This window comes from Falco cherrug, chromosome 7, assembly GCF_023634085.1.
Source record: "Falco cherrug isolate bFalChe1 chromosome 7, bFalChe1.pri, whole genome shotgun sequence".
Classification (NCBI taxonomy): domain Eukaryota; kingdom Metazoa; phylum Chordata; class Aves; order Falconiformes; family Falconidae; genus Falco; species Falco cherrug.
Genome location: NC_073703.1, coordinates 23,245,547 through 24,374,799, shown reverse-complemented (window position 1 = coordinate 24,374,799; position 1,129,253 = coordinate 23,245,547). Strand labels below are relative to the sequence as shown.

General features: G+C 42.0%; 12 protein-coding genes, 3 long non-coding RNA genes, 1 other non-coding gene and 1 pseudogene across 44 annotated transcripts; 5 read left to right on the top strand and 12 right to left on the bottom strand.

The window, feature by feature from the left end:
* Window positions 1-270,675: 270,675 nt before the first annotated feature.
* On the bottom strand, window positions 270,676-291,215 carry LOC129736522 (uncharacterized). The gene is made up of 3 exons (XR_008733256.1): window positions 291,070-291,215; window positions 273,323-273,450; window positions 270,676-271,650 (listed from the first exon to the last, which is right to left on the bottom strand). It is a non-coding gene; the product is annotated as an uncharacterized LOC129736522 (long non-coding RNA).
* A 23,122-nt stretch (window positions 291,216-314,337) lies between these two features.
* LOC129736532 (uncharacterized) lies at window positions 314,338-319,454 on the bottom strand. The gene is made up of 2 exons (XR_008733271.1): window positions 315,985-319,454; window positions 314,338-315,567 (listed from the first exon to the last, which is right to left on the bottom strand). It is a non-coding gene; the product is annotated as an uncharacterized LOC129736532 (long non-coding RNA).
* Window positions 319,455-346,685: 27,231 nt separating this feature from the next.
* Window positions 346,686-367,393, bottom strand: LOC129736481 (heat shock factor protein 5-like; annotated as a pseudogene).
* A 36,193-nt stretch (window positions 367,394-403,586) lies between these two features.
* On the bottom strand, window positions 403,587-447,350 carry HMG20A (high mobility group 20A). Of its 7 annotated transcripts, none has more exons than XM_055716074.1 (11): window positions 447,197-447,215; window positions 423,505-423,673; window positions 421,975-422,067; window positions 420,100-420,247; window positions 418,531-418,746; window positions 415,349-415,481; window positions 414,946-414,977; window positions 410,619-410,694; window positions 409,523-409,738; window positions 408,721-408,864; window positions 403,587-406,419 (listed from the first exon to the last, which is right to left on the bottom strand). In XM_055716074.1, the coding sequence occupies exons 3-10, from the start codon at window positions 422,061-422,063 to the stop codon at window positions 408,728-408,730; spliced, it is 1,047 nt and encodes a 348-aa protein (XP_055572049.1). In that variant the 5' UTR covers window positions 422,064-422,067; window positions 423,505-423,673; window positions 447,197-447,215; the 3' UTR covers window positions 403,587-406,419; window positions 408,721-408,727. The 7 variants fall into 7 exon arrangements, with proteins under 7 accessions (XP_055572049.1, XP_055572048.1, XP_055572046.1 ...); XM_055716073.1 differs by lacking the exon at window positions 447,197-447,215 and adding an exon at window positions 447,149-447,165; XM_055716071.1 differs by lacking the exon at window positions 447,197-447,215 and adding an exon at window positions 447,037-447,163.
* Window positions 447,351-447,539: 189 nt separating this feature from the next.
* On the top strand, window positions 447,540-567,512 carry PEAK1 (pseudopodium enriched atypical kinase 1). Of its 5 annotated transcripts, XM_055715542.1 has the most exons (9): window positions 447,543-447,714; window positions 499,662-499,833; window positions 508,076-508,167; window positions 519,555-519,691; window positions 529,102-532,375; window positions 541,396-541,512; window positions 543,330-543,526; window positions 554,591-555,339; window positions 560,110-567,512. In XM_055715542.1, exons 5-9 carry the CDS (start codon window positions 529,215-529,217, stop codon window positions 561,265-561,267), a joined length of 5,382 nt encoding a protein of 1,793 aa, XP_055571517.1. In that variant the 5' UTR covers window positions 447,543-447,714; window positions 499,662-499,833; window positions 508,076-508,167; window positions 519,555-519,691; window positions 529,102-529,214; the 3' UTR covers window positions 561,268-567,512. The 5 variants fall into 5 exon arrangements, with proteins under 5 accessions (XP_055571520.1, XP_055571517.1, XP_055571516.1 ...); XM_055715541.1 differs by lacking the exon at window positions 519,555-519,691; XM_055715543.1 differs by lacking the exons at window positions 508,076-508,167; window positions 519,555-519,691.
* An 18,716-nt stretch (window positions 567,513-586,228) lies between these two features.
* Window positions 586,229-610,025, top strand: TSPAN3 (tetraspanin 3). The gene is made up of 7 exons (XM_055716346.1): window positions 586,229-586,410; window positions 598,183-598,374; window positions 599,438-599,512; window positions 603,198-603,299; window positions 603,655-603,807; window positions 604,082-604,165; window positions 609,081-610,025. The coding sequence occupies exons 1-7, from the start codon at window positions 586,348-586,350 to the stop codon at window positions 609,171-609,173; spliced, it is 762 nt and encodes a 253-aa protein (XP_055572321.1). The 5' UTR covers window positions 586,229-586,347; the 3' UTR covers window positions 609,174-610,025.
* Window positions 610,026-622,291: 12,266 nt separating this feature from the next.
* Window positions 622,292-677,089, bottom strand: PSTPIP1 (proline-serine-threonine phosphatase interacting protein 1). 3 transcript variants are annotated; one of them, XM_055715703.1, is made up of 17 exons: window positions 676,872-677,089; window positions 676,443-676,503; window positions 674,671-674,909; window positions 655,538-655,638; window positions 651,345-651,419; window positions 642,857-642,891; window positions 641,650-641,756; window positions 639,742-639,804; window positions 638,606-638,704; window positions 636,809-636,854; window positions 635,899-635,978; window positions 633,181-633,279; window positions 632,472-632,568; window positions 629,331-629,415; window positions 627,739-627,809; window positions 626,041-626,141; window positions 622,292-624,057 (listed from the first exon to the last, which is right to left on the bottom strand). In XM_055715703.1, exons 3-17 carry the CDS (start codon window positions 674,701-674,703, stop codon window positions 623,926-623,928), a joined length of 1,224 nt encoding a protein of 407 aa, XP_055571678.1. In that variant the 5' UTR covers window positions 674,704-674,909; window positions 676,443-676,503; window positions 676,872-677,089; the 3' UTR covers window positions 622,292-623,925. The 3 variants fall into 3 exon arrangements, with proteins under 3 accessions (XP_055571678.1, XP_055571679.1, XP_014138232.3); XM_055715704.1 differs by lacking the exons at window positions 676,443-676,503; window positions 676,872-677,089 and adding an exon at window positions 674,949-675,025 and having other exon boundaries at window positions 674,671-674,854; XM_014282757.3 differs by lacking the exons at window positions 674,671-674,909; window positions 676,443-676,503; window positions 676,872-677,089 and adding an exon at window positions 672,413-674,637.
* An 8,081-nt stretch (window positions 677,090-685,170) lies between these two features.
* On the bottom strand, window positions 685,171-697,992 carry RCN2 (reticulocalbin 2). Of its 2 annotated transcripts, none has more exons than XM_055715706.1 (7): window positions 697,624-697,992; window positions 697,349-697,454; window positions 695,510-695,706; window positions 692,921-693,034; window positions 691,614-691,710; window positions 689,039-689,181; window positions 685,171-685,971 (listed from the first exon to the last, which is right to left on the bottom strand). In XM_055715706.1, the coding sequence occupies exons 1-7, from the start codon at window positions 697,750-697,752 to the stop codon at window positions 685,819-685,821; spliced, it is 939 nt and encodes a 312-aa protein (XP_055571681.1). In that variant the 5' UTR covers window positions 697,753-697,992; the 3' UTR covers window positions 685,171-685,818. The 2 variants fall into 2 exon arrangements, with proteins under 2 accessions (XP_055571681.1, XP_055571682.1); XM_055715707.1 differs by having other exon boundaries at window positions 692,921-693,022.
* A 3,439-nt stretch (window positions 697,993-701,431) lies between these two features.
* Window positions 701,432-867,380, top strand: SCAPER (S-phase cyclin A associated protein in the ER). 5 transcript variants are annotated; one of them, XM_055715699.1, is made up of 32 exons: window positions 701,433-701,575; window positions 703,477-703,552; window positions 705,363-705,480; window positions 712,575-712,645; window positions 719,280-719,477; window positions 731,068-731,168; window positions 732,492-732,608; window positions 736,142-736,302; window positions 743,625-743,887; window positions 744,318-744,542; window positions 746,107-746,277; window positions 746,769-746,844; window positions 747,325-747,442; window positions 747,763-747,874; window positions 748,333-748,473; window positions 751,265-751,420; window positions 754,561-754,703; window positions 758,549-758,630; window positions 759,927-760,079; window positions 761,838-761,945; window positions 778,361-778,497; window positions 782,719-782,784; window positions 792,217-792,343; window positions 811,673-811,788; window positions 819,857-819,980; window positions 828,400-828,629; window positions 832,512-832,667; window positions 842,666-842,903; window positions 845,973-846,122; window positions 862,276-862,467; window positions 865,233-865,284; window positions 866,934-867,380. In XM_055715699.1, exons 1-32 carry the CDS (start codon window positions 701,433-701,435, stop codon window positions 867,026-867,028), a joined length of 4,416 nt encoding a protein of 1,471 aa, XP_055571674.1. In that variant the 3' UTR covers window positions 867,029-867,380. The 5 variants fall into 5 exon arrangements, with proteins under 5 accessions (XP_055571677.1, XP_055571674.1, XP_055571676.1 ...); XM_055715701.1 differs by lacking the exon at window positions 701,433-701,575 and adding an exon at window positions 701,606-701,834; XM_005442654.4 differs by lacking the exon at window positions 701,433-701,575 and adding an exon at window positions 701,928-702,208.
* A 1,433-nt stretch (window positions 867,381-868,813) lies between these two features.
* On the bottom strand, window positions 868,814-872,370 carry ISL2 (ISL LIM homeobox 2). Its single transcript, XM_055715613.1, has 6 exons — window positions 872,190-872,370; window positions 870,936-871,125; window positions 870,475-870,734; window positions 870,084-870,367; window positions 869,814-869,984; window positions 868,814-869,670 (listed from the first exon to the last, which is right to left on the bottom strand). Exons 1-6 carry the CDS (start codon window positions 872,245-872,247, stop codon window positions 869,554-869,556), a joined length of 1,080 nt encoding a protein of 359 aa, XP_055571588.1. The 5' UTR covers window positions 872,248-872,370; the 3' UTR covers window positions 868,814-869,553.
* An 8,611-nt stretch (window positions 872,371-880,981) lies between these two features.
* Window positions 880,982-911,981, top strand: ETFA (electron transfer flavoprotein subunit alpha). 2 transcript variants are annotated; one of them, XM_055715614.1, is made up of 12 exons: window positions 880,983-881,138; window positions 886,776-886,925; window positions 888,740-888,821; window positions 888,922-889,004; window positions 890,510-890,609; window positions 891,821-891,931; window positions 893,176-893,277; window positions 894,062-894,130; window positions 895,187-895,269; window positions 907,306-907,371; window positions 910,936-911,016; window positions 911,883-911,981. In XM_055715614.1, the coding sequence occupies exons 1-12, from the start codon at window positions 881,100-881,102 to the stop codon at window positions 911,919-911,921; spliced, it is 1,005 nt and encodes a 334-aa protein (XP_055571589.1). In that variant the 5' UTR covers window positions 880,983-881,099; the 3' UTR covers window positions 911,922-911,981. The 2 variants fall into 2 exon arrangements, with proteins under 2 accessions (XP_055571590.1, XP_055571589.1); XM_055715615.1 differs by lacking the exon at window positions 907,306-907,371 and having other exon boundaries at window positions 880,982-881,138.
* Window positions 911,982-912,113: 132 nt separating this feature from the next.
* TMEM266 (transmembrane protein 266) lies at window positions 912,114-998,643 on the bottom strand. Of its 5 annotated transcripts, XM_055715607.1 has the most exons (14): window positions 998,449-998,643; window positions 973,046-973,202; window positions 971,761-971,861; window positions 971,113-971,235; window positions 970,617-970,724; window positions 968,243-968,431; window positions 956,629-956,783; window positions 950,346-950,419; window positions 940,582-940,638; window positions 938,766-938,904; window positions 937,166-937,281; window positions 927,370-927,556; window positions 915,786-915,836; window positions 912,114-913,113 (listed from the first exon to the last, which is right to left on the bottom strand). In XM_055715607.1, exons 5-14 carry the CDS (start codon window positions 970,628-970,630, stop codon window positions 912,530-912,532), a joined length of 1,566 nt encoding a protein of 521 aa, XP_055571582.1. In that variant the 5' UTR covers window positions 970,631-970,724; window positions 971,113-971,235; window positions 971,761-971,861; window positions 973,046-973,202; window positions 998,449-998,643; the 3' UTR covers window positions 912,114-912,529. The 5 variants fall into 5 exon arrangements, with proteins under 5 accessions (XP_055571582.1, XP_055571583.1, XP_055571581.1 ...); XM_055715608.1 differs by lacking the exon at window positions 971,113-971,235 and having other exon boundaries at window positions 970,617-970,722; window positions 971,761-971,942; XM_055715606.1 differs by lacking the exon at window positions 971,113-971,235 and having other exon boundaries at window positions 970,617-970,722.
* Window positions 973,227-1,029,323, top strand: NRG4 (neuregulin 4). 7 transcript variants are annotated; one of them, XM_055715620.1, is made up of 8 exons: window positions 973,227-973,275; window positions 1,004,602-1,004,667; window positions 1,008,736-1,008,829; window positions 1,016,653-1,016,802; window positions 1,021,621-1,021,700; window positions 1,021,795-1,021,884; window positions 1,023,259-1,023,368; window positions 1,024,875-1,027,674. In XM_055715620.1, exons 2-6 carry the CDS (start codon window positions 1,004,658-1,004,660, stop codon window positions 1,021,812-1,021,814), a joined length of 354 nt encoding a protein of 117 aa, XP_055571595.1. In that variant the 5' UTR covers window positions 973,227-973,275; window positions 1,004,602-1,004,657; the 3' UTR covers window positions 1,021,815-1,021,884; window positions 1,023,259-1,023,368; window positions 1,024,875-1,027,674. The 7 variants fall into 7 exon arrangements, with proteins under 7 accessions (XP_055571595.1, XP_055571593.1, XP_055571591.1 ...); XM_055715618.1 differs by lacking the exon at window positions 973,227-973,275 and adding an exon at window positions 998,781-998,884; XM_055715616.1 differs by lacking the exon at window positions 973,227-973,275 and adding an exon at window positions 998,797-999,168.
* Window positions 1,029,324-1,030,192: 869 nt separating this feature from the next.
* FBXO22 (F-box protein 22) lies at window positions 1,030,193-1,035,802 on the bottom strand. The gene is made up of 7 exons (XM_055715611.1): window positions 1,035,654-1,035,802; window positions 1,035,437-1,035,569; window positions 1,034,912-1,034,999; window positions 1,034,672-1,034,767; window positions 1,033,498-1,033,662; window positions 1,032,376-1,032,541; window positions 1,030,193-1,031,173 (listed from the first exon to the last, which is right to left on the bottom strand). Exons 1-7 carry the CDS (start codon window positions 1,035,755-1,035,757, stop codon window positions 1,030,744-1,030,746), a joined length of 1,182 nt encoding a protein of 393 aa, XP_055571586.1. The 5' UTR covers window positions 1,035,758-1,035,802; the 3' UTR covers window positions 1,030,193-1,030,743.
* A 752-nt stretch (window positions 1,035,803-1,036,554) lies between these two features.
* UBE2Q2 (ubiquitin conjugating enzyme E2 Q2) lies at window positions 1,036,555-1,088,822 on the bottom strand. The gene is made up of 13 exons (XM_055715612.1): window positions 1,088,371-1,088,822; window positions 1,071,185-1,071,289; window positions 1,064,103-1,064,207; window positions 1,062,384-1,062,440; window positions 1,060,139-1,060,279; window positions 1,051,714-1,051,798; window positions 1,046,338-1,046,398; window positions 1,044,261-1,044,351; window positions 1,043,833-1,043,891; window positions 1,042,271-1,042,319; window positions 1,041,276-1,041,371; window positions 1,039,026-1,039,092; window positions 1,036,555-1,037,213 (listed from the first exon to the last, which is right to left on the bottom strand). The coding sequence occupies exons 1-13, from the start codon at window positions 1,088,554-1,088,556 to the stop codon at window positions 1,037,182-1,037,184; spliced, it is 1,134 nt and encodes a 377-aa protein (XP_055571587.1). The 5' UTR covers window positions 1,088,557-1,088,822; the 3' UTR covers window positions 1,036,555-1,037,181.
* Window positions 1,070,089-1,070,155, bottom strand: LOC114016791 (small nucleolar RNA SNORD78). Its single transcript, XR_003561464.1, has one exon. It is a non-coding gene; the product is annotated as a small nucleolar RNA SNORD78 (small nucleolar RNA).
* A 6,256-nt stretch (window positions 1,088,823-1,095,078) lies between the features above and the next one.
* On the bottom strand, window positions 1,095,079-1,102,690 carry LOC114014439 (uncharacterized). Its single transcript, XR_003557912.2, has 3 exons — window positions 1,102,466-1,102,690; window positions 1,101,748-1,101,857; window positions 1,095,079-1,095,679 (listed from the first exon to the last, which is right to left on the bottom strand). It is a non-coding gene; the product is annotated as an uncharacterized LOC114014439 (long non-coding RNA).
* Between the last annotated feature and the right edge of the window lie 26,563 nt (window positions 1,102,691-1,129,253).

The window sequence follows — 1,129,253 nt, the reverse complement described above, 5'->3', positions numbered from 1 at the left end:
GCCCCAGCCCCGGGCAGCCGCACCGCTCGCTGCAGCATGGAGGCAGCCGCCGCCTCCCCCGCAGCCGCGCCGCGCCGGGGCGGGCTGGAGGAGCCGGGCGCCTCCCCGCCCCGCCGCACGCACGGCTGAGCCGCAGCCGCCCGGCCGCCACGCAGACGTGCCGCCGGGCCGCCCCCTGCTGCGCCGGGCACGGGGCTCCGCTCCGCCGGGCGGGCAGCGGGCGGGGACCGGGCACGGGCACGGCAGCGCCGTGGGGCAGGCCCGCGCCCGGGGCTCGCTCGACCCGCGCGTGTATCGGCAGCTGCACCGGCGGAGCCGGCCCGTGGAGGCAGGAGCACGGACACGAGGGTAAGGGACGGCGCGGGGGCTCGGCTCTGACCTGCATGGTGACTCTGCTGCTGCGCACCCTGCCCGCGCCCTGCCCGCCCTAGCCGCCCGACCAGCGCCCGGTGCCAGGATGCGGGCAGTAACACCTGACGTGTAGGAGGGGATGATCCGGGCAGGAGAGGGAGAGGCTGGGTTGTCTTTGGGGGTCAATAAATTTGAGAGCTTTTAGGGATTCAGCGATCGTTTTCTGCCTCCGGGATTCCCTGGTAGGGAGGAGAGTACATTTCACTACAAAACACTGACGACTAATGCTCTTTTGCGAGAAGATGTCGGTGGTGGTGCAGGACCCGGAGCGGAGCAGCGAGAGGAGCACTGCCATGAAGAGGAGCTAAGGGACCCCGTTGGCCGCCGTTGATCCTGGATCTGGAGGCAGGCGCTGGCACATGCCCTGTGCCCGCTGGCAGCAGGCCCTGTCTCCTTGGACTCCCTCCTGGTGGAATGGCCAGCTCTGCTGGGGCTGCCTAGGTCTGCTTGGCCTCTCCAGCCAAAGTGCCCAGGATGCTGCCTGTAGCCAGACTGGCACGCAGGGCAGTCGCTGCTGCAGGATGCAGGGCAGAACGCATCGACTGCTCTGCGCGCTCGGAGGCAATGGAAGCCACCCTGCTGGGATACACTGGCATTTTGCTGGGGGAACGTGCTGTCAGGGAGCCCCATCCCAGAAAAGGAAAGATGCAGTAACAGTCCTCACAGCTCCTCTGCTGATGCTGTGCAAAAGATGTTTGTGCCTTGGGATGCAATGGCTGTTGTCACTGCGAGTGGGGAAAGGGAACACGGCAGTGCTCCTAGTGCTCAGGTCTGTCAGCGTGACCCAAGAAAATCGCTCTCCTTCCAAACTCTGAAGTGGAAAGGGAGTTTGTTTTTGTGGTCTCTGCAGCAACCTGTGACCCTGTTCTAGGGAGGAGTGCAGCACTTCCCAGAGCAGCAGCCATCCTCTGCCCTTCCAGCAGCCTCTGAAACAGCCCAGGGCCTGGCAGCCAGGCTGGGTCTCCTAAGTTACCTCCAAGTCCCAGCTGCTACTTCATGAAGCTGGTTTGAGTTGTTATGGAGGCAGAGAGGCTAAAGTGCGCATGGGAGGGAATGAGACTAAATCTTTTACTCCCTTCAGGGAAAACTCATGTCAGTAAGCTGATTTTGCAAGGATTGGCCCTGCAGTTACTTTCCCTAACACTCGTTTCTAGCACAGTTGTCCTTTGGAGCTGGAGAAAGTCTCATGCTCGGCCCTGACTCGTTTTCACAGCGTGCTCTCCTTTAGAGAGAGCAGAGAGACAAGAAGATGCTCCGTGGTAAAATGTCTGTTATCTTGGCTGTTGTCTACCATATTAGACAATCTTCTTTGACTTCACATTCAAGTGTTTGCTGCTCTGTCAGTTCTCTGCTGCCCCGAGAGCAGGATGGCTGGCATGACGGTGACACCAGCTGTGCAGCTGGCATCAGGAAAGGAAGGAAGTGTCTGGGTGCAGCTTCTCTGGTGGAAGGGAGATGAAAAAGCCTAGTGGGAACTTGGTGGAAGTTTGCACTCAGAGCATTGGGTATACTGGAGGGTGTATTGGTTTGCTGCTGCCAGCACAAACCCACCGTGAGGACTTGTTCAGGACCACTCTGAACTGGTACCGTTACAGCACAGTCCAGAAACTCCATATCCTTGCAGACAGCTACAATAATGTCCCACACTCTGGCCTCAGCGGTCTGAACAAGGGCTGATGCGGCTTCTTTGCCAGACTGAATTCATTGTTGGATGTGGGACTGCCTTGTTAACTTACCCAGTGGAAAAACTACTCCTCCCCGGAGTGTCTGGGAGCGTGGGGAGCTGTGGATGTTCTGGGGAGGTTCACTCCCTGATGGGTGAACAGCCAGTCTGTCATGTCACTGGATGTGTCTACTGTGATGGCTCTGACCTTGTGTACTTACAACACGTCTCTTCCAGCCACTTCCCACTCCCTTGGCCATGTCGTCAGGCTGCCTCGCAGGCACTGTCCCATGGCAGCAACAGTGCAGGTGCTCGTGTCTTCATCTTAAGACAGGGCAGCCCTGGTGGGATGCTCTTAGTTGCAGCCTGCTTGCAGAAGGAAAGTCTCTGCAGCTGCAGGAGATCACGTGTGTGCCTTCCTTGGAACACAGCATTGGTGGCACACATGGACTCTGGATGTGGAGGACCAGTGGCTATATGGTGACTTGCCTTCAGCTCAGCTGCTTAGTGCGTGATGCTTCTGGCTCTGCCCAGCTGCCCCTGTCCTGGAGGCTCTGTACTGGTGTAACTGGGCACTTACCAACTGCCAGGTGTAGCTCCGTGGCTGGTTAGAAGTGGAGTGAAACCCCAGCAGCTTTCAAACAGGAGCAGTCAAACGCCACGTTTGATTCCATGTCTGAGCGTGGAAGTCAAAGTGAATCTGGGACCCAGACCTGACTGACAACATGTAACTGTTGTGCTGTTGCAGGTCTTGTCCTGAAACCATTCCCCTCTCTCTTGTTCACCCCTCCACTGTGGTCTTTCTCTGGGGTTCTTCCGGGCTCTGCATGGGGTGACACTGGGGGGTGTCTGTGCCTGAGTGCTCCCTTCAAGGCCCAGGTGTGGGCTGTTTCAGGAGGGACCTCAGTGCCCTAGGAAGGGGCAGGTCTGTGTGCTGGGGGAGCCACATGTGCGAGGCAGTGTACCCTGAGTGCCTGGCAGTGCACCCCCATAGGTGGTGGTGTCCTACATGGCCCCTAGGGCTGGGGATGCTCAGGATTGCTCAGCTGAGCTCCCACATAGCTCTGGTCAGGACCCACGCAGCCTCAGGGACCCCTCACCGCCTCTGGGGTTCAACCACCTCACCCATTATCCTTCCTAACAATCACTTACTGTGGGTTTTGTCTTATTCTAGCCTCCAAGCACAGTGTTAATGCCTTTTACCTGCTAGAGCTCCTAGGTTACTCCATAACCTGATATCTTTTCCCCCCTCTTAGCCATCATTTAGAAATTATTTCATAATTTCTTTTTTTTGGCTGAAATAAGGTGAGCTTCTTGAGGAAAGTGCTTTGTACAAATAATACATAGAGCTGCTTTTATGCACTCTTTCTAACCTTTAATCACCTCATGAAGGAGGGACTTCAAGCCTGGGCACAGTGCCACTTCACTGCAGCTGGCTCATTATGGAGTGCTATGTTCACCAAGCTGGCTCCCCAGACCTTCCAAACTCATGCATCCGCCCAATGTGGTGATCATAGAGGCTGCTTGTCCCTCACCAGACCCCCTCCCAGCCCCACCTGATAAACCAGAGCTGTCCTTCCAGCTGCGCTGAGGTGGGTAGCATCCTTAGCATCACTGCCGAACTGCTGGGCAGGCAAGACTGTATGCTGTCATTGGGGCAACAAGGGAGAAATGCCTCTTTTCTGAAGTGGCGATGGCTGTGCAGAGGTCTGAAGGAGTGACTGTTTAGGCATACATCACTCCGCACCAAGCAAAGGGCTTTACATTTGCATAAGCGGTCCTTTGTCATTAGGCAGCACTGAGCGTTAGTACCGCGTGCTGCGTGTACACCCTAACGGAGAGCGGCAGCAGTGCAGCATCGCCGCGAGAGCGGCAGGCAGGAGCCTGCAAGTTGTAGCATCCACGCTAAATCTCTACGGCAAGAGGCAGTAAACATTACTCTAAGATAGACTGTTGTAGCTCATCAGAAAGTATTTGGAAACTGCAATGTTTACTCATCCTTACAAGATGAAAATTCAATGCCTTAATCACTGAAATGTCAAGTGCCGTGCTGTGTGGAGTGGATCCCCCTCCTCCAGAGCACCTGGGAAATGGGAAACACTGCAGGCACGAGTGTGGCACCAGCCTCTCCCTCCAGAAGCAGCAGTGAATCATGTCGAGGTACCCTGGTACTCGTTTCGTGGGGATTTTTTTTCAATCTTAAATTATTTCATCTGTAAGATGGGGGAGCTGTTGCATTGTACAAAAAACGGCAGAGGCTGTTCGTACTAGTTCCTAGGTGTTATGTCTCCTTGTAAGCAAGCTGCAGCAGGCAGGAGCAGAGAAGCCTCCCCAGCTGTACCATGAGGCTACAGCAAGTGCCGGCACTTTCCAGAGCTGTAGTGCACCCCGTTACTGCCCTTGCCAGCCGGGAGGCACAGAGCTAGCAGTGGGTAAACCTGGCCCAGGCAAACGGCCTGTGAAGAGGCCCCTTCCTCATCATTACTTGTAATTTGATTTAAGGTGAGCTGGTGTGGCGTTTCTATCCAGGGTGCGTTGGTGAGCAGTAAAGAGCCAGCACTGATCAACTCACCGTCCCAGCCGGCTGGTGCTGCCAACGAATCAGAGCTTGTACCTGAAATCACTGCGGGGAGCAGGGAGCTGGCACCAGGTTTGTCTTCACATGGACACAGTTCACCTATTGAAACCAAACCAAGTGAAGAGATACTTAATAGTTGAAGTGCATCCTTTTTTATTTTTTTTAAACTATTAAAAAAACCTCCAGTTCAATTTAGATTTAAATTCATGATTGCAGTAATTTCACCGTCTGTTTGCTTGATATTTTAACAGATTTGTTTTCTGAGGTATAAAATAAGGCACTGATATACTTTGGATTTTTTTGAAATCTCCTGCATGATTATATGAAGATTTCTTCCTGTTGGTACCTGGCTTTCAAAAAAGTGGCTTATACCTTTCAATACTTTTTAGTCGGTAGGTATAAGCTGGAAGACTAACACAATGCTGTATGTCTGGTAGTGATCTAGCAATAGCTTTGCATCACATGAGCACAAATTTGCCTGGGAAGGACCTTGAGGCACAACTGAGAAAACATGCCATGCCATCTGAGAGCCCAAACCTCCCGGGCAGGGCTTTGCCCACCCTCTGAGCTGGCACACGAGCTCCGGGCATGAGGGCAGTGTCTGGCCAAAGCACCGCATCTGCCTTCGGCAAACTTTGTGCTCCACGCGATTGCTCACCCCATGGCTGTCTGGCCACATCCAGCCCCCTGGCCAAGAGGCTGCTTTGTGGCAGGGAACTGAGCTCGACCAAAGCACAGCTTGTTTAATCTGCTGTGCACAGACACAGGAGTGGAAGGAAATACAGCAGATGGAGACCTTGCACAAGAAATGGGAAGAAAGAGATTTATTGCAGGGCTGTAAATCAAAAATAGAGAATAATCCCAGTCATAATTTTAAAAAAACAGCCTACCCCAGAAAAAAAAAAATGGTTACCTGCGAAAAGCTGTTTCCTTCTGCCAGGTTTCATTGTCATCTCCAGGGCTTGGGACAAGTGTTCCCAAGGCAAGCAGGGACCAAAGCAGTCAGGAACTGCCACAGGTCCATGGAGGTTAAATGGAGGGAGCTGCCAACACACTGGCAACCCCATTCTTCCAGCTGTAAACAGATATACAGGTACTTGGGGTTTTGAGGGGACCCACCCAGCCTTCAGTCCATGAAGCCCTTGACACAGGAGTGCTTTTTACTTTCCTGTCCCAGCTAACTACAGTAGGAGGGAGCCAAATGGCCCAGCGGCCCCAGGAAAGCACTCAGAGCTGCAGAGCAATGCTGCTCTCTGATGAGCATGTCTGGGGGAAAAACAGCTCTCCATTTCTTCCTCAGAAGTTAACCCTGCTGGATTCAAGGGCAGTGATTGCCCATCACTGAATGAGGACTTCTGATCGGTGTTCTGCCAATTCTCTCAAACCAACACAGGCACAGAAGGATAGGGAGGATGATGGAGAAATGGCAAAATACCACTGGAGATGCTTTCGATCCAAGTTGGCAATCATTCAAGCCCATGTACCGTCAATTGAGCAGGCTTCTGCTGCATCTAGGGACATGGTTTAGTGATGGATGTGGTAGTGTTAGGTTAGAGGTAGAACTCGATCTCATAGGTCTTTTCCAACCTAAATGATTCTATGATTTAAGCAGTGTTGGCTGCCGTGCAGGTGGGATAGGCTTTACACGGCAGATAGCACAGCTGCCTTGTCCTGCTTCGCCAGGGCTCAGCATCCCGCACCATGGCTATTTAACAGAATGGAGCAGCCGAGATAAAGGTGCACTCCATTGCTTGTCTCCTCCTCCCTTCTTCTGGTAGTATTTAGGTGTGCCCTTGATATTTTAATAGCACACTCCCTTAACACTTGCACTCTCTTCGTGTTGGGTTTTTGGGTTTTGGTCTTTTAAAGTTCTTTCTTATTCACATTTCTTTCTTATGCAATTTATTCCTACTTTGTTGAGGTGATTTCTCAGTAGAAAATAGCAAAATCACCATCACCGGCCTGCTCAAATTCCCTTAGCATGCTTGCTGCTCTGTAAGAGCCACGTGGAGAGCTTGTTTCCATAATAGACTGGAAAACTGTTTGCTCTTCAACCAGTTGCTGACTCAAGTGTTCTTAAGCCAAATCTTGCATGGAGAAGAGTATCCAATAATTCAAGCCATTTGCACTGTCTTCCTTCTTCTGCACGTCCCATCTCCTCTCTTATATCCAGGCAACAAGCTGAGGGCTCGTGTTCAACTGACTGGGATGGAGGATGAAGAACTACCAGAGATTTCATTTATGCACATAAGAAAAAGAAAATAGATTTTTTTTACAGTCTTTATGGTTTTGAATTTACACTCCTTACAGTCACAGTTTAAAGCCTACAGAAACTCACCACTGCCATAACCACATCAAAGCGAAAAAGCAATACCAAAAATGAGTCAATTGTCCTACAAAATTTTATTCCTGAATGCAGACTGCTGTTTTGCTCCCCAGACAAGGAACGCAATATTGCATTGGAACAGGAAGAGAAAGCAGATTTAATGATTATGAGGCATAAGCATCCCAAACTAGCAGAACTGGAAAAATAATAAGGTAACTAATATTTTTAGGAAGTTGCTAATTGGGAAAAAAATACATAGACACACAGGCAAAATAAGTCGTGTAATAACTCTTCAAAAGAAAGTGAGCTGGAGTCTGGCATGGATCCCCACAGCTTCTGAGCTTGTTCAATTAAAATCAACACTGAATGGGTTTTCTTTCACTTTCATTACTCAAGCTGCATTTTTCAAAGAGATAGCAAATGAGTGATATGCATATGAAAGAACCATGGAGTATGAAATTACAAAATGATACAGGGTTTGGATATTTGCACTTTGAGATATTAAATCTTCTGAAGGAAAATATTTGAGCAAAGTCTGAATAAAGAACCCTATGGAGGAGGAAGGAAAAGCTGCGAGATAAATCTAATAAGGAAGAGACTAAGCAGTTTCCAAGCGCTATTGAATTACTTGGTTTAACCATGACACGGTATTTCCACTCAAGGATTTACTCCTCCATCTGGTCAAGGCAGCGAGCCCATTGTAATGGCCTTTCAGACCCATCTTTCTGTGCACACCTGTCTTGTCCGTGGGCAGCACCTCTGTCCCTCCCATGCAGTTTCTCCTGCCACGACAGTGCCACTGAGGCAAGGGAGTTGCCAGCTGGAGCTCTGAGACATGGTTTGGGGAGGGCAGGGTCTCTGGTTCCGTCTGCTGGGACTCAGGATCGTTCACTGCCCACCACAACCCCCCTCCCTGACACCTCCTTCCTTGTCATTGCCTTCGGGCAGCCAGAGCAGGGTTCCATCCGGCAGCGGTGCTGAGGGGCCATGCACGGAGCAGGACTCTCCACGTGGGTCTCCCCACGGCTGCCCAGGCATGTGGGTTTTGTATGGGCTTGTCTGCAGGTGAGTTGCAATAGCTGACTTTGGCTATCTGGGTCTCATTTATGTTTGTAACACAAAGTGAGTTCAAGATCCTGAGTCAGGCATGGATTTAACCCTTTCCAGAGATCTAGAGGTGCTAAAAATCACTTCCTTTCTGGCTGGTGCCCACCCTCCTTTCCTTTTTGCAGATGCCGCATTGCTGCAGCACCTCTCTGGGCAGATCAGAGCTGTACCTTCTCACTGTCCTGCACAGCTCCACAGCATGACACAGAAGGCAACCAGTGGCAGTCCTTACCCTGCCGCAGCCACTGCCGCCCCGTGGAGTACATCTCTGCGTTGGCCTTCCTAACTTTTGCCCTGCGTGGCCAAAGACATGCTTCATTACAGCTGGCATCTCATAAGGAGACCGTGTGTCACAATTCATTTGGATTTCTCAAATTTACAGGACAAAGTCCCTGTAAATTAAGCTTAATTTTATGAGCTCATTAAGACATACAACAAACAAACATGACAAACAAGGGCTCAACCCCCTTTTGCCCAAACTAGTCTTTTCACATGAATTCACTTATTCACCACTCAAGTCATGACGTTCATAACTTGTAACATGTAAATCTTAACTCATGCACCTGTGAGCAAACTAGTTCCCTAGCCAAGGGTGAGAGTGCTTGTCCTTCCTCCTCCACCGCGGTGCGGGCATCCCCTGTGTCACACTGGGAAGCACAAAAGCATTTTAGGTAAGCTGATGGTTTATGTCTTCCAGCTTGGAGGTTTGGTATATACTGTTTCCAGGAGTTAGCAGATTTAGATGAAACTGCCTGACACTTGATACACAAAGGTGCTGGCTGCAGGGGACAGCAGCTGCATCACGGCTCTTTCTGGCCACTCTCCTGCCTACCTGGTGCTCTGGCCTTGACCCAAGTGGTGCTACTCCCAGCTCACATCAGGCCTTGGCATGAGCTGTGTTAGCCAAAATCTGAGCAGGAGCCCTGTGAGCAGTCACAAGGTGCCAGGTATTCCCATCATTTCTTTCTTTTTGAGGGAGCACAAGGGGAGGGTTCAGGCTACCTGCTGTGTGGCTGTGCACTTTCTTGGTCTCAGTCTGCCAGCCTGCTTTATTTGTAATATTCTGTATAGATTAAAAGGCATTAAAAGTCTCCTGATTCATCTTGTGTTTTCGTGAACATGCTGCATGGAAAACACTTAGACAGTTGCCTTAGAAAACTATCCCTGATGGTCTCTTTAATCACATAAGACTTCCATGCTGTGTTTAAAAATCTCAGAATGCCGTGGCTTGATGGTAATTAGTGATAATTGTTTCACACATAGGCTCTGTATTTGACTAATAACTCCCTTTACAAGAGTCAGGGAGATCAGGGATGCCTGGGTCAAGAACTGTCATTGTTAATTACCCTTTTACTCCTCCTGTTGCTAACACAAGCTTCTCTGCAGCTTCTGCTGGCGTTGACCTTTCAAGGACAGGATGCTCAGTCCTGTGAGGCCTTGGGCACCACAGTACCACACTCAGACAGCAGAAGCAGGTTCAAGTGCTGCATACCAGGACCCCTTCAAAGGTGGCAAGCATGGATTTTCATTTCTTAAGGAAAAAGAGGCAGGTGTATCACCCCTAGTCTGACCTGCTGCAGAGCGCAGGCCAAGCACCATGTGCTCACGCTTTTTGCTGCTGTTTGAAGTTCTTCTGGAGATGAACCCAAGCTGGGTTAAAGAAAAACAACTTCAATAGACAAAACTCAAATGGCCCCTTGGGTAAGTTGCTCCAATGACTTACTATCCTTATTGTTAAAAATGTGCATCTTACTTCTACTTTTAAGTTTCCTACTGTAGCTTACAGGCATGGATTTATTATTTTTTTCTTTCTCTTTTTAATGTCTATTCCCTAAAGAGAAATGTTTCTCAGGCACTGGGTAATGTTTGCTGGTGTGCTGTGAATGGCCATAGGGTAACAGGAAGGGGTCAGGGGATATTAAGAGCTGTGCTGTGACCTCCAGCCAAAAACCTCTCTCTTCCCACTCACGAGCCATCCTGCCCTGCAAGGTCACGCATCTGCTGGTGCTTGAAATTCACCTAAGGGAAGATGGAGAATGAAGGTGGTTGCTGATAATGCCACACAGACTTGAGAAAATGTGGCTGCAGAAAAGGGGTTGATCGCCTGAAAAGGTTGAGAAACTCTGCAAATCAGAAGAAATTAATTATCAGATGGTTTTCCCCTGTTGCAGCACAAACAAGCTATCAGGCTGCAACAAGGCTTTACCATCAGTCAGATTCTACTGTCCATGCTATTTCTCCTTCCTCCAGAGGCCAGACCACACCACTCTTCCTCTGTCCAGCCACCCCTCCCCCACAAGCCTCGGTGCTATTTAACTACGTAGTGGGAACGAGCTACAGCTGCACATCATTGATATCAATCAACCCACCGCCCCTGAAGCAAGCCTACAGCTGCATTTTATCAATGTTAATTAACCCACTGCATTCATTCCTTTACATTCCACCGGTGTCAGTACTGCCAGACCGTGCTGGGGTTGCACACTGTCTCCTCTGGGAAATGTGTTTCTTCTGTACGGCCAGATGCCACCCTGGGGTGCTTCAGCCCCTCTAAAGGGCATGGTGTCTGCGGCTGGGAGGGTGGCCCCAGCCCTCTGGAGGGCTGACAAGGGCTCAGTCACTGCATCCCCCTTGAAAAGGCTCCTTGGGGACTGCTGCCCAAGCTCAGGGTGAAACCAGGGTTTTCTAGGCTTGGCCTCACTGTGATGAACAGACCTCACAGGGCATGGTGAGCGCCCAGCCCTGCAGCTAGGTGCCTGCACTGGCGTCAGCCTGGCTCCCCGCAAGGTCCAGACCTGCCACCCACTCCTGAGCATCCTCTGCTCACATGCCTGTTTCCCTGTCTGCCCAGCAAAGCATGTCTCACTCAGCTCTGCTCTCCAGAAGGAGGTGTGTGAATATCCATTAATCAGATGCTCTGACCTTAAAAGAAACAAACCCCACCACTGTTATTTTACAGACCCAGAAAGCAAGATTGCATAGATACAGCGCCCTTATGAAGTCAGTAAGCAATATGAATATGCAATATGAGTATGCATTCAGTGTGTACGGCAACATGAAATTGTACAGGAAATAGGAACTGTATCTCCCTAATATGTCCTTTATGCAGCAGTGACCAAGCACTTCAGATAGCTGCATGGAACAGCAGGTTTTTCCTATGCACCGAGTAAAAAGCAGCTCTGGAAACACTCTGCTCTGCGTTGGAGATAGTACCCATCAGAAATGCCTTTCCCATTACTGAAAGAGTGCCCTGCTATAGGGGGGGGTCTCCCCATCTCAGCCTCCCCACTTGCAGAGATCTGTACATGTTTCTGCAGCTCAGTGTGAATTCTGCATTGCCAATGGCAGACATCTTAATGAAAAGCGTCTTCCCATCAGCAGCAGCTCCGGCCTGCTCTCAGCAGTCCTCCTGATTAGCCTGCGCAGGAGCTGTCGCTTGGTGCTGACCTGAAAATCTGCTTACCTGATTTCTGGGTAGGAGGGAGCTCAGGGCTGCTGGCAGCTGAAAAGCAAACACTCAGCACAAAAATCTCTGCTCAGCTTAACACCTTGCTAGCCTTACGCAGCTCGGGGCAGATCGGTGGTCAAGGTGTGGGAGCAGGCAGAGGTCTGCCAACGTTTCAGACCACTGACAGGGCGGCAGTAGAGCAGTGGGTGCTGAAGGGGAGCATTTTGGGTTCTTCTGCTTTGAGAAGATGCATCCTTGGATTTCCCCTAAATTTCTCTTTTTAGTAAAGATGCACAGGTGTCCACTGCGCCCAGGTTTCCAGATACTGCAGAGATGACACTGGAGCATCTGAGGCAGGCTGACTTTCGGCTGTGGTAGCACTCTTCCATATATCCCCACCAAGAGACTTATCTGGTGCTCACCTGTTTGATCACTCAGCGAAAAAATCTGCAAGTGCTTTTTTTGTGTCAGTATTACAAGTCCCTGCCTGCCCTGCAGTGGAATGCAGAGATGCCACCAAGCACCCCATGGCTCGGTGCTGGGCAAGCATGGCAGAGGAGAGAGAATCACCGAGTTTAGCTCCCAGTCCACCAGACAAAGTTGCCAGGGAGCAAAAAGGTACCAAGACTGGGAGGTGCTTTTACAGTAAGGCTAGTTTCCACTCATGCTACTATTCCATATTGTAAATGGAAACCATTTTTCTGTGTTAGGACCTTTGTCTCTATTGAGAGTTCCTCCCCACCGCTGTCCTCTCCAGGCATTGCTTGAGCACTTCATTTCTTTGTGACAGCTTCTCTTGCAGAGTGACTGTGGTGGCTGGCTGCCCCCACCCCGAGCACAGCCAGCTCCTCACCTGCCCAGCAGGTATCGCGTTTGTCTCCATCCCGCCAAGTTTAAATCAACATTTTCCATCCTGAAGCCCGTGCATGTTAGGTCCTTACGTTACGAGGTCCATGATAATCCTGCCCAGGGAGTCCGTCATTAACAAAATGTTACTGGCTGGCGAACTCGGCTGCAATTTGCCTCTCTGAAACCCAGTTTGTTTGAATCCTAAATTACCCACTTTCACTTGTTTTCAGCTGCTATTTCTTCTCAGTTTCTGTGGCAACTTTGCACACTGCTGAGGGCTAACCTAAAGATTTCCTGGGTGTTTTGTTTTGTTTTGTTTTTTTCTTTCTTAAAATACAGGAACAAGTGCAGCATTTTTCCCCACCCAATGATACCATTCCCAATTTGACAGTTATTAAAATTGTCGTTCCTGGTCTGTTGCAACCCTGGAATTAAGACCTGGTTTCTGTGCATAGAAAACTCAGTGATCTGAGCTGCTTGTCATCCTTATCCATTTCAACAGCCTCTGTCTCCATAAACTCATTTCCTTTCCCATCACCTGTCTGCACCAGTGTTCAACACCACGGCCTTACCAAAACTATAACCATAAAGTGAATTAGCCCCTCGGTTTCTTTGCCTTGCATAGATTTCCTTTAGTCTTCATCCCAGTCATAGCACAGAATGGCCACCTCACTCCCCTCTATGTTGCTGACCAACCTTTGGTGTGATATTCTGCATGTTTTGCAAAGGTTTCTTTTCACTTTTTTTCTGGAAGTCTTTGCTTTCTCCAAGATTTTTACTGTCTCCAGGATGTAGTTCCCTTTGCTGGATAATCTTTCTTTTTCCCCGACTCTGCAAGTTTTCTCACTCCTTATGTTCTCTTTAAAACTGTGCATCCATTTGGGGCAACTCCACATCAATTCTCCCTTTTGTGGAGGAGGCTACATAAAGCAGTGCACAGCTATGTTTCAGAAAGGTATTTTTGATACTCAGGTGGGGTTGTTTGTCTCCATTCCAATGGAAAGATCTCATATACAATAAAGAAATAAGTACTACAGTCTCCATTCAGTTTTCTCTCTGATCACTCCCCTCTCCAATTTAAAACTACATAGCAAAAGGAGCTGCTGCCAGAAAAGCTTTTTGTCTTCTGGGAAACTACAGATACTCACGGATAAGTTGCTCTTAATCAGTATAACCAAAAATCTGCTCCATGTATGACCACCAAATATCTCTTCATTTCTGAGACAAGCTTGTTGAACCATTGGCTCAGTCTGGGATGAGATTGTATTGCTGGTCACATCTGAGAGTGCTGTGTTTCAAGGAGAGCTCTGACTCTGAAACAACAATGAATTAATTTTCTTTCTCAAAAAAAAAAAAAGAATAAGAAAAGAAGAAATAATCTTTTACCTTGCTCATCTGACTGGAAAAGCATTTCTAGAGATTTTATTAACTCTATTTGATTTTAGATTAGTTTTTTAAAGCAAATTTATCATCGCAATTCAGTAAACCTAAGTACATTTCCAGTAGAAAGCCAGAAGAGAGTTTTATCAATTCTGTTTTTTATCTCCAAACATGAGTGCACCAAAATGTGCAAAAGAGTTCACACATGAAATACCAAGTCTCATTTGTGCAGTATTTCCTTATTTAACATAGGTTTAATGAAAAATGGGTAAAACTACCCTGCTGGCCAAATACAGCTTTGCTGCTTCATTTCTGTGCATCAAGGCAGGCATCTCTGGAGACCGTACGCTCATGGCAAGGCAGTGACAGCTCCCAGCCCAGACCTTGGCTGGGCTGAGGGCTCAGCATGCCCCGAGCCTGCTCCTGCCAGTAGGATGGGCTGCCACCAGCTCAGATGGAGGTGCCATCCAGGCTGGGAGCTGTGCTCAGGGCCAGGACTCTAGCACCTTCCATAGGGCCCCAGGGGCAGCAGGGGTGCAGGGATGCACCTGCAGGCTGTGTCCCTGCTGCTGTGAGCAAGCCCAGGAGTCTCAGGGAGTGGCAAGATCAGTGTGCTGTAAATAGCTGTAATCAGCTTGTGCTGTGGCATGGTGCACCTCCAGCCACCAGCCCCATAGCGGGGCATGCATGGGTGAGCAGCTGTGACATGTCTGGCTGTCCTAGTTTTACCCCACTGGGCAGTTCAGCCCACCCAGCTGCTCACTTGCTCCCACCCCGCACTGGGATGGGGAGATTTGGAAGGGTCAAAGTGAGAAAACTCCCGGGCTGAGACAAAGACACTTGAAGAGGCAAAGCAGAAGCCGCGCACAGCAGCAAAGCAAACCCAGGAGTTCCCCCACCGCTGCCCAGGGCAGGCAGGTGCTCAGCCATCCCCAGGGCAGCCGGGCTCCATCAGGGTGACGGGGGCTTGGGCAGACAAACGCCATCCCTGCCAGCGCCCCCCCTTCCTTCTGCTTCCCCAGCTTTACATGCTGAGCGTGACGCCGTATGGTCGGGGCCGTCCCTGGGGCCAGCTGGGGTCAGCTGTCCCGGCCGTGTCCCCTGCCAGCTCCTGGTGCCCCCCAGCCTGCTCGCCGGTGGGGTGGGCTGAGGCGCAGCAAAGCCCTTGGCTCTGGGCAAGCCCCGCTCAGCAGCGACTGGAACAGCCCTGTGTGCTCAGCGCTGTTCCCAGCACAGACCCCAGCCAGCCCCACGTGGGCTGCTGGGAAGAAAATCAAGTCTGTCCCAGCCAAAACAAGCACAGTAGTTAATTCACATACAGCTACCCCATATTCTTCAACATTGTTTCCATGCAATTAGTAAAACCCATTTATTCTTGGATTAATTTTGATTTTGAACTCTCACTAAGGCCAGAAAATGGTACCAACAAATGCCTCCTGTCATCTCCTTCAGCCCTTTGCTACAGAAGACATAGAGCACACCCAGAAGTGGCAGAAGGATGAGGAAGAGGTGGGTGAGCAAGATTTCCCCTTACAGTGGCAACCAGCTGGTGGAACCACTTAGCCTTGGCTTGTAACTTCATCTGCAAACACTCTGTGAGGATGCTGAGCCACTCACTTTACCAGCCCTGGACTTACTTCAAGCCTGCTTTCTGTCAAAAGCTAGTAATTAGATGCATTCTTTAAATCGTTAAAGTGTTTGTATAGTAAGCAATTACCAAATTCTACATTACAGTTCTACAATTAGCAGTTCTACATTGTTAATAATGAATTTAAGACTTGTGTGACAACTCTCCAGAGCTTCCATTCCTCTTGGAAGAATCCCATCTGCACCATAAAAATGAGTCTATACATGGGCTAGCCAGTTGCTAGCTTCATCTACGTCCTTGGTATTTCAATAGTAAAGTCAAACTCAATGAGCAGCGTGTTTCCATTAGTAGGGAAATAGCAGTTCAGACCTATAACTGTGGCGGTGAAGACTCTTAAAAAAGGTGTGATGAGGCAGTAGTACTCAGAGTGATGGCCAGCAAGACAGGTGGGAGCCCTTACGCCAGAGGAGAGGTGCTCATTTGGGAAGACTTCTGTTATAAACGATAACAATTAAAACAATTTTATTTTGGGTTCAATCAATTTAGGTTGAGAAACAATAAGCAAAACCAGCGCTGGGTGCGCGGAGAACTCAGTTAGTTCCACCACAGGCACCCCTGAGTCCTAACAGCAGCGTCTTTTATGCCCGGATCTCGACCAATCTCCTCTCGCCAGCTGTTCGTCCCGCTCTTTCCCCACTGGGCCGTTAGGGTACGCCTTCTCCTCCTACTGGCTCTCCTTTGGCGCGCTTTTTCAAATCTCAAGGTCTTTGTCTCCTTCGTGGGCCTTCTCTGGCGTGGTTCGCTTTCCTTATCTCCTTCGGCCGGCGGGCTTTGCCAAGCAGCGATTGCCTCAGGGGAAGGGGAAGCCATCACATCGTCTCAAAGGAGAACCACATGCGCCCACTCACAACTGCGATACAGGTCCCAGACTTACACAGGGCGCAACAATTACACTTATCACACTACATTCTATTTTTGACATGAATCATGACTGCGTTTATCACACTTCCATGGCAAGCAAACAGTACTTTGTTTTTTTTCCGTTCCTTCCTTCCAGTTAACCCCAAACAAAAAGGATGTGTCGGTTTCCACACCTTTTAGCATCCATTCTCAGCCAGAGTCCACTACTGCTCACCAAGTGCAGCGCCCAGTCTGGCATTGTACATCCATTTGGGAGGGCTGGGTGGGACACTGAGATGCTGAGGGTACCCAGAGTCATTTCATGCTTTTTTCCAGGCATATCCTGGAAAATCTGCAAGGATGGAAACATGCCTGAGAGAATCCTGTGGGAACAAATAAGGCAATGTTCCTGAAGCAAATGAAACTCAAAACAACCTGGCCTTACATTTTTCTTAAGCAACAGCTTGGAACTAGATTTCCTATTAACTCTGCAGAGTAGATTTTGTGGGCGTTTTGTGGTTTATTTAAATAATCCACTAACATTTCTACAGTTCTTTGATGGGGAAAAGGCTGCCACTAAATAAAACTTAAATGAAAGTTTTTTCCAGTTCCACTTTTCCAAATCCCAGTACTAACAAATAAAAGAAATCCAGCCATGAAGCTGTTCTCTCCTTTTTGCTTTCTCCCTTCATCGTAGTGCACATCAGATGTTAATTTTTTCCCTAAAAAATGCTTATTGCCACTGCTCAGAACTACATTTGGGAATACAGCAGATAGCATCAGATTCATTAGCATCAAAATGAGGGTAGCAAAAGGATGGAACTCAAAAGCTGGGTGGACCATGAGTTGCAAAAGCAAAGCAAACTGTTGTTTGTCAGTTCCAGACAGACTGCCAGGAAAAGGCGAAGATAGCTGCATCTGTGAGTATGTGTGCAGCCCTCTCACATGGCCCTGCCATCGCCAGTCACCACCCACAAGCTCTGCACTGAGTTTGCCAGGCCTCAGCACCAAGACTCGGCATCAGCATGCCTGCTCTGCCTGAACTCGCTGTCCCCTGCCTGCAGCTCCCCTTTGCCCGGTTGTGCTGTGACACCAAGTGTGTGTATAACAATTTTAACTACTACTTTTTCTGCAGCAATTGGATCTGGACTACCAATGATGAGATTTCAGCCTCACTCACAGTAATGTCTTGTTTTTACTTGTACAGAAGGTGTGCCCATGAGAAAGACATGGAGTGTGACACTCGGCTGACCTTCAGTGCCTTGCATGACCCCTGGAGCCCCTTCAGAAGAGGATTCTGGCAGCAGCACTGGTGTGAGCAGTGAGCGTATGCTGCAATTACTCGTGTGGCAATATCATACCTGCATCCCACAGAACTCCTGCGTGCAAGTCACTTAATCCTGGGGGTTCATTAATATTAACCAGCTTAACTAATAACTCTGTTCCCAGTGCAATGAGCTACCTGGAATAATCCTATTCCTATTCCAAGGGACAGTCTGTCTGCTCAGTAATTGTAGGTGATGTCTCAGTTCTGGTTATGGCTTAACTTTGACAGTATACAGAGCTATTAACTTTCTTGTAAGACTAACGGAGGACAGGTCACCAGTAATTTCTGGCTGATGATTTGTCTATCTTTGCTGTCTTCATGACAGCTCAAAGAAGGTGCTCCGACAATGAGAGCCAGCAGTTGGTCAGTCACACGTGACAGTTCCGGGCCACGCATCTGGTGCATTGCAGCAGTCCATGCAGGGAAAGGAAATACCCTGTTTTGATTTTATTTAGGGCAGTTATGCAGTAAAACTGACACTAGTCCTGTCTTTGGCTCAGTCCCTAACTTCCATCCCACAAGGGGCAGAAATTTTGAAAATGGCAGAGCAATGGTGCTCCATGAGGTAAAAATAAGATCAGCAAGAGAGAAAATGGGCGGTTGTTCCTATCAGGAGCCAGGGAGGACATCTCTTGGGAAGTAGGTGGTGATGGAAGTGGCAACCCAGAACCCCAGGGGGATTATTTGGGTGTGTGGGGGAACAGAACCAATCAGCTTGCAAAAACTCTGATCAGGCTATTACATTTGATGAAAAAAAATAATTCTGAGGCAGAGCAGGGAAACTTCTTGTGAAAAGCAGGGGAGTGTTTCCCCAATTACTTTCTAATTCTACTGAAACCACAAATGTTCAATATTTTTGTTTTATTTTCCATACCCACCATTATTTTTTTTAATATCCTTTTTCCAGCAGAGACAGCTGGAAATGAACTGGGAGGTATAGGGAAGGGAGGCCTGAAACTGCAGGTAGAAAGGACTTGGAACTAAAAACAGTTTCTGGAAAAGAGAAAAAGCTTCCCAGATGCTTGATTTTTATTTAATAAAAAGTGCAGGAAAAAAATATTGTAGTATATGTTTTGTGGTGGGTTGATCCTGACTGGATGCCAGGTGCACCCAGCTGCTCTGTCACTGCCCTCCTCAGCTGGGCAGGGGAGAGGAACCAGTTACTGTCACAGGCAAAATAGACTTGACTTGGGGGTATTACTTTATTACCAATCAAATCAGAGCAGGATAATGAGAAATAAACAAAAATCTTAAAACAACTTACCTCACCCCCCACTTCTTCCCAGGCTCAACTTCACTCCCAGTGTCTCTCCCTCCCCCGAGCAGCGCAGGGGATGGGGATGGGGATGGGGATGGGGATGGGGATGGGGCTGCGGTCAGTCCATCACACGCTGTCTCTGCCGCCCTGTCCTCACACTCTGCCCTGCCCCAGTGTGTCCCCCCCCAGGGGCGCAGCCCCCCAGGCACAACCTACCCCAGCGTGGGTCCCCCCCACAGGTGCTGCCCCCAGGCCCAGCCGGCCCCAGGGGGTCCCCGCGGGGTCCCCAGCCCAGCCCCAGCCCGGGCTCCTCTCCCCACGGGGCCACGGGCCCTGCCAGGAGCTGCCCCAGCGCGGGCTGCCCGTGGGTCACGGCTCCTTCGGGCACCCCCTGCCCCGGCGTGGGGTCCTGCAGGGCTGGGGGGGGATCTGCTCCCCCGTGGGCTCCCTGGGCTGGGGGCACAGCCTGCCTCGCCGTGGGCTTCATCGTGGGCTGCCGAGGAATCTCTGCTCCAGCACCGGGAGCTCCTCCTGCAGCGGCCCGGGTGTCCGCAGGGCTGCAGCTCTCACACATTCTCGCTCCTCTCTCCAGCTGCGGTTTTCTTGTTTGGGTTCTTCCCCCTTCTCAAATCCGTTACCCCCGAGGCGCTGCCACCCCTGCCGATGGGCTCAGCCTGGGCCAGCGCTGGGTCCGGCTGGGAGCCGGCTGGCATGGGCTGCATCGGGCATGGGGGAAGCTTCTGGCAGCTTCTCACAGAAGCCACCCCTGTAGACCCCTCCTCCACCACCACTACTAAACCATACCACGCAAAACCAATACAGTTTACACTTTGTGTATTTTTTGTGTGTGTGTGCAGAATTATGTATTTATCTTGCAGAAAAAAAGAGGCTGTATTTCTGAGCAGCCATGGTGGCTTATGACTTATAGTTCAAGGCAAACAAGACAAATTAGGTACCACCAGACAGCTGAATACTAGCCAAGCAGGGTTCACTGCCATGTGGTCCAGTGATAAATAATCACCACTTTTCAGTACAGACTGACTAAATGCATAAAAAACAGGAAAAAGAAATAATGAAGCAACACCTGAACAGGCAAAACCACATAACATTGCAGCTTATGAACTGGATTGTGAGGTTTCAAAAAATGTGGAGGACAAGTCTGCAATGAGTAATAGTTTTTCTGATATGTGTAATATATCAGATCTTGTTTGATGTATTGTATGATACAAGGTATTCTTTGTATTCCATTAATTATGTCAGCAACTGAAAGCTTAAAATAACATTTGTATCATGATAAATGCTCATTTCTGGAAGGTGAGGGTCCCTTGCAAGAGCTGCATCTGCTTCACCTCCTTCAGCGTCCAGCACCTGGGCAGCCCCCAGGAGGACAGCCTGCCATCCCCCATGGGGAGGAACATGATGTCGCTGGTACCACTGAGGTCACAGGAACTCATTCCTTCTCCATGTTCCCCGAATTTAATTCCTCGCCAAGTACTCCTGCAGAGCTGTGGCTGCCCTGCCCCACGACCCGGGAGGACCTGTACCAGGATAGGGGTGCCACGGGGACGTGCCACGGGTGCTGCTCTGGCTGCTGCCCACGGCCAGCTTGCTTTCCCGGTGATGCCTCATGGCCCCGGCAGAGCAACCTGGCTGTGGGACTGGCCAGAGAGCTGCCCACCCGGTGACTTCCACAGGCTTTCCCTTCCTGCCTGCAGACTTCAGCAGGTTCAAGCGGCTGCTTTCCCATTTTTCATACCCAGCTGGGGAAGTGCTGCTCTGCAGGTCAGAATTGACGAAGTCAGTATGTTGGAGCACCAGCCTGCACCCCCCCTGCAGATTTCCAGGCCCAGCTGCCCCCAGCCCTCCCCTTTCCCGTGACTTCTGCAGAGCTCGACACCTCTGAGCCAGGATGGAGGCTCCTCTCAGGAGGTGGCTGGAGAGCAGCGATGTGGCCAGGGGTCCGGCGCTGCTCTGCTGGCTGCAAGAGCTGCCTGTTTCCCCTGCGGCAGTTCTACAGAGCTACATGGGCAGTATAACAAACTATGTGTTCAGCGTGTCCTATGTTAGAGCAAAACAAAATGTTGCTTTAACAAATAATAGGAAAACCTCTGAAACATTTTATATTTATGGTATTTCAAGTTTTTATCCTTGTTTGCAATTAAAAAAGAGCTTGAAGAGTACAGTTAGCCAGACTAATCCTTAATGTCTAAGGCTTTCACATATTATCAACAGCTCAGTGCAGTACCAAATGTAAAAGGGTCTTCTTCCTGAATGCATTGTTATCTAAATTTAAAGGAAGGGAATACAAATATTTCTGTCTTATAGGGAACTTTTTATCAAATTAACATTTACGTAGCAGCTTCATGAGACTATTTTTAAAACCATTCATTGGGATTCCAAGCCTGCCACGTTTTTCCTCAGAGAACAGAAATTGTGTTGTTTGTCTCACATGGTACAGCAGTAGGGCTGCTGTAACCACAATGCTCTAAGGACACAAGCAAGGGAGATTTATAGCAGAAATAGGATCTTTTATCTTACCACCTGATATAACTGGAAGAAAACAGGCAGTCTTTCAGAAACAAAAGCTCTTCAGATCTGAAATTTCACCTACCATTTCAATGGTTCTATTAAAAAATGTAACCTCTATCTACAGATTTTTCCTTACTTATATATTTAGATTATCAGGGCTATAATTTTATTATTTCTGCAATATGGAAAGATAATAACATTTTCCGCAGTAAGAGATATAGCAGAAGACACAAACAGCCACTGGGTCCAGCCAGAAGTCTATATAACCATTTATCCAGCATGAGCTGTGTCAGAAAGGAATGCACTTCCAAATCCCAGATCCTAAAAATCTGTGGGGGAAAAAAAAAAAAAAAAAAAAAGAAAAAACTAAAACCTAATGCTGGAACTAACAGAACATAGGCCTGAAAGATGCATATAGACTTTGCAGATGAAAAGAAAACCTGGCAGTCTGTTTTAAAAATGCAGAAAATGTGCCAAAATGAATGCAAAATATGGAGAATGCAGGAGGAATAAGAAAGACTTAAAAGCAAAGACGACAGACTTGCATGCTGGCTGACACACTTAACCAGAAAAGAGATTAAACATGCAATCCCAGAATATTCTTCCAGTTTCCAGTGGTTTATGGCTGAAATGGTTTTGTTCTAAAAAAAATCCAAGACCATTTTTTTCTGTTATAATACTCAGTCACTTTTGAGTTCAAGTGAACCTTTAGCATTGACAACAGAGACTCCTAGTACTTGAGCTCATGCAAGAATCATGACACAGTCCCCAAAGGAGATATCATCCAAAACCTTCTGGCAGCCACACACAGCTCAGCACCTCCAGGTTGCACTGTCTCAAGGCCTTTTCTTCTCTCTTTTCAGATTTTCAGCAAGTCTTTAGGAAGGTCCCCTAAGGTGGCCCATTGAGCCATTTGTTTGCTCCAGGTGAAGCCCTGGCAGGAGGATGGGGACAGGCATTACCTGCGCCCCCCTACCCTGCCAGGACAAAGAGCTGTCCCCACTCCACCCAACCCCAGCAGATGCCCACACTGCTGGTCGTGCTGTGGGCAGGGAGGACATGTACCCTGGGCAGGGGGAGATCCCATACTGTGTTACTGGTGTGCCTGAAATCCTGAGGATCTCACCTGCCCTGGTGCAGATGAAGCTGCTACACACCCAGAGAGCTGCAGCCGAAGGTGTTATGCACCCACCAAGTTTTTACCCCTGTTGCAAGCCTTCTGCTCCCCAGCCCCTGCAGGTGCTGCAGTCAGGCACTGGGGCTGGCCCTGCGGGTGTCACAGCATGTGTTGGTGTCAGCGGTCTTTCAACAAAAGGATCATGATATCCATGCAGATGGTTTCTTCTTCCTCACCCCAGAACCTGCTTGGGGTCTTTTCTGTGTGTTTGCTAATCTGTTTTACACATTTTGTCCTTCTTTGGTGCTCTGCAGCTCCAGGTTACATGCAGCTTACATCCAGGTTACATCCAACGACACAGCATGGTATGTGGTGCCTCAAGATGTGGTAGATGCCATTTCATGTTCTCTTTATTACCCTGAAGATAGTTGTGTCCAGCTCCAGCTTTGCCTTTCTTTAAAGACCCATGGGTGGGTTGTGCACAGCCGTGGGGTCTCCTGTACCCACTTCTCATCAGGACTGTCATGGTTTAACTCCTGCCAGCAACTAAGTACCAGGCAGCTGCTTGCTGACTGCTCCTCGCTCCCTGGTGGGACGGGGATGAGAACTGGAAGAAGGTAAAACCTGTGGGTTGAGATAAGAACAGTTTAATAATTAAAATAAAATAAAAAATAATAACACTAATGATGATGATGGTAATAATAATAACTAACAATTGTAATGAAGAGGAGAGGGAGAGAGAGGAATAAACCCAAGGGAAAAAACCCAAGTGATGCACAATGGAAGACATGATGATATCCAACATGGGATGAAGGCTTGCGGGGCTCTGTGAGGGCAGACCCTTTGCCAGGGCCCCCCTTCAGAAAGCATCCCAACCCCTGGAACAAAGCCTGCACTGAGACCCCCAAGCAGCAAAGAGTGGTACTGGTCACCCTCCCCATGGCTGGGGTGGAGTCAGCTTGGGCCAAGGGGGTGGTGTGAGGATGATTGACCCTTAAATGTGGGGCATGGCCAATGGTATAGTCACTCCTACACGGATCACTTTTTCCCAGAGCGCTCACCTGGCCACAGCCTGCTGGCTGGGACACCACGGCTCCCTGGGAGGGACACTACGGTTCTCGGGCTGGGACATTGTGGCTCTCTGGGAGGGTCTCTGGGTGGCACAGCACATGCTGGGCGTGCTCAGGGTCCAGGGCTGGGCTGCTGTCAGCCATGACCCGCCGGGGCTCGGTGCAGGGACCTGCCTCATCTGCTCACCAGCAGTTTGCCATCAGCATGGCTGCACTGATGAACCCAGTATATTTATGTGACACCTTCAGAGCATCATTAAACACCCAACATTGAAGTGAGATGTCGTAACTCCCACTATCCCAGTCTGGAAATCTAGTCTACATCTGAGGCCAAGGACTTCCCAAAGCAACTTTCTTCAGCAGTAAAAGGCAAACAGGTCCAGGAAAAATTGCACACACGTTCTCAAGACAAGTCTTCCGTAGCGCTGTATCAGTCCCACAAAACAAGGACTTTGCTCTGGCTGAGAACAGTGCTCCTGAGATCCTCCCTGCCCAGACAAACCCCAGGCAGCTGGTTACTGGCTGTGGAGCCATGGTGGTGTGCCCTCAAAGTGGGCTTTTGGACACACTGCCGAAGGGGATTATTTTATCCCTAGGCAGAAACTCCCATCTTTCTACCGCTTGCACACTCCAGAGGGGTGTGCTGGATGCCGGCACACAGCCATGCTCAGAGCTTCTGATGTTTTTAAAGCTTTCTGATTAGCTGATGCCTTTAATATTTATACATACAAATCACATAGTTACAGCAATATAATCTCCTAACTGAATTTCTTTGCATGCAGGAGGAATCTATGGAATTATTTCAGCTGGCGTTAACAGTTAAAAATTAAACATATATTCTTTTAAACTGATAAACTTAATTTACCACAGCTTGCTATTCAGCAGGGGAGTGCATGCTCTCATAAGCAAACAGCAAATTGAGAGGTAAAAATGAAGATAGGATTTGATGTTATAAAATTAAGCAACAAATTTATAGTGACTTTTGGAAAAGCCTGATATTTTCCAAAATATTTGAGATTCTCATTTGTGAACTAACTAGGCTGTTCTGGGTAACCTCTAAGCACAAGGCTGTAATTTACTTCCAGCTCCATATTTTCAACACAGCTCAGAGAAACCTTGTAGTCGCCCAGTGGCTGAAGTTTTCGGCCAAAGTTTTATCATCTCAATGAAATGTTATAGATGTCAGGAAAGACATTTTATACATGACAGGGTTTGCAGTTCTCCGCATCAGTGTTACACATGTGGAAGTATCTAAAAAGGAAGATGAGGCAGGCTTATTATGAACATTTATTAAACTAGATCTGCTGGAAAAGAATGTGAAAGGTGATTTTTCCCTCCTGTTCCAAGCCAAAATGAGCCACTAGTTTGAAATCCTGAACTTTTTCTACCAGATAATTTTCTTTACCTTTACCCTCATTCATCCAAATTTTTTATCCTAGTTCTTCAAAAACATAATAATAATAATGAAACACCTGTGAGCATGTTGGGTTGCTCCATTGTTCGGGGAATTTGGGACATTTTCCTCGGGTGGAAATGCCAGAAAACTTCGTGTCACATTGCAAGTGCACGGGCCAACCAGCTGCATGTGTGATCTAGGTCATCCCTTGCCAGGGATGGTCTGCTGTTGGTGCAAAGGCTGGAGACAGCTCATCTGCAGGCCTGGCCTCCACACCTCCATCCTGCAAAAGGACTTCCATTTGTTACTGTGATGATATTTTGGGTTACTTCTCATATTTCTTAATGTTTTAGGTTCCTTGGCAGAAATCTACCAAGTCCGAGGAGTGACTCCTGACAATACCCAGGAACTGCAAAATTCCATCCTGCCCCCAGGAAAGCCTTTTTCAGACTGGTTCAGGACTGAGGCCATTTCTTGGAAGCTGTCCCTGTAAACCCCTGAAAATCATGAGACATATGGAATTAAGTCCCTCGATAAATGCTGCCAGAGAAGAGCTGCAGGTCCTAAAGTGGAGTGGGGACTGCCTGGCCAGGTGCTTTCCTGCAACTGTTGGTGCTAGCAGTTTGCAGGGAATCAATCACTCAAGTTTGGGTGTTGGATGTGGATGAGGGTCTCTGAGCCAGCCCCCTCCCCAGCCCTGGTGAAGCTCCAAGCAGGGGGACCAGAGCAGCTCAGGCCGGTGCCCCAGTGCAGCACCTCTGCAGGAAGCAGCGGAGGTAGAGCCTGGAGGGGGTCCCAGCCAAAGACGCCCCTCCTTTTCCTCTTTCAGGCACAGCTGATAAACAAAAGTGACGTGAATTCCTTTCCTCTCATCAAGACTGTTTCTCCTACTACATTATTTATGACTTGTCAGAGATAATAATTGCAGGATTGTTCAGTGAAATATGTGTCATGAGCAATGCGCATTTACTGTTTCCTCAGTACTTCTATCTTGCTTCACTGGAAGGAGCAATTTGTTGATTGCATTTAAAATGGAAAGGCTGTTAAGAAGAGGCACATTTAAGTCTTTTTGCTCAAGCACTTCCCATTGTTAGTGAGTGGTAGTAGCACACAGTCTCATAAAACCTATTAACATACCAGTAACCCTTGGGTGAGGGTCTGAAAGGGCAGTGAACTTCAGAGAGTTTTCCATGGTCCCTCTCCCAAGAGGAAGGTGCAGGCTGCTGGCCCCCACGGTGGATCCGAGATGCCTCAGAGGGCTGCCTTGTGAGTTTGCCCAAGATGCTCTGATGCCAGTGCACCATTGCCCAGAGCCGATGGTGTTTTCCTGAGCCAGGTGCACCACGCAGCCACTGAGCCAGAGGGACAGGAGGCACAGGGACACAAACTTAGTGTGGGAGCAGCTCCAGCCACATCACAGCCGAGCAGCAGTTCAGCACCGGCCCCTGGGCTAGGTTTGGAAACCCCTAATTTAAGTTCTGAGCTCTGCAGTTATCACAAGAAATAAAGTGGCAGTGCTCTCTGAGGGTCACAGGCGTGAGCGTAAGCTCTACTCCTGCAAAGAGATGGCTGATGGATACCGATTGCATGCATTAAAGAGATGTGCCCACGGCCGTTTGCTCCACGCTGATTTCAAGTGCACGAGTCCACGAAAAGCAAACATACCTCTGTGGAGGGCAGCAAGCAGCAGCAGGAGCTGGTCCTCCCTATGGTTCCCTGCACCAGATGAACAGTGCCCACTGCAGACGGGACCTGCTCAGGCTGTTTCATCCTGCTCGGTTAATACAGTGACCTGCCTTGCTGTCATCCTGCTGCAGTTGTCCGAATGCCTTCTGCATTGTCCGCTTAAAGATCTGCAAAATGCCACTAAAACCATATTGTAAAACTGAATAAAAGATATCCTTATAAGGCACCGCCAGCTCTGTCAAATGGGATGGAGCTGAGCACAAGGCAGGCAGTACAGGCACAAGCTGGAACAGGGGAGTCAGCAGTAACCGTGGCTGGAAGCAGCCTCTGAGGAGGAGCACAGGCTGGGGCTTTCCCTACTGCAGAAGCTCCAAGATGTTTCCCAGTCACAACCCAATATGTATGCCAATAATTTAGTGCAACATCGGATTTTCATGTGAATATTGGATTAGACTGAGTACTTCCAATCTTGTGGCTCTGCTTAAAAGTCTTGCTGTTCTGCCTAGAATTGAGACCTCTAGTTTGAAAACACTCCCCTCGAGGCAGCTTGTTTGAGAAGAGATGAAAATCTGGGAATTTAGCAACTCCGTCTGCCCTCTGAAAAAAAAAGTTTAGTTTTTATGGAAGGCTTTAATGGAAATTACTTTCATGGGTTTTTTCTACGAGAAATTTCCATGGGAGAAAGCACAGTTTCCAATTAGCTCTAGTTATTAATCTGTTTTACAGGGGATATAAAACTTAGAGATTGCCTGACTGGGTCTGACCTTGAGTGTGTTTTTCTCCAGCGGTTTCCTCTACCTGCTGCATTGCAGGAAGGTCCTGCAGGAGAGAGGCAGCAGCTGATCTTCCCAGTGGAGTGCAGGTGGCTCCTCCTAGATGGTGGATTGTGGTGCAGCCTTGCCTGGGTAGAAACCCAGCACCTCCTGGACCACCCTGCCTTGTTGTGCACAGCAGCGCCCAGCTCCCTTCTAACCTGAAGTTCTTGACCAGGTTCTCGAAGTTCTTGATCTTCATGGTGAGCCCTGCAGTGTGCAAGGAAAGCTTCCTTTTATTTATTGCTACATTCAATTATTTATAGCTACTAGCTTATATGTGATCACACTGAAACTCTCACGTTACAAAACAAAAAAAACCCCAGAACTAGCTGTCTTCTCTTGCAATATTTCACATATTTGTTTGGCACATGTTTTTATTCCTGTTTCTCGCAATGTTAATGCTCCCTGTATTTCCCCTCCATGTCTGCTATATCCATGCAGGTGCCATGTGGAGGGAGAGGTGGCAGCACTGCACAGGGCTCTCTGCAGGTAAGCCCAGACTACCGATTTATATAATACTTACATTAATTATTGCCCTATATTGTACACATGCCTAAAATCTAATCTTTTCCTGGAATGCAGTTGCATAGTGATCTTTCATGGGAGGGTAAGAAAAGCACCACAGTGGTTTTCTTGATTTGATACTTAGAGACACAAAAGGGACATCAAGAGTGGTTTCTCCCCGTCACAGAGTAAGCTGTGTCTTCACCCAGGCAGGCTGGCGGTTGCTGTGCTGCTGTCCGTTGCCCCGCTTCACCTGGTCCCTGAGGACTGTTTCACAGCCCTGCTCAGCCCCAGCCCACTGGAACTGCTCAGCTGTGTCTGCTCATCCCAGCACAACCTGCCTCTGACTCCTCACAGCTCTGCTAAGGTGGGCAACAGGGGCAGGCTGTGAGCCCTTCGCCCTGCTCCTGTCCCAGTAATACTTCTTATATTTTTTTGTCTCCTGTACCTTTCTCGCTGTGCTGCTGCAAACATCAGACCCTGGCCAGGAAGTCAGCGTTTTCCGCTGCAGTTGCCTCCTGACTGGTGGGATGTCACAGCCACAGATGCTGCTTTGCAGCCCCAGTTCCCCCAGTCTGTGTGTCCCACCAGGCCCTGGTGAGTCTTTTAAGTTTCTTATCAGTCCCCCACCCTCCAGCCTAGTGTCACTTCCCTCGAGAGCTTGTAATGGCTAAGTATCCCTTTCAGTATTTTTCCATTTCAGAAATTTCATAGAGATGACTGGAGACTTTTGTAACAAAGAAAGAAAAGGAAAGAAAATGTATGTAGCCTACAGCTGGAAATAGGGACATGTGAATAGAAAGGGCTTGTGGTTTAACAAACAGTGAGAGAAAATAAATTTCAACAGAGACTGTATGAATGAAGTGAGCCTTCTCAGGCCTGGATGAGTTATTTTGCAACCAAATTCAGTTTTCCTGAAAAAGAAAGGCAAAACTGGATGTCTTTTATTAGTGCAATATCACTAATACTTAAATGTTACAAAAACCTAAACCAAAGCATCATCTAGTAATAAAGCTTTTAAGTTTTGTAACAGTGCAAGCAATTTCCTGTAACATAAGAAACAGGTCATTTGACTTTGTTTCACCATTTTCAGCAGCACTGTGCTTTTTTCAACCTGGGAACACATGTAACGAGGCCCAAATGTGCAGGGGGCAGGAAACTGCTGTGCCTGCAGCATCCAGAGCAGCACCTGTGGGAGCGACCTCTGCCCCGGCACCGGCAGACCCCAGGGCTGTACAGGTCCCCCTGGCACTGTTCATGCCCCCCGGGGTCTGCAGCATCCCCCTGCGACCTCCGTCCCCGCACAGGGAGCAGGGATACTGACAGCCTGAAGGCAGCCGAGCAAGGGGAGGACAGATCAGCAGCCCAGCAATCCCTGGAGGGATGTTCTGGGCTCTCCTGCACTGGTCAGGGCTTTGCTGGGTTGTGCCAGGAGCTTCCCCAGCACGGGCAGGCGGTACCAGTGCTGGGGCTGTGACTGGAGATATTTGACCAGTATTGCCATTAATTTTATAGGGAGTCCAGCGGGTTTCTGTTTCCAGTGATTTGGGTTTCTGCATTCAGCCAATAAATTAGGCAAGGCAAGCTTTTGCTTGTAGCTCACTTATCCAATTAGCAGCACTTTAAACCTGCTACTGCCACAGCGGCCAGTCTGCATACCTGTGCTGTCGATGATCGACTCCCTCCTTATCCAGAGGAGTGGTGATGTATCACTATATTATCTTGTCGGTACTTCAAAGGTTATTAGCTTGTTTGAAGTCACAAGGTCACCTACACATAGTGCGATTGGTTTTCATAAATACTGTCATTATGCAAATTCATTATTTACAGATGCCATTAGGCTAAAGTGGATGTGAGGAACAGAGTGATAGGAACTGTGCTTTCAGCATGAGGAAAAAATATTTGACAGAAGATGAATTAGGGCTTGGCCAAGTGAATAAAAAGTAATTTGGAGAACGGCAATACAGAACCTTTCTGGCAAAGAAGTGACAGAGAGCTCTTGGCAGGAGCCAGATGGAAGTGGGGTGAAGGTGGGAGCTCAGGCTCGGCAAGGCTGCCTGCAGCTGCGCTGCTGCTGTACCAGGTGGGCACTGTTGGCTCCCTGCTGAGGCCCCTCCTCAGGAAGGCTCGCGCAGCCTCCAGGTCCCCCCCTACTCACAACAGTGGCTTGTCTGGGTCTGCTGGGGAGGGATGCTGCAGGCACCAGCAAGGCCAGAGCTGGAGGCTGGTGGTGCTGGGCACTGCCCAGGGCAGATGTCCCTCTCCCAGTGGTCCCTAATGCAGACATGTCATCTGTACCTTACTGAGGGGTGACAAGGGTATCTGCCAGAACTTCCTACGCTCATCTGAAGACGCACATTTCAGTACCCACATCTCTACAGAGGAAATGTATAAATCATTAAATTAATTTAATTTGAGGAAGCCTGTAGCTACATGGTCTAGAAATTTAACCGTGGCTCCTACTCCTTACAGCAAACATGTTTACTGTTCTGGCTGTGCTTCTTATTTGGCTTTTGGCTTATCTGCCTTCTGTGGGGGAACCAGAGTAAAACTTATTAATTCACTCAGCACAAAGTCATCAGCTGGAGTCTTTCAAATGGGCTGGCAAACAGGCCTTTCCTTTGACTGTGGTTGCCATTAGACACAACTGTGGGTCCCAGCCCCTGGGTAACCCCAGGGAAGCCTTCATCTGACACATAATTCACATTAAGCCAGGACACTGCACGGACATGGCTTGGAGTAATTTTTGCCAGCAGCAGTTAATGCAGGCTTTTACACTCTTCTAATACACTGCATCATTTCAATGGTTGCTTGTCTGTTAGCTCTTTGATGGGCCATGGGAATGAAATTGCTAATTTTGTGGTCTGTCACTGGTGTAAGGACCAAGGTTTCAGCTGATTGTTGACTGAATGAAGACAACACCATTACTCGACCAGATGCTTTAATGCCCTGGTCTTGTCACTGCCACCTTTCTTGAAATGGAGACAGGCCCTCAATCTCACAGTCCTTCAGTTTCCTCCTCCCTTCAGATGCTGGTTGTCATGCAAATGCTCTTTGCCTAATTCTGGGCCCAGGATGCAGGCAATTAGCTACTGACCCTGCTGGGTTGGTGTCAGATGATATATCCTTTGGGCAACGAACAAAACGTGTGTCAGTGAGGTGCACTGGCTGCCAGTGCCAGTGCGGGTGTGCTGCTGGGCACAACCAGCCTCCCTGCACCAATGCAACGAACAAATAAAGTTGCTGTTCACGTAGAGTGAAGACGATGGAATTATTGATAATTACTTGTTATTAAATCCATAATTAACTCCAGAATACTTTTGTCTTGCTGGGTGCTAATGATATGACTAGAAGCATATTAGCTAGCACTTTACCTGTGCTAGCAGTGCCAACATGATAACTCGCTACAGGAGACTGCAGGCTTTTAATCTCTAAGGGAAAATAAAAACCTCCTGTTTGGATAAATGTCAGTGTTATTTTTGAAAACTTAGGAAACAAAGAAAAAAAAATCTCTTCCCCAGAATATCCTCAGTACCCGTTACAGAACCCTTTTGCATCTTATCTCCTTTCTTTCTTCACATGTACCTTGGAAACGTTGATGTCAGCATGCATAACAAGAGTGTATGCTCAAAATCTTATCATAATCTCTTCTTTAGGATTCACTGGAGGAAAATATGAGCTTTCTCTATGCGTGAGCAGGTGCGTATGTGCACTCAGCTGAAGAGCTCCATAATGTTTCACTTGTTCACAAGTTTCATCTCCATCCACAGAGCTGAGCTGAGCTACTACAAGGGAGTACCTCAGGCAGCGATGTTCCTTAAGTGCCTTTGCAGGGATGCCTTTATTTCCAGCTAAAAAAGTAACCCCCTCTGTCCCTGCCTGTTTCTTAGCCAGTGACGCACTCACGCAGAGGAGCACTGTGAGCAGGTCTGGGATGGGCTGTGAGCAAGCCTTTGGCCAGGAGTCCTGCAGGGCCGTGTACTGGCATGGGGCTGGGTGTCTGAGGCTGCCGGGCTGAAGGTGCAGCTTGCTCAGAGCCCATGTCAGCAGCAAAGGGCCTCAGGAGTCCACTCAGCAAGAATGACTTTCCAGTGTAACTTGTGATTAAAGTAGCACACTGAGGAAGTGATATGGCTGGTCACAGTTTATGAGTCTCTGTTGTAGCACAATGGGAATGGGTAATTTCCAAGGAAGCTGTGAGTCTTGGAGGGAGGACAAAAGAAATTTATCCATGCTTTCATGTTGGGTTTTTTTGTTTTTTTTTTAAATATGCTTTTTGTTAAGAACAACGGTACAAAAACCAGGAGGAAGAGTTCACAGGCGACCTCATCTGACCTTGGGACATGATGCAGCCCCCTGAGCCCTTTCTGTAATGAGTGGATACAAAACTCTGGAGAGTATTTGTAAATTCACAGATAACCCTTGTGGAGGATCAATGTGAGTTGGGATCACATTGGGATCCCACATGTGGGAAGCCACAGGCTCATGATGTCCAGGGGAACCATCACTCCGCATTTTGTCAGCCACCACAATGACTGGTGTGGGGCTCTGCCACCATCCCTGGAACTGAAGCCTTCTCCTGCCCACCTGAATGGATCGCAGCACTGCAAGCAGGACCTCCTCCATCACACATGCAGCATGTGCAGCAACCCCTCAGTGCAGAAACAACAGCGTGGGCTTTCTGTCATTCATCTTCTGTGAAAGGTTCTACCTAGTCTTAGTGGGTTCATTGCAGGGGCTGGAGCAGGTACCCACCACCTTGGCTGTGTGACCTGAAGTTAATCTCTAGCACTTTCAAAACTCATGCCCTGTTGCCAATCCAATTAATTTTGCTTTGGCTTCCAGTCAGTCTCTTCTTTTGCTTTTTCAACTAGGTTGAAAAGTTTCTTAGTACCAGACAATATCTCCCTGAAAACACGTACTTAAGACAGCATTTTGTTGTATTTCTGGCAAGATAAGCACATGGAACTCTTTAATTCTTGCTAGATATGGATTTTTTCCCCCATCCTTCAAATTGTTTTGGTGATTCATTTGGAACATTTTTCTTTAAAACACAGACAGCAGAACACAGTGCAGTAGTCCAGTATTAGTCTTATAAGAGGAAAATTGCCTCCTGCTTCCTCCCACTGCTCCCCTAGCTCATCCGAAGCCCACCTCCACTGCGCTTGCTGCAGCACCGCACCAGCAGCCACTGCTCACACACTGCCGTCCCCGCTGTGCGCCAGCTCAGCAACAGCGTGCCTGGTGCCAGGAGGAGCCGCAGGCACTCGGCCTGGCTGGGCCACTCTTGCCTGGATGGGGTCAGGTCACCATGAGATCAGATCACTCTGTGGCTGTAGCATGGGAAGCACTACTCACCTGTCTGCAGTTGGTCATAGCTTTCTGCACAGGTGCTGATTTTATATCAACATGCAAGTAATTTACGAAAATACTGAGTAGCGAAATTATTTTTATTTTATTCCCTGTGTGGTTTCATGAATATTTGGCTGTTAGCACGGAGCTCCTGGCTCCCACCACCCCCAGCAGCAGAGGAGGTTTGTCATGTGCTCCTAGAAGCACTTCCCACCTGCTGCCTGGGACAGGTTGGCTCCTGGGTTGCAGATCTCCTGCAGGTCTCAGTGGTGATGCTCTCCATTGGCAGGGGATGGCGCTTGCTGGGGGCCATGCTCAGCCCATGCCAAGGGTCCTCAGCCCCACACCTTGGAGATTCAGGGCTATCCTGGCCACCCCGGCAGCTGGCTGGGCTCTCCCAGCAGGCTGGTTGGGCTGCGAGGCCATCCCATATTGCTCCCCTCCTGAAAAATCACCTGGAAAGAGAGCAGCTGCCCATAAATCTTACTGAGGTTTAAGAGGGTTGAAGCTGTGCTGTGTGATGGCCTTAAAGCCTCTGTGGCCTGAAAGGCCACCGCTGAGGTCGAGCGCGGCCAGGAGATCTGCTTCCCATGTTCACTCAGTTTTCACCTGCGGTTACAACTTGAGGCTGAACAGATAAATCACTCTTTATCACTGGGGCAGAAAACATCTCCTGTTCATTTTGGTATATCGTAAGTGCAGGCAAGTTATGTGTGATGTAAAAAATGCAGTTTTGACTATGAACTTTACAACTGTAGTGGCACCACTGGGTTTTATTTAGCAGCACTGCAGGCAGAACAGAATGGAGGTAGGAGTTATCTTTTCCTTTACCAGTAAGCATGCAGACCAGGAGTATACCGCCCTTCTAACCCTGCTCAGTTTTGTTTTAGGGACCCAAAAATACCAAACCAAAAATGCAATTGGATATAATGGTGATCTGAAAACAAGAGTGGGGCTACGTTACTGGTAGTATTTCTCAACAATTGGTGATGATACCTGGCAAGGCAGGACCAAGAGGAATTTCTCATAACCTTCCTTGCAGAAGTAGGAGGTGGCAGCACGTGAACTCCTATGTCCATCTTCAAACTTTGAAATTTTCTGGAAAGGTCTGGATATAACAGTACTGCTAGTGCAAGTCACACCAGAAATCAAGAAATTTTGCTTTTGCCTACTTCTTTGCATTACTGACCTGGCCTGAGCAATCCCTAGAATTCACAACACCCGCATGCATGGTGATCAGAAACTGCAGAGCTCTCCTTTCACACCAGGACTGCTGGAAAGCACAGCACCAGAGCCTCACCCTGCTCACGGCTTCTGTGCCAATACAAAGTGCTGATGGTTAACGGAGCCTAAGTAACAGCAGGCTCTGCTAATTGCACATCTGAAGTAACACATGATATTTTTGCCTTAACATTTGTAATGTTCAGTTCTTTTCAATGAAAGATCTGTCCAAAGTGTGGCACAGATGTGGTTTTGTATGTACAGTTGAAGCAATGGAATATCAACCTTCATGAAAATTGTTTTCAGACGTGTAGTATAAAATGGGTGAAAAAACATTGCAATCCAGCATACCACCCTTAGCCTGGATCAGAGCCTGATTTAAACAAAGTTTAATCTAAAGCATTTTTTTTTACTGAGCACCGATTCCAGCCTAGCAAAAGGTGCAGCCATGCCAGATACCACTCAAAAGCCAAGAGCACTGGCCCTGAGTTTGAATGCTGGCCACAGGTCCAGCTCATGTGTCTACCACATTGCCAGGAGCGCTACTAACATCAGCAGGGACATTATTTTTGGCATGGAATCACCGTTGATGTTTGGCAGACAGTACAAGGGTATGAAATGACTTATGACTCAGAAAATGCACCCACTAGTCATACAAACCTATCTAATAGCCACCTTTGTAGGGTACGTTTCCTTTTCCTTGGAGGTGTGTTTGTAAAGCCCTATTATAATTTATTGTAATGAAATAGTAAAAGAACAGAGTATGCTATCTGCGAAACTCTATAAAAATAGTTCAGTAATAATGGCTCTGCTTTCTGCAGTCTTAAAAAAAAAAAGGACTTTTCAAGTCTATAATTCACTAATACAATCAAACACAATCATAAGCAAAATTATTCACACTGACTTGATTAGTAAAGATAAGAGTATGCTAATAAGATATCCTTCAGCATCTTTCTCTGAATATGATGCTGTAGCTCTTTATACACTTCTGTGCACAGATTCATCAGTCATGGGAAAATAAACCCTTCCTTCCTATTGTTTCAAATTTTGCTGGTTTCTGGAAGATGGGTGTATTTTTGGGTTGACCCTCTCCAGGGCTGCAGCTGGTCTGCACCTGCATCTGCTGCTGCCATGTCCCAGCGGCACAGGGCTGCCCTCCCTGCTGCACAGGTTCCTTTGCCTTGATGGGGCTCATCACCGCCCCAGTCCTGGTTTAGGGGACTGATGATGGACAAGGATGCAAAGGCCACTGTGGTGTTGCTGTGGTGTGGCTGTGAGCAGACTGTGTTGCTGAGCCTTCTCAGAGGCAGAGGACTGCATTTGGCAGGAAAATGTCCTAGAAAGGTTTTCCCTCCTGGACCAAAAGGCAGGAGAAAGTGTCAGGTTGTGCTCAGGGTTCAGGTGAGCCATGGCGGGGATACCCAGGTCTGGGCAGGCGGTTGTAGCTGGACACCCAGGATGGCTCAGCAGAGCACTTCCACCCGTGTTCCTGGCTGGACACTGTGCCTGAGCTCCCTTGCTGGCATGAGCCCCACGAGCACATGGCAACCAAGCGAGCCACAGGCTGCAAGCCTGTAGGAACAGGGCTCAGACATGCCTGAGACCTAAACGATGTCCTGGGACAAACTGGTCTCCACAGCATCCTTCCACACCCCACCACGGCAGGGATGAGCACGGCTCCCCCTCAGCCCCTCCAACACAGGGCTTGGGCTGCACAGGGGTGCCCACCCTACAGCCCAGCAGTGAGCTGTGGCCAGACCCTGCAGCCCCAGTACCAAGCCGAGCAGAAGTCCCTGTACTTTCAACACACCCACTTCTCATAGAAGCCTGTGATTTATTGCCAGGCAGGATCCAACCGTGCCCCACCGGGGTGCACACATGGTCCCCCGAGAAGCACCAGGAGTTTCCCAGTCCTCCCAGCCTGCCCAGCAGCTGGGAAGGTGATTACCTTCATCTGCTTCTGGGCTCATTCAGCACAGCCGCAGGTATCCTGCTGTCTGCATAAACACCTAATCTGCATTTTGAGTTGTAATAAGTTACCAGCTTCATTGATAGCTCTGGGCAGCGAAGTAAAAGCACCTGTACAATTAAAGTCGCAGGACCTTGAAAAGGATGGCGATTATTCAGGTTTTCACCATGTTACGCTGCGGTAACATGCCCTGAAGTGTCAGTTATCCTTAGTGGCTCTGTAAGCAAGGAGCGGAGACCAGGCTGAATCGCCACAGTAAAATTCACCCCACCGGTAAAACTCACACTTGACTGTGAGCTATCTAGCAGTCGTTTGAAAGCAGAAACGATGACTACAAATCACAGAAATATTTCCCTGCCATTTTCACAGCAGCTAACACAGCAGTCAAAAGGGAAGCCTGATCAAGGTTTGAAAACAGCAGGGAAATTCATTTTTGTTGCAGGCCACAATGGCAAAGTAATGCCCAATTACCGTTACAAAAACCTTTCTATACAAAGATAAGTGGGTTGTCCTCAGCACTACTGAAACTAAAAGCTTGCTAAGTCTTTGTAATTAGTTTAATTTGCTTTATTTTACTCTGTCTAATAGACAAAAGGAATTGGACCTGCAGTCCAGCTTGCTTAGAAAGCTCTCATAGTCCCCATGTGATCCATGGAGATATATGTGGTGCTAGTTTTCCCGAACCAATTGCTGGTATTTTAAAATGAGCCTCTGGCCATTCGTCTTGCAGTGAAGGGGATAACTCAGCATGTGTCAGGGAAGGCAAGGCAGCTCACTGCTGCACTGGAAGCTGCGCACTGGTTTCACTGGTACCCAGCCAGCCTGCACATGGTGCAAAACAGCACCCCGCCAGCAGCACCCACTTCCCTCTTGTCAGCAGACACTATTTTAATGAGATAAAACATGGTACAAGAAAAGAGGTCTCGACTTTACCACAGTGTGCAGCAGTACAATAGCCAAGTCACCGTGAGCTTTCCAGAGCCGTCCGTGTTCCCTCTGCCACTGCTGGAAGGCGACGCTCGGCACTGCTGTACAGCAGACCCATGGCCAGGGCAGCAGCCTGCTGAAAAAGAACTTTTTAAAGGCAAAGACTGCATGGAAGAGCTCTGGCAGGGAATCACTAGGACCCATTGCTGCTGCCGTTCATGTTTGCAATTAATTTCTGATCTGAATATTTTTGGTTTTACTTTTCAGCCTCTGACTTTCTGCTGCTGCAGGGCTTGTTTCTCTAGTTACAATGTCAACACTGTCCTGTATCAGTAGCTGATGCTCACGCTGCAGGTGACACTGTGCCACTAATCTGCTGCCAGACATCTCTGTGGTGACCAGGAGGGGACCTGGTGGGCTGGGTTGGTCAATGCCAGTTTCTTACTGGACTGGAGCTGGGGGAGCCCTGCCCTCTGGGAAGCCGCTTCTCAGGGCCAGCTGTACTGGCTGCCACGCTCCTGTGCTGGCTGAACACTGGGCTGGCACTGGGTGCAAAACCTCCTCTACACACGCACGCACACGCACACGCATGCACACACACAGGCACACAGGCACAGTGGTGGTGAGGAGCACAAATAATAATCTACCTGGCCTAATCTCAGACCCATCGCAGGAGAGGGACCAGACCACCAGTAGCCCATCTCTACAAGCCCAGAGGAGCACAGAGGCACAGAAGCAGATGGGGATACAAAGTGGGAATTCAGAGGAAAGGAGACCCTGCCTGGACTCCTCTCAGGGCTGTCCCAGTGGAAACACATGCTCAAGAGTCTCTAATGAAGCCCATCAAGATGGGCTCAAGATAAGTCAACAGGAGCAACTCCCTGGACCCCCTTTCAGACTGAGTGCAGTCACTGCCTGGGGTGTGGGAGATGTCATGGGATGCAGAGGAAAAGCAGATTAGGATTGCACAGGACTTCTTGTAGGAGAGGCAGGGGAAAGGATGGGTCCAGGTGGTCTGGGGAGGAACAAGCATGGAAAAATAGGGGGATAAGGAGACCAGTGGAGACAGTGACCCATAAACATGCTTCTAGTCAGTGCATTTGTCTGGTCTTGCCCTGCACCTGACCAGCACTGCCTGTCCTGTTGTCTCATCGAACTCCACCTCTAGATCTTTTCCCCTGTGAGGAGGTCTCTGTGCTATGTGCACATGTGTCGGGGGGAGCTCCAAGCACCACACACTGGGGTGGGAGCAGGGGCCAGAAGCCCATATGTCCATGGTGCAGCACCCAGGATGAGTGTGCGTGTGCAAACACAGGTGCAGGTGCTGGTGAAGATGGAGCCAGACCAATTGTCGTCGAGTAGGTGAGGTGGTCTGGGAACCAGAGGGCATGTGTATGAGGAGGACACACCTGGATGAGTCAGTGACTGGAGCGACCAGGGGACTCCTGGCCAGCTGCAGTGGGGACCATAACATCTGGGGGTTCTCAAAGAGAGCTGCCTGCACGTGTGTGTGCAGGAGGCAGCCAGGGAGGAGGGGATTGATGGGTGACACTGGGGCAGGCTTCGTGTCTGAGCCCAGCCCTGGAGGGATTGGCACTGGAGATAGGACCTGGGGATGCAGAGCTGCCTCTCATGACATTACCTCTTCTTCCACACCACTGTGAAGGAATGTATAATTCACCCGTTTGATTTTAACTCCAAGCAGTCCTAGCTCCGTGTTAGAACCACCTCAGTTACAGCAACAGGAAAGAAGACCGGGAAGTCCAAATGCATTGTTGGACATAGACCCTCATTGCAACTGTAGCTGCAGTGATCATCAGTGAATGTTTTTTTCATTATATTCTCTTATTATCAGTAGATGTTTTGCTAGTGGTTTCCCACATTGCAGGTTTTTTCCATACCTCTCCTATGAAATTAACTCTGGAAATCCTGAGTTCATACTTCTGCAGTTCACTTTGAAAGTACTGTTACATGTTTCTGTCCATAGATGTATCTAAGCTGGCAGCCTCCTGCTTGCCCAAAGATGTGCTTGTGCTTACAGCCCATCCTCTTGACTCCTTCCTTCTCCTTTTTTCTTAGAAACTGGTGTGAATGTCAAATATCCTTGGACCAGCATGTGTGCCTATAGGGTCTCCTTAAGAACAGTCTCATTTGTTGGGGATTTGCAGATAATAACATTTTGGAATTGTTTTCTACATACCATAACAACATAGATAGCACACATACAATTGCAATTGGTAGCAATTGTTCAACAACACCATGTTCAAGCCCCCGATTTATTTGGCCCCATAAGCTGCTAAACCCCAGGATTTTTAAAAGTATTTCAGTGCCTGGAGATCCAAAGAAGTATTGAATGGGATTTTCAGCTCACCACAAATAGAATGAGGGAAACACAGCCCTGGAAGCAAAAATCCCACACAGGACTCGGGCTCCACCCTGGTGCACTGGAAAGACTGCTGCTATTAGGGCTGTTATCTGTACCATGTGGCACATGCACACCTACAGACAGATGTTACCACAACAGCAGCACAAGTCATGAGCAAATGAAGGGACAATTCCAGCCATGTGTTCAGTCCAAATTTATCTCCTTAAGTATCCCTACAAAATTCCTCAGGAATTAAAAACTTGTCATCAAGGAGATCAGAAAATCCTTTGCAGTCTGCATTGTAAATTGCAGTCATCAAAATGACTAGTTAAAAGAGAAATCTGATGCAGTGTCACTCTTGTCACTGCTTTGTCAGCTTGTCCATTTGAATTTATACAAGGAAGCACACAGCTGCCTCGTAAGTCAGTTGCCAGAATGTGAAAAAATACAGATGGCCAGGTTTGAAACATTCTTTTCCTCGTTTTACTTTTCCAGAGGTATGTTATAAGAAAGTTTTATTTTCTAATAGATAATGTTAATAGCAAGTATCATGTTTCAATACTTTGATTTTGCCCAAATTGGCTCTCAGTCCCTTAGAGCTGCAGTTGTCAGTGTATGTGCAACACTGTGCATGCATTTTATATGCACCAAGGAGAATTCAGGGTTGCACAAGTCCAAGAAAGAAAGCACTTTTATTTTTACTCCATTGCTAAATAAATGTTGGTTACAGTAGTGGATCTGTCACTCTCCTTCCTAAAAGCAAGAACAAAACAACCTATTGGAGAGGGGAAAATGATGAGAGGAAACAGAACTGTCTCACTGAGCAGAGACTTCAGTTTTCTCCAGTACATAATGTTTTATGTACTAGCTGGAGTGACACATCATGAGGAACGGGGTCTTTGTAGGAGGCTAATCTCGGTGAGCCAACAGTCAGTTGTTTGGTGTGGCATTTGACATAAGTTACCTTGATAAAATAAAAATGAGGCCATTCTTCCACTCTTGCATCCCTGCCACACAGAGGTGCCTGACATGGGCAGAGCCATCCCTGCTGCATGAAGTGGTGGTGGTGGGTGAGCAGGGTCCTCACGGCAGGGGACCTGGTAGTCCGGAGGAAGATGGGCTGCATGGGGTCCTGCAGCCTCTGACTGCACCCCCAGAAGCTCCTGCCAGGGTTTTGTCAGACTTTTCAGTCCCTTTAAAAGCTCAAATTCTGTCAGTAAAAGTTTAGCAACATGACTTCTCCCTCACCCCATAGCACAGCAGTCATTCAGAAATACAGCAATGGAGGAGCTGGGAGATGAGGCAGTGCCTGATCCTTGGGGAGCAGCCACTTGTCCCACAGTGACGCTGGCTCAGCTGCTCGCCCACCATTCAGTTTCTGCAATTGTGCCTGGGCAGACAGATCTGCAACCTGTAACTAACTCAAAGGCAGCAGGTTTGGTTGCTTGGCATGTTCGCAGCCTCTGCCTTGGAGGTCCTGTCTCTGGCAGCTCCATTCCTGGGGGGTTGCTTTGAATTTCTCACCCGAGCTCCAGCCAGGGAGACTTGCCTGTCCTCTGCTCCTGGCAGCACAAGCACGGGTGCCAGCCAGTGCTCAGCTTGCTCTGAAACCTGGCCCTAAATGACCAATTCCAAGGTCTGTTTGGAAACAACTCCTGGAGACCGTGAGCTGTGTGTGTACTGCTGCGGACAGCTGTGGGGCAGGGGATGCCCTTGAGCCCCCTTGCAGAACCAACTCACTCTACTGCATGTGACCAAATCCCCCAAAAGCAAGAAGAGCCAGCGTTAGTGGCAGTGACAGCAGCCACCCCTCCAGCCAGCCATGTTCTCTTCTCCAGTGTTTTGCAGAGATTCCCAGGGAGCTCCGTTAGCCTGGAGTTGTGTGTGGATATGTGTGCGGCTACTGGGCTGTGTGCCATATGGAGCTGGGAGCCAGGAGGGGATGGAGAGGGACTGGGGGAAGGAACAGAGAAGTGAGGACACCACTCTCAGAGCCACCTGCTATGAGGAGGCGGGTAGACAGTCTAGCTCAGCACATTCTGGAGACAAAAGTGTTTTCTGCCTCACAAACACAGCACAAACACTTCTGAAGAGTTCCCTGTGGCTTTAGTGCTGCATTATTCAGGGTGACAATAAGACAAAAATAACAGCATGTGCTGTATAATTTGCAGATAACTTGACCAAGGATTTGCCTCACCTCTGGTAGGTTCAGAGATGTACATTGCAGTTATTCCTCAGTTTTGTTTCCCTTTTGTCCCACACCCCAGGTTCCTTGTCACAGGTCACAAGGTCTGCTCCATTGCAATGCATACTTGCCTGCATTAATTGTGCCATGTGTTAACAGGCATTTTTGCTTTGTTACCAGCTCCCCGTTTCTGGTCCTATTTCTCCCTCAGATGCTGAGGACATCAGGGCAATTAAGAGATGACACCTTAATTTCCATGTCAGAACATTAATTTGTTCTTTTCTAGAGACAAGGAGAAATGTATATTCTGATAGGGACATATTTTGCTCTTTTGTACACAGGTATAAATAGGAAGGACCGTACAGGGCAGTGGAAGCGCTCTGCATTGCTGATGATGAAAGGGAAGATGTGATTCAGTGTGCTGCTCCCTCAGAAGGGAGACACAGGCGAGTACAATGTCAGCTCCTCCCTGCAGTGCCTGGGGTGCACTAGGCAGGAGACAAGTGCCCCAAGTGCCTCCACCTGCCCCAGCCCTTACCCACACCGCCAGACAGCATCCCCACAGAGGCCATGCCTGGCTCCCCATAGGAACTGCCCTGCTCCCTCAGCTCCCCTCCCTGCGTGCTTTCCGCCACACTCCCCCTTCATGCTCTGAGTAAAGGGTTCTTCAAAAATGCTATCGTTATAAATGCGGTGGGTTTATGCTTTGGGAGTGTATTAACCACACAGAACTGCAGCAAGTGCAAATTGTAACCTAAAATTCAAATCTTCTTCCAAAAGCAATAGTACTGGTATGAGTAAAAATGGCATTTCTGAACCCAATGTATGATATTTTTTAAGTGATTGCAACACAGTCCACCAGCTCCATGCCTAGTTTGCTGTGATAATGGTTTCCCCAGATCTCCTGTCTTAGCTTTTGCCGTTGTTCTATTGCCTCCTTTGCAAGGTCCCTGGTTTACCTCATCCCCTCATGAGTCATGAGCCATTACTAAGAGTCAACAATTACACTGTTACTTCAGATTGTTGAGCAATCTACAGCACAATTGTTTCACTTGCTCCTTTTTAGTTTTTGGCAACTGACAACAACCAATATGCTACGATGGCAATTTATCCCTCTATTCCATCATGTACACATGTACATATGCGCACACTCATGGACAAGCGCACATATGCCACAGCACCAGACACCACTAGAAGTCAGAGGTGACTGATGGCAATAGGCGTGAGGAGATGAGCAAGGGATTTTGAACTAAGATTATGCAGGGTACAAAAGCAAAAAGAACAAGTTTAAAAGTATTTTGACCACATGTACTATTGCCAGGAAGAGTAAAATACATCCCACAAAGTACTTGGAGGTGGCCCAGCCTTGAGTGGCACTGTGCCAGAGACCACAAATTCTACTTAGGATTAAAAAGGAGAAAAAGTTAGTATTCTTAAGTGGAACTGCAGACCAACAACCTACCAGATGGACAGCACATCTAGATGGTAATCTACCAGATGGTTAGTTTTGATTTAACAGTGTTAAAATCTAAGAAGCATTTTAAATGTAAGCAGTTAGAATAATTGTTCTTGAAGCTCGTCAAAGGAGAGGAAAACCGGGCAAGGTTTTTGTAGATGGTGCATCAAAATTAAGTGGGAGTACATTAACTCACCTCTAGGACAACATGCATTCAAGCATTTCAAACTGCCTTGTACAAACAAGTGTAGTTTGTAGAAACGGGACAGTAAGGATCTCTAAAGTAGTGGGAGATGGCAGCAACAAAGCTGAGACAGTGATGTGTTAACTTGTCGCATCCATGCGTGTCACCACTGTGAGGCAGTCACAGAAAAGGCTAACTCAGTACTGGGATGTATTCAGAGTGGTATTAGCATACAGTAATAGAGTAGAATACTACGGAACGGAACGGAACGGAACGGAACGGAACAGAACAGAACAGAACAGAACAGAACACAATAGAATAGAACAGGAGTATTTCAGCAGGAGGGGACCTACAACCATCATTAGTCCCACTCCCTGACCGCTTCAGGGCTGACCAAAAGTTAAAGCTTGTTACTAAGGGCATTTTCCAAATGCCTCTTCAACATTGACAGGATTGGGGCATCGACCACCTATCCGAGAAGCCTGTTCCAGGGTTTGACCACTCTCTTGGTAAAGAAATGCTTCCTGATGCCCAGTCTGCACCTCCTCTGGCACAGCTTTGAGCCATTCCCAGGCGTCCTGTCCCTGGATCCCAGGGAGAAGAGCTCAGCACTTCCCTCTCCATGTCCCCTCCCCAGGAAGCTGCAGAGAGCAATGAGAGCAATGGGGTCGCCCCTCAGCCTCCTTTTCTGCAAACCAGACAAACCCAGAGTGCCTAGCCACTGCTCAGAGGACATGCCTTCCAGCCCTGCCACCAGCTGTGTTCCCCTCCTCTGGATACATTCAAGTACCTGAACATCCTTCTTAAATGGTGGGGCCCAATTTATGGGATCGCATTCCCGCACCGTGTTCACCCACAGTATGGGAATGCAATTAGCACAGTTATAGCTAATTATTTCAGGATGTGCTATTTCAGCATTCATTTACCTTGTTCATTCCCCTTTGCAGAGAGGAAAGCATGGTCTTAAAATGCACTGGTTACGAGTTCATTTTCAAGCATAACTCAAAATGTGTTTTAGCTTAGAGGTTCCATGTAATTTGAAATCCTTGCTCCTTAAAGACCATCCTTTTTCCCCAAAGCCCTGTGGACAAGGGGCACTCCTGGCAAGGAAATTTGTCTCTAGCCTTGCTCTGCTTGCCGATCTATCAGATCCTCATTTGGACACATGGAATGGCCTCCCTCGTCACGCTCGGCTTACAACAAAATGTTGAAATTCTTTAACTGAATAAACATAATCTGGCAGCTTTCTGCACTCATTGCACCAGTTTTGCAAACTAATTACCATGTGTGTGCTAGAAGATTGTTTTCCATAGTTTGGTTTTTTTTGCTGTTTTTTTGTTTGTTTTCTTTTTAAGTTCCTTTGTACCTGAATAGCATCATCAGCAACACTGACATTCTCAGGAGGTTTCAGGTGGGCATATAAAAAGAAAAATCTTCAGTCCTTCTTTGCAACTGTCTTACAGGAATGGAGGGACTCTCAAAGACAGGCAGTTGCCTTCTAGTGTCGGATGGCCGCCTGGCCAGCCACCTCCTTACCCATACCAACATGATCAGCAATAACCTTCCTCTTCACTGAATGCCTGCAGAATTCTTTAAAAACTCAGAAACCTTTTTTTTCTGGGGAGTAAAGCACATCCCCACAGACAGCAGTGCCACAAACTGCATGACACAGACCCATCAGTGTTTTGTCTCTTGTAGCTTTCTCAGTGTCTGGGCTGATTTGGCACTTTCTCCAATGAAACTTCCAAACTGGAGGCTCAGTTAACGTCAGCTGTGCTTATTGTCTTTCCTTGGAGGCAGGCACCCATTCTGGAAGTGACTAGACTGACACCACCAGCTCCGTGTTCAGAGCCCACCCACACAGTGCATTCCTTGTGCAGCACTGGAGGGCTGGGTCTGCTGATTGTGACTGTGTGGAGCTGGACTCCAGCAGGCAATGGAAAGGAGAAAGCCTCCTTAACCCTTAACGCATCTCTCAGGCTCCACCTTTCATATTGTGATGTCATCAAATGTACGGAACTGTGAAGCTCATGGTCAGTTATTTTGAATTTACACTGCAGAAGACCTTTATTCAAGACATGTAGGCTTGCTGCCGTCTCCAAAAGATGCATTCATTGTCCACATATTATGGATGTTATGGTATCCATGAACCAGAAAAAGCTGTATCTCATGGTACATTTCTACAGCCCCCATACTCCACACTGGCAGAAGCTCTGACATAAGAGGGATCCCCTGCATCAATAAACCATGCACGAAGAACTGCACTGTAGGGGTAGGTAACACTATGCCATGTGAAGCAACATGAGTTTCTGCTACAGTTTGGAAACACTGAAGTAGGCAAGTGTTCCTGGAGGCATGAGCAGATCATAGGGGGACCATGAGCTATGAATCTGATACAGACAAATGCATTCTTGTGCGTTGGGCAAAATATTTCCACAGGACAGGCAAGTGTTGTAAAAAGCCCTGGTGAGAACTCACCTGTACCCTATGGACATTTCTCATTACTCAGGTCCAAGAAAGATAAATTCCATCTAGAATGAAAGTAAGTAAAGACTAAGCAGTTGATTAAGAGCATGGAGAGCCTATGGAAGAAGAAGACTAGAAGGGGAAAGACCAAGGGAATGCATTCTTGGCGCCTGAGAAGCACCACAAAACTCACTGTCCTCATCCCCTGCAGGGCCAGTGGCAGCAGCCATATGAAATGGGATGCACCAGCCCTAGCACCCTTCCTCAGTGCTTTGGAGCACCCACTGGTGTCCTGCCGGCCATGGAAAGGATTCTCTCCCCCAAGGTCAATCAGACCAGGGGCATTTGCCCAGTCTTGGAACGCCTTGAGATGGCTCCAGGTAGATGGAGGAAAGGGGACCATCAGTGCTAGCGTCTCCTGGTAGGCACGAGCAGCTTGTGGAACAAGGAGGCAGGTCTTGCTCACATGCTCAAGGAATGTGATCACCAGGTCTGGGGTCAGAACAGAGTTTTGCTCTGGGGCAGGTGGACACTGGTCCCCAGGGGTTTTTGCCTTCCTCTGCAGTGCTGAGTACAGCCACTTGTCAAGGTGGCTCTGGTCTGTTTCGGCTAGTTTATTGCTTGCTTCTCTTGCACCATGAGGATGCCACTCATGCCCTCCTTCTTGGGTGAGGAAGGAGGTTTTTTTTTCCCCTTAGGCTGGACTGTCACCAGTCCCAGTGGCTTTTTGCTTTCCTCTGCAGCACTGAGCATGGCTGCTTGTCACCGCTTCTCTGGGCCATTCTGGCTAGGTTCTCACCTGCTGTTCTTGCACCATGAAGGCACCACTCGTGCCCTGGCTCTCTGGCTCTCTTTTCCATTGCAAGTTTGTAATGGGAGCAAGCTTTTCTCTTCCTTTGGCTCCATTTCCCTAGGTGTTCTTGCTTGTGCAACACCGCCTGTGCTTGCAAAGGCTCCAGGCTTGCCACACCATCAGGAGCTGCCACTTGTCAGCTGTCCCTACATGCAATACAAGCGTAGTGGAGGCATGAGAGCCCTTTTCATGCATCGCTGACCAAGAAGCACAGCAAAGCAGCTTTTTGAAGGCAAAAAGTATGATTGTCGTTGGTATGTGTAATACTCTTGAAAATACCACATGGTGCCCCAGACTTCCTCTTCTTTTGTGTGTGATCTGTCCTGGTCCTCATTCTTCACATTCTCACTCTTCAGAAAACAGGGTCTGCTTGGCCTCTATTCCTGCTGCTGCTTTCTGTAGTGCTGTGATTTTCCTTTGCCAGACCTTAAGCAATGTGTTTTCAACCTAAGCTGAAGAATGCATCAGCCTGCTCCTGGCTACACATGCACATTACGTTAACGCCTGTGAGAATTGGCTCTGAAACAGATTCAGAAAAATCAAATAAGATCCAGGTTCCACTTGTAACCTTTCTGATATGTGCTCTTGAAAGTGTTTTTGGAGCTGAAAAAGCCCTGGCATTGCAGGCAAGTAACAGTCTCACTGTTAATCGATTCATCATTAGTACAAAAAATTATAGAATGGAATAGAATAGAATAGAATAGAATAGAATAGAATAGAATAGAATAGAATACCACTTATGTTATGCCTAGGGTTCTGCATTGCAAGCTATGACCTAGGCTGGAGGGGTCCATCTAGAAGAGCAGGTCTCTGCAGTGCAGGTCCCAGGCCCATCTGAGAGAGAGGGGCAGAGAATGTCACACCTATGACATGGCTCAGGCAGGGACTGGAAGCCCCAGGCTGAAATAAGACACCATGTCCCCTGGGTCCTTGGCAGGGACAGTAAGGAGGGGTCCCAGGGGATGCTAGTGCCAGCCATTGAGGTCTGTGATCACCCCCAGGACCCTGAGAAAAGTAGATTTGCGTTGTTCAGATGCTCTCCTTTAGATATTTATGGTTGGTCAATTTGGGTCAGGTGGACCTTCACTCTGATGGAGTACTGTTGTTTTCAGGATCTTGTTTTATTATGTTTTTCAAAGGGAAATGGCTCTGGCATTTACAAAAATGTTCACAAGGAAAAAAAAAATCCCAGGGGAAATGAACAGGTATTGCTCACATCAAAAAGATTTGCAACCATTTAGTTCAGGAACATTTCATGCTTCAGATTGAGGGCTTGATCTTCAAGCCTCACTAGTGTCTAAGGTGTAGATTTTTGCCATTCTGTGGAAACCCAACTAAACTGGATGAACACAGAAGACTTTCAAAACCTGCACTTCATATATGATTTTTGCAAATATGTTCAGATGATCAAATTACCTTGACAAAATCCACAGCTCTCACCCCCACCAGAGGATACATGCTTCTTTTCCACAACATGACAGAGCTAATGCCTAGACTGGGACATGATTACCCATGAAATCCTTTCCCTGAGTGCAGGACTGGGAAAACATGTCATCAAAGACTTCCTCAGCATGTACTGTTGGGGAAAGAGGGAGGTGGGAAGAAGGGCACGACAGGATAGGACAGGACAGAACAGGATAGTATAGTTCAGTTGGAAGGAACCTACAACAATCATCCAGTCCCACTCCCTGACCACTTCAGAGCTGATGAAAAGTTAAAGCATGTTATTAAGGGCATTGCCCAAATGCTTCTTCAACACTGAAACTGCCATTTGAAATTGAGATGTTTAAAAACTCTTGTGGGTCTCACTAGGAAAACTTAGGTTGGATGTGCTCAGCTGGAAGCAGTTCGGGGGGGTGGGGGTGGGGGGAAGTCTGTGATGACCTCAGGAACTCAGTACCTGTTTTGCAAGAGAAATTCAGAAGAACTTGACTTGTCTAAGCTGGAAAAATGAGGACAACAAGGCGACGACTGCTGTATCTGAACATAGTAGAAGGACTAGAGAGTACAAGTAACAATCGTATCCATAATATGAGCACAAGAACAAGCGGTTGTCAGCTGCTGAGGAAACCCTTCCTAGGCTGGTCACCCTGCACACAGGTCCCCAGGGCTGTGTTTGAAACAGACCTTTTGAAATCTTTTCAGACCTTGTTGAAACCTTTCTGTTTGGCATAGCAGTAATAACAACATGCAAATAAACAAACCTTGAGGAAGTGTGCAGATGCTTACATAATGAGCATGAAGGCAGGCTTACCAGCAAACAAGATTTAAAAAAAAATAAAAAAAAAGCTATTCAATGGAGGAGAAGAGGGGAAACTGAGACACAAAAAAAGCCCAAACCCAAACTATTCCCTATTTCTGCCTTTGGGCTTCTGTGGACTGGTAGGCTTTCCCTGGGGCCTCTGCTCTGGCACAGGACAGCACCCTGGAGCAAAGTGTCCACCTCCACCCACATCTGCGAACAGCAGTGGGGAAAGAAGACCCACAGCCATGGAGAGCAGAGCCTGCCAGGACCTCTCCAGGGCTACGGATCAGGTCACAGCCCAGCTTGCTAAAGAAAAGTTAGTATTTAAAAGATTATCAACATTCACTGATAGACTGAGCAGGCTCAAAGCTTGCATAAGCAGTAAGATGAAAAGCAGCAGGAAAAAGTAAATTAATAGAAACCCCATGGGTAGCAGAGTTGATTCTATGACCAAGCACAGGGTAAGAACAGATTGACAGTTCTCTAAGACTAATTATTAACAAAAAGAAAGAGCTGCCATGTGGTAAGGAGCTTTCCTGAAATCCTTCCAAATGGAAAAGCAAGATATTGGAGAACAGTGAAAGCTTTGATGCTAACAAATGTGGTTTTTTATAAAAAGAAATATTAAAAAATAGACTATGAGTCTCATTTATGGCCAGAGAACAGTGGAGAAATGTTACAAACAGTTCAGAAGACTTCTATTGTGTGAATTTGGTCAAAATATAGACTGGTTTAGTGGAAAAAAATGTTCTTCTGCTTTATGGTGCTTTACCAGGGTGGATTTGAGACAGCCTGGAGATGCATAAACAAAAGCACCAGCTGACTGTGCAGGGGATGGCATGGCTTCACATGCAGCAGGGTGTGATCACACAAGTATGCCTGAAGACCCTGGCACAGCAGCCCTGAGCATGGGCAGGGAGAGGGGAGTAGCACGCAGAGTCCATGTGGGCTGGAGTATCCTCACTGGTGGGCATCTCTCCAGCTGCTGCTGGGCACAGGGCATGGGCACAGGTGGGCACCGCCAACGAGCCCAGCAGTGCTTGCACTGTCATATGGCAGAAGTTGGGCACAGGCATGAATTAAATGTCATCAGCTATCTGAGCTCCCAGAGTGCCTTTGTGGAGGGACTGCCATCAGGCACGAACAAGCCGGTCCTGTGTTCTCCGGGTAATGACACAATGCACAGTGTTCTGGTTTCAGCTGGGGTAGAGTTAATTTTCTTCTTAGTAGCTAGTGCAGTGCTGTGATTTGGATATACTGTGAGAATAATGTTGGTAACACACTGATGTCTTAGTTCTTGTAAGTTACGCTTACTCGAAATCAAGGACTTTTCAGTTTCCTGTGCTCTGCCAGTGAGGAGACGCACAAGAAGTCAGGAGGGAGCAGAGCCAGGACAGCTGACCCAAACTAACCAAAGAGGTATCCCATACCATATGTTGTCATGCTGGATATGTAAGCTGGGGGAAGCAGAAGGAAGGGGGGATGTTGGGAATGATGGAGCTTGTCTTCCCAAGCCTCCGTCATGCGTGATGGAGCCCGGCTGCCCTGGGGATGGCTGAGCACCTGCCTGCCCTGGGCAGCGGTGGGGGAACTCCTGGGTTTGCTTTGCTGCTGTGTGCGGCTTCTGCTTTGCCTCTTCAAGTGTCTTTGTCTCAGCCTGGGAGTTTTCTCACTTTTCCGATCCTCTCCCCCATCCCACTGTGGGGGGAGTGTGCAAACAGCTGTGTGCGACTTGGTCGCCAGACAGTGTTAAACCACAATAGTCAGGAAGTGAGGGAGCGGCTGTGGGGTACTTAGTTGCCAGCTGGGGTTGCACCATAAGACCAGGAGATGCATAAGGCACAGGGCATCTCTGTAAGGGCCTCTCACTGTCAGAATACCTTCAAATGGGAGAGCAACTGGGGGCCCTCAGTGTGTAACACAGGGACCTTGTTGGACTGCCAGATTCTGATCTTTCTCTGCTGCAAAAGAAGTTAATCTCTTCCTTTGAGGCAAATAAGGGATCACCTTGATATTATGACTAGATAAATACTTTTGCAAGAATGGGGGGCAGGGGTACGATGGACAACAATAGATCAAAAGATTAAAAAATATGAATTAAATTATTTGATGAGATGTATTAGGGTGTGATGATGAGTAATAACCACTAGAAGTAATAGACCTACTTCACCTAGCCAAGCAAAAGAAAGATGTGCTTGAGCCTGATTGGTAGAAAGTTCAGAATGACAGACGCCTCTTTCAAAAGGTGCCCAATGAAGGGTTTCTGCTTGGTTCACTGAGTTTATAATAGCAGGAATCCAAAAAGCCTCTTCTTTTCTAATTCCTTAGTATGCTGTCTGTGAGGTTTGGGTTTGCTATTTACATCTCCAAACAAATTACAGAGTGATTTCCCCAGACAGCTAATATCCAGTTCATTAAAATTTAATGCTCTGTCACAGGGTCCAATGAAGCATGAAACAAGAATGGTGCATCTGTCTGTAGCGACACCTTACCCTTCCAAATCACTCCATGTGTCGGGACAAAAATCACTCTTACCAGTCGTGTCCATCCCTACCATTCCCAGTGTCACGTCGTCCACATTGCCACATTGTACACAGCTTCAGAAACCAGCACCTGGAAAGGCTGAAAACCCCTGTGAAACCCCTATGCCTCGAATTCGGGATGTGCATGTGTGGGCCTGAACCTGCAGCAGAAATGTAGACCCATCCACGCGCATTTACGCTAGGATGTGCAGCCCCAGCAGCCAGACACTGGCTTTTGACAAGCAGCAGCAGAATGAGCTGGGAAATGGTTTGGTTACTCAGATCCTGATTCAGGGACCAAAGTCAGCTTCCCACATTAAAATCAGAAAAACTGGGAAAATATTCAGCAGCTGGAGCCTGTATTCAGCTGCACTGTTTGCAGGGAGTGCTCAGTGAAGTGGCACTGTTTTTTCAGGGGACATGGGAGAGGGCAGCATGACCAGATTTCCCAGCACCAAAACCACCCTCTCAGTGCTGCCCTGGCCACACATCAGCTCACTGTCCCCTGGGCCCGGAGGACAGCTGCGGCGTGAATGGGCCTGCCACGGAGCTGACAGTAATAGCAGCAGACATGTCCACCATGTTATTAGACAAGCACAACTGAAAGGCCAGCAGCTGCAGGGCAGGAATGGAGCTGGACAGCATATTTCAGGAAGCATTTTTCTGGCTTATTCAGTTGCAAAAAAACTCCCCTTCTGTTAGTGGGTAAATACCAGATCAATTGAAAAATTGATTTTCCTGCTGTAAATTAAGATAGATATGAAATACATAAAAATTACATCATATATACACTTAAGATATATTTTTAATTAAATATCTAATTTTAAACTAGAAATCACTGTTTTTCTATATATTTGAACTTAAGTGCCTTTGTAGCACTTTATCTGCATTTACAATAAATGAAGTCATGACCTATATTACAAATGAAACTTGGATAGAAATTTTTTGTTCCAATGGATTCTAAACAACCAGTAGGGAAGTAAAGGGAGGAAGGTAGGCTAGGGTTTGGGTTTTTCTGACATATGACAATAGTCTGGATAATCCTCCTGTGGTTTGAAGTGGTACAATTCAAAACTTCCTCTACCTGGAATCTTTTCAAAGCTGCCATGAAGTAGATGTGTGGGGCTCCTGAAGGCCAAGCGACATGGAGCACTGGTGGCATGGGGCAGGAGACAGGATGTGCCATGCTGCTTGAGAAGGGCAAGCAGCATCCTTCAGCTCTGCCAAAGCCAAGGTGCCTCCAGCTGCAGTGGGAGCTTGTGCCACTGAGGACCAGGAGCCTGGCCCAGGGCAGAGGGACCCTGCCATCGCTGCCCCTGGAGCGTTCCCAGGGAAGGGGCACCAGGTGCCACAGACTTCTGCCTGGAGGGTTTGTGGTGCTCCCCTTAAGTAGCTCTTCTCAGCAGCCAGGATGGGTGCTGCACACACAGGCATGCACATGCATGCACACACACACACACGTGCACTTGCACACATGTGCACAGAGATGCTGCTCAAGCCAGAAAGGCACCCCCCAGTCCTGTGCTAACCCTACTCACCCTTGCGTCCCCTCCTGCCTTTCACCTCCTTAATTTCTGCAGACACCCCAGCCCCTCTTCAGCCCTGCCCTGTCCATCCCTGGCCCACAGCAAGTTTACACACCCCCACAGCCCCCTCCAGCACCCCATAATGAGTTTGTGCTCTCCCCCGAGTCCCAGGACCCCCTTGTTCCCCTTCCTATCCTTCCCACGTTTCCCCCACAGTCCACCTATTGGTCACCCCGAGCTCTGGCCACCACTGTCCCCTGCTCCAAGGGTTGCGTATCTGACTGTAATACCAGGCTCTGTAGGCTCCTCTGCTTTTAGCTGGATGGCTGTTAACCAGATGTCCTCATAAACCAGATGTCCCTCGTTCAGGTCCCTACAGACCCTTACAGGCCAGGCAGCCTTGCAAAGAGCTTCCATCCCTTGGCCCCAGCAAGCAGCCCTGGCTGCTGAGGGGAACCACCTTCCGCACCAGACCTGGGACCCCCCACGCCAGGGACCCCCTCCACCCGGGAGCATGTTGGAGAGTGGCCAGCAGGTGGAGGGAGGGGAACCACCCCCTCTGCTCTGCTCCAGTGAGGTGCATCTGCAGTGCTGTGTCCAGTGCTGGGCTCCTCGGTTCAAGACAGGGAACTGCTGGAGAGGGGCCAGCAGAGGCTATGAGGATGATGAGGGGACTGGAGCATCTCCCTGATGAGGACAGGCTGAGGGATCTGGGGCTGTTCAGCCTGGAGAAGGCTGAGAGGGATCTTATCAATGCCTACAAATACCTTAAGAGCGGGTGCCAAGAGGACGGGACCAGGCTCTTTTCAGCGGTGCCCAGTGACAGGACAAGGGGCAACGGGCACACGCTGAAACACGGGGAGTTTCACCTGAACGTGAGGAGAAACATCTTTACCGTGAGGGTGCCGGAGCGCTGGGACAGGCTGCCCAGAGAGGCGGTGTGGTCTCCTGCTCTGGAGACATCCAAACCCGCCTGGACACATCTCTGTGCAGCCCGCTCTGGGAGACCCTGCTTGAGCAGAGGGATGGGCTGGGTGGTCTCCAGAGGCCCCTTCTGTGGGAGAGGAGGATAGAGAATGTCTGAAGAGAGATATATGAGAGGAGGATGGAGAATGTCTGATCTGGCAGGAGATGGGAGAACAGCTGCGTATTGTGAAGGAAAGTAAGAAAGATAAACATGACTGTCTAGTAGTGAAAAGGTGTCTGTATGCCTCTAGTGATATATAGCTATGTAGCTGCATGACTGATTTCTGCCCTGAACCTGATGGTACATACAGCTGGAATTTGTATCCAGGCTCAGAGATATAAATATGAATTTCTCTGTACAATAATGTGTCTCTGGTTACTCCACAACCTGAGTCCATGCCTTCATATGCCACAAATGGCACCCAACTTGGGGCTGCAGAGCCCAAACCAGTGACATAGCCTGACTGAACCAGGATCCACAGAAATTTTGTGCACCGGTCACCTACAAAAAAAGGTGAGCAGTCGGGAGCGATGGGAGGGAAGTTATCCTGAGACCAATAGCGCAGCCTGGCTGTATTGCAACGGCTGCTTGCAGCTCAGCAACGAGCTGTGGTGGGTCCACAGCTGGTGACTCTGTTAGAATGGATCCCTCACAAAGTGCCAGACTTTCCACCTGATGGCACTTTGCAAATTTCTGCCTGGCAAGCAGTTGGCAGACGATTGTATGATGCTGCCGCAGAGGGGAACTCCACAGCGGGAATGCATTTAGCACCTTGGTGGCAAATCCTGACTACTCTTCACCAAGTGTCAACTAATTCTACTAACAGTGCTAAACCAGGGGAGGCTGTAAATTCCACTGACAGTGCAACTCTTCTCAACACATCGTCAATGATGGTGACTCTGTCCACACCTCCTCTGCCCCCAAAGTTCCTGTCGCTGGTTGCAGCGACCCTTCACAGCACAGGACCAAGTGTGGGAAAAGGACAACTCAGACAATGATTTTCATTGACACTGAGAAACCTTTTGATCCAGGTCCTATAGATCCAGAAAAGGAACCAGACCTTTTCCCTTCCCTGCCCACTGCCACCACACCACCCACCCCCTGCCCCCACCCCAATGACTTGATTGTGTTTTCAGGGAGGGTGAAAGGGTGTCTGGGGGATCAGTGGCAGGGATGCAAGCAGGAAGCGCTTAAGCGAGGGGATTTGGGAGTCATGATGGCATGTCCAGTGTTGTATCAGCCAGATCAGCCTCCAGAGTGGCAGCCTGTGCAATATGAGGCTGTTAAAGAGTTAAGCAAAGCAGTACGGGAAGGGAGGATTCATAATACATTTGCTATGTCCCTTCTTGAAGTGATAGCAGAGCCTTACACACTCGCACCGCATGATTGGCTTCGCATGGTACTAACTCTGACACAGTATATGATGCAGTTATCTGACTTCCGTGAGCTATGTGTGTATTGGCCTCGATTGAAAACCTTAATTGGGGAATTGCTGTTAGCTATGAGCAGTTATATTTTGTAGCATAATTATATGCTGCAAATAATTATGCAGACTGCTCCTGAGGTTTGTCACAGTGCCCTGTTGCCTTACAAGAGGTGGGAGTACTTTGCAGCACAGGAAACTGTACCAGCTACAGACTGGGAACAGAACTTGAGGGGTAAAGCACGTGCTGTCCCTCTCTCATTCAATGCCATGAAACAAGGTAATTTCTAGAATCGCTTCTGTCTTCTATTTTAGTGCATCACTATCGAGGTCACAGGCGCACAGTTACATCCCCACTGCTGTTGTTCAGCCAGCTCACTGACAAGATTGCAGAGAGCATCAGTGTCGCAACAGCAATGGGAACTTTGGCATTAATTTTACGTACAGGAGCACAGTTTGCCTCTCTCTGATGATGTCCTTGCATGCCTGCTTTCCTGTGCATCTGCTGCCATGAGTCAAGGATGGTGTCCTTTCCTCAGCTCCACAGGAGAAGGGAAATGTATTTGCCCATCTGGCTCCAAAACAGAAGGATCTCTCAAGAACTTACAGCTGGTTTTCTGCGTACAGGAGGGCACAGCATAAACTCAAAGCTGGGCATGTGCTTTACTGTTAACAATATACCTTCTGTAAAATGAGTCTTATATCAGTCCAGTTGCTTACTTGGTTCGGGAGATGAGGCATGAAGGGAGGCTTCTTTGACCAAGACAGCAATTTTCATTTGTTTTTCAGGAAAAATATGCCTGGGCGTGTAAGAGTCAGGAGCCCAGCTCTGGAGCTGGAAGCAAGCCCTTCAGCAGAGCACCCCGGGGCATGAGTCTTGTAATCACCTTTCTGCAGCCCTTGCTGTCTGCCAGGTGACCAGCTCCAGTGCTTAGCACTTTTCCTGTCAGAGCTCCATCCCTAAGCTAATCACAAATGTCTTGTCCCCATGTGGGACTGCAGTTTGAGTCCAGGCTGAACACAGTGAGCTACTATGACTGAAGCAAGTTCCCAGGCTCCACTGCGTTTTGTGTGATTATTTTTTTTTCCTTTTCAGCAGTATTCCTCCAACTCTGTCTGCCCAAAGTCTTGATATCAATTGCAGATCAGAGGCATAATTTTTCCTCTGTCAGTGGGGATTTTGTCTGGATATATAGGTCAGCATTGGTCCTTTTCATCCCATTGTCTGTCATGTCTTCCAGTCTTCACAGCACCTAATATTTCTCCTGATATTTTTAAAATACTCCTTTTGCATCTCTTTTTTCCTCAACCTGGCTGTACTCTGCTGGCATTGGAGCCTCTCTCCACTCTGTGTCTGATGTTAGAGGCAAGCATTGGACAATGTTTTATACATGTTCCGGAATTTCCTTAAGCCTTTGAGCCTTTTGCTCAGGTATCCTGGATTTGTCAGACAGATACTTCCATCGCACAACTCAAATGTTCAATAATAATAGTCTGGATCTTTTCAAATATCAAAACTTACTCCCACTGCAAGTCAATCATCAGAGAAACAAGAGACAAGTAGGATAGCTGAGAATTGCCTGCCAACTTTCTTTCTCTATAAAAGTTCATGAAGGCAGGCAAACTATAAATGACTTGTCAAAGACAGCTTAAAGAGACAAACTGAGAATATAATTATGGCTGCACAGAAACAAAGTATTTGCACAGATATGCTGGAGTGAGGGCACGTAGAGAGAAAGATGTCTCAGAAGTGGAGAGTGTGTGCCCAGAGACAACAGGCTGTAAGTCACACTCTGAGAAGATGTTCCAGGAGGTCAGAGAAAGCACAAATTATGGAATGACAAATGTGGCAGCACCGTGCTAAGAATATTGTGGGCTTCAGGTTGGAGAGTATTGCTTGCCTGACCCCCAACCTCATTGATCGTATACAGTTCTGGTCCTCACAATTCAAGAAAGAAGCAGACAGACTGGAGAGGGTCCAAGGGAGGGCCATGAAGATGATCAAAAGGCTGGAGAACCTGCCCTGTGAGGAGAAACTGAGGAGTTGTCTTCTCTCCCTGAAGAGGAGAAGGCTTGGGGGGAACCTCATCACAGCATTCCAGTACTTAAAGGGTGGCTCCAAAGAGGGTAGAGGCTCTCTCTTCACAAGAAGCCACATGGAGAAGACAAGGGACAATGGGTACAAGTTGCATTGGGAGAGGTTTCATCAAGAAATTTTTTACATTGGGAACAGTCATTCACTGGAACAGCCTCCCCAGGGATGTGGTGGAGCTCCCACCACTGGAGGTTTCCAATGTGTGGCTGGGCAGGATGCTAGGAAATCTCATCTAGGCTCCCTTTCCCATGAAAGACTGGACCAGACAATCTTTCAGGGTCCCTTCCAACCTGGTCTGCTCTATGATTCTATGATTTTATGATCTGTAGAAAATAAGGATATAAAAATATTACAGGATTTTTTAGTTGTTACTGTACAAGAACACTGTATTTGAAGACCAAATATGGTGGCTACAAAAACAAAGGAAGGTGCCTCATAGCATGCTTTTCTTAGCATTTATATACATATATATAATAATGCAAATAAACACTGGCAAATACAGTCATTTATGACAAGAAATTTAAAACATCTGAGATATAACAAATATGATTCTATGAAACTGAGGTTCTATGATTCTATGAAATACGAACATAAACTATTTTTGGTGTGCATTTACCATGGCAGCACCACAGCATTGCAGAGGCTGGAGTTTGGCTCCATTTACTGCCAGGAGCCCTTCAGGACACAACAGCAGAAGCAACTCTGAAATGCTGATGGAAGCAGTCTGTACACCTGTGCCCCTCACACATGCCAGCAGAACCGCATTCAGATGGCAAACCATTGCTCATCCTGCCTTCTGAGCCTGGGAGGTGCTGGACCCCCCCGGATGGCAGCCCTCACCTCACGGCCATCCCTTTCTGAGCACTTTCTACACCCCACAGCAATTTTCTGTGCTGAGAGACCAAGCTCTCCTTTGTTCCTTCTCTATCCCAATATCATGTTCACTGTAGTAATGTTCAGTGTGTGTCTATCATTAAATATCTTTTTTTTATTTATGCATGAATAAATGAAACTTTGCATTATTAATATTTTAATTAACTTTTACACAAGGTTTGGGGTTTTTTTAAATTCCTGGTTTCATCTCTCTATCTTGAGCCATCTTTACAAGGTGTTTAACTACAGACTTCCTCTCCTGTCACTTGTACAAAGTCTTTAACTGCAGCATGTGCAGAAAGCATCTTCAGAACAAGCTGCTGCTGAAAAACCACAGATTTGACTCTTCATAAAAATACTTCACCATTTGTGTTTCTGCCGTTGTTAAGTTCTCTCTTGGAAAGGTTAATGCATTTTGTCCTGTAGTGCTGCAGCTTCTCATATCTCTTCTGAGAGCTCTTTCACATGAGGAACCCAGATCACTTTCTCTGATTCATAACCAGCATATGAGAAATAGCCACATGCTTTCCCTTGGGAAAGGCAGACTGGGAGCTAGTGGATACCCATGACTGTAAGGGGCTGAATTATTTAGCATTTTGTTTAATGATTCCACCACGAAAGTAGAAATGGGCTAATGAATCTACTGTGAAGCTGTAAGTCCTTTTCCTGTTCATAAACATGGTGCTGGTCTTCTGGCACAGACCTCCTGAACAGTGATAACCTGTGGAAGATAAAGCTGAAGGACTTCATGTAGACAGGCTTGGACCTGAAGAAAAAAACAACAACAACAACAACACCCCACAAAAAACAACAAAAAACCCCCAAACATTGACATTAGAAAGGTATAAAGGATATGTGTTTCCTCTCCCCGAACTAGAGCAGCTATGCTGTACTCCCACTGTCATCACTGTAATCATGAAACCTCTGACTTCATGTTTAAAAAGTCACCTAATTACACCAGCTTTGCAGAAAATATTCCTGTGTTTCTAATGAGAGTCCTACCACCCTGGTAGTGAGACCTTGGCTCAGGTGAAACAAGGTAACTGCTGCAGGTGATGTGGGTGAGAGTCATGAACACTGGTAAAAAGGTATAAATACCTTTTCCAAAGCAAGCCTAACTTCTCTGTTTATTGGCTGGGTGGTATCATTTCTGTGCAGCGCAGGGGAAGGCTGTCAGGCAGCCACTAGCACTTCTGGGCTCAGCACCTCCATTGCCCGGTGGAACACTGAACCCTCCCTGGCATCTCCTACCTCTGAAGCTAAGAAGGCAAGCTCCCGTGCTTTCCCCTTCCTCAAGAAGTATGGCTACTTCTTTGTGTGCTGTAGTGCAACTAGCAGGAATTGGACTTACCTTCTTATGTACCAAAACTTTGTTTGAGAGCACAAGACTCAGTGATGTTGGAATGATCTGGTGAAGCTAACACAAAAGAAAACAAGTGCAGTCAGGGGAAGCTTCCCTCCTTGCTCAGCTCATCTCCTGCTGCAATTGTTCAGGCTGCTCTGAAGCCTTCAAATAGTGACAACAAATAGATGTGGGCCCATAAATTATTTTTTTTTCAGTCAGGAGTCTGAAAACTTCAGGGTTTTTTGCTCCATGTGCTCATTGCTGCCTGCAAGAGGATGGGTGTGTTCCCTGCCGCTGGCAGGGACTGCCAGCACGCAGCTGCTCCTTTGAGCTACAGGCGTTCTCTGTTCTCCTATTTTGTCTGTTGTGAGGGACCTTCCCTGAACTGTGTGTGGCTCTATTTATTTCAAATATTTTGAAAACTGTAGAAAGTATCAAATATTAGGTGGCTATGACTGGTTCCAAAATGATTTTCTTGTGTACGTATTGTTTTATTGCTAAATGACAATGGTATGCTTGCTCCTGCAGTCATAGCCTAAGTCAGAAGATTAGTGCTTAATTGGGGAACAATAACAGGACAAGAATTAAATAATTAGGATGAGGAAGGTACTCCATTAACTGATTGCTTATGCCAAGTAATTCAGCTTCAAAATTTGCCGTTGCTGGTTTTCCAACATAAATGTAGAGAGACTGGTGCTTCATTAAATCTGTAAGGTTCTTCCAGACTGAGCAGTGGTTGACCACTCACAATAAGTTAATTAAAGCTGTCTTACACTAGTAAAGGCAAATGTTGGTGGAGACTAATTGATTTCCTGTTACTATGTATGCGGGACTGAGTGATGTACTAGGCACACTTTGTCTACACCCACTTCATCTAAGTCAAGTGCAAGCCTTGGTGTGCTATTAATTTTACTTTTTCATTAGTAACTACTGTTAAAGTGAAACACCGTAACTGTCTGAGATATAGATCCAGTTTTTCCTCAGTTTACTATGCAGCTTCCAGATAATAGTTTATTTTATCCCAAGGTATACACGTTAAAAAAAGACTGGTGGTAAATCCTGATGATTTAGTCACATTTCTCTGACCCTTCGTCTTTGCCAAGTATATTTACTAATGCTCACTGTCTGAGCACTGCCTCTTGCTCTTTGCGTGTCATGGACGTTTTCTGGGGTCAGATGGGGAAGGATGGAGTGCGTTTTGGATGTCCCTTTCACTGTGATAAGGGGAGCAGAATTGTCCAGGAAACCCCTCTCCTTTTCTCTTGCCTTTAAGCCAGCTTGACAAATACGGAGTGTTTCAGCCAACTGATGCAAAAGAATTTGGGCGTCACAGGAACACTTCTAATAAATACCATTGACACTGCCTGAGCCTTCATTATCTTCCCTTCTGTTAGAAGGACTTACCCAGTGATATAGGACCAGCTCCCTGCTATGTGTAGCTCTCGCCCTGCAGTAACAACACTGAGCAGCGTCTGATATCTGCATTGCTAATAGATCAGTCATATTTCTTACCCTCAAACCGAGGTACGAAATAACTCTGTGCACAAACACCAGATAGTCTCTGTTCTGTGGAGAGAACTTCCCCACTCCACCTCCACAAAATCCTGTAACTCAGCAGTGGGTGCAAAGATTTAATCAACAACACTCTAAAAAAGTGATTATTTTTTTAAACAATTCCTATACCTCCTGGCAATACCTGGTCTAAAGTTTTTATGAAATCATTCATTAATTACAGAAATACAAGTTCAGGTACAGTGAAACTGCATGTAAATTCAGCTGAAATATAGCAGTGAGTTTGTTTCTAAAAATAGGGGGGAAGCAAAAAAGATTAAGTGTTTCCTTAGGGAGTTGAAATTCAAGTTCCAGTATTTGCTTAAAGAGAAGGTTTTGAGACTGAGTTTTATAGGCAGAAAATGTGCTTATTCTGAACGAATGAAAAGACTGAGCCTGGGAAAGTCTGGGGCTGTGTGCGGGGAGAGGAGAGGCACGGTCACTGTGCTCTAGCCCGGGGGTGGTGGTTACGCTCCGGGCTCTGCCTGGGGGCTGTGTGCTCCAGTGCCTGGCTGAGGGGATGGAGTGCTGCTCCCAGCGCTGCTGTGCAGTGGTACGGGTCAGTACCGACTCATTTCTGAGGAGGCAGGCTCCAGCACCTTCACCTGAAGTGCACATTTATCTCCTGTTAGCTCTGGGAGTGTGTTGAAAGGCTGAGAACTTAAGAGCCGTTCTCAGCGGTCTGTGGGCAGCTCTGAGCCTACCAAGGGCTTCTCCAAGGCCGGGCCTTGCAAGCAGCCGTGTGCTTGACTGGTAACTCTCTAGAATGTTAGCTCCACCAGGATGGACAACAGCACCCTTCCATCTCCTCTCTGCACAACTAAGCTCTTGCATCATCTGCCCTTTTCCCATTTATTTGCTCAGGATCATATTGGTCTTCCCCCTCACTGCCATTTTCAGGCAATAAAGTATTTTGCCAACTGTAAGCTGTATGGTAACAAAGACAGATCTTGTATGAATTAGAAGAGGGGACAGCTTAGCCTACTCTGAACTGATCATGCCTTCAACAAAATTTCAGCTGCATTTGGAGTCTGTGACACCTGAGGTGCTTCTCTATTCTCTTTGCAGCTGGACTTCAAATGCGCTGTTCACAGTTTGCATCATTCTTGTCTGCTTCTGTGCCTGTACTTGGCATTCTTGGTCTAACCTCCTGGTGGAAGATGGTTTTGGAGCCTGTTCTGCTCATATCACAGGAGGAGGTGAAATTCCTCTCTTTGAGCTCAGGCAAGAGGACAAGAGCTTGAGCAGCACAAATTCTGGGTGCCACACACCCCTGTGCCCCACTAGGGGAGGGTTTAGACAGGGCAGGCAGATGCATACTATTGTGTCTCTTCCTCAGGACTCTGTCCCACAGTCCTTTCCCCTCTTATTTCTTATCCCAAGAAATTTGCACTGCTCTGCTGAGATAAATTTGCCATTTGAAAGTCATTAAGGATCATGCGGTCACTGACACTGTTTTCAGGTCTGGGTTCAACCATTTGAATGGGGAAAATTCTGGCAAAGCCCTGAGTATTTTGCCCCTAGTAAAAGTTTTCTTTAAGCTCTGGTATCTAAAGGCCAATTTTGAAAGGAGACAGGACTGTTTGTACTGCTCCCTAAAAACTCTAATTATGTTTTGGGTTTTAGTGTGCAGAATTGTAAATATTGTAATTGCATTAAATTCCTCCTTTAATGGACAAAGAGCTGTGTAATTACAGCAGTGTGTTAACACCTCTGTAATGGTTGTTTAAGCATTTTAATTATACACTGTTCCCAAGTGTTGGACTCTTCTCTGGCAGTGCAGTCCTGGGTGCCAGTTTGTAAGCCCTTAGTATGGAAATTCATTTTTTCTCTGATTTATATGGGAACATTGTGAAAGTTTGGGGGTGTGCCAAAAGCTGTGATAGTCTTTCTGCTCTTTGATTACCTCATCTGTACCTCCTGAATAAAAGTCCTCCACCAAAGTCCAGCAATATCTGCAGGTCCCCAAAAGCAGCTGCCAGCCTTTGAGTTCTCCAAAGGAGGTCTTGGGCTGCAAGTTCCCTGCTCTGCCTTGGTGAGTCACATCATCTGGTTTTATTACCAGTGAAGGTAAGCGCACCTCAGGTGTTAGGCTCACCATCACTTGTGTCCGGTACGAGACAGCCTGTATGATTTTTCATTGAAAAGGGGTGTGTGTTCGACTCACCCAGCTACACCGGCTGCTCCCCATGGGTTGGACTCGAGCTTTGTTCTGGAGGCTAGTGGGACTGGAGATCCCCAGAGCAAATCTCTGAGCTCTCCTAGGGCTCTCTTCTTGCACTTTAAAACACCACCCACAAGTCAGCTTCCTTGCTCCTCACCAAGAAAGTAGATTAATTCCTTCTCTTACTTTGCTCCTGCTACCCTTTCAATGATGATCACTGTGCATAACTTGTCTGTGAGGTCTGCTGCATCCTCACTGCCATTATGGGAGCATTCTCTGGACATGCATCCTTCCATGGCAAAGGCCTAATGCAGTCTTATCTTTCTATTGTGATTTTTTTTTTTTTAACACTACACACTATCTTCAGACACGGTATTAGCCTAATCAATGTGTGTGACAAGAGAAAGGTTTACCTGTGCCTTCTTCCTATGATAACACACACCTTTCACCAGTATTAATTTTCCTGGCATGAAGCACATGGAGCTGAAGGGGCCTCCTGCATCATGGACACTAGTGCCCTGAATGCGCTGTTGCTCCAGAGGTGTACATACAGAGGAACAAAAACGTGGGAGCTAAAGCACTATAATAACTAAAAAATATAATTTCATTTTGAAATGTGATTTAAGAACTATGCCATATGGCTTAGCAAGGAAATCACTCACAACAGCTGGTTTAAGAGTGAAAGTTTTAGTGGCTCGGTCCACAAACAGTGGCAATACAGAGCTTCAGAAAAAATCTGCATCTCTGGCAAAAAAAAATTATCATCAGCTCTCTAGCCTACTGAACATGTCAGATGTACACTTGGGAAATTCCTTGTTCTCTGAGCCTGATGTGACCCACCAGACTTTAATGAGCTGCAGCTTTTAAAGATGTTGTTTGCTACCATTTCCAGCTATAGTCATGGCCACACAAAGGTCCTGCTGGGCTCTCTCTGGTGCTTCATCCAAAAAGTAGAAAGCCCTGATATCCTCAGGTCCTGCCTAATGCACCTGGAAGAGTTTAACAGTGACATATTTTTGGCCCGTGCCAAGGGCTTTTGTAGGTGTGAGGAGCAGACAGGGATGTTGTAAGTGGAGGGATAAGGGAACTGGTCCCTCACCTCCTCACAGACTGTTGGCATATTCATTTGTACCATTCAACACCTCTGAGACTCAGTGGTGCTTAAATAACCAAATGGCAGGAGGTCCCTGCTGATTCTTTTTCTTCTGCTAAAGCAGAACTATTTTTTTCTGTGACTTGGGAAACTGACACATAAGCCTGAGGGTTTTTTTTCCTTTTGTCCTGGTTTCAGCTGGGATGGAGTTAATTTTGCTCTGAGCAGCTGGAGCAGCGCTGTGGTGTGGATGTGGTGTGAGAGCAATGCTGACAGCACACGGAGGGTTTGGTTGTTGCTGGTGATGTTTGTACTAAGTCAAGTTTCTCAGGCCCTGCCAGTGAGAGGGCTGGGGGGGGCACGGGGTATTGGGAGGGGTTGCAGTTGGGACAGCTGACCCAAACTAATCGAAGGGACATCCCATACCATATGATGTCATGGTCAATATATATATAAGCTGGGGGAGGAAGAAGGAAGGGGGGGACATTCAGCATTATGGCGTTTGTCTGCCCAAGCCCCCGTCACCGTGATGGAGCCCGGCTGCCCTGGGGATGGCTGAGCACCTGCCTGCCCTGGGCAGCGGTGGGGGAACTCCTGGGTTTGCTTTGCTGCTGTGCGCGGCTTCTGCTGTGCCTCTTCAAGTGTCTTTGTCTCAGCCCGGGAGTTTTCCCACTTTTACCCTTCTGATCCTCCCCCCCATCCCACAAGGCTGTGTGGGACTTGGTTGCTGACTGGGGTTAAAACATGACACCCTTGTAACTCCTGGCTTGATCAGATTTGTTTTAGAATAACATGTCAAACTGAAATCAGAAATTTAAGCATCAGCAATATCAAAACCATGAATAATAGGTGTAAATTATTTTAAAAATATAAATAACAAAACAATCTAATAATTTGGGGTTTAGTTTCATGATCAGCACATCTTATTAGAGGTTTTACTGGGAGAAGTTTCAGCGTGGCTGGCTAATGTGAGTTACCACCACATATATTTAGGCTCTGTTCAGTGTGGGCGTGTGAGCTGTAAGAGACTGAAGTCTGGGTGTAAGCCAGAACAAAGACCTCGGGACAAATGGCAGCAGCTCCTTGCAGCAGCCAACAGCGGGATGAAGGCTTCCTGGAGCTGGGCCCAGACATGGGCAAGAGCTGCACAAACAGAGCCCCAGAATCGGGCGAGATGGCAGTCAGGAGGAGACGTAAATACTTGATGCCATGAGCAGTGCTGGGCTCGGTTATTACTAGTTGATGAACATACCGGAGGGATGGGCCAGTGAGGAGGGACCAGCCTGTCCATTCCTACATGCTGTTAGCCTGACTGCCCAAAGCACAGGTGTTTTTATGAGAGGGCTCTTCCTCGTGTTCTTTTTTTGGGGAATAGAACTAAATGGGAATAGATGGGTGTTAAGTCTGCAAGTGGTCAGTTACTGTCTGGTATAAAATGGATGAAGGGCAGTCTGTATGGCGTTTTAAATAATTTTCCAGATGAAAGCAGGATGAACTTTGGCTGAAAAGGCAAATAAGATCGGGGTGGGATTATTTTTAAAAAGAAGGGGATTCAAGCATGTTATTTTAATGCGAAAAACAGACAAGTGTGAGAGGCAAAGAACAGCAAAAGCAAAGTGAGGGATCAGAGAGGGTATATACAGGTGTGACCAGGCAAACGGAGGGCAGGAGGGGAGAAAATGAGAAATGTCTTTCTCACAGAGGGAAAGGAGAGAGCTGCAGAAGGGCAGCAGAGCAGATGGTGGGGAAAAGCCCTTTTCATCTTTCCAGTCCCTTCCCAGAGTAGGGCAAAACACGGGACTCGGTGGAGGGTAGAGTCTGGCAAGGAAAGGTGTACAGTTTCAGCTGGAAGGGAAGAAGTGCTGGTGCTGGAGCATGGGGCAGGGGAGCCCAGCCTGGCATGGGGGCCGCAGCTCGCCATCCAGCATCACCCCTCTGGGGGTGTCAGGGGGAGAGGAGGGAGGAGATGGAGGCCCCAGCGCTGGCAGCAGCTGCCCTGCACAGGCAGGGCTGAGCTCCTGTGGCGAGGTGGTGGCTTTGTGTGCATCGGCGGGGTGGGATGCAGGTCTTCGTGCCGAGGACAGCTTGCATAGAGGCAGTGGGGACGTTTGCCAAGGAAACATGTCCCTTCTCTTGAGAGAGATGTGGCACAGATTTTCTGTGTTCCTTCCAGTCCAAGACATAATAAGGCAACTTGCCAAGGGCAAGTTACCACTGTTCTTGGGCAGATGTTACCACTGACTAATGTACACTCAGTTCTGTGAATCGACATTTTGCTCCCTCAGACGTGTCAGAAGGTGATCAGGAAAGAGAAGATGAGCTCGTCTCCCAGACCCTTAAGCTGCCTGAGGCATCACCTCACTTCATTGTGAGGATCATCTCACTGCTCCCACTTTTCTTCTATTGTCCTCCCTTTTCTGGGGAGACCCCTTTTCTAATCATTAATAAAGAAATACTATTATGAAATAAATCTTTAATCTTGTATAACAATTCACTTGAATCTCCTGGCCAAAGTCAAGCACGTTGGAGTCTCATAGCCAGAAAATGAAGCCTGTTCAGACATGATTTGGGAATTCCCTGGCTACACTTTAGATGTGCCTAAAAGCTGTGCTGAGGAGCAGAGACCCATCGAGTCCTCCTCACCCACGGAGTCACCCAGCTCTGGGTTGTGCAGCTGCTCTGCAGGAGTTGCCTAAACCTGCTGTTGGCCAGCCCTTATTGCATCTTCCAGCTGCAGGCTCTGCTTTCCCTTCTTTTCTTAGTACACTACTAGGGTACTGCTGCTATTTCTGCAGTATCTTCTCCACAGGTCAGGTCCTCAGCCATATCTTCCCCAGGCACCCACTTAATTTCCCATTAGAACTCACTGGCTTGACATTAATTGGAAGTTTGGGGTCAAATATTGTTCAGCCAGCTTTAAAACTGCAATTTTTTGTTTTCTTGTGAATAACTTGTCATCTTTCATACACTTTTATTACTTTTTGCAAAAGAGGCATATTGATTCCTTCTACTGTGCTGCTGAATGCTGCCTTTTCTCAGGGCAATCCCTGCCATCTCCTTCGTATGATTAACGTGTGCATATGATTAACATGTGCATCATGTTCACTGGGCTATTGATTCCAGCAAATGAGAAATTATATACTGTCATTATGTTTAGATACATTTCCAGGAGGCAGGGAGAAGACGGCCACTGAAATTAATTGACTTTTGCTTTGATGCAGAATCCAGTTTGTTGCTTTTCCCTATGAGGAGGGCTGGTAGCGGGTCGCATGTTCTTACTGACAGTGGGAGCTTACGCGCATCCCCCCTTCAAATTCCTGGGCCATCAGCTTGGTCCTGCCCCATCCCTGCAGTGCTGCTGCAGGCAAAGCTAACTGGGGTTTCACTGGGACAGATGGGCTACAGCCAGTGGCCCTGGGAGCTCCACTCTGGCACCGGCACAGGGCAGGACCCGGCTCCGCACCTGGACATGGGGAGCTGAGCAGGGGGACAGCTGGCCTCAGCCTCTAGCAGGAACAAAAGGCAATTCGAGCCAAGTCAGAGCTTTCCATCAGTGTTGTCTAATGGATTCTTGCTTCCTTAATGGTGAGAACAAAACTACAGAGGAGCCTGTGACGTCCTGCAACCCCACTCTGACCCCCCACTGCTGCACCTTAAGGTGCAGGGCGTGGGGTGTCTGCAGGCAGAGCAGGGCTCCCAGCATGGCGTGGGGGCTGAGCTCATAGTAGAGGGGAAAGGTTTGGATCAAAATGTTCATCTGCCTGAATTCTTTTGATCTCATCTGTTGCCTGTAGCCTTGCCAAACAAGACAAAGATACAATTCGCCTGCAAAGGCAGCTTCATCCCAATGTCAAAAGCTTCTGATTAGTGAGATCAGAGATGGAGCCCAAGATTGATATTTCAGTAACTCTTCCCACAATGAGGTGGAAACATCAGTATGACCCCAAACACATGCTCTAACACTGTGAGGAGGCAAGAACTGCAATTCAGCTGAGATCTGAGTCCCATAATTTGCCAGATCAGACATATTGTAACTCCAGGCTCATTTGCAGAATCAATTATGCCACATTTGCAAATCACTGTAAAACCGTTTTAATCTGCAGAAAAACTATTTCCTTTTGCTCTCAGCTCTGATGAAAGCAAATTTTCATATCCTCCCTCTAAACACACTTTGCCAGAAAAACATCTTCCAAAGTGGTCTGTCCAGCACTCCCATACTGGTCTTAGCTCAAACCTGTGCTGTGAACACCACGAGCATCTTTGTTATTTTGTCTTTCAGTAGATGACAAACTCTGGTCAGAGGCAGCGTCTCCTCACACGTGTGAAATACCAGGAAACCTACGGGCTGTGTGCAGCATGATCGGTGAATATGGAGCTCACCCGATTGCCGACAATGCAGGCCAAGGGCAGCGCCAGGACGCGTTTGTCTGTGGCTCTGCTTTGCTCTGCAAAGCTGTGCACAAAGTGCTGCGTGAAAGCTAATAGCTCAGACAAAGCCCAGTGTTTCTATTCTTCATTTGCTTGAAGTTTAGGAAAGAATGACCCCGGAATTTAATCAGGCTTGTGTCTATCTGGGAGCTGCTAAAGAGCTAAGGAAATAAGCAGACATGTCTTCTCAGAATGATGCGGGGATAATGCACAAAAGGCTTACAGGAATAATGTGTCCAGAGGTTCATATAATACTGGAAGGCTTTTTAAACAATTTAGGCTGATGGAAACCTTTATATTACACCCATTTATATCCCTATTGTTCCTTGCTGTCAAATTCCTGGTTATAAGGTCAGGTTATATTTCTTTAAATATTCCTAGCATTCTTTTCTTGCTAGATAATTTCTCTGTTTTCACTAACTGCTGTACTTAGGGAGTCTGACTTGTTTGGAGTAGATTAATGCTATTTCTAATGCTATTTCTATTCTTTTTCTTTGTACCTCCATGAAAGCAATAGGTGCACGTCCTTCCATTTATTTTAGATCAGGCTCCAAAGCACTTTCAGGAGCAGTTCCCAGATATGATAGTCAAGATCATTAATTCAGATTATCCCATCTCAGAAATACCCAGCAATATTAAATGAAGATTCCTTGCTTCTGCGAGCACCCTCAATTATACATGCATTAACTGGGATACTCATAGAAATCTGACACATGCAAAGCTAATACTATTAATTAGAGGAATGTTACCTCAAAGTAATCGTTGTGTAGTGCCTACCCAGACCTGGGCCACCTCCTCAGTTCTCTGTACTGTCTTTTGTTTGTCTCAGACACTGTCCTGCCCCCAACTGTGGGCATCAGCTAATGCCAAGGGGATGAGCAAGCTGAATGTACAGTTGCAATTCTTCAAAGTGCTTTCCGAGCCTCAAGCAACTTGCAGTACTGACCTCTTCAGCCAAAGATGACATTTTCATCTTTAAAATGGTTTTGTTATTAAGAACAAAATCACCAAAACTGCACAAATATTGGGGATGGGGTGGTGGGGAGTGGGGTAGGTGGTGGAATTTGCTGTTATTAAGACAAGGTAGCCATTAATAAACCATTGTCACACATTTTTGGGAAAACAGACATAATTTGTTAGGCCGAAAGTAGTGTATGGCATTGGACAGCAGCCCATAATTAGCCTAATACCGTGAAAGAGCATGGGCTGTCCTGGCTCCCTGCAGCTGCTCTGCTCTTTGTACTGTGCCAGCCTGCAGCTGCATTATGGCAGAGTTCCTGCTGCCTGTGCAGGGTTAAAGAGAACACTGTCCTTGCTCTGGGTGCTTCAGCTCCCATTTGCCTGTGTCCTGTGTAGTCAGAAAACAGGGAGAAGTTAGTGTTTTAAAGATTATTTATGTCTGGCTGGTATTATTGGTCATTTGTTGTCATATTGGTAATCTGTCTTGATAAAAAAATCTCAATTTTTCTCTACTAGAAAGCAGACAGACTAAAGACCACTTAGTGTCTGTCTTAAGGTATATTGCTTCAAACTTGCTTAGTACTGTCCAGGTAAACTATAAGCATGTAAATGCAACTTTGTTTTTCAGACTTAGGCAAATGCTTATGAGTTCTGGGGCTGCTTCCAAGTTCAAGAGAAATATTTTTATTTATGTCAATGCACTTGGCAAATTAGGGCCATGCTGAGAAAAATGCTTGGTTCTCATGAGTTTTTAATTACATTTCAAACTAAACTATTTACTGTGCTTTGTGTGGTATTCATGCATGTGGCCCTTCACATCTTTCTAAAAAATCAAGCCATCTACAACTGACAGAGACATAAAGATGACTGTGAAGCATTAAGCATTTATTGCTTATGCCTATTTGGTCTTTGCTTACACTGATGGCCTTATTTCATCACCTGCCTTCAGAAAGACTAATTTAGGATTTGTACAGAACACAGGAACCATTCCCTCTCCAGCCATCCTCTGGCTCAGAACAACTGTCATTATCAGAATTTCTGCAAAGGAATTAGAGTGATGAAAAATGAGCCTACTGAGTCAGTATGTTCAAGCTCTGGCTGATAGAATTAATGCAAAAATAAAAACCAACCTTCTCCAGCCAAGATCCTTTGACAGAGATGAGCACTATGTACAGACAGAGGAACAGATCTTCATGCTGAGTGAATATATTGCTCTGGCTGTGATAAGAGAAGGTATCACTGTGAAAGATAAATCTTGCCAGTCCTGGAGGTCTGCACTGACTCCGAGGTGGGTGTCCCTGCCTCCCTGTCAGAGGCTCGTGAGTGCACCACTAGGAATCCTATGCAGACGAGCAAATTTCTGCAATTTATCTTTTTGTTTGTTTGTTTTGATAAGGAATGAAAGCAACTGAAAATCTGTCTCTCAAAAGTTCTCAGATAAATTATTTATATTGGGGATTGTTTTCAGCCCTTAGGGACTGTAAAATGTGAAAGTCTGAGTTCATAGCACTCTACAAGGACATGCTGGCAGTGCTGGCCATGGGTACCATCCAGCCTGTAGCTCCACATCCACCCCAGGAACAGGCGAATAACTACAGGGCCTGACACCCGTGTGGTCCCAGGCATGGGCCCACACAGCAGCCAGGGAGCCAGGGCTGCTACTGCCTCAGCGAGACCTCCCCGTGGGGGTCTTTGCTTCGTGGCTCTCCCACCTGCCACCCCCCCTTGTCCTGGGGGGCCCACTCCCCCCTTAACTCTCTCGGGGGGCTGGAAGCGGGGTGGAGCTGCAAACAGCTTTTTTTTTCTTGTGTCTCATGCTGCTGTACATCACCCCACCCCCACAACCAGCCCCTGGCCTTCAACCAGCCCAGTGTCAGGAGCAACACCAAGTCAGGCCAGGACCAGGAGCCAGCCTGGCGCAGGCTCATGGCAGAGAAGCCCGAGAGCTGCTGCGGCGTGTGTGGCTGGCACGCTGCACAGCGCGGCACGCTGCCACTGGGCTGGTCTGCCTGCATCCCACCCAGGCCTGCCTCCCAAACTGGTGGATTCCAGAAACCTGATCTCACTGGTACTGAGGGATGTGAGATAGTGTCAAGATCAGCTCAGTTTATGCCATGAGCATATTTGTATGTTCTTGCTTAACTCTTTAAGAAAACAAAATGAAATCATACCCTTGAGTACTCTGGCAAAAATTGTTGGTGAACACTGGAATTCAATGTACTGGGGAAGAAATTTCTATTACCTTTGGAGCATGTTAAAATGGCACTGGTAGGCAGCAGCTAGTACAAATTTTACACAAGGGAATGGGAAAAGGAGAGCTTGAAATTTCACACAGCCCTGAAAAGAAAATACATTTCTGGTATCTTAAAGCAAATACTGGGTCGCTTCATGCAGCACAGTAATTTAGAAATAAAATAGATCTCTAAAAGGAACAACAGTCTCCTTTTCTCTGGGGGAAATATTCAGTGAATCCTTTCCCACTCCCAAATGTGCAAGGGTCAAGCCAATACCTGCTCGTATTGTGCACTTTCTGTAGGGAGCTGAGATTGCTTGCATGAGCTCACAGGTGTGGGATGCTTTGAAGACTGCTCTGTGTAGTATATTCTGCCAGGAAAAGCAAACCTTTGGTATTCCTCCATACATAGTGTTGTACAAAAGGCTTCTCGGGGAGCCCAGCTGAACCTGTGCTATGAATGGCTTTGAACAACTATAATTATTTTAAAAACTTTATTACCAGAATTAAACCTGAACTGCTAATTCAGAGTTTCAAACAGAAGGAACCTCAGCCACAGCCAAGCACAAGTTTAAACTCAGCCAAAAGAATTACTGTTCATCTCCACAGTTCTGCTTGTCTTTTATTTTTTTTATAAACCAAAAAAACACTTCCCAAGCTTGGGAGTATTTTAGCATCAGTCTTACTGACAGGAGCACTTCCTTCAATTATATTTTAGTCATCAAAGAAACTGTGAGCCTAGTGTAACTAGATAAAAGCCCTTCAAAATGAGAACGTTCCTCGATGGTCTCATTCCTGATCAGAAATGCTTCTTTGTGGAAGCCGGCAGTCCTTGCAGCTTATAACAGCGTAATGACACTTAATGACATTTTTCATTGCACTTCTGCTTCTCAACGTAGGCGTGTCACTGGGGGGTTCAGTTACACCACATGGCAAACTGACGGGAAAGCAGGTGGGCATGCCTCATAGTTGGGTTGCTTAGAAAAGTGCTTCTGACAAGAAATTGCAGACTGTTTCACTAAACTGTCTTCACAGAAAACAAGGCTTGTTTAAGAAGTGTGAAATAAAAACTGCATCCTTGGACAAGATAAACATTATATTCAGGTCAGTGAAAATTAGACACATTAATAGGCAGTTCCTGATTACCGCCTGCAGAATTACTCTGCTTTGTCTTGCCTGAGGCAATCTGAAAAGTAAATCACAACAGCCAACAGAGAGCATCCTCCTTCTGCGGGACCCTGGACTGTGTGGTCCCCACCATCCAGATCCGGTCAGGCACCATCCCCATCAACATGCCTGGCGTTTTGGTGTACTGGGTGGCTCTGGGGACTTCTGGGCATGGAGGACACATGGACAGGCAGCACATTCCTTCTTGTTTTTTTCTGTTTAGGTGTCCCTGTTTACTAATCAAGATCTGCTCATTAAGAGATGCAAGGTTTGGTAGAGAAATCAGTGCAAGGCACCGACGCCTTCCTGGTGTGAGCCTGGGACAATTTTCAGCATCAGGGGATGGTAAGAAATAGGTAATGGAAGAGCTCTTACCCTGGGGAGCCCCACTCCTCCCACCCAGACAGCAGCCTGCTGGCAGACGAAGGGGAGGATAAGATCCCAGCAGAGAAATGGCCAGGGGAGCTCCTGCAGGGCAGCAGGTAATGACAGAGGGCTCATGGCCACTGGGTGCCATCCTAGCTCCCCTTCATGAATGGCTCTGTCCCTTCCACTATCCCATACTCTGCAGGAGTCCTTTGGGCACCAGAGCTGAGCACAGCCTAATTTCATTACAGTTGTAAACCTTAGTGAACCTTAGATTTGGGAGCGTGACACTGAGAGCACTAATTCCTGGTAAATCTAGTGTTTGCAGCTCCAGAAAGAGAGTTCCCAGGGAAAGACCATGGACTCTCTTCCAGCCCTGCTTCTACACACATGCGCTGTACCCAAGTCTCAGTTGTGCACACAAGCCTAAGTTGCTTTAAGCGTTCTGTTGTGAGTGCACCGTTCAAACACTTGTACGCTTTATTTCTCAGGTTATTAATGACATTGCATTCAGTTTAATTATTCACTTGCAATTGCAAATGTAGACCTGGTTGGAAGTTTATTGCTGAAACTCAGTTTTTGTTGGAAAATACAGATGCACTGAGACAGAAATGTGGAACTATTGAAAACAGAGCACAGGGAAATTGTGAGTACTCATTTGCTTGAGGGATGTCTGAGAACTGTTTGGTTTGTCCTTCAGGACCACTGTGGGGAAGCTCACAGTCTCTTTCAGCAGTTTTCCTTGTCCTCACAGAGCCCTTCCTAATGCTCAAGTGGGAATCTTCATTGCCTGATGGAGACTGTTGCTTGTTGTCATTTTCACCGTGGGCCTGATGAGCAAACTGTCTCTTCTCTGCAACAGGTTTTTAAATATCTGAAGGCTGCTGTGTTAGCCCTTCTCAGCCAGAGTGGACAAGCTCAGAGCTAACTGGCTTTGATAAACGACCTGCTGAGAAACTGTCCCAGGTTTTGCTCCAAGGGGCAGGGATGCTCAGCCAACATAAGGGAGAGCTGTTGTGTGATGCTGCATGTTGTAGAGCCTTCAGTCCTTCCTCTGTTCTCTCTGCACGTGCCTACAGGTATTGGCAGGTGTCACAGCAGACTCTGGCCCTTGAAAATACCCTTTCCTGTGCTTAACCAACAGCCAGAGCACCACCAAAATCTGCATGAAATGAAAGTCAGTAAGTCTTAACTTCAGGTGGATCAGATGCCCTATTCCAATGAGTACTGACTACTAGAGAGTAGGCTTTTTTTTTTTCCTTTTTTTTTAATAAAAGTTTTCAAAAGATGTTGCTTAACACAGAGCAGAACAAAACCATATGTAATTATCTGTAGAGAAAATGAGGCCATTGAATTCACAAGAGTTTTGATTTCCACTTTTCAGAAGTGCAGCACTTCAGCATAGGATATTCATCTCTCATAAGAAGGGTTCAAACTCGGTACAGCAGAAGCCTGCTGGGATTTGGCAACTTACTTCCATGAGCTGATTGTCAACAGTGGTGGAATTAATGATGGTGTTATGAACAATGTACATCTGCACATTACCTCTTGATGTGTTAGGCATGCATATATCACACTTGCAGTAAAATTAATTACAGAATAACATGGAATCCTCATTATAAATATAAGAACACATTAGGCAGTCCTGTCAACTATTTAATGTATGTCAGTCTCAGGAAACCCATTTCTTTCAAGAATCTGCACCTTGCTTCAAATTGCTAAACATATCATTCCATTTAAACAATTTGTACATTAAAGTGATGGACTTGTAAAATTATTTTCTTTGTTTTCACATCCTTTTGAACTGCTTACTGTAAAGCCTTCTCCCCATTGCAGTGCTTATGGCTTCATGTTTTCTTACACTGCTCCCTTGCTACTTACATTATTTTCCCTTTGTTTCCCTTGCTATCACAAGTACCCAGAACAAACTGGGTATGTAACAGAGTATGTGGCTAAACGTATGTTTCCTATGAGAGCTCTAAGATGGAAGGAAAAGGCAGCATGCACACACCCTCGTGCAACAGCTACTCATCAGTAAGTTAAATAGTTGTCTAGTTAGAAATATAGAGCCAACTTCAGTAAAGAATTTAGGCATGGAATAATGCATGGTTGTTTAATACTACTTAACAGGATTTATAGGATACCATCAGTCAGACCTCACTAATTGAATTCTGTACCACAGCAGAAATCTGCCATCCGCTTCGCACAGACCATAACCGTGGGATGGCCCCTCCAAAGCACTGCGGGCACGGGGGACCAGCCTGCTGGTGCTGCAGCCAGAGGCAGCCCCAACAGTCACAGCCATCAGGCTTGCCCAGATCCAGCCCTTCCTCCTCGCGCAGCAGCACCCTACAGCACCCTGCCCCTGGACACCCTTCATCCCAGACGCTGTGTCTGCTGGCACAGGCCAGCCTTCAAGTTAGATCCCAGTTTCATGTTTGATCTGGTTGGTTGGGGTCTGAGGCACAGACCTGTGTGGCTTCCCAAGGAGTATAGAAAAAAGCATGAATCTGAACAGAACTGCCCAAACCTGTGGCCAGGGAGCAGGACCGGGCACACTGCAGACCCGGGACAGCTGAGAGCTGCTCAGCACACTCAGCTGAGTGTGTGCATGCGGCCTTAGGGAGAGTAGCAGGTGGGGAGCTTGGGGCTGTTTTGAACAGCTAGGATAGAAGTCATTCACAGGGTGAAAAGAAAGCAAATGGAACAGGAGCTTTGACTGAGGAAAGGCACAAACAAACTTCCACATCGATTTCAGGTCTTCTGTGGTTTGGATCTAGTGGATTTTGTAGTTAGGAATGAGACTAAAATAATGAAAGCTTCAAAACCGTGGTGAGCTTGGAAGTATTTCTTCCCATTTGAACATTTTCTGGTCTAGGCCTAGGTTGCATCGCGGACAAAGCCGAGTGAACACACAGGCCAAAGGCAGGGTGGGGCTGGGGGGTGCGGGTGGCACTGCCGGCAGCGCTGTGCGCTGCAGTGGGCAAGCAGCCCTGCCTGGTCTCACCCCAGCTCGGAGGCACCATGTCAGCAGCAAAAGCTTCCAGCTGCAGCTCGTGTCCTACACATCATGCTCTTGTACAACAACCATGATTCTGGAGAGGACTATTTTATTTGGTAAGGAATATTTTTTTTAAATAGCTCACTTCCTGGTGCCTTTTCAGCCTTAAATTATGCTGAACAACAACGAGTAAAATTAACTTATATGTAGAATTTTCATGATCAATGTTGGGGGAAAATCACCTTGAGGGGGAATTAGAGAAAAATTGGGTCCTAACAGAAGTGTAGTATTACAGAAAGCTTTTTAGGGTCAAATACAGCTACCGCCTTCAGGCCGGCTGGCATGCAGAGGATCTCCATCAGCACGGCTCCCCAAGGCACACAGCCTGCTGTCCCGGAGGAGCTGTGGGGGCTGGAGCGGAGCGGAGACACCGCGGCCAGGCTCTGCTGTGCTCCTGCAGGGCTGGGCACGCGATGGTACCACATGGCCCATAAGCTGCACAGCGGCTGGAAAATACATGAGAAGGTGCCTGTTGCTGGGCCGACAGCTGTGGTGAAGACCAAGCAGGAGCCTCATTATCTGCGAGAGAAGGTCGGGAACTCGGCCCCTCAGCACTTCAGAGCCTTCTGATGAGGACATGCTGACTGCTAAAGGAAAACAAACTGCTGAAGAGATAAAATTCAAGGATGCTATGGTAAAATAATGGTGGTAGTGTGAGATCGCGACCTCCTATTCAAATGGCCCCTCCGAAGAGAGTGGATCCCTCCTCGGGAAGCGTGCACAGTAAATTTAAAATGAACTGTGCCTTTAAATGAAAGCGAGAGAACTTTACACCAATAATAATGAAGGAATTATGACTAGAGTCACCCAAGCCCCACCTGAGAGCAAAGAGAAGCATAAAAAGTGAAAGAATGAGGGGCCAAGTGGGGAAGACACCACCAAGGACAAGTGAAGGGAAGACACCACCGAGACGGACTCCTGGGACCGGCCAATGGGCTGAGCTTTGCTTCTCCCCGCTTGGGACTTGGGCCAGACTGAAACTAAGCACCTCTTCGGGAGACTTGGGAATCTCTCTAGAGAGCTACGCTTTAACATTTGTAGCCAGGCTGCATTGTTGTAACTTTGCTGCACGTTTTATACTTCATAACACTTTATTTGCATGTGCCTTTTGCAGACAGTCACTGTCACCGGCGATCAAAGGAACCTGTGTCTCTGTCGCACCAATAAAACTGCCCTGTTAAGCCGCCTTGTCGCAGTTTCTCATGGAACCGACGAAACCCTGGAGCGCGGCCGTGCTCGTTCATGGGCAGGGCTGGCCTGGCAGTGCAGGCGCCGTCAGTGTGTCCAGGCCGTGGCCATTTAAGGGGCATATTAAACGTGACTGGACTGATAGTGGGAAATTGGACATCACCTAGAATTTAACCCCAGCCTCACCTAACCTCCCACCTTGGTGAGGAGAGTGGGAAGGCAGGGGGCTGGGGGGTGGGTGTATTTCCTGCTAAATTACTCCATCCCCTTTAACGCAACAAATGTTACAGCTGTACCAGCTTGTAAGTGCACCCTTAAGACAGGATTGTTATTTCCTTTATGACAGCCCTGCTCCTGTTTTCAGGTATATGTATTTTATGCTTCCATAACTCAACACAACCTTCTGTTTGGGAGATAGACTGCACGCTCTATTAGTCGGTAATGTGTGTCAGTGCTGTCGGCTGAGTCAAAATCCTTACGTTCAAAAGCTGATAACAAAGAATGAAAATGAATATTGGGTGGCTTCTCCACACAGAATTTTAGTTATTGGCTGAGTTTTCAGATAAAAGAACAAATGTTTCGATGAAGCCTGTTCATGTGAGATGTGGGGATGGGGGAGGGGCAGAAGGAACTGGGGGAGCAGGCTGTGGAAAAGGTCTGCCCTGGAGGGATGCTGCCTCCATTGAGGACTGGCCAGGGCAGCCTTCCTTCGGCCACGGGGCATTTTTGTGAAAGGGTGGCTGGTGCGGGCCAGGACTTCTCCCGCTGCAGGGTTTGCTCTGGGTTTCTTGCTATTGTCGGTAATGTCCAAATGTCAAGGCAAAAGACTATACTTTTCTGAGTCACTGTTAATGCTGAATAGGCCTGCTGTTTGCCCTGCAGCTTATACTTTTCCTTTTAATCAATTTTTACATTTCAAATGGAAAGGTGACAGAGGAGTCACAAAAAGCACTTATTAATTTGTTTTACTGTTTTGCCTGAGGATCTCCACGTAACATCTGGGCTACAATAAGTAATACATGGGCTTATCAAATGGGTGAGACTGCTACTTCCCTTCTTACAAGTGCCCTGAAATAAAGCTTTCCTGCTAACCCTGAACAAGTCCCAGTGTGAGCTCCTCTGATCAGAAATCTACTTGAGGGTAATCAAGGTTGTTTAATTCTGGAGCAGCAGTAATTGATTTGTTCTCAAAACCACAGTTTCAGGGAAACGCTCCTTGCCGTTTCTCCGGTTGATGTGCCATGTTGTGCCCAATTGCAGCTGTCACGCTGCATTGTATCACATGATTTTCAATGGCTTTGTATCACCAGCTCCAAATGACTGATGAAGGAGAGCCTAAAGGAAAGGCACAGAGACTGAGAGGTGTGGAACGCTGTTTTCTGTGGAAAGGTACAGAAAAATTCATGGCAAAATTTGTTGACATTCCAATGAGTTCTTCTTGTTTTACCTGGAGACCCGGTATACTAATTGAAACTTCAAGTAATATTTCTGAAGAATACCAGGATGTAATGTTTGTTCAGTACAGCCCATCTTCTAAATAACGTTGTCAAAGGTATGTGAAGCAGCTAGAGAGATCTTAATGGTGCATGCTAGCCATAAGCTTGGGCTATTACAAAGCTATTAGAGCAATTTTGAATTAGCTGTCCTTTATCACTTTATATAATCTGTGTATGACAGAAAGGGATGAAGGCTTAAACGGAACGCTGATAGCCTAGTGATGGTACATATTTTCAACACCTGTACAAGTACATATTTTCAAAAAACTCCGGTTTTGAAGCACTTGGAAACAGAGGTGAGATGGACCCTGGATGGGGAGAAGCGATGCCATGCAAGCAGGGATGACAGAAGAGATGTCTGACTGCTCTCTCCAGCTGCTGCCTGGGATGCTGCAGGGCAGGCAGGGGTGCAGGGCTCCAGCTGAGACAAGCAAGGTATGATCAGACACGGGGAAACATTCTTGACTGTGGCAAGATGCCGGACCTGCTCCATTCTGGGGGATATGCAGAACTGGACCGGACCGGCCATGAGCAACCCAGCTGAATTTTTACATCAGATCTGACCTCCAGGCTGTCTGTATTTGGAAGACAGCCCATCCAACCCTCCACTCAGAGATACATACACATCTTGTCTATCTATTATATGCCCATTTTTTAGGCATACATAATTATTATGCATTTATATATTTAATATATAGGTACATACAATTACCATATTTCCAAAACCACAGTATTTTCATCAATAATCAAATATTCCAGCCTGTGGCATCATGCTGACAGCTTCAATACTCAAGGCCATCTTTTGAGAGTGTCCCAAGCGTTCTTTGTAGTGGTAAGATCTCAGAAGTTTTTGCTATTGAAAAATCGAATTAGCACAGTCAGAATATGTCACCTGTATCTTCCATGAAGATATTAAAAAATGTACCAGAGCCTGATATTCTTCCTTATAATGCTCCCCACTAAACCCTGTTTCTCTGCTTAATGCCTGTCTTTTGGAGTAACATAAATTAATTTTCTAGGAATATGCAAATCACTAAGGATTATCAGAGACACAATTTTAAGGGTGTCCTTTGCTTAGAAATTCAGCTCTCAGCTTTGTGTGGTATGATATACTTTTAGTAAGTGCGCGCTGCATGATAACTCCACGTCCTTAATTATACTTTTCTTCTAAATTACTTTAATGCATTGCATGTTGTTTCAGTCACATTCACAGGCTGGCAGTTGCCCACATCAATCAGAAAACACCAGCCTTGATGTGAAGTACTTGTTGAGGAAACTTGTTCCCAGACCTCCAGTTAGAACAGTTTAATGGAATGGGGACACTTCCACTTGCGCTTAGCTCATAACTATAATATTTTAATACTTTCAGGAGTAATCTCGTGGCTTGCTTTGTTTCAGTTCATTTTATTCCTCACTTCTAGACAGTGCCTATAACTCAGCATGTTTCTGATTTTCCTGAAAGGAGTCATCATTCATTCACAGTGTTTTCTGATGAATGGTTTGTTGTACAAGTTCCTTTTTATGATGACTATGTAGAGTGCACATATCAACATTATTTCCTTTAAAGCATTTCGAAGAGTGTTTGCTTGTAAATAGATACAAGTTGTAAACCCCCAGCTTTCTGAGTTTTGGTGGCATTTATGTCACTTTAATTTTGCATGTAAGGATTAGAGTGACTACTCCACATTTATCCAGCACAGAAGTAGCACAGAATTTGGAATCTCATTAACATCTCTAACACTGAGTGTGTATGCCCATCCTATGCATTACATAAAATGAAAGAAATGGGCAAAGATAAATCACAGATTTTAACAGGTGATGTGCCAGGTGTTTTTGATAGAAGACAACACCATCTTGGTTGCTTTTAACACCACTGTGTATAGCAAGGTCAGGCACTGGAGTGGGAGCTGACACAGTGAGCACTCTGTTACCGAAGGACAGCTGAATCTCAGAGTGTAAAAGAAGTGGAAACATGAAAGAGAGCAGGGAGACCAGACTGTAGGACAGCTCTGAGCCTCAGCCTGCTGAGCTTCTAATCCCTTCTCCAGGCATTTGAACTCATTTGTAGCAGTCCGTGCACCACAGCAAACTGTCAGCAGACACAAGCACCCTAATTTGGGAGTGTCTTTTCAAGGTATTTCTCGTAGGGAGACACAACTTCTGCTCATCCTCTGGTGCTGCCTGCCAGATGGCAGAATTATGGACAGTGCTTTTCTTTGGAGATTTTGTGTGTTTTCTCAAATTACTGCTTTTGGGTAGCAGAAAGCAAGATTGCCTGGTAAAAGCTCTGAGGCTGCCTTCAGCTGGCAGAACTGAGAAGAGGGCAGATTCCCTTTTTGCAAGGCAGTCTCGGGAGCCGCTTATCCCTGCAGAACTGAAGCCAACCCAGTGCAAAATCTGATCTCCTTTCTTCGGTTTCCCCTCCTGAGGACATCTCTGCTGTCAGCAGGAGTCTTGGAGGGGAAGATATTCTTTTTCTCTCTTTTTCTTAGTACGTGGAACATAGTCATCCTTTTTAAAGGAAGATCTATTGTTGTGTCTATGAAATGCCAGGCAGACATTCTTTTACCACTATATTTTCAGAAAGGTGCATAAAGATTCTTCAGCTAAATGCAACTGGAACATCAATATTTTAAATACGTAGTGATATTCCCAGTAATAAGTAGGGAAAAAATCAAGTAAAACAGTATTCCATTACTTTCACTTACTGGTTTGCCTGGGAAGTGGCACAGTACTAGAGTACAGTGAAATATTTTTAATGACTGGAGTGATTTGGCTTACATGCTGCAAACAGGACTTTTAGTCCAGCCTGGGCCTGGATCCCATTCATAGAGCATGGGCAGTCCTGTTCTGTCCTGGGCAAACATTTCACGTGTGGATATTGCTCAGCACTGCGAGACCATGCCTCTGCCAGGGTGTCATGGTTCAACCCCAGCCGGCAACCCAGCATCGCACAGCCACTCGATCACTGCCCCTCACCCAGAGGGATGGGGAGGAGGATCGGAGAGGGATGTAAAACTCAAGGGTTGAGATAAGAACAATTTAATAGGTAAAGCCAATAGGTAAAGCACATGCAAGCAAAACAAAGCAAAGCAAGAAATTCATCACCGCTCCCCAGGGTAGGCAGGTGCTCAGCCATCCCCAGGGCAGCCGGGCTCGGGTAATCGGGAAGACAAATGCCGTAATGCCAAATGTCCCCCCCTTCCTTCTGCTTCACCCAGTTTATATACTCAGCATGACATCATATGCTATGGAATATCCCTTTGGCTAGTTCAGGTCACCCGCCCTGGCCGTGTCCCCTCCCAGTGTCCCATGCCCTCCCAGCCCTCTCGCTGGCAGGGCCCAAGGAACTGAAAAGTCCTTGACTTAGTATAAACATCACCCAGCAACAACCAAACCCACCTGTGTGCTATCAACACTGTTCTCACATCAGAGCCAAAGCACAACAGCATACTAGCTACTAAGAAGAATATTAACTCTATCCCAGCTGAAACCAGGACACAGGGGAATATGTTTTCTTCTGTCACATGAAGGAGTTTCAGTAGTTTAAGAGCATCAACAACCTGGGTTACTGGGTTGTCATTCAAGGAACCTCCCCCTTACTTACTCCTCCTCCTAACACTAATAACTAAATCACCTTCTCCAAGAGAAGCTGAAATAGAGCCTTACCCTTTGCCCTGTGATATGATGGATAGAGGGGCAGATATTTTTTTTTTAATAAAAACAGCAGAGGAAAGAACATCCTGTGCATGAGCTGCAGCTTTGTTTTGCTCAGCAGCATCACAGATCTGTGCAACTGTTGGTCCCATGGGGTTGAATATAGAAAGCCCAGGAAAAGCTGTGAGATTTTACTCTATCCCATGTGCCCATTAACCTGTAAACAAAATGGAAATTAATATTAATTACAAATACCCAGTCTTCCAAGGTAAAGAACCCCCAAAAGCCAGGGAAAATGCAAATATGAGTTAGAAATGCCTGCTGGCTCTCTAACCAGGCTCCTGCAGGTGATGCTCCATGTGATCTCGACATCTTTTGCAGCACTGTCAGAGGCCTGGAAAGTGGCAACAGCACTGCCGTACAACAGTATATCAGCCCTGCTTTGCATGCTTTAAATGAGGTGTAAGAAAAATTGAGCATAATGCACGCAAAACTTCTATCAGCTTTTAGTAGAGAGAGCAACAAAACAACATGCTACTGGCATAAATGTAAAGTAAAAATTTATTCACTGGAGAGGGAGAAAAAGCTCTTTCCAAGTGTTTAAATCCACATTGTTCTTCTGGGTGATATTTGTATACTGAAAAAGGATTTGCACATGGCAATCCAAACACAGAGGGAGATGCCATTAACCCTAGGAAAGAGCAGTAGCCAAGAAAAGGTCTTCCCTTGGATTTACTTATGATGAATACGAAAGCTGCTACAGGACTTGTCAAAGGCAGTGCAGAATCTTCCAGGTCAGTGATTTGAACGTGGCTGGTCCATTCAGGCCAGGCCATCCTGCATAAGTTCCTCGGTTTCGTAGTCAGTCTAGCTGCACATCATCAGAAGTTTTAGCTACTGAAATACCAAACACCACGGGATCCCAAAAAGCAAATGAGCACACAGCCCCTTTCCGGCTACAGAGATTGAGTTTGAAGTCCACTATGAGCTAAAAGCTTCATTCTCTCGATTGGCTAAATCTTTAAATCCTAGAGTGTTAAATGCCCTGGGAAAGGAAAGCAAAGCTACTATTAGTAATTCTAAGGGCTAAAGAGCATATTACTTTCAAGTGGCTTGTTAATCGGCATGGGGTCTGCCTACAGCTACTCCAATACGTCATCTTTCACCAGTAGCAGCTAGTGCCTTAATAAGAAACAACAAGGCGTTCAAGGGAGGTAAAACTGTTCAGACTAAAAGGAAGTTAACAGAAATTATTAAATAACTTGGCTAAAAACCATTGAACAAGACAAGGCTGGGGGTGGGTGGGGGAGGTCCTACTGAAAGGGCAGATCATAAAGCCTCAATTCAAGCAGATAAAGCCAGAGAACAAGCTTGTGAGAATGGCTGTAGCAAAGCTGCTTACCTTTGATGAAATTCTTATCAGGCGTTCAAAATGAGGAGAAGGATTTTCTTTCACAGTGCCTCCAATAATTGCTTAATGAGAATGGGTGCATTTTCCTGCTTTCCTTGCCAAACCAAAATCTGTGTCCATTATTCACAAGCTAACAGGAAAAGTGCTGCTTGTGTCAATGACCAGTCCTTGTTCTTTTTTCACTAAAGCACTTTACAGCACTTTAAGGAGAGAGCACAGGGAGATGCACCCCAGCGCCTGCTGGCACATGGTTCATGAGCCAGCTGTCCCTTGGCCTGGGCTGTCCAGGGAAACACCGCTACGCTCTTCCCCCAGCTGAGCTCTGGGTCATTTTTTTGCTTGTTTTCCTCCCTGGTAAGTCTTCTGTTAAACAGAGTAGTGCTGTCTCCCAAAAATTAGTCATAAGGATAGCCCAGCGTAGGGTTACAAAGCTCAGAGACAAGAAATGCATAAAGCAAATCCCAGAAACGTAATGACACACCAAATATAACATTACAACCCAGAGGAACCTTGCTAAGAACCAAGCACAGACTCTGAGGAAGGAATGAGTTACAGTTAGTCCTGATTTATAAACAGTAATAACATCTTTATTATTTCATTATTTCTCTACCTTGAACCCTCCACCAACTCCTCCCCAAACCTGATCCCGAGTGAGCTGAGCCCCCTCAGCTGCTGAAGCCCCTGCACCGCACAGACCCCACTGCCTTTGCACACCTCTGTCACCCGCCGTGCCCAAGAGCCCCAACATGTGCCAAAGCTGGACTGTGGGACTTCAGTCGGGGGGCAAGGGGGGTCCTGGGAGCTGCAGTTTTGCCCAGCTGCTTGAGAACAGAGAAAGGCAAAAGCATAGAGCGCCTGTGATTGTTCTTTAGAAAAATCTACTCTCTCCCCAGCTATGTTGGCTGCAAGTTTCTTTTGTCACCAAGAACATTCAGTAAAAAAACCAAAAAAAATACACACACACACACCAGCCCCCAACCCAACATTTTAAGAAAAACGTTTATTTGCTGTTAAAAAACAAAACAAAACAAAACAAAACAAAACAAAACACACACACACACTCAAAAAAAAAGCCAAACAAAAAAATTCCCCCAAACTAAAAAAAACCCACAGTTTAATTACATTTGGTCTAGGTTTTACATAATTTTTTTGGACATTTTTGGAGCTATTTAAAATATATTTTTTTCCATTTTCTTTGGCTTTTCCTTTCATTTCTGCTTTCTGCCTGACCCCATACCTCTACAAGGCATAATCAGCTGAGAAATATGTGCAGGCAATGACTGAGAAAGCTACCGAAAGCAAAAGCTTACCAAAACTCTGTATCAAGTATTAAATCAGCTAAAATTAGTAAAACAAAATAGCATTCAGAAATTTCACTTTTATTTATTGCTTTCTTTCTGCTCTTCAAAGATGAAACCCTTTTCTGTGCTTGGCCTGAAATACCCAGCACCCACCATGGATCTGTGCAGCCAGCTGCGGTGAGCACTAGAGTATCCATGGGCAGGGGAAGTGAAGCCATTGGAAGAAATTGCCCAGAAGTTGTTTAATTAGATAATTTGCAAAAAACATCCCTGCAATCACCTTAGAAAGACTCTGGTTTGTGTAAGTAATTCAACCTCGCAGGAAGGCTGAATGAATGAAACTTATTGGTTTGAAGCTTCTGAGCTTATTAGAAATGTTCTATAAACACAGCAGTGATACAAAGGGTTGCCGAATTCCCCAGTGTTCAAATACGTCCATGTGCCACCCCTGCCATGAGACGCTGTGGGACCATTCAGGGGACCCCTGCCATGGGGTGGTCAGGGGGTTTACTGGTCCCCAGCCATGGAGGGGACTGGAGTGCACCTGTCTGCCTCCCCACCAGCACCTACAACCACAGGGCTGACATTGGGACCAAATGGGTAGAGTTCCCCAAAATCAGTAGGGCCTCATTACAGTGCACAGACAGGGTTTCTAGGATACATTTTTTTCCTCACTTTTGAATTGTTTCTTTAATTTTGAATCTTTTTATAGCCAGTCAGGAATAACTGTATTACCATTTCAGTTTTACTTATAATTTTTAATTAAGTAATTTTTTTTATATTTCCAGACTCCTTTCTATAGAATAACACACAAAAACCCCACAACCAAACCAAACCAACCAAACAAAAAAAAAACCAAATTAAAAGCTTTGATTTAAAAAGCAGCTCCTCATCATTTATTATCATCATCATCATTATATTATGGCCAGAATTATGATTATCAACAGCTTGATGAGGGTGGAAAGCATCTTGGATGCCATAGGATGGCAAAGGCAGTTGTTGCAGCTGTTGAAAGATGTACACTGACACAGCTGCAGGGAAAAGCACCAACTTGTGAAGTATTTTCCTCTCAGCACTACTGTAGAAAGAAAAGACAAAGCATTGTATGAACACTACAAAGAATGGAAATAGAGAATCAAGAACAAAGAAGAATGAGTAGCCAGTAAATTGCAAGTCAGTCCTGCAAATGCCCGGCAATGAGGATGTTTTTCTCTCCCAACATACAGAAGGAAGTTCAATAGTTGAATGCTTTCAGAATGTGGGGAGTGGAGCGGTGTGTCTGCATAGCTCCACAGGCCAGCCGTGCTCTAGCACCAAGGTGCTGGCTCTGCTCAGCTGAGGGACTCTCAGTACTCAGGGGAGCAAGTGAAAATGGATTCCAGGGCAAATCTGCAGAAAACTGTATTTGAATAAATGGTCAGGGATCTGGGAAGAAAACCATTCCTGTTATGGTACAGATAAGCCATCCTCCGTACGGATGTAACAGAAATATATACCCCTGAAATGCCTGAAACTGGCAAAAGGCCTCTCAAGCACTGTAAATAACTCTAGCTCTTTTTTCTCTCATCAGTTTCCACTTCCTTCATGTGTTGGTAAAGCCTCGACAGAGACAGAGCCTGGTGCTTGCACCTATACCGGCCTCTAGCAGGAGCACCGTGGGCTTTGCACGCAGAGCATGTCACAAAGCTGCCTGGAGTGAGTGAGCAGCTCCTGGTGCCTCGGAGCTTCCCTCGACATCTCAGCAACCTCTGAGCATGGCTTCATCGCTGCTCCTCCTCAGGCTGCAGTCCCGAGGGTACCACTGCTGATGCTACAGATGCAGCACCTGCCAGCTCGCAGCAGGGACCCAGCAGGCAGCCTCACGGGCTTCCTCTGTTAAGTCTATATTAATCCTGTTCTGTTTAATGACGTGCAATACTGGTAAAAAGGAAAAGAAGGAAGAGTGGAAGTCTTGAGCAGAAAATACATATGAGTTTTTCTTGTGCAGTGGTGTTTCAACCCACCCCATACCACGTGGTGCTCTCTGCTCTGATTGACAAAGCCTTTTAATGCAGTTCATGTCTACTTCAAGCTGAAAATCCAGCACTTCTTTCTGAAGTGAGGTAAATCTCCTAAAACATTGCTGTCTAAAAATGGGAGAGTTTCTCATTGACTGCCACAGTTAATTTGTTTCAGTGATTAGTGGGAAGCATGCCATGGCCAGGCAATGCACAGAGTTTCATCTGAGCAGCACACTGGTTTCTGCCATCCTTACCTGACATGTCCCAGTCAGGTTTGCTAGATAGCCAGGTCAGGCTGGGTGTCTCTGATACAAGTAGCAGCACCATTTTCAAGTACTCTACAGGACAGTGAGCACTTCTGGGTGCTTAAAACCATTATAATAAATAGCAGTGCTTATTCTGTCAGCATGAGCAAAGTGACTGCTGCAGCCACCAAAATCTGGCAAGAGCTCTCAAACTACATCACAGAAGCAGGCATTGGGAATGGAGCTGTCACCCCATGCCCAAGCTGCTGTGCACCCCAACATCCCCAGGGACAAAACCCTCAGCAGCAGCAGAGGCACCCACAGCACCTACCCAGTAGGCAGTCTGTCACTGCATGTCCCCTTGCTGCTGCCTGGCTCAGACACAACCAGGGCCTCGTCAGGGCTGGGTGACATATGGCTGGGTGGCCCAGAGTCACCTCCATATCGAGCCAGCCTGCCAGGGAAGTGATGGAAAACACAAATGGACCAAACACAATCATGCATCAAAGTACATCCCAGCACCTCTGTGAGCAGATGTGCCGGGTAAAATTCAGCACTGATAACTTTCAAAATTATGGACATGCAGGAAACAATCTTAATTGTACAGAGACCCTCATGAGCTGTGAAAACTGATGACTGCCATTCAGGAATGACAACTTGGGAGTTATAATAGAAGTAAGAAAATGTCAGCTCGGTGCTCGTAAGTTAGCCAAAAAGAAAGATCTCTGCCAGAAATGGTTAAAAGTAACACAATGCTATTATGCATCTGATAAGATGTATCTGAAGGTGCTGGCGTCATTGCAGTACCAGCACCTTTGCAGTGCCACTCTGCAGCTTCACTGCAAGGTCCCAGTGGCTGGGGCTGGGGCAATCCTCAGTGGCAGGCGACCCCAGGGAGATGATGGAGCAAACCCTGCTGGCAGACAGGCCCAGGTGTGTTGGAGACTTGGGGACAGCCAGCACAGGTTTACAAAAGGCAAATTATTCCTGGGCAACCTGATAGCTTTCTGTGGTGAGATGTGGCTCTGTGGATGAGGGGAAACCAGTGAGCAACAAATATCGTTTATCCTGACTTTAGCAATGCCTCCAGCACAGTCTGCCACAGCACCCTGGCAGCCAAAGCAGGGACGTATGAACTGGAATCGTGGAATACAGGACAGGTAAACCCAGGTTGTACAGCAACCTGATCTGACTTTGATGTTATCCCTGCTTTGAGCAGGCAATTGGACCAGAGGCCTCCAGATGTCCTTATCAGCCTAAATTAATCTGTGATTCAAAAAGGGGAGCAAGGAATAGAACTAAATAATGAGTAAACAGAACAGGACTCCTCAAACTGAAAGAGAGGAATGAGTGCAAGGAAGTGCTAGTGGTCTGGAAAAAATAACTGGCATGAAGAAAGCAAATAATCTCCTTGCTCTTTCTTTTGTGCTAGAACTGGGAAGATCAAATAAAAATGTCAGGCTACAGTTCTGAAGCAACAAAAGTAATGTGTAAATAAATGGTGCTTTTTGCTGAGGTGGACTGTTACAGAGACCAAAAAGTATAGATAACTAAGAAATCAATAAGACAAATTCTCAGAAGAGAACCCCACTGAAAGCCTTTAATCTTAACTGCAGAGAGTGTTTCCCCTAAGCATGGGGCAGTGGAAGCAGAGTTACATTGCGGAAAAGAAGAGCTGATCGCCCGCCCCGCCCGCAGAGGGCTGTGGGGCCAGCTGGACCTCCTGTGTGAGGCTGTGCAGACTCAATCGCTCTCCGTGTTGCTCTCCATTGTCTCCTCCTGTGTATTGCCAGCTCATAACCCTGTAGATACTCCAGCTCCTCTCACCTGCCCACACAGCCTCCCACCAAAAGGACTGGGCTTGTTTTATCCCAGGGACGTGTAGTTAACTCGCTCACTTGCACCTGGAAAGGATACTGTGATACCCAAGGGCATGATTTTTTAACTGCATTTGAAACTAGCTGCAACTCTGAATTTGTTTGTGATTGACCTGACATGTTGACTTTTCAAAAAAAATGCAGTGCTTCACCCTCCCTGGAATCTCAGGTTGCACAATTTGGGGAGCAATAGCCCACCTCATAGCTGCCCACAGGTGTTGAATCCTGGGCAGCAGCAGGCAGCCCCCTTTTCTTGAAATGGAGATGGGAAAACAGATAGAAAGACAAAAACGGGGTGGACGGTATGTGAAAATTCTCCTTTTTTTCCCTGCATCATCTCTCTACATGGATATTTTATAATTAATTTGCACTCAGTAAAAATTGGGAGGTTTTTAGATGACTGGCATCTGTGAAAATGAGATTTCTTCACTAAACTTCCTTTAATGAAACCACAATAAGCAAGGGATCATTTTAACGCACTGATGTGCACAGTTGGCTTTCAAGCAGTGGCCAGCCCTTGCACTTCTGCAATTTGATTGAAGAGCTCAGGTGCACAGGTACAGTGCTGATTATTTGCCTATTAATACTCCAGGCAACACATTTCTTTTAATTATACCATATATGACAGCTGTTGCCTGCACCCAAAGTATTTCATGATACCTAGCAGTCTTAGCACTTCCCTTGTTTAGTCACATTTTGAGCCCAAGAACCAAAGGAAATCTTTGTGAGTGGCCATAAGAAGTCATGCTGAGCAGCGATGATGAGTGTGGGTTTGCACTGTGCATGTGGTGTGCCATAGCTTAAAAAGAGATGATTCAGAAGAGGCGAGTGATTCGTGGATGAAATGTTGTGAATTGATGGGGATATATATCCTTCTGTTGGGTGCTGAGAGACAGAAACCGCCCCCGCTCCCAGGGCAGAGGCTGGTCAGTCCGAGGCAGGCACTAACAAAGTGGTTCTGGCAGGGGAGGCACTGCACTGCACATCCTAAAGGCTCATTTAAAATACCTGAAAACTGACCCTGTGCCTTATTTTTCTTCTGCAGTTTTAAATGCATACAAGCCTTAGAGTTTTACAAGCCCACACTTGCACACAAGGAAATTCTGGCACTAATCCTGAGGTAAAGGGCAGCTCCATTAAAAAAAAAATTCATAGCTGTTAGTGGCCTTGTCTTCCCTCTCCTTTTATTACAGCTTTTCTGTGATCTCATGTCAGGATATACTTTTTTTGGTTGGCTGGTTGTGCGTGTTTTGCCTGGTGGTGAGATTCTGGGATGGCATCCAGATGGTCTTATGCTGAGACCTCTGCGCCCAGGTTTCCAAGGGAACTGAAGCCCAGATCACGTTCTTCATAAAAGTCAGCAGGTTTGTGGAGGAAAGACCTACTGCCAGCAAAAGGAGCTGGACATCTCTGGCTTATGGCATTTTCACAGGTACAACAGGGTCTCTGTTAGTGTTTCCAAATTCTGGAAGGGGGAAAAGGGAGGTTATCCATCACCTCCCCTCCTGCCAGCCCCTTCTGGGTCTACATAAGCCTGGTAAAAGCCACATCTTTGGAGGCTCAAGCTCCCTCCTGCAGTGCTGGGGACCCCATGGCATCCACCCTGTACAGGTGCTTTGGGGCCTCTCTGCCCTCTCTGACATGGCTGTGGGCTCCCTACACAAAGGGCTGGACATCCACGGCAGCTCTGTAGAGAAACTGCATGGCCCTGGGAGGCTGAGGCACTTGCACATCACCAACAGAGGCTGACAAGGGAAGGAGGACTTTGGTCTTAATGTGCTTCCTCTGCTGGAGATGTCTTTTTGCCATAAACTCCCAGTGTGCTCTTTTTTTCAAAAAGCTGTGGCCAAAGTCCTCAAATACAGGGCTTCATGGAAAGTCAAGGCAGTCCAAACACTCCTGGACCCATCCTTCCCACTCCAGACATCAGCTGCTTGGGTAATTGCAGACATAGCTGGGACCTTTGGGGCTGTTTCTGCAGAAACCCTACATCCTAGGACACCGCAGCACTGTGCTGCAGAACCTTGCAAGCTGCTGGTTTAGGAAGAAAATCTGGGTGAAGTGCAGAGACATTTGCCTTTCCCGGAGGAGAAAGCAGCCAGCCCCTGGTGCCCTGTCAGCAAAGCTCCGGCAAGCAGGAGCTGGGAAGGCAGCAGCAGAGAAATACTGGCGGACAGTGGCTGCAGGCGTCTCCTTGAGGCACTGGGCTTCTGCAAACAGAATTTAAATGACACGCTGCATGAGACAGCCCTGGCGAAGCAACTGCTACAGCAGTCGCTGCTGCATGCTGAGTGCTGGGAGAAAACGGGGCTGCACTGGCGGCTGTAAATCTGCTGTGCCCTACAAACTGCAGCTGGGAGCCCCTGGGTGGTATGGCCGACTCAGAACTGCCCTCTGCCTTCTCACAAAGGCTGCCATCCATTTTCAGCCTGAATTATTATTTCAAATGAAACAGAAGAATAGAATATGTATTATTTGTTTCCAGCAGGCAAAATCCCTGGCCAAGATCACTGTGTATCTCTCTTCTGTGACCTGCCGGAAAAATTCAGCATTTTCCTCCCTGGAGAACAGGCTGACTGGAGGCAGGTCTGACAGCAGTGACTGAAAGCATGCTGCTCGCCAGCACTACGCCTTACAAAAGCACTGCCGCAGCAATCCCCTGCCCCTGACCCCACTCCAGCCTGAAGCCTTGCATGTCATGGACACCATGGCTAGTGCTCTCTGCGGGGCCAAAGGTCCTGACGTGCTCCACCTCACAACACCTCGGGGAGGCTTTCCCTGCTGAGGGCAAGCAGCTTCCCCCCAGAGGTCCCAGGACCCCCCCAGCTCTAGGTCAGGGTGCCTGAAGCCAGTCCAGAAGGACCGTACAGCAGCTGGGTGGCAGGCAGTGTCCCCACCATGCTAAGCCGCCAGAAGTCATGGCCCAGTGAGAGGTCAGGATCAAACCACACTGCTCCTCCTGGTAGCACCTGCCTCGTTTAAAAGAAATCCACCACAGCAGATGGAAGGCGAAGCCAACTCTTCTCTCTCTGAAAGCACAAAATGAGGTGCAGGGCTGATGTGAGCAGAGAGCTTCATGCTGGCTGCTCTGCACTGGGCTGGAGGCAATCTCCTGGCATGATGTAAAAAGCATCACCAAAGTGACAAGGCACATGAGCTGGTTTTGCATAGAAATAAATGTATAATGTTCTGAGGCAATAATGTGATAGCAGCATCTGTTGTACTCGGCACCTGCAGCTGCAATGAAGGACACCGCAGCAAGGCATCTCTCCAGAAGATGCTGACACAGGCTGGAGGAGCTCCATCTCTTGTCTTACTCTGGTCTGGACAGCCTGCTGAGACACTGACTGGAGCTGGCACCACAGCAGCTTATGCCAAAGTTTGCCTTCATACATCAAAGAGCATGCCAAGAACAATCATTACTTCATAATCAGGAGTCTCATTTGGTTTTGGAAATGCCTCTCCACACCTGCAAAATAAAAGTATCCCTAGAATTGCAGAGATGAATATGATGCAATAAGACATTTGGCACAACCTGCTGCAAAGCTTATGCCAGTCTTCAGAAAATGAGCTCACTGTGCCTGTGCTATTCTGAACAGCTCTGCATGGCATAACCATTCTTAAAACTACCTTTCCCTCCAGTTAGACAAACTGCTTGGCTAAGGGTCTCAGCAGTAGCTCGGAAAGGAAATAAATAGCTTTCTGAGCTGTCTTGTTAGTCCAGTGTGCCTCTGTATGGAGACATTAAAGAATTGCTCAGGATGAAAGTACAACTGTGATATAAGCAAGAGAGACCCGCTCCTGCCCTCTGCCCCAACACACTCCCATACGCTCTGCAAGACCCTGGCAGGATCCTGAAGCAGAGGCAGGCAATATAGCACAGATGAAAGCTCATCTCTGCTGCATGTATGACATTTGCTTCCGTGGGTTCGCTAGGTTTATTCCAGTTGCTCCTGTTTATAAGCAGAGTAGCAGTTCAGTCTTTGTTTGTTTACTTTAAACCAGTCTTCCTCCCCTCAGTGCTGTAAGACATCACAGGACTGTGAATGTTGCTTTAAGTCTCACAGAAAATGATTTAGCAATGCTACAAATCCATGTCTTCTGAATGTAAGAGCAAGAAGAGGCTTGCAATAGCAAATCCTGTCGGGGAGCAGCCGTACTGTCCATCCTGGTGCAGCATGGCCAGAGTAGTCACAGGTGCCAGCCAAGCCACTTACACCACCACAGCAACTAGCCATGGTTGTGCCTGGCCCTGCTGAAGGCTGGCACTGACCTGCACACAGCCGGCTATCGGGTTTGCACCACGGATATCTTTAGGGTCCAGGCTGCCAGAAAAGGGGAGGTGGGGAGGAGGTCGCACCATTGCTGAGAAGTAAATGCCACAAAGCCACTACAGGGAGCAGGGAGCTTTGCTTCTCTGGCAGGGCAGCTGAGGGCAGGACACAGCCTCCAGTCAAGGAGGTATGGCTGCTGTCCGTGGAAGGGCAGCTCATTCACTGCAGGTATGGAGGTGGCCGGCTTGTCTCCACATACAGACCAGATGCAGCTAGGGAGGAGAGACTGGATATACTGGAGAGACTGGGATGCCTGATGTGCATGTGCCCAGTTACAGCATGACTCACTTGCCTTTCGTTTAGGTTCCTCAGTTACAGTCTGCTCAGTTTCTTCCTTTATTGACCTGCCCTACTTCCAGATTAGATCGGTTTTGGCACTCACACTCCTCTTTTTGGCTGCACTCATGCTTCTGGGTCTTTGGAGTTGAATTACAACCATTTTTTCTGGTTGTTTTCCCCACTCTCATCATCTTGGAAAGTCCCATGACTATCTGTTACTGTCACTATCATGGTGGCAATTGAGCCCTTACTTATATCTCCATTTCTCCTAACAGCTTTTAAGGAAGACTAGGCAACATTCATAGTGCATGTGCATAACCTGAACTCCCAAAAAGTCCAGATGAACATGCATTCCTGGGGGTAGGGAGGATGTTTCTCAGGACATAAGGGACAAACTTAACCTTCCTCTTCATTCCCTTGAGAATGATCAAACCTCTAGCAGTGCCCCAGGCTGTTGCACAAACTCTGTGTCCATGTTTGGGGAATACAGGTGAAGAAGTTCACTTCCAAACATCATGAAGTTAATAACTTGGTGCTGCTGCAGACAAACACAGATGCCCCAAATGATGGTGCAGGTTGGTGGGATCAAACATCTTCCCATCAGAAAGTGTATGGGGGCCTGGGGGCCAGGGGTGACAGAGAAGCCGCTTTCCCCCGCCCCGGCAGTGGGCTGCAGTGGGTCACCTACATGTACAATGGTGAGCAGCCTGGGCTGCTGTGATGTACAGCAGCCAGTTCCCTGTGCTGGGAGTGGAGAAGCCTACCTAAACATGAACCTCACCTTTGAGCTGAGCCAGCTCCAAGGGATCCATGAGCCCCTGGGTGCTGCTACCTCTCAGTGCTGCTACCTGTGTGCAGCAGTGCCCAGGTGCAAGGTCTGGCTGCTGAGCGGCTGGGAGACTGTCTCAGAGGATGGTTCAGGGCACATCCCTACAAACAGCATGGAGGAAGGACAGTGGTCAGAGTGGGGACTGAAGGAGGGTCACCCCGGCTCTGGCACCTCGGTGCTGGCAGTGGTGTGGATGCCCAACTTCATCCTGGTTGTGGGGATTGCACAGGGCAGAGGGGACAGCACCTACGCTCTCTGGAGTGGAGGTCCTGCCAGCTGAGCTATGCCATGGGGGGAGCCCTGCCAGCCCGTGTGCAATGAGCCGGTACCAGCCCCCTGAGGCCAATGTGTTCAGAGTGAGGAGGACGGAGGTCCCTCCTGTTAACAAACGGCGTGATTATCTCCTGGCAGTACTCCACCACCAACAGCTAATTAAAAAGGATATGGATTATCCATAAATGAAGCAGAATGCCCTGTAGGCATAAAAACAGTGTGAATAACATCTTCATCACCTCCTATCTGGCAGCCAGGAGAGCTTACACAGGCCTCTCTGGGGCCAAACAGCAGCTCCTGGCTCTTTCCTGTGCGTCACACCCCAGCTGGAGATCACTGCCTCCGCAGTGGAGGCACCAGCCCTGTGATCACCTCTGGGCTGTGCCGTCCCTCTGGACAGTGAGACACCAGAGCCCAAGTCGATGCCCTGAGCAGGGGGAGAAACAGCCTACAGCTGCCAGGGAGCAGGCCTGTTAGAGCCTAGCAGCGATGTCCCCAAGCCAGGGACACGCATCCCCGCTCAGGCACTGTGGTGAAGGCAGCTGTGTACACTGATGATGTGTGTTTGCTTACAGAGCAACAAGCAGTGCCCCCATGGGGCAATGAGAATTGGGGGATGAAGGTTTGACATACAAGCAAACAAAGAGAACCCAAGAGTAAGAATCCATCAGTAGCCGTAGCAATGCAGTTTGCTGCACAGATACATTTTGCAATTTTAAAACAGCATTTGTTTTGTCATGTTTCTCATTACCATCGGTACATAATGGGGCACTGTACATCAGTTTAAATGAATTCATAATGAGCACTGTAGCAAGTCTATTGAACAGGAGATAAATAGGTGATTACTGTGACTCTGCCCTGGTGGATGGGGTTGCTCAGGGAGTTACGTGCCATTTCCATAACCCTTTCTGGAAATACCATAAATCACAGCAGACAGAGTGACCCATCAGAAGTTGTAACCGAAAGAGGACTGACTTTAAGGAATAAAACTCAAAGGGCTGGCAATGCCAGATGCCTGCTGGCACAGATCAGAGAAGATTGATGCAGTGTGAAGATGTGATGTGAAGACTTGAGCCATCAGGCCCCTCCTAAGGAAGCAATGTGAAAATGCCGCAAGATCAGGGAGAGAAGTAAAGGGCTCAGGACTGGTGCTACAGGGCACGTTTGGAGAGGATAATAGACACATTCCAGGAAAGGTGCATACATCAGGCCTTTTCTCCAGGACTTGAAGGTAGTAAATAAAAATTAAATTAATACTAAGGAAAGAAGGGGAAAGAGCAGGGAAGCAGTCTGCTTTTACACAAAGGAAGAGGAAATCAGGTGAGTGAGAATTTAGCAATGGGAAATAGAACATCAGAAGACAAAAAGATGGGAAGTGGCCAGAAATGAATGATTAAAAGAGCAGCAACTTGGGGTCAGTGAACAGGACAGTGGCCTGACGAGCTGCGGAGGGAGTGCAGGCAGGGAGGAACATGGAAATGATTGTGTACTTCTGCCAAGAGTCAGGGCATCAGGCTGCAGGGACCTGAAATTCTGGAGTGGCATATGAGGGCCAGTACTTTGGATAGAAGGAACACAATAGAAAAGTTATGATGGCCAGGACACAGCCTGACCTACTAGCATGGAAATAGGTGGTATGAGTGGGAGGTGCTGCCGACAAACTACTCCAAATCAATGTCATCCATCTGTAGCATTTAAAAAAAAAAATCATTTGTGGTATCTTCAGCAAAGACAGCAGCATATCACACACCAGGAGTCTACAGGAACTACTGTTATTAATACATACAATATGTATTGTATAGGACAACAGTTCCAAGAAAAGCACTCTTGAATACATATGTCACATTTCAAGGCATCAGAGGAGTCAGGTAAAGCTGTCATTCAACTATGTTCTAAACAGGACAAAGAAAAAATAAAGAAAAACATTCTAAAGTACCCTCTAAATACAAAACCCCTTCAATTTTAGACATGTTAACAGTGTTTCATTGCTATTTCAAATACACTAAAACATAATCAAAACTGCAATTCAACTGTGTTAAGCAGAAGAAAAAAGGAGAGTTCCTATAAAGAGCTTGGCTGACTCATTTGCACTTTGATACTAGCTGGAGAGCTGATATCAGATGCTGGTACCAATGAACACTGTAGGACCTCAGCCAGGGAATCAGAAACATCAGCTCAGATGAGGCAGCAGGGATGTGCCTCAGTGAGCTGTTCTGTGCCAGGGAGGGAGGGGACTTAGACCAGGCATAAGGTCACATCATAGACTCATAGAATCATAGAATAATTTGGGTTGGAAGGAACATTCAAAGGCATCTAGGTCAACCCCCTCCCTATGAGCAGGGGCACCTTCCACTAGACCAGACTGCTCAGAGCCCCGTCCAACCTGGCCTTGAATGTTTCCAGGGATGGGGCATCTTCCACCTCTCTGAGCAACCTGTGCCAGTGTTTCACCACCCTTATCATAAAAAATTTCTTCTTTACGTCCAGCATAAATATAGACTACCTCATCCCACTGGGTGAGATTTGTTTTCCATACAAAATTTTATCATAAAACCACTGAATAGTTTGCCACACTGTAGCACTCTTCCACTGTCCCTCTGAGGTGCTGAGGTGTTGTTCATGTAGCTCTGAGAGGCAGGGGTGCCATTTCTTGGGATATGAGGAATCCCAACAGGGTGGCATGGACACTTTCCTGCCTCTGGTAAACAGCAGGACTGGAAAACTCTCAGAAAGGTTTCAGGTAGATAATGGTGGGACTTTGTTATAGAGCAGGGACGGTATGTGTATGAAGAGACCTTTATAACACTGAACACTGTATCATTGTGGGAAACTTTGGAGATGGGGAACAAATGGCACAAACGACATTGCGGACTGGTTGCAGAATACGTGATGTAATAACTAGTCCAAAGAGTACAAATCACGATATTTTGGAAAATAGCATGGGCAGCATGGAAAATATAACATCATGAAAAGTAACTGGATTGCACGATCATGACTTGAATCAGTGTGCCTAAGGCATGGCTCATAAAGTTACGCTAAGAAATCATGAGTGTCATTCTACAAGCCTTATTAACACCTGGAATTTCATAGATAATGCTAAAATTTGATGTTTGAGAAAGCCAGACTCCCACAGTGATGAAAGTGGAGAAGAGCTGTGATTGTGGTCAGTGAATGACTGGACTTAATCAGCCAGACTAAACATAAAAAAAAGAGCTTATGCAACATCATCCTGCGAACAGTAGCAGGGTCCACCTTGCTGGCCAGACTCGGTGTGGATCCTGATCTGCACCTCAAAGGTACTGGGCAACACACCTTCCCTGAGTGCAGTGGGGGGTCAGACCAACAACTTCACTTCTTTCTTCCAGCTGAGTGTTGTTTTTCCTACATCAGGGTACACCCCATACTCCCAGGAGCCACCTTGCATTGATTCCTGCAGCACTTTCGAGCACAGTTCCTGTCCTGTGGTAAGTCCTGCACAAATGCAGCTCTAAATAAACATATGGTGCCTGACTGGAAGAGCAGGGTGATGGGTCGGTGCAGTCTGACTGCAAGCCACACGCCTAAGCACTTGGAGATTCCAGGGAACAAGAAGACACGGCGATGTAGTGCACCAGCCTGCTGACCATCATAACTCTCAGGCAGAAAAAAGCCTTCAAGGAGATACAGAGACAGATAAAGAAGTTGCCTCTCAGAGCCTTGCTGACTATGTGTCCCAAGCTAAGGGTTACTACAAGCGAGTGATATGGCAAGAGAGACTGCTTTGAAAGTTGGCAATGTGGTGCTGAAGACTGCTATCCTGAGCCATTTGAGATGGGAGCTCACATCTCACTAGTGAGGGAGTGACAGACAAAGAGGGGACTGGGTGCCAGGAGCCTTCCACGCAATGACAAGCAGCTTATGCTTTGTATGACAGAGACACGGGTTCCAGTGCAGCAGTTTAAGGGGAGAGATGACTTGTTTACTACACAGAGATCTTTGCAACAGCTTCCTCACCAGACTCTAGTGGGCCAGGGTTGCACATGACAAGGCAAGAGAAAGGGATGTTGCAAATGTGTGAGAGATAAGGAAAGCTTTAGCTAGAACCTGGGCTGCCTGAATGACCACTGTCTGCTAGAGATGTGATAGAAGAAACTTCTGTGTTTGGGTGTGGGAAGGTAAGAGGACAGAGCCGTTCAGCGAGAGGCAGGTCTGGAGCAGAGGGTGCATCTGTGAGCCATGAACCAGCATGGATGAATTTGCTGCAGGTGAGGTTTCACAGGGCTGAGGGTGGAGGGAAAGAAGCCAGACTGAGGACATTGCATCCCAAAAAGCTGATGAGGAAAGGAAAAGTATCCTCCAACAGACCTGTGTAGGAGACAGACTTGTAAGAGGAGAGCAAGGAGGAGGCAGAGCTATAGAAGAGGAGGTACCAAAACATTTGACATGAGAGACTGCCTGACAATCTTCAAGGTGGTTGAATAGTAAAGGGGGGAAACAAACAGGAAGGGGGCTGAAAGGTTATCTCAGCTTGTAGGGTCCTATCGGCAGGCTGTCCTGGCTTTCGTCATGAAATACAGATGCTCCCGGATAGATAGCTGGTGCCTTGCACATGCCAAGTGTTCAAACATGTCACCCCGCCACTGCTTCATGCTCTGGTCTTGTGGAGGCATTTAAGAATCTCCCTCTGTATTCTTCAGAGAATAATTCTGTATCCTTTACAGATGGCTAGGGATGCCATGTGTAATGTGTGCTTTAGGTATTTGTTTATTCTTGTTTGAGTGGAGCTTTTGATGTAGGTCTATCCATTACTTAAAAGCCAATAAGTTGGAAAAGGATGAAAGAAAGTGAAATGATCTGTGTCATATCACTCTGTACAATATTTGTGTACGTTGAATATTTCATTTATCCTGTAATCTGCAGTTGGTTTGAAATTGAAAAGCTGAGTTATTCCAGTGGCAGCCCTTTTGTTCTTGGAATGAGCTTGGCTTATTCAAGCAAAGCAAGCAAACACCTGATTAATGGCAACATCTATCTTTAAGGAAAAAGGTTGTCATTAGACTGAATTATTATGCAAGTCTAAACTGTTTTAACGTTGTGCTTTACACGGCAGGAGCTTGAGTGTGTTTCTTCAGGTGAAATCAAGGATCTTCACTGCCCTCTTGGCAGTGTGTGGGAGCCCAGGAGCAGCAGTGGTAGGGAGCAAGCGCAGACCCTCCTCACAGCTGAGTACACACAGGGCACCATCCACGGCCCACGAGGACCCCTCGGCAGAAGAATAGCTGGGACCGGGGTACCTGTCTAGGGAAAACCCAGGGTGCAGTTTGCCTAGGGAAACACCCACAAGGGCAGGCAGCTGTGATGCTTGGCTCGAAAGAGTAATCCTCTGGGCTGGAAACAAGAGATCCTGGTCAGTTAACGAGGGAAGAGGAGGACCAAGTGAAAGAAAATACACCAAGGAAAGGGATGATGGACTGAGCCAGTGTGTAAGAGCATGGGGCCATTGACAGTTGCAGCCCAAGTCCATGACTGGAGTGATGCAGCACTGCTATTTTCACGGGCAAATCCAGAGCAGCCTCTCCTGTTCAGAGCTGCAATGCAGAGCAGGGCTGTCCTGGCCCTGGGAGGTGCAGCTCATCAGATGCTCAGGGCAGAGGCAGCAGAGCCTGGCTCCCCCCACACACACAGCACAGCACAGTTGCAAACCCTTCCTGAGGGGCTCGGCTTCGCCAGCCTTCCTCTCTAGTCAACAGAAGAACTACAATCAGTCCAGGGCAGAGTTTCCAACTTTTTTCATACCACATCCCAATATTGTTTCTGCTAAAAAATTTCTAAAAAGGTCATTTCTCAGCAGCAGATTTTGTAAACCTGAGCCACTCCTAGCATGGCTGCAGCAGGGGAGTGTCGGTGGGGCAGCAGGTATGGATATCAGCAGGGTGTGTGCTGAAGCAGGGGTGTCCTCGGGTGGCAGGTCCCTGCAGGCAGCCCAGACCCTGCCCATGGCACCCTGAAGGGCGTTGGGGCTCCGAATGGCTGGGCTCCATCCAACACAGTGCTCCCTCTGAGCCAAGCGCTCAGCCTTCAGACCCTGCTCCAATGAGAAAGTCATAACTCACTGGAATATTCCTGTAAATCTGCTGTTGTCTCCAAAATACAGATTTTGCCTGCGATTTCCTGGAAAGACAGGAGGAGAGTGTAGGTTTAGAGAGCAAGCTGAACTTTCCTCTTTTTTGTGACCCTGAGAAAAGCAATTGAACAGTGGACGCTGAAGAAGGTATTTTTAAATCTTTTAATCCTAGTGGGAAAAGTTACATTCTAGAGGATGAACTAAAATTTTATTTCCACAAGTAGGGGGGGTGTCCTTTTTTTTTTTTTTTTTTTTTTTTTTTTTTTTTTTGTTTAAGCAAGAAAATTTTGCTTTCTTATTTTAAGACAACATGCAGAGCCTTTTTTTATTACGGTGATCAGAGATGGAGTTAAAATTCAGCATGAAAGGGCAGAAGATTGGTTTTCCGCTGAGACAAATTTGCACACCCCCACACAGCAGCAGATGCCTGCTAACCCTTACCCAGAGCAGCACAGCCGGTGCAGCACCGACTCCTTGTCCGCGGATGGGGCCCCGCTGCGGCGCTCACACACGCTCCTGGGTGCTGGGGCATGAGCTGTGGAGAGGAGCACAGCAAAGAGCACCGTTACCCCCACCTACTGCAGGGCTCTCTGGGGAGGGAGGGTTTGGTACCTCCACCTGCGTTGCTCTAGGTGGGCCCCCCCCACTCTGCAGCATCCGTGGGGCTGCCGAGGCAGGAGGCTCTGCCGGGGGCTGCTCCCAGGGCAGCTCCTCGCTCCCAGGTGCACGGGGGCAGGCAGAGCCCAGGGAGCCCAGCGGCATGGGCTGCCCCCGACTGCCACATCCCTTTAACCTGCACGTCTGGACCGCTGCAGTCTGCGTGCGGCTCTCCCAGCAGGGTGCACGCAGTGTCGCAGAGAGTCTCTCCTTGGGCGTGGGACAGAGTCAGGGATCCCCCCCGCCCCGACGCTGCTTCTCTGGACGCTGCGCCGAAGCAGACAGTACTGCCACTTCTACAGGTGCTTCCCCTGCTTTCGCAAACGGACCCAGTGATCAGCCCAACCTCATTTATCTCTGAGGAATCCAAGCTTCCAGGAGACACATCTGCCATTAGGCTTAAAATACAGGATTTTGCAGTTAGGCTGATGAAAGAGAACAGCACTGCTGCTTCAGTTGCCAAGTTCGTGACATCTTCATGCTGGAGATGATGTTTCAGGTTGTGAAATGGGCATTTCCTTTCTAAGCAAGAACCCCCATTCTTCCTGTCCTGTAAACCGATGTTACTCCCCAGGCACTCCATGTGAGGAGCTGTGGACAGGTATGACAAAGTGAGAGGTCAACACAAAGATTTGCTCTCCAAATAGACCATAATTAGGAGAAGAAGGAAAAGGAAGCTGTACTAAATCAAGAGAGGGATGAAGGGAACAAATGGTTTGGGAAAATGACTATTTGTCTGTCAAAACCTGTCCGTTTTGCTTTTCTCACAGCAGTGCGTTGGGTTTTCAGGCTTTTTGGAAGCAGTAAGTTTTAAGGAGCATACAGGATTAGTGCAATGCAGGACTCTGAGCAGAAGAAACTGGGTCAGGGTAGCTGAAGTCCACATGAGAAGAATGCGATCTGGCAAAGACAAACCTGGTACGTCCATTCTGATATGCTTCTGGTAGAGGGGAAAGAGGCTGCAGAAGTTGCATTTTCCACCTCACAGGTTTTATAAAATTTTAGGCAATGGCCATTGGATTTTACTGAGTGGAAAGGACCTGTACATCTTTAATTATGGCAGTTTCTGAGAGACAGCACTCAAATCTCTTCAGATTCCTGTGTTCAGAAGTCTGTTCATAATTTTTCACACAAACTGATGAACTTCAGCTAAGGTGAAAGTACACATAAGAGGGAATAAAAGTGTCAGCTGGTGGGAGATAGAGTCTGTTGTTTTAGCAGTAACCAGAGAAAAGTGCAGTGGGCAGCATAGGACATTGCATAATGCTCTCAATGCTATAGTTCAGTTTCTGGTGGACCAGGTAAAACTGAGAGTTAAGAAAAAAGCCAGAAAACAGCTGTTTCTTGATGGTTTTAACTCCACTGATTTCTGCAGAGCTAGAGTCACTCTAAGTGAAAATGTACCTTTAGGTAAAGATGAAACACAGTCCCATAAGGAAGTGTAACTCCAAAGGGAAAGGCAACCGTACACTGCCTTAGCAGTAGTGACCAGCTGCAAAGTGCCTGCCCTTCAGCCTCTGCATTGCGGGGTTGCGGGCTTCTCTCTGCTCATTCATGGACTGGTGCTGAGCTGAACTTGGCAGAAGCGGTACCAACAGACCTCGCTAATGAACAGCTAAGCTGCCCATTAAATCTTCTCTGTTCTACTACAGATATGGAAAAATAAACTTATAAAATAAAATCACTATAATCCCACTGGTGATTATTTTTTTTTCCTGTATGGAGAGGAAACTGTCTCTAGAGAAGGGAGGATGAATGTTTGTGTTGATTTTAACATGGAGAAAAAAGTGATGGTAGTTCATTTCCAGAAATGTTCTCAGTGAAAGACTCTGTCATAGACAATACTTAACAACAAGAAGCAGGGCAGGATGTCACACCACTCATCAGAGGCATGCTTTCCTCAGTCTCATGGGTACCGGCACACAGAGTAGTCAGAAGGACAAGGTAAGAACTTCTCTATAATCCCATGGCCAGACTGCTCAAAGGGCATATACTTCTCATCTCCCTACAGATCCAGAAGTGCTGGGGAACATCTCACAGCGATACCCATGCCAGTCCCCCAAAACCCCACACACCAGTGCAACCAGGAGCATCTGTGTGCTGGCCAGTGCTGGAAGCCTGTGGACTGGACCGAGCTGTTTGGTGGGCAGCATCTGGCCTGTGGGTTATGCATTTGCTCTTCCTCATTTGTAAAGTGTTTCATTTCATTTTACACTATGTTACTTTTCTCATATTTGTGCAGGATATTCTGCATTTTAAAATGTCATGTTTTGGAATAAGAACAAACTGGAACTGGGATATCTCCTGTAAATGTAAAAGCAAGGCTCATTTAACATCATGAAATATTTTACTTCTCAACATATGTTAAACGCCCACAGCAGTATACAGCCTTTTTCATCCAGGAGAGAATGCAATCGTTTTACAGGCTCCAGGTCTGTTTAAGCTCCCGTCTCCAGACGAATCAGGAGGTACTGCACAGATGCCAAGAGAGCAGCCAAGCATCCCGGGTGCAGGGATGTGCATCCTACACAGCCCCGCGCTCTGAGGCTGCACCATGGGAAGGGGTGGGTTATCCATACAGTGACAATTGTGCACACCACGGAAAGGCAGCATGTGACAGATGAAGCCATCAGCCATGCTGTGTGGGAACTAAGTGTGTTACGCTGCTAATTAGTGAAGTATCTGCTATTTCTCTAAGGACGCTGCCACTGACATCCCACTGCCCTTCCAGCTCTGTCAGCTAGTGCTCCCCTGCGGCTGGAGCCCCCACAGGGACACCCCTTCTGCCAGGTGCTTTTGTGTCCTGCACAGTGGTTGCAGCCCCCTGGGATCCTCCAGGGACCCTCCAGGGAGTGGCGGGGCCAGGAGCCCCTGGGGCAGGGTGAGGTGGAGGGTCGGGGGGGGGGCTTCAGGGTCTCCAGCACCACCTGCCAACTCGCTGCTGGCTCTGGGTGGGCGTGAGTGTGGCAAGGGGGCCAGACCCCCCAGTTCGGTGGGTCAGCATGTGCTGTCCAGGCTTCTGAGAGGCCCTCCAGGTCTGATCTTGCTCCTCGAGCTGCTTGGGGATGCTGTGCATCTCTGCCAGCAGAAGCAGCGACCCTAAGGCAGAGGCAGGGGCTGGCAGCTCTGTGAGGGGCTGTCGGGTTGCTGGGGTCACCACCATGGGAGAGGAGCCTGGGGCACACACCAACACTGGAGCAGCTCAGGCTGGACATGGGGAGAAACATTTTATCCCCAGCAATGGAGCAGGACCCGCAGAGGCTGTGGGATCTCTGTTCCTGGAGGTTTTTGAAAGCCAACTGGATAAAGCCTTGAGCAACCTGGTCTGAGTCCAGTCCTTGATCACATTATCCTACAATCCTTTTTTGAAAAAAAATCCTTTAAAAAAAAATGCTTTTCCAATTTTTAATGTTGATATGCCCCATATATAAAATTCTTCAGGAAGCTTTTGGTGATGAAGAGACCGCTGCACCCCTGGAAAATCTCTGCTTCTGCAAGGCCAAAACTAAGGGCCTCTGAGCCGCTGACCAGATTATAGAGAACAGCACTGCGCAAAAGGCTAAAGCGAAGGTGCAGTGCTGCTTAATCTTGCTGTAAGAGAGCAGAATGTGCACCTTCATGTAACCCAGAAATCACAGCTTTTTTACAAACCTCAGAAGGATTGTTGCTCTGTATTTAACTAGGGAATGCTTGAGGTTGGTGAGGTCTTGGCACGTTTTGTGGGCAGGCGGCTGCGCAGCCCTGCTGGCAGCCCCTGCCCAGAGGCAGAGGTGGGGTCAGTGCCATTGCAGCCAACTGCTGCAGCGAGGGGCCACATCTCCTGGGCCACCGGGTTGGTCCCCTGCCACGGTCCCCAGCCACCGTACACTTGCTGATCCCTATTGCCCTACTCATGCTGCATGACGTTCCACCAGCCATGACCCACAGCTCAGGAGCCATCTCTGACCCAGAAAAGGTGGGTCCCAGTTCCATCCTGCCTTGTCAGGGCCATGAAAAATCTTCCCTCCCCAGAGGAGTTTTCATGTGCTGTGGGGAGCGGAGGACTGGGGAGGGCTATGGAGTATTTCTGGAGGAATACAATATTCTTTTGCTGCATACTACTAGCAAGGACATGCTAACAGGCTGAAGCTACACAGACTCTCAGCTTCTCACTCTATAGACTGTTAATTTTAAAGATGCTGTCCAGACTGCCTGCTCCAGCTGAAGATTCTCTCTGATTATTTTTCCAGTTAAATTAATGCCTGACATATTTCTTTATTAGATTTTGAAGGGGCTAATAAATGAATTTACAAGGTGATTTCATTTAATACTACGGTTTAAACCAACAGAAAACAGCTTAAAGCTGGTTTATTGCCATATAGCTGGCTCCATGGTGCCACTACCTGTAAATCCTCACCAAACAAGGCTGAGTGATGCTTCTCATCTGGAGCCTGAAAAACCAACAAATACACCCCACAGAAGTCAAACATAGCTCTTGCATGCTGCTGCTTTTGTGCAGGTGCAGCTGCAGCCCCTGCCGCAGCTCGGCCAGGGCTCCGGGCTTGCCGCCCCTCTCTGCCCACCTGCAGCAGCCCAGCTCTCCGGGGCTCCAGCCAGGCACAGCCCAACCTCCCTGGGCGCTGCCGGGGACCTGCCCGTGGGCTGCACAGGAAGAGCCGGTGGTGTCTGGCATCACCCTTCCTAACTTTATGCTCTGGACAAAGGGACCAGCAAGTATTGCCAGTCAAACTGTGGTTTCCCATTAGATGTTAAAAACTATTTAATAGTTCTTAAAATACTTGTCCTTAGTTCAAAAGTAGACAAAGTAGATATTTTATATATCATGAAAGACATTTCCTGTTTCCCAGTGGAGACGTTATTCGTACCTTCTAAACACTAAAGCTAATAACAATAAACAATTCAATGCTAAGAGGTGCTCATGGGAATGAAGTTATGAACACAAAGAGTCTCTTATTTCTACTCTTAAAATAGTCTCCATTTTATGCACATGAAAAATTCTTACTAAAACTATTTCTGACATTGCTACCATCCCTGGTGCAAACTGAGCAGGACGGAACCTCCAGGTTCTACGATGCCACACGGTCTCCCACCCATGAGCCATGTCTGGCGACTGCCAGTGCAACCCAGTGTGCCACAGCAGCAGGAAGGCACCCGCCTCACGCAGCCAGCACCAAACCAGCTCCTGCAACAGCCCTGCAGCTGGCACGATCAGCTGTACCAGGCTGCTGGGGGCTCATCCTCTGGCTTCTCAAGGGCTGCATCTAAACCAGCTGTCTCTGGTATGCTTGCAATGCTTATCACAGGTCAGCACAGCTTGAGAAGCTGGTGAACACGTTTATTCTCTTCTAGCTTCATGGATATTTCACATGTCTCAAATTGTAATAACAGTAAATTATTCCATTATTTACTTTTCAGTGGCATCAGATACAGGACGGCACCTCTGTTGCTCTGTGTTACAGCTGTTCCTATACTCCATGAGTGCCAGAATCCACAAAATTCATTGTTATCGTCATGCATCTGTGAGAAGGATACCAAAAGAGCAACACACAGGACAATTTTTAACCTGTAAGATATGATTTTAAAATGCTCATTTCATACCAAGGAAATGAGTTTTAAGATGCCATTGAAACTTGCTGAAAAAATTGATTCTTTACAGATAAACCATTAAAATGCACCAGAAAGAAATGTTTCCAGGCAAGGATTTCATTTGATTTCTGGATGGTTTTTTTGGTTTTTTTTTGAGGGAAGAACAGGAAAAGAACAGAGAATGAATATGCTAATGAAATACCTTGATTACCCATCAGTGTTTGGAAGGAAAAGCAAGCATCTATTTGAAAGAATCACCTCTCAGTACAATTGCTAATAGTGGTGATATTTCCCAGGTGACCAGGCGACTAAATTTTCCCCATCTTGGCTCTGGGCAGCATTTGGGTTAGGCAGCCTTGCTGCCAGGCATCAGGGCAAGTAGGGAGCTTTGGAGCTGGACCCTGGCCATGGAACATCAGCACTGCTGGCCAGGCTCCCGACCAAGGGTGGCCTTCCAGCCCCTTGAGGTGATCTTCAGTCAGGCACCTGCACCTGCACTGCAAAACCTGTGCTCAGCCGTGATGGAGTCTAGTGGGAGAGAGTGACTTTTCCTGCAGCACAACCATAGCCTACAAACAAGCAAAAAGTGATAACCACATGATTCTTGTTCTCTAGAACTTTAGCTGTTCTATTTACAAATGAAAGCATGGATGACAATATCAGACTCCCAAATGGGAATAAACTCTGAACACAAATAGAAATCCAGGGACACAAACACAGCTCAGCACTGAAGGGCATTTTGTAAAAGCAGGACAGCTGCATTCCTGGGACGTGGCCATGAAATTGCCATTACAGACTCAGCTACTGTTTTGTATTCATGGACAGGGAGACACTGGACATTGCACTTCATCAAGTTAGAGTGGACAAGCTGTTCTCCTCCACTGTACACTCCAGACCCTCCTAGTAATAAAATGTCACTCACTCTGATCTTCACAGCTTGTCTTGCCACACCACCACCACGCCAGCCTTCTTTGGGAAACTGAAGATGTCTAAGAAACACCTCTTAAGGACATTTATTGAAGGTCAGACAGTGCTCTTCCGGCTTATCTTCAGCTCCCATTGGAATTTCAGGCTGGAAAGGACACAGCTTGGAGAGCACAACATGTCTCCTGGCTGCAGGGATCCTTCTGGGCACAAAGGGCCACCTCGAAACCCAGCAACCCAGCAAAAGGCTTGCAAGGGACTGGCATGCTGCATCCCTGTCTGGGTGTCCAGCAAGGTGGGGAAGGGATTAGTGACAATACTGTCAACTCATTATTAAAGAATTTACTGTCCTTTCATCTTTTATACTGCACTTTGATTCAGTGATTAAAGTGCTGTGGGATCAGAAGAGTGGCCATCCATCCCCATCCCCACCACTGACCTGACAAGTGATTTTTGCACAAGTCATACCATTCTTCTGGGCTTGAATTTCAATAAAACAGGGTTAAAGCAGCAGACCTCCACTGCCATGCACTCTGAGAGCCCTGGAGGAAGAGCACTGGTTACATGAAAGACACAAATGCTCTGAAGTATGCGAGAAAAACAATAGTAAATATTTTAATAAAGTATTAACAGTTGACTTAAGAGGCCTTGTACTAATCTGCAAAGAGCAAGATGATGTGTCTGCTTACACATAGGATTCTAGTCTCCTAATAGTCCTGTCATTTTTAGCTAAAGCCTATTTCCAGAGGATTATCAGTTGTCTCTCATGGGCATTATTTGTAGAAAGTTCTCAGGAGTATCATGCATATTTCAGCAAAGCCTGAATTATACAGAGAACACACCCTGTTGTCATCTGTAGAGGAGCATGTATCACTTGAGAAATTGTATATACATGTTTTAAATTCTGGGTCATTACATCAGTCTTTTCCATGAGCCTCAAATGTTTGTAAAGAACTTGTTTAGTAGTGGCTCTGCATTTAATACAAATGTTCTTCTTGATGTCTGTTCCTGGAGTAACAGAACAGAAATTCTCATAATAAAATATAAAATTTGGACATATCCTACATCCTTAATCTTGATGTATTATAATATTTTGTAACAAATTCTATAAATTTTTATTACACAAAGTGAACTTTAAAAAGAAAATATGGATCAAAGCACAGAATATATGAAATCAAGTACTTTCAGTCTTCAAGTATAAATTTGTAGTTCCAGTCCATGCACACTTACCAGTTCTTTCCCCATGTCCTTAGTATATCACACAGAACCATAAAAACACTGGTTGAAAGGGATGCTGGCCTAACCTGCTGCTTACACCAGGCCTGCCATCAGCTGTCAATCAGGTGAGACATGGCTTTGGTCAGCCTAAAACCTTCAGGGACAGGGACTGTACTGCCTGCCCAGCTCTCTGGGTGGAGAAGACCTCCTGGTACTGACAGCAGAGCCAGCCTGCACTTCAACCATCTCTTCATCTTCTTGCAGCCAGGCTCAACAAGCCTCCAGCTCTCCCCTTGGCCACAGACCCAGGGTGCCCTACCATCATGGCAGCTTCTGCTGGATCCACTCCAGTATCTCCACATTCTTCTTGAACTGAGGACTTGAAATTCAATGCAGTTCCCCAGGTGTTCTTGACTGCTCTGAGCAGAGCAGATGGTAACATCCCTTGCTTAGCTGGTCACGCTCCTCCTCATGCTGCTCAGCAGCTGCTTTTCCTATTTGTCAGGCAATGCCTCCTTGGCTCTTCTCTAACCTGGCATCCACCTGCAGCAGTCACCTCCCAGCCTGTGCCGATCCTTCCCCAGGGGCAAAACTTGGCCCTCCTTCTTCTTGAACTTAAACACTTCAGTTGGCCCAGAAATTTCTTCATGGTCCCTTTGTACTAAAGCTCTGCTGAGCTTTATGCCACCCATTCTCCTGATTTAGTGTTGCCTATGGATTTCCCAAGAGTGCACTTTGTCTCCTCCTCCACGATGCAGCAAAAATGTGAAACCCCACTGGCCCCAGCATCAGCTCCAGTCACTACTGGGCAGCCACCCCATGAGCCAGCATGTTCCCATTGTACCCAACAGCTGGTTCATCCAGCCCAGCCCATATCTCCCCAGCTCCTGCCCAAGAGTATGGTGGGAGATGGTGCTGAGGTCCCCACTCAGCCCAGGCATCTGGAACCCCCTGGTCTCCCCTGCCCCACAGACCCAATCATCCTGCCAGAGAAAGCCACCAGGCTGCCTGAGGAGCCTCTGCCTTGGGAAACATGTTGACTGGTCCTGACTGATTTTTTGTCCTTTATATTTGGAAACAGATGCTGGGGGTCGTACTCCGTGTTTTTTCCAAGTCTGAGATGAAGCTGACCAGCCCATCACTGCCAGTCCTCCTCCTTCCCTTTCTTAAAGATTAGGGCGTATCACTATTTTCCAGTCATTGTTCTCACCGAATCGCCATGATTTTTCACAGGGGATACACAGCAGCTCCCAGTCACATTGACCAACCCTTTTGGCATCCTCCTCGAGTACCTGCCAGCTCCCAGATTTGTACAAACCCAGCTCCCCCAAGCAGCTCCCAACCTGCTCCACTGCCACAGCACCCTGCCCTTTTCCCAATGGTTTGTACACTGACTTTGCCTGTGAAGACTGAGAAAACATGTCCCAGGCCCAGACAATTTGAACCAGGGTTTTCACACTTGATTTATTGAGGGTTTGGAAAGTCGTGTTGTGCTGCCATTAGGCCTGAAGCTGTGCTCTGCTGAAGCACGGGTCCATTGTACGTGGGATGGAATACAACTACAGAGGTAGGATCACAGAAGATGGACACAGACTGATGGGTCAGCCTCTACCTTGTTGAGAAGCTGAGCTGACCTCACGTTAAAACAGACTCACCTCTCCCGTGACATTCGGCATGGATGGATTTTCTTGCTGAGTAAATCACAAGTGGGAAGCGTGAGCAAGGTTGCTCCTCAGAAACTCGCCCAGGTTGCAATTAGCTGCCTGCCCACATGTGTGAGGCACCTGGCTCCCCCCTCCAGCCCCCCGGCCCCCACCAAGCATCCCCAAACCCTCCCAGCTAGGGGCAGGAGCACTGCTGGCGCTGGGAGCATCAGCGCTTCCCATCCCGCCGGACAGCATCCTCACCGCCCGCATCGCCCGCGGGGCCGTCCGTGCCAGCAGCTAACCTGAAGCTGTCAGCGGAGGCCAACCAAAATGCACAGAAGCGAATGTATTTTCCCTTCTTTTGCAAAAAAAGTCAGAACATCTGCCGCACGTCCCGAGTGCCATCTACTGGCGCGTCCCTCGTCCCTGCGGCGCGCGGCGCTGCTCTGCGCGCTCCAGGAGCCAGGCACGGGAGGGGGAGCGCAGGCCGGCCCCCCAACAGCCCGTGGCACTGGGGGGAGCGGGGAGCTCAGCCCCTCTGTACCAGGTGGCCAGGAAGACAAACCAGCCTCCGTTTTGCCGAAACCACTGCAATAGATAAAAATTACAGACAGCTTCACTGCTGCAGCCTGTGCTGACAGAGGGGGTTTCACCACACTTGCAGTGGATCCCTTGGTCCCAAAAGGTCACTTGGTCCTGCAGAGAGAGCAGCCGGTTGCGCGCAGTGCACCTGCCCAGCAGTGACTGCGTGGCCAGCCAGGCTGCAGGGACAGCGCCGGCCTTCAGCTGCACCCTGCGCCCACGGCAGGAGCTCTCAGGACCCGCACAGCTCTGAGCAGCGGTGGCATTGCTCCTGCAAAAGCCGACTGCTTTGTAGGTACTGCCTGCCCTGTCCCTGATGCCACCCTTAGACTGTGGGCTGTTGTGGTTTAACCCCGGCCGGCAACCCAGCCCAAGCAGCCGCTTGCTCACTGCCCCTCACCCAGAGGGATGGGGAGGAGGATCAGAGAGGGATGCAAAACTCAGGGTTGAGATAAAAACAGTTTAATAGGCAAAGCAGAAGCCGCGCACAGCAGCAAAGCAAACCCAGGAATTCATCACCACTTCCCACGGGCAGGCAGGTGCTCAGCCATCCCCAGGGCAGCCGGGCTCAGGTAATCGGGCAGACAAACACCATGATGCCAAATGTCCCCCCCTTCCTTCTGCTTCACCCAGTTTATATACTCAGCATGACATCATATGCTATGGAATACCTCTTTGGCTAGTTCAGGTCACCCACCCTGGCCGTGTCCCCTCCCAGTGTCCCATGCCCCCCCAGCCCTCTCGCTGGCAGGGCCCAAGGAACTGAAAAGTCCTTGACTGAGTATAAACATCACCCAGCAACAACCAAACCCACCTGTGTGCTATCAACACTGTTCTCACATCAGAGCCAAAGCACAGCAGCGTACTAGCTACTAAGAAGAAAACCCAGGAATTCATCACCACTTCCCACGGGCGGGCAGGTGCTCAGCCATCCCCAGGGCAGCCGGGCTCCACCACACGTGATGGGTACTCAGGAAGACAAACATCATAATGCTTAAAGTCCCCCCCTTCCTTCTTCTTGCCCCAGTTTATACACTCACCACGATGTCCCGTGGTATCGGGCTAGCTTGGATACCCTGTCCTGGCTGTGTCCCCTCCCAATGTCCCGTGCCACCCCAGCCCTCTCGCTGACAGGGCCCAAGGAACCAAAAAGTCCTTGATTTAGTATAAACATCACCCAGCAACAACTAAAAACATCAGTGTCCTATCAACATTGTTCTCACATTAGAGCCAAAACACAGCACTGTACTAACTACTAAGAAGAAAATTAACTCTATCCCAGCTGAAACCAGGGCATGGGGATACTGAAAGGACTCAGCTACTCACACTGAACTAGTTGCCCTCACACTGACGAAACTTGGTCATAGGTGCAGAAAGATCATCTTAACATCACTGTGCAGCATGAGCAATAACCAGGGGAGCAGAAGGTCATGGTGGAGCAGAACAACTTGCTGGAAGCCGGCTGTGCAGCAAATGACAAGTCCCTGGGACCTTGTGACAAGCCAAGTGGCAGAACTTTACCTCAGATCTTTGCTGGGTCAAAAATGAAATCCAAAACATTTACCTTTGTTTTCTGCTGCAGTCTGTACTCCTAACGGCTTCTCAACAAGTTCATTGATTTTAGCCAGGGCTTGAAAAGGTACCAGGGTCTCAGAGGCAAGGGGAATCCCAGGCAGGCAGGGAGAGGATGCCGGGCAGAGAACAAGACACAAAAGGGCAGTGGGGCACCAGGAGTTTTTCCCTTAGGCTCCAGCAGAGGCAACCCCAACAACCCATTCCAGGTTCCAGGAAGCCACTCTCCCAGCTCCATGAGGATGCCTTCCCCACCTCCAGGGACCAGATACACCACACTGGCACCAGAAGCACAGAAAGCAGCATGAGAACTATTTAATGAGGCTTTACCCCATTGGGCTTGAGCATACTCCTGCTCCTCCCTGTTTAGAGACATCTCCTTTTAGCAATGTGCTGTGATGAAGGCTGCTGCCCCACAGCCCCATCATGAAGGTGACTGACATGGGGATAAACCATGTTTAGCACTACTGTGTCATTTCTTCCCCTAAAAACATACAAATTGAACCATGGTTTGCACAGCTACGCATTGCTGGCAGCACTGCCCTCTCATGTGCAGCCAGCAGCTGCCTGTACACCTACTGCCAGACACTGCCAAAACAACTGTTGCTTACAGCTATATTAAGTCTAGAGGTTACAACCATAAAATTCTAACCTTTTTTCTCCAGAAACAAAACTAAAAGAGGATATTTAGATGCCTTGCCAAGGTCTTCATCATGGGCTGCCAGGGAATCTCTGCTCCAGCACCAGGAGCTCTTCCTGCACCAGCCCAGGTATCCGCAGGGCTGCACCTTTCACACATTCTCACTCCTCTCTCCAGCTGCAGTTTTTTTATTATTTTTTTTTTTCATGGGGTGGCTGCCTGGTAGTGACTGGAGGATATTTACAATGCAGGAAGGAGAAGGGAGAAAAAGCAATGAAATAAATAACAACTAAGTATTACTTTGTAAATCTTGGATACCAAAAGGTCAGTTCCTTTAAAAATAAAAAAAAAAATACTAAGGTATGAAAGAACCAATGTGTCATTTATTTTCAACATACTCAGTGTTTAACTGAGGAATTATACTGCCAGTTGCTAAAATATGGTAGGCAAATGAAAAATGCATTTACATGCCCATGATCATTAAGTCTGTACTTCTGTGGAGACAATGACAGAATAAGTATTAAAAAGGCAAAACCTTTTGTGAACCCCTCTGATAGACATATCCATATCAGTTAGATAATCCTAGCTGCAATGCCATTAGGAAGCATTTTGTGTTTCAATTTACGGAAGTATAACTGAAAGATGAAATGCTAACTCAGAGCACTGGAAAAACTCATCCAATTCTAATTTTAAAGAGAGCACTTTTTGCCTCTGGAGAAGAAATCCATTTAGAAGTTTGGAAACACTTTTTTCTCGATTTTCAATTCTCTTTTGTTATGTCAGGAAACTAAAATCCATTTTCATGGTATATATTCCCCATAGACTTCCAAAAGCTGAGTATTGTGCAAGATTAATACCCTGGAATGAAAACATTTACATGCAAAAAGCCCCTGTGGACTGCCCAAGGAATGCATCAGTTAGATGTTTCTTGCTGTATTTGGGTTCTCAAATGTGAAACATTCAAGGCAAAAATACCAGGAGGAAGTACAATTTCCATATAAACATAACAGGGATACCATAACACATTTACAGAAAAAAAATTGCTGTAGAAGACACAGTAGTGAAAGACAACGTCTGTTTTCAAGTCGATTTATAACCAATTTATAACAAGTTCATCAAGCGTAACATATTTACATATTTACATTGGTGTGGGGGGCATCTCAATAAAACATCTAAAAGATACATCCAAACACAGGTTTGTCTTCCCGGTGCCAGCTGATAATGGGCAAAACTTGCAGTTATCTCTTGATGAATATACAGGTGCAGCACCTAGTTAGCATTGCACTGTGCATGTTTGGGAGAGAGATAATTTGATTTTCACCTTTCCTGAATGGATCACCACAAAAGCATGAATTAATTAAATCAAGCTTTTTTCTTAGAGCAAATGCCATACTTCTGACATCAGCTACTTGGTCCCATTCTCCACTTCATCAATGCAATTTAAAGCAAGCCCTGGCTTGTGTCCTCCAGTTTCAGAAAGGAACATGCACTCGGCTGCTGTGTGTTTGTAGGCTGTAGCTCACAAGCCTTCCCCCTGCAACATATAATTGATGAAAGGTCTGCTGAAATTAATGTGACTGTGATTCACTCCAAAAAAGAGCTCCAACTTTACCCACTTACTTCAGAGCATCTCTATTTGAGACTTCAAATTTTGCAGCCAAGTTATTTCTGAGCAAGAGGCAGCACATAAAGGATGTGCTGTACCTACAAAATCCAGCTCCAGTGAACACAACAGATTAATGAACTCAAGTTATAGGTACCTCTACATTTTCAGGTATCACAGTAACAAAACAAAACTCAACTCTTTTATTGCTAGTGCCTCAAACCTTCCTGAAATCTATTCTAATTCCATACATGTTATTTCTAGCAAAATACATAATTTAAAATTCCTAATGGGATTATCCAATATGTGATACAGAGCTAGTGAAAACTTGTTGTTAAGGAGATTTGACAAGGTTTCCGTTCAATAGAGAAATTTAAATTGATTCCTTATGTTCCCTTGCTCCCCCCAAATTGAAATGAATTTCATAATCCTATTATCACCAATAAAATTGCCAAGTAATTTTAAATAAAATTAATTTAAGTGATATATTTGGTTTGCATGGCAAGGTTTTGGTAGCTGGGGGGCTACAGGGGTGGCTTCTGTGAGAAGCTGCCAGAAGCTTCCCCCATGCCCGATGCAGCCCATGCCAGCCGGCTCCCAGCCGGACCCAGCGCTGGCCCAGGCTGAGCCCATCGGCGGGGGTGGCAGCGCCTCGGGGGTAACGGATTTGAGAAGGGGGAAGAACCCAAACAAGAAAACCGCAGCTGGAGAGAGGAGCGAGAATGTGTGAGAGCTGCAGCCCTGCGGACACCCGGGCCGCTGCAGGAGGAGCTCCCGGTGCTGGAGCAGAGATTCCTCGGCAGCCCACGATGAAGCCCACGGCGAGGCAGGCTGTGCCCCCAGCCCAGGGAGCCCACGGGGGAGCAGATCCCCCCCCAGCCCTGCAGGACCCCACGCCGGGGCAGGGGGTGCCCGAAGGAGCCGTGACCCACGGGCAGCCCGCGCTGGGGCAGCTCCTGGCAGGGCCCGTGGCCCCGTGGGGAGAGGAGCCCGGGCTGGGGCTGGGCTGGGGACCCCGCGGGGACCCCCTGGGGCCGGCTGGGCCTGGGGGCAGCACGCTGGAGCAGTGCATGAAGAACTGTGGCCAGTGGGAAGGACTCAAGCTGGAGAAGTTTCTGGAGGACTGTCTCTCATGGGAGGGACCCACGCTGGAGCAGGGGCAGAGTGTAAGGAGTCCTCTCCCTGTGGAATAAGGAGCAGCAGACACGTGGGGTTCAGACAGAGACAACGAGCGGCTTTGGTGGGCACCTGGTGTCCAGCCAGGGTCAACCCACCAAAACTACAAAAAAAAATAAATTCTGAGATTTATCCTGTTTTCCAAAAATATTAATGTAGATTCCAGGCACTATATCCATGCAAACAAGATTTTTAAACTCAACTTTGAGCAGTGCATGAGGAGAAGAAGCTGAATGGAACACACATGAAGCATGTGGAAGGAACAAGACTGCCAGATTTAGGCTCCAAAAGAAACGTTCGAAGTCAGATGTCACCAAACACCATGAAGTGCAAGACACCTGGAGCAGCGCACTGAGCATCATCCTCAGGAGGTGGCAGGTTCAGCTTCCTGGCATCCTAGAGCACTGAGCACAGTGGGATCAGGCATGACCACCAGCTGCCGCTCCTGCCCACCCTGCACCGAGCGGTGCCCATGCAGCAGGCAGCCCAAGCCATACAGCACCGAGCAGCAAGGTGGCTGAGGACATGGGCAGAGGCTGTGCCTGCACGGCTTGGCTGCTTGCTGCTGCCACATTGGCCACAGGGCACGTGGCTCTGGGGAGGGCGAGAACCAGGGCAAGCGGGGGCAAACCGCAATGCCAACACTCAGCCCCGTGACGTGGAGAGTGCTGTCAGTCACAGCGTCGGAGCTGGCAGGTGCCATTGGTACATCGAGAACCACTTTATCTTTGAACCAGTTACCAACCTTTTCTCCAAATCCATCATTTTCATGTATCTTGGAAAAATTTGTATGTGGGAAATAAAAAAAAATTGCCTAATGAACTTAATGGACTGAAGTAATCCCTGCTGTAGCTTTCATGAAGTCTACATTTCCATCAGGCAATAATAAGCCCCATTTTGCCTAATATTAGCCTATTGTATAACTTTACAAAATAATTATGCCTTCCAAGCTGTCTGAACAGCAGTGTATTGACAGCCAGCCAAACAAATGGGCATGAAAACAGGAACACACGTAAACACATCCTTAATATAATTAAAGATAAGGAGAAAGAGGTCAGCTAAAGCCCACTTTTGCACAAAATAATAATAATAATAAAAACAAAAGTCTGGATTTGGCTCAGAAAAAGCTTTGACAAAGTCTTACCTTCACTTTTTTCATTAACCTTAATTTTCTGGTCCTTTTGAGAATCTGTGAATTGCCATAAAAGCCAAGGTTACAGCTTGCTTCTTCAATTTTCCTGACACTGAACAAAAGGAAAAGAACATACCAAGAAGCCTTGCTCAAAAAAAATAGTCCTATAGTATTTCAGTGAAACTTTGCAGTCCCAGATGTGCCATACATTCAGGTTTCTGGGCATTGCTGACATTCAACCTGCCAACTAAATGGGCACTGAAGGAGCAAGGGTGTCAGGACCGGGCTGGGAGCACACCCCGAATGCCCAGCACCAGCAGCTGCAAGAGCCTCATGGCACCAGGCTCAGACAGCACAAGTACAGAGGATGCTTCAAGAGGTCATCTAGCCTACATCCATGCTCCTGGCCCAGAACCAAAAGTACCGAGACCCTCAGACAAGGGCCTGCCAGACCCTCTCAGAGTGCTTGATTCAAACCAAAGTGCTCTAAATCTCTTAACTGAACTGTAGACAACAATGCATCAAGATTTCATTTTACATTATTTTCAGTAGAAGACATTTTCTATGTTTGTTGTAAATTCACCAGAAAACATATGATATTATTGCTTTCTCAGAGAGCAAATAATAGCTAATAAATTTGTACTATAAACAAAGCAAGTAAGCTGACTGCTTGGGAACTGAATTTTACAAAGAGTTATCTTCTAATATTGTTCACGTTGGAGTCTTTTCTTTGTGGTGGTAATGCAGACTCTTCAAAGAGAAGGGTTCCCCTTCTCACCTTTTCTGTCCCCGTGTTACCCATGAATGAAATGCAAACACTTGTTAATCAGTGAGTTTATTTAATGAAACTTCAGAGCATGTTGCACACAAAATGCTGTCAGCAGCTAGCATTTCAAAGGGTTACTATTGATTCTGTGAAAGCCATTTTCAATTACCTTTGAAAACAATTGCAGACGCAGTGCTCTTAAGCACGTATCTGTGGGAATGTATGATTTATACATGGGATGCAAATCCACAAAGTTAGAAGGATTCCAGAAAGCTAATAAAATATCTGATAAACATTACCCAAGGACAGATCCATTTCAATAGAAACACATTTACAGCATGCAACTCAAAGTGCATTTTTTGTAAGCAAAGACACTGGAAAAAAAAATCATCTTCTTTACAAAGATTTCCTCCCAAAAAATACAAGAAATCTTCTACCTGAGAAAATTCAGCAGTAGCTCAGAGTGCAGAGCGAGCTGGTGCAGCACAGAGCAGTCCCCTAACAGTCACTGCCGCTGTTTTACTACAGCACCCTCCGTTCACAAGAGATTTGGCCTTGCTAGAAATTGACTGAGTAAAAGGCACTACTAGAAATGTGTCTGTAAAAGAACCCCATATACAAAAAATATTAATTGATTGTAGAATATCTAGATTTTTGCATTTTAAAAGTTTAATTACTTTCCCAATTTCCTATCTGCTTAAACTTTCCAGGGTACCACATTCTTGTGCTCTACTGTTTGCAGTGATCCCTGAAGGAATGAAAAAAAACATTTTGTCTTGAAAACAATTACATATCAGGCATTCCATTGCTTCAGTTTCCCTTCTGCTGAGCACTGATCAGTAACACTGATCAGTATTAGCCTCCAGCACACCAGACTAGCAGTTTAAAGACTTCCCTGAAGTTGGCAAAATTCAAACACAGTTTCTGGATTAGCACAGTGAAACAGTTAAAGCTGAAACAGCAAATACTTAGACCTTGCAACTAGTGCTTCAGCACTACAACCAACTGGCTAACAGGGACACTGTCTGCACGTGTAGATACAGAACAAATGGCTAAGTTGTAAGCAAGAATTGTGTTGTCTACAAAACGTACTACCCAGGAAGAGAACTAGTACAATCTGGATCTGCGGTTGCTGATGTGGACTACTCAGCATTTTTGTGCCAAAGGGAAAAGTACATCCTGAAGAAGACTGTGAGCCTTCCTCCCAGAGACCCCAGCCCACGACCACCAGGTGTCAATGCACCTGCATCAAAGGGAGGAGATTTATGATAATGAGTTCCTGGAACTAAATGTAATAAGCCCACCTTTTCTTGGGAAGCTAATGAATGTGTATACTTCTGTGTAATAAGTATCTGCTTACTTATTACTTAACCCCTCAGTGTCCAAGTTAGGAGGAGCAATCCCCCTTGCACCAGCTGCCACAATAAACATACCTGCTTTATAACTCTCCATGAGTTACAGGGTTTGATTCCGCACATCAACAGTTGTACTTCAATTAGGGATCTCAAAGGCTCTTCTGCTCTCATCCCTGAAGGTCCTGCAAAGCTGAACTTGCTCTGGGAAGAGAAGGAAGGACGGAGCCAAATCCTTTCAGCTCCCACAGTATCATATCAAAACAACCCACAGCATAAAACCCTTTTTGGGTTCTGCCACCACACAGTCAGGATGGACAGTGGTCTAGTACCAGGACAAAGTACATTTAACTTGACCTGGAATCATTGCAGTTAACTTCTTCTTGGAAGGTGTGGGACTCGAAATCTGCTAGCGACAACAAACCATCTTTTAAATGCATGTTCTAGGGGTGTCTGTCCTCCTTTGTGCTTTAATAAGCCAACAAGTATTCATTATGTGAATAGCCATCAAGAGGAATACAAGACACCTTCCTCAGAGGCATGAGGAGAGCTGTGTTTAGAGAAAGGTTCAAGGGCAGTTACTCTGTTTCCAGAAGGACCAGTATTTTGTGTAAGGAGATTCACCACAGCCACTTACTGTAGATACGGCCAAGGAGAGCAGCTTCTCTTAGGACCAGACACTGATGCAGCAGAGAAAGCATCTCGCGTTTAGCGCTGTGCTTGGGCAGAGCCTGCCTAGCCCCAGGAACCACCTTCCAGCACCCCACATCCTGCACCCCGTGAACGACAAGAAGGGAAACACCAAGAGGAGGATGCAAGGTGACTCATCAGAGTGGCAGCAGTGACAGAGAACGGTCAACACGAGGCTCACTGGGTACATGTGCTATATGAGATTAAACAGAACATGAAATATGCAGAAGTTTGGCTTACAGAAATGTAAAAAGTGATTGAAGAAGTTTGTCTTCTCTTTCTGCAACTCACTCTGGTTCACAATGCTGATTGCCAAAGGGCAGGAGGCAGAAATTATTGTACATCTATATCTCTCCCAAAGGACGAGTCCTCCTTCTTTGTTTGTGCTACGGGTGACCCCTGATCTGAGCAAGCATTAATGGTACCAGGTCATTCAGGAGGGAAGTCACAGGCAGCCAGGCTTGTTCGCAGCATGTCGTCAAGGCTGCTCCCCAAGCAGCTGTAAGCTTCAGGCAGGAGGATCCTTTTCCCACACCTCACCTTAGCTTAGCTGGTTTAGTGCAGGTGGAACATCTCGAGCCCTTGCTCCCTTCCTCAGGTTTGCTTTTGGGAGCAGGAATCAGTAAAGCAGCACAGAAAGGAGGTGATCTTTTAGAAGGGCCAGTTGTTCAAATAAGAGCATTTTTGGCTCCTTACTGGCTGTCATGCTTTAAACATTTAAAGCTCAATGCTGTGTTTAAACGTCTCTTTGAAATGTCAACTTTTCAATGAGTACAGCAGTTTGTCCCCTATCTGTTGCTACATCAAGGAGACTGCCAGTGAAGACAGCTCAGCTAGAAACAAGGTTTCTGACAACTAAAACGCACCTAAGGTTAATGATGCATGTGTTTATACACACTTACATTAACCTGTAGAAGACAAATAGTAAAAAGTACAACTGAAAGTTTAGGAACCTACACTTTAATAGGTAGGGTGAGAACTCGGAGCAGACTCAAGTTCAGAAGTGAAACAAGCTCTGCCCTGGATCGTGGTCTGATGCGGGTCACCACATCCCTTTGGATTTGCATCATTTTCTCTCCCTGCCCCCACAGTCCTGTGCTCTCATATGCAGCTGTCAGCACACAACCTGTGCTGCGCACATCTCCAGGAGCCTTTCAGAAATCATTTTCAGGTCAGAGATACAGTGACAAGAGCTAGGTGCCGAGAAAAACAGCACATGGTGAATAGTTGAGATTTGAAAACTTGGGGAAGTTAGTGACTTTTGATGGTGAAACCCCTGAAAAACACACCTCATAGTCCCTCTAATATGGAGCTTTACAAAGTAACATCTTTTAACTTTGGAAAAACAAAACAGAGGTAATGCTGCTGTTCTGAAATCTTATTCAAACAACACCTTTTTCTTTTTTTTTTTAATTTTTCCATAAAGTCCATGACTTCCTCTTACTTCAAGCCACCTGTGTCACTAGACAGAAAACCTCTGGAGGTAGTGCTGATTTACAAACACAGCTCAGCCTGTCCTGCTAGAGGAAGGCACGTTTCATTTTTCTTTAGCTACCAGCAGCACCATCCAGACAGCCATTTACTCAAGGTACTCTAGAAAGCACCAGTAACCAGGACCCCTCGAGCCTCCTCATTAATAAGGGGAGTCAGCTAGGTAACAAAGAACACTAAGTGGTCTGTGGTCACTGAGAAAACACACAGGAAGAGAAAAAGTAAGGACCTCAGCCAAATTGACATTGCTCAACATAACATATCCACGACACAGGCAGCTCTTACTAAGCTTCTTACTGCTGTGGTGGAGAGACGGGACGCAGCTTGATGCAAGCAAATGTCAATTTATTGTACAGAAGCACAAGTTTATATATACTTTCAGAAGCTGCGCGTTTTAAACAGATTGGTTCTTGAAGCTAAGCACTGCATCCTAGGCCATCCCCGATTGGTGGTTAACTACCATCAATTAACAGCAAGGTGTTACCTTTCCTTGGCGCCATCCGTCCCCCACTCCCCTATGCTCTCTCAGCATGACTCATCATGTTAATTGTGTCTATTCACACTCCTTGTCCTCCCAGGGTTCCTGACCTACAAGCTCCAGCACATTCCCCTCAGCTAACTGATTGCCGCCACCCATGGTCCTAATTTCCAGCCCGCTCCTGCATCTTACTGAACTGTACATGGTGTACCTATTTACATGACTTGTGGGGTTTGGGATTTCTGTGATTGTTGTTGTTGGGGGTTGTTTTGCTTTGGTTGGTTGGTGTTTTAATATTGCACAGGCTTCTCTTCAGCTTTCCCAAAAGTCAGAACAAGTACTTTCTCCTGGGTGGTCAGTGTGATGAGGCAGAGGACCCCTGGTTCTGGGTTGTTGGCATTCACAGGCACTGGGCTGCAGGTGGTTTGGACAGATGTACCAAAGAGGGAACACAAACTGACATCTAGTGGCACAGTCATTCCTTCTGTTTGATCACAGGCTCTGACAGATCTGAAATCCATGTTTCACCCAGCTCATCTTGTGATCAGAGTAAAAGCAGACCTCCACTGCAGCAGCATTTAGGACAGCGCTCCAAGGCTGCAAGAGTTTGCCTAATAAAATTGTTGTAAAAGGAATTGCTGCAGGCTCAGCAGTTCTTTCTGGTCATTAGTCACCAGCTACATGGGGGAAATGACAGGCTGAAGGGAAATGAGAGGTTGAAGCTGATACAGAAAACATAAAGGAGGCAGAGAACCAGATAAAGTGTGATAGGCTGGGCTGGGCTGGAAATAAATCAATCAGTCCAAAGGATGGATATTAATCTCAAGGTCTGGCGAACAAATTTGCTTATTCTTAGCACCACGTTGCAAGAGGGAGCATTGCAGTGATACTTCCTGGAGAGTTATTTCACTGAAATGGCACCACCCCTACAACACTTAAGAGCTGTGCAGAAAATGTTCTTGAAATAACGAGTCATTCGTGTTCTGAAATGTCCTGTATGCCCTCTGGAAGGAGCTAATGAAATGAGACTCACCTGATCTGTTAAGATGCAGTTACTGTTGGTACTTCTCATGATTTATGAAGCACTAAGTCAGGGAAATGCTGTAACCTGCAGGAGAGAACTAATGAGACACTGGAGAGGCATTGTCTGGAGAAGCCTTGCAGTGCTGCCATCCACCCTCGTGATGACTGTCCCTCCGTGCAGCTGCTCCACAGGACTCCTGGCACAGGCTGTCATGCAGGGACACAGACCAACAAGCAAAGGCTGCAGCATTGTCACCATGGCCCACAGGCGGGAGATGTGCAGACAAATGGTAGAGCTCCAGGCATGGACTTGCAGTCATCTTGCATTGCTTCTCCAGCTTTTCTGACATTTTTCTGCTCCTGCCGATGTCAGAATCACGCTTGTTTTCTCCATGGCACTGCTTTCATGCTGTTGTTCACGCTCCTCCCCAGGACCCAGAGCACCCGTGGGTGCCAGTGACCAGCAATGTTCGAGGCAGGGAAGGGTGCAAGGCTGAGGCCAAGGCCAGGACAGCACATCTGGGATAAATTTAAATCAAAATAAGCTCAGTCTTACCTACCCTGAGTATAAAGGGAAGAACACTTCTTATTCAGATCAGGTGTGATTGATGGCCCTGATACCATACGCTCCACTCAGATGCTGCAGGGAACTTAATCTAACATTTGTTAGCAAAGAAAAAGGCTTTTCTCATGGACCTGTACCATTGTATGTTGTTTTCAAAGGGATAAGTAAAGAAAATTAATAACATTTGATTAATCAAAGAACTGAACTTTAAAACAGAACTAGATCCTTCTGAAATATTACATTGATCAATGGGATTTACAATTTAGGTTGAATTAAACAATTCATATGCCTTTATTGAGCTTTACTTTTGTTCACATTGGTCTTTGATCGATTGATATTTCTGTGCCACGGGAAAAAAAAAAAGAAAAAAAAAAAGGAAAATACCTAAATATTATGCCTTGTCACTTCAAACCTCAATTTTAAATTTACATAAAACCAGCAAGATCAGGAAAGGCCTTCCCATCTTCTACATCTGATTTTATTTTCTGCTATTTTTGTTGTTGTTATTGCTTCTATGTATTATGGAAGGTAGAAAATTAATGCATTAATGTCATAACCAGTGATGTGTTAATTATTAAGAACTCTAAAAGGCTGAATTAATTTGTACTAAATTAGTGTAAATTATATAATAAGTAGATTGCTCATGATTGGTTGCTTTTCCTTAGCTTTCCCTCTGTAAGTTTAGTCTTCTCATTTATAGCCCTGCCTAAGAACTCTTATCAGTGTATTCATCCTTGTTCTTTTGATACAGAATAAATTAGGTTCTCCAGAAAGCCCCACATTAACATGCTTTGCAAGAACCTACTAATCCACAAGTAAGGGGGATCTGGAAATAAGCCATGCTTTTCCACACACACACATGCAGAGCAAAGCTTCCAGAGGAGCTCTTTGGTTTACGAAGTTTAGTATTTTTAGAAGCCTTGCACTTTATTTTTACACGGGGAATTTAGGGATCAGAGTAAGATTTCCATATGCACTTTTATACAGTTATATGAAGTGGGTTTGTGGTTTGTTTTTGGGTTTTCTTTGAGCTGCAAAGTAGCCTTGTGGGGGCAGAGCCAGCCCCTCTGAGCAGTGGAAGAGGTATCTTCCACCCCAGGGGTCTCAGCGTCTCCACTATTGGTGCAGCTCAGCTACCTTTCAGCCACCATCACTGCCTGTGAAGCCATCACCCCTTCAGCCACCACCACATCTCTCTACCCATCCAGCATCACCTCTTGCCCTCACCGAGCCATCACACCCACAGGACAGAAGGCACCCACAAAGATTTAGCTACTGTTTTCAGGGGGTTTGCTTTACATCTTTACAAAACTTCCCCCAAAAAAGCCATCGCATGGCTAAACCTGTCCCTGCAGAGACAAGGCAGGAGTGCTCAGCATGCCCTTCCTCTGAGAGCACCCCATTCTTCCCTTGAACGCCAGCAGAGTTGCAGCAGGTGGGACTTGTTCTGCAGGGCAGCCTTAAAGACAGCTTCTCCCACTTCTCTGAAAAGTCCAAGTAAACAGGCTGGAGTGGGATCTCTGCAGGGTGGGAATTAATGTTACTGGGTTTAGTCAGGCTCTGTATAATGAACAGAGTGAAAACAATGGTGGAGAACAGGGCTGTGATTCAGAGAGAAAAGGACTCCTGTAAAAGTACAGGAAAGGCTGAAGGAAGGGGAACCAGGGCTTGTGCTTGCTTTCTGTGAATAGGCTTGCTGTGGCCAGCGCTACGCAGAAGCTGAAGCTGTGAGATTTTCCATGTCTGGCAGACAACACACGTGGACCAAAAGGGCAAGCATTAATGGTGGAGTTCAGGCAGAACTGTGGTAACCAGGTACAGAATGAAGGCATGAAAAGCACTGCTGGGGCGATGCAGAGGTACTGCGCTGTGAGGAGGAGCGAGTGCTCACACAGGCAGAGGCAAGCTGGGCAGGATCTAGGAAAAGATCTCTAAAAGTGGCGGGAAAACTTCACTTGCACTGAGGAATGGAGAAGACCCTACTGTTCCCATCATCCCGCAGAAGCTTAACATGCTAGACTGCTGCTTAGTCTCACCAAAGTAAGAAGGTGTCAGAAAAGTACGTTTGAAGTTACAAGGCTAGAAGCTGAAACTAAAGAGACCTGGACCAGAATTTTCAGGTATTGCTTTTTTCGTTTTGCATTTACAAGGGTAAGTAAGTATTGGAACAGTGTAGTTCGGAAATTAAGTAGGTTCAACATTAGCCAGATACTTAACATCAAGGCAGATGGCCTCCAAAATGTACATCCCAGTAATGTGACATATGTTTGGTATACAGCCTTGGCTGAGCTTCCCGTGGGGCTGTTGCAGGAGAGTGGGTACAATACAAGTCTTTCTGGCCTTACTGCCATTGAGCTGTGAAACTATAAACTTCAGGTAAAAGTAAAAACTATAGATAAAACTTTAAAGTGGGCTTCTAGACAGGCTTCTGGTGCACTAGTAGGAAGTGTACCCCAGGCTGTCAGGACAGAGGGTGATCTGTGATAGCTACTCAAGCTTGCTTTGCTGTAGACCCTACCTACGCTACCTTCATGGGGTGCACGGGTCTGGGAGAATACTGTCTTTTGCTTGGTGGATTTACTGAATAAATGCATCAGTCAGTCTGTATCTTGACACTTTGGAAGTTCCCTGGCTGAAGAGCATGGGGGTCTAGATCATCAGGCAACCCTTCTGCCAAGGACCCATTTCTTTGTAACATCACTATAGCTGATGCATAGAAAGAGAGTTATGAAATACTACTGGAGACAATATTGAGAAATTTTCAATACCATGAGATTTTCATGAACTCTTCCCTTAAGTTTCATCCAGCAAAGGGTCATTGAAAGTTAGCCCATACAGATGTTCTGTAGTCTGACCTCTTATCACTCATGACTGAGAAATCTGGTGGTTGTTCAGTAGAATGTTAGACAGCACTACCCTTTCCTACCCTTCATGGAGGGTTCACGTACACAGCATGTATTTCATCTGAATTTTCTGTTGTGACTTATTTTTATGAGTGGGTCTTCTGTGGTTACAGATGACTGTTGGTGTGTGATGCTTCTCCTGTCTGAAGGAAAGTCAGTTTCTGCTTCTTCATTAACAACTCTCTGGGCAGGAAAACTGGCACGTCAATCATAGAATCACAGAATGGTTTGAGTTGGAAGGGACCTTAAAGATCATCTAGTCCAACCCCCTGTTGGGGGCTGGGAGTCCAGTCCAACTCACAGTAGATAATTTCTTCCTAATATCTAATCTATAGCTGCCTTCTTTCCGTTTAGTGCCATTCCCCCTTGTCCTGTCACTGCATGCCCTGGTCAACATGAATATTAGCCATGTTCTTGCATAAACTTTATATCTACAGTTACAGAAGAAAACTGTATGTGAAATTACCCAAATCAGATAAAAAGGTAACCTCTTCACATGATGAATTTATTCTCCTTGCTCTACTTTATGAAGCTTTAGGTTTTGAGTGAACCGAGTTTTGATAGTGCGAGATCGTCCAGAACAGCATTGGAATTGCTTTCATTCTCTCACTATGATTTTGTCTTGCCTTAGGAAATGCCACAACCAAAATAACAAAGGGAAGTTAAGAAGTTACCAAACCAAATCTAAAGTAGCAGTGAAGGAAGAGAGCAGCAGTGAAGGAAGGGTTTCAGAGAAAGTCAGCTTTTGATTTCTTTCCACTGATGCTCTGGCTTTTTTTGGAGACTCCACCAGCACCATTTGCTTAGGCAGAACTTTGGCATTCCTAGTCCAGATATGAGATGGATACTTGGATGAAAGCTGTAAGGCAGTTACTGTCCTACTCCAACAGGTGACAGGGAACTCAGCCCTTTCCTGGTAGACCTGAGGAGCAGTTGGGGGGGGGGGGGGGGGGATGGGTGGGATGCTACAGTGAAGTAATTAGCAGTTTATATCTATGATTTAATGAGATATCAGAAATTGTCCCTGCTGAAAATCTTGGCAAAAGAAAAAACAATGTTGCCCATACCCTCATCTGTATGTTACTGCAAAGATTGCCTGATGCAAAAAAGATGTAATTAAGTCTCCTAAGAGCATCTAAATGAAAAAAAATGCCTGTACTAATTTTGCTAATCTTGCCCGCTGTGCCTGAAAAGTGTAATTTAAGTCCATCCTTCATCACTGGTGTTATAATTCATAAGGATTTCAAAACAGCCCATACAACACCCTTCACATCTTCACTTTCCACAAATTTAAGCCTGCACACTTTGAAAGCAGGAGAGGATTTCTGCATGGACAGAAAGGACAGGTCATGGTTCAGAGATTTCCAGATGTTTGCATTTTCCCGTTCAAAACATATCCTTTTAAAACAAACATATCCGTCCATTTAGGAACAGCATCTCACATCCCATCTCACACCGTCTTTCCTACAGATGATGCTGCAGCTCTGCAGTTTATAGAATGAGATTTTAAGGCCAGTAATAGGAAATGAGCCAGAGGGAAACACATTTCTGCTCCTGAATTTTAATTTCAGCAGGCACTCCCCTGTGAAATACACACAGTCCATAACTTGAGAGCAACTCCACTTTTGTGGAAGTCGTGGCAATGACTCATGTAACGAGTGATCTATTTTTACCAGCCCAGGAAAATGCACTTTTCTTTACTAGTTTAGAAACTGCGCATGAATAATTTACATACAAGCCTCACTTCACACTCATGTATAAAATATGCCTACTATGAGTAAGGATTTCAACTGTACATGATAAGCAGCTATTGACATGATTAGTGCTTGCATCCATAACACCAAGAGGCAAAATTCAGGGGAAGCGTTACCTTTAGAATTTACCGTCTGGCTGACAGAAACCCACATGTGCCCAGAGAGTGGAATAGCTGTGTCTTTATTCCACCTTCCAGCACATGCATGCATGCACAAACATACTTTTTCAAGTTTCCCTGCAGGGGATGTTGCCAGTCTCTGAGAGATGACCCTGTTCCCATGCCCCAAGTATGTTATTGTGAGAACTGCCTGATTCTCCACTTCTCCAGCTTGGCCTTGGTAGCCAACAATGCAGCACCATCGAGCCGCAAATGCAAGTTGTTGCCTGAAAGCAGTGCATAAGCAGTTTTGATAGTTTCTTTTGACATCCCCATGACAAAACCCTGCCTCTTGCTTGTCAAGACCTCCAGACAGCTGCGATCCTCTCTCACTCCCAGAAGTACCTAGAAGCCTCCTGCACTAGGCTGTGTTCAAACACCAACCTCCCATCAACATCATTTGCAAGGCCATTCTCATAGACTTATATAATGGTTTGGGTTGGAAAGGATATTCAAATATCATCTAGTCCAACCCCCCTGCCATGGGCAGGGGCATCTTTCACTAGACTAGGTTGCTCAAAGCCCCATCCAACCTGAATTTGAACACTGCCAGGGAAGCATCCGCAACATCTCCATAATTTTTGGTCTTAGCCTTTGTTTAGGTCAGCCAGAGGGACAGCTGCTCCCTGTCTGAGGCCATGGCCCTGAACAAGTCCTTCCTGGAAGATAAGCTTGATGTCCAGTCCAAAGCTCCAGGCTGGTCCCACAGCCCATGTGGTGCTTCCCCTTGCTGTGACGCTACTCCACGTGCTCATTCTCTGGATCTACTTTTTCCCTTTCCCCACAGGAGACCTGTAGGACAAGAATATGGTTCTGAGGATGGCAGAAGTGATAGTTTTATCCATAGGTTCAAAAAACTTAAAGCAGACTCCTTCACTACAGACTTTCTGATAGTCAAAGCTTCTTGCTGTCGTTTCAGGACCAGCCTGGCCTCAACCATCCTTTGTCTTAAATGTCATGCCTTTGAGCACATCCCCAGCTGGGGCAGGCTGCCCTTCTCAGGTGTGCACCATGAGCTCCAGGCTGCCCGGTGGAGAGAGGGCTCAGAAGCCCTCAAGCAGGACAGCCAGTGGCAGCAAGGCCATAGCACCTGGCAGGCTAGAAGCTCATTCAGGTCGAGTGGAGAAAATTCCTCTCAGAAATTCAGTTTCAAGCAAAATTTGAGGACTTTTTGACCCTTACCCAGAGCTTGTGACTCCGTGCTGGTCAAGCTCAAGGATCTCCGCAAGCTCAAGGCCATGAGGACAGCTGACATTTACACAGTGTAATCACACCCCAGGGAGAACCCTCAGGTGGGAAAAGACAAGTCCAGCTTGCTTGTTTCAAAATGTCTGAATGAATTAGTTTTTTACTTCTCATCACTGTAAAGCTGTTGAGTTTTGTTTGATCTGAAAGCATAAACCAGGGAAGGCAGCATTTCCAGTCATCAGGAAGAAATGTTCTAGGTTTGCCAAAGCAGACTACCTGATAGCCACAGATTAAAAACAAATTTTTGATTTTTTTTCTAGCATAGGCTGCCTGGTTTCAGGCATCACGCTCCAAGCCTACCAGAAGATAGTTAATTCAGTGTGCTTCTGAAGGTGATGGCATGTCATTGAGGTGACACCATGCAAGAAGACAATGATCCAGTCAGAGAGGACCACAAGATCCAGTACTTCTGTATCACTTCATGCACAGCAAAAAGCAGCTCTTTGAGGTGGTACTTCCTAAAGTGACTTGTCTGCCACACTCTGCAAAGCATGTTACATGCTGCAGTGATGGATAAATGGAGCGACTAATGTCACTCACTTCTCTACCCTGCATCTTAGGGAATTTGTTCTTCAACTCCTAAACAAGTTTGTTTATGTAATTGTAAAGGCTGGGCTATGGTTAAGATAAGCTGCTATTTTGTTCTAGATCTGAAATTTTATTTTCCACAGACACACTGAGTTAAAAAAACTATTGTATATTCCATTTGTGTGTGTAACAAATATTTATGTAATTCCTTTAGCTGGAAAATGGACACTGTTACCTTTATGGCTTCCTCCATTATTTTTCTTAAAGATAATGCCAACTAATCAATAGCCATGACACACTTTAGACAACCAGAGCAAATGACGTTGTATGCAACCATATAGTGTCTGCCTTCATAGTTCTGGAAACTAAGTCAAAATTCTCTCCTAAGTCCTATTTTTTATCCAATCAGATGTGCACTTATTAAAATTACATTGAATGAACTTGCTTACAAGTCCTAACCTGGTTCACCTCTGCTTTGTGCTAGATCTCTCCCAGCACAGCTCTAAGGAAGAGCCAGCACAACCGCAGCATGGTGTAAACAAGTGGTCTGGGACATGGAGATTGTATCCTTCCTTAACGTTTGTCATCCCATTACAGTGCTGTGATCTTCCTGTTGGCTTGAAGAAATTCTGAAACAAGGGAATAGCTTCATTGCATGAGCAATAATTATTGCATTCCATTTTTCTTACATATTTTCCTCCCAACCTTTAGAAATCTGCAGGCGTATTTTCAGAGCATCAAGCCTGAATTCATATTTGCACAATCCATCCACTGAAGCCATGTTTATCCTGTAATTAAGTGAATGGCACACAGAGCAACACTGACCACCTGAAGCTTTCTGAGTCTTCCATCCTATTGATCTGGGCACCCAGCAGGGGAAAGCTGTTATGAGCACTAGTGGATTCCTATCCATATACCCAGTCTTCTCTGTGCTCAAACTCATTTCTTTGTTTGGGAAGTTGAACTGGAATTGAAAAGCATGAGTTAAATATTTCATATTGTGCTGGAGTGTATAATTCATGATCAAATCCTTCAGAAAGGAAAAGAGAAGACAGAACTGCAAAAGCTTTAAATAAAGTATTTTCTTTAGCTTGTAGACAGATTGCTGAAAAAGTGCTTTCCCCTTCTCTGTTGGTGGTGTAAAGAAAATTAGAAAATAACATGTGATAGCAGTAAAACCAGAAACACTCAAAGTAGATTTCAGAAATTATTTGTTATTGTTTGTAGACAGACACATTTAATGTTTTATACATGCTCCTCCAAAGGCACTCTCTTGCACTTCGTTCCTCCACATTTCACACCCTCCCTTAGGAGCCAGATGTATTTGCCTCAACATGCAAACAGCTCCACATGTTATTAATTTGTTGTGCTGACCTGGGGAAGTCCCAGATGGGGGTATTTAACAGTGCAGATCTTACAGAACAGGCTTCACTCCATGAAGTCAGCTGTGACTGTCTTAGCAGTAGGAACTTCGAAGGTCTGCCATGCTGACACCTGGGGTGGCATGGATGATGTCTGTGCGTACCTGCATCCCCTGGGAAGGGTGCCGATCTCTGGTCACTGGCTCCTGCTTGGGACCAGTTGTGGGGGTGGAAGAACCTCTCAGCCATCCCAGCAGCTCCTGGTTTGCCAGCCCTACTCTGGAGGAAGACCACCATTCCTCCACAGCTTACGCTCCCGTAAGGACAGCACAACCGTCGGGAAGCCCTGAATCACTTATTTCTGCAAAAAGCAAGCTGTGCTGAGGTCTCTCCCCTGGCAGGGGCTATTACTGCTGTCATTTAATACTCGCACAGCTGTGGTGCTTTGCATGCCCTGATCTGTGGTGTCCCTGAGGAGCACATATCCTGGTCCCAATGCAGCAGCAAAACAGATGACACTTTGCTCCTGTGCTGGAGGGCTGGGGAAAGACAATGAATCATGTCTCCAGCACATCTGAAGACCTCCAATCTTTCCTGTCAATGGGCACCACTGGGAAAAGCCTGGCCCTGACCTCTTCGCACCTTCCCTTCAGGTATTGATCCACATGGACAAGATCCCCCTGAGCCTTCTCTTCTCCAGGCTGAGCAGTTCCAGCTTTCTTAGCCTTTCCTCATAGGAGAGATGCTCCAGACCCCTCATCATATTTGTGGCACTTCACTGGGCTCTCTCCAGTATGTCCATATCTCTCCTATACTGGGGAGCTCAGCTCTGGACACAGTCCTCCACATGTGGCCCCACCAGTGCTATGTAAAGGGGAAGGATTGCCTCTCTCCACCTGCTATATTTGAGCACTGACCTTAACAAAAACATCTGAAAAACATTTTAAAACAAAACAAAGAACATAAAAAATTCAAAGAAGTCATCATTTTGGGGAGTCTTTTTCACCCTCATGGTGGCAAACAAAGATCTTGGATGAGAGACTTTCATTTTTTTCAGCCCATGGTTCAAGCAATTTCCAGTATAATGAGAACCCTGTGGTGTACCTCTGAAGCAGGTCTCTGAGGAAACAACTTGCTTTTGGAAACTGGAAGTATGCCTGACAGAGTTTGTGCTCTGTCCTCTACCACTTCTCCAGAGCATACAAGGTTTCAAATACACTCTGAAAGCACTGGCTGCTGTTTAGCTTCCCGGAGAAACTGTACTGCTTTGCTCTGTTTCTGTAACAGAGATCCAAATTGTCCGTTGGTGGTTTACAAAAGCAGCAAGTTAATGCTGTGCTCCCTTCGGTTTCACATAGAAAATAACCACAGAGCTTTGACAACTGAACAATAGACAATTGATCGTGGTCTCCGTGCTTTCTTTGAAGAAATCTGTGAAAAAAACCCCTCTTTTTCACATACAGTTAATCATGCCTATGAGACACTATCAAAGTTTTGTAAAATTGGGGGAGTTTCAGATGGCATGATCGTGCTGCCATGGTAACAGCTGTGTACTTGTTGCCATGTGTATCAAACTACAGGGCAGATTTTCTAGAGACATAAAATAAGGGAAAGCATAAAAGAAGAATTAGAGCAATTTTATATAAACTGTGAAACTGCAAGCATGCAAGATACTTGGAAATTAAACATGTTAAAGGTTCTTTCCTTGCCGTATTGAAAGGTGTCTTGTAGGAATGACTGTGCACCGATAGATACCAGCAACAGCAAGCCTGACCCTGCGCGTGATGCTGTGGTGCCAGTGCAGCTGCCCATCACCACTGGGGTCAAGGCCTGTGATGAGATATTGCTGCCACTGCTGAGATTTGCCCTTTTAAAGGATTTCCCCATTACCTTTCCATATAGATATTTGTTACAAGGGATGCAGAATGAAGACAGATTTTTTTTTCTCTTGTTCCTACATGGAAGACAAAAATTTGAATTAATAGAAAAAAATCACAAACATATCTACATCTGTGCCAAAGAAAGTCTTCATGAAAGCCAGTGCCTTGAAGTAACACCTGTACTTCAGGACAAGCTAAGTTAAAAAGCAAACAAGAGTATTTACTTATAACAGCTAGCAGAGGCAACACAATTTGAAAAATTATTTACAAAAGACTGAAGTGGAGAAAGAAAAGGAAACAACACTTTGAGAAAAATACTGTATGTTAAAGGTATCTGTTTACCACCCTGTCTCCAGGTGGTTTATTACTGGGCATACTGACATGATCTGCCACGTCAGAGAGGTCCTTCCTCCACACCTCAGGCCAGACTCTTTGGAGACACGTTCTCTGGCAAGGCACACAAGTAGTGGCAGATGGACCCTTCCCAGTGTCCTCCAAGGAGTTCGGTCCCATTCTGGGTTAAGGACATCACTAGGAAACCTCCTAGCCTGGTATGGCTCTTGGACTATGGCCCATTACTGCTCTTTCTTGTGGGTGGTGATGAAGCTGCAAAACATAGTCCAAAGGTGACCAAAGGGCCTTGGGCTTCAGGGCCTTGGGGTGGTTGGTAAGGGAATCTGGAGCACAGGTAATTCCTTCCCCTCTCGTTCCTGTTGTGGGCAGCAATATCCAGCCCATTTGAGCATGGCTCTGTTGCTGGTGTCGCTGCCACAATTTCAAGTTTTCTGGTAGGGAATGATCTACACAGCATCAGACCTGCTGGCATCAGATGGGATTCACCTTTCTCAAAGGGGGAAGAGGGTCTTTGTTCACGAGGTTTCCAAAATTTTGAAAGGAAAATAAAATAAAAACAAACCTAGCTGTAATATCTAGCAGATATGAGATGCTGTGAATAGAGAACTTCCTAAACCACAGGGTCATGAAGTCCCTGTTTATCATCAAAACTTTCTTCCTATACTCTTTTCAAACCCAGTGTGTGATCTTGCACTTCCATTTTGCTGGCTGTCCCCAAATTTACACTCATTTGCTCTGCCAGATTTCCTCTGGTTCTGTCCTTCAGCATGCAGGCTTTTCAAGAGGATCAGAATTTAATCTTCATCCAGGAATCCTTCATCTGAATTTTTAATCATCAGTCTGAGTCACAGACCAGCTGTGCCATCAGTGTCATGACTATTTATGACGTTATTTGTTTTAAGAATGGTTTTGCCTTTTGATATTGAAGCAGGGTGATTTTCTCCACTGGCAGCTGCTTTCACCGTGTCTGGAGGCAGCACTGAAGCTGCAGAGCAGCCCTGGGAAGCGGTGTCCTTGGAGGAGCTGGGAACCGACAGAGTATCTGTACCTACCCTGATACCACATGCTCAGCAGCGTGGGCTGCTGCCCAGTGTGGGACTTGTTTATAAACATCAGCAATCTCACTGTCATTAAATAAGTGAATGGTTCCAGTTCTACGTGAGTCCAGCAAACCCAGCAAAACCGTCCCACCAGAAAATCCTTTCCACCAGCATGACAGACTTTTCTTTATACCAGCATGACAGACTTGTGGCTGCTCAGACAGTTGTCCTACACCGCTGCATCCTTCTGGCCTCCTCCAGCGAGCACCGGTGGTGCCGTTGGGGTTGTAACTTCTTATGATCCAAACTAGCAGACTGTGCTTCAAAAACTGATACACAGTCCTGCTGGTGTACCTGTGTTCATACCAGGCATCTTGCTTACATCTAAAGAATAAGTAACAAGTAATAAATAAAAACCACACAGTATTGGAGACTCAAGGGGAATGAAGATGTTGGAACATGAAAATCTCCTGCTGCATATTAGGAAAAATATTTCCCCATGACAGTGGTCCAATACTGGAGCCCAGGTAGCTGAGATCCAGCGTGGTGGGGATATCTCCATCCGCACAGACGTTCCAAAAATAATCATTTATGACCTTAAGCAAATCTTGACATGGGTGTGATCAGTCTGCCTTTGAGCAGGGGTTCGGATCCGATTACTTCCAGAGGTCTCTTTTAAACACCACTATCCTATAGTTGTGTCATTCCATAAATTTTAATTGAATTCCCTAAATGGGTAGGTTTAAAAATTTAAGCATAAAAACTTGTGCTAAAAAAAGACAAGTGCTAGTCCTTGCTTGTTTCTCTTTTTGTCTTAATGTATAAAATCTTTCTCTCTCTTTCTCCATATTTATGCCCACATAAACTTATCTATGGAAGGAGAGCAAGAGAGAAAATTCTAATTCTCAGTATAACTAAATGCACACATATGTTGTCATGCACATGTGATAGCATGTGAGAATGATTTACAGGATCCTTACTAGATTTATCACTCTCCTTTGGGGCTTTTCATCTTTCAAATTTTTAAAGATTGGCTGTGATTTTCAAAACTGATAATGAACAAAAACATTCTATTATTAAGTTAAACAAAGTTTAATCCATTATCTTGCTCTGCACTTGTGTTCAGCTTTGAATTGCCCATTCAAAATTTGACTAGGATTTTAGAGCAAATGAGATGAATCTGATGAACTCTCTTCTACACTGCAAAATTTCTTCAGTGCCTGACACCCATTGTGGAAAGCCTGAAACTAGCGTAACAGGGCTTACAGCACCTGTACAAACACAGATACAAACTTTATTGTAGAATGAAAATTCAAAAGGAAGTCAGATTTCGAAAGGACTCCCCAGCGTATATTGATGATGGGGTGCGCACACACTAGTTCACATTATCCCCCTTTCCCATGTTAACCTCTGTTTCCTCAGGATGTTTTTGAGGACAATGATGGATGTCTATAGGAATGCACCTTCCAGAAAAGTCATGGTCATGAACAACTCCAGGGGGACCTTAACAGGAAAATCTCATGTGAAATATATGCAGTCATAATTGTGAGTGGTGGTGTTGGCAGAGTTGCTAGCTGAAAAATCTCGCGTGGTGTTCGGCCCTCACACACCTTGTCTTTGCATGCATACTCCTAAATATTCTGTCTAGCTGTTCAAAGAGTTTTTATTCAAGAGGAGATAATTTTAGCTGGAAATTCTTGGTACTTCGGCAGATCGCAGTTATATTTCCTCCCAAAAAATAAGAACCTGCTTCGGTTCCAATTATCTACCTCTCCACCCCACTGGCTCAGTGTGTGTGTAGGTCCAGACAATGCTGGGATGCAGACACCTTCCTGGCCAGTATACAAATTATCATCAGTGGAGTTTTGCATGAATTCCCTCAGACACTGAAGATGCAGCTTCTTGGAAGTATAGTTATCGGAGACCACATCTTGGTTTTGCCCATGTACAGAAAGGTCTCCCCACAGCCTCAGAGGCTGTGTGCCACACACCAACAGGCTGTTGGTAAAGTGCCATGGGCTATCACTTTGCTTTAGCTAATTTGGTGAGCTTAGTGACTCCCACACATTGAGAACTGCACAGACATAAATATTTAATATCAAGGCATGGAGAGCTGCTAGCAGCTGAGGCTGGCTCTGCCTTTACAATCCAAAGTGAGGGAGGAGGTCCTGTAATCGGAAAGTAAAATCAGGGTGTCTGAAGATAATTTTAACTGAAAATTTTGGCCCTTCCAGTCCATGTTACATACCAGCCTGAGACATGCAGTGCTAAATTTTCCCTGCAGGAACAAATTTGTAGGCTGGTATCAACCCAGACTGCCTGGAGGTGCTTCTCGGTACGAAGCCCTTCAGCATCACCTCTGCCGTGCTAGGGCAGTCCCTGCAGCAGGTCAGTCACTCTCCCCCAGCAAGCCCGCACATCAGAACTAGGGTACAGTTTACAGAGGCATTCACACTGATACCAGCTGACTCTCAGTGGCCTCGAGCTGCCCTCTGCAGCATCCTGTTCTCCTGGGCATCTGGACCGGGGGGGGGTGGGCTCAGGCACACTCCTGTCAAGTCCACAAGCAGGGTCATCCTTCCCAGCAAACTGCAGTGGAAGGTTGAACCCATCTCTCTATTTTCACTTTATTTTAGGGGCAAGTATGCATATCTTAGGCAGTTAAATGTGCTTAGGACTGTTCTCTGGCACTGAGTTGTAAGGTGTGATGTGGGTGCTGCTGTTAACACTAAGCTGTCATGCAGGGGCTACATCCAGAGCAGGGATGCTCCATCCACTTGCCCAGTAGGACCAGCCTATGGCCTGTATTTGCTCCAAAATCATCTCTTTCACCCTCATTTTTGATCCTATTTTTTGAGTCCTGTTTGTTGTGGCAGGACAGGTCACGCCCAGCCCAGCAGTTGAACATCAGGGCAGCCAGGGCTCTGCTGGTCCTTGTCTGCCTATGCTAGAGACCAGAGGGCCAAAGTCAATGGCCCTTCACAGATCCACCTGCCAACAGTATGTGCAAATTGCTTGCCTCTCCTGGCCATGCAGCAGACCGAAAGGGTAGTAGTGTGGCATGCAGAGATTGCTGTCCTGTGACAGTCCCGTCAGGCTCAGATGATGAGGTGAAGATCAACATTTCTTCCGAGCCTCTGAGGCCATCAAGAGAGGGCTGCTAGGGAACAACCACCCCTGTGTTTCAGCCACAGGGGGCACCTCAGCTGACAACCCCACCTACAATGCCGAGCTCCGGCAGTGAGAGCCCAGCACTACCCTGTGGCCCTGCGGCTAGGTGCCCTCCATGATCTGCCTCTCCCTTTCGGACAACCAAACCCAGAAAAATAAAATCAGTGCATGAACAACATTGGAAGAGGAAGAGCAGTGCATTAAATATGCAGACACAAAGGGGCCAAGAACACCAGCAGACTGAAAATTGCCAGATGAGATCAGTTAGCATTAAGATACAGTTAAAAATTTATTGGTGGTGTTTCACACAAATAATAAAAAAAACCAACAGATAAATAGACCTAACAGGAACTGCTTGTGTGAATGCACAAAGCAAAATCTGTGATCAGGAATTCCAGTAAAGGGCACCAACTTCAGACTCCAGATAAACAGAAAAAGTAGAAAATTGCTGAAAACTGAAGACCATATCAGAGGTCTTTTATTATAATTAACTGCTTTTTCAAGCTTCCCTGTTGAGATTACTTTCAACCTGTAAACTCCCGCTATGTATGAAATACTAAGATTATTAGCTTTACTAGATGAACTTGGATGCCAAATACCCTTTTTCCTCTGCTGAAACAGCATCTTGAAAAGTGTTAGTGTGGAGCATCCACATCATTCTGCCAGTGTCCTTATTGACCTTTTCTTATATCTTTAAAATATCTGTGGATGAATTTGCACTTGAAATCGAAGAGCTTAGTTTTGCTGAAGGGCATTAGTACATTAGAAATGTCAGCCTTTGAAACAGATATCACAAGGCATTTAGTTATAAAAAGCAACACAATTTTAATACCTGACAAAGACAAGCTTAAAACATTTCAGTTAAGAGACACAGCTGATTTTCACCTAAATACAGCAGGAGAAATATACTGTCACTTGTTTCCCAAAGCCATCTTCTCACAAAGCTGATGCAGCAAAATTGTGCTCATGAGTTCCTGGGGGAATTTCCTTTTTTTAAATTTTTATTTTCTCCTTTCTAACAGAACATAAAAACTCATAGCAAGGGCAAAAAGCCAGACAGATAACAGACAAGTCTGTGAAGAATTTAAGGTGATTGGAAGAGGTAATGAAGAAATCAAACTTGATATACTTGCTGTTTCATTACTTTTCTAGTAAAGCTGCCGGGATCGCAAGCTCTCCGCACATACTAACATTCATTACTGCTTGAACAAAGGTCACAGAGGGTTTGCTGCAATTCTTTTGCTCTGCATGCATCACTCATCTATCCAGTTATCATTGCATCGTCACTTTACAGATGCCTTATCATAATCCATGACACAGACACGTCATTGAGTTTGGTGTAGGGACACAGCTCTCATCAGAGTTAGGTTTAAATTAATCAAAAGCAAGTTTTATAGCAAAGACAACTTCCCTTCTTGATCAGAGGAGAGGACCAAATGCCCAGATGAAAGCTGCTCATGTCCTGTGTCACAAAAACCTTTGTGAGAACCACATTGGTAGTGTCTGATAATAACCAACATCCACTCACTCTCCATATTGCAACAAATATTCTCTTGCACTTCATTCTCCTCTCTTTGCCTTCTGAGGCTTTGTTTCATCTCCTTCATTAGAAGCTATAGACAGGCTCTTGATAGCAAGGATTTAATAAGCTGTGAGACTGGGTACATTTCCCGAGACCCTGCCACCACCTCTGGGGATGCAGCACAGCCTGGGTGAAATCGGCGCTGCAGAGGGAAGCAGCAGCAATGAGGAGTGAGGTGTCAGTGCAGGCATTCACCCAGGAACAACCACCTCAGCTGTCTCTTCTTCCAGGGCACATACCTTCAGGCTGACTCTGGGATGGGTGGGATCCGGGCAGCCTTGACACTTGGTGCAAGAGGTGAGAATTACTCTATATGCCCAATGTCAGCCTGAAATTTCCACTTAACCTTCTTCTTCACTGCCTGTCCGTCCCATGCACACACAGCTGCACAAGGGCATGAGCTCTGGTCTCTGAGCAATCCATAGACTAGACAGCCACATGGAATAGCCATGACAGATGCAGCAGGGTCTGCTGATGATACCATTACTGAAGGTATTCCCAGCTCCCACACCAAACGTGGTATTCTGAAAGTAATGCTGCAAAGGCACAGAGTTTCACAAAGCACAAGGGGTGTTAAGGTAAATAATCCCAGCAATGCTCAGCGGGCAACCATGGGACAGGCTGGGAGAGGTCACAATGCGGTGCACGCACACAGGACCAGGAAACACCCTGTGTGCATGCACTGACCCAGCGCATGTTCTGCACACAGGTGCCTCCCATGCACATCCCACCATTTGCACACAAGCAGGACTCCCAGGTGAAAACTGGTAACACAGCTGAGAGAGAATCTTCTGCTTCTTTATTTCTCTTCTTCTTTATACATTTGATTACCTATTTTCCCAGGGCAAGAGGCACCAAAGAATACTACTCCAAGAAGCTCTGTGTTGTGATCCATTAAAAAAAAACCTAGATCGTAATGCTTGGACCTGAGGGTTACCTACAAGATCTTCATCCCTCTATATGTGCTCTGGGTTTTGTATATCAATGCAAAATTAGTGTACGGGTATTGACCAGGATAGAGGAACACACATGAAAATACGAAATTTATGTATAAGTTGCTCTTAGTTTCAATAAAATGTCTGTTGACACTTGCTTTCAAGCTTTTGCCATAGCCAGAATAAAACCTTTGGTCCTACCTGGAACCCAGAGCTGCGAGTGGTGCTTGTTTTAGCAAGATGCTGCAAACTGGCTCCAGGGCTCCCTGAGAAGCATCTGCCCTCTGAAAGCTGTGCCTCTCCTCCGCTCAGCTTCAGCTCCACAGCCAGGGAAGGCCTCTCTTTGGGCTTGTACTGAATTTTGTGTGTATTACCACCAACTTAAATGTGGTTGAGTACAGAATGGCAGCTTCCACGTAATTCCAGTCTCCCTGTCCCATGGTGTCCTGTGCAGCATCTGGGACCTCTGCAGGGAAAAGAAGAAAAGTTGTCTCTGTTGCTTGAACTTCTGTGTCTCCGATGAGGCTGAAGACGTAGATTAGTTGGTAGCATCATGTTACAAACATTCTTGAAGTTAGATTAGAATAAATAAGGAGCTAAGCCATACTGTAAAGTGATTAATTAGTTTTAATAATTACGCATCCCTTCTTTCTATTAGAACCCTAATATGTGCACAGGCATAATTTAAACTATACCTAGCAAGTAGTATTACAATGTCTGATTTACTTTGCAGGAGAGCAATAGGACATTCTGCCCCTCAACAACAGAATGCTAACATGGAAGAGAAATGTCCTTTTCTTCATGCCCATGGCAATGTATCTTGTTGAAATGACCAGCTTTCATTAGAGGTTTTAATTGTGAACGGCACCAAGGTTCTGCTTCATCTGCATTCCCAACACAGGAGAGGAACCCAAGAAGCTTAGCTGTCTCTGCACAGTCAATCCATACCGGCTCAGCTTACAGGACCCTTCTGTGCTGCGCTCCCTTTCAAACCTTGTCAATCATTTATTCGTGATGGAGGAACCAGTAGCTGAAGCCAGCAGTTCATCACAGGCTGTCAATCTGTTGTTTTCACTCTCCAGGAAACCCAGAACCCATTGCTCTCTTTCCAGGTCACACCTTGCAGAGGAGTGCTTTTTCACCGCTGGGCCCACAGCAGAGGTTTGCCAGACTCTCGCCAGCAGGGACGAGCCCCTCTGCCCGCGCCACAGCCTCCCTCCCTGTCCTGGGGAAGGGCAGCGGGCAGGCTCGGCTGCCAGGGAATGGGCTGGTGCCTGGTTGTGGCAGGGCTCTGGCAGATGGCTGCAGCTCTGCCACGGCCCTTGGAGCTGGGAGATCCTGGCGGTTGGGCCTGGTGTGCCGCGGCAGAGCCAAGCCATCGCCCAACACCGCGTGCTGCCCCTGGGACACTGGTCACAGATGCCTATCGCCCATGGCAGCTCTTCTGCTGCTCCCAGTGCCGACCCTTCCTTCCACTTTTCAGCCCTTCTCGCCTATGCGCCTAAGTCACCACTGGAAAATGGATGTTATATGCAAAATTCAGTGAGTGTTTCCCTGTTGTTCAATTAATACGTTTTTCTCCTACTTTTTTTCCACATTTATTTTTTCTTTGGGGGCACATTATGAGATACGCATATGGGCCTGCACAGACACGGATTTCTTAAAGATTTTCAGTAATGTTAACCTGACCATAATCTCAGTACATAGATCTGTGAGATATGCCTAATTTCTGTTTTTTTAGGAAGTTATAGCCTCACATTACCAGTCTATTTTTCTAAACACGTATCTTCTCACACCAAATTTGCATTAAAAGCAGGAGAACAGCCAAGAAAAGTCAGAAAACAAAGTTAATTGCTGTACCCATTAAGCATTGGTAAACAGAGAGGTGTGTAAATGAGGAGTCCTAGGTTTAAGATTATCAGCATTAAATCAAGCTGAGAATTTGTGAGTGGGAGGCAAACTACAAACAGCAACATTCATCAGGCCAGATTCTGACTCAAATGTGATGACAAGTAAGAACATCACTCATCAGCTGTGACGTAGGAACAACAAAACCACAAAGGCAAGCCTACACCTACTGTTAGAATACTTGAGAAAACTTTAACAAGCCTGAGACATCTCTGAAAATGATGTGCCCACGTGTGTCTTGAATAATGCAGAGGATTTTTAATGTAATAAACTGTGATAAACTGATAACATAATTACCAGCATTTATTCAGTAATCAGCACTGTTGTCAAACATCGATGGTCTGTTTTTTTCAGAAGCTTGACAAAGAAATTGCCAGTCTTCATGGGGAAGTGGAATAAGATTTATACAGTTAAGTCCAAGTATTCCTGTTTTCTCTAGTGTTTGATCAAAATAAATGTTGTGTACTGCACACACAGCTGACCGAACCTCACATTCTAAAGAAAATACTTCCCTAAAGCCCACAGCATAACCATTTGCCAAAATAAATACAGACCTATCTATTGAGGATCTGCCTACCTTCAGCGGATGTTCCAAATGCTATGTTTCTCCCTTTTCCTTCATTTACCACAAGACCTATCCATGGGTCTGTGGCCAACAGGCTCAGTAGATCTTAATTTGAGATCAAGAACAATTGGGAGAGGTGAAGGAGAGAACAAACCCCAGATTTTTACCCAAAAGTTTTACAAACACTGGGTGAAGCAGAATCTGGACCCTGGTGACCACGAAGCCCCTGTTCTCCTCTATCACGGCCTGCTCACTGGCAGGGCAGGGTGAGGAGCAGTGTGCAATCAACACTATTTGCAGCACAGAGCCCAAACATAGCACCATGCAAGCTACTGTGAAGAAAATTAACTCTGCCCCAGCCAGAATCAGTACACGTGTCTTTGCTGAGACTAAGGACATGTCATCTCTACTTGGAACACCCTCTATGTGCAAGGAGGCAGCAGGCGGGCATGAGCCCCTCAGCCTCCACAAGTGGCACTGCTGGTGATGTTAAAGCCATGTGAGACTCTCCACTGGGGCTGGGTAGCCACTCTCCTCACCCCGAAGGAGATTTGTGCCTCTGTAAAATCACCTGCACGCTTTGCCATCCCCAGCAGAGGCCCCGTCTCCTCCCAAGCTGCAGCTGGAAGGAGACTGGGAGCAGCTGGGCTGGGGGCGCACAGGGAAGGGGTACTAGGTTTCTGCAGCCTCGTCTTCCCTGTTTCTCTCTTTTCCCAGGTTATCTCACACCAAGTAGGGCCAAATATAAATTATACCCCTGAGCCCGTGCACCACAAGCCCAGGCTGCGTGCTCCCCTCACAGGCAGCCATGCGGGGGGCTGGGGCTGGGGGTGCTGGCATGCCCCCCAGAGCTGGGATGGTCACTGTGGGCAGGGGGGCACCATGCAGCCCAGCCAGCAGAGCTTTGCTTTTCCTGTTGCACTGCTGCTGCAAAGGGTAAGTGGTCTGGAATAATGGTCACAGTTTTCACTTTCTATTGTAATGAAGGAAAGTGAAAACCTGAGGTGGTGCAGAGCCAGCAAGCACTGGGAGGAACTGTTACTGGCAAGGCATGACTGAAGCTGCAAGAGAAATGTAAATCTGCTTAATAGGAAATGGTACAAGCAAATGATTTAAGAAGAAGAAAGGCTATTTCCATAGCAGCAAAAAGCAAGAGAAAAAAATAGTCAATAAAACTTCCAACACTTGTCTTCCATGTTAAACCAATTTTCCCCAGGTTTAGACCGGCTTAATAAACTGGTTAGTACCAGAGAACGGAGAATGCTGATACAGTGAGTATTCTCTCCCTAATAAACATTTCTGAGGATGCACATCTCATGAAGTGGAAATAAGGTATTTTCCAGCCTTAGTCAACCTAAAATGTGCCTTACTTATTAATAACACATTGATTTGCATAGTGATAAAGAGGTACATCATTATTTTTATTACTGTAATAGGAGATAAACTGAAAACCTGTGCATGGATTAACAAAGAAACATGATTTCTCCAAGAGCTCTATTTTTATCATTTGATGAAAACATCTTGCAGAAAAGAAGTAGCTTTTTTTGTCACTTGGAAATAAACCCCATAAAATATTTGACTAATACCTGTAATTAAAAACAATACCTGAGTAGTCCTCTGAAGGGCTTATTTTAATTTCTAAGCATGCATCTTCTCCAGCCTAACTACGTTGCACCCAACACATGGCAAAACCTCTTTGGTCTGTTTCTGTTTGGTTATTAATTTATTATTATGACAACCAGAGAAGCAGTTTATGAGCATAGCATGGAAATGCAAACTGAAAGAGTAATTTTCTTCCTTATCTATTACCTCTGCAATGAATATGCACCCACTGCCAAGTAAAAATAACCAATAGGATAAAAGACAGTAAAATAGAGGAGAGAAAGTGAAGGGATTGCCACCATGACAATGAGAGAATAGCAAAAACTCAGAGAAGCAACAAGGCAGTGTTGCTCTGGAATCGTGCCAGCACTGAATCTTTTTCTCATGTCACTACTTTTTCTCATTCGCTGAGGGGAGCAGCTCTAGTGCTGGCATGATCAGCAGCACAGCACTTTGGCACAGTGCACAGGGTGTTCCCCAAACTGGGAGAACCTTGGGGGAGCTGAGAAACCTGCTGGGAGCCTGCAGCTCATGCCAGAGCATCTGAGGATATCTGGATATGGCCAGGAGCAACAGTGGCCAAAGTTTGAGGGCGGTGTGCTAGCAAGGCACTTTGATCTGCCGCCTCAGTAGAGACAGGGGATGGAGATCCATGTGGAACAGATGCAAAGGTTATTGATGTGTTAGAAACCACAGAAGCACCTGAGAATGGTCATGTAGGAATTAGGGCTTCACCCTGCCAAAAGGTGGTGGGACCAACAGGCCCGCTGAAATGCATCTACACCAACGCCCATGGCATGGGCAACAAACAGGAGGAGCTGGAAGACCTCAAGCAGCAGGAAGACTAGGACGTAGTTGCCATCACAGCAACAAGGTGGGATGACTCACCCAGCTGGAGTGCTGCAATGGATGGCTATCAACTCTTCAGGAAGGGTAGGCAAGGAAGGGGAGGTGGTGGGGCAGCCCTGCACGTTGGGGAGTGTTTTGATTGTCTAGAGCTTAATGATGGTGACAATAGGGTTAAGTGTTTATGGGTAAGAGCGAGCAGGAAGGCCAACAAGGCTGATACCATGGTAGGAGTGTGCTGTAGACCACCCAACCAGGATGAAGAGGCAGACAAAATATTCTATAAACAGCAGTGAGTAGTCTCACAGTTGCTAGCCCTTGTTCTCATGGGGAACTTCAACTTACCAGGTGTCTGCTGGAAATACGATGTGGCGGAGAGGAAACAGTCTCAGAGGTTCCTGGAGTGTGTCAAAGAGACCTTCCTGACACAGCTGCTGAGTGAGCCAGCTAGGGAAAACTGGACCTCTTGTTTGTGAACAGAGAAAGACTTATGGGTGATGTGATGGTTTGAGCCCATCCTGGGCATAGCGAGCGATTGTGTAGGAATTTTTGATTCTTAGAAAGATTCCACCCACCTTGGACTTCCAGAGGGCAGACTTTGCCCTGTGGAGGAAACTGGTTAACAGAGTCCTTTGGGAGGCAGTCCTGAAGAGCAAAGGAGTCCAGGAAGGATAGATATTCTTCAAGAATCAAATCTTACAGGCTCAGGAGCAGGCCGTCCCCGTGTGACAAAAGATGAGCTGGCAGGGAAGATGACTGGCCTGGCTGAACAGTGAGCTTTGGCTGAAACTCTGGGAAAACGAAGAGTTTATGACTTCTGGAAGAATGGGCTCAGGAGGACTACAAGGAGGTTGTGAGGTTATGCAGGGAGAAAATTAGATGGGCCAAAGCCCAACTTGAACTTAACCTGGCTACTGCTGTAAATGACAAAAAAAAAAAATATAATTCTATAAATGCATTAGCAACAAAAGGAGGGCTTAAGAGAATGTCCATCCTTTATTGGATGTGGAGGGGAACATGGTGGCAAAGAAGTAGGAAAATGCTGAGGTACTTAATGCCTTCCCATATTCCACCCCATATTCCAGACAGTCCCTGGTCTGAGCTTAGCTGAGTTTCTCAGGTTCTGTTTTCCCCACTTTTCCTCCCACCAGGCTGCTGTCACTGCAGCTGCTCTGAGCTGGCCCAGCAGCAAGATGGAGCACAGGGACTGGAGGCTCTGGGTGCAGGGTGGGATGCTGCCTGGGAGCACTGTGGTGCTGTTTCTGCCTGTCTGCACCGCTGAGCTGGAGAATGAGGCACCTGGCTGGGGCTCTGGGCTCGGAAAACTTCTGAAGGTCAATGCTGTGCCAGGCAGCAGTGAGTCACTAAATGTGTGACACCCATTTATGAAGGACAGAGACTGCATCTTTCTTTGGCATCAAGACCACCTCCCAGTGATGTGCCTAATACAGAGCATTTTTTCTTCCAAAGCAATATAGTTCAGGGTAGTCCTAAAGGATTCAGACCGCTCTCCTTCATCTAAGTCTTACTGCTGTGCATGTTTGAGTAAAAACAATCTTTCACGTTAGCCCTGCACTAGATCGTAGCTTATGTCCTCATGCAGCCCTCACTGGCCACCTCCTGCCAGCTGTTCTAAGATGGTCATTATTTTTTTCTTTTTCTGGGGGAAACAATTGGCTAAAGCACACTAAGCTGCTAACCAGCATCTGTTTGGGTTTGCTTTTCAGGCTGGGCAGGAATGCCCTCGGGATTCTCTCATCTGACCAAATGACTAATTCCACCAGCTGAGCATATAGCACAGATGCCCTCTTTTATTAAAACAGTATTAAAACTCTCTAATTAAATCAATACTGAATCAAATTGTACTCATTATTCATATTTCTACGTTGCTAAAAATTTCAGTCAGTAGTGCACAGTCTCTAGACTGTTTGGAATGCAGGAAGCACAGCTGAACAGACTCTCTTAACAATCTGAATGAAAAGTTACGATTTGAGGTCCCTCACTTCCTTCTTACTCTCAGTCCTACACCCACATCATATGCAAATACTGTTCATGTATATATCACACCCTGTAGCAGGAATCATGTTGTCATCTCTTGACTGCAGTGCTAAGTAGCAGGGTGCAAGCCTGAGCAGTGCCCCCCTGCCAGCCACCCCTGCTCTGCTCGGACAAGCCCCCTGCCACCCCTGCACCACAGCTGATCCCAGTGCTGCCATTTCCTCGTGGGTCAGCAGTGCATCCCCTGTCCTTTTTTATTTTTCAGCATAGTTACAGCTGTGGCAGCCATGACTTCGTTCCAAGGTGTATTCTTTCCACGCAAGATGTTAAGGAAACAGGAAGGTTTCTGGGCAGTGAGAGAAATGTATGACTGTGCAGCACAAATAAGGAGGAGGAATCCTACCCGCCCTGCTTCCCAGGGCAGCCCACTCTTTCTGTAATTAGCAAGGATGTGCCCACCTCTGGCATTCAAGCGCTCTTCAAGCAATTTACTAAGGATTTTATTTCCAGCAGCAGCATGCTGGTGCCATTTTTACCATGCTGGTCACAGACTGCACTTGCTGCAGCTCCCTTGTTGCTCTGTCCAAGACCAGCAACCTACTGCAGCAGATGGCCCTGGAAATGTACCGGCCATTTGCCAGCTGTTGTCTCTGGAGAGCTGATCTCATGGTAAATACCCTGGCATCAAGTTCTCATCACATTTATCAGTGCCACGAGAACAGCTTTGCACAGCCAAGCTTTCTCTCTCACTTGACTCCCGACCCTCCCCAGCCCCTTCCCAGCAGGGTGGGGAGAGGTCTCCTGATGGGGAGTACCCACACAGTGAGAGGGCAGCTGCCTCGGCTGTTTCCTTGCAGGAGCAAAACCAGCAAAACTCTTTCCTACAATTCCTTGTTTCTAAATAGCAATATTTGAAAATGCTGTTGAACAGTGCATCTGGGTGAGCCCCTGGGAGATGACAAGGAGGGGTGAGGGTGCCTCGCTGACTGCTCTGTGCTCCATGCCTGTCCCTGTACGCGTGGTAAGAGTCAGCCTCCCAGCACACCACGGGCCATGGCAGCACCCCCCCATCCCATGCCAGGACAAATATCAGAACAGAGGATGGAGCTCAGCCTAGCTCTGAGGGAATCCCCTGCCCCATTTGCAGGCACCAGCCCTCCAGCAGCCCTGAGTCTCCCCACGCTGAATGAGGGGTGCCTCCCCATGACAAGTTTCCACAGTTCTCCCTACTCGGACCTGACCAGTTTGCACAAAGTGTCTTGTCTAGTACTTCGATGTCAGCCCTGTTTCAAATTTGGCTTTTACCATTCTTGATACAAAGAATCATCTATTTAATTATGTGGCACCTAAGATTTTACCCGGATACCATTGTCTGACATTTAATGTACTTTTGGTCTCTTATAACACATCCTGGTCTCTAACGGCTGGGTATTTAGTTTGCCACAATTACTATCTGAATACAGGGCCATTAGCAATGCTGGTCCATTGACTGAGGACCCAGTTCTCTAACAAGCACCTGGATGTTCTGCATGATCTTCAGTGCTGCCATTATTTGCCTCTCACTGTACTGCTTGGTCCTCAAGCCCCCAAAGGAGTTGAGGTAGGAAGGGAGATTTAAGTGAGAGAATATTTATGTCTGCACTCATTCTTGCCTGGCTAGGCAGAAACAGTGGTGGAACGGGGGAAGAGCATTTGCTTTAAAATTAGCACGTGTGTTAAAAATGCCCCTGCCCTGGGTGGACAGCAGCTCAGTGACCATCTTGGTGGGGTAAACCATCCACCCTCACCAGAGGGCCTGGCAGTCAGGAGCCTCTGAGCAGACCCTCAGCCATGCGTACCTCTGCTTGCTGTGGTTTTACTGGCACACACAGACAAGGCAGCCTGAGGAAGGGCAGGGGTGTGCGATGGCCATGCATCAGTCAGTTCCTTCTTGCTCGGAAAGGAAACTGGGCATCTCCCTAGGCACCTGCTCTAGCCCTTGGCTTGTTGTCCAAGCATGTCAGCAGTGCCAAATGACTCCGGTGGTGCAAAGTCCCCTCTGACTGACTTGACCCTGTTACACACAGCAGGGACAGTGGCACTGAGCTGCCTTGGTCACTGGAATGGAGTGTTGTGTATTTGGTGCTGCTGAAGTCTGCTTTTATGGTTTGGGTCATCATTATCTCCTGTGGTTTGTAACCTGCACCATGGGAAAAATGAAGAAGCCCATGCATGTGCCAGTTGTGTCTCTGATATGAACTGTATGCCATGGAAATAAATTAGAAGGTTCACTTGATTTTTTTTCATATTCATGACCATCAGAAGTGCAAAGACATGAATGGACATTTTTTGTTTTACACAAGTGGAAACTGAGATTAATCCCATGTGAATCAATCATGTTCCTTAAAGTTCAGCAGCCTGGGGGTTGGACTGGATGATCTCCAGAGGTTCCTTTCGACCCTGACTGTTCTGTGATTCTGTGACCTCTCCTTTCTGCTGGACAACCTTTTATGCCAATAAATGCTACTCTTTGACATTTCTGACTGCTAGGCAAGAGGATGAAGCAGGCAAAAGGAAGTAGTAACCAACAAGAAATGTACTATAGCACTGACACTAACTTTCATGGTTGCTTGAACTGCTGCAATAGTTCAGAAATGGCAGTGACCTTGCAACAGGTTTGCAAAACGCAGAGACAGAGGGTCATGCCTGTCTGCAAGGAATCTGCTCGACTCCATCCTTGATCTTGTTTCTCCGAGAGGTGGGTGTAGGCCTCATGAGGGCAGTCATGGTCACCAGGTAAAACTCTTCACCTGCTGCAGCCCTCGCTTCCCAGCCTGCAGGGTCCTGTGTGTTTCACAGGCTTTCCTCCCAGCTCTGCAGGGCTGGAGGTTGCTGGTGTGGTAACACAGGCCCGGAGCAGCTGCTTCTGCATCCTTAGTTCCCAGGAGCTCTGAATCATCTCAGTTACGACTGTAAATGATGCTTTTCAAATGGTCCCCAAGAGCCAGACACAGTGATTCCAAGAGGTAACTACTATTTGCTCCCAAAATTACATCAAGAGGAACCACTGAAGAATCTTCTGTGCACTGAGTCATGCCCTATTAACCAGAAAAGGTAGCAGAACAAAAATGACAGTTGCCCAAATATTAACCATTATCTGTCAGCATAGATCAATAACACCCAAACTTTGTTGCCTAAAAGGCTATGCTTGCCTAATAAAACAGCAATAGTTTTTATGTGAGACCTCACTTCAATCCTTCTGCTTTCCTGGGCTGTTTAGGCTGCCTTGCTTCAAATGTCAAATTTAATCAGTGTGCCACCTTCTGTTAAAAGCATGCTTTTTAAATAAAACTTTGATAGACATTTGTCTTACATAAAATTTATCCTTCCATGCAAAGATCAAAAGCAGACCACTGAAGGATTTGTCTAAAATCAAAGAAATACTTTCTCTAGCTGTTCGCTAAGTGCCTTATCCTCAGAGTTCATTTCACTTGCATTACACATCATCCTGTGCAGACACTGCCACCACCAAATAAGAGAATTAGGTATTTATCTCTGGAGCTACTCACTGAAGCACGGCGTCAAAGTAACAGACCATGCCTTTGCTGCCTGAGGCCACGTATTTGCCCTTGCACACTTCTCCGCAGACGTGTGTTCTTGCATTACCCAGTCACTGATGTATTCATTCACATGTCTACATACTTTCATTATTAATAATTATTGATTCCAGTCCTAACCCTGACTCTTTTTCAAGAGTCAATACTCTTAATTAAGGCAGAGAGATAGCGGGATAGTGCTGCTCACCGTGCCTGGCAGCGGCGATGGTTGACACTGCGGTGCAGCCGTCAGCTGTTCTGAGCACGGCCTGGCTCAGCTCCAGGTAGTGCACGCTGCCAGCAGCCCAGCAGTACCCACAAAGCCAGAGTTTGCAAAAGTTGTTACCCATCTTCCAAACCCTAGCGAAGCTGTGGGGTGCTGGTTTTCCCTGCAGGCTCACATCGTTGCATGCAGACCTCAGTGAGCAGCGGGCACCCAGGCCTGCATCAGGAGCTCCTTTTTGGAAGGAGGCTCCAGTGGTCCCTGCTGGCTGCACTGTGCACAGTGGGCAGAATGCTGCCTCCCACCTGGTCTCTGCACACAAAAAATAGTTTCCCTTCAGATTAAGCTGACAAAGAAGCATGCACCTGAAATGGTTCAGCTGCTAAGAGGCAGCTGCCCTGCAGGGGCTGGGTTTGTCCCAACGGTGGTCTCAGTTTTACATCACAAATTAGCTGGCACTCTGTGTGCCCATTATCTGGGAGCATTGTCAACTAGTCATCCACCTGTGCATTCAATCAAAGCTTTAGTAAGGATTCTCCAGAGGACAGGAGGTTGCTCTCCATTTATTCTCTTCTGGCTGTGCTCAGCTCCCTCTCTGGCACGCACACCCTCACCGACTACACAGGCATTGTGCTCCCCCTGATTGTCCAGCTTCGGTTTTCACAAATCAGGGAAAAGCACCTGAGAATTCACAAATGGCTGAAAAGTTTCTTCCACTTCAGTGCTTACTGCTGGTGACTGCAAGAAAGAAAATCACTGAGGCTTTGGTCCTTCTTTTGAAAGAAACTTCTTGTACAACTGCATCAGCTGGCTGCTGGGGCATTATTTCCATTTCCACCTTCTTCATTTATTTCTCAGCACAATTTGCCATGTTTTCAGACATGGAAAGTTACAGGCAAACCTTTTGTTCTGAGTTTTTACTGGCTTTATCTAACCCATTTGAGAAAACACCAGCTTCTGAGCCCAGCTTCACCCTAGGAAGCTGCTGTCTCAGGTCAGCAGCGCTTCCATCAGTGGCCAGAGAGGAGCGGGCAGGGGCTGACAGCTGCCTGCTGCCTCCCCCCTGCCCTGTGCGGGGAGCACAGGCTTGCCACTGGTCTCAGACACTGCAGCTGCCTTTTAAAGAACAAATTGCTATCATCCATCTTGCTCCAAAAAGTTTTCCCTGATAAATTATATGAGAAATTATTTTTGAGGGGGGGGGGGGGGGGAAGGAAGGGAAGGGAAGGGAAGGGAAGGGAAGGGAAGGGAAGGGAAGGGAAGGGAAGGGAAGGGAAGGGAAGGGAAGGGAAGGGAAGGGAAGGGAAGGGAAGGGAAGGGAAGGGAAGGGAAGGGAAGGGAAGGGAAGGGAAGGGAAGGGAAGGGAAGGGAAGGGAAGGGAAGGGAAGGGAAGGGAAGGGAAGGGAAGGGAAGGGAAGGGAAGAAGGGAAGGGAAGGGAAGGGAAAAAGAGGAGAAAAGTCATACTTATTGTGCCAGAGCCTCAACGGAAATTAGGGCCAATATGTTGAGACACTGAGGTCAGCAGAGAAGCAGTCAGAAAGAACCCAGTGCCTGATAATTTGCAGCCTCTGCTACCACCACCCTTCACACTTGAAAGCTCATTTGCTCACCATTTACCAAAATAAGAGTGGACTTGGCCCCACCGGCAGGGCTTACAAGGCAACAGTGCATGCCAGGACAGGGAGTGTTAAAGCCAAAGGAGGAGAGATTCAGAGGTGTCTAAGGCAGAGAGACGTCTTACACAAGAGCCCAAGGAGGAATCACCGAAGTTGCAAATGACAGTAAAACAGCTGCAGAAAAGCAAGTGCCTGCCAGATTACAGCTCAAAGAGGCTAAATCCCATGAGGTTCATTTATTTATTCCAAGTCGAAAAAATGTTTTATGCAGTTTTCTAAACTCATCCTCCCATACCTCATTTTGCAAGATAACAGATCAAGTAAATTTCCAAGTCTTACTTATTCACTCATTCCTTACACACACAGTTTATCTGTAGTGAACACTGGATAGTGCATTTCTCTGCTCATCTGTGACTTGGGTGGCTGAACTGCCCTTAGCAGCAGGAGGGAATTTCTATTTATGCCCTATTTTTACTAGAGCAAATCATAGCACAAAATAAACACCAGTTTACCTCTAATCTTCCCAGCACTCTGGAAGCTTTTTGAGACATTAGCTAGAAAACAGAGAAAGTGTAAATCACATCCAGGCCATTAATTCAGTCCATACCCTCTTCACCATTGTGTGATGCTAGTCTCGGCAGGGCTGGGGTGGTTGCCACTTTGAGCAGTGCCGCTGAACCTGTAATCCTCCCTTTCCTCCATGGTGTCCTGTTGGTTTTCATCACCCAGCCTTTTTTGGGAGAGGTTAGTAGGTCCTAGGGGTGCAAATTCCCATGTGCTGTGCATGTGGACCTCGCTATCAATGGTAATGAATAATAATAGTTTTTCCACATTTTCAGCTGTTTATAATTCTGTGATTGTGCAGCCTTTCCCCATCATGAGGAGACAATAGTTGAAGTACCGTCTTTCTGACCACATAAATAATGAGCAGTTCCCCATGCACACACCGTAACGTAACGCCTCACTGGTTTTCAAATCCAGACTGCATTTTCATGCAGCCCTGTAACCCAGCAGCACACTGTTGCCATTGGCACAGGCTTTGTACTCAGTTTCTAGGACCTCAGGGCTGGGGCTTGTCAGGCTTGCTCTGCCTGAAGTCTTCCTGAGATCACTTGAACAGGATATTGCCTAGTGCCCAGGTAGCTATGCATGACTTGTTTAACTTTATTTATGTAAGCAAGAAGCACAGTATTAAGACAAATACTAGTGACAAGCAGTTATTTGGTGCACAATGAGGCATCTATGACTCCAACAGGAAGATACAATTTAGAGGAGTACAGGTCACATACTACACCAGGTTGGAAGTAACAGCAAGCACCAGTACAGGCTCCAGTATGCTGTGGTGAAGCCGTATGTGCAGCTGCAGGAGAAGCTGTCTAAGGCTCCCCCAGGTCTGCCCGCTCAGGCAGACACAGGGCAGGTATGTTCACACAGCCCCTGCGCCAGTCAGAGCCCTGCAAGCCCCAGGTGAAGGCAGCACACAGCACTCGTGCAGCCATTCTGCTCTTGAGCACCAGAGCACAGAAATCCTTCAGACATGAGTAAGTCAGTGCTGTCTGCTCCCAAGCAAATAACCAGCTTCAGTACAGACTGTAATTCTACTCCTTCAGTTTATACATACATATATATATGCATGCACACATGTATACAGAGAGAGAGATGTCTGGGCACGCATGTACATTTTTCCACTGTATGCTAAGCTACAGGAATCCAAATAAATCACATATGGATAGATATCCTGTATCTGATACATTTGGCATAACAGCAAGTTTGATGATGCAAATAAAGGCAATGAAATAGTTTCAAATTTAAATAACCATGAAGCAAACATAAGGATGTAAATATGTATCTCCTATTTGTCACTGTGCAGAAGGTCTGAAGAAGTGATTATGGGCCTTTCATACTAAGTGAAGTTCTAATTCTGCCAGGCACAGGGAGTGCAGTGCACACACTGTGAGACTGTGCAAACACTGACACCGGTTTTAATCAACTTAAACTTCAGTCATTTCACTCAGTATATTTCATTAGAAGAATTGTGCTGTGAAAAAATAATATTCCTGAATTAACATTTTGCTCAATTAGTTATTTCTCTCAGAGGAGATTTGAACTTTATTAAATTATTTGAAAGAAAGAAAACACATCTCAATATGGATATTACGTTAATTCAATGCAAGCCATAAATTTCCATTTCAATAATGGTTGCCATCTGTATTGATTTTGCAAAACTTCCCAAATCAATAATCTTTCGCAGAGGTTAAATTTTGCCTTAAGACATAGACCATATGAAGAGAAATGTCATGTCTGAGACTCCTGGAAAGTCTTGCAAGCATAAAATGAGACATGAAAAAGAGGCAGAGAAGCAGCAATGTTATTTTTGCCTGGAGGAACAGAATTCTGTTGATTTTATTAGCTGTGCAGACACTGTAAAATTCAGCCTCTCTGTTCAAGTTAGCCTGGCCCATTTGACAGCTGGAACCCCCTCTGGATCATTCAGCCCCCTGTTCTGCTGGAATACCTATTTTGTCTCCATCAGACATCATTCAGAAGAGCATCCATCCATACACGACCTCTTCTTCGTGGGCGTTTTCATGCACACGGCATAGATGTCATCTATCTGGATAGATGCCACTACGGATGGATAGTGCTCTGCAGCACTGGGATGCCAACCCCATCAGCACTGCAGAAGTGACACCTGGAACCATTCCTCACCCAGGAGCAGCCCACCAGTGCTGCTTTCCACCCTGGTGGTCTCACAGCTGGAAGCCAAATCCCTGCAAGTGCCATGCTTCCTGAAGAGGAACTCCCCAACTTTGCCAGGTCCCAATTGGAACACAGGTGTAAGAAATCAGGAAAGAAAGGGAAGAGACCAGCATGAATGAGTCATGCTGGTCAAACTAAACGGCAAGAAGGAAGTGCAGAGGCAGTGGAAGCAGGGACAGGTATCCTGGGAAGAGTATAGGGACGCTGTCTGGTTGTGTAGGGATGAGGTCAGGAAGGCCAAGGCGTGGCTGGAGCTGAACTTGACAAGGGAAGCAAACAATAATAAGAAGATCTACAGGTATGTCAGCTGGAAAAGGAACATCAAAGAAAGTGTACCCTCTGTAATGAGCAAGACTGGCAAACTGATAAGAATGGACAAGGAAAAGACTGAGGTACTTAACAACATTTTTGCCTCAGCCTTCACAGGCAACCTCTCTTCCCACACCTCTCAAGTGGTCAGATGGCGAGACAGGGGCTAGGGGTGCAAAGTCCCTCCTACTTTAAGAGAAGATCAGGTTCAGGACCACCTGAGGAACCTGAACATACATAAGTCTATGGGACCTGACAAGATGCATCCCAGAGTCCTGAGGGGAATGGCTGATGCAGTTGCCAAGCCACTCTCCATGACATTTGAAGTTATGGCAGCCAAGTGAAGTCCCTGGTGACTGGATAAAGGGAAACATTGTACCCATTTTTTAAAAGGGCAGAAAGAGGGCCCTAGCAACTGGTGACCTGTCAGCCTCTCCTCTGTGCCTGGGAAGATCATGGAACAGATCCTCCTAGAAGCTGTGCTAAGGCACATGGAAGACTAGGAGGTGATTTGACACAACCAGCATGGCTTCACCAAGAGCAAGTCCCACCTGACCAATTTAGTGGCCTTCTGTGATGGAGTGACTACAGCAGTGGACAGCAGGGAAGAGCTATGGATGTCATCTATCTGGAGTTCTGTCAGGCCTTTGATATGGTCCCCAACAAAGTTGTTCTCCCTAAATTGGAGAGATGTGGATTAGATGGATGGACTGTTTGGTGAATAAGGAATTGGTTGGTTGATTGTGTCCAGAGAGTAGTGCTCAATGGCTCCAGTGTCTGGATGGAGATCAGTGATAAGTGGTGTCCCTCCAGGGTTCATATTGGAACCAGTACTGTTTAATATGTTCATCAATGACATAGACAGTGGGATCAGGTGCACCCTCAGCAAAGCTGGAAGATGACACAAAACTTAATGGTGCAGTTGACACACCTGAGGGAAGGGATGCCATGCAGAGGGACTTGATCAGCTGGAGAAGTGGATCCAGGTTCAACAAGGCCAAGTGTGATGTCCTGCCCTGCATCTGGATTGGGGCAATCCCAAACATGCTGGGTGATGAGTGGAGTGAAAGCAGCCCTGCCAAAGGAGGATGTGGAGGTAATGGTGGGTGAAAAGCTGGACGTGACACAGCAAGGTGTGCTCACAGCCCAGAAAGCCAACCCTATCCTGGGGTGCAGCACAAGAAGGTGTAGGTGATCCTTTAATCTGGGAGGTGATTCTCTCCCTCTGCTCTGCTATGGTGAGACCCCTGTCCCGATCCGATATCGGAAGTTGATATCAGGGACGGTTCTTAAACAATCCCAAGAATGAGATTAAGGCACAAATGAGGCCAGATGCCGTACAACCTTACAAGTTTTATTCTCTACAACAACTGATACTTGCAATAGGACAGAGAGGAAGAGAAAGTCAGAATCCCTAAGCAAGAGAAGGGGAGAGGCGCACCTATTCACCACCACCAATAGGACTCCAGCAATGTTTTGTCTCGGCGCGGTTGTCCAAGTCCCAGACTCTGTGGAGGTGAGCGAGTGAGTGAGCAGGTGGAGCAGGTGGAGTCGGTGAAGCCTGTGGAGTCCTCCGAGCCACCGAGCACCAGAGTGAGTGGAGTCCCAGCAGTTATAGGTTTCAGTCCACACCATTTCCCTGAAAACCCGCCCATTTCTCTGAAATAGTTTAGTTCACACCATTTTCGCCCACACGCCCAGGTGTTACCGTGCTGGCTCCCCAGCCCCAGGTTCCGCCAGGCCACGTGTCTCCAGCGGCAGCTGTCCCGTCTGAGGCTCTTTCTCACCAACAACAGGATGCTGTGGTCACAAAGTAGGTAAACAAAGTCCCTTCTGCTCAGCAACAGGAAAATGGCGGTGGCGAAACAGTGATGTGGAGACAATTTTATTTTCTGTCCTTACACAACCCCACCTGCAGTACCGCATTCAGCTCTGGAGTTCTCAGCACAGTAAAGACATGGACCTGTTGGAGCAGGTCCAGAGGATGCCACAAAAATGGTCAGAGGGATGGAACACCTCTCCTGTGAGGAAAGGCTGAAAGAGTTGGGGTTGTTCAGCCTGAAGAAGAGAAGGCTCCAGGGACACCCTATTGTGGCCTTTCAGTACTTCAGGCTTATAAGAAAGACGGGGACAGACTCTTTAGCAGGGCTTGCTGTGATAGGATAAGGGGTAATGTTTTTAAATGAAAAGAGGGTAGATTCAGACTAGATAGCAGGAAGAAAGTTTTTACAATGCGAGTGGTGAGGCACTGGCACAGATTGCCCAGAGAGGTGGTAGATGCCCTATCCCTGGAAAAATTCAAGGTCAGGTTGGTCAGGGCCCTGAGCAACGTAATCTAGTTGAAGATGTCCCTGTTCCTTGCAGGAGGGTTGGGCTAGATGGCCTTTAAAGGTCCCTTCCAAACCATTCTATCATTCTATGATTCTATGATCTCCCCAGCATGCTGAGTAGTGAGGTTCTCCATGCTCTGCTACCTCTTCCCCTGATTAAAACCCTTGTGTCCTGACACTGAACATGTCTCAGGAATGCTGGGTTTGGGGTCAGGCAGTTCCCAGGCCACCAGCATCCAGGGCCTCTGGGGTGTTGTGCCCCCCAGCACTTGGCAGCATACACCCTATCTCAACAGGGACAGGCTGGGTGGTCCCTGCCAGGCTGTCTGCCCCTCATCTAGAGCAGGACAAAGCTCATCACTGCTGGCTGTGCCATGCAGGCACAGATGTCAGGTCCTCACCTGTCACAGCCAGCTGTGAGAGAGGCCCCTGCTCTGGTTCCCCCAGTACCTCTGGTTCTGGCTGAATCCCACCTCTCCCAACAGGACTCAAGCCTGGGTCCAAGCATGGCAACCTGGCACCAGCCAGACAGCCCAGGGCAGGTCTCTGAGCCAGCACCTTTCTCCCAGCTGGCTTGAATGCATGCCACGGCCACCCACAGCAAAGTGAGATGCCACAGGCACGGCCCCTGCAATGCTCCCTGACACCCCTTCCCTCCACCCCTGCAGGGCTTGCTGAACTCACCGCTGTGCTACCTCCAAGAGCCCCCAGGAGGAAGTGGTATTTTCAGTTAACCAACAACATGGGCATCTGAAAAGAGTGATTAGTATTCACATAATGTACTTCTGAAATCACTCCACTCCATAATTATGCTAAAATTCATTAGCAAGAATATTAGAAAAATAAGTTCCAAGACCTGCATGAGCTCCAGACAAAACCACAACCTGTTATGAAAGATGGCTGCTGGAGTCACCAGCACCAAGGAGGTAAAATTACACCCACAGTAGTGTGAATATATTCCTTAACAGTCTTGAAATCACATTTTTGCTTTGGTTTCTTTTGCAGCATCCTAGTATAAACTATAATTTTAGTATCTGATCTCTACCTTTTGTTTTCTGTCATTGGATCAGGATGCCTAATTAAAAGGATTCACAGAAAAGCTAGCTTACTAAGTTACTTGAAATTACTCTATGTTTATACTCCAATGAGGTCTGGCAAGCACCCTACAGGATTCAAAACCATAATTCCAAAGTAGATAACTAGACATAAAATAACTTTTATACACTAATTAGCCCTAACCAGTTGTTCCAGTAGCTATGAAGGATTTTCCTTTGGTGGGAGTCTCTCAGTGTAGATTGGATGCTTCCAGGGGACCGTCTCTATATTATACCTGAGAGTCTGGGGCTTGGGATAGGAACAACCCAAAGGAAATGTACAAGGCATTGCATATGAGGTTGTTAGACAGTTCTAAAATTCAGACTACCCCTTTAGAAATCATAGTTTTTCTATTCATTTCAAGAAGATACAATTCCATCCCATTAAGCTACGACACTTTAAAATTTGTTTGAAGTTAAATAATTTAAAATATTTGAAGAAGCTAATAATGATGCATGTGGAGAGGAAGCAAGCATGAAGATTAGGAGCCGCTGCAGAACTGTGGAGCTGTGACCTCATGGGGACTGCAGCAACCGAGGGGGGTGGCTGATACAACAGGACTGAGGCAATGAACTGGTGAAAGTTTCAGGCTCAGCAGAAAGGGGCAGCTCAAGTGCCCAGAGCCTGGAGCTCAGCAAAGTGCCTGCAACTACACTGGCATCAAAGGGAAGAGTAAGGAAACAGAGGTCCATTGCTCACTGGGGTGGGGGGTGATGGAGAACATGGGTAAGGTTGGGGTGCACAGTGCTGTCCTTGCCCCTGACTGCCCTGGCCAGGTCTGCCTTCTGGTGACAACTCCCCATGCAGAGCTGGGAGGAGAGCAGCTTTGCTCACAGCAGTGGGTGTACATTACTCAACTCATCAATCCAGCAGCTGTAGTTAAACATGACATGGACAATGTAAACAGCCTGAGTAAGTTACACAGTGTGCACAAATTCACTTGGTGCAGCCTTTGGCTATGTCTACACCACCAGACCACACAGCTGCCAAAATTGCTGTCCCTGCTCCAATACACCAAATCTGCACCTTTGCTTTATGGATACTATGCATCACATCCCACCCATGTGCCAGGCAGCTGTACCATGCTGGCAGCATCTTCATTCCTGGCTGATGTGCCCAGCCTTGTACTAAATTCAACAAATCACAAGTGTCCCCACCAAAAAACAGGAAAAAAATCTGTGAAAACTGTAGTCCAAGCCACTTTGAACTGTTATTTCCGGGGTCAGTTTTACTGTCACTTACTAAGCTGAAATATTCTTCAGTCCAGCCCTATGTTGCATGAATCAGGTTACTTTTATGTGGTGCTCCTGGAGATTTCTGTGGAGGTACCACTGCAACTGTGTGCCTCCAAGACACTCTCTGAGAAGCACACAGGGACTGCAGTCTCCCACCTTCTCTTGTTCTTCTCAGCAGCTGACACAGCAGTATGACGAGCATGAAAGTACATCGTTACAAACCTTGTAAGTCAGATAGGCTGGAGAACCTTCGTTATACAGTTGTTGCATGTTCCAGTTCGGAAAGTCAGATGAAGGGGGAAAATTCTCCGCAGAGGTTGCAGTAATAAATACCAGCAGACTGAAATGATCCACAGCAGGTCTACCAGCACCTGGCAAGGTATGGGTCCTGGTAAGGCTGAGCAAGGTGCAGGCAGCCCAGGATGGCAGCACAGCCTGGGCAAGGCTGTTGTGCAGGACTGACCCTCGTGAGAGGGGCTGGTCCTGCTCAGGAAGTGAGTCCTGACATTGCTGGCATCCCCTTTGGGGACACCCAAACCTTCAGAAACAAGTTTCTGTTGCCTGCTTGTCTACTCCTAAACAACATCCAGGGACAGCTTTCCTTTGGAAGACAAAACCTACAGAGAGGTCAGGCTTTTGTGCTGATTCAGAGATGATCTTCAGCTGCTGCAGGTGAGCAGCGCTCCACTGGAGGGAGTGTCCAGTCATGTGCATTTTTAAGGAAGGTAAATAAATGCATGTGTGACAAGCACTGCCTTTCCATTTCAGACCCTTCTTAAAGTACCTGAAAAGGCTCTAAACAGGGGTGAGATGAGACTCTCCACTTAGAGTAACCATTTCCACCTTTGCAGCAACAAAAAACACATGACATCTGTTACACGGTAGTGAAGTCCTGCCTTTTATTTTAAAGAAGAAACATAGAGAAGTCTATGAGAGTAGGTTCAAGAACTATTACAAGTTAATTGTTTTCTGTTCTTGTCTGATAATGGCAAATGGGGGGAAAAGAGATATTCAACATAAAACCTCAGATAACAAAATCTTCCATTACTGTGCACATACCCATAATTTTCCTTGAGAAAAATTGGAATTTGTACAGGGTTTTTACTTTAATTGTTTCAAGTATAGATAATATATCTGTTTCCCTTTCTGTTCTTCTGACATACTTGGTTATATATGTGAGAATAAAAATAAGGTGCTCCATGGAGTCTGAGAGAGTAAAAATTGTAGAGCACCGTGCAGAGATAACCTGTTATCCTCATCAACTGTTACCTAAATAGAGAGCAGTAGATCTTAATCTGTTTTCAGGGAGCCACACACTGCACATTTTATAGAACAGTTGTGAGATTTATCTCATTCAGCAACACCATTATTAATGAGAGTAGGAAATAGCAGCAAATGTGTCTCTCTGTTGGTCCTCCAATGATGGTATCTCACAGCTGTTGTTAGATGGCACAACAGAGGCATCTTCCCCAGAGACTTTTTTCAGCAAGAAACAAAATCAAATGAGAAAGGAGACATCATCATTTACAAGCTCTGAGCTGAACAGTCACAGACAAGATGTAGCGTTGCTGAACACCCTGCGGGACGAGTTGTCAGAGGCAACCCCAGCACATCCTGCGCTCTACATGCAGGGATGAGGGTAGCTCTGCCGGGATGAGTGTCACTGCCCAGGCTCCCAATGGGTGCACACAGCTCCTGGAGAGCTTTGCATGGGTGAGCACCTGCCCTGGGGCTGCAGCAGGGCTGGAAATCTACCAGAGAGCTGCTTCCCAGCCAGAGGTGACTGAAGAGCTGAGCAAGCTGTGTCTTGGTCCCCAAGGTCAGCATTGCAAGCCATTATGTTGTGTGCTCCGTGGTATATAACTGCCTCGCAGACAGAAGGCTGGTGCTGGTGCCATGCCTCATGTTGCTAATGTAGTTCCTCTTCCAGCCTTTCAGACCCCACCAGCACATCATGCCTCCTCTCTCATGCTGCTGCTCACCCCGACCTTGTTCCTCGCCTTCTGCCCGCTGCCTGGCACTGGCACGGACATTCCCACCCTGCCCTGATCCTGACCCAGATGAGGGTTTGTGAGAGGGGTCAGTCACCCTGACCTTGCTCACCCCAATGAACATTGTGTTCAGGAACCAAAGCTATGCTATGTGCATGCTGGGTCAAACGGAGGGAAAGAGGAGAGGAGACTTCCTATTGATTTCAGCAGCATTTCCAGATATGCACTACATTTAAGGGCAGCAGCATCTTACTGATCCCAGAGACAAACTAAATCAAATAAGACTAAAAAAATTTTGGTGAGATGATAGAGAAGTGTGACAGAAAGCAGAGCAGAATTTAGACTTTTGCTCCTTCTGTAATCCTCTGGATTTTTCTGTTTGATCTTAACTACAAGCAAAAGTTAACTGTTGAGAAGGGAGGGCAGAAGCCTGAACGTGAAGCACTCCCTAGGCTATGGTGTAAGAAAAGCTCATATAAAAAAGCACATTTTTAACCTGAGGGAGCAGGTTCATGGCTAGCTCACTGGAGTTTGATGGGAGAGATTTTGCTAAACATGAATTAATGCAATGCTGCCATATGTCTGAACTTCACCTGGGTGCATCCCTTTCTCCACACCAAGGCTATGTCCTCGTGGGTAGTCAGTACCCTGCTCAGGTCTCCAGGTGGCTGGTGCGGGGCTGACTATCCAGACACCCCAGAAGTGTCTTGTGCTCCACACACTCAAGCTGTGCTTGGCTGCCTGCTCCAGCATCACTTCTCCGGGAGAGGCAGGTCTCCCGCACAGCACAGCACAGCCTGTGCGCAGAGCAAGCCAGATGCATGCACAGCAGTTCACACACACCTCCGGCTTGTCCACAGGGCTCAAGACAGAGACTAATGGAGTGATGCAGTGAGGGAGAACATACATTTGCAACTGCTGTGTGGCATCAGGTTGAATACAGACTTCTGCCATCTGTGTTTTCCTTTTAATGACCTCCGAAGCACTGCTAAGTCCTCCTTAGGGGGAACACACAAAATACCAGAATGCGAACAGCCCTGAAGCCCGTATTCAGAGCAAGCTTTCAGGTCCCTGTCAGATGATACTCTTCACAGAGTATTTCTCCAAGCCAAAGAGCTTCCTACTTTGTCAAGACCACTAACACATATCTTTTTAATCTTTGTTTAATCTGGGGCTTGGTTATAAAAAAATTATGCTTTCCCAGTAGAAGGTACTTTCAATCAAACCTACGAGAAAGTCTGTGAGATGCAGAGCCCTCAGCTAGAAGTACCAGTGTACTAACGGTTGCTTGTGACCAAGCCCCTGGGCACTGCCCTGTGTTATGTAGTGCCCACACAGCCAGGTTTCCCTCATACCTAAGCAGGCCATGTTGAGAATGAAGGATGAATAAAAACGTGACCATCAGAATGCTGTGCCATTTTTCTTAAATGTATAGATGGCTTCTAGAGAAGATGTTCCTCCATCAGTGGTTTCTACCTATGACTTCTCCAGAAGAGTGGTCTTAAATGTATAGATGGCTTCTAGAGAAGATGTTCCTCCATCAGTGGTTTCTACCTATGACTTCTCCAGAAGAGTGGAGGGCTGGCTGCAGTGAGCACAGTGCCATGAGGTTCTGCACCTTCTGGTTCTTCTAGTGCAGGAGCACCAGGCTTGATGCTGCTGCTGTTCCTAGGGCTCTGCTGGTCCCTGAAAATGTCCCTTCCCCACACACTGTCTCCATGACCTTCGTGGAGGGGGTCAGTAAATGCTCTGTGGCTGTACCAAATGAGATGCTTTCTTCCATTCCATTTGTTATGGCTCATATATCTAGTATTTGTTCTGAAAGTCTCTGCTTATACACACATAGTATATTTGATATATAAACCCATATAAATACCACTGGCGTATAATGAGGCACTGAAATTAATAGAGACTATGTGCTTAGTGCTGCTGGATCATATTTAATCAAAACTCCAATTTTACTGGTGATAAGGAAGAAATCTTTATTGATGGAGATATAAAATATGAAAAACTGCCTCTCATAAGGAGGCATTAAAAACTAATTCACAGAAAAAAAATCTAGCTTAGGAAATGTATTGCAATAAGAAAAGAAAGGAGGGGAGAGAGAAAGAGAGACACAGAGAGAAAATGAGAGGGAAAAGGAGAGAGCACCAGAGGTGAAAACATGCATAGATTTACAACGTACTGCAGAAAAATATTCTCTGCTACCTCTGTAGAGCAATGTTGTACAGTATTTGCTCCTAGAGCAGGTCTTTAGTGATGACAGGGCTGAATGAGCAAGCCCTAATGAATAATTAATTCACTGTATCACGCTTCTCTCCCTGTTCACCTGAACTCAGCCTGGCAGTGCCTTTGACCTGGGCTCTGCAGGAGCAGCATTGGGGAGGGGATTCTTTGACGTGCCAAGCAGAGCGTGGGCAGCATCTGAGAGATCCAGGATGGCATACAATCTTGTGAAGCTTATTCTCTTGCATGATTATTGCTTCAGTGAGAAGATACATGACAGTTCAGTTCCCAGCCCAGTCACTGTTGGTATTCCCTGCCAGGCTGTGCCAGGAGAGGCATATTTCACAGAGAAGCAAAGGAGCTGGGAATACTCTGGTGTAGCTAAATGACCTCCACAACCTTTGCGACACCAACCAGGTGACTGAGAGAAGATTTGGGGGCTGGGAAAACCTCAGACATCTGCCTTGGATGGAGAATTATCTGAAATGACTAGCTGTGCTGGAAATGCCGTTGTGCAGTAGCATAATAAACTCTAGTGTTTGACTAGGCAGACAGATGCCAATTTTCCACCTCAAGGCAGGTAAGAACATCACTCTGAAATGGCATTTGCACCCATTTTCATTATCTGTTCCCTACTCTGTACTAAAGGGGGTTGGCTTCATGGTCACAGGTCAGCAGTGGCACTCAGCTGGGAACTAAATGTAATGAAACCGGGGGCTGGCAAGGAAAGGTTGGTGTGGCGGTGTGCAAAACATACTGGGCTGAGATGATTATAAACAAGGCAATATTATCCTTGCAGTCTGACTCATGAGAGAAGGAAACAGCCAGCCCTGGCACAGCAGTTGTAAACTGACCAGTGTCTCCCTGCCCCTTGCAGGGATGTCCCAGCCTGTCCATTTGTGGGCTCAGCACTGCAATACTGGGCTTGCTCACCCTCTCAGAAGCGCCTCTTGGACTTAGCCATCCAACTGAAAAGCAGCTGTTTTCGTCCAAGAATAGGTAGGCAGCTCAGTGCCAGGGGAGGAAAATGCAGACCATGGGACCAAGCAGGGTCCCCCGAGGCCCCCAAGGCCGCTCGGGGAGCAGGGCAGATAGAAGTCCTGCAGGATGAATGTCCCGCTTTTGGCAAATGCTGTGGCAAGGCTGTCAGTGTCGGACACGTGGCAGTAGACAGCAGGCTGCTGGCAACCCTTGCCAGTACAGGCAGGTGCTATGGAGGCAAGGGCTTGTTCCTGCAGGTGTGCAGGGCCATCAGTGCTGTGAGTGTGCAGCCTGTGCTGGGGCCGTGTGTGCTGCTAGCAGGCCTGCAGACACAGGTTATGTCCAGGCTGCATTTAGTGACTTGTCCTTAACTTGCCATTAACACTGCTGTATATTCTCCAGATTATTCCATGGGGCTGTTTCTCTGTGTTTTAGCTCTGATGTTTCTTGTTCTGGAATCCTATTGCTATACAACTCTCTGCAATGGTCTTTAATGAAGCAGGCAAGACTAATTATCATGAGCTCCATCTCATCTAAAAATCACATTCTTACAGTACTGTTATCTTCCTTTTGTGTCTGCAAATCACCTGCGCTGTCCAGCAAGGGCCCAGTGTGTTAACGATGTGAGCAGCTGGATGAATGAGTCGGTCCTGTCCCCTGAGCACAGGATGGCAGACCAGTGCAGGCACACACCCTGCAGGCAAGGAGGGCTGCCAGCTGTTGGCCAGACACCACCAGTGTTGGCAGTTACCCCCACAGCCCTTAGTTTTAAGCTGAAGACTTTCTACAGGAATTTGTTCTCACCAAGTTGCAGGCTGCCCCCTTGGGAGGAGAGGAGAGGCAAGGGGAGGAGGTGCTCAGGCCGTTTGGGAGTGGAGCACGGGAGGGCCTGGCACCTGCTGCCCCTGGAGAGCAGGACCCTGGGGATGCTGGGGCACACAGGTGTAACAACCACCAGATTTCCCTTGACAGCCTTGGTGGCACTCTATCAAGTCCAGCTTTGAAGTGTTTGGCGTCAGTCTGCTGGTGGGGTCAGCCACAGCTGCTGCCGTGCAGTTTGACTGGGAAAGGGGCACCTGGAGCATAATCTCAGACAGTGAGCTCACCTCCTTCTGAAGTGAATAAGTAATCTTCTCTGAGCTTTTCCATGGCAGAACACATCATATGAAATATCCATTTCTGTAGAAATGTCTGTTCAAAATGCTGGAAGCATTAGTGACTCTATCTTCTGATAAACTGTAAGAGTGACTTCACACTGGTAGCAGGGAGGAAGACGTAGCGCGTAGCAACAGGCAAGTTTGATGGGATATGTTGATGGAAATTATGAATCCCTGGGTGGAGTCAGTAGAAACCAGTCTTCTTGTGTTAGAAATCACATCTGCTCAACTGACACTCCTTTTCTCCACACTGCAAAGATGAACTCAAGGCAGCATCATTCCTCCTCCATTCACTTTTGCTTTGGATGCACTGAGAGTAGGATCCACCTGTCCCAAGGTGGTTAATGAGCCTGTTAAGCAGTGCATCATGCCAGGACAGTCTTCTGCTTTGCAGTCTTGGAAGGACTCTGTTGTCCTGGAAGCTGATGCACAGTTTGTTCACTATGTATATCTTACTTGCCAACAACAGTCTCTCCTTACAAATTACTTTTTCACTTCAGACACCTTTCAGAGGACTGTCTTGCATGTTGCTTATGTGGTGTCACTGAATCCTGCACAGCTGGTAAAGGTTTCACAACAGGTCAGATCTTTATTTGGTAGATTAAGAATTTTGCTACTCCCCAGAGCAAATGGTGAGACTGGACTCTGGTCCTCTAGTCCTATGCCCATCTCCTACATCAGCCTTGCTGCATCTTCTTATGACTCAAGGCACTGATTTAATCAACAATGATTTTCATTAATTGTTACTTTCAATATCTCTCAGCATTTGCTTTGGCTTTATCAATGGCTTGGAATGTTTTTGCATGTGCCAGCACCTTTATTAATATTCACTCTCTTATGAACCATAGCATCTGTGACTTCTAGAGGTAGAAGCAGTGTCATCAGCTCAGACTACATCTCCTACTAAATAATTAATCAGTGATGAGCATTTAATCATTTACATCAAATAATGCCAAAGCCTTCTCTGTATCAAACAGCTGATCAAAGCAAGCTGGTCTGGCTTTTGACATACATGTGAACAGAGAGAAGCCTTTGTACCTGGCATCTTCCTGCCAGCTCTGAGCACAGAAGCACCTGCACACCCACACCCTCCAGCAGTCTGTGGTGACTGCCCGCTCATCCGACAGCATGTCCAGAGAGGTAAAGCATGCCTGGACCATCAACAACAGCTGGACCATCCACCACAACTGGACCACTCACCATGACCAGGGTGGCAGTGGCTGCCAGAGCAGAGACAGGCTCCCACAGGAGGGGAAGACACAGAGTACATCCCTGTACTGTGGGAAAGCACAAGGACGTGGATCCTTCAGGACAGTTCTGAAGGGCAAGGAGCTGAGGAAACTGGCAGGTCTTTAAGGACAACATCCTTCAAGTGCAAGATCGATTACACCTGTGCGTAGGAAGACACATAGATGGAGCTATGAGGGACCTGCATGCTGTGGAGGGGCTGCTGGGCCCTGGGTAACATGGGATGGAGCACAGCACATGTCCTGCCTGTGCATGAGGACCCACAGGGCTGGTGCTGAAGTGTTTGGGAAAGACTCCATTTCTGAGCTCAAGACCTGCTCCTGTACTGCTGTCCCTGTCAGCTGGTAGCTGCCCTCTCCACCGGTCTGGAAGTGAACGGAAAGTAGATTCCCCAGGTTTGTGTTATGGCAGCCATGTCCTCCCTCTGGATTTATCCCAGAAAAACAAAGCAGTTTACAATTGGCAACATGTTTTACCACTGTGTCCATAATTTTCCCAGGTGAGATAAACTCATAATATTTCACCTGAATTTTCTCCTACTTAAAGCCCAAGTTAGAAAATGTAAGCCTGAAAACCACTTCTTGCTAATGATGGAGAAGAGCTCCCACAGCATCCTCAGTTTGTGGAACCAGAGGTGTCCCTGCAAGGTCCAACAGCTTTCTGGAGTGCTTGTGGAAGTCTGAACTGCTTTCTGTCTGATGCTGAAGTTGAAAAGCATTATATGAAACCATCTAACTGGCTAACTGAGATGTTATAAAAGATTGGAAGTTTCTGGGGAGATGGAGAAAACACCTCTTCATTTTTTAAAAGTATTATTACATATGTTGACTGACTGTAGCCACTAACATGGCAAAGCCCAATTGAGATTATAAAATAATAATACTAATATGTTTTCCTCTGTCCATAGGAAAATATTTGAAAACTCTTAACTGAAAGTATAATAGTTGCTTACCTTTTGCTGGCTATTCCTTTACTTTTTAACTCAATTAACAAACAAGTAATGATCCTGTCTATTAGTATGCCCAGAAAGAAACAAATTTTTCCTCTTTTGGCTGTCTTTAAGATTAATTTTGAAGCATATGTCAACTACTGAACACAGAACATGTGTGTTTGGATGCATTTTGCCTCAGAATAGAGCATGATAGCAATCAAAGGTATTTATTCTTGTTTGCTAGTGTTTGGCAGCTGAGCTTTTCTCCACATTAAACATTTACAGGCCACAGAAGGCAGATGTCAGCAAATGACTTCAGGCCCTTTTATAACATGAAAAAATCTGGGTGTAAATGCATTTCTGAGTATCATTTAGGTTTTTCTCTTCTGCAGTGTAGGGGATAGGTGCCAGGCAGGCAGCCCACGGGGCTGATGCCAAGAAAGAGCCCACAGCAATGAGCCCATGCAAACTCTCCTACATACCCCCGACAATGTTCACTTTCATCTTTGCAAGAGGGCACAATGTTAATTTTGCACATTTGTGCAATCCCTTTCTTTTGAATACCAGACAGAGTGCCAGCAGCTGAGATGATAGAGGGTGATGTACGGAGCAGCAAGTGTTTTTAGATCACAGACAGGGCAAGGCCGGCATGGAGAGATGAGCCTTTGGCTTCTGAGTGTCTTCTTGCAGAAAAGCAATGAGAGGAGTATGCTTTTTGATTACTATGTATCATCTGGGGACAGAGCGTGAGATAAGCAAGATATGAGGTAAAACCATTTAATTAAAGCTAAAATGCAGTGCCGTTAATATGGGAACTCTGGAATTTTTGCAAAGCAGGTATAAAAGCTTCATCCTGGTTTTGACTGTACTGAAATGCACAGAAGGGTAATGCAATCACCAAAAAATTTTTTTGCTAAGAAGTGTATTGCACCATAGCCATTACATCATAGATATTAATATGATGTACAATGTCAGTCAGATATTTTAAGTCAATGCACTATATTTTCCAGACTTTACTAGAATTTTTTGCTGAATGCTGAACTTTCATTATAGTGTGATTTTTTTAAACCAATGTTCAACACACATTTCTAATTTCCCTTCTGTTTTCTAAACAAGTGAAGAGATAATCATCAAATTATCAACTCATTGTGAGACTCAAGCAAATAAGATTTGGAAACAAAAGCGATGAACAGTAATTAGGAGCTTGCATGTTTCCAAAGACATGTGCCAATGTGCCTCTGCATGTCTGATCCTGTTGTGCTGTGTCGTGGCCAGTGACCACCAATGTGATGACTGGGATGCACAAAGGAACCCTGCTGTGCTGCCAGGCCAGTGCTCCATCACAGTGTGACATGCTGAAAAGGTGTCTATTTGGCATGATGCAGCAGACATAACTGGCAGAAATGTTCTGGCATAGAATTTAGTTGATGACAGTTTTTCCAGGATATTTGCCTCATAGAAAAGCTTGTCTATATATTTTCCTCTCTGTAATTTACATACAGCATATAAAATGGGAATATAAATTGGATATGGAATTATTAATAATAATCTCATGCTTTCGGCTACAGTGAGTAAAATATGACAGATAAAGAAATTATGAAAATAATGAAGTTAGATTATGCACTAATTTCCATCTCCTAATTAATAGATGATCACATTTTCCAACTGAATGTGTCACACGGGAATGAGAAGACTAGTGAACATGGCTGACTGTAGAAGTGCATCATGAAGTTTTCCACTGCCTGCCATCCTTTCCTGCTGTTTCACGATATCCTTGGGACAGGTTGCTGCCCTGGTGGGAATGGAGCAGCTGGGGCTGGCTGCTGTTCTGAGAGCCACTGAATCCCCCGTGCTGCAGCCATCCCTCCACATCCACCCGGGCAGCTGCCTTTGTCCCTGTCCAGACTTCAGATCAGAGTGCATGAGGGAGAAGAAGGGGACCTTGCCTCTGAGCTCTGCACAAGCACCCATCATATTTGTTTCCCTTTCAAAGCAAATTTTCTGGAGCATCCTGTGCCCTGAGCACTCAAGACCAGGAAACCTATGCAGCAGTCCAGCTGTGCCACTCTGACCTCTGAGGTTTTGAGCCCAAACTACCAAGGGACTTCTGGCAGGACTGAAACCCAACTCCCTGTAGTGGGGCTTGAGGTCACCAGTGCACCTTATTTTCTGGTGGGTCTCAAAATCACACTTGTACCATGGGAGTCCACCACCAACCAAGGTGAGATGTGGACAGTCAAGGCATGGAATTACAAAAGACTTTTACCTTAAGCAATATGTACGTGGTGCCCCAGCCGAATGTTGTGGGACCCCCAATGTTATGGAGGGCAGGGTTCAGATATGTTACAGTACAGCTTGTTGGCCAAGCAAATCACCCACATTAAGTGGTGGTCTAACCAGTTACTACCTTTCTTTTGATTAGTGTCTGCTTGTCCCACGCAGGATCGGTGCCTGCTTGTCCTGTGAGCACCTTGAGTTCATCACTAGGTCAATGACTTTTGGGTCATGGTACTTTTCCCTTGCCTAAGAGTCTGTCTTTGTGATCCGCTGATGTTAGTTTTTAACATTACCAGAGAGATGGAGATACTGTTCGGCTGGTCCCCATGTTCCTCACCACAGAGCTGGTCAACAACACCACATCAGGTGTAATTAATTCATCTGTACCCTTCCCAGGGCTGGCTCTTCTGCCTGACCACTTAGAGCGAGGCACAGAGAAAGTTCATGTGTCTTGTATAATGCTGGGACACTGCAACTGGATTACTTATCCCTGTAAGTCCCACCTGATAGCTGACTCAATTACACTTCTTTCTGTTCTATTATTGATGCTATGAGTATGTCTGCCAGACAGCCTCAGGAAAAGATTAATAAAATCTTCTTTTTCTGCTTGAATTGTTGTTGTTATTCTCCTTTCTGTTATTATTAGGAAACTCAATCAGGTGAAAGAAACTTACTCCCAGACTTTCTCACAGCTCCTTTTGATCTTTCTTCATAGCTGTATATTCCAGAGGCTTGAGCTTTGTCTCTCTGGATGGGTAATTTTGAGACTTGCCTCTCTGTGTTACCAGGGGTTAAATTGGATGGGGGAATAATTTAGTCTTTGACAAATATGATTTTTGAGAATGTTCCCTTCCAGCTTTCTTCTACACTTCTGCTTGAGGTGACAGTGTCCTTCATGAGAGCTCTTAGAAGAAAATTGCTGTCTTTAATCCAGTGAAGCTAAGTAGAGCTTGGAGTTTGCAATCACTGGGATTTCCTCACCAAGAAATGTAGTATCCTTTCCCTTGCCCATGCTGATGTGCCCCTGCAACGGTGACTGCCTCCCTGCATAAAACAGAGCCCTGCGCATTGCTGGTGGCAGCCTGGGATGGTGTGAGCAAGAGCAGGGCACCCACCAACCCACCACAGCTTCTGTCCCTCCTTGCCTTGTGTCCCTGGCCACATGCATAGCTCCTCTGTCCCCTCTCTCAGACCATGCAACCCACCCCACAGCTAAGCCTAAGCCAGCAGCAGTGCTGGGAGACACCAGTCCCCTTGGAAGACACAGCCCAGGTTCTGCAGCCAGTGCTCACTGAGACCATGTACCCACACAGATCCTCACAGTCACCCCAGAAAGATGTCCCCTTCTCATGAGCAATCATCGTTTGGGAAGGAGGTGGGTGGAAAGATAGGTCCTGTGCGCTGACATCTCGGGGGCTGGGGGCTCTTCTGCATGCTCAAAGGATTCTCACCAGCCCCAAGATTTGGGGCTGGGTGCAGCTGAGGGGATCCTTGCCTGCATCACCTGTGCAGACACACTGCTTTGCACCAATATGATCTGGCCAATGCAGAAAGTATTAAAATAAACATTTTTGTTTTAAAGTAGAATAAAAATTTCAAAAGTAATTTACACATCTGTTCTTTCTGCTTCCAGCACTCAGCAAAACCATTTTTATTCATCTGCCCTTGGCATACAAGCATCTGCAATTAATACTTGTATTTATGATGACTCTAACTGACACTGACATTTGTCCTCAGGGAAAAAAAAAAAAAAAAAGCAACAGGGAAATATATTTCTTAGTCATTTTAAATGAATCCTGCAAACCTGGGAATCACTGATGATATTTCATACATTTGCCATGAAATTAATGTAATTTCAGAGGTTTTCTGCTCTCACAGGAGTATATGACAGAAATGCACAACAGGCGAAGCTGGCAGTTCTGGCTGCACTCACACGTTTGTCATGTTTCTGCTTGGAAGTTCTTATTCCTTTATCATCCACCATCAAGTTTATTGCCTTAATGCCTAGCCGCCTCAGGCGAAGGGAGGTATTTGTCCCTGGTCGGAGCTTGAGCAAAGCAGGCTGGCATGGGCTGGAGAGCAGGAGGTTGCTGCCACTGTCACATATGTCAGGCCATGTCCCCTCCAGTGCTGGGGCCAGGGGCACAAACTCAGCATCCCTCCTCCCTGGCTTCCCAGGTGTAAACCATCCAACTGCCTTAAACATCTGAAGCATCCAGCCTGGGTGATACATACCCTGCCATATTTATTCTGAGAGAAGGCAACTGGACAGCAAGTTGCCCATGGCCAGCAGCGTGCCCATGTGGTTGAGGGGCCAGTGGGACCCCGGGGGGCATTGGGAGCAGCATGGCCAGCAGGTCAAGGGAGGGGATCCTCCCCTTTGCTCTGCCCTGGTGAGGCCACTTCTGCGGTGCTGTGTCCAGTTCTGGGCTCCCCGGTTCCACAGAGACAGGGAACTGCTGGAGCAGGGCCAGCAGAGGCTACGAGGATGATGAGGGGATGGGAGCATCTCCCTGGTGAGGACAGGCTGAGGGATCTGGGGCTGTTCAGCCTGGAGAAGGCTGAGAGGGATCTTATCAATGCCTACAAATACCTTAAGGGCGGGTGCCAAGAGGACGGAGCCAGGCTCTTTTCAGCGGTGCCCAGCGACAGGACAAGGGGCAACAGGCACACGCTGCAACACGGGGAGTTCCACCTGAACCTGAGGAGAAACGTCTTTACCGTGAGGGTGCCGGAGCGCTGGGACGGGCTGCCCAGAGAGGCGGTGGGGTCTCCTGCTCTGGAGACATCCAAACCCGCCTGGACACATCTCTGTGCAGCCCGCTCTGGGAGACCCTGCTTGAGCAGGGGGATGGGCTGGGTGGTCTCCAGAGGCCCCTTCCCACCCTGACCATTCCATGATAGTGCAGTTCTGTAATAGCTTCTGTCAGCCCATGTCCGCTGCTCACAGGAATGAAGCAAAGCTGAGTGTGTCCTGCTGTCCTGCTGAGTGACAGCCTGCGTGGCTGGGCTGCCCAGGGCAGTGGCCCAGTGGTGTCAGACACGGAGCAGGGCTCTCCCAGGACAGCAGCCAGGTTGTGCCAGGCCAGGGCCGTGCCCAGCAGCGGGGGTCACAGCCAGGCTGTGCGGCAGGCAGCCGCCCCATAGCAGCCAGGCCCTGTGGGCTCCTCATGCCAGGCAGCCACCATCGCTCCCACTGCCCCTGCAAAAGGTGGAGACAGCACACGGCAAGGCCGGACCACAGGCAGCAGGAACCTCAACAGAGAGAACAAGGGAAATTCCTGATAGGTGAAACAGAGCTGGTTAAGAAAAAATTAAAGACTGGATACTGGAGTGCTTCTCCAGTTGCACTCCTCTTTACGTCTGGTTCAGAAAAGGGGCTATGCTCCTACCTCAGCATTAAGGGGAGGCAAGCCCAGAGAACATATTTTTTTTAGGAAGAACACCATGGGACAATTTATTGACATATTTTACATTCTGGGACCTGTCCAAGAACAGGGATATTTTTTAAAGAAGTCAGGGATTTCGCTGAGAAACTTTCAGGCTGCCAGCCTTCATAATATTTCTGTATTTCTCTGAGCAGCTGAAGACACAGAAGAGTGTCCAGCCAGGATACACTGCGAGCATGCAAGGCTTGTTCCTGCTTTGACATCAGCAGCGGACAGAAGTACTTTAAGTTGTAAATGGCAGTTGCCAGTAATAAAGGAAGAGGTCAGGAATAATGATGATTTGCCCAACAATGCAAAATATTTACCATTTACTTGCATGGTTATGACAGCATTGGCAGTAAAACAAATTAGAAAATGAGGCAATGTACCTGTGGCGACCGAACTCTTCAATGATATTATTAGTGCTCAGGAAGTAAATGGAAATGTTGTCCCTTTACTAATACACAAAAAATATTATTTGTGTAGTGACTTCAAATTCTAGCAAGTACTCCAGGATTTCCTTTTGAATAAGTCCCAAAGTTATGCCAATAAAACCTCACTGAAATCACGCAGGTCTCCACTCAGAAAGCTGTTCAAACATAAAAAGAAATCTCCTAGTAAAAGCCAAAATCAAGGCATCTCTTCCACTTTCAAAGGGCATTTATCACCACTTGACTCTAACTACTTCAAAATAAATGTACTTATAAGAAAAAAAAAAAAAAGACATAAATTTTATGCTGGCAGGAACATAAGAGATTTTTTTCCTGGAAATTTTGACTGATAGGTAACAAGGCCAAACCCATCCCAGCTGCATTTCCCTGTTTATAAATTCCTTTCTTCAGCAATGAATTTTGTAATCTTGGTTCTTTACCTGAAAGACTGGAACCATGACTGAGAGGCAGCAATGCTTTCATAAGTAATGTATTCAACAGCTGACAGGTAGATAGGATTATAGATGTATTTGTTATTCCTCTTTCTTTTAAAATATCGATTTTTGTCTCGTTACTGAAATAACCAAGGACAGTTATGCATCTTGGTACCTAACTCTCTGGACAAAGCCCCTGCTGATCTGGTGCCCTGCAACACATGGGAGACCAGCTGCAGGAGTGGAAATCTTCACCTCACCCTCACCTACAAGGTCCTCCTGGCTTTCCTTCTACATGGAAACATAGGGAGTTGGTATTTCTAAAATAAACTCCATGAAATGAGACCAGTTCTCCTAACTCATATTCCTAAAACACAAATGCTGGAAGCAGAAATAAGTATTTCACACAGCCCCTCATCACTTGGTGGACTATCCTTGAATTCAGAATTTATTCAGAGAAGCATGATGTCGAACAGTGATGGGTCCTGTAGGCTTTCTGCAAGGTGACAAGTAGAACCTGGCAAAAAAATACATATGAAGTCGTTGGATATAGGGAGTTCTGAAATAATAGTAAGTAAGCTGAATGAAAAAGATAAACTACAGCTAGGAAAATATCTAAAGACCATGTGAATGTCTTTATTTGAATTCTATTAGTGGAAGAAACATGCAACAGGATGTTTTCTACTTAAATAAACTTTTGATCCAAATTACTTCTGTGCCATGTATATGTCTGTCTACGTAGTTTGAAAGTAGATCTGTCCTCAGCCAGCTAGTCTTGCCTGCATTATCTTTTACTTTTGTTTGCTTTAATGTGACGATAGTACTATGCCTGAATTAGCAGTCAGGTGTCTACTCACAGGAATAAGTAACTGATTTTTTCAAAAAGAGTTACACAGGGATCTCAGTTCTCAAATCCACCCACTCTGTAGTCATTCCCTCCTTGTGACAAAATTTGTCTCTGAGAAATACATTGAAAGAACAATTTTTCACAGTTCCTCACACATGCCAGAAAAGTGAGCAGAGACTTATTTATGGATTTCTCTTCCATCAGCACTTTCAAGTTTATGAAAGTTCAGCATATTAGCATAAGGCTTATGCTTACAGGATTTTTTTTGATTACACAGTATGAAAGGAAAACAGTGTCCCGAAAACATATACCTCAGTTATAAGCGTACTGTTGAAAATGTACTTGATGTGTACTAGAGAGAATGGGAAAAACTGTGATGAAGAAAAATTATTATAAGATAAAACCAGTGGTAAATGCTGAAACCCATTGCATCCATTTCAGAAGAATGTTGTGACAGCTGTTACATATTGAAATTAATAACCCATTTGCTGTTAAGTATTCTGTCCAAAGCTATTGCTTGTGAGCTAGGAAGGGCATAAAGATTAATGACGAGCAAAACTGGCACCAGCTCTGGGGTGAAGGAGTTTGCACGCAGGTGTTAGACCTGTTCTCACCTGCAAGTCTGGGCTGGACACCTGAATGGATTTGCCTTTTTTGCGCCTTTATTCTGGTTGAGTATGCAGTAGCAGTTCTTTCTTCCACACAGATGCATGGGGAAGGAAGGAAAACCAGAAATAAGGGAGAAATATACCCAAGCAGTTCTGTATCTCAGGAAGGAAAATACGATTCTGAAATCTGGCAAAAGGTTTTGAAAGAGTGTGAAATGTGTAGTCTGTACCTTGCAAATTATTTTTCTTCTCATTATTACCTATAAAAGACAGTGTCACCCAATGAGATAATGCGTAATGCAAGAGCCCACAGAGACATCTCTGCTCACTTTTGCATTTTATTCTTAAGAACATGGATTTTAAGACCGAAGAGGACCATTATATCATTTTATCTGACAGACTGAGAAACTCCAGCCAGAGAATTTGATTTCTGATATGTGCATGATCCTAGTAGCTTGCTTGACTATGTGTTCCTTTCAGAAGGGTAGCTGGTCTTGCTGTGGAGCCTTCAAGAAGTGCAAATCCATTGTTTCCCTCAGAGTCACTGCCAGAGGTTAATATTCATCAGTGCTAAAAGTCAGTGCCTTTTTTCATTCTTGAATGTCATTAGCAATCTCATTACGCCTTTTGCTTTTATTTCAGATTCTCTATTTCCTGCTGTTATCCTGCTGCCACAGTAGTAATGTCTTTCTTTTTCCTGAGTAAATGTGCATGTTTGTGGCAGCTGTGGGTTTTGCTTTCCTTTATCTAGCCTTGGTCTTTCCTGTGCTCAAAAGTACCAAGTCCCACATGTGCATCCAAGAAGCTGCACGTGTAAACATTGCAATTTGCACACATGGCTGAATTAACTGGGCAGCATTGACCCCCAGGTCAGTCCAGTGCTACCACAGTTCCCCCTTTATCCTAGCCAACTGGGTCATTGCCAGTGTAGCCTATACTTTGGTCTGAACTGGCCACGCTGGCCTTGTTCCCCATAGTAGTTGGTAAGGACTGTATTTATTAACACCACCAAGATCTGCTTCCCTCTCGCCCATGAAGAGTCAAAATCACAGAATGGCAGAGGTTGAAAGAGACCTCTGGAGGTCATCTGGCCTGACCCCATTGCTACAAGAGGGTCACCCAGAGCAGGTTGCTCGGGACTGCATTCAGTCAGGTGCTGACTATCTCCAAAGATGATTCCACAACCTCTCTGGGCAACCTGTGCCAGTGTTTGACCAATGTGACAGTAAAAAAAATAAACACCAAACAGAAAACAGGACTTGTGGCATTCAACTACTTTTTATTCATGAGATGGCAGCCACAGCTGAGACTGGTTGGTGATGCCAAGAGGGGGACCACTCATCTGAGGCAGAGACAGTAAATTGCAATAGGCAGCAGGTGGCTGAGAACATGCTGAACACAGTAAGTTTTGTGCAACCAGGTTATTAAAGACCTGTGGGAGCCATCCTTTAACCTTTAATTCCCAACTTTGTGCAGGCAGCTAAGCTCTCTTGCTGCCTGTTGAAATGCACACAGTTCCAGTCATTTGAAAATGCTATTTATCTTCTATGCATGTCTCTATAAAATTTTTTAAAATCACTGTTATAAACATCAATGATGTTAAAGAAATTACTGTTTCAGACTTGGAAATTGCTTTCTTGCCTGCCAACAAGTGTTTGGAGAGATGAATTATTGGAACTCAGTCTGCTGGAAAAAAAGACACCTTTGCTGATAGAGACAATTCAGATTGCTTTACAAAAATCTCATCCACCTTGTTAGAATTCTGTGAAGAATGTTCCCTGTTCTTACAGCAGTGACAACTTTCACTACAAAGTTTTCTTTTTTTATCTGCTGTTTTTTCTCTATGCTTTGTAAACTATCACGTTGTTCTGTGTGCCTGCCCTGAAGTGTTACTATGCAACTTGTGGAAATTAAATGTTCCCATATTTAAAAAAATAAAAAATAAAACTTACTTGCAATTCTGTTATACAAAACCTGTAGCTTATACGGGGCCCTAAACAAGCTCCCAAGAAGATCATCACCCTCTGCTCACTTTGCTGTTTTTGTTTAACAAGCATATAGACAAGTGTGTGCACAGTCTCTCATACACCCTGGCACCTTCCTTTGGCCAGCAGTGCCCTTGCTACCTATTTGCAGAAGGCTCTGATTTTGTTCCTGCATCTCTGGAGGAGAGGTTAAATTCATCGCCAGCCAGTTTCCCTCTGTGCTCACAGATATTTCAGTTTTCCCTGAGAAACCCCTCTTAGCCTCTCCTTCTCATAGGCACTGTCTCAGGTTTTCATCCCAGTACTGGCAAATAACCACTGTGCTAGTCTGGAGTGTAAGTTCTTGTTACTACTAGAGTGGGTAGTTCAAGAGGAAGTGTCCTAAAGTTGCACCAGGGGAGGTTTAGATTTGATATTAGGAAAAAAATTCTTCTCCAAAAGGGTTGTCAAGCGCTGGAACAGGCTGCCCAGGGGAGTGATGGAGTTACTGTCCCTGGGGGTATTTAAAAGACATGTAGATGTGGTGCTCAGGGACATGGTTTAGTGATGGGATTGGCAGTGCGGGGTTTGCTACTGGGCTCAATCTTAAGGATCTTTTCCAACCTAAACCATTCTACGATTCTGTGCTTCACCTGTGTGCTGATTTACTTTGGGTTTGCAGCTTCATTAGGCACCTTCACCTGGCCTCTCCTCCTCCAGCACCATGCATTTAGATGGGCAATATCAATGAACTGCACAGAGCCAGAAGGAGCATGCAGACACCCTGGTTTTCTGACATGCCCCCTCCTGGATGAGCCCTGGTATAAGGAGAGCTGTTGGAACATCCCTTCTCAGTCTGCTCCCTCTCCTGCACTTTGCTTTGAAGGCCCACAAGTGACAGAGTGGGACTCCGGCTACCGTGGCCTTTGCTGCTGCAGCCTATAAAGGGATTCACATCACTCGACTTGCCTTCAGTCATCTCCTGTAAAGGATAATGGAGAGCTTCATTAGCTCAGTTTAAATCACTTTTCAAACTGCCAGTAAGGTTACAAATCTGCTCAACAGCAGGAGATGTGAAAAGGCAATTAAAGAAGCCTAGTGAAGTTATTTGATCTTATCTGCACAACCAGGAAGGAGAGGTGGCACACGCACCCAGTGTCAACAAGCGTGTCCCTGTCGCTGAGGCACAAGCACACGCTCAGCTCTGTGCACATTAATTCTGGCTGGCATTAAAGTGATGCTCAGGTTGAGCTGCTTCTGACAAAGACATTTGTTCAGTCATGAAACATTTCTATCAGGTTGCAGGGTTCACAGCAGATAGCTGAATTACAGTGATCTGTGGTGCTAATGCTGAGAAGTGATTTGTGATGGAGCGCACACTTCTGAGGATTTGTGACTCAACCTGCTCATGTATTTTACATGCTTCTCTCTTTCTCATTCCTTTTATCTTAGCAAAGAGGAGTGTTCAGCAGTGCAGAGGCTGGCACTGCCTGTGAGCAGAGGGTCCTGGCCAGTGTACCGTGCACCCTGGCTGCTCCCTGTCTCCAGCTGCCAGCAGCATCCCAGAGTCAGAAAATGTTGCCTCAGGACCAAGGGGCCCATGACGCAAAGCAGCGATTCCCAGGTGTCCTCCAGCACCGTTCCCATGCATCTTCAAATGCCCAAGACAGCAGGGTCTGCACTCTGGGCAGTGTCCCCCACTGAGTCAGGGTCTGTGACTGTCCCACTGCCTGCCCCATGGCCAGGACAAGGCTCAGGTAGAAGCTGGTCCTCAGCACACATTTCAGTGCCTGCTTTGATACAGGGTAGAACAGAACCAATGATACAATCAGGGTTTTACAGACCCAGGATGTGATTTGCATTGAGAACATTGCATGGATATGCAGGTTTTTATTTGTCTCCATCCAGTAATATGCATCTGTTTTTATGACTATTCTCACAGTTTGAACAAGAAATATAAAACATTTAAGAAGATCATGTCTACCAAGACAAGAAAGTGACTTGAAGACTTCTTTAACTTATATGGTGTGCCTTTTATTATGTTTACAAACCAAAACAGCCAAGATCCAGGCAGAGCCTAGGCTGTGGTGGCACATGTACATATGGCACACCTATGCACATGTCCTGCAGGCACGCATGCTCATGTAAGTTTGTAAAGACAGAGAAGCTGGAATACCTGAAAGCCAAGCTCTGCACATTGGTGACAGTTTGGCAGGTTTTCTAGCTAGGTGATCAAAGCAGGCTCCAGGGTGACTTTCCAAACTGGTGCAGCAAAAACACCTCTCCAAAATGTAAGGTATATATATGCTCATAGGTAAGGATAGGCTGATATGTGACAAGATGCCATGCTAGCCCTAGCATCAGACATCCCTTGCATGGTTTTCCTGAATGAACAGGAGGATGGATGGGTCTCATACTGACACTTCTGAATTTCCTTTTCAACTGGTTTTATGTACAGTATAAAACCTCAGCTTCACCTTAGCTGCTGCAAAGCATATTACAGCCTCTTCTGCTCTTTGGCATGCTAGAAGAGCATTTGACCAAAGACTCAGAGGCACAAGCATGAAAACACAACTTAAGCAATGTGTTTCAGTGAAGGAACATCAGGGTAAAACATCTGAAAAAAAATATCTTTAAGCCAACTCACCTGTCTTTATGCTCTGTCTGAGCCACAGGAGCCACAAACAGGCACCTTGCCACCGAAACTCAGACCTCTGAAACCCCAGCCTGTGTTATCAGCTCATTCAAAAGACTTTAGCACACCTTTAACTTGGCTTGTTAGGCTAGTCCTAGACAGCAACCTTAATAACCTGTCCTCACAGTGGTATCACAGCTGATTCCTCCACGGAGTCCAACAGCAGCAGCTGGCTCCTTCACATCACTGCAGTAGTGCCAGGCCTGTGCTGGGCTGGCAGGATGCTGCAGGACTGCTCCATCATGTGCTATGTGGCACATGGTGTCAAACAACAGAAGTACTCTTCTCCTGACAGTCATCTTCAGCATCTTTTTCAAACTGGAACTGGAAACAACAAGCTTTGTGAGAGCAAAATAAATAAACAAATAAATAGCCAAAAAAATCCACAACCACAGAAAATCAGGAAAACTTGTGTACACTTATAAAATGCCACAAATTTGTAAACTTTCAAAGTCATTCCAGACATTTGAACAAGACATCCCAATGAACAGAGCACTGCTGTGTATGTTTAAAGATTGTAAACTCATATACTGTTCTTGCACCATTGATTTAGAGTGTATTTGCTTTTCTGTGTTTGCTTTTTTGCCTTTTGCTTAAGCAGATTTTAAGTCAGAATTCTCGAACCCCATTTTACCCTTTTTCTCTTTTTAATGAAGCAAAGTAAGCTGTGCTGGTGTTGGCTGGGGTAGAGTGACTGTTCATCCCAGCAGCCCGCGTGGGGCTGGCTGGGGTCTGTGCTGGGAACAGCGCTGAGCACACAGGGCTGTTCCAGTCGCTGCTGAGCGGGGCTTGCCCAGAGCCAAGGGCTTTGCTGCGCCTCAGCCCACCCCACCAGCGAGCAGGCTGGGGGGCACCAGGAGCTGGGAGGGGACACGGCCGGGACAGCTGACCCCAGCTGGCCCCAGGGACGGCCCCGACCATACGGCGTCACGCTCAGCATGTAAAGCTGGGGAAGCAGAAGGAAGGGGGGGCGCTGGCAGGGATGGCGTTTGTCTGCCCAAGCCCCCGTCACCCTGATGGAGCCCGGCTGCCCTGGGGATGGCTGAGCACCTGCCTGCCCTGGGCAGCGGTGGGGGAACTCCTGGGTTTGCTTTGCTGCTGTGCGCGGCTTCTGCTTTGCCTCTTCAAGTGTCTTTGTCTCAGCCCGGGAGTTTTCCCACTTTGACCCTCTGGTTCTCTCCCCGTCCCGCTGTGGGGGGAGTGAGAGAGCAGCTGCGTGGGGCTGAGCTGCCCACCGGGCTTAAACCATGACAGCTGCAGCAACCTTGAAGTGAAACTCCTTTTTTCTGGATGAAAATGGGTTAGGGGCTCCTTGTTTACCAAGGAAAGAGGGAAAAGAACTGTCTGCATGAGTTAATTCTTTTTCTAAATGGCCAGTGTGATTTTCCCTGTAATTAGGCCCCTATTTAAAATAATTTCATACATTTTTTGCACTAAAATTTTTTTTCCATAAGGAAATAAAAAAAATTTGGGTCTCTTTGGATTTTTTATAATGTGTGCTTCTGTAAGAAAAGGAAAACAATATAATTTTCCACTGTGACACTGTCCCTGTTCCTTGCACAGCTGACTGATGATGCAGTTGAACAATGAAGCATGTTACACATTTTGAAATCAAATATTCTATTTGACATTTGTGTCTGACTGAGAATTGGGTATGTGAGTTACAATTTCTGTTCATAAATATTCACTCTAGTCCACTAAAGTAAAATCAAAAGTAGGCAAAATATCTGGAATTAATCTTTTATTCTAGTTCTAAATGTATGTTCATTGTTTTTTCCCTTGTATTAATTTGTTAGAGCTTCTAGATAGAACTGGGAGCAAAAATTACAAGTTTCTTTTCTAAGATCATGAAACATAGACTCAAAAGTGGTTTAAAAGCTTTATATACCTCATCCTTCCTGTTAAAGTTCAACTTGAAGTAGTTGATGGAGGACTGATAAGTGGTGGAAGGATGTCCCATTAAGTGATAAAAAATGCTGATTACATGATATGCATTAAAGTCAATTGTAATCTTGTTAAAAAAATGTCTTTTAAATGGTTATAAAAGATCAGTAACAATGAAAAAGCATTAACACTACTTATATTTTAAAATTATTTTATATTCAGTTGTAAAGAAGTTTGAATACTTTAATAGAAATTGTGACTCAGTTTCCACATAATTTTGAAAAGCCTACATTATTCAAAACAAACATTATTTATTATTTCCCTCATCCTTATAGCAGATAGCCTTTTAAATAGGTTTGTAAGGATGAAAAACTGAAAAAACATTTTTTTGAAAGAGAAGTAAATAGAAACTGTGACTCCCAAACCAGTCTAGAGCAAGTTTCATGTCAATTGAGATATGGGCTGTTCTGTGGGTAGAGCCACGCTCACTTACTTATGGCCACTCTTGAAAACTACTATATGAACCCAGGTGACACTGTTTCCAACACCTTCCTGTTGCTCTTGTGTTCTCCAGTCCTGCTACATATATGTTTCCATGTATTTAAGGCTTTTTTTTCCTAAATAGTATAGACGTTGCAAATGTACATACTATAGTCTAACGCGCTCCTGTGAACCTGAAAGTTCAAGAAGCTGGCATCTGACAAAAACCACTTTGTACAACATTTAGGGATATGTGTGGCTCTAAACTGTTCCTGTGGCAAAAACGAAAATATCCCAGTAGAAAGCTTACTATTTGCATTGACACAGGGCAAAGAGCCTTCTCCGTGAAGCCGTACAGTGCTGTTCTGGGCATTGTGTTCTGGGCACTGGCCAAGCAAATCTCCTCCTCTCAGAGCACTGGCTGTAATGAGCATCAGCTGAGGGGATGCATGGGAGAGGAATCCACAGGGCACCAGTGCAGCAATATTAGTGCTCGTGGCAGACTGCTCACTACCAGTTCTTCGTGGTCAGCAGAAGGCATCAGAGAGGTGTGAAAGGGGCCCTGAGGCAGTGTGACTCCCCTCTGCGGCAGTGTGATGGCAAGGAGCCCATCACCCCAGCCCCGGGGCAGGGGGAGGCAGCATCACCAGGGCAGCACCAAGTTGGCCACACCAGCACCAGTACTGCTGCTGTCCTGTCCTGGGAAGTGGGGGAGCAGGCTGTCATGATTTGGAATCAGATGGATAGGAATGGGTAGGAATGGAAAAGAACAAAGAACAGAACAGAACAGGAAAAGAAAAGAGGGAAGGGGAGGGAAGGGGAAGGGAAGGGGAAGGGAAGGGAAGGGAAGGGAAGGGAAGGGAAGGGAAGGGAAGGGAAGGGAAGGGAAGGGAAGGGAAGGGAAGGGAAGGGAAGGGAAGGGAAGGGAAAGCCATTTTCAGCAGGAGGGGACTTACAATGATCATTAGTCCCACTCCCTGACCACTTCAGGGCTGACCAAAAGTTAAAGCTTGTTACTAAGGGCATTTTCCAAATGCCTCTTCAACATTGACAGGATTGGGGCATCGACCACCTATCCGAGAAGCCTGTTCCAGGGTTTGACCACACTCTTGGTAAAGAAATGCTTCCTGATGCCCAGTCTGCACCTCCTCTGGCACAGCTTTGAGCCATTCCCAGGCGTCCTGTCCCAGGATCAGCAGTCATTTATGCAGTCATTCTCATTTTACTTGGTTTCTGAGTGGCTATGGTTTTCCATGGTGTGTGAGAACCAAAAGCTGTCTTACAGTGGGCATCGATTAAAGAGAATCTACTCTTTTGATTAAGATGCTAGTTGGAAGTGAGGAAATCCAGCCCATGCACAGGTTCATTGTCTATGAAAGATGGAAGACTGTTCTCTCATTCCCTTCAACTCTGTTTGTTTCAAGGATGAATTTTCTGGACAGAAGTGGCACAGTGCTCTGTGTGGTATGCCTCTAAGTTCACCCAGTGCTGATATGCTAGGAACAATTCATGAAACATGGGAAGGATCTCTAGGGGGTGGGAAACACCCTAAAATGATGTGCATATACTTAGAATAAAAGGTTGTTTAGAAATAATTTTTCCACCTTTCAGTTTTGCTTTGGTGGACTGGAGTGAATTCTTATGTGCAGAGATTCACTGTTTACTGTAGTTGCTCTGTGCAGGAATTATTTGCATGCCTTGGCTAGGGAACTCAAATGGCAGAAGCTCTGTTTCAATGTTTGCCTTATTGGCATGATCCTCGAGCCCTTTTGTAAAGTTTATGTAGCCACACTGTTACACTTTAGCATTCAGAAATTACTCTCAAGGTTGAAAGACTTAAACTAGAAATAGCACACTGCCTGAAACAGTCTGGCATACAAAGTGATTGTAACTACTGTAAGGATTCAAGCCACACCATCACTGTGTGAACAGTCTGTGTGTTCTGACCCTCACTGGGGCATCCTCCTCCTGGAGGGTATTTGCACTTGCAGACAGCCTCAGAAATTGTTTTGAATTCTGCAACTATTAGGAAAAAAAATGGAGACCTCAATGGAGGGATACTTGCATTGCTTTCCAGTTCCAGCCACGTGGAAGCTCCTTATGATGGAGAAAATAGTCTTAGCTAACTGTTAACAAGACAGCAGTAGTTGAAAGAGAACATCTTCAACATTTATCACTGCGGAAATGCAAAATTTAAAGCAGTCGTGTAGTTCTACTTAAACGAATAGGGTTTTCACTCACTTGCCTGATGTATGAGATCTTCCACAGAGCTGGGGCTTCCAACAGAAATGTATGGGAATAAATGGAGCTCCACTATTTTTGATGTTTAATTGGTGGCATTAGGAAAAATGCCTCTATTATGGCTTTTAAATCCCATTAGCTCTTGCAGTGGTCTATGCCAGTCCATGCTGATCTCAGAGCTCTGCAGCTTACCACCCCGGACAGCCTGCTGCCAAGCAGCGCTAGCAGCACCAGCAGTGCGCCTGGAGGGCTGATACAGAAACGGGGTACAAGGTGGGGTGGAGAAAGAGGGCCTAAGGTACCCTGCTCAGCATGAATGGAGGTGGGCTTGCAAGGCCAGGGAGGCTCACCAAGGCCCTGTTCTAAAATATTGCCTGTATGCAAGCCCCTGAAATCTGTAACAGCCTGAAAGAGAGGTGCTGGTACCATCCCACTGGCATAAGCAGAAAACGGCCAGCTTAGCAACCTCAGTGCATCTGAACCTGCAGAGGAAGACCCAGCCACTCTTGAATTACTCTTCTTTGTTCTTTTTTTACTGATTCTCTCGTGGCTCAGAAACCATTTTTCAGGATCGTCTGCTAAGAAGAAATCACAGAGATGTCCAGGGGATGTACAAAGGCACTTGCATTTGCATGCGCGCGCACACACACACACACACGTGTTCCTTGAATACTTCACTAGTTTTGAGGGCAGAGTCTTTATGAAAAGCATTTTGAAACACTGAAAGCAGCATGTGGCACAACATTTGCAAACTTCTCCATTTGCTGCAAAGTCAGTCCCTGTCCAGAAGAGAACTAGTGCATGTACACAGCCCAGTCCTGCGTGCAAGCACGTGCAGCTGCTTCTTGAAGGGCAAGTGCCAAAAAGGCACCAAGCCATGACAAGGGTCAAACCTTCTAAGTGAGGATATGTTCTCATGCCATTTCAGCTCAAAAAGCTCACTGACAAAACAGCTCTGAGCAGCAGTTAGTGGAGTTTTGAGCCACCAGCATGCATGCCCCAGGGCGGTTCGGTGTGCGTTGCATTAAGGGACTGTAACTTTTCTGTAGCCAGTCTAAAATCATAGAATCATAGAACAGTTTGGGTAGGAAAGGACCATTAAAGGCCATGCAGTACAATACTCCTGCAATGAGCAAGGACATCTTCAGCTAGATCAGGTTGCTCAGAACCCTGTCCAACTTGACCTTTAGTGTTTCCAGGGATGGGGCATCTCCCACCTCTCTGGGCAACCTGTGCCAGTGCTTCACCACCCTCAGCATAAAAGATTTCCTCCTTGACAGGTAGAAATTTATAGTAGTGATGTCATTTTATGTTAAACTCAAGAATATGCTTCCATGGCTCTGGTCAAAGTTCTCCAGTTTAGATTTCACAGGATTATGTAGGAGAATTAATCACTTGGGACTCTACAGAGCTTGTGATCATGTGGAGTATTTTACATGAGAAATACTTCTGTCTTTGCACATGTATGAAGTTTTACACCCAGAGTGCAGGCCAGGTCCAATTCTGTATATGAAAATAGTAAATTAATTAAAAGCACTGATTCTGCAGTGATTCTGTGTCCATTCATCCCAAGAAATGGATATCGGTAGATAAACTATGAGACTGCAAAGTCATACAGACTCCTGAGACAAGTTGTGTCATGCATCAGAACATTTACGGAACCAGAATGTCCACAGGAAACATTCAATTTCTTAAATACTTCTAATTAAAAAAAAATCTTGGGGTACGTAGAAACATATGATTGCTTTTTTTTAAGTGCCCTAACTTCGGCAACAAATGCAGGTGGGGGTTCTGTGTGGGTTTTTTTCCTTTGCAGTGTGCTTTCAAAAAGACAATTTCTACAACTTCATGACAGTTTCAAACATGTTCTAGTATAGATTTCACCTTTTTCTAAAAAAAACATTTTCATTACTTTCTATGGAAATATTTTAACTTGAAATTAGAAAATGTGTAGCCCAAGGACAACTGAAGGTAAGCTACTCAGTAGAAACAGTGTAGTAAAACTGCCCAACAAAAAATAAGGTCCCTTAAAATACTTTAGACTGGGACATGCATGATTTATAATACTTGTTATTTTCTTCCTTTAGATAAAGCACTGCCTAATCTCACTAATTCTGGGACCTCACAAAACTCCTGAGTCATGCAGAATCTTGCTTATATGGAGGTGTCTTGTTTTCAAATCTGCACGCCTGAGACCTGAAATACCCTTGAGCCAAACTAAAGAGGTGGAAAAGGTGGAAACTGCCAGAGAGGAAAAAGGCTAGCTATACCTAAAAAAATATGTGCTGTTATATTTTTTCTCTTAGCATGTAAGCTTTTTCTGTGTCTGGAGATTATCACTTCTGTCAAATATGTCATGCATTATTAAACACCTGGCACATTTGTCCTTAAATGGCAGAGCCATCTTAGTGGATGCTGTAATTTCTGATAGGGCCAATTCTTACTCTGTATTCATTTTTTACTTCCTTTGTTTGACTCTCACCTGGCAATTACCAAAAGCTTCTCTGAGACTCTATCCATAAATGCTGCTTCTTGTTGGGATGGGCACATGCCCAGAATGGTTTCCACTTCAGTGCCCTTGCAGTGAACCCCTGGCCACAGTCAGGGAATGGAGACTTGAACTCAAACAAAAATTATTCTTAAAAACTTGTGGTAAATTCAAATTTACATACAAGGTAAACTTGAAGCAAAAGTCCACACTAGTTCTTTCTGAATGTGAGTTTCCTTACTTATACCTGCTACATCTTAATGTTGACCATCACACCAGTTTGGAAAATAGACAGTAATATCTCCAATGGGACAGTGCTGTCCTGGGTTGGGGCTCCCCTCCGTTACCTTCAGCTGTGCGCAGCCAGCAGCTCTTCTTGGGCACCTGCATCAGCTGCAGGAAAGAGTAGAAGGATCCATTTGGGGGGGATCTGTCTCACTGCTCTCATCTCATAGACAGTGTATTCCTCCAGCTGCTGCAGTCACAGGCTGCACCTTCACCAGGGACCTCCCCACGGCTGGGCACATTGCATCTAACTGCAACAGCATCCCCTGCTCTGTGGTTGGCTTTGGCAGGCAGATATTCTTATAACCTTGTGCATGAGGCAGGCAAAGAATCATTTCAGTATCAGGAGAGGACTACGTTTCAGCAAGGCTGTCTGGAAGGCCACACTAGCATGTCTCTAGAATTATTCAGGATCTAAATTAGTTTGCAGCCAATTACTGACTGCAGGATGGAGACCTTGGCACTGCAGAATGGCTGAGCTTCTGGAGAAAAAAGCAAGAATTCAGAAGATGATATATCACCGCTTGTGTCCTGTATGGTCATTTATCTCCAGTTAAGGCATTAATAATCCAATGAGGTTTTTTGCTGATCAGTACAATTTCTTCACCTCCCCATCCTGAAGTCTGTTAATTGTACTCCAAGTACATGGGCAGGAAGGAGAGCATTTGAGGGCTTTCAAGATTCAGGAGTTAGTTCTGCTTGCCCAGGATGCAATGAGCCAAAAGCATCTTGCACATGAAGTGAGCTGAAGTCAAACTAAAAAAATACAAATGGAGATGATAATTCAAAGCCTTTTAACAACTGACTGCTATTTAATGAAAGTGGTTTTCACCCATTTGTCTCATTTAAACAGCAATGCAGCCAGTCAAATCTAGGTCACTGCCCTCATCACCCTTTAAACAAGTGCGTGGTTCTCAGCCAATACCTCCAAATGCCTTTCCTGTTCCTTTAGTTTGACAGAATTTTGAAAAAGCCTCTTTAGGAACTTGTGAAAAACTGTGTGGTTGGTTGACATTGGCTGGACACCAGGTGCCCACCAAGCCGCTCTATCACTCCCCTCCTCAGCAGAACAGAGGGGGAGAAAATAAGATGGAAAGAAAACCCAAACTTGTGGGTCAAGATAAAGGCAGTTTAATGAAGCAATAGCAAAATTTGCGTGTGCAGAAGTGAAGGAAAACAAAGGATGTTATTCTCTACTTCCCACCAGCAGGCTATGGCCAGCCACTTCCCAGGAAGCCGAGCTTCAGTGTACATAGCGGTTGCTCTGGAAGGCAAATGCCATAAATAATGAATGCCTCCTCTTCTTTTCTCTTAGTTTTTGTATCTGAGCAGATGTCATATGGTATAGACTACCCCATTGGTCAGTTCGGGTCAACTGTCCCGGCCGTGTCCCCTCCCAAGATGTTGCCCACCCCCACCCCACTGGTGAGAAGGGATGAGAATGCTGGAAAGACAACCTTGATTCCGTGTCAGCACTGCTCAGCAGTAGCCAAGGCCCTGTTGCTTTACCACCACCTTTCTAGCCACCGATACAAGCAAAGCACCATAAGGGCTGCTATGGGGCTCAGCATGACCCAATAAAATCTGCCAAAAAAGCAACACTCCAGGACTATTGGATTAAAACCCCAATTGCCAGATCATAGCCATTGCACATCACCACCACACAGCTGTTTACCGAGAAAACGCCTACAAGGCATACACATTCCACACCTGGAACAGTATTCACAATTTTATGTTAATCACTTAAAAAACCAAACCGTTCTAGTTGGTGAATGTTCTACAAACAGATTTTTCTGGGCCAGTGCCATTGTCAATCACACCAACGGTACAAGAGACTTTGGCTTCCATCATGTAACACAGCCCTTACACCCTGGACAAGATCACACTAACAGCAGGGCTGGGCTGGGGGGTGGACCCATGGCTGGGATGACGTGCCCCATGCAGCTGCTCTGGGGATGGATGCTGGTGCAAATGGATATAAGGAATCTGCTTGTCATGCACTTTTGCAGGCTTTGACTCTGCTTAATGCAGTGTTCATTGACTTTTTCTTTTATGTTTAAGCACAAATGTTTTTTTTTATTTGCCTTGTGGGTACCATAAGAATTCCCTAACAAGATCTAGCAAAAGAAAGGTGCTGCACTGTCTGGCACATTCTGCTCTCTCTTGCAGCTGAGAGGTGGATTGCTGCATACTCCTACAAAGTCCTCAGTTCTCTGGGTGGCAGATGTCTTCACTGTCTGCTGGTCTGCTCTTGAACCAAGGATTTATCATACTCCAGGGAGCTGAGAGTTGTACTGGAGAATTCAAATTCTTATTGTCAGACAGTTAAAAATGAAATAATATTCAAAAACATAGATTTGGATAAACAAAACAAAATTGCAAACAGATACAAACATTACACAGCACAACTGCTAGGTTAGATGGAAAAGATCCTCCTTAGCAGCTCCAGTGCATCAGCTCACACAGCCTGGCACAGCCCAAACGACTTCTGACCAGCATATCTCCTGGTCTTCACCCCTGCCTGGCCCCAAGTGAAGGGTGCATCTTCCCCTCTCCATGCCTGCAGCCAGGCTGCCAGCGAGCAGGTGTGAGATGCTGAACTCAGCGCTTTTTCCAGGGACCAAATATAAATCTGTCCCCCTAACTCATTCGCAGTAGGACTGACTAACCACTGCTCGGTGATGGCAAGCAGGCACTGTCCTACAGTTTAAATGGGAAAAGCATAAATCAGCATAGGTTTGGTGATTTGGACATTGCCCTGTCATCCTTTAACATCAGCTGAGGGTTTAACTCAGCCTGAAACACACTTATGCAGTAAAATTTTGACCACTACAGGGAAGAGGATGGTCCAGCATGAGTGAGGTGATCAGCATCAATAATGGCTCATCTGCTCAAGACTGTCTGCATGTGAATGTGCCTACCTGGAGAGATCTGAACTTGTGTTGCACTAATTAATGTATACAACACACTTTTCAGAACACTGATCACTAAATCAGATATAACGTATTTTAAAACTAATTCTCTGCTTTTCTGACCAGTCGTGATATTTTCCATCTTTATAAATGAATGTCTTGAACAGAAGAGAAAAATAGCATCTATGTAATAAAGGTTACTCAGAAACACGTCTCAGAGGCCCAGAACTCACTGAATCTGCCACAGACTTGTCTTGTATTTTATTTCTTTGTACCAAGATTTCCCTAAACTCTTCATCTTTAATATAAAAGGGATTTTTTACATTGCAAGGTTGCAGAAAGCAAATTATTTAATTGGAGATTGACATACTGAGTGGCAGCTGGGTTTGAGTTCGATAGCATCAATAAGGGGCTGAGAACTTACTTGGTGAAGTTAAGATAAAGGACAACTCATGGAATAAAATTGCATTGTTTGAGTGGTTATTGTAATACTTTTGCATGGAGTTACATAGAAAGGCACCAATAAGGACATTGTAGTAAAATGAGAAAAGAAATAGAGTACATCTAGATGAAGAGGTGGCAGAACTGGCTTTAGGGCAAGTGAATAAACAAAGAGAAACCTAGATGAATTTGCAGAAAGGTTATAGTCAAATGAACTGTTGATAACTTGTTGAAGGCACAGCTGATTTTCAGGGTTCTTGTGGCTTTCAGAGATAAGAACTGCTGCCAAGAACATCAAGACTGGCATAAAAGAGAAGGGGAAAAAATCTTTGTAGGGTTTCTACTTAATATTTTTAAAATTCTTTTTTGCCTTCTTTTCATTAGTCCAAATTTGGTAAGAATGTATGTATTTCAATCGTTTTGTAACACCATCACTTAACTTCCACTGCTGCCAGCTCTATAGGTTACTAAAGGAAAATAAGCTTCCTAATTCTAACCGAACGACCATAAAAAACTCAAAATAAGGAACACACTGGGAATGTTAAGTATTGAAGTTACTTTTATGTTTTTGTTAAAATTTTCACTAGATCTAACATAAATGGATATTTTTTTATTCTATGACTGCAGGTCTAAAAAAACCTGGCCACTGCCATGTCTGTGTGTATGTGTATTTGTGTGTACATGTATGAGGAATCAGAAGTGAGTGAATTAAAGCAATGGAGATTTCCTCTCTCTTAGTCCTGCAGATCCATAAATAAATCTTTCCAGAAGACAGATGTGCTGACAACTGGAATCCTACCAATAATTTCTCTGGAGCACTACCTGAGTTGAGTCATATAGGCTAGACCTTGTATTACTCATTAATAAAGAGGTCCGTTGTGTTAATGTATCAGAGAACAGAGGCTTCCCTTCATCCCTGGACATTTCTGCAAACACTGAAAGAAGTGGCTAAACATTGCTAAAGATTGCTAGAGCAGCCTGGAAAGATTGCTCGGTGAGATGAAGGTGTGCAGTGTGGGGCACCAGGGGCGAAAGCAGCCCCTCCCCAGTTCCTCCCCAGCTCTCTGTCTACAGGCAGATGGTGCCAGCCCGGGCAGGGCTCCCATGGCAGACAGTGCTTGCTCGCAGTTAGGGGCTGGCTTTCTCTCGTGGTTCCACCCAGGTGGGCAGCTCAGCTCCACACAGCCACTCGCTCGCTCCCCCCACCTCCCCGCTGGGACAGGGGAGAGAATTGAGACAGTAAAAGCGCAAAAACTTGTGGGTTGACATAAAGATAGTTGAACAGGTAAAGCAAAGCTCCCCAGGTGCCTCTCCCAGTGCTGCAGGGCAGCTTCAGCTCTGCTCCTGGCTGTGGGGGACAGGCACTGGCAGAAGTGATGGATCAGGGTTGCAGATCACCGTTCCTGGAGGCACGAGAGCTCATGCCCGGCTCCCACTGGATCAGCGGCACATTGGCTGCAGGACACTGAGCAGGTGAGTCACAACCAGTGTGGGAAACAAGGCAGAAATAAATAACCTGTTTCTTCCCTTTGTTAACACTCCATCCTAATCTGGATGTGTCTAAGTAGCGAAAGCCTGAATTTGCCACTAGGTCTCAGCTTTGAGTTCAGTTTTTTTTCAGAGCAATGACTTCCAAAGCAATAAAATAAACTTCATTGTCTTAAGAAAAGCAAGTCTGAGTCTTATCTTAACATTACACACTTTTATGTATAATCATTCTGACCTGTCTTCTGATAAAAAAGGATTTACCTGAAAATCCTGAAGGCACTAGAAACTGTTGTGAGTATGGATTCTGAGAACATCGGTCAGTGAGATAAATGAACCTAGTCAGGCTATGAATAACATCAGAAGGATGTTATTGAATGAATACTTGGGGAATGCACAGGAGAAAGCAGGCTTCTGCTTATTTGTCTGTTTTTTTCCCCCATTTCCCTGCCAACAGAGCCAAAACCGGATCTTTTGCAAATGTTTCCCTGATATTTTCTCTTAAAAATGAATGGTGTTTTACTCAGGAGATAATAAAATGTCATATTGTATGCGATATTGTAGTGTGTCCCTTCCCACTCAGCAGGTGTTGGGGGGGAGGGGATCTTTTATATTATTCTGTGCGGTTCACGGGAGAAACAATTACTGTTTTTGTAAACCTCCCTAATCTGTATCAGGAGGCGCAAAAGTCTTGGCAAGTTCTTATTCCTATGAAAGATACAAAGAAGAGAGAGAGAGAAATGAAAGAAATAAGGAAATAGAGCAAAAGATAGTATCGCCGCCCTTAGATCCAGCGACGTCTCCTTGGTTAGCAAGTTGAAGTCCTCTTGGTCAGCAAGCCCAGGGTCCAGGGTAGCAGAACCCCTGCCTGGTTGAAGAGCAGTCGCCTGTTGAGGTTGGATTCTCCAAGGTTCCTGCCACAGGTGGAGACTCGGTTGCATGTTTGCATGTGAGTTGTAGCAGTTCTGGATGTTCCAGACGGTGGTGGGGGTTTCTGGTCATTGACAGGCACATGTACAGCATTCCATAGTGCTGTCCCCAGGCAGTTTTGCCCAGGGAGGTGTCTCCAGGGCAGCTGATGCAGGAAACCGTCCTCCACCTTCATGGAGCATGACCTTCTGTCTCCCCAACATCTGCCCAAGCGCAGACAAACTGCTCACCACTGACAGCCATTTAAAATCACACCTCTCAAGTAGAAGTCTCCTTCAGTTCCTTCCATCTTTTGAGTTGCTTTGAGACAAAAAAAAAAAAAAGAAAAGGAAAGAAAGAAAGAAAAAAAATAAAGCCTCTTGACCATCACAATGTGGCAGATTGGTTGGAGGGGCATACACGCATTGTAATGAAGAAAACAAACACAAAACCCACAAAACCCCTGATCTATTTTTATGCGGTTCCTTCCCATGCCCTTGGACTCAAAGAAATACAGCCTGTCCTGTCCTTGATGCAGTAACTTTCTGGAGGAGACATTCAGCTGTTGTCTGTCTGTAATTGTCTCAGCATCTTCTCTTGTTTTTGCTTTTATTTTATATGATGCTTTCCAAAAGTCTTATTTTTGTGTCTCCTCAAAAATCTAGTTCTCCTGTAAAAGAAAATCTTTCACTAAACCAAATATTTGTTTCAGCCAGCTGTTTTATTATCTATTCTCATCCATTTGTTCTCTTTATACAAATGGAAACAAATGAAAATTGTAAAGCTGACAAATGCCAGCTATCACAATGCAGATTAAAAGCATCACAACAATTTGGTTGTCAGTAGTGCTGAGGGAATAGAGAGCAAACTCCCAAGTAGCAGGAAACCAAGTAGCAGGAAAAGCACTTCATGTCTTCTCTTTTCTAACCTTAACCCATCAGAGAAACAACCAAAGGCCGTGCCCACCCTCCTTTCACTGAAGAAAAACCACAAGTGTTTTTCTGGGGTAAGCACTCCGACCACAGCCAGAGCCTGTTGGGGATTCAAACACAAAGCTGCTTTGCTCAGACTCTGACCCACTGTGGTGTAACCTTCACTTACTCCCCCTCCATGAGTCCTCCCAGCTGTTGCCCTAGCTGTGCCACGGAGGTCTCAAGGAGGAGCATGCTACACCCTCTGGAAATTACCACCAGTGCCTTCAGCCTCCTTGGTTTTTGGAAAGCCAGCTCAACACTTCTTTCACTTCTTTTCCCCTGGGATATTCACCACTTCCTTTCTTCTAATGGGGTTTGTGTTGGATTGCCATGGTTTGTTAACCCACTAGAACAGTTTGTATTTTAACTGTCTTGGCTGTGAATGGGTTACAAGAATGGTCCCTTTGTAAACCTGGAAAGCCAAAGACTAAGGGGTAGGTGAGGAGTGGGTGGGCTGACAGCAGCAAACACAGAGAGGGGATGTGCCCTGGGGTTGTGTAAAGCTGTATTTCCTTTGAAATCAAGTTCTGTTCTTGATTCTTTCCATCAATATATTTGGTTGCATCAAAAATTGTTAAAAGGAAAGCAGAATTTGACTGGCTGGGAAAGAGATAAGCTGCTTTTCTGAGATCTGTTCAGACAAGAGAATGGTGATTAAATCCACTTTAAACTGATGTCTTAAAGCCAAGCAGAGTAAAAGCCCTTGTACCTCCAGCAAGATGTTGATTCAGAACAAAATGCCTCCAATTGTTTATAGTTGCTTCTGAGCATATCTTTCAAGTGAAAACAACTGTTCAAACAAACCTGAAGGAAAAGCAAAGTGAACAGCTGACAGGTCTTCTGGATGGAGCCGTTTGTTCTTGGTGGCTGAATTTGTGCTTCCAATGTGACTTAACTATATGTTCCTGCAGCTAGACCTGATGTTAAACACGTTCATGCATGTGTGCCTGTGTTAGTACCTTTTCCTCCCCGCTTCTTTTAATTACTGTGTTTGTATGACAGCTTTCATGCTAGGATACCAAACAGGAATGTTCCTTGGTCATGTTCATGTGACCATGCAGCACTGGATGTGACAGTGTAACGCACAAAGTAAAAAGATCATTTCCCTTCTTTTGAACAGAAAAATATTTCTGTCTCATTACTACATAATTTTTAGCTTTTCAGCAAGAAAGATGTAGTCATGCAAAGACTCCTCTTTTCTTCTTTGCTGTCAAAGTTTCCAAAGAGCCTGATCTAAGTGAATGATGCTCTTTCCTTTCTGAGTACTACAAAAGCACTGAATTGTGATTAATTATGCTATCTTCAGAGGCTCAGGAGACAGCAACACACATTCCTATGTTACAAGCGATCACACGCTAATTAATAGCATTATACATTTATGAACTAATTATCATATTTACACAGGAAAAGTGCATCCTATATTTAATTATAATTTAAGGTCTCACTTGAATAAGACTGTGATTGAAGCAAAGCCCAGTGCACCCTATTAGCATTTTGCAACTGAAATTCAAGACATTTGGCTAAGTGTGCTTTGTAACTTCCTTTTCCAGCGCTATCAATAATATAAAGATACACAGGTTAAGTCCTAGCCTGTGTAGCAGAGGGTCTGACTTGTCCTGTTTCAGTAAGCAGTTCTTGTTTCCTCTGGGATGTAACTCCCCTAGCCTGCTTCACACAGCCAGCACTGCCTCTCGCTGCTGAAAACTCGCGGTCAGGCATGGTTAGGAACCAGCACTAGAGCCAGCTGTGCCCTCCGCAGGCCTGGTACACAGAAAACAAATGCCAGGCACCCAGGTGCCATAAAATTGCCAATTTCAAAATATCAACAGTTTATTAAAAGTGCAGTCTCTGTCTCTCACCTAAGAGCTATACATTGCCATGGATGAAGTCATGCACTTCATTTGTAAGAGAGAAGCAACAACATATTTTGTTGATGAAAAACAGTGATTTAACAGAGTGTCCTGGTTTCAGCTGGGATGGAGTTAATTTTGCTCTGAGCAGCTGGAGCAGCGCTGTGGTGTGGATGTGGTGTGAGAGCAATGCTGACAGCACACGGTGGGTTTGGTTGTTGCTGGTGATGTTTGTACTAAATCAAAGGGTTTTCAGGTTTTTGGGCCCTGCTGGCAAGAGGGCTGGGAGTGCATGGGGTGTTAGGAGGGGACACAGCCAGTACAGGTGACCAAACTAGCCAAAGAGGTTTTCCATGCCATATGAGGTCATCCTGAGTATATAAACTCAGGGGGAAGAAGAAGGAAGCGGGGGGGGGGGGGGGGGTGTGGGCCTGTGGGCGTGTCATCTGCCATTGTGGTGTTTATTTTCTCAAGTACCCGTTATGTGTGATGGAGCCCGGCTGCCCTGGGGATGGCTGAGCACCTGCCTGCCATGGAAGTGGTGGATGAATTCCTGGGTTTGCTTTGCTTTCATGTGTGGCTTTTGCTTTGCCTGTTAAATTGCTCTTATCTCAGCCCCGAGTTTTACATTCCTTTCCAGTTCTCCTCCCCATCCCTTTGGGTGAGGGGGAGTGAGTGAGTGGCTGCGTGGGGCTGGGTTGCTGGACGGGGTTAGACCATGACACAAAGTTCAATGGTAAACACAACAGTGGTTTATCAAGATTCGATGGCAAGGTGCACTTGATTATTTACTGCACAGAGGACAGGGTCAGACAAAGCTGTCAGGGAGACCCTCCCATTGAGTCAAGAGTTCAGAAAGGGCCCCCTTGCATTCTAAACTCCTCAGAGGCGAGTCTAGGTGCAGCTGGATCCAATCCCAGACTCGGTCAATGGTTTAGGTCTAAAGGACTACATGTGTACAATCAAACCTTTATACCACTTAGCTAAGATTTCAAAGTTTAGCATGCTATTAATGGCTTACCGAAAATCTGTTGAAGCAAGGAATCCCTCAGCCCTGAGGACCCCCCCGAGAGGCATCCCTACTCAAGGGGAGGTCCTGGCATGCAGCCTGCTGCCCTGCAGGATAGCTCAGAGGGTCCTGGGCTGCCCACTATTTATGGAATAAGATTATTGACTTATAGCTATATTTGCATACTCAGTTTCTTTCAAACTTGGCTTGAGTCAGACCTTGACCAGCACTATGGTTAGGTGGGTGTATTTATCAAACTAGCCTTTGGTTATTGTGTTGCTGTCATTCTCCCCTGAATCCATTTTGAGTGGGATGCAGCCGTCACAAGCAGACGCATCCATTACAACCACCACTGGTGGTGATCACCTGAGCAGCTTTAGGGGAAATAAAGATCAGGATGGGAGTGGGGGCAGGAACACACCATCACGCCATAAGTAGGACAAAAAGGAAAGTAATTATTAACTTTAACTTTCTTTAAATGTGAAGCTGGTGCACATACAGGACACTGTTTGGATTGATAAATAAAATTGTTGAGCAGGCAGATGTTATTTGGATGATATTTCTACTCTGGGATCTCTTAAAGCAGAAGCATGTATGTCATGCATTACCGCAAAGGCCTGTTTGGTACAAATATTGCTATACACCAAGCGTCGAGATTGCTCTCCTTTGGCCAGTCATAATACATGTCCCTGTATTCCTTGGATATCATTCTTCATGGAAGTATCTTTTTTTTTTTCTTTTTTTGCTAAATCAAGTAATTCCATTCAGATCTAATTAGAAATTCACAGAAAGTAACTTTTTCTGAAGCTGGGCTGGTCAGAATAATAAGTAGAGAGATATATTCTCTGTGTAGCCTTTGATAAATTAATATTAGAATGGGCATCTGACCATCTGGAACAAGAAATTGCCAGCTATGTTTTAGTGTGCCTGTCATATCTGAAAGCACTCTCTTGGTCCATACTTTTGTCATAGTGTTAATATTAAGGATTTACAAAATCACATGAAGAATTGCATAAGCGTAGTGGGAAGGTCCTTTGGTGCCATTAATCAGCATGCACAATTCACACCGGAAGGTAAGTCTTTGCTTTTATAATGTCTTTTATGTGGAAAGAAAATAAGTTTCCCTTCAGTGCATGCAGCAACGCAGGTGTGCAACATCCCCCTTAGGGACCAAAGCTGTGATGCGGAGCACAAGCTGGCAAGTCTCCCACCTCAGTCAGCTCAGCACTCCACTCGCACAGGTGGCAAGTGAGCACATCTCAGCCATCATGCATTCTTTGCACGTGTTGTACCAAAAGACATTGCTTAATGGTTTCAGCCACTGTTTCCAGTCCTTTCCAACAACAAACCAAACCAAAATATTTTCTCTTCCCGCTTAAGTAGTGTTCTGCCTGGGTAACTTCCACGACCACCTTCACTACCCATCTAAGAGGAGTATAGATAAAACACTATTTTTAAAGTTCTTTTAAAACAGTCATAAATGAGTCATTCAAACTGATACTGTCATGGGGAAGCCTGGTGCACCCATCTGTCTGTAAAATTCATGGGTACCTGAGAACAAAAAAAATCATAATATTTGTTTCTGAAATTAATAATAGTTGTTTCTGCAGCTACTCCTTCTACTGAAATATATTCTATTACATTTCTGGCAATTACTGGATAAGAAATGGAGCATCACTTTCACTTTCTCTGACACAGACTGTATATATTAAAAGCTTTATAAGCACAGTCATTGTTCCTGTAGGCATTGATGTTGCAAACATAGTAAAAAGGCTTCAAGCACTAATCAAAAAATTCAGAATTGCAAGTTGGTAGCAAACAACCTGAAGCCCAAACAGCTCTTAGCACTAAAAATAAATTCAGGCTTGTCTGGGAACTCCATGGAGCTTTGTGGCTCCCAGACCATAAATATTCTTCCATTTCAGCTTTCAAATTAGCTGCTGTTTAGGCTACTTCAACATCTGTGGAAGAACCTTCCCTGGTAGAGGAAGCTCATAGGTTCGCAGAGCTTCTAGTAGGTGAGGTCTAGTGATACCTGCAAAGCAAGTTCTGCTTCCAAAAGCCAGCTCAGTAAGTTTTCCCAATTTATCACTCTAAAGTCTTTTTAAATGAATCCATGGAAAAAAAATATAAGACATGAAATATAAGGACAGGGAAAACTATAGCAAACCAGCCATTAGCTGGGCAGCAGGAAGATGGTACAAGAGCTACTAAGGTTTGACTGAGGGTTGCTAGAAAAGAGTAACCACTACGTGCAACAGCACCACGGCAGCCAGAGCTGGTTTGTGCACAGGGTGGGAGATGCCCTAATGTGCAGTGCTGCAGCCATGGATTGTCCTGCAGCAGCAGGTGCCAGTGGCACTAGGATGTGCCGCACTTAGGACATCCCCGACATCTGAGGAAATGCCTATCCTGCCTGCAGCTGCTCAGTGCAGAGAGACATCTGCCGGGACCTGTTGGCCACCAAGTAGAAGCAGAATGCCAGGGGACTATGCCGCCCCACACAGGGTGGGCTCTGCTGGTGGCATCAGCCCGCTCCAGGCAAGTGGTGGGCAGGGGCTGGTCAGCCTGTGCCGCAGCTGCTGCCCTGCCGGGCGCGGGGGCTGTACCAGCCGGCAGCCCACCACCGCAGCACAGCCTCGGCACTTCAGACATAGCGAGTCTGTCACTAACGGCAGGTGTGTGGCAGAGCAGGGCTCCAGGACTGCTCGCTTCAGTGTGGGCTGGCTAATGAAATGGCGTTCGCCGTGGCACCCAAGGTCAGGCTCCACCAGCCAGCACCCAGCCCTTGCTCCTTTCAGCGCTCTGAGAGGGCGCCGTATCTGATGGCCTGTAACATCTCTCATTAAGCTGTTTCCTTCGGCAAAAGGAACAAGTTGAAGTGAGGCTGACTTTTCTAATGGGGATCTTTGGTCTGGAGGCCCAGGAAAGGTTACCGAGCTGAGCCAGACATTTTCAAGAGAATGAAAATGAAGCAAAGTCTTCAAACTGCCCTATACTAAAGGAAAAATCCTGCATGACTGCACAGCTGAGTCCTGGCTAGAACATAACCCCGAGGGCACCGAGGTCCTGTCCCTTCTGCCAGCCAGCCTGCCCTCAGGCAGAGCTATGGCCTGAGCTGTAGCCCTGATTATCTGTACTTAAAAAGTACCTTTGCTGGGATTTCCCAAAGTATGAAACTTCTGCTTGTAGCAGTATTTTGCTACGGGATGTCAGATGTTCTCCTGCCAGAGTTTTTTGCTCTGTTGACTAAATCCCAGGAAATGTCAGTTGTGCTGATGGCTTTTTAGATAGGAATGGGATAGTGTGGCCCCTCCCTCTTCACACCTCTTTGCTGGATTCCACCCTGTTACCCTAATAATCATCCCACAACAAAATTATGAGTAAAAATGCTATATAGTTTTGTTAAAATAATCTCTAAAAAATTATTCTCTGCCTCCTGCTTTGCTAGTATATTTTGAACTGCATTTTAACAGTTTCTCAAAGTGTAGCAAATGATCTGCAAGAACATCACTTACCATAAGCTGTGTTTTAAGTTTGCAACTGGGGGCAAGAGCAGACTGATGCTTACTGACAAGCCAAAATGCATCCTGGAGAAAAACACCATTATTTCCTTAGCAGACAAAAGCAGGGTTCCCTAAAGCTATAGGCAGACTCTGAAATGCCTGTTTAAAGTAAAATGTAAGCAGGATTATTTTCCACTAGTTTTGAGTAGCACAGTGTTTAAAGGCATGTGGTCTAAATACCTGACTACTTTATCTGGGACTTGGGGACAGGGCACATTTGAAGAAGGTGTTAATGCCCAGCTCCTTACCACTGCCCCAGACTATCAGATGTGCCTGTGGTGCAGGGTGGAGTCAGAGCCCTCTGAGCACCCCGTCTGAGTGTGCTGCTACCAGACAGTCCCAAAAGTTGCCTGGAAAGTTGTGTCCTTCTTGGGTCTGCTCTCAAGAACCAGACCTCTCTGACCTGACCTGACCTGACCAGACCTGAAATGCCCCAAATACATCTTGTAGTATTGACACATTTCAATTGCTTTGTTGTCAGGATGCTCAGGGCTCCCTCTTCACTGCTCCTGCATGGTACCCAGTGCTGTATGCACAAGACATTAGGTCCTTTTTTCCTATAGTCTTTTTACTATTCACAGCACTTCATTCCACCATCTAGTTGGGTACAGCTTTCCCAGCAGTGACTCCAGATTTATTCTGAGTCTTGGATGTAGGTTTACTTTGGTGTCTGAGCAAAACTAATAGATTTTATTCTCTTCTGGAATGTTGCCTGTTAGAAAAAAATATTTTCTTCCATTTCTCACTGGTTTTACTCAGCTTTGTTCAACACTTCCCTTTGGTTAACTACAGAACTTTATCACAATATTTGATTTCTCATTTCACTTTGCCAGAGAATCATGTCATTAACTTTAAAAAGTTAAAAATGAGTCCATTTGTGATTGTTCTCCTCAGCTCTCTCTTCTCTTCTCTCTCTTAGCTATTTAAAAATTTTCAGTAGCCTTTCTGAAGAAACCTTTCTTTTACTAGCAATATTTGTGTTTGCCTACACATCTTTTGTTTTACTGACTGGGCTGATAACTTTAGCTCCTGCCGGCTTCTGCAATATCACCACACAACATTTGGACTTCGTTGTGCAACTCCATTATTATCATTAGTCTACTTTTCCAGTCCCACCTTTTTATTTGATCTGGCTGGCTTGCAGCAGCAATACCTATAGTTCTTTTACGTCCTAACATAAAACATAGCTGCTTACACCCACAGTCAGAAGTGTCTTTCCTGGCTACTGCTGTCTGCTACTCTCTCTTGAATCAGGAGGCCACTAGAGCTGGGGAAGAACTGATTGTGCAGTAAATAATAATAATAGCAACAACAACAAAAAAATAATCCGTTTGTGTCAGGGAAACGTAAACACAGAAAAGTTTCATTTTCTCAAAGAATAATAGTATGTGACTGAGGATCTTGGTGGGAGTCTGTCTCTCTCCACTATCCAAGCAGTGTCATCCAAAACAGTTTATTTCAAGAAATCTACCAGAGTTGTCTTGCTTTCTTTTGAGAAAATCCACATACACACACACACAACTGTGCATGAACGCACACACATTCGCTGCCTTCCCCGCAGATGCTTAAAGCAGGTCCATGAAGTGACTCCTGCTTTCATGAGCATGTCTCTGGCATACAGAGGGATGATCTGAGGTGCTCCTCCACGGATACACATGACATTTCCAGAGGGGAACCCCAGCGAGAGAGATCTGAGACAAATGAGGCAGAGAATTTCACAAGCGAAGCACATTACCTGCTGGGAAGGAAATCTTTCATCAGCAGATACTTCAAATACATAAACCAGAAAGATCCTCCTCACAAACTGCTAAAGAAAGAAATAGGAAATATGTTGCTTTTGAACATAAGTGCATTCACACAGATAATCAGATTGGATCTCTTCAGGCTAGACACTTTCTTTATGGTATCTCTATTTCTTTCCTGCCATAGACATAAAGATTTTCACAGATCTTTTCAACAGAGGAAATGTGAGCTGAATGCTCTCAGTAATCCAATTGCTTGCTCATATAATCATGTTGTAAAGAAAACAGTAATGCTGTAAAAGGAGGGGAAAAAAGAAAAAAAAAGCTAGACCAGCTTCCACCTCTCTCCCACTGCTCAAAGTGTAACTGTCATGCTTTTTATGTGCGCAAATAAGGGAAAGAATGAATCTTGCATATCTTTTAGAAGGTACATTCACATATGCATCATTAAGTACAAGTGTGTTACATGATCTGAAACAGGCACTGAAGTAATTTCCATATGGTATCAGAGCCTGGTACCCACTGAGTACTTGACATTACACAGCTTTGAGGAAAAACAGGGGATCCAGATGTCTGCGGCAGTCCCTCTCAGTTTTGGGCTAGTACAGCTGGAAGCAGTGCCAAGCTGTGGTGCGGAGTAGCCCTGCTTGGGCTTGCACCCTGGGCAGGATCCCTGCACGTACGAGCCATTGTGGACCAGAGGCTGGAATAAAGCTGAGAGAAAGGCAAACAACAGGGCTATCCTATGTATTGTATCCATAAATGGGGTACCACAAGCCAATAAGCAATTCAAAAAGTCTGGTTTACTAGAAACAGTTTTCATTTTTGTGAAGTAAGTTGCTGTGTACTGTCAAACCACTTTGGTACCACATATGTTCCTTCATAATTGCTGTACTCAGATGAGGAACTTCCCTTTCTTTCTCATACATCCTCAGAGTGTTCAGCGAATAGGTGGACTTTGCTACAATAAATACTAACAGCAGTAGCATCTACTGTAATCAGGAGGGCATCTCCATTTCTGTTCTCTGATAATCCCTGTGGAAAATGACAGTCATGCATTTACGTGTGATTTCCTAAATTGCAGCTAAACTTTAAAAGACTTTTTTAAGAGGCACAAAGAAGCCTGTGGATTTATCTCGCTCATTCTGTTCTCTGTTTTTCTAGTATATGAAGTAGAAAACCTGGAACTGGCACTCAGCCTTTACTGCTGTATTAGTGGTTAATACAACTAGCCAGTATAATTGTTTTTTCAGGATGCCATCTTTGAAGCTTGTTACCTTAGACAGGATGGTCAGGATATAGAAAGGCACAGAAGTAATATCAATGCCTTTGTTTGAAGGCAAAATGCACAAAGATAAAATATTTTTTCCACTTCAGTATCTGGTTTCCTTGCATCCACATAGCCGCAGTCTCAGTCAAGAGGCACCACTGGCATGTAAGTAATACCAGTAAACTGAATAATAGGAAGATACAATATTTAATTCTTCAAATAGAGGAAAAACAAGAATGATAGAAAATAATTATTTTTTTATAGTAACAACAGACTCAAAAAATAATATAGACATAATATATTCTACTTAACAATGTTTTGAAAGATGTTAAAAATCAAGCAATGTTGTATTACTGTCAGGATATTCAAATTTTAAAACCTTTATGCACCAGTTTTCCACACAGAATAGGCATCTTCTGATGCTAACATGCTTGAGTTGCACCCTTGGGGAAAGCTAGGCTCAGAGAAATGTGCTTACTGATCCTTCTTGGTGCCATCAGACTGAAGACATGAAAGGGGAAAAAAGGCAGCTGAGAAATGAATGCATTTCTTTTCATTCTGTGAAATAAAAACCAAACCACCTTTTGCTGATAAATGTGCAAAATATTTATTTACAACAGAAATGCCTGTTGTGATTGTTTATCAGCAGCAGAAAAGCTCTTACACCATAACATCTGGAGCTAGAACTAAGATGCATCAAGGCTTCATCTCTTCACCTGCCAGCTCCCAGGCTCTTGCCAATCATGTTTGTGTTCCCCCTGCACTGACCCAGGGGCCACCAGCTGTAAAAAAAAGCTGTGGGCAAAGTTACTAAGACAGTCTCTCCAGCAGCTTGTGTTGGAACTGTTCCCTGTGTATACGGCACATTTCCACAGGGAAGGAAACTTATCCTGTGGCCCCACTATTAGGCAGCTTGCCTGGGAATTCAAACCATGACTCCTGCCGGTTACAGTGCTCTGGGCCCTGGGTTTGCAGCTACCCTGATGTTAAGTTTTTCTCTGATGTTAAAACATAAAATACAGCAAAACTCACAGTCTCATTACAACTCCTAAACTTACGAAAGAACAAATAAGACATTTCAAAACAGGGACATTTTTCATTAAATGGAGATATTGGCTTTCAGGTAGTTCTGCAAATAAGGGTGTGATAACATTTACTTAGTAACCCCAGTGCTTCCTCCTTTCCCAGGCACGGGAAGGGGACTGGCGACACTGCTGGAACGGTCCCTGGAGCTGCTGAGGCTCACCGAACAACTCCTGGATGTGGGCATGGGCCAGGGGTGATGCCCCATGCCTGGTCTGCACACAGCCACCCAGATGCAAACAGTCAGGGATTTTAATAATCTGGATACAATTTTTCCCACCAGCTGGCCTCAGTGCCCAAAGAGCCTAGTGTGTTTAATTTACAGTCCTAGATGTAGCCCAGAAGTAGACTGGTGACTTTATGGCAGACATCCAGCTGGAAAGAGTCACCAGGCTTCTAAAAGCCATAACAATTATTCAAAATGGACAAATAATTTCAAATAAACCAGAAGATATTCAGTAAAGGCAAGTCAGATTCACAGACCAAAAGAAAAAAAAAAGTGAATAACTCCAAGATAGCTCCTTGTAAGTACAGCCATGCAGAGGAATGTCTCGGGCTCTCAAAGTGCCTGCAAAACTGCTTTGCGGTGCTGTTGCAAGAAGGAAGAACCTCACTGCTGTTCTCTCCCATGCTTTCCTGTCATGCAAGAGCCCAGCTGGAGAAGAAGGTGTCAGCAAACTGGAAAGCAAAGATCAGACAGCGATAAGATAAGAAATGGAGGAAATGTAACTAGCAGGAAAGATGGAATGACTTTGCTTTCAAAAAGAAAAGTTTGAAGAACTGAGGAGACGGTGCATATGTCTACACTGCTAACTAACAGACAGAGGAAGAGTTTTACCAAGAACCCCAAAACCCATCACTACTTAGTTATTACCTCTCTCCCTGGAGCACCTGTTCCAGTGATTGACCACTCTTACAGTAAAAATTTTTTTTCCTGTCTTTAAATAGAATTTCCTGCAACTCAGTTTGTGCCCACTGCCTCTTGTCCTGGCAATGGGTACCACCGAGAAGAGCCTGGCTGTGTCTTATTTATGTCCTCACATCAAGTATTTATAGATAGGGGTAAGAGCCTCAGAGCTTACTCCAGGCCGAACAGTCCCAGCTCTCTCAAGCTTTCCTCAGAGGAAAGATCCTCCAGTCCCTGGAGCAGGGACTGACAGGAGCAAAGTCCCTTTGCAGGACATGCTCTGGTAAGTCCCTGTCTCTCTCGCACCGGAGCCCAGCACTGGACCCAGCACTCCAGATGTATCTCACCAGTGCTAGGGGCAGGATCCCTTCCCTCAGCCTGCTCCCAGTACATTGCTTGATGCAGCCCATGATACTTGTTTGCCACAAGGGCACATTGCTGGCCACGTTGTCCACCAGGACCCACAGATCTTTTTCTGTAAGTTGGTGAAGCAGAGATGAGTACAGGTCAAGATAGACTTCACACTACAGGAATGAGAACATTATATTGGTAAGGCAAAGGATGCCAAAAATATGTTCTGGTTGAACTCAACATAGCATTTAAGAAAATAAGAGCAAAGGATGTAGCTAGCAGCTCTCCTCCCCCCATCCTGAATGCAATCACAGGCCATTGGGTAGGCACTGGAACAAGGATGTGTTCATGCAGGGTCTGTACGTACTAAGAGTTTGGTGGGTAGACACACAGCAGAGAGAAATGGTCTTGGATTTGGTGTTGAGAGAAAACTAAGAGAACTTTGTGCATCTGGTTTTTTATCAGCCTTTGTGATTACATCATCAGTTCAGATTTCATAAACAGAGAGCTTTCATTGAGAAAAGATTTCCTAGGGAAGATTTGCTGTATTTGTCACCGCTTCCCAGGCCAGCTCTCAAATCTTGTACTCCTCTCCATTTCCTAGAAGCTCCCCAGAATCTCTGCTAGAGATAGTTCCTCAGCCTTCCAACCACAGCCTCTCCGTAGGGCAGCCCAAGTCCCTGTACTGACTGTCAACCAGGTGACTGGACACAGGATCAGGATGTGTCCCTAAGTGGCTACAGAATGAGATTATCCTCTGCTGTTGGACCTCCTGCTCTCCCATCTTCCTCCCCTGGCAGCAAAAGGTGCTGTATCCCTGACTGGGCATGTGGAAAGTGAAACAGCCTGTTACAGTGGGAGTAACTCACCTGGGAGCATCTCATACCTGCTCCTCTTCACAAAGTCCACTGTAGCCTAAGATTATGAATGTATAGGTTTTGTGGCATAATTTGGTACTGTCAGCCTTGATTCTGCAGTTCAGTGCTCTCACATAAGAGCTCCTGACACAGGAGTGCTCAACCCATGCAGCACAGAGGTAGAGGTTGACTCACATTTCTTGCCTTGTGTACTGGGCAAATAATGAGTTCTTCCAAGTTCCTGCACTCCTACATGCAAGTCATTGAACTGCTTAGGAACTTTCATCTGAGGCATCTTTGTTTAATAACATGAGAGGTGATCTGGGTCAAACTCTAGAGAAATAGTCACAGTGAAAGACTGCGGAAGCCTGAGATGTGTTAATGCAAACTCCTCTTTTGAAAACCACATTTTGAGTTGAGAGATCAGAAGTCAGGCAGGGAACATCTATTTGGATGCATTTATTCCCTTATGTGGCAGGAAGAAGAGAGAGATGGAGACTGCTGAGAGTCTCCTGTGGCGTGGATGCTGACACTGCTCTGAGCTCCTGACTCTGCCAGCAGCCAACTGCTGCTCCAGGGAAAGCTGGGAGTGATGGCAACCCATGAGCAGGGCCAGCAATCTAATCAGGCACAGGCTGACTCAGCAGAGGAGGAGAGCAACCACACCTGCCCTTCTCCCGCAGGCAGGAGGGTGAGTGCCAGTGCTGGTGGCCAGCAGAGCCAGAGCAGCTCCAGGAGGAGACAGGAAGGCAGCTGGGCTGTGTGACACCTCTCAACCTTGCCTCAGCCATGTGCATCAGGCATCTCTTTGCTGGCCCGGTTTAATGTGGGCTGCACTGTGGATGCAGAGCACAGGGCTGCCCCACAGGGACACTCACCCAGGGGGAGAGATGGTGCACATGGGCAGTATCTCAGCCATGGACTCCATTCCTGCAGGAGTGGACTAGCAAGGGGCACGTGCCTGCAGCTTCCTTGGGTCTCCCTCGTCGCTCACCATGTGCCAAAACCACCAGGGTGGGTCTGTAAGGTGGGCTCCATCCCCTGGCATCACTCTTCCCACACCTTGGCTCCTGCTTCTCCTCTGTGCCAAGGTGGGCATAGGCTCTGACTCCATGGCCAGGCAAGGCTGTGCTTGGCTGGGAGGCGTCAGGGCCAGAACAGCTACACAGGGCTCCCAAAAGGCTCCCTAGAAAACTCTGAGGTTTCTGCATAGTCTGGCAGAGACAGGTTTTGGCTTAAAAGCTGTCATATTCTGCAGCAACGGGGCTGTGGGGGGTGGCCGGAATCAGGGAGGTTATTTTTCTTTCTTTGTCTGTGGGAATTTACATCAAGCATTCAACTTAAAAGACTGTAATGTTCCCATGTTGGAGAGTTATAAAGAGTAGGGTAAAAAGTTCAGAGCTGTACCATCTCCTGTCTTCCAAACAGACATGCAAATGAAATATTAAGGATTGCAATGCAGTGAAAAGGGAGCATGAAGTGTCTGAGTAAGCAAACTCATTTAGTTTCCTTAAAATGTCCATTTGGTAAGAAGCTAGGAAAACGCATGAGCTGCAGCCACAGGGCTAAACCCATTTCAATAACAGCAGTCCAACAAATCTGTCTGAAAAGGGTTGCTTTGATAGGAGAGAAATCTGAACCTAGGGAGGCACTTTTATCTTGATTTTCTAATACATACAGCACACAGACCAGTTTTCCTCCATACACACAATGTCAAGAACAAAAGAGAGGGCATTTTTGGGTTGGCCTTTTTGAAACCTCATGCCTATAAGCATTCTTTTATAAAACAGGAAGGAAGTTTAGATATTATGACAATCCAAAACATCTAATTTACATGTAACAGGCATGGCCTGTGTAATTTTGTAAAAGACATGGGAATCTTTTAAAATGTTTTGGTCTGTCCTTTCGCATTTCACTATCTCTACTACAAAAGTCTACAGGGAAGTTCAAGGCAATAATGTCACAAGCTGTATCTCCACAGGGGTCTATTATTTTGTTCTTCCAGATTCCTTAGGAGTTTTTCACGGCTGTCAGCTTCATCTTAGATCCTCCAGGCATTTCCCTTCTCCCCCTGCCTCTAAGACCACTGAATGTGTCGTATGAAACACCAGCTTAAACCCCTTCCCTGCAACAGCCCTGACCTACTGGCTTAATTCCTTTCAATTTGCTTGTCCTCTATTTTCTAGCAACCAATTGTAAACTAAAGCCGCACCTTTTCTGGTCCATTTTGCTCTTTCCCCTTTAGTCCCTTGTATACTTCTATCTCAGAGATTCAGTTTCCAATATCTCATCCTTGCTGTGTGACTACTCTGCTTGGCCTTCCTTTAGTCCCAAATGCAAAATGGGAGCAGCTCTCAGCCCACACAGTCCTGCCTTCTCCTTCCCACTGCTGTGACAGAGAGAGATTGGAGATTGCAAGGAGAGGCAGAGTGATCACTTCATAGTCCTCTGCTGGGACTAGGGGCAAAAAGGCTCTCCCCACAGGGAAAAATGAGCAGTCTCCCACAGGAACATGCTTGTGGCAGTACAACATGAGGATGAGTATTTCCTCAATATCATTCCACACGGTAGCCTCTTTGGTCAGCCATCTGCATGTCTGCATCACAACCTGATGGCTAAGGAAGCTGCAGTTTGGACTACAGGGCTCTTTAATCAGGACATTTAAGGATATCAAATGAAAAAAAAAAAACAAAAAACAAAACCAACCACCGAATAAAACTTCATTACTTTGAAGCACAGTATTAACCATAGAAGAAGACAAAAGAAATCTGACAATTTTCATTTTAATAGCTCCGAGTCTGTAACCTGTGTACAAAGGACAGAGCAAGTATTCCATGTGACACCATCCTTTTATGCTTCACCAGTCCCTGGACAAGGCAGCAGGTATATTTTTACATTGAAATGCCAGTGTGAATGGTGTGAATGAGGGGAACACTTTGGACAACAGAACTTCTTTCCGAGATTTCCTGTGTTTCCCTTCCCTACTACAGTTTGATGAAACTAATACTCCCACCAGCTGGCGGTCCTTTCTGCAGGGGTTGTAGTGATGACAGGTACCACTCATTGTGCCAATCTTTCTATGTGGTACTACAATTAATTACTTTTAGAGCAAATGAGCAATGAATTACATCAAAGAAAATGAAGAAATTATCTTCAGAATCATTTTTTGAGAATACTCTAGTTTACACAAAAGTCAAATTAAGATGTCGTTTAGAGTTTATAACTAAAGGGGAAGTCTCAGCATGCTTTCAAGTTTTCATCATTTGTTGTAATTTTAAGCTTGAAAAAGCTCAGAAATATCCTCCTTAATGGTCTCGGTCTTTTCCATTTGACAAATATTGATTTTTCCCTTCTTTCCTACAGTAAAAAAAGCATATTCCTGTTACTGGTGCTAGAGAAATTCAGGCTAGAAGACAAATTCCTGCATGGCTTCGATCACTCTGAAACTGTCCACCAAGTCCCCTAACAAGCAAAAGAAAACATTTCCCATGTAAGGAGCTTGCCCCCTGGAGACTCTCGAACTTTGGCCTCTGCTGTGGTTGTTCTTTCCACCTCAGGGTATCTCCATGGTGCATCAGCAGTGTGAGAACCGTTTCCATTGCCGGGGCTCAGCCCCCCCACCTCCCGCAGGGCACGAGGTTGGCAGCACCGCTGCGCATCCCCTGCATCTGCGCAGAGGCTCAGAGAAGACATCAATCAATTGTTGCTGCCCAGGGTGTCTGCCCTGGTACTTGTGAGCCTCCCATGACCCCCAGACAAGCCCCCCAGATGCCCAGCCTCCCTGCAGGCCGCTCCTGCTCCCCGCAGGACTGTGCCAGGGCAGGTTCCTTCAGAAACCATGAATTCTTGCCAGTATCTCAAAACACTAACTAGATCTCAGCTGAAGCCTTGGTGTGGAAGGACCTTTATCCACTGCAAATTGTTTTCCCTTTGGTTTTAACCTTCACCAGTCTACTACTGGAAGTTTGTATTACCCCTATAAACATCTGATCTCCTGTAGCTGATGCAAAGGCTTTGGCCTTATTGATAACTCTCAGCAATGAGCCTCACAAGCTAACAGTGTGAAAAAGTATTTTACTTGGTGTGTTTTCTTAAACCTCCTCCTGTCTTTTTCAGTGACTGACCTTCTGGTTTCTATTGCATGATAAATAGTGTACAGAAACCTACAATTTGATTTCACAACACTGCTCATTACTTCTTATATTTACCAGGTTTCCCACTTAAAATAAATCCAAGCCATCTCAGCCCTGCAGGCCCTATAGAATTCTCTCCAAGCATTTAGTAATTTCCAGAACTCATCTCCGAATCTAGCTGTTTCGTCTTCATCCTTTTTGAGATACAGTGACCTCCACTGAATACATTATTTCAGGTGAACATGTAACACTGATTTATATGACAGCTTTCCAATAGTGTTATTTTGTCCTGTTCCCTCTGCATTCTAGTGATGCTTGCTCATTAGAAAGCAGCTACATGTTGAGGTTTTGAGCTTTCCAAGTGATGCAAAGGTCTTTTTCTCTGGGTTATTATGGTTAATTTAGAACCTAGCCAGGAGTCTAAATTGTTCGGATTAATTCCTCTGTGCACATTAGTTTGCATTCGTCAAAATTGAATTTTGCCTGTCATCTTGTTATCCATTCACTCCACCATCTTTTTGTACCCTTTGAAGAGCATTACAGGCACCTCTGGTCTTGATTGACCTACATAATTTTTGTGCAGTTTGCGTTTATTCCCTCTTCTCTATTAATCTTCTTCTGCAAGACACTGTGTGTGGTTATGTGTATGTAAATTAAGGACCTTCATCCTTTGGGGGGATTTAGATACATAGCTCCCCAGACTTTCTGCAATGGCATTAGTTTTCCTGTCCATTTCTGGAAAAAGCTTTTCCTGACATAGTGTAACAATGTATCTGCCTCTGTGGTTCCATCAGACTAGTCTTTCTCAACTGACCTGTGTCTGATTTGTTACCGAAATCTCGGATTGATGAACATACCGACGCCAATGTGATGTAGACAAGCAGACACTTCCTTATTAACGGCTGGGTGCATAAGTGAGTCCTCTCACGATCAACGCACACCAAGTTTCAAAATCAGACACCATATATAGAACTTATTCATACATATTCATTAAGTATTCATGCATAATCATGATATTTCCCTTAAATCATTAACATACTCTCCTCCCATATCTGATTCTGCGCAGTAAAGGTTAGAAAGGTCCAGAAATGGGTCTGGGGTACGATTTGTGTAGGTGGTACATGAGTCGGTGGTCGCGATCTCCCCCTGCCAGAATTACCTTTTACTAAAGTTCACGGTTTCTTGGCAGGTAACTACAAGCTGTTCCAGTCGACTCTCCCCAGTTCCCATTAATTCTGTATTCTGACATTTCAATACACTTTCTACATACAGAAGACTAGTCAAATACAAAGAAATCTGTAAAATCCCAAATTTGTTACCTAAGTTTTAAACAATGATTCTAGCCCATTCTTCTGGCCTTGGTACAGGGCTGTACAAAAGATTTCATAGCAGCTTTTACTGTGCAACTTCAAGTTTCATTAAAATATATTTCTTATTCCAGATGATTTTATAAAGTCAATGAATTCTAACTTATTAGCAGATCTGTAACAGATTGACTATGACATCTTTCTCAGCTCTTTCTGGTTAATAAGCTTTTGGTATACAACTTAAATTCTTATTATTGGTCCATCAGAGTAAAAAATCTCTGTGTGTGATGTGCATATATCTTTGGGTCAGCAGCTTAACAAAAATTAACATTGTTACATGTCTGACCTCTAGCTGGGGTGAATTAAGTGATTCACTAGCTATAATGAAAAATATAGACTGTTAAAAAATCTTCATTGGAGTTCTTGTAATGTACCATACTCTTTGCACTTCAGGCCTTTGCTCTGTATGGCCATACAAACAAGTGTTTTTTGCTGTCTAGGGACAGCAGATATTTGACACTGAATTTTCAATACCATTTTTCCTGTCTAATCATAAGGCATCTTACATGCCCCAGCCTGAAAGCACTTCCTCCAATGCAGTCAGATGTCCTCTGACACCATCCTTTCCCCAGCAAAGCATCACTGAAAACAGTTCTGAAGACAATTGCTCTGTTATCAATTTCTTTGGAGTCCATTGACAAAGCTTTATGGTGGATTTTTGGTTGAGAAAGATTTCAGCTCACACACACACTTAGGAATGCTTAAAGTTCCAAAGATTTGCACAGAAATGTCCTAAATTTCCTGAACTCCCTCTGTGAACCTGACCTACGCCCAGAGAAGTGTAACCCGTGTGTCGAGGCCTTACAGATTTAGGTGCTCACCTGGATGAGGTGGTGGTCAGGTGGGAGTCAGGTGGGGGTCACCATCCCAAAGCCCTGCAAAAGGCTCTGGTATGGAAAAGATTCCTTCCTCCTCCTCCTCTTCCTCATGGAAGTTAAGGAAAACCACTTTTAGAGAGAGGCACACAGGGGCAATCCTGAAGCCTTTTTACTACAAATGCCAATGAAATTGATGTGGGAAAGATGCCAGTGGGATCATGGCAATGGGATCAAGAGAGATTTGGGGACCAGATCTGACTGACAGAGAGGATTTTAAATCTACTTTGTCTCATGTATCAAGAGAGATTCTGATTTTGCTTTTTATGGCCATATGTTTCAAATCTGGAACAACTTCAGATTTACCCAAGGAGCTCCTCAACTTACTTCTCTCCATACCCAGACCACTCTTTTCCAAGATGAACTGCAGCTGAACAAGCCTCAGGAGTGCCATGCCACCCCAGCCCTCCGAACACACACACACAAACACACACACACACACGCAAACACACACAGAGAGCATCCAGGGCTGCGGGTGCCCCGGGTGCTCAGTGCTGGCCAGCACCCACCAGGCTTGGGAGCAGGCGTGGGCGCAGCACAGGGATGATCGTTAGGTGGCTCAGAGCAGCACTGGCAGGGGGCTGCGCCCAGCACCCCACCCACACACTGCTGCGCTGGAGCACTTGAAATGCACCAGGACCTGCCGGCTGAGCTGGGGTAAGACAAAGTAATGACTTTGTTTGCTCTTACGGATCCACAGAGTATTATTAGCAGAACTAAAAGTAAGAGTTACTAATAGGCACAGGAGCATACTAATACTCTTCCATATGTACGAGGTAATTACTGATGACTCCCGGGGTTCCAGGGGAGAAGCTGAGCGAGATTATGTCACGCTGCATAAAGCAGCAGAGCACACACACCATTTCAGCCGCTAAAGATGAGAGCATCTAGAAACCAAGAGGTAGGACTGGGTCACACCCAACTACCACTTCATCTGTAAAACAGTCTTTTTCTTTATATGAACTGGTTTAGCAGATGACAAAACCTGCTTTTTTACTCAGACTTTTCCTTTCACTTTTTTCCTGTAGCTGATTCTTCTTTAAATGATATTCAAATTTTGAATTCTGCAACAGAATTCGTAATGTATCTCTGGAGTAGTCTCTTGTTACCAAAGTAATGGCTGCTTTTAGTTTGTGTAATTAACCCATACCACAGATGGATGGGTCATCTAATTTACTGAACTTCACACATGGCATATACTGATGTTCATGTTATTAGGACACAGCTTTTCCTCTGTCTACATCCTGACAGTTTTCACAAGTCAGGTAAATATGCTTGCTCTGTAGTTAAGTCGCACAGGCCATCCAAACAAGAAACTAAAGCTAACTAGAAGCTTAAAAAAATAATCCAGGCTGAATTATACTTTAAACAATCTTTTTCACTTAAGGAGCACTGTTTTTAAAGAAATAATTCTGGTCAAATATTTTGTTAACTAAATATTGTGTCAGTTAAAACATATTTTTCAATGATTATTTATATGGCTGAACAAGGGCAGAAAGATGATCACAGGAGCCATCTCCAAATCAATTGCTTTTGTTTCAAATTTGAAAGAGTGGGTGGTGAGGCCTGCTTAGCTCTTGTAATGAGCCCAGACAAGTGTCTCTGACAAAGTGGGTCCCAGCCACAATTTTGTAACCTGAGCAGCACCAATTGCATCAAATCTCTTTTGCCTGTCAGCGCTCTGGCGCTGCAGTCTGCCCACATCAGCAGTCATCACAAGGAGCCCCCAACTGTGACTGCCCATGCTACCTCCCAGGATACAGTACCCAGAAATCATACCAGAGGGGAGAGAGGGGAATCACCCTCTTCTACAATGCAGCAGGCCTCTGTGTTTAAGGCACACTGTTGAATGTTATTGACAAAGGTTGCAGGATAACTAATTCCGGTAGTGCAGCCGTTTGAGGAATACCTTGATAACGCTGGGGTGACGGGGTCTAAAATTTTTAAACAGTTCAAGAGTGCCTATTCAAATAAAACTGTGTTTATATATTGAAACCTCAGGTTTTAAGTCATTACTAAAATAAAATAGCTAGGGTTGGAAGCACTTTTACTGAATTATTCCAAGAACTATTGATAACTAAATCCTCAGCTTAAAAATAAGTGTTATATTAAAAAATCTTCTTTTGTAAAGCTTTTGTTATAATTTCTATACATCTTTTCTTAAAATCTAGGTTCTCTTTGGGGGCAGGGGCCTACTGAGAAAAGCAGGAGAACGGGGACCTCCTAAGCATTTTGGTTCTTACAATAGAAAAGCCTTAGTGCTGTAATACCTTCTTGTCAACTAGGACAGACAGAACAGAGGGCGTCACTGTTATCCAGTTAGAAGCATACATGCAACCTTCCAACGAGACAGTGACACAGTGTTCAAAACAGCTGTTTATCATGTTTTGTTTCATAGAATCATAGAATGGTTTGGGTTGGAAGGGACCTTTCAAGGCCATGTAGTCAAACCCCCTTCAAAAAGCAGGGACACCTTCAGCTCGATCAGGTTGCTCACAGCCCGGTCCTGCCTGACCTTGAACGTTTCCAGGGATGGGGCATCTCCCACCTCTCTGGGTAACCTGTGCTAGTGCTTCACCATGCTCATCATAATTTTTTCCTTATATCTGGTCTGAAACTATGCTCTTTTAGTTTAAAACTATTGCCCCTTGTTCTATCACCTCACACAGAGACCAGTTCTGTGCTGAGCTCCTGAGGACTGTAAGTGTGCCTTACCCCTCTCTGGCTATGTGGATTTGTATGGAGGAGATAAGCTATCTCTTCTGTTCTTTGCCAAAGAACTCAGTTATGGGGAAACTTAGATATGCATATTATTTGCTAATTAAAACACTACAGAAACAAGGTCACAGTGGGCCAGGATCTAAGCCAGTGCTGACTGTGATGAACATGCAACTCTGAATCCATTTTCCTTCCCATTTGCTATAGATGCCCAGTAGCCTTCTGTCCTTACAGAACTGGGAAGCAGTGCTGTGCAGCAGCAGAGGAGCTGAGCTGGCTAAACTACACTAGAAATACAACAGCTTAGACAAACTGGCCACATGGAACATCTTAAGAGAACAATAACGACTTTCTCCTTCCTTTTTTTTTTTGGCATCTGACACTACTTTCTTTCAAAAAACATTGTAGGAGGTTCTGAAGCATGAGCTAGTCTTCCTCTTTAAGAACACAGTATTTTTTTATATCTCATTTAGTACCCCTTTCCCTGTGGTCACACATACAGAGGAAAAAAAGCGGCTGGTTCTAATCACCCTTTGCCACGTCCTTAGTATCCCACATCAGGTGAACTGTCTAGCAAAGAGGATCATGGGGAAACACCAGACTCCTTTGCAGCCATGCAAGGAAGATCCAAAGTACTGTGAATGAAGGAACCACACCATCTTACTTTCATTTTCACTTTTACAACATATAAATCAAATAATTTTTTGCTTTTCCTTAGGAGCAGATAAAGCTGGAGAGATATCAGATGAGAGCAAATAGCAAGATACTAGAATTCAAGGTTCAGAAAATATATGTGAAAATTTGAGCCTCTGACAGCAACTCCAGCTCTTTGGTTTAACTTTACATTTTGCTCAAACTCTTTGACAAGCAGGACTATCCTTATTGATTGCCACAACTGATATTTTTTTTTATTTCCCACTTCTTGCAAGCAACAGATCAATGCTAGACTTGGAAACAAGAAAACAGTGTCACCGGAAAACAAGTATCTTCAACAAAATAGTGAGTAGTGCAAGTTAAAATTCAGAGCATGTCTTTGAGCTCTTGGTGTTGATTTTTTTGGTTGGTTGGTTGGTTGATGGTTTGGCTTTTTTTTTTTTTTTTGAGCTCTTTGAACTGTGTTCTACTGGAGTAGATTGCGTTATTGTATTAACTTTCAAAAATGAGCAATATGTTAGAAGGGAATATATTCACGTTAAGATCTTATTCAGAAAACTTATGGGTAGCGAATGATTTCCTGAAAAACATGAGTTGCAAATATGAATGGAGTATCCAAAAGTAAAAGTGTGTTCATTCTTAACTTACGTTTTTATTGTTTTGTATATGACATACATTCTTGTCCTCTAAACAGGCTTTTTGTGACAGAAGTATTTTACATCTGAAGCCTTCCTTGACGTGTACGAATGCCTAATAGAACAGCAAGATTAATATTTTGCATTGCATTTATGTAAGAAAAGAGGAGAATTCACATCTTTGTGATTCACAATGTCTTATTTTCTATCACTGTAAGTATCAAGAGCTGCCAATTAAAAGCAGTTTAGGAAACCCATTAGTTTTGTTAGTTTCAGTACATGGGCTTGTGGCTTTGAAAGTTTTAATCTGGTTAAACTTGTTTGTCTTTCACTATGCAACAGTATTCTTCTCATCAGACGTTTTCAGCCAGTCAATTGAAGAAAAGCAACCACAATATTTTTCATTCGGAGAGGAGTCCACAAAATGCCTTGGCCATCATGATCCTTGATGGTTGCCTGAATAAATTGTCTGTCCTCGTTCCAGCCCTATCTCCTCATGTGGTGCCTGCAGAGCAGTGCCCACTACCAACGACACTGTTCCTGCTATCCTTGGAGGCCTGTGACCTGCCACAGTTTGGTGAGACCACGAGCACCCCTGCTCTCTGGGACGTGACTGGCAAGGGGTCTTTCAACCCAGAAAGCACATCTTCGGCCAGCCCAATGGCTAGTGCATATGCCTAGGTCCAGAAGCTGGACCTATCAGAAAGCCTTTTCCTCCTGGGAAATGGCTGGAAAATTCAACAGAGTCTTACTTTTATATACATATATGTTTATAAATGAATACATAATTTCTGTATCCAGACATAATTTGCTAACTATACTTTCCACATAATGTAGCCAGGCTTCATTCTTGGTGATCATAAGATATGACACAATGATAACTAATTGCTTTATGACAACAGAGGACAGGACAGTCTGACTGCTTCCATCTCGAGGCGTGCCTCTGGTTCATGGTTTGGCACGTGGGTGCATCCTGCCTCCTTGTGAACAGCTACCTCTTTTGCAAGAGCTGAAGCAGGCCAAAGAAATGAGGAGGGAGACATCTCCCGTGAGAACAGAGGTGTAATGGCCATGGATGTACCCGGGAGGCCAACATCTATGTCATGCTCTGTACTGCGTGCAGTGATAGGGCTGAAACCCTGGATCCCTGCAGGTTTTACAGTGCCTCTTCCTGATCCTCTGCGCAAGTAGGGTGTGCTTGGAGAACACCTCCCAGCCAGTCCCACAATCTAGATGGGCAGATGGTGGCTCTGTGGGGACTGCCAGGATTTAGGGTTCCCTGGGGCTCATTTGTCTGGAAAGTGTAAGTGCAGAAATCAAGGCTCCAGGAGCTCTGTACTGGTAGAAATGTGCACATCTACAGACCAAATTAAGGTGACAACATAGATGACATTGTATAGAGCTCAGCCATGGCTGGATGGTGGTTTATCTCTGTACACAACACTTGTTTGATGTTGCTCTACAGTTAGAGCATATGCCAGAGTAGCAGCAGCCACCAATGCTCAGTGGTGTCACTGCTTTTCCGCATGCTTCATCTGCTGCTGAAGGCAAGGCTGCACTTCTGCAACATGGCAAGAGCTGCCAGGGCTTGCTCAGGCACAGGCATATAGCAAGGTTTGGCCACCCCTGCATCTCATGTGGCTTGCAGGCAAGCACAGTACAATGAGGTGACATGGGTTAACAGGGCACATGCCACTGGTCATGCTGGAAACCTCCACATCATATTCCTGCATGGGTCACAGCACTTGTGCCACACCAATCTGCTTTCTTAGCATCAGGATTAGTGGGTTATGAAGAGAGAAGCAATAAGCAGAAACTGAGTTTCATAGAATCACAGAATCGTACCATTTCAAATAACTCCTATAAGAAGATGTAAAAGTCACTGAAATTCATATTTTAAGGGAAAGATCAGGAGAACCAGTACTTGTGCTGTCCTTTTTTTTTTTTTTTTCATTTTTTCCTCTACGAACTTACCCTGTCTCTGCTTTGCTGTTAAGCCATTATGCCAACATTTCTCTGCACTCTTGAAGCTATTTTAATTGAACTAAGTCACGAATTTCCTTATTTGAAAATCTGTAGCCAAAATATGCTTTAATAATGCCTGTCCTTAATATGATCATTTTTTATTGGGGAAAAGAAGTACATTTTCACAATGTAAGACCCCACTTGATATCACATACCAGGGCTAAGACACAACCCCATGTCCCTTTCTCAGGACCAACATATCCTGGCACAGTAGCCATTGCCTGGTTGACTGCCTCCTCCTCCCCTCATCCAATATGTTTCTGGAGGACAGAAACATATTGACAAACAAGATATTGATAATAGTGAGGTTTACTCAGAGTGCTGGCTAGTTCTTCAGTACACCAACTCTCTGACCACCACATCCCACCATGACAGTAGGAAAGGTCCATCTGTGAGACATGTGATGGAAACCTGGAGTGATTTCTGAGCCTTTTGGACCCCAGTCCCCACCCAGAAGTGGTTAGTCAGTAATCAGATGTACCCTGAGGCTCAATAGCAGAGCACTTTTCTCCAAGGACCGGTAGCTTCAAAAGCATGATGACCAGCAGAAACTCCCCAACAGGTAGAATGGAACATGGTAGATGGCAGAGGAAACAGGAAGGATCCTGCTGCTGTTAATAACCCATCCACCTCAATATCATAGTGCATCAAATGAGGTTATCCCAAACTGCATTATCTCCTGGAATTCATATTCCTCTGATGGAAGTGATGATGCAATCGTCTGCCTGGTTTAGCAGAATGTTATTTATCCACACTTGGTCTTTCCAAAGGCCGTTGACAGAAAGATAGATAAAAAAACATTTATTCTCTCTGTGGTTTGTATCATCTTCATGTAATGTCATCTGATCCCCCAACTGTCTATCATGTTTCAATGAGATTTATATGTGGTGCCGAAAGAGTAGACTAAAGCTGACAAAAATAGCAAACTTTGCAGAACTAATTTGTTTGCTAGTTCCCAAACCTCACCCACACTATTATCTTTCACTCAGTAATATTGTTCCCTGACACCTGGATTACACTGCATGGCCCATTCCATGTTATTCAGAACAGGGTTTATTGATACATGCCCAACATACATACACACAAATAAACACGCTCACCTTATCAAAACATCTGGTTTCACTCAAATGGCAGCTGCTCCTTAACCAGTCCCGGGTTAGGTGGGATGGTGATGTGGTTGAAGTTCATTAATCAAGACTGCGGAAGCGGGCAGCTCAGCAGCACAGAAAGGGGTCCATCTTCTCCAGTGCCTGTCAAGGTGACAGAGGGTTTCCAGGAGAGCGCACTGGCCTGGGGTAGGTCGCGCAGGTGAGTGCTTCCTGGACATGGGAGCAGTCACCAGCTTGCTCCTTATGCTCCTTCCAAGCACACCAGCCCTCAGGCTGCTCTGCCCCTGTGCTGGAGGCTGGGCTCTGATTCCTCTGCAGCTTCGGACAAGCAGTGTGCTGTCTATGGTTTGGACTGCGGCTCCCCCAGGACAGCACCCTGGGGCCCTGGCATGCCCACAGTCAGGCTTCAGCTGCAGACACAGGGCAAGCTCACATCAAAAACAGCCCCTCTGTGGGCAAAACCAGTGCAGTAAGATGTGCTCAAGCTGGCTCTTTCTGGCCCAAGACCCTTTAAGCTCAACTGCTGTTGCCATTAGCCCTGATATGGGAGAGCTGGGGCAGGCTGTTCACAGACCAATTTGTGTCTATGCAGGCTCAGAAGAGTCAGAACTGCTCCCAGACTGGGAAAGCAGCCCTGCTGACAGCAAAAATTATTCCCCTTGAAGCAGGGAGTGCCATCAGCCTCTGACTAGGGTGCAGGATAGGAGCAGTGAGTGCAGGGGATCTCCAGGTCTAAGTTTCCAGCTTTAAGCCAGGTAGGGTTTTCTCATCCTATAACATATTCAGTACCGGTGGCTAGGGGGTCATCTCTGCGCATGCTGAACGCTTGAAGTATTCCTTTTCACATGTGAAGTATTTCACATGTGGTACCTGACAGTCTCATAGCACCAGGATGGTTGTGAAAGTCCAGAATTTCTACCTCATTACAATTTTCAAAACAACACACTGCAAACAAGCAAGCATCATATGTGTATCCTCTGCTGAAAATGCAGGAAGATAAATTATTTTTACTGTCATCTGTGACATGAAAGGAAGGATTATCAGCAGTTATTGAGTAGCAGTGTCTTAAAAAGACTGGTTCACCTTTCAAATTATTTTTTTTAAATATGCCATATTCAGTTAGTTTACAGTGTCTAAAAATAGCCACCTTAGCAGCCAAAAGGCCAGGAAGTGGCAGGTTTCATACCTGCAGTGGAAATGGGGTAGACACCCAAAGCCAGGCAGGTTGGTTTTCCTAGCATATCCCTAACAATCTCCAGGGGTGTGAGGACATCTTCCTGCACTAGCACAATAACCTGACAGCTTCACAGGCACCAAAGCTACCCAGCAGCAGCTTCTGGTTGCAGGCTGGGGAGGCTGATGTGTTGCTCTGACTCTTGCTTATCAATGTAAGCTTACTCTGTTTTAAGCAAAAGCCATGAGTCAAAACATTTGGCATGAGCAAGCCTCCTATATAATAAAGTTTTGACAGTCCAGTGGTGAGGTCAGGCCAATAGTCTGACATTGGCAACATACTTAAATTTCCTGCCTGGCAGTGTTTTTTCTTTGAGGCCTCAGACAAATCAGTTAGCAGTGTCTCACCTGCAGATGGAGGCAGCAGGTACTGCCTCCCAGCCTTGGTCAGGCACCTAGGCTACCACCATACATGGACTCAGCAGGGGCATCTCACAGTTTCTCCAGTCAGCATCCCTTGCCACAGACAAACGGTACCTGTACTGCTGTTTGATCACAGCACAAACTATAGAGCACAAGTATCAAGACTGTCTGAATCTTTTAAGGTGCTCAGATTTTGGTAAATCAAAGCTCAAAGGGTGACAGCAAGCAGCTCCTGACAACAAAGTCCCTTGCAGCTTTCTCAAGTGATTATTTGGAAGCAGGCACCCAAAAGAGAGGGTCACAATGTTTGTGGACTTTAAAGCAAATGGGAAGAGATCTTTCAGGTGGAAAGACACTTTTAAAGAGAGATTGAATAAAAATCTTTTGACACCTAGGATGCAGTAGGAATACCCCCACAACTGCTGAGGCAGATTCAGTGCATCAGATGGCCAGGTCTGACATTGTCGTGGTTTAACCGGCTGGCAACCCAGCCCCACACAGCTGCTTGCTCACTGCCCCTCACCCAGAGGAATGGGGAGGAGAATCAGAAAGGAATGTAAAAGTCAGGGGTTGAGATAGGAACAATTCAATAGGCAAAGCAAAAGCCACACACACCAGCAAAGCAAACCCAGCAATTCATCACCACTTCCCACGGGCAGGCAGGTGCTCAGCCATCCCCAGGGCAGCCGGGCTCCATCACGGTGACGGGGGCTTGGGAAGACAAACGCCATGATGCCAAATGTCTCCCCCTCCCTTCTTCTTCACCCAGCCTATATACTCAGCATGACATCCCATGGTATGGAATATCCCTTTGGCTAGCTTGGGTCCCCTGTCCTGGCGGTGTCCCCTCCCAATATCCTGTGTCCCTCCAACCCTCTCACTGGCAGGGCCCGAGAAACCAAAAAGTGCTTGACTTAGAATAAACATCAGCCAGGAACAACTAACAACATCAGTGCGGTTATCAACACTGTTCTCACATCAGAGCCAAAATACAACACTGTGCTAACTACTAAGAAGAATATTAACTCTATCCCTGCTGAAACCAGGACAGACATATACCTATGATATATTGCAAAGGGTTGCTTCCTCCATGCTCTTCAAATATTCTCTGTACAAGATCAAAGTATTATGATACCTGATTTTTTCTTCTGTGTTCTGCAGCTTGAGGGTGGATGCTTGGTTAGGCTATTGCCACAGAGGAAGAGTGTGTGTGCATATATACATGTGCACATATGCAGCGGTACTAAAATATTCCTCCTGTTGCTGTGAATCAGTGAAATTCTTACCTAATTTCTCATGCTTATGAGTAAATAAAGGTGTTTCCCGAATCCAAATGTGGTGATATTTATATGAAAGTTTAGGTTGACTTGGGAGGCCAGAGTCAATGATAGCATGGACCTATAGGTGGACAGACCTTGACGTACCAAGTGTAGTGTGATACTAGAGACAAACAAGGAAGATATGAACAGGTAGATGCTCAATTTGGGATGTTCCAACTGTCATTTATGGGAAAAGTTATCAGTAACTCCCAAACTGTAAATGTAAGCAATCAGTCTCATTATGCTGTTGTTTCTGTAAGTGGGTGTTACCATTTATATGTTAAAAAGATCTACTTCAATGTTACTTAACTCAGCTGTTTTCCTTATTTCAGTCCCATTCTGCATTTTCAATGGAATAATGTAATTATCTACCTTTCCTTGGTAAGGTGAAGAGCATGATGAGAAATACATCAAACTGGCTGTAGGAGCTATCCATACACATCCAGGTTCATAAAATGTTAGCCAAAACACCTATGTTGGTACAAAATCTTCATACCTCTGGTTAGTTAACTGGTTTTCTAACTAATTTTTCTTCAGAGCAAAAGTGGAAAATCATCCTAGAATTTACTGGTATCAAAGCAACTGATTAAAAAATATTTTCCATATTAAAGCTGACATTTGATTAGCTTAGCTCTGGTGAGCCTGCACTGCATGAAAAAGAAATCCCTCAAAAGGCTGGATACAGCTTCTTCATTAATGCTTTTCTGTGATTACATAATATGTCTGCAACCATCCTATATTACTTGAGGAGCAATTATGTTAAAATTATACTTAATTGAGATGGCAGTAAAACTTTCATGTAGAAGTGTCAATATAACTGTTACAATAAGGCAAATAGCGTATTTAGCTTTTTAAAAAAATACCCAGCCTTATCTATGTTTTATTAAAACAAGAAGACATGATGCCAACAGTGAAGGATGTAACTTTGCGTGTATCCTGTGGAGTAAATTAACAACCAGACACCCAAAGTACACAGCAGCAGAAGAGCAGAGGATGGAGGTGTTTGCCTGCAGGTTTGCTAGCAGGACTGCCAGGGCGGCAGAGGAGCTCTCTGGGAGCACTGCCTTACCCGCAGTGCCCGCTGCCTTACTCGCTGTGCCTGCTGCCTTACCAGCAGTGCCCATTCTCTACAGGGAGCTGTGTCGATGTGGCACCCGCAGTGTCCTCACGAAGATGCTGCAGCTCAGGAATTATCGAGGCAGAGCATCAGGGAAGGCACTGGCTGTTACATGAAAGATCATCAGTAACTGCTTCAGAAATTCTGTAGCAGGTTTCCATAAAAAACATAGGTGCTGAACAAAATCAGTGGGGCTAAAATTTTCTGTTTCAAACTCCTCTGAGGCTTTTGGACCTTTGGCATTTTGAGGTGCTTTATGAATTCCAGCTCATTTCCACACACACCTTCTGCCAGTCCTGATCAGCTGGAAATGACAGACACAGACATACTGCCATTTTTGTCTGAGGGAGCCAATATAACTTTTAATGAATCTAGTAATACATTTACTTTTCTCAAGTAACAAGTGATAGGACAAGAGGAAACAGCCTCAGTTTGTGCCAGGAGAGATTTAGGTTGCATTTTATGACAAATTTCTTCACCAAAAGGATGATCAGGCACTGGAAGAGGCTGTCCAGGGAGGTGATGGAGTCACCATCCCTGGGGTATTTAAAAGACACGTTAGGATGTGGCACTTCGGGACATACATGGGGTTTAGTGGTGGACTTGCCAGGTTAACTGTTGGACTTGATGGTCTTAAGGGTCTTTTCCAACCTGACTGATTCTATGATTTCATTCTTAAATATGCTGGTTTATAGCTGTGAGCTCATGGGCTGCAGAGCTGCATTAATACTGGCAGGTACCGGACTGGGCTACTTAGAAATTCCTGAATTTGCTTGGCAGGGATGAATAGAAGCTGAATGAGGCTTTATGGAGAACAGGGAAAAAGGTAAGAAATACAAATATGCGACACCCATTCCAAATGAAGCAAGGGAAAAAGGTAACAGATTTAACACCCAGAAAACTGGTGGTCAGGAAATTCTGGAACAATCAGTTCTAGAACCACACACTTGGCCAGACTGGGCTGGAAAGTGGGAAAATATCCTACACTCACATGCTCTGTGGTGTTTGTATCCCACAGCTGCCAGAAGATAAAGTGCATTTCATGTGGATGAACAGGGAGTTTGGGTAAGCAAGGACTTAGCAAGTCTATACTACATGCACCTTCAACCTGTAATTAAAAACCTGTATTGCAGACTGGGGACTTTGTCTCCTCAGGCAGTAATTTCTAGGTCTGTTCAGACTCAAATGTGGGAACCTTATTTTCAAGACAGGTGGGAGAAGCTTGAAATACACAAGTTTGGATCATTCCTCACTGCTCATTCAGCCTTCCCCTCCTCCAACAGTAACTTGTGTCTCTTTCTCAGTTTCTCAGTTTTGGACACAGGGAGGCACCTGGGCACCCAGGTCAGGAAGGACATTTTGCCATCGGTTTTCATGAACGCCTCCTTGCCCCCACTGACACAATTTCTTTGCCCTTAGCTTAGTTTTCTAAAGGGCATCTTTGTGCATTTACTCCAGTGGCTGACAATTTCACACACGCAGATACTACCAGGAAGCAACTGCTGTTGTTTTAGAATTAATTTCATTCTTCCATGTAAGTTTTTAAAAAATTGATTCACATTGCTTTTGTGAAAAAAGGCAACTACGGCATATCTAATAGTCCCCTGCAACCAAACAGCTAGGAAAAAAATAAAGGTAAAATCATACCAAAATACAGATTCACTTCCATACCAAGAGGGAAATTTTGTTCCATTATAGGAGAACAATACCTCTGAGATCAGAACAACACTCTAAGGCTAAAGTACAGAACAGTAAGGCAGTCTGGAGAAACATAAGCTAGCCAGAGAGAAAAAAGTCTATGAACATGCAGGAATTAACTTTCACACTTTTCCCTGACAGCTGGAAACAATTTTGGTAACATTTCTTTTGCTTTTGACAGTGCACTGGTGTGGATCTTACCACAAATAAATTTCTATGGACAAGAAGGAACCCTGAAAAAAACCAAACAACCTGTGGAATCTTTTAAGGTAGTTCTTGCATTTTCCCACTAATACCACTGCTTTTATTCTGCATAGTCGAGGACAGTCAGACTTCTTGTTACTGGATCACACAAGTTTACTTTTAACTTTTCATCTGCAGTTCATGTGCTTCTGACTGTACATCAGTCATCCTGAATGTTGGGGATGGATGTGGGAAACCATTAGCGCTTGTTAAAAACATCCTGTGGAGGTTCTTGGCCTGTATTTATAGAGCTTTGTACATGTCCTGTCTCTAGGAAGGTAGAAGGTTGTTTGTATTATGTCATACAGTAAATTACAGTAAATTTTAGTGATTTTCATCCAAAAAAGTTTAAAAGTTTCTGAGCCAATAAAGAAGGAACAGGTATACCCTTTTTACAATGTATATTTTCCTAATCTATTGCACAATTTGAAATCTTTAAAGCTGTTTGCCAGATCCATTTGAATTCCCTTTCCACCATTACATTTAACAGTCTTCTGAATGGTTTCCATACATCAATATTGCCAACATCTGTGGGGTAGACAATGTTAAGGAATTAATAGCATATGAAAATTTGTCACTTGTGATGCTGCAAATGTTAAGCTCTGCCACTGAGCCTGCATTTTAAGCAGTTTGAGATTAGCGCCATTTGTCGTAAATCCTGCTTTTGAATGTTAAGTAAAATGTGTTCTCCAGGCATGCAAAGAAAGAAGGCTGGGAATAAAGACTAGGATATTGCTAACTAGATTATGGAGTGGGATTGCCTTTTTCTGCCTTCATCTTTTCTTTACAGTTAAAATACCTCTGACTGTACAAGATTTCTATAGATGGCTCTTAATCCAAAAATATGTACACATATATTGTACACAGAGTATATATTTTTCATATATAAAATGAAAATATGTAACAGAATATTACATAAATATGTAATATATGCATGTAGTCTGTTCATTGTATATGCATGTAAATATACATAATGAACATTTTGGCTTTTCATATATTGTTAAGAAAAAATTAGGAAACCTCCTCATGTTCTGTTCTATTTATCTTTCTTTGTCTCAATAGCTATCTCAGTATCTATCTCTTCCTCTAACTTTCTCACTGAAAATTATATAGACTATATGAAAAGTTAGAAAGACAGAGAAAGAAGAGGGTGTGAGGAAGATTCGTGAAATTTTTTTCCTAATAGGATATAAATTTATTATAGACTAAAAAGTATATGAAAACCTCATACTTACCAGACTTTTTGCTTTGTCAATGCATATCTGAAAGCATCACAAGAGTCTAAAGACAAATCAGTGCTAAATCTCTGTGGCTTAACAATGAACAGAAAATCAGACCTTGCTTATTGGAGCAGAGTAAAAATGTAGCATGAGCATAGTAGTTATTAACATTTTAGAAATTGAAACTATAGAAATTTCATCACAGGGTTTTCTATAATTCAGTTTCTGCTATTATTTTTCCAAGGATCAAATACTCAGCTTGTATTTTTCAGTTACTTTTACGAAAGTTTTTTGGCTTCCTATTTTTTGAGGGCTAAACTTACCTTTTGATGAAATACTGAGTTAATGTATCTTATGTAAAGGCATGAGGACAATGGCTGAATGTAATTTCACTTGGCTGAAACAGCAACCTGGTCAGCCCAATTAATATATCGTCCATCTATTCCAGGAGTCAGTTTTTATGACACACTGTGCTAAGGCACTTGTTAGTGTTGACCACTGGAGTTGTTTGACAGGCCAGCACTTTGACACTGTCAGTAGGATACTTTCCCATGTTGGTGTGCTGCCCACAGGGCAGTAAGCAGTCAGGATAAGCCTGAATGTGGCATGGTGGTGGCATGGTGGCGGCATGGTGGCAGCTTAGCTGGCTTTGTCTTCATTATCCAGTCCCCAGTGTGAGAGAGACATAACCTATCCATGCGAGTTCAGAAATGAATCAACGTATCTCCTTAACTGGGTCAGTTGCATTTTATTTAATCACTCTGTGCAGCATTTGCTAGCATGACAGTTGATGGTGAAGTAAATTCCTTTCTATGCATGAGGCCAAACCATAACGCTGTTCCTGAGAAACCAGCATTGTGCAGGTGATGGTGGGAGTCAACCTGGGTGATCATTCCAGGGAGCCAGGGTAGCCGTGACAGGGCTACAGCCTTAGCCTCTCCCAGAAAGCACGTTGTCTGTGTGGGTCTAACTCCCAGGATCCCTGCAGCATGGCAGCAGCAGCAAAGTGTTTGTGTGGCCATGGCTGCACTCTCAGCTTAGAGCAGGCTGGACTACTGCTCAGACCAGGGCTGGCAGTGCCCCATGAGTGGCAGGAGCATCCCTCCATGACAGTGCCTGCCCAGCAGCAACAGCTGCCCAGCAGCATTTCCTTGCAACAGAGAGAAGCAAAGGTATCGCTGGTGCCCTCCAAGCTGCTGGAGACACTGCGACAGTGTTGGCATGCTCACATTTCCAAGGTGGTACTGAGGCATGGGAAGGTCCACGCCACCCCATTTCAGGCATGGTGTCTACTTTAGGATGTTTTGACTGCACAGAATCGTCAGTATTCATTAACCAAGTACCAAGATGTCCCCAAAAGGTGGGTCATATTCAGAGAATAAACATATTTAAAAAATTAATAACTACCAGCTAGGAAAAAACTAAAAGTTAATTAGAGAAGAGGATAAAAAAATACCCATTTTTAATAATAATTATCATCATGCAAAGCAGTGGAAGGGATGTTTATGCACTGACACAATCACAGACTGATCTTCAGAGCTTTTAAATATTCTAGCAGATAATTTGAGTAAAGACATACTGTGCAAGGACACAGGTTTTTAAAAAACCTGTTTCAGTCATGTTTGCTAAACAAGGCAGCTGTAACACTTGCCTTAAGCAAAGTTAGCAACCCAAATTAATTATCCAAAATGAACATCAGTGTTTAGGACAAATATTATCTCATTAGCACTCAGTGTCACAGCTCCAGACTGGAAGAGGAAATGAAAGAAGGAACTACTAGCAGATCAGCTAAAAACTGAGCAATGGAAAGAGATGTGCATTGTTCTTTTTTACATGTGCCTCTTTTCCCCCTTCGATGAAATTTGTTCCATTACAGATGATCAGTGCAAATCCCATAGAAATGACACTGAATTTCATATGCTGCTTTACTAGTATGGGTAGAGAAGAAGCAGCTAGCATGTGGATAGTTCAGCAGAGGCATTTCTGGTTTGGTACATGGAAGTCTAATAATTTTATACTGTCGATGATGGCTTTGAAGGTGGATCACGTGCCACTTCACATACCTCCATTTAACACCCTAACTGGCCTTAACAGGTCAGGAACCGTCCTCCTGTGACATCCTGTAATAAAAACTCTGAGCTCAGGGGAAGGCCAGCAGCATCCTTGTGTCCAGCAGATGAATACAGCCCGTGCTCCCGTAGACACTGGATCTTCTCTGATCTGCTTCTCCTTTTCATTCCTCCATGCATTGTGCCCTTTCACACAGCTTTTCAGGAGCAGCATGGTCACAGCACACGATGCTCCGAGTTCACAGCGCTCAAGGACAGGGCTCACAGGACCCAGACCTCACAAAAGAATGCCTCAGGGTACACAAGCTCAGTGGCTCTTCCCATGCTGTGTTACCTGGCCAAGAACCTGACCCCCTGCCTTCCGTATCCTCCAAGAGTCTTTACCAACATTGGTGTGCAGACACTCACAACTAATTTTTAATGAATTGCTATATAAGATCTTTCACAGGAAAAAAACTGACATTACCAGCAAACTATGTGGTGGGGTTTTTACCCCCAGGAGGCTAGAAAGTACAATCAAATATTTGTGTAATGACCTAAAACAGAACAACATGATGATTTGTTACACAATAAACTACAAATAAAGACAAGTGAATAATGCATCAAATAACGGATCTGTTCTTCTCAAATAAGCTGTTATTCTGCTATACAGTCCCACACTGCTACAGGGAATTAGGTTTTGGCCATTTTTATCTCATAAGCTATCTTTTCATGTGAAATTAAATTTTAAATTAATTGTACAGATGGCTAAAATGAGGAGACAAATTTTTAAAAAAGTCTCTGGTGACTCCATACCTATCTGCTCTGTGTGGTTGTCTGCTGACAGGCTGGATTTTCCAGACTTGTTTCCTATTTGCTATGGCTTGATAAAAATTTCTTGTGTGTAACCCTCAAAAATGTTTGCTGTGTCTAATCCTTGTGTTGCAAGATAATGACAATTTCAATGTATGGTTAGTCATTCTAAGACATATAACATTATTTTTCTTTTCCTCTTGGAAACTTTATGAAACACATCTTGTTCCATCTTGTGGTTCACATTCAAAAGAATTTGGTCTTTACATGTGAAAATCACTTTCCACAAATATCTCCTTGAAAAGGCTACTGCTTTCTCTAGAGCTATTGAAATCCATTGGGGCGAGTAGCTTAGGGTCATTTATGTGAGTTTCTGCAAGATAAACCCAAGCCCCACCATGATGCACGCTCCCTGCACACAGAGCAGAGAAGGGACTCCGTGCGGCCCTTGTCCTAGATGGCAAGGAAGAGACAAGCAGGAGGAAAGCTAGCCAGGAGAAAGGCAACAAAACAGTGGGGCAAACCAGACCAATGTGATATAGAGAAGTAAAAAGCAAACGGGTTCAGTAAGGGAGTAGCCATGAAGGAAAGCTTTATTAGTACTCATTAAAAGTGGTGTTCCAGCTTCAGTTCAGACAATACTTCCAGAGCACTGGAACCAAGGCAAAACCCAGGGAAACTTCCTTTGTGGCAGGGTTGAAGGATGGTCCTGGATGCTCAGGCCCAGAACACATCCCTGCTGGTCTCCCACAACGCTCTCACAGGCTCCTCACCACAGGTCATCCTGGTGTTCAGGAAAGCATCAGGTTCCTCCACATGGCGGTAGCGAGCATCCCACACCACGATCCCTGCTCGAAGCCATGGCAGCATGGCCACAGGGCAGGCAGGCTGCCAATGGTGTGCATGCGGATCACTCTGGGAGCACATATGCACACAGTGGTCTGCAGGACCACCGCTACCAGGCAACCAAACTTATATCCATCTGTCCTTCAACAACTGATAATCATTCAGTCACACACTTAGGCTTGGTGTTGAAGTGCAAGTAAAAAAAAAAAACAAAAACCAAACAAAAAAAACCTCTGCCTGTGCACACCAGTTCACACTCCTTTACATTTATTGTCTTATGCATATTTGGTTTGCATAGGAAAAAAAGCCCACCCCAGGACCTTTCATGCGGGCATACACCTTGTGCATACTGAGCACGGCTTCCCTCAGCTGGGATTTCATTCACAGACTTTTATACAATGTCTATGCAGAAAAATTCTCATTGCAAACAGGGTAAAAATGGTTTGCTGTGGCTTTTTATCCTAAAAGTCAAGATACAAGCCAACTCCACTTGCTTTCACAGAAAGCTTCTTCATACAGCACATTGATGAAAGAGAAAGTTTAACCACTTCCAGCTTCCACTTATTCCCTAAAAAGCAAACTGATTGGCTGAAATAACTAAATGAAAATATAAAGAAACAGTTACACACCCTCAAGAAGCCATTAAACATGGCATCTTAAGTCAGTAATTTGTATATGGCTGATTGTTTAGTAAACAAACTGTCTCCTGAGAGAATGGTAATTAATCTTTTACATCAGATCTGTTGATTAGTCTTTCTGGGAATAATGCTAGATGTTACAAGCAGGTGTGAGTCATGATACCACTTTCTTTGCAATTTAGGATTAAGCATGTCAATAAACAAAAATTGAAATGCATTTTTTAAGCTTTGAAAGCATCATATGGCTTAGTAAAAGATTAATGCCTTTATTTTAACTTCAAAATTAAAGTCTTTGGTACTCTTCCTATTAGGCTTTAAAAAAAAATATAAATTGATTTAAGCTCAGGACTGGGATCCACCTACAGGCTGTTGCATTTGTGAATGATTGCAACACTGATAATGTAAAAGGAGATGTACATCTCTATGTATGCCCCTGCCTACTACACAGGGATTAAACCTTTTTGTAAAAATTATTATTATTGCTTGTTATTACCAGCACAGCTCAAAGCTAGCTGAGACCAACCCTGTGCACCAGGGCTGGTGGAGACTGCATATGCACCGCAGGGACATCAGCATCCCTGCCCTACACTGTCCCACACGCATCAATGGCATCATGACGCCTGTGGTCCTGAACCTCAAATTTTCCGCAGGGATGTAATTCAGAAGAGCTGCTAACCACCCTCCAGCCCAGGCTGAGGCCAAGGTCCATCTGACAGGTAGGTCATTTGAACTGCTTTTATGGAAACAGGCAACTGCAGAGACAGCTCCTGCATCTTACACAGGGCGCATCTGGACTGCCTGTGTCCCACTCACCCCAGGCCACCCGCACACCAAGCCAGGAACCAGCAGCACCCCAGACACAGCAGTACAGGCTCTGCTTCGCTTGAGCTAAACATTGCTGCTCGGCGTCGAGCAGCCGGACCCAGGCAGCGCCCAGCACCATGGCAGCTCAGCTCTGCGCACCACACAGCTGGGGTGCAGCCGCCTCCCTCCCCTTGCTTGTCTGATGTAAGAATGGAAAAGCAAAGACTTCTGCAAACAGGACACTGTTGGACCTAGAATCACTTACAGTGTTTGGCAAACTTAAGACTTGGTCTTGTCAGAGCATCTGTTGATCTCTTTCTCTGGGTCAGTCATTTTCAGCGATAAACTGTCAAAAGGAGAAAGTAAGAAAAACTATTTTCTTATTCACTCATTCATGCAGAACCTACCCGTCTCACCTGCAACATACTGGTTTTATTGTAACGTTACATCTATGTGAGCTGTTCCTTGCATTAGGATAGTGCTCCTGAAGGTCTCTGAATTCCCTGGGATTGTGCCTGGTGCAGACAGGGAACACCTCCCGGGGCCCCCACACTGCCCGAGCCGACAGAGCCCAGCCGCTCCTGGAGCAGCAGTGCTTGATTCCATGCTCTGTCGCAGTGGGGCTGTGAGCTTGTTCACATCAGAACTGAAGACAGACAAACATTTCATTGTTTAATAAAGTACCAGTAGAAGGGCTCGATAGCCTTTTGTAACATTTTGTTAAGCAGCTATTGATTTCCACCACATGCTTGTTTGCCTCTGCTTCCCAGAGGCAGAGTGTATGTTAGCTCTGGGAGTCTGCAGAGGGAAAGATATCACAAAAGTATCAGCTATTGTAATCCAAAGTCTTCAGGCAGCTAGAAAAGTCCTGAAGGTACCATGCAAAGATTACTACTTATAAAGACTATTAGACTGGGATTGTTGCTGTGATTTTTCATTGCTTTCTCCAGGAAGATTTTAGATTATGGGTATTTAACACAAATTGTTGGGGTAGCTATTTGTGAAGATAAAGTCAAATCTACCTTAGTAATTTGTTAATTAATAAAGTTAATTTATATAAGGCATTTGAATATTAGGTTAGAAAAGGAAAAAGGAAACATAGTAAACAAATTTTACAGTAGTTCAAATACACAAAGGAGCTTCTTTTTTCCTAACAAGGTAGGACAGAAGGGTAAAAGGCTAAAGAGTAAGGTGTGTAAAACTACACTATACATCTCTGAGTCAGAATTTTACGTGATGTGAACAAAAAAAATCGTATTGGATCGAACTGGAAAATGTTGGTGCAAAGGATCTATTTTCCCACAATAAGTCTATCACATCTTTCCTAAGCAGGCACTCATAATGTCAGCCAAAGCATACACATTTTCTGTTTTCCTCAGAAAATCCCCAAGGCATCTCTTCTGTCACCCGTAATTCAGTTTAAAAAAGTAATCAAACAACAGTATCAGGCTCAGACTGCGTAGTCCCTGCCAGCGCTGCAGGCAGCCAAGGGAATGTTCCTAGTGCCCAGTGGCTCTGCGGGTGCAGAAGGACCAACCCATGGAGCAGCAGCACTGCATCACCCAGGAGAGAGGCAGAGGTGCTCCGTGGGGGAAGACAGAAACGAATTTATTGCTGATTTGTATTCTGAACTGGGGAATGAATAGGATTCCAGCTGTACTTGCATCCATTCCTTGGTAGCACAGCCTGCCTTTTCAAGGGCCTAAGGCTTCTATGCCAAATTAGTGCTAATTAGCATTAATAAGGATTATAATTTTAGACAGCCAGCTGGGGAGACCACCAGGAGTGAGAGCAGGCAAGGTGCCCGGGAGAGGAAGGGCCAGGCTCAGCTCATCTCAGCCAGAGGCAGCAGCACGGTCAGCTCCAGGCAAGCTGGCCCAGGTCCACCAGTGCCACAGAGGAGCAGGGGCTGTGCCCAGCCACACAGACCGCTCCTCAGGGCAGGACAGAGGCATGCCCACAGCCACAGGTGGACCCCAGCTGTGGGCTGCCACAGACCTCTGCAGGGCTTGGCAGCAGTGGCATCCAGTGGACAACACAGCTGAGAGCTGCTGTGTGTAGAGGCCTGAGGGCAAGCCAGACCACCTCAGGCTGACCTGCTGCAAATTGCCCTCTCCCAGGCTGTGACATGCCTTGTGTGATAGCCTGCCCCCGAGGCATTTCTCTGTCACTGCTGTAATGGTTTTGGCTGCCACAGTCTGCTGAGAGCCTCACCATGTGCTGCACAAGGGAGGTCCTGCACACTGAGGTTATCATCAGTGGGTGAGTACAGTCTGCTTCTCCTCTGCCTTGTCCACTTAAAGAAGATTATATCAGGAGGTTGTGTGCAATGAAATTCATCTGATTCAAGATACCTGTTCCAGTCCTTCAGGGGACCAGAGAACAGGAATGATGTGATAAATCCCATCTGAACCACGAATACAGCAGAAATGGAGAAAAATCTGCTGCACCTGTACAAAATACAAGACACAGTATAACCAGATAGTCTTTCTGTGTAGGAATTCAAGTATGTGAACAGTCCTCAGTCTCTGTGAGAACTCTTTCAACAGAAGCAGCCACTGTCTTCATCACGAAGTGGCAGTTAGATAGCTTGTTTTCTTGGCTCTTCCTATATTTCTATCAGCTAGCTCCTCCCTTGCCCATGGTAGAGGTAGTCCCAGTGATTCAGCCCTGAGGCTGCAAAGTTTAGCATTGGCTCTGCTGCTACAAGGCTGTGAGTCATCTCAGATAATAACTGAGAAATATCCTCCCCTTTTGGAAGGTGACAAGCTTCTTCCAGAGCACCTGACAAGTTGTGCTGCTCTGCATGTTTCAGTCCATGAACCAGCCCAGAGGCTTGACTCAGTACAGCTCAAGTGAGTCTTTAAAGATAGATCAACATAAAGACAAACATAAACGGTGAGCAGAGTTTACCGAGTGATTAAACATTTGACAATGATGATATTTAAATTGTTGTTTGCTGGTCTCAGATCACACACAATCTCTTTGCACTTTCAGTAAGCCCCCATGTGATGGACAGCTGGAGTTCTGGGTTTTCTCAGGGCAAGCACCCATATGCCTCTTCTGGGACCATGGTCTGTTGGCCCCTGTGAACCCACTTTGTACTGTGCTGGAGCTCAGGAGGACCAGAGATGTCTAGGCGTTAGCCACTCCTCATGCTGCTCCTATCTGGCTAAAACTACTATGCCAAGTTCTCTGATGGGTTGTGCCTTCTATTTTCATAAGGAAACATCAGCAGAACATCACTTGCCCTGTATATCACCTGCCTATGAAGCAGCTTATGATGGTATGTAGAAGTTGAAATCAAGAGAATTTTTTTATTACCTTTGTTAAAAGAAAGGAAAAGAGTCAGAAAACTCGTTAAACCACCTGGAATATCTTTTCCTGAAAGCTAAATTACATACAGTGGATAAAAAATAAAAATAATTTGTGTAAGTATTCCTTTCCTAAAAATGAATCTTCAGGGGTTATGGAAATCAAATATATAGAAAACAGTTTTCTTGTTCTTGCTAGTTTTTAGCTGAGAAGAAAATATTTCTGCATGTGGTTAGGAGAACAAGTTTGTCAAGGTTTCTCTGTTGTTGCTAAAATGAATAATGAAGGATCTGTGGAAGTCAGAGAAGTTCTGGTACTCATCTTTTTGATACTCTAGAGTTTCCACCTGAACAAGGCTGGGGAGGTTCAGAGGTCTTGTATGGAGCATCACTGGCTGCTGGAATACAACTATTAAAGGGTGTCTTGCCTTCCCAAATTCCAACTCTGTTGCATATTTAAACTTTGGCAATTAGTATAAGGAATCAAAGTAATCTTAATTTGAAGTAATTTAAGTAACCTCATTAGATTCAATATTCATTTCTTAATCTTCTCATCTCAATTACATTTCCTTTTCAAATTATTTCTCGCTTAATTGTAATCAATTTTATATTTTCCTAACAACAAGTATGTCTTGATAGGTGGCTAGAGCACCTGAAGGTCACCACAGCAGGCAAGTGACCCTGTGACGGACACATGCATGGCCCACACAAGCAAAGAAAGTTACCTGTGGAAATGCACAAACTTTTCCTGCAAACTGCCAGAAGAGGTGGGCTATTTCTGTTGTTGCACTTTCCCCACCTTCCAGGATTTGAAACTGTTGTCAGGAAAGGAAAGGCTCTTCTGCTGAATCAGTTACTGAAGACAGCAGTGCAGCAATAGTAATGAAGACAGCATCTTCTTTAGCTCAGCAAAGTTCAATGTGCAAAGTGATTCACCTGACTTGCACAGATGGAGGTTTAATTTTTAATTTCTTTGCTACTGCCCTTTTTATACAACAGAAAATGGATCCCTGAGTGCCAGCCAAAGCTGATACTGTGTATTTCGTGACCAAGGCTGGGCCTACATGAGAACCACCCTGCATGAGGACAACATTCGTCGCTAACTGCAGCGCAAGAGACTCTGGGGAAATTCACCTGCATATCGTATTCAAAATAATAATCTACCAGGTTTATTCTGCCTGGGGAAGAACTGTCTGTGAAGGGGAGGACATTGCAAGGGAGAGAAACGCTGATTTGTGGAACAACCACTACAGTGGAATCCATGTGAATTGCAGCCCATTTCTAGTGCCTCCTGCTGCCCCTCACTTTGAGGTTTTCCTCCTGTCACTGACAATCACCTGGCCAAGAGCCCTTAAAAGTTTCAACTGCACACTCAAAGCATCCTTTAAAGACTCCCTGGCATCAATCCAAGCAGAAAAAATGGTGTGCTCATGCACTGGCAGAATTACCTCTAGCCAAAGTCACGATGCTCAGTACATCCCCAGTGCCGCAGAGGGAGGGCCCGTTTCTGCTACAGCTGAGCCTGGCACCCACCCTGCTCCCGCTGCCCATGCCCACCCTGCTCCCACTGCCCGCGCCCCCAGCTCAGCCTCGGGCTGGCTCAGCACTGCGGCTGTCAGCAGGGATGTGCAGGAACCTGGCTAGGAAGGGGCCAGGCCACACAGGTTAGTTGAACCTTGAAAGAAGTATGGATTAAAAACTAAGATTATTTAATCTCTCCCTTGCCCAGCTCCCTTTTCCCTACATTTCTCAGAAGGTTTTGTTAGGATTCGTAAGGCTGATGAGTGTTTTCACAGGATGAGGGAAGTCAGAAGCAGACATGGAAAATAGCTTTCAACAGCAGATTCTGATCTCATTTATCTGGACACAGATCTCTGCTGTTCCTGCTGACTCCACTGGAGTTTCTATAAGGTAGAGAAGGCGTCTAAGAACAGGCTGTGATCATCAGAGCATGCACCAACACAAACTTTTCCTAACGAGGGGCGGGGGGGAGATTTGAACATCCAATCACATCCAAGTCTATAAACAGTGCTCCAAAGCAGGTACTGACTCTAATTAACAGATCCAAATAAGTATAAGCGTATAAAGTATAAGCACTTTGTCTGAATTCTTATTATAAGCAGTGGTAGGAAGTGCACTTCCTATGGTAGCAAACAATTACTAAACACCGTTGTTCATAGTAGCTACTACCAGGAAAACAATATTATGAAAGAACACCTTTGAAAAATTCTACTAAAACTAAAATTGGCTTATCTATGTAAAATGGATAATGTGTTACACTGCAACAAGGTGTCAGAATGAAGAATTGTTCTGAGCAATCGTTAAAAAGAAAAATCTAAAGTACAATCAACCTTTGATTGTTAAATTACAAATTAAAACCACACTTCATGAAGACATATGCATAATAAAATCAGAAGTGTTTTAAATAATTAGGTAGTTTAAAAGAACCTGAGGTATTCTTTGATGTCTTAAGTTTCAGCAAGTGAAATAAAAGTATCATTGATTATGAGAAGGCATCTCTAGAAGTCAGGTTTTAAGAAGAGTATAATGAGATTTCTCACCACAATTACAAAACCAGCGATACTAATAGTGTTTGCTTTCAAAATTGAAATGTTAGGTATTTTCTGATGTGAGAATGACACTGTCAGAGAACAATCTCTATATTCCATATTTCCAATGACTTGATGAACTCGTTCACTTTCAGCTGGAGCCACCCAAGTAAGGAAGATAAGTGAAGGCATTTCTTGTAAGTATATTACAAGCCTACACATATTTACATTGTTACAGTTATCTTGCCTGTTAAAAAGTAGTGGAATACCCCATGAGAATTCCAGATTGTATTAGGGAAAGTAAAGATGCAGAAATCCACAGAAATTAAAAACAAACTTAGGAAAACCCATAGATTTTAAAGCTGAAAAACATAACTGAAATTTAACTTGAAACTTTGAGTGAAATACATAAAATATAACATATGAAACTTGAAAAATAACGAATGCCAAAGGATTTGAGTATTTTGACTGTCCTGAAACAATCTTTTTCACTGATACCTACATACTGGGAGCTGTAGTGCAACACCAGAGAGATGGACTTCACCAGTGCTGGAAAGCTATTGTTTGCACTAAGTAGTGTTCAAAACAGTGATCCCATCAATTTGCATTGACAGAAATTTGTTTTCTGTCTCAGCTCCTGGTGACTGACTGATAAACCACAAATGTTTGGACTCACCTGGCATGTGAGAAATTTCTCAAAAGTAGCAGAAGCACCAAGCTACATCTTGCAGTGTCCCACTATAGCAGGGAAATCTGGAACAACAAAAGACAATATAAACTTTGTGGAAAAGGGTTATGCAAAGGAATCATTTAGTCTTTGAAGACAATCAGTGTAAGGGTTGGATCAAAGGACTGATGAACTACATTCAACATAAAGTGTATGAACAACAGCATATGAAAACAATTTCTTTCCAACTCCTTGATATAGCAACAAATTAAAGCCTCAAACCTTATCTCTTGAACTTTAATTTTCAAGGCAAAAAGATAATCCTTCTCTTATCCATGCAATGCTTATTAGCCTCTGTCTTCAGACAGTTAAGATTTCTTATCTCAGCTGCATCATGTGATGGATCATTCCAGAAATTCACTTCTCTTCTGAGCAACGGTCTACCAATTTTCAGTGTATTACTGTTTCCAAAGGTTTTTTATAAAGAGACATGATAATCACTTGTGACTCTAGTTAAAGAGAGTAAATATCCCACCCCTTCTATTTTCTTCTAGCAAGACAGACCCTTCATTTTCTTCTTAATGAGAGTGATAGTCACACTCTAAATAGATCATTGATGTATAATTTGGCAGTTTGAGTGACAGTGAGCACAAGCAGTGAACATTTGTCTAAGAGGCAAAGGTGACTGGCAAGACCCACTGTTTTAAGCACCCTTTTTGCAGGCTCACAACTGGGGTGTCAGAAAAACACCTCATGAGCTGTTTACATATTTATGCCAAGTTTCTGTTCTCTGGCTTTTACAGTCAAGTTTCCAACACACACACTCTCTCTTCCAAACTAGCATCTCATCTCAGCTATAGTCAGGGGGAGAGGAATATGTTTGGCACTAAGAAGCTTATCTCCGTCACCTTATTCTATGCCTCTCCAGATTCTTAGGCAGCACCTAAAAGCCCAAGGAAAGAAACCCCCTAAATATCCTCCCATTCATTCATTTTTTAAAGAAATTTGGAACAGCTTTGCTTTCTTGAAAGCTAGTAACAACAATGCAGTTAGCAGCTTTATATCATTAAACATAAAATAAAAATGGAATTAATGTCACATATAGTTTAATTCAGGCTTCCATGGATCGGGTATTCAAATTGATTAGGAGCAATATGAAGCAGAAAAATGTGAGCTCTCATTAACATCTAGTAGGCTGGTTAATTGAAGCTGAAAAGTGGAGTTGTCTAATACAGTTAGAAATACTGCAATTTCATCTGAAGATACCCAGAAAAGCCTGAAAGTCCCTAAACTTTGAATTTCAGGGTAATGGCTTTGGGTAGGGTTTTGACAAGAGGAACACCATTTCCCACGTCTTGGTTGTGCATGCACAGGTTCACAAGCCACCTGCATTAAGATGCTTGAAGAAGCAGGGAGTTTTACTAACATCCATGCCAAGATTAAGTGCTGACCAGTTTCCCCAACATGTGACTATACTTTCATTTTTCTAGTTAGAAAGAAATCGTGAAGAGACTAGCAGAAAGGGATGATGGCATTGCTTTCTCCGCCTGCTATACCTGAGATAGTGTTTACAGGGCTCCTCACTCTTCCCAGGGATTTCCCAGCACATTCTTTTACTTTCTTAACTGTTTTCACTGAAAACAAATAGACACTAACAAACACATCAACCAAAAAAAAAATTAAGAAACAAACAAACAAGAACACTCCCTCCTCCACAACCTTAGTCTTAAATTGTAAAAAAGTTAGAAAGATAAAAGCATTTTATAGTGCAGTTCTTTGTGTTATGGACAGGCAAAAGCAGGGATATAGAATAGCTGGAAACTCCTATCAGCTCAGCTCTTCTGTGCTGCAATGCAGAGCTTTTAGGAAGATGGAAAACACCATTTCAAAATGGTTCTTTTAATGATGGTTATTACCAAAGTCAAAACTAACAGTAAATAGGTTACCTGATTATTTCTGCAAGTAATGACTAAAGCTAGGCAAAAAGTATAGATCGCTTTGTAGTGGAGCCTGCACTTTAGCATAAGCTTTGTGCTTCTGCCATTAAAGACCCCTCCTCTGAAGCAGCTTTTAACCTCAGGAGCCAGGTGAGGCTAAAAGACAGTGCAATTCATTTAGATGGGATGCACTCTGCAGTGACTCCCTACAAGGAAAGGCTTGATGTGAAGCCTTTAAAGAATCTGCTTGTCAGGGGTCTAAGGTCACCAACAGACCTTGTTTGCCCTGACAAGCCTCAGCTGTGACTCCACGCACAGTCACTGCCTGTGATGAGAGCCCCATTTCAGCCAAGACATGGGAACCCAGGCCCTGCCTGAGGTCTGCTCTGTGTGTCTGAATTCAGTCCTGCCTCTGGCCCTGCATCCTGGGTGGACTCTGGAACCACAGTGCAGTTGTATCTGCAGTCTGGATTCCATTTGCTCCTTGGTTGAGCTCCTTGGATGGACCCTGGACCTGGTTTGCTTCTTGCTGTATCTGGGGCTATCACTCCTGCCACCAGCGCCCAGCTCTGCCTGCTGTGCTTGAAATGTGTGTGACTGCACCTGGGATGGTGGCGACTCCTGCACTAGGGTCACCTGTGGCTCATACCCTTGAATTGGCCAACCCTGCTCCTGCTTCTCCTGGCAGGGTGTTTCTGGCAGCAGCTGCAGTCGTATGTGGACACATCATGTAAAGGAGGAACCGTGCAGGCAGAGGCAAAGCCTCCCACTTGTGTTTTCTCACCACCTGAGGGGGCTCAGAGGAGTCTATGAGCCCCAATGGATATCTTCAATTATTTGTGCAGTCTAGCTTTTGCTCCCAGGTAAATATCCTTGCTTGGGCGGGGGCGGGGGAGTGCCCATCTGTACAACACACTGCAAAGAACTGTCTTTGCTTGCTTCGAACTGACACCAGCTAGCTTTCTGTGGTGGTTCTCAGTTTTGTACTGTAGAAGACAGTGAATAGTTCAGTCATATAAATTTCTCCATCCATGAAACAATATCCTTCCTAAGAAATCCCCTTACAGACTGATGATTCTCAGCCTGTTGCTTTGGGTTTTTTATGCAGAAGCCATTACAGATGTTTAATCCCATTTGTTGCCATTCTATGAAGCTTTCCAGCTTAGTATATGTGTTTTCAGATAAGAGATCTGCTACACATAAATTGAATATGCATGAGTTTAGGTATAGTGAAATGGTTAGTATAAAAATATGATTTTTAAAAAAGTATACTTTGCAACAAAACGTGCTCTCTATGTTGGTGCTTTACTAACTGGAATACTTCTAAAGTTTATGTTAGAAAATTATGTGAAGGACATCATAAAGGTAGTACTCTCCATTTTTCAAATAGCGTAATTTTTTAACTTGAAAATAATTATTTCAGATTCATTTGGTACCAGAACTACAAAAGCTTTTATTTTTGAAGTACTTGTGGAGTTATTTATGAATATGCCTCCAACGTTAAAAGGAGTCCTGTAATTGTGCAATACACACATCATTAGCATGCAATTGGCATGGCAATACCACATTGTTAACTTGTTTAGCAAAAAGAAGGGAGCTTTCACAGTGTGAAAAAACGTCTGTAGCTATAGGCAGTGGGAACTGACAAAGTTCCTTCTTGAGCTGCCCAGTACCACATGTGCAGAAATGTGCTTCTCAGCTACTCTAAAGCTGACAATTGAAGACTTCAGGGAGAAATACCACAGCTTAAACCCACAGAGGCATTTCAGTCACCTTTGCTGCAGATGTGCCCTGGGGCTGTCAATGATGCTGCTGTACCATCCATAAGGGTTTAGGTACCCAAGGACTGTCATATTGCAAAAAGACCAAAAAAACCCACCTGTGTGTTTTAGGATCCCAGGTTTTATTAGCAACTGAGTAAGGGCTTCCCAGACTCTGATTTTGGCTGGAGGAAGCTATGCGTAAGTCCCACGTCAGACATGTCTATCACCTTTTTGCATCAGATCCTCAGCACTTGCTGTACTGAGCACGGCTACACCAACAGCATCTTCAGCACATCCTGAGCTGTAGCCTTTCAGCTGCCACTCCTCAACAGTGGGACACTGCTGGATCTGGTGGCTTCAGACACAATTGGACAGGATCCAGGTGAAACAGTGGACACAATGGAGCCTGTTGAGGCCCAGGACATCAAAAACACAAAAGGAAAGAAAATCTTGTTCTGGCAGCATTGCCCCTAAAACAAGGAGCAGAGCCATCCCCAAAGCAAGGGGAAGAGTGTACTTTCTATACTGATGGCTCTCAGCTCCTTCCACACTTGCTTGCGACTTCTGCCAATGAGTTTCAAGGTGGAAGGAAGAGCTGGACATCTTCTCTTTCTAATATCCATATGGGCTAGACAGAGCCTGACCCAGCTCTCTATTGCGAAAAGAAAAGCATGGCTGTTTGATGATTAATTCAGCTGGAAGCAGTCTGCTTATAAATGAGATTTAGGAGCAAGGGCAAAATGAAAAGATGTAGAAATGAAAATAAAACAAAACAAATTCATCAGAAACCCCACCACAAAACAGCAATAAAAATTTATAAAGGTAAGTGGTTCTGTCTGTGAAATGCAGGCCACTTCTTCAGCTGACAAGTAGGTCATGCTGGCAATCAAAGGTGCTTAAGAAATATTCTGCATAAAGGGCCCTCCTACTGAAAAAAGGTGAAACTGCAAACCAAATTAACCCTTACTGCAAAAAATCTTGTAATAAAGGAGTATATGTTTTTCTTTCTTGTCACTTGTGATTGGGAAATTATATAGCACAATTAAAGACTCCACATGTGACAGTGATTCAGTGAAAGATATAACTGGACAACACTGATGATCAATATTAAATTCTTACAGTCATTTTAATTTCTGCCACATTAGAATAATCCACATGAAGTTGCTCTACCACAGCAATTATTTTGTCCTATGACAAAGAGTTATGTGGTATTACTGAATTCAGTGGGGTCTGGAAAAAAGGTATGTTCAAAGCACTTCCACTGTTACTCTCTGGCCATCATAGAGCTCCAGAGAAGTCTGCTCTCTAGGTGTTTGATCCTTTCTTACTTGCACTCACACTTGTTTATATTTTCCTCCCCAGTGTTTTCCCCAGTTAGACTTTTGGGCCCAAGGAACCGAAAAGTCCTTGACTTAGTATAAACATCACCCAGCAACAACTAAAAACATCAGTGTCCTATCACCATTGTTCTCACACCAAATCCAAAACACAGCACTGCTCCAGCTACTAAGAAGAAAATTAACTCTATCCCAGCTGAAACCAGGAGAGTTAGTATTCACTTTTTCAGCTTATAGTGTAGGACACACTTCCCAGCCGTAGAGATCTACCTTTGCCTGGAGATTCATGTATTTAACACTTTGAAACTCTCATGTGATAAAAGAATGTGCACACTTAAAAATTCTGTAATATGAACAACCTAGCAACAAAAAGGTGCCTTTGTCAGAAAAACAATCCCATGTAGCTATCAGTTCTAACCCTAGTTATTTCCAAGGAACAGGAACCTCCATTCCTGTCAAACAGGCAGTGAAATAGGAGTGCAGTGTTCAAAGTCAACAAAGCCAACATGCAGCAGGGACACAAAGTCCCCTGAGCTATTCGATACGTATTCCTGTGCCCCACAGGCTGTGTGACAGGCCTGGTAAGTAAGTGCCCAGAAAGCAGATGAAGATAAAGTGGATGAGAAATCCCCTAACTAGGAAAATTGTCAAGGTTTATTCCTCAGGACCCCCAGAGCTCCCAAGCAACAAGCCGGAAAGTGCTGCCTGCAGCTTCCCCAGGGTGGTCTGGTTGGCATCAGAGTGGCACAAACATCAAGGGGGGGTCATGTTATTTGATGATCTCAAAGGTATTTTCCAACCTAAATGACTGCATGATTCTATGTACACGGTGTCCCCCCACAGCAGACCACAGCCAGACCCAATTCTCTTGGCTCAGAGATCTAACAGGCTTCCCTCTGCCTCCTGAGAACCTCTGCCCTGAGAACCCAGGGGCTGCTCCCCTCTATGCACCTGCTGGGAGATGGCTGGGGGGGGCACAACAAACCCCCCTGGGGAGCTGTTGATGTTTCGGGACAGTGGGGTTGAGACCAGCCACCATGGGCCATGGGTTCAGCAGCTACAGACCACCATAATATGTGCTGCTGTCACAAATGTGTTTGGAGTGGGGGGATCACTGTGTGGGGGCAGGGAGGTAGTATTTGTTTCTTATCATTCTTCACATTTGTTTTGATGCATTTGTTTCTTGTGGCTATGAATTTTTATGCCCCAAAGTCACCAGGGAGCTTACCAAATAAATAAGCAGGTTTATTCAGTGGAAAGATGCTGGGTAAAGAAATATGGAAAGACACTGCATCCAAATTGCCTGGCCTGTCTATTATTTGTTTCTAAAATCATTCCTACAAAACACATCTGCTTGGTGAATTCACACATTCTCTTTTTATGGTGAAAACCCACAGCTTCATGGGACAATACAGTCCTCTGTGCAAAACAATGCAAGCCCTGAAGTCCCACGTCCAAAACCTAAGGCAGGACTCCTCTCCAAACTAGTGATACATCACAACTACTCCTGGAGTGACAGTCCTTTGCTGGGCTGGCACTCTTAACCAGCGACAAGGACCACTTGCAGCAAGGGGGTTATGCTGGGGTATGCCTGTGCTGGGTGGGGGTCCTGTGACTGGGTGTCAGACACCCACATCCTTTGAGCAACCACATAGAAGCAAACACTGCTTTGCCTTCCCTGTCTGGCTGCACTATCCAAGTAGCGAAGTAGGGCTCTGTCATCTTCTTCGGGATGCAGAAGAACAAGGCAGACAGTAAAAATAAAATCAAGCCATAAGGATGGGCTGTAAATAGTTCAGACTGAAAGTTTCAGGGTGTGTCCTTATTTAACACTGCTTCCTGCTCCCTTAAAGCTCTGGCTGCCTTTGTGCTTCAAAAAGCAGCTTCTTTGTGAGGCTTCAGAGTTGCATGGCAAGGTTTCTGTGCACTTTAGTCAAGAGCAGCAAGGTAAGAATAAGCTCTTTTACACCTGTTTGAAACTTCAAGTTTATTTGCCTCTCCTGTTTTTTGAACAACCGTTAAACACTTCTTTCACCAGTCCCTTAGGAGATCAGCTGGAGTGTACTTGCACACAGTCAATAAAGCTGTAAAGATTTTTGAGCCAGGCAATCCTTCCCAAGGATGTAATTTTGTAAATTGTTCCTTATATAATTGGTTGCTTAGATGCCCTGACTAAGGTTTACATCCAAGTGACTCTTACTACATGGACATGAAGTCTTGAAGGTACAGAAAAAAAACCATAATGCTTGAATATATCCCTTTTTGTCAATCCCTATATTGTCAATGTCAGAAGAAATTATTAAAAAAAAATCATGGTTCATAATTTTCCTAATTAATAAAACTGAGGTGAAGATCTGTTTTTATCAAATACAGATTATTTTTTTCTCTTGTTTGAGGAACCAAACAGGTTATTTTAAAACTTACCCCAAAATAAATATTTAAAATATGCAAAGAGGTTGAAAATCAGTCCGAGTCAGGTAATGCTTCGAAACTTAGCAGGTCAAGTGCTCTTTTCCGTATTGTCTTTCTATATTAAGCACTCATGACTGTAATGTTAATTTGTTTGTGTAATTAGTTATTCAAGTAGCCACCCTGATTCAATATGGTTTTCTTAACTGACCTCACTAGGACTATTTTTTGCATGAACCAACTTGTACAATCTGCTTCCGGTCTGATTAAATAGTAATACTAATAATACCAGTAAATAATAATAATATTAATAATATTATTACTAATAATAGTTGGTGGTGTTATTGTTATTGTTATGATATTAATACTATAAAACTAACAACCATGTTTGTCATAGTATATTCTGGTTTTTTTAATGAAGACATGAGTCAGAATACTGCCACAAGATCCCAACTTTAGATGTAAGGAAATTTGTATGTAATAATAGCTCAAAAGTGAGACCGTATTTCTAAAGTGAAGGACAAGACTGTGCCTTTCCAACATTCTGCAAAGAATAATGTGATAGCAAACCCTTTGTTAAAGGCATCAGATGGACTGGGTCTTTTGAAGCCTCAGTGCCAGAATTTTGCTGCTACAATTCAGCAGTAGCTATGTAAACAGAGATAAGATGCTTCCTTATCAGGCTGCGGTTCCTGTGAGAATGAAAGGTGATTTATGCAGTAAAGGACCTCTGGCTCAGTAAAACAGAAGTCATCTCTCTTGGGAACAAAGCAGGGGACTGTGACACACTGAAAGCTGGTTGCATTTAAAATTTTTCAGACACTTGAAGGTTTCTCAACAAGAGCCCAGAAGGATTCTTTTTTGTTAGATGTAAAGTGTATTTGTTGTCATTCTTTCTTTCCACTCAAAAGATAGAAGGAAAAATGCAAACAACTCATTACTATAGAAAACAGAGAGTGAAAGTTTCAGTAACAGTCAAAATTCATTTAGATGAGAAATTGAAATGTTTGTTCTCATTCATTTAAGAATCTCACTGCTGTATTTGCTGAAATAAAAGGATTGTCCAGGATGAAGTATATACACCAGACAGAATTTAGGTCAGATGTTCAGCATAAAGGCTGATTTATGTTTTCTTGTTGGCTTCTGGATTGTGGGAGTTTTGTTTTCAGTGGGGTTTTTTGGTTGGTTGGTTGGTTTGATTTTTTTATTTTTGAAAATTGTTGTGGTTTATTGTGAATACCTTGTTCCCTTTTGAGTTCTGAGCCTTTACTGTTTTCTCCAAATAATTTTGCTAAGGCGTAACTGCAGACTCCCCTAAACACAAGTGTGCTCAAGAAATTTGCTTTGAAGTCTGTGACTAGGAGGAGTCCTGTGACTCTGCATTCAGTTGCTGCTGCTTCTCCCTTGTGCGATTTCATGTCACTAAACTGTCTGAATTTGCACTGTGGCTGCAAGACATGATGGAATTTATCAGTGATTTTATTTGCAGTACTGATGAAAGCTCTTGCACTCTAGAAGGAGGCATGGTGAAGTCGGGTTTTGTTCCTGAGCTGCAGCAATGTGAGATTATTGTGCTGGCATGTTTATAGAGTTATAAATCTATCGCCACTCTGTTTTCAAGTCTTGTTCAAGATTACATTTTACTTTTAAGCAAATGGCCAACGGTTACTGTAATAATGAATACAATAAATAAATACAGAAACTAGAAATCTGATGCTAGGCAGAAGCATGGATAAAAAACTGAGGGAACATGTTTATGTGAGAACCTGAAATACTTCTCTGGCTAGAGAAATATTCAGACAAGCCACTGGGTTTTGAAATTCAAAATGAGCACTGTGGGATGTCAACAGCTACGTTTTGGTATGGACTGGAGAAAAAAAGTCTGTATTCAAGAGAGCTGGCCTCTGCACATGCCGTGTGTTGCGTGCTGCCTGAGGTCTCCCAGCTCTTAGCGCTGCAGGAGCCAAGCTCAGGGCACAGCAGGCAGGAGGTGACAGGACAGCTGCTCTCTCCTCATCTGCAGCCCACCAAGGACAGGGCCATGCACAAGGAGAGCAGAGCTGTCAGCTCTCTGCCCGGAGCTCCCATGAAGCTGAGAGGAGGCACTGTGGACCACTGCTCTCATCCTTCTGGCAGGGCAGCCATGGACAATGAAGGGTGCACACCTCTCACCTGCTGCCCCAGGCCCCGGCACGACCCTGGTGCCCCTTCCTCTTTCTCCCCTCTCCAGCAGCACCACTGCACTGACTGCTTCCGTATTTGCATCTAAGGTTTAATGCAGTGCGGAGCCTCTGGAGTTGGTGGGGACCTTGCTGACCCTTCTGCCCTCGCCAGCTGTGACACTGGCCAGAGCTGACTGAACTGGTCATGGCCAGACCTGCGTCTATGCTGCAACAGCCGTGCCTTGCTCACACTCCCCAGTCATTGCTTCTTGCTACACTGATGTGATACAAACTTACCTGGACTGCAACCTGCACAGGGCACATGGCAAGAAGTGCATGGCCCTGGCTGCTCTTGGAGTCCCTCAGTGTGTCCCAGGCAGCCTCACTGCTGCCTCGGACCTGAGCCAGGAGCTGCAGCATTGGGCAGCTGAGGTACCCGAGCAGAGGTCTGCTGCGATGGAGAGACGGGACGCAGCTTGATGCAAGCAAATGTCAATTTATTGTACAGAAGCACGAGTTTATATATGTTTTCAGAAGCTGCGTGTTTTAAACAGATTGGTTCTTGAAGCTAAACATTGCATCCCAGGCCATCCCCGATTGGTGGTTAACTACCATCCATTAACAGCAAGGTGTTACCTTTCCTTGGCGCCATCCGTCCCCCACTCCCCTGTGCTCTCTCAGCATGACTCATCATGTTAATTGTGTCTATTCACACTCCTTGTTCTCCCAGGGTTCCTGACCTACAAGCTCCAGCACATTCCCCTCAGCTAACTGATTGCCGCCACCCATGGTCCTAATTTCCAGCCCGCTCCTGCAGGGGTCCAGCCTCAGCCCCTCAGGGCCACGCATCCTTCCAGACAGGCAAGGCTGCCCTTAGCTGAGCGTGCCCCTGAGCCCCCTCTGTGGCAGCTGGGCTGTCAGCCACCATTGGCCTCGCCAGCGCCTGCTCTGCTTTGCATTGCCATGTGGCTATTGCATTTCAGCCTGGTTTTGAGACAAGGTTCAATCAGCATGCTCTGGAAGCTGAAAGAAACTAAAATACAGATATGAGAGATGCATTCTGCATTGGTCAGAGAGGCAACAACCTGCACAGCATAGAGACCAATGGGAAATTATTTGCTTCTCAGACAGACTAATTTAGAGGCTAATAAACCTGAAACCTAACCTTTGGCAGTTTACCATCTTGAACCAGGGTGCATTTATGCAGGAGGTGCATTTATGGTTTGATACATAGTACAAAAGAGCAACCTACTTAGTGAAAACCTACTGTATATGGTTTTACATAAAATATCAGTGTAGTGCATCATATGTAGTGAGTGACTGTCCCATCAAAAAAAATGTAGACCTGACTTTTCATTGTTGATAAGTGTGTTCTCTCGTGTTCCTTCCATCTTGAGCTAAAAAAAAAGTGCCTTCTATCTGCCTTTCATTTATTTTCAAAGCTACAAATCCTGTAGTTATTTTAATGTAGATATCCAATCTTAATAATAACCATTGCTTTCAGATGATAACCTAACTGTGCTTTTCACTGAGTCTGAAAAGTATTTGTGCTTTCTTCTTCATTTCCATTGTCGATGCAGCACAGCATGGTTGTCTTAAGAATGTTAATGAATCTTCATGCTCAAGCTTAGGAATCTAAGCCTGCTTTTTAATAAATTGCTCCTCTTTGGAGAACATGGGTCAAAGAATCATAGAATATTTGAAGCTGAAGGAGACCCATAAGGGTCACTGAGTCCAACTCCCTGCTCCTTACAGGACTACCTAAAGCTAAACCATATGACCAAAAGCATCGTCCAGATGCTCCTTGGGCCATTCCATAACTTACAACCTCTTCACGCAGATATAGCCTAGGAGCTTGGACAGAGTTGGGAAAAACTGCTGCAGGAAGACAGAAAAGGATTAATACTATAATCCTAAAATGTATTTCCATGCAGAATTCCTGTGGGAGCACCACCAGCCTGTGCAGAGATGTGCTGATGCTGGAAACCTGCAGAAGGAATGTGGAATGGCCACAGCCTGCCAGAGCAGTTGTCATCAGACTGTCAGGCCTGACCCAATGCAGCAGGGCTTTGCCACAATTTTCAAAGAATAAACGGAGTATTTTAATATGTGTAACTCGCTTCATGTTAATACATGTTAATCATACAAGTTGAAACATCTGAAAGGAAAAACATTCTTTCTACAGCAATGCTTCAATAATGCTATTATTATCCAGGAAACAAACCCCAACACTTCAAATACTGAGCAAATTTCCAAAGTTTCAAAAAGAGTTGTGAAAGGTAGGTGACAGATTAAGCAGCGGGACAGACTGTTGAGGGCGACCTTACAGTCTCTACCACAAGGTTCTTCAATGCTTTAGTACAGTTTGAATAATGTTTAACACAGTTTAAATTAAGTTTTAAAGGTTAAATATAAAATCTGTCTGGAATGGACCAAATTCTGCTTGTAAAATTTATTCCATCTTTGAGTCTTTTTATCTTCTTCAGTCTTAGTTTTGTATCACTGTATAGCACTGTGAATAAATGAGATTTTAAGTATATGCTAGTTTTCTGACTAAATTTTTATTTATTTTTCTGGGTTTTAGGATGTTGTACCTCTGTGCTTCTGATTGTAAACTGCCATTGCACTATGAGAGCAAAGAGCAAGTAGAATGTGTTTTTTCATCAAAGAGTAGATTTTCTAATTTCTCTCTGTTTTCTTGACACTTTGGAGGCTTTTTTTGATTATATTTTATGAAGTTTCCTGACTTCTTTAAATTGCATTTCTTTCGGAAATGCTATTTTTTTCTTTTAGTCTTCTTTTATTTTATTTTTTTTTCTCAAGTGAAGGAAATGTTATCATGTAGCATAGTTCTATTTTTACTTTTTCTGTCTCCAAGTCAACAGTTCCTCAGTTCATTTTCATCTTTTATGTTGCAGAGCTAATGTAATCATTCGTGGTCTAATGGCATGACACATGGCGTTGTTCTTAGAGGTGGGTAATGGATTGAAAATGGTGTCAAAATTGACTGATTTGTTCACTCTCTGTTACCAAATATTTAGTCTCCACCTGTTTCCTACCTTTAACAGCTTGCACTTAGCAGCCAAGGCTCACAGAGGATGAGCCCTGCAGGTGGAGGGGATGCTCACAGCAGGCAGCGTGCTGCCCACCACTCCTCTCAGGTGAGCTCTGCCTTTCTAACTCAGAGAGCAGGTGCTGACCCAAGTGACATTGTGGCAGAGGACACATTAAAATTCACTGAGGATCCAAGGATGTTCCTTTCTGCATCACATCTTCCTCAGGGCAAGTCTTGGTGAGCCCCATGTGGTGTAAATGTCCACCTGTGGCACAGGGGATGGTGGGTGCCAGCAAGGGGGGATTGGTGTCCCCTGCTGCAAGACATTTGTGTTTGCCTGGACTGAAGGTGGCAGGTAGCCCAGCATGACTGCTAGTGCCCTGAGCATGCCTGGGGAGTGCAGAGTTGACACCCAAAGATACTCTTCGTTTTTTTCACTCTTTATTACTACTAGGTTATGCAATAAAATGCTTGTCTGCACACATGTGAAGGATCACAGGGGCACAGTGGCAGGCAGGGGGACCCCAATAACCCAGCAGAGGCAGGGAGTCCTGCTTGGCCCTTCCCAGAGAAGCCTCAGCCCTGTGGCTGGGGATGGCCTCTTTCATGGTGGGACAACTGGAGAGTGTCTCCAATTCATCTCACAGGCTGAAAGGGCTCCCTGCCTGGGATACAGGACACATCTTGGGATGCAGAGGAAAAGCATTCCTAAGGACTGTTTGCAGGATATTTAGAGCAGGAACAAACAGCAGGGAAAGGGATGGACCCAAGCAGTCTGGAGAGGAACAAGCATGGCAAAACAGGGGTTAAGGAGACCAGTGGAGCCAGTGACCTATAAACATGTTGCTGGTCAGTGCACTTGTCTGGTCTTGCCCTGCATCTGACCAGCACTGCCTGTCCTGTTGTCTCATCAAACTCCACCTCTAGATCTTTTCCCCTGTGAGGAGGTCTCTGCTGTGTGCACGTGTGTCAGGGGGAGCTCCAAGTGTCACACACTGGAACACTACCTCTTAACAAACACTACACCTTAAAGTCTACGTATCTGTACTCGGACACAAAAAAGCAAAGCTGCTGCATCTAGCCTGTCTAGCTGATACGTGCCTTGTTTAAAATCACCACATACAAGTTTTTCATTAATGTCTTCATGTACTTCATGCCTGTTATATGGCCCTACTGCCTTTCCACAGTATTCAGTCTATGCTCTCTTCAGCGGCAGCACCACAATTTTGTTTTGTTTGGCTGATATCTAGATTATTGTGGACCTTTCTGGAAAAAGATGGTTAATAATATTTATGGTCTTAGCAGCATTTTGCAATATAGCGGAAGTTTTTTTCTGAGTGCTATTTCTCTTTATTTCTGTTGAGATACTGTACAAATTTCAGACTTTTTCCCGATTGTATGGAAGTACTACATGAGCATGGCGGAAGTACTGTAGCAGACAAAAGAAAAAGACTTGTTTGCTTATTGTTCAAACCCTTTTTTTCTTCTTCACCTCCCTGATTTCTCCCTGGTCCTGTGTTCATTTTTGTAGCATTCTAGTGGGTTTGTAGCAGTAACAGGCAGCTGTTTTATGTAAGAATATGAATCTGACAGTCAGTGATTGCAAGCCTGTCCTGTGCTGTTTGACTTTCAAAACCTAGATGTTGAACAAACAAAAAGAAGACTGTTTAGACACTGAACTGACTTAAAATGAAACAATGGATGAGTCACTCTCAAAAGGTGAAGATAAAGAAGTGAAGGAGATTTGCAGGAAGGATAAAATCCAAGGACATAAGACAAGCAGAGTTCACCAGGCATTACGGTAGCTGGAAATTCTTATACCGCTTCCCCAGTTAAATTAGAGCAATAAGGCTCAGTTCATTATGTCTGTCATGAGACAGGAGGCTCATACTGCCATGCAATGTGTATCTACCAAATGTGGATAAATATTTTCAGTTGTAGGAGGGGGAGGACTGTACGTCTTTGTACAAGGTCAAGAAGACAGCTTTCCACAGGCTCCCTTTGCAGGACAGTACAGTAGTCTTCCCATTATTTTGGCTACATATTCCAGCAACAAACTTGATTTGGAGCACTGTCCACACCAGGTAAACAGCAGAGAATTGATACCATGATAGGGTGGACAGCCTGGCATGGTGCAGAGGAGTACTGACTGTAGGGGTGGCTCCTGGGCATTTTTCTTCAGGAGGTTTGAAAAAAGGTGTTGGGACACAAGACGCTCCAGTCCAGAAGGGTTAAGCCAGCACCCCAGTCAGCTCATGGCCTGAGACCAGGCCCTCAGAAAGCAGAGGATACTCCTCTTGGGAGCCATGTCCTTACACTGCACAGATGGGACTGAAGAATTTAGGGCTTGACTTCATTAGCAACTCCCTCCTGAGCATGCCATCATGGTTAACCTGGCTCTGAACACTGGGATAAAGGCAAAAAAGACTGAGGTACTACAAACTGCAGTGCTGGGCAGGGAGGGTCCCCATGCCATGCCTTGATAAGTCATGCTGTGTGCAGTTTCTGTGGGTGATTCCATGCACTTGTATGAAGCTCTGGGATGTGGCATCAGCACCCTGATCCCCTGCGTGCTGTTTCACTCAGAGGCTTTGGAAGTCTGTGGGATAACTGGAGCATCAGATACGGCTTGAGGCAGGCGCTGGGATGGGAATGGAGCACTGTATTAGCATGACTGTCACAACATTAGCATACTAATGCTGTTGTGGGAATGAAAACAGATCTGTTTCTTTGGAGCTCTCTGAAAGTAGCACCAAGCAATGGCTGCCTCCAGCAGCATCCCAGGTTACTAGTGGGAACCCAAGCTTGTGTTCACTTAGCCTTTTGATTCTCTAGGCCACAAAGAGAGGACCAGATAGGAGGGGATGTCCTCATGCTGGGCCAGAGCTTACTCAGCCGAGTGGGAAGCTTGGCCCCTCTCCTCAGTCCAGGTGTCCCTGCTATCCCAGCTTCAGCATTAGCTGCTGGGAACTGAAGATTCTGACATTTAGTTCAGCACTTAACTTCTCCTTTCTTACTATGAACTGTTGGTCACAGAATCCCTAGCACTCAAGAAGCAGAGGAACAAAAAGACACAGTAATAATGAAATATAACAGGAAGTTTGAGTTGATAATTTTTTTTCTGGATTACCTTGTGCCTCACTAACACAATATTATTCAGATTATTGTAATTTCTGACAGTTTACAAAACAACTCCAGCTATTTCCTAAAAAAAGGTCTGCATTTCAAAGACAAAGCAGGTCCACAATTAGAGTTACAGTGAAGTTCTTTGGTACCGCAGAGGACAGAGAGTTCACAGCACCCCTACATGTGGGAAGTCCCTGGTTGTTACTGGAGCCACTTTCCAAAGTCACACAAGTACATACTCGAACACTTCTTGTAGTTTCAGAAACGTATAGGTGTCGTGCAAACTCTCCAGGCACTTTGGATGCTCTGGTTATTCCTGACACTATGCCAAGTCAGTGTCTGAGAACCTGGGCTTTGGCAAGGTCCCTATTTTCCTAACTCCTAAACTGCCAGAGCTAAGACAGGCTCCCACAACCATGTGAAAGCCCAGATGGGTGTCGAAGAGGCACAACTGTTTTCAGTCACACTGCGGCTGCTCTGACTTGATGTAGAGGTCTGCTCCATAGGCAACTTGGCTTCTCTGCCATATGTTGAGCTGCTATACAGTTAGTTTTCTCCTTATCTCTTCACATCATTCTCTTCACAATAAAAAAACCACAAACAAACAAAAAAAAAAAACCCACCACACAAAAAAAACCCCAACAAAACCCAGATTGTAGGATGACAAATCTCAGGACCTCAAAATACTGACATTAAATTACTTGGTTCAAATCTGACCTCTACACTTATTAAAATGATATTAGAAAAATGAAAAAGGTCACAAATAAATATTTAAGATCTACAGAAAATGCCTTGACCTAGGTAATTTGATAAGGTCGGTTAACTTAGTTTAATTTGAAACACAAATAAATAGAAGATGGGCATCAAAGTCAGTTAGTACAAAAATCTTGCTTGGCAGAGGACGCTGGTTTCTAATCTAGCACAGAAATCTGGGACAGGATTCTCTAGCCATAGATTAAAGCAAAACCCATTTAAACAAGCAATCAGGCACAACAGAAATACTCTGAATTAGTCTCCTGGAATCTGGGAAGATAACTTCTTATCTAATTAGATGGTGGTGTCAAAAGCTAATTGCTAATTAAGAGCTCCGAATCTGTGAAAAAAGCACAACGTCTTGGTCAGTGTGAATGTGCCTCCTGCTGATACACAGAGGCTCAAAGGTGAGCTCGTTCTCCTGAGACCAACACCAAAGAGGATTCCCAGCTGGGCAAGACCAGCACAGCATCCATCTCAAAGATGCATTTTCAGCTGCAGACTGCACCTCCACCACTGGCTGCCTAGCCCAGGCTGTGGTGGGCACAGACCCCTTCCTGTGGACTGCTTGGAGCATGCACCTGACCCCACATTCCAAAACACTTGTGGCTCCCTGTAGAATGATCTTTCCATACCTCTGATTTTCCTCCCTTTCTTAGCACTACTGTAACTGAATGAAATGTTGAACAGCTTTAGGGATGCTGAATAGTTTGTCCGCAACAGTAAATCAGCCTGTACTTGTTTCCCTGACTGATGCTTTCTGTGAATGGCCTCTAAGGACGTTTCAGAGGGTCTGAAAGACCTGCTGTCAGGACTCGCTTTCCTCACAGATAAAATGCAAGCCTTTACTGTGTTGTGAGCATAAAGAGTTTGCTCACTTTTCTCCAGTGTTGCTCAAGAAAGTGATACAAAACCAGCCAATTTAATTGCCTTTGAAAAACTGTAGGTGAACTCTTGGGGGAAAAAACAATAGTTGCCTCATCATTGCTATGCTGCATATTTCATAAAAAGAAAAATTGTCTGTGTAGAGAAGACGTTCCTTACCATCTTTGTCTCCACACCTATTGTAGCTTTCAAGTTTAAATCTTCACCAAAATTCTTTTGCCAAAAAGAAACCCAAACAAATCAAAAACTGGGCAGCATCTGCATGGAAGTGGGGTGCAGGGAAAAAAGGAAAGAAAAAAAAGATATGTTTCTTATGGAAAAGTCTTGTAGAATTTAATAAGAATGACAATATCGTGAGAGAGTTTTACTTTAAAGGAGTACATATTATACCTCTGTGGTGTAAACCTGAACAGAGTTGTAAAAGAAAAAAAATCTTTATTCACCTCTGCAGGGCATACGTTCTCAGTGGTCAAGTGGTCACAGTCACATAACTGTCATTATTTCTAAATGGATGCTGATCTTTGAAGGGGACTAGTAGGCAGCTGAGGGTCCTGAATTATAATGCTATAAGAAAACAGTTCCTGGCCCAGAAGTTTAAAACCATTCTTTTCTTCTATTAATCACAAAGTCTATCCTTATTACAGTACAAAACAAAATCCCCATTCTGAACAAACAGTAAATCTATGTACATAATATAGGGGGTTTTCCCCACAAGTTATATTTTTACTGCTCCACAGGTAGTGTGTCCATCCATTACACCGATCTTGTACTTCAGTGTACTGTCTCATACAAGAGTTTCTTGATTATTCATCTGTACAAACAAAAATTATTGGAGGAAAAGAACTCTATAGTCTTAGAAATTATGCAGTACCAATTGAATTTGATTAAAAATTATTTGATGATAGCTCAGGTGTACTAAATTGAATCTGCATAATCCAAATCTCTTCCTAAAATAAATTATTAAGCAGTAAAGTTTCTCTTCGTATTATATGTCCCTTTTTCCCTCACTCAGCTACAGTAATTATTTTCTCCTCTTCCATCTTACCAACTGACAGAAAGAATACTTAACATACTCTTAGAGATACAGCTCTCCAAACTGAATACGTCTTGTCTAGGCATCCAAGTCCTAGCTTTGACAGCAGCACAAAGCTTGATCCTGAGGTCCACCGGCCACAATTTATTACAGGCTGCTCTGAGCAGTCAGGGTTGGGAAAGCTGAACAACTTAATTAGGTTTCAGTGTCTTCTGTTTAAAAGGAGTTAATTCCTTTGTAATGCTGTTAAGATCTTCGAATGCCATGCTAAATAACAATGACAATAAGAGCCTTTCTAACGTGGTTTAACCCCAGCCGGCAACGAAGCCCCAAAGCAAACCCCACTCAGCCACTTGCTCACCCCATCCCCCATCCCCCCACCCCCCGCTGGGATGGGGGAGAGAATCGGAAGAGTAAAATTTAGAAAAATCGTAGAATGAGATAAAGACACTTGAAGAGGCAAAGCAGAAGCCGCGCACAGCAGCAAAGCAAACCCAGGAGTTCCCCCACCGCTGCCCAGGGCAGGCAGGTGCTCAGCCATCCCCAGGGCAGCCGAGTTCCATCACGCATGACAGGGCTTGGGCAGACAAACGCCATCCCTGCAAAGGCCCCTCTTCTTCCTTCTTCCCCAGCTTTTATTGCTATGAGGATCTTGACTGGGTATTTGGGGTTCTTTCCCCTCTCCTTGTTTAGTCCAACTTTGGTGTCCTTTCAGCATCACTGGACTATTTGTTTGCAAGCTTGTCTGGAAGGGCTGCCTAATTTTGGCTTTAAATAAGAATTGGTATTTCAACAAAGAAAAATGGTACAAAACAGTAAACAGTGGGTAACCACAGAGAGAATTAATTACTTTCCTCCTCACATTTTTTCCCTTTCCCCAGGTGTCCTTTCCTTTCTCCCCCAGCTGCTGAGTCTGAATCTCCTTTTTCCCTTCCCACTCCTGCCAGGTGACACCTTTCCCTGCCTGCTCAAGTCAGGCCTAGCCCAGCAGTCACCATACTGTGCCTGTCACCCAGACATTTAACATCTGGAATATCTGACTGGAGATAGAGGAGAAACCAGCCCCAAATTTCTTGACCTGGAGTGAGGGTGCTGTGGACATGCAATGAGAAGTCATCACATTGCAGCAGAAACGTTGCAGCAGTGCTGCAGGAATGTGGCAACCTTCTATAAAAGACTGCATTGGTGAGACCCACCATCACCACAGAAGATACTGGTCTCAACATTGCTATGGCAGGAAACTCACACCATTGCTGCAGCAGAGTTTTATCTCAATGTTGTTATGCCAGGAAGCCAACACCACTGCCACAGCAGAGGTTTATCTCAACATAGTCAAGGCAGGAAACCCACTGGCTGACACCGTGAAGCAATGGGGGGAGCTAATGCTGAGAAACTTAACCAAACCCCTGTGCATGTGCCCAGACCTGGGGTCAGGGGGACTGAGGAGCTTGGAGACCCCTGAGCATCACCTGATGGTATCGGGCGCGCACACCACTGCCAAGTGGAAGGTGTGGTTAAGCAGAACAGCTCATAACAACCCTATAAAAGAACAGAATCAACCAACATCAGATCGAATGTTCCCCCATCGGACTTGGAAATAAATTGGATTGTCTGGATGCCACAGCTCTGGGGTGGTAGCTATTGCCGTGAACTCTTTCATTCTTTCCTTCTTTCTTTCCTTCCTTTCTCTCTTTATCTCTTGCTTTGTCCTTTGCATTTGCAAAACTGTTGTCAGGCATATAAAGTTCCTTGACTCTGTTTTGAGTCTTAATTCTGTTCCTGAGAATACAAGCAGAACCTCACTCTGGTCTTGGACCAGCGTGTGACACCTTCTAAGAAAAATAATTCAGCATTCCTGCTGCCTCCACCCCTCAGTAGTGATTGCGAGGTTGGACTAACTAATGAGACCTGTGAAACCCACTGCTAATGAGACCTTTCCCCAGCTCAACATGAGCCCCTGGGCTGATCCAGGCTGGAAGCAGCACCGGCCTCACTGTGATCGCAGGAGTGCTGCAAATGGCATCTCAAATTCCTGCTGAACCCAGACTGTCTGCCCTTGTCTGGACAGCTCTGGTGGTCACACCCAGGGTCATCCCATTTTGTCTGGTCCACCTTGTGCATGTCGATGTGCAGGTATGTCCCCTTTCTCACAGGCCTTCAAAGGTGTCTGCCCTTCCCACAGAAGTGTGTGTGTCTAAGTGGTGTAGCTGGTCACTGGCCATTTCCCCTTGGATTATGGGGGGAATGTTCTCTACTGATTACTCTGCTTTGCTTAGTGGTTAATAATCATGGGCTGCTTTTTGGAGCAGACCCTGCACAGCACAGTAGCACAGACACTTGAAACACAGGCGCCAGCACCAGTGCTTGGCAGAGAACTCAGGTGAAGTCACCCCAGACAATATTGCTGTACTTGGAGTGCCGTAACGTTGATGAGACAGTGAAGGATCTTCTGATAAAACAGCCATGTAAGAAAGGATGGCTGAGCCTGTGGTGACAAGTGGCTTTGCTTTTAAGCCTCAAGGACTTACTAATGCTTCGATTTGTACTTGGTGAAACGGCGAAGAATGATTTACACAGTTTTAAGTTTTTCTGGGGTTCTGTTCTATTTCTTTGTGCTTCTTGACAGTATATCTCTGTGTTAATCTTTAGCTGAGAATTTATTATCATTGAAAACAGTGCTGTTATATGATAAACTCCGGGAAGTGATCCTGTTAAACTAGATAAAAAGCAGTTCTAAGACTCCAGATTCCAGCTACAACCAGGATTTTGTTTAGTAAGAGTTTTCATAACAGAGAGTTATTTACATAAGACTCACATATAATTACAAGGTGACCATGCTTGAGCAGAGGAATTGGACAAGATGGAGAATCTGTCCAACATTCATTATTTTTCCATCCACTGGCCACTCAAACTAAGATAAATTAACATCTAATAATTCTCAAATTCTCTATCTTCTGTGTGTGCATGTGTGTGTGTCCTATGCTTGTGAATATTGCTCTCTAAAACATGACATTAATAAGAGATTAAGCCACATTTAGCTATTGCTTTAGTTGCAATAATCAAAATGAGAATAGCAAACTCAAGTTGCATTATGCAGTGCCATGAGACTTTTCTGAACAAATTAGTCTCATCAAGTTGCAAAAGTAAATTTGCCATTGTATCTGGAGCAATATATTCCGTAATATAAAATAGAAATTGCAGTAAGCGTTTGGCTTCCACAGTGTCAGGGAGACTCCTACCTTACTCCTTCAGATGTGTTAATGGGTATCTGGCATAGTCCTGGGATGCTGCTACTTATGGGCTACACAGCAGAGTAGAGAGGTCCAGCAAGGTTTGGGAAACCTATCCTTAGAGGTTTTCAAGAGCCAGCAGAGTAAAACCCTGAATGAACTGATTAGAAGCCAATGCTGACTTCAGCAGGAGGTTGGAGCAGAGGCATGCCTACCCGCTAAGATCCCATCCCACAGAATTATTCTGTAAATCTGTGGTAATGATCTACTGTTCTCATGTTTTTGCTATGGTGGCACCTACCCTTCCCACAAAGAGTTGTTTTCTCTTCGGAGACTTTTTAGTGCCTTTCCATAAAATACTCCTTGCTTTACCTAAGCTGCCTTTTGTGAACGTTTATCAAAAGTTGACTCCTCTGGATTTGTTATGATAGCTCACTGTGAAGAATCAGCACACCCAGAGACTGACACCCAGGGCACTGTGTGCAGTGCAGAAAGTTGAGGGTTTAGCTACAACTGGGTGTCTGCTGAGTTTGCATTGCCATTGAGCTGTTTAATTAGTGCCTTCTCTAAATCTTCATACCCAGCCTGTCACAACACTGCATAATTCATATCATAAAAAGTATTATCTCTATATACACACTGAAACGTAATCTCTGACTTGCCTCCAGGTCTTCATAGCAACTCTATGCATCACATGTCGCTGAGGCAAGCAGCCCTGGTGCTGGCACAATTGGCAGCACAGCACTCCAGTGCGGTGCACAGGGGGTTTCTTGAACCAGGGGAGCCTCAAGGGAGCCAAAAAAACTGCTGGGATGTCACAGGTCATGCAGGGTCAGGAACAACAGTGACCAAGTGCCCCCTGCCCATAAAAGAAGCCCTTAGGAAGTGTAATGAACAAAACCACCATTACATTTTCATAATATAAATGTGTTAAATAATAATTAGCTTAAGTGCTTTCTTCAGTGCACTTCTTCCCTCATCTTACATGTCCATTGCTATGTTAGTGCTAATGCTATGGATGTGTCTTACATTCCCATAACGCAGAACAGTCTGGAACAGTATGAATTCCCCAACACTGCTGAACCAATTTAATTCTGATTTTTATCCCTGCTCTCGCATTGCCTTTTTGATTACAGATTGCATTAATGCATTTTTTATTATGGAGCTGTGACAAATGTTTTCTTGCACTTAAACTTTACATAGAACTTAAATTGCTTAAAGTAGCTTGCAGAGATTGCCCCGGGGATGCTTCTAGACTCACATTCACTTGTGCTTTTGTACCGAGGTAAGTCAATCTTTCTGAGTCCTTCAGCTGCATGTTTCTTTTTTTTCCCTCTTTGCCTGTGGAAATCTGCATAGTATTGTAATCTTCTCTCATTTTCTCTTTCTGCATTCATCATCAAACAAGCAAATACTGTTAATTTGCGACTTTTGGAATCTCTGGGAGATATATACAAGGAAAAAGTTCTGACCAGAGAAGTTCAGGAGTAGGTGATTCAAGAACGTGTTCTCAAACCCTTGAAAAGGCATACATAGATACTTACTTCTGAAGAAGACATAGATGACCTGGAAGTTCCTTGGCAAGTTTTGTAGTAGCTCAGTCTCAGGAGACACCTGCTTGTACATGTTCTCAAACTGTTGTATAAAAATGGGAACTTTGCCAGCTTGGGGTGATTCTCCATGTATTTTTAAAAGCTCAGATTTCAAAGCTGTTTGGGGTGGGAGTCTGTTGATTTACTTAGTACTTTACAGTGATTCATAATTATTCTGTGGCAAAACTGCTTTATTCTGGCAAAGTCCATAAATTATTTTTTTTTGGGGGGGGGGGGCGGAGGGGGGTTTATTCTGCATGAAAAATGTTAGCCATTTCATTCAAATGTCTAGCACAATATCAGCAACATAAAGACATAAGGATGAAGACTGAAGCACAAAAAGGACAGACTAGGGATTGACTTAGAAGAGCAATGAAGCTGGGGAAGAGTCTGGAGCACAAGTCCTACGAGGAGCTGCTGAGGGAGCTGGGGGGGTTTATCCTGGAGAGGAGGAGGCTCAGGGGGGACCTTATCACTCTCTACAGCTGCCTGAGAGGAGGTTGTAGCCAGGTGGGGGTCAGTCTCTTTTCCCAAGTAACAAGTGAAAGAATGAGAGGAAACAGCCTCAAGTTGTGCCAGGGAATGTTTACATTTGATATTAGCAAAAAATTCTTCACTGAAAGGGTTATCAGGCATTAGAACAGGCTTCTCAGGGAAGTGGTTAAGTCACCATCCCTGGAGGTACTTAAAATATGTGTAGATGTAACATTTACTCAGGGACATGGTTTAGTGGTGGACTTGACAGTGTTAGGTTTACGGTTGGACTCAATGATCTGAAGGTTCTTTTCCAGTCTACATGATTCTATGATTAAGCTGAGATACAGTGAGCAGGGCTCTGTCTTAGTCTGATCTTTAGGAATACCAAAAGCCAAAGCTGATTTCAGGAAATAATTCTTGCTCCTGTAGCAGAGCTAAAACAGAAAGGGGCTTACTGACATCCATGGATACAAGGGTGGATTTTTCTGTACCTATTGACTTTTTTTCAAATTAAATGTTTTGATATAACATACATTCTGGCAAATAAGAAACTAAATCATATATTAACTACAGCTCAGCAAGTTAAAATGCCTTTAAACATACGTACTAGTAATTAACCTTCTCCAAAGGAGCTGTTTATTTGTAGATTTTTATAACCTGAGGAAACCCTTGCCAAGTAGTTAGGCTTCTGTTAACCCAGGCTAAAGATCTTTGATTCCTGCATAAAACTATAACTTTGCATTAATCAATAGTGCAACTTTTAGATGAGACATCCCAAACTTCCTAAAACTGCAAGAGCTGGAGAAACCACTGAGTTCTGGACATATAATAATAATGGCTTATTACTCCCATTCTCTACTCTTCCCAAGTCATATCTGATTTCTGTAATTCTTAGCAATTTCTTCTTTGCAAATAACCTCTCTTTATAGCTGCATTATCTTTTATTTCTCTGTCACTGTTTGAAGGTGCAAAAAGATGACTTGAAACTTTCTTGTGACAGCTGAAAACTTTGTCCATAAATTTGGTAACTTAAAAAAATGGGAAGAGGTGGTAGTTAGGAGGGAACAGGTTCGAATTCTGAAGGAAAAAGACTCTCAGAGAATACAGAGCTAGAGGTATACTTGAGAGAATGGACCTGAGTCCGGAGTCCTTGTCCAGAGTCTAGGGAGTGAGAGTATTAACTGGTTTCAGAAACCAAACTGTGGTCTCAGCACATAAGACAAATCTTGGTTCATTTCTTCTTTAGAGAGGACTGTCATGGCTTGATCATTAGCTTGACCTCGGTAATGGAGACTACAATTCAAGAGGCTACCAGAGGGAAAGAACCTCCAGATTAACAGCTGTTGCGCTGGTGCTGCAGGCAGTGGTAACAAGCCTTCCTGCATTGGTTTGAATCCAGGGAAGACAAAGACTCCACATAACATAGCAAGAACTGGATTTTCCATGAGATGTCATAGCTCTGTGCTACAAACTGTGTAAATATCAAGATTTTATTTCTGTTTTTCTCAATATCGTATCATTTACTCCTATCTGGATTCATGCCAGAAGTTATGTTGGAAGGCAACATCAGTGACTTTTTACTTCTTCACCATGGTGGATTATACTACAAAGTAGATGAAATAGTGATATAGTGGAAAAAAAACCCCTAAAACTCTGCTGCAGACAGAAACTACATAAATAACAGAAACATTAACACCGGAGAAAGAGCAAAGGGCCGGAGCTTAGCACTCAGCACATTGAGAAGGGACAGTTAGTACCGATATAGATGAGCTCAATAAGAATGTAAATAAGGAGCCTTCTAACAAAGACATGCCAACTGCTAAAAGAAAACAAACTAGGGTGAAATAATTGTGGTAGTAGATCAGTGACCTCCTACTCCAATGGTCCCCACCCCGAAGAGGGTGGAAGAGGGTGGATCCCCCACCTGGGATCACCCTGATATAGATTAAAACCAGCCCAGTGGGCATGTATTACCTGGGCATGTTTAGAGGGGGCAGTAAGGAAGGGCTCATGTTAGCCAGCAGATGTTTTAAGATAACAGAAACTAAATAAAAAAGACGGCTAATGTATGCAAAGATAAACAAGAACTTCAGGTAACTGCTCAAGAAGGTGAAAAGTACATCTTGAAGAGGTGCCAGAGGGATATTCTGAGTGTTCGGAAACCTTATGTGTATGCATGACTTTGTATAATAAATATCCATGACTTTGTATAATAAATATCCGTCTGCTAGTGAAACGGTGTGCAAGTTAGGAGGAGCGACCCCCCTTGCACCCGGCTCCACAATAAACACACCTGCTTTGTAACTCCTTGAGTTGTAGAGTTCGGTTCTCTCAATAGCATTATCTGGTTTAGCTTTCTGGTTCTGTCTTCTTTGTGGTTTCCTGTTTAACTGTTTCACTGACTGTTTCAAAGTTAAATTTTTCTCCTAAAGCTTTTGACCTTTTGAAAATGTTTTATAATGCATTTTTAGTTTCTCTGTACAATGTGGCTAAATAGAATCACCAGTTTTTTATTCAGTACAAATAAAATTCTAAGTGAGACTAGTGACCTTCAGGGGAAAATATTTGCCCTTTCATAGACAAGTTTTTCCCAATTTAAACACAGAAATGAGGTAACAGTTTATTTTCTAACATTTAATGTACCATAAAAGTATCTCAGTATAAACTGTGAGATCATAGTATGAACTGAGAACTCAGTATGAGTTAGCAGATACTTAATCTGACACCTTCCAAAAATACAGTTTGCAATTTCACTCAGATTTACTTCAGGTGACAGAGCCTTGTGGCAGACATACACAATGCTCTGTATAGCAGCAGAGTGTGGAGCAGTGAAGGGTGAAGGGTGGAAGAAGTAGATTGCTTTCAGTAATGATGACTGTGAGCCTACAGCACTTGCAATGATTTGGGATCTATGAAATACATTTACTGCCAAAATGTAGACAGGAGAGTGTTATCGATTTGTTAATAAGTTAAGACTGATTGACTTTATTTGATTGATTTATTGATTTTATAAAATTATTTTATAAAATTGAAAAATAGAAGGATAAGTAATATATTTTAATGAAACTTATAGTTGCACAGTAAAAGCTGCTATGAGATCTTCTGTACATCCTGTATCAAGGCTAGAAGAATGGGCTAGAACCATTGTTAAGACTTAGGTAATAACTTTAGGGTTTGAAAGGTTTCTTTGTATTTGACCAGTCTTCTGTATGTAGAAGGTGTATTGAAATGTCAGAATATAGGATTAATGGGAACCGGGGAGAGTTGACTGGAACAGCTTGTAGTTACCTGCCAAGAAACCATGAACTTTAGTAAAAGGTAATTCTGGCAGGGGGAGATCGCGACCACCGACTCATGTACCACCTACCCAAATCGTACCCCAGACCCATTTCTAGACCTTTCTAAGCTCTACTGCGCAGAATCGGATATAGGAGGAGAATATGTTAATGATTTACAGGAAATATCATGGTTATGCATGAATACTTAATGAATATGCATGAATAAGTTCTATATATGGTGTCTAATTTTGAGACCTGGTGTGCGTTGATCATGAGAGGACTCGCTCACGCACCCGGCCGTTAATAAAGAAGTGTCTGCTTATCTACATCACATTGGTGTCAATAAGTTCTTCATTCCGAGATTTCGGTAACAAGAGCAGTATTTGTTTGGAGTAGCTGAAATGGCGTGCAGCATCCCAGGGATAGACTTTGTCATATACCTTTTGCTGTGAGCTCCTATAGACTATCAGAGAACAACCACCCAAGCTGCACAGTCCTGGTATAGTGCATGCAAATTATGCTTATTTGTTGCATGGCTGCTTAAAGCAGAGGCCAAAACTGGAAGGCAACATCAGTGACTCATCCTTTGGCCTGACTGCAACCATCCAGGGAATCCTGGAGTCACCTGCAGCTGTACCTTGGGTGGCCAAGCAAGCCCAGAGCACACTACTAGCATTCCCCAAAGGGCACAGAGCGTGCTGTGTTTCTGGAGACATGCTAGTCACCCCCAAGATAGCACCTGGCTGCATTGCCTCTTCTTTCTCAGGCAGCTACAGGCAGTTCAAGGCTCCTTCAGGCTTTTGCTCTCAGGCATGGACCTTCCTCTGCACTTGGCCACCCCACTCTCAACAAACTGTTCTTCAGAATGTAGAGCTGACATGGGCCTGTGCCACGGTAAAGCTTCGCATCTCAGACTGTACACATGCACTGGCTGAGGGCAAATATCCTCACAAAGACAGAGCAGACTTGCTGCCTGTTATTCCATGAACAGCAATACAGTTTCTGCATGAAGTATTTCTTCTGAATATTACTTCTGAGTAAAGAGATGCTTCTATGAGAACTTTCCAAGAAACTGCACAGCAAAGAATGTTACTATTTTAAAATATTGCTTCTACTACAGTCATGTCACACACTAGGGATATCTTTTGAGGTAGGCAAAAAAGCCTGTGCCTGGGGAATGTGAATGAATCTGGGGAATATTAATATATTACACTGATTATCACAATCTTCCACCTGGCAATAAAAACTGTGAATAAATACAAGGCAACACAAGTCTTCTCTTGCATAAAAGTCATTTGCCTCTGTAAAGATTTTTTTTTCCAACTTTTTTAATGATCGTTTGCCAATGTTGAAACATTAAAATGACAAGATCAGGATCTGTCTTGCATATTATTACTCTGCTCAAGACACTCTAAAGTTTCTTATGGCTTGCAGTGCAGTTTCTTACAGCTTGCAGTGCTCCAACACTTGCATTTTCCTTGCCGGTTGAGCAAGTTACATTATAGACAAGTGGCAACAGTTCCTGTTCCTCCCAATTCCATCTTACCTGAGCATTGATTTAAAGAACGAAGTCAAAATTTCTGAGTGACTAAGTATCCTTTATTGGCAGCACTGGGTGCATGGGGGATCGCTCCACCAAAGTCATGCACACCGAGGGAACCCCTCAGCCCCCTCCTTATACAAGTCACTCATGTCTATTCATCAACTTTCCGGGAACTCATTAACATATCTCACACCTGGACAATCAGCACATTCCATTCAAGGACCCAGCACATCTTCAAGTTAACAACATTAACATATCTTGTGCCTGGACAATGTCCTTGAGGAGTTGTCTCTATGCAGACTCTATTCCTTAGCGGTCATGTTTAAAGCCTCCATCTTCACCACGCTGCATGTACAACAGGAATGTAAGACAAAATGTCCCTTTTTAAAGATAACCAACCCAAGGACCTAGCAGTCTGTGCATCCGTCATGTTGCAAGAAGGGTCCCTGGACATTTCCCAACTTTAACTAAACATAGGTGCGTCATCCTTTAGATAAGTGGTACAGAATTCACTATTCAGCACCCCCCACCCTTTCTACTACTGATTCCCTTACACAAGTACTAATATAAAGAAGTTCCAGTGTTCAAGAGCTGTGTATTGCTTTGTTCCATGTACATTGCTTAGTGCATATTCATCGCATCCTTCAGTCTGCACAACTGGGCTGTCACTTGAGAAGTGCATTTCTCCCTTAATGAGGTCCAGACTCATTTATCTGGGGGAAAAATAAAAAGAAGTAAAACCAGCAAGGTCATTTGCAGTCTCTTAACAATGATAGTGCTATCAGAGCTTTAAAATGAGTGACAACATTAATTCTCTAAACTTTAAAGTCAGTATGGGGGACAATGCAGCCATCAGGAACAACACAGAAGCTGTTTTTCCAGGGGGGGAACCAAACAAAGAAGGAAAGTGCCTTTCTCCCCTTAAAACATCAATACTATCAAAACTGTAGGTCAGAAGGTGACCTGTTTCAAATTCTGAGCAAAATTCATCACTTGTCCAGTAGGAATATGACTTCATCAGACGTTTAAAAGACATTTCATTGTCCTCTCCTGTCACTGTTACAATGGCATCACACTGTGGAATTCCAATCACTTTTTTCCCCAACTTCCACTCCCCCCTGCTTTGAAACCAATGAGGATTCTTTATAATAATCCAAGGAAATCCTCTTCCTAGAGCAATGTTTCCATATTTAACATGTTAGGACATATTTAAACCTTGGTATTTTAATACATATTTTCAATAAAGGATCACAGAAAAACTAGTGGAAATAAAGATGTATGATACACAAACAACAAAATGTGTGTTTCATACACTGTTGTTGTCTAAAACTCCCAAATTCTTGAACTCAGATTTAGTGCTTAACTATATGTGCACAGAATTTAGGTCAAGTTGACCCTCTACAGTTGTCAAGAATGACAAATGAAGGGACTTCTAATCAAGAGAGTCAGATTTTGGAGAGACACAACAAAGAACATCTTATCTTCATGATGTAAGCCATGCGCACTTAAACTACCTTGTTTATGTTAGATTCTGATTAAGTTAGCTCTTATGGTCTTCAGCCTTGCCCTAGGAGTGAACCACCCTCATTATAATACTAAAAATGACACCCCCTAAGGGAAAGACCAGGCCCACTGAAAGACCCTTCCTCAGAGAACATGCATGGTAGCAAGATAAGTTAGGTAATGGATATGCCAATGTGTAGCCAATGATCTATACTGACCTGCCCTCCGGGTAAGATTTTGTGTATAATGTTTGTAACTTTGTACCTCGATAGGCTAGATTTGTTTGCTAGCATCCAGACTTGCGCAGCTCTGTAATAAAACAGTATCTTGTCTCAATGTGTAAGATCAGCTTGTTGCACACCGGGAACAGACTCGCATTTTAGAGACAACACTATGGTTCGGTTGCTGTCTCTCAAGTTGTTTCATTCGGCATGGACAAGACTGGTACTGCAGATCATTCCAAAGAGTGCATCAGGTACCGCGCAAACCACAAAAAGTTGTTGCTCTCTCCCTTAGGTGAAACAGTTTGAACTCCTACCCCCAGGGTTAGTTTGCACATTGTTTTGGGAGGCTTCTCTGTCCAGCAGTAACCTATCCACATATGGGTGAGTTCCAAAGCATAATAATCACATAGTTGTGGTGTGATGTGGTTGAACTAACAAGCACTGTTTGTCATAACCTAGTGTCTGCAAATGGCCATGCATATGAGTGCTGGCGTCTCAAAGCAGAGTCTGCTCAGAAGGGTAAATTGCTTATTTTAGCATCCATGGAGGAGGGAGGGCAGCTGTGAAGTCTGTGAGCTGCTTTGTCCCAGGAATGGTTCCTCTGTGTATATATAACAAAATGCAATCAAGTTTTGTTTGCAGGGTCTGTGGTACTCACTGTTCCCATCCATCTTTCTTCAGGCAGACTATTACATCTTCTCCTCCTCTTCCTCTGTTTAAGCCAGGCTTTCCAGTTGTTGTCCAGCTTAGCTTTCAGTACCACTCGCTGCCACAGGTGATTGACTGCTATGAAGAAGGAATTTTTAAATATTCAGTTGCTCTTTCCTATAGCACCTCCCTCCTCAGAAAGAAGCACACATTGCAAAGATCCTTCTCTCTATTTTTAAATAGTTCACATTAAATGTTATAATACACATGAATTATGCAACAGCTCTGCTAAGTTTATGGGTAGAACATATGGCATATTTCACATATCAGGATTCTACTGGGAAGTGCTCATTTTGTCAAAATCCATGAAAAAGAATAGTATTAGGTGAAATATACATTTCTGGGTTTGGTGGGAAGTCCCACACTCATGATCACAAAGATTACACCATCATGTGTTAGTCTCCAGACTTGATCTTCTGGCAGATTTTGCTGATATACTGATAAACAGCTTTTCTGTGAGGACTAAAGTGTTGCAAAAAGTAGCCCGCAAAAAATAAAATACATCAGCACCATTATGAGTCCATCAGTCAAGGTAATCGGTCATAATGAGGGCTCATAACTTAGTTATGGTGGCCATTGATAGCCATGCAGGCCTGCAACTGCTTACTGCCCATGCCACAAAAAACTAACTCCTCTTAGCTCATGATCTGGCTTGCTGCTGCTGCGGAGTCATTCTTCTACTCACATCTTTTTCCACTGAAGAGTCATTCAGTGCTTGCCTGTCCCCGTCACAGCAGTTCATGGCAACCTGTCTGTAGTTAAAAGACCCAGAGAGCTGGCCCATGCACTGGGTTTTTGGCAGAGAGGATCTGTGCTGCACTGTCTCTTGCTGTGATCCATCTCACTCTACATACAGACCTAGTCTGTTATTCCAGACCGCACTTCTGGCCCATTAAAACTGATCCAAAATAATGCAGCTCAGTGTTTAAACATATAGGAATGCCAAAATCCCAGCATTAGTCAAAGACACTTTAAAAACACTAAAAGTTTGCAAAGATAATGTAAGTGTAATAAAAAGAAGTCTTCACAGAATGGTAGTTGAAAGTCAAACTCCAGATATAGGTGAAATACATCTTCACATTCATCTGCAGGTTCTGGTGTGTATGAGGCTATGTACAAAACAGTGTGAAGAATCTAGCAATTATGATGAGTCTGATAGGCACACATCACAAATATTTAGAATTAAATTGTTCCTTCCACAGAGTCTTCATGTGCCCATCTGAATTTTTGAAGTTCCCTGGAATATCGTGCAACTTGTAATGTGGTGAAGAAGTTGAGAGAATTAGTCTGCTGGCTCAGAAACACAGTGTTTAGCATCATAAACACAGACAGTTGCTTGTCCTTGTGCCCATTTGCCTCCCAGCCCTTGCACCTCTGCTTAGCCTCTACAGCAACATACTGACCCTGCAAGTGGGGCTAGATTCACCTCTAAAATGTCTGCTTGAAATGCCCATTGCCATTGCTGCATCTCCTGTAAGAGCTCATCTTGTAAGAAGTTGCCTTTGGCCGTTCTAATAAATTTTCCTTTTGTTAAAAGCATTTACTTTCATGAAAGATGCAATAACATTTTTCATTATTTAAATCTTCTCAAAGTTCTATCAGACTGTTGAAATGTTCCCTCGAATGTGCCAATTTGCAAGTTCATGTAGTCCCTGTTAATTCTTCTCTGTAAATTAAGACTGTCAGTGTAGAAGTTTCATGACAGTATGTCCCTGTGCATCAGCATTTAGCTGCTCAAAGTTTGCTTCCATTAGACTATTTTACCCCACAGAGGCTGAGACAAGTTCATGGGTTATTTGGCATTTCACTGCACCTCTTTATCTGGAGAGTGTGAAGCTGCTTTCAGAAAGTTCATTCAAATGCAGGTGGATTGACTGGTAGGGTAGGCAGCAGAGGGGGTGGTGCTGATCTTCTCTGGTGACCAGCAACAGGACAAGAGGAAATGGAATGAAGTTGCATCAGGGAAAGTTCAGATTGGACATTAGGAAAAGGTTCTTCACTAAGAGAGTGGTTGGTCACTGGAACAGGTTTCACAGGGAAGTGGTCAGGGCACCAAACCTGTCAGAGTTCAAGGAGCATCTGGATGATGCTTTTAGTCATATGGGTTAGTTTTTGGTAATCCTTTGAGGAGCAGGGAGTTGGACTTCATGATTCTTATGGGTCCCTTCCAATATGAGACATTCCCTGATTCTATCATTCTGGGGTATGCTACTGGGAACTCTTGTCTAGCTTTAAAGTTTCAAACTTAATTTTGAAATGTTCTACAAGGAACAGATTAATTGCTTATGCTAAATAAGCAAATAATTTATTTGCCTTCACTTAGAGTGAAAAATAAGAATTTTGCAGCTATGCTAACAATTCTTAGATAGTACTGCTCTGCCTGTTTGTCTAATGCCATCTGGTTTAATTTATTACACATTTTTGCAATGTGTACTTTGCTATAAAAGAATATAATTGACTGCTTTTATAATCCTGTCTTAATCATGTCTTTTTCTTTTCTTTTTTTTTTTCCAAGTTATTAGTAAATGTTCATAATATTCGTAAGTTCCAAGGAGAAATCTCCTAGTTTCTTGGTCTTTGCTGTATTGGTTTAAAGAAAAAAATATCACTGCAGTAAGTAGTTATTCTTATGCACAGTACAAGAAAAACAAGCTTAATTTTTGATTCCTTCTCTGTCTTCCCAAAATTACTTGTGGTTTTTAAAGATTTTGAAGAATCATGGGTCACCTGCAGTGTAAAACTAATAACAAACACAGATAAAAATAATATGCATTCAACTATACCTCTGTGTGACTTGTTAAGAAAAGAACCCATACTGTCCTTGCCTCTATTGTACGGTGTACAGGTCAACTCTTCAGCAAAGTTATCTCAAAGTTGCTCCAAACTCTTGTTGCCCTAACACATACAAAGAACAGGACAAAGATTGCTCAACTGCTCTGCTGAAACAGCTGTATTTCCTATTGACTATGGCTTTGCTGGTTCTTTGATCTCCTACTGATTTGCCTGTGTCCATCCCTTGTTTTACATTTGGGTAGTGCACCTCACAAACCTAAACTTACCTTATTTTCTTCTGTTTGGACACCACTTGGGACAGTGAGGATCTAGTCCGCTACAGGAAAAACTAAAATTGCTCTACAGATTCTTATATAGGACCATTGTAAAGTGGGTTTTGTTCCAAAACATAGGCTTCATTAGCTCTAGAAAAGCTCAGTCTAGGAATTTCCTTTCCAAAGTGTTATCTGTACCATCAGTTCTGCCTTTCGCTTAGGAAGCAGGCACAACTACTTTTTAGAAGAATGTACTGCTACTTAGTGCTAAGACTACATTTTAAAAACTAACTTTAAAAAAAGGTTATGTCTTTACCACAATAGGAATAAATTTGTGAATGGGAATGAATTTTACTGAAGCCATTTTTAAGAGCCTTTGCTTTCTCTTACAAGTTGTATAAGTACCTGAACTTCATATACTTCAGGGCTTCATAAACACTGCCATGTCCCTAGGTGTTGAATCTTACGTGTAGACCTACAAGTTAACTGAAGGATGTATAAAACTCCACGTGGGCAGAGAGGTCCCTTCAGACTTAGCATCTGAAAGACGTTTTGTTTGTTTTAGCAAGTACTTAAAATGTTTTTATGTCTTTGAAAGCAGCCTCCACCCCCTATCTGTATTGACAAGTTTGGTTTTGTCTTTGCCAGTGGCCTATGAATAATTAACACAAGCACAGAGAGGGAACCCGTCCCCTTACAGTCACTCTTTGCAAAGTTCAGAATCCTTTCTTCAGCGTTTTCCAAGTGGCAGGTTCTGCAAAGTGTGTCTGGACACACTGCAGAGACCAGGTTTCTGCAACCATCCTTCGAAAAGAAACCATGGATCAGATCCTTCTTTTTACTCTAGCCTCAAATCCCAAACTGCCTATTACTCAGATCCTGAGATGCCTTTTATATTCCTGGAGAAACTAATTTCAAAAATGTAAAGAAAATACATACTGAAAGAGGCACAATAAATTCAGTTTTCATCCTTTGTTAATCAGACACCAGCCTGTTCCCCAAAACAGCATATGTACATTAATAGAAAACTTAAAAGTATATGTTTAAAAACAGATTTTATATATGCAATTTAAATATACATATATGGTTTAATTGTAATACACCTGTATAATTTATAGCATATATATTTATATTATTTATAACAACACTTCAGTAACAACATGTAAATTACTAAACAACCTTAGGAGTCTGGACAGGGCTCCTCTGCCTCAGGTAGCATCCTGAATGTGAAAAAAAGACACTGACAGTCTCTTGATGCTTCTTTTCTAGGACAAGAAGTCTTGAATTCCTTTCTGCTCTACAACAGAGCAGTGAATTTCTGAACTAACTATAATAATAAGGTTCTACATGTTGGTGGTTAGAATGTGGAGGTGCTTCAGATAAAGTTATATTTTCAGTCCCATTTTTCCAAGGCAAGCAATGTCAGCCCTAGCATTTCATATCCACATTAGCATGTTAGATGTATCAAAAACCTCACAGGCTGATGCCTTTGAGAAAACAAAACAATGTCTCCTTAATATACCAAGGTTTTTTTTCAGTCTTGCTACTTGTGTCTTAATCCCCAAACCCACTTTTTAAACAGTGCGCATAGGTCCCCCAAGCATGCAGAAAGCATGTGGCCAGCTGTAACCGACATAAAATATTCTACCTACCTAATTCTAACAAGATTAAGTCTATCTCTAGGAAGGGATTAATTCTCTGCAACTCATAACAAGTTTTTGTGGTAGAAACTGCACCAACTCAGCTTTGTGTAAAGCCAGCAGCAGTAGAAGACTACTACAAAAAACAGTCCCGTTTGCCCCACAGACTCTACTAGCAAGAAACAGCTCTGAGAAGTGAGCACTCATGGAGCGTACTTTCTGGAAATGATGCTTCTAATGCAAGTGAGGTGTGATGCCGCGATGGAGAGACGGGACGCTGCTTGATGCAAGCAAATGTCAATTTATTGTACACAATCACGAGTTTATATATATTTTCAGAAGCTGCCCGCTTTAAACAGCTTGGTTCTTTAGCTAAGCAATACATACCAGGCAATCCTTGATTGGTGGTTAACTAAAACAAAGGACACTTTAATAAGTGTTTACAGTCATCAATTAACAGCAAGGTGTTACCTCTCCTTGCTACCGTCCTTGGCACCATCCTTCCCCCACTCCCCTGTCCTCTCTCGGCAGGACTCATCCTGTTGATTGTTGTCTGTTCACATTCCTTGTCCTCCCAGGGTTCGTGACCTACAAGCTCGAGCACATTCCCCTCAGCTAACTGATTGCCGCCCGTGGTCCTGATTTCCAGCCTGCTCCTGCAGTGTGAGACTTTAGCTGATTGTATGACCCTCCCTGTAAAAGCAACCTTTATGGACACTGAAGGTCCTGACACAAGACCATGTCAATGTGGGGCAGCAGCACACGTAAGCGTATCTGCAGTGGTGACACTGCACTCTGCCTGGGTGACACAGCAGCAGTGCAGCCAGGAGATGACCTCCCTCCAGGTGTGCTCTCTGCAGGGACCTGGGCTATCCCTGTCCCCTTCCTGACTGATTGCACACCCCTGGGCATGGCCCTGCTGGTTTGTGAACATGTTGGTTACTGTCATGGTTTAACCCCGGCCAGCAACCCAGCCCCACGCAGCCACTCACTCACTCCCCCTCATCCAAAGGGAGGGGGAGGAGAATTGGAAAGGAATGTAAAACTCGGGGTTGAAATAAGAACAATTTAACAGGTAAAGCAAAAGCCACACATGAAAGCAAAGCAAAGCAAGGAATTCATCCACCACTTCCCATGGGCAGGCAGGTGCTCAGCCATCCTCAGGGGAGCTGGGCTCCATCACGTGTGACAGGGGCTTGGGAAGACAAACGCCATCCCTGCCCCTTCCTCCATTTATATACTCAGCATGACAACATATGGTACAGAACCTCTTTGGCTAGTTCAGGTCACCTGTCCCGGCTGTGCCCCATCCCAACACCGCGTGCCCCCCCAGCCCTTTCACCATCAGGGCCTGAGAAACCAAACCCCCTTGACTCAGTACAGACATCACCAGCAACAACCAAACCCACCGTGTGCTGTCAGCATTGCTCTCACACCACATCCACACCACAGCGCTGCTCCAGCTGCTCAGAGCAAAATTAACTCCATCCCAGCTGAAACCAGGACAGTTATGAAGCCGGCAAGGAGGCACAGAGAATAACTTTTGGGGCTGTCTCAAGTGTTGCAGAGTGAGCAGCTTTGCATCTTCATACAATCACTGTTGTGTTGAGCTGCCAGGCCACTATGGCTCATAAATCCATTTAAGAGCTGACACAGCCCAGGAAACACTCATCCTCTGTGTGATTTGGAATTCCAGTATTCTCACAGTGAGCTTTGCAGTGGGGTCCAGCAAGAGTTCTCACTTGGAATTCTTAAATGGACCTTCCCCTTCCACAATGCCTGGTATGGCAGGTAGACTTCTTCTGTGGCACAGTGGCACAGAGATCATATCTCATTTGACCCACTAGATCACTGTGACCTGCTGCATGTAATAACCCTTGTGTTAGATGCTGGAGCACATCACATGCTTCTGCCACATGTAGGTTCCAGGTTTGTATTTTATCTGGCAAGCGACAAAGATTTATATTGGCCTGAATAACTTGTCCTTGAAGATGTCTGTTCATTTCTGCCAATTGTAAATTTGTATTTGCAATACATTTAGAGTACAACTCCTTACTAGTTTTCTCCCATTTCCCCAGTGAACAGAATACAGAAATGAGTCTTCTAAGGTTGTTGGAATCTTTCGTTTCACAGGCGCAGTGCAGAAATTTACTGTGAACTACTCATCATTGTTACTGTGGCTTTAAAGACATAGACTGAGACAAACCACTTGCTACCTTATGCAGTTCCTCCACTCTCCTTAAACGGCTGAGTTGTGTAAATCATGTCTCCTGTTTCCCCCATAGACTAGCCCTTCCACAGTGTCTCTGCAGAACTGAGTGCAACCATGCACTTGCACTATAAAAAGGTGTCATGATCTTTATGCAGTATTTCAATCCAAAAGCATTGTAGGAAATCTCTGCATGTATCCGTAAAGAAGAAAACTGCTGTATTCACAGTGTCTATAAAATAAAAGCATATTCCCAAGAGCCATTAATAAACTTTTTACCATTCATAACTTCATTTTTTTCATACATAAGTAGAAGTAAAAAGTATTTTCTTTTTTAAATCAGTGCTGGTTTGACATTTATACCAGGCCTAAACTTGACCCTAAAAGTTTACAAAGCATTAGAACATATAACCTCAAAATGTTTTCACTTGGAAAATTCTCCATTTATCAATAACATTGAAAATATTTATATTCATAGTATTTTTGAATAAAGTTATCTCAGAATTAAATCAGCCCTGGATAACTTTGAGTCACTTTGACCAATACAAGCTATAGCCAGAATAGTGCAGAAACCGAGATCCATTACATGGGGAACCTTCCCCTAATCTAGGTTCTGAATTAATTAATTTAATTCTATCGTGCCTGTTAGAAAAGATATATTTATCATACAAAATACATTAGTGTTACTATCTTTGTTGTAGCTTTTGGTGTCTAGTGCATATAAATTTGATATGTTATGCATATTACATGCGGACTGAATCTCCCATTAACTTCCAGGTAGTATTTTGCTAGAATAATTGTTGACTAAACACTAAAGATCTTCCTGAGGTCATTTTTGCTTTGAATTAGTAGATTTTACAGGCATCAAGCACCTCTTGCTGTCATTTCTGTTTAAAAATGTGATTAGCGTTATCTGCCTTTTGCTTTAAGAGAATCAAAATCAAAAGTGTCAAAAATGATTTTTCAGAAAGTGACACAAATTGTTGCAGAATTGAAGATTAGTCTGAAGAACATACGTTTTAGGATCATCACCATTGGTACTAGACAATTGCTGTGCAAATATTCCCATGTCACACTGAGCATGCAACACTTGTAAGACTCATACTCCTGTACAGGGAGAAGAACAGTTCTTGTTGTAGTACCAGGAGCTCATTAATTGAAAGTATTGTACAAAAAAGCCAAAGGATTCTGGATGAGATATGACATCTGTCTAAATGTTATGAAAGCTTATGCCGACCTCCACTTGAAAGGTCTAAATGCCACCTTTCATAAAACCAATTTCCTGCATATAAGTTACCAATCAACAAATTTACAGCACGTCAGTGGGCAGCTCAAAAGTGATTTGCAGACATTCTGACTCTCCTTTTGCCAACGTAAGAGGCAATGAAGAATCACAAAAGGAGGAATAACCGTTGCTTTCTGTCTTACTCTGGTCGATGACTCCCATCCCATGCCAGTTTTCAGGCCCTATACTAAACCATATAGGGTATGATTAAGTGCTGAACTCTGAATTTGGGGTTTTGTTATCTTCATGAAGTGCCTAAAAAAGCATGCTGCTGCCAATAAATTTCCTTCAAGATCTGCTTCTCCAGCAAAAATTGCTTAATCTTCTTAGCCATACGCTTGACTCCACACCTGTACCATCATTCTGATTTCCTTTACTCAAGCAGTTTGTCAAGCAATAAAGGTGCACACCACTGATATGTTTCTGGACAAAATATAACCCATGCTAGAATCTCAGATTTACTTCTAACTAGAATCCAGAGTTATTAACTGATTTCCTCTGTGTTTATCACAAACCCTCCTAGAGGACATTAAATGTTTGCTAATTGGATACAAGGCATAAACATTCTTGAAACACATGGGAGTCAGTATCTGGATCACAGTTTTGGCATATGTCCCTTTTTAGAGTTTCTCTACCTGCTGTATCACCATTTGTGTGTGGCACAGCTGTTTGGAAGCCCACTTTAGGTTAAGTGAATTATAGGCCACCTTCTGTTGGCTTGTCAACCTTACTGGTATCCCACACTGTCAGCATTACTTGTCCCAGCAGGATGTCCCAAAAGGAGGAAGCAAATTCCTTGCTACTTGTCATCTACAGGGTGGGGGTTTTTTTGTGTGGAATTTTAGGCCTATATCACCAGCATTCATGTACATTGAAAGCCATGTATGTTGTGAATGTCCTTCAGACAAGGCATAATAACAGCATTTTCCTAACATTGCTGGTTTAGATTGCTTAAGTTTGGAAGTTTGAGTACACTCAACAAATTCATGATGAAGCAAAGATACTGAAGACATTTAGGAATAATAAAGAATTATTACACTGGCTAAGTTTATGTGCCCTAACAACTGTTTTATCATAAGGAAAAGTGAGAAAAGTCTATGGTGAATAAGCAATTTATTAGGGAACGATCATGCAAACCCTTTCCTCCTTTTATTTCCTCTACATTCCCACAAACCATAAAAAAGGAGCATGCCTGAGACTAGGGTGTTACCAATCAGTGCAAACCCTTTTCAAACATTCATATTCAACGTGTAGAAATCAAAACCACTTACCATGAGCTATTAGTGTATTCACTTATGTGGCTGGCATGGATATCTACTTTAATCACTGTCATAGTCCAAGCGGTGTAAGCATTGCCTGGCACTAGCAGGAAGCTGCATTCATGTGAGAAAGTTTATCCACTTTCCTGCTCCTTGAGCCTAGCAGAATAGCCAAGAAACACATTTAAAGCTCTAATTCTGTTATTTTGCAAGTGTTGGAGAAGCAGATCATATTAACTTTTAGACCATAATAGTTTTAATGCATTACTACCAGATCAAAATTTCAAATTGTAGTTCCCTGACTTTTACAGACTTTCTCAGCTACATTTGTTTAAGATCTTGAAATCATTTTAAATCAGAGTCCAGTCTCACCACTCTTTATTCTCCTGTTCAGAACTGACTAGTGATTAGAGGTCTTCTTAAAACGTATATTTGTAATGACCTGAGATAATTTTAAATATATTTGCAAAGAAAAGCATGCAGTATGAATACGTGACATGGGTAGCTATATATGTGTTGACCTTGTGTTTGGAAAGATAATTTGTTCTGTTCACAGAGAACCACACTCTTTGCTGTTATTTGAAGCAATTTTAGATTATTGAGCTGATGGACAAACTGATTGTTTTGCATGCTTCAAGCTCCAGCCTTTTCACGCAGCTGCAAGAAGCCACTTTGAATCCTAAACTGACATGCTTAATTGTAAATTATTGGTCTATTTTAGAAAGGCCTGTGATGTTTGAGCTGCTAGGTGGGCACTTAGTCAGAATCCTGTAGTAGAAACAGCACTTGTTGGAAATGTCAACGGAGCAAAGAACTGAGTACAATTTGTAGATACTTTGGACAGACCCTGAAAAAGCAAGCATGGATGTCACACGGAAGACTGAGGAAAAGGGAGGATAAGAGCCCCATTTGGGTTCTCTGTCATCATTTTAGATTTATGGATCAACACAATGCACTTTACAGTGAAGGGGTGAGCTTCTGTATAGCGCATTTAACTTGAGGACAAAAGACTCGCTTGTCATAGCTAACTTCCAAAGAACATGTTGAAGTAGCCAATGAAGCAACATGTCAAAATTGCTACTCTGGAAAATTATATAGTGATGCTGTAGAAATTCAGTGAGAAGTAATTTTCTGTGAGAGAAATAGGGCTGGTATAGCTGGTTTTAGTGTGACATACTTGCAGTGTATCAGTACAATGACAGTATTTTCAGCACTGGAAGGGATGCAATGAATAGATGACCAAGAAAGACATGCCACATGAATAATCTGCTTAATGACTTGAAGTTTCAAAGGACAAGCCTGTAAATTTGGTATGGGCTTAATTATAAGTGATCTCATAACGAAACAATGAAACAAAGTGTACATGCTCATCTTTCTGGTTACATATTTCCTAGGTTTTTTGTAACTCCTTGTTGTCACCTAAAACTTGTATTTTCTAACTAATTTTAAAATAAATTCAGAACAGTTTTATGACTAAATGGCTGTCACCAAGAACTTGTAATATCCCTGCTTAATGTGTTTGACTTTTCTTTAATGAAGCTATGCATTTGATAATTGAAAGATTTTGATTACCAGAAAATGATCAGTAACTTTCCACAACAATAGTAGTGGGATGCATTCATTTTTTAAAACAAAACTCAAGACCTTACATTTTTTAAGCTATTATAAAAATCCATTATCTGAAATGGAGCTCTCAATATCAGTTTTCATGAAGGTTTGATAATGATTATATTGCAAAATATATTAATCATTATGAAAGCAATTACCCTGTGTCTGTAAAGTCATAGACTATACTCAAGGAAATTTGAAGTGCCCACGCAGAGAGAGCTATACTGTAAATTTTATTTCTCCAAAAGAAGCTGCTTATTCTATTAGGGAATCCTTTCAACTAAAACATAAAGCATAAAACATAAATGACAGTGATTCTGTAATTCATTTGTATGAATAATCACTGGGCTGCTGCTTCTGCAGCTCAGATTGTAGAATTAGGTTGCAGTGCTTCTCTGTAAAGTATTTCTCAGCAAAAATGTTATCAGGAACAGGAGTTTAAAATACCTCTGTGTTGTTCATAGATATGTTTAAGAAGTACATTCTCAGAACAAGCAAGGGACAAAGCAGCACTAAACCGAAATTTTAACATTTCTGTCTGTCCTGGTATTAGCAAGTTATACTGTTGATGTAAAGGTGTACAGTTTTCTGGTCCTATTCCTCTGCAATAGCCAGGGTACTATGTTCTTATGCACCCACTTCAGTAGGTTAGAGTGAAACCACAAAGGCTTCATCTGTATAAGTCAAGTAAAGAGTGCTAGGGAGCATACCCAGGAGCTCGGTCATCTATACAGCCTTTATCACATTTATAGTGCCACAGCCCTTTTTTGCACAGCTGTGAGATTTAGCAGCATTCCAAATAATTCCTGGGCATGGTTCAGGAGTTAGCGCTGGAACAGGAGCCTCACTGGCAGCAGCCATCCTGGAGATGGGTGAATTCAGTACCATGGAAGAGGTAGTTCTGAGCCACCCCAGCTGCGAATAGTGACAGTCATGTTTAATTTAGTACTACAGGCAGCTGAGGTTTCTGTGGCTCTGCTGTGTTGACGCAGAGGTGTTTGCCTGGGCAGTGGGAGTGAGCCTGCAGGCACTGTGATGACTCCTGAGAACAAGTTAAATGTTCAGCACACGGCCTTGCTTTTCCTGTTGGTGTGCTTCATAACTATTAAGCAGTTCTTCATCTTGGTCTAAATCTCTTCCTTGGCCCATGCATTCTACTTCGGGCTGGATCTCTAGGGATACCTGAGAGCACTGCAGGTAACTGCGGCTCCTTTCCCTGTGCTAACAAGGAGTCACTGAAGGAGCCATAACCTTTTAGACAGGGACCAGGATTTTTGCCTTGGCACAGGAGGCTTGCAACTGTAGCAAACAAGACTAGGTGAACTGCACACTAGTAGAAAACTTACAGATCTGCTTATTTTCCTTTCTTTGGTTATTGCTTTTCTCAATACAACAAGAGGAAAAAAAATCATTTTCACAGTGGCTTTTGAAGCAAAACCAGTTCTTGAAAGTGATGTTGCCTTGAGATAAAGATTTAATGGGGACGTTCTTTTCTGAACTTTGCTGTACAATTGCGTAGTGTTTTTCCCATGGTTTGCCTTTTCTTCCAGCATTCCTTAATATGGTTGCAGTGTAGATGATCACAATACTTCTAAACCACCTCAGCCAAGCAAAGCTACTTTCCTATTTCCTCAATTAGTTTTCATAGGTAATTGTTTTGTGATCACAAGTTTGAATTTTTGCTGTTCATTTACACCAAAGTTGATAAAACATTTAAACATAAAATTCAGAAATAAGACATTGCAGTTTCCTGACATCTCAGCTCTACTATCTCAAAGATAAAATCTTCAGTATGTTTATTTTCAGGAAGTTTGACATGTTAATACCCAGAAAATACCTGTATATCTCTCTACAGTCTGTCTCTATACCTGTCTATCTCTCTTAGACAACTGCAAGTCTGGGATTACTCTAGTACTTGTCAGTGAACAAAAGGCACAGTTATATATGGTACCAATGGGAAATCTGACTTAGACACAAAAACAACTAGGCTCAGTGCAAAGGCTGTTTCATCTTTTGGCTGACTGAAGCAATCAATAATATATTTTCTTCTTCAGTTTATTTCTTTGTCTGGTATGCTGTTGTGTCCTTGTGCTGACTGATCTGGTCAGTAGGGTCCTTAATTCAAGACTAAGTAGCAATGTCCTACCTTAATTATAAAACAAGAGGACGAAGCAGAAAGAACTAATTCACACTCTTCAACTTAAATTTAGGTATGGTCCAACATTCAAGAACCACCACAGTGCACTGAACACTTACCGCCACGTGACTGGGAAATTACCCAACATGTTACGGTCTCACAAAGGAGAACAAAACAAAGGCAGGGATGAGAATGTGACACTGTAACATTAAAGCACCACGGCACAACCCCCTTATCAACCTCTTTTCTCCCACAGCCAGCTCAATGGCATCCACAGGGCTCACTCCAGTGCAACTGCGTCTGTCTTGTACTGGGAAACCCCAAACTGGACCTGGTGTCCGTACAGAGCCTCACCAGTGCCAGGAAGAGGGAAGCATCACCTCCTCACCTGGCTGCCTGTGCTCTCACTGGTACAGCCCAAGGCACATCTGGCTATTTATGCAAGGCATGGTGATGTCTCCTGTTTGCCTTGTCCACCACAACCCCCAGATCCTTTCCTGCAAAGCTGCCACCTCAGCAGCCAGCCCCAGCCCCAGCCTACCTTCATGCGTGGGGTTGTTGCATCTCAGACACAGGACTTTGCACTGCTGAGCTTAAGGTCCAAGCTTAGATTAGGATCAAGTTCAAAGACTGAATCAGTGGCTGTTTCTCCTCAGTATCATACAGGGGAGTGCTTGGATCCAAGGATCCAAGAACTGCAGCAGTGTCATGTGTTGGATGAACATTCAGCTGCTGTTGTGGGGAGGGGGAAGCAGCTGCATTCCAGTGCAGTTGCTTCAACTAATTGCCAAATACTGGAGACATAGGGTGAAAAATAACCCTGCAGTTTTGGCTGTGAGGAGCTGGTGTGAGTTAGCGAGCCTTCAAAAAACCAACGTCAAGAGAGTTTCTGTAACATATTCTAAACTTGTAGCTTTTGTTGTTTAAAGCTTAACACAACATGCTGTTGTATGTCTTGTACTGTGGTATCTTTCCCACAGTGATTTTTCTCTCACCAGTGGTTTCTTATCCCAGTCTTTCCCTTTCTCTTCCACCTTTTAATTCACTTAGAAAACAGAAACCATGTCCTTATCATCAAAATCCAGTTTTCTTTACAGTATGCCTTTTCCTATTCCCCTCATTTTAATATTATTATTAATTGTATTATCAGATACAATTAATCGTTTCATCAGAGAATAATATTAAAACCTTCTTAATTTTGAAGTGTGTTTGTCAGGTTCAGAAAACAACTGCATATCTTTTAATTCTGAGGTTCAAAGAAATCTGAACAAAACAACCAACCAACTCATCATAAAAAGCGTAACTTGTAATTCACCATGCCTTCTCCAGTCCTACTTATGAAAATAATGTAAAACTGGATTACTCCTGAATTGAGCCCAAAGAGTTTTGATGAGGCAAACAGGTCAGATGTCAGAGGTGAAAAGGATCCCAGAAGAGTAGCCACATACCCCTACATACTGTGTGACACATACGTGATGAAATTCTGTTTCAGTGAGAAAGTTTCATGAAGAATCTGTAAGAAGTTCCTTGTCTGGTTTCTTCCTTACAGGGGCAGAAGGAAGAATATTTAATCCTCTGTTATCGCCTGCTAGCTCACCTGCTCCTAGGCTGGCCCTATGACAGCATCCCTCTCCTTTTTGCTGCACTCATTCCTGCGCTACTCAGGTTCTCTTCAGTGCCTTGTTCCCTGTGTGGTATCAGTATCTCTTCAGTTCTGCATCAACAGCTATCTGACAGGTCACCTTTCCTTCCTTCTATTTCCATTACTGATTAGACGTATTTAAAGGTCCATTTGTTCTGTTTCAGCTACTAACAGCCTGATCAGGATAGCTGTGCAGTATGCTGTTAACAGCTTAAGCACTACCACTAAACTGTGCATTATTTTGTGTGTGTGTTTAAACATTATTGCTTGACTGCTACATCCACTTACTGTGACATTAGTTGTTAAAGATAAGCATATGAACAATTTGATGATGCATAGAGAAAGATAGTTGGGGTTCATCTGTGAACTTGCACTGAAAATGTGGAATGACGTCTGTCATCCAAGGTGAATATGCAAATTACTTCTGCTAAGTAGGAGAAGCGACCAAAATACTAGGCTGATTCTTGAGAGGACGGGGTGATCAACAAAGCAAAGAATCTCTTCTGTGCTTGATCTGGGTTTTTTTTTGTTGTGCTTTTTGTTTGTTTATTTTTGAATTCAGAATTAAGGCATGTTTTCATTATAACAGCTCGCAGAGGTCCATCAAAAAGAAGTCAAGGACTATGCTTATTCTCCATTTACCAACTGTGAGTTCCTGCCCAGAGGTGATCTACACAGCTGAAAACTATCTCACTCTAGGACCAAACTGGTGTACTTTGGTGTTTGTCCTTGTTTTGGGTCCAGACTTTTTGGTAAATTGTTTGAGAAATAGCTTTTTGCATTCTGTAAAAACTGATAGAAAAGAACATACACTAGAGGGCAAAGCTCTGTCAAATCTGTGTGGTATTAAGCCTAAGTAGTATTAGACTCAAGCAGCGTAACACACTGAAGAGACAAGATATTATGAAAATAAATGTTAATGAGATCGATGTTTAGTTCTCTAAACAACTGAATGAATCCTTTGCTAGCAATCATTAAGTATTGCTAAAACACGCATTCAAAGAGAGCTCAATGAGGTCAGGAATTATTGCTAGGGTTAATATCAGGTTAAAAATGGATGTAGTCCACAGCAACCTACAGCAGAGTTCATTCAGCGTGTGACACAGTGGTTGGATAGAGAATCAGGATGCTGGGGTTGTGTCCTTCATGTGAGTCACACTGCATCTTTTATGTGCAGCTTTCCATCCTACATGGGAAATTCCACTTCTAACAAAGTATTTCTGATCTAGTTATTTATCCAGAACCTTGTACTGGTGTTGGCTGGGGCAGAGTGACTGTTCATCCCAGCAGCCCGCGTGGGGCTGGCTGGGGTCTGTGCTGGGAACAGCGCTGAGCACACAGGGCTGTTCCAGTCGCTGCTGAGCGGGGCTTGCCCAGAGCCAAGGGCTTTGCTGCGCCTCAGCCCACCCCACCAGCGAGCAGGCTCGGGGGCACCAGGAGCTGGCAGGGGACACGGCCGGGACAGCTGACCCCAGCTGGCCCCAGGGACGGCCCCGACCATACGGCGTCACGCTCAGCATGTAAAGCTGGGGAAGCAGAAGGAAGGGGGGGCGCTGGCAGGGATGGCGTTTGTCTGCCCAAGCCCCCGTCACCCTGATGGAGCCCGGCTGCCCTGGGGATGGCTGAGCACCTGCCTGCCCTGGGCAGCGGTGGGGGAACTCCTGGGTTTGCTTTGCTGCTGTGCGCGGCTTCTGCTTTGCCTCTTCAAGTGTCTTTGTCTCAGCCCAGGTGTCGGGAATGAGCAAGTGGCTGGGTGGGCTGAGCTGCCTACTGGGGTGAAACCATGACAGTCCTGTAAAGCCTGATAGATCCAGTGTCTTTCAACGATCAGGGTCAACCCCCCCCCAATGTTAAAAAAAAAGAGAGAGAAAGGGAAACACAGCTAGAAATTCAACAGATTCAACAGTTACCCTTTATAACATGCTTTTGGTTTCATATATGTTGGTTTAATGCATTAAATAATCATAGAAGTTTTTATTTACTAAAGATTGATTGGTTTGCATTAGCCTTTAGAATCTATTAGTTACCTTTTTTCCAATCCCCCATCACTTAGGTGTGATACTAAGTGAAGAAAGGTGTACAAAAATTAAACACATCTGTGTTGCTGAAATCTCCCTCAAGGTTCTTGAAACCTTGCTTTGTTTACAGTGTGTTATTTCAGGGTCTTGTTTACTATGATTTAATGGTAGTCATTCTCATCATTTTATGCTAATACACGTTACATACAAAAACATGGGTAGGGCCTCTTCCTCAGGATTTTAGCCAAGTCTGCTATTGTAAGTGCTGAGAGAGAAAGACAAAACTGTTAAAATCTGGTAAAACCGTAAATGTCTTACTCCAAATTTTCAGGTGTCTTTGACAATGCTAGGAGATTTAAACCACTATATTCTGGTTTAAAATGCAATTTTCAAATTGACATTCTCCATTAACAACCACAATATGTTCAACTTCAAAACCCTTCATAGATCCACAACAGATACGTGTTCTTCAAAGCAGGGAACATAGGGATGAAGCTGTCTGTTAAGAAGGGCCGTTAAAAAGATAAAGTACTGGGAGGTAGAGTGTAGGTAGCTATAAAATACAATATAAGCAGACCAAAGTAAACAGATTAAAAAAAAAAACCCTTCTTACTGTAAAACTACAGCAGCAAAAAAGGTGAAGTCATTTAACAGTGGAATAAAGGAGACTATGAAGAGAATAAAATGTCTGAACAAGTGGAAGGTCTGTCTGGGCAGGGAGTACAGAAAAGATCACAAGCTCTGTTAACTGGAAAAAATTAATAAGGTCAAAAAGTTATTCCTCAGTAATCTTTGCTAAAGAATTACAAATAGTAAATACTCTTTCAAGCACTGTGTGAGTAAGAAACTTACCAGGAAGTCTTAATACTGACAGATGTTCAACACATTCCTCGAGCACTCACAGAAAGTAAGTCTGTAGAAGAAAAATTAAATTAATTCTCTACATTAGTGTTCCTTGTGTAGTAGCTCCCACACCAGAGCATTTCTCCCCAGAGAAAGAGGAGGAACTGCTTCAGAAAGAAGCATCAGTAGAATGTGTTGAAACAGCTAAGTTGAATAGTATCACAAGATATCACAAGATCACAAATCACAAGAACCAGCTGTACCCACCCAGAAACTAACAGAACTCCACTGTGAATTTGCTGAAGTGTTAAGTAATAGGTTACACAAATCAACCTCAGTATGGAAGGAATAGAAGGAGATGAAAATGGAGGAATGCAAGGCAGTACAGGTCCATAGGTTTCCTATTTATACCAGGCAAACCTGTAGAAACAGCAATCAATAACGGAACTTGAATGGCATATAGATAAATATGATATACTGGAGAAAATCAACCTAGCCCCGATAGATTAGAGACATTCCTCAGAAACTACTAATTAGATAAATGAAGGTATGAATAAGGATAGAAAAGTATGCTGATCACTTAAGATACTTACTCTTCCCTTCAAAATACAATCAAGTCTCTCATCAACAATCATCACATTGCGAACAAAGCATTTTTATTTATTCCTTACTGAAAATCAGAGTAAGCGCTCAGATTTAAATGAAAAGGAATAACTAGAGAAGCCCACAGGGATCTTAAATTTTGGTATTCAAATATGATTAAGTGGGATGGAAAAAGAGAGCAAAGTGACATGATTTTTTGGTTACCCAAAACTATTCAGGGTAGTAAAAAGAAAAAAAAAATTACTGCAGAAAGTTGTAGAAAAACCTCATGGTACTAAATGGCAATATAAGTAAAAGCTCATATAGAACAAAGCATATAAGAAAAAAAAAGAAATAGTCCGTCATCTGAGTAGACAACAAAAGCCTTTGAAATGATCTATAGCAATTAAGAAGAGATCATGGAGAATGCGAGCTAGATCTGTGCTGTAGTTAAGGTGCAGCAACAGTGGGATGGCTCCCTAAGGGATGGTGAGCCTGGAGCCACCAGGGATACCACAACCAGCAGGGCAGGACCCTAGTCAGCCAGGGACAATTCCACAATCCACAAGCAAAGGAGCGGGATAGATCTAACCAAGAGTCCAGGGCACAAAGCAAGCATGGTGACAAGGTCAAGCTAGAAAGCAAACGTGCAGGTCAGGGTTAGGATCAGGTCCAGTGATGAACGGGCAAGGCAGGGCTGAGGTCAAGCCAAGTCAGCTCACAAGTTGACATCCAGACCAAAGGGGCTCTAAAGCTAGGTACAGACATGGCAGTAGTTAAGCTGAAGAGTGCCTCCAGCATAGTTCAGACAGACTAAGGCCAAGAGCTGAGTGGGAATAGAGTTTTGGGGTCCATGGGTGTGTGTGGAGGCTCCAGGTGAGGCAGATTAGGGCTATTAGGGCACTGACACCACAGTGTCACACAGACCACAGTTAAACAGTAGACGTCACTAGAGGGACCTGTGCCTATCAATTGTATGTGTTCAAGAAAAGATTAGACAAAGTCAAAGAAGAGAAAGAAGCCCAACGAGACAGATTAAATATAGTGATGCAAATGTTTCTTTTAGTTCAGGAACTCCCATCCACTGCATGGCTGGCAGCTGTGGTCATCTGTATGTCCATGTGAATGTAGGTACCTATGTGGTCACATGCTCCTTCTGTGAGCATCTACTGCTTGCTCACATGAGATAGACCCTAGGCTAGCTGGGTATTGTGCCCAGTTCATGGGGACATTCTTGTATCAGGTTCAAACGGGAGATAAGAGCTGGATCATGCCACTATATGATTCACTACCGTTGTGAATAGTCATGAGCACTTGAACTATGCTGAAACCTAACCTGCCCTTTTGCTAAGCTCCCCTGCTTGCTGAGATTGTTTGCACAAGCAGAACCAGGAAGCGAGGCCTATGGGTTATGTACCCATTCTTCTGTATTTGAAAGATTCTTCCTTCTAACTTCATAAGAAGGGAACAATTAGCAGAAGAAAACCTCTTATTCATTAAAATATGATTTCTTTTGATACCAATAAATTATTAAATTCTCTTTTACTTATGTCACTTGTAGACAAAATAGTATCCATTAACAACAAAATAGTACAGATATTTGAGTGTCAGATTTAAGCACAAAGCAGCTAACAGTTTAGTGTGAAGCTGAATGGCTTTTTTTGCCCACATGTGGAAGGCTTTCCAGCCAGTTTTTGGGAGCATCTACTGACTCCAGAACATCATGTAATAGCATATTTCCTCTTCCCCAGATGCTGATCACTGCTCAGAGTAGAGCTAATGGCAAAGCAGTGAGGTTTTCTGTTTCTGTTTATTCACTAGTGACTTAGATCATTCCCAGTATGCCTGAACACACCCAGAGGGTCAGACTCAGAGCCCTGTGTTTCAGGAGAGCATCTCACAGAAATGGAAAAGGCCCCCTATTCTGCTCTTCGTGATAACAACAACAAAAAAACCCAAACTAGTAGAAACAGCCTGGTGGTCTACTTCCCCAGTGCCACATCTCTGATAATGGCTGGACCTGAATGCTTCTTCAGACAATGCAAGCATCAGCCTTCATCCACTACCTGGTTAGGTGTTTGCAGTGGTAGACACCGGTCTTGGACTCCATGCATCTGAGTCCCTTTTTTCACCAGCGTCTGGGTCTTGAAGAGCACAGAAGCACTTACCTTGATATAAGTGTAACAGTTTCAAAGCTCTACATTAAGTCAATGGCTGCAGCCTTATTTCACATTTTTCACTTCAGATGGACAACTATAATGCTCTGGTGGCCACTTTCTTTCAGTGTACAATTAACCAAACACATTAAGGTAGGAAGAGAAGGAATGTATTTCCTTCTGCAGTGTAGGGATTTTCAGCATCTGGCTGCAGTGAGTGATGAGGTGCTAATGACATGAGTAATTGTCCTGACTGGCATGAAGATCCCTCTTTCTTCTTTAGCTCTATGCTGTGCATTTGGAGCTGGAAAGGAAGGAAACCTCTACAAAACCCCACCCCCAATGCAAGTCAGTTTGACTGGCAGGTTTGGGATTGTCACTTGCTCATTAATCAGGTTCATCAGCTGGAAATACTCAAGCCTGCTTCACTCCCTGCCATTTTCAAAGGCTTCAGACACTGCTAGAACAGAAGCCTTTCCTGATTTCAGTGGCTTAAACTGTAGTAACCCAAAGTCTGAAATGCTTCAGACCAGAAAAAGGTTTCTGGAATTCTGTTACAAGGTACTTACTTGAGAATTTTGTGTGCTCTAATATATGAGGACAAAGAAAATAATCTAATATTCTCATCTGTCATTCATTTACGGGCTATGTTAACTGCTTTCACTCATCTTTGTCTCTGAAAAATGTTATGGCCTGACAGAAAAAAGAATACACTTTTCAACATTCTTATTGATGTTTGGTCGTACCTTTAAATATTCTTTATAATAACCAATCATATTTTGAATTCTGTTAGTATCTTGACCTCAAGAACTTCCTAAGGCAATAATTTCCTCAGTCTAATCTTATATTGCATAATGTAGTTCCTTGTATTAATTTCAAACTCTTGACTTTATTCATTAACTGTCCTTTATTTTTCTGTTAGGAGATGGGGAGAATATCTATTTCCTAATTATCTCCTCCATATGACTCTATATTTTACATATACCTGACATTTCTTCTTCTATTTCTCTCCTTGTAGCAATAGTGCCCATGATCAAAGTTGGCACAGGCCATGCGCCACCAACAGATTTCTGGAGGAGGAAGATGCCACCAGTATGAATTTCTAGTTCTAGCTCTACTTTTGCCCTATTTTCTTCCTCTGTACACCAACCAAATGTTCTTCCTCCCTTTCTCTTTCAAGAGAGACAGCTGAACCTGTTAGAATCAGAGGATGCATAAAAGAATGAAAACCATTATTTTTGTCTGTGCGCTACACTGGAAAGCACTGCTCATAGACCAGCAGTTTCAGTTAGCCTGAACTTTAATCATCTCAGCTTTCACTGTGAAAGTTCACAAGTGAACTGCCTAAAATGCTATGAGAATACCACTTCTGCAGGGAATCTAATTTTTATGGAAGAAGAGATACTGGGCAGAGAAAAGCCTCTCTTGCCATCAGTTCTCCTGTTAATAAAGCCCCTGAAGGCCCATGTGTATTTTTGGGTCCAAAGCATTTCAAAGGACTCCATGTCTGTGGGGGTTTTTGATGTGTATTTTGGATTATTTTTTAAATGCCTTTCAGTAGTACTCAGTATAATCTTCTCCATATTTTTTCTAGGAACTGAGGCTAGACTAACAATTCTGCAGCTTCTGTGGTCTTCCTTCACACCCTTCTTGTATATTGGAATAACAGTGGCTAACTCCCAGACAGCAGGGACCTCCCCAGACTCCCAAGACCTATCGTAGATGAATATTTTAATATTTTTTGTAACTTGCTAATTGTTTTTTTTCAAGTGCAGGAGAGTTTTCAGAAAAAAAGCAATGGGATTTATTAGAGGATTCCTCTACAGTTAAGGTAGTGCATTTACAGTTAAGTGCTTTTACTCTTCCTCATGGTTGTTTTTGGAACTGGCGTTTCAGATCGACTCACGTTAGTACATGCAAACTGGCTTGAAATGTTAAGACCATGTTTGAAGATTCTTTCTAGAACTTGGAATAACATATTTGTCAGAAAAGGGTGATAATTTTTTGCTTTAATTGATTAGAAGGAAAGAAAATAACACTTCCCTTCATTTTGTTATGCTCTAACAATATTTGCTGGTATTTGGAGTCAGTGCTCAAGCTTTTCATGGCTACCTGTTCAGTAGTGTCTAGATTGCAAAGAAACACATAACAGTACCATTTTCTCCTAATCAATGCGAGCAAAGGGGCCATTTTTTACATCATTTAAGCTCTTTTGTCAGAGAAACTCATTACAGGGTTGGGCCCCATTCTGACATTCTAGTAGCAACTCCTTCCCATAACCTGTTGGTGACTTGATCCTTGAAAATGTAAGAATCCTGTTTCCAGGCAGACTGCATTAATGGGCTGAGTAGTGCCCATGTTCCCAGGACCAGGTGTATTCAGAGAGTGAATGAAAGACTCAACTAGGATTCATTCATTTTTGTGTGCTTAATCTGAAAACCTCTTATCAAGGTTGAATAGAGCACTTGCACATCAGTTCAGGTGATTTTCTGTCTCTGTAAATTTGTGTGAAAGAAATTGTCCTGTTAATTGACATGGAAAAAGAAATCATTGCAGAAGTTCCTAGGCCCAGCATTGGTCAGAACGTAACTTATACATCATGGCTCATTCATGCACATTTTTGCCTCTCAGACAGCTGCAGTTAATGAGCTGAATACATGAGACAGCTGTTCATGTCTTATCTCCAGGTAACATGAAATTTCCCATCCTTCCCATTCTCTTTACATCTCTGTGGTTATTTATACACAGTTACCTATATGCAGAACAGTCTATTATTATTGGTGCCAACTCTAATAGTGTGATATCCAGGAAATTCAAGCATGAACTGTAGCCTTGTTCTGCTACTTGCTGCATAAGTACAGACCAGAAAGGACTCTGCTCAAAAACACCAGCATAGGCGTTGAATATGAGAATAAGATAAATGGAACAGACAGACAGACAAAGGAAAACAAGTAAACACGGGGGCAAGAAAAAGGAGAGTTTATATCTTTTCAATATTGTGTTGGCTGGCCATCTAGATCACAGAATCTTATCTCCCTTGCAAGTACCTTTAGGCAGCTATTAGTTTTTCCATTAGCAGTCTTGTCAACAATGAATCAAGCCCAGCTGCCCACCCCCCCCCCCCCGCCCCAATATGTCATATGCTTAGCCACACCTTAGAACCCCATTATTACAGTCTCTCCAGTTTCTTGATAGCTTGCTTATAATGGGGGCCCCAAAACTGTAGACAGCATACCAGATGCAGTACTGAACAGAAGGGAGTGCTTACTGCCCTGGACCTGCTGTCTGTACTCTTGCAAGAGCAGCCCAGGATGTGGCTGATGTCCACCAAGGGTTCCAGGTCTATATAAAACTATGTTTGTACCACAGAACGATTAGCAAAAGTAAAGCAAATTAGGTACAGATACCTGGTGAATTAGAAAAACTGCTGTCATAACTCAGCTGAGTGAAAGAGGGAGCTACTGGCAGGTCACCCCAATTTGGACAGAGCAGGTGTGATAAGCTTTGGTGCTGAGGACTGGCAAACTTGGTACAGAGCTCATGCCCTGTTATTAGTAACGGCAATGCCGTGTTACAGGGATACATGCTTGTAGTATGACAGACAGACTGGCGTGAAGTTTCCTTTCTTCCTCCACCCTTCTCAGTCCAGCTGCTTCTCCCCAGTATGGTATTTTTTGAGGGGAAGTTGTTGGAAAATGTTCTGATGAGTATGTTGGAGGGAAAGCTGTGATGTTTTTTATAACACTGATTTTCTTGCTCTTTACACCTGGACTAAAGTGAAAGCATGGGTGTAGTAGCCAGTAGACAAAGTCTTTTAGTCAGCAGGGGCTGAAATGTGCCCTGGGCAACTGTAGCAGTGCATAGTTCATGATGTGCTCAACACACCTTTGAAACTAAGGACCTTGCAGCGCAGTAAATCTGCGCATTTGTTTTACAAAAGTAAATAACAGCTATGAATCTCCTTCTCTGGAGCATGTTTTACTGAAGCCATAAAATGTTGCAACACAATCTGCTTCACAGCAAACCTAAGGTAAAAGCCAAATGTGCCTTACGCCGTGAAGGCAGAGCTCTGGAGCACTGGCTCGCCAGGCTGTCACAGTGCAGGATCGCCATCTGCAGGGCAGCCTGGCACCCGGCTCCTCGGAAGCTGGTTGGTACATGGTCCCCATATATGTCCTTCAGAACCGGAGGAAAGGAGAGCACGGCCGCTGCCAGGACAGAGGCTGTTCTGAAAAAAATGCATGTATCGAAAGTGCACCTGCACCAAAAAAAAAACCCTGTCGCTCCACAGAGGCACAGAATTTGCAGCCAGCTTGACACAGAAATTGCTGTTACAGGTTTCCTAAACATGGTCCTACCCACTGTACTACCTTGCATAGTTTATGAATATGTTGCCGAAGATGCAGAAAGGAGATGAACAAGCTCAGGAGGTCACCAGCAGGATAGCTAACCTCTCCTTTCCATTACAGGAGTCACATCACTCCATCCTGTATTTATGCCGAAGTCACTGCAGTGGCATATGCAGCCTGTTTTCTTTGCAGGTATGCTTGTCAGTGGGGAAGTACTTGCACATCAATCTATGCTCTGGTAACAAATGTCCACTTGTCACAGCAGAAAAGAGAAGGGGACAGTCTGGTCCCTAAGGACAGGACAGGGTTGCATCAGGCTTACGTTCTTCTTCTGTCTCCTCCACAGACCCAGTATTATTTTGGACAAGTCACCTCCATGTTCCCCATTTGCAGCACCAGAACCAGTCTTATTTTTCTCTTGCCCTTGCACTGCAAGGTCTAGGTGTTTAAATGCCTGGAGGGATTCCTAGTCTTTGCATCTGTACTGAACCTATAAAAATGCTTGTGGTCTCCCACTGCCCTGGACCTGTAAGTGAATAAAGCAGTGACATAGAATCATAGAATCATGGAATGATCAGGGTTAGAAGAGACCTTTAAAGATGATCTAGCTCCAACCCCTGTCCTCCTTCCACCAGACCAGGTTGCTTATAGCCCCATCCAACCTGACCTTGAACACTATCAATGATAGGACATCCACAACATCCACGACATCCACAACTTCTCTGAGCAATCCGTTCCAGTGTCTCACCACTCTCATCATAAAGAATTCCTTCCTTATATCCAATCTCTTTCAGTTTAAAACTGAACTCATCCATCCTCTCACTATACTCATTGAAAAAATAACCCTCTCCATCTTTCATGTGGGCTCTCATTACGTACTGGCAGGCCACTATAAGGTCTCCCTGGAGCCTTCTCTTCTCCAGGCTAAACAACCCCAACTCTTTCAGCCTGCCCTCACAGGGAAGGTGCACCAGCCCTCTGATCATCTCCACAGCCATCCTCTAGATCCTCCCAAGAAGGTCCATGTCCTTCTTACACTGGGAATTTGAGAGCTAGATGCAGTACTGCAGCTGTGGTCTCACCAGAGCCAAGTGGAGGGGGGACAACCTCCCCTGACCTGCTGGCCACACTTCTTTTGATGCAGCCTAGGATGCAATTGGCTTTCCGGGCTGCTAGCCCACATTGCTGACTCATATTCAGTTTTTCATCCACCAATATTCCCAAGTTCTTCTCTGCAGGGCTGCTTGCAATCCACTCATCACTCAGCCTGTATCCATGTTTGGGATTGCCCCAGCCCAGGTGCAGGGCAGGACATTATACTTTGCCTTGTTGAACTCCATGAGGTTTGCCCAAGCCCCCCATCTCTAGCCTGTCAGGTTCCCTCCGGACAGCATCCAGTCCCTCTAGAACAGGGGTCCTCAAACTTTTTGAACAGGGGGCCGGCGCGCGGATGAAGTGGCAGGCAGTCATCTGCGGCTGCTTGGTTTTCCTCCCCAACCCCCGGCGGGGGCAGGGCGGGGGGGTTCTGTAAATACTGGGGGCTGGATTGAGGACCCTGGGGGGCCATATCCTGCCTGCAGGCCGTAGTTTGAGGATCCCTCCTCTAGAGTATCAGCCTGTCTTGGTTTCAGCTTGGTTCAGCTTGGTTTCTTCTTGGTGGCTAGTGCAGTGTTGTGTTTGGATTTGGTGTGGGAACTGTGTGGTCAGGGACTTTTTGGTTTCTCAGGCATTGCTGGCAGGAGAGCTGGAGGGGCACAGGAAATTGGGAGAGGACACAGCCAGGTCTAACTAACCAAAGAGGTATGTCATACCATGGCATGTCATGCTCGGTTTATAAGCTGGGGGGTGGAGAAGGGGGTGGTGGTGGCTGGGACTGCCAATCGTTGCCTGGGGGCTGGCTGGGCATCCCTCAGTGTGTAGTGAGCAGTTGTACTGTGCATCACTAGTTTTCTTTTCTCCCTTCCCTTTGCATTTCATTCCTCTTTTCTCATTATAACTGTTATTGTTATCATTGCTATTGTTATTTTGTTTTTATTTTATTTTAATTATTAAATGTTCTTATCTCAACCTTCTAGTTTTACATTCCTTTCTGATTCTTCTCCCCACCCCTCTGGGTGAGGAGTGAGCTGCATAGTACTTTACCACTTCATTACCACTGAGGTTAAACCACAACACAGCTACACCACCCAGCTTGGTGTCATCAAGCCATGGTACTTGTGTCTAAGTTAACAATAGCTATCAGAACTACAACTTGTCAAAACCACTGAGAAACACAGAGCTGTCTTCACAACTTTACCCTGATTGTATACCAATAGCCACTGTGCTCCACAGCGCTTTGCTGTTAGTCTTGCACAAACTAATGAGTATCTGAACAATTGTATAGTGGCAGGATAGCTACACATGGCTGTTACACAGGAGGGCAGCTCCCCCATATATGTTTCTATGAAATAATCATCCTGATTTATTTACATGACTAGTCCTATCTCATTAGTTGGTCCTAACCTTACAGACACAAATATTTCAATAACCACCTCAAGACCAACCTCAAGCAAATATACTGGAAAAAGAGATCCTAGCATGAAAAAGAAAATATAAAACAAAATTTGTTACACTATGAGAGAGCGATCCTTCTTAACTCTATACCAGTTTGCACACCATCAGAATAATCCCGGCTGAAATCAGTGACTCTACAATAGCTGAAGTGTTAATGCCTCACTAACCCTTGACAGGAAGATTACAGCCTTTTGCTGCTCTTATTCTGCCCAGCTCTTTCTACGGATATTTGTGGTAACATGATGTAAAATAATCTCAGCTATCCCGAAGCTGTCAGTACATAAGAACTTTTGTAGAAATGGGCAAGACCACTTGCAAACTCCTATGTGTGAAATGATCCATATCGTGAGCCATACATTATCACAAGTTTCTCCTTTGCCTAGTAGTGTTGCACTGTAACCCTGCTGTAATGAAACGTGACACACACCACTGCTTCTTGCATTGCCAGACAGTGAGCAGTGCCTTTTCCTCAGTCTGGTTTTGGCAGAAGGAAATGAGTTATGTGCAGGGAAGTTGTTCAGATATCAATGTGGTATCACATTAACCATATTTGAGCTGTAATTGTGGTCCTTGCTTTCCTAGAGTTTCTGATACAGGTCTTCCTATGGTTCTATAGCTCTGCCACAGCTGACAATAAAGGGGTGAACTATGTATTTCTGTGTATTTTGCTGTCAAAATTGCTATTAATGCCCCATAAATCAGTAGAGCCACACCCCCATTGAAAGCATAAATCCTACCACAGGAAGGATTTGAAGGATCAGTTTACACCTCCAGTGCTAGATGTTATGGTGAACAGATAGAGTACTTGGTGGTAAAGCACCAGGTACAGCATAACATGCTAATGCACACCTCTGTGGTACAGAGACTTTGCAAGCTCCCATATAACACAAAACTACCCATGGTCAACAACAATTCATCATCTGTGGAATTGATCAAGTGCATTTTGGGAATGCACGTGCAGGAACACACATACAGCTTATAGCCATAGATTTACATTACACTACTAGCATATCTAGCACTGAAAATAGGGTTTTAATTTTTTAAAACTTCAGTAACAACTACTTAAGTGCACAGCCTTGTTTCATCTGAAAATGCATGTAAGTATGCAAAAAAACCTGGGGATGCATTAGGAAAAGATGGACTTAATGCAGAGGAATCTGTAAAATCATGAGTGACCTGAAGATCTGTGGTTCTCACTGAAGAAAAATTAGATCAAGATAATCAGGAAGCAGCTTCAAAACATGCCAAAGGATGTACATTTTCATATAGGTATAATTACACTGTAAAGTATGTTTCCAGAGGGTAAGGTAGAAGCCAGAACTGAAAATTTATTTAATATGAGTTAGATAAGGCAGACACATAGAGGATAAGCCTCTAGGGCTGTGAGTGGTGATCTGGGCATAATTTTCACTTCAGGAAACCCTTCAGCTGCCATATTTGAGAGGCTGGGATTCTAGGCGGCAGCTGAATCCTGTACATTACTTTTATGTACATTACTTTACATTATCTCCCCAAGCATCTGCTCCTGTTTCTTTTATTCTTGGGGTGTGTTGTCCTGAACTTGTACTGAGCAAAGGCCTCTCCAGCTCAAGAGATGAGTTAAGGAGACAAGCAGGCAGCCACAGAGCCATAGCTATGAAGTGAGGAGAGGGACCACAGGATTAAAAATAATTTTTGAAGGTGAACAGCTAAACAAATCCAAGTAGCACACATTGTTCCTGGAGGGTACTGGGGAATTGCTGCTTGCTCTCCAGAGGGACTCTGGTCAGACATGAGGACCCAAGGCTCAGAAAGAGACCACAAAAGTGCCACCTTAGCAGGTTTTAGCAGGTCCAGGTGCTTTAGATGGCCAACTGGTTTGTTGCATTGCGGGAGGAATGGCGCTACAGCATCTGAAGGCTGTGGATGTGGATGACAAGGGAGAACGCAAAGCCACAGTTCTCTGAAGGAACCAGGAGAGGACTGCATTGGGGAGCAGGTGTAGTGGATATGTACCAGTGTCCCTCCAAACACAGAACAGAGACACAGAGAAACATTACTGGCGGTTCCCAAGCTCAGACATGGTACTGCGTGTGAGGGCACCCAGCTGACCAGGCACACAGAGCTGTCAAATGATTTCCCATGGTGGGCCAGGAGACTGAAACGCCAAAGGCCTTCTGGAGTGCGTAATGCCAGGACCTGGTGAGAAACTGAGAGGGGCGTTTGGCTGCAACGAGAATCAAGGGTGACAGCATTAGGAAGACTAGGAAATTTACCAATCTTACAGTGACTTTGGTCTATCTTCTATCTATTTTTGCTGTGATACTAATCTGTAGGTTATTCTCTAATGGAGGCTTTAGTGCCCAGCAAGCCACAAGGATCATGATCGTGGGAGACCTTGATCTCTGTCAAGCCACTTCCAAAAACACGTCTGATGGCTGGTGCACATAAAGACACAAAGAAGTCTGTAGCCAGAAGATGCATGTTGAACAGTTTCCTAGGCACTGAAAGGCCTTTGTAGGGGAGGAAAGTACAATGTGCTGGTAATTACTTGAATGACAAACAACAAATGCCTGTGGCCCTATTTCCTCAGAGCAGATTAGTGTTTTCCATATAGTCACATGCTGAGGGACAATGACTGTTTCTATTTTTTGCCATTTTTAGGTAAGGTGACTCTCCTGAATACTTTGCATTTGTCCACCGGGCTTTAGTGGCTGGCACATCAAAGACTGAAGCTGGACATTAGGTAAAATGTTTGTTCCCTGCCTGGAATCAAAAAGCTCTTTCATGAAGCATAATGATATCAAAAGATAGGGTAAGAGAATGATGTTCAGTGAAGCTCTGAGAATTTGTGGTTTAACCCCAGCTGGCAGCTCAGCCCCACACAGCCACTTGCTTCCCCCTCACACACCCCATGACAGGATGGGGAGATTTGGAAGGGTCAAAGTGGGAAAACTCCCGGGCTGAGACAAAGACACTTGAAGAGGCAAAGCAGAAGCCGCGCACAGCAGCAAAGCAAACCCAGGAGTTCCCCCACCGCTGCCCAGGGCAGGCAGGTGCTCAGCCATCCCCAGGGCAGCCGGGCTCCATCAGGGTGACGGGGGCTTGGGCAGACAAACGCCATCCCTGCCAGCGCCCCCCCTTCCTTCTGCTTCCCCAGCTTTACATGCTGAGCGTGACGCCGTATGGTCGGGGCCGTCCCTGGGGCCAGCTGGGGTCAGCTGTCCCGGCCGTGTCCCCTGCCAGCTCCTGGTGCCCCCCAGCCTGCTCGCTGGTGGGGTGGGCTGAGGCGCAGCAAAGCCCTTGGCTCTGGGCAAGCCCCGCTCAGCAGCGACTGGAACAGCCCTGTGTGATCACTTTGTTTTCAGCACAAATCCAAACATAGCCTCCATACTGGCTACTATGAAGAGAATTAACTATCCTAGTCAAAACCAGTCCATGAAATTCTCAACAAAATTTTTCAAGCTGGATAACGTTATATCTGAGGAGTATTGTACCCCCAACTCAATTAATAACTGATACTTGTACCAAAACAAAAACTTTCAAAAATCTCAAAAATCCAATCTAAAAATCACAATACCATTTTTCCACTGGCCAGAACAAGTTCTTGTCAATTTGACCTTTTTTTCAAGTTCATAGCTTTTACTGGTGAAGAAAGTGAATTTCACTCAAAAGTTGCTTAGGCTTAGAAGAACTAAGGATTACAGTTCACTCAGAAATTTATAATGCAATTTACAGAATCATATTCAGTAGGTCTTCTATAGTCCTTCCTTCTTTCCTGTGATGGTTTAGAGAATCATAGATTATCTCGAGTTAGAAGGGATCCATAAGGATCATCAAGTCCAACGCGCTGCTCTTCACAGGACTACCTAAAATTAACCCATATGACTAAGAGCATTGTCCAGGTGCTCCTTGAACTCTGACAGGTTTGGTGCCCTGACCACTTCCCTGTGAAGCCTGTTCCAGTGACCAACCACTCTCTTAGTGAAGAACCTTTTCCTAATGTCCAATCTGAACTTTCCCTGATGCAACTTCATTCCATTTCCTCTTGTCCTGTTGCTGACCACCACAGGAGACCAGCACCACCCGCTCTGCTGCCCACCCTGAGGAAACCGTAGACTATGATGAGGGCACCCCTTCTCTCCAGATTGAACGAATGCTCCTTGTAAGTCTTGACCTCGAGACCTTTCACCTTCTTAGTCACCCTGCTGTGGACACACTTGAATACTTTGATCACCTTCTCATATTAAGGCACCCAAAACAGCACACCAGTGTAGTGTAGGGCGGGAAAATCACCTCCCTGGACCAGCTAGTTATGTTGTGCTTGATGCATTCCAAGACACGGCTGGCCCTTTGGGCTGCCAGGGCACCCTGTTGACTCATATTCAACTTGCCATCAACTCAGACCCCCAGATCTCTTTCTGCAGGGCTGCTCTACAGCCTCTCATCCCCCAGTTTGTAGATGTAGCCAGGATTACCCCATCCCAAGTCACTAATTCAGCACTGGCTTTTGTTAAATTTCATGCCGTTGATGATTGCCCAGCTCTCTAGTCTATCCAGATCTCTCTGTAAGGCCCCTCTACATTTGAGTTAGACTCAGTGAGTGAAGTTTTAATGCCCTGATACTGTTGAGAAACCTTTTCCATCCATGATCACCAAAGGAAGATGCTGTCTGTGGTGCCTGATTGTCAGAGTTCAGTGATGCATGTTTCCATGCCAGCCTGGCATGGAGTCCTGGGAGGAACAGCCTTTACCCAGCAGCTCATTACAAAGCTGGTCAAGCTCTATTGGGAGCTCTGCTTTTGATTCCTGGCACAGCCCTGGTGTCAGCAGCCCAAGGGAGTAGTTTTAAACTAGTTCTGGAAAGTGTCACAAAGTGGGACCACTCTTCACGGTTTTGGTACTGCATGGTATGATGAGTACTCTTGGTTTGGCAGATTCTCAGTCTGGGCAAATGAGATTCTTTGAGGAATTCATTTCTGCTGATAATACTGTGATTCATTGTGAAGGATGGTATGTTTTAAATCACTGGAAATACCAGTACTTTGTGATTTTTTGCTGGATCTTATTCAGCCAGTGTATCAGAGGCTTAGAGTGACAGGTAAAATAATCCTGCAGAGCAGAGTCCATACTGCATCTCCAGACTTCTAAGTCCCTCTGTCGCCATGTAAGGTCTGACTTACAATAATAGTTAATAGAAATTTCCCTTCAACAAGGAAGGGGAGAAGTTCTGTCTTCCAGGAGGGGTGACCGATACACTAGAGGGTTGTGCTGCTGTTCACAGGGACTTGAATAGGCCAGAGAAATGGGTAGTGGGGAACCTCATGAAGCTCAACAAGAAGGAATGCGAAGTCCTCCATCAGGGCAGGAATAACCCTGTGCACCACTACACCAGCTGAAAAGCAGCTGTGCAAAGGACCTTGGAGTCCCTGAGGACAGAAGCAGACTGTTCATCCTGAAGAAGACTTAGGGAGGAACTTAACAATTTGTAAAAATATCTTAAGGGGGGAGTGTTATATATCTATCACAGGGACTAAGCAAAATGAAGCCAGACTTTTATAGATGTTGCCCAGTGACAGGAAAAGGAGCAAGGAGCACAAATTGAAGTGTAGAAAATTCCGTTTAAAAATATTTAGTAATTGAACACTGGAACAGGTTGCCCAGACAGGTGGTAGAGTCTCCATCCTTGGAGATATCCAAAACCTGGCTGCACACAGTGCTGGGTAGTCTGCTCTAGCTGACACCTGCTTGAGCAGGGGTCTTGGACTAAACAGTCTCGAAAGGTCCCTTCCAACCCCAACCATTGTATGATTCTGTGACTCGTAGCAGCTAAGAGCAAACTCCTAGTTAAGTTCCTAGCACTGATTTTGAATTTTTGGTGCAACCTGGGGCCAGTCTTTCTTTCTGACATGGAGACAGAGGACATCTGTAGATTACGAGGGTGTTATGAGGATACCGTTATCAGCAGACATGAATCTTACAACCTGTCAAAATAAAGTGTGGAAAAATATGTAAGTGAGGTAATTCTGTTAGCTCATAGCTGAGCTAGGAGTGTTTGTAGAAAACAGCCGTGCCAGCCCTAAGCCTTGCAGATCCAAGAAAACTGTACTCTCCTGTGAGGACAGAATGGAACTCTTTTTCTATCTGGCAGGATGGCAGCAAAACCAACTCTTTACATAGGGAAATGACAGTGAGCAGAACAAGATCTCTCTAGTACCATGCCCTCTCCTTCTTCTCTTTTGTCAATCAGATATTGTGTATACAAACCTGTTAATCAAAGAGACAAACTGAGCAGGTTTGTAAAGAACAGCAAGGAAGACAAAATACCTCCTACAGTGTCCTGGTTTTGGCTGGGATGGCGTTAACTTTCTTCCCAGTAGCTGGTACAATGCTGTGGTTTTGAATTTAGTATAAGAATGTTGGTAACACAGTGATGTTTTAGTTGTTGCTAAGTGGTGCTTACCCTAAGGTAAGGACTTTTCAGTTTCTCATGCTTTGCCAGTGAGGAGATGCACAAGAACCTGGGAGGGAGCACAGCTGGGACAGCTGTGGGAACTAGCCAAAGGGATATTCCATACTACAGAACATCATGTCCAGTATATAAACTGGGAGGAGTTGTCTGGGGGCTGCTGATCTCTGCTTGGGGACAGGCTGGGCATCAGTCAGCAGGTGGTACACAATGGTATTGTGCATCACTTCTTTCTTGGGTTTTCTTTCTCTTTCCTTGTTGTCTCCCTTCCATTACCATAATAATAATAATAATTTATATTATTTTATATTATATTACATTACATTACATTATATTAATTTCACTTATTAAGCTGTTATTATCTAAACCCATGGGGTTTACCTTTTTTTCATATTCTCCTCCCCATCCTGCTGGAGAGAAAGTGTGGATGTGAGCAAGCAGCTGTGTGGTACTTAATTGCATGCTGGGGTTGAAACACAACAGTCCTTTTTGGCACCCAATTGGGGCACAAAGGGGTGAGATAATGATAAATCTGACAAGAACATGTTTAAACAAATTTGTTATACGCAGTTGTTACATTAATAGTTGCTGGCCACAGTATTGGTTTATTTGCTCTCAGAGTTGTTGCACTCCTCCTCACAGCTGCATCATGTCACACCTTACTCTCTGTATGTTCCCTGTTGTGGTGTTTATCATCTCTGGGGGCTGAGCTATGGTTATCATTTTTTTGTACTTTGCAACACTGGGTTATGATATGATGGAATTGCTGGTTGAAACGGATCCGGTCTGTGCATGAGGCACTGTCTTCACTGTACTTGGGGAGCCATCTACTGGAAACTGTTGGTAATTACACCTTTAACCTTTCCTTATCTGAGAGCCAACCTATGGAGTAGACATCTTACCATATCTTCCCTTTCTCCTCCAGACTAATTACAGCAGCATTTGAGAATTTAATCTTTTTTTAATATCCTTTGGATGTTGAAAACAGCATGATCCTGTTGTTAGGAACTGTGAATATGGTCTTGTTTAGGATTAAGCAACTATTTGTGGCTACTCTGACCCCTGTGACAAGGCATTGTGGCTACTCAAACCCTGGCAACAGGCACTGCAGCTAGTCAGACTCTGGGCGATGCAGCTGAACCAGAGGACCAGCCCATGCCAGTATCAATCACCTCTATACACAAGAAGAAATGCACACAAAAGAAAGTTCATTTTGTAAAGGAGGGTGAAATAGGGACGTCACAAGGAGGAAGAGATAGAACAAGAGGTAACCACTCAATTCCTATCCCTGAGTGAGCTGTGGGATATGCAAAAATATTTCAGCCATCATCCAAGTAAGCACATCATCACCTGGCTGCTCTGATGCTGGGAAAATGGGGATAATGGGGATAATAGCCTGGAATTAGAAGCCAGGGAAGCCAAGCAGCTGGGATCACTTTCTAGAGAAGGGGGCATTGACAATGTGATTGGAAAAGTGGCAAAAGCCTTCAGACTCTAAAGGCAACTTCTGTCAGGCATGAAGGAAAGGTATCCCTTCAAGGAAGATGTTGTATGTCACCCAGGCAAGTGGACCACCATAGACAGAGGTATCCAGTAGTTGAGGGAATTAGCCATGCTAAAGATGATTTATTATGGCCCAAAGAATGTGCAGTCACCCACAGATCCAGGTGAAGTCCAATGTACATGATCTATATGTCCGAAATGTGTATTGAGTGCACCATTGCTGTATGTCAACTCATTGGCAGTAATGAGCTGGAGAGATGAAGTCGCACCACTGGTGGATGAAGTGGCTCACCAATGCTGGCAATACAAAGAAAATTTCTCTTCCTCCCTACATACTTGCATCTTGGCTGTAGAAATACTGTCTGAAAAGTGGGGAAAACTGTTCCAGGAGTTCCAGCAACAAAAGAGGATAGGTCTTGCTACACACCTGCACAGACCCGTATCTCAGCTATTAACAGTAACTGTTCTTTTGCTCGAGAGAGGATACAGAGGGTACACACCATAGGGTACTCTGTGGTTATATGTGCAGGACCACAGATAGGACAAAAGGAAGTGGGATGGAAAATCTACCTCCACCCTGGAGGCACAGGTATGTGATTTGCAAGGAAAACCAATCACAGATGGGGAGTCTTCCAAGAATGTTGCTGCTCCAGTCTCCAAAGGGCAGTTCCCCAGACAGAGTGGAAGTGCAGATCTTACGTCTGATTGTATGGAAAGGAATTCTAATCCATTTTTATAAGAAGTAAGTGGAGAATCCTATGACCAGTACTAGAAGGGCCCTGCCTCCAGCTGGATGGAGGAGAGGGACAACCAGCTTTACTGGACTGTGTGGATCTGATGGCCTGCCATGTCAGACCCACAGGAGTAATAAGGCTCTAGTAGATACTGTTGCACAGTGTACCCTAATGCCATCAAGCTATAAGGAAACAGAACCCATCTGTATTTCTGGAGTGACAGGGGGATCCCAACAGCTAGCTGCATGGGAGGTTGAAATAAGCCTGACTGTGAATGAGTGGCAAAAGCACCCCATTGTGATTAGGTCAGAGGCTCCATGAATGCTTGGCACAGACTATCTCAGGAGAGGGTATTTCAAGGACCTGAAAGGGTACTGGTGGTCTTTCAGTACAGCTGCCTTGGAAACAGAGGAAATTAAACAGCTGTCTACATTGCCCAGTCTCTTGGATGACCCTTCTAGTGTGGGGCTATTGAGGGTTGAAGAATGACAGGTGCCAATTGCTACTACAAAGGTTCACCGGCAGCAGTACCGCATCAATAGAGCCTCCTCGATTCCCATCCGTAAGCTGATTGATTGATTGACTGGAGAGCCAAGGAGTGATCAGCAGGGCATGCTCACCCTTTAATAGGCCCATATGGCCGGTGCAAAAGTAGTAGCGAATGGAGACTAACAGTAGGTTATCATGGCCTGAACAAAGTCACGCTGCCATTGAGTGCAGCCTTACCAGGCATGCTAGAACTTCAACATGGAGTCAGACACCCGAGTGGTATGCCACAACTGAAATCATTAGCACATTTTTCTTGATCCCTTTGGCACCAGAGTGCAGCCCACAGTGCACTTTCATTTGGAGAGGCATCCAGTACACCTGGAATCGACTGTCCCAGGGGTGGAAACACAGCCCTACCATTTGCCATGGACTGATCTAGGCTGCACTGGAACAGGGTGAAGCTCTGGAACACCTGCAATGCATTGATGATGTAGATTCATGTGGGGCAATACAGCAGCAGAAGTTCTGAGAAAAGGTAGAAGACAGTCCTTCTGAAAGCCAGTTTTGGTAAGGTCAAGGGACATGAGCAGGATATCCAGTTTTTAGGAATAAAATGGCAAGACTGGCGTTGAACCACAACATACAGGAAAGTCTGTTGCATTAAGAATGCAAACAGTGAACAAGGTAGAGTAAAAAAGTGCAGCAGTACAGTGAGTGTTCAAAAGCATAAGGATGTTTGACATTTGCCACTGCAAAAGGCCTCTTCTTGCCATCTCCAGTCCACACACTTTGTTTTTGCTTTGTAAGGAACCTGGTGAAGGCCAGCAGAAGTGGTAGTCCTCAGGGAAGCACATCTGCTGTGATTCCATTGACTGTGACAGATGAGGAGGATATAAGTGTTGCTCAGTGCTCAGCAGCATTTTGAATGAATTGCATCTGTGGGTTTGAGGGAGCTGCTGGCATCTTTGCAGGATGCTGTGATCTTTGAAAGTCTGGGGAGAGCAGGGAGGTCTTCTGTGACAGGGGAGAAGAAAATATCATCCATCTTCAAAAAAGGCCAAAGGTCTGGGGAACTACAGGTGAGTTGGTTCTCCTTTGGTGCCTGGGAAAATCATGGAGGGAGTCCTCCTAGTGCACATTTCTGGGTACATAAATGAGAATGTGACTGGCAACAGCCAGCAGGGATTTACCAAGGGTAACTCACACTTGACGAATTTCTGGGATAAAATGACTGGATTCATGAACAAGAGGAGAGCTGTGGATATCAATTACATTTACTTTACAAGGCTTTGAACACCATCTCCCACAATACCCTTGCATCCAAGGTGCCAAATTAAGGCCTGAGGCATGTTCAGCTTTGGAAGTCCCACCTGAATTATTCTTTGACAGTCTGACCTTTCCCAACAATACAAGCAGAGTGGTGATGCACATCCCTCAGTGCAGGTGTCCTGAAAAACTCTTCTTCATTCAAAATGTGTTCTTTCAAACTGTGTGTAAACAGCTCTTATTCTGCCTCCAGGGATTATGTTTACTATCCCCAAGATAAACATGTGTTTAGAGCCTTAAACACTGAGCATTACCAATAGGGCAACATGTTGCTCAGAATGCTGGAGGATAGTGTCCCTACAGAGGCTGAGCTCCCGAAGGCTGCCACAGCCTTCCTCTCTGAGTGGAAATTTGCAGTGGAAGAGACATAAGCCCCTTGCTGTCTGACACCCTCCCCACCTTGCAGGATGCTGCTAGAGGAAGCCTGGCTGGCCCAGTTTTGCTATTCGGTCCTTTCCATTAAACACACTTGCGTTAGTAAGCCCAGCATCACAGACCCACACTGGTGAAAAACCTGTCACTAGGCAACATGAAACTCCACAGTGGCATTCCAGTTCCTCTCTGATGAAGTCAACAAGAAAAAGAACACGGCAACAGTGGGTTTCTAACTTTATTTTACATTTCCTGTTTATTGGCACCTGCAATGTGAAGAGAGATGAGAGAAATGTGGCCAGAATTTCTGAATGATGCAAAGAGAAGATGGACAGTAGAAACAACTCCATGAAAAAATAAAGAGAAAACCAAGAAGTGCTGGAATGGAGGACAGAAATTAAGGGAGCAATAACTACACTTGAAGAGTGGTGGAAAATGAACATGGATATGGTATGCTGTATTCACACAGAAGTCAGCATTCCACAAGAAGAAAAGACACACCAACCTAAGGCAAACAAACCAATACCAAATTCAGGAACATTATTACTTAGGAGGAAATTATGTATTCTTAGGGAGAAACATACCCATTAAAAACTGGGAGAAAGTAGCAGGCACTGGCAGTGATTTTACCTTGCACCTCTCAGCATATGAACTTCCTTTTTTTTGCTTTAGATTTGCCAATACTAAGGCGCTGGACTTATGATTGATCTATACCGCACGCATGTCTATTACATGTAGAAAGTCCAGATTTACACAGTGTTACTGTCAGAAGGTACCGTAGCTGTCTAGCATTTTGCCCATGTCCCACAGGCAGGTAATTTCTGCCATTATGGGTAAATTACTCCCCCCAACACGTGGCCCTAGTTCAACCATATAATTTATTTCTCCATCTTTACCCCCACATTTTTTCCATGTGAAATAGCCAGTTGTGGTCAGTTCCCTGTGGCCCACCCCTGTGTAATTACAGTCAAAGCTGGCAGGCTGACGCCTGAAGAGCCTGCAGAGAGGGACAGTGGGAACTGCCTACTGCCAGCATAGGCGAGCAGCAGCTGTTTGTCATGTCATTCATCTGCTGAGTACCTAGGGCATACCATAAAAGGGGAAATACTCCTCAAAAGAGGCAACTGAAGTAGAATAAAAGCAGAACAAGGAAGCTGAGCACAGGTCTTCAAGACAGTTATTAATCATGCCAAAGATTAGGTGAATGGGACAGGCAGAGTGCCATAAACTGGAAGGCCCAAAGCGTTCTACTTCAGTGAGTTGCCAGGCCCATTCATTTTCTGTCAGCTCCTGTCAGAGCAAAGGCAAACTCCCCAAAAACTATGCAAATGCTTCTCTTCTTTTTCCAGAGCCTATTTTTTGGAAGATCTGAGCATGAAATCTGCATAGACTGGAGCCTGCTTGATCTTGCAGCACACAGATGCACTGCATATCTGAGGTACCTGTCTCAGCAAAAACCTGCCGGTCTTCTGCTTACTGGGGAAGCTGGACCATGCTGGAGACAGGTTACAGATGGCACCAGGCCATGTTGTGCCACAACCTCGCACTATTTTCCCACCTTGGATTGTTTTCCCCATGTCTTGTTTCTCAGAGTTGCACAGCCTTATAAGTCATAGTGGACTGAAAATATTGATAAGCCGACCTACCTCACAGCAAAGCAAATACTGACATATCCGTGTTCCCCAGAGCTCCCACCGAAACGTGGAAGGCTACCAAGTTTGAGGACAGGGCTCAAAGAAACAGTAAATTTGCATGCAAGGGAAGAAGGACCAGATCTGCCTGTGCCCAGGCCTGAGTGGGCACTGGTGCTAAGCATTCCTGCACCTAACAAATCAAATGTTCACAAGTAAAATACTGATATGCATTGTGAAGAACCCTGGAAATTTATTCATAACACATTAGAGATGCCATTGGTCATAGTGCTTTGTACAAAGGAAGTAAATGGTAGGAATTAATTTAATTAGCATTAGGCTCGAATCACAGGTTTTTCCTGACTGTTTTTGTCAGCAAGGGGAGGCTGCTCCAGACAGGATGGAGAGTAGTGTCAGGATGGTACGCAACAGCCCCAAGGACCTGCATGTGGCCAGCAAAGGAGGTTGAGAGAGGTCAGCCCCAGCCCTAGTTGCCAGACAGGTCCACAGGAACAAGGTAGTCCACGGCCAAGCAAACTGAGGCCAATGTCCACAAAGTACACAGCTAGGCAGGGTCAAAGCTGTGATGCAGCCAAGACCAGGAGCCAGGGTGAAAGTCTGAGCCTGGTACTGCGTGAGGGGGAGCCTCAGCAAGACATTGCCTTTCACACAGCTCTTTCCCAACAATGTTGATATCAAATGATCAATAAAACTGAATGTATTATTAGCAGTTTGACTTTAAGACAATTAGAATGAGTTGTTAAGGGTTAATTCAGGCTACAAACACTTTGTAAGTCCTGCCAAACCTTTGTTAAGTACGGGCAAATATTTTTGTTTAGAAAAGGAACTTCACAGAGGAAGCACTTCCACAAGATAGATGAGCTGACAGGAAGCTCGTCACAGGCAGTGGGCTCAACAAAAATAGAGGAAAGGTGATTTTGTGCAGGGGAAGATCACAACTACCAACTCAAGAAACTCAGCAACCCAAAAAGAAATGGAGATTGAGCATGAGCACTAATTAACATAGGAAGCAAGAGGATTACTTAACAAATAGGAAACTGAATACTAAAAAATGAAAGAGTTGTGTATCTTGTAACCAATGAAGGCTGATGCTTTTGTTTGTTGAAATGTATAGAAATGTTTAAATACAGTTTTGACAATTGGGGAGCTAGGCATTTGTGGGTTACCACCTAGTTCCCTACTTTTCACAAACTAGAATAAAGAAATAAGGAATACCTCGACTCAACGTGTGAATTGGTGCTATGCACCAGGCAACAAATGTGCCTGTGGAACAACAGTGTGATCTCAGTTGCAGCTGCACCAGGCCAGGGATGGCCTCCAGCATGGGCAGCCAAAACTGGTGAAGCCAATGAAGTAAATGGTTTAATAGCTGCAGCCCAGATAAAGGAAGCTCTCTGGTCAGGTGTACACCCAAACCCCTGCTCATTCTTAACATGCAGGAAAGCTGCCTACAGCACCTCATGAAAAACTGAGGAAAACAAATAACAAGAAAGACCTCACACTTGAAGCAGAATCAGCACCAAAAGAGTGTGAGACAGGATGCTTTAAACTTGTACTCTGCAAAATACTAAACTATGCAAAACTTCACAACGAACTTTAAAAAGTTGCAAATGCTGGAAAAATTCCTGAATACACTCTCCTGCCTTAGGGCTGATGCTGAGTCACAGCATCTTTGTCTCAAGTGCAATGTCAGGTTCATGTGTTTCAACCGCCTTTGCTGGCTAGGAGTCATTATTATGACATCAGGAAAAAAAGCCCTGGTTTTGAGACCTCTTTGCTGCTTTGCTTTATGTTGCCACCTTCAATTAACATAGCTAGGTTTCTGAAGTCTTATTAATTTTTCATGATTTTATGGGTGAAATGAAAAACACAAATCCTAGAAGATCCCATAGTAACAAGTAATTTATCTCATAAACCTTTACAAGATATCAATGCGTATCAAAGGCAAACGTGCAGTAGCATGAACCAGAGAACATTTATCTTTTAATTTATAGTAGTGTTGCCTACTTCAGTGCTGGAGCAGCAGAGGGAAAGCAGTTGCAGCCCCTGAGACAAACCCAGGAAAGTATCGTTTCAGTTGTATTTGGCTTAATTGCATAGTCAATATATATCAGGATCCCATTTTATGCCTGGGCCTGAAAATATTTCCTCTTGTTCCAGCACTATTGAGTGGTTTGGCAATCCTTCCTTTTTATGTTGCTATGCATGCTTTTCTACCCATCCTTCACAAAATGCCAGTTTAAATCCCATCCTCCTTCATACACCTCCTGCTCCTTGTTACTCCATGATACCTCTGGCAGTTGGCAAGCATGCACCTCCTCCCAGGGAAGCCCCACCACACAGCTGCTGCGATGGAGAGACGGGACGCTGCCTGATGCAAGCAAATGTCAATTTATTGTACACAATCACGAGTTTATATATATTTTCAGAAGCTGCCCGCTTTAAACAGCTTGGTTCTTTAGCTAAGCAATACATACCAGGCAATCCTTGATTGGTGGTTAACTAAAACAAAGGACACTTTAATAAGTGTTTACAGTCATCAATTAACAGCAAGGTGTTATCTCTCCTTGGTACCATCCTTGGCACCATCCTTCCCTCACTCCCCTGTCCTCTCTCGGCAGGACTCATCCTGTTGATTGTTGTCTATTCACATTCCTTGTCCTCCCAGGGTTCGTGACCTACAAGCTCCAGCACATTCCCCTCAGCTAACTGATTGCCGCCACCCATGGTCCTGATTTCCAGGCCTGCTCCTGCACACACCTGCTGTTAAAGCCAGATCATACTTTGCCACAGAAGTTATTAAGTCTTTTTGTTGTTTTTAACACAGGAAAACTAGTTTAGGAAAGACAACATACTGAGGTCTTAAATGTTCAGGTTTAGTGCCCACCCCAGTGTATTCCCTATGATGTATTTAAAGGCAGCTAAGAGAAGTGTCAGGTTTTCTTCAGACCAACTGCCCTTTCTGTTGCTATTAGCCTGCGTAAACTTCTGTGGAAGCAATCTGCATCCCTTGAGAATCTGGCTTCCTCCACCACTTTACACACTAGCTGAGCACTGAGCAACAGCCAGCAAGCAAAGCAGTGCATAAGGACCACTTCTGCACACATGCTGTCACTGCAGCTGAGCCTCCTTCTGTTCCCCACCTGGAGGTTGCTGCAGAGTCTCTCCCTGTGCATGCATGAGGACTTGCAACAATGACAGTGGGGCTACTTAATGCATGCAAGACAGTGGGACACCCGACTCTGGTTATCTCCAGCTGACAATATTAGTTCTTGATTCTGAGTTGCAGTGAGGGGGTTGAGACATCCAGAGGGCTGGGTTTCCAGTGACCTGTTCCAGTTTTTTTATTTTTTTCCATCTTAAATAATGGTCTCTCTTTTTCCTGTTTCATATAGAGGGTAAAGAAGTTAACGTTAATGAAGACAAACAGCATGATACTTATGAATATATGAATTATGAAAAAGAATTAATTTTGCAGTCAATATTAATTGAATGAGTATCATAAATATAGATAATATACATACCTGAATAATTTAGAAATGCTTATCATTGTCATTGGTAACAATCAAGGTGTTTGTCTATGAATATTCATATAGTATCATTAGGACATAATGCTGAATAATTAACATGTTGAACTATGAATGTTAATGATGGAGTTTAATTCTTAATTTCTAAGGCCTTTGTAAATGTGTTATTAGCCTTGAAATGTCATCGTATCCATAGTGCTTAATCTGACAATACCCATTTTTATTTATGCAATTTAATGTTGGTTATAAGGTAGATATTTCCAGTGGTTTTTATTGTCATTTACTAAAAGCCTAAAGTACAGAGATGATTCAATGCTGACTTTTGAAATGTATAAATTACAAATAATATTTCTATAAGGTAAAGTTCCTGTAACATGTTCAAAAATATGTATATAATTGCATTTTCTTTGCAATTCTACCCACTTTAGGTAAGTCTAATGTGGTCTTTTCTCAGCTCTGTATCACAAAGAATAATGATGTATTAACTTTGTCCATTTTTTTACTGTTTGTAATGAGCCACTGAGTTTGTTTAGTTTGCAGAAAAGGAGGCTGAGGGGCGACCCCATTGCTCTCATTGCTCTCTGTACCTTCCTGAGGAGGGGACATGGAGAGGGAAGTGCTGAGCTCTTCTCCCTGGGATCCAGGGACAGGACGCCTGGGAATGGCTCAAAGCTGTGCCAGAGGAGGTGCAGACTGGGCATCAGGAAGCATTTCTTTACCAAGAGAGTGGTCAAACCCTGGAACAGGCTTCTCGGATAGGTGGTCGATGCCCCAATCCTGTCAATGTTGAAGAGGCATTTGGAAAATGCCCTTAGTAACAAGCTTTAACTTTTGGTCAGCCCTGAAGTGGTCAGGGAGTGGGACTAATGATGGTTGTAGGTCCCCTCCTGCTAACTTTCGTATCCTGTTCGGTTCAGTTCTGTTCTGTTCTGTTTTAACAATGTAACACTTTCTGTCAACATGGGGAGACAAGTGGGTGTTGTTTACATGGACTTCAGCAAAAGTCACCATTCTTTCATTCAAGCACCATTTCCCACAGCCTGGACAAACTGGCAAGACATGGGTTGGATGGTTAGTCTCCATGATGGGTAGGGAATTGGCTAACAGTCCACACCCAGACCATAGTAATCAATGTTTTTTACTCAGGTTGGCAGCCTATCACAAGTGGGGTCACCCAGGTTTTGATACTGGGCTCCACGCTGTTCAACATTTTCATAAATGACCCGGTTGATGGGATTGAAAGCAGTCTCACCAAGTCTGCTGACGCTAAACTGGGTGGTGAGGTGGACGCGTCAGAAAAGAGAGCCATTTCACAGAGAGACCTGGACAGGCTGGAAGAGTGAGCTAGCAAGAACAGTATGACGTTTAACAAAGGCAGGTGCAAAGTCCTGCACCTGGGATGGAATAACCCAAAAACCCAGCACAGGCTAGGATCTGTGTGCCTGGGGAACAGCGTTGCTGAAAGGGACCTGGTGGGCAGCAAGCTGAACATGAGTCAGCAGGGTGCTGCTGCAGCAAAGGCGGCAAGTCAGAGACTGCACTGTATCTGCAGGGGCATTACTGTAATCATCCTATCCTGCTCAGTGCTTGTCAGGCCGTACCTGCAGTATTGTGTCCAGTTCTGGTCTCCAAAATTTAAAAAAAAACACAAACAGACTGGAGAGAGTTCAAAGGACATGAAGATGACCAAAGGGCTGGAGAACCTGCCCTATGAGGAAAGACTGAATAAGCAGAGGAGAAGGCTTGGGGGGAACCTCATCAGAATACTCCAGTATATAAAAGGTGGCTCCAAAGAAGATAGAGGCTCTCTCTTCACAAGGAGCCCCCTGGAGAAGGCAAGGGGTGATGGATACAAGTTGCACCAGGAAAGTTTTCATCTCAATATAAGAGAAAAATCTTTTACCGTCAGAATAATCGTTCAATGGAACAACCTCTCCAGGGATGTGGTGGAGTCCCTGTCACTGGACGTTTTCAACATGCGGCTACACAGGGTGCTAGAAAATCCTATCTAAACTCCCTTTCTCATGAAAGGTTGAAGCAGATGGTCTTCTGAGGTCCCTTCTAACCTGGGCTGCTCTGTGATCCTATGAACTGAAAACTGTTCAAATCTTGAATGCCTTCCCTGTTTTGCCAGCAAAATGATAATGAAGCTTAAGGAGACCTAAAGCTGAAAGCAGGGCATAGAGATCCCAAGGGCCATGGTTTCTTCACACTGTGATTCTTTTCCATAATGTAGTATTTTCATAACCCTCTTAACTCCTCTTGCTAGTAGAAGTTAAACTATTAAAGACAACTGGACCTCCTTAGCACTGATAAATGTGCTAATGAATGTATTTCAACCATATAGTAATTCGGGGCTTGCCTCTTTAATGGACTGAATTATTATTTCCATTAACTGTCTAGAGAAAAGGAAACAGTAGTGATACCATTTCCTTTGAAGTAAGAGTTTTAGACAGCATAACTTTTGGAATATCTAGAGTGTTCTGGAAGTTTGACTTCTACCTATGATAAACATATATAAAAAAGCATGAGTCACAGCAATCTGCTCTTTGGTTTTATGTATTTGAGAGCAGGAAAAATGGATTCATATGAGTAGGTTAAGCCAAAACAGAAGTAAGTCAGGGCAGGCAGCCAGAAGTTGATGAATTTGTCATCTGGCACAACAGTCCAAAGCTGAAGTACTCCTGCATTTGGGGGGGGGGGGGGGGGGGGGGGGGGGGCCGAATCATATATCTTCCTGAAGTTCAACAATTTCAAGCTGAGAAGCTGTTTCTCCAGTGAGAAGTGAGAGCATCACATTATTTGCTTCAATGATGAAAGGTTACCCAGAAATCTAATTAGAGATATTTTCAGCAAAGATCTTGAAATAATTCAAGAGAAGAGATGTTGGCTTGTCCCCCTGCTGTGCCTTTCAACTTCCTTATTTGACTTTGAAGGACTTGTAGAAGTTCTTTCTGCAGTCATCCTTGAAACAACCAGTGTTCATTTTCAAACACAAATACAGTTTTCACATGTCGAGCAACAGCTTTAACACTATTTGCAGCTCCATATTAAATTCACCCAAACGAAAGAAGACATAACCCAGAAATATACTGTCTAAAATACATGATGGTTGTTTGTTACTTCAGAGTATTTTGTGTTTGTCTTTAATGAATAGTTTTATGCATTTAACAGTTGTTTTTTTTTTTTAATAAGTAATTTACTTCATGAGAGTTGTTATACAACAAGCAGTGAAACACCACAGGAGCTCTTTGATAAGGTTTTCAGATTGTCTGTACATGCATATAGATATACCTGACAATTTCCTGAGCAATTTTTATAATGCAGTCTATACTCAGCTGTTTCCATACAACTCACAATCTAACAGTGCAGTCAAATATCCAAAATTCATGAAACATGGCAGCTCTACAAAATTCCACATCTTCTTTCCTGCATTTTCACAAAAACTCAGACACAGTGCAACCCCCAGCCATGAGCATCCCTGAGGCATGCTCTGGTGGTCCTTCTGGAGTTCTGAGGATTTCCTCAGGTGCCCATGTGTTGGAAGAAGGGTTCGCCGGAGTCAAGAAGACACTCAATATGAGATATGCATCTTGAATAACACTACTTATATAGAACCGATACACATGCATATTCGTAAAGCAGAAATATAATTGGTTAGTAGTCCCTAAACGCGTGCAGTTCTCACACCCCTAATTATCATGACTGGTATTCTAATACCAGGCCTGGCTTGTGCAGATCTTCAGAGATTCTAAAGCCATGCTTCTGCAGCCATTCTTCTGCAATTCCCCCGTTTTTCTTTTGCACAAGCCAGGCCTGATTGGTTATGTTAAAAACTACTCTCTTTAAACAAGAAAAAACACAGCTAAAAACTAAAAGCATTACAATAATGATTATAACAAAGCGTATTCCTTCCATCAATAACGTCTTTAACCAACCTGTTATGCCCAATCCTCTCAACCATTCATCAAAGGGATTATCATCAACAATATGCTTCATGTTTCCCTGCAGTTGTGACAACTTCTTGTGGATAGATATGGAATGATCGGAAAGGTTTACACAACACATCCCTTCAAAATCCTCACAACTGTGTCCATGTGCTAATAACAAAAAATCTACTGCAGCTCTATTTTGTAATGTAGCATGCCTAACACTATCTACGTCAAGCGATAACGAACTTAAAATCTGCAATGTAAGATTAAATTGCTTCTCTCCCCAACACGCTAACCTTCGTATATTCTTAGCGTTTAATGCAGTCATTGCTCCCGGCATAAATATGGAGGCTAAGACATTTGTTGTTACAGACTGCAGATCAACTCGGTCATTACATGTCTCATCAAAGGTGCGCAGTGCCCTCCGTGATCTATGAAATTGTGGAGTAATTTTCAATAAGTCTTTCATACGTGGAGCAAACAAAGTTAAATGCCCTAAATAACACTGTCCACCAACAGGATACAAAGGAATCCCTGGCCACACTCTGTCCCCACATATCAAAAAGACTCCCGGTGGCAACTGATAGCCCCCTGATACATTTACATGTAAGCCTCCAGCTCTCAGTTCACCCCAACTAGGTGAACCGGTTTGTCGCGACGGAGGGAAGACACAGTCACTCAATATGAGTGATCAGCAGACTTCGTTTATTGTCCCTTACAGTCACCTTTTATGCCTTGTTATAATTAGCTCATACATATTACAAAAGTTAAGCTCATTATTGGTTAGTTGCCTAAATACCAAGCCCGCCCCTAGTTTCTCTTCTGTAGTTATCTGTTCCCACCTGCAACATTCTTTTCCCACCGCAATCTTCCTGTTATATTTTTGCTTTACTTCAGATAAGCTGAGAGCGATGTGCATTTTTGTCCAGCCAGCTGGACTATGTCTATGTGACCCTTTTCAGCTAGCCAGTTATCCACACCGGTTAAATTTTGAAACTTTGTATCAAACTCCCATTCACCTTGTCCTGCTAGCCACAATTGCCACAGTTCACCAAACCAAATTATTCCAGTGCCATTTACAGGTTGAAGTGGTGGTACCGTGTCCTTGCATTCTGGCATTCCCATTGCAGTCACACTAACGTACTTAACGGGCGTAATGCTACCTAATAGGTCTAACTCCTGCAATGGCAAATGATATGGTCGATTCAAATTTTCAATAACCGTTTTCTGCCACGCTGCATTACGCATAGAAGGCCAAACAAATTGCCCATTCGGACTCAGGCATGTTCCCTTTTCATTGGAAGTCAGATTCACTGTTTTGACATTCCAAAAACCATCAAAGTCCGCTTCATTCTCCTGCAGGGGAATACCAATTAAGCAAGTTCTAAAGGGGTTGTCTGCTTGCTGCAAACCTAAACAAAAGTCTGTTACCCCTGTGATATTCGCCCATGTCACCCATATGTTTGTTCTAGGCAAGATGTCAAAAATACTTTGGCCAACGGGTAACATATTCATCCAGACCATAAACCAAATCCACCATTTGAGCATGCTTAATCCTACAGAAACGTTACTTTCTGTGAGCTCTCCTTGCCCACTCATTCTGAGCCTTCCCCCACCTTTTGGCAGGGGCAGCATATTGTCAGGGTATATAAATACCTTCACCACACTCCCTACTTATAATTTTAGTCTAACGTAGCAGCCTGAGGCCGTCCAAATATCTGCAAACCCGCCGCTGCCACTGTGCTCGATTCGTGCTTTCAGTAGCTTCAAACAGGGCAAACAGATCTTGAGCAAACCGGTGGTCTCCTCTAATGCCTTCTTGCAATTCCCAAAAAAGATTCCTCTCTCTAATTTCCCATTTACACTGTAAACACCCTAAATCTGTTCGCAAGGTATATACAGAGACCCACCATACAAGTTTACAGAAGCCACAAGGTAACAGAACCCAGCCACATTCCCTTTGTCCACAGTCACAGGCATGTAAGGAATAGTACAGAGAGTTCTGTTCTCTAGTTCTGCCCGTAGCTGGTCACATGTATTCCTCGGGGAGGCCCAGATTGTCCTCTTCTGTAACAGCAGCGATGCCTCCAACACCGGAGGCTGTGTGGCTAGATGCCGCCGATGTAGCTCCCGCTGGCAAGCTTCCGGTACCAGTTTTATGATTACTGATATCAGCACGTGTCCATTTACTGGGTACCCATACTGGACCTGTAGGGGTGGAAACACACATATAACCTCGACCACTAAACAAAACAGGGACAGGACCTTCCCATTCCCCTGACCGCGGATTTCTATAATAAACAGATAATTCAGTTCTTGGGGCTGCAGTATTTACACAAGTAGCATGAATTATAGCTGGGGGTTCTGAATCATCCCCAAACACACACAAGTGATTGAGAACAAACAAGGTTCTGTGTAGACGCTCCTTTGGATCTGTAATGTCCTAAAATTTCTGCAGATAGTCCTTCAATGTCCTGTTTGTTCTTTCAACGATGGCTTGTCCCATGGGGAGAATGAGATATTCCAGTTTTATGCTGTACTCCCCATGTAATAAGAAAATTCTGCAGAACTTGACTGACATAGGCAGGACCATTGTCCGTCTTAATCTGTTCTGGAACTCCCATGACGGCAAAACAGGCTGTTAGATGTTTACACACATGCAAGGCTCTTTCCCCAGGTTGCACGGTTGCCCAAATAAATTTTGAATAGGTGTCTACTGTGACGTGTACATATTTCAACCTGCCAAATTCAGGAACATGAGTGACATCCATCTGCCAGACAGACCTCTAATGCCCTCAGGCCTCGGGGATTGACCCCCATCCCTAGGCCAGGGCCATGGTGGCTGCACTGCGGGCAACTCCTAACAATACCCTGTGCCTCAGCATATGTCAGCCGAAATTGTCTTATTAATCCCTTAGCATTTTGATGGAACTGAGTGTGGGAGATCTGTGAGGCTTCACATTGATTGACGGGTGCAGTTCGTGTCAGGCTAACCAATTGATCTGCTCTGTGATTACCTTCTCCTAAGCCTTCCTGCCATTTGTGGCTTCTGATATGAATGATACAGTATGGCGCAGATCTCTGCTTTGTAGCTCGTTGAAGTTGCTGGAATAATTCATTTAGTTGTGGGTTGGTTACTTCTCTCAAAAGTGAATCCTCTATCCTTTGAGCTACTCCTGCCACATATAGTGAATCGGTGACAATGTTCAACGCCACCATGCGCCAGTTTGCCATAGCCCAACAAACTGCAAGCAGCTCCAATGTCTGTAAACTATCTGTAGGGTGGGCAACAATAATATGTTGCTGCCAGAGTTCCTTTTCCTTCCAGACCACAGCAGCCCGTCGAGTAGCCTTGCCTGCATCAGTGAACGCTGTAAGACCATCCCAAAGCGGAACAGATGAATGCTTAGGTATTTCCATCCATGAATACGTTCTCAAAAAGTGGATATCTTTCCCCTTTAGCTGTTCTCGTGATATCTGTCCAGAATATCCTAAGAGTGCCAATTGTAAAGCAACAGAGTTTCGCCAGGCCCATTCTAGGTCTGCTCCCTTCATTGGCAGGTGAATACTAAATGGTTCTTCCCCTGAAATAGCTATCATCCTATCACAACCTTTGCGAATGACTTCGGCTATTGCTTCCATGTGAGTTTGAACCATTTTCTTAGGTTGAAGGGATAAGAATATCCATTCCAAGACATAGAAGAGGTCATCTCCCCCTTTTTTCTTTTGCCACTGCATGATAACAGCAAAAACAGAGACAGGGCAAGAAACCACCAGTAGTCGAAGGGGGAGGGTAGCGTCTCGTCGAGCTGCCCATCGCGCTGATACTAGGTGCCCAAGATGCTGTATACATTTCCATTGGTCATTAGTGAGGCGAATGGATTTAGCTGCATCTGTGCCTTGTAAAAGAGGCCGTAGGGGAGCTAGATCTTCATTAGTAATGCCCAGAAGGGGACGTACCCATTGTAAATCCCCCATCAGCGTCTGCGCATCAGTAAGGGTTTTAATCTCAGTGACAATGGTGGTTTTCTGTGGCATTATTATGCTGTCATTAATCTTCCATTCCAGGTATCGAAACGGAGATTGTTTTTGAATCTTTTCCGGTGCCACTTGTAATCCTGCCCGCCCAAACATTTGCATAAGGTGTTGTAGGTTTTGTTCTGTAAAGGGCTGCGGTTGAACTACTAAAATATCGTCCATATAATGATGAATGAGAGCATGTGGCCCCTGTTGACATAAGGGCTGTAATGCTGCAGTGACGAAAAGTTGACACATGGTAGGACTGTTGCGCATTCCCTGTGGAAGGACCACCCATTCATAACAGTGAGCTGGCCGATTCTTATTAATTGCTGGCAAGGTGAAGGCGAAGCGCAGTGTATCTGAGGGATGTAGAGGTATGGTAAAGAAACAGTCCTTTAGGTCTACAATTAATAAGGCCCAGTGTTTAGGTATCATAGTAGGAGTTGGTAATCCGGGCTGGAGCGCTCCCATGGCTTGCATTTGTTCATTCACCTTGCATAAGTCATGAAGTAAGCGAAACTTGCCAGACTTTTTCGGTATAACAAAGACGGGGGTATTCCAAGGGCTAGTCGATGTCTTAATATGGTGAGCATTCAGTCGTTCTTGTACCAGCTGATGCGCTATCTGCAGCTTCTCTTGTTGTAGCGGCCACTGCTCCACCCAGACAGGCTCATCTGTAAGCCAGGTGAGTTTTAGGATGGGAGGCTGCCCCGCAGGGGCCGCTGCCAGAAAACCGTACCAGGGGTAGTTAACACAACTCCCAACTGAGTCATTATTTCGCAGCTGATGAGGGCAGAGATGCCATCTGGTAAAGGCAAAATCAGTACATGTGCTGATGCTATTTTGTCATCCACTAGAATAATGATTGGCTCCATGCTAGAATGTGGCAGAGAGACACCTCTGACGCCGCTGACTCCTTCTGCAGCCAGTCTAGTAGGCCGATGTCTAGGCCATACATGACAGGTGATGATAGTAACATCAGCTCCTGTATCAAAAAGTGCAATAAAAGTACAAGTTTCGTTTCCCCTCCGTAACGTGACTCTGGTTTCTGGGCGGTTGTTCATTGACATAGTGAAGCATACAAGTTCGTTTGTAGAGCCAAAGCCATTATTGCCACGATTCCGTAAAGAGTCACAAAGTGGCGCACATACGCTATCAGTGAAATTTCTCATGGGAACTAACTGAGTAATTTTACTGCCGCGCGGTATGTGGAGAGGTGGATACAATGTGTAAGCCACAATAATAATCTGTCCTGTATATATCAATAAGCCCTGGAATTACAAAGATACCCTTTAGTCCAGCCGAAGATCGGCCTAAGAGGAGAGCTCCAAATCAGTGACACGAGGAGTGTACGGGGCCAAAGGTCATGGTCGGAATCTTTTGCGGCGTTGTGTCAAACAGAGTGACATCTACTGCTGTTGCCAAGTCGAGTCTCAAGCTTCCCCGGGTTGCTGGGAGACCGAGGTCTGCGGTGGCGGGGTCTGCGGTGGCAGAACCACTTTTGTCTGCACGTGGCCGCCATTCGTGCTGCGCTTGTAGTTTCCTAGACGCCAACAGAATTTAGTAGCATGAGAAGTAGTTCGGCAATGTTCACACCATACAGACGCTGAGCAGTTACGGCGCTGATGACCTCTCCCCCCACAGCGAAAACAAGGTCCCGTATAAAACTTTTGTGGAGTTCGCGGTTGCACAGTAGGTTTAAGTACAGCAGCCAGCGCCTGGGTATGGTTTTGCATGGCTGTGGGTACAGCAGAACTTACAGCGTTAGAGACGAAGGCAGCCTGCTGGGCAGATGCGCTGTGTACCATCTGCTCCAGCATGTCCTCCACCGTGGCCGCTCAGGGAAGGGAGGACAAAATAGTTTTGGCCCGTGGATTAGCATTTTCAAAAGCTAGCATCCGGAGCATTTGTACCTTAAGGTCCTCTGTCATATTGTAGGTTTGGTCTAAGGCTTGCACTAGCCGATTTACAAAACTATCAAAGGGCTCCGTCACTCCCTGTTTCACTGCCGTAAAGGAAGGGGCCTTACGGTCCAAGGGAACAAGCATCAGGGCGTGCCGCGCAGCCAGGGCAGAGGCACTATGCATTTCCATAGGAAACGTTAATTGTACCTTAGGGTCGGCATAAATGTGCCAACCTAGCAGCATGTTCTCCTTAACATCGCACAGGGGATGCCCCTGAGCCCTGGGCTGCAGCAAAGTCTTACGCACTTGTCGTTCCCATTCCTTTTCAAAAAGTAAATACTGCGCCGGAGTAAGAAGCAACCTAGCCAGCAAAGCACAGTCACCGGGTGTCATAATTTCCGAGTCAAACAAATAAGTCAACAAGTGTTTGACCGGTTCAGATTGTAATCCATATTGTGTAACGGCTTGTCGCAGCTGCTGCATAAATTTCCAATCAAAAGGTTGCCACACAGCGGCCGCTGAACCAGCAGGTAAAGCAGTAGGTCGCACCGGACAAGCAACAGCAGAAGCAGCTTCCCACTCTCCCTCCAATATAGCGTCCCTTACAACCCCAGACCAACGACCGTCGGGAGCGGCAGGGTGGAGGATAACACCTTCCTGGGTCAGGATCTGAACATCACGACCGGCAGTAGGCAGATGGCATTCAGTCAATTGCTGCTGTTGTTTAGGGTCCGGTTGGAGGGTTTGGTTCGGGGATGGGGGATCAGGGCAGGCGCAGGTGGGGTGGGTTCATTTTCTTTATCAGACTCCGCGTTCTCATTCAGAGGCACACTCGGACCCGCCGTAGTACCCTCGTCCTCATCTAACAGGGGGGCGGCTCTCGGTAGCTGTCAGGGCGGCGCAGAGTACCCAATGCGGCAGCACCCTCCTGAGATGGTGTCGGGTTTAACAGCTCGGTCGCAGATTTTTTAATGGGCACAATTGTGCCTTTTGTAGACGGAGCGCCGAGACTAAACAACCGGGAAGACTGCGACTCGGCTTCCTGACCGAGGAGGTCTGAGGCAGCCATAGCCATTTTTTTTCCGCAACCAGGGATCCTAAATGGTTTATGACCTCCCGGCAGGCAATCCCCAAGTCCTTGGCCGATTTACTGCCGCTAAGGATCGCATCGCAAAGGGAATCCCCGACCTCTCGCCACTCAGTCACACTAAACAGCAATTGCAGGTCTTCTAAGTGTCCGTTTTCAGCCGCCCACCTACAGAGCTCATGGAGCTTCTTAGTGCTCACGCTAGCCTCTCGCTTAGCAAGAATATCAGTTAATAGCGTGAGTGCTGCTTCTCTTTCCATCATGGAGGAAAAAACGGTCTTACTGGTGCAGGTCCGCGCACGACATCAATGCCGGATTCAGACACCTTTACTCCTTACGGATGTCTTCCTCCTTGAAGTCTTCACAGCAACTCCCAATTTTGCAAAGCCCACTGTCGCGATGCAAAGGCAGAGTTTTTCCAGCAATTACCAGCTTTCCCGTCGTTCAGGCGCCAATTGTTGGAAGAAGGGCTCGCCGGAGTCAAGAAGACGCTCAATATGAGTTATGCATCTTGCTCAACTTTATTAGTTTCTAACGCTACTTATATAGAACCAATACACATGCACATTCGTAAAGCAGAAATATAATTGGTTAGTAGTCTCTAAACGCGCACGGTTCTCACACGCCTAATTATCATGACTGAAATAAGCATTCTATCCATGTAGCTAATTGTGTTGCTGTGCTTCAGCCTTGTAGTTTGTTACTCCCTATTTTCCCATACCGGTCCCTATCTTCCTTGGCCCTGCACCTGCTTTCCCAGCAGCTGTAGCTTGTTACAGCCACGGCCTGTTGGCACAACATAATTACTTGGTCTCAGGATTCAGGAATAGCTCAAGGCCACCTTTCTTGTTAACTCCAGCACAGCAACTTCAGTACAATTCCGATTACAGGCCTATTCTAATACCAGGCCTGGATTGTGCAGATCTTCAGAGATTCTAAAGCCATGCTTCTGCAGCCATTCTTCTGCACGCATGATGCTGGCCATCCATGCAACATCTGTGGACTATTAAGAATATTGTATTATCTCGTGTCCAGAAATATACAGTGCCTTAACACTGTTGCACCACCATCCTCTGAGTTGTTCCCAGGGCTGATCCTGAGGATTTCTGCTTGGACTGCTGCATCAGGTCATAAGCCTCCTAACCCCATAGGAGTTGGCCCTTGTATTTCCTTAATAACATCATCTTCTGATATTTGATTGCAGCTCAATTTAACATTAAAAACACCAGGACAGCTGCATCACTGATTTAATCCGGATTCTGGTCATTTAACATGGATCTACAGCCTCTGCCACACACTCTTCTCACAAAGCCAGACAATCGCTGCCAAAGGTGAGGCAACACCTGTGCTGTCACTGGAGTCAAAGTGGGAAGAAAAATTCACTTGGAGGGAAGGTTCCAGGTTTGGAAAGTGTTGTGGCAGAATGGCCACTGCCTCTCTGTCTGGGTTTCCCTGACATTCAAGGGTATACAGGGAGAGGGCAGAAGTTCCTTTGGGTGGTGCTGGCAAATAATGAAATGTAAGTAATCATGTAATCACAAAAAGCTGCGTCCCTCCCCTTCCCTGCCCCCCCACCCCCCCCCCAGCAGTGGTTGATACACACTAGGTCAACATTTTCCCAAACTCAGACATGATATGCCCTTAATAATTGTTTCTGTGAGGAAGTACATAAAAAGAAGGAACTGTATGTCCTTTAAATATTTTTACTCGTATTTTATTCTATTATACAAAGCCACATTTGTTTAAGGGTTAGATATATTTGTGTGCTCTTCATTGAAGCGTACATTAAAGTTTTTTATCAGTCTTGCTATGCACACATAGTGTGTGTAAAATGTTACTGTTACCATGTAACACAGTCTGCTTTAGCTTTACAACTGTATTTCTGATACAGTCTGGTTTAGCTTTGCCACTATACTGTTTGTGTCAGTGTAATTGCTACGGAGAGATTGCTAACCCACCCTGGTTGTGTAAAAGCTGTTTGAAAGCTACAATCACTGATGAGACCATTGTACAGGTAAGTAATGAAACAAACTTGGACTCTCCTTGGGCTCCCCATGTGAGAGAACTAAATGAAGGTTCAGTGATGGGTCAGTTGTAACTATATGGTTTGAGACACCTTAGAAGACTCCACTGTACCTGTAAGAAGCAGGCATGATGCTTTATTAACATAGTACCACCTGCTGAATGAATATGTATGATCATTCCGAGAACTGTAATACATAAACATGTGTGGACTATATACTTTTGCTTGAACGAAACATACGGCATGCACGTTAGGTGGAGCAATTCCCCTGTGCATCCAGTGCTGTTACAAGGAATGCCTGCTTCCTCATGCTACATCGTTTGAGTTTTATTCTTCCTGATTTCAGTGACGATACCACTGAATGCAAACATGGAATTTCACTGTGTGTAAAGACAAACTGAAAACCCCTTGATCAGAAGTAAGAGTCTACTGACCAGTGCAGTGGGATTCAGTCCACCCAGTGGCTGCTCCCTAAAGACAGAAAAAGAAGGAAAATAATGAAAGTACTGTAAAAGGGCACACCTCCATTCATCACTGTCTCACATTCCCATCAGGTTGTAGCACACAAGACAGTCTCCAGGAGTTCCCATCACAATTTCTGTGTTCAGCAATTAGGACCAATGAGAAGTAGAATCATTTCCAGCAGCCTTTCAGATTGTTAAAACTGAATGAAGGATGGTGAACAAGTAAATACACAGGATACAATTTAAACAGTCACATTCCATCTGTCAAGTACACAGTGAAAAATAATTCTATGGCTATATAGAACAATCTAAATATGTTTGGAGGCAAATCAAAATACCTGGGACTCAGAAAAAGACAGCTGCTGCTTTATCAAAGAGAGTAAGAATATTAAGATTATATATTTTTTTGAAGAAAAGCCATTTAATTGAAACAGAAATCTTCTGCAACCTAAGGAGTGGGAATGCAGGTATAAAGGGAAAGCAGGCAGTGATCTTCACTTGCTAAGACAACAGTAGGCACTGCTAACACTCCAAAATCAGATCTGCAGCAGCCTATCTCTAGTAAAACTGAAAAATTAAAGGGTCAGGATGGAGAGAAACTGTCCGTTGGTCCAGTTCTGGCCTGCTGCATCTTAGATGGAATTTCCCATAAGAGATCTTGCAACTTCCAGAATGGAGATGACACAAAACATTGCAGGTATGTAGAGCCAAGTTGTGTACAAATTGCACAGCAAGAAACTGCCTGCCAACAACCCATTTCTCCCAGCCCAGGAAGCCAGAAGTTGAAAGGAGGCATTTGCACTAGGCAAGACATCATGATCATTATCTGTACAGGCATGTCAGCCCAACACTTGCAGAGACCACGTGTGGCTTGCAACAGGTGTACAGGCCATCCATACTGCAGGAGTGCAGCAAAACTGGTCAGGTGACCATGAGGGGCTGCAGCACACAGCTTTCTGATCATACAGGAAGGTACTGATCTGCCCAGATTAAAGGCTAGATTACAGAATATCCTGTACGCAGACTTAACTCAAGTACACCAGAACTGGGGTGAGCAGCTGTTGCCATTAGTCATTTGTTCCAATGCCTAGCTCCTCCCAGCTTCACCTGATGCTCTTGGGTTTCTATCAGGAAAGGTTCCAAGTATTTGATCCTTAACAAATCTCTTTATGCACTCATGGTGCTACAGCACTCGAATATCCACTAAAATTTTCTCCTTTCCACACAGGATTATCCTTGCATTCTGGCATCCAGAGCCCTTTGCAAAGTTTTTTTAAAGCTTTATGCTGTGGTGGAGGATTCCCAGATTAAGGCTTAAGAATCTCAATAATTAGAATAATCAGTTTTCTGATTGATTTACTTCTTCAGCAACACTGAAGCGTATGATAGATAAGCTGTGGAGGTTCAACACTTGTATTAGAGCATAATGAAAAACGCTTTGTAGGTTTTCCAGTCATTTTCAAAAGTAATTTGGTGAAATTTTTGGAAAAGCTATCAAACGATCAATTTGATCTCTTGTAAAGCACAGGAATGGAAAAACAGCGCCATTAGCGATTCAGTTTGTGTCAGTCCGGAAACACATGTGCTGTGGCACCAGGCGTCACAGCAAAGAGCAGCTTCCCTATTTCCCTCCCTCATGATTCACATAAGGAAAAAGTTTAGACTTTAAAGTAAAAAAAAAGCACCCAATCTTCTGAAGACAAACTATCTCCAGATGAAATCAGAGACTGCTTCTCATTCATTCACAGACTGTTGGAGCAAGAAATCAAAACCTGCTGGAGTTGCCAGTGTGAGGGCCCCACAAGCACTCCTCCTAGCCCAGATTGCTGAGTCCAAGGTTGGTTTCATCACTGACAAGAGTGCAGAAAAAAAAGCTGTCTGCCTTCCCTTGAGAGCTTCTCTTAAGCAGACACTGAGCAGAAGCAGTCCATACAATTAATCTGGCTAAAAGTAGGTGGGAAGTGCTCTCAGGTGTCACATTGATTGGCAGCAATTCATCCCACTACCTTCTGTGAGGTGAGCAAAACTGCAGATACCCAGTCAGAGGCTGCAGCCATATGCCTGCACCAAAAAAAAGCATCAACTCTAATGGATACACTGCAACAAAAACCAGGGTGTCTTACATCCACACCTTCCTCTGTTCTGCTTTCCCTTTTCCCTACTTGCATGCTTACCATTTTGAGCAACGCCAGCACTGTCTTTCACCAGCAACACACAGCACCTTTCAGTAGGACAGAAATACTAGTCTTGAGCAGCGGAAGGGGCTTCACTCACCATCATGTGCCAATTGCAATGCCTTACCACCAGCTCAGAGGACAGTGGTAATTTGATTCAGATTGTGAGACTGGGTTTGGCATGTTTCCATGACTGCTCACCTGTACAGTTTATGGAAGCATGCATGACAACATCCAAGAGAAAAAAGGTACAAAAAAAAAATCTCTTCTTTGGTGCCTTCCTCTTTTCCGGTTTGCAAGGCAGTTCACACGGGAAAAGCACAGCACTCTACCAGTTGTTACACTGTTGACTGCTCTGCTTACTGCAGGCTTAGTCTGCAGCCCCAGTGGTTACCCCAGCTAGCTGTTGGCTGTGCAAACCTGCCCAGGCACTTGAGGTCTACAGGGAATTAGAAGGGCTTATTAGGCAGTGTTTTGAGGTCATTGGTAGCATGGTGGTAGATACCAGCTGGGAAGTATCTACCTAACTAGGCAAACCTGGGACAAGTGCAGGCAACCACTCAGACAGAGTTTCTCATCGGGGAAGCTGCTGTCCATGTGGAGGGCTGTGAATCCTGTTCCCCACACCCCAGGTTGGAGGAGCGTGCAGGCTCCACCTGTGCAGAGTATGCTCTGGTGTGGTAACCCAGGAACTGCAGGAGGAAGCCAGCAGGTTACACTATATTAGGAAGGGGGAACAAAACATGGATAAAACATGTATTTGAGGCTGAATTTGGTTTACCCGGCCAGGTTTTGGTAGTGGGGGGGCTACAGGGGTGAATCCTGTGAGAAGATACCAGAATCTTCCCCCATATCAGGCAAAGCCACTTCCAAGATGGACCTGCCACAACCCAAAGCTGAGCCCACCAGTGACTGTAGTAGTGCCTCTGTGAAAATGTATTTAAGAAGGGGGAAAACTGCTGCACAACAGCAGCCAGAAGAAGTGAGAACATGTGACAGGAACAACTCTGCAGACACCCAGGCCAGTGCAGGAGGAGGGATGTCCAGGTGCTGGAACAGAGCAACCTGGCAACCCATGGGGAAGCCCATGGTGAAGCAGGCTGTGCCCCGAGCCCATGGGGGAGGAGATATCCTGTCTGCAGCCCTGCAGGACCCCACGCTGGAGCAGAGGGATGCCAGAAGGAGGCTGTGACCCATGGGCAGCCCACACTGGGGCAGCTCCTGGCAGGACCCACGGACTTGTGGAGAGGAGCCCAGGCTGGGGCAGGTTTGCTGGCAAGACTTGTGGCTCCATGAGTGACCCACACTGTAACAGCCCATTCCTGAAGGATGGCACCCCATGGAACGGACCCATCCTGGAGCAGTTTGTGAAGAATTGCAGCCCATGGGAAGAACTCACATTGGAGAATTTCATGGAGGACTGTTTCCTGTGGGAAGGATCCCATGCTGGAGCAGGGAAAAAAAGAGCGTGAGGAGTCCTCCCCCTGAGGAAGAAGGAGCAGCAGAGACAATGTGTGATGAACTGTGTGCAGCCCCCATTCCTTGTCCCCTGTGCCATTCAGGGAGGAGAAGGTGGAAAATTTGGGAGTAAAGTTGAGACTGGGAAGAAGGGAGGGGTGGGGGGAAGGTGTCCTTAGATTTATTCTTATTATTATCCTATTCTAATTTGATTTGCAATAGATTAACTTCCCTAAGTGGAGTCTTTTTTGCCCATGACAGTAATTATTGAGCGATCTCCCTGTCTTTATCTCAACCCATGAGCCTTTTGTCATATTTTCTTCCCCTTGTCCTGTAGAAGGAGAGGGGAGTGATAGAGCAACTTGGTGAGCACCTGGTGTTCAGTCAAGGTCAACCCACCACAGAGGGATTGGAAGAAGAAATACCAAGGACTATTGGTACAAGGGTACAAACAGACACCACCTTGGAGAAGGAGGCACCACGGTCTCTGGTCACTTGTGGCAACAGGACATCACTTCCTCACATTTCCTCATACATACCAAGCAGCAACAGATACACAGGCTTGGTAGCGGATGAAGACTCACAAGGAGAAACTGCACCAGTTCCACACACTAAAAGCCACAAAAGGAAGCAGCAAGTGGTGGCAGTGGGTGGCTCTGCCAAGAGGCACCAAGGCATGCATTTTACCAGACTGATATACAGTCCAGGGAAGTTTGCTGCTTGCCAAGGTCTGGGAGAAAGACAGTCACAACTGGCAAAAAGCACAGACTATCTCCTACTTCTTTTCCATGTGGAAAATGACACAGTAAAATATAACCTGGGCAAGATCAGGCAGGATTTCAGAGCCTTGGGGTGCACAGGGGACAGGAGCCCAAGCGATCTTCTCTGTTTTGCCAGTCAGAGATAGAGATGCAGGCAGAAGTCAATGCATCGTGCAGATAAACACCTGGTTTTGTGGCTGGTGTAAACACCAGGGCTTTGGCTTCTACAACCATGGGACATTCTGCAATGAATACAGACTACTGGGGAGAGATGGGGTCCACCTGTCTAGAAGAGGAAGGAGAATCTGCACTGACAGATTGGCTGGCTCACACTCTAAACTAAGGAATTTAGGGGTGTCCAAAGCCATGACACTTGTGTACACAACAGCAACAGGGTGGATGACTGCACCTACCAGACTAGTGAGGAATGCCCCTCAACACTCCAGTGTTCTGCTAAAAAGGTGAGAGACTCAACAGTCCAGCTGAAGTGCCTCTATACCAATGCACATAGTGTGGGTAACAAACAGGAGAAGCTGGAAGCCAGTGTGCAGTTGGGAAGTTGCGATCTGATTGCTAACACTGAAACCTGGTGGGATGAATCACGAGTGGAGTGCTGCAATAGGTGGCTATAACCTGTTTGGGAGGCACAGATAAAGAAGGAAAGGTGGGGAGGGTTCCCTCTGCACAAAAAAAATAGATCTGTTTTTGCAAAACAGTGATAAACAGGTTGAGAACTTATGGATAAAAATTAGAGACAAAGCCAACAAAGAAAACCTCATGGCTGGTGTTTACTACAAGCCACCTGACAAAGGGGAGGATGTCAATGAAGTGTTCATACTTCAACTACAGGAAATGTCACACTCACAGGCTCTGATCCTGCTGGGGGACATCAACCACCCTGATATCTGTTAGAAAAGTACCATAGCAAGCTGCAAGCAGCCTGGAAGACTCTTGGAGTGCATTGGGAATAACTTCCTAATCCAGATGATAAAAAGTCCAACCAGAGGAAATGCATTTCTGAACCTGTTGTTCACCAACACAGAGGAACTTCTTGGAGAAGGACAGGTGAAAAGTAAAGTAAAGATATAAAAACTTAGGAAAACAAACCTTCAATTAAGGGACTGGTTTATAGGATCCCCCGGAAAAGCACCCTCAGGGATGAAGGAGCAGAAGACAACTGACAGCTATTTAAAGACATATTTCTTAGAGTACAAGAACTTTGAATTCCAATGTGAAATAAATTAGTCAAGGAAACAGGAGACTAGCATGGCTGAGTAAGGTAAAAATGAAACAGAAGAGCAAAATGCATAGGCAGTGGAGGCAGGGGCATGCACCCTGGGAATAATATAGGGATACTGCCTGGGAGTGTAGGGATGGGATCAGGAAATCACAGAAAAGGCGCAGCTGGAGCTCAATTTTGGCAAGGGATATGATACTAACAAAGACTTCTATGGATACATTAGTTAGAAAAGGAAGATGAAAGAAACTGTACCCCCTGATAAATGAGACAAGGGCTCTGATAACTGACATGCAGAATGCTGATGTACTTCTTGGGGAATTTTCATTGTACCTCTTGAGGTGAATTAAGCACATGTTTGTGCTTACATATATTTATAGAAAAAGAAAAAAATAACCATGCATTGGATAAAGTCCTACTGCTGTAAGTGGTTCTCTAAGCAGTCTGCAAGTGCCACCAGTCGATTCCTTACATACACTTGCATCAGCACAAATCCTGTGAGCATCAGCATGGGGCAGCTCAGCCCAGCCTTGAGTCCACCTTCCAGCCCAGCTCTGCTGCCCAAAGGTGGCCCCTGGCCACTCACTTTCCAGGATGCCTACAAGACAGTTTCTTATCTCTTCAGAAAGAGAAACTTCACTTTCATGGCCTTCTACAATGGAGTGACTCCATTGATGTATAAGAGAAGAGCAACTGGTATCATGTCTCTCAGATTCTGTAATGCCTTTGACACAGCCCCACACAACATCCTTGTCTCTACATTAGAAAAATATGGGTGTAATGGATGAACCATTTGATGGATAAGGAATTGGCTGGATGGCTGCATCCAAATTGTTGCAGTCAGTGGCTCAATGTCTAAATGGACATCAGTAACAAATGGTGTCCTTCAAGTGTCCATATGGGGTCCAGTGGTATTCAATATCTTTATTAATGACATAGACAGTGGGATAGAGTGCACCCTTAGCAAGTTTGCCAATGACACCAAGCTGAGAGGTGCAGCTGGTATGCTTGAGAGAAGAGGATGCCATCCAAAGGGATCTTGACAGGTTTAAGTGGGCCAACGAGAACATCACAAAGTTCAACAAGGCGAAGTGTAAGTAAGGTCCTGTGCCTGGGTCAGTGCAATTCCTAATATCAATACAGACTGGGGGATGAATGGGTTGAAAGTAGCCCTGCTGAGAAGCATTTGGGTATTCCAACAGATGAAAGCTTGGACATGAGCTGGCAATGTACGCTTGCAGCCCAGAAAGCCAATCATCTCTTGGGCTGCATCAAAAGAAGCATCACTAGCAAGTTGAGGGAGGTGATCATCCCCCTCTACTCTGCTCTTATGAGATCCCATTTGGAGTACTGTGTCCAGCTCTGGGATCCCAGACACAAGGAAGATATGGTGCTGTTAGAATAGGTCCAGAGGAGGGGCCACAAAAACGATCAGAGGGCTGCCTATAGTGGCAATGACAGAGTGATGAAGCAGTGGCACAGGCTGCCCAGAGAAGTTGTGGATACCCCAACCCTGAAAGTTTTCAAGGCCAGGCTGGACTTGAGCAACCTGCTTTAGTGGAAGGTGTTCCAGCCCACAGCAGGGGGTTTGGACTAGATGATCTTCAAAGATCCCCTACAACCAAATCATTCCATGTTTCTACAAAACAGAACATTATCTTGGAAGCCAGTGACACCAACCATACAAATAAGCTGGGGTTACCATGAAGGTCTGACAAAGAGTAGAATGTAGTATCAAAATTATATTATATTAAGTCGTGCACACTAACATATCTGCATATGGTGAAATATATAACAGTGGAGAATTCATCATGAATTCAGGTGCTGTTTATGAAGCATGCTAGCTAAACAATGTGATTTTGTATTTAGTTAATACTTATTCTGTATGTGTTTCTTATATTATCAGACACAATTTCAGTTTAGTTTGCACAGATATTTAAAACTGTCTTGAACTAATTTTCATATTGTACCATTCAAGATTGTGGGATGAAAAGTGTCCTTTCTAAATGAACTATTGTACATTTTATAAATTAATAAATATATCTGTGTACTACAGATTGCATATGTTTAATTATTCCTTTGATATGGGTACAAGATCAAGAGGATGCTAGTTAAGAGAATTTTTCTGACTATCAGAGAAGTGTCAGATTAGCCTGCGAAATTAAGCAGTGAACCAGGAAGTTAATTGGCTTTATACCTTTTATAAAGGCATGATCCTCATGCTCAAAAATAAAATGGGTTACATAAAATATGTAGTGATTAAATTTCTGGTAGCTTTAAGTAAGGGATTGGAATGACTATTAGTTATGGTCTGTGTTGCACTGTGCAATATAGTTAATCAATTGGTGTTATAGGCTTCAGGGTTCCTCGTGTGGCATTGCCACTAATGATCGTCACATAATTTATAATTTGTCTTTGGACTTTCGTGCTTGCTTTGCCTTCTGTTGGCATCATCAGTAGCTGTTGCATATTAAAGTTACTCTTTAATTAACCATGTAGTAGAAATCCATGTGGGTAAGCCACATTTAGAAATATTTCCTTTTCAAAATGTTTTTCACCCTAGGGTTTGCAAGAGTAAATACTTAAATTAAAACAAGTTGTTAGCATCTCTGATGTATTTTCCTGGATATTTTACTGCTCTTCAATAATGCCATTTTCTGCTAAAAAGCTTTACTGTCAAATATGTCCTTTTACATTAGACGATATAATAATGTACTGCTCATTTATGTGTTGTAATGAAATAAGCATGATCTAAAAAGGCTTCAATGAATTTGTGGTGCTGTGCATTACACATACCCTGCTGCTGGCACATTCATAAAACAGTAACACAAAAATGCCCTCCTGCATCAGGCCAGTGAACCATCTGCTAGATCTGTCCAAGTAGAATTAGGGTGCCACCTCCAAAAGCTGCACGAGATGCTCTTTAGGGACATCATGGTCATGTTTATGTTGGGCAACCCACACCTTACACTCCCCCAGCAACCACACAGGGGGCATGTCATTGCCTTATACCTTTAGAATTTATTTTGGACTTACTGTCCATGAATTTGTGTATCCCATTTCTGACCCTACTGATATTGTCTACTTCCCCCACCCTTGAGGCAGAGCATCCCGGAAGCTCACCACCTGCTTTCCTTTCACTTGACATCAAAGTATTGAATCCAAAGGAGGTCAGCAAAGATGGTGAAAGGACTAGAGGGCATGGCATCTGAGGAGCAGCTGAGGATACTAGGTTTGTTCAGCTTAGAGAAGAGGAGACCAAGGGGGGCCACATTGCTGACTACAACTTCCTAATGAAGGATAGCGGAGAGGGAGGTGCTGATCTCTCCTTTTTGGTATATCATGACAGGACATGAGGGAATGACTTAAAGCTGCATCAGGAGAAGTGCAGATTGCATGTTAGGGAAAATTTCTTTATCAAGAGGCTGGTCAAGTGGGCATTGCCCCAAACCTTTTGGTTTTCCAGAAGTATTTGGACAATGCTCTTAGATATAGGGTTTAACATCTGGTGTGCCTCACATGGCTGCCAGGGCATGGTGAGAAACAGCAAGAGAATTCCTCCCTGGCACCTTCTCCAGGGGAGCAGTGTTGCACTTATCAAGGTGAGGGGTTATTTTGGCTCTATACAATTGCAAATGTCAGAGGTTGATTTTCAGACCACAGAAATTAGGGAGCAGAACTTTAGTGCTGTTCCTCACATGGCTGCAAGGACAGAGTGAGAAACTGCAAGCGAATTCCTTCCTGTCACCTTCTCCAGGGGAACAGTGCTGCACTTTCACAAAGTGAGCTCTGGTTCTGCATAAGTGCAGAAGGTTTTGGTCAATTTTCTCACCACAGGAAGAAGGGAGCAGAACTTTTGTGCTGTCACTCACATGGTTGCAAGGGCAGGGTGAGAACAGCAAGAGAATTTCTTCCTTGCACCTTCTCAAGGGGAGCAGTGCTGCACTTTCCCAAAGTGATTTTTTTGGGTTGTACATGATTGCAAATGTGAGAGGTCCATTTTGTTACTACAGAAAGCAGGAAGCAGAAGTTTTGTGCTGTGCCTCATATGGTTGCAAGGGCAGGGTGAGAAGTAGCAAGAGAATTCCTTCCTGGAACCTTCTCCAGGGAAGCAGCACTGCACTTTCCCAAGACGTGGTGGGTTTTTTTGGCTCTGCATGAGTGCAAAAGGTTTGGGTCAATTTTATCACCACAGAAAGCGGGGAGAAGAACTTTTGTGCTGTTCCTCACATGGTTGCAAGGGCAGGGTGAGAACAGCAAGAGAATTTTTTCCTGAGTTTTTTCCTGGTACCTCCTTTATGGGAGCAGTGCTGTAGTATCCCAAGGTGACTTTTTTGGGCTTTTAACGACTGCAACTCTGAAGGGTCAATTTTGCCCACCACAGAAAGCAGGGAGCAGAACTTTTGTGCTGTTCCTTACATGGCTGCCAGGGCATGGTGACAAGTAGCAAGATAATTCCTTCCTGTCACCCTCTCCAGGGGAGCAGTGCTGCACTTTGCCAAGGTGACTCTTCGGGGCTCTGCATGATTGCCAATGTAAAGGCGTCCAATTTCTCACCACAGAGTGCAGGGTGCAGAACTTTTCTGCTGTGCCTGACGTGGCTGCAAGGACATGGTGAGAAGCAGCAATAAAATTCTTTCCTGGAACCTTCTCCAGGGGAGCAGCGCTGCACTTTCCCAAGCCATGTTTTTTTGGTTCTGTATGAGTTCAAAAGTGCTGTGTCAATTCTCTCACCACAGAAAGCAGGGAGCAGAACTCTTGTGCTATGCCTAACGTGGCTACCGTGCACGGTGGGAAGCAGCAAGAGAATTCCTCTCTGGTACCTTCTCCAGGTGAATTTCCCAGTTCCCAAGAGACCCCTGGTGCCAGCTGCAAGGGGGCTCCCAGCCGAAGGGTGGGCCTGGGCGTCGTTGGGGTGGGAATTGGTGATGTCTCCTTTCCTTAGTCACGTTAACACTTTGGAATAACAATTAGATACTTTGCTTCTATTGTGCTTTTATCATATCGCTCACAATAACTGCTACTGTTTCCTTTTATTGTATTGCATGCTATTTTCCTTTATTTTATTGTAATATAAGAAAATGCATTTGATATATTCCATTATTTGATAGATTTGTTTATATTTGATCTGGAGTTCATCTTTGCTGTGTATCCAGTCAGTCAGCAAAACATAATTCCGCGTAGTCGGCAGCATATGAAGTAAAACTGTCTATTTAGGAAAAAAAATGTTCCTCGACTTGCTATTGGCAGGTGGGAACCATTGCCTTACGGTGTTTGGGCCAGAGTGGTCTGATGGTGCTGGGCAGTTGGGCCATGCCAGGGACAGAGGGACGGGGGCAGGGGAGGGGGTGGGGGGAAGGGGTTTAGGGACAGATGGGAATCGATGAAGGTTTTTAGGGATGGACCAGGGTGTGTGGGGGTGGGTGTAGTGGGGGGAGGTGGGGTGTGGGGGTTTAGGGTGGGGGTGAGGGGATATGGGGGTGTGTGTATCGATACACCAGGGTGGGATTGAGGCTGTGTGTGTTATTTAGAAGACAGAGTGGGGAGTCTGGGGGAAAGGTTTTAGGCATGGACCAAGGGTGTGGGAGGGACTTTAGGGCTGGACCAGGGTCTGGGGGAAAAGTTTTAGGGACAGCGTGGAGAGGTGGAGGTGGGGGATGATTTCATGAACAGCCTGGGGTGGACGAGGGGGTCAAGGGAAGCCTCTCAGGGTTGTTCGGGGGGAAGGATTTTAGGGATGAATGTGGTGTGCGTGTGGAGGTTTGATGCCACCGTATAGATTCCACTGTATATACGTTTATGTCCAGGGATTCTGTTAAGGGAAGGCTGCTGGCTTGGCAAAGGGACAAGATGTCTGAGCTCCCCAGTTACCACGCTCTGATTTGGTGTTTAGCTCTATGTTAAACACACCTGTGCACAAAGGTTAGGCCAAGCTGACTCTCTAAAGCTGTTAGAAGTGACATATTAAGGGACCTCTCATCCAGGGAGTCAGTCTTGGGAAGGATGGGGAACAAAGAATGGATGGGGAAAAGATCTCTGTTCTCTTCAGTGATGCAGAAAGAGCCTCCAGGTGAGGACGTTGTGGCCGCAGGAGGAGACAAGCCGATAGAGTGCTGCGATCTGCAGAAAGTTGGTTGGAAGTCAGACAAAGGTAATTGTTGTGGGGGGAGATCATGACCTCTGACTCAGGTAGCCCCCCGAGAGAGGGCAAGCCCCTGCTTGGGGAGTATGGGGAGCTAGTAAAAATCCTCAGCAGTGCTGTCTGAGGGTGTGTGCTAGTTTGCATTAGAAGCAAGAAGCTTGTAACCCATCCCGTGCCTGACTGAAAATGCATGTGTAATGCACTTATGAGAGTGCAAGTGCTCTGCTGTCCATAGTGTGTACCCTCGAGTACCTGGGTGAGCACGCTCAGAGGAAACATTCCCCCGTGCTCCCAGCACTGTCATAAAGAATGCCGGCCTTCTGAAACTTCCAAGCAAGTCTTAGAGAGTTTTTCTCCATGACCGACTTTATGGTATCATTCCCACCATACTAGAGAAAGCAAATCTTTTTTTGTTTGGTGGTGAAAGCAGCTTGGGGAGTGTCACTGAAGTGCAGCACCTTTTTTAACCTCAGGTCTAAAGTGCCACCGGTCCTACCGTGGAATACATCCTTCCTCAGGCTTTCACCAAATGGAAAGGATGCATCAAACCGACCCCACAAAGTCGTCCTGCGGTTTTTTTAATCTTTCCTGGAATGCGGGGACATGACCCTGCTGGGCCATCTGTGCCACCTGCCTGGGAGCCAAGATGGTGCCTTTACATTCCAGGCTAAGAACTTACCTTCTTTTTTTCCTTTTCAGTGACTTTAGAGCCATCCTTATGGAGGCTGTGTTAAGCTGGTTTACTGCACAGCTGGTCGCCAGTGAAGGGAAACGGTAAGCTCTGCTATTACGTTTGGTGTTTACTTGTTACTGTGTCGCTCATTTAAGTGATCTCATGCCCTGGCAAGCAGAAGCTATCACTCCACTTTAGGCCTTGGTCTAATAGTCATGCAAAGCAATATTGAAAGTTATTCTGAGATCTGGAACAGGTCCCAATATACATTTTATAAAAGTGTATCTTGGCTGCTATTTATCTTTGTATGGTTTTTTTTCCCATTTCTCCAGACTGTTGAAGCTCTGAAAGGCGCTGATGAGCTGCTCTCCCTCAGTTTGCTCCTTTGCCTTTGGGGAGCGCAGTTCATGTTTTCTTCATGGCTTTGCAGAGGAGAAAATCCATAAATACACCACCTTGCTTGAATTGATCTTGCTGGAAAGTGGTCGAAAGCTTATTGCTGCCCCATCTTGCAAATGGCATACATTCTGGTTCTCATTTGATGGGCAACGTGTCGGCTTGTCAGATAACTGTAGAACAATTCAATTGCTCAAAGCAGCCATGCTGATAGGGAGAGCTTACGTACCTCATTGCACGAAGCAGTTCTGTGCTTTTTTCCCTCTGCATGTTTCTGTGCAGACGTGGGCATGAAACTCAGGTGTCTTTCTGTGCTGTAAGTAGGACTGATGACAGCTTTTCATTTCATTCCAAGTAGAAGGTAAACAAAGATTGTGCCTGCAAAAGAATTTGAGCAGCTGGCATTGTTTCCCAGAGCGAGCATCCAAGCACTGGGGAGCAGTTTGCAAGATCAGAACCTGGGCCTGCTCTGGGTGGTAAACCCTCAGGAGAGGTAAGAGAAACCGCACTTTTTTCAATACAGATCTAGTTCCCTTAATATTTTGAGCAGCAGAGGAGGGTGAGACAGGGCGGTGTGGTGGCAGGAGAGGGATGGGAGAGGGACAGAGGGATGCAGAGAACAGAGATAGAGCTGGGCAGGGAGAGGAGGAAGGAAACCCCTGCTGAGGAGCCAGCACAGGGAGTATTCGTATGTGCTAGATTTCATCACACTGGCATGTTTCCACAACAAAGACTCCAAAGTTACCCAAAGAAGCAAGGAAAAGAGCAACTGGTAGCAGTGATGGCAAACACGATGGAGTTCTTGGTAGCATGAGGAAGCAGATAACTACTGTAGGAAGTTCTGCGACATACCCTGATGGAAACAAATCTCTGAACCATTTACGGCAGCTATTGCATAATTTTTATGTCTGTCTGGCTATCTATCAATCGATCAATCTTGCAGAAGACCAAGTTGCAAGATCTTGAGAAATATACCTCTGCTCCTGGTAATAATACTTAACCTTAAGACTTAACCTTAAAACTTAACCTTAAGACTTAACCCTAAGACTTAATCTTAAGACCTAACCCTAAGACTCAACCTTAAGACTTAACTCTAAGACTTAACTCTAAGACTTAACCCTAAGACTTATCCCTAAGACTTATCCCTAAGACTTATCCCTAAGACTTATCCCTAAGACTTATCCCTAAGACTTATACCCTAAACCTTAATCCTAAAACTAAACCCAAAACCTATCCCTAGGACCTAAGCCTAAGACTTAACCATAAGACTTAACCTTAAGACTTAACGCTAAGACTTAACCCTAAGGACTTAAACCTAAGACCTAACCCTAAGTCCTAACCATAAGACTTAACCTTAAGACATAACCCTAAGACTTAACCCTAAGAATTAATCTTTAGATTTAGCCCTAAGACTTAATCCTAAAACCTAACCCTAAGACTTAACCCTTAGACTCAACCTTAAGACTCTAACCTTAAGTCTTAACACTGACTTAACCCTAAACCTTAATCCTAAGACTTAACCCAAAACCTAACCCTAAGACCTAAGCCTAAGACTTAACCCTAAGACTTAACCATAAGACTAAGACCTAACCATAAGACTTAACCCTAACACTTATCCTTAACACTTAACCCTAAGACTTTATTCTAAGACCTAACCCTAAGACATAACCGTAAGACTTAACCCTAAGACTCATCCCTAGGACTTAACCCTAAACCTTAATCCTAAGACTTAACCCAAAACCTAACCCTAAGACCTAAGCCTAACACTTAACCACTAAGACTAAACTCTAAGACCTAACCATAAAACTTAACCTTAACACTTAACCCTAAGACTTAATCTTAAGACTTGCCTTAAGAATTTATTCTAAGACTTAACTCTAAGACTTAATACTAAGATTTAACCCAAAGACTTAACTCTAAGACTCAACCTTAAGCCTTAACCATAATACCTAAACCAAAGACCTAAAGACCAAACACTAAGACTGAACACTAAGACTTAACCCTAAGACTCAACCTTAACACTAACCTTAAGACTTAAAACTAAGACTTATTGCTAAGACATAACCCTAAGACTTAACCTGAAGACATAACCTTAATATTTAACCTTAAGACTTAACCCTAAGACTCAACCTTATGACTTAGACCTAAGACTTAACCTTAAGACTTAGCCCTAAGACCTAACCTCAAGACATAACCCTAAGACCTAACCTTAAGACTTAACCCTAAGACTTAAGCTTAAGCCTTGACCTTAAGAATTAAATATAAGACATAACCTTAAGACTTAACCGTAAGACCTAACCCTAAGACTTAACTCTAAGACTTAATACTAAGATTTAACCCAAAGACTTAACTCTAAGACTTAACCTTAAGACTGAACCCTAAGACTTAACCCTAAGACTCAACCTTAAGACTCATCCTTAAGACTTAATCCTGAGACTTAACCCTGCACCGCGGCAGTCCCGGGACAAACGCAGCCGCATTCCGTAATACGCATCCACAGTCACAGACCCCGCCACGAGGCGTCAAGCCGATTCTGCGCATGTGTTGCTCTTAGCTTGCCAGAAATGCTACTACGCATGCGTAAAAGCCGTTTCGCAATACGCATACGTAGGCACAAACCCCGCCCCTAGGCATCCAACAGATTCTACGCATGCACTGCCCTTAGTTTGCCAGTAACGCTACTACGCATGCGTAAAAGCCGATTGCGTAATGCGCATACGTAGCCACAAACCCCGCCCCTAGGCGTCAAGCCCATTCTGCGCATGCGCTGCCCTTGGTTTTGCCAGAATTACTTCTGCGCATGTGTAAAAGCCGATGTTGTAATACACACGCGCCGCCGGAAACCCCGCCCCTTTAGCATCAGGCCGATTCTACGCATGCGCTGCCCTTAGTGTAGCTGGAATGACCCTGCCGTCTAGCGAAAAAAATTGGGTACTGCAGCCGCCCGGTTGGTAGCTTGCTGCTGCTGCCACCTGGCGGCCAAATATAGGTACTGCAGCCTTGGCGCTATGCATTCGCGGTGGCGCCTCCCCATTCGCCGTTGCCGGCCATATATAACGGCATCGCGATCCCGCGCTGCCTCCGGGGTGGTGCTGCGGTACCCGCTGCTGCCCCTTGGTAAGGAGGCGCCACTGCCGTCCCTCGAGGACGTTGCCAGCGCACACTGGGCACGGGAGTACGGAATTACAGCACCGCTGCAGTCCCGGGACAAACGCAGCCGCATTCCGTAATACACATACGTAGCCACACACCCCGCCCCTAGGCGTCAAGCCGATTCTGCGCATGCGCTGCCCTTAGTTTGGCAGTAGCACTACTACGCATGCGCAAAAGCCGATGTTGTAATACACACGCGCCGCCGGAAACCCCGCCCCTTCAGCATCAGGCCGATTCTGCGCATGCGCTGCCCTTCGTTTGGCTGGAGCCCTGCTGCCGTCTAGCGAAAAAAAAAAACCGGGTACTGCAGCCAGTCTATCTAACATAGACTGCAAAGTTTATTATATGAACGGAATCAATAATGGAATTCTTCCCAAGGCCCATTAAGAAGTTGTCTGGCTTCACATCTCGGTGGATGAAGTTCTTAGAGTGAATGTATTCAATTCAACTAGTCTAGATAAAGAAAAAAAAGTCACTCAAGAGAGACTAGGCATACACTTTTTTCCTTATAAAAACACTAGTTGTCTTAACGATAAAAGAGGTAATGAAACTTTTTATTGTAAAATATAAGGGCATTGAAGAGAACATAATTCTATAGACAATACATAAACCTCTCCAGCTCTTTCCCTGTGTCTATTTTACATTTGTTTCCAAAAACTTTCTCGGGCAAATTTCTTTTGTCTTTGAGCAGTGCAACAGATGGTTTGCAAACAGCGCGAGTCTGGTTTTTAAAAATCAATTAAGACTTTGTAATCACTTTAGATGGGGTACTTTGTATTTAAGAGAAACAAAACCAATTTTGAGTCTTTTCTTTAATGATACAGGCTTATTCACCTCTAAATTACGGAAACAAGATATTTGATTCTGATCTCTCAAGGAATTTTAATATTCCAACATACTGCACTGTCAAGATCAACAAAGCAGTTTCCTACCATTTGGTCAGCGAGTAATAGGACTGTCTCGAGACTAAATTTCCTTGAACAAAAAATGAAGAGATCTTCAAGACTCAGTTCAAACGGCTCCATCACCATTAAATCGTAGTCCCCTTCAGCTCCACACCACTTAATTGTAGGAACGCTCACTAGAAGAAACGAAACAGTTTATTCAGTATAACAATTTGATTTATATACAAATCTTCAAGGTTCCTAAGATGAATTCTAAGAGGGTCAGGACTGTGAATGTTTGTACTCACAGTGAAGCTCAATATTTTATGCAACCTTCAGCCAAGAAAAAGGTGAAAAACTCACCATCGCTGAATATTTCGCCATCTGTAAGGTGCCCATCCTTAGCATAAAGGACTCCAAATTTAAAATTCACAGGTCCCTGAGAAATCAAACCAAATATTATAGGATAAACAGACAATCAAACAAAAGACCTAAAATGTTTCCTCTAAGGACTTTTATATACATCTTTTGTATACGACCTACACATGAGAATATACACTTCATACCAGCTCCATTACATGCTCAGGTAGCAGATACCTAATAATTTACTTTTGATCATAGATTACGAATTTTATGATATTACTAACTTGGTCATCTATTAATACAATATATTATGCTGGTGTTTAAAATGATTTTTGATCTCATATGTTGCACAGAAATACCACAGAATCCAGAAACTACCCTTTGAAGTGAGCAACAGCTCTTCAAACTCTACCATCAGCTCTTTGATGAACAGCTGTGAGGGAAACAGCTTCTTAGAGACTTGCAGGCTGAACCAAATTCTCCTCTAGAATGGATCCCAAGTACTTTTTGTGTCCTTTTATGTCTCTCTATCTGTGGATATTTAGGTCTTTCCTTCAGTTACTAGATTTGTGAAGTTTTTAGCCTCAGATACTCTGCTGCTTGTTTTTCTCATGTGTTTCAGGACACCTATCAGACTGGTACAATGTATTCAGTGATATGAGACAAAGAGTTCAGACTTCTACACTAGCTTCATCAGTTTGGTGGGTTTTGCCTCTGGAACTTCCATAGTTACCTCATTACTCAGTGTTTCCTTCACAGCACTGTCGCCCTCCAGCAAACACATCTATGAACTTAATCTCAATATTGTGACATCCAGGTTTCTGTCACAACTCCCAGAACTTCAAGTTTTATTTACTTACATAAAATTTATACCCTTTCCCACATCAGAGTAACTAGCATAAGTGTCTCTATTGGAGTGTGTTGGTAAGTACACTAAGAGGTTGTACAAGTTTAATATTTTAACTGAAGGAACAATGAGGTACTTACACGGCAGACAACAACTAAATTCTTCTACTCTCCCCTTTCTGTAATAGTTAGTTTCAAAGTAGCTGTCGCCGTAATCTCTGAGAAAATGTAGAATCTTTCTTACCGAGAGAGTTGCCTGTGTCTGAACCGTGTCTTTTCCTGGAGAAAGATTTTACAGATGAATCTGTCTGTTCTACAGATTTGTTCACAGGCTCAGCTCCTGAAGTGAATTGTCTCTCTTCCGTCTCCAATGTCCTGGATTCACTTTTAACACTAGTATTCTCCTTAAAAAAACACAACACAACAACAAAAGAAATAAAACCAAAGATCACTCAATGTTATCTTATAGTAAAACTAATATAAAACCAATAAAACAAAATAAAAGCTATTCTTCTCCAAAATATCCTCTCCAAAAGGGCGTCTAACAGGTGTTGAACACTGTCTAGACAGTTGACATAATAAGTGTTTTTAACTCAGAATTAAGGTTGCTAAATTGAAACAACCTCTTACAAAACATCATAGTAAGCAAAATATGAGATCAGAAAACTAGAATACACAAAGTTAGGGTACATGTCCCCACAGTCTGAACTTTGCCCTCAGTTATTAAACTAACTAGAAGAAATAAGCTAGAAGAAATACAGGTGGACTCATTCTTACCAGCACGTGTAATAATAATGACAGATCTAGCTCAAACAACTTGACAGAGCTGTGTGATGCAGAACCACACGTGAACCACACATTTCTGATTGGGAATCTCACCCCACCCCATCCAGTCGTTAAGACATTAAGTTATAACGTGTTGCTTGCTTTTTAGAGCCCTCTGCTGCTGCTCTGCATGTATTTTGCAGGCAACCATTTGGCAAACTGGTACATTTCCATGATCATGTGGCAAAAATCTGTAGCTAAAAAAAAAAAAAAAAAAAAAAAAAAAAAAAAAAAAAGCCAAACAACCACATTCTGTTTCTATTTCACTGAGGCAGTACAGGCCCAAAGTTAAGCACCTGGAATTTACCTTTAGACAGAAAAATTTTCTCAATATCACCTGTTCTATAATAGTCATCTCTTCTGCAAATATCTTAGCCATCAATAACCTAAAGATGAATGACTGCTCAGAGCCTGCAATGTTTCCTTCTATTAAGGGGAAAAAAAGCTTTTGAAAACCATTATGTGTGAGTTTACAGAAGACAAGAGGTCACACTTGGTAATAAGATAGTCTTTCCAAAAATCACGCTCGCCACCTTGAGTCATTACTCAATGTTGAGTATATAACAGGCTATGTGTATACATATCAATAGAAACACACATACATTCCTTAAAGTTGTATAATAACATTCAAAAAGGCCTGTGCAAATACAGTAATGGAGTACTCCAGGGAGAACTAGCTCCCTCCAACACACCTCCTGCACTTGCTGGATACCCACTTGACACTTTTTTTCCTCTTTGAAATGTGCTGTCTGGATGTATTGCTTCAGTACTATTAACAAGGCCATGTGAAAAACACGTGGCTGGCAGTGCCTTTTGTCTAATGTCTGAACCACAACTCCTTTCCAGGCATAAAAACAAAGAAGGAAGGCAGGCTGTAGGTCACTACCTTCACCAGCTAGAATCCAAGTCTCACGAGTGATGATGACCTCTCTATTCCTGGTGACATTTACACAATAGTAAATTTCCAGGAAAATTAGCGAGCAGCCTTAATCAAGTAGTGAGAGAAGGGAAGATTTCTCAAGTAAGCATTCTAAACTGGATATTCCACCGGACAACTGCTCTAGAAACAATTCTGCAAATTTCATTATTTAAAAAGAAGGGAATGATGAAAAGCAATACCAGGCAAGGGATGTAGAAACCAAATTGCAGTGTTTGATAAAGAAAAAACAAATAACATGCATATTGGGATAACCATTACTAAGAAACTGTTACTAGCCTATATGGTGAAAGAAGTCTAGACACTCTAACTAGCAGTTCTGCAAAGGACGTGGGGATGCTGCAGTGCCCAGGAAGGTTAACAACACCTTGGGCTACACCGAGATGAGCGTGGCCAGCAAACTGAGGAAATTTCATTCCCCCTCACTGGTGAACCTGTACTTCCAGTGCTGTGTCCAATTTTAACCCTTACAGTTGCGCGCGTGGAAACTGAAGAGCAGTCATACTGCACAGCACCCCTTTCAGATTCCTTTTTATCACTGTGTTTATAGAATCTTACACACCAACTCTTCAGTAATTTAATGTAATAGGTAATAACAACATTTTCATCCTAACAGCATCAGCCTAGCCCACACAAGTCTGGTTCCCAAGCTATCCCTTTTTTTTATTGTTTGGTCTTTTAAGCCAACATGTTTCTGACCGTGGATTCACCGCAGCTGTGGACAGACCCTCCACTCAGGTCTAATACTTCTGCAACTTTAGAGTCCGAAACATTGTTTGGCGGAGAATCAAACAAAGCTACCAAAGCTGACAGACATGAAAGTTTTGTCTTTTCACTTCAGTTACTGAAAAACGCCAAAACTGCTGCATCTCACTACTTACAGGACTTAAGAGACACTGACTGGACTATACCTATGCCCAGCTGGAACCATGGTGGGAAGCTGAGGTACTAAAATTAGCAACTCGCATGAATGGGGTTTGCTGGATTAACCTTCCCCAAAGAAAGCAAGCGTTTCAGCCTTCACATAGGTATGCTGCCAAGGAGGCTAAACAAAATCGGAGGCAAATTCCTCTTGATCAAGCATTACAGAAATGTTCTATTTCCACTTTAAGAAACAAATAAAACATTTCTTAGGAGTAGGAGTGGAATAAAATATGCCCATTAAAGTCCAACCTGTAAAAGTCTAGGACAGAAATTCACTGAGGCTAAGAGGACAACGCTGGATCTGAATTGTTGAATGTACTAACTCTTTTCATGTAAAGAACTGCTCTTTAATTTGCTGTCTTTTAGGACATCGGGAAAGCAGAATAAAGCAGGTTTCTACTAAACTGTTAGTTCTATGAGGAAGACAGTTCAAGGCTCAGTGCTGGTCACAAGAGTAATTAAATGCTGGGAAATACTGTGAACGAAACAGAAAACAAAACAGCAAACATCTTTGTGTCACTGTAAAAATGTTTTCTTAATTTCAGAAGAGGATGTACGAGAAAAAGTTGAGAACAAATCCAACGCTAACCAGAGGTGCAGAGCAGCTGCCACGCAGAGGAAACTACAGCAGGGCTGTACAGTCGGGAAAGGCGACTACTGAGGCGGCTGTGATAAGCAATGCGGAAAGTCACAAGTGACATGCAGTAAGCAGCCAGGGATGACAGCTGAATGTCCCTTCTGAGACGGAAATGGGGAAGCATCACATGAAACTACTAACAGCCACGCACAAAAGGAAACTCTTCGTGCAGCAATAGCTCGTGAGCAAAGTACCAGCTTGGTCAAAAGGTCCCGTAAGCTAAAACCAACAGTTTCAAGGGCTGACTTCAGTCCACAGAGCAGAAACCTAAGATGAAGTACACAGTATCATCGCAAGCCCTTGGGCTGAAAGTAGCTGGAAAGTATAAGCAGGAACGCCCTGTTCTGTTTGCGGGCCTTGTTCTTGCTCTTCCCTACACATCAGATTACAGCTGTTGTTTTGAGACTTGACACTGGGCAAGACAAACCTTTGATCTGACCCAGCAGAGCTGGTTTGATGCTCTTGTATGAACAGTGGAGGAATTTGCTCCCCCTCTGCTCGTATAGAGAGGAATAGAGCGGTCTTCTGTGCACACCCACTATTCTGTCATAAGCTTGCTCTAAAACACATGGTACCAACAGCCACTGAAAGCCTGAGTGCTTCCAGATTCAGGGATGAGGAAGAAAACTGTGTTGGAGCCCGATGGGAGGAGTACAGGCACAGAAGCCTCCTTGAGAGTTCTGCACCTGCCATGACGCCAGGCTCTGGACAAGCAGAGTGTTAAGTTAACCTTCCCTCTCCCGAGCTTGGGAGGAGGAGACTAGTTAAAGAGTAGTTCTAACAGAAAGAGGGAATCTGTCAAACAAAAACGCTGAACAGTCCCTGAATTGCTCTTCAATTGCTCAAAAAATGAGGCCAGTTATTTAACCAGTTACGGTCCAGGACCAACATCAGGATTCTCACAAATATACAAAACCTCCCTCTCAAACAACTACGTGGTTCATGCGCCTAATTCCCCCAGTTCCTGACAAGGAAGTTTGGGTCACGGACTCCAAAGGCCTTCAACAAGGGACAACCTATCATTCTAACAATGCAGTTCAAAAATTCTCAAAACTGACAACATTTAAAGTGCAGTCAACACTTAATATAATGAGTGGGCACCAATTAAGGAGTACTGTCAACTCTATGCACTAGCACAGGGATGTGCTCTTCCCTACACAGTACGGAGCGGAACAGTCAGTCTAGGCTTGAGCTATGCAGAGGCTTGATCAGAATACACATCCCTTTCTAGAAAGATACCCAAGAGGAAGATGACTAATCTTTATAACGCTGAAAGCAACAATGGGAGGTTTGCACCAGCTGATGATTTCCTATCTAGAAACTTCAGTGAAGGCGTCAAGCTACCGATAGAACAATAAAACAGTAGCTTCAATGCATACACAAAAATGAAATTTTTAGTGCCTACATGCAAGGTAGGTCTCATGCAGCAGAAACAGATGCAGTCAATCTCCTGAGCTTTGTTTTCAAAACAAAACAAAACAAAAAAGCAGAGCATGCATTTGCTGCCTTAACAGAGTAACATCAAGAATGCCCCTCCACTCCTCATGAGACTTACAATTTTACATACAGGGAAGACTAGGTACAGGTAGACTGAAGTACAATTACAACTTGTTGTACACCACAAAGTATAAACCAGTGAAGATGCTTTATACCATTCAAATGTCAATAAACTATACTTTCCACAGAAAAAAGAACTTAATAACTATTTATCAGAAACAATCTAACCGTTTATCTAAATTTAAGCAAAAATCTGCCTCCAGTGGCAATTCTCAAAATACTCTTTTTTGTTGGAGATTAAAGATGGTATGTTACAACCTAAAAAAGCATCCACTTCATCACCACAAATACACCTGCACTACACGTTTCCCATGCAAATGAGCACCCTAACTTGGCCAACAGGCTGACACGTCATGCTCATTAACATGGGATACTTTTTCATTCTGTCTTCTTTTTTATATCTTGCTTTACCAAGCAAACCCTTCACTGTCCATTCAAAGCTTAATTAAAGAAGCCTTCAGTTCTTAAGCAGGCAAGAATATTGAAAAGCTATCGGTCCAGACCCTAGCATTACTATCAAATATAGTTAGCTCAAGAAAGATGTTGGTTTACCTCCCTTTACCCCTTACCTGCTCTGGACTGAACAATTCTTCCTGAAAAAACATGAGGGAGAACTCAGCTGGGCGGTGATCTGGTTCTTTGCTCCGTTTTTCATCTGCTTCCTGTGTGGTCAGAAGTTCTTGTAGTATTTTAGCAACAGCAGCAGCTTCTATAGATATAGAGTGGTATCAGCAGCACAAAGAATGTCAGAAGGCTGTAATGGAGACAAATTCAGTGCTCAATCTGCTTCCACCAGAAATGATGTGTCTGAAGTTACAGGAGTGAGACATTCCAGCTGGCTTTCCTCAGTTGAAGAAGGTGCGTAACTATTAACAGGCAGTGCCTGATTTCCACTAAACTCCAGGATCGAATACTGGCTCTCTACAGGTGCCACTTCCACCTTTTCAGCTTTGCATGATGAATGCACCTCATCGGCAACCTGAAACATGGCTTCAAGACTGACTTCTGCCTTCTTGTTTTCTTCAGATATATTACATAACCAGTCAGACGGCATCAGTTCAGCTTCATAAGATGACTGCATTGGAGGATTCTGGAAAAAACAAAATACAGTGAACTTTTGTATAGGAAATTACCATGACAGGATGTGTATTGATTCTGTTTATCCATTTATCCAAAAGCTTGGAAGATTGTCTGTTATTCTCAGTTAAAACAGCAAGTTTAACCAGAAGGAAAAAAAAAAAGCTACTGCTTTGTCTTGGTTTTCATTAACCACCTTACTCTTGGCACGCTTCCTTTCTTCTATTCATGGTCTATCCTGGAGAGAAGGTTACTTACCAGGAGCTGGTGTATGCCTGCAGGTGCATTGTCTGCACACCCTTTGCACCGCAGGTGTTAAATACACCCAAGCATTCAGATCGGAGACTTCTGGTCTTAGTAGGACCTGTGGGGGTACATTAGAACCACCCTCTTCACGTGCCACATATGTAATAGAAAAAGAGAGAGAAAATCCACCCGCCTTCAGTTCCTTCTAAAACTCAAGCATTCCTGTTGTGTATAAACCCAGTATAAACCACAACATTTTTAAGCAAAAGAAAAAGGTCCATATGCTGTAAATGTGCATATGGACAACACAACTTGAGTAACTCACCGCTTCTTAACCAATAATACCATTTTCCTCCTCAAGTGATTGTCCATAGGCACATCTACACAAGGTGTGCCCCCCAGGGATGCCCCAGTCCCAGAATGAGTGGGAGTTCAAATACCGATGAAAGCAAATACTGTAAAACTGCCCTGCCTGTCACAGCCTCACATCTGGACTCTCCTGTCATGACAGTGTCCCGCAAAGGCACAACTCAAAGTCTGCATCAATCTGCATAAAAACCCGACAGAATTTCAGGTCAGAAACACTTCTTGTAGAACCTACAGAGACTGCCTTTGCCATCACAGATCAGGTCTGAACACTACTAAAATTTTTCACTGTAATGACATCACAGGACGACAGGACACAATCAGCAATCCAGTGATGATTTTTTTTAGTAGAATTCATATATATCGAATAACCTTTAAAACAGAACGAAGACAATGAAAGAGTTTTTCAAAAGCAGCAAGTCCTACCCAAGTGAAATGATAGATGACATTTTAAGAGCCAGTGTCTGTACTGCTACTTCTTCTGGAGGTGACTCAGTCAAAGGACACTAGAAGGGTCATTTCTTCTGACAAATACAAGTCATACATGTTGAACAGAAACTCAGGTCTATTTAAAATACTGCCTTCTTTTGGAAAAGATCCAGTATGAAGGATTAGTCCTTAGTACCTGACTACCCTTAGACCTTTTAGCCGAGGTCATGGTTAATGAAAAGCTACTTCCAGAGACGAGTAAATTAGAGAACAGGAAGCTACAGGATCACCTCCTAGGAAAGCCGTACCAGATCAAATGCCAGTGAAGGACTTGGTCTCTCCCTGATGGAGATACCACAAAGAGATGAGATCCTGTCTTCTGGGTGTGTGAAGTCAAGTCCTAGTGTGGGTTCGTGTAGATGTGCCAGTTTGTAGATAGCCACAAACTGTGGAGAGTGGGGGGAAACTGAGGGGAAAATAAAACCTGGAATTTGAGAAATTTAGGTTAAGTTAAGCAAAATCTTTTCATTAAAGGCTAAGCCACCTTTATGTTTTTATGAGATAGGTTCAAACATTATTCCTCTCATTTGATTTTTTTTCAGTTCTATTTTTTTAAAATGTTAACAAGGTGTTTCATTTCTGTTGCATTGCTTGTTTACTGTCGTAAGTAGTCAGGATTTTAAGTAAGATCTGGGTTACCAAACCTTCCAGGAATAAGATCATCCCTGCCAAAAAACAACCAACCAACCCACCCATACTGAATCTTTTTCTGCCTCTTCTTAAGGGACCACAGCTTGAAGCTGTTATAGCACATACTGCCCTCTTGGATGCACTACAGGATCTCGTATGTATTTCCAACAGGAGAAAGGGGCCACGCAAAGGTACAATTTAAATCCGTTTAGTTCACCTGGAGAAGATACGACAGACGAGGATGGGGGGGGAGGCAGCAACAAAACAAGGAAAACCGATAAAAGATTGAGAAGTCAGGGCTTGAAAGACTAATGGCTTGCTGGTCATTCAAGCTCAAGAAGAAAAATGGTCTAACTTAGCAAAAGTGGTGAAAGAGAAGATGGGCGTTTCACTTCTAAGATTAGCATAGCGTGTGCAGGAATTAAAGCACAACCACACCTTTTCAGGGACTGCTAGGACTACACAAATCTGGCTTGAGTGCTTGGGCAATCGGAATTAGTTCAGACTTGATTTCTTTTTGAAACAACATAGCTGATTATCATTCCTTATTACAAATAAAAGCAAACTACTTAGGACTGCTTTTAAGGTCAGAAAGTTTTTCTTCTTTTTTCTTGCACGTTTATTTCTTCCATTTCCTGTTACCTCTTGCTTCAGTTCCACAAGGAAATACTGACAGCTTAATAACCATGGTAATAGCAGTAATCAAACAGCAGGGCTGCTATTAAAAAAAAGAACAAAATGAGGTGAGGGCAGGAAAAAAAAATAATTGCTGAAATCCAACATGTAGCCTCAGCTCACATCTATGATAAAGCAGCGGGGAAGTACTGAGCTAATGGTTGTGAGCTGCCAGCACTGCTGTTGCAGAAGATAGCAGGAGGTCTCTCAAAAGACTCATTCCTACCCAAGGATACTGATTCATCACACTAATCCAAACCCCACTTAAGAGAACCCGAATGAAAAATGGGTAAGAAGTTGTACCTGAGCTCCCTGTTTTGTAACCAGCTGTGATGCGTGTAATACAAACCTCTGAAACCCCGATTTCAGAAACCTGGTGAGATACACCATCATCAGCCACCGTGTCTGGGTATAACCACCTATGTCCCCTTGCCATTCCACACAGTAATTCTCTGTAGCTTTTTCTGGAGAGCAAACTGCAGCCAACCAACCAGTTAGTTACCGGCCTGGTCTGCCCATGTTCCAGTCAGGGTCACCTAACACTTTCAGCAGCTCAGGTGTGTACTGTACAAGCCCAGCAGCTGGCCTCCAACACCCAGAAACTCCACCAGTCTTAATCTCTCCTAAACTTAAAAGCGATGCTCCCTGCAAGACCCAGTAAGGAACAGCACAAGGTTTAGGCTTCCTTGTCCAAGAGTGCCCGCTTTTCCTTCTGAGACCACAAAGCACCATCTGGATCCAACAGAAACGGGGCTGGTAACCAGCTTGCTGACTACTAGTGTGCTGATACGGTTCACTGTCTTCAGGACTGGTCCAGCAGTTTCGTATAGGCTTTGCCACTCCTATCTAGCAGCACACAGCGTGACCAAACAGCCTAAAACGCCCCGCAAACCACGCTTCAACAGCATCGCACTGAATTCCTGCAACTGGTAGAAGGTATTGAGTGGAACGATAGGAAATATACCGTGCAATAGTTCTGTTTTTTGTGAAGAACAATAAAAATGCTTAGTCAGCCAGGGCTGATGAATTTTACCGCTTTTGAGGATTTGTGCAAATGATTACTGATGGATGATCAATCCACCAGCAGGGCAGGATGATCAATACTGCAGCTTGCCACGTCCCCCAGCAGAAGTTTGGGGAAGTATATGCCCCAGAACACACAAAAGGCAAACTGATTATTCCCCACAGCCCAGCAAGAACCGCAGGCGAACTGCTGTCTTCTGTACCATCTGCACAGCCTGTCACCACGTTCCAGGAGAAATGACCTAATCTATGCTAAGACTCAGAAATCTCAAGAAGTCCCGTTGATCCACACGGTACGATAGTTGTTTTACCCTGCTCAGAGACAGCCGGTTGCTGACCTGGTGGAACTGATACAGGGCACGGCTCACCTTTGGCCTTCTCACGCAGAGGATCGCCTTCCCGCAGTCTGCCCAGATGCTCGGCAGCTTTTTGCTGGGGGTTTCCAGGAAACAAAGCAACCACTAGCAAGTGGCCTAAAGCTCTTCTGACTCCACACACTACCCATGGACTTGGTTCTCCAAACAACTGATTTTTACTAGACCCTTTGGACACTGTATATTATCCTTCAATCTAGCCACAACACCACCTTTGAGAACTCCTTTGGAATGATTTACTGTCCCATTGATCTCGGCCTTCTGAGATAAGCTATTTAATTGTGACTTCCCATCGCTCAGATGAATCCTCACGTCCTGGATGAAAAAAGCAGCTCACGATCAAAGTGAGAGGACAAAGATGCACTGTGTGAAAAATAAACACTACAATATCAACGGCATGACTTGCTGTTGGCTATTTATAGCCTTACACTAACATGTTATCCTGGCCATAACCTGCCCATCTTGGATAAGCTTATTTTTTAAAAAAAGCCATGAATAAAAGACAAAGGTTGGTATTTGCAAGACAGGAAATTGGATGATCAAGCTTGGGTAGGTCAACCCTTTTTCAACACACATAAGCATAACTTGCTTCGCTTGTCCTCTGTGAGGGGGAAAAAAGTATATGTGTTATGCTGTAATAGAAAAGAAAGCTCTTGCATTCTTACTTCAGATCTTCTGATATCTGATAAGCCAGGCCCTCCAAATAAGGTGCAGTTTCCACTAGAATTGCGTAACGCATTTACAGGAAGTACTGGAGTTATCTTTAATAAGAGATCTCTGAGGTGGGGCCCATTCCAAAAAGTCACCTTAGTTTTTCTCGTTCATCAAATGAAACTCAGGACTGCAGGAAGCTGTCCGGGACAAAGAAGTGGAGCTGCTTCTCAGTATTTTCATAATATTAAAGAATCTCTTTTTGTCCAGGCAAGAACATTCTTCAAATACAAATGCAGGCTCATTAACTAAAAGTGATTCTGGTGAAATCAAGCAAAAAAAACACTCCACTGATGAGGACACCCACTATGCTGCTACCCTGAAACCTAACCTGAATTACAAAACTACCCATTTAACATTCAGTGGTTCTTTGAAATAGGTATTTGTAAACCACATCACTTTCACTTTATCAAGCAGATCAATTTTCAAATTTATATCCTTAATTTCACAAGTGTACAAACCTGCAGTTCATTCATACAGTCTCCTTCACTTTCACCTCCTTTTAGTAGGCTACGCTCACCTGGACAAAGCTGCCGTGGGTGCACGCTGAAGCAGTAGGACCAGCACAGCCAGCCAGAGGATCTGTGTGGGCTTCTGCTGAACAACTCTGTGGTGTGCCTACTGCCAGAACTTGTGTCTGGTGTGCAGAGTTCTATTGCTTACTTTGATTAAACATTTCAATAATCACACAGTAAATGAAATTCCAGAAATTTATTGTTACCTCCCAAGTCATTTTAAGACCAATTTCTCAATCTTAAAAATATTTAAGATATGTATAGATATATTAAAAATATATATTGCAAAATTGATAAAACACACACATACATGCAGAAACTTCATAATCACAGTCTTTTGTGTCTTAATATCACCTCTTTGATTTGGCTGCTTGAGTTTCTTGTCACAATACACCACAGAAAGCATATTCACATAGCTGAGCCTAAGTGTTCATACACACTTACACACTTGTGACCATGTGAATTTTAAGACTTACAAAGAAAATGAATTATCTTAACTGAGGGCGTATCATTCCGAAGAATATCATGACTACTCCTAAACTACCACTCACCAGAAAGGTTTTCATATGTAAATGAACCCTGCAGGCACAGATGTATTCAAAAGGTGCGATTGGACTTGCACTGTCAGGTGGCACCAATAACTAATACTTCTCACATGGTCTTCATGACTGATTTTTCATTATTAGACACTCTCTGATAATAAAGCTTCGACACATTTCTTTGACATGATTCTACTACTGTCAAAGGTTTTGCAGACAGTTGAAAGTAAACAGAACCAAATTCTTAAAATAATTATGGTCTAAGGCTAGTGGGAAAAAAAGACTTAGATGAGCATATTTTATTTTAGTGACTTTTCAATAAGAATCATAATGAAAAACCCAGGAAATCTTTTTGTCACGGAAGTTAACAAGTTTGAATACACACAAAAAGAAATCTTTCGACAAAGTTCTACTTTGATTTCATTTAATGGGACTTCAAAAGTGAAATGAAAAGAGTCAAGAATAGGATTGAACATACATTCTTTAGTTCTCTCACTTATTAAGTATGTATCTTAAGGTTAACTATCACTTTCCAAACAAACTAATCTTGCTGCTGTGCTCTCATGATGAAGAAAACCAGACTTTTTCATGTGGACATCTGAAGAAACATGCTTTCAGCATTCTGTATGTTACAATATATAGAAGAAAGGATAGCGGAGAGATTAAGAGATACACAGGCACAGAAGTAAAACTACTGAGACAGTCCTAGAGTGACAGTGAAAATTAAAAGATTTATCATACTCCAGTGAAATGTCACTTACACTCTCAGAAATGTTAATTAATTCACTGGAGTTTTCAAACGCCTCAGATTCCCTAAGTTTCTGTATTTTAGTTCTGATTACACCTTGCAAAATTTGGTATGTTTTCACTGCGTTCTCACACCCACCTCCCACCCCAGAAGATTCTACCTGAGCAACATAGCCAAGTTATCCTTTAAACTTAAAGCAACGAGCCTCATCCAGTGAGAGAGATCTACATATTCATGTCTAAATCTACGCTGGTCTCCCTCAGCTCCCCTACAGGCAGTACTTCAAAACAGGCACTTCCAGGACACAAGTAATCTTACCCCAAGATAAACTCTAAACCGAGCTACGTGAATCACACCGGAGATGCCCCTTTCCTTCCTGTGACTACAGAAGAGGGCTGGGGCCTTAGCTGAGATAGAGACAACTACAATTCATCATGATGAGTTTCAACCTATGCTCTGTAACCAATAGAAACACAAAGCGGGGACCACCTCCCACCTTAATTAAGCAAGTATTCTGGATGAGGCTGGAGCAACCTGGTCTAATAGAAGGTGTCCCTGCCCATGGCAGGGAGGTGGGAACTTGCTGATCTTTAAGGTCCCTTCCAACCCAAACCATTCTATGATTCTCAGGACACCTGCTCCTGGGAGAAGACTTAATAGTTAGCAGCTGGTAAGGCAGGCTCCACACTTTGGCCACCACAGTAATCTTTGCATAAGGAGCACAAGGCAAGGAGCACGTGGCAGAAGTTGCCCGTCTCTTAAACATTTAAGTGCGTCTACAAGAAATGCCCAGCTCCTCAGAACCCTTCCTTGACAAAAATGACGTTATGGAAACTAGTGATTATTGTCTGAAATGTTCTCAGCAGAGGTCTCAGAAGAGATGCACAAAAGATGTAATGATTTCACTGTGTAGGATTTCTAAACAGGGACAGATAGCTGTCTTTGTGAAGGTGCAGCTGCCAAAGGAGGAGCAGGCAGAAGGAAAGAATAATAACTGAGCTTTAGTTTGTTCAAGGAAAGAGTCACTGTTCTGAATTTCAGAAGCTTTAGGGAAATTAAACAAAACCACCACAAAACAACAAATACACCACCACTCCCCAGAAAATAACCTATCATGTGATTTTTCCAATTCAAGGTAAGGGCAAGGAAAAGAACAGTAATTTGCTTCAACTCCTCTTCTGAAGAATAAAAACACTTAAGTGAGACTGATTTATTTTGTAATCGAGTGATTAAGTGAGACTGACAATTGTGGCAGAAATAATTTAGAAAAAAGCAAGGAGGCAAGACTTTTGTACTTTGTCTTCAGTGCATAAAAAAATACAACATAAAGAAGCTAAGCAAGAAAAAAATTTAGATACAAAAGTAGTATGAGCAGAATGAAATATTCTACACCAGGAGTCCTCAAACTACGACCCGCGGGCCAGATATGGCCCCCCAGGGTCCTCAATCCGCCCCCCCGTATTTACAGAACCCCCACACCACCCCCACCGAGGGTTGGGGGGGAAACCAAGCAGACACAGATGACTGCCTGCCACCTAATCCGTGCACCGGCCCCCTGTTTAAAAAGTTTGAGGACCCCTGTCCTACACAGTACTTTTGACTGATCTTTGAGTTTAAAACCTTAACCTGGAAAAACATGAGACCAAGGCCTAGGATACTACTTCTTAACAAGGTCTCAGTGCTTTAATATCATTGTCCAAGTTTTGCTTAATTAAAAAAACAAAAATGAAAGTTAGCCTCACACCGACTAGTTTTGGGCAAATGTTTTTCTCCTTGCCCTTTAACCTCAACAGAAAGGCTACCCAGAAAATCACCAGGGGACACACAAAATCTGGAGGAAGGACACGAATACCAAACAGAAACTCCTTCTGCTTTAAAGGTCCATCTTCCTTTTAGACTTGACACTTTCTAACTCTCACTTGAGATATACACATGGCAGAGTATTGTAGAAAAATATTTAAAAGTCTCACATTAAAATCTATTTTTGAAAAGCAAACGCAGAATTTTTTTTTCATACCTGTTGGATAGCAGGCTTGTGAGTACAGCACTGAAGATGCAGAGCTGCTACAATTTGCAATGGATGCAGCAACGCTTTGAGTCCCTTGCTGAAGTGGCGGAAGAGAAGCAACAGGCTGGAGTGTGTACGTGGCTCCTGTTGGAAGTGTCTGGAGTACTGGAAAGGCAGCCCCTTTATCTGGAAAAGCTGGGGAAGCCCCTTGCCCTGGCAGCAACCCAAGTGGTCCCTGCTGGATCCAAGTGGAAGGGACTGGAGTCAGATCTAATCTTTGTGCTGGTAAAGTGCTGGGGGCTTGGCGCGAGGTTGCCGTGTAGGAGTAAGGAGAGAAAACACCTTGACCGTAAAGTTGATGAAACTGTCCTCCAGTCAGCAGTCCTGCAGTGGGTACAAAATAAAGTGAAACAAGTGTTAAGGAAAGGAGTTTTCGCAGGCAAAGAAAGGCAATATGAGGAGCCAAGGCTCTACAACATTATTTGGGAAGACTACCTTTGCTCCAGCATACTTAATCCAGAAAGGAGACTGTACTCTTAGACCCGAGCATGCAGTAACTGCTGTGTGGCACACGAGTGAAGCGCCAACACAGAGGTGTCTGCGTAGCATTCAATCTCCTTAAACTGGCAGTAACAAGTTACCCATATTTAGAAATGGGCTATAAACCAAAATGTGTAGTAACTTACTAAACCAAACAAAAGCAATTTTGAAAGTACTGTGTGTTAAATCAGACAATACATTTTAAAAAAGGGACATCATGAAGCCAGACTTGACCAAACTCCACTACTGACAGCTCACAAACAGCTAAGGGAAGGGCAATGTCAAAATCCTCCAAAGGACTTTGCAAGTACTTTATGACAAGTCATTTATTTGGTCAAGAAAAAAAATTCAAAGCCAATTTTTTCTCAGTCAGCTCAACTAGTTCAGTGCAGACTAAAGTATCCCAGACTTCACCATTCTGTTATTTCCTAGATAGTCCTTTTATTCTTCTCTATTATTTTATAGTTTCCTCTCTCAGACAGCTACTGTTTCATGAAATGGTATTTGCCTTTAGACCATGACAGCTCAATTTCTGTTTTGGTGACTTTGTTGAAACACTGACAGTAACACCGCAAACACCTGTGATCATTGATTTCTGTAAGAACTACTGCATTTGTGACTCCCCTGCAGGATTGCATTTAGCCATGAGAATTACAAGTTTCAGGATGGTTCATGTCAATAGGGTTTATCTAGAAGCCAGGCTTTCTCAGACCTGTAATTTCCAATTCTCACTCAAAAGCACTTTTTTTAAAAATAGCCTCACATTTACCTCTTGCACTCCTCTGATGAAAACTAATTCAAGAAATCAGTAACATACAGTCATTATTCTGCAAGTTCACATTTAACCATTAAGAATCACTAAATAAATACCAGCTGACCTTGAAAATTTGCTAAGACTTAATGTATAGGACTGTTTATTTCCTGTTCAGTACTTTCACCATTTATAAACAGAGAAGGAACAGGGGTATGAAAATTCTTTTGTTTATATTTTACCTTTGGATAGGGACATGAAGATTATCTAGTTCTAACACATAAACAAGACACCACAGGATGCCAAGTTACCAACCTCCAGTTGCTGTACAGGAATTGTTCCTGAATGTTTAACACAGCGTTACATGCTGCAAGACACTGGGAACAGACTGACGCTTTGCAAACAAAAATATCTCTTATCTATCAAATTACCTCACATTTACAGCAAAGGCATGCCCCTAAATAGTCAATACAGAGCGCACAGTGCATTGTCAGCCTGTCAGAACTTGACTGCATAGAAACCCCAATGTTTTCCTTGTTCTGTCTTTCTAGAAAATGAGACTCCTAGAGCGAAAGCTCTGAAACTGCAGCCATAAAAACAGAGAACAAAAAAAGTCATCTCTTTCTAATAATTTCCTTTACCAATGGTCTGCATTACATCAGACAAACCACATTTCATTGAAGTCTGCAATGACTCAGTGTTAACAACGTTAATGTCACATCATTAATTTAAATGCTTCCTAGCCTCCCTACTGAAATAAGTTCCATCCCTTCTCAGATGCTTCATTTTGTTTTCTTGGTATTGCACGTGCAGCTCCACACACATCATGGAAAACACCACTTGAATTAGATGACAGTTCCTACCCTGAAACAGTAACCAAGAGTATGGTGATACCCTACTCTGCTCTAAATGCCAGCCGGTGCTGCAGAGAGCAGTACCGTCAACTGCTTCTCCCCTTCTCCTGGTCGCACAGTCCTGTCGCTTCTCCTACACCGCACCTTACAGCTCTGCACCCATGCGGTGCATCACCCGGGTCAAAGAGCCAGCCACAAAAAGGCTGTTAAAGTCTTCTCCGATCATTGCGCTGAACCAACATGTTGCTGTATCAGCTGCAAGGAAGATGACAGTTAACATGCCACCAAGGGAATGGGAAGCCGGAGTGCTCTTCTGGCAGCAGCCCACAGTTAGAGCAGCCCAAGAGCACTGCAAAGCAAGATATTCACATCTTCCTTACACAGCGCCAGCTACAAAGCTTTCGGGCCAATACAAAATTTGTGGAATAATCCTGAGGGCCAGACTTGTCTTGGGAAAACTCAGATCCTCTCAAAGAGAGCTAGAAAGAAAGAAAACATGCTCTAGGGCTTTTCAGCAGTATTATTTTCTAATTAGCTCTCACCTACTCATTCAATCCGTTTTAAAAACTGCGTAGCTTGTGAATTCTTTTTCAGGAGACAACTGACAAAAATCTTACTACCAGGTCTTGTCTCCTCTGCACAAAACTAACAGGATGCTCTAGTTATCACTTCACATGACTCACTGTTTCACACACATTTAATGACAGCTTACTAAGCATCCCTACTGATGGGCATCCTTACTGACGGGCAAGAAGCAGTAACGTTCACCTGGTAGAGCTGTGCCAGCTCCACAGAGATCTGGCAAGGGTGTCCTTAGTGTAGCATGCAATGGAGACTGTACTATAGTCTACAGGCAGCCTGAAATACATGTGAACCATGCTACTCATGCTTACTGGCAGCAGATCTACCTGCATAAACAACAACTGCTTCCCTACACCAGGTGAAATGAGATGCCACCGGCAAGGACAGGCAACCCTTCTCCCTCAGGGGAGTGTTGATTTTCAAATCCCATGCCACCCAGCGCTTCTCAAAAACCCACCAAGGCCCCACACGGCCCACTCCGACTCACCAGGCCTGTTGGCATTGCTGAGCGTCGAGGGCAGAAGCAGCGGTTGCCCGTCCAGTGGCATGCCGAGCAAGCGCTGGAAGCGGTTGGGTGGGCGGCTGGTCACTTCCAGGCCTGCTGCCATCTTCGCCTTGTTGCCTTTCATCAGGCACTTCAGGTGGATGAGGAGGTCGGGGCGGTCGCGGCAAAAGTGGGGGCTGCGGAAGTGATGCACGGGCCCGCTGCCGTTGCCACCGCTGCCTTGTCCACCCTCTGGGCCCGGCCCAGGCCCGGGCCCCACCACACTGCTCCCCGGCAACATCCCCACCTCGCGGAAGCCATAGAGGTTGAGCTGCCGGATGAAGCTGCTGAAGTTCTTGGTCTTGAAGAAACCGGCGGCTGCCGCTGCCCCACGGCCACCCGGCTGCGCGGCGACGGCCGGCCCGGCGCCCAGCAGCTCGCACTCACAGCGCGGCTGGTTGATGACCAGCCCCCGGCCGGAGGCGCCCCAGCGAACGGAGCGGCAGCGCGGGCTGCTGACCCGCCGCCACAGCCTGGCGGGGAAGGTGTCGGCACTGACGGGGACGGGCTGCTGCGACGCGTCCGTGTCGGTAGGTGGCACCAACCGCCGCCCGCGCGGCCGCCGCTACCCCCCGCCACGCGCCGAACGGCACGTGCCCCGCTTGCGAGGCGCTGCCCGCCGCGCGCGGCCCCCGGCCCTCAGCCCCGCCGCGGCGCTGGCCCGCGCAGCGCCCCGGTCCCTCGGCACGGCACGGCCGCAGCCCGGCCACCCCCTCAGCCCCGCCATCCCCCTCAGCTCCCCCTGCCCCCTCAGCCGGGCCATGTCCCTCCGCCCCGCCGGTCCCCTCAGCTCCGCTGCCATCAGCATCTCCCGTAGCTTCCGTGAGCAACCGGGCGGCTGAGGCCCGGGGCCGAAAGCTGCCGCTCGGGGCGGCCCCGCCGCCAGCCCGGAGCCGTCCCGGGAGCAGCCTGGAGGTCCTTGAACCACGGCGCGTGTGAGCACCGGGCCGTGGAAAGCGGCTGCAGGCGGGGCAGAGCGGGGAACACGCGTTCCGCGGCCCAGCGCCCCGCCACGCCTGCCCGGCACCGCGCGCGGGCCAAGGGGCGGGGCCGCAGGGCCACGTGACACAACAGTGAATCCCGATTCATGAACTCTAGATCAGACGATACATGCCAGCACTCACCACTGACCCAGGGTGGCAACCTCCTTCTGTCCTACCCAAAGGTTTCAAACCCAACACGCTTGTCTTCCTACGGCAGGAAGCTACCTTACTTACAGTTCGTAACACTATTAACGCATTCCTTGAGACGGGACTGCAGATACATTATGCGGGCAACCAGGCCACCATTTGGAAGCTGCACTGGAGCCTTATGGTGAGAAATTTATTCTACAACGGAGAGCACCATAGTGAATAAATAAGACTGAGACAGGGTCTTTTTCCTCGACGGAAAAGCACGCAGCAGATCAATGATTGTTGAACCAGCAGGCAGAATTCTCAGAAAAAAGCAACCCCTAACTATTAACAAGAAAGAGAAGACTATTCCTCTTAATAAAAGCACAGCTGTGCTGAAATAAGTCGACACTATGTGTACTCACCTGTCCTCCTCCCAAATGAAGGTGTACAGGCAACATGTTTCTCTGGAAATGATGTGCTCAGGGCATCAGGTTTTCTTATCCCATCCTTTCACGGTGTCACCTTTAAAAATCAAGAACAGGTCAGTTGTGGTGTTGGCTTGGGAGATTCCCGTGCCTGGGGAAAGTCAATAATTCCGCAGTAGTAAGTGCCTGTTTGGATACAGACCTGTCTGCGGTGCCCCCTGCCTCCAGACATCTCCCTGGACCCCTAGCAGCACCTACACGTGCATGGAGGAAAAGAATGACAGGGCACAGGCCAGAGAAATGGGGGGTGGGGGTCAGGGGGGAGAAAATAAAAAAAGAAGTAGTAAACCAAAAAAGAGAGACAGATACAGATCAGGACAGAGATGTAAAGGGAAAACCTGCCCCGGGCTGCAGGACAGAGATGGAGGATGAAGAAAAGGGGAGAAGGAGAGGGACTAGGACAAAAGCAGAGAGAGTAAAAGAGAAGGAAGCAGCAGAATGAGAGAGAAAGACAGAAGGGAAGAGGGAGCAGGACAGAAGAATAGAATGTAGAGCTACAGGGAATCAAAACACGATGGGTTAGTATGGCAAGGTTTGGGAACGGGGAGGAAAAGGAGGAGAAAGAAGAAGAAGCAAGAAGAAACAATGTGTGACCAACTGACCGCAGCTGCCGCTCCCCATCCCCCTGCGCGGAGGAGACAGGGAAATCGGGAGTAAAGTTAAGCCCAGTAGAAACGGGGGGTGGAGGGAAGGTGTTTTGAAGATTTGCTTTTCCTGCACATTCTCCTGCTCTGACTTGACTGCTAATCAATCGCACTGATTTCCCCAGGTTCAGTCCTCCCCATCCCTGTGCCGACCCGTGAGCTTTTTGTTATACTCTGTCCCCCCTGTCCAGCGGAGGAGGGGGAGCGGTAAGAGCAGCTTCGGTCCAGCCCGGGTCACCCCCCCACCACACACAAAATCACAGCAGCACAGGGAAGGGGAGGGCGGGCAGAGGAGGGGCAGGGGGGGTTTGGGACACACAAGAGGGGAGACAGAGTCCCACGGACCAGGACTCACCACAGCTCTCGCTTTTGGTACCGCTGTGAAAATGTGACAGTTCAGACGCGCCTTTCCCCCTCTCTTCTCCCTCCCTCCCTCCCGCAGAACGCCGGCCGCTCGGCTCCCCCACCCCCGGTAACCCCCGGGTGTCTCACGGCTCTTCCTCGCAAGACGCGGCCTCCCGGACACGGCGCGTCGCTCCCTCGCGCACCGGGGGCCGCCCCAGGCTGTGGGTGACACACGGACCCCGCTGTGCACGCTGGCACCCGGCTGCTGCGGGCTGCGGGGCTGGTCCCCCCTCCCCGCAGGGCCAGGCTCTCTGTGCCCGCAGCAGGAGGCGGCTGCTGCCCGCCCGCCCTCGGGTTCCTTCTCCTCCGCCTCCCCCCGGCCGGCCCAGCTCCTGCCCACACCGGGCCGTGCCCCCGCTCCCCTCCCGCACCCGCGCCGCGGGGGGCGAGGCCGGGCAGGGACAACCCCCGCCAGCCCGAGGCGGCGCGGCCCCGGCAGAGGGACAGAAGCACAAGTGACCGTGACCGGCGCCGCTCGGCCCTGCCCGGAGCCGCTCCTGCCGCAGGCCCTTCCCGAGCGGCAGCGGGGGACCGGGGGGCGGCCGCCACGGCAGCGCCGGGGGCACCTGGGGCTGGGGCCCGGCTGCGGGGTACATGCTGCAGCAGATGCGGGGGCAGCGGCACGGGGCGAGCGGGGCCGCGGCGGGCTCGGGGGGGTCTGGCGAGCCGGGGAGGCGCCGGCGCCCGGGGGGCGGCCTCCTGCTTCCCCGCCTCCCCCCCCTCAGCCCCCGGACCCTCCGGGGCCGCCCGCACCCGGCTCGCGGGCGGCTGGAGTCCCCCGTGCCGCCCCCCGAGGTGGCCGGCGGGCAGGAGCCATCCCACCCACCGCCGCAGGGTCCGCTCGCCTCTCCCGCGCCCCCGGCCCCCCTCGCCGCCGCCACGGCCCGAACCGGCGCGCCGCCGTGCTGCTCCTGCAGCGCGCACGCCGCGGGGGCCAGCGCTGGCCGCGAACGCCGGGCTGCAGGTCTGCGCGCCGAGCGCCCGTCGGCACCGCGCTCGGGGGGCGGCAGCGGCGGCTCCGTACCGGGAGGCAGCAGCGGACCCGGCCGCACCACCCCGCAGGCAGCGCGGGATCGCGATGCCGTTAACGGCGGCCGGCAGCGCCGACTGGGGAGGCGCCACCGCGCATGCGCGTCGCCAGGGCCGCAGCACCGATTTTTGGCCGCCGGGTAACAGCAGCGGATCTCCCCCCAACCGGGAGGCTGCAGTACCCACTTTCGGTCGCCAGGTGGCCGCAGCGCCCCACCAACCCTGTGCTGAGCACTGGCCGGGCGAGCACTGGGCGGGATCTCATCCCAGTTTACACCACCGGACCCCGGGAATGCTCGCTGCGGCTGCAGGGCTCCCTTCGCTCTGCCCTTTGCCCACTCGCAGCCCGGGCTTTAATACTTATTGTCTCCGTATGCAAAAGCACCCACGTGCCTCAAGCATTTCAATCCTTTGCATCTGACAGCTTTAACAGTCGGGTGGTTCTTTCTGTCCCTGCCCCCGCCCCATCACCGAGGGAGAAGCAGCAGCACAGGGAACCTGTGGCAGAACTGAGGGGGTGTGGTGTGTCTTACGGATAAGCCTTAGCGATTGCCGTTGTTCCAGGAGAAATTCACACAGCCGTGGGTACCACTGGGTTTGCTTTAATCACAACCCAGAGCTGGGCCACCATCCCAGAGAGTGGCAGAGAGCAAAGGGATACAGCACGGCTTATATACACTTCATCAAACCATTAGTCAATGTCTGAAGTTTTTAGGAGTTTCCTTTGGTCCTGTCGGTTCTGTGAATCCATCACCTGACTCTGTCCCAGATGATTGATCTATTCGGTTCCAGGCTCCTCCTCGGATTGTGATCTCTGCCAGCTTTAACTCACACACTCCTTCAAGCACACTTAATCTTTTAACAAGCAATTCCTATTCAGGTATACTAATTTTTCTAAAAACACCTGCATTTCTGAGAGCACCTTTCTTGAGTACACAAATTGATCATCTGTTGTTTCTCTGTTCTCCCACTGACTAACTTGACTGAGTTTTAAACCAGCCTTGGATTAGGGCTATACAAGGACAAGGCCTCATTCTGCCATTTAGCAGCTTCAACACTTTAAATTTCTTAATTCAAAACACATTTTCTTTAACAATTCCCTCCTTTTGTTTTATCATTGCATACCTGCAATAGCAGGTTCTTTCTTGTAATTTTGCTACTAAGACAGTCACACACATTACACAACATTGCATTAATACAATCACAGACACAACTATAAAAATCACAACAGTTATTATAATGATCAGTTTCTTTAACCATGTTGATAGGTTAGGGAACTAAGGTGTTAATTCCTTGATACCAATATGCATGGTTTCTCAAATCTGAAAAATAATTTTGCAAATACAATAAATACTGGGTTACCTGTTCATCTCCATCCAACAAACCTGTCTTTGCTGGGACATAAGTTCCCGGTACTGCCATAATCCTTCCAAAAAGAATTTCTGCTGGAGAAACTCCAGTTGGCTGCCTGGGAGTATTTCTTATATTGCATAAAACTAAACTTGAAGCTTCACATCATTTTAACCCAGTCTGTATACAAACCTTGACTAATTTCTCTTCAAGAGTTCTACTCATCCTCTCTACCTGTCCCGAGGATTCTGGATGATAGGGAGTATGTAATTGGGATCGAATTCCTAATGAATGATAAATCTGTATTAATACAGCTCCAGAAAAATGAGTGCCCCTGTCACAATTAGTTACCTCTGGAACACCATATCTGGGAATAATTTCCTTTAAGAGAGCTTTAACAATCGCTTTTGAGTCATTTTTCCCAGTAGGGAAAGCCTCCCCCCACCATGACAATTGATCAACAACAACTAGTAGGAGTGTGAACCCCATCACTTTGGGCAGCATAATCAGCCTGAAGCTTTTGAAAAGGATACGTTGGAGGTGGCTTTCCCAGCAGTGTCTTCATTCTTAAAGAGGCAGATTCTTTACATAGCCAACAGCTCTCACAAATTCTTTTGGCTGCTGCATAAATTCCAGGCGTTGCCCACAATCGTTGGATTTTGAGAGCAATACTTTCCGGCCCTCCATGAGATCCATTGTGCTGCCAGCGAGTGATAGGTAATAAATAGAGCATTTTTGCTCGGTACGAGTGCAAAACTGAGCAGTTAATTTTCTCACCACAGAAAGCATTTCAATCCTTTGCGTCTGAAGGCTTTAAAAGTCGGGTGGCTTTTTCTGGCCATGCCTCCATCCCATTACCTGAGGTGAAGCAGCAGCACAAGGAACCTGTGGAAGAGGGGTTTTTTCTACGGATAAGCCCCCCTGATTGCTGTATCAGTCTGCATGTGGCATCAGGGTTGTGGGAGTGACAGCAGTGCGTCAATGGCTGCTAGTGAGGGCGATTTTAAAAAAAAAAAAAAAAAAAAGACAAAACCCCAACCTAAGGCAACACAGACAACAGCCTGAAGGCAGGAGAGAAGAGGCTGACAGCTGCTGTGTGAGAGCACAGCCCTGTTCAGCAGAACAGTGCATGCAGGCGGACCAGGCGCGAGTGGCTGACCTGAAAACGAGCACGCGCTGGTGATCCTTGGGTTTTGCTGTTTGCACCTTTCCTCACCTCTGTACTATCAGTGATCTGCTCTCCTAACCCTGCATGCACACAAGGCTTCCTGTGCAGGGCTTGTCACTTGCGTAAGAGACACTGCACAATGTTACTTACCACCCTGTCCTCCACCATGCAAAGGAATTAGATGTAAAGCAGAGATAATCTCCATCCTTTATTGGATGCGGGGGAGGGGGGGGGCTCACGGAACACTGCCTTGAAGGCTGAGGTACTTAATGCCTTCTTTGCTTCAGTCTTTAACAGGAAGACCAGTTGTTGTTGGGGTACCCAGCCCCCCGACCTGGAAGACAGGGACAGGGAGCAGAATGAAGGCCCCACAACCCAAGAGGAAATGGTCGCTGACCTGCTACACCACTGAGACACACACAAGCAAGTGTATGGGGCCAGACGGGATCCACCCGAGGGTACTGAGGGAGCTGGCAGAAGTGCTCACGGAGCCGCTTTCAATCATTGATCAGCAGCCCTGGCTAACCAGGGAGGTCCCAGCAGACTGGGGTTAGCCAGCGTAAGGCCCATCTACAAGAAGGGCAGGAAGGAGGATCTGGGAACTACAGACCTGTCAGCCTGACCTCAGTGCCAGGGAAGGTCATAGAGCAGATCGCCTTGAGTGCCACCATGCAGCACATGCAGGACCACCAGGTGATCAGGCCCAGCCAACACGGGGTTATGAAGGGTCCTCCTTGACAAACCTGATCTCTTTCTGTGACAAGATGACCTGCTTAATGGATAAGGAAAAGGCTGTGGATGTTGTGTACCTGGACTTCAGTAAAGCTTTTGACACTCATTCCCACAGCATTCTCCTGGAGAAACTGGCTGCTTGTGGCTTGGACAGGTGTAATTTTCCTTGGGTAAAAAACTGGCTGGATGGCTGGCCCCAAAGAGTGGTGGTGACTGAAGTTACATCCTGCTGGCAGCCAGTCACAAGTGGTGTTCCCAGGGGCTTGGTACTGGGACTACTCCTGTTTAACATCTTTATTGATGATCTGGACAATCGGACTGAGTGCACCCTCAGTAAAGTTCATAGATGACCCCAAGCTGGGGGGCAGGAGACTCCACAGAGGGATCTGAGCAGGCTGGACTGATGGGCCAAGGCCAGTTGTACGAGGTCCCACAAGGCTCGGTGCCCTTGGGTCACAGCCACCCCATGCAGCACTATGGGCTTGGGGAACAGTGGCTGGGAAGCTGCCTGGGGGAAAAGGGCCTGGGGGTGCTGGTTGACAGCCAGCTGAACATGAGCCAGCCGTGTGCTCAGGCGGTCACAAAGGCCAACAGCATCCTGGCTTGTACCAGAAACGGTGGGGCCAGCAGGAGCAGGGCAGCAATCGTTCCCCTGTACTTGGTGGCACTGGTGAGGCAGCACCTCAAATCCTCAGTGCAGTTTCCAGCCCCTCACTACAGGACAGACATTGAGGTGCTGGACCGTGTCCAGAGACAGGCAATGGGGCTGGAGCACGTCTGATGGGGAGCAGCTAGGGAACTGGGAGAGTTCAGCCTGGAGAAAAGGAGGCTCAGGGACGACCTCCTTGCTCTCTACAACTACCTGAGAGGAGGCTGGAGTGGGGTGGCTGCTGGTCTCCTCTCCCAGGTAACAAGCCACAGGACAAGAAGAAATGGCCTCAAGCTGTGCCAGGGGAGGTTCAGGTTGGATATGAGGAGAAATTTCCTCCCTGAAAAGGTTGTCAAGCATTGGAACAGGCTGCCCAGGGACTCGGTAGAGTCACTGTCCCGGAGGTATTTAAGAGATGCGTAGGCATGGCACGTAGGGGCACAGATCAGTGGTGGACTTGCCAGTGCTAGATCAACAGTTGCACTTCATGATCTTAAAGGTCTTTTCCAATGTGCACATTTTTGTGAAAGGGAAAAAAAATGAGTCATGCACCAGCATGTTACACAAAGTCTCCCTGACATAGAGGGAACATCGTGGCTGTCTCAACCACAGCCTGATGCAGAGAAGTAAACACAAAATGGCAGCAGTTTGCAGCAGAGCTCTGGAAGAGTTGTTAATGTATCTCAGCAAGGCAGACACAGTTCCACCCTGATGGCCACACATGGGTCTATTAGAGCTGGACAAAGACCTGAACTTGGCAATGCCTGAAACAGCCTTTCCAGAAGCTGAGACACCCAACTTTTTTTCTGGAAATTAAATACAATGAAAGCACAGGGAGTTGACGTAGCCTCAAACAGCAGCTGGCCTTAAAGATTCTTATATCTACACAAATGTAAGACCAGAGGAGCTTTCTATACCTTCAGCAAGTGGTACTTTCTTGACAATGTTCCTAAAATTGCCATTCTTTTGCCAGTTTGACAAGGAACTCACCCTTTGCTAGGAACTCACAAGGCCTTGCTGTTTGGGAGGGGAAAAGTGGTGGGGTATGCAAGCCCCGGCTGAACCAACTACTTAGGGAAGCCTTCAGGTCTCTGTCCCATGATGGTAAATACAGCATGCATCTTTATTAGCAAATCTGTAGCCTTCTGACATTGTGCTGTCACAGTAGAGAAACTTGTTACAGCAATCAGGGGTATAATTTAAATGTAGTTTGCAAATGTGTGGGGAAGAATGTACTCACAGACCAAGAACGTGGAAAAATAAGATGTAACTTGAAGCTAATGGAAGGAAACAGCTCACTGAGGAAACCAAAGATTGTTTTAACAGTAACAAGCCACCGGGGTGGTAGAGTCTGCTACCAGGAGATGTGGTCAAGAAGGTGCTACTACAAGAGGCTTGCAGTGGTTTAGGTAGAGTAGTAATGGCACTAATGCAGGGAAGTCCTATACATCCTGGAGGTCATTTATCCCCCAATGGCCCCTCTCAGCCCCACTCTCACAGTTTATACAAAAGCAAAACAGAAAGAGTGTGTGCTTGGTCAAAAGGAACACACAAGGTTACACTGAACCCCCTAATTAAACTGATGCAAGATGGGTAACACCAAAATCACTATTTCTATTCATTTACAAGTATAACAAGATTAGAGGGGTGAGCAGAGTAAATAATTAACTCATTTACAGTTTGTTTTTTTTTAAAAACAGAGTCATTTTAATCTCCTGGGTAATTAGCTATGCAGTTGACATTAATCACAACTACAGCAATTGTTTGAAGTATTTGACTAACCAATCCAGAGGAAAAACAGAGCCAGGCTAAACTACCTTTGCTGCATAGTTGGTCAATCAGGCAATACATAGGTGCTGGCTTTCAGAAATGTGACGTTTCATGCTGGGTATAGCATAACAAGTCCTCTGGCTGGCTGGATGTAACAATAAGATGGATGTAACACTTCAAATGGGGAAGATGCAGACAATGATGCTTTCAAACTGAACTGAAGAGTATTTATTAATAATAGATTTGCTGAATTGTGATTCTCATTACTTGTGCCCTCCAGCTACTAAAGCACAAATACAATCACATGCTTGCACAGACCTGATACTTAGGCATGAAGAATACCATTACACAAGTCTGTGTCTGCCAATATTGGCAGAGGCTAACACTCCTAATGCTTTCCTTCTCATCTACAATATGAGCAGTTATTTCAATTAAGGAGGAATAATGAGCCTAAAAGATAGTCAGAACATTATTATTAAAAAATCAGGTTAGAAAAGCTCAGATATACATATTTTTTCTTGCTATTTTTCCTTCTAATAATCATGTCATAGAATCATAGAATGGTTTGGGTGGGAAGGGACCTTAAAGACCACCCAGTCCCACCCCCAGCCACGGGCAGGGACACCCCCCCCCAGCCCAGGCTGCTCCCAGCCCCGTCCAGCCTGGCCTTGAGCACTGCCAGGGATGGGGCACCCACAGCTGCTCTGGGCAGCCTGTCCCAAGTCTCCCCAGCCTCACTGTAAAGAGTTTCTTCCCAATACCTGACCTAAACCTGCCCTCTTTCAGCTTAAAGCCATTACCCCCCTTGTCCTGTCACTAGGCCCTTGTAAAAAGCCCCTCTCCAGCTTTCCTGTAGGTCCCTTTCAGGCACTGTAATGTCCCCCGGAGCCTTCTCCTCTCCAGGCTCTCAGCCCCAACTCTCTCAGCCGGTCCCCACAGAAGAGAGGCTCCAGCCCCCTGACCATCTTTGGGCCCCCCTCTGGACTCACTCCAGCAGGTCCATGGCCTTATGTCGGGGGCCCAGGAGCTGAACGCAGCATGCCAGGTGGGGTCTCGCCCGAGCGGAGAAGAGGGGGAGAATCACCACAGCCTGCTGGCCACGCTGCTTTTGATGCAGCCCAGGATTCAGTTGGCTGCTGGGCTGCAAGCGCACATTGCAGAGCCATGTTGAGCTTCTCACCGACCAGCACCCCTGAGTCCTGGCAGGGCTGCCCTCAATCCATTCTCTGCCCAGCCTGTGTTTGTGCTTGGACGTGCAGGACCTGGCACTTGGCCTTGTTGAACTTCATGAGGTGCGCATGGACCCACCTCTCAAGCCTGTCAAGGTCCCTCTGGGTGGCATAGTGGAATTCCAGTTTTCAACTCCTACTACTGGTAGCAGCGATCTTCCATTTTGTTCAATTAAGTTTGCAGAGTCTTGAAAAACTACCCAAACCAAATTTCATCACCTTTTTGAGAATGCTCACACCTACCAGCCGACACCTGGTAACCGGCCATATTAAAGTACATTCTCATCTGGTTTTGCTTTGAATTAGGCTGCTGCTTTCAAAAATGCAAATGTTAACTCCCAGAACAAACTTGGTTTGATGAGATTAAGCTTATGTGCAAACTGAAACGCAGCAGACTTTCATTACAAGAGCTCAACCATTTAAAAGCATGAAGATTACAAGATGGGGCACATTTTGTAAAACAAATATTGGAACACTGAACTTGTATTTTATTATGTTTCCCCCACTAACACTTCTACCACTGCATATAAATGAAACTCACATTTCTTTAACACAAAAACTGGAAATGATCAAAAATCTTTTGGACCATGACAAACTCTTGCAGGGAATCCACCTGCCTCATGGTCATGGCAATGTAAAGTTCTGATGCATGGCAACCGACTGCACTCTCCGAGCACAACCCAGATGAAAAGTAGGCTTTTCCTGTGCACACACAGGGCACTGAACTGCCAGAAGCACACTCCCAGACCTTTTGTACATAGATCCCTCACACACAATGCTAGGAGATTCCCACTCCAGTGTAGAGGACACCCTGAAGGAAGAGAGGCAGTGGCTAGAATAAGCATGCATGTGCTGGCTTTTAGTAATATCAACCACTCCAAGTCCTCAGTCTGCTCCTCAAACAGTGTATTTCTTACATCTGGCATGCAAAATACTGTAATAATGAAGAACGTCCCATTTTGATTTAAATGAATGCATTTATTTCCAAATGGGAGACCATAAGTTAAACAAACACATTTCTCTCTTTGCACATGAAAGCATTGTTTTGTCACAGATGTACAGCATAATATGTTTATTTTCTCAATTGTTTTATATTTGTAAGGCACTACCAGTTATTTGGATGGGTTTGTAAGGATAAGGCAAATTGCTCCGTGGAGCTCTATTCAGGAAGCAAAAAGCACCACAATTCTGCATGCAGCAACAGAAACTACCATAACGCTGCAGCAGCTGGCAGGGTGGATAGAGTTAGCATCATCAAAACCAGCATGACAACTCTACTCCAAAACCCCCTTATATGCACAAATTAATGACAAATGTACATTGATTAGCCCTGTCCAGACTCCAAGGAACCCTGCCTTCCCTGCAATACAAGTTGGAACCTCACCACAGTTACTTGTCAGTTCATAAGGCCTGGGGAACACTTCAGCTTTTTCTTGGCCTTGCCTCAGCCTCTTAAGCCCTGCTTGCATAAACGCACCGGGGGAAATTAGGGACCGTGCTACAGCCCTACACCATGGGGAACAGCCAAGAACACAGAATGGTATCAGTAATGTGCCAGGAGGTGCATTTCGGGAGGTCAGCCACACAGAAAGCTGGGAGGAAGAAAATCCTGCCAGGGATCATATCTATATTTCAAAAGTTAGATATAGATTAATCTGTACCTATCCTTCCTACCAAGTAAGTCTCTTCTTCAGGCAAGCAGCACAGCATAACAAGCTGTCACAGAACCACTTTACATGACTGTTTTTCACCACAACTACAGAAAGCTGAAAGTATGCACACATTCAGCGGACACTGCTGCCCCAAAATTCTAAGGCTTCTCCATCCATTTGGCAGCTTCCTACACAGCTCCCTCGACCAGTTCCCACCTGGCACACTCCAGCTTCCCAAAGCTTGACCACAAAGGCCTACCTACCCGTCTTTAAGTCCTTCTGGTAACACAGTAATGGTTAAAAAAAAAAAAAAAAAAAAGATAAAAAAGAAAATATGTGTTCTTAATGCAGGCTGACTAATCCAAGTTAGTTAACTCAGATTAAAGCAGGAGTGAAGACAAGGTAGCTTGCCCTGCAAGCTCAAGTAGAACACAACATAGTAATTCACATTTTAAGTCAGCTTGTCTTCTGTGATACTGAATCTGAGTGCAATGCCTTTAGCATGTGCAGGTAGACAGGTAGGTTCATACTGAGTATGTAAGGCAATAATAATGATACATAGGCAGACTAAATATCTAGATCTGATAGGAAAGCCTCCTGATCAACTGTACCTATCTAAAATACCCCTGCAGTTTCCTATGTCAGTTGATCTGACCATTAACTAAAGACGTAACTAGTTTCCATGGGTCACCTGTGGAGATGCTTCAGTTCAAGCTTCACTTTGCATACTAATGACTCTCAGCCTATGAATATGCTTTTGGGTGCTGCTTCCGTTATCATATACAAGCTCAGGTTGAACAAACCCTGCATAGCCTAGTTTATACAAGCAGGTGCACTGAAACTGAGCAAGAGAGAAAAATGTGTCAGCTGGAATATAGAGAGGAGCAGTGGAGAAAGGCATTAAAGAAACAACCACCACCTGCTTCACGCCCATAGTCTCCTACAGACACAAGAGCTGCAAGTTCTGTGAAAAGCTTCCGCAGTGATCAAGATGATAACTTCAAGGTCTGGTCTCCACTGGAATCCTTTATCCAGCTACAGAGAAGTTGTTTGGGATCCCATAGTTCTTCTAAGCCCACCTGTCCATCACCTGTTTGTATGCAGCCTCATTTACAGCTTTTCTTCATGCAGTAACAGCTCAGGATCTCAGAAAATTTACTACTTATAGCACTGATAGATAATAATAAAAACAATGTGGAAAAGCATTTGGGCTAGAAAGAAACCTCAGCTTTCTATATTCTTTTTCAGGATCATTTTAGTTTTGATCAGTCAGCTGTACTTGTGGAAGCCAGGAAAGAGGTGACTCAGTGAACACACTGAGTGGTAATTACACGCAATAATCTAATGATGGCAATGATAATTCTGCGGTAACTTGTGCACCACTGCTGAACATCATTGAAGAGACAGAAGAATAAGGAAGAGCCCTGTGACATGTTGCTGCGCTCCCTACTAGACCAGTAGAAATCCTGCTCTGTTGGAGTTGGAGGGCGGCAGAAAAGGGCAGGATAACTATAAGAGCACAGCTCTTTCAAAATGCTTTTCAGCTGAGTTCTCTAAGCTCTTTGCAAAGGTGAGTCAGACCATTATCCTTGTTTTGCACATCTCCATGTGATTTACCTGAAGCGACTTACCAAAAATGAGCCCATCATACCTCAAGATGTCCAGCCCATCTCTTTCCAATTCACAGCTTGTCCATTCATCAAGCTACAATAGATCCTCAAGAAGGCAGCAGGCCCTGACCACCGAAATGGCAGTGAGCAAACCCCAGGAAGAGCATGGGACCTGGAATGATTTTCCTGCTGCTGATTGTTACCTGAGTAAATTCTAGGAAGGCTATTCTCACAAACAGCTGTCCAGAAGCAAAAGCACAGAGCAGCCCACGTGTGTCAGCATCCCTGCTGGGACACAAAAGTAGTGGTGCTGCTGCAGGGCCAGAACATATCCACTGCACGGGTGGGCTGATCCCACTGCCAGCCACAGCAAAGAGACTAATTACACAGAAGTAACTCCTACAGGAGCAAGAAAATTATCTGTGCATTTGCTAGCAAGGCAGGTGAGGGTATTACAGAATCAGGTCAGCTAAAGGTATTGACCAAATTCAGTTACACTTAGATGCTGGGCTGGTGGGGAGCAAGGGAGAAGAGGTAGCCAGTGCGGCTGGATGGGAGCACAAGAGCAGGTGAAATAGATTTACAAGGAGATGTGAAGTAGTAACTCCTCAGAATAAGGCAGCAATTTCAATGAAATACACCAATATATGGCAATCAATATGGATTGAAAATGTGTCAGTTTTACAAAACACCACCCCATTTCAAAGTAGGTCACTAAGAAACAAGCAAAAAGTGAAACGACTCACTGCAGTTGACACACTTCAAACAGAAGCTTTTTTATTTCTAGAGTTACATGACTTCATGTCTGAAATGAACAAATGGAAAAGAAAACAAATCATTCACCCAGTGCTGAATTCAGCACCACTGTTTTTCTCAGGGTGGCTGCTAAGGGTCGCTCTTGCTTAATATGGGCCACAGCAGATTTTTCTCCCTCAGTCATGATGTTGTGTCATCCAAATCCATCCCTTCCCCCACCTATGCTACCTAACCACCCCGCAGTACCCCAGAACACCAAACCACTAGGTAACACCTCACGTTACCTCCTCTCATCAGTCTCAAACCAAGTGGTTAATGCTGCAGCTTTCTGGGCTTTTATGTGCATGCAATCCCACACGCAACCTTTCCTGGGTAAACAAGAACACAGATGGAGCCACAGCAATGAACACTGTCCATGATCTGTCTGCACGGACATGACATCTGTACCTCCCTAAGACATAAGCACATGGCCAAACATGCCTCATTCTAGAGACAAACACACCGTTCCTTCTTGGAGGCTGCAAGCATCGGTGCAATATCAGATTTCATTGTATGGATTCTAGCTTCACATGTCTGGATGCACGGACTGCAAATGAGAATGCCAGTAGTTATAAAACATGAACTACAAGATACCAGTAGGTAATTATGGAGGGATGTGTCTGTGTGGCTCAGCTCCAAGATCAACAGAGGAAAGAGCTCTGCCTATTGAGTCATCAGCAGCATTTCCTTCCAGCCCTTGGGTTTTCCCAGCAGGTCTCCCCTGTGAGTTACTGCCCAGATCCACAGTGGCTGAGCTCATAAAAGCTGCTGAGCTCACACCCCCAGGGAACAGGGCTCCGGTCCCCCACACCAAGAGAAGTTTCCGGGCCACGACCCTGCTCCATAGACATGGTGCCTCACCAGCTTCTTTATTACAGCAACTGAACTGATTACTAGCAACATCCCACTCCCAGCCATATCACAGAAGCTTCAGAGACACCATGCCATAACAAAACAAGGGCTGAAGTCACACAAAAGTTTTATGTTACCCCATCCCTTTGGGCATCCATGAGTCCCAAAGTGTCCATAGCCTGAGTGCCCCCATGCAGGAATTAAGTCATCAGCTACTCTGCAGGACAAGAATTTGGCTAACAAGAGATTGCTAAATGACAGGAAAATGTTTCTTAATCAGAGACAAGATACCATCTAAAACCAGCAGAAGTATGCTAGACTCTAGCATTATCACAAGGTGAATGAATGAATACACAGCTGGGCATCTTCTATTGTGCCTCTTCAGTAGGGCAAGGCTATCTGCATTCGTCCATACTTATTTCATTTCTGCCATCTGCTATACAAAGAGACTGACTTTTCGTTTACTTAGCTGTTTGTCCTACTCCTCCCTTATTTCTGTTTTCCTTCTTTTTCTATTCCTTTCCCAGTCCCTTGCTCTGTTTCTACTACAGTCCCTGTCCCTTCCAACAAAGCTAAACAGTGAACACATGCTGATCTGTTTATTCTGTATAATTCCCCACTATAATTTTCTCTCAACAGATTTGTTAGCCCCATAAAATAGTCACAAGGTGTCCAATGACAACCAGGGCTTGGGTCCCTGAAAACCACCTTACTGGATCAGGTGCCAGATCACATGAACAAGTTAAAGCATCTGGTTTGGTGGTGAACGGAGGGTATTTGCCAGTGCTCTGCAGTAAAGCATCTGCTCAGCTGGTCATAGGGATTTCTGTACTACTGCAGCAGCATCTTTAAATCCCTAAGAGAGCTAGAGCACCAGCACAGTAATTCCCCAGGTCTGCAGGAGATCTGAAGACATTTCTGAAGACCAGAAAAGAAGCTGAAAAGTTCAGCTTCAGAACTGCGTGTGTTTCTGGAACAATAAATGTTTTGAGTGATCAGCATTTCTAGGCAATGAAACAAATGAGTGTTTCCATTCCTGGGGGAAGTAGGAAGCAAGCAAGCTCCACTCCTCTATTCCGTAGCATACAGGAAATCTGAGTGATTGATAGCAGTAGAGCAGGGAAATGCATATGCAGTTTATATTTCCAATGTAAATTACTTTCCAGCTCACCCCTCTGCTTCCTCTTCCTTCACACACTCCTCACACTCAGGTTGATATTTGCAGTATGTGTGAATCAGGGAGGAAGAAAGGAAAAAGAACAATCTTAGTTAGACTGCCTCCCCCCATCCCAATTTCAATGAGCAAAGATAACGTGCAAAAATACAGGTCAAACACCTGTTCAGGACTGGGCTCTTTCTGCCCACAGACCCAGCATGGTGACAAAGAGATGGACTAAGGAATCCTGCAGCTCTGCTCCCAGACCCCGCTAAAAGCCTGTGTCAGGTGCGGAAGGCTAGCCCCTGCTCTTACAGAATTTAGCCTTCTATTACAGAGGTCAAAAAGTAAGCAAAGAGGCTTTTTAAAATGCTGCACACTGTTTGGGGGATCTGTCTGGTTCACAGGGACACCGAGACACAGCGATTGCCAAGGCAAGAGAACAAACCCAGAGGAACGCAAGGAACATCCGCTTGCAGCAGGCCGGCCCCTGCTCTTTCCCAGGCAGCTCAGTGAGAGGTGCTTATTTTTACAAAGCAGGCTCTGAGATCTTAAAGAACCAATGTTGTCGTGGTGCCCTAAACCAATAAGTATGTGACCTACTCGTTCCCAGTCTGTCCCCTGACCTTTTCCCATAGCATTCTCCAAAAGCATCACATGAAAAATAGCCCTTCTCAGCTCTCCTGAGGCTTTGGAGACAGCATCAAAGCTCTGTGCTTATAAACAGTTCCAGCTAGGCCAAAATGCCATTCCAGCATCAGGGGTCCCGGGATTTGTAAGCCTGTCACAAGGAGCTGGAGGGAGAGGGGGCAGGGGAGAGGCAGCATGTGTTGCCAAGGGAAGCGGGAAGCAAAGGCCAGGCAGCTGAGATGCGAGCTGAGCTCCGTGTAAACCCTGTAGGCTGAGACAGGGTGCACCCATACACCTCAGAGACTACACAGGATCTCTTTTTGCCTCTTTCCTTATTACAGAGCAAGTTGCTCCAAGTGTGAAAGTAATTTAATGCATTGATCCTTCAGCCTAATCCTCCTGTTCTCTTCCTCCTTCTCTCACCTTGCACATCCACTAACACACCAGCATCCATCCTGAAGGTGAATTTACAGTCCAGATGGAGGCAGGGAACTCAGACTGCAGAGGGACAGTCCTTGAGCCTTGGTTCTAGTTGTTGACCTTTCAGGATCTGAAGACAAAATAGCAGCTGACTAACAAATACCTACAGAAATCCCTGTCAGCTCCCTCTGGTGTCTCACACCATCCCTGCCACACTCCTGCCTTTTGCTAAAAGGCTGAGAAAGCTTCACCTGTTCCCATTTTTTATGTTTCCTCATCTCTCCAGATCTAGTTTCCCTTGGCAATGGCTGCACACACTCCTTGAACACCTACTAAAAAGCAAGCACTGCAGAAGGCACTCCACAACTGAGACTTTTCTGCAACCATCACTTTATTCCTCTGACTTCAACCCATTTTCATTGTTCCTGTTATTTGTTCCTTTGTCCTCCTGGCTCTGTTCTCCTATTCCTACCACAGGCTACAGGCAAGGCCTTCAGCTGGGCAACCCATAGCATAAGTTGTCTGAGGACTGATTACAATTCAGGGATTATATTCCCTCATTTCAGTGTAGTGTACTACTGTTACTATTAAAAGAGACACATGCAGAAAAAAGGAGGTAAGCCACATGCAACCATCTCCTAGCAATCTACTAGCACGCCACTGCATCCCCGCGACTGCATAGAGCTTCTCTGTAGCTCAGGTTGGTGCGCTGACCCTGCAGGCTGGAGACATCCCCAAGCCTGGTCTGACACTCCGCTCCAGCCAGCCCAGCGAGGCACTCACAAGTGCAATGGCCCATCCAAGTCCTTCACAGTCCCCTGTTCCCAAAGCTGTGCTGTGTCCCTCCTACCCTTATCTTTAGGGCATTGTCCTATCGTTCTTTCAGCACTGCATGCCTCCTGCCATCCCCACTCTCTGCCTGTTTCCTTTCACTGTGCTCCTTCTCTCTCCTTTTCCCAGCGTCGCCAAAGCATGCTGCCCCTCCAGCCACATCCAACCTTCCCTCCAGCTCCACCACTCTAGTCTGGGTCATGTACTTCATGGTAAAGCCCGGTAGCCAAGGAAAATAATTTTTATGTCTGAATATGTGGAATGGTGCTAGCTGCAGCCAGGCAGCTTTGTGTTTGGCTAGCTCTTAAGTGGTAATAGGGACATCGCACTCTTGCAGGGCAATAATTTCAGTCCCAACAAGGAAACTGGGTAATTACAGAGAAAAGTAGCAGGCGCTTCAATCATTCCTACTCTATGTCTGGTCTTTTAAAACATCATTGAAAAGAAGTGGTGGGATAATGAAGGCCTTGACTCACTTTCAAAGCACCTGACAGGACAGCCAAGAGGAAGCAACAAGGTTAGGAGGGCTACATTATCCTTCCTGGTTTCTGGGGACTGACCCTAGCAGCTGTGAGATCTGGGACAGGATGGCATGATTATAGGATGGCATAATATAGAAATATAGTCATGTGAATTCTTTTGCTGTAGATGTGTCCAATTTAAAAACAAACTTCCTGAATTTACCTTGGTTGATCTTGTTCACTTTGTATTTTACTTGGGGCTCTTCAACATTCTCTCTTTTATATAGCATCAGAAAAGCATTAAGTCATGACTTTGTTCCACTCCACTGACATAACTGCTTAAATATCCTTCCTGATGTCTTGACATGTATCACTTGGTCAAACACTTTAGAATTTGAAACCATGGAAGCTGGAGACATTTTTAAGAAGAAGAAAATACATGGATAATTTATGTTATTTTAACAATATGAAGACTCAATACTTCTGTAATTTAACCAGCAAATGCAGGAAAATATGTGCTTACACTGCACACATATAAAACTAAGCACACTGATTTTTAGACATAAAACACACTTTTACTACACACTGTGCACACAAGCCATAAACCCCACCCTCACAAGCACAGATATACAGCACTTGAGGCAGGCACAGGATCTTTTCAGTGCAAAGCACCTCTTGTTTCTATAGACAAGAGCATGTGTACTGAGGGAGTATACATACATCGAGCACGCAAAGAACACATCCATTCATTCTATGCAACAAAGATCTAGGTCTACCAAATCAAGAATTGCACCTGTATATCCATTTAGAACAAATGTGATGTTAGCAAATGTACGATTGCCGTGGAAGAAAATAATGTATCTGATGCACTCAAAACCCACCCTTAATTGTTCAGTCCAGAAAACAGGAAAACAGATCAAATAAAATGACACACATATCCACTGTACGTGTACAAAATGTACACTGGCGAAAGCATAACACCATAAACCCCCACAGTATTCCCAAAAGACTTATCCATACATTAATGCAGTGCTTAAATGCACACAGGCAGATCCTTAACCATATGTTCACCTGCACAAATATGTATCAGAAGAACAAAAGCCCACTGCACATAAGGAGCCCAAAATGCACCCTTTAGAAATGAGAAACATACTAGGCAAATAACCAAATATACAACTCATGCATAAAAGTTTTATACGCACTCCATAGACAATAATTAATACAGCTTAAATTAAGGCCGCATTTTATAAGCCTAATGCACTGGGGGTTGCACGTTACCCTGTAGTTCAGAGCACACCACAGCACATAGAACAGAGAGTCTGAAGTTGCAGCTGGCCCCATGTAGGTTCAATACCTACAGTTCATAAACTATGAATATAATTTAATATTCTCCCAGAGTAAGCATCTGCATTGCTGGATGTAATTCCTTAGAGCTAGCCTGTAACTATATAAGCTCCCATGTCAGGACTGCCATGCTGCTGCACCAGCCAAGAGACCTTGGAGGTTCATCTGCAATTCTCCCGCTCTTTCCTCTGACTCAGGGACTGAGGATTTCAGCTTATGAGAGGATAAACTACTGCAACCTTCACACAGGCATCTTAATCACCCCTGTGCCCTCTAACCTTACTACCTAACAACTACAGTGGAGGGCATCAGTCACAAGTTCCGCTGTAGCTTGAGTCACAATCTGAGCAATGAAGCAATTGCAGGAAGTAGAGGATAAAGGCATTTTACTCCCCTGTACTGTCCAGATAAGGCCTCTGATAATTATACAGTCAGATGATAAAGCATCTAAACAGAAACAAATGCACCTAATGAAACCCATCAGTGGGCAATGCCAGACAGGCATAACTCCAATATTAATCAAAAGCATGAGGCAGAATACACTGCTGCATGCCTGGGCCCCATAGGGCCTAGAGACAGTCTTCCACTTCAGAAAAATTTGCATACAATTTTGCAAGGAAGCACCTTATTCATGTCACCCCTGCTCCATGGTTTCTGTCCGCTATGGGCAAACCACGAAATCCCAGATTCCAGCCTGTAGCTCTAGCACCAGACTCAGCTTCAACTGCTTCACGTTCCAGACCCACTTCAGCTATGCACATACGCTGGAATCCTGTGGCCGGTGACTGTCTCCATCTACAGCAGACTGCTTCAAAGTGCCTGACCTGAACTCATCACAGAGGCTTACAAACAGGGAAGCACAAGCTCCTGCTTCCAGAAACACACATTTATCTCTGCTGTGATGAAATTTAGACTTGCTTAGATAAAACTGTCCAAGTGACATGAAATGCCATCCAGATCTCTCCCTTGGTCCTTCATCATGGAAATGTGAATCAGCCCTGCTCCCTTCGCTCCACTCTGCCAGAAGCTACAGTATCTTTATGACAGGCTCTATAAATCTATAAACTTGCATGGTACCACATATGGAGAAGAACCTCTTCCTACTACGACAGCCCAGCCTAGTGGTAGAGCACAGGGGGAGACAGCACCCTGGTTCTGCCTTGTCTCCTCCCATGTGCTTCTGACCAAACAAAGACTGTGGAGATCCAGAAAAATGGGGAGCATCTCTTTTCCCCAGGTGCCCTACATGGTGAGCAGAGCTAACCAAAAGAAAAACCAAAACAAATCATGAGAGACTAAGGAATAAAAACAACAGACTCTCCACTTTTTTCCTTATAATTTCCCCACCCCAGACAGCTGTAATATGGAAAGTATTGAAATTTAAATCACACCTCAGCCTAACCTCAGCTGACAGGCTGCTGATGCAATAACCTCAGCCTGGCTATCTTCAATCAGGCAGAACAACAAAGCATCTAAAGGAAGGTGATACATTTTCAATTTTATTTTAAAATATGCCAAATGTGAGATTTTATTGGAGTCATAAATATGTCAAAAGCCATGTTGACTTATGATTGAAGATTGCCCCCACCAAGAGGAGCAGCTTGTTTAGAAGTGCCATCAGATTCTTAGTAAGAGGCTTCACTCAGACTGCAGAAAAAGTCTGTATATTAAACCAACTGAATTTCTGTTTACCAGACATCTTTTTCTCTCCTCCATCCCTGCACCACTACCCCACTCCCACCATTCCAGAACACAGAAGAAATGAGGGTATTGAGGCCAGACCTAGGAATCACCAGTTTAGGTTCCTGTTGTGTTATTGGAACATGACTCAAATTATTTGGTTTCTCATCAGTATTTGAAAACAGTTTCATGTCAGTCAATGAAGCTTCCTTTGATTACCTAGTATCTCAACCAGCAGATGTCAATTAAGTTCAGTCTCAGATTTAAACTAAATTAAATTCAAGCCCTTCAATCCTAGCCACAGGTCAACCTCAAATTCCAGAAATAGTGCTGGGCCTCAGTCCCAAAATTTCATGTGAGCTAAAGCCAGTTCTAAATCCCACCAGCCATTTCCAGAAATATAAGTTGCCTTTTGTAGCCTCTGCGCCTCTCCTTCCACCACTGGTGCTGTGACAGATGACAGCAGTCTGACAGGAAGAAGCCTGATATTTATGCCTTTTCATCATTTCAAAGGTTTTACAGACTGACTCTACCAACTATGTCTTTGAGCATGTTTCCAGCTTTCCACTTTATACAAGAAATTCTCATATTCTCATAGTATTAAATTCAAATAGATCAACTCTACCACCATTGATTCCCATCACCACAGAACCTGGCTCATTGCATCTTTGACACTGAAAATTGAATGCAGGGCAGGTGAAAAATAACACTAATTGTTATTTTATAGTTTTTTGTATAAATGCTTTGCAGATTTAATCATATTGCCACAAACCTGTAAAAAGTGTAACAGAATTGATTACAGATCCGATACATAACATTTTACATAATGATATTCTACAGTTATAGCCAATCTAACACAGTAACAGCACAGCAGAGGGGAAGGCAAGAAAGAGGCATAAAAACACAGTGACTTTGCATATATTAGAGGTCTACAGCCTTTTTAGACTATTTGTTCCTCACAGTCAAAGCAGTGCTAGATGCTATTCCAGCAATCTTTCTAACAGATTGATCATTTACTGTAGAAGACTTTTGAAAAACCTTTTGAACATAAAACACCATCAGATGCATTTATCACAAAGTATCATCCTCCTACCCACGGCCTCCAGTCCTGGACATGCTACTTACTGGTCATGGAGCAGCAGATGCACCAGGATAAGCCAAAGCTTTTAGCAGCTTTTTATTCTAAAGGAGCAGACTGAAATAGAAGAATCATACTCAACAGTCTTAAGCTTAAAATATTTTGATTTAATGTACTACAAAGTAAGGATGGCATTCCTTTGGCTTCTGTGGTGTGTTCAATGGTGACTTGAACAATTCATCGATTGATGCAAGGTCAAGGGAATCTGTCGAAGTACAAATAAGCTGGGAAAGAATTCAGCTCGCAGTAAAATGCATTTGACAAAACAGAAACCCAAGCTGCTGATATGAAAGAGGATGGTCTGGTTCTAATCTTCAACCCTCAGGAGAAGTCACTGAGAAAGCAGAGGTGGCCAGTTTGAAGCACATTTGAAATTATAATTTTGTAAAATTCTGTCCAACAAGCTTCAGCACTGATAATGCTGGAAGAATATGGACAAAGGTGAATTCAGGAACATTGCTGCCTCCACAGGTTAAAAGGTCTGCTAGGCCGTTTCCACCACAGAACTGTTTTGGGCACTAATGTCTGTAAGGGTGCTACAATGGCCTGGTGCATTACAATACAGTAAATCCGTAAACCTCTCCAGGACAGGTTGCAGCTTACTGTATGTCTGTACAATAGCTAGCACAAGAGAGCTCCAGTTCTAACAGCAGCCTGCAAGTGTTATTGCACTACAACAATGGGCAGTGATAACTTCATGAAAGTAACATGCACCAGGAATATCTATGGCATAATTACACAGCTTTTTCAGCAGCTTAACATAAACACAGAGGCAGATTCTTCTAGAATAAGAAGCAAGTTATGATCAGTGCAGGTATAATCGCCTTGGAAACTCCCCACATTTTCAGTCAGGTCAAGGACTGACTAGTAACATGTTCACAACATGTTCCGGCAAGCACGTGCTTCTCCTTATGAAAGATAAGCCCCAAACACTTGATCAAGAACAATCTGAAAACACAGGAATTCGCGAGCACTGCATCTTTGATCCCAGGAGAAACTGACCTCAGGCAGCTTGGTAAGCTTCAGACTTATGCTAAGATGTCCTATGGCATTCTCCAGTTAATATGCTACACTAATAAAGTCTATTTAATTATCTGAATAAATCTTACTATTTAATAAATCACTTAAAGGAATGAACTCATTTAGGTATTGACAAGTTAACCTAGCTGGCAAACAAGTAATATCCAGGCAAGTAAGAGTGCTACTTCTCCATGTTCCTCAGTTCCCAACCCCTCCAGTACTGGGTAAACCTGCTGTCTCACGAGAAAGCTGTTTCATTACATCATTGCAGCACACATTAACTACAAAGGCCTCAGAAAGCTATACTATGTTCATATTTGGTAGCCATATGCCATCAGCCCACAGAGAAGACCCGACTATAACCTCAAGTGCCTATAATGCTGCCATCCAACATTACAGTATCCCATTCAGCACAGGATGACCTCCTTTCCAGCACACTACTGAACACTCCTCCAGTGCTGTCAGATGTCACGCACACTCACTTGTGCCTTTGGCATGTGTCTGCCAGGCTTCAGGAAAAATTCAAGCATCAATTCAGATGTAGAGCTGGAGACCCGAAACACACATCCACCTTTTCATGAATTAGCAGCACCAGGAACAATGCACGGGGGTGGGGAACCAGCAAAAAATGGTCTGCAACCAGGTGAGCTCCCGTAGTCCTGCTAGGACCCCTCCTTTTTGTTTCTCTGATCTTCTCTTCCCTCCCTGCACAAAGCCAGGACCCGGACACATGAGCAGAAACACACTTCCGTCTGATGCAGCAGCTACCTTATAAATCATACAGCAAATTAAAATTACTTTATCACAGTGATAACACCATCATCTGCAGTGTTTATGGGTTAAAAAATTGTGTCCATGAATGAATATGTACTGACTCATTAACTAAGCTGCAAGTGAGAGCTATTCATCTCTTCTGTAATTCCCTGGCAGAGGGGACACACTGGTTTTCAGGGTAATAATTTTCATTTTGCCTGCTTTGGAGAGGGGAGAAGGAGGAAATTATTTCCTCTTGCTCACTTCCTGCATTAGTAAAGCCCTAGAGGTAATTTAAATGGTAACTTCAAAGGAGGTATAAGATCACTCTTTTTAGTGCTGTAGGAGTCTCATTTTACAGTCAGATTTAAAAGCCTCTCTGACTCAGAGGCAAACAGCATCACTTACAGACTTAGGAGCTTCACAGATACAGCCAGCTCAGGTGCAAGGGAACAGGAGGAAAGGGAGCGACAGAAAAAGGATTTTTATTTTTTTTTTGTTAAACTACAGAATTTGGACAGGAAGGATTTTCAGGGATATAACTTATTGGGCTCTGTAGGGAGTGCAAGGGAATGGTGCCCCATGAACAGACAGTCTAAACGCTCCAAGCAGGGAGTAAGAGGCTAGTGTTTAGCAGTAAGGGAAAGTAACTACAAACCAGGCTGTTCTGAAGCACAGGGACAGTTATAAAGGGGAAAAAAGAAATAATCAGAGATTCTCATGTTTCAAGCCTCCTGCATGCTTATCCACCATGTCATTTCACCAAATCTTGAAGCTATTATGTATTAGCTGCAAATCATTCATTCAGTCCCCCTGTCTTCCTGGGGATGGCTGTGGGTCAGGCAATGAATTACCTTGGTAAGGCTTGTTAAGTAGATTGGCTAATACAGAATAAGTTTATTAAAAAAAAATGATCCTGGCACTTGGAGTGGAAGCTGCATTTGCGATGACTCTTTGTTCTCCTAAGCACTGATTTCTCAGTCTGACATTACAGGTGGATTTGGAAGGGAGATGACGTTTAGAGATAATTCCCATCACCACCACCACCAGATAGACCCAGCCAGTACAATGAGCAGTCCATGTCGCATCATGGCAGTACCGCTCTGTAACTACAGCCTAGATGCCTTCCCAACTGTTTTCATGGCTGCACCTAGCTTTGGTCACTGAGAACCTACCACATAAGTTAAATTTAATTGGTTAGTTTTGATAATAGTTTTTTATAGGTGTGGTATGGCTTTTTTCCTAGAAGCAGAGCTCTGCTAGGAAAAGCTCCCCTCCTCCATCTCTGCTTAGGCAACTAAGCACATGGAAGAAGCAGGCAAGATCAAAGAAACCATCTTCCTGGAGAACCTGAGGGCAGGAATTCTAAATGCAAGTGCCTCTGCAATTGGGCATGTGGACTTGCCCCTAAAACTCAAACAGGTCAAACCCAAGAATATGAATTTTCAACCAAATCTATGCATTTTTTTCCCATGGGCATAACTAAAATGGAATCTTCTGACAGAAAGCCATTTTGACAATTTGTCTGATACGTTATCCCTAATATATATACACTAATATGTACTCCCTAATACTGCCTACAGCAGGAAACAACAAGATTACATGGTAAAAATACCACCTTGTGGGAGAAATAAGCTCCAGGTAGTGCCAGCGCTTACATATGGTTGAATATAACTGCTCCAAGCATATTTCAACTTCTGTATCCATCAGGCTGGCAAATTATTGCATATATATTCATCTGATACAAATAAAGTGGGCTCTTTGAAGGTTTTTTTTTCCCCTCCTCTGAAGGAAAAAAAAAAAGGTTGCTTTAATTACAATCTACTAGCTGAAAGCCTTTTTTGGAGCAATTGCATCTATTCTGTTCCATTAGCCAACATATGAAGCTGGATTTGGAAAAAACTTGATACATGGCTGGAGAAGAAAGTAAATGAGAATGGTGTAACAAAACCCTCTGCCTAGAAACAATCAAGCAACCAAGAGTACTGTGAGGGAGGCTGTGGAGAATGCATACCCTTATTTATGTATTTCATTCTTTTCCAGATGACTGCAGTACATATGAAAGCAAAGGACTGACAGCAATAGCTACTGCTCTCAGAAGAGGTCAGGAACCATGGTGAGCACATTAGATAGAGAAGGCAGGTATCTCTGTAAGCTCTAGTGATAACCCTCCATCCTAAAGATATGGTCTTCCCTGTAGTTCCAAAGCATCCACTCCAGACGCCTAACACGCATGTGACAGATGTATTTGCTCTCTCCCAAGTTCATCAAGAACTCTCTGTATTGTAAACAGCTACCCAAATAACCTCAGCTTCTCAAGGCAAAACTGTATTATCAGTTCCACCTGCACCTCCACCACTGCAGTCAACACATTCAGGGGTGCACAGGAGATCAAAATTCTGATTAAGTCCTAGATTATTAGAGCTTGCATATGACAAAGGCTGGGTCTTCAAAGTGTTCTGAAAGAAACTAACTGCCGGGTACAGACATTATTAAACAACAACATACTGTTTTTGCAAAATCTTTCCATCAGAGAGTTCATTCAGACAGATGGAAAGGTGTGCTTTGTGTAAGGCTCTGTTCTAGAAGCTCAGAGATGAAAAACAAAATGGAAATCCAACCAGTGAATATTCATAAGATGGAAACTTCACAAGACTATTTTATATTTAGAAGCCTTTGCTTCAGAACATACCTCCCAAACCCAGACATTTAAACTAATGAACCATCCAGACTGACACTAGCTCTGAACCTGCTCATCACAGAAGCTCAAACATCTCTTGGGAGATGTGGAGCTGACACAAACCTTTCCCTCACACACAGCAACTGAACCAGCTCTAGATCTACCACTGAAGACCAAATCTGATCTGTTTTATCCTGTTGTCTCCTCTTCTCCCAACTTCAGACCCAGTTAATAAAACAAGATTTCTCACCTGTGACTTCCCCCTTGTGTGGAAAAGTGGGAAAAGGACATTTTGACCGACTAGTTTTATTCTGTACACAGCTTCATCCTCCCAGCATGAGGATGAGCTTCTAATCACAATGCAAGTTTCCTGGCAATGCCACTCTCTCCTTAGCTGAAACTACTCGGTATTCATCCCTCCTCAGTTAAAGCCCTTGTAGCAGCCTGTCATTTGCTCTGAATCTCCAAAAAAAGCTGTGGAAAACATACTTCAACCTGATCTCAGTGAGGAGCAAGACTGAATTTCAGAAGACTTGAGTAGTCCAGTGAAGAGAAGATCTAGATTGTGGACTGTGGTGAATTTAGGATCTTAAGAAACAATTTTTTTGTAATGATACCATATACTATGCAGTCTCAATGTTAATAAACTCAGACAGGGCTCATTAGCACGCTAAAAATCAGTTTCTAAGCTGATACAATTAAATTACATAAGACTGTATGGAAATTGATTTAATATCGGATCATTTTATTAATACATCCATACCAAAATTAAGTATTTTAACATAAATATATGTCCAGGTAGACTACACCTTTAGACTTAAAGATGGTTAGAAACCACACTTTCAATTATATTGATAATTTCTGGCTAGGTGAACAATCCCAGACAGAAGGTTATTTCTGGCTCCCACAGTCATGTCATGTCATTCATTCTTTTTTATGCACTATACCTTCCTGATGCATCTTCTGACTACAGTGCTATGCAAACAAAAAAACCTGATTGTTTTCAGAAGACTACACAAGACCTTTGCCACCACCTTGCATAGATATCACTTCTGCTTGTGTTCTTAAAGGCCAGAGCCTGAGAAAGAATAATGAAGATAAGAATTAACTGCAATATTTGTACTATTTTAGGCAGAACATCTCAGAAAAAGAGGATATCACAACTCTACCTTAATAGAAAAGCCAACAAGAAATTACTATTTCCAATCCCTAATCCTCTTAACCATATCCAAAACTGTCACTGGAGGCAAATTATTTAATAGAACAATGCCTACAGATTCCTATTGAGATCACAGTAATATTTCCTGGACACAGCTGACACATAGGCTAAGACACAGCCCCTTTTTCAGGCAACTCTCAGTCTGAATGGATGATGCTTACTCTTTTCATTTGCACAATGAAGAACTGAAGCAGAGAAAAACAAATGACCTGCTCAAGAGTTTGGTCTACATCTGTTCTTTTATCAACCTCATCACTGATGTGGTCCTTTCACTAGGATGTTGACCAGACCACAATACTGAAATAGTATCTGTCACACAGAGAAAGTCTATCTTGGAGCCTGGAAACTGAACCTAGATTATCCAGACCCAGGCTCAGTCCTCCCACTTCATCCTGAGGACACCTTCCTCCCAACAGATATCCTGATGTGAAAAAGCACTGGGCTCTGGATAGGGAAATACTGGATTCAGGAAACTTACTACTAGAGAGCTTCAGAATTGAATTGAAATTTTCCATCATTAAAAAAAATAGCAGCAGTGATAGAAAACAACAGAAGTGTTCCTTTAAGTGACAGGACTGACATTTTTGTGATCTGAAATGCTCTCATTGCTAGGATTTTAAAGTTCTGGTGTTTTATACTCGAATTGGAACCCAGCTAGTAAGTAAGTATCAGTAATATGCGACAATCAGCAGAGAAACAATAATATGTGAAAAAGCATTGATATTTTAGCTAGAGAAACATATGCTTCTTTTCAGTCCTGTAATGCATTGTAGGAGTTCCTCTTTGATTCTTCTTCAAAGAAGCACTATGCAGATTTGTCTGTGAAGCTGTATTGCAGAATTGGAGATACTGGATGAATCTAGGAAAAGCTGCAGAGACTGTTTCAGCTTCCCTACAGATTGATAATCCATAACCACATGTATAATTGCTGAAGACTGCAGATGAAATCCTGGCTCCAGCAAATTCAGTGACTAAATTTTCATTAATTTCAAGGGGGCCAAAACTTTCCTCTGAAGCTTTGGCTCTACCAAACATTTGATCTAGTTGTTAAGTATCTACTACTAGATCAAAAACGTCAAAGCCATATGACAACTGAACTGAGACAAACCAACCCGATACTTCTTGATAGTTCAGGGAATAGATGTGCTCCAGAAGAGTTCCTGATGAAGTCAGTGCTGTCTGTCCTCTATAACCAACATAAACACCACATAACGTATTCAGGCTAGTTCAACAGAAGTGACTTTGTGTGTCTCATTCATATTAAACACATACTTCCTAGTAATTTAGCAATATCCAAATGATTTTTAATGTTCACAAAACTGTTGTCTGTGCTCTTACCATGAAATTGTAAGACCACCTACGTAAGAGGACTAAACAATTCAGCTTTGTGTCCTACTGCATGGATGCTGATCTACGCCATTCTCCCTTGCAGAACAGCTACATCCAAGAAAAGTCTTTATAAAAGTTTGTCACACTGCAGTCAGTCAACTTTAACTTGATTTTTGTTGTCTTTAATTTTTCCCCGTCTTTGTTTCACTGGTGCTTCAGCATTAGAGGAACCCATTTCTTTAACATTACCATTGTCTTGGGCTTGCAATTCACTGTAGGTTCTGCTACACCACCACTGAACTCAACTACCAAATAAACTTATCAGTAAAAACAGACTTCAGAATCCGCCATTACTCTTATGCTTGCCTGAACTACCAAGAATATTTCGTGCATCTTTTCTTGTTGTGTGGGACTGAATCAGGACAAAACATGATAGGAAAAACTGAGTGTGGTAAGTGTTGGTAGACAATAGCCTACCGCACAGTTTATTTAAAAACTGAATGCCTAGACAACTGTCCATGAAATACCATGTAACACTGACTATTGCTGGTTGGTACCAAAGCAAAATTGCATCTGTGTAACACTCGCTTCCTAAAGAGGATCTTGGAAATCCTTCTGCAGTCACTGATGTGAAAAAAGGAAGTTTATATAACATCAAAAGATTCAGAGAGATGGAAAAAGCACCAAATGAATGACTCCATACAAGCCAAAGAGCAAACTCCAGCAGTGAAGAGTTACACAGGAGGCCAGGACTGAAGGTGAGAAGGAACAAAGATTAAGTCAGAGTTGGGATATATTAAGAAAGATGTAGAGGGGAGAGAACCCTCAAACTCAAAGCAGGACTACCAGAAAAAGAGATGCAAAAAGTGTGATGAGAAAAATACATAGAATAAGGCAAGCATGTCCAGGCGTTGTTGCCAAGCTCAGCAGCTATGTAACAGAGTATACCTACACTTCATCTGGCTTCAAAGTGCTTCTTTTGCAGGCAATAAAATTACTGCACAAATCCCAGAGAATAAACTGGGTTAACACCCCATTAAATACAACAGACTTTCAATTCAAGTCAGTGCCCAAATTAAGCTATCCCTGTACAAACTGGCCCATGGGTAACATACATCAGTTCTACTGACTTAGGGGAAAGGGAAGAGAAGAACCTGAGATGCTTGGCAGTGAATTCCACTAGGAGAAATTTCTACAAGGTAAGAAAGGATATGTTCTTTGAAGCATGCTTAAACAGCACAACATATTCTTCCATGAACATTCTTTCTACAGTTAAATGAACACATACCCCAAGGTAGAAAGCCAGGAATTTGCTATTTTGTGTATTTTCTTTTATCAGTAACATGATCTTGCCCCTTTTACCCCCCCACCCCTCAGTGAGGCACCCTTCATTTTATACCTTCAGTTTGTTTTGTCAGTATCTAGCTTGGAAACTGGTGCCAGAGGGAATGGCACTGTTGCTGTGTTGACTTGTTGCCCTCATTTCACAGAAGACAAGATAATTTAAAACACTTACTTCCATAGTTCTACCTTTCCTAAACACTTCAATTGCAGTAGTTGTGGGCCCCTTCCAAATTCACTACTCCCCCACAGTGAAATTTGTTGAGGAAAAAACTTTCTCTACAGGAAAAATCTGTGTTGGCAGAGGCACTCAGTCAACTGTAACTGCTTGTAAGCTGAAACAGCTTAGCACAAAGGAAGAGGGCAAGAGAAGGAAAGAAAACCAAGACAGGAAAACATACAGATAAGGGCAACAGCATGAAGTTTAGGAGTTGGATTTAGATTGTCATGTATTTACTGACAACTTTAAATGCAGAAAGGGGGATGACTCTCTATAGTCTGTTCCCACATCATTTCAGTGTATGGTTTCACGAAACAGTGAACCAGAATGCAACCAAGATACCTCCAGAAAGCAGTTCCTGCTCCTCCCTTCTCTCCTCTCTGATCCTCTGCTTACTTTGCATAAACCCTAGTCCTTGCCAGACCTCTACATGAGCTCAGCCAATTCACAAAATTCAGAAAACTTTGAGCAAGAAAAAAGCTGGGCGATTTCCTACTATTTTGATGAGTTAGTGAAGGCTCACAGTTTGGCTGGGATGTGCTAGGCTGGAGTAAGATCATCGTGAAGCAGCTACCACCAGGCTGTATACACTCTAGCTCCAGACAGCTGGCAGTGCTGTTCAAGTGTGATGCTGTTGCAGGCTCCCAAAATAAAAACCAGCACTGCAGACACAGTACTATGCGAACTATGTAACTGTACCAACAAAGCTTCCATTACATGGATTTATGTATTCACAGCTCCCACTAGTTAGGAAGCTAGAAAAGAAGTCAGCTGTGCTGATTTTACATATCACCAACACACAGAATCAGCTTTAGCCAACTAGAAACCTTTATCACAGCCATTCCTTACTGTCAGAAGGACAACTTCAAAGACACATAAACTAAATTCATGTTTTCTTTGCTGTACAAGCATTTCCTTGTAATAAAAGAATGCTTGCTATACCACTTCCACCCTGACCAGCCCTCAAAGCATGGTAGGAAAAGGATGATGTATCTGCATGAAGCAAAGAAATAAAATAATTTTTAAAAAACCCAGAAAAAGCACAGAAATCCAAGAAATTACCATCTGCTTTGAACAAAACCAGGGAAATTGCTTACATTTCCACATGCAGAAGCACTACAGATCTGGTTCCCACTAACAAGCTTTTTCTCATTTTGAGATACCAAGATTTATCATTAGAGGGCATGGGTTCCCCCAGTAGAACATGGGTTCTTCTTATGTGGATAGACACTTCAGACACCTGGAAATGCACATTTACCACAAAACTGTGAAGTCCCAAAACCAGGGTGCAGCTGGAATTCCGTTTTCACATTTCTTATTCTTTCTGCTCAAAAGCACTTCAAGAATGTATGGAATCCGCAGGTCTGAATCCAAGCTTACTAAGGCTAAAAACCATTTCTGCATTGGCAGCAGGTGATCATTTACCGCAAGAATAAACGCAAGTTGTATTCCTGTATCCTCCTATCCCTGCTGTCCTTATCCGACAAACCCCCCTAGTAGATTTTTAATAAGGTGAGGGTAAAAGGTAATTATTACTCACTTTTTTTCAGAAAATAACGGGTTGTAAACAGGATTTGCCTCTGTATATTTTATTTACATATGCCAGGGCCACTCATTACTAATGCTAGTAAGCAGAAGAAAAATTACACCCTTCTTTCCTGCAATCAGATTCGTAGCATGTGCTTGAAAGTCACAGGCTGGCATACAGCTATATTTCTTCTACATGAACAGATGCTCTCCTTCTGTAGAAGTGTTTAAGAGAACTGAAATCTTTTGAGGACAATATCAACACCCTCTATAATCTATACTTACAGACAAGGAAAACAGCATCTGTACTGCTGTTTCAGAGCATATACAACATTCATGCTATAAAAGCCACAGCCCTTTCTGGGAAAGCTGTTAGATTAACTTTCCCGAGCTTCTCACTCTCCTGACTTGGCCATGCTGCTGGCTTGCACTTCCGATAAATTTGCTGCATCTCCTCCTCCAGTCCAAGCAGTTTACCTCTCTTCCTCCAATATTAAAGAAACAAAAACAATTTGGGCAGGAATTTGAACTGTTATAGCGGAAAAGAAACTTCCTCTGAGATGAATTACAATACTAATACAGTTGTTAACATCCATTTTGAAGGGTGAGGGGTTGAAACAGTGTTTATAGGCCTAACCTTTCAGCTTGGGATTTCTCTGCAAGTGTCCTGGACTTAAGCAGTATTATTTTACATAAATTAGATAAGGGAATTCTCTCTTGACTAACACTGGAACAGGTTTAATAAAACTAAAACTGCCAATGTGAGACAAAGAGAAATCCCATGGTACTATTACTCCAGAATGAAAACTAGATCTCTTTTTGATTCCCAGACAGCCAGGTATTCAGTTGCTGTGGGTATCAATTCTTCTATTCAATTCAGGGAAGCCTGATATCTAGCAACCAAGAATTTGGATAGCCAGAACTCTTTATACCGTGTATTTAGAATTAAATTTATAAACAAAAAGATCAGATGGACTTCAATGCACAGACACACTTTTAGTGAAAAGTGAGAATGCCTTTCACTTTCCAGAGCATGAATGACCAAAGCTACAAACCTGTAAATAGTAGTATTTAACAACTGTAGGACACGAACCATTTCATCAACAAGAAAAGAGAAACCACAGGATCTTAAAGTCCTCTTATATCTCAAAATAACTTCCATCAATTCAGTAACATAGACCCATTATGATGTAATATCAACAAGACCAGATTTTTAAACCATACTGAATTAGCATAAGCACAGGGGACAGCTATGGGGCCAGGGTAAAGCAGCACCAGAACCCTGTTCCAAGGCCTGAGCAGATATGCACATAAGAAATGAATTCTAACAAATTGCTTAAATATTTATGCTTACCATATTCAAGTCAAACGTACATATGTTACTAAGTCTGGAAGAATATCCTGCTTATGTTATTCATAATACCCTTTAATTACTTTTTCTAAAGCTTATATTATATAGGCAGTAGCACTTGTGACTAGCTGAAATCTTTTCCACTTACCAGCAGAAGAATGAAAGTTTTCTTTTTATTAAAGCCAGAGAGCTTCTCAACTCTTTAATCAAAACTTTCCTTTCCACATGCCACAAGCAACTTGCCTAACATTAGCAAAATGTACTGATACCTACACTTTCTTGGAGAACCTTGTATTTCCACAGTCTCTAATGTAAAACAACTTTCCTTTTAGTATTGCAAAAATAATTTGTCCCATGTTACTATTATGAACTGCTGGAGCCCCCAACAGGCCCCTTCAGAATCCCACTGTACTATTTATCATGTTAAAAAGGCAGTATGTTCTCTTCCCCTAAAACATGCAAGCTAGGGCACAAGTTTTACTACATAGAACAGTTTCTGGTATCAGTGAATTACTTATATGTACTTACAGAGAAGGATGGAGGCTTGATTTCTTATGACCCAAACCTGGATATAAAGACACAGCATGAAGGCATTAAAGGAAAAAGAGCAATTCTAAATAGAACAACATACCTAGTCAGCAACATGCAATGGCCTCAAATCCCATAAACTGGTTATCCGGATACACTGTTTTCAGTACTTTTTAAAAATCCCCATTCAATAAGGATTTCTAGATATTTTTTTGGAATACATGCTTCCTCAGGGTTTTTGTTCTAAGATGTGCTTCATTATTTTTTCTTTCTGTTTCTGATCTACAGCACTGATGTGGCAAGTAATTTTGAGAGTTAATTTCTGTGAGTGTAAGTCTATTCAACTCAGTGGAACTATTCACCAGTAGAAAGTTGACCTCATGGTTAAGCACTTCAAGATCAGGACCTAAAACCTTGCTTAACTATTTTCACATGACTCAGTTCTCCACTCAACTCACCAAGCTTCTACATTGTTTCTCTACTTCTCCATCTCTGTGCAGGTCTTTTCAAGTATTACTTGAGCACTTCATGAATTATCAGAACTGATGAAATTTCAGTACTGATTTCCCTTATTAGAAGATGCATGCAGATAAAATCCGGATAGTTTAAAATAAACATTGATTTTTAAAGCTACAGAGCTGTCTGAACACTGTGTTGTAGCTACAAACGCACAAAACCACATTAAACATGTGTTGCCTTTGTCCTCATATGAGGGCAAAATGTAAGTCAAAGATGGAAAATGAAAGAATAGTAGTTCATCCATCCTATCACCCTCCTGACATAACTCTGAAATAGAGATCACACAGTAGCCATAGCTCAGTGCTATCTCCCACCAGCATCACATCTCTTTTCTTTACGGTTTTCTCTAAGTTATAACTAGATGTGTTTTCACATCTAATATCATTTGTATAGCCAGCTTTTCCTCTTGCTGCCCTCCAAAACTGTACTTGCAAATATTCTAGCTGCATTTGCTTGTCATTGCTTTGGTACAAATATTCAAAAACTTACATTGCACAGATGTCCACACACCAATAATACACTGAAGCGTCAAACCTTCATAAACTCCAATTTTTATATCTTCAGATAAACAAACCATCAGTGTCTACACATTAAATGATAAAACCCCAAACCCACAGCATGAAAATTACAGGTTTATTAATGTAACCCATACATCAATTCCTATAAATGCTATTCCTTCTGTTACATAATGGATGTGGATACTTGCGCACACACCAAAATGGTAAAATACATACAAAATCCATAGATTTCGCAATTAGAATGGCAAAACATGAAGTTTAAGTTTAAAAACCCTCAATACTTTCAGCAATGAAGAAGAAAGAAGCAATAAAACTATTCCCAGTTCACAAGCAGAAAAATTCTATGTAGGAGTAGAGGATAGACGAGTATATTCCTGACTCAAGGACAGAACTGAACTGAAGCAAAAAGATTAAAAAAGACCTGATTCCAGATTCCAAATACATTATCAACAGGAACGTGCCTGAGGAAAGAGGAAGTGATGTCTTCCTCTAAAAAGAGCCCAAAGCCCTCAAATCCCCCTAATTTCCCTTAAATGATTATTAATCATTGGTACAACTGACCATCAGCAGACTAAACAGGGGTAAAACAGGAAAAAACAGTGGAAATATTACACTATACTACATTGTCTTAAGCTGAGCATGATTGACTACCATCTGCTCCTGGTACAATGTACAGCACCACAGGCTGGAAAAGAACTAGATCTTTGTCTTGTAATGAACTCATTGCTGCTTTTGCTTATTTTTTTCCTCCAAGTGTACACCTGATATAATATTACCTTCTCCAGCTCTGCACTAGCCAGTGTCACATGGCAGCTATTGTCCTATAAATTTCCCTATGTTCCTTGTATTTTTTAATATCTTCACAATTTCATAATTTGTGTTTTAAAAAAAAATCTCCAAAGCATTGTAAAATCTAAACATGCAGTCTGTTCCAGATAGCAGAGAGTATCTGAACCAAGCCTGTTGGCATACAGAAAGAGCAGGCATTAATTTGGCAATCCAAGTAACGATGTGACCACAAAGGTAACAAAGACATGGCTGCTTACAGCACTGTGACCTCAGAAAGAGCACCAGTGCAGGCAGAAGTCATCCAAACTCCTCCATAGAGGATTTACACCCAAAGTACAAATTTCATGAGGCTACAATTTGGCTCCGTACTCAGCATGCATAAGAAAAGATACATAATAAAAATCTAGTGGGGGTAAAGGAAACTAGAGGCGGGGGGGATAGCTATGATACACAAGGTTCTTATAGGAAGAGAAAATAAATGTGGCGGTGGGAGATTAGGGAAGACAAAGAAAGGCAAGGACGTCAAAAAAGGGCTGAGGGAGAGACTCATGACATTTTCATAGTTGAGTTGTGAAACAAAGATGACGGGAAGTGCACTGATAACAATTAGCTATAACCAAAGATCTCTGAAGTTTGAAGTTTTCATCACTATAAATAATAACTACTTCCTTTAGCTTATTCAGAAGGAGATAAACTTAGGATGGACAGGGGGAAGGGGCACATTATTTCCTTTCAAAGGTTAGTGTGGAGTTGCCAAAATCTCTCAGTCAAGACAGCAGTGCTAGTAATAGTTCTTTCATGAAAATGCACTTAAAATTGAATCAAAATGAATTCAATGTGGAATCATTTTAATGAAGCAAGTGTCAAACAAGCACATCAAATTCTTAAAAACAAAGGAACTTCAAAGTTTAATTACAAAAACATTGTACAGAAAACTTGGCATCTCAACAATTCCAAACACATCAATCCAGCACATGGCTTCTGTTTTCATATATTTCTCAACACTTCTTTAAGCAACAAAAGTATTCTATCTCGCTCTTCTTCTTGACACCCACTTATTTTTTACTTTTTTTTTTTTATTCAACCAACACTGAAAAATGTAAACTGAAGTGACACTCTGAAAACAATGGAAAGACAAAAAACATTTTTACAGGGTTAATCAATGTAAATAAGAAACTTCTTACTGAGGCAAAACATTATCTGTCACATCATTAGCGGGCAAGAACTTAGTCTTCCCCCAGATGCTTTAAGACAGGTATACCATCTCCCTGCCTCCCTTGTTGGAAAAAGCAAAAGATTTGTCAGCTCTCAGCTAATAATATCACATTAAATTTCTTATCCCATAACACTGGCATGCTGCTCAACAGACTGATGTATTAGCAGTACGTCACAAACTGATAGCTCCACTGAATTTATGTAAGCAGGGGCAGCCTGCAGCCAGCCCCATACCTTATCTACATTATGTGTACGTCACAGCCTGGAACTGCATCCTTCCATTATATGACATAGCAATTTCTGGAGTTTTCATGGGATACAACTCCAGGGATTAGGTAAGATGCCAGAGACTAACTCTAGACTTCTATAAATCAACTTTTGGCTATGCAGTGCATTTTGGCCACTTCAATATAACTCAAATATCACTAGTTCTAAAAGACAAGATACACACAGGTGATGAAGTTATCGCTGCTTCTTCTGGAGACATTATTAACCTTTAGGAATCCTCCACCCCCCCAGCCCCAAGTAACTGTTATAGAATGTACTAAAAAAGTTCATGCCAACATCAGCTGGTCTCATCCATGATAAGGAAAACGAAGGTCAATGCAGCAAACTGAGATTCTTTTTTGTGAAGTCTTGAAAATGAGACCGAAGACAAGAGAAAGGAGTTTCCTCCCTGAAGGAAGACTTGCATTTACATGGAAATCCTTGCTGCTCAGCTACAGCAATAACCCCATGACTAAGTGGAGACCTGACATACAACATGTTGACCTCGAGATGGCTTCAGGCAAGAACAAAGTCCATGTGTATAGCGTGGGAAAAGAAGAAACTGCTTTTTAGTCTTCAAATACTTGTGTCACAGATACATTAAAGTGATGCTGACTGCAATGCACTCCAGTAATAAAAGCAATCTCCAATTCTTAACAGGGAAATTGTAAAGATTTCTTACGTAGGAGCAAGGAGATTGTCATGTGGAAGAGCATTTCAACCACTACCATAAAGCACAGAGATGTCCAACAAGTGCTCAACCAAAGTCTGAATTAACAGTTTGACAGGAACCAAAGGGCAGCAAATGATTTGCCTAAGTTAGTGCAGTCAGTAGATGCCTTCACCTTTGATAGGAGGTGCAGTGTAGCTCAGCAAGATCAAAGTCTAGCGTGCAAAGTCCTACCTGATTAAGTGAAAGGCCATTTAGGTCACACTGGAACATAATACGCTGAATGCTATAGGCTCCACAAGCTGTACTTTAACTGTATAAAAGGTAAAAGCACTTACAGGCTGTAACGTAGAATTCTGTGGACTGCTATGTGGACCTAACCGCTAATAGCTTTCTCTGCTCTAATAATAATTCATGCAAAAATACATGTGCTGCTTCCAGGCATATTGGTTCCCAGCACTGTGATTTCAGGAGGGCAGACAAAAAAATGCAATCCCCCTGCCCGCTTCTGTTTTTATAGAGTAATGTTCTCACCATGAGATCATTCTCTTAAAAACAAGGCAGTACCATTAAATGAGACTGAGCAACATATCAGATGAAGGGGAAGCTCTGTGGTTTAAAAATGGAGATTCCTATTTTCCCTGCTGAGAATGACTAACATTTCTCTTTCTTTCTTTCTTACCATTAACTGTGTTCTAGTAAAATGCTCCACCAAACATTTTCAAGAGATAACAGGAGCCCTTCACAGAAGAGCAGGACACTATGTGCAAGAGAGGTGCTTGAAGAGACAGAGGAGAGAAGAAGTCTGTCTCGTAGCAGAATCAAGTCACAAAGCATCAACCACAGCCAGTCTCTAGCAGGGAGCAAACTCACATTGCTGAAGTTGCGGGCTAACACAAAAAAAACCAGGATTCTGCTTAAGAAAAGCTTATATAAACATAGCAGGGAGGGTAGGACAAGACAGTGCACCAACGAAGACTGCCTATTATAGCAGAGAACACAAGCACTGCTGTCCAGTACTGCAAGTATCAGATAACAAGATCAAAAGAAGAAAACTAAAGCAGAGGAAGGTAATCCCGCAAGATAAACATGAAAGCAAAATAAAAACCACTAGAAGACGTTAGGCAATATAACAGATCAAAATTATTACTACAACACACAGGCTGACCATTCATTTCACAAACTGCGAGATTTCATCTCCATAGTCAGCCAGTCCACAGAACATATGCACCCTCACACTCCGCAAAATTAATAAGAAACTGAAGATTGCACAAAAGTTGCATGCTCTTAAATGTTTACACAGAGGACAGTTCCAAATGTTTAGTGGGTGGTATCTGTGGCTTCTTAAGACCTTTTAATGCATCGATCTGTTTGTCTCACTGACAAACCACAAAGGCAGGGACCAGGACAAACCTGTGATTCTGCCTCCCACCCCTAGTCTTTCCCTCATGGCTTCTTATTCCACACTGGCCAAAAAAATTTTGTAAAGCATCCCTGGGTCACAAGACCTGCAGATGAAACAGAAAAATAAGTGTTAGTCCTGGAAGACTGTAATCGTCTAAATCGGCACCGCAACATTATTTTTTGCATGATTTATCTGAAAACATAATATTAGTAACTATAGCAAAGAAGCCTACAGAGACAGAACTGTAACTGAATTCCTGTTTTCATCCAAAGAACAGAGCGCTAAATAACAAAACCCTTCCTCTTCTCCCCCACATACTGCTTGCACAAAGAAGTTCTTTACCATGCAGTAAAAAAACACCAAAACACAAAACCCAGTAGAGTCAAATAGTCACTAAATACAATGTACTAAGCCACTAAAAAACCCCCTCAGTTCTATGAAATAGTGGCTTTCAAGAGCATCATAATAAATAGATTTTTCAATGAAATTATTTGTAATGTGGCTCAACCTCAAACAGACCATTTGTTTGATAAGAGATAACATTTAGGAGAATTAATATACTTCATACACATGTTAAAAAAGGGATAATGATGACAACAGTTCGCTGGTACAGTTTATTAGATGTCAGCTGAACCTTTTTATGCAAAGCTTCCCTCTTTTCTAGGGAAGCTCTACGTTTTTCAAGGTTTGCATCCAATAAAGTCCCACTTTATCCCTTCTAAGATTTTTCCACAAAATATAATCACTGCCAAGAAATGAAGAATAAATACATGTCAGTGTAATTAACAGCCCTATGAAATACCTGATTATATCTAGTTACATACATGTCTTTATATAATGAAACTAGGTGATCATTAATCACATTTTTAATTGTTTCACACTGTTTTGCTCCTGGAACGAGGGAAGATATTGGTGGGAGGGGAAAGAAAGGAATGAAGTCCTATTTTTGCACTGTAAAATAGAAGGAAGAATTCTAAAGGAAGAATTATTTTTTCCAAACCAATGACAGCTGAATCTAGTTTACCCAAGAAAAAGTTACCTGCGTTTTTAGGAACATATAAATTGTTCATCACTTAGGAAATATGAATCCACCTGACATGAGAACTGAAGTCTAGATTTTAGCAGCCTTGATATAATGATTTTTCTGGCAAGGTCCTTAAAGGACAAATATCTGTTTCAGGGCCTTGCATATCCTTCTAATAAGTGATTGATGAGAAACTCTTTTCCTTCTTATGCATTCTGTGAAACCTCCATCCCCCAATTCTCTTTCTGAGCCTGAATGCCAACTGAAAACAGTACACAAAAACGAGGACGTTGATGAGCTACTGAAAAATCTGAGACCTGGATATACAAGCTGTTCCCTTCATAAATAGCAGCAGTAAAGGCACTTCTTCATTCTGCTCGGAGCTCACTAATCTCTTAGAACTATAGTCTGTTCCATCTGGCTACCCTCTAGAAGGACAATGATCTTTTAGCTTAAGCCACACTTTAATGGGGAACATGTAATTAACTGTTCTACACAGTATCATGAAAGGTCAGAATCAGAAAGGGTAAAAAGCCCTGTCTTCGTATTTGCAGACAGCAACAATCATAGCTTTACTTGCATTTCTAAACACCGTTCAAGACATATACATGATCTCTACATAATCAATGCCTAAAGAATGGAGGTATGCACACAGTACATCTTTGTTGATTTTTCTACTCAATTCCCCCATTACAGTTTTCTAAGCTGTTGAACAGAAGCAAAACCACAGAATCATTAGCTCAGTAATAATTTACGCATAAGCCATATGATCATTAGACTCTCAGCAAATGCTATATATAGTCTGAACCACACATCAGTATTTCATTTACATGTAAACCTTTGTAACCAGAACAGTTTTGCTACAGGTGCTACAGAGCAAGTAGCTGTAAGGTATTTTCAGTTTAACAGAGTTGAGTTCACCTGTAACCTCCTGAGACAAAAAAAATATCTCTGTGACCACTGGAATCTATAATTGATGCAGATTTTTCAGATTTACTTTACTCAGGAAAAAAGGAACCTTCTTCTAAATTAGTCACTCTGTAAGGGTTTTGGTTTGTTTTTTGTTTGGTTGGGTTTTTTACACTATTCCATCAGTATTTTCATTCAACTTGCACACACACAATGAATAATAATAGGACAAACAGCTAATTATGTCTTTATACAAGAGATCTTGGGGCTAAAGTGAATTTCAGAATCCTTTAATGTTGTTGGATATTTTTAAGCCCCTTTGACTTTCATTAAGTCAAACTGCTCCTGTGGCTTTGAAGAATAAAACTTTTTGATTGTACAACACAATGATCAGCACAAGAATCAGTCAGAACAAGTGCCAGAGGTACAAAGTAGACACCAAACAAAAGCAGCCTAAGAGCAAACACTTACCCAGTCACTAGCGTTCAAGTCTGTTTACTACATCTCGGACTGTGGCTATGAGGTTCTCATTCTCCTGTGGGTTAGCCATAATAATACTGTGCAGCCTATTCATGTAGGAATCAATAGTTTCCATCGTGGGTGTTTCCCCGCTACCTATAGTTAACGTAGTAAAATGAGCACAGAATATTTAGACGACAGCAGCAATTACAAAAAGTTAAGACGATGCTAAAGGCAATTTGTGCGTACATGCAAACTGCTATAGGAGGTGATTTTGCCATGCACCACCTCTTGTGACAGATTCTGTAAAGTGATGTCCTCCTAACTCCACAAAGTGAGTAGTTCCAAGGATATCAGGACTAATGAAGCATGGTTCTCTTTGATTTGGGTCTCAGTTGATTATAACAACTGGGACTGCATTCATAGTATCTCAGTGGATTCCCTGGCATCTGACAATACAGATGCAGACTTTCTTTAAATCAAGGAACTTGCAAGTTCTGTCTTTTCTATTTAGTAACATTTTCACAAAACAAGTGAAGGAGAGCAAGGACTGAACATGTGTCTCACTTTATTAGGAAAAGTAAGAGTAGGAAGAAAAAAAAAAGCCATGTTGAAATAAAGCACTGACACTAAACCTTTCTCTGCATGCATTTTAAGATTTCATTATCAAATACAAAAAAGCTCAGAAACAGCCAAGACCACAGAACTACAACAGTAGGACACGCCTTGTAAATACACAACATTTATATAAACATAAGAAGATAAACTTAACATATCAGACATCCATAAGGGGGGAAAAAAAAAAAAGTCTCACCTGGTAGCGGGACTCCAGCAAAGCTGGTTGTGAGTGCTTGGCGTAAAGTCTCTAGATGCTGTTGCAGCACTGTGTTACGGCTCCGCTCTTGTATTACATCAACCTCCAATTTCTCCACTGCAGTCCGCATACTCTCAACATGTTTCTGCAGAGCAGCATTCCTCTCCTCAAACTCCATGTTGGATTTACGCAGCTGCCGCAGCTCAGCTTCACGTGCTGTGAATATCAACCCATCCCCATGTAGTCAAAAAACTATAAAAAACCATATCTATGATTGGTAGGCAATAAATCAGAATTTTCTAGAGTGCTCAACTGATTATTACAAATGGTGCATTTTTGGTTTATAGATGAAAATGCATCATGTCGTGGAGTGCCAACAGTAGTACTTAAATAGACTTGGGGGGCAGGGGGAGAGTAAAGAGAGAGAGAAATTAGAAGATATTCAAAGCATCAGAATGGAAGTGAATAGCAGAATTGATTAGGAAGGAATACTGCAAGACTGACTTCAAATGCATTCAGTATGACCTAGCTTAGCAGCAGTGGTAAGAGGCCTACAGAGAAGACACCCATTACAAAAATACATTTCTTTTCATCATCAGGAAAAGTATCTGAGTCTGAAGTCTGTTCAGTCAAGAAAGTGTACGGGAAATCTGGCAAAAAAATCCTAAACTCTTGGGACATGCAGCTACAAAACCCAAACAGAGTAACAGAAAATCTATCAGTGTAATCTTCCAAATATCCAGAGGGAAAAAAATAAAATACTGTTATAAGTAGCCTCAATCATCATCATGGTACATCTTAGGTATTTCTTAATCCTACAGAACAGCAGATCCAACTTGGAATGGCTAGAATAACAGCAAGCGGAGTTTAACATTAGAAATATTCTCCAAAAAGAACAGTTTTGGAAGACAAAGCCAAGAAAAACTGCTGTTGCAGCCACTGTGTTCATACAGAGGTAAGGTAATAACAAACACTAATAACTCTATCCAAGATATTACCTGAGCTGCGATGGGACAGTACAAGGACTCTTCAGCTGGGCAGCATGTAGCAAAAACTTTGGAAAAGCAAAGAAGGGGCCCTCTAAAGTTTAATTTACCTTTACTATGATTCAGGAACTCTTCCGTGAAGATTGGAATATCAAAAACAGATCTCTCCTTTGTATCTGCTTCTTTCTACAAAAGAGAGTAATATATAGCTAAATACTGCTCGTTTTCAGGAATTCATGAAATTGTTTTGATCAAGAAAATGGAAAGAGAAGGGAGACCAAAAACTGAGACAGATGAAGAGCTGGGCAGACGGAAGACAATTCCAGCTACTACCAAGAAAGGCCAAAGGGTAGGTCTTAGCTTTTTAATATATAGGTTTAATAAAGGTCAAATACCATTATAAAGAAATACCATATAATGTACTAAAATACACACTTTCACCCTAATGACATTACACATCAGGATAATTTGGTTTTAAAACTATCAGAATTCATCTATATTTTCCACTGGAAAGCATTCCACCATCAGCCAACTGACACATCCTGAAATAGTCTATACAGGAATATCAACAGGAGATAAAGCGACCAAAATGCACCGGAAGTTTCCTGATTTTTTGTCTCGCGCTTCCAAAGCAAAAGAGAAAACAGCCAGGAAAATCAACAGCTAAAGGAAAAATAAGCAACTCTTCCACAGTGCACCAATTCCGCATGTCTGTTTCCCAACTGGAAGAGATGTGCATTTTGACTCTGAAAGAGATGGGAGCTGCACAGTGGTTCAAGCAAGCCACACCTTTTTTAAATGATGTTGATGGATGCTGCCACTATTGAGAAGGAAGTCTATAAACACGATTTGCAAGAGTCTATGGAGAAAATCTGCTTACAGAGTACGTAGTATCTTGGAAGGCTAAAGGTGAATATGTATAGGTATATTTTGCTCTTAGAAAGCAGTCGTTCACTGTGGCTATGGCAATAGCCAATGTATGGTTTGTGACTATAGTAGGCTTTTTTTCTTTCAAAAAAAACACTTTTAAATCAGGAAATGCTCTATAACTTAGTCCAAAAGCATAAAAACCTTTATTTCACTGAGGGAAAAAGCCTACCACAATATACCTTAGTGACCATTTCTGCATGTCAAAAATCAACAGGAATTAATGCTTGCTTTAAAATCTGCATCGGTATTGACAAAGCCAATGCAAATTTGGTTTGATAAACTGCAGCAACTACAATCAACCTGTTACTTAATACAGAAAACAAAGTAAAGCATAAGAGAATGCCTGTGGAGAACAAAAGCTTTTCAAACCTCTCAAATGCCATAGTTGATAACACAACACAAACTGATCCTCCAAAATTATGCAGTGTCAAACATCATTTGGTGCCCAGAAGAAAACGTAGATGCTTAACAGCTGCTAAGGAAATTCTGGCACCCAGAATACCACATTTGTGTCTTGCCACAAAGGGCACTTTGGGTGATCTGGCAGTCACTTGGCAGTCAACCAAGGCAAGACCAGATGGAACTTCAGTACCTTGGGTCTCTACCTCAGGAGACTGTCAATTGATTGGGTTTTTTTTAAGTAAAAGAGAAGGTGAATATTATTGTCTGGTATAATTACAGCTAGGAAACTCTGTATGTGCTGTGAGAATTTACAAGCTCACTTGGCTTTAATCAGCTGAAGATATGCTAGAAACAGGTGGGACTAGAGGGACGGGAAACAAACCTTCCCAGCTCTGTGAGATATAGTAGGGTGTTGCTAGAGGATCATGACCACACATTCTTCACTGAAGTTTTGATACTTGATAGGGAAAAAGTCTCAAGAGTATGTATTTAGAAATGAGAAGTCATGTACAGAAGTGTGCACAACACATTCATTTTGTCTGAACACTCCCTAGGTGGCTAGGGATTAATTTCACCCCGTAATCTAGGATCTCAACATTAATGTGCACTAAGAAATGTTGGCAGTTATGAAGTTCAGTTAAAACACTAATGGGACATCCATCTTAGATATTCCAATTCACGCTTACTATTGCTACTTGCATGCAAAGAGGCACTGGCTCTAGTCATCACTGGCTCCTAGACAACAGATGGTGGAGAAGAGGGTACTGTGAAGAGGAGAGGTTATTCTGTTTACAGCTCTAGGATACAGGTTTTTCAGGTAAAACAAAAAAATTATTAAAGCAGTTAGATGAAACTGATCAGCTTCTGAAAGGCAACCAAGAAATTCAACTAAACAGAAGAGTAATAATGAATACCATCCGTGCTCTACCATTGCAGAATACATTACCCAGCACATAAAAGATACTCTTGAGAGCTCTGAAGCTTAAGGCATTCTGAGGTTCACTCAGCGTTAAAATCATAAGGTTTTGATCATCTCCTACTAAATAGGCCCAGTCTGTTCAGGTTACATACCATTTTGTCATCCCTCAAATCAAAATAGAAACAAAATTATTGTTTCTCCCATTTGCCTTAAATAAGATTGAGATGCTACCAGAGTGTCAACTATATAATACCATTCTCATCTGGTTATTAAAACTGATGCTGATCTTTGGAGGTTCTGGAACAAATCAGACTTGAAGTTCTTAGAGACATGGTAAAGTATGGTACAGAGAAAGCTGAGATGTTGGGTGGGGGCGTTTAGGCTCATCCTTCCTTGTATGGTCAGGTGCAGGCAACGTAAGGAACAGATATAATAAATATACTACTCCATGAAAAAAATGTTCTCAGAGTAGATTGTTTTCTTCTTGTGCACTTACACCATGGCAGCCATTTCCCTGTCTTCAAAGGCTGTACATACTAGCAGGCAATGCCTAATCTCCCTGACACGGTGTATAAATCTTTGAAATCTTGCCAGCAAGATGTTGTGTAATTGACTGCATGAAGCTAGACCTACTCTGATTCTAACAGTTTGAGGAAAGAAGCAATAACAGAACAATGGAGAACAATCAACAATGGTTTGGCCACTGATGATGACAATTACTAGTTCTAGTGTATATTGCAATATGTCATATTTATGAAGCTAGGATTTGGAGGAAGAAAAATGTTCTATTTTATGCCCACAGATGAGCTCATTAAGACAGCATCTCCATGTTTTTAATGGCTATATCCGCCTACTAAAAGTTTCCTCTCTCCTTCCCAAGATTCATCCTTTTTTTTGTTGGTTTTTTTTTTTTAATTATACTTAGTATTTGAACTGTACATTGCAATACTTTTTGGAATTCATCTCTATATACAATATTTAAAATTAGTTCAACGCTGATTCACTGAAACTAAATCATGAACACCTAAGTGGAGTGAGGGGAAAAGGAAAGGTTTCTTTGACCATATGTTCTTATATTCTCTCAATAAATAATTTAATTGGCTCATATCTGGTAATCACAAACACAATAATAATAGTCAATGTGGATAAGCGAAAGCAGCAAGACAACAAAAAGCTTTAGTCCTGCTTCCAGTACTAACCTGAGTGTATTATTTGTAAAAGCAATCTAAAACTTTTCTGCTTGTTCTTTGCCTGTACAGGATTATAATACTTCTCCCTTGCAGAGAAGATGTGAAAGCCTATCGGGGATAAGCATGTGGAATTTTACAATATAAAGGTGAAAAATGCTGAGCAAACATGCAGCCTTTCAGAACAGGATGCCTGCCTAATGTGTTGCTAGTTCAACTATGTAGTAACTACCTGATGAGGCTTAAAAACCCCACAGGGTATGGAGGATTCCTTTATAATGGCATTTATGACATCAGATTTCAGCAACCTGTAGTTTGCCACCTCTATAATTTAAAGGTTATGTAAACATGGCAATTAACCTAGAACTTGAAGCCTTCAGTATTCTGGTTTTTGTACAAATAAAGACAAACTTAGACTGAGTGATTAAAGAATAAGAAATTCTGGGGACCACATACTTCTTCAAATTAATCTCACTGCAAGTACTTCCTTTGAGAGTTAATAAAAAGGTGTATCAAAAACATGAAACCAAAGCATCTTCCTGGAAGTGAAATTTATTTTCCTTAGACAAGACCAGTAGCTGTCTCTCAGCAGTGCACAGCCTTGTCAGTTCATTAAATTTTCTGCTTTGAAAAATTTCAAAGTAAAAATTTTGCAAGTTGAACGTCTAACATACTAGATACAGCTCAATTATACTGACTTACATCCATTTATTTAACATTACAAAACAGATCTGTTTTAAGTATAACCTACACTCTCACTCTATCCTAGATCATTTGTGCCTGCCCAAGACTTAGTAAATTTAGTTTTCACCTTACTAGTGTGAGCCTAAGAGTACTCGGTTGCTCCTTTTGATCAGAAACTGCATAAGCAGAATTCATACTCTAAACCTCTAATTAGGGTCTTCAACTGGCATAAACTGGTTTTTATTGACTGCACTAGAAACTTTTGTCATCTGAAAATCTACCCACTGATGTAAAGGGTAGAATGAAGAGGTTTACCTCATGATCATGGGCTGGCTGTCTTGCTCCATCTGAAAAAGAAAGAACAAACAAGAGATTCCCCCAAACCCGTAAGACTTGAGAAAACAAAAACCAAATTAAAGCAGCTACACAAACATAATCACAGAACAGTTATAGACCAAAAACTTGTGCAGCTTTCCTAGTAAGTCACATAGAAGCTGTGTCTAACTTTGGTGCTTTTAATGCAAATCCTCCAATAAATTTATATAGTTAAATTTACATAAATTAATCACTTTACACACAGCTGATACAAATGCCATAGAAAGAGCAAATCCACTTTTTAACAAGCCTTTAAATCAAAGGCTTTAAATGAGTGTCAGTTTACACAACTAGTTGTGAATCTTCTGTTGTTCCAGGCACATATTTTTGTCCCATTCAATACCTTGTCTGTGTGATTTGCCTTTTTGTCTGTCCTGTGCTTTCCTGCTAAAGACTTTGTAGGCTTCAGTCTTCTGATACTGCTCCAGCTCCCGCATATAACGCTCCTTATCTCTATCTGCTTCATCAAGGTATCGCTGAAACAAAAAAGTCCAAGAGTTTCAGGGAGTTTCCTCCCCTTCAGGAGGAAGGGAAGAAAAACAACTTGTCAGATGAAGTGCTGATCCATTTCACCTATGCAAACAGGAAAGGAGTGAAGAAACAATGAGAATGTACGTGAGATGCAAAGATATAAGACTTCTGGATAATATTACTGCATTCTGGTGTCCTTTTTTTTTTTTTTTTTTTTTTTGTAATTCAAGTCACTATTCTGTTCACTCTTTTTTGTTAGATCTAGAAGTAACCTGCTACTAAGCTACTCAATTGAACTGAATATCACCTACGTAGGGACTTCAGAATTGCCTTTCTGTGGCCAGGATTAAATGCTGCCAAGCAGGAATGCCTGAACAGATCAAGCTTTAACGTTCAGATCTGTCACAGCAGGGTTCCAATACGCCCTTGTTTTCATGCTCCACAGAAAAAAAGCACTACCACTCTACTACCACACACTTTGCCTGTCTAAGAAGCAAACAAAACATCATGGCTATTGGAAAGAATAGCATAAAGATAAAAGAGCCCAGGTGATATCAATTTAAGCTATCAACGATTAGGTTAAAAGAAAACTTCAGGCCAGAAAAAAAAAAAAAAAAAAAAAAAAATCACACGTGCATAATAGAATGAGCTTAACTGGAGAATTCTTCAGGGGAATCGATGAACTGAAAACAATTTAAGGAGTGGTCACAACACTTACTAAAGGGATTATTTCAAGAAAAAAGTAATTTCCCCAATTTTTCCCCGCAACAAGTTTAAAATTCAATGGAAATAAGTATTCAATCTGAGTGAACATCAGTCACTGGGTATGCCTTTTATTTTCATTAAGTCATCACACCAATACATGTAATAGTTATAAATTTCATGCATTTGCAAAACTCTTGTGACCCTGCTGCGGACACTGTTAACCTTCTGGACTGGGGTGCAAATTTAGTGATGCTGGGTTTGCGTTTCTTTTGGATATTGTATTCTTCCAGAAGACATTAATTCTTCTCTTCTATCTCCAGCAATATGCTGCTAAAAGAGTACAGTAACCGAGTCAAAAACAACACAAGTTTTTCCTGCTTAACTTGCGTTTTGGATGGATTTTCTTACAGAAAGATTTCTGATGCACTACCTGTAAGTAGATGTCCTAGGTTTTCTAGCACAAATCTATACAGTTCTTTAAATATTTCCCCATACAAGGGAACAAGAAGAAGAATGATTTTTAGGGTGTTTGCTCTATGACTATAGTAATGGTCTTTTTGGAGTGGAGACTCACTATTTGGTCCGTCCAGTCAGCTCAACGGTCCTTGTGCTCACCAAATAGCAAAGGAAATAGCAGGACTGCAGGGCTGGAACAGGGGAAACGCGAGACTTGCCCTTCAGCTGTTATATTGGACAACTAGTTTGCTGTTGCTGGAGCTCAGATGCAAGAGCAGGATTTCAGACACACTTTTCCCCTGGATTACAGGACACTATCCCACACACAGCAGTATATATACTATGACTCCACTGCTTGTTTCAGAACAACTTCATAGTTGTTAGCTAGCCAAAACCAACTTACTCAGCTTCAACAAGAAATTTTGGCTGTTGTATTAGAGATAGGGGTTCCCAAGCAGCAGTGGCCTTCACTGCCTTAGTAAAAAAGGGCAGGAGAAACGGAAGGGAAGGAAGTGCTCAGCAGCCTTTCCCTGACCTGCTATAGACTAGAAACTCACAGCTTTACTCAAAGTACAGATTCCCTGGGGCTTCAAAAAGCAGCACACAGAATAGAGATTTGAACTCAATCTCCTTCTTCCTAGTTTAAAAAAGGTAAAATAAAAATCTGTCTTGGATACGATAAGAATATGTTAAGGGCAAGGGGTAGAGGGGCAGAATGTCTTACTCTCTTCCCTCCCTCTCCCAGCAGACAGCAACATTATTCTCACTACAGATGGGTTACCAAATCAACTGCTTTACTGTTACACAAATTTTCCATTATGATTTACACAGTATGCCGATGCACCATTTTGTAATATCTCTGTATAACTTACATTCTACAAGCCTAGTAAAAAGTGACAAAAGGAACTCTTGTTTTTTGCTTCATCCAGCCAACATAAAAACTTAAGCGTTTTGTCCTTAAAGTATCTTCAAAAGCTTAAATGTCCTGATAAATTCATGTGATAACATCAAGTTGCACTGTGACTGAACTACTGCTTTCCTGTAATCTCCCATTGGCAATGAGGTGCAGATGGCCACACACCCATTAGCAATTACAAAGTGCTCTCTGGAAGGAGTTAAAAGAACCAGACCCGACACTGCCCTGGTCTTCATTCACCTATCAGACCCTGCAGAAGGCCACAGCAGTCCCAATTAGAAGACATCACGTTCTGACTGAAAGGTGGGAAAAACCCTTTTCCTGAGTTAATGTGTGTAGAAAATAGAATAAGTAACTCACTGTCCCATCCATCATACGGATCTCAACTTTGTTTCTAGGGCTAACAATACTTTAAAACATTGTCTAGAAGTTCATTCATGTTAACCATCTCCTTCAGTAACTTGTCCTTTCAGGTCTGCTTGTCTTAGATTAAGACACCAGATGTTTATATACATTGAGGAGTTTATAAAATAAACAGAACTGCAAAATCCTTCAAGGAGTTCTGAAATTCTGCTAAGTTCTCCTCAGCCACAGTGAATAAATGCCTGCCTCATCCTTCTAGTGACTTTGGCTTTGGAAACCAGTAGGTCTCAGCTGTAGAGGAGTTAGGTACAACAGAGTTACACCCAGATGAATCACACAAACCCTGCGATGTCTCAGCAGAGCAATCCCACCTGTTCTGCATATATCCTGGCACTGTCTAGAGGACACAGTTCTCCTCAAGTCACACCTGGATGAGATGCTACAGACCTACCGGCGTTCATTATTTGAACTCTGGAGGATCCGCACCCCTTATTTTGAAATATATTCCTAACCACAACTTTAATCAAAAGCCTATGTTAACTTCCTCACTAAACAGCAATATTCCCATTTAACAGTAATCATAATCCAACAAGGAAAAGGGAGTTTAATGGTACCCGTTTCTCCTCAGGAGGCAGTTTACTCCATTCATTGCCCAGCATCCTGGTGATCTCTGGGAAAGGGACTTCAGGCCTCTTCGCTCGAAGCTGCTCCCTACGCTCATTCATGAATCGCACATACCCTGTGAGGGGGGATTTGGGGGCATTGGTGTCCCTAAGGGGTTTCTTCCTCTTTCTCCCTTTGGCCCAGCCTCCTCGTTTAGTTCTTTGCTGCTGCAAAATGAAAATGGAAGAAAATTCAGATTGAAGGAAAAGAATTACCACCTCTGGAAGGAATAAATACTCATGTCTTAAGCATTTTAATCAGGAGTACACTGCTGCAATACATCTTTTTATGGACATAAGTTTCAAACCTTACTTTAGAGCAATCCCGACTTCAAGAAAAGCCAAAGAAGTCTCATTGTGAAAAGCTGTTTGCAGTATCTCCTGATCCACAGGGACAATAAAATAACATTTGCATCAACTACTGACTGTAAAACCACGAGGACTGATAACCCATGAAATTATCATCCTAGCTAATGCAACAGAATTTTTTTTTCTTAGTTGTTTAAACTTACTCTTACCCTCATATACCCTCCCCCCCAAGTCATTTGCCTCAGTATCATGTTTGGAGAGATTCTGTGTATTAGTTAACAATTGGTAACTAGCTACTTTGCCCCTTCCAAATCTTTCATCTTTGTGCATTATGTGCCCAAAATGTGGGTGAAAGGACAGGATACAGGCTTTTCTATTCTATTTTATAGGGGTTTTTTCCCACTAATCACCACCAATAGAGAGATGAACAAACTCCAAAGCAGGGAATATCTTGAGATTTGCCTGTGGCACACTGTGAGCTCACAGAAATAACATAATTACCACTCATCCTCTTGGCTTCATACTACTACTATAGCAATCTCTGGACAACACTGTTTTCTTATAGTACATACGCACAACTGTTCCACTACTTCTCATCTCTCCCCAGATCAACATGTCCCTGACATCAAGCTAGCTTCAGTTTCCCTTCTGGAATTTGACTACTAGTTCAATTAAAGAAGGACCTCACAGAAGAAGACAAACTACAAGGAGGAATGTTAAATGCATCTATCAAAAAAACCCTCAAGCCACTTTCTTGTCAAACTTCAGTACCTTCGTGTTTTAGTCACCAGGAATCAGTGCGGGATGGCACACAACATACAGTCTAAAGCAGCAAGCATAATGCTTTCAGAAACATCATTTACTCCTGAAAGAGTACAATGTCACCTTCCTGACTCACAAGAGAGAAAATAAATTGTGGCAGCTGAACATCCAGCCTTCAGAAAAAGACAGAATGCAGCACCAGCCTGTGGACAGGGCTGGCTCAGCTGGAGGGATGCATGCTGCTCTCTGTACACGAGGCCAGCCAGCTCTCCCCAGCCAGCTGCGTGCAGCTGTGCAACACAGGAGAAAACCAGAGAGAATCAAAAGATGAAAATGGCAAATGGATGAAAATTTGTGATCCTATCCAAAAAAATCTGAGTAGGTAAAGGCAAGCTATGACAAAACTCCATGCTTTTGCTTCATTGAGAATTCACTATTATTTCATCTCACCTCCTCCTCAGGCTTCTGCTCAGTGTTTTCAGCAGTATTAGAGGACTCATTCTGCAGCTGCTGAACCTGTGACAAATCCTCCACCAAATCTGGGTTATTCACTGACTGTGAAGCTCCACCACTGAATGAACTCTCAGAATGAGCTACTCTGAAAAAGCACATAATAGCAAAAGAAAACCCTTTAATCATCATATTGCTAAATAATTTCCTCCCTAAAACATGCAAAAATGTTGCAAATATATTCAGTTTTTATACTAGCCAGAAAAAAATATATATTTTAGAGTCATTTTTTATGAACTGGCTGTTCTATCCAAGGAACTGCTATAACTACCATAATTACTATGGACTTGCAAAGACAGTTTGATTTTCAAAGTGGTATTCTGTTTAATTTCTAGTGAAGCTTTTGATTATACAAACAACTGTCAAGCAAGTAAATGTCTGGATCAGAAATCAGAAAGCATGAACATACGCTTCTTCAAAAATACCGTAAGGATTTTGAAATTAATGGTTTCATCTTCAACCAATATACACCTTTCTGGATGCATTCACTGTATTTCTCCACAAATACGCTTAAAGGTTTGTGGTTGTGTACGATTTTGGATTGAACTCCATTCAACAATTTCCTGTTGATAAGCGTGGGTACTTAAAGCACCAACTTGACTGGGTCCTTACAGGCTCCTGAATGGCCACTAATTTTATTGCAAGAGCTGTATCAATCAACCTTACTTCAAGGGCAAGCTGTTTGGAGGTAAAACCAAAAAAAGCACGTACACAGAAATATTTCTGAAGGTAGGGAGACAAAGATAAGCACGTATTTTGGGGCAACAACCCCACAGTCATTGTCACGACTTTGTTCTGTTGTGACAAATTAATATAAAATTTTGGGACTCATATCAGATTCCAATCCCTTTTTGAACCAGGCTAAAGATTACTTGGCCTTGCCCAGTTACATTCATGAAAATTACTACAACAGCAGTGTATGCTTCAAATCTTTCTTAATTTACTCAGATCTACAGCTGCTTACATGCACACCAGATTTTAAATATTTAAAATAATTGTTCCTGTTAACGTAGAATACAGCTATATAAAAATCAGAATATATTAACAGAATTGTTAGCTGAATGCCTACGGAAAAAGTTGTCTTTAAATAGAGAGAACAGTTTATTTTTATTACTCACTAATCAGCTATTGTGACATAATTACTAGTAAAGATACAAGGGCTGGAGAGATCTGTTCCTGACTTTCAGATACCAGATTGAGTTCATATTACTAACAGTTAGAGAAGAACAAAAGGAACAAAGCATACACATTTCTGTAAGTTAATTATATTTGGTACGTGTCAAAAAGAAAAATGGAATAATACAGTTTCTTAGAATCACTGTTACAGTTCTGTCCTGAAAGACAACTTATTTCTCAATTGTGATTTTAAAAGAAGCCAGTTTCAGTCTGTAAAAGCAGAGTCAGTCTGACAAAAATGACAGACATCAGTTTCTCAGCGATTTTCAGAAATCAGTGATGAACAGTGTATTTTTAATAGAAATAATTTATGTAGCATGGACGACTGTAACACCCTTACTCTCTGCCCCCATCACGCTGTCTGTCTTTAAAATCCCAGTGAAGCAAACTTAAAAAGATAAGAAACATTCAACAAAAGTTTGTGATCATTTCCATCAGTTCAGAAGAGTCCTGGTTTCTTCTAAATACAGTCCTGTGACGTTCTATCAAGGCCAAGGGAGTGTTGTAGGATTTATTTTTGTTGGGTTTGTTTGTTTGTTTTAAATCTCTTTAAATGCCCTCTTCCCACTGAAACAGTTTCCCTGGCAAGTCCAGAGATTGTATCTATCAGCTACAGGTTAAAAAGAAGTAGTTGCTTACCCAGTTACAGTAATTTCACTACCTTCCTTAGATCCATCTTCATCAGTAAAAAGTGGAGGAAGGTTGGAGCCAACCACCAAGTTCTCCATACCTCTGGTTTAAAAAAAAAATATGTTAATAATCTTATTGTTTCCCTTCAGCAGCACTTCAGTTTAAACATCACAACATTTTAAACCTATAAACGAATCAGCCTGTCATACCAGACTGGCCTGAGGACCAACCCTATAGGCAGCTGTGCTCAAGGTCAGAGAACAAAGATCATAAATGATGCTTCAGTTCAGAGTTTCCCTCTTAACTGAGCCCTATGCCAGTGCCACAGTGATGCTAGAAATCATGCTGTAGCATTCTATTTTATCCCTTGAGAGAGAAATTTTCATTCTCATACTCAGCACACAGGTACATAAATGCCACTCTTCCAATCCATGTTCCTGTTCATCCTTCACCATGCACCCTTCACCACAGAGGTTTCTTTGTTGATCCCAAAAGAAAATGGAAACTAAGTCTCAAATTAAGTTTCAAATTAAGATTGTATTTTATATTCCTTGTCCGTATTTTCACAATTTATCTATGTACATAGTTGAGTATTACAGCCAAGTACAGAAAACAGCAGTGTTAGATATTATTTTAAGCTTCAACTCACATACAACAGTTACAGAAGCAAGCAGTTTGAGGCACAACATACTTCTCATTCAATACGAACTGTTCCCAAGTTAGAATTGCTTTCTTTTGTATCCTTGTAGGCTGCCATAGGAATTTGATGTGAGATAAGAAATCCAAAGAAGAATTAAATTAATTCATCCCATTTCTTACTAAGATACTGGACTGTTTTGTTGTAGGGGAAAAAAATTTCCCCAAACAAAAAGAAACTCACTCTATGATTATGAGTTGCAGTTTCAGCCCATTTTGAAGGGCCATACCAGTTAATTTTCTATTCCTTCAGTTTAAAAGTCACCTTTGATGAGGTACCAGATATTCAACCTCAGTATTGCTATCCCTTGCAGCTAGTGTTTGGAGGGACTGATGTGAGTTATAAACTTGTGCTGCTTTCTCCTGGATTGGTATGCCTTCTGCTCAGCAGTGAAATCAAAATGATTCGAGACACAAAATCCTGCTTCTTGTTTTTAACATCGTATGTGTTTTCCCACACCCCACCCCAGTTCCATAAGTAAAGGTTTTATACAAACAAAAGTAATAACACCATTTCTTGCATCTTATATCACCTGCAGATCCCTACTACAAGTACTACATCTGATACGATGTGAAACTTGTGCAAACAAACCAGTGAATACAGCAGACCACCCAAACAGGTGAGCACTCTGCTCCTACTCAAAGGACTTTGGGTGTGTGAGACATTTATCCCACAGCTGTATTTGGTTAGAACTGGTCAAAGGACTCAAAAGGCTATTCTCAGGAACCAAGAGTGTAATCTACCTGACATTCTGTTTTGAGATCATGAGCTCTGCTCTATTCATTTCGTGCCTCCCTTTGAAAACATAAGAATATCTACACCCTTTAGCAACAGCTCCATACCTTCATAAGGTGCTACAGATGTTAGCTGATAAATTAATCTCTGGCAAGTCTCCAATTTGTTCAGTTAATGCTCACAGCAGATCAGTTGAAGATCTCCATGAAACAGGCATTGTGTTGATCTAATTTCCACCACGATGTTACATTCAGTTTCCAAAGACGACTATCTTTCCTATACAGACAGGAAGTCCAAGAAAGTAGTTACCTTCTCTCACTTTTCAGATGACATTCACCCTTTTCTCTTATGCTTTTCCAGCTGTAGAGATACTTAGATCACCCTGAAGAATCATTCTGATTCCTTATCTAGAAAATAGAGCTAGGCAGACTGCTTCTAGGTGGTACAGACATTGACCTCTAGCAAACAGCCTTTATCATATATAGGAGAGTCTCAACCAGGAATGAAGAAATCTAATTCCTACTCTATCATTATAAACCACAAACTGAGTATAGTTTAGGGGGCTCAGCCTCAACAGAGATGTGGCAAAGCTGGAGACTGTCCAGCAAGGGCTGTCAAGGTGGTCAGGGACCTAAAGCACCTGACCTGATAAAGAGATGTTGAGGAAACTGGGCTTGCTCAGTCTGGCAAAGAAGGCTAAGGGCAAATCCAACAGGTGCCTCAAGCTACCTGATGGAAGTAGCAAAGATGACAGAACCAAACTCTCAGTAGTTATGTAGGCATTTGCACGTTCATATGGGACACCAAGAGGTTACCAGGGAAGTGGTGGTGGCGGCATCTATCCTTGCAGATCTTAAATGCTCAGTTACACAAAGCTGTAACTGACCTAACCTAGTGTTGGCAACAGTCCTCCTTTGAGTGGGAGTCTAGACTAAGATGACCTCCAAAGGTCACTTCCAAGCAACATCGGCAGTTCCCTGAACCGCAACTCTATGTTATGCTTTCTTTCAAATACTAGAATCTCTGACATAAAAAAGAAGAAAGCTCAAATAATACAATGCTTTTAGGAAAAGCGATGAGATAGTATGATGGAACATACAGGATTTTAACTCTTCAATAAGGAAGTGCGAACAATACACACAGAAAAGAATCTACATCAAGCTTGGGGCATCATGTATTACAAGGAAACATGAAAATTCAACTGATTTGAAGAATGTGCTCTTCAATGATGCCCAGAAAGCTGTTTAAGCACAGCTACTAAATATACAACAAATTGCTTCATGCAGTTGTCAGGTGAAAGAATAAGGAAGTTTGCTTTATGTTGCACAATCTTTTAGTTTTGTCAGTCAAAATCTTTAAATTAATATCTTCAAAAAAGGAAGCTTCAGCAATCAGACTAAACCCTTGCAAATTATTTATTTATTCATATATATGAAAAGCTTTATGCATGTCTGAAAAAATAAAATAGCTTGCTTTGTTATCCAGGCACCTCCAGCAGCCTTCCTGGGGTCAAGGACCTCTCCTCAGCCTCACCACACCAGTATACTTGCACTCAGCATTCCCACACATGCCTTAAAAGAATACATATCCTCTGCATCTGAACATACCATTACCAAGTCTGTCCCTCATGCCCACTGTGACCTTTTCACCAGGTCCCCATATGTCTGTTCACATCTGGACCTAGTCAGCAGCAACAGAGTCTAAGCTTACTTTCAAACTGTGGGGAGGCAGCCGGACATCAACCTTAACAACATACAAACAGAACACAAACACAGGAAGCTGGGAGAACACACACTTCATTCTTTAATTTTATTTTTTCTTATTTAACCCATATGCTTTAGATACTAACTCTTTCAGTTGATACTGAGCCACACCCTAAAGAAAATTTAACATCAATGAATTTATTATGCCTTCTAATCTATTCCAGAAAGCAAGAAAATAAGACAGTTCCCTCAAAAGCTCAATGAGTACAGATGGGAACCCACCCAAGTCTCAGTCACATTTCTCATGGATAACTGTCCCATGTCTTTGTTCTAAAGTTGCTATCTACTAGTTTCAACCCCACTGTGGAGCTACATGTTCATTTCAGGACCATAACAAAATGAACAAACCAAAAATCTGAGGAAGAGAACAGTAATGGGGAAGGAACAGAATTGCTGCTTTTCAAACTTGAGCCTTTACAGAATTCACAGGAATTGAAAAGGACAGTTGGCAAGTCCCATCCAGATTAATATTTGTGCAGTGTTGTCAATTTAAGCTCTGGCTAAAGCATTTAGTAAGACACATTTGATTAAATTCAAGGCACAAAAACCAATGTACACTTAGTTTTTCAATGGCTAACAGATATATCCTATTTTCATTTTTTAACTATTACTACCAAAATAAAAGTGAAAGTGCTGTTAAACTCTAAACCTTTACAAGCACTACAATGCAATGTAAGGAAGCATCATGTTCAAATAAAACCAATTCAAACTAAAGCAGCTCTGAGTTCACTGTACTACACAACTAGTTGTACTTGTTCAAGAAAGCAACCAGCTAAGCAGGTTTTTTTATTATCAGCAGCATTTGATAAAGTGCTTGAGGAACTGTGATTTACTTTGGGATAGATCAGTCCGGGAAGATCCTGCATGGACTCAATTATACTCCCTTTATAACTTCTGTAAGGTGAGGCAAAGATTACAGCCAAACCGAAGTGTAACGCTCAATCTTAACACCACTTCGAGTTTCCATAATGATTCTGCTTCAATTTTAAGCACAATACTGCTCCACCAGAAACACTGTTCTAAGAATGCCAGCAGCAGACATACACCTCTCACTACTAGAGACAAGCCAATACAGTCAGCAACACATTTTTCTGACTTAACCTTATTTGCAAATACTCCAGGCTTTCCTGTGCACTGCTTTTACTCCCAAGGGCAGACTCCACAGGAACTTGAGATTTAGGTTTGGGGTTTTTTTCCCTTGTATTTCCTACATCCAGCATAACAGTGGTCAGTTGTGGAACAGCAGTAACAACCTGATGTACAGAGGCTGGAACAGTTTTTGGATGTCTGGTTTGGGGTGCACTACCAACCAGTATTTAAAAAGGATAAACAAACAACAGCAAAAACCCCCAAGTATAAGGATCAAGGAGGACGAGTGCAAGCTGGAGCTTCAGAGAACAAAGCAGCATTATGTGTGCAAAAGTCCAAGGCCAAGAAAAACACCAGTGAAGAACATGTTTCCTACCGTTCCATGCTGTCAGTGTTTAAACATTGGTAAGATTTCCAAAGAGCCATTAGGCACATATACTAACATAACCTCTTCATGAGCCTAAAGAAGATTCTATATTACCCTAAGCCACCCAAAATTTGGCTTAATATATGCTTCTCTTTCTCTGCCTTCCCTCATCTCTCAGGGAAAACAAAAGCTTCATAGAGCAGGAAATCTACAACAGTATTCTGTAACTTTCAGTTTAAATCTTCTAGTTGGATGCTTCAGCTGCATTCATTGAGAAATCATACTTAATACTACAGAGTGTGCCAACACAGTTTTACAGTATGATTTGGGAAATGAAAAAAAAAAACTTATACAGCATAAAGATCTAAGTACTACTACTACACACAAAGGGAAGAATCAAACAGTAATCAAATACCTTTCAAAACCAGGAGTATAGTTTAAATAAACTTTCTTAATTTCTTTTCAAATTAACTTTTGTGGGCAGTGCCATGCAATTGTAACATTATTCTAGTGGGAAAGATGAAGTAGCTGACTTGTATTTTGGGTAGGCTGAAAGACACCATGACCCAACTTCTAGTCACATCTGTACAGTAGAACGAAAAGGTTAAAAGAAGGTAGTTGTAAAACGAGGGTGAGAACAAACCCGTGATAGGAGCTAAACAGAACGACTGACTTTTCTGTAATATCATTCCTATGTTTGCAATGTTACTGCTGCTATTATAGGGCAGCAAGACCTATACACATGGGTGATGTGTAATTGAAAGCCCAAGTTTTAAGAGCCTTTTATGCATGTAATAGGTGGAGGGTAAAATTTGTCACAGTCAACCTTTTCTTCAAATAATCAGATAATTTACAATGTGCAATGACACAATTTCATCTAGCAGACCACCTCAATGTAGCACATTTGCATTGTTATTTTTCAGAGACTAGTAGAGTCAAGAGTAGAACATGTTCATGGCCAAACTGTTACAACAACGCAAGCTACAAACAGCAATTCTTCTCTTAACACTGTACACTGTTGTCTCATGGCTCACAGATCAAGAAAGAGCCTCTTCCAGACCCAAAGCAATTACTGTACATTCTCCAAAAAGTTCATTGTTTCCACAAAATGTAACTTGGTTTGCTTGTGTGAAGTGATTCACAACATATTGAAATGAGGCTGGACTCTACAGTGTCTGCACAGGTCTGGTCATGCAGGAAGTCACTGCTAAATGCAGACTGACTTCTTACTCATCCATCCCAAGGCCACATGAAATCTTAAGATGGGCCTGAACACTGAAAAAAAAGGTGAAAAGAGTCCTTAGCAACACTGCCTTTTCTATAACTACATCATATCAGATGATCTTAAGAAAAAAAAAATAATCAAGAACTACTAAACTATTTATCCATCCAATTAAAAGGTAAGGTTATAAATACATATCTATTACAGTTAAGCATATTTAAATATGAAGTCAGCATCAGAAATCTGACTTACAGCCTGACTATAAAACACCACAGGAATTTCAGCTGCCTCATTGCTAACTCTAGTTTCAGAAATGTTAGTGCTGAGTGGAAGATTTTTCTCCCATACTTCCTACTCCTGAAGTCTCTCATCCTTCTTTGCCAGAATAGCTCCAAACTTTACCATTCAGAGGTTAACAGATTAAAAATAAATGATCTTCTGCTACGTCACAGAAGAACCACAGTACTCCTTATCTAAGCACCAGAATCCAAGATCTTCATAGTGTAAGTAATTTAAACTCAGAAGACTTACTGAGAAAAAAACCCCATAGGATCATCATTTCCTCCGTCTGTCCACATGTAGCCAGAATATCAGAAAGATAACTGAAGCAAGAACATCTCCAATTAAAACCACAATGCTTTTGGAGCTGTCAGAAGTTCAGATTCTCTCCACAGCAGCATTTTCTTCCGTCAAGCCAGAGGAGAAACATATGATTGAACAACATTGACTGCAAAAATCAGATTTTACTTTTTCCCTACAGGCAACTCATTAGACAAAGGTCTTTGTGACTATAAAAATTGAAAGCCAAACTTAATGGGATGAAGGTTTTTCTGTCAGACCAGTAAGTATATACCAGAGAACAGCCCAATGCTTTTGTTTTTACTTCTTGCCAGTAAAAACAAAGAAACACTAGTGACCAGATAAAAAGCTGCAAGAAAAAAATTCCAGAGTTCCACTGCATTTCCAAACAACTTAAGGAAAGAAGGGAAAGATGTAAAGCTTAGTTTTATGCTTAGTTTGTCTGGATCCTTGTGGCAAATGCCAACAAAGCTATTAATACTTAAACAACAGTAACAGCTGCCAAAAATCTGCAAAAAACCTATTTTTTAAAAACACAAGTGTTCAACCCTATATTCTACTCTTATTTATATAAATGCATTAGGATGGAGCACATACAAGATATCTCATGTATATAAAATCCTCCTGTTTTCTGAAATTTAAGCCCTTATTCACACAGGAAAGGTATACACTCAACTCTGCAGACAAGAGTAAGAATAGCTCCACAGTGAATTCCCTCTCCGTTCAAATATATGAAAGAAAATTTTGCATCAGCAATAAACAAGCTTTTTAGCTCACTCAAAGGAAAACAAAAGCCCACAATGAGGTGACTGTACAATGAGTTGTGCTACCCACCTCCAAGTACTAAAATCAGTACCTGTGGTACAGGTACCCATAGAGAAGGCTTTGTTATCCAGCCCTTCATGGCAGTTATTAAGCATCTATGGATTAGGTTGGTTCATTTTATTCTAACTTTCTAAATGACAGTACCAGTTGCCATTTAAAATAATACCACTAACATACATAACTCTGCAAAATTAATTTAATCCTTGTGTTAACAGGTCTCACATGAGAAGATACAAACCATCCAGATGACAAAAATAAGTATTGCAATAAATCTTGAGAACTTTTTATTTTAATTATCACTCCACCTAATGTAAGCCCAGTGTTTGATTACCAGGGATGGCACTTGCTTTTGTAATTTGCCCATAAACCACCCCTCTGAATTTCCACCTCTTCAAGTGCTCTGTCATTTGAACATTTCTCTAGCATATGAAGACCTCATATTTCACAGGACAAAGTTTTCCAATAGCTACTTCTACACTAACAAGGCAAAAAGGACACCTCATTAAAAAAACAAAAACCATCAACTATGTAACAGACACAAACCATGCCTGGAGCACAGACACTTCTCTGAAACCACAGTAACCATGTATCATCCAAGACTTCACCAGATCCTGTTAGCTTCCCCATCAGGAAGTAAATGGTTACTTTCCTTCAAAATTGAAGTTCGGTTCCTCTGATCATTTATGTCATAAGACTTCACCATTTCACTCTTTGTGGAATGCAAAAATGAAAATGCCATAAGCAAAGCAGTTCATTAAATAATATAAATGAACAGAAGTTTTTTATTGTGTTTGCCCAGCTCTAACATTTACCAGTATCATGCAAATGAAATAAGAAACAGTAGTAATTAACACTTGAGGACTACTTTGATTTAAAATACCAAACAAGTATTCTGAACTAGACATAACTCAGTGTCAGGGAATCCTGATAGTGACTGGCCAGTGAAATGAGAAGTTACATATTTGAAGCAAATAGTTGAAAAGTAGATATACCTGCTGAGACCTAAAAGTTGTTTTAAAGCCATTTTAGCACTTTTGCTCTCTAAGCCTTACTCATCACAAAAGTTGCCAGGAAAGCAGAGCATATACTCCTAGCTCACTTAACTCTGGGAGAGGAAACTAGCTGCTGCCACAGAAGAATAGAGACTGGAATTTCTCTTGCACACATCCAGTAAAACAAGTTATTACTATTTTACAGAATGAGGTTGAATGCTTTAGATGTGAGAATACACTGAAAAGGGCATCAAGTATATACTTGAAAGAATGACTCACCACAGGCTTCATGACCCAACACAAAAGCATCTACTTTGACCTCAAGAGCCACAAAGACAGCATGGAACTGGATATTTTACATGCACTGGTATGGGTACAGGGACAAAGGTTAAAGGAAATGAAGTGTGGGAAGCATCTCACACAAAACAGGCAACTAATTCTGCTTCTGCAAACTTCTGTTTGCAGAAAAGACCCATCTTTAGAAAAAATATGGCATGCCAGCTTCCATATATTTTTGGTCTCATTATCTTGCTGTTGCCTTGCACTATTCCAACACAAAACAAATGAGTTTGAGCAATCAAAAAATCTGGCATTTAAAAGAAATCACAATTTTTAGCTAGTCTTCATTGTGCAAAGTAACAGGTATATAAACAGTCACTCTGTTCTGCTATTTTTTTTCCCCTTTAAAGATCATCAGAACCGATACTAGCAAATACTTTCTAATAGCAAAAGTAGTGGTGATCTGAGTTGGGCTGTTCGCTTCTAACTTGTTCTTAAAGCTCTCCAGTAATGGATTAATACCTATCAGAAATGAAAGTTTGGATGTATATTGCATGAAGTGCACCAAAACCCCTTTTCAGCCAAGGCTCTTCTAACAGTCTTTGATTTGGGATCATTTCACATGCATATCATTGGCATCAAAGGACAAAAATTGTATAGACCTCAGACTGATGGAAAAACAAATAAGGAAAACAAGCACAAAAGAACAGACATGAGGTTCAAGCAAGTATCACGGTATCAGTGAACACGGCCTACAAAACCTTGTCTGAATTCATGAAAAAAACCAGAAATGACAGCACAATCCTGCCAAAGCTCCTGGAACAGCAGACAGCTCCTCTGACCAGTGCTACCAAGATTTTAAAGTTGTCTGAGGCCACAGATGAAATGTGCCAAGATAAATGCTACAGGGAAAGACTATACCCAAAATACAAATGAAAAAATTTCGGGAAATTTGAAAAGACTGAAACTATATGCTCTTACTAGACACATACCAAGACTCCCCTCTCACCACCAAAAGGGAAAGCACACAGAAATTTTAAAATCATACAATAACCCAAATACTTCTACAGCTCCGTAGAAGAACTTATATCAGCATGAATGTAGACAAGCTAGAGCAAAGCTTTACCTATCCTCATTTTCAGCCACCAAAGGCAACAGGAAATTATACTATTTATAGCATCATGAATGGAAAACAAGGTAAAAAAACCAGTGGCATAGCCTACTGCAGTGGCCTGACTGCTCCCCAATTTTAAGCACTAAGTCAGACATCCAGAGATGTGAGACATATGGGAAGGGGCAGGCAGAGAGCACATTTCTGGAACATCTGTGGCATATATTATGAAAATAATTTTTCAGCTGAAATAGGATTAAGAAGAAAGAACTCATGCCAGGAGCATGCCTAAACACCCTAGGCTGAGTGCTCAAAACAATACATAAACATTTGCAGTATCTCATCTGATCCCCACACCACTTGAACAAATTGCTGTTGAGGACAGTGGTTAACCTCTTCCCACCGTCTTCCTTACCGATGCTGCAATCTCTCCTTTGTGCCTATCCTGTCATATCATAGGGAAAAAGTCAAAAGAATCCAGGGGAAAATAGTGACTAGGAGTAAAGCATCATGCCTAGAGCTTGGAGCCAAACAGCAAACAAGAACCTGGGAAGAATGTGGCTAAGACCTATAATCCTGCTCCTCCAACTTCCCTCTTCCACAGCTGCTTCTCACATGCTGGAAACAAGGAACTGCAGATGGAAACGTGCACAAGCTCTGCAAAACAGAGGTGACCTACATACACAATAAATTTAGTCCTAAAGAGAATGTAAATCTTTTCAGATAGACTGAAAACTGACCAGACACAAGGATCGAGGTCTTGCACATAACTCAAGCACCTACATATGAAATGATTCCTAATTCATGTTTAGTTATAAATGTTCTCAAAGACATTTGGCATTCAGGTTTGAGTATTTACCGTATTTAGCAAACATTTATACTGCTTTTACATTTCCTTTTGATTATTTCATTTAATATATATATTCATTAAGTAAATATGGTTGCTCTGAGCTAAAGCATAAATATTATCCCAACACCCCTATATATGGGTAAAGATGCATAGCTGCTTTAAAGAAGGTCATATAGGAAGTCACTAAGATTACAACCAAACTTTAGAAACAGTCTTTAAAATTCTACCAATCTTAACCCTTTTATTTTGGACAGCTCAACTAACTTAGTCATTGCTTGGTTTCTGACATCTAGAAGTCATCGCAAGAATCTGACTTGAATACACATTGCACAATTCTTACTGCAAAGAGAAGTAAGAGCTAAAGTCTTCATGATCCTTGACAACAGGTCAGTAACACTCTGGTTTACACAGCATTAAATAGTGGGAAAACACAAAAATATTTGTATTTTCAGAAGGGCTACAACACAGGTTTCACTTCAGTATAAACTCATAATCCAAAAGTAATTGCCTTGATCAGAAACAGACAAAGCAAACTGGTAGAAAACAAGAGTTTAGGCAATACTCTGCCTTTTTTCATTTGTGGAGCCTAAACATATTATAACAGAAGTGCAATCACAGTGCTGCAAATTCAGCATACTTGCTTTCCTTGGTTACCTTTTGCAGCCTGTTAGAGGTATGTGCATGGATTACTTTTACGTTTAATCCTAAAAGTTAAATCAGGGGCTTTTCAATCAAGACCACTGCCTTTTCAGTCATCAGCACTCCTTTTTATTTTAAAAAAGGTTCCTCTGAAAAAGCACTCAATCGGTATTTTGCTCCTCCCCACATCTCCCAGAACAAAGGCAAAAAAGTATGGACATTGCTTTTTAAACACTGCATTTTTAAAAGCATAAAGTATTCAGCTTTTATGAAAACTTTAACAATCATATTTGAGCATACAGACTTCCTGAGATAGAACATTTATTAGATCAATGAAAGGTTGGCTTTCCTGGTCTTCAACAGTTTCCCAAAACAGCTAATTCCCACCATGGAACTGTTTCCTGACCTCTAGGAAAGGGTCACCTATGTGTAACTGTAGGCAAAATACGCCCTTGGCATTCCAAAGCTCCATGGTAAACTCACTAAAAAGAATCCAGCAGGTCCAGTTCACACCTCAATTGAGTTTTGTTTGTATCGTGACAGAATACCCACTCCAGAAGAAACCCTTAAGTAAACCCTTACCTCACTGCCCTAAGTAACACACACTGATTCTTCAGCAATGCCTACAGTTTTCAAAACCAGCTAGTCACCTCCTATTGCTTCCTTTTGCAATGAGCAAACCTCGAAGAACAGGTTGCAACATGAAAATAGCCCTGAAAGACCAGAGCACTACTGCACCAGACGCTACTTATTATCACTAGCATTATATGCATAGCTCTTCAAGTTTAGCATGTAAAAGACAACTGAAAGAAGCAGCCTATTATATGAAACTATATCAATTAATCAAGCTGATTAAGAAAAACTGTTTGTAATTTCAGCTTGTAAAATTTGTATTTTTTAGACAACTGAGGTATGTTTCATTTACCACTAGTCATTAAATTAAGAAGCAGAAACATTCACCCACTTCACACTGAAATTTTCCTCTACTCAAATACCCATGTATTAATCGCCATGAATTTGTTTGTATTCCTATTTAAAATTACTTTCTCATAACATTTCCTAATGTCACCTGATAATCACACATTTTATATGTAAATATCTTCCAACCATATAAAACCACTACAGATTCCAACCAGTTTTGTGGGCTAAGATACACCCAGCAAAGCATTAATGAGAAAGGCACGTGTCTAGTTACCACATTTTCTTCATTGGCTATTCCTGCCCAGTTGTGAAGAAAAAGAAGCCAACATGATGGAAGCCTGCATTTTCTTCTATACTGAATTAATCACACTTCCATAAATCAAGAAATACATCTCTTGTATCATTCACATTAATGACTCAAAGACCGATTTAGACTAGAAGGGACTGCTGGAGGTCATCTCATTCCAACACCTACTGAAAACCAAACTGAAGGTCACCTTTATGGCAGACACGACCACGGTAGACTATCTGGCTCAAAGCATCTGGTCAACGAAGAATTAAACCAGTAAACACCCTCACTGCTTTTTTTTGTTAGGAAGGCTACCAACAGCTGAAGAAATAAGCACTGTTTATTCTCAGGACAGAGACATGATGAATAGAAGGCAGGACATAAAAGCAGTTGAAAAAAATCCCTTAAAAAGGCCACAGGACGAGATGTGTATTTAGACGTCACCTCTCCCAGTCCTAACAAGGCTTGAGGAACAGAAGAATTAAAAGACAATTCTTTGCTTTACCACCAGAACAGGGATGGAGAGTTTTCACTTTTTTCATCTATTAACCAGAAAAAACTATTGAGAGCAACCTTAGCAAGGAATCCAGGATCTTCTCTCCAATTACTGAGGCTAGAAATGTACTTCCAGTATTACGCTGCCCCTACACAGATTCCCTCACCCTCAGATTTACTCTCAACTCTCAGTACAAGCAGTATTTACCCCAATTCAAACCACTTAAATAAACTCTGAAAAACAGCAGTTGTCATTTCAGAGAGGGCTTAATGTGTTACGCTCACTACACAGAACCCAACTTTCACTGATTTCAAGTAGGTTTAATTCAGTAGCAGTTTTAAGCAGGTTTTTTTCCTTTTTTTTTTCCAAATTAAAAGCTTAGCTTTGGGCTGCTGTGCTTGCCACTCCACTAACCAGTCCACTTGTTCAATATATTCTGTCCTTCAAGTAGAGGATACAGCAAAATGAACTGCATACACTTTCACAAGATTATAGGAACAGACAACTGAGGGACCAAGAAAATACTGTAACATTAAGCTCTTCATTGCATATAAGCAAAAGACAAGTTCTCATTTCTAGTCTCACAGAGGATATATTATTTGCACAACAACAGGGGTTTAAATTTGAAAAGAAATAGTTTCTCCACTATACCAAAAACTGAAGAGACATTCTGTGCCAAAGCTAGATTAAGGTTCATGAACTAACACTAACGCTGCTAGTATCATGCAACCATCTTCACAGTGACATGCAACTACCTGAATAACCAAGTATTTCCTCCTTACCACAGCAGTTCAGACTTAAGAGTGACTGTTGCCACAAGTGAGGTTGGGAGCCATTACGTTTGACGGTACCTCTATCTGCATGAGAGAATGGTCACAAATATCAGAGGCAGAGGCAAATGAAAAAGTTGCCAGCGAACTCACTGGAAGAAAGAACACAGGGAATATTCAGGTCTCTTTATTCCTTCAACAATCAGCTGCTTGACCATACTGTAACGTTAAAGTGGTCACGTAATGGTAAATTGAAGTCTAGAGGCATGTTAGCTTCAGCTAGTGATTATAGAGACATCACTTACAGAGACAAATTCAGTTTTACAATGCATACTGACACCTGATGCCTTAATTTCTCACTATGGCTTTAAAAATTAAATCTTAGCAAACTCTTCACATCCTCTCACTGATACAGTATCTTCCAACTCCATCATCTTCTTCCCACATGGCACCATGTCCTTACAAGTTTCAACAAGCTTCTCTTAAGTCTTTGAGTTTTTCAAAGGCAGTTACAAATCATGGTTTGTCACTGCAGGATTTAACACAATACACTTGCAACCCTTCCAATATGTTCAACATCCAAAAATCAATTGATTTGTCAACTATTTTACCTATATAATTTTTTCCCTATTCCTTCAAATAAACTGCCATTCTACTTCCTTGTCTGTTTTTGCTGATGTACTGCCTAGCTTCTTTGGGGTGATTACTTCGCATTTCATTTACCTTTTAAGCACTAAGTTATTTAGCAGTAGAAAGTCACAGCAAATGTCATGAAACTAGTTTCTCTGATCTGCAAAACCTCCAATTGCTCAAATGTCTGTATCTTTAATTACAGTGGTACACAAATACACTGCCGGCAGTGAGATGCTACCGAACAAGTTCAGAACCAGAGACACAAGTGTCAAAAGTAGAGGTATGATAGAAACATTGCCTATTGTAAACTCACAACTCATTTGAGTAAAATTTATCTGCATGTGACAGACTAGTGTACCTTTTTCATGGTAACTTTTGGTTAATGTATTACTGCAAGTCTGCATTATCATAATGCTGCCTCATCACTTGCCCAGTCTTCTGTTTGTTGGCCAGTCACTGATCCACATTCACACCAGCTTGAAGGAAAAACACCCAACCATGTAAGACAGCTACAGACCAGTAAGTTCCTACATTTATATAGCATTATTTAAATGTCTCCATAAAAAGTCAATTAAAGCAGACACTTACCTGACAAACATTACCGATCTCAGAACTAAGAATAAAGAATTGTGTATCAATAAAGAACAAAAGTTTTTCTAAACATAATTACCAGAAGTCTATAATACAGAGACACTGAGGTAAAAGCTAGATTTTATTTTTCTAAGCTTCTAGCCTTTACTATGCATTTGAAATCTGCTGTCTTCCCACTTTTCCTCACTATAAAAATTTAAACTCTTTGTGTGTGTGTGTGAATATTTACAACACTCTTCCACATAACAGCAATGCAGGATCATGCTGGAAATTTTCTTGATTTTTTTTTTTCATGTTTTGAAAACCTATCTGATAAACGTCTTTTCTGTAATTCCCTTGAGAAATACATTGTTTAAATGGCATTGGGACAGAATACATGTTTTTACAAGTTGAAATAAAATTATGCAAGTAATTTACCTAAAACAAACCCAAAACATTTAAAGCATTTTACTATAGAGAAAATGCAAGTAAGCCATCTATAATGGAATTCACATTTTTTCGTATTTGTAATGAATTTTAAGTTTTTATAAGGTCAAGACGATATTAACAGAAAAGTTTTTTTTCAAGTAAGGAAAATATCTTTGATATTAGGATGATTTCCGTATCAGTATTCATTCAAAACAACTCATATAAAGTCTCCCAGTCTAAATTTAAAATGCAGTTATTAATTCTATAGATTTTTATATCCAAATGTAAACAGATGAACAATCAAATCTTATGTCAAAACAAGGACTGCTTTGGCTAATCCAATAAAAATACTTGCAAGATTTCTGTACTTTCTAAAGAAAGTTTCCTGGGCTAGAACTAAAAAAACTTCTCTGTAAAACCACTGTATACCCACATGCACAGGCTAGAGGGGATGACCGTGATCACCCAGACTGCCCCATTTTAGCATCAGCCAACTATCTTCTGTTAAAAAAAGAAACACAAAATGGAATTCAAAGCTATATAATGGTTACCCAGTCTTGTTTTAAAGACAGTAAGAGAAGTGTAACTGCATCAGCTGTCCCACATGGTAGTTACACACACAGTACATTTGTACAACTCTCTGTTGTTCAGTAGATTTTGTTATGCTTTTACAGACTAGACCCTATAAGCCTACATCGATGAACTCCAATTAAGTTATTTGATAAACATATCCCTTCAAGAAGTTAAAAAAAATGCAGCACCCACATTCATTTTTAGGACTGAAAAAAATGTTCTTAACTCATTTTCAGAGTCTGGTCTTTCTCCAGTGTGCTAGCAACCCTTTCCGAATTCCAAAAGTAGCTGTAGCAGTGCCAGCTGCAGAAGACATGCATTAGTACTTTGCCTGTTAGATTCTGTTCTTATACCTAAGTTTTAGCTGGCTCCGAGCTTCACTAAATGCTAATGTTCACAGCTGGATTATCCAGTCACCTCCAACCCCTCTTCATGTCAGTGCTTGCAAGGAGGCCTTTCCCAGCCTACACCTGTCCTGAGGTATACTAGTTTAAATGGGAACTAATATAAAGATTGGTTTGTTTGAGTACAGTCTTTAAAAACAAAAACATAAGCCAGGTTAGTAAACTACAACTATTGAAAAAGCAGTTGTCACATTACCTCTCCCTCAGTAATCAAAAATTTTTAAACTGATGCGATTCTGTTCAAAGACATCAAAGTTCAGAAAGCAGGATGAATCAGGCACTATTTGTGACTTTAAGTTGACGTTTAAAAAGCCAAGGATCAAACTAGTATGATTCAGAAGCTTTTTCTGCCTTTCTTTTTCCTATACCCTGAGTTTAAAAAAAAAAATTACTTTCACTTCCACGTTCCAGTTAAGTGCCTGGTGCTAGTTAACAGTTTACAGAATCCTGATGTCACAAAATGATTTATGTGGTATTGTCAACTGATGAAGCAGAATGGGAAACTGGCAAAATACTGGTGGCTAAGTCAAGCATTAGATGAATGCAATTTTCAGGCCTCTCTCAAGCTCTGCATATTTTAATACTACCTAGATTTAAGGATAGGTTACAGAGTAGTAGCTTGCTGCCACAGAGAGGAGGTGGTCTTGGTCCCTTCACCTTTCTCCCGTTTACTGGATTTTTCACAGAGCTGCTCTAACACTCCCCTTAGGGAGAATGGCAGGGAAAAGGGGAAGCTGGGTAACTCACACCAGCTCAGATACATAATTGAAATGACTCGGAGGGCTCAAATAAATACCAGAGCTTATTAAAAAAGAATGCACATGGAAACTCCTGCTTCCACACATGGTAAATGGTTGTATTAAGCTATATGCGCCACTCGAAATCATAAAAGATAACTTTTTGGACTCATTCCACTATAATGTTAACATGACATCAAGAAAAGCATTCAGAAAGGTCATCGGCCCTCAAGAAGATAAACCAGGTGCTAGAAGGTGCAGACAATAGCTCTCCACTGCCTAAGGCTATAGTTTTATGGCAGTCTAAGCCTATTTAACTACTAACTACTCATACAGCATCATCTGCAGCCTGGCACTTCTGTTCACTGGACAAGTCATGTGTTTCAGCATGCTAAAGAAACAGAAGAGCTTTTGGTTCATTTATCAAATTAGTTTATGCCAGATTAAAGGGTGAAATGGCTCAGCAAACGATCCAGCAAACATTGCAGCTGGCAGAAGAAAAAGAGACACAAGCTGCACAGCCAACAGATAGCAACTTACATTCCTATAACCTGAGATTCAGCTCTCTCACTAAAATTCTAGTGGTGTCAGAAATTAAGAAGGTTTGAAACTCTTCCAGTAACTGAAGGCCCCAAAACAGTCATAAGTGGGATGAAATATGATTACCAGAAAAAAATTAGGATTCACTCATAAGCTGACTTGACATTTCGGGGCTTTTTTTCTTTCAAATCTAAAGCTAAACATTTTGCCTCCTGATAAAACCTGAGATTCTTTCCCATAAGTCTGGAAACAGAAATTGAATTCCACAAATTCCAATTCATTTGTTCTAACAAGGGATACTTATTACACTGGGTCATCCTATCTTATATGAATTGCAGCAAATACACATTCTTATCTTAACTCAGCAGAAGAGTAGTTGAAATCTATTCTGTCATGCTTCCCACATCCCGAAACAGTAAGGATTTAGTCAAATATTGGTTATCTCTATTTCATTTAAGTGTTAGCATGAGTCATGTGCAATACCAGCTAAAGCATACTGTGGTAAATGCATCCCAAGCCAGAAATCTGATCCTAAAGACTTGAGTATGGTTACCTGCAACAGTAATGGACTAGATGTCAGGTTTGAAAAAACCTGCTGTGTCATATTTTTTACATAACTACATCTTTTTTTCTGCGGTCATTATTTGATTTTGCATTGGCAAAGTTTAAACTCAAACAACAAATCTTCCAGTGTCACACTGCCTTCACTAAGTCTTCCAAATTTCTCCCAGTTCATCACTGTTTTGGTACTCTGTTTTGAATCGTGAACCTCCAGCTCCTGCTTTAGAGCCCTCCTTTGTTGAGACAATCACAAACATCCAAATCCAAGCAGCAAGAACTAATGTAAAACCTGCTCATTAAGAAATACATTCTGAAGGAGAAACAAAAGCATATATATATATATAATATATTTATATATGTATATATAAATATATATAAAATATTTTTATATACATATACATGTTTATATATATATAATGCCTATATAGTTCAGGACTTTTGGAGACTCATCTGCTCTAGAAATTGTATAGATTTTGTGATTCATGAGATATTCCAACAAGATGCTTGTGTATTTGAAGATAGAGTAGATTTACATGGAATACCTTTCTTCAGTGAGTCTTAAGTTTTTTATTCTTAGCTATCAGAAGATGTCTTTGTCTATGCACTGGGTAAGTGAAAACACAATCAAGGAAGATTATGCTTATTCTTTAAGTAAGCTGTGGAGTAGTGGGACATGAGAGGAGCACTATATGAAGGCAAAAGGTTTAGAATGTCAGTTTAAATAAAAAAATCCCAACAGAACAACTTAAAACTAAAACATACACCAAGCCTTCCCTTACCTTTGTCTGCTATTTATCCGGTACTGGAAACATCCCCCCTTGCCCCCCAGACTTCTTGGCTGAAACATGATGTTAGCAAACTCCAGTTAGAAGTGTGAAAGAAGATTCACAGTTTACTGTTTACAGTACTTGGCTTGGCATTGATCTGTTTTCCCTGTTGTACACTCTCACACTATTACCAGAACTTGTTTTGCCACAGCTCTGCACTGCTTTTCCAACTATGGAGACCGATGCTTTCTCTTTCTACATACCATCAGCGACAGCGTATTTTGAACACTAGCATGGGACACTAACCATATTACACCAGAAAAATCAACCTTTGATCAACATATAACTATGCCCCTGGAGTCATAAGGTTAAGATTATTACTTAGCCTATTCTTACACAAATGACAGACAGTCCTCTCCCCCCCTCCCCCCCAAGTTCATTTGTATTACTGATGCTTTGTCAATTACTAGTTTTCAGCAAACTACTCCAAAGTTAGACATAGGATGGTGTGGTGTTGTCTAAGACTTTGGAACAACAGCCTAGGGAATTTCAGGAGAAACAAATTGCTTCTTTCTTAAGTAACAACAACAAATATTCACAGAAAGACCTAATTCATGTCATACCACTTACCTGAAATAAAAGGAACTATGGAACAGACACAGCTAAGTCAGATCTGCTTAACCATCATTTGGTTAAGACCGTCTGAGAACTCATCCAACCACAGCAAACAACCGTACTGCAGGCTTAGGTTCACATTTAGATCCCACAAAATAATAAAAAAATATTCCTTAGTCATCCATTAAGCCTACTTTTAAAAAAAAATCAACCATGTCTTTTCTCTCATTCCCTGCACTTGCTGGGAGATCCACCCCATCAAGAGGCCAAACAAGGCAGCAGTTGTGCCATCTGGGTAACTAGCTACCCAGTGCAGGTCAGCTGCACATCACAGCTAGTGGCACCAGGGGATTGCCCTATTCCTCCCACAAACCGCATGTCTGTTTCTCCTGAGCCAGAAGTGGTGCACACAAAAGCAGCAAGCTGGTTTAGTGGGCTAAAGTGGAAGCAAAGCAATGCCCCTTCCTGACAGTAACATCCTCTCTCAACTGCTGCATAATCAGATAAGCATCAGGATGAAGAAAAGGAACAGAATTGGCCTTTCAGGAACTGTTTATCATTATCAGTGTGGATCCAGAGCACCTAAGGTTGGGTACCCCCTCGATATCTTACAGTTCTATGTTACAGTTAAACCATGGGCCTTACCACTTCCCCATCTTTGTCTTCTTGACAACCAGCCACACTCTCCTCCCCTACACATACACTAGCGTTCATGCAGACTGGTTTTCAACTTGTCAAAGTCCCTGAACTAATTTACCAGCTAGACAAAAGAGTTCTAATCTCATAAGCTCTTTGAAACAGTTTGCCAAAAACATGCATGAGTAGCTAGCATCAGCAGACAACAGCAGCAAAGATTCACTGGCTCAAGCTCCTTCAGAATTACGCCCCCAAGCAGAAAGCACAAATCATATACACTACCACTTCAGAGTCCTAGCAAGTTCTAGAAATGACATATTTTGAAAAGCAATTAAGAACACTGTTGAGAGTTTCTTTTGGCTGCAAACAATCCCTCAGACACCACTGTATAATTAAAGCTATGAATTTATCTTTTCATATTTGGACACAACAATAAAACAAAAGTAGACTTTCCCCTGGTATCCACTAAATTGCCAAGAAATCCTCTGTGTTCTGCACTATTTAGCAGAAGAAAAAAAATGAAGAAGCATTCAGAAATAAGATCTGTCGATCTTAAGTCTCTTGAACTCAATTAACAAATGACACTTTCACTATCCTCATTTTCTGATGTTCCTGATGATAAAACTGTGTGAAAGTTTATGCCACTCAAGTCTTTTGACTAAAACAACTCTTCCCATTTTCATGCTATCACAGCATTTTCTGAACTACAGGCTAAGGGTGTTGGCTGCTCAACTCATTACTTATCCCAGCCATAATGCCCAAAAGACATATTCCAAAGTCTTACAGATTCCTTTTTACCTGAAGAAATAGCACAAACAATACAAGTCCTAAGAATTTCAGAAACAGTGACGTGTAAGATAAATGTTATTCGTTGTATCCCATCTAGGAGGTATGGTCCAAAAGACTGAAATCAGTCAGCCCAAGTCAGATATTGCCCTAGTCTCCTGCAAAGGGGAATGGGATCATAATCATTAACAAGCCTTTTTGAAGACAACTTTGCACAGCTTCCATTTAACATATTTACGACTAAAAAAATAAATATATCTAGTCAGTAACGTTCTTAATGTAATTTCTGACAGGCAAGTTTTCTTTGAAGTGCATCAGCATTTGCAAGAGTATGGTCATGGAACAAGGAAGATATCCTAATAAATTTATACCTTAGAAGTATTCAGTTATTCCACTGTAATTGGTTTTGTTCTCCTGTAACACAGAATGGAGATTTCTCCCAGATAAACAGCGTCATTCAAAACCAGCTGTAGCTGCAATTCACCAAAAGCTGTCCTTATCAAACTGTTATTAAGCAGGCCTTCAGAAATAGAAGGTCAATCTCAGGTTTGTCCCTAATAGATAGGTATGAACAATGCAAGCTACTCCTTTAATAAGAACTAAACCTCTGTGGGTTTAACTTGCATACAAAAAACTTTAACAGACCTCCCAACAAGCCCATTATAGAAGAAATTATTACAAGACTCGTTTGTTTTCAATTGCTTATCACCTGACCTGTCCCACTGGGAGTAACACTGGCAGTGTATGTACAAACTCAAATCTAGAGTATTGAGGCAAAACAACTAGACTAGTATCAGACCACACCTAGCTCAGATGGCAGCCATTAGTTTTTACTAACACTGCACTACTGATGCCACTGGTGCAGGAACAAGCCAGTTGTGCAGTCAGACAACAATACAAGACAGTAAACATTGCAGATCTTGCAATGGAGGCTGACCTACATAAGTAATAAAGGTTTCAGTTACCACTTGCACCACGTATTTTAAATAGACAGCAACTAGCCTTAACTCCTCTCATGAACAAACCCACTGAGGAAAATAATAGTGGTTTCTGAAAACAGACTGTCCCTAGTAAATTCATACCTAGAACACTTACTGTCAAAGTGTTTTTATCTACCACTATTCACATCTTAGAAGAAACTGAAGTTTAACAGTTCCTGTGTACGGAAGAAATATTCCCTTCCTCTTTCTAAGGGAAATCATTTGAGTAAAAACATTTGAAAAGCTTAATGGAAAACAAGAAGCAACATAGTTTTGGCAAATTGCCAAAGGCAATCAAGTTATAGATAGAAAGGGCATTTTATTAGGGCACATGAACAACTAACAAATCAGAAGACAACTGTTCTTCATTCACCTGCTGTCCTCAAAACAGTACATGCATGTTCCCTTGAGTTACCCTTCTCCTCCACAGACCATCATCAGAACAGTATCCCCATTATAAGTGCAGGCTCTTGACCTGTGCTCTAATATCTAACAGTTTCTCACAGCACATGCCACAAGACTTAAAAAAAATCTCATCAAAGAACTGGCCCCCAAACAAATCCTATTTAATCAACGAGAAGCACTTCCCATGGAAAGCTGAGTTTGCTTTGGCATGTGAGAAGATACACCTAGCTAACTCGGCACACTTTGATACTGACCCTTTATTTAAATACAGTGAACAGATATGCATTCACAAAGAAAGCTTACAAAGTTAACTTGAACACACCAGTTTACAATTTTCCCAACTCCTGTGCTCTGATACCAAGTATAACTTCATGACGGGAGTACAAAGCAAAAATATAGTTCACAGTCACTGCTCTCATTAAGAAATCTAGCAGCGCCAGGGAGATCAGCACATCTTCTCAGTTCTCTGCACGGTCCCTGTCCAGCAGACACAGAAAGCCTGGGCTTGTCAAGGGAAGATGTACTACAAGAACAAACACTGGAAGACAGTAAGAATCTCTCTCCTCTTGATTTCTTTATGGCAAAGCAGAATTTGTTAGTCACCTCCTAACAGGTACATATAAAAGAGCTGAACCCTAACCTCAGGTGCTAAAGAAAACATTATTGTAAGAAACATGATTCTCTTCTCCCTTTTCCGAGCCATAAAGGTACCCTCCATGCCCCACCATGAGCAACCACAGGAAAAACACATTCAATTTACAATCAAGATGGTGGGGTCAGATCACATATCTTCAGGTTTTCTATTTTGAAAACTGCTAGTATCCTATACAAGAGCTAACTGAGAATTTCAAGACTAATCTGGATATTCTGCTTTAGCCATTTCTAAGTCTAGATCTCCTCAGAATTAGTAATCTCAACTTCTGTTTTGAGACATGCGCCAGATTTCTAAGGACAGAAAAAAATATTTTCTCAACTTCCTGGACTCTAAAGTTACAGTATTTACTAGCAACTGGTACAGTTTTAGAAATGCCAAGTACTTCATCACTTCTAACAAACATATAACATAGGTATGTAAGAAAACAAAAAAAGATAGAACATCATTTAACTAGTATCTTCAAATATCAGTTTGTGTCCCTACACATATGGCCTGGATTTTTTTAAAAAAACAACAAGCCACAAAAAACCCACAAACCCAACAGGTCACGAAAACAAATTCCCTGTTTTCAACAGCCGGTTATGTACATATTCTTATGAAATTAAGAATAATTCCTTCACCGTAATATACATAAACTTGTTAGAGTACGGTTCCCCCAAACTACTGTGCCCATCAGACACCAAGTGGCCTTACTCAAGCTTAGTCCACCTAGAGAACTTACTTTCCACAGAAAAGAACAACGCTTTCAAAAATCTAACAAGACTTTACCTGCTAAAAAAGGCAATAATTGTGAACCAATTAAAAAGTTTTCCTTTAAGCGGCACTGGCACCGACATAACTCCCAGCTTCTACTTGCTTAGAAGAGAGTAGTCCTGACAAATTATGAACCCTAAGTGCTCTGGAGCAGCAGCTGCTGAAGTGGGTCACACATGCAAGATAATCCACTGAGGTGTGGGAGGAAAATATTTTTCTTAACACTGATGCATAATATTTTTAAATAATGCTTATTTCATCTTTTTCTGATCCCTTCTTAATTTCTGGGTTTGAGTATGTTGTATATTCAAAGTATGTTTTTGATCATATAACGTACGATACACAGTAGTACCTGTATATAACTGATAAATCAATAAACATACTGGGGATGCATGCTGAAAAGGTGTTCTTTTTGCAGATAGCCATATGCAGCCAAAAAAATTGGGAGGCCACAATTCCATAGCAGAAGCTCCCTTTCCCTGTTAACAGGACTTCCCTGTTTTTCTACAGGGAAAAAGAGGATTTATATTTGTCCTGCCTTCCCTCGTTTTCCTAGATTGCAGTAAATTAACAGAAAGGTACACGGATCTTTCCCACTCACACAATGATTTGGGGGTTCTTTTATTAGAACGTCTCCAACAGCCAGCTCGACGTCTAGTCCTACATCTCTTCAAAGGTCCAGCACCATAACTATACTAATCGGTTCCACTTTGCTTCTGGAAGGGAGGATGAGCTCAGTTTCACTCCAGTGTTGGGATTTCAGAGGGTCTGAATGAATGGCGCCTCAAAAGGCACATGGCTTCAGTGTCTCAATTGTAGGGCTAAGGCTTTTTTTTTTGCCACCTCAACCATACGAAACTTAAGGTTTCCTCAGGAACAGGCAACTTAATGTGAAAGCCTATTACTGGAAAGGTGTATCAGAAAACCATACAGCGATAAACGACCTGCTTGGCAAGGGAACATTAAGCGGACACGATAAAACAACAAATACACAGAATTAAAGACCATCAAATATCATTAACTCTTATCGCTTTGCGAGAACAGAGAGAAAAGATAAGGGTTACAAAGAAGAACATGGGAAGTCAAGTGCCTAGACCCTTACCCAGCTCTTCCCTCTCACCCAACACGAGCTCTGGTGGGCCTCCCCAGTCCCCCTCACCGGCGGGCTGCCAGCAAACAGGCAGCCGGCCGGCAAGCCCGGGGCGCAGGGAAGGCGGGAGGCCGGCAGCGAAGCTTGCCAGGCCTGGCCACCGAGGAAGGCCGGCGTCAGGCCGCCAGCAATGCCGCGAGGGGGACCGCTCCCCGTTGCCCGCCGCGGCAGGAGCGGAACACCCACCAACCCCCTTTCCCCACCCCGGGCAAGAAGAGGGGGGAGAAAAGGGCCCGTCGCCCTCCCTACTGACCTGCCGAAGGCAGCTCTGCTGCAGGACCGAGGGTGGCCCGGCAGAGCCCGCTCCCCTCAGCCCGCGCAGCCACTGCCACCACCCTCACGCGTACGGCCGCCTTACCGCTCACCTAGCCCGCCCGGATCTCTCCGCTCACGCCTCAGCGCGGCCCTCTCACCTCTACCGGAGACACACGTCAGGAGAACGCCCAAGCCAGGCCAGAAACACTCTCCGCCGCGCCGCGCCACGCCACGCCCCCCCGCCTCCCCCTACCCAGCAGCCCAACACGGAACGGGAATTCAAACAACACACCGGGACTACTTTCTCTCTGCAGGCGGAAGCACACGGTCTGCGCGCGCTGCACCCCGAGACCATTTTAAAGCGCCGAGCGGCGCGCAGGTCAGGAGGCACGCTGGGAGTTGTAGTCTTCCCGTGTCAGCCTCGCTCGCCTGGCAGCGCCCCTGCGCTGCTCCCCAGCCAATAGGCGGCCTCGCCGCACAACCGGGCGGGAGGGGGGCGCGGCCGGCGGCGGCCGGAGTTAGTTGTTGCGCGCGGGCGTGGCGGTCGCAGCCCCGTCCCGGGAGTCGGCCCCTCTCCGGGGCCCGCCGGTCGTGGGAGCCGCTCCTGACAAAGCCTCTTCGGCGCAGCCGCCGCCTGCCCGCGGGAGGCACCGCGGGGCTGGGGAGCCCCTGCCAGGTGAGGGGCCGGGGCGAGTCCGGGGACGAGAGGGGGGTGATGGCCCCTCTCGCTGTGAGGGGCGGCCGGGCGGCGGCTCGGTTTTCCTCAGGGCGGCCCCGGGTCGGGGCACTGAGAAGAGGGCCCGGCGGGGTGTGAGGGGAGCGGCCAGGCGCAGCTGCCGCCTGGCTGCTCGTCCCTCCTAAGAGGGTCCTGCCGGTGTCCTTCCTGCCCCGCCGCCCCGGCCTGCTGCGGCCCCGGTGCCGCCGAGCCCGGCCAGCGCTGGCAGCCGCTGCGGGGCCGCGCGACGCCCTGGCCCCCGGCTGCGGGCTGGGCCCCCGGGTCTCCGCCCCGACACCGCGGGGCCCGCGGCGGCCGGGACGTTCCGTGGCGTGGTCCTGCGCCCTGCGGGGGAGCGCTGCGCGACTCGGAGCTGACACCTTCTAGGAATTTCACGATGATAAAGCTGCTGTAGGTGTTGGGTGGATGCTGTCCCTATCGGGGCTCTGTCCTCACTCTGTTATTACCGCGGATTCCTGACTTAGAAGGCTTTGCCTGTCAGCGTATACGTGCGTAGCTACATTCCATGCTCCTTTCAGGCTTTCGGTGCTTCCTGTTTTGGACTCTCAGATGAGTCGTTTTGTTTGCCTGTTCTTATTGCGGGTGAAGTTGAGACTAGGCTGGAAAGGCTGGGATTTGAATCGGGGCAGCAAGTGGAACGGTGTAAATGCATTGCAGTGATTATTTGCTTATCGGGCAGCTGGTATGTAACAGAATGGCCAGGCTGCTCTTAGGTGAGCACAAGGAGGAGGAGCATTGCCTGGTGGATCTCTGACCTCGAATTTAATAGGGGTCCCTTCTCAGGGAACATAACTTCTGTTGGCTTTAGGTCTCTGATGTTTTATTTCGCAGAGCTTGTTTTTCATTCTTCTTTAATCACTTCCTAAGAGGCTCCAAAGATTTTCCCCTTACTTGTGGCCCTAAGTCTGTCCGGTGTCTGCTAAAGCACTTTATTCTCGGATATTCAGGGGGAAAATAATACACAAGTTATGTGGGCAGGAAGGAAAGAACACACTGTTGTTCTAGGGTCCAAGACTTTATGGGATTCCAATAATTAGGTTCTATACTTAGAAAGTTAAACTGGTACAAAATTGCCAGCTGAACAGCTACCTTTGCTAAGCTTTAGGTGCATTTAATTCTTTGTGACTTTTGACTTGCAACCTCATCTAGACAGTTTGATTACAGTGGTGTAGCAGAGCAGGAAATACTTGTAGATATTTTATGTTGTCATTTTGGCTAGTTAGAGCTCTTAATCTGGTTTCACACTGGATGAAAAGGTTTTGTCTGTAAAGTAGCTAAGATGATTTATCCAGACAAAGTATATTCCTGGAAGAGCTACTGTTCCAGTGTGGTTTCAGGGAAACCTCATTTCGTCCTCTAAAATGTGGAAGTATGCAAGAAGTGAATTACCAATTTTGCCATGAGTAACTTTCCATGGTTAATCTTATCTATTCATTTCATGATGGATTTACCTTTTATTAGCATATCTCACATAGATAACTTAATTTACAGATGCCCTAAATTACTTCCTTGGAGTGTTCCATTTGGCCTGAATGCCTCTTGCTCACCTGAACAGCAGTAGCAGGCAGGGTATGGTTCCCTAGCGGGGCAGGAGGTACCAGCTGCTGAGCAAGGAGCCAGCAGCCTTTCCTGTCTGGCCTTTCTGCTAGTAGGCACTTTCACCCAGCTGCACGCGTGTGGAAACAAGCAACTGATAAGAGAGCAAGCTTTACTCATGGATGCAATCTTTGTATTTCCTTCTATTTTAGAGCATACATTAACCATGTGAATAAATATCTAGTCATTTTGAAAAAACAGCATACCTGATGTATTGCTAAGTCTTATAGCTCCTTCAGTGAAAGGGAGAACAAAGAGGCAAAACACCATTTCAGCTTCTTTGGTAATTTGTGTTTCTGACTTTTCAGCTCTTTAGAAAATCTACTTGCAAACATATTTACCAAAATATGTGTTCTTTGCTATTTACTTTCTAAATAAAGGAATTGGTTGGAATCAATCATTTAAAGAAAAACAAGGGTGTGCGTGTACTGTTTGGCTAAATGGCTTCTAAATGTTTTCTTGCCTAAACAGGGTAATAAAACATTTAGATAACTATTATAAGTCATTGATTAGGCTCACAGACATTGCTAATCGCTGTTAACCTTCTGTATCATGCTAGGAAAAATATGAGAAAAGCTGCTATAAGTTAACGAGTTGCAACGTGTTTTTTCCTCTGCCTTGTTGCTGAATTTATGCTCCAGTGTCTCTGCTTCCCTTTTCCTTCTGCATGTTTAGTCTTTGCTCTTAGGTTTCCCCTTTTCCTAGAGCTGCCCCTTATTCCAGTATAGAATCAAGACTCTCCCATCCCTGCTAGTTGCCCATGTTTTCTTTCCCCTTTTCTCTGAAGGGATCCAACTGTTTTACTCCTTGGCACTGCTTTCCTTGTTCTAGTTGCTTTCTGATGAGATCAGATTTCAGGTGGTGGTAAGTAAATAATCCTTTCTCTTTATTATTTTTTTTAATGTATGGCTGTTAGACCCTCTTCTCCCCAGCCATTGAAAAGAGAGCACCAAAGGTCTAAATGGGTTTGCTACGTAGGGATCAGAGATGAGGTCTTTCTCCTGCCAGCTTCCACAGTGTTCCCACTTCCTGTGCGGCTGCAGCTCCCGAGAAATCCTGCCCAGCTGCTCCCTCCCGTGTAGTCGGTGTGTCATAGCTGACATTCAGGTATAGGCAGAACATGGAAATGTGAATGACATGGGTGTAATGAGGAGATAGCACTGCACTTGTGAAAACTGTGAACACTGTGTGATGTGAGAAGAGATCTTAAAGAAAACACCTGACATGGGGAAACATAAAATAAGTCTTATTTTCATATCTTTCTGGTATTAATATGTGATAACTCCAGATATTTTTAACCTACTTGCAATACAAAAATCAGAATCTGTAAAGCATGTTTTGGTTTATTAGTTGAAGCAGTTTTTAAAGAAACAATGTCAAGTTATTTGCAAGCCATATGTAGTGTTTACTGGCTGTTACTGCCAGCCAAAAATCACCAGTGAGGCAAAATCCACTCTATGTAACATGGATCTTGGAGATGCATGGCCTCGGTCTACACCCAAGGGAAAGAGGCTTCAGGTTCTCCATGCTAATACCAGAAAGGGTTGATGGAGCATGGTGCTGCTTTCTATGATTGCAATACTTGTGAGAGTCTCATACAGAGACCTTGTGTGTAGAGTTTTTGTTGGTATTACCAGTTCTCCCACTCTTCTGTGCTCCTGCACATAACCACTGTTTAAGGACTAAGCATTGCACTGGGGATTTATGTTGACCTAAGCCTGAAATGCTTTTGTTTCATTTGTATCAGCACAATAATGTGGACTTTCCATTACTGTAGAGTTTTAAATTTAGGGTGGAAAAATACAGACTGCAAACTGGAATAAAGCTTGCTAGTTAACTTTCCACTATTGTAAAGCAGGGTGAAGTGGAACAAGTAAGTGAACAGTATATACTGAGCTGAATGAGAGCTTTAGTATTTCAGCAGTGCCAGTGACAAGGATAAATGAGTTGGGTTTTACTTGGTAATAATTCTAATTAGTTGTCCAATATTTGAGCTGCAATTTCAATAAATAATGTGGTTTAGTATCTGTAGGCTCTGTTTCCTTTTGGGTTTTCCCAGTCATAAGCAGAAATTATGTGAGAAGAAATGTGACAAATTTTCAGCCTTCCTTTTTCCGTGGATAGATAAGTGGCTGAGTCACTAAAGCAGTTTCTTTCCTCCTATCTCTTTTAAGTGGACCAAGTTGATTTGAGATTGCCTGATCGTTGAAAATGTGAATGGAGGATAACTATGCAGTGAATGTAGCTGAGAGGTCACTTTATTTTTCATGTGGGACCCCATCAGCTATTACAAAAGATACCATGTTAACTTGCTGAGTTACAAAACAGCTTTACCACAGATGTATTTGGGTTTGTCTGTTCAGGTGACACCAAGAAGCATAGAATTTCACAACTCCACTGGAGCCTAGTTTACCATTTCTCTCCTCCCTGTAATCACATATTACTGTGAAGGTTGATTATAAAATCAGTTTCAAACCATACCACTTGGAGAAGTATTTTGTAATCAATCTGTAATTGATTTTTTCCTAGGTCTTTCATTCTGGGGAAAACTGTCACCCTGACTAGATTCCTTTATGTGTGAGTGGAAGAATCCCCAAATAGTAGGTCTGTTAGCAAGTTTGCTACCCATACCTGCTGTATATGGGCCTAGCTTTAACTGAACTGGCTTTTTCATGAAGTATTAGTAGCAGTAACTAAGATTAGTGATGTTTATTGAACATTTTTACTTTGATCATCAAATACTTATGTGTAAATATGGTGTGTAAAAAGTATTTAACAGCATAACTTGTTGTCTGTACCTCAAAATGCCTTCTGAATGCATGGTTCTTCTTGCTTAGGAGTGTTATTCTTAGTTGTCAGCTTTTAGAGCAGGTGATGCTTAATTTCCAGATAAAATTAAATGCTCAGCTTGGGGGGCGGAGGGTTATTTTATCCTTTTAAAGTGCAAAAAATAAATATTACCTTGGAAAGATTTAAAAATGTCTTTCCCTTTGTAAGCTTTATCTCACTTTTTACTTGAGTGATATTTCTGTTAAAAAAACCTCACATGCACTTAAACATCAGTGTTGAAAAATGCTCACATATCTTATTAATGCAGTCACTGTTGACTGCTGGAGGCATTCTTAGCAAACTTTTTAAATAATGGTAAACAAATAAATTTATTTTTATCAACAAATTAAGTATAAAAATAAAAACACTATCAATAAAATAAAATCAGGCTAAATATTGTGGGTTTCTAGAAATACTTGCTTTAGTAACATCTTGTCTGAGACACCAGTTCAGTGTGCTGCTAAAAAGTAAGATCACTGACTTAATAAAGTTAGTGCTATGTCAGAAAATATTGGCTACTAGCCCGTAATTTGCCACATACAGACTTACTGGTGTTTAAGCAGATTTGGATTATTTGATGTAGATTCTATAGGAGACTCTTTACTTGTACATTCACAGTTTGACCTTACATGTTTTGTTTTAAAACCATTAAATAAGTGCAGATCTCAATCCTCAAATGTTTTTTCTTGGATGCATCCTGTATTTATACAGGCCCCTCTACAAAGCTCACCAGAGGAGGAAGACTGTATAATACAAAAGATACAAATTCTGAATGGATATATTTATATCCAGTCTCCCAGCTCTGAGGCTCTGGCTGTCAGAAAAACCTTCATACACATTTAAAAGATGCTTAAATGTACACTATAAACATGAAAAAATATAGGCATCCTTCTACATCGACTTAATGTGTACGGTCTCCTACTGTAAGTCTCTGTACATATCACAGATGCTCTTGTTGTTTTCTCAGCTGTCAAATAGTGTCTTAGTGAATGTCATTGTTTTGTGTTCATACATGTTGGTGTCCTTTCTGTGGGCTTTTTATTAATAATGCAGCAAGAGGAAGGAAGAACAGTTTAGAAAATACATAATTTTCCCCAAAATTGGCTGGTAAATTCAGAAACATGCATGTCTGAAGGTGAGAGTCACTTAAAAATTGTATAGCTCTTGAACCAAAATGGTTTTTTGGTAACTATTAGTCTTTTAGCTCCTTCTTTCTTCAGAGTTTTTCATTTCTACCTTGTATTAGCTCCTAATAGTCTTCTGCAGAGTAACCCCTGGGCTTGTTTGTAATCACATAAAAATCACTGATGCTCTCTGTAAAGGCTCAGAATTACATCAATATTGCTTTAATAAACTTTGAAGTTTAATGAAAACATATACAAGCTCAGAGGAATAAATAATAGTATAGGAGTTTTCCATGGGGGAGTAAGTCATACTGTATAATTGTTTTCCCATTTGCTTTAAGCCTTGCTAATTATTGTGCTCAGCCTCCCCCATTTAGATGCGATAGTTTTGCTTAAAAACAGGTTGCATCATATTCTGCAATCTCAGGCTTCAAGTCTGTAACTATATGGTTAAGGAGTGTGACTCCTACTCTTTGGAATGATCTTTGGAGAAGATAGTTTACAGTGCAAAAGTCATTAAATAAACTGTAGACATTGTGAGTTTTTAGAAGCACGGAGATAGCTCATAGTAAAGATGTGGAGAATGTGGGGCACGTGAAAACTCTCAATGTGATCAGTTACATATGCTTTGATTGTCCAACAGTTTGTAGTTTCTTGTAGTCAGGGGAACAACTCACTGAACCTGGTGTTAAATTTGCATCGAGGGCATAAATATTTACTATTTTAGAACTTTATATCTGCAAAATTGAATTTTCATACTATGGTATGTTTTTTAAATTTTGTTTAAAGGAATGGAATATCAGATTATTAGCAAAACAGCCTCAAACCTGCTCTGCTACTAATGAAACTATCAGTAATGTATCTTTCGAGTGTAACAGCAAAATATTGAAAGTATTGTGGCAGGCCTGTTTAAAATGAGGCAGACTTATATTTAAAGGTTGCTGTCTCTATCTAGAAAAGATTGCTTGGGAAGTGCAGAAAACGAAGGTGTGTTAGGACAGAGCTTGCTGAAGCTTGAAGGGCTCCTGCGCCTATGAATTTTGCCTAGTAGGTATTTCTTGTACAGCAAAGGCAGTATCCCTGTTAGAAAATGTCAGTACAAGCAGAGTATAATGTACATTTCATTTACCCTGTAATCTATGTTGGTTCTGGCAGCGGTATCATAATTGTCATCTTGCTCCATGAACCTGTTGGCAGGTAGGGTGCTGGTTCATGGTTCCTTACAAGTTAACCCACTTACCATCTTCAAGTGGGAGCAAATCTCTTCCAAAGGTAGCTCTTTCAGGAGAGTTGTTCAGAAGGAATGATGCACTCTGGTATATAAAGTACCCGGTTTTAGCAGTAGAGAGAGATACTGTTAGTAACAGTTGCCATGAAAAACCTCCTGCAACAGCTTGCAGGTTTAAGGTGAGATTGCAAAGCAGTTAGACTGAGATTCCTCAGCTGCACTGAAGCTTTAGGCAGGGTGAGTTCTCCTGTGTTCTGTGTAATTACATCTCTTTCTGGTGGTTGGAATGTGAGAAGTGTTTTGCTTGCTTGTGTGGTTGCTTTCAAAGAGAGAAGCTGAAGCAGGTTGCTTTCTGATTGATATTGCCACTCAGCATCAGTATGATATTCAATAAATACAATGTTGCAAATCATACTAGGTTGCATAATAATGTAAATGGCAAGAAGTGGCGCATTAAAAAAGTGCCTGGTTTTCACACCCACACCCTCTTTTTTTTTTTTACAAGGTTATATCTTTTTCTTTGTAGTGTGTAATGATGATAACATTGCAGGCTTTTTTCCTACTCTGCCTTTTGCAGATTGACTTCATTGCTTATGGTTGTGCATTATCGTTGTGTATCAGTGTAAATCAACAGTGCTATTCCTGAACAATGGAGATAACTGACAGACCTTTTGAAGCCATATCTGTAGACTGAGAGACAGTGCTGTGTATCAGCATGTTGAAAAAGATAACTGGCATGGGTTATCAGGGGGTTCTGCTCACCCCCCCTACAGAGGAGAGTATGGAAAAGGCTGTGTAATAATATTTTCTAAAACATTTATGTGCAGCTGCCAGGGCAGTTGATGGAAGGTTCATGCATACACTAATAATTCTTACAAGAAATAACAGTAAACAGGTGAAATCCCAAAGCAACAGCATTTAAATGTAACAGGGAATTAGATTTATTAAGATTTCAAATGTTACATAGTTGAGTCTGTCCGTCCCCCCTGACCGCCCCTCCAGAGTACCTGCAGTTCTTTGCATATTAAGTCATGGTATGTCTACATGGAAAGCTGTCTTTGGGTGCCTTCATATAAAAGTTAATAAACGTCCAAACAAAGTGAAATCTGTAGAAAGCAGAAGGGAATATTAATTCATATAATAAGTAATATTGTCTTCGGAGGCAAGACTGGTGAAAGGGGGTTGTAACTTCAGCTGGCAGTCCCTGAAATTCTTACATGGATAAGATGCTGAAATTGTTTTTATGTTGCGCTGGCTAAAAGTGTTGGTGCATTTTTTTTCATCAAATAAGCCACAAAAAAAGGTTGAAAATATATTGGAAAAATAAGAAACTAGTATTGATTCATATAGTTGCAGTGATTGTGCTGCATGCAGATAGTTGAGTTGTGGATTAAAAAAATCATTGAACTAGTGAAATAACCGAAAATCAATATCGGCTTCTAAACAAGTGTACGCTGAAAGACATAGTATTGCTATGTTTTTAGTGTATACATTATAGAGGAGCATTCATCATCATAGTCTTGTATCGAAGTGAGTCTACAGCAGATGGTTGTGGCTTCTTGGATTTCTCTTGCTTGTTATGAGATGCTTGTCCATTCAAAATTGTATTTTAAGTGATGTGGCAACTATTTTGATTGTAATTTAAAACCTTTATTTCTTTCACATTCATAAAAGGGAGACAATAGAAGGTTTCTTGTTACTTTTATTTGACTTTCTCCTGCCAGTTTATGAAATGTAACTTAGGTATTTTAAAGATGTAGATCCCAGCTACTTTTAACTCGGTTGATGTTGCCACATGGTTCAAGGTTTCTTTTCCATCAGTTTTTCCATGAGCTCTCCCAGAAGTTTCAGGGGTAACTGTTCTGCAGGGAAGGTAATTGTGTATTGGATAGATGTGTGTTCATTGGATGATGCACTGTAAAAATCTGCCCTGCTTGTATAATCTGCTTAAAGTTCTGAAAAATGATTTCCAGTGGACATTTAAAGGCCTGGGCAACTTCTGTATCCTAGCAGTAATCAGTGTGGGACTTGCTGTCTCATAGGTGCATTTGCAGTCATCAGTCTAACAGTTTTTCTTGAACATGCTTGAGTTTTTTTTTTTCTTGGCAGTGGGTTTACGATCTGGTTTAGAAGAGAGAGCTGTCACACCACAAAGAAGAAACTGTTACTTTGAGAGACGAACTAAAGCTGAATTTGTATTCTGACAGCTTAAAAAGTACAAGGAAGAATGGACGGACATTCATATCTTCACAAGATGCCTTTCTTGGGCTGATAAGGAACATGCTTTATACATTCCATTAACTGAACATTTTTGAATCTTTTGGTGTATGTGACAGTGTCATTTAAGAATAGAAAATATGCAGAGAACAAAAGGGATAGAATTCTAGAAATTGAGCAGTGCCTGAAAAATCAGAAATCTAGCCTTTAGTATAAGGAAAAAAATTGAAATCTAACACTGCCACTTCTTTCCTGAGAGAAAAATGATGGTTTCTTATTATTAAGATAACTATTTTTCTAAATACTGCTTTGCTAATTGGGGCAACCCATATGCATCTGCACTGTTTTACAGGGTAACCTGTGATAAGCGTTCCCTTTTTGAAAAACTGTACACAATATGTAAATAGAGGGAACATAATCTCTTCTGCCACTTTAAGATCTGTTGGAATATATTTCTTTTGAAAGTTTTTTGCATGTTTTTCAGATGAGTGACTCTCTCGAGCTTTTTATTACGTAATGTTTATGTTTTTAAAGTTTTGAGCATGACCTCAGGTTTTTATTTGGGTTTTAGTAAAGTATTTGCTGCTTGTAGCCCTGTAAAACCTGAGAGATTTTCCTGTCTTCTAGCTCTGAGACCTATAGTCTCCCACAGTTCATATGGGAGGCTTAAACATGCAGTCTTTTGAGTAGAAAATATTCTCTTTAGTACTTTTATAATTCAAAATCATTGGAATTTGCTCTGTATAAAATTATAACTTCCTGAGAAGATACTGGCACACAGTGTGGAAGCTGTTGAGTAATTTAAACAAAAGTTCCAAAAACTGTTTTCTATGCTTTATTTCTTCTGTCACCTCATAGTTAGAGGCTAGTGGACAAACCAGATTTGGGGCTGAAGGGCCTGCTTTGCATCTGGCAAAAAGGCAATGACTTAGAAAAAAGAATGTCTTTTGCGGGGAGAATCAAAAATCATTCTTGAACTGAAGAAACAATTTTTGGAGTCTTATTTTGTTGTTTGGCTCTGCAAGCTAGTCAATTCTGGCACTTTAATATACCAACTTCTAATTCATATCTTCTGATATATTTGTAATGTTATAGAAAACTGTTATTAACAGATTCATTCAGTATTTGTAAAAGTTAAGGTATATAATTTCTCTTTGTTGTTGAAGAGGACTCTGATTGTAAGTATCTTTGGACACATGTGATCATTCTACACTACATTGTTCTGAATCCACTGGTTAAGAAAATATTTCTATCCCAAAATCAACTTAGTGTTATTGTGAAGAAATATATTTTGCAAACTTTCATTTAAAGAGACTATTTTTAGTGTTTTCAGACTGAGAACTGTGTGTCAGAGTTCAAAGTTTTCTGGATATGTATATATACATCTTACAGGCATTTTTGATGAAGCGGCTATTAATGCTGTTTTAGGAAGTAATGTTAAATTTCTGTTTACATTCATATTTCAGGAAGAGTTCATTTCTATGGGCATAGTGCAGTAGAAGGTAATGGTGATTTAAAACCTCCTTATAGCAGTTTCACTGTCTTGGGGGTGTGACTAAAGTTCCTATTTCTTTCCAGAAGTTTAGTCTGGCTTTGGTTCACTAAAATTTTTTTTCTTTAAAGTGCTGGTGGAGGAAACATTTAATGAGCATCCTAGCTGTCTGTGCATGGGAAGCAGATAGGCAGTAGTGTGAAATGGCTTTTTTAATCATCTCCAATCAAAATCCAATACTCCATAATACACTGATTTAACAAATAAGAGAACTAAAAGCTTGCCTGAAGTTTGTTATTCAAGTGTTAACAAAAGAACCCAGAACACTGTCATAGTTCTACTCACTTTGCTAACTCAGCCTTTTGAAAACAGCTATGGTAAATATTTTAGTTGCCATAATACAGTATGGGTATGTCTTTTGACCTCAGCAGTTAGGCTGGGTTAGGCTTCTGTTTCTAAAAGCTTCTAAGTCTTTAGCTCAAATGGTAAAGATTTATGGCTGTATATCATAAAGTGTATTTCTAGAGGCTTATCCTGGCACTGCTATGTTTTGATTTTGTAACTGTTGTATTGTCATCTTTCTTGTGTAACTTGATGTCCAAGCACATGCTAGGTCATGTGTTATTGTCTGTTCAGAGCAGCCATATGTTTTGCTAGTTAAATATTCCTCTCTGTGAGTTGGAACAGCCACACTGCATATCAGAAGCTTGCAGTCAAACCTGCCGAGGAGTGTTTACTTTTCTCATGACTGAATACTTAAAGTTACCATGTTATTTGGGAGTAAGCTTTGGAATTAATTTGTGTTGTTCAGCAACAGAAGAAACTTGGAAACTGGGATGATGTTTGGTTTGTTGCTTAGTTTTCAGAGTGTTCTAGTTAGAAATTTCAATTTTAACGCAGAAGAGCTTTTGCTGCTTCTAGAGCATGGAAGAGCCTGCCTTTAAACTCCCAAGTCAGAGACTTTAAGGAAGCCTCTTTTTTTTTTTTTTTCTTACAGGTTTCATCATTGACCATAAGATCACTTTTTCCATTATTTGTGACAAGGGATCAGTTTGTCTGCAAAACAGTAAAATGCATTCAGGTCTTTCGGTATTTTCAGGTCATGACTAAAGCTTGATGGGAATGATTGGCAGAATGACATGTGCCCATAATTTTTTTAAATGCTCCTTAATATATACTGAAATCTAAAATAGGGCATAGTGTTCACAACAGAATGCTGATGTGACAGAAATTGACAATGCAAACATTCTCACTTGTGGAGCTGAATTAGCTGGAACCAGCAACCAAAAAGGCAAAGTGGAAATACTGTTGTCTGCAACATTTGGTAGCAATGATCTGCATTAAAGTAACTTGGTGAAATTAATTGAAGCTGTTTGTAATTTCTTTTGCATAGCAGTTTTCATGTTTGCATGGCAGTCTTATTTTGCAGCAAGAAAATTAGGCTTTTTCTGCACTGAGGTTTTGAAGCAGGCTGATCAGGCTAATACTTTATTGCAGAGATTTATTTCTTCATCTGCGTTGGAGATTTTAAGCATATTTTTATGCTTAAATAATAATGTTTTTAGCAGGCTGATTTGTTTTGTTTGATTTGAGAATATACAGAGTAGGACTGTTGTTAGAGCTTGATGGTAGCTTTTGGCAAGTCCTGAATTATTTGTGCAGGAGTATTATACTGAGAGAACACAATGCACTTTGAAGGAGGAGAAATCGGAACAGTGTGCTGATTTGCTTGTGTGGGCTAAAAGGACTCATTTAAAATGAACTCTTAAAATTATATATATATATATTTAGGAAAGGCTGACGGGCAAACCTTGGGTTTCAAATAAATTTAAATGGTCTAGCAAGCTGGAAGTCTCTCTTGAGTCCACAAGGCCCTAGCAATTCTCTGTGGTTTTGGGTCAGCAGTTTACAAACACTGCCTGAACCAGTGATCTGTGAAATCAGTCTTTGAGTCTTCCTGATGCTGCCTTTGAACAGTTTCATGGATGGCAAAGTAGAAATGACTGTCAGGCCTCAGGACTGGATTACAAAAATTGTAAAACTTAAAACATGTAGAAGACAATGTTTGTTAAAAATGCTTGGAAAGTTTCTCTACTCTTTGAGTGAGGAAACTTTGGTCCTAACATTTTCCTGTTCAGTATCTTCCAACATACCTCCAGAATGTTTTGGTAATGTGATGATATTGCATAAATGTATTTTAAGACACTTTGCCCATCTTAGAAATTGAAACTACTTACATGAACCAGTCTGCTGGCTGGCTAGTTACATGTTAAAACTAACATTTTGTAGATTCAGAAATACTTAACTGCTTTTATTCTGTGAATGCAAAAGATGGATCAATTGATATACAATGCTTGGTTGTATATAGTGAGGAGTGGGTGGTTTTAAAGTTTTAAGTCCCATGAAAGTGGTGGTAATACCTGCCACGTGCTCTGCTCCTCTTCTTTAAAACATGTTTTTTAGAGCTGAACTGTGCTGTTTTCCTCATCCAGTTTCTTACTTAGGTTAGTAAAATGTGCTTTCTGTTGTTGCTTCCAGCATCTGTGATGGCTGGGTTATTGTTCCCATCCTGTGACAGGTTGTTTTATATTATGTTTTTTTAAAAAAACAGTTTAGGGAGTAATTTCTTGCATACTGACACCAGCTAGCATGCTTTAGTCTGGCAGTGTATTTGGATATCTCTGTGAAGGGTTCATATCTTTCTGGTTAATCTACCATCTTTTGCCTGTATATTTTCTTTCAACACAGCATTGCATGCTCTAAAATATCTATTAAAATAGTGTGTGTTCTGGATTGTAGAATTCACCTTGTTGTAGTGAAACATTGCTGTGTTGTGGAAATATTGGTTCTGCCAATGTGTACTGAAAAAATGATTGAACTCTGTATAAAACTTGATAGTGTTGGCTTTTACTAATGACAAATCAACTAGGAGAAATACCTGATACTTTCAGGTCAAGGAAGGCATATGGGGTGCCTCGCTTAAATTTTAAGCTGTATGTAAGAATAAGAACAGCTGTTTGAAATGTCACAGCAGTCTGGGAACTGATCATACAAGGAGCCACTCTTCTTACAAAGATAGGTCTGATTCATGTGTTGCATATGTGTTAAAGTTCATGGAGCTCTTTGTCTATAAGTTAGCTGTGTGTGTTTAATCTTTGAGGTGTTTGAAAGCTTCTCTGGGTATTATTGGAATGGTAGAAAGGAAGTGGAATAGAGGGAAAACAGACTTGCTGAATATTTCAGCAGTTGTTTGCCAAATCACATTTTGGGATTCATTTCTATTTTAAATACTACAGTGGCTGCCAAAGCTGGCAAACTGTGATCCCCTTTGGAAAGGGGAGGGAGAGTTCATTACTTCTCTGCGGAGGAGGGACATCACTTCATTTTCCCGTTGCTTTGTTTTTCCTGTTGTCGTGAAGAAAGACATTCTGGGGGAGAAAAGTAAAAAAAAAAAAAGCCATTTTTCAGAGCTTTTACAGAAATTTTACCAAACGATGTGTTTGATTTACACTTTAAATAGTCTTCTCTCACATCACTTGCATACCTTTAAAAGTCGTTTGGTTTAACTTTTTTTATAGGAATGTCCTTTCCTTAGCTGGTCAGGGTATTGTTTCCTTAATTATTTCCAATTGCATATAAGCAAGAATCTATCAGATTTAATCACCAAACAATTAGCCAGATTTGCAAAAAGGAAGGCTAATTTGAATCACCAAAACCCCAGGCTGCACATAGAATAATATCTGTGCTTAAATAACTAAAGCCTACAACTTAGAAAGATATGATGGCTGAACAGGAAAAAAATCAAAACACACACACACACACACCCCCAAAAAAAAAAAAAGCCAAAAGACTGGAAGCCAAAAAATATCTGGGTTTTCTTCCTGCCTTTGTCATACCTCACTTGTAGCCTTGGAAACTGAGACAAAGAGGTTAAACTTGCTCGTTCATAAAATGGAGATAAGATACAATGTACAGCTTACTTTAGTCTTGCTTATTCCTCTAAAGCACTAACTGAAGTGTGTTGGGGTATTTTTTAATAGTATAGTCTGTATGATGAAAGTGTTTATTTAGGACTTGAGACAATGGACCCCAATTTCGTTGTGTTACTGTGCATAGCTGTTAGACTGATCTTCTGTTTTAATCTGTTAGTTTTTCCGGGTTATTTCATCATCTCTTCTGTCAGGATGGTGTTGCGGTGTTTTGGTCAAACTAGACAAATACTGAGCTTTCAGCCAGATGCAAAGTATCTCCAGTACATAATCACACTGACAAGTGAGGGTACAGAGGAGACTGTTGGCTGTATGCTTTTCAAACAAGTGTTCATTTTTCCTCAAGGATTATAAACCAGGAATCCGAGATTTTGGGATCAAAATGCTGGAAGGTGTTTTTGGCAAACTGATCAACTGTGAAATAGTTACAAGCTCTTGTTTTTTAAATCTGAAGGTGACACTTCTTAAAGTTCTGTATTGAGGGCTTTTGTTTTATAGGCGCTCTGGCTGTTAGTGTGCTGCTGATATTAATGCAGCTCATTTGTAGGCAATGCAGACACTTTCAGAAACTGTAAAACTGTGGAGATATTTAATGGCTAAAGATCAATTGCACAGCTGTGGACACTGTACTTTTTCTGTAAAGAAAAGAGCCTGTACCATGAAATAGGCATAGCTCAATGTTGAGTTATTTTTAACATTTTTTTCATCTTGGTGAGGACTAGTGAGCTCTTAGTTCTATGGGTTAAAAAGTGTTAGCATGCCCATATCCTAAGAAAAAGATCATGCATTACTCATAAAGAAAATAAGAAGAGAATGCTGTATATTTAAAAAAGGAGAGAGAAGGTAGATGAGCTGAAATGTTTAAAAAAAATGTTAGTAAGGAATTCTGGAAATCCTGCATAAGATTGCTGGGCTGAGAGGAGTAGTTCCTGAATATGCAAAGGGAAACTCTAAGAGTCAAATATGATCCAACATAGCCAGGACTTGATAGAAGATGAAGTGAACAGTAACTGATGCAATGAGTTAATTTACAGGTTAAGCATCTGAAACTTATGCAAAATGTGCATCCCTTCCAGAAAAAAAATAATTCCAAGCTCACAAATTTTTGTAGACGTGATTTAGAGTGACTTCCAACTTCATAATAATTTTTTCCTTATATATTTTAGAATTTCAATAATTAGATCTCAACCAAAGGACTTGGAAAGGGAGCAAGTTGTTTGTTCTTTGTAGATGTGTTAATGATGGGAATCTTTTAGAAGTCAACTTAAAAGGACAAAAGGACAAACACAATTATAGAATGTGTAAAGTGGAAATTGGGCACTGAGACAGAAATGAAATTGCTTCAAAGATGAGAGGCTAGGATAAATTAAGAGCTACCAGATACCATCTTTGAAATACTGGCATCTAGTATCTTTGACAATTACTTTTTTCGAAACCGTAGGAAATTGTAGACACTATATAGTTGTGTCCCTAGTTTCTGTACCTTGCATGTTGATTGTGGATAATGTCAAATTGACCCCCTACTTTATATCTGAAAAATTCCACAGCATTGCTTTGTTATTTAAAGTACCTCTGAATGCTTCTGCATTCTCTAGAGATTTAGTTACAACATGGTAGTTCTCTTTTCTCCCTTAAAGCTCTAAAATCCACAAGCTTGTTCCATCTCAGATTGCTGTCTTTTATGGGAACCAAGGGATAGGTTTAGTGGGTGAATTATGAAGTAATTTGATCAAGTGCTCAGAAGATACGATCTTTCCTTTTCTTCCCTTGTAATGTCAACACTGTGGTTTTTAAAAAATACTAATTTGCACATATGCTTTGAAAGTCCAACTTTTGGCTCTGATTTGTCTTAAGCTGTTACCACTTTGGGTTGATCTGATATGGAGCTCTTGTCCATCTAAAACTAATTTCCAAATTATGTATTACAAAAGTTTGATCAAAAGATAAAGCTTGAACTAATAAGTTGAATAACTTACATCAAAGAGAAAATGGTATGGGGAAAAGCTGAGAGCCTGGAGCACTGATGTGTTCCAGAAATCTTTCTTGTGGATGGCTGTTGCTGACTGTTGTGGGTGTCTCATTAGCACTAGTATTTCTAAAAATGAGGCTGTTCGCTACCAAAAAATGTGGTTAATAAAGAATTTTTTTCAGAATATTTAATACATTTATACTTTTCATTCAGAAATTTATGAAGTCATTGCACCTGCCAGCCACATTCCCTGAACTTAGGTTCTGCTCTGTGTTGGTACAGACTGATAAATTCTTTCTACATCAAGTTGGAGCCCATGGAGGGGATATTGTGCCTTACTTTTCAGTCATCCCTCAACTACAGGTTACTGCCCCTGCATCCCAAGTACAGAATGGAGCTGCAATACCACTTAGTTGTTCTCACTACAGAGTGAAGCAGATTAGTTTACATCACTGTTAGGGATTTAAAAGTCTTAAACATAACTTGTTTTACTTTGCACTGAAATGAGCTTGCAAAGTCATTCAGCATATTTTCACCGAGACAGTAAGTAGCTTGGTAAATCAATCACTCCATCTGATAAGAGCAAGTTTTTACTTCTTGACTGATACCTTCAGCCCACTCCTGAATGATGTAATTTTTTCCATTCTTCAGATCACTGGTAATGTGAGAAAACAATATGTGGATGCAGCAGGAAAATCTGTCAACCTGCTGCTTTAAGACAAAAGTTGTTAGGTGGCAGAGTGAACAAGCACTGGCTATGCCTCCTCTGTTTGACAGTATACCTCTGCTGCAAAAACCCACAAATGTACTTCTGTGGTAGGTTTCTACAGTTCTTTGGTTTGAGAAGAATTGCTTCAGTATCTCGCCATCATTTGGGTGTGACTTTTAAAGAAATACTTCTTTTGAACACTTGGATGGCTTTATATGTGTATGTCTCTCATTGCATATTTAGCTTTTTCAGTTCTGTGCATGTTAGTCTAAGAATGTGTGTTCAAGGGGATCATGGAAGATTGCTGGCTGCCTCAGCAGCCTGATGGGGCCCTGCTATGGAAAACTTGCATCCTCTAGATTCTTTTTAAATTGCACAGTGTTAAGTGATTTGTGATTCCAGGCTGAAAAAGTCTGCCACTACCTTAGACTTCTTGAAAGTGAGACAAACTAATATTTTTCTTACTGCTGCTGTGTTGGAGAGCCACTGTATGAAATGTGCTGCGAATTTAGCTCATGACTTCACAGCAACAGCTACTTAAGCTTCACTGTCCTTCAGAAACACAAAGGCAACTGCATCATGTCTCACTACAGTAGCAGTTTGCTTTTGCTTCCTGGGATGATAAGAGAGATAAGATTCATAAAACCACTTAAAGAACAATTAGCTTGTACTGTGCCATTTATTACACAAATTATTAGTATTACCCTGGTGACTATGTACAAATACATCAATACAATAATCGAGCTGTAGTTGGGAGGTTCTCTGTTAACACATTGCAGTCTTGGCAGCTTTGGTATGCTGTAACTTTTGAAGATAAACTCAAGTTTATCTTCAAACTGTTCTGAAGCAGTAAGTGTGAATATTTGTTTCAGAATTCTGTGTTTATACAGGTTATTTTTTTATCGAATGTTCCTCACTTTCTGAAAAGACTGCAATATGAAGTGTACAACTGCTAAAAGCCTGCACCTAAGTGACAGAATTTAATAAGACTTGGACCTTAGTAGCAAAGGAAAGAATACCACCTCATATTGTACTGGTTTCCCAACAATAATGAAATTTTGTGTGAGGTAGCACTAGTTAAATGCAGACTTCAATGTTTCAAATGCAACAATAGTGTGGGCAGTCAGGCTTTTACATTCCAAAAAAACTCTTTATCAGAGGAACGAAAGATTTAACAGATCACTTTGTATAGCCTTGGCTTGTAATGATAACTGAACAATCTCAGTGAAGACAAAATAATTTGAATAGATGCAGCAGGGGAAAGAAGCTCTTCATAAGAGTATTTCATAAGTCTTTGTATTAAATTAAGGAAAATGGAGATATAGTTCTAAAGAGGTTTTTCAATAGGAATTTTAAAGGAATTTGAATTAAAGAATATACTAGTAATAAAAAATGGTAATTACATATCTATGATACTGTAAAATCATACTTTCCATGTGCTTACATAAAGCCAAGCATGTTTTTTGTGTTCCTCTTGTGTATTTCTATTCTGATCTTTGGGGTCAGGGTAAATGAATGAATCTCATGTGCATCCAGGCTCTTAAGCCTTATTTTGCCTTCTTCCTGTTGTGCAATCCGTTTTCCCAGGAGTTTGTCAGTCACAGTGGAGTAATACGCATTTATTCCCTGAACCTGGGTTAACCAGAACTTTTGGGGTATTTAATGATTCCCTTCTGGAAAGTGCTTGTAGTGTGATCATGTGTAGTCAATCAGTATTCTCTGGTATCTTTTGTCCAAGTCAGAAGGCATTGCAAGAATCATTTTGAAGAACACATCTTGTGGAGAAAACATACTTTTATCTGGAAGGATAGTGTAGGAGTATAATACCATCTCAGTGTGATGACTCTTGTAAGGAAAAATAAAGCTGCACATCTGAAGGAACAAGATCTATACTTTTATTAAAATAATATTTGGCTTTAAGCAGCCAGACTGGCTAAGTCTAGATTGGGAGCCAAGCTCTTCACCCTTGTTAATCCTAATGTACTGGTGCTTGTTAATCCTAATGTACTGGTGTTCTGTGATATCAGTAGTGGTTTTTACCCGAGAATGAAAACTCTATCAGAAATCTAACTAGCTTTTTAACCTGTGTTTAAAAGGAGTAAATGTTAGGAGTTATTAACAGATTAAGAAGAGCTTGAGTGTGTTATAGCCTGAAGAATCCTGCAGCAATGAAAATCAGTGTTGCAAGATGGCAGTAAAACTTTTTGCCTTGATGCTGAGCTCCTACAAGCAGACATGAAAACAAAAAGAATGAGGAGGACTTTTTTTAGGACACACAACTGTTGCCAATGAGATTGTTTGCCATCAGAAAGGTAACTCAATGGCTATGATAAGCTACAAGTTCAGGCATACAAAAATACTGCATACTGTGAAGTCCTGCCCACCTCTCATGTTTTATCCCAAATAGCTGTTTAGCTACCCAAAGCATTAGAAGCAAGAAAATGGGTCCTTTCAAGGTTATAGCATGTCATGCTTGGGTAATACAATTCAGAAGAGCCTAAATGCAGCAAATGGTGCATGGCTTCATGCTTCTGTGATTTTTCAAAAAGTACATATAGATTTCCATGCTTCCATTCCAAAGAGCCCTTGAAGTATGTCAAGTATTTATGGCTTTGGATATCTCACTTGTACAAGCAGGAGTTAATGACTCACACCTTTTCCAAACAATTGAAGCTACTTCCTGAATAGTAGAGAAAACATTCTTTCCTCTGATCAAGTACAGATTCACATTCTGATTCAGGTTTGTTTGTTGTCATGTGGCAGACACCATTTGGCATGTTTACTCCTAAGTCTTAATTACCCTGCAGCAGTACTTTTCTCTTTATAGATCTTATTTCCTTTCCTTCTCTCAGCTGTAGCATGAAACAGCACCTAAATTAATCCAAAAATAAGAGCCTTGTTCTTCCTTCCATCTACCCTCCTCTCCACAGCTGCATACTTCTGTTTCTTTCTGGCACAAGCACCTGTGGGCCCTCCACTGAACTTGATTAAACTTGTTAATGCAACAGAAGATTAATTCAGTGAAGAAATGACAGTTTTAGCTATAGGTTTGCAATTCAGATTGGCTCCATGAGGAGGCTCATAACATCAGAACCAGCAGAAAGGAGGGAGTCAGACTGGCACCAAGAGCATGGTAATGGGGGAGAGACCTATGCAGTATCCCTGTATTGAATATAATGAAATAACAGTAAACTGTTAACTCTGCTCAATCATAACTTTTGTTAAAGATTTATGTTGTGTTTTGTCCCTGAAGGCGCTCATCTGAATCAGGTGAAAGTAGGACTGAAGTGTGTAAGAACATGCTCCAGGGCCAGAAGAGAAGGCAGTGGCACTATCAGTTCTGCCTGTCTACCCATGTAATCCTTTAATTGTTACCTGAATCTGCACCCTCGGTCTCTGCGTAGTGTTTTGCCAGACACATTGCATAAGCTGTCTTGAAGAGTTGTCTTACTCCTTCTGCCCCCTTGTCTCTTGGGTTTGTGCTACGTTAGTGCATAGCACATGTACAGCTGTGTCAAGAATGGATCCTAGAAAAACTGGGAATGAGATATGATGCTTATTTAGCTGAGTTACTGTTTACCCAAATCAATTCTACCTGTGGCCATGCAGAAGGTTGTTAGCATCACTGGACATGAGTTATATTATACATCTTTTTAAATTTTTTTTCTCTTTAGCCATATTGGCATTCCCATCTGCTTATCACAAATTTGTTGCCCCCTCATTTGTGTTGAAAACAGATTCATAGGTCTACACTGGAAAGCAGGCTGTAGAAATGTTGTGGGCTTAGTACCTGGGATGGGTCTTGCATTAGTGGACCCAAGGGAGCAGTAAATCTGCAGAAAGATGGCAGCAACATTTTGGAGAGCTGAGTGGGGAGATGACAATGTTCCAAGTTGAGTTTGTCACAAAAGAAAATGTTATTTGCCCATACTCTCAGATTATTTGTGTGCATTTCCGGTACTTTTATTTGAATTAAAAGAAAAAGGTTGAGACATAGCCAGTAATTTGTTGTTTAAAAACGCAATGAAACATAGGCTCAACATAGCATTTTTGATGAGACCTAGGATGTGGTTAAAATGGTTATTTTCAGGACTTGGGCTTAGTGCAACAGCATGCTTTGAATTTTAAGTCCTGTGTACTATTGTAAATGTTATCTGCCTTTTGCCAAAGAATTTGTAGCAGGCTAGATCAGATCTCTCCAAGATGGTCCACTTTGCATGAGTTTTGTTACCCAAGCAGTCTTCATTCTCTTCATTCCTCTGCCTTTTATTTATGCATTTTCCTGTTTTTCCTCCTCCTTCCCTATATACTAGAATGCAGTCTATTTCCCTAAATGTAGCTCTTCTATTTAAATGTACCAATGGTACATACTTACTATTCTTCCACACCCAAACAATGCAGATTCATTTCCCTGTTTGATAATTTTTGCTCTTGACAGATTACACGGATGTCTTCTGCTTCACGAATTCCACAAGTTAAATATTGTAACAGGCAATCAATACTATAGTCAGTTTTGCAAAACAATCTAGCAAATCACTAGTAGGAAACTAGCAATCATCCTCTGCCCAAAATAAACTAATATACAAACCCAAAATTTCCCCACCACATCCTGCACAAATGTCTGTCTTCACACACTAATAAAAATATTTGAAATACTATGAGATTCCTGTGGGTTCTTTGAATCAAGTGACCTTCTCTTGCCATCCCAGGTTTAAAAAAAAATAATAATTCAAAACCTGAAATGCTTGCCCTGAGTGAGCCGAACTAGACCACACAGGTTGCGCTATGCATATAAGGACAGTGAAGGGTTGTGCTTTAATAGAGTTTATTAGAGAAATCTGGAGCAAAGCCATCTATAGACTAGACAGATTAGGAGCATAACAAATGGAAGCTGTTTCTTTCTGTCATGCCTCTACAGCATTTGAAAAAGAAATTGAACTAATATCCCTCATACCTCAAAGTTGTGCCTTAAGGGAGCCATTATGTTCACTCCTCTCTGCACAGAGGCTAAATGTATTTTATAATGAAGTGGTGTTAATGCAAGAAAAAACATCTGCCTTTTAATGCTGGAAAACATAACTAGAATTTGTCTTCTGAGTATATTGCAAGTGGTGTTGCAGTTCTGGAAAAATCATTTTTGTTTAGCTTTTTGGGGTTAAAATAATGCTCCCCGCTACTCAAAATTAAGTTTTTTTCATGGAATTAGGAATAAAACAAAATATAGTTTATTTTTTATGAACTGGGAAAATTGCTTGTTGGAGTACCTTCTCACTTGTATTCGTCCTATAAACTACCTATAAACAAGTGGAACTTGTTGAACTGTAATACCTATCTTCAAAACTGGTCTTTCTGATAGGCTGCATTGTCCTTCAGATAATTTTGGTCATCTTGATAGTATTTTAAATGGGTTTTCGCAAGTAGGTGTGTAACTTGTTGCAGTTGATGATTAGTCTTGCTGGTTTTGCATTATTAATGAAAGTCGGAATAGAAAGCCTGCTTGCTTAGAGGATCTCACATGAGTTGTCTCAAAAAACATTTTGACAGGATTATTTAGCTATTTCATTCTGATGGGCCAAATATATTCACTACATATTAACAAATTTGTCTAAGAGTAAATATCTGTTGACATAACGCATTGCAGCAGTTGTATTTTGCTAACTTTCAATTCTTTTTCTTTCCTTCTTGGGTTGTTATGATGCATAAAATAAAAATCCGTTGTCCTATATCCATATATTGGTAACTAAAGTTACCACCTTCCTCCAGATGCTAAATTAGGTGTAATTTTTCATTCTCAAAAGTGCAACTTAGCTAATATGTGAATTTGTTATCCTATTGACTCAGTCCAAATTCAGAACCATATAAAAAATTGCCAACCTGAAATTTTCTCTTACAGTAACTGCATCCTTTTTGTGAAAGTCTAAGTAAAAGGGCACAGTGTTTTTCCTAAGCAGAAAATAATTTATTTAGGAACTAGCTGCTGATTTTTGGATTTTATTCAGAGAACTACTCAAATCTGGTCTTCAAAACTGAAAGCCAACTATTTATGTGTATTCAAGAGACAAACTGTTGCCAGGGTAAGAAAATTACTTCTGTTTTTCTATTTAAGATGAAAAGGCACAAAGCAAAACTCAAGTGACCAATTTAAGACAGGATGAGCAGTCTGTTTACTCTCCCTTACTTGAAGAGGAGGCAGGAGATAATGAGGTGATTCTGTGAAAGTGCATGGAATATGTGATCTGTAAACTAAACAATTAGACTTCTACAGAGTTACTATATTATAAATTAACTGAGATGATTCAAAACATACCCCAACTTCTTGTGAAAGCTTGGAATAAGTTTTGCAGGAAAAGTGTCCTTGGACCAAACTGCCTAATGAACTTGATGGTATTTGATACCCACATGCCAAATGTAAATACATATTTTACAGTTATGGATCAGTTATCCAATAGATTATACAGCAATGGAGCTGGTATCTGTTGAGATGTAGCTTATATGATATTGATTATCCTTTTGGGACTTTAAAGGAAATAAATTTAAGTGCTTGAGTTCACTGGAAAAATCTTAAGTGTTAGGGTGGAAAGATAAGACTTGGAGTGGAAATACAAGTCTATTTGTTCGTTTGGAAAAGGTATATAGATGCTTTTGCAGGGAAAAATGTCAGTTTTATTACCAAAACAATTCACAAAAGTGCAGTGATTTTTTCATGAGCTACTTAACACATTTTTGGTGTTTTGTGGGATTTTCGTTTGGTTTTTTTTCCCCCCAAAGAGTTGAAATACATTTTGTTGTTAACTTTGAATTGTTTAGCGTGGTGGTATTGCTTGGCATAAGCACAAAACTGAAAAATGCTGTGGAACATCTAATTTCTTTGAAAAGAAGTTTTTACTCTTGTCAGTTTGGGACAAAAAACCAAGTTCTTGGAAAACTGGATTGATTTATTTATTTTTTAACTGTCGCTGCAAGTAGAGAGCTTACTTTCCAATATACTTGTCTTTTTTTCCCCCCCATATTTCCCCATTCTTGTCTGTTCCCACTGCTACCATCCCCTTCTGTCAGATCCATTGCATCCTGCCATGGCCTTCTGTCAACTCTACCAAGGATGAGACAGCAGGGTTGTGGCTAGGCTGGAGCCATACATCTAAGACTGGTTTGGCTGGCCAGTTCAGTAATCAACTGTCAAGTCTTCCTCAGCAGTGCACTAGCTTGTACTTTTTGTAAAATTTGAAGATTTTAAGATGCATCTGTCGTCGTAACTCTCCTTTTGTTTGGTTGGCAGTTGTTAAGGAAGGACACACAGCAACAAACTTCATTTTCTTAGAATACCAATATGGATATGTGATTTACAGGAAATGAGTACAAATGGAGTAAGTCTTAGACTTTACCAGGAATATGCTGTTATACCATGCCCAATTCAAGTTTTTACCTAAGAATTATTGTAATTCTCTAGATGTGTTTCAACATTCAGAAATAACTTGCAAAAAAGATGAAATGACATGCTAGGAAATTAGAGTTGCCTCTCTGTATAATCTTGAAGTGGAGTAATAATAAAAGCATGAAGCTGTTTACAAGTGAAGATCCCAGAGGTACTTAACTGTGGTTCAGCAGATGCAGTTTCTTGATTGTGTTAAGCTGATTTTGGGCAGTACAGCCAAAGAAGGGGGGTCTTGGCTGTATTAGCACTTGTGCAGATGTGGTCAGCTGAATCAAGTTCCTAATCTGGCTGGAAGTTTTCTTGTGTGGGGGATTTGTTTCCAGCCAGAGTAGGAACTACATCTATCTAGCTGATTACACAACCCACAAGCACTTTCATCAGCTACAGCTGGGAACACATGGCCAAAGAAGCTGGATAGTTTCTTCGACCAAATTTAGCTTTTTTTATCATCTTACACAAATCTTAAATCTGCACCTTAAGAAATGTTTTGTTAACATGCTGATTGGCTCAGAAAGGCTCAGCTGCTTGTGTACTGTTTAAAGAGAAAAACAACAATCTACAAGCTTGATGGTTTAAACATATTTGAGTATGCAGTAATAGATAATTTTTAAAGTAAATTTATTACTGAATAAATTCAGGTGTTTTAGGGCAGAAAAACCTGTGAACTTTTGTACCTTCACAAATTAAAAAAGGCTTTGTCTTTCATAATGTTTTGTACACTGCTGTATTAATACTACATAAATTTCACCCAATCTTTAGCTTCAGATTATAAGTTTGATGCACATGTCAAGACTTCCAAGACACTATAGATTGGAAATGCCAGTATAACACAGTAAACTGAAGTATGGTGGATTAAACTAAGTTTGCTTTCAGGCTTTCTTTTCTTTGTTGTTAGGTAGTTCTACGTTAAGATCCAATCTGTCATTCTAGATTCTTCACTTCCGTTTCAGTTGACTTTTCAGGCTCATCTTAGAGGATTTATCTTACAGAGGGCATGGGAAGGGAGATGACAAGATGCTGATCATAGTGGCACCACTCCAAGAACTATAAGACTGTTTCCCAGTTCGTATATTTTCAAGATCACTTTTTTAAAATTGTATTGGTTTCTGTCCCTCATTCCTTAGGAAAGTGCTGCTTAGGCTGGATTGGCACAGTATGGTTTTGGCACAGCCGTTTCCACTACTTGTCATTTCATCTTGCCATGGTGTACTTGGGTCTCAGCATTCACTTGTTGTGCTAAATAATTGAGATTATAAAGGTATGAGTACTTGCTCAGTCAAGCATGTAATAAGTTTTGGGGCTGACCAGTATGCATATTGCTGAGTGGCTGATTAAAAAAAATGTTTACATTGCCACCAAGGTAGACTAGGGACATGGAAAGATGGTATCCTTTTGTTTAAGTCACTACTTATTGTTCCTTGTGCAATGAACTTTTATAGTTTTGGTGTGCAAAACTCTGGCTTGTCCTCTTGAATGTCATTCAGTGTTTTTCACTGGGGATTACTAAAGACATTTTTAAAATGTTAAACCTGCAACAGGTAATTTTTTCTTAGTAATACTGTTTATATTCTCCAGCTTCTTTGAGAAACGCTATCTCATGGGTCTTGAGTAGATGATAACGCTGCGATAGTGAATAGTTTGCTTTAATGAACTTAATTGTGAAATAGATTTTTGCTGTCTGAAGTCCATACTTTTTTCCCCAATAGTCGTTGCTCCTCAAGATGATTGATTTTTTCCTTGCTTATAATACGCTTTTAGTCAAAAGTCTTTTCTGGATCGTGTCCTTTTACAATCTTCATTGCCATCAACTGCTGTTGTCCTCATCCTGTAAGTCACACTTCAGGTAGCACATTTTAGGTTAATAGTTAACACACAGAAACTCCAGCATGTGTTCAGTTAGGAGCTTGAACACGGTAGTTAACAGATTTGCTTTTAGCCTCTAGTGAGGATTTTCACTAGGAATACCAGTAATGAAAGGAACTACCTAGCAGGCAGCTCAAAACTGAGCATCTTTGTAGATCAAATACTTTTTTACTTTTCACATTTTACTGGAATAACCACTTGTGTTATGGTTTGAACACTTGGGAAAGGTATGTGGTTTCGTGCTGTACAGAAAGATGGAGGATGCCAGCAGTGTGCTTTGTCTTCCTTTAAAAATACCAGTACAGGATTTCCCTGTGAGCTTGCCCAAATATGTTACTACAGAGAAATAAATGGCTGCTGTATGGAATGATGAGAATTTAAACAAAACATTGGTAATTTATTAAAAACCTCTGGAGAGGGTAGTAGTTTTGTGTTTCAGCAAGACCTTCAGCTTGTTGATTGCTGCAGTGCTTGTGATACTTACTCTGGAAGTGCTAAAAGGACACTGAATTGTGACGGTCTACCCCAGTTTTAAAAGGATGTCCTGCTTAAGGAAATATTCATAAAGCTTAATAAAGTATTCAGCTTTAAGGTTTATTTGTTGAGATTTTAATTCAGGAAATGGCATGGTTATGCAAGAGCTGGAGCAGCTAAAAGAAAAAGATTAATATACTAAGACTTGGAAGAGGAAGCTGGCGTTGGAGGATTTTGTTAGCTCAGGCACTGTTTTTCAAATTTAAGGAAACTTTGTAAAACTTTTTTCTATTTTTTTTTTTCTTCTTTGGAGTAGAGTAGGGATTCAGGATAAAAAAGATGTTATTGATCTATATAAAGAGGTTTCTAATCTTTCTGCAGAAATTTTCCCACTTATTCGGGAGATCTGGGTGTGCTTCATTCACTCTAGGCGTTTCTTTCTAGGGATTCATTAAAATGAATCTACAAGTAGCATCAGATCATTTTTACTCAGCTACATTATTAACAAAAGAGAAAGTTGGAGTTATCAAGCCATGAAACTATAACTGTCTCAGGAACATCTCAACAATTGTGCCTCTGTTTCCTATTTAATTTCAATGCTTTCTGCACAGAGGAGAGAGGTAGTGGTACAAAGCTGAGCTTGTATGTGTCTACACATAGAAGGGTTCTGGCATTTACAGAAGAGTTTACATAACGTGTTATGTTTAAAATAGAGAACTTAACATCAGAATTTTTTTCATAAAGCTGGTACACATTTAATTTTATTGCTGTATATAGTAACTGCAAATAAAAAATAGAAAGTGTCAAAGTTCAGTAAGATTGTGCCATATCACAAAATACCATACAAAATTGCGGTACAAATGATCCGGTATCTCAGATATCACTTCCTCTTACAACTGAGAACAGTGTAGCGTTACAACTTTGATGTTAGGTTCGTTTTTCACGAGGGGGGGGGGAAATCTTTTTGAACAGAGAAATGAGATGAAAAGGAGTGAAAGAGAAAATTAATCTATAGAGATGATGTAACTTAAGAACCTTGGGGAGTTTGGACCTTCTGTTAAAAAAAAGCCCCAAACAACAAACCCCTAAAACCAAACAAACAAAAATTGCAACACCTTCTCATAGTTTTGGAAAGAAAAATGAAGATTGTCAATAACCTAATGAAGGAAATAACTAAGGAAATGTTAGTGTTTAAAGATACTGGCCTAAAAGCCAGTGAAAAGGTGATTTGTACCTGTTAACTTCTCACCTGTCTACAAGAAAGCATGAAATTCTTCCAGGGCAGCTTACATTCTGTGTTCTGTATGCACCTTGTAAGTTAGTATCACTGTGCTGTAACTTTCAAGACAGCAAATGTGCATACTGAACCCGATTTTCCACCGCAGCTGAACTGAAAGAGGGGCTTTCTGGCATTCTTGGCTTCTCAGTTCCTAGAGGGCAGCTGAAAGCACCGTGACCTTTGTGATTTATACAGCAGTATCTTAGTAGCCTTTGGAATACCAGAGCTATAAAACTGCTTTTTGTGTGTGGTCTGTAGTCAAAATGTTCTGACCTGTTATGAATGAGAAAGTTGTTCCAAAACTGCTAGTGTCTGAGATGAGGAGTTGATGTGAAAAAATAAGGTTTGTGACTGCACAAATCCCAATAGCACAAATCAATAAGGTTTGTGACTGCACAAATCCCAATAGTACAAATCAGTAATACACAGGCTGGGAAGGTGAAATGTCAGATACTCTAGTGTATACTTACACTGCGTTCCATGTAAGTATATTTGGTATGTGTATTGCTTGACTGCATATAGACAAAACAGCTGGGGTACATGGCCCATTAGTGTGTTAGGAAGTGACTGACAGGACTGTGTTGTCTTCAATATTTTAAATCGAAAGTTTTATAACGGGATGTGCAAATAAAAATTACTGAAGACTGAGACTTCAAGGTAAAAAACACCAAAACTTCAGGAAATACTGATTTAGAAAATTCAGGATAGCATTCACATGCACAAAAAAGAATCTTTGAAGTGTTAACGCAGATCGTTTCTAACTTGCAGATAGCAGATCTTGAAATGTAACAATCTGTGGAAAAAACAAATGGATAAAGGCAGCTCATCTTAGTAGCCCAATGAAAAAGGAGCATTTCTAGGCTAAACCTTTGATAATTGTAATTCCAAGGAAAGAAACAATATTTTTTGCTTATTCAAACTTCGTTGACATTAAATAATACTTCTCAGTTTTCTACTGTTCCTCCTTTAGAAGCATGTGTTTCTTTTGGCAGGTAAGTATGCTAGAAAGCTGAGGATAGTTGGGTTATTTTGGAGGAGCTGGAGCTGTTTGAGAAGATAAGAATTCGTTTAGAACAGAAAACTGATCCTAATAGTCTCTTAGGAGACAAAATGGTCTTTCAAAAATACTTCTACTTCTCGATATTAGAAAAGCACTGTTCTACTTGTGGAAAAAGGTTTGTATGTTGAAACTGAAATATGGTGTGAGCTGAGTATGTGTCCAGATAAATTCCACTAATTACTGTTTTCAGTGTACTGCTTTAGATTAAAAGTAACCTTAAAGATTTCTTAGTCTTCACAAAACCAAGGTTTGTTAATCTGGCAATGCTTGCTTTTGTTACAGTATTTATACTTCATCCACTGTACACTCTAATTTTGTATGTTCCTCTGTCTATGAGGAGTAACAGGGTGACTACCCCAGGTAACCAGTAGGGAGTACTGTTAGGAGACTGGATTCCATTTACTGTGTCTCACGCATTTGAAATCATCCAGAGCTATGGGGGGGGGTGGGGGGGGGGTGGTGTCGCGCTTCAGCGACATTTTGGATGCAAATTGAAGTGTAGCTGCTAGTTTAAAGACAATGAGGAATGAAGGTCAGTGACTTTTTTTAAAATAGGAGTAATGCTTTATTAGAATTTTGTGGGTCAGGGAGTGGTATGTATAGGCTGAGACATTCAGTTGCGTTGGACTGACTAATGTATACAAATTTTTGCTTTGAAGCATTGACGTTTTTATACATAATAAACTTGGTATCACCTCATAAAAGCTAAGGGAACAATTGTATTTCTTAACAGGACATCTTTTTATTTTCCTTCTGTGAACATATGCTGCTAATAGTTGATCTTAAATGTGTCCCACATGAAATACTAATTTTGTCCCATCAGATCACCTGCCTGGAATTTGTTGGACTGAGTTTAGAGTGGATACACCGTAGTTGCAAAAGAGAATTTGTAAAGATACTAACTATTCATTAGCCTTTGTGTCTGGTTTCAAAAGAATACGCAATACAAAACTTCAGTAAAAACTGTCTGTTTACAGGAAGATAGCCATTATTCTTTTGAAAAAATGTTTCAGTACTCACTGTTTTAAAGAATTTCTAATATTCCATTTTTTCTTTTATTTCATGGTGGTTGTTTTATAACTGAGAGGATTTTTTTTCTCCTTGTAGTCCCAAAATGTTATCAAGTAGCCTGATCAGCTGAACGCTTCTTGTGTTAAGACATGCTGTTTAAAAGCCTTAAGTGGAAGCTAAATGTTAGTGAGGTAAAAGAGAAATGCAAGAAAGAACTAGTATCATACACATTTAGCTCTTAAAAGGCAGTGTAGTGCTGTGGTTTGCTGCTTTTAATATGATGTGAGTAAAGGAGTATTTTATAAAAAGGACATTGCAATTAAGGAAATAGCATGTTCCTTAATTACTGCCATTTTAGAATGATCTACAATAAAATGGTGTTCTATGTCCTGCTTTTTGTAGGAATGTAACAGGCATAGGCTCTGAGGCACATCTGGGTTTTAAGCATTTCTATCCTGTATCCTATAGTAATTCTGCCCATTGATTTTGTAGGTGGAAGGGATACTTTGCTAATTAAGTAGCTAAGGAAGGGAAGTTATAATAGTTCATATACAAGGCCTGGAAAAGCATCCCTATCTAAGACTTATGGAATTAGGAGCGTATGATTAATCTAAATGGAGTGAGAAATGAGACGGAGCACCTAAAGCTCCCTAGCTGCTGTCCCAACACCTGCTTGACAGAGCCAGTGGAAGAACACAGGACCTCCTTCCTTTTTCAGAGCATGACTGGATGTTCCAGCCAGCTCCTCCAGCATTTAGATTATTTCATTTAGGAGGCCTTCAAAACAAAAGAAAGAATATCGTAAACCAGTATGGGATCAGATACAAGTTGATGTCTTACCTAGGTAACTTTTCTCTGTAGGCAAACACTCTATTACTAGTGAGTGTTTGTGCAGAGCAAAAAGCAGTTTTATAGAAGTAAAGTGTGTATCTGTAGCAGGAGCCACCAAGAAAAAATAAGCAATTTGTATTAAGGTTGGTTCTGTTTGTAGATGTACACTGCAGTTCTGGCCGTAACAAGTAGACCTAGTTATCGCATAGTAATAATTCGTTTCCAGATACTCCTAGCAATCATTGTGTTGCCCTTCATAACTAATACCTGGTGCAAATACAGATCATCTGAATGGCAAAGTACAGAACTTGAGTGTTTTCTCCCAGGATGAGTCTATAGGCTATTTTTTCCCCTTTCCTGGTTGTCTATATTGTACTGCCAAAGTGAGTATTTGCTGTTGAATGTGAATTCTGTTTCTGGAGATCTCTAGTAATCTTCCATACTAAATAATTTTCAAAGCTTTTTGATCTGATTTTCAACAGTGCAAGTTTCTTAAGGTTCCTGACTTTCTGTCTCTAATAATATGGCCGTTTTAAGATGGATAATTCCTTAGCTGCTGAGTTATTCCACAGAAGAATATTAATTTATTCGCTGATAGGTCCTAATGGCTTCTGAAATGCTGTACCTTGACTCAGCTTGGAAAACAGAATTTGATATTACTCGGATTGTTTGTCTTTTGGGATGAAGTTGACTCTTGTAAATAATTAAGTTTGGAAGATGACGGCAAAGTCCTTGATTTCTCTGAACAGGCACTGTATGCTAAAAGCTACTCATTAGTAGGTGAATTGATGGCTGAATGTATTTATTATTGATGACTTGGTGGGAATTTCCCTGTCTGAGAAAGGGTGGTAGGCTGATAAAGAAACTTCACATGGAAAGGTGGTGATAAAAGATTTGTCATTTTGTGCATTTATTTCTGAAGATGTGTTTGTTTGCCCTCGCGCCCTGAGGTACCCAGCATGAAAAATTATCACTGGGAAGTAGGTTGAATTTCGTCTTGCACCACTCTTGCTGTTCTTACAGACCCATGGTATTTTTATTATAACTTTGATATAATCTGAAGTGTATTCCTGTAAATTACTTTACTCATCAATATATAGTAATTTGTATCACTGTTTTACCACACAAAAATGGCCTGCTAAGCATAGCTAAAGCAATGAAATAGAAGAGAGTCGTAGATTTCAGCATGGCTACTGTAGTATCCTAGATATTCTCAAAAGCAGTTTCAAAGCATTATTGCCAGCCATAAGGCAGAGAAAGCAGGCATTATTCTGACTGAACTCATAATCCTTGAAGTTTGAATCTGCTTTTAAAGATCTGTTGAGACAAAATTTCATTACTGTGTATCCCATTAAAAAATAGACTACTAGTATATGTAGGATAACTTTTCTGCTAATGTGGAAATTTGAAATACTTTATGAAAATAAATCCATACCTTAAAATGAAACCCAAACCTCAGAATGCCCATTTACTTTAAGACATAGCTCATTCAGGATGGTTAATGATTCTTGGTGGCATATCTCCAGTTAAAGCCTATTGAATTCTGGATTGCCACGACGTTGTGTGACACGCCCTGTATTACTCCCTCTCCACCACTATGTGCCCTCTCCCTCTGGATCCTCATGGTTGCACTTAGGAGGTTTCCAGCTTGATCAGCTAGCTCCCTGAACGGGCTCACTGTGGGATCACACAGGTATCTGTATACATAGGCAGGAAGGGGCAGAAACTTAGAAGCCAGTGGCAAGGGTAGGGATGTGCCAGCCCAAAGTTAGATTGGTTTAAGATCTTGTAGATACATCTTGTAGATATGCCCTTTTGAAATGTCATTCACTTGGAACATATTATCTTCAAGTTTCTGCTGAGCCTGGAAGTTTCTAGTTGAAATGGATTTTAGATTAAGCAGAGAATTTGCAAAACAATAGGAGAGGGAAAAATTGTAGGATGAGTCATAAGCATGAGACCTTCCACCACTGTATGCTTAGAACTGCTGAAATCCTGTGGATTAGTTAACAGAATAACTGTAGTTTCTGGCATGTGATCAGCTACTAGTTCCACTGTACTTTGTTGGAATAAAAGAACCAGTTTAGTCATCAAAACTTAGTGTAGTATAAAACTGTCACTTATGACCACTTTTTTTTGAATAACAACATAGTTTAGATGTGCTAAATTAAATGCTGATGTTTGTTAAATGTTTGGGTTTTTATATGTTGTTGTTTACTTCTCATAACTTCTGTGACATGCTAGGCAGATCACAAAACAGAAAAGTGTATATTACTTCGGAAGTTCACCGTATAATGACTGATACAGGAAAGGAAGGAGGATAAAATCTATCAAGGCATTTGTATTAAATACAAAATAAAAAGTGAAGTAATCATAGTAAAACATTTGCTGGTGTACAGGATTTGCAGTCGACCTGCATTGGCTAGAGGAATCTGCCAGGTTAAAAGAGTGGATTGTAAATGGTCTGTTCAGAGGTCGCTGAAATTGCAGATGGTTTAACTGAGTGCATAATAGTAATAAAAAAAACCCTGTATATGGAATCAGTCATAACTGACATAGTTACAATAAAATCAGAATCTGGAGAGGCAAATTGCTTTTTAGCTAACAGTTGAAATGTATTTCTACCTTTTTATTTGTTTGAAACATGAGCTTTCTAGTTACTGTAGCACAATAATACTGTAAAATGGAGTTAAATCTTCATTTTTGCAATTGCTTCTCTTGACTGCTTTGACATTTATTGACAGAATCATAGGAAAACGAGTACTGCTTAGAGGCAGCAAAGTGGCAGTAAGTTTCTAATAGATGTGGGGCATTTTGGTTGGTCTTTCTCTGGTTTTCCTTGTCAATCTTATTCATAATTGAGAAGCTCAGAAGTCTTCTGCAAATCTTCTACAAGATTTTGATGATGTCAGAATGTCTCATTGGAGTCATTTTGACATTTAACTTCAGAGAAGACTCTGTAAGATTTCTGCCTGGGTTTATTGCTAGATCATTTCCTAAGCCTCCAGTAATTTGTATCTGTTAGCTATCTGCATACAAAGCTCTGTGGCAGGTGCCCACATATTTTCTCAGAAGCAGGTATCTATGGAAATGCTAGCCTTCCAAGCCAACCTGACCCTCAGAACTGTCTTTTGAGGACTAGGAAGGTTTTCTTACAGCTTGGTTTCCAGGCCCCTCTCAGCTTGCCTGGTGGACTGCAGCAGTCATTGGAAACTTGAAAAACTTCCCATTTGTGAGTCTCGCTACCTGCTGGTGTGTAATGGCATCAGATGGCAAGCTCGTTGCTTGCTGTAACAACTGCCAGGGCGTTGCTTAGCTCTTCTGTAACTCACCAAGCAGGCAGTTTGGCATCCTTGAGAACATACCTGCAAACACCAAAGCATCTTGTAGTCGGAACACTCAAAACATGAGCAGGTTTAATTAAAAGTAATTGCCATTTTAGTGCATATTCTTGTATTTGTTTCAAATCCTTGTATAGATTTAGCCCAGATCAGTTTCTTACTAAGTTGAATTAAGTCAAAATATTCTTGAGTAAATAAAGTGTACCCCTGTGAGTGATGCTGATGAGGCTTATGGAAGCTGCTTGATTGCTGAGGTTAACTGCAGCAAGGTTTTTGGGTGCAATTTCTATAAGCCAGTAGGCTTGCAGGTCGCAGCCTCTTGCAGGAACACTGTAGAAGTTGATACTTGAAATGCAGGTGTGTCGGTCACTTGCCGAACTTTATGAATCCCATGTGTACTGGGATCAGCCAGCTGAACCATACTAGCAGGTTTTCGATGTTCACATTTATGAGCATGAGTCACTTCATTGACTCAGCTTTAGGTCTGTGAGGGCAAATGAGAAGGATTCCTTATGGATCAAGTATTCACTATCATCTTTTCCACTTTTCATTTTTCCCTAATGCAACTACATAGTTGTCTGTGTATATGTACTACTGTATGGCTGGCAGATAGTAATGCTAGAGTTAAAACAGCTACAGCAATTTGGGAAGTATTCTCAAAGTAAAGTTATCTGTAAGAATGTAATCGGGTTTAGAAGCCTGCTACTGCAAAGGAAGTTCCTGAGCCTCAGCCCTTCCTCTTCCTCCCCACCGACATTGGTGCTACTGCCTCAGATCTTTGCCAGCTAATTTAACTCACTAACCCGGCAGAATGTGAACCTGGCAAAAGTAGATGTTCTGCTGTGTTAGTGAGTTGCTGGGCACAGAAGTGGAAGCAGAACTGCATTCCTGACAGCAACATCAGGGAAAGGAGCAAGAGCAATGTCAGGGAAAGGAGCAAATCCTCAGTCTTCCATCTTTAATGACAGTGTTGTGTAACTTCACTCTTAATGATACAGGTATGCAGATAAGGAGCATTGCTTATATCATTAATACTGTGTGTGCGCAAGGTATCTTAACTATAGGTGTTTTGTGGCAAAGGCTGTCTTCTGTGCTGCTTCACCTCTGATACTGAAACAAAGCTAAGATTCTGTTAGCAATCCTAAAGTTACTGGAATTAAGTGATTTCATGTGATAATGGTAAGAATTAGGAAAAAGTTATTAGAGAGTATATTACACTAAGGAGGAACCCAATTAAGTTTGCGGTCAGCTTTCCTGAAGAAAGAAAGCAAGCCAAGATGCATACTGTTACGTTGCCAAACTCTTTGAAGTCCAGATAACCAGTGAAACCCAAACCACTGATGTTTAATTTGAGGTTTTGTTGAATAACAGGATAGAGGAAGAAGTGGTTATTACAGAGTATTTTTTACCTTCATTCTGCATGGCTGATAATTCACTGTTCAGTGGGCTGCTTTAGCATGAGAGAGGAAGAAGTCTTCTCATAGGTACTGTCATCTGTGAAGGGGAAGCGAGACAACTTCTGGGTTACAGGTCAGTTCGCTGGAAGGGGGGAGGTCAGAGCATGCCCACTCTGTTCTGGTGCCGGGGGCTGTTTGGTGTGCAGCTTTTTACAGATACTGTTGGTTTTAATAACCTGTGCTCAAACAGCTGTATGGCAGGTGGTACTCTGGCTGGGTGGAAAAGCAGATCAAGAAACTGGTTCAGGTTTAAAATCTTTTTAAAATAGCTGAGAGAATATTCATGACAGCTTTCTCCATGGTTTGGAATCTTTTACTATTCTGTGCTGCAGGTTTGAAATTATCAGAATATAATTCCAATTCGTGTAGTCTTCCCCCTGCTTTTCCGCTGTCTGTTTTTAGCTAAGCAGTACATAGCCAAGCTGAAACACAACTGTAAACTAGTAATTAATTCGTGATGAGCAATGAATTATAGACACCTGACACTTGGTTAGGTAGCTTTGTCATTGTGCTTCTAAAGTTGTATTATTCCAGGTAGCATGTTGTGATAGCCTTAGCTATCGTGGCTTCTGTCTTTTGCCTTTCTTCTGTAACACATAGATGTAAGCTGTATTATACTTTTATTACTTGCCCTGTTACAGCCAACAATTTTCCATTGTTTTTTGTTCTGTTGGTTTCCTGCAAGAGAGGTTCTCAAACTGTAGTCAGCAAAAATACATTGAACAACTTTTTTTAAATGCTAAGTTTGAGTATATGCTACAGTCTGTGTGAACTAGTCGGTCTGCATGAAACCAAGTGACCTGATAGATCATTTTAAAAACAAAGTTTAGGAAACAATCCCATCCAGGTCAAGTTTTCTTTCACCCCTCTGGCTTGGAGGAAACTGCTGACAAGTGTGATGTTTTTATTTAGAATTTTCCTGTACGAGATAGCAAAGTTCGGTTCAATATGCATACACAGGTTTTTAACTCTTAAGTAATTTCTTCCTCAAAGACGAGGGAATAATCAGTTTGCTTCCTTTACATAAAGAAAATCGCCTCCAAATTTGTTAAATGGAAAAGGAAAGAGGATTTATGCTTATCTTGGTATACATCTCTAAATATTCTATACTTGTTAAGTAGCTATTTTCGCAATGGTGCATGCTTTCCTGTCTATGTAACTTTTGTGTAATGCCCAAAATTCTTAATGAAAACAGATCAGAGCCTAAAAGGAAATAGTCTAAGTCACTCTTTCAGCCATACATCTCAGCACCCAGCAAGCTAATGCATGTATCTGAAAAAGATAATGTGATGGAAGGCTCCATTAAACCCATTGGAGCTGTAAAGCTGCAGAAATAACAAAACTGTTGGTATTTTAAATGAATGGTTACAATAAATTCCTGTTGGTTAGTGCTGGGCTATTTGAAGTTCCCCAATGTTTAAAAGGAAAAAGGAGCAGGGATTTTAACCAGCTCAATTCATTAAAAAATGACCTGTAGATGGGGTTTGAGAGGATAATAGGCAGCAGATTGCAGTGGGAAAATCGTGGCAGAGCAGCAGCTCAGAGTTAAATACATTTATGCAGAGTGGGCAGCAGAGAGATGTAAAGAATTCTCTAGTGCAAATGTTGCAGAGCACCAGCATAATACACTTGTTTTGTTTCCACTGACAATGTACTGTAGCTGTTTGTGGCAATATTTACATTTATGAAGTCATACGCTGAAAAGCTTTAAAATATTGGGAGTGTTACATAATATGCAAATGTCAGTGGGTTTTCTCCCATTTATGTCCATATTTTCAAGTACAGTCATATGTGGAAAACCTAGTGTTTCTTCCAGTCTGGTCCTGCTTTGTTCTAGAGCAAACATTCCTTCCCTAGCTCCCAGTGTTTTGAAATCTATTTAGAAAATACTGGCTTTTATCAACACTTCATGTAGTCTACTGAAAATGCAAGAATGGATTATATTTTTTCCCAAACCTTCATAACTCTTCCAAATTAGATGTTTTTTTATGAAGACAACAAAAATTTTACAGCCAGCAGAATTTAATTAGAAAGGGAACTCCTGAGCAGGAAAGCTTGGTTGTGATACAGTAGCACTGGAAAATCTTTTTCTTCTCCTCTGTCTTACTCCTGGGAAAATCTGAAATATCCTTGCTGCATGTTAACAACAAAAAAACTAAAGATTGCTTTGACAGACTACAAAACTTAAAATATTCTCATGGATGACATCTGCAGATTTTCTTTTTACTATTAAATAATGGAAACCAACATTTTAATGCAACTTAAAGCATTTCAGAGCACATTTCTGATCTGAGGAGATACACTCTAAAATTCCTGTGTGGGTTTCTGCAGTCCAGGGATGCAATAACATGGAATATGTTTTGTGTGTATCCCATGGGATTTTTCTTTTTTAATTTTTTTTTAATTTTAATTTAATAATATTCTTTGCTGTTTGAGATATTGGAGGTTAGAAGTTAGCAGTTTCTCAAAAATGTTAATAGAATGCATTTTGTAGCCACAAATGAGAACAGTATCAATCACAAGAACAACCAAGGCTCTTGCACTCACATTAGACCTTGTGTAGAAGCTTACGAAAGAGAGGAAAACTTGCTGTTGGTGTGTCGGTGCAGAGCCTGCCATGGGTATATTTTGAAGCATTTTCTTAATACAAGATGTTTACCCCAGGGGGACTGTACTTGTAGTGACCTTACCTTACCTTTTAGCAAAGAACATTTGCAACAAGCTGTTTCCTACTGTACCACTGGTGTACAATCAGGTAGTAGTAGTAAGCTGAGAAAGCAACTTTGCTTGTCACAGGTTACTCCATAGAGTTTTGGTGTGGGCAATAATGACCTGAGGGCATCCCAGGTCAGAGGGGGGTGTTTTTTTTCCAAGACTGGCCAGTGTACTAGATGAAAATGCATTCTCCAATGTTTGGGAATAGTTTGTGCTTTTGGAAGTGAATAATAAAGGTTCCCAGTTGTCTTTTAATACTGGGAAATAAAAGTTCCAGGTATTAGACTTACAACTTTGAAAGTATTAGATGACTAGTAATCATTCTTCAACCTCCTTTACCACAACAGACTGTCCATTTATTTGAAATCTGTTTCACTGCCCTTATGTCTTTTCTTTCCTTGCTAAATATAAAAACAATTAGAATACAAAGTCTCATTAGTGTACTGCCTCTAGCATGGCTGTCTCTTTATTGATGGGTTACAGAGTTACAAAATGTGGTGAAGTGTTCACTTGAGGGGAAAACAGTGCACATGGAAATTATTTCAGCTTTGTAAAGCATGAAGGCACAGAAAAATAATCAGATTTCTACTACAAATCTTAAAGGTATTTCCCCCTATTTAAAGTCTTGTAACAATGCTTGAACAGTTCAGTTGCTTGCAGATAGGTAGCATCACAGTGAACCTTTATTGATTTTTCTGTTTTTTCCTTTAGAATTTTTCTCTACTTTTAAACACATCTCTCTGTTCTCAGTACTCTAGAATTCTTTCACACTTTTCTCAAAAGCGTCTGAATATGACATGCAGTCTAGCTTGAAAAGAATCCAAAAGAGGAATGCAGAGCGGAGAGCGTGAGGTATGGAGCAGCACCTACTCAGAACAAATACATCAGGGCACTTCACACGGGCAGTATGGGTTGAGGGAGGCCTGTAAAAGAAGTCAAAAATCATAATGACATAGGAAGAAGAATATAGAGGTAATACAAAGGAACAAGTTTCTTATCTGGTATCCCTGTCTGTGGTCTGCCAGCTGTCCGTGTGTGTTGTGTTGGTGTCTGTCCTGTCCTGTTCCTCTGCACCACCCCACGCCCCCCGCACCCCCCAAGAACCTGGCAATTCAGAACAAACACCCAAAGGTACTTCAGACAAAGCTGTTAAGTGTGGAATATCGTTCCACAGGATGCTATGCATACAAAGTTGTAAATGCTTTCAAAAGGTAATTGGATAAATTTATGAAGGAAAATTCCATGCAAGACAATCAAAGATGCCATTTCTTTTACAGGAAGTCTCTAAGCTGTAAATTGCTGGAGATTGGGAGAGTATTTGGAGAAAGTGTTGCTGTTGATGCCTTTATGCTCTGGGCCTCTGCCAGAAGCAGACTAATGGGCGAGCTGGACTTTTGGTCTGATCTGCTAGGCTACTGTCATCTTGTAAACCATTTTTGTCCTCTGGGGCTTTCCTTGGGGTATGTATGATCCTTCTGATCTTTTCAACATCTTTGGTACTTGGCAACTTTGCTTAATCTGCAGTTTATCTCTGTTACCTTAAATGTCATCTGCTGAATCTCATAATCCTTTCTTAGATCAGTTAATACTATAAGTTAATAATTTATTCTGCACAGATGGAGCACTCTTACTTTTCTGTGACAGTTGATTTCTCTGTCCCTAAATTTGTGTTTAGGAGTAAAATGCTTGAAAAAGTAACTTTTACTTCAATTTTTCAAATTTGAAAAGTTTTATTCTGAACTAACATATAATAAAACCATTTTCTAGAGGAATATTTAATGGATGTCTCTGTAGCTCTTCTAATTGTTTTATTGAAGTATAAAATTCATTGACATCATTTCACCCTGGATAGTTTCTTTAGCTAATTGAGCCATGTTACTTTGGTCCTGTGGTCTGCACCAACCTGATAGATTGCTCCTGTCCAGAAGCAGTTTTTAGTTTTGATCCAGGATTCCCCCTTTGCTGCTGTTAGGTATTTCCCTCTTTCTGTGTATGCATAGTGAACTGTTTCTCAGGCATGGGTTTTCAGCCATGCATATTATCAAGTGACTCAGTTTGCATTACTGTTTTGATAGTTCTTTGCTACCCTGTTTTAACTTTGTCTCATTTTTCTTTGAGTGAAGGTTTCAAATAAACATTCTTTAATGGTGAGAGAGTTTAGAATTAAAGCTTTTCAGGTTCACCCTTTTCATATGAGTTCCTATACCAATACAGGTGTGGAACTCTTAACATTAGGCTTGATACTAAACTTCAGTATCCTCCTTTTAATACCTTTTTTGAGAAAATGTTTTGCTCTGTTCAGAAGCATGAAGTGATGCTGCAGCTGAGCTGTATTGTTAGTCTGATGACAAGCCAGAGCTAGAGTGATACTTGCTGTGCATTGTCTGCTGTCCTTGCCTATTTCTGTATTGCATAGTACCAATTGTTTTCAGTTTGCAGCTGTTTTATACAGCTCAATCTGTGTAGCTGCCAGAACCACTTAATGCCCAACCTGTCTCTAGTAAGAGAGAGTTTAGAGAAATTATCTTCCTTTTCTTCAGTGGTTTGAAAGATGGAGATGCTTCAGATTATGATGCAGAATTCCCTGGTGTGTTCAGTTCATGTGCTATAATGAAGTGGTTTTAAACAGTGTAATGCTATGCTGCGCATGCTGAAGGAACAACATGACAGGACAATGCAGGTTACAGACAAGAGAATTTCAGATAACTTTAGGGAGGGGGAAAAACCTGAGCCATTGAACACTTGCTGAATTTTGTCATTTAAATGCCTGCTATGTATCTTAATATTTCAGAAACATTAAGAGCTACTTGCAGTTCCTATTACAACTCTGGTTTATTTCAATCAGTATTTTTAAACTGCAGTCAGCACAAGACAAAGTGCCTTAAAATACCTGAGGGGAGAGAAATAGCATAATGAGAAATAGCAAATTTCTCTTTTTAATGCCCTCGGGTCTTTGCTGCAGGGTATTATTCTCGCTCAGAGTGCTCTTTGCCTTAAGGTGGCTTTTCAGCAAATACTACCAATTTCCTTAGATTTGTCAGTGTTCAATTAGATTTTATATTCAGAGCACTGTAAATTTTGACTTGTCTTCAAGCTGTCTTACACTGTCCACTGACCCTACTAGTTATGGTCATTTTAACTGAGCTGGTGTTTGTTTTCTGATATTATCTCACTAATTCAATGCCAGGAGCATTTGTTGCCTTTCTTTGTCTTCTGGCTATTCCAACTGGTTCAGTTTGCTTTCTGCTGTAGTTTCTTGCTTTAGATTTACATCCTGTATTCGTGCCTTACTCATTGCAAGGTCAATTGGTACGTCATTGAGGAGTCAAAAAGTGTGGATTGGCTCTTGTCAGAAATGGAATGTAGCCATCGTTTATGTTCTTGGAAGTACTCAATTTTTGATCCATACAACTTCTGTTAACACATGCTTTCAAGTAAAACTTTGACAAATGATAGCATTACATGGAAGATACTTTAGCATAGCCTTCTGGAAATACTTTTCCTAGAGATCACTGTGAATTTTTGTCCAGACCAGACTTAAAATAATAGTGTTATGAAATGTCAAAGCTGATAAAACTACTTAAAAGAAAAGGAATTTTGTCTAATGGCCTGTGTATATGGCTTAACATTTAAGTAAAGATTGCATTTCTGACTTCAGTAATTAGAAAAATTCAGCTAAAGCATTTCTCTATAGCTTTCTGCTGAATTGAATTTTCTTTGTCTGGCCATAGCTGTGGGAAAAGCTCAGTGCAACACATCTCTGGAATTTTCCAGCTTTGTCTGGGATGCTGTTCATAGTCTGCTTGCAACCACGAGCCCTCTCTCCTGGGGCATGTTGCTTTCTGGGCTCAAGTGATGTTTTGTGTTAAAGCTGAATCAGTTTTCTGGGCTAAATACTTCTGTGGCAACCCACATTGAGAAGGGTAGTTTCAGTGTAACTGAATTTGGAAATTGTGTTTGACAAGCTGAGGAAATGGCAGGATTGAAAACTCAAGATTCCATTCTGACAGAGCCATCAAGGTCATCCCAAAAAGTACATAATTCAGAATTGTTCAATAAATCATTTACTATTTTCAATCCCATATCAATCTCTATTTTTTTTCACTTTCAGTTTTTCCCACCGTGTGAATTGTTACTGATTTATTATTTTTTATTACTATCCATCAAATATACAGGAATTTTGTAATTAACTAGCGAAGGCTCTGATAAAGTCTATGCAAAAGGTCAGTCAAAATGTATACTAGTTTCGTGCCGCATTACTTCACGTCCTAAATGCTAGTGGTGTATTTGCCTGTCTGTAATTTAGTTCAAGGGAGACACGGGATCAACAGAAATGAGTTCTCTGTCTTAATGAAAGAAAAGGACAAACTGCGTAATGAATTGATGGTACATATACTTACAGCATAACTGACAGTCAGTCCCTACAAGTTAAGTGGGTTGCAGATTGCTGCGTTAACCTGCTGTCCTTCTGAAAGTGATCTTCCCAAGAAGGGGGTGTTAGGATTCATCTTGTGTTCATTTTGGTACTCAAATTGCAGCTGTACAAAAGTTCTTTCAAGTGCACTGATGTTGGGAACTGTTTTTTTGCTGTTGTATGTGTTATTAACCTATTCAGCAGGCTTAAACCAGGCTCTTTTCATCTTCTCTCAGGGAACTAACTCATTTTATACGAACAGATTTCATAAGGAGAATGCCATGCATGCATTCAATCTGCCAATTTCTCTTCATATCACAATGCAGTAAGATTTTCTGATAACCTATGTCATATATCCGTGAGCGTTTGTTCCTTTGGGGAGGGTATTTGAAGCGGGCAGCCGCAGTCTAAGGCAGTGTGTTGATGGCAGGCTTGTTGGAAATGCAGCCCAGGAGTTGTAAAATGGCAGCGTATTTCCTGATACAACTTTCTGTTGAACTGAAACCGGGAATCAACATTATGTATTCAAGAGCAAGAAAAATGGCACTTTCAGCAGGGCATAACTTTATTTTTATGCTCCTAAGCATTCTTTGGTTTGCAGTTTTGGCTTAATATGCTCATGATATCTTCAAAGAGGGGTATGGGGGCGTGGTTATGTGGTTAAACTGCTTTTTGTTGTTGTTGTTTCTAGCTTATATAAACGTGTATATTTTGTAGACACCAAAGAGAGTTTGTAATAGATTATTTAACCAAATTATGTTTTTTCAACTGCAAACATGGGGGGGGGGGGGGGGCGATGACGGCGGGAGAGAAGAGGAATTTAGTTTTTTTTCTGCAGACTTTGGTTTTGTTAGAAGTTCTTGTTTTCACAAGAGATATCAATTTTACCAGAATTGCTAATAAGCCAATGGAGTGCTAACAAAAGTAATGTTACGTATTTTAATAAAAATCTCTCCTCCTAGTTGATCGCACACACACTTTGCCGTTATTTTGGTAATTCTCCTGAGAGATTCCAGGATGCTTTTCAAGAGGAGATCTACTTTTTTGTACCATTCTTCAAAAAAATATATGGATTTTCTTTTAATGGGATTTTTTTCAGGTGTACTTTATTTTTAATTTTTTATTTGCATATAAAATTTATAAAGTTATATTATGACAGTACTGTTTCTAGTGCTTCTGAAACCACCTTTAAAGTCTCCCTTGCATGATCTGTCAACTCAAATTATTACATTTGTATCTTTTTTGTAGAGTCTGTGCAATTAAAATATCTGTAATTTGTTTAGTTTTTATGGTAAATTTCAAGGGAGAAAGCAAGCCAGTTTGTCATGACAGTTTTGAAATACCGCTTAATACGTTTATTTAAAACCAAAGAAACTCTATAATGATTGAAAGGAAAGCCTAAGAAGAAAACGGTGTTATAAACGATAACAATTAAAACAATTTTATTTTGGGATCAATCAATTTAGTTTGAGAAACAATAAGCAAAACCAGCGCTGGGTGCGCGGAGAACTCAGTTAGTTCCACCACAGGCACCCCTGAGTCCTAACAGCAGCGTCTTTTATGCCCGGATCTCGACCAATCTCCTCTCGCCGGCTGTTCGTCCCGCTCTTTCCCCACTGGGCCGTTAGGGTACGCCTTCTCCTCCTACTGGCTCTCCTTTGGCGCGCTTTTTCAAATCTCAAGGTCTTTGTCTCCTTCAGCGAGCCTTCTCTGGCGTGGTTCGCTTTCCTTATCTCCTTCGGCCGGCGGGCTTTGCCAAGCAGCGATTGCCTCAGGGGAAGGGGAAGCCATCACATCGTCTCAAAGGAGAACCACACGCGCCCACTCACAACTGCGATACAGGTCCCAGATTTACACAGGGTACAACAATTACACTTATCACACTACATTCTATTTTTGACATGAATCATGACTGTGTTTATCACAACGGTAAATCCCATTTATGAAGCTGTAGAAATCTTGAGTAACTAAATGATCTTGTTTTTTTCAACAAGGAATTAAGAATTTGCTCAGGGAAGATGCAGACTTTACGTTGTATAAAATGGATTCAGAAAGGTCATGAGAGATGACAACAAGGCACATGTCTTGGATATGATTTATGGAGTTAAATGCAATGCATATGTGGAAAAAGTTATTTCCAGTGTTTAGGGAACTCTGGGGAAATTTTTAAAAGTCCAGTTAATTGTTCAGATCCTTCAAATGTACACACCTACAAACATTATTTGATAGCAGTTTAATGTTGTCTGTACTTGCCTGTTACCTTTTAAATAGCAACAACACAGGAAAAGCAAGTATTTATTTGCAGGGGGAAAAGGACGAAAATGTTCAGAATATTATAAATCAAAAAGTAGAAGTAGTGTTCCTCAAGTATTAAAGCCTTCAGAACTTTGTGTTCATACATTAAGTGCATTTTCCTTTTTACAAAGCTTTATGAGGTGATTTGGTGAAATCTGGAAGAAAAGTCTGTCTCTGTTAATCCCCCCCCAAAATTAAGGTTGTGCCATTCTTATGCAAGTAGGCAAATGCTTCTGCAGAAACACTTTGGAGGAGAGAAATACCAAAACAAATTGAAGCCACAAGGATTTTTGCCATTTTTCAACAGTGATGATGTGCTGCATCATACGCTACAGGCAGAAAGTTATTCCGGCATGAAGTGCGTGGTGATAATATGTATATCTGTACATATAAGTGAACGAATATGTTTTAGGAGGGTTATATAGAAAGATTCAATCTTAAGCAGCAGCAGGTGCAGGCTAATAAAGCTAAAGAGGATCGCAAAGCGTGTTGTACTTTTTTTTTTTAGCTGATGAATGGATCTTGCCTGGCGTGACTGGTGTGTGTACAAACAATACTGCTTTATTAACCCACTTTTAAAACATGTAGTAGAAAGAAGGAATTTCATATGTGTATACAAATACACGTAATATTCAGATTTTATATCAAGGTGAGTACTGGATATCGCAGTGACAATTATATTCTGAGGTACTCCTATTAAAAAGAAACTCTAGAGCCTGTGACTTGTATTCAAAAACTTGTAATAACTGCATCATGTATAAAGAAAATCACTCAAACTCTTGCTACTATACTTCAACATTTTCTTAGCACTTCCCTTGCTTATTTTTTGCCAACAAGATGCTGTAAGGAAATACTCTGTGTTTCTTTGGCTTCTGTCAATCTATGATAATAATGATCTTGAAATTACTTGCAGTGGCAACTTGAAGTATTTTGGTAAATTGTGGCTTTTGTCAGTTAAACTGCATTGGTAAAAATTTTCTTTCTCCCTAAAACCTTCTTTTATCTTTGCATTAAAAATACGTGTGTTCTCCAACTTCCATTGTTCCCCTTTAATCTGTAAAGCACAGCATATGATGTGGCTTCTTTGTTGATTTTAAAGATAATTTTTAGCCTGTCAAAGACCTTCTGTCTCAACAACTTTGAAACAAAGATTATATTATTTTTTTTAAATAGATGATAAAGTGCAGCTGCCAGATTAACAGACATAAACTGGAAGGGGAGAATCTCACAGATGGTTCTAATAAAACTCAGTGAACAGCAAAGGAGTGTGGTGGTGGGCGGGGGAGTGGATTGAAATTCAAACAGTAATCCCAGTGCAAGTTTTGGGTTTAGTTTGTGGAAGAAAGTTGCATAAATGGCCATTTGAGGTTTTGAGGTTGGGTGGGGTTTTTATTGTTGTTTTCAATTTTTCCTGTTGCTATAGTACTGCTGATTTTTCCTTCTTCCTGTATTGCTATGTCCATATTGCTACCTGAGGCTTGTATTGCTGTGCCAAGAATCTTCCTCTAGGAAGCCACATTCAGATATTCATAACATTTTTGTGGATGTGAAATATCAGTAAAAGCCTAGATTTTCAATAGCTGTTGAGTTAAAAATCTTACTTGTTGCTACAGCAAAGAACAGTAAAAATGATGCAGTAGACTTGTGTTGCTTTATTAACAGGTACTGCTCTTGTTTCTGTCTTCTGCCCCATAGCCTCCCTTGCAGGACTGTACAGCTCTTTGTGTTTTTTGTAAGTTCCTTTTGGCTTAAGTTGAAACTCTCTTCCAACCTTTAATAAACCATGTGTTTTATAGGAAGTTTGTACTACATGATTCATTCATAAGGATGGATGACTAGTAGTACCTTCTGTCTTTCTGCTGACTTTCTCCTCTTCTTAGATGTTAGGGTATGGATAGGCCCCAGTAGTCTCAGAATTCATCACTAGTTCTTCTTGACATGACTTTTTGGGGTTCTTTGGGAGGATGAGGATAGTTGTGTTTTTGATTTCATTGTTTCAATTCAGATGTGCCGTGTTTAATATCTTGAGCTTGATTTTTCATTATGGTAGTGCATGGCAAAGTATTTTATTTGGTAAAGGAAAATATGTTCCCAGTTAATAATACCCAAGATGATGTCATTTCCAGGTACAATTTGTGTTCTAGAAAGTCACTTTGGTTACAGTGAATTGTTTCCAACTTTTTAGGATGGCTACTACAGCTATAAGATGTATTACTTTTCTGTTTGGGGTCAGCTGGATGTGGTCACAGAATGGAGGGTGGCTGTATATTCAGAGTTCAGTTGTAACCTGTGCTTGGATGGTCTGACTACAGGAAAGATACCTGGAGCTTCTTTTGGGCAAAGAATGTTATTTTTGCCTCACTTACAGGACCAAAGCAATTAATGCCTTTTTTTTGTCGTCTTGCTAACTTTTTCTTTCAATTAAAGGAATAGTATTGGAGAGCACAGAGGCTTTTAACCTATATGGTAGCCCTTTGAGATGTGTATTCATCTTAGGGTGTCAAAATCTTTTCAAATCAGTAGTTCAGGAGTTGCAAGTCCTTCAATAGCATGAATAACAGATACTTGTTTAAGAGTCCTTAAGCATGAGCAAGTCATTGAGCACTTCCTTTCTCTCCGTGAATCAGTTCTATTTTAAGCAGTATTTTCATGTTATGTTCAATATTTTTAAGTTAAAAATGTTCTTATTTTTAAGCTCCTCTTTTTCCTGTTTCATCTCCTGTACATCTATGAATTTGTATTAAAAACATAAGTATATGTGGAAAGGAAGGCACATTTCCTATACTGATTTGTTCTCTTTGTCTCCTTTAGGAGTGGATATAATCTGTCTTACAGCATTTCATATCCCGAGGAGACAATTTTGAAGTGAAGAAGTTACTATTTTATCCCTCTGTTACCTGGTCAGTGGTTAGGTAATACCACTTTGAAATGCCATCAGCCGAGCAGTCTATCTACATGTACAGTAATAACAGCAATATCTCCTTGCACCTCAGAGAGATCTCTGGAAAATCTTCTCTTCAGATCAGCATTTTCTGTGCCATGTGATTCTTGCAGCCTCTTTGGCAAGGCTGTCATTCAGGAGGCCTGTGCAATTCCATTGAAGGAAAATCCCATAGTTTAATGAAATGCTTTAGTTGTTGATACTGACCCTGTGATATTGTGTTATATTGCGATATTTGCTGATACAATCAACTTGGAAATGATCTGTTTCTTTTGTCTTTGCTGTATTGTGAAAAAAAAAAACCAACCTAACATGCACATTTATAATTACTTATTTTTACAGGTTTTTGTGTCCAAGATATCAGCATGCTGATACATTAAACAGCATAAATGTTTCCGGACTCCTCCTAGCTTGGCAAATCTGATAGCTATCTGAAAGTGAAGAGTAGTTCTTTTGATTAGCATTCTGTAAGTTGCCTGATTTTTAAGTATTGCCAGTCATTCACAGCTGTGAAGAGTTCACTTCAAGTCAACATCAACAGGAAAAATATGTCCCAAATAATGGCTTTACTTTCTTGTGGATTTGCTGCAGTTTTTGCCTCCTTACATAGTCAGCAATCATAACTTTTATGGTGGTTTTTGAAATGTTGACTTCCTGTTACTAATCTTGTAATTAGATGCCCCTTTATTCATGGGCTGTCACTCAGATTGACAGGACAGATAGCTCCCAGCGTTGGCAGTTGCTAGAAAGTTGGGGATGTTTTGCAGAAATGGCTTGTGATTCATTTGTTTAGCATTCCTCTTGCTCTTTGTTATGTGAGGACAGCTTGTATGGGACTGAGTCACATGGCAGCTCTTTTCATACCGAGTTTCAACTGCCTGCAGCTTCTACAGAAAGCCAAGGCAGATGATGAAGAGGGGCATTTATCTATACCTTCATTTACTCCATCTATGTTAATTGTCTAGTAAGAGCAGCAGCTAAAAGGAGGATTTTCATGTTGTCTTTATCAATTTTACTGAAGATGTCATAAATTATAGGTACTGAGCACTGAAGCATAAGTAAATATAGAGTGGTCAGGGTTTGTGCCAGGGTTTAATTCTTTTCTTTTTGAGTGGTAAATTATGTTTTTTAAATCAGTGTGCTGTTTGCGACCACAATAACAACTTTTATGTGAGATCTCCATACCGCTTGTTGACTTAGCTAGCTTTTAATATGCTGTATGCTTACGTTGGAGATAAAACTTTTACTGTGGCACCTATAAAATATAATGTAATGGCAGCTTTAAAAAAATGTCTAAATGTTCCTAAAGAGCCAAAAGAACACCTGATTTATATAAAGCTGTGGTAGTGAATCTGTGCCGTCTCCAGCTGTGCCAGAGCTGTTGGGTTACAGTTCTGCAAGGAAAGGCAAATGGCAAGCAAACCCCTTTGCTGCTGCTGTTCAAAGTCTGCAGAATTTTAGGATGGAAGTAAAAATGCCTGCATGCAACTGAAATTAGAAAATGGATGTAAATGTTGGTATTTTATTACAGTATTCTGGCGTATTTATATTTAAAGAAGTGGCACAGTTAGAAATGTAACCACATTTGGTTTCGTTAAGAATTTTATGTTTGGGTTTACTTGTTAAGTTCCTGGGATAACAGTCCTGGGAACCATGAGGATGTTATGTACATTATTTGCTAGCCCTTGGTGAATTTTAGTATTGCCATACATTAAGTACTATTTCTACTGTTATGCTGTCTTTTTTTAAAGTTAGACACAGTTACGACTATGACAGTGTTTTCCTGTCATGGTGTTTCCTATAGAGATGTGTCCAGAGGTGCCTACAGTTTGAGAACACATGCTGCTGTCTGGTGGAACTTGGCCACCTCAAGCACTAAAGGAGAAATCCAGCCCCCTCCCCTAGCCAGCTTCTTTAAATTGAGCATGCTGCCTAAATTCACAAACTTCCTAGTCCCTTGCTTTTCTAGCCAGAAAAAAAATATTCTGAAAGGAGTTAAAATTTTACACACACACATTGCCTTATTGAGAGACTTTGAATACATGTTCAGTGCAACCATTCTGTGCCATGAAGCATTTCCCAATTTCTCTGTTCTTCAGGGCTCTTTTTCTTAAAGAATTCTCTAATATAAAAAAAAAAATTTGCTGCTGAGGACTAAGAATCGTGGTGCGCTCTCACCACTTTTTCTGGAGGATTTGCCAGGTTCTGTGCAGGGCTCTGTTCTCCTTTCTGTTCTTGTCCTATATGGTATTTCTGGCTAATCCCATCTACAAGAGCGTATTGGTTGGTGACTCTCAGGTTGGGAAGAGAGCATTAAATATTCTCCATCCAGAGTAAGCTCTTGACTTATCTCTAATATTGCCATTTAGATGATGAGCCACAAGTTTGAGTTTAAGACTGAATTAGTGGCTATTCCTTTGTCTTCGGGGGTGGTGGTATGTGTGTTTAGTCACCCTTCTCATTAATTTTTAAGCACATAATGTGTCTTTTCTGTTATGATGGTTCTTACTCATCTCACCTGTTACTGCTCATCTGCGAAGCTATTTCAGTACCTTCCTTTCAAATGTCCTAAAAAAATGTTTTTGTTTTGATAACTGTTGTCAAAGCATTTCACTGATGCCATTCAGCAGTCAATGGTTTTGCTTGTCATGCTTGTCAATGCTGCCTTGCTATCACATAGTCTGTGTGTGCTCACCAAACTGTAATTTCTTTTCTCAGAAGTTATAAAGTGCTTTGTTTCGTGTTATTTGTAGCTTTCATAATACAATTAAATTTCTTTGGGCATTTGCCTACTTCCCCCCAACTTTGTCATCCACGAATGTGTTCAGTGAAGTTACAGAAGCCAAACACTGGGGCAGGGGAGAAGTTGGGGGAAGGAGAAAAAAACCAACCAAAAAACAAAACCCAAAAATAATTAGGTAGTACTGTCATCTTGAGTAACTTGGGAGACCCGTGAGTTAGAGGCACAGCCTTGACACTGTCAGAAAAACAACAAATACTTCTCTGCTCCTGTATTAGAAGCTGAGCTTTCCTCTAAGTGTCTGTGGCTGTTCAGTTTTGCTGGATTAAGGTTAAGGTTAACCACCATGAACTGCTAATATGCAAGTATAAGTAACATAAACCTGTGTGCTTTTTTGTATTATGTTTAATGTACATTAAAACATGTAATATATGTAGATAGTTTTGTTATTTTTTTCTAATTCATTCTTTATATTTTGTTTGGAAACTGTAATTAAAAATAAGAAAATTGCTAGGATTACCTGTTCCTTTTCCTAGGAAAAGTTCTTAATTATACCAGCTAGCTTCTACAAGCCATTCCTCAGCATTTGCACTCCAGCCTGTGCTTTTATTTCAAAGCTAGTAGTGTGGCTATATAGCAGATAAAATTAAAAGAAGACTTGTAGCAGTATGCTCCTGCGGTCCAGAAAAGAAATTTGAATGCTAGGGAAGAGGATAGAAGTCTGGTGTGCCAGCTATGCAGCCAGAATTCTGATAAGAACCCAAGTATCTTAGGTGGCTCTTTAAGCATTTAAGAGATCAGAAGGTTACTAAAGAAGGGAAATTAACAGTAAATCACATCTGAAATTTGTTTGAGATAACATCATTGTCTTTCTTTCACAGAAAATGTTGCTGTCCTCACCAGTAGTCATTGAAGAGAAGGGTGTGAAGGGAATTTGTCTGGAGAAGTAAGAAGCTCTGAAATTTTCAGCAGGATTTATTGCCAGTAACTGCAGAAGGTTTTGCAAAGCCAACTGTTGACATTGGAATGGATGAAATGCCTTAAACTTAAGCGGTAACTGATTTTTCTGATATCTTTTTATTAATGCAGTATGATAAGGTAATTTGTACGGATTATAGAGGATATTGTTTTACTACTACCAGAGTTTAAGTAATGTGACCTTTCAAAAGCCAAACATTAGACAAGTCTGTAATTTTGTGAGTTTCGTGTATTAGCAAGAAGTTGGAATTTTAGTATCTGATGGTGTACTGGGTAGTTAAAATGCCATCTTTAGGTTCGTCCCATCTCTTCTATCATTGAAAAACAAAAATAATTTTGCTATTACTCTGTTAGTAGCTGTTTTACTACCAAACGCCTAGCAAAACTGAAATTCAGAACACGTTGTAGAAGCATCTCTGTAGCTGTTTTTAGCTAATGGTAAGTCATTTGTGTGACTTCTGAAACGCACAAAAAGACACATTAATATGAAGGTTGCTCAGTTCTAACATTTTCTCCAAAATCTTTTTTCTTTCATTTTCTTTTCTTTGCTGTTACTTGCTTATCCTGTTCTCTGCTCTCATCCACTCATAACTGGGCATGAAAGATCTAAAATATTTTTATACTTGAGACTTGTGCCATGTCTACACCAGGTCAATATACTAGTCGGGAATACAAAAATGTTAAAAGTGGGAGTAGAAAGACCCTAGCTTCTCCTAGCTATCCAGTTCTATCCAATTGTAGGTTCTATCTTTTTGTAAAAGTGACTGAAGTGTAAGCAATTACTAAAAACAGAAGGGAGAGCAGAATTACCACACATTTAGTAGACCAAGACTATGTTTCTGGTATTTGAGAGAACAGAGTAAAAGGTCTTTGTGCTCTTCTCAAAGTCTCGCTGAACCTGTGTACAATAGATTTTTTTTCTTCAGTTTGGTTACACAGATGGAAAACAGTAATATAACTGCATATATTAAAAATTGCATATCTCCACATTTCTTCCATTTGGCATGAATTAAAAAAAAGACATCTGTGTGTGTTGTGGTTTTGTTTGCTACAATTTCAAAAATGTGAAGAATTCAGATTTTCAGACTTTTATTATGGTCCCTTATTATACTACCCTCTGTTCTTGAGAGGGAAAGGGAATAGGTCTGACAGTAGTTTTACATGACTTTTGGCAGAAAAAATAGTACAGCATTTCTGAACTTTACAAGTACAGCTGGTCTCTCTTACCAGTCCAGGTAAGGTATTTATTCCACCCATGTATCATAGGATGTGTTAAAACTTTTAACAGCAGAATGGTTAGTGCCCTAGAATAATTGAGTTCTAATTTCTGTGACAGTTAAAGGCAGGATTTTAGAAAATGTTCATCATTAATGTAACATTTCCTATCTGTGAAGTCCACATTAAGGGTCCTTAGGCATCTTGTGAGGAAGCAGTCAGGACAGCACTTAAGTCTCCCAACCAAAAACTTACAGCCTTGTGAAGGCAACGGTTGGTCAATAGGCTGCTGGGGTTTTTCACGAATTGAGTTCCCATCTTTACGAATTGTCTGTTTTGTTGCCAGAGTTGCTTGTACGTTGTATTTATTTCTCCTACTGTGTAGGCAAGAAGGGAGGGCTTGCAGATTCCATTCATCTGCAATGGTGACAAATGAAGATCAAAAAGGACTTAGAAAAAAAATAATTCAAGTTTTCAAATTTACCATGCTCTTTTTAATGTTTGTTCTTCTTCTTTCCTCTGTGGTCCTTTCTCTTTGAATGTATGCACATATACTTACAGATCTCTAACTCATCGCTGTGTCTAATGAGAATGTGAGAAAAAGACAGTTCTGGTTCTCATGTCTTTATTTTGCAAAAGCTGTGGAGCTGGAGCCTTTAGTGTGTTTTCAGATTTCTGTAAGATGCTTCAGAGCCCAGAAATATAAGCAACACAAGTTAAAAACCAATACTAATCACAAATTCTTCCTCATTCTTACTAAGAAAGATGTGCCACCTTAGCATGTCTTTATTCAGCAGGTTAGAAGAAGACACAAATAGTTTACAGCTGTCATAATTTTAGAGGAAATTCTTATAAAACCGGAAGGTGTTTTGTTTGTTATGCTGCCTGGCAGAGCAACTTCTTTATGTATCTAGCCTTTGTCAAAAAAGCACTGGCTGTAAATCTGTCAGGGATAATGGCTTCAGCTGAGGAAATAGGTTCCCATAATTGTTGCTGTATTCAAATTACTGTTATTTAGCTGATAAAAGTGACAGTGGCCCTGGAACAGGAACAGCAGCGAGATGTAACAGTTTCTCTGCTGGCACAGGAAGACCTTAACAGGCTGAACATCAAGAGGTTTGTGTAACTCAGGGAAGCACTGGGTGAGCCAAGCCAGAGGATAACTGGGAAGAGCCAGGGATTGCTTTTTTGGGCAGTTCTCCCTGCTGGTGATGCTCTGGAGTGGCCTAGGTGGGAACTGATCGACAATGCCACATGAACAGATTCTTTCTGTCTCTGAGAACAGCTGGAGGATGTTGCATGGGCGGTGCTCTTGGCTCAGGGATTTAAATGGGAGGGTTTTCTCTCAGCTTGAGAACACATTTTTTCCGCTTGACTCAGAGTGAAATCTAAATGAGTGATAAAATTCTAAAAGTATTGTTGAATTGGTTATAATAATAAAAAGTGTGTTTATCATCAGGAAGGAAGAGCAAAATAAGGGGAAAGTATCAATGCAGAGGAAGTCGCCACCTTCTCAGTAACAATGGAAGGTTGTAGGCAGCTGAACACACCTCTGTTCAACAGCCAGCCTAGTTCTCCAGCCACACAGTACTTTACCATTGGGAGAGATTTTTTCTGAAACTATTATCAACTTCTTCTCCCACATGCAGTACCCACACACATGTATTTAGGGACACTTTCCATTGAAAAGACTTTACATTATGAATGTGTTTCCGTAAGTTAACTCATCTTATAGAATGCAAGCCTACATATCGCATGAAAGGAAACTGCCCACTAATTCCTGCAGAACCCATTTTTTTCCAGGAACACCACCAGCCTTTGTTTCTTCTCTTTGGCTTAGCACATGGAACAAGGAAGGAACATAAAATAGTGGCACTGAAGTGGTCTGGTGTGATTGCATACTGTAGATAAAGCTAGGTAACTGCAGAAGATGGGGAGGGGCTATTGGCCTAAATGTATTTTTAAGATAACCATTAAAATGTTCTTTTAAGGATTTTACATTTCTATACTGCATTCCCTTTGTACATTCCTGAACAGTTTGCCAAACTTCAACTGCTGTATCAACTGCTGTATCAATTACTTTGAACTCGCAGTTTGAAAAAGCGTTGGGAGCAGAGGCACAGAGTTTTGTGTGCTTCTCCTCTAGAAGAGGTGCCTTCTGCACCGGTATTGCAGGAATCACAGAATTGTATCACTAACCAGGGAAGAGACAGGGTAACATTTTAACTTCAGTTACATAAGAACAAGAGAGAATATCAAACCCCAGGATTTCTAGCTTTCTCTCAGAAGTAGCTAAATTTACTAAATTCGAGATGTGTTCAGGTTGGGAGGGGAGGATTTAAGAAAAAAAGTCTTTGTTCTTCCCCTGAGACCTAGCTTGCTAGTTTTTCAGGTCTAACCAGGCTTTTTCAGCTGAGGTTTAAGTGACTGAATATGGTGATTCAAACTGGAAACATTGACAGACTAAGCAACAGTAGCATAAAAATATTTATTAAATGTCCCTATATGCAGTTCTTTCCAAAGGACCGTTCTGATTTTTCAGTATCTTGCATTAGGTTCCATTTTCACTTCTGCCTATCTATGATATCTGTCCCATTACAAGTATGTGAAAACGTACTGCCTTTGTCAGTGCATCTGAGAAAAGGAGGCTGATGTTTGTTAAATTCATGCTTGTGTGATGGCTGTCCCTGGAAACTTCAAATAAGCAGGACAGGCAAAATGGAAAAATAATCTCATAAATTTGTAAAGCTCCAGACCAATGCTGTTTTTCATTTTGAACAGGCTCCTGTATTTTACATCAAAACAACTCTTCTGCTAGGTATCGGATCTTCTAGCTCTTTTTGTGATGGGATAGTAGATTGCTTACTGTGGGAGCAGTAAATTGTCAGCCACAGGGAGGTAAGAGTCCTTGCTTATAGTGAGGTCTCCAGTTTTCATTAGTTCAATATTCATAACAAATTTACCCTCCCTTAATTTCCATCGTATGAAACTTATGTATTTTACTTTGTCATTTCATTTATCGGCTTTCCAGGTGGTGATAATTAGATTGTATTTTTCATGCTGGGTCCTTAAATTGTTCTGTAGCCTGTTATGATGTGATGTGGTCTTGGCAAGAAACACATTCCCATTCTGTAGAAAAACCCAAACAAACAAACAAACAAAAAAACCAAACAAAAAAACCCAACCAAAAAAGCCCAACCACCCAACCACAGAACACATCTCAGATTCTGCTAATTAAGAAATCTATCAACTTATAGGGCTGAAAAAGATAATCAACATACTTGAACCTGCTGCAAGCATGAATCATTTTCTATGAATAAGAATACCTTTCTTGTTGAGCTGGAAAAGATTATGTATGTAGTTGCCATAAAAAAGATAACTTCTAAGTGCTGTCTAGATACACAAGAGTTATAGCCTCCAGTATTGGTGCTATTTTTTTGCTACAACCTGTAAATCAGAGTTGTTACATTAGCTCCATACTCTCTCCATTAGGAAATGGCATATAGGATGTATATGGATATATAAATATCATACTTCTGGCCTGTCAGTGTCAAGAGCAGAGTGAGGGATTGAGAGAACAGACAGCAGCCACATCTAAAAATATACCTGAGAAACAGAACTAAGATAGCAGTGCTGCACACTGTGTTAAGAGAGGATGTCTTCACTTCTTACAGCACAGCCGTTTCCTTAATGCATCACCTAGGTATGTATGCATCTGCGGGCTGGAAGCTGCTAGTGTTGCAGGGAGTGCAGGTAGTCCCACTGCCTCCAGGTTCTGGGCAGAGTCATTCCCCCTGAACACCACAGCATCCAGCTCATACAGTGGGTTGCTTCATCAACATCTCTTATCTCACCTTTTAATACAAAATAATAGGAATATTGGAGATTTCTCAGATTCCAAAGGGTTTCTTAGCAATTTATCCAAAATGCCGATTTTCCTTTCAAACATGAATTTCCTTAACTCTCTTCAGTATAACTGCATAGATGCTTTCAGAAACAATTGCTGATGATGTATAGTCTTTCTTCTGTTGTTTTTTAAAGCTGGATTATATTTTTTACAGCTCAGTCATCACTATCTTAAATATGAACATTAACATATGTATATTTTAAGCAAAAATGCTTCATAGGTGAGTAGGTAGGGGGTTTGATAGACTTCAAAATAATTCCAAAAATACCTGGCTTGCTTTTTTTCCGCTGTCTCCTTTCTCATTCTTTATATGAGTTAGCCAATTTTTTTGCTAAGCTTTTTTTTTATTCTATTGCTTTCCGTTTACAGTAATAAAAATTCTGTGTATTCTCCAGAGAAAAACTGCAGGTTTTACTAAACTTGTACTGTTGTGGTGATATTCTGTGATTGGCATTATGGTGGGATTCCGAAGTTATTTAACAAAAATCAGGCTTTTCTTCCTGAAGGAGCGTGTTAGGCAGTGTGCAAATATAATTGGGATTGTTTGTTTTTCAACATGAGATAAGAAGTTGTGAGGACAAATAAAATATAAAATAAAAAGAAGCTGTGTCAGATTCTTTAGATTCTTGCCTCCCCACCCAGATTTAAGAATGCTTCAAGTATGCTACTGAGATGTGTGGTTTTCTTCTTTATAGCCTTATCCAAAAGCTAATAGTTACAGATCAGTTTTATGTTTCTCATTGCACTATGTCTTTACCAACAACTTCTGTGGTGTATTGCTGTTTTTACAAACATCTTCACCAGGTTAAAATATTTCAAACTTTTCACAGTAGGTTTCTTGAATTAGTAACTAGAAATAAAATTTGCGGGAGCCACCACTTTGTGAAAAGTAGTGGCAAAATGTGTGCAGGACTATCCTAATCAGTGCAGTACTAACTAGCTGCATAAGCAGTTGGAGGGATTGAATCTCTCAAAAAAAATCATATATTCAGGGAAAGGGCTGCTGAAAATAGAATTGGGGAAGATAACTTTCTCTTGTTCTTACTGACTTCCTCTTTCAGACTTCTTTCTTTTTTTTTTTTTCTGCAAATACAATTCAGGTACTAAACAATTTAAAAATGTATATCATTACAAGCAGAAGAAGGGGTGTGTTAGCAGTTTTGCCTTCCAAACATTTCAGACTTGCTGAGCTCTATCTTCACCATCCTTTTCTGTAATATTTCCAGACTGTGTGCATTGGCAGTCAAATCAGTATATTTGACTTTTGGCATAGTACTGTTTGGTTTCAACATCCATATAAAGCTTGCTTAGGAAGAAACACAAACACACAAAGTTAAAGATGGCATACTGTGAGAAATAAATGTGTATTTCTACAATAATGCCTATCAGAACATTTTTGGTTTTATTACTTCAGTGTTGTGGCTTTGGTGTGTTGAAGTTCAGGGCTTAAACTTAGAGAATTTTACAGGTATTAAATTAATGAAAATTAAGGGAGTTTGCCTTTTTAATGAAAAAGACATTTCTTCTGCAGCTAAAGAAAGATAGCACCAAGCTCATTGAAAGGAAAAATAATCCTTGCCTAACTGTATGACTGTGTGTAACTGATTTTCAAGACTTTAGCTGATAACATCCATTAAGTTACATTTCAGTGATGGATACAAAAATTAACTTTGAATTTCTGATTGGTAGTGACATACTTGAATCTTGAATCAGTCAGTAGTTGGTTAATTATCTAAGTATTGCTGCAAAGAGAGCAGACTCCAGCTGGCTGTAATTAGTGTTGAATAGTTCTGTGCCTTCAAGACAAATTTTACATTCATGGGATCTGCAGCTTTCTGTTGTCCTCATTTCCTGTAACATAAAAGTACTTGTATCTCAAAGAATTGTGGGGAGAGGGGGGGCAAATAGTGAGAGAGGCTGTGCAGATAGATCTTACTAACATCCTGAGTGGTCTGACTGAGAAATATGCATTGCAAGTTTAAAAAAAAAAAAAGGGGGTAGAGGTGGGGGGGAGTAACCACCAGGAGTCATAGCCAACAGGTGTTGTTTTGGTTGATTAGAAGAAAAGGTGGATCTTGAGGAAGCTCAGTGGGTTCTAGAAAATCTGAAATCTATGCTCTGTAAATCTTGGTCTTAATGAGAGACCACCAGCCTGTGTAAGAAGAAACTTGGATAGCAAGTTAGGAGTGCATGTGGCATAAAACAGTCAATGAAGATTCAGTAATTCAGTAGCCATGGGATACAACACTAAATGTGTGAGATATCACATGGAATTTGTTGAAGTCAGTCTCCCTTTTTGTGCTTATGCCGCTGAATTACCAGTGCTGCAGTACTGGCATTCACTTTAAGGACATCCTAGCTTAGGAAACATTCCTCATCTTGCTTTCTCTTCAGTACTTGGGTCATCACGAGCTGTGCTCTATGCAGCTTCTATTAACAGGCTTTATTTCAACTCACAATCAAGACTAGCACATTTTCAATTTATTACTTTTATTGGGGAAGAAATAGCCTTTTGTTTAGTTTGCATGTGAAATTATGTATTGGTATTTCAGTGGTACCCAATGTGGAAGGTGTATGCCAGGAACTGGGGGGGGGGGGGGCGGGGCGGAAAGGGGGGTGGGAGGTGGGGCACAATTAACATGATTCTTTCAAGAGCATCTGTAAATAGGTAATACCAGTCCATAGCCCCACCAGGCTGTATCTTGAGAACACATAAAACAAGGTCATGTCTTTTGTGATTTACCTGAGTCACAGTTCTCAAGGAAAATATTTGGCCTGAGAGCATCCGTTGGACATAAGAATGGTGCTGATGTGGCTGGTGCAGCAGTCCTTGTGACAGATTGCTCCAGCAATTTCAAATAACTGAAGTATTCTTTTGAGAGGTATACTTGAGCAGAATGGGGTGTTTTGATGCAACACAGTTAACCAGTCAATGTGAGCCCAAGAGCTTCAGAATAATATCTGTCTGGGCTGTGGTGCTGGTGTAAAACTTGCTGTTCCTCATCTGCCAAAATCTCTACTGGCCACTGGTTTTTGGAGTGCAGAGAGTAATAGTGCTACAGCAGCTACAACCCTGCTGCTCCTTGCCATGCAGTGTTGTCCCCTCTGTGGCTGAATGTTTGGAGCTTGCTTATCTTCATGAGCCCATCCAACTTGCCGACCAGACAGAAAATGACCCTTCCTCCCCATCTACAGGTTGATTTGCTGCAGTTTGAAAGCTGAGTCTGTTCAGAGGTGTCGGGAGAACAGCAGAGCCAGTAGAAGAGAAGTGGTGAGGGTATGTGAAGGTGAGCATCTTCAACTAATTGTAGTTCACAAATGTCTTATAAGCATAAGGGCCTAAAGGAAGTTGACAAAAACAATAGTTGATGGAGAAAGATGTGCAAGTTAAATTCCTTCTTTATTAAATGCAATTTAAATATTCTCATAGGTAATAATAGTTGCATGTGTCTTTTACAGATTACCTTCATATCTGTGTATTTTCTTTTCAGGTTTAGAACTATTCAGACAGGCATCTCCAGGAGTGGTTGTTCAGATATCTCTGAGCTGCATTTAGAAAATGCTTTTACACTGTGGTGATAAAACTGTTATTGCTCAACTTTCTTCATGTGAGCAATGCATAGGTAATCAGTGCGTAAGAGCACTATTGTATTGTAAGTCTGAAGTATAGAATATACACACAAGAAAATGGTTTTTGTTTTGTGAGCTGAAACTTTTTCAGGTTTTTTGTGTACTTGATTACATTATTAATAGAGAATTAATATATTTCCTATTTAGACAAGAATGCTTTACTTAATGAACTGCTGCTGTGAAAATTTATATTCTCTAAGCATAGAATTTAGAATCATAGATTCTGTTTATTTACTGAAAGTCTCCTAATCCTCAGGATCTAGGTAATTTCCTTCAAAATTTACTATGATGACCATGGAAGAACAGCTGAACAGATAAGTAATTGATAGCCAAATCTGTATGTACATAACTGTTTCAGCTCTAGCCACATACTAGTAAATCACTTACACGTGGTTTGATGTTAGTTAAGACAGTCTAGTAACTAGCTGCAAGCAGAGGGAATTGATGAATTGTTCTCCCCCCATTATAGAATAGTTTAGTTTGGAAAAGACCTTTAAGATCATGAAGTGCAACTGTTGATCTAGCACTGGCAAGTCCACCACTGATCTGTGCCCCTACATGCCATGCCTACGCATCTCTTAAATACCTCCGGGACAGTGACTCTACCGAGTCCCTGGGCAGCCTGTTCCAATGCTTGACAACCTTTTCAGGGAGGAAATTTCTCCTCATATCCAATCTAAACCTCCCCTGGCACAGCTTGAGGCCGTTTCTTCTTGTCCTGTTGCTTGTTACCTGGGAGAGGAGACCAGCAGCCACCCCACTCCAGCCTCCTCTCGGGTAGTTGTAGAGAGCAAGGAGGTCGTCCCTGAGCCTCCTTTTCTCCAGGCTGAACTCTCCCAGTTCCCTAGCTGCTCCCCATCAGACGTGCTCCAGCCCCTTCCCCAGCCCCATTGCCCGTCTCTGGACACGGTCCAGCACCTCAATGTCTGTCCTGTAGTGAGGGGCTGGAAACTGCACTGAGGATTTGAGGTGCTGCCTCACCAGTGCCACCAAGTACAGGGGAACGATTGCTGCCCTGCTCCTGCTGGCCCCACCGTTTCTGGTACAAGCCAGGATGCTGTTGGCCTTTGTGACCGCCTGAGCACACGGCTGGCTCATGTTCAGCTGGCTGTCAACCAGCACCCCCAGGCCCTTTTCCCCCAGGCAGCTTCCCAGCCACTGTTCCCCAAGCCCATAGTGCTGCATGGGGTGGCTGTGACCCAAGGGCACCGAGCCTTGTGGGACCTCGTACAACTGGCCTTGGCCCATCAGTCCAGCCTGCTCAGATCCCTCTGTGGAGTCTCCTGCCCCCCAGCTTGGGGTCATCTATGAACTTTACTGAGGGTGCACTCAGTCCATGTGTCCGGTCATGCCCACAGGCCAACCCTTCTCCCTCCCTTTAGCCTGGTCTAGCACTTAGCCAAGGGAGGGGAGTAATTTAATTCCTTTCCTCCCACCGTAAGTTCCTGTTCTTCAGTTTTGGTTTACAGCAGAGGAATTTGTGGTAGGGTCCTGTACACACCAATATTGGAGGCACAGCTGTGCGCTGAGTTATAACATTAAACACAAACTCTGGGACTCTTGACAGGTTTTACTGTCCTTATAGACCACATGGGCACAATCTCTATTTTGCATATTTATTTCAGTGGTTTTCAGCTATCTGAAGCTTACATGTTTTCCAAGCACATTAAAAAGGGAATTCAATTACCATGACAAAATCTTAAAGGTACAACTTGCAATAAAATCCAGCAGCTCTTCAAAACTTTCTCAACTCTACATTGTGGGTCCAGTGACCCTGCATCCCCAACTGGCTCATGCAGAAGTTTAAGCATGTATCTTGGGGTTCCTGTTACAAAGAGCTATGTGACTTCCAGCATGAGGGATAATGTTTTATAATTCTTCAATGTTAACATTGACTGTAACAACTGCTAACCTTGTTCTGCAGTGGTGTACCACAGCAGAAAAGGCTTTCCTTTTGAAACATGATTGGAGTGCACTGTAATGTTGCAACTGTACTCTCAAAAAGCCTAGTATCTTGGTATGTTATTACCTCAGACTCTGCAGTTGTTGTTTCTTATTTAAATGTCCTATCTCACTTGAGATTTAATGTAATTGAAACCAGCTTGTGGAAAAATCTTTTTCTGTTATGTCTTAGATATTGTTCTAGTCTTATCTGGTAAAGCAAATCAAATGGGATATAATGAAAATAATAAAACCATTTGTAAGAGGTAGTTTTTCTGCAGGAAGTAAAAGGCAGCACCACTTTTAATTTTGCTTTGTATTTCTAAACACAGTATGTACTTGGAATAAGTTCACTGAGATTTATCCAATACACATGAGAGCAGAGTCAGGTACATCTGACAGCAATGTGACTTCACTGATACCAGAGGGAACCAGAAGTACTGTAGCAATAAGCCTCTTCCACTAGCGATGTTGCTTAGCCATCCTGTTCAGCCAGCAGTAGGTCGATGTGGCAACGAAGGTATGTGTGAAGGAGTTGGGTCTATGTTCAGCATCTCCTTAGATTTAGTTGGGGGGTTTTCCCCCCTCTAGCTACAGCATCTTTAATGGTGAGGTGTGTCCAGAATGTAGTATCTAAAAAGATACTGCAAAGATAGTCATAACCAAAGCTATAGTGTAATGTGTTTCTCAGACAAGAAGTAATGTGCCTGGTACAAAAGGGCAGGTAAACAAATTCAAAGGCAGAGGAGTCAGTTATCTCAGTCTGGCTTGGAGACAGGATCACAGCAATGCAGGAGGTCTGAGCTGGTCCCTCACTGCTGTCTCTGCTTGTGTGATTTCTGAGGAGTTTGGATGTTATTACTCTACATCTTTTAGCTTCTGTTGATAATTCTGTGTCAAAGATGTTTTGCAGTATTTTTTCTCTTTGTGCCTGAGCCACTTGTAAACAGGCTTTTGTATTGTCAGCATGTATTACAGTAATCTTTTTGTAATGCACAGTAGTACTGATAAACTTTAAGTCAGAGATGCTTAATGGAGAGGCTGCATGCCACAGAATATAGTTAGAAATGTAGTGCTTTCAAGGAGTGATGGCAGGATTTTCAGTCTTGCTATTTTAGCTCACAACAGCTGTGGATCGGTGGATCAAGTTTCCAAGTAGCACAGCGCCTCACCATTGCAAAGCAGCCTTCTTTATCTGGTGCTGTGACATTAGGTTTATCTTTGACAATGGGATTTCGAAAATGCAGAGTACAGCCAACTAAATCCATATTCATACAAATGTCAGAAGGAACAGTCCAATCTTGTTTTTCAAAAGCTAATGACACAGAAATTCAAATGATGAAAATTCAATTTTAAGTAATTCAAATGATCAAAAAATCATTAGTTTAGTGCCTGCAAACTATTTTAAGACTTCAGATGAAACCTTAAAAACCAAAAAAATGTACCTGAAAACATTCTCTTGTTTCTGGGTTTGGTGCTAATTTATAGAGCACTTGTGCACAAGTTTGTCTTGAACTCTTAGGAACTGAGGAAACAGTAATTTCTTTTTCTCCCCTTCCCCCCATTCCTTTTTTTGTAAAGAAATGATTAAATGCTTAGAGTACAAATGCTGCACATGAATATTTATAAGAACTTTTCTAACATTTAGCAATGTTTCACGGCTGTCTCTTTCTGAATGCACATAATAAAGTACCCATCATTTCTTTGAAGCTGCACTTGCTCTTTATTAACTTGATCACAGACTGATAGGAACTGTAGGCTCCTCGGGGCTGTGGGACTGCAGCTGGTGATGACAAAACAAAACTCATTGCTGTGTTCCCTTGTTTTGTGTTAAAACACTTGTGTTTAACATTTAATAAGATTTTTTTTTTATGCATCATCTACATTTATGTATGCAGAAAACTGCTAGGTAGAAATATTGTTACCTGTATTTATACTTTAGTCCTGGAAGAGAGTTAAATGTCTTCTGCTTGAAATACTAACGCTTTGGAACAACGGAATGTACCTGGAGCACACCCTGCAAACCACATGGAGGATCCTCCTGTTAATCAAAAAAATGTTTTAGTCTCCTCTTCTTCCTCTGTGTCTCTCAGTAATAGTGCATACTGTGAATACCCAGCAGTGTATGTAATGCCTCAAAGTGTAATGCACCCATTTCTAAAAAGCAAATGGAAACTAGTAGCTGTTCATAGCAATATTTATCCCCTTGACATCCTTAAAGAATTTTGATCAGATTAAGCATGTGAGCAGTCTAAGGAAAGGAGAAAGAAAGACTTTATAAGTAGCCAAAAGGGAAGTGGAAGTGGGGATAGTTTTTGTTCATTTGTCAAAGCTGAAGATAATTTTAGAACTGGGTTTGGAAGTTCTGTGCTCTCATAACATTACGTAGTAGAACCTCTCCCCTCCTCCTCTTTAAAATAAATTGCTATAAATTGCACGTGCTCCTGTCCACAAAGTTACTACATTAATTGAAGATTTACAATGCTTGTTTAAAAGGTGGATGGTATTTTCTCTATTGGAAGTTATGTATTGAAACTTTGTAAATAACATGTAGGTCTGCATGAATGCATTTACTACACAAAAAAGAACCTCCTTCAGCCACCCGTACCAGCTGAAGTGCTACAGCAAGCAGCCATCACTGCTTGCCTTCACCATGGGGTAAAATTTTGCTTTGAACATTTCAAATGGTGTGGCAATGGCGTGTTCCCTGTGTTAGTGTTGGTAGAGCAGACCCACTGCAAAGGCAGCAGCGAGAAAATCATTCCTAAAACTGTTGCTGTGGGCAAATCTCACATGGAGTCAGCTACAATAGGTATTAAATCTCTCACTGGGCTTTAGTAGATCATTGCTGGCTAGGTTCTGATAGACTGGTTTCTGTAGAGATGTTTTAAATGCTCAGTAGGTTTACATCTTTCACTGGGGTAAGATGGCTGTCTAAATTTTTCCTGGGATTCATTACTAGTACAGTTTTTTGTGGGTTTTTTTATCATACCGTCTGAGCTTTAAGTCCTCTTTCTAGTCACACTTAGTTTTCTGTGTGTGATGTGTTGTCTTAGGTAGATGTCCATCTGAAGATCTCTGAAATATACTAATGTATTTCATACTTTTGAATTTCTTATACTATATATACATGTAATATATATATGAAATGTAAAAGTTAATTTCTTCCTTTTTTGTGTGTGTTTATGTGTAAATGTACTTCTTTGCTACTACAGTATACAAACTATACAGGTGTATCTTTTAAAGAAGGCACTATTTATGTTTCTTTAACCTCTAAACTACCAATAACTAACTTTCAGATAGTGATTTCAGTCTTTCCCAAGTGTTTCGAGCACAGCAATTTTTGGAATCACTTTCATGATTAGAAAAGGAGAGCTGAAAGAACAGTACTGAGAATCAGTTTACTTTTCAATTAAAGCTGTATACTTGCAGTACTAAATTTATCCCCATGTATTACAATCATCATATTGAAGGAAAATAATACTCTCAGTTGTGCTTTATTTGCGCAAAACTTAAGACAGCCACCTAATGCATAACCTTTGAACATGTAAGATTCACAACGTGGTTACCACTGTAAGAAAAGTATGTGCTTACCTGAGATCTGTTTGAGTATGTTTAAGCAGTAGTAGCAATGCTGGATCTTGTTGTAACAATCCAGTGCTTACATCTACAAGAAAGCAAAGGTACTGTCCATGCTGTTGTGGAATAACTTACCAAATCTGTCTGAACAGCTTAAAAAAATTACAATCTCTGGACAATAACTACCAGTTTTTGAGTCACGTTCTTCATAGGGAGAACTGAAATTGGACATCAAAAAAATGAGTTTGGCAGCTTTTCCTAATTTATTTCTTTATGCTTTATTTTTAGAGTGTAAAAGTAAAGCGTGCACCAGGAAAGGAATATGAGTACCAAGCAGTAAGATTCAAGGGACCTTCTCAGTCTTTAATTTGTCTATAGATCCTGGCATATTAAAAGTTCACAGATTTGAGGCAGAATGTGTTTTATTACTTTTACATAGCCTCAAACTAGTTGCTCCATCACACCCTACAGAATAAACCCTCTCACTCAAGTACTGAACTTGTGGCTAGACCTTCATCTTTGTTAAAGCTGGTTACAACAGAATGCTCCATTGTTAAAGAGAAGACTCTGGGCAGTATGAGGACTCTGCTTTTTTTCTTCTTTAGTTCAGCATTGCAGACATTAAATATGGTGTTGCCCAATTTCAGCAAGCAGCCCTCTCATTATCTCTGTGAAGTCTCTCTTCTGCTCTTTTCCTTTCCAGTTCTTATTTTTCCAAGTTTTAGCATGTAATTAAAAGAGTACAGTGGCTGAAGAGTGAAAACTGAATTTTTCCAAATGCTGTTACTTGTAATACATCGCCCACACCTCCCAAGGCAGTGATTGAAGATCCCATCTAATTTGTCTTACTTGAGATCTAAGTGAAATCATCTGCTGTTTCAGACTATCTGTGCACATTACAATTCATCCAGGCTTCTCTGAAAAGAAAAATGTGAAAATAAGACATGGTTAATGTACCAGTCTTTTTTGTCTAGAGAACAAATTTAACATAGGACATTAGAGATATAGGCCTACAGTCTGTCTTCTAACTACACAATGTTAATTAGCATTATGAAACCATCCTTTTGTTAATCATGTTGAATTATGTCAGGCTTGGAAGAATTCTCTGCTGGAACAGAAGTACAGTATGTTGGTACTGAATTGCATTTGGCAAAGTGCAGCGGGGTTGGCAGCAGAATAGCAGTCAACTGGAGCAAAGCAGAAGCACCACTAAAATGGTGCGAGTGTCACTGGTTGTGCACCTGCTTCCTGCCACCAGCCGAGCGGGAGACCTGGAGGGTTACAGCAAGGCAGGTCGGCTCGATCGCAGCGGTGCCTGCTCAACACTGCCTTGTTCTATAAAGCAATGTCTTGCTTTGCAGAACTAGAGGTGAACGTAAATGACGGGTTATATGAAGCTGCTCTTTATGAGAAATGCTGTTAGCTTTTATGTGTCGTTCCACTGTTTAGTATTCCTGTTCCTCCAATGCCAAATGAAAGTAAGGATGTTATTTTCTTCTTTACAGAAGAATGGAGACAAACAGCAAATCTTTTTGTATTAATATGTATTTTGAGAACCCGCACAGTGCGGAGCAAATCTGCTTCAGTTTCTCAGCATATGTGTATGAAGCAATGCAGGGCCAATTCCTACAACTGCATACAGACCTGATAAGCAGCTGATTAAAAAAAATATATTTTTTTTTGCATGCTGTGTTTTGGCATCCAGACCTGGTTCTGATGCCTTTATAGAGTTTGACATACTGCAATTCCTATCAAAAATTAAGGCTTTGGGTTCATTGTTAGATTACTTTGTTTCAACAAAAGGCTTTTTAAAACAGCTGCCTTAAGAAAGCTGACACTTTTATAAGTGATTGTTACAGGAGAAATTGAGTAGAAGTTATTTAAAACAGCCATAGAAGGTAAAGTTAATAGTAATTAATTTTAAATATAGAATGTTTTAATTTCACATTTTGCAATCTTGTTAGTAAGAGACAAAAATGTAGTATATATTATGTGGATTAGGCCTGGCTACAGGTGATAGGGCTGAAATGGATTGTAAGTAGGAGGTTGTTACTGAGTTGGCATAGGATGCTATGTGTTAATCTGTCCTAAAGTAAGTCGGGGGGGTGGGGGGTAGGGGGGTGGGTTATGAGTAGTCTGAAAGAAAAAGTAAAGAGGAAGAGCAGGAAATTCGAAAGCTGAGGTACTCACTGATTACGTTGAAAAAAGGCTTGAACAAATAATTTCTATTTATTATGTGCAGTTGTAAACTGGGAATAAAGAGCTTAGGCTGGGGCTTGCTTGACTCTGCTGAGAGAAGTGGAGGTCCTCAAAAGCTTGTGAAAGTCATGATCACCCCATTGTTATGAGTTCTGGATAACAGTTTGGACTTAAAAGAACACATGCAGAGTCCAAACACTGGAGTCACGCATTTCAAGGGTAGGAAGGGTTTGTTTGCATTGTGTTTGTCACTGGTATAAAGCTAGCTCCAGGAATGCTATGTTGTTATTTTGGAGAGCAAAAGGCCAAGGGTGCTAATAGCAATTCGCAAAAGTCATTAGTGATTAAAGGTTTGAGCCGCTTGTTTTGCAGGGGAGACTTGAGAGCTCAACTTGCTCTTTTTTAATAAAAAAAATGCAACAGTAGAACTAATAGTAATTCCTAAGTATGGGGGCAAAAGAAATTGGTAATACTGTGCTGCGTAGCTGTTACAATTACCATTGCAATTCACCATTTGACTAGCAGTTGGGGGTCCCATATAATGTTTATATAACCATAACATATGCTGCCATGTGTTATTAAGCCAAGTTTGAGCCCATAATCTTGAAATCTGCTGTACAGATATTTTTTTCTGTATAAATTACAAGATTAAGTAGTACAGAGTGTGTAGTGTCTTCTATGGACCATACTTGGGAGACCTGGCATACACATTACCTTCCTGCACGTAGTGTGGATGGAGCAGTATTGGGGACGCACAATTTAGGTTCCTGAGCAATTTTCCTCATCCACTGGAGTATTAATGTTGTCCCCTGATCTGTTGATAGAGACTGAGTCCAAGACCTCAACAGGGAGCAGCGGGAAAAGGATTGCTACTGCCTTGCAGCTTGATGCTGCTTATGTGGACAGGGGAGTAAGTCTTGGTCTCTGTTTCTCTTAGAACTTCTCTTAGAATTTTTTTCTTAAAATTGTTAACTATTTAGTTCTAAATGGCATAGTGTTGCATATGGCAGCAATAAAACCTCCCTCGGGACCCTCCAAGAGGGCACGTAACAGTAGCCTTTCATATTTTACTTGGGTTGCCAGTGAGAGAATGTAATTGCCCTGGCCTTAGTCTGGTCTCTGTGAAATTCATTCCTGCACAATGGTGAACTCGTAGCGGTCCTGTGTGCCAGTAAGGTAAACTGTCATAAAAACCTTGTCTGAAAGGTAAAGAATTCAGATGAGTTTGATTCTGCTTTTACCTTCCAATACCTGTACATTAGTACTGAGTCATCTTGCCAGTACAAGGCTAGAAAATACACGTTGTGGTTTTTCTCTATAGAAAAAGCTTTGCATTTTTAGGATTCTGTCAAGCACAAGTAGCAAAATTTGTTTGGCAATCAACTCCTCTAGGAAAACATATCTGTGAAGAACTAAGGAAAAAGGGTTGAAGAGTGCCATTTCTGCAACCTAACGTTTGTGTTGATTTTCTTTCTCTTTCCTTTGCTAGAGCTTGTTTACAGTGCTTCAGTTTTGTTGGTTGATACTGTGTCCTGACCCATCTTTCAAGCTTGTAATTTTCAAGTATGATCAACAGCCTTTTAGTATCGGCGCACTCTGACAGCATGGCTGTTCATAGATGGAAGGAACAGTTTTGCAGGCACCCTGGGCTCACCGGAGCGCTGGGAGCAGAAGGGGCTGTGGGAGCAGTGGGGGTGTGCCAGCCTTGGCCCTGAATGCTGTTGCTCTCTGTGAATAAGCCACCTCTGATTTTGAAGTGGCTGGTGCTCCGGCTGCCCATGAAGCACATCACTTCTTAGGGTAGGTTTTGTCTGCATGAAGTCAGCCTTCTCAGAACCAGCGAGCTCATTTCTTCTTTCCCTTTGCTCGTCTTAAAGCGTTGAATAAAAATTATAGTGGTTTATATACTTGATAAGTTTAAACATCTGTCTTTGAAAATGAAGGCTGTTTCTTTTCTTACAAAGGAAATTGAACAAATTCCCGAGCTGCAAAACAGTCACTGAAAGTCAAGATAAAAGTTAATATGGAGTTTCTATTACATTTTCTTTCTGATTCTGTTCTTGATTATATTTAATGTCTTCACTGCATAGCTCTTCCACATATGGATTGTTTTTACGTATGGAATCAGATTTTCTGGACTAAAATGAATTAATGAGGTTTTGTATTTGGTTCCCCTGCCCCTCTCCACCCTATATCATGTCTGTTTTGGTAGCCTAAAAAGATGATTACTGACCATTCGGTGCCCTGTGTTTGGCTATTAGTCTTTTCTTGTCAGTGTGGAGGGATACAGCTCCTTCCAAGGTGCCTGTGAAACTGGTGTCTGGTGCACGTGAAGATTTTCCAGGGGCTGTGATATTGCTAACTTGATAATCAGGCTAAAGAGCATGAAAACTACTGGTTTCTTCTCAGTGGTCCACAACACAGTGTTTTAAATGAAGTAAGGTATTGATTTTCTTGGCTTTTGGGTCTGTTGCCACACTGCTGTTACAAGCATACTAGGATTTTATGCTTGGTGAATAATTTATAATATAGGTAGTTGTATTTGATACCAGTATGGTAAATCCAGTTTGGTACCACATGGTAAAAAGAAGCAGGAGGCTCTATATTAGCAAAAGCTTTGCTTTGCCCATACAACAGAGTTCTGTGTGAGAACCTGTGCACGCACAGTTCTGCTATAGCATCTTTTCCTACCCCTGATTGGTATGGCTTTGCAAGCAGCATTGTGTAGTGGAGATCTGTTTAGGGTAGCGCGTAGAGAAACTACAGAGAACACAGTCATGGTGTTTGGATATGTGTTATGCTAAAAGATGGTCAGACACAACAGTTTAATCATCAGAATAAGTAAAAAAATTATTCTTGTTTATGCTTAAAGCATACAATTTCAGTATGTGCTAATTCCTTTTCTGAATTTCACCAGTGATGGTGCTTTTTATCCCTGATAGTATTCTCACCAGTGGCAGCTTCCTATTATATGGGGATGGATTCTAAGCAAAGCATAAGGAGTACCTAAGAATGTTTGTTGTGAAGTAGCATTGTTGGTTTTTTTTTAACGTGCTAGGAAACAATAGTATCTTTAACCTTTTTATTTACAGCTCATCACTCATTTCATTGCTGTGGCTTATGTCTGCAGATTAAAATTTCTAGGATTCAACATGCCTGATAAAGCAGCTTACTGGGATGAATAAATGACATTCTAATTAGAAGAGCAGCCTGAGTGAGAATAAGCTGCTTGAACTAGCTTTGATGACCGAAAAAAATACCTGTAGCTAGTTTCTCAAGATTATCAAAGAGGTCCTCAAATTAGAATGTCTGTCTTTGATCATAGGTGCAAGGAACAAGGCAAAAAAACCTGCACCAAGTGGAAGGCAGTGGGAGGAGATGGTTGCTGTGGAATGGGAAACTATGGGGAGTTTGTACATTCAAGCCCTTTCCAGGCACTTGCTCCACCAAGTAGTGAATGAGGTATCAGTATGTGGCTTATTTATGTTTTCCACCATAAACTAGTAATGCATGTGTCTTCAAAAGTTAAATTGTTTAGGTTAGTTGTAGAGAAAAACCCATTTTCTGTCATTCCTTTGTAATCTTATCCTGATTTTTTCTATCTTGCAGTATGACAACATTCAAACAGTACTAATCTTTTGTAAGACTTCCATCTGGCTTTCTTAGCTTTGTAATTACCACCATCTCACTTACGCACTGCTATGGATTTGTATGGATCATTGCAAGACGTGTGCCAGTATAACACACAGTCACTTAGCCCAAATAGTTTGTAGCCAGAGCTTCCAGTTGCCCGGCATCAAACAGGATTCTGTAGTATTAAAAAGTAGAAATGAATACAAAGAATGTTTCCAGGGCTGAGGTATAAGCCTGGCACAGGAGTGACAAAACAACATGGGAGGAGAAAACTAAGGACTTACCACTGGGAGGTAGTGGGATACTAGTATTGTTGCACAGTTTTGTTATTTTGCTGTACTGAACTTAACACTTCCAAGAGTAGGATCTGATAACTTGATTCGTTTTTTTTCCTTTTTGTTATCATAGAGATTAATTTTGAGAAGGGCCTTGCCAAAGGAAGGCTTACTTAGATAAAATCCTAAACAAAAGGGATGTGCCATACAGAGGTGGAAGGGATATGTAGTGCAGGTTGGATGGAAGATTATAGACCAGGAACCTTTAAGACAACATCTTGTATTCTGTGGTTCTTTGGTGCATCAGATCTGGCGAAGTGGGACAATGGAATCTGTGAGTGTGAGGAGAGTGCCAGCTGGGGCATGATTTCACGAGACGGGTACCTTGCACGCAGCATAGCACCAGGGGCGTGGGAAGTGAAACGGTGCTGCCTGTGGTCTGGCACCTGGGCTCCAGCAGTGGCCCTGTCCTTCAGGCTGCCCAAACTTCCTAAATGGACAGTGAAGGAATAATCCACTAACCAGCAAATTTTTCTCTGATCTCAAATAGTTCATGCTTTGTTTAAGCACTGAAATTGGAAGCTTTGGGTTTACGCACCTAATACAACTGTCAGTGTCTCGTCCCATGTATAAACATCTGCCCATTTTTTCTGAATCTAACTGACCTCTTGACCTCAGTGCCACCTTGTTTCGGGAAGCATTTTATATGGAATAACTTTCTTTTTACTGATTTAAAAATGCTGCTTTGGGTTTGCTGCTCTTTTTGAGATAGACTGGGTGTTCCCATTTAGTATCTATCTTCTTTATGTGATGGACCATTTAATAGAACAATATTTTATTTGTCTCAATTCTAAACTAAACTATCCTAATCTTTTTGATTCACTTAATATGGAAAGCTTTTCATCCCTTAAAATATTTTTGTAGTTGTCTTATGCTGGATTTCTTCCTGAGATGTCATGAATAGACCTGAACACAATATTCAGTAAATAATGTCGTTGATTTTCTTGCACTGGAAGCATATAAATCTGCCAGTTGCCTTGCATATTCTGTTGCACCACTTGCATGTTAGTAATTTGTGATAACTTCTTAAAAACTTAAAATAAAAATGTGCCATTTCTCTTTTGCCCATTATTTCATAGGAAGAAGAGCAAGTGTCCTTCACAGAAGTCATGATAAAAAAAGGCGTCCCATTCATACTGTGCTTAGCTGCTTGCTGTACTGAGTTCTGAGAAGGGTCCACAGAATTTTAGGTGTAGCTCAGCCACCTGGTTCTCAAGTTCCTCCATGGTTCTTGGCTTTACGCAGTCTAGCCCTACTGTGCTGTTGCTCTTAATTTATCAGGTTTTTTGATCTTATTTTCTTATAATGGCTGATGATGTTTGATTTTCAAACTTACTTCTCTCAGGTCTTTAACTCATAACATTCTTGTGGAGATTGAGGCTGGTGAAGAATACTCATCTGGCTTCTCTGCAATGTGTTTCATCTTCTATATTGTAGCTGACCTCTTACACTGGCTGCAATCCTAAATCTTGTATTACCTGCTCCTGGTGTTTTGTTTGTCTTTGGGTACTTTTTAGGAAGATCCTCCATATCCTTTCTAATACTATTTTGTATTTTGCTATCCCCAGGTTACTTTGCTAAACTGAAATTAATATATTTTTGGCAATTTTGGTTTTTGCTGCATCAAGGGTTCAGCGTAAAGATCTTTGGAGCCAGAGGTTGCAGTAGTCCAAGGGAGAGAGTTGTAAGTAAAATGAAGTTGCAGAGTTGATGGATTCACTAATACAGTGATGATACAGTTTTCATTCTCAAGCTGGGCTCAGCAGAAGGATAACTACAACCATTACTGAGTTTTGTAACTATAGAAGCAGTATGTTTTTCAGGTATTTCTTTTTTGTTTGTTGTGAGTACATTCTGGAGAGGTTTAGTAAAGGTTTGGTAAAGTTTATTCCTCTAGATGTTTTCATGTGCTTAAACAATGGTCAAAAAAGATCACAGGGCAGGATTTCAAGTGGGCCCTGGGAAAGATAAATCAAAGGTAATTAGATTAGTCAAGGTATGGTCATACCGGTCCATTTTTTTAGTATGCTGTGAAGGCCTCAATTCTCGTAATTTTGCTTAAATAGAGCTGGGACAAACTTGAATGCGCTGAAATTGAGGATTATTTTTTCACATGTTTTTCAAATTTTCAAATGATCATGCTTATTCCTGTCAGCTGATGTGCTTACTCTTAATTGCTGCTAGATCTTGGAATGTTGTACACAGCCCTTCTTAGGAAGCAAGGTAAACAAACTATTTATGAGTCTGGCTTATCTTACAGGTTTTTCTTTTACAGAAGTAAAAAATTAGAAATAAATTTATGTGTAATTAAAAGTATCCCTAATGAATATGCTGTACAGTGTTGTCTGAATGATCATTATAATATATATGATCATATATATATGTCTGAATTGTCGTTATAAATTTAAGTTTTATTAATGGTAAATGATGATATATATTTTTTCCAGAAAGAGAGAAAAAATACTTTTTAATAGTTTTGTCTAGTTAAGAATCTCTTTTTATTAGTGGAACTCAGAAGAGTTCATATCCAAATACATGCCTTGGCTGGTCTATTGGGCCTCAATACCAGATGTGAGAGGTTGTCCTTATTATTGTTTTGTGTGTTCTCAATGTGATGATGCAGAATCTAATCAGATTGTGAGCAGATCCTGAGGATATTTCTTGCCTTTTCCTTGCTCTGTGGCATTATCTATTTGGGTTAAGCAAAATGTAAAGAATGCTTGTTTTCTTTTGAAGCATTACACATTTGTCTAGCCCTAGGCAAGTTTTTCCTCTAGTTTGTTGGTCATTTCTATTATGTTTTATTCTTACAAGTTTTGGGTAGAAAAAACATATTCAAGGGTTTCCTTCACTTAGTTTTATGAAATATTTATGTAATTTAAATCTTTTATAAAGGAGAGAAAATAAAGTGTGAGAGGTTAAAACCAGAAATAGTTCAAAGTTAGTTTCCTGATCTGTTTCGTTCTGTCTTGCAGTAAGTTTACAGCTAGGGTTTTTTCCCCCAGTACTTGGAGTAGAAGTGATTTTTGTTGTTCTCTCCATCCTTCATACCCCTTATACCTCAGTAGCATGGTACCATGGCACTGAAGGGTGGTTCTTAAGTAAGTTGGCAACTTTTTAGTTTAGGTCATTGCCTCCTCAATATCCACTGCGGATTCATTGCATTTTCTGCAGAACTGTCATTTTATGGCCTTGGACAGTTACCAGGGCACTCAGTTCAGAACTGGAAGGGAAAAAACACTGAGAAAACTATGTACAACAAGATAGAACTTTTCCTTTTTTGACATAAATTATAATGCCTACTAGCATTTATGGAAATTTCCATCTGTGCTATCTGCATAGTCACAGTTCAGTGGTCTGATATTTAGTGAATATTAGTCCACATTGGGAAGAAAATCGTGGCAGTCTGTAATGCTGTTTGCCATTATGTAGTTTCACATTTTGTGTTGTCATATGTTGTGTGAAGTAAGTGTCATGACTGAACTAGGCAGCACACTTAAGAGTCAGGGTCTATTTCTTGGTCTTTCACCACATTGTGAGTCACTATTCCTCTCTACAAAGATCTATATTGTAAAATGTTCATTCACCTTTGTGAAGTGCAGTGAGATCTGTGAGCTTGCTATTCACAGTTTTTAATATTGATAGTTTAGCTTTTATTTCCACACTCTGCTGTGGTATGTGGTACTGTTATCTGTTTTTTCTTTTCCTAGGCTATTTTGCTTGATTTCGTACATTAATAAGCACTGCAAGATTCTTCACAGTGCTTCCGGGTACTGAATGTAAACAAGTGTGTTTCTCAGTGTGCCTTCAGACTGGGACCCTGACTTACCTGGCTGTCAAGCTCTTCTGTCTGGGTTGTATTTCATAACAGATGTTGCAGTTAGCTTCACTTGGGGTTTTGCTTGCCTCTGAAGTTGAACAAATGATGTAAAATTTAAGAAAAAAAAAATTTTGTTGCATGAAGGACAAAAAACTACTAATTAGAAAGTCACATTCGTTTGTGGTCCCAGTTTTCTGGGCTAGATGGTTCAGTGGCCCTGAGTCAGTAAGTCTTGATGCTCTCTGGGAGATGGAGCGTTTCTATAGCCTGTTGCCACCCAAGCAGGACTGTATGTGTGAAGTTGGAGGATTTCAGTTTTTCCAAAAGATCTCTTAAAATGTTCACAATTATATTAAAGTTTACAAGAACAGGGATCAGATACTGGCAAAGAATAATCATCACTTTAGTCGTGTTATGTTAGATTTATGCTACTGTCTATGATGATCAGTGACCAGATCCCCATAAGTGGCTAGACAAAACCACAAATCCATAGTGGTTTTATGGTGTTTGGTCACTCGTATATAGGAAACCTAGGCTGAATTTCCATTGCTGTTTTTTTTCAGTCTTGAGGACATGGCCTGTCAATGATGAGAGGTTTGTGGGTTGATCAGTAACAATTTATTGGACTGCTGTCTGATAAGAAGGCTGATCAATGTAATTTATTCAGCAGCGTAAAAATTGTAGGTCCATTTCCATGGGTAGCAATGCTAAAGCTGAACACCTTTTCCCTGGAGGAGGACAAACAAAAGGAAATCTGTACCAAGTATCTAGTGATCTAAAAAGAGATCAAGAGTGATAGGGTTACTAATACAAATGATGAAATGCACACTTCTGCATATTGCTCAGTAATACAGCAGGCGTTCATTTAAGGGGAGTTTTTTTGAAGCATACAGCATTGAAAACATATATAATAGGTGCATTCATTTTAATATGCTCATTCATTGAGCAGGCCTGATTAATTAGTGCATGTCACCATCTGGTACTTACTGAGATTATTCATTTTTAAAGGTGTAATTTTAGGGAATGTTGCACATCAATCAAGTTCCTTTTAATTGAATTATGTTAGTATAAGGTATTACTGAAGAGGGCCTTCATTGTGATTCAGCCAGCATGCATCTAAAGGAGACCTGCCAGCCTGAAATTACTCAGAACAAAGGGGAAATGCCTGAAATGCATGTTTATTGCTATCGTTGTGCACTCCACAAAGACGATGTCAACAAATAAGAGCTGCAAAAACAGTTATGCATTTCTATGCAAGGTTCAGTTTCCTGGCATAAGGATATCTCGGCTGATTACTTTTTAATCTCTGAATCTGTCGTCTTCTCCCTCTGACCTGGAAAGTGAAATACACTTCTGCATTTCTGTTTGTTTGATACCAACTTAACAGTGCTAGGCTGAGCCCTCCTGTGTGCAGTTGTGTGACTTCTGAGATGAGGAGCTTTATTCTTATTTACACAATGAGTGATTTGGCCTTTAAAGCTGATAAACTATCTGTGCTGACTCAGCCATTCAGTGAATAAAGTAGCACAATCTGCTGGGTGCAGCACCACCATTAGGAGCAGAACTTGTCTGTCTGTACTTGTTCCTGTCACTGACTCGATGAATTTTAGTTACATAGCGTCAATGCACTGCAGTGTTTCCATGTATAAATTGTGAATAGTTATGCTTATCAACTTACATAAAGGACTTCGTGCATTTCATCCCTGTATCCCAATGTTGATATTACATATTTACTGTACGTTAAAGAAATGCTTTCTTTAAAAGCCTAGTCCTCTTTTGTATTTAACATCTGAGGTTGTTACTGCCTGGATTGACTATCAATTACCACAACTGACTATCTTCAGTAAATTCTGTCATCTGAACTACTCATTTCAGAAGAGCCCTGAGCTCTGTAGAGTGTGCATTCCTGTTCCTTGGCAGTTACATGGGCTGTTATGGAAGCAGGGAAATTACAGAAGAGATGACACCTGATCGCTACCAGCTTATGAGATCTGATGTGTGATTGCCTGGACCTTCTTTGGTTTGGAGAGTAGTGATAAGAATCTAGGAATTAACAATGTCAGGATATTTTTTCTTGTTATATTTGTGTTTTTATTCCCTTCAGTGGACTTTGCTGCCCTCTACCAAATTACAGCTGCTGTTAAAGCAAGGGAAGCAATAGCCTGAACATGTCAAATGTTCTATTTTGTTGGGGTTTTTTAATACTGAAAGATTTAATTTCTGTCGTCACTTATAATCACTCTCACTGTAATTAGCACTCATAATAGAGAATCTGTAGTTGAAACAGTAAATGTATTTTCTTTAAAGGGAGAGGAAAACATCAGAAAAATAGCTTTTTGTTGTGCAACAATGAAGAAACTGCTTGAATCTTTTTTAGAATGCAAATACTTGTTTAGACATGTACAAGTCTAAAGAATGTAATTTTTAATAGCATAGGAGTGCTTCTGATATCAAGGTATGAAAGTAGCACAGATGTTTGAATTCTTATAAGATACACACCTTCAGACAAGAGGAAATATATTTCCTCTTTGTCACAGCGTCAAAGCATTCTACAGGAATTGCTCATTCTGCATGTCCAAAGCCAGTTGGAAATCCGAGAAGCCAGTGGCTCTTGTCTATGTCACAGACTGTGTCAAAAGTCATGTTAGAGGGTGTGGCCGTATTGAATAGTAAAAGATCTAAAATACCTGTGCATGTCACGTATTTCCTGTGTACGAGTTGCATATCTGCATTTACCCAGACACGTCAACATGTATTTTGTTTTTAAGCTAAATTGCTGCAGGTGGTACTCCGGGGACATGCAGTGTATGTTTGCACAGAGGTATGACCTTGCTTTAGGTCTCACTCTGACTGGAGTGTTGTGTTATGGTTCTACTAAGTTTCCTGCAGTTCACATTCATATGTTGAGCATAGCACCTACTCAGGATAGAGGCAAAGTGATCAGTATCAATGTATCTGAGCAAATGAGAGGTACAACATTTGTACATGCCAGTGGTACGACATAAAAATGTACTCATACAGAGGTGTACAATAGAGTGCTTTCTTATTTCTACCCCAAAATTATTAGCAGTAAATGTTTGACCTGGTAGGCCGTAGAGCTGTCTAGTCTGTGATAAGATTCTAGAGCAAGTGCAGTTTATGCAGTTTTGGAGAAATAGTATCAGTCAGCTAAATCTTAAAAGCAACACCTGCATGTGCTAACCCTTTAAAATTGTTCAGAGGTTTTATGTAATGGAAAAATATAATTTGCAAGAAAACATTCTTGTAGATTCCTCATTAGTGTAACTTTACTCCTTTTATTTGTTAAATACATGAAAAAAGGAGCTAACTGGAGTATAAAATTATAGTATGTGCATGCATGCACTGACTCTCTCTGTCTCTGATTTTAGGGGAATTATTTCTTAATGTAGTTTTTTTGCTTACAATATATGGGCTTGCAGAGTGTTGAAGCAACAGATTTTGGCAGAGATTAAAGAAAACAATATAAAGGTATTTTACTCTGTATATACAAAACAGGCTGAGAGTTTGGGCAGATTTCTATCTGGCAGATTCTCTATCTCTTAGGTCACGTAGAGAAAGCTTTTGGCACTGACTTTTTGGCAAAAAGCTTTGTCTGGAAACATGTAGTCAGCATATGAAATCTGATAGCCTTGGTACCAGGAATGTGTCTGAAGATACTTTTAACGGAGTTAGGCTTCAGCCCCATCTGGTGTTGGAACAGGTTTGCTATATTGGTGTTTCCCAGCATAGGGCAGCCCCTTCTCGAAACACACAGTATGTAAGGAGACTGACAAATTCATACAAGTGTCAGTTGTACTAATAGTTTCTATTGTTTGCTACACTGATGAAAACCAGCTGTGCCCGTGTTCAATTCCAGCATAGCTATCCTGCTGCTGAGTTACGAACCACAGGCTCTAGAGAGAGCTGCATCTTTAAGCAAATGGGTTCAGTAATACTCTTTCAGTGTACCTGTGTAGTCAGCGTGTCTGTTTTCACCCAAAACCTGTAAGAACAGAAAATGATTGATTCTCAATGCCTGTGTTTAGAGAAGCAGCAGCGGACGTACAGATTCTTTCACCTCAGTAAAATGTCTCCAATAATTTGAGTTACACAACAGTGATGAAGAGACCAGACTTGTGGATTTGGCTTAGCAGGCTTAAAATCTTCAGGCATTAATTCATGGAATTCTCAAATCCTGGATACTTTAATGACTATAAAGCACAGCACATTCATCTTTGGTCTTTACTTAAGGCTGATCGTTTCAGGAACTAAAAAAGTTCACTTTGAAAGGTATTTTCAGTTATTTTTGAGTTGTTACTGCTGGAGGGGCTAGGTAGAAAAGCTATGTGTGAAACAAATCGGGAACTAAAAATCCACAGCTGTGTTTTGAGGTTATAGGAATGGTGTATTGCCACTATTGTAAGCTAAAGGAGGAAGAAACAGTGACTTTCTGGAAAGGTTTCCCCAGCATTCTTATCTGACTTTTCTAGCATAGCAGTCCAGCCTGTCCCTTCAACCCACTATCTGTCCAGTTATAATTTGACTCTGATGGAGGAAGTGCTAAAATGGCAGAGTTTGGAATTGCTTGAACATACTTTGTCACTTAAGATGAGCTCATACACATTCAAAGCTAGAACAAATGATCTCAATTGCTTTTGGGAGAGTAAACATATTTTCCTGTCTCATGTTCAAGTAGTTGCGTTGAAAGCAACGTGCACTAATCTTCGGTTTTATATCCTTCTCCTAGCGTTTGTTTTATTGGACAAAATTAAAGGTCAGTGGTCCTGAACTAGTCAAGAGAATTATTCTAAATTCTCAGTCATTGCCATTGCTCTCTCTTCTCTGCTTCAGTAATACAGGACTTAGCTGCCAAAGTTTTAATTCTCTATGTATGAGAAGAATGATATCTGCAACTTTTTTTGCATTTCAATTACATAGTTTTGTAAATTTAGGTAAAAAGAGCCAAGATGTCAGTAAAAGGCTACTTGCTTAATCCAAGTTGTTCACAGTGTAGAAAATCTAAATATAATGATCAACCTGTTTTTTTTCCCCTGTTCTTACCCTTTTTCTCTTTTGTGTTTCAGAATGATCACTGCTCAAAACAGTAGCCATTCTAAGCGAACAGAGTGGAACCATATCAATTAAGTCCTTGCCATGCACTGAACAAGCACAGCATAAAGCGCAGAGCTCTGGGAAAATGTCTGCTTGCAACACTTTCACTGAACACGTCTGGAAACCTGGTGAATGTAAGAACTGCTTCAAGCCCAAAAGCTTGCATCAGTTACCCCCAGTATCTGAAAAAAAAAATCTCACGCATGGAAATCTGAAATCCAATGCAAACCAAAGTAACAGCCATCGTGGGAGAAATACAGGAAATTTCCGACCACCTGTGGCAAAGAAACCCACTATAGCTGTGAAACCCACCATGATGGTAGTAGATGGACAGGGTGTATGTGGTGAAATCAGCACACCGGACCATTGTGAGAATAAATCAGTGCCTGCAGGGTGGAACCGAAACAAAGCTGTCTTGAACAAAAAACCACTGAACAATAATAATGAAGATGAAATTGAAGGTTATAGCCATGTTCACAGGCCTTATGGCAACAACGATGATGTAGGTAAGATACCAAGTAACAATAACAATGGACTGACAGAAGTTTTGAAGGAGATTGCGGGTTTGGATACCACACCTCAGCTAACTGGAAATGAAATGAACTCAAGAGAAACTTTCTTAGGAAGAATAAATAATTGTTATAAAAGATCATTAGAAAGAAAGATCCCTCCAAGCTGCATGATGGGTGGTATGAAGGATTCACACAGTAAGCACGTTATTCTGAGTGGAAGCACTGAAGTAATAAGTAATGAAGGTGGACGTTTCTGTTATCCAGAGTTCTCTAGTGGAGATGAGAGTGAGGATGACACATTTTTTGGCAGCATGCAAGAAGACCATGAGAGCTGGGATGAAAGTGATGAAGAGTTGCTAGCAATGGAAATTCGTATGAGGGGCCAACCTCGCTTTGCTAATTTTAGAGCTAACACCCTATCTCCTGTTCAGTTCTGTGTTGACAAAAAATGGAATACTGTGCCCCTTAGAAACAAGTCTCTCCAGCGGATCTGTGCAGTAGATTATGACGACAGTTACGATGAAATTTTAAATGGTTATGGGGAAGAAACTGTGATTCTCTATGGGCAAGAGAGCATGCAGAGCGTGGTGTCTTCTGATTCTACATCTCCTGATTCTTCTTTGACAGAAGAGTCTCATTCTGGAACAGCAAGCAGTTCTTCACAGAAGCTCAGTAACAGAGGGTTGTCTCCTAGTACTCCTCAGGACCTCAAATTGATTGAATCAGAATATGAAAGTCTTTGTGATAATCAGCAAGTGAAAGATGTGTCAAAAGCTCCCAGAAATGGTCCAAAAAGTCTAGAAACTCACAAGACAGTCCTTGCACTCCGACTGGAAGAGAAGGATGGCAAAATTGCTGTGCAGACTGATAAGCAAGAGAATAAAAATTCTTCAGATGTTTCTGGTCAAGCTGTAACTATAAATTTGGTGCCTGTGGAAGAACAAGCAAAACCTTACAGGGTGGTGAATATGGAACAACCAGTTTGCAAGCCATATACCGTAGTAGATGTATCAGCGGCCATGACCAATGAATGTAAGGAGAATCAGCCTGAAACCTCAGAAACCAAAAATACGTCATCTAACCCAAGCTCACCAGTAACTCCAGGTACGCCTGTTACATCCTCTGCAGCATCACCTATACGAGTAAATACTAACCTGAAAAAATCCAGTGCAATTAGATATCAAGAAGTGTGGACTTCTAGTACTAGTCCGAGACAAAAGATACCTAAGGTGGAGTTAATGGCTAACAGCTCAGGACCTTCTGTTCCTCCCAGGAAGACAAGCCACAAGTCAGCTCCTACTTCACCGACAGCTACAAATATTTCCTCAAAAACTATCCCGGTTAAGTCTCCGAATTTATCTGAGATAAAGTTCAACAGCTACAATAATGCTGGCATGCCACCTTTTCCTATTATCATTCACGATGAACCCACTTACGCTAAGAGTTCCAAAAATGCTATTAAAGTTCCTATTGTAATCAATCCAAATGCGTATGATAACCTGGCTATCTATAAAAGTTTTCTAGGGACCAGTGGAGAGCTATCCATCAAAGATAAAACTACTAGTGTAATAAGCCACACATATGAAGAAATAGAAACAGAAAGCAAAATGACAGAAGCCATAGAAGGTAAACCCACTGAATTTTCCCAGGCAAAGGGGGTGACTAATAGCTCTGAATGCAGGCTGGGTTCTGTGGCTCAGAAGGTCCAAGAGTTTAATAGCTGTCTCAGTAAAAATCAGATGTCCCCACAGAGAAGTCATTCTGACCACAGCTCCCCAGCAAGAGCGCAAAAGGCAGCACCGGAGCCTGCAGCAAAACCTAATGTAACACCAGAGGCTTCTGTTGGCAGCAGCAGCAGTAGAGAGAATGCAAGCACAGTGCTTTCACAGATTGTGGCTTCTATCCAGCCTCCGCAGTCTCCACCAGAAACCCCTCGGTCCGGACCCAAGTCCTGTAGCATCGAAGAACTGTACTCCTTGCCCCCTGATGCAGATGCCACTAAAAACACCCTGGTACGACCCAAATCGCTGTTTACATCACAGTCTGAAACAGAGTCAGCTAAGACCGTGGAAAACACTGCCATTAAAATGCAGAAAGACTCACTTTCACAACCAGTTGCCACTCGCTCTCCAACACCAGTGAGAGCCACCCCAAATACCACAAGTCCCAAAACAGAGCAAGCACCACCATTTCCTCCTCCAAGGTCCACTTCTTCACCCTATCATGCAAGTAACTTGTTGCAAAGACATTTCAGCAATTGGACCAAACCAAACAGTCCCACCAGGTCAACAGAGGCTGAGTCAATCCTTCATTCTGAAGGTCGGCGAGCTGCTGATGCGAAACCCAAACGCTGGATATCATTTAAGAGCTTCTTCCGCCGCAGGAAAGCTGATGATGATGAGGATAAAGAGAAAGAAAGGGAGAAAGGAAAACTGGTGGGTCTTGATGGAACTGTTATACATATGCTCCCCCCTCCTCCAGTTCAACGTCATCACTGGTTCAGTGAGGCAAAGTCAGACTCCAGTGAGAAGCCGTCGATTGTTTTCATGTATAGATGTGAACCGGCACAAGGTGAACCAAAGGTTGATCATCCAAACAAGAGTGGAGTGGAGTCTGCTATTGCAGATGTGCTAGCAGAAGACAAAGAAGAAATGCAAGAAAAGTCTCCAGAGGCTTCTGAACAGAAAATAACAAGCCATCCGTCCCCACCTCAGATTCCCAAGAAATTCCCCAGGTACTCTGCTCATCTGTTTTAGTCACTTAGTCAGTTGTGAATGTTCTGTATATGCAGCTGAAAGTTGAAGAAATTAAGCAGTTCTGTTAATTTAAGTGCAATTTTTTTCAAAGTATATTTATTTTAGGTAACTTAAGGCATAATTTTTAAATCTTTGCGTTCAGAAAAGAAAACAAATAATTACTAGAAACAGTACCTGATATTTGGAGTTTGTATTGCAGGTTCACTAATACGTCACAGTAGCCATGTTACATTGAATCAGATACATTTTTATGACTTCCTAGTTTAAGAAAATCATCTTATGTTATAGGAATCTAAAGAATGTCTCTGCAGAAATAGAAGGCAACTATTGAAAAGTACAATAGAAATTAAATTATCAGTGACTCATAAAAGGCGGTGTGCTAACTTTGTCTCACACACCCAATACAAGAGATGCTAATTAACTTGATGCTACACTGCAACATCACTGCAGCAGTCCCAAAATAAATCACGTGAAAAAGTAACAATAGAATTAGATTATCTATAAAATAATCTATCTCCATTTTGTAAGGCCTTTAGCAATGAATATACTTTGTCCCCTAACAGTATTGGATTCAGTAGAGCTTCATTTCTGCCTGACAATTTTGTTCAGCCATTTAATTTTTAAATTTTTTTTACATCAGCATTTACTAAAATGAATCATTGTTCTAATTCCTGTGAAAATACTTGGCCAGTAGATACTTATCTTACTCCTCTAAGTTCATGGTAGTTGGATGGTTTAGGTCTGTCTGTTGGTTTAAAGGTCTGCTTATTCCCTTTTCCAAGGGTACACGTGCTTTCTTCGTTGTCTCAGAACACGAAGAACTGTAATACTTTCCATGTGCACATCGTGTTCAACATACCACTGCCTTCCTACAGCTCATGATAGTGCATAATCTAAGAGGACTGGAGACATTTGTTGCAGTCAGTCACGTGGGCATAGTATGCATTTCACTGAGTACAGACTGCGGCTGTGGACGTATTGGAATAAGTCTTCCATATTATTACATACACCAGTTCCAAAATAGCTTTAAAGTGGCATTATTTAATTCATTATAATAACCTAGTGGTAGGAAACAAAAGATTTTGTAAAGTGTGAGCCTCAGAAAACGTATCATGGTAGTGTTCTTTGGGGTTTTTTCTCTATTGTCTATACCAGAAAGTTACAGTGATTTTTAGTTAAAATGGCTTTAAAGTTGACTTAAACTAATAGAAATCTCTCTGTGAGCATAGTTTGAGTTTACCATAAACTGATTGCTGCTTCTCTTAAAGTAAAGTAACAATATCTTAAACTAACCAAGAGTGACCATCTGCACTGAGTGTAATTAAATCACTTTTTAATCACATCTTGGGAACACTGACACAGCATTCTCATGAAGATTAGCTTTTCAGACTGTTTGCCTTTAATCAGACATGTACAGCTTTGGGTTTTGTAATGTAAGGTTTATCATAGTATGATGTACAGCTGGTTTCTGTAGATTTATATTTGAAGTAATTGCCCCAAATACAAGACAGGATAGTTTCCAGAACCTTAGCATATTGTCAGTTTCTGCAGACTTACATGAACTGTAGTCTCAGGCCCAAAAATTTTTATTTAAAGAAAAAAAAAAAAAGTGAAAATAAATAGTGTTTAAAAAAAAAATCCCAGTACAAATTTTGGATGTGAGTTTCAGAAACATTAAGTGCTTTCACAAGCTATTAAAGTCAGTAGGAGCTGTAAGCATTCAGCATCCCTGCAAGATGTACACCACAACAGAGGGGTGTGGGCACTGACCAAAGGGAGAGTCCCTGTATTTACAGTGCATGTTACAGTTTAAGGTTGAAGACAGTGGGGAATGTGCCCGGGGCTAGAATAACCCTTGATGGGAGTGTAGTCTCTCTCAACCTACCCTAAATTAAATGGGGGGAAGTAGGCAGCTTTTAAGAGCAAGTTAAAGAATCGGAGAAGTTTGGCTCTCAACCCCTGTTGAGAGGAACCCATGTTTTCTGTTGTCTTCAGGGGAACCTAGAGAAAAGGAGATTGTCCCCAGCTCGGGTTTTAGCAGCATTACCGAATACATTGCCATCAGGAGATTCACTTGCTCCCACCTTAGTGCCTTGCTCTTGTGCTGGCAAGACTGTTGATGTGGTCACCTGTGGTGAACCAGACTGGGGAGGTGATCCAAGAGAAAAATAACTTTGCAGCTATTTTTCAGCCAGATCAATTCCCTGATCAGACAGGGGGACCAGCCAGGAAGGAGCAGCTGCTTGTCTCAGTGGTAAGAGGGCAGTAACAGGCTAATGGCTGCGGTCACAGTTGGCATTTGTTCTTAGACTACCCTAGAGATGGTGCTCTTACAATTTGTGTTTTATATTTTTTGCACTATTACTGGAATACCTTCAGCCCGTACTGTTGAAGGCAGTTGGTCATTCTGTTGTGGCTCATTCATTTATTCCAAAAAGTATATTTACTCTTATTTTTCTGCAAGTTGTGATGATGCTGACTAAAACCGTATCTCACAACTTTCCCTGGTGAAAATTGGAATTTTCCAAATGCTAGAATTGCAGTTTCTTCTTTCTAACAGTACTGTGCTATGGTTTCTACAAATTTCAAAGAAAATACACTGAGATGCTGAGAAACACACTGTGGGACCATGGGACAGTGATTATCCTTCTGTATTATATTCAGTTACCCTGATGCAATTTGATGCCTTAAGTTATTTGGGTTTTTTACTTAATTTTTAATACTATTCAAGAGGCCAAATGAAACCTTACAGTGCCAAAAAATGAAGTTAGGTTGTTTGGTTGGTTGCTTGGTTGTTTTTTTTTTTTTTGGGGGGGGGGGTGGTGGTGGTAAAGGGTTTCGGCTTTTGTTTTTAATATCCTAGTAGGTGAGTATTGGATTGTCAGCTCCCTTTTTTGCACAAACGGGAGACATAACAGATGAGAGGCTGTGGTTATTTTGTGTTGACTCTTCAGGTATTAGTAAGAGGATGGTGATAATTCAGGCTAAAGTATGTGCATGGAGATGATGTTTAAAATCTCCAGTTAAGCTTGCAGAGGCTCAGAGGAAAACAAAAGACGTGAAGATACCTATCAATGAATGTGACACTTTTCTAACTCAGAGTGCCAGCGACAGTAAACTCGCTTAAAAACCAAACCAATGACCTGGAAAATAAGATAAGCTTTAAAAATGTCAGATTATGGGGAAGTGGGTGTGTCTTGAAAGCATATTAAATCAAGATACAGCATTTCCTTACTTTGCAGTGGATTACGAAGCTGCTAAAGATTGATAACATAAATACCTTCAGCCCTGTTTTGTGGTTAAAGTTGTCACTTGAAAGGTCAGTTTTTCCCTTTCAACAGTACTTGCAAAATACTTTGTTCTTTGGAAAGCTGAAAACTGTCTCTCTTTTACACAAAAGAACTCGGTTTTGTTTTATCCATGTGATTGTTTCCTTCTCTTTGATGCCAGGATGCACATATGGTGGTACAAAATGAGCTAGCAAATGCTAATGTATTAAATTTACTAAAAATTTATAGATTAATTTTTGCTAAGAATCAGCAGTCACATCAGCTTTATCATTTTGGAATGAAAATAGGTGTTCTTCGAACACTTGTTCATGATGCAGCAGTTGTTCTCAGGGAAAAACTAAAAATGACCTTTAAAAAGAAAACATGGTGATACTTCTGGCCTAAGTCACTGTAATTGATGAAGGTGGTATAGCACATAGATTTAAAACAAAGATTCTTAAAAAGGCTTTATCTAGTGTATCAGACACTCCAATAGCAACATATTGGAGTTTCACAGGATAAAGGTTTCTCCTACGTTGAGAGATCACTGCTTACACCCAGTAGCAGCTTTTTGGATTGAGACATTTCCTAAAAGAGAACTGCAGCACAGTCTTCCGATGCTTCCTTTCCTATCTTCATAAACCGCATCAGAGCTGAACTAAAACTTCATTCAGCAACGTTTTTGACGGCAGTGCCTTTGTCAGTCAAGGTACAACTGATTTGTGCACAGCCAACCATAACTTCCCTTTATAGGATCTTTGGGCCAGTCTTGGATGAACTAAAGATAAAACTGTATGTTTACTGAAATACTTCCTTCAGGTAGTGAGATCTGTATATCCATCCCATTCTGGTTTACCTAAGTGTTACCGAAATCTCGGAATGAAGAACTTATCGACACCAATGTGATGTAGATAAGCAGACACTTCTTTATTGACGGCTGGGTGCGTGAGTCTTCTCACGATCAACGCACACCAAGCTTCAAAATCATACACCATATATAGAACTTATTCATGCATATTCATTAAGTATTCATGCATAATCATAGTATTTCCCCAAAGTCATTAACATACTCTCCTCCCATATCCGATTCTGCGCAGTAAAGGTTAGAAAGGTCCAGAAATGGGTCTGGGGTACGATTTGGGTAGGTGGTATGTGAGTCGGTGGTCGCGATCTCCCCCTGCCAGAATTACCTTTTACTAAAGTTCACGGTTTCTTGGCAGGTAACTACAAGCTGTTCCAGTCGACTCTCCCCAGTTCCCATTAATTCTGTATTCTGACATTTCAATACACTTTCTACATACAGAAGACTAGTCAAATACAAAGAAATCTGTAAAATCCCAAATTTGTTACCTAAGTTTTAAACAGTGATTCTAGCCCATTCTTCTGGCCTTGGTACAGGGCTGTACAAAGGATTTCATAGCAGCTTTTACTGTGCAACTACAGGTTTCATTAAAATATATTTCTTATTCTAAATGATTTTATAAAATCAAATAAAGTTAATTAATTCTAACTTATTAGCAGATCTGTAGCATAAGTACACATTTCTCCCTAGCTAGTTGGGATTGCCAACCTAATTCCTAAAATTGTTAACTTTGTCAAAAGGATTTGAGTTCATAATCGATAGGTAGGAGTTCTGTTGTTCTGTAGCTACAGAACAGCACTGTCCTGTTGTAACTTCTGAAAGGAGTGAAATGCTTATGCATTTTTTAAAAATTCTGGTTTGAATATTTTTCTTAAAAAGCATGCTTCTCCATTGCGGTTACATACTACATCAGCAATTTTCATTCTTTTAAGGCTATTTTCTCTTAAAATAGCCCCTGGGCATTTCAGGGTACAGTTTAATGGGCTCTATACTTACCAGAGGACATATATAACAGAGCTTTTGGAGATGTCATGTTGCCCATTAAATCTTACCCCAGTGCCACAGCCATAGTACAAATGGTTCACCTTGAGTAACTTCCATCCAGATTGCTGCCCCTGAATTTAATATAAATGTCAGTGACGGATGAGGATCTTTTAGAGAACTGGCCATAAACTTCCACAGTTCTTACCTGCCATGGAAACATTTTGTTAGTGTAAGTCAGGGGTCCTCAAACTTTTTAACCAGGGGCCGGCGTGCAGATGAAGCGGCAGGCAGTCATCTGCGGCTGCTTGGTTCCCCCCCAACCCCCGGCAGGGGGGTCTGTAAATACTGGAGGCCGGATTGAGGACCCTGGGGGGCGGTATCCAGCCCACGGGCTGTAGTTTGAAGACCCCTGGTGTAAGTGATCCTCAAATGCTTTTTGTTGTGCTGCTTGCCTTGAGTTTGCTGACAACTGTTTACACTATTTGCTTTAAATTACAGTAAACCAAATGTGATTTCAAGAATCTGAGTTAGGAGTTAGGGACTGAATTTCCACGTACAGGCAATGGAGAAAGACAATTTTGATGCAGTGATTTAGAGCATCAAGACTTAAAAGGCCCCAAATGGGCTGTCTGTTCAGTGGGTTTTTTAGTAATTCTGTTATGCCATGAACTGTTATTTAAGGAAAATAAATAGAGATGACTGGGGCTGGGGATGTGCCACAGTGCACATCTTCTGTGGCCTGGACCTTGAGAAGCTGAACACCATAGGGAATGGAGCTCTACATGTAGGCTCTCTTAATGCAGTGGGACAGGAGCCATGAAATTACCCTGAGTGCTCTGTATATCTAGCGGAATATGCATGTTATAACGGATTACTCAGTAAAATCAACTGGAATAATTGTTTTTCAAAAATGGGGTCATATATTATTATCAGGATCACATCCAGAGACAAGCAGGAACAACCACCATTGCCACATTCCACTTTCTCATTGTCATTGATCCAATCCTGCAGATTCCACAGCTGCTTCAGAAACTATTTGAGAACAAAATCTCTTAAATCACTGTAAGGCTCTATTTAAAACAAAGTCCTTCCCAGTTTAGAGGTCCTCTTGTATAAGTCTTGAGGGTAAGGTTCTCACCTGAATCCAAAACCTTTTAAGTGTAGCTTGCATAAATTGGTGAGGAGAATTCAAGGATGTTACAGCTGAAAAGAAAATTCTTGCTTGAGTGAGTCTACTGAAATGGCAGAAATTCTCACCTGAAAAGTTCAGGTGAAACTATTAACTCCCCCTTCTTTGCAAATCTATTTTGATTTGCCTTTTTCTAGGTATCAGCAAGGTTTATTTACCCTACTCAGCAGTGCTCAACAGTGTTTTTAAAAGCATTAACCATCTACCTTACCCTGTTTCATCAATGAAAAACTTTTGCAAGGTTTTTCTCTGGAACATGTCTGTGCTAACAGAATTGGAAATTGTGCACATTCATTAAGCAAAAGGTTTGGTAACATGTTACATGAAAAATTGTAAACACTGAGGACTGTTAAAGAACAAAGTAGAAGGGATTTTACCATTTATTATTTTATAAAATTAGATTAAGAAGTGGTAAATCATGCATTATTGTTCTTAACTCCTCTAATACAGTCTGTAAAACGGAAAGACTGAGAACTTAAAGTGGTTAAAGAAAAATGTATTTTTTTGTATTGCACAGTTAATCTGTGAAACTCATTGCCATTAAGTTTCACTGACACCAAAGAGCTTAGCAAGATGTCTTTACTGGATTATCAAATGTATTCCCTTTATCCATGCAAACATGGCCTTATACAAGATTTAAAATATATATATGTCCTCATGCTTCAGGACTAAGCAGACTTCTAAATATAAAAATTAGAAATAAACTTTACGGCTTGGTTATTTCAGACTGTCAGTTGAGAAGTTTCTTTAACTTTCCTCTTAAGTGACTATTTCTGGCCGATGGTGGTGGTAAGGAACTGAACTGCATCAGCCACTGGAATGGGTTTTTTGTACCCATAATGTACTCTGGTTGAAACCTGGGCACCAATCATCTTCACTCATTTTTTGCAGAAATAAAGTGGTCTGTGTTCTAAGTAGAAGTTCCTGTGTAAGGTGGCCTTTGGCAGCCATTAACCTCTCTGCATTTTCCCTTGAACGTTATTCACTCGATTTAGGTTTTAAATTGGCTTTGTTAGCTTAAAAGTGTAGGGCTCAGGGTTCTCAAAGGGATCTCTTTGAAACTAAATATATCTACAAAATACACAGATAATTTTTTTTTTTTCATAAAACTAAGTAATCTTCCTCATTGAGTGCTCTCGTAGGACTACCATTGATTACTGGTTTGCTGATGTCCACTCAGGGAGGAGATCAGTGTCTCAGCTGGGTTGAAGGCCACATCAGCTTTTCTCTGTGTTTCTGTCAATAATTTCTGCCACTTGGATTTGTATGCTGTCCTGCACAGAACTGCACTCCGTCAGCTTGACCTCTAGATCTGAACCTAATTCAGGAATGCACTCTCGGAATCTCTCCTTATAAGTGCCCCACTTTATCTCCCTCATATTCACTGTTGGTTTATTACTTATTGAGAAAGTGTCTTCTGAATAGAGGAAAATACAGGTCATGGAATAGCTGTAATTCCACCATCCTTACAAAAAAATAATGCACTATGCAGGCTGCTTTCTGGATACTTATTATTCTCAGAAGACCCAGGCAAGTTAGACCACATCATCTTTTGGCTATCCTCCAAAAACTGTGAAGGAGAGCCTGAAGGAAGGAATTAAGGGCATTTGTAGCTTTTAAAAAAATGGTGAGCTTGTGCACATGTGAATGACAAGTATGTGAATTCAGTGGGATGTTATCTGAAGGACAGTCATCTTTATGGCAAGTTTTTTGTGCTGCACATAATCTCAGCTTCTCAGGAAAATAAACGTGTTCTCTGTATGCAGAGGGCTGATCTCTCCATTAACTGATTAGTTGTTGAGTTTCAGCCACAGGTGCCCAGGGAGCAGAGTTCTCTAAGGTAATTTGTGTCCTGTGAAGTTTGTTTTTGAAATAAAAACGGGAAAAGAAAAAGGCTTGGACAGAGAAGGCTACACCCACGATGGTAAAAGCTAAATATGTGCTCTTATGCAAGGCATCAAAGAATCCATCCTGGCAAATTATCTGTAAATACCCCAAATAAGGAGTTAGCTTTAAAGTATCACTTGCTGTCAACAAGCAGATACAAAGTTACACAAAATCGGGCTGTAATGGTTCTAATCTCGGGGCTGCTCTACTTCCCTCCGAAACTAGTGGGTTTTACTGTTTAATTAATGAAGCAAAAGCAATTGGGATTTTGCCTCTGGTAGCTTTACTGAGTGAGGATGTTTTCCCTGTTTGTTCCTTCTGTGTTCTCTGAGCGCTGATAACGGGTTGGCATTGTGCCTGCTGAGGCACTGCGCTGCCATACCCACGCTTGAGCTCTCAGTCTTCGCTGCTACAGTATGGGGAAGCGTTTCCCCACAGATTTCATGGCCTGACATCTAATTGCTGTGATTTAAAACATATTAGATTCAGACACTAAATATTCACTTAAATCTAACAGTAAAGTTAGTCTACATTCTTAAAATTTCTCTTGAAATTTGAACCTGCTTTCCCCCTAATTAAGATGACTAAGACCATAGCTGTCTACCAAAACAGCGATGTAGTAGACTGAACCATTTTCATCTGCGAAGGCAGTGAAAGAGTTAAGCGGGCAGGGCTGTAACTAACTGGTTTCCTGGGGCCTTTGGCAAGTCCCTGGGACCAGCCCCCGAAGGTAAACATTAAGGTGCAGTAGGTGAATCACTCTGTGCAGAGTTCAGCCCTGTTGCTTACAGCTTGCACAACTTGTAGCACCTCAGAACACTGTGGAATCAATGGCTCGCCAGAGTTTCAAGACATGATTAAAAGACTCAAGAAGGCACTGAAAGAATTTCCTTTAATGGGGAATTGTGTGAGTGAGTACAGTGGGTGAGTTGTATTTTTTTCTTTCTTCCTTTTTAGCTGTTGGTTTACTTTGGCAAATGCTTCTCAGCTTAGGTTTAGTGTATGTGCTTGCATGTGTCTGGTTTGGAGAACGGGTGTGTTCTGTACCTCACCAATCAATACTAAAAAATTACTTTGAGATAGCATAATTCCTGGTTTGTGGCAATGATAGAACTGTAAAGCTACTAGAAAGCTATTTCTGCTTAAAGAAAACATTCTTACTGAGGAATGCAGGTATGTATGTGATTTACAGCAGCTACAAGTCCTTAGTTGAATTTCTCATCATCTTGTTACTGCTTTGATTTTGTGTATGCTTTACTCTGGAATTATATTAGGTTAACTCTTTAATGTGGATATATTTACGGCACATGGAATGTTCTTCACACCATTCTTATGCATGGTACTAAAAACGAACAAAAAATTTTATGCTGACTAAAGATTACATCTTGAACTTATGCCATTTTTTCTCTTTTACTAACAAGTTCTAATAAGTTTTGTTTGTATCAGCGTGCAGTTAAAATTCTTGAGTCTTGAGCAGAAACAGCATGTGCGTGCTGCACCGTACATGGGGTCTTGTGTTATGCAAAGTATTGGCATGTTTTAATCTCTGTAGTCTGGGATTGCTAGAAGATTGTGTATCGTGATTTTCAGTGTTTTGGCTTTGGCGTAGAGACACATATGCCTATAGTTCATGTTAACTCTTTGAGGAAGTTTTAAATCTTTACCACAAAAATTAAATATCTGTAGACATAACTGATGTGGTGATCATCTTTTGAAGGAGGAGTTTTAGTCCTATCCTTTGTGGAAGTCACAAGTACTTAGAATTCTTGCTGTTCTATTTGATCAGTCTGTAGTAATGAGAACTACTGAACAGGATATATGCCCTTGAGATGTGGCCTATAACGAGTATTTGTTTCTGTGAGTGAGAGAGCATAAAGGCACAGAAATATTATTGCTCTGACTTTTTTTTTTTGTGGCATATTACTGATAATTGCCACTATGTTTTCAATAGGATTAGGGGGGTTGTAATAAACCTGAATATGCGTGTGTGTGTGTGGATATATATATGTAACACACATAATTTTAAAATCATACTGCAATAAATACATCCATGGAAACGGACTGAATCCATGATTTTCACAGTTTTGTGCTGTAAGTCATCACTGTTTGATTAAAACTTCATAGCTAAGAGCAAGCACAGAGGAATATAGTCATGGCCTTTTGCAGTTGGCCTAATGCAGTTAGATTTTAATCCTGGAAAATTTTATATAGGGAATAGATTATTGGCTTAGATGAGCTACTGGTCTGTTTCCCAAAGTCTCAGTTCCCTAAATCCTACTGGTATATGAATGTATCATTAAAGTTTTATACATTTATGGAGACTTAACAGCCCCCTTGCTTTACCTTGGTATCTTTGATTAAAGCAGAATTTTCCTGCTTGATAAAAAGTACATTCAACTCTGCTGCTGTCCTATGAGTCCTACATGTTTTATGCAGAATCATGCCTGCCTATATATATGCATACGTGTTGAGTGTAGTTAGCTATAAAACATTTTATTACCCCTTTTGTATGAAAGGCATGAACTACTGCATGTTACTATTTCAGTCAAAAGTTGTTTCTTCTTAATAAGGAAACTAAATATTGTAGGAAGTTGTCCTTAAAAAAAGGAGGGTGAAAGGAGCTTATTTCTTCATCAGTTCATTCCCTTTCCTGAAGGTATTTAATGCCTAATCTGGTGTTTTGCCAGTAGTATCTAGTACCCAGCTGTGGTCTCCAGGTGATTTTATTTTGTTTGTTTCAGTCAAGTGCCCGATGATACGACACTAGAGGATTTGTCCCCTCGTGTTCCTAGAGCCGTGTTTGTGAAGCAGGACAATGGTGGCAGTGCCTCGGTCATACCAGTATCATCTATCCATGTCCCACAAGGGGAGGAAGAAAAGGAAGAAACTTCAAATTCTCCTGACTTAAATCCTTGCAGTGCTACATACAGCAATTTAGGTAAGCACATTCTTGTGGAAGAAAATGTCAATCAGATCAGACTGTGGATTACCTTTCCAGGCTGTGAAGAATCTTGTCTTGTGAACAGCTCGATACCCTTTCATAAGGTTAGTTTGTAAAGACAAACGTTTTAATATTAATTTACAGAAAATAAAATTGTGTTGTCTCATCCTGAGACAGACAACCAAGAAATTGAAGATTCAACAAACTCCAAAGGTTTTTTTTCTGTATGATTTTAAAATCTATCTTTTAATTGCTCTTCATATCAAACATCTCACATTCTTTTATCTATTTGGAGGAATTTTTGTCAGACAGGTTTAAAATACAAAGTAAATTACTGTTTCTAAAAAAAATTAGGTAAGTAGATTTCAGTATTTTTCCAAACTTCCACAAAAGATAGGACTTTTTACTTTAGAGCATTAATAACTGCTAAAATATTTGTAGTAGTTTTATCTGTTGACTAAAGCCTTTCTTATCCTAGTCTGAGAGCTTACTTTTGCTCCTTCAGAAAAGTTTGATATGAATGTCCTGAAGGTTCTGCACAGTCTATTCAACTATCACTGAATTCCTGACACTAATATTAAAAAGACATGTGTATGCAGGGCTTATCTGGAGGGAAGATAAGCAAACAAGTCAAAGAAGCATCTCATGATACACAGTATCAAGATTGCCAGCCTATTTTTGATTTGAGGTACTGCAAATTTAGGAATACAGACAGCAAGATTTCTAAAGAAACCAAAAAACATTGTTAATGTTCGACAGTATCTGAATACTGTTTTTCAGTAATGCTCCTGTGCTGCAAGCATACCAACTTACTAAACATTTGGACAAGAGCAGACAGTGTTGAGATGGCTCACAAATGCAGGGGTTTAGCGTGTCCACATAGGTGTGAAGGATCAAAGACTAAATATTAAACCCTCAAGTGTCTTTTTTATTAATTATTTTTATTGGTTTATATTATATTAATATAATAATAGATATAAAGTATATTTATTTTATATTATGAAATAAATATATTTTATAAAAATATGAAATAAGACATTAATAAAAAAATTAAACCCTCAATTCCTTAAACATTTAGCGATACTGTTGCATTTCTTTGCTTCAGTGTGAATTAGTGGGGAACTTATTAGTGTGTTCTGATAATGAAACATTAATTAAGCATTGTGTGTAAAGCATAGAGGAAAAATACCCTGCCCAGGATAAGAAATTGTATCTTTACAGAGGAAAACTAAAATCTATAATTTTTATGGTAAATTACTCAAAGATCTAATGAAATATTTTCAACTTACTGAGAGATACATACATATCTGCATCAATGTATTTAGAACATAGCTACATTACAGATAGAATCCATGCAGTAGATCTAGCTACATCAAAACTATATATAGCCTTGTTGGCCCATGTTGCTAACCAGACTGACATAATAAACGAATCAAGCTAAAGTGTCACTTCATGTATGAATTATCACTTATTCCTCATGGTGGGATTGCTATTTTTTAGCCAGAGTGCTAATACAGTCCAGGGATTACTTGCATTGCATAGCCAAAGTAATGATATTGTGAACCTTCTGTTAAAATCTTCACTCAATTTAGCTCAATGTTCTTATGTGCTATGTTGCACATCACAAACTGAAAGTAGTAAACTCATGGGAAATGCAACAAAATACCATTATACACTGGAACAGGTTGCCCAGAGAAATTGTGGAGCCTGCGTCTGTGGAGATAAACAAAACCCAACTGGACGTGGTCATAGACAACCTGCTCCAGCTGACTCTGCATGAGCAGGGAAGATTGAACTTGACCATCTCAAGAGGTCCCTTCCAACCAAAACACTTCTATGATTCTGTGATGACTTCCCTCAGTCTTCATTTCTGTCAGTGTCGTTCCTGTGTGTGAATGAATGCTCCTTTGTAAAACCATATAAACCTGAAGCCCCTAGCATTTTATTCAGAATCTTCCCCTCATCCTTGGGTCACTTGCAGATTTGTTGTCACCAAAGTAAATTTTAGGTATGAAAGAGTTAAATTAACTTTTAGGCTTGATTTGGTCTGCCTTTGGCAGCTTGCTGCCTGTTGTTAAGAGCAATGCTACCCTAAATGGCACTGAGTTCTCTAGCTGCCGTTCAAACTTTTTCCTGGTTTATTCTAGCAGCTTCACTTTCTAATTCACATAGTTATCAAGAGATTAGTAGGTAGGGATATAAAATAATTCCTACTTGTTTTCGTATCCTACGTCACCTAAGCAGCAAAATCATATATTTCATAGAATTAGCAGATAGTGTTGTGTGTTACCTGAAATAAAGGATAATACAAAAATTTACATCACGTTTGACTCTTGCTTCAGCTGCAGTTGTTTCTACAGTTACCTTTTTATGGCTCCATACTACAGTTTGTAAAATGTATCATGTGAACAACATTTCAGTTCGCAGCATAATGCACAATATTAACTTTTAAAATACATATTTGATGGGGTTTATTGAAAAGCAGGTAATATTATGTCATGACTTTGATAAATGTCTAATCTTCAGTTGTGACATGTCACATGAAATTTTATGAGCAGAAATAACAACAAGCTTTGGAAAATTTTTATCTGCAGTCAGGTAGTAATTTATATTGGGTACTGCCCTCAAGGACGTTTGGTTTGGCTTTCTCCTGCTCCCACAGGATTTGTCCCATCATCACTTTACAGACACGCCCACAAAAAGCGCAAATGTGCCAGCAGTTACTTGTCAGGAAATAAACTGTATATGCAAAATTTGAGAATAGCTTGTGTAATGAAACATGGGCTATATTTGTTATTTCATCAAACATGTAAAGTCATACATCTAGGAACTTTAAATAAATAAATGCAGGCAAGGCTTCCAAGATAGAGGATTCTCCTGGGAATCAGATAAAACATGAAAGACTTGGGGCTTTTAGGAAACATGATGTCCCACCATGATGATAAGATGAAAGAGCCCAATGTGTTCCTGGGTGTATGAAGAGGATGAAAATTCAATAGCAGTAGAGAGGTTATATATATTTCATTTTTACCCTGCAATTGTCATGGCCACAGTCAAGTCCTGGTGCCCACAGTTCAGGGAATGTTTAAAAAAACTTTGTACAGACTCTGTCAAGGAAAGCTTTGAAAATGCATAGCATTGTGGCAAGCACTTAATAGGGACTAATTCAAGAAGCCGAATCAGTTTAGCTGATCAAAGAAACAAGTGTCTGACTTGATCATGGCGTGGATGCTCATGTAGCGAGCAGAACTGTGACAAGGGGTGCCTCTGGTATCGTATCAGTAATCAACAGATTTAACAAAAACCAGTGGCTGCCAGTTGAATTTAGATGCAAAAACAAATGTTCAAATGTGTAAGGTAGAGTCTGGCTGTTTCTTTTTCAAGGCATACCCTTATAACAGAAGTTAATTCAGGCAAACCCTGTAGCTTATGATAAGAAGGACATTAAACTAGATGATTAAAGTCTTTTCCTTTACAAATCTGTAATTTTTTCTGTCTTTGTCTGAATTTGTTGGGGAAATTGTCTTGATTGAATTTATATTGCTCTAAGTAGATTAACATATTCTCAATATACTCAGGATAGTACTCCTATCATTTAAAAAAGAAGAGATTATTTATTATTAGCTATTTTTCTCCATATACCTGTAGAAAAGTTGAAAAAAGGAGGCAAAGTGTCTAGGGTTTATGATTGCTGACATTGGAAAAAATCCCAAATCACAGCATCTGCCATGGAGTATTGCCTCAGTAAGTTAGACCATGGCAGTGTGCTTTAGGCAGGCTATAAGGTAATGAAATCATGTTGACTAAAACTGACAGTTCAGTGACAGACAGTAATTATAGTATCAGTCTGATGCATTTTGTATAATATATAATTAGTACAGGTAATATCTTTAACATGGCATAATGGAGGGCAGGTAGCAAGACCTGACAAGTCACCAAGGCAGACAAGCTGTTGCATCTGAAGTTTTTATTTATCTAGTCCTGCAGCTCATCTTACTGCAGTTCTGTGCACAGTTTCAAATTATTGATGAGAAACTGGAGGTGTATCACAAATATTACCTAACAAATCTTAGCTTTCCTTTGTTATGTACGTGTATATATAATCACTCTGTTAAGATTTTTATCTATTAAAATAAAATATCAGTGTAAAGAACTGAGTATAGTATAGGATTTCATGTTTGTGTAAATCTGTGTACTGAATACTTTTACAGAATAGTGTTGTACATGTTGAGCCTTTGGAACAGGAGCTGTGAAGTTTGCTGGGTGGTTTTGCAGTGGTTGGAAGATACTTTATATATTTGTGGGTTTTTTTCATGGTTTGCTTATTTTTATCAGTCAGGTAAGAGTTTATTAAGGAGTGATGTATTTTGTACTGATACTAAAGATCAGTATAATTGATCTGCTATTGATACAGACAAATATTCTCCAGGCTCTGTATTATAACAAAAATGCAGATTGCAAAGGATGATCAATATCTAAGTACAGGGCCAGGGGGAAGTACTAGGACAAGGCTAGCAAGGAGGAATTTGTACAGCTCGTGGATTTTACTTAGTGAATTTTTTAATCAGCCTTTATAATTGGACTTTGTAACATGAAATGGGGATGTACTGACATGAAAATTAGTGGGACATCTGACTCCATTCCTGGCTGTGGGGAGAAACAGGTCAACAGAGGCTGCCAAAGCCAACGATGTTGGACCACTCCAAAATCCAGCTATGTGGTCAGCCCAGCCCGGTCTTACGGGGGTTTCCTTCAGACACAGAAGAGCCACTCAAAATTCCTGTTTCTCATAGGTCTCCACTGTAAAGAGTCTACAGTTTGATTTTAGCTCTGTTGGGGTTTTGATAGATGTGGTCTTGGAAGATTGGTTACACATTGTACATGCATGATTATTCATTTTTGGTGTTCTTGGCAATGCAAAACATGCAGCATTTTTCAGACTGATGTGTTAAGTTGGAGAATGGCAGAGCTGAGAGTCATTTTGGCAATTTTAACTCTCTGGGTCCTGTTCATTCACATAAATCCCTACACCAGGGGATTAGGGATTAAGGAGTACTGTAATGGTCACTAAAGCTGAGAACAGAGTTAGTAATCATGGTAATGGCCTAGTCACTACTGTGAATACTGGAGTATTGTTCTCAGCTCTGTTTTCTAATTCACATCTTCCCACAAGGGACGTTATCCTTGGATGAGAGATGGTAATGGCTTGTAATCAGAAAAAGACTTTCAAGAATAAAGCGGAACGCAGGATAGATTGCCATGTCAAGAGCAAAATGAGTTTGGGGAAAGTATAGAAGCAGCTTACTGTCATTGGTGTATTGGACTAACATACAGTATGTATTGTAGAGCAATGTAAGTGGCATTCATAGTTCTATTCAGGAAGGATGGAAGCATGCAGTGTATCACCCACTTGCCTTATCTAATTCACCATTAGTTGTTTTCCCAGTTAAAGAAGCATTTTCTTTCACAGTTCTGAAATTTCTTGACAATGTATGCTGCCTATCTGGTCTAAGCAAAAAAGAAAGTTATGTGGACTATCAAGAAATAGAAACGGTAATTATGCATGTCATCGCTCTAAGAAAAACGTGTTTATGGAATATCAGTTTGAAATAAACCTGAGCTCAGGGTGTCAGATTTGATGGTTTCATGAGCTAACATAAAGCAGTAGTAATGCAAAGTCTGATGATAAATCAGTTACCCATCAAAATAGAATTTCACTGCTTTTGTTAGGGCTGATTTACAGTTTCAGACCTCTGCATGGTGTCTGGATACTGAGGTATTAATCTTTAGTGAGATTCTATAATGGAAGATGTTACTGAACTGCAGAATTACTCAATAGTCTCTAAAAAGCCGCTGTCTATAAAGACTTAAATTTGTTCTGTCTTTGAGCAGTCTGGAAGCCACTTCAAAGATCCCTGTGATAGCCTAATATTGTGCCTGTTCCTCCTTTTCATTTGCCTCCCAAGAGTGCAGCTCAGGATGAACCTTGTAATGTCAGAGAGTCTGTGCAGTAGGCAAGGAAATTACAGGTTTTAAGCATGCAAGGGGAGAAGGAAATGATAGGCAAGAAAAAGAAGCAAGTGCTCTGCCAGTATTTGTATGCAAAAGAACATTCTTGTGCCTTTGACAGGGGCAAAATTTAAGACAACCTTTTTCTTGCCAGACAATGAATTTATAAAACTGTGGGACAGGTACACCATTCCTGAGCTGGAAAAACTGGCCTAATGGACACGAAGGAAATGTACGGCATTAAGAGCTTGGCATAAAACCAGTCCAGATACGAAGCTTTTCAAAAACTTAATACAGATGGATAGATCTCAGTATGGAAAATTTGTTTTTGTGGGGAGAACGCATACTGTGACATGTTATACAAACTCATTTTCCTTGACTGAGAACACTTGAAAGAGTATCTGCATAATGACTTTTACATGCAGTTCTCTGGATCCTGCCACCCCCACCAGACATCTGCAAAGACAACTTCTGGTTATGAAAACTTTCTTCAATTATATTTTGATGTCACAGTTCCAATAGCCATGCAAAAGCAACAACTAGTGAAAGTCACTGGATGCAGTGGCAACGCTTCTGTGTGAATGGCTTTTGGAGGACAGGGCTATTAAAGCAGACAGAAAATAAGAGAAGAAACACTGTTATAAATCTTACCTTTCTTGGAGAGAGCTTCTGCCAGTACTGCTTGAGGTGTCAGTCATGCTCTAACTTGTTTTCTTGCTCTTTCCCTCTAGCATCTGTGCAGTCCTTGGATTAGCAAGGCACATAAGCAATGCATATTAAGAAACTGCTTCCTGAAATAGTAGCCTTTCTCAAAACCCCAGCAGTTAGGCTGTTTTAGCATAGTGGGGAAGAGGGTAAGAATGAGAAAATAGGCAAGTGATCTTTAACACAGAATGTTGCCAGGGGAGAAGTACATAGGTCACAGATTTTGTAAGAGTAAGCAATTGTGGAAGATGACACATGTTTGGATGAGTAAGAGCGTTGGATACAATGTAGAAATGAACTTGTCTCAGGATTAAGCAAAAGACTCTGGCATCTGGATGAGTGTCTGGCATGCAGACATCAGTTCTGCATTTGACTCTGAATCACGCCACTCTTTGTCTCTGCAAAAGGTACCTTTCTGATAGAGTTCCTGTACTGCTCAGCTGACACCAGTGTCACATGCTGCAGCATATCAAATGGTGAGAGGAACAGCTGCTTGTAAAGGATGCTCACCACAATGCCAAGATCAGAAAGGAGCAGTAGAGGATCCCCTGAATGTTAAATTTTAAGCAACCTTGACAATTGAGAGAGATATGCAGGGATTCTCCCATATTTCTAGCCTTTGAACACTTCTATTTTGTGGGAGCTAAAAAGTGATGACCCAGGGGAGTAGTCCTATGCAGTTTTCACTGATCAGGCATGTACAAAGCTAATAGCATTGCCTACTCAGAATTCACTTTTTTAGAATATTACAATAGCCAGCTGTGGTGTACGAGGCATGGACTTTGCAAGGATTGTGAAGCAAAGACAGTATTAGTTAGTTACAGCTTTTATAAGTTCATACTCTGTATGCGCGCTGCTAAAAACTTTATTATTGGTCAAACTCTACTGTCCCTGGGATACCTCGCCTGAGTCACGGCATCAGCATAATTATTTTCCCCAGCCAACTGCTCATAGTTAACAGCAATTCTCCAATTAAGGTTTTCAATCAAGGCCACTACACATAGCTCACAAAAATCAGGTAACCACATCATACACTGCGTCGGAGTTGGTACCATGCGAAGCAATGACCGCCAATCATGCGGTGCAAGTGTATAGGACTCTGCCATCACTTCAAGAAGGGACATAGTGAATGTGCTGTGAATCCCCCCTTCCTGCACTGCTTTGCTTAACTCTTTAACAGCCTCATATTGCGCAGGCTGCCACTCCTGGAGGCTGATGTAGCTAGTACAACACTGAACACGCCATCGTGACTCCCAAATCACCTCGCTTAAGTGCTTCTTGCTTGCATTCCCACCACTGATCCCCCAGACCCCCTTTCACCCTCCCCAAAAATACAGTCAACATGTCAGGGGGGGGAGGAAAAAGGTCTGGTTCCTTTTCTGGACTTATAGGACCTGGATCAAAAGGTTTCTCAGTGTCAATGGAATCATTGTCTGAGTTGTCCTGTTCCTGCACTTGGTCCTGTGCTGTGAGGGTTGTTGCAATCAGTGACGGGAGCTTTGGGGGCAGAGGAGGTGTGGGTGGAGTTGCCATCGTTGACAGTGTGTTGAGTCGTGCTGTCGGTGGAATTTACAGCCTCCCCTGGTTTAGCACCATTAGTAGAATTAGTTGACACTTGGCAAAGAGTAGCCAGAATTTGCCACCAAGGTTCTAAATGCATTCCCGCTGTGGAGTTCCCCTCTGCGGCAGCATCATACAGTCGTCTGCCAACTGCTTGCCAGGCAGGGATTTGCAAAGTGCCATCAGGTGGAAAGGCTGGCACCTTGTCAGGGATCCATTCTAGCAGAGTCAGTAGTTGTGGACCCACCACAGCTTGTTGCTGAGTTGCAAGCAGCCGGCGCAATGCAGCCAGGCTGCGCTGTTGATCTCAGGATTATTTTCCTCCCGTCGTTCCCAACTGCTTACCTGTGTTGTAGGTGATGGGTGCACAAAATTTTCCACAGATCCTGGTTCAGTTGGGCTACGGCACCAGTTTGGGCTCCGTGAGCCTCCCTCCTGAAAAAAACCCACTGTGGGGCACCTTTTGTGGTGTACGAGACATGACTTCATAAGGATTGCGAAGCAAAGACGTTTACTGTTAGTTACAACTTTTATAATTTCATACTCTGTATGTGTGCTGCTAAAAGCTTTATTATTGCTCAAACTCTACTGTCCACGAGCCCAGCCACTGTTCACTATAGGCTACTCTCTGCTGTTCACACTGTTGCCTTATCTTCTGGAGGTGAGATCACATTCCTCCTTTGTTTCTATCTCATCCAGGTTTCTTCTCACACTCCCTCAAAGTTATTTACCTCTTTGCTGCAGGCTCACAGCTGCACATCGTCAAAGCAAGGCCACAGCTGCATATTATCAACGTCAAAACCTCCTACATCCAGCCTTACCACAAAATCCATAAGGCTTTTCTGAGGGTTCCTTGAGCTTAAACAGAAGATAGAGATAAAACTTGTATTTGTGATGGTGTCTCTTTGGAATGATTGAAAAGAGAATGATTGTTAAGAATTCAAGAGCCAAGGCTATTCTGTTTGTGGATACATATAAAAGTACAGTCCTCTCTCATTATCGGAAATTGGGAAGTCCTTTTCAGTTTTCTAACCCAGCATTCCAGGTTTTTTTGCGTCCTGGCTAAGAGGATCTTAGTTTGATGTATTTGTAAAAACTGTAACAACATATTTTCAAGTGTAAAGGAAGCTATCTTTTTTCTTTTCATAGACTCCAAAGTCATTTATTATTAATTATGGACCAAAGAGATGTAATTCAAATCTGAATCTGAGATCCCCCCAGTTTGGTTCAGCATTCCAGTTCAGTCTTCTCTTTACAAGGATTTGGTCAACTTGGTGGTGTTAGGTTAGTGGACTTTGAAGTTAACAGTTGGACTCAATGATCTTAAAGGTCTTTTCCAACCTAAACAATTCTGTGATTCAACATAATTATAAATACTCAAATAGTTGTAGTGCTCTTCTACTTCTTGTTCCCTTATTAGAAAAGATGCTCAGCTGCAATAATACAGAGCATCCTTTTCATGTATGCTGTGTTGCAACTGTAAAAATTGGCTTCCTGCCTTACTGGGAGAGTCAATGAACCTCACAGGAGTAGCAGAAAACTTGTAAAATAATCTCTCTGAAAATAGCAGTTGATTATTAAGAGTGGAAAAATCTCATCTTGATATAAGTAACAACTGTTTGACTGTCCCAGAGCAGCAAGTTGGTCACTTGTATTGGGGGATTTTTATCTATATTATTTTATTGTCTTTTATTTATTCTTCATTTCCAAGGACTGTGGCAGTTGTAAAACATAACTGTTCTCTCTCAAAGCTATCCAAAACACATGACAGGAAGTTTATCTTCCCTAGAAACACACAAATGTTTGAAAGTAGTCTGTCAGTGGAAATATTCCATGCTTTCATGATGTAGCCTGCCATTTGGAATCTCTTGAATGAATCTCTGTCAAGTTATCTATGAACATAATATTGCCACCAAAGGCACCCATGGAAGTGAAAAAGGGAAATGTATTAGAGAAAGTTACGGTTAGCAGGGAGGGGGTGTGAGTTTTAAATTGTAGGGTAAAAAATACTTCTGGGTTTGTAATCTCAGAATATGATCCTACTCTCATTGAAAGCAGTGGCAATACACTTTCAACCTGAGTGAAAGTAGGCTTAACTTCCCTGTTTTCACCTCATCAATCTGCTAGGGCAATTCTGACTTTCTGATGTGACCACCTAGGTATCTAAATTACATTGTGTCTGAAGTTTTCTGGTTTCCACTCTGAAGTAATGCTTACAGCCTCTTTAGCACATTTCCAATCCAAGCGATACCAGGTGAGGTTATATAAAAAAAATCACCTTACCTGCCAGAGGAATGTACCTATCAAAGAAATAGTGCAAAACCTCTTAGCAGCATCCACCTATAATTTTAGCAGAATTGAATAGGAAGTAAGGAATAATACTATAGTTGATAGACTGCAGAATGAATTATGTGAGGCTGGGTATAATTACTGAAACTGGAATTTGACCAGGGTGCCAAAACTGACGTTTGGTTTTTGCATGCAGTTTTTTGTCATTAATCCCATGGGATGTAAAAAGGCAACATTGCTAGCACTGAAACCGATGTTAATATGTAGGCCAAGGTCAAATAAAGACTGCCTGTATGTAGTGATGCAGATTTAATGATTTTGGTTTCTAATTAGTTCATCTTTTCAGATATATGTTTAGGTTTTCTTCAACTATGGGAGGTGGGTGGGGTGGGGGTGTCCTAGTTACCTGCACTTTGTTTGCCTTAAACTTGTTTTCAGAGTGCAGATATGAACAGCACATGCAACGTATCTTCTGTTACTATTGTCATCTTATTACAGGACAGTCCAGAGCAGCCATGATACCTCCAAAACAGCCAAGGCAACCGAAGGGAGCTTTGGATGATGCCATTGCCTTTGGAGGACTAGTAGACCAGGAGACAATGAACAACTTACAACCAACACCACCTCCACTGCCAAAGAAAACAATTTTGAGAGCTAACACAGAGCCAACTCCCAGAGATCTCCAGAAGCAGGCTCTGGAGAACAACCTGTGCATTGTGGCCAATCCCACCTATGATATCGACACCAACTGGGAAGCAAGCAGTGCCTGCTCTTCGGTCAGCCTGGAGCTCAAGGTACTGGACAATGAGTCTGGAGATTCCTTGGACAGGCCTACAGAAAAACTAAGGGCAACCACCTCAGCAACTAACAGTGTTTCCAGCCTAACCACTATCAGTATTAAGGACCGGTGTTCCAATAGCATGGAGTCTCTAACAGGGAGGCGCTTCTCACAGACTAAGCAGGGCAAAGGTGTCCAGAAGCCACAAAGGCAAGCACTTTATCGAGGAATTGAAAATTGGGAAGAGGTGGTAGGTAAAATCCGAAGCCTTCACACAGATTCACTCAAGAAGCTGGCACTTAAATGTGAAGACTTGTTCATGGCTGGACAGAAAGACCAGTTGCGATTCGGGGTGGACAGCTGGTCGGATTTCAGGCTAACCAGTGACAAGCCATGCTGCGAGGCAGGCGATGCAGTTTACTACCCAGCTTCATATGCAAAAGATCCTCTCAACAATTACGCAGTCAAGGTAAGAGGGGCTTGAAAAAGGGTAACCTAGAGAGCAATGAAAACATGTAACAACAATAACCATAATCTGCAACACATGCAGTAGTGATAGGTCCTACAAATATAAGTGCGTGCTGCTTGCAAAGCAGCAGCACTCTGAAAATGAACATTCCCAAGACACAGGTGCTTCCTTCTATAAAGAACCGTGTGTGGCCTTGGTATCTGCTGTTTCATCCGTTTTTCTTGCAGCACCAAAATTACTGAAACAAATCAGCACAACTCAGTCTTTACCATAGTCATTGTTTAATGAACTATTGAAGAAAAAGCTGTATTATTTTAACACATGACAGCATTTTTTTGGAAACCTGCGGTAACAAAATCCTTTGATTCATCTGCAAGCAGATGATGCTAAATTATTCCTTGTAGATAGGGAAGATTTCAAAATTCTCTGTTTTCAGAGCCATGTAATTTTAAAGGTAAAGTTATCTTTCCATTCCCATACAAGGTCTTATAGTTTCACCAGTGTGCATTACCAGCCTTTCAAAAGCTCTGCCTAGCCATCAGTGTTGCCATATAAGCTACACTAAGAAAAGAGTGAAACTTGTCAGTGTTAAGTTTTGTGGTCTTTTACTAAACAAACAGTTGATTTGTGTCTAGTTTATTCTTCAGCTAACACATAAGTAAGATTTACTAGATTTGCTCCTAATATATTAATAAATAGTTGGCAGGTATCTCACTAGATATTGTTACTTTATGGACTTTTATATAGGTAGTTCTTCCTGAGCGGCTTATTCTACAGCGTTCAATGCTTATCTGGTAGGGTGATAGTGAGAAAGACAGCAGAGACTCACAGCTTCCTGTGTGACCTTGAGTAAATCGTTGAACTCCTGACTCCTTCCTCTTGGAACTGAGATAAAACGTTTATTGCCAAACACAGGTGTGAGGCCTAATTGATTATTCCTAATAGAGCTTTTTGACATTCCCAGAAGGGTGATGCTTTACAGGAAGAAAATGTTGTTACCACTCCTGCATGGTCATGTACAGGAAAGGGATAAAAAACTGAAAGATAAGATTGGTGCAAGTGATAGGTTCTTCTGAAACTTGAAAAGGCATCTTTTTAAGGCAGATTTGTGGGCATAACCATTCATGTTTCTTCACTTATGAAAGGACCTCTTTCTGACAAGATGTGAAAGGAAATATGGATGTCTTGTAGATGCCACATCCAGTGGCATCTTGGCAAATCAGCCAAGAACCAGACCATGAGTATATCTGGCAATCGACTCTGGTTGCAGAATCAACAGTCTGGCATTGCTCAGTTTGGGTTTTTTTGGGTTTATTGCAATGACACAAAAATGGTTGCTTGTAGGACCCAAAGTGGTATTTTTCTATGTAAGCAGGTTTGGGTTATCGCTCACGTGATTCCTTTTTGCACAGTATGGACCTGCTCTTAAAGTATTCTCTGACAGGCAAGACCTATGTACTTGTTTTCTTATCTACTGTCCTCTTAAATATGCTTCTTTTGTAGAAAGCCAGTGAGAAGAATGAGCAGCAACATAGCATGGTCAAATACGATTTTTTTTCTCTCTTAATTCACATGCCTTAAAAATTGTTCTCAGACTAACACAATTAATTGCAGGTGTGATGGTCTTGAGAGTGAGTGAAATATCCACAAATGTCCTTGGGCAGGAGGTCACCATGTGCTGTTACAATGAGAGGAAAAGTTACTCTTAAAAATACCCTCCCTAGCACTTCATGTGATACTCTCACTACACATGTTCTCTGGTTTCTTTAAAAGCCAAGCAGGACCAGCATACAGGATTACTACTGTCTTTCCATTTTCTCTTTCACATATCTTAAACATTATACATTCAGCTGAGTTAGGTTCTCTTCAGTTGTGTGTTTCTTCAGCACATATTTTCATTACTGCTTTCTCTATGCTAATAGTTTAATTATATAGCATTGTTTAAACTGTGGTTACTGGATATTTTTTTCCCCTATAATCAGTTATACTAGATTTCAACTTTGTCTTAATATTTGCCCCAAGTTGATCTTTGACTTACAAGCCATCGGTCCAGGATCACATTTGTACAAAATCTCATGTCAGATTGCCATTACATTATGCAGAGATTTGGGGAATTTAGCTTTAACAAATCTATTTTGAGTACTTTTTGTGTGAGCTGAATTACATAATAATGTCTCTCCAACAAATAAGCTGTGTGTTCCTGCCATCTTAAATCCCTTGTCCCCAAAACAGGATGTCAAAAGTAGTGACATTAAAATTACTGGTGTGCCTATTGAATCCAAACTGTAGTTGTCCTGTTATTTTTTATCAAGCCTTAGAAATACACTTTCAAAGTGTAAATGGAACCACATCTTTGGACAGTGGACATTTATGTAGTTCTTTTGAGTTTTGTAGAACTACCTAAGCAACACTGGGTAACAATTCAGACACTTTTTAAGTTCTATGATTTTAATATTAGATTTGAGAAAAAAAATGTGATCATGGGATTTTATAATTATTATTTTCTTTGTAGAAAACAAGAGATTCATCCCAAGCAGTGTCAAGAGACTTAATGCATAAGTAAAAAAAATAAATTACATTTTCATATTTTATCTCCAAAAGTAGAAATTACAGAAGCACTACCAAACATTAAGCTTTAACCATTTGACTACTGCTGAATTAAATTTAAAAGAATGAACCTTTTGTGCAGTATGAATGATGTACCATTGATGGATGTACCAGTGCACCTTTATATTCTGGTGGAATCACCAGCAAAAGCTGCTCTGATAAATCTGGCGAACAAGCACAACTTGTTCTGTTGTTGTGGATAATCAGAAGTATTGTTTGTAGGGGTGTGTTGTTTCAAAGCATTGTATTAGGCTTTTTGCTTCACTGTCACCTGATCTAGTAAATATCCTGTGCAAAAAAGTTGCAGCCATGTAGAAATCATTTTGACTGAAACATTATAAATAAAACCAGTAAATAATTCATGATCAGAAAACTACTTTTCCAAGAAATTCCCTTACAGGAAAGGTTTCCGTAAAAATCCAGTCCCTCAGGTATTTTTCCTTCACTAAGTGCAGTACCACCTTCTAAGTAGTTGATAGATCCAGGACAATACGGATAAACATTCCTCTTAAACCACAGTCTTATCAGTAATTCCAAATATGTAGTGGAAAAGTTAACACTAAAGTAAAAGCAGCAGTAAGCACTAGTGTTTTGTACAAAGTGGATTGGATGAGTTTACGTCTTAGTATCCCTAAGGCAGTGATACAGCAGGGATTGTTTTTATTAAAAAAACCAACAAACTCAATAATAGTTAGACAAGATAATTACTGTCAGTGAGGTAAACTACTTCCACTTCCAGTTTAAAATTCTTAAGGAAATTACTGTACAATATCATAGACAGACACACAGAAATCATGATTCAGAGTCCACACAGAACAATACAGATCTGAAAAAAAACCAGCAGGGTTATGGCCTGCAGCATGTGTGTGTTCTGGCCACAGCCACGTGTTGCAATGCAGCTCAGGCAGGATAACAGGAACTGCAAAGGTGCAGACAGCTCAAAAGGAGCAATTAAAATTTATTGCTTTGATTGCCACAGGGCAGCAGAAGTTCTAGCAGTAAAACCTTAGGATTTCTGCGATGGTTCCAGTCCCAAGTATAAAATAAGGCAGTGCAGAAGTAAATAGTATTGGGCTGAATTTGGCTGACAGTTTCCTAGAGGCAGCAGGCAATTATTTTCTAGTTATGTTTAGTTTGTCACAGTGTGCTAGCATGTTTTTTTGGTATTCAGTTTCCTAGTGGAGCTTCTTGGCAGTAAAGGCCATCCCAGAACTTCATGCTTCAGATCAAAATAAAACTACATATGTTAAAATTTTAGCCCATTCCAAGTTCAGTCACAGCAGAGTAGCATTCTGAATTTTGGCACATCATTAAAAAGTCAAAGCCAGATCAAGAAAATGAGGTCAATCAGAGATCAAACTGACCTTCTTGGAAAACAAGGCTATGCCAAGAACAAGCTATCAGTTTGGGATTAGCAAGCTTTCATTCTGCACAGAATTTCATTTGCAGTTGTCCCTCTGTGCAACACAACAAAGTAGCACAGATGGTACAGTCTTTGTGATCTTCTGTGTTTCTCACTTGTAAATTAATTTACCACAATATTCATCGTACTTTTAAGTTCATGAACGCCCTGTAAAATGCATAGGACAGAGTGGAAATGAGATTCCCTACTGGTAAGGTGTAAGTCAGCTGATGGCACAGTAGGCTACTGGACTCATAAAGGAAAAATAAAAGCTAAGGCAGAACAGTTTTTAGAAGCTCTGAAACATTAAAATCTTGCTTCTTAGGGATGGAGGCAGGAAAAAATTGAAATGGCAGGATAAAGAGAAACCTGTCCTGTCCCTATAAACATAATGGAAGTTTAGTTCATATGGATGCATTACAGAAAAGACACGTGATGACAGTGCATTCCTGTGGGTGTGTGATCATTTGATCATATGCTCAAATATTGTGTGCATGGTTCTTTGTATCTCCTATTTCTGTGGATTATTTTTATCTTGTTCAAGCTTCACACAAAGCTGAGAGAACAACACAGCATAAAACTGTTACATGCATTAAGATAGTCTGCCAAAGGTCAGTTCAGTAAAAAAATTTTCAGCGCTTCTGTTTAGGGCTAGACTGTGGATACCCATCAACAAAGTACATATTAAAAAAAAAACAACCATAGAATTTGCAAATGTATGAGTTACTGTTATGTCTCTTCTGTCTATTTTCTTCCCCCAGATTTGTAAAAGCAAAGCTAAAGAGTCCCAGCAGTATTATCACAGCCTATCTATCCGGCAGAGTCTGGCTATCAACTTCAACATCCAACAGGACTGTGGCCATTTCCTTGCTGAAGTGCCAGTTCGTCTCCTTCCATGGGAGGATGCCGAAGCACCAGAGGTGGAAGAAGAGGAGCAGGAAGAAGAGGAGAAAGAGCCTGAGCAAAAGAACAGAGACGCTCCTTCCAATACAAAGGCTTCACAGAAAGACAGCTCAAGCAACCAGGGGACCACCGGCAAGCCACGCAGCCGTGTTGTGGTCATCACAAGGGAGGTCCCATACTTAACGGTGGCTGACTTTGTGCGAGAATCTGCACCCCGCCATGCAAAAAGCCCAGATTTATATGAGAGGCAGGTCTGTCTACTCCTGTTACAGCTGTGTTTGGGCCTGGAGCACCTGAAACCCTATCACATCACACACTGTGATCTGCGGTTAGAGAACCTGCTGCTGGTTCATTCCAGACCAGGAGGCAGCCCTCTGACCTCTGAGTCTGTGGAACCCAGTACCAACACTGCTTGCCCAGCCAGATTAATAGTAAGCAATTTTTCCCAGGCCAAGCAGAAAAGTCACATGGTGGATCCTGAGATCCTACGGGATCAGTCCCGCTTGGCTCCAGAAATCATCACTGCAACACAGTACAAAAAGTGTGATGAGTTCCAGACTGGCATCCTCATCTACGAAATGCTGCACTTGCCCAATCCCTTTGATGAGAATCCAGAGCTGAAGGAGAAGGAGTATACTCGTGCTGATCTCCCCAAGATTCCTTGCCGTTCCCTCTACTCTCAAGGGCTTCAACAACTTGCCAGCTTCCTGCTGAATCCCAACCCTTCAGAGAGGATCCTGATATCAGAAGCCAAGGGAATCCTTCAGTGTTTGCTTTGGGGTCCACGTGAGGACTTGTTCCATGCTCTAAGTACATCTTCTAACCCCTCGCGGAGAGATGCCGTACTTCAGAACTGGCTGGATATAAAAAGGACGCTGCTGATGATCAAGTTTGCAGAGAAGTCCTTGGACAGGGACTGTGGAGTTATTCTGGAAGACTGGCTTTGTTGTCAGTATCTGGCTTTTGCCACTATAGACTCACTTCATCGCATTGTGAGAATCATGCAGCAGCACTAGTTTGTAGAGCCTGTTGCTTTTCATGAAGCACCCCCCACCTCCACCCCAGCCCTCACCCCAGCCTGCCCTAGGGCTCACACTTTGTACAAGTGTGATTAAATAGAAATATTAAAAAATAGCCCAGGTATCAAAGCCAGCAACTCTGAGCAAATAGGTTCTAATTGGAGAAACTGCATCATGTACCCAATGTGACAGAAACTTTACTGTTTTTCCAGGCCTGTTAGGGATTGATTATATATACACACGACTGCATTTGGATCAGACAGTATGTAACATGATTAGTATCTAGCTGAAAAGGAGCGCAAACTTTGATACCACTATTTCTACCACTGCAGTAAACAAATTGCCCTCCTCTTCTGGATAGTTTCTGCCATTTCTGTGTAGCATTGGTTAGTGAATAGCAGTAACCATAAGCAGAGATGAATTAGTTGTAAATGTGAAATGAATGATCCACTCATTTGCTTCCATTCCACATACCATGCAAAATTTTCTCTTAGCTTAGTCAGCCCTCCACAAGCGGGCTGGACTCCTCTTTCCTTTGGTCTCAACCAAACAGATCCTGATCTTTCTTTTACATGTTACACCTTCCTTTTTGTCTTTCCAGATGTGGTTATCCTGCTGACTGCAGCAAGTGTCAGTGGGCAGTAAGCATTGGTGTTCAGTCTTCTTCCCTCCTTCGCTGCCTCTGACTCACTGCCTACCTATATCCTTTCTAACCACGGATCCGTGATTTCAACAGTGCTGCCTTAATCAGACTGTTGCCCCTTAGCTTAAGACCTCTGCATTAAAAAGCAGAGTATGCACACTTCATCTATCCCATTTCCTACATGACATTCACCAGCCTGGACTGTTGATGTACTGTAGCTGTTACTACATTTATACAAGAACAATACAACACATGGTGGGCAATTGACATTCCCCTTCCACTGCAAAAGGCGCTAAAGCCTGACTCGAAATGGATAGGATGTACATAACCTTTCTGACAATCACTGCTATGGACTGGGGATCAAAATAACAGCCACCTCTTGTGTTTTATTTTGGTCTCTCTTGTCACTTGTGCCATATTGTGAAGTGGGACTGAAATTGGCTCTGTTGGTACGCTGGCAGGAGATAGAAATGTTTAGAGCTTGTCTGTGTGTAGCTAACAGGCCACATGGAGACACTTCTACTGCAGACACAGTTCTCTGAAGGGTAGAAACAAGGGGGCAGAAACACTGTTGTCTAATTATTGAGGGAGCTGATGAGTTTGGCAGCCACAGCCAACAGTATCGTGATCCATTTTTCCCACAGCAGTGTTTGGCTGCATCTCTCTTTTTGTTTTAACTAGCGTTTTCTAATGTTGCTATAGACAACACCCTAATAATGGAATGTTGTCAGAATAGCTTAAAGAGCATTGCAGAGTTTTGGACTAGAGCAGGAATTAGTGAGGATTCGAGACAGAATTTTTAAAAACTTAACCTGAAGGAGCTTTTCACTTTCAGAGGCCGCTGTTGACTTCCTTCCCTGACCTAATGGCTGTTTCCTATGGAACCTCTGCAGTTGTAACGATGGTGTCTTTGCTCAGTATTGCTAGGCTCTGAATTGTTTCCTGAATTGCTTTGAAGAATTGATCTGGATGCAGGGGGAAAAGTGATACTGAATGTTCTGACCCAGGTGATGGAAAGCAGACAGCCCTAGTTATGAGCCTGTGCTTCTCTCCTATGGATCTATGTGCAATTCTTGTATGTATTTTTTAAAGCTGTACATTACAGTGTTCACTTTACACACCAGCCTTTACCTGATGCTAGATCTGCAGCCCCTTCCTTTACTTTACTGGCACATAAATGCACAGATATCCATGTGTTCTTTTTATGGATTGATGTTTCATTTTAATTGTTAAAACTGTGAGGAATCAATTCACTTCAGCCTTGAAACAAATAGCCACTTTATACAGCATATGCATGCTTGGACCAGATGCATGGAAACTGAACAAACAGTCCTGCAGGCTTAAAAGTCAGCAAAACTAGCTCTGGATCCACACCATACATTTGGAGGAGTTGAAATGTCTGTATCTCTGGCATCTATCAGAGCTAAGCTGAATTCTGTGTGGAAGCCTACATCGATTGTGCTGTAGTATAGACTGTCTTTGTGACCTTTCTAAATATTTTTTTGAAACTTCTGATTATTATTCTTCTGTTTGATTCACCTGTATCAGTGAAGGATCAGGCAAGGATAAGGATAATATATTTTAATGTGATATATATTTTTTTCTTCCCCTTTTCAGCAAAAAGGTTAGGGATGACGGCATTGATGCAGAAAAAGAGGACAGTGCATTAAAAGCCCAAGTGCAATGTATGTGGTTGAGGTAATCCCACTACATCAGGAAAGCAAGTTTCTACACTACTGCTGAGCAGCTCACAGAAGAACCTTCACAGAGACTCACACACACGTTCAGTGCAGCCCTCCTTTATCTGGACACAGGAGGGCAATGCTCTCATAGATTAACTACACTGAGCATGACAAGTCACTCACATACTATCTATTAGCTATTAGTTACAATGTGTTGAGCTATGAGTAGAGCTTCTTGTTCTCTGTGGTCTGGTTTTGTGTTTGTTTCGTCGTGCATGTGTGCACATAACTTCTTGCCTAACTCCTACAGGCTGTACGAGCAATTCTTGGACCACTGCCATCGCAGTGGGCTGATTTCCTTGAAGCTGGTAGGTGTCTCTGGATGCATGTTCTCAGTGCCACTTTCATGTCAACACGTACATGCAAAGTTGAATTGTGAATGTTTTACAACCATACGCATTTAATGCAGGTGGTCCGAAGCCTTTGTATCTCTAGCTATCTAATTTCAGTTTGTAACTTTTGTGATGAACCAATACTCATTTTAGCTCTGCAGCATAATCAAGCATGGATAGATGTTCACTACCAATCTCTTTCTTGTGCAGCACTGGGTAAACTTTAGCTATTTGTAATGTCGTGTGTTTTTTTTCTTTAAAAAAGAAAGAATGGTCAAAGTAGTCAAACACAATCGGTCCCAAGCTATTCCTTGAAGAGCTTGAGGCTGACTTTGCAGATTTGCCCATAGCTGATGATTGTAACTGTGTTTGTGGTGGCCCTTCATACTAGCAACAGATTGTGCCACATAAATATATGAGAATGTATGTATTAAACTGATTGTAAACAAATCCTAAGAATGCTACAGCATAATTGCTAGGCAAAAGGAAAAAAACCCGCTCTGTTTGTAACTGGGATCCTGTGTATGACAGGAACAAAACCCCTGGCTGTGCATGTTATATCTTACTTGAATATGTGCACAGATCTTGAAATTTTTTTTAGCAATGTTGCACTTTCAGTTGAGTTCAAGAAGTAGGAAGAGCTGCAAATCTAAGATAACAGTATTGACTGTAAATATATATTTTTCTATTAATAAAAGTTGTCATTCAAATATTTTTAACATGAACTCTAAAGATTTTTCCAGTGGAAACTAATCTCTGGAAAAATCAAATGCTTGTTTTGGAGAATTACGATGAGTGGTTTCTGATCATATTAGAGCCATTAAAAACCTCTCTAATGTTACAGAGAGAGTACAGTGATTGGATTCACAATGTTTAGTGCCTTGTCAAAAACTAAAATGTAGCTGGTCAGTGGTGGAGATCTTACTCTTTTCATAATAGCCCTAGAAATAATACTGCCCACATTAAGATGCAAAAGTCTTTACAAAATTAAATGCTGTACTTTGTATGGTACTGGGTTGATCTATTCAGTGAGATTTGGTTCTGGAGTTTATGTGAACGAGTTCTTTTTAAGTTGCTTGTAGTGTAGCATAAACCTGAAGTAACAAAACTGTGGGCTTTCAAATTTCGGATCTGCACAGGGAGAATAACAGTGGATAACAAGTCAATTGGTCTAGACTGACCACAGCATCAAAAGAGGTGTATTGCTTTGACAATCTACGGCAGACACTCAGCTTCCAGGAGCTGAGGAATCTGATTAGTCTGGAAGAAGCAGTGAAGGTCAGATGGGCTGCTCCTGCTGTAGGTAGTGGATGTGCTGCACACCATACTCTGTGGTGTGAAATGCAAATCTCTGTTAAAACAATTGTAAAATTGTAAAAAATTACTCCTGAGATGTTATGGAAAATGGTTATGTTTTGTATTTCTTAAATGGGGATTACTTACTCACTAATCTCTCAAACCTCAGATCTGATCCAGTCAATCTGATCCTGGTGAATATAAAGAGAATCTACTGGTAACGTCCCTACAGATTTTCAGGAATGAGGGAATCCAGAATTTTATTCTGGAGCCCCTGGAACATCCAAATATAGAAGTCTGGTCTTACTTCAATATTCAGATATGATGAAATCAGTAACTCAAGCTAGGATGTCATGTTGCTGGCCCACAGACAAGAAAGCCTGCAGCATTTACAGAGATGTTTCACCTTCAATCTTTTATGCTACGCACATCCCGGCAGCGCCCACAAGGTATGAATCGATCATCTTGACATTTTAACACAGGGGAATTTCCACATATTAGAGAGAGAAATACATTATTTAAATAAATCACATCTGTTAGGGTTCACCTACTTGGAGAATTTATTCAGCAGCTTCACACTGTAGGTCCTTAACTTTAACATGTAAAAATAGTATTTGCTGCTGAAATGAAATGTATCTGTTTCTCAATTCTTGTGCTGAGATCCCCCACCTAAATTAATTTCTTTTTTTTGTAATAGCAATTAAACTAATATGTAAATATAAATTTAATAGTCCTGTGTTCATTTAAATAAATTTTAACTTTTCTGAGGGATACAATGGAAACAGAATCAGACTTTTTAATGCACTTTCCCCAAATAGGAATTAAGCTGTTTCTCTGTAGAAACAGTACATGACCATTATTCCCTGCGTGACTAAGCCATCTATTTTACTCTGATTTTGCAGAGGTAGGGTTGGTTCTGCTAAAACTCCTTAAAACCTAGAGAACAGAGCCCTTCAGTCCATGTAGAGAGAGATGTGTTGATGATTTAGTTATGCAGTAAGATAACATCAAAGATGTGCAGAATAGAATTTTAAATACCTCTATATAAATACACCTGTGGAAATATTCTGTAAACAATTAATCTGGATTCCAAACACTTCAAGAGAGGAATACACAAAAAATATTTCTCAGAAGAAATACTGGGGATAAATTTCTTCAGAAGAAGGAGCAAGTATTTCCCACTGTTGTGTTGCAGAGAATTTCTAGTAGACGTTTGTATGGATTTTATTATTCATCTGGATGCAGTATTAGAAGGATGGTGATTTTGAATAGGTGTAGAATGTAATTTAAATAATTTCCTGTAACTCTTGCATTGGTGTTCCACTTGACATTTAGTTGGAAACCACAGAATGCTTTCAGATCAAGCAGAGTTGCCAGTAAGACATGAAATACTCGACTTTACCTGTACATAAGCATTTTACCACTCTACAGATTTTGAGAATTTGGTTTGTACTTCAGACTATGAAGAGTTTATTTTTTTTCTCCATAAATTAAAGGGTAAGATTTCAGGGATTTAGAAGAGGTTGGAACTTTTTTTACATGGATGAAATATTTGTTCATATATATATATACACATACATACATATATATATATGAGTGCCTGTGGGCATATTTTAATATATATATGTATGTATATGAATTTTTGTATCCCAAAAGTATTCTTGGTCCCTTTTTGCCTGAAAATATATATATTATATATTGTATATATAATATATATTTAAGAGTATGTAAATTTGAATATAGTCCCTTCATAAATAACACCTCTTAAAAAATGACTCAAAACTTCTGTTTCTTTGTCCTTTGGCTTGTTGGTATTAGAAGGTTTTGCAATTGAAATCCTTGGGTTTTTTTCTTTTAAAACTTAATTATGCTGAGCATTTAAGAATATGCTCTTGTTTTTAATAAAAGAGGGAAATTTATTTTTAAATTAGGGATTCCAAAATCAGTGGACTTTTATAAATGGGATTTCTTTAAATCCCTTGAAGAAGGGATTTTATTTTTTTTTTCAGATCCATTCTTGTGGGTAATTTGTATTTGGAATTCCTGGTTGCATTGCTTTATCTGGTGCTTCATATTGATATTTACACATTTTTATATAAATAAGTATATAAACTTCAAGCCTTCCTTTGTGATTGGGGCAGTTACACTCTGGTTTGCTGTGGTACTTTGCTGTGTACTCTGTGGCATTCATGTTACTGTGTAAATAAACTAGTTTTATTACACTCAAAATCAAACTTGCAGTTGTCTGATTTTTTCTCTCGTCCTAGGTAATTAGACAAAAATGTGTATTTCTGAGGAAGATGCATGTGGCAAGTCCAGCAGAAGATTTTACTACAAGAATAGCTGGCTGCTTTGCAGCTGCAGCTAGTGTGCAAGTGTGGCAGATACAGACTTCAGTTGATGACACTGATGCTCAGCACCTCCAGCCATGCCATCACGGTGGCCGGGCATCCCAGCTGCATGAATTGCCAGTGCTTGAGACATTGTGCCACCTCCCATATCTGGTGTTTTCCCCAGAAGTCTCACCATGGCAGGCAATACTTTGGCTCCATCTGGACATGTGGCCCCGGTAGCCCAAAAACAATCCGGCCCCCAGCAGCTGCTGTTGATCGAACCAGCATCTTTTAAGGCCGCCTCGGAGGGAAGTGACGTGACACATAAGTGAAAATGGGGACAGCCACATGTCCACACTGGGGCAACCATTATCCACTGAAGGACTGGAGCCAAAGTTAGCAGTTCCCCTAATGTGGACAGGGCTTAAATGACCTGCTGTGAAGGAATAATATGACCTTAAGTCACATTTTTGTATGCTGTGACAAAGCAGGATGTCTCTAAGGCAGTCATCTGCCGTGGAGTTCATTTTGTGTCTGATCTGTTCATTACCTTGACGCATACATCCTGATGGAGGGTCTGTGAAAAACAGCTGGGATAATACGCATCTTCGATGATCATGCAGACACGCTTCAGTGAGAGTGAGATCAAACAGCTCAGTTTTGTACCCAGATTGGACAGGCAGCAATGGTGGCTGCAAATTCTAATTTATTAGCATAGAACAGGTGACACCATACACATTGGAGCAATTTTGTGCTTCTGCATGACAATCACACTGCTCACAAATACTCTTTAAAAAAAACAAGCACCTCCAAAAAAGCACCCTGAGGGCTCTGTTCTTCCCACAGTTGCAGTGGCTTTGCACAGGTATGTCATCAATTTCAATGTGATCAGAATTAGTCTAGAGTGTACCTACTACAGGCCTTTCACATTTATTCCTTAAGACAGTTGTTTCAAAGCCTTTCAAAACCAGTTTAAGCTATTATCCTCATCCTTTTTAAAAATACAAACTAACTGACTCCAGAGGTGTCAGTAAATATGCAACATGTGTAACAGCCTGACAGATCCTTTGGCTTTGCCAGAGTAATCCCTGTTCACTTCAACAAAGCGCCATGGACTTAGCAAAACAGAGTTAAATTATGCCATTTGTCAGTGGCAATCGCCGCTCTGGAGGGAAAATAGGCAAAAATAGACTGAAACCTTGTCAAGATGTAATAATTATACTAGTTTAACTAAAATCTGTTTGAAATTAATTCAGTTATGTCAATGCAATCTCTCTTGTGGGTGTCCTTAAGCAGTAGCAGTTTGGCATTCTCATTTCAGCTTGTGCCAGACCTGAATGCAAGCGGAGCCAACAGATGCCTAGTTTTGGCTGACGTAAGAATGTCTCTGTCAGGTTTCTTACCAACTCAGAAATTCACCTTATAGTAGACAGGCCCTAAAGATCTATGTTCCTCTACAAGAGAAACATTTTTCTAGAAACCCTCCACACATCACTTAAGCTGTGCAGGCTGCTGCTTTTGCCCAGGTTAGTGAGCTTCTATGCTGCCGTATATGTACGACACCATCCTCCTTACCCAGCAGTGTTTTTTACCAGAATCAGAAGCAGCTAGCTCACAAGGCAAAATGTTCAAGTTAAATATTTGCCACAATCTATCCTGCGGGGAGGCTGTCGTTTCTTTTCAGTTGTGAGCTAAGACTCATACCTCTGTGGAGAAAGATACACATCAAAACACCATGTTGGGCCTTCAAATCTACTGCACTTAGTGCTGCTGCCGCTGCTGTCTGGGCAGGCAACGCTTCCTTACTTATGTGCTTACACTTACAACTGGGGTGCTTAGCCCATTCACTTGGAAAATGGAGGCAGGCTATCCATTCAACACTTCCAAATGAGCACAAAAGTCATCATCTGGCAAGCAGACACTGGGGGAGGCACTGGGAGGGCGTCTTTGCCTGTATCAAATGAGAGAACTCAAAATTATAGCTATTGAACAGCATTTTCTATTAGCATCTCCTGCTCTTACCCATTTGTTTTACTGTCATTAAGGCATTATTTTTGTCATGTTGCAGCTGGCAGAGTCAGGACATGCATGGAAATGCACAGTGGAAGTAACTGACAGACATTTAAGGTAAAGCCACAACACTCTTTACTGTCTTATACTCCAGAAAGGGAAGGAATGGAAATGGGGAGGCTTATTGCAAATTGGTACCAGCCGGTAGCCGCTGTTCAACAAACACATAGAAAGCTGCTTTCTCAGGCTGTTGCATGGCATTTTACAGGTGCTGAGACGTGCCGTGTCACTGGTACCACCCAAAGTACCTGGCTTGGCTCCCTGGGGGGGGGGGGGGGGGAGAGGCCATACTCCCCTGCACAGCACCATGCTGCCATTTAGAGACAGAACAACCCCAGGGCCAGCACCTGTGTGCAGTGGGGCATGATGCAGTTACAGATCTAATGTCAGGTGCTAGGTTTTGCCTGATTTCATTGCAGTCTTAATGGTCCAGATTAACTGCAGTGAACAACAGATTAGCCTTAAAAACCAGGAAATCCCCACCGTTTATCTGTAAGAAGCAAGCTATTAACTTTGCACCTGTCCAAGGTGCAAAATGACATAGATGTTCTTATAAAGAAAACAAAGAATTACATCTAGATAATAAAATTCTCCTGGTTCCCACATGGGCACTAAATTTAAATCAAGTTACTGTTGGAAATGGGTCAGTAGTCTGCCCATGTACAACCACTATGACAACCATCAAAGGAAAGGAACACCCCATAGCCTGCAAGCCAATCATGCAGCTGCTCTTGTCACGGGAGAAAGTTTCCTTCTTTCCTTTCATTTACATTATTAGAAAAAAGGTTTATGCTCTGTCATATTAATACTCCATCTTAGGTATTTGTGCTTGTATGGGAGTTATTGCTAAAGCTGCGATCAGAGGACATGAGGGTGTGCTTTAGCTTCAAACAAGAAGGAGCAACAGTGTGTCAGATGATGTTGTGGGATGCCACATGACAATTTTTTTAATGGCATTATTTATAAATGTTTTAATACCACCCACTGCTCCATAAAACCCTGAGCCAGAGCTTCACCATCACTGACCCTTTTGCAGCAGTGACCCAGTCAAATCATTTCCCTGTGGCATGAAGCATTTCTCCCTGTGTGTTTCTTGAAGGCTTCAATGTCTCCTTCCATAGAAACTTCAGCACACAGTCCTACTGTCTTCATTGCCGTGAGCGAGATATTTTTTGTTTGTATGTTTTTGAGGTGATATGGCTCAAACTGAGGGACTAGGAGTAAGGGCATCAGTATTCTGTTGGAATGTCAGAACATATTTCATCTCCAGCCCATCAGCACCCTGTTTTCTTGTCCTGGGCAGATATCTCCATGCCTAGAAGCCTTGACTTTTAAAAATTCTGGACATTCACATTAGACTACTTAGTTTATTTTTTTTATTAGGAATTAGTCTGTGCTCATCCAACTCAAATATCCTTTGCTGGTTTTGTGTGCTTTTTTAAATAATTCAAATTCATCTGGAGCTTTTACAAACTTCTGCAATTTACACTAACCTTGAACGGGTTTCACTTTGTGATGAATCACTTCTTCCTCCAGATCAGCAACTGGAAACACTGACCTAAGACACAGTTGCCTGTCTTCTCTAAGCAGTTTGTACTTGTTACAGAATGTTTGTTCTCAATCCACAATCAAAAGTGTTTTCTTTTCCTCCACTCACCAAAAGTAAAATAAAAATACAATGTGAGTTTCGTGCTGATCCTAAAGCACTTTACAAGGAGGGCGTAATTCCTGTGTCACAGATTCAGGAACGGATGCACAGCATGGCAAAGGAATGTGTTCAAGGACACAGCAAGCCATTTGAGGGGAAAAGAATGCATGAATCCAGGACCCATTCAACTAAACTATCTCCTACAGTATTTCTACTTGCATGCTATTTGCCACTGACTCACAACTGTCCACTGTGATTTGAGAGCCTCCATTAATTACATCTGTCACAGAATTATTTTTATAGAATTATAAATTCATTTGGTCAATTTTAATAACAGTTGCTTGAACAAGAAAGTAACAAGATTACTCAGCCTCTAAAAAAAAAAAAGGAATTCAAAGCTATACCACTGGAGTAGCAGATCAAGCTGCTCTGACATGCGTTTCAGCTTGAGCATCCATCTAGATTGAGACTAGCGTCCTCTGCCACTTCACTACCCTCTTCCATCTCTCAGTGCAGTCTCAATACCTCTGTTTTGCAGGAGACAACTCTGCCTTGAAGCACCTCTCCCACTTGGACCAGCCCTGTTCCTCAGGATTGCTGAGCAGCCTTTCTTAAAAGGAGATGATGGGGAATGAGCCTTATGAACATGAACTGCCTTGACACACCTTCAGAAAGGTGTGGATCAGTCTGTGGGTTTGTTGAGTCCCAAATGTGCTGTATTATTATGCCGATGACTTCAAACAGTCTCTACTGAAAGCTTCAAAGGCCTTTGTGTGATTAGCACATACAGTTCATATTAGTCTCCAGAGAAGTATGGTTCCTTCTGAGATGATGTACGATACCTTTCATCACCTTATCAGTGTAAAATACACTGAATGGAGCGTCAATGAGCATGCTGGAAACTTGGGCAAAGAGTAATTGAAACACATCAGGACACTGTGTAAACCTTCTGTTTGCTGTGGGGTAACTTGGAAAACAGCAACATTGCAAGGCTCTTCTGCTTTAGTCAAAAGGCAGACTCTTTAACAGCTTGGGATCCCTCGTACTGTGCTGTGTATCATTCCAATACTGATGTACTGGAAAAATGCCATCTGCTGAGCAGCAGACCATGGGCTCCGTTCAGCCTGATCACTCACTCAGGCATTGGGAGCAGTCACAGGGGAGGCAGGTGGAAAATAACCAGTCCAAACCTCCTCTGGAGCTACCAGCTGACCAGAAGGTATTGCAAATTTGCTGAGAAAAGATAGTGGGTAATAAACTGCCTACTTCAAGATGCATTCCCAAGATGGCGTTCGTAAGAAAATGAGATGCAGCACAGTCCTCTCAAAGTAAGTCCCTGTCAGCCTCTGTCAAGTACTGCCAGATCTGGCAGCCCCACAGCTGGCAGCTCACATTCCCCAGAAAACTGGGGACCTTGTGACATAAGTCAGCTGGGGACAATTAAGAGAACTGGTGAGTGAGCCTGACTGGTGATTTCCCAATGAGCTGGTATGAAGCAATTGCAGAGCTGCTCCACACTGTTCCATGTATGACCTGGATTTAGCTGCACATCAGAAGTTTCCTCGCCAGCCCTGACTCCTGCCCTGGCTCAGGACCCTGCCAGGTAGTACATCCTTCCCAGACAACATACTGGACAACAAGGAGGGTGGCTTTCCCATAAAAAGGCTACTGGACAGGCAAATGGTGTCTCTCTACATTCAGAAAGAGAAAGTTGCAAATGATGTAGCCAGAGTTCGGCGGAGCTATGCTAGCTTATACAGCTAAGCATCTGACACAGAAATCCCATCAGTAAGTTTAAATAACTCTAAGAGGAAATGATGTTAGGTTTACCATAGACCATTTTGGAGTTCTGTCAGTACTCTCCCTACTGGGCTAAGCCTGTCACCCATGGCTTACATCACTGGCTGTGCATCTTAGAAGTTTGTACCAATAACAGTCACTGGCAAAAATAACTTTTCCATAATGTTTTCTTTAATGTTGTGTGTCTTTGTAGGGCTCCCCCTTTTTTCCCTCTTTCTCTTTTTATTTTTTCTCCTTTGATTCTTTTCCAAATTTTCCCTGTTAGTTACTAACTAAATGCCGAATCACTGTGTATTTTGTAATTGGATTATCTGCTAATACTTGCCTAAAGCATTCAACGTTGATTAAAAGAAAGGGTGGCCATTATGTTATTTTTAATACAAATTATTTAGGTCCTAAGGCTGAGATTGAATTAAAAAAGGGATCAAATTAATGAGAGATTGAATTAAATTAGAAACATCTGATTGCAATATTTCCTACATCTCCAAACTGCCAAAAGACAACAGTGGTATGGCTATGAATTTCTGTTATCCCATGAAAAGGTACAAAGAACAGCTTGTTTTAACTGCATCTGAGAAGTCGGCCTTATCATGGATATAATTAGATAAGCGCTCAAAATCTGCAGCAATTTTGAAAGGGGTTATAATGTAACAGCAAAAGATTCTATCTGAATACCAGCCACAAGGTCACTGCTAATTTCTTATTTCACACAATGTAGGCTAGATTTCCAAACCGCTATCTGTTCACCTTCTCACATACGCGTGTGTATACATACACTCACTATGACAAAGAACTGGAGACATGGGTTCACACAATCCCTGAAAGCAAAGCTGTACACCACATCTTCGATGCATGCAAATTTAACACAGTCATGCAGTTATTAATAATAATAAAAAATGAAAGGTTTTAATAATTTTATTTTTCCACACTTCCTGAAGTGTGAGGGGTATGATGTGAAAACACTAGTTGCTAATCTGGATGCATTTATTAGTTCTAAACAGCACAGAGAATTAAGATTTCAAGCTTGCTCTCTACAGGGAGCAATCAATGGGCCTAAGACATTATCATGACTGAACTGAGCTCCTCAGGTTTAAAAGCGGTCTTTCTAATCCTACTTTTTAATCCTACTAATCATCAACAATCCCATTGCTATTCCCGCCCTGAATCTGACTTCATCACAGAAGTGCTTTTGTTGCACTGCATTTCAGTCATTTCAGTGAGATTCTAAACTGCTTTTGAGAAAAGCTTTAACTGACTTTGATCGTTTATTATCTCCCAATCATAAATGCTAATTACACAGCTGAGAAGACTGATTCCTCTCTATTGCCATACTTTCACATAGAAATGCAGACAATTAATTTTTTTATTACTTTAATGAATTTCCTTCGTACTTTGGTCCAGTAAGTGCAGAGAAAAGATTATTCCTTCCAGTGTGGTTAAATGTGAGAGCCTGCTTTACAAAAGCAATAAGCAAATCAAGAGAAAAATCTTGGCATCCTGAAGTCATGACGTAATCCTTCTTCCTCTCTCCAAAGCATCATAAGTTCAAAATAGCTGTCCTTATACAGAACAGTTCTTCTCTCTGCTCAAATAGGTCACTTAAAGAATAAAGACCGTAACTGCACATAACCCTCTGAAAGACAAAACAGAGATAGTGCTTACCCGAGCAGCGCATGGCTGGGCTCTGGAATGCTTGACATCTCTGGAGAAGGCCTTCCTTGTGGTAAATGCAGCTGTGTTTTACATCAAAGACAGCATGACTTTTTCCTGTTGATTTGAAAAATCAATTGCAATTACAATCAGGAAAAATGACCAAATTCAGTGTGCAACTCACTGGACTCCAGACTCAGAGAATCCCCCTGCATATGGCAGATCTCTGGCTTGGCAGGAGTTCACCTGCACAAGAAGGCTCCATTTTGGATGGAGGGTTACGAAGGTGCATCTTTTGTCTGCGGAGGTCTGAACGTAAATTAAGACAGCTCCACAAAGCTATGTTGATTCGAAACAGCTCAGAGCCCAACTAATGGCATGCAGATGAAAGATACAAAAGGAGCAGCTGTAACTTATTCTTACATGCTGGGTGTGTCAGATGGCAAAACAGCATGCCCATTAGCCTAGGAAGCCCCAGACAGTTAAATTTAAACTATAAAACCTCAGAAGTTAGAAGCTCTTAATAAAAAGGCAGCAGATTCCTAGCAAAGCTATCCTGTGGTGGGACCCATGGTTGGAGGTACCAAGGTTTAGTGGCTGGCCACCCTGCAACCATTTGCCTCAGCAGCTATACCACATAAAGTGAGGTGAGCAAATCATCTGGATGCTTGCTGGGAACAGAAAGCTTCACGTGTCCCACATCACTATTGCCTTATCCCAATGTTTTGGTTGTTCAGAACAGGAAAAGGTAAGAAATGCAACCTGACCAGGCTGGGCTGGCACTGTGTTCCTCACAGGATCAGTAAACTGCATCTGTCCCCAAAACCGACATGCCACTTTGCATTAGGTGTGGGTAAAAGGAGATGCTTGTTACACCCAATAAAAGAACAACAGGGTTCCTGTTCCTTTGTACCACTCAGGTTATTAGGAGCATTTGTACTCCAACTGTCAACAAGAGAAAAAAAGAACAAAGGTTTATCAGAAAAATCCAGCATGGACTGGTCAGGCCTTGTAAGTGTATTTCAAAGGGACAGTGTTATTACAGTTAGAAATTTTTTAATTTAATCCTTTGCCTCCGCTTTCACCAGGTTTGTTGCCTTTTTTTAGGCCAACATTAATCAGTAACAGTAGTATAGCACGTTCTCCCTATCACTTTATAGATAAACATATTTTAAAAGCCTACACTTAATAGATGCTATGTCTCTCACTATAGAGAAGTTCCCAAGGGATTAAACCAACAACAAAAGATGAATATATGAGTTTTCAAATGATTAAACAGATTTCCTCAATGGTTTACAGAGTTACTGGCTTCTGTATTTACAATGGGGTTTACCCCGCTTATCAAACTAAATCTCAGTATAGAACTATATTTTAACACTTAGTCAGTTCTCTATCCTTGCAAAACAGCCTCACAGCCATGCAAGTTGATGTATATGTCATGCCAGGCTGCTTCATCAGAAAGCAAAGGACTTTGGACAGGATGGGAGGGAGATCTTATACAATGCAGTATCATTGGCAAATGTGTGACCTCTGATCCTCATCCTTCCCTTACTGCTAAAGTAGATACACCTGTCGGCTTCAGCAGAACAGGTCATCAGATAAATTGCTGGCACTTTACTATCTCACCTACAATACTGATTGATTTTATAATGAGCTCAGTTCACTATGCCAAATTATAAGAAAATGTTCTCTAATTAATTAAAAAGCTGCTACATGAAAAAAATTAAATGAGCCTTAGAAACAGCATTTCATCCCTGCAACATTTGTGTGATTGCTGCTGGAGGAAGAACTTCATATGCTGTAGCTAGATAAAGATACATGATGTTTTTTTCTGAGTCCATGGGCTACTGAAACAAAGATATATTTTCTTCAGTGGTAAGGAAACTCATGTAAGTGATTCAGAGATCCACAGCCGCTGAGGTGGTTGCCTGAGATGTCTGGGATATAGAGGATTTATGGGTTAAAAACACGATATTCCAGCCAATTGGGTTTAAGATGAACTAGAACAGTACTGAAATCAATGGTACTATGGTATAATGCATTGAAGAATTAAGCTTTGAATCTTTTACCTGCTCTTTGCTTACAGGAAACCTAAAACCTCTTGGGAGTCTAACTGTTTCTGTGACAAGACTGCTTAAAATCCATGTATCAACAAATAGTTAAGGCACCCAAGGATGATGCTTACAAATGGGGCATCCAGTTCATTGGTTTTGTGGCAGTAAACCCCAACAACCACCACCCTACACCACCCACGCCCTACAGCAAAGTGGTGATCTAGACAGATTTCTCCTGTATTTGCTCTGTAGCAAAGTGAATGCAGTATTATATAGGACAGCTGCAAAAGAAGAGGACAGACTGGAACAGTGGGCAGCAGAAGTGAAAGGCACAGACTGAACTGCTGTCTCAGCTAGGCAGGAAGACAGGCAGCCAGGAAAGGCTAGGTGCCAGATAATGACATATGTGCTTGCTGACTACTACCAAGACTGGGGCTGTAAACAGTGAGCTTTGTCTCTGGAGCCCTTCCTGGATAAAAGGAAAGCATGTCTGTATAGTAAGGAGGAGGAGACCACAAGCACCAGCAAGTTCTCCTGCTCCTCTGCAAATGACAACAGCCAAAACCTGGAAATAGGAATGGAAGTATATTTCTGTGCTTGTGAGGAAGTTGTATCTGGCAGTGAGAGCACAAGGAGCAGGTCTGCCAGTGGGTGTCGACTGACTCGTCTAAGATGGGGCAAGGTACATAAATCCCTGCTTCTGCTGTGCAGAAGTCACCAGATGGTGCTGTACATACAGACTTGAAAGTTCTTTATCTTAATGTGGGAACATGTAATGTCTTTGAGGAAATAGGTTGTTCTTGTTATGTGAAGGCTTTCCTTTAAAGTTCAACTTGCATCTTGCTCTTTCCAGGTCAAATCACGTTTTGGTTACGCTGTTTATTCAGAACAGTCTTGGTGTTGGGATTTTTGAAAAGGAATTTAGAAGCATGATATTTGCAGCCAGGTCTGTAGGAAGTATGGAAAATACGGGAGAAATGCATAAGCTGCGCTAAGAAAATATTTATTAATGTAATGTTTATGCCACTTATTTTTTCTGCAATGGAAAATACATATGCAAAGCCTGAAAATCTTCCACCTCACAGTGGATATGTGACATCAGTCCATAAAACCGGTACCACGTCATAAATCTTCTGAGGATGTGGTCAGGATTAAATAACACTAGTAAGGCAGTAGGCTTTTCAGATTAAAATAACTACAGCATATCACAGCATTCTTATCAATTATTTATATAATGCCAGTTGTATCCATCTCCTACTCATCTTCCTTCTGAAATGCTATAACCAACCTGCTTCAATTAAAGAATTTTAAGGCAATCAGCAGAAATATTCAGAATATGGATTCCTCATTTTCTCCTTCATCACCCTTTAAAAAGGCTTCATCTCGTTAAAATAGATACTAGAAGTCACATGCACCACGACTTTGAACACCAGGCCGGCAGAACTACTGGAGCAGCGGTTTGTCCGGCTCCCGGCAGTTTCGAGCAACGCCTCGTGGGTGGCCCCACAGAGCGCCCCGAGGGAGCAGCCCCTCACGGCGCAGCCTGCGAGCTGCTGAAACACGCCCGCTGCCTGCAGCGACGTGAGGTTTCTCTTCTACCCGTTACAAACTAAAATAATTTATTTCGCTCTTTGCAGAGAGAAAAAAGCCACATGAGACTTCCGCAATGTTGCACTCAACCGGTGTGTAACATGGTAAAAATAAAGTAGCATTTTGAAGTAACTTGTAATTTTCATAAAATTTATAATTATGGGAGTCATTTATCTCCCCAAACGGAGGCTATCGCTATAGGTCCCTTTGCATAAATCAAGAAGGCCATTAACAATAGTTTCAGAAGGAGAGCAATTTTTTACGAAATGAAGGTCAATCTCATTAGATCACTGTAGCAGGTATCCTAATAACATCCTAGCAGAAATGAGGTATCTCATTACAGAAGTTGTATTTTTTTAAAAAATATTAGGTCACCATTAAGTGAGCACTAAAATACACATAATATTGGACAACATAAATTACTCCCCTGAAAAACTGGCCTATACAGAGGTGCTAAAACAATAATGAGGGTACCACAGAAAGCTGAGCCTTTCCTATTCTTTCCTAGTTGGATTCACCAATTTGATACCAGTTTGTTTTGTTGCTGCTTCAGTGTGGCTGGACACTGAGCCACAGTTGGCTTGCTAGAATTATAGAGAGCGCTGAGTTCAGACTGCAACTCAGCGAACTACAACTGCTAAGGAAGATGTTTAATTTTCCATGTTAACCGTTGAGGAGGACCAAGTATCTGCCAACTGGAAAATGCCAACATTTAGAAGGGAAAAGAGTCATTTACAGAATGCAGAAGTAAACATTGCTTTTATAAATACAAGAGAAGCAGTTACTTTCCCTTTAATTATCCTTACCCATTTGGCAAGTACCAAGTGGTTTTTTCCAGACCTTTCACTATACTGGAACCGCAGCTGAACATATGGATATGTTTACACCTCTCTGGAGCTATGTCACGGCACTAAACACCTGGCAGGATTATGCTGAGCATCTGCTCCAAGCCAGACAATAGTAACCATAAAGGTATCACCCTGATCATTCCTAACGGGATAGGCAGCATATCCACGGGAGGGAGCTTAACAGTTACAGAAGTCCTGCTTTCCAGAAGTTCCAGACGTCCTAGGTATCGACTAAAGACTCATAATAAACCTCAGAGTATACCCTCTTTCAGTATAATGGGGTTAACCATTAGTAAACTGCAAAGATCATTGTTAAAAGGTGCGTGTTCAAACACAGATGCAAGATCTGGGAGCAGCTCATAGCAGCTACAGATGGTACCAAGAGAGTTTGGTAGTGCTGTTTTGCAGAAGCAAAGGCAGCCCTGCTAACCGGTTTGTGACTATAGCTTGGTTTTTTAGGGACTTTGGTTGGTTTTTTTTTTAAAGATTTATCGATTTCACAAACATAGAGAAATACCAGTTACAAGAATTAAATATTTTAATTATTATTTTCTTCAAAACCCCTCAACTGCAGATTATGTAATGAACCCTGAAAATGGTACTTGGTGTCTGAGGTAGGGAGGCCCCACAACACCTTACAGAGACTTCCCAAGTCCCTGTGTCCCCCAAGCCATGCCCTCACATAACCAAATGAAGTTGTAACCATCATGTAATTGGGACACAGGGACATGCATGTTGGATGATGTGCCTATGCAGTGTTTATACAAGCCAAAGCGTAAGGAAGCCTGTTTGATTTGTCTTTCTACCTGTCACTGACTTACTGTCTTATCTTTACATCAGTTTTAAAATGTTCCGTTTTCTTTGCGAAACACTTTCTTAGTAGGTAAAACACAAACTTAAATTGCTAGGCATTGAGAGAGTTGGGAATAGGCTTGAAGTAGATGCTGTAGAAGGGAAAAGGCAATGCAGACATACAGAATATGCACAAGGAACAGGCATTGCGCAGTACAAAGAGCACAAAGGCTTAAAGAGGATGACCTTAACAGCTGAATTTTTAACAAAAAAAAAACCAAACAGCAAGTGATGACGGTTTATACAGTATCTGTTTACAGCATGTTAAATTCATACTAGTGGCAATGGTTTGAAAGACTGCATGACTTTCATCATTCTTGAGACACGTGGCTTTAGTTAATAGTAGTAACTGCACTGGAAATTTGTAAGAAATCATGCACACCTTTGGCTGAGAGCTGCAGGGAACAGTAACAGTTTAGATTCAGGAGAGCTCATCTGGCCAAACACTGAAACTGCTCATTTAGGGTCCTCTGTGTTTAATGGATTGAGAGGTGTCCCTCCAGGATGTGATTCATTATGAACACCTTCTGTAGGAAGGGGTGAACCATGCTTTCACTTCCCATTGATTACAGAAGAAACCTGGGAAGGTAGCTTACATGGCCACTCAAGACTAAACAGAAACTGGTGAACATCAGGTTAGGTGAAACACATTCCAGGTTCTTGGAGGGTGAAGTCTGAGATGCATTTCTGACGAAGACAAATAAACAAGCCACACTTGCCCACTGTTCGTTTCTGCCTATGCATGGTGCTGAAGGGTGGGTTGGTGAACATTCTCTTGGGGACCATTCAGTGAACCAACTGGGGAAAAATCCAGGTTAAAAATACAACTTTTTTTCCCCTGAGTTATTTTTTACCATAATCTGCTCCCTCTTCTTGGTCTCCATGGTTACACAAATACTGGTAGCTTTGTTACTACCACGTGAAGAAGGGTTATGCAGAATAAAGAAGGCAGCTGAAGGCTGCTGAAGTCAACACTGGTGCAGAAAGGGAAATCTTATCAAACTATGCTCTGAGATTTCACAAACCTTTCCTTTACAGCAGGTCTGATTTAAGAAGTTCCCATCCCCCAGTCACTTCTTCAGCAGTGCCCAGCTGTTTCTGAATAAAAAACCATTACCCTCTTCAAATAGTTGCACTGGCCTAGCTGGAAAGGGAGTGGGACAGTGCAGGGACAGGAGTGTATGCCTGCAGGTGTGGAGAGAGAAAGGTTTTGTTAGCCAGCTCTGCTGCCAAAGGAAAAGTAATGCTGCACTGAAGCCATTTTCCCGGATATAGATCCTGAAAAATGAGCCAACTGGAGCTGGCAGAGGGCTCATGCAGAAAATGTAATGATGTGGGAGTGAGAAGGGAGAAGATGCTATTTGTAGTTTGGTCTAAAAGACTTCGAAGAACAGAATGGACACTGCCACGATTTCTCCCTTTCTCTCACAGCATGAAACGGATGAACTATGCAGATTCCATTGCTCTCCAGCATCAGAGTGGACTTAGAGGCCAACCTACACCTATTTCTCAACAAAAACAACGTTAATGTACTTCTGGGAAAGCTGCCAATAGCAGTGACACATTTCTAAACAGATTTTTTTTATATCTTGATTTTTGAACCATCGTATCAGTCCTTTGGATCTGTATGCAGAATTGTTCCAGATTCTAACTAACATCAGGCTTTCAGCTTCAAACTTTTTCTGCAGTGCTTCTCAGTTCTGAAGGGTCTCCCTCCAGCATGCTAACACTTACCACAATAGCACAATGACTGGTATCAAATGTGTTTTAGACTAAATCAGAGTTAGAGCACACAAACATCCTGCAGGCCATCCAGTATATTTGAAAAAGAATATATTTTACATAATTAGTTTATTAAAATCAAATACTTAAAATTTAAAATTTAAAATTAATTATTTGAAAAAGAATATATTATTACATAATTAGTTCATTAAACACAGTGTATATCTGTGTGTATAAATGTCTTCATTATGGCAAATTGTATTGATAGAGAGATGATACAAAGGAAATAACATAAAACTAATCTCAAACTTTTTTCCCCCCTCCCTCAGTCATCAACGGTGTTCCTGGTTCCTTCTGCATTCCTTCTGTGGCAATCAGATGGACCTTGCTTGCAACATTTGATCGTTACCTGAATGCTCACCATGTACAGGTTGATCAAAAAGTGAACAATGATTCCTGAGATCATTTACTACAGTGAAGGGTAGTTAATGGATTCCAAGTCATGACTGGCACTCCTGGAAGCTACAAAATCAGATGGGTGGGAATCAAAGTGGGAAAAGATCTTTCCTGCTCCAGAACACATGGAAGGCTGAACTTCACCATTGCTGCCCTCCCTACTTAGCACTGACAGTCCCAGTTCCCACCTCTATTTACTAGTTTATAATATTCTAATAAAAAGATGCACTTGTTTGCTAACTGTAATTCTAACTGATGAATGAAAAGATTTATCAGGAAATTGTTTCTCAGGTAATCTGTCATTTTTACTATGCATTGTTCAATGTTTATGGACCCTTCCAGGCTATTATACACTTAAAAGTATCAAAGAAGCTTATGATTACCTCCCCAGGAGCTGGTGAAAAGCGTGAGATTCTTCTTTACTAACTAATTCATTCAAATGGAGTTAACTCATTTCTATTACACTTACTACATTGTTTGTCCCAAAAGCAAGAATACAGTTGTACTTTTCCAATGCATGGCTGAAAATGGAAGTTATCACTGTTGTGGCATTGTCTACAGGTCTGTCTAGATCAGTGTTTTATACCAGTTTAGACTCAACTGCATTAATGCAAAGTGCACTGTGCCCACAGAAGTTAATTCCCAGTGTTTATATAAAAAAAATTGAGAGTTGAATCAGGCATAACAAAACTGAAGGACCAAGTACATCAATTTTTTATTTGCTTGGACACTTGTCTCTGCACTTACAAGCCTGCAAAACTACTTTTCAAGCTACTTACCTTAACCAGCCATTCAGCCAACCTGTGCAGTCTTTGCCCATGATGGCACCTTAGATTAAAGGCTAGAGACTGAGCCTCTGTGGGTTCACAAATTACATAGTGAATATCTTGCTTGCACACTTGGATTCTGTGTTTGAGAACTTTGGGCCACTCCTGCCCTACACCTGTCCTTACTCTTTGATCCTCTCACTTTCTCAAAAGATGTGAGACATCCTTGTATACATCTCTGGTACGTATTTCTGAAAATATTGCTATGATGATAGTCACAAGGTAGGTTGTGAAATGCTGAATAAACATTCTTTGAAGAATTTCAGAGAGGCTTAAACTGTGTTGAAGACAAAAGCACATCTCAGCAGTCAAGCTACCTGTCCACATCAAGAAAGATGGAAAAAATCTAAGCAGGAAAGCTGTGCTGGAGACAGTTCAGTGCAATTCAGTCAAGCCAGCTATTGAAATGGCAGCCGGTTTTCAAACTACTTGTTACAACCTGCTTCCAGCACGCCTTGCTCCCCTCTCTCCTGGGAACTGCACTGCCTATCCTCAGTTCAGCACGCCGTCCCTCCTCCTCTGCCTGCACAGGCAGTGAGCTAGAATTTCCTGCCTATGTTCCCATGTAGTGAGGAGGGGCAGTTTCTGATGGCAACTTACTACTCATCCTATCTTTCCCCTAAATATCACTTGACTGGCATGTCATGCTTGATATGAGATGCCAGCACAGGCCAAACCCTTATTGCAGAGAGAGTGTGGATTTGAAGTTGCAGAGACTGGTGATACCCATAAGATTCGCATGGGTGTTCCAAAGAACCAAGAGTTATTTCACTGCACAAGTCCGACAAAAACCCTGACAAAGACAACACGCTGGCACCAACTATCAGCCAGCCTTCTACACATGACAGCAGTGAGACAGCACTGCAAAGAAGAATGCCAGGCACTGTTATCTTTACTTTTCTTCAGGAGCCATGCTTAGACGAACACGGCATCTTTTTCCTGGTGCTTGATGTTGCCATCTCGGGCAATGTGAGTCCAGCCCACACAACTCCTCTGCCAATTCAAAAGACTGACTGCAGTCCCTCTATTCCTCCTCTCTCCCTGGTGCCCCCTGCCATCGTCCCCATGAGCCCCTTTAGTTCCCTGCATGTATAAAGCTGCAACCCTATCACAGGCCCTCGCGCAGCAGCACATCTCCTCTCCAAGCATGAAGTCCTGGCCTTTTCTCGCATCCTTTTCATCATTCTCAGTTATCAAAGCTAGATGCAAAAAAGAAACTGAAGAGTGTTTACTGAACACGTTCCTATGAATCTGTAACAAAATATGTATTGTTGTGAAAGTAGAGAAAATACAGAACATGTTTGTTAAATTCAATATTGAAACTGCAGAACAGCATTATTGTACTAAAATCTTTGTAAAAAGTTTTTAAACATCATTAATCCTTTTTCTATCAACCTCTTAGAAAGCCTTTTTTCTATCAACTCTTAATGGCATTTTTGATACTATAATCTATATATACTTTTAAAAATACCATATGTCACACATTTGTAATGCCTAAAGCACAAACAGCACATTAAAAAGCAGAAATTACAAGATACTATCACACCCTAAATGCCATAAATTCAATGCAAAATACATTAATAATGCAACCAACTTTGAGCATATCTTCTGGATATATAAACTGATGTTCAGTGACAGAAAATGGTCTGATAACACTTGCAAGATTGGGAAGTTTCATCCAAGAGCATATAAGGACTTGAAAGCTGAAAAAAGACTTATTATCTCCATGGTATTCAGGAACTGGTTCTGGATACAACTTCCCAAAATTGTAGGAGGAAAAAACCCATAACTTTGCTACCATGGAAACAGAACAGTGCAATATATAACTGATTGTTACTCGTCTGCCTTTACAAGACTGATCCCTAAAATGTTAAGGCCCTCAATAACATGGTTAGTTTTGTTCCCACCTTAGAAGTAAACCTGGCAGAAAAGGCAAAGACAAGCGATTGGGCGAACTCACCAAGCAGGGGAGCACAGCTCAGGAATGACATTTATTTCTAGGAAAAGGGGAGGATTAGAGAGGAGAAAAAGATAAAGATCAAGAAGGAAGAAGGAAGATACCACGATGCCAGAAGGGGGGAGGGGTTTGGTTTGACTAGCGAGGTGGCAAACAAGGCCCTCACAAAGGAGGGCTGGATCCTGCAAAAGAGAACTTTACCAATAAATATGGCAGCAAATACTGGATGGGTGTTACCTTGCCCTCACTGCCAGAGCTCACGCGCAGTCTCAGCAAAAGCACAGCTTGTGGAAACCATGCACATCTTCTCATAACTTCTTAAGTTACTTTTCCTTCGCTCTTCACTGGCACATCCCACCCTCTTTGGATACATCCAGAATATTCGGACAATTATTACACTTGTACTTTCCTCACAGTTTGTTGGGTTGTGCAACAAGAGCATGTTCTTTTACTTCACTGGAAGCATCACTTCTTCCCACTAGACAAATGTCCTGATTGCAAAATGCATGGTGTTCCCCTCATTAAACATTTGCTCTCCCTGCCTGCCATTCCTGGTGCACAGGTAACGTGGTCACTGGGACCCAGGTTCCATCTCTCTTTTAAAATCCACCAGCACACCCGGAGATCTTACAGCCCAACACCTTGCAGCTTTATGCCCTTTGCTGGTGGCAGGTTACCAAGGCAACCCAGCCAGCGCGGTCCTCATTGCTGTTATTTTGGAAGAGATATCTCACGGGCAGCTGCTCCTTTGTGGGTTCACCTCAGCTCTTGCCCCCTGCCCAACACCTCCTGAAGGCACAGAGTCCTGCCACCAGCCGCCCTCAGACAGCAACTGAGCAGGGTCTCTTTTTCCCTCATGCTCTAAACGCCTACTAAGAGATGTCACTGGCTGTGCTATGGGGGAATCTCTGAGGGCAGGAGGAGTGCTGACCGCTCCAGCCTAAGCTGCCATCGAAGCTTACGAACAGCGTCCCTCTCCTGAGGGAGGGGAAGGAAAATCGCTCGCACCATTTCACAACCGCCCCTCCGTGCCGCATGCGGCGGTTCCTTTAAGGGGGAGCGGTTCGCCATCTTAGGTTCCTCCGCCCCCTCCCGCCACGTGACGCAGGCGGCCGCCATCTTAGGCTTCCCGCGCCGCCGCCTTGGCTCCTTGGGGTCACGTGTGGCGGGGCCGGTGGCGGAGCAGGGCTGAGGGGAGCGGAGGGAGCCGAGCGGAGCCGCGCGGCCGGAGGCTGAGGGGCGGCTGCAGCAGGCGCGATGGGGCAGTGCGGCATCACCTCCTCCAAAACCGTCCTGGTCTTCCTTAACCTTATCTTCTGGGTGAGCCTGGGGGCGGCTGGGGAGGGTCACGGTCTCCGGGCGCGGGGCTGCTCTGGCGTGAGGCCCGGTCCTGAGAGCGCTGCGGGCCGGGGCCGGGCCGCCTCGCCGCTCTCTGGTCCTCGCTCGCGTACGGCAGCAGCTGCGAGTCCCCCCGCGCCGCCTCGCTGCCTCAGTTCGTATTTACATGCTTTCGGTTTAACAGGCGTATTGTGTTCCTTCGCGGGGATCCGTGTTCTAGCGGTGGGCGCAGTCCTTTCCATCCCAGCTCACACACACACACACCCCACCACGTTCCCCCCAAAAATTCTGAGGTGAGTGAAGCTGAATCTGTTGCCTCAGTAACCTGGCAATGAAGCTTTAACGAGCATTAGAGATCTTGAGGTAGAGACGCTTGTGTAAATAAATTCAGCTTGAGATGCATTATTGAGATTTTCAGGTCCTAGTGAGTTTAAATTTTGTGGAGCTTTTATGGCCATCTAGGCTTTGGCCTGAGACTTTAAGGACGTCTGTCCCAGATACTTCGTGGTAGGTATGGAGCACCATTTTCTTCCATGTATTTTTAACACAAAATTGGGAGATAGATAGATACAGAACTTAACAGTCAAAAAGCCAGTTTTATGTTTCGCTTTTTCCAGTAACCACACTTGCATCTTAGTGTTTATGTGTTGCTTAAACCTCCCATAACTACAGTTATGCTGACGGTCATACCGGGGTTGGTAGAACAGTAGGTTGCTTCCTATAAATGACCTTTCTCAGGATGGGCATACAGGCTGTAGCTTGGCATTATATTCACTGTAATAAGTGGCCTCTCAGAACAGCATGACTCTTAAGTAAATTAAATAAAATTAAAGATTATCTGTACACTTTTAAGAATTCCTTTTCTGCATTTAGCTACTGCATTTCTCATCCTCTAATCCCAGCTCCAGGAACAGAAGATCTGTTGTCCCAGCTGTTCAGAGATTTCAGCTTTGAAAAAGTAATAGTGGGTAACAAGATATTAAAACCTTCAATTGTAGCTATATATAACTACATCATTTAATATTGAAAGCCACGTGAAATCTATAAAGTGTTAAAGGATAAATGTTCTTGTCTGAGGTTTTATGAAGGAATGCCTCTCATGGGTGCCTAAAAATGAATCGTGGTCAGGGTAAATGCGTATCTGTTCAGTCTCATCAGCATTTCTCTATACAGCTGTTCGGAGAGATGAGCAGTAAATGTTGAGGCATAGTAGGAGTCTGCCATTTTGACTGAGGTGTATAGGCTCCATTCTTTGTCTTTGAAGTATGTAGTAGTTACATGAACATTTTAGTACAGCCATTTGTTTAGAATGTTCTTTGTTGGGTGTGGCGTTTTGTTACATGCATAGTTGCAAGTGGTATTTAAAAAGCTATTTAATAGCAGCTATGTCATAAAGTTTTTGACTGAACACAGTTGTTGAGTTGCGTTCCTGATGGCATCTTGAAGTACATTTTTATTTAGTTGCTGATATGAATTATGTGCTGTTTTGAATAAATGAACACAAATTCTGTGTGCAATTTCTTCCCCGCCATAAAAACTTAGTGGTAGTTTTCTTATTGTGTATCTTTGAAAGATATTGTTCGTAATTTGCTGTGTTTAGTAATGTAATTGCAGGTTGAAGTTTGCAGTTATTAGCTCAAACAGTGGGGGTACAAAGTTATTTTGTCTAATGCTGAATCTACTGCTTTACAACTTTTAATGACATTTTGAGACAAACTTGACTTAATTTAGAATGGACAGATTGATTGTATTTAGATAGGATGTAGTTCATGTCAAATTGAAATGTCACCAATCTTGTATTCTGTAAACCACCTCCAGCCTAAGAAGTCAAACTTGTGCTGATAGCTTGTCAAAGGAGGTAAAAGAATTCCAACACTTTATCTAGGATATTTCATTTGTTGACTGGGCTGACTGTGTGTTAACATTTGGTGCCCATCTAGTTGATAATGTAATTGCTTTTGTGATGTTACAGAAGTCTTTTGCTTGTCATTCATATGTAATTCTAATTTTGGTAATGAGATTATCCAGATCTCCACTGAGACTTGACAATAGGTAACCTCTTACAGTTGGTCGAGTAACTGTGAAACCTGCTTTAATTGCTTTTATAAATTTAGTGTGTCTCTAGGCTATAATCTATAAATCTTAGTATTATTATTGTATTATGGTCATCATCTTCATGGTCGTTTGTAGTAATAGAGTTGCTTCTGCATAGTTTGCTACTGGAAGTTCTGCAAAAGTAGCTGATCAAAGTGAATTATAACTTACTTCCCTGACACCTGGCCCCCTGCCTTGCCAGGGGTTTCATGTTTGTGGGAGGGTGTGAATGTTCAGGGTGCTTTGGTAGCTGTCCTATGAATGCAAGATGTTCAGAATATTATCACTTGCCCTGCTGAAGAAAAAGCAGGCGTGTTTTTGTTACACTGTATAGTCTAGGATGTAACTTTTTTTCCCTTTCAAGCCTTCTGAAAAAGGCAGATCAGGCTCGCTGACAGGTCAGAGCCATACCCACTTACTCATCATCTAATAACCCAAACTCCATCCAGTTTGACAGTGATTCTACAAGTTCATCTTCTCTTGAATTCTTGTGCTACTTATTTTCCAGCTACTAAATTTCCCAGTTGACACTAAAAAAGTCATCTTGTTTTTTGTATGGTCTTGTGAAAATGTTTTTCCTATCCTGTTAAATTCTTATATTAACATGTTAATAATTACTACAGGATTTTTATATTTAAAAAAACCCAATGGGGTATAGAAACTACATCACCTCACAATATGACAGGTGCTAGTTTATTATATAGAAAGCTGGATGTGCTTTACACACCTTTCCAAGTTTTTGGTATGATACTTTGACAGTTTAGCTGAGTTGGTTTGCAGACATGTCAAACATTGAGTACATCTACTGTAGACATACAATTGACCTTAAAACGGAGTACTGCAGGAAAAGTCATGAGTAGTAGTAAGAGCAGCATGATATAGATCTTGCATGAAGTGCTTGTTTTGAATTTTTGATAATTTGGCAAAGAGTGCTTAAGCTCAAAGGCACTGTACAAAGAAAATCATTGATAAGAAGCATCAGTTAAAAGTTGCCTTAGAAAGATCAGAGGAATACAGATCAGGTTAATATGTTTCTCGGTGTTTTGTTGTTATGATTTAGTATTGGAGTAAATATGATAAATGGCAAAGGAAAAGCAATCCTTCAGTTGACCTTTATCTTGTCTTAAGTTTGCACAACATCTATTTGGTCAACTAGTGACTTCATTTTTATTTAGGTGATGGCTAAGTTGTTTTTTTATTTTAAGGAAAGGTATTGCATAGGAAGTAATTGTGAATAATATAACTTAGAAATTAAAAAAAATGTAACTTCTAGTACAGAATTCTAAGGAATAGTTTTGGTAGAGTGGAAATCCTAATGATCAGTCTGAAGATTTGGGATGTGTATTTTTTTCAGTGGGGAAGGATCAGAATGACTGGTGTGACAGGAGGACGTTAATCTGTAGTCTTAAAAATTTTCAACACTAGTTGATAATTAGAAATACTTGTTTTTTTTTCTTGATGGTGAGATGTTGAGTATGACTGATCACAAATAAAAGATGATGATAAAGTATTTGAGAATAGGATGTTTTAAAAAAAATAAATAATCCCCAAAACTTTTGGTAAAGTATAAGTCTGCACTGATTTGAAAGAGGAAGAAATAAATTTACCTGAAAGAAATATCTAAAGACTCCTGTCAAATGTGTTTATTTTGTGAACTCTTAATTTAGGGCTTCATTGGGTGGGTGACTTGCATAATTCAGTTGAAAACACTTTGAAGAAATGAGATGAAGACAGAAATGCTAGGGAAATGTTTTCAGGCATACGTTTATTTAGTATATAGGATAGAAGGATAAATATTCAGAGATGCTTGTAGTCTTGCTTAGAAAAGTGAGTCTGTCTAGTTTATATTCCCAAAGAATGTATGTGGTTTGACAGCCTGCTCTGCTAAAACAGTACTTAATACCCTGTGCTTGCTTCGAGGCTTTCTTCACCTGTGTCGTCCTCCTTGAGAAAAGGAACGAGCCCTGCTTCTCTGATACTTTGAATTCAGTATTTATGAACTAACTTTTTAAGTTGCTTTCGCAATTATTTAACTGACTTGAAATCATTAATTTTATAATTAATTTGACTAAGCTATTATAGAACATTCTTTGGTATGATTGTCTGGAGAGGTCTCAGGGCTTCAGTTCTGTACAACAAGAATGCTTCTTACAGTTCTGTGCTCACTTTACAACTTACGCACACTTACAACAGTACAGCAACCACGGCATTAGAAATTAACTTAGAGAAACTGTCTGTGCTATCCTTATAAAAAGCAGTAGCTATCAATGTTTATGTAGAGTATTTTGGGTTTCTGGTAGAGGAGAAGAAAATGCAGCAATGGGAAAATTCATTGAAATTTAGCAGTAGAAAGAAAAGGTAGAAAAGTAGAGCTGGCTTCCTCCTACATGCAGGAATAAGCAAAGTTATTTTTCTGTTTTATTGGGAGCTTGAGAATTGCTTCTGAACTGGACTTTAGAAGCTTGGGTAATGAAGAAACTTCTTGAAGTTTTTTTTGTGATCAAAGACTATAATTGACAGGTGATCCCAAAGGATACCTATCAGGGATTACTTGACTGAAACCTTTTTTATCTTAAGGGCAGTCACTGCTGGGTATGAAAGTTGAATGTTTTGTGCTTCTGCTGCTATGATAGTGAAGAGTGTGTTTGCAGGGTTGTGTAATGGTTTGGAATTGTGCATTAAAGAATTTTTTTTTTTAAAAAAAAAGGATTTAAAACTATCATGCCTCTGATATTTTTTTCTTTTCTTACAATGTTTGCATATGAATTTTCAGGTAGCAAACATGGGCCAGGCCCTGATTTTTGGTAAGGCTTCAATTTGGTGGTATCACTTACGTTTCTTTACAGGGTGAGTTTCAAGTCTTTGCCTGAGATTTTTTTCAGGACCTTTGCATCTGGTCTTGTGCTTAAAAGTAGAGCTAATACTTAACAGAAGCAAAAACGACTTGCAAAGCTAAATGTGGTGTCTCTGAGTAATATGTGGAATTTGAAATACCACTTTACTTTGTAGAATGGAGTAATCATCCTTGTTCTTGTGTGGGGAAAGTAATCTGGACACAGTGGACCACCAGGTCAAGTTAAAAGCCTGATGACTAGGTGTAAAAGAATGACTATATTGTTAAAATCTTTTCTAGTTGAAAAAAATAACCAACCCTCAGTCTGCTGATGCACTGCCTCTTGCAGTTAGTGATGTTTAAAGTATGTAATGACAAATGCAAAAGCATCCTAGCTCAGCCTTTTGCTTTAACTGCAAAAGCATTTGAATTTGCTTTTTTTTTTAATGCATAGTGTTATGGAATTGGATTTGGCTACTATAGACAAAGCAGTCTGGCATACTTGAATTTTACATGGCTTTGTTTTATAAGCCTTTAAAGTATTTCTACCTGTGTTACAAAGTTGAATGGAATTGCTAGCTTTCTTGTCCCAAAGGATTTTGGAAGACAGTTAAAGCTCAGTGTTCCAGTTGAATTATTATTGATGAGAATGAGAACAAAGTGTCAGGAAACAATATATTGAGTTCTGAGGTAGATGGGCACCAATTCAGGCAAGTAGAGAAAAATAATGTAGGGCATGTGGAGAGGGAGATGAGTAGCAAAGTGCTGAAAAGAATGTGAGAGAAGTAAACAGCAGAGATATCCTATAGGGCCTTTGAAGTTAAAACTGAGGAACTAGATTTTGAAGGACAGAAAGCTTAAAAAAAAACCCTTAAAGCAGCAGCAGATCAGGAAGACACTTTCTCTGACAGTAATCAGGCTATGAGTAGTGTTGGAGAGAGCCAAAAATGTTCGTGGAATACAGCATAATTCAAATAATGGAGAAGTAGTGTGGAAAAAAACGCTTGAAGATACTATTCTAAGAAGCCCAGAAACTGGGTAGCAAACCATAATATCAGCATCCTTACACAGGGGCAAGAAATGTTCAGGTATTGGTAGGCATGGAGAAAAGTGACTGTTGTGAAGAATGAAACTGATTACAACTGTAGACCCTCAAAAAACTCTCCTGAAGTGTACAGTTTTTGTTTGGTGGTTTGGTTGTGTTTGGTTGTTTGTTGTTTTATTTTTTTTAAAAAAAAAAGCATGTTTGTGTCAGACTAGAAAGGCAGGCAGGACAAAGATGCACTGAAGTTTAACATGAGAGCAGTGCACAGGTTGGGAGAGTGGTCCTAGGACAGGATTCAGGCAGAAAAGGTGAGGGACTGTTAGTGTAGAAGATTTTTTTTCTGGGTTTTTCTTCTGCTTTTTATCAAAGTCTATGCAGGCAGTCTGTGTGAATATACCATAGGTATGTCTTGAAAGATGCTTTATTAGTGGAATGAACAGTAATTGGTTTTAGAGTGGTGTCTGTATTACTACCAAAATTTACCGATCAGCAATGGTCAAGTTGGCAGTAGTAGGAGTTTATAAGTAGGTGTTCTTTCCAAAACGGTGAAATATTCCTCTTATTTAATTGGACATAAGGTGTGTTTTCTCCTAACATGATACTTTGCTGCTACCTTACTTTTCTTGTTCACAGACTTTGTGTTTTTCAGAAAACTGTGACTAAATGCAGATTCTAAAGGGACAAATACTATTCTTTGGCCGAGTTAAGTGAAAGAGTACCAAAACCAATTCAAAATCTCTTTTTTTGTAGGTTCTGTTGTTGTCCCAAAGTGAAGAAAATTCAATAGCAAGGTAAACGGCAAAAGTAATGTGAAGGACAGTGCTTTGTGAAGCTTTAAAATATTTGGATTAAAATCAGATCTGTTTGGGAGCAACATTAGTAGGGTAGTATAAGGAAGCATTAGTTTGTAAATTGAGCTGCAATGTCCAGGGTTGATAAATAAATGATCAACAGAACAAGTAGTGTGAACAACCTACTGTTTGTCTTAGCTAGACAGAATTTTAGCTTTCAGGCTGCTGCAATGTATGAGCATTACTGAAAACATGAAAACAGTTCTTGGTGTGTGTTTGCAGCCTACTTAGAGAAACAAACAAAACCCCCCAACCTTCAAACAAACAAAACCCCAGTGTTGAAATTGTTCCAGGGTGCGTCTACACAGTCTGTAGCCTTATATACCTCAGTGCATGTGAAAGGTGAAAGCTGACTTTGTGAAATAGGCGTGGGCTTAATTAAAAGGATGTATTATACCAGCACAAAGATAGGGAAAAGTTTACTTGCTGTAAGTACCCTGATTTTTAATATGCTTTCCTATAATGTTTTGAGTGATGTTTATCATGGCACGTATCATTGTGTCATTAGATCTTCCAGTTTTCCCTCCATTTTTTTGCATGCTTGTTTGGCTTTTAATAACTCCTTAGAGGCCCACGCCAAAGCAATAATATCCAGCTTTTTCTGAGCCATAGGAGGTCTATATATTTTTTTACCTTTTCCTCTGATGAAAAGGATGTCTTATTGCTCAAGCCTTTTGCAACAAACTGTTTTCATTGACTGTACTTTCTTGTCACCCTTCTTGAAGGTTAATTGTAAAATAAGTGTGCCACTTCAGGTTCAGTCCTACAAGTTAGATGCAAACAACTCTAAAAGGATGTGAATGCTGAACAACCAGTCATCTCCATAGAGCATGCATGTGACCTGGCACAGATTCAGGAGCTGCTGCCATCTCTATTCAGAGCCTTGAGCAGATTAAGTTCAAGAATGCTTCCTTCAGGCTCTGTTTATCAAAGACTTACTTAACTGTGCACAGTTCATATATTTGGCTTCCATTTAATGATAGGAAATGCATGATTCTAAGTGTGGTAGCCTTTTAGTTTGACTCGAGTGAGACTTCTGCAGACTTACTGTTCACTCTGCAGGATAATAATCATTGAGATTTGAATTATTATTTAATTGTCCTTATGTTTTGTGATACAGATTTCAGTTTCTCTAGATGATTCCCTCATCAAGAAAGAAATTATTTAAGTGCATGCTACTGTTCTGGGGGTTTGGCTTTGCCTTTTTTTCTTTCAACTTTATTCTTGGGTTGCAACAGGGAATAAATGTGCATTTAACTGGTGCAGCGCTGATCAAGGTAGATTGCATACTTTGTATAGGTAAAAGTAGCTCTTTGTCTTTATCTCTTGTCACAGTATTGGTGACTCAAATCAACACAGGACATGGTACTGTGGAGTCGGAACACAACCCAATTGTGCTGGGACTGGGTGTTGAAATTACTGAGTTGTGGGGAGGGAGGAAGTACCTAAGGCTAGTCTGGTCCTATCAACTGAACCACCTGTTGGCAGTTAGCACAGTAAATGCACCCATTTTCTGGTTTGGTTTCATACAAAGTGAGTCCTGTTATACACTGCTAAGAGTATTCAGTGCTGCAAACCAGAATGTAGTATGAGAAAATATTCAAAATGAGCAAAAAGGATTGCTACAAAATCACTTTCCTAATCTCAGCTATAATGCTGTTTTTGAGACCTCCCCCTTCCTGATTTAGGCCTTTGAGCAGGTTGAAGAAAACACTAAGCGTCCCGTGGTTGTGATGTGAAATGAAAGAGGATGACATTTGAAGCTTTTTTCCTGTAAACTAACTGGGTAGTGTTGCAGTGTGATAGACTAGGTATGGTACCTCTTAAAAAATAGTGTTAAACAGTTACACAGGACAGGAGTTTTGGTCTTTGTAAATTTTAACCTGTGAAAGATGCAGCAGGCACTCTTTCCCCCCCACCCTGATTACTAACTGAAGAGATTTTGAGGAAGAGAGCGCAGTAATTTGTAAGGGTATGGTCACCTCAAGTAGAGTCAATGTCTTTATATTCAGCTTCCTCATGATTCTAGTGCAGTGTTCGTAGATATGAATGCATGCTTCTGTACTCAAAATTCTGTAGCCTCTTTCACAGAAACACTGGTTCTACAACATTCTTTAGAAGCAAAACCTAAGGCTAAATGCTGCTGTGGCTGATTAGTCATTGAAGTACCACGTGTGGAAAGGATTTAGTAAAGTGAAGACTTCTTCAGATCAGGCTGCTTTAATAAGTCTAAAGAAAAATCTGCCTTTCCAATAGTAATTACAAAATATTAGGGTTTTTAACAAGGACGGAGTGTGACTTTGCTTTGAGACAGTGTTTAACCTCTGTACTTGTCAGACTCATCTGGCATAATGCTGGAAGGGTGAAGTGTCTTAAAACTGTATGCTTCTTGAAGCAGGGAAGGAAAGCTAACACCTGTAGACAGTTTGTTGGGGCTTTTTAAAGTTCAACTTTTTTTGTGTCAAATACATTCTTTAAATAAATATGCTCATGCAGTTTAGGAACCAGATTTTTCTTAGAAAAGAAGGAAGCCACTTAAATTTCATACAACAGAGGACAAATGGCTCTGATTTCAGTTTTGTGCTGTTTTCTGTGCCTGGTGCTGGTCACAGCTGTGCGTTTTCACCTGCCACCTTGCAATATACCGTATTTCTAACAAACATTTTAGTTCTTAGAAATTGGAGATTACCTCACCAGCCTGTCATTCGCAGGCTTCATTGCTAGGCAACAGTTAATGTAATTCCATTGTTCAGTGACAGTACTTTGAATCTTTGCTTTATATATAGAAATTGTATGTCCTATATCCACATTTTGCCATGTTGTACCTAACCTGGCAGGATTTGTATAATTGGATTAGCATTTCAACATCTTCTGTGCAAAGGGGTGATTTTGTAATAGGTTGTTCAGTTCAGATCATCTTGTCTGGGAAAGATGTCTTGCTGTTGGTCTTTGACTGTTACTGAATTTTCAGTTTTGCTACCACCGTAGCACCTTTTAGTGGATGAATGTGAGCCTCCTCTATACTTCTAAGATTCCTGCGGAGTACACACTTACAAAGAGGCAGAGAGGTGAAATATATTGCTCATATCCACAGAGAACTACTGATACTTCAGAGCTGGTTCTCGATACCTTTTTCTTTGACATAGTGTTTCTATAACAGAGGTGCTGTAGGGGATATGCTGTGTGTAGAGTAGTATTCTAGTAGTGTTTATGCAGTATTGTTTTATAAGAAGTAGTTGCAGTAATATTGCAGTACATCTAGTACATAGTAGCAAACAGTGCTGAAATACTAGGTACCAGTCCTCTTACGTCTTGTTCTCTGCCACGCTGAACAGGTTGCCCAGGGAGGCTGTGGAATCACCATCCTTAGATTTTCAAGACCTTGGACAAAGCCTTGAGCAACCTGGTCTGAATTTGTTGTTGACTCTGCTTTCAGCAGGAAATTGGACTAAATGATCTCCTGAGGTCCTTCCTGGCCTGAATTATTGGTTCTTTGATTCTACAATAGCATGACCCAGTCTTGTAGTAGTATAGCTACTAGCTATATGTGTGTCTGTCTGCCTTCACTGTCACAGCACCACTGGGTGGGAAGGGAGGGCGGGAGGCAGCTTCCAACATTTTTTCCTCAAATCCGAGCTGAAGTGTGTAATACTACAGTTAAGTGAACTCTTGTGTCTGGGGTATGCATTGGATTGTGATGGGGATAACTACTGGTTACAGTGAAGTTCTTCAGATCATAGCTTAGCTTTGCATCCTCTGAGCAGCTTGTTTTAGCTTAGCCTTGCATTGGGACGCCATAAATGTCATGAAATATTCAAATTTTGTCCATCATTGCAAGTCAGTTGAACATAAATGCTTCATGTTAATATATAGCAGAACTTTTTCATTCTGCAGGTGAAGACAGTTAATAAAGATGTTTATAAAGCAAAAATTGGTAAGGTCCTTTTGTTTTGAAATAAATGTATGTTAGCTGGCTTGTCAAGCAACAGTTGTCCTTCACTAGGTCTGCTCAGCTTAATGAAAGGTATTGATGTGTTGAGATTTCTGTAACTGTAAGGGAGGTAAGATATCAGATTGATGCAAGTGCTTTGTCTGAAGTGTTTTAAATGTAGATAGTGGCAGATCCATCCTATAGGTCTTATTTGTGGTAACTTTAAATGATTGTTTAATCAAGACCAGTTTGTACAATGATCCTTCTGAGAATGTCTTTTAAAAGTTGTGTTATGTGTCTTTAGGTATTTGCTTCTGTCTTCTAATAATTAGTGGTTTGTATTTGTTCCTGCCTGATCTGTTGGTTAGAATCACATTTTCCAGTGCTGTGAACACTTCAGAAAGGTTGTTTCTAGCAGTTCATTTTTCCCTAGCAGAAGTTAGTTTGCAATGTGTGCATGTATTCTGTTCTAACATTAAATCGTCGGTGGTAATCAGCAAAATGGAAGAATAAGTAGAGGGTAACAATGGCAGATAAAAGAACTGCGTACATGCTCTGAAAAGCTGTTGAGTAACAAATCATTTGCTGTTCAGATGGGCTGCAATCCTGTTCTCAAAAGTATGAGACACTGTGTGAATATCAGACTATGCAGAAGGTTTAGTTCACAGCATGGGAAGGAATTATTTGAGAACAGGGAGTGAGATTTTGTTGTCATAGCATGGTTACCCTCATTTCTTGATGATGTGCCTCAGAAGGCTTCCGTAGTGTAGTCAAAACTAAATCTGCCTAGATTAAGTGTAGTTAAAAACTACTGGCTAGCCCCACTTGAGATGTTCCTAATAAATATATGCTATAGTCTAATAAAGATGTTAAAATTTAAATAAAATCTAACGTCTGAGGAAGACTATGGTGTTTGATAAAATAATTGTTGCAAAGTACCCTTGCTGAAAGGAGGGTTTGGGGTTCAAAGAAACTTACCATGCTAATGTGTCTATTGTAGGCAGCAGCAGGCATACTGTGCTACGTGGGAGCCTATGTGTTCATCACATATGATGACTATGATCATTTCTTCGAAGACGTCTACACACTAATTCCAGCAGTTATTATTATAGCTGTGGGAACACTTCTTTTTATTATTGGACTTATTGGGTGCTGTGCCACAATTAGAGAAAGTCGCTGTGGACTTGCTACGGTAAGTTGCAGAGTTCTTATGTCATAGTGTTTGGCTGTTGTATATTTGGCTACCTTCCCTTTTAATAGACTTCTAAAGTATTTTAAATTTGTTCTCATCTTATTTTATGGCTTGATATGTTTTCCCCTTCTATTTTGTTATTAACATCTCATGTCAATTTTCTGTTCCAAATAATGCTGTTAAATTAGCCATTTCTGGCAGCAGAGGGCTCCTCAGTTTTACCTTTTTGAGAGCTGTGGTCATCTCATTTAAAAGATGTAAAACCATATGATTCAGTCATAACAATTTTTAAATCTCACTTTGTTCTGGTTGAAAGGCTGAAATAGGACAGAGGGAAAGGTGATCCAGGAGCCTCCTTGGTTTTAAGTATCTTGCACTGAGGCTAGCTGAGGGTGGTTTCAATGCCTAAATATTTTTCTTCATGGCTTAATTTGGACATTTTGCTTGCAGTATTTTATGCCATGTATTTCCAAGTATTTTAACTGTAATTTCACCTTGAGAATTAGGTAAGAGAGAAGACAGACCAGTATTTAAACTGTCCCCATTGGGCTTTTCTTGGTGGGTTTTTTGTTTCGTTTTGTTTGTGTGGTTTTTTTTTTGTTGGATGATGTGTAGACTTTTAACAGTTAATTTTAAAAGTGCTCTTAAATATAGCAAGACATACACATAGCTTGCTGTTTCTGTCAGTTGTTATAGAGCCTAATGTGAAGAAACATTACCTTAGTGTATCTGCTACTCTTTAATAACAGCCTGGGTAGCTTCTTTGATGTGACATTCCTATTCATCTAACAGAAGATTGAAAGAAACAGTTAAAGCACTCCAGTACGGTATTGGCAGTCCTAATGATTAGCCCTTGCTTGGCTGGGCAGCTTCTTATTAATTGGTGAAGCTATGAACACTAAAGTTTCTTGAATGAAGTTAATTCTGGGCTCATTTGGTCAACTTAATTGCCTGCTTTAAGTTACCTTGCCTGAAAAATTGTTCCAAATAGCTGACTCTATTTGGAGACTTTCAGAAAGTAAATGGGTAAAACTGTTTGCACACTCTTGATTGTATTTTACAGTTTGTGATCATCCTGCTCTTGGTTTTCATCACCGAAGTGGTGGTGGTGGTTCTTGGATACATTTACAGAGCAAAGGTAATAACTTCTTAATTTCAGTAAATGTTTTGTTGTGAACTGTGACAAAAATACAGTGGTGTAATTATTACTGTATTTGATTCTGTAGAACTGTTAATGGATATTTGTTAAGGAAATAAAACCAAACATCAAAGTGGATTAATTCTAGATGTCAGTATCTTAGAATACTGATGTTCTATATTTTAAATAAAGTGGAAAGTCTTGTCTAGAAATATCATTAACAGTTGAACAGCAGAGAGGAGTCTCATGGTATTTGGTACCTTTCAGTTTTCCAGATGGTAGTCTAATTTATTTATGCTTTGACTTTGTGAAGGGTTTAGGTTACACAGTATTTGAACCTAGAGCATATTGTTTTGATGTGCAGTAACTTAAATCTTGTCTTGTGTTTTGGTATACAAACTAACTGCATAACAATAAAATTAAAAAGATCGAATGTGTTTATGTGTATGGTCTAGCTTTTTGCAGGTGGTTGACAGGTTTTATGGCTAAAGAAATTATGACTTCTCACACTGTTTAGTGGAAGTTAAGAAAGAGGACCAGAAAAATGACATCAGTTGTGTTTCTACCAGCATAATATGCAGTAGAAATGTATCACATGGTATTAGTGATACCAAAATGCAGCTTGAAGGAAAGAAATTCCTAACTTGCAGGTCACTGCCTTTTGTTATGTCCACATCTAAATTTTGCCAAGAAATTAGCAGAAGAGGCATTTTTAGCTGTGACGTGTAATATGATTGCAGCATGTATAGAACACTCCAGTGATGTCTTAATAGCAAGCTGAACTACAACACCATTTACCTTTCTTGGGACTTCTATGTTTACATAAACAGCACAGGTTTTAGAATTCAGTATTATCTCCCTGCTTTTTCCCGCTATCCCGGAAGATGCGGTGACACAACCGTTAAGTAAAAAAATCTAGTTTTTGCTATGTGTACAAAGGAAGACTGCCTTGAGTAAGCAGCTGGCAAGAGGACCCTGAACTATGAATTATAAATCTGACTTAATAACAGAATAGGTTGCTTCAACAAATATGCTCTATCAATGATGCTTCAATTCAGGATATATTTCTGTCATGGTCTACACTTGATTTCTGATATCTTGGCAGCATGCTAAGATTACTTGAGACTCTGAAGCTTGTAGTCTTAAGTAGACCTTGGAAGCAACTGAGGAAAGCAGTACAGTTCCTGGAGAATGGGAGATGTTGAGTTCTTACTTGTTAACTTGAATGGTTGCCTTCTGCTCCAAGACTTGCAGAGGCATAGTGTGCTATAGTTATGCAGGGACTACTGTGGATCTGATCAGGACTAAGCTGTGGTCATCTTACTCTTTTGTGTTCCAGTCTTAACGTGGGTTGCTCTTCTTTCAGTGAACAGCATTCAGAGCAGATAAAAGCAGATGCATACATCTTTCTTCCCTAGCCCATCTGAAATTACACACTTGAAACACTTGAAAATTGGATTGGTCCCAGCTGTGGTTCCTGTTGCCTCTCATTTTTGTCTTGCTACTATACAATTTCACAGCTATAGGTAATGCAGAGTCAGAGCTTGGGAAAGAGGGAAGGTGGTCTCTTTTTGGTCTTATGTTAAGGCATTTGTGGGAGTTAATATTTGAAATTTAAATCTTAAATCTTTTGAAATGACAAGACAATTTTCTCCTACCCTGCAATACTTAGTATCTTAAACTATTGTTTTCAAGGTGCAACAAGAGTGTCAGAAGCAACTTAAACTATTACCAGTGAACTAGGAGGTGAAATCTGCTTAGGTTTCTGATTACATTTGCCTGGATAAATAAGACTGCTCTGTGCTTTGTCTTTTGTTCTGTTTCTGACATGGCATGTATTGATCTGTGGGATTTTTTTGTGTTGGTTCGGGGGGGGTTTTGTTTGTTTTTTTAAAGGCACCAGAGTCATGTTGGAACTACTTTGACTGTACAGACTTCCAAAACTTTACAGACAAAAGGCAAGATTGAAGTCATGGCAGTTGTTCATCAAAACTGTTGGTACCAAATGAGACTTAGTATGTCTCAAAGTGGCATTGTTATAAGTTAACTTATAAGTTAAGCGATTTGAAGATCAGCCATTGTATCTTGATTTTCAAATGTGTCTCTGAAAACCTGTGTGTGTAGATCCAATTCACACTCTTACTCCTTCAATACAATGTGAAGCATGCCTGGATCGCACTGTGATAGACTGGTCTGCTGCAGAATCTGCTGACATTGGTCCTTACCATAAAGTAAGGCTTTTTGTAAGCAGCAGTAGGGATTAAACGGGCTGTCAGTTGGTTGAGTTCTTACTGGCATTTTTTGCTTTTGGTAGAGTAGTTCACTCTTCATTTTTCGTAAAACCTGCCAGTTAGCTAGAGCTAGTGATTTCTCTTTGCACTGTATGCAATTTTGCATGGCTTTCATATGAAATGTTGCCCTGATTGAACCGTAAGCCAAATGATGCACAGGCAAGCACTGAAGTAAATGATTTTAAAAACTGTATGACAAATTGAACAGCTGTTTTGTTATATGAATCAGAGGTGTAAATCACATGGGTGAAATCATCAGTTGATTTTAAGCTGGTCTGAAACAAGATGCCTGTGCATGGTAAATTGACTTTTATTCGTAACTATCTTGATACAGATTTAGTTGTAAAGATAACCAGTATTTTTGGGGTGTGTGTGTGGTGATGAAGCTTGTGCTATTGCTGCAGAAATTCTTCTGTTAAAGCATTTCAGGGAATGATGTGTTGACAAGACCTTGCAAATCTGAAGAATATGCAGGCTTAGTTAATTCTCAGCCCTGAGATTACAATCCTTGGACATAATTCTTGTTGCATGTGATAGAAAAATTTCAATTCAGAGTTAGTCGTATTACTGAACAAATCTTTAGCTACACAAAACTTTCTGTGCATTGAAGTAACAGTTTACAAGAAAACATATTATTTAAAAGGTTCTAGTAAGACTTTCTCCAAAACAGGTATTATAAGACCCTTTTTGGGAGGAACAAGTGATGATTCTTGGGCGACATCCATTTCTAACACATCTTGACAGCATCTTTAGCAGCTTGACTCATCTGCAGTAGCTTTAGGAGCTATTCTAGTAACTGTTGCTATGTGCAATATAGTGCCATCAGTTTCTCAGGAAATGTGGGGGGACTGAACAGAGAGCTTGGTCACTGTAGGGTAGAATGGTCAGCCAAAAGACCTCATTTTTGAGAACTTACCTGTGTTCCAGTCAGAATGGGAAGAACAGGTAGTATAACTTGCTCATATCCTTGTGGTCCCAAAGGGAGCAAGTTAGCCCAGGTAGTTATACTGATTTTGGTTTGGAACTTTGAAGGAGGAGTAGAAAGTGGAAAGGTGAATGTATGCTCTTACTAGAGCCCTTAACTTCATGGGGTGTCTGCCACAATGTCATAATAAAAGCAATTTCTTTTGAGATGCAGTGTAAAACTACGTTGTCTAAACCCTTACGGAAGATAGCTGCTTGTGTTTTTCTTGTCCATTAGCTGCAAACTAGCAACATCTTTGCAAAAATCGTTAGAATTTTGAGAAGCTGTACCATTGAAGTATGCTGATGTCAAATGATAGGCAGTTACCTTAGTTTCCTGAATTGCTATAATTAGAAGTGAAATAATTTTACCTAAACCTGTATTACTTCTGTTGGTGTGCTAATGCAGATACTTTCCTCATACTTCACAGGTAGAGGATGAAGTTGATCACAGCATTCAGAAAGTATACAATGGATACAACGGCACAAATCCTGATGCAGCCAGTCGTGCTATTGACTATGTACAGAGGCAGGTGAGGCAGCAAGGCACATGGGAACTTTTCAGTCCTCTCTGTCTTTAAAACAGATGACGTGTTGCTCTGCTACTTGTGTAGCATTATCTTCCTTCATTCTAAGAAAACTAGGATAAACGGCTGATTTGGTCAATAAATAGCTTAACTCTGTTAAAATTAGTAGAATTAATGACACTGGGGATATGCATTTTGCGTAGTTGTAATCTATGAATCAGTGTTTGGATTCTAGTATTTGGTACTACTTATGCAGTAGAACATAATCTTACTGTACTGTGTTCTTGGTATTGCAGTTAAATTTCTGTCTTGTCCCACTTCTTGACTGATACACTTTGGCTCTTTACCTGTGACTTTTCAGTTGCGCTGCTGTGGGATCCATAACTATTCAGACTGGGAGAATACTGTCTGGTTCAAACAAACTAAAAATAACAGTGTGCCACTTAGCTGTTGCAAAGCAGCCCTCAGCAATTGTACTGGCAGTTTGACCCGCCCGATGGACCTTTATTCTGAGGTAAGACAGCTGAAGTATGAACCATGTGCTTTTGCTGATCATCATTTAATTTTCTCTTTGGTGGGAGTGTGAAGTCTTGGATGTATTTACTTTAAAAGGAAATAAACATAGATTGTAGAGGGAAGAAAACTGGCTTTTTTTAAAATCTGTGATGTACTAAGTAATGACTTTTTCTAGTGTTTGGATTATCTTTCTGTGTTTGCTTTTGAGTTTTTTTTGGTGTATGTCTAAATGTGGTTGTCGGATGGATATACTAGAAGTCTACTTGTTTCAGGGGTGTGAGGCTCTGGTTGTAAAGAAGCTTCAGGAGATCATGATGTATGTCATCTGGGCAGCGCTAGCATTTGCTGCTATTCAGGTAAGAGAATATTCTTTTCTCAAATCAAATTCTAAACTGGTGTCCAGGTTATTACAGGTACAAACAGGGTGATGACAGCTTTAGTCCCTACTTGTATTGGGGGATAAATGAACATCTGTCAAAAGGATCTAAACATTTTAACACAACTTTTCAACTGTGCGTTGTGAGTGCATATTCTTTTAGATTTGAAGATAGCTGAACAGTCAATGCTATGTGCGGTTACATACTAGAATGTAAATGGTAAATTTTTTTCTTGCAAACTAAGTATGAAGTATCATGAATGTTCTTTGGCATTCAACACTTGAAAAATTGGCATAATTTCCAACTTCGAAAGAGATAGCTCATTTTAGAGGTACATCAGCTTAACTGTGCTTCATGGCATACAAATGATGTCAGGACCACCTAGGAGATACACCAGGGTTTTTAATAGCATACTCTGCTGTTGTTCAACTGAGATTTCCATTGTGTGTTGAAGATTTCTTGGTTTCTGGCCTTCAGCCAAAAAAAAAAATTCTGAACAGGAAACCCTGCATACTTAAAATTGAGTACAGGCTGTCTACCGTATGAACCTTAATTGTTAGTTATTTTGGTCATAAAAATGTAACTAGATAAATAGACAAATGTGTATCAGTATTTATTCAGATTTTTTTTTGAAAAAACCACCCACAAACCGAAAAACCTCAAAACAATGAACAAACAAAAAAGCCTAAACCAACTAGGACAGTCTTCTAAACATATCTGTAAAATTGGCATTTTGAATGCTCATTGATTTGGTAGACTTGGTACACTAATCACATTTTCAGCTGTGCCAATGTTATGGCTGCTGAGAAATGTAGTATATGTGCTAAACCCCAAGAGACTTAAACTAATTTCATTGTTCCGTTTGTACCCTTAATAGTATTTGAATTCAGAAAACATTGTACTTGTGAGTCAGGTGGTAGAGGCACTGTTGTTTTCAAAATCAGCTTTGGAGCTGGATTGTATGTTTGAAGGTAAATAATGTTTTGCAGGCAGTCTTGAGAAAATATGGTTAAATTTCTATTGCAATGCTGCAAGAACATGTATACGGTAATATTGTTGAACTGTTCAGAATCAATTACTTCAGCTCTGGAACTTCCTTCTGAAATAAGAATGACAAAAAACCACCTTACAACTTTTAACTGTTAAAGCAGTATTTAGTCTGCTTGAACACAAGTATATTTGTGTAATGTAAATGAATGTATTTGCCATAACATGGTTACTGTGGCAGATCTGTTATGTGGGGAAGAAAACTTAAGAGTCTGGGTGAGCTGAATCCCAAGAAGAGACATTATTCCTAGTTTTGGAGTTTGCAGGTTGATTAATGTGTCTGCCCCAAAATGCAACATGGTTAAATCCTCTGTGGAATTGGGCCAGAATTTCTGATACATGCTTGCAATGGAAATGTGGCTGCTTGCATCCCTCTGTTATTCCTGGCTCATCAGATCTAAGCACAAATATGTTAGTTATATCTCTTCTGCAGTGGGTGCTTTTTGATTTGTCTCCACGTGTCAGTAATCAAGCTATTGGCAGAAAGTACATACTGTCGAAATAGTTTGTCAAGAAAATAGGAACATCAGATAAATTTCCTTCAAAATGCTATACTATAGCACTAGCAAATCTTTTTGCTTGAAGTTAAAACAAGCTACGTGATGCCTGTTTAGAAAAATAATAAAGACTAAAAATAATAAAAAAATAGAATAAAGAATAAAAATATAAAAATAAAAATGGAATACAGGGGTTTTGGGAATACCCTTGAAACTTCTGTGTGCTAATATTCCCGAAGTAGATTTAAATGTGATTACTATCGGTGGTGATATTCTTGTACCTTTGTTCCACAGTTCAAGTGGCTGTAAATTCATGTTTTAAAATTATACTAGTTTCAGTCAAATTGTTAGTAAACAGTATTCAAACTGGTTTATTTATGTCCTGAAACATAAGATGCAAGCTGTGACATCCTCTTACTTGTAATCCAGAATTCAAATATGTACTTAGCCTGATTCTTGGCAAAATAGTCTGTGGGGTAATTGAAATGGAGGTAAGAATGTAAACTTCAGCAGATAGCCTGTAACGTAGGTCATGTCCTGTGAACTTAGAGGAGTAATTGGGTGTTTTTACCTTTTTGTGACTATACTCACTGCAGAGTCCATTCTGAACTGGACATTGATCTGTTAGGCAGCAAGGCTGTCTGAAGGTCATTACCTCTAATAGCTGTCAGTCAACAAATTTAGTCTTCAGTACTTTCTTTAAAATGAAAAGATGGGAGAATTTTTGCAAGGCTTGGAATTTGAGGAAACTTAGTCTTTTCTGCATGGAAGTAATTTTTGGTATTCTCATTTTTGAGTTACTGTTGGGATCTTTCAGTGTGCAATAATTTCCTGTCTCAACCAGTGACAGCATGGAGCTAATAAATAGGAGGCAAACTAAAGGGAGCAAAGGCATTGCAGTGCAGTAGAAGTGCTGCTTGATTAGCTGCAGAGTTCATTCTTAAAGCTAGCTTTTGTAGTTAGGGATAACTTACAGGATGCTAAGCTTGGCACATGTATGTACAGTCAGTGGACTTTTTTGTATAAAAAAAGCAAACTGGTTTGATGAAGGATTGGATGTAGTTAACGCTAATAGGCAAATTTTAAAAAACTAATAAAACCCCAAACTAAACAAACCTGACTGGGAGATGCCTAAACTTTCCTGAAAGTTGAGGAGGGGTTTGCATGGCTACTTCTTCACCACAGGCTTCTAAAATATACTTTTTTCACATTATTAAGTAGCAACTGAAGAGAAATGGAATTAAATGCCTTAGAAAAGGGTTTAGAGGTGCTAGCATATTTTTTTAATGACATAAATATTCTGCAGAGAAAGATAATATACGTGAGTGAGTTGTGTTTACGGTGAATTCTAGGAGTATGCTTAGTGGCCTCAAAAAGGATATAAATGGTTTAAATAGTAACTCAAAAGATTACATGAGGTTTTATTATAGTACCTGATTGTTTAAGATTTTATACAACTATATAAATCAAATGTCTTGAGTCATTGAACAAGATTATTTTCATGTGAATAACGAAATGCAATGGGAACTAATTTTTGACATACATAGCTAGAATGAATTGGAACAAAAAACCTAAAGGAGATGTTTATCTAAAGAATGCTCTTGAATGGGGGATAAAGTTGAAGGTTTTGTTGTTGCAGGCTGTGTGCCTTCTTCAGAGTTTTGTAGCCACTGGCACCTATTATAAACTCTCCATCTCACAAGTCCAACTTCAGGAGTTTTTTAAATTGTGGGTATGACATACCTCCTCAGAAGGACTGTGTCCATGAAGAGTCATTCTCTCTTGTAACTGTTGGGGTTTTTTTTCATTCTGACATGAATATGACAACCTGAGTCACCTGATCTAGTTGAAGATTGCGCATTGCAGGAAGGTTTGACTGGATGACCTTTAAAAGGTCCCTTCCAACACAAACTGTTCTATGATAACATATATTGGGAGTTAGTCTATGAACTGGAACCACCCAGGTACCAATGGAAAATAAAGAAAGGTGCAGTTTTTACCAACAGGCTGGAGTGCTGTAGTCCAGGTTACTCTCAATCTCCATGTTTTGGAGGTTTTTTTTTTGAGCCTGAGCTGGTTGCTGCTGTAGATCTAAACCAGATAATGTGCTCCAGACAAAAAATATTACTAATCTTTACAGCTTGTTCCTTTCCGGGAAATTAAAAGCTCATAGTAGAATTTTACCATGCCTCTTCAATCATTGCTTATTTAGACTTGAGATTTTTAAAACATTGTCATCAGTCTTTCTGATGTACTGATGTACTATGTCACAGGTACCATCATTTAGGTTTAAAACTTTACATCTGATGTTTGCATCAGACTTTAAATAAAGAAGTGAGTAATTCTGCTGTTGTCCCAGTACTGTGTTTTCCCTGGGTTTTTACTGTATGAATGAAGAGGCTTTAAAATTGGTTGTTGTCTGACCCATTTTATTTTGTTCGCTTTCTGTTCAAGGGTTTTTTGGGGTTTTGGGAGTTTTTGGGTTTTAATGAAACTAACTTAACATCTGGGTGATGCTTTATAATCCAGAGCTGTGACAGGAGCCTCTTGACATATTTCCGTCTGTGAATAAACTTCTGTGCATATGACCAAATCAATACAATGTCTTACTTTACTAGAAGCTATTGCTAATTACTGTAGACCACAGAACACAACACTGTACCTGACTTTTTTTAGTAGGTAGTCTTATTCTACCCTCAATAAATGTGCAACTTGTGTAAAATAGTGTCCTACATCCTTGATTACGTTAATCTGGTCTAAGTCTTGTGAATGTGTATATACAGGGTGATCATACCCTAAATTCCTGGCAGACTTGCCAGCACAGTCATGGTATCGTGAATTTAACAGCAGAAAAATGTCTAAAAGTGAATAATTCACATTGGACTTAAGCTTTCTTTTATGACATGTTAACAAGAGATTGAGCATTTGAAAAATATTTCGGGGGTGAAAAAGTTTCATAACTCTTAAAGTTTTGCTCCTCATTATTTGCATAATGCATTTATAACGTATTTGAATTTCACTTTGATCTTTTTGCACCAGATACGGTATCTAAAGTTCTGTACCTTTCATTTAAAAAGAGTAATTTCTTCTATCTGAATTACCGAGCCAGAAGACAAGTGACTGACCAAAAAAATGTCCAAGACAACTTTGCAAGAAAATAAGGCTAGAGTTTGCTGTCCTTGCTGTTTGTGGCAGGAAATGAAGGTTTTTCAAGGACAGCGCATTTGTTGCTGTTTACCTTATGGGCATTTAGTCTTGCAAAGCATGCTGACAGTTTCTGTGCTGAGGTTAAATCTCTTGAAGTACCTTCTTTGTACTCAGCTTGTTTTCTTTTTTTTTTTTCTCCATAGCTTCTTGGCATGTTGTGTGCCTGTATAGTACTATGTAGGAGGAGTCGGGATCCTGCCTACGAACTTCTCATCACTGGCGGAACCTATGCCTAGAAGAGAATGCAAACACGCGGTTCAATCTTAACTCACTTAAGTGGAAGATGAATGGGCCAGGTCTACTGCAATAGTTCTCTTGCCCTAGGCTTAGTCAAAGCGCATCTTCCACAGTCAAAGACAGCCGTACTGTACACTGGTGATGGGCAAAACAACTCGGCTTTACACACACCCATATGTGTGACTTTCACTGTGTTAGCCAGCTATTCATGTATCTAAATGTTTTAGTATACTAGTAAACCTTCCAATTTCAGAGCCATTTGCAAGTGTAATTTGGTTGATCTGAAAGTCAAAGGATTTGTGCCTACTTTGGTAGATTACCTCTAAACATTAACTGACTGATGCTTGCATATAGAGAGAGGATGTCTTAAACCTTCGCTACGTGGAACTTTTTGGCCAAAGTTGTACAGAGGAAGCCAGCTGTGTTTAATTTGAGGGGAAAAAAAAACTTCAATCTTGCCCCTCACCAGTGTCACTTTTTTAAAGTCCAGTACGCTTTATATATATAGAATTGTAAAAAAAAAAAACAAAACAACCAAACAACCCACAACTAATCAAAATTTTAGCATCATGTGACTGCAGTTTTGACCTTGAGAGATCAAATCTTTCAAACAGTAGTTTAAAATACAAGCTGGCTTTTCAGGAGTATGATGTATGCACTACTGTTCTATATTGAAATATTTCATTTTTCTATGAAGAGCGGTTTTGTGTTGAGTGAACTGTTAGACTGTAGATCTTAAATTGGCTTGGAAACAATGTAGCCATGTAGAGTAGCCAAGTAGTATGTGAAAATGATCTCAACTGTAAATAGTAAACCTGATTAAATAAATCTCTGTATATCCTCCCTATAAACATGTCTTGTTTTCTGTTTAAGATTCCAGTGTTCAAATGAAGTCCTGTTGTGTTAGAAGCATAAGATTTAGTATGAAAGCACCAGTTTTAAGTGGCTTTGCTTAAAGAGATCTGTATTCAAGGTTTGCTGGAGGCTTAGTTGTGTTATTCATTCTTATTTGAAACAATACTAGAGAAACACAGCACAACAGATTTGGTTGAACTTGGTGGAAAGTTAACATCTTGTGAATACAATTGAGGAAGAATCTAATGCCTCTCAGCAGTGGGGGATGAATAGCCATACTTTAACTGCTGTATGTTAATTATGCATTAATGTGTCTTAGGTTATTCAGATGCTTAGTCTGCTCTTTTTTTGAACCCACCACTGCTACTTTTGGTGGCTTCAGTTGCCTGGCTCTTTGTAGTAGCCAGGAATGTTCAGAATTTCTACCAGTTAAGTGCTTTATCATGCAAAATAGACATGCTCAGCCAAACTGACATCAACATAATATTCTCAAATACCCCAAAACCCACAAACTACAATTATCTTTTCCTGAGTTATGTAGTCTGTTGAGAGCCGTATCTTGTGGGGTTTTAGGTTTCTTAGAGGAGTTACACTGCTGTAGAAATATACTTTTGGAATTCTGTGTTAATTTCTAAGGATGGGTGTCAGATGATAGGCCCTTAGGGCTAAGACTTTCATTCTTAGTATGGTATGTGGTTTAACCTGAGTGGCCTCCTGGGATTCTGGTGTTAAATTTCCCAGATGCGGTAGCAAGCCTGCTAACAGAATCTACTGTCAGAACTGTTGGTGAATTTAAGGATTATCTGCATCGTTTTGTATTGCATATTGTAGGTATGTTTAGTAAGATCCCAGACTAATAAGAAAAAATGACCCTGGCTTGTAAGAATCGGGCCAGAGAGGTTTTAAAACAGACACCTGTATTGCACAAAATGGAGCTAAGGATGCTTCAGAAAGTCGTCAGCTCTTACTAGCTGCAAGGCAGAAAGAAGCTCCACAGTCAAGAGCCTGAACATACCTCTTTGAAGTGAGGATAGTTATGGAGAGATTACAGTGCATGTCCTTGTTAAGATTGCTGGAAGACATGAAATTAGAGATAACTTGATAGTATAGCACCAAGTACTGCCTTGTAGATCAGGGAAGTCCACTTGCTTTTGAAAATGCAGAGAATTAATGCTGGACTGCGGAAACTTTTCCTGAATCCGCTCAATAAATATCTTACAGCTTTTTTTTGACATAAAACACAACCTAAACAAAGCCAAACCAAACTTTTAACTGTTGTGAACTAGTTGTTGAACCTGGCCTTCTTGCATTGCATCATTTGTCACTAGCTCTTGGATATGTGGATGAGAGTTACGGTGGTGCAGTCTTCCCCCCTCCCCCCCCCCCCCCAAAAAAAAATGAGAACCCCACAGACTTGCAAGGGTATAATGCATTGCATTTTGTATAGCTCACTGAAGTTGGGAACAAGTAGTATTTCCTTAGTCAGATATGAATATAGCTGTAGTATGAGCTGACTGGTTTTACTTCTTACTATCTTTGAATGACCATGTATTGTAAATGCGCTTGTGTTTCTCTGTGCTAATTTGTGCAGACGGTGGGATTCATACTCAAATAAGGAGGCATACACAAGTTCTTATGTAGGAATTGAGATAATACTGATTTCTGCCACCACACCTTCTGTCATCACTTCCAGTTACGTGGACTTCCTGAATTCTGAAGGTGATCAGAAGCCAGACAGCTTAAATACTTCCTACTGGTTCAGCATCGTTTAGCTTTGTTAATGTTATGATATGTTAATATTGTTAATAATTATAATTATTAATAATTATGTTAATAATGTTAATATTATGATAGCACTTAAAAACTTGGGATTGGCTGTAAATCCATTTTGCTTTCATCCAACTGCAAACGGATTCAGTAGGATTCTGAATTCCAGTCTTGGGTCCTCAGGGTAAGTCTAGAGGAGATATTCTTAATCTCCAATCTTGTAGGAAAGGAAACAGTTTGATATTAAAGGCAGATGACAAATGTGTGGTTTATCTAAGCAAAACATCTGCTTGTTAAGGGGATGCTGTTACTGTGCAATATGGATTGTAAAAATGTAGGTGTAGTTTGTTGACCCATTCGTGGAAGCGCTGTTCAGTGTATCTATTTCAATAGAAATTCAATAGAAATTTTGCATTTAACTTTGCCTGTAGTAGAACAGCACTGTATTTGGGTAAATATACAGAGAACATACTCCACAGTAAATACATTAAAATGTGTCTTGATATGCTGAGCTTTGCACCTTCCATGTGAGGAATATTTCTTGCTTTTAGCCAAAGACCCTTGATTTCTCCTACATCTGAAGTATATGCATTTCCAAAAGCTTGTTTTGTATCTGAGAAGAGCTTCTTGGTTGTCTTCTGGCTGAATTCCTACGTATGCTGGATCCAGGCTGCCTGCTGCTGTTAATAAAACTCTGCTTTTAGCAAGCTATTCTTACGCTAAGAAAAATGACAGTAGAAGACTAGATTTCTGTCCTGTGGGTGAAAGAGAGTACTATTGCCAACTGTTTCGCTTAGTGAGCTGGTAAAGCCATATGCCTTCATGCTTCACTCATTGCCAAACAGTCTAAGCAAGGTTTCCATCCCAGCTTTTATTCTATATCTGAGTCAGAAGATTTGCATTGCAATAAGAATTTGTTCAACTTTAAAGTGTTTTTTGCTGTTGAGCAAGGAACCATGTTAGTATTAAAGAATAGTTGGAAAGTTTAGACAGCATGGACCTGTCTCTTACAAGCGGTTTTTCTGTTTTCAAGTTACCTTCATTGGGACTTCTTCCTCTTTAAATGAAGTTACAGCGTAATGAAAGTCTGACTCATGTGAACATTCTAAGCAATATTTTCCAGTGTGGACTTCATTGTCGTAATGAGCGACATGAGGTTTTTTTTCTGTATATTTAAATTTTTTGAATATACGATATGTCAGATATTCCTGTCCCCCTACTTAACTGATGCAGCTCATCTGTAGTACAAGGTCTACCCAAATTCAAGTCTGGTACAGTAAGATCTTACAGAGCAGAGAAAATACAGAAGCAATAAATAATTTTTGATACCCTGTTGATAGGCTTGATAGAAGCTCTGATTAATTACACTGCAGTACACCAGTTAGATTTTCATGTTTTACTAAGCTGAGAGATGCTGATAATGCTGTGTCTGAAGCCTAGCCACTTCCTTTCAGTAGTCACTACTTCCACTCTTCCTTCAGTCAGTGAAGCTGTTAATGCTAGCAACAGTGGGTGATGTGGGAGGGGAGAGAGGTTTGTGTTTTTCTTTAAGGAGGTGGTTGAATCTGTTCTGTGTGTTGCTTGACAGTACTTCAAACAGCTAGCAGTATGTTTACTTGTACCTAGCTGCGACGCTGAAGCGGCTGCTCATCCAAACCACCTGGGTCTGGTGCCTTCTGTTGAAGAGGTAATGAGGCCTTGATGCAGACAGCACAGGTAGTTAAAGCATGATTGAACGTGTGTATGCTATGTGAAGCATACAAGCATGTAGCTTTTCTGCAGCAGTAAGCCTGACCTGATTCAGAGCTTTTTAATGTAAGAGGGTTTTCTAAATTGAGCTTTGTTTCTTTTTGTTGCCATTAAAATGACTTAAGTACACTGCAGTGCAAGTCCAGTGCTTTACAGCCTTTCATCAACCTAATACGAGGCTCATGAGAATGCAAGAATCTCATTGAGTATAGCCTAGTAAGCATGATGAGGTATGTGTTTGTCTTATTAAACAAGGGAAAAAGTGGTCTAACAAGCTCAATTTAACAAAGTAAAAAAAAAAAATCTGTTGATAGCAAGAAGAGGACAGCTCATGAGATTTTTCAGTACGGTACTTAGAGTTTCAGAATAGATTTAAGTACTAGTGGAGGCTGCTGCTACTACTGTTATCACGATGTGGAGTTAGTAGATCTTGTAACTGACATAATCTTAGGCCAGAGATAAATCCCATGAAATCCGATAGAAATCTTTTAAGTGCAATGGATCTTAGGTTTTCCTGTGCACTCTATCCTGTAGTATAAGAACACACTTGGATGAATGCAGTGTTTAGCAGACTGCCGTGTGAACCTCTAAATTGTCTTTTTCAATTTTTGTTCTTCATTGCCACCCTCACTGATTGGAACAGCTTCCCTTTCCACATATAATAGGTCTACTTCTACATCCTTTTCCAAAACTCATCTTGCTGATCTCTGCACCTTCTCATAGCTGATGTGTTTCCTCTGGAGCTGTATTGAGTAGATTGAGAGGTCTTTTGGGGGCAGCATCTTTTAAAATGTGATGTGTGCTTGGGATGTTGCTAAAAGGCAAGAGAGCAAACTGGTATCTGTACTGCATGTAAACTGGTGCTAGCACAAAGCTTCCCATGCCAGACTGCTAAAGATGCAGCGACCTATAAAAGTGGCAGCAGTATTTGCTGGTTGCTATAGGCTGTGCATGGTTGTCGGGTGCAAAGAAACTGGCGCTCATTTCCCACTGCCTCATATATTCTCTTATTTCTAGACTGCTTCAGCACTGATCTTTCACTTCTACTGTAGGACTGTCTTTCTTGGATTTGCTGTTTCAACATCTCTGTTTTGGTGATACTATTCAGTATCGGATTAGGAGAGAGAAGAATCAGTGGCAGATGCCAGAATGATGCTGCTGCCTTGTTGGAAGTCTAGGTATGATCTGATTTTGATGGGGCAGTGTCATAGTTTGCCTGTACACCATGTATTGGTAGGTGTAAATATTGTCCTTCTTTCCTACTGCCAGGTGAAAGGAATATTTGCAAAAAATACCAAGGTAGTCCTGCAAAAAGTGCAGGTGCTGGAGTCAGCATATCCAAAGAAGCACAACAAAGCTGGTGAAGGGTCTAGAAGTCTTATGAGGATCAACTGAGGGAACTGGGGTGGTTTAGTCTAGAGAAAAGGAGGCTCAGAGGAGACCTTATTGCTCTTTACACCTACATGAAAGGAGGTTGTAGACAGGTGGGGGTAAGCCTCTTCTCCCAGGTAACAAGTGACAAGACAAGAGGAAATGCCCTCAAGTTGCACCAGGGAGGTTTAGGTTGGATATGAAGAGAAAATTCTTCATCAAAAGGGTAGCCGAGCATTGGAACAGGCTGCCCAGGGATGTGGTGGAGTCACCATCCCTGGAAGTTCTCAAAAAACATGTAGATGTGGTGCTTGGAGGCATGGTTTACTGGTAGACTTAGCAGTCCTGGGTTAATGGTTGGACTTGATCTTAAAGGTCTTCTCCAGCCCAAATGAGTCTGTGATTCTGTTTCCCTCTGTGTAGCATATCACAAGGATTAGCCCTCAAAAGTAAGGCTAAATAGTAGGTGACTTGTTAATAGATGGAGGAGAGGGAAAGCTGTACAGCTGCTCCTTGGCTATGTGTTGCAGGCTTAACGGCCTGGCAGCTGGCTGGGGTAGCAGAGGTAAATACGAGGTGTAGATTTTGCCCACTTGTTTCTTTACTTCCTCACAATGGCAGTTACCTTCATGATACAGGTTTTGTTTTCATGATATTTAGTCCAGGCATATACCTTTCTCCTCGTTGTGACTGCAGTGATCTCTGCTGGATCTGTGCCTGGTGGCTGCTGTTGCTACCCTCCATGTCTAGACTCCAGCATAGCTGTTCAGCTTTATCTTGTGTGATATATTTACACTGCAGATGAAAATGAAGTACAGTTTACCCGTAACTTGAAAGCATGGCCAAGTTGCGTAGACCAAATGTGGACAGGAATTTTAGCTATGCAAATGAGAAATTAGTAGAGCTCGGTTCTGGTGACGTGAGACTCGGTGATCCTGCTGGAGCAAGCAAAGAAGCACTTAGCACTAAAAAGTTGAAACCTTGCAGTGCAGTGGATAGCACTTTTTCTTTTTGCTCTCACTTACTTCTCTTGACCCTGAATGGTCATGCTTCACAGCAAAGCTTTCGAGTTGAAACCTCTTCTCTCTTTGCCAGAGGGAAGCCTGCAAACATGGGTTATTATTGGTAACTGGTGAAGCACAGCAATGTGGGACTACAAAGCTACTCCAGGTGACACCAGAGAATGGACAGCTGTGCTTTCATCTTGGATATGTGGTGCTTCGGGCGGCAGCCCCTTTCACCAAATGGACTCCTGCCACATTTCAAAGAATAACTTCAGCTTTTTCCAGGATAACTGTGGTGTCAAATCTTTGCTAGCATCAGGCTGTGACTGAAGAACTGGAATGCATTTCTTCATGCAAATAAACTGCTTAAGCAAACCACTGATGTTTGGGGAGCTTGGGAGCATCTAGGATGTCTTGCGTGCAAAAGCTGTTTTGTAGATCAGAGTAGGAATCTGTCTAGAAACTGCTTTTGAACTGCTTCTGAAATTTTTCTTCCCACCTGGACAAATGAAGTGGTAAGATATGGAATTAAGTCATGCCTGCTACTGAATGAGGCTGCCAGCAAATCAAGTTAACGGGGCGGTATTCACAGGCTCTCAACTAGGAGTAAGGGAAAAATAAGTCATCTTTGGCAAAGATTGCATTGTGTAGTCCTGTGCCAGGCCTCTGCCAAACACCTCGCAGACGATGGGCAAGACTTCGCTTCCCAGTTCATAATGTAGAAGAACTAGGCACCGCTGGCACTTCCAGGACTTGGAGAATGCCTCATCCTTGGGAAGCGTGCTTGTTACTAATAGTCCAGCAATTTAAAACGTACTCTTGCACTTTGAATACAATACCCATTTTCAAAGCTTAAACCCACCATTTTAATCTGGCAGTGTTAATACACCTGGGTGGGAAACAAAGATGTCAACACTGAGAAATAGTGCATTGAGGATATACTACTTGGACTGAGCAAACTGAAGTTAAATTTGGGGCCTGTGCTGATAAGAACTGTGGTTAAAAGAGCTGGCACAGCACCCTGCCAGAGCAGGGAGGGTGCATTTCTCCAGATCACTTCTATCCCTAAAATAAGGGCTTCTCTTTGGTTTTGAATCCCCCTGTGGCTGCTGAATTGAGCACTGACCTTAGTAAAACCTTTAGCTGCCACTTAGCAGAACAAAGTCACTGTCACTCATGTCTCCCTTCCTCACAAGGGGTTCAGACACAAGAAGGGCTGTGCAGCCCTTCTCTAGACACAAAAAATTTCTCACGTCTATCAGTGCATTGAAAGCTTTCCCATTCACTCTTATGTTAACATTCTTATCCTGGGAAGGTTAAAGTTCACCAGTTTCCCAAGAAGTTCCTTCACGGACTGTTTTCAGCTTAAAATTTCAGAACAATTCTTCCATAGATGCAGCTGTTGAGCATTTGTGCCCTTGCAAAGAGGAAGGGAATGTACTGAACTCCCCCACACGCTCCCTGTATTGAGTGCAAGTGTTATGTCTGCAACCCCTTCCCAAGAGCCACCCAGTCATACTACAAAACAATCAATGGCACTGTGTACACAATATAATTTGTCCTGTTGTACAAGATTTTTCCATTGCAAATATTGATCTGACCACCACCCAATGCTAGCAGACTGAGTCTGGGATTGAACAATCCCAAAAATATTTAGTGTGCCAGAAGGATTTTCATCTCATGACATCCAAGTTCTTTACAGGCTCCCCATGATGAATGAGGAAACTGAGGTATGACTTCGGAGATGTCATACCTTTGCTTCACAAAGTCAGTAACTTTTTATGATTGAAGGTCTGGGCTCCTTGAACAATCCATACGTGTCATCCCACACTCAGGAAATTCCATTCAACTTTAGGCTAGAATTTTCTTTAGCTCTGTGTGTGTGTTTACCCTGAGGCAGGGTCTGCAGCAAATTCCAGAATTTCAGCCAAAGAGAATTTAAGTCAAAGTACGTCTGAAGCGGTCAGTTCATTCAGTATTGCACCGGTTACCATGCTAGTTACTTCTCTGTATGTCTGCCCTTGATTTGGTGGTTTAGTTGAACTATGGTAAGGGCAGCAAATCTGGGATTATATGTGCTATTTTATGTTTTTGAATCTGTACAACTCTGGCTTTTTTAGATCTGATAAGTAAAATTTATTCTGATTATAAAGAACATCTTTAGGATGTCTGTTCCCTCTTCACCCCACCCCCAGTTGTTTTTCTACCCTCTTTGTCCTCAAGATGTTATGTGGAAATCCATGGCACTAAACTGGTAGTTATGTTCTGAGCTCGGTTCTGTTCACCCAGTAGCTTTGGAGGATTTTGTCTGTCGTCTTAGAAATTTCAAGGATGTCAAGTCTGACTTCTCCTGATTTTGCTAGGAGGTCTCAATGATTTCTCTTAAAATTTTATACCCAAAAGCAGTATCTAGCCTGTGCTTTCAGTCAGCGTACAGCACTGCTGTACATCTGCCTTTTGGGCCCATGTGTCAGACAAATGCCACAGCCACGTAGCACACAGCAGTGACAGGCTGTAAATGTGCTCTTAATGTTGCAGCAAGCGGTTTTGTGCCAGATCAGGTGTCAGCTGCCCTTTAAGAGCTGGTGGAAGGACAGGATGAGAACTGTACCATGTGCACTGGCTAATTTGATGGAAATGCGATTATTGGGCCATTCTAGAAACAGATCAAATTTGCACTGTGTGTGATCCAGGAGTGCAGAAATCTGGAGATAACTGTGGCTCTGAGCTTCCCCCATCCAAAATGTAAGCTGGCCACTGAAATTAGGTAATTGCTAACAAAGAATAGATAATGGCTAACAGTTTGACTAGAAGTTCTTTGCCCTCTTCGCTTTCTCTCAGTAGATGGGGTGTTGTCATTTTGTTAACAACCTGGTCACAGGCAGGGCACTAATTCCTGTTCCAAAATCTAGTTACTCTGCACAAGTGTCCTTTCCCCTACAAACAAACAGTCCAGCAGCCCCAGCAGGGCCCTAGCAGTCATTTACTGTCCAGAAGCCCGGTGTAACTTAGCATCACCACTGTATCTCCTTCCTGGGGAGCAAACCCCCAGCTATTCCCTCTCCTTTAGCCTCAGCTACAGTGAGCATGCCCAACACATCACAGCTGCACTATAAAAACGCCTGTAATGGGTACTGTTGTTAATTTAGGAAGCTGGTGGTGAATGGTACTGACTGACCCTGGTGCTGGTTTTAGTTTTGTAACAGCCAGCTCTTTTACTTCAGGGGCTTGGCTGCTTGGTCCTGCCTGTAACCCCATGGCAGCAAGGAGATACGGATCTCAGGGTAAAGGCGTCTCTAAGGGCATCTTCCTGCTCTCCTTGCTCACTAGCAATGAGTGTAGTTTCTATTTGAGGACACATGAAGTATTGGTAGCTATATAGCTGGTAACTGCCCTTGCCCTCAGTGCCTCAGCCCTGCAAGGTGGAAAAACATGAAAGCAGGGAAAAGAGATGGCACTGATCAGCAGAGGCTGCTTTTCAGACCTTTACAGTTTGTCCTGTACCGTGCAGAGTTGTTGCCAGTCTACGCTGAAGGTTAACGGTGACCTTTCTCTGCAGCGTGTGTTTGTATGGTACTAGAGTCGCCTGGGTTCTCTGAGCCTGCAGTTAAGCCAGCTAGCAAATGATACACCCAGGAGGTTACACAAGACCAGAAAAGAAAGTGTAGTAGTTATCCACCAGTGTTTAGATATTTCTTAATGCCCAACCGGGCTCCTGTTAGACACCACCTGATGCCTGGCTTGCAAGGGGTCTCTTCCTGGCATCTGTGTGCTTCTAGTCAAACTGCATTCCGTAATCAGTGAGGTCTGAGCTGCAGTTTTGCCTAGAAAATTACTTCTGGAAAGGTGACTTGGACCTCAAGTACGCCTCTTGAAGAAGCAAGATGAGAAGGGATCCAAGGTAAGAGTTGCTACTGTATGTATTATGTACATGATCTGCCAGCACACTGGCTAAGTGTGCCGGGGTTATTTGTAATGCAGAGCTCAAGCCAGGGTCCTCAGGGAGGTGGCGAACACCTCAAATGTGGACCAGCCGCTGACTGCTCAGCTGTGAGCTGGCCAGGAGGCCCCTTGTTTGTGATTGAGCACTGGCTGTGTTGGCTGTTCCAGAGCTGGGCCTCCTGGATCTCTCTGTTTCTAGTCTGACACTACTTTGTTTCACCAAGTTTTACTACTGGCTTGTGGGCTTTTCGTGCCATATGCAGCAGCTGAAATCTGTCCTGTGCAGAGGTGGGCCTTGCATTGCACTTCATGTATGGTTGTGATGGGTTAAATGTTAATTTTAAACAGATTTTCCTGTTCTTCTCCTTAATTAATATGGTAGAAGAGAATAATATGCATATCTGAGTCCAGTTTAAGGGTACTGATGGCTGGATTACCTACTTTCAACCTTTGAATTCTTGTTGTGGTTAAAGGAATAATGGAACAGATTACTGCTACAGTTTTTCTCAATCTCATGGCCATGGTCCTCAAATGCAAAATCCATCTAGAAGAGCAGCAGGTGTCAGCCTCGGTCCCTTTCTGTTCTGTTCCGGCTTATCAGGGAAGTGACTTCTGGTCTTTCTTGCTGCTCTCATTTAATGGACAGATGATGCCTGTTTCCTATGGCCTAGTCAAGATTTCTAGAGTTAAGTTAGAGGTCTGAAAATTTTTAGCACAAGATATTTGTTGTCTGTCATGCAAACTGAAGTCCTGCGGTGCTAAGTCAAAACCAGCTCAGTTACTTTATTGTAACTTCTCTTAATTTGTTTGTGTATACATACTAGCCACAAGCTAGGTAATTAGTTCCCCCTCCTTTGCAGAGCAGCTGGCAAAAGTGTGTTTCTTGCTCTCTGGCAATGTCAGTGAAGAGTTAGTCTGCTTATTGTCAGTGCACTATGAAATAGGAGTTAACTTGACAAATACACAACTTTGCCACTCTTGTGTCCCTTCATATTGCTTGGTGCCTCCTTGCAAAGAAACGGTAGCCAAAATGGAAGTGGAGGCTTATCAGAAGTGTTTGTCCAAAAGAATTTGAACCAAATCTCTTGAAGTTTAGTTTAGGAATGCCTCCCATTGGAAAGAATCCATCTTGGTTTCCCATCTTACATGAAAATTAAATGGTCACTTGAATGTGTCAGTTTTGTTGCCCAAGTGTTACCCAGCTGGAGAGGGAACAATGTTATTAAGGCAATATTATTAAGGCAGTAACCTACATTTGACCTTCCTGCTTTTCCTACTGATGAGGGGTGGGTGACGCCTAAAACGTGGGTGTATTCAGAGGGTGTGGGTATTTCTTGATATCTCTATTCTATTTCTGACAAGTGCTGCCACACCGATAGGGCAAACTGCCTAGGTATGGCTTGGTAACTACTTATCAGCCAAATTCTTCAATGTAAATAACAGAGGAATCATGAAAAAACGTTGCTGCTGCTTTTTCATTTCCTGAACAGTCTGGAGTTAGCATGTGGGACCCAAATGTTATGACACTGAGTAGATTTTGAAATGTCTATAGCCTCTTGCACTTACAATGGTATTTACTTGACAGTAGATGACAGGGGTAGAAAGGAAACCAGTTTCCTGAGTTTAACAGCAAAAATATGAAATTACATGATGGGGTAGGAACAGCAGTCACCATTCCACTAGCTGTCGGTGATGTAGACCATGCGGTACGTGTAAGCAAAGGTGATTTGTAACAGGATTTCAGGGTAACTAGGGCTGGGTACTGCAATGTCTTGTGTGAGGCTGTCTGGGCTCCCAGAGAAGCGAAGTGGCTTAGCAAAATCTGCGTGTCACATAATTAAAGGAGATGCATTTCAGTGGTTTATTTTTTCTCTTTAATTAAGATAATCTGAAAAATACCTCCCTAAATTTATTTAAGTATTTGTCGGTTTATTGCAGTTCTCTTTGTGGAAGATTGAGTGTTCAAGAAGAAAATATATTAAATCTCTCATACGTTAGGTTTCTTCTTATGCTGGACATAATGAGCAATGTTGTAGTTGTCTCTGACAGCTACTATTTACAGTGCTGTGGCCTCGTTGAAGGCTATTGTGGACCATCTTTCTATCACTATTCAATTCAGATGTGGTCACAGAAACCTGTCATTAACTCCTTGAGCCTGAACAAGAGTGCTGTTCATATAACCTCGTGCCTCAAATGCCATTTGAGTTCCTGCAGTTCCTCTGAGCCTGTGCTAATGCAAGGTACTAAGAGCCCTTCAGCACTGATGCAGATGTACTGCAGAGTAACTTGGGGAACTGTGGGAAGGACCAGTGTGCCTGTGCAGAGGACTGCGCAGCAACTGCAGGGAATTAAAGAAAAAGAGCCTGCAGCAACTTTTATTCCGTTCTTGAGGCAAGAAATTATAATAAGGTACTGCAAGTGCCTCTAACCTTCCTTCTGTTTCGTTTAAGGAGTAATTGTGTTGACCATTTTGGCTTTTTCTTCAGTCTAGATTTCTCTTTGTCTTTCCTGCTGGGTCTTAGCTAACAGTGTCTCCCTGTCTGTGCCTTGTGGGTAGCAATTTGATTCATTTTCATTGAGTTGGTTCAGTTTTAAGAGTTGAAACCTTGGCAAACAAGGTCATTCTGCCCCCAGAAATAGCATGCTGTGCTTCAGATCAAATCACTGATTTTTTTTTTTTTTTTTTTTTTTTTTTTTAACCGTCTCAAAATATTGAAAAGGGAGTAGTGGCAGAAAGTATCTATTGATCCCTTGATAAGTACAGTGGCAGTTGGGAACGTTCTTAAATACTAAACTAGAAAGACTGATAGAGCTGAAATCTGAAATAAAGTGAACCTGCACAGTGCGACTTCTCTGAAGAGGGTTGGTTTGTTAAAAACAAGGACATTAAAAGTGTCTGGAAAGGAACCAGGACACCCCAGAGGTGCAGAGGCTGTAGATAGCAGTTAGAGACAGAAAAGCCTGTGGGCAGAAGAGAAGGAGAGGATCAGCCAGATGGACAGAGGAGTTGAAAGGAGAATGCATCGATGACATGGGTATGGAGATCGCATGAGGAGGTAACGGGCACTTCTCTGTGGTGTTCGGAGGAGGGGGATCAGGGCAGTGCAGCACTGCTGGAGGTTTTGCTTATTTGTTGGGTTTGTTGGTTTTTAAACATGAGAGAGCCCAGTGAGGTGTCAGGGGAACCATCTGACCAAGCAAGCCTTTGGCTCACCATCTGTCCTTATTTTGCTGCCCCAGAATCCAGTGCAAAGCAGAGCCATGGGTAGCATGGGTTTCATTCTGTTAGGAGATGGCTGTGATGGGAAGTGCCTTATGTTTTCTTACTAGTGATGTGTCTCAATCCTTCAGGTTCTCCTCTCCCTCTGCATTCCTTGTTTTTGTATTTTCATCTGACTGACAAAGAACAGTGGAGGGTTCCCCATCTTTCTCTCAGGTTACTCCCATGCTGTAAGGGGGTAGCTTGAAAGGGGGCTGTTAAAAGGAACTTAAGAGAGCTTCTTCCTTGCTTTGTACAGCTAAGAGCCTGCAACATCAAAACTATATGCTTTCTGTGTGTGCTTTCCACCTCACTGTCAAAAATGCGTGCATGGGCTGTGCAGGGAGAGGAGGGGATCCATGGCAAGAATATGGCTGCTGTGACCACGAGGGTGGCTCACAGGCTGGCTGGAGGTGTTCCTCCATCCTGGAGAAACAGCACTTGTTTCCTTCATCTTTTTCCTTTAGTGCGGTTAAGTTCTGGGCCGGATTTTCCTCCCAGATTGGCCAAGCTTTGTGACACTGATGGCAGCACAGTGTGCCGAGGGCAGGAAGAACTGTGGTAAGAAATGCAAGTCCTAATCTCTCTGAGGTGAAGACGGTTTTTGCAGACAGTGTAGGCCAGGAGGTTCTGGGATGGGGCAGGAGTAAGGAAGAGGGAGGCATGGTCAGTTGGTTATTTCCTGACTTGTAGTTGCAGAAAATAGTATTATGGGTTGCCCTTGGTCAGCTGAAGCAGACCTTGTGTGTTGTTTGTTTTCGGTAATAGAATATTTTCCAGTCTAATGACTGGGGCTTCTTTTCATCAAAGCTTTTCAAGATAAGACCCTGGCACAAAGCCTCGCTGCCCATTCCTTTCGGCTGTCCACCAGCCATCCTCGTTTTCTTCAATGACAACTACAATGTCTCCTTCAGTGATGTCCAGTTCATCCACATTCTGAAAGGAAATAGAGAAAGGAAACAGGGTTAACCTGAGAGCACAGGAGAGCCCAAGCATGTATCATATCTGATGGGTTTGGGGTTTTTTTATCCTGCCTTTCATCAACAGCCTGCCAGTGTCCTTGTGTTTGGGAATGAACCTGAAATACCAGACAGTGAGGGATTAAGCACTACTGAGATGGCTATTTCCTTAAGATCCTCAAATTTCCCCAGGCTTCATGGTATCTCCTCCTGAGCAACTTGACTGTTGTAGCATTGGGGAATGCCAGAAAGGGTTAAATACGACTGTCCTAAACCATGACCCTTCCATAGGCTGCAGCTGTTGCTACATAATACAGTGGACAGCTTAATTCCCAAGGGAGATGACAACAGCGTCTCTACTAATCCAGGCCTGAAATAGGTTTCTCAGTTCTTTTAATATGGAACAGCAGGACCAGTGGAGGTACAGTGACTCTTCCTCCGATAGGTAACTTCTACCTCCGAGACAAATGCAGTAGTTGCAAGTAAGCTAGTGCTGAGCTCACAAGTGGCTATCAGCCCATTCAGTGCTGCTGGTTTTTCTATATTCCATATTTTCCATAGGAAGCCGCTCTGCTACCTGCAGTGTAGTAAAATACAAAGCAGGGTAGGAGAGGCTTCCAGATACATCTGATGCATCAGCTAAACCTAAATTTAATGTACATGAGTAGGTGAGAACGGACTCAAAAAGTGAGAAGCCTCAATATACAATTTACTAAAAGTAGTAACAGGGTCTTTTCTCAGCAGGGAAAATCTCTGTGTGTCATATTTTCAAGGCAACTTCTGGAGTAAGGATCTGACAAAGATATCCTGCAGTCTCCTCAGGGGAACTGCCATTAATAGTGAGGTACTTTCAGCTCTGCTTGGGTGAAATTTCAGGCAGATAATAATACAGTGTTTAAAACACAGAGCTTATAATAAACGGTGTCAGAATGTTACTGTACCTAAGAGAAAGCGCTCCTTCCCAGCCCTTTCTCTGCTTTCATAATTTCTCTGGCTATCTAATTTGTCACATGCCAGCATTTCTTCAATGTTGGCTATTGATGGCAGATCCCTTTGGTGTGAGGGTCTCTCTGCACTGTTAGCTGCTCCTTCTGCTAATCTAAAGCTAATAAAAGAAACCTTTAAACTGACATGTAATTAAACTGTGAAAGTCCCATTAGGGGAGGCTAATGGTTTAGCAAGAGTCCAAGAGGTTCTGGAGTCCATCTGGTAAGAAAACATTAATAACCAGTCCATTCATAGCCTTTTACTAATGGTACTGTGCCTACATAGGTCTGAAGCCAGTGGGAGTTCAATATCCCAGGTAAGGATGCAGGTTGCTCCTTGTAACAATCTTTTGGTACGTGGACCATGTCCACTGTGGTTCTGCAACTTGCAACATTAGAAGTACAGGGAAAGAGTGTCATTTTTTATGGACATTCAGCCCTGCAGCCCTCTCCAGCATGGAATGCCAGTGTGTTAAACTGGAGCAGGATTCTCCAGATGCTAAGTGAGATCAAATGGAGGAGAGTTCCTAGATATGTATCTTACATACACGTATTCTTACATTCTACAGTTTGTAGCCATTTGCCCTAGGAAAACATTTCACAAGAGACTTACGTTCAAAATGCACAATACTGCATACTTAGCCATCACCCCCTAAAAAATAAAGTTTCCTTGTGTTTGCTGTCTTCTGTATCTCTAGAAGGAGGTTGTAACAGCTGAGGAGTGATTACACTAATCAGTTGCAAAAAATCTTATTATTTCATCTTGAGGCAGCATGGTCTAGTGATGTGCACCAAGAACTGGCAGTTGGGATTCCTGGCTTCTGCATGTGACCTTGACCGATAATTCTTGAACTACCCCTGGCTGTGAAGTGAAGATAACACTTCCTTCACAGAATTAACACTTTCAAAATGTTTGGATCAACATAATCTATTTTAAATCTGATGCTATGAGGTATTTTGAAGACTTTCATTACCTGAGCTGTGTAGTCATAAAGTACTCTGTAGTCCTGTGATGATGTGATTCCAGCTTGTTCATTTACAAAAATGGATGCATAGACTCTGTCTGTTTTCTCTCCTGGGCCAGGGGATGACACACACACAACAAAACCACCACAGAAACAAAGAGTTCAGTTGCTTATAAATGCATAGGATCATATGCAAGAGTTCACAAATACAAGGGTTTCTGTTCTCTCTGTCTGGAGATGTACATGTATAGAAAAGCTGCTGTGAACTGTAGGTAAAGTCTTACACAAAAACTGTGTCCCATTAATCAGAGGACAATGCACTCATTGAAATTTGTGGGAGGTCAGAAACTAGCTTTAGCCTCATCCAGGTTGGGAAAAATGTTTACCCTGCTAAAGCACAATCCAAATGATCTAAATGGGAAATGCTGTGATTAATGTGGTTTAAAATGGTTGCTACTGGTAGTATAAAATTCTGGTAGTTCAGTGACTCACATAAAGCTTTTCTTTTTCCCTTGAGAAAAATGCAAAATATTGTGCCGACATTTTCCAGTAGTTTACATAGTTCCCAGATAGCTATTTGTCACTGACATATCTTTTTTGGCAGATGTTTTAATCCAGCTTGTCATACTTAGGGAAACCTTTTACTCCTTCCCAGCATCTGCCTGGCAGCTTCCCCTGCTGTTGAGGTGAGCAGAAGTTTCCCACATAAAACCCCTTGGTGGGATGACAGTGCTCCGACACCGCACGGAGCGGCCAGGGTGCCTGTACCTTCCCCCAGTCAATCTGTGGTTTAGTTGTCCTGCTCTAAGGAGCACCGTCAGCTCCTTGACTTCTCAAATTTTGAAAGACAAGCATGGAAGCAGTTGAAAACTCCGAACACAGTGTGTTTGCCATTCCTGAGGGTCTTCTCCAGGGAATGTTCTCCCCTCCAGTCCCTAGCCTAAGGACATTCAGGAAGAGTGACGACCCTCAGCTGCTCAGCACTGCGTTGCTCTACATGTGCCCAAGCCCAGGCTGGTGCCTGGTAGGTCCAGCTGCTGTTTGATGGCACTGGAGAGTCCCCCCTGGCTGAGCACCAAATAGGATAGTCTGGCTTCATTTCTGGATGCCCAGGCAGGCAGGCCTGACAAAGGAAATTGTTCTGGGTACGTTTTAAATCTGTTCTAAAACAGCTTTTATTTTCATCAGGCAAGAATCACAGTTAAAATGTTTTTGTTTTAAATCAATGAAAATGTCATAACCTGTTACTTTCTGCATAGTCAAAATGCTATGTTTTAAATGTCATCTGATAAATGCCTAGCTGCAAGGTTTACAATAAGGCAGTGTAACTGTGAAATGAGATGGATATTTGCATTCATAAGGCATGAACCTGGTCTGTTAAAAACTTTAGGTATTCTCTTGGGCTTTTTAGAGGTAGCGTATTCTACCTTAGGAGCAAACTATTTAAGTCATACCGTGTCATTCTGAATGTACAGTTCCCTTTTGCCTAGACAGAGGTTTTGAAGACTATATGGATTATTTGGCAGTTCAAACTGTGAAATTTGTTTAATACACATCCAATTAAATTTGTTTCCAAACTACTCTTTACTCTTGACTGCCAACATGTGAATATTTGCTGTACCATTTTCTGCTCCGTGTCAAAGACTGATTTAGCAATATGATCTAAAACAAACACGTCTGATAAACTTATTTCCTGAAGATACATACCAAGAGGAGGGGCTGAAGGACTGGCAATCTCCATGTTGTTTTTACTGCTTCCATGCAGTAGTCCTGAGAATCTGCAGAACGAAGAGAAGCCAATGACAAAATGAGTAAGCAGGGCTGGGTATGTGCATTCCTTCATCTCAGCTGTCTGACTCAACCTTCCCTCCATCTGCTGCAGCACTGGGTAGATGTCACCTCTTCCTGTGGCTGACTGTTTTCATTTATGCTGTAGATATATTTATCTTCAGTTAAAAATATATTTTTAAAAATGCAGAACCATTGGCCATCACTAAATTGTCCACAGAATGGATCAGATACTATTTTGTTGTTGATTCAAAGGCTTGTGATGCAAAACTCCCATTATTTCACAACATTAATATTATGAGAATTATTAGTTGTGTGTAAGAAATTACCATCTCTTTGTCTTTAAGGAAAACTCTGATACAATTTAACATACAAAGCTTGTATAATAGGCCTTTTGTAAAAACTGAGTTTAAGTGAAAATTCTTTTTTTTTAATCTATCCCTAGTTATTTTCTGTATCACAGCTGGGTACTGGAGACTAACTAAAATGAGAAAATGGGTTAAGATTCTCAAGCACAGCTAGAAACAGCATCTCATGCTTAAGGCATATTTCAAAGGTCTGATTTTTCAGCTGGTGAACACTCAGTGTTTCTGGAAGATGGATGTCCAAACTCAACACTTTCTGAAAAACTTGGACTGAGTCTCTCTGCGCTACTTGCCCACGCAGAGCACAGTTATATTCTCAATGGCAGTACAGTTGTCTGCTGTAACTATAGAATGCAGTGTTAGAATTCATTATTATAGAAGACCCGGTTTCCCACTGAAAAACAAGGTATTGTATATAAACCTAATCAGCCCACTAACAAGCCTGGACCATATTTTAAAGGGGAGTTCACAGCCTGCTCCTTGCCATGTAATAAGGCTTGTCAAAGTGTAAAGCTCCTCTGCTTCAAATATGATGCCATTCCCACTGTGAATTAGCCATTTTAGTATAAAATATTTAAACCAATAGATCTACCCTGCCCATCTGCTGATATAACTGCATTCATGCTACAGCATTTACCAGCATAAATGGATCAGAAAAGGAAAAATCACCTCCCTAATCATTACAGTTATTCTGCTAAGTGTTTTCTCCTTTGCTCTAGATACAGAGCACAGCTCTTTGTTCTGCTCAGTGGGGCGGTGCAGTAAGCTGGGAGATACTGCTGGAAAAGACAGCTCTCCCCAGCCTTTGCTCCTAGCAAGATTCACCTTTGCCCTCCCTTGAACAAATTATTTTTGTTGCTCTGTGCTGTGACTCACGAGGAAAGAGGAAATAGCGGCTGCTATCCATTGCTGGCCAACTAATTGTTTTATAAACTCATCCCCTCTCTCCTCCCACTAGGACATGGCAAAATTACTCTGACTGTTTTTAATAGGTTTACTTCTTTTGTCAAGTTATATTTATAGATACATAGCTGCCTCTTGCTACGATGAAGGAAGTAATAACTTTACAAGTCCTGTTGCCTGTCATCTTACATTGCTGTTCATACAGAGAGATACCTATTCTGGGAACTGAAGCGTGCCACTCACCTCTTCATCATGCCACAAGACTGGGTTGGGCTGCTGTTGCTTCTGTTTGGTTCTCTGCTGTAATAGTTTTCATATCCTATCGCATCTGCAACAAGAAAATAAAAATAAGATGTTCAAACAGGCAAAACTTTTTTCTCCCCACCAGAATGCAGCCAGATGCAACTGTCAGGGGTTGCTGCACCAAACCACAATACAGCACCTATCTGCTCCTGCCTGTAAAGCAGCTGGAGCAGCTCAGGGGGGCTGGAGAATTAAGAAAAGGCATTCAGATGATTTTAAGCAGGTGTGTCCTTGGTAGAAAGGCATGCTTGTCCTGAACCAAACACAGTCAAGGTCCTGAAGAACCATTCTAATGGCTGTGGCTAACCCTAATTAAGAAGGCAGTTAGCTCCATGACTGTTTCCTCTGTTGCCTTAAAGCTCAGGAATTAAGGGAGCAGAGCGTGGTCATTGTGAGCCTGGGACCATGTTCATGATACAGCTGGCTGCAGTGTGTTTTGCTTCTTTTTTTCTTAATGTACTGACTCAGGAATTCTTGTCAGAGCTGGGGAGATTTCTGAACATTATTGCCAGCAGCAATAATGAGGAATTTCCTGGTCTCCCCTTGTGCTTGAGTGTCTCCCTAAGTTTCATATCTCCCCTGTCCACCTCTGTTGTTTACTCACAGAGATCTGGGGGTTCTCTCAAATATAGTTATGTTAGAGTTCCTTCACTCTCCCTTATGGTGTCGTTAAGGGTGAAATGGAGACCATTTCCAAGTCTAGCTTTACAGATTAAATAGTTACAGATGGATTTATTTATTTTGCGTCTCATAACATCTAGTCTAGTTACTTAGAGCTGGTGGCCGTATACCCTTTCTGCCTTCTCTGTGGTAAAGTCAAACATGAGTTAAGTCTGTGATACCATATTATCTCAGTTCTGATACCTGCAAAATAAGAAAAGAGATTGGACTTCGGCTAAAGGTTGTGTTGACATTCTCACATTGGATCAGCCAAGATCATAAGCAGAGCAGGCACATACAACTAGTGAGTATGAAAAACCCCTACAAATAAGGCTCACATTAATTAGGGATTTTTCTGACCAACTTAAGGGTCTCCTGTTACCCTTCTAGATTGTTACCTTGGTATAGTTTCTAGTCTATAATGCATTGTAAGATTAGGTAGAAGAGGGGAGTGAGCAACAGCATCAAGAAACCCAAAAGGTTTGGTCAAGATGAAGGTGCAAAACACGTGGCTTTCCTCCTGCATTTTGCAAGCAATAAAACAGGCCAACAGCTCACCATGTGCTACTGTGCAAAGTCATTAGCCAGAGCTGTGGAGATACTAGGATATTACTTACAGAACTTCTAGAAGATGGCAAAAAAATCAACAAAAAAGCAAGCCTTTTTCTTCGCCTTTTGTAAAGCTCTCAAGGGTTTTTCCACCTGTTTCTTATTAGAATTTAGTCCTGTCATAGCCAAGAGTTGTTTGCAGACTATTGCCTAGGCAACCGGAGAATGAGAAATCTCACACAGAAAAAAAACAACAAAACCTAGCTGAGAATTACAAATGTCTTAGTATACAGAAGTTGTTTCACACTGTTGGAAGGCATAGTTCTCCCTTCTGCCAGTGAAAATGTAGTTTTTCCTTGATAAATGCTTCTATATCAGTGAATTTAAATTCCTTCTGTGAAGAATAAACTATAGCAGCAAAATGGCATCCAGTGCACCAGTTTCGATATATTAATTAAAAAAAAAAAATAATCCCTATATCCTAATTCTTAATCATCATAGGTGTAATGACAGAAAGGCTGAGTGAAGAACGCCTTGGGTAGCTCAGTGCTGAGTTAGTGGCAGCGCCCAGCTCCACGGAAGCAGTCCCTGGGCTGTAATTGCTGCCAGCTCTGCACTCTGCAACAAAACCAGAGGGGTGGGAGTTGTTCCTGTATGAGATAATTATCCCTTGGGACAGGGCCTTCAGACTGCTGGTGTTTGTACCTATACAACTCCCAGCATGAAAGGTTTTTGTCAGTATAAAATTTTCTTATGCCAGTATAGCTTATTTCCCCGCTCTGAAGGGAAATAAGCGCTGCGGACACTGCGGGGGGCAGGGTAAGGGGGTTTGCCTGTGACTTCCAGTCCGGTGTTAGAGCGGTTAGTGGAAGTGAAACAGTATCTGTGCACGGATTTTTTTTTAAAAAAGGAGCCACAGATCTTTTCAGCCCAGATTATGTATCATCAACTAATGAAGAGATGCAGCAGATGCAGTAGGGGTTTTTCTCTCCTTTTACAAAGGCTGTGAATCTTTGTTTACTGCAGCAGCTGCACAGAAGTGCAAGCATTCACTCAGTCTGTAGGTATCTTGTATTGCTTGTTGAAGTGCGAGGGTGGGGGTTGTATCTGGCTGTGTGAAACATCAGGTAGCCTATCCTTAGATAGGTGATATGTTTGGAGAACTCCTACCCTGGAGCAGCATGTTTTCGTTTTGCAACTGCTCTTAGCTCTTGCTGTCTTGGTCTTGTTTCAGCCCAGATGTCTTCGTCATTGAAGGTTATAAAAAGGCTGCTTTGGCTTTACCGGACAGTCTGCAAACCTTACATGGCTTCTGCATGCTGGGGCAAAGCCAATTTCATTCAAAATTCCCCCCAGTTAGAATCTTGCCCTTATACAAACAACTTCCTGAGTGGACAAAAGATGCTATCCCCCATTGGGCAGGTGGAACAAAACAATACAAAGTTTGGTCTTCTCTGTGCTATAAATTAAAAGGCAGCATGTCTGTCAAGGGGACACCAGGGTGCAATTACACAATAAACTGGCTCTGACCTGTCACCGTTGCAGGAAACTGAAGTTGCCATCTCTGCAAGGCAGTTTGCCACCTCTTTAGCGGTGTCAGTACTGTGAAATAAGCCTGGTTGCAAAGCCGGGACAACTTGTGTTCTTCTTTTCTGGAATGTTATTTTTAACCTGCATCATTCAGCTATCCCACTCGCAGTGCCGCAGAAGGAGCGGTGGCAGCACAGTGCGGGGGAAGTGAGCTGCAGTGGGTAGGAATGAATAGCCAGAGCAGAAGCTCTGGCTGGCTTCAGCTCCAACAGGCGTGTAGCACACACCTGCAGCCTCAGCCTGATGGGTGACTCATCTAACAAGACCAATTGGAATAATTACCTGGAGGTTGTGTTCCCGTCATTTTGGTCTTAATGAAGTAGTCTATGTCTGACTCTACAATGCAGTTCTCCAAGCTTACCCGAACCTCTTCATATAGCTACAAAACAGAATCAAAAAAAATTAATTTAATTTTTAACATTTCGTATTGAATCAACAGTTAATGCTTTTCTAGTAATTTCCCCTTAGGAGACACTTTATACTTGGTACCTGTCTGACCTGGATGGATCTTTGGCCTGTCCCCCATACAAACATTCTTGTAAACGCAATTGTTTATTTGTGCTCTGGATATTCTTTTAAGAGAGGAGGATGAAGACAGTCCAGGGCTTTTCAATGCAACAAATTAACAGGAGGAAACAATCATTCAGCGTCATAACTAGCGTATTCTTTGTCTTCCAATTTTGAGACCATGACTGGATGCCTTTCTGAAAGTTGTGCTTGAGCCCAGATATACTCAACTGAGCGTTCTGGTAGCTGGAAGCATTCCCCAGCAAACTGAGGGGAGACAGCAAGTGCCAGCAAGTGTGACACAGACTGTCTGCAGGCATGTTTACATCTGGAGGGAGCAAGCTAGACTCGGAGTACCCCCCCTTCACTGAACATGCGCAACAGCCGGTTTGCTGGAGACAGGATGCACAGAGAAGGGTGAGCTAGTGCTGGTTGTTAGAGCCTTGCTCCTCTGCACATGAAGCGAGTTGGCAGGTGCCCCTACCTCATCGTCCTTCACACACTGCATGGAGAGCTGGTTGCAGTGAACCCACAGCGAGTTGCGGAGGACGGTGATGCGGTCACACTCCTGGAGCTGGAAGACCTAAAGCCAAAGAGGAGATGTGATGTAGCCTCATGGTAGTTATTTATTTGCATTGCAGGGAGCAACAGGGCTGGGGCTTCTCTGGGTCAGGTTCATAAGTCTGCAAGGATCCTTTGTAAAGGATGTGTTTACAATTACTGGAGAAAATACATTACTTGTTCATGCTCAAGAATTTGTTTTAATTGATTGCATCAAATTAAAGTTATGTTCTGTAGACAAAAATAAGCAGAGGAGAGGAATCAGGATCTGGATTTGACCACTACCTCTACTGCCAAGGATTTCTGAGTCGGTGTCTTGTCTGCCCATCACACTGAAATGTTGATGTTTAACTGATCAGTAGAATGCTGGTGTGAAAGGGCTGTATTTATGATAAAGGTAGAGCCAAAACTATCCATCTCTGCCTTCTAAAATGTCTTTCCAAACTTTTCTCTTTTCAAACTTTGAGGCTCTCTTGAGTTGCTTCTGTTCGTTTCTAAAGTTACTTTCATGCTAAAGAGAAGGCATTTTTCTTTCTTTTCATCTGTCTGTTTTTCTCATGTTGTGGCACAGCTTGAGAAGAATGAAGGGGGAAGAGAGAGAGGTGTGAACTGAGGTGGGGGAAGAGGCAGATAAACTAATGCTTTAAAAACTTAACAAAAATCAAAAAATCAAAACAAAACAACAAAACCCACCCTGATCTCTAAGTTGTACTGTTATAAGTAGAACATCAATTTTTGGTTTTCTATGAGGTGTGAAAAGCTCAGATGCTTCGAGCCATCTGTTTCCATCTCTACTTGCTAGTAATTATGTCCAGAATGCCACAAATGTATACAATGTTCAGCAGAACACTCAGTTGGGCATACTGCCTGCCATTGAATATCTTACTATCTAAAAAAAAAACACCAGAAAAAAGTCTGTCAAGGGTGTAAGCTGGCGTTGCAACCGGTTTCTGACAGAAAAAGCTTTTAAGGAAAACCTGAAGGGTGGAGAGTATTTCAATATCCATTCTGAACAAAAAGCCTATGGCTGCAGCCTAGCCCCTAAGGGGCTGCTGAAATAGCACAAAAGCCAGCTGGGAATTTTGCGGATAAATGATGTCCTGTCGGGAAATGCAGATCATCAGAGAGGCAAGTGTAGTGACTCCGGCCTTGTCAGGCCCTTTGCAAAATACAGCTGGGTGGTGTGTTAGACACAGCCCCTGTGGTTCTTTCAGCTTGTGTCACCAGACTGACTGTGAACCGGGGCGTCTCATGCCAAGGAGTATCACACAGCCCCCATGATGATGGTAGTCCCAGCACTGCCACTTGCTAGCCAAGATTTTTGGGCCATGAATGTGCAGTGCGCAGCCAGACACCTAAGCAACCTTGGCACTTCCAGATTCCCCACTATGCAGCCAGTAGTTTTAAGCAGGAGGTGTCAGAAAAGTTACCACAGGGATAACTGGCTTTTTGTACTGGTTACTAGTTTTAAACGCCTCAAAAAATCTATTAGTTCTTCTATCTACAACCACTTCTAAAAGAATGTGTTAAAGATGCCCTTCCTTTATGAATGCTTGTTTGAACTAAGCAGCAGGCAAGCCACAAGCTCTGTGGGCTATTCAGAATTTAGACACGGAGGAGAAATGAAGTGTGTTAGGTTGTGGAACATTTTGCTTGTTTGATGGCTTTTTAAGAAAGGGGAAAATGTGCATCTTGGGAAAAAATAAGGCTTGGCACAATTCCTGTGGAAAGTCTGCTGTGCTAGCCATGGGACTTTCCAGTTCTCCCAGATAGGGAATATTTAAGAGGAAGCAGAGAACTGGAAAGCTATGCTCTTGGCATTTTATTTTATCTGGAAATAAAGCCCGCAATGAGTAAACATAGCGAAATCATACTTCAGCAGATGGGCAAATGTACTTGAAGCATTAATATGACCAAATGTGTGGCTGATTTGGGTTCCTGTAAATTGTGCAAAACTTACTAGCCGAGTGCAAATCTTGTCCATCCTCAAACATAATGGAAACAGTTTTTCACCACCACCTTTCCACTGAAAGATTAGTCCACAGCAGACGGCAAATATTCTTGCAAGTGGATATAAAGTGCTACACAAAATAAAGATTCTGAGTGCCTTAGATATTTTTGCTCTCAGAATGCTATGGTACGTACTTCTTTAGCTTAGCCAGAAAATTTTATTTTTAATCTCCATTGAACCTGTAAGATTTAAAATGAAATGAAGACAAAAACCTCTCCTGCATTGGAACAAGTAGCCATTCTGGATGCTTTTTGCAAAACATAATCTAAAGGGCATCTCAAAGCTAGTGTATTCTTACGTTAAGTTGTAAGTGAAAACTGGCAGAAAATGCTTGCAAATAGATTGTACCAGTTCATATATTGTTCCCCTTCCCACACCTCTGCACTTATTCCCCTCCTTAATATTTACATACATATGCCAAACAGGCAGGGAGAGTGTAAGCAAGACAGGTAGCAACTATGCCTAAATCAACTCTAGTTTTTGCAGTATTTTTGCAAAGACATCTACTGAGATTCCATATAAAGCAAACAGCAAAGCCCTTGGGACAGTATCTCAGATCTTAGACTGATATCTGCAAGTAGGATAAAAAAACCAGTGCAGAAATACATTGCTACAAAAGTCAATGTTTACCTCGCAGGTTTTGATGTGTTCCTGTTCCCACTCTGTCCTGACCTTATCCAGCTGCTCAATGTTCTGTTTGTACACATTCTCTGTAAACACAGACACGCGTAATAGAAATCCAACAGTTAGGAAACAAAAAAAAGATACAGGCTTTCTTTTTTTCCGCCTCTTAGGACTTTGCTGCAGTTCTTACACTTTAGGCCTGGTTTGCTAGAGTATCACAATAATATGTGAACCTGAAACTGGTGGGTCACAAAGATATGTTTTTTTCTTTGCAATATATTAGAGTAAGGAATCTGTCTGTATGGTTTGCAGATCATCTATAAACTTTACAGTGGGGATAATGCAAGTCAGAGATGAAAAGCCTGGACTATACTTGGGCACTGAGCCTCCTTAGGCTCTTTCCGTGCTGAGCCAGACAGGTAAGGCATGGAAACTTTTACAAGCAGTGAGGGACAAGTCTGAACTCATGAACCAGTTCAGATGCCTGCTGGTGGGTCCTTCTGGGTATATACTTTGTTTCTGGCTTGAGGATGCTACCATGCTCATGTACAGGGAACCTGAGGACTGCGTATCTGGTTTGGGCTGGCTGGGAGCAATTCAACTGTCATTCTTTTGTGCTTTCAAACTTGCTTCAAGAAGAGTTTTTCTTTTCTGGGTGAAGTCCCTAAAGGAGGTCTTATATAAATTTTTTAATGAAAGCAGGAGAGTTGCATTTCCACAAAGGAAAGTGATTGTGGGTGACTATCAGGTTGTCATTCTTTAGAAGCTTCTTCATTAATCTTTGGGTAGGTGACTCTGGGAAACCTGACTTCAGACAGAGCCAGCCTGGGTGATTTGGATGCTGCTTTACCAAAATCAGTGTGGTGGTAGATCTTTGCTGAGAAAAATCTTAGTTCAGTTGCAAATAGAGCATCACCTGCTTCATTTGCTGCGCCTCTGCATTGCTTGGCTTTGTTCTGGCTCTGAAACAGGAAAAGAAACAACCCAAATTAATTTCTGACTGTATTTTTTGCTTCTGACCAAGGGTTTTTGCTGCCTGCTCCCTTTCCTTTTCTAGAGGAAAGGCTCAAACTTGCAAACACTTCTTGGCTGTCCTGCCTTGATGCATGGTTCTGTTGAATGTGCGCTATGGAAGAGAAGGGACCAGAATTTCACAAATGCAGCCATAGGTCTACTGATTTCAAGGGAAATGTGGTGATTTACATCTTTCCATTCAAATATCCCTGCCATAAGAGCTCAGTGCTACTGTGATCGATCTGAAGTTTCTGTCTACTGGCTGAATTGTTTTTTCTGAAGTGTTTGATGCACTTTTGAAATAGATATTTATAAGCAGAAATAAATGGCAGTTAGAATTCTTCATTTTCCAAGCTCCTCATGTAATACACAAATGGAAAGAACACAGCCTTTAAAACACTCTGCAAATGCTAGATTATTCCCATAACTCAGAAGCCTAAAAGCAAAATTCACTGTAAGCAGAAATTTTCTTTTTTAAAACCTGCAGCTTTTAACAAATGAAAATACAGCTGTTATTGACAGCTCTGTACTCCCAGATCTTTCTGCACAGATGGTGATGACAGTACATTAATGCACAGCTCTAGACATTCTTCCATTCTGCCCTTCAAGGAAAGGCTCAGGTACGGTTTCTTATGCCCATATTCCTCATCACAGCTGGTTAGAAAATGTGTAGTAAACTGGGAACATAAGCTTCATTCTTACTTGCTTCCTGGCCCAAACTGTTTGTGAGTGCAGAATTAAACAGCTGACGTGTTTCTTGTGAAATGCCTCTGTGCCTTTCAAACATGCTGGCATGTGTGTGGAAGTAATGAAGCACCCTGGGATCCTTCTGCATGAAAGGAGCTGGGTCAGATTTTGATGCCATTGTAGTTGCTAAGTGTTCTGGTGTAATTTCGGTAGGGCCAGGATTTCATCCACTCTTTACAGCTAAGCTAGAGGGTTTTGTTCATCAAAGATTAGCAAATGCTAGAAATAAAATGTAAAGTTCTGATCTGCTTCTAGTCTCCATCCCCCTGTCCTTGAGATGATTTTTGACCCTTTTTGCTTACACTGCACTGATTTTTATTGAGCCAAAGGGAGTTAATTTATTTTGTTTTCTCCCGTCTGTTCTGCTGTAAAATGTTCCCATTAAAAGTTAGTGAATTGTCAGCTACCAGTATCAAGACAATGCAATGAAGGACTGCAGTGTCTCAATCTCCAATGATTTATTTTTGAGTTTGTAAATTTAGTTGAAATAAAATTAACCATAAGGAGAAAAATACTGAGGAAAAATATGCATTTTAATGTCAGATACTATGCCTACTAAATGTAAGTGACCAAAAGGCAAAACTAAGTGCATGAATACTTCTGACTTGTTTCTTTATTTCTGTGAGTAATCTCTGATAAAAATCTCATTCAGTTTCCCTTCAGAATTCATAGAACAATTAGATCATAGCCTGGCATAAATGAATCAGGTAATTTAGTCCTTTCCCAGCCTTTTTAAAAATGCTTGGTCTATCACAGAACAAGATCAGGATTACTAAAGGAATTTGTGGAGGAAGACCTTCTTGGGAGGCGATTTGGTTTAATTTTGATTGTAAGAAGTTAATTAGAAGGGAAAGCAGCCCCTGGCATCCCAAACAATGGGTTGTTAAATTGTGTTCTCTTGTACCTGGTAAAGGAGAAAACCCCACAGTTTTCTGTCTGTCATCTAATGTACCTTTTCTGTTTGCTTTTGGTTGCCTGAAGCACTTGTCCGTTCGAAGGACTGCTCGGCCTCATCCGCCTCCTTGCACTTCTGTTCATAGGTCTTCTTTGACTGTATTGAAATGAAATCAGATGTGAGGGTTTGGGTTAGGGAACAAGGCTGGATTGTCTCCAGTGTGATGTTATAGGCATTTTGCAGTCTGGGGGAGAACATCAGTGCCCAAGTCTGGGCAACAGAAAAATTTTCCAATGATACCGTAAGACGATAGAACTGAAAAACTGGAGTTGGGGCTGGCAGCAGAAATTGGGTCCTTTTCTTGCAGTCCTGAAATTGTTTGCTTTGTACAATTGCAGCCAGCTCCCTGCAGGGGGGTAGTCACAAATGCACAGGCAGCTCTAGCACCATTGGTGCATCAGATGTCTGTCTGAGCTACAGCACAGAGACAAAATTGGGGGCCCATGTTCCCAGGGTGCCATTAAGGATGGGCTGTCCTTTCTGCAGAGTGACTTGGAGCATCAGGTGGCTGAAGTCAGCATGATGCCTTGCCCATTGCTCCAAGCTGTGAGACAGAGCCAGCACCCCATAGCTAACAGTCTCAGTGTAGTCCCCAGAAGCAAATAAATCCTGATTTGCACCAAAAGACCTCCCTGTCTTGGAGACTCACTTAGAACAACCATGTTTAAATAAAAATTGTCAGTACAGTTCCAGCTGTAGCGCTGGCAGGTGTGCAACTACTTTTCTTTAGAGGCAATTGCCCATTGGAAACCAAAACCAGCTGCCTGCAGTTCCTGTACATGCAAGCTTTCCACTTGGAGAGGTTTCCTCCTATTCACAAGATTCCCTCACCAATTTAAAAATTGTATTTACAGTATGAAAAATTACATTTGCTTCTGTAAGTATCCTTGCCTAGAAAGAATGAAATCTGGTTTGACCTGGAGTAATGTTCATTCCACATTAACTTTCTGCGTATTTGTTTTGGAGACTCTTCAGTGGGTGTAGCAGGGAAGATGAGCCTCCTTCTAGTAGCAGGAGGCACATATTTCCCCCTCCCCATTCTTTAAATATAGGTACATGTGATACAGATTCCACCCTGTCTCAAACTGGGGTCAGTCTGTATCAAGAAACCTGCACAAAACCCCCTTGCTTACCTCCATCGTTTTCTTATAATGGGACAGTTTGTTCTTTTGCATGCGCTCCATTGCAGACTCGTACTGTAAGAAACACGCAGAGGTAAGAACTTCTTGCTTTGGACTTTCTCCTCCCCTTTTTAGTGTCAGGATAGGAAAGCCATTGTCAGGGCCTTTCTAGAAGCCATGTGCCTGTGGGGAAAATTACTTCACTCTGTTTTTATAAATGACAGGTTTCTAAGTGGTACAGAGAGCATCCAAGTGCCAGGTAAAAAAAAAAAATCCAAGACAATTCTGCTTCAGTGGTTTCCATTAATAGCAGAGAGGATGTAGATCTTAATTTTCTTCCTCCCTGTTGTTTTCTTTTTTTTCCCATAAGGAGATTAAATAGTGTAACACCCAGTCACAGTGCCCATCAGCTCTGCCAGCAGTGGAGTTCCTGCTGGTGCAAGAGCCGGATCCCACATCTTTGCAGACCAAACTGCTTCTCACCCATGTGAGCAAGGGTAGTTGTCCATTTCAAACACAAACGTGTAATTTTTATTCCATTGCTTCTGGCAAATTTATGCTCAATGTGATTTGATTTCCAGACTGTCATCTGGTCAGCAGTGGAAGGACAGTGCTGAATTCGCTTTTATTGCTTTAGTTGTGGTATGCACAGCCTTATGTGACAGTGCGATATGCTCCTGTTTGGCAGGGTATGGGTTTCTTCAGGACTTTTGGTCCTTTAATCTTTATATTCTGCTCAAGCAAAACTCTGGGGCTACCCAGAGGCTTGCTTCACGTTGGACTAAATAGCACAGTCCCAAAAGCAGCTACAGTGAAATATGAATCACAGCATTTTGGGAGGTTACCAAAAATGCTGACACCATCTAGCATGTATAATGTTGACTTCCTAACAGCCACATGCTGGATGGAGGAAAAAAGTTTGCCTAAGGCTCCAGAGCAGGTTTTCTTTTTTTTTCCAGGCCCCTTCAACTGTTTCCAGCTGAGTTGTAGGCTTATGTTTTCAACAGAGAGTGTGCTTCCCTCTTTGCAAATCCTAGTGGCAATGGGTGAGGAGTGGGATAGAACTGCTGATGAACTAGGTGCTGATGAACTACGTGCTGTCTGCTTTTATATGCCTTATTTGCTTCATCAGATCACTGTGGAACTCAAATCTCAGCTTTACCCACTTCATATTCAGAGTTCTTTGCTGTTTCAAGTTCCTATGTCAGGGTTGTAGATAAGATTTTTGTGGCATTGGATACTGGTCATATGCCTTTTAATTTGTTTAAAATTAGAACAGAACTGGATATTTTATTTTACTCCTCTATCAGTCAGTGCTTTCAGTGTTAAGTGGCTGTCCCATCTTTGTCTTCAACCCCAGAGAAGGTGTGAGAGTTACCACTGTTGTCTCTGTTGAGAGATACTTTTTCAAGGGACTTAGAGCTTGGTAAAATCAGAGGGGATGAAACCACCTTAAATATACTTGTATGTTTTTATTATACACCATCAACTAGGTGCTATTTATTAAAAAAATTTGTAATTCGACATGTATTGGTGTTGCATTCAGCATGATACTCATTTGCTTTTATGTTTTTAAATGTTTGTGTTACCCCTTTATTTTAGTGCACGTTGGAGATCATGCAGGATTATACAAAAGAAAGCCAATTAGCAAGGGTATAAAAAAGAGAAAAGGAAGGATTAAGTTCTTACAGGAACAATAATAGAATCTGCAGTTACACTGGAGAGAGTAAAAGTAACTAAAGCCTCTATCTACTGAGTGCTTTCTGAGCACTGCTTTATTTCCAGTCTAGTGTATGGAGTGCACAGGGCACACTGGGCATGCTTTATCATATTTTACAGCATTCACAGCCTATGACTGGACAAAGGTCACCAGCGTGGACCAGTGACCCATTCTGTTTCAATATTTCTGTAGTTCCTCACCTTTTTTCTTTGCTCCTTCTGTCTTTCTCGGAACTCCTCTATGCCTTTCAGTTCATCCTTCAGCATTACTGCCAGCTGGATATGAGAGTTTCCAACACTTTCGATTTCTAAAGCAAATCAGAATTCATATACAGTCAATAGAAAGGTCTTTAAATATGAAGTTACATTTTTCAGGAGATGTTTCTGGGAGTGACTTGCAGTGAACAGGGCAGCCTTAAAAAAGACCTTCCTATGTTTCTGCATGCACTGATGTTGTCGAGGGTTCACACAACCCGAATGGGGCTTATTGCAGGTCCTCTCGAGTGCCTGCAAAATGCATGGGCAAGACTCCTCACTGCAGAACTGCAACACCTGCTCAGAGCAGCCTTGGCAAGTGCAGAGCCAGCTGCATTTCTTCATATCCCCATTTACCCCAGCCACCCCTTTTCCTTCTGGAGCTGGAGATCAGATGTTGTGGTGCAGAGGGAGGGAGGGAGTTCTGACCTGCTCCTTCACCCCCTGTGTCTGCTTTCCCTCCACTACACTGCTGGATTGTCATTGCTCGTGGCAGCTGTTTGCCAGTTGCATCCAGCCTTGCACAAATGTCATTAGACAAGGTTGCAAGCTGAGAATTTCCGAGGGTCAGCAAAGACACGCTGAATTTCAAAGCACCTGGCTGGTGCTGTTTGAAGTGGCTGGTAACTTCTCTGCATTTATTTGCTTTGGTGCCTCTGAAATGGAACCCCACATTTTCCAGAAATGTTGAGCTCCCCCACCCAGGCTCTAAAAATACCTTAATTCACCAGCTGCTTTTCAAAAGGTGCTTTCATCTAAACAGCAGGTGCCAGTAGCCAGGTATGCTGTCCTGTTGGCTGTGATGGTGTAGCATTTTCTGTGTGTGAAAGGTTTCCATTCAACCTTGGACGCGTTTAGAAAGCATGTTGTTTTGACATCAGTGGTTTGCAGAAGAGGGAACAGAGTTGATGTTTTGTGACTTGATCCAGATAAAACTAACTTGAGCAATAAGCCATTTTCCTTGCTACCAGAGAGTGGATTGAGTGCCCAGCCTTGGAGGACTCTCAGTGAGTGTCCTTTCCCTCCACTCTCCACACTACAGACTGGGATTAAAAATTGGAAATAGAGGGGGGCAGAGGATGAAAGACCCCAGAGGAGATGAACACTTCATGTGCCTCTTACCTGGGTCAGAAATAAACATGTAAATACTTACGTTGCTTGAGCCTTTCAAATGCTGCCTTCAGTGTGCTGTGAAGGAGAAACAAGTGCACTTTATTAGTATAAACTTCTAAGGATGGGTTGTGAATCTAGAGAAAAAAACTTTCCCTCAGAATCTCAAAGATCCACATAGAGATAAAACTCTTAATAGTCTGGTAACAAAAGTTGATCATGCTAACAAGCACAATATCATCAATTTGTTACCATCAGGATATGTAATAAAATACTCCATGAAGCAAGGAATTGCACTATTCCTTATGTGCAGCCTCTTTTTTAATCCCACTGTATTTGTGACTGTGAATGTTAACAGGCGTTTCTCTGTTCTTGCACCTTGCCAATGGATACAACTGAACTGAGTGCAATAAAGATGGGCAAGGGGAATTGGCTTTTGGAGCCCTAGTCTGAAGGGCAGAGCGAAACCAGCTCCACCCTCTGTCTCGAATGCAGCACCAGCAAATTTTTCCTTCTCAGTCACCCTTGAAGCTGGAGCAGCTCTGCTCTGCAGCATCCTCCATACTACGCTTTCTGAGCACCCCCATGTGGCACAGCTCACTCTCCTTTCAAAGACTCACAAATGGTGTAGGCAGCCTACGGAGGCTTTGAAACCTTGATGCTCCCAGGGGTTTTCGACATCCCAGAAGCACAGCATAAATAAACCACGCTGTGAAATCAGGCCTCAGTGCTGGGCTGTGAAGAACGGGTGGGAATGAGCAGAAAGAGATGTTACGCTGTTCGTCCAGACGGACCTACGCAACTAAGTGGGCTTACAAGGTAGAGTTACAGAAGGGCATGAAAGGGTAACGACAGATCGCCTGATGTCCTGGTTTTTGGCAAGCCAGAGTCCATTTTAAGAAAGCACCAGAGATACCAGCATAGATGTGATGGGAGAGGAGAGAGCATAGTCTGTAAAAAGCATTTCCACTTCATAATTTTCTCTAGCTCTGAGTTTGCAGGCTGGCAGGTCATTTATATATGCAGAAGCCAGGGCTGTGGTGTGATTTGGAGCTTTTTCTTTTTCTTCTTTTTTTGCATCTTTAGCCTTGATGGTTTGGTTATGGTTTTTTTCAGTACTTTGCCTTTATAGACTGGTTTAACTGAGTAATTCAGAGAGTCCCTTTACACCCTTACACAGGAAGGCAAACAGGCTCTTCTAACCGGAAAACCACAACTCTTTTTAAATTTCCTTTCTTTTCTACCTTTGCTTGGTGAATAGACGGTGAAATTACCCCACCTTCCTTTCTGGAGGGTTTCTGTTTTAACGTCAATGTGGTCTACAATGTTCTGTTCTTATTGTAATTTTTAAAAATATTCTTTCTGAAACTGAGAGAAGCCTCTGCCAGATGAACTCTACAGACCATTTTCCAGCAGCCGTGTTTACCCCCTGCCTCCAGTAACCTAGATCCTGATAACACAGTTAGGAAACCAACCAAATACCTATCTCCTCTGAGGCCATGGTTAACATTTGTCTTTCCTCCTGCCACACAGGGAAGATCCAGTGTGGGTTTCACTAACATTCTTCTGTGGAGCCCAGTGGCAGTAGCAAAGCATGGGGAAACAAGTTCAGAAGCATCTGGTTTCAAATAATTTGCACCTGGGATTCTGTCTGCATTGCAAAAAAGAAAAGAAGGGGGACATGTTGTGCTCTTTTAACAGGGAGGTAACTAATTCACCACCAAGTCCTAGGCCAGGCCAGAGTATTTCACAAGAGAATCATGTCTAACATTGCTTAGTGGGGATGTGGTGAAAGCATCAAAGAATTAATTTTGCCAGGATGTTTTCTTCTGGTTCTCAGAGGAGCTATAAACAGAAAGGCAATGCCACTCCGTGCAACTGGAAGGATTTCTGTACGGTCCCAGCTGTGGTGTGATGTCAAAGCCACCTGTAGTGGAGAAAAGGCATGAGCAGCACCCTTTCTCTGACCAGTGGAGTCTACTTTTCTGTCTCTATAAATTCACAATATCAAGGCATTAGCTAGCATGAATAGTCGTATCAGCTGTTAAGGGAGGCCACGCCGTGCAGCAGGCCAGACTTAGTGTCAGGTTGGCTGTAGCATATCTTTCATGAAAGAGCAAGAAATCCTCTAGTGCTGTGGTGTGTCTGCATACGTGTTTTGCTTCTGGTGCTTGGATATTTTCAGATATGTGCCAGAAGAGGAAACAGCCCCAAACTGAATGGAAAGGGGCCTGTATCGTCACTTTCAGGGCCAGTTAGTGGGAGCGTGGACACATCATCCCTGACTTTGCTGGGGTAGAGGAGCAAGCAGGATGGTATCTCCATGTACCTTCTCTTCTATGTAAAGCTGTGCCCATAGACTCAAAATTAGACCCCTTGTGACTCCAGAATGACCTATGCCATTCATATCAAAGCATAAAACAATCAAAACAACTTTTGTGCCTTTAACATAAAACTGTTTCCTCATGTCTCTTGGAAAGAGAGCAGCACTGCTCAAAAATGTCTATCCTCATCACCAGAGGACTTATCTAGGTTGGATTTAACAAGAACTGAGCAGAGGCTTAGGTCTTTCAGAGTATGTGCTTGAGCCCATTTTCAGAGAGTCCTGAAAGTTCAAAGTACAAGCATATAAATTGTGCAGGTTCAGAACATTTGAGTGGAGAATAACTAGTCATGGAAAGATGTGACCTTCCAAAATGACTTCTAGATTCAGTTCAAAAATGCCTGCTTTGTGTGAATAATACAGAGGATTCTGTATATTGTGACACACACTCTATATTTATACACAGGAAGCAGCAATTGGCATTTCATTACAGATTCCCCCATCTCACACTCATTGAAATACTCTATTTCAGGCGCTGCAGAAAAGGGCGGAGCAGACATGGGCTTGAAGGAACTACCCTTTCCCAAGGTCTGAATGAGATGGTAGTGGAAAAGAGGGAAGGAAAAAATCAGGAATTCATATACATGAGAAGAGACAAACAGAGAAAATGACAAAAATAGCTGTTGTCAGACTAGGCAGAATTTAACCAGCTACTGCATGTTTACATCAGTTATTTTACGAAAGAATGGAGTTTCCAGAGGCTCTATTTTAGCTGAAGCCAAGGATGTATCTGAAAACTGAGCTTCATACCATATTTTGTTTTCATATTGTTCTGCTAAAGAGCTGCCCAAAGCTACTGCCTGGAAATTCCGTCACCTTGCAGCCTGAAAGGTGTTTCCTCTGAAAGGCACAAGCTCTGCTGAGAATCATCTATAGTGTGTTGAGACATCATTACTGCATGTGCTACCATCAAATACTTGCAAACTTGATCTCAGTTTGTAACTCAGCTGAAAATCCCCAGTTTCTGCATATCCTGTCCCCTGTGTGCAACACAGAATATGGTGAGCGCAAAACTATACCGCAGTTTAAACTTAATAACATGTAGTTCCCTCTCCCCAGCTGGATGTCGGTGTAACCTGGCATTTGCCAAGAATACACGGCTGTAGCTTTGTAATCAACTTTTTAAAATTTTATTTTATGAGTAGAGACTATGAAATTGTGATTATTATTTTTTTTATTTAAAAAAGTGGGATAACAGGGCTTTGAAAATAGTATAAGGTAGGAATGAAGACATCTTTAAAGATTTTAAACACTTTAGCCCTGACATGTTCTCCTTCTAGTGCTTTCACTAAGACTTCCCAGCTACCCATGTTCCCAGGCATACACATTCTCAGGACTGTGCTGACACATCCAGGTGATTAGCTTGAAGGAAGCAGCCGACCTTTTCCATAGCCTTGGCGTTATTACGGACCTGAGTTGTTTGTAAGAACCAGAATAGGCAGTGGGAGTGCAGCTCACCAGTGCAGAGGTGTGTTGAGGAACCCCGCTGGAAAGAAGCTAATCTGCCTTTGTCATGCATGTCTGATCTCACATGGCAAGTGTGGTGAGGTGAGCTGAAAATCAACAAAGAAAATGGCACTTCTGCACTTAACAGGAAAGTACGTTGCTTTACCTTAAGACTCGGTAGATGTGAAAATGTTGCAGGGTTTCAAATAAGAAAAAGACACAAGAAAACTCTATTGGAGGCTATTACATACAAAGCTGCTGCTGGTGTGGCAGCCCCTGAACTACCATTTGCTAAGGCTAGAAGATTATTTAGGAGAAATGTCCTCTCATGCTTCCCCTATTCTTCTGTTCTTCCCTTGGGATCTAGTGTTGGGGACACAATATTGGGCTGAAGGGGTTTTGGTCTGAGCCTGTGTGAACCTTCTTGCAGTCTTACACTTAGATTCAAGTATGTGCATCCTTCTGTACATTAGAATGAACTTGCCAAGGCCTATAGCAACTGCTGAGTTAGATCTGTGTCATGGGTTGGAAAGAGGGTATCTTCCTTCCCTATAGGAAGTACTTTCTCCCAGCTGCAGTGCTCGAGGCAAGGGCAAGCAGCCGGAACGCCTGAATTTGCTTGAATCAGGCTGAACATTGAACGACTGTGTCCTTTGGCGGTTAAGTAGCGCTTACAGGGAACTTTTATTTCTTGAGCTGGAAGTTGGAGTGTTTGTTTGCTATGCCCATGGTAACCAGCACCAGCTTCTTTTAGAAACCCTGTCTTTGTTTTTTTTTAAATAAAAAATAAAACAAAAAGTGATTGCAGCACATCTCCTCATTGCGGCATGTCTACCTCTCTCATTTTAGTTTTCTTAGGAATTTTTCTGTAGCTGCAGGCTTGCTATAGCCATTTCCAATATTGGTTTGAAAAAGAACAGCGAGGACCTCACTGAAGTCAGCTGCACCTCCCCTGGCAGTTACAAAAACTCATCCCCTGCTAGCTCTCAGGTCAAAGCGGTTTCCCACATTTCTGGTGCTAAGGAATCTGCAGAGGTGGAGGCACAACGCTGTCCTCTTGTCCTAGGTCATGATGTTGTATTACTGCTGATACTCAGTAGTGAAGTGTCTTGACTGAGCGGGAGCAGTGCGGGGCCTGAGGGGTCACTTCTCCTCTGGCCCTGACAGCGCTGAGGGAACAGGCACCGGACAGCACGTGGGATGGAAACCTGGTGGCTGCTGTCACCTAGATGTTTCTCAAAGCAATGGAGGGTAGTCCCAGGACTGGTGTTACATTTCAGCGAGCCTTCCCTACTATCTTTCTGTTGAGTCAGCAGCATATTTCTTCATCTGTCTTTCAGTGAATAAAAATGGGCAGTTGAATCTAATTATACATTTAGCTGAGTTCAGCAATTTGCTCCAGCTGAAGCAAAAGTTTGGGGGAGAAGGGAAGAGTCTGAAAAGATGTTGAAATTGTTCTTTTCTTTGATTCAAAACTAAAAGCTTTTAAAGTAGGGGGGAGGCTTGGGAGAGAGCTGTTTTCTACAGCAATGGCAGCTGCCTGGTGCAGTGTGCCATAGACTTCCCCGGGCCTCTCCCCATTGCTTGTATTTACTGATGCTTATTCTCTTCACCTTCTTGTTTTGTGCTGGCCCTGACTGTGCTGAAGTAACAACCCAGGCAGCACCTCCCCACTGCTGCCTAATTCCTCCCTTGAGCAGACCCCTCTCCTCCCCAAGCGCAGGAAGCAACAGCAAGGTGGGGGGTTCTCTGCGTTTTTTGACTCCTTTCAGATCAGGGGGTCCGGGCAGCTGCCAGGGACTGCATTTCTGAGGTTGGAAAGAGCTGTTCACACTGCTCCTGGGTGGATACTGGCACACGAGGCCCTGCCGGGCTGTCCATTGCATGTGGTGGTGCTGCCATTGCCGGTTCAGTAGATCTGGCACTGGCTGAGCTGTGGGTTTGCCACGGACACTTTGCCAACAGGCCTTTGCATGGGGGGGACCGCTGCTCACGCTGCCTTAGTGCCGCTTCTCTGCTGCTCTGCTTTCCGTAGCGGCCCCAGAGCACCGCTTTGTCCTGCAGGAGTGATGGGAAGTTTTTGCAGCCAAATAATTAGTTTCAGAAGTTGTGCTAAACGGAATTGATTGGTCATGCAGTTGTTTCTCTTAAGGTCTTCTGGGTATTTTCTGGTACTGGAAGTTTTTGGGTGGTTGTTGCAGACTGATTTCCTATGTTCTTTTTATCGACTTTTTGAAAGGGTATTGGGTACCTTCCCGATATGGAGAACTACTGGGGTGTGAAATAATTTCCCAGGAGAAGTGACAGAAGCCTTAGTCTCTCAGATGTTTAAAAGATGACTGAATTTAAGACTAAAGGATAATAATTGTGCATTAGTGGGAAAATGAGTGATGTAAAATTAGTAATTCCGGCTCCTCTGCAATACCTAGCATGGCACAGGAAGTTCTGTAAAATCTTCTGCAAAAAACCCTGGAAGATACTTTTTTTCTTGGTGATTGTCAAATGCAAATTTTAGGTACAAATACCTGCACAACACCTTCATTAGACTTTGAGAAATACTGCTACCCAAAGCTGCATTTAAAGATGCAAACAGCCCTGTTCAGCCTGTCAAGTAGCTGTAATACTATTAGGACTCGCTGTGCTATGGCAATAATATGGAATCCTGTAAAGAGGAAGCACAGGAATAATGCACAGGGACAGCTGTAGCATAGTCCTTTCAAGCTTTTCTTATTATAGGTAGTATATAGGTTCCCTCCCTCTGGCCTCACTGAAGGACTGACCTTGGGAGTAGTAGGCGCTGTCAGCAATCAACATCATATAAACAAAGAGAAACTTCACACCATGTCAAAATTTTTAGGGCATTAAAACCAAATATTTAATTTTCATGAGTTGTTCCTGCCCTGAATAGACTGTAGTTTTCCCTGATTTTGAAGTGTTTACTCTAGACCAATGCCCATCATTGCCCATCTGTGTAACTCAAACAGCCAGAGGATGCAGAATGACAGAAAGCAAAGTGTCTTCTGTCTGCTTCAGAACAGATACAGTGAGACATTTGCTCTGATGAAAATATCAGCGCAAAGCTGGTCACCACCCAGGCCAGGCATGGGTTTATGGAAAAATAGTAAATGTTGTCGGTATATTCAGCCTTCTCTCTATGCCAAGCTATAAAATTGTTGGATCAAAGTGGAGCTGGACCCGAGTCCAAACTTCCCCCAACTTGAGGGGAACTTGGATCCATATCCCAACTCTGGGACTTGGCTCTGCCCCTAAATCAAGCTCTTATAATCTCTTAGGAAAGGTCAGACCCATGAGTTATCCACTAAGTCACAGAAGGGCAACCAAAGCTGTCTGTTTCTGAACATGTTTGCTCTGCCTACCCTCCGTGGCCAGTAAAGAAATTTGGGTGGAGCCTTTTGTTAATCCTGGAATGCTGATCTTCACCTTTGTTTAGGGAAGAAGCCATCCATCCTTAATTCACTATTTTAATTTCAAAATATTTTTTCTTCTTCTTCCTTTTCTCTGATTAGATTTGTGATTTGAGACACTAGAAAGGTAGAAGCCATCTCCAGCAGTCTTTGCTAGGAACCTTGCTATACCTTACCGCACTGCTCAGGAGCAAGGGAGAGATGGAGCACCAGGGCAGGAGAGGCTTGCACATTCTCCAGAGTGAGCCTCAGTGCTCTCTGCGCTACCAGGCACTTGGACTGATGCAAGTTTCCCTGTCAGCCTGGATGCGCCACCACCAAATTGATAGCAAGTGCTATGGGTAATTGCTTGGCACTTGCATGCCATGGTGGTGCAAGGGTTTGAGGTCAAGTTTTCCAATAAAATATGAACAGGAAACCAAGAGTGATAAAGCTATGTAATAAGGAGACTGCAATTAAGAAATGAGATATGGGATGGATGAGGGTAGCAAGCCCCAGGGATCAATACAGCTGTTTTGTGTTTAGATTGAGGTCTTCTCTTTCAGACTTGTCTTCTGTGACCACAAATCTTCATCCTCTACCGCCTTATTGCTGTATTATTACTGGTTACAATAATGACAAAATATCTAATTATTGCTGCTACCATCAATAATAGCAGCAGTTTATCAGCAGTGTTTATGAAGTTAAATTCAGTGCCAACATATATCTTCCCCTCCCAACACAATTTATATGTGATCTAAGATAGTAGTAGAGGAGATAGAGAAAAATATGTCATTTTAGTGTATTTCAGTAGTTCCATTGATTTGTTTCAGATTAAGTCCCTTCAAAGAGGTTTGAGTTTGTATTCCTAAGCAAAGACTTTTTCCTGCTGCAGAAGCTAATTTTTGGTGTCTTTGCACTTTGCATTTGTTCTGACACAGTCTCTCAGTGTCTACCAGCTTCCCAGAATTGCCAAGCCACCATCCTAAACATTCCACAACCTTCTCCTTTCCCCTTTTTTCACATCAGTTTGCTTTTGGAAGCAAATATTAAACATTGTTAGGAATCCTGACATTAAAACTTGTCTCAGTAAAGACCTACCAGCAATTCTCAAACAGAGATTTTGTGAATCCTGCTTTGAAGGCCTCTGGTGTTTCCCCATTTTTCCTCTGCACTGTGAAGTGCTGTGTGACACACTGCAGCGAGCAGCTTATGACCCCATTCATAGGCAAAACACACAAGTCTGATACTGTTTCCGAAATACTTTTGTTTGTACTACTAATAAAAGAATTCCTTACTTGATTTCTGTTTGTCCTCCTGCTTTTCGGGCTATTTGAATCAGCTCTCTCCCATATCTCTCTTCCGCTTGTGCTCTGTTAAAAGAAAAACTTACTCAATTTCTCTTAGTGGTACCAGGATCACGTTTACATAAATACTGTAATTGCATACAAGGTACAAAACATGAGAAATAAAATTTCGTTAATTTCTCTGTCTCCTCAATCCTAGTGCTATTAGTTACCTCTCAAATAATTTGGGTGAGCTGTTTATAGAAGAAATAAGGGAAAATGAAGCCCATCTCCATGGCTTTGATTACTGTGGATTAGTACATACATTTTGTATGTATGTAGTATTTACATATGTACATACTATACGATTACATACATATATATGATTACTACATACAATTCTGTCCCCCAAAAGTTGGATTCAATTAGAAGAGGTGTACAGAAGTGTACAGAAGATGCTCAGAGTAGAGGTCCTTTTTTGCAAAAGAAACCTGAAAGATGGTGGGTGACCTGACTCCTCAAAATGAAGAGAGGTTGTGAATAAATAGGAGCCAGGAGCAGCAGGAAAAGTCTGTTAGGAACACGAGGTGCTGCTTGAACAGTGGCAGGGAGGCAGAGGGGGCAGGAGCCTTGCTAGCTGTGAGGCTGTGACTGTTTTACAGGTTGGGCAGTGTGATGTGATGTCTCACCTAATGGGGAACTGTAACTACTGACTCGGGAACATAGTTCTGTTTCTATAGTTAATAAAGAAATACAATCATTTCTTCACTGTTTTCCCCACCCCCAGCTCTGGAAGAAATGTCTGTTCTCTGTTTAAAAAGAAAAAATAAAAGTATTTGTACTAAAGATCTTATTTCCTTTCTCCTGGGTGCGAGATGGGGGCAGAACTGAGGTTTCAGTCTTTGAGTAGCTGTTAAAAACGATGGAATGGTCAATAATAAATAATGAACAGATAGCCTGGTGCTAGGGTTGGATGGGGGGGAGCGGTTTGTTTAGGGTAATTCCAGTTCCCAAAAGGGGTTTAAAAGCATTTCAAACAGTTTTCAGCCTGAAACTTGGCAATTAGAGAAATGTATTCTGTTCAAAAATGGAATTTTGACGTGGGTGTGAGGCCATGCAACCCCGATGGTTTGTTCTTCCATCTACCTTCCCACTCAGTCAGGCTGTGCTTGATTATTGCTGTTTGCTGAGTTCCAGTGGTTTGAGGGCTTCTCTGTGGGTTTTGCACAGCAGCTGTTGGGGTGGGTCTCTGGGAAGGTCATTGACGGCCCTTTCGACTGTTCCTCGGTGTCCGATGGCTATGAGCACCTTGCGTTGTAACCAGCTGTACCAGTGGCTCTGGTGCAACCATCTTCTGTGACCTGAGGCAGGCTGGTCCTGGTGCAACCATCTTCTGTGACCTGAGGCAGGCTGGTCCTGGTGCAACCATCTTCTGTGATCTGAGGCAGGCTGGTCCTGGGGACTTTCCCCTAGTCCGAGGAGATGGGCCAGGCTGGCGGAACCACAGTGCTTGGTCATACAGCAGCCTACAGTCGCTGCAGCCCGGGGTGGAGGCTGTTCTTGGTCTCTGTCCATGGCTCCCACGTGTCTAACACCAGATGTATAGTTAGTTAATTGGTGTCATCCTGCTCTAGAAATTGCTAGCGAGGTGTTCCTACATCACTGCTTTGGGATTCCTCCCGGAAGAACAGGGTGCAAAATATGGTGATAGGCCACACCGAGGTACCGCTTTATTTCCATGTTACTTGTATGAAATTTCATCGAAATGGAAATATACTCCAGAGACACATAATATTGCAGTAGCAGAATACATTGATTTTCTTCTGATTTTAATAATAATAAACACTTCTGTGTCAGAGACTTTGCTTAGTGCCAGTGGGTGTACAGCAATGAGAAGAGCTCCGGTGCTACAGTCCCACTTTGCTTGCTCAGTACAGTGTATCACAGGGAAAAAGCACGGCCGGCTCTTACGCCAGTCCCAGCTCCTGCAGACCCTTTCTGAAACCTCAGGCATGGGCCTGGCCTAGCCCAGGGTCAGAGGAGTGTGGCAGGAGGCTCACACCATCTTTTCACGTCTTGGTGCTGCCTTTCCTGCTTTCCAGTACTCTTGCACTCCTCTTCTACGTTTCCCTGCAGCTGTTGGGAGCTGGAACATATTTTGTGTTTTAAATATGGGGCTTTGTCCTGGAATACAACAGCTTTTTCCCTTCCCAGTCTCTTAGGCCCTCCTCTGGACCAGGCAGGGGTGTTTGTGAGCAAAAGTAATTGACCTGGGTGGAAAACTGATAAAGTGTTAGTGTAGTGAGGGCAGTTGGTTTCAGGACTTAGGGCAGCTGCTGCAAGAGTCCCTTTTGAAATTCTGGCATGAAGCCCATGGTATGGGCTGCCTCTAGGAACAGGGATTCATCCCATGCTTTGATCTCCTCCTAGGTCATTCCCATGAATGACATGAGGACAAGCTGAACAAACATCTTCCAGAAATAAACTTTTCTGCAACTCAATGCTTACTATCTTTTCTCCTTATCCTCCTCCCCCAACGTGCATGTACACACACATATGCACACTCACTAGAACGTTCTGGGGGTGTGCAAAAGTTCATGGAAACATTTGTACTTGTGGCTTTCAGATCTGCGCAAGGACTGTATGTGTATTTTTTATTCTTTGTGGGAAGTCCTTCCTCCCTCCAGCACAAACCAGGAAGAACCTTATCCTGTAACTTGCAGAAACCTGTGTAATGTTGTGAAGGAAACACAGGCATACATAGCATCAGGTGCATGCTGCGGTGCAGAGCCTTCCTGAAGCCTGCAATGTAATTCTGATCTCTGTAAGTTATGAGTCACAAAGGAGCTGTTTTAAACAGTGAAGCTAAACTACCATCAGACAGATGTGACTTCAGGACTGAGAGAGATATGGCAGTAAAAGAGCTTCCACTGGTGGTTAAAAAAAAGCAATTCAGAGAGCTTCAGAATTTGATGGGAGACTCGTCACACTCTGAAATAGTCAGGGTTCAGTTTGACAGCTCGCATTGCCTTGAAGACCCCGTGCCTGAAAAGTAGCCTTCAGACACCAACCTAAAACCCGAAAGCTAGCTGGGGACAGCATGGCAAGAAAAAACAGGCTGTGCCTGAGGAAAGCAGAACAATACTTGTAAAGAGACAGTTCTGAGGTGAACTGCTGTAGGATTACCTGCTCAATGTACACTCTGGATTGCATGGTCTTTTCTACAGGTCACGCATGAGCGTGTATGTGTCTCATGCTACATGTTGAAACCCAGCTACTTCAGAAGCAAATTTCAGGTATATTTTTCTAAGACTGAAGTACAAAAATGAATGTCAAAGGAGTCAGAGGAGCTGTGTAGTATGTATTTTCTCACTCACAAATGTGTCAGCTGTCCATAGCTGTTGTTGAGCAGCACCCAAGAAGCCCGTAAAGGTCAGACATGAACTACATTTTTATTCAAAGTCTGGTAAGGTTGGCGAGTGATGTTGGCTGTCTTGGGTGTCTGGGAGAGGCTTTTGGTAGCATCTTATGTAGCTTTGTCTGTATTTGAAAAATCACCCATTTTTTGGTAGTTGCAGGAAACTGAAACAGTGCCTGTAGCAACAGCATGTTCAAAGAGAAAGTCATTTGCTCCTCATAAAAGGGGAAACTCAGTAATGCTACTTGTGGAGGTATGTGCTACTCTGTGATCCTGGGCCACTAATGACCTGGGTGTTAATGGAGCTCTGGATTTCTGTCTTTCAATCTTCTCTTTCTCTTTCTCTTTCTCTTTTTCTCTTTTCTCTTTTTTCTCTTTTCTCTTTTTTCTCTTTTCTCTTTTCTCTTTTCCCTTTTCTCTTTCTCTTTCTCTTTCTCTTTCTCTTTCTCTTTCTCTTTCTCTTTCTCTTTCTCTTTTCTCTTTTTTCTCTTTCTCTTTTCTCTTTCTCTTTCTCTTTTCTCTTCTCTTCTCTTCTCTTCTCTTCTCTTCTCTTCTCTTCTCTTCTCTTCTTTCTCAAATCTTCTCAAATCTTCTTAAATCTTTGAAATTTCTATTTGTTATCTGCCTTCACAAATCACATCAAAAGGCTAGGATTCAAATCACCCAGGCTTTTCTACACAAACTAGTATCACTACCAAATTCAGAAACAGCCTACTATTCCCTTCCAGATGCCCAACAGGGAAGAAAATGGAGGCTGTTCAAACATTTTCACTCTGATTTTTCTTACCTCTGCTTGAGCAAATCCTCCACATCTTTGCACATCCTTCTCCCATCCAACAGCCGCTGTATGAGCACCTCATAGCCAGTGTGAAAGGTGAACTCCTTGCACTGGAGACAGAAAGATAAAGAGCTGAGGTGATTTGTGCACATAGTTTGCAGGTTTACCAGATGCCCACTGTCAGTCATATGGAACAAATTAACTTTCTGGAAAAATCAAAAGCACCTTTAGATTTGCCCAGAGTAATGGCAGCTGGGGCAGGACTATGGGCACAGGTACAGCTGAGGTTTATCCAAAGTGAAAATCTGTAGAAGTTTTTATTAAATCAAGAGGGTTTTTTAATACTGAAAAAGAGAAGTGAGTCACAAATTTTGCTGTGTGGAAGGCAGCACTAGCTGTCTGTTTGGGGAAGTCACATCTAGCATTGGGTGTGGGGTCTTTGCAGAGCAGAGCTGTATGGTAGAGCAGCTCTTAAGGACAACAGATGCTCTTACCATACATTTTCTAGAAAGAATGGTCAGAACCAAGTCACTGCCACAGGACTCTCAGAAAAACAGTGATCTGCTGTCTAGACATGAGTGGAGAAGTGAAGGAATCTTGTGCTCGTATTGATCCATGGGGCAGCCGTTGTGCCACCCAGTCAGCGGTGGGGTGGATTAATGAGAGGATTCAGAGCACAGGGAGGCAATTTGCTGTTAGACAACATGGGTTCTGATGTGCTGTTATGTTTTCCTTTAGTAGTGCTGTAACAACTCTTCTCATTGTTGGAATGAGTCTGTCTCTGGTGTAAATTCAATGTGACAGGGTTTTGGGGTTTTTTTTTGAGTAGAAGACAGGCATGTGGGGAGCTTTGGAATGTGGACATTGGATCTGCAGGAAACTGAAAGTCTGTGTTTCTGAGACACTGGCCAGTGAGCGCTGCTTCCCTTGGTTCTGTGGTCACCACCCAAGCTCCTGTGCAATACATGGGACTCACTTGTGCCTTTGGGAATTTTTGCCGCCTGTCCTGCTCCACGACCCCAAGTGGCAAATGCAGCTAGCTAAGGCAATCTGTGATTTCCAGCCAGCCACACTGGACAGGCCAGGTTGTGGAGCTGGGTGGAGTTTGCTGCCCCAAAGCCTCTTATCTCCTACCAGGGCTCTGCACTTTGCGTGGCTCAGGGCCGTGTTGCCCTGCTGTGGGCTGCCACTGCAGATCCCTCCCCATCACATAAGTCCATGCATCACACTTATCCCTCTCCACGTGATCCATCAGAGCACAGCCCTGTCATCTCAGACAAAAATATCTGAGTAATGAGAAGAAAAATAAATTAGTCTTGCACTTCTTTCATCTTTTTCCCAACTTCCAGATTGCACTACTGCAATGGTAAATCGGAGTCACAGCAAAGTCAGCACTGCTGGGGAAATGCTGGGAGCCCAGAAAGGGAAGGGAATAAACAGAGTTCTGATGTGCTCCGAGTGTGGCACTGGGAGAGGAGTTTTGTGTTCTGCTCCAGGTCTCCCACTGACTCACAACAGGATCAGGACAAGCCAATTTTACTTTGAGAGCCTCAGTTAACCAGTACATAGTGATAATGTTATTGACAATGTAGTGGTGAACGTTATAGCATTATGGTAAAATCATAGACTGTGTAACCATAAAGAGAATGAATACGTTCCTTCCCTCAAGCAGTTTATGTACAATACAAGTGCTTATATGCGAACTGAATAGAGTTTATACATCTATCCACTGTCCTCTAAGCAGTTATTGTTTAATAAATGTGTTAGTTCATTGCTCTCCACCATGACTGCAAAGAAGACAGCTGTTTAAGTTTTGGGACTCGGGAAGGATCCAGGCAAGCAACTGCTGGACACTTGAGCTTGCAGCTTTGCTTCCGTATTGCTGGGGCTGGAGTGGAAGAGGGCGAGCTCTGGGGGTGAACGGCAGCGGCAATGGCAGCCCCAGTGCTGCTCACCCACCCTCGCCCTAGGACATCTGTGGGGATGGGCAGGCCTGGGGGGCAGCGGGTTTTGCTTCTTCAAGTAAACCTACAGGTTTTAGTAACATTTCCAGTGCTACAGTTTCTTGACAGCAGTAATTCCTTCTTCCTTAATGGACACTCTTACTACCAGCAGTGGGGAGAAAGGAAAGACAGTAGGATAATGGTTCACAAGAGACACAGACAAATGCCTCTACCAGCAAAGTGTCTGCACTACAGAGCTAGCAAGATAATAATGTAGATAAAAGAATATGGAGAGAATGCAATGGATCTGCTGTTACCACTGTTGCAACCAGAGGAAAACTATAGGATTACATATGCTTATCTGATGAATATGATCACCCCTTAAGAAACAGGATCTCAAACCCAAAACATCAGTTTTCTTAATGCTTCCAAGGGCAAATTACACACACACATCCCAGGGAGGGATCCTGCTGTGAAATATATGAAAAGAAACACATTTTGGACATTCACAGAGGAAAGTAGGAAAGGTTCTTGATAATACCCCAACAATGGACTTTTCACATCCCCCCTCTCCCTGTTTTTTTGAGGACATCCCAATGGCAGAAGGCATTGCTGCTGTAAAAAACTCTCAGAAATTGCTCCCTCTGCCTGGCAGAAACTACTCTGGTTAGATGCTCCACAACCAACTCACAGCCCAAAAATTTTGATTGTATATTTTCAGATGCAATTAACTACATCCCATATCTTTGTACACAGCTTCCTTGTCCCAGAAATGCTGCCCAGAGGTAAGTGAAAATATTATATGGGTTTCTATCATCCCAGCAGTCAGGCATATTGCCACAAGCAACAAACTGAGAGTGACAATCACACTGTAAAGTTACTCTGCTGTTTCTGTTCAACATATCTCTTTGTTTAGTAAATGCTAAAACTCACTTAGTGTCTTCCCCCACCTCTTTTAAACTGGCCTAGTTGCCCTAATGAAAGGATGGCAAATTCCGTATGTCCAAGAGAACTGCTTATTAAATTCCCTAAATGGAGAATGCAGCGTCAGCTCAATATCAACCCAACACCACGCATGCAAACACCAGAGTGCTGGGGGTCAGCCTGCTGACCAGCAACCCTTCTAGGGGCCTGATACAACTACCTAATGCACTCAATTCAGCCATTTAGACATCTTGTTCTAAACCATAAAAATGCAGAGAAGAAATGCCATATTGAAAAGTGCATCGAGGTTCACTCTGCCTTGGTGTCTAAGACAATTAATTTTGCAGCATGCCTAACCAGACACTCTCTGATGTCTAACAAGATACAAAACACAGTCTGAGTCAAAGGACCCCTTGTGAACTACGCTGCCCTGGGTGGCACAGCAGTGCAGCCTTCTTGGAGCTCTGCAAACAGGCTTGCCTCCAGGACATTTACCAGCATTTTTCACCAGCACTAATGCAAAAGGAACAGGTTACTGTTCCCTTACTGCTCCCCACTGCTCATGACAGATTCTGTGCTCCATCTTTTTGCCTTCCTACTTGCTTACTTCAATGATTTTAGAAATGCAAAAGCCAGATTTTGCTTATTATAATTATAGGAATATTTTAGCCCTGTAATGCAGATAGAAAGATACCCGTTTAAATGTGCAATCTGTAATAGCACTTGCACATTCCTAGATCGCAGGCTTTCTACCAAGCAGGGTATGGGAGTAGTGTTCTCACTGCTCATTCTGTGCACTTGTGTGTGCATGTGTATGTGAAGTGCAAAGAGCCAGGTCCTTACTCAACAGTTTTGCTTTTTTTCTGCTGCCCGCTAACATGAGTAAGACATGAACTTGTCAAAAATGGAGCCACTGCAGCCACGTGTGAAGGAGAGCTGAAGTCTCCTCTGAAGGAGGCATCACTTACTGCCCGCTACATTTGTGGGGGTTTTGCCCCTGTGGCTGACCCTTGTAGAGGGATTTGGCTCCAGATAAATGCAGGTCTTAAAAGGGCTTCCTACCACAGGTACTCATTTAATCTTTCTTCATTTGGGGGGCATCAATCTCAAAATTTGCTTTATTGTCCTCACTATGTGTTCCTGAAGAACATGGAAGCCGTATTTCAGAAACCACAGCATCCAAAACAGAAAGCAGGGCTGCCTCAGCCTCCCGGGCAGCAGGTCTGGCTGTGGTCTAAATAGCACGTGCTTCTGGCACTTCACAGGCTACAGCAAGGAGGGAGAGGAAACACAGGCAGCTGACAGCCCAGGTTTAGACAAGTTTAGGCTGCTATGGTTGCTCACCCTGCAACATGGCTTCTTAATTTCCAACCACAATGTAGCTGTAAATCATATAGGCCTAAGTTTACTTACACAAACATTTCCCTTTCATTTCAACAGCTCTTTTTCTTCTTTCATGCATTACACAACTGCATCATCTCTCAACCTCTTCTTGAATCCAGATGAGCCTCCTTTGCCCTTTCCTGAGATACTGTTCTTTCATTCCGTTGGTTCCTGTGTGTTCTTGTAGTACCTGTTCAAGGCTGACTAAATCCCTGTTGGACAAAGATGATGCTCTACTACGCCAGTAAGGACTGATGCTTTGTACCATGGCATTCATGTGTGCTATCTGAGAAACACTTCTGGTACATCAGAGGAAGGTATTTGCCTTCTTCCACTATCAAATCACACCAGTAGCACCTAATTGAGCTACCTTCTATTGATATAACTCTAATTTTCTCCTCTTCTGCAATTTTACTTAACAAGGTCCCAGAGTGTATTGGACCTTTTTGCTTCTGATCTCTTATTCTCATTTTGCACTTTGAAATTTTATGTGCTGTCACCCCAGGCTTGAAAGTTATCCCGTACAATATTTCATTCTATGTATCTGTTTCAACAACAGCTACTTCCAGCCCATTAATGTCTTATGCCAGTATCTCCAATGAATATATTGAGCGAAATGAATCCCGAGACCAGCTTTCGAGGTCCCTTCCTCCAGCTCAGGCATTTCCATTTCAGCCCAAGCCACCAGCAGCTGCCCCACAGCAGTGTCTTTGCCCGTTTTACAGTTCTCCTCCTCCTGGGTCTGCTCTGCCGTTTCGGTTTTCTCCTCTCGTTTCTTAAGGATTTCCTGTGTAGCACCATAACAGGCCCCTCATTTTCTTTGTCAAGACAATCAAGACAGCAAGATTGCATCACATTAAACAACTGTTTAGCCTTGATAAGTTGTCTTGCCTTTATTCTGTTTTCCATTTATCACGTTCTGTCACAGTCAGCTTTCACATTGAATAGTTTTGCAAAGGCTGCTCAGGTACTGCTTGGGTACGTCTCAGCTGGGACTTTGTGATGATTGTAAGAACTAATGAATAGTCAAAGAGCTATTTTTTTAATTGGAAAAAATGCTTTAATTAGATAATGAATATATTCATTACATGTGTAAAACATAATTTGTTTATAACAAAATCTAGTTAGTTCTTTGGAGGAGGGTGATTTGAATCACCACCAGTAATTCATCTCATTTCCAAGAAAGTGATTCTGCATAGTCAAAGTGTTCGTGGCTGTGAAAGAGGATTTACTCTTTGTTACCTTAACAAAAAAGACAAATTAATCTGCATTGTCCAACAGACCCTTAATCACTAGTAAGAAAGTGCTTGACAAAGGGATGTCGGTGTTGCAGGCAGACTCACACTGTCCTGAGAGTCTTCCATTAACACTTCACACGTGCATCGGTCTCTGCCCCAGAGCCCGGGGTTTCTCTTCTCATGGGGAAAATCACAACTAATGGAGAAGTAGCATCTCCTCTCCTCTTCCCAGTTACAAAAATTGCTTCCCTCCAGTGCAATAAGCCCTGTTCCTCCAGAGATGGAAGGAAGGTGAAAGGGAGTATATGACTGAAAACCACAAATTTTATGCTCTAGTTTAACCGAAATAGCTAGAATACTTGAAAGGAGGCATGGAAGAGTGCAAGCAGCGGTGTTGGCAGTAAGCACACTGGGATATGCTTTCCTCTTTCAAATTCTTTTTTTCTCTGAGGCGTAAGGATGCTGTTCCCTCACATTAGCACTTTCCTAAAGAGACAGGCACCCTGGGACTGTGCCATCCCATCTAGTAAAATTTTCTCCATGGGCAATCACGCAGGTAAAAATTGGGAGTGAATTGTGGGAGAGATTATTCTGAGCTGGCTCTGAGCTGGCTCCTGCAGCCCTGAAGGAGAAGCTCTGAGGAGTTTGGTTTGGTAACAAAGGCCACAACTAGGAAAACTGATGGTGTCAGTTCCCTGCCCAGAGGGCAGAAAGTTATTAGGAATATAGCGGGGGGGTAATATAGTTTCTTCTTAACTTCCTGGTGGCTCAAAGCCTAGTAACCTTGTCCTGTGCCTTGCATCTTTAACTAGCTGAGAATCTCTTTTATGAGCCCTGTGCTGCTGGGTGCTCTGAGGGTACTGCAAGGATTTTAGAAAATCAAGTGTCTGTGTTTTGAAGTTATGAGGGTACTATTGCAATAACTTTAAGTAGGAAAGACTAAAATGCTTTCCTGGTTACTGAAGCATGGTTTTGGTAAACAGCTGTTACAGTGGACTGAAGCAAAAACATCCCAGCAGGCTTGTGTCCAAAGCGCTCACTAAATTGCGCGCCCTTGTATGTCCAACTACTAATATTCAGAAAGTGACGTGAATTGATCAAGTCATGGTGGTTGTGCTGTAGGAGCCTGCGGGCTCTTCTGTTGTGGCTGGTTTTCTTGGAGCATTTCTAACACCACACTGGGACCTGCTTTGCCCATCCAGAGCTTTTTTTACAGGTAGTTTACATACCACAGTTTATACCTCTAACCGCTCCTGCAGGGTAAGCTGGCTTGTCAGCAGCCCCAGGGAAGTGCAGCTGAGGTCCTATGTCCTGTTTGGTAAATGCCACTGCAGCTCCACCTCAGCTTGCTGCATTGCTCAGGGGAGCTGCAGTGCTGGCTGTCAGAAAAAAAAGCTTCTTTGCCAGCACCTCCAGCTGCAAAGCCTGCTTACTTGCTTTTTGCAAGGAACTAGGTCCAAGGTGGTACACAGGGAGAGTAACTCCGAAGATACAGCAGAGCAGCTGCACTACCCTGACAGGGAAGAAGGGCTGGAAAAGAAATAACCAGGTAACAGACACTGGGTGCATTGCCTGCTCATGGCAGGATAGTGCTGAGCTACTGTGGTGAGAAAGATAGTATCAAAATCTGCACGTTGGTTTGCATATCTAAGGTGGGCCTGGCTGCAAGTGTAGTGGTATGAGCCCTGACAGTTATAGAATCTATCTATAGCTATCAGGTATTCTTATAGCCCAATGATCCTTCATTTAGGAATTACTTGAAATGTATTATCTGCAAATATTAAAAAAAAATCTTCGAAAGAAACCCACTTTCTCTAAAGTTTGTCTTTGTTCTTAATGGTATTTTCTCAAGGCTTGTATCAGAAGTATTATCAAGATGGGATCTGGACTGAAAATTATACACATATTGCTAACTCACCTAAACAAAGTGTTCATACAGATTTTCAAAAGAAAAAAAGAAGCAGCTGAATCTGTTATGGGTATCTTTGGAATTAAAAAAAAAAATCAAACTTTTTTTCATCATAACTTACCTTGTTTAATTAAGGTAAGCTCTTGACAATTAAAGTAAAACAGAAACTTAAGATTCATTTTTCCAGGTTCAGAAATGAAAAAACTACTGGTGTGAGGAGGAAGTCTAGAGAGAACAGGGGATACTGAGTTTTGAACAAGCATCATTCTGCCGGTATCTTTTCCAACCGTCAGAAAGAAATCCTTTCTCTCCATAGCTGTATCACACATTATCTCAGTCCTGGACTGAAAGTAACCTGTTCTGACCAAGTTATATCAATGAACTGTATCATTGCATCACACCATTGTGTACTGGCACTGCTTAAAAAGAGCGTTTCTAGTTCTTGATCTCTTGATCTGCTAGTCTCCTTGTCAAGTGCTCAGTATTTACTGTCTGCAGGTGGGCAGCAAACAGATTGAATAGCCAACAGTCAAACATGATTTATAATCTCAAAGCACATTTGACTGGGCTGGACATGTTCTATCGTGTCATGGTCTTTCACTGTAATTGAATCACTTGCTTTATGTTTTGGGGTGGTTTTCCTTCCCCTGGGATACTTTAAAATTTCCTAGTATTCTAGGAATACGTTGACATGATACCAAATGGTTTAGGATGTTTACTGCTCTTTTTCTGCACCACTCAAGCTACCCTGAAATAAACTGTGAAATAAAATGGGACAGCAGTAAGCACCACTGATGTGTGTACCTGATGTCCAAGTGACAGCTTAAATCCCTGCTCCAGCTCAGCTGTGATACTGAGGAGGGGTGCCAGGCCCTACAGGGCCCTGGTGCAGCAAGAAGCAGTAAGGTATTGCTTCCCTTTATGTGAGATGCTGTCCTAGCTCTGCTCTACACCAGCAAGACATGAAAGAGCCTTTTTTCAACATAAAACCTGAGAGTCTCAGCCTGACCCTCTGCTGCCCTTGTCTGGAAAGGTGTTAGCAGCTGACAACCCAGCTATGCAACCTAATTAAGAGGTGAGCACATAAACAGGGGAGGATCATCTGTGTCCAGAGCAGAATAGCATGGCAGAAGCCTCTAATAGAGACAGTCTCCTCCAGCCAATGCTTGGTGTGATATTGCTGCAGCACAAACAAACCAGCAGGCCGCAACAAGGCTTTTACCATCAGTCAGATTCTACTGTCCATGTTGCTTCTCCTTCCTCCAGAGGCCAGACCACACTGCTCCTTCTCCACCTGACCCCCTCTCCCACCATCTTCAGGGCTATATAACTACTTAGTGGAATGAGCTACAGCTGCACATCATCCATGTCCATCAACCCACTGCCTTCGAGGCAAGGCCACGGCTGCAGATTATCAATGCTAATCAACCCACTGCCTTCATTGCTTTACGTGATATGAGTCCTTTTCTATAAATTTTCATGTGATAACCAACTGGTTAATGAGTTTAAAAGCATACAACTGTGCTGCATACTGCTGTACTGGGCAAAACCTCCTTTTTCTTATTGCCTGGAACTGGTTGGAATGGCCAGGAATGCAATGGTTGCTCGTGCTTTCCAAGATTGAACTGACTACAGAATTTATATGAACTTAAAAAATCAGTTGTTTTGTTTTGTTTTGTTTTTTAAAGTACATGATTTTTCCACATAAGCAGAAAAAAGTAGGTGGGCTGGAGCTGCCTGTGTAACATTTCTGTCATTTCTTGTAAATTCACTGGTTGCACATTAGAAGCATAAATGTTTGCTAAGGATGTAGGTGGCTGTCTTGGGACTTTGTGATAATTTGAAGAGTTGATACAGGCATTTTCAACATGAGGCTTAGTTTGCAATTTCACTGCAGCCTGTGACCTAAAGCTGAGGTGCAGTACTTGTCATGGTGAGCAAAGAGTATTTATTGCCAGACATAGCACAGATGTGAATGTTGAATGGGACCTTCAAAAATCAGCAGGAAAAAAACATTGCATTTGTAGCATTCCAACTGCCAACTCTGCTCCTTCCTGTAATGAGGTAGGCTGGAGAACCTCAAAGGAAAGCAGAGATTCTCATCAGACCAATCTACAGCAGCTAGGATATTCAGAAATAAATTGAAATTTGGGTTTCACAAACTACACAGTAGCATTGCAAAATTGGTCACGTTGAGCAAACCAGTAGCCTCCCTGTGGCCTTTTGCTCTCTATGACATTGCGGGTTTTCTCTGAGAAGGAAATGGTTGGTTTAGGGTTCTGCTGACAGAGGAATTTGCTCCTCAGCTTCCTAAGCCCTCACCCTCACTGACATCCTGAGCTGCTCAAGCGTTACAGATTAGACATTCTCATAGTCACAGCATGCGGTTTGCCTCTCTTCATATTTTAATCACCCCATGATTTGCATAGCTACAAAGTAATGGCTGCACAAAAGCCCTCTCAACTTTTGCAGGGGTTGCTGGGCTGGCAGACTAATAGCACACCAGGAACAGGCTTGGAAAGTCTCAGTTCCAGCCTAATAAAAGGATTCTGCTGTGCTTGCTACCTCCACTATAGCTTCCCTTCTTAATAATATGATTCAATAATATTCTGAGAACGTGCAATGCTTCCTAGGGAAGAAAAACTGTAGCTTAATTTTTGGTGTCTATAAAAGAGCAAGTGTTCTGTTTTTCTTTGCGTAGCCGTGTTTCTACATCTCTAACATGACTAATCACAAAAGCAGTCCTCCAAGATTTAGCCAGAGGACTGGGGAATGTGACAGTAACCTTTGAACTTTCAGCTTTTTTCAAACATTACATGGAAGGAGCTTTGCCTTTTGCAAGGCAGAAATAGAGCTTCGGGGACATGCCACAGTGTCACCTCCTTAGAGCTGTCCATCTGCCCATCTTTTGTAACGCCTCAGTTCAGGAACCTTCCACAAAGGACACAAGCAAAGTCAGGAACTGGAAACCTTGTGCCGTCCTTTTTCACAAGAACTCTTTCTGTGTACTGAGTAGAAGAAAAAGCATCTTGAGATGCTGTCATTTATTGGCTTATCCCAAGTGTCTGGTATCATAAAGCAGCTAGAGAAAACAATGCACTTTCTCTTGAACTGCGCATATTCTACCAGGTTGAGATCATGCTTTTATTTGCCCATTTCCAGGAGCTGTCACTGACTTCAGCCTTGCCTTAAAGTTCCTGCAGGTGGGGGTCTCAGGATGTTTCTGTCTACTTCCAGCTTCCATGCTCCTGCTGTGCAGCAGTTCAAACCCCTGATGCTTCTGTGCTAGAAAAAGGAGAAAGGGACCAGCAGCCAGATGTACGTCCCAAGTAAAAGTGTGACAAAAATTCAGGACATTCAGATATAACAAACTTCTGGAAAACCTTTTTGTTGGGGATAGTGAGATATGGGACAGGAGGAAGCCAAATCCCTCACTAGTTTTAAATTGGAGCTTGATGTGGCTATATGACATGAGTTTAAGGTGGTGGCATCCCTTTGTATTTTCTCCATGTGGTGACTTTAGACAATGGCTAAATCCATGAAGTAAGGTAGCTTCCTCCTGGGAGCCAACAGAGGGGCCTGATGTGAGCATTTGCACCTACCTTTCTTAAGGGATGGCACAGGTTTGCCATGGTGCCTTCCAGTCTGATAGATAAAGGAGTCAATGGTGAAATCACATGTTGCTTCAGTCTCTTATTCAATGATATTAGCTACACAAGAGAAACTGGAAGTAAACTAAGGAGAAATAGAATCTTAAAAGTAGAAGATACTTCTGTTTTATACAAAATAATTGTCTGAGTTTGTTTTTGTTTCTTTTCCTCTTTAGTTCATCCGCTTCCAGGTCTCTCTTACATGAGAGTTCCTCTCCATCTGCAAGCACTGTGGGCTCAGACCCAGACCGCTTTGAGCAAGGCAACGTGAAACAACCCTGCTTGTTCTGAAGGTCACAGGCACTGGAGCCAGACCTGCTTAGTTGGTACATTAATTTGTTTAAAAACCTATGTGTCTTTCTCCTCCCTGTCTTAAAGAACTTAGAATTGTTTCCTGTTAGCCCTGAAAAAGGCACTAAATACAACATACAGCTGCATCCACACTTTCTGCTTCCCCTATAAATGACCCAGGCATTTTGTCAGCAGTTTTTCTGGGCATGGAGAAAAGGGTAAAGTTTCAGGAAATCTTCCCAGTCTTGGTGTACAAGGGGAATGAATTAAAGATTTAGTTAATTTCTTAGTGAGGATTATTCCAATAGCTACATATTACCATTTCTGGTTTACAAGGGTTCTTCGCCACCGAAATAATAATTTTCAACATATCCTGTTACTCAATATGATGCAACATATTCTTACACTCCATTGGGTGGTGTATCACAAAGTCCTGGGGAATTGTGCAATCCAGCAGCACAAAATCAACTTTAGGCTTTTACAAATTCTTAAAACAGGGGTTTCATGTAAGTAAAGCCAAGCAATTTGTCCAGGTGGGACAACCATGCCACTATTACATTACCTTCCGGGAGGCATTTCTCTGTGTTTGCTCCTACTTGCATAAATGTCTCTCCACACAAAAATAATAAAAAATTGATTAATTCTGGGTATTTTAATGAGTTTGGTTTCCTGTTCCCCTTTTTAGTTAGAAATTTCACCTTAAACCTCCATCTCCAGAGGAAGCATTCACCAGATGTGAACTTTTTCATAGAAACCCACCTTTACCTTCCAAAACAGCTCCCCTACTTCAACTGCGTTTTCCTGCAAAAAAGATTTTGTCAAAAACATGAGTCCTAACCAACGTGTGACTGGGGTCTTTCAATGGCCAGTGACTCCTTTCCTTCTGGTGCTCCTGGGGATTTCCATCCTGCTGAACAGAAGCCCCAGGGCTGCTGTTCATCAGTCCTGACACTAATAACCCTCCAGTAATTACAGCACCTATTGCAGATAGTATGAAGTAATGAGACTCAGACCTCAGTGTTGTTGACCACCTGTTTTCTTTTTTCCCTTTTCCCCTACCCTTTACTTTTTGTTTTTCTTTCCTTTTAGGAAATAATGGGACCTGGACAGATTGAGACCAGCAGCAAACAGCATCTTGGTTTGAAAAGTCACTTTAAAGAAAAAAAAGTTTGTGTTTATTTATTTATTTGCTCGGAATGGAACAACAGAAGCTGGTATCTCTAAGCTAGCCCAAGCTGGTCAATTTTCACTTAATTCTCAAGATTCAGAGTAAATAACTGTTGCTTTCTATTTCAAGCAAAAATGAAGTTGCACAAGAGTGTTTTACCAAGAGCTATGGAACTTTTCAATTCCTCAGTCTTGTTCAGTGACAGTTTTCCACCACTTTGAAGAAGTACTAAATTCCATTTACAGTAAGGGACCAATTCTTTGGGGAACTGAAGAGCTGCTGGGATCTACATGCATATTGTCAACATCTTTTTTAACCTCGACACCCTGAGCAACACTGAGTGATCCCCATGCAGAACTGTGCCCCCCAGCCCTCACCTTGTCTCAGACTCCAATCCTCAAACTCTTACTGAGCAACACGGTGAACTTTGTACATTATTGAACTGTGGCTGCTAAGAAAAGTTTTATTACAAAACCTAGATTAAACAAGTGTTTTCTGTGCCATCTGCCAGCCAGAATCTACCTTGCTGCAGTATGGCATGAAAACAAAATCAGAAAAAAGGTCTTTTTCAGCTAAAAGGAGCTGAAGAATTACAAACAAAACAAAACTAAAATCTGTTTATCAGGCAGCCTAGTTTGCCTCCCATATCAGTATGCAATGAGTGTAACTGGATTGAAATTCAGAGTCTTCCACTGTGCCTGCAAAGCAGCACAAGGTCTGCGTCCCCAGTCAGACCCTATAAACTGAAGAAAGAGAAGTGGTGCAGCTCTGCGCTGCTGCATTGCAGGAGTGCAAGCCTTGTGGGAGGAAAGGGATGGGTCATGAATCACCCAGTCCTGCAAGAAAGAAAATACGTTGAAGTGAGATTCACAGGGAGACTCTGAGATTCACCCTGGAGACTGTCGTAGGAGAGGCCGAGAGCTGGGGTTGCTCAGCCTGCAGAAGAGATGGCTCAATGTGCATAAATACCCGGTGGGAGGGAGTAGGGGAGACAGAGCCAGGACTTCTCAGTGGTACCCAGTGACAGGGCAAGGGGTAACAAGCACAAACTGAAAATCAAGAAGTCCTATTTAAGTATAAGAAGGGGTTTTTTGCTGCAAGGGTGATGAGACTCTGAAACGGTTTGCTCAGAGAGGCTCTGGAGTCTCCATCTTTGGAAATACTCAAAACACTGGTCCTGTGCTGAGCAGGGGGTTGCCTGGACATTCTCCAGAAGCCCCTTCTAACCTCAGCTGTTCTGTGACTATCATCAGAAGCACCTCAGCAGGCTGCTTTAGCAAACCAGAGGACACCCTCTTCGATCTTTGTGTGAATTGCTGTTACAGATCCACAGGATCCGTTTCAAGCCATGTGCAACAAATACTCATTTAACTTGGTGGTGATTATTAGGTATGTCCACGTACGTGCAGATGAAAAGAGTTGATGAGTCAGCTATTACATATTTAAAATTCATACTCATGGCACAGTTAAAGTTGCCGTAAATAAGAATCCTCCATTTCTCTGAGCCCAAGCAAAACCAAACAACTTTTGCAGAGCAGGACAGATTAAAACAAACCAGACATAAATGTGTAAAAATGTTAACAAAATTGTCACAATGCTTCATCGATCAACCAATTTAAGCAGTCAAAACCCCTAGATAAGCCACTCAGTTTTAGCATGGTCATCAGAAAATTTTAATAAAACGTAATTACTTAACTGTCTAATTATTTCAGTCGCTGACCTAGAACAAGATTTTTGTAAACCCATTAATCTACCAGCTCTGGAAAGCATTCTGCAGCCTTAGGACCAGCCCACACTGTTTAAACCTCCCCAGATACTCTTCGTCCTGGTAGGGAAGATGCTCAGCCTGATGTGCCACATGCAGGCCACAAATGAGCAATAACCAAAAGCTGCAAACACAAAACTCTAGTCCTTCCATTTGAGCTCATCACCAAAGAAATAAACCACCCCAAATATGCTGTACTTGGTTCCTCAGAGAGCCTCCTAGGTGGTATTTTAGGAATACGGGAGATGGAAGTAGACATCGATGTGTTTGTCTCGCTGTTGATATCTGTGGTGGGAACATGAGTTCATTTGAGCTTCATTTTAGCTGTTAGGCTCTGCTCAGAAGTGATTTGTGAAACACCAGTGTTTCCACAGCCACAACAACTCACCAGGTCTTCTACTTGTGACTTCCTGTGACTTCAGTGACTTTTGGGAGATTGCACCCCCCTTCACGCACGCTTCTCATCGCCCCAGTGAGCTAAGTGTCCTTGCCAGACCAGCGGGGGGAATGTAGGAAAAAAATTCGTGTAAAAAACCAAATAAAGCAGCCTTTTCCGTGGAGATGAAGTTGACCTCCCAACAAACACAGACATCAGCTGGGGAGCCGGTTCAGCTTTTCTGAGTTGGTTCCCCCTTTATTCCCCGTTTCCACAGACACCCACCAGCATTGCCTTGCCCTGGGCATGAGCAGGGCCACCGCCACCCGCCTGCCTCTGGTCACACTGGAGTTCAGAGAGACGCGCTACGTACCAACCAGAGAGCCCGGCCTCCCCGTGAGCCACATGTGGTGAGATTACCTATCTTCATTGGCCTTGTGCCAGCAGATACAGGTGCAACAGGTGCAATCCAATCCAAATGAAACTCCGAGATGCCAGGGTGAGAGGTTTGGCAGCCACGTCCTGCCGCGGCCCTGCCAGGGCTGCCCGTTCCTCCCTCCCCACCAACCTGCTGCCCTCGCTTCCTCCGCGCCGGCCTGCTTAGAACAGCCCCTGCAAAACTTAACCTCTACAGGAAAGCAGGGTAGCTCCTGGTATAAAAAAACACTTCCTTTTTGAAGTAAAATGGTTGATATTGTATTTCTTCAGAACATTGCCTAGTAAGTCTAGGAAATAGTTTTACTGTGATGTTTATAATTGTCTCTGCACTCCTGTACTACAGTTAAGAGCCTTGTTAGATGTTAAATTATTTATGAAAGTAATTACATCTTTTTTGGCATCTATAATAGACCATTGTGTGAAAAGGCTACAGTAACAGTTGAAAGGCTCACCTATGAAGTCAACTTTGCATTGGACCTGATGCAGAATACAGCCTTAAGTCAAACCAAGAAAGATTAAGCAAGCATCTTTTTTTGTAACAGGCTCTTTATCTTAAGCACTTCCCCAGCTCCAACTGCTGTAGCACCTGGCCATAACCACAGGTAACGCACGGGCAGGAATGTGGCAAGAAGTCCACAGCAGGGCAGGGAGGCAAATCTTGCTATCTCATGTTCAAAGACTGCATCATATCTGCTGGCCCACACCTCCAGCTCACTCGTGCTTTTAAATCTGTGAGAATCCACAGGCGCTGAGCTTATCCCACTGCTGAGAACAAACAAGCACTTAACACTTTCACCTTTTTTTAAAAAAAAATCCTAAGCACCTTAGGACCCCCTGACACATTTTCAGAATTGACTTGGCCACTTGCGTTTGATCCAAAGCTGCCGAAGGGAACAGACTTGCTCCCACTCAACTCTTGGCACTTTGGAGCCTGCCCCAAAGCCAAATGCCTCCTTTGGAAGTCTTCCTCATTCCCCCTTTCCAGATGAGTGGGGCAAAGCCAGTACATGGTGCCAGTAAGCACCTACCTACCTCCTGGCCAGAAAGAGCTGCATTTCAGAAGGTTGCAACTGGAGCGTTGAGCAGCATGTTGGAGACAAACAAAATAGAAGGAAAAGGCAATGACAAGAATTTCAGAGGAAAAGCAAACAATGAGTAAAAGAACATAGAAAGAGACTAAGAAAGAGACTCTGTAACAGAAGGGGAAATATTTTCTTGATTACTGTTTGTTTTGTAAACCCCCCCCCCAAAAAAAAAAAAAGTGCTTAGATCTCTGCTTTAACATAACCCTGTTAAAATGAAACTCAGCTGGTGAGCTGGTGTTGCGAACTTACTCCCCATTAACAGGGGAATTTACCTACCTGTCTAACAAGATGCTGGAGAAGACAGGTAATATCTGTCACATTTGTACAGCAGCCCAGCAGATCCATTATTAATATTAATCCATTAGCAACTGCCCTGCACTGGCTATCAGAACTGATTCGTATTTTCACATCTCTAATATTTTCCAAAAAATATTATTCAGGGGTAGAAAGCTTCTGCTAAGAAGCACACTTTAGCAGAGGCTTTGAGCAACTTTGCCTTAAACCATTATGGAACATGTGCAGGTTATAAAACCAAAAATTGTAATAAAAACTTATACTAGTTTTAGCCCAGTCCATGCTACAGAGAAAAATGTAAAAAAAAAGCACAAGTATGAAATTTTAGTATAGTACTGTCACTGCTACATTTAATCAGGGAGAAGAGAGATTAGGTCACTGCTACATTTACTAGGAGAAAAGAGAGATTCAAACTTCTACCTGTTATGAGGAACCATTTGCATTTTCCTGAAAGACAGCACACCATGTTCTTACAAAGTTTGAGGAACTTTTGAGAAGCTCTGGGGAGGAATGAACAGAGCTCTTTCTTTGCTAGTTGGGGAAGATCTGCTGCTTTTAGGGTTACTTGACATATCTTACATTGCAATAGGTACTAAAGAAACTTCTGTGTACCCAAATGTTTACTGATGATAAGAGCAGGGAGTTGTTGCTCAGGTCTACGTTGTCAGGGTGAATTACAGAGACGGGGTGCAGCAGTGTCCTTAGGCAGGTCTTAGAGATCAGGGATCTGTATTGAGTGATCTGCTATGGTGCAAATACACTTTTTGGTTCTTAATCATAAAGACAGTTTCCGTTCACAGTACAAATCAAATAAAGGAGATAATTGCTCACTGAAGCAAACCGCGCAAATACATTTCCCTCTCACTAATCAGCATAACAGAACCTTATGAACGCAAAAGTAATTGCTGATCTTGTGATTTCAGAGTCAAGCTGTATGGTTTTGCTGCATTGTACAATATCCTGTAAGTTTTCATTTTAAAAGACTTATTGCATAGCTAAAACTACCATCCTGCAACCACGTTTATTTCTGCCCTCTTAATCAAGCTTGGTGATACAATGTTTCCAGCCAAACAACATTAAAAACAAAGATGTTTTTCTTTAAGGAAGGTGTTAGCATCAAAACTAAGCAAGGATTATAGTTGTGGTGATGTGACTAAGCACAGAAAAAAAGTTTAGGGAAGAAGAGCCATGAAGAACTGGCCTGGCCGGATTGTCAACTGGTGTTAATCACCCAAACCCTACTCCACTCCACGGAGTATGCCTGATTCATCCTCCCTAAAGACCAAGACCTTGAAAAGTAAATATACCAAATGTATCAGCTCTAAAAATCAGACAGCACGTTTTCAAAGGAAGTCCAGAAATGCAAAAGCTGAAGCTCCCAGGGCAGCACTGGCTTGCAGTTGTGTCCTACCCCGTGCATCAGGCTGTATATATACTGTGTATATATATATATAAACTGTATGCAGTTAGTAGCTGTATAAAAGAGGAGGCACGGATAATCTTGTGTAGGTGTGGTCAGGCACAGTTAGAGTTGACATCAAAATTAACTTTTGCATTTCCTTATTACATTTTTTTTTTAAACTCTTCAAATCTCGTAGTAGAGTGGGGGTGGGGAGGGCTTCCTGGAAGTGCTGGGAGGAAGGTGGTTCACTGAAATGTGTTCTTGCATCTGTCCTTCTATTTTATACCAAGAGAAGGATTATCGTGAAGAGCAACTGTATAGAAAGAAAGCACAAGCAGCAAATAGACCATGAAGGAGCTGTTCTAGTTGGCCTGATAGAAAAACAGCAGCAAGAATTCATATGCCTTCATGTCTTTCTTTAAGTCAGCCCTAGATGGTGGAAAAATGCTTGCCCAAACAAGAGACAACCATGTGACATCCTGTTTATCCAACTTTGTAATGTTAGAATTTTGTTGTTGGGAGAGTCTTTTTCCTTAAAATCTCCACTGAAGAAGCAATCGCAAGAGAACCTCAGGTTATCCTTGACAGAGAAATGACTAGCGTCTTTTTACCTTGTAACTGCAGAGAAGGAGCTTGAAAATAAGACACCAAGAGGTTCTTCAACCAGAAGTCAAATAACAAGAACAGCGCATGTCTACTTGGTTTAGTATTCACTGGTTTTAAGCCAGTTGTGAGTGTTCAGGCTTAGCACGGCAAGGGGCACGAGGTCTTTCTGCCGGTGCGGTACCCTGGGTGGCTGCATGCCTTGTGCCTGCCCCTCTGCACCTGGAGGCAGGCATGGACTCTGGAGGGGGCTCAGCCCTAGCAGCTTGCAAGCACCCGGCTGACTTTGCTCTACAAACAAACACGAGAATCAGGCTGAAATTAGCAAGAGTTCACCTGCTCTGGGGAGCCACTCCTAGGACTGAGGACACTCGCTGCAAGCAAGTGCTCTTAGGTCCCTTTCACAAATGGTCTCTGGACCTAGCACAGCAATTGGTTTATGTGGACTGGCTATATCCTTTACAACGCATCCTTCTGCCTAAAATCAAACACTTGGGACAACCAAACAGTACTTTTTTGCTTGGAGACAAATTTGTGTTTTTACTAAACTAAATGCCAAACAGGATTAGTTTTAAACTATTTCTAGAACCAAGCTGTATTTTAACAGATTTTTGAATTCCTGTATTTTAACCTATTTTTTAATAGAGGAAACACACATGAGATGCTCACTTACCCAAAATGCATCTTTAAACTGCAGCTGTGTCATTGTCGCCCTGTGGAGGGGAGGAATCCTTCAGCAGGGTCGTTCTCAGATAAGAGCAGCAACAGCAGCAGCCACAGCAGCGAGCCTTGTTGCCGTACCCCAGCCAAAGCAGAAAGCGCAGCACATCCACAGACCTGTCTCTTCTGAGGTCAAGCTGGTGAAAAAATAGCATTGGGCAGTTTCAGGCAGCTCAGGGTAATGACCTATAGCTGCAAAGGGACAGAGGGGAAAAAAAAGCTCTTGTTCACACACATAGACATGCATGCACTCAGCACCCTAACCCCAAACCTGTTTCTCTTCTGGTAAACAGTTAATATTGAAATGAGGAAGCAAGGAAATGTCAAATGATGTCAGGCTGCTCCCTGCCATGTGTGCATGTGAGTGGCTGGCAAATTAAAAAAAAAAAAAAAAAAAAAAGAGAGAGGGGGTGAGGCGGGGGGAAGTAGTACAATTCAATGATATGATTTGATCAGCTGCAGGAGGAGAGAAATCAATTAAAATGCAAAGGAAAACAGCACAATACAAAGAGATAAGCTATGGAGGAAATCACAAACTATCATATAGCACTGTGGTCTTACACAGAAAAGAAAAAGCAGCAAAAGAAACGTATGTGCCACATTTCTCCAGTACCTTCTGGGGCTGGCAGGTGCCCATGTATTTGCACATGGGAAGCGTAGCTCAAAGTTGCATTTTGCAAGCGACAAAGCTTTTCAAGACTCTGGTTAAATTAAGAACACTGTAAAGCATGCAGGTGTCAGCACACTTTCAGATACCTGAATGCCTGTAGAGAGAGAAAATTTCTGATTTGCATGCCCTCACGCAAATTCTTATATGAATAAGCAAGATATGAGAAATTTGGACGATCCAAACTCCTAAAAAACTTGATAAGAGAACTAAGAGTTTTTTAGCACCAGGACCTGAAGTGAAGCTTCACACATGCCTGAACTGGCAGCACGCCCAGCACCACACCCGGTGTGCCCTGACATCAGGGTTTCAGGCAGCTGGTTAAATAAGCTAACCGATCTGTTACAATGCAGCTGTAAATACTTGATAATGAGGTAATACATCTAACACTTCCATGAAACCATCTTCAAATTACTGGTCATACAGGTGAGGTTGCCTCTGTTTGCCTCCTTGGAATGTTTTAAGGATTCTTAAATATGTGTTTTTAAATACTCACTAGCATTTTCAGAGGGTAGGAAAAAAGAAGAAAAAACCTCCCTATCATGGTTGCCTGTGCAAAAATGTGTCCTTCCACAGCAAGAACACATCAGGCCTGACTTTGCTATAGCTAATTAATATTGCTCCTGATGCCCGGGTGTCACTTTTTTCTTACTGCCCCTGCAGCACCAGCCATGCCAGCAGATTATTCCATAGCGAGGAAGTCGCGCAACTTCACCGAGCTCCAGCGGGACACAGAGGTCTGCTCAGAGAGCAATGCAGCAGCTGGTGCCAGAGCTACCAGCAGTCACTCCCTAAGCAATTGGTAGGTGGCATTTTGGAGAATTGGCAAGTTTCCTTCCTGGTGGTCTGAAGAAGCCCAAGAGCATGCAGAGACTTTGAAGGGAAAAATGAAGCGCAAGCAAAGGAGAGCAAAAGAGAGAGTTTGCAGGGCCAGAGCTGCACAGCGGCTTTGATTGTCATAAGCAGCAGGGAAAAGCATTGTGTGAGACGGGGAGAAGGAGAAATGTGAGGATTCACTTGCAGAGGGTGCTGAGGCAGAATGAGTGAAGCTTTCTTACAGAAGGGAAAATTCCCTGAAAAAATGTAGTTTGAGGGCATGGACACTTCATAATGCTTGATCTGTAAGGAAAAAAAAAAAAAGAATGTTTTATCTGTCTTTCTACATGTTTAAAACTAAATGTTTCCTCTTAGTATTTACGAATTACAGCTGTTTTGAAATGGATAGCTTTGATGCTGTTTGGGTTCATAAAAATGCATCAAATGCATTTTGGCCCTCCAAAGTGATATGCTACTTTCTCATTATTTTAGTTTGGCCCCAACCAAACAGCCAATTACTTGATTGAATCTCACGCTGAGCTCTGCCTGTGTCTGTCCCTCCCAACAGTGCTGGTGTAGCGGGGTCACCTCCCTGAGGAGCAGCCAGGGATGCCTCCCTACGTACTTTAAGCCTGGGCAGTCTTTGTGCTGCCGATGAGTTTGTCTCTTACCGTTGGCTGCAGAAGAGCCTGCATCAGCCATGTTTCTAGTTCAGTTATTTTGATGAGCTGTTGTCGGACATTAGCTGGTGTGAGCTGTAGCCCCCGGCTCTGATGAAACAGAGCTGTTGGGCAATGCTTCCTGTGGAGCCATCACTGCTCACGCATCCCAGTGTTGCTGGATTATATCCAGAGGGTGCTGTGCCTTGCAGTGGTGGTCAGGCTTTGCAGGGCTGTGGAAGAGGGAGAAAATTACCTCAGTTTTGCAGCTGAAGAAATTGAAAGCTACAGCAAGCAGTCCCGGCAAATATGACAGCCCTGGAAGTGAAGACCTGGGAGGGGGTTCCTTCTTCAGGGAGTCTTCTCCAGGTGGTTGTCCTTTGCAGCAGCTGAGGTGGGAGTAAGGTGTCGTCAGCCCATTGCACCAGCACCGGCCACAGAATCCATGAGCCCACACTGCTCAGTTCCTCTGCATGCAGCAGCATCACCTCTGCTTGGCCAAGGTATAACAACCTCTCTCCGCAGCTGGTAAGGAGCTCTCTGCAGAGCCGCGGGCGTACCTGCCTGCTGCGCTGGCCGTGACCAGGTTCAAGAAAACTGGTAAAGGATTATTTTCCTTTTCTCCCATAAGCCAAAGCACCAAATAATACCTTAATACCTTGCAGTGGACATCTACTAAATTTATACTGAGCTGATCTACTACAACTGCTAGTCTGTAGGATGCAATTGCTTGTTGTGAGCTTGTTTAGCAGAGCTGGAAATAGTACCCAGAAATAGCAGTTCCCAAAGGCTGTCTTGCTTCAGAGACACACCAGCCTCCCGACCTCTCCAGAAATGTGTCTTAGTCCCTGTCCCAACTGCATGTATCAAGATAGTCTTGCGAGTCTTCTGTAAAACTGTCATGCTGAATGCTGCACCTGGAGAAGGAATCTTCCCCAAACCATCCTCTACAAACAAACGAAACAACACAGCACCCAGCCAGTTCTTAAATGCTGTGTCTCATGACTGGATTCACACTGGGTGAGCGGCCTGAGCTGCACAAGGCTGGAAAGGCTGAGCCTGGGAGGGAGGGGGCTCTGTGGGGCTGGGGGAAGGGCACCAAAATCAGGGAACCTGACAACACTGCTAACTACTGAGATCACCCTGAACTTCATGATGTTTTCCCCTACAAAAGCTAGGCAGATACATTTGTGCCAAGCAGAAGCACTTTCAGTGGGCAAGGGGCTTAGACTTTTGTCATTGTAGCGCGTGGGACTAGGCTGGCAATGACAAGTGATCAGCCACTTGTTCATTTACTTGCTTATTGACAGGCTGGATGCTTTGGAAACCGCAGGGCCTTCCAATTCCCCTTCCTCACCCTTTTAATGCGGCTTTTCATCTGATCTTCACATACAGCTCCACCCGCAAGTTTGGAAGTGTCAATAACACATCCCCAACAGCCACTGCAGCCCCTTCCCACCACTACTCTGAAAGGCTAAAAATCAGGTTTTCTGTTTGGTAAGACCAAGAATCAGTCTCCAGGCCAGAGTACGGGGGGGGGGGGGTATTCCAGTAATTAATTTGTTTGGCAGCAGAACGTATCATTTGAATCTGTTCTCTAGTGGAAAGTGATGAAAAGTGATTTAAAAAAAAGTCCATATTAAAACCCTTCAAATTTTGATCTGCGTCAGAATGGAAGTGCCATTTTGTTTTTAGTAACAGCATACTGCTTTGAGCAAAGATTTTTATTTGGGGTTTGGGTGGCAGGTTTGGACCTGACAGTAGTTAAAATATGAAGTGTCTACAAACAGGGCGGTGCTCATCCAGGGCTTCAAGCAAGACATTCTTTACAGTCATGTTTCTGATTTTGAGCAGTCTGATGGAGTCTACATTTTAGTCTACACAGAAATAGGATGAGGAAGTCTATGAAAAGTATTAAGACAGCATATAGAGGGATGTTGAATACTCAGGTCATTGTATTTGTCAAGATTCCCAGGGTATATTGGGGTCCCTTGGGATCATTGTGAAATGAAAATGGAAAATAGAAGGCACTTCCACAGTCCTTCCAAGCCTCTGTAACAGTTATATCTAACAGATACGGCTTCACAACACCTGCTGTAACACAGTCATGTTCAAAATTTAAACAGTCCAGCCTCTGGTATCTTACTGAGTTCTAAAGCCTAGAGACACCAACAGCAATGAAGCCACTTCCAGAGCAAAACCACAACTAAAATACACAGTGTTTTAGCTGGTTAGCTGCACGTGCCATTTCTACTTCCATACAAATGGCTATCTGAGCTTCAGTGTGAGAAATGTTAGGGTCTTTCAAATTATCCACAATCGTGCCAATTTAAAATTTCTTAAATCACCTTGCCTTCTGTGAGAAGGCAATCTCTGTTCCCATGGAAACAGAAACAGCAGCCTCAGAGCATCCAGCTTGATTTGTTAGAAACTCCTCTGAACCCATCTATGGCTGCTGGCTGAAAGCCGATTCAATATGCTCCAGACCCTATGACATCAGCTCTGTTCGGCTCTCAGACACACTCCCTTTGCTTCTTTTAGAAGGAACTATTCAAACACCCTTCCAGAAGCACCGTTTCACAGTGCAAGACAGTCCTGCTGGCATTTGCTTCAGTAAAATTGACAACTAACAAAGAGTAATTGCATAGAGTGCATTCCTAACCAGTATCTAGCATCTCACAGTGGTTTCCAACAGAGGCCTTCCTTTCAGGGAAAACCCAGCCCCTGATGTTTTACCCGAAAGGTAACTGTGGTCTTCACCATACTTATGAAGCACATGAATGCATTTCCTCTAAAATGAACACCATGATACCCTGCATATCCTAAAATTATTGTTCGTATCGCAGAAATGTGGGGTCTTTTTGTGCTTGGTACATGTTTAACCATGGTTAGCTACCACCCTTACCCCTGAAAGTGTTTCAAAGACAAAAAAAGAAGAGAAACTGGGAAAATGCAATGTCAGAGGAGGCTTAACACGAACAGTAACTGGTAGTTCTTTGGAGAGAAGTACATCCACTCTGTGAAAGAGAAAATTAAAAGGATTTGGGTTTCTATCTCCCCTTCTTTTCGTAATTTTAGGTACCCGCAGAAAGATGTTTTTTATTTCTCTAATGTCTTGCATTTTACCAATATACTGGCTTTCTCCACCCCATTATTTCAAAGGAAATCACTATTCATATGGAAGCATTGCATATTCATTAGCCAAGTAGGCAATGCCTGCAGTGCTGAAGAGGTTTCCACTTCTCAGAAATTACTCTGAATTCTAGAAAGCAAGCAGGCTTCACATTCACAGAAACTGACAGAAGTTCAGGATATGCTTTGCAAAGAAATCATCTTACCTGATTGATACTACGGGGGTACGCACATAGGCAACAGCTGTTCAGACTGGCATTTGCAAAGACACCAGTATGCTTTGTGCAGAATCATGGCATTTTCAGCTGAGCTCAAACGATTGGACCTTTGTCCAAAATGTACCGTTTCCAGCAGGTCTGTCTCTGTACAAAATGTCCCTTCTTCAGTAACGCAGTGAATTGTTTAGCATCATGGGAGGCAACAGTTTAGATGCCTTCATCAGCTTTTAGTAAATATTCTGCACATTTCCTCATTTAGAAACATCACCCATTGTTCCGTAATTATTTTTTTTCTCAGTAGAAATGCAAAACTGGAGCAAGTCAACAGTGAACATCTGAAAGATCTTTTAAAAGAATCTTTAAAAAACAACTTTTTTAGATAAATTATTTGCGTGTTTATGATTGTAAACAGCCTGAAATATTAAAGTCTATTTGTTTTAATTGCCAGAGAAAATGTAACTTAACACAGTTCAGACAAACTAGTTAGCACTGTAATCCTCTACCTGTTTGAGAAAACACCTTCTCAGATATTTTGCCATAGTCCTACCTCGATAGCTAGAAAGAGGAACAGGGAACTGGTAAAAGCATTTGTAGCATTTGTGCTTTTTGCAAATCTGAAATGCAGAAATGCTGATCAGCTGAATCACACTTCAGCTAGGTGAGTGATTATGCCTGATGTTTAACATTGCTCAGTCTTGGTTTTCTACTGTTACACTCTCAAAAGAAAGGTTTATCTCCGGCTTTCTCAAAACAATGTAACTTTTTATTTATAGCGAATTTCTTGTGGATTGTTTTTTCAGCTTCTTTCTTTTTGCTTTGATAGATCAGCGAGGCTGGTAAAATAGCATTCTTCATGAACAAGTATTTCCCTGCGCCTTCATTCAGAGACATTGGTATACATCCATGTGAGCAGCATTTATGCAGCACAAAGGATACTGCTTTAAGGACCAAATTCTTGTGGAATTACCCTTTAATGTGACTTTTCCTCTTGTAAGTAGGACACAAAGCACTTCACATGGGGCACTACCCTCTGTATAGAGAAGGTGTATTTATATACATATACAATATACATGTAACAAGAATAACTGCTACTTTAAAACCAATATTGAGATCAGTTTCCACCTGAGAGGTTTTTCTTGTTACTTCTAGCAAGCTCTGGGGTTTTTAAGACAGAAGAGGAAAGGATAGCTTGCAGTTTGAAATGCCACATCCTCAAAATAATTTACAATATAGAAAAAAACAAACATGTGTTGCCAAATTGTTTAGACAGGATCACTTTGAAGAGGATTATCTGTGCCTCCTGGTCCGTGCAAGGCAGGCCTCCACTTCAATCTCTGGCACCAAGCAGGGCTAACATCAAAGATGAATCACGTTCCCCAGGTCCTTTTTGAGCTCCAACTATCTCCAGGGCAGAAATTCTTCCACTGCCTCTCTGGGCCCATTTCACTGCTTAACCACCACTACCGTGACATTTTCATCTAGTCAGAATTTCTCTTGCTGGCACTTGTGACCATTGCCTCCTCTCCCTTCGTTGTGCACCTCTGAGGAGTCTGGCTTCTTCAGACCAGCAATGTACTTTTCCTTGTTCTGTCACCCACCCACTTTCCTTGAGATAACTGTGCTTCTGGTAGGATGGGGTTTTGTAGTATTAAATGGATGAGCTGCTTCATGTTCTGGAAACCTTTGCAAATCTAAGCTCTGTAACATTGATACTTTATCTACTTGCTGTCATATTAGTCTCCCTTTGCCCTTGTCACCTGACCTGACATGTTTAGAAATCACATTTTGCTAGATCATTGATTTTAGAAATGGAAGGATTTTGGAACAAACAGAAGAATTTTGTTCTCTTCATTGAGTTTAGTCAGTATTTGTTCCTCTGAAAGTCTCTCTCACTTAGACATCATGGAAGAATGATCAAGGAACCATCCTAATGCATATTCCCACTGAGCTGGGGACTGCCCCTGAACAGGGATAACTAATTTTGAGGGTGAGAATGAGGTTACCTCACCAAGAAAAATGCTCAGTCTCTAAGAAACCTGAGTGGTTACTACATGGAGACAAAGTGCTTTTACTAGCCTTAATATTTGAATTAGGAATATTCTACATTATGCTGCTTACACAGTGAGATCAGAGACCTTCAGCACAACATGCTGAAGAAGGATGCCTCCTCACCGTAAACCACGGTGTATTAACAAAGAAAATGTGACACTTAACCTTCACCATCTCTCTTTTTATTCTCCCCGCAAGTCAAAGCTATGGTTTCAATTCTGCGTTTGAACTTTCTGGTTTTCTTCAGACTGACTGTTTTGAGTTGTTCCAACTGACCAGAACCTGAACTGTGCTCATAAAACTTCCACAGGTAGAAGTTGTGCTGTTTAATTGAGTACAATCGCATTCCTCAAAAAGGGGATTCTGGGTTGAAATGTAGCATTAGCTGAATCTGCTCTTGCTTTCCAAAACATCCCTACAACCTCATTATTTTTTGTTGTTTGGTTAGGTTTGTGATTGGCAAGAAAATGAGAGAAGAATCAAAGTTCCAATAGCAGTGGGGTGGATAGGAACACAGAGAGACTGCCAAGGCGTTATGTCCCTAAGAAACCAGGCACAAACACTCTTACTTTTTCAAAGTTTGGATATTGTGGAAAACCTTCTGTAAAACTTGGCAGAGGGGAGGGAGCTACCAGACACTGCTCTCAGCCTTCACCGAACAGGGAAGCTCTGAATTTTCTACAAAGAATAGGGCCAACAGCAAACATAAGGACTAGGCTAACCTGAGTTTTATTGTGCGTGACTTTCACAGGCTCTGGTAATCCCCGATTCAGTACTAGTCATTCCTTCTATAAATACATAGAACAAAATATGCCACACTGGAGTGCTGAAAATCTCTACTCTGACTCCTTAGAACTAAGGTTTCTATTTAATTTCTATCTACAGTGCATCAGTTGTAAGCGCTACTTTGCTTCATTGCACTTTTTCTCAGTAGAGTTAAAAAACACTAGGTAAGAGACTGTCAGTGCAGAACCCTGACAATCCTGGAGCTACGCTCGGGTAGAATACTTGGATGGAAATCATTGAATGTAAGTGGTGGGCTGCCAATCTGCGCAACCTGAACACTGAACGATCAAAAGCCACGAATCTTTCTAAGATTGTGAAAGCACTGTTAAGCTTCTAACCCTAAAGTGAAAGAAGCCTAACTTTAAAAACATTATCAGAAATCAGAAGTCTAGATTAATTTGCTCTAGGAATTACAGAAACATTCAACAGAATACAGCATTATTAAAGGACTGAGCTTAGCATTTCTCCAAATCTACATTTTGGTTACATTAACGATTTTACTGTTTTCTTTTGAAGTACATTTTCAGTGCCCATAAAATTACATTAAGAGCTGCAAAGCAACAGAAGCTGTAGTTCTAGTTCTGTCTTACAGTGAGCTAAGCTTTAAGAATGCCTCTCACGATTGGCTTACAAAAATATTAAAATAAGCAGTAAATTGGGTATTTGGCACAGCCTCCAAGATGTCGATGTATAAATCAGGGGTCCTCAAACTATGGCCCGTGGGCCGGATAACAGCCCCCCAGGGTCCTCAATCCGGCCCCCGGTATTTACAGACCCCCCCGCTGGGGGTTGGGGGGGGGGGAACCAAGCAGCTGCAGATGACTGCCTGCCACTTCATCCACACACCGGCCCCTGTTTAAAAAGTTCGAGGACCCCTGCTATGCTGTTTGGTATTTTACTAGTCTTACTACACCACTTCTTATTCTTGGTTTATGCAAATTATTGCAATTCAGCAAATGACTTGGAGCTGAGTAAAATGCAAAGGATAGTGGCATCCTTCCAAAGGCATTATTTTTTTCTCCTTGTTTTGGAAGTTGAACTTTCAAGTTGATGACAAGATTTTTAATACTAAATATGCAGTTGAATACGTCATTAAGACTCGTTTAAAAATGCCATAAAGAATAATAACAAATGGGCAACTCTGGGTATATTTCAAAGACGACAGCAACTGTTTTAATATTCCTAAGCACACTGGATTTAATTAGACTTCTTTTTTTTTTTTACATCAGATCCCACCACCACCACGGCAATAGTTGTACTCATATTCCCAGGAACTAAACCAAAAACTATGGGTAGAAAAAACCCCAACCACTAATACTGAAAAAGCATTTTGCATGTCTATCATTATGATACCTAAAAATATACAGTAGAAGTATATGTAGTTTTTGTTCTGAATCAAAATTGCTCGCCTTCTAATGGTGATACTTCATAACTTATGTCAAAAGGAAATGTCTGTTTATTCTGAGAATAATTAAGAGATGATATATTGGGAAAAAAACAAAGGCAGAACTAACTGCTTTCACTCAAGAAAAAGAAATTTGGCAGGAAGGAAAACATCAGTCAAGAAGAACATTGCAAGAGCATTACAGGAGCTAGTTACCTAGGAATCAAAAAAAAGCCTAATACACTCTACACTACCTGTTCTTCAAGGCTGTCTTTGTTTAGAATACTCAGCTAATTTCTGTGACTTTCTGTGAGATAAAAAGCAAATATATGTACTTTCCTAAATTTATTCTGCCATGCCATTAACCTCTCAGACCATGTCAATCAATCACTTAATAGGACAGTACTCACTTTCATGAATGGTAATTGTGGAGCTCTCAACCAAAGCTGACTTTCAGAGTTTATTACTACAAATACTATATAATACCTTGGTGCTTTGGAGTTCCATATCTTGCAAAATAAAAAAAACCCCAAACACAATTGTTTTTGCACACTTGTCCAGAAAGTGCTAAATGCATGTTGCTTTTTTTGAATCTTCTTTGGCATCTGTATGAGATGATGTCTTTGGTTTATAAAAGCCAAGAATGTTGCCATTGTACATTATGTACATTGCATACACTGTTCACGTTTCAAGAGTTGTTATAGGTGGCCCACAGTAATTAATAAATGGACAAACACAGAAAGACAGAATATTTTAAGTTTTAATCCAACAAATGAAGAGAGTCTCAACACTGTAAAATACCATTTATTGCTAATGCTGTAGAATTGTACATTAAAAACAAGTATTGTCTATAGATGTAAAAATAGCAAGTCTTATGATACAATAAAACACTTTATAGAAACCATTTAAGTTGAAACCTCTTAAACAATTGAGGCATTAATCTAAGTGTTTCTCCAAACGTATTAAATAAAACACAGTTAATACTGACTCTAAACATCCCCCCATCTTCCCCACTCCCCACCATAATTATACTAATTAGAAAAAATAGTAGTCTCTCAAGTTATACTACGTTTTGCATTCTTTCAGAACCATTTAGATTCTCCACTTTCTTCAAGTACCACAGAACAACTCTTCACGATACAGTACTACCCCTGGAGTAATTTATTTCCCAACACAATATTATTTTGGAACTAAGTAAGATTAATCTTGAAGGCCAGAAGAGGCCCAAGGAAGTCTGCAGGAGGGCAATTAAGTTTTGAATGCACATTATTTACACAAATATTAGTGTACTGTAATTACAGCATAAAACTTGCAACATAGCTCACAGGGGCTTTTAACAAAAGCTCCAAATGAAAGAAAGGGAAGAAAAACCGATTACAAAATAAATAATCTAAAGTTCTTCATGATAGAAACGTTCATCGTGAAGCTGCCTACCATAATCCGTCGCTTCACTGTTAAGAAACAAATCCTGGTTCTTAAGAATTTCTGCTTCAGAAAGCTTTTTATCATCATTCAAATCCATTTCTTCAATAAGGTGAAGAGCCTTTAAAATAAATGGAACACCATGTGCACAGTTAATAGATACTAGCATTTATAAATAATGCTTTTAGAATGGCTTTGTCAAAGTCTTGCCACACCACTACTATTTGTAACAAGCTAGGCAAGATTTTACATTCAGCAAAGAGCCTTTCCTTCCTCAGTTTTTTTCCATTGGCCTCTTTTATTTGGTGGCAAAATCATAGTATTAAACCTCTACCCTCACTATCAATTCTAAAGCAACAAATCAACGTCAAACCCATAGCTTTACTTCGAGGGCAGAAGACAGTATTAAACCAGAAAAGATTAATCATCTTCCTGGCAGCCCCTTGTCCTTGAAATCCACGGGTGAGTGCAGTACATGTTTGTCTTCAGTGCATCATCTGCAGAAAATGTAAGCTAGCATGTCAGCTAGAGCCCCTGTGTTTTCAGAGAGCCCCTCTGGACGTTCAGGCACTGAATGACAGCAAGTCCTTGATGTGTGGGACCTCAACTAGGATTTGAGCTAATACAGTCTTCAAGTAAGCATACAAACCTTCTCCTTCCTTGCAGGCAGCATCTAACATGTTCTGTCCCTCACTAACAGAATCCAGCACACTCTGTGTAACGAAAGATATTAGATTTCTGTGAAATCTACACTCTATTTTACAAGGAGTTTAAAATCTGTCTATCTAAGTTGCACTGGGGATGAGCATCCTCTTTCAGAAGTGTGCACCAGTTATCTCAGTCACATTCTTACTCTGTGTCTGACAAGATAAGCATTGCTTACAGGTTAAGCTGTAGGCATGCTTGCTTTCCACTCTGGAGGCATCTGCTGTGCTAAGCCATGTTCTATTCCCTGAATGTCTGGAGACACTTTTCCACCATATGTGCATATTAAGAAAAACCAAACCCAAAACAAGAAAGGACAGACAGAGATTTGTAGCTGGATATTCTCTGTCTATTTACGATTTGCAAAAAAAATGCTCCATGGCTGTAATTCATCATTAAAATGTAACTAGAAAGTATGTGATGTGCATCATGAAAAAGGGTTTTCTACCTTCAACAGTGGACAAGAGAGCCATCTATGCATAGGAACTTCAACTTTGGGTAGCAATTCATGTTTTCCCTCATTTGCTGAAAGTAAAAGCCTGCTTTTCTGAAAAACTTTTAAATACTAAATCGTGACTGTCAAATGAAACTGCAAGTTAAAATAATTCCCAGATCTTTGCTTATTTATGTATTATAAAAGGAAGTTCAGCAGTAAAACAAGAAAACAAGTGCACAATTTTTCAGCTGCAGCTTATTCACAAGTACCACACAGCTGAAAGCTAGCAAGCTAGTACAGCAGCTCTATCCCATCTATTACTCCTGAGAAAGAGAGGAGCCAGTATTACATGGGTGGGTTTTTTTTCCTTTGCTAAACATCTATTAATACAATGATTTAGAGAATCCTTCTGTTCCTACTTTTTCTGATTGGTTTGGTTCCGTGTAACTGCTTAGTGATTTTTGTTAAAAATTAACTATTACCTACATTTAAGCTGACTACACCACCAAAAAAGGACTGAACAAAATAACAGGGACTAATGTCAGCCAAGCAGATCTTAAAAGCACTCTGCATGGTAAAAACTAAAAGTTTATTAAAACAAAGCATCTTGGTAAACATATAATAATTCCTGTAAATGGAATGCATAGTAATTTTTCTCTTGTTATGTTATTTAGTTACCAGGTTTCTCAAGTTGTTTTTGAAATGCTGAAATACAACTGCAATATTCAGCTTTCAAGCAGCAGTTTATGACTTAAGTCAATGCTACCTTCTCTTTAGGACAGGTGATGATGCTAAGCCCTTATATTAACTGAAGAAAAATAACAGCACATTAGAGAAACAAAGAAAAAAAAAAGATTTCTTCGAAGCTAAAATTTGAATAAATAGCAAAGAACTGCTAAAAAAACAACCAACCAACCAACCAAGCCAACACAGGTATGAATAGACTCAACACCATCCAGAGCCGATGTCAGAACAGTATTGTTTCTGCAAAACAGGAACCAGCCAGCCTCAAGAGTCAGACGTTAAAAGTCTGTGCAAAGACTTGCAGATCCACATTTACAAAAATATTACTAGAGCAACTTAACAGCTTAGCTTCCTACAAGGTTAGATACGTGAGCTCCCAGTGCTGTGTGCTAGCCACATTGCTTTTTCTGTCATCAACAGAGCTGAAAAGGAAGAGGTGGGACCTCAGTAACGAGATGCTCCAACACAGCAGAAAAGCTATACTATTTGGCACAAAGCATCTCCCCTCTTTACTAGGCATTATGGAGGCATGGGAAGACCTGTTGTTCCTGCCATTCTGAACACCAAAATCCTCCAGTGCAAAGGAAAGAGACTTGGACCAATCAAGATAAAAAGTTACTAGTGGAAAGGCAGAAATCCTCTCTGCTGCAGTTCGTGACTGTAAAGCGTGCTTACTGAAACAGGTTATTCTGGAACACTCAGTGCTTCTACTGCCTGCTACAAAAAAATACAGACAGCTAAAATGAGAATCCACTTAAACCTATTACGATGTTCTACCCCTGATTAAACCATTTTAATTATCATCACCAAAGTTTGCATTACAGCATCTTGAATCATGGAATGCTTCCATTTCCGTGTACTTATGAAAAGACAAGTTTTTAGTTCTACAAATTATGGTGATTTATGCAGTCAGAAGAATCACAATCAATTTTTGTTTCAAAACTATGCTGTCAGTATACAACAGCTTATTTTAGTAGTGTATCTCAATAGATTTATCTACAATAATGAAAAAATAACCCATTACAACACTGTACCTTTAAGTCAAACCAGATAAGCTATTTAAACCTGTAGAAAAGCACTTTGCCAATTTACAAACGTTCATACAATTAATAGGAACTTCAAATTTGCCTAATGCAGTTCAAGGACCTGCATTCTTTGTCAAACTGAAACAAGGTTAAAAATACATGCAAAGATCTACTAAATGTTCTTTTTCAACTACTAAGATATGATAAATCTGAATGCATCTATCATTTTGTTGTGATACTTTCAAAATTAAAATCTAAACAGCAATCAAAACACATACCTCCTCTTGTGCAATACCCTGATTATTAGGTACTATCCAAGACAACAGCTCTTGCGGGTCCAGTTTTCCATCGTTATCCTTGTCATAGTCATTCACAAACCGATCCTTCTCAACAAGTATCCATTCTGGATCTTCCCTTGCAGCTAGTAAGACACATTTGTAAAACTGAAAGCCACTCTTTACCTTAAAGCAGATGTTTTCACCTTTTGCCCTTACCAAATTCACTTAATCTCATAAAACATTAATATGAAAGTGATCTCACTACACAAAGACAAACCTTACAGACCAGTCCCAATAGATTAAATCAATGCATCTGTCTACATATGAAAAAAATATTTGTATAGAATAAAACAGGATTTTCAAGCTAAGATAATAGTAAGACTGTAAATTTACAGTAGAACTAAGCAGACATTTAATTCAAGGTTTAACATCAACTGAACTGTTTATTTTAGTATCTCCACAATTACCCAAATTGATAGTGGAGAAAGCATACTTTCTATCGACTGTGCCGCCAAGGAGATGGTTTCCTACTTATTGGGTCAGCTGATATATCAGTAGGAAAAACACTGAATAGGTATCTTACATCTGCAGTATTTGTCTTGACGAAGTTAAGATTACTCTCTCCATTAATGTAAAGCAATCGTGTTGCAGATAGCACGTGGACAGTACCATGTGACAGCAATATGAGCTGTACTACAGGCCTCAGACACAGGTCATCTCGGCACTTAATGGAGGGAAAAGCCTTAAAGTGTCCCAAAAAGCAGGCAAATAAATAGTGTTTTTCAGTATGTGGGATCATGAAATTATAAGGCCATACGAAGTTTTTGGTAACATTCTACTGTCAATTCCCTTGCCTTAACATCAAGGGAGGTCCATCTGCGACAGGTAACAGAGAAGGCAAAGCTCTTGATTAGTGCAGGCTCAACAGTCTCAGGCCAACACTGCAGGCTTTCAAATTAGTTTACTGTCTAATTTTTTTGTTTTCTAAAATAACTGGAATATATCCAAAGCAATTTCATTTACTGTTGTTATTTATTTGTTCATTTGTATACTTGTTTTCTATTATGCACTGCTATTGCATACTGCAACCTAGCCAGCAGCCTTAAACTTGTCTCTAACTCAAGAAATTTAGAAGCCATTCATCAAACTGATAGACACTGCAGACAAGCACGAATAGTTATTAAGGCTTCCTAAACGTTATGAAAGTCAAAAGTAGTTGGCATCGCAAGCAGATAAATAAGAGTTTAAAAATAATTAGGTTGCTACTATAAAAGAACAAAAAGACTGAAGTCTCTCTCTTCCCTTTCTACCATCTAGCTTTGCAAGCAGATTATCTCTTAACGTCACAATTCACCATACACAATTTGTTGCCAAAACCACAAGACAATTATGAAATCAGACCCACCATGTAGTTTATTAGTCATTTCAAAGTGTGCTGTACAAATGCTTTCTGCAGAAGAGATGGCCATTTGGAGAAAAGTTGATGTATTTTCTACAATTATAGCTGATTCTGAATTCTTGCTAACAAGTTTTAATGACAAAGCTGTTATCTTCTCTATTACTGCAAGGACCCTAGCAACAATTTGACTCCTTTCCAACAAATCTGGATAGACTGGCTTGCAAAAGCTTTTTTCAAGGCAGAGCAGGAAAAAGATAAAGAACCCTGCAGCTGCATCAGAGATCTATTGTTTTACTGGCTCTGGCAAACAAAGATGGTTATAAAAGGTGAAAATCCAGGTGGTTGATTTGAGTGATGAAAAACTGACTGTTCCCCAATTTCTCCATATCCTCATGTGGCTTAAACATTTTCTCCTGCTAACATGCTAATCCACACTTAAGAACTAGCACTCCTTAGGACCAAGCAGACTTTCCAGATGCCTCAAGCTACCAGTCTTTCTGGAACTGGAGGATATATCTGCCTTATCTTGCAGCAAGTAAAATACAACATATAAAATATTTCTCTATTAGTGACATAGTTAGAGAAAAGTATTGATAAACACCAGGTAAGTGTTCTTTTTCTTGCTAAAGAAGGAATAGGTAAGTTTAAGGAAGGGCAAGCGTGGAAAAAACAAAAAGTGAAAGCAAATAGCCTTTTGATATCTGGTACAGTGAGAAGGCTCCTTACACTTCCCCTCCACCTCCTGAAACACACAGAGCTTCCATCCTTCTAACGCAAAGCTAACAGCTATCACTTTAGGCTGACAAAAGACCCAGGAAGTTTAACCTTACATTCATACTGGCGGGTTTCACAGATGTGTTCAGTTAGCAAAACTGCATCTTATTTCAGCTGCATACCTAGTACATGCTTCAGTCTTTAGGAAAACAATACGTAACGTGCAAGGAAACAGTGGAATGTGCTATACGCAAACTACTGCCAAATACATACAGGGCAGACTGAAATAATGAGCTGCTATGCCCAGTACCAGGAAACTGAATTACTCTAACAGACAGGGTAATGTTACTCAGAACCTGTAGGTGGAGGTGTGTGAAGCTGAAAATAAAGGTGCATACAATTCACCCCATTCCAAAAGCTTTTGTCTGTTCCTTCCTTCATGCCCCAGCCCCTTTTCCTTACTTGGGTCTCTTCTGTAATCACCAAGGAATTCTTCCAGGCTAACAAATCCATCACCATCTTTATCATGTTCTTCTAAAGCCTCCTGAATGACAAAGTCCTTTTGTATATATACAAAAAGCAAAAATAGCAGTTTGTGAAGAATTAGCAACTTTCAATCAAGAGAAACAGCAATAAATCATTTTAGAGCAATAAGGTATTCTTTGAAGTAAAGACTCCCTCATTTCAAATCTGCTTTTCTGTTTTATGCAGCCTAGTCCAGTGATTGGCTCTTGTGCAACAAAACAAATGTGTTCTTAGGAGTTTAGGATGTCCGATCTTATGAAAACCAAATCTGAAAGGTGTACAGTGTTGGAATCCTTCAGCATAATTCAAAAATAGAAAAGTAGCTGAGACACATGAATTTGTACAAAGCTGTATCATCTCATTTCACTGTTCTTTTTGCATGTGATATATTCACTAATTTGCATTTTTTCAACTTCTAAGAAACTGTTAGGAAAACTGGTTGGTCTTCTGGTCCTGTGTTTCCCAGTGAAGCCAGTGCGCCTGTTCTCACAGTTCTGTCTTTTCTTGTTCGTCCATAATCAACAGTTATGTCAACACAAACAGAGACACTGTTTGCATGGCACTCCTCCTGGCAGCTGGCTCTGCAGCATCAGACAGCCAGAACTGAAGCTCTATTGCAGAAAAGCACCAATGTACTTTTAATTGAGGTCAAGTGTCAGTACCGAGCTGGAATGACACCAACAGTCATAGCAGTGTTGAAACACATGACCAGCGACAAAGTGTTCCTGGCTGAGATAATAACCCCCCAACTCTGACCATAGTGCAGTCAATATTAAAGCTTCATACAGCCTTGAATGCTCTTTTTTTTTGGCCAGAAAAGTGTCTACTGTGTCCCTTTAAGCAAAGTGAGAGTAACCGGCACTTGGCCCTTTTCCTGTGCAGAGAAATCTTTCCTGTAAGTCCCCCTAATGGGAACTGAACTCTGACATAGGCACAAAACTTCTTCAAGTCAAAATCTCACTGATGTATTTCCAACCTACCAGAGTTTAGAGATGGTTAAGGCATCCCAAAAGTCTGGGATAGTTGTGCAATACTAGTTCTTGAAACAGATTTCAATACTGCTCCAGCTCCTGACCTCCAGCACTGGATCCACAATGCACTACCTGATTTTTAATTTGGTCTGTAAAAGCAATACACATTAACTGCTCAAAAGCACACTTCCTATAGTACTGGGGCTAAAGCACATTTATTAACAAGATGTTGTATCTATATACAGAGGCTGATAAAGACACTCTAAATCTTACCGTCATATACTCCACTTCTTCAGGATGTTCAAAAGCAACAAATTCATCCACATTTAGATCAGGAACATCATCTCTATTAGCTTTTTCAAAACGCTTTTTCTCCTTTAAATGAAGCTTAGAAAACATATTTAGTTAGAGCACTTAATGAAAAGGAAAACCATTTTAGCAGCTGGCTGTAAGCTCCATTAGAATATTGCTTCACATTACCTATTCATATTATACTGATGTTATATTTTCATTACAAAGAGCTCACCCAGAGCAATGAGGACAGCATTTTTAATTGAGGTAGTTTTATTCTAAGAATCACATAAAAACTTTCTTTTCAATTTAAGGAGACATTTAAAACACAGCAAGGCTTCAAAAACACAAAAGGGAAATACATGAAAAGACCAAGAAGCCTTGTCTTTATACATGCATCCTCTTCTAAAAGTCACTGATTCCCAAACTCATCTAGTGGAGTATAATTATTATAATTAATAGTAGCCATTACAAATTCCAAAATTTAATTTTAAGGGCATTTAACCTTCTGGATCCATATCTGATTTCTGTCAAGGGCTGTTTGTAGTTCAAAGAAGATCGTGAAATATTATGTATGTAAAATGTCTTTTCAGAAGCCATTTTAAGTGCTGAAGGATTAGACAGATTCTTTTAATACAAGACTGCTGCCCATTACATCTGATCATATTTCAAAGCACAGTCACTTCTCTAATCCATTTTAGGTATAAATATTGGCATGCCTTTTCAAAATAAGTAATATCCACACTAAGCAGGCAAGCTCTTATTTCTGAATGTTGTTGCACTTCCTGTTTCTGTATTCCAAATGTAGAAAAATATTGTATTTCTTTTCTCGTTTCATTTCATACAGTCTCTTCAGACAAAGTAACGACCCACACCATTGATAACTGATCTCTACTCAAACTGCATGTGATGTGAACTATAAAAATTTTGGAATCCTGTGATTAAGCCCATTGTGCCACCAGTGTGACTCTGATCTGGGTAAGGGAGTGGCCAGCAAACCACAGATCACAAATGCTTTAAAAATAACCATTTGAAATTGTACTTCCTAGTTTATATCCTATTTATTGACACTTCTCTCAAAATTAGGCTAACCTGATTAATACAGAGCATAACATGTAACAAATAAAGTATAAGATCTTAACTATTCTGCAAAATAATTAAATGTACTTTTGAAGAAAAGCTGACTTTAGGTGAGAGTTTAAATAGGAAGGCAATTCAGAAGGACTGACTACAGAAAGCATTAGGCTGCAACATGAACTTGCAGAGGGAAAGTCTGTTTTTTGAAACAGGATTAACAAGGCTGCCACCTTCTGGTAAATTCATGGTTACTTGATGACAATTCTAAATCAATGCCGTAGTCTTAACTCTTCCATTTTGATCAGAGCAGGATCACCAATTTCCAAATGTAAGGAAAACGCTGAAGATGGCTGACATACGCTTGTACAATGCTGCTAATTTTGCTCTTTACAATGTATGTTGAAGAAGTCAGCAAGCATGAAAACCTAGCAAGCAGTCAAAAAGTATAGCGTAAGCAAGTGAGTAGGCTCTAGCTCAGCATGTGTATCTATAATGGCTGTATCTCGAACATGGAATCAACACTTTGACTGGTAGTTCCATTTAAAGCCTGGTTTTATTTAAAAGCTATGTAATTAGCAACCTCCAAGGTGCTACAATTTTTCAGTGAGTAAAATCCCCTGTCCATTATCTATTTTAGCTTCAGTTCTGCCAAGATCCTATATTATCTACTACTACTTTTCTAAAAGCAGCCAAAGCAATCCTCAAAGGGGGGAAAACACAAAACAAAACAAACAAAAAAAAACCAACAGAAAACCTCAGGCCAGAATAGTCACTCTCTTTTTGGGAAATATTTACATATACTTACAAATGTGTAACTTGAAAGAAAAAAAGTTTTGCAGTGTGGTGATTCTTGGTGAACATTTCCCCCTGTCTCTCTTGCCTCTTTCCACTCTTAAGTATCTGCTTGCATACATTAAATCAATCCATAACTTCTGTTGTTTATACATACAGTTTTAGCCATCAGAGTTGCATTTTGATTGCTGAAAATGTCTGAATTGCTATTGCTTTCTCTATGGGTCTCTAACGGACAGAAAATGCTACAGCAGGCAATAGCAACACCCCACACCGGGTACTTGAGAAATAACTGAAAAAGTGGATAGAACAGTATAATAAAGAGGGTTAAAGAGCACAAGCATTTCCTTTACCTCCACCACCAGTGGTACTGGCCTCTGCTGAAGGCAGGACACTGGTTAGGCTGCAGACCTAATCTAATAGATTGCCATCTTGTTTTAAGATGATGGCTGCAGACAGTGCTCTGTGGTAAGACTGTCAATAGACATACTCTGCTCAGCTAGCAAAATATACTCGGGAGGTACAATTTCATTCTGTCTTTGTTTTGTTTGTAGCAGCTTTAATACTCCATTACTTTCCTTCAATTATTCCCCTATCCCAGATAGATGAAACTGTTAAAACATGTGCCAGCTGCTACTGTTTCTCTACCCATCTTGTTCCATCAAAATAAAGCTTAGAGAAACTGATGCTGAAACATTTTACCTGTCGAAATGATTCTTCTTCTTGATCCTCCAAGACAGTGTCCTCATCAAAATCAATTACACGATCGTACATTTGCATATTATACTCCTTCCAAGACACTAATCCATCACTATCTTTGTCATAGTCATTGAAGTGCTGCTTAGCTTCTTGCATAACATAGTGTTTAAAAGACTGCTGTATCCAGGAGCTCAGCTCATCTGTGGAAAACATTAAAAAAATAATAAAATAAAACCAGCATCATCTGCACTATAAAACCTGTAAAGATACCACAGGTCTATTCAGTCTGTAATGTACTCTGCAATTCAGATGTAACCATATAGGCAAGAAGTTAGTTAAAAGCAAAACAATCCGTTTCCTCCATGCTATGGCTTTTTTCAAGCTAACTGAATGAGAGAATGGATCACAGCTACAGCCTTTGGGTTTACTTTTGTAGTACCATTTCCCCATTGATATCCTTAGGCTAGAATTACAGTTACTTTAATCTGTCTTCTACTGGTGCTGCCAGAAAAAGCATGATGCGTCCCTCTGATACACACGGGAAGTGGCAGGAAAAAATTATTACAGGTAGCGTTCACATAGCTATATAGTGAACTGGATCACTAAAAGCCTGTAAGAAGGAAGAGTCTTACTAGTTTTCAGCTGAGAAAGTACCCTTATTTAGCTCACTGGGACATGAATGATGGAGGAATTTTTCTATGTGAGGGGACAAAATATGGTTTTAAAGACAAGATCAACTATATCTCTTGAATGTCTTTCACATAATGTGCTGAAACTAATGAACAGCAGTTGTTTCAGTGTTTCTGCATCTGATGGTGTAGAGTTGAAACAGTGTGTAAATTTGGTGGGATGGCTAATCCCTGTAATAAACAACAGGCAGTTCACAGTGTGAAAGCTGGAAGGGAAGAGGCCTTAAGTATAGAAATCTCAACCGTACTCCACCCTCACAGTATATATTGTGCCTGGGTTTCAGTCCAATGGAACCTTGCCTTACCATCACTTCCCAAAGGAAAACTCACAGTGGGATGTGTTTTTACACTAAGAAACTTAGGGCATCAAAGCTTTTTCAGCTCTGTTATTTGTCAGTGTATTGCCAAACACTGCTTGAGAACTTTTTACTTATTAGCGGTGTCTCCATTTGGAAGCTAACAGTGAGAGAAGATGTGATATATTAATACCAGTTCTGTAATATTACTTAATTCTGTGTGTGTGCTTGTGCGAGACTCTTGGGTTTTTTTTCAAAATCGCTGCCAAACAACAAAAGTACATTTTTGTAATGAGTTTTAAAATTAAATTAAGAAAGCATCATGATGGTGTTCTGAAAGAAAGGGCCGGAGTTTAGCAGGGACTTCACAAGTCTGACTGACAAAAGCCTGTCCGAGAAGAGGTATGTGGCACTACACCGTGATGAAACGAACACACGATCCCCCTGTGTCACCACGCAGTGTTACGGCCGCCATATACTTCCTTTGTCTCTCCAACATGCCCTCCGAGTTGCACAAACAGGGTCTGAAACACAGGAATCCGCTCGAGTCGAGGCGCCTCCAGCCCGGCAAGGCGCAGACCCCGCGCAAAGCCCGTACTCGCAGCTCGGCGCCCCGCTCACCCGGGCGCCCCGCGGCCGTCGGGGGCCGCCCCCCACCGCAGCACCGCACCGCAGGGGCTGGGGGCGCCCTGCGCGCGCGGGGGCGCTTCTAACGCCCTGGGCAAGCGCGTCGGTGTTTGTCGTGAGTCACCGGCGGTTCCACTGGGAGCGCGCACTGGTTCCCGCCCCCGCCCCTGAGGGCGCGGACAAGGCCCGCGGCCCGCTCCCCGCCCGGCCCGGCCCGGCCGCTCCGTTACCCGCGGTGAGAAGCCCGTCCGCGTCCGAGTCGATCTTCTTCACGATGGCCCTCAGCCGCCGCTGCTGCTCCGCCGGGCTAAGCCGCGCGTACTCCTCCGCCTCCTCCTGCGGCAGAGCGAATCGCGCGTCAGCCCGCCGCTCCCGGGGCCGCCCCGGAGCTGGCCCAGCCCGACGGGCGGCGGAAAGCGTCCACCCCGCGGCCTGGCCGGCCCGCTCCCGCCCGCCGCCGCGTCCCGTCCCGTTCCCCGCCGGGGGCCGGAGGCGCCGCCCCCACCTGTCCGCCGAGCAGCGCCTCCCGGTCGTAGTCGGCGCGGTGCTGCCCGTGCGCCGCGCCCAGGGCCGCCAGGGCCAGGCCTAGGGCGAGGGCCAGGCCCGGCGCCAGCAGCAGCGCCCGGCGCCGCATCTCGCCCGGCGAGCAGCGGGCCCGCGGCGAGGGGCGGGGAAAGGGGCTGTGGAGGGCGGGCCGCGGCGGCGGGGTCGGGGGCGCGGGCTGCGCCCAGGCCCGGGCCCGCACCCCTGCGAGGCGGCGGCGGGCCCGCGGGGTACGCCCAGCCCCGCTGTCACTCGGCGGAATCCAGCCGCCGGCCGCGCAGGGCTGGTGCGGGAGCGGGCAGGTCGCCCTCCTCCCCTGCCGCCCCTTCGTGCTGCAGCGGCGGGCGGCAGCGAACGCTGGCAAGGCACAGAGGATTTTCCAACTTTCCAGCACCAGAGAAGCCTGGCAGACTGCGGCGGCTGCTACCAGAACTTGAGACAAGTATCAACTGACCCTGGCGTGGGCGAAGACTGCCGGGGAAACGAGCTGTGTCAAAAGTTTCATACCAGGAAAGAACAAACGTCCCTCTTGCCTGGGGACCCAACTCGCAAGTAACACTTTCAGGCAAAGTCAAAGGGAAGCACTGCTTTGTGCGCGTTAACAAGCCGGGTCGATACACATTTTTGTAACTGACCCACACAGGTAATAGAAAAGAAAGCTGTAAAATAAATTTAACCTCACTGACCGCTCAGACAAACTAAAGACATGTCAAGTAAATGAGCAAGGGGCCGCTCCAGGAATACCATTCCTAAGAGCTGTCACAAGAAACCAGGATTGCTCTGATTCTGAGCACACTGAGGTCAAATTAATCATTCTTACTGGACTAATTGAGATTTATGTAAGACCACTGTCAGATTTGTTGTTTCTCCTTTCAATATTAGTGTATTTGTGGAACTCCTCCTTTAAACAGAAAGAAATCAGATTAACCTACCTGGATCTCCAGAAACGCAGCTGTTGCCAGGTTTAAGCAGCGCCCTCAGTTAATGGAGGTTGTCCGCTGGGCTGTCCTACCTCTTCCGTGGTGATAGCTCCGGTTAACCTCAAATTCTATTAACTGTGAAGAGCTACGACAGTTCGTTTTGAAGATCTGAGAGTAAAATACTGCAATAAATCAGTAAATGTGTTATGGCAATTTCCTGCCCATATAAGAAATGTCTTTCTATTAAAAAAGCTAATAATGAGTTATCTTCTATTAGTCTAAATGTCAAATTTCCCATCAGTATTTACATAAATCACAGATACAAAATGTGAATTAAGTCATACTGCTTGTAGCATGTATAGACAAAGCAGATCCTATAAGCAATCAAAGAAATAAGAAATAAGATTTGATTCATTTCTGAAATGGTATTAAGGATTCTTTGCCTGCTTTGTCTGATGCATTACCAACACCCCAGAAAACATCTTTGCTGCATATTTCAAGGGTTGACAAGCATATCAGATTATACATTTTCCATGCCTAAATAATTGTAATAGCCTCCAAATAATAAAGTAAATGTAGATGTGCAGAGAGCAAGTTTATTAACAATACATTCATACGCCAAGATGACTGAAGACAGGAGGAAATGCAAGTAACTGGAATAATAAAACAAGTGAAACCAAAAAGTCATAATATTCTATACATTAGGAAAAAATCTGAAGCTCAGCAGGAGGAAAAGCCTAGGAAATCCTGTTTTTCTCTTGGTAGTTACCCTGTGTCAAAATATAATCCAGACACTTCCCAGCACACAGATAATCAGTCATATAATGAAATCAAGATCGTTCTTGTATGAGTGCATGGCGGGGGGGGGGGAGGGGGGCGGGCTCTCATATTCCTCTGGTATTTTCAATGAAGTCCACAGCAAATGCATCACTATTAAGTAGAAACAAAGTACCAGTGAAGCTATTTTAAAATCAGAATACTAGTCATGCTGTATAAAAACTTTTTTATGCCCTGAACTTTTGGACTTTTCTGAAAAATCCCCTCTTCCCTTAAGCCAAATCGCAGTCTTTCACAAATCTGTTTGGAGCTGTTCTTTCAGCCACAAAGGAATTAGTTAGGTCATGTTCAACATGACTTCTTCTCTATTAGATCTGCAAATGTAAATCTGTTCCTGTTAAACTATCAGCATGAGTGCAGTTGTCCAGCAACACAAACAGCAATTTCTTAACAGTTATTTCTAGCAAGCAAAGTTACCTGTATGGTGTTTACTGTAAGTTCTTGACGCTTCTACATTTTAGTTTTATAAATCACTGCCTAACTTGAATAAACCTTAACAAATTTCTTTACTCTAATGCATGTAATATATATACTTTCAGGATAAATGGATTTACAATAGTTTTATTTAGATAGGCTTCCATTTTGACGTATTCTCCTAATTTTGTTTTTATGACACGAATGTTTTGAATTGCATACAAGATAGTTAAGTGCATCTAAGGCCTGCATGCAAAGATTATCCTTTCTTCTTCCATTATAAAAGTTGTTGGATTTTGGCATGAGGATTTCTGTAAGGGAGGAAAAAACCGAGCAACAATTTTCTTATAATCTGGTTCAAATACCCTGTGTTTGGATTTCAAAATGGCAGTCACTTGCTTTAGCGGTACCCAAATACAACTTTCTGAGAATGCTAATTGTTTCATGACACCTTGCACAAAGTACCCTGAAGTATTTTAGACTCTGCAGACATTACAGACCCGTTTTTCTACTTCTTAGCATTTAGTGCAGTTATTAGTATCTGAGGAACTAGGTTATAAAATGATGCTCTTGTGATGTGGTATCTGATTAGGCATTGAACCAGAACAGCAGGATTTGACATGAGGCCCAGTACTGCGGTGCTCAGCTCAGCTGCACACCATAGTCACAGCTGTGGAAACTCAAACACCTGCCTGATAAATAATAAACAAGCTCGTGGGTGACCAGTGACAGTACAAAAGATTTGGGCAAGGCCTGCAGGGGCCACCTGGCTCAGCTATCTGCTCAGCACCCAGTCGAGCATATGTGCTGTTTCTGAGGTGTTTGCGCGGCTGTTCCTGGAGACTTCAGCTGAAGTGTGTATAATCTCCCAAGCCACCTATTCCAATCCTTGTATTATTTTAAATAATTTACTATGGTAATAAGTTAGTATTTAGGCCTCCTCTCATCGTTCCTGTCACAGTGGGGGACATGGATTACTCTTTGTTTACAACCATCCTTTGACATGCCTGAACACTCCCACTACATCCCCTTCTGTCATCTCTTCTGGCCGAACAGATTCAACTTGTCCAGTATTTCCTCACAAATTGTATCTTCCAGGCCCCAGAGGCCATGGGAAGGGCCGGCCCCTCCACACGAACACCGCCTTTCCCCAAGCAGGGTGCCCGGGCCGGGCGCAGCGGCCTGACGCTCACCTCACCAGTGCCAGGCCCGCGGGGCTCGGCCCCGTTTCACCGTTTGCCCGCGCGTACGCCCTGCGCATCGTACGCGATTCTTTACTGGTCCGCAGACGCTCGCCGTTCTCCCTGTCCCAGCTCCCCGCCGGCGGGGAACGGGCTGGGCGCTAAGGCACCGACCGCCATCCCCTTAGCGGTCCCGTCAGCCCGGGAAGCCAGGCCTGACGGCTCACGGGGCCGGCAGGATGGACCCCGGGGATAGATGGCCCCTGGCGACAGCCGGCCCGGCAGGCGCCAGGGGCCGCAGTTGCCTCCTCCCGCCGCCCCGGAGCCCCTCCGGGCACTGCGCGCCAGACCGCGGCCGGCGGGAGGCAGCCGGGTGAGGCAAGGCCGCGGCCCCCTCTCCTCCCCGCGTCGGGCGGCGCATGCGTGGCAGCGGCCGTTGGGCCGGGCGCGGCGAGCGGCAGCGGGCGGGCACTGGCTCGGGCGGGCGGCCGCGGGCGGCGGGTGCGATGACGTCACCGCGGCGGGACGCGCGCGGGCGGGACGGCGCGGCGCGGCGGAGAGCGTGAGTGGCCGCTCCGCGCGCCCCGGCGCGGGGGAGGGGCGCGGCGGCAGGGCGGTGCGGGGCGCGGCGGCGGGCCAAGATGGCGGCGGGCCAGCCCTTTCCCTCCTCCGCCCCGCGGAGCCCCCAAGAGCCGCCCCTGCGGGCGGCTCCGGGCCCTCGGCCTGCCCGGGCGGCGCGGCCCAGCCTGGTCGCTGCGCGGAGCGGAGCTGGGTTGAGGAAGCGAGGCCGGCTGTTGCAGGCGGCCGGGAAGCCCGTGGCGGTGAGCGAGGCTGGGGGGGCGTCGGTCAGGCCTCGCCTTGCTGTGTGGGAGAGCTTGGCCCCGCACCGGCGGGCCGCCCTGCCTCAGCCTCGCGGCGAGGGGCCGGCCCCGCCTCCGCGCCCGCCTCCGCGCCCGCTCCCGCAGCCTGTGAGGAGACGGGAGGGGCCGGGCCGCCAGTGCGGGCTGCGCAGCCGGCGGGTGGGCGTTGAGTGTGCGGAAGGGAGAGGCACGCACGCTGGGAGAACTGGCTGTAAACGCTGAAAAACGGCCCTAAGGCGTATAAGTATCTGCATTTTAGAAACTGTGAACGACGCCCCTGGTTTGAGCCTGGTGCCCTTCCCGTGCTGTCAGAGAGAAAGCCGTGGTTACAAAAGGTGACGGTGCAGGAGGTCTTGCAGTGTACTCAGGGGTAGGGTTTGTCATTCTACACGTTCTAAACACAGTTTCATGTTTCTAAATTATTTCCAAGTGTGTTGCAGTACTGGGAAAATACTTGGGTCCTCAGGTTTTTTCCTCGAATATATATGTCAATTTAATGAGCTTTTGTTACATATGGATTATAATTCAGTTAATTCGGTGGGCGAAAGATACTGCAGTGTTTCAAGGGTGCTGGTGCTGGGCCTGTCCTGATGTCTGAAGTGATGCTGAAACACAATCTTACTTTCTTTTCAAAAAGTGACCTTACTTCAGCCAACTGCAGAATGTTCCAGTTTTCATAGGCTCAGTAGGTTGTCTTAAAGCATACAAACGTGCAAATCTTAACAACTGCCTGCTTCTTGACATGGGTTTTGGCTATTTTTTGGAAGAATCAGCAATTTCTGAGGAGTATTGAGAGTGAACAGCCCACTTAAAGCAGTGTAATTAATGATAAAAGACCAACAAAATCCAACTTGGTATGTGATTAAAGGTTAATCTTGTTCAGTTGCCTAATTTCTGGTAGAGTGTAAGTATCTTTAACTTGTGGTTAGCACCTCATTCTTCAGAAGAGTGAGAACTTGCAGGAGAATGTTTGCACTTCAGTCAGTAGCTGGCTAGAATTTATTTCAACCTTGAAGCTCAGAGTTTAATTTTATCACAGTTGTGGAAATTCTTGATAAACTTATAAATATTTAGTCCCAGGCACTTCTGCATTTGTGGCAATGGTTCTGAAGCTCAGAACCACTTTCTCAGAGCTGACTTCCTCAGAAACCATCACATCTGTTTTTATAAATGGCAACACAAGTTTTCAATTTTATTTTGCTTCACCACTAATAACCTGGTTCAGATTTTTTAGTGTGTCTTTGATTCGTTTTTCTTCTTGAAGCAGTAACAAACTTGCCTGGTCCTCTATCACAGGAAAGATTATTCTGCTTGCCATTCAGTATTCTAGAGCAGTCCATGCAATGATATTTTTTTTTAGAGTTTTAACATTCTCTATATTGTTTACTGACTTACTATGTATACATTTACATTTTTCTGTATGGTCATTGTTTTCTTGGGCTACTTTTAATAAGGAGCAATGCAAACACTTCATAAATAAAACTATCTTCTGAAAGCGTTACTGAGTCATCTGATGTCTGTGACATAAATGCTGCTAAGTACATAAAATTAATTTTAGAAGTGGTTTAAGTAAAAACAATGAATTGCATTTATTTTGACACAGGTATGAAAACTCAATGGGGTCATCCAAAAATGTAATAAGTGAGCCTGTTGATGTGGAGGAAGGCTATAACATAATGGTAAGACATTCAGCTGTTATAACTATGGTAGGATTTTTCCTACTGAAAGAAAAAACTAGTTTTTCTTGTTGGGATTAATTGATAGATCGATTCATTTGTACGTTCTCTGAAAGTATTGATTCTAGAAACTGAATTAATTCAATTTATTAATGCCATGATGAGAAACCTTCAAAAAACGAACTTTACTGTAGAAGGAATTTGAGTATTACCTCTGGTTTGGATTGTTTCTATTTATGTTAGTATATAGAGGTTTTTGCACTTTAAGATACTTGTTTTGGCTGATTCCCATTTTAAACAGATTTCACCCAACTTGCATTCCAGTGTAAGTGCATAATGTTTAGTTACACCAATAGAGTGATACTCTTTGAAGTAGCTGAGGTTAGAGCTGAAGTAATTTCTTTGAGAATGCAATGGATGAAATGGATGGGTTTGTTTATAGCAAGGTATTTTTATATATATGAACAGTTTAGTACAGATACTGTTTTTTAATGTGCTTTGCTCGGGTTTCTTTGGACCAAAATACTTAATTTGCTTTATTTCATTATGCTTTCCAAAAACTCACTTATATAGCAGTGCTATTTTTTTTTTTCTTGCTTTTCATTGTATTACATGGTAATATCTCTAGGTAGGTCTGTGGAGCACTAGATGGCACACTGTGGCTTTGAAACAAGCAACTGAGGACATCTGTATGAGAGAAACCTAAGTTATATCCTACTGTATAAGCATTGAAGTAAAAGCAGTTTCTCATTTGTGTTGGTTTTCCTACAACCTTAATAAATTACAGCCACTTTTCTGCTATATTCAGTTTTACTGTATTTTCTTTGTAAAGATGTACTGGTACAATAAAACAAAGTGGTTGCAGGCTTGAGTCCTCTGATGGTAAGAATGAAAAGAGGAGACATAAGTCTTCTGATGAGTGCTATAGAAAGTCAGCCTGTCCGTGCCTGAAGTGAAGTTTAGATTTATGCAACTTCTTTGTGGTTAAGTTTGACAGTATTTAAAGGTAACTTGGTCAGCAGTTTTGTGCTATTGTGGTATGTGAATTTATCTTTACAGTATATAGTTTGGCTTAGTTTCAAATTATTTTCTGAGGAATAACTCAATACTCTGTAGAAGAGGCAAGATTTTATCTAATTGACATCTGTCAGTTGATACAAGTATTTCTTAATACATTCGGTTTCAAATGTCTTAGGATGGTGTGTTTTTCAAGTGCAAAGAAGTATGTCTATTAGGTAAGCAAAGTTCATCTTCAGTGTCTCTCATTGTTTTTGATCATCTGCAGCTTTATAGTAACAACAGCTAACTTCGGTTGCCAGAAAATACTTTCTGGGTTCCTGTCTTCTCAGTAAAATAGAGGTGGTTTTTTTTAATAAATATTTCAGATTATTCTGATAGATCTTGTGCCTTTCTCCAGGTTCTCTCCAGTAAGCTAACATGTGCAGTTTGGTCTCATGCAGCTTTTATCTTGAATAATAAGTTATGACTAACACAAGGTAACAAAAACATCTGTGGAGTCTACTCTGATGCTCTAGCAGCATTGACAATCAATTAAATGAAGGTTAAAAATGTGTGTCGTAGACATATCCACACTGAGGGCTGGGTAGTAACTCTCATGTCATATTGATGAATCAGTTTGCTTATGCAGAAAAATGGTTCTGCAAATTAATATGTATACCTGTTTTGGATATTTGAGGAAAATTCAGGAACTGCGCACCCCATTTTGAATGGTTTAACCATATATTGGATGAAATTAGCATGTCAAAACAAAAATTTAGATGGTTTTTTCCATCACTGTATTTCTTGTTTTCAGGCTTCTTTTCAACGTTCTAATAGCCATGACAAAGTGAGGAAAATAGTTGCAGAAGAAGGACGTACAGCAAGGAACCTAATTGCATGGAGTGTTCCACTGGAAAACAAGGATGATGATGGTATGTATTCAGCAGTCTTCCACCAGCTTTTTCTACTTCCATCCCTATATTCACTGGAGTTGCTTGCCTGGAAACATGTTTCTTACAGAGGATTTCTTTATTGAAAAAAAAAAAGAAGAGGAAAATAAAAGGTGATGTTTAGTGTACTTGGTATAGTTTTAAAGCTTTTTTCCAAAATGCACCCTGCAATTGACAGATCGCTTTATAAAACCTTCACAGCGATAGATTAAAAACTGTTTTCATTCTGTCTGTAAGCAATCTCTAAGGCTGTTCTGTTTTGCTGATACTATCAACGTACTTGCATAATATAATACTGTTGTCTTAAACTGACCTCTTCTAACTTGGGAGTTCAGAATTGTAGGGATGGCTTAGAACAATCCAACAAATTCTCTCTATGCTCTAAAACAAGTAAGTTTGGAAGTATCACTTCAGTCTTTGGTAAACATCTGTGAAGAATCTGTAAGGAAGGGGATATGGGGAGACAGTTTTCCACAGTGCAAGTCCTCAGAACAGTTTTGTTACTGTTGGAATATTCTCTTGTGTTATGATGACTTAAGGAGCCAGGAATTGACTTCAATTTTTATACTATTCAAGCTGTTCCAGATATCGGAATGCTGTTTGTAGGACTTCATCTCAAGTATTTTTGTAGCTCAGTCTCTGTGCAGGTGCTGCTGCTTTTGAGACTTAGGCAAGAGTGTTAGAAGTAAATTATTATTTTTTCTTTTTTTGCTGTGAAGGTGGTTGAACACTGGAACAAGTTGCCTAGAGAAACTGTGGGCAGTCTTCATCCTTAGAGATGCTCAAAACCTGGCTGGACATAGGCCTGGGCAGCCTGCTGTAGTTGACCCTGTTTAAGCAGGGAGGTTGGGCAGATCTCTAGCAGTTTCTTCCAACCTCAGCTGTTCTGTGATTCTGCCAGTGGAGAAGATACTTTACACAAAGTTATGTCTAAGTTAGAAGATAATTAACCCTTATGTTTGAAGCAAACTGACGCAAAGTTGTAACTGTCTGTAGCTTTAAGATGTATTTGTGATATTAATTTTTTTTAAAGCTGAAAAATCTGAAGTCACAGAAGACAATGAAAGACAGTGGGTTGCTTGAAACCTATTTATATGTTTGTACATGGACAAACGGAATCGAAATGTAGAACCTATAAGGTCTCATTAAGGAAGCTGCATTCATTTCAGAAGGCATAGCTGTACCTCTGTTGAACAGTGACAAGCAGAATGACAGTTAATTTACATTACATCCTAAACCTAATTACAAGCATCCACATTTACAAGCTTTGGTTTCAGATTCTGACCCTTTCACTTCAGTGTTGTCCCAGCTGTCTTAGTACATTTTGTATAGCAGCATTTTTAGTAAGCACTAGCTGGTCAGCAGGAAAACATATACTGGAATCTTTGTTATCTACACGTAGGAATAGAAAATAGAAATAAATTTAAGACTTGAGCATAATTTGAGCAAGTAGAATGCATACCTCACAGCTTTGGATTTTATGCAACAGCTACTGAGTTTATTATCGTGAATATGTGAGTTTTTAGGTGGGCCAGTTCTGTGTTCTTGTGACAACTTTGTTTATGTCTGTCTCTGGAAGATGCATTTATCTGTTTGCTAGTCTTACATTTGCTTGCATATTCTTCCATGTGTTAGTAGATCCACTGATGTTGGACTAGTCACATGTCATTTACGCAGAATAGAATTGGGGGCCAAAGTATTTCTAGTTTCTAAATTACACTTTTGGGGAGGTAATAGTATGAATGAGTGTATGCAAAAGGAACATGGAGTATGTTTCTCCCAGTATTTTTTGAGCTACTTGTGAGTTGATTCAATTTCTGTTTAAAGAGTCTTTTTATTTTTAAATGCTACCTTGCTTGTAATATTCTTTTAGAAACTTGCAAGTAAGACTTGAAAATGAATTTTTGTGAGTTTTAGATGAGTGTCTGCTTTAACATTTTCTGCCGAAACATGAAGAATGAATGTAAAAGTGAATTTTTAGCCTTCATTAAATAGTTGTATGTATGATAAGTAAAATCCAGGTAGCTATATTAATTTCCTTCTTTTGATTGTATCAGCACCATTGTAATTTTCAGACTTTTTGTCACTGGTGCTTTTTCCTTTCTAAAATTTCTTCATTAAATCATAGGCTGACCTTTTTGCACAATACAAGGATCTGATGATGATTGCCTGATGGATAATTTCCCTGTGGAAAGGAACTTGTGGCTAATGAAAGTCTGGCAGAACCAGATCCTTTATCTCTTGACCCTTGTCTTGTCATAGGTGGTATATATGTTGATGTCAGTGAGCTCTGATTTACTTTATGCTGATCTTTCAGTATGTATTTTGTCCCTGAGGAGTGATACAACAATATTACGAATTAGGACAGTCCTAACTCGTTCAGGGTTTGTGTAAATCAGGCCAAAGGTTCAGGTTACCTGAGCCAATCCAGCAACTCTTCTGTATGGAATTCTGTCTTTGGACATTTTCCTCTGCTTGTAATGTTCAGAAGTGTTGCTTTGGCAGTAACAGTGTGTGATTTAACATTTTATATTACATACTGTTACTCATCATAAGATCCGTCCTCTGAAACAGTGAGGGTATGGGCATTTGCTATTACTAGTGGTAGTGTTAATAGAGGGTTAATAAACGCTGGATTCAGTTTTTCCAGGTTGTATCCTTTCTTTTTCTGTTTCCTTTTAAAATTGTGTGCTTGTATCCTTCTTACCATTTAACTTTTCCTCTGAAAGACTTGTGTATTTTTTTCTAGAGGACACGGGTAAAAGAGCAATAACGAGAAGAATTGCAATTGGAATGTTCCGATTCCTTAATGGAAATACATAGTTCTATCAGTAAGAAATATTTTCTTAAAAAGAAGAGAGATTGCTGGAATGGCAGGTGGCACTTCTGTTACATGTTTTGGGGCAGCATGCACCCTTGTTATGTCAGATCTGAAAATGTAGTTATGAATACAGATCAATGACACGAGAAAATCCAGAACGTGGTGGCATAGGTCTAAAAGAGATAGTGACTGTTAACACATTTCAACTGTTGAATTAGAATGCTCCTTCACAGAATTCATTAATATGCAGCAGATTCTGTTGGATAGACTAATTAACAATGCAGTTGACTTTGTGTCCCAGGAGGAGGGTCTTATAACTCTGAAAAATTCACTAGTCTGATACTCTGTCTCCATAATGAAATTTGCATTCCAAAGCTATGGCCACTAATAGCATATCACAGTCACTGCTCTTGGGAAATCATGATCATTCTAATAGAAGATTTCAGAATTTTTACTTTTTGTAATTATTTTACATGCCTAGCATGAAATTTGAGGCACTGCATGCAGATAAGCACTACACACGCATTTTGTTACAAAATTCAAGGGATGATACTAGCAACAGTTAAAACATCACAGAAGCTTGACATTTAAGTGTTAATAGAAGGTAAGTTACCTTTGGAACTTTGAGATGTGTCAAAAAATTGGAAGATCTTCTATTTGAAACTGTTACCTTCTTATTTTCTACTTGTTCAGAATCATTTGAACCCTAGCCATACAGAATTCATTGGTAGATTAAGCATTTCAGCATAAGGAAACATATTTTATTGGTTGAAAGGTACCTGGCACATTTGGGGAGTCTGCAGTATAATCTACTGCTTTAGCAAGAGCCTGATGGAGTAAATAGGTTTTACAGTATGTGATGAAAGTCATGAAACTTGGCTTTCTTTGGCCAAGTAAAGGAGTTGTAACAGTCATGACTGAGAACACTGTGTGTAAGCCTTAGCAGCATTGGATCTGATTGTAACTGGCAGAACATAACCTGAAGGGAAGGGTAGTCTTTGAGGCTCATAACTTTCAAACCTTGAATTTCACTGAAATGAATGGAAATCCACTCTAGTCTTGGTAGGTGAATATAGGGTCATTATATTCTGGATGAGGCAGTGATTTTTGTAAAAGTAATTTTTTTGTTTTGTAAAATTAGTTTTGTGCAAAATATAATGCTGTAATACAATCCAGAGGTGGAAAACTAGAGAATTTTGGTTATATCCATGCTTAAAGGCAGTAATTTTCCTAGATCCTTAGCACTGTACAGTTAGAAAAATCTTACCTACTACTGCTCAGACTTTTTAAAATGTATGGTTTATAATAATATTAGAAACTTCAATGTGCTTCCTCAATTAGGCGTCAAAAATAATCAGTCTCATCTAGTTGTTTCCTCCAGGCAGATGCCTCTGCCTTACTTTAAATGAGGTTCAGGCAACCAGGTCTTATCCCCAAGCCTCATCTTTGCAAAACAGTTTCTTAAGGTGGGTGACTGCACCAGCTGGGCTGGATCCTGGGGTGCAGACTGGTGATATGTAGCAATGGCATTATGATGTAGACTGGCTGTCTTGCAGGTTTTGTACATAACGTGGCAGAGAGGTGACAGAGCAGATTTGCCATACTGTATATAAGAACTGGAGGCAAACAACAAAATGCTTACCTAGTTGTATGCTCAACTTTGTTCAAGGAGATGAGAAAAAATATAATTGAAAATTGTTATCATTCCTGCTGAAGGTCTGGTGATGAACAGTGTCAAAGGCACTGAAACAACATATACAGTTGATCTCTGCCATAGTGAGGACAGAAATGAGAGCTGTTATTAATTAAACTTAAAGGCAGTTCCCACATTTCTCACATCATTAGAAGTATCCAAAAGAGAGAGATAAGAGGGATGATTGTTGAGATGGTTAGTATAAAAGATAGTTTTTGAAAATAGTCTATCAGTGGCTTTTTTTTTTTTGAGATACTAGCACCTCAGCTTTTTGTGACAGGAATTCTTCACAAATCAAACCCAGTGTGCTTCATATTTAATTACCAGACAGAGAGGAAATGGACTTCAGGTGTAAAATACAACTGTAGCTCCCTGAATGCTGCATAATTTTGCTACTTCATATATTTCACATTGGCAACTTAATAGCTAATGAGATGATCAGCTTTGGTCACTATTGTTCTTTCCTTAAAATTCAGAAAATTCCTAGTGGGTAATGCCCTTCATACATCATTGAGTTTCTATGCATCTCATAGCAATGCTGGTATTGTATAGTTACATACCAGTAGTCACTGAACATATGCATAACCATTGAGAAGTGATCTTTTGTTCTCACTACTTGTCAATATAAAAGGACAAAAGCAGAAAGGAAGATATCTTTTAATAACGAGAAGCACTTACTAGAAGAGAAAGAATACTAAAGCTCAGAAACGTGTCTGTTGCTGAAATACAAAACTTTTTGGCCTCTACACCTTAAGAAAAAATTAGTCCTTGCTACATACTATTTGCTTTTAAGTTCGCAAAACCTGTTATTTCTGTAAGTTTTGTTTTCCCTACGTGCCTACCTTGTATAGGAGTGCCTGAAAACTTGCTTTTGTCTTTACAGGGGACTTGTTCATGCGTTTCCCAGTTCTTAGATAATGGAATAGTGTTTTGTTTTTTGTAGAATCTAAAGACTGCAAATTAATTTTTTTTTGTTCAACTGTCTTTTTTTAATGTTAACATACCCATATTTGTAAGCCTCTTCACTGTGGAAGTTTGGTATGCCATTGCATTCCAGATCTTGTCTTTGCAGAATGTAGATCAGAAGAGAGACTTTGATGATTGAAATATTTCAGTTATCATAATTCTGACACGGAAATGATCTGCAGTTTAACCTTTTTTGTGGATAGAAATTTTTTATATGTATGGTAGCTGAATCAAATTTTTTTCCTGGATACTGCTAAATTGAGTTCAGTATATCAATTTGTACCTGTTGTTTTGGCTAATCTACATGTTAAAAATTAATTATCAAGCAAATAATTTTTAATTTGCTTCAAAATAAAGGCCTTGTTTAGTGGGATAGCCAGTGATGCAAACCAGCTGTACAAACCAGCTGTACAAATGCTTGATTAAGAAAGGTTTACAGCTGCTTTACATAACCAGCACAATGTAAAACAGCTGGGCTGTGTTAGGGAATTTGGCCTAAGAACTGTTCAAAGCTCAACTGGACAATTCTGAAATTCAAGAATGATTTCCATGGACTAGGAAGGAGCTATATTCAACTAATACATTTATTTGCTTGGCTTCATCCAGCTAAATATAATCTTGAAACTTTTACTTGGATGTAATCTGTGCTAGAGAGTACTCTTGCCATAGTATTTTTTCTTAACTTTCTTACATTTCTGGTAATTGGATCCTGTGATTTTCATGTTGTGCAAGCTAGATACTAAATTGGAGGAATAAAATGTAAATTTAATTTTTTTTAATTACCCATGAGCAAATTTCAATAAATGAAGACATATCAGGTAGATCTAGGCTAACATAAATTTATCTATGCAAAGATAACTTTTAATCAGTTAAGAAACTGGTGCAATGTAGTATTGAGACCTGAAATCATCCTTTGTGACTGTGGGAATTTAAACTGATTTTGGAAGCATAGTTGCCAAAGTCACTTCATATAAGCAGTGGTTGTAGGCAGGAACATTTGAGAAAGCATTCCAGATCTTAAGGGGATTGACTTAACTCTGTGAATGTTTTTCTCTCTTCCTTTGGCGACCTAAATGTAGGTGAACCACATCCAGTCCAAAGTTCTGTTTTTCCCAGTCTGTCTTGGCAGAAAATATTATGTCTGCTGGTAGGTTGTTTGAACAAGGAGAGAAAAACTAAATACATTTGGGTTTCCTTAAGAAAGATATTCCTTCCCTTAATTCTGTAATATGTAATTGAACAGTCATTCAAGAGCAGACTAGTTTTAAAAATCTAAATAGAAAAAAAATCTAAATAGAAAAAAATAAAAGTATTAGATTTGACACGATATGATTTTCAGAGGCACTGAGCACTTAAGTAGGTTATTTTTGTTTAATGAAGTCTATTTCTTGCCTTTCTTTGCATTTTTTTTTTTTGTGTTTTCTGGCATTATCTACATTCTGAACTGTGAAATATATATTTGGAATATAAAATCTTACAAACCTTTTAACTCATAAATTGTGCCCATATCAGTACATTACAAGATGAGATATGTACATTTTAGAATGCTCTAATTAAAAGTTTTATTGTGGATTAAAACAGTTGCTTCTTCCACAGGAAAATCAAAATGGCAAGCTGGTGGAAAAACAAAGAGGGTGACTCAAGGAGCACACAAGACTGTAAAACAGGTTATCTGCTAATTTCTTATTAACATGAAATTTATGCCATAAAAATGTTCTGTGATATTGTTTATACATTGTTGTCTGAATAATGCATATGTAATACTGTGCATACATTGTATTTTTAAAGCATAGAAGTTTCAAAGTCAAGTATTTAGAAGTTAAAAAATGCCAGAATTCAGGTTATATTCCTCAGCCTTTACTTTTGGCACTTCCTAACTTCTGGAATCATGACTCTCTGGCCTTAAATTTATTTTAAGGCAAGTGCTGTTCAGTAAAATGATACAGGATATTCTCCCTGTAAGCTTGACGCTTACACAAAGGTTGTCTTTCTGCCTGATTTCTAATTTGAGGAAATGCTTTATTTCTTGACCTCAAGTGTTAATGGCTGAAATCAATATATCCTCTTTTGGAAAAAAATTAGTCCAGGTGAGTAAAACTGAGAATTATAACTGGAAAGCAAGTCCAAATGAGAAGTGCCAAGAACAAGCTGCTCATAATATTTTTTTTTCTATGTGACTGACAGACTTTATTACATTAATAAACTGATACCTCAGTCTTTCCTCATGTTTAATATTGAACAGTTGCTTTTTTTGATTACTGGATTTAGCTATTATTATGGCTAATTTAGTATTTTGAGACTAAAATTTTGAGTCAGATTTTGATAATAGGGTGTATGGGAGATGTTAATTTTTAGTGGAGAAAAAAGGAAAAAAAAAAAGAAAAAATGTTCTGCTTTCATAGAGATGTATTTGCATCTTTAAAATAGAGGCATGTTATTTTCCCAGTTTAGTTTAGCAGCTATGAACCTTGTCTTCTCCCTTTGTGTATTAAATATAAAAATGCTGTGTATCCCAGTTTTCTTTTTCTGTGAGGGTGGGATTTTATTGATGTAAGGGTTTACCCTCAGAACCTTTTGGGTGTAAAAGTAATGTACTGCATAGTTTGGGCTCTGTTTATTTTAGTCATTTGGGATTATTTAAATACTAGGTTTTCAGGAAAATACTTGATCGTTACTCAGTAGCTCTGTGTGGGATCGCTATACTAAACCTGCGTTGTAGAAGCAGCGTATTTGTGGTGGGTATAGTTAAGGTTTGAAATTGGCTGCTGAGTGCCTGTGCATCTTGGCACTTCAGTTTGGCATTCAGCACCTTTATTTCTACTGCGTTTTAGACACTGGATACTGCTGTAAATTGGTGAGGTTTTTTGTTAACTCATGTTGAGCCTTCAGTTCTGATTTTCTTTTACATATAAGTGAGCCACTGATCTCAAAGAAAATACTTTCAAAAACTCTTTCGTATGATCTTATCAACCTCATCTTCCTCTCAGTTTGGCACTGGCAAATCTACATTCAGTGAATTTTGGCATCCTGAGGATAAGTATACACTTCGTACTTGCCAGAACTCCAAGGCAAGTTACTGAAACTATTTTGGGGTGAGGGGAAGAGATTCAGTTTTAACATTACTTTCATCATCCACACTGAGTTACTTGACATGTAAGAAGGAATAGACCCATGTTTCTTAACTTCAAAAGCACAGAAGCTTTCCATTTTCTGCAGCTGAAAGTTTGAACTATCACTATGAGGGAGACTATATGAACTAGCCCCTCTGAATTTTTGCTGTTCTTAGGTGGGTTTTTTGCTCTTGTGAGGGCAAACTTCATTGTAGGCCTCCTAGATCATGTCTATGGAAGCCATCATCACACTTCGGGTAAACATGCATAGCATTTGAGGGTAAGGCCAAGACAAGCTATTTTTTGGTGCGTTTGAATCCACTGATTATTTTCTTATTTTTTTAACATGCAATGGTCTGCAAAGTTGTTGAAGACAGGTTAAATTTTGGGTAGGTGTATTGTCAAAGGCTAAGGACTCTGAGATTGCTTAGAAGATACAGAAGTAAGTACTTATATCCTGTTAAGAATGATCTGTAGAAATTTGCAGGACTGGAGCTTTAGAACTCTGTTCATCTGTGTCTTTGCGTCTTGCCAGTAGAAAGAGGCTTGTGCCTCAACTACTAACAAAAGTGAAAATTCTGATAAGAGTTAGTTGAAAGCGCTAGGCACAAAGATGTAGGTGGAGTTTAAGTGGCTTGGGTATAACTCCTTCTTGGTGAAGATACAGTATCATTGCCTTATCGTTCTTCAGACTACACTGTTAGAAATAACTTTGTCCTGTGCCCATACGTTACCTCAGAATACCAGAGAGCTTGAGAGATGATCGTGTCTGGAAATTGAGTTTCACTACTGCGTCACTGTCAACCTGAGGTTGACACTGAAAATTATGATCTGGTCATAAGTACATATTTGTAATAAATACTGCTTAATTAAAACTTAATACCAGGAAGGATGAATAAGAATAATAAAGCTATATCTGTACATCAGTACAGAAACTAGTCTTGAGAAGTCTGTACCTGATCCAGCATTTCTTGCTTTCTATAGTGAAAGGTTAGTTCGATTCATTAGAAAGTCTACTTAAGATGCTTACAAGTAAAGGTTCTGCGGAACAATGTACAGATTAACCCATAAATCCTGTTTGCATTAAACATTTGTACAGAATATAGCAGTCTGTGTAAAATAGTAGTGTCTTTGTATTAAAAATAGTGTTTGCTGCAACCCTTAAATTTAGGTGAGGACTGGCTTTCATTTCAGTAAAGTTGATGCCAGTCAAACTTAATTGCAAGTAGCTTATCTGAGTTTGATCTTTCTTTTTTCATGGCATTTCTGGAGGCTGAAGTACCAAACATGGGACATGATTTGGGTTCTTCTCTGAAAATTGACTTATATTTCCTTGAGTGATAGATGCCAGGCTGTGACAAATTTAAATGTACAGTATTAGAACTAACTTGTATCAGGAACTTAAATATTATTTCTATTAGCTAACCACGAACGTAATGCCTGCCTGCTTATGTGATCGTGTTTACATGAAATTTGCTAATTTAGGAGTTTGCATCCTTTCAAGGGTATTCTGGAATATGAGTAACTGTAAATGTTGCTTAGGGTTTAGACACTAGAAATCTGCTTACAGGGGTAAAAATGGAACTGCCACAATTTAGAGTAGTTAACACAGTTCAGCATGCTGTTTTCCTGGTTAAAATGTGGCTGACATAAAAGAGAGATGATAAATCAATGCCAAATATATGAATAACATTTATTGCTAAATATCAAAACATATTCCATAACACTGTCTCACAGATAGATTTGAAAATCCATCTTTCAAATAGTAGGAATTATGCGTAGTTCCCATTCCAGAACTACTGATCCTTTATATCAACAGTATTAGCTGAATCAGTAGAATACAACATTACTAAGGGCACATTTTGTAAATTTATAAAGGCAGCAACAGGTAGCGCTGTTATTTTAACACAGCTATTTATGATTCTGTAGTTAAGGTTGTGTCATTATAAACTGTATTTTAAAGGAGGTGTAAATTAGCCAGTGTAAGCTTTGCTTTAAAGTTTTATATACAAGGCCTCAGCTAAGGTGCGTCTTGTTCTCCACGCAGCTCTTTAAGAGGTGACTCTTCTGTCATAGAAGAAAAAATACGAAATACTCTGACATATGAAACCTTTCAGAAACTCCTGTTCATTGGTCATTTATGACTTGCATCTTTTCTGAACATGTCTCTTGTGCATACATTAGCTGGGGTTCATATGGAGTACATTTAGAGCATTTTGAGATATATGTAAGGGTAGCAGAGATGTTAGTATGACTGTAGTAAATCAGATCCCATTTTTCCCCTTTCAATGGAAAAAATCAGAATTTGAACACAAATATAGGTGAGGCATTTTGATAGCACTGGGTCTACCTCCCTAATTCCAAAGTGGAATTTTCTGTGTTTGATGCCGTGTGGTACAGGTAGTCAGAGCACTGGAGGAAATAAGCAGACTGGAACCCAGAGAAGCTACTGAAGAAATAGGGCTTCGGAGTTTATGAAAGAGTTTTGCAGATTCTTCGTGGCAGGGTTCAGTTCCCTTGCAATGGGAAGCTGTATTTATGGTGTGAATTTATCAAATAAAGTTCCTAAAATCTAGAGAAGACAGACATTTGTAATGTTAAATACAGTGATTGAAAAATTTGATTATTGCCTACTTTCCCATCTGTAATTTGAGCATGAGAAACAAGGAGTTAATTTACATGTTTCTTAAACATGCAGGGAACTTCTTGTAGTTTAGGCACAATTTGTTGGAATTCAAGAGGAATCCGCAAAGAACAAAGATCCTCTTAAGGAGAATGAGGAAAACTTTCTCTAGACTTTGTACAATCTTTGGGTCTCTAGTCTATATATTTTTGTCATTAAAATGTTAATTATAGCTCTTCTTTAAAAGTACTGTGATTGATAAGTCCATCTAAAACTATGCTATGGTCCTGATTACTCTGTATTGCCTACAGTCTAAAATGACTTCTCTGTAAGAATTCTCTTTCTCCAAGTATAAGCTTACCTGCCATTAAACTAATCTTTTGACACTAAACGTTTCCCAGCTTTTTACATAAGGGACAAAAAGGCTTGAATCCCAGTCAGTTGTTCTGTGATTTCTGGTTAGTGATTAGGTATTGTAATTATAAACTCTGCTTATTGCCTTCTGTGCAGTGTTGGTTTTGATTGTTTTTATTCTGTCAAAAAAGTAGAGTTTTTAGAGTGGAATTTTGCAGTAATCCCTACAAGTGTATTCCAGTAAGAACTGATTTTCGGGAGATCTATGCCACAGTGGACCAATGCATCAAAACTGCATTAAAGGTGCTATTAAAATGAACGCATCAATGAAAAAAACCCTCAAACCCCAGACTATAATAGCATGTAGCTAATATCTCCATCACAAAATGGCACACATTTGGCCATTACTTTGGGTTTACTGGAGGTCCTTATCTGCCTGGCTACTATGGAATGCAGAAGCTTATAGAAGTCTGGCATGGTAGCAGGTTTTTCTGTTTGTTTTTTTTTTTTTTTGCTGTGGGAGAGATTTTAAAGTTTAACAATGACAGTGTCATGGGACCAAGTGCTGATCTGGTATTTTCAGCCCAATAGGCGTGCTTCAGAATCCTTTGCAATATCCGGTGCAGATGAGTGACAGTCTCTCTCTGTCAGGAGATACGTATCCCTATGTGAGCGACTGAGCTGGATGCACAAGGTCAGCAGGTACATAACTTGTGCTTTAACCCCAGCCAGCAATAAGTGCCACACAACTGCTTGCTTGCTCACCTCCCTGCCCCTAGAGGGATGGGAAGGGAAATCAGGGGAAAAGGTAAAGCTTTAGGACTGAGATAAGAACAATTTAATAACTGAAATAAAATACCCGTCAATAATAAGAGTAATGAAAGGGAGGGAGAAGGGGAGAGGATTGAAATCCAAGGGGAGGAATGGAGAGAAAAAAGCCCCAAGTGTGATGCACAATACAGTTGCTCACCACCTGCTGGCCCATGCCCAGCCACTCCCCAGGAAGCGATCTGCAGGCCTTGGCCAGCTACCCCTGGTTTATATACTGAGCATGACATCCCATGGTATGGAATATCCCCTTGGCTAGTTCAGGTCAGCTGTCCTGGCTGTGTCCCCTCCCAGTTCCTTGTGCCCCTCCAGCCCTCCGGCTGGCAGGGCCTAAGAAACTGAAGAGTCCTTGACTTAGTATAAACATTACTTAGCAACAGCTAAAAACACCAGCGTGTTATCAACAGTATTCTCACACCAAATCCAAAACTGCACTGCACAAGCTACTAAGAAGAAAATTAACTCTATCCCAGCTGAAACCAGAACGCCACCAAAGAGGTGGCATAGGTACATAGTGATCCCTCTCTATGCCAGCATTTGTGGAGACAGATACTCTGCCTCTGCTCACATCACATTTAGCGTATTGGTAGTCCTTGCATCTGTGCAGCAAAGCAGTGCTAGATTAGTTAGCCTGCATAATTAACTCTAAAAATCAAAACAGATTTCTTCTAGTTAAAGCTGTTAAACTACAACTTAAAACAGCATCAGGGCACTTTCAGACTCAGTGTAACTAGGAGCAACTTGATTCATTGGCACAGCACTTATATTGGGTTGAACTGAGCTTGTGATGTTAACAATATGGTGAATGGAAATCTCAGTACAAGTAGTCTGAAGTGTGAAAGCTTCCTTTCGTAGCTAATTCAGTGCTTGCTGGCATCTCCTCTGCAGTGTAGCCATAACATACTGATCAAAGGGCTAGCCACATCAGCATTTCACTGACATTAATGCTCATGTATTAGGATGAGGGTTTAATAAGCAATAAAGTTGTATGTAATAACTTGGTGATGGAATATTTGTAGTATAATTATTAGTAAAATGTGATTTTCATCTCTGGATGCCCATACTTGTCAGAGTAAGTTATACAGGATATTGCATTAGAAAATGTAACTTTCCAATGTGCTAAGAGGCAGAATATATTGTACTGTTGTGCATTGTGAATATTTGGTTATAAATGTCAAAGAAACATATTCCGGTTCTACATAGCTGCCGCTCGTATTTAAGGTAAGAAAGCGTGTTTTAAAAAGCTCAAGTCAAGTTTTCAGTTAAAAATGTCTTGTTTACAGATGTTTGAATATATTGAAAAAAATATGTATTGCACAGAAACCCAACCCCTTACCAAACTTCTGGTTTTTTATTTTCCTTTTCCGTTGTATCTTGTTTTTTCAGAGCACTACCATAGACTGTAAATTAACAGCAGCAGCAGCTGGAGATAAAACCTTTGACAAAAGCCCAACAAAAACAAGACAGCCTCGAAAAGTTGATCTGCGAGCTCGATACTGGGCATTTCTATTTGACAATCTCAGACGGGCAGTTGATGAAATCTATGTTACATGTGAATCGGATCAGAGTGTGGTAGAATGCAAGGTAAGTCTTCAGCTGTTCTTTGCTTGTTGTCACATGTCTCTTATTATGCTTTTTTAATACTTTACAGGAAAGCCAAATGAGGAAATAGTGTCTCAGAAACATGTTACTTTTTGATTTGTATTTAGTGAGGGCTTGTAAATAGGAAAACTGATGGCAGCTTTAAGAAGATGCGTTCATCTTAGGCAGTGACTAATTTTTTAAATGTATAAATCTTGTAGGGATGTATATAATGTTATTATATTTCAGCTTTTAAATCAGTTTTTGCTTATTGAGTTCTGATTTTGTTAAATTTTCTGATTGAACGCAATTTTTTTCCCCTCTAATGTTAATGTTCTTTACTGTAGGTGGCACTGTTGTGATTCCGCCTTTTTCACATTCGTTTGCTTCCTGTCAAGTGGCTTAATTATACATTGCTCCCTTTTTGCAGTGATAGTTATTCAACTAATTCTCTCTGTGATGCTAAGAAAGTGATTGGTGGTCAAGTGTAAACAATGTCTGGTTGGGATGTCACTGTAAGGCAAGCTTCCTAGTTTTGAATAACCTGTGTTTGTAATAGCTTGTGCATCTGTTCTACATTTCGTGAGCCATAGAAAGACCATTGTCATTTAATAAAAATCACTCATTCTTTAGAAATTGAATTTATTGCAAGCCTTAAGAGAAGCCAGAAGAATGAATTTGAAATGTTAAAGATAGGACTTATGTTTTCATATTAAACATGGCTAAAAACTCAACACATTCTGGAAATGATTATCTAATCACTGTAAAAAATCACATATATCAATTTAAGTGAATTTTTTTCTTACAATCTGCATCTAGTTCTATGCTGTAATCAGACATGGCCAAATTGACTCTGAGATTAACATGCAAATATGTTTCATTGAACGCAGGTTTGAAAACTGAACAGTAGCTAGAGGATTCCAAATTGCTGATTGGTCTAAACGCAGTTTAACATGTTGTTACTGAACTGTCTTCCTGCTCAGGGAACTTCTCTGGAGAATTTTTTTTGGTTTAAGAAAATCAGTCAGCCTTGCATGGTAATTAGATTACCATTTTAAACTAGAACAGAAGCGTATTTGTATCTTTATCACATATTTTGGGGTTAGATATCATTCAGCATTTGAATTGTGCTACTTGATCTGTTCTTGGATGGAGATACTACATAGCCTAATTGAAAAGTCTTCGTTTCAGTAGATGCTTGACAATGATGTATGTATCCATGTGTATCAGATTACTTGTTTGTAAAACAAGAGGTGGAAAAAACAAAAATTCAGTAAACAGGGGAGTTCAATGTCATATGTTGTAAAACTTACATAACATTTGTGTTGCTTTTATGTTTTAAAAGATCCTTTTTCTCAGCACAAAAAAGTGCTTTACCTGAGTAGCTGGAATATGTGTTTGTTTTACGGTCTTTTGTTTGTGAGAGTTTCTTTCAAATGTTACTGTTAAATGATGATTATCACTCTTGATAAATCACTAAAATTTCTGTTAATTAAGCTATGAAGTATAAAACTGTTTAGTCTGGCACATTATTTTTACTGATGTTTCACTTCTATCAACGCTATTGATTATCATTATTTATTTTGGGGTGGCTATTGTTGCCATTCCAGTCTGGTTTCTACTAGAGGTAGAGTTGTCAATGTGTTCTAGCTAATGAGTTACAGCAGAATATCGTAACTGCTGTCTTCTGAAGTGACTGCTTTAAGTAAGTCTTAATAGATAAGCATATAACATTTTTGGTACTACATACATAGGCTTCAACTAGGGAATGATTAAACATGTTAGTGTGGACGTAGTTTTGAATTTGGATGGATTATTTGTGATCACGAACCACAAACAGATGCTTGTGGAAACTGTGTCTTCCTCACCTCTGATCCTGAAAAGCCAGTGCTTGCTGTTCTCCATCAAATGAAATACCTTGTCTAAGTATAGCCTTCATATTTTGGAATATATAGAAAGTGCTTATTGTAGTACCCCAACCTTTTAGGAGTTCATAAATTAAAATCGTGATCTAGTCTCGGAGTTAATTTGGCAAGCAGTATTTGTTAAGAAGCACTCATTTGATGCTGTTTCAAGAGTTCATATAGCTTAGTAGAAGGGCTATGTCCTGCCTTAAAAATAGCTTCACTCAGTCACTCAGATCTTTACAATCTGTCCATTTGTAACTCAGTTCAGGCAAATAATCATAATTTATCTAAAACACACACTTGTTTTAGTGCCTTGGCTTTGGTAGTCCTGTATACATTGCTGTCATGTTACTCCCAAGCAGCAGGTTTCATCCTTTGTCTTGACTGTTCTGATCATGCCTGGTCAATCTTGCAAGATCTTCTGGTCATGCCTTTTCTTGCTACTTGGAAATGTTAAAGCAATGAACAGAGTCTAGATTCCCTGTTGATGTCAGCTTGGGTGTCCACTGTTGCAAGAAAGATGGCTGTAGCAAGGTTCTGTGTTACTCCAGGGGTGGCTCCGACCACTTGAATGTGGAGGATTGGGAGGATGCAAAGTGATTTTATGCCTCTGAATGAGGCATATGTGAATAACAGCGTAGTATGAGGCATAATATGAATTCTGTCTGGTCTAATGAGATACCTCCCTAACTGCTGTCATCAGTAGAATATCAGTAATGTAGATGTGGCATGGCAAAATATGTTAAGCTTCCTTGGCAGGAAAATAACATCTGTAATGTGTGTAGTTCTTTGGGTTTTGGACTTAGGAGGCCAGGTTTAATGCAGTCATGCCATGTCTTGTCTGTCCTTACATAGTCATGATTTTCGGTCATCCCTGCCATAACTTTTAATATCAGTGGACCAAATTAAATTAACTTGGTGGTCATAGATTTCATGGTGGGAGTATGTGACTAGCTTGAAAGCTGATGTTCTGTTAAGGTTCACATTGCAGAAAAAATTGTGTCAATCTTTATTAAACCAGGGAATTCAGAGAAACAAGAGAAGATAAATGTACTGAGGGAAGAGGGATTGTGTATGTGGTTGTTTCTTGTTTGAGTGAGGATTTTTTTTTGTTTGTTTTAAATAAGAATTAATTGAAGCACATGTCATTGTGTCATTTCTGGCACAAGAGGAATCAGTAAGGACATAATGGGAAAACAGGCTCCACTAGATCCACAATGTGCAGAATCTCTTAGGCTTTTTTTGCTTAGTGGTTTGTTGTGGTGTTTTTGTTTGTTTGTTGTTTTTATTTATTATTTCTCTTTGAGCAGGAGGAGTTCTTAGCTTTTTCCATTTGTATGTATGACAGTACTGGTCTTCTGGATATTTTAATTTTAAGATGAAAAATCCATTTATAATAAATGTTTACTAAAGCTCATGCTAAAAATGAGAATGGATTAACTGTGCTTTTATGTTCTTTTTTGTAAATTTATTATACTACATAGAAAAAGATCAAGTGGTTAAAGTGTTACAAGGTATAGTAACAGACATCAGCTCATTTGAAAATGGATTAATGTATTTCTGCTATACCTGAAGAATTGAGAGGATTTTGATAAATGGGAATTCCACATTGCCTTGTTTATTTCTCATACTCATTTGACAGAGTATCTTTGTTAGCTTTTTTCATGAAGTACCATTTTTATTTTTACTACAGGACATATGTGGGAAATAATACTAAATAAGCAACCAAAATGGTTAAACTGCTAACTTTTCCTTTGTTTAAGTGGGGGTTTGAAAAATTATTTCTGTTAAGATAAATCCATGTTATCAAAAACTTCCTTAATTTCAACTTTTAAAGTGATCTCTCCTCAAACTTATGTCTTGGTCAAATGGACATGTGCTCTTCTATTTAAACATCTTAGTTGTATAAAGATTGTCTTAAAAGAAGACCTGTGTGAAAATGAAACATGACAACTTCTGGTATTTAAAACCCTCAGATTAACCTGGTATAAAAGTTCTGGTGGGTTTTTGTGTTGTTTTTTTTAATGTTTTGCTCTATTGTATTCTTACAAGTTGGTATAGTTTTATTGATTACATTGTCACTGAAGATAATGTTTGATGCTCCCAAATCAGAAAGGGCTCTAGTGGCTGGTTGTGGTTGAAATAGAGACAAAAGGGTTGAGGTAAGGATACAAACAGTGGAAATGTGTGTAAGAGGATCGGTGGTTGTGTGTATTTTCACTCAGCTTTGGGAACTGCTGAAGTTGCTATTTTGCTATTGATCTGGAATTGAGAACTCTCAAATCAAGTATATAGATGTGGCTTTGATACTTTGTATATAAAGATACAATGAACATGGTTGAATTATTTGTAAAATAAAGAGTTCGCAAGTTTAAGCATCATCTTACTGTCCATAAATCAGTTTGTGCAATAGTGATAGAGATTAGCTATAGTCTAATAGATTTGGCTATAACCTTCAGCATTTCAAACTGCAAACTGTATGGATATACTATACATTAGCTAGGTTTCTGTGTGTCTGATATTTATATGAATATTTTACTGCCTAGTATTTTCTAGGTTTGGGTGTTGAGCTTAGGCAGAAAAGAAATAATGCCTTTAAAACTCTGTTTTCTAAAAGGAATTAAGCCCAAAATTATTTTTAGATGGAAGAAGGCAAATTATATAGTCAGTTTTGGCCAATGGAATTGTGGTTAATGCAGCAGAGAAATGTGTCTGCTGCTGCTGTTTTGTGGTCTTCAGGTGTCTCAGCAACTGAGTTTATTTATATATGTGTCTGTGTATATATAACAAAGAAACAACACACTACACATAAAACTGACAAGAGTTTGAGCAACTGGATTCAGCAGCTAAGGATACAGTAAGTCTAGAAGAACCTCAGACTACTTCAAATTTCATCTTTGGGTATTTTTCTGCATTTTCTAGCATTACTTACATTTCTATAAGGTTTTGGCAAGGGTAGTTTCTCTCCTTGTTTTAAAGCTTACAGATGCATTCTGAAGTTGATCTGCCTTGAGTATAGTTCAGTGAAAACAGTTTCGTTCTGCTTGAGATTCTTATTCCCTGTTACAAAATGGAAAATTCAGCAATTAAGTTCTGTTGTGCTGAGTCTTATGGACAGCACAAGATACTCTAAAGAGGTGGGTAAAGCCTTTCCCTTAAAAGATTTGTCACAATGTGTGGTGGTGTTAAGAGAAAGAACCAGCTGAAACAACTTTTGTTAAGCTTCCAATCAGGGTGATACCTGTGAGAGGGTTTGAGTAGATCAAAGGCCTCCCAGAAGGAGAGAGGAACTTAGGTCATTAGAGTCTTTTGCTGAGCATGTCTTGTGAGGGCTGCTTTTGGTTCTGGGCGCACTAATTCTAATGATTTCAACCTCTGCGTGCAGACTGACACTCATGGTCATCCAGGCTGATTACTGGCTTTTAAGACAGCCAAGAAAATAAAACTGTGTCTACACGTGTTGGAGCTGAAAGTAGAAAACATGATTTTCCTAACCTCATTGAAAAGCAAATCTGCAACAATTTAATGTAATGGCCAAGCTGACCCGAACAGGATCTTGATCCTATTTCCACTGATAGGAGCCAGTTCAACTCTGTCCCATGTTACTTTTTTTGGAGGATAAGTTTTGATCCCCTCCCCCCCCCCCCCCCCTATTTTTTCATTTTTACAAATGTGAAAAGTACCTGGTTTGAGGGAGGTAAAAAATACAGAATCTGGTTTTGATACATAAGACTTTTTGGGAGACATTATTTTTTTTATGTGAATGTCACTTACCCCCTTGTAGTGCTACAAACCCTAAGAAAGGTATCCCAAGAAGGCTTATGAAGTAATTTTTTCCTCAGCACAGGCCTCTAAATATTTTGTTTAGAAGCATTAGTCTTGTTCCAATGTGCTGGATTCCTCTGGGTCTCTGTGTGAAAAAAATCATGGCTTTCCAAAGGAATTAAAAAAAACCCACCCAAAACCAAAACAACCCAAACTGCAAAATCTGTTAAGTGTTTTTTAATTAAGGTATATTCAGCATCCTTTGTGTTTTTACATCCAAATTCTTTTAATTGCTAATTATTTCCCCACTAGTGTTCTCTATTAAGTGTGTTCTATCAATTTTGTAACATTTTGAGCATTAATGCCTTGTTGTATTGGTGTCTTCATTATTTGAGCCTCTAGAATATTTCCAGTTAGGAGGAGAATTTCAGCATGGGATAAACTCTGTGACTGCATCTATTTTCTTTTTATTTAGTAAAACCAAGGTGATGATGAGTTTCCCTGAAAGGCTAAGTGAATGATTAAGATACTGGAACATGTATAATTACTTTTCTGTGTTTCTCATAAGGCGGTCTTTCAGATCTGTAGGGTTTTATTATATTCAGGTTGTTTGAGGTCTAATTCAGTGGTTGGGATATGTCAGAAGTATGCTAGGCTGCCACTTACCACTCACTTTAAAAATACATCTTCTATTTCTGAATTTGGGGTTATTTAGGAAAAATATGTTTATGCCTCTTTCTAAATAAATACGCTGTGGCCGTATTGTGGCAGTCAATGCCAAGTGAAAATCTCTTCTGTGAGTGTTCTTCTGCCTCTTTTGGGGCATTTACATTTTAATTGTTGTCATCTTCCGCAGATGAGTCAGCAGTGAAGGACAGGAAAATGGGGTAATGATTGGGCATTCAATCTCACAGGTGGAAATGGATGAGATCTTTCAGAATGGTAATTATTCTAAAAAGCCAGATACTGAAGAGCTGGCATCTCTTCTGGTTGGCAGTCTGGATAATCCTGTTCCTGCCTCTCCATCTTTCACATCGTGTGTGTATGCATATATATGTGTATATATAAAAAATAATAATAACTGTGTGATTAAGTCCCTGCATGTGCCCCCTGACCACTGCATTCATTCTTATGGAGAAAATTTACTTTGGTAATAGTTAGGCTTCTCAAGAGCAAATCCTTGGCAGGTAGTGGGTTATGGCTGTCATGTTGTAGGTGAAACAATGAGGAACAAGCTGAGGCCATATGCAGTGTATTGAATACTTGGATCTAAGAGGTCATGTGTTCTGCAACTTCATCGTGTTTGCTGCTTAGTGGCTTGTGCAAGGTCAGGGTGAGAGCATTTAAAAAAGGCATACCAATGGGAAGAACTTTTGCTACTGGAAAATTATTCTGTTTTCTTCTTCTCTGCATCTGTTTTATAGTTTTCTTTTTTTTTTTTTGGTAATAAATAGTATCTACCATGTACTGAAGTTGGTATAATGAGAGTCATTTGGCTAGAGGAGCTGCTTCCTTTTATCCTTTCCCAAAGTTGTAAGAACCGCCTTGGCAATCATCTTTGTTTAACCTAACCCAGAGCTGGCTTAAAGTGCTTATAATTCAACTGTATGAAAAAAGCAACGAGGAAATTTTTTTTAAGCAATTTTCATGTCAAGTTACTGAAACACCCAGTTAACCTTAAAAACATAAAGGGGCAAAGAACTACTTAGGTTGTCTGTTAAAAATGTACTCCAGGGCAAGAAAATTGAGTTTGTTTTGGTAAATACATAATCTAACATATTTAGTATAGATAATGGAACAATGTAAAATAAACCATACATTTCTAGCCTTGAGAATAAATTAAAGTATAGGTGTATTGACTGAGTTAGCTTCTCTGACATGCATTCTACTGTTTTGAGTTGTGGGAACCTTCAAATTCTACCACCTTCCATGCTTCCCTGTTTTCCTGCTCCTTTTCTGAGAATGGGAGAATAAATGGGGAAGATGACATTTCAAAGGCATGTTGGGATTTCCAAAAAAAGTGAACTTCTGTTTTTAAGGATTATAACAGGGCTATCTAGGACCCAAGTTAAGATTGTCCGGATTCAGGAATACAGGATTATTCTGATGTAGCTACTATATATATATATATCAGATGTTCTGGTTGATTGCAGACTAACTGATATGGTCAACCAATTGAAGAGACAAGAAGTACCTCTTTGAGATAAATACATAGAAACCAAAGTAATGACTGAGAGCTGGAGGAAAGAAGGAAAAGCACAGCACTGTTTGACATGCAGGAGTATTGATCACAGAATAGAGGGGAGAAAGAAACAGGAGCTGTATTGTGAGTGGTTTTAGTTTTATGTCACAGATTTCCCTTTCAGTGTTGCTTTATAACAGTATTGCTTTCTTTTTCAGTTGCGCTGGCTCTTTAAAAACAGTATGGGATGGATATGACCTTGAAAAATAATGGGATTTAAAATTGTTTTGACTCTAGTGCAGCCCTAGTCTACCCCATAAAGGTTCCTTTTTGTCAGCACCTTCTCAAGTGGTGCAAGTTTCCACTGCTTCAGCACCACAGGGTATATCTGCTACACTCGGTATCGTAGGTGAGCTAGAGAGCTGTATTGATGTCCAGGACCCCAGAGCCCTGCACGCCAGTATTGTGTGTCACTAGGACAAAGGGATGGCGCCAACCGTCCTGCTGTACGCGCCAGTAACTAGAATTAATTACAAACCAATCGAATCCGTTGCAGCCAATTGGTAAACTAATTGGTAATTTTAGCTGTGCATCTATATGTAGTTATCTGGATGCCTGTAACGACGCTTTCAGAGCCACTTTTGTTCTGCTTCATCCTGCCTGACAAAATGGCCCTCATAGCTTTAAGGAGAAAGATGTGCATCAGTGAATATGGGGCCGCTCCAGCTGCTTGTCTTGTTTGTATTCCCTTGTTCGTAAAACATGACTCGGGTTACAGCTGCATGGTTCTGCTCTGATCATTTCTGATAATGTGTAGCTAAACATTCCTTAAAATAGGTTAAGCCATTTATTGTATTTTTTTTCCTGTGCCAGTGAACCTCAGGAATATTACTCATATTCAGATTTTTTTTTTTTTTTAGGACTATCTCAGTGGCAGACTTGAAAAGTAAATGATTCAGAATTAGATTTTGCTTTCTATGCTCTTATTGTTACTAACAGTCAGCACAACTTAGTATGGGCTAACTTAAATGGACATGAATTGAATTAGAAAGCTGAAATTTTATTAGTGAACATGAAAAAAGAACTGGCTAAAATACTTGAATTGTTCATTTCTTGCAGCAGACTTTACTTAAGAATTATTTTGGTGCTGTAAACTAACTGCCCTGTAAGAAAGATTTTGTTAGCTCTTTTGTGGAGTATTTCCAAACAAAGAACAACTTCTACATCAGTGGTATTCTGTTTGATTTGCCTTGTGTTTGACTTTCTTGTGACTTTTCCCTTACAGCAACCAGCATATGCTCTAGATCTGTCATACATGCTAGTTGAAAGGATACTTCTGTGAAAACTGAAGCTGAATTTCAAACATGCATTTGTGTTAAAATGAATAATCATCCGTATAATTTTACATGATAAAGCATTTTGCATACATTAGAGGTCCTTTTTCTATTAAAAGGACAATTAAAATTAAAGATGAATGAGACGTGATGTTACAAAAATGTGCATTTGTCACCTGTATTGTAGTGGAGTGTTTTTACTGTTTTCAGTGTTGAAAGTTTTACTGTTAAAATGTTAAAATATACTTAAGGACCAATACATTTTCATTTGTAATTGTTCCCAAGATATTTCTAAGTAATAATTACTTGCTTTGAGCAGAAAATTTCTCTTAATACTAGCAGGAATGACTTTGACCTACTAAAGATTTTGCAAAACAGCAATACTTTCTCATTAGTGTTTTTCATTATACCATAAAATGATGTCTGTATTTTAAACTCTGCATGTGAAGCCAATGTAAGTTTTCATAGAATGCAAGTTTCATATATGGATTTTTATGATTTTGCAGCTTTGTCATCGTAGAGTACTGTATACATTTTTTTTTGGTTTTTGAAAGAGTAGTTATGAAAGCTTCTATTTCTGCTTGATGTTGTCTCAAACCCTCTCCTTTAGAAATGTATTAATGTGCTTTGTTGGGTGATACCAGCTCTGCTGAGGATGTGTGTTATGTCTGGTGGCTGTGGTGGTCTGTGTGTTTTTTGTCACATTCGGTAAATGATTTCTGAGTTTGTGTGAAGTATAAGTGATTTCCTAGCTTCACGCATGGTAAACAATTGCTCTTTTCTCTACCTGTGACAGTAGATAACCGTAGTTTGCTCAGGGAGCAAAGCTAAGAGTTTAATCATAAGGTCTTTTGCTCTGCCTTCCTGTGAAAAAAATGGCAGTATTGTCTGATTAAAGACTGCAGGATTCCAACTTACCTTCTGATTTTTTATTGTTTCTGTATGTAACTTGACCTTACTGTAGTTACTACACTTGTACATTTGAGCAAACTGGAAATCAGTACGTACAGTCAGTAATTCCTGAAAGTTAAGGATATTTTTATGAGAAGTCTTTTAGTTTCCTGCTGTTTAGCCACTGGCATTTTATGTATGAATTTCTTCCTGATAGGATGTGAAGTCAAGTTAATTTTATACGTCTTTTCATAACAGTTAATTTTATTTAAGACCAACACATAATTTGCAAGATTCTAACTAGTTAATCAAGATCTGCAATATTTTGAGTAAAGCTCCAGCATGCCCACATAATTTCTGACAGTGTGTGCTTAATCCTACCCAGGAAGTATGGGATGGACTAGATTGCTCTTAAAATCCATCCCAGTTGAGGTTTTTTTATGATAATGTGTAAATCTTTCAAGTCATAAAGTATGTTCAAGACTACATTGTTCAGTAATTCATGTAAAAATGCATAAATTCTTAGATAACTATGTCATTTAAAAGTACTTTTAAAAATGGTAACAAATTACTTGGTTTGTGATGGTCAAGAAGTATAATCTGGGTATTGGAGTCTGGACACGTAATTACTACATAGGTGAGAATGTGCAGTTAGCAACTTTTTCACTTGTTAAGCTGTGCTAATCAGAGAAGAGAATGTGAACTTTGCATCTTGCATCTTACCTTGTTTGTTTGCCAGTAAGTTTATGTCAAACTTGATTTTATAAACCCAAGTGTAATGCTACTTTCTCTTTTTCCATTCAAAATACCATCATGAGAGTCTTTTTGATTAAAAACTGGGCCGGTATTTGTTGGTACAGTAGTGTTGATGATCTCGCATGACAATAGAAGGTCTGTCATTAATCTGGACATGTACAAGCAGACATCATTTGAAAGCTCTGCGCACTTGAAAGTCTGTAGGAACAGGATATGGTTTGCTGAACTTCGGAGGCATAAGAACTTATCTTTAGTAACGCAGGGATCCCAGGATTCTCCAGAAGGAATTCGCTCCATCTGATGCAGTTGCCTTTGTGTATTTTTGTGTATTTTTACTTCACAAACAGATTAATCATGACATTTTTAGTCTCCCGCAGGTCTATCAGGTTTTACAGGCAGTTTTGCTTCATTTGATGAAGTATGTCTAGCATATTTGAAAAGATAACTCTGACAAAATCCTGAAACTGATACTGCTGTATGTTCAGAATTATTTTCTTGCCAAATTTTGCTGTTTTGTCCTGAGACATTGATGCTTGCCGAGATCTTAGAAAATGTGCACATTTTTTGATAGGATAAATGTTTTAGTGTTTTTTCACATAAAAATTTAACTATTTGGGCATTTTTGTATTCAAGGTTTTTCTTGGTTTTATTTTTGTAAGAGGGTGAAGATTAGTAAATTTCTTATTTTCTTTTCAGTTCCTTTATTGAGTGGGGGAATTGTTTTAAATACAAAGGTTGATGTAATGGTTGCTTTCCAGGAAGTCCTGATGATGCTTGATAACTATGTAAGGGACTTCAAAGCACTGATTGACTGGATACAGCTACAGGAGAAGCTAGAAAAAGCTGATGCTCAAAACAGGTAATTAGATTTATATTTTTTTTAATCTGCATCCAAACATTGACACATAGTAAACTTCATTCTGTAGCAGAGATTCAGCAAATGGAACCAATTTTAATACTTGCTCTGGGGCATCAGGAATGAAATTTTCCTTTTGGGGGCAGAATTGATGTGAGGACATAGAGGGGATTTTATCCTCCCTGGTAGTGTTACCAGTGAACAGCTGTGCTGGAAATGGTAAAGAGTTTGAAAATACAGTATCAGAAAGGTAAAACTGATCACATCATTTCAGTTTGTGCCTGGTGTTGAATTTGTGCCTTGGTGCCTAAGTTTTAGCTTTGAGAGGTAAGTGAGAAGTAAGGTTTCATTTGTGCCTGTAAAGTATGGGAGACCTGTACTATGTGTGGACTTCTGTTTTCCTTTGCTAGGTAGTGAGTTCAGTCACACATCTGCCTAGGTAGAGACAAAAAGTAGACTAAATGTGACAGTGTTTTATTAGTTGGTTATGGGTTGTTAATCCTGCCAGTTGGACTGGAACCAGTTAAAAATAATTTATGTAAGTGCTTTTTAGAATGTCTTCACCAGCACTGGGTTCTACAAGTTTGGTTTTGTTTTTAATTGCCAGTTGTAATTTTCATGTAATCAGCTTCAGGAGTAAGAGTTAAAAATGAAAAAAATCGCATCAGCTTCAAAGGGATGCATGATGAAACTGCAATCCTGGCTTCTGCTTCAAACTGTGTTTGGATGAGAACTTTTTAGGTTGGTGGCAGTTAACTTAAGTCAGCCTGTTCAGTTATCTTTGCAAGTATACATTTATCAGTAAATGTTATTGCTGACAAAGTTTGTATGTCAGTAGAATAATAGGAGGAGTAGATGGTGATGCATTTGGTTAGTTCTAAAGTTTTCTGTGTACTGGAGGTATTTGATACCTGTATTAACCAAAGCAGCATTTGAACTGCACTGAACACTCTGTTCCCCAGAGTGAGAAAGCTTAGGATACCTTAAATGACTGTGGCCTTTTATGTGCATTGCTATTGTCACTTGAACTAGAGGATATTTCCAGTCCTACGCCTAATCCCTTCCTTGTAACTGCTTGGTTTGATGTTTGGTCCCACACTGACATTTAAATTAGCATTGTAGTCTTGAGAGTATGCATTATTTTTTATATGGGTCTGGCTAATATGTCTTGGAGTTGATGTAAAAACAATTGCTAAGATGTACGATTAAATTCAAGAGTATTCATTAATACTTCACTGCATTTGTTGGTGCTGTTTTTCCTTTAAGGTGGTAGAAGAATAGTTATTGCAAATTTTATTTTAAAATTTCTCTTCCCTGAATTTGCAGACCTACTTCATTAGCCTGGGAAGTAAAGAAAATGTCTCCAGGACGCCATGTGATTCCGAGTCCATCAACAGATAGAATTAGTGTGACATCAAATGCTCGAAGAAGTTTAAATTTTGGGTATGAAACCAACCAGATCATAAGTTTATTAACGCTAACTTAAGGATTCATGTGAAGCAGAGTTTGTGATTATAGTATTTTTCTATAGTAATCAATATATTATTTTGCTGTTTATTAAGTCCTATATGCAATTATTTGCATTTATGAAAGAAAAGCGCATAATCTGTAAAAGAAAATCTTATCAGGGACTTATATAATGAAGTAAAAAAAAATTATTTAATTACTGGTTGCTCCAAAGACCTGAAGATAAAATACAATAAGTATATTTCATGTTATCATTTTAATACTTTAATGTCTTCCCACTGCAAAACAGAGGTTGAACTGTCTGTAATTGGCATTTTAAAATTGCCAGTGTATGCAATGCAAATGGCCAACTGCATATGCAAAAGTTAAATATAGGCCAAAAAGAGTGAATGTAAAGTGAGATAATGATTCTGATGAATAGCAAAACTGATAGCACTTAAATGTAGAGCATGTTATGTACTACAAAAAAGCATCTTTTACTTGTGAAAAGGTGGTGGTTTGAAAGCAGTTCAGCAAAAATGTTGCATAAACACCAGTTTAGAGCAGGACTGTCTGGTGCTGTTTCAGTTCTAGAGAGCACCTATTACATATCCAATTTAAATCTTTCTCAGGGTGTGTTTTTTAGTTCATTCATGTTTGTTGGCATCTAGAGCACATGCTATTCTGTTTCGTAAGTGGTTACAATGTCCTCTTGTATTGGTTAAAATAGCTGAGGTATACTATTAGAATATTTGGTCAGTACCTCTGAGTATTGAGCTCTCTTAAATTTTGAATATCAAATATTTCTACAAACATACTACAAAGTGTGTTTGGAAATACTGGTCCAGTGGTGCTGATCTCTTTGTGCGTATTGATACCGATCTGACATTTCAGAGCTATCTGCTTAAATACATGATGATGGGGAGAAAATATGCAGAAGTAGTCTAATGAAAAATTAGAGTCTGGTGGAAATCAGCGCTCTTTTATTTTTATTAATATTTTAATATTAATATTTATTTAATTTTATTAATTATTTATATATTCATCTATTTATATATTTAATTAGTATTTATTGATTTAATATTAATTATTAATATTACTATTAGTAATATAAGCACAGAAGCTCAGCGTAACAAAGTTATGCTAAGCCTTTTTTTGAATGTAATTACATGTTGCTGTTGTTGCTGGAGCTGTTTTATTCACCATCGCAGGAGATAATTACGAACTGCGTGTGTTAAAGCAGCTAATAACAAGATGAGTTTTCTATCCATCAGACTTGCAGACTTTTTCTTCTGTCTTAGTCTGCTTGTGTGTCTCAAAGCAGGGCAGCGCCAGACAAATAAGAGTATTTTGTGTGTGTTTGAGAAAATGCGATAAAAAATAAGGGTTTTGTCATACTGGGTACTATGGAAATTTTTGTGTGCTAGGAATTATTATGAAAGGAACAGAGGACAGAAGAGAAGGTGGTGGTGTACCGCTGTAGAAATTCATAGTGAACAACTTGTACTTTTGGTTGTCTTCACCTCTCCCAAAAGCAGTATAGAAAAAGTAGGAAAAGTACAGAAACTGGAAATGGGAACAATCAGAAGTATCCAACAGTATTAATACAGAAAGAAAATAATTTTGAGAAGAAGTAACAAGAAGGCTGTGATAAGTAAATTCACTTACAGAGAAGATGAGTAGGAAAATTTTGTTCATTATTTTTCACGAAAAGGAATTGGGAATACTAACTGAAATGACTAAACACTAACCTTAAAATGACAGAAGTGTTTTTCAAGACTTAGTATGTAGAATTTGTTACTATACAATGCTTTGGATGCCAAAAGCATAAATGACTTCAGAAATTCGTATCACAAAGATTAAAGTCTATCTCTTGTTATTAAACACAAAGATTGTTTAATAAATTACAACAACTTTCCAGTGTAAATTGCTGCAAACTGGAGAGTATGCAAAAGGCAAAGTTGTTCTGTACCACATGGTTCTGATAGTTTCTTTGCTGGTCTGTATGGCACTGTTAGGGTACAGGGCTTGGCCTCCTCCTGGTTTCCTCCCATGAAGTGGTATTGCATCCCCATAGGATGAATAGGGATTATTAAAAACAAACAAACCAATCAGCCACATTTTTATATTTTGTGGAATTATTCCTGATAGGGTTCTTTTTGACGGCTGACTTGATAAAACCAGGAAATAATGACAAACTGATGTCTCAGTGGGGTTAAAGTCAGTGAACAGTCAAGTTATATGGGGTTTTTCTACCTGTTTATTTGAAACTTGTAAGATTTCATTTTCTTTGTCCTTGATTTGCTTTAGCTAGTGAGACAGCTGCATTTGTTGGGTTATTTTAATGAGTTGTAAAGCTTGGAAGAAAAATCAGTTGTATGGTCGTAGATAAAATGACTTGTTACAAAAGAGAATTGGACAGTTCTTGAATATGTGCTTCTTGAATATTACCATTCTGCAATTTAAAATTTTGCTTGCATTCACTTAAGTGGAGCAAAACCCTATATAACTTTAAGCCGTGTGCAGAAAATGACAATTTTTTTACAAAAAGCAAAATAAAATAATTAAACAGTCACTGCAGTTCTGTCCATCCAGAAATTCAAAGTTTGGGTGGTCAGTGTTATTTGGACCTTTCTGAAAGTTAATAGAATGGCCTTCTAGATTTACAATTTATTTTTGCTGAGTAGGTAATAGAAAAGAGATCTGTTCCTTTATTTCCTTCACCTTGGAACAAAGTACATTATGGATTTGTGTTGATCTACATTTACAATTAAACCTGCACGTTTTTTGACTTCCTGCCCATATGCTTTGTTAGACTCCATATTAGTAATGGTTGTAGCCTATTCTATACAGGTCATTGATGAAATAGGCTGGACCCAGGAAGAAGAGGTGTTATATTTGGCTGTAAATACTCAAGATATGTTTGCTTCTATGATTTCAAAATTTGGTATCAGAGAATGTTTCCTGTGGTGTTTTTCCATCACTAGTGTGTTGCATGTTTCTTCTGTCATTTAACATGTCAGAAACTTTAATCTGAGCGTTTAGCTGCTTGTTAATTTAGTTTCATTGACTACTAAACATAAGGAATCTCACCTGCAGATTTTTGTCGAGGTGCAACACTGTTTTCTATCTTCTGACTTTTCTGTGACTGGGAGCATGTAATAGGCTATTGAGATAGTTACCTGATAGAAAAAAACAACCCAACAACACCAAACCCAAAAACCAGAACATCCCACCTGCTGATTTATTGCTACATCCTTGTTTCTGTGGTTAGATTTACTTTTTTTCATTAGTTGAATTTAAAAGGATTTTACTGATGAGAAATCTACTGAGGCTTTAATGTTCAAGAACTACAAATTTAATTTTTATAAACTAAGGAAAGAGAAAAGGAGGCAGGTAGGTTTTTGGAACTAGCTGTCAGCCTGAGTCATTGAACGCCAAGATTAAGTAGAAAGTGTCCTGATAAAGTTTTCTAATGAACCATTCTGTTACTTGATTGGACGCTAAAAAGAGCTGTGACTTTCATTTAGGAACCCTGCAGTGACAATTTCTGCAACACGCCTGGCTCCTTCTGGTGTAAGTTGGGCTGATAAGGTAAAAGCCAATCATGGAATTAAAGCTGCCAGTCCTGAGCTAGCAACAGCACAAACCTTTATGCCACCTCCGGTACAGAAGTCATCGCGGAAAAATGGCAAGTTATTTTCACAAACTGTGTGGTGTAAACAGAGTGTGATGACCTATTTTCAAACAAAAATTAAGTGTAATTTTGCAAAATACAATGCTTAAATTAAGTATTGAAATAAATATCAATGCAGCCTTACATTGTAATAGTTCAATTGAAAAAGTTGTGTTATGCGTAGGTAACATTCCACTGTGTTTCCACTAGCTAGAATTTGATCTGTTGAAATACTAGTATATAATACCCTGAGAAACGAAAGGTCTTTGGTCACAAACTAACAATCTGACTGTGCAGTTTGGAATGGCTTAACAATATAAAGAATAGTATGTGTCCAGGAATCTGTAAAAGAGCTCAAGATGGTTTTATGTGCCCTGGGAGATGATGTTATTAGAACAGTGTTCAAGTAACAACTGGTCATTTTTTCTTTGAAGACAAGAGTTGCCACATAAAGTTATGAATTGTTTCTCCAAAGATTCTCCTTGGAGAATGCTTGATGCGGGCTCTTTTGTTCTAGAAGAGATTTTTTTAGCTGTAGACATAAAAAAAACCTTTACCATTTAGGCTTACAAAGTTAGTTTATTTGCACATGCTGAAACCCTGGGATTGTCTTCAGAGATACTTTTTTTCCATTTATTTTTTTCATGTGTGGTCCCAGATGACTTTCTGCAAAATCAGCAGGCAGAATGTAGAAAAAGATATTCCGAAAGAAATGAAAAAGAAATATTCATAATTTGGGGTTTTTTTAAAAGAAAAATTACTGGAAGAGAATATATTAATTTAACATAGTTGTATGTTTAACCTAGTAGTAACAGAAGTCGTATGTAGTGGTTTGGACACCTGTGGTATACTATGGAACTAAAATGCCTTGTACAAGTGCCTTGCAATTTAACATAAGTGAGTTCAGTAGAATGCGAGTCTTATGCTTAGAAAAGAACAATCAAAACCATATTCTAAAAATGATTGATTGAGTGGGAATTGATTTATGCTGTTTGCTTGAGGGAGTATCTTGCTGTCTGTAGTTGCAGTAAGCTGGTTAGAGAACAGTAGCAGTTTCGCTGTTTTCAACGCTAACTGAAGGTGTAATTCCACTTTTAATTTTTGCCAGTAGTTGAAGCTACTCATAACGAAACCTTTTCCTGTTCATTATTGCTCATATTAAAGTGACGGACTCCAAGCTGTTGTTAAAACACCTTTATTAGGGATTCCTGTTCGTATGGAGAATTTTATTAGTTACACAGGGGATAAAACTGATCTGCATTTCTGTATGGATAATGTATTTTTAAGAGGCTAAAAGGGAAAAAAAGGACCTTATCCTTACGTTAGTTTTAGGCATTTAAATGGCTGAAGAGTTGGGGTGCTGTGATTTGTTGGCCATTGCTTGCATCTGATGAGCACCAAAAAGAGTGAAACAACTTAGGTCCTGTAGTACCTACTGGCTTATAAGTGTTCAGCAATTTTCAAAATAAAATGTACTATACAATTCAGACTTGAAATATTTCATTTTAAGAAATAAGTCACTCCTTCTAGAGGCTTTGTTTATTCTTGAGACTCTCTTACCTCTGAAATTCAACATTGGAGAATTTCAGTGATTTTCTCATGACTGAATTGTAATGCTTTTAACAAATCAAATTCTCTTTAGGAGCATGTTATCCTTTGTGCGGAGGCTAGGATCACTTTGGTAAAATCGAATTAACCTCACTGATTGGAGCATAAGAGAACCTGTGAAGTTTACTCAAAGGGAGTCACAGAGGCTCTTCACATGCATTATTGAAGCAGATAGGAGGCTTGTGTATCATCTGCTCTGCCTGTTCACCAGCTCGTGCACTCACAGCTGTTAGGTACACGGAGGCCTCGTGGGAAGGAGGATTCCTCCTGCCCCTCTGGAGTGCTCTCTTGCCCAGCTGGGGCTTACAGTGGCAAGATTCCCCTAAAACACTTTCTCCAGTGGTTTCCCAGCAGCATTATCATTAGGTCTCACAATGGTTTTGTGAAGTGAATGAGTGGTATGATACAGTTTCCTGTTTCACGGTTGATGGAATTTCCAAATTTAACTAAATGTAAGTCCTTAGGGAGATAGGAAACATACATTTTTCCAGATACTACTTTAAATTATTTTTTTCTGGATGCATAATTACATGCGGTTAAATCATCTTACCTAATTTCCCTCACTAAACTTACCCTCGCTATTTTAATAAAAAAATAATTTTGTCATTTGTGCTTGAGTGTTTTCTACAATATGAAGCATAGTCTACTGTTACTGTCTGACCAGTTTACAGCAAGAGAAGATTGGTTTAGTAACAGTAGTACACAGAGGTAACAGCCTAGCATGAAATGAATTCCCAGGTGCTCATGGTAAGAGGTGAGACAGGTTATACAAGTTTAGAGTGTACATTAAGACTGGAAGTAGGTGCTTACAATTAAAACAATTGTTTATTGTTTTTACATAACTTAGGAGAAAGGGCAGTCAGGAACATGTAAACTTCTCAGAAATATCCAGTGGGTTTTTTTCTGTTGCCATACTTGAAATGTAGTATTATTATTTTATTGTTACTGTTGTTATTATTATTATCATCATCATCATCATGTATTAATTCCTGTATTAATTACTCATTCCCATAGTTGTGAATAATGTTCTTTGTAATGTAGGTAAGACTTCAGACTTTGCAGGACATAGAATCCTCTACTGTCCTCATTTGGGCTCAAACATGCTGGCACATGATCTTGTGGAAGCATGCGTAACTTCTCAATATTCAAGAACAAATTGCAGGAATGTCACCACAGACAGCAAAGGATAGTTTATTCTGGACTGGGTTGTCAAATTCTTAAGCACAGTTTCTGTTGTAAATTTTACATTTGTTCTCTTTTTTTATATAACCCTCCCCTGATATTTTAAAGTGACCATTAAAAGCAGCCCGACAATTAATATCTCTCAAGTCTTGCCTATTAACTCACCATCTCTTGTTATGATTTGTAAATTTACCACTTCTTGCACCACTACCTTTTCTCTGTTTTGGTTTGAGGTTTTTTGTTTGTGTGTTTGATTTGTTTTATTGTTCTGGGTTTTACGTTTTCTGCTCTGTAACTGTTTCAGCTGAGTTCTTATTTCTAGATCTGCTTCCAGATTCTCAAGTAATCATGGTTTTCCAAAGTGCCTCTTGAATACAGAAATACTACTTCAGATTAAAAAAAAAAAACAAAAAGGGACTGAAGTTTAGTACTGAGTGGGGAAGGTCAAATAGGCGTTGGTAGGATATTACTTTCAAGTAAATTTTTAAGAAGGGACATGTATCTCCTGAGGTAGAACTCGTAAGAGTTTTGCACATACTTGTCTAGATTTATTTTATTAAAGTTGCCAGTAAGGCTGCCTGGCCAGTTTTTCCAGATGGAGTAACTATGAAAGAATAAGGCCGTGGTGACTGTGAGGGGCTCAAGATAACAGATGGCTTGTCACTTCCATGTAATACAAGAGCAAGCAGGGACAGGGAAGTTCAAATGAAACTAGAGAATGATCAAGGTAGTCAAATGAATTATTCATTAACAAAACTCTGGGAGTAATCAAACCCTGCATGTGATACTAAGTATGTGGAGATGGCTACTGGGCTATATGAAAAGAATTCCAGACTTGGGGAGAAAAAAAGTGAAGAAGGGGTGATGCCCTGCTGAGTATTAAATTTGCTTCAGATTAAGAACTTTGTGATCTAATGTCAATAACTGTAATTAGGTTTGCAAGCTTCTTGTTAAAAACATGTCTGGAAATGACTGAATACTAAATTGATAGTTGAATTAAAATGAAAAAGTAACTTCTTGTGCACAACTAGCTATCAGATGGCATAAAACTGTTAAACTGGTTACAAATATTTCAACAGTCTGAATGCATGCTTGCGTTAGAAACTGTTTTGCATTTAAAGAATTCACCAAACAATATTCTTTCAAACACAAGTATTTCTGTGCTGTTAAAATAATTGGATGAGTCTTGAGTAATTATTATGAATCTGAAGTGAACAAATACAGACCAAAAATTGAACATGTATGGTTCTTACTAAAAGTTTAATTCCTATGGTAGTAAGTGTGATTATGGCTTTGATGTGCTCTGAATAATTTCATTCTGATTAATTCTACTCTTTTGAAGTACTAAGAAATATGCAATGAAACAAGGAATCAACTAGACAAGGCAGGCAAGAATATATATTATTTATTTATTTATTTAGAATTAACCTCTGTAGATACTAGTAAAGATATCAGAAGATATTAGTACAATTATTATCAAGATATGTAAAAGATTAGTATCTCTTATTATGTAGATCTTACGAAGATTGTCTTTAGGGCGTATCTCCTGATCTTTTTTTAATGTAAAAAAGATGCCTTATGTAAGAATTTACTTCAATTTTCAGAGCAAGAAGTGAAATCTTGCAACAGTCTTGTTTTGCAAATGATGAGCAAAAAGAATCGCAATCCAGAAGTCTGCTGCAGTAAAGTGGTTGCTTGCCAGGGATATTTCTTGGCCAAATTTTATCACAAGCTATATACAGCAAAATATTTGTAGTCCTACCAATTACAAAGGTCAGTGGGGTAGGAGCAGCTGTGATATACAAGGGGTTGAATTGGTCCTTGTTGTCCCATGTGATGCAGGGCCATATTCTACACAGGCTGCATGTGTGGAGCTTTCTGCAGTAAATCTGTTTGTGATTCTTGTGGAATTAAACCCCTATACCCTATAGCATTGTTGGAGATAAGATTGTCTCTGAGAGGGTAATAACATGTTTTTATCACTTGATCCTGTAGGTAATAATATTTTTTCCATATAAAGATGACGAAATGAAAATAAAGCCACAGTTGCTCACAGGGGTTGGATAGAAAGTCTGTGGTAAACCAAAACCTATAATCTGTGTGTTTTTGACTGCCATTCCCCTCTCTTAATCAGTGGTGCATACTGGAGCCTATGCAAGTGCACATAGGAGGAATGAACATTGAAAAAAATTTTGCAGAGGTATGCTGTCTCTGGTTACCATCAGTAATCTGAAGAGATCAGCTATAGACATTCACACAAAATTTTGGAACTTTGCTTTAAAATACACAGTGAGTTTTCTAGAGTAAAAAATTTCAACAGTAAAATATCAAATTGAATTATCTTTTTGCATTTGTCATATTATCAGTGGTGTTAAGGTTTGTAAACAATTATATAATTACGTAAATGCAGCTATTGCATGAGCTGCTCAGCTAAGATAAATTTCAGTAAAACCTGTCAAATTCACTGGAGACTCATGATTTACACCAGCCGTTGGTCTAGGCTGCTGTGTTTCATCATGAGATATTAAAAGAACCCAGTTGTTAGCACTTAATGTTTGTGAAACGCTATATGCCAGGAGTAGCAAAGTATGAAAGTGCCATTAGTTCTGGTTTAGGCTAATTTCCAGTTTACTGATTACTGCTGATGTTGAAACAGCTGAACATCCGTTCAAGTCCACGTAAAGGTCGTTTAGTCCAGTAGGTATAATGTTTTTATCTTTTACCTAAAATAATCTTCATTTTTATTGACAGTCCTATGACTGCCACTTTGCCGCTTTGTAGTCCAGCGTTCTAGTGTAAAGTGTTGGTACTTGTTTTAGAGCTGCCAGAAACATGTGCCCTGGAGGGAAATGTAAAAAGACTCAAGGGCTTTTGACTGTGACAATTAATGTTAAGACAGGTCCTTTCTATGTACTGTAAATTGCTTTTAAAATAAGCATACATATTCTGAAAGGAGGAAAAAGTCTTTTGCGCTGTCATCTCCCTCTGGGTGTGTGGACTTGCATATAGATGTTATTGACAGTCCATAAAGATGGTTCACATCTTATAACCTAACCATCATGTGTTCCTACTGAAAGCAGTTGGTATTTTTAGAGAAGGTAACACTTCTATATTTTTTTAAAACCACTTTATATTTTGCTTTAAAAATCAAAACTCTAGAACTGCAAGTTTTAAGCTAGTCTTTTAAGTTGGCAATGTGCAATTCATCATAATACACAGATCATTCAGTTCTCTCACCACCCTTGGGTGTTTCAAATTACATTTTTTGACAACCAAGTAGACTCATTCCTGTTCATATTTATGTTATACTTTAATGTTTGAGCTCTGATCTTCATGCCTGAGCTACAGGTCCGTCTTTGTTAGTAAAAAGCTTTAGAAATACCCAGAGAATTAATTTGGTTATACAGCTTCTGTTCTATTCTAGATTTTTTTTTTCCCCTCTGTAAAGCAGGAGATTTAGTGTTGGGGTTTTGATTCTGTATTCCTCCAGGTAAAAACAATCTCCCACACTTTTCCTTTTAGGTGAATGATCCTAAAAATAGTTTATGCCAAAAGCATATGGGAAAATTTGTGCATAGTTAGGGCTTGAGTTTTAGCAAGAACTTTTGTTCAGCAAATAGCCACATGTGAGCTTACCTTTCACACTATTCAGTTGTACCATCAAGTCTCAAAAGAATCGCCTAGAGTTATTTCAAGATGGGGAGATTACATGCTGATATGAATTGCTGGCCACAAAAATGTTATATATGGAGAAGGGGGTTCACCTTGACATTCTAGAAATCTGATCACACTTAAGACCTGATACTTTAGGCAGACAGTTGTAAGTTTGAAGACTTTTCAGGTATGTACCAAGGTTAGGTATCAGAAATGTTGATCAGCAAGTTGTATTTAACAGCTATTTAGTCATCAAAGTAAATTGAAGAAAAACACTCTTTTCTCCTTCAATTTGCACTGCCACTTGCCAGTATTTTGCTATTTCTTGGAATCCAGGAAAAGATATTTTCCAAAAGCTGACACTGATTAGTGTACTTTTATTATCCGGATGAAACAAATGGTAAAAGTAAAGAAAACATTTGTGGAAGAATAGTGTGGCAAGTACTGTCCAGAGCTTGCCTTACTAAGACGTGCAATTAGGTCTGTACTTGCAGAGATTAGCAGTTTCACAAAAGACCTCTAACATCATTGTTGCTGCAAAGAGCAAGTGTGGTTACTTTGTTGTGCTGAGCATCTCATGAAATAGCATCATAGGCATGAAAAACTTAAGTACATGTTGCCATTTTTCACATGGCTTTGTATGACTAGCTTAGCTTCTCCAAGTAACAGAAGTCCCAGGAATAGAATTGTTCAGTGTTTGTGAAACTGATAACATCCTTGAAGTAAAAAGCTTTTCTAAAGAATATTTAATTGATTTTTTTTTTTAGTACTGATTTTTAAAAAGAAAATTTTTCTCACACAACTTGTGTAATACTGTGATAAAATAGTTGTTTATAATACTTCTATTTGTAAGTCTTCCTTTCTTAGAATGGGGTGTTTTGTTTTTTCTGTAGATCGAAAAGATGCAGAGGGCTGGGAAACAGTTCAGCGTGGAAGGCCTGTTCGATCTCGATCCACAGCTTTGGCAACAAAAACTCCTGTAGCTGCAGATTCACTCAAGTCCAAAGGCGACAGTGACAAAGAAAATGCCATGTCACCACCATCAGAGAATAAGCCTGGGAGTTTGCTCACTGACAGTGGTGCATCCAAAAGCATAGAGCTTGTGCAGAAAGGTCTTTTACATCAGTGTGAAGGTCCTCTTACTGAAAGGACTCAGGTCAGTACGATTTTGAACCATTTCCTAACCTTGCACTTTTTCTTCAGAGCATTTTTGAAAGGTAGTGGTGTCTAGAGCTTTTACTCACTAACCAGACTGGAAAAGGCTTTAAAAGTAATGGCTTTCAGTTACCTTTATGGATGCTGGCACATATAGGCAAGTTAAAAATCATGCGATGAATCATATTTTACAGTGCTGTAGACAGGTTCCCTGTGTTTTCCAAAAACTCAGCATTAGGCACATCACATACATAGAAGATTTCTAGTAGAAAGGTCCAACTTTTGCAAAGTTATGAGCAACTGAAATTTCATGGAGTTACTTGCATCACTCACTGTAAGGTTGTGCCAGGTGCTTTTTTGAAACCCTTTGACTCTTGTGACTTAAAATCATTATGTTACATTGTGTTAATTTTGCAAATGCCTCTTGTTAGTTCACAGCACATGCGTCAGAAGACAATGGGACCACTGGCACACCACTGCAAGAAGATTCCTTACAAACAGTTTCTGAGACACCTCTGGTTCTCAAAAATACTGACTGTACTTCAAAAACTCTGCAGATTAATGAAGCTTCCTCACTAATTGCTGATACTACAGACCAGCATCAAACGGAAGAAGCTAAAACTGAAACTGAAATGGATCCCTCAGATATTTCAAATGTGAGTGCTGCCAGATTGGTAAGAAATCCTGTAAGATTTCTGAGTAAATAATAAACACAAGGCTTAGTTTTCTCATTCTGTGTTTATTGTTAGCCTGCTGTAGAAATTAAGGAAAACTCTATAAGGTATGTACTGTAGAAAAAATAGTTTGTTGCACAGATACTTTTAGTGATAGGATTTAATTCTAGTAAAGTTTCTGAACTTAAACTAGGAGGATATAAATGTTTCATTTGGAATAAAGACATTTGTGCTCTCATTATGTTTTTACATGTGTTTGGCATAATTTTTCATTTCCTTCCACTATCAATCATTTTAAGTCACACTCATTAAATTCTTACTCCAGTTTTGCTAATTATTCAAACTGGAAACACATGGGATATCAAGATTCTGTTAGCAACAAGGGTAGACCTCTGCCTTCTAAGCTAGCTGAACTGCCCTCTTGGGTCTTCCTATATAACTAGCAATTTGGATGAATGCCATTCTTAAGCAACAAATGTGAGGTCAATATTCTGTTTTTATGTGGCTTCCCAAAAAGAATGTCCTTTCTTGTCTATAGAATTTGGCAGTTTTCAAGGTGTGTCTGCTTTACGGGGATTGTCTAAGTGGAGAATTGCAGTAATGCTATGTAAAATCCAGGTTATACTTTCAGGTTATGTTTTGGCTTGGTTTTTTTCATAAACTAGTTTAAAAACTTGATTTGCAGAAATTTTCCTGTAAATTGCTTTCCCTTTAACGTCTTTTATAAACTGGACTCATGCTAGGTAATTTCCAAGTCAGGTATCTGTTTCTTTTTAGAACAAATTTCTAGCATCTCATACACCAACATTGCTTCAGATTCTCTATTATTAACGGTTCAGGATGCTGACAGTTTGGTGGGATCTGTGTCTCTTGTGCGCATTTTACTACTCCTGATCAGATTGCTTTGAACACTTGATTTGTGTATTGTGGCACACTGTTTCATAGCCATAGTGGAAGTGAACCAGTTAATACTGGACGTTAAAGAAGGAAAATCGATCGGTCAGCATGTTCAGACTTACATTCTTGCCTATCTATCTTGTCATTCATGTTGAAAAACAAGCATAGCCTGAGATTCCACTGGTTTAACTACAGTAAAGTTTCCAGATACAGTTCATCTGCAGATGCATTTTCATCTTTAAGTTACACTTTGCAGCATGATTCCTTTTCTGGACATAACAGCAGGGCATGTCATTAATGTTGTAAGAGTATGCATTGCTTAGTCCCTAAGACCAGGTATTTAAAAGAATAATCGGGAAGAACTGCCTTCATTGCTTTTAATGACAGTGTTCATGTAATACATTTTGCAATGATGTGAATGATAATTAATTTCATAAGCATTTCATGTAGCCATTAAATGAATTGATAGTTGATAACCGTTTTAGTGGGGTTTATATTTCAATTAACTTCACAAAATACAGCAGTAAAGGAGCTACAAGTTATTAGAAGTTGAACAAAATATCATATCATTCATATTAACTATATGGAAACCACTTTCCTGTGCCTGCTACTGATTTTGGGTTTTTCTCTGGTGTGGTGTTTCCTGCAGTCTATGGCAGAAGTCCTTGCTAAGAAAGAAGAGTTAGCAGATCGCCTGGAAAAGGCAAATGAAGAAGCCATTGCTAGTGCTATTGCAGAAGAAGAGCAATTAACTAGAGAGATCGAAGCGGAGGAAAACAATGACATTAATATCGAGACTGACAATGATAGCGATTTCTCTGTGAGTGTTCTGTTTATTTTCAAGTACCCAATTTCAAGCTGTCTCCGATGTCAGTGGACTATGAATATAGAATTTTAGTGTTCATTTTTGCATTAATGTAACCTGTTCTACTTGCAAATAAAGTAAATGGTGTCATGTAATAATTATATCATTCTGTCTAAGGTATATTTAGCAGCAGCACAATGCTGCTGAGTGGTATGGAGTCCTCTGATGCAGTGGTCATCCTGCTGCCTACATACATACTACATAAATTTTAGTGCTGTGTGCCAAACTGGGAGACCTGGGATTTGTTATTTTCATTGCTACCACACAGGAGCTAGAAGCAGAAGTCTCCATTTCTACTGTTAGAAGCAACAGGAACAGGGTCTGTCTTTGGGATGGCTAGTTCAGTTTGGAAGTATTGCTGAATGTTGCTGAGCTGGCACTGCTTAGTATGTGTGTACACCTGCAAATTAGTTTGGTTTTACTGTCTAGATTGTATTAAATTTCAGGCTAGTATGGGCAATGGAAGCATATCTTTCTGCGGTATGTCTATGGATTGGAATGATGTTCTGGCAGATTATGAAGGTAAACTTTCACATATTACTGTGCTTACATTGAAATGACAGCAAAATTTAGAAGAATGCCCATTTTACTGATGGCTAGTTAAGGTTTCAGCATATTATTAATTATTCAGAATATTGCAGGATCTCCAAATACTATTCCAAGTTATATTATTTTTATGTTGTTTCCTTAGAAAAGATGGATTTGTGTCTTCAAACTGTCTGTGTTTGTCTTTATTCTTCAGCTGTCTTCCCCTGTCTCTCTGTTAGAATTTTAAAATTTGTTACCCAGTTTTATCTTGGCATTACAATAGAAGTGTAATAAAATCATTAAGCATTGAAAATGCACAGGGATTAGAGATGCTTCAGCCTGTGTTTGCACCTTATGTAGGCTTAAGAGAACCCATTTGAGAGAGAACTTCAAGATGAACTAAGCCTCATTATTTGCACTTCTCCCAGCAGAGTGTTTTGCATTATTCAGAATGTGTGTTTTCTTCCTGTACAGCTCGTGAATCATGGCGCCAGAGTAATTCTTGGGGAGACAGAGTGGAAGAAGAGCCTGCACGTCCACCTGGACATGGAATACACATGCATGAGAAACTGTCGTCACCATCACGCAAAAGGTTTTAGAGTTGTTACCTGTCTCAGTTAGCCAGTGAGAACAAGCAACCAAACTCAATGGCTGTGTGAAACTGTTCATAAATCTAGTTTAATTCTGTGAAAGTGTTACAGGAATCAAACTAGGCTTGTGATACATTGTGCAGTATGTAACACTTGCAGACTAGAAGACCAGTATTTGCATTTAGGGGAAATAATTGCTCTCCAGTGGCCTGTGTGTTTTCTCTTACTGAAAAGGACATAGAAATGTTTGCAACACTGTCAGTAAATGCTGTCTAACTTGCCTTTGCTCATTTGTTGGTTTTTTGTTTTTTTTAATTAAAAGAACAATAGCAGAATCAAAAAAGAAACATGAAGAGAAACAAATGAAAGCTCAACAGCTGAGAGAAAAGTTGCGTGAAGAAAAGACACTGAAGCTTCAGAAATTAATGGAGAGGGTAAGTTTTCTGTGATACAGGGGAGCTGGTCTGCTGCCTTTCAGAAAAGCTTTTTGTTTCCACATAGTCTAGAAGTGTTAAGAGATTAACATTAGGGGTGAAATGAAATTTTCCTTTGAGTCTTAGTTCACATAGTTTTCACAGGTGACTCGTGCATCACAGACATTAAAGAAATCATTATTTCAAATCATGAACTTATGTGAGAGTGTTGCTGACATACTGACTCAGGTTCAGGGAAGTGTGATAAACATAGAAATGTGTTGTGTATCCAACACAAATGCTAAAATTCAGCAAACTGAAGCAGTTAGCAAATCAGAGTCCTTTGGGTTAAACTCAATGCAGGCTTGTTTAGGGCATCAAAATGTTTCATTACTTTAAAGCTTGAAATAGTAGAAAATTATGAGGAAAAAGGCTGTATTTTCAGTTACTGTATTAGTGATCAATTCACTGATATATAGGAGAAAGATGTACGGAAATGGAAAGAAGAATTACTAGATCAAAGGCGCAGGATGATGGAGGAAAAATTACTCCATGCAGAATTCAAACGTGAAGTGCAGCTACAAGCAATTGTGAAAAAAGCACAGGAGGAAGAAGCTAAGGTAAGTTAACTTTGTTTTAAAGGGGAGGTATTTAATAGTTGTATATGTTTTGTATCTCAAAGTGCTCGTGAATAGGTTGTAAAGGATTTTGCAAGTTAGATACGAACATGTGTGAACAGTGAACTGGATAAATGCCAGTCTTTAAACTGGACAGTTTTTCTCTGATATGAATTTAAAATTAATTACTTGTTACTAGATATCATGGTGTGTTGGACTGAAAGAAAAGGTGGGTTGAAATTTTGAGCTGATAGTTGTTTTGCTGCTTTTGTTCCTCACACAGGGTATGGCAACATTTTTGATATTAACTAGTCCTTCTGGAAGGAGTAGATTATCTGATTATTAATTCTGTTTTCTAACATGTGGAATGAGAAGTGCGGAGAGCTCGTTGCCCTTCTTTGTTACACATCCATTCTAGATCCAGCATTCTGTGTCCTGAAGCAATAGTTGTTGCTGTGTTTTGTACCCCTCATATTATTAAACACTTAGAAACAAACAGAAACCCATAATTAGCACGTGGCAGTTATTCTAAAGTAAGTATTTTTTTCAATGCTTTTCTGACTTTAGTAAGCAGTTTTGTAAGATGAGCACTTGAGGAACACTCTTGGGTTTACCTTATTCGTATTACTTTGATAAACATTGTCATGGTCTAACCCCAGCCAGCAACTAAACACCACACAGCCATCACTCACTCTCCGCCAGCACTGGTGGGACGGGAGAGAACTGGAAGTGCAAAAGTGAGAAAACTCGGGGGCTGAGGTAAAAACAGTTTAATAATTGGAGACAAAGAAAATTGTGAGGAAAAGGCAAATAACAGGGAGAGAGAAATAAAACCCCAGACAGACAAGAGGTGCAAATGAAAACAGTTGCTCGCCACCACCTGACCGATGCCCAGCCAGTCCCTCAGCAACGGGCCCCCCCCCAACCTCCCCCTCGTATTACTGCTGAGCACGACATCGACATCGTACGGTGTGGCACAGCCCTTGGGCCAGCTGGGGTCAGCGTCCCGGCCGTGTCCCCTCCCGGCCCCCTGTGCACCCCCCGCCTGCTGGCTGCTGGGGCGGGACGAGGAGCAGAAAAGGCCTTGGCGCTGTGTAAGCGCTGCTCGGCTGTAGCTAAAACATCCTGTGTTATCAGCACTGTTTTCAGCATAAATCCAGAACAGCCCATACTAGCTACTGTGAAGAAAATCAGCTCTTATCGCAGCCAAAACCACCACAACAGGAATGAAGTATTTTAAAGACTGTTTTTTCCAGGTAAAGAAAGATACATGCAGTTCCTTAAAACTAAAATGTTACAGTATATAATGAGCATGTATCCCAGCTGTGATTGATGCAGCTGTTCATCCATATTTAAGACAAGTACAAAAAAACTGATTTCGTTTTTTTACTTAGTTGCTGTTTCTGCCTTTTGGATTAAAACTAGATTACCTAATTCACTCTAGCATACCTTCATTATTATTTCATTACACTGTTGTCACTTCTATAATCGTATTAACTAAATCACACTTGTCGTCATTCCCCAGCCAAGCAGATGTTTCCCGTATTGTGTGTGTTTAAATGTGTAAGATCTGCTGCCTCTTGAGGTTCTTGTGTTCTGGAAATAAAGGTTAATAGGGCCAGAAGGCTTTAGAGAAATAGCTGATGAGTAGTATAGCTGAAGATCATGGTAGCTGTTGCTGCCCAGCTGGTGATCTAAATTCCCAGTGCTTACTAGTTCACTGAAAATTCTGTAAATGGATTCCAGTCAGTAAACAAAGCAATAAATACTGTCCTACCACCTTTTATGTGACTTGTTGTTGTCCGTCTGTGTATATTCTCTTTACTCATTTCTTTTGTGAATTCGGACAGAGCAAGAGCTTTGAGTACAGCAAAAGAATTTCTATTTCAGTCATAGGTTTTGAGTGGTTTATAGCTGATAAATTTTTATGATTTTCATCAGTAACTTTAGTTCTAAAATTTTGGTTTTATTAAATCAATGTGAAGAGTTTAATTTTCCCATCCAGGTAAGTTTCTAAAGCATATGCATTTAAAAGCCTAAAGATGACAAGAACTGTGTTCAGCAGCATCATAGTGAGGACAAAATAACGATTACCTTCCTGAACCTAGTAGTAGCATATTGTTTGGTATTTTTAGTATACACATTGAGGTACTTTTAAGACAGCCTTTTGATGGTATTTTCTTTTTTTATTATTATTGTGTAACGCACTGTCCAGTGGTTGAAAAAAATAGTATGTTTGTGAAATAGGCTATAATGATAAGAAATATTAAGACAGTGAGCTTGTTCATTTTTCGGTAAGCACCCATATATTTAAAGTTGGATCAAAGGACCTGTTTGGATTCTACTAGCACTTAGTATTTTATTGCTTTATCCAGCTGAGTCTTGGCATTCCACTTCTGGTGAATGAGAGAATAGATTAATTAAGTCTCATTGCTGAGAAGACTTGAGATTTTCCTGGTTATTTACCCAGAGTTTCTTGGTTTTCTGATACAGTTAAATTCTTGTTTTTATATTCCATGGGCTATCCTTTTTGGAAAAAACCACACCAAACAAACCAAAACAAACCCCAAGAAAAACCCCAAACAAAACACAAACAAAACAACCAAAACAAAACAAACAGAAAAACGCAACAACCAAAGCCTTACTTGCAACATGGTAGTTTTCCAACCGATTCTGGAGAAGCGTCACATCAGTTTAATTACCAAATGGATAATTACAAATGGATGGAATTCCCTAAGAATGAAACTGGTTGCAGCTTCTCATATCTGTTCTCACACTTGCTCATTATTTGCAGGTAAATGAAATTGCATTTATAAACACCTTAGAAGCTCAGAACAAACGTCATGATGTATTGAATAAACTAAAAGAATATGAACAACGCTTAAATGAATTACAAGAAGAGCGTCAACGAAGACAAGAGGAGAAACAAGCACGTGATGAAGCAGTTCAGGTATAATGCATCTGTAGTTGCAGGGAGACAATGAAATATATATTTGTTTTTCATTTTTGCCATCTTTGTTGCTTTCTTGCCTCCTTTGTTCAACTTCAGAAAAGTATGATTATAATGTTTCAGTAGTAAGAAAGAGAAAGGTACACCTTAAAACCTCTATAGCAGAGGTATTATAGCTGTTGGGTAGATGATTCATGCATGTCTTAAGCTTAAAAAAATTCTTACGTTTTGGTAACACTTAAAACTTTGAGAGAGGAAATGGAAAAATATTCCTTATCATATAACTACTGTCATAATTACAATGCTTTTCACAGGATCCGTGAAAACCACAATGCAAATGTATTTGTGTTCCTGGAATCCTGGTGTGGGTTGGTTGGGGTTGTTGGATTTTTTTGTTTCTTTTTTTTTTTTTAATACAGCGTTCCAATACTAAGGTTTTCCAGCCCATGCATCCACTTTTTTGGCACTGTTCTCTATGTTAGAATTTAAAACATAAGTTTTCTTTTGATGTAAACACAGCCTGTTTCTCTATACATAACCTCAGATCACCACGAAGGCAGGTCACCTGTGAATCCAGCTTGTGCCAGAACTTAGAATCACCTGCTACTGCTTGGCACTGCCTCCTTGTTGAAAAATGGGGCATGTTATTGAAGTGGCTCAGAAGCCATTTTTGAGACAGAAGGTACTCCAAAAGTGCCGGATAATACTCTTCTTGAGAGAATATATTGTTAAAAGTTACCGGATTTCCAAGGGTTGATTGTGTTATCAGTGAGAAGTACCCTTCCACGTAGTTTGTGAAAAACCTGATCTCAGTGATCCTGTTTTTTGTAGTTATTCATACTCCCTTATTCTCGAATGCAGTTTTCCTGGAGTCCCTTTCTGGTATTTTGGGTTTTTTTGACTCTTTCGTGTCTTTGCCTTTTTTTTAGTCCTTTCCTGGGTTGTGTAGGCATTAGGGCATTTTTAAGCTGGTAGCTGAACTAGAACAAATGCTGCAGACAGGCTTTCAGAGCTAAATCCCACTTAGGACCACGCTGTTCTCTCCGTATCCTTTCTGCCAGACAAAGGATCAAGCTGATGCTTCCTGCTATGCTTTTTCAAGGCCCAAGTTGCTTAACAGTTGAGCAAAGCCTTATATTTTGAGGTATGATGTAGCTTCCCTGACCGTCCTCTATGGAACTATGTGTATTGACCTCTCAAGGAAACTTTTCCTGCATTGTTGTGGAGTTGGCCCCACTCCTGTATAAAAACTTTTAACAGTTAGTATAACCACGAACAAATAATTCCACTTAAGTGAACTGCAGTGAATGATGTGAGTTCAGGCCTATAAATAGGAATTTAACTTCATGCAAAACCTCCTAAACCACTGGGAGAACACACCTCTAAACATAACTACTTTATATTTACTGTAACAGTGATGGACTTCATGGAATTGCATAATTTAAAGTCACAAAGTTTCTAAAACTGGTATAAAATTTCAGTATCTTCTGGGGTGCTTCTGTTTATCTAACTGAGCAATGTCTTCCTTGACCTCAAGTATTTCTCATATCCATTCAGTAAAGTCTACTTGCTTCTCCCTGACACTAAACTCTGCAGATTCACCTTTAAACCTTTCCTTCCATCAAGCTTATTTTAACTTTTAATTACAGAATCTACTAAAGTTTTTAATTTTTTTAGCTTTTACTTGCTTTTCCATTTAGTAGCACTGGTACCTTATCCAAAATCTGCAAGCTATACTGGCACATCTTCAAATGCAGCCTTATAGGTCTTTGTAAGGAATGTCCAGGAGAACTAATATTTTTTTATGATCCACTGGGTGTATTCTGTAAAACAGTTTGTATTCTTGGTAATTTTATAGTACAGTTGTACTAAAGCATGCCATATCTTGTCTTACTTATTTTATTAAGAAGGATATTAATGAATTTGTGCAATGTTATTACTGAAACATTATGCAGGAAAGAATATGGTTACTGTAAAAGCCACAGTTTTGATTATCCATTACCAAGCTATGTTGCCTGTGAAGGTGAAGACAGTGAAGTTAACATCACATTTGCTTATATAAAATGCTGTGCGTGAAACAAAAAGTTCACTTATTTTTGTAGTTCTTCATTGCTTGAATAAAGCATAAAGGGTAATGTTTTCAGCTTTTCATATGTCTACATTTAACTGTGTAAAAATGTTCATAATTCCAGCAAGTTTTCATTTGTGCTAATGGAATCTCATACAATCTCCTGAAAGGAAGATAATTTATTTGCTAGTGTAGTGATGTGTGTTTACAGTGTTGGAGTTTGTGGCAAGGATGTTATATGTAATTTTATATACATATGTCTTGAGATATAATTATATATAACATACATATTTACGTATTGTATATTTTAAAATTTATTTAAATATCTGTTTTTCATTTAATCTGTCATACAAAACAGACTAATTTTTCAGTAAAATTAGTTGAAGAACCCATTAAAATCTAGTTCTCCCCAGACTTTAAACCAAATAACACTTTTCCTCTTAGTAAAACTCACTGACTTAATGTTCACTCATAAATGTCTTATATTTAAATTCAAACATGATCTGTTTTTACATTTGTTGCTGGTAGAAGTATAGCCACTTTGTCAGAAAGGTTTACAATACCACATATAGTTTCTTAATCAGAGACCAGTAAAAATTTAATATTGAGAGAGAAATCACATAATCAGTGAGAGCACAAAAATTAATTGTCAGAATCAATTTTGTTTTATAATATCATTCAGTTTCAGAGTCATAATTTAAATACTAATATTCCATGGGAGCATATGTTATTTCTACATTACCTGTATCCTGTAGGATGTTAAACTTTTTTCAAATGCTGTCATTATTGAACAAGTTTTATAAGCTTTCATAGTGGATAGACTTTTCTCAGAAAGAACAAAATATATGGCTGGTTAATATTTAGCTTAGTTCATACAACCGTGCTTTCAATGTATGTTCAAGCTTCTGAATATACTTATATTTGCATAATATTCCTCTAATAAAATTGCAGTTCTCACTCCATCATGAAAGTAAGGTAAAATTCTATAAGCAGATGTTAAAAACCAATTTCTGTTAATTCCTTTTTGGTTTTGCCCTAAAAGAAAAGTTAGAATTTATTTCTCTATGACTAGGAGCGCAAAAGAGCCCTAGAAGCAGAACGGCAAGCCCGAGTTGAGGAGCTGCTGATGAAGAGGAAAGAACAAGAAGCACGAATTGAACAGCAGAGGCAAGAGAAAGAAAAAGCACGAGAAGATGCAGCACGGGAGAGGGCCAGGTAACTGCGGTAATTTTGTACTTCCCTACCCTTTTCAGCAAACTGCAGCTTCTCTATGACAATAGTACCTTCTTAACTCTTCAGGCTTAGTATTTTAAAAAGTAACATTAGATGATATTCCTGATGAATGGTTTGAAAGAAAGTCAGGTGAGTAGTCATAAATTCTGTAATAGATTTTTGTATTCCTTAGATACATGCACAATATAACATGCAAGGATATATTTTATTATATTAATCTTAGTTTTATTGCTTACAAGATCTTTTAATAATTTTCCTTTTTCATATTTTAGCTTAGTTTCCAAAGGAAGCAAGATTAATGTCACCGTGTTCCCCATATCCTCCACTCTCCAGTAACTTTTGTACTTACTGGCATCAATTTGATTTCACCTTTTTGTAGACACCAGAGATTACATTTGCGAAGTGCAAAGCTGGGAAACCAGGCTTCGTTAATTCTACTGCCTGTTAACTACTTGGTTTCATTTTGCCCATAATCAAGTTTGTAAAGGTTTTTCATATGGGCTTTTCTCTCTCTTTGTTTTGAGCAAAACATGAGGTACAGAGAGGATGACTGTTGGGTGGCATTGCAGCATGTGAGAAGGGTTTACTTTGAAGTCTGATTCAGGAAAACTGCTTTCTGCTTGTTGTTTAATTTGCCAAATTCTATTTGTATTCATCTCCTGTTATTCCCTTTCCCTACAGTTCCACTGCCACAAGCATAGCATAAAACCTAAATAGAAGTTATGTTTTTCCTATGACAAGAAGTGTTCGCTAGTGGTTCTTCAAACATTTTTATTGTCTCAGCTTTTCTTCAAAATTGTCTTGAAGAGTTTTTTTTGGGGGGGGGTTCCCCTCCAAGTAAAATATTCAGAAATTTATTGCTCACTTTCTTTCATCTTCCAAAGGCATGAGTAATCCTAGCTTGACATCATAAAGATATTCAACTCTCAAGTAGATATTTAATGAATTGTGGATTGGATCTGTGGCCTTGCCCAGAACTTCAAGGACTGGACCTTTCCCCAATACATTGAGCCAGAGTCACAATGAGATAGGAGTTGGAAGGGATCCTTCAGTATCTTATTCTCATTCACAGACATTTGAGGGAGATTAGGACTGACAGGGAGAATTTTGGTTATGAACTTTAGGGAAGATAAGACACTGCATGTGTAAGGCTTCTATGTTTCTCTGAAATTTGAGGAAACCCTCACAGTAAGCAAATGGGAAATAATTGTCCCGTTGAAACCTTTGCCTTCTCAGGTCTTCTACAGTTAGAACTTGTCTAAAGGCTCAAGGCTTGTAATTCTTGGCTCTTTGTTTAATAAATTTTAAATCTGCCACTTTACTTTGTTGCATCCCATTTATTTCAGTATGACATGAAGAACGGCAGTTTCCATTTGCCTTTGTTAGTACAGTGCTTCAGTTTTCAGATGCTTTGTACTTGATACTGCAGTACCTTACTTAATTTGTTTTCCTTTGCAGATGCTGATGAGTTGTTTTCTTTCTTTTTTTTTTTTTTTGTAATTTTGGGAAAGAGTAGGAGAGAATGTATGTGTGGTGCCCTACAATCTGGTGATTATGTTATGTCAGAATGGCTTCAGGGTCATTTTGTTTTATTAATAACAGTTCTGAGGTTTCTCTAACATAGTAGGTTTAGAGGAGGATTCAAGGTGTCCTGATTTGGAAGTTACGGGAGAGGTGAGATTGACAGGAAGGTGGCTGTAAACGTCCCTTCCATGTTCTGGTGGAACCTTGGGGTATCATTTGATGTTTTGTTTTGCTGGGCTTTTTTTCCTACTTGCTAGGGTTTGATGCTTATCCTGAAGATTTAGTACTTGCTGGAATGAGTACTTTCTGGAGTATCTGCTTAAAGCTTCTTCATTGTAAGGTTTACCATGTGCATCTGGTGGTGATTAAAGCATCTGTATGAAAGGAATAGTGTACTTAAAACTGACTTCAAAAGCCCTTCTGCCCTTACATACATAAATGTGATTCCATTAAGGTTTTAGATGTAATTTCAGAGTGTTTTATATTCCAGAGAGTTTAAATCCATAATATGGAAAATTTTATTCTTGTCAATAGGAATCATAAAACTGTGTAATATAACCAAATCGTGCAAAAAGCATGCTTTTCAAAAGGGCTTGTACAGGAGTAATGTTGATGCTCTATAAATTTAAACTTCAGCATTTTGTTTCAACTATTATTAGTCCAGAGTATGCAGTGACAGCAGTTTGTCATAGTTTCTAGGATTAAACAAATATTTAAACACACATATTGAAAGAAATAACTAAAATAAGCTTTGGGTCATGTGTTATTTGTGATTTGTTTCAGCTCATGTGTGAGTCAGGAACGCTTTAAAATGGAAACAAAGACTGTAGTTCAGCCTTTATATACCTCTGGGGAGATAGCACATAAACTACCTAATGCTTCTCATCCGTCATCTCTTCCTCACACCCCTCCTCCCCATGGTGATTGGAAGAACTCACTTATACTTTCTGAAAGAACAATTGTGTGTAGTGTTTATTGTTAGACTTGTTTCCTCCCTGTCGTCTTTTCTATCTGCTTTTATATTTTCTGTGGCTTTTTGTTTTGAAGTGTTACTTTATCTGAGACTTTTACTTTTACTGAAATGACAGGTTTTTTCTATGAGTTTTCTGTTTAGAAAAGAAAAAAAGAGAAGTCCACACAAAACAAAAACCACTGCAGTCTGGTTAATGTTCTTTATGTTATTCTTTCTAGTTTTGTCACTCAAACTACTTTATTTTTAGAATGCTTTTTGAAGAGATGGCTAATGGCTTTGAATGCCTTATTCTTTGTTCAGTTTTACCTCTCTGGCCCTTCACAGCTGCCAGAGTTTTAGGAGAAGTGTTTCTCTCCCATCCCATTTCTTTTGTACAAACAGCATGAGTAGCTGACTTTCTTCCTTTTTAAGGTTTAATAGCTTTTGTGGCTTACTGATCACCAGTAAGTTGTTCTTGTTTAAACCGTTATCTGCAGGTTTCTGCTTAATAGTTTTAGTAACAGATTAAGTTGTACCTCTTGTCCTTTTCTCAGACAGAAAAAAAGAAATCTTAATCTCTTCAAGGATTGCTTAGAGGATTCACAGTCTCTTACTGACATCTGCCTGCATGACAGCTGTGCTTTGGCACTTTGCTGGGGAGGGGAAGGAGAGTTGCTAAAAGCAAAGAGGACAACTGAAGTTTGAGACGATTCAGTTTTTGGAAGAGAGATATAGGGTAGACAGGGTCAGTGAGCAAAATAGGTCCTGACTGCAGTTACGTGCAGGAGATGACAGTAAGATAAGTGCCTGATCTTTTGCTATCCTTTAGTGTCTTGATTATTTAGAATTGCAATATTCTAAAGCGTCAGTTCATCACTCATGACTGTATAATTTAGGGTTGGTCAAAGTGTTATCTGTAAGTGTATATAGTCAAACTTCCACTAATCATCATTTTTACAAAAGAGACCTCCCTCATTGCTTTATGGTTTTTCTTTGATTTGCCATTGTACTCCTCCCCTTTGGTTCCCTGACTATAGCTATTGGCTGAAGAATGCTAATGGTGGCAGGGTATCACATTCATCACTATTTTGTGGCATTCTGTTGACTATCATTGCTCTGATTTGGACTGAGGTGCGATCCAGGTTCTGCTACAGAAGTTCAAGAGTCTGCCTTTATCGAAGCATCTGTATTCTCTGATAACTAAGTTGCTTTTTGTTGTCTTTGTTTTTTGCTGAGCCATCTTCAGCTTCGTTTTTGGGGTGCTCGTTCTCCATTTCAAGCATAAATTAGTCATATTATGCATGCTTTACGTTACTACAAGTTTTTCCTGTATTTATTACCTTTTGGATAGAGATCGAGAAGAGAGGTTGGCAGCTCTTACTGCAGCTCAACAAGAAGCCATGGAAGAACTACAGAAGAAGATTCAACTGAAGGTATAGAAGGATACTTTAGTTGAAAAATACATCAACAATAAACAATTTCTGCAAAATTACTTTATGTATGTATGTTTTATTTGATGAAGAAGTTATGGTGCGCTGTACAGTGTCCCGAATTTCTTAACTTTTACAAGAGATTTTAGACTTTTGCATTAAGAAGAGGACCTTGCTGTATAATGTATACTCTGTAGCTGGAAAAAACAGGACTGAGCTCTATGGAATTCATTAATTTCAGAGCTCTGAACATGATAACAAGTGAACCTGTACTTTCCAAGAAAAGTCAAAGTAATTTTAAATTAAATCATGAGGAAAATCAATACATAAAAACTCTCATGCCATTTAGTGGAGAGTTCACCAATGGTCACACAGGTGCTGTCTAAAGGTATTGAAACTGATGCTGTCAAGTGTGGCATGCTATTTCCTTTTGTTTCATGAATGGCTCCAGTTATTTCATAAAATAGACATAAGGACTGAGCCCCTTGTAGTTCCCCTGTCCAGCTGAATTGGGTGTCCAGTGGAGAACCGAGGTATCAAAAGTTTTGAAGAGATACCCACTATTTTTCAAGAGATGTAAAGACTTCTAAAGTGATAAACTATATTTTGAAGGCTCTGAGATGGAACTATATATTAAAGTTTCAGTTAATGGTAAATCATTTAAGTACTTATTCTAGAATGGTTTATGTATGTACAAGTAACTTCATTTCAGTATTATTCTTTGCTCTGATCCCAGTCTTTAGCACCATAGCTACATTTACTTATACTGTAAAATGCAGTTTTGCTATTAAATACCGGTTCATACCCCAGCCTCTGATTTTAAATAATAGTTGAGAGTTTGTTCCATTGACATGAAGGTTAGGTGTGAAAACCCTCTGAAAGAATCCAGTGAACTATGCCTGCTACTGCGGATAAATAACAAGTAATTTATTTTACTTTTAATTTGTACTTCGTGATTTCATGTGAAAACAGCACTACGTAAGTTACATATTTGTAGAATTGAAAGTTGAACTTGTATTCTGTGCTAGTGTTTCATTAAGAACAAAACCAGAACTGAAATGTTAAATGTAACAAAGATTTACGGAAGGATTTGCAGCAGATTATTAGTTGATAATAACCTATAAAACAAAAAAAGAAATTGATTTCTGCTGGCTTTTAATGCCTTTCAGAAATAAAAACTAGTTTCTACTTAACAGAAGTTCATCCTAACTGTACAATATTTGGTAATTCTTTGCACAGTTTAATCCCATTTGCTATAATTCACCATGTTTTTTCTTTGTTGCTTTATTTTCCATTCAGCATGATGAAAGTATTAGAAGGCACATGGAACAAATTGAACAAAGAAAAGAGAAAGCAGCTGAATTAAGTAGTGGAAGACATGCTAATACTGATTATGCACCAAAACTTACACCATATGAACGAAAAAAACAGTGCTCATTATGCAATGTAATGGTAAGTTGGATCTCTGTCCATACTGAATACTGTCGGAATTGCAAGGCCACCCTAAGCCTTGAAGCTACAAATGTTGCTTTATTCACAGATGGGAGTACTTAAATTTACTGTGTCCCTGCTCTGCTCTCGTAAAGTACAACTTATTTTGGATTCTTCTGTCTATAAATCAGGTGGTTTAGGGGAGATCTGAAAGAACTATAGAGTTTTAGTAGAATGAAAAGTGTGGACAGTACTCATTTATTAGCTGTCCCGTATAAGAAAAGCAAGAATTTGGGAGCATCAGGTGAAGGTAGTTAAAAGCTAGATTTAATGCAAAGTAAAGAATGTGGTTCTTTACACAGCAGGTAGCTGAGTTGTTCCTGTGGATATTTGAATTTAATATGAGTTCAGGGAATGATTGGACAAATTTCATTGGACTGAATTTCACTGAAAGTTACTAGATACAGATAAACCACATCAAGCTTAAGTAGTTCTTGAACTGTGGTTGGAGGCTTAAAGTGTTCAGGGGGAGTGTTGTGGTTTAACCCCAGCTGGCAACTAGTACCATGCAGCTGCTTGCTTGTGCTGCCTCCTGATGGGTAGGAGATTCAGGGGAAAAAAAGTGAAGCTCATGGGTTGAGGTAAGAACAATTTTTAATAGTTAAAATAAGTTTATATATAATAATTGTAATGAGAAGGAGGGAAAAAAGGAGAGAGCTAAAATCCAAAAGGGGAAAAAAAGCAAGTCATGCATGGTACAGTTGCTCACCACCTGCCGACCGATGCCCAACCAGTCCCCCAGCAGTGACTGGCAAACCCCAGCCAATTCCTTCAAGTTTCTATGCTCAGTATGACATCCCATGGTATGGAATGGCCCCTTGGCTAGTTCAGGTCAGCTGTCCTGGCTGTGTCCCCTCCCAGTTTCTTGTGCCCCTCCAGCCCTCTGACTTGGTATAAACATCACTTAGCAACAACTGAAAACATCAGTGTGTTATCAACAGTATTTTCACACTAAATCCAAAACACAGCATTCTGCCAGCTACTAAGAAGAAAATTAATTCTATTCCAGCCAAAGCCAGGACAGGGAGAATCAGTGTTCGTTTTGTCTCCTCTTCTGCTTCTCCTTTAGGTATCACTTTTTGGTCACTGTTGGAAGCCAGGTACTTTGCTAGGCAGATCTGCGATCTCAACAGGGTATCTCTTCTCGTATCCACCGATCCCTGTGTCTCAGGAATGGTGGAGGAGAGGAAGCCATACAGTCACTGAGTAGGAAGTGAGCAAGGAGATCTGTTCTGGTTGATAACTGTTTTTACTGATTTGCAAAGAGTGTGCATTACTGAATAAAGCCTTATATCCTACAAAGCATTATTTCTCTAAATTACTTGGTTTAATGAGATTGCACAGGATCACTTCAGGCAGTGCTGGAACAGAAACTCAGGTTCAGCAGACTGGAGTCTTGTATTTTCACTGATCATACATTTCAGAATGAAAGTTCAATATATGAAGTTAGATTGAAGTGAAAGTGAGATGAGAAACCAAGATTATTTTTTTTCTTTCTTAGTATACTGCTGGCTAGAAAATCATTGTGTAATTTACTCTTAAGTCCTGCATCAAAGATATTTATGTAAATTAGGTTAAAGAATAAAGTACTGTGCTTGAAATTCTGAACATACTCTTGATAAATTGACATATAATGTATTGTATTTAAAATACTGTTATTTTTAGGTTATGGAATTACCAAGGGAAAAAAAATGTACTATTAAATCATTGTCATTGCAGATTTCATCAGAAGTATACCTTTTTAGTCACATTAAAGGGAAAAAGCACCAACAGGCTGTGAGAGAAAACAGTAGTATACAAGGGCGAGAGCTTTCAGATGAAGAAGTGGTAAGTTTTTGTAACCATTTTTTTATTTCTAGTTTTAAATGCCATACAGCTGAGTAGCCTAAGAAAGTCTTTAAAATTCCTGTAAAGGAATTGAACAAGAATATTTGTATTAGCATGGGAATAATAGTGCCTTTTGAATATAGACTGTCGATGAAAAGCAATGAAAGAAACAGCGGATTCAAATACTTCAGGCAATTGCCAGTTGAAATACATGGTGTATAAAAAATACAAAAAGTGACTAATTGCTTTTCTGTTAATCCAAAGGTGCTTTTCATCTCACTATATTTTTCCTTTCATCATAAAAATCTGATGTGCTGCAGGTGTCTGCATCTTGCCTAACCTTTTTTTTTTGTTCCTTCCTGCTGCTTAAAATATCTTAGTCCTCTTTTAGTTATCAGATATGCTGTCGTATGCATCAAGATCAATAATGCTGAAAATCATAGTGCTAAACTACTTTAAAAATTTAGGATTGGAAATGCTTTGCAAATATTGGGATTTCTAGAAAGAACAATAATTAGTTTTTCAGTAGCTTCTTTAGAAGAGTTGGCATTTAGGGTGATTCTTAGGAAGCCCTGCGGAGATTTTATACTAAACCAAGAAACTACTGTTTTGAAGAAAAGACTTCTGAACGGTTGTCTGATTTAATTTCTTGCTGCTGCTGCCTGAATTGAACTACAGTATTAAGTCAAGCCTTTTTCTATGAGACAAATTGTAACAGTCAGACTTTGAGTTCTGTCTTACCCAAAAAATTTGTGAATGCCTGAGTATTATACCTGTCAGATGTTAGGAAGAAATACTGTGCAAGCCAGTTCTCCGGAGCCGATTCAGATTTAACTTCATTGTGTTCAGAAACCTGTTTCCAGCCAAGCTGATTCAAATGACACTGCTCTGTACTTCTAATTTTTGACTGTCTCCTCCTTTCCTTTGCAATTCTTGTTACTATTTTTATTTTGAAATCTTGTTTACAGCTCTTACATCCAGTAGTAGCATCTTATATTTTCCTTTTTAAAAAGCTTTGGAGAGTTAAGTCCCTGAGATACTGAAATCCACAGATGTGGTTATCACTGGAAAAACAGAAGAAGAAAATCAGAGAGATACAGTAGTCTGGAGGAATAAATTTTTGCTGAGTTTGCAGACCCCTTCGTAACTGTAACAGAAGTACATAAACTGTCTTTCAGTTTCTTTGTCCCACTTTACAGTGTTTGGTGGGAGTTCTGTGCGTTTGGATTTGGTTTTAGATGCAGGATTTACCTAACTGGATATATGGGAGAATGCTTCATACTGCATCCATTTTCCTAGAAATACAAGCTGTGAGATTTCACAGAATCTTTCATGTTGATACACGCATCAAAGCGTGGGGAATCTATAATTCTGAAATTTTCTAGTATCTGTCTGGCCTTTGCTTTTATCTGTCTAGCTACTGATAATTGAACTATGGCTCTTGCTGGGCAGCTGTCTCAGATGAATATGGAGGAAAACAGTGAACTAGATTTTCTTTTGACTGGGTGTTACACACTATTCACAACGTCTAATTTGATAATTTTAACAATTCCAGCTTCCAGAAGAAGGGATCATGTTGGAACAGCTGCCTTTGTGCCCAGTTGGTGAAAAAGAATTCCACTAGAGGGCACAGATACCCTGATTTTTGTGGTGTTCAACATCATATGCTTAAATCCTGTGTTTTTCAGCAAAACATTTTTATGTGAACTTAAGATCAAGATTAAGGTTAAATGTATGGGATTTCTTGAATGTGTCCTTTGTGTGGGATCAAAAGGAGAGAACAGCTTTAACTGAATGAACAGCTTGATGATTACAATGGGAGATTTAAATATCCTTAATCAAGATGGTGCATAGTATTTGGTATACTGGCAACATACAGATACTTCCAATGGTAGATATTTAATATATTATTTATACCTATATTTTAATTAGTCTGAGTATACAGTGCTGAACTATGCGGTTGTAATCCGAAATTTCGTTGGTCTGAGGCCTTCTCTGTGTGGTGTGTTTTTTGTTGTTTTTTGTTTTCCTCAAAGAGCAGGAGTAAGATATACATGCTAGAGATATGGTCACTGCAAAGCAAAAGAGCAATTTTATTTATCAAAGCGATCTGCTTTGTGTACCTCTATTCAACATGCGTAGTTAATGCCAGACTTTGCCTCCTCCACAACTGAAGCAGTCAGTAATTTAAGTTCTGAAATACTTGAGAAAAAATTTCCACAGTATTATATAGAAGTAAAACTGTATTCCATGGAAGCATTGTAATATTCATAGTTACTTATTCATCACTGTTTTCAATTTTTTTAGTCAGTAAAGATATCTGTAGTGAGAACACACTTGTACTACTTAAAGTTATTACACTTGTCATCTGTGATGTCTTTAGATTATATACATCTTGTCTGTGTCGCTGCTTTGACACAAAATATTTTATTTATATCACCTTTGACCTCATAAAATTTTACCTTTAACCTTGTGCACTTGACACCTCACATAACTTACTCTTGATCTTTGACTCATATTGTGTTAAGCCTGTTAAGTATAATAGGTAGCTGCCTAGAAAGAAAGCTTTTTTAAAATTGTAATCTGACCACAGAATTTCTTTGCTACTACTTGAGAGATCACAGAAGGACTTGAAATATCTTTATTTTGATTGTATTGGTATCACAGAAGGTAAGATTTAAGTATCTACTTAAGACTTCGGAAACTGGTTTAAGTAAGTGGTTACATAATATGTCTCCATACAGTAAGGACTTTTGTTGATTTGGCTGTAAGCAAAAAGTTAAAAACTGTAATGAATGATCATTGAGACCAATTTCTCTGGCCCAGGTGGATGCTACTAGTTGATCTTGCCAGAAATACAAAAATAAAATACTATATTCTAGGGTTTTCCCCTTTACTGTAGCATCTATATGTTCTGTAATTTTACAAACATTTTCAGAGATAAGAGTAGACTTCGTGCTGAAGCAGTTTTCCATTGGTGTGGAATTAAGCATATATTGTGCAAGAACTGACAGCTAGTATTAGATCATCAATAAGATGAATTCACTTGTAGATGTAATATACTTGTTGCAAGTCACAAAGAAAATAGGTTTCTTATGAATTAAGATACTAAAGATGAAAGAATACGAAGTTACTTCTAGGTTTGTGTGACAGCTTCATTTCGTTTCAGGCTTTTGGGTTTTCTTCCTTTGAGTACTTATTAGTCTCCAGCTGAAAAGGATGTAGATTTCTCTTAAAGCAATTATCTATTGATTTTGAAACAGTGGATATCATGTGAAAGCAAATTAAGTTTTGTCCACCTTTTTTACTTGCTTTTTAACTTTTCTTTTGTCTGGTCTCTTACACATTAATTCATGCAGATTATGTAGATCATGTAAATACGTTAATTCATGTAGATGGCAAAAGCCTTTCCAGTGTGGTAGGCTTCAGCCTAAAAGTTGTCTTTCCATCATTATATTCTGAAACTTGCAGTGCTATCACTGTCCCACATGATTTCACCCTTATCTTCAGTGCAGTAACAGTGTTCTGTCTACATTTTCTCTCTCAGCTTAAATGCATTTCTTCTTCCATCAAAGTTACAGCTTTACCTTCTTTTTACATTGCTATTTTGTATGCTATTCGTTTCCTGTCCCCTCTCTTAATATTCATATTACTTCCAGTGCAGCAAAAGATGTGAACAATGTGTGCAATTTGGTTTCATTGACTTCACTGGAATCAATTAGTATGTTTGAAGTTACGACTAATGGTTTTGCTGAATCAAAGCCTGTGTGACACGAAAGGCTTTTGACACAAAGGCCGTCACCGTAAAGGTGCCGTCTGAAAGCCATAGGATGACACACAGCAGTTTTGATAGGTTCCCGCAAGAACCTTGTAGCCGTTTGGTCCTACCTGTAGCTCCTAGAGTATTTATTCATTTTTATGCCCCTCTGCTTTCCCAATACACATAACATCAGTAATCATTATAGCTTGCTTCCTTTTACCCATTGTCCTATCTCTTGTCTGTATCTCCTGTCATTTAAATACCATGGTTTAAAGGCATTTTTAGAGTATAAATGATGTAATTCTATGCAGTCTGTGAATGTTTCTAATAAGTGAAAAGTACTTCAAAAAAACGTATCTAATAGCTAACGTGGTAGGGAGTTGGTTAATTTATATAAGGTGCATGCTCGAATTTTATGTATTCAAAGCAGGATGGAGGAATGTTAATGAACCTTTGCATATGTAAAAATGTGCTTTTTTTAATCAGGGAAGAAGACTGTTGTCATGATATTAAATGAAACAATGAACCTTCTTAGAGGTATATTTAGATCAAATGCAAATACACTCTCATAATGGAGCAAAGAAAGTGTTGTTGTCTGAAGACTGACAGTGTTAAAATGTGAGGATTTGTAGAAAGACATCACTGATTGAGCCCACCCACATTCTTTTTTGAAAAAAACACACAGTGGGTGACTAAAGCTTACTCTGTAGTGTGGGTTGTCAGGTTGGCTGGGGTTTGCAGTGCAAGCCTTTTCTGGCATAGGTCTGTCTAGGTTGCAGTGGGGTCTGATTTACGGTGTGCATAACTGTGCTGGCGAGTTCCCCTGGTACGGACACTGTTACACTTTTGCCGGGATGTGGTGAGAGGCTGCCTGAGAGAGCAGAGTTGTGCTGGTACAAGTTCTGTTCCAGCCATAGAAGGTTTATAGCTAGCACATCACACATGCAAAGATGATGTTCATATGAGGTTGAATTTCTAAAAGCTTTTTAGGACTGAGGATTTGTTCTTCTTTAAGAAATTGAGCTGTTTTCTCAAAGTTGTATGCTGCTTCCATTATTTCTTACAGAGGAAATTACTGATGGAAAGAGATGCGTGAATATTTTCATGCCTGACCTTTGCTCTTTCTGTTCTGTATTTAGAAGGAGCTACCTTGTCTAGAGGCATGGTGATGTCTGGACTTCACTATTTTATTTTTTTTTAATTCACTATATTTTCATTAAAATTAAATTACATCTAACTATTGTTTTATTGCTTCAGCCTTAGAAGTATTGGGGAAAAGGCTGTTTCTTTTTCCTTCTGAATCAGTGTTTTCAAGTTCTATTTGAATGAAGAATAGTGTCCTATGAAGTTCTTTGGTAACCTATCTAAAATAACGATCAAGAAAAATGGAAAATAACACTAAAGATGAACAGGTTTTTTTCATTTCCTCTAATAGTGGAGTTTGAGATATTCATACCTGTGGGTATGTGGTCTTTTAAAAATTGTTATGCAAGATTAATAGTTCTCTTTTTACTTCTTGAACATTGTTGTGTATGTTACACGTCTGCTTGTATTCATAGAATCATAGAATGGTTTGGGTGGGAAGGGACCTTAAAGACCACCCAGTCCCACCCCCAGCCACGGGCTGGGACAACCCCCGGCAGCTCAGGTTGCTCCCAGCCCCGTCCAGCCTGGCCTTGAGCACTGCCAGGGATGGGGCACCCACAGCTGCTCTGGGCAGCCTGTCCCAAGTCTCCCCAGCCTCACTGTAAAGAGTTTCTTCCCAATACCTGACCTAAACCTGCCCTCTTTCAGCTTAAAGCCATTACCCCCTTGTCCTGTCACTAGGCCCTTGTAAAAAGCCCCTCTCCAGCTTTCCTGTAGGTCGCTTTCAGGCACTGTAATGTCCCCCGGAGCCTTCTCCTCTCCAGGCTCTCAGCCCCAACTCTCTCAGCCGGTCCCCACAGAAGAGAGGCTCCAGCCCCCTGACCATCTTTGGGCCCCCCTCTGGACTCACTCCAGCAGGTCCATGGCCTTATGTCGGGGGCCCAGGAGCTGAACGCAGCATGCCAGGTGGGGTCTCGCCCGAGCGGAGAAGAGGGGGAGAATCACCACAGCCTGCTGGCCACGCTGCTTTTGATGCAGCCCAGGATTCAGTTGGCTGCTGGGCTGCAAGCGCACATTGCAGAGCCATGTTGAGCTTCTCACCGACCAGCACCCCTGAGTCCTGGCAGGGCTGCCCTCAATCCATTCTCTGCCCAGCCTGTGTTTGTGCTTGGACATGCAGGACCTGGCACTTGGCCTTGTTGAACTTCATGAGGTGCGCACCTCTCAAGCCTGTCAAGGTCCCTCTGGGTGGCATCCCTTGCCTCCAGCATGTCAGCCGAACCACACAGCTTGGTGGGGTGCACTTGATCCCACTGTCCATGTTGCCAGCAAAGGTGTTAAACAGCGTCGGTCCCAGTACAGACCCCTGAGGAATGCCACTCATTACTGGTCTCCACTTGGACATTGAGCTGTTGACCACAGTTCTTTGAGTGCAACCATCCAGCCCATTCCTTATCCACCGAGTGGTCCATCCATCAAATTCATGTCTCTCCAGTTTAGAGACAAGGATGTTACACAGGACAGTGTCAAAAGGTTTGCACAAGTCCAGGTAGATGTCATCAGTTGCTTTTCCCTTGTCCACCAACACTATAACCCCATTGTAAAAGGCCACCAGGTTTGTCAGGTGCGATTTGTCCTTAGCATAGCATCCAGGAGGATCTGCTCCATGATCTTGCCAGGCACTAAGGTAGTTCCCTGGGTCTTCCTTTTTTCCCTTCTTAAAAATGGGGGTTACTTTTCCCCTTTTCCAGTCACTGGAAACTTCACTAGACTGCCATGACTTCTCAAATATGATGGCTTGTGGCTTAGCCACTTCATCCAACAGGTCCCTCAGACCCACGGGTGCATCTCATCAGGTCCCATGGACTTGTGCACCCTCGGGTTCCTTAGATGGTCTTGAAGCTGATCACCTCCTAGAGCAGGCGGTTCTTCATTCTCCCAGTCCCTGCCTTTGCCTTCTGTGACTTGGGCAGTGTGGCTGAAGCACTTGCTGGTGCAAGACTGAGGCAAAAAAGTCATTGAGTACCTCAGCTTTCTCCATGTCCCAGGTAACATAGTCTCCCGTTTCCTTCTGGAGGGGGACCACATTTTCCTAGTCGTCTTTTTATCGCTGTTGTACCTATAGAAGCTTTTTATATTGCCTTTGATGTCCTTGGCTAGATATAATTCTATCAGGGCTTTAGCTTTCCTAACCTGGTCCTTGGCTGCTCAATAGTTTGTTTTCCTCTCAGGCTACTTGTCCTTGTTTCCACCCTCTGTGGCTTCCTTTTTGTGTTTGAGTTTGTCCAGGAGCATCTTGTTCATCCATGCAGCCTCCTGGCATTTTCGCCTGACTGTCTTTATTGCTGCTGATCTTGGAGGAGGTGATCTTGAATATTAACCAGTGCTCTTGGGGCCCCTCTTCCTTCCAGGGCTTTATCCCATGGTACTCTATCAAGCAGATCCCCAGAGAGGCCAAAGTCTATTCTCCAAAGTCCAGGTATTGTGTTGCCAAGTGTGGTTTTAGCCATCTTTATTTATTCTGAGTTTCACTCATAAGTAATGAAAGTCCTTAGCATTCAGTTTTAAGCTCTTTTCTTGCGTTTGATTAAGTAAGGCTCTGGACAAAAGCTTTCATGTGAGTGTGATCTTTTTCAACCATGAGCTGTGTGCAAGCATTTGCAGCCCTGGTCTTATTCTGGTGTATGTTTGCACTCCAGTCTCTTTTGAACATTTAAATGATCAGTTATGACCATTACAGTACAAGGACATGACCTTGGCTCAGCTCTGGTGGTATATAATACTTAAGCAATTTCTGGGCAATACAGGGGTGCATACAGGGTAATACTTGAAAGGTGCATACAGGTTTGGTCATATGTTAAACAATATTCGTGTTTCTTTTCATCCGCAGATTTGCAGAATATAGACTTCATTGTATATTCATTTTTTTCTTGGCATCTGATTATAGTTTTCCAACAGTAGCACATTTTTCTTCTCTATTGCTCAGTGGAAGCAATCTGTAAATCATCTACAAACCAGAACTCCCCATCCCAATAAAGCCTCAGGTTCCAGTTGAGTTTGCTTTACTCAACCTTCCTTCCCCCCCTGAGGAAGGGAGGATTTTTTTAGAGAGGGGTTGTATGTTGCTAGAGGAATGGAATTAGGCCAAGCATCCATGGTGCATTTTCATTTATGGATGTTTCATATGTGTTGGATACCCGTGGTCCTTTCAGTACAGGAACTCTGGCCTTGTAATTCTTCTGTGAATACATTTGTCCTAGAAGAAGCTGTCACGAATGATCATGTAATTAAAAAGTTTAATCCATGATATAGTTTGCAGAAGGTATCTCCATACTCTATACATCAATTCTAGTATTTTTTACTTTGTGCAGAGCTTCTTACCTTTAATATAGTACAAAGTGTTGTTTTTCTTGGTAAAAACGTATATGATTAATTGTTTATTGGCTGTGTCTTTAATTGTGATAGATCATTGCCAACAGCTGCACCCTTCCTGCTTTTGGCTTGGGTATCTTTAATATTCACAGCCAGTAAGAAAAACTACTGTTGGCAGGGCCGACTGCGCTCTCTTTTCCCCCTTTCTCTTGCTTGCCCTTGCAGCCGGGTGATAATAGCAATGCTTTCCAGCTTCCTTCCCTGATCTGCAGAGTGATGCTTTCTGTTTCCAGTATGTGGAATTCTCATTCTTGTGGAAGAAACAGCTTTACTTTGCCTTCTGTTTCCACATGTTGGTGTGACAAGTTGGAAAGGAAGTGATACTAAAAACCCAAAGAAATACCTGAACCTACTATTCAGAGTATTATTTGCTATTTATCTTAGTGGCAGGCTGTCATATCATTGAATTTATGGACAAGCAAGGTGACTAAAAGTGCAGTCGGTATTGGCAGTAAAAGTAGTATTTAGTTTGGACATGCTAAAAAGCAGTCTTGGTCTCTCATTTTAAAAAATTAATTAAAATCAAGAAGTTAAGGAGAAACTATTTTTACAATGAAAGATAAGGCTTCAGTTTGGAATGAATAATAAAAACTTTTAACAATCTACGCTCATCTTCTAAAGTGCATTTTAACATAGAAATGTGAATAATTAAAATCTTGATTTTGAGAAAATGGTAATTGAATATCCATTATTTTAATAACCTGTTTCTTCACATATGAAACACTTAAAATAACTCTTTATTAATGGCAACAGATAAATACCTTTCTTGTTTTGAATCTTCTCTGTATTTTGGGGTGGGTCATCACTTGTGGTATTAGAGCAGCATTTGATCATAGACTTTTGATCTCTTTATGTTTAAGCATTAATGACCATTTGTGTTTCAAGCTATTATTGGTTATAATATTGAAAACTAAATTTTGCATTTAATGTAGTTCATGGTCTGCTTCAGCATCTGTTTTCCATATTAAATATTGTCCTAGGCTATGAGGGGAAAAAAATACACTGAGGAGTTTTGTTGAAACGTGTAATAAAATCATGAACAAATATTCCTGTGGTAACATGATTTAGAATTGAACCTTAAAAACCTTTTCAAAATTTGGCAAATATATAACTTAAGTGATTACATACAAGTAAGAAACTGTTATTCCTGACATTGGTAATAAATATTGAAAAAAAATAATTATTTTCTGCAGTTACAGGATATTGTTTATTTTGAAACAGGTAAAGATGTAAATCCAAAAGATATATCTGTGCTTCAGTATAGTTACCTATTGATTTGCTAGAGTATTTTCCCTATGTACCTTACATTTACACATAATACTCGGTTTGCTATTAACTTTTTTTATTCAAATGGTAAATGAATGACAGCAATTATTATGTGATATAGGCTACTGCAAGTATTTCTTTATAATATTCCTCATGTCTATTATTTTAATGCTGATATGAGAAGGCAAGTAAAAACAAGTGTTTGGAAGTTCTGAAGATTGAGTTTAGATAAATAGCTAGAGTCAGATAGTCTTCAAGTTGCCTTGGTCTGCAGAACTGGGTTAGAACACTCACAAGAATGTCTTTGCTTTCCAAACTTGGGGATTCAAAGTTGGAAAGAACACAGAAATAATAAGAATAAGCAGTCTTATGGTATTCTGGCACTTCTGCTTCAGTTCTGGTCAGAATCCAGAAATACAGAAAGGAATGAAAATGAAAAATTATAATAGAGAAAAAAATATATAAGCTTTTCAGATTCCAAGAAGGTAATTTTGGCTCAGTTTTCTGGGTGAAAGTCCAATAGCCAGAAAAGTTTTCCACTTACATGAATTGGTTAGTTTATACATGATGGAAACAGAACTAATTTAGCACTGTGTCACAGCCTGTGCAAAGCAGACTGTATGTTGGAAAGGTCAGGCCTTTACATGCCTGTTGCTGGACAGTAAAATTTTGCTGTGGTGCTGCTTTGCAGGAGCTTATAGAAAGCGGCAGAAAATACTTGATATACAAGGTGGTGATCCTGGCCTCTCCTGCCAGCGACTGACTGGCTTCGAACTGGAGGATTTTCAGAGCCTTCCTTCCCTGGCTGTTACCGCTGCGTATTAGGAGGAATATTGTGCTTTGTGAGAGCCAGCAAGGCGTAACGTGCTCACAAGAGAACAGAGGATCTTTAAGTTAAAACTGCCCTACAGCAGCAAATGCCAGGCTGTGATTTTCTTCTCAGCTTGAGCAAATACAGATGCTTTACTGCAATATTGTCCTACCTGTGCAATCTTGCCCCAGGCAGAATTCATGAAAAGGCAATGCTTACTTGAAAGGAAAGGGAAGTAAGTATTTGTGTTATGCTCACTCCTAATTTTAGAATGAGGAAATTTTGTAAGGAAGAATTCTGTTTGGCACACTGTACATCGCAATTTAATAAAGTTACTATAAATAATTGCTGAGTAGTGAAAAGAACAGTAGCTTATATGTAATACAGAGAGCCAAAAGTGTCACAGTAAAAGAGATTGGGTAGGAAAGTAATTTTACAGTTGTGTTCTAGTTTGATAAATACTTACATATCCAGCATTTCATTTTTCAGGGTCAGGTACATGGGTGTTGTTGCTGTAATCAGGTCATTAAATGGGGAGAGCTATTCTAGAGTACTTGTCTTGTGAATGGACATTGTGCGAAGAGGCTGTCAATTTGGAAGTTTATTCTCCAGCTGTTGTATTTTGTATAGATTACCGAGGTTCAGAATCTAGTTTATGGTATGGTTTTCCTCATGTAAACTGAAGTGGACTGTACTCAACTGTGTAGCATTTCAGCATTTTGTAGTATTCACTAGGCTTTTCATGGAAAAAATCTGCAATTGTTTGTTTTAGAGTCAGAAAAATTAAATTCAGAGAGCACTGATAATAATGCTGTAATCCTTGTAGTATAAACATGTCATATAGGAAAAAGGGGTGTAATTTAGTGTGTAGAGAAAAACTTGGTTATAAGTTATGCTTAGTCGACTGAATCTGTCAACATCAAGATACTAAATGAACTGGGTAGTTTTTCTGTTTCAGGCAGTTGAATGGGACTAGGTAGTAACCAGCAAGGATGGGACTTCATAGGTGACCGTACTCGTTTTAGCTTTAATGGTTTCGGCAACTTGATTTCTTACGTAGTTTGTAGATGAAGCCCATCTGTTGCATGCAGAAAGTTTCAGGATTCTTGGTGACTAAAAGTCAGAACAGTTGAGGATGGAGGGAGAAGAGAGGAAAAGGAAAGACTTTTTTTTTAAATAATCTAATTCCTGTTTTGTCTGCTTTGTGGTGGCTGCGGATTTATGTATGCATTTAATGTTAGTTTTTATCACCCTGCTTTTACAGGAAATTTAGTTTGGTTGTTTTACAAATTACTTCAGTGTTGTATAAAAGTTATTAAGAGGTACATGGCTCACTTAACAATGTGTCTATACAGAATGTCATTAAATATCAAATTGTATATATTTACCAGGTTACTTTTATATTTCATAAGCTTTTTCAGCTAGAGACAGCCTCCCTCAGAGAAAATAGGTACAGTATACCTTGTGAGTTTTAAAACTAACCTTTAGTTTTGGGGAATGCAAGTAAATAACACTGGAGAGAAATACCAGGAGTGTTTCTACTCTAATACATCACTGAGTTGTCACCGTATGGGTGTATGTGGAGGACTATAAACAGATGATGATGAAGAAATACATCAGGATTCAGTTCTTATTTCTGCATTTTGCAGCTATACATCATAACATAGTACAGACTTAACTGCACTTCGTGGTACAGATTCTGCCATCTTCATGGAAGCTGTTACCCTGTTTTGTGACATAGTTGATCTCAGCTGTGCAACTTAGAGGATGAGTTATCAAGTATGGAAAATAATGGCAGAAATCTGATACATAACAACAGTCATAGCTGGTCTTAGTTTGATCCTGAGATAAAAGGTATTCTGTTAGAGCAAAATCAGCAAAATTGCTATGTTATACGGCAGTCTTTATAACAAAGCTGTGGAGAAATTGCACAGATAAAATAAGCATTGCCGGTATGGAAACTGAAACTGCAGTGAACATATTTTCTAGGTCTGAATACAGATTTTAGTAACGGAGGCATTCACTAGAAAAGAGCCTTTACTTAATAATTCTTTGCATTTGTAATGGTCTAAATTCTCTGAAGTTCTGGTGGTTTACTAATACCTGAGGGTTTGGGTCAGAATAGTATGCTCAACATAGCACAGAATCGGGCAAGTAATGCCCCTTCATGTGGTTGTAAAAACAAACCCAGATTGTCTCTGTGGAAACGGTAAATTAGTCTTGGAAATTCTTACTGCATTTAGCATTTACTTGTATGAAAATAATAGTAAAAAAAAAAAAAAAAAAAAAAGAGGTAAAACCCTTTCAGGAACAAGTGACTAGATTACTCAGTTATTCTGCATTACCTTTATTAGAAATAAAAAATCCCTGAAATTGAATAGTTTTGTTATTGCTTAAATAAAAGCATTCAGAGGATGACAAAAGATTGCTTTCTAAACACTGCACTGGCTTTGCTCACTTTCATAGACTTACGGCAATTACTTTTATGGTATGTTACCTTGTCCAACTAATGGTTGTGCAAGTAGAATTACTCATGAATTTAATGATTTAAAGGATTGGACGTATTGTAGTTCAATGTGACTCAGTGGATTTAAAAACCTTTATTTTTTCAGATAACTGGTAGAGGCTTAATAGAACATGGGAATAAATATTTTTACACTGCTCTGAAGCATAATATAGCAGCAGCTATCTTCAGGTGTCAGTTGTCATTCAGTACCAACCTAAGAGTTACACTTGTTTCACACCTGAATGGTGTAGATCTGCCTACTGTGGTAGTCATACGCTTTGATCTGTATCTTCAAAAAGTGATTGTTTTTGTGACACAAGGTATTATTATTACTCTAGTCTTACTTTAATGAGCCATATGTGTGAAGTCTGATATTAATCCAGACTGCCACACGTGAAAGCTGAGAGCTCTGGGAAACACTGTTCATGAGGGTGCTTGAGTTCATGTGAACAAAATGGTTTGTACCCATCCTGTGCGTTACTGACAGCAAGACCTCTTTTGGCCCTCACAGGCTGATAAATGAATGTGCTTGTTGAACTCTGTGGTTCTCTTCAGGTCATCTGTTAAGCCACAGATAAGATTAGGAGAAAGAGGTGAGTGTCTGCCAAGGGGATACGGGGCTTTGTCTCACTCATTTCTGCCTAGCAGAAGTCTGACAGCAGGTTTGCTCAGGACCACAAGTTGACTGCACCTGGGTGAAGATGGTCTGCCCCTCTTGTAAGGGGGTGTCCATTTCAAAGGGCAGCCTTAACTTTGTTTTGCTCTGATGTTGTTTTGAAGGATATAGTAAATAATTTTCAGATCTGATGAACCAAAAAACCAGTTTCACTGTTGAACAAAGATGTGGAATTATGGTGTAATAGTCCTTGTTTTGTCTATTACAAGTGCTTCATCTCATTCATATGACAGGAGGTAAACTAATGGTAAATTACAGTGCTTGGGGGGGGCTAGTTCAGTCTGGAAAGCAGCGATGTACGTATCAGACTTTTTTTTAATAACTGAGCATCCACAAAATGTCACAGGTTAAGTACGCTGAAGCTTGGTGGCAAAGCAAGGGTAGTGTCTTAGTCTGTTCTGAGGAAATCCTTTCTTTTCTTAACATTGAAAAACTCACAACAATTTCCTATGAAGTGTCAGCCTCATGACCATGTTTCTGTTTTTTAAATGAAAGTTTAAAGGAAAAGCTATTTTTAAGTGGGTGTTGACAGATCCATCTCTCTGAGGAGACAAAAATGAACTGGGGTTTGATAACCAGCACTGGGATGGTTTATGTCCTGTGCTACTACAGACTGGTTAAGAACTAACTCATCAGGAGCTGGGATGTTTTGCTAGTCTTGTACTACCGAGTCATGCTCAAAGGGGACAGCCTTCTGAGATATCTTAAGAAAGTTTTCCTTTAAGCACTTACTGCTGAAATTTAGTGGACAATATTAAGGTGGGAGGGAAATGATTACAAAAGCTGTTAGAATTACTTTACATGTGGATATAACAATATCCATGGTTGGAACAATTTGGACAATATATCCAGGAAAAAATGTTCAGGTGTACTGGGAGTTCTACAGTGTAGGCAGTGTAGTAAAGTTATAGTCAGTCTTATTTTTTAATTTGGTTAAGTTATTATGCTTGATTCCTTATGTCTAATATTAATTCAGTATTCATTTTGCATTCATATGATTTAAGATATAAATTTCAATTAACGTTTTCACTGAATATATATTGCTAGGTTATATCATGCAGCAATGACTTACAAAAACTAAATGGTCTTTTTCCAGGAAATTTCACAGAGATTTATTTTGTTTTCAAGAGGCATAATATTTTCCTGAATTGGTGGAAGAAAATATAGGTTGTTCTCTGGAAAATATTGTCTACAAATTTTTTAATGCTTCACCTTTTACTTTGAATTTTAAGGATAGTTACCAAAAAGGAAGAAATGACCACATCGGGTTGTGGCACTAACAATTTTCAAGGATAAGTTTTCCTAACAAGCAATGGTGCCCTGTACTTCATAGTGTGTTCAGCATTCTTTAAGGAAACAAATATAAGCCTCAGTATATAAAAAATGGGCTAAATGTATTCTAATAACTGTCATTAAACCAGTTGTTTATTGTTACTTGTAAAAAAAAAAAAAAGGGAACAATTGGCTGTTGTAGCCCAGTGGTGCAAGCAGCTGTAATGCAGTATGGAGGTGCGGTGTCCACCACTTGCATTGAGGTATTTGTAGGAGAGTTTTCAATAGTGTGAACGTGTCCGTTAGTCTTTTCATTACCACAGAAGGACATTGCAGAATACCAGGTTACACATACTGTTCAACCAAAGTAGTCTTAATTGTGGGGATTGTAGTGGTTTAAGTGGATCACTTTTAAAATTGTGTTGATTGAATTTAAGTTTCTTGTAGTGACAAGGGCTCTGAAGTGCATTGCTAGTTCAGAAGTGGTGGAATTCAGTAATGCATATTTAAAGTGAAAAGTCAGTTTAGAAGGGGCATGAGTAGAAATCCTTCTTGATTGTTGAAATTTTAACTTGCTACACAGAGTACTTTAAGTAAATTTCTAACTTGAGGGAGCTAGGGAAAGATAAGGTAGTCGTCCATTAGCAGCTGTGGTTTTTTTTGAGATTCGTTTGGTTTTGGTCTTTTGGGGGTGTGTGTGGTTGCATGTGTAGTTTCTGCATAGTCAATTGGACTGTTGACATCAGTCATTGGAATTGTTACAAGCACCTACATGTCCCTTTGTGGTTAGCATGGATCTATCAAAATTGAGAACAGCTGTAGGGGAATAGCTTTGTTGGTTATTCATCTTTAAATGATAAATATTTCTTTCAAATTTAGACGTTGAACTGTATTGGGGTAGTCTATACTTACACTGAAAGTACCTCCAAGGAAACAGGAAATGGTTCGTAACATTTTAAAAAAATCTTGAAACAAAGCATTTATTTAAAATCATATGGTGTAATCACATTTCCCTTTCTTGCATGCCAGTATGTAAGAGCTGTACTATTTAATAATTAAAGAATTTCTTTATGGGCAGCAGAGATTTTACCAATATTTTGCTTAAATACAGATTTGTTACTGTGGGAGGAAAAGTAATATTCCATCAATAAATGGTACCATTAGTGCATAGTTTCAATGTGTTACAAAAAAAAAAGTTAAGTTTAGATTTTCATGAAGAGTTAAATCACAAACCAGAATTAGCTCATTTAATACAATGAGTGATGTCGGTTGGGTAGGGCATTGGTTACAGGTAGCTCTAAAAGGCAGCTTGGAAAAGATTTGGAAAAGATGGCAGCTTGGAGTTCATACTTGTTAAATAACAGTTTCTTGAAAATGAGGGACAATGCTTGTTCTCCTTATCTCAGTAATTATTCTTCCTTAATACAAAATGTCCATGATGTTTTCTCTCCAGTGTGAAATAAACTCTTACCCAGAATTTATTGTAAAATTTTTCTTCTTTCCTTAACCTTTTGCTAAATATTTACCATTGTTGTTTCCTGGGAAGATAATCTATAATCTCCATCATATACGGTAAGATTAAATATTATTTCAATGTTTTCTGCAGGAGCACCTGTCATTGAAAAAGTACATTGTGGATATTGTGATTGAGAGTTCTGTTCCTGTGGAACCATTAAAAGATGGAGAGGAGAAACAAAAAACTAAAAAGAAAGCCAAAAAGCTAAAGGCACGGATGAACTCCAGGTAGAACAAATATTTTTTTTTCTTTTAAGTTTTGTTCTATACTTCACCTTTCATCCTTTAGTATGAATACAGTGGAAGGCTGAAAAAAATGTTAAAATTATTTGCTTTGGGAGTGTCTTGAAAATAGCACTGATGAGCCTAATTTATGGCCACTTTCTCTGATTGAGAAAGAAAACTGAGTATCGATCTGGAGCCCTTGGTTTCACCTGTTAAGAGCTTTTCTCATAATTGGATGCCAGTGCCTTGCCAAAACTGTAGCCTCTTCTAGCATACAATAGCATGTTTAAATTTGTGTAAACCATGCCTATTTTTCTTTCTAGCTATTGATTTTTAAATGAAGTATCAAAGAAAATCAATAGTAATCAACAAATAGAAGTCAGCCTGCTGTAGTGTCAAATCCCATGACTAAATCTAATCATTTTTTGTTGCCTGTCACAACAACAAGAAAGTTAAAAATATCTTAAAATGGAAAGTGAGTTGTCAGACCTGCGGTTTCTTAGTCTAAAAAGTGACTTCTGCAAGTCAGGATGATATGCAGGACATCATTATATCATGAACTGGCAATGTCAGTCTTCACAGCTGAATAGTCCCCCACTGACATTGATACTTGACTGAATATTATAACGTATTTTTGCATTTATCTCTAAAAGTATTTCACAGAAGGTAAGAATCATTGTTACGTATTTTGTCAGCCTTGTTTTTAAGCAAGGGTTACAAGTAAGAGAAAAACACCTGAATAGATTTTTAGAGCTAGAGTGAAAATGGTATGTTTTATTAACTCATAGTTGTGCTAATAATGGCATGCTAGTCTTCAAAAACACCATACTTGTACAGTGTGTTAGTGTTTCTGATTGTTTTCCTCTTTGGATGAGCAAATCCACTATCTGGATACCACATTAGAAGAACACATTGTTGAAATTGGATACTATTTTATTCCAGGTTTCTAATTGCTTAAGCTGCAGAGTTACTCATATTACCTGTTGATTTAATGCAGTTATTGGGTCCAAGTTTAATTCTTTCTCAAGAGCTGCTTCTGTTGAATTTAGTTGAAGATTTGTCAGACCTAGGAATATGAGCTCAAATGATAATTTGTTATTGGCACTGATAGCTGAAAAACTTTCTCAGAACATTTTGAATTTGTATGTGTCAGACTGCTGGGTGAGTCAGCACATGCGTCATCAAAAATTACAATTAAAACAGTAACAAAAGGGCATCATTTTACAAAGGTGATACAAAGGTTGAAAAATACAGTGAAAGTTTAAAAATCTGAGAGGAGTTATATTGGCAAGATATGTTCATTAAGCTTGGTTTTAGTTTTAAAGGGTAACTAAACTTTTTAATAGGATTACTGTCCTTGAAGATAACAGAGTTAAATTGATGATTTTGTCTTGAGTCTTCTAATGTTAACTCAGAAGACTTACTAATAAAAATGTCCAGTAGCAATATAAAGCAGAGGTTGTTCCACAGAATTTCAAACAAAAAATTGATGAGGGGGAGAAAAACCCACATCCATTTGGGAAATTAATTTTAGCCATGCAAGTCTTGCCGGTCTTCTACAGTTACTATAATTGACACTTGAGTAATAGTAATAGGCATAGTAATGACAAATACTGCCTGGATGTTCCTGCATTTTAGCTTATTACTGGTGAGGCGGGGAGGTTTTCCATGTTCAGAAAAAGAAAGAAGACTATCGTAAGTTATGTGGCTAAAGTAGTTAAAGCAATAACCTCAGAATTACAATGTGAAATACTGAATAATGTAGGTAATGTCTGCTAAGTTTCAGCCCAACAGTCTGGACAGTACTACCACCAGATGGCTGGGAGTTTACGGCTCAAAATCAGCTCAAAACTTAGGTGGAATACATAGTTAAACTACTTAATTTATCGCGAATGCTTTGAAGGTGAAGAGAATTTTATGTTGATAATTCACATATAGTTTCACAGCTGTTAGCAGATTATCTACAAACCGTATTTTAGTACATACTTGCAAGTGTTCCCCTTCTCCAGAAAGTGTAATAGTTATAACAAATCCCTTGTACCTTAAGACTTGAAATTATACATTCATTTTGGTTTCTAGAAAGCTGTGATATCTTAAACATGAAAAAAATTAGTAACTGCATCTAGAGAGTTTCCTGTTGCTCTCCTGAGTTTTTAGATCTTAAATCAGTATTACAGTATCAAAGCAATGAAGGGCAAAGGTGAATGAGGGGACAAATTGTGATCAATGGGTTGTTAGATATGTTGAGAAGTTTTGTTAGTCTTATTAATTATATTTATAACCCTAAGCCATTAAACTGGTGCTATAGTAACAACTGATATATAGCTAAGTAAATTATCTCAGGTTAACATGTATGTGCTGCTAGCAGAAGACTACTTTGGTACCTGCACAGCAGAAGGAAGCTTGATAAAAGCTAACCTCAAGCAGTAAAGATGTAGTTACCAACTAGGAGGTATGTACAGTTGAGAAATTCTTTGCAGTGGATTTAAAGCACTCCAGTCATGTTCATTTAGTAACAGATATTTTAGGTAATCATTTACGTTTGACTGACTTGTCTGTACAGAACTCAAAGCTGAAATGTGTTGTTTCTGGCTAAGAGGCAGGAATGAAGGCAAAAGGTTAATAAAGGAATCTCACCTTCATGTTTTAATACTAAATTCAGTTGTGATTAATAGCTTTATTAATGATCCACAAATCAGAGGTAGTGGTAATGTAAAAATATTTGCCTGTAGCATAGGTTGTATGGATGAAGCAAGCAATTTGAGTAGGGTTGGAAAGCTTGGTCCACATAGGTGAACAGAAAATAGATTTATGTGAGAGAAATAATAGGAACTAAAAAATATTTTATTTTTTCTTGCAGTGCAGCAATGAAACACATTTCCCATTGGAAGCCGTTGTCAAAATCTTAGATTTGAAAAAAACAAAACCAAAAAACCCACAATTGGACATTTGTAAAGTTGGCAAGAATGCCAACTGACAGCAGTTAAATATTCAGAATACCTTGAAAATTAATAGGAAACACCATTGTTATGGTTGAAAGTTGCCCTGAGTCATATCTTTTTTCTACTTCTGTCCTCGGGGGCTTCTGGCACTTCCCTCTGGGGCTTGTTATGGTGCTCTTGGTAGAGATGGGTGGATTGCATACATAATCACAGGTTTAGTCCATCGTGGCAGTTAACTGTACACACCCCCGAAGGAAACTTTTTCTGAAGAATTTTCCAAGCCATTAATGATGTTGTCCCTTGTTATCTGGGAACACGACCTTCAGAGGTTTGAACAGCGTATCTCCCTGAAGTCCCTAGAGATCTATGTTGCATCTGTGAAGTCTTCATTTCAGAATAGTAATTGAAAGGGCAATTTTAACAGATCAGATGTTTTTAATGGCTGAATGCTTTTACTGCCTGCTGGATGTTTCTTCATCTCAGGGCTCTGTGTCTGAGAACTGAATTTTTGTGCATTACTGTAGTGTCTGGATTAGTTTTACTTTGTGTTGTGTATATGTTGTTAAAAAAAAGGCTACAGGATTACCACCGTGAATCCTGGTTTGCTTGATGAGCTTGTCACGATTTTCATGTGTTGGCACAGGCTGACTGAAGTCAAAACAAGCAGTGGAAAAGTGTCTTGTCTCTGGCTTCCTACTTTTTGGCACATGGCCAGTCTAAATAATACTTTTAAGGGAGTAAAGAGATTTGTGTTTCTGTTTCCAGCAGTAAAGCAGTCATTTGAGTGGAAGTATTTACGTCTATGCTGTATGACTAACAAGGTTCATTATGTTACAATACAGTCATTAGTTACATAAAAAATACTCCTGTACCTGTAAATATTAACAAATTATATGCTAATTATAATTTCTATGATGTAGCGATCTTCTGGTCTGCACTACCTTGTCTAAATAACTAATATTTTCATCAGGTGAATGTGATAATTCTATAATAAGCAGTAGGTTACTGCAGTTTTGTGTACATTGCTCGTTCCATTTTCTACCATTTGGAAAGTCAAATATACCATTTGTGTACTGGTGTTATTCTAAAGTAGTAATCTTAATTATAAATTGTTAATGGTCAGTAGTTAAGCATCAGTATGGATCATGACAGGGCAGAATTGACAGAAATGCTGTATGTTACTATGAAAGACAAAAACCCCAAAGGTTAGAATTATCTCACTGGTATTACATATTGTACAGTGTAGACAATTGTCAATAATAATTAATATTTTCTCCTTCAGGGCAAAGGAATATGAGAGTTTGATGGAAGCAAAAAATGCTGTCTCTGATTCCCCGTTTAAAGCCAAGTAAGCATTTAACTTTATATATTTTAGACAACACTTTTTGCCCCCCCGGTCTGTAGCAGAAGTGCTTCTGAAATTTCCAGTGGAGCAGGTGTCGTAAGGTTCTCACTCAGTATGGTATTGCCATCTTGAATTACAAATCACTTTCTCATACAGAAGGTCAGATATTACAAATGCAGTTTTTTCTGAGGGCACTGAATATCTTAAACCATGTAAGATGCAATAGTAAAGAGAACATACGTTCATCCTTTTCTTACCTAGAAACAAGAAGGTTCTAGCTTTGTACTTCAAGACTGGTGGTGAAAACTCAGCACTGGAATTCTGGGACTGAAAATCTTATGTTTGGCCTCCATTTGGTCAGAAACAAAGGTTCATATGGTGAAAGCCCAGCTATTTTATTGCACAGATGTCTTAATCTGGCATTGAGCTTTTTGAAGAGTAGACGTCCTTATTTTCTAGGATAACGCACAGATGAAAACAGTTGGATACTGAGATTAAAACAAGCCCTGTTATCACTGAAAAATTCCTCCTCCTTATTTTGAAACTGAAAATCGCTCAGCCTTTGCTTTCTAAGTCCATTGAAACTGGTTGGCAAAAGATGCAGAATATTTGGATTTCCAAAAAGCTTTTGATAAGGTCTATCACGAAAAATGAAAAAACCCCACCTATGTAACTGTAGCATAAGTGGAAATCAGTGTAAAAAATTGAAAAGAAGTGGAGTATATATGATCAGTCCTTGCAGAATAGAGAGGTTACTGGTAGAGTTCTGCAGTCCTATGATGATCAGTGTATTCATAAGTACCTTGGAAAGAGGGCAGGCAGTGAGGTGACATAGTTTGATGGTGATGCAAAGATATTCAGGATAGTAGGGACAAGAGCTGATAACGGTAATTTTGAAGAGAGTGAGTGACTTGGCAGTAAAATGTCAGGCAGGTGAAATCCAGTGTATATTATATTAAGTGCTACACACCTGGAGGGGGAAGGCAGAACTCAATTACATCTTCTCATATAAAGCATGGGCTTTGAACTTAGAGAAGCGATAGGTAGTTCCAAGAAAATACCAGCACAGCACTTTTAGCAGTTAAAGGAAATCCTTTGTTAAAACCATTTAGTAAGGAGCAAAAGCAGAACAAAGAATGTAATTATCTACAAATTCCTGGGTCATCTATATCTTTTGAATACTATGTGCAGTTCTGTTTCGTTGTCTCAGAAATGATATGCTAAAATTGTTAAAGGTTCAGAGAAGGCAGGAAAGGAAAACAGTAATAATATGTGGCATAACTTCTGTGTTAGGAAAAGTAAAGTAGCAGTTCTCATTCTGGAGAAAAATGGGAGGAAGTTTTAATGGGGCTATGTTACAGCAATGTACAAGGTCAAAAATGGCATGGAAAAGATGAGTGTTGCTTGTTTACTGTCTGTCCTGGTAGCAGAATGAGGGGGCACAGAATGAAGGTGGAGCTACCTTCAAAGGAAACCAAAGTCTGGTTCTTAATGTGATGTGCAATTAGGTGTATGGAACTCATTGACAGGCACCATGCAGATGCTGACAGTTCACCTGCATTAGTGCAGTTCTAGGATGCTACATCCAGCCCAAGAGATCCCTAAGGTGAAAGTGGGCAAAGAAACAGATTAGTAAATTCTCTGTATTTTCCCGAGACATCAATTTATAGTTTGGTGTTCAACAGAATAGTGGGCACATGGTATGCCTCTCTTGTAGCTGTGCTCACAAAGTCTGTAGCAGGTCAGTCGAGAGGCTGGAGTCAAAAACCTTCATCCTGAAATTACAACTTTCTGGGTTAGTGATACTTGTCTTCAGACTGAGTTAATAACCTGTACCAGGTCCTGTATGTTTTGTGGGTGCTTTCATCACTCATAGATTGCTGGTACACTTCATTTTTTAGAGGTTACTGTTAGTTAAGATATTCAGCTCCTTGTTGTTAGACTTCCTTGGTTGTATATACAGCTAGCCTGTATGCGGTATCTTTTACATGATCTTTTCAATAGTTTGAAAACCTGTTGCTAAATCTTAGTATATATGTTAAATAATAAAAATCCATCACTGAGGTTTAACATAAGAAAACAAAGCATCTCCACCAGATGGCACACCTGCGTAAACACATTGAGGAAGGAGTTTTGGTTTTGGCTTCATTTCTTAATAATCAGCACTTCAATTTTCAAGATTAATTTTGTGGCAGATTAAGACTAGCTTCTGTGTTTTGTTTTTCTTTACTACCAGAAAATAAAAAATTAGAATCTAGTTGTCAGAAAGTAGAAATGTGTGCATTTGAGTGATTCTGAAAATATTGATAACCTGTAGCGTTTGAGTGATTCTGAAAATATTGATAACCTGTACTGCTTTCATTTTAAATTTCTTTCTGACTTCTGATTATCAGTGATGTAATTTGGTCAATTGTGTCTCAATTGCAGTGAAAAAGACACTTGGATATTTTTATTTTTTTTTTTAATCTCTTGACTGAATTCAGACTTTACAATTTTTATTTCTCTTAGCAAAATGGCAAGTGTGCGTTCAGGCAGAATCTTCTGTTCCATCTGCTTTCCCATTTTCTTCCTCTGTTGCCTCTGTTAGGGCTGTACCATTTTAGATATGAACTAGTGTGAATGGCCACTGTGTAGCTCGCTTTCCTTAAACATCATCTGGGAGATTTCTTTTGCAGTCTTCATGTAGAAACCTAGTGATCTAGCAGATGCTTACATCTAAATTTTTAAAACATAGTTTCATATATCATAGTTGTTGTTTGCAAAATGACACAACTTTTTACTTACCGTAAGGGCTCAAATGTTTGCGAGTCTCTTTGAGATCAAGGTAGCAGGTGGAAGCTCAAGTCTGAACGGACTTTTTGAGAAGAAAGAGAGGGCTGTCAGTTAAAGGAAAGCCTCGTTTATTTCTATTAAGATTTGTTTACTTTACACAATATGTAATACAAAATGGAAGAAGGATAGGAGGGGTAGTTTTACCTCTTTCTGTAAGGAAAAGAATGAAAGGGCAAGGCATTTCATGAGGCAAGAGTTTTAGCCCAGACCGTATCTGCTTCCATGGAGAAACATATTCTTAATAAAGGAAAAACTAATAGGAAAATACCTTTTTAACAAAACTAAGTTACAGGATCCTACTTATCCTACTTATCCAAGAACAGTAGGAAGAAGAATCAGCTGAGAGAAGCAAACAGTAGATCTCCACTGAAACACTGTTACGCTGGGAAGCTATGAAAATAGACTCCTGTCTTTTTAGCCAGGACACGGCGTGCTGTGCTGTGTGCTGGTACTACTGCCACTGTGCCTGGCTGCGCGGGAGCCAGCTCTTGCCAATACAAGGAGTCTTTAACAGTTCCCAGGAGATCTGTGAAGTTACTGAGAGAAGTCATATCACAGAACAAAGGGGTAAAAATTGACAGTGCTGAAGGTGGTGTTTGTATCAAAACAAATGCCAATACTTCTTATTTATCCTAAAGGAAGGACTGAGGTGTTCAGGCTGGAGTAGAAGTATACTAATGAACAGAAAACACTTTTTCATTTTGTGAGCTACGGAATTTAAAAATGAAAATGATTTTTTAAGGTTCCATTTAAAATGTGGCACAGTCGGTAGGTTTGTTTATTTGCTTAACAGAAGCAAATGCATTTTAGAATGAAATCATTAAATATAACTTTCTTTAATGCTTCAGTGCTTATGCCGCATTTCTTTACTCCTCTCCCCCCCCAGTTTGATTGTGTCTTTGCAAACAACTAAAACCATTTATGGAATGCAATTTCTTATCTGATTTTAGTTCTTAGTCATGTTGTCAGTTGTTGCAGAGGAAAGACAGAACCCAGAATTAGTCTTTGGCAGGTAAAAAGCCTTTTTAGATCCCCTTTAAGATTAATCCACCTTAATATTATGAGACCACTGATTTCATGCTGCAGCTGATAGATTGTTTCAGTAGTTCTTACTAGTTTAAGGTTTGCGGATTTATAAAACCTTTTGCACTAAGGAAGCACTGATCCAGGTGCTTTCTAAGCTTTACATTGGTAATACACTAATATCAATAAGCAGACAAGGTTTATCCTGCTTTGATAGACACGGTATGTATACCTTTTTCAGTTTGAGTACTGAATCTGATTCCTGAGAGGGGTTGTAAATCCCTCCAAGTACTTCTTTTTTTAGAAGATGTGTGGAACAGATCTTTTTTGTTAGTATCTATTAGAAAAATTGTGTACCTTAATGGGGTGGGGGGATAATTTGAAATACTGCCTTATCTGGTAGGTATTTTCCTCTCTGAACTATTTGATCTGGTGAGAGGAACTTTCAAGGAAAAGGGCTACAGACCTTCTCACCTGGGAGCAGCCAGGCTGTTGCTCCTGGCCTCTCTCCGCTGTGCGTTAACTGGTTAGTCACTGGTGGCACTTGGGTAATCTTATAAATGGTGGTGGACTCTTGGTGGTTTTGTAGTGTTAATTCATACTCTCTGGGAACTGATCTGAATGTATTTAGTGTCCAGTCTGTTAAGTTAGCCTGTCAATAGGTGTGTTGGTGATGGCTCTTTCTGTTTGCAGTGTTCTCAGATGTTCATTACAGCACATTTTTAGAAGGGAAGGAAAATGTTTACATAAAGTTCGTGTTATTTATGTCTATTTAGCATCTTCAGTTCAAAGCCCGTATAGTTCAGTGTTGCAGCAATCTACAGGTAGCAAAGCGTTATTTGTCATTCTTTAATACAACATGAAAACCAAGGTAATGAAAGATTGCCATATGCCTAAAGGGAGTTCGGAGGATTGCAGGGCGGAGAATTTAACCCCCTAATGTAATACTTTAGCTAGTCTCTCTCCTCATGCAAGAAGGAGTTGTTTTCTTTGTTTGTTTGTTGTTGTTGTTGTTTATTACCCTCTTTTTAAACTATGTAAATGCACACTTCAGATAGTATGGAAATGGGAAAAACTATTATCCTGAAAAAAGTCTGCAGCACAAAAAGAGGAGAGTTAAGAACGGAAAAATTATTTCCTCTAAGAGTCTGCTGGAGAAGAGATGAAAATATGGTGTGAAGTTTGTTCTTGCAGAGGCCTAAACCTAAATGCCTTTAACAACACAGTTTGTTCTTGTTTTCATTATGGTATATCAGTGCATTCGCTGGTGAACCATATAAACTTACCTTGTAGGTTTTCCTGGTGTAGTAGGGCTAGGGTCCTGTTGGAGTAGTTATAAGATATTCCATCAAAATACTGGTTGATGGGAAAAAGAATATCAGATAATTTCTGAAGCTGGAAGTATTTGTGCAAAAGTTACTTTCCAAACAGCTGTGTGAACTATAGAAGAGCCAAAGCGTAAATAAAACAAAATTCAACTAAACTTTAAAAAAAGGTAAATACTTGCTTTATGATTGGGTGGGTGATAGATTTAATCTTCAGAGAATCGCTAGAGCATTCTTACAGGAATTCAAATAAATAATTTCAGAAAATAATCTTTATAGAATTTTTTCATAATTTTTCAGATGGTTTCCATTTCAAAAACCGAAGGAGGTGTGTGAAGCTGCAGATTTAGATGTTTAATGTCTAGCAGTGTTTGGGACTGTGTCAAGATGTAGACTGGTGTTTTCCAGTGTGTACCTAGAGCAATCGGAGTACGCCACATGTGCCACTATGTATATTAATTTTACTGCGAGGGGTCAAACTGCAGGCGGTACAGAACAGTGCAGGGACTGTGTGTTGCTTTTCAGGGGATACAGCGTAACTCCACTTCGGGCTGGGCAGGAACACCACAGGCTTTCTCAGTTCTCTCCAGGCACAGGCTGCACTGGGAAGAATTGGGGCTGTGTGTCCGGCTGGCACCCGGCCGCCCTCGGCAGGAGCATGCAGGAGAGGTAACCTCTCCTTCCACACAGGAACTGCTCAGAATCCAGCGCTCTGCCCAACTGTACTAATCCTTCCTTGCATGCGTTCAGAGTACAGCCAAGAAATCACGGATTTAAATGTGGAAGTGCTGAAATAAATTGATGTTGCTATTTCAAGACTTTTTTTTTCTAGAGATAAAATGTAGCCTATAAATATTAACAGATCTTTTTCCTTTAGCCTATAAAATATTTTAAACCTGCTAAAAATATTTAGCCCATGCTAAAAATAAACCCTTAATTCACACAGTTTTTTAATTTTGTTTCCATATTTGCCATATAAACCTTTAATATGAATATCCCCATTTTCCCAATTGCAGTGCAAAAAGATCAGATAATGTATTTGTGTTTGCTGAAGGTACCGTTTATTAAGGTTTATGTTATAGTAACATTCCAAGACCAATCAGCGCCTTATGTCATTTCTGGTATTTTGTCTGCATTCTGAATTATGTTTGTGGGCAATGCTAAAGTCTTAATTAGTGAGATGTAAATAACTTCAGATAAAAAGACATTAACTTTAACTTTCCCTTTTATTTAGCCCAGTAAATTTTCATTTATTTATCATTCCCTCTATGGCATAGTAAGCATTGGAGGAATGCAGATTCAGAGACAGAAGATTAAATAATCGTCTTGAATTGTTTGGATTTGCACTCAACAGTATTTCCACGTAGTCACTGGATCAGTTGTTATTAACCATGCTTTATTAATCTACATAATATAGATAGTTTGCATACAAAGAGTGTACAAGGAGTACAGTATGTACAAAGAGTTCTCTCTTTCCAAATCCGTTCATAGCAATGATAAATTCTATATTCAAGCACAAGTCATCTTGCATAGATTTCTAGTCCTTTGAAACGGTCCTAAAATTATTCTTATTTCTTGACACTGCCAAGAAGTCAGTATAAAGGATATTAAATTAAAATAATTTCTCCAGGGTTCACTGTGTGGGAGAAGGGAGTTTTTATTTCCTTCTCTTCCCCATGTGATCACATAGCATACATTACGCTTTTTTTGGCAGAAAACCAACAACATACAGTAGGGTATGAGGATGTAATAGGTAATTTTTTTAATGTGGGAGAACTGAAAATTTATTCTTTGTGTGCCTTACGGTATGATGCTGAACACACACTTAGAAAGTTTGAATTTTGGTAAACGTGTCCAGAAAGACTTTTAGAAAAAAAGGAAAGTTGGAAGTCTTTCCATGTTAACATGTTGTACAACTTGTTTTTGGCTTTTTTCTTGAACTGAGGACAGAGACTGGATGTGATGCATAACTTACATAGCATCTTTATAGGCTGAAAAGAAAGGGGATTTGTCCACAGAAGTAACAATGTAATATGATTATTTTCTATTTGAGTCTTTGTGAGGTAGTGTTTTAATAAACCTTACACGTTTTGTATGCTGATGCCTGATATAGATTAGGAGCGTCCCTTTCTTTGGCCTCTGTGGTTAATCCTGGTTGAATTCCATTCCTCTGATGTTAAATGAAGCAAATGGAAACCCGTCTTGCTGTCTTCTGTTAGATGAAGTTACAATATTGTGTGGTGGGTTTTTTTTCAGTGCTTTATATATGCTTTAATCATGGAATTTGGGTAGATGTTTCAAAGAGAGGTCTTTTTTGCTTAAGGTGCTAGGATATTGCCGAGGCAATAGCTATTCTACATCCTGTTCTGTGAGAATACCTGAAATACTGTGCTTCTGGATCATCTTTCTGGACTGCAGCAATTCAGCTTTTCATTGGTGCTGATCCACTCCTTATGCTCAGCAGTTAATGGTCATCTGATTTACTGTCCAAGTCCTGCAGTTACTTGTGTTTTGGCTTTTAATTTTCTTTCCCAATTTAGCTCATGGCTTACTGAGACAGAGGTTTCCTCCAACCTCATTTTCCACAGAGGAAATAACAGTGCGGAAAATCTCATCGGGACATAATCTCCCTTTATTTTTCTTGTCATAGAAAAATCCTGGTTGAATGTTAGTGGATTCAGCTGGCCAGACAATAAGAAGTCCAAAACTCCAAATTATGCAAATTGTTTTTATTTATACTTTAAAAGCATATACATATTTTTGAGAGTGTCTTGAAAGCTTTTAACAAAGCTCTTAATTTTTTCATAGAGAAGATTCAGAGTGCTTGTTTCCTATCGATTAACTGGAAACTGTCTATTCTTGCCCTAAATTAATATTCTGATTCTTTTTTTTTAATTTTATTTTTGATACATGTGAATATTGTGGTACATTCCCTGGCCATTCTGTCTCCTTTCTCTCCTCTCAGTGACCAGTTAATGTAATTTTCTCCTTGCCATTACTCTGTGGTCACGTTGTGAATGCTTTCTGGGCCTTTTGTACTGACCTCCCATTTTATGATAAGCATTGATACTCTTCCCCTCTCTTTTCCTTCCGATAGAGATGTGTTTGCTCCTAGTCACAACAGTGTTTCTCTCACTCATCCTGCTCATTTACCAGCTTTGTCCTACTTTCAGTACAGGTTGCTTGATAGCCAGTCATTAAGAGCATGCAGTAGCAGATGCTACGGCAGTGATTGACAAACACATAGCAAGTACTGAACGATAACTTCCTCCCTGCTTCTCTCGGTCTCCAGTTAAAGGACTCTTTAACATTGGTACCATCTGCCTTAATGTGTCTGCAGATGCAGGAGTCTACATCTGAGCTAGTTAGTGACTTCACATTCACAGCAAAGAAGGATAAACTCTAAGTGTGTTTTGACTGCTTTATTTTAGACCTTCGGGTGAGATGAATAGTACCTTGGAACTGCATATTCCTCCTCACTACCTAGCAGGAGAGCGTAGCTGAATAGCCCAGATGTAGATGCGTAAAACTGAAACGAATCCTAACCCACATGTGTCTTCATCTCTCGCACCTCTACATTTTGGCTTCATTACTGACCCTCATTAATAAAATGCCCTTTTCTGAGGTGGTCTGCAAAACTACTACTTTTCACTTATTCAGTAACCCTAAGGAGCCATTTCTTTTATGATCCCCGTAAGAAATAAGCCAAGTGGCCTTCCCTTATTCATCTCAAGAGCAAACTACTCGGCTGAGTGGGCAGAAAGGATTGTATGGTGGTAGAAAAGTAGGATGAAACCATGTTGAAAATGAAGATGGCAAAAACTAGCAGGATAAACTGGAGGGAGAATAGGGATATTACTGAACAGCAACAGAAATAAACATGTAGCTGATGAAGAAACACCTTTATGGCTGTACTGTTCACACTGTGGACTTGGCAGTCATGGATTAATGGTTGAACTTGATCTCAAAGGTCATTTCCAACTGAAACCAAATGATTCTGTGATTCTGTCTTTCTATTTCTGTGTCTTTTCCCTGAAAAAGCAAATAGTGAAATGTCATAGACATTCTCAAGCTATCTCCTTGCTGTATTGCATATTTTACATGCTGTTCCATATAGATGGTAGTAATACTTTTACACAGATTTTCTTGATTGCTTTATTGAAATTCAGTAAGCAGTTTCATTACAAAGATGAAAGTTTACATGATAGGAGAGTTCTTGCTTTAACTGTTCTTTGTTTTCTGTTTAATGTTGAAGGTTACAGCGATTAGCAAAAGACCTTTCAAAGCACCTCCAAATGCAGGATAGCTGTTTATTGGGGAACAACAAGGTTTCTGCTTTGGACAGAACTTTAGGAGAGATCTCTCGTATTCTGGAAAAAGAGGTATTGTGATTGTTACTGTGTAACTTACAATTAACCTATAAACTGTGTTGCCCTCAAATGTCATCAGTTTGGATTTGGGAATGTTTTAAACATGGGTTGATGAATGCATGACCACTGTGTAACAAGTGATGTCTGCTATGACACTTCTCTGTGGTGGTTGCAGCAGTGGATGCTTGTATTTAGACATCAAAGTTTATATAGATAGTTTTGCAGAAGTGCTGAAAACCCGCTTGACTGATGCTAGATCATCTGGATAATGACAAACTGTACTTTTGCTTTATTTTCATTAAGATTGTTTTTAACCTGGGCCGTTTCAGTCATCTAGTTTATAGTGCATACCCATGAACAGCTTTTTACAGGGGGCCAAAACAGCTAGCAGACAACAGAGGAAAGAACTGGAGCCAGCTTTGCTGTCACAGTCACCATGTTGTGGTGTTATGGCTGAGTTTTGAAGGAGCACAAATCTGTTCAGTTTTCCCAGGATACAACAAAGCCAGTGTGTCTTTGATGGAGAATGAACATATGATGTCTATAATACATATGGGATATTTCTGTGTTTCAAATTTTTTTAAAGTTCTATGTTTGTAGAACATTGTTCCGGTGTGTGGTAAATGTTGGATTTTTTAAATGATAGCATAGCATTTGCATCTTTTTTTTTACGGATTCATCATGGTCAGTCTGCTGCCACAGTGCTTTGTGTCTTGTAATGCGGTTTTTTGGTCCATTAGGACCACGGTATTTGAGTTTTCAGCTGGAACATTGTGTTCTGTTCTCTCTAACCATTAGAAAATAGTTCTCTTTCGTATCTATGATCAAGAAATCAAGAAGAATAGTTCTGGGAGAAACCAAATGAATGGAATCTGAGGAGGGTGTTGCATCGTTGTGGTTCAGGATTGGAATCTGTAAAGATGAGAGCTCTGATGCTTTTCACAGCTTAGTCAATGCGGAACACGATTGCTAATAGTGTATGTTTTTAAATACTGAACGCTGCCTGGCATGCAGAGGGTTCTGACATGTATTCTGTTAGTTACCTTGAGCTGCTGATCAAGTTTAGTAGTGTTTTTGAAAGAGCTGTGAAGTTTTCAAATTTTGCAGTGTGTGTTAATTTTTACAAAATTAACTTGTTACTTATGTCAAAGTACTGAAATCATGTTGTTGCATGAAGGCTATAAAAAGATGTATCTATTTTGAAAATTATCTACATAATTACTGAAAACTGTTTCTTGGAAAGTGGTGTTGTATCCAGCCTCTCGTCAATAGATGTTTTCTGAGATTTTTTTAAATGAGATGTGAATTGCAGCTAAAGTTACCCGTTAATTGTTCACAACATTTTACTGGTTGTTGAGTCTGCAGTGGGGAATTAAAAGGTAAATTTGTTACTATTAATAGACCTGCATTATTTTGTTGTTGGTTTTGGTTTTTACCTCCAAAACATTATCACTGGAGAAGTATTACTATATACGAATGTCCTAATCAATAAGGTCAAAAAAGATTGATTTCAATAGCTGTCACTGTGTTTACGGCCCAGATCATACATAGTCATTTATAGAAGTGGATAGTAATTCTCTTGTTAACTTGCAAGTCAAGAAATCAGCAGACACATCTTACATGTCAATGGGTAGTGAAAAGAATCTTGATGGTGTCAGTCATCGACTGAGAGGAGGAGACTGACACTGTTAATTGAATTTCCCTGGAGAGCATAAAAATATACCATAATGTAGAAGGAGGAATGAGGGAGTGGGAACCACACAAGCTGTCAGCCTGTGTGAGCTGATAACATTGATTTACCCTTGCTAATGGCCTGGGTTGAATAAAGAATTGCCCTGAGGGAGGACAGAGTTCACTACAATAGATCCTTGCCACTTACTAGAAATTCTTCAGGCTCAGAAGTCGTCATGCAAAAGTATTCTAAAATAAAATTGATCCAACCCCCCTCTTTTCAGCCATACTGTGAAACATTGCGTTTTTCTTTTGTTAATAGTTTACACTGACAGGAAAATGTATTTATACAGTCTCACCAGGGAAGTATTTGTTTTACAAACCATGAAATAAAATGCTGAGCTGCTGTTGTAATTGTAAATAAGAAAAATAAATACCATTAAATTTCTCAAGGAAGGGTTGTGCAGCTCATAAGAAATTCCATGACTGTGCTAAAAAAGCATTGAAGAGTGGGGGTTTATAATATTTATGCAAACGTGAATCACAAAAAAGCCATATACAGAAAACTGGCAGCCATGTCTCACTGGGTTTTGTCTTCAGGTAGAATTGAATCAGACTAACAGTTCATTTTTGGACTTATCTTAATCTGTTGTGTTTCGTAGTAATAAGTAAGGCTTTTTCTCACTTCTGAGCTTCTTTTATAATGTGAGAACATTCTATGATGAGGCATGCCTGCATGATTGTTGTGGTCAGACTTGCTTTTGCTTTGCATCCCTTCCTGGTCAGCTGGATGTAACCAGGTTCTGCACTTGGAGCCATGTGATTTCACCAATATAGCAAGAGTTTGTTTAAGGTAAAGTAAAAGGTTTTTATATCGGTGTATCCTCTAGATACTAAAGTTGAGAAATCTGTCTCTTGGGCAAAGATGCATCTTAGGCACACTATTTTTTTAATTCCTGCCTATTGTAGCACCATACCTGCTTCTCATTAACACAGAATTCATAGGCTGCTGCCAGTTCCTCATGCAACACAGCAAGATCTGCAACTTTCACTTTGAATCCAATGCAAGATTTGAGTGCTAATAAATGAAAGAGTTATTGCTTTGCTTCACACGGTTGTTAGATCTCCAGATACATCTTGGTATGTCCACATTGGCTTACTTGAATGAAGCCCTACAACCACTAGAAGTATTGTGCCCTATGCCAGGGAAGTATTTGCAAGTAAGCAAGTTGAAGTACGGGCTTTGAAGCTCTGACATGGAGTATGGCCATTAATTGCCTAAAACCTGTGGTTCACACGTGCATTAATTAAACAAAGAAGGTACTATAAAGTCATAAACCACCGTGTTGTTCCAGTTTCAAATAGATTTGTACCCCTTACGTCATATGTCCTTGCATATGTTGCTAGCAACATCCGGCAGGAGGCACAAACCCCGGTGGTATTGTCGGGATGTATGTACAGCATGTGCTGCTAGGGTGCTGGTTTGGGTGTGTGCTCGGCTATTGGAAGGCAGTCCTTGGGTTTTGTGCATAGTCTCTCATCCTTTCTGGCAGAAATCCTGGGAGGGAGTTGTATTTGCCTTCACCTGTACTTTGTTTAAAAGTATATTAAAAAAAACACGCACACAGAGACATAACAGCAAAATGTATTTAAACGTTACCAGAAAACCCTGGCCTGATGTTGGCAGATTATCGTATGGGACTCTTGAAGCTCTTAATAAGATCTGATAACACTCAGTTTGAGATCTCCTATAAATGGGCCTTTGATGCTAAAAGAAAAACTCCTGCACCCTCTTGAAGAAGGCAGAGCTGATGTTTGAAACTGCAGGACTAAAGAAGGTTTCTGCCACAGTTGTTTTGATTTTATACCTGTTCATTCCTTGATGGTCTGCTTTTACACATCCATTACCAAGGGCAGCAGTGTTTCAGCTGTGTATGGAATCCCAGATTAGCTGCTCAGGTTTGACTTGAGCACTCATACAGAAATGTTCTGTCAGAGGGAACACTTCAGAAACCAATATATTTAAAGCTCTGTATCCTATTACTGTGACTACATGTACAGTTTTAAGTTGCTTATGCTTTCCCTCATTGTATAGAATTTCTCATTATACGTTTCTTTCCCTTGATGTTTAGAAGCGAGATTGACTGATTAAAAAACCAAAACTGTTTTCTGCTGCATAGACATTATACTGACTGAAGCGCCCATATTTCTAAGGCTGTGAACCTGACCTGGGTCAGAGGTTACTGCCTCTCAGATGGTCACCCTTAGAATTGCTGACACATCACTTCCCTAAAGTTCTTCCTAAAATTTGGGGTTTAGAGGGTTTTTGAGGGCCAGGTTTTAAAAGTCCTGCTTTTAAATGTTTATATATTCTAGGTGATTTTGGTAGGTCCGGGCTAGGCAGAGATGTCAGACACCATTATTCAGAGGAACGTGGCAGGATGCTGCCTTCAGTAAGGGCAGTGATGAGCAGCTGAGGGTAGTAGCCTTTTCACCTGGCTCAGCTGTGGCTAAAACACTGCAGTTAAATCATTTTAGTTAGATTTGTACAATGCTCACATGTGACATTTAGACAAGCCCTTAATGTGTCTCCCATCTTGGCTGGGAGTATGACACAGAGATGCAGTATGATTGTGAGGGAACCTCGTCATGGTTTTTGGAATCCAAGTGCAGCAGTTGATCTGCTCAACTGGAATTATTTTTATATGCTGTTTCTCATCCAACCACTACTTTGAAAATTATCTTTATCACAACACAAGTTACAAGATTCCTTTAACTAAGTGGTTTGACGGAAGATCTTAAGAGATGCTTCTGAAGAGAGGGGTACAGCTGCAGGAGGAGGATGGAGGTTTTATAGATGTCCCTGCCTAAGCAGACAGTACAGCTGAAGCTCACATCCATCACAAGGCACAAAGCCCTAACAAACAAGATTTCACTGGTTCTGATGTTCATAAAACTTACTACGATTTTGTACAGTTTTGAGGATAGCTGTGTCCCTACTCTCCTTCAGGTGCTCTCGGTGCTGTGAAAATCCAAGTGAAAAATAGTGTGCCCAAATTAAGTTGTTAAAATGTGGAAGTAAAACGGAACCAGAAGAATAGAAGGGGAGACTTTTAATAAATTGGGCCATGGCGCTTGTAATTACTTAGGAACTCTCTTCATACTATGTATGAAGTCTATGTAGCTGCTTTGCAGTAGGCTACATTTCAAGATACTTACTTTTATTGCTAATTCAGAATAGTAGCATTTCAGTGAGAAGAATATACTTTGTTAGAAAAAGTGTGATTTTGTAACTGAAAAAATGTGTGAATCTGAGCTATTAATTGACTGCAGTCTTTTAATACTTCTTTTTAAAAAGGATCTCAATGCTTATGACCTCTAAAACGTACTCTCTCAGTGACCATTAATGGTTTGTTTTGTGCCAGGCAATGTTTTTGGTTTTGTATTTTTTAGATAGATTTTTCAGTGTCCTGCTTCAGCAGTCGTGATGTCAGTTATTTACATTTCAGGAAAATGTTTGTCATAGCTTTCAAATACATGGGGACTGTAGACAGACAGTGTTTATCCCATTGTAAAGCCTGTCAGAAATGGCTGGCTTTAACAACACGGTCAGGCCTGGAATTTACATTTTATTCTCTAAACTGTCAGGCCCACTGGGTATGCTGACCATAGCCAGTGTGAAGATTAATAGGCCAGTTTTTGGAAGGCACACTGAACTGCCAGGCTGGCTACTCCAGATTCCCAACCACCCACCCCCACCCCCGATAAAAACTCTGAATCACCATAAACTGAAAAAAACAAAATTAAAAACTGTTTTAAGAACTAAGGCATGGAACAAAACCAGCGTTACATGGAACACTTGTAAGCTTTTGTACCGTTCATGAGAAATGTCTTCAAAAGTTTCTATGGACATGTAAAATTGTGTGTGTGTGTGTGTGTCTGTAAGTATGTATATGGCATGTACATACAGACTAAACAGATTTTAGAAGCAAATGCTCCACGCTATAAATACTCAGTATGGTTACATATTTAAGTATATTTGAGAATACAGTGGGAATTGTGATTCCCAGACTCTGACGCATTTAATTCTGGTGCTGCAAGTATTTGTGAAGCTGGCTCAAGCACCTAGGTAGCTGCATGTTTCTTCTGTGGCAGAGTAGTGTAGCCATCAAAGAGAGAATTCAAAGAGACTGAATATAATGGCTGGATTTGATTTTTCAAGACCAGAATTCTGGACCAGCTGAAAGGCAATAATGTATCTTTAGGCTTTCCTTAACTTGCTCTTGATTATATTTTAACTGGATAATGCTGCACATAATCATTGTTACATTTAATGAGTATTAGACAAGATACCGTAATTTGATATCAAACTTTTGAAGGAAGTTGAATTCATAAGGCTAAGGAAGTGTGACATAAGTAGGTAGTGTGTTTTATGCTAGATTATGTCACTGGAAAAATCATACTAGCTTTAAAGCACACAGGCCATAGCGTAAGTTTTGTGATTTATTATTTAATAATTGAAGAAAACTCTCAAGTGTGAATTAGAAGCAGCAAATTTTAAACCTAAATCTTGGCTAAAAAAAATTGGTCCAAGTATAACTTAGTTCTCTTAATCAGCCAGACTCCCTAGAAGCAAGGATGATCAGTATCTCTGAAGAAAGCAGGGGTGTTAGCAGGTGGAGCAGTGATTCAGCGATCTTTTCATAATTAATAATTCTTGTATTTGGAGCATTGAAATTCAGCTGAGAATAAGACGGTAGCAAAAATTTGTGGTCCTAAAACAAACGGTGGTGATTGTTTTTCCACATAACATTATTTTGGTTGGCTTTTATGTAGGAAAAGGGAGGGATGGAGAGAAGATGGCAATAATAGGTGAGTTTGGGAGTTGTGAATGGGATAGATTCCTCATTTCAGTAGCAGAGCATTTCTGTAGCCAAGCTACAGTCACTAGTTCAGGTTGTTAAAGAAAACTACCTCTCTAGAAGAAACCCAGCGTAAAGCTTCATACATGGATTCACTGAAGGCTGAAGAAATCACAGGAGGTGTCAGCTTATCTGTCACCCTCTTACTATATCAGAAAAAGCATCGTAGGGTATTATATATGAAAGTGAAAATTACTTTTTTAGTGAATTTACTAAGTCATGGACTAATGGCTTTATCCATATTACAGCCACGTTGTCTGTATTTTGTGGTCTTAAATATATATACATGCATACACCCAGGGGCACCTTATATGTGCGTTATTTAAAACCAATTATTGTATATAGGCTCACAACTGATCCATCTCTGTCTGACTGAAGCTTTAAAAAGTTATTTTAACATTTATGTTTAAGCATTATTATAGTAGTGAAAAGCTTGGTCAAGATACAGAAGTTTTATAGGCGTGTTCATGATTGAGAGGTGTTTGTATTTTCCTTGACAAGGTGATTTCTGCGATGCAGCCCACTTCTGTTTTCTTGTTTACTCAGCATCTCCCTTTTCTCCACTAGAGGACACTACTTGCAGAAGCAACAGCATGTCCTTTTAATCCTTAGAAGTTATAAAGCTATTTAGAAGTCACATATTCTTTTTGGAAGAAAAATGCTTGCATAAGATTTTAATTTAATTAATACTGGTATGACCTCTAAGGCCAAAGGTGTTATCTGCTAAATTAATTCGCATGTTAATTCTCAAAGTCCTGTGTTTAGTTCTGGCAGTGTTCAAAACAGGCTTTAAAATATTGTTGATCTGTGTGTTGGTCCCAGTTTTGTTCAGTTTGAGTACTCCTGTTGGAGCATGCCTTCATCTTTCTGACACCGGGGTCAGCCAATTCCGTGGCACTTCACACGCTTTGAAATTGCACAGCTTTTTTCCCTACTGAGCCTGCTTATAGCAGCATGTCTCCTGCTTTTGGCACGGTAGTGTATTTACATAGGTAATCAGTATATATCCTGTCAAGACTTAAATGTGCAGTCATACAGGGTGTTCCATAGGAAAAAATAGAAATACACACATGCACAGTATTCCATTTAAAAAAAAAAAAAAAAAAAAAAAGTAGCCACATGCCCAGTTTAATAGGTGTATTTATGAGTCAGTGTTGTTTGTGCTGTGTACATTTTATACTAATCTGTAGTGCAGATGGAGGTGGCCAGTCGCTAGTGCTTGAGCAGCAGTTCAGCTAGGCTGCGTTGGCAGCAGTGTGGCAGGACCAGCAGCAGGGCTGACCCCTGGCAGCAGCTGGCACAGCAGATTCATGGCTGTGGTTGAAAACAAGCCGGCAAAGGCCCCCGAGTGCCACATCAGTCCTGCACCCTTTCCACCTCCACCCTTGCTACGGTGCAGTGGGACCCTGCGGAGCCATTGGTACTGTCATGTTGTAACCTACTGCCTTTGCCTTATGTATGTGATATGTGTCTTTTGGCTCTTAGCCATGTGAAGATTTTGATACATAGTGCGCTGGTTTACACCCAAAAGCCACCTTCTATATTGGGCAGAGGGCATTTCATGGCCAAAGTGTTAAAAAAATAAAATAAACTCTGACATACTGCCCTAACTCTGCTTTCATCTTTGTTCTTTATGGAAGTAATTGCTTCTCTTACTTTTTTATAGATAATCAGAAGTTAAAACTATAAGGTTTGCTTTAGCTAAACATATGTTGTATTTCTGTACAAAGAATGGATTAATTTTTTAATCCATCCATTAATTTTTCAACTTTGTATACTCCTGCAGCAGCCAGGTCGAGAGCTATAGTGATGTCATGTGACAAGAGGTCATTAATCCAGTGTAAAGCTGAATTCTAAAAGTTTAAAAATTATTTAAAGTAAAAATGCAAACTTTATGAAGTGTGCGGAATTGCAGAACTTAACAGTAAGTCTGTTTTGCCAGCTAAGACTAGAATTCAGGCCCTTTGACCTCTGTATTTTACCACCAAAAATCTAATAGTTTTGCTAGCACAGAAGGCAACATATAGAATTCTGTATTCATGCTTCCTTTATTGCAAATGTTGATTGAGCCTTTAGCTATTCTTAGGAAAGAGTAGAAGCTGAGTTCAGAGCATAAACTCTGGAACTGATAAAGCAAGTACAATTGATGGAAAATCTGAGAAGTAAGTAACCCTCCTCAAAACGAGGTCACTGTTTTAAACTGTTTAATTGGGAGATCACGGATTTTTAACGTATACGTGTTCAGCGCTGAGAGCCAGTGGCACACAGTGCCACTAAAACTTGGTTTGAAGCAGGTTCAGCAGTGTTCAAAGCCTGGAGTATGGGATATTGTCTTGTATTTGCCATCTGAATTGCATATGGTCCAAACTGCTACTGGTAGTAGAAGCATGACCTGATCTATCAGTGGCAGCAGCAGATTTGATGGTAACAGCACTGTGGCTGTGAGTTCAAAGAGCAGGCTCTGGCCAAACATGGGAGGAGCTCGTGGGACAGCATTTCCTACCCGAACAGCCTTTCCCCGGCACTGCCAGGAGGAAGTCAGTAGCTCAGATATGTGTTGCAGGTTGGATGAGGCAGCTTTATGTCATCAGTAATTTGTTTGCCCAGAATTTCTATAATCTGAGAATTAGCCTTTTTCTCGAGATGAATATGTAAATAGGAACTTGTTACTGTAGGTCAGCCACAGAGTATTTTTTAACTTCTTTGCTGGAAATGGTATTAAAGGGCAAGTTCATTTCACAGATAAGGTCTGCAGCGTATTTATTTCAAGATTATTTGGAAATTAATTTACTGTGCATAATGAGTGTAGCTGAAGACTGCTGTGTTGATTTCTGGTTCTGTGGGATGCAGCTAAATAGTAACTTGCAGTGTGCTTATTCTGTACTCTTTTGTGGCTTTTTGCTGTCATATCAGGCTTTTTTTTCCTTCTACATCAGTTTAGAACTAATACATCATATCAGAATGGATATAATGGATATATATACATTCCAAGGTGTGCAGAGTTTCTTCACTAAGCATTTACAAGATAAGAAATATGTTTTAATATCATTAGAGGCACTGATTTCTCAGTGATGAGAAAATGCCCTATGCAGTCGCTTTTCTGCTGATGGGCAGGTGCCAGTTTAGAGGTCATGACAACTTAATGATTATTACAGTTTCTAAAGAAATGGAAGTTATTTCATTTAGTCTGTTGGTGTATCTGTACATATATTTTCTTGAAAGGATTTTTAAAATTCTACATCTGATTTGAGACCATCACTTCTGACTTGAGAACACATCACCTAGAGGTCTTTGTTGTCTGTTCTCATGTTTGCAGTACTTGACAAAACCCACGTTATTAATCTGCCCTGCAGTCCTTTGTTGCTGTCCTGTAGATGGGGTAATGGGCAAACAGTCCAAGAGGTTACAAGAGAGTACCCAAGGCAATCAGTGTGAAAGCTATGTTTAGAATTCAAGTGCTCTTGAGTGCACTACAGGGCTTTAAACAACCATCACTCCCTCTGTCTTCCTCCACATAATTTTATTATCTTTAGTTTTGCTTGATTGCACTTGTTTTCATAGTTTAAGTTCAGCAGAAATCAGGTCTGCTTTCTGGTGGTTGAAGGGTTTCAATAGCAAAATGTCAGCCATAAAGGATTTAAGATTCAGCGTTGCAAGAGATCTGTAAGTTTCCTACTCACTGGACAAGTTCTTGTCCAATAAACTGCTGACAGAGAACAGGACAAGATCACATAACTGTGCTTTTTATATACTTGTTTGGAACTTCTGTTTATGAGATTATTCAGAAAAAGTCGGATTGACCCTAACTAATGGAACCATCTACGGAGATCTGGGAGTGGTTGTTCCTGGTATTAGAGACTTAAACCTTTATCCTTGCTTTCCTCCTTTAATTGAGGCACTTACTAGATGCCCTGTTATTTATAAATGGACTAAACATTTCTTTTTAATAAGCACGAGTGCTGCTGTGCTTAGTGCTGTCTTTCATGATACTATAAGGACAGTTCTTATTTTACCGGACAATATTGGCTGTTTCCCATTATGCTATTTAGCATGAGTGAAAGCATCTAAACACATAACATGGAATTAATTAGTTTACCTGTCTTTCCTGTAGGGCTTTCACTCTCTCTTGGAACTTCACAAACAAGACTGTGAGGGTCCTGTCTTTATCAACAGAAGTGTTAATAGAGTGCCTCTGTGTGATTTTACTATTGAACTGAAAAGACACTGCAGAACTTGGAAGGAGAGCGTGTAAATAAGGTTCATCTGATTCAGTGAGATATATAGTGATTCAGTAAGGAGCCCTAGCCAGTATGGTTTACCTTACATGCTTGGCAGAACTTTGGAAACAGAAGGATGAATAAAGTGTAAAATGTGCATAGACGTAAGTTAAATTTATAAGCATGGGACCCTTAGTGTTTGCAGGACAGGCTTAAGAATCAGTTTCTTAGTAGTGATACTGTCCCTAGGCCTGGACCAATTTTAAGTCGCTTGACAGTATTTTTTCTTGTTGCATTTGAGTGATATATAAACTGCTCTCTTTTTCATGCTTTATTTTTGTTGTAGTTCAGTATTTTGTCTTCCTTTAAACTAAATATATGTGAAGTTGCAGTTAGTATGCCTTAGCTATTAAAGTGAAAAAACAGTGTTATCCAAATGGCTTAGATGCTGTAGGCTGAGCTCTACAAGGAGTGTGCACGTACTGAATGTCAACTCAGGGGGTGGAACACCTTCTGCGAGATAAGGTCCGTGAACCAGCCTACCACCTCAGATGTTAGGTAACCTCCGTCTCCTGGACAAAGCCAGAGACTAGTCAGTATGGCCTGCACCCACAGAAACCAGAGGAGCTGCCTTATCTTTAAGGCTTCAGAATTCGCGCTTTGCTTTGTGGGCTAAGGTGCGAGGGAGCATTTCTCAAGGCCTCCTTTCTGCGGCCTTGCACAGCATTACCTAAAGATCTTAGGTGCTTTAACATGTAAGCAATGCGTGAGGGGGGGTGTTGATACAAATATATGGTGAATATGTCCTTAATGTGAATGAATACCTCCCCGCAATGGTATGCAAATGCTACTGAACCAATTCTGGCTCATGTTTTAATCCTAAACTAGTTTCCCATTGACGTTCAGTGCTTGAAATTCTATTCTGGGTGAAGTCAATCACGTTTGAAAACCAGTTTGAGATTTTCAGATGGAATGGGGTATTATTATTATATTGATTTCACTGGAGAGAAGTATTACAGGAAACAAAATAATTCATTTTTAATAAAAAATGTTATTTTGGTATATTCTACAGTGATTTTCACTATATAGAGTTTTATGTCTGGAGGACTAATCAAAGAGCATAGATTTTCTACAGTCACAAATGTATCTGTGGTTTGTATGTACATGTAAATATACTTGCTTATTTAAAGGGGGAGGTGAAAAAAAAAAAGGGAGGAGCCAGCCCAGGATTCAGTTGTCAGGTTTGTTTTTCTAAGGCAGCTTTGAACTGCATTTCTTAGCCCCAGGCATTTTAGATAAAATCTTCAAACACTAGATAAAAGGAAAGAAGAAAATTCCTAAGACTGATTTCAACTATATTTTACTAATTAGTTATTCTTTCTTCCTTCAGCAAACAGTTTAACAAGTATAGAGTTTTGCAAGTTCAGTGTGTTCTTTCAGAAATAGGAATCAGAATGTTTCAAACTATTTGGGTTCCATTCAGAAATATTTCTTCTGAGCAGTTTAGTGCCTGCGGTTTGTTCAGATGGGCTTTCCAGATCAGCTCCTTGTTGGACATAGTAGGCAGGACTAGCAGAAAGTGTCCTTTTGGCTGATGAAGGAAAATACTGGGGGGTGTGTGGGTTTTTTTAATTACATAAAAATATTAATTGTGGAAGTTTGTCTTAGGGGGAGGGTTTACACCAGGGACTTTACGTTAGTTCAAAAAGATTTGAATAGTTAAAATGCGAGGTGCTAAAGTTACATAGAACTGAGATGGTAAAGCTGACATTAAATCATTTCAGCTCTTAAAGCTCTGTGTTATTTCTGATTCTGCTCTACTTATTAACTAATAATAATACTTTAACAGGAGAAATGTATGGAAGTGAGTACTTTGGTCCAGGACATTGGATTTCACCCAATAACTGTTGCACCAAATTAATAAATTATGATTTAACTGGGATCATATTTTTCTAGGAGATAATCAGGTTTGATTTAAAAACTTAAAGTGATTGAGAGTCGACTATATCCTAAGTATATTATGCTCATCATTAATTTCTCTTGGCATTTAAAAAAAAAAAATTATTCTTACCTGAACTCATCCAGTTTCAGCTTCCAAATACTAGCTGTTACTGTGCATTATCAGAAATCTTCTTCCCATTCAGGTACTTCCATGCTTCCATCCCATCATATTTTTACTCTCCCCAGCATATACTCAATTGTACTTCTGTTGTGTCTCATGGTGAGGCAGGTTTCTCTGACCTCATATCTTCTTTTTTACAAACCTTCCAGTTTGCCAAATGTCCTGTGTAAAGGGGAGCAGCAGCGCAGCTCAGAGGTTTCGGCCTCGCTCCTGTCCTGGAATGTTGTACCTGGAACCCAAAAGCTGTTATTAATGACGCTCACTTTGTTTCACTTTATGTTACTTTGTATTGTCCACTGACTTGTACAAATAAATCAGAGATATTTTCCATTGATTTGGTTTTATTTCAGAAGCATGCAGTTTATATTATCCAGCCGCTTTTATTAGTTAAACCCCAGCAAAGTAACAGCACAGGTCTGTCGGCTGTTTCACGTATTTCTTTGTTGACCATGTTAGGTATGATGAGGCATACGTGCAAATCACTGGTTTTTTAGCTCTGTGTATTTTTCTGTACCAAATGTCAGATAATGAGATGAAAACATTATTTTGAACTTTCTGTTTAGCCTGCTAATTTTCAAATTTGCCAAACATACTTCTATCATTGGGTAAGTGGTGCTTCTGAAGGTGCCACAGATGCCATACCCTGATAAAATCCACCCTATCTTGTTAATGAACACACAAACAGTTGTTCCCCATCTGCTGCCTCTGTCTGAAAGGTTAGGAAGCCCTTCCTTCTTGATCACAAAGGACATAATTATTGTCTGTAGAGGAGTCAAGTACAAAGACAGTTCATCCAGTCTGACCGCTACTACACTGCAGGCCACCAAAGATTAACAGCTGCTTCTCCTTTGATTAGGTTAGGTAATAACAGTTACTTTAGTTAATAATTGGATGGATTCCCAGGCCATGTAATTCAGGTTTAGGCTGTCATTTTTTGCTGGCATGTGGCTGAGCTGTATTATTGGAACGGAGCCTGTAATCCTATTAGTCAGTTGTCACTCAAGCCATAGGAGAAGGGAGAAGGGGAATTCAAATCCATTAAGGTGTTGTAACAGGTAGGTAAATAAGCTGGCCACATTTGCCCAGCGTGCAGGGAGCTTTCTCAATTAATTCTTGTAATTAAAATTAATCCTTTTTTAAAAGTTTGTTAAAAAGTGTAGTTTGTAATTAATCCATAAAATGGTTGCACGATTTGTTTAATTTATTGTTATTTCTGTGTAATTTGCCACACATGCATTAGTGTACACATGCTGTCTGCTGAAGTTACTTGATTCAAGCACTGTTCTGCTGAAGTTGATTGCTGTGTGCTCTAAATAAAAAGTTCATAATGGTCCAAAGATGAAAAATCCATACTTAATGTCATATCAGCTGTGTTGGCTTTCCTCCTGTATAAACAAGATCACTGTATTTCACAATGATAGACTTGAGAGGGATAAGGGAAACAAGGCTCTTTTCATGTACTGGTTTTGAGTGCTACATCTGCTGTTCTGAAGAATGTTACTGTTTTTGTAATGGTTAAGACACATCTAGGTGGCATCCCCAAGGTTTTTATGCTGCCTCCTCTCCCTGTTAAGAAATGTGTAATGACAGTAATAATTATTTTTGCCTACATGTTCATTTATCCCTGCTCTCCTGCGTGACCAGGCAGTTTCAGAGCCTTGAAATCCTTTTTTACTTAGAAATCAAATTATTTTAAAATGTCACTTGAAGTAGTTGTGAATTTCTGAAAATGTGTAAGCAAGTCAAATTTTTACACACTGCTTGAAAACCAGGTGTTTATATATTTTCTGTTGTTCAAGAAACTTGAATCACATTATATCAGTAGTCTCTGTTGAATAATGTTCCCAATCTAAATATGCAGCCACTCAAAGAACTGTTTCTACAGCGAAATTATGAAATGGATTTCATAAACACCTAGCTAAGTAATTTGAGAGACTAAGTTAGAAGTCTGGAGGGTTCTTTCAAGCAGCAAAAATGTGCCATACTGGTTTATGCTATTTTCAAATAGGGATTTCTGTCATTTTTCATGCTCAGTGCCTTGGGTGCTACCAGAGTAAATGTCATAGCTACCTGAGTGGGGCTTTCATTCTGATGCAGATTCAGTTGGGGACCACTTTCAATAAGAATATTATGTGAGTAAGGGCTTTGAATAACTTAGATGCCTTGATCTACTTCTTTTGAATTTCTGTTATGTTTTAATGTTACACGTTACGTATTGGCTAATGTTAACCTTTAGCGCTACGGAACATGAAGTGAGTTTGGATCATATTTTGAAGGTTATAAGTTGATTTTGAAATGACAAATTGGATGAGATAGCCTGCTTCCATATGTTTATGCTTTAAGAAAGGTTTCTTCAGATGAATATATATAGATACTTCAAAATTTGAAAATCACCCCAAGTACGAATTAATTCAGACATATTTTTAAATAATTTGTTATTATTTGGCTGTTGTACTAAAGAGAATGACAATGTTTTCCAACACTGGGGAAATGTTACACTGTTCGCTCCTTATACGCAGCTCATCAATATGAGGTCTGGTACTGTGGATAGCTGAGGGACTTGCCTGTGCATGATTCCTACTTTTGCTGTTTCTTCCAGTAACACAGTCACACAATATTCACTCTGAAAACATCAGTAATGCGGTGTTCAAGTGACTCTTCTGCTCCTTTGTGGATAGGGCATATTTTCCCTTCAGTTCCCATGACCTCCACTGACCCAAGGCCAAGCTCAAGGAGCTGTGCCTGGACCTGGGATTCCTGATGGCAGGACACTTGCATGGTGACCGAGGTCATTCACAAGCATGGTACACCAGCAGTTACTTTGGTAATCAACATTGTATTTCAGTAATTGGGTTAAAAGCTCTTGGAGTTCTCAGTCTTAAAAGAATCCTTGGAGATAAGTATATTAAATATCATGCCAAAAGTAGTTTATTCCTAATCCCTGAGTGGCAGTTTTATAGATCTTTGTATGCATGGTGAACAAATACTGCGCTCGTGTGTCTTTCCCAACTTTGCTGCTTGTTTGTTTCTTCCTTTTATTGAAGGTTTTCCCCCTCTCTATTCCATGCACATGGTTAGGAATTTTTTCCCCTGATGGCAGAGCATCAAAATGCAAAGTAATTTTTATGGGTAACCTAGAGAAGAAATTAATAGGACATAATCCCAAATCATATAAAACTAGGAGAAATTACAAACTTGCTTCTGCTTGATACAAAATGGTAGTAGTAAAGGAAGTTCTTTAAAATGTGAATACGTATTTTGCAAAGTACACTTGTAATTTAGCAAAGTGTAGACAAAAGTGAAACAGGCACCCTGAAGAAAGTCTGTCTGTAAAAAAAGTGATACTCCAGATTGAAGTGGAAGGAGAGCATGTACGAAATCAAACAGCTTCAAAAGATTAGTATTCATTTTAAATAGATATGTGAAGATCTCCTCTCAGAACAGGGAGACATTACAGCTTTGTTCAGTGTGGCTTTGATGACTGGTTTGGAGGGAGGGGGGAAGTTTCTTCCCGAATACTTCGTTACTAGGTATTTATGGAGAAAAGAGGAGTTCTGGAAAAAAATCACAGACAAGAAAAGTTAACATAAAAAAATCAAAGAATGGGTTAGAATTAATGAGTATATAGAGTTGAGAAGCAAGCTGTGTAGGAAAATGTTAACAGTGTACGATTTCAAGAATGGAGTAATTACTAAGGGGAGAAAGAAAATGAGTGCAATAAAATGAGATATAACTCCGAGTAATGGGATGAAATAGAGAAAGGGCATATTTGGTCTAAATGACAGGAAAGACTTCTTCACCACCAGAGCTAATAGGTTGTGGCATAATCTCCCATGAGAAATAGGGAAAGTGAGAAGTGGGAAGTGCTTGGCACGTTTAAAACTAGAGTAGCACTAACAAATATGCTGTAGCAAATAAATCAGCAGTGTCACATAAAAGTCTTTCTCATTCGTGCGCTGTGGTGCCAGCATGCCAGTCGTATGCAGAAACCCGCGTGCACATTCGTCTGTACTGGTTACGCGTGTATGTTGATTACCAAGGAAAATGCACACTTGAAATAACAAAATCTCTCTTTGCACTCGTGAAGTTTTAAAGTGGAGAGAAAGTTGATCTGTTGGAAAGGCCCCAGGCTTTGTCTGAGGGTGCTGAACCACTCTGCAGCACTGGTGGGGCAGGGGAGGAAGGGGAGAAGGTTGGAGAACTGGGGCCGCAAGCCAGGGTAGTGCTGTCTGCTTGCGGGGGGACTGTTGCTTTGCTCTTTGGCTGCCTTTTCCTTACAGCTCTGTCAGGAGGCTGGTGGCAGCGTGGCAGGCAGGCAGCGCGTGCGGCAGGTTTGTCCCAGGCGCGGTGGCTGTACCACCTTGGAGCAGAGCCCCGGCCCTTGGTTTCCTTAGCTGGAAGCAAAGAGGAAGTCAAAGAGGAGTGTATGAGCCAAGCTCAGCATTAACTCTTCAGTTAAGGCACACTTACTGGGCTAACTGACTAAAATTGACTGCTAGAAATTATATTTATCAGTTAGCCTGTAGAAAATCAGTGGTTGATTATCTTAACTGCTAGGTGAATTGGCACACAGATTTCCGTTCGAGTCAAGTTATTCTTTTGAAGTTAACCTTTTGGCTGTCTAAAAAAATCTACATGCAGTTCATATTAATTGTGGAAATGTTTTCTTTTTGAATATCTGACTTCTCTGTTTGAACAGTTTTTCTGGAGGCTGGGGCTTAAATAGAATATAGATGCTTGCTTGGAAGAAACAATGGAGAGAACGTTGCATGATTTTAGAAAGATGTAAGAAATACACTTTTGTGTTTACCTTTTGATGTCTAATTCTCACAGGGAAAAAATATTTCCCTTCTAAACCATATCATATCTCACTCAGTTACATTTCTAATTGTTCAAAGAAAGATTTAGTTGCCAGAATCACTAGGGGGGCGTTCTGTTATATGGTCTGTTACAGTATAATACATTCTTTACGGACTAATAATGATTGTATTTATAGAGCAGTTCCCATTCTTTCCTACATACCAAGTGCTTGCAGCATTGGGGGAGAAAAAAATGATTATTTCTTACTAACTGGAATATCCTTATCATTGACAAGATCAAGATGATTAAGTACAAGGTGCCAATAAAGTAATACGAAGTCAGCAGCTGAAAAGTAGGGAAGAAGAAGATCTTACTTGCTTTGTTTTAAACAGTGGGAGATAAAACCAGTTTTTCAGGGAAGGAATAATGTGTTGTAAGTTCTAAAATACAGGATCTGCTCTAGCAAAAGCTCAGTCATCTGCAAACTGGAAGAATAATGGTAAGATGGTATTTAAAGGTAAAATTCTGCTAAATGGAAGCTCAAAGAGGACACCTAGATTAAAGAGAAGCTAATCTAGAAAGCTAGGAACACAAGACTAGTGTAAATTGAATCTTTCAATTTATAACCAACAACTTAGCATAACAAGTACAAAACAAGCTGGATGTGAATGTCATACCTCAAAGCTAGAAGTATTCATCTGTTCTGCTGCATTCTGAACAAGCTGCAGGCAGTGGATTATACAAAGGACTTGGGGGGTAATAAGCTGGAGCTGCTAAAGAGATAAACTACAGTCATCTAGGTGACGTTTTCAGGCTTCACCTCTGTAGTTCCCCATAACTGAAGCACTACCAAAAATCACATCCAGATTTTTAACCCGATTCTTAAACTCCAAGCAATTAATGTGAGAAGACAGAACAGCTAAACAACTTGGATCCTCAACAGCATCTGTCGGGCAACATTTCTGTCTTCCCAAGATTAAGGATAAAGTAAGACGTCTGACTGGTGACACTGTCAGGCTTCCTTCCAGACCAGCAACTTAACTTACAGGGTCCACAGTCTGTGAAATAAGTAAGCAGGTGTCATCATCGTAATGATGGTACTCGTGTTTTAAAGTGATCTGCCTAAGCTGCTTTATGCATACCATGGACAAATCGGGGAACTAGCCTGGAGGTTGCCGTTTTTCCAGAAAGTTTATAAAAGAACAGGAGGCACCCACCTTGAGATTGTCTATGTTCTTTAAATCGTATACAAAGCAATAAAGTATAGCTTCAAAGATAACAGCAACAGATAAAGATTAACTTTGTTAAAATCCCTATAACTATGTCGTTACAAAAATACGGTATTCAACTGTCCTAGCTTTATGATATTTGACACTTATATATGATCTTTGGGGGAAAAGCACCTGAGAATTTCAGCTTTTGCTTAAATAATACTCTTCCCTGTGCACTGGCAGTGAAGTGCTTCTTTTCAAGTGATCAACGTGATAAATATATATATTAAGGATTTTCTGTGTTGACAAAACTCAGGACAATTGTCTATCAGGCCTATCTTTTATGTAGAAATTTCTTTAATTTCTGTTGGTTCTTCTCTGTGTTTGTGTTTACCTAGAACACAGCGGATCAGATAGCATTTCGGGCTGCAGGAGGACTGACTGCTCTTGAAAATGTTCTTCAGGCGGTGACTTCTCCCACCAATCCGAATGCGGTTTCACGGATTCCTTTTAAGTAAGTATGATCAGTCCTTCATTTGCCAGAATCACCAGAATATTTATTTCACGTCTGCTTCTTCACTGATTATTCTTCTCATAGTCAAGTCTTGAACTTCAAAGAAAAAAAAATCCTGCCGTACTCTACACTGCCATTGAAGGTGAAAGATATTTCCACTCAACCTCTGGTTTTCTGACTTGGTGATTTTATTTCTAGCTATGATATGTTTTGGCATGCCTAATTCTACAAAGTGAGAAAAGGGAGAACTATATTAAACAGAAGAGGAGACACATACCTTTAAAGTTAGTCTGTAAAGATCTCTAGTGGGAAGTGGGGAATTTTTTTAAAGGGTTGTAATTCAGTGGAGTCTTACTGCTTTTAAAATGAAAGAGTTGTAAGATACTGCTAGCTGAACAGGCTTCTACAAACAGGTAAATCAAAATTCTTGTGGATTAGAGGAATTCCTCTTTATAGCACTTAACAATGGAAGGGTTTAAATGTCTAATCCCTAAAAAAAGGTGACTAAACAGCATGTCTGCAAAAACTGATAACTCAAAAGCATGCTTTTTACCCTTTTAACCATTCAAAAGCACTTATGTGCTTCCAGAGCAGAGCTAGGCATGCTTTTAGTACAAGAGGAACCAAGCCCATGATAACCTGTGGTGTACCATTGTCATCATTTGTTTGTAGATATAATTTAATATTGTAATAATTGGATTTTAAGCACTACCTTGTGAGGGCTGGGATTAAAACTGCCTGTTAATATGTTACGGGACAGGTGTGAAGTGCAAGGGAAGAACACCAAGGAAAAAGCATGCTTTTAATGTCTTAACTTTGCTCTTCCAAGAGAATAGAATTCCTACCTTCCCACTAAGTCCTGCAGAACACACTTGCTGCAAATCCAGCCAGCTCCACTGATGAACAATCTTGAATTGGTCCTATGGTGAGCAGCTCAGCAGCAGCCTTTGGACTCGTTAATTTGCAGAGGCTCTAATTCTGAGTTATCCTCGTCAATGTGGGATAAACTTTGCAAGGGAAAGGACTGCACTTAGTGGCCACATAAAACTTAGCTTAAAATTAGCTTTAAATTTTTAGAATGTGCATCTTTTATACATCTTCAATTTTTGTTCTTTCATTTTAGGTATAGTCTCACTTTGGCATCCTTTGTTGAGCAGGTTTGAGAATATTGTCTTTATGTTACTGAAAACATTTTGGTTTAAGTTTGTTAGACAGTATGAGGATGGATTAGTTCTCAAAGGAATTTGTGTGCTGGTAAATAAAGCCTCATGTCAACTACGTTTGTATAACAGAAAAAACATCCAAGGCGATTTATCAGAGGTTCTCCTCTCTGTGACAGCTGCTGTCTCTCACACCTATTTCAGACCAGTATAACTGGTTTCTCAGATTCCTGAACCTATTCATGACTGAACTATAAAAAGAGTTTCTAAGTCTTTGAAAAAGTCTTTAAATGTTGTTTTATTAACACAAGTTTTCAACTATCTGTGTTTCCAAAAGAAATATCAAGGCAGAAAAGAGATTAATGTAAACTAATGTGACAGCCTTGCATGTTAAAAAAATCTACTTGAAGAACTTAGCTCCACTACTGAAATACAGCGTTTCATTCAACTTTACAGCAAATTGCGTTCTCCAGTTCATAGGAATCTGAAAGTATTGTTGTTTGGAAGTTATACATCAGGTTGCATGTCATTTAACACAGGATCTTGCTTTCTAAAGCTAACTGCTCTTACAGTTTTTTTCTGCTTGAGCCTATCTTAGAGGGTCTAGAGTCTGCTGGAAGCGTCACGGTGGACTTGATGTTGCTGTGTGTGATGCAGAGCCTCCTCTGTTGCTACTTCTGTGGTCTTCTTTCTGATAGAGAGCATACTTTGTGCAGAATCTGCAGTTCAGCTGTCTAGAGCAAGCAGTAGTTCCAGAGGGTGGGACTTTCTGAGAGCACTTTGAAACAGCCACAAACATGGCTAGTTTACAGAAACCATGTTAATGCGTATTAGTACGGTCTCACTGAAGTAGCTAAGAAATTCTTCTAATGTGTTGCTTTAAATACAGAATGTTTGAGAGTGTTTCAAAACCAAAGAATAATCCTAGAATATTTTTAGTTCTTTCAATGAGGAAGAACATTTGTGTAACTTTTCTTCTCATGTGATGTTTGAAATGAGTTTGAAATTACTTTTCTTTCTTTTGTGCAAATACAACTTAACATCCTGACTTTTAAAATTTCAATCTAGCGAAGCAGCAGATTTCTCTGTTTAAAGACAAAGCAGAGGCCTGTGGAAAGAAGTTGAATTAAGACCTCTCATGAATTGCCCTCCAGTCTTCCCATAGCCAAATGTGCTTTGCTAAAGGACACTACTGTACTTAAGATTGTTTGTGTGCTCTTGCAGTGTTTAACCATTTGTACTCATCTTAAATTGGAAATTTGTTGTTTTGTGATGAGGATAAGCTATTTACAAGTAGGTGAGGAGATTACATGGGCTATTATCTACATCTCTCTTTCTCCAAAATCCTGGCAGTATGGTGCAGCTCAGAACTTTAATCCCATGTCTACAAGATAAAGCTTTATTGTCAGAAGATTTAACAATATGCCTGTTGTTTTGTACTACTTCCAGATTGGTAGTTAGCCCAGCAGGATGGCAAACGCTGTGAAAAAGATGTGACGTTTGAGACAGATGATATATTTGGTGCTGGAGCAGTTTTTCTCCCCTTTAAATAAATCACTGAAAAAGGAAAAGAGAAAGCAGTGTATTATAGCAAGTTTTATTATTGGTGTTAACATACAAATTAGTGTCCAGCCGTGTTATTTCCTAAAGCAGCGTTTTGCAATTTGTCTGAATTTGTTCAGTTCTCCACAAAATAAGACATACTCAGCAGAATTTCGAGAGGCTTCGGAGTCTCACAGTATTTTTCTTATGCTTCTGCTGAAAAGGAAGTGGGAGCTGTGCAGTGAAACAATGTGTTGACTCGAGACCAGAAGATGCATCTCATCCCGTGTGTTGCATTGCATATTTGCTATGGGCAACTCGTTTAGCCCCTTTGTGCCATGACATGTTACTGGCCTTGAAAATTGTAACAGATCTGCTAACAAATAAGGCTTGTAGGGTTTGTTTAATTAACATTTGTGAAATACTTTGAGTTCCTTGGGTGACCAGCATTTTTAAATAGAAATTAGCAGTTGTTGTGTAAGGAACAATGGAGGACTTTTGTTACAAGTTAAGACATGATTAAAGTCAGTTTTATTATAATGTATCTTCTCTGTTCGTACAATATTTTGTATAATTTATTTAAAGCAAGCATTATCAGGGTGAAAAACCCGGAACCATAATTATATACATAAAAAGGAGAAAACAGTGCCTGCATAATATTATGGGTGGTATTGATACAAATTATTTTTTTCAGTTAGAACTAATTTGAGCTGAGAACTGGTTTTACAGCTTGTTCTTTGTAATTTTTAGTTGGTTTGGTGAGCATGCATTTCTTAAGCTACGCTGTTAGTGTTCATGCAGTTCTGTAAGATTGCTCACACATTTTTTTATGTAAAGTACAAAACAAGCTTTCTTGTTTTCTTCTGAGGGTTAGTAGTCCCTCTAGAGAAACATTCATTGAAAACCAGCAGTTTGTAGAAGGACATAAAGAAACTGTAAAGCAGATGTCCACTGTGCAAGGTCAACATCTGAAACCTGCAGCATCTGTCTCTTTTCATGATGTATGCCTGTCTGTCTCAGAGCTGGATTTCAGGCTCTCAGAGCTCAAGATATTCTTGAGCAGTGTTGCCTTCCCATGCAATATAGGAACAAATTTTATTGTTGAATTGAGCTTGGTGAAATGTCACAGAACTGTAGGTTTGAGAGCCAGATCTTGCAGTGAAACAGTTGATAAGCTAGGGACTGGAGAATTCTGTAGAAGACTTTTCAAATGCTATCACACCTGTAAATGTTGGGGTAAATTGGTTGTTTGTCACTTGTCATCAAATAGTTTATTCATAAATACAGTAACATTTCAGAATGAGACTGATTTGGTTTTGGAAGTGTCTTAAGGAGAATTGATGTCCAGTTTTGTCTTCTCTCTATTAATTGAGACTAGACTTCAGCTGGGGCTCATTTTTTAAATGGATATCCTTAAATAATGTAAACCACAGACAAAATAGTAATTGATTATGAGTCTTTGAGGGTTCCTGATTGTGTAATGGGCCCTGTGAGTGAAGTATAAAGGCCTGTGTAGTCTTTGAGAGGTAAAATTGGTATTTTTACCTAAAAATCAATTGTTGTTGTTGTTGTTGTTTCAATCCATATTCTTACTGTGGTGGCTCTTGAACCATTCCACCCTACAGCCATTCTGTGCACCATTTTTCAGTAGGAGGTCACCTCCCATTTCTTCTCAGCTCAGCTTTTAAATGCCAGTACTAAACACTTTTTTCCCATCAGAGTGCTGCGTAATATTCAAACTGGTTAAAAATGGGCAGTTCACTGCTGAATTAGCACATCCTAAACTTGATAATGTTTAGGTGTGTATTGCTTTACTACCAAATCAAGATTCCCGGGTTATTTTCTTCATTGATAATCACGTTATATTAATTTATGATCTTCAGAAGTTGAAAGTATTGTGAAAAAGCTTTACGCTTGAAACGGGTTAACTCGTTATATGTTGATGATTCCCTGATTTTTATAAAGCAAAAGTTGGAGTTCTTACCTGTATACCCTGGTGCACTATGGTGGGTTAGTTTTGTGTGGCTGGAGCTGTTGCTGCCCCAGTATTTTAAATAAAAGTAACAGTTTGTCAACTTGTTTATATCAGGCAAATTGAGGAAAGGGAAGATGTGCTGGCATAAAAGAAAACCATGTACATACATATAAACTGTTGAGATCTAGCTTGAAAATGTTGATTAAAATGAATCCTCTTCCTATTTCTGTGTAGTCATGTAAAATAAATATAACATACAGATACATATTTTTGTCTAGTTTAAAGATGGATTTCTTTTTTGGATCAAAGTTTGTGTACCATAATGAGTGTTTTTATAATTGGATTTACTCCAGAGGAAAGCCTTACATCAGAGGGCAGACTTACTGTGCGGTTTGAGTATACACGCTGTCTAACATAGCTTTAAAGCTGATTTGCGGGTGTGATACAAAGTTTAGTGCAACATCAGTAATCGATAAAGAGCTGCTTTATGTGAGGCTCATACTTCACTATTTCGATTGATTTTGATGTGTCTGGAGATAAAAGTTTTGGAATTAATAGCAGTTAGAACTTCCAGCAGGGAAAAAAAGGCGATGAGAAATGTATTGTGCTTTTCATCCCACAGAGTTTAGCTGATGGTTAAATAAAGTTCTGGCTTGACATTTGCAGCAGTGCGCTTGTCTCAGAGGCCTTGTGCAGAAATGGTGACAGTTGACAGCTGTCGTTTCCTTAATAAGATTAAAGTAAAGAAATTAGTTGTGCTGTCTTTAATCTGCCATTTAACACTGCAAACCACCTGGGGACGACTTCTGTGCTGACACTTCCAATTTTGAATTAAAAAAGAATTGTGGAACCGAATCATAGTTCAGAGCGTGCCATGATTAGGATGTATTTAGACGAACTGTAGTTAGCAAGCTTATGTTATCAATTAAAAGAACCCTCTTTATTGTTGTGAAAAATTAATTTGACATCCATTTGCCTACACCATCTTTTCAAATTCATTATTTGAGTCTCTGAAAACGCAAGTACTTTTTCTGACAGGAGATTCAGCTGGGAAATAAAAAAGCATGATGCATTATTACAGTGAAATTTGTTCTATATATAAAGTGGGAAGTTTCTGTGTTTTCAAATGTAAAATAAATGAATCTCTTAGGAATGAGGAATCCCATATATCAAAACACATTATTGCAGTGAATTAACTAAATCACCTCAGAAACTCTGAAATGCTGTCAAAATTATGCATTAAACTAACAAATTTGTGTTTGACGTTTTGGGTAAATTATAATGTTTATAATTAAATAGAATTAATCTTTATTTCGGAATAGCTGATAAAATGACAGATGCTGATTTAAAGCATCTTCTTCTCAAGTGAAAATAGAAACTACTATTACAGTTTCATCTCTCCCCCCCCGCCCCCCCCCCCCGTAAACACACGCACACAGGGGAGTAATCTTGCATGAAAAGTAAAAGCAGGTTCCTCATGAAAAGTTTTTGCAGCATTACTGAGGAAAGTGAAATAAATACCTTTAGTCAGGGTAAGAAAAGGGAATCCTGTTGCAAGGCAGGTTTTAAAAAACACACATGAAGCATGTCACATGAATTTTGTATAGGTATTGTCCTTGTAGGGTAAAAATTAGGTGAAATAGGTGAAAATTAACCTGTCTTTGATCAATAAATGATGATTTAATACTGTTTTAATATCATATGAACTGCAAATTGAAATGGATTTAATTAGGCAGTAGAGTAAAATTCATTACCAGTACAGTAAAATTAATATGACTGGTAATATGGTGATACTCAGAATGTTATTATGTTCTTACAGATCAAACCAAGCAAGGTAGCGCTTCTTCATAAAATTCAGAATTACTTCTCCAGCTGAAGAAAAGACATCCAGAAATGCAAATGAAAAAAAATTTTACTCTTGAATATTCTGGCCTCAGAGCATTTCCAGCTTTTCTTGGCTTGAGAAGTACCATATATGTGTATAAGATGTTTCCATTTCAACTCTGGGGAGCCGTGCTAAGTAATCAGATGCCACAGGAATGAATACAGCAATCAGTAAAGCAGCCTTCCTTATTATGTAAATAACTTTGTTGTTTAAAAAAATATTCTAGGAGAAAAATAAAGCGTAAAACTCAACTCTCTCTTTGTGTTGAATTAGTCTGCAGCTTGTATATTAAATACCAGCTTTGATGATTTCTGGATGATAACTTATTGTTTGTTGCAGTCCCACTTTTCTTTGACCTTTTGACAGTGCTCACGATTTATTTTCTTCTGTGGAGCTTATTTGAACTTAGTCACATTTTTTCATGTTAAAAAAATAACAACAACAAAGTAAGAGTTCTTTCCCTTTTGGTTTACTTCAGACAAACAATTTGAAGATCCAGCCATCTTTATTATTGTGTATGTTTTCGATATGTTTGTGTTGTGTGTCTGTGTGCATATTTGTATAGTTAACAGTGATAGCTTTTGTAGTAGGCAAAGTTCAAGAAATGAATTTTGTGTTGATTCTGAAATAGTATTATCTGTACTCAGATTTATCTTCTCTGTGAGTATATTCTGTAGGACTGGTCCCAGCTTCCCTGCAAGTTCTGTTTTGAGAAGAACACTTCAATTGGAGCAGATAGAAATGACTGCACGTGATGCAAAGAATGGTTGGGCATGTTTTGTACATCTGGAGCTTTCGCTGACTTGTCGTGCTTATGACTTTCTGTTCTTACCATTGCAAACGTGTTACCTCCTCATGCCAGCCGTAGGTTGTAGGTCAGTTGATGCCATTGTAGTTTCATACCAGCGCTTAAAGGCTCTGTACAGCAGTGGTTCACAGGATGTCAGGAGAAGTTTCTGGATAGGAATTTCACCTGCTCAGTTTTGCTGGCTTGGTGCAAGCTACTCAGTTCTCTCCGTTCCCTGTGTTAGTAGTTCACAGGCGCTACACAACAGCCTCCCTCTAGAGCTGGTCCTGGTGTACTGTGAATTGCTGTTAATGACTTCATACAGGGGGTGTTTTTTCTTGAAGGTTGCGCTAGGAAAGGAACCTCGTACCCAAATTACTTGTGTGATAAAGCTGTAAGCCACAAGAAAATAATATTACATATCCAGATTATGAAATTAACTGATACTCTGTGTAAGTTGTGTTACACGTTTAGAATATGAAGGAGTCCAGTAGCCATACAGTGCATGACTTAAATAAGTATGGCTTCACTGTTTTGGAAGTTATTAATTATTTAGCTGATTTCATGTAAATTTTTAGGTCTGTTTGGAATCCCAAATTTGAGAAGATGGATGTGAGTTGCTGAAGGTTTGGTGATGTGCTTCCATTTAGTTGCTTTTAATTTACTGAAGAAAAAAATAAAATTCTTCCTTTTCTTTTCCTTTCCTTCTGATTTTTTAGGTCACTCTGCAATACATTAAATGTGTACAGCCTCACCTGCAGTAATTGCACAGAAAACTGCACCTATGTTCTTTTTAGTAATAGGATCACATTTCTAATGGACCTGTTGATACACCAGTTTACGGTATGTAAAATACCTTTTTATAATTCAAAAAATTTTACATGCGTCATAAACATTAATTAGAGTATTTAGAGTATAAGAACACCAGGAGATACATGTGAATAAAGCCTCCAAATAATAAGATTCTTTTATTGTATGTATTTGTTAACTGTATCTGCTGTACTTCTATACAAAGGGATATTCTTGCTTCTGCTAATAAACTCTGCAAAAGCATACGTACCAGGAACTTTAGTGAGTGGACAGTGTTCTGTCTTTAATTCTTTCTGAGGTCCTCTTCTTTAATTTACCCTATAGTAATACTTAAAATATAGAATATTATGAGTTATCCATGTGTGTTTGATTCTTACATGTGTCAGGATCAGGAGTATGTCAGGTCGATACGTTAGTGTGGTTTGATTTGCTGAAGTGGTTCAGTAGCAGGACTTTCTAACTCTGAAAGTTTTAATTTTCCAATGTTTCATTTAATTTGAAATGTCATTAAATATTTTATTTGAAAACTCATTTTTAATTCATAGTGACCTGCTCATCATAAGATATTTAGTCTTGGTTTTCTACTTATAAATTGTGTGTATGTATTTTCATGAGCCAAGCAGTTTGTTAATTGAAAAGTTATGTACATACTTTAAATAATTTAAATGACACTGTTAGAATCAACAAGCCATAGGACTGTTGATGAACACTTTAAAAAGATGGTCCGAAGGTCCTTGACACAAAGAAAACCCCAGTGCAACCTGTGCATTCTCCTCTAAGTAGCTGCCAGCTCATTGTTTTTCACCAAATCTTTCCAAGAGGATTCCAGGTATTAGATCCACCGCGCTCAGTGAAAGGTGTGTTTCTGTGCTGGGCCGGCCAGAGCAGGGGTGCGCGCTCGTTACACAAGAGGCGAAATCCTTCAGCACTTCACAAGTGACAGGATTCATTCTGATGCCAGACACCTTCCCTTTTCTGGGAGTAGCACCGTGCAAATGACCTACGCTTCTGAAGAAATACAGAGGGTACATCTTAGGAGATGTTGGCCACCTAGAGAGCAGAGATACTGCACAAGAAAATACACTACACGTAGAGCCAGTTTCAGTCCCTTGCCAAACACTACCCTTGAATTGCAGCAAAACTGTAATTAAAGCTTAGTGTTCCCCGTGATGCACAGTGGACTTTTTTTTTTCCCCTATGCATAAAGCTTCTTATGTTCTCTTCAGACGAAATTGGCCCTTGCACCAGCATATCTTCATAGTTCCGTGAAGTACATATTTAAGTATAAAAAAATAAATGGTGGTGCGTTTCTGACCCTGATTTTTCTCTCTTGAAAATATAATAAACCAGATCAAGTCTGAATTTTTCTTTTTCACAAAAAAAAATTTGGACAAATGGAGAACACTTTTTTTTTAATGGATCCAGCTCTAAATACCAAAATATTAAAAGACACCCTTCCGAACAATTTACGTGCCTCCAGTATTCCTAGTTTGATGAGCTTGGATGATGTTGCCTTTGCCTGTAATGTGTGTATTTCCACTTATTGTTGGAAAAAAAGCCCGAGGTAATACCCAAAAGTAATAAATGAGAATGTATATTTGTAAGGTTTTAACAAATTGTTAACAAGTATGCCAATATTTGCTGAATACAAACAGAAAGAATTCAGTTTTGAGAAACCTTTAAATATATCCTTGAATACAGCTAGTATGAACATTACTTCCAACCAATTTAATGTGGTTTTAGTTTTGGTTTTATTCATCGGTAGAATGCAATGTCAGCTTCAGTGTTGCTAAAATGCAGAGCTATATATTTTTAAAGAATAAAATTTAAACAAGTCACTTCTCATTGATGATAAAATACTTACTTTTCTTTATTCATGTGTAACATTTTCCTCCTCAAAATATTACTTAAGGAATTATAAAAAAAGCAAAACTATTTTTTCTCTGACGAAAGCTGGGATACCAACGGGAAATGGTAGAATAACAAACGGACTGTATTTCTTACCATTTTGTGACATCCAGCTACCCAGGTTTGTTGTTAGAAGTGTCCTGTTTAGACCTCCTTTTATCTAATACCTAAACAGACTGGTAGAAAACCTTCTGTAGGCTACTTGCCATTTTACCTTTCTTAGCCTCCTTGGCTCAGGTGACACAAAGTCGATGGCTGTTGAGGTCAGCAGTAGTGTGTTTCCTGATTTCAGTGGTTAATGGATCAAACCTTCCCAACTACATCCATGCAGGTCTTGTGCTCGAGCTGTAACTTCATTTATCTACAGACTGAGCTCTCTGCTCTTCTTTGTCTACTGTACCCGGAAGACAGTTGCAAAATAATGAGAACTTTTTTGATTGTATATTTTGGAAGGTTTCACACTGAGAGAAGTATACGTGAAGCTGAGCTGTGAGTGTGTAAGGATGATTTTGGGTTTGTTTTTTTTTTAGACAGCCGTCATACACTGTTCCGTGAAGATAACTGGAAAAAACGTAGATATAAACTGTAAATATCTGTGCCTGCATTTGTAAATAATTGTTCGTTTAGTAAACAGATTGGGGGTTGGGAGTGTTTCTTGGATATCTGTCCTTTCATGATTTCACAATGAGAATGACAGTTTGGTTTTGAACTATATGTTCTCGGATAGATGAAAGTGACATTTCAAAAAACTTTTGAGAATAACAAGCTGGACAAGACGACCTTGTCCGGTAAAACTCCTTAGAAGATTTTGTTCATTTATTCAGATCTTTTCCATCATAGCATACCTGCTGTTACCCGTTAAAGCACAGTGCAAATCAATACTCATTGTGAATTAGACACTGAGACATTTCTGCTGTGCACTTCATAGAGTCGTGGAATTCTGTTCATGTGCGTTCCTGCTAGTACCCTGCACATGCAATAAAATCTTTAGACTCTTAAGATTAATTGCAAAAGGCTAGAATCAGATTATTTTTATTACTCCTTTAGGTAGCTACATAACACAGCACCAAGGCCTTTTCTGCTCCTCTTCCCGCCCCAGCAGCCAGCAGGCAGGGGGTGCACAGGGGGCCGGGAGGGGACACTGACCCCAGCTGGCCCAAGGGCTGTGCCACACTGTACGATGACGATGTCGATGTCATGGTCGTGCTCAGCAGTAATACGAGGGGGAGGTTGGTGGGGGGCCGCTGCTGAGGGACTGGCTGGGCATTGGTCGGGTGGTGGCGAGCAAACTGTCTGGGGTTTTATTTCTCTCTCCCTGTTATTTGGCTTTTCCTTACGTCATCATCATTATTATTGTTATCATATTTCATTTATTAAATTGTTCTTAAACCACGAGTTTTCTCACTTTTACCCTTCCAGTTCTCTCCCCCAGTTCCACCACGGGGGGAGTGAGCTAGTGGCTGCTGGATGGTGCTTAGTTGCTGGCTGGGGTTAAACCACAACCAAATTACTGGAAGTTTTTTTTAAGGCAATCTTTGAGTGTGTAACATCTGAACACCCTAAAGTAGATCATTAGTGAACATAAAAACATGTGAAGTTACATTCTGTCTCCCCAGCGTTGTGCTGTTGTGGCACTGACAGTACTTCCAGCCCCTAATAACGAGACTGTGGAGAGTTTCTACCTTCTCGGTCACTAAGAGATCTAAAGCTCTCCCTCTGGTTTCAGTTCTCGTTGAAGACCTGAGGACCAGCACCCAGAAGTATCAAGGCTGGCAAGGAAGTACCTCAGATGTCAGCTCTGTGCATCAGATCATTTCTAAGGCAATTTGGTCAGTGTTGACAGTGTGAAAAAAAAAAAAAAAAAAGCACAGAAACTTCATGTATTTTTCTTTCTTTTTAATAATGTAACTTTTAAAAGACCAAAAACTTCTGTTTTGTTTATTTACTCCGGTAGGCAGCCAGTATGTTAATCCTGTAGTAAATCTTAAAGATAGGGCTGTGGTAAGAAAAGTCATGACATATTGAAGTGTTCAGCAGTGGAGAGTTTAAACCTTTCTGCACCATCTTAAGCCTATAGACTGCCTGGGCCATTTCCATTTCTTTAGCTGCCACGTAGCAACTCTGACATCCTATAGATAATATTTTGAAAATACATATTTTTTTAGAGTGTTTTTGAGGCAAGCCAAATGACTTACACATGCAAAAAGCACAAAACTGCCACTGTGGGTGGGAGAAGAATACAGCGTAAGTGACCAAATGAACAGCAGTTGGGTGCTTCGATGGGTCTGAAGACTTTCCATTCGGGTTTAGCAGCTCTGTATTTAAAACTCTTCATGGCTGTGAAGGATTATGCTTTTTCCAAGACAAAAATATAAATGAGTTTTCAGTGACAGCTCTAAGTAGCCAACTGTAAATTGTTTGTTGGGAAGTTTTTTTGTTAGCACTGAGAAAAAATGTGCTGTGATATGCAGAGGTACTTCTGGTGACATGAGCCAGAGTGGAGTAGCGTTTGCAGCTATATTAAATGTGTGCCTAAGTGCTTTACTGGATTGGGGCCATATTGTTCAGCATCTTGCAGGATTAAGTCCTGGGTGGTGGGCAGAGCTGAAGAGCTTATGGCAGCTCCGCACAAGCAAGGGAATCCCTGCACAAGGAATTCTCTGCTGAATGGCTTAACAGTGTATGGAGACTGTCACAGAGTTGAGAATCTGGTCATCAGAGCGTTTGGTTCAAGAAGTGATTTAAAGAAGCAGGAGTCTTGATTAGGCCCAGCATTGGCAGTCATCATAAATGCTAAAATAACTTTGAGATGTTGGATGTATCAAATGATTGAACAATAGTTACATTTTCGTGGATTTTTCTTTGTGATTTAAATACATTTTATACCAATTACTTGACAAATCACTCTAAGTGTGTAATCATACCTATAGATTTGTGTCAGTTAAACTGTGAAACCAATGAAACCTCAGAAATAAAAATGTGGAATGTTTTAATGTTTATTCATCCAAAGCCCATATTCAGCAAACAGTTTCTCTGAATACCATTAACTCCATGTGTAATCAACACAATGAAAGCAGAGCTTGAAAGCTTTCGTAATTACACTATTAAATCTTAAGATTTCTGACCCCCTTGCCTGATATACTAATCAACAAGCAAAGAAAGACATCACTTTTGGAAGCACTCCAATTAATTCTGAACATAAATCTCAACACATTTTCACACTATCCCATTAATTACTTCTTTGGTAAAAGAGCTGATCTTTTGTCACTCATTTGAGTTTGTATAAGCGGACAGTATTAAAGGTAGGAATTAAGTTCAAACTTACCCATTTTCTGTAAAACAGATTTCTTTCTGTCTCCTCTTTCCCATACACTGTATAATAGCCACATTTGTTCTCACTTTATATTAATACAATTTTTTGGGGAAGTGTGTGTGTGTATGTGAAAAATCAGCTCTGCAATAAGTGATTGTATTAAGAGTGCCAGATCTATTTATTATACAGATTAGGAAGAGCAGTTTTATATTAAAACACGAACTTGTGTAGCTAAGGGCTATATACTTAGAAAATACAGTTGTCATATGTACATTCAACTAGAAGACAAAAATAAACATTTATTTATAGTACCATCCATTACAGCAAATGGAAGGCTCTACTGCAAAATATTAATAAATCTTTTAGGAAATAAGTAATATATAATTTTTTTATATTAGGTGAAAAAGCAGTGAGTAACATTTGTTAGGAATTTTTAAAACTTGGCATTCCTAGTACAAAGTCACCACATTTAAGTCAATTTATACATTGCAAAGCTTAATCCATCTGTTTCAGTAGGCAATTAGAACCGTTAGGCGTGAATTATTTTAGTCAACAGAAGTTACTGGAGCAACATAATGAGCAACATAATACTATTTTTCCTATTGAACTTGAATAAGCAGCTGAAGACTTCTCACTTGCTCACTTGGCTCATCACCAGAAACAGACTATTACAATGAGTTTTAAGTACCAAGACAAGGCTCAGAGCTGATGAATAATACAGAAATGTGCATGTTGTTCTTTGTTACCAAGTGTTACCAAATCCCTCCTGATACCTGTGCAGAGAGGAATGGTTTTCTGTGACCTCACTCGCGCATACCGAGTGTAAATGATTTTAACCTGGAATGAAAATAAAATTTCAGCCAATATTGATCACTAATTACAGTGCTGAAAGCCTCAAGCCATCTCATAAAAGTGCCTGGGCAGAGGTGTGCTGCTCCGTGGGGTCTGGCAGCGTTAAGCGCAGGGACGTGCTGGGAGCCCTGTGCCCTGACCCCCTGTGCTGCCAGCAGAGCTGCAGGGCAGCCGCCCACGCCTCGCCTACGGCGTGATCCTAAGAGGGCAGGATGTCAGCTGGTTTAAGTTGTCTTGGACTTCAGAAATGAAAAAATAAAAGAAAAAGATACAAAGAAATGACAAGCTCCATGACGATTTCCTTCCAGATGTGTATCCTGCATGTAGATCTGTCTTCAGATTTACATTTGTACATCTCAACTTCAGAGCCTTTCGTAGGAGTGGGCTCTAGTTTAATGATGTAGGAAAATCATATTCGTCTCCTCTGAGGCCTGGTCAGAGAGAACTGCATGTTGTGCTTCTGACATGATTGACAGGTGGCTGACATCTGATGGACAAGTGCAGTGGTTGTCAGGTGATGTTTTATATTGTGATGTTCAGGCCTTTTTTATTCATGGGACTTTTTCCTGCTGTTCTTAATCATTAAAATATAAAGATATCCGTAAAAGTGCTCAGGCTTTCTCTGTGCCTCATGTGAGACTGGTGGGTAGAAGGAATTTCCCATTGGCATCTTTTAGAACCGTATGATTTATGTCATCCTTTACAATGTTCCGTATGTCAGGTTGTGCCCTAGGATTCACACAGTTTTTCTGTCTTCTTAGATAGCGCCTGTAGTTGTTTCGGGATTTGTTTGTTTTGGGTTTTTTTGCGGGGAGGGGATTGGATTCTTCTCATCAGATTTGGTCAGGACAGTTTTGTAGGTTTTTTGATAAGTCTCCTTCTCTGTCAGAAATTTCTACTTTGAACAGTTGGCTTTCAATTTTTACAAAATTGGGACTCTTCATATTTGTCGACTTTGGAAGATTTAGCAGTTCTCTTCCTTTGTGAAAAAAAGCTGGCTGAGAGGACTGTGACTCAAAGACCTGGAGCCTTGCCTTAAGGGTCATCTTGCCAGGGAGGAGCACTTTGCTCTTTGAAATACTTGGTTACTCCGGGTTAGCTTCAGTAGTAAACCACCTGGCTGAGAAGTTCTGACACCTGCTAGGGAAAGGGAATTCTCTGGCAGGTTTTTTCAGGTGCGAAGGGGAACCACTGTAATTCACCTACCTTGACTCAGGGAAGGTTTCCCTCTACGCTGGCGTAAACCAGCCCTGCGTTACCTTCTGCCTGCACCTCAGCAGGTGCCGTAAGTGCTTCTGAGTTCAGTTCTGCAGAAGCTCAGCAGCACAACTGGGTATCTCCTCATAGACTGGAAAAGTTTTGTGTTCCCCAGCATCTTCACCGTTGTTACCAGCTGGCATCTGTGGCCTTGCTGCGGGTTGTCTAAACCTGCTGCGCAGGTGCTTCAATGTGCTGTTTTCTAAAGGGTAAACTAGTATCCTTCCAGATACAGGTTTGGGTTTTTTTCTTAGTTGCGGTTTGAGTTGCATCGCAATCTATCTTGGGTTTTTTGGTAAAAAAAATCTGTAATTTTTCTAACATCAAAATTCCTCATAAAATTCTTTAGAAGGACACTTACATCAGGCTATTTCTGTAATTTTTTGTTTGTTTTTTTGCTATGAAAGAGAAAGTCCATCAGGGATTAGATCTCATTGCAAAGATCGTTCTTGTTGCCTGCAAAGCATATTGCCTTTTTCTGTGAAGAGCCACAGTTGTACCTGCTGTGACACAAGAAATTTTGCCTTTCAAAATACTCACTTCTGTAATCGTCTTTGTTGAGGACTCAAACTGTTGAGTAGCCTTCTGATGGTACATCGTGTTTTTTTCAAAAGTCAGGTAGGGGATTGCTATACAGCAGTAAATTTCTTGCACAGAAAATAGCTATTTTTCTTCTGTATTACTGAATGCTTTGTGTATCCTAGACATTTAATATGCCTTCGTGGTAATGCAGCGTAGTAGTCAAAAGGAACCCTCTCAGTAGTTTGTTTATTCACAGTCAAATTTAAAGGAAAATAAAAGCTTTTTTGCTAGTGACTCATCAAAAATCCTGTGTGTGCTTAAGAGCACAATCATACTGATGAAATACTCTGCTGCTGTAAGGCTTCCTTTGATTCTTGTACACTAAACACTGTTTTGACTTGATACATTCTGTTTCAGCCTGTATTATCTGCATAAGGGGTGTAGACCTCTTCTTGTACCCAAAATGCTTTCATGTCCATGTGTGTGCTATAATATATTGCTTTTTTTTATGTACTCTTATGCAACTTTCTAATTGTTTCTCTACAAACTTATTCTTTTTACTGAATTCTAGTTGTTCTTTCTTTTTTTCTCTTTATTTAGGTTAGTGTTCCAGATGACCATAATGCTATTTCAGGCAGAAGTGCAAATAAGCAGATATTTGAAGGTTTAACAACAGGACTTCTGAGGATAACTGCTGTGATTTTCAGATGTCTAATCTCGAGCTTCCCAGATGGAAACAACCACCCTACTGCACTGAAGTTATTACAGGAAGTGAAAAGTAAATCCTCACAAGTGGAAGCCTTCAACAGCAGAGTCCAAGACCTAATCAGGTTAAATAATTAAAAAAAAAACCACCACAAACTTCTCTAAACCTTCTTTACTACAGAGAAAGAAAATTACAGTAATTTAAGAAAGGAACAAACTACTCTGACTCGTAACTTAGTAAGAGTAGGTTGTGTGTGTGATCAAGACACCTATTGAAATGCTATATTCTCAAACAAAGATGTTCTTCAAAAAACTGCACACACAGAAATACAGAAAACCAGGAGTCTTAATTTTAGGCTTGGTTTTCTGTGGCCTTTCTGTGCGTTTCATCTCCTGATTACCTAGGAGTCAGTTTCCATATTTATATTATTTTCTCTCAGTTCTCCATGTCAACAGTGTGTGCCTATTGCCCGTGTGGTCCTGCATACCATACATGTATTCATAGAAGCTTGCCGTAGAATATATACTGCTGACTTAAAGATTACCCAGTAATTCCTATAATTGGATTTCAGCCTTTATAATGCAGCTGTATTGTAACAGCAATTTTCTTTTCTAAGTATATTTCTTGAGCAAAATGTCAGTTAAAATAACTCAGTGAATTCTAACAAGTCGACTAAAAGAGAATACTTTTCTCATTCTTACTTGAAGCATTCTAATTCTTTGGTAGAAATACTTGAAGCTGAATACATTAATATATATAATTAGTGTCTATATAATATATACATAAAACTAATACATATCCAACAATATACCAGACTTGCTAGAGCTGTGCAGTTTCACTAGTCATCAGTAGTCATCAGTACTGATGACAGCCCTCTGAAGAAGTGAAATTCTGATTATATGCTACTGCAAATGTGTCACGGTGAGCATCTTCAGACTTTTCCAAGTCTGGTCTGATGTTGACGGATACAAAAAAGACAGCTGGAGGAGGAAAGCAAAACAGATAGTTGTCATAGATACCAGTGACCTCTAAAAGTTTATTGTTCTCATGTAACCCGCCTTCTCCCCAAACAGGTTTTGATAGAGTGTGAAATTTCAGGATGTTGTATTCTCCTCGTTTATGAATGGGAGGGTGGGAGGTCTGCTTATTGATATTTGTGCTGGACAGACATCTGACACTGACTGGGCCAAGCACAGGCATACCCTTAAGATAAGAAGATACATGAGAATCCAGCTAGGTCCCTCACCTCGGGCACTTTAGGGGATCTGGTTATAAATGGAGAATGAAAGGCACAATGACAAGGTAATAGCGCAATTAGGAAAAAAAGAGAGAGGGCATTTTAAACTAGTCAAAAACAGACAAATTCTGTTATTAATGAGAATCTTTCACCTCCTGGTCGTTGTATCGTATGTCCTTGGGGAGTTGATTAAATGAGAGTTTTAGGAAGATGGGGAAGAAAGAGGAAAGTTGATTTTTTTTTTTTTCTCTCCATTTGGGGCTACTAGACCTGATGCATAAACAACAATTATCTCCACACTGGGTATGAAAGGGGAGCCCGGTTATTTGAACTCTGCCACCATGGGTAAAAAGACTGGGAGATGGAGGTGATAGATAAGAGAGCTTTGACATTCCACTTGTCTGCATGCTCAGTTCTTGAGCGAAGGGAGTGCTTCATGCATCTTCTCATTGTCTCCAGATGCCATTAAGGAATAGTCCCAGCAGACTGAAAACTCTCATCCATTTCTTCTCTGCCAAAAGAGCCGCCACTTTGTGTCCAGGTGTGGGTGTAAAGGAATAGGGACAATGAATATGTTTTGCAGGTGTCAGTCAGACTGTAGAGATGTTCTTAGGCAAAAAGGAAGAGAATATTGATGAGAATAGTTGTACCTTTTTGTGAGTAATCACCTGTCAGTATTAGCTGTATTTTATTTAGTTCTTCGTCTCCCCCCCCTCTGTTTCACAGAGAGATTTCTAGCACTTAGCATTTCTCTGTGACTGTGATGTATCTAATACCCAGCTCTGTTCCTGGAGTTATTCTGCTAATACAGGAGGGCTTGCTTATCACCTGTATGATCAGGTAGATTGCTTAGATCAAAATCTGCAAGAAACCTAACGCTGGTAACCTTTCATGTTGCTAAATAGGACAGACGAGCTTACCTGAGCAGCGAGTGTGCGATTAGTAACCTCGGTGTGTCTTAAAGTGTGTTTAACTGCTACACTTCAGCAGCTTTAAAAATTAATACTGCAGTTAGACTTCTTGCTTTATATCCACTGTGGTTTTATTCTTACTTTCGTTGCTTCCAAAAGCTTTGTGTCAGCAGAGTAAACTTTGGCAGAAAGTCTAGCTCCAAGCACTGAGGAGAGACCAGCCGTTGAGCAACAACACTGTCTGAGAAGTGGAGAGGTTTTCTTCCCTAATCTTAGAAATCTCTGCTTTTTCAAAGTCAGACTGTAAGACATGCGAGGGAATAGTTATTTTTAATAACGATTTGTACAGCTCCTGTGACAAGCATTATCTGATCAGTATAATTTATTTACTGGAATCAATATTATTTAATAATGTTCTGTACTTAGTCAAGTCAGGATGGTCGACATTATGGAAAGATACAGTCAATGGTGTTCCCATCTCAAGGGGGCTCTAAGGGGCAATCACTAACAAATGGTCTTGACAAGCAAGTAGACAGAACAGCTGGTAGGACTGAGTAATATTAATAACAGGATGGTTTAGTGTAGGCTGTTGGTGTAAAAACAGTGAATTGGTTGATGGTGTCTGAAAGCAAGTGGTTCCCTGTGTCTGTTAAGTCAGGTAGAGGCACAGGCTGTATAACAGCAGCTGTTCTGATTTTGACAAGAAGTTTCTCTCACTTAGTAAGAGTGAAGGAAAATACAAAGAAAATTACAGGGCAAAGAGGAGGAGGTGATTGCAGCAGATTTTTTGCCTCCACAAAGGAAGTTATCTCACATAAGTCAGCAGAACGAACAGTTGAGATGGAGTAAAGTCTGAGAAGCTGAATGTTTGTGGTAAAAAAAGGAAAGTGTGTGAAGTTAGGTGATATCAGTAAGGTGACATGGGAAAAAATATGTCTGTGTGCACAGGTTAAGTAGAGTTGGTGATGATCAAAGTATGAGAGAACCTGGTGTGGACAGAGAGTTCTTGGTACAAGGATGAACAGCAAATTTTTTGGCCTAAGTTTCCAAGCCATTAGAAATTCAAAAAAGAAACTTAAGCATGAGTGATCTGATGATCAGCAATCATGATCTCATCTACTCTGATAATAAAAAGGAAAGAGGAGTTTCCAGTTTAAAAATTAAAAAAAAAGTCACTAGCATGGTTTTCTGTGTTTAGTTTTAGTTCAGCTGCTGAGGTTTTTTGATCCTGACCCCTCCGTACTGATGGTAGAAGGTCGTTACCTGCATGTTCTGTATAGTCTCTTAACTGTTGCATATATTGAAAAATGGAAAAAAAATAACCAAAAACTGGGCAGTAGTTGTTATGATACATGTATTGCAATAAAACCTTGTGTGGGTAACATCATTGTCTTCTTGAATTAGTGTGTTCTACAAAGTTGTCTCTCCATGCTAAAAGGAAATTGTGCTGTTGTAAAGCTATCAGGATTATTATAAATCATTTAACCATGACAAAATTCCATTGTCATTCTAGGAGGATGATAAAATAAACATTTACACTCATCTTTCTTGTACAGTATAATACAGATTATCCTACAACAGACAGATCTCTTAACAGAAACTACTGATAGTTACAGAGAGCCAAATCTGAAGTCACCATAATTTGAATTGTTCTATTGAAAGAACAATTTCTTGTTCAATTGTTCTTTCAATAACAGAAAGAACAGAAATTGTTCTTTTCAGTTTCAGAAAGAGTATTGAAGTAATCACAACCTGCGTTTTGTATGGTTTGATAGTGGAGAAGCAGAAATTGCTTTTGCAAAGTTACCAAAACTGGCATGGAACTATTTTTTTAATACAATTTTTCCTCTGTTTCTAGTTACGTGGTGAACATAGGATTGATAGACAAGCTGTGTTGCGGTTTCCTCTCCATTCAAGGCCCTGTTGATGAGAATCCCAAAATAGCAACTTTTCTACAAAATGCCACAGCAGTGCTGCATGGAATATGTCGACTCTGTTTTGCTGTTAATGGGAGGTAGGTGCGCTTGGCCTGTCATCTTGAATGCGTTCATCAGGCAGCAGCCATTGTAACTGCCCCAGCGCTGCGTTCGTGGAAACGAGCATTCTGATGAGGCTGTTCCACAGGACTGGTCTTAGTCACACAATAATAACCGGAAAAGAAACAGTGCAGGAAATGCACTCTGCTCACCCTTTCACCATTGAACTGTAATTAGTTACCTGCACTGAGTCTTGATTCTTTTAAGTCATTTGTCAGAACTGCAAACTTTATCTCCTTTGCTCATCATTACAGAGAGGGTTTTGTCACTGGTAATTTGAAGTGTCCAGTCCTAAGGACTTCAAGAGGTATTTTATTATCGGCTGAAATCAACTCTTTAATTGATTTGTCTCTACAGCAGCCTAATTCAGCTCCTGTTCTTCAAAATACTGCTGTCAGTATGGGAATTATATTTCCTATGAAGGAAGGTATTACTGTATTTGTCAGGGAATTTTCTAATGCAAAATGTTTGTTATTGTAACCTAATCAAGGCTGTGGGGAGTGAGCATGAGGGATGTGGCTGCTAGCAAATCTGGACTTCTGTCATCTTCAGCGTAGGGCAGCCTGGCACTGTGAAAGTCAGAATTTCAGAGCCCTGGCATGCACGTACTGGAACCCTTAGACTGTTACCTATTTCAGGAAAAGACGAGGCTGACAGAAGTTTACAATGAATTCCTGAAGGATACAATGATGCTATGGTTGAAAAACTAGAGTTAATAAAATATGCAGCAAGAAACAAAGCTGTAGGTAAGAGCTGTTGCTGGTAACCTGGGGATACAGGCACATGGAAAAAGAACTGCAAGAAATATGAGCCCAAAGAGACCATCCCAACTTACTGAAATTTCCCTTTCTGAAAGCTGCCAACTTGGCATTTTACATTCCAGGACAGCGCTGCCAAAAGTCAAATGCTTACTTAAAAAAAAAAAAAAAAGAAATTAAAATCACCCTTCTCTTAGAGGAGAGGAATAGTGGTTCTAGCTACAAAAGTGAGTAATGTAATATTTGCAATTTCTGAAGCAGACACATGCCTCACCCAAATAGTAGCAATCTTTGAACCCCAAATTATACAGCAGTGCTTCCTTCAAGAACATCTGTCCTTTGTAGCAGAATAATAATTTTGGAGGGGTTGAGTGTTTTTCTTCACAGTTGCATGACGTATCTGATCTTACTACCTGCATGTAACAGCAATGCTTGGGATTTTATCCAGGTGTGCTGATTGTGCTCGATTTCCAGGTTGGATTGTTCATTTGAGCGTGAAAAGAAATGAGGGAAATGAACTTGGAGATTTCAAAACTGTTGTCTTTCACTTTTAGATCAAAAGCTTTGGTGTAAATGATTAGAAGGGCAGTTTAAATTAAATATCTTTCATCAGCTGAGCCCACTCTCATTTAAGAAGTGAATGCAAAGTGTAATTCTGTCGTGTTATAGAAGTCCATAGTATTCAAGGTGATTTAAATGGAAAAAGGTATTGCCAAACACAGATGAAGGTGGCAGAAACAGAGCTCAAATGTACCGAATTCCTGTGTCACAATACAGTAATACATGTTGTGTGTTACATGATCTGCAGCACAAAAGGCAGCCTCTCTTTGTGAGAAATACAGGTACCTCTTTCATTCGTGGTAAATGGTAGTGGGAGGCAGCGCAGCCTGTTCAGTCAGAATCCAGCATTTCTCATTCTCCAGCTCGGTTGATACGTGGTTGAGCACCAAACAAACATGCTGTACTATGCTCCTCTGTACACCGGAGTAGCTAACCACTCTGATCATAAAACTTTTGAAGTTGTTACTGAGAGGAAAAATGTCTAGTAAGTAGTACCAACACTCCGATGCTGCATCATGAAAAGAAGGTTTGCCAAAACAATGTCAGCCTTTCACCATTGTTGCAAGAGCAATTGTGAATTGTTCTTTTGATATATCCTCCTCTATAGAATGTTTCCAGTTTGGGAACTTACCTTTATGCTCCTCAGTTGTCATCGTGGGGGGCACAAAATGAATTCGTTTTTTTCTGTTAGAACTATTTCAGGCTGTTATTTGTCATATAAAAGTCATTCCATATTAAATGCATTAGAGTATTTTTATACAGTGTTCTTTATACTGCGTGCAGAGCTTAGTATGCTGCGCTGCTGCGTGGCATAGCGGGGAGCTGGTAGGACAGTAGACACGGGTGGCTAACACCGGGGCCACCTCAGGGCTCTCAGACCATCCCCAGTGCCTGCAACAGTGAAATCCGTTAAGAGCCAGAGGTGACCAAGCCCTGCATGATGCTCCTCCTTTGCTTTCAGACACCCCCAGGCTGTTACGAGTTCTGGGACTGTAACCTGCGGTATCTCCGGAGGGCCAGAAATTAAACACTAACTCATGTATTAAACAATTAAGGGATCCTGTCCTGTGGGTACAAAGCTAGGCCATTTCTGGAGCTCTGCTGTAGGAAGAGCTGTCAGTCTGGATTTCCCTGTATGCCTCGCAAGAGCATTTCATAAAAGTATCCCAAATTTAGTCGAATTTTTCTGAATTGGTACCCAGTGTTTATTTGGACACTTGATGGAAAACAACTTTATAGGCAGGAAAGCGATCTCAGTCAAGTGCCTCCCTGCACCTACCTCTGCATCAGGCAAGATGTCACAACAATCATGATTATTAGAGAATAGCCTCAAATTGTATCATATATGCACGTCGGCATTAAGTATTAAATGAGATCTATGGTTGATATAATGTAGACGATAAACTTTTAAGACAGAAACTTAAGATAGTTTTTTTTATTCCTGTGGTAGACTGGAAAAAAAAACCCAAAGTCATGGAGTTAGCTAGAATAAAGGAAAGTCTTGCTAATGTAGAAACATAAACTGGAGGATTCTCAATTTTAACATCATAAAAAGTTATTGAATTGAGGGAATCCGTTCTGAACATATGTTATAAACATATCTTATTATAAGAGAGGTATTTTCATTAATGGTCAAGGTCTTTAAAAAGATTTAACTTTGATATTGATCTTACTTCTCAGATGATCATTTTTGGTACTGGCTAATAAATGCTAGATTGATTCTTTTAATTGAAGTTTTGCTGTGGATGTAATAGCACGTTTTCCAAACACTGTGTAATATATACAAAAGATCATTTGTTGAAAACGTTAATAACTGTAAACCCATGTGAACCTTGTTTTGATAATTTTTGCGCCCTCATCTCTCACACAGTCAGAATCAGTGAGGGTGACTTGAGACGCCCAGCTGGAAGTCCCACTTTCCCTATGCTGTGTTGCATCCATTGCTAGCAGTGGAGGTGAGAGCTCCTTTCTCCCTCACGAGCCAAAAAAATAAGTGTATGAGAGCTGAAAATAGAGTACTTTCCCTTATTGTACGTAGTGAAAAATCACAAATGCAGTATGTCTGAGTATTGAGCTGTCCCTGCTGAGCAAAAGATTAACCTGACATTTGATACTTTGGCTTGAAAATTGTGGCCATGACAATGCTTAACTTTTTTGCTCACCATTGAGAGTAACAGTAGCCAGAATTGAAAACAGAGACATTTTTATTGACCTGAAATAAAGCAAAATATTAAATAGACTTTATACAGAATAATAGTGGTTTATACAGCCATATAAATCTGTCTTGCAATTTGTGTCCAATTCCAGATGTCCAGTAGCAATGTGCGGGACGATAGCCTTGTTTTCCAGAGTTTATTATTGTATCTATGAGAGATATAAAGCCTATTTTGGGTCCTGGAGCCCTGAATAACACATATGGAGTATGCTTGGCTTGTAAACACAAGACAGAAAATGATGAGCAAGCATGGAATTCAATGAGCGTTAATAAAAATATGGCCATGCTGCCGCAGCTTACCCTTCCCTAAAAGCAGGAGTGAAGACTAAGAATATGTGGCAAGTCCTTCATCAGCATAGCAAGGATCTCACTTACATTCCTGTCTTGTCCTGTACTGCCCAGCGTTCTCTGTATCCCTTTTTTCACCCATCAGTCTCTGCAGCTAAAGATTTCTGTCCAAGAAGTGCAGTTGTTACGCTGTGGAGGACTGCGGTTAATGCCTTATTTAATTTTTGCCCAGTTCGTACTAACCAGTGTTAATACGAACAGCAGGAGGAAACTGTCGGCAGTAGTGCAGTGTTGTAGGGGTTAACCGCTAGGATTCTCCCTAGGAGCAGTACAGCAAACTAGCAACAGCACCGGTACAGGGAGAAGAATGAGTTGTTCGTAAGGAGAATACTGCAAATAATAGTCCCTTCAAATTATGTAGCTTCCTGGGACATCAGCTTTTTCAGAATTTTGCTGTTTCCATGATGTAAGAAATGCCTGCAAACTCTCTCGTTAATCTAGGAACACGGAGTGTCATGGCAGTACTGTAACTAAATTGATAGTTACATGTTATCTCAAAACAGTGGTGGAATGCACACAAATCTGGGTCAGCAGCTGAGGAAGCTGTGGATTACCAGCCGCAGTGGCTGAACACTGCAGGTACCTGCGGTTCGGTCCAGGAAATAGGGACTGTCACGCTACAGGTGGGAGGAGGTGGCTGGTCTGTGCTCAGTTTTATTACAGTAATTAAGGTAATGCCTGTTTTGGCTGCTGGCTGTCTAATGAGATGCCAGTGTGCCTGGATGCTGGTTATGCTTCTCGCCACTTACAAGGGACAGCAAATCCAGCAAGTACTGTGAACTACCTAAAACTTGTGATTGAAGTTACTGAAAGGTTTCAAATCATCGCTTGTACACAGTACCATGATTCCTCATGTAACAGTGTGAGTTATAACAAGGTCTGACAGGTGCTAAATACTTCTTTATGCTTCTTTTATTACTATTTCGCCTCTTTATTTTGACATTTCTTTCTAAATAAAATAGTTTGGAAGCAAAAAGTTTTTAAATCCTAATAATTAAAAAAACCCGAGATTATATTCTAAGCCTTTTGAAAACTCATGTTTCCATTTGGCTCCATGTTTTTAATCAGCAGTATATATTTCAAATATACAAACATCATAATGTATACCCCTAGAGAGGCTTGTCCGCTTGTTAGCTCAGTCAGTTTTTAAAACAACGTATTTTCAGATATAAACAGTTTTTTCCTATTGAAGCTTGAAGAAATTGTAGTTTTATACTTGCTCTGTGGAGTATGCTGTTTCTCATCAAGCTGTATTCAATTCCTGTTTTTAATTGATAGTGGTGTATTTTAAGCAAGGAAGTACCACTGTTTAATATCTTTCCTGTGATAGATATGTCCACATTTTTAAGTTCTTAAACCATTTTTGTAAGTCGTAAACCCCATATCAATTGCTGAGACCCCTTGATGGCAGAAGCTAAAAGTCTTAACGGCAACTCAGGATGAAAATTCCCAGCATTTCATTAAACTTTTTAAAATCCTGCAGGTTGTTTGACCATAATGTAAATATTTGCCTGTTTTTCTGTGTTAAATATAGAGACTTGGTAGAGTTTGAAAGCCTATCTGTTTTCCCGGGTATATAAGCCAATGTAAAAAATCTGGTAAGCCTTGCTTCCCTTTGGTGATTGATTGGGGGGGTTTTGTCCATGCTGACTATTTTACTTTGGCAGCTGTTGCAGACACAGAGTAAGCTGCTTTAAATAGGAGAGCTGAAAGGAGGCCCATGTATAAGAATCTCCTCTCTTAACTTTAGTTATGTAAAACGTAGGTTTCTTATATGATGTCCTCATCTGATGATGGGAGGGGTTTTATGGGTTTTTACTTCAGTCTGTGTCCTGACAGTTAGCACTGAATTTTCACTGGGCTGATCTTTGAGGTGGACCAAGAATCTGCTACATGTATGAAATCCACTGTTGTACAGACTTGATGAAATCACTGAAATCGGCATACACAAGGGTTCAATGCTTTATTTTCCAACATCTCATATACCTTTTTTTTTCTATTTTAAAGCCTACAACCAGTATGAATAACATCTTTTACCTTTTTATTGTAAACATTTAGGCTTAAAGTGATTATAACTGACAGTTAAAACCAACAGGAACCAGTGGCTTGTTCATATACACATTAATTGTAATACAGGCAACATCAAGAATAAACATTTTTAGCAGTTCCTTCAATCCACCAAACCTAGCAGACAGATCTATTTATTTTTTGAACAGCTTTGTGCTGTGGTATAACTTTAAAATTCCTGCTCTTTTCTGTTAACAAAAAAAAAAGCTTGCAGCTTGAGTTATTTTACAGTTGACTTTTTTATGTATGTTTTGATTCATTCACTGCGCCAGAGCAGCGCAAAATGGTAGAAGGATTTCATCCAGCAAAGTAAGCTTTTTCATATGGAACTGTTTAAAAATAATGATGGAGTGAGAGTCGAAAGCAAGCTGACTTTAACCTTTGGTAATATTGGTCAAGTTTGTCATCGCATATAGTCACAAAAAATTCTGTGAGGTCTCATACACGATAATTAATTTGGAGTTATCATTTGTCCACGAGCGCTTTTTCATCGGTTGTATACTGTTGAAAAAGCTAAGATTGAAATTAGAAATCCTGGTTGGCAACAGGAGCTGTGCTCTCACGTGATACTGTGGCAATAAACATTCTAGTTGTTTGAGAGTTAGTTAAGTGATGGTTAGCACGTTTGGCTACTGCGTTCTGCAAATTAAATAATTGGACATCAGAACATATTATGAAGTGAGGAAGACCAAGGTGTCCACGGACATACAAAGGTGTAAAAGTGGTGGTCCCAGACCTCTCCCTCCTCATACAGCCAGGAGGTTCGTTCCTCGCTTGCAGCCATGTTCACATACCAGCACGACTTGAAACTGCAGCCGGAACCTGCATCAAGGCACAGCTGGTGAGGCAGGGTGGCTCTGCTAGCGCCATTCACACTTAAAGACCACAGAGCCTCAAAATGAAGAATTTGGGCATGGATTCTGGGCGTAGGAAAAGGAAAGTAACACCATAAATTGTTGTGCAGCATAGCCCCACCCAAAACGCACTTAGAGCTCTACTAGTTTTCCACTTTTTTTATTCTTTACAGAGTAAATGTTACGGTCATTACGAGTGTCACAAACGACCAGCTGAATGTTTGTGGTTCTTCTTTTGCAGCAGGTAAATGGCATCAAATCATAGTTTTAATTCTTTTTAATTTACTTCAGCTTGTCTTTCAGTTGGCTACTGCAGGATTAAGCAAACATCCCATTTTTGGAACCTGTGCAGTAAGTTTGGCCACATTTGTCTCCAGCTGGCTCTGGCAATGCCTGCTGCCTTGCAGAGTGGTGGTGGAGGTCTGGTGGGGACTGGTGGTAATGGGTTCACTTGTGTAACAACACAGATCCTAGAAAATGGGCACAGCTGTGTTGCTTTTGTTCTTACCTAAAGTTCTGATTGCTTCTTTCAAAGATTTGTGAAGTAATTGTGCAGTCTTGTGTGCGTTTTGTACAGCATAGGTATCACTGAGAATAGGGCCAGGGCACCAACCCCTGAGGCAGCAGCAGAGGATGCTATACTGAAAGGCTTTTTCGGTAGCAGCAAACACTCACAGACTGGAAATAGAAATAACTTGGAAATAAACGGTACCCGTAAATGCTAATTGCTGGTACGTTCATTCCTTACACTTGGGTTCTAACTGATAAAAAATAGATGTGAGTCATCTGAGCAGCTGCTTTCTAACCGTGAAGGTGTGAGTGGGCAGTGATGGAGGCAGACGGGTGCGAGAAGAGTGAGTTGCGTACAACCCAGATACCACCCTTGGTACTCACCTGGGCTCCGGGCTGTGAGAAGAGCCCTCAAAGGCTGTGGGGAGATACCTCGTAGCCTGAGTGCTAAAATAACCTTCCTAAGTCTCCTGAATCTTCCCTCCTTCACCCACAGCGCATTGTCCTCCTCGCAGGAGCTGCGCACTGTGTCCCCCCCAGCTGCCAGGCGGTCCCCGCTGGGGGCACAGCAGGAGGCTGCTGGCAGAAGGACCCCGCTACCAACCTGGCACTGCTCAGGTTTTTAGTGCCCACTCGCTACCATACAGAAGACTTGCATCCACAGGAAAACGCAGAGGTGCTGGCTTTCCGTTGGCTGTTACAACTGCAAAGGTGCTGGTGGTCCTTCTTCATACCCCATAACCCCATACCCCATACTCCAGCATAACCATGGTTCCTTCTCTCTTAAAATATTTAAGCTGTATTTGAAGTTAGCCCGGTACCAGGGCCTTCTTTGGGACACAGAGAATGCAGGTTCATTATCTTGCTCTGCCAGTTCGGTGCGAGGAAGCAGTGGCGTGCTGTCACACACAGAAGTTCTCACTGGCAGACAGTGGTGTTGGGTGAGGTCGTGCTTTCTTACCTGCTTGTTTTGCTTCACTAGAAAAAGCGAAAGTGACAGAACAAGATGATGATTGCCAAAACCTGGTGGTTGCTGAATTCGTGGTTTAGTTGCTGCACTGAAGACCAAGTGGCTATATCATAAAACACAGGATTAGCCTGGCAGGGGTCTGTGTGGGAAACCCCACTGGAGCGGAGCGCAGTGTGTAGCAGGATCGTACAAGGGCGCTTCTGACGCCGATACTGAAAAGATAACTTGGAGCCGTTGTGGCAAGGAAGAGCTCCTTGCTGGTTCTGCTCAACAATATTCTCAGCCCTCTGAGTGTCCAGTCTTTTCTGTGTTAAACTGAGGTCTTCAAAGTTACAGACTGTTTCAGAAAGTGGTTCTTGTTTCCACTGCTTTACCGTTTACTTTGCTCATATCACCTGGCATATTTTCCTTTAATTATAAAAAGGATATTATATAGACTCAGTCTTTGTAGTCTCTTTTGATATTGACACTTCTTTTTTTTTCTCTTTTTTTCTTTTTTTTTTTCCTTTTTTTTTTTTCAAGATGGAGACACAGTAGATGACGTAAAGACCAGATTTGATGTAGCATATCTTCAGTGTTACTGTTCAACTGTATCTTCATATCTTAGTGTTCCCTTTCATTGCCAGTATAGACTAAATGTATTTCCATAATGAAGTTCAGGTGATTTACACGATGGATCTGAATTAGAACTCAGAGTATCTAAAACTTGTTGAATTATTTTTGTGGTTTATTTTGTATTTGCCTGTTTCCCACACATATTTAACTTCCAGAGTAATGACAATCTTAGTCTTCCTTAGTAGTGACTGTCCTGCATCATCTTCTGGATTATTAATAATGTGAAAAAACATGAACCGTGCAAATCATCTAGGGATTATGTTAAGTGCTGTTGAAAGTTTGTATGTGAGAATGGAAAGGGCATCCTGAGTTACTTGCCTGTCTGTCCTGATATCCTTGATAGCCAAAACCCTTCGCCATTCTGTTATGTGCATACCCAAAAGATGCCAAAGCAGCCCAGTTTCCATTTGTACAAGCTGTGATGGTTTCTGTCAAGCATTTCATGCTTATTTGTGCTTTGCTGCCCTACAGTCTCCCATAATAACATCTGACTGAAACAAGTAGTGTGTTTTCTTAACTGCTCAACCACTTCATTCGTAAATTCCTACAGAACTATTTGATTAAGATCATCTGGTCCTAGTAACTTACTTTGCTACTTAGGTAGGCAGTGTGTTCCAGTGCCCGCAGCCCGTCACTGAGGCAGTGAGAGGCTCCAGTTCTCCCACTCCCCTGGTTGCTGTTGCAAGGAAGAAAGACAGGGGTAGGCTTCTGACCGAGACAGAGCTTGCTTGAAGCCCCTGAAGTGCTCCCAAGCCTCCAGCTTTAAAGATGTTGACTTTCTGCACGGTCTGCCGCTGGGATTGTGAACCCGTTTTGGGAGCAAAGACACCAGGGTGTGGAGAAAGATATTTAAAGATACAGCTGCACTGCAATTAAAGAGCGCATGAGACGGTGCCCAGATTATTGAAAGTGTTTCTGGAAATGTTGTGGCTTCTTGACCCGTTAGACATCAGTTTTTTTCCTTTTTAACAGTTTACTGTTTTTCTAACATATGGCTTCTTAGAAGTACTGCATCCCGGGCAGGCGGTCTCCCCCAGTGCTGCTCTCCTCCTCAGATGGCTTTGTGTTTCTTTGACAGATCTTGGAACATATTTGACAATACACGTCAGGACCCCACAGGACTAACGGCAGTTCTGCAGTCTACAGATCTGGTTGGAGTCTTGCATATGCTGTACTGTGTTCTTTTCCATGGGACAATTTCAGATCCAAACACAGCAAGTCCTAAAGACAGCTATGCAGCGAACACGATCCAGGTTGCCATTCAGAGTTTACGTTTCTTCAATAGTTTTGCTGTTCTGGATCTGCCCGCCTTTCAGGTAACAGATGTTTTAAAACTTTTACTTAGTGTGCAAATGTTGATTATTGCATATACTTTTGGACTAAGTTTCATCTTTAAGATCTTAGTTATTGAAGGAACTTCTGCGATTAAATGTTTAGGTTTTCTTCATGCATAGGATTGGTAACTGTTAGTTATTTCCCCCATGTAGCTGTGGCTAACAAATTTAACCAAAAAGTAAAAATGTAGAATACATGGAATGCTGAATCTGATCCATTACTACTTCTGTTGAAAACACCTCACTTTTAGCATAGTACTTTATATATTTGATAAGGCCCCAAAATGTAAGAAAATCTTGGTCAAAAGCAAGAAATCAGTTTTTCTAATGTGAAGCATATTATAACTACAGTTTACATTTGTCAGTGCTTTCAGTGGCCGCTTGCTTTAAGGTTGTACAACTGAAACTGAAAATTACTTGATAGGTATTTTTTTTTTTAATCCAAATGAAATTTTATCAACCAGAAATTTGAAATCTAACTTCTTGTAATTTCTATTCATGAAAAACAATCCAAAAAGATTGCATTTAAGAGTCTTGAGAAGGCAAGTCTTTTCTTACCTTTTTTGGTGAACAGATTTCTAGTCTAAGTGAATCATTTTGCCATACAGAGAAGATACAAATACCAGTATAATTCTCAGATAAATTGGCAAAGCTATTGATCGTTAATATAAAGCACCTGTCAAAAAGCATTGCTTTGCAAAACACGTTCAGTAGCGTCAATCTTATACAATCCATCAGAATAGGTTTCTGTTTCATTTAATGTAATGTATGTCTAAGTTATACCACACTCCATCTGAAATGCATTAAACTCAGCAAGAGCTTTGCATGAGTAAAGAATGTAGTATAAGTCTCCTTCAGTTTGTGTTTCTTGACTTTGATTTTTAGTACAGCAACAAGTGGTTTGCACGTAGCAACATTCAGCTGTATAGATGCAGCTACAGGATCCAGTCCGGTCAGGTTTTCTTTATAGGGCACAGAAACAGTCTATTTACTGGAGTTTGATGTAAAACAGCTCTTAGGTACACCATCAACTCCCATTTCTTTCTGTAAATGAAGATGTATCAAAGTAGTTCTGTTCTACAGCTTGTTCGGTAGCTCTTGGTTAGAGACTGGTTGTTTATTTGTTGCTGTAGGTAGGACAAGTATATACCAGAGGAGTGAGACTTGAATTGAGGCAGGGGGAGCTTGTAGGGGAGCCATAGCTCTGCCTGAAGGGCTGCTCCCTGGTGTCTCAGGAAATTACTATTAATTTTTAAAATACAAGCTTCTACTTACGCTGCCTGTATTTTTCCCTCTACCAACTACCATTCTATCTGAAAATTTATAACAAACCATCAGCATTAGTTCCCAAATCCCATGATCTGCATCAGTTTGTTCTACATAAAATGGGGCAAGATAATAATTATTGCATAATAAAACTAACCAGGGGCGATTACTTGATTCAGTTCATCGATGCAGGGCTCCGCTCAGGGAGTATCTGCTTGGCTGTCTTACTGGATTGTAAGCGTAGTATTGTTTGTGGTGGACAGACACACTTGTGTAGTCTCAGCAGCCATCCCTGTCAACGTATTAATGTGATTTGTTTCTGTAATGTTAAAAAAATCAACATACACCTGGGGCAGTTTGCTGTCCATTCTGACCTTGTGGGCTATAGGCTAGCAGACAGCAGAGGAGAAAAAGCGTGGTTTATGTACCGTCTGATTATTATCTCTAAGGAATAGTTTTATCATGTAATAGTAGGACTATAGAATAGGGGGTTTTGATTAGCAGAAGAGGTCTGGTATTCTAGAGTTTGTATTAGCACAGATGGCTCATGGGTATATATTTCATTTAATTTGACAATCTAAACAATTGAAAGATGGTAGTGAGAAACAACGCAGGATCCTGAGCTGATATTAATTCTGGCTAAAAAGGAAGCATAGTTTCCTTGAAAAATTAGTTTAACTTTTATACACAAACTCAGGTGCCCTTTGACCTGTTGTTATCAGGGAAGGTTAAACCCTGAGTGCTAGGTCACAGCATGCGTGGACAGCACTAATTAAATAAGGGTGGACCTGAGAAAATGGCATTATGTGATGTAAAGCAGTAAATGGTGGCTGTATTGTGCATTAAATTTTGAAAATATACTAACTTACTGGAACGCTTGAGGTTCAAGATAGCGAGAATCCACAGCTGAGTATTTTAAATGTCAGTGATTGTACTTTTGCTGGGTAGACTTGCTAAAATTAAACCTTACTACTGTCTGGGATTTATATATATGTACTTAACACAGGCTACAAGGTATAAAATCAAGAAAACTCTTAAATGAAAGAGATTTTCTCACAGGCCTGCATTGCTGTTTCATTAGAGTTAGTAGACTGTCACGCTCATTCCTTGTGCTTTAGTTTTCCCCTTTGACCTTGTGTCGTTCTGTCTGTTTGACATGTTTATTAAATAGAGGCTGTAGGCTGCACAGATAAAATCTAATTCTGAATCTCTACATTACAGCAATTTGCCTCCTTTTAGAAAGCATCCTAAGAAGCTTTGCAGCTGAGTGTTCTCTCCTTTTGGGTGCTTCAAACTTTTTTTAATGTTTGAAAAGTCATTATTTGTTATTAATCTTTGTATTCCATTCAGAGCGTGAATTATTAATGAGTAATGCATTTTGCTCCTTTGCAGAAATGGGGACCGTTTGGTTTCTTTTGCTTATTACTGAGAAATAGTGCTAGCATTGAGTTTTCCTGGAACATTTAATGTGTGTCAAATGAAATGGTCAGCATAGTGTCGCACTGAATGTCAGCTAAGCAGAATCCAGTTTTTCCTGTGTCCCTTTAAAATTTGCATTTATTCTTATTTTTGTGACTTTTAATGCTATAGTCCAGTTGTAATTGGTAAGTTAATGAAAGAAGAGAGCTGATTCTGTCCTCCTCCAAAGTCACCACAACAAAGAACCTAGCCTATACTTTGCCAAAAAAAAAAATCAAAGGGTAAAATTGATGTATATATAATTCACACAATTTCTGTAACGTACTGCTAGACTGTAACTTCTGTTTCTTGGCCTGTTTTTTTCAGTCTATTGTGGGTGCTGAAGGAATGTCCCTTGCATTCCGGCATATTATCAGCTCTCTGCTGTGGTACTGTTCCCAGCATACCTGTGAAGGATTGCTGCACGAAGTCATTATTTGTGTGGGCTATTTTACTGTAAACAACACAGATAATCAGGTAAGGCAAATGGAAAATGGGATCAGAAGTTATCAAGGGGCACATTCAGTCATGGATCCCTCAAGAAAACTAATCCCCTCAATGTTGTTTTTGAAGCGCTTGGGATTCCTGTGCGCACAAATGCATGTGTTTGCCAGAGAAGCTGAAGTTGCATCTTGACACAAAAACATCAATTTTATGTGGCCGTAAGCAAACTCCATATTCTTCCACAGACAATGATGCTGACATTGCACTGATTTTAACTAGCCTTACCCGCTGCCAAGATATACTTAGCAACTGGTATTTTTAATTCCAAGTTAACTTCATGTCAGCTCGATCAGATGGCTGTGGTACCAGCCAGCCAGGCTAGTCTGCCATGAAGACATGTCCTCAGATGCCAATGTAACCTTCTGTAGCCAGAGCCCTCACTGAAGTTTAAGCCATTCTTTCCCTTGAAGCTTTTTAGTAGTAAACCAGATACTCTGTTGAAGAAACAGCAGTAATTCCCGTTCAGCTTCCTTGATTGTTCTCCACTGTTGTCAGTGGACTCTGTAACCTCTCTTGCTAGCATATAAAATAACCCAGACACAAAACTTCAAAAAATATTTCAAATATTTCAGTCTTAACGAGTTTCCTCAGCTTATATAGCTTCTCAGGTTGTATTGGGCAGGGCAGAAGTTGGCACTGGCTTTTGATGTGACTCTGGATGTGTAGAAACTGCGTTATGGTGCCTACGTCTTTGCTATGATAAAATTGAATGCTGCATTCTGTGAAGTTACTCATTTTGTTCTCTCTCCGTACTTGTAACACCTGGTTCCCGCTTTTGTTCAACTTCTGAGGCAGGAGTTTAGGTGGAGGAGCTCAGTGCCCTCGCTTAAACTGACGAGCAGAAGAAAAAAGCGTTACAACTTGTCAGCAAAGGTTTAGAGAAAAGCTGTCCGATAACGTTCTTACAGTTGTTGACTATAATTGGAACGTTATAATATCTTGAAGTTGACAGTGCTGTCAGAAGTATTATATAATTACGTAATGTAATTATATAGTAATGTTTCTGTGGCCCTGGCCACAGCCGGAGGGAGGATCCTGCAGCCTTCCTACCCTGTGCAACCAAGCCCTACGCAGGACCTGGAGCTGACTGCAGGCGATACGTTTTAATATGGGCGCTCTGCAAACCCATGTGGTATTGCTGCCATTTTCCCACTGCTACACAACGGGGCGTGCTGGCATCCAGAAGTGCCAGCAAGCAATGTTGTCTTTTCTCTGCAGTTCAAAAATGTCTTTTCTGGCACACAAGTATAAACAGATGTGATTCATTGCGTGGAGGACTTGCAACTATAAACGTGCCAGGAGTTAGCACGGCAGCGGGATTTCCTACCAGCAATGTCGGAGCGGCCTGTAGCGCCTGTCACTGTTCAGCACTCCAGCCCTGGGGTGCGGGTCCAGCTGCGGCGTGCAGGCGCTGTGCCGTGGCACCAGCTGGCTACGGTGGCTGCCGGCAGGCGGTCAAGAGGCTAAGTGTGTGCAGAATGCCTCTGTCTGTGGGCATGCTTCCCAGCTGGTGACCTTGCAGTGTCTTGGAGTCTTCAGCTCATGCCCTTGGGGTTGAGATCAGGTGCCATCACTGATCTGCCCCTGGGCTGAGTTAATTTTCAAGATTAAAAAGGTAGCTTCTGCAGCTCTGAGAGTCAAGTTTAGGCCCTCGGTTAAACAACCTCAGTGTGTTAGTACTTTTCATACATTAAAAGCGGTCTTTTATGGTGGTTCGCTTTGGTGGTATTGTCCCAAGAGACGTCATGATGTGCTTAACTTTTTATGTAGTTGCTAATGTTCCAAATTAATAGGTTTTTAACAGAGGAAGTGGTATTTTGGTCTGAGGTTTTTTGTTTAAGAAAACATTTTGAGAACCTGAAGTATTCCTCACCTAGGTACTTGCAAAATGTGGAGAAGATTTTTTATTTTTTTTTAGTAAAAGGAAGTATTTTTCCTTTTGCTACTAGGCAAAGCAGTACAGCTTGCTTGGAGTCATTATTTTCAGATACTATGAGTGTTGTGACTTCTAGTAAAGGTATGATGCCTTTCATCAAAAGGGAAGTGCTTTTTATTCATTCAGTTGTGGTTTATTTTTTTATTAGGTTACAGGCTTCCAGTATTTTTCCTTTGCTGTTGATCATCTCAGCATCCTACTAAAAATAAAAAATTGGTCTCACAGTGAAAGTCTTCAATTAGTAGGCTTGAAATCCTGGAAAGAACAGCATAATAAAAATAGATACACCAGACTTGAGGCATGAAAACAAATTTCCGTAGAGCCTAGTGGCTCTTTTTATTTAGAATTTGAACACACTTTAAAGGAATCAGTAACTGACATATTTCAAAGCAGATTCACATTATTCCTGCAGTCAAATGTACATTTGTTTTGAAATGTTTGTAGTTTACATAAGTCCTTTCCTCTTTAAATTTCTGTTCCTTATTACAAACCTTTGTATGTCTTCATTCCTTTCAACTCTCAGAAAAAAAAAAGAAAAAAAAAAAAGAGTAAATAGTTGTTTGGAGTTTCCGGTATGCCTTTTGTGATACCCACATCAACAGATAAATATACAAAATGGCATACTGGAATAAAGAAAAAAGGGCATTATATTGTTCAAAAAAGTTGCAGTTTCCCAGTTTGGAGAATAGATAGATTTCTAAAAAGGAAATTTTACAGCCTGTCAACCTCAACATTGACCTTCTGTAGTAGTACTGTGATTTAAGTAAGTGAATTATTACCACTATGCAGTCAAAATAATAAAAGGGCAATTTCCTAAATATTTCACATTCATAGAAGAAAATCTTCCAAGAGCATCATATGCCAATCATTTAATGTAATACAGGTTTGTCTGGGTTTATTACATTATCTGCAGAAGCCTTTATATTTAGTTGAATGGCAGATTAAAGGAAGGTTCTTTCCCAGCTTCAGGCTCTTACTTCATTGCAGTTCCCAGGAGCCCCAGACCAGAGTGGGGCCTGACGGTGGCTGGGGTCCCAGCTGGTGTTTTCACCGTGGCTGGCTTTTGGTCCAGGCCCAAGTGATTCTGTCGAGGAGCAGTGAGGACAATGGATTCCTAAGGAACACATTCCTCAGTGTTTTGTTAGCGCTTACTCTGTTTATTTTAAAAAGACTACAGTTTTTCTGACTCTGCCCACATACAATATATTAGTAATATTCCTTTCCTTTTTTCATATTTTAACATTCATAAAGGTTTTTCAGGGCAGCTGCTGTCACTGAAGAAATAAATCAGTTATGAACTGAAAATTTCAAAAACCAAAGAGTGTTTCTTTAATATTTTAAACTCTTTAACATCCTTAGTCAAACCTAAACTGCGCTGTCTGTTCTCTGTTGGCACGTGAACTTCTGCTTGCTAGAGTTCAGCCGCCTGCCTTTCACGAGATGGCATCCTGTAACCATGCCACGGCAGAGCTTGGCTTCATTAGGCATCTGCTTTGCATGAAGTATGATCAAGGAAACGGAATCTCTTTTTTTGGCCACCATTTAATCTACTAACAAGCCAAAACAGGTCCCATGATACTAAGGATAGACATGTAAAACTAAACTGCATAATAAAAATAATGTCCAATCTTTCAATGAGCCAACCATACTATATCAGACTATAGGATTACAGTTTCTAATTAAAATGTTCCTGTTACTTAAAAATATCCTTCTATTTCATTACATTTTTATTTCCTTTCATTGTTTGATTTAATTATTATAATGAATATAATTAGCATGTGCTGTCAACTTGCTTCATTTGCATATTATATTGGATAATTGAATGTGGTCCTGTAATTAAATTAACGTGAATGACGGACGAGTTGGCTTCTTTCACATTGCAGTATTGGGAATAAAAATCTTTCCGTAGTCATTGCAGTTAGTGAATATTTTTCATATGAAAAGTCATCACAGATCAGATCCTCAGACTCAGCCTGACCGGCTCCAAAAGAAGTTGCATTGTTTGTTTGTATTGCTGTGTATTTATTTAAATAAAAATAGCTTTTGTTCTTTCAGCCTTTGACACAGACTGTATTTAGAGTGTTCTGGAAAAATCTCACTAACTTTTGGGATTTGTAGGATATGGAACTGTATACTTCTAAACTCTTGAACTTCTAAACATGTTATCACTAGCTTGCAAACCAAAATCTCTGTGAAATAGCTAGGGAAAAGCGTATGCAACTTCTAAAAACTTAATTACGAACTTAGGGTTTGTAGATAGAAGCAAAAACTTCTCTTAGAATAACCAATACAATTGGAAAAATTTGGATACACAAACCACATTGTCCTTGAAGAAGGGTTTTCATCCCTGGAAGTTTGTCTTCCAGTTGCCAAAGTCTAAATTCTCTGTCCTAGACACTTGTGTCCATAAGCATGAGACATTATTCTTACTGCACACTTACAAATAATTGAAATGTTGATCTCTAATAATCCATATGTTGAAAATAGAAGCATACAGAATTAGATTTGATAGTGTTATTCACATACTAGAAATTTATCCTTGCTATATAAATGAGGAAAAATTACCACAAGGCATGTTTTGGGCATAGTAGGTAGCTCCAGTCAAAGGAATGAGCAACAGTAAGATTACAGGATATTCTGGGAGAGGGATTTCTCCTATCTTAAAAATGGAAGATGTCACATAGCAGTATCACAGGTATAAATACAATGTTGAAAGAAATTAAAACATTGTATGGTAGGCACAGTCCTGAAAGGATTGTGAAAGTTAGAACTCATTCCCAGCACAAAGCAGGCATGGTAGATAGTCCCCAAGAAAGGCTTCACCCTGAGATTGTCTTTTCCCTTTTTTGTTAAATGATTGGTTTATAGTTAGATTTTCTTACTTTTTAGCTTTTTGTTTTCCCATGTGGCAAAGTCTTACTTCTGTCACAAAATAGCAGTACATTTCGTTATTATGCAGTAAGTATATATCACATATATTTGTCTTATCTATGTATGTGACACATATAATAATGATGGTTACATGTAGCGCTAGGTTGTAAGGGACACTTAGGAAGTGGCTTTAGATTAAAAGTTCCCTTCTGTAGGGAAATTCCTTTGTGCTTTTGACAGTGTATACTGGAGTTTCAGTATGTGGCTAGTTTCCGCTGGTGTGAAAGTGAAGAAAAATCCCCACCTTTTAAAATGGAAAAATTCTGAAAATTAGAAGTTGACAGGAAAACTTGGTAGAGCAGTTATAAAAATAGATGTAGAGTTTCCATATGGGTTGTTTACTAGAGGCCATCATTCACCTTTCATTATTTATGTTGCTTTTGGGGCTGTGGAGTGACTGGAACAATTTTGATCTGGTAGGTGGGGTTTTTGGAAATGCAGCACAAGTAAAGATGCAGGAATTGGTAGTTATTGTGTAGTTAATGTCCATATTTCTAAGTAAGTAGTATCTGAAATTACTTAATTCTGATTTTGTTAGTTTCTTTTCAGAGGAGGGATTTTTAGGAGTGATGGATTTAATGTTGAGGTTGTGGGTTTATTTTCTTCAAATCTTAAAAACTATCACCAAAAACCACTAGTCTTTTAAAGCTTTATAGGTTTGAACAAAAAAATATGCCTGGTAAATTTTGTGGAAGAGCTGATTTCAGCGAGTGATCCATGTGAAGTTGTAGTCTTGACTGCCATTCGGGAGCATCGCAGTGTGCGAACAAAAAAATCCCCATAGGATTAAACTCACCCAGTTAAAACGGAGTACATTAAAGCAGACCTGTAACAAATGCTTTTCCTCGATGACCCGTGCGTACCCGGAGCACATGAAGTCACCGAAGGGACGGGTGTCCCACCGGTGGTGGCACCGTGGGGCAGGCAGGGGGCACCTCTTGCTGCCGGGGCGGGCACCGGTGCCCCGGGCTGCCAGGGGAGCTGGGTCTGGCTTAAGAATGATCGATGGCAACACACATAAAACGCAGCAGAAGCGTGTAGGCCTGCACGTGTCATGCATCACATCTTAATTGTATTTCTAACATTCCCAAATGCATCCCCTAATTATTTTTTTTCTTAAATAATAGGGTGTGGGGAATAGAATTTAATATGAGCGAAGGCTTGATGCCCAGTGGAGTGTTCAGTTTCAGGTCGTGGTGGCTGGGAGATTCCTGTCGGGGGGGAAGGGGCGCGTGTGGGAATTATACGAGAAGTGAAGCCCTTGGGTGTCCCTTAAAACCGAGAACACGGACGAATAAACCTGGCGCCCAGTGCCACGGAAGCCAGCGCTTCCAGCACCCTCAGAACGCGGCGCAGCTCGGGCTAGGGCCCGGCGGGCGAGCGGCGGGCAGGCGGCCCCGGAGCGCCGGCCGCGGCCTGTGCCCGGGCGGGAGGGGCGGAGCGGCCCGCTGGGCCCCGCGGAGGCCCGGCCACCCGGGGGGCGCTCAGCACCGCCCCGCTAAGGGGCCGCCCCCGCCCCGCTAACGGGCTGGCACCGCCGGGAGCACACGGCGTCGGCGGGGCCCGGGGAGCTGCTGCCGCCCGCGGGGCCCCCGCCCGGCCCCGCCCGTGGGCCGCGCCTGCTGCCCGGCCGCGCCCCGCTGCTGCGGGCGCTGGGGGGGGTGCGCGGGGGGTGGGCTGGCCGCCCGGGGGGGCCGCTGGGCTGCGGGAGGCCGGGGCGGTGCGGGGCCCGTGCGGGGGCAGGGCGCAGGGAAGCCCGGCACGGGAGCGCTGCGGGCACGTCGGCCGCCCCCCGCACAGGGCAGCGCGGCTCCCCTCGGGGCGGCCCGGCTCCCTGCTCTGCCTGGAGCTCGGCCTCGGCCGGCCCTGCAGCGCGTCCCGCGGCTCGGCGTCCGCAGCCCTCAGGCGCGGTCAGACACTCACACCCGGCAATTCACCTGGGGGCCAGAAGGGAAAAGGTTCTAGTGAGCAGATGCAAAGGCTGTGCAGCTGGCCTAGGGTAGGGCTGGGGAGAGTGGCAAGAAGAGCTTGCTTTCCAAGAGGGAAAATCCTCAGGCACAAAAAGATTTTACGTGGTTTAGACTGTAGTATCGTAATTTTTCACACCTTCCAGGATTTTGACCCATACTCGCTGTGTTGCCGTGGAGGATGGCAGAAGCCTCTGCCAGTAGTTGGCTGATTCTGTCGACTAAGACCCTGTTTCTTTTCTAGCCTTTAAATCAAGAATTCTTCGTGCACATCAGGTGTTTCATCTGTGTAAGTACGCAGAGAGCTGTGCCCAGGGCAGCAGCTTAAATTCGCAGGTAGAGTGTTACCAAAGCTGAAGATGTTATCTCAGTGTGAAGGTGAATCTTCAAACGCAGAGCAGGGCTGCAGGGGCTGATCCTAATCGTGTCAGTGTTGAGAATAACGCCTCAGGATCTGAGACGTGGCATGATGGGGGGTTTATTTGAGTTTGCAGAATACATGATTCCTTCATATGATTGATGTATAATAATATTCTCTGATGAAAAATTATTAGGCCAACACTTAAACATGTAAATGTCCTGTTAACGTTATTTTGGAAGCTGTGAAGCTTACCATTTTCTAGAAAGCGATGATACCCAGCAATTTAACAAGGTACATAAGTGTATGATTAAGCATGAGAGCAACCTCATGTTTAAACATTTATTTTTTATGTTAATATGTTAAATGTTGAAATGCTATCATTTTTAAAGTTAGGCTTTTCCTTAATACCTTTTCTAGTTTGGGCATTAGATTACTGTTTTATCCTGTAGCCTGGGCATGCGTTAAATTCACAAGTAGCCTCAATCCATATTAGAATTGTTTCCATTCTCCTTTCATCACAGTCTAATGCAGCTTATCTTTTACAGTATCTGTTTAATATTACTTATTTATTGCTGACTTTATATATATGTACTTCATTTGTTATCTTGTAACTAAGGTGACTTGTTAGTTGTCTTGTTATCTTGTAACTTGGGTGACATTTTTTCCAAGAGCTTTGTACACAGAACTTCTTTATCTGGATTTCCTTTCGACTTTCGACACATTTTTTTACATCTTCACTGCATCACTGTGTTTGTATTTGTCACTGTCCTATCCTCAGTGCTTAAATGGCTTAGGATGATTACACAGAAAGTGCACAGGTAATTTTTTCTTTGTTATGTATACACAGAACACAACTGAATCTGCGTGCTTAAACCATAGACTAGCTCTAAAAGGACAATGCTCATAATGTGGTTTATAGGAAGACTAACTTTTTCTGAACTCTGTTATCTAAAAGCTTCCATGTGATGTTAAAAAAATAAACACTGGAATTTTTCAAATAGGCAAAATTCTTATTTTGAAATTTGAATGTCACATTCTGGAGCACTGTTTTTGCATGGAAATGATGCTCTGATTCCTGATAAATCTAAGTAGGAATTTAGAACATTCCTTGCACAGAGCCTTGCCAATAGTGGAGTTTGCAAAATGGAAAGAAAAGAGCTTGACCTTAAAACAGAAGAGCGTAAGTGGTGACATATTCTGCTGATTAAATACTAGCGGTATGAGATCTGTTTATATAGAAGCAAAGAAATAATGCAGATCTAACTTTGAAGAGAAACTCTGGACTACTAATATAAAGACTTATTTCTTTTTCAAAGTTATAAATAACCTGACATCAAACAAAAGGATTCAGCTGTTTGATGGAATACTGTAGTTCCAGAGATTAGATGAAGAGTTCCTGTTCAATGAAGTTATTATTCGTTTGTACAGATTAGAATTGGCATTTATATAAATGATAAATAGAAAAGAAACATTAATAGTTCCCATACCGACAGTACAGTTTTAAGATCCAAATGTTTATAATGGCCACGTTCAAGTTTGGACCCCTAGGTCATACAAGATACTACAAGAGGCAAGGACTGCCCCTTAGAGAACCATTAGCTTTTTAGTCTGACTTATTCTAAGAAAATTGCATCTGAACATGAAATACATTATAGCAGAAGAGCACAGTCAAGTAGGAGAGTACATTTTAAGGCTTCATTTTGTAAAAATAAGAGGAAATTCTATTGAGAAGGTTGTTTTTCTAGGAAGTTAATTCAGCTCACAGTGAGAATCACTGATATTTGTTTCTAAGTACCTATGGAATACATTTCATTTGCAGTTTTTTCTCTCTGTGAGGTGAGGAAGGTTTCACTTCAGGAAGTTTTAAACTTTGCAAAGTTAATATTTAAGTGCATTTTCCTGTATCCATTTTACCTTAATGTCATTTTGTCTCACTTCTGATTGATAAAAGAGCTACAACTTCTCCTGCTTGGTCAGAACTACTGAAAACCACCAGCCTGACTGTGGAGTGCTAAGAATGCGACATTGTTTATCAGGCTTAGTCAGGCAAGAGTGGAGCACTGAAACAACTTCTGAGGTTTTGTTCAGATCTTGACGTTTGGCCTTTTCATGGCTACAGATTTCAGTTCTCTCCTTGGCAATCTTCCTCCTTTCTCTGCTATCTTAAAGCAGCAAGAAGTGATTTTTCTTTTCTTCTGTGGATGAACGAAACTGGTAGGCTACAGAAAGCACCTCAAAGTGACATTATCTGCCTGCTGCAGTGTTGCCAAGCCAGCATCCCTCTGCTGCTGGGGAGGCCTGGCAGAGCATGTGCGGTTCCAGGTGGTCAGATGGTAGCAGAGAGTTGCTGGACATGGTTTCTGCCTCCTTAGTTGGACGTCCCCCTACCTCTGCTGGTCTCATTTATGGTGGCTGTGCCTTCCCTAGCAGTGCCGTTGATGCCAGCGATGCATTTGCTCCGAAAGTTTCTGCATTTTTACATTGCATATTATGGCAGCATAAACCATGACATAATGTTAAGATATAGCAAAAGGAATAGAAACAATAAACAAACAATATGACCAAGTTAACATCTAAAGACATTCATGTTTTTAAATCTTCCAATGTTTTTGTGTAGTTGATTTCTGGAAGGCAGTGTGAGCCGGCAGGCAGAGTAACCACATAGCTGCTGGGGGGGATGCGGGACAGTTTTCAGGCTGCAGTGAGCTTTTCTGATATTTGTCATGTGGAAGGCGCACCTGGACACCTTTGTGTACAAAAGTGTTACTGGTGACTTCAGCGAAGTGTCAGCTTAACAAAAAGGAAGCTTTTGCAAAATCATTGCCTTAATGGTAATGGGAAATTTGTGACAGAGGAAATCGTGGGACCACACAACAGAATGAAAAAAGAACTCAGATAGGTTACAGCATCTGCTGGGAAAAGTACGGTGTTTCTATATGGCAACATTTAAATCATGTCTTCCAGTTATGTTTGCAAAAAGTCTTCAGCAAGTCTTCCGAAAATGAAACAAAAGCAGTGCAAGTACGCGCCCACATTCCTGAGAGAGCCTGGGGCTGGGGGCTCTTGTGTATATGCTGTAGGTCTTCCAGGGGCCAGCACCGGCCATGTCCCCCCAGCCCTGGACTTAAAGGACCCTGGAACAACGGATTGTCGTTGGCAGCATTGACTGCCGTGCCAAAATGGATGGGGTGAATGTCTTGTAGCAAATGCACCATCCTCTTCAGCAACTTCCTTTAACTTCCTAGGGAAGCTGCTTTGATGAGTTAAGATCTTACCCTGCTGTGGGCTGAAACTTGGCCTTGATAACCTGACCAGTGTAACTATATGGAGGAGAACAGCTTCTTGCTAGGCTTAAACCCACTCATTTTCAACCTGGAATACTCTGATGAGTTGGTTTTTTAAAATTACTATTTTGTGGCGGTGCTGGGAAGTAACCTTTGAGGAAATTATTGAACAGAATGGTAAATATTATTATAATTTTAGACACGTGGTGGATGTCTTGTACCTTTCTAAATCTTCAGGTAATCTTCAGTAAATGGTATTATAATTGATTCATAGTATTATTCTTTGGTCTCGCTTAGTTTAGTTCACTGAGAACCTGGCTTTCTGAATCAGTTGAATACTTCTCAGTTCTTTCTTTTGCCTTTGCACAGACAAAAAACTTGCTGGTGGCTTTCTGTTCTTCCTGACCAGAAAATTAATTAGCCTCTTCGAAAGATAATTGCAGTGTTTTTGTGGTATATATGGACAGAAATAACTGATGTGAATGATGCCTTTCCAGAGCTGCAAGTGTCCAAGTGAAGCAAAACCTAAATCCATCAGTAGAACGAGACTAAATATTGCTCTAAAAATCAGCACTTCCACTCTGCAGTAATCCTGGACTAACTTTTTGTAGTACACAGGGAATGAAAAAGTTCTTGGTCTGGGACGGAACCATTTGGGGGTTTTTTGTTACTTGTCGCAAAATAGCTGACAATTTTTAACATACACACATGGAACCAGTGGAAGAAAATCTGTGATCATAATCTTTAAATCTCTGGAAGGTTACAGGCAAAGTTTTAAATTCAATCACAGCTTGGAAACAGAAATCTAGATTGTCACCAAAAAATTGCTGCTCTGTAGTTTAAAAAATGTAAATCTTCACAAGGCAGTTTGATTGAACTACTAGTTCTTGAAAACTTAATAGCATCCATCTACATTACATGTCAAATTAGGACATATGAATATATGAATTACATGAATATATGAATTAGCAGTTTGGCTAATATTTTTTCAATATTTTACATACAGTCATTCTTCAGCTTTCTAGCTGACGTTTTGTTTTCCTAAAGAAAATCCTGTTCATTACTTACAAGATGCTTATAAACTCAGTTACCTGATGATGAAGATTTAGTTTCAAAGACCAGAGATTCTTATTTTAATTTTCTTGTAAAACTAACCATTGACTTGGTAAGATTTTACTTTTGATTTGACATGCAACTGCTGTTACATTCTGTGTCATTGCTGTATCATTCAGAAGGTCTGGATTCTTTTAGTTAGGAAGAGTTGTTTACTCTGCTTTGACAAAAATTCATACGTACACATGTAAAAGTAATTGTAGTTTTCATTCATAATAAAAGGAATATAGAGGAGGATTAAATGAAAGAAAAATACTTGTATATACAGCCAGTAAGTGGAATTAGGAAGTGTTCACCAGAACATCTTGCCCTTGCTGGTTCTCATGCAGAGGTTGCTGCTGTATGCCTGGGGTTATCGCCCTGTCCTTGTGAGCAAGGTGGGGAGTCATGCTTTTATGATTCTTGTTCTTGCAGGATCATGAGAAGGTTATTTTTGGGCCCTTGGACCTTCACAGAAAAATCAAGTGTCCTGCAGCATTCCCTTTGATACCCAGAAGATCATACCCAAGTTATTTGGGTCCATATGGTTTAGTAGTTCCTCAGTAAAGGCCTTCAGTCCTGGGGGCATCTCCTTCGCAAGGTGCCAGGAAGCAGTGGCAGGAGAGGAAGGCTGCTGGAGCTGGCCTGTTGGGACTGTGAGGGAAGAACTGCAGGATCAACGATGGGATTATCCTTCCAGCAGTCAGTCACCTCGGGTCTGTAACCAAACACCGTACCTGAGAGAGAGGGGAAGCCTTATCTCCCAGCAAAATTATGAGTTCCCCTCACAACCTTATTAATGTTCCATACCGCAAGGAGCTTTTAGGTTTTTGATTGATTGTCCTTTTTTATTGCCCAAGTGCTGTGTGGCATATTGCTGGCTTTTGTCATTGTAGTCAGTTTTGAAAGGCTGAGTTTTATACTGCTTCAGACTTCCACAGCTCAAAGAATTGCAGCAATCGGCCAAGCAATATGCTATACAGTGAGTGTTGGCCCGAGGAAATTTGAGGAAAAAATGAATTCTGTCTAGATACTTTAGCAGTCGTGAGTCATGCTTTACTAAGTGATCATCTTCAGAAATACCAAGACAGTGGGATCGGGATGGTTATTGCACTTGTGAGTGCAGAGTGCACTTCCCAAAGAGTCACACGGGAGCATGGATTGCCTGCTAGGGCAGAAGAGACTGCCTGACCCTCTGGCTGTTGGAGATTAAGCACATTAGTGGAACCTGCAGAAGGCTATAAACTGGTGGGAGTGACAGAAGATAACTGATGGGCAACCTTGAAAGGTGTTGCTGAGTAAAAAAGTTCCCACAGGTCATCACATCAGTCATTGTTCCGGACAGTCAGCTAGTGTGGCTGCACTAGGCACAGCATGCGTGCTATAGGAAAGCTGGAAATTCACAGAGACCTAGCAGGGAAAAATGTTTTCTTAAAGGTGACTTTAGTAGAGGTTAAAAATAAGCAAAATCGGGTATTATGGTGGCGTATATTGTGCAGCCTTGCCACGTCAGCTTACACGGTGTAGAGGTTGCTTCAGTCCAGCACAGTAAAGCATTTTAAGATGCTCTAGCCTCTCATTTTCAGCAGGCTTTGACACTGAGAGCAGACGGTGCTGTTGGCCAGTGTTTTCTGGCATGCTACTCAGTTCCATCCCCACGCTCTGTAACACGGACTCCACCTCAGAAACGTATCAAGGTCTTGAGTTTGGCTGGGAGCATGAAGAGAAACTTCATTAATTCACCATGAAACAGCATTTCAGAAATGTATTTGCTGTGTGTCTTCCCTGTGCATAGTTTGGGTCTTCAGGGGGTTATTCTAATGTTTACTGTGTTGGGCCAAAAATAAGCTAAGCTAAGCAGGTGCACCTTGTTTGCAATTTATTTAAGCTAAGCACAGGCAGATCCAGTAAAGCTGTATGAATATCTGTAAGTTTTAAGAATGAGCAAAATTTTTAAATGAAATACAGAAAACATTAATGGGAGTTGACTGCTCTGGATTAAAAAAAAAATGTAGTTTGTACTAATTTGATAGGTCTGAATTCAGAAAAAGAAAACCGCAAGCAAATATTAATGGAACCTAGGCAAATATCTGAAGTTAAGCAGGTGCTTAAATGCTTGGCTGTACAGAAATACAGTGATTTAATTAGGATCTTGTTATGTTTGACAGGCATATCTGACTTTCAGGCTAGAGAGAGAGCAACAAGAAAAGCTAAATCTAGGTAAATATACCTGGATTCCAGTATGTGGCAGGAGGAAAAGCAAGCTTTCTGTGCTGGATTTCAGTAAGGAGTTTGTACCTTGTATTAGAGCATTTTGTAAGATGAGTATTCCAGGCCTGCAAAAGTCCCTGGGATCATTAAGCCAAGTGACTGTTTTTTGTGTTGGTTTTTTTTTTAAAAAAAAAAAAAAAAAAAAAAGTCAAGATAAGTCTTCCACCATAAAGAAATCATAGGAAAGTTTTAGTTTTTCTTTGTTGATCATCTGCTAAGTCAAGTGCTGGACTTCACTTTCTCCACCAGCTGGCAGCGAAACAAGGAATACATCCTCTGCTAGAGGTTTATTTGTTTGGGTTTTTTTCCAGTAAGGGGTGACTCATGATTATTTTTTTTTCCCAGAGTACATAATATAGTGTATCAGGTTTAGTAGCTGCATTAGTACAATGAGCTGAAATCATTAAATTGATTCCACATGTGATAAATACCAGGTTAAAACAATCCGCAGCCCTTCTATATGCCTTCCTATCTTTAATGTTGATAAAACCATAGCAGTAAAAATGTTGAAAATAAAAATATAATGAAATAATAACTCCATGGAAGCCGTTTGGGTATCTGCACTGTTCGTTTGGCAAGAGTTCACTGATTATCCATGGCATTTTTAGAACAGGTAATGGAAGTGTGAAATGAAAAATTAAAAATCCCAAAAACTTCTTTTCCTCTGCCTATTCATCAAGTGTACAGTGGCCATTAAAAAGAAAGCAAGAGTTCTGTTGTTCTGTCCTGGATCATAAATACAAATTGTAGTTATTTTACTACAGTCACAATTGATTTTAAGTACTTTCCTGACTGTAGAATTCACTATAGAAAAACATGGACTTATATAATAACCTCTCAGGTGAATTTAAAGTACAAACAGTTATCACAAACTGGAAAGGCACCCTCTTGCTTACAGGGTGGTAGCCAGTAGTTAAATTTAGAATCATCCACATGTTTCAGTGATATTTTCCTCAAAACAGTGCCCAAATGTATGCTTAATTGTCTCATAGTTGGCTGTCTTTTAAAAATTCCTCCTGTCTTAAAGGTCATTAAGACATTTCTACCAGCATTTTGAAAGGTTTTCAATGTCTTTTTGGCTGGTGAACTGAAAAAAATGCAAACTACTACTTTGTTGATCTTGTTTTTAATCTCAACTGCATTATCAACTGAGAGTATGCTCTGAAGGTATTGTTAAAAGTGCTTTGAAAACTTGTAAATCCCTGTAATTTATGTTCCTGTGGTCTCAACTGCTTCTTTCTGTCCTTCTGGTTTTAATTTGAATGCAGTCTTGTCTGGGTGTGTACCTGTAAAATTGTGTTTTTCCAAGCACAATTTACAGTCGTGACCCTAAGTTTTACAGTGTTCAAACCTTATAGGAGCTTCCTCCTATGCCGAAAAGCCAACTTTGGGTCAAACAGCTCTTTCATATTATAATTGTTCAATCAAGGTTACTTGGAACAGATCCGATTTTGGCATTTTTTAGTTTATCACAAAGACTTTATAAGAATATCAAGTAAATTGGAAAGGTTCCTTTCCCGGGGACCAGTAATAGCATTGCCTTATTTCTTCAGATGTACACAGTTGTAAACTTAGCCTGCTTCATGACAACAGTCCCATTTATCTAAACAATTCTCCTTTTAGAGTCAATGGCACTGATAGAAACTGAGATAAGAAATACAGATGGGAGGATCTTTCTGAGTCTCTACTTACTGAAACTCCTTGCTGTGCAGCTTACAATCACCTTTTCTTTTTGGTGCCTGAGAATGCGTGGCAGACATCTACCATGAAACAGAGTCCTCTCTAATTGCCAGAGAGCACTCCAGTAAAGGATGATCGAGCTTTGCAAGGGTTTTTACAGTCCTGGTGATCTCTTTCTTGATCCCCCCCCCACCACCACCACTTACTGTGTTTAAATGGCAGGGGTTGGAGGGTTTTGTTTCATAGCTCTAACTTACAGTATTCCTTTCACTATAATTCTTTGTCTTTTGAATGAAGGTATTAAATTAGTCTATTTTATTGTAATCTGCAGATGAATCCCCTTTTCATTTACTTACTGTCTTTTTGGGTGATACAGGAAAAAGAAGTTTCACAACTTTACATTCTTTGTGTTCCCCTGCAATAAAAATAATACTCGCACACTAAAACAGAAGTTGTTTGGACTAAATGTTATAAGCTTTACTTTTAGTATTTACTTCTTTGCTGTGCTCATTTTTTTAGCATGACTTCAACATCCTTGGTGGTTACCAGGAAGAGAAGAACAGATAGATCATGTGTTTTCTTTTTCGTATGTTTGTATTTTCAGATCATTGTACAATCTGGCCGTCACCCCACAGTGCTGCAAAAATTATGCCAGTTGCCTTTCCAGTATTTCAGTGATCCTCGTTTAATCAAAGTGCTCTTCCCTTCACTAATAGCTGCTTGTTACAATAACCCTCAGAACAAGATCATCCTGGAGCAGGAGATGAGTTGTGTTTTACTCGCCACGTTCATTCAGGTAGCTATTGCAGTAATACAACAGTGGTGTGCAGGGTAATGCGACAGTTTTTCTCGCCTTTGCTGTGTATATGGAACTCATTTGACTTAAGTAAAACAAGTAAACAGCTTTGAAGTACTTTAAGGTTCTCTGTAGCTCTTTTCAAACCACAGATTATGCCTGTACTTGAGGCATCTTATAACACGAAAAGGTTACAGAGCAGTTCAGATTCTCGCTATCGCATGCAGAATCCTGTTTTCATTAAAGTTGTTGGATGTGCTAGGAAGATTTGATGCAGATCCTGTTGTTACAAGGTAATTCTTAATATATTTATTTTTTTAAATGTACTGTAAATATAGCATATATGAAATCAGTATATTAATGTATTTACATACAAATGTACAGTTGTATACTGTGTACAATAGATTTACAGTGAGAACTGAACAGAAGTGTATATATTTTATGCAGAAAATACACAGAACATATGTTACCAGTCTAATCTTGCAGTCTTTATTTTTGACAGTAAGCCACTGAGGTCATTAAAAATACTGTTTTGAATAAGGATTTACAGCATTTTTTTCCCCTTTGTCTAAATTTATATGCTGTGCTTTACATATGCCTTATGTTTTCTGTACATTTTACTGAAATTTTTTTCCAATGAATAAATTAAGTTTTCCTAAGTACTCTACTATTAAAAAATAATATGGTTTTAGGACTCTAGTGACTGTATCAGTCACCTGAAAGGTACTGTTGTTAATGCAGAAATGTGTCAAACTTTTTTTTTTTTTTCCTACTGCTTTACAGCTAGTCCAGGGGTAGGCTACACGGTTTTGGAAGAGAAGGCACAAGAACTAAGTATTTACTAGAAGTCCTCACACAATATCAAACTTCTGAGTGCAACTGCTTTTTGTCCTTTTAATACTAAAATATTTGCATAGCAGATTAAAAAAAAAAGTTTGGAACTTAGTATTAAAAGAATTTTCCATATAGTAATGAGTTTCTGGTTAAATACAAAGCTATAGTTGATCTTTGATTTCCTTATGGTGAAATGACAGGTTTCAATGTAGAAATCAGTGACAAAAAGTAATTTAAGCATTACGAGTAAATGCAGCAAGTTTAGTTTGTCTTTTTCAGCCAAAAAACGTGAGTGCAGAGGAGAGTGTTCCCTATATGAATAATTAAGGTTAATTTACCTTGATTTCTGTGCTAAAAGCGAGAGAATGGCATTTAAATCCCCAGTAGCTACAGCAAACCCTAAGTATATTTACAAGGGTCAACATTATTAAGTTGATTTCCAATTAGAGGTATATCTCAGATGCCCAGTCTACATGTTCTTGCAGGCTTTTAGAAAAAGTTACGTTAAAATATAGAAGATATTTGTGTGCTGAGAAGAGTCATGTCTTGACTTCACTGGTACTTTAGTATTTTACCCATCTTAAAATCTAATCCCAAGTGTTGCACACACGCACACACACACACGCATGCACACAGAGAACAATTCTGAGAGGAGCTCAGAAATGCTCAGATACCCACACACACAGAAGGGATTTGCTTCTGTACTTTTATTTTGACTTGCTGCTGTCTGTCAAGCAAAGCTCTCATTTGCTTCAGCAGAAGGTTTGGGAAAGACTGTAAAATGTTTCCCCGTGACTAGAAAATGAGATTCTTCCTGTGCCAGGGAATACAAAAAGAAGTGCCGTTTATGTAGAAGTTTGGTGGTGTGTGCGAATATAACACTTAAATACAGTTTGTTAAATGTGTGCAGCATAAATCAAAGGAAAATGATTGCTGGATTTTACAACAACCCACGTTATATCTCCCAACAGATTTATTTCCATCATCTGAAGTTTGCATCATCCTTTTTATTTTTGTTACTTCTGTTCTAGATGTGCTGAAATAATTAGAAAACATTTAGGAGTATTCATGATTTGCTAAATCATATCTCTTATGTCAAATAGTACCATCTCTGCTCAGTGACTACTCGAACAAAAGATAGCGTCCTAAAAGCCCTCTCTGTAGTGGGGCAGCTGGCTTGCATAATCCTACGTGGTTCCGAGTGAAGTCGGTGTCCGTGCTGACTCCGGAGGATGCAGCATCCTGTCCGGCAGCGGCAGGGATCGCACATCACCTTGGGCACTTGGATTAACTGCACCTCAGCTGGTTAGGCAGCTGGCCGCAGTGCTGGCGGCCAGAGTTCATCACCTCTGTGGAAGAACTTCACTTACTCTCAGGAGATCAGGACCGCAGGCTCCTGGGTCACTGGGAATCACAGCTGGTGAAATCAGGATAATGCAGGAATTTTGTAAGAGGGTATTTGGAGTCAGGAGCAGAAATCTAAACCACCATTTGTTTTAAAGAAACACAGCTATAGTAAATGTTCTCTTAAATTAAAAGTCATAATAACTATTTCCTAAGAAGCTATTAAAATCTTGTTTTTTCTGTTGTGTATTAACAGGTTTTTGGTTTGGGTTGGTTGGGGTTTTGGTTGGTGTTGGGTGTTTTTTTTTGTTTTGGGGGGGTTGGTTTTGTTTTGCTTTTCAAAAAAAGTACAAATAAAGGTATAAAAATCCACGATGTCTTATAGAATTTAAATGCTGGCAGTATTCTGTTAATACATTGCAAACAAGCCAGTTTGTTAATTTACAAGTTTCATAATGTATTAGTATTTTTGAGTGACTGTGAAGACTTAAAAATGTTGGTTTAATTCCTCAATTTTAAGAGCAGAAAAGCTGATGCTGTTGTTGTTGTTGTTGTCGTGTCATCCCGTCCCCCCCCCTCCCCTGCAGGATTTTGCACAGAGTTCAGGCCAAATGGATAATCAGTTATCTCGGCAGAGGGGTACGTCTGCAATGAAATGTAACAGAGTAGCAATTCGGTAACAAAATGTGTAGATGTTATATTTTACTGTGATTTAAATCTTTTGAGTCCACATCATGAAAGAATTACAGTAAATTGCAATATGATTTCATGGTTCGGGGAGAGGCTCCGTAGCTCACATTCTGACTTAAACATACATGTCTTCCAGTCTGCTGCTCATCATATCAGGAATTCAGACTGTTAATCTTTATTAAATGCTATGTGATACCATGTCTTAAAATGTGATACTGTGTATGCAAATATATAATTAGCTGTCACAAGGGTTACCTGCAGAAGTTTTAGGTTGCAGAAGCGGACACATGCCAGTATACCCAGGGAGCCAAAAATTAGTAAAATACTGTCCTGTAATTACCCTGTAAAGTTTGTCTGTTTGCAGAAAAGTTGCAATATTCTCCCCTCCCCGTTGCTGTAAATATTGTGTAAAATACAGTTAACCTCTTTAGACTACACATTTGAAAGATTCTCAGCTAAGATGGCTATTGTTAAACATGTCTGAAATTCAAGTGTGTTGATGGGTATCTGGTCTTGAGTCACCCGTGTTTTGCATAAAGGACGTTGCTCGGCCAGTCATTTCTTCCTAACAGCAAGCAGAAATACACCACCATTTTGCTAGCATTTGGCAGAAGACGAGCAGCTCTAGGTGTAAAACATAACTTTGTGTTTAAAACTAAATTATAAAATTAACATAATTTTATGGAGATCTTTACTGTCAACATTATACCTCTTAGTCTGAAGCAGCCTCGTGCAGTTCTGCAGAACAGACTTTCCAGGATTGTGTTTGCATGAGAATCTGCTCAAGAAAAATCTAAAATCTGAGCAGAAAACTGCTTTTTATTTTCACTGTTCAAACTGGGTGAACTTTTAAACAAAGATGACTATGTGGTGACGTGTGAGCGTGATTGCTAAACATTCCCCAGTTGCAAAAAAGCTGATTTAATAATAGTATAAGCAGGATTATTTTATCCATTATATCACTTGAATGTGAAGGATGGTGTCCCCAGAAAACAAATGGGAACAGTAACACTGCTGGGAATAAAACCTGGAAGCGCAGGCTCCACTGTTGGGTGCTGCGCTGCAGCGTGCTCCTCCAAGGGTTGGGCCCTGCAAGGCTGTGCACACATGTGGAGCCCCGCTCACGCCAGCACAGTACACAGAGGAGTAAAAGCTGCATTTGTAATCGTGCTGTGAGCTTTGGGGGAACTGGGGAGCAAAACTTCTCTGCAACCCTTTGTGGAAAAAGTTGCTGCTAAGTGGAGGGCACGCCGTGGAGGCTGCCTGAACCCAGATGAGGCTGCATTGGTCCCCGGGAGCTCCAAGAATATAAAATGTGTAAAGGTGCATAATGTTCCGATGCATAAAGCAGAGCGCCTGATCCAGAAGCCTAAAAATCTAAGCCTTTGCTCATCAGAGCCCTCTGCTCCCATTTTTACAGCCAAGCCTCAGTGTCCAGAGCTCCACAGAAATGTCACCCCGTGATTTGAGAAGTTTTTGGTAGGGGGAGGGGAGCGAATGACTCAAAGTATGTCAAATTGGCTTCGTGTTCATTATTCTTGTTTTATTGCCATCTTAAGAGGGAATAACTTGGTAATTTTATGTTCTGTCTTCAACAGAAAAATTTTTCAATTCTCAAGATTATCTTGAGCTGTCCAACAGATTCCCCCGCCAGTCCTGGGAAGAAGCTCGACAGTTCTTCTTGAAGAAATAAGCATTGTGTTTGGTTTTACAGTCCCTAACATCGTCACGCTGAGCAGTTCCTGCTGACCGCCTTCTTCCAAAGGCTCTTCCGGAAAGTTTTCCGATACCCTGAATACTTACGCTGTAGATACATAATTTGCACTATTTATATCGTATGTACTGTAGATAACTTTCAAGTTCTGTTTTGTAATTTTGATAATTTGAGTGTATTTCATTCACATACCCTGTGTCATGATGTGGGTGTTCTCTGCCCTGCGATGTGGCGGTACTTGCCCTGCGGAACTGCGGAAATAAGATGGCGAATGGAGCAAACGTGTTCTGTATATCTTGTAATAAAGTAACTTATCCCGTCTGCAGCCTGACCCGCGGGGCCGGCGCTGGTGCTGGCGCTGCCGCCAGCGACGCGGGGCTCGGGCAGGGGGGGAGAACAAAGAGGGGCCGCGGCGTCTTCTCCAGCGCCCGGCGGGCCGGGCTGCGGAGGCTGCGGGAGCTGCGGGGGCTGCGCAAACCGCGCGCGTCGGCGGCGCGTGGGGCGGGCGGCAGCGGCGCGCGGCGTCCGGGCGGCGGGCGCGGGCTGGGCGCGCGGGCGCGACGGGAACGGCGCTGCCGGAGGGCGGGCGGCCCCGGTCCCCGCTGTGCGGCCCCTTCGCCGGCCCCCGCGGCCGGGCGCGGCCCGCACCTGAGGCGGCTGCGGCGGCGATCCCGAGCCGGCCGGCGGGCCGCCGCGCTGCCTGAGGGGAGAGCGGGGCCTCCGCGGGGACTCGGGTTCCACGGTCGCCTCTGCCGAGGCGGCGTGACGGTCCGCGCGGCCCCGCTCCCCGGTGACGGCAACAGCTCGCTGCAGTCCAGGCCCCGGAGCCAAAACCCGACCCGGCCGGAGCCAGGTAACTGGGGCGGCCCCGCGGCCGAGGGGCGAGGGCGGGAGACGACCCCCTTGCCCACCTGTCCCCGGGCCGAGGGGCACCGCCCGCCGCGGCGGCGGCTGAAGAGCGCCTGGACGAGGCGGCCTCTCCGCCTCCCCGGCGGGCGCGCCCCCGGCAGCCCGGGCTGCTCCGCGCCCCCCGACGGCAGCTGCGGATCGGCCCGCGGGCCAGCTCGCCCGCGGGGGCCCGGCCGGGGCCTGCTCAGTCCACGGAGGCGGCGGAGCCGCTCCCACCTCGGCGCCGCGGCTACGCGCTCCCTCGCCGCTCGGCGAGGTGCCTCGGGTAGGCCCGGCTACGCTCGCGCCCCCCGAGGGTGCGGACCCGGTTGCCCGGGGACGGGGCCGCAGGGGCGGCTCGACGTGTGGTGTGAGGCTGCCCGGGCCGGCGATCCCGCGGGAGTCGGCCCTGAGCGCGCTCCCGCCCGGGTAACGGGGACGCAGCGGGAGCCGCGGCGGCCGCCCGCACTCGCAGGTGATGCCGAAGGCAGATAAGGAGCCGCCGCCCGCGTCTAGACGGGGGCACGGATACGCGCGAGGGGACGGGACGGCCAGCCGCGCCGCCGCCTCCCCGGGGCAGTACCCGCGGCCGAGCCCCCGCCGCCCCCGGGGAGGAGGCGAGGCGGCCCCGCACCGCGGCAGGTGCGGGCGCGGCCCGGCCGAGCCCGGGGGCTGCTCCGAAAGGGAAACCTGCGCTCCGCCTCCCCGGCTATAAATAAGCGGCCCCGCTCGGGAAAGCCGATTAGCGCCGTGTGGAGAGGCCGTGCCAGCAACGCCGGGGCTGCACCCTCTCCGCGCCCGGCGAGCCCCGCCGCCGCCCTCCCGCCCCCCACCTTTCTTTTTTTCGTTGCAATCCTTTCCTTTTCTTATTTTCTCTTTTTTTATTAAGTCCAAAATATTTAATCCCACTATCCAACCGCTGACTCTGACAATAAATAACAATAACTTACTTTTGTTCGTTAAAGGCTCAAACAATCCGTCCTCCGTCCATTGATAATTTAACATTATTAGTACTGGTTTTCCCGTTAAAAAGTCTCGTTTCCGTGTCCCGTTTTTCCAGCGATGGTGCGGGGCCGGGCGCCGCGGCCCGGGAGAGGCATCGGCGTGAGATGAGACTGGACGACGCGGCTCCGCGGAGGGAGGGCCAGGCCGGCTCCGCGGCCGCGGAAAGGCGCGCACGCCGGGGGAGTCTCTCTCCCCCTTTTGTATTCTCTCTCTTTTATTCCCCCCCCCCCCCCCCTTTTCTTTTCCCTTCCAAAAAAGGGAAGAAAAGCCGTCCCTAGCGCAAGCGGCGGGCAAGGCAGCCTGTGACCGTGCCGGGGTCCAGCGGGGAAACCCGCGTTTCTTTGGGGAAAAGAAACATCGAAATCCGCAGGGGGAAAAAACCCAAAACAACGAATAACCAGGGCGGGGGCTCTCTCTCCGGTCTGGTGAAGGCAGCGAGGATCCCGGTGCTTTTTTGGCCGTCAGTAACATATTTTTTGTTTGTTTTTAAATAAGAATAATTAAAAAACAAAGGCGTTTGTCCGGCGCTCTGGGAGCAGCCCGGGGCCGGGTGTCTCATGCAGGGAGCGCAGGCATGCGGAAGTCCCGCGGCGGCGGGCGGCCGGGCCGCCTCACGTCTCGGCCGGGCTGGGCACCATGCTGTTGGGGGTGTCGGGGAGTTGGGAGGACAGCGAGGTCACGTCGCTGCCGGAGGAGGTGCCCAAGGAGCCGGACTCGGAGAAGGAGACCTGGAGGAGCAGCGGCGGTGAGGACCCGGCGCGGTTCCCCCCGCCCCGGCCCCCTCCGGCAGCGCCCGAGCCCGGCGGGCCGCGGGGCCTGCCCACTCCCCGCGGCCCGACGGGGCGGCTCAGCGCGGCGCGGCGCGGCTCACCAACTGCTGGAAGGCGGCGGGCTGCTCCAGGTCGCTCTGCAGGGCGAACTCGCTGAGCGCCTTCCAGGGCGGCTGGTAGGTCTGGACCTCCACGGCGCTGCCCTGCACGGCGCTCTCGTGGCGGATGGGGCTTCCGGCCACCAGCGGCGTCCCGGTGAGGCCCTGCAGGCTCTGCGGGCACACTGGGCTTCAGTACGGCCGCCGTCCGAGCCCGCCGGCCCGGGGCTCCCCCCCCCACCTCCCTCCCCGGTGGGGCGGGCGGGCGCTCACCGTCTTGTCGCTGTGCTGCTGCTGCTGGAGCTGCTTCATGAGGATGGACTTCTTCTTGTCCTTGCAGCGCTTGTTCTGGAACCAGACGCGGATGACGCGGGGGCTGAGCCCCGTCATCTCCACCAGCTGCTCCTTCATCAGGGCGTCGGGGCGCGGGTTGGCGGCATAGCAGGTCCGCAGCGTGTGCAGCTGCTTCTCGTTCAGCACCGTCCGCACGCGGGTGGTCTTCTCTGCCACCTTGTGCGCCGGCGGCCGCGGGGCGGGCGGCCGCCCGGGCACCGGCTCTGCGGCAGGCGGGGAGGGCGCACACCGTCAGGGTGGCCGCCCGCCGCAGCCCCCTCCCGGCCCCCCGCCCCTCCCGCCGCCCGCCCCAGGAGGGGGGAGCCGGTACCTGCGAGGTGCGCGGCGGCGGGCGGCTGCAGCGCGGGGCTGCGCGGCCCGCGGGCGGCGGCGCCGTCGGGGGCCGGCCCGTGGTCGGCGCGGCAGAGCAGGTCGCGCTCCCGCAGGCAGAACTGGTCGCCGGGCAGGAGCTGGCGGCCGCAGGCGGCGCAGCGGAAGCAGTCCAGGTGGTAAACGTGGTCGCGGGCGCGCATCACCAGGTCGCTGCTGCTGAAGGCCGCCCGGCACTGCGCGCACTTGATGCCGAAGAGCCTGCGGGGAGGCGACGCGCAGTCAGGGCCCGCGGCCGCGCCGTCGGGGAGGCTCCGGGCGGCGCCGTGGGGGCGGGCAGCGGCCGAGAGTCGGGTTTTCGTTTGGGGGAAATTCGGGGGTCTTAGGGGGCTTTAGTGCTTTTTCGGGCTTTTGGTTTGGTGGTTTGGTTTTTTTAACGAGCGTCGGCGCATTCGGGGTCACCTGCTGTAATCCCGCTTGCAGTAGGCTTTGCCGTCGCGCAGGAAGCATGTGCAGGTCTCGTCCAGAGGCTGCCCGCACTCGGCACACTTGAGGCAGGCGACGTGCCACTCCAGGTCCGGCGACACCCGCAGCAGGAAAGGGTCCTGGATGCGGCCCCCGCAGCCCGCGCACAGGGCCAGCCCCGGCCGCCCTGCCGGGAGCGAGTGAGGCACGGTCAGGGGCAGCGGTGTGCAAGAGCAGAAGCACCAGGAATTAGGGAAAGACTTTTTTTAAAAAAACAACATTTTTTCCCTTTTTTTTTCCTTTTTTCCTTCTCTTTTTTTTTTTTACTTTTTGTAAAATAGGAAGAAAGATCAATAAAGACAGAAACACGGAGAGAAATAAAGGACAGAAACACAAACGGAGAGAAATAAATACAGCCAGAAATAAACCCCAGAATTTTGATTGAGGGAAATTAACGCCGAAACCCGGAGACATAAAAGTAGAATTTCGGAAAAAGGAAACCAAAGCAGAAACACAGAAACAGTAAAAGAAAAGCCGAGGAAAAACGGAAAGAAAGAAAGAAAGGAAGGAAGAAAGAAAGAAAGAAAGAAAGAAAGAAACTGAATGATGGAAAGGAACAAAACCACCGAAAACCCAGAGACACTTTAAATGGGAACATGGACAAATGAAAACGGCAAGAGACAAAAAATCGAAGAGACGGAGAAATAAAACCAAACAAAAACAGAAGAACAGAAAGAGAAAGAATTTAATTAAAACGGAAAGAGAAATTTAAAAAAAGAAAGGCAAACCGAAACACGGAAAGAAACACGGCAAGAAAGAAGAACAGGCAGAAAGAAACGAAGACAGAGAGAAAAACGGTAACGCGGGCAGAGAAAGAGGGAATGCGAGAAAGAGCAAGCAGCGGGAAGGAGAGAAAGAAATGGAAACAGCGGAAAGAAAGGAGATCAGCAGCGCGGATAGCCGAAGGGGCAGGCGTTCGGTAAGAAGCGGAGCCAGCGGGGCAGGGCAGCGCCGGGCACGAACGGAAACAGCGGCACCGGAGATGCCCCGGGCCGAGCCCGCAGCCGCCCGCGCCCGCCGCGGTGCCGCAGCCCTTCCCGGCGCTGTCACCGCGCCCGCGGGGCCGGGCCGGCGCGGCGGCCGCCAGCCCGCCCGACGGCAGCGGCGGCGCGGAGCTCGGCCCCGCAGCGTCCCGCGCCCGCCCCGCCGCGCCTGCCCGCCCCGGCGCCGCGCCGCGCTGCGCGCACTTACTCTTGGAGGGCTCCCCCATGGCGCCCGGGAGCGGCCGCGGGAGGAGGATGTCCACCATGCGGGCGGCCCCCTGCGCACCGGCCGCGACGCGCGATGCGGGATGCGGCGCTGCCGCTCCACCACTACCCGCGCCGCGCGGGGCGGGGGCCGCGCCCGCCCCCCCGGGCCCGCCCCGCCGGGCCGCGCCGTGATGTCAGCGCGCAGCGGCCGCGGGGGGCGGTGGGGCGGCGCTGACCTCACCGCGCGGCCCCCAGAGGCGATTGGCGGCCGCGGGGAGGGCGCCCGCGGATTGGCCGTGGCGAACAATGGGCGCGCGGTGGCGCGCGGCGGGGCGCGGAGTCCCCGCGCAGCCCCGCGGGAGCCCGGCCCGGCGCGGCCCGACGGCGGCTCGGACGGGGCGGGCAGCTCCTCGGCGGAGGCGCGCCCCTGTGCCCGGGGCGGCCGCGGGACCCACCTGGCTGCCGCCGCCGCCCGCGGGACCCTCCGGCCGCCTGGCACGGGACCCGGCGCCGTGCGCCCCAGCCCTGTGCGCGGAGGGGACGGCGGCGCCGGCAGCCTGAGGGGGCGGAGATGCACTGTGGCTGTGCCCGCTCTGTGTCCCCTGCTATTTTCCTGGACTCTTAGCCTCGCCCTTATGTTCTCCTTTTATTTCCCTTTCCCGCTCCTTCCCCTCCCTTTCCCCTTTCATTTCGTTGTCCCTTCTCCCGGCGCCTCGGCGTGCCGAGGGCAGGTGCCTGCGGACGGGGCGGCGGGACGGTCCCTGGCGCTGCGCGGGGGCGCATCCTCGCGGCCGACGGGAAAGGGGCTCCGCCAAGGGCGCCGGCGCGGACCTGCGCGTCCGCAGAGCGGTTCCCTGCTGGCGGGCGTGGGCGGGAGGGCCGCCCCGACGGACGCGAACGGGACCGCCGGCATCGTCGGGGCGGCCCTGCAGGGAAGAAGACGCGTGACGAGCAGCCGCGCGATGAGTTGAAATCGGAGCGAAAAAATAGCATTTTACCTCATTTTCGTGCACCTGATCCTGTGCTGCTCCTGCAGCTCAGCTTCTCCTGTTGCTTTTTTATCCCTTCCATTAATTTTTCCTCCCTTCCGCTCCCCCCCTCCTCCCCCCCAAGTCTCCATGGGCTTCCTGTGCATTAGCTGAAAAATAGGGAAAGCCTTTCAGTGGCCTTTGCCTCAGTTTTAAATTCCCAAAGACTTCACAGCTCAGTGGCACGAGTCTCTCCAAAGGTCCGTGACAGCCCATACATACTGGAATTGAGATTGCTGCTGTCTTGGGGCTTCAGTCCTGTCCCTCCCCTCCATGCAATCAACTTTTTAATTTTACACACAGAATTTGACAGGTATAGACCAACCTGTACAGCCTGGGAAAGGATATAGTGACTGTAAGTTTTGGCTAAGGAAGGGCGAGCTGTGCTCATTTTGCTCAGAGGAGGGAAGCCAGCTGAAGCACTTGGTTTTTTGTATGTCAGGCACCTAGTAGATACGAAACCCCAGAAGCTGAGGAGGAGAAGAGGACAATTTGGATATTTGGCTATTTGACCCACTCTCCACAGCCCAGCCACAGCCCCTGCTACACCTTTGAGGACCCCAAATGTTCAAGTTTGCACAAGAGCTGAGGGGAGAAGTAGGATGGTATTTGGGGTACCCGCCAGGGGCATGTGTTGCCAGGGATTTCGGCACCCCTGCATGTGCCAAGGTGTGGTGTGGCAATGACTCCTCAGGGCAGGGTGAGGCCATGTGTCCCCTGCCTGTGTGGCAGTGGCAGGGTGGCTGTGGCGCCTGTCGGGGTTTGTGGTCTGCTGTTAGTGTGGCTCACTTGCCAGCAGCAGAGCTGAGCTGGTGGTGAGTGACACAAAGGGCATTGGAAAAGTTTAGCTGGCTCTTCAAGCTGGGGTGACCTCATAGGACGGGTGATGGGAACTGCCACAGTGCTGCTGCGGCTGTGGGGTGGCACAGGGTGTCCTGCCCATGCCTGGGAGCCTGGCAGGAAAGGGGTGCAGAAGGGTGACTTCGGTCTGAGCTAGAATCCATGGAGTCCTGAGTGAGTCAGTATCTGCATGTGTTAACAATAAAACACAAAAATAAAATGTCAGTGATAGGAGAATGCAACACGTCTAAGAATACAGCAGCTTGGCAGGGATGCTCCACGTTGCATCACCCTTTTCTCACTTGAGGGCAGGGTCCTCTCTATTCTCCCAAACCTCCCACCAGCTTAGGAATAAGAAGGTTAGGTTATAGCCGAGCCAGCCAAACTTTTCCAAACTGGCACAAAGCTGTGCTGCAGACACACCTGTGACAGTACAGAGCAGTGCACTGACATCAGGCAGGTATGCTGGGACTAGACTCAGTTCATGACTGGGCAGGTAGGAACAGCGTGGGCAGTGCAGCACAGGCAGTTTAGCAGAACACCCCCAACCCCTTCCCCCCCCCCCCCCAACCCCCCGCCAAAAAAAACCCCAACCACCAACCAAACCCAAAACCCAGGGAAATGGTGAAAGCCCTGAACCTCCTCTAGGTGATGTACAAAACAGCTACAGGTAATGCCAAAAGGCATAAAACCAGCCTGATACCACCATGTTTTACAAACATGTTAATTGTTGGTTCACTTGAGGGGGGGTAAGGAAGCGCATCGTAAAATCATAGAATAATTCAGGTCAGGAGGGACTTCTGGAAAACCACTTTCAGGTCGCTTGGAACTGCTTGCTGGAAGCATTTGCTAGTCAAACCCAAATGCAGTCTCTCCTTCTGCACTGATTACTTCTTGCTTTCCTCCACCCAGTATCCAGAGTTTCCGATGACTTTCGGGGCAATTCCGGCTGGGTTTGGTGCGAGAGCTGGCAGGGGCTGCCTGGCTGTGGGGCGAGGCCAGCTGACAGCACTTCACGCTCTCTGCAGAGCAACTCTTTGCTTTCTGCTCCCAAATAGAAATACAAGTTCTCTCTAGAAAGGGGAAACGGTAACAATTTTTTTGTTTGCAGCAGATTGCAAAGGCAGTAAATGCTGATTCTTTCAGAGCCAGCCATGGATTAAGTCCATTATAAAATTAAAACAGATGGAACACAATTTCACTTACATTACAAAAAAGGACAGGAACCATCTGCAATAAGATTTAGCTTTGCAAAGCTATTGTTATCATGTTACCATTAAAACCTTTGATGAAGGGTTTTCTTTTCTTTCATAAACTTGTTCACATGAAACAAATGTTTTATTTATCCATCTTCCTAAGATAATCATATTTTATTTAAAAAGATGACATCTCTCAGAAAAACAGCTCTTGGTTCTAACAGAACATGTAAAAACAAAGAAATGTTGTAAAACTCCAACATCGTACCATTGGGGGCTTCAGTGGGGAGGATGTAGCAAAAGGAGAATTCCCTGTCCATTTTTCCTTTAAAAAACATTTCCTGGTGTTTGGGCACAATGTCTGATACTGAAAATAGATAATTAATGAGATAATGGGATACTGCATGTCACCTCCTGTCCAATGGGATTATCTGATGGCTAATTATGGACAGATTGTGATTAATGTGATTATGGATTGGATATTAATCTGATTCTGGATTGATCTAGTTATGTTTTAGTCTGCTCCAAATGGTTAATTGGATCTGAGATAATAGAAATGCAGCTTGCAACAGATTTTGCCACATCAGTTGATGAAGTATCTTTTGATCTGGGTGGGTTGCGAACAATAAATTATTTACAGCTGTTGAGAAAATGACTCTTCCTTAGAATGTAGTCATTCATTTTATTTTCGAGAGCCTTTGAAAACAAAATCAATATCCTTTCTAAAAAGAGATGTTGACAAAAGAAAGGCACGTACATAACTCACAAACAAATGTGACGAAATTAAACAGTGGTTAACCCGGTGGCCTAATGTCTGGTGATGCATTTGAATTGCTATGTAGAGCTTTGGGCTCAATTCTTCTGAGACCAGCAGGGGTTGGGAGCATTGCAGGGGAAGAGGGCCCAGCTCTGGGGAAAGTGGTATTGCACAAGAGCTACTGCCAGCCCTGCTATTGATTAAGAATCAGCCATGGTAAAATGGCAAAGGGAGTCCTTGCCATTTCCCCCCCACTGGATAAGAAGGATTCAGAAAGTTCATGGGTGCAGAGGGGACTCATTGGCCCATCTCATTTGGCCTCCTTCGCACCAGACCATGCAATTGGACCCAGTGTTGTTATTTTTGACCCTCACAGCGAGCCTGTTAATTTACAGTTGACCTCAGTCTTGTCTCCCAGAGCTGTATCTGGTCTTGATGTAGCCTGCCCATGCGGAAGAGGCTGCCCCACTCCCTGCAAAGCCATCCCTGCTCGTTAACTGCTTTCACTGAAATGGCAAATTAAGTGTATATTTTAGGTTCAACCCCCAGCCACTGGATCTCATTATGCCATTATCTGTGGGATTAAAGGCAATGGGCAAGTTGTAGCATCTTAGACTTTGTGACAGGGCAAGCAGGAGGTGCATTAGCCTTTGTCAGCAGGTGGCATAAGCTGCAGGTAACTTCGCCAAGGAGGTAGTCCTCTCTCAACAGGCTTTGCAACAAAAATAGCAAGAAACAAGCAGGTCCCAAAACACTGAAAGCAGAGGCCTATTGCAGCTGCTGCACTTGCACTAAAATCTTATTCACTGAGATGAAACTGAAGGAAAGAAAGGAAAAAATAACTTCTCCTGAAGTGCTTGCAGGCATGGAAAGAGCCATTCCCCTGGGGTGATTTCATGTGCTGGCCATCCCTGCCTCTGCAGGAACGGCTTGGGCTGGCACGAGCAGGAATACTGGCATCTGGATTTCTCTCCAGCAGTGTAACAGGCAGAAAAAGCAGCTACCTGTTTAAAAAATAATGCTGGTATAACCTGGCAGAGGATCTTACACGCATATCCCATTAGCAACAAGGCGAGCTGCGTGCAGGAGGAGGGTGGCTGGTCGCGAAATGCCTGTTGCAGGTGTCCATGCTGGGAGGGGAGCAGAGCTCTCCCCACTGCATCGCTTCCTTCCTTCCTTCCTTCCTTCCTGGGCAGGACAAGGTGCCTTCCACAGTAACCTGAGCCTTTGCTTCCAGGAGGTTGTGAGGGTCACTTTTTGCCTGTGACCTCAGCAGAAGGGGCTTCTTTAACTCCTCTGGTGATCTTGTTCTCTAGCAATACGCAGCAAATGTGATGCTGCTCCCTGACTCGCTCATTACTTGATTGGCACATGGAAATGATTAGCAAGTGAGAGGAGTTTATAAGAAAGGGAAAACACCTGCCTGTGGTGGTTTTGTAGGCTCAGTGCTAGTAGAAGGGTTGTCTTAGCTATGGGGTGGCTTTGGGGCGCTCTTTCCTCTACCCCTGGCATTGAAAATAGGAGCTCGTGGCATTGTTCCCTTCCAGAAGGCTACTGTGAGGCCTCCTGAGAGACTAGCTGCCAATCTGAGACACACAGGTGAGTGGCTGTAAGGTGATCGGGGCAAAGTATTGAGCACACCTGTGGTAGTGTTTTGTTATAAAGGATCTCAAAGGTCAGACGTGTTGAGATGTATTTTTGTGCCAGTGAGGATGAGAAGCAGAGAGCAGGGCCCTAGGGAGATGCATCCCCTGTTGTGCAGAGGGTCCTCTACTTGCGGCTGTGGGGAAGGGTAATGTCCTGGGGGGGCTGAACCACTTGGGTCATGTGAGCTGGCAGTGCTTGGGCAAAAAGTATCTCAGCAGTAGAGATCTTTGCTGCTGCTACTTCTGAGGTGGGATTTTGTTTGGTGCCCTCCTCGCTGCTGCCTGTCTGGTGTTGGGCGGTGGGTCCGGCCCATCAGCTCAGAGAGCCCTGCTGAGCTGTAAGCAGGTTGCAGTTGCTTTAATGTTATTGGATTTTGACAGATTAGGAGGTGAATCCTTTCGTGTGTTGGGGAAGCTTCCCAAATGCAGCTCTTTGAATTTATCTGAGTCAGCTATCTCCAGAGTGATTGCAGAGGAGTAAGCTAGGGATGACCTGTGACAGAGGGGACCATCGTAGCAGTAATAAAAATAATTCCTGCCCTTCACTAAATCCCTCAGTCATGAGACTGTATTAGCTGGATTCCATATGTTTTAATTAGGAATTATGTATTCTAAAGGAACCAAAATCCGATTCTAGTGGAGACATGATTACATATTTGTGATTGGTCCTCATTTCATCTGGCTTTTGTAGAGATACCAATACAGGTACCTGCTCTTGTCTGCAACCATATTTTAAAAAGTTTGATTAATCTGTGTTATTGATTTCTATTTTTTTTTTTTTGTCTTCCCCTTCCCAACTGTGAAAAAATGTAATTCCCTTTCCAATGCAGAAATTGGGTCAGCAGATCCTAATGAAATAATCCTGGATAACAATGCACTGTACAAGGATCTACTTCCACTAATTAATGATTTTTTCTTTCAAAGTACTATCCTCTGCTTGCAGTGGACAGTGACTCCACCTTCAGCAGCACCTGTTTGTTGCATGTTTTACCACTTTTATTAATTGTCATGCCCTAGGTGGGAAGGTCAAATAGAAAAAAGCTTTTTGCTATGGTTCAGCTAATATGGATCATGCTGATATAATCCCTACCTGATTACAGTTATAAGCTCCTAAAACACTGGCCATAAGTGATAAAGACTTCCTTTGTGCTTCAGGGTGTAATCTGCGTCAAGCCAGTTTCAATAAGGATTACGTGCATCTGAAGTGTTGCTGAGGTTTTGAATAAAACTTATAAACAGAAAACAATAAAAAGCATGTCACATCTCTGGATTGGTGACACTACATCATGAAATCTGACCTGAAGAATGGCAGTATCACTCTGCTCATAAAAATACGATGTATGCTATTAAGCCAGACGCATAGTGAAAGGATGTATTTATTCTAGGCTATGATGCCATTAGGTCAACTTTGATAGTAACTCACTTTTGTTTTGGTCTGAGGTATTAAAAATCAAACTGAAATGACAAGGGTGGGTTTGGGGTTTTGTGCTTTTGGATTTTTTAGGTGTATGTATGTTCTTTCTTTTTGTTAAATATTTCATCCCCATGAGATGTGCGTGTTGGAAGTTCAGTTTTGGAGCTTAAAATGGGATGATGAAATTGTGTGCCATGCTTCTGATGAGTAAAACACCTTAATTAAGAATACATAATGGCCAAATTAATGATGCCTAGGATGTTATTTTGTATCCTTACTTTGTTGTTATTTTTGTTGGATTACCTAGGATGCAGGTAAGGATTTCTATATTGTATAAAACTCCCATATCTAAAAGAGTCATGCTGCACCATAACCGTTACTCAAACTGGTGGTAAAGAGCTGCTTCAGTTATTCACAGTTTTCTCAGACCTGTCCTGGGGTCCAGTGACTTCAGCAAAATCGTTCTTCCCCTTGTATTCAATAAAACTTCCCCTCCAACCAGGCATTTGCTCAAGCCAGGACAAGCACAGGCAGCCCCAAGTATCCGTTCAGTTTTCTTCGTTTTTGGGGGGACTGGTGGAACCAGGGCAGAAGTTAGAGCAGTGCTGGAGCTACTTTAATCTGCATAATCAAGCACAGGCCCGGAAGGGGTTTTGCTACCTCCTTCAGCTCTTCCCTCTGCAGCCCTCCCTTAGGGCTTGGGCAGTTTAGGTAGTGCTCTGGGGCCAGGAAGCTGGAATGTGTGCAACAGCTGCTTTTCCTCTATTATAGAGGCATTTGAGATTTGACACAAAGTAAATTGTCCATTCAGAGGCTTGTGTTGCTGGCCCTGGTTAGCTGTTGCTGTAAAGCAGTAGTACTTTTTGGCATCCGATGCAAAAATCATGCGGCAGAATACATTTTAGATGTGATCCTGTGCCAAGGCTGTGGCAAAGCTGAAAAGCCTTTTTGAACAGTTTGCCTTTTGCTATTTCTGTGGGATGCCCCAGAAATGCAGAACAAATCAGTGATATGCTGCAGATCACTGCTTATTCTTGGAAGAGCAGTCCAGTGGCCATAATCGTTCAGGGATTTGTTCTTGTGTTTTCTTTCTCTAAACCACTTCAGGATGTAAGAAACTGCACTCGTGGCTCGCTGTCTGGTGGTTTTGGGGATAGGAAGTCAGTCGCGAGCATCCCCGATCCCTGTGCACTCGTGGCTCCTGGGCTGGCGCACTGGCTACTCCAGCAGGATGCCAGGTTTTCAGAGACCCGCAGCACGTACCTCAGCAGTGAATTTGGCCTGAAGCATTCTGCTGCATGGATTTTCAAATCCCTGTCCTTGCCACCTGGAAAAAAACCCTGGAGGTATGGGAAAAACCAGAAAGCTCCAGCCTGGCCCCTGGGGCACCCTGGTGCCGTGGAAGGGGCAGGAACAAAATGTCTTGCCTTGATTCTGAGAAATCGGACAAATAAGTAATAAATATTCGGAGCAAGGGAGCTGTTCCCCAAAGACGCTGAGGGGCCGCGCACGGGGCGCGGGTGAGGCAGCTGTAAGCGTGCCCGCTGCTGTCACCCCGCTGGGCTTTGAAGCTGCCGGGACCGCGGGAGGGCTGCGGCGCTGGGGAAGCGCGGCGGTTCCCGGTCTCTCCGTGCGCTCCGTCCGCAGCCGCCGATGGGGGCCTTCCCCCTCTCCTCCTTCGCAAGGCGCGTTCCGCTGCAACGGGACGGGGTCGGGCCCGGAGCGTGGGCGGCCGCCGCTCCCCGCCGCCATCGGCCCGCGGGAGCCGCGCCGGGGCCGGGCGGGAAGGCGCACGTGCCGCCCGCCTCCCCTGGCGGCCGCGCCCCGGCCCCGCCCCGCCTCCTGCCGCCGCCCGCGCGGTGCGGGCCTGCCCGCGGCCCTCTGCGGCCCCCGCCGCTCCGCCGCTGCCTGCCAGCGGCTGGCGCGCGGGGCAGCCCCGCCGCTGCCCATTGGCCCGCCGCTCCGGCCAATGAGGCGGCGGGCTGGGGCGCGGCTCTCGCGAGAGCGGCGCGGGCCGGGGCGGCGGAGCCATGTTGCGGGCGGTCGCGGCGCAGCGCCTGCGGCGGGCGGTGAGTGCGGGCGGGGGGAGGCGGCAGGCTGGGCGGGAAGCGCGCGGGCCGAGGGGCTGCGGCCCGCTGAGGGGCTGGCCGCCGCCCGCGGCCGCCCCCCCTCCCGCCGCCCGGGCGGCCGCCCGCCGGGGCGGGGTGGTGCGGGGCGGGGCCGAGGCGAGCCTGGCCGACGGGGCGTGCGGGACGGAGCTCACCCGCAGCCCTCTGCGCGGCCCCGCACCGCGCCTGTTCAGAAGCAAAGTTCGCGCGTGGGTGCGAGCAAGCCGCGGCAGCGGAGCGGCGGGGGGCTGTCCTGTGGCGGAGGCCGGGGGAGCCGCCGGGCAGGCCGGTCGTCTCCGCCCCCCGCGCCGGGCAGGTGTCGCCCTCGCAGCGGCGCGGGGCCCTCGTTACCGCCAGCTCCGCGCACCGTCAGGAAGGCGCTGGCGGCTCCGGGCGCGGCTTTCTGCGGCTTTGAGAGGGCCCGGCGTGTTTCCCAGTCACCCGAGCGCAGCTGCGTAGAAGTGCGGTCGCTGTAACTACCGCGGTCTGCGGACGACGCTGACGTGAACACTTGTTGCTTTTCCATATTGACCTTCATATTGCTCAGCGCTGGGGAGTGCTGGGCTTTTGGAGGCCGTTTGCTGCTTGGCATGTCATGCTGGCCATGTTACCAAATTTAACGACTAGGTGAACTCAAGGTTAGTTTGGGTAGATGATTCATGAAATGCCCTTGAATACCTGTTTGATCTTGTAGCATGCACTAGGAGACACTTAGTCCACTAGAACTGGGTGAAAAGAGCCCTTCTAAACCAGCTTTAAATCTCACAAGTTTCTTTTTGGGCTCTCCAAGCAAGGCTCATACAGGTATTACAGCCCTAAAATAGGAATTATGGATATACTAATCTGTTTCAGGTACTAAGAATGGCTTCCAAGAAAAGCTAAGGCAGACCAGAGCATACATGATCTAGTTAATCTAGAAATTTTAACTGTTGTGATTATGGATGCCTTTCAGTTACTGTTAGGCTGTAGGCGTTGCAGAGCAAAGGTCTTCATGATCTCTGGACCTCATAGGACATACAGTACTGCTATGTAAATAATACTTTGCTCTCGTGATCACTGCACAGTTCAGTTCCACATCCTGGAAACATGAGGTCAGCTCCTTGTTTTTCAGCCATCTGCATCTAAACTCATAAGTTCATAAAATAAAGCAAATAAAACATTGTGCATGTCTTCGCTGTGTAGGTAACAATGTTGTCTGCCAGAGACACAAAGCAGGGTCCAGCACAGCTAACGCTTGTGCAGTTAAAGATTGAATAGTTTAGAGAAGAACAGGATGTGAGAGACAGGGAAGATTGGTGTTGCATAACTTAAAGATGGGAGGACTGAGGAGGAATACAAGACTGCAAATATACAAACGGTCGGTGCAGAGGATGGAAATGGAATAAGCCATCTAGTGAGTTCACTTCCAATAGTGTGTTGTCTGTATTTCAGAAAGCTCCGTTGCTTTGATTTTTTATTAATGGTTTGCATGGGACATATTTGGAAGAGTTCATTCTGCATTACATCTTTCTGTTGCTGCTTCAATTCCCGTGTAATTTTAAGTCTTTATTGTGATTCCTAAATAAACCCTTTTAAAAAGTCTTCATTTATTCTGCTGTTCTTCACCACAGTTACATCTCCCTTTTCAGTTCAGGGGACTCCAGTGTTGTTTTTCTAGTTAGCATTTCCTGGAGTTAAATAGATTCTCAGACCTCTTCTGTAGCCAGACCTGTACCGAGGTTCTATGAGAGGGTCTCTGTGAGATACATAATTCCTGTTAAGCAGTTTAAAAATTTTAATTTCTGGCCAGTTTGCTTCTGCAATGAAGAAAATCAGCTCTTGAGATGACTTCATGGGTCCAGTTAGGTGCTTTTGTGTTGTAATTTTCTATTTCGGTTTCAGTTTCTCTGCAGAGGTTGGGAGACGAGTTTCCTGGGTGAAGTTTCTAGCAGCCTATTTAATATTCATGCATATATGGAGTGTGGGGCCATACAGAACACGCCTGCTGGAAAGACTTCTGGGCTGTCCCATCTTTTGTTCCTGTGTCTGCCGTGTGTGTTACCTGCAGAGCTGATTTCGTAATTCCTGCATTACAACAAGTGTCCTTGGAGCAGGCCGCAGGCCTGGTTTAGTATTGGCTGTAAAGGCCACTGATCCCTGCCTGCTCACCAGCTCACCAAGCAGCAAGCAAAGATTCACAGTGGTTTTGTCTGTGTTTTTTTCCAGCTGTATGTTTTGTAGCATATAAGCAGCAAATCCGTATTTTAAGAAGCGCTGGGCCTGCTTGTGTGCTGTTCAGGTGACCTGTGTATGTGCTGGAAGACCCAATGTATGTACAATTTGCATTGGTGTTGCTGTGAAGAGCAGGTCACCTGTGCAAATTGAGCGAGTACTTTGCGTAGATGGGGTGTTGTCCTCATGTAGGTTTATTTGTGCACATATACTGGGCATGTCCCGATTTCTAATGTTTTGCCAAAACAGTAGCAGTGGGTAGTCTTGGTTATTTTGTCTGAAGTCTAGAAATTCTGGTATTACGCTTAAACTTCACATTCTGCTTGTAAAACGTTGCTGGGTTTCTCAGGTAGGGAGCAAAGAGGCGCTTTGGGGAAACTCGAGATGATGGATTCAGTGAATCCTTTGGTGCTTTGCAAGAGGCTTGATGTATACAGCACATCTAGGCTAATCTTACCACCTTTCAGGCATCTGGAAGTCAGAGTCTAGGTTTGCTCTACAGTGAATGCTGAGGTGGTGGTGGTGAGTTAGAAATTTCAAATGGTTTTCCTTCATAAATATTTATTTTAGTATAAATTGAATTACTGTTGTCATCAGAGAGGAAATGAAGAGGTTTCTGCTGTAAGGGGAACATGGGTGCATAGCTTCAATTTATGTCTAAACTTTGGTGAAATAAATGTCCAGTTCTACTGGTTGCTGGCAGATGTGTTTGTAATTTACTGGCATGCTTAGAGAAGCCACTCGATTGCCCAGGTTTGTAGGATGTTTAACTGTAATTGATTTCTTTGGATAGCTTGATTTTTCCAGAGCTTTCCAGGAACCTTCTGTGGCACAAGTGCTGAGAGCTGTTTCCTCTTGAATTGTTCTTTTCAATAAATTGGTTGTTCTGTGTGTCTTATCTCTTGTGCTTTTTATCCTTGCTGTTAGCTGGTTACATTATATTCAACCTCCCTATTTTATCTAGGCTTCAGAGTAGGCATCCTGCCCGAGTACAGGTGGAGAAATTAGGTCAGTGAAATAATGAGCTCTTCTTGCCCATGCGCAGCTGGACAAGTTAGTGCATCAAAATAACTACCTGTCCTTTTCATTGGCTTACTGCAGATTCTCAGTTTTCACATGTGACTGGATGAATTACCCTCTGCTTTTACTGCAGAATCCCTATTACAACAAACAAAAGTCAGTTTGTTTTGGTTTTGTTTACTTAAAAAAATTTTTACATGTGTTGGTATATTAAAAAATTCAGACTCACATAGGAATCTTATTTGTCATCCAGTATTTTTACACAAGATCTAGAATGTGACTTTTATTTTAAATCTGGTCTTGTCTTTCTGTTCAGAAATGTGATGCATGTAGGTATAAAGTGACCCTCTGGTGTGTGGTTCCCACAAATACAAAATGTGGGATTGTCAGTTTAGAAATAATACCTAGTTATAGTGCTATATCTTATATATATATATATATATATATTACTATAGTGGATATAGTAATATATATATATATATATATTACTATAGTGGATATAGTAATATCCAGTCTGCTCAGGCAACATCCGTTGCTCTTACTCTTTTTTGGCTAAAAAAAAATATTTCTCAGTTTATTCTAGAATCGTTTGACAGAATGATGTAGAGCTCCCACGGTGGTGCAGTACTTAATTTAGGGAAAAGATCGTAATATGGTCAGAATTAAGTGTGTTTAAAATGCATGCGGCTCCCTGCAGAAATTCAAAAACTTCAGAATCTTTCAGGAGCGTGGTCCACTTTACCCTGTGACATGACTAGAAATCCTAGGAAAAGTGGGCTTTTTGCCACAAAAACATGGATTTATTTTTCAAACGGTGACTGAAATCTTGTAACTTTTATTGCAAATGATGTATGAAAGATAATAAAAAATATGGTGTCTGATCTGTATTGAAAATAAATATTTTATTAGTTATTATTATTATATATAATTAATATTTACAATAATTATTAACAAAAGATTGTTACTGGCAATTGGCTTCAAATGATCCTAGAATCTTTCATCATAACAAATAACAAAGCGTAAAAGATGAAGTGCAGAGCACTTTTACAAGAATCCTTACTGTTTTAATCAAAATGACAAATTACAATACTGATTCTGCAAAAAGTTATCATCGTATTTTTATTTTTACACTGTGATTAGCTTCAGGGACATGCTCAGGATTTGCTTTCTCTGTGTGAAGTTTTTAGCATGTTGGTAGGCTTTGTGTGACTGAAGTCCATGTCCAAATTCTATTTGGACTCTTGAGATTTTCTGAAGCTCTTTTTACTAGTTTAAGTGGTGGGTAAGTACCTATTGGCATGAGGGGATACGGGGTCAGAATACATGTCTAAAAAAGGTAGTATCTGGCTGTGCAGTCTTAAGTGTTGTGTTAGTATTTGTGCCTTGGTCATATTAATGAATGTATTTTGTTTTCCATGTGTTCCATGTTACATTGATCATAACTTGATCTTGATAGCTTGGTGTAGGCTTTGTGTAGGATGAACAAAGACTTGAAGGATGATACTCCCATTCCCACCCCAAACGTTTTCCTTACCCTAGTAAGGAATCTTGGAGGAATAATGCTTTTTCCAGGTTCACCTGAAAATTAGAGAAGAAAGTCTTAGAGCTCAGAATATTTTGGTTTGGTTTTGTGGCAGTTCTTTGTCGTTTTTCTCTTCACCCCCACCCCACATTTCATTTTTGCTTTAAAGACTGTGTGTGGATTCTTTATTGGTCAGAATTATTTATTTAAGGAACACTGAATTGTGGTGGTAGACAAACTGATCAAGTGTCAAATGTTTTAAGGGGAAAATAGAAAAAAATGAACCTGTTGTTATCAACAGTTCTGTTAGTGTTTTTAGACTCTGAGCCTTTTTGCTACTTAAGTGTCATCCTGCCACTGCATACAATTTTGCCTTTATACGTAACTAATGAAAAAAGTGTGTTCTGTAGGTAGATTTTGGCTAAAACCTATAGTAAAAAACAAAAAACCCCAATGACCACAAAAAAACCAAGTAAGTATTTATTTGCTACCCTCAATTTTTCTTGTGTCTTAGTCTTGCTGGTTTAATCTTTAAGGTACTTAATTACATTGATCAACTGAGCTTGAATGTAATGTATTAAAATATTTTTCTTAATATTGTTCAATATTTTCCTGTGGAAGTTTCAGGTTAAACACAGCATGTTAGAGATATGCTGAAGTCAAGCAAGTTTATACCTTTTCTTAACACCTACTTAATAAAAATCATCTAGACTTAGCCTGTTTTGTTTGACAGCAGTGTTTTACAGTTTGTATAATTGATAACTTTCTGCTCTTAGGAACAGGTTTTTGCTTAAATGATAAGTATCAAACTCCTCTCTCCTTCTTTCTTATTTCTTTCTTTAAAGGGATTGCTGCTCCAGAGGTTTCAGAGTACATTAGTCATAGCAGAACACAACAATGAGACTCTTACACCCATTACACTAAATACTGTCACAGCGGCAAAAAGCCTTGGAGGTGAAGTTTCTTGTTTAGTAGCTGGTACCAGCTGCGACAAGGTAGGAAACGCTATTTTCATATGAATGAAATAATGAATGCGGTGAAACACTTGGTAGCATCTTGGTCCGCCTGAAAAATAATCTGTAGCGAAGAGAACTATGCCAGGAATCGCTAATCTGCCAGAAACGTCCTGCGTTTGAACTGCTTCTCTTCTGAAGTGAAAATAGATTTCATTTCACAAGTGAGAATATCAGTATCACCTGTTACAAGCTTAAGTGAGCAAATTTTTATGGGACCAATTAACTTCTAAAATAATATTTCCCTGTAAAGTTTCAAAGACAAACATAGCAGTGCTAAGAACTTCGGAAAAAAAACTTGCACTTTTTCAGATGGCAACCAGAAGAAGTGAAACAGGACAGTGACAAATAGGGCTTCTGAGCATCTTGGGTTTACTAGCCAACTAGTAGCGTAGTAAGAGTGTTTGCAACCTACAATTCTGAAATCGGTGCTGCTTGACTTTGTCATATAGGTCACGTCTTAAAAAAGTTTCTTGTAAGTTAACTGTTGTATTGTTAGTCTAAATTTTATGTGCAAAGTCTAGAGACAATATAGTTACTACATTAGTGATACTTTCATTCCAGCATGATGTACTCTTGTTTGAACAGTAAATGTAGAAATAATTATGCCTCATATTTCTCATAGTAGGCTCTTGTTCATGGATTGTTATTCTGAAAGCAGTCTGTAGTATCTTATGCAGGCGGCATACTTAGGGCAGCTAATTCACAAATAGGTGGAGAAACCTCAGTGGCTATTCTAAAGTGAGACCCAGGTGTTCTGAGGTGGAGACCCAGAGGCAAATATTTATCTAGATCAAGAAAATGGAAAAAAATATTTAATTTTGCCTGATATGTGAGCCTTTGATCTTTCCTTATTCTTTGGCACTCACATAGTAGAAGAATGGATCGGGAATTTTTTTTTGTTTGTTTTTTTAATACTAAGTATATGGTGTCTATTTGGCAACATATGTCATGGTGGGAAAAAGTACTTCACAAAAAATGAAGGTTTGCAGTTTTTTAAAAGTTTCTTTGTAAGAATCTGAATTGGTAGGACAAGAGAGCCATTTACTCAAGCAGATACTCTGTAGCAGCTATTATGGAATTGTTATTTATTTCCTTTTGTTAATTTTTGAGGGTAAACTGATACTCAGCAAACTCAGTAAAACTGCGCTAGTCCTGGGACAATGCATGTGGTCTCCAGACACTGCTGTCAGTCCTCTCTGATCTGCAACAACCCTTTTATCATTGAAACGTCAGTTCTGCAAATTTAAAAGAAAAAATGCATAAATACAGAATTGACAATATACATCACATCAGTAGGCAGAGAGTCAGCTGCAAGCAAAAGATGGCTCCTAAAATTTGAACAAAGATCATAACATCACCGTACTTCTGTATTTGCATTGTATGTTGTGTGGTAGATATCAGCTGATTTAAAAAGAAAGTAGGATTGGTTTCTTGATGATTTTATCAGAATACTGAGCAGTAATCCTCAAGTGTGATTGTTATCGGCTGTTGTAATAAATCATGAGATCGTTGTGTAATCCTGCATACAGGAGGCAAGCTTTCCTGTGTTTGATTTGCTTTGCAGTTTTCTTATCCACAGAATTAATTTTCATTATCCCATAAGGCACTATGCTATGAGTCAGAACATACACATTTTGTTCCATCAGGTTTGTTCTGCTTTCGAAATTCACATACTTTTGTGTTCCAGTTTGAACTATCTATAGGCTGTGAGCTCTTTGCAGCAGGGACTCTCTCTTGTTACTTGGTTGTGGTGCCTGTTATAATACAAACTAATAATTAATTTGTAATCATAGGTAGCACAAGAACTCAGCAAAGTGCAGGGTGTTGCAAAAGTTCTAGTGGCTCAGCATGATGTGTACAAGGGATTTCTAGCAGGTGAGAGTTGTTCTTACCTATTGACAAAAATAATGGTATTTATATTTGTGATTGAGAATAAGATAGTTGTAAATTTTGAGCAATATATTTTTATCCTCAGAGGAGCTGACTCCCTTGATTTTGGAAACTCATAAAAAATTTAATTACACCCACATTTGTGCTGGAGCATCTGCCTTCGGGAAGGTAAGTAGATCAAAGTGCATAAAAAAATAAAATGTCTTGTAGAAAAGAGACACGTGTCTGAGAGTATGAGTCAAAGACCTGAGAGAGGTCAGCTGTGGACAGTTTCAAATTTTCAAAAAATGTTACAGTAGTTCACTTAAGAAGTCATTAGTTAGAAACACTGATTCATGTCTGAGTTTTATTATGGGCTGACTTGGACAAAGGAACAGTATGGTAGAAATATAATATTTAGTGGTAACCAGCTAGTTCTGTGTACACAAGGCAAAATGTGCAATAACACAAAATAGATTAAGTGATCTGAAAGCATTATGAAAATTGTAAGGAGAAGTACAGTAAATTGAGATGAAAAATGTATGATAGGCGGGTTGAAATGAAAGTGCGCAGACATTGGAAGCATGTTTCTTTGGAGAAGGGGAATTGCTTCTGTGGTGTAGGTCATGTACATTGAAGCGTCTGTAAATATATATGAATAACACAGATCCAAGTCAGCCTAGCCAGGATGTTTTTAAATGAAAATACAGTTTTTCAAAACTTATTTTTTAAGCAGTGTGTTTTTAAGTACACAGGGAGCCTCAGTACTGACAATCTGGTCAATGTTGCGGTGCAGTTAAATTAGAGGAAAAAGGATACTTCAGAAATCTTGCCGATGTAGGATGAATAATGACATCAGCCTTCCATCTGACTACTTTCACTTCCAATCGATATCAATCAGTATACTTGTTATTTTGTTAAGAGAAATCTTTACATACCTTAAGACTTAGCGTTTTTTAATTTTATCTTTTATTTTTGATCTGCAGTATCTTAGTAAAGGTTAATAGCTTTTGCTTGAAAGCTTGTGCTTCCATTTTTGACTGCTTGATGTGAGTAAAGATTTCAGAAGTGGGCCCTTTGTGTTGTACCAAATTGGGGTGGGTGGCGGGTAAGCAAAGCTCTTGCTATCGTTAATTTCTTAATGATTTATGTTGCTTTTTATCCTCCTTCCCATTCGTAAAGGTGCTAAGTAATTTCCCAGTGTCAATTTCAGAGCAAGAGAATATTTGAATATTAATTTTTAAAATAAAATTTTTGGGGCTTTTGGGGGGTGAGTGTGACTTTTGGGTTTTTTTCCTATTGTCTTTGGTAACTAGCTTACAAAAATGCTTTTTTTTTTTTCCCCCTTGAAGTGCAAAGAACTCAGCAATCCATAATTGTCAATTTTCAGAGTAAATTGCATCTATATTTATTTTTAAAGTATTGAAGCAAATAAGCCTCCTAATTTAAGATATTAAATTAAGGGTTTACTTATGGTAAGTCACATAAAATGTCTAATGTTATTACAATAATGGGATTTTATTTGGCTGCTAAAGCTAAATGAGTAGCCCTAAAAAAATCTTACAGTTGTATGTGCCTTCTTACTTACAGACAGCATTATATGAAGTGAAAATCAGGACAGCAGGCATTTTTTTATTGACCATGTGAATTTTACTTAGCATTTACTTTGCTAACTTTTAATCTTTGACTTCTAGAATCTTATTCCCAGAGTGGCTGGCAAACTTGATGTTGCCCCTGTTTCTGACATTATTGAAATTCAGTCACCAGACACTTTTGTAAGAACTATCTATGCAGGTGGGTAATCAGAGAAGGTAAGTGGTATTTGTGCAATAAAGGACCCAACATTGATAACTCTTCTACATAACCCTGTTGCTACAACCTTGGAATATGACAGGAATTCTCACTTTATAATATGAATTGCTGTGGTTCATAAAAATGAAACCTGGTAATGGACATGATGCTTCATGTGTGAGAAAGCAAGTAATCCTAACAGCTTTGGTACTGTCAGTTAGAAACCAGGTCTGTTGCTTTAATTAATAGTATTTGGTAATGTCCTTTATACATACAGCATTTCTTTGGTAATTTACTTCTGATCAGATTTTGTAAAATGTAAGACATTAATTGTCCAACTTTATTTAATATGACTAGCATTAATTCTGATTTAAGATACCACAGGGTTATTTTTCCTAATTATGAAGACATTGAACTAATTATTTACAACATTTCATGGACTTAATTTGCAATTCTTTTTTCAGTCTTTTTTCTCTAATGCTTGTCTGATGCTGTGTTTTAATTTAGGTATGAGCTTATTAGCTTGTGTTTCTTAATTTTACTGTACAAGATTGTACCAATGTGGTATTACATTTTGAGTTGCATTACCAGAATGTGGTTTTGTGTTGCACTTTTAAGCTGCTTCCCAGGAATTCAGTTTCAAGATGACTTTGTTTATGAATAGCTGGTGTTGCAGCTTTTTTCTTTTTTAGTGTTCCCTGCAGCCTCCAGTGTGAAGTAAATACTTTGTAGTATATATTGTTGAGAGAAACACAATCGCACAGGTACTTGGGGCAGGCCTCGTTGTCTTCTGTTCTGATGAATTCATACAACAGGATAAAACATCTACTTTGAATTATACACACTCTTCATGTTTAAAAATGACACTTTCAACGTTGGGTTGTGGCCCCCTGCTTCTGAAATTTAAAAGCTCATTTGTAAGAGATTATTTGAATGCTTTATATCCTTCAAATATAGAAGATTTGTTATCGTACTTGGAAACAGGAAGCTAAAAAGTTAAATTACACTATTTGTAATCTATGTTTATTAAGTGCCAAGGTTTCATATTTTTTAGTCATCTAAAACTGCAATTTTGGGAAGTAACTTTCTGAATGTTGTCTGTTCTAGTAGAACTGCTAATGTGTTTCTGACACTAACTTTATTTGTTTTTTAAAAAGCATAGTATGTCTGATTATCTTCTTCACAAGTATAATGTGGGCTTTTTGTTTGTTTAGGAAATATTCTTTGCACCGTGCAGTGTGATGAAGCAGTTAAAGTATTTACTGTACGGGGAACTTCTTTTGAGGCTGCACCAACAAGTGGAGGTAGTGCCAGTTTAGAAAAGCGTGAGTATTTGTTTTGGTTGTTTGTTGTTTCATGTAGTAGAGTTGGTTTTGCTCACTGCATGGTGATGTTTTGCAGAAGTATGTATCAAAACAAACTGATTGCTATAACTGTGTACCTTTATGCTTTTAATACAGATACTTGCACTTTTTAGTGGTGTCTAGTAAGGGAAGATATGGTTTATCTGCTCACTTGCTACTTCTTCTTTGACCAGAAACTGAGATTATTTGTACTGAAATCTGTGCCTCTTTCACTTGCTGCTTAATCCTCGAGAATCTTGAAACTTTTCCTTTTTTAACTTAGAGCTGCTTCAGTGGCCAGATTGGTGTTCAAAGCAAGATTGAGCAAAAATAAAACTCACTGGCTATCCACAGTTTTGGTTTATAATTGGTCATATTTCATTTGAGATAGGTTATTACAGTGTCTAGCTAAATTAGTAGCAGTTTAAATTGATTCGAGAACACCCGTTTGTTGTTTCAGATTGGTTTTAACTAAATTGGTTTAATTTATTGTTTCAATGAAGCCGGTGTAGCTTTGATAGTAAGAGAAATCCAGTTACAGAATCACAAAATAGTTGAAGTTGGATGGTACCTCTTGAGATTTAGTCCAACCCCCCTGGAGCAGTAGGTTGCTCAGGACTATGTCCAGTCAGGTTTGGCGTGTCTCCACAGATGCAGACTTCTAAACCACTCTGGGAAACCTGCTCCAGTGTTTGATCACCTCTACTGCTTTTTGCTGTGGGCCTTTTCATGACTGTGCTGTAAATGCAGCAGAGGCGATCGATCATTAGTAACCTGCTGCACGAGTGTGTTCATCCCAGTCCTCGTGCTTTTTCTCTGTGGCTTAGTACCTGCCCCTGAACCATCCTGTATTTCTTAACATCTGGATGTTAGGGAACGAATGCTGCTTGGTACTTGAGTAGAGTATTGCATTGTCATTGCACTGCTTAATTGGCTTGTTTGCCTGTCTTAAGAACCACACTTCCTGTGCTGGGTTGGTATCAATGTATTACTTACACAACAGACCTTCATTTTAGTGCAGTTTGTACTTTAGGTTACTTAAACACAACTAATGACAGAGGCTTATAAGTCAGAGTCACAGAGCTATTACTTACAGTAGTTAAAAGCTTGTGGTAGAATTGGTTACAGAACTGAGCTTTTGCATTAAGTTTAAGCTGAAATTTACGAGGTTGAAAATACAGGCTTTATCCTTTGTCTTGTGAATGTTTTTCTTCTGGGCAATGCAGTAACCCCTCCACCGCCAGTTGGTTTGTCTGAATGGATTGAGCAGAAGTTGACAAAAAGCGATCGACCAGAGCTTACTAGTGCAAAAGTGGTCGTATCAGGTGGTAAGTAGATAATACTAAAACTGTGTAATGTCGCATTGAAGTAATGGTACATCTTGATTAAATAATATCTATAGCAGAACCCTATAATGTGATACATTAAAAAAAATATTATGATGTAATTCTGAAATAGGGCATAGGGGCCAGCGGGAATGCACCTAACATGTTTGTTTTGTGTAGAGGCAAAACATGAGTTTAACATATGCTAGTAGGCTTTTTAAGAGCATTGTCATATTTGTGAGTCCCTGTAAAATTAGAGCAAAATGAAGTGGTTTTAGATCCAAATCTGTCATCATTGCTAAGCATTACAGGCAGTCCAAAAATTAGTAAGTAATGGCTTTAATAATTTCAAAAATCATTGTTTGTATTCTGCTCTTCAGGTATGAAGTGATGGGCTGTAATTTTTACTGTAAGCCTGTGGCTAAAAAATTATTCCTTAGCTATCCCAATACAGAGTTTTGTACCTAAAGCCAGCAGAGGGAGCACAAATTGGTAAAAAAAAAAATCCCATTTCCCCGATTTCAGAGAATGATCTTGATGGTGCTGTGTGCAGGAAGTAAACTAGGCAGTGGTGTTGGTTTATATGCATGAAATAATATTAATTGCAAAGACAAAAGCTAAATCTCCAAAAGTTAAATACTATTTAATAACAGATCCAAAAATACTCCATGCAGGCATATATTTGTGTCTTTGCAAACACAAATACTCATACAGAAAATATGTAGGCAATAAAAAAAAATCTTAAAGCAAATTATGTTCTTTATCTTTTTTGTTCTTAACTTTTAAGGGAGAGGCTTGAAGAGCGGTGAAAATTTTAAATTGTTGTATGATCTTGCAGATCAATTACATGCTGCAGGTAAACTTGTTTTGCTCCATGTTGTTTGTTTTTTTTTTTTTAACCCTGGTTATTATATTTCAAAGGTCACATTAAAAACAATGTTCATCTTAAGGCTTTTATTTTCATGTCTCAGTCAAATTCTTAACATCCTTTTACTGTACTTGTAGATAAAGTTTTGTCTTGTCCTTGTGGTCTTTTGTGTATTTAAGTGCCTGTCTATGGAGCAAAATACTAAACTCTAATATTTCCTGTCCTCAAATCTCCAGAACACAAGCTCACAAACGAAAAGTGAAGTTGCATAAATTAAAAATTGGTCCTAGCTTACTCTGAAGAGCTGATATTTTCTTCATACATCGTTATATACTACTCCTTTACTGAATCCGTTTCACAGCTCTTGTAGTCTGAGTGGCTCTGTCTCTTTGTTATGCTTTTGTACGAACAGGAGGAAACTCACCATGTACAGTGTTTCAGCAAAATATTTTAAGGAAAGGTTGAAAGAGAAGGAGGAACTGTTTGCATTAACATTTTAACTACATTAGTTTTAGATTTCACATGTAATAATAAATTTACAGTTCTACATGAATGGCTTTGTTCTTAAATTGGTGGCTTCACTAACTAAACGTCTATGTGGCATTTTCAAGTTTACTTTGATATTTTTCTTCACTATGCCTGACTTTTGAGCTCCACAGCAGTGTAAGATGGCACATGTGTTCAGTTCAAACTTGGAGGAACATTATGGGAAGGCATTTATGGGAAAATCCTCTTTTGACAAAGCAACAAGAGAAAATAATGGCAATATGCCAGACTGAAATCCTCGGTTTAAAATATATGGCCCTTTGGTGCTGGGAGTGAGGATTTCCTGTTGCTTATGAAGTGCATTAGCACTTAGTGTTTGGAAGTTTCAGCCAGTGGTATAGGGAGGGATTACTATAAGAGCTTTTAAGAGGGAAGTTTCTAAATACATGCCCTTACAGTGTGGGACTCTTCAGTAAAAAACGTGTGCTTTTATGGTGATAGAAATTTGGCTCGCTAATATTTTAAAAGAAAACATTGGAAATATTTTCTTTCAACTAGTTGGAGCTTCCCGTGCAGCTGTTGATGCTGGCTTTGTTCCTAATGACATGCAAGTTGGACAGACGGGCAAAATAGTAGCACCAGTAAGTATGGAAATATCTTTCATACAAGAGCTGTGATGTTTTCTAGCATAGATTTTCCTTCAAATCAAATGCTTAGAAATGAGCTAAGTCTTAATACTGAGCCTAACAGGAAAATCTTAGTGTGCCCATTGTCATAGTGTCACTTGACTATGCATTTACAAAACTACAGCAGCAAGCTGTGATGTAAAGCTCTATTTTGGGTCAGTCGGAAGGGTTCTGGAGACATTTTTGTCAGAGGTTTTGTGTGCTGGATTTTTTTTATAGTTGCCTGTACTGAACCTTTTTTCGTTTTCTAACAGTTATTGTTGATATGCTGAAAGATATCATTGCCAACATAAAATTGAAATTATTGCTATGGGAAGAGCATTTTTTCATTTTTTTACAGGTGATGATTTGTATTTTAAGTTTTGGTAACTGTAACTGGATTATTGCATTACATTCTAAGTAAAATTTTTGTAAGAAATGAAACTGCAAGAAATTTAGGAGGTAAATAATCTATAGGTTGGCTGCTGTAGAGTGAAATACCAAGGGTGTACTCTTATGAGTGGTTTAATGTTGGGAAATAACATGCTGCATATCTTTTCTGCTATGCATCCTGATGCCACAGGGGACTGATTTCTGTCCCTGTGTCTCTTTGGATCTGGGGGGTGGCTTTCTGTCAGGTAGGAGTCTACTTTTGTTGTTCCTTTTGACCTGAGGAAATGTGGGGAAGTGGTAGACAAATAAAGCACGCTTCAGCTTTAGTAAATTGAGTAAATAAGAAGCTGAAAATGTAGCTCATCTCAAGTGGGGGGTAGGATGTGTGTTAGCATGTACTGAGGTACGATGTCATGGTCATGAGTAAGGAATAGTGATGAAGAACATGGGCAGGTGTGGCAATCTGTCATATATACACTTTGAGCTACATAATCAAGTAAATGTTTAACCTTTCAGTAAGCAGGTTTTTTTGCGTGTGTTACGGCGATGGAAGGCACCAAAGAGCAACTTTTTACTTGTTAATGGTTTAATGAGACCAGTAAGGGAGAGTGAGCTGGACCTTAGCAGAGAAACTTGTCTTACTTCAACTGCTGCATTTATAAAACCACAATAATTGAACAGTAAAAAGCTGTACATGTCCAAAGCCTTGACAGGATCTGAAATGTGTAGTCTTTGTACCGTTAAGAGCTGCAAATTTGAGAACTTCAAACCATGACCATTACTTTTCCAGTAATACATCCAGCAGAATAGAGCAGTACTTGAAGATACCAAAGACAGGAGCTTGTGATTCCTGGAGTCTGTTGTCGGTTCTGCTTGCTGGGTTTTCTTGGACAAGATACTTCGTGATTCCAAGTTCTTCTGTCTTGAAATATGGATAGGGATGTTTGCTGCTCTTGTTTTCAGTCCTTATCAGAGGCCATCTGATAGCCCTGTAGGCCTAAATGGAGCTATTTCTAGGCACACCAATGTTTAACCTGTAAATCTATGTGATAACCAACTGCTACAAAAAGCAGCTTCTGAGAAATAGACCTATTGACAAGACTTAAGGTCCATCCGGTTGCATAGTGTCCTTCCAAAATCTTGATAGCAGTGATAGTAACCTCTGCTGTGCCAGGAAATTGTGAGGCTTTACAGATTATAAATGCGACCCTAACTCTTCTTTCTGGCCATGTCTTTTGTGCATAGTGTGCAATTACTGGTTTTTTGGACATAGTTCAGGACAGCTGTAGCTCTCAGCGTAACACTTCCTCTTTGCTAAAAGAACATTCAGATTTAAATATAATGCCCATTCTTTTGATCATGCATTAGGCATAAGGCCCAACATACTGCAGCTGTAGGTTTCAGCAGGCTAATCAACATTAGTTCGGTAAGTGCAACTGCAACATACATGGAAATTGCAGGTTCTGAAGAAGGCAGAGTTGGTTGTCATAAGGAGGCAGTCTTTAGCTGGTTGTTGCATACCCAAACCTTTGAAAACCAGGGAGTGAGCTGAGTGTCACTTAACTGCGTACTTTGAAAGGGCCCGAGATGAGACTGGCCATCCTCCGTTCTTCACTACCCACATATCCATTAGTGAAGTGGTGAATGCTAATTTGAAGACAGCTCAGCTCTGGTTTGTGTGTCTTGAGGCTCAACGATGAGCATTCTTTCCACAGTCAAGGACACATAAACAATTATGAAACGAAAAACTAGGTTTTGATGAAGATACAGTGCTATAACTTGTCACAGATGGCTTGTAGCAGCATGTGGAAATCATAAGAATATACAGCCACATCGTAGGATCACGTCAATGTCATCGTTGTCATCTTCTTCTACAAGATTGTTAAAATAGCCCTTAGTCAGTCAGGACTGAGTAATGAATGTTTAACTATGGTGTCAATAAACGATCCTCACTGGCACAATCGCATGGTGCTACATCTTTTTGTCAGCAGGCTGAAGCATTTCTCTCTCATCTCCTTTCTTAACAAATATTAAGTAGAGAGTTATGAAGGGTACTGAAAACTATATGCCCCTTCTTTCAAATTGTTCAAATATTTATTCTTAAAATATATACAGGGACAGCATACAGTGGCTTAGAAGTATCAAAAATATTTTATCTTAATTGTAAGGAGAGGTGGAAGTTGAATTGATACGAAGCCCTCGGAGTTGCCAACTACAGAGGAACTGATTTTTCAGTGTGCTGGATGGGTGTCTTAAGTATGAGGCAGTTTAAAGCTGCATATTCTTACTTTACATTCCTAATTCTACTTCACCATCTTTTTGGTTCTTTAGCTAGAAAATTATTCTGTGCAGTGGAAGATAGAATTCACTTAATGAAGAAGTAGAACAAAGCTTTCTTGTTCACATCAAGATTATACTAGCTACAATTTTCTAGAAGATGGCTGCTTCTTTTTCCTATGAGGTATGCTCGATATCACTAGTTCAGGGAGAGCTCATGATGTTTTATCTGGAAAATTGCAAGGCAGCTTTGTACATTGGTTAGTTGTATTAGCCGAGACCTGGGGTTTGTGTTTGGTTTTGAACTCCAGTTGACATCGTGCATGCCCTCCTGGGCGCATGGGTTTTAAGCAGGGGAGGAATCTTGGATACGAGAAACTGTTGGAGTTTGAGACATACTTGGTCTCCTGTGCAGCTGTTCGTTTCTGATGGGAAAGTATCTCAGCGTATGATCTAACTCTTCTATTAATAGTCTCTTGCCCAGTCTCAGTGGAGGACTGGAATGCATTGTTTTAAAGGACCCTGGAATTGGGTCATTTTTGAGACTACAGAGGGAGAGGAGTCAGTTACAAGCTCAGGAAGAGGAGGTGCTTCTACTGCTGCTTTTCGTGTATGACTGCTGGGGAGTGCTTCTGTGCTGCTCATTGGGTAAGAAGGTAATCATGTAAAAGATGTCCTTATTTCTTCCCTTGTGCCTTTGATTGTGGATTTGGTGAAGGAAGGGTAATTTTGGTCATTGGTCTGGGCTGTGCTCTTCAGAGTACAGAGTACTCCAGTCATGGAATTACTGGCTGTGGTCTGAAGAGTACAGCCCAGACAGTGCATCGCAGGATGTGAGAACCTTGCAGCCACAGCAGCTTTCCTGAAATGCTCATGTATTAATACATGAACAAACTGCCAGTCAAGAAACAATTGTAGCTCGTTTTGCTGAAGTAATGAAACAATGCAGTTGATTAAGGAGTACAAACTTCGCCTTTTCACCTTCGTTCTGTTTGAGAATTAGTTCTGTACGGTACATCCACACTCCCAAAATAGCCTCGGACCTCTAGTTCGTGTTGGGATTTATGCATTTTGGGTTTTTTTGGCTGGATCGTTGGTAACTTTTTCTTTTGTATAGTTTTATTCCAGTTGTTAAAATGTTTGGTGTATTATTTTTTTTTCTGTTAGTAGCTTTTTTTACCTGTTGATTTCAGTTGATTGTAGCTCCTGTTTGAACATTCTGTCTTACGAAAGAGAAGGCCGATTTGTATTATTTGATTTTTAGGCATAAGTGAATAGATTAAAACATAAAATGTTACCTTCCTAATTAAAAAAGTAATTTAGTATATTCAGTGTCTTTAATCAGTGATAACCATTTTAGGAGTGTATTTTTTTAAGTTAGAAGCTAGTTGTTTTCCGCTGCTGCTTATATGCAGGTGTTCCACAGAAAAAGGAAATGCAGTTCTCAGATTAAGCACTGTATGTAGTTTCTGTTTTCAGAAAAAAAACCCCTGTAAGATTGTTCAAATTAGTTTTAGATAAGAATATCTTTCCCATGAGTGCCTATTGTTAAGTATTAGTTAAGTATATCCAGTTAGAAAATACTAAATTCCCTGCACAAATCAAGCCCCCCCCGCTTCCCCGAGTAACTGCTATTTTTAGATAAGAATTTTTCAATTAGTCAGGGTGCTAGTTTTCACAGTAAAAATCTTCCCAGCTATCTTTTTCACAAAAAAAGAAAGCAATGAACAAGAAAAAAGGAGGGAGGAGAAGAACGGTTAAATAATGTACTCTTTTAAATGGAACATGAATGCTTTATTAGTTCAGTGTTAGCTTTCCTTACCCTAAGTGTAATTAGCAGCATTTCTAACATAAAAAGAACTATGTAATCTTTCTAATGAACTTGCATAATTTTCTAATATTTAAACAAAATATTCTGACTGTTGTGAGAGAAGGAAAGCAACTGCTACAAGCCTTAAGTAGCTTCTGTTACTTTCTGAACTCTGACTTGGCAGTACAGGTTTGTGAGGAAGGGGCACATAGGGCATGACTGAATGCCTACAAACAGGTGTGTAATGCCACTTCAGCCATCTGGGGTATTAAAACTACATTCACAGGGCTGGTAGTTACTGTGCGGGACCTGGAGACTTCCTTCTGGAGCAGCATCTGGGATTCGGGTGGGAAATCCTACACTGTCAGCAGTGCCACTAGGCACATATGTTTGGATCCCCATGGTCTCCCAAGTTTTCCCTGGTGTCCTATTGTAATTATATTCTCCCTTTAGCTTTTGAAGGAAGATGGAGTTGTACTGGGATTATCTTGCTCTCAGCTTCTCCCCCCACTCCTCAAAAACAAAAAAACCCTCAAGAGGCACTGAGAAGGTTTGTTTTTTTTTTCCAGAAAGTGTATGTAATTTTAGGCTGTTAATGTTATCCTCTGACCTTACAAAGAATCTGCTGCTGCCTGAAGGGCATCCTTCTAGTTTAGTCTCTTCAGAGTTTAAATGTTCACTCGTTCCTAATTTATTGTATTTTCCTGTATTGAAGTCTGTTCTTTCAGATTCCAGTTCTGTATCCGCTTTAGCTTGCTTTATAGGTTTTCCTAGGTGGCAATAGGGAAGACATGGCCAGTCCAGTATTTCACAATTGTAGGACTCAAGGTGTCCATCTGGGGTCAGCCATTGGTGGACCACAGCTAAACACCTCACCTTCACCATCCCGGACTTCATTGCAAGGCTTTCTTCTTGAGGAGGGTGCCATACAGAGGGTCCACCCAGCAGGGGAAGCATAGCCTGGAAGAACCTGGGTTTGGTTTTTTTTGGTGTTCAGTTGCTGCTACCTTGTTGCTTTCAACGTAGGGCACAAAATACTAACAGGCAACAAGAAAATGAGATGGCAAACTGAGGAAGGCAGAAGTTAGGAAATACATGATGTAGCAATAATTGACACTGGCCTAGATGATCGTGCTAGACATGGTATGATTGCATGGAGGGCAGATGCATTTGGGTATCGCATGTGCTGAGAAACCTCGGGTGGGGAAGGCAGATGGGAATTCAGTGTAGTTCTGATACGATTGCCAGGAGTAAACTTGCTGACCTGCTTAGCTTCAGTGCTTAAGCTTCGATTTCATATCAGAGGGTCTCTCTGGATGTAATGGATTGCAGGAACTTCAAAAGGGAGGTCAGGAATTGACAGTAATAATGAGGGGAAAAGAGGCATGTTGAAAGCGGTAGGTGCAGCTTCAGTTGAGATGCTGAAGAGGTAGATGTTGGTTCAGCTGAAAGGCACCAAAGCCATGGAAGAACAGGAACAACTTAACATGTTAAATTAGGTAGAAAATGCAGGAGTGGGGTGAGATTAGAAGCAGGAAAAGGAAAGCCGAGTAGCAAGGAAGCAGAGAGATACATGAAGTTGCAGAGTAGTCTCTTACAGAGGAGTGGAATTCCTGTTGCTCCAGCAAGAGGATGGGATGCTTTCTGAGCTTGTATATGCCCCAGTATTTTACTGGGCAGTCCCTTTCAGTGCAGTGGGTAGCTTTCTAGCGCTTAGTAGTCATCTGCTTGCTTTTGGAGTAGCAGGAAGGGAGAGAGACAGTATCACGTTATTTGTGTTATTCCTATGTTTAGTGTTTATTTGTATTTGGTGGCGAATCAATCAAATATTTCACCTAGCCCGGTTTTGTTTTCTCCAAAATGCACAAGTGACTCATGGTTTCATTGTGTAGTAAGTGGATACTAACTCTTCTTTGCTGTTACTTCCCATTGGTTTCCTAGGGATCATTTGCTTGCTCAGGTTAGCATATCTGTTAAGTTTTGTTTCCCATGTTTTCTTGTGGGGAAGCGTAGGGGAAGTGAAACAAGGTATATTTTATTCCAGTGTTTCTGTTGCTTTTTGTTCTCTAGCTCTTACCTAAAATTACTTACAACAGAATAAACTAATTAATTCCCTTAGCTTCATGAGAGGTATCACTCCTGTCTCTAGACTGTACTTACTTTAAAGATGTTCTACTCCTTGTTTATTGATAATAAGGTCTTCATTACTTCCTAATTTTGTACACGTACAAGAGAATATTAAGAAACTAATGTTTCTCATGGTACATTATTTCTTCAGCCTTCAGCTAGCTTCTTTGTAGGAATGTGTTATTTGTACATGATGTTTGTGGGTGTTACTAACATACCAGCAGGTGCACTTTGAATCTAAATGATTGAGGCTGTTAGATAGCTAGCAGAGGGAATAGTGTTGGGAAAACTGACCGTGCTTGGGAAATTGTTTTTGGATTATCTCCTCTGATAATTCACTATTGTTGAAAAGTCGCTTTATAGTGGCAAACTTCAGAGAGCTGCTTGTGTGCAGCTGGGACTGAATTTACAGACTACCTTTCTCTGGCTTGCTAAAAAGCTAAGGATTGACAACCCCTTTCATCCTACATTATCCAGTGTAGCTTTTAACTCCACGAAAACTATGTTCACAAATTGATGCTCTGCTCCTTTGGGGTTGGTGCAGAAACATTAAATTGTACTAAAATATTCATATGTGAGTGCATTTAGCTGAAAGCAATTGATGTGCTTTTCCCTAGAGAGAGAAAAAAAATTGCTGTGTGGCCCTGCACTCCAGCAGACACCCTAACCGCGCTTAAGAGTAATTACGTAGCTTGGCCGATCAAAGGTTCTTTAAGTGAAAAAGAAACTGTAGTTGGGATATAGTTTAGTAATGCGTGCTTCTTGAGTGGAACATACTCAATGCATCGAAGCAGTGCATAGCAGGTAATTGTTTGATATACAGTGTAATATGTATGAACTAATGTCAAGCCAGAAAATACTTTATTGGGTTAATAGCTTGTAATTGGAAGAAATCACTTGTATGAAGCAATTTTCATTACAAAGATTCCTTTCTAATTTCATTGTCCTTTCACTCTTGCAAAGAAAATAAAATACCAGAGCTGCCTTTAAAAAGAGTATGTGTGCCAAAGGGGTTTATTAAACTAGCCTGTTTAAAAGCATGCCACTGGTAGCATGATAAATTGATGTACACTGAAGATTTTCAGTGTAATTCAAAAATTGTCGTAAAAATCAATAGTAGCTGACAGCATGCCGGCAAAATGACTACCTCATCTTGTGTTGCACCTGTGGATGCACAGTAGTCTCTTTCAGCAGCATTTAAAGTCACTGTAAGTTGCAACTAAAAACTGTTGTTGTGGTTCTCTTACACAAATGTACCTTAATTGCCCCAAGGCAGCCTAAGGCATTTTAAAATATTCTCACAAATAAAAGTGAAATAATACTACATGCAGCAAATTATTCTGTAAATAATCGGAAGAGTCAGTGTGCACAGGAAAATAACTGCATTGCTATATTGGTAGTTATAATCATCCACATACAGCACTCTGGTGACACTTATCCAAGCTGTGTGTAACTGGCTATGTGGATTCTGGAGCCAGCTGTGCAGATTTGCACACGTGAAGACTTGCTGTAGACCCTAATATCTAAGTTGGGTAAGTTTAACGCAGAAATAGGACTTTAGGGGGGATAGCAAAGGGATTTAATTATTTAATGATTAGCATACAATGAGTATGCTACAAGACATAACACAGTCATGTTTGTCGGAAGAAAAAAAAAAACAACCCAAGGCTACATTAGTACTTCAGATAGCAAATGAGGAGTTGGATTCTTGATTTGGAATCTGGCCCTTTGAATAGGATAAATGTGGGACTTGGAGTTTTGTTTCTTTTTAGGGTTGTTGTGATGCAAATATGTGCTTACAAACTTTGAGGTCTCTGTCAGGGTCCTGGCTCCCACTTGTGGGTTATTGTGTGGGAGGACAAATGAAACGCTTTTGGCCTTTGTGCCAGCAAACTGGCAGAATGAGCTTTGGCTGCTGCTGTGAGAAACCTACTGGGTATGCTGCATGCTCATGCTCCCCGCTTCACGTATTCCCATTGCTGGCATACCAGGCCTTTTCTGCAACAGCACATCTTTAGGTACGTCCTGATTGCGCCTCCCTGCCCTCTGCTTTGTGCACTCGGGCTGTTTGGTCCATTCAGCTTCCTGTGCTGCGTGTTTCCTCCATTGTGCTCTTTCTTGCTGTTACCTCTCTTCTCTGGTGTCCCTTCTGCTGTGCTGGTGTTCATGATGTACTTCGCGAAAAATACAGATTTGTGGTATGGCTGTCATGTGTGCAGTAATTATTTCCTGTGTGAAATTAAGTTACTGTGAGGCAAGACAATTGTCTTAATCTGACGCCATGCCCTTACACACCAAAAGTTTCTTTGACTTTAATTGCTTTTGGGACTTAATTTGTATCAGCCGGTGCAGTGAGCCCGTTGGTACAGAATCGGTGTGCTGTTTTGTTATGCCGTTCTCATGTGGCACAGCGCTGGCAGCAGCCCTTCAGTGAAACCTGCCTGTGCACAAGCACCAGGGAGTTGATAAATGCTGCTCCGTGTCCTGGACTTTGATGTAAGTGCCTGTAACTGTAGGCTGTGGATCAGCCACCTGACAGCAGTAATTAGAGCAGCTTCCAGGGATCCAGAAAGCAGGAACTGGAAGTTGGTGTAAAGCCATCTTTGCTGGCACCTGAGAGGCATGATCCAGACTGTGATTCATGCGGTTTTGTGCTTTGGCATGGGTCTCCTGCATAGATGAGCTTTGATGAACTCCTTTTTTTTTTGAAGATCTCCTTCCAGACCTTAATGTGCTCTCTGCTGCGATGGCAGGCATGTGGCACTCCAGCTGGAAGGGTGCTGCTCTGGTGCCAGTCTGCTTTCCCTTTTCCTCCCTGACTGATTCCTAGTGCTTGGGGCTACAGCCCTGACTTGGGAGTTTGAACGCTAACACAGTAGGAATGGTAGGGCTCAGAAAAAGGCATGATAGAAGTGAACGATTTCAGGGGAGATGTGCAAACAAGGATATTACCCTGAAAACTTCCGAGATCTGAATTTCTGAGTCATTTATGACCTCTCTGGTTGACCAGTTGAATCTCCTTCCTTGGAGAGCGCTGAACAGTCCTGAATCTTCATCATTCAGACCTTGTGGGTCCTTTGTGTCCCTCCTATGAAACTGCAGAACAGATTTAAACTAAGATGTAAGCGGTGAAATCTTATTTCACAATGCAGAACTATTGGTAAGGGACATGCTGTCCTATGTGTTCTTCGTACGAAGACGTTCCTGAGGCGGTCTGCTCTCAGTGTTACTGAGCGGGCCCGTTAGCTTAGCCAGAGAGCCAGAGGCCCGGGACCTAGAAGGGTATGGCTTAGATGCATAATAAAGGCTTTTTAGATAAGCCTGGTGATTTATAAATGTCATTTTAATGAAACATCCTTGTCTTTCCTAGATATTTTAATAGAATATACACGTAGGCATCTGGCTCCTGGTTAGCTGGATGCTTTCCAAGGACTGAACTTGACAATGTTAAACAGACTGATAAGAGTATCTGGTAGTCTAGATGACTGGCACTTAATGAATTGCTCTAAAAAAAAAAAAAAAATTGCATTACAGTAATGTGTTTTAAAAAAGTATTAAAATGGCATTAAAGACTATATGATGTTAGAATAATTTCTCCTGTAACATCTGTTCTTTTATTTGGTATAATTAAAATACTGCATTCTTACTATGGTTCTTATATGGACATATTATATTACATTGCAGCTGCGGTTCAAATGGGTTGACCTCTAATAGTAATCTACTCAGTAAAAAGCTACCGAGGCTAAGAAATTTCTGAGCGTCTTCAACAGCTGTGTCTTTTTGTGGAAATACATAGACTAGGTTCTGTGTTTCAATTTCAAAGCAAGCCTTTTTAATAGGAAATACTTTATTCCTGCTGTTTTTCCTCCCCTTCAATTTTTACAGGAGATAGCTTTTGTAGAAAAGCTTCATAAAAATTTATTTATCTATTCCTGTTTAAAAGCTGATGTAATAGGTGAAATCTGTGGCTGTAGAAACGTCAGAAAACAATAATCTTTTTTTCCTTTAATTTATATAATGACTGTCAGGCCTGTATGGAACAAGCAGTCTGCGTGGTCTCTGTATTTGAACACCTTCATTTGCCAGCCTCTTTTGTAGGTCTGTGCCTGTTCCACAGCTGTGCTTTGTTCTGCATGTTAAAAGCCACTTAACTGTAATGCACATCTTCAGTTGCACAGGGAAAAGATTTTTTTTTTGACCCCCTTACCCTCGCTGGCCTCAAAAATAATTTCTTGAATTAGATTTCTGTGTTCTTAAAGATGGACTAACTTTGGTATTTTAAAAAAAGAAATTCTGTTAGCGTTTGAGGTTGCGTCTTCTCCAAACATTGTATAAATACCACCTTTTAATTGGTTTTGACAGACAATCTCCTGACTAGCTTTGTGTGTTAGTTTCCTCTTGCTGAATGAGTTGGTGAGAAGTACAGCCTTTGTGTCGTCTTCTGTAGAATTAGGTAGCTAAACAGTACAGGCTTGACTGCTACTTGGACTCCTTTGGTGGTGGGACAACTGTCACGGAGCTGAAAATAGACTTAGTTTTGGATAGATTGTAGCCTGGATGACTTTCAGCCTGAGGGGAAAAAATACTTTTCTGCTGTGAATTAAAGCTGTCGATAGAGATCTCTTTGCGTACACAGTTCTGTCTCTTTTGAATACAAGTCTCTTTGGAGATGCTGGATTGGGACCCCCAAAGTATAAAGATCTACTCCGTGTTGTTGCCTCCTTGGGAAGTGCTTCTTCACTCACCCTGAGCAGGAGCTGATAGTGAATGGAGGAAGAAAAGCTTCAGGGCGTATGAGGATTGAAGGTTGGGGTGAATAATAGAAACTATCACAACAAATGTATGGTGCACTAGCCCACCGCAGTATCTGAAGGGTTTTATCCTGCCACATAGGGGACTTTTTAAAGATTTCAAGACCTGGATTTCAGCATTGTGCATTCTGTCTTAAAGGATCCTAGGGGCTTCAAGCAAAAAAACCTGGGTTTTCTCTTCAGGCGACTGCATTATCCATTTGTAGGTTATACGTTCCTTAATATTTGCATTGGGAATCTCCAGGGCCATGGGTAACACTGATCGCCCTGTCTTCTAGCTGAGCAGCAGTCTTGTGCGTTCAGGTCTTATGTTTGATGCAGACCTTTTGGGGGTTTTTTGTGTTTTTTTTTTTTTCTTCCTCTTCTCCTCCCCTCTCTCATCTATCTTTGCCAGATGCCTCTTTGGGATTCTCATTTTACAGTTGCATTGCATGCCCAAGTGGGGAAGGCAACCAATCATCAGCTGTCTTTAATATTGAAAACTACTGTAATGTAAAAACTACTGCATGTAATTGATTCTGAGTAAGGTTTAGTGCGAGCTTACTGAAACTATGTCGTGGGTACCAAAAATGTCTCATTTTTGTTTTTTTCTAGGAACTTTATATTGCCGTGGGAATATCTGGAGCAATCCAACACTTGGCTGGAATGAAAGACAGCAAGGTATATAAAGATGGATGTGCTAGAAAAGATTTTTGAGGAAGGAAATGAGTTTACTTTCTTGCTTTTACATCAGTACTTTAGCCAGTTTTCCAGTTTTTTTGAATGTTAAGATTGCCCATTTGTCTGCTTCTTTAAAACATGCTAGCCCTCTAAGCCTTGCCAATAAAAAATATTGTGGCAAAACATCTAACACAGTAGAAAAACCATTGCACTACAACCCAAAGTGGTAAGTAGAAGCAGCTAATTGACTTTTTTCTAAAACAGGCAACAACCAAACCCACAAAAAACCACACATGCCTGCATTCTATACAATAGTTCCATTTGCGTTTATTTCAGAGTATGACATATTAATTCATGCATAACAATGTGCAATTTGAATTATGAACTTACTATTCCATAAAGTAAAAGATGTCTCTGACATTCTTGCATTTAGCCATTCAAATGGAAACCTATTATAAAATGGCAGTAAAACTTTAAAAGGTTTAACTCATTAGTTGCCAAAGCAAATAATCTGAAATAGGGATTGCCAGTTTGGCCCACAGTACAGTGTTTGTACAGAGGAGAATTGCCTGCTGAATCATACTATCGAATGCCAAACATCAGAAACTGTAGGTTGTCCTGCCTCCCTGTTAGTAGTTTTAGAAAAAGGATATATATATATATATATATATTTTTCTATTCCCAGGGAGTGAACTTAACGGTTTCTGGCAGAAACCAAACGCAGAACTTTGAATAGCTTATAAAACTGAGGAAAAGGTTTGCAAAACGTTACAGGCAGATCCTTGTGTTTAACCAGTGATAGACCAGTGGGTTTATGGGACTGATAATTGTCCTCACAAGCCAGCCTGTGTGGTAGGACAGTCTGTGCTTTCTTATAATGTAGTTCTTTTTGCATATATTACTTAAGTATCTTTTGGGCAAAGTCACGTAAGCTGGATTTGGCATACAGCACCTTTTTTGGGGCCTCAGTCTTCTAAAGTCAGGGACTCAATTGGTGTCGGCATTAGTCGACACAACGAGAAAAAACAACTGAAATTAGAAATGAAGGATGAACGATGGGCAGGGGTATGAAGGTCACTAATGAGCAGTGTGAATAATGGTGTCTGTAGCGGTGTGTGCTCACGGGTCTTCGTGCAACAGTATCTTCTGCTCACAGTGCAGCAACAGGGAGACAACAGGGACTGTCAGGCGGTGGGAGAGTCCGTGAGAGCAGCTCGGGTGCAGTACTACCACAGTCGTCCTTGGCTGCCTCTGGACCCTGCTAGCATCTGATGGGCCACAGGATGGAGAATGTCTGGGTTCCGAGGCGTTCGGTCTCCAGCTGTGCTTTTGGGCGAGGGGAAGATGGGCAGGTGGGGTTAGTATCAGCCGTTGGCTGAGAACTCTGTATTTTAAGCTGCTTAAAACTTGGTCTGACCCTGTTTTATATTTCTCTCTCCTGCCTTATCTCAGTCAAGACTACCAGCAATACTGGGAACCTGTTACTTTAAGTGTCAGAATTACCTTTGATATAAAACAATATAAAAACATTGGGCAGCACTATTGTCCCATACTGCAACAGCAAAACCTCAGCTTGTTTTGGCTCTTCCAATGCCACGTTTGGTATTTTGAGATGTTCTTGTATAGGAAATAAGGACAGATGGAATTCGTTGATAGGAGATGCATACTTTGCAGTTTAATTTCTCCCATCTATCGTAGTTTTCCTAGTGTAAACAAATGTGTGTATTGTAAAGTTCAGTCTTATTTGTGTTTGAAAAGTGTTCTGCTTTCCTTTTAGCCCAAGCCTGTAGGTGTTGTAGTTACTGAAAAGATCCAGTTTTTACAAATAATTACGCAGCCATGGGAACTTTCTGGAGTGTCCCCCGTCTTCCCTCAGCACTGAATTATCTGGCATTGTGAACTGGCACACTTGAGCATACATCTTCCAAAGCAGTCAGATGCTTTCTACCAAGTGAAATGTATAATTTGTTTGTCCTTTTATAGCAAGCTAGAAAATGCAGCTTTTGAGGAGACCTGGAGAATCGTCATTGCTTTCTTTCCTTATTTTTACTTCCCTCGTGAGGCAGCTACAGTTTCTTTTCTTTCGAAGAGATTTAACTTGCAAATCTCTGTTGCAAGCAAGGTGATGCTTTTGCTTCTTACCATGAAAAGTCTGATTTAGTGATGAGGTAGAGAACCAGATCTTACTAAAAAGTTACTTCAGCTACTGGAGACAGAGGAAGGACTAGGCTGCCAAACTAAAGCTTAAGACAGTTTTGCAACCAACCGGTGTTAAATCATTTTGTGACAAGGACAGAGCTGGCAGCCCCCAAAGTGTCATCAAGTGCTGGCCTCAGCGTTTGCCCCTGCGGATGGTTCTGTGGAGTGTGGCAGGGCCTCAGAGTACGGGTGGAAAAAGCCTTTGCTGAGCTAATGGCCTCCGGTGTCAGCCTGGGTTTTGCTTCCTGCACTGTAGAACTGTCAGTGGCAGCTGGCATTTGCAAATGGGGGTAAACTCCAGGGAAAATACTTCAGGGGAGGCATGACTGGAACTTGCAGGTTTCTGGCTGTGAGCTGGCAAGAGGGCAGCAGCCCAGCTCTGCTGTAGGTGCTTCCTTCTTGCATATACGATGTGGTCCTTCTTTATAGTGAGTCACAGGATACAAATGGCCTGTGAGGCAAAAACATTTCTGTGGGTCTGAAACCAGGATTTGCAAACTTTTATCTTTGAGTTACTGCCACTAAGTGTATGCTACTGAGCCATTAATTTTGCCGGACAAGTACATTCAGTGGAAGGAACAAAAGAGAGACATGAGCTGTGGCTCCCTGGGAATGGCAGGTAAATGTATCAAATAACTGTTGGGGTAAAGCTGTCCCAAGGAGTCATGTTGCCTTCAATCTGACCGAGTTCACGCTGGCAGCGCTGAGGTGGAAGTCTGGTTTAGACTGCCTGCTCGGTGTAAAGTTCATTTTATGAGCCGTTGTCTTTTTTTTCCTTTTTCTCCATCCTTTATGGAGTGCTCCCCATCCTGTTGCAGGTTTTGATGTGGACAGCCGCACTTATTTTGCTGGAAGCTGTCGCAGAGATTTAGAGGATGATTTACTGGTATGGCAGAGTTTAAACCAAGACAGACCTTTTCTGGACTGTGGTGTTGGGACTTTGATCACACCTGTTCTTCTGCTGTGTGACAAACCAAATGATATGTTCCATAGTAGGTACAGAGGCCTTTAGCCATGGCTTTATTGTACTTGCTTTAAAGGCTACCTCGAGTTATTTCTGTAATGGCTTAGATCTTGCAGATAATATTTTGCAATTTTTTTTCTAGACTCTCTCCAACAGGGAAGGATAGCCTGGATGTATGCAACAAGCGGGGAAGGGAGGGTTTTTTGAGGGGGTTGTTTGGGTTGGTTTGTTTTTTGAGGCGGAAAGGAAATGTTCGTTAAATGCCGTGATGCGCATCTTCTGCTTCTAGGGGCTTGGAGAGGGTTTAGCTCGTGTTTCCTGGATAGGGCGTGGCACTGTCACCCGGCCCTGGATGTTAATCCAGTGTCTCTGTTCACACGCTGCTTTGCTGTCGCTTGCAGACCATTGTTGCCATTAACAAGGATCCGGAAGCTCCGATTTTCCAAGTGGCAGACTATGGACTGGTGGCAGACCTGTTTCAGGTGAGGCTCAGCTTGGACGTGTGCGGGGCAACTGTTTCAGAGACCCACCATCTTAGATAATACAGTCTAGGGAGTGTTAAAGGTGTCTCTGTGAGGGTATTTGCTTTGGGTCATTTTGTGCAAGAATTTGCCTTCTGATTTCATCGTTTTCACACTCAAAATTCAGTCCCTGCAAGTAGCAGCAGTGTGTGCGCTGGGGGGTGTCACAGCCAGCCTGCCTTTGTTCTGTTTCTTGAACATGAACCATTTCGCGAAAGAACTGCACGTAGGTGCTTCTGTGTATTTGTAAGCTTCATAAAGTATGACAGTACAGCGTTGGCAGGAGGAGGTTTTGTCTTTTCCTGGGCGTGCTGCCTTACTGATGCCCGTGAGGAGCTTGCAGTTCTCTCCGAGCTGTGAGCCAGACCGTGCCCACCAGTGCCTGTGCCTCACGTGTGCGAGCCGCCTGCGTTGAGTGGCGGGAGCTTGTAGTGGCTCTGTGACGAGGCGTGGGCAGCAGCTCTGCCAGCACTTAATGCCATTCCTGAAATAATGCCCGCTGGCTCAGCGGCGAGCACAGGCCCTTCCGTAAGCCAGAGACAGTCCCATTCTGAAGAAACACCATGTAGACAATTTCCTTAATAAATTTTGTACGAATGCATTATTTCCACCTAATGGAAATGTAGCACTCTTAAATAATTAAGAGGCTTTATTCAGCAGGAGAGAAGTGGGGAGTGCTGTGAGCTGGGGTGACCCACAGCCCCTGGAGTGCTGTGCTGGGCAGGAGGGTGGGGAGTGACTGGGGGGTTGGGTGCTGCACATGGAGAGGTTGGGGGGAGGCGGGGGCAGAGGGGGAGCACGCACTACCCTGGCCCTGGTGCTCGCAGGCAGTGCCCGAGATGACGGAGCTCCTGAAGAAGAAGTGAGGGACGGCGACGGACCCCGCACTGCAGTCCCTAAGGGCAAATAAAGGCTTGTACTGGAAAGAGGGGGCCGCTGTGGTACTTCTTTTTGGGCGGGCAGTGGGGTAGCGCGCGGCGTGGTGGTGGGGTGGAAGACAGGCAGGAGGGGAAGGGAATGAAGAAGGGCTCCGAGGCAGGAGGCAGCACAGGAGCCGGTACGTTTGTCAGTGTTTATTCCCAGCCCCACTCAGCCGCTGCGTGGGGTCAGGCCGGGGGGCCAGGCTGTCCCGCAGCTCCGTCCTGCCCCCGGGCGCCGTGGGGGGGCTGGGCCCTGCACTGCTGGAAGGCCCACGGTGCCCGGGAGCACCGCCCGGCTGGGGGCAGGGCAGGTCCCTCGTCTGTCCCCCCAGGCACTGTGGGTCGATGTTGGCCTAAGACTGCTGGAAGGGCCCTCGTGCTGCAGAAGACGCCGTAGGGCCCGGCTGGCCCAGAGGCGACGCTGGCTTCACCCTGGGCTGGCGGCTGCTGCGGGGGAGGCCGCGGCTCTCACGCCTTTCCTGCAGTGCTGTCGCCGTGCCTGTGGCAGCCTCGTGCCCCAGCACAGTGATGATGAGCGCATGCCCAGAGCGTCCCTACGCCTCCGGAACCCTGCCCAGCCGTGGCTCTGGGGGCCCCAGCGCCCCGTACTTCTCATCGATGGCCGGGGCGCCCTGCGGGCAGGTGATGAGCGGCTTGAGCTGGAAGACGTCAAGGCTCTCCTGGTTCTTGCGGTTGTAGACGCTGAGCCGGTGGCCCAGGTCAGGGCTGGCCCCCGCCGAGCAGGCCGGGCTGGGCAGCTTCAGGTTGACGGGATCCAGCCCCTTCTGGGCCAGGCAGGCCTCTTCCGACAGGGACGACAGCAGCTCCTGCACCATGGCCTGGGCTACCCGCTGCTGCGCGGGCACCAGGTCGGCCTGTGGGCTGGCACCGGCCTTGGCAGCGTCCTCGCTGCAGTCCGGGGAGGAGCCCAGCGTCTGGCTGATCTCGCTGCAGGCCTGGGTGCCCGAGCTGACGGTCGACCGCGAGGCGCTGCCCGAGGTGATGCTGGCCGACGTCCCCGTGCTGCCCAGGCGCATCGGCACCTCCACTGTGAAGAGGTCGGAAGAGATGTTGGGGCGATGGACGTCGATGGCGGCGGTGGTGACCATGCAGATGGCTGCTTCGGGGATGCCACTGTCTGCAGGGAACAGAGCAGAGAGGCAGCTGAGCGCCCCGCGGGGTAGCCGCGTCCAGGGGCTCCGCAGGCCGCACAGCCCCCTCGGCTTACAGAGCTGCCCTTACACCTACAGGTATATATCACCGTATGTGTAACACGGGTGCATTTATATATAAATAACACCATATACCTCCAGCTGTGTGTGTATATATATATGTAATGTTCTGCATATGGGGGGGGGGGGGGAGAAAGTGTATATGAAGTGATTATACATACCTGAACACATACCTGCATACCCCAACCCCTTTATTTAAAGCTATCTATCTCCCTGTGTTTAGATCACACATCTTTTATATAGGCAGATATATATATGCACCCTTATTAGAGAGGGCTAGTTATCTATAAATAGTATCACATACATCTATACAGGTGTACACAGATCCAGCTTGTAAATTATACACATAACACACGTGTAGGTACACTTTTTGCTGCCGATCTCCAAGTTTGTTACGGGGCTCTATATATAATACCATATACTTACATATATGTGCACGTACATACAAATATGTATGCATAAATAAAATACATAGGGGGGTATATATAGGGATATACAGATATAATACATTATACCTAGACTTGAGCACACACACAAAATTATGTATGTATGTATGTATGTATATACACAGACACTCGCACATCCATGTCCTTTTCATCTGTCTTTTTAAACATACACAAATAATACTGTATTATCTATATATGCATGCACATATTCTTTCTAGCTATATCTAGTTTATGTGTATATAGACACAGTCTTACCTTTTTTTTTCCTCTGTATATATGGGAAATTTACAGATAGAGATGTAGATTTATAATATATTATACCTGTATGTGATACACATATACTACAGAATACTTATAAAAACTTAAAGTATTAGTCATACCTTTTAATATATGATACATAACATCTATTGGTTATACACACATATACCCCCTTATGTATTTTTATATAGGCTCATATACATTATACCTACGTACACATTTTTTATATGTACTACATAAAAATATTATGTATATACACAACCACAGAATCACCTTTATAGATCTTTACATATATAGAGAAATGTACATATATTCATATGCACATGCAAGTATATATGCATGTGTATATATGTGGGGATATACATAAAAGACATTATTACCTATGTACATACCCAGGCCCTGTCTCTCACATATACCTGTGTTTCTCACACACGAAAAACCAAGATACCTTTTATAAGCACCTACATCCTCCCTCCCTATGTATTGCAATGCAGGTTGTATCTACAGGGATATAAATATGTAACACATTATACCCCGCATATGTAGAACCATACACTTACACTTCTATTATGTTACTTACACATGGCTATATATGTGTATAGGGCCATGTGTATTTATATATGGAGCTATAAATACGTAATACCCGCCTAAATACATTTTGTTACATCTATAATATATATACATATATTCAGGCCATCTTTCCTCCTCTCACACATCCCTTCACATGTATCTTTATACATTTTAATGTATTTAATATATGTATTTAGATAAAGTATGTATATACAGACACAGCCTCACACATATGTATGTAAAGACATATACAGATATCTTTACATATATGTATATAGTCACAACTTTATACATATATAATGTCATATATATGGGGATATATGTATGGAGATACATATATGATACATTATGCTCATATGTTCATATTGTTACTTCTGCCTTTGTGCATATATGTGGGATATACACCTGTAATACATAATTGCTTTATATGCATACACATATACACACACATTTATATATATATAATATATAGAGGTTATACACAGATACATCCTCATATATATGTATCTTTTTATATGTGTCCTACTTTGTGTATACATACTATCTATATAGGGGTATATATATGGAATAGATGCATATAATATTATACTTACATGTATACACATATATACCTATCTTCTCTATATGTACATGTATATGCAGACACACTTCTAATAGAGCCCTATGTATATATGAGAATCTATATAATACATTACACGTACACACACACACACATATGTACGTACGTACATGACATTTCAGGTAACTGAAGGGGGGAGGCATGTACACGCCTGCCCAGCGTGCGCTTACCGTGCTGCTCCAGCCGTCCACCCCTCCCCCCCCGGGGCAGCCCCACCAGGCCGCTGCCCACCCCCCCCCCCCGCCGGGCCGCTGCCGGGGTGGCCGCCTGAGCTCAGGTCAGGGGCCGCGCGGCCGCAGGGGCTTCGTGCCACTCGGTTTAACCTGGCAGAAGGGTTCCCAGCACGGTGCTGGGCGAAGCCAACTCCCCACATCTTTTCGGGTTTTTTGTCCACGCTGCTCACTCTCGGGCCCATCTGCACCGCCCTGCAGACTGGGCAGCCCAGCGGGGGGGAACTAACCTCTCCCAGCTCTCCAAACCGTTGCCTTCAGCAAGAGCAAACCTGTGGTCCTTCAACCTTCAGAAAATTCCTTTTAATACAAACTTGCACGGAGCAAACCAAGAGATGCCACGGTGGGTTTCACGTCCAGGATGGATCTACGCCATCGTTCGGTCTCGCCTGGTTTACAGCACACAGCACAATGCAAAAAAGCAGTTCACAGTTACATTTTCCAGCAAAACTTACCACTGCTAGGCTCATTGTAGTATCGACTGATGTAATTATTCATGTCATCCTCTGGAAAAACAGAAAGGCAGCTGTTAGAAAACCATTTATTTGATTAAGGGGTTGAAACCCCACCCTGTTAAAGGCTCTCCTCTGCTCTGCACGCCCGGAGCACCACCTTTTGTGTGTTTTTAGGTCAGAACAGGTGTGATTTGGCAACACACCCCACCCACCCCGTGGCTGCAGCCAAAATAAGGGTTATCATTTATTGCGGTTCTTTATGGCAGCAGCCTGGGAATGAGGCGTGCTGGGTTCCACAGAACACATGCTCTGGACCTTTCCAGAGAGTGACGCAGGGCTGACCAGTTGCCCCGGCCCAGCTTCTCGCCACCTGGAAAGCCGAGCCTAACACTGGCCTTTTTCTGGCTGCAGGGCCCTCCCCTCCCCCAGGACGGAGCTGGCCTTTACCCCGATGGGCTGAACCGCAGGCACCAGCACAGGTGTTACAGTTGTAACTGGTAACTGCTGTACAGTTACGCCACCGAGTTGTCTAAAAAGAGAGCCAGAGAAGCCAGCTCTCCAGCACTTGTACATCCATGTAGTTTTAATGGTAAATCCATAATTCTAAAAATAATGTCTTTTTTTTTTTCCATTCAGAAAGAATACAGAGTTACTTCATTGTATATTACTCATACATGTGTAATAAATAGCATAACATTAACATCACATTATCTGTTGGCTTAAAACATACCATAAAGATTTTTACGAGTCAGGGGTGTGGTATGTACATGAGAGCTACACCTGAACGTCCATAACGGTCAGACAGACATGAAGACGTGACACAAAAGGGAGAGCAGCAGCTATATAGCACAGACAGCTTTTAGGTGCTGCAGATGACAGTGGGATTTCCTGTGACCCTACAGAACACAGAACACTTTAAGGCACTGAAAAAGAAAATAACAAACTCCTCTTAATGCAATTCTGAGCAGAATGCAAATAATGCTGCTAGGAAGACAGTACCGGCAATCGAGGAAGAACGTCAAGCTTACAAGCAACCTGACCTGCCCAATTTGCGGTCTATGGCGCACTCTAAAAGCATCTTCTCCTTTTAAGTGCTCTTTTTGATACCATGTTTCAGAGAACCATGCTCATCCCTTTGAGCCAGATTTCCTTCATCCCCCTGGGTCTGTGTGGCTACAGTCCTGCCTCTTCACAGCACATTGCGGTTTGCAGGTGAAAGAAACAGATGTTTTCTGGGGAACACTTTCTCCACACAACATGACCCAAACCACCAAGCACTCTGTACCTGAAATAGCTGCACTCGTAAGAAGGCAATCTAACCTGACACTGAAAGGCAACATGGTGGTTTTCCTGGTTTCATTGGATCTTAAAAGCTTTTTTGGCCCTTGTTGATCTTTAAATGCCTGCAGTCAGAGGTGTGCTTTGTGCTAATGTCTGAGTTTACAAAAGAGGCCTCAGAGTAGCTCAAGGCAATGCCGCTGAATTAGGAGTACGTTGCAAGGCTTTTCAGCTACCCGCTACTAAAATACACTTCATTTCAATCATGCATGATTTATACTCTAAATGCCACCAAACCTGCCAGCCTGCATAGATACAGGCGTGGAACCTTCAGCTACCGTCAGAAAATACCTGCCTAGCTGTGCTTCTGGTGATGCACTTCCAGCATATTTAAGTTAAGAGTCTAATTCGAAAACAGAACTAGTTTGCCCTGGATGAGGGCATGTTCTGGCACCTTCTGCATGTGGGGGTTGCCCCTCCTCATCACCTGCCAAAAGCGCACACAGCGCACTCCGGGCAGCGACTGGGGGTCTGGGTGCTCGTTTCCCTTGGCTCTCCTCAAAATCTGCCCCAAATGCCAAGAGGGATGCTTTGCACCAAAGACAGAAAATGACTTGGAAAAGTTATTCATCTGCTTCTCATGTCTTACGGCAAGGCGCAAATCAAGTCTTCCTTGGGATGGCACACACTTACTGCCCGGCTGTCCCCTGTCAACCAACAGAATGTACCAGGGCATGATTTTCAAACCCATCAGCTGCTTTCAAGCCAATTTAGCAAGGAGATCCAGACCACTCGTCATATCAGCAGGGGCCACTGCTCAACACCTGCAGAGGAAACGCCGTAACGCACCTGCTCAGAGCCTCTGAGCGGTGAGCAAAGTCACCAGCCGTCATGGCTGTGCGTGCGACCACTTGCACCCAAGATCGGGAGAGCTGCCTGGCTGCCCCCTTCAATGTTATTGTGATGGCCTTATTACTGTAATGGTTTGACATTGCTTATCTATTTATCTATAAATAATATATATATATTTAAAAATATACCCATGTGTATGTAAAATATAATATACATATATTTTTACCTCAAATAGTTTCTTATTAATAAAAAACAATGAAGAGTAATGGAATAACAGTGGCAGAATAAATATTTTAAAAACAGATTAAGTTTCTGAATCATTACCTTAAAGCAAACTGACTATTAACAAACTCATCTTAGCCATATGGGAGTCTCAGCTGCTTTGGGCATAAAAGGCTACAAACAATTGCAGTTATCTCTCATTAAATTCTAGATTGCTGAAGGCAAGCAGTTTAAAAAAACTGCCACAAATATACAACTGAAAGCAACTATTTGTGCATATAAAATATATAAAAAGTACAGCCCTACACATTACTGCGGAACACTGCTTAAGTACTTTATGCTGATATACAATGAGACAAGGTCCTGCCGCAGTCCAGCAGGGTCAGGAGTGCAACGACATTTGCAGCTGGTGGCATGCAGGAAGTTCGCATGAGCAAGCAGGGGCGACCAGTTTCTACAGGAGGGGCAGATTGCTTGTATTATTTAAATTCTACATAGCGTTTTCTGCTGTCAAGTGTATTTTGGTTTCATTTTTCATAGTTTCCCTGTTTTTTTAAAACATTTTTTTTTCTTCTTTCTGCCACCCTGGTACTTTCAGGATCCAGAAGACTTGATTTTCCTAGAAATAAACCCACCTCTTCAAATACACAGCAACATTACCTGCACTTCCTTTTCCAGAAGATAAACTTCCCATTTAAAAGTCTTTGACCATAACAGTGTTGAAATGGTTTTCGTAGGAAATTAATGAACTGGCAACAAGTAGAAAGAAAAAGCATTTCCCTCTTATTTCCTCTGGAAATGGCAATCTTAGGAAAATGTCTATGGATGGTGATTGGGATCCTTTGCTACATGCACCAGGAGGAATCACAAAATCATTTATTTAGGTTAGAGAAGACCTTTAAGATCATTGAGTCCAACTGCAAACCTAACACTGCCACCAAACATGTCCCTAAGTGCCACGTCTACACATACCCACTGAAAGCCTTTATCCCCAGGAGATACAGTGACAGATCTGGTGACGAAGGCCCAATAGTTGTGACCTGAGAAAGTAGAGTGGGAAGAGGCAGCTCTTCCCCACGTGAAAACCCATCCTAACCTGTGGTGAACAAGGATGGTTCCGCACTCTTCCCTGGAAAGCAAGAGTGATGGGAAGCATTAAGATATGCAGGAGCACTATGGAGGAATTCAGCTGAGAGAAGGTTTTGCTGGGCAGGAGAAGGAACGAGCAGAGACAGGCCGTTCTCTGTGGTCCATAAGAATGTCAAAATGAGACACCTGGAACTGCGTCACCTACTAGTGGAAGACAGCAAGTACGTAACTGTATGAGGAGGCAGCAGATTAACGTGGGACCACAAATAGACAGTGGATCTGACTCCAGCATCATCGGGAGTTTTCACTAAGCAGAAGGGAATGTCTGGTTGGGAAGGCTGCTCAGACTCCTACCTATAAAAACAAAACCAAAAACCAAAACAGCCTTCCCTGACACGGTAACCAACCACTTCTGTGAGGCTGTAAGTGCAGCAAAGTCAGATGAAGCCCCACCTCTTAGCCTGCTACCCAAACCTCTGCTACTGAATAAACGTGTCTTTCTTGGTCAGGATCTGTCTGACAGCTACTGGATTTTGTCTGATGAAGGTTTTCAAATTACCTGCCTCTACTTTTCCTGCAAGACTCGGGACACACACTATAATGGTTCAGGGAGTAATAAACTGTTTAGAACACAGTCCCATATAATCTCATCTGACCCAAGAGACAACACTGTAATCTCTCTCTCCTGGCCCTATAAAAACCTAATAAATTTGGCAAAATGCATAAATGACATTCCACCAAGGCAGATCTCTCTTTCAGTTCTATAATCCCTCAACAGTGACCTTGTTTCATCACTGACTTTTGTGAATGAGTCTGCAACCCCCTTGCATACAATCAATACCATCTGCAGATCTTTAAGATTAGAGGCCTAAAAAAAAAGGGATTTCTTTCAAAACATTTCATTAGTAAAGTATTTTGCTTCATATTTTTATTGCCACTGACTGTACTGCCTTCTGTCTCTCAAAGCTGAATTTTCTCAGCTGGAAGGTTATTTTTTTCTGCTGTGTCGCCTACCGCTGAGGATGTGAGTCCTCAAAGTAGAGTAATGTCTTACCCTGACTTCCCTCCAGAAAGCCGTCTTTTCTAGGAGGTTTCTGAAGAAGGAGATCTTTCACCTCCATCACTGCTACTGGTGTCTTCTTGGAAGCATTTGAGGAAAAAAAAGTAGCATAAAATACACTTTGCAATAAAACCCACTAAAATACACTCTGAGCAGGCAGACTTTTCAAGGCACAAGCTATGAGATCAAGTTACTATCTGCCTAACACTTCTAGAAATAGCTACGCTGCTCTGACACTAGCCAGTAACACTGCCACAACCTGCCTTTGCCCAAAAAGAACATAGCTTTAGTACAACGTTGTACTGCAGTAAGAAAGGAAAACGTAACGTACATAAAAAACACATCTATAGGTGTTTGTGAGAGTTGACTGGCAATCCGTGGGGGAAAGTCCCCAGTGAAGAAGCTGTAACCTTCCTAGGGAGTTTTCCCCCGCAGATTGCCATACAATCTCTGGCATTCCAGATCTGCCTGATCCTCGCCATCTGAACTTCACCACTACCAAATCCTCAACCAGACTGAACCTCCTCTTCTCCTCAGCAGCCCTAGTATAGCTCACTGCTTACTTGTACATCCATTTGTTAGGGCACAGCCATGCTCCCCAGGCTGTGCTGTACTCTCTAAGTTCACCTTGCTGGTCTTGTGCAAGATGACCTGAGCAGAGTCTTTCCCCTTTGCTTTGCTGGTCCTAGGAGATCTCTCTCCCTTCCCCTCTAGCAACACGGAACGCTTGTGCCAACAGGAAACACACACAGCCAGCTGGCATGTCCCGGGGGACTTCCCCTGCTTCTCGTCTGAAGGCAGATTCTGCAGCACTCACACGACTGTTCCATTCAGATGGCTATCCAGTCCCCGCAGAGGTTGGATGGATACCTGAGCAGGTGGATAATCCACCTTGAGAAGATTCGTCAAAGTTAACTTTGCACAGAAACAGAGCGACAGGTTCAGCCTGGTTCTAAGTGAGAAATCACCCTGAGATGGAAGCTGTTATGCAGAAGGAAATCCTGGGATATGGATTTCCATGGAGCTCCATTATCAGCAGATACTGCTGGGACAGAAAAATCAGAACAGAAAACCAAGGTCCTTAACTGACAGCAAATTGGGTGGCTTTGGCCCTCGCTTCAGGAGATCATGCTGCAAGAGCACTGTGTGCCGAGTTGAGCATGGCTGAGATGTAAGACATCTGTGTGTCGGCATGGTGGGTGGCTTTGGGTAGAGGATGGCCTGGGGGACCTCTGAGTGCTCTTTCCAACCTTGTTCTCTATGAATATGGATCTGCAGATCCACATCTGAGTTGGCTTGTTCCACTCGGCCTGAAGCAAACACAGAGGAACTGGAGTCTGTCTCTGCAAAATAGCCACATTTGTTGAGTCTAGAAAGACAAAGGTTGAGAAAGAATATGGCTACCAACAAAACAATAATATGCTGGGTAAACATCAGGGAAAGAATAACTTAAGCAAAAGCATTCAAAACCAAATTGTTATAATCTGGCAACAAATAAATGTAGACTGGGAATTAGGAAAAGATTTCTAATAATTTAGAAAAGCGAGATGCTGGAACAGTGTTATAATGGCGGCGAAGGGCAAAATACTTCACTGCTGTCACAGGGACCACAATCTGTTTATGAAAGGGGTTATTATGAAAGGGGCTGCATGCTTGGACAGTGGAAAAAATTCAAGTTCTGTGTTCCTATACCTGTCAGCAATGTCTTCGCACCTCTTCACATTAAACGATGGGAGACAACTTCAACCTCACACGCGTGACTGTATGCTCACCACTTCTGGAAGTGAAAAGTTTCTGCTCCACCCATTTGGTGAATGTGAAATTCAAGAGCCTAACTTCACTAACTGCATACACATTTATGTAAGTGTTGCTTAAGGTTTAATTCCTTTGATTCCTGCCTGGAGGATCAGTGCACAGAGAACCACAAAGCCTGAAAGAGGCACCTACAGAGAAGCCAAATCCTCACTCTTCCATGGATACATGGACTTCAACCAGGAAGCGGAGTGCACTTAAGATATAACCACTTACAGGAGTAGGCTTCAAAGTAGATACATTTCAACATTTGAAAATAACCATAAACTATTTTTTATCTATTGTCTGCAGTAACAGGGCTCTCTTAGAGCACCAACAGATGATCACCAAAGGGACTGGCTTAGAGTTTAAAAGTGTTCAGCCAGCTCAGACTGCCTTGCAAGGAACAACTGACAAAATCCTTCCCAGTGCCCTGCTTTGCCTTCTCAGACAGCTTATGAATAATCTTAAGGGAAGCCCTCTGAAGCTCCAGATTTTTTCACATTCCCCTCCCAATATCCTACTTTCTTCGCTTACAAAACTGTGCGTACCTACAGGGAGAGCAAGCTTTACTTTTCTCCAAGCACGATCATAAATTGCAGCAGTCCCCCAAAGCAAGACACTTGCCACTAACCCCAGAAAAATCAAAGTTTGACTAAGAATAGCTAAAATAAGCTTTCTGTGACACAAAGTAACAGGGCTAGGATCCAGTTCTTGCTCAGAGGAATAGAAGGGTGGCATATTAATCTTAAACTATGTCAGTGCTGTAGAATTTCAAAAACTGAAATGATATATGCAGGAAAACGAGGAAATTCCACTAGGGACTCTAATTCATATATTATGGGAGAGATTAAAGAATAATAAATTTTGGAAGGAAGTATTAATGACTATATGGGGCACTGTGAACCTGGCATTCCCTGAAGCCTGGAACTTTGTATACCAAACACTAAAAATGATTTGTGAAGGAGCAGAACACATTAAATGTTATTCTGACCATGACCAGTTACATACTGTACAAGGTAAGAACTCAGCAAAAGAAAAACCTTCCCTTTATAATTCAGAGATGAACAGACAGGATAATATTTGCCATTATGTTAAAGATCTTCGGGAAGAAGAAAGAAGATGACAGCACTTCGAACATTTGCCTTGCTCTTAAAGAAAGGCTGACCACAATGGTCCTGAAAAATCATTAGCGATGCTGATGTGCAGTCACATGCAACAACTTTCACCCTTGACCACAATGGTCCTGAAAAATCATTAGCGATGCTGATGTGCATTCACATGCAACAACTTTCATCCTAAGCTCTTTACAAACTGAGGGAGAGAAGCAAAGTGCTCACAGTGCAGCACGCAGCTTTGCCCTGGGTTTATAGCTCCTAGAGCTGTGTGCTTCTCTTGAGTTCGTATCTTTCCTGGTGTTGGCAACGGTACTCTCTGATGTGCATGCTGAAGCCTGTGTTTCAGCCTTCATGTTTGTCCACTCTGGAGATTATTTTTTTGGCAAAACAAATAAAATCTCTGTTCAAAGAAAGTTAAAGGTGAAAAATTTCCCGCTTTCAGCTAAATGAATTAGAAAATCCCACATATGCATACGTTTTCCACAGAGTTATTCCTACTATGTTAGGAGGTCTCTTGGTGAACTGCTCTGAGGAGACAGAAGTGTGTGAGGCAGCAACCAATCCATTATTCAGGGAACTAGCACAAGACTGACCAGGCCACAAGCAGCTTACAGCTGTACAGCCTCAAGAAGAGGCATGAAATACTAGTTGGGAAATTATGGGACACTTTCACAGAGCCTGTTGACCATCTAACTACAGCTCTTGCCTCTCCCAGCCTCGTACCGGCAATTAAGGCACTGCAGATACAAAGAGAAAGAGATCTGCAGAAGAAAAGGTGGGCAAAGACCGTACTGAAAAGCTACCAAATCAGCCAGCACGTGCAGTAGTCTCCTGGTGGCAGGCCACAGCGTGTGTCTACACAAATTCCCTCAGGTGCTGTGTACCATGTGATGCTGGGCTTACCTGACTTACTTTACTGAACACTGTAGTAAATGGCTACACAAAATCCAGTGTAAATACCAGAGCACAAGCTGCAGCTGCCCCTAAGGAGCTTTAACTTACGCACTATCCCATAAAACTCCCAGGTAGGGAAATGAGTAAAAAGTCTCAATGCTTTCTTATTCCATAACCCCTTTGTGGTAAAGTGTTCTGCACTGAATGTTTCCATTGTTCAACAGAGAACGGGGAAATAAGATTAGCTTGAGATGGAATATCCCATTTTCTCATGCAGTATGTTCTCTAGCCAACTCAGTCTTGCTGGTTTGGCAGAATTCAGGGCTCTCCCAAGACGGTGATTTTTTGAAGGCTGACAAAGTTTGGCACAAACATGTGCATTCTGTGCCATACCCTTCCCTCAGGTGTTACATGTAGCGCTAATGTTCTGCCAGAGCATAAGAGAACAGCATAACAGAGCCTGTTTTGCCTAACAGTTGAATTGTAGCTTTGAACTGTAACTTTTCTTTTAACAGTATTAGCAACCGGGTCCCTTATTTCTCTTCCAACCAGTCAGTGTCATAGGCAACTGCAGATATTTCTCAAAGCTCACAAATGCCGTGTGGCATACAGAACGATTAACTGCAGTCATCGCTCTGGAATCTTTAAGGGGGGAAAAACACAGCTTGGAGAAAATGGATGCAAAGCAATTCCTAGTGTGGTCTGACACACAGGGTAACTTGCAAAACATAACCCTTGACCCAAAAGTCAGGAGTTAAAACACTGGTGGCTTACAGTTCCGGGCAGAACAAGTGGTGCGGAAAGCCCTGAAGATAGCACAGCCAGCATCACTGCAGCACGTGCGAAGCGGGAGGATACAGCGATGACCCACGGGAAAAGTCTTACTCATCTGTGCTCTGCAGAGCCATGTCTCAGGAGTATTTCACATGCCTGAGCAGGTAGGGAGATGGGAGACCCTACACCAGCCAGATACACCACTTCCACACTGTGCAAATGGAGGCACCTTCAGCTGAAGAGATGCTCTTCTTCCATCTGACATACCACACGCTGGTTTTGCTGATACATTTATCGCTCAGAATGGCCACAGCATAGATGAAGAAAACGCAAAGCGATAATGTGAAAGCTGCTGCAGCAATAGCCAGCATATTACTGGGAGTGCAAGCTGGTGCTGGCAGAGCTGGAGAAGAAAGACCCAGCTGAGGTGGGGAGGGAGAAGAACCGTGCAGGGCAGGCTCGTGATCCATCTTCCCCAGGGATAACCGCCTTGTTAAGCTGTTAGTTGAGGTTCTGAAGTCCTGTATCTTACATAGAAGCAATCTCTAAGCCAGCATTGCTAGTGCAGGATTCCCAGCCCTGTTAGCTTACTACTACTTTCCTTTGCAAAATAATCCCAGAAATAACACACAAAATCATCTGCCTCAATTGACTGTGACATGGATTGTGAACTAAAGCACTGCCCGTTATTGCTGGGTTCGTGGTCTCTCATGCAGTCTTAACTGGGCCCCTTGTCAGTAACTCACCATGATGGTAGACCACCACAGATGGGTGTCCCTTGCTATAAGACCGTAGGAAGTACTTTTCTGTCAAACTCCTGCCTCATTCAACTTAAAAGGACAATTGTTAGAATAGAGTCACCCCAATCTAGCTTCTGAAGACAAGCACTCAATGCTTCTACAAAACCTTTGTATGTAATACATGATACAATGCACAAAAAATATTTCCTCTGATATAGTTAGATGACTTCCGGGAGTCAGAAATTCTGGATACTCAATACAAACATTTAAAGATAACATAACTGCACCTTAGCCAGTATGTAAAGTAATGCACGTCCTCTTATTTGCTGAACGTAGAAATCAATCCTGAAGATTGTGTGTCTACTTTGTTGCATGTGTGCACAGCATTTTACAGGGAGACACAAATAATGAGTAATTCTGGTAACCTGGAAGTTTGAATGAATACCTTAGAATTTTTAGATGAATCTCCACAGCACTAAAATTCCAGCAAGCCTCCTTATAATGTGTGCAACACTCTCCAGTTCCAAATGTAACCCTCAAGGAACACATGCATAAATTATAATATATCCACTGGGGAAACCTCTGAAATACTACAAAAAAGGGGGAAATGCATTTTAAGGGGCAGTCTGCTCAACTGTCTGCTTTTAAATACAATTTCAGATCAGGAATAATTAATGGCTGAACTGTGGTTAGCGCTTAGATATTATAAAGAGGAAAAAACAAAACCAATTTCTACATGCTTTCATTACTGTGCAGAGAATGGAAAGGATTATCATTTGAAAATGTCTGGTGAGCTTTTTCTCTTAAACCTTTTGATTAATGTACTTCTGTGCCTTGAATTCTAAGGAGTTTGAACAAAATAAAGATACCATGCAAACCTCTTATTCAGATATATTCACATACTGATCATCTACTAAAATAAACAAGGTAAGTCATCCAAAAGTACTAAAGTAGAAAGTGTTGTCTCCTCTGGAATATTACATTAAATGTTACTGACATCAGGACACATTCTGCACTCCACTGCAAGGGCGGGGGGAATCACAGGAAGAAGAACTATGTATTTTCCAAAATAATTCTAGTCTGGCACCTGTGTGATAAAAGTGGATCCAAGTAAATATAACTGTTGATGTCTCCCCGACCCACACGCCTGCCCAACAGACAGCTCACAGACAACAGACTGCTCTTCACCATGGACACACGGCACTTCAGCATCTGAGCAGGAGCTGCCTACACAGCGCATCACTCCTCTTCTGGCACCGGAGCTGCCTGTCCAAGCCCAGCCAGGCCGTCCAGCATCGGCAGTTTTAAGCAAGCTGGTGAGAGCACAGCCTCTAGGCAAGGCAAGCTTCACAGCTGACGCATGGGTCCTCCTTAAACCACAGAAATGCAACTGGCCAAAGACTGAAACTGGCTTGCAGTGTTCTTAATTTCCCTGCTTTTACCTCTAAGTGATTATCCTTTTGCCAATTCTGATTTGGCTGCTGCTGCTTTAGCATTTGACGGATATAATCATGAGGACACTGGGAAGGTACATCGTAAGTAATTTTCTTCCCGAGTCGTTTTATTGGCTCTGTTCAGAATCTGTTCACAAAGACCACAGCTCCTGCCACTTTGAAGCAGATGAAGCCCCTTTGGAAAAATGGGGAAACGCAGTCTTCAGGGGAAGTAATCAATTCACTGGTAAAGTGAAGGTACTCAGTGGGTTCAATAACTGCATGTAAGGGAGGAGCTGTGCCAGCGGGTAGCAGTGCACAGGCAGCACTCACCTCGTGGAGGTCGCAACTCAGTGATGTTCTCAGTGGCTTCATCATCCGAATCTTCAATCGCTACCACCTTGTATCTCTTGCTGCTCTGTTTGTTCAGCACATGTGGGACCTGCAGCGCAGCCTCTCTCTCTGCAGCCAGGTCCAAATCTTGCTGTGCAAGGTGGGCCCTCAGCTGCCTGATTTCAAACTAGAGGAAAAAACAACACCACATACTGATATCATATAAGCATGGCCAGAAGGCTGTGTTCCTCAGTTGGGGACCTATTACTCGTTTCATCACTAAACTGCTACAGACTGGTCACAGCAAATACTATGCGGTCAAGCTGGGATGCAAGTCCAAGCTGCTGATGCTCTCCCGGAGCCACGTGAGCTGGACCATTGCTCACGATCTACAAATAATGACTGCCTCGTGCTAGTCTTCTATTTTGCGCGTTTGCATTCTGAAGATATGATTTTAGACAATTTTTAACAAATCTACCTGCCAAGTCAAATGACATCTTTATAGAAAACCACTCTTAACAGGTGTTTAGGGATTTAGGTTCATGACAAACATCCCATACCTGCTAGACTTTGTAATGAGGATTTCTGCGGAGGGAGAGTCTATAAGCAGTTCCCAGAACTGTGCTCCCTCACTAACTAGGCAAGGGACACCACAGTCCTCCTCCAGCTTGGAATCTTCTGTACTCAACAGTGTGTACAAAACCCTGGGGAAGGTTGCCACTTCCCTGGCTACTCCCCTCAAATATATGAGCCACAGCAGTCAATAATTTTCTGCAGTCAAGAGGGGATTTGCCTTATGACTGGTGTTATAAAGCAGACACCTCACAAAAAGACAGAAGCTACCAAGTACAATCTGATTGATGGACACAGTGTTTCTCTAGTGTTTGACAGCCACAGGTCTTCCACAATGCAAGAAAGAAAATAATTTCTCTGCAGAGACCCTTATATAACTACTACAAAATCCCACTGTCCTTCCCCTCTGCCATCCAGCACAGCTATGGGGCTGCATAGCAGTTTCTCTGTTCTAAACTCTTTTTAAGATCAGTAGTACAGCAGTGACCAAGTCATATCTAATTATAGAGAGTCTGAGAGCAAAAAGCAAATGAGGCAAGTAATAGGCTAAGGCATTTAAAATTTAGCATTGCTGGGCCTCCCATAGTTCAAGGCCTGAAAAGCCATCAGAGAGCATGATGCTACAGCGAGCCACACTGCACCTGTCACTCTGCATTTACAACAGAGATGGAATTAGCACCTCGATGCTTGAAAACTGGTGTGTAACAGCATGTAGGTTAAATGAATCTGGTTCTGGCTCTTGCCTCTCAGATGCTGACTCAAATCTACTTCGCTGTCAGATTTTGGAATCCACCAGCAGACCTAGTTTGTTCCACCACGGTCCACACCAGACATGGCACAAACCCCAGGCATGCTGCAGAGCAGCAGCCGTTGCTCCAAGCTGTGTAAGCAACTGGAGTTGAAACAAGACAGAATTTCCACAGATTTTAGAAAGAAAAAGGGATTCCAGTTTGCCACATCTGGAGACTATCTGCTTTCCAGAGCATAAGGGAAAGAACTACAGCAACTGGAAGGCCCACTGCGAGACTCAAATCTAAAGAGCAAGAGGGCAGTTTAAGCTTTCCAGGTCATATTCAAATCACCTAAACCAGGGACCTAACAAAGCACAGAGCTTTTCCTCTGACTTGAAATCAGTGGGCAGAAGTCTGGCAGCTGCAGACAGCTGGCTGCATGAAACGCTCACTGCTCTTAACTAAAGGTTCTCTGACAGCGGCAGCCAGAGTATCAGGTAGTACCAGCAAAATACAGCCCTGCTCCTTGATTCCCTCAGTGAAACCTCTATGGCACATCCCAGCGGGCGGGTTTTGTGTTAACCTGTCAGCTACGAAGCAGCAGCAAACTGGTAGTGCTAACTTCTCCCAGCCAGCCCTAAGCTTCCTGAGGCGTAACGTGCCTTTGCCATACCAGAGGTGCCAACGTGTGTCATTCAGTCGTGAAAGGACTGTCTCAAGTTCAGCTTTACAACACAGAGAACTTCAGGTTTTACCTTTGACATGAAAAAAACTCGTAAATCCTAAAATATCTCATATTTCAGTTTTCAAAGGAGAAAGATACCCTTTCGGACACTCCCTTGATTTAAAGGAAGAAATGCACTCAAACACGATAGGCAAAAAATAAGTCTGGAGGTTTTTTTAAAAAAAAATATTGCCTGACCATATGTACTTATTTAGCTCAACTAAAAGGCATTAAGAATTAGGCATCATTACTGTTTTTCTACATTTCATCCTTCAAAAACATTCTTGTGTGTCAGAAAAAGAAATATTGCAACCGAAATGCTTAATTCTGGCCTAGAGGCAGGATATGATTTTTTTTTCTTCACAGAAGACTAAAGAATTAGCAGGTATTTTGTAACACAGATAGATAAAGCTACCTAAAAGTCAGCTCAACAACTGTAGTTCTGCCTCACACCCAATTTAACCAGCTTAAGCATTTACAAAGATTGGCTAAAAATCGTAACAATCAAAAGCTTGAAGGGCATCGCTGCATTTTACAGATATGAAAAAGGAAGCACATTGGGTGAACCTTCCTGCCACGGTGAAAAATGGGGTAAAAGACCAGACCTTCTGATGGCCACTTACATGTTCTATTTGATAAAGCAAGCATTTCCAAATATCCACAGATTATTGTAAATCTTTAACTTCTCCACGGCCATCCAGTTTTTAACAGATGAGCTCATAAATATTATTGTTCAATTCGGCTCTGCCAATGCCAACAAGCTACGAACTATTGAGCCTGGCACACCGGACAAAGCAGCAGTCTGCAACCACTGCTGGGATCACCACTCCGGACAACTACACTTTATACAAACAAGTCTTTATTTCCTATTTAAGTGGGAGAAATGCCTGCCTCGGTTGACTCCGGCCGCGCAGCACGGGGCAGGGGCTCCGCGCAGCAGCCGCCTTCGCGGTTCCCGGGCTCGGCCAGCGCCGCCGGACGCCACCCAGGAGGGGCTCTGCTGCCCCCTGGCGGCCGGAGGCAGAGCTGCAACCCGGCCGCGCAGCAGGAGCACACCTGCCGGGGACGGGCGCACAATGGCACATTCTAGCAGCAGGAACCAGAACCCAGACCTGATGTCTTGGCTCACCCAACGCTTCCCTCATCCACTGCCTGAGGATAAGAAGGTATGCAGGACTTGCAACTTTATAAGTGATATGCGACCCCTCTTTTATTGCTAGCCGCAAACACAATCCACATGCTTGTCTTACTTTCAGCTATTAACGCAGCTAGTTCAGCAGGTCTGCAGTCCAGAACTGAACATGAGAATGTCAAGAGCAGATATGGAAATTGAATTCCTAGGCACAGTAAAGCAGCACAGTGCTCTGGACTTCAGCAACACGTGCAAGGTGAATAGCAGCGCACAGAGATGTTCAGAAAGATAACAGCAGAAACTGATGTTGCCTACAAACCCAACACAGCTGCAGCTAATTATCACAGGCTCTCCCTTCCACTTTTTCATTACCTCAGATGATCAGCTTCCAGGTCCCATTTATGTTTGCCCTAAAGTCTATATAAGTCATTAAAACAGTAGAAAGCTGGAATGAAATACTGTTGCGTAACTAATTTATTTTTTTTATTGACAGAGAAGAGGGTATTTATTTTGATAATGCTGTTCGTCTCACTCCCACGTTCACTGTTACTGATGCAAAGTCATCTGTACGTGCTCCACAGAGATGCAGAACTGTAACCCTGTTACAGATGCAGAGCATAAGATAGAGCCAAACCCCAACCCAATATACTGCATTCAAATGCAAACCCAAAATCTGAGTCTCTAGCATGTTCAAAAAGGGACTGGGTGGGATGAAAAAAAAATAATCACAGTTTATCCTAAGGATCGATTTAAGAAAATGAAGGGATGTTCAATAAAATACCTAGGAAAAGTTAAACAAGAAACTGGTATTTGCTCACAAAAGGCATGCATCTACTCAGGAAATCAGTTTAGTATTAATTATTTCCAATTATTACTTTAAAATTATCCCAAGATATTGTAGAAACTGGAATACAGTTTTAGCCACTAAAAGCAACCCACTAAAAACAAAGGTTAAGTCTAAGAGAAGTGGGTGTTCCTTATGGGCATAATTCAATGAGAGACTGCACAAGCAAATTATGTTGTAGGTGCTTATATCTATCGAACATTATATTGAACACTGACCTCGGGCAGTTCTAATGTGTAAAAGAGCTAATGAGATTGCTCTGACTGCATGTCATACAGTCCAGGGCAGGTTAAATAAATCATTAAAAGGTATAAAATGTAACAGTCTTTTTAAGTAAAAATTCTGGGCCAAGTTAAACACATGAAATTTCTATTTGCAGTAGGAGCTGATGTAGCTATCTGAATGTAGACCTGAGCCTTCCTAACACAGAGTACTGCAGAAGAGCTGTACTGAGAAAACCATGTTGCATGCTTTCAGGTAGACCATCCTTCCTTCAGCCTCTAAGGAAGGATGAACATTATGCATACCATGAGGGGAAAAAAAAGAAAAAAGCATATAAACTTACAAAACATGCTTTGATCTGTTTAAATTAAGACTTACTCATAGGTATCAGCTCTGTGTTAAGAACCTTGTAAATACCACAGAGCGCCAGCAGGCAAATAATGCTGTTGTGTGAAAGAGAACTTGTTGCTATCAAGGAGAGTAAGGTAAACCCTCTCCTGACCCAAGATAGTTACAACCTGAGCACTGGCCCAATTGAGACTGCTACTGACATTATTTACCAGGATACCTATGATATTCATCATCTTTTAACTACATGTACTTTGGTAGCTTCTGGTGGGTTCCTTTATCAGTAAGTTCCAACATACTTTGCAATAGAAAAAATATATTTGAAAACTACATAGTCTCACAGCTAATCTAGGCTGAAATGGGCCTGTGAGGGTCATCTAGTCCAACAACCCACTTAAAGCAAGTCCGCTTAGCTCAGGTTGCTAAAAGCCTGTCCTGTCAAGTTGTGATTATCTCCAAGGTTGTATACACCACAACCTCCCCAGCAATCTGCTCCAGTGCCTGATCATTCTAGCAAAAATGTTTGTTCTTGTATCACATTCCAAGCTTGGGTACTGACACCCTGCACCTCTGAGAAGAGCCTGGCTACACCTGCCCATAAGGGAGCTGAAGACAGCGATAAATGTGTAATACAGGTGGCTAATGTGAAAATACCAAGAAAAAAAAGGGAGATTCTTATATGAGACCATCTGTATGAGTAGATTGTCAGGCATGAATAGAAAGTTAATTGATGGTAAGTTTAAACTTACTTAAGTTCGTTCAAAATTTGTTACATGTCCTCTTGTTGCACAAACTTCGCAACATTTTGGCAGGAAACAAACCAGAAAGAACTATGGGGCAACCTCTGCATCTCCTCACTCAAAGAATGCATCAGGTGATTATTTATAAGCAGGTAAAATGATAGAGACCTACCCAAAGCTCTAGACAACATCTTAGTTTACATGCCTGGTTTTATAAAATGTGCCACCCACCCTATCAGATATTATACAACATGCATGTAAGACTCAAAAAGGGGCTTAGCAGTGAATCATACAGTACTTCCCTTTAATGGCCTAGCAACGGAGTATGATTGACATAGTTTCAGAGAGATCAATGAACATTTTAGCCAGAAGCTTATTCGTGTCTAATGCAGGAGCAATAACTTTGCTCAATTCTATTAGTGCTGTCTGTACAGAATGCCCTGCCCTAAAACTCATCTGCCACTGGGATACAATCCAATGTTTATTTCCATTAGTTTAGCCATTGTTGGTAACAATAAAAATCAGGAGACAGTTGCAAACTAATGATTTACGGACAGAATGAAACACGGGATGACCTTGGCTGCCTTCCATTCACCAAGAAAATGACTGGTAGTTTGAAATAAATTAAAATTATTGCAAAAGGATAACATAAGTTATTCCTCCGATAGGTAATTTTACCAGCTAAATAGCCCTGTCATTAAACTAGCAGCTGTTGGACAAATTATATTCCAAGATAAAAATTATAATTTCCATAGTAGTTGCAGCTTTGAGAATGATGAAACTCCCAGTTCTATAGAAGCTGACAGAAAAGGAGCTCCTGCGATAAGGCTGAATACAGAGTCTTGGCTGGACTGTACTCAGCTGAATGACTCTTGTGAAAGTTAAGCAGAAAATATCACATAAGTATATCTATTATCAGAAGTGGAAATTCCTTTACAGGTGATTCCAGAGGAAAAAAGCAACTTCCCTGACTGGAATTCACATTGTTAATGAAATTTTGGAACTCTGTTTTTCAATTTAAGTTATTCTGATAAAACAATACCATCAGCAAAATACTCTTCATGTTTTTCACAGTAATTTCAGTGAAACTTTTTTACCTTTTACCTTTACCCATTTTTAGAAATCCCTGCTACTGTGATTGTTAACGTTTCTCATGTTTTGTGAAGTCCTATACAGCCACCTCAGCCCTTTCAGTATTTTCTGCCTTGACTACCCTCATGCTCCACTCCCTTTCAATGACTTCTTTCTTGGCCAATGGACAATAAATAAAACTGCAAACTACTCAAACAGTTTCAGTGGGGTACTACAGAGAACAAAGCAGTAGTCCATGCAACTATAAGTTATAAAACATATTCTGGTTTTCACATGTATGGCTAGCCAAAAATCAACATCTGGAAAGAGTTTTCATGTTTGCAGAAGTATGTCTCTAATGTCATTTAGGAATGGAAATGTACTTTATAGTTGTGATACCCTATCACTGGCCAAAAAAAATGTACAACTGACAAAAGAAACAGATTTCAAAAAGTATGATGAAGGGAGGTTGCATCTTTCCTGCATTTATTTTTTTAAAGCAGGAACTCTCGGTTTTGCCTGTCATGTGTTAAGTACCAGCTTCAAAACAGGAAGGCATGGGACTTCTCAGAGAACTGGCCACCAATTATTTTGGTTTTAAATCTTGAACAAAACAGGCTAATACTTTTTCCCCAGTTTCTCTTCAGAAATAATGAATATTTTGTCTGAAACGTTCAAAATTAATTTCATCTGCAGAAGATGCCAGACTTTGAGAATTTCAATCCCAATTGCCTGATAAGCGGCAAAGCAGTAAGAAACTGAACACAGGATCTCAGAAAAGAAAGTGTTGGGACTTTCTGACAGGAATGTTTTCAGCCCTGTCTATAATTATCAAGTAAACTCAAATCATCAGTGTGATCACAAAGATGCAGCCTCACAATGAATCAGTATCTACATCCACTACTGGGGTGTAGGCAACCATGGTGGCTTGCCCGTTCTTCCTACTTGGGCTGGCACTGGTATGTCCCAGCATGTATTAGAGGCAACAGGTCAACCCCTACAGGCCACTGCCAGCCACCCTATCTGCCATGCCAGACATGGCACCACACACACAGCAGACTGGAATCCCTTGTGGCCAGCACTCCAGATTTGGGAACAGCCAGACTGCTGAGGCAAACCTTCACCCAAAAACACAGGGATGCACACAAATGCCACAAACAAGCCATCCTTAAAAAGGTCAGAAAAGATGATAAAATGAAAAAGCAAAAAAACTGGCAGAATTTTAGACATTAAATACCATTAGGAGACATTTTTCCCACCAGATACTGTACACAATGTTAATGTGAATATTATAATGCTGATAAGTTGTTCCTGACTGAATTATGAAGCTAATAATTTACAAAGGAAAGATGCAGTACTTGTGTCAATGTCTTACGTTGCTAACTGTAGCAAATTAGTACATTTACCTCATATTATACAGCTGAGACATTTGTTTGGCAGGCAGCCAGGACAGTAAAATAAGAAGGATTAGCATGCTGTCATTTTTCTATAGTCCCTATTTTTCCATAGCTGATGACACTTGAAAGCTAGGAGAGAACCTGCTTTGTTTTCACAGATTTACTCATCTACCAATGCAGTATTTCTTTGTGCTTGATGTACAGCTATGCTGTAACCATCAGAGCTCAGATTAGGGCTACTATGCTCAGATGTTTTGCAAGCCGGGAATGCAGATAAGAAGTATATGGATGAGAATGGAGAGCAGCAAAAGCTGCTCCTGAACCCCACCTGGGATGAGTCCACCTTTATTCAAAGGCTATGAAATAACACCTAAAATTGTCTAGAGATTGAGAGTGTTATCTGGCTGCACAATACATTTCCTACAATTCAGTGTTTTCAAATGTATGACTGTCAAGAACTTTAGCCTAATAGTTGTCTGTCTGACAGACAAAATACTGCAACAGGAGTCCAGAAATCATTGATTTGCCTAGTGCATTTGGTCAAAGAATAATCCCTCCCCTGTAAAATGGGGTATATACCATTTCCTAGTTCTTTTCACAACCATGACAGAGCCATGAATCAATAACACTGTGCAAAGCCATCATGAAGAGGACTGAAGTTTTGCCATTGAAGATACTTAGACAGTTGGAAGAAACTAATTTTTGGCAAAAGTCAAGCCTAAGTTTTAGGAATTGGTTACGGTTAACATGAGAGACTCTCTAAAACAGTGCTATGAAATGACACACAGTGTCAACAGGTCTTTGAAATTCATCACACAGACAAGACAACCTAACACTACCAAGAGTTCATTGCAGCATCCTAGGCTGAGACCCCGGAGACCTGGAACTAAATCTAAAAAGCCATTTGGGGACTTAAAATACTTCTGAAACCATCAGTATTTAGCTTCCTCGGTAAAATGTGGGCACCTAAATCTCTGCTTCAGATTATGTACCTTTTGGGCTGTTGGTCTGTTCTGGGACAAGTTGCCTCTCCTGTCTGCTCAGGCCTGTCAACTTTTTGACTGATTAAGCCATTCAGACTTACAAGTCTCCTCATTTTTGTATTTGAAAAGCACCTACCACAAGTGGGAAGTGGGAACTGAAGCTAGAAATCTCCAGGATTTATTTGGACACCTCACAGTTACCCTTACAACTGACACAAGAAACAAGTCACTTGGGCAATCATTCTGCTGTGGTTTGACGGTTACCTGAACGCCCACCTAGGGTGGGCCTCAACATGCATCCCCGGTATCCCTGGTTTCTACTTTAAGTTAAGCTATTCAAGAACTCATTTGCATGAGACAAACTGCAAAAACTCCTGGCTCATTGCCCAAAAACAGTGGTTTTATGTGTTTTTCATGTGAAGGTATTAATTTGAGATATTTTAAGCTTTACCTTCCCTTACCTCAAAAGACTGAATCACTCAACATTTGGGGGCCTGGGAAAAGTCTTAAATCTTGACTTGGTTCCAGGAACTAGAAGCTTCTATTGCAACATTTTGAATCTGCCAAAAGAGTCTCTGACCTACAGGGAAGCTGCATTCTGCATTTAAAGCAGGGAGATTCATTAGCTTTCAACTGCATATACTTTTCCTAGGAATATGGCCTTAATATATCTGCAACTGCTAATACAGCCAACAACAGCAATCACTTTGGCATGTTCTTTGTATCATGTCTAGCTATCTTTCCTCAATCAGTTAATTACACACTGGAAGCACTCTTTTTTCTATTTCATACTTTTGTTTTCCTCACCTTAAAAAACAAAAGCACAGCAGCAGAGGGAGACAACTGCTGTTTCACAAATAGCATGCTGACGATAGCCTGGCTGCGGCTAATACTTCCTTAACACCGAGACCTGTCACCTTACACTAGAAGTCCTAGGGATACTTCACAAACCTTAACTTGCAGCAAAGTACATGAACTGTTTGATTTGCCATGACAAGCTATGCGTAAAGAAAGACATAACTGAACTTTACCCCTTGTTCTTGGCAGATCTGGGTTAGTCTTTCCAGCTGCTCATCTTGAATAACCTTTGCCTTCTCATATTGCTGAATCATCATCTCCATCTCCACTTTCACTGGAAGGACATAGGCTGGAAAACACAAATAAGCACTTAAAGTAACCCAGCTGTGATTAAGTTTTTTTATCAGAGGGAAAACCTTTACAGGCCAAAAAGAGTGTCACCCCTTTCACTTGCATCTGGAGAACTAGAGTATTTCTTATAGAAAAAGCACTGGACTATTTCTTGTGGGGAAGGATAGCTAACATGTGCAGTGCATCAGCAGGGTCTAGATGTTGTTTGGTGAGACCTCCATTCGCCTGGCTGAGCTGAAAGGCGCCCAGCATGCTCCTCCTAGCTTCTGCTGCACTAATACAGTTCTTTTCCAGTGTTTACCACAGAATTCCTGAATTGTGTGGTAGGAGGATTTTCTGCTTAGAGTTAGGCCCATCCCCTCTAAACCTGAACAGCATGGCTCCCTTAGGAAAAGAACTATTCCAGAGCCCAGGGCACTTAATTCCTAGACTTCGCTGTAAGAAATGAATCCTTAATGGAAATAGCAGAATAAGAGGGATATTTCAAAAAAAAACGAAAAAGACGTGTGTCTTCTATTGTTTTTCCAAGCTGCAGCCCAGTTTTCAATAGGTCTTCTGAACACCCCTGGCAATTTTGCTCCTGTCATAACTATGGCAAACTCAGACTTGATCAGCAAGGCTGTTCAATGCATACTGCAATTCTTGTTGTTTTCTGAAACTACAGGAGATCCCGAACTTTTCTTGGACGCTTCAGTCGGAGAGCTTTCTTCAGCTCTGAATACAGAGCTTCCTGGGCATCTAAACCCAACATACCAACTTGATTCAGATCTTCCACATATGAGCAAAGTGACCATTTATTCCTTTTCCGCTTCTCTTCTCTGTAACCTGCAATGCCTGAAATCACTGAACACAAAGTAGAACAGTGAAGTCCTTGCTTCCAAGCACTGCCACCAGCTCTGCTCTCTGCAACCTCAACTTGCTGGGGCTTTATCATCTTCCCTGGTGCTTCCCTACAGAGATCTGTGCAAAACAATACCAATTCATGCTTCATTGCACACCAGCCCCGCAGAAAGCACCTTCAGCATGGAACCCCCATGGTGAGAAAATGCTCCTGGAATCTGACATAAAAATAGTATTACAGATGAAAACTTGGAAAAGAAAGCCCCAAGACAGAGTTAGCTGTATGGAAATAGAGAGGGTGCAGCAAAGATCAGGAAAGCAGATTGGAAGCAATTATTTTGCAGAATCAGGAAGCAGGTCAGGGCATTTGCTTTACAGGATAGGGGATGTGAAGATGTCTAACAGAAAACCAAACCGATCGATTATAAAGGCTCCTAGGTAACAGGAGATACACAGCCATGAACTTGAGACCTGCTCTCCTCCATGGGAGTCATAACTTTTCTGTTCAGTGCTTTTAAAATGTAAGAGGAATGAGAACGACAGAAACAGTGGTGGCAAAAGAAACTTTTTGTATTTTTAAAAAATCTTTTTTCCGATCCTGCCAGGTAATTCTGGGGAGTCATAAACTGTATCACCACTCACCATCAACGATCCTCTTCACCCTCCATATTCGTAGTGTGATAATAAGGCTGATAGCATCCCATGGGCTGCTGGGGCCATTAGCCACTGTTGAGGCCACCATTGGTGCCAAGGACAAGATTATGACAGCACCATCAAACACCTAAAGAGAAATCAGCTTTTTCAAACCCTTCCTAAAGACCGTAATGCTGCCATTCCTGCTTGGGGTCTTGAAGGGCTCCCACTTTGCCAAAAAGAAATGCAATTACAGTACATATTTGAAAGGGATCAAGCTACGGAAAGGCTGCATCCTTTTTAGGCAGCACAACAGAATTCCTTTGTGCATTTTATGAGGTGAGAAGAGATAAACTGTGGTGGAAGGGCAGGGAGAGAGAAAGGTATTTGGAAACACTGGCCAAAATCCCCAAGCAGAAGTGATAGCCTAAATGATATTACAGCCAAAGAGTTTTATTATCATTGGTATTTATTACCTGATTACTTGGCATTATGTCATCCCAAAAAAGGATACAGCCCCTGCCCATAGATCTTACTGTCTAAATGAAGAGATCAAGATGACAAGTAGAAAACGATGGAGCAAAGAGACTTGATGGCTCTTGGTCACGTCCTGACTGCACAATGTGTGTGGGAATGGCTGTGCATCAAGACAGAAAGACTCCCTGCTCTCACCTTTATTGAGCAGCTAGGTTTCCAAGGATTTTGACAACTGGGACTATTCAGAATGATTTGTATGACATTCGTTGCACTGGGATTAGATCAGAAAAGAATATTGTACAAAGTATTAGAAACGTGTGAGTAAATAAATTTCAGAGCAAACTGGCAATGGTGGTGTGCCTGCCCTACACTCACCTAGCAGGGTAGAAAAGAATAAATACCATGTTCTCACTCCTACTGAGACATTTCCCAGCTGCCAAAGACCATTGATTAATGGTTTGCATAAGGAAGTGGGACGGATTTTTATAAGCACCACACATTCAGAATTGTGCGTAACAATTTAGTGTGTTGAAAAGAAACACTTCTTACTGCCACCATTTCATGGGCAGTGAACAATATGACTCCATTTCAAATTACCAAAATGAATTATCAGAAATTGCTGCATTTAGTCTCACTAATGAGTCTCTGAATCAGTAATTTAAGTTTCACTTCAGTTTTTCTGAAAAACATGTTAAAAGGTTTACAACTTTAGTATTAAAATGTGTGAGCCTCTAGACCGAGAAAACCCATTTTTTTCTTCTGGTGCATCCTATGCAGTATTAATTTATCAGACCGGTATCAAGAAAGAGCTTTTAATTTTTCTGATCTCCAGATTTCTGTTAAGTTTAGGATTATGTGTTGCTTCTAACACATGTATTTCCTTATCTGCCTTTGCAACAGTATGCACATTCTACCTCATTTTTAATTTGAGGTACAAATTACAGTGTTTATCATAATTGATTTTAATTAAAAAAAAATTCACAACAAAATTGGGGGGTTTGCCAAACCACTATTTTTTATCAGAAAGTTTGTGTTGCTCATTATCCCAGGGTGGCAGTACCAACAGTCAGACTAGCACAACTCTAACAAAAGAGACACAAATAACAAAAATGCCACAATCCCTCCTTTCTTAAAATATTTCCAAATATTGCACTCTTCTCAGTGTCTCACATAGAGAGACGACATCATACAGCTATGTATACCTGCATGCAATGAGAAGAATGTGCATATTTATCAGAGTTAAAAGATACTGTATTGCATCAGGTCTACAACAAACTGCTACCCAAAGCAGTTTGAATATTCTTACTGTGTGTGTCTCAAAAACAGTACAAAGAGTAGGAGTGCTTACCTCTATTTTGTTTTCAATGTAATCCCATATGCCAAGGACCACAATCCTCAAAATAGTCTAGTAAAATAATTAGGGGGAAAAGAGACGATGAATGTTTTTGTAATTTTAGACAAACATTTAGTCTTTTATCTGTTTAGGGGATAATTTTTTGTCTTTATTTAAGCATTATGCATTTCTTCCGAATAATAGTAAGGATCTAGAAAAGCTACGCTTCTGTATTATAAATGCAGGTGTTGCTTTCCCACCACTATATTGACTCAGTGAAACTTCCATAAACAACTTTCCAGTTCAAATGTTCATCAGCCTTTCCATCCTCCTACAAATTCGCTTTTAGACTTGTCAGATTTAGATTACCCATCCCTCTCCACCCCACCCCCGACCCAAACCTATACAAGATCCACTGTGGGGCCCCCTCAATTGGAATGGGGGAAGATTCTCTTTTCTTGCCATCTTTGATATGCCAGTGCTTACTATTTTCTAAGAAAAGAGAGGAGGCACTGCCCTCTCTTGATACCTAAAGAAACTGACATTTCGTCAATCTGAAGAGCAGAGGCTCCTACTCTCCCCCTCTGGAGTACAGGGCTCTTGGCCTACTATGAAACCTCCCAGAAAGTCACAGGATAAGGGAGAAAAATATCTCTGTGATCTTCCTCTACAAAGTAAAACAGCTATACGTAGCGTCAGTAGCTAGAAAAGAGGAATAAGGAGCGAACACAGAATGAACCAATGGTGAATTCCCATTTAAAAATTCAACGGCATCTTTCCTACTGATTTTTAACTTGGCTTTCGGAAAATGCAATGCAAAAATAAAAATCAATCATCCAACTAATGACTGAAATTGAATTCACATAAAAGTGTAACTGGTAGGGACATCTTCTGCCAACAGCAACATCAAGGTCAGATTTTGACAAACTGTACAGGCACGAAAAGTCTAACTGCAGCTGCATGCCTTGCGAAAAAGATCAAAATGCTACTGTCTCCATCACAGAACAGTACTAATGACAGAGCTCAGCAGGCCTGTGTGTGGGGGGTGACCAGGCCAAGAATTGTGCAGAAAAAAGTTACTCTGATGAATATATGTATCTCTTCTTCATTACAAATACAAATATATTAAATCCCAACCAACTCTGAATTTATGCCAAACATATCAGCGCTAATTGCAGAACACCACTGGGTTTTTCGGTAGTGTTCCCATGCATGGTTCTGCCAACCCCCATGAGCCCAATTGCCTGACTTGGCCCAGGATGACTGTACCAAGTTCTGTCTTGGCCCAAACCTGGGTAACAGCACTTAATCCTGTTTCGCAGAGGGGGACATTGCTGTGGGAGATACGGTCCTTTCAGACCCCGGCCTCATACCATCAATGAGCAGGAAAGGAAACCAGCCAACGCTTACTCAGAAATGGCGTATGAGGAGCATTGGCCAAGTCTGGCTAAGAAAGGGAGTCACTAGCCAGAAAAGAAAGCACAGTGCTCTCCTTCCTCTACAAAAAATTACGAGACTTTACATAGACGCCAAGAACTGTTAATGCTGCTGGTCTGTGCTCCTAAAAAGAACATTTTACTTCCAAAGCATTTTACAAATGCAGTGTAGGAATAAAGCTCACAGCAATTTCCTTATTGACTTATATGTTCGACGTTTCTATGTGGAGGAAGAGGTACACAACAGCAGCTCCTCAAATCCCTCAACGACCCCAAATTCACCAGCATGATGTGATGTAAACACAACGTGTAAGTACACATGCTGCTGTAAAACTAAGGCACTCCTGCAGCCTCAGCTCAGGCCTTGAGCAGAATACTTTCAGACAAAACCATCCCAGCTCCTCTGTAAGCACCTCCCTTGCTCCCCCGCTGAGAAGCTCCACAAAACTTAAGCACAAGTTACTGGTGAGCCTGTGAGTTCAGCTGTATCCGTTACCCTCAGGTCTGCCACAGCCAGTTCCACAGTGGCCAGACATTGGGAAATGTAGAAGAGGTGCCTTCATTAAAGCTTGGATGCTACCCTTCCTACAGCAATTCTGTTGACAGCATAGAGAAACCTGGCTCCTTCTACACCTAGGCAGCATTTATGAAGTGCTAGGTCAACTAACTAAATGATGGCTGAACACTCAACACCTTCACAGTAACTGAGGGTTAAAATCTTTTGACCTTTGGATAGGTGTGCACAAAGGTATTTTCACTGAAATAAGGTGTATCTGCACAAAGAGATTTGAAACACTGTCTCACAACCCTAAATATGATTTAACATGGGGCTGTTGAGGGAACATGAAAAAGGATTTTCCTTTCTACCTTTTTGAATTCCTCATCACAGTGTTTAAATCAGACTGTGCTGCTGTCATATTAATGGGTGTGAGCAGTTCCAGGGGCTGGAAGCTAGCACAAATGTTTCCATTTTCAGTCTGCTGGTGTGAATCAGCACAAGTCAGCAGTGACTGTGAGTCTACTCAGCAGACAATTTAATGCAGTAATGGTTGTTGGTGCTACCTCTGGAAGATAGGTCCCCTCTTCACAAAATACCTTGATGATTAGCATCTTTGCTCTCAGCTAGAGCAGACACACTGTGGGAAGGGGGAGTGTAAGGGCAGAATGAACCCAGCTCCCCATCTGAGATGCACTCTTCAGAACAAACTGGGCACAGCTTGTTCTGTATGGAAGGTCTTAAAGATATGTATCAGCAATGTCACTCTTAACAAAAAAAGCCCACATCGTCACTGAAGTGACAAGACTGTCAGGCAGCTTTTCCTTGGTGCCCTGGGGAAAAGTACCATGACTTAGAAAGTCACAGACCGCATGCGTCTGGAGACACAGGTGCCATACACTTACTACTCACTGGCCAGTCTTCACTAGCAGCAACACCAAACTAGGTTTAGCTTCCTCTACTCTCCCTCTGTTCGTACAAAGCACAAGATACATCCACTGCTGCTGCCATAACTCTTACCCAGAGGAGTCTGAACCAAGCAAACGTGGACTTCACCGAGCAAATCTCCCTGACTGTTCAATATCATACTTTGACTGAAATGAAAGCATTGGCATTACCTATAAACAACATCTTAGTACTTTCCCTAAACTATCAAAAATATATTTCAAACAAATACATATTGCATTTGATTGTGTACTTTCTCTGTACAGAACCTAAAAAATGAGAACCTGTAGCAGAATCTGAAAAAAACAGAGACAGAAATCAATAATCCAGGAAGCTTCCTATGTACATGTACCAAACCAAAAAACGCATATGAATTAGGAGAGAATTGCAAACTGTTCATCACAGACAAAATATAAACGTTAGTCACAACTCTACCATTTGTAGACTGTAGAATCTAGAAGAAATAGGGAAAAAATGGAGCAGCACTGCTGTTTCCTACTGATGTGCAGGCATTTTTCAGCACTGTAGCAAATGCACACATAGTTTTGCATTACACAGGCATTCTGCATTTTGGGACAGATAGATTTGAAAGCAAACGTTAAATATCAGTGGGAGTACTCTTCTGTTAAAGGCCACTGCCAGCTTGTTTTTTGTACTTGCAAAAAAATGCTTTAGCATTTCTTGACTAGAAGTCTTTCAATTAGAACGTCCTTAACATACAGATTTTTTGGTTGTATCAAAGGTTGTACCTTTTTTGTTTTATGAGAAAAGCTAAACTATAACATAAAAGTCTGTCCAGTGCACTAATAAAAGGGAAACGACTGAAGACTTCTGTTAACTTCTTTAACTCGCAGGAAATGCAAAGAGAAGTAAAATTTTAAACTGTTTTTCAGACAGAAATGTAATTTTGAAGTTGACAGTATCCCTTGGTGACAACACAGTTGTCTGACCTACATTAAGTGTCCTCTGTGAAGTTTATGAAGCACTGTGTGACACTGCAGGTTTTCTCTCTAAGGGAAACCTGGTCAAGTCCTTTGCTGAGCCACCTGTGTGAATTCCCACAATCTGTGCGAGCTGGCTACATTTGTCAGCTGACTGCAAATGTGCATTAGGTAATTTTAAATACTTTCTTGCTTGCAGTTAGTATGCAATTTTCTAGTCAGTGACTCACTGTGCCAAATTAGTCCATAGATTAAAGAGATCAAAAGCAGGCAGCACAGGAGGTGAAGCAGGCCCACCAGGTTTAGCTAACAGCAAAGAGAGCAACTCAGCACTTGAAGATGGAGTAGTGGTAGCACACGAGACAGGAGGAGGGAGTGGGGTGGAAGAGGTGTCTTTAGAAGAGCCCTTCTTCCTTCCACTGCTACAAAACCAATCTATCTGTTACAGAGTATCTTTAACTCTGACTTGTACAGAAACTCTGAAGATTAAGCTTCTGCCTTTCGGATATACCTTGTAAAGATAAAGTATTTATTGAAATCTTTCCCAGAAAGAACACCTTGTACCCAAACTGTAATATATAACCTCACTGGTTTGGGTCACTCCACAGAGGCCTTAGCTCATTCCCTCCTTCAAAGAATCTCCTCTCGCTATCTTCTGGTGCACCCATCCTGAGACCCTGCATTGGCTGTTCTGGCACACGCTACCCCCAGCCCACCAGCGCACGGAAGAACTTATCAGCATCTTTAAACTGAGATCTCCTGTTTCCAGTGCATAGGCATCCTCCTCACGTGGTTCCTCTTCCGTCAAGCTCTCAAAGGCAACACGTAACTACTGACCTTACTCCGCATATTGCCCAGTACAAAACGCTCCCTGTGTACTGTGCTCTGTAACTGCTGTGGCTCTATTAGCACATGTGGTCACAGAGAAATAATTAACTGCAAAAGCGTGGTGACACCCACAGACATGAACACAGTATATTCTTTATGCTTTTTCACTGACTACAGCTAATACTACCCTAATAGGATACAGGATCCAAATGCATAAACACTGCAGGTCTATGTGTTCTTCCATTCTCCCGTAATACCTGTTCTTAGGATATGGAAAAAAATAATTAATTTTAAACTGACAACTCTGGATGGATTAGAAAGGGCTTTTCGGGAACAGGAACAGCTTACTAGAGACACAGTGCACTACCATAAGGTAAATGCAGATTGGATAGAGAACTGTTCTTAAAAACCCTGCATCAGACGTTCCCTCCGGGCCCGATTACACTAGCACCAATTCCTGTCTTTGAAGTGCACCACGTAAAAGGTGCTGGACTGTCACTGTCAAGAGATGAAAGCACAGATGAAGCACGGACAGAGCACACCATATAGGTCAGGTATATTCTTGGAAATGACACTGGCAGACTGGCATTTCAGGAAGGTGTCTAGCTAAATTCCTAGACTTCCACAAAACCATTTTCCTTGGTAACTCCTTTTTTGTGAAGCAAGAAAAATTATTAGAAAAGAATTTGCACAGTATATTAAATATTTATTTTTTACACACCGGCAAAGAAGGAAGTTTAAATTAACCTTTATAAATCAGTATATAAAATCCGTACCTTTGTTTCTAGATCCCCCAATCAACCCCCTTAAAAATCAAAACATACACAGCCAGCAATGCAGTGCATTTATGCACCATGAGAAAAGTTGTGTGCACATTGAATGAAAGTAAATATCCACAAAAGAAGCCATAGCTTATGGAAGACTTATAGAATTAATAGAAGATTATGATCTTTCTGCTTAGCTGTTTAAAGCTCAGAAAAAAATGTAACAAAAAAACCCATAACTGATTTCTCTAATATAAAATTATTAATTTGTTACGAAAAATCTATATGAGAAAGGCAGTATTTTCTCTGTCATTTGGGATGTTTTTCTTTTGTAACAGAACCTTAGTAGTAGGCTCTTCCTTAGCAAGTTGTGTTCCTTCCAAGGACTGCTTTTAACAAGGAGTAAAGTGTCAAACTACTACAAATACTTCCTTTAAACACATAGGATGAGGAAAACCTTGGGTTGTTTTTTTTTCCCCTGAAAGCGAAAATCTAAAATGCGCTTGTGAGCCATAGCTAACGAAACAAATTCTTTATCAGCTAGGACTCCAGACTTACTCTACTCAATTTGAGAAATTATTTCTTGGACGCAGATGCAGGAAAAAAGTTGCAATTCCGTGACTGCCTAACTTTTAAGCACATCAGAAGACTTGGTTACTCCCAGGGAAACACTCAAGTGCTGAAAGCTAGCAGAATGCCTGAGTGCTTGGCTGACTGAAGCACATACAGAGCAATGCAAACAACTAATATCAAAGAACTCAATTCTTGCACGCAAACAGTCTCATCAGTCTTAGTGGAAAAGAAGAACTGAACAACAGCTACAGAATCAAATATTTGTGGCAATGTGATAAGACTATTAAAATACAAGCAAACTCCAATCCACTTACCAAAACACTGTGACATTCCCCATCTTCCTTTTCTCAGCCAACTATTACCAAGGCTGAATTTGCCCTCTTGATAGGGTGTAACCCCGGCCTTGCCTTGCTGTTGGTACTGGTGTTTCCCCCCCAGTGTCTTTCTCTTCTCTTCTGTCTTAACATCTGGGTAACATTTGGTGCACAGACAAATCATAGTGATGTATGTAAACAGAGACAAACATACACAATCAACACCACTAGTAAATCCTGTTCTAATTGTTTGAAAAAAAGCAAAAAACTGATGTGCACTTCACTTGAATAAGGAACATTTTAACATTGGAAAGTCACAGACAGTGACAGAGAATATAAAATTAACAGAGTGCAATAAATTCCTTTAAGGCTTGTGGCTATAACACAAGCATAGAAAGAGCAGAAAGATGTTGTGACAGTAGCTACTTAATTTTGTTGGCAGCTGTTCTGTTAACATTTGCCAGCTGCTGGCATGTTTGTCCCCTCCATTTTAACCAAGCAGAAAGCCAGTGCTTGTTTAACTCCAACATGATAGGATTGTAATTATTTGCGATTACCTTTCTAGCAGCAGCTTTTAATCAGTCATATTTTTCTAAAACATTCAGATTTTGTGCTGAAAGTTTCCTGGTTTTTAAGTAGTTTTTCACAACTTTGTATTATTTGCTCTCTAATTCTGAGTTGAGGCCTTTCTAAAGAATTGTGTGTCTACATTTACAACTAATGGGAAGCAAACTACAGAATAAACAAACATCCAAGCTTAGGACATGATACTTGCTATGGAAACAACCCTTTCTGAACACCAGAAACCTTGAATCCTTGCTTGCAGGAAAAAGGCACTGACTGAAGGACTAATCAATCCTCAGCAGTTGCCTGTTATATCCAAGCAAACAAATTAAGCCTACTCATCTCTGGAAAATCATCCCAGCATGGATAGTCACAGACTGCAAAATCTCACTATTAACACACAATCTTCTCAACAAGTAATTCCAAACAAAGACAGCTGACTCATGGTATTGTGAATCAGAGGGCAAAAAATCCCCTGAAGGCACAAGAACAGTAAATAAAATTAAGATGGATGAAAAAAAAATTATCCATGCGATCCGCAGTTTTCGCAATAGTTCATAAGCTCTTGAAGAAAATCAAAAGTTTTGATTTGGATGAGAAAAAAATAAACCCTCTGTTTTTCCTTTGATGAGATGCATTTCAATGCAACCAGAAGTGCTGTTGCTCATTAACCTGGCACAAGGCCAGCCCCAGCAATCGCAGTAGGCAAGGTACCTTCATTGTCTTCCAGACCTGTGGTCTTTGAAGCACATCCAGTTGCTCTGTGGAGCCACCTCTGTTACTTGAACCCAGCCAAAGACTGAGCTGCCAAATGAACCAATACTCCAAAATCTACCCTCCTCCGTGCACTTTCCGTGGCTGCCTTGTGGCCTCATTCTTCTTCGGTATAAATTCAAACCATAACTGAATAGGCAAAGGAAGGTACTTTGGAAGATAGAAACAGATAACGAAGTGAGTGGTAAGAGGTTTATAAAAAATGAGAACAGCAAGCAGACAAGGAAAAGTAGTTCCAAATACCTAATACAGAGAGAAGGAGAAAAGCCAGCACAGATCCTAAATGAGGATGATGAGTCAGGCAACCACTTCTGGCTCTGTGAAGTATTCCTGTTATTGTTTTCCTGCAAAACACTTCTGAACCAGTTCATCCACTTAAGGGGGTACTCTGTCTCAGCAGAACTGAAACAACTGATTTTTTCCTTGAGACAGGTGAGTACTGGCCTGGAGGATCTGTCTGCACTGCCACAACCAACCACTATCAGCATAAGAACTGAACTACGGAAGGGATACAGGAGCAAGGTACTGTATCAGGGTTTGAGAAGAGTGGTTGGTGGTACAAGTGAATGAAAACAGAACTTGAGACTACACCCCAGTAGAAGGGAACTGCAGACCACAGAAGTTTTTAGTGAAACAAGCTCCAGAAAGTGATGAAGATCAGGTGAGCATGCATGTGCAGCCATGCTGCTAGTAGCAGAGTTACAAACTGATCCTGTTGGGAAGCTCAGGATTACCACGAGCCCCAGAGTGCTAATCCCCACTGAAGATAGATTCTGGGGGAGAGGGGGAAGTATTTTTTTACATGGAATGGACTCCATCTAACAAACTTGAGTCTTTGAGAATTAGGATGTGCAATTCACAAAGGAAAGAGTCTGCAAGTTTTTTTAATTGTTTAAAGATATTTTTTTTCAGTTGGTTTACATGAATCCTACAACCCACACTGTCAAAGGATGGGGATGGTAATCACATCTATTTGTGCAACTGCAGCACCAGAAGGCTAGGATGCAAAGCAGCCTTGAGACCCCTGTCTGTTACAAAGGAATCCTCTCAGAAGGTGCCCACTGATGGTCTGGCAACACCAGCTAGAAAAATCCATGTTATGAGTAGAAATACAAAGTAATATACATAAAAAAATGTATTTCATCAATAGAACCATGGAAAAAAGCAGGTATATAATACCGTGAGTACGAATTCAACACAAGTGATCTATCAAATCATTTGCAGATATCACAGCTCCTTGGTTTTTGGTGGGTTGGTTTGGGGTCTTTTTGGTTGGTTGGTTTTTTAACCTTCACCTACATTTACCACAGAGTGAAGACTAACATCTGTTCGGATGATAATATTTTCTCCCATGAAACTAGAAAAAATATTTAAAAATATTTAAGTCCAAGCTATCTTCCAACTTAACAAAATGTGTTTTTTTCTGACAAGTAATACACCATGACCTGAAAAAATAGCCTTAAAAATAATTTTGGGATTTTCAGGAGTAGTATAGATGTCTCAATATCAATGACTTCTTTTTGGAATAAAGCTGAAAACTGTAACGTATTATCCCAATTTGGTCATTTGTTATATCATGATTACAGCCTTTTCCAATGCATGCATTCATTCAAAGTTTTGCAAAGAAATTCACCATTTGTTTCATTCTCTTACTGTATCTACTAGAACATCTACACTACCTACATGAACTGTGACAGGCGATAACTTCATTCTTAAACACATCTTTTTGCAAAAAAGCTCTGTGGATCTTTAATCCTGAATAATATATCTTATTCCTATCCCTTATACCCAGTGACACTAAAAAGATTTCTGTGAGAACAAATGGATGAAACTAGTCCTGTCCTGCACCTGTAGTGAGTCGGAGATGATTATTTTTTTGTAGTTTTCAAATTACAATTTGCAAGATAGTATCTTCCATGTTTCCTTACCAATTCTAGGCAACTGACAAAGAGTGCTAATCTGTTTTGTGTGTTACTTTGTTTGCTGTGTAGGAGTGGCAACTGTTGGCTTGGTGGTTTTTTTCCTTAAAGTACTCTGTGCTACATTTACTCACAGTCAAATTACTGTTAAACTCTTACTAATTCCCGTGACAGCATAAAAATACTTTGCAGTTCTGTATGTGGTGAAAGACTGATTATACATACCTCCGAAAAGAAAACAGACAGGATGACTAGGCTGATCCAGTGAATTATTCCTGCAAACTGTGATGCACTTGAAACTGCAATTAACACAATACAACGAAGCATCATTATAGTAGCAGAAAGCAACTTCGGTTTAATATAATTAGTACTGCTACAACTTAGATACGGGTAAAACTTCCTTTCTTACATTTTGTAATGGAAGTACCAGAAAAAGGATGGGATGTAAAGGGACATGAAACTCCAGCCCTGTCAGCTGCTCACCCTAATTCAGGCCAACATGTTAGCAGCCACAGCAGCTGTTCATTGGAGCTCTTACAGATAGGACTGCTGGTAAGCAATAACATACACGTTTTAGGTCTTTGATGCTCTGTCACTGCTCCGTGCTCTCATTCCATGCACTGCCTTAGTCCAAGATGTGTGACTAAATCCAGTATACCTAAAAGTCCAGAGTTAGAATTCTGTAAGGAGACAGAATGCTCTATTATCCCCACATTGTTCCTTGTATTCAGTCTTTGACAACTCAGCTCAGAAGATTGCTAATTGTCTGGAATGGGTACTTAAAAAACAGTGCTCAAACTGGGCTTCCAAATACATTTCTATCATCTAAATAAATAAATAGGGTGACTTTTGTACAGCTTTCCAGACATGGCATGAACAGCTCTGACTAGCTCAGCACCCCATTCCCCTCAGAGTCAAGTTTGACTCCAGGAAAACCACAGCAAGAGAAACAACAGAAAGAATCAATGTAATTGTTAACTGTTAATAATATCAAATCTTAATGCCTTAATTTTAAGGAGCTTGTGAAATACCAGCAATTCTAATCTGTACAGCAAACGTGACTGGTTTTGTGCAGCGTTTCAGGAAACGTGGCTGTCACAGGGACAGGTTTATGTTTAAAGAAGTTTCTACGAGAACACTCAAAAAAGCTACACTAAACAAAATAAAATTCCAGTTTAAGTAAATGGTTAATTCATAATTTCCTTTGTAAGCGCTCTTTTTCAGAAAGACAGTGACCATTAAAGTTAGTTATGTTCACTTCATTGCAAACTCCTCCACAAAAATAAGTCTGTAAAGGGCAAGTTAAAATACTAGTTTATGAAACTCTGGATTCTACATACTAATTTCCCATATAGGTACTCTTTACGCATGCAAAATGTTGAGGTAGTTATTCCACTTTCAAAGTGAAATGACTTTCAACAAAAGTCCTTTCAGGAACTGACTGGCAGGAATGCTCAGGAAAACTTCCCTGCATTCATTAAAAGTATGGTTTTACAGAGTACTTAAGCCTTGTACAGGCACTCACTGGCATTAAATCAGCCTTTCCTTCGATACAATTTATTTTGCTTATAAGTTAAATGAAATAAACCGAGGCAAATTTGCTGCAAGACTGCATAAGAGGCCCTATGATATATGGGTTGTCTTCATGTTCTTAAATCAATCTCTTGAAATCTGGAGGACTCCTTTAACAAGTAAGTTCATCTGAAATTCTGTGATCAAAGTTCCCTTCACTTCTGACAAAAACAGGAAGCTGAAAGGGTCCTGTATCTGAACTGCTGGTAACTCCTGCTCTGAAGGTCACATGCTTTCAAGTTTGAAATAAGGGAATGAAGAGAAAAGATTCTGTCTTTACTACAGGGCATTTGTGAGTCAACCATCCCTACAGAAGCCATCAAAATAGTCTATGCAGTCTTGCAGTTTTGAAGAATTACTGTGTAACAGCAAAGTTTAAGGTAATCAATATGTGCATAGAGGCGCAAGACTGGCAGAATTAAAGTCTCAAGAACATACAGGGCATGCACTAAATAAAGCATCTTATTTTAAAATTAAAACTGTTTAAAACGGGAAGGGATGTAGGAAGACATTAGGACACAAAGAAAACTGTTAGTATGGGCTGCCACTGGAACTGTCACAGCTGAGGCTCATCTGGTGCTTGATGAAAGAGGGTTTGCTGTGGTGCAGCAGAAGAGCCACTTAAAGATGAAACAACTGGGCAAAAAAGAATATATTTAACTTTCCCAAGACACTGTCGTTAAAGGGTGGCATAAAGAACAAGAAAAGGAAACCGTTTGCAGGCAGTTTCCAAACCGCTGCCGACTGACATGCAGGGCTCTTGCTGCCCCCTAGCGGACCGGAGCGATACAGCAGCCAGGGGGGTGGGGGGAAATCGGTGTCGCCCGGCGCACCAGCTGTGGCAGTGCTGGGTGCGCTGCCGGACGGCGCGCCATCCAATTGCCAGGAAAACAGTAAATTTGAAAAATCCTTCCAAGCAGGAAGCTTTTGTACAACAGCTGAATCGCTAGCCCATACACTGAATCTGGGTATTTCCCTCCTCCAAAATACTCCTTTTCAAAACTGCCGTGAAAAGCTACAAAAATGGGAGCAGGCTCTTCTCCAAGAGGTGCTCCTCCCTGCTCTGCGGTGGTCCACATACATCATTGGGATTCAGTTTGAGAGAAAGCACCTAAGCTAGGCAGCTTCCACTTTTATCTGGAACAGAATTGCACATTTGTTGAACTTGTAAACTTTTTTCCCCCCAAATTTTTAACCTAAAAGCCCAAAAGTTTTGCTTTATTTCACATTTCGCTTGTCTGTTGCTACAGGGAAGAAACAAATCAAATCCAGATGCTTCTTCGTTGTGAAGAAGCTGGTTCAGTATAAAATGCTGAGCACAGCCAATGTCAACACACCTCCTGCCCCTCTCCCTCACTTTCATCTCCTCTCAAAATGTATATCCAGGAGAGGAGGGATGAAGAATACATCCTAACTGTCCTGGGTTTGGCTGGGATGGAGTTAACTTTCTTCTTAGTAGCTGGTGCAGGGCTGTGTTTTGGCTCTGATGGAAGACCAGTGTTGATAACCACTGATGTTGTTAGCTGTTGCTGGGTGATGTTTATACTCAGTCAAGGATTTTTTGGTTTCTTGGGCTTTCCCAGCGAGAGGGCTGGAGGGGCGCAGGAAACTGGGAGGGGACACAGCCAGGGCAGGTGACCTGAACCAGCCAAAGAGGTATTCCATACCATGGGATGTCATGCTTGGTATATAAACTTGGAGGGTTAGCTGGGGGGTGGAGGGGGTGGGTAGGGGGTTGCTGCTAAGGGACTGGCTGGGCATCAGTCAGCAGTTGTGCTGTGCATCACTTGTTTTCCTTTGTCCCTTTTCCCTTGGATTTTATCTTTTTCCCCACCTTTTCATTGTAACTATTACTATTATTGTTGTTATTCTTAAATTTTGTAATTGTTTTAATTACTAGATTGTTCTTATCTCAACCCTCAAGTTTTACATTCTCTTTCCAATTCTCCTCCCCACCCCTCCAGGTCAGGGAGAGTAAGCAGGCAGCTGCGTGGTGCTCGGTGATCAGCTGGGGTTAAACCACAACGCTGACAAACCCTGAGTGGCCATTACAGAAGCTCATCCTATCAGTGCTTGCTTTCGGTGGATGTTGTTCTTGATGATTTCCTGGCAGGTACAAACTATACTGCTTCTGCAAGGAGCAGAGAGCAGACTGTCACTGCGCCATTTGGGCAAGCCCTGAACCCACTCTTACTGAGGCATTGCTGCACTGCCTTGTGCGCTTCCTTTGCACAGCTATGCATGTACTCACACAGGGCCCCGATCTAGCAATCAAATGACCAGGAGCAGAACTTTTCACCTTCACAGTTTTCCAGAAGGCCTGATGCCTTTTACAGACACACCTGCTGTAGTTGATTGCAGAAGAAAGGCAATACTAAGATAGTTTCCTGACTTGCTTTCCTCCAAAACTACTGAACACAAGGAAGGGACACAGCATGGTCTGTATTTCTGAGGAGTGGGGATTGGAACCTGCCATGATCTTTTTTTTTTTTAAATGAGGTGCAAGTGGCTTAATACATATCTATTTCTGCATTTGCAAAACATCACAAGATACTGAGATGTTATTTCATTAATGCGTGTGAAGAGCTTTAAAGATAGAACTAAAAAAGCTGACTATAGGACAGAGACCTGTAATAAAAGATCTGTTATATGTCTGCTGCTTTCGGGGGTTTCTAATTCCAGCATGAATATGCTTTGTGCTAAAATACACTAAAAGATCTCTGTCCTTTTCATGTCTGTGACCTACAACATCTGCAAATATGGTCTCCATCACTGATACTGACAGTTTGCTGTATGGGACAAGTGCACAGTGCAAGCAAAGACTGCCCTAAAAGTATGAGAGGAAAATCATGCTCTCAAAATGTCACAGCCAAAGAAAACATCAGTTAAAAAAAGGAGGGGGAGGAGGCTCCATAAGTAATGACAAACTATAATTGTGGATTAGCACTTGTTATCAAAAAAATTGGCAGTGATGTGCCGTAACATTCTAGTGCATTGGCTGATTTCATATAGAATAAGGAATCATTTAAAACTGTAATTACATCTTTTGAAAAAAAAAAAAAACCCACAGAATTGTGGCCTAATGACTTTCTAAAACTTTAATGTAAGTGACCCACGTTTTTCATATGACACAACTACAATACTTATACCAGTCCCACCAAGATAGCCTTCATCTGATTTAAAACAAAACAGAACGTATTCAACTTAAAGACAAGGTGGCTGATGTGTTGGTTCATTAGTTAAAATGCAAAGTAGCAACACAGAGTGGAATGGCTCCTTTCTCAGGTGATGAGAAAATCCATACAGGCAGGGGCAGCCTCTGAACAGTGAGATCATCTGGCTTGACCAAACACCTATAGGTCATGCACAAGGTATAAGCTGCAGAGCTTTTATAACATGCACTAGACACATAAAGGAGGAATGACCCCTAAAATAAAGCCTTCTTTAGAAGATTCTTCAGAAAATAAATGGTAAGAAAGCAGGCACTCCCAGAGGAGACTCCCTGAAACTGTGTTAAAAATCTAACAGAAATCAAGAGAAACCATTTTAAACTCCTGGATCTACAGGAAATGACAATTCTCTACATAATATTTCTCGAGGTGCCACATCTTTCTGTTTGTTGAAAGCTTCTTCCTCATTCAATTTTTAAGGACATACACCCATATAATTAGCATTCCTAAAGTTTTTTGAAAGCAGAAGATTTGTCCATATTCTAGGCTTCCTCATCCAAAATGGAAACTCACCAGAGACTACAAAAAATAACTGCCACGGAGTGGCCATGCTCAGAACAGTATATGTAAACAGAGGTGTAAATGGTGGACAACAGTGTGGAAAGACAGCTTAGTCATTTATTCATCTTATAGGGTTTATATTGATAATTGCAGCAATTTTAAAGTCCCTTAAACTAATCTTAATATAATTGCAATATTTACACTGAAATCTAACTCCACTAATATTAATAGACAAATCACAAAAATAAAAGGACTTCAACAGAATAAGAAGTTTGTTTGCTCACTTTAAAGTTGCCATAGAAGATACCAGACCATGACTCTCCCATGTTATACATTCAGCATTTATGGTACTGACCGAACCCCACCACTGTCATTTCAACATATCTGAGATTGTACAGAGATGCTAGAGGCTGCTCTTTGACATTTAGCATAGGGAAAATTGCAGCTGGCATTCGTATTCATGTCAGCTTTGTATCATAAGAGCAAAAAAAAAGGAGGGGAGGGGAATGGAGGAAAAGAGCAGTAGAAAAAAAAAAGATTAATTGGGAAGCAAAACAGCAGCATTACAATTTCCATTGTGGAACCTGTGTAGAGTGAATTCAGATACAGTAAAACTCCATTTAAGCTATTATTTGACTCCCAGTGTATTAGCAAAGTAGAAAGGAAATCTTTATCACTTCAGTACATAAGACAGAAAACATAACTTCAGTTCCTACCCACCTGAATAGAAGTAAATTAATCATGCAGATAGCACCAAATACACTAGCAAGTTCATCACTTCTGTTTATCTACATGCATGTGAAAAGTATCAGATATTAATGACGCACAAATTATCTTTCTTCTGTGTATACAGAGTGCGTTCATAAAGGACAGACCTTTTCAAGTACTAACAGCAGTATGTGCAGATCTCTGCATGTACACTCTGCTTGTATCCTCTGAAAATTTGTCCTATACTGAAGTTGGTCAGCAAAATAAGGAAGAGACTGACTTCACTATACCAGGGTTCCACAAAAACACATTTCTTACCTAGACTAGCAGTCATTTAAATGGTAGGAAAAAAATCCCCACAATCCTCCCCACTTCAAAAACCTCCCAGCAAGTTAAGCCTTTATTTCACCAAATATAAAAATATAAAGGGGGGGGGGGAGAAAAGAAGAGAAAAATTTGAAAAATTAAAAAATTAAAAAAAAAATCCTCCTACTCACACTGGAGAAGCTTTATATCTATTAGGAGTTCCAGAGTCAGAAGAATCACCACCAATACTACACAGGCTACCAGGAAACTGTTGAGACTTGCACTGAGCAAAAATACCTGCCACACAGCTGCTCGTCTCCCACAGCACGGTTTTAGCCAGTTAGATCTAAGGAAATAAAATTAAGAGGAAAAACAAGAAAAGAAAAGAAAAGAAGTGAAAAAGGAAGAGAGCTAAAAAGCAGTGAACTCAAAATCACAAGTTCTGTTGTTATTGATACACTCAGCAATAATACAAAGTTGTTGCAAAACTCAGTTTCATTGATTTCTTTACCAAGAAAACCACTTCACAAACAACTTCACCCTGGGGATCTTGTGCATCTCTTCAACCCTCTGGAGTGTACTGGTGTTCAAATACCTTTCAATGTATTGAGTAACACAACCCTAATTATCATACATACTTTTCTACTTTCTTCCTGTCATTTTTTCATGTGTTTTTATTTTGACATACATGCTGCGTTCCCTTACATCTGTGAGTACCAAGGCACAGCAGGACTCCGCTATTAGGTTAAAAGCCAATGATGTTTTTTAAGAATTTCTCTGCTACTTAATTTTATGGTTGTGCACCTTTATCCTCATTGTAGCATGTGACAAATCAGACAAGCACTGTCAAATTTGGTTTGCAACAATCAGTCCATGACATCGTAGAAAAGAGCAATAGGAATCTGGAAAACACTGAAGCAGCTCAGTGACTCCACAGCTACACCTACATCTATATGCAGCCTGGCAAAGTGTCAAGCCACTGGCCAAGGCTGTCTAGCTCGTCTAGTTGTCTAACTCTCACCAACCTGCTTGTGCACCAGGCCAAAAACGACTTCCCCAGACTTTAGGGTAGCTCAGTTTTGGGGACAGCATATGCTAGGGACTGTTCCCAAACCTGGTTTAGATGAGGTCAAATTGTTCGGAGGAACAAGACAAGGCAAGATGAAGGGAGCTACGAGGAGGCTACAAGGACAGAACTCTGGAAGGAAGCTGATGCATCAGTAATTGTTGCACTAGTAGTCTGCTAATGCAGATACACATTTCAAGTGAGTTGTTTAAAAAAAATATTTTTTTCTTTTGAAAATATTTGTGCTAGGAGTAAAGTAGCATAAAGCCCACTCATACTTTTTTTCCTCCTAAACCCCCCCCATAGTTTCACTTTGATACAGTACTGTATGATTTCTCATCACAGTGTTTCATAATGTTCTTGTATTGGCTCACCTCTGAAAGTTCTGATGCTTGCCTGACACTTCATATTTTCAAAGCACTGTAAATACACATTAGCTAATGAAGAGCTGACATGATTTATTAACTAGAGTTTAAGAAGCTGCAAGCACACAGACGTGTGGTGCAGTAATGGCACTGTCCAAACTAAAAAGTCAATACACACAAATCAATGGTGTACAAGGTGATATAATGATACTGATCAATTCCAGAAAACCAGCTCTAGACTCAGTAACTCATGATATATTCAAACACTTGGAGAAACATTACAAACACTCCCTGACATAACCACACTCAAAAATGAGGGAGAAAGTGATGCTACATAGTGCTCAGAGACTTGACACTTTCAAGCAGCTTCTCAGAATTAAGCATATCGACTAAATACTTGTACTCAAGATGCCCGATTACTTGACCATGAAATACTCCTAAACTGACTCTTAAAACTTCAGAGAAGATTTGACAAGTGCTACTATCGGGAAATTGCCCTTAGTTTAACTTTGTTATGGTTCTAGCCTGAATACAGAATGCACTAGGTTTTAAAAATATGTATGTTTAAAACATAAAGGGGAAAAAGGCATTGGGATAGGTAATTTTTGCAAATTTGATCTTTTAATGGATTTTACTTTATATTATCTCAAAAGAGGATAACTTGTCTTTACTGCAACTGTTATTTCAGATTTTGTGGGGGTTTTTTCAGGGGCGGGGTGGTGGGGTTGCTTTTTTTTTAGATCTTTCTGAAAATAATGCCAGGGAATGGCCCTGTTTAAATAGAACAGTTTTTAGTTCTGCTCTCTCCCTAAATTTATCTTCCTTTTTCAAAAAAGACCCATTTTTCCAGTGTTTTAATATTGCAGGGCAGTTTTTCCTCTTTCCTATTCTCAGAATGATCAGCAGAGGGCCTAAGTCCATTCTTTTAAAAGCTCTACATAGTCGAGATTTTCAAATATACCAAATGTTCCTACCAGTAAGAAAAAATTAACTGTGATACTCAACACACGTTACATATAGCCACAATAATCATTATTCAAGCTAACAGTTACTTATAGAATGCTAAAGAATGTGGAGTTATTCCATCTGTATGGTAGTAATATTCCATTGATTCCAAAAAGCTTCAAAACAAAACTGTCAGTTCATGATTCAAAAAAGCAATTAACTTCAAACATCAAGTGCAGATAGATCATCTGCCTGTTTACACATATATATCACTCACAAAATAAATACATTGATTTCAAAGACATAAAAGTGTTTGAAATTTAAGCACTGAAAAGCTACCTCCAGTTTCATATTTTAATTTATTACACCAAGGTGCATTTGTTCAATCCTTGTCCTACAAATGGACATTGATTAGCATCTTCACATCACTGCCTAGCAGACCTCTTCCCAGACCTCCTCCAAGTCCTCTGAATCCACTGACATTAACAACCACTTTACGCTCTGAAAGGAGCGCTGGATGGTTTCTTTTCTGGATGCTGCTTAACTAGCTCATTCCCTGCTGCTTCTACACTCCAAAGCAAGATCAGGACTCTGTCATACAGGATTGTTGGTTTTTGGGGTTTTTTTACTTCTTACCCTTGTAAAGGACAGACATAAATAATAAAAGGAACTATAATCCAAGTAGAAATGTATTTTAAATATACTTGTTGACATGCTAACCACACTGACTCCTGGTACACAAATCTCCTCAACTCCTTCAACCATGTAACTTGCCTTAGTAGAGTGGTATCTCTCCCTGCTGATGTGTAAGGGCTCATCCATTCAACAGATGAGAAATCTGGTATTTGAGAGGAAAAAAAATAATCCCATAATTAGTGTGGTTTAAACTTACCTTCAAAATCCTGGCCATTTCCTCTGCAATTCTGCAAAGCTACACTAAATTTAAAGCTCAGATTAGAAACCCAGCTGCACAGACCTTAAAGAAAAAAGTTAACATACACAGTTCAAATTTATGAAGAGATTACATACTAACCCTATACAATTCCCTCACTCCAGACCAAAAATAAAAATATATTAAAAAAAATAGAAAAAAGGTGCCCTGTTTTGTTCAGAGAACAAGTACAACTTATTTTGGTGCCCTGTGTTGTTTCTGTATACCATGCACTATATGGATACAAGTATAGTATGACTTAAGACAACTCTTAAAACAACTTTACTGCATAACTTCAAACAGGTTCATTGGGTACCTCAGTTACTCCATCTCTACAACAGGAATATTTTTCACCTTTCTCACAATGCATGGGCGAAGTAAACAAGTGTGCTAGTAGCATGGGAATTTCTTGGTTGATGGTGATACAGGGCTGTAAAGTTTGGTTATGAGACATTAAAATTATTTAGTGGAATTTTATTGCCGGGGTAATTCTTTTTAAAGATACTTTCACACACGGCTTTGTGGAAAAACAATCTGTCATCATCACTGCTAGTTTTATTATTAAACAGCTTGGAAAAAAGAACATAAGGCAAAACTGGGAAAGGTTTAACATGTTTATTCAGCAAGGAACCACTACAAACAATTTGTTCAAGCTGTTAACAGCTGTCACTGTTTCTATTTTCTGGTCTTGCAAACAAATACCCCAAAATCTGCATTATACCTTATACCCTGAGGTTTTTGTGGGGTTTTTAAAATATATTTTTGTGTGTTTGTTTTTTCTTTCTTCTCTTGGTTAAACAGCAAGTGTTTGTATCTCACAAGATGGCTAAGATCAGAAAACAGAAGGATGGATGAGATCCAAATCACTATCTGAAGGAGTAGAAAGGCCATGGTCAGGAAGTAACAGGAACACAGAAAGGCTCAGTAACAACACAAAATCTGGCTGAGACAGAAAAGACAGCAGAGCCTCACAGCAGGCTACAGGTAGCAGCTGGAGGCCTTGAGCAACTCCAAGGAACAGATAGAGCTTGGCACCCCTTTCCTGGACTTCTCCTACAAGCTTAGATTAACTACAGAAGTTTAACTATTGAGAGCTCCCTCATCCTTTTTTTTCCCCTAGAAGTTTTATTATTTCAAACTCTGTGACATTCCTCAGAAGACTGACGCAAAACTGTTGCTCAAATGGCAATAAAGATTCCCCCATTTCCTGCCTAAATTCACATATGGCCAGTTTATACATATTTGTTCTTATGCAGATGTTGTTAACTCAATTAGTTGTTCTTCCTTGCTGGAAGTTTGTCCATGATGCATTTATACACAGCGATGGCCTCCACTCATGTAATGTAAGTAAAGCCCATGCTCTTTGTGAACAGCGAGTTTCTGTAACTGTCCTAGTAGTCTCTTCTGCACATGAATACAGACAACTGGAGCAGTACATTATTCTGGAATAGGTTTAATTACATGAATGCAGCCCAGCTCTATTTGAAGTACTTTCTGCTTTGTGCTTTCTTTACAGGCGTATATCACAACATTTGGTCACAGACATCCTGTGATTACTTGGCATATTACTACGCTCACCAGAAAATTGCTTATCAGGCTTTTCCTTTTTATGCTAAATTCTTTAGTGAAATACTAACATCGTGCTCAAAAACAACATTTAAGAAACATAAGAACAGCCATATTAAGTCAGAACAAAGACTTGGTATCCTGTCTCCAGTAGTGGCCAGAGCAGATGTCTCAAGATGACTAAGAACACAGCAAATATACAATACTTCCCCTTAAAACCCTCACAGCATCCAGCTGTTTTCAACTCAGTGACTTCCTGAGACAGATGCTGTTTCTCAGATTCTATTTAGTAACCTTCAATGAATTTCTCTTCCGCAAACTTGTTCAACCTCCCCTTAAGGCTAGATAAGCTGTTAGCAGCCATGCATCCTTTAGAATGCAGTTCCACACATCTACGGCGCTCTGTGAAAAGAGAAACCTCTTCTTGTTTCTTTTGACCTGGGTCTTAATCTATTAATAATATACCCTAGCACCTGTATCGGGGTGGGGTAGGTGGGTGTCAAATGTTAAACATCTCTGTGTCTCAGATTTTGTAATCTCAATCAAACCTCATGTGAGTCTTCTGTTTTCCAGACTGAAGAGTCCTAGCTTACATAGTAATCTCCAATGGAAGTCATAGCACATCTTTGGTCACAGCCTTCCTCTGAATCTTTTCCAGTTCTTCTATATCTACCATATCCTTTTTGACAGGGACCAGAAGTACACTCACATTCAAGACACGGGCAAGGCTTGGATATATAGAGGAGTACAACAGCAACCTCTCTTTTATTCTCTACTCCTTTTCCTAATGAATCCTAACATCTGATTTGCTTTTAGACTGCTGCCCAGCAATCAGATGACCTTGTCATGGGACTCCCCTTGCAGACTAATATTCCTCCTTTCCATATTTCTCCTTTGTCCTATTGCTTACCCATCTTTCAATTTTTGCACCAAGTCATATCTTCTCCACTTAGACAATTAATTCCAGTGTTGAGCCAGATAAATTAGATCCCTATCTTTTCTACTCTCCAATGAAAAGCTTTGCAAACAGTGGTCTCTGCAGGCTACAACTACATTTCTACCCACAAAAAGTATCTGGGAAAAGCAAGTTTTGTTGGAAAAATACAGAAAGATCTACAATCCAAAAAGCCTGAAAATCACTGAGCTAGAAAATTAATTCTTTTTTTTTTTTTTAACTTACATTACTGCTCCCTCTACCAATTGGTGTTGCTGATAAAACCCATTAGAGGGACACACTCAAAGGATTTAGGTACTAGGGTAAACACAGTAATGAGCTATTCTGGAAAACAACATTTACAAAGAAAAACACAGAATCTGTACAGAAAAAGAAGTTTCTAAAGCACTGAACATCTCTGTAATGTAACCCAGAATTTCATGTATTCTCTTGTGAAAAGCTGGTCACCTCACAGGTTCTGTCATGCCGAATGCTCATTTTCTGCTGCAGTGCAGGTCTTAGTTTTGGACCAGAGCACAGAGAGTAGCAGTGATATAGTACTGCACAAAGAACAAATCAGCACTACAGTCTCATTCATTATTTTGCTGTTACGATTTTGCACCATCTTTCTGGATTCAGACTGGCTGGCAGCTAAAAACATACATCACTTTTGTAAATACAAGGGAGCTTGCTCACATCATGAAATAGTTCTGCCCTCCAAAACCTTTGCACTTTATCTCCAGCTTGGACCTCATTATTCACCATGTATCAACATCATGTGCTCCAGGATCTGCATGAGCTGCACAGAACTTTTCAGAAAAGGGACTATTTTCAAATTATGCTGCCAGGTAAAGACAAGAAAAGCAGAATATAAGGGAAGCGTGAGAACTTCATCCATGTGAGTTCTTTTAGTTAAAGCACCTTTAAGCTTTGTAGAAAACACAGGTAATATACCTTAGAAACCAAAATAAAACCTGAAAGATGAATATGAAACCCAGAAATAATGGCACCTATTTGGGTGCAATTACAGAAGACAGACTGAAGGAACAGACACCCTTTTCTCCCAAGATGAGTGAATACATTCATCAGTGAAGGTTTGCAACCAATTTAAAATGAAAAGCTCATGACTCTCTCCTGTGTCAACTTCCGAATCTCTGCAAATCTCTGTTCAGTTTTGGTTTCCCCTTTTTTTTTTCCTTCTCTATCTCTCTCCTCCCCTTCCCTATAATTTTCTTTTTTCAGATATTCATACTGTTTAATGCACTTTCTAGCTGCAACCAAACAAATCTAAAGCTACTAACAGACAATCATAAATCATTAAATTACAATGCCATGACTATTTACAGCTAATGTCGTCACATTAACTATGAACTCCAAACCTTTACAGCTGTTTATGTAAAACAGTACTTGAAAGCAACTTCAAGTTTCAAATTTGTGTAATATATAAAAATTTAAGATCTGCAATCTAAACCAAATAATTTCAATACGGTGTATCTCTCCCCTTGCTTCCCAACCCTCATTAAACACAGTTCTTTATCAAGAGGCAGGCTCACAGAACAACTGCATATTCACAAAAAGAATACAGCCTGTTGTGCAACTGTCTGTAACAATTTTTTTATAATTTGTGTGAATGATACCTCCTAATTGGAATTTAAGAAAAAACAGGAAGAACTCTTCCCTATCCGTTTGTCTTTAGCACAGATATACCACTTTCTTCATTCCCCATCGTTTCTATTGGTCATTGACGCAAAAATAGAAGAGAGAAAGCATTTTTTGGAAAACAGAATACTTGATTTGAAAAAAAAAGAAATTAAGAGTGGCACTTAAAGCTAATGTTAACATCTAAAAACCTCCTTAGCTTTCTGAGTAATTAGTCTCCTCAAAGGAACGTTTACATATTCTTTTCATGCAAACCTCGTTCAGTGCAGACACAGCCTCCCCAGTAAATTCACAGAAACAAAGAAAATCGGCAACTTTGCTGCTGCTTTTTGTATACAAGTATCACCTAATCTGTTACAGGTATTTTAGAAGTGTACCCCGTGTGTTCTTCTTGGCACCCAAGGCACATTTTTTGAATCAGTTTATTTCTCATAGACACATCTCCAGCCTATGCCTCAATCATTTCTGCAATGTCTAAGCATAGGGTACAGTGCACAGCAGCAATATCTAAGAATAATTCCAAGGAGTTAACTGCAGGGCAGCTCAGCAGGACTAGGAGGTAATGAACATCTCACTCATTTTGGACCTGAGAACTAAGCTCCTGTTTCTTCACAGTGCTACACAGGATGGAAAAGAGATAAATAGAGATTGCTGTAGTCACACAAAGCTCAAAATGTTTTAGTGACATATTGTCAGCATTTATCAGAAAATTTCCTTTTCTGAAGGGTAAGACCCATAGATAGCTCTATTAACACCAGGCACATCAGCCCCACTGCAGCTAGGAAGCAAGCCAGATGCAGGAATCCCTCCTATTCCACATGCAGTGACCACAGGTACCTTGCTCCTCTTCAGTGCAAAGGCGGCAATGCCAGCTCACCCACATGATTTATAATGAGTGAGAATATTTGCAATGCAGAATCCATCCAACTTAACCAACTTCCAACATGTAAATCTTTGTACTTTCCCTGTTTGGGAACTCTACAGAGAAAAGAATTTTTGCTCAACCCACATTAGAAGACAACATATTTCACATTTTGTTTGAGGGTTTCTGGGAGAGTGGAAAGGGTTTTCTTGCCTGATTACCTTTTCACTACTTACAGGTGTACTTCAGGGACAGGCTTAATGCATAGTCTAATCTGCAGTTCGTTCTTTGTTGCTTAGCACAGGGATCAGCATTGTAAACTAAATTTCTGACAAAACCAGCTCAAACAGTCCACAAAATCCCTTCAACAACACTGACAGATGGGAACTGACTGCCCTGAGCATTTGATATAATAAAGACCCAAACTGCACAAAATAAGATTTCTTTATTCTAGTATCTTTAAAGCCATGGGAAGGTCAGTTTACATATGGTCTGTCTAGCAAAAGGCAGACCATAATGTTCCTTTCTTTTTGCTTTTCTTTTTTCATTTCTTTGTGGGGGAGTTAGCTAGTCGGGTGCCATCCAAGAGTTTCTAGGCACACAACAAGGGCTGAGCTATGACCCACCTATTCCTAGTTGCCTATTAACATTGGCTTCATTGAGGGAAACATTCTCTCAGATGAAACAAAAAGCTCCTCTAGTTAGCAATCTGGTTAAATTTGTACTTGTGCTTGGACCCTGACCATCTTCTAGCCTTGAAGAAGGAAAGTTAGAGGAAAGCCTTGGGGTGCACACAACCAAACCATCAAATCAGAAGACTCCTTTATTGCATACTCATCCATCTCTAGCCTGATGTGTCTCTCATTGCTCTGCACATGGAGATGGAGACATACTAGTGATGAAGCGTGACAACCCACGTCAGGAACTAGGCATTGTGGACAATTATGTTGAAAACCAAAATGTCATGTATAGATGCAGCTTGTAACAACAACCCAGCACTTTCCAAGCACAAGGATGTGCCAGACCTTCCTGCTGCAAAGCCTTGCAGTTAGAATGACTACAACTTGCTTAGATCAGGTACAGATCTAGAGTAACAGAGCCATACAGAATATATGCAGGTCATACAGGTTGGCACCTTCCCTGAAATTCTCAGGGAAAAGGATACAGAAGGTAACGCTTGGAGTCTGTGACAAGGCAAACTGACAGGGAGGGGAAGACGAGTCCTACATCACCTTTTAGTACTCTCCAGCATTTGCAGCATCTTCTGGTATCTGCACCAGCAACCCGTATCGCAGCATTGGGGTAACAGCTTCACAGTTACGAATATGGATGCTGGCAGAAACTACAGGGACTTAGATATTTTCTGCCACCTCCTGTGCTGCCCTTCCCACACCACTCTTCATACATGAGGAAGATGTAGCTGTCAGTTCCTGTACCAAACTCATCCGACCCACCCTATCTCCTTCTTACTCAGGTGGAAGCCAGTCGCATCTAACAAGGCCATGAGAAAGAAATTACACCACATTCATAAAACCAGATATATTCCCAATGAAGCCATGAGGTAGTATGGGGACAGTATTTTACTTTTGCTGCTGGGCTTCTTGAGCTCAGCTCTGCTCCTAATTTTCACAAGGCATCAGTTGCAGATCAGTGCTTCTGAAAGGAGGAAGCCACCATTCCCACAAGGCAGGTGCGGTCCTGGGACTTCGCTGAGCATAAACAGCCAAAATGCATTGAGACATACAAACTAAAGCTCTGAATTTTCTTCAGAGAATCCACTCTACAGCTGGGAGGTGTGGATGGCACCTGCTTGTTTCTGTTCAGACCAATGAAGCCACAAAAGAAGAGATCTCGGCTGAGAAAAAGAATGACAAGTCTATTTCCATACTTAAGGCTGCAAAGCTGCTCATATGGTCACAATGAGAGATCTGTGCACTTTGGCACAGTGAAAAATTGAGTTTCAGATCATAAAAATCTATAAAAAGTGCATATTAACTAAACTGGTATTTACTCAGCACCAAAATAGCCTGAGGGTTACACCTGCATACTCAAATTAATTTTCAAGTGCCTCTTTTGCTATGCAGGGTATTTTATGTTACAGTTGTACCATACTTATGTAACCTACTTGAAATGTATTTCCCCTTGTTTGGAGTAACAACTTTCTGGAGATGTCTCAAAGTCCTATTTGGAAAGAAATTAAAGGCAAGAGCCCTCCCTGCATACAGCTTCCTGGCTACCACACAGAATAGCCACTGAGCAGAGATCAAGCAGGTGTGTCTCTGCTGGTTTCAGAGCACAGGTTAGAGCACACTGAGCTGTTAATAAATGGAGGCTTATATAAAGCCTTTTAACGTCTTCATCAATGGGAGCTCCGTATGACTTACTGTGAAGTGCTTTTAGATGGATGCTGTTGACAGTGAAGTATATATACATTCAGTGTGACACACAGTGGACACTAATCACAGAATCAGAGCGGCTAGGCACAAGCGGTGACCTGATCTCTGTCCCAAGAGATGTTAAACTATAGTGTTAATCATTCCTGACAAATGCATTGTCTTAAAGACATCTAGCAATAGCAATTCCATTCCCCTCCTCCATACACACACTATTAGCTACCCTAGCACTTTGCTACCCTCATTATTCTTCTCTTTGCTACAATTCAAGCTTTTTACTTCTTGTCCTAAACATCACGGAGATTGGTAACAGACTGTTCTCTTCCTCACTGAAGTTTCTTATAAGCTCCCCTGACAGTCTCTTCTTCATGTGAAACACAGTTACTTCAATCAGTACTCCACAACAGGTTTTCTAAGCCTCTGATCTGCCTTCCTCTGGATTCTCTCCAGTTGACCCCAATCTTTCAGAAAAAATTTAGTATAGCAGTCCACCTACAGCCACTTCAAGCCTGAACCAGGCAAAAGGATGACTTCTAATCTCCTGCAGGACAACAACACTACATAATCTGACACTGGCTTATGTTTGAGCAAACATTATGAACCGATTAAGATCTTTTATTCCAATAAAACTGGAACAGTTGTCTAGGAAAATAGGGGTAGTATGTATACACATTATCAAAGACAATGTTCTGTCCAGGAATTGGCAGAGTCATTATCTCTCTGTCAGGAGATATACAAAAAAATCACAGTAGCCATCTCTGTCAACCTGAAACATTTCACAAAGACCTTTCACGAGGCCATTCTGCTTGTCTGCTGGACTAGATGCTTGGTCTAGTTTTCCCTGAAAGAAGGCTTCCAAACTGTGCTAAAAGAGCAGCTACGAATCACTTAAAATTATAAAGAGCCCCAAACCAGCACAGATTAGTTACATTAGAAAAGATCACTTCCATCCTGTGACAATAGTTTTTTTAAAGAGTTTGAGGACAACTGGTTACACTTCTCCAACTCAAGGTTTTCTTTTTCTACAGGCCATGAAATCCCTATAGCGTAAAACTAGAAAAAAATTTCTGTCCTTTGTACTTACCCTTCTCTTTGGTACTCCTCATCCAAATTTGACAAAAGCTGGGACCCAGCCACAGACAGATCAAGTGCAGCTAAAGGTAGATCTCGATAAGCAAAATTAACAAGCTGTACAGGAGCAATGCTTTTGGTCTCTTCTTCCACTTGTTGCGAAATTATCTCAACTTCTGAAACACCACCTTCTATTGTAGGCCTGAAAATGTAATAGGCAAAATAGAAAGCCCTCTCTCTCCACACACACATATACATATAAATATAAATAAGCAAGCAAGTAAAAATAAGTTAGAGACCAGAACTTTAGAATCCTAAAAAGCCAGCAACATAACAGAACTTTGTGAGGTCATTGAGGGGACAGACTAGATCCCAGACTTGTCTTTTGCAGATCCCACTGCAGTCAACAGAAACGTCAGACAAACAGCAGCATTTCACTCTGCTGAATCTGCTTCAAAAGCACTAAATATAAGTGGATGCGACACAAACACATACGAAAAAATGTATGAACCCAAATGCAAAACATTTGTGCAAAACAGAAAGGCGGCATGTAACTACGCCACCTAAAAACTTACTGCTTTATAAGTTAGATCAGTGAGCAACGAATAGCTAAGCTTATTTATCATTATATACAAATCAACTGTTAAATTAATGGATGCAGTTTGACCCCTCTTCCATTGTGGGTTAATATTCAAATAGTTTTGACAGATGGCAAATTTGTTTCATAGCAACTAGAAAGGAACATTCTATTGCAAGTTATTTCAAAATAATTCTGAAAGGAGAACAACAATTCAGAAGAATTATGGACTCCTCTATAAAGATCATCTTAACTATCCTTATGTGCAGCTTCCAAATCTTAACATGTATTCTTCTATCACCCCACTAACATTAATGGGAACTCCATGCAGGTAAAACCAGAGTCTGACTACGTACGTGTCTTCCACATTTATAACAAGATACTACTTATCTAGAAACTCAAACTTTGTCAGTTAGCATATTATCTAGTGCATGCAAAGATGATTTCATTGCAGGAGAGAGGTTGCATGACAAGCCCCAGCAGGGATTGATCCTTTGTAGTACCCAGTGAAAGCTACTTGCTCCATTTGATTCAGAGTAGGTGCAAGCAAAAACTTCTCTAGCTTTCATCCAGGGGAGCTTGTTAACTTCTGAAGACATCACAGGCTACTTGTCAGAGATATTCAACAGCAGGTGTGAAGATACTCTTTTTCCTTAGGGATATAGTTAAAGCGCTTAGCACCCAAATTCTGTCTGTTATTTGACTGCAAAAGTTACATTGGTGACTGTTTTAAAAAAGCTTATTAAAATCTTCTAGCTATTCAAGCAGCCTGAATAACAGTTCAGGTTTTTCTTCCAGAAAAAAAAAAAAGAATAATTTTGAAGAGTTCTTAACTCTTATATCTTGTAAGTCTAAGGATGTGGGTGAAGGAACTAAAATTCTATGTGAAAGAGAGAAATATTCTGTTAGTCAGAGCCTCGCCATTAAACTAACCCTTTCTGATGGAAAACATCATTCCTAAATTAAAACAAGCTAACTGCTGCTGCCAGCATTACACAAGAATAATTTTAAAAATCAGAAAACGCTGTTATAGCTGAAGTATTTGGCAGGGAAAGGCTGCAACTGTCTACTATGGCAGAAAGCAGGAGCAAGAGGAAGTACTATTTGAACAACCTAAAGGCTTATTTCATTCTTTGTCTAACCAATAATGGAAAGTAATGAGATTCTTTTGCAACAGAACTGTATTCCTCTGTAAGCAATCTGAAAACAGAAGCCCAGAGGGAAGAGCTAATTTTAGCAAGAATTTTCTTTCTTTGATTTTCACCTTTAGTGCCATCCTGTGAACATGTACCTTTACAAGTCCAAGCCAGTTCAGTTTTGCATGAAAAAGCATATAATGATCCAATATCCAGTCTTATAAAGGAAAAACGAAATGGGTTGTTGCAGCTTTCCCACTCCCAACAGGTCTTACTTTCTATATTCTTAGACAGAACAAATGACAGGCATTGTCTGATTTGACTGAAAAGAAAAACAAGCAAACCAACAGACTTAAGTGTTGGCAAACAGCTTTGAGACAGGTTTGGTGGCAGCAAAGAAAAAAGGCAAACAGATCTGAAAATAATATGACATACTAGTTTTCAGCCACTGGCTGTTAGTAACATAGACATGCTTACAGCATTCATGTTTTTTCTGTTAATTCACACTCTTTAGACAACTAACCAAATCCTACTATTCCTTCTCCAAATATCAGCTTTTCCTTCCAATAATACCTACAGAACCCTTTTGATGTCACAACATCATTCTCCTACAGGTAGCAACCTGTTCCCTTCTCTTTAAAGTAATTTATTAGCTACCTTCACATGGTACTTACTGAGGATTGGTCATGCTGAAGGATGCAACTGAATCGGCAGCGGTTCCAGTATTTGACTAATTAAAGCTGTTCTGCACAGAAGTTCTAGCCTTCCAAGATTAGGTCTCTGTGAGAAGCAAACCAAAGTTATGTAAAGCACAGTTGAAAGAACTCCAGAGGGTTGCAGTGATGTTTGTTGTCATGTTGTGAGTTTGCCTAATATTTTATTTCCCCCATGATTCCTTTTCAATGTGGTTTTATTCCATGTTCATTCCTCCATATTATGGAAGCTGTAAAGTTACAGCGCATTTGCTTATACACACGGACACCTGCTCACATATATACTTCCATAAGAACTCAGGTCTCACTTTAAACCACTAGTTTGTTGATAAAGATAACCAAGATCAGAGGGGGGAGTGGATTTTCAAAGAAAGCTCATGGCTTTGGGAGCAAAAATTCTATTAGAACTTTTTTTTTTAACAATTTAATATATATTTTATGGGGATAAGCATTAGCTTTGTCAACAAAGTTTGGGGGTTTGTTCTCCATTTTCCAATTTGAACTGTGTCCTGACTCCCTTTGTTGACTTTAGAAAGTCTCTTCCAAGAATTAACTCATGTTGTCAAACATTCTAGGTGGGCTGTTAATCAAGATAATATTTTGATCATCAAAACACACTAAAACATTTGGAAAAGGCACCACATTTGCTTGTTGCAAAATCTCTGTGTTGTACCTGGACAAATGCATGGTAACCAGAATGGAAGAGGACAAGCTCGTGAGAGTGAAATCTAGTGACACAAGGTTTTTGTAGCTGAAAAAATATAAACTGGAGAATACTATACAATAAAACAAAAATTCTTAGAAAGAGGTATCATGAGAGACTTTGTAAAGCTACTGTCAAGATTATATGCCAAATAAGTTTTAAAAGTAACAAACACACACTCTTATTGTAATTAAACAGAAATACTCACTGACAAATTCTAGTATTACAGACACACCAAAAAAGTTTCATAATGAAAAATGTTTCTTACACTAAACTTTATACTAGAGTTATTTACAGACTGAATTGTTAGTATTAGTCAAGTATTTACAGTGGAGAAAAATAACGTAGCAACAGTATGACCCTTAACAATCACTTGATACCAAACAATAAAACTGAACTTACATGTTTTGTGAAGCCATTTCCAAGTCTTTATATCACGTCTTCTAACCTTATAATAAGGCAAAACATAGTCAATGCATTCTCAGATTTTCCAGATAACGTGCCTGGGTATGCAAAAAGAAAGGGTCTACACTGTGATCACCCTCCTCAAGTTGTTAAGTCAGCCAAAAGCAATTTAATTATTCCTATGAAGAAAAGAAACACGACCAACAACCAGAAAAATACACATATTTCAGGAAAACACACACTCCATTTATCTATAACCTTGTAATAGCTCTAAAGTCAGAGTAAGAAGCAAATCTTTTTCAGATAAACCTTCCCCGATACAGCAGAGACTTACTTCTACATTCATTTGTTACAGCAGAGACTTAATTTCTACATTCATTCGATATCAAGGAAAGTCTCTTCCCTGGCCTTTGCAGTCCTTGAATTATTTATTATATCCCTAAGGTAGCAAAATACTACAACATTTGCCTGAAGTTATGTACTGAAGGGATTTGGTGAATCCGTACCTATGACAGCTTTATTATAGCAATTGTTATGCCTACTAGCACAACAAAACTAAAACTTATCAGGCTTGTTTTGCTATTTAGCTCCCTAACACCTTATTTTGGGTTGACATTTTACAACACACTTCAAAAAACCACTATTTAACAGAAAATTTTACCCAAAGCAATTGTCCTAAGCACTCAGGCTGAGCAAATGGTAATGTCACAAGGTACCATGCACACATCTGGCGAGACTGAGGAAACTGAGAATCCTGCTATAACTGCATTTGCAGACCTGGAGAATAAAAGGTGAATGGGGATATAGCTGATTTAGGAAATGGGAATAAAATTGATGGAAACTGGCCTTAGAGAACAGGGAGACAGATGTAGATATGGGAATTCCTTAACACAGTAAAAGATTCACCATTTGTTTGGGAAACAGCCCAGTGCTAATACTCACAACCTCCCTCTCAAAGGGGTTTAGAAAACAAAACAATGACAAAAAATGTACAGCCATTATCTTTTAGATCAATCTCAAGATTTTGAGGGAACTTAAGTCATAACAGTGGGGCCAGCAACACTGCAGTTCTTTCATAGGACATGAACATGAAATACCTGCCCCTCCAGAATACACTAAGTCTCTGTCTTTTGTTAATTTTTTTCCTAAAGCTAGAAATACATTCACAGTCATACACGATTTTGTGTTACACCTCAACCAGATCTGACCAGTGGCAACACCAATAAGCCAGACCTGCTCCCTCCTACTGGAGTTGCCAGCTCCACAGATAAAATCTGCTCACCACCAGGACTGAAGGAGAAACTCGCAGCCAGGCAGCAAGCTCTTCTGATAGCTCTGATGGCTCCACAGGGAGCAGAGTCCAACTCGCCTTAGCCGAAAGGATCGTTACCATGACATAAGGTGCTCACAAAGGTGAGAAGAGTAAAGTGGAGAGAGACCTGAAAGGAGATAGAGGGAGTCAAGTCTCCAAAGGACTCAGTGGAGCCTTCCAGAGAGAAAAAGTGGCAAAAAGTGAGTAATTTCTGGTGCAGATGACTAATGTATTACCTAATGTAATGAATTAAAAAGACAAATAGTTAATATGTGCAGTAAGAGAGCAGCACAACTGAAACCTTCAAAATGGACGTAATAGGTTGTGTATATCTATATCCTAAATGGATTACCATGATTCATGCTTCTTTCTAGGCTTTATGCAAGCAACAGAAATGTCTTAACATATACTAACATTTTGCAGAAATTTATTTTTTCCATCCACTCCACCTCATCTGTTATGTTCAAAACTTCCTTAAAAAAACCCACAACTTTTATAGCAACAACAAACCCACCACTTCAAACTTCCACAGGAAATTTCTGTGCAACCAAGTAGTGTTTAAAGGCAACAAGGAACAGCAGGATATTTTACTCTTCTGCACTTCTCTCTCACTTGCATTCCTATAGGATATGGTGTAGGCAAAGAGCAACGATGTGGCTGTCCTCCCTACCAACAGAGACAGGCTGGGGGCAGAGGGCAACATTTGGGTATGCCATCCACCACTCAAGTGGAATTTTTTCTATACCTTTTCACACTTATCCCACTCAGTGCTTGGTAGACAAAAAAGCCTCATCTCTCATGGTCTCATGCCAGGGAATTAACTAACAGTTCCAGGGTTTGGGTTTCAGGGGGTTTTCCCCACTTTTTGGAAGAGACCAGACAGCACATTGTACATGCTGAGCTGCTTGTGAGTATGAGCAATGCCCATTTTGTAAGAGTTCAGCGATTCTATTTGTTCTGTGGTTTAAGTGTTTTCAAGGCGAGATGGCTATATAACGAGCAGAGTTTCCCCAAGTTAAAGAGAGTTATAAAGGAGATATGACAGAAAGGAAGGAATTATCCCAAAAAGTTTTAGTGCGGGCTGTGAGGTGGTATACAACCCAGGAACATTCACCAGACGAAATGGCTAACATACTGTCTTGTATGTATCAAGAGGAGAGTGCAATTTGGTGGGAAGTGTATTTCTGCATCTGGTTTTCTGCATAGTCACGTTCATAGACTAGTAGCCCAGCTTAAAATGTGTGGGATCACAGGTCAAACCTCAGCAAAGCTGACTTGGCTCCTCACCCCTCTGCAGTAGCTGAAAGAAGTTGCTCAGCTTTCCTCTGTTCTTTGCACAGGTATTACACACAGGCATTCCTCAAAGCTTTTGCAAGGTACCCTTTAATTGATTATGATTTCTTTCACCCTCCTCTCTGTTGGGGCACTGGCAAACAACTGCTTCACAGTTCACGGGTTATGCTCAGAACCATGCGGGTTGAAAAGCGGGGTCACGCGCTGTAGTGGAGCAAAGGTTCATGCCGCTGCCCTTGCCCAGCACACATCCTGCCTGAGTTAGTTTGTTAATGTTTAGATCAACCTATTGTCAGTCACCACACCTCAGCTGCAGCTTGCTAATAAAGAGATAAAGTCCAGCTTAAAAACATGAAGCATAGAACAGATTTTGAAAAACTTACATTAAAGCATAGCACGTGTGTGTGTGTACACTCCCAAGTTTAAAAACAAACCCACTACACAAAATCCCAACAACCACCTTAAAAAAAAAAGAAGATCTGTATTCCATTTGTGCATGAAACCCATGACTTTTAGCGTCGATGTAAGCACGGTCTTACGTGCCACAATGTAGCATGCTCAATCCTGGGTGGGGACTAGGAAGATCGTTTAATTTAAGCGTTTTGCAACCAAGTCTCTACTAACTTGTAACCTGTTTAACTGAGCTGAGTCAAGACCCCATGGTTCAGTGTAGTTTTTTGCATTTGCTTATGTTCTGGGGGGTATTATCATTCAGCTGTAAGCTCCTGTACAAAATACAGACACTAACTGAAACATCTGAATTTAACAAGTAGCTACAACACCAGACTCTGACATGCTCTTCTAAGAAAAGATTCTTCCACAAAGCTCCCCAACAGCAGCTTAGACACATGAACAGGTTCACAGTTTGCATTCAAAATAAATAGAATAAGCCACACTTGAGGAAACGCTGCTGTTAGCTGCAATGCAGGTTTTAGGTATCTTGCCCAGCTTCTGCTCCTTCCTCTGCCCATGCCATAGCCATGCATCTGCACACACCTCACCTTAGCGTAAGCTGGACCAAGAAACTGATTTGGAAAAACTTTTCTTTTCCTGCACTTTTTTTTAAAAAAGCAGGATTGCTTCCCTGATACAGGTCACAGTACAACTCCAAAAACAGTTATGTCAGCAAAAATGAGAAGGTAGGGCAGCACACTATGGGCACAACCATAGAAACAATCAGCATGGTGGAGAAATACTCAAATCAAAGATAATGTGTTGAGCCCTGGCCATTGGCAATATTCAACCAGAGTAAGCACCCAAACTGAAAGTGCTTAACAGATTGGGAAAGGGGTAGAAATAAAAAGAGCTTCTGTGTGGGTTTTTTTTCTTCCTTCTGTGTCATGCTGGAGCTTTTTATTCTGTAGCTAGTACACATCAGGAAATGGAATTTTGTTTCCTTTGTGCAAAAAAAGTTATGGTCTTATTTCAGTCTATAAATAAAAATTCTTGTAGTCTAAAGCCCAAATGCAAACTACTGCTATTAAAGTTCCTACTGAGCAATCCTAAGGAGGTCATAGAGCTACTCAGAAAAATGGAAAGAAGAAATAATTTGAAATAGGAATTGGGGAAACACCTAACCAGACATTACCCCAGAAGCTTTCAAAGTGAATGGGGAAATGTGATTTAGGGGTAGATACATCAAGCTCTTGTGAATTAGACCAGCCCCATTTTCTTTTGTGATCAACACCACCGATACCACCCTGTGGATCAGCACTGAACATATGACTGCTCCTCTCTACTAGTGCAAATCGCGTTTCTCCAAGGACTGAAACTAGGCTCCCCATGATCACAACCTACCAATTCTGACAACTGTTTTTGTTTTAACCTCTCCATGAGAATTTTAACGAGCTCCACACATCTGCATTTAGAAAGTTTTATTGGTCATGTATGTCAAAACCTCTTCCTTCAGAAATCCAGTAACCTGCACTTCTGCAGGAGAAACCCTGAAAATCTCCTGCAGGAGAGGTCCCACCAATTCCTTGCTTCACTTCAGGTTGAACAAAACTGGGGTTTTTTCCCTAATGGGTGAACAGGTTTACTGTGATAAAGAATTAAAAAGCTTCTTTTGATTAAACTGACCCTCCCTAATCCCACTTCTATTGAAGACAAGAGTTTCATAAAGTATGTGTTTATATGGCTCTATACAGTTGAAAGGAATACTTCCTTTGTTTTTTAAAAAACAACAAGAATTAGTCAGAAGATTATGACTGCAGAATGCCACACAGAAAACAGTAAATCAACTTCCTTAACAAGTCAAGTATATTTGATACATATTTTCACACTGCAGATTCCCAATTCCATTCCTATCTTCACATTCCCATGCAGTATCCAGAAAAGAAAAGGAGGTACAAGAGAGAGCTTTTTATTTCAAGGAAGAAGGGACATCAAATTTTGCATCTTTTTAAATGTGATGTATTAAAAAACTTTACTGTAGATTCCTCCATAAAAAAAGGAAAAAAACCTTCCATCACAGCAAAGTTACTTAGATTGGAAAAAATCAAGCATTCAGAAATTAGGGAAATGACAGATTTGAACTTGCTCATGCGGCCATAATTCTATTCCCTTGTGGGATCACCCTGTATGCTGAAATTAAGCAGAATGCTGTTTAGGGAAAAAGGAGCATGTACTCTTGTAACTAAAGACTGTCTCATTGTTCATAAGTATAGCTCATACTTCCTAGAGAGCAGTTTAGATGGGCCAAAAAGGGAGAAAAATTATCTCGTGTACAATCATAATAAATCTCTCTGCAAATGCATCATGACCATTGGTTGAATTTTTAACTTTTCAGTATTGCAGATCTAGACAACAGGACAAATAACACTAGCTGGAAGAAAGACTTTAGAGGAGAACTAGACTAATACAAATTCCTAGGACAGCCCAGCCAAGCCCACCCTCTTGCAAGGAGTTTGCAGATGTGCAGTACATGGCACTTGCAGACCGAAACGAACAGGAGGAGCTGCTCTGTTTGGGATGGTTACGAAAAGACTCATGCTCCTTCCCTCTGCTATCTCTTCACCTACAAGCTGGGACGACAGGGTGGGGTCTATGTAGCAGATCTACAAACAGGGTTCCAACATGCAAACACTCCAGCATGAATATGCTTTTAACACATACCAGTGCTTCCCTGACAGCTCCTTCAGGCTCTCCTTCCAGTTCATGCTACACAGTGCATACTGGCACTGTTGAAATTCAGTTGTTCTGATATACAATCAACAATTTCCAGAAAAGGCACGTGTCCAGCAGGTACTGCAGCAAGCAATCCGTAAGGTAGCCAATTCTGAAGATGTCATGGGCCAAAGAATGGACTGAGGGCCTTCTGCTTGCCGAATTGTAACACTATGGCAAATAACAGGAGCAATATGGCATCTCAAAAATCTGGAAGAACCAAGTAACTACCAAGGATACGCAAACAGAAAGTTTGCTTTCAGCTCCTTCATAAAAAACATGCATTCATTCAGCAAGAAGATTACTCATTTGATTTCTTACTCTGGAGTAAATTCAAGCTTGCCATTTACCTTACCATTTTACAAACTGCCCCCATTTAGCTGTAAGAAATTGGTGATCCAACAGTTGTTCTCCATACCTTCCCCATGTGGTTAAAGTGGAAGAAAAAAAGCCCCACACTACAGGGTTGAGTCCAGAGAATGAACAGAAGACAGCAACCACATATTTAAAAGGTCCCTTTACAGATTTGTCTAGTCTTTTAAGTTTGGACCTGCTTAATAAGAAGGGAAACCACAAACAGCATGTTTCACATGAGCATTAGGCACAAGGCTGCCAGCTTACACTGTTCTTCACATCTCCCGCTCTGCTTATGACTCCAGCTGCTGGAGACAGTACTTTGATTTGAGAAAAAGCGAGGTGTCACCTACATACGTGGCAGCACCACTTAGACCAGTCGTGGCTGGCTCCTAGTGAGATGATCTCTCTTTACAGCCCAGCACAAGGATACTAACAGGGACCATGGGCTTGGATAAATAGCTCCAGCAGGATGCCATGCTGATACTGCTTCTGGGCTCACAGCTGGAAAGCTCAGTATCAGTTAGCTTTTGCGATGTGCCACTGCACATGTTGATAGGAATGAGCCTGGCATCAACAGCTCCACTGGACTGAAAACATCTGGGGTTTTTTCCCCATCTGAGAAACTAAATGACTCTGGGGTCTGTCAGCACATGGTTAGAGGATTATTTAGACAAATTTTGTAACACAGACAACTCCCTGGCCCCTCAACCCAACAAAGATTTTTTTTGTGCCACAAATTCTAGTTCTCAAAAGGGAAAAAAAAACCACCCAAACCCCCACAAACTCCAGTCTCCCTTGGATTAAATATTAAATTTGAAACACAAACAAAGTTTATATTTGCTTGGCTAATAACAATTCCATTTCTGAATTTTAAATGCTTGGGAATGACACTAACCTAGCTGAGTCATAATAAGCTCAATTATTACTATTGGAAGCAAATAAAGTACCAATTTAGAGTCAAAGAAGTTTGATTTGCTTGCATCTGTCAAGAGTCAACTCTTGGATTTCACTTCTAAGTTCTCATTTTCTTACTCTCCAGCACTACAGTGAAAGGTCACTGCCCAGAGACCTGCAGCCATGTCTTTTCAAGCCAAGCAAGACTGGTCCAGTCACTCTTTAGAACAGTAATGAAAAAATACACACACTTTTCGACATCCTAGAATGAATGGTTTTAGTTCTGTAGAGATACCTTGCAGGTCTTTTCCGATTAGATTTGAGTTAATCACACATGCACTTAACTTTTGCAGTCTGCTAATCACTTTTGAGGTAACAATACAAGTCCATTTGAATCCAACAGCAAATTTTACTTGGACAGAGCTGGAATTTCACTCAGGCTTTTAACAACAGCAACAGATAACACAAACACTTGAGCCAACCTGCTTTGAGACATCCTTCAGTATGATGTATGTCTCAATTCAGAGGGGTGACACCTACAGTCTGTCTTAGGGGATACTGTCTTAGTCAGATGGAAGTACTAGGGTCACACCCTGCCATGAAAATAGTTAAATCTCAGTACATTTTAATCTCCATCCACGATATCTGCTGCTTATCTTACTTGTAGGTTAACCTTCTAACAAATCACAAGCCTGAGTATCTGCCCATATCCTTAGATTAATATAACTTGAAGACTGCCTTTCAGCCATTAGACTTCAACCTTAAGACTCTTCCTCAAGCTATTAATTTTGCTTTTCTTTAGAATCCTGGGCCTAACAGATTCTGGATTGAAATGCCTTTAGAAAATTTTAAAGTATTCTCTAATTTTGTAGAGGAGCTGATGTCAAGCAAAATACAAAAGACTCACAACACTACAAGAAGAATTGGGGAAGTATAAAGAAAACCTCATGAGAAATTCTTGGCATTTAATCTCTTGGAGCTGGGTATTTCAATGTATCTGCCAATTATGGCTCTATGAAGCCATATGTATGTATTATATTTCTGCGTAAGGAGACTGAAAAGGAAATTCTTTAGACCAATCCTGTCTCACAATCAGCAGTACAGATGCAACACAAACCTAAGCAGACTAGTGCTAAATCCAGTCAAGCTATTAGACAAGTCAAAACCACCATCTGGAAGTAAAGATTTCATTCTAAGAACCAACTATACTACAAATATATTTTTGAGAAATATCTATCTTCTGTCATTCCTGACAAGCATTATGGGCAACGTTTCAGACAAAATGCAATAAATTTATATGAATTTATGGCTTTACTGTGTATCTTGCAAAAGCAAGTATATAATAATTAGCCCATTGATGTGAAATACATTGTTCTTCTCCCAACAGCACTATGCTCTGTTGTTTAGCTTTTGGAAACAAATAGCCCAGCTATTTTGATGGCAAATTTACAAACAGTTGCAGTATTTAATCCTAGTGATGCATACAGGGTAAACCTCACTCTGCAAGAGCAGAGAGCTAATAGAATTCTTGAATTCATGTCCTGTTTGGTACTTCAGAGGAAAGGTATTTCATGCAGTACACGTGGACACAATGGTCATGCTGTTCATGGCTGGAAAAACCTTTCCTGACCACTGGGAGCCTAAAATGCAAGATTTGACTACCTTATTGTAGTATGCAGCATACTGATAGTCATTTTAATGTACAGCTAGTTCATTTAACTGTATAATCCTAGCTTCCTCAGCAGGTGATGGAATGCATGTACTACATATTATAGGCCAGGTTTCTGACACAAAATACCGATGGCGAGGGACTCAGTCCAAGCTGTGAGTAAGCAGGCCCTGCCCTGACAGTCTGGAGGAAGCAGTCCACCCAATGCAGCCATTTCAACTGGCCAGTAACTTCCACATTAGCAGTGAAGTCTGCACCTTTCCCCCTTCACTTCTAACTGAGGTCCGGAAGACAACATCACAAGGAGACACACATGGCCAGTGTATGTTTGGAGACTGCCTAGACTGTCTGCTGCAAACACATAGGTAAAAAAAACAATTCTTCCCACTGGACCTGGAAACAGGATGGGGACAGGCTGCTTTTTGTCCTGCAGCAAAAAGTCACTATAGTGCAACGGCTAGCATAATTTATTTTTTTTTTTTAGAAGTATAAAGGGGAAAGAAAAAGCAGAAACCTGAATGGTCTCTGCAAAAGTTCATCCAGTTGACTATGGCCCTGCTCATTCTGGGAGGGTTGGACTAGATGACCTTTAAAAGGTCCCATCCAATCCCAACCATTCTATAGTTCTACGAAAAGCAGCACAGCAATGGATGGGGAGAGAAGGGACAGGATCTGGTTTGACACCTGTTGCAGCCAAATCCCAAGATATGGCCTGGTGAAGAAATCATGTAACAAAAAGCCAACACCCTCAAGGTCTGCTTCAATATGCAACTACAAACTATATACCTCATGAACAATTACACTTTTACTTCCACCTTACACATTGTGCATTTAAAGTAGGTAGTTTTAAGCTTAAAAACCAGTATGTTCTTTTAAAAATAATAATTTCAAGCACTATCTGTACGTAAATAAATGCTTTGGAACTTTGAAGCTCTCGTTTTTCTACTTATAAAACCAAAAAAATTTGTGTGTGTGTGTGAACTTTAAGCATTAGGTTTTCAGACCTTTTTTACTAGAAGTAATTGATTTATTAGTTATTTTGCATGGAATACAAGAAGGATCACTGAGGTATGCAGGAGGAATATGCAGGAGAATTCTGAAAATGCTGAAAAGCATTTGCTCTGCACAGGCATGCACAATTTCTCCTGCAGGCTGAATCTATTTGCTTATTCATATAAATCCATATTAAAATGCATTCAGTTACTGGTCATATAACACACCACACATGGAAAGTAAAAATGCTAGACTGATCTTTCTCCCCCTTCAAGAATACATAACTAACATCACCATCCCCACCCAGCCCCCATCCCTTTTAAACTCTGCAAAAACAGAGAGGGCTGGTAGATAATCTTGTCACGTGAGTAAGTAAAGGGAAACCCAAGCCACTGAATAAATTCCCAAGAGTGCAGGAACACCCACCCATGAACCCACTTTGTTTTAAAGTGGAGAACTGTCAGCTCCTGCTTTTCCACTGATACCATCAGTATCACAGAGAAACTTGAGATTAAATTCTCAGCTGCTAAGGGCTCACAAAGTTTACTCTTCACTAGGAAGCTAATCTTACTGTGATTTAACACTGTGAGCACAGAACCAGTTTTCCCTGTGGCACACTAATCTGATGCTACTGCTAACATACTAAGAAATCCAGGTTGTAAAGCAATGAGGATGGTACTCTGGGACTCAGATTTTAAATTTAATTCTGTAAAGGACTTTGAATCTGGGCCTTAAGACACATGGTAGAACTGAGCACTATCACATCTAGCCATGCTAATCAACCAAGATCCCAGCAGAATGTTAATGAGTGAGAGCCACTGAGCAACAAGAACAATATTTCAGTATGTCAGAGGCAAATAAAACTCATGCTACGGTTCAAATAGAAGTGTGTTGCTGTGATGCTGCTTCAGCTGTTAGGACTTTGGTGCCTGCACGCTACTTCAGGTGCCCAAGTGCTTTCATAGGACTATACCATGACTCCCTGGACCACAGTTCTCCCTTCAAGGAGATGGCAGCCAGAAGAAGGGGAAGAAAAAAGGAAGAAAAAAAAAAAAAAAAAAAAGGAAAAAAAGCACTAAAGTACTTCCCTGCCTTAGAGAGGTGTTGATCATAAACTTAAAGATAGCATAGTGGTAAGATACAGTGATAAGGAAAAGCAACTGATTAGTTGAACAAAAACACAGAGAACCCTCACCTCGGAGCTGGTCTTCCCTGAAGTGGCACCAAAAACCCCAAAGGTGCTCCACAGCCCAGCAAGGCTTCTGCCATCACAAACGCAGCGAGAAAGTACAGGAAACATTGCACAGACAGGGACCAGGCTTCAGCTTCCCCAGCAATTCCAGAAGTAAACTTTTCAGTAATTTTGCTACTCAGTACTTACAAAGTCTTAGTAAAATGGGAAGAAACAAACAGCATATAAAAACCTCACACGTATTTTCCACTAAGTCATATCTGTTAATTCCTAGGCTGCTCTTTAAATATAGTTTATTTACAGTTGAAAAAAGTTGGGGAGATGAACTGATTGAGAGAAGTTATTCACATTTCAAATACCTGGCACTAACTCTGAATCAGACCACAGCTGATGTTGCCTGTGTATTAAGTAATCATAACAAACATATTAAAGGAGATGTAAGTGTTCATGGAAAAGTGTATCACACCTGACAGTGTCTGCTGGAGAAAGATAGTACAATGGACAAGTTTATACAACAGACCCTGCTACCCCGGAGTTCAGTCCAGGGAATATATAAAGCAGATGTATTTTAAAAAGCTTTGCTTACTCACTATTTTCTTAAAAACAGAAGATCATGAAGATGACAGGACAACCCAACCACATGGGCCCCCAGGAAAAAATCTCTGTCACCCTTCAACATTCTGTGCTGTTGTCCCTAAGCATCTACCAGAGCAAGTGCAGGGCCTTCTGGCTCTTTTGGCATCACACAGAAAAGCTTTGGCCACCCCTGCATGACCCAACATAGCAGTCATCCCGACACCCTCCACAGCTCTATTTTAGCAGTATCTTATTTAGTACGTCAAGTCCCATGACCCATATCCAATAAGGAGGTTCTAATACACTGATGAGATAAAAGGCTGCTTTTCAAGCAATGGTTATGCAAGGGATCCATACAGCAATGCAAGCTCCAAAACACTAAACAAATACTAAGTTACAAATAAAGCACATTCCTGCTCTTAAATCCATAACACATACCAATCACCTGCTTCAAACTAAACTGTGTCTGTTACAATTGCAAACACAAGAGCTTTGTTAAGATTTATGATTTCACCTTTATTAAAATTCAAAAACCTCCAAACTTTACCAGGATAGTCATTAACATTTCTAGGAGGCGGGAAACTCAGAGCAACATGCCCAAAGCAGGGAGATGACAGCAAGGAAGCTACATCTGTATTAGCTTCTGGATTAAAAACATGATGAGCTGGCCAAACTGCTAGAAATTTTTCAGAAGTATTTTTACATGAACATTGCACTAACCCCTCCACCCAATCACTATCTACCATCACTATCTAATTTACCAATCTCCAGCCAAAGACTTACTAGCACTTTCAATAAAACAAGTAAATTAATGAGTACATACACCCTAAATAAACCCGAAGTCCAAGACCACATAGCAAACAGGTCCCAGAGTCTGAATTGGAGCTCATGTTTCTGAGTTTTGGTCTGTCACTCCATTGGTGAAAAATGTCACTTCTCAATAGAAAGAAAAAGCTCTAACATTATCAGTGTAGGTTGTTGGGGTTTTTTCAAATACATGTATAAAATCTTTCAAAAAACCCCAAAATTAATTTTGAAGTCTTGCTTAAATCGGAAAACCAAAATCAATAAAAATTCTCCAATAAAACAAGAATATCTGCAAGGAATTAAGATTATACTGGCCTCAGGTCACAGATTTACTGCTCTTGACACTGTGAAAAACAAGCAGTAGAAATGAGACAAACTGCTTGCTGCAAAGACCAGTAAGGGGTTTAAAGAGGCAGTATCTTGTGATTATTAATTTCTAATCCCTACAAATGCAAAACACAGGTCCTTCATAAAACTGTTATTCTCTTGAGTTATCCTTCTCACAATATACTGATTTCAAACATGATGTTGACAATTGACAGTTCGTGACCTATTAAGTTTAAAACATTTGAAAAGAGCAGGATAGAAAGCTTTCAGAAGCGTCTTTTCTCAGTGAGAGCCGTTGAAGGCATGCACTGCAAACTTCACTGCAAGACTGAGACTGGAAAGATACCAAGATGACAATCAGAATTCCATGATCTTTTAAGGTCCTAGAAATGAACAGTCTTTCAAGACAGGAAAAATTGGCCCATACCTTTTACTATTCACATGCTACTTAGAGACACATTAGGTATTTTAGAAGGTGGGGTTTTTTTGAAGTCACATAAGCCCAAAGTACTTAATCTAATTTGAGACAATGTTTGCAGTAATAAGATAACACAGTTTTGAACAAGCATATACTAAATAGCTTATAAATACAGGTTGGTTAAACAGACCTACCACACTTTTTGTGATATTGAACAGAATCCTTCAGGAACAACAGAAGGATTAGACAGCATGAGAAACAGGGAAAGCTTCAGGATAGGAAAACTTCTCTCTTGAATTAAAAATGGACAAGTTCTTGAAAAAATATTCCATTAAAAAATCATTTATTTTTCTAACACACATTACCCTTCTTTAACAGCTGGTAATACCAAAACACTCATTTAGAGCACAAAACAGGTGTCCAAACCAAGTGTAATGAATTTCAGAGAATATTCAGAGAGCAGAAGTGTTAGGCATTACCCAAAGGCTAGAAAAATCATCTGCCAAGCACAGGCAGGCCCAAAACACAGGGCACCCTCATCGAGCAGAACACTGTCTCCTATGGCAGTAAGAAAATGAATGAGTTTACATCAGTTCAGGCAGCTGTATACTTTCAAAACATTTTACCACCTTTTGTACTGCTGCAGATGGCAGACAGAGCACACATTTCCAGGGCAGAACCAATTTCTCCGACTTTCAACACAGCATGCCCAAGGCATACCTGCGCTATAGTGTGATACATAATTGTAGCATGCAAATTTCACCCATATAAGGAGTCAATACATTCATTTTCCTTTAAATTATTACGCCTCCCTTTGTTCTTGTAAAAAAAACCCCAACCAACAACACTATGTAACACGAACCATAAAAATTAACACACACATTTTTCCCCTGCTTTCAGAGGAAATAGCTTACTGAAAGAAAAGATTGCTTTACTGCATCCAGGTCAATAGTTTTCCTCTTTGGATTAAAAACAAGGATTATAGCAGCTCATGCTGAGCTAGCGCTGCTGCAGCCGGACTTCGATACTAGCTGCCAGGCTGCCTAGTTTAAAGCTAGCTCAGATATAGCTGTACAAACTGCTGTATGCAATGCAGCAGCAAATTAACTAACTCAAACCAAGATCCTTTTCTCCTACTTACTGAAAGACAGCAGCTGACTGGATTTGGCATTTTCACATGCAGTAAGATTTACTGCAAGTATCTAAAAATATACTACATGGCTGATAGCCCAAGGAACCAAACAATGAAAGTTCAAGAGGCACATTTCACAGTCCAGATGTTCCCAAACTGTGCTCCATCAACCTAGAGAGATGGTCGCTCACATTACGCTGACTTCCCCCACCTCCAACCCCCCTTGCTGTATCAATTTGTGTCCAAAAGATGAAAAGTACATCTAGATTTCTTGAAGTATTTCTCCTTAAACATATTCTCTTTTTGCTACAGTTAGCATAAAAATATCACAGCAACTAAATGGGATGAGATTGTCCCAGGGAAAAGTTGGTGTAAAGCATCAAACAGATTTGAACCTCTGCAGCAGGATAACCTTAATGAGGGCTCTGAAGACACAAAAGTTACAGGATCCACATGCACATACATATACTCAAGATAGTGACAAAAACTCCAGAAGGCAAACACACTTTTCCTAACCTGACCTATGCACTTTTTTTGGTGGATATGGTGTCAAAACTTGTGCAAAACCAGGGAAAGAGCAAGAAATCTTGCTTAAGGAAAAATCCGGCAGGATTTTCTAGGCAAATGGATCGCAACATTGAGCAGTGTTAACTACATCTTTACTAAATATTCATGCCTGAAAGGTTTCCTTTAACACTTCAGTTATAAATGATTATAAAAATGCAAAACTATGCCTTGGAGAAAAGATGAGAACTAGTTTAAATGTGTATTTACCCATGTGCTAAAACAAACAGAAAACCATCTCAAAACTGACAAAAATCTAGGCTTGGACACAACACACCTTGTATTGGGGATACACACACTCCAGCTATGGAGATACCCAGGTCTTCATCTTTTCATGTGGATGTTAAATTAACCACTAGCAACATGAATGCCACTGACACCAAATGCCATGATAGGCAAGAAAGAAGGGGAGCAGCAAGGTCCAGCACATAACTGTTGCTACATCTATCTCTCCTTGCTCAAATCACAAGAGTCCTTATAGTTCAGTTCTTTGGGGGTGAAAGGAAGAGAAAGCTTAGCCTGATATGAGGAAAGTCATGAGAAATTAAGTACCACGTAAGGTTCATTGCCCATAGCAGAGAACTGAAAAAAAACAGGTCACGTACAACACCTTTATACATAATTTTTTATTTTGATCTTGGCTTGCAAGTAATTTATTTCTCCTTCCCTTGCAAAGGCATACACTTCTCATATGAGCACAAATCTGTAAGCATACCCAGAGCAGCCTCTGAGGCCATTTTGCTGCATTTTCCAGAAAGCAGTCTTAATTTTGCCAAGTCAGAAGAATCACTGATCCATCTTTGCCACGTATTATAAAGCACAGGACCACAGCAAAGTTCAAATGTTCAGTGTTTTTCCTTGGAAAAGTGCTCTGCCACTTCAGTCTGCTCCATCTTTCCTTCCCTAAATAGAAGTTCTGCCCTTGGTTTCACATCTCTGCTCCAGTCACAGGGCTACTTGATGGTAGCAGAACACGCATTACATTCTGGGCTTTTTTCAACCCTAAATTAACCAGGCAGACTCCCTGCTCTTATTAAAACAGTGGTGTGCATTTGGATTTTTCCTTCAACACCAACCCTTGCCTGTCATTTTACTTCAAATAACCATTTTTAATGTAAACTACAGCATTCTATCTGCATACTCATTTTCTGCAGTGAGCCAAGAATTTGGTTTTCACCTAAAGGTTCACATCTTCAAAGCACAGGTCAATAGCTTCATGCACAGACCACTACACCAGCATTTCAGCCAATATTCTGCTAGCAGATTCCCTTACAAACACACTACCAAATCAACCTAAGTCTTCACTATTGCTGTGGCTAAACATGGGGTTCGGGTGAGAAACGGGGAAGCAATTTCCTTAGTTCGCCATCAGTTTTGCTGTCAGAGGGGCCACTGAGATCATGGACACTGCCACCTTTGTCCCTATTTTTCACATGTCTTTCAGCAGCTATATACAGCAAGACAGATTCCTTTGTGTATGATAAATACTACAATCACTGCCATCTCCTTAGGGAAGGCAAAGAGTGCTGATCGCAGCTCAAATGGGTATATAGTTCACACTGAAAATACAGCTTCTCTACTACAAGGCAGACTGATCTGCAGGCTAAACAGTCACAGATATATAACACATTCTGAATAACACAGTATGCTGCACTTGACACAATAAAAGCATTACTTCGGGTGGGTTTGATCACTTTTGTTGTCCTTTAAGGCAATAATTTTATCACCTTATTGCTTTAAAACTCCAGCTTGGAAAAAATGAAAATGAGATGCTTGTTGTCTTAAGTAGGATGAAATCTAGAGGATAAAGGTCTGTTCGTGATCACCTGTTCCCCAGCCCTTCTAAAACACAGTACTGAAGCAATCGTGGATTTTACCAAGCTGATAGTTACCTCTAAGTGTGAGCTCATGTGAGTGCCCAGAGGAACCTGCAAACTTACCTTAGATCATACTCTGACATCCTTGAAAAAATTATCAGGTATTGACACTGCAGTTGATTTCCTATTCCACCCTGGGGTCTTAAAGCATTAAAAAGCCTAAGAAATTATTCATAAATTAGAAAAACTTTCTCTTCTATAGATCAGTAAAATAAGGCACAGTGTGTGACCGAGAAAGACATGCCATTTCTCTTCTACTTGCGCATCTTAATCATACACTTCTCCCTCACTATTTAATGTCTTCCTTTTCTGCCCTTAAGCAGTTTGGGAAGTTTCTAAACTGTTTTATTCTTCAGGGCATTTTTTGTTTGTTTTGGTTTTTAATAGTCTATATTAAACATTCTGTATGGCCTAAGTGTTTATAAACAAAAAAAAAAATCTCTTGGACACTTTCAGAACTGCTGGTAGTATACAGTAAGTAGAAGTGTGACATGCACAGTAGAATAGGCAATCTTTGCTGTTGTAAAAGCTTTTACTGAACGCTGTTCTGCTTAGTTCTTACATCAGCTGGATAACAGATGATTTCAAAACCAAATATTCTATGTCATATACTTCAGACCTAGGCTGTGAATGCAAACAGTGCCATTATCTGCTTGACAAAGACCAAATACTCAATGAATAATCAAGCTACTATGCAAGTTCTGAATGCCTGCAATATGTTATTTGATATGGTGTCTTCTGACCTAGACAGAGCTGCCTCCAGCACATAAAGGTTTTGGATACATAATGTTCCTCTCCTGCCAAATGCTGTTCATGCAGTACCCCGTGAAACTAGTAGAAAAAGTCTATCTCAGACAGAAGTGCTTTGTTAAACCATTTAAACAAAACCAGTATACAGCCCCAAGATCCGAGGAGGTCCTTCTAGGGAAGGAAAGCACCACCATCAGCTGTTTTTCCTCTGATACTAAATTCTCCATTTTGTAATGTAATGTTTTGAACACTGGCCTTCCCTTTATCTTCATTCCATGATAAAACACTGTTTTATGATAGCATCATAATCAAGATAAGTATTTAATTACATTAGACATTATGCGGAGAGAAAGTTCCTGGCACAACAGCCAACGAGTATGTTTTAAAGTGATTTTTAAAGCCTGTGAAATATACAGACACTAGGGCATGAAGTTCTCCCTCTCTTAATGAAACGAATTGTGCAAGCCTGTATTTCCCAGTCAATGTATGCCATGTACCCCAATGTTTATTTGAAGGCATAGAAAGCTTACTTCACGTGTTCACTCAGTCTGTGAAATCTCTTCACCAAGGCAGTCAACAGTGGGTTTAGATGAGGATATAGATCATTTATCAGTAGATTATATACTTACTTCACTTAACCCAATACTAGCTGATGCTGTCACCTAGGCGCTCCAAGAACTGGCTGCATTTCCAAATGTGTCAAACAAATAACCAATTAGTCTTTGCTTGCTAGTTCACTGTATCCAGTGTTTCTGTATTTAAGCCTTGGCAGGCTACCAGCTACTTTCACTGCAGTCCCTTCCCTTTCCCCAAAAAAGGGAAAACATCTTTGACTGAAAGAAGTTCTTCAAAGGCAACCAGTCTATCTAATCTTCAGAATGAAACACCACACTCAGATTGGGTGCAACATCCAGCCACTAAATTAAAAAGGACCAAGCTTCTCTCTGTAGCTCCCAAAATTCAGAAGAGTACAAGGGAGCTGCTGACAAGCATTTCTAATCAGAAGAGAACGTAATTAAAAAAAACACAAAAAAACACCAAAACCCACCCTCCCTTACAACTAACTGCACAGTATGTAGCTCAATATTCAAAGGGCTGGATGAGTCCCTGAGCTCCTATTCCTCAGGCTGTAGAGGGAATCCTTTGCCTGGCACTCCAGGCCTTCCCAGCATTTCAAAGAATCCCTTCATTTACACATCAAAACTCCTCTGCTTTCTGGCAGGATACAAAGCCTGGGTCCCAGCCTAAAAGCAGCACTTCACTATAAAGTTGTAGTCCCTTGCTTAGCTGGAATCACGTTATTTTACCTTCACAACCATTACTTTTTCTACAGCAGAGTAACAGATGCACAAAGATGGTCTCTACCTTTAAACTAAAGATCTCAGATGTCAGCCTCGAGAGTCACGACGGTGACCTGATCCCGACTTACAAGACCATAGAGAAACTACCTTATCAGTCATTTCTGTCTCTCAAGCAGCAGATCACTAAAGGAATTCTTCCTCATTTTCACACTAACATTAGACAAAAACAGCAGTGAGTCAAATTTGGTGAAGATATCCATGAATCTGAACATGTCACAGTTCCACCCATCACAGATTTACCCTTTAACAAACTCCTGAACATTTAAGTAATGTATTTCCAAAAACTTCAATAAAAGTTGTACCTACACTGTGCATTTAAAAAATCCCAACCACTACACACTAAAGTCCTCTGATTTGGAGGCTAAAAGCAAATCTTTGGGGTTTTCTGTGCCTCTGGGGTTTTTCCCTCCTTTTGAGTTGGAAAAAAAAAAATCCACAGAGCACAAGTCTTTCAACAAAGTACTGCAAGATGCAGCTCAGCAGTGATTTCACAGACCCCACCACTCATTTTCAGACAGCAGAGCTGGCTGTTCTCTGTGATACAAGTACTTACAGATATTCAGCTATAGATCACCAATAGCTAGGCCACTGCTGTCATGAGACTGTAATAGAAGCCATTAAATATTTCCTTTTCCCAAAAACTACTCCATATTCCCACTGTCAGCCTAGTTTCACAGCTGCGTACTGAGGTTGGGTTTCCATTTTAAAATACTTAAAAGAATTAATAACACACAGAATATCTGTTAAAAAAGTTCATTCAGAGTAAGCCTCAAATGCAGCTTTTCTTGGAAAACTTACAATGAATTTCTTTCTCATTGCCTGTTTCAGTTTCAGTACAGGACAAAAGCTTTCTAGAAAGCTATCTGCAGTCTTTTAAATTAACTCTTGCAGGAGAAAAGGCAAAAAAAATCCCAGTGCTGTGCTAAAAACTTGACTGCCCTTCTGATCAAAACAAAATAAAAACATCAAAGAATGCAGTGAACAAACTCTAGCCACTCTCCTCCCCAAAGCCAAAACTATTACCAGCCCATGAGCATTGTCATATCACAGCAGGGTCACTGCAGCACTGTCCTACATGATAAATATGCATATAACAATCAAAAGAGAAGATCCCTGCGAGGAAGCGAGGAAGATTCAGATAAATTACTTGCTCCTGACTCTCCCACTTACTTCCCAATTTTATAACCAACTCTTCGAGTTTTTAAAAAAATACAGGCTTTTCCACGTGGCTATGTGAAAAACAAACTATTGGCTGACAAAGCAGACAGTGTACAAAAGTTAACATGTATAAAATAAATTGAATTCTAAGATTACCTTTGGAAGTACTCATCTTCAGGTAAAATCTTGCAATATTATAGTACAAATACAGCCTAATTGTTTTTTTCAGTGGTACTCCTCTAGATAACTAGAAGAAAGTTAGGTTATTACAATTTCAATGTTAGTAATGTGAAATCTGATGACAGCAAAAACATACACATTCTCATGCTGCAAAAGGCAGTAAGACTTCTCTTTGCCAGTGTTAATTCTTGAAAGGTAGATGAAGAGTAGTATCTGGATATACCCAAAACGTGCACAACCTGAATTAACGATTCTTAAAAGTGTTGCACTTAATCACTTTAAAAAAGAAACTACTGCTGAACAATGAATTTACTACCTGCTATGCATTTAAAGAGATCACATTACAAGCTTGTCCTAGGATACAAATTTTTAATTACGTCTATCCAAATTTTTAATTACATATATCCAGTATTACCTATATAACCAAGGTTTTATTGAACACCTATCACCATTCACAATGTTCTCATTAAAATGTATTTAGATTGCAAATCCCCTGGGACATGACTTTTATCCGCAGTTGAACAATCTACAGCACGAAGGTCCCAGTCTCTTTTGCTTTAAATACTAGTATAGCGTGAATAATTTTTTTAATGTAGAACAATACTGAAATATTCAGAAAGCACCCTTTGTGTTTGTTCTCTGTGCTTAACTCCCATTTACAGTTCAGAATAAACACTTCAGCTGTCATTCTATTAGCAGTTTTAGCTACATAAGAAATTCAAGACGGGGCCAAATTTCCTTGCGTAATGATTTCACAGTAAGTGGCAACCAGATGGACAGCACACTGCCATATGCTCCCCTTTGCTGAAAGGTGGAAAAGTGAGCAAATATGAATCAGAAAAAAAGAGAGTGAAGAGACAAATATCAGTGCAGTATGCTCATTAATTCATGCACACATCCTTTCCTACAAGAAACGTACACAAACTTCTCCGTTCCTTGTACACCAAGATCTGAATTGCAGGGAAGCAACGGCAATGGTTAGGGGGGGAGCTAGGGAACAGATGTTGTCTCCAGCATAATCACTGCTAGGCAGGTGCAGACCTCTGCTACGTCCAACAGCGTTACACCGGTAAGAAAAGCCATTGTACAAGCACAGGGGGAAGAACAAGCATCACCGTGGCCCTAATAAAGGGAAGAGAACAAAGACCCTTCATAGCAGTTTGCCTCTCTGGAAGCCAGCACTTGTTCCAACACAGCACCAAGAGCTGAGAGGCTCAGAAGCTGTGCCCACTCTGCAGCCTCCTCTGAATTTCATTTTTTTGCCCACAGAAAACGTATGTCAAAAACTTTTAAGTAAACCTTGATGCTACCTAAGCCTTGCATTGCTCTTTTCAGTTGGAGCGATCTGGCCGTATTATAATGTCTCCAAGGAGTACCTGCCCTTTTGAGCTAGTCCCAAAAATAACACCTTTCAAAGTTAAGCACATCTATTTAAACACACTACTGCTCCCTGCTCAGAAAGTCCTTCTTAAGACCAAGGTAGGGGGTGTGTGTGGGGTGTGGTGGTGGTGAGCATTCAGGTTTCTGCAGGTGGCAGTGGTAACAGAAGAAAAAAAACCCAGTAAATATGTGCAAGAAAAATCTTTGAGATTGCCTTTGAGACACTTGTGCAAGTTAACACATAAAACTTGACCCATATCTCATTTTACCGTTAAAAAGTTGTTTCCAAATCTAATTTTATCATTCCAGATAAGAACATAATTATTTACTAGATATGGGTTGTAAAATCTGGGCAGATATTATATACATAGAAAACTTATGGACTGTTTGCTAGCTGAGACACACCACATGCCTCATGTTTACATCCTGGATGTTTGTTAACTTTATTTCAGACAAGGAGCTCTTCAGCTCACTTCAAGAAGAGCTTTAAGTTTGTACCATCACCTAAATCAACTGGTAGTCCAAATTGCATACTCTTCTGTAAGAAATTATTTGATAGACTCAAACAGAAGTATTCAAGGCAAAATACTAAAATAATTTGACGGCAAGAAGTCTCACCAACTTCAAAAAAATTTGTATTTTGCTATTTTTATATATGAACTTTCATTTTCTATTAGTAGAAGAAGCTGGTAGGCACACTTAAATACCAGACACATAACACTTTACACTACAAAGGCTTTTGCAACCTTTTTGAGAAGCTGTGACACTTGCCTGGTTTGCAGACAGCCTTTGAAGTTCCCTGGAATAACAGGGATGCTCTTTGTCTCATGGCAATCCATTCAAGTTAAGCCGAATCGTTTTCCTATACCTGCTTGCTTTTCTAAATGAAGTATTTGGTGACCTCTCTCAAAAAAAATAATCAAATGGACATGAACGACACCTACACAATGGCTGGGCAGGTTGCACCTCTGGCAGAACAGTGACAGACAGTGCGCTATGAAGCACTTAACAGATTGCTGAAGCAAAGAAGTAGAGAGGCAGGACAGACAGCAGAAAGGAGAATGAAATAGGTCAGACTTTACCCATTGTTCCCCTAGACAAAGCACAGACTCCGAAGGTCCTTCCCCTTTTACCAAATAACCACCTTACCAAGTAAGGCAATTACCTGAACTAGAAATCACTACTGAAGGCTCAAATCCCACTCAGGGATTTGTTAAGGTCAACAAGGGAAATTTACACCTCCGTATAATACAGTTTTACCAAAAAGAAAAAAAAAAAAAGCTAAACCACACAATACTAAGAGGGGCCATGTTAGAAACTAATCTGCAAGAAGGTTGTTTGGGTTCCAAATTAAGCTCCTGGAAATTAGGAAGCATCATATTTAAAACAACATATGAATTAATACTCCACTTGCATTAATGTTCTTTTTAACTGTTTAGATCACTTACTAATTTTCCTGCAAATCATTGGCTCATTCAGTGAACAAGGTGGTTCACAACATAGAAGTGCATCTGCATAACCCTAAATTAGACATTTTCCGACTTACATGTCTGACTTTACAACCAAATATTTGAACATATACTTTTAAATATAGTTTCATTTGTGTGTAATGCTATAGATGCACATGATGCTTTACACGATGTAAGAAGAGACAGTAATTGCCACAAAAGAAGAAATCTTACAGTTCAAATGTATCAAAGCAACACTGAACCCTAGACAAGATAAAATGGAAGTGAGACAGAGGGAGAACCTCTTTATGCTGAAAATATTACGACTTGAATAAAGCAAGAAGCTGATATTGCATTTTGTAATGCTTAGTTAACGACAAAACTATCATTAGAAAACCTCCATTACAACTTGAGTTTACAAGAAGGCCTGTCTTTAATTATACTCATGCAAAACCAGTGATTTCAACAAGATTACATGGACATGGCAGAGCTCATTGCAACCTTATAACTAAATTAAGAATTAAACCCCAATACATCACTCTTGTCAAGCAAAATCCTAAGCCCAGCAAATAGGTGGGCTGAAAGACAACAGAGAGACTGAAGTAAACCTTCCACAGTCTTTCACCTAGCCCCTGCCCCTAACACTTCATCTAAGAACTCGGTGGGTAAAAAGCTTTCAGTTCACCTTGGGCAGGGACTTCCTGAGCCAAAGAATGCACAACAGCTAAGCTCTACCCCACAGTGATAACAAACCAACTTTTATTATTTTTCTCTTGAAGATGGAATTTCACTAAGTATGCTCATGCCTACCTCACTACAAAAATACCCCTAAAAGTATTGAGAGTTCCAAATTTTTTGAGTCCAAAAAATTCAAAACTCCCTGTATTCCAACACCACAGATTCCAGACTTACCCCTCATATTATTAAACCTAACAAGAGCGTGGCAAGAAGTTTCAACAGCACGCAGTATCAGGACAGAACCAGGAAGGAGAGGAAAAAGAGGAATCAAATCACAACCTTCATCTCACATACCAACTATCAATGAAGATTCTGCAAATAGCACTTGGTTAACACTTTAGATGTTAACATATGAGGCAGAAAGGACTGCAGCTCACTATCCTGTGTCAGTATTGGTTCTGCAGTGTTTGTAAGGATAAAGTTTTTTGTCTGTCAAGTAATCCGCACCGGCCAGGAAGCAGATATGTTGAGCACTACTACACAAACATAAAACCCTATATGCTGCTCTTGTCGGTTTTATACCATGTAACACAATTCAGTTAATTGTTGTTCTATTGCTAGGTAATGCAACTACTTTAATACTGATGATATGACTAAAATTTACCTGTAATATATCAGGATCTCATAGGGCAATGCAGCTTCTCCGCCTAATCTGCACGTAACCACATGTAATAACACTGAAACCATGCTCTTGATGATGCTTGAGGTTTTGCTAGTTCTGCCCTCAGTGCTGAAGGTAAAATCTGTGATGCAATATTACTGCAGTCAGAAACTGCAGCATATAGACCATCAGAGACAAAACAACAAGCTGCCAGGTAGTCAGGTTTCAGAGAGTCACCACTGAATCCAAGTTGGAGTAATAGCACAACAGTAGCGGGGGCCAGGAGAGGAGAATTATAATGAGCAGTATGCATCTTTTACAGGGCACCTTCAGAATTGTAATCACGCATACACACAACTAACCTTTGCAAACAGACACAGTGAAAGGGAAAACAGCTATACCATGCATTACGTTCCCCATTTATGCTGTCAGTCACAGTCCGAAAATACTTCAGCTGAGTAGCAGGCATGCACTAGTAGCTGCACTGCAAGCATACATAGTTCACATCTTAATTTTCTTACTGACCTTTTCACAAACCAGTTGGAGTCAAGACCTTCATTTCACCTACAACTCCAGTTCTGAAGCTAGAATAGCTGATGCATATACTCTTGCTACGTGTCCTCTTTGCCCACTGTTGTCTTTAGCATAGTTATCACCTGCTAACCACATCTAACTTTTTGTGGAACTTAAACCTCTTTTCACCCTTTCGGCAAAAACTCCACCTTGCACTGAACAGGCAAGCCGATTTTGCAATCTAATGGGCAGCATCAGGACACAGTTGCAAAAATTTCACTTTGTTCAGAAACATACAGGAATGAGTACACGTATGCACTGCTTCTGGAATGTGCGCTCCTCACTCACAGAGCCACTTCACTGACTGTAAGCATATTCTTCACAGTGTTTAGGAACTGTAACACAACTGAAGCAGGACACCCTTGCTTCTTACTCCACATGCTCTGGAAATAAGCAGCATTCCTTCCCTTCTCTACACAGAGTACACCGCCTGGTAATACGGATACTGTTCACAAGATCAAGTCAACAGCTCTTCCCATACAAGATAATTGCGCATAATGTTAATCACAATATCTTGTTGCAAAGTACTTACATGCTACTATTGTATGGTCTAATTTATAATCCTCCCCTAATATGACTGTACTATTAATGACTCTTTTACAAGTGTCCCGCAGGAACTTACGGCATCTTCACAGGAACTACCAGAAAATGGTTGAGCTTCAATACCATCTCACTCAATCCATGCTTGGGTAGTAATGTTTTACTACACGTTAAAAACATACAGGCTGCTTACCCTTCTTTTCTTGTGCAAATTCCAGTAATAAGTCTTACCAAAACCCCCCAGGACTCCTGACAGTCACATCACAAAACGGCAGTTTCTCACTGTGTTTCTGTACACGACAGGTGCCCATGTTCAGACAAACAAGCCTCTCTGCTGATTGCATTCGCAGCTGTAAACGTCCCTACATCATTACTCATTTTACTCCTTTTAGAGACACAGATTTTTTTGCAGCTGTTACAACAGTGTCAGGTGCATGCTCTAGTTAACAAAAGAGCCTGTAGGTCAGTTCGCTCTCAAATCCACACATAAGAACCAAGAAATGCTGCTGAAGTCACATCTAGCAGATGCGTCTCCTAACTTCAGCACACCAGAAAAAAAACCCATCACCCTAGAAACCACACGTGCTGAAGTACTATTTTCCTTAAGAAAAGTTACTGTGACATCCTATCCCGTTACAGCACATCACTCACAGTTTACAGATTTCACCTCTAGAGATGCCACAAAAAAAGGTCTATTAGATTCATTACATTTTTGTGGAAGGCAAACCGAAAATTCCCTGGTTAAGAGCAGTCTAAAGGGATTTCAGCTTCCAAAAAGACACTGCGGTTCCTTTTCTCGTTGTGGCAAGCCACGATGCCGCTCTAGGACAGAGGGTTTCCAAGACGAGCTGCAGCACCGTACGGATCCACAGCACCCACGGCAGGAGCTGCCGGGGCGGCCGTTCCGCAGAGGCGCTGCGCGGCCGGCGGGCGCTCCCGCAGAGCCAGCGCGAAGCGACTCTCACGCCGCGGCGCTACGCGGGCTGTGTGCACGCGGAGCCGCCCGCGCCCGATACGGGACCCCCGCCGGCTCCTCCCGCCCCCCGCCCGGCTGCCCACCGCTGCGCCCCAACCGCCGCGGCCCGAAGACAGCCCCCTCGCCCCGCGCCGCCACACCGAGCCCGCGGGAAGGTGCCCCGGCCCCGCCGCAGGCCGGCCCGCGGCTGGGCGCCCGCAGGGCCCCCCCGGCCCCGCCGCCGGCGAGCTGGCGGGAGGCGGCGCCCGCCGCCAAACTTTCTCCGCCGCCAAAGGGCTCCCCGCGCCCCGTCCGCCGGCGCGGGGACCCCGCCGGGCCGCCCCGCCCGCCCTCGGGGGTGGCCCGCCGCGGCGGCAGGGCGAGGGGCGGCGGCAGGGGCGGCCCCAGGCCGGCACGGCACGTACCTGCTGCCCGCGGCGCCGGCGCCCGCAAAGCCCCCGCTCCGCCGACGGGCCGCCGCGCGCCTCGCGCGGAGCCGGCAGCGGCGAGGAGAGGGGCGGGGGCGAAACCTGCGCGCGAGCCCGCCCGCCCGCCCGCGCGCGCCCGCCCTTCCTCCGGGTCGCCTAGGCAACAGCGGGCCCCGCGCGGGCCGGCGGGCGGGCGGGAAAAGGAAAAGGGGGGGGCGGGGCGGTTTAAAGGGGGCGCGCGCGCGTGCTCGCCCCCATCACGTGGGCGCCGCCGACCCAATAGCGGCGGCGGAGGGCGGGCTCCGTAGTACTACGGGACGCGGAGGGCGGGGGGGGGCGGGGGGGGCGGAGCGGTGCCGCCTCCCGCCCCGGCCGGTCCCCTCATGGCGGGAGCCGCTGCGTCGATCGCCGACCCCCGGGACAGGGCGGGCAGGTGGGAGCCGCGGTATGAGGAGGGGCCGCGGGCCGCCGCAGCACGCTGGCGGTGGGGCCGGCTCCTGTGGGGCGGCCGGGGCCCGGCGCAACCGCCTCGCTCGGGGCCCGCCCGCGCCCCGTGCCGCCGTGCCCCCGGAGCCGCCCGCGTTGCATAACGGCGCGCGCCGCGGGCGGCTGCCGGATTACACGGGGCAGATTAGAGATTACGTTGATTCAGCAGATTGTCCGGTGCATGTCTGGGAAAGATTACACCAGCAGAGTTAAGAATACCCATTTGCTGTGGTAAGCTGCGGCTTAAGTAGAACAAATTAACTCAATACAAAATTAAGGGGGGGGGGGGGGGCGGGGAATAATAAAAATACCCCAAGGTTAAGAACATGCTTTAAATGAGCAAAACGAAAAAAAGAGGTTGAAATTCAAGTTTTAACAGTTCTTTACCATAAGCTGAACTGCTGTGGAATAGCTGGTGATGGCAGCCACCAGTTACTACCGTCCAGACGATGTTTGGCTTCAAAAAAAGCAAAATCAGTACTGGGATGCCTAGTTACATTAGCTTCCTGAGGACTCCCATATAAAAATAAGTATTTAAACTCTTTTGATAGATATTTTTTAGTATCTTAAAATTACTAAAGTGATACCGATCTGTTTAATGGAATGTCCATGTGCTAAACCATCTCCTTGTATGCCAGTTTGTAATACACATTTTTTGAGTTCTGATTTTTGGATCTGAGATTACTGACATCTGAGAGTTGACATTCTCATGGGCACTCTATCTACCACTGAGATAGGAATAAAAATTAATCACACAGTGAAAACCTGTAAGTTGTATGACATTTCAGTTGATTTCTTAGAGAGTTCAGGGATGAAAGCAAAAGTGCTGTAGGAGAAATCAGTAAGCACACAGAATGAAACAATAGTGTTGTGGGGGTTTTTTCCAAACTTGATAGTGATTTTTTTTTAATGTAGATGTCTTCTAAAATTTATCACTTCCCCTGCATGAGCACACACAAGCTCATGACTACCTCAAAATTACAAAAAAAAAAAAAAGAAAAAAAAAAAGACTACAGTACTTACGTTTGACAGAGGCCTCAACTGAAAGGTAGCTCTGCCAACTTCCGTATGAATATCTCATACACTAGAACTGGGGTTTCGGGTGGGAATTTGCAGTTGGTTGCAAACTACTTGCAAAATTTTAGCAATAGAAAGTTTTCCCTTAAATTTACTGTAATGTCTCACATTGTGATTTCAACATTGTGACAACAGTTTTATCAGCTGGTTTAGTATATAATTAATCCTAGACATAGGTCAGCGGATAAAATCAGAATGTAAACCTTTTGCTGTAGGCGTTCCTAAGACAAGAAGACTCAGTCATTTGGTGTCATTTCAGAAAACTGTCATGGAAAGAATTTTGAACATCTGGATTCAAAAAATTCATCTGTCAATCATAAGCATGCTGAGACTTGCAAGCCATTTGGCATCAGCCCTTGCTTCTGTCTTTTGTTACGGTTCCTTCATGTTATGGCTATTCCATCTTAAAAGAAACTCAGTGTGTGAGTAATGCATTGTCCTTACACAAAAAATTATCTCATCTTGAATTCTTCCTTATTGAGATTTCCATTTGTTTCAGGCAGTTTGATTTTTTTTTTTTTGATGCCTGATGATTTTCAGTGCTAAAATCAGTTATGAGCTTCATATGTGAGGGTACTAGAAGTTACCGCCTAGATAAGCACGCTCCTTTTAACAAGACCTCAGGACAGTTCCTGGCTCTTGGAGAAAATAAGAGGTGTGGTTGGCAAACTACTTGATAGATATCAAGGACACATCTCAGAAGGAAATTTATGTGTAATTAGCAGATAGTGCAATTTTATTTTTTTTTCCCTTCATAGTTTTCATAACACAAATATTTGAACTCAGTATTGGGGCAGAATGAGATTTTTACCTCTTGGATCTTAAAAAAAGAATACACAAAGCAGTAAAATCCCATTCTTGAAAACAGCTGTAAGGTGCGACTTAATCTAAATGAACAAACAATGTATATTTGAAATAGCCATGTGACTGAAATGATCTTTAATTTGGGTGAGAGTTTATTTAGAGATTAATTTTAAGAATGTTTGAATAGCAAAGAACCATAAAACAAAACCTAAATCATTGTTCAGTGCTTTCTTTTTATCTGCCTGTGCTCATTAAAACTTCCAGTTACCATCTTTTGGGGATACTGCATCTCACAGATGCTTAGAATAGTTAGCCATGAGAAGTACACAAAACTATGTGGCAATAAGGATTCTGCGTGAAGGGGAGTAAAACAGGTTAAAGGCAGATCTAATGAGTCCAGAAGAGTTGTTCCAGCCAGCCTCCAGTATGTGAGGTCCTGGAGCACATTTTTTTTGCTGAAGAGCTGAACCCATTGCAGTTTTGTGACTGAGCACTCAAGTTGCCCAGAAATCCAACAGCAGTTCCCAAAAAAGAGATAAATGTATTCTTTCCCTTAGTGTTTTAGTGCCCGGGAAGCACTAGGCTATATGAATTTTCCTTTGTTGGCCCACTTTAATCTATGGCTTCTCTGCTACAGAATAGTAACCCAGTATTTCCGTCATGTTGCCAGAATTCAGTGTGACACACGCATACACATAGAGCTCATGCTTCATTCAGCAAAGTACTGGAACATACTTTAAAGAGATTTAAGATACGGTTAACTCTAAACATGATTTAAATCCTTTAAAGCCCTTGTTAACGGATTCAGACTACGAAGATAAAGATGCCCAGGAGTTTCAAGTAATTGAAGAGGCTGAAATAGTATATATCGGTATATATCAGTACACAGGTGATCTAACTTTAATGTATAAACTGTAATCTTTCAAACAATATATTGCGATTATTAATATCAGTTCAGATGACAGATGTCAGGAAAAGGGTAGTACTGATCTGAAGATTTTTCAACAAGCTGGCACAAAGAAAATTAGGCTATATCTTAAATTTCAGATTAAAGTATTCTAACTTGATTCAATGTATGCAAAATAAACATTTGAGCATTCATAGAACTGTATTTTTAGTTTCTGTGAGCATAAGCTACAGCTGTGTCTTAAAAGAAGATAAAGAATTTGGAAAGTGTTAGGTAGATGCACAAATGACCTCTTGTTTCTAGTACGGAAAAAACTTCAGTGCACAGGTAGATGTCAGCAAGTTAGAATCAAGTTTAGCAACAATTTCTTCTATAGCATTTCATTTTCTTTACAATATATCAGCTTACTTTTCTAATGAGATAGAGAGTCTGATATAATCCTTTTTAGGACACTGATGCATACTTGAACTTCTGTTCGGAGTGCAACAAACACCCTAGAGAAAAACTTACAAATACATGACTACCTCATTAGTTGCTTTTCAGTCTCTTTTAAAAAAAAAAAAAAAAAAAAAAAAAAGCCACAGCTGTGAATGGTGTCAGCAACATCTCTTTTGAAAGTAATCTTTAGACTCAAGTTGTGATACTTATCGTCAGGACTTAAAGCACAGAATTACACACATACATCTTCTTGCACTATTTAGGAAGTATTCTCACCTCCTTCCTTTGCCACCCTGTTTCCTTGAATATGCAGGCAATAAAGTTTGAAAATAAACTATTAGTAGTCCCATAGCCTTCCTCTTTGTTTTGTTCTTGTTCTCTACAGTCGTCTCAGAAACAATTTGTAGTACATGTAACAATTAGTCCTAGTCCGAACAGCTGATGAGGTGCATAGCACATCCGTTTAACACACACTGGTGAAGTAGAAAACGGTCAGCTTCCTCTAAGGAATTTTATGCTGCATCATTGGATTCAAGCATCTCCTGAAAAAGTTCAACTTATACCAGCAGCAGCACCAGAGAGATAGGGAGATGCATACTGACAATAAGATGAAGGAAAGGAGATGTGAGAACTCCTTTTTGCAGTAGCAAAATCAAATTTTTTTGTCTGTTCAAGGACCTATATCCTAATTAAATGTGGTAAAGGAGGTGGTCTGAAATTTAGGTTATATATCCTATTAATATTTTCTGTTGAGAGCTATTGGATATTACACAATTTTGTGGAATATTCCAAGAACAGGGAAAAAAAATTAAAAAGGACTGCTTGCTCCAATAAAATAGAAATTTAAATCAGATTTTTGACTGCTGCATGTAATATTTGTATGATGGAATTTATATATACTGCATTATGTGAATGTTTTGAATTCAGCAATAAACTGTAGTATTGGTAACCCTAGAAAAGCATGCGAGTAATTCTGTGAGCATAACGGGGCGTTACCCTGTCCCGTACTTGGCCTCTGTATGCACGTTTGTCTTTGTTGTGACCTCACCCACATTGCACTATATGTAAATGTGAAGCCTTTTTAACAGCACATATACAATCCGGATCTTGCCTGCTAAAAACAACCATCTCCAGGACAATGTAATTCTTTTAAAAACAGGATTACAATTCTGAAGTAGATCGCGGTTTTTTGTTTCTTTGTGCCACATGCCATGTTAATAGTACTTGGTTGTGTACACAAAGTAAACAAAGTTGCATGTCTGCAGACAGCCCAAGAGGACAGCCTTTGGGTGGGGACCTTGCTGTTACAGCCCAGTATCACAGGGAGCTGCCATTTCAGATTTTCTTGTATGGACAGGACGCTTAAAGAGCTAGAGAAGCCATCTGAGGTCCTGTGAAAAACAGAACTGTGTGCTTATACAGTAAGTACAAATGCATTATACCTTTTGAAACAGGCCTCTACAGAGTTGCCTTTCTATCACTAAAAGTTGAAGCATAAGCAATTATTTTTGGTAAAGCTGGTAATTTATTTTATTTGATCATTTAATGGGAAAAAGTCTTTCTTCCAATATAGGACAGTTTGCTCAAATATTTATGTATGCTTTAAAGTATAATTAAGAAAAAAAAGAGCAAATATTAAAAAATATCTATTGCATTAGGCTTGTTCGGTAACCTTTTTGGTACAGTAAACCTCGACTATATCATACAAGAAGACAGAATATAACAGCATTAGATCGTTATAGAGCTGGCATATCTACAGAGTAAGTTTCTTTTCAGCGATGTCAAGTGAAGATCGGTTTCTGTCCAGGCAGAGAGTTTCTATTCCATATTTAAAAAATAATTGTACAAGTCCTGACCTTGCTGAGTTCTCCTAAATTCACGGTTTATATTAGTAATTTCACCTGACATCCAGACATGAAAAACACTTAAGTAAAACACACACATTCTCTCTGAGAAATTATAAATTGGGAAGCTGGTTTTTGTGAAATGCAAGAATTCTAACACCAAGGTCTTCCCTGACTGAATAATTACTAGTCTGAGGACTGGTTCAATTGTATGCACTGTCTTTCAATGTATTTTCAAGGTACAAATGTCAATTTAATTTGATAGCTAGAAACAATAACGTATATTGCCTAAAAGCATCAAGTATTACAATTCTGAATAAGCATGGCAGTTTCAAAAAGGTATTCATTGTTTAAATGTACTTTAGTGTGAATTTGGTGTTACTCTGTGGAGTTCACTGAACTTGACAGCAGACTTAAATGTTTGCCATTAACTGTGAATTAACGGAACTCACATCTAATATAAGTGTATTACTGTCAAAATACAACAAATGTCTTAGCAGCAACACTGAAAGATGCATTCCAATAGCTGTTTCTACAGGGAAAAAAGTCACTAGGATTAAAAATGACGTGCTAAATTTGCATATTTGTCTTTAGGTGCTGTTTTAGAAGAATAGCCTCTGACCAAGAATAAAAATTGTTGTCGGAATAATATGCGAACAGGTAATTTCTTCCAAGTCTTTACTTCAACGTGTATACATATATAATTAGAATTCATTAAAATTGCATTGATTTTGACAGCTGCCATTGGGATTGTCACAACTGCTCCATAGGGCTGTCATCACTTACTAGTCAGCGAACTAGTTCACCAGTCAGGGGCACAAATTCTCTAAGGAGATGTTTGCTTTGATCAGTCCTAGTATTTCATAGTTCATGACTGACTAGCATGCACTCCAAAGTTGCTTACAAGTGAGGAAGCATGCATCAGCCTCTTTATCTTCTGTCAACCTTTCCCATTCCTCCTCCTTCCCTTTTTGGTTTTAGCAGACTTCAGGATTAGACAGTCTCTAGTATTTTAGCCTCTGGATTAGGCAAAATAGCTGAGTCAACATGTGGATTATCAAGGCTGGCTTGGTTCTTTGGGGGTGAAGGTGGTGTGGAGCCTTTATTTGTTTTTCTTTTTAATAGATAGGACAGTCAGGTTACAAAAGTTTAAATGCAAACAGACAAGATAGTTTAAGGGCAGGGTTTTGTGCATGTCCTCAAACAGAATAATTGAGAATCAGTGTATTTAGAGACTGCTGTTACATTTGCCAGTTTTAAGTATTCGCAGTCCAGTATTGGAACAATTTTGTTTCATTCCTCTTCACTTCTCCCAAAAAAACCTGACTTTTTAAAAAAGTAACATTTGTGTCCTACTTCTCTTTATTTAATCTCTCACTTAGAAGGACATATCAAATTACATATATAGATATATATTATGTAGAACATACGTTGATAGAGTTTCTACAGTCATATTAATTGAAAAGCTAAATCTTTTGTTGTTTTTTTTTAATTGCCCATCGCCACTTGACTTGTTAAACTTTTCTATCTTGATTATGGTAGTCTGAATGTAGTATACATTTGACTTTCAAAGCATACCATTTGCATTTTTAGATTAATATAATGTATTGACTTACCTCATGAAAAATCATAACACATTCACCAATGCTAATGTAATTGGATTTTGGCTTGAATTGAACTCCTTCTGATTCTCCAGTATACTCTTTTGCATCACTGACTATAAATTTAAAGGGATAAACTGTTGCTTTCATACTTTCCTGTCTATAAATACAGATCAGTAGCTTTCAAATGAGGTCCAAACTACTGTATTTCAGTGAAGTGTACAATACTAGAGTACAATAGTACTCTATAGCAAGTCCACTACTAGTAGTAATTAATGTGGGTTTTTAGTGTTAGAGCTTCCTAAATTTTCTTTTATTCACTTTCATAATTTTCTCTTCTACTTTGTACTGTATTACCCTGGTACTTTCAATAAGTAGTAGCAAAGTATTAATACACAAAGTAGAACTAATGAAAAGCACAATTGGATGGAAAATAGGGCACCTGATCTACATGGACATAGGTGTTCCTTCAAGTATTTCATTACCGACAAAATTAAGGTTACCATTTTTCCCTTAGCACTGGAAAGAAGTCTCTCTCTAGAAAGAAATAGCCTATAGAGAAATTGCCTGTAACTACAATCCAAAAGGTTTTGAAGGCTTCCTAGGCACTTTTTGTTCTCTCTCTCCACCTCTCTCACTTTTCTTTAATAGGCCTAAGACAGTGCCTGAGGCCAGAACAGAAGTGTGGAGTTGGGCTGCAGAGCTGGTCCTTCATACACAGATCACACCCTAACAGTGAGAGAATGATTCTCCCAAATGTTCTGAGACCTGAATGACTTGAGGCATTTAGTTTTATTCAGTAGCCTACCACTATGCCAGTGTGAGACAGGCCTACTCCTGCATAAAGACAAAGAAAAGAAATAGAACCATAAGGCAGGATTTTAAGGAGGTTAACAAGTTTTCATTAATTCTCATGAGAATTTCTTTGAAGGCTTTCCATGAGCTGTCTAAAGGGATTTTTCTGTGTGACCTACCTTCTGTCATGTCACTTTTCTGTCTGGTAGAATTTCAACAACACTTAACTCCCTCAGATGCTTAGTAGAGTTGGGAGCAGGTCAAAGTTGAGAGTTTTGCTTTTTCTCTCTTGGTTCTTATAGTTGTATAGATACCCAGATATACTGTTCATGTATTCAGTAGCCTCTCTTCATTTAAGGAAGGATATAGCCTTCAATGAAATTACACTGTCACAAATGTTCCACTGTTATGTTTGAATAGGCTGAAGTAAAGTAATCTGGAGTTCTTGTTTAAAAACCTGCTTGTTTTTTTCTGTTACCATTTTATTCCTATTGCAGTTATGCTGTTACCCATGCAAAAGAATTTTAGAAGACTTTTAATACTGAACTTTCAGTAAATTAATTAACAGTAGACAAGCAGAGAAACCTTCAGAGTTAAAATAAATTTCCATTTAACTTCTAACGAAGTAGGGCAGAACACACATTTCCGTTATGCCACATCCTAAGCCAATGCAACAAGGTCAAACATGAGTAATTTTTCTCACCTTACATCCCCCTTCCTCCAACTCCCTAATATATCTGCACACATGCAAAAAGGTCCAGTTACCATTTGGATGCCAGTATTTTGATAACGTGAATGTGAAACTGAATTCCCATTGAGCTCTGTGGTATAACTGCCTTCATCTTAAAATAATATAAAGACTCTACTCACACTCCTACATCAATATGTTGTCATAAAAATGGAAGAATATATGAAAAGACGGGAGACTGGAATTATTAGAGGTGGTCTAGAGGACAGCACGATGCACAATGTTTTTGCTGCACAGGTTTAGAAGTAGCTAAATTTTTCTGTTACTCTTGGAAAAGTCAGGTTTCTTTTATTTACAAAGCTGTAACAGCTCTCTGCCACAGAACGTCTTATGGCCACTCTCCTCACTTTTTTTCTGCAGGAAAAACCCTAACTCTTTCCTGAAGGACAAATAAAAAAACTAAAATCTTGATTCCTCTTAAACAACACTATATTTTGTATAGAACATGGCGTCTGTACATAACCAGTGAGACAGCAGAATTCTTATTTTCAGAACTTCTGGGAGAAATAACAGCAAAAACAACACCGAAAGTGTGAGGTAACACATGATTCTCACACCTGTGATGCCAGAAGACTGCTCTATTTTGCTTGTGATTGAGATATTGTGGTTTCATGAGATTGAAGAATATAGAAAAAATATATATCCATATATATCAAACCAGTTACTGATGCATTATATGTATCATAAATATATGCAGTCCAACTTCCAAATTTAGACTGCTTTCAGAAAGAGTGAAATGGTACAGTTAGATATTCTTTTTAAGCATAAAAACACATGGACAACTGCTGCTACAAGTGCCAACATTCGTATCGTGTATTTGGGGGTTTATTAGAACACCTAATTGTGTTTAACACACAAACAATTCATATAAGAAGCCTACTGAGTTAGGAAAAAGCTTTTCTGAGATCTGTGGAAATTAACATTGTAACAGGCAGTCTTCTGCATAAGTGATACTTCATAGGCTAGCTCCTCTGTTAGTTGTTAAAAATTGAGGTGGGAAAACCTGGCGGTGTCTAGCTGCGCTATGATGCAGCTCTTAATACAACCTGACACAGTCTCAGAATGTCCTGGTCCACACCTGAGACTATTCTGGGTTTATCTGTACCGACTCCCGTTCTCTCACAGAAGCTAGTTAAGCTAAAGATAGTTTGTGGTGCTGGAACAGGACAAACCAGACTTCATATAGGTCATCATATGAGTCACTCAACTTGGTATGGCTTGTGGTTGTGAAAGGCAAATGAAGTAGCGGAGAATTCAAAAGTTCCTCTCGCTGAAAGAGAAATTTTGCATTTATTCATAGAACAAGTGCTTCATGATGTCTAAATTTTTGATCTTTTTGCATATCGTTAAATGAAATAATTCTGCAAGATAGATAGTGCTCTGTGTTGCTGGCTTGGAAGGCAAGACATACCTTATTTGTTCATAGAGTGGTTTTGTTTGTGTGTGGTGGTTTGTTTTGGTGTTTTTGATTATTTTTTTTAAGGAAGCCACCCCTACTCCCTGAAAGTATAATTAAGATCTTTTATTGATAAAAATACAGAAGTCTCTATTTTTCTTTGTGTTTATTTTGGTCTTATTTTTAAGATCATGAAGAACTCTGTGGCACCAGTTATGGATCTTTTTGTCTAAATGGAGGGATTTGCTATATGATTCCTACTGTATCCAGTCCATTCTGCAGGTTAGTGAAACTAAAGTTTGTGTGTTTAAGAATTGGACAGTAGCTGCCTAAAGACTATTTCTCCATTTTGCTTCTTTAAGAAACTACTGTTAAAACATTATAGAAAAGAAAATACCTAATACCTATGGCTGTTCCAAATTCAGCAATTCATGCTCAGATCACTTCTGTAGCTTGCAGAGACATGACAATATGAGAAGAATAAACGTGTATATTTGGTGCTTGCTTGTTCGACAGGTGCAACCGCACTCAGTTATGTATGCATTCAGGATGTTATCTATATTTAGAACCATATTTCCTCCCTTCATTACAATACAGAAAGGAACAAAATACCCTTTGCCTTATGAATATAGACTGTAGGAAAGGCATACAGAAAGGCAATGTACATCCCTAGTTTTCCTTCCAGATGAATTATATTGCAAAAATTCTTATAACATAAAATGGCCTGACCTGAACAAAGTGAGAAAGTACAAAAAGGAATATGATCTTTTAAGGGGGAAAAAGAATGGAGTTCAAGACTTACTGTTATCTGAATCTCACCAAAACACTCAAAGGGCAGCTTTACAGTGACAGCCAAAGACGACTTGAAGACCACAAAGAAATATCAAGGCAGCAAACATAGGTACTTCTTACACCATTTGTTGATGGGATTGTTCTTCTTTTTGAAGCCCATGTAGCACACTGGAAAAGAAGCGCTTCCTATTTTTGCATGTGGATAAGTTTCCTGCATAACTACAGCCCTATCCTTTTATTTTCTCATTTACCAAGACATAAGAAGATGCTAAATTAAATTCTGATTTTTCATGGTTCTGCATTTACTAATTCTGAGTTATTCATCAAAATAAATCATGGTTAATTTAATGGTTTTACTTAACATAGTAATAGATATTCAGACATGTATTACATACACTTAAGGATATTAGCTTTTTTTCTTCTGTGGCAACTTCTGCTCCCTCTTCAATTTTAAGCTATAGCTGACGATAACTGGATGAAACACTTGAATAAGGAAACAAAATTTTCTGACATCCTTAATTAAAGTCTTTCTTTTGTTTGGCACAGATCATTTTAAAGATTTGAACTCAAGCATGTAAACTCACCTAGTAGATGAGAGAAGAGGAAAATTTGTCGTAAATGCTAGCTGGAAAAATACATACAGCATATCACTGTCCCTAAGCATATTGTCCAGTGTCATACAATGAATCAGATCCAGGAGTGAGGGTAAAGCTTGGAAGTGCTGTATGATGACGATTCTAATTGCTAAACCTTGCAAGCTTATCTAATGTAAAATGAATACTACACACACAAAAAGTAAAATATGTTGAAGTACATGAGCGTTTTTTCTAGAAGGAATCCCATAAGCATTTTTTCTAGAAGGAATCCCATATTATTGATACTAAAGTACTTAAATGAAAAAAGAATGGTCAGACTAAACAGCATCAGTTACACAATTTCAAAGTGCCCTCTCAACTATTGCTGGACTGTGTAATGAGGAAGGTGTATTTGATGCAATAACTGTAAATATGAAGTAACAAATAGAACAAATCATTCTTCAGGAGCACAAGCTAGTCGGCACAGATAATTTCCGCTTTAAAAGGGCTCCAAATGAAGTAATTTGTAATTCAGGTACTAGAGGATTTTATAATCTGCTGAAGCAGAAAAGTAACATCTTGAGAGCATTTCTGTTACACTCAGGCAATCTTATTGCATTTAAATTATCAAGTATTTTTCTTCTGTATCTAGTGGTTGATTATGAAGTTATAGGGGTTTAAATAGCAGCATTCTATTTAAGCATGTCCTCATTCTAAACATGTTCCTTAATCAGTCAGAGAAGGCTAATTATAGATGAGAAAGGTTTTGTTTACACACAGATATCTTAGTAATCAGCAATGATGTGAACAGAAACAACAGAAAAAATGCATCACTATCCAGCAGAATTCAGTAAAATATTTGGTGCTTTGGAACTTGAAGACTGGCATCATCACATAGTTGCATAAAGTTTCTTTGATGCAGGTTTCTGCCAAATCCCACCTAAAGCTTCCAAGTGTTCTCAAATTATCATCTCCTACCAACAGGAAAATTGCATCAGTTGTGGAATCAAAGGCTGAATGATCATTAGCGCAGCATTGATTAAAAGGGGGAATAGAACAAGAAGAGACTAACAAACTGTAAAAATACCTTAAAACACATTTGCCTTAAAGAATGATGCCAAGTTACATCATTCTTTAGAAATATGTATTTTGTAGCATGCTAACAAATTAAGAGCCACTGTTTACTTTTGGAATTTCAGGTTTTTTTACCATTCCAAAATGAATAAATATAGATAGATACATAGATATACACATACACACAAGGTAGAGATTTAATAGAAACAAAACATTAGTTGATTCCCATCCCCTGTGCAACATTAGCAGATTTTAAATACAGCTGATGTGTGTTAAAACATGAAGTTGCGCAGCTGCCATCTTCCCTCATTCCTGACAATGTGTTAAATGATATTAGCAGCAAAAGGCACACCTGTCACCATAAACAAGATGAGCTTCAAACCCAGGAATGCTCAAATGTACTAAATAAACATGCAGCAGAATGGAGAAGGATGGAAAAGCAGCTGCCTCAGGTGTATCATTTAACATGAGGCTGAAAGCTGTTTGCCTCAGCACCTGATGCACAGCTGTCCCATAATCATTAATTAATGCAGTGCAGAGTTAAGTGAAGATCTTGTTTGACAGGAAGCTCCGGTCCTTCCCTTTTGTCTTACACTTGGCAGATTTCTGAGAGCCTTCTTTCTGTATTTCAGCCAAAATACAGATGGTGTGAGACCACATAGACACAGCTCCTCTGCTTCCGAGGGCAGCACGCACAGAAATCAATAGTGAATGCTCTCCTTTTGAGGAAGGGATCATATTCTGCAGAGGACAGTGCATTCAGACCAAATACTGCAAGAGACAAAGACAGAGGCAGACCTCCCTGAAATCCTTGTGTGTGATTAAAGGGTATCTCTGCATTCCCCTTCCTTTGCTTCTATCCTAACACAAACTCTTCTCCACCTTTCCTATACTAGTCCAGTAAATGCTGTGCAAATTTCTTCTGTGACTTTCTTCTGTATACCCCATCCTTGTCTGGCTTCTTCTCCAAGATGGGTCCTTCATTTTCTTTTTAAACGTCCCTACAAGTGGTGTACTTGCTGTGCCATAAGCCTTCAGAATATACATGCTGCAAGTTGCCAGTGAAGGGCTTCCCACTCATCTGGGCTTTTCTTCTTTCTCTGCCCCTAAAACTAAACTTTCATACACCCCAGGCTCTTCTGGAAACAAAGTGTCCAATTAGTATTTTTCAATTCTGCTTTTAGCTTGAATGGTAGGAACAAAAGTTAAGACTATGCACCAAAAGTATAGACAAAAAAAGTGAGTCATTAAGATTTATTTTTAATGGGACATAAAAAATAAAATGCAACACTAGGTTATGTGTTTGAAAAGTATGTGAGCAGAATTACCAGATACTGTAAAGCTTGCCACATAAACACATAGCTAAGGGAGTTCTAGGGGGAAATAACCCATTCTTTCAATTTCTCTCCAGTAGTAGCATTCTTATTTTACTCTGTATGTGAATACAACTTCAGAGTAACAGTTTTGAAGCTCATCTGAACACAGAACTTTTAAAAAAGCTGCTTAGGGCTTCCAATTAATTCTGCTATTGCTTATTCACTTTGGCTTTAAATTCTTTTTCATACCTATTAGATGCCCTTATAGTGTATAGATCTGGACAATATTTAGGACCCTGCTACAGACTGAAGATTATGGTGATTTTTTGAAGCTATCAGCCATGTAATCTGAATTGTATTGACAAGCAGATAATTTTTCAGCTTTTTCCTGCTTGGAGTTCTGTATTTACATGCAAGTAATTTTTATACCGTGAAGCATCAGCTTTTCCCTGATAAAAAAGAAGAATAAACAAAACCTGAAGTGAAAACGCCTGTAGTGTAATACTAAGCAATGGGAGGCTGTGCATATTTGACTCAAATCCTACTTCTATTTTTAAAGTCTGTCAGATACTTGCTTATGACACCCACCTTAGAGTCTGGAAGAGAAAGAAACCTTACCTTCTTACCTAAATCAGACAGGCAGTAGATCACTTGTACTGTCTCATGAACTGCATCTGCAAATGAGACAGCAGTAATGCCTTCTTATAAGGGGGCTGTTATGCTTACATTTTAGTAACTGATTAGATTGTAAAGGATCCATATAATTGCAGACCCACTGGTCATCTCCTGACATCTTATCCAGTGCCATCTATTTCCTTCTGCCTTGCATTGATGCTAATACAGTTCATTTTGATTAATATCCTATGTTGAAAGAGGCTGTGGATTTCTGTTTACCTGTATTGCATTAGTGTTTTGTGTCCAGCACAGCTCCTATACTACGTTTGTATACAACAGTTAAGGCTGGCTCATCTCACCTGACAAGAGGTGTGGGCGTGTGTGCAGGCATCTAGGAAAGCAGAAATCTGGATGTCATCTGAAAATGGGAGTTTCTGGTCTCACAGCTTTTCCTCAAACATTTGAAGGCTGTTCTCTTTTAAGTCTGATCGAATTCAAAATTATAATTTCTTAGAGGAGGAATGACCTTTTTTTCCCATTTTAAAAATCAACTCTGGAATGCTACATAGTAGGATCATTTAAAGCCAACACACAGCATGTGCTGAAACAGCAGGCAAACACCATATAGATGATGTTGTGCAACAGCAACACCTGGCGTAGTGACCACAAGACTTAATTAGCTTAACTTTCTCTTACTATAGCCTAGAAGCAGGCTTCTCTGGTTTTTGCACTCATTCACTCAAGTACAAAGCACAGTTGCCTGCCATATGTGCAACTGCAAATGTGTCATGTTTAGCTTGTGCTCTACTTTTAGGCATCTGTTACAAACAAGATAAACTATGAGTTGCTACTTATTTTTAAGGCTGTGTATAGTAAGACTGACTACCTCTAGGAGACACTATGTAGATACCATCTGCCTGGATTATGTTCATAGCCCACATGCTTGTTAGAGGCTACTTTTCTGTCTGGCTTGCAGTCACTGTGTATGTAACTCCACGGAAATTACTAGAACCCTCCTAATGCAACATGATAAGCACATCTTCTGAGGGAGTTCCACTGCTAAGTCCTGAAGTCTGCTTATTTTCTTTCCCACCAATTTTAGGAAAGGACTTAGGGTAGAAACCTCTCCCTCTCTTGGTCGTCTTAAAGCATCAGTTGCTTCTATATTTGACGTAGTCCTTCACCTGTTTGTACACCAGCACCAATGACTTCATAAAAGCTTGTGCAAGCCAATATTTGAACATCTGGATTTTCAGAAGTGCCCTAACTGTAGCAGAGACTGGTGGTAGGCTCACATGAGCTATAATTTTGTTTATTTAAATACAACCAAGATATAGCTCATCTCATTGTTGCTGCTGCTATGAAAACCTCCATAATTTTTAGGTTATATGACAGTATTTTCAACACAGCATGGAATCACTTCCAGCAAGTGTGTCAACAAGTCAGCCTAGAGAAAGTGAAGGTAGCTTTGCAATCCTCAATCCGTTGAACACAGTTAAACAGATACTGTCTGTTACTAACAGATACTAACTGGCAAGTCATGGAAAACATGTTTCTAAAACTTTTTTTTGTTTTATCCAGGAAGAATTAATAGGTTCAGCATCTAACATGTTTCAGTTTTGCATGTGCTTTTTTAGTGTATGTCTGTTTCCCTTTGCTATAACCTTGGATTCATACTGGCTATAGTTTTCCCCTTACAGTCTTAGGCCTTCTGGCTGCTCTTGAGGGCTTGTGGCTACCTTAAGCATCTGGTTCCATTTTCTGTTTAGTAGAAAGTGGCCACGATCTCAGTGATCCTCTTGCTACACTGCCATCACATTCCCACTTTTTTCCCCATGGTCTTCACAGAATATGAATATGGCTTCCATGCACTCTACTGGATGTCAACAGTTCTCTAATCCTAGCCTTTTACCTAATCCTATTTGCAACTTTCTTCATCTAGGACTATCTTCTCTTCCTCCTACTTCATTTTTCTCTTTAGGCGACTGACTTACTCCCTTTACACCCATTCTCTAGAACTTTTCCATGAGTCTTTGATGCAAAAACCCGTTTTTTTTCCTTCCTGTATAATTTTAGCCTTGCATTAGTCTCCAGTTTTCATTGGTATTCAATACTTCTATGAATTTTATATCCCATTTTCTATCCCTGTTATTCTATTCAGTTCTTCAAAGCATTTCTCTCACACTTGCTAGAGAACAATGCCCTAAACTACACTTCTCAAAGTATTCTACACTATTTCAGAAATAGGCCACTGAAATGCCACTATACTTACTGTAAATATCTGGGACATTATCTCAAGCAATCAGAGCAGTCCTTCCTTCTCCCAGCAGTCAAACATAGGCATTTTGAAAAGTGTCCTTAGTAAATGGTGGCTGTTTGATCAGTTGCACAACTTTTATATACGATAATAATTAAATCTTTTTTCTAGTGTCTAAATCTTCCATTTTATTCCCAAAGGCAAAGAATTGAAAGACATGGTAGTAATTCTTTGCACAATAGTTTAGACCAGAAGGTCCATATTCTACAGAAAGTGGTGCTGGGAGTCACATCAAGCATGCATCTTGGTATGTTCACTGTGATCCATTTATCTTATTTAGATACGCTAGACTTCTTTCTTTTTTGCTAGTTCCTCCCCACTCCGCCTTCTTATCCCTCATCTGAAATTATACTTTGCAGCTGCCAATGGCAGTTGAGAACTTCAAGTATGTTATGGAGTTTAGCCCATTTTTCTCAGCTGGAGCCTGAAATTGCTTATGTCACAGACTATTATGACTTCAGTGCCAGAAATAGCAAGAGGGAGCAAGATCTTTAGTAATACAACTAGAGAGAAGCAAATTTACATGTATAAAAGACACATGCAGAATATAGTTACTGAATAAAGTGCTTTCCGTTTTCTGTAAGGCAGTAAATTCCTTAAGAAAACTTAGCAGAGTAAGTGCAAAGTATAAGACAAATGAAGATCAGTTTAGGTTCAACCTATCGATTTTTGACTCAATATGAATTACTAAGCCGTTTTATTTATTTTTCATAAAATATCATAACATTTTACCATGGTAAAATACCACATTCAGTTTAAGTCTTTCTTCAGAAGAAATTTTCAGAAGCTCAATACATAAAATTATCATGGTGGGGAAGACTTTTATAGTTCTCTCCAGAAGAGGGTCATTCACCAAGCACATAACATGTTCTGGCATGAATTGTTACACCTCACAAACTACTCCTGCAATTTAAGGTGTACTCTGACTCAATGAATTCCCATTTCCTTGATCTATTTAGCTGACAGTACTAGCCCTTCAAAGGACAGCTAGCAAGTTACATGAAAGGGGGAGAAGAATGCGTGACTGCTCTACGAGAAACAGTGGGGTGACACAGTTAACACTAATGAAGTGGATTTAATTAATTAAATATGCTAGTGGAGGAGACAGATTTAACTGCAAAGTACACCACTGTGAAGTATATTACTAATCCAATGAATATATTCAGAAAATATGGTTTAATATAGAAAAGCAGTATGGATCAGAATGTAAACTAGATGCCAAATGTACCCAATTCCCTTTGTTCCACAAATATGAGGCAAGTGGAAATTCCATAATAAGGCTTGCTGTGAAGCAAATATAAATGTTGAATTATGCCATAACAAGTTCACTCCCCACTTAAGACCAAAAGAAGCCTTTGTGCTTTGCATATTAGATGACAAATTACCATGTAATCCCAATAACACTTGGTTTCCCAGGTGTATTGAGAACTACACAGGAGCCCGTTGCGAGGAAGTTTTGCTGCCCAGCATCAAGTCCCAAGCAAAAGGTGACCTGTTCGCAGCTTTCTTGGCTTCACTTCTTCTTCTAGGAGTCCTTGTAATTGGAGCATTCTACTTCCTTTGCAGGTAAAAGTGCTTCAGAGTGCTGAAGCTATTTAATCAAGTAGAAATTTCTTCTGGTAATCATGTACTGATTATTTGAATGTAAAAGTATGTGATGAATTATCCATAAGGTTTGTATGGTTATTCAGCATAATTAATGTGGATGTCTTTAACTTGTTGCTTGTAATAGTTTACTTCCTGGCTTTTAGTTTTCTCAGTGTCTTTTCTAGCTACTACCTATAGTTGTTTTGTAAAAAAATACATGTAGTACACCCATTTCTGAGGGATTTTACAGTCTACCTAGAGATAGTGCTAACATTTTAAAACATTAGTCAACCTTTACGTTGTCCAAAGATTGAGAAGCAGAAGCAAATTACCAAAGTGCTTAAGGATCAGAAACTGGTCCACTGCATTGAATTGGCAGCCAAACCAACTGGTGCCATTAGCTCCCAATTCCTTTACAGCTCCTGGTTTAAAAGAGGAGAATGAAGGAAAGAATACAATTCAAGAATAATCTCAGGTAGATGTTTATTAGCTAACTAACATCTAGAATAAATCAGAGGGCTAACTCATTTATCCAGGATGATCCACGTTTGAGTAGCATGAAAATGTCAGTGCTAGAGAGCAAGTGCTGCAGGTTTGGTTTCAGTTCTTTCAGGCACATTAGGACTGACTGGAAACCCAGAAGCAGTTACTGGGATTAAGTCAACGATTTGATGCTGTACATATATCCGTACACTTACACACCAAACCCAAACAAACTTACTGTCTTCACTTACTCGCTGCATTTATGTACACAAGTCAACCTCTTATGTCTCCTCTTGTTTTTAGAGTTTACTTTTTGTAAGAGCTCATTTTGTCATACACTGTTAATTTATGCCTTTATGAGGCAACTTACTAGCCCCTGTACTTCTCCGCCATCACAGGATTGCAGCCTCTTCCTCTGCCTCCTATGCTGCATTTCTCCTTGGTTATGATAACCTAAGGTTCTTGCAATTCTGTTCTTTGCTCTCCTGTAATCACAATGCCAAATCAACCTCTGTGATCAGTGCCTTTCAGTGAGCAACCTTTGGAACAGCTGGTCTAGTTTTACCTCAGCTGCTGTCATGGAAACCCATTGAATGCCAGTTTTTCCCGTAGCTGAATATATTTAGAAGAGATGGGAGAGCTTTTGATAAAACAGTTTGTATTAATAAAAAAAACTTGTTGTAAAGGTTACTCCCCACCTTAGTAATTTTATTTAATTAATCTTGTCTTAGCAGTGGAATGCCGCAGCATTTGTTCGCTAACAAACATTTGCAAATTACTATAAAGTTATTAGAACAGAATGCAGCTTTAAATAACTAAAGAAAAATTAATTCAAGTCTCACAGAGGTATGGAGAGTATTTCTTTAGAAGTAAAGCCTGTCTCTGAGAAGAGGAAAAAAGGGCTTCAGAGAGCAGAGAATTCAGAGAGTAAGCTGTTAAAAGATCCTTGTCCTCTTGCATACAGTAAAATTTGGGGAAGACTGGGGACAGTCTGCTGAGTTTTATGGTCAGAGCCTTGCACTGCAAAGTACAGAAGCTTAGACTAACAGCAGTGACAGGTCTGTGCAAGTCTTTCATTAGACAGTTGGAAGATGAACCTCAGCTACTCTCTTTATAGAAGATCGATTTACTCAAGCTTTACCTAACCGGCAGAACACGTAGTAGAGCCTTTTTATTAGAAAATTAACAAGGGCAGCAACTCAGTCTTAACATAGTTGCTCTTGAACCTATCTTACATACCAGGCCAACCTGGGAAATCTCATAAAATCACTATCAACTTCTTTAGTGTAAAGAAAAGAATGTAACTGGCTAAAAATTGAATTGTCTTACCTTTACACTCCAGAGGCTGATGTAGCACTGTCATCTGCTAAAGAACTCATCTATTAAAGAAACTCTTTACATCTAGAAGTCCTTATCTCTTGACTGAAGTGACCAACATATAAGAGGAATCTCAAGAGGATACTTTAATCTACTCCCCTCTTTTCAGCTATATAAACAAGGATTATTGCTAGCAGATATCATTAATATTGCTGTAATTTTTTCCCCCCACAAATCTACCACCTGTATCACATTCTGGAAGAGGAGGGAACTGGGGCTTTTAAGGGTTAGCAGAGAGTTTACATCATCCTTGACTTGCCCATTTGATAGAATATATTACATTTAAAATGTTAAGAAAAATATTGTGCTATGAAATTCCCACTATTACACTGTATTAACCAATATGTTTGATCCAGAATCAGAAAGCAGAGAGCTTTTTCCCCCACACTGTGTGTTAGTAAGCATTTCCGTGGCTCTTCCAGCAGGGGAGTCTAGTGTGGTTTTAGTATAAACAGTAATGCAATATGAAGAGATGCAGAAGAGGAGATACTAAGCGCAATTTAGGATACAGTAATTGAATCCCTAAAATTATACATCACATCTTTTAGAATTTAGAAAATCAGTGCTCTTTTTTTCTTGTCCCTGTCATCACTTTCACCCGCCTTCCAAGTTTTTTTCCTCTCAGGTTGCTTGGGGCAGATTTCAGGACCAGGCATGTGCACGTGCATTGAATGCTCCCTACAAACAAATCCATTCAGTGTACACGGGTAGAAAGAAAGGATTTCATTGCTCTGCTTAGAAAACCAAATCACAAGTAACGGTGAAAGTAACCCATAAAAGAGGGCTGCATAGGAAAAGCTCTGGGTGAACAGTGGGAGAATTCTCCTTTTATATTTAGCTGAGTCATTAAATTTTTATCAGCCGAGGATTTGTTTTTTCCAGTCTGCCAACAATCTGCTGTTAGGCTGATTTCATGCTGTATTTGATTTACTAGGATTCATCAAGATGGTATGGTTTGGGAAAGCAAACCTACAATGAGAAAGAGAGGAAATCAGAGATAATGAAGAAACAGTATATGAAATGGCTAGAGGGTGACAGTGATGATAAGTAGAACACAAAAGAGGAAAAGAACTGAAGGTTTAAGTGAAAGGAACAGCAGAGAATGGAGGGAAATAAGAGGGAGAGAGTGGTCAAGGACTGGTGATGAAAAAGGGCGTCTTAAAACTGGAAAAGATAAACAGTAGTCTCATTTGCTGGAACCTGCTGCAGGAAAGGCTACTATAGAGCTATCTTACCGAGTCTCAGATTGACAGAATATAATTATTCGGATAGTAAAGTGAGTAGCTTTAATTTACTTTCTGAAAAAACAATGAGGGATGTTTTTGAAAAGAAAAAAATATGCTTTTGTGTCTCCTCAAAGGTGAGTCCTATAAACCAACTTTATATCATATTGTAGAAATTCGTAAGAACAGTACTGTCCACACCCAAAATTAATGTGAAAACCAGTTCAATACGTTAGCTTCCTATGTTACTTTATCAAGTTTTCTCCAGGACTGTGTTGTTTCACAGGCAATAAATGTTGCTTCTCTGTCAAAGGGGGAATCCTGATCTTTAAAGAGCATGCTCAGTTCAGTTTGCTACCTTCCTGTAAAAGCTCAGCACACAAAACTGTTGCTATTTCTAACTATTGGGATTCACTAGAAGATACGGCATCAGGCCAGCAATTGTATTTTAGCTAATACTAATAAAGATAGTAAAATACTTACATTATGAATGCAAAACTTATATATATCTCTATGTTGTTGTTTTGGGTTTTTTTAAATCAGAACTGTTTTTTTGAGAGCGATTTGCTATTTAACACCAAAAAAACCATCCTGGATTGGAGTAGGCTTCTGTGCAGCTAATAGGCCCAGGAGCTGCATATCCTGTTAGTAGAGCAGAGAGTTTGGAGGTAGAGCAAATCCAGATCTAGCCGCTCTCTGTCTTGACACAAGCACACGTACACACCCTGCCAACAAATGGTACCGATAAAGCCTATCACTTTGACCTGGGGAAAACAGGGAAGTATGCAAAAATCCTTGCTATTTTGTTTTTACTAAGGCATATACTGAATACGCCATAACAAATGGCATATTTTGCTGTAAGCAATTCACCTATCAGTACAGGTTCATCTGGCCTTCTTTCTCTAGAAACATATTGCACAAGGGTTACTGGAAGAATAAGGTAGCTGATCAGTATAGAATCCACATAAGCCAGCTTTTATTTAGAAACAATAGAGGCCTGAATGCCACACACACAGCTTAGAGGAATAGAGAAAATCTTAGGGAAAACTAAAATAAACCTGCAGTTCCTTTCTGTACTTTATTATAAGTCCATGTTGAAATGCCAAACTAGGTAAAGTGCGTATTGATGAACAGGAACTCAGCCAGCCAAAACAACAGGGTCTAGGAATAAAGCCATTTAAGCTGTCCAAGATGACAGACTTTGTGGAGGAGTTGTATCACCGCAGGACACAAACTGGACAGAAAGGAGAACAGCTCATGACTCGTCTCAAGAGAGCAGATGCCTAATTACTATTAAAAGAAAGCGAAAAAGAAAGCAAGAGATCAGATCTGCTTAAACAGATCTGTTTCTCCTCAAGAAGGTGTGGAAAATATCACATTATTGATATTTCACTTCCAAATGCTGAGAGTTAATGAAAAATTAAATCATTTTGTGATAGCTACTAATTGCTTAAAGACTGGAGAAATCAAACGGGAACATTAGCTTTAGGGAAGAAGTCATGTAGTTCCAAGTGCTGATCTCTGTTCTTTTCCCTTGAATAAGTGCTTGTCAAAAATGTTCAGTGTTAGAAAGTAATTGCTGAAGATCCATGTCACTTTTTGCAGTGAAGCATCGTTCAATTAATGTATGTCTTCTCTGATAACTTTTTTCACTCTGAGTGTGGGATTTTTTTTTTTCCTCCCTGTTGTCTGTGGTTTTGTTTCTTATGGTCAGGAAAGCTTCAATTCCAAGGACAAGTTCTTCGGAGTGTGGTGCCAGCCTGGTTGAGACTACAAGCAGCAATGGCTGCAACAGTGAGTACCTTGAAGTTAAATGACTGGACTCCATACAGAAGGCAGGGGAGGAAGCTTTCTTTAATTAAAAGCATATGTTTTGTTTACTTTTCAGAAATAATAACAGAGCATTAGAGTGGAAGAATGGTGGGAAAAGAACATGCAGAGCAACCCTAAGAATACAACAGCTGTAGAGGATGATGCGGTAAGCAAGACGAGAAGAAAGTAGTCTGAAATAGGAAGCGTAGACATCAGTAGATGTCTTGGAGAAGACTGCAACTAAGACATAAACAGTTGCACTTACTAGAGTTTCTATGTATTTTTAAAGGCATATCAAATTATACAGAAATCACTACAATCAGTATAATTTGTTTAAATTTTTTGAGATTTTTCATGACAAGTTACTGTTTTCAGTAATGCACAGGTAGAAGCATGAGATAATTTGGGGGTTTACTACATGGGAAATACGAATCTTTTTTTTCTTTCACTGCAGAGAATATAAGATAATCATAGGGGTTTTAGTGTGAGGTAATACTATGCGTTTTTCGCAGGATTGTCCTTTTTCACGAGATTGCCCCCGAGGAGCTGAGGACTGTCTTGGCTCTGTAGTTTCAAAATTTATACCTGTGATACATGTCCAGAATTGTCTTGTTTCAGATACACTTACCAGATTGGGGGGGGGGGGGGGGGGGGGGGGAAGTACCTTTCTCCAGCTAATACTGACTCTTCTTTCTTTTCTTCTTTTTTTTTTTTAATAGTAAGAAAACATAAAGATGAGGTACCACTGCTAGTATATTAGCCAGCTTCCTGACACAATATTTTAATTCAAATTAAAACAAAATATTAAGAAAAGAGATTGGTAATGGTTAAAAGAAGTTTACTAGGCAGAGTATTTACCTTTTGTTCAGTATACGTCCCTAATATTAAGCAAGACACTTTCCTTGATGGTTTTATTTTGTCTTGCTTCCTTCTGAAAATCTCGCTGCTGAGGGAGATTTAAACCTTACTTTACATTTTCCAGTTGATATTTCAGATACTAGAATTGAGGAATTTTATTCATCAGGTCCATTCTTGACACAAAATATTATCCAGACAGGGGTCTTGGCTGAACAAGTGCTTCCCTCTCTAAAAATGTATTTGTTTTACTCACGTAACCATTTGTTAATCACACCAGTATATTATATATCACTGTCTGGTTCCTCACAGGATTCTCTTTCTCAGACGAAGACAGACCAAATGACACGGTCCATCTCTCTTTCTGCCTTGACAACAGAAAGAGACTGTCCGGTTAGTCAGAGGCATAGAAAATGTGAACTGAACCATTCTCTTTTCAACTCATTCCTAGCACTGGAGGTTGAAACCAGCAAAAATCAGACACGTTTCCATAATGGCACATCACCTAGCAGCTCATTATATGGGATTTATAAGGTTGTATTGAAGAGAAAATTAATTGAGAAAACTTCAGTAATTGCAAAGGGAGAAAATGCAGAATACAGATTTCCTATCTCTGAAATAAACAATCTGGACATGTATAAAAATACAGGTGCAAAGAAAATGTTGAATAACCTTCTGTTTCTAGGGTGTCTACTCCATGCTGTAGTGTCAGAAAACATAGCGTGTATTTTCTATCAACGTAGACAAAATTACCACAAGACAGAGAAGAAGAGACATGCTGTTACAGTGTGTAAGGTAAGAAGTCAAAGAGAAAACCATATTGTAATAGCTTGTAGAAAACAAAACAGAAAAATACATTACCTTCTGAGAACTCATGACAGAGAGGTTAAAATCCAAGTTAACACTCGGCATCTAAATGGAGAATCTGAGGGCACCAAGTCAAGTAGAGGACCTGATCCAGAGATTAAGTTATACGAAGCACTGAAAGATCACTTTCTCCCCAAATTAACTGATCTGTTATATTATTTTCTGGACTTCAAACCTTTAGCAGGTACTCCGAAGGAAGCTGATAATACTATTTTAAAGGCTGGGAAACATAAAAGTGATTTTTCATCACAGAAGGACATGCCACTGCTAAATAGAGAGCTTAGGAGATCTATGGCAGTACTGACAGCTACATTGGAATCAGTATTACCTCAAGTACTTTGCACAGCCTCGGTGGAAATTAGTCAGAGACAACTGCTGTTTGGTAACTTCCATATGTTACCGCTCATGAGACATTCAGACTTAATGAAGTTTGGTATACTGTTTTCATTGAAGAAGGAAAAGGCTTGTGGTTACCTTAAGTGGAAATTCTGGAAGGAAATATTAATAGAAGATGTAAGCGATAAATGGACTGAAGTTGTAGTCTATAAACTCTTAGAACCCTCTCAGCTTCCTAGACAGACATAGCAGAGTTACTCACTGTTACCAATCTTGTTTGCATTATTTGGGAAACAAGTTGTACAAAATGTGAGGACGAATAAACTAAAACCATGTTTAAATGCAAACAAGTTGATTTATGAAACAGTGTTATCTTTGAAGGAAGTCCTATTAGTGATTCAGGCTGCTTCACACCCATTGCATCTGAGAACATTTCAGCTTCTAAAATTAATTCTTTCAGTTCACAAGCTTTGTGAATATGATGTTCAGGTCAAAATGAGATCAAGCTACAAATTCATGTTAAGGTGGTCAAAAGCCACAGAAACTACAGGGTAGCCAACATTACATACAATTTAATAAAATACTACAAGACTCCCTAGCAATACTTGCTTACATAACTAAGCAAGTAGTCCTGTGAGCAATAAAGCTAAGGAAACACCAGTTCCAGTGGATCAGTTCATGTGGTTGGAGTCACTGGAGTACAAAAACAGTGTTAGGTGTATATGCAGGGATGAGTAATAAGGTTTCTCTTCCCTGCTTGACTCCTGACTTCATGAAACGCAAGATCTCGTCTTTAAAATTACCTCTCCACCAGCTGAAAGGTTATGGAGGGAAGAAGAGCGGAAAAGACCAGTTTCCTAGGAACCTCCACTAATATGATTACACAACAATTTATTAATAGTCTTACGGCAAAAATTCTTTTATACCTGAGGATCATGTTTTCCCTCCAGAATCTTGTAGTAATGGTCTCTTCATAATGTTTTGCAAAACCCTTTTGATCACTTGCAGAATGAAATGCCAGCCATTAGCAGGAAATCTCTTTATAGACCTAAGTAAGAATTTGCTTATGTTACTGAGTATGCAATTTTTTTTCATTAGTAGCCCAAACACTGGGGCAAAGTAAAATGAAAGAAGAAGGAATGGCTCTCCAAAGAAAACAAGAGGATTTCTCTGTGCTGCATAGTCTTTTGATTTATATTGTTAAATATTAAGCGGGAAGACCAACAGGAAGTCCGTTTGATACCACTTCCCATTTTAAAGGTACCTTCGATGTTGTGCGACCCCTTCACAATTTACTGCACTCAAAAAAAAAAAAAAATTTCCTTCTGGCCCTGCATCTTTGAAGAGCAGTAGAGAGGTTCTGGTAGTATGATTCAGTTATTTGAAAATGGAAAGCAGAGGAGAAATGAAGGAGAGAACTTACCACAACAGAAACGGTGTCTGTGCCACTGCTGTCTGTTGTGAGCGTTCTGACTAGGAGCTACCAAACTGACCCGAGTCCAGGCAGAAAGGGAAAGCTGTGAGCTTACCTGAAAGGGGAAATTCCTGCTGCATGTTCAGCTGTTCCTGTATCAGGACATACTTGCCCAGAAAGGGATGCTCAGGGACAGGGAGAGCTTTAGCCAGAGGTGGTTATGGACTTAACATCAGACAGCCAACTTTTCTACATTAAAAAATGAAACAACTCAACCCAACCCGCTCAATTATGTTCCTTTGGCATTTAGCACCCTTTCAGATTTAAAGGACATAAAGCTATCTCCAGTAAAAATTGAAAAGACCGTGGATTAGTTTGGGTAAGAGTTTTTACTTGTACTATGACCATATTCAGACCCAGGGATATTAATGAAGACATACCTGTCCAAGTTTGAAAAAAAACCCTAGAACTAAATTGTGTTATGATTCTCTGGCGATGTTGTTTAGATTACCAGGATGTGTATGTTCACTGTACCTCTCTCAGTTATAATGCCTTTTGTTGACATATATATACTTAAATGAAGAGATGGAATATTCCTGTATCTCAGATGATATGGAATAACCAGAAGAATCCAGACATAAATTATTTGGGTTTTGTGGTTGAGATCAGTGGAAAAGGCTTTTTTCAAGAAAGTACTGCAGTATTTCCTGCACTTTGGAGGAAAATGAGCAAAGAAAAAAAAAAAAAACCAAACCCAAAAACTTCTTCATTATTGTGTGTAACTGTCTGCTTGTGTTTATCCAAAGCCTGTTCTTGCTTTTCTTCCAATTGTAACCTGTTCAACATAATCTGCATGTAATGTCGGATCAGTTTCTTGATAGCACAGTACCAAATACAAGTTTTGTGAAATGCCCATAGGCAGGTTGCCACTCAGTTCCATGTTTGGGACTGATACTCCACAAAACCTTTCGCAAGGAATTATTTCTGTAGCTAGCTAAGTGCGTGTAAACAGAACCTGCGGCTGTAGAACCTGAAATGGCAGGAAGATACTGCTGTTTTCATGCCCCAAATTGCAACTACAACCAACCTCTAACACTTCCAAAAGCACCTGTATGTCTGTGTAAGATTTGAACCTTCTTTTTCAGTGTACGTTGAAAGAGACTGTTTTCAAATTATCCTCTCAATGTATTTTGCATAGAACTTTTGAACAGGGAAATGATGGGCTCTACAAATGTAGCTGAGCACCCACTGGTGGCATTTTTTAACAGGGCTCTCTAATTTGAATCTATGCTCTCCATCACAGAATTTGCTGCTGTTTCAAACTATTCAGTCATTTTCACCTGTTCTGGAGATTCTAGGAGAGTTCCTGTTTTGAGGGGATTAGTGGTTGCTCTTACTGCTGCCATGCTGGCAACTTAGCTAAGACAAGCTTACGTTAAAAAAGCTGTTTCTAACTCTTATAGCTGTGAAAATTATCTCAGAGAAGGTGACATGACTGCCACTGATTCAATGACAGGAATCACTCTAAAACATTTATTTTGAGAAGTTTGTGCTACCTGCTAATCTCAGTGAGGATCTGTGAAATGTCATGATGACAAATTATACGTTGCTTTTTAAAAGCACTTGGAAGCACAAATCCCACTGATTTAGGAATAAAGTTTTTCCTCCTAAATTATCAAAGCACTTGAAAAAAATTCCAATTAGCTATTTCTCTGCTAATAATTCTAACGTAAGTATCTGGGTAATATTTCCAAAAAATCCAAACCTATCTTATGCATCTCCTTTGGAACAAAAGGTTTGTAGTTTTTTGCTGTAGCTATATGTTGTCTGTTTAGGAAAATACCCTCATTATGTCTCGTTATGAAGTGCTGGTGGGCACAGAATAATCAGTACAAGGGTCCCACAGTGTTTGAAGTCGTATTTGTTTGACCCAGAACTGGGGTACAGGACCAAGGCACACCCCGCCACCACCAGGACTTAGCACAATTTACCTTGCTGCATACCTTTGAGCCTGTAGTTGCAAGAGACACATTCCTAGAGAGAACTTGGGGCTAATGCAGGGCCCTTCCAAACCAGCCTCTTCTGGAGCCTGTCCCTGGCTGAGAAACAGCTTGGGAACAGGAAAAAATTCAAGTAAGAAATTTGATAATTAGAGTCTTAACGTTTATCTTGCCTGCTTTTGTGTGCACAAAATACAACAGCTGTATTAAGATGGAATGTATTTTAGAGATCTACCTCAGACTCGTAACAGTAAAAAAAAAAAAATTTCTTCCCCACAATATAATCATGAAAAATAATTACATGGTGGGGAAATAATTATTTTCTTAATATTTGCAGAGTGCGCAGAAATTACAAAAGACCCTAGAGAAGGCCATTTAAATGTACATGTTTACTGTCTTTGTAACTTAACTATATAAACTTCCAGACCTCAAACGTTACTTTCCTGTATCATTCCATTGAGTAAAACAGAAGTAGGCATCTGAATGGCAAGTGTTTTTTTAAATTGTTCTCTCATTTGGCCACAGTAGGGGTTTAGAAAAATGAGGCTAATACCAAACTTAGTGTCTTATATGAAAGCTAATGAGCACCACTACAGAGCTGCTTCTCTGAAAGAGAAACACAAATAAGTAAACTCAACAGGAGCAATCTGGCTCTTTGTCCTCTCACTTTCTTACAACTGCATGTTACAGAAACTTCCTGTAATGAGAGGGATTTTGGGTCAGTAATTTTAATATAAAAATTACAGTAATAATTTAATGTTTGGGAATTGCTGGTTTGGTCATGCAAGTATGAGCTCACACATTACACTGCCTGCCTATTTTTTGTACTTCTAAAACTTACAGTTCACTTAATTGCACGATGCATTAAGAACGAATGTGCAACGGAACATTATTCATATTCAAGAGAAAAAAAGAATGTCTTTTACCTTTTGTCAGCAAAACCATCACTTCTCCCTGCAGGTCTTGTGACTTTGAAAGTTTTCTTTTTTTTCTTAACAAAAGCAAAATCCAGTTGTGATCACTTAGGGATTATAGTCTCTTGCTGGAAATGTATCACCATCAGCACTGCAGATTAATTATCTTCAGAGCAGTCCTGCTATTCACGTTTGCCCCAGTTGCTGAATATTCATTTAACTTTGCCTACTTTAAAGCTTCATGGTTGTTTTTTGAGTGACAGCTATATATTGCACTGCAAAACTGTCCATCAATTAAGAACGAGCCCTGCCTTTTGGTACATGCACTGTTAAAGCAAATACATTTTGATTTCACTTAGGAGTTGTCGTGGTTGAAGAGCAAATGGCAGTGTGGGGGCAAGATGAATTTGGATAGCAGAACTTTAATCACAGAGGTTGCACTGTTATCAATTGCACTACTTCCCTGTTGCCTGGAAGTCTAGGAGAGGCAGTGTAGCGATGCAGCCCATGGTTCTGGGCTCACCGGGCTCATCCCCACTCCCCGAGGCTGGAGAGATGCTGCTGGACTCTGTTGCAGGCTCTTGGGAGCTCCCCCCACAGATCCTTTCTGTACTGTGCTTACCCCTTAAGTGCCCTCAGCCACTCGCTGCCGATCAGCCTTTCCAAACCGCGCCTGCCTTCCCTGTTCCGCTGCGCCCACACTGCAGCTTGCCGCCTGCTGCTTTGGACACTTCTGGGTGCATTCGCGGTGTTGCTCAGGATGCACAGCTGATCTACTTTTAACGCTTGGACATCAGCATCTCAAAGGACTTTTTCAACCAAAATGATTCTATGATTTACTTCTACTATAGCAAAAAGTTAGTTAAAAGGTCACAGGCTTATGGTATAGCGATGCTGACTAGCCCTAACTCATGGCAACAGCTACAGGGATCCTGTCCAGTTACAGAAGTGAAACATTTTCTTTGCCTCCTGTTAAACATGCAGCTTATGCAGACAGAAAGGGCCAAACGTGACATTCAGGTTCTGCTGAAAAAACCAGGCACACGCCTCCCATGAGACTTCTCTTAAAATTCAGGCATACTCCATTTCCTTCTAAATACAGTAACTACACATTTTCCAGCTCACACCCACACTTACTAATCTACCCCTAGGTGGCCACTGGGAGTTCACAGCTCATCCTCTGCCTTCTAACTAAAACAAACCAAAAAAAAAAAAAACCCCAACAAAACCCCATCAACACAGCCACCAGCAAGGCTGCCTGTGCTCAGTGCCCACGGATACCAACGGCTAACTCGCCACACACATGCCTCTACCCCAGCTCGTCAGGCCAAATTCAGGAAAAGTTTTTACTAGACATGGGCAGAAGGTTGCCCAATGTACTCTTGGTTGGTACATGTAAAGAAAAATATCATTACTTTGTTGTACAACGTACAACCAAGTATTTTGGGTTTACTACACTGAAAACGGGCCAGCTGCCTGATTTGGCATTTAAAAGCGTGATGAAATGGTGCAAAATTAATCTTACTTTCTTGTCATTCTATTATTAAGTGAAAATAAAAGGGAGGAAAGAATTTAAAAGGCAGCAAATGTATTAATTAGCTGTACTGAGGCTGCTGAATTTACTTACTCGAACCTTGCAATACTGCATTCCAGCTGCAGCAGTCAAAGCAGGCGACTGATGTAGAAGCATGGGAAAAACATGCAAAAGCACAGATCTTGTTTAAAGGCCCTACATAAACAGGACATGGTCAGATCTTGTGTGCCTCACAATTTCAAATGATAAAGCAAAAATGTTTTAAAGGAACTTAAAGATACCAGGTAGTCTTAATTTTTAGCACTCTGGATTTTAGTGTTTATAATAGAGAGCATCATGCTACAAGAGAGCCAAAGGAGGCAACCAGTACATTTTGGTTGGGTAAACTTAAATACACAAAGACTGAAATTGCTGGTACACACAAAGCATCAAATATTATTCTAAACCCGATATTTAAGACAACTGAAATTCAATTCAAGGTGGTGAGACAAGTTGAGCTTGTAACTGGACATCTCTTTAGGTCAGAGATTTTTCTCCAAGAATGGAAGGCAAGGTACTTTTATGTATTTTCATCTTTATTTAATGAGCACTCTGTTAATTCTCTCTGAAGATTTTCATTCATTTTATCTACTAAAACTATTCAGTTTTGTAAATAGGACTCTGGGCAGGTTGTGCATCTCTCTTGAAATAAAATCCAGGAAATGGTGGATTTTATGCATCAGCTATTTCAGTATGCAGCCATAGTTTTTCTGGACCCTTTTTACATACATAAATAGAGCACATCCAGGTACCGTGTCTTTCTGCGTGTTGGTATTTGGACTCCAACTGCTATCTGTGCAAACTGTTCTCATTTTGGAAGAAACAGGCTTTCTTCGACTCCAGAATTCCATCAAACTTCATTTACCTGCAATTCTGAGCTGTACAGGGGATTACACAAAATGCAAAGCTTTCTCGCAGCTATTATAATAAACCTATTCCAACTACAAGATTTGATACAAAATGATGTTTATCTTTTGGAAGGGGTTTTGATTGCAAGATGTCCACCCTTCCAGACTTCTCTGCTTTCTGGAATGAAACAAACAGCTCACTGAAGCATTAAAAACATTTACGCTTGGTTTGCTTTAGTTGAACCAAGATGAATAAGGGTCATAACAGTAGTGTAACCATGCAGCAGGTCATCCTTTATGTCATTACATTCTCTTAATACGAAATTCCCAGTAACTATTCGATCACATCCTATTTCCCCATGTCCAAAAAAGCCAAAGAGGGGAACGTTTGGAAAAAACTTCCTGAAGGCATCCGCTTCCATATTCCTTTTGGTTTTATAATGCCGATATCCTCTGCCAACACAGGCAAACATGAAGCCAATGGTGTTACACTCCGGGATGTTTGCTGCTTTGAGACGCTGCATGGCGGCTTCTGCTGTCCTCTCATCGGCTACGTCCTGGTCTAACAGGACAGTGGCACTCTGGATCTGGGGCCCACTGAAAGCCAGCCCGACCACACCACAGGCATCGCCGGGCTGCGCGTTGCTACTGAAAGGCAACAGGCACTGAGTTAGAGAACGCTCCAGGGGCGCCGCTTCCGACCCCAAAACACTTCTGCTGTGGCAGAAGTCGGTTTCAAAGCAGACCAACACATCAGTCATCCTGAAAGCCTCCCACAGTTCAAAACCAAACCAACACCTTCAACTCTTAGCAGCTTTTTTTCTTTTTTTTAGCAACCTTTCACAAGGAAAAACTTTCACATCTGTTACCAGGGATTAAGCATAAGCCTACCTCTCAAATACATGGAAAAGTTGGCGGTTTGTGTACATCACAGCTCTGTAATTCCAACTGAACTACTAGTTAAACCAAAGAAACTCTGCATTTGTGTATCAAAGCAGGGCAGCAGTCAGTAACAGCTGAAGATTCATGTTGCTTTAGGTCTCCTTGGGTGGCCAGGACACGTTGGTTTCAGTAGTTACCTCCTTATGCTTTATTACCAGCAAGTTAATAGATAAGGTCAGCTCCTTATCTGGAGCAATGGTGCAGCTGCCATAAATCAGGTGCAAGAAAAAAAGTGATGTTACTGTGGAGTCCAGACCTACGCTGCCATGAGAGGAGCCCGTGGCAATGTCCGCCCTGCACTCCCCAGCACAGGACGCATCAGGGGGCACCTCGGGCTCTCCCTGCACGGCAGAGCAGCTGGGGCAAGCAGGGCCCGAGCCTGCCCTGCAGGGATCCCAGCGGAGGGAAGGGGCTGGTTAAGCTGGATGAGATCTAGCGCAGTCCTCCGAGTGCCAAGCCCCTCAGCAGCAGCAGCAGCAGCAGCACACCAGGTGTGCTCCTGGGCACGGTCCTGTTCACAGAGCAGCAGCTGAACACACAACGTGAACCAAGCCAAGGCTGATCGAGAAACAGAACCTTCCCATAAATGGTCTCTGTCACAACGAGTGATAATTTATCAGCAAGGCAGAGAATAAACATAGACTACAATAAACTCACATGGGGTATCTCCTTCAGAGTGAGTTTCTCCTAGCCAAGTTTCCAGAACCCAATTTGTAACAGTCAAAGCTTCCAGCTTTTCTAGCTAAATCACAGTGCACCAGTTGTGCTTTATTGTCTTAAAACAAAAAAAATTATCATTTTACTACTGTTAAAGGGCACTCATATGACTTAACTAAAAGGCGACAACTTTTGCAGCGTTTCTCCCGTTTTACATCTTCTTTACAATTTACCCTGAAAAAGATACTTACGTCTCAGAGGTAAGCGATGTAAAGCTCTCCACTTGTCCCCCAGCCAGGATGATACTTTTCTCATTCAAGGGATTGACTATTTGATGAAGAAATCGAGTAGCTCCAGACTTCCAGGAGTTGTAGCCAAACAGAAGAACCACCCGGAGATCCGGGTTATTCTTCAGACCTACAAACAAAACCACAAACACCAACCCTCTCATTTTTAAATCCTGACCCCTGAAGCCCTGCCATCCCAGTCTCTCCTCAAACCATACACCACACCTTCAGTCACGGCTTTCTGTTGCTGCCGCTGGCAAAACCAAGACACAAGCTGCCCAGGCACTCAGGAGCTGAGCTGCATTCCCCACGTAACGGAGAATTTCTGAGAAGACCCTAGCAAGGGAGACAACTGCATCTGCTTCCTCCAGCTTTCCACTCCTTTAGCAGAGCACCTGAGTTCTACCACAGCCTCTGAAGGCACAGCAACTAAGTTTTACTTGGCAGCCCTAACCATCCTTTTACAGATAAGAACCAAGCGTTATTTAAGAACCACAACGTGGTGAATAGCTTTACCTGAAAATTAAATGACATCAGCTAGTGGCTTATCCCGAGGTAGAAACTCTCATTATATCACCCTTCATAAATGACCTACCCTGCTGAGGGCACAATGTCAGGAATGCAAACTGTATTTATGGAAATATGCCATCTTTTGTTCTGCCTTTCCTTGCCAGACCACCTGACTCAGGATCTAAATGCAACGTTATTTTGGAGAATAAGAGAAGCAGCCCCTCCCCACCTGTTTCTAAACCGTAGCGAAAGGAATCATTCCCAATGGCACAGATGCATTTATCACAATTTTTAACCAATGACTGACTGCTCAAAACCTAACAAACTGTTCCCTGTGAACAGCTCCGTGTCAAACCTGAGGTAATCTGAGATGGGAACTCAAGATAACCTTAACACTCCAGAGAACGAGAAGAACAGAGATGCGTAAGTACCAGCCGCAGCCCTAGAGCCCCAGCGGGCCCTGGGAATGGAATTTGTGCAGAAGCTGCTGGTTCCACACGTAACTCCGCACTGGCACCTAAAAGGGCACCACAACACTTCACAAAAGCCCAAATAAAGGGGAGAACAAGGACATACCTGCTTCCGCAAATTTACTTTCATCAAAGACCCTGTTCTTCAAGTCTTTAGAAAAATGGAAGGTATGAATTTTCACCCCATCAATTTTGGGAAACAACAGAGCAAAACCAGCTTCGCCCTCTTCAATTTCTTGAGGCTGATTACTGCTTGAACCCATAGGGGTAACTACAAAAATACAAAACCAGACAACTTACATTCAGTGATTCCAATACTTCTGTCTACACCGTTAACACAGATTAAAAGAGGCAGAACAGCTTAGGTGATGTAAAACGTGACAGCTCATTTCCGTAACAACGTATCTAACTGACAGCTGGTGTGACATTTTTGTTGATGTTTTGTAAGGGCGAAGCATGTAGGAGTCCTGGCCGCCGATCAAGCTGCAGTCACTTTGGACAAGGAGTCGCGGGTACATCTGGACATTCTCTCCCCAGCCACAGCAAATGTAAAACGGCTGGAGAACGAGCCCTGTGCCATACAGCTGTCTCAAGCCTTGCTGCCAACTTCTGCAGGCAGGCAAACACACTCACGTTTTCAAGATGTTAAGCAAGCGTGTGATGACAATATAAAGCAAACTGACAGAAACATTGGGAGCACGTCATTGAATCATGCTAGCGACAATGATGCTTAGGCTGCAGAAAGAGAATCTGAGGCAAGAAATTAGGAAAAAAACTTTATAATGATAAAAAAAGTGAAGCACTAGAAAAACACTGCTGAGGGAGACTGTGAATTTTCCACAGTTGCTGTGTATGCCTCCTGCTAGACCGTAACAAAGAGGTACATACCGAGGCCATCCCATGTAAGTAGTCACAATGTGACTCTGAAAAATACATATAAAGCCAAAACCCATTCAATAATTACATTCAAGTGCCAGGTAAACCTGCAATGAGCTGCCTGCTCAATTAAATCAACCCTTATAATCATAACTGCATCACTTGAAGCAAGAACTTAAGGTCACTCGACTTATCAGCGACACTGTGAACTCCTTAAAACCGAAGCTAAGGCTGAGCAAGGTGGCAGCAGGACAGGGCGGTCACTGCAAGAGCTCTCCTGCTGCTCTGCCAGACGACGCTTTGAAAAACAGGTGAAGTTGCGATAAACTGGCACTGGAGCAGCTGTGCGATACGCTGGACACCTTCAAGCCGATATCTCACGGACTCACGCATTTTCCTCCTACCTACAATCCCTGGGGTGACCAGTCCAAGAACCTGACATCGCTTTGGCAACAATTTTTCAAGTGCGGTTGCTGTTTCTTTACTGTTTCTCTTCCTGGCTGTTACAAAAAGAAGAAAAAAAGAAAAAGGAGAAAGAAGTAAGAGCAGCGCCGGAACCTGCCCTGCGGCCCAGCCCGGCCCATCCGGCTCCCCCGCCGCGCCACAGAGCGGCTGCCCCGCGGGGCTGCGGCACCCGGCCCTACCTTTCTTCTGCTCATGGCATTCCTCGTGTCCGCTGAACGTCTCTGCGTCTGCCACGTACAGCACCGTGTGCGGCAGCACCTGCACCTTCTGCGGGGGTGGGGGAGAAGGCCTGCTGCCCCGCCCCACCCCTGCCCCGCCCCCCACCCCACCCTGCCTGCTGCCCCACCCCACCCCCTGCCTCACCCCCACCCCACCCTGCCCGCTGCCCTGCCCCACCCCCTGCCCCACCCTGCCTGCTGCCCTGCCCACTGCCCCACCTTGCACCCTGCCCCGCCCCCGCCCCACCCTGCCCGCTGCCCCACCCTCTGCCCCACCCTGCCTGCTACCCTACCCACTGCCCCACCTCACCCCCTGCCGCCCCACCCGCTGCCCCCCCCATCCCCAGCCCCTCCGCTGCTCCACCTTGTCTCTATCCTGCTCTGCCTGCTGCCCCGCCCCGCCCCCTGCCCCGCCCCGCCCGCTGACCCGCCCCACCCCCTCGCCGCACCCCGCCCGCCGCGTCGCGAGGCCCCGCGCGCCCCCACCTCCAGCTCGCGGGCCAGCGCGCGCACCAGCGCGTGGCTCTCGGCGGGGCCCGGCTCCAGCGCCGACACCCAGGCGACGCGCTGCCTCGCCCGCAGGGCCCGCCGGGCGCACTCCCTCCATAGCCGGCTCACGCTGCAACGCACCGCGCACACGCCGCGTCGGCGGGGCCGCCCCGGCCCCGGCCCCGGCCCGCCCGCCCGCGGCCCCGCCGCTTACCAGGCGGCGCGCAGCAGCGCCTTGGTGGGCAGGAAGCCGAGGACGCGCTCCACCACCTCGGCCAGGTTGCCCAGGACGAAGCCGCCCTTGGCTGCGGCCTCCATGGCGCCGCCCCCTTCCCGCCGCGGCGTCACCCGCGCGCCGGCGCTCCCGCCGCGGACTTCCGGCCGCGCGGGGGCGGGGCGGCGGCAACGGCCGCGGTAGCGCCGCCCGGCGGCGCGGAGGACCCTGCTCGCGCCCGCCCGCCCGCCCGCCCCAGCACGGACACAGCGCACTGTGAAAAGGGCTTTTATTCATCAACTTGATGCAAGTTTACAGAGCAGCGTACATCGCGCCCGGCTGCGCCGCCAGCCCCAGGCGCGGGGGGGGCCCGGCCGCCGCCGCCCGCCCCGGCCCCGGGAGCGCGCAGCCAGCCCCGCCCCCGGCCCCGCACAGCGCCCGGGCGTCCCGCAGCGCCGCGCCCCGCTCCCCGCCGCTTCTATATAAAACTGTTTCGTTCAAGGATTTCCATCGCGATTTGTGCCAATCACTTTATAAGTTCATTAGTTTACAAATGATTGCAACAACCCGTTAATAAAATGGAACACCTAAAAAGGTTTTTAGTATTTAAATAACTCCAAGCTCCACACTGCTGCTCTTCTGGTTAGGGAGGTTGAGCCGACAAGTAGCAGGAACAGCCCGGCAAGTTCTGATGCCCCAGTGGAAGTGACTAGGTACAAGGTTTTATTGGCACAGCCTTGCTCTGCTTAAAAAAAAAAAAAAAAAACAACCAACAAAACAAAACCAACAAACAACAACAAAAAAAAACCAACAAAAAGCAAACCAAACAAAAAAAAAAACCAACCAAACCAAAAAATGAACAGAATCTAAACAAAGAGCATCTTTTCCAAGAAACAGTTCATATTCTCATACAGCCATGAAAAATGTTTAATGACTTAACATACACGTGTTGTTCCTATATAATTAATTTGGAAATACTACAGATGCTGTCATTTTTAGACCAGAAAAAACTACTGTGATTTGCAAGACCTGACATATCCTAAAACAGTATTAAACAATGTATTAAACTTCTTGGCTTTAAATGAAACGATACAACGCAAGTCTCCGCAGTCTGCATTTTGCAAAAGGTAAGAAATACACAGAAGTGTGTGAACAACTCACTCCTACTGAATGATCTTTAGTAACTCGATAGGCTGCTGTAGGGAGCTTATGCTTTCAAATAAAATTAAAAAAAAAAAAAAAAGGGTGGGGGGAGAAGGGAGGGCGTGGCCCAAACACGCTTAATCCATAAGAACAAATACGGTAAAGGCCCAAACTGCTCAGTCCAGGTACCTAAGAAGAGCGGAATGGTAAGGCTGTAACTTATACTTTACGTGTCAGTTGACAGATTATCCACTAACTTATCTAATAGCTAAAGTCTTCAGTACAGCTGTTATAGGGGCACTCATAGCTTGAGTCTGTGTGTTGGAAAATATAAAAAAGAGCTTGTTTTGTTGACATTGGTCCAGGTATACAACAGTCCTCAATGTTAGCCATCTTCTTTTGGAGGAGTGTACCAGCCTATGGAGAACAGAGAAATGCGTTAGGGACCGACATCGCTACGTCAAGACCATCTTTACCCATCTCACTCCCAATCGGTGGGAGACGGCAGCCTCGTGGGGCTCGTCCCTCCCCTCTTGGAGCAGGTCAGCTCAGCGAGACCCAGAGCGCCCTGAGGGCTAGCGGTCCGCAGAGGGAGATGAAGCATGCGGCATATGTTTCAGGATCACATCCAGTATTCCGATGCGAAAGGTAAAAAAAAGTAAAAACGAGTTTGAGGGGTTTTGTGGTAGCAGCTATCCTGAGCTGGACATCAATGGAGGAAGCTGCTGCAGGTTAAACAAAACCAAACGGAAGAGGGGCAAAACTCCCAAGTCTTCAAGCCACTCAGACATACAAGTGTGGCTACACGGAGATGCCGACGTACGAGCCCCCTCCTGCATAGCGCACAGCCAGGCGCACACAAGCATTTGAATGGTTTACCCTGCTCCTGCACATCTTGCTGTAGGAACAGGCTCAGAAGCGTCAGTTGAGTAACTTGTCTCCTGATCGGATTTGGCATGTTTTAGCAGTTGAATCGTACCTGGTCAAGTGTGCAGTTTTTTTCTAGCCACCTCCAGGTCTCTCATCTTAACTCTTTCAGACACTATTGTAAAAATTCCTCCGAATTTTTATACAGTGAATACAGGGCCTAGTTATGTTGTCCCAGAGAACAGGTAGCAGCTCTAAGCTAAAGACACCTTTTGCAGCAGCAATAAATGCTGTGACTGCTTTGTGTACAGCTCCTGACGCGGCAGTAATCACTGTAGTCAAGGCTGGCACATAGCTAGAAGTAAACAGCCAGTCATACCGGCTTTTGTGGCAAACTAAAAAAGCAGAAGACTCAGTTAATGGCAAGATCAAAATATCATCAAACTGGAAAGCATTTTAAAGTAGTTATCTTTGATCTTCCTTCCAATATCAGAGGCAGCATTAGGTTCAATTTTAGAGGTAGGGGAACAGAGATGCTCACTACAGTCACGCTGAAATACGCTCTCGTGTTCACAGTGATACCAATTCCCAGAGGACACTGTGTCCAGCCTGAACCAAAGAACATCATGGAAGTGGTAACTGCCTCAGCTCCCCTCGTCATGAGACCAGGGTACCGATTCTGCTGACTATTTTTACATAACATGTAAGCTACTTAAACCTTTTAAAGCCTCAGGTCATTTGTTACCTTCTCATCCTGGCACAATGAATGAAATTATACCTGAAGCACTTAAATACTTTTTTTCTGCAGCTGAGGCACCATTAACTGGCTTTTAAAGGGTTAAAAAACCCCACACAAACAAATGTGTCTCCCATTTCTTTTGCACAATTTTCCAGCCAGTGTACTTCACCTGGACTTTTTGTATCTTTTAGTCTCTGCTCTTTCTTTCCGCTTTATCTCTTCCTTAATGATTATTACTGCTAAGGTTTTGCCACACTGAAACAAAGCCTTTCGAGGCAAGAGGCAAGCTTCCAGCAGGTACTTCACTAACAAATAAGACACTTTAAAAGCTACAGTGATGATAAAGTTCCTAGATCAACTAGCTGAAAATGAAATTGAACTACCTTCCAAAAGATAGTAGGAACACATGGAACATTCACAAATGCTGGAAGAGTTGCAACAATTGTTAGTCAAGTTACTTTAAGCACTATTGTCTCTCTAGTGCAAGCTAGGAGAGAGGAACCACCATTTACAGCCCTCCCAAGGCCACTTAAGGCACTCCAGCACTTCAAGTATTACTGCAGCCAAACACCAATTCCCGGGTTGCTGTGCAGACAAGAACAAAGTCACAAGAATATACATACCATTTTTCTCGTGTATTTGTACTAGTGACTTATAGGACTGCTGTGCTCTTGCTAGATTATATTGATTCTGAAAGGAGAACAAACTAATGTAAGAAACCCTGCATCTAGATAGGCAGGACTTAAAAACAGTTTTACGAAGAAACTCTACAGTGTGCTTGCAAGTAAAAACCATACACAAAGTTACAACATTCCTGGCTTTAAAGTACAAGATTTTCAAGACAAATACCCTTATTTTCTCATTTCTCCTCCATCATAATGACAATAATTTGCATACCCTGCTGCTGGAAAGATCCTTCTCTCAGAAGGTTCAGAACCTGAGGTAAGTCAGAAGTGTGGGCAACCACAACAGCGGGCTTCAGACAGTCTGGACCCTAACGCTGCCTTCCTCGGCAGGGTTAGACAGAATTGTGATCATCAACTTTCACATCTTTTCACTGTTCTTGAATCACTACTAAAAAACTGGCATCCAAGTGACAATTTCTTGGCTAAAATATTTAAACACCCGTTCAAAATAGCATTTAGTACTTCGAAGTCTTTTAAGTTATGGTCTGTTACCAGCATGCACACTTGAACTGACTAATGATTTTGATTAACGATGAATGGCTAGCTCAGGATTATTTGCATGTTATTATTTTTCACTCCTCATGAAACTTTACAGGTGTTTAGTCCAGCAAAAGGAAGAGAACATCAGTGTATATCATCCTGGCAGTCAGGCTGTCATCTATAGCCCTTCTCAGAGCCAAAATTTCTAAGTCCTCCTGATTCCCAATTCTGATCCTCCTTCCCACCCCTCTTGCCAATACAGGGATAGTACAAGTCTAACTACTTTCACACTCTGTCCACCCCAAGGTTTTACTCTCCTCATACATTCATAATTTCACAGAATCACAGGCTGGTTGGGGTCAGAAGGCACCCCTGGAGGTCACCCAGCCCAACCCCCTGCTACAGCAGGGTCGTGTCCAGGCGGGTTTGAATGTCTCCAGAGAAGGAGACACCACGACCTCTCTAGGCAGCCTGTGCCAGGGCTCTGTCACCCTCGGAGTAGAGAAGTTCTTCCTCACGTTCAGATGGAGCTGCCTGTGTCCCAGTTTGTGCCCGCTGCCCCCTGCCCTGCCGCTGGGCACCACTGAACAGAGCCTGGCCCCAGCCGCCTGACTCTTGCCCTGAAGATACTTGTAGACGTCGGCAAGATCCCTCTCGGCCTTCTCCAGGCTGGGCAGGCCCGGCTGCCTCAGTCCTTCCTCATCAGGGAGATGCTCCATTCCCTCATCATCTTCATAGCCTCCCCTGGCCCCTCTCCAGCAGTTCCCAGTCCCTCGAACTGGGGAGTCCACAACTGGGCACAGCGCTCCAGATGCGGCCTCGCCAGGGCAGAGAGCGGGATCTCCTCCCTCCACCTGCTGGCCACGCTCCTTCTCATGCCCCCCAGGATCCCACTAGCCCTCCTGGCCACATGGGCACGCTGGGCTGGCCCACGGGCAACTTGTTGCCCACCAGCACTCCCAGGTCCTTCCCCGCAGAGCTGCCCCCAGCAGGTCAGCCCCGGCCTGGGCTGGTACGCGGGCTTGTGCCTCCCCAGGGGCAGGACCCGACACTTCCCTTGGTTGACCTCCATGAGGTCCCTCCCTGCCAGCTCTCCAGCCTGCCCAGGTCTCGCTGAAGGGCAGCGCGGCCTTCACCAGTCAGCCACCCCTCCCGGCTTTGTATCATCCCCAAACTTGCTGAGGGCGCGCCCTGTCCCTTCATCCAGGTCACCCTTTTCCTGCTGATGTACTTGAAGAAGCCCCTCATGTCCTTGCCCTCCCCCAACAGATTTAGGACCTTAGCGTTCCTTGTCACTCCCCTGCATGTTCTGACCACGTCCCTATGTTCCTCCCAAGCGGCCCGTCCTTTGATCCACGTCTCATAATCCTCCTTCTTCTGTCTGAGGTTTGCCAGAAGCTCCGTGCTTGTCCATGCAGGCTTCCTGCCCCACTTCGCTCCATTTCCTACTTGGGGGGATGCACCCATATTGAGCTTGGAGGAAGCGATGCTTGAGTATTGGCCAGCTCTCTTGGGCCCCACTACCTTCTAGGGCCCTAACAAACTCATAGTTAACTGCCCGTAAAGTACTCACGCATGCACCAGACATCAAGATAAATCAAAATGCAAATATATTTGTAATGACAATTCTGTCATCAAGCATCTTCTCTGCAAGTCAAAGAAACAGAAGCCTAACAGTAATTTAATTCATATACGCAGCACATTTACCTTATTGGCTCCAAACTGTACTCTGGCTTTTCCTTTGACTAAAGTGGCATTGATCTGCATGATGACTGATTCTATTGAATAGGCACTGCTCCAGCCCTGGAGAAGGAAAGAAATATTTCTATATAACACGTACTCACTGCCTTTGCTCACCTTGCAAATCTAGTTTGGAATGTGTGCTTAGGGATTATTTATTTTTTTTCCACTCCCACACTCCAGTTTCAGTTTTACCTACTTGTTCCCAGTTAACTTTTATTTTCCAGAGAAAATCTGGAAACCGATACACAGTATTAGTACCAAGACCCTGCAGTAAAAATGAAAAGGCTGAATCACACATTTCCAAGACACAGCGAGGCAGAAACAGGATTAACTCCATTGTTACAGCATTTACAAATTTTCAGCAATGTCACAACAGAAATTACAGCTTCTTGTTGTAAGCAGAAAAGATTGCAATCTAATGAAGTCATCCAGTGAGCTATGACAATTTTGCTTCCACGAAAATTACTGCTCATCTCTGGTATTGCTTTACCTTTCAGGGTTCACAAAAGTTTCTGCCAGAGCCTGCAGACATCTACTTTGTTCATTTACTACTTAAAGAGAAAGCCAATCACACTGTCTACGCAAGAGTGTCTATGCCTAGAATCCTCTGCATTCCCCACTTCTCCAGAGCTCACTTTGTGCAGTAGCAGAGGCTTCTGGAAAAGAAAACAATGCATCTTGCTCCTCAGAACTCACTCTTTACACTGGCTTCCTCCCAGAAATTCTGAGAATTCAAAGTTGATGTGCTCTCACTTCTTGCCTCTTCCTCAGACCTCTCGTAAGCCATCCAAGATCTCACACAAGATCAGCAAGGCAAATCTTGTGGGACTATTTCACCATCTTTCCTTTGGAGTGTGTAATTTATTCCACACAGGGATTCTTCAACTCGGGGGAAACACCTATTTTCATTATTTTAAAGCATGCTTTGTTATTATCCAGATAACAGAGCCTGTGTTCACCTGTTTAGTAAGAAGTTCCATGCATAATGCACCTCCACCTAGGACATACCTAGAAACAAATGTGAAAGAAAATATATTTGACATCAGCAGTTAGTGAAAAAAGATGAAACTGTTCACACAGCCACACAGCATTTTAAGCTCTTGCAGGCTAATTTGTTAATTTTTTTGTTCACATAAAGCTGAAATGCCCTTTAACTAGTAATATATTGTAACTAGTTAGCCATGTTATACTTACATACAGAAGAATAGCATTGTGAGACCAAAGGAAAAAAACATAATTCCTTTGCTAATGACAGTTAAAAAATCAGAAACCAAGCTAGTCTACACAACTGTACACAGACCGTGAAAAAAGGAAGGTTGCTTTTTATGGCTACACTCTGCATATGTAGTAGTGACATAGAGTTGTAAAAAACCCAAACAAATTCACTTCTGTAAAGAAATTTAACACAATTCCAAGCAATGAAGGTATACCTATAAATCAAAGATGTAGACAAATGAGATTAGAAAAGAGCAAGTGAAAGTCTGCTCTATAAACCACTTTCTAGTTTCAATCACACTTAATCACATGTTGTGCTGACTGGGACTCGGCAGTCGGAACACCCGGCCATCACAAAACCCGGACTGAGGGAGCAGAATTTGCCACTCCGAGAAGATAGTCTCCCCTATGACAGAGGCATTCAAACAACATAGATCTGTACAACATCCCTAGGGAAACAAGCAGTGAAAACCTTCAGGGCCATTCTTTCTTTCGTTCTACTGGGAAGTCCAAGTATAACAAAACCAAAATCCAAATGAGCTTTCTGGCATCTGGCACTGCTTGTTTACTTTTTTGGTAGCAGCAACCCTCAGGAACACTGTTTAACTGCACTATTTCCTGAAAGCAAGAAAGACACACAGCAACTAAAACCAAACCAGATTCAGCACCAGCTATCGCAGACCACGATACTTTCAAAGGTACAGGTATCACCTCCTGTCAGTGAGAGATGCATAAAAGCCTTGGAAGGTGAATTTAATCTTCTCTCTATGGGTATATACAAGACAGCACTACAAATACGTTTTAGATGCCTGTTACAGCACGGTGTCCATTGAATTTAGTGGGTTTGTTTTAGCATTTGAAGAGTTTTTAGGCAAAAGCTTTACAGCAGGGTTACCAGCAAAAGTCAGTTAAAACTATACGACAAGTTTAAGGCAACCCAGGGATCAAGACCCCTTGTCAAAGTAAAAACTCAAAGCACGTTACAACAGAAGCAACAGCGACGTTAGCTATCCACAGAGGACAGTTCCTAAACTTTATGGCAGGCACAGATTCTTTCAAGGCTTGACACAAACAAAGCAAGTCAAAGCGGAATTGCACCCAGCTGTTTGCCTACTATTGGCTCATCGCTTGAGAAGCAAGTCTCGGTATCACACTGAGCTCTTCACCAAACTCAAGGTTACAGCTGCTCATGCTCTTAAAAGTCTACATGGTCCTCTCGAAACGTTCCCTGCAAACCCAGTCAACTAGTCTCAATTGTAACATTTTTACCAGAAAGTAAAATTTCCGTAAGGCAGCTCACACCTACCCTCCTGTGAGCACAGGAGATACCACTCGCACAAAGGGAGGATCAAAAGGGAAGTTATCCTGAAAAGCATAACAAAAAACAACGTTAAGAAACATCCCGTGCCATTGTTTTCCTATCCAGGAAGTATTTCATTAGCCTAATTTGGCAAATCAGACTTAAAGCAGTAAAATTTAGCAGTAAAATTTTTCAGTTCTCTATAAAGCACTTTTTCACAGTACTGGCTATAAAGCAGTATTTGGGAAGCTTTAGTGCCAAACTTAAAAGTGGCATTTCCACCCCCCCCCACCCCTCCCTTTTTTTTTTTTTTTTTTTTTCTTTTTTAATGCAACAGCTTCATCTTTACCCAAGTAACAACTGAGGGTCATTTCAGTCACTTTCTATGGTAAGCTACAAATGTAACCCCAGCATTCCTTCCCATAGACACATACCTTAAAAGAGAAGTTGAGTAAAATGTATTCTACACCTTCTTTTTCTTTTAAGACCTGAAGATCACTATGCAGTGGGCTATCAGGATCAACCCTATAATAGAAGCAGGGGTGAGATCCTAGTTGAAGTGAATATTTTCACTACCTGTAAATAGTAATTACTCTTAAAGAGCTCCTTTATGTACTTGTAGCTTACAAACTGTAATTTAATGTGAACTGTAAAAAACTCTGGCTCCCTTTACAAAGTAAACACGTTGCCATGAGATCAGCATGGAAGCTTGCTGCAACACACTACATTCCCAATACTAATCAAGTGTTACTTGAACATAGTTAGCACAAAATAACCTTTTTTTTTTTTTTAAATAGCAATTTTTATTCTCTTCAGTTCACTGGAAATCTGTGTTCTGAGAAAGGGGGCAGGGGGATTTTAACAGGAAGACTGTATGATCTAGTTTTCAGTACGCAGTGAAACCTTTATGGAATATGTTATCGCAGCTCTGTATCAGCTGTTAGAAGTAATCCGCATCAGCAGAATTACTGAAGCCAGCAGCTTCTACTCAGCAGAATTTCAACAACTGTTTGTTGCAAAATGCTGGTGTTGAGCAGCCTACACTAATGCAGACACTACTGGGTTAACCCCACCCAGGCTCTTACACCCCAGCTTTCAAAAGAGAGGAGTCAAAAAAGGCCTGCAGCAAGCCAAAAGCATACATTAGACATATGTTACGGGCTATTACAGCCAATCCTCTGCTGCAGGTGAAACCAACAGTCATCTGTCCCCACCCTACCAGTGGGAAGGGGTTTCAGAAGAAAATCTCCCAGTGCCCCACAACCCATCGTATCCAGCCACAGCTTGTACTAGGCCAGTTCAGTTACTTGCTCTAGTAACGATACCGTTCCTTAGTCAGACGGGCTCTTTTCTCTCTGACGTTTAGCCCCTCAACTCGTCTGCACACACGTTGGGTTTTTTTCAGACACTTTTTGCTGTGACAAACACACAGTATTTCTTCTCTTAGTCATTCTGGAAGCCATTTGCTGCATGTGCTCCATTTTCTCTTTATTGAAGGTAGAAAATCAGACCTGTTCACGGCACTTGAAAACAGGTTTCAAATCCCTGCACAGCAGTTTGAGCACTTCGTTACAGAAGCGCTGAATGGACAAGGCCTCCTGTAATATGGCACAGATTTTTCTGACACACGTCACCCCTGCCATTTTCAGCTTCCAAACGTTCACACGCCTGTGATTACACTAAGGAAACAAAACTGTGTTTCAGCAGCTGGCGACACAGCCATACAAATCTTACCACTAGGACACGGCAACAGTTCCCACGGGCAGGTCAGCTACTGTGCTGAAACAGCTTGTGCCCTTACACGTATTGACCATGACAGATCTGAACTGATGGAAGTTCTTTCATCCACTGCCATCTTCTGCAGCCACCCAGCCTAGCCTGGATAGGCTTTTCCTTCCTACAGGTTATCTTGTAGGATAATGGCAGGTGATCCTGTTACCTTGAATAATTTCAATATGATACCTCTAGAATTAAAGTTATTGGACTACGGGTACCACAAGGTGAGTTCTCATCTAGTACACACAGTGAAAATCAGAAAAGAGCAGACAAGTAATAATTATGCTGTACCTAAAAGTTTCAGTCCTATGTGTCTGCTCAACTGCAGAAATAAAGAACTAATGAGACTAAGACCGTTCTGTTCCTTCTTACATCGTGAATGAAACTACAAGTTGCATTTTCTTGAAATTAAAAACAAACAAAACCACAATAAAATCATCCAGACAAAAAAATTTCATCATTTAAGGCTTCATATTTTGGAGTAGTTTTGGAAAGAATTGAACAGTAATGAGAGGTACAGTAATACACACTGTGTTGACTGTGACAAGAGGGTTTGTTTTTTTGCCAGCTCAACTACTACAGTTGAATCTGTGTGTATTTCTCTATACCAGAACTGTAGCGATCGCACACTACTTTATATGTTCTAGCTAGAGATTCTCATCTGTCAGAAGCAAGAATCTCTGCAGCAATAAAAAAAATGGATTCTTCAGGACATAAAAAACTTGAATAACTTACTTTAGAAGCTTAACATGCCATTCATACAAGCTGTCATTTACCAGTTCCACTGAATATATCCCTGTAGAAATATTAGACAGAATTAATTATGCACTAAAAGTTTACAGATTTTGTTTACAGTATTACAGATTTTGCAAAAACATTCTTTGTTTTTAAGTACAAACACTGTCAGTAGATGTAAGCAATAGATAAAATACTGAGATACTGATACTGAGGCAGATCCTTCCTTCAGGAAGCAGCAGCAGCTACTTCCTCCAGAAGTAGCAGAAGCACTTCTGCGCAAGACAAGGAAAAAAAGTCCTTTCACTTCTATAAAAAAAAAATATCCACGTGAATCAAAATGTTTTTCTGACACCCAACCATTTCCCCTTCTCCCAGCGCCCCTTCAAACTTTCCACAGCTACAACTCCAGCTTGCTTAGTGCTCAGTATATTTTATACCCAGTACATGACCAACACACTTTTAAAACACTTAACACACAGTCTGAGTATGCAGCATTATATCTCATGGGTTCCCGTCTGTACTGGTAGACCAGGACAGAACACTGGATAGCATGTGGAGCAAAACCCCAAAAAAAGAAGATACTGTATTGGATGAAGCACATTCCCAGCAGATGACCAAAGAAACCAGAAAAAAGCATCAAAAGAATAGTTGTTTCTGGCAGCCAGCTAGTGGTATTCAGCAGTCGGTAAGTTTTAAGCACATTAAACAATAGTTATGCATTTCATTCAAAGGGAAGGATGAAAGGTTATCTGCCGTTTTCTCGTATGTTCAAGCTTCCTTTTGCAGCGGTTCACAAGCAGCCCAGGAAAAAACAATGAATCTTTAGCCATCAGACAAGATTTAGAAAATGGTATTGGTGATGTTCAAATGTCTAATCCCTTCCCCCATGGACTATTGATGCGTACACGCTAAACAACTATTATTAAACTTGCTCTTGTTAGCTGGGCCAATATTTAACAGTGTATCTGTTGCTGACATAATTATTGGGAAGACATACGCAAATCAGGAATCAGCCTAGGATTTTTGAAGGATATACAACCCATAGATTGCACTCATCACATTCTCTCCAAGGAATTATAGTATTCATTTCTGAGAATTATTATTCCAGAATACATTATCTTGCCATTGAAACTTTTAAGCATTAGTACTTGGGAGTACAGATACCATTTCAAGCTGCCCAGACACCTTTCCTTCTCAAAGCATTCTAACACTAAGTAAACAAGGTAAAGAAACCATGCTTGTTCCTCCTTACCATAGCACCACAAACAGTGGGTACTGCAGTCAAGATAATGATTTCAAGTTTTTTTTAAGTCTAGGACAACAAAGCAGGTCTGAAAATTTAGTCACTGTGCTCTCTCCATCTCTTTCAATCAGCAGCTAGTTCAGAGACACCACTCATTTCTGTTCAAGGATGAACAGAAGAAGCTATTAAGGCCTTTTTCCAATTTCCCAGATTCAAGGATGTTATTTTCTGAATTGCCCTTAGTATAAGTGGACACCACGAATTGTATGAATTTCAGTTTGTACCGCTCCAATATAATAACAGAAGAGTTGGCATTCAGAACTCCGCTCATTGTCAACTCCCATTAATGATGAATCTATTCCACCATTATATCCAGAATATTTCTTCCACCTACCTCCAAAAGGGAGCGAAGACTGGAAGAAGCAGCCTCTCAGTATTAGATTTGCCTCCTAGCACAAGTATTAAATGCTTGTTAAAGACAACAGAACAAGTTACAGTAAGGATGCTGACAATATCCTAAATAATGGAAGATGACAAGAGAACTTCTATCAGCTCGTTTATTCACTAAGCCTCTATCCCTATTCCTGTGTTCCTTCCATCGCCTCAGAAGTCCTGCTCTTGCCCAGCATTCCTGTACCAGTCCCTCATGTTTTGCTAGCTTCCTTTGAGGAATAACTTTGGCTCCCCTCGAGAGCTGCACTGTCCCTAAACCAGAAGCTGTAAACAGGTTCGTCAGAGACACGTGCATAGTTCAGGACCGACAAGAACGCACCTTAATGGAACAGTGAGCTACCTAATGTACCCTTCAAGCACCCACGTTTTGAGCTGAATAGTATCTGTACGTTCTCATGAACAGCATCAGAGTCGCTCGCTATCTTGACACAGAAGCTTCTTAACAACAATACCCAAAGGGGGTGGGGGTTTAATAGTGAAGAGGTGTTATCTGGAACCAGCTCATGTGTTTTTCTTAATTTAGGCAGTAAGAGGGAAAAAAAGTTATTGTCAAGAAGAATTTGCCTGATTAGTATGGATTCCTGAAAGGCCTTTAAGGCAGCGAAGGGAATCAAGGTAGGATCCCCTCACTTCAAACACAGGAAGTTTTTTGGTTTGCCTCTCGAAGAGGCTATCCAAAGAGGTGATGCAGTACAAGCAAGCACACAGAACCATGAAGCAAGCAAAAAACTGAGATGAAAAGGCAGGAAGAAAAACAACGCCTTCAAAACACAGGCAAATGTCTTACTTGTACCAACTTTACTACAACTAGAAATCCCACGTAGTCTTTGGATAAAAGCAGTGAGTTGAAGACACTATATATAAACAACACAGCCGCTAAAGATACTAATAGGAAATATTTCATTTATTGTCTCCAAATTCTTTGTTCATCCCCCTCCCACCCTAGCCTTCCTAAATGACGTTAAGGCCTTTGGGAATTCTTCCATATGAACTATCCAAATCTTCAACTTTGTATTTAGAAATGAGATCATCTTAGTTTGGAGGACTTGTGACTCCTATTATCAAAACAAACTAATGAAACCGTCTAATTTGTAACATAATATCTTAATTTGCTGGAGTAATTTCTGCTTCTGTTAATTCATAAGAAAATAGCATTTTCTGTTTGTTTTTAAGGGTAGTTCTTCACCTAGATTTTCCAGTGAGATGAGCAACTGTCCTGTTAACAGCAATCTTTTGCTTTAACTCCAACAGTAGCATTTCAACCAGTAAAGGAACTTCAGCTCAAAAATGCATAGTACCTTGAATATACACCCATAACTGAAGTCCTGACAATGTTTTTTAACGCTAGTTGTGTATAACATAGTTTAAAAGAAAAAAATTTAAAGGACTATTACTACAAGTACTATTCACTTCAGAAGTCCTGGGGGTTGTCCCATTGTCAATCCTGAAAACATGTAACCTCACATACACTAAAAGTGATCCTTATGCAACTGAAAAACAGCCTTAGGATTTTCTGGCTTCTATTACAAAAAAAAAAAAAAAAAAAAAAAAAAAAAGTAGTGTTAAATTACCTTGCAACAGTTACCAGAACCTTTAAGTTTCACAATGGTTCCCTTTGTGTGTTAATAGTAGGAAATTAAATTAAGGGAAAAATGGACCATGGAGCAAGTACTCAGAACAAAGATCACATTAAAAAAACAGAAAGCCAATTATCTACCATGCCCCTGCTCACATGGTGACAGTTATCTAATAACCAAAGACAGAACTAGGCTATAAAAGCAGGAGTTTTGTGCAGAGGAGAAGAACTGATATTTAAATTCACTCAAGGCCTAAGAGACTAAATGAAGCCGTAAGGAATGAATCTAGGTAAGTTTTATAACAAAGAGCATCATTTACTGGCAAAATTTAATAGATGTATCAGTAGGATGGTGTTGCAAAGCAGAATTGCCATCAGTTTTAGAGCGTCAGCCTTCTTTTGACACACTTCATTGCCATGTTTTAGAGATCGACACAAGGCATCTAGTTGCAGTCTTTTTACATATTTCTGAGTCATAAGCTAATAATATGTTACTACATTCACCCTTTAGTATCTCAGCTTTCTTTACGGTTTAGCAAGATGTACTTTATCTCATCATTTAGAGTATGCTTTCCTACATCAGGAGTTCAGTCTTCTGTGACTAAGATTTTTTACTCACCTAAAGCCAAGAAATGGCATTATTAAGGAACCTAAACCCTCACCTCAAGCTACGCTTTTATGGGGGCTCCTGGTTGTGCCTCCAGCCATACCGCTACACAGTTAAGCGCCATACAGTCTTTATAGTCACGTATATTTGTTACACCCAATCGTTTTTCTAACCACAAAACCAAACCCTGAAGATCATACGTGGGCAATAAAGCATCCCTCGTGACCTAATACAGATCTATTTCTAGGCTCTTCCTTAGAACCACTAATCCGTTCTTTACCAGACAGACGGTAATTGGGGCATAGCAGCAAGCACTCAGCTGCAATAAAGCCTAAAAGAAGTAGGCTGCATTGTATCAACACTAGGTTACCCGATCAGATTTATACTTCAGACCTTTTACCACTGTCCACAGTACTTCAACACATAAAACTATTTACCTAAAAGGTAAATACAGCAAATCAAACAGGAGACTCTTGTCTCTTCAACTCTGTCCTTTTACACATGAATTAAAATGCCATAGCCACCAAGTGAAATTAAAGCCCACTAGAAATAAACTAGAGGATAATTTCAGAAAAGTAACAGATAGATTAAAGTTTAGACTGACTTTCTAATCAGGCACTCCTGCTCCTAGCCTGGCCTGCACCAGGTTCTCATACCTGGCTGCAGTGATGGCGTTGTCTATGCAGCTGACCTACACGAATACAACTTGCCTGAAATCCATGTAATTTCTATTTCTCATATGGTAACTCTCAGAAAAATCAATATACCCATCCCTTTGCTGAGCTAGTTTCAATACAGCCCTTATATGGAGCAAGTGGAACAGCCAACCACCTGTCTACCTAAAGCTGATCAGTGTTTTGTTACTCAAACAAATTTAAAGGACAAGTTTGTTTTCTGTTGCCATTTGTAACCTTATTCCAAGGAATACATGGAGCTCTGGATCAGATTAACACAACCAAAAAACCACAAAAGTAACAGCAGTGTAATTAAGGCTAAAACCTCCGTGATAACTAAACCTTCTGCTGTTAAACACAAATCCCCGTACAGCAAGCATCTTCTTGTGAGCAGTACTACACACTGTTAGTGGTCAAAGCTTTTGCCCTATATGCCTGGAGAGCTTAATTTCAGGTAGATCTGAAAAGTCAAGAAGTCCCACAGAAGTGATTTTGAGTTGTTCTTTCTAGTCATCCACCCCAAGAGCATTCTCACAGTTACACCATTCCTGTAAATTCTTGTATTAAGATGTGCATAACAAAAAGAAAGAATGTTTTAGAGGATATGCATCCTGACTTCCCTTTTCTCCATAAATACACTCTCTTATGTAATGACATTATATGTAATGTATGTATCTATGTATTCTTGTGTATATGTGCACACATATACACACGTATATACACACATATGACAACAGAACGCAGAAGGATAAGCAGAAAGCATTTGCTAAGAGAATTCTTCTAAAGCGTATTTTAAGGAGGGAAATCTGAAGCATTTTACCTGTTTTGTAACTCTGTGATCTATATATATCCCTGAGTTCTTTCATAAGTCGATCTGAAGCCTGAACTGACCCAGAGACTGCACCCTGAAACAAACAAAAAAAACTCCAAATAAGTGAAATGCAGTATTTACAAAGAGCTTTATTTCCATTACAAAGTTACACTCACTAGAAGGTATTAGGAATATACTATTTTCTGCATTAGGATTAGGTTTTTTCAAAAGTTACACATTCTAGTGAGCAAAGACTACCGAAAAGAAACAAGACACTCCCTCCAAAGCAACACATTATAATACACTACTATATGGTATAAGTGATACAAGCTTTTAATCAAGGTACAACAGACATTTTTTTCTGTAAAGGCATTTAATCCCTTTGGCATTTTGATTTCCAAGATGGACACACAGTCTATTTCTGATAGAAAAATATTTCATTTTATATTCTGCTTTTATGTACTAGAAGCAAGAGTAAGACTAATCCTAAGAACGAGCTTCTGCACATAAGGTTTTACTGTTTTCTCAGAAGTATATTTTTATTTGGTTATGAAAAAAAAAAGGTACAGGGGTTGGGAAGCATCCACTATAGAACAGCAGCTTCTGGATGAATTAAGACCAGCCAATATACTTAGAAAATGCAGAACAAAAGCAACACTATTATTTGCAATAGAGTGGGAAGAAAAAAAGTACCCTCAAATGCCTACACAGAGGAATACTAAGACAAGTAAACGTCAAAATACCAATTTATTTTTTTATTATTATTATTTGCCATACTTTTTGTGGTTTATGCAACCTGGGCAGAAATCGCCTCTGTTCTTCTAGAGCTCAGTTCTGTGTTACTCAGCATCTCAAAGTGATAGAAAACTTAGCATACGATTTCTGAACATGGTATTTCAGCCTGAGAGACAGTGCTTAAACAAAAACCAGAAGTGACATACATATAAAATATGACTGGCTCTAAAACCCACCAGTTATTGATGAAGCAAGGAACAGTTATCAAGTAACTGATGTCTACTTGTATCAACGGCTGCTGCACTACGTGTATTCTGCACACATCCCCAACGCTGACAGTTCTGTGGCCTTGGCATTACAATTTGTCCCGATTTTCTGAGCTTTAAAGTAAGGACAGAACTTTTTCCTCTGACAGAATTAAAGTGCTTATTTAATGGCCACCAAAAACACCTACTACACTAACTCTCTCCAATTCAATGCCAAACCTAGCAGGAAAGATTCTGATACTAATCCTTAGGTGTTACATGATTAACCTGTTTATATATTCTACCCAAAACACCATTTTACATTTCTGGAAAACAGAGATATAAAAAGTATCATTACAAGATTTAAAATATGGAAAAGGAATGAAGACTTCAAATGAGGTAAGGTAGTTATCACCCTGAACCTCAACCCCAAGAAACTTTGGCTTTCACTGGCAGTCCATTCCCCAAAGGAAGAATCTTTATTGGGACCCATGCAGTTCTCTGCTGCTGCTTAGACTGCGGCCAGTCCCACTGAAATGCAGGCTAATACATGTGGCTCACAAACACGGTTTCAGGATAAGGAAGGAAAAAAAAAACCCAACAAAAAAAAAAAAAAACAAACCACAAACACCACCAAACAGAAAAAGCCCCCACCTAGAATAAAGTTAATTCAGCCTCTCTATATGAAGTACTGAGGTATTAGCTTATGGGAATGTTTTTCCTACTACAGCTAACAATTCGAAGAGAGATTTGTTTCTCCAGTTTCCTTTCAGACACTATGAACATCTACAAACAGATCCTTTTTTGACAGAAGTGTCAGAAAAGTATTTCTGGAGGAATCTCAAGCAGCTGTGACCAGAGTCTAACACCTATCACCCCTGTTTGCCTGAAGTCGGCAGTGACAATATATGTTCTACAAGGTCTTAATTGTAGGATCAAGCTATTTCTTAATAAAGATTAAATATCAGTAAGTTACTTGATGCTAAAGCCTCCACATACTCCTTTGTCTTCGCTGTTCAGTAGCATCATATAATATGTTTAGCTTCACACTATAGTGTGCAGACTTAAACTGTTCATTTTCATATTCCACTGGATTTAGTTATGCAGATTTCTGAAATTCCACTCGTTTTTATTTAGGGACTGGTATGAAGAATGAATTTGTAATTAAATATGCAAATAAAAGGCAGCTCCTTTTATCTGATTAAAACAAAAGCTACGTAAAGACAGGGCTCCAGACAAGTCACTTACTTTACTGAAGCCCCTTGTCTACAGAGCAGTATCAAAGAAGGGATTTCTCTTCCTTTAACAGCAAGCAAATTAAGTTTTATGAAAAGAACCTGGTTCTTTAAATGTTATTTGCAGATTACTATTTATATGCACTACTTGCAGATTAGTTGGAAAAGAAAGCATTACACTTAACAAGATAACACAATAGAGTGTTAACCACCGTTCTCTGTACAATTGCTGTGCTTTTTCAGACCTGTACTGGGAGTATTAAGGTTGAGACTCATGGATGTGTTGAGTCCCCAGAAAAGAAACCTCCAAGAGAAGTGTCAGGATTTTGGCTTTCCTCTGTGCAGAGCTGTGCAATATCCTTGCCTCACTTGCCGTATTACTTACTGAAAGAAAGAATTCTCTTAGATTTTTCACAGAATATCAACCTCTATCGGCAATTTAAAAACAACTTTGATTCTCAAAGACATCCTGTGGAAAACTAGTTTCCTCATTGCATCTTTATTTCTATCAAATTAAGCTACTGAATTTCTGTACATAATGCTGGAAGGTCACCTTTGCCTATGAAAATTTAAGAATCTTCTGCGCTGTAGTAATTTAAGAAGCAAAACTTAACATACCCACATACTCCTGAGTGCCATAATAACTAACTGCTAATAAACAGAAGTGGTATTAAAAAAAAAAGTTAGTTTTAGTACGTGTAAGCTAGCCTCAGTAGACTTTGTCTGTAACAGTGTTTTTCACCCTTTTTTCCTAGGACTTTCTAGTTGGGTTGCCCACTCTAAATATCATTAGGCTTGCTACTCTAAGCAATCGATAGGCTGCAAACTAGTAATCTATGATCGAGAGAGAGAGGCTAGCAAGCTTAACTTAAGTAGTTCAGCACAGCAGCTTGCTTTACGTGCTCTGAACCACCCTCGGAGGAAGTCGAAGAAGAAGCCTGCAGAGATTAACTGCTACACCTCTTGGTAACTTGATGTCAAACACCACTGCTTTGAAACACAGCATCTTCATTCTGGTGTCACTTTTGGTTTTCATAACTACTGTTAAAGTGCAGTTAAGAAGAGTGTACTTACTACTTGGATCACACCACTGCATGATGTAGTACAGCAGTGAGTTCAGTTTTGACTGTAATGGTACTAAAATTAAAAAATTCAACTTTCAATACCTTGCTATACACAAATTATAATTTCAAAGACCGAATTCAGATATAAATAACTGAGTATCCTTCTGAAAAAGTGGGACTTATGACTCCAAGGGAGATAAAGCTCCCATTTCTCCAGAGATCAAGACTCACAGTTGCCTTAGAAATAACTGGTCAATCACAGGATCTGACAAGTATCGGTCATGTGGGGTTGACACAAAGAGCAGAAATGCAAAACCATTTGATATGTAAACTGAAGAAGTTAACCAAGGTGCCAGACAAGCCCCAAGTGACTTTTTTCTATTAAACAATCACACAGGCACAAAACGTCTCACTCGATCATCCTCTCCTGTACAAGTTTACTTGTGGTTCTCCAGAGCCATGAGCAAGTAAACTGGAGAAATCCCTGCTACAGGAGGTAAACTTCTATGGGGACAACATACCGATGGATGAGAGCTGCAAATAATGGAGGCACCTGGCGCATAAACTCCCAGAGCCAAAACGGTTGGGCATGAAAAATACTCATGAGATACACTACTACAAGTTTGTCCTGTTCTCAAACTCCTCCCCCTAAGGACATGCTTCTGCCTTTGTCAGAAATGTGAAACTTTGGTCCAAGCCAGTGTATTTTAAGAAGTGTTTCTACCCTTAATTAGCATTTTAGTGTGACTGTGTAAGTTTGGGTAAAATACTTTATAGAAGAGTTAAGCAAATTTAAGAAAACTAGGACTTCAGAACTGAGCTTCTGCATTCACAAGTCAGTAGGGCACACCTAATGGTGCAGAAATCAGCACACACCACTACCCTAGCTGTCTGCTGCACTAAGTCTCCAGAGATAGGTTTTGCAGCCTCAGCTTTTCTCCTTTGGACGTTTTCTTCTTCCCTTCCACCCCTCAAGACACAACTCATTTAAGGAGCAGCCTGTGGTTATCTCAGGTACAGTTCACTGCACTTCTAAATGTAAAGACTGGATTGTCTGTTTTCTATCTGACCAGAAAAATACTGTCAGCCATCAAAACAGTACAGTAAATCGCCTCACAATACATTTCAGATAATTCATCCACAAGACCAGGACTTACCTGCTAAAAAAAAACAAACAAAAAACCCACACCAAAAAAACCTCACAAAAAAAGTAAACTCCTCCAAGATAATAAAGTGACATCTAAAGTGACCTAAAACCAAAGAGCTAAAGAATAAAACTGTGCTCTATTGTCACTGCACATTCTCAGCATTTGTGCAGAAGTACACTCATTCCTGGAAGTTAAAGTAGATCCATATTTTTACTTCAAGGATTAGACTAAAAATGGAAATTACACCTTAGACTTCATAAAATCTGAAGATGAAAGGGAAGACATTTGAAACGTCTAAAGGAAAGTGCATAAACTCCTCAGTAGGAAATGGAAAAAGCTAATAGCATTATCTACATAAGAAAAGCATTAATCTCTAAAATGACTATGTGGGGAGAGACCTCTGAAAAGCAAGCAGCAGCAAGTTGTTAAATATTTGAAGTTAATGATTCCAGCTCAAAAACCTTTTCTCACTCCCAGTAAGCAAGCAGTTCTTTAAAGTTATTACAATGTTAAGAGGAGGATTAATTCTTGCTCCAAGTTACATACTGTACCGCAAGCCAAATTTATTTCCCAATGCTGAGATGAATAGGATTAGGTATACTACCAAGGAAGAGAACTCATTTACAAGATTAGTAGATGTATATTCTTAACTGGTATAACACTCACAAACCCTAAAAAACTCCTGCAGCAGAAGTCTTGAGCAGCAAGGCCGGTTAAGAATATGTGAGAACGGGACCGCACACGCTCCTTTCCTATGGAAAAAGCCTTTAGCATGAGCCATAACTCCAACCCACGTTTCAGTCAAGGGGCGAAAGGATGACCCATGAATTTGGGTCAAAGAACGATAAAGAAACCAAAAAGTCTTTTTGTTGCATTGGGCACTAGTCAAAGCCCTACATTAGGCTTCACGTTCCCTCTTCCACCACCAAGCGTAGCAATGGCATGGCTTTGTTCTGCTTCCCCCTGCTGAGAAACAAAGCACACCCAGAGAACGGTGTGGTTTGCGTGAAAACCACACTATGTTTAGCCACTCCATTTTGGTTTGTGAAACCCATACCCTCCTTTAAGAAAAGCCACTGTGAAGAGCCGTGCTGATTTACGTTTTGCTTTATGTCAGGACAGTGAGCACACCTGCTATCTCAGAGAGTGTTTAACGTGCCCTACTCGTGTTTTGGCAGCATAAAGGGGCATTCAAGTGCTGCTAGGTTAGATCCTTCCTAGGTCAGTAGTGCAGCCATAGTTTTCAGTTTTCAAGCACTTAGGAGTGCTCACAAGTCCTTTGAGAAATTATTTATGCAGCACAGCTATTTCTGGTGACCCACAAAACACACCACAGTTCCTCAGCAGCAGTCGAATACCCTGTTCCCTGCACTCAGCTGACCTTGTTTATGCACCAGCATCAACGACAGCATCTTGGCATAGGAAACTGCTATTATGTAATTTGAATCTACTGTTGTCAAACAAAAAACCAGCAGTGTTCATTTCAGCTCCACTAGATGTGGAGGGAAAAAGAAAACGGGAAGGCAATATTTGCCAAATGGGAAAGAACAGATAGCAACAGAAAGTCTGCAGTTTTAAGAGGCTTTCCACACCAAGAATGTTGAGACTACAGAAACCTTTATTCAGTTCTACCAAATTTTTAGATAACAGTAAAGCAGACCATGCTCTTCAGACTGCAAGATCATTTTCTTTCTTTAACAATTTAGGCAGTCTTTACCATTAGGTCTGCATTATAAATGCAGAAATTATACAGAATCTCAACAGGCATCTTCCCAAACTGTGAACACACATTTACATTTAAACTAACCCAGTAAGTTACCATTGTGTCTAAGGTTAGTCAAGTCTTAAAACAGCAAAAGCAGTTTGGCACCTTATGTTTACCTGCTTTAAAATATTGAAATGCTGACCAGGTTTGGGGTTGGTTTGTTGTTGTTTGGTTTTGTTTTGTGTTGTTTGTTGGGTTTTTGTTTGCTTTTGTTTGGTTGGTTTTTTTGGGGGGGTGGGGTGGTTGTTTTTTTTTTTTACCCTGATTGAGTGATCATTACTGTACACTTTCCTTCAGACAACCCAATAGGTAACTATTGAATTCACACCCAAATCAAAAAGCAGTCTCCTCTAGCCAGCTACTTCATGCTGCATATTTCAGCAGAACGTAAGTCTAAGGTATTTTTTATTTTTGACAGGGTTGCACTCAAGTCATTAGAACAGCACATGGGACAGGAGTAGAGGCCTTGTAGCTGAGTAACCCCAACAGAAACATTATTGTTTTATTTCCTTTGTAAAGCAGATGGCTACAAACCAGAACTCTTTTCCATGTTAAATTGTCATTAACTAAGAGAATGAAGGTTTTTTCTAAATGAAAGTTATTTAGGGGCAGTAATTCATGACAAGAAACAGTCAAGATTCTAACTGAAGGAGTCTTTTCCCTAAATTCTTATGGAAACTAGATCTATCAGCAGTGCATCCAATATTAAAAACGGATTGGCTTGGCTAGTGGCAAGCACTTTGAATGCATATAGTTCTCACTACAAATCAAGAGGTTTGAAACAGCAATGCTCTTGAATCTAATGTATTTTTAAAGTGCAATTTAAGGTTTTTATAAAATATTCACTGGAAAAATCATCAAGTGTAAGAACTGGAACAAAGCTGGTTCCTTGGGCAAAAATCCAGGTGTTCCCTACATATCAATCCTAAATCATCTTCCCTCCTTAAATACTCACAGGTCCTGTTCCCTGTACCTAACTACTGCTTGCACCCTCAACTATTAGCTTAATGAAAAATAATACATCATGTGTCTGTACATGACCTACATGTTTGCTGACTTGCCAAACAATATGTAAGAACTTAGGAGCTCACACAGTAGCAAGCACCAGTTCAAGCATCTTCTTTAGAACTTTTACCTATGGTTGAAATTAGTCATGAACAGGAGTATCGAATTTCACATATTACACTTTGTAAGCCTTCGTGAAATAAAAGTTTTTGTTTCTTTGGAAGTTAGGCTAAATAAAATTAAGGTTGTATGACATCATCATTCCCTTCTACATGCACCCTCGAGAAGTAGAAGGTTCTCTGGAACTTGGCACTTGTGACAAAACATTTCTAAGCCTCTGAAGAACAAAGAAGTTTGGGTTTGTTTGTGGTTTTTTTTTTTTTTACAACTGCCCACTGGCAGAATCACTCAGAAAACTCTGATAATAAAGCTGCAGAGCTGCTGAAGGCCCCTTGCTTTTCGGCTGGCAAAACCCCACCCTTCAGTAATTTGCACAGCACATAGATATTACTGAAAAACAAATGCATGCATAAAATGGATCTAAAGCATGAATTCCTGGGTTTGACAAGTATGCTAAGTCACCCACAACTTTTAACGCAGTCAGTTTTATATATGGCTTTATTTGTTATTTTAAATATTTAAGGGCTCAGCAACAAAAGTCATGCTTACAGCTTAGATGTTTTATGCTGATTCTGCAAGGAGGACTAATGCTCGTAACAAAGGCATCAAGCAAGAGAGAGACACAACCAAACAGACACCTTTGAGATTAGATGAGCAGTTAAAGATCATTAACAAGTATGAAACCTGGATTTACATGTAGGAGTTGACCCTAGTGAAAACCTAAAAGACGGTTCTTCATCCAAAATGCCAAGAATACCCCAGCCCAGTTTTGTCAAAATAAATTATGATAGCATTCTCCCAGGCTGAATGAGTGTGCTCTGAAGTAGCTTTTGTGCCTCTGTGGAATGTGGACTGACAACTACCTTCCTCACCAAAGATTTTGATGGAACATAAGTTCATTTATTAAGTGGCCTTGGCATCTTAGTCGACCTATTCAAACATCTGCAAAAAGAGCTATTTAGGTCCCATAACTTGATATGTTTGCCCTATACATGCTGGAAGTCAGCTACAGGTTAGTTCATGTCTAGGTGCATAGCAGTAAGCTTTACTTGCTGAAAACTATTTCCATCTTAAAACCAGAAGTATTGCAAGGAAAAAACATAAACCACTAACTCACATTTAAGTGATCTTGCCTTTGATTTTTTCTGATTTTTTCTAAGATTGCAAGGTTCTCTTTTTCAATGCCTTCATCCTCAGATTTCTTCCCATCGACTGGTTCCTCCTCCTTCATATCATAGTGATCCAGATCTTCAATGTCCTACAGGATAGGGGAAAATTCACCGTAAATAACTTAACTATGCTCTTCGTTCAATGAAACCCTCTCCAAGGGCATTTAGGGATACAGTCACATACTGCACAGTACTATCTATTAGCGATTGTTGGTTGCTATTTCTATTTTGCTTACAATTTCACTCCCTTAGGCAACAGTATTCACTGGAAGCGTAGGGAACCTTCACAGTACAGATGAGACCCAAATTTATGTGTTTCTGGTCACATAAACAGGCACAATAAAACCTCTGCAAGAAGTTAATATTGTAGTGAATTAGCCCGTTAAAGTAGAAGAAAGAAAGTTAAGGCACTTTGAACAGGGCTTGAGAATCCAAAAGGACTCTAAGTTAGAGTGTCTCCAAGATGTTTCTGAAAACAGACTTTTTTTTCAATTAGAATCCTAGCTATATTACACTTCTGACAAACAATGATTAACGTATCTGGCAGGGCTACAGCAACCCTTCAAGAAAGTTAAGTATTGGAAAGCTACCTTTATTTAAAGTGAACACTTCAGCAGAAGATTAGATGCAGCAATTTTGGAATTACGGTAAAAGACGAAATTATGTGGTCAAGTATTCTAATCACACAAACCAGCAGTTCGGTTCCGAGTTCTAGACTAAGACTGAAAAACCTTCCACTCTGTATTCTGAGATGAGGTTATTCTGCTGCAAAGGAGCGCTCTGAACTTAAGACCAACTGCCTGCAAGGTGATTCAAGTGCTATTTGTGGAGAGAAGGGGAAGAATGTAAGTGCCTTGAGATGAAAAAAGAAGGGCTACAGCAACCACACCAGCAAGCTACGTGTACGTAACTATCGGATATGCTCCACTATGCAGTGCTCCACCACACCTGTGGCCACTCTTTATGCACTGTCTGTTTGCATGGCAGGAAAACCTGTCCATAAATGCATATTCAAGGATGTCTTATGTAGTAAGAAATGCACCTAATCTGGTGCCTTTGGCAACACTTTCCTCCAACTGTAACAGATTTTAGACAGAGTATTCCTTAAAATGCTCAGGTTTCTCAAAATAACACTATAGCTCTAGGAACAATAAGCTGCTTTTCAATTTAGTAATTGGACTAGATTAAAAGTTGAAGATAACAGTGCCACACACACTACCACCTGACAGCTTATAAATAGTGATAGACGTGACAATTTTTTTTGTGCAAAGTAACCCGAACAGAGTGCAAAAGGCTTCTTACAAGTCTGCAAGCAACAAGAGCCTTGTGGCAGGACATGGGACTGTACACACTACCTTTGCAGAAACCCTGGCTCCAAGAAACGTGGTCTGGATCAGGCTAAATATGGTGTAAGAGAGGCTGTTTCAAATTAATTCCAGAACACTGCTAACATTTAAATGTTTTCTAAAGGAAGACCTTTTATTCAGAGAACAAGTTGCTCATTCTTACTACACACCTCGTTCATTTAAAATCTAAATCTGAAGTAGTCAGAATAGTTCTTCTATAATAAGACTATTTATAGTGGTTTGAAAAGCAAGCACCTTGGAGCTATTCTTATATATTTTAGAAGTAATGAAAAGGGGTGGTTCTCACACAGTAAAGAGCTCATTAAAAGGAGCACCATGTTGCCAGACAGTGACATAAGCCCCTTAACGTTTAGCACACCTGTTTTGGATGTCCTTCCATTTCCTTCAGTGTATTATAGTTAAAAGCTAGCTCACCTGTTTAATGAATCAGAAAATTGATTTACTCTTAGCCAGCCTGCTTCAACTTGGGAAACACTTTCAACTGTATCACAGCCAGTTCATAGGCCACTTGAAATAGCAGTTAACAATGCAAACTTACTGATTTGGCACACAATGTTATGTATTGTTTGACTAAAGCACAAACAGATGTCCAATTCTCTGAATCCAAGTACCTCACAGCTGAGATCTAGGTTTAAGAAGAAAATTTCACTAGTTTTGTGGTTGAAGTGAAAGCTGACATCAAGGTAAACATCCAAATTTTTAATCATCTTTTCTGTTGAACTCTAGGGAGATTACATTTTACAGTCTGGCTTAATAATTAGCCAGCCACTGCAGAGCAAAATGCCACAAGTCTATTAGATTAGGACAATCTTACATATACACATACTTCACCCATATCTTCTTCTTCCTCCTCCTCTGACGTAACTTCTTCTGTTGTTCCATTCTGTAATACAACAATGAGGTTTCTGCATAAATCCTTTCTTTAAAAAACAGGAAGTCTACTATCAATAAGAAAGCAGTATATACAAAAGTTACATTTAGCAAGGTCTGCACATGACTGAAGTTTAATGTGAAAGATACACAAAGATGCTTTCCTATAGTATGACAGCAAAGAGATTTTTGCATGAAGCAAAGAAACAGAATGTCACAATTAATTTCACATTAAGTTCTACATGGAAACTTCAGATTCAAATAATAAACATGCTATTCTGATACAGTGACAAATGCAACAAGCTAGTCAAGCGGGTTGTAACTCATGATCTTTTAACCATGAAATCAGATCATGGCTCTGACTAGAATCCATATACATGCTAGACCTCTAACAAGAAAAAGCTCAAGCTTTAGACCCCTAAAATTTGATGGATTTTTGTATCACTACCTAGAACTTCTATGCAACAATTACTATCATCATAGAGGCACTGTTATTAGATTATTTGATAAAATACCAACACCACATATTGAGTTCATTTTTCCTGGCTTTCCATTTCAGGCTGCAACTTCAAGCTCAGGGAGTTTGAGCTGCAGAAATACTCAGGATCATTCTGATATGCTTGTCCTCTGCTTTGTCACTCATCCTTTGGCAAAGGAGGAATGCCAGTGCTGTGAACAACACAGGGGACTAGATGGATGTCTGGTTTGACTTACTACAGCCACTCTTACTTAACTTGAAAATCAGCTGGCATTTCTAGCTAAGAAACCTTTCACGAATTTGTTTCTGAGTTTCAGAGCATAAGCAAAACTCTTCAACGAAGCCAGTTCCTGATATTACAAGCCTATTGCCTTACAGTTGCACTGCTATGTGGGTGGCTGAGAGAAAAATCCTATAGGCTTACAATTTGGCACATGACCAAAATTAAGCAAGTTATTTGTCATTAGTATAGTACTGTCACCACAGGAAAACCATCTGTTATGCTACAGGAATTTTCAGAACTCGTGTCATCTGAACAAGTATAAGCAAAAGACGACATCATAATCTTATTAAAAATACCAAAAAAAGGAACAGTGACTGTCTATTACCAGTTCTGTTTTCAGCACAATACAAAACATTTTGGTTAACCAGAACATTTCACAGCCCTTCGCAACTCTTAATTTGCCAAGTGCATAAAAAGTAAACATAGCACCTCAGACACTCCCTACCCAAAGTAGCATATGGCCTTGATATCCCATGTCTCCGCAAGGGATTGAAGAGGAAGGAAAACATCAATAGTAGTTCATCCAAGTGCACACTGTAAAACATATACTCTTCAAGAAAAAGCAAACAGTGTTTAATCACATTTATGTTTCAGAAGAAAGTAAATTTGGAAAGCACTAGGAATGCACAGCAATTGGCTTGAACAGTATTTAGGAGGGAATTAAACCAACAGCACTGGTATCACATACACACCTTTCAATGAGACAGAAACTCCAAAGCAAATTGTGTAATATTACCACACCATTATTAAATGGAATCCGCAAACAAAATTCAGATTGAGGACACCATAAACCAACAGTGCTCCACATCTCAGTTCTGGCTCACACAAGGTTTAATTGTTCCCATGATCTTGTTTCTTGCAGTTGAAAAAACAAATCCTTCATTACCATAAGGAGCCACAGCTTTTTAATTTACCTGTCCAGCTGGTAATGGCTGATCTAGCATTTCAACATCTGGATGCTGAGGAAGATTATATAATCTGCAGAGGTCACATATTAATCGCTTCAGCTGTTGAAGAAGCTATAAAAAAAGAAAACATGGAAACATCTATTTAAATCAAAGCACAGAACAATATATTTTGAGTTTTCTTCATGTGTTGGTACTGAACTTGCAGTCAGTGCACAGCATTTAAATCTGCACGCACCAGAATAAAGTTTTAAGACCCCTCTTTTTCCCTGTAGTCATTGTAATAAAATCCCCACAAAGGGAAACCAAGGACACAGCAAGTTAAAGATGGCTCCTGTTCATCTCGTCATGTCAAGTGAAAAAGTGAGCAAAAGAACAATCTGCTCTGACAGCATCATCCATTCCAGGCAGAGTTGTCTCAGCCACAAGTCACTAGGGAATAATCAAACAGTCATATTCTACGAGACAAGATGGCCTGTTCCAGTTTCCTAGGTTAAAGAACCACGTCTTCAGAAAAAACCGAGGAACAGCCTGATTTTCTACATTCCAAATCCCTTTCTAGGGCACACCAGTGAGGCACCAGAAGCAACACACATACTGTACAAGGCGTTTAAGCAGCCAGCCTTTGAGCGAGACCCAGGCAGCCTGCTTGCTCTACCTTGTATCAGGCCGAGGCACAATCTGTTACCATCACTGACTTCTGTTCCCAGCCTTCAGTGTTACACTGACTGCGTGCGTTCTGTTAATTGCAAAATAGGGAACACCTTTCACTCACTGTAATGCTATCCAGAAAACAAATTTAGTTCTGCAGAAACAGAGGAACATTGTTTGCTTCTTGATCACCATACTAATTAAGTGGATTTCCATAGCTGTTAACTTTCTTAGGCAACCTCAGATTCCTAGTTAAGGCCATGACCATAAAAGACTGTTCTACTGCGTGTCCTAGCTTCCCAAGGTCTTCGCATAGTTATGTCAGAAAAATAAAGAAGGGACTGCAGAATACATGTGCAAAATGGACAACACTTCGTTATTTGCACAGCAGTACCCTAAGTGAAGCTGTTACAAATTATATATCCATTTATGGACTTTTCTTTCAGATACTAAAGGGAGTTTGCCTTTCCACTTGTGCAAGGCAGCGTGCAAGACAACCATTTCTGTACACATACCCTTGGCACTATTAGTAGTTACACTCAGAGCAGCAGCCTCCACTCCACTTTGAGTATCTCTCCAAAAAGGAGGGAGATTGAGGCAACGTGGCCTCACCCAAGGTACAGCATAGACTGCATTATCCTGAAAGGATACCTCTACAACACTATTTGGTGTCTGTACGCTGGATTTCTTAAAACATACAATAAATTAAGGCATCTAAGAAAAAAAATCTTATCATTCCAAAATATTCTACATGTCTAAAGCCTGCTATTGGCCAGTTTAAATGCTCTTACCTTACCCTATTGCAAGTGAAAATTCAGCCTCTTCAAGGTTAAGAACTCATTTCCAAGCCCAAACTGCTAGCAGTGACAAGCAAACGTTGTCCTTATGCTGTCTGAAAGCTTCAGTGCTTTTCCCTTCTCCAGTAGAACTCAAATAATATTCCTATTAAACAGGTACGTTATTTATTGGAGTCCATGAACAGACATACCAGCCTGCCTTGCAAGAATTATGATCGTCTCTATCACACAATGTTTGTGTTCCCATATCATTAGTGACAGTCATCCTTAGCTCAAAAGTAAAGCAGATGACACTAAAAGGATTGGTATATCAGCAACACATTTCTTGTGGGTATATACGTAAGATGTGATAGTTTATGCTGCCAGAAGCTTTCTGTAACCATCACATTTCTCATCAGTGTTAAGACTCTACACCTGTTTGAAACTTTCTGGGTGTCTGAAACATCAGGAAATCTTTGAGCAGTCATAAAGTGGGCTGATCAATCAAAAAGTCAGTTGGCAGATAGAATCACAGGTCTCAGAACTACTAGTCTCGGTATGTGTAAGATGCTTAAAGATGCACTGCTACACTTCTTGTTGAGAAAATTTTCCTCTGCACAAACAACACTGCCTCATGCAGAGCTGGAGCATAAACTATAAAATTCTAGGAACTGTAATTTTTCTCGTGTATCTATGTAAAGCTAGGCAAGTCATTAATTTGTTTGTATCTGTTGTGAAGCATACAAAAAACGCCTAAATGGTGGGGAAAGAATACCACCACCGGCATTTAGCTGGTCCAAAGCTTGAAAAAGCAAGTGAACACAATATTAAATGCGTCTTTACAGAAAGAGGCACTAAGGGCTGGGAAAAGAGTTAAGAACCACTTCCTGCCCTGCTTCCTCCACTCCTCATCCTCTTCACGGGATGTCCTGTCGCCTGAATTGAAATTCAGAAGGAACCTGTGCAGCCAGGACCTACATTGTAAGCCTGTCTCACTTCCCTCTGCAGACAGTACTGCTGCAAGGTATGCAGACACTCTCAAAGCAACCAGCTGTTGGCACGACCTGGACCCGAGTACACAGCGGCTGTGCCTGAAGAGGGGTCTCCCCGTCTCCACCAGCACGTTTTCACCTTCTTATTTGCACTGGCAAGAGAGATCACACAACCACGTCACAGCTTACAAACTTCACGACAGATCAATTCCTGACGTGCTTCAGCACATCGGCACCGGTTTCGCTGTACAGGGCGAGGCAGGACCATGCAGCCGAGAGCAGGGACACCCTCCCATGGCAGCAGCCTACACTTCAGGGTTAGGTTAATGCAACGGTGAAACTGCATTGTTATAGCTAAGTTGTTTTACTCGACATCTGTTTCTACGACCTGCAAAGGTGGTGGCAGAGCGAGAAGCTGATCCCATCTCTACAACCCTTCTTCCTTACTCCTGTTTTTCCTCCACAGGAATTCATTTCATATCCTTGATACCTCTGCCATGGATGACCATCACCATTATCCCTTATGCTCTGGTCATACATACGAAAAATCATAGGATAATGCAGGCTGAAAGACATGCCTGGAAGCCACCTGATCGAACCCCCTGCTCTAAGCAGGGTCTAGCATGATTTGGTATGTGTTAATTGTACAGGAATAGACTGTTATCAAAAAAGGATAGCAGATTTCTGCCATGTATTAATAATTTACATGTATTTCCAGGCTAACTTCACGTGCTTGGCTAATGTAAAATACACTTTACACACACTTTAGGGCTACTGAGAAAAGCAGGCTACCAGTACATCAATAGTTTCCCTGGAATACAAACTGCCTAAAGCAGAAACTAAACAGCAACTGGAATGAATAATTCACAGGGTATTAAAGGAACAATGTAAACTGCCAGTGACAAAATATAATGACAAATTTATATATTAATGATATTGATTATAATTAACATGAAAATAACAGCAAAATATTAAAATATTATATATACATCTATAACTTTTAATGCTTCAGGAGTTCTGAAAAGTTGGGACAGTTATGGAAACCATAATGCTGTTATTGAACACAAAAGCACCTCTCAATTTTTTTTTTCCTGTGTTAACATCTTACAAATCTGAAAACAGTTTAGAACAAGTTTTCTGAAACCTGTCCTACATTAGGAGGCCTTTTCATGCACAAGGAGATCAGTATGAAAGCATTGAAAATTTTAGGATACTTTCAATGATATTAATACACTGCTGGGTCTACTATGAAGCAGCTTGTTTTCTGATTACCAAGAAACATAGATATAGTATAAGTATACATATACTTATTCTTCTACATGTATGTATCTATCTATATACTCACATGTTATACCTATTGATTTATTTTATTTTTATTTTTATATAAGTCTTAGCCTACCACCGAAGGAAACCGCTGAAAAAGGATATAACTGTCATTTGGAGCGTGACTCCCTACTTAGCCATCAGGTAGTCTGTGACAGTAACTGGTCTCACACACATTCAGCAGCTTCGGGCGGTTTCAGAAAGTAAAGCAAAGCTGCTTCCTGCATATCATCTTTGACCCCCAACACAGAATTACTTGTTGCCACATTGGTAGCTTGCAAAATCCAACATTCTTTCCTGAAATGCCATCATGTGAGACTAAATCTAAATTCTTAATACAGAAGCAGAGTGCTTGGGGACAGCAGCTTATCCAAGTTGTACGCATACTTATCCCAGGAATTCTATACTTTCGATGTCTTCCATGCAAGTCTAAGCCCTCAAGGTTTGCAGAGTGTGAGAACTGAAGCTGCCTATCTGAATTTAAGTCCATTTCAATATTGTCTTTAAAAAGAAAACCTCCAAATCATGTACAGTTATATTTAAATATATTAAGTAAGATTTGAGACTTTAGACTTGCAACTATAACTTCCATTATATTAAAAAGAATAACGAAATTGAAGTAGGATTTATCTTTTGCATGGCACAACCACTAGAAGGCAGCTGTCAGTTTCAGCTACCTACCAAGTCTAACATAATGCAGATTTTCAGGATCTGAAAAGGAATTCAGGAGACACTAGAGGTCAGAGGGAATTCTGTAGCCCTTCAATCTGCTGACTGAAGCTTGTTCAGTATGAACAGCCAAGTAGCTAAGCCTCCAAACCTAATGTTATCTATGCTGATCACGTTCTCAACAACTTTTCAGCATTTATAGTTTTGCCTTGACAAATTTTCATAGCAAAAAGCACCATGCTGATGCCAAAGTAAGTAATACAGTTTCAGACCCACAGGAGGTTTTCCAGGAGACATGTGCATGATGTTAACATGGTAAAACAGTTTTCCTTTTATGATGTCAAATGACAAGGCTTCCATATATATATAGTCCTGTCAAGCTCTGGTGCCTGAAGAACATGTTCTTCAGTTTCCCAAACAGCTGATACCTGTCAAAAGTTACAAAGAAAGTACAAAGGACAGAGTAATACCAAAGAACACTAAATCGGTCTACACGTGCTAGCAGTGCTTTTAGCACGTTTGCTATGCTCAGTTGAGCTCCTGGAAGAGTCCAATGCAATTTTCTCATTCAAAATTTGACCATTCCAATAACTTTATGAGTTTAGAGCAACATGGCACAAATCATCTTTTAGCTACAATAAATTAAATGGAAACTGGTTTGAAACATTCCAAAGGTCTAAATTGAACTAAGTGACTTTTTGGGAGATAGCATGATAAGTCAGAAGCCTCTGCATTTCCACAGGTAGTTCCTTATCCTTTCCTATCCTACTCCAAGAAGTCTGTGTGTGAGTTGCTCTAACACCCTTGAAGGGGAGGGAGTTGCAGGGGGAAAAGTTGTAGGGAGAAAAAACAAACCCAAACCCCACAAAGCCAAGCCTTTTGAGCAAAACAAAGTAGTCATATTTTTGTAGTCTTAAGTATTTGTCTCTTCAACCACTCCCATCTGTCTTCACCTTGGCATAACATGATGTGGGGTGGATTCCCGAGAAACCAATGGGCCATCCACAGGTGTCTATTACATCAACCCATCAGCTTTTACACGGGCAAGTACAATCTTGATATCAGAAACTGTTTTCTTACAACATACGTAAGCAGCCTATGTGCATATACAATTCAGTACAGCAAGTCCTATGATGTTTGTGATAAAGCTTTCTACCTTCCTGCAAGCAAAGCTGTAGGTAGTTAAACATAGGAAATACCTTGCCTAAAACCTTTAGTCTGAAGCTGTAGTCACACAGCTTCAAGGTGGAGAACCTTCTGAAAATTGTATTACAGAAAAAGATTGATTTGCCCACATTTTCTGCTACCATACTGTTGAACTTCTTTCTACACAGAAGTCACAAAGACTAAGAGTTCTATAACATTCTTCTAAGTGTAGTTTAGTCTAAAGTTTAGGTTGTAAGAAGAAAATACACACCTGATAGGTATGTCTCCTGTATATTATGTTGGATCTGATGACAGGTTACTAAACCACTAGCGTTTCTTTGCAATGCCCCTTTGTTTTTAATTATGGCAAGACCCATGAAGACTCTCGCCTGTTAGTTTTCTAATTATTTCTGCTAACAGTCAAATGCATCCTAAATATTCTTCAGAAAAAGAAATTTACACATCCTTATTTAAGGTCAAGTACATTTGATTAACATTATCCCAGTAAACATCACAGGTAAGTGATTTCACGAGAAAGAATATTCTCAATTTTTCCAAAACCAGGCAAATACCAATGCCACCACACCGTCCATGTAATAAACAGTATTCTGCAGACTGATTAGTTTCATATGCATCACGTGCATGCATGCACCCCTGTACACAAAAATAAACAAAGAATGTTGAAATAATTTGTTAATAAAGATCATCCTTAAGGGCTATTTGATATCCATAATGCTGAATTTGGAGAGGCAAAGCAACTCTTTTAATCACAGAATTTGTCAGTAGGATGCAATACTGCTCTTTGTGGAACAAAGTATATTTGTGCTGAAATTTATTTCCAAGGAACATTCAAGGACATCAAGAAACGCTTACTTTCATGCATAGCATGTGAAGTTGATTTTTATGTTATATGTATACACACACAGAGCTCCTATCACTACATCAAAATACTTACTCAAGTGAGATATAATGCCTGATAGTTTTCCGAAATACAAAACTACCATTAGAATCTGTGCAAAGATGTTTCTTTAAATAGCAATCATCTGAAGTCACGACACTGCTCAAACTTATCACTATCTAAGGAACATTCTGATGAACCAGAAGCTAACAGGTCAAGTTATGTCTTTATTGATAGCAGGAATTCTTTGTATCATAGCCATGTATTGGAGAACATACATTCTCAAGAACACAAAGGTTTTGCCTCCATAACTGATCTCTATGCAAAGAAAACTCTAGAAAAGCTGTTTTATTCAATAGTTTTAAGTTCTCATGCATTTCACTGTTTAAGTATTTTCAGAAAACTTTAAACCATGTCATTATTGGGGCTGAAACTTAACCTTTCAGAAAGCAAGCATTTAAGTCATCTCCTCCTCCTTGCCCCAGATCTTTTGGATTACTTTTGGTTTGTATATTTTTAGAAGAGAAACTTGTGCTTCCAAAAAACCCCAAATAACCCCAAAACTGCACTTACTTAATTGCTTGTTAACGTGACAAAGCTAAATAAACACCCAAAACAACCAAAACACTTGCTCACCAGAGTATTGCTCTTCTTAATATCTTCTAAACGCTCTAAGACTGAAGTCAGGTTTGGGTCATCTGATTCTACAAACCATATTGGTGATGAAGAGGGGTAAGACTCCTGTTAAAAAAAACAAAACAACACAAAAGACCCAACAAATAAATGAATAAAACCCAAAAAGCTTTTTAAATTAATTCACACAAAAAATTTCACAACACAGTATTAACATGACCTTTAATCTTACTCTAAGTCAGGTAACACAGAAGCTTTTAACACAGTATTTTTAAGCAACACAAGAGAAGTTGAAAGAAATCCAGCCAACTGGTTCTTCTAGTATTTCATCCTATTTTCATCTTGATCAGGTGATGGACATACACAAGAAACAGTGCTGAAAAGTTTAAAACCCTGGTGGCAGGTGGAGCAGGAGGGAGAAATTTAGAAACGCGTGAAGGTGTTCATTACCAAAAAATGGAATCACACTGAGTACATGTCCAAGAATAAAACTCTACCATTTTTTTATAAAAATACTCTTCCAAATAAAAGCTGTGAGCAACAAACCTGGAATCTTCAGATCTGCTCAAACAGGATTATTCAAACTCTTCTAGCACTAGCCCTCAGAGTTCAGCAACACCGCTCATATCTCCTGCCTTGGAGGACAAGTTAACAGGCAGATCACTATGTCAAAAATCTGCAATTTTATCTTTGTATCATCAAGGCACATAGAGGAGTTTCCACTGTTGAAAGATTTCTCAGACAATATATTGCATACAACCCTATCAAGAAAGCTTACAGAGTAACTGTCCCCCATCGATACAGCCCTACAGTTGTTAGGCAGGTGCCAAAACACATCCTGGTGACAGTGGTGAGACCAAATGCATTCACAGGGTTAGAAGCGTACTCAGTTTTCCAGAACAAGCCACTGTTAGGGCACATACAACATACGGAACACATGTGGCACACAACCTCATACAATCCTTGGTAAGTGATTTTTTCTGTCACTAAGCTGCCACAGCATGCAGCTCTTCAAAAGGGTGCTACAGAGAGCCTTGCTTACAGAAAAGTAAGCAGAAGTCCTTTGCCTCTTGATTAGATATTTCAAATGGCAATACCAATCTTTTTACCGACATGGCTTTGGCAACAGTGAGGATGGATGAAACCACATAGCTTCCAACTCTACAGGAAGCGTCCCTTCATATCAGCAGCACGTTTGGATCTTTTTGTTTTGCTTTAGTTAAGGCATTTTCCACTTCTCACCCATTCAATTAAATTCTAGTAGCTGAAGACAAATTGCTGAACCTCAGTTTTATCAACCAGATATTACCTTCATATCCCCAGGCCTTAAAAAATAATATGACTGAATTTTAATTCATCACCCTCACTGCAGTTTAAAAGGAAAAATTCCCTATTTCTCATTCCAGAGACAACAAATCACGCTTCATCCTTCAACACTTAAGAGTCAAGGTTCCTACTGCCACTCTAACAGGTGACTTCAAAATGTGCACTATGCTTACAAACTTACACCCTTTCTTGATTGCATCTTGCATATTTTTTGCTTTATGGTTTTCAAGACAGCAGTAAAAAGTTTCACAGAAGGCAGGCATCATACCTGTCTGTCAGTGTTAGCATCTGGTCTTTAGTGATTCCCAAGCAAACTTAGCCTTGGCAAGCTCTCAAAGAGCAAGTTCCAAAAGAAAAACCCAGACCTTCCTAACTTAAACTAGCTTCTGTCACTTCAAAGATACTGGGTTTATTAGAATACAGAACACTATCCATTTGAGAACTGGAGAGAAATAGAAGCATGTTAGAATTGGCTTTTAACAACACTTACTTCCTATCTGACCTTCTAGCTGAAGAGCTGAACTTCATAAAAGAAACCATGAGATTAGATCAAGGACATCAGCTTTGGCAAAACAGACCATTTGTGGAGTTCCCACCTGGCAGCATGCTCCAGGGAAGTGCTAGCTCCAGAAGTCTCAGAATTCCCACCTGTAAACTGAAGCCTTTGCACAAACTGAAACAAGCTCAATTACCCCACCCCCACCAAGTTTCTATTTATTTTTTTAAGTCAGAGCTAAAAATACCTTAGAACACATGATATTCCTGGTATCTTTATGAAAAGACGAACTGTTTACACCTTTCAGGTTCACTCCGAAGCATAGCACATGCAGCAGAGGCCTCAAAACACCTGCTCTCGCTTAACTGAGGTCCGACATCCCGAAGGCCTGTCCGCAAAGCCCAGTGCTCAGCTTGCCAAGGTCTTAAGGCTAAGGCGGGCAAATGGACGGGTAAGTTACAGCTGGTTTAATTACCTTCTTCCTTTACCAAACGCAGTACCTTGGAAAAGTGTGTTTTCTCCTCAGTTTCACTTAAGATACTCCTGAAAGACTAACCACTATGACTGCTGGAGAAACATCGAATTCCCAGTTGCCACTGGGTTCCCAAACTATTATTTTTAGGAGCTAGAGCTCATTAAAGATGTTATCAGTACAAACCCTGTAATGTCTCATTCATTTTTAATAACATGCAGCCTACCTGTGAAGTCCTCTGCAACACAGCAATACCCTCAGCCCAAGGCTTCCACGCTGCACGCTGGACCTTTATGCACAGTGGGGACATCGGAAGGGAGACCCTGCCGACTATGGCCTGACTGCCTGAAGACTTGTTTGAACCAGCTGCTTTTGAGGCCTGAACTTCTCTGGCCAGCTCATGAAGAGAAAAGCAATGTGCCAAACACTACTGCTGCAACTTCAGATCACACCAACATTTCCATCAGAAAACACAAAGAATAAGCACGACCCCTTCCAAGATTCATTGAGCCCCTGCTTATTAAAATCCCCAGACTCATTAGAATAAAAATATTCTCCAGATACAGTCAACATTTGTACTGTGTGTGTGTGCATTCTCCCAACAGGTATTTTTCGCCTTTAAAAAAAAACAAACAAAAAACCCCCAAGTGTTTTTAGTTACGTTAACCCAGTTCTAAGCCAGTCTATTAATTGCAATGATTTATAGAAGATTAACAACTGACAGGCCACTCTTCTAAACCATATCTGGAATCTGAAGAGTGCTTACAGAATAAAGCTCAACTCTTCACTGCCTACATTATTCTTTTCTGACAACTGTTTCTCCTTTCTCCACCAGAAGGATTTAATAAACAAACCCACAGTAGGACATTTGTTGGTCGCAGTCAGTATCTATCCCAGTCTGGTGCGCCTATACAAAAATGTCCTCTGAAGAACTTGCAGCAAATCCTTTGTCAGACAGGGACACGACAGATAGTGCAGATCTGACGATCAAGCAGTCCCACCGTGTGTTGAAATACATTACAGTGGCTACCTGCACGTGCTGATACCTTCTGTACTGAACAACAGTCCTTCTAGGATTTGAAACTGTCTGCATATTTGTGTAGAGACATATGAATTACTATACCCTAAAAATTATTAAATATTCAAATTTTTAGTCTACTTTAGCTTTTGAAACATGAATGGGAACAACACATTTATCAGAAAGGCTTTTCTTAAACACTGTGTGAGCACATTCATTCATCCACATCAGAAAAGGCTTCAAATTTTAGACTTCTGGAACACGGATATTCAATTGCATATTCCAACTTTTTCACAACAGATGCTTAATATTAACATAGAGGTTCAATCAAACTTCCAGTTTGTTGCAACACTAATTCTTCAGACTTAGCAATAAATATGTTCATTTAACTTAAAAACATAAATAGCACTAAGATTCTCCAGATCTGTAAGTAATCCATATTTTTGGAACAGTTGAGTTTCATGCGAATATGAGTCACTATATTTTGAAATATAGAATTCACACACAAAACTTCGAACATTCTGAGATACATCTTGAGATATAAACAAGCTCATGAGTTTGTACCACCATAGCATGCAATGAAAAACTACGCTTGTGGTTTGTAAGGTCAACTGAACTTCACAGCAGCTAATTCTGTCGAGAGAATTAAGTTGGGTTTTTCCTCCATACCTGCACCCTATAGAGAGAAGAGATGGATTTGAGTTGTCATGTAAGGAACACAAGCTTCCCACATGCAAAAACAAAATTTCATGAGAGGAACCCTAAAATAGCAGTTATTCTACTATTAGTCCTCAGTGGCTAAAACCCAAAACCACCACATGTTATTTTGGGCCTTTTACAAAATCACGGTACGTCAGCTGTGTGGTGTAACCTAGCCTGGCTGTGCAAGCACCACCCACAGTAAGTGTTTGAAATCTTTTATGCAACTGCTGCAACGTGACATTTCCCTGCTCTCTACAAGTAAAACCAAAAATTCATCACAAGAGGCAAAGGCTACAGTGCTTGGATTCAAGCAGCTTTCACAAGCTAGCTTTCCAAGCTGTACGGCGTGCGTTAACGCAACCACTCAGTAAGACGTGACACGATGAGACGACATCACACCGAGCATGCACCCAGGCCCGAGGACAAAGGCTGAATATGTTCACAGACGACTCAGAGACAATTGCAATTCATGGGATCACCACTTCTAGAGAGTCTTTGTATGAACACCAGGACAGGCTGGGACCTTTGTCAACACTAACGCTTCTGTAACAGAATGCAGCAAAAGCATTTCGCCTACTAATAAACATACAAAATACAAAGAGAATAAAGCCCCGCGCTCCTGCCGCTGGAACAATTTCAAAACCTATCATGTCATTTCGGAAAACCACGGCGTATTAGAAGAATACACACAGGATCATGCTGATCAGACATTCCTTTGCATCCTCTACAAGAGGCTCTACTTATATTTTACTAACGATTTTAATTACTGGGGGGAAAAAAGGCAGCAAAAAGTGACAGAAGATACCAGGAACACATGCATTAAGACAGCTTTTCCTGGGTAGAGATCTGTCATCTAAGTATATCCTATCTAAGTTTTCTCACCCTTAACAATATGGCTGTTTTACTTGCAGTGTTATGTAATCTTTATCCTGTTCTGTAAAGCTACAGTGACACAATTTTGATGTTAGAGACTTTTAAACGAGCTCTTTCTATATCACTACAATACTGTTGAAATCGTGAAGTTGCTAAATTAAAACAACCCATCTTGCTCCCATTCCTAAGATCAGAACAACCTATACAGGCAGTTTGCTATGAGGCAGCAGAGCACCCACATTACTTGGCTACACAATGGTGCCATTTTATCATGGCCAAATGGCAGGAAAACATACATCTTCAGCATCACGATTTAAAATTGCAATTACATGCTGACAGCTCTTCATTTTCTTTAATTTGCAGATCATTATAGATTGAAAATTTTTTTCTTTTAAAACTCCTTAGTATACTGGGTAAACAAGATTAAACCAATTTGTATTTCTTTTAAGTTTTTGCAAGATCTCTATCATTGAGAGAACCTAGTTCTGTTCTTTTTACACCAGCTACAACTAAAACACAGCTGATTTTCACAACACAACTTCTGTCTTCTCAGTCCAAAAGTTTTTGTCCACCCCCCTTTACTTCCAAACAACAGAACATCAAACCCCCAAATCTTTTGAACAGCTTAATTGCTTTGAGAACGCTAGCAAGAGACCATTCCAGCTCACACAAATCTTGGTAACAAAGTAAATACTAATGTAACAAGGCATTTCAGAAGGCTAATACAGTCTTTTCAAGGTGAACATGTTTGCAGCTATAAACACACAAGTGATTGATCTCAAATCATAGATGGCTTTCCCTCAGCAGACACCTTGATGCTACCAAGTTTGCTAGTTTGAATTAAATAGCAGAATTAATTATTTTTAACTAAAATCAAGTCCCACTAGTTAGGGATCACATACATATCCTATACGAACATCCAAAAAAACACTGAAGATTAAACTATACAATTAGCTACAGTTTAGTACACATTTGAAATTGTTAGCCATTCACTAAATTTTTCACCTGTGTCAACCTGCCTTTAGAGGAAAAAGAAAAACCCCACAGAGTTAACATTAACAAAAATATCAGGATTTGAGAAGATACTCTTAAAGCTAAAGTTTAGCTTGATGGCCATAAAATACTAGAGCTTACAGCTTCTTAAAAGTATTAGTTGTGATCACACAACTGACAGACTGCTTCCCATAATTAGGGGCCAAATTTTCCAAAGGCAGCTTAAGATGCAAGTAAGACTCTTCTGCCACTAAGTATTTGAGTGCCTGTGAAATCTACAGGCCAAGAAACTTTAAAAGTCAGCAGACTGTCATCTGCCCTCCCATGCAATTCTTTATCATAATTAAAAAGGAAGAAAGCATGAAGGGTCACTTTCAACTCGGGTTTTTTGAAACTTCAGTGGAAGTACTCCAAACAAAGCTACTTCAAAGAAACCTCAAGGTGCTAAAACCCCAAAATTTTGTGTTTTCAAACATCCAGACATCACCATTTGCTCTGTTGTACAGACTGAATGAGTTATTTAACATATTATAGTATTCTAACATTTAATAATTTCCAAGCCCAAGTAAAAATTTGCACTTTTACATACGAAATAATTGTAATTTCTTTAAGAATCTACCAGTTCGGTGATCCAGAGTTCCAAAAGAAAAGCATATGTGATGGGGGGTGGGGGTGGCATTTAAAAATAAAATTTAATATTGGGGGTAAGGAAGCAGCAAAGTGAATTTTACCCATCCCTGCTGAACAAGGGGAAAACTTCAACCTGCTTCTGCATTTTAAGGTTGTATACAACATGCTATTAACTTGTTCAATGCATATAAACAGAAGGATATTTTTTATTCACTAGAGTTCAGTTAAACAGAGATCTTTTAACTGTTCCCATACCACGAAAAGCAAGCTTGTACTAGCTTTAATTTTCTAACACTTCTCCTGGAGTCAAGGCCTGACACGCTCAGTTCAGTGAGAATACTTGTTACAACTTACGCATTTGGTAAGGTACCAAGTTCAACTGACAGACACGTGTCTCTCAAACATAGAAAATTACCGCAGTTCTACCCTCAAGTTTAATGACTGTCTTGACAGCTACAGCCTATACAAGACAATCCCAGATGAAGCGGCATGCTTTGGTTGGATCCCTGGAGACTGCAAGAGCTTAATCATCCTGCACCTTTACAGAGGTATTATGGGATTCATTCACTTACTCTTCTGTAGGCTTGCCGATAACACTCATCGCTGCCGAACTGAACACCTTCAGGAGTGCGTTAAGACAACACAACTAACAGGGTCATGATTTTCCTCTCCCACACACTCTCCAGGGAACAAGGCAAGTGTAGCAGAGTATCTTGTTTTAGATTAGTTTGTGTTATTGAATACAGCCGTGTTGGAGAAGAAGGGGTCAAAGGCATGTGCTTTATTAAACAGAAAAACCGTCACAAACCACAATTCTATAGGTACCTGTAAAATTCACCCTACAATCACAAATTGCCCCCAAAAAAACCACAGTTGTCTGTACAAACAAGTTCTACTGATTGCAGAAAGCTACAACAAAATAACCACAAGGAAGCATTTCTGTTAAGAGCATACAGGATCGTTATGGATGTTACTTCTGTCTTCACAACAGACATCCTCTTGGGCAGAGCAAGGCAGCTCCTCTCCTGTCACATCAGGCTTTTATAGACACACTTGCCACAGTCTGCCACTTTGCACCTTCTACAGTCACTTTCTGCACAAGTGCACATTGCCTACAGCATGTTTTTAAATCAACAGAAAGCCAAGATTATGGAACACTTTTTGCAATATACAGATTCAGCAGCATTTGCAAGCACCAGTATTTATAAGATGGTGACCACAGCTGAGTACGTATGAATGGGGACAGTATTTCAATGACACTTCATATGTAAAAATTATTCCAAACCCCAAGAAGCTTGTAATTTGCAGCTCTGCATAAATTCATTTGTTCAATCCAAGCCCATAGAATTCTCTCAAAATTATTAGAGAATCTTTGACTTCTTTACTTCTGGATACACCCAAGACATAAAGTGATGTTTTGAAAAAAAAAGAATTCCTTAAGCAAATGCTGCTTTCAAACAGACACATAGAAGAGCATAGAAGAGGCCAATATTTTCAAAGTTCATGAAACAATCTAAGCTACTTCCATGTTTTAGTTCCACATCTCTATCCAGGGGCACACATTTAAATCTCCCACTGCTCAAACATCATTACCTTAGAGGCAGCCAAAACACATACAACCGAAGTAGCAAAGGCATCAAACATCACTTCAAGTGGTCACAAACATGAATGCAGATGTGGCATCATAGTTCTTATATTTCTTATGGTCAAGTTCTTTTGGTCAAGTTTTTACAGCCAGTCATTCTTCAAACTATTTAATCTACACAAAATGTCCCAACTCCTGATGTTGGTATGTGAAACTGCACACTACCCATGGAAAAACAGGTTTATCAGACTCTCTTATCAGCTGCCACAACCTCATCCACTCCCCTTCCCAAGCAAAAGGCAGCAGGCCTTGTTCAGTATAACATAACTGCACAGTACATATACTTGTCCAGTGTAACTACACAGAATTAAAATACAAGGTTTAGCATAAAAACAAAAAAAGGCACATTTTCTGATAAAAACACAGATATTTATGATGATGGCCTGGGGAATAAAATGTTGCTTCACAGTCAAGATAATGTGGCATGCCACCTATCCATTCAAAGAAATTCACAGAAAAGACAGAACACTCTTAACACTTTTGTATGGACCTGAAGTAAAATCCACCAAACGCTCACATACTGCTGCTCCAACACAACTCCTAAGTTAACACTAAGTATGATTTAGCTAACAGCATAGCAAGGGACACTCGTTCAAGAGCAGCGTGTAGTCACTGAAAATGAAAACTGTTGTAGAGGGCCAGCCCAGCTAAGTGAGCGACGGAACATTCCTTTGCCAATACTACTAACAGCAACGAATACAGTTACAGATCACCCGCACTGAAAATCGAGTGAAGAACACAGCATCGCTGGAGGCTAAGTGACTGGCTTATCAGGAGAAAGGTTGTAGAGCTGAGACTTGAATCCAGATTGTCACCATGGCACCTCACGCAGTCAAAACAAACCTGTCCTGATCCTCACATACAAAAACCCCGCTGAGTGCTTGTACTCCTGTCTTGACAGTTGTCAGAGGATGTTTCTTTTAGAGCCCTCAGCCACAAGGGGTTCTCTTCTGTAATGCACATATAATACAGGCACTCCAGCTGGCAATGGTTTATCTAATAAGCAGCTAGACATGCACTGAAGAGAAAGGTATTTTGCCAATCTGATTCTCCAATACTCTTTCTTTACCGGCAGCACAGTATGCTAGGTGCCCAAATTCCTGAAGGAAGTCTGGTTTCTTGAAAAAAAATTATCAACGCATTTGAATCATCAAGAGTTATTAATTACCAACTTCTGCAACTGTACAGAAAGTACATTCAGAAAAGGTACCATCAACACCAGTGTCACAAAGCCAGAGTGGCAAGAAACAGCTTCTACTACAGCCAGAACTGAAGAAGTTTTGTAACTAAGTTGGCGCATGTCACACTCCTCACAACTTCACTTGAAAGTTTCCTAGCAGACTTATTCTTGCCTTTATCACTTTGTTATCCCACAGCATGCAAAGTCTGACGCCACTTTTGCTGCCAGCCAAAAATCCAGACTTCCCCTTCCTCCTCTTCATCCTCTCACCATTCCTAGAATGTTGCAGCAAATGCCTGACTTTGACAGGTCTACAAACTCCTACTGCAAACAATCAGAAAATCAACTCTGTGAGAAACTCCAGAGCAGACTTCTAACTTGCAAATTCTCCAAGAATTTACATCTTTCAAGTGTTCAAATCGCTTAGTCCCCCTTCCATCCAAGGCACTGCGCCCTTTCCCCTTCTCTGTGAACAGTTCTCCTCTTACGCCCTTTCCTTTTACAAATGTGCTGTGCCCCAGACATCTGCAGATAGAAGGATTTTTCATTCTCACCCACTGCTAACAGAGGTCCTGCTGCTCTACCGCTCTTACACCCGAGTTCCCCAGCTCCCCCTCACAGCAACCTGTATGCAGCCACCCTGACTGCTAGTCACCGGCCTTCAGATTAGAGCCATTTAGATGGAACTTTGTCCCCCACATGCAAAATCTCACTATCATGGAGTTCAACCAATGTTTACCATCAATAAATTAAATACTGCGCTCTTACCAGTCATTTCCTACTTCAAAAATTCAAGGAAGCCTGTGGTATCTTGAACACCACCTCACAGGAACACTTTCATTTTTTTTTTCCTAATGCCAGTATACAAGTTCTGACAGAGCTTATGTTTCTGCCTTTCTGGATACACACTGAAGAAACCATTGCAACATCTGCACCTGTACCAAACTCTTGCTCTCAGAGGGGTTAAAAAAAACCTAGGTACCTGGGAGAATGGAGAATGCAGTCCAAACTAAAGTTCAAGAAATCAGGTACTAACTGCTCTACAGTACTTAATACACCAGGATGTCTTGTATGCATGAGATAACATAAAAGACACAGAACACACAAGGTCATTATTTTAATTGCACCCTTAAAGATTAGGACTGGAAGCAAGAAATCAGCAAAACATACACGAACTGGTAGGCTTGTTTCCAGCAAAGATCAACTGAGAACTATTCTGATCATACTAGCTTCAGCTGTACAGATAGGCTGATGTAAGGAGCTAAATGTTAAACAGCCTCTCCTTACTATAATGAGTCATTTAACTTTCCAGTTGTCTTCTATGAGCTGGTGACAGGTCATTTTCACTTCTAAGGAGTCTGCAGCTGAAGACATACAGTGGAATGCTTACTAAACCATAAACTTGTGTCTCTTAAAAATAGCATATTACCATTCACAGTCTAAAACAAAAATTCTAAAAAAATCAATTTCAGGCAGGAGTTCAGGGTTTTATAACCCTTCAAAACTACTTAAAGGCAAACAAGCTGACAGTACCGAACACTAGTCCACACTGAGGCATAACTAAAATATTTCTGTTAATCAGCTTCTACAAACATTTGTTCCTATGCATAAGTTTTCCCCCTCTTTGGTTGGTTTTTGTTGGGTTGGGTTGGTTTCTTTGGGGGAGGGTGGGTGGGTGGCAGTGGTGTGAGTGTGTCTGATAATACTATTTAGAGAACTGTCTCCATCTTTGCATCCTCCATTGTCCTGAAAGGAATTTGATTTTAGAAGTAAACAAACAACTTCCAGTTAGTCTGGTCCAGTCGTCTCTATTTAGCTGTCACTGTAACAAACCAGACACTCATGTAGGGGCACCGGCCTGATGCTGGCTCGGATATTCTGCACAGGAGTGATCCCAAGTGCTGCCGAGGGCTCAGCCAGCGCTTGGCAAGCGGCTCGGTCAGCAATGCTGGCTTCAGCAGTCTTCCCCAGTACTCGCTCGCTCCTGTGCCCTCTGTTGTGACGGTACAGCTGTTTGTGCAGCCACGCAGCGAACCAGACTGGGAAATGATCCAGACTAACAATAGTAGAAAAATTTTACACGCCAGCCAGGTCCTTAATCCAGTAATCTTAATTTTGGCCAACTCACAGGGCAAATAGCCTGTGCTGCCCTGCGAGCAACAGCAGCATTACAGAGTGCACAGACACACAACCATACTTTGTTCTTTCTAGCATTCATGATTTTTAATTAACGTTGAGGATATCGACGTGTCATCGATATGCAATATCCCCTGGTATAACACAGAAAAGACACTTGCAGATTCATTCTAGACTAACAGAATGAGGTTACTCTTTTTCCGGGAACATACTGGATTAACTCCATTAATAACTTCTGATTTTACAGACTTCCACTGTAGACATACCACCACAACAAATTTGAAAGTACAACCTTATTTTCCAGAGTAACTCCCTTGGTTTTTCCTCATTTCATTGATAAAAAGCTTTGACAGAAAAGTCAAAAATCTTAACAGACCCCACCCCAACTCCAGCACCCCTTGTCATCCATCTGTCCATCCATCCCCAAACCAAAGGTAGCAGTACATAGTCATCTTTCTTGTAGCCTGAAGGGTCCCTGGTAAGGCCCACAACCAGTGCTTCAATTTTGACACAAAGTAAATATCGTTGGCAACACAAGCCAAAGGCAACCATCACATACCTGCAGACGCCTGTTACACAGTAGCCCTACTCTGTTAGCCTCTTAAAAATTAGTGAATATGAAGAAACTTACAAAAATCAAAAAGTATCTTTCAATCTTTCACAAAAACCTCATGAACAATTAACATGAGGAAGCATGCTAAGTAAAAAGAACATAATGATTTTCTATAAAACTTTTTCCAATTATCAAAGTGCAGGGAGAGCTCTTTTGAGGACCACAACAGTCCCACTTCCGAAATTATAGTATCACACAAGAAATCCATTTGAAGTAAGCGCAATTTCCTGTACATTAAAACCTCAAAATAAGCCAGCATTTATATTTGAAGCCCACCACTGTGCTTTTCTAGGATGTTTTAGAAGCACTCCATAAATCATAGAGGAGGAAGAACAACTGCCTGCAAGGTCCTGCAGCACTAACAGTTACAGCCTTTCACACATAGGACAACTGAGCTGTGGTGTCAGAAAGTAAGGTCCTATGTCTTCCAGCCACAAAAGACTCCTGCCACCCCTTTTTGCAATGTTCTTTTTCCAGTTGCACTCTTGGCATACAAAGAAGTTAAAGTCCTCACTCTTCTAGTATTTTTTGTTTACTTAATTTTGTTTTGCTAAATAAAACAAGACTAAGCTTCTCAGTTTGTATTGCGAAAGTCATGTTTGATAACAGCTACTTGATTGCCTTTTTTAAAATGCCAACTATATCTAATTCTAGTTAGAAAAGTACATATTATCAAGACAAAGCTGTGTATGCTTTTATTTAGTCCTGGTATTCATATGCTGCAAGACAAAGGTCTCAACCTCACTACAGAATGTCTAGTGATCTAAAAACAACAAAAAAAATATATCTGTGGTTTGAACTGAACACCTCATTCATTATGTGGTTAGTTCCGTGTACAAATAAATCTTTTTAAAAGGTTATTGGCTGCCTAGGCACTACCTAGGAGTGCATTTAATCTTTAGATCTTATGTATATACCCAACTTGTCAAAAGCTTTCACTGGTAATATCCTTTCATCCATTCTGGTTTGGGGGGTGGGGGGGGGGTGGGGGTGTGTGGAAGTGCCTTCTACCATCAATTGCAGTTATCTGTAGACAGCAACCTTTTCAATTCTTTCATAACAACTTCTAACTCCAATTTAGCAGCAGAGTATTTTTCAGTGAAAGCAGAAGATACTACTTTCCAGAAGAGAAGCAAGAGTATACTGGAGTCAGCCATATCACCTGAATCGAATCGTTCATGTATGAACATTATCACTGCACATCAGAAAAAAAGGTAAAATCTGCTCCCACTCAGAGCTGGCACAAACCTCATTCTACCTGCAAGTGCTACTGGAAGACACAGAATTTCAACGGTAGTTTGGTGTATGGGTGGAGAGATATTAATATCCAGTTTCTCTCTGAAGAGATCATATAAAAAATATGAGATGTTTTATAGCAGTCCATATGAGTCCTTTTCCTTACAACAACAAGGAAAATACTGAGTAATTCTGACACACCCTTTGGTATACTATGACGTAAGTCCAATCAGGTACCAAAGTGAAATTACAGATTGCATTGAAAGGCACTTACATAAAGTCATGATCAATAAACACACTCCTCTAAGGCCACTGTTTTGATACTATTTAAAAAAATATGCAGAACAGGACCAGGATAAATACATATAATTTGTGAAGGACACCGGTTTATTGAACTTCATTAATAGGAATGCTGCTGTTATATAAAAAGGAAACCAGAATAAAACTCCAGAACGGAGACACTGCTGTTGGCATAACAAATGGGAATGTGAAGGTACACAGCCTGAACAAGTTCAATAATTAGACAGTTCTCAGGATAAGCAGCAGTGTTTCTGACAGGGGTGACTCCACCCTGAAGAGCCTTGTTTAAAATAAACTGATTAACCATTTAAGTTCCAATATGGGTCACTACCAGCAGTTAGGACAGACAGACTTGGACAAAGTTTGCCTGTCGCTTTATGAAACAGAGGAGCTATTGAATGAAGTATAGCTTGCTTTAATTCCAAGCATTGCTCAGTATCACAGGTACGCTACTCCTAGGATGCTGCAGCAAATGCCCGACTTTGACAGGTCTACAAACTCATACTGCAGACAATCAGAAAATCAACTCAGTGAGAAATTCCAGAGCAGGCTTCTAATCAAACTGTAGAACTCAGTCTAGGAAACTTGTGGAGATCCATGCAGCTCCTAAGCAGACATTCTCCCTCTCCTCTCCGGGAGGACATTTCCCCTTTCCTCTGCCTTATCCCTCCAGACCAGAGAAAAGAAAGAGATCCACTGCGAAGATCAGAACAACTTGGTGATCAGGTCTCTTTTCAGACTTTGTGCAGAAGCTACTGCAAGCTTACTTCCCCACCAGGTTTTTCTCCATCCAGTAAATTCAGCATCTGTATACAATGCTAGACAGCTTTCATTTTAGTTAAAACACTGAGATACCCAAACGGAACAAAGAAAAAAGTGATTATTGAGCTTTGTGCTTACTCTTCCCCTTAACAGGATTCTTGAGCATCCAGATGCAGAATCTACGGCCAGCTTTTGTTGAGTAAGGGAAATACTGTGGCTTGATCAGTATTGTATGGGTTAAGCTGGTTAGAAGAAGCAAACAGCTAAAGTTATATATCTGCACTGCAAATCCAGAGCACTAAGATAGCAGCTTCTGACGCAGAAGGTGAGTCTCCCCAAGAAAACATATTTACCAAGAACTCTGCAGCCTTAACCAGCTTTTTCATGCTACTACTGCCATTTCAAGTTCTCACAGTACCTGCAGATCCACTGAAACGCAGTAAACAAGACTTATGCTTTTCTAGTTTACAGTACCTACAGAAAAAAAAAAACCTGGAGGCAATTAGGAGTGGGAGCCAAGAGACTCTATTGGGGGGGGGAATACCACTTTTGTCACACAGAGTTTCTAACACCTGTGTCAAAAATCTAAGGACAGAAGTCAAAAGGTCAGCTTTCTCTTTTTGGCCCCATCATCTGCTGCCCACTTGTTTCAAGAGAGCCACCTCTATCTCAGGTTGCCCTCTCCCATTTATTTTTAACAGACAGGGCAAATAGCCATTTACCTCAAAGAGCCAAAAGTTAGTCAACACTGGGAAGCACCAAGCTGCTTGCAGACAACTGTGAAACAAGTTTCAAGAAGCTCAGACACAGCCTTCTCCCACAGCAGAAGTCTTGGCTCTAAGGTTTGAAACTACTCTTTCCCTGTTCTTTGCCACGGTTCCAATAGCATGCGAAAGACCTCTTGACCTTTAGGGCAAGTGACAGTAATAGCAGATTGCAGACACTGTTTCCTCCTCAATACATAAAGACACCAAGACTGAGCTAAGCCTGTTTCTTGCTTGCTCAGACACACATCAACCAACGGCCTACAAGCAAGCGGGTGTATTTATTTGCAACTTAGCAGAGAATGACTATTTGTCTTAGCTACTTTCAAAGCAGCCTCAGAAGTAGGCAGACACCACAGCACAAAAATCCAAGGCACCAAAAGCTTCAGGGCTTACTACTTGGCAAAGAAGAAATAATCCATCAAATTCAACCGGCAACTGAAGGTGCACAATCATCAGACCTTTTATTTTACTCTTTAGAGACTTAGGAAACAGATCATGTTGTGAGGAAAGAAACAGCCAGACTTCTCAGCAACGAAATCCCCTCTACCAAATACAAAAATTGTTCAAACGAAGTCACACAATCCATCATCGGAACAGTCACATCCAAAAACCAGAACACCAAAGCATCTTGCTTATTTTACCCCAGAAACATCTTATGTCTGACAAGTCTATACAAGTGTCAGGTAAAGCAAACACCTGTCCCATGACCACAAAACTGGCTTCTCACACCAACCGACTGTGAGACCCGAGAGTGTCCTTCAATTTTACAGTCACTTTGTAAGTGTGTAACTTTGTAAGTTACAAAGTAAGGATCTGACCAAGATTATTAGGTTCGGGTGCACATTTTCACCTTTCGCTACTCCAGTATTTACACTTCTACACATTTCTACCTCCACCATATCTGTCTGAAACGTTCACCCTTTTAAAGGAAAAAAAAAAAGAAAAAAGAAAAAAAAAAAAAGGCCTTCCTCACACCCTGGAGCACTGAGCTTCACCCAGTGAATCACACACGATCCCTGTCTTCACCCTGTCAGACACTGTCAGTGCTCTACTCTCGCGCTGAACCTTGACAAGGCGTCTGAACTCACCTGCACCCACAGCCAGCCCAGCAAACCCGCACCGCGGCCGCGCACCAGCCGCGCAGACCCCCGGGCAAGCTCAGGCCCTGAACTCCCAGGCACCCAGCGGGGCTCGCCACGGCACGCAGCGCCGCCGAGTTCACGCTGCTCCCCCCCCGCACAAGCCAGCCCCGGCGAACTCACGGGGGACCCGCCGCACGGCGCCGGGACGCGCACGCCCGCCGGCGGGAGCCCCTCCGCTGAGGCGGCGCCCCGAGCCCCGCAGCCCCCCTGGTCGCCGCCGCGCCCCGGGAAGCGCCCGGCGGGGGCCAGCGGCGCGGTCCCAGCCCCACACGCCGCCGCGGAAGGCAGGGCGACTGGTCCCGTCCCCCCCCGCCGCGCCGAGCCCCGTGGCCCGGCCGCCACCCCGGCCGCCGTGCGGCTGCAGGCCGCGGCGCGCTCGGCAACGCGCCGGCCCCCGGGCCCCCGCCGCTCGGGCAGGCGGCCGGCGCTGCCCGTGCCCCGCCGAGGCGCCCCAGGGGCGGGAGGGGCGCCTCCGCTGCCCCCGCCGCCCTCCCGCTGCCCCGGGCGCGGCCCCGCGGACCGGCCGCCCGCTCGCCCCGGGCCCAGCCGCCCTTTGTTCCGGCTCCCGGCCCCGCGGCGCCCGCGTCCTTCCCCCGCGCCCGCCGCCGGCCCCGGGGAGGCTGCCGGGCCCCCACCCAGGCGAGTAGCGGCGGCCGGGGGGCGCCCGCTCCCTAACTTTCGCGGCGGGGAGGAGCCGCGGCGCCTCTGGGGGAAGCGGGCCCAGGCGCCTCGGCGGCCCCCCGGCCCGGCCCCGCGGTGGGCGGAGGCCCCGGGCCCCCCGGTGCTGAGTCACCCCCGCGGCGGGGCTGCGCCCGCTCCCCGCGCCCCGCAGACAATGGCGAGGGCGGGCCATGCCCCGGCCCTCCCCCGCCGCCCCCGGCCCGCTCGGCCCCCGCACCGTGATGTTGCAGTGGATGGTGAGCGGCGGCGGCGGCTGCGGGCCGGAGCCCGGCGGCGGCGGCAGCAGCACGAACTGGCAGTGGAGCTCGTCCAGCTTCCAGGAGACGATGCGGAAGCGCTCGTGGTCCTTGTCGAAGATGGACTCGAGGAACTTCAGCTCGGCCTTGAGCCCTGACACCGACATCCTGGCCTCATCTCCGGGCCCGGGCCTGCGCCGCCTCGCCCGCGCTGCCACCGCCTCCCTCCGCCTCAGCCCGGCCCGACCCTGGCCCCGGCCGCGCCTGCGGGGCGGAAGATGGCGGGAGGGCGGGGGGCCGGGGCAGCCCCAGCCGGCGGGGGGACGGCGAGCGCGGCGGCGGCTCCCTTTGTACCGGCCTGCTGCGCCCGCTCGCCCGCTTGAAAGGGCAACAGCGCAGCCCGCTCCCCCTTCCCTTCCCCTTCCTCCCCGGCGGGCTGGGCCAGGCCCGCCAGCCGCCCCGCCCTCGCCCTGCCCTCCTCCCGCTAGGCCGGCCCCGCTCCCGGGACACGCAGGAGGACCGGGCCGGCCCTCTGCCCCTCCCCCGGGGCAGCCGCCCGCCTCCCCGCGCCCGCCCCACCGCTCCCGGCCAGCGCCGGCCCCGGTCCCCGGCCCGCCACCACCACCGGCTCGCCACCCCCAGCCCCCGCCCCCGGCCCGCCACCCCCTGCCCGCCGCCGCCGCTGCTCACCCGCGCCGGCTCCGCCCCGGCTTCGGCCCCGCGGGAGGGCACCCGGGCTGCGGCCGTACCGCGCTCGCATCCCGCCGGGAGAAAGCTGCGGGCTGGGTGTGCACTGGCCACGCCGGCGCCCCGCCAGCCCCCAGTGCTCCTCGGTCAGCCAGCACCAGCCGGCGGCTCCTGCCCCGCCCGGACCGGTCAGTGCGAGCGCAGCCCGGGCCGGTATCTGCGGGCTGGCGGGCGGCAACGCAGCGGCCAGGAAAAACGCCGGGGTCGCACGTACGTTCCTCTGGAGCTGTTCGTACAACACGGTGCCCCCAGAAAAAGCGCCGCGAAGTATGAAAGCCCAGTAAAGTGAATACTCGCTGCGTTCAGGGTTCGGGGATCAAGAGATGCCGCCTCCATTTCTATCACTCCCCGGCGCTGGGAAAATCACCTCTGTGCCTTTATTTGTCCCTTTCCATCTTGGTTTGGGCTATAGGCAGCTGACAGCTCTTAGGGAGCCAGGATCAGCTCTCCATGGCATAAAGAAATTGCTGTGATACAAGTAATACTGACGCACAGCATCCTTCTTGTTTCCTAACCAGCTTTCAACTAATGCAGTACACACATGCACACGCGCAAACCTGGAATAAGGAATCGCCTTTTTTTTTTTATTGATATTTTATATAAACCTTTAATTTCAGAGGAACTGGCAGCACTTCACAAACCACAAGCTGAATCTTGTCAAGTGGTGAGAACTCTAATCTTCATCCAGAAAAACAGTTACGCACATACCCAACTCCAAACATATGGAAGTCTTACTGATTTGTGGGCCTGAAATCTCCTGTTCTTCCGGCAAACAGAGCTGCAAAGAACACACATTGCTACAAAAGAAGCCAGGAAGGATTGACACTGGTTTAAATACTCTGAATGAGAGATACCAGAAAGTCCACTGAGCTGAAAGACCTGTTTTCCCCAGGGATCACTTGAAAGGCTCCTGTCACACACTGTGTGCAACTCAGCTTTTCTAGCAGGGCTGAACTGTTGGCTCAGACCGCAGGGCCTGCGAAGTGAGGGCAGAGCGGGTACAAACCTTGTCTGCCATTGCGTCAACAGGCAGGGTGAAGACCTTTGAGAGGTAAGATTTAAGTGTAAGGGCAAATTAGCTATAAATAAACAGCAGAAAATTACGACTACCTGTTAGAAAAGGAGAATGTGGAAGAGTCTTTCACTGGGAACACAAGAGACAAAACTAAACAGAACAGACTTTGTCAAGCATTACATGACACCATGCATGAGACAGCAGAGGAATGAATTTGGTGACTCAGCCTTATTTCCCTGATATGATAGGATTTTGGCCTCAGACACCTCACTGTAGCAGATAGGCGGGTAGGCTTAGCAAGTCCAAACTGCACCTTTCGTCATACCTTACCAGAACTGCCTCTACCACTACCTCTGGTCCTTTATCCTCCTTGTCTTCTCATCTGCCTTCCCCCTCTGCCTCTCCATGGACTGTGACACCCCATTTATTTTGGCAGCGGCACTGCTGAGAGGTGCATATGTGCTGCCTGGTGGGATGCCTGGCCTACACTGGCTGGCAAGCTGGTAGGAGGCATGAGAACCTCTCTAAGGCACCCAGTGAACCAAATGGTGTCTCCTGACCCTCTGACAGGCCAAAAAAGTTGCTTAATTGGCCAGCTGTGTCCTGCAAGCCATATATTGTTCAAGTCTGGCCTAGAGCTTTCCCCGGCTCCTTCACAGAATCACAGGCTGGTTGGGGTCAGAAGGCACCCCTGGAGGTCACCCAGCCCAACACCCTGCTACAGCAGGGTCGTGTCCAGGCGAGTTTGAATGTCTCCAGAGAAGGAGACACCACGACCTCTCCAGGCAGCCTGTGCCAGGGCTCTGTCACCCTCGGAGTAGAGAATTTCTTCCTCACGTTCAGATGGAGCTGCCTGTGTCCCAGTTTGTGCCCGCTGCCCCCTGCCCTGCCGCTGGGCACCACTGAACAGAGCCTGGCCCCAGCCGCCTGACTCTTGCCCTGAAGATACTTGTAGACGTCGGTAAGATCCCTCTCGGCCTTCTCCAGGCTGGGCAGGCCCGGCTGCCTCAGTCCTTCCTCATCAGGGAGATGCTCCATTCCCTCATCATCTTCATAGCCTCCCCTGGCCCCTCTCCAGCAGTTCCCAGTCTCTCGAACTGGGGAGTCCACAACTGGGCACAGCGCTCCAGATGCGGCCTCGCCAGGGCAGAGAGCGGGATCTCCTCCCTCCACCTGCTGGCCACGCTCCTTCTCATGCCCCCCAGGATCCCACTAGCCCTCCTGGCCACATGGGCACGCTGGGCTGGCCCACGGGCAACTTGTTGCCCACCAGCACTCCCAGGTCCTTCCCCGCAGAGCTGCCCCCAGCAGGTCAGCCCCGGCCTGGGCTGGTACGCGGGCTTGTGCCTCCCCAGGGGCAGGACCCGACACTTCCCTTGGTTGACCTCCATGAGGTCCCTCCCTGCCAGCTCTCCAGCCTGCCCAGGTCTCGCTGAAGGGCAGCGCGGCCTTCACCAGTCAGCCACCCCTCCCGGCTTTGTATCATCCCCAAACTTGCTGAGGGCGCGCCCTGTCCCTTCATCCAGGTCACTGATGGATAAGTTGAACAGGACTGGACCCAGCACTGACCCCTGGGGAACCCGGCTCTGCCATTCAGCCTGTTCTCAATCCACCTCACTGTCCTCCCACGTAGTCCATGCTTCTCAAGTTTTTTTTATGTAGGAGGATGTTACTGGTGACAGTGTCAAAAGCCTTGCTGAGGTCAAGGCAGACAACATCCACTGCTCTCCCCTTGTCCACCAAGCCAGTCATTCCATCATGGAAGGCTATCTGGTTGGTCAGGCATGATTTCCCCTTGGTGAATCCATGTTGACCATTCCTGATTACCTTCTTTTCCTCCATATGCTTTGAGATGACCTCCAGGATGAGCTGTTCCATCACATTTCCAGGGATGGAAGTGAGGCTGACCAGCCTGTAGTTTCCTGGGTCCTCCTTTTTTCAGTCTGCCTCTTTTGCAGGCTTCAAGAAGCAACATGCAACTGCACAGCTACCACTCCTCTAAATCCTGTTGCACTTCTCTGTATTCAGTAGGCATTGTGCAAGCTGCAACATCGCCTGTGAGTTCATTCCTGTGATAAGACCTTGAGAACACATTGGGGCTGCCTTGCTCTCTGGAATACAGAGGCTGCTTCAGAGGTGTAAAGAGTTGCTCTTTATGTCTGACTCATTCCTTTTTCCTCCTTCAGGGACTTGCCATGAATCTCAGGTTAGTCACAAGGTGACTCAGAAATTCCTGACGGTCCCAAAGACCAAAATGAATGCACAGAGGGAAAGACCTGACGACTCTGGGTAATAAAGGAAATTAATCCTGGCAAAGACCCTCAGGAGCACTGTATCAGATTCTAGTAATTACAGATGCTCTTGAAGTCCCTTCTTCTCTATTGCCTGTAAGCACTGGGGGTTTCTACCTTTCTTCCTAAATGTTCACCTTCAATATCATGGGAACCTCTCTTTATCTATGATACAGCTAGATTTCCTCTTCCAGGGATCTGAACTCTGGCCAGACCTCTCTGTTAGGAAGATAACATACCCTCATAACCTTCTTTGTTTCTTTTCCCTTCCTTTCATATAAATATGAAAACTTACAAGATTTGTAAGAGTTCTTAACTGAAACTCTCAGAAAAAAACAGCTGATTCCTCATTGCTTTCTTGGGTAGAACTGGCAAGAAAAAGAGGCAAACAGTTCACACCAAAATTTTCTCTTCCATTAGCATTTACTGCCAGTGCTGCCTCCAACATATCAGCTAGACACATCCCTGGTGAGACAGAAAGCCATCAGCAAGGGGCGAAGGGAACGAAAGGAAAGATGAGTCCAGGAGGAGCCATTAAGAAAGAAATAAACAAAGATGTAGGATGGATGTGATATAGGAATTATTTATTTCCAAAAGAAAAAGAGAGAGGAGGGGAAAGTAAATATCTCTAGTGAAAACCAAGAAAGAATTTGAAAAACTGTTACAAACAGTTAACAAAACACAGACTTGGGAAAAGGAACAGGCACTGTAAATATGTCCAGCTGGGGCACAACAAGATAAGGTCAAGGAGAAACAAATGGTTAATAAGACTAAACAGAAAATTACTAGAACTATGTGTGAACTACCCTAATCAGCACACTAAAAGATCCACCCTGGAGGAAAGAAACCCCCCTACGAACATGGAGGGTGAAGCTGTACCTTTAGATAGAGATGAGGCTTGTAAGAACAAGTGAGAATTAGGTATGACTAAACCTAATTGTAAACACTTGTTCAAAGTGTATAAAAAGTTTTGCTATGTGTTAAGGGGTCTGCTAGGTTCATGGATTACCACCCCACCCCCCACCCCCACCCCCCACCCCACCCCCGTGCAGCCACACAATACACAAGCATCTCAGCTCTGTGTGTGGATCAGCTCTGGGTGAAGAGCCCAGAACTGAGGTACCACATTGGCTTTGAAGAAAGCAAGAGTTCTTTGGGGCTTAAAGAAAGAATGTTCTAGAGCACAAATGAATTACAGTTTATATTAGTCCTTTTCTTCCAGTGAATGCCTTTTCCAGGCCTCCTGTATTTCCAGCTTTACCCCTGAGTGAAGCTCCCGCACGTTCAGTTGAGTGTTTGTGCCTAGCAGAGGATTGATTTGTTTCCCTGAGAATAGTTTATGAGTTTCGGTTTTGAGCTCACCTCTCATTTACAGCCTAGCAGCCTAGCCCTTAGAAGGGGTCTTTCTGTTTAATTCTGATGTCACCTTCCTGAGAGAAATGGCAGGCACCAAAGAGGGAACTGCCAGTTCAGAAATAAGGAAGGTCCAGATCTTCTGTAACCCTGAACCTCAGCAGAAGGAGAAAGAAAAGGATAAAGTTTATGAGATGGGAGGAAGTGTAAATTGGTTTTAGAGATGGATGATGCAGTTTGATAATAGCTGATCCTGAGGTAGAACAGACACCCTTTTTCACAGATAGCAGCAGAACCTGAGACTAGAAAAGACAAATAATACCCGACACCCATAAAGAGAAGGATATGACGGGAACCTTACCTGAAAGCCTGGGGCAAAGGCAGAAAGATTGAGGGGGATCCTGCTTTTCCTATATACAACCCAAGCTGTCTCGTTCACCAAAGCCAGGCCTTCACATCAGCTTCTGAGCTCACAGCACCAAAGTCGTCATCACTTCAGTAACAAAGTCACTTTCAAAGCATTTTAGGAAATCATGCATCAGTGCATAAAAGCTGACAAAATGGTTGGACAACGCAGTTTCAAGAAGCATGGCATGCAGTGGACATGGGATTGCTCAGTCCCTCAAATACCTATTTTATTTTTAAAGGCTTTAACCGTTAAGAAATGTAATTTCAAAACCTATTCTAGAGCAGCTTTGGACAGATAGCGATACTGTTGCCCAGATGGGACAGGGGTCAAGGAGTTGTCTGCAGGCACTCAAATACTATGGCCGTAACTTTAACACTGGGGGGGGGGGGGGGGCAGTCAGAGAGGAGTTTTCAGTTACAATTCTTCTGAGTCCATCCTCTGTCAGCAACTGAGTCAAATAGGTCCCTTCTTTAGAGTGTTTTTGCTCAGCTACTGAAGAGTGTTGGCAATCCTATACAGGAAACAGCAATAATCTTTTGGTAAAGATTTCATCACTGTTTGTGGGTTTGTAGTTCTGGTTATATTTACATATATTACTGAACAGTGCATATTTCAGAATGGTCAAAAGCTGAATAGTGTCTGCAAGCAAGGTTAATGATATGTTTTTGTTCCATATGAAAGTTTTGGGAATTAAATTTATTGCCAGAAAGGTGCTACTAGAAAGCAAAGCCATGTTAATCACAGTCTTGCAGTGCTGCAGATGAGGGTTAGAATCCACTGTACAAACATCATAAATGAAACTCCTTGAGCATACTTTAAAATGCACAGTCAGGGAATATGCCTGGTGTTCTCCTTTATGGCTCCATAGATTCTTAAAAACAGAAGAAAAGCACAGCTATGAAAGCAATGAGGAAGTATGCAGCCATATGTGAGGTACGCCGTTTAATGAAATAACAGAACAAGCCAGACAAAAAAGGAAATCATGACAACATTTTCCCAAAGCCAGCTGGGTGAGGGAAGAGGCAGCTGTGTGGAGCACTATTCAGGGTATGATAACGCACTTTCCCTGGACACCCTAGGACTTGCACCCCTTCCTTGGCATCCATGCAGAGTCATAAGCATTATAGGGCTCAGCAAGCTTATTGTCCCCTGCCATCACAGAGGCTTAAAAGGGATGTAGATGTAGCTCAGTCCTGCTAAATACATTTCTGGCTGGAGGGGGAGGCAGGGAAATGGGCAGATCCCCAGATCGAGTACTCACAGTGCTGAGATACAATATTAGTCACAGCTAAATATGCAGCTCCTTCATCCCCCTTCTTTTTTCTTCTTTTATAGGTAGCAAAATAGTTAGCTTTGTCTGTATTACAGTATCAGCTCAGGGCATCTGATGTGGCAGGCACTGAGATGAGCTGGGCAGGTCAGAGTTATTGTTTCAGATTCTGCAAGCACAGCCAGACACCACTGCGTCACTTAGCCTGGAAAACACAAATCAAATGCATCTCAGCAACCACACCAGCCAGGGCTTCTCATTTACTCTTACTACTTTTTGTAGGTAAGTTTAGGTTTTGGGGAACAAAGCGGTGCCTGTGGCAGTACTCTCCTGTTCAAACCCTCAACAGAATGCCTGAAGTGCTGCACAAGCCCTAATCCTGTCAGTGTCACAGCAAACCAGGCATAGGATGCAGCCTCATTTTGTAGGTGGGGAAAGTCAGACACATCTTGAAGGCAGTGCCATTGCAGAGCCAGGTGTACAGCCAGCCTTAGGACCCAACCGCAGCCCAGCACTGCAGTAACTCAGCTAACCACACGTCTGAGCCAGACTTGGAAGAGACAAAATCAAAGTTACACAGCAAGCTGTTGTCAGTGCTGGCGTTTGTCCTGCTTATGCTGTTTGTCAAGAGAGCCCAGCTGTCCGCAAAGAGGAAAGGCACCTTGAGTCTGGGGCCAGTTCTGCAGCGGCCCCATCCACAGCCTTGTATAGGCTGAAACAGTCACAGCTTCGCTGTGCCTAGCCACGTCCCGTCCTACCCCAACGCCCTCCTCGCACAAGGGGAGCAGGCAGAGTGCTGTTGGAGCCCATGCTTTGGGTGGTGTCCACCCCTCTGTGCCAAGAATGCTCACAGGGGACATGGAGCAGAGGAGTGGAAGGAGGTTCAGGGCCCACGGTCCCTGGAGAAGCAGCATGAGAGACGGCACATCCATTTGAGATGATGCTTAAATTTTTATGGGAATCAATTAATCCCAGATCTTAAGTTGCTCCCTACTGCACATAATAAACAGTTTTTTCTCACTATCTCAACAACAGGACGGGCTATGCCTTACCAAGATCACACAGTACTCACGGGAATTAAAATACTGGTGAGCTAGATCAGTGATTTTCAATCATTCTCTGATTTGGAGGTCACAGGAGTCCATACACCACAATTCAAGATCTACCAAGCTCTGGTATGGGATTTTTTACATACTCTGCGTCTGGTAACTTTTAAATACCAAAACCACAACATCGAGTTTGGTAGATACAGCACTGAAAAAAACCCCATGGTGAAGTACATCTGTAAAACTAACCCATGTATCTTTATGAGTGAAAGAAGGATAGAAAAGACTTTTTTCCGTTATAGAGATGACTTGAAGTATGAAGAGTTGCCTGAGAAAAAGCCACAGGAAACAGCAGTCTCAGAGAATCAAATGCAAGACCAAACATCAGAAAAGAATGATCCCAACAATTACCATTCTGTAAACCTGTCACTTTTCCTACTAGAAACAAATTCTAAGCACAAAAAGCCAATAAAACAGATGAAGGGTAACAGACTCACAAGCAGTTATATTTGCCCTGGAGTTTATAAGGAAGGGAACCTCTTACAGATTTACAAGGTCAGTGAGTAAAAGGGAAGTAGCAGAATCAACATACTCCACTTTAAACAAACATATGAAAGAGTGAATCACAAAAGTCTGAATATAACATTAATTCATGTCTCTTGCGACTTAACAGAACCCACATAGCTTGAGAACTGGCTTAAGAACTGTGAACCAGGAATAAAACCAGGAAATTACTGAGCAGGGAAAGGTACTTAGTGTGTTTAAAAAGGATCGTGGTAGTACTGCGTTAGAGTTGAGATCAAGGTTTTCATAGTGATCTAGAAGGAACTATCATTGATGAAATTATCAGATGACACAGAAAGGCATTTTGAATAATAATGAGAACAAGGAAATAATTTCAAGAAGTGCAGAGAAATGGTAAACCCCCCCGAACTCTTTGATCTATAAGCCACAAACCTAGTGAATCTGGTTTCCTATGGATTACTTTTTTATCCCACCATCAGACTGCATCTTACTTGATCTCATATTATAAATCGCCTTGCCCTTTCCCAATTCCATCCCATGTTTTTACACTTCTTACTTTCCACAGGATTCTCCATATTCCCACCACCTACATTCACCACTTGTTTTGGCTAGGGGAGACAGAGCAGATGCTGTGGCTGGTTTCAGAATCTGTTCTGCCTGGTATTGTATTCTTTACTTCAATCTGTTTATTTAAGAAAATGTTTTTATAGATAAGAGTCCATCTTTTTGTCCAGTATATTCTATATGTGCTCAGATGAGCTCTGATTTGTGGACAGGGTAAGACTAGGGTCTTACCAATATTTTCAAAAGGGGAACACTTACTTTCCTCCAGTTAGCCACTGATTTTTAAAAAAATTTGTGGAACATAATACTTTACTCCACATTTCTATGAATTTTAAACAAGCTAACAAGTTCAAGATGCAGTTAAGAGCAAGGTCAGCACGAAGTTCAGTGGTGTTTGGCAGTGTCATTCCATAAAGGAAAGCTCCTTGATAAATAGAACACTGCAACTATGATCTTGGCAGAGAATTATCAAAAATCAGAGCAAAGTGGGAGACTCAGAGAACAGATTTCTGAAGCGAGACTTAAAAGGACTAAACACCAGAGTGAGTGTCTCAGATGCAGCTGATGGCTATTAGGATCCTCTTTTACACCCCTTAAATCTAGACCTGGCTTGCACGCACTTTAGCTCCAGGCACAACACAGAGCAACCTCAGAACAACACAGCATCTGTGTGACACCTACAAGAACAGAGAATGTCAATACGCTCACCAGGGTGATCTTTTTCTCTAGACAAGAGTCTTAACTTCTCCCCTACCTGGCTAAGGAAGATTCTTCTGGCTTGAAGAACCTATCTCATATAAACTAACTAAAGGATAGTTAAACAGGTATATACTAGCTTCCCACAGGGGCAGGAGGAGAGGAACAGGGCTGGAGAGAAGGAGTTAAAGGATCTTTTATCATCCCCTCCCTGCATTAGCACATGGTTGCATCGTATACCCAACAGTACAGGTAGCTGCACAGCCCTGCGTTTGTGTCCTGGCTCCCTAAGTCTGCAGGCTGCCAGCACTAAGCAAAGGGAGTTATTTAGCATCGATATACAGAGGGAGCGGGGGATTTAAGCAAGAAAAATTAAAATCTGGGGAAGAAAACACAACTTGACGGTTGGCCCAAAGCCTCCTGCCACTACGACAACGTTAAGAGCCTCTGGGAATCTCCGAGGGAGCCTTGCCGTAGTGCCAAAGAGCTGCCAAGAGCGGCCACCAAGGTGGGACAAGGGTGGCCCAAGCTGTGCATGACAGGTAAGGCCCAGGGAAGGGGCTGATTTCATGGCGGCAAGGTAAGCTGGACAAGGTGAGCTCTACGGAAGAAATGTTGATCACAGACTGCTTAGAAACCTCCTCCGGCCCTGACGCTTCAAAAAGCCAAGCCTCGCCGCGCCGGTAACCCAGCTTCGGCCTCCCGCGCTCCCGGCAGCACCCGCAGCCCCGGCGGGGCGCAGCCAGGCTCGGTGCGGGCCCTGCGGCAGCTCCCGCACCTTCCGTGGGCGCACACCACCACCTAGCGCCAGCGCCCCGCGGCCGGGCGGGGGACCTGGAGCGCTGCGGGGGGGGGACGGGGACGGGGGGAGCGGTCCCGCTGCAAGGGGGGGACGGGGGGAGCGGTCCCGCTGCGGGGGGACACACGGAGCGGTCCCGCTGCAGGGGGGGGAACGGGAGGAGCGGTTCCGCTGCGGGGGACGGGGGTGCGGGGGGGGACACGGAGCGGTCCCGCTGCAGGAGGGGGAACGGAGGGAGCGGTTCCGCTGCTGGGGGGGGGAACGGGGGACGGGGGGGAGCGGTCCCGCTGCGGGGGGGGAACGGGGGACGGGGGGAGCGGTCCCGCTGCGGGGGGGGAGCGGTCCCGCTGCGGGGGAGCGAGCGCCCTGCAGCACGGGGCGCTGCGGGCACGGGCGGGAGGCAGCCGCCGGCCCGGCGGGGCGCTAACAGCCTGCGTGCTTGGGAGAAGGAAAAAGCCCCTGTAATGCTGACAACCCTAAAGATGAACCAAGAGACACCGATAAAAAAGGCAGCAGCCCTTTTCTGTGCTCTGAAATTGTTTCCAAGCAGGCAGGACAGTCAGTCCCACGTTATCCATTGCCTACAGTGGACTGCAGGGAACCCACTGACACGGTGCGAGTCCTTAGACTCAGGTGAGCAGTGTAAAAAAGGGATATAAGCCCTGTAAGTGTAACAAAGGGGGTTACTCTCCCCTTTCCCTGCCTCATTGTCAGCTTCTTAGACAGTAATATTAACCCAAACAACTGATCGGGGGAACCATCCCGCTGCGTGTCTGTTGGCCTTGTGAGCCAATACGGCTGACCACAAATTCATGGTAATTCTTCACGTCAATCATACTATTTAATAAAATGTTTTTACAGATGAGGTTCTGTCTTTTTGTCCAGGTACTCCAGAATCAGCAAAATCAACACCATACTCTCTGATTTATCTTTGCAGTTATTCAAAGGCTTACACATTTACTCTCCAGGCAAGGGGATGAGCCAGTAATATTTTCAACCCCCTTTTCCATTCACAGGATTTTAACTTTTTACAATAACAGCTTTTAGAAACACACAGCCATTTACCAGCTGGTGGACCTCAACAAACAGCAGGAAGATTTGTCCACAAGCATTCTCTGAATTGGAAGTGAACTCAGCCACATTTACTAGCCTTCTGCTTTCATTTCCACAGAAGCTTATGCCTTTGGGATTTTACTGTTTTTCTGCTGGCAGAAAGCATCATAAACACACCAAATTAGCTGTGGAGTTACTACCACCTTCATTTATTGAAGATCTGCAGAACAGATCTCCTTGGCATGAATACAGACCTAGGCACAAATGTGTAACTTTCTAGAACAGCTGTGGGTAGGTCCAGTTATCAACTGATGAAATTAGTCAGAGCATTAACTTTTAATGGACCTGGTGTTGCTGAATTCATGCCTCTCACTGTCTCATTACCAAAAGTGGCCAGCCAGAGCAACAGTAACAACTCTATACAGCTCATGGGACTGACAAACATGAATCATAAACTGGGAAGATCCAGACTAAACCACCTGTCTAATTCTGAGGAACAGCCACTGAGCTCCAGTGGAAGCCTACCCATCGAGTCCAGTAAGCTCTGAGTCCCTGTCTGAAGGGCAACATTTAGCCACTGAAGAGGTACCCTGAGTATTTTGTTTGTAGTATGATCAGGGGAACAAAAGACTATAGTTAATGTAAATGAGTAAAATATTACATGTTATCTTTCAAACATACTTGCAACAGGAATTGAATATTCAGCATTGACACCTATTCAAAGAACCGTAAATCACGGACCTGACTAAAAGATGTTTTAACCCGCCCAGATCTTTGAACTAATATACATGCAGTGTTTTCTTAATTTGCCTCCAGTTTTCATTTGTTTTCTTGGAGACATAAGGATATTTTCATACTTTTCTCAGCCACTTTGAGTGCCAAAACATACCTTAAAATGAAGACAGTAATTCTTAAGTACTTAATCCAGAAACTGTGTCTTTAATGAAAAATAAAAAATACCATATGAGCAGCTATATTAAAACAGTTATTTAATTTGGGAGCACAAATACTTGTGTTAGACTGAAATTATGATCAAACTTCTACATTTTCTGAAGTAATTTTAAAAAAAATTACTCTCTATCATAGAATCAATAGAATTAAAAGATGTCCGGTGTCCTAAGTACTGGAAGGAACTACAAAAAGCATTATTCAAACACTTTTCCAGGTTGCAGAAGCAGAGACAGTGATCTAATCAAGCACTCAATTTACAACATATCCTCTTTAAAAACTGCTGTTTGGACATCCTTCAGACCATTCCTGTACTGGTAATTTTGATGATTGTGAAACATGCATGCCACTTTGGCTTAACTAAAGCAACCAGAAGGTTTTACCAGGCCACATCACTCTCATCTAGGAAAAAAATTAAAGTGTAGACCTTGTTCTAGGCATACAAGCAGTGCCATAGAATTAATTGGAATTTAAGCACATACTTTATATTAAAAGCAAATGCTCAACTCTTTTGCTGGATCAAGAGCTGTAAGTGTTAGTGATGCCATGGTTTCTGTGACAACTAAGTGTGATATTACATGAAGGATTATGATTTAAAGGAACACTCTTACATCTGGCCTTTGCAACTGATGTGGTACGTACCTTGTGCACAAATCTGCTTGTCTTTGTGAAATCAGTGAGCCTACGACCAGGAGGGGAAGGCTCAGCAGACCAGGCTGAAAGTGAGCAAAGGACACTGCTCCACTCTATTCCTGCAGATCCCAAGAAGAAAAAATAAATACAGACTCAAGGCAAGCCAAAAGCCAGGTAGAGAGTGGCAGTGCAGGCGCTATGAGGCCACGCTCCCTCCCTTCAGAGCCCTCACAGCCCTGGAGCTGTGCCCTGCACCCACAACCTGTCTTATGGGCTTGGCTCCACACCCTGTTGAAGACCTGAGCGCCTGTGAAATCGCTAACAGAACTCCAGTATGTGCAGGTCTCGCACCTGCAGTCGCCTACCTCCATCCCAGCAGTGATCTCTGCTGGCTCACTGCTCCTCGCAGCCCTGGAAAATGCAGAAACTCCACTCCACCCTTGCTTTCTAAATAACTCATTCTCATTTGGCTCAGTTGCGAGCATGTTTGATCTCCTGGAGATGTACTCCAGCTAGCTCTGTGGTCCTCAGTGACCTCTGCAAACATAACCAGAAAGGTATTTTCCTCCCTTGGGAACAGGTACTAAAAGCAAATACATACAACTTAGCACTAAAAGCTACCCCAGACTAGCTAGTTTGGAGCAGGGTAGGAAATAACTGAGAAATAACTCTCTTACTGTCCTTGGTGGAGTAACAGCAGCCTGCTTTTTAACTACTAAACCCGCACCTGCAGACCTCGGGCAGCCGGCTGGCTACAGCGCCTTCTCAGCTGCTCATGTGCTGTTGCCTACGTTCATCTCAGCTCGTTGCAGCCATTTTGGGTAGGAATATTGTCTCCTCTGTCTCACTGTCTCATTTTCAGAGAGCAGCCTGGCTCTCAGGCTGCTGTGCGTTCAGGACACTCTGATTCACCTGCTGCTTTTACAGGCAAATGAGAGCCAGCGGTGCAGATTTGTTCAATGGCCCTTTTAAGTACACGGCTGGCTTTGTAGGAGCAGCTCCCTTTAGATTAGGGTAAACGCTTTACCAGGGAGATTAGTGCCACTGCACTTGTGAAGTCATGATATTCCTTACAAGTAAAATCAGTGACTATAAATAGCCAGCACATCTTCCATCCTATGAGATTATGAATTTCTTCCTTGCAAAACAGATGAGCTCACTGAAAGATAATTTTGTGATAGTCAGATAGCTTCAACATAAGATTGAGCCCATCATCATTAGTCCAATTGAAGCTCCTTTTTATCCCAGTAAAATAACTGATGCGCTGATAAACTGCCTCGGTTCATTGTTACTGCGATATCCACAGCTCTGAACACATCCGTGTAATCAATATGGCCCACTAAAAGGTTTCTAAATGAGTTAACTCCTCTGGGAACCAGCCAGGTTTCTGAGGGGCTATTAGCTTATAAAATCTCAGGCTTTTTGTTCTGTGTTTCTTTTATTTACAGAGGCATTAAGTCCGATCAGGAGCTGATCACACACACTTGAGCAGAGCATAATATGGATGTCACATGCTATTATCACAATAGAAGTTGAGTGAGGGAACCTGGCCTTGAGGCTACCCTTCCCATATTAAAAAATACTTAACCTAACCTGCATCATTCTGACAGAACTAGGTTAGGGAGTGACTGTGTGCAGTTACACTGGCAGAGCATGAGGCACCATGAGGGATGGGAGAAGGGTAGCCAAAGACAGTAAGCTCTTACTCCAGCAGCAGCCAGAACAACATCTCCCAGAACAGCCTCAGTAACATGATCAAAAGGGCCTGTTTGCCACTGTGCTTAGCTGCAGGCCATCATTTAACACAAACTGAATCTCTAGTGTCCCTGGTCTTTTTCAGTGGCATTGCCCCCACGCACTCTGCTGCAGGTCCAAACAACTGCGCGGCTCCCAGGGCAGCTGAGAACTGAATTTCTGTTTAAACGGTGCCGCTGTAGCTACAGTCATCAGGTTCCTGCACTGCTTTCTAGGGTAGATTAGAAACATTCCCAGGAGCCACACAAAACCTCTTGGAATGCCTGACTTTACTGCACATCCAGGAGAAACAAATCTCTCTGGCCAGCCTCTTCCCTGCCCCCCCTCTTCAGGGGGAAGATTGTGTGGAAGACAAACCTGCACACATTTCTCAGGGATTTTGGAGCTTTTGTTGGCAGCTCCGGTTAAAATCCCCAACTAAAACTGCAAAGCCTTTTAAGAGCTTTGTTAACCTTCAAGGAGGCAAATGCCTGAACTTCAAACCTTCTCACCCACCAATCTCCTTTTTGAATCCAACACTTCGGTTTCATGCATTGGCTGCATTCGGTAGATACAGGATGTCTAGCAGCTGCAGAGACCCATGCAAAAGCCATCACTCCCACCTGATGCTTGCAGCATTACATGAGAACTTCACCGCGCAAAATGCAGCTGACATCTCCTCTGAAAGTTAACTCCACCAGCCACATACCAAGCAATAATGCTGGGTGCTGTATACGCATTAGGAGGAGCTACAGAGAAATAACCTTTTCACACTTAAAAGTGGTCATCACATGCTCGTAGTCTATTAGGGGGCCAGGAAGTGAATTCTTCTTGACCTCAACAGAGCTTTTCGCCTGTTCATTGCTATCTGCTGCTGATGTCGCTGCTAGAAATGCAAAAAGGCAACTCTGCGCTTCCCATGCTGAAACACAAACCTCTCCTGAGTTCATTTGTGCCTCAAAGACCAGACAGAGATGGTAGTAGGATGCATAGCTTTAAATAACTTGTCAAAATCCTTTTGGGAGATGAAATAGTGTACATTTTTTGAGAGGTTCCCATCTGTTTGAATTTCTAATTTGTTTTTTGCAGCTAAGACAGCTCAGGTGGGAGTTAGCTGAGAATACACATCCTGAAGCTGAGTTTCTGAAGCCTTCTTCACACCAGGATACCAGGATGGTACCTGCATAACAAAATTCATAAGCTGCAGAGCTAGAGCTCAGGCCCAACGCCTCTTCTACCTTCTTCAGATAAGGAGGGTCACCAAGACCCCAGAGACAGTGCTCTGAAAGGCCCCTGCAGCAGCTCCTCAGGGCCTGGTACAGCTGCAGGGGCACAGCTGGTGCCAGGGATGCAGTACTGAGCCTTCTGAGCTGGCTCTGGCTGGTTGATGCCTCTGGCCACCTTGGCATTGCCATTCCTGTTGGTCCTGCTGCAGCTCAAAAAGACCCTTTAGCTACCACAGGCCCAGCTCTCAGCTGGCCCAGGTGGTCCACACCACGTTTGTGGTTGGTTTTTAAATCCCTTTGGAGGTTGTTTACAAAGGCTTTGCATCCCATGAGAAGCACGAGGGCCACTTTGAAAGGGTGGTGTCCCCAGAGGCAGTGAATTCTACATTGTAGAACTCTGCCTTACAGTCCCCATCCAGGGAAGCGAGCCAACGATAGCTACATCTTCCAAATAAAGACTTTGTGGAGGCTGCATCACCCTCTAATGTTTTGAGGTTTCCAGTGGACCACATCAGTCATGGTAAAGTGAGAAGCAGTATTTAAACTCAGCCTTTCATCAGGAAGTAGGACCCCATTTGTGATGGGGACAGCATCTTCTTGTTTCAAAAATCACACATCTGTCAGAATCCTTTTGGCTCTTATGACAACATATATTGACTAAAAATAATTGCTTGTTTTCTGTTGTTTCAGTTAGTTTGCTCTGCATGCTTGGCAGCATTTTTGCAGAGTTTCACTGTTTCCCCAAGACTGTTAGTGTTTCCCCTGTTGTTTCTGTGTTTTTTTCACACGCCACAAAGAAGAGGAGAGCATTTAAAAAAAAGAAAAAAAAAAAGAAAAAGAAAGGACAGTGTGAGTATAATTTGCTTAAAGCAGCTGGAGGCAGGGGCATGTGTTACCAAGAACTCTAACTTTTTTTGAAAAGTGATTACATTTCAAACTTACTATCCCTATTTAGCTGCAAAAGATATATAGTCTCTTTCTGTAACAAAGGCTAAGAGCACAAGTTCCCAGACTACCACTGTCTGTGGCAATTTCAAAATCATCTGAGCAAACACAATTTCATCTCTATTCATTAAATGATGCATGAATACATTAATTAAATGAGCATCAGAAGTCAGTGATTAATGTAACTTCTGCCTAGTATTTATTTACTCACATTTTTAGAAACACAGAGTTGGGTAACACGATACTCTTTTCACAATGAAAAAAAAAAAAGCATGTAGTTATCAAGTCAAAAAGCTCAGAACTTTTTTTTTTTTTTCCCTGCCAGTAATTAGCTCCACTAATTACAGCTCTTTAGTTCTATTCTAATTTAATCAGTTGTGGTCTTCAGTCCGTGAAGGTAAGCTCTGCACCCCTCCAGAGGGGGACACCTACTTTCAGCTTCTCTCTCCCAGCAGCACAAGATGCTCCTCTGGCCACCAGGATAACGCACCAGGCTGCGCCCGAGAGCGGGGCCCCGGAGCCACAGCGCTTCGGTGTGAGCAGTTACGGAGAAATGACCTCGTTAAACTCCCCGGTGCTAATGTTTGTCGCCGTTCGTGGAGCCGCCTGCCTCAGGAAAGAGACCATCCAGCACATAGAGCTCCTGTCTAGGTGGGGAGGGAGCTGAGAGCATTGTCTGTGACTTTCCTATCTGACAGCAGGCTTGACGTTTCATGCAAACAACCTTCCTCAACACACTCGTACAAAGTGCCGCCCGCACCGCGCGTTTGCTGTTGGTCGCAGGCCGGGGGGCAGCGGCAGGAACCGGGAGGAGAGCGAGCCCCAACGCCGTCACCGAGCGGGGACACCGCCGCACCTCGGCCGGCGGGGGAGGAGGGTCCCTCAGCCCAGGTACGGCCAGGCCCGGAGAGGTGACCAGAAGGTGGCGGGAGAGGAACGCTTTTCAGAGGTGACCAGCCGTGGCCTGCTGAGCCAGCGGCGGCGGAGCCCGGTGTCCCAGCGCTCCGCTCCGCGGGGCCGGGGCCGGGGCTGGGCCGGGACAGGGCAGGGGCCGGGGTCCCGCAGGGGCCGGGTGCGGGTCCGGGACCGGCCAGGAGCCGGAGAAGGGGCAGGAGAGCGGGGCAGGCGTGGGCGGGCAGCGCAGGGGGCTGGGTGATTATAGGAACATTTTTTTGTTCTCCAAAATCCAGTTTGCTCTGGAAATTTGACATGTTCCAAAAATCTGTGACACACGAGTACGAAAGGGAAGTAGCGTCTGAAAATACCTCTTAATGTTCTTCAGACGTCAAGGTTGGCTCTCAGAAGGCCATGCGACCACCAGGCTCCCCGGCCGGTGTCTCCACACAAGGTGTCAGTGACAGTCAGGTAAACCTGGGGCATTCATTCCTATTAAACCACCGCAGCTACCGCGGGTTGGTATTCAGCCAGAGGAAACCAAAAATCTGGACCTTCAAAGATAATTCCTCATGAGTTGCCATGGTTCTCCTACCAAGCTGATGTGTTGGTTCAGGTAACATATCTTGAATTAAACTGAACTATAAAGTTCAAGCAAAGACTGCTATTTCTAGAAAATTGCTGCTAATAATTTAAATAGCACCAGTTTTGATGTTCAACATCTTGGGAAAACCACATGGTATTTCCAGTACAGGATTAATGGTCCCTGATAATTTCTACTTGAAAATCTACAACATGCTTTATATTCTGAAAAAGCATCTAGAAATCTTTCTTTTCCTGAGGTTCATACAGCCTTCATCTGTTTGCCAATATTTGCTTTGGCTTACACTTAGGTGGACCAGGGAGTTAATTTTGTATGATAGCCACATAGAAAATATGAAAGTATTTCCACGCAGAACTTGAAGAAGTTTTACCATCCGAGTGCAGCACAGGACAGTGTGGTGTACAGCTTCCAGTGTAGATCCATCAGCAGTGGTTACAATTCAATGTTGTAAAAGGAAAAATAAATTCACATTGATGTTCCAAAGCTAATTATTCAATTTGATTAAACTGCCACATCTTCACAGGGGAAAAACTCACAGTTTGGAGAAGCACCAACACTCAATAATTATCCATTACTTCTCCTCCTTTTAATATTGCATTTATTTCACTTTTTCCAGCCCATTTTCAACTAGGAAACTCTTCACATCTGTCCTGATCGACCCTATGTCCTTATCTTATATATGCTAATACATTAAATGCTCAAAATAAGAAGGGCTTGATATGAATACTTTACATTATCTGTTAAACCGGGATCTTCAATATCACCTACTTCAGTTACTCAACCTCCAGTGGCACTTCTGCTTCTTCTGGGTCCTTTATCCATGCATAGAGATCCAAATGGCCTCAGTGTTAGTCAAGCCCAGACCTTGTATTCACTATTGCTTGGTTGTGCACATCAACACTGGGGGCCACACAGGTGAAAGAGTGTCCAGCTCCACAGAGGAATAACTCCAACAACTGCTGGAAGCTCCCTCCTCTGCACTGGCTGCATTGGATCATTTCCAACCCATCTGACGCTTTGGGATGATGCTACCTGATTGCATGTCCTGGAAAATCCTGCTCTGACTAACTTTGTGAGGGTAGCTTTGTGTGTCTTGGAAGCTCTTATCTTCAGAAGGAGATTATGTGACAAGTAAGGCAACGTTACAGACTGTTTTCCTCAGTACATCAGATGTTGGCTTTGGTACCTGGAATCCATCTGTCACACTCATAATCAAGCCAACTTCTTGGCAGACTGCTACAATGCTGTTCACATTTGTTTGATATTAACCTTTTACATTACTGACTTCACTGTCAATTGACTGCTGTCTCTTTTGCAGAATGTGGCAAGAAATATTTGGAAAACACCCTTCCAATGACCTAACTATACACCATTTCAAATATTTTTGGCAGTACTACCTTACACAAACAGTCTGCAAATACCTTCCTCCGCAACAACACTCTCTTAACAGCCGTGGATTTACAGCACAGGGCCCCTAAACAGCAGAGGTAAGATGGGAGACTCACACCAAAGACTTTTCAATCACACACTATGAACAGTTAAAATAGAACCTCTCTGAATATACAAGGTAGGTAATCAGTGGGAGAAAAAAAGCACATGATCAGCTGTGAGCCACAGAGGAGGAACAAAGACCAAGAAGACTGAAAACTAACCTCCCGGGAGGTTCTCTGGGCAGGTCCAAAACTCCATCCCTATCAGCAGGCACCTAAGCACCTTTCGAACACAGGCTTGGAGTCTCTGGGCGGCTCTCCGCAATCGGCCTGTGGTTCTTCTTGGCTAGTTCTTAGTCATGAGGTTTTCTCCACTCTGGCTCTGATTTTGCAGCTCAGTGGTTAACATAGTACTTCATAGCTGTGCTGGCCACCAGCCATTTCCCATGCCCTCCTCTCCTGGCACTCTCCCCAATAAACCTTGGAAGTGTTGTAAGGTAGGGTGGGAGACAATCCTGCATAGCCTCAGCTGTGAGGTTTTCCCCTTGTCTACACAGAAAAGGCAGCAGGGACAGAGCGTGATGGCCTTCAAGGCTCACTAAAGCATGCCGCATGCCTCAGGGAGACAGCTGGCTATGTCTCCACCAGTTTTTACCCTTAGACATCTCCCCTCCTGTAAGTCATGAGGAGAAACAGTTGGCTGGGAGGCAGCTATGAATGTTCGACAAGGGGAACAAACACCAAGGCATGCCGAATAGCACCTGCCCCTAAGAACTTCAGAAAACCAGAGGTACAAATGCACCCTCCCGCAGAGAAACTCAAGTTTCAGAGGCTTGAGAAATAATACAATATATTGATGCTGCAGTGAAAATTCCTTAGTATAGCTGGCAGTCTCTTCAGTTTGAGTGTGAAAACATTTGATTTCCTAACAAACAGGCGGTTTCAGCTTCACCTGTTCCCTGCACAGCACCTCTTTGCCACAAGAGTGCATCCTTGCAGTTTGCACGGGGCGCATCCCCTCTTACTGCAGTTTCAGGGTAACCATGCGTTAAATCCAGAGCCGTCTTGTGCCAGCGGCCTTTATCACAGTCTTTGATGAACAATTATTTGTACATACTTAGTTTGATATTAGATCTGGTTTATAGCATACCAGATCAGTGGGAGGGTAACAAAATGCCTGTTAACTAGGTTTAAGATAGGTACTGTGCCGTAGTGCACTAACAAAACACTGCTAAGTATCTAGAAAAACTGTCTCCAAAGCAATACTGTAGTTCTTTCTGGCCAGCTTTGGTTTCCTTACCATAGTACCCCCCTTTGCTCTATCATGCTAACATCAAAGGAAAAACCACCCCAGTAGTTTTAACTCACAGTTCCTCACCAGGTGGTGGCTATGTCTTAGCAGTGTTGTAAAAAAGTTATTTTGTAAATTAATCTTTTCAGCAGATGATCTCAAAGCATGTTTCTAGGGGTAGAAAACTAGGTGAATATAAATACCACAGTATCTGAAGTACACACTTGATATTATGCAAACTCCCACAAAACAAAGACTTTGAGCCTTGTGTGTAAACTGGGCAAAGGGAAAGCCGATCAACAGAGAAACCTCCTCAGGCTCTCCTTTCTAAAAGCAGCTGTTCCATCTTTTTGTGGATTTTGCCTTTCCCAGCTGTGCTTGTTCACTCCTGCTCTTGCCTTGCATAGCTGGGTGCAGAGTCAGGAACCTAAAAAGAATGATGATCCGAGTGTTTCCTACTTTGGCCAAAGAATATTCTTACTGAGACCCTATCTATTAATAGCAGCAGTACGGCTCATCCCTAGACAGGCTATTTCATTGCCACAGGCATTTTTCTGGAACTTTAACACTGTCTTCCCAGAAATCACTCCCTGTGGAATGATCTTGTACTTTACAGAAGTTGATACATCACAATTATTTCCACAATTTCTCCATCACTGCTACCCTCAAAAGAATCCAGTAGAAACCCCTATCAATCCCATTTAAGACACAAAGGCTCTACAGATCATACACTTACTCCTGATAATTTTTCATGGGATGACAAATGTTTGCAGTGTTTTGATTTACAGCCACGCTGCACTGTTAGACCATTTGTAAGGTCTGACTGCCTGATGCTTTGAGGGACTGTCTGATCTAGAAGATGTGCCAGAGAGATGGGGACCCAGATAGCTGGATCATTTTCCCAGCTTTGTCACAGGCCTCGCATGTGGGATCTGGCAATAGCCACATGAGGTCAAGCAAGTCACACAGATTGCTGGTGCTTTTGTTTCATTTTCACCTGTCATTTGCCTCATTTATTTAGATTGCCAGCTCTGCAGAACAGGGGCTTCTTCTTACAATAAACACATTCAAGATTACAGGTGTTGTTTCTAGACAGAACTGAAGTACAACAGAAAACATGAAAGCAGAGCTGAGCTATGCTGCATGGCTTTCCATGGCATTAGGCTGGTGATGCCCAAGAATTACTGTCAGGACATGCCAAGGGCAAAATTCATGATGAGTAAGGTTGCTTATCTGAATTTCTACAAGCAAATAAGAGCGCACATTATAGTCCTTGAATTCACTTAAGAATAGGCAGACAATTAACCTGTGACACATGCTGTTGTGAGTAAAGGGCAGACAGTGTAGTCACTGAAATGATCTAACTAATAAATACTGGAGGCTGATCTAGGGAATGATCTGGTTTCCCAATGACCTTGGAGGATTTTTTGGTTTTAACTTCTTAAAAAGGAAGGAAGAAAAATCTCTGGCAAAAGAAAGGAGGGTTAAACTTATCAATGCCTTTGGTTAAGTGGATATATGTCAGAGAAAAATACTTACTGGCATGAGGGGTGGTTATAAATATGGAGCAGTCTGGGATGTTGGTGTGAAGTGGTGGCATTCCTACTAGCAGGCAGACAATCAATAGCTTCTGCATAAAAAAAGAAAATAGGGCAACAGAGAACAGCACTGTTAGAAAAAACATTAAAAACCCCCATCCTCTCATAGGCTGCAGAGGCCAATATTAGGAAATACAAACAAGAGCCTGTCCCAAAACAGATAGTTATACATATGTCCCAAATGCCATGCAAGTAGCTGATTAGTAAAAGCCCTGGGTAGGCTGGGACTAGTCACCAAAAAAGAGAGTTAGACCTGAATACAAGGCTGGCCCTAGGATGGAGAAACCAGCAGAGCAGCAAGCCTTAGGCAGGCCAGGAAAGGCTCAGGTGCTGTAGTTTTAATGAGTTTTTGAACTGAACATCTCAGTTCAGAAACTACAAATCTGTGATCTTTCACTCATCAACTGACAGATTCTCCGGCAGTAAAACTGGCAAAACAGCATGTGGAGGATGATGAGGTACTCTAAATCTGGAATAGTCTGATTATCAAAAGAAGGATTTAGTGCATCCCAACAATTAAGATACAGCTGCTACAGCTGTACCTGCCAGCTACTGGGTTTGGACTTTTTAGGAATTTTCTTCCACTTTGAGAGCTTTCTGTACTAGAAAAGAACAAAATATCTGCCAAGACCTCAGAGACCTTCCCACCATGGCTTCATTAAGTGCAGCCCTAAGACACATTCAAGCAACGCCCCTGGAACAAGGACTGTGGTGTCTGGCATTTTTTCCCTGAGCATTTTTTTTTCTTGCTTGGGTTCATTCAGTCCTTGTTCTTCTTCCTTCTCTACTTCTCCATTCTTTTCTCCTGCCTTTCTCCCACCATTCCCTTCTACAGTCAGCTACAGTTTTATTGCAAAAAGGAGATACACGATACAAATGTTAATCAATGTATGTCAGTGACTCAGAAGTCATTAATGAAACAAAGCCTAATCTCATTACTGTGTCTCGAATTTTGTGGGCTTTGCAGTGTTACTGTTTACTGCAGAATAAACTCCGAGAGCGACTTATTTACACAGCAACTTCGGTGAGCTAGAAAAGTGCCAAAGCATGTACAGAAGAAATAAAGTCAGTCAGTTCTTGGGCTTCTGTTTGTCTGAGTTTAGTCTCTCAATGCTATGACATTACAAATATCAGACTTATTATTCTTTACTTTTATCTCACATCACTAACAAATCATACATATGTAAGGTCAAAGGTTAATCCAGAAGAACTTCTGGTTGTATGTCTGAATAAGCACTCTTAAATGGAAAGTTTGCCACAACACTGAAGTTGTTCCCTTTATTTTAATGAAAACTTCCCTACTACAAGAAAATGCAGAGCAGCACAGCTATGTTCTCCCAGCCTATTACCAGGCATTTCATACTATCTCTTATCAAGAGTTTCAGGCAACAGGTCAAGTCCTACTTTCAGGCATATGTGATTAGCCGTGGATCAAATTCATCACAGATGAAAACACAGCTATGTCAACCAGGTAAATGGGTCTTGTGCTTAAATCTGTCTTTTAAAGTCCAAATATAGGCAAAACTGCTTGCAAAATTCTGCCTTAGCTTTACTATACTTCCAGTAAGCTGAAGTACAGTCTGCTAAGCTATATTCCGCAATTTCTGGCTTTATCATTTGTAAAGAAAAGATATCTTGCCCAGCCTACAGTGTTCTCCCTATGGGAGAAAATGGCATCCAAACAGAGGAACAGGTTTCATCTTTCTTGCTATCCTCTTCTGTGCTCCAAGCAGATCTGGGAAGAGATTGACCAGTTCCACTCATCTTCTGCAATACTGCTCTGTGACTTGGTTGCCACATGTATCAAAATCTCATTCAAGCCTCCCTCCAAGGAGTTGAGGACCTGCAGTTGTTCATCATGCTCCTTAGCGAGCAGAGGCAGACAACCAGAAACAGCCAAGCAAACAGCACTGGCCCATGAGGGAGGAACCACTGCAACCTGTTCCTTGGTCTTGGCATCCTGCAACACCATTCTGTTGCGACAACAAAATTGGGCTTCATGCATGCTGTTAAGAAGCTTTGGGCTGCCCCTAATGCTGGACAGCGGAACTGGCATGAAGTTTGACAGTGACATAACCAGCGGAAATGTTGGCTGGAAATAGCTCCTGGGTTTTCTAGATGTCAGTGCTGGGGGAGGAACGTTAAGGACTTCACTTTTGACTATTTCGGGCCTGGTCAAATGGACAGAATGAAGGGACAAAGCATCAGGTTTTTGCCAGTGCCACTACCAATCCACGGGTATCTGGGTCAGTGATTCAAGGGGCTTTCCCTGGACAGAAGGGCTCTGTCCCGGCACTTTCCCAGGCTTTTGTGCATGGGCGTCCCTTGGCGCCTGTCAGAAGCTCTGAGAGACGACAGGTCTGGAGAGCTTCCTGTCAGCTGTCACATTGCTGCTTCCCTGGTTTCTAGGACAGTCAAGACAGACAACTGATTTGTGGATCCAGGTCCTCAATTGGCAAACAACACAGAGAGACAGAATCTGTCCTCCTTGCCCAGGCTGCCTCTACCAGTAATTACTGTTGGTAGCTTTTGTATCCAGTTGGATAAGGAACGACCAGGCAGCAGTGACAGCTCAAAACCTACCTGCTGTTTCCTTGCAATCCAGGTTTGAGAGACTGCCTAGTCCTTCTCTGGCCCCTACAGCAGGTGATTAAAACAGAGAGCACGCAATGAGTCATACCACTAACAGCAGAAGAATTGTATTCATTATTTACCAGTCTCTGGGGTCTCTGTGCTGCTTACAGACAGCCTACATCTCCTATCAATCATTTAACACGTTCCAGTTCAGTGCAGTTACATACGGCTCGAAGCACGGACCTTGTCCGGAAGAATCCCTCACTTAGCACTCCTGTTGTGCAGCGTCCTCCCAAGCCTCATGTACCTTCCCCAGCCTCATAACTTCTTGGCAACGGTTCAGCTCTTTTTCACTTTAAAAATTGATTTAGCGATCATGAAAGGTGCCAGAATGCCAGCACGCAAAACTGTAGCCTGATGTTTGCCCACAGAGCAGGTACTGCCCAAGCAGCAGCAGGTTATGTCGTGTGACACTGACCTGATGATGTGTCTTAGCCTGTTTTAAGAGGGGCAGTCTTCAGAGATCAGCCAGGTACATTTACAAACTACATTTCTCACCTTCTAGCTGAGAACATGCTAGGTCCAGCCACACATGGTTGGACTTAATATTCCCCTGGCCCTGGTATCCTGCCTCTCTCAGTGATGGAGCTGGATACATGGGGAAGAAAAGCAAGAGGGGAAGCAGCAGCCCCAAGTACCCTTCCACGCATAGCAGCTCACAGGGTTCCTGGTTCCGAGGGATTTAGTGGTGCCTAGATAGTATGAATGTCTCTTCCATGAATTTGTTCATGGAAATCTGTGGCAGCTGCAATGCTACAGCAGCAATTACACAGCTTATCTACAAGTTGCAATAAGCCTCGTATTCTTTCCCCTGTTTTGAGCCTCCCACACACTGCTAGACCACAGGGGACACTGGCTCTTGCTGCCTCCTCTGCCATTGACCTACCAAAAGATGCAGGATGAAATACAGTGACCGCAGCTCTGCTCTATGGCACAGACCAGCAGTGAGCTTCTCTAGGACATGTCCAGACACCTCTGGATGAAGAACTGTGTGTTGTGTATTGCTGCTCCTAGGTGAATGGTGGTTATAGCCTGACAAGCAACCACAGGATCATTAAATGGTAACATTTAATTCATAGCTAATCTGGAACAAATATAAAACACACCCTTAGGAATAGGCCTAGAGCTCTGTTCTGATCCTCCCTGAGTGGTAACATAACAGCACTGCTGGGCCACCCACCCCCAGGGAAACAGCTGGCCACCTGCTTGTGTCCCCACTCATGCTCCTGGAGGGAGGGCGTACGCCTCACACCTGCAGTGACAGTTTGGCAAGCAGTGCAGGGTGGAAAGGATTTAGAAATATTCCAAAATAAAGGCACCTGGAGCAAAAAAAAATTCTATTAAATGCTTTCCAATCACAAACAAGGTTTCCTGTGAAATGTTGAGTTTTCACTGCAAACCACAGCTGTTTAAAGCAAAATTATAAACATGGGAGATTTCAGTGTTTCTTCTCTTCATTTTTGACAGAAATATGACTGCATTAACAGAAAGCATTTTTTTTTCTTAAAAAAATCTTTGGCAAAACCGATCTTTGCTGAAACAACTCAACCAATCCTTAAAAACCTTTAGCAATTGGAAACAGCGACAACTGACATGTGGAAGACAAATAAAAGTGACATTTTCAGCACTATGAAGACTTGGTGAGCTAGAAAGAAGATAGAAAATGAATTATGGCAGAGGGAAAGGAATCTTAAGAATTTTAAAGGCAAAATTCTATAGGAGAATCTGTGTCAGCCACTGGGTTTTAGAGGAACAGTTATGTGTCTGAGCACCTTGGCATTGATTTATGGAGTTAATTGATAATTAACAGCAAGTTGATTAGCTGTTGCTCTTTCTCCTGATGCAATTCCAAATTGCTTAAAGTTCACTGAAAAGATTATTGGTTGGGTTTTATGTAGCCAGATTGGAGGAAACTGACAGTAAGTATATTTATCCTTCCATGCTTTGGGCAAAGCCAAAGTGCTTCAGTCTGTACGAGAACCAGGGAATATGTATTTTGTAGGTGATGACTTCTGAAGAGTTGTCTAAAAAGAGACAAAAATGGAATGCTGCCATGGAATACTCAGTGCTTCATGACCATGGCAAGCCTCAGCAGCTGTCTCCTTGCCTCATTTCTACAACAAAACACAGCAAAGCACTTCAGGCAATACCATAGATTGGTATTTGCCTGGACTAAGTCTATTAAACCCAGCTTAAGCACTAGCAAGTGTTAGTAGTTTTGCCGATTCTCTGTCCAAATATTTTAAATTATTGGGATTCTGGTCTATATCTTTTGGAATACATTATGAAAAGATAATATTTTTCTGACAGTACTGGCTCATTTCTCCCCACTACCAATTGCGGCAGGAACTTTCAGTTGCTCCTAGACTTTTTCACAACTTATTTATGTGCCACTATTCTTAATGCATTCCTCATGATTACACAGGAAACAGACTGGCAACTATACTGTATGAAATAATCAGTTGCAGTAACTGTGCTCTTAATGTAACATGACAGCTTTTCGCTCAGCGACTTTGCAATAGAAGCCCTGGTATTTAGAACTGTTATTTTTATTTTGAGCTTACACAGTAAGAGATTAAAACTGAGTTGTCCGCAGGCAAAATGAACACAAAGTCTACGTGCAACCACAGTATATAAAACCGTGTGGCTCTGTTTTCCTCTGGTGAACTGGGACTGACACCCATCTAGGCAATGAGGTCCAGCTTCCGCAAGACCAAATTTCCCATGATTTTACCCAACTTCAAGTTATAAATATCCAGAGTACTCAGATGGCATCTTCAATACAGCGTTCACGAGATCCTAGTCAAGGAATGTAAAATAGAATAGACTTAAGTCAGCTGGCAGATTGTTTGCTTGCGGTGACAGTAACTAGTGAGAACTACTTTGCATATGCAGGTACTTTCTAGGAACACCTAAATCACGTTTCAGCTGTAGAAGGGGCATGTCACACCTCAATGCTCCATGCAAAAGAGATAGATTTCTACTATGGATCACACAACCATATCACAATCACTCATCTGGATTCTGGCTTTTCAGTCAGGAGGCAATAAAACCTCACTTGCACCCCATCCTTCCCCCCAGTAAACCACCTCTGCTCTTAGCAGTAGGAGCCAACATACCATATATTCTTTGACGCTGTTAGCTGGGCTCAATCATTTACACACTTAAACTATTTGTGAATATCCCAGCATGAAGGAAACACAGGAATACAATGTACTTTAAGAAGCCTCCGGAATTTCTAATTTAGACTATCACCTCTATCTAAATACAAACACTTAGATTGAAGTTTACATACAGGACAGAGATGAAGGGGGTAGTGTCACACCCATGCTACAGATGGAGAAGTGAGGTATAAAAATTGACAAGACTTCCCATGGCCACACACAGTGACAGCAGCAAAGTCAGGGACCAGTTTGTTTCCTGGTTCTCAATCCACTGACTGAAGGATAACAGTCTTGTCTTTTCTTTTTAAAGCATGGAAAAGAAAAGCTTTACTGACTTAGACCCAAAAATATACCACCTTGCTCCACATGCAAAAATATCAATTATGACCTATGTTCATCTATTATGTACAAAATACATATGCAGATATCTTTTGCACAACAGAAGGTGGCGGGGAGATTAAACAGAATGAACAAGAACAAGATACTAAAGTAATTGAACGAGAGGAATGAATTTCATTGCACTGAGTATCTGTGCTAAATGCAAGATTTGAGTGCAAAAGCAAACACCCTGCCATATAAGGCTCAAACCAAATTGCATCTGCAGTTCGGTGAATGAGCTTCATGTTATCTCCAAGAAAATTCACACTGCACTTTCATTCCACTTCATTTCTTCAGGGCAACAGCAGAGTGCCAATACTCATTATCATCATTACGCTTATTCACAGCTCTTCATGTGCACCTGCCTGCTCTCACAGGACTGCCCTGAATCAGCACACTGTTAATTTTTACAGATGGAGAAACATATAGTAGTTTCTGAACTTGGCACAGCTTGCTCTGTGAGAACCTCCCTTGCTGCTGGGTCAGTGTTGGTTTCATGGGGTACGTTCATCCTGCAGACTGTGGTGCGGTGCAGTTCCCTCAGCGAGCCACCCATGAGCTAGCTTCGGCGCCCGCAGCAGCAAGGAACCCTTGACAAGCTGCAAACTATGCAAGGAGCTCTGTGCTGCCAGACTGCAGCCCTAAGCACAACCCACAGGAGTGTGCTGAGAGCCAGCCCTGGGACAGGCCTATGGGACAGGTCTGCTTTGGTGTCCAGGACACGCTGTCCTCAAAGCTGGGAGAGAACTGACCTGGACAATGAAGCTTTGGCTGTACCCAAGCCGAAACTTTGCTTCTCAGTGGTTTTTGCTGCCCCTTTGGTTCCTTAGAAGCTGCACCCCAAAAGCTGCCCTGTTCAGTGCTGCTCCTCTTGTCACCCACCATTCAACACTCACGTCTGGTCCGATGCTCCCCTGAGCAGAGACCCCTCTCTTTCTGCCTTGCTCAGGCACGTCTGTGCGCTCCTGCAGAGCCGTGTAATGGACTGCAGAGCAGGCTGAGGCATAAACACACCTGTATCCACGATCTCCAAGTGATCTAATGCACGTGTGCTGTCACTCAGCTTCTCTAGCACTACGCAAGAAGTGAACTCAGCAGACTTTTAAAAATTGCATTCCACGTTTTGACATCTTACATGAGTTTATCATTACATCAGCATGAGAGTATTTGCTTGACCGAAATTCATGCATCTCCATTTTTTAGACTGCAGGAAGGTTAAGAAAACCATGAATACTAATACACTTTATATAATCAGAGTGCGTGGAACAGCTCACTTATGACTCAGAGATGACACTATTTAAGCATTCTAAAGAGCGAGAAGATAGTATTGCATTGAACAATGCACAGATGGCCTACTTCACACAGGAAAGAAATTAGTATTTTCATACTTCACGGCAGTAGTTTGAAACTCAGTGAAGCAGTGTAACAGAGAAGCTAGAACTGCTGATGTTTGCAGGCAGTGAAAAGATTCAGTGTCTAGTGCTGCCTGCATATACTCAGGCTGACAAAACAGTTTCTCTCTAGTTTATCGGGAGGTTAATACAGGATGGGTAGTGACGATAATGTATGATAATAGTTTTCAGGTTCAGCCCTTCATTGAAAGGTCACAGCCACAAGCACAAAGATACTATAGACCCCATGCATTATCAGAGTCGCTGCAATTTAGCAGCAACTTTAACTACAATTGTTGCGTCTTTACAAGTGGAAGTAGAGTTCACAGGTAAGTAAAACAGTCTCTGTGAGTTCTTGCTGAACACGATATTTTTGTTCTTTCGTAAGCCAGGCTTAAAAGAAGAATAGAATGCAGCCAGGCAAGCATATGCATAGTGCACAGGTGGATGGTTTTAAATTATTTTTTTTATATAAAATGCATCTCAGAAATATTAGCTACAAGCATTATTTGCCATACTTGGCAGAGGATCTTATGACAACGAAGAAAAAGTTGGTTTTTTTCTTTTTTACTCCTCTCCAAAGTAAAGAATCTTGTTCCGATCCCCAAGTATGTACACTTTCCTAACCCTCACTCTTTCTTTACTATTCCACTCAGGAATTTAAATATTAAGCATTTATTTTAATAAAAAGTGTTATATATATATATTGTACATGTAATTAACACCACACGGAGGTAGAGATATGCTGTCCCAATGGATTTTACTGATAAAACTACTACTGACCTATGGCAAAGACCAGCAGAAAAGGCAAGGTGAGACTCGGGAAATCTGGAGCTGTGATTCCAAATCCTTTGATTCAGATGGATTCTGATGTGTTATCTTCTGATGGATCACCCGCCTTTAGTCAGTTCTGAAATGCATAACCGGGTTACAAGCTATACCACTTGCACAGAAAGGCAGTCAGCTGATCGACTACACTCACTCCGATCATCACTTTTATTTCAAAAGTGGTTGCTCAGACTGGGAATCTCGGAGAGCAAGGATAAATATCTGCTCTTAAAACACCAAGGTCTTGAACCCAAATTTCCCACATCTGAAAATTAATGTCCTAATTATTGCTTGCTTTTAGAATAATTTCCATCTTGTGCCTGAGAAACTTCCTGACAGATTTTGACCAGACTTGTTTCCAGTAAGATGCAGACATAGTTGATATTTTCCAATGAGAAAGTTTCCATCGGAACGCTCACAGCCAGCTCTCCTTCTAACACCATTTGTTCAGTTAATGACGAAGCTTGTTTTGTAGCTCTGGGAGCAAAGGCTGGCTGGAGGGCCCAGCCACATGCCGACTGCATTACTGCCATGTCTTCCCACCTGCAGCAGCAGCAGCACTGCAGCTGTCCAGGAGTGGCTGGAGAAGGTCCCAGCTCCAAGGCGGGTCCTGACGACAGCGGGCTACAAGTGACCGAGGCAGAAGCATCCTGACATTACAGGTATTTAGGCTCAAGGGCACAGGCCAGCTGTGCCCCCAGCTTCTCTCCCAGCATTGGCTCTGATACTAAAAAGCAACAGCCCAACAGCCACATACAGCCGCACCCAGAGAACATAAGGTTTCTTATTCCTCTTGGAAGTGCTGCTTTGAAGAACTACAAAAGCGAGAACGTCCATTCTCTTACCAGTGCTCTGATGTGAGAAACCTTCCTTCAGCTAGCAGCAGGCTCAGAAGGAGGAACGTCATCACAAAAGCAATGCTGAGCAAAGAATTACACCCCTACTGTAAAAGGGTACAACACTGTACTGGCACACAGAACCTTCTACAGTCTCCAAGACCCACATGCTAAAAAGCCCCTGAGGAAAACGAGTGAGAAATATTCCTGCTCGTAACAGCCATGTGTGGCTTCTGCCCAGCAATGAGGGAGAATTAACGACAGTTTAGTTTGTGTGCCCACTCAGCCGTACGCACAAGAATAGAAGGGTGGACATCTGAAGATGCCATGCTCTTACGTTAAGTTAAAGGTGCTCTCCCCTAGCATTGTACTGATGCTGGCAGAGCACTACGATGGAAAGACAGATGTAAGGACCACAGGAATGCAGATGGCAAGGCAGGAACCAGCGAAGAGGAAGAGGGAAGCGCAGAGCCAAAGCAATACCAGAAGTTTGCTAAGCCACTCACAAAAGTCGCCAGGAGTGATATTAATATAAGCCTGACACCCAAACACAGAAGCCCTTGCTTGGTTCCTTATACTTTATAGTACCTGTATCTTCTTGTCCGGTCTCAAGTTGGAGTCTGAGTAAAAGCTATCTAAGAATCTGGAGTTTGGCCATGTGTCTCAGAACACAGCAGCACTTGGGATCAGGGGAACTTTGCTAAGATGGAAGTGATGGTGAAAACGCAAAGGCAAGCCTCTGTGCAACTCTACAGAGACAGGTAAGTGAAGCACAAAGAATGGTCTGTAGTCTCCTGCCGAGAGATTGGAATTTGTAACTCTATGACTTAAAGTGATGCTAGCCTGAGAAATCTGCATTTAATGAGTAACGTTTAGGATATTTACTAGCCAGACTTCAGCATGCCTCAGGCCTTGGGCCAGTATCGCTGGAGTCAGAAGGAAGCACTAGCAATTCTCATATGAATTTTAAGCACACAATAAATAGAAAGATTTGAGGCAAGATAAAAATATCCCTCTATAGTCCTTGGCACAGGGAGAAGCAGAAGGAACAATTACTCTGGAAATCCTTGTAACTGTGGGAAAGTCAAATGACACTGGAACTAAAGAAAGCGCAATTTCTTTTCCTCTGAGCAGCCTTCCAAGGACCAGAGAGCATTGGTAGTTGCTATTCTCAGCTACCAGGAGCCAAAGCTGAATAGGCAGAAGTGGAAGAGAGAAAAAATAAAAACTTTGTAGCAGTAAGCACTGGACTTCCAAGGAGAATGAATGCATAGCTTTCACACAGAAATGGCTATAGGGAATTTCTGTTGAAACTTTAAATAAAGAGTCACTTAATGTTGTGAGTGAGAGTTCTTTACAGAAATGATGAAACAGAGAAAGCACAAACTGGACTAGAGATGTAATCTACTTCACAGTATATACGAGTAGCTGGCCCCTACACATGCCAGAATAACATCATCTTTAGCTACATGTATGATAAGCATATCCAGTATTGGTATTCTAAAACCTGTATGCTACCACACTTGCCCTAGCCACTCCCAGTGGTCTCTAACCATTGTTGTTTTTCTAACAATTCCACTGTCTATACTTACCTCTGACCCATCATCCTTGTACTTGCCCTAAAAAAGAACCCAGCTAGGGTCAACCCTGGATGTTTGATCAGTATCAGACACATATCTTCCCCATGGGAAAATCTCTTTCATTAAATTTTAGTGCTTGCTTGCAACCCTGCAGCTTCAACCACAAAGTACAGAAGACAAAATGAAGCTCCATCATTACTAAATGTACAATCTTGAAAGTTCATGAGTGCCCATAATTCCATTTGGATTTCCATTTAGGATTAGACCACTGTTTTGCAAATTACACCACTGACCAAATACACATTTTTTTAGAAGTGACACTAAATCTAGCTTCCTAGTACTAGCTCAGTGATCTCATCCTAGAAGTACAAGCACACAGAGACTACATTACCAGAGAAAAACAACAGGGAAGGAACTTTTTGAAACCCTTTTGAGGATTCCATTATGTTGCTTCTTCTAAGAAAAATACTATCAAGTTGAAAACCAGCCAATTTGCATCCTGGACTATTAGCAAAGTCATTAGGATCCCATTATTATGTAAGATTACAATGGAAAAACAACTGTAATGCAATGCAACAGAAACCCACTGATGATCTTCCAGCCTGAAATTGTAACAAGGGTACATGTGGTAGCTTCCTCTGAAGATGAAGTCACAAGGAAAATGGGACAGTTTTAAGCCAACTCCCATAGCTTTTTCAAAAGAATATAAGGAATTAAAGACTGTAATTTAAATTAATACTGGATTATGAACAATAAAGCCTACTGACAACAAGCGAGTTAAGTACTTTTGCAGTTCATTGTTTTCAGCCTGCCCAAGTGTTACCGTTTAAGTGTCTGTTCCGTAGCGTAGTGTGAGACCTGGACAAAGCAGCTCTCCTTTGTGTGAAGTGACCATACAGCGGGACAGGAGCTGACTGTGTCATAGTGTCCCCGTTCAGATGGACAAGAGCACACCTCAGAAATACTGCAAAGCGCTAACAAGCAGAGCTTGTAATTGGCAGTACAAAGCACCGGGCCAAAAGGATGGTCTGCAATATGACATTTCCAGTTCCCTGTGGATCGCTTAAAGGTTTAGACCCCAGTTCAACACACCCTCTAAACAGATGTTTTGTTCTAAGCATATATCCAAACTTCAGCACTTTTCCATAAGCGGGTGGATATTTGTACCAGGTCTTAACACAGGTGGAACAAATGCTATATTTACAAACTGCATCAATCTCAGAAGGCAAATAACATTTGCGTGATTTAACTAAGTAAAGATTGTCCTTGAAAAAATATTTTTCTTACCCCTTTTGAAATAACCCAGTCAATAGTCCTTCCATTTCCTCACTGTTCCACTGGACTGTAATAGCAAGACTATTTTTTCCCAAACATTCATCCTGGTTTTCGATTTGCCTAACCTTCACCCTCTGACTAATCCTTGAAATAATCTACTCTCCTCTTCAGTGATCGTATCCTCTGAAATGATTATACAACAAAGCACACTCACTATCTTCTGTTTATATATTGTGGATTCCATTTTTTTTTTAAATAAATGCGTGATAAGGCCTAGATACTGCCACTGCTGAGGGCAGGGTTAGGTGCACAGAGCTCAAAACAAAACTCTTTCTTATCCCTCTTTTTGGTCTCAGTCCAGCTTTCAATTAATGCAACAGGACCATCCACTGGTTTTAAATATATCAAATTGGGCCAGCTGTTATTTGAAACGCTATAAAGGGGCAGAGGTGGTGAACACAGAGCAGTGACTGTAAACACTACGTTCACTCCACTGATTACAGAGAGAGAGAAGATATTGTTTGAAACTACAGATGCCCAGATAACCATCTTTCATCCAACCATAAAAAACAATTTATGCCCAGATGCAGCACCATCAATAAAGATAAAGAACATCAGTAAAGGTCTGAAAGGACAGTATCAAGAATGTTGTTAACAAAATGCTGTGTGAGTTTTCAGGTAAAACATCTGCAGCAGGTATATAAATAGAAAACACAACTGAAGCTTGAAGGATTATTCCAGAACTATGATTTGCTTTTCCAAACTATTTTTGGAATGAATTGCTATATGAATATAATATATATGCTTAAGACATAACCCAGTAAGACATGCCAGGATGAATTCAGCTTCATATGAGTATCAAGACAAATGCTTCAAACGGACCACAGGCTTAAATAACTTACTGCACTGGGACTTGTCAAGAAATCCCTTAAAAATTATTTGGAAGGAAACAGGTATTTACACCTCTGTGATACATAAAAAGTGCAGCGCACTACCACTGATGGACCTATAGCAGGGAACCAAACCACTGAAGTCAGGGCGAGACTAGCAGCCTTCCACACAGAGAGTTTCCTTCTGTGCCACACAAAGCGCGGTGCCGTGGTACAAGGCATCCACGGAGTCATGGCGTGCAGCAGTGGCTCACCACGCAGGCCAGAGGTGCATTCTGACCCTTACAGATTTCTTGCTTAAAGCCCAGCAAGTCCCAAGCTTTGTGCCTAGGGGTCTGTACGGTTCACATGAACAGTGCACTCCCTGGTTGTCCTTCTCAAGTGATTTGATAATAATCGTGATAAGGACTCAAGTGCAGTCCTTATCACAAATTCTGTGAGTTATCATGTTGAGTGCTACCTTCTAGACATCCCAGGCAGCTTCAGACACTAGGTCTGAGCTTCCCGAACAGTTCCTGTTTCAGAAAGAGAAGAAAAAGAAAAAAAAATATAATGGAAAGGTTAAAATTGCAAATCGTGTCACAGCTGAATATGTTACTGAGATTGTCAGCTGGGGCGTTCAAACCCAGTACCAAATCATCCCGTACAACTGCCAAAACCCACAAATGCGTCCCATTCAGCTGCCAGCAGTCTCAGCTGGCGCTGCACATCTTGATCGCAATACAGACAGAAATCTGTGCTATGGCAAGTGCTGACAGTGCAGCACAGCCAAAATAGTATCTATCAGCATCACAGGTCTAGCAGTCTACAGAGGGAGTGGTATTTCTTTTCAAATCCTTATACTCAATATCATATTCTGATTATTAGAACGCAGGCCAGGAGAAAGCTGGAAAAAATATCCTTCAATACAGAAATGCCTCCTGATAGTATGGAGCTACGAGGAGCATCAAGGATGTTTCATAATTTTCTGTAAAGCACCCTGTACTCAAGAACATTGCCCAGATTAGACCATGCTACAGTTGCTGTATTCTCCTGCTCCACTCAGGTTTAAGGTCCCGGTCCTGCATGATTTAGTCCCATGTTCATCCTTATCTCTATGAACAGTCCAGGCAAGTTCAATAGACCTGTTTGCATCTGAACCCCAGAACACACAGGAATCTTTGCAGGGCCAAGGGACAAGAAAGCACATTCCCACACTCCCAAAATATGTACTGTTCTTGATAACCCATGTTTTTTTAAGTTGACCCTGGCCCAAAGCTACAGAAAGCCAGAACAGGTTTGAAGAACAATTTTAGTGTTACACATCTGTCACTTCTCGGTGCGTAGCAAAAAGTCGTGCTGGCAATCCATGGAGATTTAGAGACTTATGGTTTGGCAGCCCCATTGTAAATTCCTGTTACCACATGAAACTAATTGACTTTGAAGAAGGAAAAATAATTAGAAGAAAGAAAATTCACATGGTAGGAAAATATACAGCATCAATGAGCATTACTATTTATTGCTCATACTTCTGCTTGTCTATTTTGTCTCTGTTGTAGACTAGCTGGAACTGCTAAATAAAAACGTAAGAATGAAAACCAACTTCCTTTAGCTTTTATCAGACTATTCAGAACAGAAGTAGAGGAGATGACAGCAACACAAATCAGGAAAAAATAGGAAATACCAGGATATAAGAGCAAAATGGGGACAAGGTCATTTACCCAACCAGTTAAGGAGACCGAGGTTAAAGCAGCTGCCTCAGCAAGAAGTGGTATTTCAGAGAGGAGCAAAACCTAGACTCAGGACTGAGCCTGCATATGAGAATGAAGTGCAATGACTCTGCCTGCTGAGACTGCAGTTACAGAAAGCAGCAGGTAAGGGTCATTGTGGTCTGGAGGAGCTCTGGTCATACGGTCCTGTTCTCAGAATTCTAGAACAAACCTGATGACTTCTGGTGCCACTGTGCTCACTCCTCTCAAGTGACCGCAGTCAAGAACAACTTCAGAGAAGTCAGCAGAAACACTGCATAATAGCAGAGTGGTAAATTGCAAGCAGACCAACCATATGTTCAAGAATGGAAACTTATGAGGGAATTATCACAGAAACCAGCAGCCTGGTCCAAGCCCAGGAGAAGCTGTAGCCTGCACTGCAGGTACCACATGGCACTCAGCTCCTGCCTGGGAATGTGTGCGCAAGGAGTGGGAGAAGCCGAGAACAATAATATCTCTTCCAAATTGATGGCAGAGACCTGACATGGGGTTCACAGGTACAATGCAACAGCTAATAAATAGCATCGCCTTCCTTCACTCTGCACGGTGCAGGCTGAGTGTGCTATCACCACTGCTTACTTATATTAAAAGTCACCCAGAAAACTCCACTCCCCCATACAGGACTCACTGCTCTTGGGCTAATGGTTCTTAAAAACCCCCAACTCTTTCCTTAATACACAGATGGTTCATTTAAGTGCTTTGAAGCTTCCCATTTTGAAGTGAGAAAGGGAGGGAAAGAGGGACAAGGAGGAAAGAGTTGTAGAAGTCACCGGGGCCATGGAGAAGCATACCAAGGCACATTCAGCGGATGTGGCCACAGATCACCCATATAAAATGCTGTTAGCGCTATTTTGCCTGGTGGTTACGGCCAAGGGAGATTTTGATGCAATAGAACAAGAGAGACTGTGGAAGAAAGAGATGACATAGACCATTCCTACCCTGTGAGCACCGTGAGGCCAACAGTAGCATTTTCATTGACTTTGGGAGAAGTGACATCACCAGTAGTGTTGCAATTCAGATAAAGAAAAAATGGGGGATAGGGTTGGAGGGAGAACATGCACACACTAAAAAATTTCCACTCAAGAGCAAGACTACTCAGAGTCTCCTGTCCCTTTTTCTCCCCAGTACCGAGCTTATGGAGTAAAATATGAAAGAGTACATTAGATGCAACTGACAGACTGTGTAATAGAATATGTAGTAATTACTAGAATTAACAAGGCACTTCTCTAGCAAGGCAGGCAAAACCTCAATTCGGGATTTTCTTCTTTGTGTAACTGAATAAATATTTTAAAGTCTCACTCCAGATATGCAAAACCCATCATCTTCTGCTTACATGTTGTCTACAATGAAAACAGCAAAACAGAAAATTATTTTTGCATTAAAAAACCCTCTAAAGGAAGATACTGCTAAACTGAGCTGCTGCGGGAGGAAGAGGCAGATGTTGCACTCTCATTTAGAAGTACTGGACATGGAAACAATGACAATTAAGGGAATGAATTCAAAGAAGTTACAAACTTTTCCCTGTCCTTCCCCAATGACACAAGAGCAGCAGAAACTGCATTTCCCAGAAGGCAGGTATCCAGCTACTTGCTACGCTGAAGTCTTTAAAAAGCCATATCTCCTGGGACAATTTTATTTTTTAATGTCTAGAACCGCTCTGCTGCTCTTTCCCCTCTTCCCTGAGCAGCTGGCTGCCAGTTAACTGCTAGCTGCTGCTCTCCAAGGCTGGCTGAACCAGAAGACACTACAGGCAGTGCCCGGATCTTGCTCACACAGACAGACATGCAGCAAGTTCCATTGAATTTACAGCCAGGACTTGAGTGGTGTGAACCAAGATCAGAAACCCAGTGCAGGAAAGCGCTGCTGGGGCAGATGTGGCAACCCCCAGAGGGGCCATAGTAAGAACACAAGCTCTCACTGCAGGCACCCCAGCTGTGGGGACGGTCACTAGCAGAGCTGTCATCTGCAGGCATATATATAAATACCTTGGGCTTTAAAATGTTGCCAGAAGAAGAGAGAGTTGTCACAGGGTAAATCCGTGAGGCCACATTTTAATCTCACCTGTTCTCTTTCCGTCTGAGTGAAGTTCTGGTTTTGGACCAGCAGCAGGGAGAGCACAATCTGCCTGGGAACAACTATTTCCACCAGACAAGCCAACAGGAACCGTTCCAGTCACTCTCAGCCCATATGGGGCATTCAGTGCTTTTTGGCCTCCAATAGATTATTTTCCAAATGTGCTAGGAAAGCTTCCTAGGACCTGTCATCCACTGAGCTAAAATCTTCCAGCACTCCCTGAGGTTCAATTAAACTGGGTACAGAACTGGACACAGAGTTTTAGATGGCTCATAAATGCTATGGACCTCAGTACTGTTCTTCCCAGTGGATGCTTTTATAACATGACTCAGAATCTCATGAGGAATTGCTCAAAGCCATGCAAGATATTATTAGCATGTGTCACAGCTGGAAACCTCCTTTTACTGTGTCTTTTTTTTATTACTTTGAGATTCTTCACTGTTGCTCTGTTTTCAAGAGAGCCCAGTTTTTGAGTGATGTTGGAAAGTCTCAGTATTTTGACAGGAAACAGATTTGTCCAGGACATTCTTTTCCCCAAAAAAGAAGTAAAACACACAAATTCACTTCTCAATATAATGATTCTTCCATTTCAAAAAAGCCTCAAGACTTATAAAACCCCCACAGCTATACAGACAAAGAGCAACCTTTTCCAGTACCATTCATCGCCATAAATCAGACACTGAGAAATCACTCTGACAGCTCTAAAAGCAATTAAACTTTATGCTGGTAGAGACAACCTTTATTGGCAAGGCAAACTGTTTACCTACTAGTCTGTGGAGATATTTTATAAGCCGTATGTAAAGACCCTTTTAAAATCCTCTTACACTCATAAAAAAAGCCAGCAAAGCAAAAAGAAAACCATAAAATGCCATCAGAGTATTACCAGAAGCTCTGCAGATACAAAATTCGCAAGCCTTGCACATCCAGGCATAATATAAGCAGCTCTGCAATAAGCAGCACACAGTTAGTACTGTACTTGGCTGTCTAGCTGCTTTG

Bases quoted from the DNA above. Each gene is read 5' to 3' on its own strand.
- UBE2Q2 (XM_055715612.1), bottom strand. From the start codon at position 1,088,556: ATGTCGGTGTCAGGGCTCAAGGCCGAGCTGAAGTTCCTCGAGTCCATC. The intron at 1,051,799-1,060,138 runs GTGAGTTAGTGG...TGTTTGTTTCAG, and splicing joins AAAGGCAAGATCACTTAAAT to GGTGCAGTCTCTGGGTCAGT. The intron at 1,046,399-1,051,713 runs GTAAAATGCTTC...ATATTTCTACAG, and splicing joins ATCACAGAGTTACAAAACAG to GGATATATTCAGTGGAACTG.
- RCN2 (XM_055715706.1), bottom strand. From the start codon at position 697,752: ATGCGGCGCCGGGCGCTGCTGCTGGCGCCGGGCCTGGCCCTCGCCCTA. The intron at 693,035-695,509 runs GTAAAATGTTTC...ATGTTTTCTAAG, and splicing joins AAGAAGAATCATTTCGACAG to CTTCATTTAAAGGAGAAAAA. The intron at 691,711-692,920 runs GTAAGATTTAGA...TATATACAAAAG, and splicing joins AAGAAGTGGAGTATATGACG to GACTTTGTCATTCAGGAGGC.
- PEAK1 (XM_055715543.1), top strand. From the start codon at position 529,215: ATGTCTGCTTGCAACACTTTCACTGAACACGTCTGGAAACCTGGTGAA. The intron at 532,376-541,395 runs GTACTCTGCTCA...CACAACTTGTAG, and splicing joins ATTCCCAAGAAATTCCCCAG to CACCTCAGAACACTGTGGAA. The intron at 555,340-560,109 runs GTAAGAGGGGCT...TTCTTCCCCCAG, and splicing joins TCAACAATTACGCAGTCAAG to ATTTGTAAAAGCAAAGCTAA.
- TMEM266 (XM_055715608.1), bottom strand. The intron at 940,639-950,345 runs GTATGTATAATC...TTATTTTACTAG, and splicing joins TGTCTGTTTTCTTTTCGGAG to ACTATTTTGAGGATTGTGGT. The intron at 927,557-937,165 runs GTAAAGTTCAGT...TTTTTCCTCTAG, and splicing joins AGATCTGCCAAGAACAAGGG to TTTGAAATCAGGCAGCTGAG.
- FBXO22 (XM_055715611.1), bottom strand. From the start codon at position 1,035,757: ATGGAGGCCGCAGCCAAGGGCGGCTTCGTCCTGGGCAACCTGGCCGAG. The intron at 1,035,000-1,035,436 runs GTGGGGGCGCGC...CCACCCCCGCAG, and splicing joins CGCTGGCCCGCGAGCTGGAG to AAGGTGCAGGTGCTGCCGCA. The intron at 1,032,542-1,033,497 runs GTATGTCCTTGT...TTTTGTTTGTAG, and splicing joins AAGTAAATTTGCGGAAGCAG to GTCTGAAGAATAACCCGGAT.
- NRG4 (XM_055715620.1), top strand. The intron at 1,008,830-1,016,652 runs GTTAGTGAAACT...TTGGTTTCCCAG, and splicing joins GTATCCAGTCCATTCTGCAG to GTGTATTGAGAACTACACAG. The intron at 1,021,701-1,021,794 runs GTGAGTACCTTG...TTTACTTTTCAG, and splicing joins AAGCAGCAATGGCTGCAACA to AAATAATAACAGAGCATTAG.
- TSPAN3 (XM_055716346.1), top strand. From the start codon at position 586,348: ATGGGGCAGTGCGGCATCACCTCCTCCAAAACCGTCCTGGTCTTCCTT. The intron at 586,411-598,182 runs GTGAGCCTGGGG...TGTCTATTGTAG, and splicing joins TCCTTAACCTTATCTTCTGG to GCAGCAGCAGGCATACTGTG. The intron at 598,375-599,437 runs GTAAGTTGCAGA...TGTATTTTACAG, and splicing joins GTCGCTGTGGACTTGCTACG to TTTGTGATCATCCTGCTCTT.
- SCAPER (XM_055715699.1), top strand. From the start codon at position 701,433: ATGCGTGGCAGCGGCCGTTGGGCCGGGCGCGGCGAGCGGCAGCGGGCG. The intron at 712,646-719,279 runs GTTATCTGCTAA...TTGTTTTTTCAG, and splicing joins CACACAAGACTGTAAAACAG to AGCACTACCATAGACTGTAA. The intron at 747,875-748,332 runs GTAAGTTTTCTG...ACTGATATATAG, and splicing joins TTCAGAAATTAATGGAGAGG to GAGAAAGATGTACGGAAATG.
- PSTPIP1 (XM_055715703.1), bottom strand. From the start codon at position 674,703: ATGACACAGCTGCAGTTTAAAGATGCATTTTGG. The intron at 635,979-636,808 runs GTGATGCTCTAT...CTGTGTTTACAG, and splicing joins AGGCGCAGCAAATGAAGCAG to AGAATGTGTACAAACAGAAC. The intron at 624,058-626,040 runs GTAATGAAAGTC...ATTTCCTTTCAG, and splicing joins TTTATGACTACACAGCTCAG to AATGTGGATGAACTGGACAT.
- ETFA (XM_055715614.1), top strand. From the start codon at position 881,100: ATGTTGCGGGCGGTCGCGGCGCAGCGCCTGCGGCGGGCG. The intron at 881,139-886,775 runs GTGAGTGCGGGC...CTTTCTTTAAAG, and splicing joins CGCAGCGCCTGCGGCGGGCG to GGATTGCTGCTCCAGAGGTT. The intron at 890,610-891,820 runs GTGGGTAATCAG...TTGTTTGTTTAG, and splicing joins TGTAAGAACTATCTATGCAG to GAAATATTCTTTGCACCGTG.
- ISL2 (XM_055715613.1), bottom strand. From the start codon at position 872,247: ATGGTGGACATCCTCCTCCCGCGGCCGCTCCCGGGCGCCATGGGGGAG. The intron at 870,368-870,474 runs GTACCGGCTCCC...CGCCTGCCGCAG, and splicing joins CGCCGCCGCGCACCTCGCAG to AGCCGGTGCCCGGGCGGCCG. The intron at 869,671-869,813 runs GTGAGCCGCGCC...CTGCTCCTCCAG, and splicing joins CCGCCGCCTTCCAGCAGTTG to GTCTCCTTCTCCGAGTCCGG.
- HMG20A (XM_055716076.1), bottom strand. From the start codon at position 422,063: ATGGAGAACTTGGTGGTTGGCTCCAACCTTCCTCCACTTTTTACTGAT. The intron at 420,248-421,974 runs GTAAGCAACTAC...GTGCTTTTTCAG, and splicing joins AGTGAAATTACTGTAACTGG to AGTAGCTCATTCTGAGAGTT. The intron at 414,978-415,348 runs GTATTGAATGGG...TTTCTTTTTCAG, and splicing joins AGGCAAATCACACAGACAAG to ATGGAGCAAGACAGCCAGCC.